At 37.5% G+C, this 1,111,415-nt stretch overlaps 5 protein-coding genes, 1 long non-coding RNA gene, 2 other non-coding genes and 5 pseudogenes across 21 annotated transcripts; 6 read left to right on the top strand and 7 right to left on the bottom strand.

The window, feature by feature from the left end:
- Nucleotides 1–3,023: 3,023 nt before the first annotated feature.
- Nucleotides 3,024–43,504, bottom strand: ODR4 (odr-4 GPCR localization factor homolog). 4 transcript variants are annotated; one of them, XM_067728950.1, is made up of 14 exons: nt 43,226–43,503; nt 40,341–40,461; nt 38,011–38,145; nt 34,321–34,416; nt 31,625–31,731; nt 30,557–30,593; nt 29,507–29,647; nt 28,397–28,492; nt 27,490–27,558; nt 23,612–23,740; nt 22,810–22,898; nt 15,630–15,817; nt 6,254–6,364; nt 3,024–5,042 (listed from the first exon to the last, which is right to left on the bottom strand). In XM_067728950.1, exons 2-14 carry the CDS (start codon nt 40,437–40,439, stop codon nt 4,975–4,977), a joined length of 1,365 nt encoding a protein of 454 aa, XP_067585051.1. In that variant the 5' UTR covers nt 40,440–40,461; nt 43,226–43,503; the 3' UTR covers nt 3,024–4,974. The 4 variants fall into 4 exon arrangements, 2 of the variants coding, with proteins under 2 accessions (XP_067585051.1, XP_067585052.1); XR_010941260.1 differs by lacking the exon at nt 3,024–5,042 and having other exon boundaries at nt 15,630–15,815; nt 22,806–22,898; nt 43,226–43,504; XR_010941261.1 differs by lacking the exon at nt 3,024–5,042 and having other exon boundaries at nt 15,630–15,815; nt 22,809–22,898; nt 43,226–43,504.
- A 455-nt stretch (nt 43,505–43,959) lies between these two features.
- On the top strand, nt 43,960–108,737 carry TPR (translocated promoter region, nuclear basket protein). Of its 3 annotated transcripts, none has more exons than XM_067728942.1 (51): nt 43,960–44,317; nt 45,836–45,940; nt 47,841–47,914; nt 49,808–49,904; nt 51,015–51,118; nt 51,458–51,622; nt 58,836–58,928; nt 59,367–59,447; nt 59,528–59,615; nt 60,346–60,486; nt 60,895–60,986; nt 61,419–61,616; nt 63,753–63,860; nt 64,850–65,076; nt 65,742–65,905; nt 66,349–66,482; nt 66,571–66,719; nt 67,741–67,903; nt 69,200–69,334; nt 69,849–69,989; nt 70,951–71,116; nt 72,146–72,312; nt 73,302–73,454; nt 73,882–73,998; nt 76,022–76,225; nt 76,337–76,521; nt 76,974–77,121; nt 78,713–78,850; nt 78,953–79,084; nt 82,258–82,388; nt 83,583–83,793; nt 85,235–85,378; nt 85,747–85,945; nt 86,923–87,128; nt 87,335–87,396; nt 88,076–88,284; nt 89,371–89,643; nt 90,502–90,650; nt 91,307–91,390; nt 94,026–94,223; nt 95,039–95,170; nt 95,381–95,471; nt 98,013–98,197; nt 99,412–99,480; nt 99,592–99,686; nt 101,682–101,788; nt 103,018–103,125; nt 103,266–103,422; nt 105,109–105,227; nt 107,818–107,913; nt 108,537–108,737. In XM_067728942.1, exons 1-51 carry the CDS (start codon nt 44,167–44,169, stop codon nt 108,590–108,592), a joined length of 7,101 nt encoding a protein of 2,366 aa, XP_067585043.1. In that variant the 5' UTR covers nt 43,960–44,166; the 3' UTR covers nt 108,593–108,737. The 3 variants fall into 3 exon arrangements, with proteins under 3 accessions (XP_067585043.1, XP_067585041.1, XP_067585042.1); XM_067728940.1 differs by having other exon boundaries at nt 44,009–44,317; nt 99,595–99,686; XM_067728941.1 differs by having other exon boundaries at nt 44,009–44,317; nt 103,030–103,125.
- On the bottom strand, nt 108,688–130,190 carry PRG4 (proteoglycan 4). Of its 6 annotated transcripts, none has more exons than XM_067728944.1 (12): nt 129,914–130,187; nt 129,224–129,325; nt 126,216–126,338; nt 124,797–124,916; nt 116,807–116,953; nt 112,705–114,732; nt 112,055–112,132; nt 111,375–111,511; nt 110,938–111,094; nt 110,280–110,477; nt 109,682–109,819; nt 108,688–108,888 (listed from the first exon to the last, which is right to left on the bottom strand). In XM_067728944.1, exons 2-12 carry the CDS (start codon nt 129,297–129,299, stop codon nt 108,791–108,793), a joined length of 3,300 nt encoding a protein of 1,099 aa, XP_067585045.1. In that variant the 5' UTR covers nt 129,300–129,325; nt 129,914–130,187; the 3' UTR covers nt 108,688–108,790. The 6 variants fall into 6 exon arrangements, with proteins under 6 accessions (XP_067585045.1, XP_067585044.1, XP_067585046.1 ...); XM_067728943.1 differs by having other exon boundaries at nt 112,705–114,738; nt 129,914–130,186; XM_067728945.1 differs by having other exon boundaries at nt 109,682–109,807; nt 112,705–114,738; nt 129,914–130,185.
- An 84,947-nt stretch (nt 130,191–215,137) lies between these two features.
- On the top strand, nt 215,138–216,444 carry LOC137211908 (elongation factor 1-alpha 1 pseudogene; annotated as a pseudogene).
- A 73,596-nt stretch (nt 216,445–290,040) lies between these two features.
- Nucleotides 290,041–814,855, bottom strand: HMCN1 (hemicentin 1). 4 transcript variants are annotated; one of them, XM_067728936.1, is made up of 107 exons: nt 814,253–814,855; nt 706,187–706,257; nt 689,096–689,254; nt 688,167–688,289; nt 635,602–635,773; nt 633,724–633,830; nt 622,972–623,092; nt 621,707–621,970; nt 620,257–620,401; nt 616,244–616,365; nt 611,155–611,430; nt 588,378–588,519; nt 587,155–587,282; nt 577,098–577,211; nt 571,974–572,132; nt 558,956–559,150; nt 556,219–556,314; nt 554,913–555,040; nt 553,419–553,563; nt 549,608–549,720; nt 547,515–547,674; nt 546,729–546,897; nt 543,577–543,704; nt 541,507–541,779; nt 540,426–540,521; nt 537,694–537,888; nt 536,579–536,709; nt 536,266–536,413; nt 534,158–534,284; nt 531,619–531,773; nt 522,070–522,348; nt 521,273–521,554; nt 520,443–520,551; nt 519,244–519,413; nt 517,913–518,067; nt 514,065–514,188; nt 499,480–499,581; nt 498,406–498,582; nt 497,711–497,862; nt 496,443–496,566; nt 491,567–491,742; nt 489,089–489,185; nt 485,652–485,774; nt 484,729–484,890; nt 482,126–482,407; nt 479,289–479,456; nt 474,988–475,101; nt 474,350–474,436; nt 465,923–466,114; nt 462,226–462,399; nt 460,826–460,939; nt 459,838–459,983; nt 455,097–455,247; nt 453,569–453,763; nt 451,966–452,079; nt 447,479–447,666; nt 445,819–445,915; nt 439,941–440,102; nt 439,085–439,198; nt 438,768–438,970; nt 438,393–438,474; nt 438,152–438,283; nt 437,291–437,440; nt 432,380–432,539; nt 430,155–430,279; nt 429,738–429,921; nt 429,070–429,167; nt 427,901–428,179; nt 422,009–422,205; nt 415,492–415,573; nt 414,032–414,168; nt 407,886–408,027; nt 406,698–406,842; nt 406,186–406,313; nt 405,751–405,907; nt 403,936–404,057; nt 403,570–403,734; nt 401,639–401,746; nt 401,062–401,199; nt 400,813–400,947; nt 397,327–397,596; nt 388,970–389,160; nt 384,749–384,962; nt 383,476–383,610; nt 382,883–383,073; nt 381,241–381,322; nt 377,053–377,322; nt 376,201–376,371; nt 375,901–376,071; nt 360,564–360,734; nt 360,220–360,390; nt 359,415–359,585; nt 359,076–359,246; nt 350,954–351,103; nt 350,526–350,663; nt 349,244–349,365; nt 348,390–348,627; nt 342,988–343,050; nt 341,459–341,578; nt 340,428–340,562; nt 331,125–331,238; nt 324,511–324,636; nt 318,112–318,240; nt 315,848–316,198; nt 312,117–312,236; nt 293,170–293,296; nt 290,041–291,640 (listed from the first exon to the last, which is right to left on the bottom strand). In XM_067728936.1, the coding sequence occupies exons 1-107, from the start codon at nt 814,518–814,520 to the stop codon at nt 291,274–291,276; spliced, it is 16,908 nt and encodes a 5,635-aa protein (XP_067585037.1). In that variant the 5' UTR covers nt 814,521–814,855; the 3' UTR covers nt 290,041–291,273. The 4 variants fall into 4 exon arrangements, 3 of the variants coding, with proteins under 3 accessions (XP_067585037.1, XP_067585039.1, XP_067585038.1); XM_067728938.1 differs by lacking the exon at nt 315,848–316,198; XM_067728937.1 differs by lacking the exon at nt 340,428–340,562.
- Nucleotides 298,273–298,379, bottom strand: LOC137220415 (U6 spliceosomal RNA). The gene has a single exon (XR_010941704.1). It is a non-coding gene; the product is annotated as a U6 spliceosomal RNA (small nuclear RNA).
- LOC137211901 (BAG family molecular chaperone regulator 1 pseudogene) lies at nt 420,041–420,965 on the bottom strand (annotated as a pseudogene).
- On the bottom strand, nt 482,740–482,886 carry LOC137220389 (U4 spliceosomal RNA). Its single transcript, XR_010941680.1, has one exon. It is a non-coding gene; the product is annotated as a U4 spliceosomal RNA (small nuclear RNA).
- On the top strand, nt 806,848–807,318 carry LOC137219818 (cytochrome c oxidase subunit 5B, mitochondrial pseudogene; annotated as a pseudogene).
- Nucleotides 814,856–865,587: 50,732 nt separating the features above from the next.
- Nucleotides 865,588–1,080,364, bottom strand: LOC137211896 (uncharacterized). Its single transcript, XR_010937271.1, has 7 exons — nt 1,080,246–1,080,364; nt 1,044,902–1,044,953; nt 1,043,907–1,044,044; nt 1,043,243–1,043,334; nt 1,042,562–1,042,672; nt 926,519–926,603; nt 865,588–865,639 (listed from the first exon to the last, which is right to left on the bottom strand). It is a non-coding gene; the product is annotated as an uncharacterized lncRNA (long non-coding RNA).
- On the top strand, nt 983,869–984,798 carry LOC137211889 (RNA guanine-N7 methyltransferase-activating subunit-like protein). The gene has a single exon (XM_067714624.1). The coding sequence runs from the start codon at nt 983,989–983,991 to the stop codon at nt 984,340–984,342; it is 354 nt and encodes a 117-aa protein (XP_067570725.1). The 5' UTR covers nt 983,869–983,988; the 3' UTR covers nt 984,343–984,798.
- Nucleotides 1,080,365–1,086,009: 5,645 nt separating the features above from the next.
- LOC137209386 (F-box only protein 3 pseudogene) lies at nt 1,086,010–1,086,655 on the top strand (annotated as a pseudogene).
- Nucleotides 1,086,656–1,087,432: 777 nt separating this feature from the next.
- LOC137209379 (F-box only protein 3 pseudogene) lies at nt 1,087,433–1,088,438 on the top strand (annotated as a pseudogene).
- The last annotated feature ends 22,977 nt before the right edge of the window (nt 1,088,439–1,111,415 follow it).

Genomic DNA, 1,111,415 nt, shown 5'->3' with positions numbered 1-1,111,415 from the left:
TGTTCAAAGCAGCACTAGTCACAATAGCTAAGACATGGAAGCAACCTAAATGTCCATCGACAGATGAATGGATGAAGAAGATGTGGTACATATATACAAAGGAATAATACTCAGCCATAAAAAGGAATGAAATAATATCACTTGCAGCAACATGCATGCAACTGGAGATTATCATACTAAGTGAAGTCAGTCAGAAAGAGAAAGACAAATACCACATGATATCACTTATATAGGGAGTCTAAAATATGGCACAAATGAACCTATCTACAAAACAGAAGCAGACTCACAGATATAGAGAACAGATGTGGTTGCCAAGGGGCGGGGGAGAGAGAGGGATGGACTGGGAGTTTGGGGTTAGCAGATGCAAACTATTATATTTAGAATGGATAAACAAGGTCCTACTGTATAGCACAGGCGACTATATCCAATCTCCTGGGATAAACCATAATGGAAAAGAATATAAAAAAAAGAATGTATATATGTGTATAACTGAGTCACTCTGCTTTACAGCAGAAATTAGCACAGCACTGCAAATCAACTATACATCAATTAAAAAAAAACTCATTTCAACTCAAGAACTAAAACATCACCGATACTATTTCATTTGTTCATTTGTTCCTTCTTGCCTTCCTATCCTGCCATCACTCTCACTCTGAAATCGTAAACATGAATTTTTACATGATCTTTACTTAAAAAACAACAAAAGAGTTTACACAAATATATGTATTCCAACATAATATAGTTTAGATTTCCTTGTTTTTAATCTTTATAAAACTGCATGTAGGCTTCTAAGACTTGCTTTATTTAATCATCACTTTATTCTCAGGTCATTCTCACTGCCAAATAAAATTACAAAACCCACAATTTATTTTTTATTCTCTTGTCAGCGAACATTTGGGTGGTTTCAAACAGGGCTGCCTTGAACATTCCCACACACGTACTCTTGTGCACAAATGCAAGAATTTCTCTAAGGTATGTATGTAGAAGTAGAATGGTTAGGTTTTAGAGTACACAGATGCTTAACCTTACAAGATAATGCCAAATTGCTTTCCAAAGTTTATTAGTTTACAACCCCACCTTTAGATATCTTCTTGATGTACATCTTCTTCATTGGTATTGCATATTTCTTAATTTTTCAATCTGTCAGATGAAATATTATTCATTGTGGTCTTAATTAGTTGATCACTTGAAATTAAACATATTTTCATGTGTTTCATGTGTTTAAGGGTACCTGGTTTCTGTCTTTTGCTCATTTTTTTACAGGACATTGATGAATAGAAGTAGTGATAATAGGTATCCTTGTCATGTTCCTGATTTTTAATGTATGCAACCTCACCATGATGCATTGTCCTTTTTTACATAATGTTGAATTCAGTTCATCAATAATGGTTTTGACTTTCAGATCTGTCTTAATAAGTGCTTTTAGTCTGTAATTTTCTTTTCTCCTACCAAATGTGTCTGGTTCTAGTATCAATAAAAGCTATACAGGCCTCACAAAATGAGCTGAAGAGTATTCCCTCATTATATATTCTTTGGAAGAGTTTGTATAATATGTTGAAATAGTATGGTCGTTGAAAGAGTAAAACATCTGTAAACATGAGCTAGATGTTCTTTATCAAAAATTTTAAAAGTATTTTCTATTCAATACTATTAAGTCCATGTAGCTTGTGTATTTCTTCTTCAGCCAATTTAAGGAAATGGCACTTTTCTAGACCTTGGTCTATTTTGTCTGTTTTCATACATTAAGATGCTCCTGGTAGTCTCTTATCATTTTCATCTCTGCTGTGGGTTAGGACCCATTTTTCAATCTTTATATTGTTTACTTTAGCCCTGTTTTCTTCTTGTTCAAATATGCCAATTTGTTTTGTCATGAAAACAACTTTGACATTGTGATTCTATGTTTTCTAATTCATTGATTTCTTTCCTTTCCTCTGACTCCTTGCTTCTATACTGTGTTTATTCTGTTGTCCTTTTCCTAAGTTATACACTTAGCCTTTAATTTAAGCATTTAAAACCATTCCCCTCTAAGCGCTCTTTCTGTTGCATCACCCAATTTTTCCAAATGTAGTATTTATAATTAGGTACTAATTATGTATTTTTTTCATCTATGAAGTTTTTTTAAACTTGTAAAACCATGATTAAAAAAAATTAACCTAAGTTCTTTCTTATTATTTAATACTAATTTTTTGAAATTTATTGTAACTTACTTCATGCCTAATACATGGTCAATTTTTGCTAATATACAATGCTTAAGAATATTCTGTTGATTATTCTAAATATGTTCATCGAATCAGCATTGTTAATTCCATTATTCAAAACTGTGTTTTCATTCATTTTTTGTCTAGTTGATTTATTAGTAATTGAGAGCTGTTAAAATCACCCACTGCTATTCAATTTGTTGGTTCAGCCCTAGAGTTTATACGTTTTGAGGCCATTTTATAAAGCATATACAAATCTAAAATTGTATATATTCCTAATAAATTGATCCTTTTACCATTATTTAGTGGTCTTCTCCATCTTTAATAATACTATAATAAAGTCTAATTTTGAGTTGATAGCACCAAAGCTACATAAGTTTTCTTTTGCTATTTGCCTAGTGCATTTTTTTATCCTTTAAAAAATCCCACATCAGCCTATAGCTGATTTTTAAAAAACTGAATCAATGTTTTTAACTGGGTTTAGCCTATTCATAGTTATTTTAATTATTTGACTTGTTACTATTTATCTTACTAATTTTGTACTTCCCCCACCCCTAATTTCTTTCCCTTTTTTTTGTATTGAGGTATTGTCTTCTTATTCCATATTTTTAACTTTTTTCTTTGGAATGATTCATCCCATATCTATTATTTAGCAGTTACACTTGAAATTTTACTACACATATTTAACATAATTTCAAAGTTAAACAGTACCTTAACCCATTTTCTGAATAATAAAACACTTCAGAACACTTTAATTCTAATCACCCCCCCATCTTATAAGCTACTGTCCAGTTTTTCAATTATACCCTATTTTAAAAGTCCACATTAATGTTGCATAAAATGTTTATTTAGTTTTATTTAGTTACAATCTTGCTTCTTATAAACACTTCTTTCATTATGATTGTTTTATACAAACAACACTTTTGATTTACATGTTTTTCATTTATTTGCTTACTAGTTCTTCAATTTCAGATCATCCTTTTGGAATTATTTTCCTTCTTGAAGATAATCCTTTTGCAATTTCTTTAAAGAAGTTCCACTGATGGTAAAATCTGTTTTTCACTTGAATATGTATTTATTTCGGTTTTGCTTCATACAGATTCCAAGTTGACAATTGTTTTTCTCAGAATTTTGAAGGCACTATTCTACCACCTTTGGAGTACATTGTTGCTGTTGAGAAGCTTTCTGAAGTATCTGTCTTGCCTTCACTGATAATCTTTTTCCCCCTTTGATTGCTTTAAGAATCCTCTGTTTGGTATCTCACAGTTATACTACACTGGGTTTAGGCTTGGATTTTATCTATATATGCTTGGGATACACTGTGCTTCCTGAACTTATGAATTCGTGTTTTTCCAACAAATGTGGAAAATTCTGTTATCTCTTCAAATATTGCCACTCCTCCATCCTCTCTATTCTCTTCTGCTGGTACTTCTAGTATTCATAATTCTTCCTTCTATATCTCTTATCTTTTCCTTAATATTTATATTTTCTAACACCTTGTTTCTCCTGGCTGCACATTGGATAATTTCCTTATATCTAGCTTCCAGTTTATGTATTGTCTCTTCAGCTGAGTCTAATATGATATTCAACATGTCTAAGGGTTTTTCTTTTTTTAAATTGCAAGTAACATATTTCTCATCAAGCAGTTCCACTTGTTTCTTTTTCAGATCAGTCTGTGGTTCCATCCTTCATGTATGTTGATGATAAGACCTTGGAAAATTGAGTCCAAAGTTTATATCTACAGGTTCTTTCTCAAGCTAGCTAGTTTCAACTTGCACCTGGTGATCTCCAGCCATGAATAATACTGCTTATCTTAATCTATGGGAATCTGGGGCCTATATCTTGTTTCTGCCAGGAACTATAGGGTATTACAAACTGAGGCCCACTTCAACTGTCCTGGATGGGACATCTCAGATTCAGATTTATCTCCTTGTTTCTGGTCTAAGGAAAACTGCATATGGCAGTGCTGCAATTGGTATTTGTCACCCAGGCAACCACTGTCAACCTTATGCTTAATACAGTTTTCATAATTTCCATATCAAAATGTGTTCCATTGTCAGGGAGAAAAAATAGAGGTGTAGTTCTTGGAGATTTCCCCTACTTTCTTTGAGCCTATTAATGTATTCAAAAGGAGACTGTATTCAGGATCTAGCTGTTTTGCAGTACCTAATATATTACTGGAAGCAAAAGTCTTATTTAATATATTAGGTTATGATATACTAACCAGAGAAAGCTCATGATTTATGACAATCCTTGCTGATTCAAGAGGTCTGGAGAGGTTTCCTACCCCTCAAATGGAACTCAATCAGTATTTTGGAATCAGTATAGAAAGGTCCTAAACTATGAACTTATCCAATAAGTTTTTGCCCCACTTTGCAGAAATTTCTATTGTTCTATTACTAATATATTCAGTCAACCCTGACTATTCAAATTTCCAATGTCCTGATCAATATGTGGTTCAGGTCAACAGGACTAAAATCTATGAAAATAAACCATGATTTTGAACATTTTAAAAAATAGATAATAACGATTTGTTACATGCAACTTCCATCTAGATTCATAACTTTATTCTTGGAAGCCTGAGCCACCTATAATATAAGCAGGGCTAAACAAGGCAGCTGGTGATTTCATTTTAGTCAGAAACACACCTAATAGGCATTATGGCAGCAGATCTGACTGCTATTGTCTTAGACGCAGATGGATTGTTTGCATCATTATTATTCATAATTGTTGGTCAGTGTTCTCTGGATGATCAGGAAGCTCTTTGTGCCTCACCCTAATCACTGAAGTAATGAAAGGAGATACCCGCAGCAAGGGCTGCAACTGCAAATGCTGCAATCACACCTAAAAGTAAAACAAACACAAAACAAATGGAAATGGAATGAGCAAAAGAAAGGCTTAAGTGATCCTAGGCTTTGAAATGTCGGTAACTGATGGGCCTAAACAACAAGAACAACATACACACACAAATACATATACTTACACACACACATATACAGGCATGAAAAGCCAGCAAAGTCTTAGAGGAAAATATAGCAATAGGTTGAAAATTGTATTTTACAAAGTTGGACTGGTAATCATATACTTCACCACCTTCATTAACACCTTAAAATAAAAAATTATCTTTCTTATACATGAGTGCACTCACACACATCTAAGAGACAAACTAATACATACTTAAAAAGGCTTCTATAAATATTTATATTGACATTTCAGCTGTCTCATGCTACTTAGCTTAAACCAAAAAGACATCTCCAATGGGCAGGAGTCCTCAGTAATTACCATGCGAAGTCATTTATATAGCTATTGAAAACTACAGAAACTAAAATCTAAGAATTATTAAGCTTGGGTTGGTAACTTTTAATTTTTTTTCCTGAGTATTTTAAGTTAAAAAACAACAACAAAAAGAAAACTGACCAGAGTAGTCCAGACACACACACACACACACACACACACACACTTAGGTACAAAGAATTTAGGTAATTAACTTAACTTATGAGTAACTGACATGAAAAATAACCAAAGTTTCTGGCTTCTCTCAGTCAGTCAAAAATCTTAATGCTTATAAAGCATTTCTCAAATTGGCATTCAACTAAACAACAGTCTACATGTTCTTTGATCAATAAGTCTGAAAAATGTTAAAGTGACTGCCACACTTCTTGGAGCCTTTAAAATACTAAAATACATTAGAATTTCCAGACTTGAATTTGACTTTTTTCATAGAGCACCTATCAAAATCTTCCACAATAGCAATCCTGGGAACACCAGCTTGGAAAACACTGGCCCTACTATACTAATTGATTCCCAAAACTCAACATGTGTTTCTTCTAAAAACACCAAAACATTTAATAGGAAGTGTCACCTTTTAGGGCACTTGAGACAATGCTTTATTTATAAATCTTTCTATCTCTCAGGGCGTACCGCTTTCTATAATATTCAATAAATACTAGCTTAATCTAGCTCTTTTAAGAAATGAAATGAAAATAATTTTAAAGTAACAAGAAAACTCAAATCCAAAATGCCATCTTTTCAATGTTATAGAAGAAATATAATACCTATGTTTTGCTGAATTTTCAACACTATTGTAGTTTTAATTGGCTGTTTTGGTGGTTCATCATCTGTGTTGTCCAATGAAGCTTCAGTATTCATAGAGGAACTTACACAGGCTGCAAGAGGATAATAAAAATAAATCCTAAATAAAATAAGAATAATTACTGCTTAAAAATGAGTTTTAAAGAACATTATAAAAAACACACAGTGAATTCCACTTTCCTTCAACTTGACTTTTTTTTTTTCAACTTGACTTTTTAAACTTGCTCTTTATCAAATGCAGGCGAATTAAATTTCATGGACTATATATCAAACTGATGTACTTTTAAAAATTCTTTATGGGGACTTCCCTGGTAGCGCAGTGGTTAAGAATCCACCTGACAATGCAGAGGACATGGGTTCGAGCCCCGGGCCAGGAAGATCCCACATGCCGCACAGCAACTAGCCCTGTGTGCCACAACTACTGAGCCTGCACTCTAGAGCCCGCGAGCCACAACTACTGAGCCCACGTGCCACAACTACTGAGGCACGCGCAGCTAGAGCCTGTGCTCTGCAACAAAAGAAGCCACCGTAATGAGAAGCCTGCGCACCACAACGAAGAGTAGCCCCCACTCTCCACAACTAGAGAAAGCCTGCGCCCAGCAACGAAGACCAAATGTAGCCAAAAATAAATAAAATTTTAAAAAAAGAAAAGAACGATTCAATTCAATGACCTCAGCTTCTATCTTAAAAAAAATACTTTATGTACTTTTATAACTGATCAAAACCAAGGAGCCACAGAGCCAGTTCTGAATGACTCCCACAAATTATAATCTGATTACTATATGGTAGTGGAGATAAATGATACCAAAAATCAAACTAGAAAGGAAAGGGTAAATTTTGCTCTTAATTGGGATTAATTTATAATATTCTTATTGATGGTTTTGGCAATTAATAATTTTAAGTAATCAGTAATAATAAAAGTAGAGATCAGCAAACTGTAGCCATGGGCCAAAGTGCAGCCCATGGGCCAGACCTTACATGCTCTGCAAAGCCTAAAATATTTACTATTTAGCCCTATACAGAAAAAGTTTGCTGACTCTTGATCTAACCTGAATTACATAAGCAAACTGGGACCATAAGTTTGACCTTAAAACAATTCAATGTTAAGCAAAGTAAGTACATTATCTCATTTATAGTTGGAAAATAAAACCTGGGACATTAAGTGCGTATTTGAGGGTCATAGGCAACAGAATGAGGATTCAAATACAAGTTCTCTTTCTACTTCATTATGGTGACAATAATTTGCATAGGTTAGCCAAGCTGAATTTATTTAACACTGACTAAAAGTGTCTGAACTGAAAACATCCTTAGGGATCACACAGACCAATGGTTTTCTTTTTTTAAACTAGTGCTAGAAAATCTGACAGAAAATCCCAGTATGTAAAACAGATGAAAGCAGAATTACTCTGGTTGAAGCAGGGATGAAGGACTCCTGGAGTCATACTCCCTCCTTCCCCTAAGAGGTGACAGCAGAGTGCTGTTCTATAGAACTCAAGGGAACTATGTTTGAAAACAACTGCAGTTGATACTTAAACAACATGGGTTTGAACTGCATGGATCCACTTACTCATACGCAAATTTTTTTCCACTAAATACATACTATATGATCCATGGTTGGTTGAATCCATGGATGGGGAACTGCCCATACGGATAGCCAACTGAAGCTGTATGTGGATTTTCAACTGCGTGAGGGTCAGTGCCCCTAACCCCCATGTTGTTCAAGGGTTAACTGAACTTCATGTTGATCCCTTTATTTACAAAGAAGAGAAGAGAACCCCAGAGTGACACAGTAAATACTACTGTTTAAATTCAAAGTAAAATAGCTTATTGCTTGGATTTAAAATATCTTTTATAGACATCTTTGTATACCAACATACTGGCACATGCAGATGTGCTCACAAGGATGACACATAACTTACTGAAATAATTAACTGTGGTACCAAAATGGATGAAAAAAAATTTGCCTGCTTCTCATCAGTTTCCCATGAAGTTTGCCATTTTGAGAAATAATCCTTAGTAGTCACCTCATTAGAATCAAGGTAAAACTGTTCTTTTTTTCCCTCTCTGAGCATATGACTAAAGTACTTTAAAAACAAACACAAAACGTTCTTCTCTTTTGTTCTACTCCCATATCAAACTAGTCACAAAGGCCAACAAATTCTCATGAACTGTCTCCAGAATTATTCAGTCTTCCATATTTCTACAGCATCCAGTTTTCTCGGGGGCTGTAACACTTTACTTCTAGAATACATTAGCCCACCAGCTTAAAATTTCCCCTAACTTCATATGTCTAAAAGTTGAATGGAGAGTACAATTTTATTCATTTTAAAAACATACACTCACACACACACAGAACTTCGGCTTTTTCTTTTAGCAAATATCACTGCTAAAAAGCTTTTTCTTTGGGCCACTAAAATCCTTATCTCAGATAAAAACAAAAATAATGGATGAAACATGAATTATACCTATTTGCTACAGGAAATTTTTTACTTTTTTACTTGAGTACCTATAGATAAAGAGCACAAAAATGGTTTTATTTGTCATGTCATATTACTCACACATTTAATACTAATTTGTTATTTGTGAAGAAGAGCATGCTCTAAGAGGTCAAGTCCTCTGTATAAACAATTTACTTCTATTAAAAAAAGACATTCCACTGCTCTGCTATTTCCATTTTAAAATCTGTCATTCAGGGGGCTTCCCTGGTGGCGCAGTGGTTGAGAGTCTACCTGCCAATGCAGGGGACACGGGTTCGAGCCCTGGTCTGGGAGGATCCCACATGCCGCGGAGCAACTGGGCCCGTGAGCCACAACTGCTGAGCCTGCGCGTCTGGAGCCTGTGCTCCGCAACGAGAGGCCCCGACAGTGAGAGGCCTGCGCATTGCGATGAAGAGTGGCCCCTGCTCGCCGCAACTAGAGAAAGCCCTCGCACAGAAACGAAGACCAAACACAGCCATAAATAAATAAATAAATAAATAAATAAATAAATAAATAAAATCTGTCATTCAAAATCATATTGATTTGATACAAAGCTGAGACAATTTTACTGAAGCAGAGCGTTTTTCAAGGATGAATAAATCCTTACCATAACAATTTGTTTGTCTGTTTTTGGTGCGGCCATGAAGAACTTAATTCAAACCTCAGATACTGTCATTTTTACCAATACCTTAACGTCCTCTGAACTTTAAATGCAAAGGACATGAGATTCAATAGGAAATTAGATCTTAACCATTCCTTAAAACCAGGTAATTTTAACTGCAGACAAATCTCAAATTATTCATGTAAGAAAGCAACCTTTCTTAAGCAACTGTCAACAAAGGAGAAGACAAGGGCCATGATGAATGCATGTTAAATTGTATATATATTCAATTTCATTCCAAGCTGCTGATAGGTAGGACTATTTAGAAGCTTAAAATGAAATGCTAGCACTTGAACTCCTTAGTTAGGTGTCATCTTCCAGATCCCTAAATCCTAAGTTAATGAGGTTTCACTAGTCAGTGATTTAGCCATTAAAATACATCTTCAGCATTACTTTTTTTCCTTTATAATTAAATTATCAATGTTTAACCAAGCAATGAAAATTAATTTCACCTCTGATATCAAGACAGAATTGGCAAAGATGGGTTTCACCAGATTTTAAATGTGTGTCTCCAAATTTGCTGAAACTGTGGATAAAGTACATCTGAATTATTAAGTTAATATCTACCAGGAGATGACTAATACATTTAAGAAATTTTAAAGCCACAGTTATCCCTCACCTTAAGTGAGTCATTTTGACAAACAAATTGTTCTTCATTCCTTAAATCATTTTAAAGTATGTTATTTTAAAATACTTACTTGGCAAAATACGTATTTTAAACATAGCAACTACATTACAGAACAGAAATAATTAAATAATCAAGCAAATAGTAACATCAAATACTTGGAAAATAAAGCTTGATACTTATAACAAGTTTAACAATCCTAAATGTACAGTAACTGATTTCAAGTTTGAATTTGAACATTTGAACTCCACTTTTCATTGTTTATTTTACCTGGAAACCCTAATTTCAAATAATTAGGAAAATCTATGCACACTATATAGCATTATTCTTAGACTTTAATGTTTTTCATTATAATTCAGAAGGTCCATTATTTAAAAGTTTTATAATAATTCTAGTAAATATCACCTTACATTTATATATCTCTTTCTGTTTAGAAAGTATTTTCTCTAATATTTTTACTAAATTCTAGTACCAACACCAAAACAATTTGGGGTTCAGAGAGGACTTGTTCAAGGTTACACAGCTGTAAGTGGAAGACCTGGACTCAGCTAAAACATCTTGGTAAAATTATGCACCTAATATTTTTGAATAAATTAATAAATGAAAGAATAAATGAAAAAGTGAACATAATTCTAAACCAACTGAATGTATATGTAAAAGCACTTAATTTTTCTATTAAAATGTTTATGCTTTTACCCTATCCCATAATTTGGAATGTGTTATTTTGCTACTAAATAACTATATCATTCCTTCTAATTCAATAAATACTTGATGAAGCAAAAATAATATAATTCTAGACAAGTCCTATTCTTGGCCACAATAAATCTGATGCCAATGTTCAATTCCTAAACAGCTTAGAGTTACTTTTACTGTATTCATCCTTGAAAATGAACTCAAATGTTACCTGGGGCTTCCCTGGTGGCGCAGTGGTTGGGAGTCCGCCTGTCAATGCAGGGGACACGGGTTCGAGCCCTGGTCTGGGAGGATCCCACATGCTGCGGAGCAACTAAGCCCGTGTGCCACGGCTACTGAGCCTGCGCTCTGGAGCCTGCGTGCCACAACTACTGAAGCCTGTGCGCCTAGAGCCCGTGCTCCGCAACAAGAGAAGCCACCGCCATGAGAAGCCCGTGCACCACGACGAAGAGTAGCCCCGCTCGCTGCAACCAGAGAAAGCCAGTGCGCAGCAACGAAGACCCAATGCAGCCAAAAATAAATAAATAAATTTATTAAAAAAAAAAAATGTTACCTGCTCTGAATCACTTACAGGGATAATGCCTGTGCTAAATATTCTGATAATTCTCTGTTCATTCCCGTATTATTGAACTAACCTCTAGTTAAAGTGAAATGTAATAGTAATAATAAAGAAAAAATGGAAAGAATTTACTAAAATTTGAAAATACTAATGTCAAATCTTTCTTACTATAGATTACAGGTTATTGCTAACCTACCAACAAAATATTTTTTCTGAATGAATTATTAGCCAAATCACTAGAGACCCTAAAATTATGATCATTAATCTTGATGTTCTTGAGTTCTTAGTTACTCTTTGGACCTTACTACATGCCCTGCAATGATTAATAATGCATACAATTCTATCTTCCAAGTCAGATTATAGGCTTCTTGAGGAAAGGAATCTGGCCATTGATTTGTCATCTATAACACTACCTTGAACAGAGCAAATGCTTAATAAACATCTAACAAATAGACATACTAAATGCTATAAACTAGAATTAATATTTACGGGGCAACAATTAGTGTTACATGTTGTCATATGTTTTTAATGTTCTATATCCCTTAAAACGTTCTGAACTATTGAGCCACAGAGCTATGACCATTATATCCTCTTAAAATCTTCATCATGTTCAGTGTAGTGCACTACACAAACCTTAAAAACCTTATATCTTGCTTGGCATAAGCTTACAATTTTCCAAGCATAAAATAAGTATTAAAAAAAGCTGTGCTATAGTTTCCTAAAAATGACCAATTCAGTATATGTCAGTCAGTTAGGAACAAATATTTATGAATACCTATCATGTTTTAGGCATGGAACTCAGATAGAGAAATAAATACTCTCGAGAAACTTGCAGTCTAATATGAAAAATTAATATTAAACATGCAACTGATGAGTTCAATAATTACAAGAATGGAAACTAATGCAAAAAAGCAGCAAAAAACTATGATTAAGTATAATGGAGGCACCTACCTAGTCTGAGCACATAAAATTATCTACCCAGGTTAAAAAAAAATTCCATTTAGCTCCTTGAAGACAGAATCAGTATCTTATTGAATTTTGGTTCCCAAACCCCAGGACTGACAAAATCAATAATTTGTTCAGTCAACAAATATTTACTGAGTACCTACAATGTGTTAAGGCTAGGTTCTTAGGAAAGTGCTAGAAATGACAGCAGTGAGCAAGAAAGGAAAAGTCCCTTTCCTTGTGAACCTTATGGAAAAATCAATAAATGTTTGCTGAAATGCAATATAAAATTGTTTCATATGGGTTTTAATTTATTAGGTTTTAGTTTTATTTGGGGGAGGTTGTCAAGCAAGGCTGCCATAGTTGCCTCCTTAAGAATGTATTACAGTGGTGAAAGCTACTTGGATTTTTATTTTAATCTGTTTTAGCAATTTAAACAATGGATATTAATCTGTTATTGAGATTAATAACTATTTTTAAAGTATTACTTATAAAGTATTGAATAAAATACAAACTAGTCTATAAATGCTTATGTTTAAAATATGACACAAAATTAAACAAGATAAAAATATTTCAGACAGATGGTAGTCTTAAAAAAATCTAAATGAAATCTCTCTCTTCCTATTCTTTTATATCTGATTTTTAAAGTAAGTTGTGAATGGGGCAAGTTTTGCATACAGTGCTTCCCTTAGTCATACTTAATTCAGCAATGTAATATGCACTAAAAGTGTGACAAATAATTCAAAAGAATATGAAAACTACATATGATAACAGATCCAAGCTTCTAGCCAACAAGTGAGAAATTACACTGACATAAGATGAAATTAAATGAGGATGATGTAACATCATTTATTTAAGTTAAAAAAATTGTTTTAAATGATGGAATTAAGAGGGCTAGGCTAAAATAAGTACCTAGATCATGGAAAGTAATAACCCTATAGTCTGTCCTGGTTAAGTGTCACAAAAAGGCAGTAAAACAAAACTGTCGGAAAAAAAGCAGATTCTAAAACCAAACTGCCTACGTTTAAATTCCAGCTCCACCATTTATTAGCTATGTAACCCTGAAAAAATTACTTGACCTTTCTGAGCCTCAATTCTTTATTGGGAAAACTGAGCTAACAATAGTATAATAATCATTATAGGGTTCTTATAAGGACTAAATGATTTAGCATCTGTAAGGCTCTTAAAACGGTGCCCGGCACATAGCAGGTTCTATAAAAACAATAGCTAATATTATTGGAGTATTAGGTTCAATTCAGGGTAACATATCTCAGGAAAGGCAAGCCAGACTATACTGATATTTTAAAAAGCAGTTTTTAATCCTTCTTAGGTCACCAACCCTTTGAAAGCTATAGATCTTTCCCCCAGGAAAACATTATACAATTATGTTCAAGCGGTTTAGGGATCTCCTGATAGCCAACTATGACCCCAAAATTTTGGACACCACAGGTTAAAAATGTCTAATCTAAAGAAAGGTAAATAAGGTGGTAAGGAAAAATGAGGTCTAGAAACTGTAATAATGAGAACAGTTAAAGGTATATGGGAGTATTTGGCTTTGAAATATTTAGAACATGACAACTGCCCTCAATTTAAACTTAAAGCAAGGCCTCAATAAAGAAGCAGTACAGTTGACACTTGAAAAACATGGGTTTGAAATGCACAGGTCTACTTATACTTGGATTTTTTTCAATAAATACATACTACAGTACTACACAATCCACAGTTGGCTGAATCTGTGGATGCAGAACTGCAGATATGGAGGGCCAACTGCAAAATTATACATGAATTTTCGACCACATGGAAGTCAGTACCCCTAGCTCCTGTACTGTTCAAGTGTCAACTGTACTCATGTTTAATTGCTCCAGATTACTGAAAAAGTAGAGGTTTCAGGAAGGCAGACTGGAATTCAGAATAAGGAAGAAAAAAGTCTAAATACCCATAGATTTCAGTATTATATGAAAGAGGATGAACCAGGTCAACTCTAATGATCCCACGTAAAACTAATTCAAGTTATCAACAACAGAGTTGGTCAAGAACTACTGTTAGGCACTAGTGACAGAAGTAAACAAAAGCAAACAAAAATCTCTGCCCTCATGACTCTAAGATTAGTTGGAAGAAACAGCGTAGTCGCTAATCTGGAAAAACATATTTCACAAAGTAGCAAACATTTCTACCAGTCTACTCCAAAATCTATCACTTAGAGAATATTCTATAGCTATACCTTTAAAAATATTAGTTTTCAGGGGACTGAAACATAGCTGCAGCTTTAACATCTTTTACTGAGCAATTTAGAGGGTTTTTTTTTTCCCCTTTAAAACAAACTTACTATTCCACATGATTAATATGAACTTGGAGCTGTTGAGAAAACAAGCCTGGTGATCTCCAACTAACCTGAGGCTTTACTGACAGATTTGAAATTCACCAACCAAATACTTACTTGATTCACCATAGAAACAACAGGACTCAATCACTCTACTCTTGTGGGGAATGGGAATTAGTTAAGCAATAGAAGAATAACTAAGAAATCAGAATTAGAAAAAGCACTTAAAAATGGTTATATTCAAATTTCATAAACATTTATATTCAGAAGTAACCTAAAGACTTTCTACTATGATATCAGAAATTTCAAGACTGATAAATGTCTAGATACTCAAGTATTTATGGATACTTGCAAATAACTACTTTTACCACATATTTTTAAAATGTTTCAGGAAGACTGTCAAACACATTTATTTATAGACACGTTTTCATATCCTACTCTCACTAGAAACAAAAACAAAGCAAAGCAAAGCAAAACAAAAAAAAACCTTTTAAAATGTAAGATGAAATATGAAAGTAATGGTTAGGGGAAGAATATGTGTACACAATTACATAGTATGGCAAATCTATGCTCTGTAAAAATAATCTTGATCTAATTTTTGGAACTGCCCATTTTAGCTTAGTATCCCAATTATATGAAGGGGACAGGAAAATAACAGCAAATCGTATGGAGATGTTTAATAAAGTGTTTAAAAAAACTTCTGTAACCTGATGCTTAACCAAATAATTAAAATAACAGATTTTGAGAAAACTTCTCTTATAATAAAAGAAATCCCTTAAAGCTATATATTTCTACCTGTTTAAGACTGAACTTGTTTTATGAAGATCTACTTGCTAGGCTTGGAAAAATCTAAAGTATCTTAAATTTTGGTACAATTTTCCAGAAAAACACTGCATGTTTATAAACTGTGTAGAAAAACAGACACATTTTTAAATGCCTCAAAAGTATCAAAGAGAACTAGCTTTAAGAAAATCTAAAGACATGATACTTAAACTAGATGTCCCATAGGTAACCTCAGCTATAGTCTACTCTGGTTCTTAAATAACCTCATATAATTACCTGTGTTTATTTCCTCTGCAATTTCCAAATCTTCTATTTGAATCATATGATCTAACATCTCTATAAAATGGTCTCTAATTTCTTCAGCTGACTCATCACCAAATTTATAATCACATAACATTACAGTGGATCCCGGAATGGGGACAAAAACTCGGTGAGGGAGGATGTGGAACTCTTTTTCAGAATCTAAAAGGAGAAGAAACAATATCAGTATTTAGACAGGTCTGTCACTGGTATCAGTGATAAATATTGTGTAAGTACATGAAAGCATATGCCAAAATAAATAAAACCTTAAAAGGTCTTTTCATTTTCTAATTGATCTCGCACAAAATTGCTTACTGAATTCTTTAACTCAATACCTAAGGCCTCTGCAAGGGACATAAATGATACTCCCATGAAATATAAACTCACCACTGCCTTCAATGTGAAGACATTGTTGATTATACATTCTTATATTATCCACTGTCCTATGAAGGAATACCTAGGAGATAATTTTGTCTCAGAGTTGTTTTTCTTTGTTTTAACCTTACAAGTACTGAATTTTCTAAACAATTTTTCCCTTTTTCATGCAAGCTTATAGAGCCAAATTAGCGGCTCACCTACATCAAGTGTATAGGTTGTGATAGCATTCATTTCTGTACTAATCTCACCACTGACTTCATCTTACATGATGTAGCCCCCTAATCAAGCATGTGTAGGACATTAAGATACACATTTTCTGTACTAATCTCACCATCAACTCCATCTTGCTTTCTTTTTCATTTTCCCTTTGCCTCGTTCTCATTATTAATACCTACTTTACCTTCTTAACTTGTAATGCCTTTTTGTAAATAGCCTTAAATCATTTTTAGAAAAAATAATCTGGACCTAAGTAAACAAAGAATATTTCATTCTTCTTTCAACACACACATTTCGCTCAATTTCTAACATAAACACATAATTATTGTTTGGCTCAAAACCATAACTCTGATGAAGTATCAACAAAGATAGAGATTTTGTGTAAAGAATGACTTTTTTCAGCAATGGATATGATTTAAAAAGCTGCCAATGTACAGACCAAGTAGAAAACCAGGGCTCACTTTAACAGTAACCTACCTTTCCTCATCAAGAAGCAAGTGGTAGCTTTATATAACTGCAAACAGATGACAATGAAGAATGCCTTAAGTGTCATAGGAAATGCCATGACTTAAATATGTGTTCCTGCCAGATTCTGCTTAATATATTGTTTTCAAATGAGAACTGGGAGAATTTTACTCTTTGACCAGACTGCCTCCTAGCTGTAAAATTATATTACTGCAATTTGTCTTATAGCATGTAAACTGTCCACACATTGATATTAGGAATATAGTATTTTATTTTGGGCCATAGTTTCTTAAAACAGGTTAAGTTCAAAACTTTCAAAGGTGGCCTAAGTGTAGTTGGCATGCAAAATTTTAAAACAATTTCAAACTGCATTAATTCTAGGTTTGCCTGAAAAAGAGACAAATATGCTTGCTTATAAAATCAAATGTTAAAGAATTGGTTGCAATGAACTTGTATTACTCATTAAAAAAAAGCGCTTACAATTTTCAAGTTAAAGTTAAATTAAACATTTATTATCTAAATAAGACCAAGTTTTTTAGCTGGTCTGAGGTTTAAAATGGGAGAGGAAAGCTTTAAAAAAAAACATACATCTTAAAAAGTACTCAAAAAAAGAATCCTTTAGGCGAATTCCCATAGCAGAGTATTTTGTTCAAAATTATTTAAATAAGTTCAAAACAGAGAAAAAAATTTAAAGTTAAGCCAATATGATAAGAATTGAGATTTTGCTGGTTAAGTATAGAATCCTAACTCATACTGGAATATTACAGAAAATTTTGTAGAATAGGCAATATCTGAGCTGACTCTTAAAAGATAAACAGACATTTGCATGAAGGGATGAGAAGCGCGATCCAGAGAGTGGAACCATGACTACAGGCAAAGAGGAATATAAATGTTCTGAGAGGACAGGCAGTATGGATGGATGTGGATGTAGGGATGGAAGAAGGTAAGAAATTTCATAGTTGATGACCTCAGTTTTCACAATGAGTATGTCATCTACTGAGAGTAAGTTGGGCAGGACTGAATGCAGGCTGATAGAGAATAATGAAGAAAGTCTGGAATACTTCTTAAGGGAAAGAAAAGGGGAAGACCAGAATAAGTAAAAGGACTGACTGGAGTTCATATTTTATTTATTATTATTATTTTTTTACTGTCACCTGAAGTATTAAGTTCTTTCATCTGGATAGCCAGAATTAAAAAACTATGTTTACTTTAAAGATTAAGAATGTAATGTTAGTATGCCCTTTGCAGACTTCCTTATGCATGCAAAAAATATTCTAGTTCAGGTTAATTTCATGGCATGCATTCTAGATTTTACCATATTACAAACCTACAAGATTTTACCAGTATATAAGAAGCATAAGCAAAACAAATATCGTATATTAACACATACATGTGGAACCTAGAAAAATGGTACAGATGAACCAGTTTGCAGGGCAGAAATTGAGACACAGATGTAGAGAACGAACGTATGGACACCAAGGGGGGAAAATGGTGGGGGAGGGGTGGTGGTGGTGGCATGAATTGGGAGATTGGGATTGACATATACACATTAATATGTACAAAATCGATAACTAATAAGGACCTGTTGTATAAAAAAATAAATAAATAAAATTCAAAAAAAAATAATATTGTGCTAGCTATTCTAGGTCTTGTGCCCGTTCATACAAACTTTAGAATCAGTTAGTTGATATCCATAAAATAACTTGCTGAGATTTCAATAGGAATTTCATTGAATCTATAGATCAAGTAGGAAAGAACTGACATCTTAACTATATTGGGTCTTGCAATCCATGAACAAGAAATATCTAGCCATTCATTTAGATCTTTGATTTCTTACATCAGAGTTTTATAGTTTTCCATACACAGTTTCTATGTATATTTATTATATTTATACATAAGTTTCATTTTCGGGGTCCTATTGTATTGTATATGTTATTTTTTCATTGCAAATTCCAATTGTTCATTTACATATATAGGAAAACACTGACCTTTGTATATTACCTTGTACGCTGTGATCTTGCTAGGTCACTTATTAAAGAGTTTTTTGTATATTTCTTGTGACTTTTCTAGATAGACAATCACGTTATCTGAAAAGTTTTATTTTTTCCTTCCCTATCTGTATATATTTTGTTTCCTTATTGCACTACCCAGGACTTCCAATAAAATGATGAACAGGGAATTAAAAAAAAAATGTCCTGCTGGGATTTTGATCTGCATTATGTTGAATCTATAGATCAGTTTGGAAAAAGTTGACATCTTAATAACATTGAGTCTTCCAATCCATGAGCATGGCATCTTTCTCTAATCATTAGGTCTTTTCTAATTTGTCTTGACAGTGTTTTATAGTTTTCAGTACATAGATCTTATATATATTTTGTTAGATTTATCTCTAAGTATTTTATGGTTATTTGAATGCTATTATAAATGGTATTTAATTTTTAAAAATTTTCCAGTTTTTTCTTACTATAGAGAAATATAATTGAGTTATGTATATTGACCTTGTATTCTGGGACCTTGGTAAATTCACTTATTAGTTCTAGTAGTTTTATTTTTAAAGATTCTTTTGGATTTTGTGTGTACACAATCATGTCACCTGAGAATAAAGACAGTCATTTCTTCCTTTAAAAAAAAAAAAAGAAAAGAAAAAAGAAAGATAAGCTAAGTAAAATGAGGACTAAATTTAAGATCTAACAATTGGGTGTATATATACTCAACTTCAAAATTTACATGTTCATATTATTATACTTGCAATATATTTTTTAATCTTGCTATCTTAAGATCTACTAACATGTTGCTGGAATAATTATCCTCTTACTACAGTTCAAAAAATGTATACTTACACTTGGTTCATTTTTGAAATATAAGGCTACATTCCACAAAACCTAAAGTTAAGAAAGTTTAAATACAACCATTGTTAAGTAATTCTCTTCCTTCAGTACCTCCAACTTAATAGTAACTACTACTTGATGAGGGCTTGGCCTACCAACCTGTATTAGGGACTTTAAAAACATCATCTTCTTTCATCTCACAGGCTCGAAAAATAGCTACTATAATCCCTGTTTTTCACATAAGACAGTGGATGCTTAGACAGGCTAAATTATTCACCTGAAGTCACTCCAGTAGTGTTAGAGTAGACACAGAACCCAAGAACTTCAGTCTTTGCTGTTTCCACCAAACTACACTGCCTATTCTCTCTTCCCACAAGCTCAACGGCCACTCAATTATCAGTGAAAATATTTTTTCATTTTGTAAAAATGTAACATTAGATGATAACATTAACTTCTAATATATCAAATTTAACATATAAACAACTGTTATTAGAAGTAATTAATTTTACTGATTGGACGTCAGTAAAAATTTCAAAATACTAATTCACTAAATAGAATACTAGAGCAGTCATTTGATACCCTTTTTATGAAGCATTTGTAATGAAAAGGAATATTTAACTAATGTGTGTGATAAGGTAGATCTTTGGCATTATTGGTGGATATATCCCCATGTCCCAGAAAATCCTAAAATTCACAGTTCAGTTGTAACACATACTGTTACTCAGAAAGTGAAGTAGTGTTTAATACCATGAGAGTTATCACACACAAAGTCAAGCAGCAAAAACAAAGCCACAGAGATGACACTGCTAGACTAACTGGGTGGCTAAGTGACCAGGTTTTACATACTTCACAAAACAAAACTCTCAATCCAATTGCTACAATTTGATTGCAATCTCAATCAAATTCATGTCTCAGCAAAACTATACATTATTAGTGGATGGGTTATTCCACTAATAATAACTTCAGGGTTATTTGTGAAGTACATGAAGGACAGATGTTAAACCTGGAAATTCCAGGTATCTATCATACTAGGAATAGAAAAAAGATTATAATCAGTCCACCAAACCTGATATACGGGCTATTATAACTAAAAGAAGTTAGTTAGCACAGGAGCTATGCTCTTCTCCTATAAAAATAAACATATTCCCTTAACAAGCTAATAACGTATGTTTCAATTATGTACATATTCAACTGTGAATTGCAAATCCACCTGAATAGTAGAAAGGCAGATAAATGTGTAGCTTCAAAAAGCATACTCAATATTATATTTTCTTTTTGAGTAAAATAAAATTTTTCTAATACAAATTACTGAAAAGGTATAAACTGTTCATGTTTCTCAAAAGATGGAATAGTTATAAAAGGTTAAGACACCATGACCCAGCCTTTTTAAAATCTAGTAAAGTCTGTTAGAGAATAGATGAGAAGTATATAAACTAGTACACACACAAAAAAAATAAATTGGAAAGAAAAAGAAAGATCAATTGCATATACACCTATTAAAGACTCTGTTATACATAATGGTCAACACTAATAAATTAATGGCTTTAAAATGGTAACACACACAGTCTCTTCCATAAGTGGTGCTGGGAAAACTGGACAGCTACATGTAAAAGAATGAAATTAGAACACTCCCTAATACCATACACAAAAATAAACTCAAAATGGATTCAAGACCTAAATGTAAGACTGGACACTATAAAACTCTTAGAGGAAAATATAGGAAGAACACTCTTTGACATAAATCACAGCAAGATCTTTTGTGATCCACCTCCTAGAGTAATGGAAATAAAAACAAAAATAAACAAATGACACCTAATGAACCTTAAAAGCTTTTGCACAGCAAAGGAAACCAATAAACAAGATGAAAAGACAACCCTCAGAATGGGATAAAATATTCACAAATGAATCAACGGACAAAGGATTAATCTCCAAAATATATAAACAGCTCATGCAGCTCAACATTAAAGAAACAAACAACCCAATCCAAAAATGGGCAGAAGACCTAAATAGACATTTCTCCAAAGAAGACATACAGATGGCCAAGAAGCACATGAAAAGCTGCTCAACATCACTAATTATTAGAGAAATGCAAATCAAAACTACAATGAGGTACCACCTCACACCGCTCAGAATGGGCTTCATCAGAAAATCTACAAACAACAAATGCCGGAGAGGGTGTGGAGAAGAGGGAACCCTCTTGCACTGCTAGTGGGAATGTAAATTGATACACCCACTATGGAGAACAGTATGGAGGTTCCTTAAAAAACTAAAAATAGAATTACCATATGATCCAGCAATCCCACTACTGGGCATATACCCAGAGAAAACCGTAATTCAAAAAGACACATGCACCCCAATATTCACTGCAGCACTATTTACAATAGCCAGGTCACAGAAGCAACCTAAATGCCCATCGACAGACGAATGGATAAAGAAGTTGTGGTACATATACACAATGGAATATTACGCAGCCATAAAAAGGAACGAAATTGAGTCATTGTTGAGACGTGGATGGATCTAGTGTCTGTCATACAGAGTGAAGTAAGTAAGAAAGAGAAAAACAAATATCGTATATTAACACATGTATGTGGAACCTAGAAAAATGGTAGAGATGAACCGGTTTGCAGGGCAGAAATTGAGACACAGATGTAGAGAACAAACGTATGGACACCAAGGGGGGAAAACCGCGGTGGGGGTGGGGATGGTGGTGTGCTGAATTGGGTGATTGGGATTGACATGTATACACTGATGTGTATAAAATTGATGACTAATAAGAACCTGCAGTATAAAAAAACAAACAAACAAACAAAAAAACAACTACTACTAAACTTTCTTTGGGTTATTTGTATGGAAATATGTTAATATAAATGTTTCAGACATTACATGCAATTTCTAAAAATCTTATATGTTCTGGTATAATGTTATGAGCCATAATTCTAGTTATTTCTTTAAAATGTATATCTCAGAAATAACTAAAAAAAAAAAGGTAACACAGCTTATCTATTCTGGCAAAAATTCACACAGAATTTTTCTTTTTAAATCTTCCCTGAAATTATTAAATGTTGACAGATTTACTATTACAAGGTGTTCAACAACTTGTTTTTAGGTGGCAACTGAAAATTTTCATTCAATAAGCAAAGTAAATGATTACATATTGTTTTTAAAAAGATATATGCAGTTAAAAAGATAAAATTATCTATTATATCTTGACATCTTAATATATCAATTGAACACATGCAAAAAAAGTACTTAATATTATACTCATAACTTTTTTTTCTGGAATTTCATTCAAAAGCAGATCCTCAAATAGTATTTCACAACGATCAGCAACTGTATTCAATATATCTCTTTTCATGGCCTATGGAAAACCAAAACAAACCACAATAAGAAATAAAATCCATTTCTTTAAATCTGCATTATTTTATTACCAAAACCTGCCACATAAATGACTTCCCTGTATAATCATGTCCACTAAAATAACTAGTACGTCATTCCATTTGTCCATTTATGTAACAGGCTTATCTATACATTAATAGTTTAACAGCAAATTTACCCAGACTTCATCTAAACAGTAAATTTAAACCAATTAAATGAACAAACTTTTGCATCTGAACAAATAATGCTAGTGGTCCAAGTTAGAAAATGCATAACTATGACAAAAGTGCCAGTCATCATTTTTTAAATTTCTAAATTATATTGATTACAGAACAATACCTAATAATTCTTTGTAGGTGTACTTTTCCTGTTATTTAAAAAGTTCAATTTCCCTCAGAAGAAATGATTTCAAATATACTAATATGTTACAACTGTGGAACACTTAATACACTTGTATAATTATCACTTCAAAAAGGTATAAAAATAGACATTCTACATATGAAAATCTTGGGACCAATTACCTGGTACATTTGGACTGCCCAACAGACTGGACTTTTATCAGTTAAAATCAAATGAATAATGATGAAATTTGAGATTGAAAAAAGGTAAAATTTTAAGATTTTTGAATAATTATATTAACATGCTTCTGTTTTTCATATACCAGTTATTCCTTTTTTTTTTTTTTTTTTTTTTTACCTGTACAGCATCTTTAACCTTGGGTTTATTGCTATGAATATAAGCTCTGCATTTCACAGCACCCTTAAGGTTTACAGAGCCACTGCAGATCTGGACTGTGGCTGTGGATCTGTGGTCTGAATTCAGAAGCTGAAAGACAAAATCTGTTTAGATTCTAATAGCCAATGACTATTAATTATGTGAAACATTTAAACATTATATATGTGAGTCATTTCATGAAGCAAGAAGGAATTTTTAACTGAACCACGTGTCTGAAAATATTCCCCATAAATTTTTAAAAGGCCTTCATATTTCTCCTTATAAGTTACATGTTATTTTCTGAGTATTTTGAACATACTCTGAAATTAAATACACAACATCTAATTTTTTTCTTACTAATATAACCATCTAAAGTACCAATATTCATTAAACATACATTATTTGCAGATTACTCAGGTAAGTACTATTAAGATGAAAAGATGTAAAAAGAAGATATGATCTAGTAAGAACTATTAAGATGAAAAGATGTAAAAAGAAGATATGATCTAGTAAGAGAAGGTACACTATGCAAGACTTGCACAAAAATAACTGGAATACAAAGCAGGATGTGATAAATATGATAAAATTACAAGCAACATATAGACACTCATTTATTTATACATTTTTAACTCATAACTTTTATAGACTGAAAGTAATGCTATAGGCTTCACAGCAAAAAAAAAGCAAGTCAACTATGCCCGTCACCAGAAAATGATACCAGTGATTGTCATTTTCACCTCACAGACCCATTCTTATTTAATCTAAGTAGGGTTAGTTTATGCTTGGTTTTGAGCTTTTTCACAGACATTTTTAACCTTATCATTTCAATAAGTGCCAAAACAAGGAGAGGATCGAAACTTTGAAAGTACTACTAGAGGCCCATAAAATCACACTGGTACCGAAAATTATGATTAAAAAAAAAATGGGCATGGTAAAAATATATGTTCTAAGTGTACCTGAAATAAATATTCAACAATAGGGTCAATTCTGAAGAACAGAAACAAATCATACAACTTGTGACCAGTGCTAACTAACCATGTGCCTAGGCACTAAGAAACAGTCAGGAAGTGATGAGGACAAATGGTGAATCAAAAGACTTGAATATGCAGCCACTGAAAGAGCATGAATAGTCAACGTCTAATGTAATTCAGGCAAAGGCTAAATTTTTTTTAAGAATTTAAACTTAAACACAGTCAAGGTCTTGGTAAAAAATTTGTCACAGACCAAATAAATAGTCCAGAAGATTCCAGGTCCATGCAAAAATGTCAATCATCAAACCAAGCAAAAGGGTGATGATGCTGATACTCTATTTGGAATAAGCCTCTTATGATACTTGTAGAGATCACTGATATATCAATAAGTGGAGTGGAGGAGGAGTAATGGGCTTCTCTCATCCACTAAACAGAACTTTACTATAGAAAAATAATGCTCTATTTTACATACTTAATATCTAACTTACAATACATATTATATAACACATTTATAGCATATATATTATATATGCATAAATTAGAACATTATTTTCCAAATGGACTAGACTATATATATAAAAGACTACACACACACACACACACACACACACACACACACACACACACACACACCAAGGAGAAGACTTTTTAAAGAATAAAAGGACTGCTTCACTCCTTTTCAGTGGAAATGTATCTGGGCTCTATACAGGTCAACTCGCCTTGGTTTCTTTGGACTTAGGAACAAACTAGCTACTTTGGGAATCTAACCTATTCATAAGTGGAGGAACTTCTGTGATGCTGACATGATATTTTGGAAAAGGAAAGATCCCTCTGGTTATGGAGACCAAATGAAACCTTACCAAAATGGTAACATTTGGGCTAGATCTTCATGTACAGAATAGGAGTTTGACAGTCTGGATGAGAAGGGAAAAAAATGGCACTGGTAAGACAGACGGCTTGGGAAACACACAGAACTTTGAAGGCATAGAAAGCATACCTCTAGAACAGTAAGTTAGAAAATAACAAAAAGGCATGTTGAGGCCCTGAAAAGCCTTAAATTAGACTTTTCTAACTAGTCAATATAGAGCAATTAAGGAATTTTAATCAAGCAAAGTAACACAATCAGTGTCTAACCCTTACACACAATAAATACTAACTGAAAAAAAAAACTAATAAGTAAATGAACAGTGAATGAATGCAAACTGTGATTCAGAAAGGATAATCTGAGGTAATATGCAGGATAGATCAGAAATACGGAAGATATTCCAAGAGATATACAAACAAAGGTATCAAGATTTCGGAGAATGAATCACTTTGGATAAGAATGAATAGATGGAGAGAGACTAGTTAAGAGTTACTTGTGATAAACTAGGTAAAATAATTATGTTGTAAGGCTAATGGCACTGGGACTACAAGGAAAATAAAAGAGGTGCTATGCTGCAAAGAAAAAATCAACAAGACTTGATGAAGGGTGACTGGGAGGAAAGTGGTATCAAATGCTTATTGACTACTTATTATATATTGGTCATTTTAAAGTTTCCAGCTGGCTGACCAGTGGAATTATTGACAAAAATATATGATACCATATACTATTAATTATAATAAATTATCTCATGATATTATCTTCTACTCTTCTCTCTATATTCCCATCCTCTACACATCTTCTAACTGCAATTTTATAACCAAAATAATTTTAACTGAATTGTTTAATAAACTGAGAGGTCACATAAGCATAACTAGTAAAAAGCATATAGGTAGAGGAATAGCCTTAAAATAAAGAACACTTCTAAAATCAAAAAGGAGGAGGAAAACTGAAGACTAAAAGTACTTTTAAGATACTGAGAAGAGAAATTGAGAAATGTTTAGTGGCATAAGTCCAACAACAATTTAGTAATGTTGTATTGCTGAACACAGAAAAGGAAAAGAAGAAATTAAAGCATCCTCATATGACAAACTGCTTTTGAGTCTATTTTATTCAGGTAAAAATATATATAAGTCCTGGTAGTATTTCCCTGTTTCAACATTTTCAGTGTAATTTTTTTTTTTTTTTTTTTGCGGTACGCGGGCCTCTCACTGTTGTGGCCTCTCCCTTTGCGGAGCACAGGCTCCGGACGTGCAGGCTCAGCGGCCATGGCTCACGGGCCCAGCTGCTCTGCGGCATGTGGGACCTTCCCGGACTGGGGCACAAACCCGTGTCCCCTGCATCGGCAGGCGGACTCTCAACCACTGCGCCACCAGGGAAGCCCCTTCAGTATAATATTGAAATGAAAAGTTTTCTAAAAACATGGATGTACTTTATACCCTATCTGGCCTCTAGGATAATGTCCAGCAAGATTAAAATCAAAAGTATGCATACTTTTAGGAATAATTATGTAACTTTAAATTCCAGAAAAGAGATGTGTAATTTAAAACAACCATATAAAAACATAAACCTTGCCAATACTGTGTGGCTTCTGTCAAATCAGAGGTATAAATCTGCTTCAAATTAGGTATATAACAACTCTTGGCACATCTGTGCACACGTTTTATTTTTAAGTTAAGAATTGCAACTTTGCTCATAAAACTTACAACACCAAATATCATACACATGTATATATGTATATGTGTGTACATATATATGGGTATGTATACATATATACATTTTTTCCTAATTGCTATCTACTTGATGTTAAAATTTTAATAGGATTGAGGCAATAGACCCAAATAGGTTTTATTAAAATGTTTCTTGGGAATAACTTTCTTAGAACTGAACATTCTTTATAGTCCTTTACGTCTCTAAAATTCTTTGACTCTCTAACAATCACCATAAAAACAGAAACAATTTCATTAAGCTTATTCTAAGAAATACTGTATTTTAATTTTAGATAAGGAGTATGTTAAAATATTTACCAACTGTGTTAGCACTCTGACATCAAAAGAATGATTAATTGCTTGAGTATTTCCTCTAGAAGATTTTTTCTGAAATAACACAAAAATTTAAAAAATTAGATTGTTGAGGTTGGAGTGGAACATAAAAGACAATTTAGGGACTATCCAACATACACTAAGTAACTCAGAGGGAAAAAAGGTCTTATTATTTGTTTTATTTTAGCTTTTTCTATAGATGTGTAACTTTGTGTCGTCTACATCAATCAACGTGCACTCTTAAAAACCATTAATCTCCTACTTTTATTCCTCTAAAGCAAGGATTGGCAAACTATGGCCTATGGGTCAAATCCAGACTGCCACCAGTCTTCGTAAATAAGGTTTTACTGGAACACAACCAGGATCAGTCATTTACATATTGTCTATGGCTGCTTTCATGCTACAACAGCAGAGCTGAACAGTTGTAAGAGAGAACACATGGCCTGCAAAGCCTATATTTACTATTTGGTTTTTTACATTAAGTTCACTGATCCCTGCTCTAAAGGGAGAGATCACCAAAGTTCCTCTTCAAATCAAAGATATTTTAGAAGCCCATACAGACCCCTCCTATAAAATGGTCAAACTTAGTTTTTAAACTGTTATCAGGGCAGAACATGACTTTAGTTTTAAGCAAGCAGTTTACATTGTAGAAATTAGACGTTATTTAGATGACACTCTCTCCTTTAGGTTTCAAAATTCCTATGATTTCAGAAATAATCTCCTATCATTTTCTGAGAAAAACATTTGCACTTTAGTTTAAAAGACCTTAGAAATAAAAAGTAGATGAATTGTTTTCATGAAGGCAAGGCCTAAAGAACTAAAGATAAGTCATCTTTTATTTTTCCTTAAGCACAAATAATTTCATAAGTAAGATGATTTTCTCTTAACTCACCTGTCCTTCTAATAGGTCACAATCTTCATCTTTAACTTGTCCATTAATCAAATAAATACTATTTTCTATTTGCTTGGCCCAGTGTATAAGTCCATTCTTAAAAGAAACACAACATGGATATCATTCAAATATAATGCCATGTCAATTAAACTCCCTCGAGTCGACTTTTTTCTACCTAGTATACTGAAATATTAAAAATCCCTAAGTATCAGCAATATGGCATTTAAATTCAATATCATAAACAACAAAAAAGTATATCCCCAATTTTTGGCACTTCACCCATATTTAATAATAGTTTTTCTAATCTTTTTCCCAAACTAACATTTATGTCACAGACCTAGGAGACTTAATAACCACAGTCAAATAAAATTCAATAATTCCTGTTATCTTAAAAAAAGTGAGAAAAGAGAAAGAGCCTCAAACAAATATATAAAGCAGTATTAAAGAGGAAAAAATAAGCAAGTTCCATTTACCTCTTTCAATAGGAAAAAATAAGAGAAATAAGTTATGAACAAAAGAATGGTACAGAAATACAAAAAAGAACTGGAAGATGGAAAACAAAACTAAAGATGAAGATAGTTCCCTGTGCTATACAGTAGGACCTTGTTGTTTATCCATTCTATATATAACAGTATGCATCTGCTAATCCCAAACTGTCAATCTATATTCAATAACTTGTGATAACCCATAATCAAAAAGAATATGAAAAAGAATATATGAATCACTTTGCTGTACAGGAGAAATTAACACAACATTGTAAATCAACTATATTTCAATGAAATAAATTTTTAAAAAAACTAAAGATGAAGAGAAAGCAAAAAGACCAAACAGTACATCTTCCTACATAATTATATTTTACAATGTACATAATTACATGTTAATTAACAAGTATTTATGGAGCACTTATTATGCTAAATACATTAGTATGATAACAATGTCCCACCTCTAATTTTTTAATCTGGGTAGAGTAACAAATTAGTTACCCATAACAATATTATTATAATTAGAATGCAGTTTTTGAGGATTATAAAATGAATGGCATAGACAACCAGAATAAAGGCAGATCATCTATTCAACAATCACTAAAGAAAATTCATTTTACCCTGATACCTTTGTATTTTTCTCCAGAGTATAGCTGACAGAAGTAGTAGACAGTGGGACATGAATATTAATATATACTGTACACTCTAAAGAAAGCCATGAAGCTGATAGTCCATTTTGATACTTCCAATCTGCTGGTTTTGCAGAACTCTTTAGCAAAGGGGGAAAAACATAAAATATGTGATTTACGTAAAACACACGGAGCAATAAAACATCATAAAATATACAACCCAGTAACTTATACAAGCTGTTATCTAATATATTTGGCCAAATTCCTTCATCAAAGGGTAATAGGTTAGAACTAAATAAAAATAAAGCATGCATTAAAAGTTCAGTATTCTTCAGCACATCCCAGGCAATCTTGGCAACTCCCTCGCCCAGTGAAAGGCTTGCTTAAAATCCTGACAAGTCCTCTGGTCCTGTAGGTCCCATATGTAGCTTCAACAGTGTCAATTCTGAAGCTTCTGATGGAGAGTAAATAATCACTGAGCAAATACTAGGTGCCAGACATTTTCCTTTCTGTTCTATCCTTGCTAACAGAATACTGCATTACTTTTTCACACTGCTTCTTTTTTTTTTTTTTTTTGGCCACACTGCATGGCCTGTGGGATCTTAGTTCCCTGACCAGGGAACAAACCCGTGCCCCCCTGCAGTAGAAGCATAGAGTCTTAACCACTGGACCACCAGGGAAGTCCCTCACATTGCTTTTTAGACACCTTGGCAAAATGTTAGTCTGGATCCTGCTGAGTACAGACAGCCTGTTTACTGGGCACTGTGGCTCCCACAAGCCTAGACACTTTTACTACTAGCCTCTCAAATATAATACCAGACACATAAACAAGGTAGGGAGAGCTTAACAAAAATATTTTAACAATAAAAAAAAAAACACAAATTGTCCTTGTCTGTAGTGAAATTAATCATATTTCAAAAAAAAAACTACAGGTGGTTGTGGACATTAATAGGAAGAGATAGCACTGAAAATTATTAAAATTAAAAATTGAATTTTATTTAAAAATAGTTTGCAACACAGAAAAATCTTTAAAGAGCAGTTTTTCTTACCTTTGGATTATGGATATCATAAGTTCGACAAAATGTTCTTTATTAATTAAGGATAGAAATAACCAAAAAAATAAGAAAGCAATTCTTGATGATCAAAAGAAAATAAACCATCAAAAAATAAAAATAAAGTATATGCATCCAAGAGTTTTTACAAAATCATACCACTTCATGGCATGACACTTAAAGATATGTATACACATATATATGTATGTATATGTTTGTGTAAATACATATACTTACATATATACAAATTCCTCTGACTATAATACTTGTGGTACTTTAAACTATTTCCTACTGCTTATAAATCCTGCTAATCACAATGAATAGAATGATAGCTCTTACAAAACTGTCCTCAAATACAGACCCTTTTTAACAAATAGGAGTGCTGTTCTGAATGAAGTCAAGCCTGGGAATGTTTATTGGGTCAAAGGGTCTGTACATGAAACTTTCTAGTTAAATACCAAAGGAGTTAACAGCCCGCCTTCTACAGGGATGATCACTTTTTGAATTTTGTCTTTTTGCAGGTCCTAATTTATTGGGCCCTTGCATTGCTTCACTCCCTTGGTGAGGCTGCCTCATGCTTGGGAGGTACTTGCCCTGGTAATATGTAGAGGAAAGAACCTAAGAAGGCCCTATAATTGGCTTTTAGTGTCACTTGATCTTGGCCAAAGATATAAAAATTGCCAGCTCAGTGCACCTGTGCTTTGCATTGAACATTTTATCTATAGGAACTGGAGGTAAACAAAATAAAAGCATTACTTTGCCTAAGCTGTACCTTTCTGTAGGGGCCCTAGTATATTTTAATGTACAGGGGTGGAGAGCTGGTAAAGAGTTCAGAATACCCAGTCCTTGCCACCTCTCTCAAACTCTTTACAACCCTGATACATGATTAACAACCATTATTACCAATATTATTGGCAGTCCGAATTATGTGTTATTTACAGAAAAACGTACAAACTAAGCCTATTTTTTAAATGATGACTTAAATAAGTGTTTGGGGAAAAAACCTGCAGGAACATTATTTTGGTATCATATACTTTAGAACATAAACACCTAAATAAAAGATACTTTTTTGTAGAAGAGCAAAAGTGAAGTGTCACTCGTTCTGAGACTTCCTCGTCTGTGAAATTCCACAGTCTCTTTTTATTCATAGATTTTTCCACAGCAAATACTAGCTGAAAAAGAGGAAAACACATCAACTGAACGCAAAATAAGAAAGAGAGTGCAGAAAAAGACAATTATAATATCCTTAAGCACTCATCTAGCTTTAAAATTCCATGATGCTATCATTAAATTTCCTTTTTCTCAAAAGAAAGAGTGAAACTGACTATTAACCATTTAGATTCCATTTTTAGGGATATATAAAAATTAGGTGTTAAATAAAAAAATATAATTCACTGTCATTAATGATCAACTGAACATGATTTTGGGCAACTAACATTTAAGTGAAGTACAGAATAAAGACTTTAATTAGAATGAGAAGTGACAAGTGATTTTTAACCTATAAAAATGGAGCGTGTCACCCATTTGGCATTTCTTATTTAAATGTCACAAAAGATGTAAGGTAATAATACATAAGGGCACATAAAATATAGTAATAACATAAATTCTAAGTGAAAAAAATCAGAAATAGTGACAAAAATCTACGCCACGTGTAAGAATTATAAAAATGCATACTTGATATGGGGAGAGGGTTCATAAATTTGGCTCTAAGCTTTCTAAAAATAATGTGCACAGAGAAACCCAATCAGTTCCCTAATTCGCACAGTCCATAAGCTAAACAATTGATCAGAAGAGGCATAACTTTCTTTTTTTTTTTTACATCTTTATTGGAGTATAATTGCTTTACAATGGTGTGTTAGTTTCTGCTTTATAACAAAGTGAATCAGTTATACATATACATATGTCCCCATATCTCTTCCCTCTTGCATCTCCCTCCCTCCCACCCTCCCTATCCCACCCCTCTAGGTGGTCACAAAGCACCGAGCTGATCTCCCTGTGCTATGCAGCTGCTTCCCACTAGCTATCTATTTTACGTTTGGTAGTGTATATATGTCCATGCCACTCTCTCGCTTTGTCCCAGCTTACCCTTCCCCCTCCTCATATCCTCAAGTCCATTCTCTAGTAGGTCTGTGTCTTTATTCCTGTCTTACCCATAGGTTCTTCATGACATTTTTTTTTCTTAAATTCCAATATATATGTGTTAGCATATGGTATTTGTCTTTCTCTTTCTGACTAACTTCACTCTGTATGACAGACTCTAGGTCCATCCACCTCATTACAAATAGCTCAATTTGGTTTCTTTTTATGGCTGAGTAATATTCCATTGTATATATGTGCCATATCTTCTTTATCCATTCATCCTATGATGGACACTTAGACCCAGCAATCCCACTACTGGGCATATACCCTGAGAAAACCATAATTCAAAGAGAGTCATGTACCAAAATGTTCATTGCAGCTCTATTTACAATAGCCCGGAGATGGAGGCGTAACTTTCTTAATAATGATATCAAAAGAAATTTCTTTAAAGACAATATTATGTAATATAACAAAGTTCTTAGCAATGACCTTATGGGAGACAGTGACGAGTTTTTTAAGGTTACTTCATATATTGTCCCTCAATGCAGGTCAATGGAAACAAAGTTAGATAATTAAAATGCTACAATTTCTGAAATAGGGCCTTTCTAAAATCTTACATGCTTCTTAGAAACAAAAGAGATACAAAAAGCAAGAGGAAGGAGGATCTACTGTATCTCTCTAGCACTGAGCCCACATTCAACCCAACCACAAGAGGATGCACAGCCAATGCTATTAAATACACATGGATATAGATTACATTTCAAAATGCCAAATAGGATGAATGATTGTAAAAGAGGTACATTTATTTAAAACGGTAAAAATGGCAGAAGGTTGAATAACTTGCCAGGGGAGGGATTATCACCATTTTCTTCCTTTACCCCCATAAGTACAAATATCAAAGATTTGAAGGTGGGATATTTGATGGGAGAGAATGTTACAAAACTGGAAGAATCTGTAGCACCTGGATTCTTAGCTGTACACTTTTTACTAGAAAAAGGTTTGGAAGGATTCTGTGGGGTTTTGCACTTCTCAAGATAATGAGGTCTCCTTCTCTCTTGGGGTGGAAAATAACTTTTGAAGGCTTATTTGGATCTTGAGTACTAAAAGAGATGAAAACTGGCTGCACAGAGTTTGCTTTAGGTCTGGGCTTAAGGGGAAACAGCTTGTGGACCCTCACATTTACTTGTAAACCATGTTACCCAAATGATTGACATAGGAATTAAACAAAAAGCAGGGGATTCATAATAGATACTCAGTCCAGAAATAAAGAATAAGTATCTGACTGTTGTTATTTTATGTCTTACTTTCAGGATCCTGAGAGAATTGAAGAGATGAAGAATTGCAAAACCTATTAATTTCACATTACAGCAATCACTTGGAACTAAATGGAAGGTCTAGCAGAATACTGCTACGGCACAAGAAAAATTGTTAAACCATTATAACTTGTTTCACAATAGTAAAAAGTTATCTTTAAAATAACAACTATTTTAAAAATATGTAGCATTTGTTGAAAATATAAATACTGACATGTATTACACTCAAGATACCAAGCAATTGGGTGGAAAAAGCTGTTTCAACATAATCCCAGCATAGAGAATTAATCTAAATATGACTAGGATCACTGTATACAAGTATAATCAATTAAGATATAACTTTAAGAATTTTTGATATTTCAGACTTACTCTATGTAGGGTATTTTGAAATTCATTTCCCATTTCTAAAGTTGTAATAATAAATACTCCAAGAACTAAAAGTCCCCCTGGTAGCATTCTGGATACCTGTAAACAGAAATATAGTATTAGCTAACAAAAGCATTTGACATTATATGCAATCTTTTGTATTTGAGAAGTTAAATATTAAATCAGCAAATGCCTACCTAGTACCAACTATATGCAAAGCATTGAGGTAGGGGCTTTGAAAAAAATAGTTAAAATATTGAGAAATGGGGACTTCCCCGGTGGCACAGTGGTTAAGAATCTGCCTGCCAATTCAGGGGACATGGGTTCGAGCCCTGGTCTGGGAAGATCCCACATGCCATGGGGCTACTAAGCCTGTGCACCACTACTACTGAGCCTGCGCTCTAGAGCCTACAAGCCACAACTACTGAGCCCACGTGCCACAACTACTGAAGCCCACGCGCCTAGAGCCTGTGCTCCACAACAAGAGAAGCCACCGCAATGAGAAGCCTGCGCACCACAACGAAGTGTAGCCCCCGCTCACCGCAACTAGAGAAAGCCCGCACGCAGCAACAAAGACCCAACGCAGCCAAAATGGATGAAAACCAAGATGAATGGGGTGTTATTATGCACACAATCTTCCTAGAGTGTCCTTAACTTTTTACCTTAAAACTACTTTATAAATAAAACCATTTAATAATGACACTCTTTAGCTACATCAATAAATAAACTCCTTTCTCCTAAGATTGAAAACTAAAATACCTCCTAAATTTTTCAAGGGCTTCCACTATCAGCTAAATAAAATACAAATTTTTATCTTAGACTGGTATTGCAGACTCTCTAAAATCTGGCTGATCTGATATTCAGAGCCTCATTTGATACTACTTCCCATGAAACATTCAAGCATCAATCACAAACTTCTCACTGTTCTCCACATATATAGTTACGCTTTCTAACTCTATACCTTTACTCAGGCTGCTCACTCAGCCTGAAAAGACTTTCTCTTACACGTCTACATGTCTGAACTCTACTGAATACCTCGAAGTCAGCTTGAGGAAGCTGCCTTCCCTGATCCTTTGATCTCCAAATTCCTGCAGGACCTCAGTGTAGTTTTCCCATGGAGCTTATCACATGAACCTGTACTATGGTTATGTCTGAACCTTACTAGTTGATCTGGGAGCTCCTTAATGGAAGAAGTTAATTCTCAACTACCTTTGTATCCCTATAATATTCAGCAGAGTCTGTGATTTGAGCAGAGGGGGTCCAACTTGAAACTCCATTGTTTCCTGTTGTTTAGCTTTACCTCAATTTTTAAAACCTTCTTATTGATATTGGGCATTTATATTATTTCCAATTTTTCTGTACCTTAAAATAATATTGGTTAAAAATCCTAGCAAGTTTCTGTGTTCACAGGATTATTTGCTTATAATAAATCTCCTGAGGTGGATAACTAGGTTAAAGGGTCATACATATGTTTAAGGATTTTGACACATCCTACCAGTTTGTCCTGCATAATATCTGTGATTTTCCTTCCACATCATTGTGGCTAGTTCTTAGTGCCACATGTATTCCTTTCTACCATCTATACTCTTAGTGCTCTGGTTACCTTTTATGTATTTAATGTATGAGCAAACTGATCACAAAGTTAAGTCTTCAGAAAATTAGATACCATAGTCTAACCCCTAATATATTTGCATTATGTCTGCTGGTGGTTCCCTCTGATTTCATAAATTCTGTTTACTACAGTGACACAAGCTTGACATACATAAATAAGGAATAAAGTTTTCATACTTAGCATGGGGAACTTGCACATCTTTTGAAAATCATCAACAAATAAAATTAACCATTTCTTGCTGGGGATAAAAAGTTTATCTGTTTTACTACATAAATTTTATGTTTGTGTGTTTAGATGTATATAGACTAGACATAGATATAGATACAGGTATGTAATTTTACAGAAGGCCAAAAGCAAAATTAGAGTAGAAAGTTATTTACAAACCATTGGAAATATAAGTTTAAAATATTTAATATTTCATTAGAAGATGGTATTAAATATTTATTGCATTTTTCAAAAATATAACTACATACTACCCCCCCATCACAAATGCAGATAAACATGTGTGTGTGTTTGAAGATTTAAAGATAATTGGAGAAGGAAATAATTTTATTTTTACCTTACTTTAACATACTTTATTGGATGATATAATCCATTCAATAACTACTTTTAAGTGAATTTACTCATCATTCTCTCTGACTCACCCCAAATCTGTTTCCTCTTCATGTAATGGCAACGCCATCTTCCTAGACCCAGGCTAAAAAAAAATCTCAATAATCTTTAGCAACTCTCTCACAATCTCTTTTTACTGCCAATCTACTTGGTCACTGAATCATCTTAATACTAGCTCTTTCTCTGAAATGTTTTGGCAATGAAGTTTTAGCCCACTGCTTTAGTTTGCTTATTTATCCATTCACTTATCCAACATTTTGGAGTTCTCACATAAACCATGGGAACACTATGCCTGGCACTAAGGATACGGCCATGAACAAAAAAGACGTGACCCCATCCTCAGGAAGCTTGCAGTCTAGTCACTAGCTCATGTCACCTTTTTTTGAACTATTACTGTAACTATATTTTCTGCTCTCTCTCTCTCCAATCCCTCTACTCTCCATTTACACTGTACCAGGGCACTGCAATTACTTTCTCAATTATTGGCAGGATTATTTCTCAATCCTTCTCAATATAGGGAGCTCTGAAAGTCTACCATAGAGCTACTGGCTCCAAAAGAACTCCTTCCTTCCTAGAATGACACTTCAAAACCATCCATAAACTGGCCCCATACAGCCTTATGTCTAAAAGCATTCTTTTATATACACCATGCTTCAATTACACCCAATTTCGTGCTATTCTAACATACCTTTAAATTTCATGCCGTTGGGTCATTTATCCACTGTCCTTTTTGCATTCAATGTGCTCCCTGACTTCTACTAGCAAAGTCCTATTCATCTTTCAAGTTCAGAGCCTTCTGTGAAGCTGTTTGAATCCAACCTTTGACAGATATTTAATCATTCCCCACTCTATATTCCTATAGTACTGTCCTATTTTTATTCACTTCTCTTACAATTTGTTTTGGTAATAATGTCTTTCACTTTGCTTAAAATATAAATTCTAAGGACATTAAAGAAAAATTTAACCATCATTTTATTTCCTCAGTACCTGGTTTAAGTCTTTAAAATAATTCTGACCAGCAACAATGTTACCAATAACTAGTATTATTTTAAAATAAAGAAAAACTGGAAATAAGGTAAATGACCAATAACAGGATATAGGTTAAAAAACACAACAGATAAAAGTTAACAATAGAAAAGCATAGTGTACAAGATCAAAGGCTTTCAAGTCACACCACCTGGGTTCAAATCCCAGTTTCACTACCTATTACACTAATCTTGGGTGGATTACTTAACTTCAAGTAAGAAAATACTTTTTTAAAAACTAGATGCAAGTAATCAATAAATAAAAAATATAATCATGGAGGAAACAGAGCAGAAAATACTTCTATTTTTGACATACTACCCAAGTTTTGAAAACTTAAGAATGAGTACTCTGAAATCCTAGTCTAGTAACCTGAGGATAAGGTACTTTTATTTTGTTAGTCAATAAACACAAACTTAACTATATAAAGAAACAAACGTGATGACCTGGTTGGCATGTTCTGTGGCCCATTCTTCATCCAAGTTATCCAACTTAGCTTTGGAATGTTTGGAGCTCTCATCTTGTTCCTCTTTGGGTGGCGTTCTAGTGGCAAGAATCACGTAATCCTTTTGTGAAGAACACTTAAAAACAAATTAGAAAAGCTTATTAGGGTGATAACTGACTGAGGAATCCAAAGCCCTTATGACGTGCAAAAACTGAGCAATATTTATAGCAGCTTAAATTGTTAATACCTGTATTATACCAGAATCTACAGAGAAAACGATTTTCATGGATAGCTTTACAACATTTTCCTCACATGTTATTTATCTTTTAATATATTTAATACCAGCTCCTTATTTGTTTGGGCAACCTGAATGTGAATCATGCAGTGGTCCTTAAAAATGGCTTACTGGAACAGATTAGACAGTTCAACAAATATAAAAACCCAATAAAATAAAGCAACAAATGACCTTGTGCATCTTACTTTCATAAAAACAATGATAGTGGGGAACTTGTTCATGTGTGTCCACAGAGAAACAAAGGTGAAGTGATATTAGATTTATGTTCCTCAGTTTTAATAGCAATTAAATGCTAACCAGAAGTGGGAAACCTAAAGATAAATTTAGGGAAAATTTAATAGCTCAGTCTCATTACAGTGAAAATTTCCTATAAAGAAAGAGTAAAAATACAAGTTAGCATGATGTTATCCTCACACATGACCTGAAATTCTAATCACTAGTGTCATCCTGGAACGGAAAATAAAGGAAGAGAAATTATTTCAATAAAAGTTATTTCCAGAAAGTTACATTGAAGTGCACAAAAGGAAAAGGTAGGTGCTGATTAAGAAAGCTCTTTCTTTTCATAAAATCTATGATTTTGAAAAGAAAAAGAAACTGACCCTAGGAGTAGGAGAGAGGCAAGCCTGAAAGCTTGAGGGGAAGGCAAGAAAAGTGATGAATCCTGGAATAAAGAGAAAGAAGAAGCATGTAGAATACTGAAAGGAATGAAAAGGCAGCATGAAGAGAGATTGGAATTCTCCCTAAATTGTGGGAGACTTATACGTAAGATGGTAGTTTTGCTGAGCTCTAGAAACAGCCTATGTGCTGTAAGGCAAGTTTGGAAGAGGGTATTTCTCCCTGACCTTTCACCTTTACTGATCACTTCTGTTCCTAGCAAAAAGAACCCCATACTAGATGTTAAGTAACCTGAATCTAAAAGAAGTTCAGATCGTTGCCAGGAGAGGTCGTCTGGCTGTCTAATGAGAAGCCTCAGAGGGTGGTATTACCTGGGTGAACAGTGCAGGGTCTGCCCTCTGTCTTACAAGTTAAGAAATCGGATTTGTGAAAACTCTGAGAATGTACCTGTCTCTTAGGGCTACACTAACATTACCTAAGATCATTCAGAATGATGCTAAAACTAGAATACCATGAAGGGATGTGAACATGTAAGTCCTCTGCATGGTGCATTCTTTATAAGTAGGCAACACAGGGCATCAAATTATAAGAGAAAGTAGCTTGGGAATGTGGATAGAATCAGAACAAGTTAATTATCCAATTTGAAGGTTCTAAGGCATCATGTTAAAATATCCAGAAAGAAATCTGCCTCCAATAGGGTTTTATTTGCTATTAGGCCTCAAAATTAATCTTTGGACCAGAGTACACTCTCCCCTAGTGTTTAGATGTATGTAGCCAGTTTGTTTGTGTGACTCTCCTTTTTTCATTTCTGTGTACTGCTGACAAGTCCTCCCTGCTGATTAACACATTCTTCCTTCAATTATAATAAATCAGTGGGTGCTTATGCTTTTTAAAGTAACTGTCCAAATATCTGTTCCATTTAGTTTGATTTTTGAGCCTTAACTCTAAGAGGGAAATAAAATTTGTGTAATGTCCAAATTTCTCTCAGTCCCTTTCCCTCAATCTCCACTGAATCAATATTAAAAAAAAATTCAATAAATGGGTACGGTAATATACAATAAAATATACGACCTATATTTGCTACAAGTCTGAAATAAGACAAACTAGAAATAAAATTGTAAAAAGCTACCTTTGTAAAGAATGGGACAACCTGGAATTAAAGGGGTGCAAAAATCACTTTGGAAAGACAATAAAACGTGAATAATCTGGTCAGTAAAATTCTAATTTTGCAGTGTCTACCTTATAAGTTACTTTTACATTGTCAAAAGGGAATGTGTGCTGACTTGGGCAAACCTGGGCTACATTATTCTTCTTCATTCCATCCCTCCATCCCCTAACTTGAATTTATTGTTAAATAGCATATTTTAACTTTAAATAAACAAATTTGCTTTATCAGTAAATACATAGGAAAAGATACATACCTGTCCTATTAAAAGACCAGAGACAAAAGCTTTTCCTTGGAGACTGATGTTTGAAAGATACTGGCCGACAGTCTCTTCTACAATGTAGGTTCTTCCCATTATTAAGAACTAATTCAACCTCCTAAATTACAAGAAAAAATATAGAGCATTTTTAGGCAAAAAATATAATTTGCAATGTTTTCCTCATGGGGGTAGTATAAAGAGAGAAGTTGTACTACCCTGATACTACTCCATACCTTACAGTGATTGCTTATTCAATAGGATATTCTTTCTTGCAAAGTTTGAATGTAGCTTCAGAATTCTCAACAGAGTGTTGCAGGAAATGACTACCAATCAACCAGAGTTGACATGAGCGATAAAACCTACTCCCATACCTCAGATAATGAAGAGAACACTAAACTACTAGTAGCCAACACACCTGATTTCTTATTTAGATCTATTACTCCTTAGTTGTATCATCTTTGGTAATTTACTGCTGAGCCTCACTGTGTTCATTTCTAAAACAGAAAAGATGATAATTTCTGAGTTGCTCAATGGGAGGTAAATGGAATCAAATTCATGTATTCAGTAAGCACACTATAAAGAACTACTATGTGCAAGAAATTGTGCCAAGTGGGATGGCACGAAGATGAATAATACTTGGCCTCTGCCCTTGAGTAACTCAGAGTACAACTGGAATGATGGAAGTAGACAAACAGCAATACAATAATAACAAACATTTGTAGAGCTTCCATTTTGTGTAAGGCATTGTTCTAAGTACTTAACATATGGTAACATTTAATATTCAGAAAAACCCCCATGAGGTAGGGGACATATATACACGCTTGTTTTATAGATTTAGAAACTGAAACGAAAAAAGGTAACATAACTTGCCCAAGCGATAAAGCTGGTAAGTGGCAAAGGTAGGATTTCACTTCAGGCAGTCTGGCTCTAAAACCCATTTCTTAAATAGTATTCTTAAATACTGTGCTCATACTTAGGAGTCATACCCAGTCTCTCAATTAAACTTTCACTAAGGGGGACTCCTGTTCTACCCTCTCGTGAGTTTGGGGATGAAAATCAGCATATTCCTCTGACTGGCTCATACTCCTTTGATTTGAGTTTCTGTAGCTTAAAATCAAAGATGCTGAATAAAAGAGGTAGGAAATAATAAATGATGATCTCAAGGAGTTCACATTCAGTGTGGGAGAAACAAATGTAAAGACATGATTCCAAAAAGCTATAAAATAGCCACAGAGAGACTGAAGAAACACAGTTGCAGCATTCTGAATAGCGGTAATAGTCACTTAGGTCCTGCAAAAAATCCCAATCTTATTCAGGACAACAAAATCCAGGCAACTATAGATGTGCTGGGGTGGCTTATCTGACATCAGTAAAATAAACTGCCAGTCACAATGACTTGCATTACTCTAAAACTAAAGCCCAGAGAATCGCTTCCAGTTTGAAATGGCCTATTAGATGGTCTTTTTTCAAAATTCCTGTTCGGTTTTGTCTCAAAATGCATTAAATGTCTTCTTAGCTCTCAGGTTTGCACTTTTTTTTTTTTGGCGAAGTCTAGGACTGCCTGTCTAAATCATTAATGCCTCTATAAAGTTAAGGGCTTTCCACTTTTACCACCTTAAGGTATGCATTTCTGTGTATTAAACTTTCTTCTACTTCATCATGCTATTCTACTCTTTTTCCTTCTGCCCTAAATAATTCTTAATTCTTACAAGAAATAGCAGTTAACAGTGACTCCAAGGTTATGATATGTAACTTTCTAATCTTACTTTTTCCAAGGTGTCATCTACTAGTCACGTTAACGTGTAAGAAACTGAATGCAACAGAAAGATGAAAATCTTTGGGTTATGAAATCTGGTTGACTGTCGGATATTTTTTTTCTTTAGTGCTCCTTCAAAACCTTGAAATGTAGCTAACCATACTTTATAAAGGACGCTAATAAAAATGTAGATCTTCTCTTATACAGTTCAATTTTTCCTGAAATGCTGTGTATCAGCAGAAGCTTTGCAAGTTGTCCAAACGCTGACTTGAGACCACTCAACTTCCCTGGACTCTGTTTTCCTAGTCTACAAAATAAAGAATTTGGATCATAGCAGGTCGGAAAATCTAATTTTAGGATTCTCTAAGTCCAAGTACAGAACATCTGCATTTTCCAAATGGTAGATCAATAATGATAATATTGTGGGCCTAGGACATAATACAGTACTGCACATACCAGCAACCTTAATTAAACTGCTTATATAAAATATTTTGGGGGAAAGAAACAACCTTAAGCTCCTTACTGCTATTCTCAAAGGTTTGCTACTGTGGGAACTGTAGGGAGGATGACATTAGTAATGCTTTATTTTCAATAAAGAATTTAACAAATTCTTTTAGAAGAGTAATCAAACATGAAATAATTTACGGATTCTGCTTAGAAGTCACAGAACTACAATTTGGAAACAAGTAGTTCTGTTACGGTGGCAGCGTAAGAAGCGGTTTTTAAGAACGAACGTGTTCAACAACTTCTGTTCCAAAAGTTTTTCAATTTTAACAATATAAACACAAGGCAACATTTTCTGTAACGTTACCTTAAAACATACAAATAAAAGCTACACTCAAACTCCTCTTGGCTTTTTAAAATCCTCTTCCTGGAAAATAAACCGAGCTCTTTAAATTCCTATTAAATCACTGTTACCAACTCCGCCACCAAAAAACCAAAAAATCTAAGTAAGATAAGTCTCATAACTGGACTTGAGTGTGTCGCACAGGAGTGACCGTCCATATAGTTCCTATACTCTACCCCTTTCTGTCCTCCTTGAAAAGGCAGTTCTCTGTGCCCGAGTGCACACACATCACACACACACACACACACACACACGGATTCCACCCTCAGGCTGACTCACCTGTACTCAGACTGTGCACGCGTGGCAGACAAATCTGTCGAACTGTCAGACTACCTGAGAAAGGTGTTTAGAGTGCAAGTACCAGCCTCCAGGGACCAGATTCCACACCGGTCCCAATTCCACAGTCAATGAATTCATCAGAAAGCGACGAACTTCCCGCACCTCACTTCCTACTCCACACCCGGGGTCTCTGGAGTCAGGTGGCTCAGATTGATGACGCACGCTGGCCCCCTCCTTTCACCGCAGCGCCTCAGCCAAACCGACTGCGGTCGCCACGCCGCCCCCTTCCGGGCGCCATTAAGAGCGTGGCGGTAGCCCGGCGTCTGCCGTCCGGCCCTGCCGGGACCGATGCCCTCTAGCGGCCCAGTGTCTAAAAGCCGCCAAAGAGGACGACCCATGGCATCCCGGAGCTGTGACAGTAAGGTCGCCCTCCTCTTCAGGGAGGAACGTAGGTTAACGGGTACTGTGTGGCGCCACCTCGCGGATAAGTGGTCGCGCGGCAGGCAAGGAGAGCCGGGGGGCGGGGAGAAAGGAGGAAGCGGACTTGGTGGTGCGGAATTGGGCTCACGGAAGGGATTGGGGAAAACTACGTTTCCCTGAAGCCTACGCGGCTAGAAGCGGGTTGAAAAGGGGGCCGGAAAGCGGAGTGCACGACAGGGGTCAGAGACTGCCTCTGAACTCGGATTCCCAGGGTGCACAGCTTCCGGTGATTACGCGCGCACTGTGGACGCGGGCGCTGCGGCGCGTCTGGTGCAGTAGTTAACGCGGGACTCGATTTCCCAGGGTCCCGCCGCTTGAGTCTCCGTCGGGCGGGCGCGCGCGAGACACCGAGCGAGGTGGCGGAGGCGGCAGCCCAGGCTTCTGGGTCCTCTTCGTCTTCGTCTTTCTTCTCCGTTTCTGCTCCGTCGGCCGCTGCCGCCACGGTCCCCGGCCCGATCGACATGGCGGCGGTGTTGCAGCAAGTCCTGGAGCGCACGGAACTGAACAAGCTGCCCAAGTCGGTCCAGAACAAACTTGAGAAGTTCCTTGCTGACCAGCAGTCCGAGATCGATGGTCTCAAGGGGCGGCACGAGAAATTTAAGGTGGAGAGCGGTAAGTGCGACGCTCTTCGCGCCCTTGTTTCTGGGCGCGACCCCAGCGATGGCTGGTCTCCTCCCCTTGCAAGCTCGCACCATCCACGGCTTCACTGCTAGCTAGCATCGCTTCTCTGGCTCCGTGGGCACCATAGGCCTTCTCGTAACTGCTTCCCTCACAGTTTGATACGAAGGAGCCTGTTTGTTTGTTTTTAAAATGTGAATCCACATTGAGTTCCTGTTTTCTTTGTAATTAGGGTGGTCTCATTTAGGGACGCCTAACGTCTGGCAAACAGAAATTGTGAAGATTTGGGTCTGTTTACACCGGACTAGGGGTCTGCGACTCCTAATTCTTCTAAGCCTAGAGTACCCTGTCTGTATGTTGCACGTTAAATGATAGTAATTTCTGCTCTGTTTTCTAGTCATCTGCCTTCAAAGGCCTATGTCTTTAATGATAACTTCCTGCACTTGTTCTGAGTCTGTCTCGCTCTGGTCCGTTTTGTGTTCACAAGAACGAATGGATGCATAAGGCAGCGCTGGAAACACAGTGCACGTGCAGTAAATGTTTAATATATACGACTTCTTTCTAAAAGTTGGACTTTGATAGAAAATCTATTAAGACCTTATAAATACCTGTAGTAGACTCTCAAATAAGAAAGTTCCTCACAATGGTGACTTGAATATCATTGAAGAAATATTAAGAGCATAGTAATTACCATTAGTAAAATACAAACCATCTGTTGTGTGTCCTGGTTTACCAGGTTGTGTGTCTTGGTTTTTTTTGGGGGGGTGGGCGGGCGGTGCGGGATTGGTAACTGGTTTTTGCTAAGTGGATTGAAAGTTCTGAAGAAGTTTTCATTTAAAAAAAATAAATAAAATTACCAAGGAGAATTGATGTTGAAAATTAATTCTCTGAATCCCAACACTGAATATAGTGCACTGCATTCTATGTGTTAATTTACAGAATAAATATTGAGCGTATTCTATGTGCTTCTAATGTGTTGAACAGTACACTATCAGTCGCTTCCCTTGGAAAGTTAACATGTTTATTTTTACATAAATTTAGTAATTTTATATGTTCAGGCATTATTTTGGCTATTTTAAGACAAACCTTTTTAAAGCAAAGCAGTTTTTAACCTAAATATTTTTTTCTCCATTTAATAAATATATTTTTTTGGTCTGCTTTATGCCAAGAAGTCTACTGATGTGTGGGGAAAATACTATGATAAGTGAGACATGTTGCCTGCCTTGAAGAATTTCATAATCTTGTGGAATAGGCAGAAAAATAATTTGTTAACACCCTCTCAGGCCTTATTTTCTTTTGTCATTTTACATATGTCAGTTGGAAATGTTGGATTAAAGTCCTTTTCTGTACTCGATCTATTTATCTTTACTCAAATTCTCTCTTATTTGGAGTGTGGGTCCCAATACTATGTCTTAAATTTTAAAATCAAGGTTATCAAAAATAAGTAGCAGTGTCGACAGTGTGTACATGTATGTTTGATTTTTTTTTTTTTTTTCCTCTGATCATCTGTAGAACAACAGTACTTTGAGATAGAGAAGAGGCTGTCCCACAGTCAGGAGAGACTTGTGAATGAAACCCGAGAGTGCCAAAGCTTGCGGCTTGAGCTGGAGAAGCTCAGTAAGTATTTAATTATATCTTTCTAATATTAGAGTATTGAGGTCTTCAGATCCTCCTTTGTATGCTTTGGAAACATTTATTTACTGTATATGAAAATACTGATTGTCCTTGTTTTCATTTCTGGTAATATCATGTTTTTTTCTTTCAGTGTGATTTTTTTTCATTCAGTGGTAAAGACTTTGAAAGAGTCCAGGGCTTAATGGTCAGGAGGCATGGGTTCTAATTCTGACTGCTATTAAAAACTCTTATGTCATATGTAAATCATAACAGTGTTTGATTATTGTTTATAAAATGGCTAGAGCCACTTGTCTATCTACTTAAACAGCTGTACAGGTCAAATGAGGTATATATGAAAGCATTTTGAAAAGGCTGAAGCATTATCCAACTGAAAAAGTAAAGAGAGTTACTTAATTATTTTTATGTTGTTGAAAAATTAAAGCCTATTAGTTCCATTATTATATTCATGTTTTAACTCTTGTTATGATATTTATAACTACTTATGAACCTCAGGATGTAATTTCCTCTTTAAGGCCTAATTCCATTGAAAGATGAACAGCTGTTTTTCTTCTTAATTAATTTTCTTACATCATTAAGTCCTAGAAAGTACACAAGATCTTAAAGGTCCTGACATTTCTTGGGAGGATGATGTGTTTTTTGTGCCTTGTTTACAGAGAAAAAAGCGAATGTCAGGAAGATCTTTATAGAGTAGGGGCATAATATTTGTTATTAGGTATAGCTGGATTTTAATTTCATTGGGAATGCAAGAAGCTAATAATTAAGAGAATGGCTGAAACATTAGTCTTCTTTCTTAACCAAGTCCATGCCCATCAGCTGTATGTTTGAGTCAAAACCCTTTTCAACTAATTTTGGCACATCTCATTTTTAAAACATGTGATGTATACATATGATGGTATGTATATATGTGTAATGAGGGTATGAATACTTGAGTAGCTACATCTGATTTATCACCTGTACACAGTTTTGTCTTGGCATAAAAAAAAAGGTTTGTAGAGCAAAAGTGCTAAAAAATTTCAAGAAAATGACTGTGATCCCAGCTTCTTTTATGAGATCCGGAAAAGGGAGAGGGAGGAGAAGATGGGGATAAACCTAGATAGACATGCCTTCCTGGGGTGTACAGTTTATATTTTTATATTTTTTTAGTTTGGAAGCAGTAAATAACATTAAAATGACAGAAAATGTGGACAAATTTAGCAGGTTTTTTGTTTTTCTTTTAATAAACGAATTGTTTAACTTGGAAGTAATAATAATGTATTTGTTCATTAAATTACCAGCACATAACATAGACGTGTTTCAGTGGAAGAAAGTTTCAGAAAGTATACTCTTCCTAATTATTGGAATATGTTTAGAAGAGAAACTTTAGGGGAGATAACTCATTATGAGTAGAGATTGTGGGACTGAAAATTCAGTATCAAGCATAGCTCTTTTTAGCGTGGTAAACCAGCTGAATTAGTTATCCATTATTGTGATTTACTCTGTATACATTTCATGTAGTTTAAATGTTATTTATTCTCTTGATTTTGCCTTTTTTCACTTAATTTTTGAATTTGCAAATACAATTAATTCACTTTTTTATGATTGATTTAGAAGATGTCATTGAAAAATAAGGAAATTGGTAATTGCAAATACTTTTTCCTAAAAATGTTGGCTAAAATGATCACAAATAAGATTTTGAAGACAGGATAGCATATTTAAAACTTTGTACTAGAAATACAGTAAATTTGGGTTGTACTTACGAATTTGGAATGCAGTGTTGTGCAGCTCTACCTTTCTGAAACTTAGTTTCTTAATTTCAAAACGTGTATGGGTGGCCATTGAATACAAACTGTCATCGCAAATTTTAAGCTTATGTACGTGTGTTCATAAAATTCCTTTTATCCAGACAGTCAACTGAAGGTGCTAACTGAGAAAAACAAAGAACTTGAAGTGGCTCAGGATCGCAATATTGCCATTCAGGTAAAAGTTATTCCTGTGAATAAAGCTAATTGTAAACCTGATACTTGAGGAAGTTTTCTATTCTGATTGTGCTTATTGGTTATTTAGTCAGTGGGAAGATGAAATATGTTCAGTTAGGAGAAGCTACTAACAAAAATGTATATACATAAATTCCTTAATAGGATTTTATGTTTTAATGATTGATTGTATATTCCTTTTACTTGTTAGAATATGTAAGTTCTTGATATAAAAAAACACTTGCTTTTAGCTGTGTAGCTCTTAAGTCATGATTTAAAAAAAATTTTTTTGCATTATAAGTGCCATAAATCTGTAAGTAGGGTAGATATTCATAGATCCATCTGGCTGTCTATCCACCCACTTACCTACCTATCTTCCTTCCATTCTTTTAGAAATTATGTATTTAATGCTTACTATTGCCTAGGCATTATTTCAAGTATTGTGATACAGTTGGGGATATGTGTGAATCCACATTGGTAATCATTTCCTTAGAGTAGTGATTAAGAATAACAGATTGAATATGATTACAAGGATTGCGGGCCAGTTTGTTTAATAAAGTGGTCATACCCAATGATTCTTTGATCAGATAGACCTTTAGACTCTTGCCATTGCTTTTTAAAAATTTGCGTTTGATTTGAGGTTAAAAGATATTTGATATATGGAAGACACTTATAGTGGGAAAGAGTGATAGACTTGATCCAATAGAAATTTTAAATTTTCTACATAAAAAGAATCAAATAAAGACGCAGACCTCCTAGAGAACGGACTTGGGGTTATTGGGAGGGGGAAGGGTGAGCTGTGACAGGGCGAGAGAGAGTCATGGACATATACACACTAACAAACGTAGTAAGGTAGATAGCTAGTGGGAAGCAGCCGCATGGCACAGGGATATTGGCTCGGTGCTTTGTGACAGCCTGGAGGGGTGGGATAGGGAGGGTGGGAGGGAGGGAGACGCGGGAGGGAAAAGATATGGGAACATATGTATATGTATAACTGATTCACTTTGTTGTAGAGCAGAAACTAACACACCATTGTAAAGCAATTATACCCCAATAAAGATGTTAAAAAAAAAAAAGAATTAAAAAGCAAATAAATCATAGAAAGTATTTTCTCAATAAAAATATGACTATATATATCCTTAATACATGACTACTTTCAAATTATAAGAAAAATTATTCAAAGGGGGAAATGGGCAAAGGTTTTTAAAACCAGACAGGAAACTGTACAAATAGCCAATAGCAATATGAAATATTATTCTACTTCACTTGTAATCAGAAAAATGCAGATAATGCAACAATGTAATTATTTTTCACCTCCCCATGTTAACACTGATTTTTTTGTTTCTCTTTTTTTTTTTTTAAAGCATAATCTTCACTTCTGGCATAAGTGGCTTCAGATTGGCAATTATGACTTCAAGAAAAGCCTATAAATTGCCGTTGTCTTGCTGCAAAGCAATTTGACAAAATATATTAAGAGTTTTAAATAATTCTGTTTCTGGGGATCTTTCTTGAGAAATAATTTGAGCCAAGGTGCAGTGATATTCATTAAAGTTTTATTTTATAACAGCAAAAATTAGAAGTAAATTAAGTTTCTTATAAAGGCTTGTTGAAGTAATTATATAATTATATGACACTTTCAAGTGATTAAAAAGTGACATGGGAAATTTTTTTGTGAGTCTAGGAAGAATAATTTTTAAAAACCCAAAATATGAACAGAAGTGTTGAGATTATGGGTAGTTTTTAAACATTTTTATGTATAAGCCATAAGTAAGAAAACCAACCATTTTTAAACCACTGCTAATGTTAACTAAGGTGCCAATTCCATGTTCATTTCTATATATTTGATCAACTTGATTTTCTTATTTAAATGTTTTATGCTAACTCCTTTATATGACAGAGCCAGTTTACAAGGACAAAGGAAGAATTAGAAGCTGAGAAAAGAGACTTAATTAGAACCAATGAGAGACTATCTCAAGAACTTGAATATTTAACAGGTATGAAAAAGGACCTTAGTCTCTAACTTCACTCTTTTCTTTCTCTTCTAACAGTGCTAAGATTTAATCCCCAGTCCATTTCTATTAGCTGGTGTTTGTCATAGCTCAGAATAGAGTTCAGAGTAATATCCTGTTGTTTCTCCTACTCATTTATCTCTAGATCATTCTGAGCCCTTAAAGAGGTGTCTATAGACAAGTACACAAATGAAAAACATCTGAAGGAATTTGGACCAAGGTTTATGAACTACAGTATTATTTATAGTATCAAATTGGAAACTGTTCAGATGTTCAGTTGTAGAGGCTGAACTCCTTTTGATACAGACGCACTTGCTGGTATAAGCTGTCCACAAGCATTCAATATAAGAACCTAAAAGGAGAGCCCGTATTTAAAAGCACAGGCTGAAAGAATTAGGAAGCAAGAATATAAGATATTTAGACATAGAATATAATATGTAATACAGTTGATGTATTCAAGTGAATGTGACTCTTAAGCAGTTTAGTGGTATCCAGTTCCCTTTGGTTCCTTTTTATAAGATTTTTCAGAATTTTTATTTCTACTGAAGGAAGAATTTTCAAATACTTATGTTACTGTACAATAATAGTCAATTAGTAACTATTCTCAGAAAAATTAATTCAAAGTATTTGTTGATGATTTTGATCAGCTAGTGGGTAAGTAAAATTAAATTTTTTCATAAAAACCTTCATGTAAGGAATACAAAAATAATTAAGTATGTATATTCCTGCTGTTTTGAATGTAAGGTTTTAATATGTATCATTGCTTTTTAACTTAAGAAATGGCTAATTTGTGAAATTTTAATAGATTTTTGGTTAATATGAGGGAATTAATGTTAATATTGTATATTTAGCTTTAGATACTGCATTTAAAATAAGATAACCAGTATAATTTACATGCTTGGTTGGATGCATGAATTTGACTTCATCATCTATTTGTTAAAATTAAATTTGTGATTAAGTATGGCAGAAACAAGTTAAAATAGAAGAGTTGAGAACTACTTATATAAATGTTTGTATTCCTAGAGATGCATTTTTGATGTTTGGTTCCTCTGACCATTCATTAGTCATTTTCACATTCTCTTCTGACCTTTCTAGAGGATGTTAAACGTCTAAGTGAAAAACTTAAAGAAAGCAATGCAACAAAGGGTGAGCTTCAGTTAAAATTCGATGAACTTCAAGCTTCTGATGTTTCTGTTAAGGTGAGAAACAAACAATTTCTAATGCATAGAATACAACTTTTGATTAAAACTCACCTAAATTAAATTTTAAATATAAGCAAGTTATCTATAAATGAATTAAAAGCTATATTTTTTTAATATCAAGGAATTAAGTTTTAAGACAATTTTAATTGAACTGTTTTGCTTATATGATGTTTGTTTCATATTGTTCTTACCTGATTCTCTTTTCTGTTAAGAGTCCATGCAAATACTTATTTCTGTTGTAAAAGTTCTGCTTGTGTACCTTAGCTATACACAAAATCTTTTGAATAACCGTATACTATATTTAACTGTAAACCTTTTTTTCTTGGATTTCCTTAGTATCGAGAAAAACGCTTGGAGCAAGAAAAGGAGTTGTTACATAATCAGAATACTTGGCTGAATACAGAGTTGAAGACCAAAACTGATGAACTTCTGGCTCTCGGAAGAGATAAAGGAAATGAAATTCTTGAGCTTAAATGTAATCTTGAAAACAAAAAAGAGGAGGTAATTTAGTAAAATTGTATCTTTATGTTAGTTACAGTTTACATTTGTGTGCCAGCTTATACAAATTTATTCAGTAGAGTACCAAATTAAATATATTGTAAGATTAGGGGTCAATGTGAAGGACATAACTCATAAACATTTGGCCTAGGAAATTAACCAGTTACATTTTTTTTTATCAGATTATAATTGATTTACAATGCTGTGTTAGTTTCTACTGTACAATGAAGTGAATCAGCTATATGTATACATATTTCCTCTTGGACCTCCCTCCCATCCCCCATCCCACCCATCTAGATTATCACAGAGCACTGAGCTGAGTTCCCTGAGCTATACAGCAGGTTGCCACTAGCTCTCTTTTTTACACATGGTAGTGTATTTATGTCAAACCTAATCTCCCAGTTCATCCACCCTCCACTTCCCCCACTGTGTCCACATATCCATTCTCTACGTTCCTGCCCTGGATATAGGTTCATCGGTACTATTTTTCTAGATTCTACATGTATGCGTTAATATACAATATTTGTTTTCTCTTTCTGACTTGCATTTAAATAAAGAACTTACATATCCTTGGATGAATTTTCATACTATCTACTGTCTTAATGGTGTGTCCTTCCTAAGACACATGTTTAAGAAGTGGTGGTGAGTTTCTCTGAGCTAAAACTAAACATGTTGTTCTGTGAGCTATTTTTCATTTTCTTAAACATTCATATTTTATGTAAAATGCTTTTTTGGGTGTGGGGGATTATTTTGCTTTTACTTGGCAGCTAAACTTTATTTATTTTTAACATCTTTATTGGAGTATAATTGCTTTATAATTGTGTGTTAGTTTCTGCTGTATAACAGAGTGTATCAGCTATACGTATACACATATCCCCATATCTCCTCCCTCTTGCGTCTCCCTCCCACCCTCCCTATCCCACCCATCTAGGTGGTCACAAAACACCAAGCTGATCTCCCTGTGTTACGCGCCTGCTTCCCACTAGCTATCTATTTTACATTTGGTAGTGTATATATATCCATGCCACTCTCTCACTTTCTCCCAGCTTACCCTCCCCCTCCCCGTGTCCTCAAGTCCATTTTCTACATCTGCGTCTTTATTCCTGTCCTGCGCTTAGGTTCTTCAGAACCATATTTTCTTTTTTTTTTTAGATTCCATATATATGTTTTAGCATACGGTATTTGTTTTTTTCTTTCTCACTTGCTTCACTCTGTATGACTGACTCTAGGTCCATCCACCTTACTAGAAATAACTCAGTTTCATTTCTTTATATGGCTGAGTAATATTCCATTGTATATATGTGCCACATCTTCTTTATCCATTCATCTGTCGATGGACACTTAGGTTGCTTCCATGTCCTGGCTACTGTAAATAGAGCTGCAATGAACATTGTAGTACATGATTCTTTTTGAATTATGGTTTTCTCAGGGTATATGCCCAGTAGTGGGATTTCAGGGTCATATGTTAGTTCTATTTTTAGTTTTTTCAGAAACCTCCATACTGTTCTCCATAGTGGCTGTATCAGTTTACATTCCCACCAACAGTGCAACAGGATTCCCTTTTCTCCACACCCTCTCCAGCATTTATTGTTTGTAGATTTTTTGATGGTGGCCATTCTGACTGGTGTGAGATGATATCTCATTGTAGTTTTGATATGCATTTCTCTAACGATTAGTGATGTTGAGCATCCTTTCATGTGTGTGTTGGCAATCTGTATATCTTCTTTGGAGAAATGTCTATTTAGGTCTTCTGCCCATTTTTGGATTGGGTTGTTTGTTTTATTAATATTGAGCTGCATGAGCTGCTTGTGTATTTTGGAGATTAATCATTTGTCCATTTCTTCGTTTGCAGATATTTTCTCCCATTTTGAGGGTTATCTTTTCATATTTTTTATGGTTTCCTTTGCTGTGCAAATGCTTTGAAGTTTCATTAGGTCCCATTTGTTTATTTTTGTTTTTATTTCCATTTCTCTAAGAGGTGGGTCAAAAGGGATCTTGCTGTGATTTATGTCATAGAGTGTTCTGCCTATGGTTTCCTCTAAGAGTTTGATAGTGTCTGGCCTTACATTTAGGTCTCCAATCCATTTTGAGTTTATTTTTGTGTATGGTGTTAGGGAGTGTTCTAATTTCATTCCTCTACATGTAGCTGTCTAGTTTTCCCAGCACCACTTATTGAAGGGGCTGTCTTTTCTCCATTATATTCTTTTCTTGCCTCCTTTATCAAAGATAAGGTGACCATACGTGCGTGGGTTTATCTCTGGGCTTTCTATCCTGTTCCATTGATCTGTATTTCTCTTTTTGTGCCACTACCATACTGTCTTGATTACTGTAGCTTTGTATTATAGTCTGAAGTCACAGAGCCTGATTCCTCTAGCTCCGTTGTTCTTTCACACGATTGCTTTGGCTATCAGGGTCTTTTGTGTTTCCATACAAATTGTGAATTTTTTTGTTCTAGTTCTGTGAAAAATGCCACTGGTAGTTTGATAGGGATTGCATTGAATCTGTAGATAGCTTTGGGTGGTATTGTTATTTTCACAGTGTTGATTCTTCCAGTCCAAGAACATGATATATCTCTCCATCTGTTTGTATCATCTTTAATTTCTTTCTTCGGTGTCTTATAGTTTGCTGCATACAGGTCTTTTGTCTCCTTAGGTATGTTTATTCCTAGGTATTTTATCGTTTTTGTCGCAATGGTAAATGGGAATGTTTCCTTAATTTCTCTTGCAGAGTTTTCATCATTAGCATAGGAATGCAAGAGATTTCTTTGCATTAATTTTGTATTCTGCTAATTTACCAAATTCATTGGTTAGCTCTAGTAGTTTTCTGCTAGCACCTTTAGGATTCTCTATGTATAGTATCATGTCATCTGCAAACAGTGACACCTTTACTTCTTCTCTTCCGATTTGGATTCCTTTTATTTCTTTTTCTTCTGATTGCTGTGGCTAAAACTTCCAAAACTATGTTGAATAATAGTGGTGAGAGTGGGCAACCTTGCTTGTTCCTGATCTTAGTGGAAATGGTTTCAGTTTTTCACCATTGAGGATGATGTTGGCTGTGGGTTTCTCATATATGGCCTTTGTTTTATTGAGGTAAGTTCCCTCTCTGCCTGCTTTTTGGAGGTTTTTTTAATCATAAATGGGTGTTAATTTTGTTGAAAGCTTTTTCTGCATCTAGTTAGATGATCATATGGCTTTTCTCCTTCAGTTTGTTAATGTGGTGTATCATATTGATTGATTTACGTATATTGAAGAATCCTTGCATTCCTGCAATAAACCGAGCTTGATCACGGTGTATGATCCTTTTAATGTGCTGTTGCATTCTGTTTGCTAGTGTTTTGTTGAGGATTTTTACGTCTGTATTCATCAGTGATGTTGGCCTGTAGTTTTCTCTTTTTGTGACATCTTTGTCTGGTTTTGACATCAGGGTGATGACGGCCTCATAGAATAAGTTTGGTAGTGTTCCTCCCACTGCTGTATTTTGGAAGAGTTTGAGAAGGATAGGTGTTAGCTCTTCTCTAAATGTTTGATAGAATTCACCTGTAAAGTTATCTGGTTTTTTGTTTTTTTTGTTTTTGTTTGCTTTTGTTTGCTGGAAGATTTTTAATCACAGTTTCAATTTCAGTGCTTGTGATTGGTCCGTTCATATTTTCTGTTTCTTCCTAGTTCAGGCTCAGAAGGTTATGCTTTTCTGAGAATTTTTCCATTTCTTCCAGATTGTGCATTTTATTGGCATATAGTTGCTTATAATAATCTCTCATGATCCATTGTATTTCTGCAGTTTCAGTTGTTACTTCTCCTTTTTCATTTCTGATTCTATTGATTTGAGTTTTCTCCCTTTTCATCTTGATGAGTCTGGCTAATGGTTATCAATTTTTTTTATCTTCTCAAAGAACCAGAGTTTAGTTTTATTGATCTTTGCTATCATTTCCTTCATTTATTTCTGATCTGATCTTTATGATTTCTTTCCTTCTGCTCACTTTGGCATTGTTTTGTTCTTCTTTCTCTAATTGCTTTTGGTGCAAGGTTAGGTTGTTTATTTGAGATGTTTCTTGTTTCTTGAGGGAGGATTGTATTGCTATAAACTTCCCTCTAACAACTGCTTTTGCTGCATGCCATAGGTTTTGGGTCGTCATGTTTTCATTGTCATTTGTTTCTAGGTATTTTTTGATTTCCTCAGTGATATCTTAGTTATTTAGCAGTGTATTGTTTAGCCTCCATGTGTTTGTATTTTTAACAGATTTTTTTTCTATAATTGATACGTAGTTTCATAGCATGTGGTCGGAAACGATACTTGATATGATTTCAGTTTTCTTAAATTACCAAGGCTTGCTTTGTGACCGAATATATGATCTATCCTGGAGAATGTTCCATGAGCACTTGAGAAGAAAGTGTATTCTGTTGTTTTTGGATGGAATGTCCTATAAATATCAATTAAGTCCATCTTATTTAATGTATCATTTAAAGCTTGTGTTTCCTTATTTATTTTCATCTTAGATGATCTGTCCGTTGGTGAAAGTGGGGTGTTAATGTCCCCTAGCATGATTCTGTTACTGTCAATTTCCCCTTCTATGGCTGTTAGCATTTGCCTTATGTATGTACGTGTTCCTATGTTGGGTGCATAAATATTTACAATTGTTATATCTTCTTCTTGGGTTGATCCCTTCATCATTATGTAGTGCCCTTCTATGTCTCCTATAATAGGCTTTATTTTAAAGTCTATTTTGTGTGATATTGGAATTGCTACTCCCGCTTTCTTTTGATTTCCATTTGCGTGGAATATCTTTTTCCATCCCCTCACTTTCAGTCTGTATGTGTCCCTAGGTCTGAAGTGGGTCTCTTGTAGACAGCATATATACTGGTCTTGTTTCTGTATCCATTCAGCCAGTCTGTGTCTTATGGTTGGAGCATTTAATCCATTTACATTTAAGGTAATTATCGATATGTATGTTTCTGTTACCATTTTCTTAATTGTTTTGGGTTTGTTATTGTAGGTCTTTTCCTTTTTTTGTGTTTCCTGCCTATAGAAGTTCCTTTAGCATTTGTTGTAAAGCTGGTTTGGTGGTGCTGAATTCGCTTAGCTTTTGCTTGTCTGTAAAGGTTTTAATTTCTCCGTTGAATCTGAATGAGATCCTTGCTGGGTAGGGTAATCTTGATTGTAGTTTTTTCCGATTTGTCACTTTAAATAGATCCTGCCACACCTTTTGGTTTGCAGAGTTTCTGCTGAGAAATCAGCTGTTAACCTTATGGAGATTCCCTTGTATGTTATTTGTTGCTTTTCCCTTGCTGCTTTTAATATTTTTTCTTTGTATTTAGTTTTTGATAGTTTGATTAGTATGTGTCTTGGCGTGATTCTCTTTGGATTTATCCTTTATGGAACTCTCTGGCTTCCTGGAGTTTATTCAGTATTTCCTTTCCCATGTTAGGGCAGTTTTCAACTATCATCTCTTTAAATATTTTCTCAGTCCCTTTCTTTATCTCTTCTTCTTCTGGGACCCCTATAATTTGAATGTTGATGAATTTCATGTTGTCCCATAGGTCTCTGAGACTGTCCTCAATTCTTTTCATTGTTTTCTTTATTCTGCTCTGCAGTAGTTATTTCCTCTATTTTATCTTCCAGGTCACTTATCTGTTCTTCTGCCGCAGTTATTCTGCTATTGATTCCTTATAGAGAATTTTAAATTTCATTTATTGTGTTGTTCATCATTGTTTGCTCTTTAGTTCTTCTTGGTCCTTGTGAAACGTTTCTTGTATTTTCTTCATTCTATTTCCAAGATTTTGGATCATCTTTACTAACATTACTGTGAATTCTTTTTCAGGTAGACTGCCTATTTCCTCTTCATTTGTTTGGTCTGGTGGGTTTTGCTTGCTCCTTCATCTACCCTGTGTTTCTCTGTCTTCTCATTTTGCTTAACTTACTGTGTTTGTGGTGTCGTTTTCGCAAGCTGCAGGTTTGTAATTCCTGTTGTTTTTCGTGTCTGCCCCTAGTGTGTAACGTTGGTTCTTTAGGTTGTGTGGGCTTCCTGGTGGAGTGGACTGGTGTCTGTGTTCTGGTGGATGAGGCTGGACCTTGTCTTTCTGGTGGGCAGGACTGCATCTGGTGGTATGTTTTGGGGTGTCTGTGAGCTTATTATGATTTTAGTCAGCCTCTCTGCTAATGGGTGGGGTTGTGTTCCTTTCTTACTAGTTGTTTGGCATGGGGTGTCCAGCACTGGAGCTTGCTATTTGTTGAGTGGAGCTGGGTCTTAGCACTGAGATGGAGATCTCTGGGAGAGCTTTCACCATTTGATATTATGTGGGGCCGGGAGGTCTCTGGTGGACCAATGTTCTGAACTCGGTTCTCCCACCTCAGAGGCTCACGCTTGACACCGGCCGGAGCACCAAGACCCTGTCATCCACACAGCTCAGAAGAAAAGGGAGGGAAAAAAAAGAAAGGAAGAAAGAAAGAAAAATAAATTAATTAAATTAAATTAAGTTATTAAGATAAATAACAAAAAAAAATATTGAAAGTAAAAAATAAAAAAGGAAAGAAAGAAGAGAGCAATGAAACCAATAAACAAATCCACCAATGATAACAAGTGCTAAAAACTATACCAAAAAAAAAAAAGAAAGAAAATAGACAGAACCCTAGGATAAATGGCAAAAGCAAAGCTATACAGACAAAATCACAAAAGAAGCATACACACACACTCACAAAAAGAGAAAAAGGAAAAATATATATATACAAAAAAAAAGGGAGAGGGCAACCAAATCAGTAAACAAATCTACCAATGATAATAAGTTCTAAATATTAAACTAAGATAAACATAAAACCAGAAACAAATTAGATGCAGAAAGCAAACCCCAAGTCTACAATTACTCTCAATGTCCACTGCCTCAATTTTGGGATGATTCATTGTCCATTCAGGTATTCCACAGATGCAGGGTACATCAAGTTGATTGTGGAGCTTTAATCCGCTGCTCCTGAGGCTGCTGGGAGAAATTTCCCTTTCTCTTCTTTGTTCGCACAGCTCCTGGGGTTCAGCTTTGGATTTGGACCCACCTCTGCGTGTAGGTAGCCTGCGGGCGTCTGTTCCCCACCCAGACAGGACAGGGTTAAAGTAGCAGCTGATTAGGGGGCTCTGGCTCACTCAGTCCTGGTACTTGGCAGCTTTATACCAAATTAATTTCAGTTAATACAACATCCTTCCCCGCAACCAACTCTACTTCTTTGTTTCTAGGTTTCTAGAATGGAAGAACAGATGAATGGCTTGAAAACATCAAATGAGAATCTTCAAAAGCATGTAGAGGATCTGTTGACCAAACTGAAAGAGGTGTAGTTGACCAGTTTAAAATGTCTCTTTTACAAAAATATTGTAACACTTACGAAGCTATTGATTTATAAAATGATTTCATATTTTGAACCATTCCTGGCACCACAAAATGGCCAGGGCACTTTCATAGGATGTAACTAGGCTAAAATTGCTAGAATCAGTTACATACTGTATCCAAAGTACTGTCTAAAAACGAGTATGGTTAATTTTAATGACATTTAAATATCCTACTTTAAGATAAAAATATCATTAACATTTTATCCTTAAGATAATTTATCTCTATAATGACAACTGATTTTAATTTTAGTGTTTTAGTCTTCATCTCTTTACTTTCAAAACTGAATTTTTTATCTTGGCATTTGATAAGCATTCTAAATTCAGTTCAAATCAGACTGTTCTAATTTGGTTTTTGGTGTTGGCTTTTTTTTTCCCCCTCAGGCCAAGGAACAGCAGGCCAGTATGGAAGAGAAATTCCACAATGAATTAAATGCTCACATAAAACTCTCTAATCTTTACAAGGTAGGTACCGTACCATATGCTTTAGTGTCCTAATGTTGCATTATTGGATGTTGGGTAACTTTTTTAAGATTAAATTTTAGAGTGCTGCTGATGATTCAGAGGCAAAGAGCAATGAACTGACCCGAGCAGTGGATGAATTACACAAACTTTTGAAGGAAGCTGGAGAAGGTAAGACTTTCCAATTATGGGAAGATTATTTTGTTTTTAGATAGAAGGTACTGTTTTCTTTACCCTTCTGTAGATTTTTGGATTTGGAGGTCAGATACCTTATTAGGGACAAAATTTGATATAGAAGAAAGATCCTTAGTTCAAGAAATTTTAAATTCTATTTTCAGCAAATATTTGAAAATATAAGTAGCTAACATTTTTCTGTTTCATTTGATAACCTTATATATATATTCTGATTGTAATAGGAAATTTTTCTTCCATTTTTGAAACGTTTCCTTTGATAAATACATATAGGTTTATAGTTTGGGTACTCTCTTGATCCATAAATAAGCCTTACTTTTTAAGTTATAATGTATTTTAAAGTCTTTGATTTCATATATTCCTGCTTTTTTTTAATGTAAGTTATTTATGTATGATCTTTTCCAGGCATTTCCTATGTTCTAGACATCTAAGATCAGATTAAAACCAAAGAGACACTTAGAGCCACTTTTTTTATAATTTGAGTTCCCCTATTTTCCCCTCTTATAAAAGGGACATCAAAAGGAGAAATAGATTGACTAGGCCAGGACACCTCAGGAATTATAAGTACATCAAGAGCTTCCAGTGGGTAATAACTGTCAACCACAGCCTCTGTAGAATTTAATATTGTGTGCTGACTATTCTGTTACATTCTGTAACTTAAAGATTTTAATTATGTGCTTGATTATTCTGTCTCTAAAAATGTTTTTAGCCAATAAAGCAATACAAGATCATCTTCTAGAAGTAGAGGAATCTAAAGATCAAATGGAAAAAGAAATGCTTGAGAAAATAAGGAAATTAGAGAAGGAATTAGAGAATGCAAATGACCTGCTTTCTGCCACAAAACGTAAAGGTATGGATTAATAGATGCTTATTAAAGGTTTGAAATACTAGAACTTCCCTACATAGTCCTCACTTAACTTCACTAATAGTGTTTGTCATGTTGTGATGTAGGAAACTCATTAAGTTATAGCATTACAATTTATTTATTTTTAGTTCTGCGTTACTTTATCTGTATCTTTATTGTATTGTTAGGTATAAGTACCATTTGATCACACATAATTGTGTGTCAATTTCCAGAATAGTTTTAACTATAATTACTGCATGGTTTTTAGAATTGTGTTACTTGTCATATTTTATATAGTCTTCATAGGAATTTATATGTAATGTACAGTAGGTATCACTTTTACTTGTAAGAAATATTAGTGGCTTTACTTTGAAATTTTACAAAAATATACTCGATTTCTGTGTGTTGGCTCAGGGGCCATCTTGTCTGAAGAAGAGCTTGCAGCCATGTCTCCTACTGCAGCAGCCGTAGCTAAGATAGTGAAACCTGGCATGAAGCTAACTGAGGTAAAAATGGTATTAAATCTTGTTATTTTCCTTCAGCAAAAGTGTTCACATCTCTCTGACACTTATGCCCCAGAAAAATTATTCTTAAAATTGCCTAGTGATTAACGGATCGTTTTAGGGAAAGCTTTCTTACTTTTTTTGTTTGTTTGTTTGTTTTTAGTTGTGCCTCATGGGCTCCTTAGTTGTGGCATGCAAACTCTTGGTCCCCGGACCAGGGATCGAATCTGGGCCCCCTGTTTTGGGAGCGTGGAGTCTTAACCACTGTGCCACCAGGGAAGTCCCCAGGAAAGGCTTTCTTGGTTCCTGGTTCTGTGTAACATACAGTAAAGATTTCCATCTTGTGTAATTGCTAATGAATGTTTATGAAGAAGCTAGACAAACTGTGTATATCTGTTATGCTTAGGTTTGAAATGACCCCTCTTCTTCTTTCAGCTGTATAATGCTTATGTGGAAACTCAGGATCAGCTGCTTTTGGAGAAACTAGAGAACAAAAGAATTAATAAGTATCTAGATGAAATAGTGAAAGAAGTTGAAGCCAAAGCACCAATTTTGAAACGCCAACGTGAGGAGTATGAACGTGCCCAGAAAGCTGTGGCAAGTTTATCTGTTAAGCTTGAACAAGCTATGAAGGTTGGTTCCATTCCTAAATTTTAACTGTAGAAAAAATACATATGAGAAACCATTTACTAGATAGGGTAGTTCTTTCTTAGAATTAAAGAATTTAAGTTAAAAGGCTAACCACTTTTTCAGTGATAGGGTAATTATATATTTTAGAACTTGTCATTACATTATTAAACATCTGTAATTGCAAAATGTTTTATCTTTATTCAGCTAACATTGAAAACCTTTAGCATTTTTTAAGACATTTGGGATGATTTCTGTAGGGTTCTCTAGTGGATGATAAATAGCCAAATCTCCCTGGGCTACTCTTCAGATTAAAATAACAATCTCTGTTAATAGAACCTTTCTAAATTTAGCAATAGTCATTTTTTGTCAGGCAATTCTGATATTCTGTCTAGAAATGACAATATTGTTTGACTTACCATTGAAAAGAATTCCTTTTTTTAAATATCGTTTCACAATTTGGCAAATCTTTATATACATTATTTTGTTACTGTTCCTTTGCATATTAGAAGTACTAAAGAAGTTTGTAAATATTCTTTACCTCTTAAGATTCCTTTTTAATAGGTAATGGTTTAAAAAGAGTATTTATATGCTGATAATGTTGTTTTTAGGATACAACTGTTATTACTGAGAAATCTTCAAGATTTATTAAGCAAGTTTTATTGGGGAAAATCAGCTAAATCAACTTGTATCTAAACTGATAATTTTTTTTGAGAGTATAAATATATTGTATAAATAAATTGTATCCTTAATTCACCTTAAACTTTTGTTGCTGTTGTTATTACAATTTAGATGTCAGTTTAAATCAGGGTGTATTGTGTCTAATGTTCTCTTTCTCCTAAATCAAATGATGTCTAGCAGTCTTGCCTTGACAGAATATTAGGTTTTAGACACACCTCTGCCCCTTTGATGTGGTTTAAAAAGAGGTCCTTTGGATCTACTTGACTTTCTCACTGTTGAGAGTGAGCATTTTGCTTGGAGCTTATTGTCTGAAGGAGGTAGTAAAGTAGAGGGGCTTAAAAATTAGATAATAGCAGCTGTTCATTGTGGGGGAAACCTATTTGTTAATTCATCACTAACATACAGGCACAGTAATAAACACAGACATTTTTCATAACTGCCGAAGACTTTAAAGATAATTTCTGTATGTTTTTCATAGCTGAATCTTCTGTCCATAACATACATCATGTCCAGTCTAGATTCTGTGGTGCTTATTTGTTAGATTCTTAGAGTTTTATAGCCAGATTACTTCCTTCCTTGGCATCTTAATTTATCCCAGTTTGAACTCAGTAGATTTGTGTCGTTACCATCTTTCATGAATATTTGCCTGCTTCATTTTGTCAACTGAAATTGGTTTATCCATGTTCCCTGAGGGCACTGTGCTCAGAGGTACTTTAAACACCAGGAAAAATATGAGCCATCTTTCACTCGAATAGTGTGTAAAACATTAGTATGTGAAAACAGTACATTAAGAAGCAAATTTTGTATAAATTTGAGATAAAACATAAGATTTCAAAGATATTTTTTGCTTACATCAAGCTCCTTAAAACTGTGCCCCTAAATCCCTAATGATATTGTGATGCTAAACTTTACAGAGCACTGCAATATGCTGTAATTTCTTTCCTTTTTTTAACAGCCTTGTTACATTGGCTGCTGCTTCTTTAGAATTAATTCCTGATGCATTTTTAATAAAACCAAGTCTTTTATGCATCTTACCCAACATTTTTTACTTTTAAAATTTATTACCAGATAGTATAATAATGATCATCATTGTAATGCAGTCCTTTGTTTTTGTCTTAGTAACGAAGCTTTTGAGAGTATTTCTCTGATATCATTTGATAATACACTATGAATTTGGTGTGGCTGTAACATTGTAGTTCACAGTTAACTTAGGGGGAATTCCTCATCATTATCGTACAGTGATGAACATTATAATGAGCAATATTTGAGATATTAAGAAATACATGTATTCCTATTTTTAAGAAATTTCTCTTTAGAGGCTAGTATATTATATAGAATTTTTTTATTTATAAGTTGATTACTGTGGTATTTGAGCACTGAATATTTTTGTTGTTTGTGTAACTGCTATTTATATAGATCTTAGAAGGAAAAACAATTTTCATTTGACTTTTCATTTTAAAGGAGATTCAGCGATTGCAGGAGGACACAGATAAAGCCAATAAACATTCATCTGTGCTTGAAAGAGACAATCAAAGAATGGAAGTACAAATAAAAGATCTTTCACAACAGGTTAGAATTTTTTGTTTCTTTTCCTGTATTTTTTCCCTGAACTGACTGCCTAGTAGTGTTTGAATCTGTTTGCAGGTATGTAAGGTAGAACTAGCACATACGAAATTCTCATCAACTAAGAAAACCACTCTAGCAGAATTGCAGCCTAGTCATTGTTTTCCCGTAGCTGCTCCCCCTTCTCTTTTCCTTATGTGTTTGATAAATTTTCAAATTGAAGGTACTGGTTGTAATAAATGAAGTAATTCAAAGGTAAATAAAAGTTTTCTTCCCCTGCCCAAGTCCCAGAGTTAACAGAATGGTGTTATTCTTTCACCAATGGTGTATTCTTTCACGTCTTCTTATATGTACAGATACACAAGAGCATATGTAAACATATGTAAACATTCTTTGTTTTTACTAAAATACAATCATGCATTTTGTATATGCATCTATAAATGCATTACCCTACCACTTTTTTATTTAACTGGTTTGGAAATGTAGGTCTGTTTTGTTCATATATTTTACCCTAATTTTTGTGTGTGGGTATACACACGTACACACAAACATAGATAAAAATTTCACATGAATGAAATTAACATCTATTTTTCATGCTCCCCTTCTGCCCCACCACATAATACATATATAAGCATGCGAGTGCAAGCATACACGCACACACACACACAAAATGGGTATATATTTCTGTGTGTTTTATTTGGTCTTTGTTTTAGAAAAATGGAACCATGCTTCTGGAATCTGTTTTTTAAAAAAATAGTAGTTTTCATTACGTACGTCCATAGAAATGAAAAATAAATTTTTCCATTAAGGTTTTCTTTATTTAGGCCTTAATATCTAAAATGATAAGCTTGATGTTTTGTTTTTCAAGATAATTTAATACTAAGTTGACAGTGTTCATAAAGTAACATTGTCATTTGAAAATTTTTACTTTTCTTCTAAACATTTCCAGAATCGAAGCCAATACTATTTGATAACATATTAAAACCCTTTTTTAGATTAGAGTGCTTCTAATGGAACTTGAAGAAGCGAGGGGTAACCATGTAATCCGTGATGAGGAAGTAAGCTCTGCTGATATAAGTAGTTCATCTGAAGTAATATCACAGCACCTAGTATCTTACAGAAACATTGAAGAGCTTCAACAGCAAAATCAACGTCTCTTAGTGGCCCTTCGGGAACTTGGGGAAACCAGAGAAAGAGAAGAACAAGAAACAACTTCATCCAAGTAAGCAATAGACTACTTTGGTTTATTCAGCAAACATTTATTGAAACCTTTTGTGTGCCCCTAACAGTGCTGGATATTGGGAATATAGTGATTTAGGAGAAAAAAAACAGCTGAGCAACAATACCCAAAAAAACAAAAATTCTACTCTCAGGGACCTCAGTTTGTGGATGAGACTGATAATAGATAAAATAGATAATAAGATCAATAAATAGATAATTTTAGTTCAGTGTGATTAGTGCTGTAATAGATGAGCCTATCCATGGGAGCGTAGGGTATGAGACCCAGCCTAGATTTTAGGGAACAGGCCAGGCTTCATGGAGAAGATATTTAAGGAATTACAGTAAAGAATTTTTTGGGAAAAAATGGTTTTGGTACTAGAGGAGGAAGAATGGCTATGAAAGTAAGAAGACTGGAGTTTGGACTCAGTGGAATTGGTTTAATTTTTGCAAACAAATTTTTCAGATGACGTTGGTGAGTGTCTGTGTCCTATATGGTGGGGGTTTTAAAAGTGATTCTTAAAATAGCAGCAGAAGAAAGAAAGGATAAGAGAGATGAAAATACTGTGCTTAATGATAGGCGATAAAATGCTTAGTCAATTTGCAATAGAAATTATGACTGCCTCTCAATCTCAGTCCTGTGAAATAGACTGATTTCTTTTCCTGCAGAATAACTGAGCTTCAGCTCAAACTTGAGAGCGCCCTCGCTGAACTGGAACAACTCCGTGAATCACGACGACATCAAATGCAGCTTGTTGATTCCATAGTTCGTCAGCGTGATATGTACCGTATTTTGTTGTCACAGACAACAGGAGTTACCATTCCTTTACAAGGTACGTTTTTATACGTATCTTAAAAGTTTCCAAGTATTTTGGGGAAATATTTCTGAAATATATATTAGGGAATGGATTTCGCAATATAACTAGTATCTACTTTAACAGTGCTAACTTCAAATTTGACTACCATATATGAGTGATCATAGCACGTCATCAATTCTAAAATATGTTAGGTAAGAAAAATGCTGATCATTGTTGAAAAATATGCATCTGAGAGGCAATGAATTACAGTGTTTATTCTGGTTATGTTTTGACATTTAATCTGCAAAAATTACCTTTATTTAACTAGAAGTCATAAATAACTTTAATAAATTGTTTAGTAGGTTCTTTGTCTCATAATTTCTATAATCTTATGATTTCATTTAAATGAGTCAGCTTGTTTTTTGGTAATGACGTATTTTGTGAAGAAATGTTACATCATTCTTTTTACGTTTCTGAAGCTTCAAGCTTAGATGATAGTTCTCTTGTGTCAACTCAAAAACGTTCAAGTACATCACAGACTGTTTCCACTCCTACTCCAGTACCTGTAATTGAGTCAGCAGAGGCTATAGAAGCCAAGGCTGCCCTTAAACAGGTAAAGACCCCACCTTTACAGCTTTATCTTGGGTCAGGTTTTTTGAGAACATGGACTATCATCTTCTAATAATTTCTCCAATATTTAGTTGCAGGAAATTTTTGAGAACTACAAAAAAGAAAAGGCAGATAATGAAAAAATGCAGAATGAGCAGCTTGAGAAACTTCAGGAGCAAGTCACAGATTTGCGATCACAAAATACCAAAATTTCTACCCAGCTAGATTTTGCTTCTAAACGGTAAATTTTCTTTTCAAAAATTAAGTCTAAACGGTATACTTAGTTTTCAGTTGAATCAAATTCAAGTGTTAATTTGCAATAGTGTTACTTTTTTTTGGTGGATTCTGATCCAGGATGAGATGTACAGGGGTTCATTTTTTACTTTTGGTTAATGATTTTCCTGGATATTGCTAAGGAGTCCAGGTAGTTATTTAGTTAAGTTGAAGTTCATGTAAGGAATGTTGCTATTTTTCCTTCCTGAGATTAAAGAAGATACTGTTTCCATAGGACTTAATTATTTTAAGTAAGGAAGATAAGAGAACTGTGAGCAAATTCAGCCTTTTCTAGTCTAGGTAGAAGAGAAGCAGGCTCTAGCGAGTTAATTTTGGGAAAATTCACTTTCTTGGTCACTTAACAAAGGAATAATGGTAAATTTCATTCCATAGTTATTACCAGAGCCATTGAATACTTGTTAGTTTATCAAGTTAGGAGAAAACTTATTTCTTTGTATACTACATGGTCAAACTGTTTTTGTAAGTATATGACAAGAAGTTGTCTCTGTACATTCCAACAGTTTGATATTCCAATAAAAGCACCTTTTTTTCTCCTATGTTGATAGCTCTAGCCAGCCATTTTCTAAGCTTTCAAGCACATAAGAAAATAACATGAAGAATTTTAGAGAGAAAAAAAGGACTGGCAAAAATCCATCACTAACCATGAGTGAATATCTTAAATTGCATACTGTATAGTGATGGGTGTCTCGTGTATCAACATTATATGGCATTATTTTGAATATGATTAGAATACTTGTAAATGAGTAAGATTAAAAAGTTAATTCAGCATGAAATACTGTGTTTAATTAGAATTTGAATTTGACTGCTAAATGTGGAATTTAGAAAAAAGAATGGAGATTTTTACATTATTACACAAGCCACTGTTTTCATATTATTAATCATGTAAAATTAAGTTCTTGTGAAAATCAAGGAACTAAGCTAGGATATAGTACTTCAGTTGCTTATGGAATTTTTTTTTTTCATATAAGTTATGAAATGCTACAAGATAATGTTGAAGGATATCGTCGAGAAATAACATCCCTACACGAGAGAAATCAGAAACTCACTGCAGCAACTCAAAAGCAGGAACAGATCATCAACACAATGACACAAGATTTGAGAGGAGCTAATGAAAAGCTAGCTGTTGCAGAAGTGAGACCAATTTCCGGCATCTCACTTGCGTTATAAGTTGCATTTGACACTTGTTTTTTAATTATTACTTTGCTTTTACTGGTTGGTGTAATGTAGATATTTGAGGTTTGTGAATTACATGTCCTTATCAAATAGTTTCCAGGCATCCACTTGTCCATCAGATCAGTTGGGTGATTGTTTCTAATAAAACTGGAGAGGGAAAGAAGTTTGTTTGTCTAGACTAAGATTGTCTTACAGATTTTCCATTTCAAAATAAATTTGTAAGTCACTGTTGCTCTAGTTACAACAAAGGCAGTGGGTGAATATTTTATCCATTCTTATTTCTAATAAAGGACAGTATAAAAATTTCATTAGCATTGAATTATATTTCTGAATTTCAATGAATAAAATATAATTGATGAAATGAATGATGAATATAAATGTCAATCAGAAATTGACAGTACTTTCAACTAAATTCTAAATTCTTTGAAGATAAATTTTCATACAATGCTTTACTTTTTATAAAATTGTCTCTTACAACTTTTTAATCATTACTTATGAACTAGGTACAGTTGTCCCCCATTTGGCCTATCGAGAAACAGACGCAGAAGCTAAGTAATTTGCCTGTTTTGGGGCCATGATGAGAGATGGGTTGGTTGGGACTTAAAACCTAGCTTTTCTAATTCTGTTGGCTATATTCTTTCATTTTTGTCTTGTACCCACTCCTTTGTGGAGACTAGACAGCAGCACTTTTTCAAACTGGTGGAGTAAGTTTTATGATTGATAGTTTTTGACTCATCCTGAAAATATGAATATTTGAGGATATTGATTTTCAGCGAACCCTCCTATATCCCATGAAACTCAGAGTCTTTATGGGGGAAAAAAGTTTAAATAGATCAGTCAGCACTTTCAAACAGATCCTTAGAAACCAAGCTTAGATTCTAAACTTGCATAATTTAATAGTATGCAGGTATGACTATAGCACAATTTTTCAGTTTTGCCTCTTACACTCTGGCATTTTAGATTTTTTTATTGTTTGTTTTAAAGTCTGATTTGTTAGAGCAAAGATAGTGTATTTGTGGTAATTGCAAGATTTTTTCCTTTGATCTATTAGTATTTCCAATATTTGCTTCATATTTCAATACATGAAACTAAGAGTTGTATTTCCTTATATAGTGAAGAGATGTAGTCTCTACTGTTAGTTTCTAACATTAAGAAATATATAGTAATGAAGAATCATTTTAATTTTATAACTGTGTTATTACATTTGACACATTGCTTTTCAATATTTTTTCTTTAACTTGTATTTGCCTCAAGGTAAGAGCAGAAAATTTGAAAAAGGAAAAGGAAATGCTTAAATTGTCAGAAGTTCGTCTTTCTCAGCAAAGAGAATCTTTGTTGGCTGAACAAAGAGGGCAAAACTTGCTGCTAACTAATCTGCAAACAATTCAGGTAACCAAATAAAAAAGGACATGTAGAAAAATTAAGTTATATTTGAACAATTTTGACATTGTATTTTCTCAGGTTTCTTAATGAGAAAATTCATGTCATTTTTGTCATGCATTATGATCATTGAATTTGAAGTTTATTAAGACGTCAATATTCTAAATAAAACATTTAAAGAAAACTGACTGAAGCCATGCAATTGGCAGTTTTAATCCTCAGGTCTATATTTAGAGTCCTGTACAGTTTAATTGCGTACAAGATTTAATCTTTGGTTTATAGTCTTTAAAACTTCAAGAAATCTGAATGGCCATTGGTAATATGGTTTTTATTTTCCCTATTAAATAGATGTTTTAGTATGGATAATGTCAAATACCTTCTTGGTAAATGTTTTAGATATTAACCTCTTCATGTAGAAATGAGTTGTATTCCCATAATTTTCTATTGCCTTTGGGTTTTCTTTTTGGTGTGGGGGGGGGGTTACTTTTTTCTTAAGTATAACAAAAATCTTTTTTTACCTTAGGGAATATTGGAACGATCTGAAACAGAAACCAAACAAAGGCTTAGTAGCCAGATAGAAAAACTGGAACATGAGATATCCCATCTAAAGAAGAAGTTGGAAAATGAGGTGGAACAAAGGCATACACTTACTAGAAATCTAGATGTGAGTCTGTGTTCTGAATTTCTGTAGAATGTTTATGTTTAAAAATTAAGCTGGTGTGTAGATAAACTGTCATCTCATGTTGAAGCATAGTTTTGAAGAGATCTCTTACAGACTCGTAAGTTTGTCTTGCCTTTTTGTATGCTTAGTAATTTTTGATTGGGTTTTATCCTATTGGGTGCTGGATATTTCTGTATTTCTATAAATCTTGAACTTTGTTCTGGAATGCAGTAAAGTTCATTGAAAATAGTTTGATTCTATTGAATATATTTTTTACGATTTATTAGGCAGGCCCAAAGCAGTGCTCAGTTTAGAACTAATTATTCACTGCTACCAAGCCAGTATCTTCCTGACTACTAGTCCCAGTGCCCAGTGAATTAAGAGCTTTTGCAGTCAGGCTGCTGGAAACAGGCATTATTTATTCCTAATAACTCTCTCTGAGCACCAGAGAGTCTTCATTCAGTCTCTTTGGGTGATTCTTTACCCTGTCTAGGGTAATTTCATAGGCATGCACTGATCACAATTTTGCTGAATATTCAAGAGGGATCCTGTGCAAATCACAGTACTCAGTGCAGCTCTCGTCTCTCTGATTGTCTTATGAATTCAGACTAGCCTTCTTCTACTCTCAGTTCTATGTTCTCAATTCAGGAATCCTGTGGGCCTCATTTCCCTTCCCTATGCCTTAGCCTGCACACTCTTAAATCAATAAGTTGGGAAATTGTAGGGTTCACCTCTTTTGTTTCCTAACTCAGGTATCACAGTTGTTCTAATGTGTTTTGTCTGGGGTTTTTTGGTTGGTGTTTGTTTTTTTGATTTTGGTTGTTTCAGATGGGGAGGTAAATCTCATCTCTGTTACCCTGTTTTAGCCAGAGTGTTAAAGTTCTGTAAAAAGATAACTTGAACCTCTAGTTACTTAAGAACTTAAAGGTAAATGTTTGTAGGGTTAATGTATTTTTTCTTATAGGTTCAACTTTTAGATACAAAGAGACAGCTGGATACTGAGACTAATCTTCATCTTAACACAAAAGAACTGTTAAAAAATGCTCAAAAGGAAATTGCTACATTGAAACAGCACCTTAGTAATGTGGAAGTCCAGCTTGCTTCTCAGTCCTCACAGAGAACTGGTAAAGGTAAATAATTAAGTAGGCTGATAAAAAGTACCTCTTTAGGTTTATAACATATCCTGTAGATAAATAGCCTATTCTTTGTGGATACTAGCAAAAGATTTAAAAAACAAAAAACCTTTATTGTTCCTATAGTAAAGCTCAGTTTTCCACTTAAATTAATAAATTTGCAGACTTGGAAGATTCGGAATAGTTGTACATATGGCAGCTGACCAAGATATGCTCTTAGTTTTCCAATTATTGAAACCATTTTACTGATACTTTAAGAATGTTTCTCTTGTGGAGGGTTAATATTTGAATTTTTAACTCTCCCTTTCGAGATGAGGTTACTTGTTGAATTTGTAATGATATGGCTCACTTACAGAAATAATTGGTTGGCTTGGTCTCTTTTAGAGCAACATTTCTAATTTTTGCTCATTGATAGCCACAGGTAAAAGATTTGTCTCATTAGGTTTTGCTTCTCTTTGTCAATACATTATTTCAAATGCAAAGCCATTGTGTCCAGATTTTCTACATGGTTTTATTTCTTAATAGAAGAGAAATTTAAAACATAAGTATATATGTGTATATGTGATATATATAGTATATGTATATAATTATCCAATACTTCTTTCTTGTTATCATATGGTATGAAAACATTCTTTCTAATCTGCAATTTCTTCCTTTTCCATGAATTTTAGAATGAAAATTGCACTAAATGATTAAGGTGTAGTGTTTTGGAATAAACAACGTTTAAATAAATTAAGAATGGTAATTTCTTCAAGTAACTGTCTCAGTTTAGTGGAAATATTTTGTATTCTCTTTTTAAGTATCTTTTTTTTAAAAAAATATTTGTAACAGCAAAGTTCTTTTGAAGAAATAACATACTAACAGTAACCTGGTTTTATTTTGGTATTCAGTATGGGTTGAAATATACTTTTTAGGTAGTTAACTACTTATTTCAGCCTTAATCCTAACTTCACAGTCAGGATTGATAACAGTCATCTCTAATATCTTTTAACGTGTTCATTTTAAGAAAGCTGTTAAATCTTTTAGGTCAGCCTAGCAACAAAGAAGATGTGGATGACCTTCTGAGTCAGCTAAGGCAGGCAGAAGAGCAGGTGAATGACTTGAAGGAAAGACTCAAAACAAGCACTAGTAATGTGGAACAGTATCGTGCAATGGTTACTAGTTTGGAAGAGTCCCTCAACAAGGAAAAACAGGTATATACAATTTTGAAATCGGTTTGCGTACACTTACTAACTTTTTTTTTTAAGTTAGGTTGTTGCTATGTGTAAGACACTGTGTAAAAGTATGGATTTGACTGACATTGCACTTACCTCTTAAGAGTGCTTGAGTCTAATAAGCCAAATAAAACAAACAAAAAGATCACACAAACTTTGTGCAACATGGAAAGTGTATTGCTGTAGAAAAGGTATAGATGAAATGTTGATGTGAGTGGGAGGTAGGTGAGATTATTTGTCTTTTGAGTATGCATAACTCCACAGGAGAGAAGGCGTTTGTGTCCAGCCTTGAAAGAAAGCATCATTTGGATAGTTAAAGGTAGGAAGTTATTCCACGTAGAAGGCACCATCAGCCAAGATAAAAAGGCTAGTTAGTGTGTTGCATTTATGAAGTGAAATAGTGAGGAATATAATTATAAGCGTAGTCAGGAGCCAAATGTGAAAGGTTTTCAAGTCATACTAAATTATACGTTGTAAGATTATTGAGGCATTGATTTTTTTCCAACATGTCATAACCAGAATTTGCTTTAACTAGAAAGATTAATGTAATAGATTGGAGGGTACAAAGTTTGTTTTGGAGGCTATAGCAATAGACTAGGGCCACAGTTTTAAAAGATCCTTTCGTGGCTGGCATCATGAAAATCAAAATATGTGGGGAGAAAAACCCCTTTCAGTGGTAGAATGGACAGATTTGGCAAGTGGATATGAAGAATGAGGGGAAAATGAAAATTGGAAATTTCACTTCAAAAAAGAAAAATGACCAGTAAACAGGTAGAGAGGTAAATTATGCATAGTTTTAAGTGATGTTTTTGAACTCTTGAATCAGCATTTGATGGATTTTTTTAAAAAAAATACGAGGCAAACATTAATTTTAGTATTTTTTAAATTTAGTTTAGATTTGGGGAAAGTAACTGTATAATTTTAAATATGTATATTCTTTGTATCTTATTGTTTGGTTGATGGCAAAGGTGACAGAAGAAGTACATAAGAATATTGAAGTTCGCTTAAAAGAGTCAGCTGAGTTTCAGACACAGCTGGAAAAGAAGTTAATGGAAGTAGAGAAGGAAAAACAGGAACTTCAGGATGACAAGAGAAGAGCCATAGAGAGCATGGAACAACAGGTAAATTAAGTTTTTACCATATCAATCACTTTTTCTATGGTAAGAATTTAAATTCTTTTAATTAGCTCATCAGCTACTATTCAGTTCATCTCAACAGATATTGAATGAACACATACCCAACAATTTTAGTTTTATGTTTTACTCTGTACATCTGCACATGTTTCCTTTTGGATATTTAAGACTACTTTATGGTACTAGGTATCAGTGCTGCTTTTTAGAAGCCTCTGCCTAAAAATTGACTTTTGCAGATAGTAATATGGAGTCAACATAGACCTGCAAAATTTGTCCAGTAGATTATATCAGGTTATGACTATTATAAATTTAGTAAGAAGTCTTTGGGCTACTTGTATTTTGAAAAATCTATCTTCAGTATTTTTAAAGTAAGTTTGCAATTAACTCTGGTTTTAATCTTGTTCTTCTGATTTAGTTATCTGAGTTAAAGAAAACACTCAATAGTGTTCAGAATGAAGTACAAGAAGCTCTTCAGAGAGCAGGCACAGCTTTGAGTAATGAGCAGCAAGCCAGACGGGACTGTCAGGAACAAGTAAGTGTCACTCTTAGAGCCAGTTATCGAGAAGTGAGCTTTGATCTTAGGGAACAGTTCTTGGAGTATATTAATGCATTTTGGGGATTGGTGAATCTTACAAAAATGCAGGTTTATTTCCACTCTTGTGGAACTTGGAATAACATCAGTTGAAAAGTATATATGAAGGCTAAAAGTAAACACAGGTTCCCCCTGCTGTCCAAAAGTAGAAAGTTCCTATGAAGCCGTGTGTAAACTGCAATGTCATGAAGTGAAGAAACAATTAGCTTAGGACACATCTTGCTAATGGAAGCACAAAATAAATTGAGATAAAGCATAGATGCTCACAGACACAATTCAAAGCTCTGACAGCTTGATATTGAGATTCTGAGTGTAGTTCTCAGGGAGGGAGCTTGGCGGTGCCTCTCTTGCTACTCGGGGTGCGCACAGCCTCTATAATGGCTCCGGCAAAACAAACGCTGAACACTTTTCACTTTTCTCCTTTTTTTGTAAAAGCAAAAATGCTCTTTGGATTTCTTTTGGTTAGCAAAAACAGACGCTAATGTAGGTTTTTCATAAAAGCAAAGTGGCATAAAGCAAACTTTCAAAAAGTAGGAGATACCTGTAGAGCAATATCCATTAACAAAACAAAGTTGATAAATGGGAAAAATATAGAAAAATAGGAGTAGGAGATTACATGTGTACTTGCTTTCACTTGCAAACATTCTTTTTTTTTTTTTTTTTTTTTTTTGCGGTACGTGGGCCTCTCACTGTTGTGGCCTCTCCCGTTGCGGAGCACAGGCTCTGGACGCGCAGGCTCAGCGGCCATGGCTCACGGGCCCAGCCGCTCTGCGGCATGTGGGATCTTCCCAGACCGGGGCACGAACCCGTGTCCCCTGCATCGGCAGGCGGACTCTCAACCACTGCGCCACCAGGGAAGGCCTGCAAACATTCTTTCATTATTGTAGTCCTTCACTAATTCTGGTTGTAAAGCTGTACTACAGACACGATAGAGATACTTTTCTCAACAAAATAATTTTAATACCTTTTTAATGTATTACTGAGCTTACACAGATTTCTATACACCACTGTTTATAAGCTTTAAAAGTACACAACCACATTATTTAAGTATACATACAGCATGCACACACACGTATATGTGATACTGCTTTTTATGAACAAGAAATGGTAAAACAATTCAGGAAAATGGGAATTATTGAAATGGTAGAATGGGAAGGAAAGACATGTAAGGATATTGGAAACATTCTCATTTTTATGTTTGGTGGTATATTAATAGCCATTTGTTGGGTTACTATTCTTTATTGCTTACATATTGCTTATATACATAACATGTATATGTATCAGGATTACTTTAAAAATGGAATACAGGGGAAAGTGCTTCAAATTGAAGGTAAATTAGACAAAAATGAATTGTCTTTGGCTTATTGCCAAACAGCATAATATTGGAAATTAGAATCAAATAATGTATCCATTTTTCAGTACTCAAATAGATTATTTTCATTTACCTTCATTCACTTTGTGTATATATATGTATTTTATGTAACTCAGTTATATTTAGTCTTTTTTTCATAAAGGCTGTTCCGAGTTACTATATCATCTTCTTAAGTTTCATTTTGAACAGATGTTTAATATTTCATTAAATAGATAGTGTGATTTTTTTTTTAATTTTTTAACATCTTTATTGGAATATAATTGCTTTACAATGGTGTGTTAGTTTCTGCTTTATAACAAAGTGAATCAGTTATACATATACATATGTCCCCATATCTCTTCCCTCTTGCGTCTCCCTCCCTCCCACCCTCCCTATCCCACCCCTCTAGGTGGTCACAAAGCACCGAGCTTATCTCCCTGTGCTGTGTGGCTGCTTCCCACTACAGTGTGATTTTTAATCATTCTCCTATTTTGGTACATTTAGAGATTGTCTTCACTTTTATTACTTTAAATAATACAATGTGCATCTTTTCAAAGATTAGCTTTATGGGTTTTTAATCATCTATGTCAATGGGGAAATAATTCCTTTCAGGCTAAAATAGCTGTGGAAGCTCAGAATAAGTATGAGAGAGAATTGATGCTACATGCTGCTGATGTTGAAGCTCTACAAGCTGCCAAAGAACAGGTTTCCAAAATGGTGTCAGTGCGTCAGCACTTGGAAGAAACAACCCAGAAAGCAGAATCACAGTTGTTGGAATGTAAAGCATCTTGGGAGGAAAGAGAGAGAATGTTGAAGGTATTATTGTACATCATAATCATATTGTACATCAGAATGTTTAGAGAATTGAAAGTTTTTTTTTAATGTACATTGGAAAATCTGGTATTATGATAGACTCTTGGATTATAGGATGAAGTTTCCAAGAGTGTGTCTCGCTGTGAAGATCTAGAAAAACAAAACAGATTACTTCATGATCAGATTGAAAAATTAAGTGACAAAATCGTCGCCTCTATGAAGGAAGGTGTACAAGGTCCATTGAATGTATCTCTCAGTGAAGAAGGAAAATCTCAAGAACAAATTTTGGAAATTCTCAGGTAAATCCAATATATTCTTAATGCTTTTTACTTCTGTGGTTAACAACAATTATGAAGTTTACACTATAAAAGTATAAATTAGAGAAGTGGGAGTTACAGGATATTTAGGCATAAAGCTCATTTTGTCTCTTATTAGTCAACAAAGCCACTATCACCCAATTAGTGATCACTTTTGACATTTAGACATATGCCAATTTAAATAAATTAGTTCAAGTTGAATCTAATAGTAAGAACTTGAGTGGGTTCTTTAGAAAATTAATTGCCTTTCGGATTATTTTAAAGATAGAAGCCACTGTCTGTAATAAAATATATCCCCCATTATTTTTTAATGAAAGCATTTTGTAAAAATAGTTTTTAAAGTGAATGATTTTTGTCATCTTAAAAATTATCCAAGTTTTGAAATGTTATGTTGTTGGCATTTTTCTATTCAAATAAAATACATATTCTTGTAGATTTATACGACGAGAAAAAGAAATTGCTGAAACTAGGTTTGAAGTGGCTCAGGTTGAGAGCCTGCGCTATCGACAAAGGGTTGAACTTTTAGAAAGAGAGCTGCAGGAACTGCAGGATAGTCTAAATGCTGAAAGGGAGAAAGTTCAGGTATGTATCCTAAGCTTTAAGAAAGCACTTGTTAAATCAAGAGATGAGCTCATTTCAGTTTCTAATAACATAAAATTTAGTTTGAAATAAGCATTCTTTTTAAACGTGTAAATTCATTAAACATTAGTAAACACTGGCACAATACAGTGGTGAGAGACTAATGGTAACCAGACTGACTGGTTTCAAATTCTAGCTTCACACCGTGAGATGTGTGCCTTGGATATATTGTTTAACTTCCTTGCTCTTAAACTTCCTTGTCTGTAATATTGGGGTGATAATAATAGTGAGGATTGAGTTAGTGCACATGAAGCGTTTAGAATCATGTCTGGTACACAGTGAGTGCTTAATAAATTTCAGTTATCTTAATTTATTGCTGTAGTTTTCATGATAGATTGATAGTCATTTTAGAAAAAAAGGTAGGTTGAAACTGCTACAGAATATTCCTTTCTCATCAGAGGTGCAAAATGTAGTCAAAACAATTGACCAAAGGAGAATAAAAGATGCTTAGTGAATATGTGATCACAACATAAGCTTATTAACTCCTAGTCCACACTACCACCCAAAGGCTTACTATTGCATAACAGCTGTACATCTGGAAGGAAGGAAATTAAGACCTTGAATCATTTATCTTCTTTTAACTGATAGTTGGAATGCCTGCTAGAGATAAACCATTGAAACAGGGGAAAGTGAATAATTGAACAATTAGATTTATTGGATTTACATTTTCAGAGAGAAATTTAAAATTCCAGAGTTATATCCTATTGAGAAAACAACCCAAATTCAAACATTTCTCATTACGGAAATAATAAACAGACCCTGTAATTCAATGGAGTTAACACTTGGAGGAAAAGAGCAGAATTGGGGTTTCTAACAAAGATTGTATATTCTCTCAGTCTCTTCTGCTTTCTTTGCTGTTCCTTTGGGCTGCAGAAAGGCAAATAATACTAGTAGAAAATGCCCAGCTCAACAAACTCTTACATATAGTCAGAGGAGAGTCAAGAAGTAACATACATTATATCAAAACTAATAGAATGTCTACCAAAGATGAACAGTGTAGCACGGCAGTCATGAACCATAGATTTTAAAATGGTGAAGGAATAAAGTAACATGTGCAAAAGATGGATAATTATACTCAATGAGAACAGAAGAAAAGGTCTTCACAAATTAACAAATACTCAGTAAAATTTCTCAGAACCAAAGAGATGAAACAACTGAGTGAAATATAAAAGAGTTTCTGAAAAAGGGGGAAAAAACTGAGGATCAAAATAACATTGTTTTAGAACTATTTTAATTCAGTGTAGCAAGAAAAAGAATAGATACAGAAAGATCTGGATTGATGTTCTTACCTAATGTAAAAACTATTTGTCAGCAGGATTTGTAGTATCTTTTTACTTTCATCTTTTAATTTCTAGTATTTGTTTAAACTCTGTAATTAGCATAATTACAGAAAAACATGTAAGACTTCTAAGAATTTGTTTAAAAGTTGACATTTAAATCCTTTTTACTTTTGTAGGAAAGATTAGAACTGGTAGGAAAAGGTAGGTCTTAATCTATTGTTATATGTTGCTGTATACATGTTTGAAATCTTTAGGTAACTGCAAAAACAATGGCCCAGCATGAGGAACTGATGAAGAAAACCGAAACAATGAATGTAGTTATGGAGACCAATAAGATGCTGAGGGAAGAAAAGGAAAGGCTAGAACAGGATCTACAACAGATGCAAGCCAAGGTTTGTAACTTACTAATGAAGAGAAGAGGTACATTATTTTTAATAGTATTTTAAATAAACTCTCACATCAGGTATTAAAAAAAATACTGGAACTATTTTCAGGTGAGGAAACTGGAGTTAGATATTTTACCCTTACAAGAAGCAAATGCTGAGCTGAGTGAGAAAAGCGGTATGTTGCAAGCAGAGAAGAAGTTATTAGAAGAAGATGTCAAACGTTGGAAAGCACGTAACCAGGTAAGTGCAGTTAAACCCATTCCAAAATATGGAAACATGTTGATTTAAAATAATAGGGTAAAATTTAAGGGGATAAAAATGTTTGATGAGCTAGTGGAAAGTATTATGCGTTGATCAGTAAAAGTCTAACATGTAACCTCTACATACGTGATAGGCATTAAACTTATAACTCAGTTTTTAAAGTTTTGGTTACGTTTTGTATATTTTTAAAAACAGCTAATTTATTTACTTGTATTCCAAATTTAGGCTTTTGCTTTATCTCTAAAATGCTTTGGTATGTGATAAATGGATTTATGTAGCTTACTGAATCACTTTAAGAAGACTTGTTCACTGACTGGTACCTTTTTAGGAGGGACAAAACCATATAGCATAGTATGGTTAGAAACGCCAGCTCTAATAAATGAATTTAGTAAAGTAGCAGGATACAAAATTAATGCACAGAAATATCTTGCATTCCTATACCCTAATGATGAAAACTCTGAAACAGAAATTAAGGAAACACTCCCATATAACACTGCAACAAAAAAACTAAAATACCTAGGAATAAACCTACCTAAGGAGACAAAAGATCTGTATGCAGAAAACTATAAGACACCGATGAAAGAAATTAAAGATGATACAGATGGAGAGATATATCATGTTCTTGGACTGGAAGAATCAACACTGTGAAAATAACAATACCACCCAAAGCTATCTACAGATTCAATGCAATCCCTATCAAACTACCAATGGCATTTTTCACAGAACTAGAACAAAAAATTTCACAATTTGTTTGGAAACACAAAAGACCCCGAATAGCCAAAGAAATCTTGAGAAAGAAAAACGGAGCTGGAGCAATCAGGCTCTGTGACTTCAGACTATACTACAAAGCTACAGTAATCAAGACAGTGTAGTACTGGCACAAAAACAGAAGTATAGATCAATGGAACAGGATAGAAATCCCAGAGATAAACCCATGCACATATGGTCACCTTATTTTTGATAAAGGAGGCAAGAATATACAATGGAGTAAAGACAGTCTCTTCAATAAGTAGTGCTGGGAAAACTGGACAGCTACATGTAAAAGAATGAAATTAGAACACTCCCTAACACCATACACAAAAATAAACTCAAAATGGATTAAAGACCTAAATATAAGGCCAGACACTATGAAACTCTTAGAGAAAAATATAGGAAGAACACTCTATGACATAAATCACAGCAAGATCCTTTTTGACCCACCTCCTAGAGAAATGGAAATAAAAACAAAAATAAACAAATGGGACCTAATGAAATTTCAAAACTTTTGCACAGCAAAGGAAACCATAAACAAGACAAAAAGACAACCCTCAGAATGGAAGAAAATATTTGCAAACGAAGCAACTGACAAAGGATTAATCTCCAAAATATACAAGCAGCTCATGCAGCTCAATTATCAAAAAATAACAACCTAATCCCAAACTGGGCAGAATACCTAAATAGACATTTCTCCAAAGAAGATATACTGATTGCCAACCAACACATGAAAGGATGCTCAACATCTCTAATCATTAGAGAAATGCAAATCAAAACTACAATGAGGTATCACCTCACACCAGTCAGAATGGCCATCATCAAAAAACCTACAAACAATAAGTGCTGGAGAGGGTGTGGAGAAAAGGGAACCCTCTTGCACTGTTGGTGGGAATGTATATTGATACAGCCACTATGGAAAACAGCATGGAGATTCCTTAAAAAACTAAAAATAGAACTACCATACGGCCCAGCAATCCCACTACTGGGCATATACCCTGAGAAAACCATAATTCAAAAAGAGTCATGTACCACAATGTTCATTGCAGCTCTGTTTACAATAGCCAGGACATGGAAGAAACCTAAGTGTCCATCGACAGATGAATAGATAAAGATGTGGCACATGTATACAATGGAATATTACTCAGCCATATAAAGAAACGAAATTGAGTTATTTGTAGTGAGGCAGATGGACCTAGAGTCTGTCACACAGAGTGAAGTAAGTCAGAAAGAGAAAAACAAATGCCGTATGCTAGCTAACACATATAAATGGTTCTGAAGAACCTAAGGGCAGGACAGAAATAAAGACGCAGACATAGAGAATGGACTTGAGGAAACAAGAAGGGGGAAGGGTAAGCTGGGACGAAGTGAGAGAGTGGCTTTGACATATATACACTACTAAAGGCAAAATCAGTAGCTAGTGGGAAGCAGCTGCATAGCACAGGGAGATCAGCTTGGTGCTTTGTGATCACCTAGAGGGGTGGGATAGGGAGGGTGGGAGGGAGATGCAAGAGGGAGGAGATATGGGGATGTATGTGTATGTATAGCTGATTCGCTTTGTTTTAAAGCAGAAACTAACACACCATTGTAAAGCAATTATACTTCAATAAAGATGTTAAAAAAAAAAAAGAAATGCTAGCTCTATATTCAAACAAAAGATTGGGAATTGGCCTTACCACATACTAGTTACGTGATTTGTGAAAATGAGAACATTAATCTTTCTGAGCCAATTTTCCTTATTTGTGAAAATGAGGACATTATACCCCTCTTCATGTTACAAAAATTAATAAATGAAGCAGTTCACACAGCACCTAGCACCTGGAAAATGCTCTAGGGAACCACTCATATCTGAAGAGGACTATAGAATATTAGAGCGCATTTATTCTTTTTTTTTAATCAAACAAGCAGTCTGAAAAATCAAGAAAGGAGGATAATCTGCCCAAATCTAGATACATTCCTGTTAAATTATGATGCCTTCTTTCCTAGTTAATGGAATCAATTATTTACAATTATTTTCATATTTTTGTTTAGATTGTAATACATTATGACATTTTTTCCCTTGTATGTGTCACTTTAATGAAATTAGGTATTTAATATTAATATTAAAAGCTTGTAGATTCTTTGGATCCCTTTTTTGGCTCCATTGTAACGATTCTGAAATGTTCCTTTGCAGCTATGAAAAATAATAGTGAATGACATTTATTTTATTTCCCCCTTCCATTTTGGCTAAACATCTTAGCTAAACAAAGGAACTAAAGCTTTGATCTTATTTTCTTGTAGTTTGGTGCTTGATCACTATATATGCAAGTAGCAAATGTAAACACAAATACTCTGATACTTTGTTATAGCACATTAGTTTCATAAAACCTATAAAACCATATTATGCATTTTTGCTGTTGTAGCATCTAGTGAGTCAACAGAAAGATCCAGATACAGAAGAGTATCGGAAGCTCCTTTCTGAAAAGGAAGTTCATGCTAAGCGTATTCAACAATTGACTGAAGAAACTGGAAGACTTAAAGCTGAAATTGCAAGGTATGTGGAAGAAACCTTAAGTTGTATACAATTCTTGAAATCTTAAAGAAGTTTGTTTCTATTCTTTATGTGACCCCCTAAGTGCTTCCTGATTTTTTAAAGAATGGAAAGTGCTGGAGCCCTTACATGTGGCTTTCCTTTTATTACTTTATAGAGCAAAGCAAGCAGTAATTTAGTTTTATGCCTTCATATATGCATTATTTCTCAATATTTTATTACTTTTTAAAAAACTACATAGTTGGTATGAATCTAAAGCAAACTTTTTAAAATAGTCAATGACTTTTGCAAGTAGATTTATCTTTTATTTTTTTGGGTTAACATATATTCATGAATCTATTTTGAAAGTTTTTAATAAAGAAAGTTTTTAAATGAACTTATAGTGAAATATTGGCTTTTAAAGATAAATGTAATGTTAAAATTAATGTTTCTGGTTTACCTCTTTTAAGCTTCAATGTCCTTTGTCCCTGTCATAGCCCCTATTTATGTGATACTTGATAAGCTTACAAATTTTTGTCATATTTATTCTCTTATTTTTTTCATAACAGTAGTCTGGCATTTTAAATAGGAGAGATATTACTTAATTTTAAAGATGAGGAAGCTAAGATTCAGAAAGGTACCCAAGCTTATAAGGTTAGTAGCGGTTAAACCCATGTTCTTAATTCAGGTCATCTGATTTCAAGTTCTGTTCATGATAACAGTACAGGGGTTGGCAGACTATAATCCACAGGTCTTTTTTTGTACAGCTGGAAGCTAAGAATGATTTTTACATTTTTTAAGTGTTGTAAAAAAGGAGGAAGAGGAACATGTAACAAACATTGTATGTGGCCTATAAAGCCTAATATACTTACTCAGCACACAGTAGAGTGGAAAGAGTATAGATTTTGCTATCAGACAGATGTGGATTAAACTCTGTATACCAACGCAGAGTAAAAGTGTGCATGTTACTTGACCATTTGTAGCTCAGTTTTTCTCATCTCTAAAATGGGCATGTATGACATATAATAAGTAAATCAGATCTTTCTAAAGGACCACAGGTTCATAAGTTAAGAAATTATCTTTTGAAGTGTGTATGGTTTTCTTAGAATTTTCTAAATAAAAAACAGACTAAAGCAACACAATAAAAATGTAACTTAAAGGATTTTAAAATTTGGAAAGTTCCAAATATTTAGTGTTTACCCCATTTTTTTTGCTTAGATCAAATGCATCTTTGACTAACAACCAGAACTTAATCCAGAGTCTAAAGGAAGATTTAAATAAAGTAAGAACTGAAAAGGAAAGCATCCAGAAGGACTTAGATGCCAAAATAATTGATATTCAAGAAAAAGTTAAAACTATTACTCAAGTCAAGAAAATTGGGCGTAGGTACAAGACTCAATATGAAGAACTTAAAGCACAACAAGATAAGGTATTTTGAACTGTTTTTTTTTTAATATATTCTTCATATATATATTATCATTTTTTGATAACACAGTTTTGATATACACAGTTTACACAGTTTTATGTATATATTTGGATATATGGGTGGATATATATTTGGATACATATATAAATATTTGGATAACTTACAAAAACCTTATTCATAATTTTTAATTATTGGTTTTTAGATTCTGAGCAAGGGTAAGCTTATATGTGATATCTTTATTTGGTTTAAGATTTGCTCTTGGGGCTTCCCTGGTGGCATAGTGGTTGGGAGTCCGCCTGCCAATGCAGGGGACACGGGTTCGAGCCCTGGTCTGGGAAGATCCCACATGCTGCAGAGCAGCTGGGCCCGTGCGCCACAACTACTGAGCCTGTGCTCAAGGACCCGTGCTCTGCAACAAGAGAGGCCACCGCGATGAGAGGCCCGCGCACCGCAACAAAGAGTAGCCCCCGCTCACTGCAAGGAAGCCTGTGCACAGCAACGAAGAACCAACACAGCCAAAAATAAATTAATTAATTAATTAAATTTAAAAAAAAAGATTTGCTCTTTAGTATGTCCCAAAATGAACGATAAATTCATATAGAGATAGTAGTAAATGCTAGATATTTTAATTCAGTTTCCCAATTTCAAATATTGCTCCTTTTCAAAACTATGTTCTTGTAACTCATTGCTGACTGAAATTGTGTATATCAAAAAATACTTGTTCTTGGGCTTCCCTGGTGGTGCAGTGGTTGAGAGTCCACCTGCCGACGCAGGGGACTCGGCTTCGTGCCCCAGTCCGGGAGGATGCCGCGGAGCGGCTGGGCCCGTGAGCCGTGGCTGCTGAGCCTGTGCATCCGGAGCCTGTGCTCCGCAATGGGAGAGGCCACAACAGTGAGAGGCCCGAGTATCGCAAAAAAAAAAAAAAAAAAATACTAGTTCTTTTCAATTGATCAGGTTGTGTTACAGTTTTAAATAAGTAGTCTGTGTTAACCACCTACCAAAAAGAATTTTTAAATCCTTGTTTTACTTTGGATCTGAATTTTGTTTTTAATTCCCAGTGGTAAAGAACTTGTATATTGACTTTATTGTGTATTTAGCACGTTAGACGAAAAAACATATAAAGAAAAAATTTCAAAATTCTTACCTCTCAGTTAACCATTGTTAGCACTTTAGTATGCTTTCGTTTACATATGAGTGATTTGTTTTTCCAAATAATTCTGTGTTAAGTAATGCATCAGCATTTTGATTAGCTGGTTAATACCTAGTTGTATGGAAAGCCCTAACCTGTTTAATAGCTTACTTTTGGACATTAAAGTTGTTCCATAGAAGATTTATCTATGAATACCCTTAAAAATAAATTTCTTTACATACTTATGATTATTTTCTTAGATGAATTTGCAGAATTGTTGACTAATGTGCAAGTATATACTCTTTGTCATCTTAGGTCATGGAGACCTCAGCTCAGTCTTCTGGAGAACATCAGGAACAGCATGTCTCAGTCCAGGAAATGCAGGAGCTCAAAGAAACCCTTAACCAAGCTGAAACAAAGTCAAAATCACTCGAGAGTCAGGTGGAGAATCTGCAGAAGGTATGAGCAGAAGAGTAGTGGAAGGTGTTGAAGGAATTGTTTTCTTGTTGAAAAGCTAAAGAAATACAATTGAATTTTACTCAGTCATAAAAAGGAATTTTGGAAAAAAAAATGTGTTAAACACTGATACTTTTCTCTTATATGGAAAGGTATATATTTTATCCTTTCACTTTGAATGACTTATGTATGTAAATAATACCTAATCATCTTTAAGTGTTCACTTACTTGGTTTGACCACCATTTTATATTTATACTTCCATTTAATCTAAATAAGCAAATTAATAAGTTTTACATTTGAAGTCTGTAGGGCATACAGTTATATAGATTTCGTTGAATTACATGGTGCATACTTCATCTTCCTTTAAAAGACATTATCTGAAAAAGAGATGGAAGCAAGAAGTCTCCAGGAACAGACTGTGCAGCTTCAATCTGAACTTTCACGACTTCGTCAGGACCTTCAAGATAGAACCACACAGGAGGAACAGCTCCGACAGCAGATAACTGAAAAGGAAGAAAAAACAAGAAAGGCTATTGTAGCAGCAAAATCAAAAATTGCACATTTAGCTGGTAAGTTTCTGTATACTTTAAGATTTGAACTTGATAGTGAAAGTTGGTTACTTGATTCAGGCTAAAAATTAAGTAGAAAAGAAAAGTAAATACTATAAAGTGACTTCTGTGTATGTGCATGTGTGCTTTAGATATTTAGGTTTATTTAATTAGACACAAATTACAGCAATTTTAATTTTCAAGTGATGAGGATGTCAGTAATTTTTTTATGAAATCTTTCTTAATTGTTAACTGGTAGTAGATAGTAGATAGAGAGTACAGCCATCCTTCTGCTTTACTGTGTAACTATTACTACCTTTTAATGGTGATCCTTTGGGTCCACAGTATACTGTCCAGAAGCCTTCTGTAAATTCTTAGACAGCATCAGATCTTACCAGCCAAATAAGTTTTCTGTGCCTCACTTCACTGAGGGCCCCTTTAGCCCTTCAGGGAGAATATCATGTCAAATTTATGAGGAGCCCAGTGCTACAATGCTCAGGGCCTTACTGCACCTTGCTTACCAGTCTGCTAGTAGGTAAATAAGATGCCAAATCAGTTGAGTTTTATTATATGCAGCTTTTTAAATGATCTCTATAGTGCCCCTGGCAACTTATTTCATAAAAGAAGTTTCTTAATTATTCTTGAGTATATGCTGTAGGTTATATGAAATGAAAATTTTATAATTCCTAATATATTAAAATATTAAAGATCATATGAAAGGGCTCCTGCTGACTAGTTTATGGTAGATCCTTTGTCTTTTTGAGATCTTAGGAAAAGTAAAATGTTTTATTTTGGAATATATTTTATATTGGAGTAATAAAGCAAATACAGATAGGTTTAGAACTTTACTTACTGAGATGTGTATCAGAATTATTGTGGATGTTAAAGTTCAGGAATAGAATCTGATACGACTTTTGAGTACTCATTACGCACATAAATGCATTTTATTTCCAGTGTTTGATTTTGATATTAATAGAATCATGTGGTTACTTCTTTAGGTGTAAAAGATCAGCTAACTAAAGAAAATGAGGAGCTTAAACAAAGGAATGGAGCCTTAGATCAGCAGAAAGATGAACTGGATGTTCGTATGACTGCTCTTAAGTCCCAGTATGAAGGTCGAATTAGTCGCTTGGAAAGAGAACTCAGGGAGCATCAAGAGAGACACCTTGAGCAGAGAGATGAGCCTCAAGAACCTACTAATAAGGTAATTAGCTAATTCGGTTTAAGTGACAAATCATCTTTGCCCTGTGCATTTTACTTGAAGATGTCTGGTGATTTAGGAGCCTTTGTCAGACTGAATTTTGACTAAACCAGGTATATAGAAAGAATTAACAAGTAAAATAATTTGATGGCACCGTTTAGTGGACTCTTGTGGGATAGGCACAGTAATCCATAGTTTTCTTTTTATAGGTCCCAGAACAGCAGAGACAGATCACGTTGAAAACAGCTCCAACTTCTGGTGAAAGAGGAATGTGAGTTTTGTTCTTTGACAGTCTGTTTGCAGTCTGTTCCCTGTTTTTCTTTTAAAATACGGGAAGGATCTAGTGATCTTTGGGGAGAAAAAATAAAAATATGTAACTAAAGAGCCATTTATCCTGTGCAAAACTGCATCATGTAGTTGTTGAGATTTTTTTTTCCAGAAGTCTTGTTTTCAGTATACTTTCAGTCCTATCAGATAGGTAGAGCTTTGTGACAGAGAAAGTGTCTTTCATCTTTTAGTTTGTGATTGACTTCTAAGATAGGCTACTAATGTTCCCTGTGATGTTATATGATACAAGGATAAAAGACTGAGCACAGTTGAATACTTTTTACATTGTCAGGATGCACCACTGCAGAACATTTCCTGCACAGTTTTTAATGCTTAAGTTCAAAACCTCTTCAATAAGAGTTTTGTAATATTTAGTGAACAAAAAATGTAGAACTATACTGAACTGTCTCTTTAATTTTTTTTCTAATCTGCCAAAGGTCTACCCAAAGCAGTGTTAGGAAAACAGAGTTAATAAGGTCTGAATGCATATTAAGGTCATAATTATTAGACACTCACTTCAAGAAGCATATGTGCTTTGCTTTTGATAGAGTATATGTATTTTATAAGGAATATTTTTAGTAATTTTTTATGATTTATTATTCTTGCATTTTCCCCTCTGTAAGTGCCAGCACATCAGACCCTCCAACAGCCAATATCAAGCCAACCCCTGTTGTGTCTACTCCAAGTAAAGTGACAGCTGCAGCTATGGCTGGGAATAAGTCAACACCTAGGGCTAGTATCCGCCCAATGGTTACACCTGCAACTGTTACAAATCCTACTACTACCCCAACAGCTACAGTGATGCCCACTACACAAGTGGAATCACAAGAAGGTAAGTAAAATAATAACAGGTCTGATTGAACTGTTTACTTAGATTTATTACAAGAAGATGACAGTAACTTCAAGGATAAATGAGGCTTCCACTAAAGCTAAAGTCAGACCTCATGTAAAAGTGGGCATTTAGTATTTTCAGGTGTATGCCTCCTGGGATACTTGTTAATGTAGCATATTTCCTCCCTCCGTTCCTTTTTGCTTTTTGTGTTTTGAAGCTAAAGAAGGAGAGAAATACACCCCTATAAGTATATGGCATGCTTTTCCAGGACCAAATTTTTTACCTCTATTAGCTAAGAAGGATGATATGAAATCCACTTCAGAAAACCATATTAAATCACTGGTTCAACCCAAACATCAACTTCTTCCCTGATAAACTGTCTGACCTTGTAATTGCTTTCTGCACTTTCTTCCCATGTCACTTTCTTACTCATTACAACAATTACAGCCACATTTTATTCAGTTGAATACATGTTTTTTTATTCTGCTAGATTGAGCTCCTCAAGGGTAGGAATTTGTTTCTCTCATTGTTTAATCCCTTTACCCAACCCCAAGATAGGTGTCAGTAAAAGTTACTAAATACAATTTTCTTAGATCCTTGTCTTAACAAATGTTAGAATTCAGTAAACTAAGTGTTTAGAAATATATAACATGTACATATGCTGTGAAAGGACAGAATATTTTATTTGAACTACATTCAGTAAAATAATTATGAGATATATTACCAGTTAAACTTAACAGTCATTTTATATTAGTTGAAAACAAAATGATACTTAATAAAAACTTATAATTTGACTTTGAGTTTCTTAATGTCATTTTATTTGGTCATTTACATAGAATAATAGATGCAAAAACAGTTTATTTAATTCAGCCAACAGTTTACTGCACACTCTATGTCTGTCACATAGGCAATACAAAAATGCATAATACATTACTTTTACCCTCAGTGTTTTTTGTCTAGTGAGTGGAAGAGGTATGTACATAAATAACTATGCAAAATGTCACCTATAAGAGAATAGGGAAGGACAATTCCAGCTTTGGTAAAAGTAGAAAACTTAATATATTAAATGTTTTAATTATTTTTCAGCCATGCAATCAGAAGGGCCTGTGGAACATGTTCCAGTTTTCGGAAGCACAAGTGGATCTGTTCGTTCTACTAGTCCTAACGTCCAGCCTTCTATCCCTCAACCCATTTTAACTGTTCAGCAACAAACACAGGCTACGGCTTTTGTGCAGCCCACTCAACAGAGTCATCCTCAGATCGAGCCTACAAATCAAGAGCTATCCCCAAACATAGTGGAGGTGGTTCAGAGTTCACCAGTTGAGCGTCCTTCTACTTCCACAGCAGTGTTTGGCACTGGTAAGATTAATTTTAAAATGAGGTTAGAGTAGACCTGTGCATTTATAGTTTCTTGAGTATAATACATAGTTTGAATGTTCTTTGTACCTACTTGTTTTCTACCAGGTATTAAAATGGATGACGATATTCCTAACATCTTATTTTATGTTTACTGCTGACTTCTATTTTAGGTCACTCGTTTTTGTCATTAAGATCTTTCTTCCTTTCCAGTTATTTTTTGACTAATTTTAAAGGTGATACAACCTGAAACTTATTTTATATACAGTTGACCCTTGAACAACACAGGTTTGAACTTTGTGGTCCACTTAAATGTGGATTCTTCTCAATAGTAAACACTACAGTACTATACATCCTCAGTTGGTTGAATCTGCAGACACGAAGGAATGGCTGATATGGAGGGCCAGCACCCCTAACCCCTGAGTTGTTCAAGGGTCAGCTATAACTTAATACAAGTCCTGAGAACTAAAAGATATCTAGAAGAAGATTAAGTAAGAATTTTCAAGTCTAAACGTACAAGGAAAATTTTTTTATCCAAGGAGTCCTGGGTTTTATAAATTATAAGATGGCCCTATATAAGCTTTGTGAGTAGCAATTCTGTATCAGTACAGTCACAGTGAGTCAGATGTATTGTTGTAGAAGTTGATTGGCTTTATTAACCAATGGTTAAGACCATTGATTCAGAGCGTAAATTGCTCTTTGTTTACACATAGATTAGCAGGAACAAATTATGTTGTTCTGTCCAAATTTTTACCATGTTTTTTTTTTAGTTAAATGACCAAGATATTTTTTAAATTAACTTTGTCTAAATTGAGTGATTATCACGCTCTAATTCAAGGTTTAAATTATGTAATTTCAAAGTGTCGGCTACCCCAAGTTCTTCTTTGCCGAAGCGCACACGTGAAGAGGAAGAAGATAGCACCATAGAAGCATCAGACCAGATCTCTGACGATACAGTGGAAATGCCTCTTCCAAAGAAGTTGAAAAGTGTTACACCTGTAGGAACTGAGGTGTGTAAAGATCTTTCTGTTTACTTTTACTTCTACCGATAGACCCAAGGTATTCTTTCAGTTACAACATTATTAAGAGAATGGACCTTTTGGGATCAAAATCCAGAAAACTCTCTTGTTGAACTTACTGTAAAATTTCCACTGAAAACCCAGGTATTGTTGCTGTTGCCAACACTGTTTTATATTCTTTGAGTATGTTTAATTGAATTAGTTCCCATTTCAATTTTTAAAACACAGTTACAAAAACGTAGGATGAATTCCATTTCAATTTTTTTTTTAAAGAATAAGGAAGTTATAGTCTCATGGGAATTTTAAACTGGTACCTGCCATCTTTTTCTCTGATTGACCAAAATGGTATTCTTTTATTTTCTTTTGTTGAAGATAAGTTGTAATGAATTGTTTTATTATCAAGCATTGAGACTACTAAATTAATTTCACTTGCATATATTTAATTAATGTTCATAAACCTTATTTTGTATATACCAAAGAGGAATGTGATTGTTTATATTTTATAAATAAATATAAGTGAACATTTCTGATGTACAGCTTCATAAAATTACAGATTTGAGTTTTGTTTTATTGGGAGAACTCACTGACCAGGTGATGCTTCATCTAGTGAACTGATATGGTTACCACACTTGTATGTCATGATTCAGGAAGAAGTTATGGCAGAAGAAAGTACTGATGGAGAGGTAGAGACTCAAGTATACAACCAAGATTCTCAAGATTCCATTGGAGAAGTAAGTAAAACATACTTAAAGTAAACAAATTACTGCTTTTAGTGAATGAAATGAGCTTTGACAAATTGAAATATTATTTGGACTTCTGTTTTCAATTTGCTGCTTTTATGTTTAATGAAATATTGTTAGAATTACCAATGCTGTTTCTGCTTTACTTCTAATTAGTATCCTGCCTTCTAAACTTTATTAAAGCAATGTTTTTGTTTATAGTTAGCATAGATTTTCCAAGCTAAGGTTGTCATGAGTAAAGATTACCCACTCTGTTTTATTTGGAAGGATGAGCTGGTTGAGTCTTGAGTTAATCAATAAGTGCCCATTTGGTATCCTTTGTTGCTCCCCTCTATTGCTTCCCTTACTGAATTAAAATAATCTGTGAAAGGAAACGCATTTGTGTACCTCTTCATCTTTTGAACTCACATTGAGGCTTCTCCAGAGGCAGCCTAACTAATGGGAATGCATAGACTCTGAAATTACAAAGCTCTGGCTTCTGTTCCTAACTCTACCACTTAGAAGCTGTGTGACTGTAAGCAAGACATTAATTCTCCTAAGCCTCAATTTTGTCATAAGATAACATAATTTTTAGTTTTGTAGAGTACCTAAAATAGTACCTGCCACATATTAGGCACTCAAATTATTGCTTTTCTTCCATTCCTCCGCCCTACAAATTGAGAGTTCATAATTTATAATAATTCATATTTATAGTAATATTATAATATTAGTTAACACAACTCATTATTATATGCCAAGTGTGGTTCTGAAATATTTGCATTTATTAACTGATTTAATCCTCATAAGAAATCTTGCAACAGGGTTCCCTGTTTTACAGGTGAAGAAACCAATGCCCAGCTAAGTCATGCACCCAGGTTTTCATAGCATTGGAGCTAGGATTTGAACTCAGGCTGTCTGGTTTCCATTTGTCTTGTTAAGCTTGAAACAGTACTTTCTGTCTGGATAAATTTTTAGGATCATTTTATTCTAAAATTATTTTATCTGTATAAAATAAAGGAATTGTTTCAGGCTAATCATAAGTAACCATAGATTGCAAGTAAATGTTAGTTTCTTAGATGCATTAATTTTGTAAGTTAATTTTTTCCGTTTTCCTTGGTTAAGAACAGAAAACTAAACCTCCAAGATGAATATGTAATACTCTAAATGACATCGATTTTGTGTATATTTCAGAGCGGGTCATACCTGAAGAGCATAATAACAATTTTGAAATAAGATGTGAATTTCTATGTTATTGCCAGGCTTGGTTAAATTATACTGAAATCTTTTGTGCAAAGCTTTTTCTTGAGATTGGCAAAATTGTCTGTGACTCAAAAGTGCCTTTGGGCTTTCCATTTTGTCTTCTTGCACTGTCTACTTAGTGTGTGAAAGTGTAACCGTTCATTTTTCTAATTTTCTGACAATGAAGCAGATGTTCTAAGTGTTGCTTTTCTTGAAATAAGCATGTTAGTTTGTTACGTTTTTAGTTATACCATGACTTACTCATATTTTCCATTACAGTAAACATCTTTATGAATGATTTAGTTCATAAGACATTGTTTCTGGCTTGTATAAAAGAGATTTTGGAATTCCCTGGCAGTCCAGTGGTTAGGGCTCCTCGCTCCCGCTGCAGGGGCATAGGTTTGATCCCTGATCACGGAACTAAGATCCCACATGCCGTGTGGCATGGCCAAAAAAAAACAGATTTTGCTGAGTGCTGAACTAAAATAAAAAGTAAACGTTTAAATTTTTATAGTAAATACCAAAAAATAAAGTTAAATTGCAGTTTATTTCAGTAGCTAAAAAATGGAATTGTGAGGAAATAGATTAAGGGAAGAATTATTTTTACGTCTGGTATATCTTTAATGCAGTTTAAAGGCTTAAGATAGAGTTTTGAGAGGGGGAGAAGTATTTTTGTAAAAAGACAATTATAATAGTTTGTTTTATTTAGTGTGTTTTACACAGTATTTCTGATTTGGGGAAAATTTTTTGTCTTTTTTAAAATTATATGTTACAGTTCCATGGATAGTCTTTTTTCTGCCTTTGGTCCGCACTATTAACTAACCATGTTGGGTGTTGAGCGCTTGAAATATGGCTAGTCCAAACTGGCATGTTCTTAAGTGTGAAATATACATTGGATTTTGAAGACTTATTACAAATTTTAAAATGTAGGATTAATAATTTTTATATAGGTTACATGTTGAAATTTTGGGCTGTATTAAATTATTGTTAAAATTGATCTCACCTGCTTTTTTTTTTTATGTGACTGCTAAAAAATTTTAAATTCCATATGGGAAATGTATTGTGGCTCACATTATACTTCTGATGGACAACACTCATCTGCAGTACCACACTGGTAGATTTGACACATATATACATGTGTGTCTACATAAAGTGTTTTCTCTCTTTTTTATTGGAGTATTACCCAGTGGGATTTATAATAATTCTTCTATAGGAAGACTGTAAAGAAACTCAAAGCATTTATTTTAAATTAATTCTGCTTTCAAAACTGTATTTTTAAAAATAAAATTCTGGTAGTCCATAAGTATTCTTTAGCCTTTACTTATATCTACAGTATGTCACTGATAGTTTTAAGTATACTTGACTTTATTTATTTGTTTGTTTATTCATTTATCTTTTGCTTTTAAAGGGAGTCACCCAGGGAGATTATACACCAATGGAAGACAGTGAAGAAACCTCTCAGTCTCTACAAATAGACCTTGGACCTCTTCAATCAGATCAGCAAACAACATCATCACAAGATGGTCAAGGCAAAGGAGATGATGTCATTGTAATTGACAGTGATGATGAAGAGGAGGATGATGATGAAAATGATGGGGAACATGAGGTAAATTTGGATTTGAAATCTTGTATTGTTTTAAACTGCTGGATGAAATGCTGAAATCCTTGGGAATACTAATGCATCAACCAGTAAATTCTGATTCCCCATCACTTTAAATAGATTATTATGCTTTTCTTTTATCCTGATTAGTTATGCACTTAACATTTTGAATAGAACAAGTGATGGAAAATCTCTTTTTTTTTAAATGATTACTGAGTCCTTTAGAATTTGTTAGATTAATTAAACTTAATCTTAAATCTCACTGATAAGTGACTATAGACTTAATTGTAAGCACTGTGGTTTCTGGAAGTAAAAAGGGTTTTTTTTTCTTGTGGAGCCCTTATAGTTCTTTTCAAAAGAATGTCATGATAATTAAAACATATTCTAAGTGAAACTTGGCATTTTATTTTGGGAGTTAATCCTATATTGACAGCTTCTCGTTTTTAGATTCCTTTATTAATCAATGTTTTTTAAAAGCTTATAGCATAGTATAATTTCACCATTTTCTTATTCAATGCCACATTTTAAATTTAGAATTAAAGTGGACCACTTGACATTCTGTGGACATCTGGGAGCTTTAATCTTTGAATTGATCTCATATGAATAGTTAGAATTCAGAGTTGATTATTACTGTACTAATTCCAGTAAGCTTCACAGTTTTGATACTTGCTGCCACTGAAGTAATCCCATATAACTTTCAGGACAACTCCTGTATCCTGGTCAATAATGAGTCACTTAAATTTCTAACCATGGTATCAAGATATGCAGAACACGTGTACCATGTCCTAGATCTTTATTTATACTTGGGGATTTTTTACTAGGATTATGAAGAAGATGAAGAAGAAGACGATGATGATGAAGATGACACAGGGATGGGAGACGAGGGTGAAGATAGTAATGAAGGCACTGGTAGTGCAGATGGCAACGATGGGTATGAAGCTGATGATGCTGAGGTAACTGGCTAGAATTTTGACAATCAGTTTTCTTTAAGAACTTGCTTAGTATTGTTTTTCAAGAATATAAAAAGGCTTGTATTCTCAGAACACTACAGCTTTTCTTATCTTTGGGTTTTTGTTTGTTTCTACTGTGGTTTGGTTTGGTTAATTATTTTTTAAGGTAACTACTTGATTTATTTGCATTTAGCATTCATATTTTGTTTTTAGGGTGGTGATGGGACTGATCCAGGTACAGAAACAGAAGAAAGTATGGGTGGAGGTGAAAGTAATCAGAGAGCAGCTGATTCTCAAAACAGTGGTGAGATTTGGTTTTGTTTTTCTTTCTTTATGTTTTGTTTTGTTTTTTTAGTCTCTTTTTAATTGAACACTTTTAATATTTTAACCTGATGTTTTCTAAACTAGGACTGCACTTAATTATCACATAGGTAATAAAACTTGGTTAATAAACTGGCAAGCAGAAGACTGGCTCTTGTTCTTGCTTTGTCATTATCATTCTCATAAAGTCTACTATGTTTATATCTAAAATGTAGTCATTATACTGTTTTTTCTACCTCATTGGTCTGCTGTAAGATTCAAAAATTTTAAATCTACAAAGCATTATAAATGCCATGTGTTGCTGCTGCTCTTAAGTAGAAATTTAAGTCAGGGACTTCTAATAGTAATGGCAGTTCACAACCAGAAGAGGTCAGTCTAATCAGGCTACATGTTTCAAGATTTGTGGGTGTAGGAGTTTTGCAGTGTTGTCCAGTTTTCCAATGAATAAAAGATTTTTTCATCAATATAGCACACCTTTTGTTAATTCTTGAAAGGATGAGTCCTGGAGGTCAGCTGGACTGTTATAGGCAGTAAAGAATTATGGAATTCATAGATAATAATTTTATTTTAGAATGGTTTTAAAATGTTTTTTTAAAGAATTGGTGATCGTCTAGTATGCCATTCTGGTTTTAACAAATACTGAGCCAGAATCATTAATAGTAATATAATAAAAACTTTATATATGTAGACTAGTGGGAAAACAGTATATCTGAGTTTCTGTGTAGGCCTGTATATTTAAAAGTGCAAATTGTATGCTCATTTGAATTAAAGAAAGCAAAGGCAGGCAATCTTTTCAACTTTTAATTGTTTAAGAGAAAAATAAACTAATGAAGACTGAACCATATAATGAAAATAGTGTTGCTTTTTAAGGGAGATGAGCTAAGGAGAGAGATTAATTATAATAATTTACGTTTTCTAAAACATTTTATGGATTTAAGAAACACCTTTTTTGTGTCACATAATTGGGTTATAAAGGGAAATTTTTTTGCCTCTTTAGGTAATATCACTAGAAGCTAAGTCTTGTGAGGGTGGGTGTTCATAGCCATTTTTCCTAGATACAAAACATATAACAGATGCTCATTGAATACTTGTTGGAGACTTCCTTTTATTTTTTACAATCAAGCAAAAATATGCCTAGTAGTCTAGATAATTTTAAGTTAGTGGATGGATTTGGTACATTGCTAGTAATTACAAAATAAGTGCTTTTTCTGAGCAACTATACTTGTACTGAACTATTTAATTCTTACAGTAAGCCTATCAGATTCAGGTACCAGTGAAGAATCTGAGAAGCAGAAGCAAAGTGATATAACCAAGATCACATAGCTATTAAGTGTTAAAGCTGGCTATTTACAATAGCCAGGACATGGACGCAACCTAAGTGTCCATCGACAGATGAATGGATAAAGAAGATGTGGCACGTATATGCAATGGAATATTACTCAGCCATAAAAAGAAACGAAATTGAGTTATTTGTAGTGAGGTGGATGGACCTAGAGTCTGTCATACAGAGTGAAGTAAGTCAGAAAGAGAAAAACAAATACCGTATGCTAACACATATATATGGAATTTTTTAAAAAAGGTCATGAAGAACCTAGGGGCAAGATGGGAATAAAGACTGAGACCTACTAGAGAATGGACTTGAGGATACAGGGAGGGGGAAGGGTAAGCTGGGACAAAGTGAGAGAGTGGCATGGAGTTATATATACTACCAAATGTAAAATAGATAGCTAGTGGGAAGCAGTCGCATAGCACAAGGAAATCAGCTCGGTGCTTTGTGACCACCTAGAGGGGTGGGATAGGGAGGGTGGGAGGGAGGGAGATGCAAGAGGGAAGAGATGTGGGGATATATGTATATGTATAACTGATGCACTTTGTGATAAAGCAGAAACTAACACACGATTGTAAAGCAATTATACTCCAATAAAAACGTTTAAAAAACAAAAAGTGTTAGGGCTGGAATCTGATTCTAGACCTCAGACTTTTAAACTACTAAATTGATATCGTATTCAACTTTTCACTTCTGTTGTTTTACTTTGTATGTAGAAGACCTAGACATCTGAAGGGCCGTTGAAATTCAAAATTTAGGAAAACCAGAATATGAAAGTTATTGTAAGGCTTTTTACCAATCTCCTTCCCCCTGTTTGAGTGTAATACTAATAACTGTAGTGGTCTGATCTTTAGGTAATTTGCCTATTTTAATAATATGAGCCAAAATTTATTAAATGTTTATTTTATCATGTGTTAAGCTAGGTGCTTTATGTCCATTATTTAATATCTTCAGAAAAATGTTTCTTGTACATTACATTTTTGTTCCATTAACCAACCAAATAAATAGAAGGGAGTTGCTAAGGCCATACCACTGTTAACTGCACACCCAGTATCTCTGGGTCTACCACACCTCACTACTTTTTTTCTGAAAATATTAGGTGAACATTCCGAGTGGTAAGATTTATACTTCTAGGGATTGTCCAAGTTACTTTGTGGTAAACATAATTGTTCAAAGTAAGCTTCTCTCTTCCTATAGGTGAAGGAAATACCGGTACTGCAGAGTCCTCTTTTTCCCAGGAGATTTCTAGAGAACAACAGCCATCATCAGCATCTGAAAGACAGACCCCTCGAGCACCTCAGTCACCAAGACGCCCACCACACCCACTTCCCCCAAGACTGACCATTCATGCTCCACCTCAAGAGTTAGGACCACCAGTTCAGGTATTAAAAATACTAGTCATTCTGAAAATTTTACTTGAAAACATGTTGGGTTTTTTCTCCCTTTCTTTCCATTAGTAATTACTTTGTTTTTCCCCAGAAATTAAGTGAACGTTCTAATGTTTGGTGTATTTTTGTAAAATTTTTGAGCTGAAACTAATCTCTGAATTATTTTCCCTGAAATATGGCAGTAATTTACTTCATAGAGGAAGTGAACTTTGGAAAGGCAAGGCTTATTAAAGTTGTATATAAAGTGAGATGATTATATTCATAGAAAATAAAAGTCTCCTCGCTGTTTTTACAGGTTAAAGAAAATTTTCTTGGATTTTAATTAAAATAAAATGTATTTCAGCATCTGTCCACCATTTGTTTTGAAGGTTTCTTTCTCTAAGGTGCACTTTTTTTTTAAAAAAAAAAAAAAAAAAAAAGGAAATTTCTGTTCTGCTTAACAGAACTTCTTTTCCTCTTATTTTTTTGCAATCACATATATTAATATCCACTATTAAAGTTCATGAAAGTGTGCATAACCCTTTCCATGTAACACTTTGTAGTAGGATTGGACATCTCTTATCAGAAGCTCTTGAAGAAATAGCAGGAAAAGTACAAAGGCTCTATTAATCATGTAGCTTGAGTCTTACTCTGTAGTGTACTAAACACTGTCAAGTGTAGATTCTACTAAAATACCACTGATGAAGATAACCTCATCTTCTGAAAATATAAAATCTTACAGGATTGTTTATGGATCCTGCAAAATATGCCAATTCTATCAATTTAGAATTGTCTAAATTGGGAAACAGTTTACAAGTAGTCAGTACGGCTGTTTGAACTCCAAAGGATAATTAAACTTTAAGATCAAAGGATACTTACTAACACTTAAATTAAGGAGATAGGAACTAAGTTAGATCGGAACCTACAAATAGGATCAGAGTTTGGTTTTACATATTGGTTAATATTATCTACTGGCTAATAAAATATTTGTCTCTTGGTTAATATTATAGTCTATAATTAAAAACATGTCGTTGTTTACAAAATGGATTTCTTTATTACTGGTACAAGATTAGTAGCAGTTTTTCCTAAGAAAAATCCCAGTGATTACATTATCTGCTAACATTTCAGTTATTTTATTACCAGCATATAATAAGCCATATCTGTTAATATTTGGTGTTTCTTTCATTGCCTAATTCCTTAAAACAAATGAAATTCCTTTCTTGACATAGAGAATCCAGATGACCCGGAGGCAGTCTGTAGGACGTGGGCTTCAGTTGACTCCAGGAATAGGTGGCATGGTAAGTACCTACCTGTCGTGTAAAAGTGATTCATTTGTTCAGCAGTTATTTGTGTAGTCCGTACGTATGCTCCTGTCATGCCTGTTCAGTACTTGTTTTCTGTCTTTTTAGCAGCAGCATTTTTTTGATGATGAAGATAGAACAGTTCCAAGTACCCCAACTCTTGTTGTGCCACATCGTACTGATGGATTTGCTGAAGCAATTCAGTAAGTCAGTGAGAGGGAAACATACTTTGTGACTAATCAAATTCTTCCTGTTTCCCTGTTAACTTGATTACATTTGATTGATTCATTATTTGTTAAGTCCTATGCTATGTACTAAGCAGTTGAGGGTAGGAGGGTTGAGGGTGTAGTGTTGGGGAAAATCACATAGAGGTGAATGAAGTACAGTTGCTTCCATCAGGAATTTGAAATTTAAAGGCAGTATAACAATGGTTAAGAGCATGGACTTTAGAGTTAGAATGCCTGGGTTGGAACCTAGCTGTACTGCTTACTAGCTATGTCAAGTTGCTGGGTTCTCTGTTCCTGAGTATCTTCATTTTATTAATAAGAATAATAATACAATAGTTCTTACCTCATAAGTTGTGAGAATTAAATGAATTTATGTTAACATGTTTATAATATCACCAGGCACATAATAAATGCTTTATAGATGTTGGTGAAGGTATTAGTAATTACAGTGATCATGATGGAAAATATTGTTGTGAAAGCTAAGCATATGCACAACTAATAATAACCTAAACAATCTAGGAGAATAGAGGCATAAGCAATAGGCTTTGTTTATATAAACGAGGGAGTGATTTATTCTAACACTTAGGGGAAGAGAATCTGAGAGGACTTAATGGGGACAACATTAAATTGAGTCTTGGAAAAAAACACCTAAAACTTAACTGAGTATTCCCTTGAATCAGTTTATTTAATCTTCGTAACTATGAAGATAGATACTATTATTTCATTTACAGATAAGGAAGCACAGAGATGCTAACAAATTTTCCAGAGGTCAGACAGCTAGGAAGTGACTGTTTGTTTATTTCAGACCAGTCTGGCTCTAGAACCTATTTTAACGCTTGTGCTATACCACTCCTTTTAAAGAATAAAAAGACTTTCCACGTGGAAGTGCACATGTTTAATTGTGGCTGAAGTATCAGTTGCATGACAGGATGTACCTGAAGAATAGAATAAAAATGTTTCTACAAACTTGGGGAATGATTGATTTTTCTGTAGTATGTGGCAACATATGGCCGTCAAAACCAGTTTTAAATTTGCTCAGTTAACCACAACTCACCTCAGCTAACACAATTTTACAAGCCAACTGATCATTGTCAGCCCCATCCTTCCAAAAGTCAGCCAGTCAGAAACAGACTCACTCCTAAAGAACTGCTGAGTGCCAGCCAATCAACAACATTCTCACATAGCTCAGAAGAATTTAATGTCCTTCTAGTAGAAGAATAACTTATGGAGACATGTTTAAAAATTCACCTGAGACTGTCCTTAACTAAAGCAATAGTGTGAAACAGAAAAGAAAATAGATTCAAGAGTTACTACTGAGGTAGAATCCATAAACATCAGTAGCTGACTAGCCAAGAAAGGTTAGGGTAAGGAGTGGGCAAAGAGTGAGATAATGCTATTTTATATCCTGGATTATGGGCAGAAAGATGGATGGTAGTGTTATTAGGTCAGCGAGAAAACAAATTTCTAGCCATCTAATATTAAAGTTTTTTTCTAGACCTTGGGAGCCACCTAGTGAATTCTTTCAGATAAGAAATGGGCTCGAGAGGTGACCTGATTTATCTATGACTAAACGTTGAAAACTGAGACAAAACTTTTTTCATGACTTTATTCTTTTTTTGTTACATTTCGTGTTCAGTTTATGTTGCTTTCAATATATCTACATAGGGATTTCTAGCAGATTCAAGAAATGTGAGGTGTAGTTCAGGACAGCTGAAAGCTATTTATGTATAAATCATGTATATATAGATCACATAATATGAATCACACGATTTATATTGTTGCTAAGTTCTTGACAACTGATATTTTGAAAATATTTTCATAAATGAGAATTCCTTTATCAACTTTATTTTCAAACTGTTTTCTTCCTACTTTGTTTATGCTTATTCTTCCTTCTTCCTATAGTCTTTCCATCATTGCAGTTTAAACAAGGTAACTTTAAGTGTCATCTTAAATTAATTTTTGTCTGTTTAGTTCCCCACAGGTTGCTGGTGTTCCTAGATTCCGTTTTGGGCCACCTGAAGATATGCCACAAACGAGTTCTAGTCACTCTGATCTTGGCCAACTTGCTTCTCAAGGAGGTAAATCGCTAAATAAAAGCTTAGCTCTCCTGGATTTGCATGTATTTTGATAATAAGCTGTTCTGACATGATTTTTTTTTAAGTGAGCAAATATTAATGTAAAGAAGTCTATATCTAAATAAACCTTATCCTAATTTATGGAAGAAGCTATAATATATTTACTGCTTATTAAGCACTGCCTTACATATTAGTCTTTCCAACAAAATTTTCAGTTCTTTGGGCATAATGACTAGCTTTTACATTTGTATCTCTTTTGGCTTTTAATATAGTATCAGGAGTATCTGTTGTGCTAATAAATATACCTAGGTACTAACCAGCCATTTGAAAGTTGTTGGAAGGAATACAGCATATTTTTTGTTTAGTTTGACATTTGACATTCCTAGTTAAGTGTATAAAACTAGTTAGATATTTTCCATTAACACTAAAAATAAGAAAAATAAAATGTTAAAAAAACGTGGAATAAAATGACCCCTAACATAACCAATAGCAGTTGGTTATTTGGACATGAATTGTGCTATTTCTGGAATTAATTACCTTTTAATCATTGGTTGGCATTCATAGAACCCGCTATATTTCTGGGAAGCAATTATGGCATTTTGTAAGTGAATAGGGAATGCATACTGTTTTAATAATAAGCCCAAAACAAAGATTAATCTGCAGCCCTCGTGTAAGTCATGCAATACATCTTAGTCCCTGGTGGTTTAGGATGTGAGGTCTAACACTGCTTCCCTCTACCAATATGAAATTGTGAGTTGACTTCAGAGGAATTCACAATTTTATGTGGCTTTATTATAGGACACTTCCAAGACTTGGAAGTCAGATCTAGGCTTAAATTGGAATGCTACCAGTTTACTAGTAACTTTGGGAAAGTTAATTAATCTCTTTGAAATTCAGTTTCTTTAGCGAAAAGGAGACTAATAATACCTTGCTGTTTTGGTGTAGAGTAGATTCAAACACAGTACCTAGTTCATAGTTGGGCACTCAGTAAAGTTAGCTTGTACAAAACTTATAAGAGGATTTTAGCTGTTTTTTATTCAGGGTTACTTAAATTAGTGTTAGGGAGCTTAAAGGAAACATTTAAATTGTATTTACATTTTTGAGGGGTTGATTTTTGCTTGATGGGTTAATTGTGGGCTCCAACAAATTTGTGTGTCTCCACTGATTAGTTTTTTTCTTTTAGATGTCTGGGATATTGACAATATTTTGTTCTTTCAATCATTAATATTCAGAATTGTCTTTAGGTTTGGGAATGTATGAAACACCCCTCTTCCTAGCTCACGAAGAGGAGTCAGGTGGCCGAAGTGTTCCCACTACTCCTCTGCAAGTAGCAGCCCCGGGTAGGTATCAAAGGCAGATCAATAGATTATGTGTTATAATGGTAAAATGGAAACCTGTGATATATCTTCTAGCTAAAAATTAGAGAAACCACAAAGTTGTTAAAGTTTTCATTGCTTTTCTGGTCTTTCATTTTTTCAAGTGACTGTATTTACTGAGAGTACCACCTCTGATGCTTCAGAGCATGCTTCTCAGTCTGTTCCAATGGTGACAACATCCACTGGCACTTTATCCACAACAAATGAAACAGCAACAGGTGATGATGGAGATGAAGTATTTGTGGAGGCAGAATCTGAAGGGTAAATGTTTACGGTGTAATTTTTGCTTGCTTAAACTTGTCAGACTTTTACATTTTTTTTTTTAAGCCAGGAAGCAACAGTCTCTTGAGCTGTGTTTTCAATAGCATCCTGTTACAAAAGTAAACCAAGCCATATATTTTGGAAGACTAATATTTGCACAAAATATCATATTTTAAGACTTAAGACATTGTTATTACAGAAGACAAATAATTTTTTAAAAGGTTCTCTCCTTGAAAATTGCATGATGCATTCTAGAACAAAGTATTCTTTAGAATCACCCTTCCATTAATATCGCTGCTTGAACTTTTCCCCAAGAAAGAAGGCTTTCTGTGAAAATTAGGAAATATTAGGAAATGACTCAATTTTCCATTTAGTAGTGGGCTCTCAAGCAAACCTCACCTATTTTTTATTTACGTGCATTTAGAACTTGGTCTGAAACACTAACTTGTTAAAAATCAGAAATCTTCAAGACCTGACTGTTTTTAGCACTTCAGTTATAAACAAAGTTTAACAAAAGAAGTATTTCATAACAAATCATCTGGGCTTTTTTAAACCAAAGGAGGTGGAGTAATTTAATGGAAAGAACCATTGGACAGTGGTTTTGGAGAAGTTTAACTTTCAAGGTGGAACCTGATTCTTCATAAAATAAAAAAAGTTGGACTGCTTCATAGTCAGAAGCATAGCTATAAGTAGAACCCAGATTTCCTAGGTAGAGCTCAGAGGTTTTGTTTTATTTAGCAACGTTTTCTTAGTGTAATTACAGGCCAACTCTAGTATATAAGAAAAAAGGCAGGTCTATTATTATGCCTCTAACACAGTGCTGCTTAATTTGGGGAAAGTTACAGATCCTGCTGAAAATACTAGCTGCCTTTAATTCCATACCATGTATGCAGGTCCCTTTATATATGTCATTTCTAAACCACACAGTGTCTCTGCAAAGTATTATCTCCATTTTACAAATGAGAAAGCTCAGACTCTGAACATTAAAATAACTTGCGTAGGCTGCACTTCACCAGTTCTTCTCAACTTTAGCAGAGTCATGAGAGTTATCTTTCAGGTACATTGTTATTAATAAGTGTACTAAAGTTTGCAGACGATAAAAACTGGAACAGATTCAAGTTATTCTTGTACTCTTATCTCCCTCACTTGCTTTTTGATGTACTTTCTTGAATGGGAGAGAGAGAGAGAAAAATGGAGTTATAGCTTTGAGCCAGGAATTCACCTACCCTAGCCTGTCTCATCTAGGCTAGAGCCCATGGTGAAATAGTGGTATATTACTAATAGTTGTAACCGTTGTGAATTATTTTAGTACTCTGCTTTCCTAGAAAGTTGTTTTGTGATGTATCAAAATCTGGATAATATATCTGTTGTGAATATCAAGAATGTGAACATCTTTTGTCAAAAAGAAAAAACAACAACAGCAAAAGAGAGGAAAAAGCAAAAATTAAAATTGAAACATGTCCTAGTGAGAAAAGGAGTGAGGAAAACGGAGCTTGAGCTCTCTTTTCCCCTGCCTTTTAAAAAAAATGTATGGTTACCAATATCAGAGACTGCAGTTTTGAGTTGGAGGGGAGCTCTGGGTTATTTAAATGGTAGACTATCGAAAAATAAAGTTTGGGAAAAATTTAGGATACATTCTAGGATCAGTTTTGTATTTTCTAATCAATTTTTGTTTTCCTTTCTTAGTATTAGTTCAGAAGCAGGCCTCGAAATTGATAGCCAGCAGGAGGAAGAGCCTGTTCAGGCATCTGATGAGTCAGATCTTCCTTCCACCAGCCAGGACCCTCCTTCCAGTTCTTCTGTAGGTAAGTTCCTGCTCTTGACTACAGTACAGCTTTTGTACATCAAACTTGTTTGCAAAAGATCCTGCTCTGTTAGTTACAATTGATAATTCTTTTTTCCTTGACTTTTAAAATGCTTCATTTAAAAGAGAAATTTTATTTTATTAAAAGGAACTTGGCTTATATTAATGGGAATTGGTTACATTAGAGGTGCTATAGGGGTTGTGAGGGGTGGGTTATTAGGAGAGAAGCTAAGGAGTAGTACTCCAGGCCTCCTGCCTGTGTTTAAACCAGAGCAGCTCCTTTTTTATTTCTTCTGCATATTAGGTTCTACATGAGATTTGGTATGGAGGGTTGAGGGTTGGGAGGCCTGTTGCTTCAAAAAAAAAAAAAAAAAATTGAAATTTACTGATATAAATAGTTCTAAAGTTTGGTTTTTCATGTTTTTGAAGTTAACTTTGAAAAGGGCTATTTTATGTATCTTTCTTGCAATAAAAATTAATTCTGCAGGACCTTTTAAAAATTAATTAACATTCATTGAGCACTTACTGTATGTCAGACAGTATTCTAAGCCCTTTACCTATATTTACTCGCTTAATTCTCACACCAACCCAACATGGTAAGCACGCATACCCATTTCATAGTAATGGAAACTGAGTCACAAAAGGTTGAAAAATTCCTTCCAAGTCACATAGTGAGTAAATAATGGGCAAGCCAGGATGCAAACTCAAGAAGTTCGACTCCAGAGACTCCACTCTTAAACAGTATACTACACTAGCTTATCTATCTCAAAGTTTTTAGGTAGGGAATTACTTTTATTATTGAAGAAATACATACTCAGTCATCCTCTGATTGTTTTCATTTTAAATGGTTTATAGCAGTAATCCTCAAACTCTGTCGTAGAACCTTCAGGTTTTATGGAAGACCTGCTCAGTTACTACTTTTTTCAATCATGGAACTTTCCTATCTCAAGATATATTCTCCCTTTTAGACGCTTTTCTGTGACACATCAACCTATAGCCAACATCCCCAGGTTCAGATCCTGTATCTGCCTTTTAACAGCTAGTAACTTTAAATCTCTGCTCATTTCATTGTGAAATATGGGCATTCATAGCTCATCTTGCAGTCAAGATTTAAAATAATGTATGTAAATTATATCTCAATGCTTTACACACAGTAAGAAAGCCCCAAAAAATTGTAGCTGTCATAGTTACTAGTAAAACAGTAATATTATTAATAATACAATACAATAACTGAAGTTCTGTGCCTCCAGTTATATCCTGATGTCCCATGAGAATTGTCTTTCCTCAGCAGGAGAATTGGTACTAGCTATATCTTATCAGAGCTTGCATAAGAAAATATGGTTCTTGTTCCCTTTTACAGTATAATATGAAATTAGGGTGTTCTTAAATTTATTTGACAACATAAAATACTAAACCTCCCCATCTAAGCAATTATCCATTTGGTCCCCAAATACTTAAGTGCCCACCGAGTGCCAGGCAATTTCACAAAAACATTACTAAGAAAATGGTATTTAAGGAAAGACCTGAAAGAGGTAAGGGAGCAAAGCTGTGCAGCTATTCAGGGGAAGGTGTTCCAGGATGAGAGAAATAGTGGATGCAAAGTCCATAAGGCAGCGGTGTGATGTGTTCAGGGTCAGCAAGGAGGCCTTTGTGGCTGGAGCACAGTAAGGACAGAGAGAGACTAGCAGGAGGTAACAGGGTGGGGGAGGAAAGATCTAGGAGACCATTGGAATTTCTTTGGCTTTCATGGATATAGCAGGTTTTTGGAGGGCTTCAAACAGAGTGGTAACATGATCTGCTTTAAAGACTTAACAGTATCAGTTTTGCTGCTGTGTAGAGAAGAGACTGAAAGTGAGTAATGGACAAACAAAGAGAAAGTTTGGAGGATATTGCAATAATTCAAGGTAAAAATGATGTTTTAGACAGGATGGTAGAGTCAAGGTCGTGAGAAGTAGTCAGATTTGGGATATATATTTAAATTAGAGCTTGCGGGCTTCCCTGGTGGCGCAGTGGTTGAGAATCTGCTTGCCGATGCAGGGGACATGGGTTCGTGCCCTGGTCCAGGAAGATCCCATATGCTGCGGAGTGGCTAGGCCCGTGAGCCATGGCCGCTGAGCCTGCGCATCCGGAGCCTGTGCTGCGCAACGGGAGAGGCCACAACAGTGAGAGGCCCGCGTACCGCAAAATAAATAAATAAATAAATAAAAATAAATTAGAGCTTGCAAGATTTTCTAATGATTGGATTGGGGACATCTGGAAAAGAGAAGAGTCAGATATGACTCATGTTATATTGTAATGGACTGTTGTTTCCTGAGGGATGTGGTATTTTGTTTCCCATTGTATTCCCCAACCCCTAGCACAGTGTCTGATAAATGGATAGGCACCAAGTACATATTTATTATTAAATTAGTAGAGTGAATGAATGAAAAAAGTCAAAAAGAACTTTTTTCTTAACTTCTTACCTTTTTACCATTGAAAGCAATGGGCACCTCTGCATTTTATCCATGCATTCATTTAGTAATTAGTTTTTGTCACTATAACTGCTTTCTTGTTTATTAACTTGCTTTCTTGTATATTAATGCTTTTCTTAGATACCAGCAGTAGTCAGCCAAAGCCTTTCAGACGAGTAAGACTTCAGACAACATTGAGACAAGGTGTCCGTGGTCGTCAGTTTAACAGACAGAGAGGTAAATTTCTAACATATTGATCACGTGATAGGATGTAGGATAGTAATAAATGGAATGAGTTTTCTAATCCTTAAGCCTCCAATGTGTATCTAGTTTTTTTAAAACGTTCCAAGGGTTGATTAAATAAGTATACATTGAGCATATGATGTTTACTAATCTGTAAACATCTTGCAGACAAGTTTGTATACCATAGGTATATCATGAATATGTGCTTACATTTTATTTTTATTCATTTCTTCCTTAAATTCATGGTATAATCTGGAAAAGCTAAACTGTTATAGTGCTATGTAGATGTAACTACTTGTTACATCTCTGCCTATTGTTGTTATACTTTTTATACAGCAGAATAAAGCTTTGTGACTTGTTTAGCTAGTAAAAGAAATGTAAAATTTCAATATCTCTGTTTTCCAATGTAACTGTTAGAGATTGCATTCATGTAATAAAACATTAATCTGATTGTTGTAAGTTCCATTGAAGATGTGACATATCTAACAGCTTTTTGTCTACATGCCTGCACACTTGATCTTGAAAATTTTTATAATGAACTAGGGTAAGTGAATACTCTAGTTTTGAGCTAACTTTTTAAAAGATGCATTCAGTTTAATTCTTTTTCTCTCTTATAGGTATGAGCCATGCAATGGGAGGGAGAGGAGGAATAAATAGAGGAAATATTAATTAAGTGTTCTATAAACTATAATAACTGTGAATAAGCTAGTCAAATCTGTTTTAGTGTAATGATTGTCGAGTTGAAAAACATTTTTGTATTTAAATTGGTATGCTTATATCAACATTCTTTATTAATAAAATGTGTTTCAGTGTCAAAATTTATCATTCTTTTCTTCATTTTAGTTAGTCGATTCTTCCTTTGCCCATCAGTCTAAGGACAGTTGTACCAGACATTAGATAAGGTCTGTCCAGAACGAGTAGTAATGCCTCTTGCTGTTCTAGTTGGCACATCGATGTTATAGTATTGATCTAAACAGAAGAGAAGTCACTTTTTCAATTAAAAAGAAACAAAACACTTGAACTTAAAAATAGTTTATATTTATTATTATACTCAAAGACAGTATTTATTATTTTAATATCAGAAATGTATTAATTAATTTGAACTTTCTGACAAAGAGAAAAACAATTGCCTTGACTGACCTTTCACCATCTTTCAATAAAATTAGGTTTAACTCTGCTTTTTCAAAGTAAGAATTTGAGAAAACCGAATTAGTTTAAAAAATAATTCATTTGGGTTTTATTCTTTTTGGGGGGGGTTTATTCTTTAAAAAAATACATTCTGATGACATTTATATAGGCAGAAGAACTTATATTTTTATGGATTTTTCAAGGAAAAATATCCCAGGTAATATAATTTTGTTAATAAAATTAGTTTCTCAGCAACTTCTTTCTGATCTTACAGACTGTGTAATGATGTAAATCAGTACAGCTTCGTGGCAAACAAGACCTCTGTTAAATGCCACAGATAATAGAAGTAAAATATTGTTTTCAGTAGCGGTTTTACTCAATTAATTGGATGTTTCTTCGTAATAGGCTTTAATCTTATGAATGATAGGGCAGAAATGAATTGCAATCCATTCAATTTAATTGAAAGTAAAGCAAAAATCTAAACTTTCTCTTCAGAATAATTAGAATAAGTGATGTAATTTAATTTCTCACCTTCAGTCACCATTGAACACTTGTTTTTGCTTTGAATTTATTCATGTTTCAGAGATTAGATACCATCTTCAGAAAGCTATTAAGATTTTACTTAATAACTTACCTTTAGAAAAGGCATAGTAATCGTAGCCATCAGGTTTTCTGATGTTGGGCAGTGATATAGCTGAAGTAACCACATTTGGAAGTCCTCTCCACAGTGTACTCACTTTAACTTCATTATGGAGGAAACCTGCAGATGACACTTTAAAGGTATCAGATTGAAAGGCAATGTACTGTATTGGAAAAAGCAGCTGTTCGAGTCAAACAGACCTGGGTTTTAATCCCAGTTTGGTCACTCAGTAGCTCTGTTACCTTGGGTGAGTTAACTTCAATGCCTCAGCTTTTGCTATCTCTGATATGGTACAAATATCTACCTTTTAGGACTGTTTTAAGGATTACAGATTTGGATTTAATGTTCTTGGTTAATGGTATTATAATTAACAAGCCTGAATAAATTGCCTTTCTTAGCCACAAAGAAAAAAGTATTGATCTTTGGTCATTCATTGAAGCAAATTGATGTTTTGCATCAATTTATTATTATTAGAATAATACTAAGTATTAGGGTTATATGGTCAGTATTTATATTTAATAAGCCATACTCTGTAAGAAACTATTACATCTACTTCATGTGTAAGAATTTTTAACACAGTAAAAAATATTACCTTTGTCTTGATAAGTGACTCTGATGGGTGAATAGTGAATTCTGATGGTGTATGTTTGAGAAGGCTCTATAGCACGTTCAAATCGACGTGTCCTAATCTGTGTCGTTTCTCCATACACTGGATAACTTATAGCAAGCTTTCTTCTAGTACACTTTTGGGTGGGTTCCTGTTTATAAGTATACTGCTGAATGCTGCCACCTATAATGAATTAGAAAATCACGTACAATATGAAAATTAATTTTAATTCCCCAAAGAGATGGAAGAGAGCTTTTACAAGGTAGAGGAAACAGTGTTTTTCATAAAGTATGTCCAGACATTAATAATGGTTATTAGTCGAGGTATTATAAAAATAATTACTAAATCTCGAAGTACTTGTGAATAAAGCCAACAAATTGCATAGTTATATATTTAACTTTGAAAATAAATGACATTCTTTATATCAATGTCCTGAAAACTCATGAAGTTGTGATTTGCGTGTTGAGAGAGCTAAATACTTCTTACTGCCCTTTTTATTTTTTAATTGAAAATACTTGATTCTAGCCATTAAAGATATCTTTTGACAGTAAACCCTATAATAAATGGAAATATTGAATAAAATTTTCCTGGCAGATCACTCCTTAAAAGTTTTTTTTAATTTTGTCAATTATGTAACACATACCTCTCTTGAAAAAATACACAGATTCAGGTCTGTTCTTGTATTTAGCTATTGTGAGAGCTGCCACTATTTTTCCATTTAGTCCTCCAAATCCTTTGGAAATTAGTTTGGGATACCCTGCATCTTTTATATCATTGGTGAAACGCCAGTACTGAGAATCCTGGTAATTAAAAAGAGGAAATGATGTGAACAGCTTTTTTAAAAGGTTAAAAAGGAAAAAAAAGGTTAGGAACTCATTCTTAGATTTAAGTATAGGGAGAAAGTTTTAACTTAGTTAAGTATTTGAATAAGTTGACAATGTTACCAAATTGAGTGTTAACTATTTATTAAATTTTAATGATAGTTTATTAAAATATGGAGACCCTTCTGAAGCGGAGGTTAAATTGTCATAATAAAGAATAACTATTTGCTGATTTCTCTCACAAAGATATTTTTCTTACCTTAAAGAAGAAAGTTTTTCCTTCACAGTTGCATCTAGTAAAAACAGTATCAATGGGGGAGGGAATGCCCCAAACTTCAGTAATTCTACGAGGTGGAGATGGTGGACTGAATGCATTTAGCATCCAGAAATAATGACCTAAAATTGAAAGTGATGATCAGCCTACAAACTGAATCCCAGAAGAAATCAAAATGAAATCTTTTAAAAACAGTTTATCATAAAGAAGCAGATTGAATGTGTTAACAAGCATTCTATGATGTTTAATCAGAATTTTTAGTACTAATACAGAAGGTAGTATTTGAACATTTCTGAGAGTAGATATTTCTCAAGTCTGAAATTTAGCATAACTTAAAATGTTTTAGTTTCCCAGCTTCTCTAGGAAGAGCCTTCTGGCTTTGTGATTTACAGAAAATGACTTATCTCTCATTTTCTTTACCTGTTAGCATTAAGGAGTTATAATTAAATAACTTTATTTTGTTTGTTACTTTACTATGTCCAGTTTTGTTAATCCAATATTTTGGTATTTACCCTCAGGTCCTTATAATACTGTGTGAGGTAAGTTCATCAATCAGGTTTCCCTCCAGGAAGCTCAGCCCAAACTTGTACTCTCCCATGACTCTTGCTCTCATAAGCACCAAGAAAAAAACAAGGGGCAGAAAAAGAAATGTGTGCAAAACTCACCTCGAAATGCAACTAATGTCCCATTGCGCAAAGTAGTCAGTCCATCTACCGGCTTACCGTTGCATAAATTAGTCTCATCTAAAACAAATTAACACAAATTAAGCCAATATAAAAATGAGAAAAGTGTTCCGTTCTTTTCAAAATAGAACCCACTGGGTTCTATTTCCTCTGTTCGCCCTTTCCTAAGCTCTTGAAGAGGATAATTTGAGGTACATGTATTTCAGAGGTGAAAAAGTGATATATTTCATAGTTGTTTTACTTAAAGGTGATATTATTCAAAAGTGTTATATAAAAATAAATTATGAACTGGAATGGGTAAGGGTACCTGATCTTCTAAATTAGACAAGTATTGGATATTCGATCTCAACGTGAAATTCTGTTTCTCAATTCTGATTGCCCTGTGGAATTGGTTTGGAAAACAATATTGCAGATTTTTGCAATCCTAGGTTATTACTTGATTTTCCAAATAACAAAATAAACTTACTGTGATTACCCCTCTGCTTACCTGTAGAGAAGATGTAAAACTTCACAAGTTCAGGGTTCTAAATAATATATATCAATAGAATAATACTAAATCAGGGCATCCTGGTTCAGAAAGATTTAAGTTAACATTGTCAATTTTAAACATGAAAGTAACTGATTCATATTACCTGAAAACACGGGGTTGATGCCAATGCCTTGACTGGGTCCTCTCCCTATGAAATCAGTGCCTGGAATAACTATAGGAGTTAACACAGGGGGCCTAGGAATCATCATCTGAGGTTTTTCTCCTTCAGTAGCATCTGCATCTTCATTCTTTGGATTTACTTCGATTATTTCTGAGTTGGGAGTTTGGTTAGGGCTGGTGGTGGTTTGGAGCTTGGCTTCTGCTAAAGAGGTAGGGTTTGATTTAGGCATTGCTGATGTCATCTTTGGGGGAGTTGGTGTAGTCTTCGGTTTTCTCACTTTAGGTGTTTTTGTCTTTTTGGTACAAGTGAGCTTTTTGGGTGCTTTGGTTGGTTTTTGGGGTTTAGGAGTTGTCACTTGAGCGTTAGTAGCTGTACCTTTTGGTATAGCTGTTGTTGGTTCAGGTTTGCTTGTAGTCTCTTCAGTTGTCTTTTTTGTTGCTGTCATTACTTTGGGTGCAAGAGTTGTTGCTTTAAGAGTAATTTTGGATGATGCCATGGTATCAGTTGTGTCTTGTTCTGTGGCCTTGTCTTTAGCTGTTGTAGTCATTTCAGGTTTGGTCACTTTAGGAGCCTTGGTTGTAGGTACAGCAGGCTCCTTGGGACTGTTTTCAAGAGTCTTTGGTGTGGGTTCTACAGGAAACTCAGGAGTTGATTCAACAGGGCCCTTAGGAGTAGTGGGAGGCTCCATGGTGATAGTTGAAGGAGAGGCCTCTGAGGTGGTTGGAGCAGGTGTATTAGGAGAACTTGGAGTAGATTCCTTGGGGGTGGCAGAAGCTGGCTCCTTGGGGGTGGTGGGAGCAGGCACCTTGGTGGTGGTGGGAGCTGGCTCTTTGGTGGTGATGGGTGTAGATTCCTTGGTGGTGAGAGCTTGCTCCTTGGTGGTGGTGGGAGCTGGCTCTTTGGTGTTGATGGGTGTAGATTCCTTGGTGGTGGGAGCTTGCTCCTTGGTGGTGGTGGGAGCAGGCACCTTGGTGGTGGTGGGAGCTGGCTCTTTGGTGGTGATGGGTGTAGATTCCTTGGTGGTGGGAGCTAGCTCTTTGGGGGTGGTGGGAGCTTGCTCCTTGGTGGTGGTGGGAGCTGGCTCTTTCGTGGTGATGGGTGTAGATTCCTTGGTGGTGAGAGCTTGCTCCTTGGTGGTGGTGGGAGCTGGCTCTTTGGTGTTGATGGGTGTAGATTCCTTGGTGGTGGGAGCTTGCTCCTTGGTGGTGGTGGGAGCAGGCACCTTGGTGGTGGTGGGAGCTGGCTCTTTGGTGGTGATGGGTGTAGATTCCTTGGTGGTGGGAGCTAGCTCTTTGGGGGTGGTGGGAGCTTGCTCCTTGGTGGTGGTGGGAGCTGGCTCTTTGGTGGTGGTGGGTGTAGATTCCTTGGTGGTGGGAGCTGGTTCCTTGGTGGTGGTGGGTGTAGATTCCTTGGTGGTGGGAGCGGGCTTCTTGGTGGTGGTGGGTGTAGATGCCTTGGTGGTGGGAGCTGGCTCCTTGGTGGTGGTGGGTGTAGATTCCTTGGTGGTGGGAGCTGGCTCCTTGGTGGTGGTAGGTGTAGATTCCTTGGTGGTGGGATCTGGCTCTTTGGGAGAGGTGAGAGCAGGGGATTTGCTTATAGTTTCAGCTTTGAGTGTAGATGTAGCAGGAACTTCAGATGTGGGTGCAAAGTCTTTAGTAGATGTTTTCTCTGCATTTTGTGTCTCTTTAGCTGAAGTAGTCTTCTCTTTTGCAGTAGTTGAAGTCTGTTTATTTGTTGTAGAAGTCTCTTTAGTTTCATCTGTTGTCTCCTTATTGGCTGTCAAAGGCGTCTCTTTAGTTGTGTCAGAATTAGGTGGAATACTGGGTTTAGAAAGTATTGGTTTTACTATTGTAATCTTGGGAGTTGTGGTAAATTTATTATGTTGAGTGGTGGGAATGTTAGGAGTTGGGGTGAGCTTGAAATCACCATTGTCCGGTCCACTTCCAGCTTCATCTATTACTGGTGGTTCTGGGGTAGGTTTCGTTTTAGGGGTTCTTTTCTTCTTGTTTTCTTTTGCTAGTGAAAAAAATATACGTCTTTTATTTTTGTATAGTTTTTTTCTTTAATACTGACATAAAGATGCCATCCTTATCACTGACTAGCTGTGTTGTCTCTAGGCAAATTGCTAATTTCTAACATGTCTGTTAATTTACTGTAAAATGATAAATGCTCAACCTATCTTATTGGGCTATTTTAGGGAATGAATGGGATAAGGAGTGAAAAACACAAGTAAAACTCAATAGAATATATGGAAGCAAGTGGCAACTTTGAAATGATCAATATGATCAATAACACTAATTCTACTCTTTATGTCAGTGTTCTTTGCCTGTCACTTTCTCAACTCTTCTTATTCCTTATTGCTTGGTGCCACTTCCTTCCTACTGGAAACCTAGTTCCAACATCTTTTAGACTCACTGCACCAATTCCCTCAGAGGCCTCTATAACTACATCCAGGGAATCTGTTCCAGTCACCCCCATGGTTCCTGCTTAGGCCTGTTTCTGTGCACATGGCTTTTAACTGCTTTCTTTCCTCTACCTGGATAAACTCAGCAGTCTCGGGATACAGAGAGGAGATTAGGATGCCATGGCAGCAAAAGGACCCTGTTTAACAGGATTTCCCCTAGCAGCTACCCCATAGGTGACATACAGAGCCCAAGAGGCACATCACTGAGATGAGCTCCGTTTAGCAAACACTTCTATTGTGTGCAAGACTCTCTGGATAACTCAAAGATTAAATATCTGGCTATTCAGCTGGAAAGAAGGCTTCAGGGAAATAATCACCCAGGAAATGAGTTCTTCAAAACTCCAGTATCCAAAATCCAGTATTTCCTGGAGAATGAGAATGTACTTTAGAAATCCAGGAAATAATAAAAAAGCAGAACAAAGGGAATCTCTTTTTAGGAGGTAATAGCAAATTCTGTAGTTTCTCTACTACAGAAAAATTAGCCAGATATGACAGATAATTTATTAGGAAAATAAGAGGATCTGTAAAATGTGGATAATAATATTGCCTTTCTCAGAAAGGTATGAGAATTTAATGGATTAGCATTTTAAAATACTTAAGGAAGTATATAAAAGTTAAATAAAATAAATCTGGGGAAGGAGAAATGAAAAGACAAGATAGAGGAAAGAGAAGAAAGCGATGATATCAGGTAGACAGGACTTGAAATAGAAAACTTAATAGTCATCTCTGGTGCCATCCTGTGGTTCTACAGTTGCTTCTATAGTATCTTCTTCCTTTGCTTTATAGAGTGGTTTCCTAGCTGCTTGGCACTAATTTCCTATAGGAAATTTTCACTGGTATCTTCTAAAGTAATTTTTATGAAGTTACATACCCCCCCAAATATTGAAATGTCCTCAAATCATTCTACCCACACGCCTTACTTTTAGGTCATTATTGTTAACATGGCATTGATATAGTCACTGATCTTTATCAATGCTCAAACCTTTGGGTTTCTTCTTTAACTCTATTAGCAGCTGAATTTTTGGAAAACTTGATTTTCCGAAAAGTTGAGCAAGAGGAGGAGGAAGACTTGATTTTCAGAAACAGAATGTTCTATAAATAAAAAGTTGATCACACCAACTGTGATTTAAAGCAAAAAAGAACTGCCAGTTCAAATACAACAAAAAATGCTATTTATTGATCTACAAATGTCTGTGTTCTGCTTTTGTTTTATCAGTACTATGAGCAACAGCTCTTGTAAATGTCAGTTAAAAGCAAGGCACCTGAGCTTGTCACAGATAACTAGCGGTATAACTATATAACTTTCTCTCAACTTCCCCATATCTTACAGAATCAAATTGTTCTGCAAACAAAATAATGGCTTTTTTTTTGTTTCTTTTTAAACAGTAAGACTTGTTTCTTCTGATTATTTTAACCTAGTCCCATACTGAGTTTGGTAAATAAGGAAAATAAATAACTGAGCATTTATACTTTGGCTTAAACTCTGCCCTAAAACAGGCAGTGTGATGAGCCTTTAATGACTCAGAAGATCACCCTGTACTATGAGGAGTCTTATAAAAGTCCACCTACAGGTTATTTCATCTCAGAAACCTCCTTTTTTTACATCTGTCATCTTCCTACCTTCTGTTACTTCCTCTGATTCTATAACTTTCTTAGTCTTCTTGCTTGATGATTTGGGTGAACGTTTGGTTGTTGATTTGATGGTCTGAGTTGTTCCTGGAGGTGGAGGTGCAGACTTTGAAGGTGGTGGTGATGCAGGACTGTGCACTGAGACCAAGCAAGATGGGTCAGTTAACTTCTTGTTCATATTCATCAGCAACTCTAACTGAAAGGTACTGATGCATCTGGCTTCAAGAGTAAATGCTGGTGAAAACCTGTATAGGCAGGCTCTTGGCCCAACACCAACTACTCCAAGCTATCTGAAGATGCATTGCTACAAAAAAAAAAAATTGGTTCTCAAATTGTAAATTATGATGGGGAGCAAAGGCTCAGGAGTCAGAAGACTTCTAGTTCTAGACCTACAAGGGTCTATCGTGACCTTGGGCAAATGGGCAAACCCTCCTGAACCCCTCTTGCCTGCAAACAGAGGTGTTTCTTCTAGATGATTTCTGAAGGTATTTGCCTGCCTAAAAAATATGAGCTCTATACTTTGTGCCAGCCTCCTGTGATATCAAAATAATCACTGCATGTGGTTGACAGATGTTTGTGCTCTCGAGAAGATAAATATAAAAATTACATTTTCCTGTTTTCATATTCATTTAAATCAAATGATACCAATTTACGTTTCTTTTTTTCTTTTTGTTAATTACAAAAGTTCTACATAAATATTAACTCATGGAAGAATTTCACACATTCACATTATGCTTTCCTCAAAATGTATTGCCCTTCTCCAAGATAAACAGCTTAGTGGTTTGATGTGTATCTTTTTAACCTACATGGAACATGTTTTGACCATTAGGAACCAGAAGAAAAGAAGGACTTCTGAAAGATAAGAAGGCAGAGAACGGGGTAGGGGGAAGCACTCTGGGTAGAGGACAGTGGTGATAAATCCTCCTGCTCTTACCAAACTTCTCCTCAGAACTCTGTTTTTGCAATCTGCATGAACTGACCACCATACCTTTCCCTCTTTCTCCTCCCACCCCACAAAAACACCAGGTACCTCAACTCAAGAAACAGTTTTATCACATTCTAACTAGTGATCTTGAGCAAACTATTTAACTTCTTGGATTGTTTTCTCACCCATATTCAGAGGCACTTGACTGCTTCAATTCTTGAAGTGTTATGACTTTGAGATATATAGATGCCTACAACTGGTATCTATAGCAATCTTAAGTACGTGTTCCCTGGTGGCACAGTGGTAAAGAATCCGCCTGCCAATGCAGGGGACATGGGATGGAGCCCTGGTCCGGGAAGAACCCACATGCTGTGGAGCAACTAAGCCCATGCGACACGACTACTGAGCCCACGTTCCACAACTGCTGAAGCCCACACACCTAGAGCCTGTGCTCTGCAACAAGAGAAGCCACTGCAATGAGAAGCCCACTCACTGACACAAAGAGCAGCCCCTGCTCACCACAACTGGAGAAAGCCCGCATGCAGCAAAGAAGACCCAACACAGCCAAAAATAAATTAATTAATTTAAAAAAAAAAAAAGACTAAGGGGTGAGATGCAAGATAGTTTGATTGCTACTTTTTTTTAATGAAATACTAAGAAGAACTACAATCCTGCAGCCTGTGGAACAAAAACCACATTCACAGAAGGATAGACCAGATGAAAAGTCAGAGGGCTATGTACCAGATGAAGGAAAAAGATAAAACCCCAGAAAAACTAAATGAAGTGGACATAGGCAAACTTCCAGAAAAAGAATTCAGAATAATGATAGTGAAGATGATCCAGGACCTCGGAAAAAGAATGGAGGCAAAGATCGAGAACATGCAAGAAATGTTTAACAAAGACCTAGAAGAATTAAAGAGCAAACAAACAGAGATAAACAATACAATAACTGAAATGAAAACTACACCAGAAAAAATCAATAGCAGAATAACTGACGCAGAAGAATGGAAAAGTGACCTGGAAGCCAGAATGGTGGAATTCACTGCTGCGGAACAGAATAAAGAAAAAAGAATGAAAAGAAATGAAGACAGCCTAAGAGACCTCTGGGACAACATTAAATGCAACAGCATTCGCATTATAGGGGTCCCAGAAGGAGAAGAGAGAGAGAAAGGACTGGAGAAAATATGTGAAGAGATTATAGTCGAAAACTTCCCTAACATGGGAAAGGAAATAGCCACCCAAGTCCAGGAAGCACAGAGTCCCATAGAGGAGAAACACACCGAAACACATAATAATCAAACTGGCAAAAATTAAAGACAAAGAAAAAGTATTGAAAGCAGCGAGGGAAAAACAACAAATAACATACAAGGGAACTCCCATAAGGTTAACAGCTGATTTCTCAGCAGAAACTGTACAAGCCAGAAGGGAGTGGCATGATATACTTCAAGTGATGAAAGGGAAAAACCTACAAGCAAGATTACTCTAGCCGGCAAGGATCACATTCAGATTTGATGGAGAAATCAAAAGCTTTACAGACACACAAAAGCTAAGAGAATTCACCGCCACCAAACCAGCTCTACAACAAATGCTAAAGGAACTTTTCTAAGTGGGAAACACAACAGAAGAAGGGACCTACAAAAACAAACCCAAAACAATTAAGAAAACGGTCATAAGAGCACACATATCGATAATTACCTTAAACGTGAATGGATTAAATGCTCCAACCAAAAGACACAGGCTTGCTGAATGGATACAAAAACAAGACCCATATATATGCTGTCTACAAGAGACCCATTTCAGACCTAGGGACACATACAGACTGAGTGTGAGGGGATAGAAAAAGATATTCCATGCAAATGGAAATCAAAAGAAAGCTGGAGTAGCTATACTCATATCAGATAAAATAGACTTTAAAATAAAAAAATGCTACAAGAGACAAGGAAGGACACTACATAATGATCAAGGGATCAATCCAAGAAGAAGATAAAACAATTATAAATATATATGCACCCAATATAAGAGCACCTCAATACATAAGGCAACTGCTAACAGCTATGAAAGAGGAAATCAACAGTAACACAATAACAGTGGGGGATGTTAACACCTCACTTACACCAATGGACAGATCATCCAAAATGAAAATGAATAAGGAAAGAGACGCTTTAAATGACACAATAGACCAGATAGATATAATTGATGTTTATAGGACATTCCATCCAAAAACAGCAGATTACACGTTCTTCTCAAGTGTGCATGGAACATTCTCCAGGATAGATGACATCTTGGGTCACAAATCAAGCCTCAGTAAATTTAAGAAAATTGACATCATATCAAGCATCTTTTCTGACCACAACGCTATGAGATTAGAAATCAATTACAGGGGAAAAAACGTAAAAAACACGAACACATGGAGGCTACACAATGTGTTACTAAACAACCAAGAGATCACTGAAGAAATCAAAAAGGATATCAAAAAATACCTAGAGACAAATGACAATGAAAACACGATGATCCAAAACCTATGGGATGCAGCAAAAGCAGTTCTAAGAGGGAAGTTTATAGCTATACAAGCCTACCTTGAGAAACAAGAAAAATCTCAAATAAACAATCTAACCTTACACATAAAGGAACTAGAGAAAGAAGAACAAACAAAAGCCAAAGTTAGTAGAAGGAAAGAAATCATAAAGATCAGAGCAGAAATAAATGAAATAGAAACAAAGAAAAAAATAACAAAGATAAAAAAACTAAAAGCTGGTTCTTTGAAAAGATAAACAAAATTGATCAACCATTAACCAGACTCATCAAGAAAAAGAGGGAGAGGACCCAAATCAATAAAATAAGCAAGGAAAAAGGAGAAGTTACAACAGACACCGCAGAAATACAAAGCATCCTAAGAGACTACTACAAGCAACTCTATGCCAATAAAATGGACAACCTGGAAGAAATGGACAAATTCTTAGAAAGCCATAACCTTCCAAGACTGAACCAGGAAGAAATAGAAAATATGAACAGCCCAATCACAAACAGTGATTAAAATTCTTGAAACAGTGATTAAAATTCTTCCAACAAACAAAAGTCCAGGACCAGATGGCTTCACAGGGGAATTCTATCAAACATTTAGAGAAGAGCTAACACCCAACCTTCTCAAACTCTTCCAAAAAATTGCAGAGGAAGGAACACTCCCAAACTCATTCTATGAGGCCACCATCACCCTGATACCAAAACCAGAAAAAGATACTACAAAAGAAGAAAATTACAGATCAATATCACTCATGAATATAGATGCAAAAATCCTCAACAAAATTCTAGCAAAGAGAATCCAGCAACACATTAAAAGGATCATACACCATGATCAAGTGGGATTTATCCCAGGGATGCAAGGATTCCTCAATATACGCAAATCAATCAATGCGATACACCATATTAACAAATTGAAGAATAAAAACCATATGATTATCTCAATAGATGCAGAAAAAGCTTTTGACAAAATTCAACACCGATTTATGATAAAAACTCTCCAGAAAGTGGGCATAGAGCAAACCTACCTCAACATAATAAAGGCCATGTACGACAAACCTACAGCAAACATCATTCTCAATGGTGATAAACTAAAAGAATTTCCTCTGAGATCAGGAACGTGACAAGGATATCCACTCTCACCACTATTATTCAACATAGGTTTGGAAGTCCTAGCCACGTCAATCAGAGAAGAAAAAGAAATAAAAGGAATACAAATTGGAAAAGAAGAAGTAAAACTGTCACTTTTTGCAGATGACATGATACTATACATAGAGAAATCTAAAAATGCCACCAGAAAACTACTACTAGAGCTAATCAATGAATTTGGTAAAGTTGCAGGATACAAAATTAATGCACAGAAATCTCTTGCTTTCCTATACATTAACAATGAAAAATGTAAAAGAGAAATTAAGGAAACACTCCCATTTACCATTGCAACAAAAAGAATAAAATACCTAGGAATAAACCTACCTAGGGAGACAAAAGTCCTGTATGCAGAAAACTATAAGACACATGTAAGAAATTAAAGATGATACCAGCAGATGGAGAGGTATACCATATTCTTGGATTGGAAGAATCAATATTGTGAAACTGTCTATACTACCCAAAGCAATCTACTGATTCAATGCAATCCCTATCAAATTACCAATGGCATTTTTTACGGAACTAGAACAAAAAATCTTAAAATTTGTATGGAGACACAAAAGTCCCCGAATAGCCAAAGCAGTCTTGAGGGAAAAAAATGGAGCTGGAGGAATCAGACTCCCTGACTTCAGACTATACTACAGAGCTACAGTAATCAAGACAGTATGGTACTGGCACAAAAACAGAAACATAGATCAATGGAACAAGATAGAAAGCCCAGAGGTAAACCCATGCACCTATGGTCAACTAATCTATGACAAAGGAGGCAAGGATATACAATGGAGAAAAGACAGTCTCTTCAATATGTGGTGCTGGGAAAACTGGACAGCTACATGTAAAGGAATGAAATTAGAACACTCCCTAACACCATACACAAAAATAAACTCAAAATGGATTCGAGACCTAAATGTAAGACCAGACGGTATAAAACTCTTAGAGGAAAACATAGGAAGGGCACTCTTTGACATGAATCACAGCAAGATCTTTTTTGATCCACCTCCTAGAGTAATGGAAATAAAAACAAAAATAAACACATGGGAGCTAATGAAACTTCAAAGCTTTTGCACAGCAAAGGAAACCATAAACAAGACGAAAAGACAACCCTCAGAATGGGAGAAAATATTTGCAAACGAATCAATGGACAAAGGATTAATCTCCAAAATATATAAACAGCTCCTGCAGCTCAATATTAAAAAAACAAACAACCCAATCCAAAAATGGGCTGAAGACCTAAATAGATATTTCTCCAAAGAAGACATACAGATGGCCAAGAAGCACATGAAAAGCTGCTCAACATCATTAATTATTAGAGAAATGCACATCAAAACTACATTGAGGTATCACCTCACACCAGTTAGAATGGGCATCATCAGAAAATCTACAAACAACAAATGCTGGAGAGGGTGTGGAGAAAAGGGAACCCTCTTGCACTGTTGGTGGGAATGTAATTTGATACAGCCACTATGAAGAACAGTATGGAGGTTCCATAAAAAACTAAAAATAGAATTACCATATGATCCAGCAATCCCACTACTGGGCATACACCCAGAGAAAACCATAATTCAAAAAGACACATGCACCCCAATGTTCTTTGCAGCACCTTTTACAATAGCCAGGTCATGAAAGCAACCTAAATGCCCATTGACAGACGAATGGATAAAGAATTTGTGATACATATATACAATGGAATATTTCTCAGCCATAAAAAGGATCAAAATTGGGTCATTTGTAGAGACGTGGATGGATCTAGCGACTGTCATACAGAGTGAAGTAAGTCAGAAAGAGAAAAACAAATATCGTATATTAACACATATATGTGGAATCTAGAAAAATGGGACAAATAAACTGGTTTTCAGGGCAGAAATTGAGACACAGATGTAGAGAACAAACGTATGGACACGAAGGGGGGAAAGCTGCGGGGGGGGGGTGGTGTGATGAATTGAGAGTTTGGGATTGACATATATACACTAATATGTATAAAATTGATGACTAATAAGAACCTGCTGTATAAAAAAAATGTAAAATAAAATTTAAAAGAAAATAAATAAAAATGAAGTACTGAAGATCTAGTTGATGCCTTCATTTTCAGTTGGACCCTGACTATCTCTGTGAATTCTGTAAATGATGCACTACCTTCATCAATTTTTTATCCTTGAGTTTTACAAAAACCTCAAGTAATCTGACCCACCACTTGGTAGCATAAACTATTGTCTTTATTAACATGTTCTCTCAATGCTTTGTCATTCTCTAACCATCTTCCCTCCCTATCCATCCTCTGCCCAAAATAAATTCTTAGTTTTTTTGTCTCACAGCCAAAACAACTATCAGAGTGATGAGTAAATATGGAACACTCATCTCATGTGTCCTTCTGAAAGCTGTAGGAACTCTGAACTCTGCGATTTTGATTACAGGGGGTTGTCTCCATTATTTTTGGAATGCTCTCCAATGAAAACATTGAAGAGTTAAGAAATATTCCTTAACTATGCTGATTAATAGTTTTCCACCCTATTTCTCCACTGTTTGAAAGAAGCAGAAGGTGCAGCCTTGTTTAAATAAAATAAGATTATGCAAGCAATGCTTATTTTCACTTTTACCCCCATAAATATTCTTGTTTTAACAGAGTAGGATTTAAGAACAAACATTTGGTAAAAGAAAGGAATTCATTATTTAAGTACATTGTTTAAAGTCCTTTTTTTTTTTTTTTTTTTTTTTTGGTAAATCTGGAGGGTTTTATTATGGCCTCAAGAGTACTCCTTCAGGACCAAAACCAGAGAAGAGGATTTTAAAATGGAACTACCTATTTTTATTGACTCCTTCACACACAGGCATTTAGATAGAGACTACTGAGAGGACTGTAGAGATCAGAAGGGGAATACAATGGACAGTTAGCTTCTTGGTTTGCCTATCAACTTAGTGCTTTAAACTGATTCAAATTTACTAGTTCAAAGAAGCTGGACGTGTTGATTCTGTCCCCAAATATACACTCAAAAACATTGAGAGCAAAAGCACAGATAGCTCAAAGGACAGTTGACTTTGTGGGGTCATCACCATAGGATTAGACAAGAAATCATCAAATGAGCTGCTTACTGTTGATTTAACCTGAAATTGAACCACACCTGGAGGAGAAAATCATGTATACCCAGCCCCTATCCTCTCCATTACTCAACCTGCAATCACTTGCACTCCTGGAGCCTGGCTGAGCCAGGGAGTGCTTTAGAAGAAGCATTCCTTCTTTAATTCATCTTGGTGAAACAAAATTAATATGAAATAGCGTATATGTTAGTAAAATCACGACCTGAGTTGTACCGCATGTTAAGACATTATCAGTGAAGCTAAGACAGGTGCACAGATCTGGCTGTACTGAGAGGCAATGATTGGTACTGAGATGCTTACCTTTTTCACAAAAACTGTCATAATCGGTACAACACTTGCCGTACTTCTTACATTCTGAGTCACAGTCACACGCCCTCCCTCTTGAAAAGGACTCGAAGCAGCGGCCTTTACAGGAAAACTCTACCCAGAGCAAAACAAAACATTATGGATTATTGGTTACACAATCAGTCATGCCCATGTACTGATAGCCATTTCCCACCCTATAGCTGACTAGAGTTCCAAAAGTGCATAGCTAAGTCTTTTATTTGGAATTTGGAAGATAGGTGGTTTCCCAAGTGGAGACAGCCCTGGTCAAGAAAGAAATATGGTGACTAAGGAAAATTTTCTTGCCCTTCAAGGCTCCAAGAGACAGCCCAATGCTGTCTGAGTCATTTCATGTATGGACAGTGGAAAATTGGGAAATGCCTAAAGAGGTAAGTACACTTCATATGAATTCCCACCATTCTCTCCTTTTGATACTGCTACTTTTTAAGTAGATTTTTGTCAATTGAGCATGCATATTCTACAACAATATATTCTAAAGAGCTGGCTTAATATAAATAGTCACTCTTTAGGCTCAAAAATCATTTATAATACAGAAATCTTTGTGATGACAAACTGGGTATGGTGTAGAGTTGAAAGATTTCAGCCTAATCCCATGATATGGCCTATATAAGAAGCCTGCTCACTTCCAAAAAAGCCTTGGTTAAAGCCATGATGATTTACCCAGGCCTATTTGAAATAATTTCCTTACTCAACAAACAAATTGTACAACAATATATTTATCAACTTCACATGAAAATTCTGAAGCAAATATAACTTTGAGCCACTTTTAATTATAACTTTCATAAATTAAATATGAAATATTTGCACATTAACAAGAAAGTGGTTCAAAGTATGTTTAAATGAAGTATCATAATTTAAAATTCATACCCTTTGGGATGTAACTGAAATTCATCATTATACACTCATTATTAAAAACTTTTAAAGTGTCTTTTTCAGGTAATTTAGAAACATATTAATAACAAAAAGTTAAACAGCAAGATTATTTTATGTCCATGAATTTTTTGATGAAGCTATTCAAGGGCTCCATCCCTAAGCAATTACCTCTCTGGTTAATAGCAAAGAATTACTCATTACTATTTACTTAATGATTCCTGAGTCATAGTATTGTCTCTATTTAAAACAAGACATGATACTTGGCACTAGTCAGTAACCTTGTGCAAGTGACAGACTTCCAGGCTCCCCTTAACCTCCCCCAGTGATCACAAGCTTTGACACCACCCTCAGGCACAGCACACTGCAGCATTTACACAAGGGAAGGGAAAGGCACTTCAGCACAGAGACGTGAAATAGTGTGACAACAGCATTGCAGGGGGTGCAAGGAGACTCTCACAGGACATGTGCTTGACAGAGGAGACACCAGCTCTCAGGACTTACCTACAGCGCAGACTTTCTTGAAGTCAGGGCAGCACTCCATGTAGTGTTGACAGTTATAATCACAGTTGCAGATGGCATCTCTAGAATACCCTTCCCCACATCTCCCTGCACAGCTTGATAAATCTAAAATTATACAATACTAGTGTAAACAGGGCCAAGCCACTTTGTAAAAAGGAAGAAATCTAGGGAGGAGGACAAAGCTGCTTGATGAGGCAGAATTTTATCAATTGGAAAGGTTGGGAATGATGGTTAGCAATGGGTCCAGGTGACTTTTGCCTGGTCTCCTAGGTGACCTTGATCATGCCATTTTATTCATTACTAGACTGAGAAGATAAATGCACTTTTGAAAATCAGGCTGAATAATGGCTTTGCACAAAAGAGGATGGTATTCCTGGAGGAGGGCTGGCAGCTACAGCTCTACTGATACTGCTACTAGGATGATGACTAGTTGCCATTTACTGAGCATCTCTGTGCTGGGCACTGAGTCATACATTATCTCTAATGCTTATGAAACGTTGCCAGGAGAGTATTAGTAGTCTCTTTTTTAGAGGTAAGAAAGCTGAAACACAGAAATTTTAATAACTTGCTCAAGGGCACCCAGCTACTTAATAACTCCAGTATATATGTATTACAGGTCAATTAACACCTATTAATCATTCATAGTGGACTTCCCTGGTGGCGCAGTGGTTAAGAATCCTCCTGCCAATGCAGGGGACATGGGTTTGAGCCCTGGTCTGGGAAGATCCCACATGCCTCGGAGCAACTAAGCCCGTGCGCCACAACTACTGAGCCTGCGCTCTAGAGCCTGCAAGCCACAACTACTGAAGCCTGTGTACCTAGAGCCCGTGCTCTGCAACAAGAGAAGCCACCGCAATGAGAAGCCCGCGCACCGCAACCAAGAGTAGCCCCCACTCGACACAACTAGAGAAAGCCTGGGCACAGCAACAAAGACCCAACGCAGCCAAAAATAAAATAAATAAATTTTAAAAAATCATTCATAGTGACCTCTTTCACTCTTAGAAGTGTCTTGATTTGCATAGTAAATTATATGGTCATCCTAAGTAAACAGCCCATCTAGAATTTGAACTCTGATATATCTGATTCTGATACCCAAACTTGTCCTGATCACATTGCCTCTCATTTCTGATCATACGTTTACAGCAAGCTAGTCATGCCAGCACAAACTTTCCTAGGCCCCTGCTTCTCTCATGGGTGGGGATAACTGGGCGCTATAAGTGTTGGGGAAGTCAGATGTTTACGACCACCACTAAACAGAGTACCAAACAGGTGACTCTTGAAAAGCATCTGGACTTGAATAAAGGTCATGAACAGAGTTATTTTGGGTAAAACAAAACAAAAACAAAAGCATAATTATCCTTAAATATATTTTTTAAGCCATTTAGAAAACACTTTGAAAACCTCCCTGAAAGATAACCTCAGAAATGTAACAACTGAATCCATCTCTGGAATAGAAACTGGCAGGTGCAATGTCCTAAATCCATAGAGGAACGCAGAAGCACACTGAAAAATTACTCAAAATAATGAGTCCAGGAAAGTTAAAGTCTTAATATGCAAATAAAACAGTAAACATTAGGACAATTTTCAGACACGTGCACAATACATACAAAAATGCATATCATATATAGTATATGTATATAAATACATATATATAAAGAAAAAAGAATGGGAAGAGGCTGAGAACGCAAGAAAAGCAGACAAGACAACATCAAAAGGTTATTCTTTTATAACTAGCAGATTTCTGAAATAGGAAGTCAATCATCTTTACAGGAAAATTTATTTCCATAGATTTAATGGCTGTCCTACTTTTATTGATGTTGATTTTAACAACTAATTTTAATTTCATTTATTTAAAGGAGAGTAAAACTGTTCTAGTGAACAGCCAATTGTATCACAGAGGAGAGGTAGCTTAGGAAATGCACCCAGTGTTATGAACCTTGTAATATTATTCTGAGAGAGCAGAGGGTTTAGATACACCCTGGTATTCGTCATTCCTGATTAAATATTTATATTTTCTTTCATGCGTTTTTCCACCTTATCTAAGTGATTCTGAAACTATGTCCATGGCAGGCAGCTATCTCACATGCTCAGGCTTATTTAATTATTTTACTGGAAATGTAAACAATGCCATAACAGTCATGCACCTTGATTTTTCTTCTCTCAGATTTTGCTTATCAGAGAAAAAGAAAAAAAGAAAAGGACATTGTAAAGCAACCATACTCCAATAAAAATTAATTTAAAAAAAAACAATAACTTGAACCAAAAAAAAATGAAAAGGAAACAAAAATCCAAAGCTTGGTGTTATTGTTAAGTAATTTATCTTGTGATGCTAGAGACTTCTGTTAAGGTGATTACACTGAATGTACCTTAAAATTCTCTAAAAATGAATAACAAGAACTGTTCATCCAGGACTAACTCTGTTTTTGGATGGCTGTGAATGGTTCCATATTATAATATAAAATGACATTCATACCTGTGTAAATTTATATCTGGATGAACAGTCCTTATAAGAAAGAAGGCGCATTTTCAAGATTAATAAAATGTCATTTGAAACATTGTAAATGTTCATTGTAACATATCGACATGATGCCGTAATTTATTTGATGTAAAAGATTAAATTTCTTTGTAAACATGTAGGAAAAAATTATATGCTATATACATATTGTTCATTTCAGTTAATCTGATGATATTTTATCATTTCAGCATAGTTTTATTGTGTGTTTATATTTTTTTAAACCTTTGGGAGAACTATAGGAATAATTAGTACAAAAATTATTCCATTGAAAAGCTCAAAACTTCTTGAAAAACTTCATAATACAAAATGCTTATAAATATGCTATATATTCTATACATAATTTTAAGGTTTTATTATGTATTAAACTCAAACAAATATACGTTTTTAGAAATCTATTTCTTTTGTTGTCATAAAAGTCAGAACTGAATGATTAGCAATAGTTGTTAAATGAAAGTATTTTTGATGGTTAAGTTACCTTGAGAAGAAACTTGCTGAATCAAGAAAACAGAAAGCAGCAACAAAAAGTAAATGGGAAGTATTTTCCTCTCCATAGTTGTTTTCGGGTACTGAACCCTTGCTGAAAAGAAAAAAGTATCAGAAAACTGCTCTTGAATCTCACCACTAATTTATGCCTGTGTTACATACAGTGTTTCAGTAATTTTTAAAATGCAATTTAATGATAAAAGCCATCTGATTCTTGAAATAAGACTTTTAAAGTAACCAGCCTTAATTCGTTGTAAATATTTGACGATTAGATTTAATCTTATGCAGAAAAAAAAAATCAGATCACCATCACAGTCATGTTACTGACGATTTTAATACTTTAGAATCTCCCCAAATAGAAAACAGACTTATCTTCAAACTCTATTCAAATTACAGCATGTACTTACAGTGCAGGGTTTAAATCCTATCTTGGGGAAAAAAAAATAATAATAACCAGCTTCAGTAAAATTTAATTTAACAAACAAGAGTTATTGTTCCAACTTTCCCTTAACTCTCAAAATAAATTTATCAGCTTCCAGCAGGTGTATTGCATAAATGTGATCTTTTCAAAACTTTCCAACCACTATCCTTATAAATCTTTTCAAACACCTTTAATAAGGTATATCCCTATTGAACTGAAAACACATTTAATTCCATGAAGCAAGTTAACTTTGACACTTACCCGTAAAAGGAGAGATGAATTTCTCCAATGTCCTGGAAGTCTTATATATCAGGGCAAATACATTGGGATGAACCAATTAGTCCAAAGGTTAGACAAAATCAACAGTGACAACCTATGAAATCAAACTTTCCTCATTTATTGGAAGAGGTCCCAGACGACTAGACTTAGGCAACATCTGAAAAACACTTCCATTAAGAAAAATGACTACTACAAATAAATTTAGATTTATTGGCCCAAACACACTTCTAATTTCTAAGTGAAGTGAACAAATTGTTCTGAGATGGTAAATTGCTCTGGCAGGCTTTGACTAGTGCAGCAACTTTAAAATAGTCAAATGCTGGTGTCATTTCTTTCTTTCTTTCTTTTTTCCCCCAGTGAATCCAGCAAAGAGTGATTTTGAAATTTACCTAGTGTCAGTTTGTGGCATAAATTTTCTGAACTTATACTATTAATTCTAATGTACGTTTCTTGAGTATTTTCATTTTCACTGAGCGCAAAAAATATGCTTTCGATTCTACCTATTGGTAGATGATGTACACTGTGGAATTTATAACTTCCTTTACTATGTAAAAACCTGTTTAAAAATCGCATTGATATCTCCCTTAGCCCCTTTATTTAAGCCCAGCATTGTTTGGAAAAGGTCTTTTTACTTACTAATTAACTTCCTTGCCACAGAGAAAATGTGAACCGTCAACCTTGCTGGGCTGGGTCAACTAGCTCAAAGTTTTACCCAGTTTGATATGCAGCGTTCCTGTTCAAGTCCTATCTACCTCCATAAGACCCAGTTTATGTCCTAGCACCCCCCAAAAACTTGTCAGATCAATCCAAAGCACATCCAGAATCATTGAATTAACTGTTCATCTGTTTCCTCTCCACCCACCCCCCCACCCCTCCTCCAACAGTCTGTGAATTTCCCAAGGACAACAAACACCTATGTTTAATTCTTTTGCCAGGATCTAGTCCAGTGCCTCACCAAGGATGTGTTTAATACAAGCTTGTTGAACCAAACTGGTTTAACCTGGATTCTGCTGTTTACTATGTGTTTTGTAGGTGCTGCACTTAATTATCACCAAAAAAATGCCTTTGAGTTAAATGTAATCATCCATATTTTACAGATAAGATGAAGAGCCACAAATCAAGAATCTGTGACCCATCTAAGGATACATAAAGGAGGTTTCATCACGTTTCCACTATATTCAGCTCCCTTTCGATCAAAGCCATCACTTCAGCACTTAAACACGGTACTAAATTTTACTCCTTCATGATTACATGTGGGTTTATGAGATTGTAACCTTTGTAAAGACAGGGATTATAATATAAACATCTCTCTTGTTCCCAAAATTCTTATTCCAGGCTAAGTATATAATGTATAAGGACAATTTAGAGACTATCTGATCACCTCTAAATAATCTCCTTTCTCTGGGAACTACCTCCCTAACTTTAGGGTTATTTCCCTTTTAGCTGCTTTCGTATATGTGATCTTGCCACATCAGCCTCAGCTGGCAGGGTTGGCAGTAGAAACCTGAAATAAACTAGGCTAATATGTTTCCCTGTCCTGGAAATTTGAAATTGCAATCCAGAGATTACCAGTTTGTCTATGGTCGAAAGAAGTAGAGAAAATCCTTCAGAATAAAGACATGCAAATAAACGAAGCAGTCACGCAGAGAGAGGCAGGGTGTTCTGAGAGCTTTCTAGGTCTTGGTTACTCCTTGTTCCTGAGACCCAGATGACTTCTTGCTCTGTATCTTTATGGCAGACTCTCCGTTTGGGGGTGAAGCCGGCTAAAGAGTATGAGTTATCTTACTTAAAATCACTAATCAATACTTAGTAGATGTACAGAAGATCCTGTTGGATGGAACTGAATTCTCTTAATTCTTAGCTTTCCTGAGGTCCAGAAGGGGACGCTAGAAGCTTAGTAATTTGTTCAAGTCAGACAGTGTTTTCTTATGATTTGTTTGAAATGCTGGGAATACCAAGAATATCAGATACAGATATACACACAGACACATATTCTTAAAACATAAATTGATTTCTGATTATTATTTTTAGAGCTATCTGTAATATCATTTTCCTTCTCTGGACAAATTCATTAGAATGACGGCAAGTGACATTTTTAAAGTGATGGAAAAATCTGCTCTAGTAACTCTTGTTAAGTTCACCTTCTAGGCTTGGAAAACTGACAAGTAAAACAATACCCACACACACAATTATGACCAATAATAATTTTAAACATATCCATTGAGACATTCTCATTGTCATCAAATGTGTTTTCTCTGCATACTAAAGTATGAAAAAAATGAGAAACTTTATTAAATATCAAGTTCATGAGGTTTAACCTGATTTGCATAATTCTATTGGGTAATGAGGCTATCTGGGTGAGTGAAGTTTGCCTTTAAAGCATGGCAGCATTTAAATTTTATCTACTAAATATATCTTTATGAATTGTACTAAATGCTTGATTCTGTGAATATTGGGCCATTTAACCTTCCTTGTTGGCCACACAGAAATTGTTCCATTAGATTACAGGTTCCACCTTTGAGATTTCTTTTCTCATTAAATGTATTTGCTTAATGTTCGCTTAAATCTCATTTAATTGGGATAAAAATTATCTCAGGATTGGTTTTTGGTGCAGGAGAGATAGGGAGGAGGATAAAGAGAGGTGGAGAAAATGTAAATAATATTGGATCCTATACCCATCTTCTAGGGATGTTCTTCACCCAGTTCACCCTCATGAACATCAGTTTCTGTGCTTGGCAGCAACACAGCAATGCTTTCAGAGAACATTCAAGTGTGTTTAGGGATACTTTCACTGTATTAAATTATCCAAGACCCACGTACCCTTCTGCTTGGCGTGCCCTGTCTCCATCCCTGCTGTTAGCTGTCACTCTGCCCTGTAGCCAGCGTGTCTGTACCAATTGGCTTCTCTCGGCCTTTCCACACTTTTGATATGTTTCATTTTCTTCCAACAGCAGCCTAGGAAAAACTGAAGGCTACCAGGGGAAAACCACAGATGCAAACTTCCTCTCTATTGCCCTAATTTCGCTCACAATGTCAAATTAGCGTACTCTAGAAGTGCAACATCTCTCCTCTCCTATGGAATAGAGATGAGGATTTGGTTCTCGTCTGCTCTGTCTGCTCTGTTCATGGCATTTTCACAGACCTGCGGCTTTTTTTCTGGATGTGGATCAAAAGTCTGACCATTAGATAAGAATTATTGCATTTGTTTTTGGAGATCGTGGCCATCTGATAATTGCTCCGGATCTTTTCTACCTTTTTCTAGCTGTCCAACTAGAGATTCCATTGCCCAGCTCCCCCTTCAGTTGTGTGTGACCAGGTGACTACATTTTCTCCAGTGAAATGTCAGTAGATGGATATGTACAACTTCCACTCTGCTTTCCTAACAGGAAATTGCTTGACCTAAAAGTCCTCTTTTCCCCCTTCTCACAGGAGGCTACGGGGCACATATGCATGGCTTAATTGAGCTTCCCAGTGATCTGATGAGATAATTATTATAATTAAACCCATTTTATCTTTGAGATAGTTGAGACACAGAAGATTAAGTAATTTGCTTAAGATGGAAAAACTAGAAAGCCAGTAAATGGTAAAGTTAATATTTTAACCCAGGCCTGTCTGGCTACAAAGACCAAGATGTTAACGAGTTCCATGGCCCATATGCTGTCATATCCAGGGTTAATAACTGCTTATTTTGCACTCCTATATAGTTTTATTTGTAACCTATAAGGCATTTCATACTTGTCAATATCCATTTTCCCACTAAGTCAGAAGCTTCTGAAGGTTCCAGAGTGATTACATCTTGCTCATTTTGTAGCCTTTTCCACAGCTAGTGTAGATTCTTTTTGTACCTGATTGATACTCTATATCTGCTTGTTAAATTTAACTCAAGTTTATTGTCTTTCTTCTAATGGCTCCTTTGCCATCATATCTCTGTTTTCTAACTGTTACCACTATAGCATTGTTATCACTCCACTCCACCGCACTTGGATTCCAGATGTCAAGGAAGCATATTATATGACAGCTCAGAAAAAATCATTACAAATTTATTTTCCAGGAGCCAACGACATGAGTAATTTCCACATAACTGTTTAAGTGAGTGAAAGTGAATCAGGGTGCTTTAATAACTCAGTGTGACAAATACTTGAGATTGGGAAATTCAGAGAGTGGGAGCAAAGTTTGGGTGTGGATGAAGGACCACAAATACGTGGGACAGGAGGTAAGTCTCCCAAGAGACACCGTGGAGGACATTACACTGAGTCATTCCAAAGGAGGAACGCCAGGCTCTTCAAAGATACTGAGCATAATGCAGTTTTGGCTGTTTGTACAACATTGCATAATAATCCTTGTAAAATCCCTTTGTCTGCCATGGTAGCTAGTTTCTGTCAAAAGAATTAAGAAGCAGGACATTTGCGATGAATTGCCCCCAATTAAGCTTTTATTAAGCTTGATATGGAAAACACAAACAGAAGCTTAAAATAAAGCTCAACATTTTTTCTCTCTTGACCCTTTTTGCTGATCCCTTATGAAACCCAGCACCAGAGGATCTTTACGTCTCTGGTGGCTCCATAGATGGTTGAATGAATTTATGAATAAATGTTACAACTAATAGTAGCACCTGTCCTACCTCTCCCTTGGACTGGGAAGGAGAGTCTTGGATTCTTTGTATGTGTCAACTAGTCTGCAAGAATGAAGGGATGGAGAGGGAGAGGAGAAGAATGGTTATTTATTTATCCTTCTATTTGTACTCTGCTCTTTCCGCAAAGGAAACATTTATGGCAGGGGTGTTGGTGAAGGCCAGATCTTTTCGTTCCCTCAAGCCCTCCCTGAAGTAGTATCATGAGGAGCTGTGCCCTTTATGGAGGTGAACTCGAGGTCAATGTCCTCCAGAGTGCGGTCAGGCTTTGGCCAACACTCCCACCAACTCCCATCCACGTTTACTGAGTACCAAATAGATACCAGGCACTTATTCTTCTTAAAGCAAAACAAATATAAACAAAAACAAAACAAGACAAATAAAAAAGTAGGTTTTATTATTCTCTTTACAAGTAAGGAAATCAAGTACTAGCATTTCAGTAGCTTTTCCTGTGATTGGAAGGATCAGGATTCCAGTCTACATTTGTCTAAAAATTATAGAAGTAGACTTCTTTTCATACTACATTCCAAATTCTAACACTGAACCACTGTAAGGACCCAAAGAAGCTTTGGGTCTTTAAAAAATTATTCCAGTTTAAAAGATAGATGTGGGGGCTTCCCGGGGGCTTCCCTGGTGGCGCAGTGGTTGAGAGTCTGCGGGCTGTTGCAGGGGAAACGGGTTCATGCCCCGGTCCGGGAATATCCCACATGCCGCGGAGCGGCTGGGCCCCTGAACCATGGCCGCTGAGCCTGCGCGTCCGGAGCCTGTGCTCCGCAACGGCAGAGGCCACAACAGTGAGAGGCCCGCGTACCGCAAAAAAAAAAACAAAAAAAAAACAAAGATAGATGTGGCTTCCTCCTTCATAGATGGGCTGCCATCATAGATGACATCATAGGTGATGAATTCAGTAGAAAATGACAACTAAGTCTCAGCTTTTGATTTACTGTTTTATTTAATTATAAAAATATTTTAATTAATAAAAGAAAAAACATTCATGTACAATTTTACCACCCATAATACGACTATTTACATGCTTACATATGCTCTTCAAGAATTTGTCCCTTTGCAATTAAAATTTTTTAAATGTATTCAAAATCAATAATAATTTTGTTGTTGTTGTTGTTGTTTTTGCGGTACGCGGGCCTCTCACTGTTGTGGCCTCTCTCGTTGCGGAGCACAGGCTCCGGACCCGCAGGCTCAGCGGCCATGGCTTCACGAGCCCAGCCGCTCCGCGGCATGTGGGATCTTCCCGGACCGGGGCACGAACTCGTGTCCCCTGCATCGGCAGGCGGACTCTCAACCACTGAGCCACCAGGGAAGCCCAAAATCAAAAATAATTTTTATTCTTATGTTTTAACTTACTGAATTAGCAAACACATTTATATTTTCTTCGTAATTGTCATGTTAATTCTTCTATAATACTCCAGGTACTTTTTTAGGCTATTTTGTAATAAAAATGTATATTTAGCTTTTTTTCTTCTATTAAAGACAACTTGGGGGCTCTATATAGAAAATATAGATAACTTGAGTGTTTTTGTATTTTTGGAGGTTTGAAGCAGTCATAGAAACAACCTAAGCTTCAGCTGCGTAAACTTAAACTTTGGATCCCAAAGAAAAATTTTATATCATGCAGCCTATAGTTAACTGTTCCCCCAAAACTTTTTTGTAATATTTTATGGAGTCTCCCCTCTCAGTGGCCAGTGTACAATTCTAGTCTGTTTAAAAGAGATAGCCTCTCCTTGTCCTAATTTCTATAAACTCCCTGACCCTATATAATGATACCATACTTCTTAGGGTGTATTTATGCTTACATCTGTCTGATTAACTATAAAAATGAAATTGAGCATGCCTCCATAATGAAATTGAACTTAGTTAATATCAGTGGTATATCCTTATGATTAATCTTCCTATTTTGTCTTCACAATTATTATTTTAAATGACAATATTTTATTTTAATCTTTACTTAACTATACTTTGTTACTGACCTCTATACACGTTGTTTCCAGTTCCTTTGGTTATGATTCATGCAGCAGTAAACTCCTTTTTTCATGTAGTTTATATTGAATCTTACCTTTAAAATAAATTGTTGGGAGTAGTAACATCTTTATGACTCTTGATAACTATTGTCAAATTATCTTGCCATCTATTGTAAATTCATCAAAGAAAGGAAATTGTCTCATACACATTTGTATCCCCAGCACCAGCAAAGGAGTTGCACATAAGATGTGTTTCATGAAATATCAAGTTGAGTTTCGTGAAACTGTAGAAGTATCATCAGTATAACAGGCATTTTAAAAATTCTTTTTTCCCATCCCAACAAGGCAAATGAGTTGGTACTTACATACACTCCTGTTTATTCTTCCGTATGACAGCATGCATTTGAAGAAATGAGACAAATGATGGATGTGACCCAGTAAGGTAAGGAACAGTGCTGGGAAGCAAGTGACTTCTGAAGGAAACTTCCATTGAATGCCCCCAGAACTCAGAAAACTTAACAATCAGCCCTCCACAGCATTGAAAACAGAAACTGCTCTCTCCTTTGGTTCTGTTCCTTTCTTTCCTTTTTTTTTTCTCATCTTAAAGTATATGGCTAGACATGAAAGTTAGCTGATGAATGCTGAAGGTCAAAGTTGAGGCGAGCAGCCAAAAACTACTATCTTTCCCGTCACCTTTTATCTCTTCCATGCTTCCTGTAGAAAAGGAATGTGGGAGACTTAAGGAGAAAAGAAGTAAAAAGCCAAAAAAGATAAACTTAGACGTAAATGGTTGACACAGTCTTGCACAGAACCATCTTTCCTGATATAGTAGAAGGCAGGTAGGAATACCAGCGGGGGGAAAAGCAGAGCAATTTATCTGAATGCCAGTAAAACTAAAATTGGGATTGTTTAAAACTTTTGAGAAACCAATTGAACTATTTTGTGGCTCTGTTTTTGGATCTAAAAAATTAGTTTGACACGGGAAAATCAAGAAACTACAGATTGTGTAATGCAATGATCTGGAAAATTACATTTTAAAACAACAACTTAAATTGCACTCCGACGTTGCTTTCCTGAGAGAGACTGTTTGGTTGAAATAAGAAAATATTTATTTATTTAGGCTGCGCCAGGTCTTAGTTGCGGCACATGGGATCTTCATTGCGGCATGCAAGGTCTTTAGTTGTGGCATGTGGGATCTAGTTCCCTGACCAGGGATTGAACCCAGGCCCCCTGCATTGGGAGAACATAGTCTTAGCCACTAGAGTACGAAGGAAGTCCTGAAATAAGATTTTAATAAACCTTTAGCAAAGTAAAAGCTGGCCAGCACCCAGGCACTCTGCATAGTAAAGAAAGGTAGAAGGAAGCAGAGGGAGTGAGTGCTGGGTTGGAGGGAAAAGGGAGAGAGAGGAAAGTATCTCCAATGGGAAATTTAAAAAAACAGCAACCGACTAATGAAGATTTATGGTCATGTGCTGTGTGGTGTGCGATGTCACTCCTCCTTTCCCTGTTCCTTACACAATCTTTAACAAATCCCACAATGTTCACAGAAACTTTTGGTATCAGTGGATTTGCTGACCATAGTCATGGTTGGCACTGGGTAAAACCAGAAGCTACATGTGGACTACTCTCATACTTGACCTCTAAAAAAACTGAAAAATGAGATGATGTCTAATACGTAAAATATTAAGAAAAGGCACCTCCTCATCAGAGCTGCTTTCAGAGGCTGAGAGTCATGAGGAGGAGTATGGGTTGACAGCATGAATAGCTCCAATGAATTAAGGAATAGTTAGAGCTAATCAAAGTGTATGGGAGAACATATCTGACCTGAAGACAGATATGGAGCACAGTGGGGCAGATCCCTGCCATCTTCCCTGGGGCCTCTGTCAGACACAGAGTCCTGGTGGGGCTAATTCTTGGTCTGTTTCATGTGGCAATTCCAGAGTCCTGGGCTGAGATGTCTAGGACAGGAAAGATAACAGTGTGGTTTTTTGTTTATATTTTATCATTGAACAATAGTGCATCATGATATAAAGAAAACATTTCAAAAACAAGTGAAAGTTTTCAAATATAGAACGGAAAAGATAAGAGTAGCTCTTTGCTCTTTGCTCATGGATTATGGCCAGTTCCTTCTTCTTTGATGGTAATTCTTATAAGTGATGCACTGTTATAAACCGGAATGAAGTCTGACAGCCAGAGTGACTCACTGACAGGATAATGGGAAATTAGTCAACAAACTACAGCAACTTTTGGGTAATGGGTCACATTATATCTTCTGGTTTGAGCTGCTATTTCTCTCTCTTTGCTCTTGGAATTTCACCTGATCATCCTTTTTTTCTTTCATTGCATCAAGGAAACTTGGGTTCAACAATAATTACAGGAAGCAAACCTATGAATCAAAGACTCAATGGGAGTGACCTAATCGCTAGTCTAAGCTTCCTGCCACTGGCAACGCTCCCAACCATTCACTCCTTCAGAAGATTTCTCTTTGGAAGCTGCTAGTGCTAATTATTTTCAACTGTTGCTGAATGACAACCAATGTGTTCACCCTAGGAGTCAGACAGACTGACCGGCATATGTGGGGTTATTGACTGAATCTCATGAAAACTAAAGGAAGGGGGAGTATAAAAGTTATATAGGAAAAATCTTTAGAAAAATCTCAGTAGAAAAGTATATTTTCCCTAAACGCAGTCAATTTCAGAGCTGCTGGTGTTAGTGAAGAAGTATCAGCAGAGAATTGTAGAACATAATAAAAAGGAATGATCAGTGAGGGGGGTTAAAGAAGGAAAGAATGAGTCATTACTTGAGACTTGGATCTGGGAAGACAATTGCTCTCCAGGGTGCAGGTTGGAGGTGAGTTGACAACCCAGCCCCTCTGAACATCCAGGAACAACAGCAGTCAGGGGATATTTTAGATGTGGTAGCGGATAAGCATGGGACAGAGCTGACCAAGGAAAGGAGGTGAGGACACACTGAGGCCTGATGAGGTGGAGTGCCGTCGGGTGGACACCCGACCAGACGCCCGGGAATACTTATCACTTACAGCCTTCCTCAACAGACAAAAGTGCTGTGTTTGGAGAACTGGGAAGTCAGGAGTGGTACCTTTTTTGTCTCCTTGATACTTTGTGAGGCTGGTGCCTCAAAATATCATGTTTTAATTAATAAATTTTCCATTATTCATAATGGCAACGGCAATAGCGACAGAATTATTGCGGGTGCGGTGAATGTGCAGCACCAGAAAAATCCAGATGTGCTGGAGTTGAGTGTTTGAACAAAGGCACTTTGCTTTTTAACATTCAGGCAGAGGGGCAGGGTTCCTGAGGCAGTACAAGAGGTGTGGTACCACTAAAAGTCATCTAATGAAAAATATATAAAGAAAGAAATTTTTATAACATTGATGTTATATTTTTTAAAATCTATGTATTTTCAAAAATGTAAATTTTATAGTTCACATCAAGATAGTTGAGGCAAGTCTATTCCATTTAGAGAGCAGATGTTAGAGTTAAATCATTCTTCCTAGGCAGTCCTTGTACGGTCCATAGGGAATTAGCAAATATCCTGACATAACTGATGCACAGAGGAATTTACATTTTTTTTTCCCCAAAAGTTAAGTTGCATTAAATAAGTAGCCTTCAGGCTTCCCTAGTGGCGCAGTGGTTGAGAGTCCGCCTGCCGATGCAGGGGACACGGGTTCGTGTCCCAGTCCGGGAAGATCCCACAGGCTGCTGAGTGGCTGGGCCCGTGAGCCATGGCCGCTGAGCCCGTGCGTCCGGAACCTGTGCTCCGCAATGGGAGAGGCCACAACAGTGAGAGGCCTGCGTACCGCAAAAATAAATAAATAAATAAGTAGCCTTCTATAAAATGCAGAGACAATATACTATCTCATCCTTGGCTTTTAGACCTTAGAGTCAGAGAGCTGGAGGGCAACTGTTTTAACCCACACATCAGTTTGCGTCCTGGGTCTCTCTTGGCTTTCTAATTATGTTACTGAGTGCAACCTCACTCTGCTCACCCCACAACAGGCCAATGAATTGGAGACGAGGTGCTGAGGCAAGGAATATGACTTTATTGGGAAAGCCAGCAGACTGAGAAGATGGCAGACTAGTGTCTCCGAAAAACCATTTTATCGGGGTTTGGATGCCAGTTTCTTTTATAACACAGAGATGGGGAGGAGGTGAGGAAGTAAAGTAAAAAGGCCATAAATTTTGCAAATATCCCCTGAAATGGCCAGCCTCGGGGAGGGGATGTGTTCCACAGATGGACAGGGTCCGGATGTTTCCCTGAACAAAGGCACTTTGGTTTAACATTCAGGCAGAGGGGCAGGGTTCCCCGATGCAGGCCATTACGTATAGACAGTATCCTTTTAGTGAATAAAAGCAACAGGAAGCAAAAGTTAAAGAAACAGATGCAACATGGAGTCAGATTTGGCTGTTCCCTGTTATAATTATGCTAACTTTTGAATCTAATATCTTCTCCCATTAAGAGTTGCTCCCCCCTCCTCCCCTCAGGCATCAATGTCCTGAGGCTATGGCTTCCTATCAAAGCCATCCTATCAAAAGCAAGCCTTTGGAAAGGAAATGAATAAATTCAACAATGAAGCTGATGAAGGTTTAAGTGTTACCTCTCTCAGTTGAATTTGAATTTTTTAAAAAATCACAAAATCCCTTGAAAAATATCTGTAAAGAAATTTCTCTAATGAAATCATTATAAGGAGTCACAATTTTATTGCAAGCCTGCTACAAGGGAAAAGTTCTCTGAGAAAACCAAGTGAATGATTTATCGCCTGGTAGAGACATTTAATAGTAAAGTAGAGAGCTTAAACTCTTATACTTAGATAAGAAAATGAAGGACTATAGTCTAAGATCATTTGACTCTTTGAGAGTTTCTCCCAGGGCTGAGAGACAAAGGGTGGGGTTCACAGAAGTGGCTTTTAAACTCATTAAAATCTACCAAGTAGAATTCTAATTTCTTCTCAGAAGGAGCAGCTAATTACATCAGATATATCTGAATCTCATCTAGACTCTCCCTATTCTTGAACCCCATCCAAACCTCCAACCCCCATCAACTGCCTGGGTCAAATATGAAGCTCTACTCCTTCAATGTTTTATTCACAAAAAATACAATCTATGCGTAGAGCATTTTTATAAATTTGTGAACTTCCATGACAAATTCACAGGAAGTCAAAAAGGGATTTGTGTTCAGTATCTCCTACCAACTCACTGGTTCTCTTCTCCATTTTGCCTACGTTCCAAAATATTTTATGAAATGATTATGATGATAAATTATTAGGATCCATGTAAGATCAAATAACCCTTTACTATTCATACTGATAACTAGAAAGTTTAAGGCTAAATTTATGGCTTATTATAACAAGAGTCTCTTGAGTCACATAATTGTTTCTGTAAAGTAGCATGTAATTCCACTGCTTCAGTGAATTCACTGCTACAAAATTTTTTAAAAGACATAGGAGATACGTTAAAATAGGTTTTGTAAATACCACTCATTTTCTTGTCTCCATATTAAATTAATATGAACAATAAACAATTTATGAGAAAGCAAATATATTCAGTTGTTTATGATATGTATCTAAAAGTCATGACGATATCCAGTTAATATCCAAAGGACCGCCTACAACCAGAGCTGGGAAGGGAAAACTATGGCAACGACTGTCACAAAAAACATACTGGAAAAAATCAGAAATATAAAGCCAGTTAATTTTAGTCTTCACATGGAAATTAAGGAGGAGAACCTGGGCACAGAGCTGGACTGCATTTACCTGCATCATTTACAGTTAGGGGGAGCCACGTGGCTGTAATGGATCATGGGCAGAAATGAAATATATCTTTCACTTGGCCCAACGCTGAAGACTCCAAGGCTCTCGATGATGGCAAGCTACCATGTGGAAGAAGCCTGGATCCTTGAATGACGACTATGGATTGGAGGTCTCCCTCTCCTATTCCCTACATTAGATTGTGCCATGAAGAAGAAATAAACTTAATTGTGTTACAGAGACTTGGGAGGTTGGGTTTTTGTTTTGTTTGCTGTATAGCACTTAGCATAGACTGACAAATACAGAAATCTTAAAAAACTAGTAAAACGTAAACTGATTTTTCTTCCAGTGAAGTAGAACACACCCGTCAGATGAAACTGAAAGACCTTCCCATATATGGTGAGTAATTTTATGAAGTGCCCCTGGCAACTGATAAAAAGAGACCGAATGGAAAATCCCTTGTATCAAATTGTGAGGCGTGTCAGGCCTTTCCAGCTTGGCCCCTCACATCAGTCTTGAACTTCTCAGTTTGGAAACCTCAAAATATTGTGGTGAGCCATTTAAATTACACCATTCCTAACTTTTTTTTTTTTTTTAGATTCCATATATATGTGTTAGCATATGGTATTTGTTTTTCTCTTTCTGACTTACCTCACTCTGTATGACAGACTCTAGGTCCATCCACCTCACTACAAATAACTCAATTTTGTTTCCTTTTATGGCTGAGTAATATTCCATTGTATATATGTGCCACATCTTCTTTATCCATTCCTCTGTTGATGGATACTTAGGCTGATTCACTTTGTTATAAAGCAGAAACTAACACACCATTGTAAAACAATTATACTCCAATAAAGATGTTGAAAAAAAGTAAAATAAAAAATAAATTACACCATTCCCCAGTGCATTACGTTTTTTTCCTCTTGACACTTTAAAACACTCTGCTATGTTGTTTGGATGGTTTCTGAGGAGGAGTCAGCTATAATTCTTATCTTTTTTCATCTATAGTAAGGTTTCCCCACCTGCCCTGCTTCTTTCAGGATTTAAAAGAAAAACACAATATGCCTAGGAGTAGTTAGTGGGGGTACTTATCCTGCTTGGCATTCTATGAGCTTTCTGAATCTTCAGTTTGGTGTCTGAAATTAAGTTGGGAAAATTCTTGAAACTGAGCAGAACCCTGTGGGGTCCTTCTAGATACAAAAGCCTTTCTGCATACCCTGCTGTTTGTAGGAAAACAGCTTCATCCTCCTAGACCTTTTCTGGGTTTCAAAGAGCAGATTCAAACAAGTACTAATTAGGGAAGTGACGGGATATAGAAACAAAGGGAAGGTAGTCAAGAAACAGCAGGGCAGAGATGGGGCAGCACCCTGATTCCTCCTCAGGGGTGTGCATAGTCATGTGATATATATCTCAGAGTTCTTCTACAGGTGCTGGGGCCCCCACCCACGTGGAGGATGGTAATTTCAGGCTGAGCATAAGCACATGGACTCCAGACTGGTTGGAACCAAAAGGCTGCTGATTGAGATTCCTGGGATACCACCCTTTTACCTCACCACCAATCAATCAGAAGAAAGTCACACACCTGCAGCCCTACCCCCAGATTTGCCTTTAAAAATTCTTCCCTCAAACCCGTCAGAGAGTTTGGGCTTTTTTTGAGCATGAGCTGCTCGTGCTTCTTGCTTGGCCCTCGCGATAAACCTTTTTCTGCTCCAAACTCTGACATTTCGGTTTGTTTGGCCTCACTGTGCATCGGGCACACAAAGTTGGGTTCAACAACATTCTCAGTCACTATTGTTTCAAATTTTTCTTCTGTTCCTTTCTCTCCTTCTTCTCCTCCTGGTATTCCCACTATATATATGTTACATCTTTTGTAGTTATTTTATAGTCCTATTCTGTTTTTCTCAGTCTTTATTCTTTTTCCTTTTCGGTTTTTGAGGATTCCATTGATACATCCTTGAGCTCAGAGATTCTTTCTTTAGCCATATCCAGGCTACTAATAAGCCCATCAAAGGCATTCTTCATGTTTGTTACAGTATTTTTAAATCTCTAACACTTCTTTTTAGTTCTTTCTTAGGATTTCCTTTTCTCTGCTTAGATTGCACATCTATTTTTCCCTGCTGCCTGCTTTATGAACTTAGTATATTAATCATAGCTGTCTTAAATCCCTGGTCTGATATTCCAACCATATCTGGTTCTGCTTGCCCTGTATCTTCAAACTGTGTTTTCTGCTTTTTTTACTATATCTTGCAATTTTTGCTTATACCCAGACATGATGTACTTGGTAAAAGAAACTGCTGTAAATAAGCCTTTACTAATGTGATGGTGACGTATGGGGGCAGGGGAAGCATTCTGTAATCCTATGATTAGGTCTCAGTGTTTCAGTGAGCCTACACCTCTTGTGAACTTCACAAGTGTTACTCTGATTCATCTCCTCTCCTGCACCCTCCATCACCTCCCCTCCCCTACATTTATGTGAAACGGGAAGGCTAGAGTGGGCTGGAGATGGGTATTTCCCTTCCCCTGGCTCAATTAGCCTCTGATAAAACCCCAGCAGGTTAAATGTGGTTAATTAGTTTCTCCTAAGGGCAGACCTTGTTAAGAAGAACTAGAGTGCTCTAGTGTTTTTCAAAATGGTTCGTTTTCCTTTCCCACTGCTGGAAGCAAGAGGATATTTTTCTCCAGTACTCACGGTGAGGACCTGGTCAAGGTCCTGGAGGTGAGAGTCCCCAGAATGTGGTGGTGGCCCCCTATAATTGGATCCCCCTGGAGTTTTTCACTCTCAGGCTTGTCAAATCTGACAAATTGCCTCCAGCAATTTATCAATTACTGCTCTGGTTTTCCTAGCAGGGTATTTCTTCCCACGGAGGTTTCAGTTTGCAGCTTTCTGCTCTGGTAAGTTGTGATTCTCTGTGTTCCCCAAATTTAGGGGTAGCCTTTGCCCTGTGGCCTCACTTCCCTTATGGATCTAAGAAGAGTTGTTGATTTTTCAGTCTCTTTAGCTTTTTACTTGTTAGGGTGACTCCAAGCTCCTTACACACAGACCTCGAAACCAGAAATCCCATTACATTTTTTTAAAAAGTATTAATCACCATTATTTTCGTGAGGATATTTATTTGCCATAAATCCCTGGATTCAGAGGCAAAGCCAGTTTCTAACAGGAAGGGAAAGAAGCCTGGGGACAGAGTTGGATACTAGTGTTCTAAGCAGGAAAAATCTTCCCAAAGACAATCTCCTTTGGTCTCCATCTTTGAATATATCATGTAATCAACAGAGCTTTCCATAGGACCCAGCAAGTTGGGATGATCTCTGTTCTCTTTGGGACAGTATAGTCAGAAGGACCCTCTGACAGAGGTTCCAAAAACAGAACCATGCCTCTTTGTTCTCAGGATAATGTACAAAAGCTCAGTATAGAATATGAGTCCTTCACGTGCTGGCTTTTGTTTACCTTCCAGCCTGACCTCTGTCCACTCCCCGCATCATTCTACATGGACCATACTGAACATTTTATAGTTTCTTCATTTACCCATGTTCTTTCTCAATTCCATTTTTCTTTGTACATGTTGTTTTCCTTCTCAGAGCTGGTAAAAAAAAGATCTTTCTAACTTTCCCCATGACTTCTGAGTTGGACAGAGATTCAAGGAGGCAACTGGTTGTAATGAAAAAAATGACAATCTGAGGGGATTCAAAGAAATATGGTTAGAAATTCTAACCTTTTTAGTCTCCACTTAGATGTTCTTTCTACGTGGAAGATGTTAGGGAGGAAGAACTTCTAGGTTTCTCTGACTGGTCTAAGAATTAAATTGACATGAGATAAATTAACAGGAGAAAGTAAAACAAAAGTTTAATAACATGTATACATGGGAGGGACCCAGGAGAACTGAGTAACTCGTCAAAAAATACCATCCCCAGGGCTTCCCTGGTGGCGCAGTGGTTGAGAGTCCGCCTGCCGATGCAGGGAACACGGGTTTGTGCCCCGGTCCGGGAAGATCCCACATGCCGCGGAGCGGCTGGGCCCGTGAGCCATGGCCGCTGAGCCTGCGCGTCCGGAGCCTGTACTCCGCAACGGGAGGGGCCACAACAGTGAGAGGCCCGTGTACCAAAAAAAAAAAAAAAAAAAAATACCATCCCCAGCTAAAGATAAAAGAGGATGTTTGGCGTCTTTTTAAATTCCATATATATGCATTAGCATATGATATTTGTTTTTCTTTCTGACTTACTTCACTCTGTATGACAGATTCTAGGTCCATCCACCTCACTACAAATAACTCAATTTAGTTTCTTTTTATGGCTGAGTAATATTCCATTATGTATATGTGCCACATCTTCTTTATCCATTCATCTGTTGATGGACACTTAGGTTGCTTCCATGTCCTGTATATTATAAATAGTGCTGCAACGAATATTGTGGTACATGACTCTGTTTGTATTATGGTTTTCTCAGGGTATATGCCCAGTAGTGTTGTTTCTGGGTTGTATGGTAGTTCTATTTTTAGTTTCTTAAGGAACCTTCATACTGTTCTCCATAGTGGCTGTATCAATTTACATTCCCACCAACAGTGCAGGAGGGTTCACTTTACACCACACCCTCTCCAGCATTTACTGTCTCTAGATTTTTTGATGATGGCCATTCTGACTGGTGTGACGTGATACCTCATTGTAGCTTTGATTTGCATTTCTCTAATAATTAGTGATGTTGAGCATCTTTTCATGTGCCTCTTGGCCATCTGTATGCCTTCTTTGATGAAATGTCTATTTAGGTCTTCCGCCCATTTTCTAAGATGCAGACATAGAGAACGGACTTGAGGACACAGGGAGGGGGAAGGGTAAGCTGGGGCAAAGTGAAAGAGTGGCATGGACATATATATGCTACCAAATGTCAAATAGCTAGCTAGTGGGAAGCAGCCGCAGAGCACAGGGAGATCAGCTGGCTGTTTTGCAATGGCCTAGAGGGGTGGAATAGGGAGGGTGGGAGGGAGGTTCAAGAGGGAGGGGATATGGGGTTATATGTATGCATATGGCTGATTCACTTTGTTGTACAACAGAAACTAACATAGCATTGTGAAGCAATTATACTCCAATAAAGATGTATAAAAAAACAAGAAGTAGAGATTTATGTATCCTGAAGGGTTCATCATATTCCATCAATTGCCTTTTGAAAACTTCAACCCGAATAAAGTTGCAAATTCTTGCCCTGATTTTGAAGGTCTTCTAATTTCTGACCACAAAGTAGTATCTAGAAGTTACCATATCAAAACAGGGCCCACACTCAAAAAAAAAAAAAAAAAAAAGGATGTTGGAATTAGTGGTTTAGGACTTTAAAGCAGAGGAAAGCAATTCACATAGAGATGGAAAAGGAAGTGTTTGGTAAGCAAATGTTTGCTGGGCAAGGCAGAGACATAGCACAGGGAGATCAGCTAGGTTCTTTGTGAACAACTAGAGGGGTGGGATAGGGAGAGTGGGAGGGAGACACAAGAGGGAGGCGATATTGGGATATACGTATACATATAGCTGATTCACTTTGTTATACAGCAGAAACTAACACAACATTGTAAAGCAATTATACTCCAATAAAGATGTTTAAAAAAAATAAAAGCAAGTAAAATAAAATGATTGTTAATAGGAAAAAAACCAAAGTATTTCTCAATCTTTCATCTTATTTCCAATTTATATCATAAGTAGAGAAGAAAAAAATGTAGACAGCTTTCTAAATTTGTCTATGCAATCTGGTTGCAAGTCATTTTGATAATGTTGTTCATGACATTCCTTTCTTCACTTCACCACTGTCTGGGACTGTTATTTGAATTGTTCCACAATTGCATGGTGTTTCTGCCTAATTGTTTTACTAGTACTTTGGGGATAAAAGGGATATAATTTTGTATACCTATGGTTCCTGCCACAGGGCAGACACAGTGAATGCTCAAAAAATATTTGCTAAGGTGTAAAGAATGCTAAAGGAAAAAACAGAACTTGGTTATTCTTTACACATAAGAATGAAAGAGAGAATACAAATTCACTTTTATTTATAGATTACTTCTAGAAAATGTAAAGCAGCTTGGTAAAAACACATGATAAAAAATATAATGTAAAGTAGAAGTAAGAGAGAAGGTTGATGCAAAGAAAAAACTAAGGTAGAGAAGAATAAGGTTAATGCACAAAATATATAACTTGGTGATCTATACTTTTGCCGAGAACAGAAAGTAGAATTTTTTGTTTAATAGAACACAATTGTAATGCCAATAATGAAAGCAGAATTGCTTATTTCTTCCAGATCATTTTGAGACTGAGGTTTCAAGCCTAGAGGTGAAAGAGTATGTGTTTTTTTAAAAAGGCAGTATGGCTATCATATTCTTCAATAATAAATTGCTTTCTTAATTTTAAACGGATGTTTAAAGGGCAAAGGGTGAATTTGACGTACAAAAATAAACAAATAAAAGAATATCATACAAAGAATGAGAGAGAATGTTCCACTCTTGACTTCTTTGGCCTTTTTAGAGTATTGCTAAGAAACCCCATCTGTGCCAGCTGCTGAGTCTTTGCAACTTGACTCCCATCCCTGCTTTTCTTTTATGGAAAAAAACAGTCTAAAACCAAACCCTCCTACAGGGGGAGGTTAACAAGCCATGTGGGGTCCCTCTGGGAACCAGAGCAATTTACCATAGCCCATTACAGACAGGCAGATGTGCTTACATAAAGACCAATAGCAGCCGAGCAAGGCAAAAAAAAAAGTGCAAATAAAAATAAAAATAATTAAAAATAGTTTTTATGGCAGTGCTTAAAGGAAAAACATATTTGGTCTCTGCACACTGAAGTTATACCTCCAGGAAAGCAACAAACTGCCCCCAAAGGCACTGTAATGCCCTGCATTAGTCCCCTGGGTTCCTGTGCTTTCATGTTTCCCTTACTATAGGTTACTCCAAGCCTTTAATATGCAGTTAATGTGCAGCATGACTTTCTAAAAGGGGAATGTTATATAAAGCACTTTCCAAAATATCTTGGAATATGTGGGGACGTTCCATATTCCACATGGACATTTTGTAGTTCTATAATTTCAGCATGTATCAGAATCACCTGGAAGGCTTGTGAATCCAAAATACTGCCCACCCTGACTGGAGTTCCTGATTCAGTCAGTCTGTGGTGGGGCCCAAGAATCTGTATATCTAACAAGTGTGCAGGTGATACTGATGCTGCAGTGCTCCTCCAGGGACCACTTCGGGGACCACTGGCCTAGGTATATGGTACTCGAGCCACTCTGGTTTAAATATATTTTCAGGGGTCCTTTGTATCTTTCAACTCCCAGCAAGAGGCAAACTAAAAATTAGCTCTTACCTTGTTGGAATTTTTGTTGTTGTCATTAAACACAGTCGAGTATTTTCAAAAGTGTAGACCGAGAACTACAAATAATCCACCGAGGTTCTCCAGGGACACACAGGTTGTTTTATTACAGCATTGACGTGTATAGTACTCACGGTCTGCGCTTCTAACAGGAAAGAAACATTGACTTATGGTATTCCAGTGATTCGTGTTTCATCCCACGGGTGATTCACTAAGAGAAACCTTAGGCTTCTTACAGATGATGGTGGAGATCTTTGTATCAGAAAGTGTACATTGTACAGGCATGTGTTTATTTGGCTTTGTTGTTTATTTATGTTATTCTTTTAAGCTTTTGGTCCCATTAAAAAAGTGTTTAGGAAAAAAAAACATTTCTAAGCACTTCCTGGAGGTGTTAAAGTTTCTTTGTGGCTGTGATAGAAAATGGGAGATGGTAGATATATCAACAAAAACCTCTGAGAGCTGTGAATTTTGTGAATTAAGAACCAAACATAGTTTACAAACCAACTTTAGGTCAGAGGTATCTGCATAGATCATAGATAGTCCCTTTTTGTTCTAAGTGTCTAGGAATGCTTTCAGGCCAAGTAACCCCATAGTAGCCTTTTAATTAAACATGTATCTGTTCACTCTAGTCTTGGGCTACAAGAGGGAAACCAAAATTGAAGTTCAGTATTTGTCATTATACAAGTGGTAATGAATAATAATCTAGGTTCATGGCTGTTATTCGAAAATCCCTGGAACCTGTCCTTAAGTATTCAGAATTGCTATCACTTTAGAAAGGTAAAGAGCAAACACATTTCCTAATATGTAACACCTGTAGCAGGGTCCAGGACAGCAGTTGATAAAGAAATGCAGTCATATTTCTGCAGGAAAATGTATGAATAGTTACACTAAGTGGCATAAAGAAAGACAATGAACAATTTTATAGTAGTTAGATTTTGCTATCAGATGAGTTTGTCATATTTTTACTTATAAAAACAACTTTACTGAGATATAATTCACATACCATAAATTCCATCATTTTAAAGTGTACGGTTCAGAGGTTTCTAATATATTCATAGAGCTGTGCAACCATCACCACTCTCTAATTTTAGAATATATACATCACTTCCCATTTCTCCCTTGCCTTTCCCCTGGCAACCACTAATCTACATTCAGTCCCTATGGATTTGCCTATACTGGACACTTCAAATAATCAGAATTACACAATGTGTGGCCTTTTGTGTCTGCCTTCGTTAACTTAGCATAATGTTTTTGTTTGTTTGTTTTAACATCTTTACTGGAGTATAATTGCTTTACAATGGTGTGTTAGTTTCTGCTTTATAACAAAGTGAATCAGTTATACATATACATATGTTCCCATATCTCTTCCCTCTTGCATCTCCCTCCCTCCCACCCACCATATCCCACATCTCTAGGTGGTCACAAAGCACCGAGCTGATCTCCCTGTGCCATGCGGCTGCTTCCCACTAGCTATCTATTTTACGTTTGGTAGTGTATATATGTCCATGCCACTCTCTCACTTTGTCACAGCTTACCCTACCCCCTCCCCATATCCTCAAGTCCGTTCTCTAGTAGGTCTGTGTCTTTACTTCTGTCTTACCCCTAGGTTCTTCATGACATTTTTTTCCCCATAGATTCCATATATATATGTGTTAGCATATGGTATTTGTTTTTCTCTTTCTGACTTACTTCACTCTGTATGACAGACTCTAGGTCCATCCACCTCATTACAAATAACTCAATTTCATTTCTTTTTATGGCTGAGTAATATTCCATTGTATATATGTGCCACATCTTCTTTATCCATTCATCCGATGATGGACACTTAGGTTGCTTCCATCCTCTAGCTATTGTAAATAGAGCTGCAATGAACATTTTGGTACATGACTCTTTTTGAATTATGGTTTTCTCAGGGTATATCCCCAGTAGTGTGATTGCTGGGTCATATGGTAGTTCTATTTTTAGTTTTTTAAGGAACCTCCATACTGTTCTCCATAGTGGCTGTATCAATTTACATTCAACCAACAGTGCAAGAGTGTTCCCTTTTCTCTACACCCTTTCCAGCATTTATTGTTTCTAGATATTTTGATGATGGCTATTCTGACCGGTATGAGATGATATCTCATTGTAGTTTTGATTTGCATTTCTCTAATGATTAATGATGTTGAGCATTCTTTCATGTGTTTGTTGGAAGTCTGTATATCTTCTTTGGAGAAATGTCTATTTAGGTCTTCTGCCCATTTTTGGACTCGGTTGTTTGTATTTTTGTTATTGAGCTGCACGAGCTGCTTGTAAATTTTGGAGATTAATCCTTTGTCAGTTGCTTCATTTGCAAATATTTTCTCCCATTCTGAGGGTTGTCTTTTGGTCTTGTTTATGGTTTCCTTTGCTGTGCAAAAGCTTTGAAGTTTCATTAGGTCCCATTTGTTTATTTTTGTTTTTATTTCCATTTCTCTAGGAGGTGGGTCAAAAAGGATCTTGCTGTGATTTATGTCATAGAGTGTTCTGCCTAGGTTTCCCTCTAAGTTTGATAGTTTCTGGCTTTACATTTAGGTCTTTAATCCATTTTGAGCTTATTTTTGTGTATGGTGTTAGGGAGTGTTCTAATCTCATACTTTTACATGTAGCTGTCCGGTTTTCCCAGCACCACTTATTGAAGAGGCTGTCTTTTCTCCACTGTATATTCTTGCCTCCTTTATCAAACATAAGGTGACCAAATGTGCGTGGATTTATCTCTGGGCTTTCTATCCTGTTCCATTGATCTATATTTCTGTTTTTGTGCCAGTACCATACTGTCTTGATACTGTAGCTTTGTAGTATAGCCTGAAGTCAGGAAGCCTGATTCCTCCAGCTCTATTTTTCGTTCTCAAGATTGCTTTGGCTATTCGGGGTCTTTTGTGTTTCCATACAAATTGTGAAATGTTTTGTTCTAGTTCTGAGAAAAATGCCAGTGGTAGTTTGATAGGGATTGCATTGAATGTGTAGATTGCTTTGGGTAGTATAGTCATTTTCACAATGTTGATTCTTCCAATTGAAGAACATGGTATATCTCTCCATCTATTTGTATCATCTTTAATTTCTTTCATCAGTGTCTTATACTTTTCTGCATACAGGTCTTTTGTCTCCTTAGGTAAGTTTGTTCCTAGATATTTTATTTTTTTTTTTTGCAATGGTAAATGTGAGTGTTTTCTTAATTTCATTTTCAGATTTTTCATTATTCGTGTATAGGAATGCCAGAGATTTCTGTGTATTAATTTTGTATCCTGCAACTTTACCAAATTCATTGATTAGCTCTAGTAGTTTTCTGGTAGCATCTTTGGGATTCTCTATGTATAGTATCATGTCATCTGCAAACAGTGACAGCTTTACTTCTTCTTTTCTGATTTGGATTCCTTTTATTTCTTTTTCTTCTCTGATGGCTGTGGCAAAAACTTCCAAAACTATGTTGAATAAGAGTGGTGAGAGTGGGCAACTTTGTCTTGTTCCTGATCTTAGTGGAAATGGTTTCAGTTTTTCACCACTGAGGACGATGTTTGCTGTGGGTTTGTCGTATATGGCCCTTATTACGTTGAGGAAAGTTCCCTCTATGCCTACTTTCTGCAGGGTTTTTATCGTAAATCGGTGTTGAATATTGTCGAAAGATTTCTCTGCATCGATTGAGATGATCATATGGTTTTTCTCCTTCAATTTCTTAATATGGTGTATCACATTGATTGATTTGCGTATATTGAAGAATCCTTGCATTCCTGGAATAAACTCCACTTGATCATGGTGTATGATCCTTTTAATGTGCTGTTGGGTTCTGTTTGCTAGTGTTTTGTTGAGGATTTTTGCATCTATGTTCATCAGTGATATTGGCCTGTACTTTTCTTTCTTTGTGACATCCTTGTCTGGTTTTGGTATCAGGGTGATGGTGGCCTCATAGAATGAGTTTGGGAGTGTTCCTCCCTCTGCTATATTTTGGAAGAGTTTCAGAAGGATAGGTGTTAGCTCTTCTCTAAATGTTTGATAGAATTCGCCTGTGAAGCCATCTGGTCCTGGGCTTTTGTTTGTTAGAAGATTTTTAATCACAGTTTCAATTTCAGTGCTTGTGATTGGTCTGTTCATATTTTCTATTTCTTCCTGATTCAGTCTTGGCAGGTTGTGCATTTCTAAGAATTTGTCCATTTCTTCCAGGTTGTCCATTTTATTGGCATAGAGTTGCTTGTAGTAATCGCTCATGATCTTTTGTATTTCTGCAGTGTCAGTTGTTACTTCTCCTTTTTCATTTCTGGTTCTATTGATTTGAGTCTTCTCCCTTTTTTTCTTGATGAGTCTGGCTAATGGTTTATCAATTTTGTTTATCTGCTCAATGAAGCAGCTTTTAGTTTTATTGATCTTTGCTAGTGTTTCCTTCATTTCTTTTTCATTTATTTCTTTTCTGATCTTTATGATTTGTTTCCTTCTGCTAACTTTGGGGTTTTTTTGTTCTTCTTTCTCTAATTGCTTTAGGTACAAGGTTAGGTTGTTTATTTCAGATGTTTCCTTTTTCTTAAGGTAGGATTGTACTGCTATAAACTTCCCTCTTAGAACTGCTTTTGCTGCATCCTATAGGTTTTGGGTCATCGTGTCTCCATTGTCATTGGTTTCTAGGTATTTTTTTATTTCCTCTTTGATTTCTTCAGTGATCACTTTGTTATTATTGTATTGTTTAGCCTCCATGTGTTTGTATTTTTTACAGATCTTTTCCTATAATTGATATCTAGTCTCATAACATTGTGGTTGGAAAAGATACTTCATATAATTTCAATTTTCTTAAATTTACCAAGGCTTGATTTGTGACCCAAGATATTATCTATCCTGGAGACTGTTCCATGAGCACTTGAGAAAAATGTATATTCTGTTGTTTTTGGATGGAATGTCCTATAAATGTCAATTAAATCTATTTTGTTTAATGTATCACTTAAAGCTTGTATTTCCTTATTTATTTTCATTTTGGATGATCTGTCTATTGGTGAAAGTGGGGTGATAAAGTCCCCTACTATGAATGTGTTACTGTCAATTTCCCCTTTTATGGCTGTGATTATTTGCCTTACGTATTGAGGTGCTCCTATGTTGGGTGCATAAATATTTACAATTTTTATATCTTCTTCTTGGATTGATCCCTTGATCATTATGTAGTGTCCTTCTTTGTCTCTTGTAACAGTCTTTACTTTAAAGTCTATTTTGTCTGATATTAGAATTGCTACTCCAGCTTTCTTTTGATTGCCATTTGCATGGAATATTTTTTTCCATCCCCTCACGTTCAGTTTGTATGTGTCTCTAGGTATGAAGTGGGTCTCTTGTAGACAGCACATATATGGGTCTTGTTTTTGTATCCATTCAGCCAGTCTGTGTCTTTTGGTGGGAGCATTTAATCTATTTACATTTAAGGTAATTATCGATATGTATGTTCCTATTCCCATTTTCTTAATTGTTTTTGGTTTGTTATTGTAGGACTTTTCCTTCTCTTGTGTTTCTTGCCTAGCGAAGCTCCTTTAGCATTTGTTGTAAAGCTGGTTTCATGGTGCTGAACTCTCTCAGCTTTTGCTTGTCTGTAAGGTTTTAATTTCTCCATCAAATCTGAATGAGATCCTTGCTGGGTAGAGTAATCTTGGTTGTAGGTTTTTCTCCTTCATCACTTTAAATATGTCCTGCCACACCCTTTTGGTTTGCAGAGTTTCTGCTGAAAGATCAGCTGTTAACCTTATGGGGATTCCCTTATGTGTTATTGTTATTTGTTGTTTTTCCCTTACTGCTTTTAATATGTTTTCTTTGTATTTAATTTTTGACAGTTTGATTAATATGTGTCTTGGCGTGTTTCTGCTTCGATTTATCCTGTATGGGACTCACTGTGCTCCCTGGACTTGATTAACTATTTCCTTTCTCATGTTAGGGAAGTTTTCAACTATAATCTCTTCAAATATTTTCTCAGTCACTTTCTTTTTCTTTTATTCTTCTGGGACCCCTATAATTCGAATGTTGGTGCATTTAACGTTGTCCCAGAGGTCTCTGAGACTGTCCTCAGTTCTTTTCTTTCTTTTTTCTTTATTCTGCTTTGCAGTAGTTATTTCCACTATTTTATCTTCCAGATCACTTATCCGTTCTTCTGCCTCAGTTATTCTACTATTGATCCCTTCTAAAGTATTTTTAATTTCATTTATTGTGTTGTTTCATCTTTAGTTCTTCTAGGTCCTTGTTAAATGTTTCTTGCAGTTTCTCTATTCTGTTTCCAAGATTTTGGATCACGTTTACTATCATTATTCTGAATTCTTTTTCAGGTACACTGCCTATTTCCTCTTCATTTGTTACGTCTGGTGGGTTTTTATCTTGCTCCTTTATCTGCTGTGTGTTTTTCTGTCTTCTCATTTTGCTTATGTTACTGTGTTTGGGGTCTCCTTTTTGCAGGCTGCAGGTTCATAGTTTCTGTTGTTTTTGGTGTCTGTCCCCAGTGGCTAAGGTTGGTTCAGTGGGTTGTGTAGGCTTCCTGGTGGAGGGGACTAGTGCCTGTGTTTTGGTGGATGAGGCTGGATCTTGTCTTTCTGGTGGGCAGGTCCACGTCTGGTGGTGTGTTTTGGGGTGTCTGTGGACTTATTATGGTTTTAGGCAGGCTCTCTAATGGGTGGGGTTGTGTTCCTGTCTTGCTAGTTGTTTGGCATAGGGTGTCCAGCACTGTAGCTTGCTGGTCGTTGAGTGGAGCTGGGTGGTGGTGTTGAGATGGAGATCTCTGGGAGATTTTCGCTGTTTGATATTATGTGGAGCTGGGAGGTCTCTTGTGGACCAGTGTCCTGAAGTTGGCTCTCCCACCTCAGAGGCACAGCACTGACTCCTGGCTGCAGCACCAAGAGCTTTTCATCCACACAGCTAAGAATAAAAGGGAGAAAAAGTAGAAAGAAAGAAAGAAAGAAAGAAAGAAAGAAAGAAAGAAAGAAAGAAAGAAAGAAAGGTAAGATAAAATAAACTTATTAAAATAAAAATTAATTATTAAGAAAAAAATTTTTAAAGTAAAAAAAACAAAAACCCAACAAACAAAAAAAACAGACGGACAGAACTCTAGGACAAATGGTGAAAGCAAAGCTATACAGACAAAATCTCACACAGAAGCATACACATACATACACACAAAAAGAGGAAAAGGGGAAAGAATCATAACTCTTGCTCTCAAAGTCCACCTCCTCAATTTGGGATGATTCATTGTCTATTCATGTATTCCACAGATGCAGGGTACATCAAGTTGATTGTGGAGCTTTAATCCGCTGCTCCTGAGGCTGCTGGGAGAGATTTCCCTTTCTCTTCTTTGTTCGCACAGCTGCCGGGGATTCAGCTTTGAATTGGGCCCCGCCTCTGCGTGTAGGTCGCCTGAGGGCGTTTGTTCTTCGCTCAGACAGGACAGGGTTACAGGAGCAGCTGATTCGGAGGCTCTGGCTCACTCAGGCCAAGGGGAGGGAGGGGCACGATGAGGGGTGAGCCTGCGGCGGTAGAGGCCGGCGTGACGTTGCAGCAGCGTGAGGCGCGCCGTGCGTTCTCCCGGGGAAGTTGTCCCTGGATCACAGGACCCTGGCAGTGGCGGGCTGCACAGGCTCCCGCGAGGGGAGGTGGGGATAGTGACCTGTGCTCGCACACAGGCTTCTTGGTGGCGGCAGCAGCGGCCTTAGTGTTTCATGCCTGTCTCTGGAGTCCGCGCTGACAGCCGCGGCTCGCGCCTGTCTCTGGAGCTCCTTTAATCCTTTAATAAAAAGAGCTCCTTTAATGGAGCGCTCTTAATCCCCTCTCCTCACACACTGGGAAACAAAGAGGGGAGAAAAAGTCTCTTGCCTCTTCGGCAGCTCCAGACTTTTTCCCGGACTCCCTCCCGGCTAGCCGTGGTGCACTAACCCCTTCAGGCTGTGTTCACGCTGCCAACTCCAGTCCTCTCCCTGCCTCCGGCCGAAGCCCGAACCTCAACTCCAGGCCCCGCCCACCCTGGTGAGTGAGCAGACAAGCCTCTCGGGCTGGTGAGTGCCGGTCGGCCCTGATCCTCTGTGCGGGAATCTCTCCTCTTTGCTCTCCGCACCCCTGTTGCTGCGCTCTCTTCCGCGGCTCCGAAGCTTTCCCCCTCTGCCACCCGCAGTCTCCGCCCACGAAGGGGCTTCCTAGTGTGTGGAACCTTTCCTCCTTCACAGCTGCCTCCCACTGGTGCAGGTCCCGTCCCTATCCTTTTGTCCCTGTTTATTCTTTTTTCTTTTGCCCTATCCAGGTACGTGGGGAATTTCTTGCCTTTTGGGAGGTCTGAGGTCTTCTGCCAGCGTTCAGTTGGTGTTCTGTAGGAGTTGTTCCACGTGTAGATGTATTTCTGATGTATCTGTGGGGAAGAAGGTGCTCTCCGCATCTTACTCTTCCGCCATCTTCCCCTCTCCTAGCATAATGTTTTTAAGGTTTATCCATGTTATAGCAGATATCAGTACTTCACTCCTTTTCATTGCTGCATAGTATTCCATTGTATGGATATATCACATTTTGTTTGTCCATCAGTTGCTGGATATTTGGCTTTTTGGTTATAATGAATAATACTCTTATGAACAATCAGGCACAAGTTTTTTTGTGTGAAAATATGGTATATACCTATGAGTGGAACTGCTGGGTCATATGATAACTCTGTTTAAATTTTTGAGGAACTGAATTACTTTTTTCCAAAATGGCTGCACCATTTTACATTCTCATCAGCAATGTATAATGATTCCAATTTCTCCTCAACCTTGCCTTGTCCGTGTTTTTGATTGCTATCCCAGTGACTGTGAAGTGGTTTTCATTGCAGTATTGATTTTTATTTCCCTGATGGCTAATGACGTCAAACACTTTTTCATGTACTTATTGGTAATTTATACAGTGTTCTTTGGAGAGATATTTATTCAAATCTTTTGCCCATTTAAAATTGGGTTATTTGTCTTTTAAATATTGAGTTGTAACAGTTCTTCATAAATGCTCCTTGTATTATTGTGAGTTTTGGCTATTCCTCAGAATTCTGAAAAAGTTGATTTGACACTTTTTGCCAATATTCTCATTGCCTTTATGGAGGAGCTGATTTTCAGAATTTCTTATTCTGCTATACCAAATATGCTGCTCAGGTCATATTTTATAGACTATATAAAACTTTAAATTTTTCAGAACTTTTTTGAATTGTAGAATTGTGAACAGGTTTTGTTTGAATATGAATCATGTTCTCTTTTTTTTTAGCTAGTTCACCTTTTCAGTGAACATATGACCTGAATAAAGGACATAAAAAAGTCATATGATTGAAATTACGACTTTCTCAACATACAGTAAAAAACTACTGATGAGGAGGTAGTAGTTAAGCATGAGTACTAATTTTTTATGTTGGTATTATGGAGTATCATTTTATGCTACCTCTGTGAGAAGAAAAAATAATATTACTGCTGATTTATACTTATTTTATGTTAAGAAACACTTGTTAGTTTTTCATAAGAACAAGCCAAAGCCACATGTTTTAATTTTTACTGGCAGAAAGTAAAACCAATATAAAATTTAATTAAAGTTGTAATTTTTAATAAATTTACATGTATTGGCTGACAACTAATTACTCTGTTTTATGATATTTTCTGCCCTTTAAAAAATATGGGTTTTAGAAAATATGGCTTTATTTAAAAAAATTCATTGGAAAGCCATCAGATTTTAAATACTGAACTGTTAAGAGCTTCAAACAGCCATGTTTTGCTTGTAGATTTTTAGATGTCAGAAGAGGATACCAGGAACAGGCTAGCAAAGTAGAAGACTCAGGAGCCCTAGAAACCAGTATTTATTGTGTGTGCTCTATAAGCCCGGCTATATATCTCTCTTAATTTTTCATTTATCTCACAAACATGTGTTTGAACTGATCTAGGTAGACAGGAGTATTGAATAAAATGGACTTAAGTTCCTACCTTGCGAAAAAATATGCCACAATGTCAGATAGGTACTAGGAAGAATAAAAGAAATCAGATGGCATGGCTAAAGAAATACGGTGTATGTGGCAGGGGGCAGTTTGCTAAATATGGTAGGGTGGCTCAGGGAAGACATCTCTGAGTAAGTGACATTTTAGAGACTTGTGTAAAGGGAGGGAGTGGGCCTCCCTTTCAGACATCTGAAAAAGGATTATTCCAGGAAAAGGTAACAACAAGAACAAAGGTTCTGAGGTTGAAATGTATTTGTCACCTCACATGACCCCTCTTGCACTCCAAGACCAGGCAAAACAGGTTCACCTTCAAGAAAAATATGGGTGTGGGTTTGCTTGGCCTGAAAGCCCTCCTAGACGCTTAGAGAACTGGGGAGACCCATGCAGATACCTTTTGATCTGCAGTTGGTTTGTAGCTTAGCTCACAGATTTGGTAGCTAACTCACAGGATTTACATATCTCAGGGTTCTTTAGTGATATTTCCACTATCTCTGCTCTTCAATCATGGCCACAAAATAACTTTAGTGCTTCTAAGGAAGTACCTAGAAGTTTGTTTGTTTTTAATAAACCTTTTTTTAGTTGAACCAAAACTTTAAAAACAAAAACCATCTCTAAGGTTTAAGACATAAAGAGAGATTTAAGATCAACAGAAAGTAATGTTTTGTCTGATTGTAAATTCCATCTTTTATATGCTTACAAGTCCATGTTTTTAAAAACAATAGAGGCTTAAATAAATTTCAAACCCTTAGGGAATATTCTGATGGTTTGGTTGTGCAATCTATGGTGTCATCTAGTGGTAATTCCTTTAAATTTCAACCAAATGTCCCAGAGGGTCATGCTAAATCATTAGAAAATACGACTAAAGCAAAGTTCCTCTAAATTAAATGGCTGTCTAATTATAGTCACCAGTTTTTAAAAATAATTATAGATCAGAGGAAGTTATAAAGACTATACAGGGAAGACCGTGTACCCTATATCCAGTTTCCCCTATGGGTTATAATTTATGTAATTATAGTACAATAGTACTATTATAATAGTATTATATTATAAATACAACAATACCCAAGCCAGGAAATTGATATTGGTACAATGAACATTCATGTCATTTTATCACATGTGTAGATTTGTGTAACCACCAACACGATCAAGATACAGAATAATTCTGTCACCCCAAATGTCTCTTTTGTGCTTCCCTTTCATTGTCACATCCCTCATTCCCCACCATCTCTAACCTCTGACAAATACTAATCTGTTTTCCATCTCTATAATTTTATATAATACATATAATATTTCAAGAATATTATATAAATGAAGTCATGTGGCATATGACTCTTTAAGATTGATTTATTTTTCCCACTCAGCATAATTCCCTGGAGATTCATAGAAGTTGTATATATCAATAGTCATTTCTTTTTCTTTCTGAAAAAAGGAATATGGAATATTCCATGGTATGATGTACTGTAGTTTGATTATCCACCTTTTGCAGTACATCTGGGTTGTTTCAGTTTGGGGCTATTACAAATAAAGATGCAATGAACAATAGTGTGAAAGATTTTTGTGATCATTTTTCCATTTTTTTAGAGTGAATGTCCAGAAACATGATTGATGGGTCATATGGTGGGTGTATGTTTAGTTGTTTTTTTAAAAAAATTTATTTATTTATTTATGGCTGTGTTGGCTCTTCGTTTCTGTGCCAGGGCTTTCTCTTGTTGCGGGGCCACTCCTCATTGCGGTGCGCGCGCCTCTCACTATCGCGGCCTCTCTTGTTGCGGAGCACAGGCTCCAGATGCGCAGGCTCAGTAATTGTGGCTCATGGGGCTAGTTGCTCCATGGCATGTGGGATCTTCCCAGACCAGGTCTCGAACCCGTGTCCCCCGCATTGGCAGGCAGATTCTCAACCACTGCGCCACCAGGGAAGCCCTATGTTTAGTTTTTTAAGAAACCGCCAAACTATTTTCCAAAGTAGTTGTACCATTTAAATTCCCACCGGCAACGTATGAGTGATCCAGTTTTTCTTCATTTTCATCAGCATTTGGTATTGTCACTATTTAAAATCTTTTGCTATTATAATAAAATTATGTGTATATAATAATATCTCTCTGTGATTATAATTTGTATTTCTCTAATATCTAATGATTTTGAGCATCTTTTCATGTGCTTACTTGTCATATGTATATCCTCTTCAATGAAATATCTGCTCATGTCTTTGGCCCATTTTCTAATGGATTGTTTATTTTTTGCTGTTGGATTGTAAGAGTTCTTTATATATTCTAAATATGTCATTTGTAGTATAAATGGTTTGCAAATATTTTCTCCCAGTCTTTAGCTTGTCTTTTTTTTTTTTTTTTTTTTTGTGGTATATGGGCCTCTCACCGCTGTGGCCTCTCCCGTTGCGGAGCACAGGCTCCCGATGCACAGGCTCAGCGGCCATGGCTCACGGGCCCGGCCGCTCCGCGGCATGTGGGATCCTCCCGGACCGGGGCACAAACGCGTGTCCCCTGCATCGGCAGGCGTCGGACTCTCAACCACTGTGCCACCAGGGAAGCCCTAGCTTGTCTTTTTATCCCCTAAACAGAAGTTTTTCACAGAGCAAATATTTAAAATTTTGGTAAAATCCAATTTGTCAATAATGTCTTTTATGGATCATGTTTTCGGTGTCATGTCTAATAACTCTTTACCAAGCCCTATGTCCTGAAGATATTATACTATGTTGGTTTTTTGGGGGCTGGGGATTTATCTTGTTTGAGGTTCATTTAGTTTTTTGAAGCTGTATGTTTACGCCTTTTGTGAAATTTAAGAAATTTTCAGTTATTATTTTTTCAAATATCTTTTCAATCCTTTTCTTTCTCCTCTCCTTCTGGACTCTTATTACACAAATGTTAGATCTTTTGTTATAGTTTATTGTCCCACAGGTCCCTAAGGCTGTGTTCACTTTTTGTCAGTCTGTTTACTCTGTTGGGTAATTTCTATTGTTCTATCTTCAGGTTTTCAGATTCTTTCCTCTACCCCCTCCATTCTGTTGTTGAGCTCATTCATTTGGTTTTTTATTAAGGTTATTATATTTTTCAGTTCTAAAGTTTCCATTTTGTTCTTCATTTGACTGTTTTAAAATCTTTGTCAGCTGATCCTAGCATCTATCTACATCATCTTGGTTTTGGTGTCTGTTGATTCAAGTTGAGATTTTCCTAGTTCTTAGTATGACGAGGGATTTTTGTTTGAACCTGGAATTTTTATATTCTGTCATGAGACTCTGAATCATACTTAAATGTTTTGCTTTAGTAGGATTCTTTTTTTTCTTTTTTTTTTTTTTTTTTTTTTGCGGTACACGGGCCTCTCGCTGCTGTGGCCTCTCCCGTTGCAGAGCACAGGCTCCGGACGCGCAGGCTCAGCGGCCATGGCTCACGGGCGCAGCTGCTCCGCGGCATGTGAGATCTTCCCACACCGGGGCACGAACCTGTGTCCCCTGCATTGGCAGGCGGACTCTCAACCACTGTGCCACCAGGGAAGCCCAGTAGGCTTCTTTTTATTGAGTTCTACTTGATGTATGATATTATATAAGTTGCAAGTGTACAATATAGTGATTCACAATCTTTAAAGATCATACTCCATTTATAGTTATTATAAAGTATTGGCTATATTTCCTGTGTTGTACAATATATTCTTGTAGCTTATTTTATACATAATAGTTTGTACCTCTTAATCCCCTCTCTCCACTGGTAACCATTAGTTTGTTTAGCAGGTTTCTTTGACATCATTCTGGTGGGGGAAGAGGGATGCTGCTTTATTAGTACTAAATGGAGGTGGAAGTCCACTTTCCATTGACATGCAGGGTGGGGGAAGTGCTCCTCTTTACAGCTGGGTGAGAATGAGCATTCCTGTCACACTAAGCTTCCATTGATATCACCTTGGCTGCGAAGGGCAGGGGTGTCTCATTCCTGTTCCCCACATGGCCTCCATTGTCACTGCTTGGGGTGGCCTTGTTACTACCACATAGTAGTGAAAGCCCTGACTCTCCATTAGACCTTCTCTGACACCACTTCAACAGGGAGGGGAGGGACCTCTCTTTACCTCTGGTTGGGTGGGAGTCTAGGCTCCCCACTCAGCCTTTGTTGATGGGGGTCAGTGTGGAAGCTGCATGTTTTTCTGTGCTGTATCACTAGTTTAGGGCAATTGTTGAAAAGCTTTTGTCTTGCCAGACTGTTTCTTTCTTGGTCCTTTGGATGGAGAGAGAAGTCTTTTCTTTGGGTTTTTTCTTTTTTTTTCTCTTGGTCTGTACTACTGGGGTTTCCAAATTTCTGGCTTCTCCATTACCCAGTTTAAGATATATCAAGCAAAACGAAAACCCAAGGAATATATCACCATGTTGCTTCTCAGATCCCAAGGTCCCTAGACAGTCTGATTTTTTCTCTCTACCTTTCAGAGTCTCATCATGTTTTTTTTTTATTGGAGTATAATTGCTTTACAATGTTGTGTTAATTTCTGCTGTACAATAAAGTGAGTCAGCTGTATGTATACATATATCCCCTCCCTCTTGGACCTCCCTCCCAACCCCCACCCATCCCACCCATCTAGGTCATCACAGAGCACGGAGCTGAGCTTCCTGTGTTTTATAGCATGTTCCCATTAGCTATCTGTTTTATGCATGGTAGTGTATGTATGTCATTCCTAATTTGTTTTATATATAACATCCAGGGGAGGAATTTAGTTAGTAGGAGGAATGGGGAAAGTGTGTCTACTCCATCTAGTCCGGAAATGGAAGTGGAAGTCCGTCACCACGTAAAAAAATTATTTATTGAGGTGAAGTTAACATAACATACAATTAACCATTTCAAAGTGAACAATTCAGCAACAATTCACTTCATTCAAAATGTACAACCATCACTTCTATCTAGTTCCAAAGAATTTCCATTAGTCTAAAGTAAAACCCTTTACCTACTAAGCAGTTCCTCCTTTCTCCACACTGTCCCCAGCCCCTGGCAACTACCAATCTTCATTCTGTCTCTACGGATTTATCTGTTCTGTGTATCTCATATAAATGAAATCACACAATATGTGATCTTTTACACAATATGTGTATCTGGCTTCTTTCACATAGCATAATGTTTTTGAGTTCATCCATGTTGTAGCATGTATCAGTACTTCATTCCTGAATAATATTCCATTGTATGTGTATATCTCAACTTGTTTTTCTGTTGATGGACATTTGGGTTGTTTCTACTTTTTGGCTATTGTGCATAGTGCTGCTATGAACATGTGTGTGCATGTATTTTTTGAGTACCTGTTTTGAATACTTTTAGATATACAGCTAGGAATAGAATTTCGGGGTCAGGTAGAAATTATATGTTTAATTTTTTGAAGAATCAACTGTTTTCCAGAGGCTACACAATTTTACATTCCTGGCAGCAATGTATGAGGGTTCCAATCTCTCCATATTCTGACCAACCAATCTAGCTTCTGGTGTTTGCTGGCAATCCTTGGTGCCCCTTGGTTTGTAGATACATCACTCCAATCTCTGTCTCTGTCTTCACACACCATCTTCCCTGTGTATCTGTGTCCAAATTTCCGTCGTATATGGACACTCTAATCCAGTATGAACACATCTTAAATTGATTACATTTACAAAGACTCTACAAATTAGATCACATTTACAGGTACTAAGGATTAAGGCTTCAACAAATCTTTTTGAGGGACACGATTCACACCGTAACAGTCCATTCCAGTTTCAAAGCACTCTAACTGTTAAAAATTTCTTACTTACGGACACTAGGTCAGCCTTCCTATAGCTATAAATAGCATGACTAGCTTAAATCAGAAGCTCAGTATTGTATCTTCAACTCAGCAATTAACTGCCCTGTGACTTTAAGTCAGGGTTTTCATCTCCCTGAGCTAACTTTTCTGGTCTGCAGAATGAAGAACTTGGACAAGGAGAATAACTCTTCTAGTTCTCAAATTCCAGGTTCCAAAAACATATTCACAGGACCTTGTGATATGTCAAGGCAACTATTATCTTCCCTGTAGGTTTTCCTTTTGTGCACTACAGTTATAAGCTTATTCATGCACTATGGTTTCCAGATCCTTCACAATCCTTATTGTCCTTCACTAGATATTCCTCAAATTATCCATGTGCTAAGATGTGGTAATCAGAAATGAACAAATAAATGTTCCAAGTGTAGCCTGGCTCCTTAAGAAAAATAACCTTAAAAGGTTGAAAAAAGAGAGAGAGAGAGAGACAGAGAGTAATGAGGGAGTGAGAATACCAGGCAAATAACAGTCACAAGATGACAGGTTAAGGATTATAAACAAAACATTTAATGCAAAAAAAAAAAAAGGAACAAGGAGAGAGAACCTTAATGGGAAATAGAATAATCTACCAAGAAGGCCATGAATTGTTATATAGCAATATCACAATATCACCTCAAAATATGTTAAGTAGTAACTAATAGAAATATAACAATGCATCATCAAGTCACAGAGGGAGCATTCATACACTTTTCACAGGAATCTACAAATCAGGTAGACAAAGCATATGAAACATACTGTGATAGAAAATAGAAGCTATTTGCTAAATGGCTTTAAAGTTGAAAAAAAATCCAAAGTGTAAATTAAAAACACCTCAGGACTGAAAAACTCTTGTTCACTATAATCCATTATCCATACTTTATTTATTATGATGTATGTAGGTATGTATTTGTTTATTTTGCTCTTTTAAAAATTTTTATTTTTAATTAATATATTTTATTGAAGTATAGTTGATTTATAATGTATTAATTTCAGGTGTACAGCAAAATGATTCAGTTTATATATATATATATATATATATATATATTCTTTTTCAGAATATTTTCCCTTGTAGGTTATTACAAAATATTGAGTATAGTTCCCTGTACTATAAGTAGGTTCTTGTTACCTATTTTACGTACAGTAGTGTGTATATGTTAATCCCAAACTCCTAATTTATCCCTCCTCCTCACATTTCCCCTTTGGTAACCATATGTTTGTTTTCTTTGTCTGTGAGTATGTTTCTGTTTTGTAAACAAGTTCATTTGTGTTATTTTTTAGATTCCACATATAAGTGATATCATATGATACTTGTCTTTTGCTGTCTGACTTACTTCACTTAATATGATAATCTCTAGGTCCACCCATGTTGCTGCAAATGGCATTATTTCATTCTTTTTTTATGGCTGAATAGTATTCCATTATCTATATATACCACATCTTCTTTATCCATTTATCTGTCAATCGACATTTAGGTTGCTTCACGTCTTGGCTATTGTAAATAGTGCTGCAATGAACAATGGGGTGCATGTATTTTTTCGAATTATGGTTTTCTCTGGATATATGCCCAGGAGTGGGATTGCAGGATCATATGGTAGCTCTATTTTTAGTGGGTTTTTTTCAGTTTTAATATATTTTTAATTGAAGTATAGTTGATTTACAATGCTGTGTTAATTTCTGCTGTAAAGCAAAGCAATTCAGTTATACATATACATGCATTCTTTTTTTAATATTCTTTCCATTATGGTTTATCGTAGGATACTGAGTATAGTTCTCTGTTCTATACAGTAGGACCTTGTTGTCTATCCATTCTATGTATAAAAGCTTACATCTGCTAACACCAACCTTCCACTTAATCCCTCCCCCAACCCCCTCCCCCTTGGCAACCACCAGTCTGTATTCTATGTCTATGATTTTGTTTCTGTTTCATAGGTAAGTTCATTTGTATCATAGTTTAGATTCCACATATAAGTGATATCATATGGTATTTGTCTTTCTCTTTCTGACTTATTTCACTTAGTATGGTAATCTCTAGTTGTATCCATGTTGCTGCAAATGGCATTATTTCATTCTTTTTTTGACTGAGTAGTATTCCATTGTATATATGTACCACATCTTCTTTATCTGTTCATCTGTTGATGGACATTTAGGCTGTTTCCATGTCTTGGCTATTGTAAATAGTGCTGCTATGAACATAGGGATGCATGTATGGTTTTGATTTATAGTTTTGTCCAGATATATGCCCTGGAGTGGGATTGCTGAATCATATGGCAACTCTATTTTTCATTTTCTGAGGAACCTCCGTACTGTTTTCCATAGTGGCTGCACCAATTTACATTTCCAGCAACAGTGTAGGAGGGTTCTCTTTTCTCCACACCCTCTCCAGCATTTGTTGTTTATAGATTTTCGGATGATGTCTATTCTAACAGGTGTGAGGTGATACTCATTGTAGTTTTGATTTGCATTTCTCTAATAATTAGTGATGTGGAGCATCTTTTCATGTGCATTTTCGCCATCTGTATGTCTTCTTTGGAGAAATGTCTATTTAGATCTTCTGCCCAGTTTTTGATTGGGTTGTTTGTTCAGTGTTGAGCTGTATGAGATATTTGTATATTTTGGAGATTAATCCCTTGTCAGTCATATTATTTGGAAATATTTTCTCCCTTTCTGTGGGTTGTCTTTTCATTTTGTTTATGGTTTCCTTCGATGTGCAAAAGCTTTTAAATTTAATTATGTCCCATTTGTTTATTTTTGCTTTTATTTCCTTTACTTTAGGAGATGGATCCAAATAGATACTGCTGCAGTTTATGTCAAAGAGTGTCCTGCCTGTGTTTTCCTCTAGGAGTTTTATAGTATCCAGTCTTACATTTAGGTCTTTAATCCATTTTGAGTTTATTTTTGTGTATGGTGTTAGAGATTGTTCTAATTTCACTCTTTTACATGTAGCTGTTCAGTTTTCCCAGTACCACTTTCTGAAGAGACTGTCTTTTCTACCAGGAAGATACTTTTAAAACTTGAGCCAGATCATGTCACTTCCTTGCTCAGAACTTTCCATTGGTTTCATATCACAATTATAATAAAACCTAGAAATATTAACCATGGCCTTGCAGGTCCCATCTGGTTTCCTGTCCTACAACTTTCCTCTCTGTGCTGTTTCCACACCCACTTCCTTCCTCTGCAGCAAGTTACTTGCTGTTGTGCTTACTGTTTTTACTTACTGTTTATGCCTATTCTGATTTCCTTTTGGATACTTGTTTGGATTTTTTCTCATTCTTGTTCAACTTTACCTTGTGAGAGGGGCATTTTCTGTTCAGTCCATCTAAAATAAGAGTTGAATGTAAGTTTCATGAGGGGAAGAACTATCTGTTTCATTCACTGTTGTATTTTTAGCAATTAGAACAGTTTTTGGAACTCTGTAAGTGCTCAGTAAGTATTCACTAAGTCAATAAGTGAAAGAATGCACTATATAATAAGACCTGTAGAATGTGGCTAAAGTAGTATTTATAGGAGATATTTAGTGTAATGGAACCAAACTAACTGTTATTTGACAGCAGTGAAGCTCAAAATTAAATTAAGTAATCTTTCAATTCAAGAAACCAGATAAAGTAAAACAAAATAATCCAAAGAGAGAATAAACAAAGAAATGAAAAAGAAGAAATTGATGAAATAGGAAACAGACTAAAGAAATAAGAAACGTTCCTCCATAAAACCAAGCCTAATATTAAGACTAAAAAGGTAGAAAAGAGTGTCAAAATAACCAAGTAAGAAGGAGAATCCACAAATAAGCAACATCAAGGAAGACAAATGAGATACTGAAGAGATGCTTTAAAATTATGAGAATACTACCTACAACATTATGCCAACAGTTTATAAAATATAATTTAATTTATATTTTATTTAATGTTTAATTCCTAACATCAACTCATCAAATAGTAAAAAAGAAAAAAAACCTGAATAGACCAAGATTCATATAAGAAACTTATATAGTAGTAAGATATATCTCTAAAAGGCCCTAGATTCCTACAGAATGTGGGCAAGCTTTGCTTATCTTCAAGAAACAATTTTCATTTATACAAATGTCCCAGAATCTTGGTAAAGATAGGGAGCTATTCAGTTCATTTTATGAAGCTAAGAGAAACACAGTACCAAAATTGGACAGAAACTGCAAAAGAAAACTTGAAGCCAATTTTATTTATGAATACAAACGTAAGTGAAACATTAATAAATTGAATACTGCAATGAGTTAAAAGGAAAATACTTTTTGGCCCAGATTTTTATGTTATATTTTTCTTAGAAATGTAAGGATGGTTCTACATTAGAAAATTATTATTATAATTTACTAAGTTAGATTAAATGGGGAAGACCATTTGATACCTTAATAGATGTTGAAAGTGGTTTGATAAAATCCAACGCCTATTCACAAGTAAAGACACATACTCACACTTAACAGACAAGGAATAAAGGAAATTTTCCTTGGCTGGAAAAAGCATATGCAAGAAAGACTAAAACAAATATATGTATTGGTGAAACTTTAGAAGCATCCCTGTTAAAGTCAGGGAGAAGAAAAAATGGCACTGTCTTCTCGACTATTCAACATTGTATTGGAAGTTGTAAGAAATGCAATGAGTTATACAGATTGGAAAAAAAGGAAAATAAACTGTTAATTTTAGATGATAATGCTCATCAATCCAGCTCATCAATCCAGCAGAACAAAATCGAGTGGCAGACTGCTAGCACTCAATGACATTTTTGACCCTACAGTGTAATGTGGCTCCTGCCTCATTTCTCCCTGACTCTCTGTGGTCCAAACACACTAAAAGTCGTTCAGTTTCTTGAATGTTCTTCTCTGGATACTCAAATTGTGATCTGAGGACCAAAAGTGTCACCTGGGAACTTGTTAGCAATGAAAATGCCAGGTTCAACTTTGGATCTATTGCTTTTTAATAAGACTCCCCCCAAAAATTCTTTTTCAATTTAACTTTGAGAAGCATTGCCCTACATCACTTCTCTTCTTAGGGATATTGCACATGCTTTTTCTTTTTTTCTGGGATATACTTGCCCTTCTTTTTAATTTCCCAACTCAAACATTTCAACTCAAACTCAAACTTCCCTAATATTTCAGACTGAGACGGGAGCCTCCCATGTGTTCTCTCAGAGCACTCTGTACTGTTTCTTCATAGCATAGCATTTGTCACAGATCATTCTTAAATACTTATTTATATGACTGTTTAGTTAATGTCTGGCTCTTTCTCTAGACCATAGGTCCTTGAGGGACCATGTCTCTTTGGTTCACTCTTGCTTCCAGTGCCCAAGGCTTGGCTTATAGTAGTCATTCAATAAACCTTTGTAGAATGAAAAAATATAGTGGAAAGTCTGATCTACATGGCACCTTCCTCTTGGTTATGAAAAGAACTTTTTATTATCATTGCAACTTAAACCTTGCTTCAATTATTTAGTTAATTTACACAAAAGGATAATTTAACCTGAAAAAATGTCATTCATTATCCTAAACAAGGCATTCTTTTTGTATTTGTTTTAAGATCTAGAGGTGTAAACTTGTGATTCTCAATCCTGGATGAACTTCAGATCACCTGGAGGTTAAAAATGTTCCAATACCTGGGTTCCATCCCAGAGACTTTGATTTCATTTGCCCAGACACTGATGAAAATGTTGTCTCTGATACTCAAGTAGATAAGTGTTCAAAAGTAAAGTCAAAGAAAATCAAATAATATTACCTTTCAGTATTCATATAAGTATATTATGAACTGGTTACCAAGGCAAAGCTTATTGTAAACAAAAGTTGCTGAATTACAACTTTTAAAAAGTGAAGTAGAAAAAATTATATAAAACTTGAAGGATTATATCATCTGGTGTTAGGTGCTCTAAACCATGATGTCTATGTCATTTTTTTTGGTTCCTTCTAGGAACTGATTGGTATTACAGCTTTAACAATCTTTGAATTATATTGTTATTAACTTCTTCAGATATGTGATTAGTAGGCAGTAAATGTCTAAGGCTTTTCTCCATCATTTATTTATTTATTTATTTATTATTAATTTGTATTGGAGTATAGTTGCTTTACAATGTTGTGTTAGTTTCTGCTGTACAGCAAATGGAATCAGCTACACATATACATATATCCCCTAGTTTTTGGATTTTCTTTCCATTTAGGTCACCACAGAGCATTGAGTAGAGTTCCCTGTGCTATACAGTATGTTCTCTTTAGTTATCTATTTTATACATAGTATCAATAGTGTATATATGTCAATCCCAATCTCCCAATCCATCCCACCACCTCCCTTCCCCTTGGTATCCATACATTTGTTCTGTTTGTTCTCTATGTCTGTGTCTCTATTTCTGCTTTGCAAATAAAATCATCTATACCATTTTTCTAGATTCTACATATATGCGTTAATATACGGTATTTGTTTTTCCCTTTCTGACTTACTTCACTCTATATGACAGTCTCTCGGTCCATCCACGTTTCTGTAAATGTCCCAATTTCGTTCTTTTTTATGGCTGAGTAATATTGCATTATATATATGTACCACATCTTCTTTATCCATCCCTCTGTTGATGGACATTCAGGTTGCTTCCATGTCCTGGCTATTGTAAATGGTGCTGCAGCGAACATTGAGGTACATGTATCTTTTTGAATCATGGTTTTCTCTGGGTTCCTGCATCATTTAGATGGCTCACACTACTCAAGAAAATTCATATTTCACACTCTTACTCTTAGGTTATTATGTCTGCAATTGCTAGAAAGTCATATCAGAGCTTTCCTATCCCTCATGGAGGGAAATGGTACTAAATCTTTGGCTGAATTGTGTCAAAGCCACCAGGCAAAGACTACAGGAAATATACTTGTAGTTAAAATTAGGATTTTTATTCCTTTGGCTACAGCAAAGAGAATGCACTTGGAAGGAACCATGGGGTGTGTCAGAAAGGGGGAGTGGGGAAGAGCTTCCCATAAGGTTTGGGCTTGTGTTGAGTGGTTCTAAGGAGTGATTAGGGTAGAGGGAACACAGTCTGGATTGGCTAGTCTGGAAACAGAAATGCTTCAGCAACTTGATATTTCAGAATCCTTTCCCTTTCTCACCTGAATAAGCCAACGAGCAAACTCTTTTTCTTTTTCAACAATTAGGAGTCCGTGTCTGTTAACTTCACTCTCTGAAGCTTCCGCAGGTCTGGTTTTTCTTCTTCCAGTTTTTGTTCATGTTATGTGTTTCCTTTATGTGCCTGGTTATTTTTGATTATGCCAGATTGAAATTGGAATCCTAGGAAGATGTAAACTTCCTCCAGGGTAGATTTAAATTTGCTTCTATTCGGGTCCTTCGTATTATTCCAACTCTGGGCATTGAGATAATCGAAGCTGAGACACATTTTCTTCATTTTCTGGGTCGTCAACTTCTAGTTCACTCCTGCTCCTAGAGTGCAATTCTCTTTTCTTGAAATTAAAGAAAGAAGGCTCATCAGACACACTTTTGGTAGGTTCCGGACCTCATTCTCTGTTTCCTTGTGAGGCTGTTACAGCATCATTCAACCTCAGCCTCTGCCTCTGGGGTTGGTAAAGGAGTCCTCCAGGATTGGCAAACATCCCCAGGGGAAACGTGACCCCAAACTCCAGACTTCCTTCCCAGGCCTATGTCCTCCACTGGCTTCTGGCTCAGTAATTCTTCCCCATTTTATTAGCTGTAACATTCCATCAAGTCATCAAAAAAGCTTTTTTTGCCTAGATTTTCTAGCTGTCTTCAGTGGAAGCCTTGGTCTGCCATTCCCAGAAGAACAAATCCATACCATATAATTTTTGAAAATTAATTATATTTTATTATACTTAAAGTCCTTGCATAAAATTGTCAAGCTAGGTATGGCATAGTTATAATTCTTTCTTAGTAATAATAAGTTGTTATCCAGTGCCTCACTCTCCCAAACCATGATAGATAACCAAATTAATTTGACTCTCTAGAAGATCAGTTTGCATTTCTTCAAAGGAAGAGTCGTATGAAATTTAATTTCTAGAGACTTGTTGTTACCCAAGGCTCCACGATTAAGTCAGCTAACTCTGCATTTCTCCTACTGGGTCCTCTTTAATTAATTTAGAATGCAACTCTCAATTTATGAAACATTAAGGCCCTCATGAGTAGAAATACCTGTTATAATCCTCCACAAATTGAAGTAACAAATTCATTTAGCTGTTGCTTTTGCAAGACTTGCCACCGAAGAAGGTAGAATGTCAATGGTAATTTTAGAGACATTACTTCATTATAAATGGATCTCAGGCAATAATCGGTTTCTTTTTCCTAAACCATGTGTATCATGCACATGTGTTAAAAGAAGGGTTGTTTGCATCAATGCAGTTTTGCCATTACAAAGGGACACAGCAACAGAGTCCCTTCCAAACTTACAGTTGAAACATAATATTTTTCTTTACCTACTTTCCTGATGAAGTTAATTTAAACTTAAACTAAGCTGAAGGAAGTTTATGGTTTGAAGGAAAATGCCCAGTTGGAGCAACAGGGTTGATGGAGCAGAGATGGAACCTTTCCAAAATGAAACTGTTTCATAGTATGATTTAATGGTGACAAAACAGGAGTTCCCAGAAAAATATACTTTCCATTTCCCTTGCTGCAAGTGTTCATCCAGTTTGAATTGTTAATATCCCTGAACCTAGATGAACATCAGAAAGAGTCCTGAAAATAAGTCACTTTCCAGTTATTTTCCCCAGATATGGTAGGCAAAAATGCAGCAGAATAGAAATGGGCACAATTATTTGTATTATATGTATCTTGAAGAAATTGATTGAGGCCAGAAGTATTGAAAGATTATAAAGTATACATTTAAGAGTATTAGAGATATGTGAGATAAATGGGAATATTAACGGCCATCTTCACAACTGGGCAAACTTGGACTAGATGCTTATTCTGAATAATATTAACTAAGAAAGACATTAACAATGGAAACTTAACAAATCAGTAAGTTAGAAAACATGAAAGGATCTGATGGTGGCATTGGTTATGTTTTTACCTCTCAGGATTGCAAACAAATGAACAACAACAAAAACACCTTGAAATACAAATATCTTTAATCATTCTAAACTCAAGAGAGGGAAAATAAATGACCAAATAAAAATCACATCTGACCTCCAGCATAGAAACTACATGTAGTTGCTGATCGTTGCCTGCCTGGTCTTTCTGTGTGGTTTCTGGAAAAATAGTCCCTCATTCTTTCCCTCCTGTAAGCAAGCTTACCAAGAAAACAGAAGCAACCTTTTAAACGTTTTGTAAGAAGCTGGTATTGGGTCTAGAGTATATCATTTTATTATATTTCCCCTATGAGCAGAGCTAATTAAGAGTGCATTATCATATAAGTCAGAAAGTTTCCTTAGAAATTGTGAAATAAATCAGTTTCAGTAAAGATGAATCAGCCTTGTTAGAAGTGTTGAGGAAATGGTCATGCTTTAACCCTTAAATATTTGGCAAGAAGTTCTACTCAGTCTTTTGTAAAGGCTCTGGTATTCAGCATTTATTGCACCTTCCCAAAGAAAGATACTTGATTTTTTTTTTTTGGCCACACAGTGCAGCTTTTGGGATCTTAGTTCCCTGACCAAGGACTGAACCCGTGTCCTTGGCAGTGAAAGCACTGAGTCTTAACCACTGGACCGCCAGGGAATTCCCAAAGATATTTGATTTTGAATCATGGACCTATTTGAAGATATATTCCTTAAAACTGTGTTGATTGTCAGTTTTCTATAAGTTCTTGATCTTCCATGGTCAACAAAGTCCATACAGATGATTGATTTAATACTATCTCATGTGGTCAGATGATATTAACACACTTTTGTTGGGCTGATCATGTAACATGGATGGTATATGAGTTTCCTATTGCTGTTTTAACAAATTACCACAAACTTAGTGGATTAAAATAACACAAATTTATTATCTTACAGTTTTGAAGGTTAGAGGTTTTATAGTTTCAAAGGGGGCTAAAATCAAGGTGTCAGCAGGATTGCATTCCTTCTGAAGGAAGAATCCTTTCCTTGCCTTTTCCAGTTTTTAGAGGCTGCCCACATTCCTTGACTCTTGGCTGCATCAGTACCCCTGCTTCTGTTGTCACATCTCCTTCTCTCTCTCTGACGGTCCGGCCTCCTTCTTATAAGGACCCTTGTGATTTTATATTGGTTCACTCTCAAAGATAAATGCAGTCAGGCATCAGTTAAAGTGATAAACACAGACTTTATTCAGTGACTACTGAGAATAGGGGAAAACGCTGAGCTCAATTCTAATTTGTGCAGAGGTGATTGGGTATTTTAAAGGGAGAGTGAGGGAGTAGGGAGTGGCAATGGCTTGAGCAGAGTCAGAAAAATGAAAAACTATAAAGAGCAGGAAGTGAGGATTGGTTCATGTAAAACCCACCTGGGTGTGCTAACTGGTGTTCATCATAGTTAGGCTCCTACTTTCCCACAGAGATTGGGAGACAGGGGCCCTACCTTCAGAGGTCGGCTGGAACAAACAGTAAATTCTTTTGGCAGCCTTGAGTTTTCTCTGGCAGGAACTTTAAGGAGGGGCTAGTATCTTCCCTAGATGCACACTTGAGCTGTTAGAAACTATGTTAATGTTTGTACAAGTCTTCACAGGCCATGGTTGAGGCCTAGTCGAGAAGAGGGCTTAGAGGAGCCTGACCAGAGTTTGATCAAGGAGAGTCTTTTTCACCACCTGGATCATCTCTCCATCTCAAGATTCTTAACCCAATCACATCTGCAAAGTTCCTTTTGCCATATAAGGTAACATAGTCACAGGTTCTGAGGATTAGGACTTCTACATCTTTTGCAGGGCACATTAGTCTGCCTACCGTAGATAGCAATGACAGAACTCCACCCCCCAAAAAGTATATTTCTCTTATCATTTTTAAGTTTTGATAAATTTCCAATCTATGATCACTCAACTGAACCTCATAACAGTCTTTTGAGACAAAAGGACAAATATCTTTGACCCATTTGGCAAATGTGGGAGCTTAAACTAAGAGATACTAAGAACCTCCCCCAAAGGTGTGATGATGATGATTGCATTAAAACCTAAGTTTCTGATTTCTTAATTACAACTTTTTTACACAATATGTCACTGAGTTTTTTTTAAAAATTTAATTTTATTTAATTTTGGTTGCATTGGGTCTTCATTGCTGCGCATGGACTTTCTCTAGTTGTGTCGTGCAGGGGCTACTCTTTCATTGTGGTATGCGGGCTTCTCATTGCGGTGGCTTCTCTTGTTGTGGAGCATGAGCTCTAGGCATGTGGGCTTCAGTATTTGTGGCACACGGGCTCTGTAGTTGTGGCTCTCAGACTCTAGAGCGCAGGCTCAGTAGTTGTGTCACACGGGCTTAGTTGCTCCGTGTGGGAGCATGTGGGATCTTCCCGGACTAAGGCTCGAACCTATGTCCCCTGCATTGGCAGGCTGATTCTTAACCACTGTGCCACCAGGGAAGTCCCAATATGTCACTGATTTTAAAAGCATTGCACACATACAAAAATGTGAAAACAAAACAAATTTATGGCCTGAAAAAAAGGACCGCTTCAGTGCTTTAAAAGCATTTTCAACTTTTATCAAAAGCTCATATCTTTATATTCTGACTGCTTTTCATTTCTCTTAATTAAAAGTGCTGTTTTGGGCTTCCCTGGTGGCGCAGTGGTTGAGAGTCCTCCTGCCGGTGCAGGGGGCGCGGGTTCATGCCCCGGTCTGGGAAGATCCTGCGTGCCGCGGGGCGGCTGGGCCCGTGGGCTGTGGCCGCTGAGCCTGCGCGTCCGGAGCCTGTGCTCCATGACGGGAGAGGCTGCAGCGGTGGGAGGCCCACGTACCACAAAAAAAAAAAAAAAAAAAAAAAAAAAAAAGTGCTGTTTTAATTCCTTCAAGATTTTAGGTCAACAGACCCAAGGAAATGTTCTCAACTTTTGAAATCTACTTTATGCTCTGTTGACCTGATCACAGAGGATATTATAACCACCAAAGTTTTTTTTTATGGCCGACTCTGATAATACTGAGTCTATCTAGCTTCCAAATTAATTTATTTATTCGTATGATTAAAAAATAGTGAGCATGAACTATAAAATTTCTGTTTCTTCAAGGGGTTTTCAGATAGGTTTTATTTTCTTTACCTCCGTATCCCTAGTCCTTAGCACAGTGTCTTGGACTTTGATAATCAATAATTGATGTAGATAACAAATTCCATGCAGCTATGAGAGAGGTGAGCACAAGGAGATCTCCTATGGATATGGCAGCACTTAACACAGTCAAGGGGGGAACAGGGGGTCAGTTAGGCCCATTAGATAAAGGGATCTCCTAAAGTGTACTGTGAAAGAGGAGTAACAATAGAAAGAATAATAACAATAGTTCAGATGGGAATGGGGAAGGGCATTCTAGGAAAAGAAGGGAGAAGATTGTAGGGATGAAATTGTAGAGACCTTCCTATGACTTTGGTTGTCATATAATATGATATCGAAATTTTTCTCTATTTTAATTTAAGAAGTGCAGGTTATTTTCTCAGGTGTGTGAGTGTGTAAAATAATTCGACTATTTGATGCTTGATAAGCCACAATTACCTAAGTTGCCATATAATAATATCATATGAATCTACTTGTAACTGTTAAAGTATGAGGTGTGTGTGACATTAAGACATTTGGAGATGACATCATCCTTCTTAAATTTTTTTTAATAAATTTATTTGTTTTATTATTTTATTTTATTTTTTTGGCTGCGTTGGGTCTTCATTGCTGCATACGGGCTCTTCTCTGGTTGCGGCAAGCGAGGGCTACTCTTTGCTGCAGTGCTCGGGCTTCTCATTGCAGTGGCTTGTCTTGTTGCAGAGCATGGGTTCTAGGCACCGGGCTTCAGTAGTTGTGGCACGTGGGCTTAGTAGTTGTGGCTCGCAGACTCTAGAGTGCAGGCTCAGTAGTTGTGGCACACGGGCTTAGTTGCTCCGCGGCATGTGGGATCTTCCTGGACCAGGGCTCGAACCCGTGTCCCCTGCCTTTGCAGGCAGATTCTTAACCATTGTGCCACCGGGGAAGTCCCCATAGTTCTTAAATTGAAGCGATCTTGTGAAAATCACTAGAAGTGAAAATCATAGAAGCAAAAAAGAGATTGATTAGTCTTCACCATTGAAGTACAGTTAATGGTTATAATTAGAGAATGCTTGGACCCTCGTAAAAATTTAGGCAAATAGTGAAAAAATGAATCTGGTGAAGGGATCTTATAAAATGCCTCTCAAAAGCTTCCACACCGAATTCTCTTAGCATCTCAGGCAAATTAAGAAATTCAAACCTGAAGCTGCAAAGAGCTATAGAATCTGGAAATCCTTTAATTTTCTATTTTTTTCCCTCTGATAAAAAGTGCTTAACTCATTACACTGAAATTTTCATAATAAAAACAAAGTTTTATTTTTTTTATGACTTGGAGAGAAATGGGGAGTTAGCTTTCCAGTGTATTCAACCAAGTGTCAATCCCGCTGACACTTGTCCTTTATATGTGTATTTCACATGTATTTCTTGATCAGTAACCTCTCAATGCACTTGACAAACTTGGAACACTTTCTCCCTCTCTCAGTAAATGACACCATATTCTCAGCTGCTCAGACCATCTTGAGTCCGCTCTTCCTGTCTCACCCCACATCAAAACAAGCAGGGCTTTTTTTTTCTTGTTTATTTTCTGTCTCCTCTCCTTGAATGTAAGGTCTGAGGGAGAAGGGATGGTGTCAGTCCTGTTCACAAACAAATCCTCACTGTCTAGACGAGCAGATATTAAATGCATATTTATTGAATGAATTAATAAAAAACATTAATGACGTCTTTTTGTATAAAATTTGCATTCTCATGAGATTTTTGAAAGGCACAGAAAAGTGTAGAGCATAAAAAAATGTGTAAGAAAACTCCCAGGAGCCCCTATAATTTTTGTTTCCAGAGATAATCACTATTAATATTCTAAAATATTCCCTCCAAAGATCTAAGTTAATATTTTCAGACACTTTGTAATAGATGCCTAAAAGATGAATTAAAGCATCAAAGAAAATTAACTTTAGGCTTTTAAGACATACCTGGATATTGTATAAGCTGTTCAGAATCTTGATTTTTCCTCTCATAACTTCATATAAGCATTTTCTCACATTATTATAATTCGAAGATATATTTTTAATGTTTGCATATTTCACTTCATGAGTATACTATAATTTATTTGTTTATATTTAATTAAGACATTAAGTTGTTTACATGTTTTGAATTTATGAGAGACATCATGATGAACATCAATACATAGTCTTTCTGAATATTTCTTCGAAAAGTAGAAGATGAATTACACCAAATGATAAAAACATTTTTAAGGCTCTTGATGTATGCTGCCAAATTATTTCCTAGAAATACAATGGTTAGTACCTAATAAACTGAACATGGGTACCTGATTTATTATCCCTTTGTTTTGTATGTAAAAATATGTATATTTAATTTTTTATTTGTGAATTCAGTAGACAAACTTTTTTTCATTGCTTTAATTTTCAGTGATTTGATCACTAGTGTAGCTGAATATTCGTTCAAAGGTTTTTCTTTATTGATTTACATGTGCATCTAACTAAAATATTATTAAACATATTGCACCCAAAAATATATATGTAATTTAAATGTGCACTCTTAAGAAAATCATAAATAGTAATAATAAACTAGACCCCTGTGTAGCCATAATTCAGTTTATGGAATAGAGCTCCTAAGATTTTTAAGATTCCTGTATATCCCACCCCAACCTATCTACTTTCCTCCCTACAGAGATAACCACTATCTTGAACTTCTTTATTTTCTTTGTAGTGTTACCAAAATAAATTTTTCCCTAAAAATATTTTGCTTAATTTATCTTTTTAAGACTATTTAATAAAATTATGTTTTATGTATGCTCCTGTCACTTATTTTCATAATTTAACAATCTCTTTGGAGAGTCATCTGTGTTGCTATATGTAGCTACTATTTACTTATTTTTTTCAATGCTACATAACATTCCATCATAGCAATATCTCGCAATTAATTTATTCATCATAATTTAGATGGAAAATTGAACTATTTCCATTATTTAGTTATTTTAATTGATGAAGTTTTATTTGTATTCTTATAATTATAATGTGTATATGTATTCTTTTATAGGAGCGAGAGTGAGTACGTGTTTAGGATGAAAGAGCTGGATGTAGGATTTATGCGTCTTTAGCTTTATAGAGGAATCCCCAATTGTTTTCCAAAGTGACTGTACAATGTACATGTGGACCAGCATGAAAATTCTCATTGCTTCCCAACTTTGCCAGTACTTGGCATTGTCAAACTTTTTATTTTTTGTCAATCTGGTGGGTAGGAAATGACAAATTATGATAATTTTACGTTTCATTTCCCTGAGTACAAATGAAGTTGATTATCTTTTCATACTTTTCCTCTACTGCAAACATTTTTTTGTCCATTTGACTATTGGTCTGTTTCTATTTTTCTTGTTGATATAAATGTATTCTGAATACTAATCCTATGTTTGTTCTGTCCACTGTGTATATCTTTTCTCTGTTTATGGATTAACTTTTCAGTCTATTTATGGTATCTCTGAATAAATAGAAGTTTCTAACTTTAGTGAATTAGAATATATAAATGTTTTCTTATTTTGGGTTGTGCTTTTGTGTGCATTTTAGAAATCCTTCTCTTTCTTAAGGTCTTAAAGGTATTACATTTTCTTCCAAATAAGTTTAAGTTTTGACTTTTCACATTGAAATCCTTAACACATTTGGCATGTATTTTTGTGTGTGGTGTGAAGCATGGATTGAACTTTATTTTTTCCTGTATGAATAACAAATTATCTCAGCAACAGTTATAGATCAATCTGTCTTTTTCTGTCTGACCTATAGAGCTAACTCTATCATACCTTGTTTCCATAATTTATGACTCTTTCCTATCTCTGTGGTAACACCATACCATCTTAATTACTATGAAGCTTTAACATAAAGTTTTGTTGTTTGTCCTACCGCCTTCTTTTTCTTCATAAGTGTTTTGAACATTATTCATAAATACTTTGTTCTTTTACTTACATTTTGATATCAGCTTGAAGAGTTTCATGAAAAACTACATTAATAACATTTTAAAGTTTTACTTTAATAATATTCTAACTAGACTTTTAAATTTAGAATAATTTTTGGCTTATAGAAAAGTTCATATAAAAGGGAGTATGGAAAAGTTCCCACATATCCTACACCTAGTTTCCTTTATTATTAACATTTTGAATTACTACATCATACCTAATGAATCAATATTGACACATTGTTATTATTATTAAGTAAACTTCATATTTTATTCATATTTTATTAGTTTTTTTTTCTAATTTCCTTTTTCTGGTCTAGAATTCCTTCTAGGATACCACATTACATTTAGTAATCATGTCTTACCTAATCTCCTCTGTGAGTTTAAATGTGACAGTTTCTCAGATCTTACTTGTTTTAATGACCTTGATAGTTTTGGAGAGTACTATTCAGGTATTTTTGTAGAATGTCCTCAAATTAGTTTGGTTTGATGTTTTTCTCATGATTTAACTGAGAGATTATTAGTTTTGAGAGGAAGATCATAGAGGTGAAGTACCATTCTTCACACATCGTATCAAGAGTATGTGGTATCAACATGACATGTCCTTAGAGTTAACCTTGACCACCTGGCTAAGGTAGTGTTGCCAGGTTTCTCCACTGTAAAGTTACTTTCCCCCCATTTTTCACACTCTTTGGAAATAAGTCCCTAAGTAGAACCTGCCCTAAGGGAGTGAGAAGTTATACTCCACTTTCTTGAGGAGGGAGTATCTACATAAGTTATTTTGAAATATTCTGCATGGAAAATTTGTCTCTGTTCCCCCATTTATCTACAGTTGGCCTTTGAACATCACAGGGCTTAGAAGCACCAAACCCCACACAGTCAAAAATCAATGAATAACTTTTGACTCCCCCCAAACTTAACTACTAATAGCCTACTGTTGACTAGAAGTCTTACCAATACCATAAACAGTCAATTAACACATATTTTGTATGCTATATGTATTATATACTGTTTTCTTACAATAAAGCAAGCTAGAGAAAAGAAAATCATAAAGAAAATATATTTATAGCACTGTATTGTTTTTATCGATACCGTAAGTTTCCATGATCTATTTACAAGATGAATTATCTGTCCCTCAGTACCTACATCAATATTGTCTGATGTGATACAAATACTATAGACGTTTTATGTGTTACTAATACTAGATATCAGAATTGAAAAGATAGTGTGAAAAAGAAATTCATGTTTATTTACAGGTATAACCAATATATGCATTGATAACAAAGAAGCAGCAATACAATTGCTTTATTGTAGCCTAGTATAATTAATATGATTGCATCCTGGTAGCCTAGCTTATATACTAGTGAAACAATCATTGTAGAATTTTTATAAAACTGTAAAAAGCTGTCCCTTACTGACAAGGTACCTCCTGCCTTCAAGTACAAAGCATCAATGCAACCAATCCAGAAAAAGCGTTCTCATTGTCCAAATCTTGTACAATCAAAAGACTGGCAGCTGGTGTTTATCTTTTCCCTTCAAGCCTCAGGATTAACAGCTTTATAGATAAGGGAAGTCCTAATCATAAACCTTGACTGCATTTGCACAATACAGTAGACTTAGCCTATCCCTTCCTGCCTTTAAATCCTGATGCTTGATTCTCTTCTTTAGTGATAAAAATCCTCTGTGGCTTCCCCCCACCTCCCCAGAATAGGGCAATTTCCTCTGATTAAAAACCTGTTCAGGCAGATAATCTTTCTCCTCCATGATTTTTTTAGTGACATCTGGGAACTGGTCTGCTGTCTCTTGGTTGGCAGAATCTGCTTCTCCTGATATCATGACATTTTAAAGCCAAATCTCTCTCTAAAATTATCAAACCTTCCTTTGCTGGCATTAAATTCTCCAGCTTTAGACCTTTCACTTTCCTTTTGCTGTAAGTTATCATATAATGACTTCGCTTTTTCTGAAATCACAGTAGAGTCTATAGGTACGCCTTTCTTATAGCAATCCTGCACCTATATAAAAGCTGCATTTTCTTCGATGATCTGATAAAGAAATGCAAAGTGCTCTCAGATGAGCTGAAAACATTCCCAGGAAGGTAAGCGTGGCTAGCACTTTCCCAATATGATTGGCAGACTAGAAAAAAAGTCCCTTTCCTTGGAGACTGATGTCCTGTGTGCAATAGAGAAGGGATGGGGAGAGTGGGGAGAGAGGAATGAGGCCATGCACTCAGCTGGCAATAATCACAGGAAGGTCGTGGCAGGAAGAGGAGCCAGCGCTGAAAAGCCTGTCCCTTATGGTTTCTACGGCCTTCTGATTGTACTATGCTAGGTACAGGTAACCGCTGTTCACTTTTCTTCTTCCTGCAGGAAGATTTGGCTATTCCTTGCAATATATTAGAAAAATACTCTTTTCCCACTAATTAGAAGCCTCCTACATGGAAAGGCGACAGGTGGACCCAGCCTGCTGACCTAACCATCCGTGCACCCAAAGTAGCAAGTATGGGTTTGGAGTTGCAGGAAAAAGACACTTAGGCATCAGAAGCATTCTATCTATTTATTTATGGCTGCATGGGCCTTAGTTGCGGCGCTCAGGATCTTTCATTGTGGCGCGTGAGCTTCTTTCTAGTTGTGGTGTGCAGGCTCGGTAGTTGTGGTGCACAAGCTTAGTTGCTCTGCGGCATGTGGGGTCTTTGTTCCCTGACCGGGTATTGAACCCCCGTCCCCTGCATTGTAAGGTGGATTCTTAACCACTGGACCACCAGGGAAGTCCCTGTATCTTGTTTAAGCTACTTCTCCTTGTGCTCATATTTGATCCATTTATTTAAGAAAGAGAAGAAATATGATTATATGTAAATGTAGGTGCTAACATTAAGTATATGATAGGGTAAACCATTAAATTTTAAAAATATATTTACCAATAGGGAGTTTGAGTGAATAGGGTAGATGGAACAGGAATACAATCTAGACTTATGTGACTATAAGGGTAGATTTGCCCTTGGATCATGTAAATATATCACATACTTATAAGCATAAATTAAAATATCAATCACTTAATATAAAAAATAAGTGACAACAATTGAGTGTTGTGTATTGAGTTAGTGACATAACCAAACAGGGAAAGACTATTTCAAATGACTTTGTAACACAGTAATTTGTCCATGGATCCCTCGTATGATATACTTTAAGAACAAAAAAAATTGCAGAAATATCTTAAAACAATAATCATACTATTGTTGGTAGTGTTGATATTGCTATACATACAGTTGTGAGATAAATTTAATGGGCTATTTATGTTGGTGTTGTTTAGAATAAGGATACTTCTATGGGAGAAAGAAGATATAAATTAAGATTAATGATGTTAAATAAATATCCCATAGTCTAATTTAAACTGGAATTGAAAGTATGTATTCATGACGAATTTCATCTTAAAAATATGTGTTATCTAGTTCTGTTCACTGAAAAGTCCTGAAACAAAGGCCAACCCAGTAATGCTGAACACTATTAGTGCTAAAAGGCTTCTAAATACCCCTTCCCTTTAAAAGTTACCAGGACTTCTTGAAAAAAAATGGCCGATTCTAGCTCTGGGGCAAAAAATGTAGAAAATGAGACTGGAACCTTTTTTTTTTTTTTAACAAGTGTTTTTTACTATTGTTTTTGATAAACACTCTTAATTAAGGCCTAAGATTTAAGTATATTTTCAGTCTTCTAATTTAATTTTTTTATTTTTATTTTTTATTGGAATATAGTTGATTTACAATGTTGTGTTAATTTCTGCTGGACAGCAAAGTGATTAATATATATTATGTTACATATACATTATATATATATATATATATATATATATACACACATTCTTTTTATATTCTTTTCCATTATGGTTTATCACAGGATATTGAATATAGTTCTCTGTGCTATATGGTAGGACCTTGTTATTTATCTATTCTATATACAATAGTTTGCATCTGCTAACCCCAAACTCCCAATCCACCCCTCCACTCCCCCCAGCCTTGGCAACCACAGATCTGTTCTCTATGTCTGTGGGTCTGTTTCTGTTTCATAGATAAGTTCATTTGTGTCATATTTTAGATTCCACATATAAGTGATATCATACGGTATTTGTCTTTCTCTTTCTGACTTACTTCAGTTAGTATGATAAACTCTAGGTTCATTCATGTTGCTGCAGGTGGCATTATTTCATTCTTTTTTTTTTTTTTTTGCGGTACGCGGGCCTCTCACTGTTGTGGCCTCTCCCGTTGCGGAGCACAGGCTCTGGATGCGCAGGCTCAGCGGCCATGGCTCACCGGCCCAGCCGCTCCACGGCATGTGGGATCTTCCCGGACGAGGGCATGAACCCGTGTCCCCTGCATCGGCAGGCGGACTCTCAACCACTGCACCACCAGGGAAGCCCTATTTCATTCTTTTTAAATGGCTGAGTAGTATTGCATTGTATATATATACCACATCTTTATCCATTCATCTGTTGATGGACATGTAGGTTGTTTCCATGTCTTGGCTATAGTGCTGCTATGAACATTGGGGTGCATGTATCTATTTGAATTATAGTTTTGTCTGGATATATGCCCAGGAGTGGGATTGCTGGATCATATGGCAACTCTATTTTTTGTTTTCTGAAGAACCTCCATACAGTTTTCCATAGTGGCTACACCAATTTACATTTCCACCAACAGTGTAAGAGGGTTCCCTTTTCTCCACACCCTCTCCAGCATTTATTATTTGTAGACTTTTTTTTTTTTTTTTTTTTTTTTGCGTTATGCGGGCCTCTCACTGTTGTGGCCTCTCCCGTTGTGGAGCACAGGCTCCAGACGCACAGGCTCAGCAGCCATGGCTCACGGGCCCAGCCGCTCCGCGGCATGTGGGATCTTCCCGGACCGGGGCACGAACCCGTGTCCCCTGCATCGGCAGGTGGACTCTCAACCACTGCGCCACCAGGGAAGCCCCAGTTATTTGTAGACTTTTTAATGATGGCTATTCTGACCAGTGTGAAGTGGTACCTCATTGTAGTTTTGATTTGCATTTCTCTAATAATTAGTGATGTGGAGCAACTTTTCATGTGCCTTTGGCCATCTGTATGTATTCTTTGGAGAAATGTCTGTTTATGTCTTCTGCCCACTTTTCAATTGGATTTTGTTGTTGTTGAGCTGTGTGAACTGTTTGTATATTTTGGAAATTAAGCCCTTGTCAGTCATATTGTTTGCAAATATTTTCTCCCAGTCTGTAGGTTGTCTTTTCATTTTGTTTATGGTTTCCTTTGCACAAAAACTTGTAAGTTTGATTAGGTTCCATTTGTTTCTTTTTGCTTTTATTTCTATTGCCTTGGGAGACTGACCTAAGAAAACATTGGTACAATTTATGTTAGAGAATGTTTTGCCTAAGTTCTCTTCTAGGATTTTTATGGTGTCATGTCTTATATTTAAGTCTTTAATCCATTTTGAATTTATTTTTGTGTATGGTGTGAGGGTGTGTTCTAACTTCATTGATTTACATGTGGCTGTTAGACTGGAACATCTTATCATTCTGGAAAGCAAGATAGTACTACTATCAAATACCACTATGTTCATATCAAAAAGAAGCATGAACTAACCTAAAGATGGTATAATAAGGATATTAGTTGCAATTAATGCACATCAAATATGTTTACATCCACAAGTTAATAATGATGCCAAAAGATGAAATAAAAAAAAACTCGTAATTGTCACCTTTGGAAGTTGTTAGTAAAACAACTCTTTATTTTGAAAGAAGTAAATAAAGGGAAAGAAGCACTTTCTTGCTTCTCCTATATGAAATATTCCTCAACATAACTACACAGTTGATAAGAAAAAAAATCTCTTTATAAGAGTATTCCAGCTAATGATCGTGGAAGGAATGGTAAAATTAGCATTTCCCATTTCGTAACCTGAGTGAATTAGTGGATCTAGGCAATGATTGTTAGTAGCCAGCATCACAAAAAGAGACATCCGAACACTATATATGCACCACTACTTATGAAGTATTCTTGCAAAGAATTGAAGCAGAAGCCAAATAAATGTATCTAATTTCTGATAAATTAGAAACACAGGGGGCAGAGAAACACAGTAAAGAACATTACAGGGATATAATCAGCAAAATACAGACTATGGGAAACTTTACAGAAAACAAACTTTTTTCTTCAAAGAAAGATTTAAAAGAAAAGGACAGAGGATGATGGAGGGAGCACCCGTAAATTAGGAGTGACTAAGAAACTATATCCTCTGAATGCAAGGTATAGATCTTTGGATTCTGTTTAAAACATTAGTGAAGTAATAATCATTAGATAACACTGTCTGGATATCTGTCAATATGAAGGGATTAGGATTAATATTTTAAGGTGCAATAATGATATTGTGGTTTAGTTTTTAAAGAGTCCTTACTTTTTAGAGATACATATCAAAATATTTATAGATAAAGTAACATGCTGTATGGAATTTTCTTTATAGTCACCTGGAGGTGGGGGAAAAAGCCATGATGAAGCAATATTGATAATTGATAGTTGATGAAACAGAGTGATTCTTGGCTATTAAACTATATTTGTAGATGCTTGAAAATTTTTTTTTTTTTTTTTTTTGTGGTATGCGGGCCTCTCACTGTTGTAGCCTCTCCCGTTGTGGAGCACAGGCTCCGGACGCGCAGGCCCAGCGGCCATGGCTCACGGGCCCAGCCGCTCTGCGGCACGTGGGATCTTCCCGGACCGGGGCACGAACCCGCGTCCCCTGCATCGGCAGGCGGACCCCCAACCACTGCGCCACCAGGGAAGCCCGAAAATTTTTTTAATGTAAAAAAATATATTGATGCCTTGATTCTGCCCCAGATTCCAATTTAAATAGATGATCGGGGTGGCAGTAAGTCCTTGAGACAATGAATTCTTATTTAGTCTGAGTTAAACAAGAAACCAGGAGCTGAAACTGCAGTTTCAGAGCAGATTGAGGAGTAGCTGTGTGATATAATAGAAAGAGCACTGGAGGGAGGTCGGGGGAATTTGATTGACTTGGTTTTACCAAGTCAAGTGGAACTAGACAAGTCAGTTTACCTCTTTGGGCCTAAGTTTCTTCACCTGTAAAAGGCAAGTTTAGGTTATTTAATTTCTAACTTTCTTTCCAGCTTTTGCTGTGCATGAGAGGAGTGAATGATCTTGAGTGTATTGAGGTGCCCAGTCTTACACCATTATTTTCTTAACTATTTTTTTTTCCAACCAAATGATCCCTTTGGTCTTTGGGATAAATGTGTTTGCTTCTCCTTGGAACCTAACTGAACTCTCTTATACTCTTAGGATTGTTCACGTTTAGCTGCTCACCTCACTGTGGGGCTCAGCTAGCAGCAGCTGCCTGGTCCCCACGTGCAGGCCTTTTCTTTCACTGTACATACATTTAACGAGTCCTATAGAGTTAAGGAAGGGTGTTAGAGACTGAGGCAAAAAAAAATTTTAAACCAAACAGACAATAATAAACCAGCGTTTTTGTCCTTGTAGAATTTATGATTCTTGTGTGGAGAGTTATATAAACGTTAACACACAATGAGTTGAATGTGTAAAAAGTATAATACATGGACAGCTGGATCAGTGGGGAAGTATCAGAAGTTTGTCAACAGGGGAATGACAAGTGCGTTTTTGTATATTTGATATATCTTTGTGGCAATGGCGTAAAGTGATCTCCGTTCAGCAAGGCAGCTCAGCTTGGTGGTTAAGAAAATGGATCTCTCAATGCGAGACTTTGTGCTTGAAAACCGGATCTGCTGCTTATTAGCTGGTGACTGGGACAGGTTATTAACTTCTCTTTGCTTCAAATCCCTCATCTGTACAGTGGAGATCATTATCCGTATGGTTTCCACTAAATGCATATCACTTTCATACTATCATAAAGTTGAAAAATTGTAAGTCAGACCATCATAAGTCAGAGACCACTGTAGTACCATTTTTCACGGGGCTGTTTTAAGTATTAAATGAGTTAATAAATGTTAAGCACTTAGAATAATACCTATCTCAGAGTAAATACTATATAACATTGTGCAATACGAATAAACATTATATTTTATATAATATAAAATAATACTTTGCTATTATTATTCATTTACTTTATGGCATAAAAAATACTTCTACTAGTACCAATTCTGAAGAGAGTCGTCCCTGGAGAAGATATTTGGTTGTCATAATTCTGCTACATATAACACAAAAGGGGGTATAAAATATACCTCCATCACTTATGAAGAAGTATAAAGTAAAATAGTATCAAATAGAATGTGCAAAGCAAAGAAAATAATTCTGAGAAGAAATGAAACAAATGTAGACAATTATAAAAATGTGTCTGGAGGGAATTCTCATTAGGTTGAAAATTATGGTGAGCAATTTATTTGACATATTTTAATCAAATGTCCTGAATTAGGAGTCACAGCTAAATATACCCATGATGAAATCTTGTCAGCTGGAAACACACAGACATACAATAAACACACATTTTTCTTTATTTTCAGAAACAGATGTTCTGAGGTTTTGAAATGTGTATTTGTGCCCACATATCACTAGGGAATATTAAAATTACTCCCTCCTTACAAGACTGGAAATCTGTTTCACTAAAAGAATCATGGCTTCGTTGGCTTATGTTTGGGAGGGCATTCTCAAGTTGGTCAGTTCTTGAAAACATGAGCCACATCTTCTTTTAGGAGGTTAAATCTTACCCTAATTAAATAGTAGTCACCACATACTTAGCCAATCATAACAAAAACATGTGGTGAAATATTTGAGCTGGAGAGAAAATGTATTCCTTGGGGGCCCAGTGGATCTCTTGAGGTGACAGAAGAGGCCATGTAGAGGAAAGCAAATATTCTTTGGCTTTTATGGGATAATTGAAGCCTTAACTGTATTAGATAAATCAGTGGCTGGGTTGGTGATAGTGGTAAAAACTGTTAGTGTCTTTGGCTTTACACTTAGAGGATGCTTTTCAGGGCAACATCTCAGAGACGTATACAAGTAACTTCTTAAAGGATGATGATAAAACCTGTAGCCACCTATTCATGGAGACGAAGTGAATGTAAAGGAAAGGCCATTCCCTGGGTCCATATAAAGCCAAGATTGGAAAAAGGATTTCGATCAAGAAGGCTTCCTTTATTCATATACGGTTTCTTCATTTAAAGCCTTGAATTTCAGAGGCTCATTTTGTGAAAATTCAAGCTCCTTCCTTCCCTTCCCTCCCTAATCTCTACCATCATCTAGCAGATTTCAGCACACTGAGGAACATTTTTTACTTTATGACGGATGAGGAAGATGATTTTAAAATTACAATGAGCTTGTACCCTGTGATGATTTTTGCCAAACAGCAAGACTTCTACAGGAGCCCACAGAATGTGGTGTGACTGAGGGGTCCTGGGGAAAGCACCCGGGTCATGAAGGAGGTTTATTCCTTTAACTATTTAAATACATACATTGCACAAGGAATGGTTAGAGTTATTGACTAGCCCTGTATTTGGGATCAGTCTACAACAAAGTAGTTCTTGTGAAAATAGGACCCTGGGAAGGGCTCTGGAGAGGACAGGTATTAGAAATCAAGGTATGAGGGCTTCGAAAATATAAGTGGAATGTCACAATGTAATCAAGAGCCTGACTGATTTTCTACGTGTATTTTTTCTACTTCTTGCCTGCCTCCTTTTCATCCTCTCCCTGTGCACGGCAACTCACTCATTTTGTTCAGATCTGTTACACACATTTACTCACCCTTGCCTTTCAATGGGAATGAGTATTGTGCTGTAGCTGCTAACTAAGTGTCCACATCTTCATTAGGCTGTGATTGTACCGTCCCATGCTAAGGATGCCTGAGTATATGAGCTACCTTCCAGGTATTAATTTGTTCGTATTGTTTCCTCTTAAGCCACATGGACTCCCTGACCTAGAAACCTGGGAAATAGATATCATTGCACATAGATGTCTAATCATGATGATGGTGATAATGATAGCTGATTAGAAAGTATTATTATTCTCTTTTTACAGATGAGGGAATTGAGACCCTTGGAGCTCAAGCATCCTATCCAGCTCCACACCAGAGGTAACCCAGGCTGTGTGTTTCTGGAGCTCATGCTTTTAATTCATTACCTGTACTCGACTTTTACTTACAGATACTCAGCTCAAATAACTAAAGAATATTTATATCAAAATTTACAGATTGTTTTGTGCAACTTAGTTGAAAATAGCCTGTTTCCGCCTTTTCTTCTGTCTGCCCTTGGGGAAACCTCAAGATCACTTGCAGGTCACCAGGGCCCATTGCTTTCTGTTGGCAACAGCCACTCATATGTTCTGCTGCTCCTGCGTGTACCTGTGACCTGAGGGGTCATCTCACTGAGGCTCTCCTGGGAGTTGCTTGCATATCTCCTCATTGGGAATGGCCCTGTCAACCCTAGGGTGAGAAGATGTCAGGGATCAGACGTGTGATGCCTCTCCAGTGAGTCACACACCCCTCTCCTCCTGAGATCCTCTTGTCCTGCTTCTGCCTGGATATCACCAGCTCTGCTTCTCCACTTGAAGTTGCTCATCCCTGCTGTTCTTTCAGTTCTGCTCAAAAGTGGGTGGCTGTCTGACCCAATGGAACAGTTTAACTGTCTTGAATTTTCTTTCTTTAAAATGCTGAGGTACTTCAGGCAAACCAGGTACCTATGTAAACAACAAACAGTGCTCTTCCATAATCGCCATGGATAATCCATATACTTACCATACACTTTCAGCTCATACAGATCTGTGTACATGCTTTTATTTCTCCAAGTGTAGTGGCAGGTGGTAGGCACCAGAGAGGTCTTCACCACTAAACTAAGGCAAGACAGAAGTCACCTTGGAACAGCTAAGGATAGCCCTCTTAGTTCTAGGAAGAGAGTGAAATTAAATCTATTGTATTTTGAGAGTTTTTAAAAATTGGGATTCAACTCTGAGAGGTAGAAACATTAGATCTAAGGCTGACTAATTCTCTTGGGATGACTTGTTCAGGTTCAGGGAAGTGTCTGTGTAGGTGAACTAAGTGAACTTATTGACAGAGGATACATCAAGTGTTACCATTCAAATGCAGTATGGACAGAGGGTCCATGATGCTAGAGATTTTCTTTCCCCAAGGCATTGTTGGGAAAGAGCCCTATCCTGGCACCCATAGGAGCAGCTCTAGCAGAGGATTCTATATTTACCCCTGGCTTTAGATCCAACATGTGTGAAAGGCCTTGTTGGTACAAAGAATGTTTTTCTTCCCAGCATCTTCCATCCTAAGACTCATTCTGGATTGCCTTGTGTCTTCTGCCAAAGTGACTCCACTATTGTTATGTAGCTTGGTTCTATCACAGGCCAAATTTCTACAACTTCACACCTGCAGGAAAACTGGAAACTAAAAGAACTTCCATCAATAGGACCCTGGGCATCTTGTCTGGGAGCTTTTCACTGAGCATAACACTGAGGTATGAATAGACTGCCATAAAGCAATTGGCTTCTGTGAGGAACTATGCTGCCCCACTGGCTGTGGCTTTTATTTAAGATTGGGGCTTTGCATTACTTTATGAACTTCAAGGCATGATTCACCAAGGCCAATTTCTCATCAGAATCAGTGACTGTCTACCATAATTGCATACATCAAGAGAGGTCTGAGATGGATTGGTCTCTCTCTCCAGACTCTTAAACATGAGGGTAGAGGTAGGAATCTGGAGGATGATAGTTTTGATTTCTAGATAATCTGCTATTGCCACAAGTGTAGGCTCAAGCATTTGCATTTTGGAAATAGGGAGAAGCTAGTATGAACAGATACCCCAGATATCATATGTTTACAGCCGTATGTATGTATGCGGCTGTATATATATTTATGCATGTGAGGGGTAATGGGAAGGAAAAGTTTACTTTGAATAGTAACATATCATCACTGGGAAAACAGAGTAGATACCAGACTGAGGTTCAAAAGTATGGAGTCGATTCATTTTCTATAAATATAGAATGTCTATTCGTTCTTCCAGTAAATTCAAACTTCTAGTTACACCTATAAATCATGACTCACCCAGTATAGATACAACATCAGAACCACGATTTAATAAAAATCAAGTTAAAAAGTTGAGCAAAATTTCAGACATGCTAAGCAGTTATAAGGATTTTACATGTCTCTGTCCTTACTTTCTTCCAAATTACTAAATATGAAACACCACCATGCATGTTGACATGTTGGTCTCAGTAACACTAGCTGCTGTAACAAATAAATCCCCACATTTCAGTGGCTTATCACAATAAAACCTTGTCTCTAGCTTAGGTAACCTGCCAGTGAAGAGGCTCCTGGTTGGTAAAGTGACCAACTGTCCTGGTTTACCTATGATGGAGGGGGATCCAGAGATGAGAGATTGTCAGTGTTAAAACTGGGTATGTTCTGGGCAAACTAGAACAAGTTGGTTACCCTACTGATCAAACAACTCTTCTCACAGGGGTGATCAGGGTACACGGGTTTCCTCCACTTTATGGATTCAACATCTTTACCATTTTACCTCCAAGGCTGTCCTGAGGGCTATATTCATTCCCATCCAGCCATAAAAGGAGAAGAATATGGAAGCTCTCATGGGAGTTACACGTAAAAAATGCAACATCTGTGAGGTGCAGTAAAGCAAAGTGCAATAAAATGAGGTCAGCCCATATATCACTTCCACTTGGCTGGAATTTGGTTACATGGCTACATGTAATTTTAACAGAGTCTGGAGGAAAATAACCTATTTGTGCTCCCAGGAGGAAAAGGAGAATATCGTCAATCTCTACATACCTAAGGAGGTTGGACCCCAGGAGTCAGGGTTTCAACCTTGATAAAGATCCTAGCCCATAAATAAGGCATTGGACCAGTGAAGTCACCCACCTTTGAGGGACCATGCTTTCATAGACAATTGTTTACCAGCAGTGACTTATGTGGACTAATAATCAGAGTCTCCAATGCTCTGTACCTTATGTAAGACCCCTGAGATCTTTGTGAAGGTGACATCAGTAATGACTCAGTTTGACATTTTCTCCATTCAGGGAAAAGGAAGACGTTAAGCTGATTCAGAGGATGTTTTAGCCATAGCTTCACAACAAACCACCACAAAATGTCAGTGGCTTAACACACGAGCTTTTCTCTATTATGTGTTGGCGGACGGGTTGACTTTATCTGACCTAGGCTAGGCTTGGCTCTATTCTGTGTGTTGAATACAGGTCTGTTGCATGTGTCCCTCATCCTTCTTTGGGCCAGCAACATGTTCTCCTCATGGAGAAAGGCAGAAATGCAAAAGGAGTGAACAGAAACATATGATTTTTCTTAAGGCCTAGATTCAAACCTGGTCCAGTTTCACTTCCCTCATATTTCATTGGTCAAAGCAAGTCATATGACCAATCCCAACATCTATGGAGTAAGGAAATGTACTCCTCTCATGGAGATGGGGAGAAGAGAGAGCAAACATATGCTTGTTAATAATTTAATGTACAACAGAAAAATGAAGTAAAGATTATATATTACCTGAAGTTAGAATTATGTTTACTTCTTAAGATAGAAGACCAAATAAGGAAGACTGGAAACTATTTCAGAAACAGCACAAACTTTTGGTGTCTCTCTCTGTGACAGGATGGAATATACAGCAGGACTCCTAAAGAACTGGAATGATGGTCCATCACCATTGACGATAAAATGGCATGTCTACTGATCCAGCCATCTTCTGTTCCCCTGATGAGTGGAAGTCTATCATTCCCACTGCTTCTTCTGAATGCACTGAAGAAAGGGTCTTACTGAGTCATCAATACTTGTTCCCACCCAGTATTGGGCTATGTTTCCTTCTCTGTTACCTCCTGGCTTATTGAACTTCCTTGGGTGTTAGCACCAATCATTAACCCAACCAGTTAGCAGGGCACAAGACCATCTGTATAAAAAATTGCCTCTCAATGATTTCCTCAAAGGGAAGTACTGGGTATAGCGGAGATTGAAATGTTATAGATTTCCTGAACATTGTCATTCAATCATTCATTTTTTCATTTTCAATATTCATCAAATACCTGAGGATATGAGGATAAAGACACAAAACATGTAAATAGGAAAACATAGTTTAATGGGAAAGAAAGAAATACAAATAAAACGGTGTTCCTTGAGTCTATAACATGTATCTCTTTTTACATTTTAATGTTTCTAAAATATAAAAGTATCTTATAATTGATATCAGTGAAACTTTCTAGGCATTAGGCAGTGAATAAGGTGTGATATAGTTCTGAGTGTACAAACAGCTTCTTATCAAATCTATCAGTTTACTGCATTGTAATCTTGCATAAATTGTTTATACTGGTGGCACAATCTCTGGTTTGAATTTCAATTTAAATCCTGATTTTAACTTGAACTTAAAACAAAAACTAACCTATGATGCAATATTAAAATGAGGAAGTATTGTATATCCAGAAGGTTGCCCACTGAAGCCAAAATATTTAATTACTGAAAGTGTGAACTGCTAAATATCCTAGAATAGATTATAGATTATGCAAAATTGGGAAGATTTGGTGTGATCGATTAATGTATAGTGAAGAAGTATTACTCAGGTAATAATCATATTTGTCAAAACCTTCTGACTTTCAATAGGAGCTTTTAAATTCCATGATATTTAGTTCATTAAAGAAGAGAAAATTATGAATTTAGTCCATAGGAAATGCAGAAGAAATTATGTTCTTTGATAAACCTCAAATTTATAATGTGATCCCTAAATACACTGTTGAAGTAGAGGTCATGAACACAAACTCTGGAAGCAGTGTTGCTGTGATGAGATGACTGACTACTGATTACCAAAGTTGATTTAAAAGATCTTAGATTTTTTTTTTGAATTTATTTGATCCTTTATTTTATTTCATATGGAAAAGCTAATTTCTTCTTAAATTTATATTGCTTATGTTCTCACTAGCTACGTTCTACAATCAAAATGCTGCCTTTTAGTGTAATATCATCTAAACAAATGCAGACAAATGGAACGTTCTCTATCAAATTACAATTACACCTTGAAATATAAAAGAGCCTGATAAAGTTTTCTATTCAAAATATGTTTCTTTCAACATTGTTTTGCTCAAAAAACATAAGTGAAGTTCCAATCAACCACTTTTTTCCCCTTGAACTTCAAGATAATTCTGTGTTAACTTTTCTAGATGTAACTCCAGTTTATAATTCACTGTTATAAAATCAATTATTTCAATTTTCTGAGAAAATAGTCCTTTCATTAACAACAACAACAAAACTATTCAAGTTTACAACAAATAAGCTAAATTCAATCCATAAATTCTTTTTTAGAACTAAAGTTTAATATATCTTCATATAAAACTAATTATTCTCAAAAAACTTCCATTAAATATTATCTATCACTTTGACCAATTATCTATTCCCAAGTCTTATTTAATTATTTATTTATTTCCCCCCAATAGTGTTTATTTATTTACTTATTTTTAACATCTTTATTGGAGTATAACTGCTTTACAATGGTGTATTAGTTTCTGCTGTATCACAAAGTGAATCAGCTCTACGTATCCATACATCCCCATATACCCTCCCTCTTGCATCTCCCTCCCACCCTCCCTATCCCACCCCTCTAGGTGGTCACAAAGCACCAAACTGATCTCCCTGTGCTATGCAGCTGCTTCCCACTAGCTATCTACTTTACATTTGGTAGTGTATATATGTGTATATATGTCCATGCCACTCTTTTACTTCATCCAGCTTACACTTCCCCCTCCCTGTGTCCTCAAGTCCATTCTCTACGTCTGCGTCTTTATTCCTGTCCTGCCCCTAGGTTCTTCAGAACCATTTTTTTCTTTTCCCTTTCTTTAGATTCCACATATTTATGTGTTAGCATAAAGTATTTGTTTTTCTCTTTCTGACTTGCTTCACTCTGTATGACTGACTCTAAGTCCATCCACCTCAATACAAATAACTCAATTTTGTTTTTTTGTTTCTTTTTATGGCTGAGTAATATTCCATTGTATATATGTATATATATGTATATATACATATACATATATATGTATATATTCCATCTTTATCCATTTATCTGTAGATGGACACTTAGGTTGCTTCCATATCCTAGCTATTGTAAATAGTGCTTCAATGAACATTCTGGTACATGACTCTTTATGAATTATGGTATTCTCAGGAAATATGCCCACTAGTGGGATTGCTCAGTCATATGGTAGCTCTAGTTTTAGCTTTTAGGGAACCTCCATACTGTTCTCCATAGTGGCTGTATCAATTTACATTCCCACCAACAGTGCAAGAGGGTTCCCTTTTCTCCACACCCTCTCCAGCATTTACTGTTTGTAGACTTTTTGATGATGGCCATTTTGACCGGTGTGAGGTGGTACCTCACTGTAGTTTTGATTTGCATTTCTCTAATGATTAGTGATGTTGACCATCCTTTCATGTGTTTGTTGACAATCTGTATATATTCTTTGGAGAAATGTCTATTTAGATCTTCTGCCCAGTTTTGGATTGAGTTGTTTGTTTTTTTTGATATTGAGCTGCATGAGCTGCTTGTATATTTTGGAGATTAATCCTTTGTCAGTTTCTTCATTTGCAAATATTTTCTCCCATTCTGAGGGTTGCCTTTTCATCTTGTTTATGGTTTCCTTTGCTGTGCAAAAGCTTTTAAGTTTCATTAGGACCCATGTGTTTATTTTTATTTCCATTACTCTAGAGGGTGTGTCATAAAGGATCTTGCTGGGTTTCCCTGGTGGTGCAATGGTTGAGAGTCTGCCTGCCAATGCAGGGGACATGGGTTTGTGCCCTGGTCCGGGAAGATCCCACATGCTGCGGAGCGGCTGGGCCCATGAGCCATGGCTGCTGAGCCTGCACGTCTGGAGCCTGTTCTCCACAGCGGGAGAGGCCACAACAGTGAGAGGCCCACGTACAACCAAAAAAAAAAAAAAAAAAGATCTTGTCGTGATTTATGTCATAGAGTGTTCTGTCTTTGTTTTCCTCTAAGAGTTTTATAGTGTCTGGCTTTACATTTAGGTCTTTAATCTGTTTTGAGTTTATTTTTGTGTATGGTGTTAAGAAGTGTTCTAATTTCATTCTTTCACATGTAGCTGTCCAGTTTTCCCAGCACCACTTATTGAAGAGGCTGTCTTTACTACATTGTATATTCTTGCCTCCTTTATGAAAGACAAGATTACCATATGTGCGTGGGTTTATCTCTGGGCTTTCTATCCTGTTCCATTGATCTATATGTCTGTTTTTGTGCCAGTACCATACTGTCTTGATTACTGTAGCTTTGTAATGTAGTCTGAAGTCACAGAGCCTGATTCCTCCAGCTCCATTTTCTTTCTCAAGATTGCTTTGGCTATTTGGGGTCTTTTATGTTTCTATACAAATTGTGAAATTTTTTGGTTCTAGTTCTGCGAAAAATGCCAATGGTAGTTTGATAGGGATTGCATTAAATCTGTAGATTGCTTTGGATAGCATAGTAATTTTCACAATGTTGATTCTTCCAATCCTAGAACATGGTATATCTCTCCATCTGTTGGTATCATCTTTAATTTCTTTCATCAGTGTCTTATAGTTTTCTGCATATGGGTCTTTTGTTTCCTTAAGTACGTTTATTCCTAGGTATTTTATTCTTTTTGTTGCAGTGGTAAATGGGAGTGTTTCCTTAATATCTTTTTCAGATTTTTCATCATTAGTGTATAGGTGTTCAAGAGATTTCTGTGCATTAATTTTGTACCCTGCTACTTTATCAAATTCATTGATTAGCTCTAGTAGTTTTCTGGCAGTGTCTCTAGGATTCTTTATGTATAGTGTCATGTCATCTGCAAACAGTGACAATTTTACTTCTTCTTTTCCTATTTGGATTCCTTTTGTTTATTTTTCTTCTCTGATTCCTGTGGCTAAAACTTCCAAAACTATGTTGAATAATAGTGGTGAGAGTAGGCAACCTTGTCTTGTTCCTGATCTCGGTGGAAATGGTTTCAATTTTTCACCATTGAGAACGATGTTGGCTGTGGGTTTGTCATATATGGCCTTTCTTATGTTGAGGTAAGTTCCCTCTTTGCCTACTTTCTGGAGGGTTTTTATAATAAATGGATGTTCAGTTTTGTCAAAAGCTTTTCTGCATCTATTGAGATGATCATATGGTTTTTCTCCTTCAATTTGTTAATATGGTGTATCACGTTGATTGATTTGCGTATATTGAAGAATCTTGCATTCCTGGGATAAACCCCACTTGATCATAGTGTATAATCCTTTTAATGTGCTGTTGGATTCTGTTTGCTAGTATTTTGTTGAGGATTTTTGCATCTACGTTCATCAGTGATATTGGTCTGTAGTTTTCTTTGTGACGTCTTTGTCTGGTTTTGGTATCAGGGTGATGGTGACCTCATAGAATGATTTTGGGAGTGTTCCTCCCTCTGTTATATTTTGGAAGAGTTTGAGAAGGATAGGTGTTAGCTCTTCTCTAAATGTTTGGTAGAATTCACCTGTGAAGCCATCTGGTCCTGGGCTTTTGTTTGTTAGAAGATTTTTAACCGCAGTTTCAATTTCAGTTCTTGTTATTGGTTTGTTTATATTTTCTATTTCTTCCTGGTTCAGTCTCAAAAGGTTGTGCTTTTCTAAGAATTTGTCCATTTCTTCCAGGTTGTCCATTTTATTGGCATAGAGTTGCTTGTAGTAATCTCTCATGTTCCTTTGTATTTCTGCAGTGTCAGTTGTTACTTCTCCTTTTTCATTTCTAATTCTGTTGATTTGAGTGTTTCCCTTTTTTTCTTGATGAGTCTCGCTAATGATTTATCAATTTTGTTTATCTTCTCAAAGAACCAGCTTTTAGTTCTATTGATCTTTGCTATTGTTTCCTTCATTTCTTTTTCATTTATTTCTGATCTGATTTTTATGATTTCTTTCCTTCTGCTAACTTTGAGTTTTTTGTTCTTATTTCTCTAATTGCTTTAGGTGTAAGGTTAGGTTGTTTATTTGAGATTTTTCTTGTTTCTTGAGGTAGGATTTTATTGCTATAAACTTCCCTCTTAGAACTGCTTTTGCTGAAACCTGTAAGTTTTGGGTCATCGTGTTTTCATTGTCCTTTGTTTCTACATATTTTTTTATTTCCTCTTTGATTTCTTCAGTGATATCTTGGTTATTTAGCAGTGTATTGTTTAGCCTCCATGTATTTGTATTTTTTACAGTTCTTTTTTCCTGTAATTGATATCTAGTCTTATAGCATTATGGTCAGAAAAGATACTTTATATGATTTCAATTTTCTTAAATTTACCAAGGCTTGATTTGTGACCCAAGATATGATCCACTCTGGAGAATCTTTCATGAGCACTTGAGAAGAAAGTGTATTCTGTTGTTTTTGGATGGAATGTCCTATAAATATCAATTAAGTCAATCTTGTTTAATGTGTCATTTAAAGCTTGTGTTTCCTTATTTATTTTCATTTTTGATGATCTATCCATTGGAGAAAGTGGGGTGTAAAGCCCAGTATTATGATTGTGTTACTGTGGATTTCCCCTTTTATGGCTATTAGCATTTGCCTTATATATTGAGGTGCTCCTATATTGGGTACATAAATATTTACAATTGTTATATCTTCTTCTTGGATTGATCCCTTGACCATTATGTAGTGTCATTCTTTGTCTCTTGTAATAGTCTTTATTTTAAAGTCTATTATGTCTGTTATGAGAATTGCTACTCCAGCTTTCTTTTGGTTTCCATTTGCATGGAGTATCTTTTTCCATCCCCTCACTTTCAGTCTGAATGTGTCCCTAGGTCTGAAGTGGGTCTTTTGTAGACAGCATATATAAGCGTCTTGTTTTTGTATCCATTCAGCAAGCCTGTGTCTTTTGGTTGGAGCATTTAATCCATTTACATTTAAGGTAGTTATCAATATGTATGTTCCTATGACCATTTTCTTAACTGTTTTGGGTTTGTTATTGTAGGTCTTTTCCTTCTCTTGTGTTTCTTGCCTAGAGAAGTTCCTTTAGCATTTGTTGTAAAGCTGTTTTGGTGGTGCTGAATTCTCTTAGCTTTTGCTTGTCTGTAAAGCTTTTAATTTCTCTGTCAAATCTGAATGAGATCCTTGCTGGGTAGAGTAATCTTCGTTGTAGGTTTTCCCCTTTCATCACTTTATATATGTCCTGCCACACCCTTTTGGCTTGCAGAGTTTCTGCTGAAAGATCAGCTGTAAACCATATGGGGATTCCCTTGTATGTGATTTGTTGCTTTTCCCTTGCTGCTTTTAATATTTTTTCTTTGCATTTAATTTTTGATAGTTTGATTAATATGTGTCTTGGTGTGTTTCTCCTTGGATTTATCCTGTATGGGACTTTCTGCACTTCCTAGACTTGATTGACTATTTCCTTTCCCACACTAGGGAAGTTTTCAACTATCATCTCTTCAAATATTTTCTCAGTCCCTTTCTTTTTCTCTTCTTCTTCTGGGACCACTATAATTCTAATGTTGTTGTGTTTAATGTTGTCGCAGATGTCTCTGAGACTGTCCTCAATTCTTTTCATTCTTTTTTCTTTATTCTGCTCTGTGGTAGTTATTTCCACTATTTTATCTTCCAGGTCACTTATCCGTTCTTCTGCCTCAGTTATTCTGCTATTGATTCCTTCTAGAGAATTTTTAATTTCATTTATTATGTTGTTCATCATTGTTTGTTTGCTCTTTAGTTATTCTAGCTCCTTTTAAAACATTTCTTGTATTTTTTCCATTCTATTTCCAAGATTTTGGATCATCTTTACTATCATTACTCTGAATTCTTTTTCAGGTAGACTGCCTATTTCCTCTTCATTTGTTTGGTCTGGTGGGTTTTTACCTTTCTTCTTCATCTGCTGTGTATTCCTCTGTCTTCTCATTTTGCTTAATTTACTGTGTTTGGGGTCTCCTTTTCACAGGCTGCAAGTTCATAGTTCCCATTTTTTATGTTGTCTGCCCCCAGTGGGTAAGTTTGGTTCAGTGGGTTGTGTAGGCTTCCTGTTGGAGGGGACTTATGCCTGTCTTTTGATGGGTGAGGCTGGATCTTGTCTTTCTGGTGGGCAGCACCACGTCCTGTGGTGTGTTTTGGGGTGTCTGTGAGCTTATTATGATTTTAGTCAGCCTCTCTGCTAATGGGTGGGGTTGTGCTCCTGTCTTGCTAGTTGTTTGGCATAGGATGTCGCACTGGAGCTTGCTGGTTGTTGAGTGGAGCTGGGTCTTAGTGTTAAGATGGAGATATCTGGGAGAGCTCTCGCTGATTGATAATATGAGGGGCCAGGAGGTCTCCGGTGGACCAATGTTCTGAAATCAGCTCTCCCACCTCAGAGGCTCAGGCCTGACACCTGGCCGGATCACGAAGACCCTGTCAGCCACACGGCTCAGAAGAAAAGGGAGAAAAGAAAAAAAAAAACAAAGAAAGAAAACAATAAAATAATTAAAATTAAAAATTTAAAAATTATTAAAATAAAATATTAAAAAGTAATTAAAAGAAAATAAAGAAGGGAGCAACCAAACCAATAAACAAATCCTCCAATGATAACAAGTGCTAAAAAGTATACTAAAAAAAAAAACGGACAGATGGGACCCTAGGACAAGTGGTAAAAGCAAACCTATACAGACAAAATCACACAAAGACACAGACACATACACACTGCAAAAAAGAGAGAAGGAAAAAAAAGTGTATCTATATATATATATGTATATATATAGAGAGAGAGAGAGAGAGAAAGGAAGAGAGCAACCAACTCAATAAACAAATCTACCAATGATAATAAACTCTAAATACTAAACTAAGATAAAGATATAAGTCAGAAACTAGTCAGTCGTATACAACAAACCCCAAGTCTACAGTTGCTCCCAACGTCCACCTCCTTAATTTGGGATGATTCGTTGTCTATTCATGTATTCCACAGATGCAGGGTACATCAAGTCGATTGTGGAGCTTTAATCCGCTGCTCCTGAGGCTACTGGGAGAGATTTCCCTTTCTCTTCTTTGTTCGCACAGCTCCGGGGGTTCATCTTTGGATTTGGCCCTGCCTCTGCGTGTAGGTTGCCTGATGGCGTCTGTTCTTCACTCAGACAGGACGGGGTTAAAGGAGCAGCTGCTTCGGGGACTCTGGCTCACTCAGGCCAGGGGCGGGAGGGGTACGGAGTGCAGGGCGAGCCTGCGGCGGCAGAGGTCGGCGTGACGTTGCAGCAGCCTGAGGCGCACCGTGCGATCTCCCGGGGAAGTTGTCCCTGGATCACGGGACCCTGGCAATGGTGGGCTGCACAGGCTCCCGGGAGGGGAGGTAGGCATAGTGACCTGTGCTTGCACACACGCTTCTTGGTGGCGGCAGCAGCAGCCTTAGCGTCTCATGCCCGTATCTGGGGTCTGCACTGATAGCCTCGGCTCGCGCCCGTCTCTGGAGCTCGTTTAGGCGGTGCTCTGAATCCCCTCTCCTCGTGCACCAGGAAACAAGGAGGAAAGAAAAAGTATCTTGCCTCTTCGGCAGCTCCAGAGTTTTTCCCGGACTCCCTCCCAGCTAGCCGTGGTGCACTAGTCCCCTTCAGGCTGTGTTCACGCCGCCAACCCCAGTGCTCTCCCTGCAATCTGACCGAAGCCCAAGCCTCAGCTCCCAGCCCCGCCCGCCCCGGCGGGTGAGCAGACAAGCCTCTTGGGCTGGTGAGTGCAGGTCGGCACCGATCCTCTCGGTGCGGGAATCTCTCCGCTTTGCCCTCCGCACCCCTGTTAATGCGTTCTCCTCCGTAGCTCTGAAGCTTCCCCCTCCACCACCCGCAGTCTCCGCCCACGAAGGGGCTTCCTAGTGTGTGGAAACCTTTCCTCCTTCACAGCTGACCCCCACTGGTGCAGGTCCCATCCCTATCTTTTTGTCTCTGTTTATTCTTTTTTCTTTTGCCCTACCCAGGTACATGGGGAGTTTCTTGCCTTTTGGGAGGTCTGAGGTCTTCTGCCAGTGTTCAGTGGGTGTTCTGTAGGAGTTGTTCCACGTGTAGATGTATTTCTGATGTATTTGTAGGGAGGAAGATGATATTCACGTCTTACTCCTCCACCATGTTGAAGGTCCTCTTGATCTTAGATATTTGAGTGAAGATTTAAACTCAAATTTCAGAGGGGAATCAGGGAAGGCTACCGGGAAAGAGAAAAAAACCTGAATTAAATTTTGAGTATGAATGGCAGTTAGCTAAATAAATCAGTGAAGCAAGAACATTCTCTGCAGTGGAAATAGAATATGCAAAGGAATGGAGATGTGATGAAGGCAGTGGGTTCAGTGAAGTACTTCTACTTAACCAAAACCTGTGATACAAATGCAATGGTGGAGAGAGATAAACAGGGAGAAACAGGACAGGAGTCGGGACAAGAAACATCTTTTGTCCCATAGTTAGGGTTTGGAATGTATAATGAAGGCACTGGGGAGGCACTTCGCATCAGGCAAGTGAAATGATCAGATCTGTTTCAGAATGATCACTCAGGAAAGAGTATGGATGTGGATAATGGGTCAGCCTAGATGTCTCACCCCAGAGGAGGACTAGAGGCAAAAAGCCCAGGTAGGAAATGATAAACACAAGCCTAACCCAGGGCAATGGTGGTGGGGATGGAATGGAAGGTATGTATTTGAGAAATATTAAGAATATAGTGTTACAAAATGTGCTGGTGAGATAGTAAGACAGGTAAGGCTCCAGAATAACTTGGGTGAATGGGTGGATGGTGATGCCATTCCCTCAAAATAGGGAAAAAAAGGAGGTAGATCTGGGAGAGGTGGGAAGCAGAGACAATGAGCTTAATTGTGGACTTGTTTGAGGTGTCTATGAGGCATCTAAGGAGAGACATCACATGTACTAAAAACATAAGAGAGTGCATTATTCTTGTCTGTCATGAAACCACAGTTCACACTTAGCATATTTCAATCCTAGTTACCCTCTTCCATAGGCACCTCACACTAAAATAAAACAATGTGTGTTTCTGATGAGGTCTAGATTCCAGGTGCTAGGCACCAAGAATTTTCCATGTGAATATAATTGGAATTTCTTTATAAAAATATGGAAAAAACATATAGCCCTAACCTGCAATATTTTAATGAAACTAGATGAGGTAAATTTTAACTTAATCAAATCTAGGTGAACTGAGGACTCAAAACATGGAAGTAGGCTAAGATGAAAACAGTAAAGTATTCTTACCCTAGAGGATAGTTAACTTATAGACCTAGGGTTACAAAGGTAAAATACAGGATGCTCAACTAAACAAATTTCAATGTTTGTAGTATGTCCCAAATATTGAATGGGACATATTTATACTAAAGTATTACATGTTGTTTATCTGAAATTTAAATTTTACAGTGTAGGGGCTTCCCCAGTGGCACAGTGGTTAAGAATCTGCCTGCCAATGCAGGGGACACGGGTTCGAGCCCTGGTCTGGGAAGATCCCACATGCCATGGAGCAACTAAGCCTGTGTGCCACAACTACTGAGCCTGTGCTCTAGAGCCTGTGAGCCCCACCTACTGAAGCTCACGCACCTAGAGCCCATGATCTGCAACAAGAGAAGCCACCGCAATGAGAGGCCTGCGCACTGCAACAAAGAGTAGCCCCCTCTCGCTGCAACTAAAAAGAAAGCCCACGCGCAGCAACGAAGACCAAACGCAGCCATAAATAAATAAATACATTAATTAATTAAAAAAAAATTTAACGGTGTACTCTGTATTTTTATGTGGTAAATTTGACACCCCTAATAGGAGGCATTCATTTTATGCTGAAAATATGAAATCTAGTAGCTGTATTAGTTTCCTATTGGTTCTATAACAAATTACTGTAAATTGAGTGGCTTAAAATAACACAAATTTATTACCTGCCAGTTTTGGAGGTCAGAAATCTGAAATGGGTTTCACTGGGCTAAAATTCAGGCATTTTCAGGCCTGCATTCATTCTGGAGGCTCTAGGGGAAAAATCGTTCCCTTGCCATTTCCAGCTTCTAGAAGCTTCCTACTTTCCTTGGCTCTTGGCCTCTTCTTCCATCTTCAAAATCATCAGCATTGTATGTTTCAGTCTCCAACTGTTTCTGCCTCCCTCTTTTAAAGATTTTGTGTTTACAGTGAGCCGACCTGGATAATCCAGGATAATCTCCCTACCTCATGATTCTTAATCACATCTGTAAAGTTTCTTACATAAGGTATATTCACAGGTAAGGTTAAATATTCACAAATTCCAGGGGATTAGGACATGGGCATTTTGGGGGTCATCTTTCCACCTCCCACAGCAGCTTTTCAAAAACATTAGACTCATGGATGTCAAGTCTATAATGGACTAACTTTTTTATCCTGTGTGATGTGTCACCTCCAGTTTTCTGCGATTTTTCATCAGTTTTGTCTGCCAGTCTTAGGACAGAATCCTGTAAAGTTGCTGGTTTACTAGCATGGCAGTAACATCTTTCAAATCCTCCTGAGCTGAGTGTGAGGAAATCCAACTATACTAGGGTACAAGACTATCCTGAGTTATAAGAGGGCAATGGAGGGGGTGGGCTGGGGGATGAGGCTGAGGGAGAGTACATTATTTTAAAGATGCCCTGAAGCTCCTCCTGGATGCTGCCAAAGCTGTGGATATTAGAAGGCAGAGGGATGTGACTGGAAGGAATTCTAAAGCATATTTCTCTTATTTTTACCTAAACTTTTTTTAAATTAAAAAAGAAAAAAGCATCAAGGAAGATGCAGACAAAGTAACTAACAGGCCGGTGTCTTATTCCATTTGGGCTGCTATAACAAAATGCCACAGACTAGATAGTTGATAGACAACAGAAATTGATTTCTCACAGTTCTGGAGTCTGGAAGTCTGAGATCAGGGTACCAGCAAGATTGGATGTGGATCGTCTGTCCAGTCTCAGACTTCTCATTGTATCCTCACATTTTTAATTGTTCTTTGTTCCTCCCGAGGAGAAAGCCCTGTTGGTCACGTATAAATATCCTTCAGCTGCATGAGAACAGCCATGTAGCGTTTGCTTCACAAGGATAACCATGTCCCTTTATAGAAGAGTACAGAACCTTGCTTTCCATTCTCTTTGTAGCCCATCCTTTCCTTCCCCCACGTAGCTGAATATTTGCTTCATGAGATGATTAGACTGAGGTAATACATTCTGAATGTTGAGGCATATTTTGGTCTTCTCTGGATGAGACATGGATTTCTGGCTCTCCTTCATGTTCCTGTTTTGTTCTTTGTACAGTGAAGCTCCAGGGAGCTTTCTCTTTTTTTCCACCAGGATTTCACTGTCCTGAGACATTCAGGGATTGGAAACCCAACACACTAGTGAGCCAGCGAAAGGCGTTGGCCCATAGTCAGACCCAACCCAATGACATAAACTGAGACAATCTCAGTCTGCTGCAAATGTGTTTTTCTGAACACACCCAAATCCCAAAGATTTTCATCTTCTCTTGGCTCTCCAACATCTGCTTTGTCAAATTACAGGCTATTAGAGAGAAGCAAAACCAGTCTAGATTCCCAGAGTCGGGTTTCAGAATCGTCTTTGAACATTTTATTGGTCGAAGATTTTCAAAATCATTTGTTTTGATTGAAGAATCCAGAGAAAGGGAACCAGGTACAACGCTGTCTGAGTTTGGCAAATGCGAGGATCCTTTAGCAGCAAATGACTTAACAGAAATACATGGAATGTTTTGAAATGAACTTGGTGATTTCTTTTCCATTCTTGGCTTTCAGTTTTCTTTTATAAGTAGCTGCATAATTAGCTGGCAGGGAGGAGCAAGGTGGTACTTAAGCATCTATCAACATGGAAAGCAGCACAGCATGGGCAAGTGAGGCAAACCTGGGCTTCAGTCCCAACTCTGTCACTTACTGACAGTATCACCCTAGATAAATGTTTGAACTTTTCACGTCTTTAGCTTTCTCAGTTGTGACTTAATAATGCTGTTCTTGGGATGCTAACGTGAGGATCTATGTAAGTTGCTTGGTATACAAGATGTAACTCAATAAGCAGTAGCTAATATTCTTCCTTTTTTAAAAATAAATTTATTTATTTTTGGCTGAGTTGGGTCTTCACTGCTGCGCACGGGCTTTATCTAGTTGCAGCAAGTGGGGCTACTCTTCTCTGAGGTGTGTGGGCTTCTCATTGCAGTGGCTTCTCTTGTTGCAGAGTATGGGCTCTAGGTGCACGGGCTTCAGTAGTTGTGGCACATGGGCTCAGTAGTTGTGGCACATGGGCTCAGTAGTTGTGGCACATAGGCTCAGTAGTTGTGGGTCACGGGCTTAGTTGCTCTGCGGCATGTGGGATCTTCCAGGACCAGGGCTCGAACACATGTCCCCTGCATTGGCAGGCAAATTCTTAACCGTTGAGCCACCAGGGAAGCCCTATTCTTCCTTTTTTTGTCCTCAGCACCTGGAACATAGTTGGACTTTAATCAGTTTTGGAGGAAAGGAAGGAAAGAGGACGATGCCTAAAGTCACAAAAGCTTCCCTTCTTCCAAATGCCATTTCCCTTTCCCAAGCAATCATTGAGCTTCTCCCTTGTTCCTCCTTGCTTTGCTCATGCTGATCCTGTTTGCTATTGCCCTCCATCAACACTTCTTTACCTCTTGATTATAATGAATCAACATTCCTTGAACTTCTATGAAATAATTACTCCGGCATCGCTGAGAAAATAAAAATAAATAAGACAAAAATCCTTCCTTCAAAGCACTTACTGGTTACTGTTCAACAAAAGGTATAAGACATAAAACTGTAATATGAAGGAGGGGAAAAGCATGTAATATAAGTCTACTAACGTGCTTTGCGATAAAGACGGAGAAGGGCTTCCTATAGGCAGCAGCATTTGTGCTGGACTTAAGCAGGATTTGGACTTGCAGAAAAGGAGCCAAATGACATCTCAGAAAGGAACCATCAAAAGCCAATGGATGCTGCATAAAAGGTAACACAACTCATCATAATAACTGCAAGGAACCAAGTACCTACCATGCATCAGGTGCTATTCGAAATGCTTTACATGTATGATTTTGTTTAACTATGAAAACAGACTATGGGGATAAATTATGATAGGCCCAAGATATCTGTTTCTGTCTTGATTAAAATTAATATGTACCCAGAGGGCACAGACTCCAACAGAAGGAACTTAAAGGGAGTTAGAACAGTTGAGCTATTAACACAGTGCTTTCAGAATGTAGAGCACTAAGTAACCTTAACTTCCTTTTTATACTAAATATAAGAAAGAAGATGAGACTATTCACCATTCTGGTAGTTTGAATATATAAACACAGGGCCTGAAGGGGTGAAGAAACTTTCTTATCATATGTATACTTATCCCGTACCTTGTCATTATAAAATTGTGTGGTTTGTTTATAAGAAGATCCCTGTGGGAATCATCTACTCTAACTACAATAATTCTTAACTTCGAGTCTATGATACTTTTTTAAATTAAGAAATTATATTCATTGTTTGAGAAGATTGCATTTACTTATGAATCCTATCATAATAATTGATTTTCTTATATTTAACCTTATAAAAGGCCATCATATTCTCTTGGAGTTAGAAAAAGTTTGTTTCTTTCCTTGCAAAATTATGCAAGGAAAAATTAAATAGTGATGTTAAAAATTAAATTAAAAATTAAATAGTAGAGTTATCTTTAACAGACAATGCAGATACCTCGGCATTTCACTGACATGTGATTTTGCTACTACCCCATTTGAAAGACAAGGAAGCTGATTCAGAGAAGTTCAGTGTAGAAGCCATAAGAATGCACCTTGTAGAACTCCAACTAACTCCAGCTTTGTTGTAAAAAAACTGCTTTTGCATTTGCTTCCACCAGAGCCCTGCTTCTCAGTGGCCAGTGGGCAGTTCATCAGGGATACTGGCAGATCCATTCCTGAGAGACACAGGACTCCTCTGACAGCTGACTTTGACTTGAGAATGTCTGATGGCCTTGCTGAGCTCTCCTTGGACTGCCAGTCACTTCCTTCCCTTCTTCTATCTGTCACTAAGGGTCAGGTTTGCACCATGGTATGACAGCTCTTCCAGCCTTCCCCATTCCCCCTGTTTTCTCTCACAGATGTTTCCCTGACACAATCCTTGCTCATTTAATCCTGTGTGGACATCTGTTTCTGGGGGTCCTGGACTCACATAACCAGTGACTGACCCAAGGTCACATGGTGATAAAGTGTCAAAGCTAGGTCTTATGCCCAGCTTCTGCACCAGAACAGGGGGCTGAGTGGTAGGAAATATGGCTGGAAGAGTGGTTGCTAAAAATAATAACAAAATTCTGTCTAAATCTCCTTGGTGAAGAGGTTGGTCAAATTACAGTCAATAATTCCCCAAGACCTTATTTTAGAGATAAGGTAGTCAAACACAATTTGGGTTTCTGTCTCAGTGAGTTCCCTTTTAGAAGGTAAATGCCTGCTAGGTTGGTATTTCTTAAATCTTCTTATACAATTTAGCTAACACTTTAGTTGACACATAGGTGTGGGTAAACCTCTACTGTAATTGACAAGAGGACTGACATGCTGGGTTTGGAATTTGAGTACCCAGAGGGAAAGGATGAGGCTTGCTAGAGGTGCGAAGAACTTCTCAACAAAAGGGGAGATATTCTTTCTTTTACAACTGTGCCTCAAGCCAACCTGAGGAGCCTTTGTAATAGCCAAAGCGAATCTTGCAGAAGCCCTAAAGGATTATGAGTGAGAAGTTCTACTATAAACTATTAAGCCCTACTCCTGAAAATTGGCCTAGAGTCTAAAAAATGAGTTCAAGAGCCCAAGTTATAGTTAAATCACAGTGCATGTTGATGACCCTGAGACTGACAGGACAGGGACCTTTAGGCAAGCTGTAGGCAGGAATGTGAAGTTTGCCAAGTGGACTCTACTTGCCTTTTTGTGTTCCTTCTAATTGGCAATGATAGACCGACCAATCAGATTGCAGTTCTGCCCTTATTTGCTGTATGACCCTAGGAAATACACTAAACCTTTCAGAATCTCAGATTTTTCCACTACCTGTAGAGTGAGTAATTGTGAGGATTAGAAGAAAAAAAAGAAAGGCTCTTGATCTACTTCTACCTACCACTCTTTCCCCATTTCCCTATCTTGCTCTGCTCCCCACACTTGTGTTCCTGCTGTTCATCAAATTGCCCAGCCCCTTGGTGTCTCAAGGCCTTTACACATGTCTATGACTTTTAATAGGGAAGACTCTTTGTACTCTATTACAAGTTAATCACTAAGGGGATATTGCCTATGAGCTTAAATTATACATAATGGCCCATCTCTGGGAACCCTGCCACCCAGGTAATGAGCATTAAGTTAAAATACCTTTGTTTAGCTCACAGGGAACATCCTGACCAGATCCACCTGTGCATGACTGCAGGAAGGCTGAAATTAACACATCCCCTCCGGAGGCTGACGGGAACCAGGAAATGTTTGGCTTTACTCCCTCCCCTTTTAGTATAAAAGAAGCCTGAACTCTAACTCAGGCAAGATGGTTCTTTCGGACGCTAGTCTACCGTCTTCTTGGTCTGCTGGATTTCTGAAAAAGCCAATATTCTTTGCCCCAATAACTCTTCTCTTGATTTATTGGCCTGTATTGCAGCGAGCAGTACAAGCTTGGACTTGGTAACAAATATGTTTGTTTGTTTGCGGTACGCGGGCCTCTCACTGTTGTGGCCCCTCCCGTTGCGGAGCACAGGCTCCAGATGCGCAGGCTCAGCGGCCATGGCTCACGGGCCCAGGCGCTCCGCGGCATGCTGGATCTTACCGGACCGGGGCACGAACCTGTGTCCCCTGCATCGGCAGGCGGACTCTCAACCACTGCGCCAGCAGGGAAGCCCTGGTAACAAATTTTGAGGAGCCATCCAGGAGTCTTACTGCTCATGGCCAGCCAGCTCCACTTGGGAATTTTTGGGCTAGGCCCTAGCAGCTGCTGGGACCACTTATTCTGAGGACCTGCCCTTCAAAATACCCTGAAGCAACACCTGCTGCTCCGGTGCTTGGCAGTTGGATCAAGGAATCGACATTTGGGAGACAATGGGCTCCATATGGTAGGGTAAGTCACTCTGGTGTGTACAGCCAGAACTTTATTTCCTCTCCATTTGGGGCTTTATCTGTGGAATAAGGCAGTTTGTTTTGTATTTGAGTGGGTTACCCTGTAGGAGAGAGGAAAGAGTTGTTAGACTTTAGCCGATTTGTGAACTGGTTAGTTTGTTTCTTTGGGTGCTAGCATTTGTGTGTTCCATTTGTGTTTTGTCTTGAATTTGTCTTTAAAAATGGGGACTCTTTCAGCTATCCCTAAAGAAAGTCCTCTGAGTTGCATTTTGGGTAAGTGATCTGATTGAAGCCGTGAACGCATGAGTGAGAAGATGCTATTTTATTGTAAAAATGTGTGGTCCAGTACCTATCAGGATCTCCACAAGGGGTTTATGAAGGGTTATTTTGGGACCCTGTGCACCATGTACTGCTACCCTTGCTGTGTTAATTACGTTGTTTGCGGTCTCCTGTGTTGTTGGCATATGTAAAACCCTGAGACCAGACTTGGGGGTTTATTTAGGATTTTGGTTGTCCCTTGGGTTTTTTGTTTCATTTTGTTGGGTACTGTTTCTCCATTTACAGCCAAATAAATTTTGTGATATTTGAAACTTTTACTGATGTCAAATGAAGGAAAGGAATAGAGGAAAAAAAAAAAAAAAAAAGACCTGTCTGTGGGATATTTACAGGGAGAAGAGAAAGGTTCCACTCGATTCCTAAAATCACCAAAAACCTCAGCCCATAATTCAGCCCAGCTGGTAGATGTTAAGGCAGAAAGGCATCCTTTTAATGGTTGGATGTGATCAATTGCTATCTATGGTTTTATGGTGGCTAGTCTGTGAAGAAGAGGGGAAGAATGATGGAATTCTTTATGTATAAGTATTTCTGCTATTACATCAGGGAAAATAAGAAAAGGGGACGAGAGTGAGGATATGTTGCTTCAAACTTTAACTCCTCCACCTGAACTAGCTGTTTCAGTCACTCCGATATATCCACCCCTTCCTCCACCTTTCATTCTTACCCGTCCCCAGTCCCGACACTGAGGCTCAGGACTGCCCTTCCTTATAGGGACCACTTAGAAAACCTGTGTTAGTTCCTTGGGCACAGGGTCTTGGTCTGATATCACCATCTAAGACCTGACAGGCACTCAATTTGGGCCAGGAGTCGCTCCCAGGGCAGGGAAATTTCCCTTATGCCCTTATCTCATAGGGGGCTTAAATGCAAATGACCAGCCAGCTGGGTTTCTCAGACTTGTTTAATTGGAAAGATTGCAACCCTCCTTTACAGGGAGAATCCTCTACACTTGAAGCCTACTTAGCAGAACCCACAGCTGAACCAAATTTGGGACCCCAGTGAGGGAGGAACACACTTTTTAGGGCGCTGGTTTTTGGTGCATTTTGGCAGGGCTTTGAAAGGAGAACCAAAGCAATAGAGTTTGAACAAAATTCAAGAAGTTCAGCAAAAAAAGCAAATGAAGACACCTCCAAGTTTTTGGAAGAGATTTATCAGGCCTACAGACATTATACTAATGCAGATTCCAGGGCCTCTGAAAACATTAGAATGGTAAATTTGATCTTTTTTGAGCAAAGTGCCTCAGGTATCAGGAGAAGGTTGCAAAGATTAGATGATGCATTTGGAATGAACCCTCTCGATGGGCAGATTTGGTTTTAAAGCATTGAGCAGGGAGCAATAACAGAAGAAGGAAGATGCAAAATGAAATGAAATGCCACTTTTTTGGCAGTGACATTGGATTCCCAGTGACCTGAAGAGAGGGAAGCCACCATTGAAGAGGAACAATGCACTTACTGTAAGGAAGAACATTGGAAAACAGATAGCTCTAGTCTAAAACATAAGAAGAAAAACAGTAACAGATGAGAGCCTCTCATATGGTAGACAGATAGAAACACTCAGAATGAAGAGGCCCAGGGGCTCCCTTGGACTTGAGGTGCCTATTCCCTACAGGAGCCCTCGGTGAAATTGAGTGAGGAATGAGCTGATGAACAATCTGATAGACCTCACCCTGAAGTTTTTCACTAGAACAGCTTGACCTCAGAGTCTCACCAGAACACACTTGAAGCCTACAGGTGATGCTCATGAAAACCCCAGGAAAAGAGACAGAGCTCTTTCCCCCAGAGGTCTAGGAAAAGGTAAGACCAGAGTATGTGCTAACTGCACCCCAGGGAAGGCCAAAAACACATGGCCAATAGGAATCCCATTAAAAAAGAATGCTGGGACACCTAATCTAAAACCATATGCTCTGAGGCAAGAGGATCACTTCTCCCACAGATTGATTTGTCTAAATACCAGCCAGTGTATTCAGAAAGGACAGAGAAGGCCAAGAGCTGATTTCACTTAGATCACACCTTGCCAGGCTGGGAATGTAGTGCACAGTTGGTTTGATCCCTGAGGTGATCTGGGACACTGTGCTGCAGCACATTCATAATAGTACCCACTATGGGAGAGATGCCACCTTACAAGGGACTCAGACCTATCATGGGGCCTAACCTACAAAAGACTGTCCAGTGAGTCACTCAGAATGGCATGATTTGTGCTAAACATAACACAAAGGCTGCTGTTGAACCTCCCCAGATGGGGATCCAATACAGAGAAACTTGCACCACTGAGGACTGGGTACAAATGTCTTGAGCTGTCGGAAATTTCAGATACCTGTTAATGATTGTGGACACTTTTTTCAGGATGTGTGGAAGCATATCCACCTGGGCAGAAAGTCTCTGAATAGTATGCCTGGGTCTTGGACAAACTGAAAGCTGAACATGAGTATGGTTCTACCATTGACATCTCCCTGTGGAAATTGGAGACCAGCAAGTCCTATGTGACCATCATCGATAACCCAGGACACAGAGACTTGATCAAAAACATGATTATAGGCACATCTCAGGCTGACTGTGCTGTCCTGATTGTTGCTACTGGTGTTGATGAGTTTGAAGTAGGTATCTCCAAGAATGGGCAAATCCATGAGCGTGCCCTTCTGGCTAACACTCTGGGTGTGAAACAACTAATTGATGAGGTTAACAACAAAATGGGTTCCACTGAGCCACTCTGCAGCCAGAAGAGATATCAGGGAATTGTTAAGGAAGTCAGCACCTACATTAAGAAAATTGGTTACACCCCTGACACAGCATTTATGCTAATTTCTGGCTGGAATGGTGACCACATGCTGGAGCCAAGTGCTAACATGCCATGGTTCAAGGGATGGAAAGCCATCCATAAAGATGACAATGCCCATGGAATTATGCTGCTCGAAGTTCTGGATTGCATCTTGCCACCAACTCGTCCAACTGACCAGCCCTTGCGTCTGCCCCTCCAGGGTGTCTACATAATTGGTGGTATTGGTACTGTCCCTGTGGGTCTAGTGGAGTTTGGTGTTCTCAAAACCTTGCATGATGGTAACCTTTGTACCAGTCAACTTTACAACTGAAGTAAAGTCTGTTGAAATGCACCATGAAGCTTTGAGTAAAGCCCTTCCTGGGGACAATGTGGGCTTCAGTGTCAAGAAGGTGCCTGTCAAAGATGTTCATCACAGCACCATGGCTGGTGACAGCAAAAATGACCCACCATTGGAAGCAGCTGGCTTCACAGCCCAGGTGCCTATCTTGAACCATCCAGGTCAAATCGGTGCTGGATATGTCCCCGTGCTGGATTGTCACACAGCTCACATTGCTTGCAAGTTTGCTGACCTGAAGGAGAAGATTGATCGTCATCTTGGGATAAAGCTGAAAGATGACCCCAAATTCTAGAAATCTGGTGATGCTGCCATCGTTAATATGGTTCCTGGCAAACCCATGTGTGTTGAGAGCTTCTCAGACTATCCTCCTCTGGGCCGCTTTGCTGTTCGTGACATGAGACAGACGGTTGCTGTGGGTGTCTTCAAAGCAGTGGACAAGAAGGCAGCTGGAGCTGGCAAGGTCACAAAGTCTACCCAGAAAGCTCAGAAGGCTAAATGAATATTATCCCCAATACCTGCCACTCCAGTCTTAATCAGTTGTGGAGTAACGGTCTCAGAACTGTTTGTCTCAATTGGTCATTTAAGTTTAATAGTAAGACTGGTTAATGATAACAGTGCATCATAAAGCCTTCAGAAGGAAAGGAGAATGTTTTGTGGACCCTTTGTTTTGTGTGTGCCAGTTTTAAGTTTTTAACACCAGTACCTTTTAATTGGTTAAAGCCCGTCTTAAGGAAATTATCCCCTGATTTGGATTAAGGCATTGGAATTACATTCATCCTGGAGACCACAATCAACAGAAAAACTGAGAAAATGAATACTAATTTAACTTAGGATAAGGCCTTGTCAGTTGTCCTGTTACAGATCCATGGCTCCCAGAGCAGGCTTAAATTAAGCCTAAACCCCTTTGAAATATTGTATGATGGGCCACTCCAGGTGTCTGCCCAGGCAAGAGAATCTATAAATTCTCTAAAATAACTAGCAGTTGACAATTATGTTAAAACTTTGGGCACTATACTAACATATATACATACACATATATATAATAACATATATAACATATATATACATGAGTTTGCCTCCAACAGGTCTGCCTATCCAACTGAAGTACATGGTGATTTCATTATAGCTGGAGAAGGGTGAGATCAACCTATTTGCTTAATTTTGTCCAAATACTAAATTCCTGTGCCACTTATATGTATTGGGAACTGGAACTAAAACCCCAAGTTCAGTTACAAATTAGACAACAAAGTGCTAAGGGTTTTTATCAGGTTCAGATAGCTGTAGATAGAAAAGGAAAGCAGATTTTACTACTGACTAAAGTCTCTAAGGCAGCGGTCCCCAACCTTTTCGGCACCAGGGACTGGTTTCATGGAAGACAATTTTTCCACGGACTGGGGAGGAGGATGGCTTCGGAATGATTCTAACGCATTTCATTTCTTGTGCACTTTATTTCTATTATGATTACATTGTAATATATAATGAAGTAATTATACAACTCACCATAATGCAGAATCAGTGGGAGCCCCGAGCTTGTTTTCCTGCAACTAGATGTTCCCACCTGGGAGTGATGGGAGACTGACATCTGAAGTGTGTTGTTTGTCTAGTCTACTCCATAATCTCCTTCTGGTTGCTGTCACTGCAAAAAACGCTGCTTCACAAAGGTAGGATGTTGGAAATGGAAGCAGGCTTTTCAGGGCTTTTGCGGCAATCTCGGGATATCCTGCCTTGACGTTAATCCAGAATGTATTTGATTTGAAGTTATCTCAAATATACTTTTAAGGCCACCGTCATTTGCGATCTCAAGCAGTTGATCCTTTTCTAGCACAGACAAAGTCGATTGACCTGGCTTATTCGCAAATGGGTCGTGGATCCATTCCTTCCCAGTTTGGGGGTCTTACTTCTTGGGAAGTAACGCTCAAACTCTTTTGAAAGCTGAAATAGGTGATCATGCATCAGCTGGGAGAAAGAAGGCCCTGGCTCAGTCTCTTTCAAAATCTCTGCTAATGTTTGAAACATGTCAAAAAATCCCAATGTTCACCTGTCGTCCCCATAATTCTAGTTAGGCTTTGAATGTAGCCACTTGATCTGCCGACTTGAACACAGTTGTCGTTCTCCCCTGAAGTGACAGATTGAGTTCATTGAGCAGGTTGAATATGTCACACAAATAAGCAAGTTTTGCGACCCATTCTGTGTCACTGAAATGTGCTGCCAGTGGTGACTCTTTCTAAAAGAAATCTCTGGAACAGCTCTCATAACTCAGAAACTCTGGCCAGTGATGTACATTTAGAAAGCCATCTCACTTCTGTGTGTAAGAGAAGACGTGTGTGCTCTGCGTCCGTCTCCTCACAGAGCTGTGCAGATAGACGTGAGCTAAGGGCATGTATTTTAATACATGATAATATTAATTGATAATAATATTGATAATTGTTCATTATCAACTTAATCACATCCCGCAAAACGCTGTTAAGTTCAGTTGACATTTTTCGGCTAGCCAGCATTTCTCTGTGGATGACACAGTCTGTAGACTCACATTCAGAGGCGACCTCTTTGACCCGAGTAGTGAAACCAGAAAGCCGTCCAGTCATGGCAGCTGCTCCGTCCATGCATATACTGACACAAAATGACCAATTCAGTTTTCCTGATATGTAATCATTCAAGGACTTGAATATTTCTACAGCTGTGGTGTTGGTTGGCAACAAAAGTGCGCATAACATATCCTCATGCATACGGTCCTGAAAAATAAATTGCACAAAAACAAGCATTGTTGCCTTGTTGTCAACATCGGTAGACTTGTCAACCTGGATTGTGTACCACAGTGACTCACTAATCCTCTTTAACAGTTGTGCCTCAGTATCCTCTGCTATTTCATCAATTCCTCTAGTTATGGTGCTAGCTGAAGGAGGAACTCGTACCACCTTTTGAACTGCAGCCTCTCCTAAAAGTTCACAACTAATGTTTTAGCAGCAGGCAGGATCAACTCTTCACCAATAGCAAAGGGCTTCTTAGCTTTAGCAATGCAGTTAGCCACTAAGAATCATGCTTTCAGTGCAGTCACATTTGATGAAGTGGTAGCCTTTAACAATTGCTTCTGTTCTTCGTGTTAACATTTTTTTCTTTTGAAAAATTCCAGAGGCTTGTCTTTTAATGCAGGGTACTTGGTCTCCATGTGGAGAAGCATTTTTGAAGGTTTCATGGCTTCGTTGGATAGCTGGTCGCCACATATTATTCAAAGCAGGCTTGGAGAATGTGAATCACCTGTTGCAATGAACCCATAATTTAGATAGGACTCTTGGTATTTTCTTTTCTTTTTATTTTTTAAAAAATATTATTTTCCTTATTTTTTCTGGCTGTGTCAGGTCTTAGTTGCGGCACACAGGATCTTTGTTGAGGCATGTGGGACCTCTTTTATTCATCACGGCGTGCAGTCTGCTTGGTTTTCTCTCTAGTTGCGGTGCTTGGGCTTGTCTCTAGTTGCGGCACACAGACTTCTCCCTAGTTGTGGCGTGCAGGTTTTCTCTCTCTAGTTGTGTCGCGCAGGCTCCAGAGCATGTGGGCTCTGTAGTTTGTGGCACACAGGCTCTCTAGTTGGTGTGTGTGAGCTCAGTAATTGTGGTGCATGGAGTTTGTTGTCCCATAGCATGTGGGATCTTAGTTCCCCGACCAGGATTGAACCCACATCCCTTGCATTGGAAGGTAGATTCTTTATCACTGGACCAACAGGGAAATCCCTTGGTATTTTCTTTCTTTTTTTGGGGGAGGGGGTGGGTTTAAACATTTTTTTTAATTTTTTTATTTTTTTGGCATTTTCTTTTAAATGTAGCTTTCTTTTTGTTGGCAGTCTTAGAGTCTTCTGCTGTCTCATCATTGGGTCTTTCCCCGTTTTCAAAGAAGCTCTCCAGCACCTTTTGTTTTTTACTCATTTTGGCTAGGATTAGCTTGTGGGCTTACCAAAACTGAAACTGAGACAGTACACAGTGCAGGAAAGAGGCGCAGACAGAAATGGTAAATAAAATAATGGGTAGGCCATGTGTGCACTAAAATAAGTGTCAGATTCTGACTTAAAGCCTGCCACCAGATGCAGCTGTACAGTTGAAGTACATCAGCTCACTTGCCACTATAAAGCCTGCCACCAGATGCAGCTTAATTGTCACTTGCCGCCCATTGATAGGGTTTTGATATGAGTCTGCAAGCAGTTGATTTATTATGGTCTCTGTGCAGTCAAACCTCTCTGCTGATGATAATCTGTATTTGCAGCCGTTCCCCAGTGCTAGCATCACCGCCTCAGCTCCACCTCAGATCATCAGGCATTAGATTCTCATAAGGAACCTAGATCCCTTGCATGCGCAGTTCACAGTAGGGTTCACACTCCTATGAGAATCTAATGCCGCCGCTGATCTGACAGGAGGCAGAGCTCAGGCAGTGATGTGAGCGATAGGGAGCGGCTGTAAATACAGATGAAGCTTTGCTCTCTTGCCTGCCACTCACCTCCTGCTGTGCGGCCCGGTTCCTAACAGGCCACGGACTGGTACTGGTCTGTGACCCAGGGGTTGGGGACCCCTGCTCTAAGGAATATTCATCACCCCTGTTCAGTAGGAAGTAGCTAGAGTAGTCTTCATCCCTTTCCCCACAAGATTATGGAATGGACATTGACCGTGGGGATTTGTAATAGGGAAGAATCTTTGTACTCTATTACAAGTTAATCACTAAAGGGATGTTGCCTATAAGCTTAAACTGTACACAATGGCCCATCTCTGGGAACCCTGCCTCCCAGGGAATGAGCATTAAGCTAAAATACCATTTTTAGCACACAGGAAACATCCTGACTAGGCCCACATATGAATGACTGCAGGAAGCATGAAATTAAGACATCTCCCTGGAGGGTGACCGGAACCAGGAAATGTTTGGCTTTACTCCCTCCCCTTTTAGTATAAAAGAAGCTTGAATTCTAACTGAGGCAAGACGGTTCTTTGAGACATGAGTCTACCATCTTCTTGGTCTGTTGGCTTTCTGAATAAAGTCGCTATTCCTTGTCCCAACAGCTTGTTTCTCAATTTATTGCCCTCTCGTGTGGCAAGCAGTATGAGCTTGGTCTTGGCAACACTGTACTTGGATATTCTTCTGCATATCTTTGCATGACTTCCTCTTCCCTACCATTTAGATCTGTTTAAAATTTCTCTTCTGAGTGGCCTCCTTAGACTTTTTTTTAAATTAATTTATTTTATTTTATTTATTTTTGGCTGCATTGGGTCTCTGTTGCTGCACATGGGCTTTATCTAGTTGCAGCGAGTGAGGGCTATTCTTCGCTGTGGTGTGCGGGCTTCTCGTTGCGGTGGCTTCTCCTGTTGTAGAGCACAGGCTTTAGGCTTGTGGCCTTCCGTAGTTGTGGCTCATGGGCTCTAGAGTGCAGGCTCAGTAGTTGTGGCGCATGGGCTTAGTTGCTCCGTGGCATGTGGGATCTTCCTGGACCAGGGCTCGAACCCATGTCCCCTGCATTGGCAGGCAGATTCTTAACCACTGTGCCACCAGGGAAGCCCCTTCTTGGACTTTTCTATACAAAATAGGAATCATTCACCCATCGTTGTCTATTTCTTTAGCGTTATTTTATTGTCTTCATAACTCTCATCATGAAAAGAGATTATATAATTTATGTATTCATACTTACTTGACTAGCTCTCCCACTAGCTGAAGGCAGGGTGAAGGGGGCAGGGTGTTTTTTTCATTGTTGCATTGTTTTTCATGGCTGAATCCCTGCGGTGTAGGAAAGCACCTGGTATGTGGTAGAGGGTCATTAAATATTGTTGCATGAATGAACAAATAAATGAATAAAATGAATGTGCTCAGCTCCAAGTAGATCTTGTGAAAATCTTTGCTTCTTTCCCTTCTGGCATCCCATTAAAGAGTTTTAAGTTCAATAGTTTTCCAAGAATATGTGCATTTAAAAGGGAGTGTCTAAGAGGCAATGTCAAACCATAACTTAGTCGAATGACTGTCTAATACGAGCATTCAGAGTCTGTGCCTAATTGATATTTTTTAATATAAAAGAATTTATTTAATGTGGATCAAATTTGTCTATCTACTTCTATTTTTATGGTTTTCATATATACAGACAGCAACTAGATAGAAACTATTTTAAAACATTAAAGTTTCTTTAATAATAGCAAAAGACATAAAATATATACAGAAAACTTAACTAGCAATGTAGACAAACTATACCAAGAGAACTGTAAAACTCACTTGATAAACACACAATGTAAACTTTTCTAATTGATATTTTTGAGCAGGGGTATTAACCCTTGTCTTCACACACCAGCTAACTGCTAAGCTATGTCAACACTAAAAGTCATAAAAGATGACAATGTTAAATTTTAACTGATCCTGGAAAACGGTGAAGGTTAAGAAATCCCCTCTACCTTTGTGTTCTGGAAAATGGCTTACTGCAAAATATCACCTTTCTTCTTATGACTTACATAGGACTCATGGATTCCCCGTTTGTTTACCTATGACAAGGCCAGACACGGTCCCTTCAAATTCCCATTCTTTGTCTCATAAGTATTTAGCTGAACTGCTTGTCCCTATTGATCAATGAGAACAAAATACTTGTCAGCAAGTGATTTTGCACTTCTCTCCTTCCCCTAAGTGCCTGAACCTTACTTGCCCCTCACTCAAGTCAGCACACAGCCTCTTCTGAGAATGCACCAGGCTCAGGGTGAAACATTCTCTAATCTACTATCTGATCATGCCACCCTTTCATCCTGCCTCCCCACACTTGGTTCTTCCCAACCCTGTTTATGACTATCACTTTGCCTAACTCTTGAGACTTTTGCAGATCTTAGGGTCACAGTGCTCTTACTGCAACAGTCCCTCCCCCTCCCACCTTGCAATAATCTCTTTCATAATAAAGTCTCTCCTTAATAGGTCTGAATTTGTTGTTATCTAACAAAGACTAAGAATATTGCTTTTTGATGATGGGTCATGGAGGGAAGTGCTTTGGTCAAACACTCATAGCTGAGACAATATAGTGCTTTATTACAACACCACTCTTACACATTCTCTAGATTCTTTAGTTATTTTAATAGTGTCTCTATATCAGGGTTGCTGTGAGGACTAAAGATCTAAACACACATACATAGAAAGAGTGTTGTTGTTGACACCTTCCTTCTCTGACGCCCACCAGTCCATAATGATGTCTTTGGGTTTTACCTTTCAAATATATGTGCTATTTCTCCATCTCCACTGCCATTGCTCCTTGTAACCGCTTGCCATCTATCTACTCTTGTCAAGATTACTGCAGTGATCTGCTCACCGATCTCTTCATATTCCTTTTTATCCTAGCCTAGCCTCTGCACCACAGCTAAAGCAATGGTACCAAAAAGCAAATCTGAGCAGGTCATTGCACTATGTTCAGCACTTTTGTAGGTGGCAGTATAAAATTTTGGAAGTATAATTTAGATTTATTTTTCCTCTTAGTTTTCTCCCTTTCCTTTTTTTTTCCCCCCCATTTGAAAAGGGAGCTGATTCTGGGCTTTTTTCTTCAGAGGAGGTTTGTGGCATGGCTCCCTGTATTTTTGTTTTTGTTTCCCCAAAAATCCTATCGAAGAGACTCTGAGAGGAATTCTGGCAGGTTTGAGAATAGAGGGAGTGTCTATGAGAGAGACTTGGTGAAGAATTCCTACTCCCCCTACACTCGCCCTCCTGCCCTGGACAAAATAAAATACAATAAAAGACCTGGGGAGGGGAGAGTTAGAGATCTAGGGATTCCAAAATCTCTAGGGCAGTTGAGCTGGGCTCTATAGCAGAGAGCTAGTATCAAAGGGCTGAGGCCAAGGAAGTACCTGGGCAAAGCCAGTGCTGGTGGGCACCGTGCAGCTGCTGTCAGAAGCAAAATGGTGTCCTACATGTGGATCTGGAGTCGGAACAACTTGGATTCCCATCCAGCTCTTGCACTAACCAACTCTAAAACAGTTATTTCACCTCTTTTGTTTTATAACCTTGAATTAATTTAATTTTTTTATTTTAAAATTATTTTAATGTTTAAATTTTTATATGATTTTTAAAGGTTACTTTCCATTCACAGTTATTACAGAATATTGGCTATATTCTCCATGTTTTTTTGGTTTTTTAAAAATAAATTTATTTATTTATTTATTTTTGGCTGCATCGGATCTCTGTTGCTGTGCACGGGCTTTCTCTAGTTGTGGCGAGCAGGGGCTACTGTTTCGTTGCAGTGCACAGGCTTCTCATTGCGGTGGCTTCTCTTGCTGTGGAACATGGGCTCTAGGCGCACGGGCTTCAGTAGCTGTGGCATGCGGGCTCAGTAGTTGTGGCTCATGGGCTCTAGACCGCAGGCTCAGTAGTTGTGGTGCATGGGCTTAGTTGCTCTGCGGCATGTGGAATCTTCTCAGACCAGGGCTCGAACCCACGTCCCCTGCAATGGCAGGTGGCTTCTTAACCACTGTGCCACCAGGGAAGACCTCCATGGTTTTTTAATTTATTTTTATTTTATATTGGAATACAGTTGAGTTACAGTATTGTATTAGTTTCAGGTGTACAGCAAAGTGATTCAGTTACACATATACATATATCTATTTTTTTCAGATTCTTTTCCCATATAGGTTATTACAGAATATTGAGTAGAGTTCCTTGTGCTATACAGCAGGTCCTTGTTGATTATCTGTTTTATATATAGTAGGGTATATATCTTAATCCCAAACTCCTAATTTATCCCTCCTCCCCCAACCTTTCTACTTTGGTAACCATAAATTTGTTTTCGAACTGTTTGAGTCTGTTTCTGTTTTGTAAATAAGTTCATTTGTATCATTTTTTTAGATGCCACAGATAAGTGATATCATACGATATTTGCCTTTCTCTTTCTTACTTCATTTAGTATGATAATCTCTAGATCCATCCATGTTGCTGCAAATGGTATTATTTCATTCTTTTTTATGGCTGAGTAATATTTCATTGTCTATATGTACCACATCTTCTTTATCCATTCCTCTGTCAATAGACATTTAGGTTGTTTCCATGGCTTGGCTATTGTGAATAGGGCTGCAATGAACATTGGGGTGCATGTTCATTTCTTGAAAGAAATCTTTTTGAATTATGGTTTTCTCTGGATATATGCCCAGGAACGGGATTGCTGGATCATATGGTAGCTCTATTTTTAGTTTTTTAAGGAACCTCCATACTGTTCTGCATAGTGGCTGTACCAATTTACATTCCCACCAACAGTGTAGGAGGGTTCCCTTTTCTCCACACCCTGTCCAGCATTTATTGCTTGTAGATTTTTGATGATGGCCATTCTGACTGGTGTGAAGTCATACCTCATTGTAGTTTTGATTTGCATTTCTCTAGTAATTAGTGATGTTGAGCAGCTTTTCATGTGATTTTTGGCCACCTGCATGTCTTCTTTGGAGAAATGTCTATTTAGATCTTCTGCACATTTTTTGATTGGGTTGTTTTTGTGATAATGAGCTGCATGAGCTCTTTGCAAATTTTGGAGATTAATCCCTTGTCGGTCACATGGTTTGCAAATATTTTCTCCCATTCTGTGGGTTGTCTTTTTGTTTATGGTTTCCTTTCCTGTGCAAAAGCTTTTAAGTTTAATTAGGTCCCATTTGTTTCTTTATGGTTTTATTTCCACTACTCCAGGAGGTGGATACAAAAAGATATTGCTGTGATTTATGTCAAAGTGTGTTCTGCCTATGTTTTCCTCTAAGAGTTTTATGGTATCTGGTCTTACATTAAGGTCTTTAATTCATTTTGAGTTTTTGTATAAGGTGTTAGAGAATGTTCTAATTTCATTTTTTAATGTGGTTTTCCAGTTTTCCCAGCACCACTTATTGAAGACTGCCTTTTCTCTCTTATATATTCTTGCCTCCTTTGTTGTAGATTAATTGACCATAGGTGCATGGGTTTATTTCTGGGCTTTCTATCCTATTTCATTAATCTATATTTCTGTTTTTGTGCCAATACCATACTGTCTTGATTATTGTAGCTTTGTAGTATAGTCTGAAGTCAGGGAGCCTGATTCCTCTGGCTCCATTTTTCTTTCTCAGGATTGTTTTGGCTATTTGGGTCTTTTGTGCTTCTATACAAATTTAAAGATTTCTTTGTTCTATTTCTGTGAAAAGTGCCATTGGTAGTTTCATAGGGATTGCATTGAATCTGTAGATTGTCTTAGGTAGTATGGTCATTTTGATAATATTGATTCTTCCAATCCAAGAACATGGTATATCTTTCTGTTTGTGTCTTCAGTTTCTTTCATCAGCATCTTATACTTTTTAGAGTGCAGGTCTTTTGCCTCCTTAGGTAGGATTATTCCTAGGTATTTTCCTCTTTTTGATGCGATGGTACATGGGCTTGTTTCCTTAATTTCTCCTTCTGATCTTTCACTGCTAGTGCATAGGCATGCAAGAGATTTCTTTGTATTAATTTTGTATCCTTCAACTTTACCGAATTCATTGATGAGCTCTAGTAGTTTTCTGGTAGCATCTTTACTTTCCATTTACAGTTATTACAAAATATTGACTACATTCTACACGTTATACAATACATCCTTGAGCTTATCTTACACCCAGTAGATTGCACCTGTCACTCTCACCCTTCTATTCCCCACTTCCACTCCCCACTTGTAACCATGTGTTTGTTCTTTATGTCTATGAGTCTGCTTCTTTTTTGTTTTATTCACTAGTCTGTTGTATTTTTTAGATTCCATATATAAGTGATATCATACAGTATTTGTCTTTCTCTTTCTGACTAATTTCACTTAGCATAATGCCTTCCAAGTCCATCCATGTTGTTGCAAATGGCAAAATTTAGTTCCTTTTTATGGTTGAGTAGTATTCCATTGTGTGTGTGTGTGTGTGTGTGTGTGTGTGTATATATATATATATATATATCTCACAACTTCTTCACCCATTCATCTGTTTTTTTTTTCCTGGAGTAATTTAAAGTTTTTATTTTCACAATCCACAAGTGCCATTTAGAAGTTACATGAGTATCTTAAATACACATCACACAATTAATATTTTAAGAAAGATCATTAATTTTTTTCCAGTAGCATTATTTAATCAAAATAATAAAATAAATATACAATCAAATCTACATGAGTAATTAGGCAAATATCACCCCACCTACACCACTGAATTCTTTTTTTTCTTTTTTTCCCCACAACTCACACACATACACTGTATTTTATTTTTACAAGAGATAAATAAACTGACTTCAAGAATTGTAAATGGATGACCACAACAAAGGCAACAATGATTGCAATTACCAAACATGAAACACACTCATACCCTGTCATAATATTGACATTCAGTCCAGTAATCCTCCACTGTAACAGCTCCTTTACTTTACAGTGAAAATTGATTTGTATATTTTTTGCCACTGAGTCCTTGTGGGATTTTTTTTTTTTATTCAAACAGAAAGTCACAAAAATTATAATCATCCTCATCAGTTCACTCAGTCCCATGTAATTAATTTTTTTTCATCTTGATCTTTTAGTACTTTTATGAATTCATCAGTTTTCCATTAGAGTTCTGAAAATGCTTATTCATTCAGTTCAGCAGTATAGTCCGTTACCAGAAACCTGTACTTGTCAGAGTCTTTTCCATGAATTCCTTGAAGATGAAACACTTTTATAGGAAAATTTTTGCAAAAGCATCAGAGTACACCCAGAATTGTCTGTAAATGACAAAAGACTTAAGAATGACCATGGTTAAAGATTTAATGAAAGTTCATAATAATGCAATTGACAAGGAAATTTAGTTATTTCTGAGATATACATTTTAAAGTAATAACTAGAATTATGACTTATAACATTATACCAGAACATATAAGATCTTTAGAAATTACATGTAATGTCTGAAACATTTATATTAACATATTTCCATACAAATAACCCAAAGAAAGTTTAGTATTAGTTGTTTTTTTTTTGTTTGTTTTTTTATACTGCAGGTTCTTATTAGTCATCAGTTCTATACACATCAGTGTATACATGTCAATCCCAGTCATACAATTCAACATACAACTATCCCCACCCCACCGCAGTATTCCCCCCTTGGTATCCATACGTTTGTTCTCTACATCTGTGTCTCAACTTCTGCCCTGGAAACCAGTTCATCTGTACCATTTTTCTAGGTTCCACATACATGCATTAATATACGATATTTGTTTTTCTCTTTCTGACTTACTTCACTCTGTATGACGGTCTCTAGATCCATCCATGTCTCAACAAATGACTCAATTTCATTCCTTTTTATGGCTGAGTAATATTCCATTGTATATATATACCACAGCTTCTTTATCCATTCGTCTGTCGATGGGCATTTAGGTTGTTTCCATGAACTGGCTATTGTAAATAGTGCTGCAGTGAACATTGGAGTGCATGTGTATTTTTTTTTTCCTGCAGTACGCGGGCCTCTCACTGCTGTGGCCTCTCCTGCTGCAGAGCACAGGCTCCAGACGTGCAGGCCCCGCGGCCATGGCTCACGGGCCCAGCAGCTCCGCGACATGTGGGATCCTCCCAGACCAGGGCACAAACCCGTGTCCCCTGCATCGGCAGGCAGACTCCCAACCACTGCGCCACCAGGGAAGCCCACATGTGTATTTTTGAATTATGGTTTTCTCTGGGTATATGCCCAGTAGTGGGATTGCTGGATCATATGGTAATTCTATTTTTACTTTCTTAAGGAACCTCCATACTGTTCTCCATAGTGGCTGTATCAATTTACATTCCCACCAACAGTGCAAGAGGGTTCCCTTTTCTCCACACCCTCTCCAGCATTTGTTCTTTGTAGATTTTCTGATGATTCCTATTCTGATTGGTGTGAGGTGATACCTCATTGTGGTTTTGATTCACATTTCTCTAATAATTAGTGATGTTGAGCAGCTTTTCATGTGCTTCTTGGCCATCTGTATGTCTTCTTTGTAGAAATGTCTGTTTAGGGCTTCTGCCCATTTTTGGATTGGGTTGTTTGTTTTTTTAATATGGAGCTGCATGAGCTGTTTATATATTTTGGAAATTAATCCTTTGTCCATTGATTCATTTGCGAATATTTTCTCCCATTCTGAGGGTTGTCTTTTTGTCTTGTTTATGGTTTCCTTTGCTGTGCAAAAGCTTTGAAGTTTCATTAGGTCCCATTTGTTTATTTTTGTTTTTATTTCCATTACTCTAGGACGTGGATCAAAAAAGATCTTGCTGTGATTTATGTCAAAGAGTGCTCTTCCTATGTTTTCCTCAAAGAATTTTATAGTGTCCGGTGTTACATTTAGGTCTCGAATCCATTTTGAGTTTATTTTTGTGTACGGTGTTAGGGAGTGTTCTAATTTCATTCTTTTACATGTAGCTGTCCAGTTTTCCCAGCACCACTTATTGAAGAGACTGTCTTTTCTCCATTGGATATCCTTGCCTGCTTTGTCATAGATTAGTTGACCATAAGTGCGTGGGTTTATCACTGGGCTGTCTATCTTGTTCCATTGATCTATGTTTCTGGCTTTGTGCCAGTACCATATTGTCTGATTATTGTAGCTTTGTAGTACAGTCTGAAGTCAGGTAGTCTGATTCCTCCACCTCCATTTTTTTCCCTCAAGACAGCTTTGGCTATTCAGGGTCTTTTATGTCTCCATACAAATTTTAAGATGATTTGTTCTAGTTCTGTAAAAAATGCCATTGGTAATTTGATAGGGATTGCATTGAATCTGTAGATTGCTTTGGGTAGTATAGTCATTTTCACAATACTGATTCTTCCAATCCAAGAACGTGGGATATCACTCCATCTGTTGGTATCATCTTTAATTTCTTTCATCAATGTCTTATAGATTGCTGCATACAGGTCTTTTATTTTCCTAGGTAGGTTTATTCCTAGGTATTTTATTCTTTTGGTTGCAATAGTAAATGGGAGTGTTTCCATGATTTCTCTTTCAGATTTTTCATCATTAGTGTATAGGAATACAAGAGATTTCTGAGCATTAATTTTGTACCTGCAACTTGACCAAATTCATTGATTAGCTCTAGTAGTTTTCTGGTGGCATTTTTAGGATTCTCTATGTATAGTACTATGTCATCGGCTGACTGTGACAGTTTTACTTCTTCTTTCCAATTTGTATTCCTTTTATTTCTTTTGCTTCTCTGATTGCCATGGCTTGGACTTCTAAAGCTATGTTGAATAATAGTGGTGAGAGTGGACATCCTTGTATTGCTCCTGATCTTAGAGGAAATGCTTTCAGTTTTTCACCATTGAGAATGATGTTTGCTGTGGGTTTGTCATATATGGCCTTTATTTTGTTGTGGTAGCTTCCCTCTGTGCCCACTTTCTGGAGAGTTTTTATGATAAATGGATATTGAATTTTGTCAAAAGGTTTTTCTGCATTGATTGAGATGATTACATGGTTTTTATTCTTCAGTTTGTTAATATGGTGTATCACATTGATTGATTTTCATATATTGAAGAATCCTTGCATCCCTGGGATGAATCCCACTTGATCATGGTGTATGATCCTTTTAATGTGTTGTTGGATTCTGTTTGCTAGTATTTTGTTGAGGATTTTTGCATCTATATTCATCAGTGATATTGGTCTGTAATTTTCTTTTTTTGTAGTATCTTTGTCTGGTTTTGGTATCGGGGTGATGGTGGCCTCATAGAATGAGTTTTTGGAAGTGTTTGAGAAGGATGGGTGTTAGCTCTTCTCTAAATGTTTGATAGAATTCACCTGTGAAGCCATCTGGTCCTGGACTTTTGTTTGTTGGAACATTTTTAATCACAGTTTCAAATTCATTACTTGTGGTTGGGCTGTCATATTTTCTGTTTCTTCCTGGTGCAGTCTTGGAAGGTTATACCTTTCTACGAATTTGTCCATTTCTTCCAGGTTGTTCATTTTATTGGCATAGAGTCGCTTGTAGTAGTCTCTTAAGATGGTTTATATATCTGCGGTGTCTGTTGTAACTTCTCCTTTTTCATTTCTAATTTTACTGATTTGGGTCCTCTCCCTCTTTTTCTTGATGAGTCTGGCTAATGATTTATCAATTTTGTTTATCTTCTCAAAGAACCAGCTTTTAGTTTTATTGATCTTTGCTATTGTTTTCTTTGTTTCTATTTCATTTATTTCTGCTCTGATCTTTATGATTTCTTTCCTTCTTCTAACTTTAGGTTTTGTTTGTTCTTCTTTCTCTAGTTCCTTTAGGTGTAAGGTTAGATTGTTTACTTGAGATTTTTCTTGTTTCTTGAGGTAGGATTGTATAGCTATAAACTTCCCTCTTAGAACTGCTTTTGCTGCATCTCATAGGTTTTGGATCATTGTTGTTTTCATTGTCATTTGTCTCTAGGTATTTTTTGATTTCCTCTTTGATTTCTTCAGTGATCTCTTGGTTATTTATCAGTGTATTGTTTAGCCTCCATGTGTTTGTGTTTTTTACCTTTTTTTCCCCTGTAATTGATTTCTAATCTCATAGCATTGTGGTCAAGAAAGATGCTTGATATGATTTTAATATTCTTAAGTTTACTGAGGCTTGATTTGTAACCCAAGATGTCATCTATCCTGGAGAATGTTCTTGCACACTTGAGCAGAAAGTGTCATCTGCTGTTTTGGATGGAATGTCCTATAAATATCAATTAAATCTATGTGGTCTATTGTGTCATTTAAAGCTTCTGTTTCCTTATTTATTTTCATTTTGGGTGATCTGTCCTTTGGTGTAACTGAGGTGTTAAAGTCCCCCACTATTGCTGTGTTACTGTCGATTTCCTCTTTTATAGCTGTTAGTAGTTGCCTTATGTACTGAGGTGCTCCTATGTTGGGTGCATATGTATTTATAATTGTTATATCTTCTTCTTGGATTGATCCTTTGATCATTACATAGTGTCCTTCCTTGTCTCTTGTAACATCCTTTATTTTAAAGTCTATTTTATCTGTGATGAGTATAGCTATTCCAGCTTTCCCTTGAATCCCTTTGCATGGAATATCTTTTTCCATCCCCACTCTTTCAGTCTGTATGTGTCCCTAGGTCTGAAGTGGGTCTCTTGTAGACAACATATATATGGATCTTGTTTTTGTAGCCATTCAGCTAGCCTGTGTCTTTTGGTTGGAACATTTAATCCATTCAGGTTTAAGATAATTATCAATATGTATGTTCCTATGACCATTTTCTTAATTGTTTTGGGTTTGTTTTTGTAGATCCTTTTCCTTTCTTGTGTTTCCCACTTAGGGAAGTTCCTTTAGCATTTGTTCTAGAGCTGGTTTGGTGGTGCTGAATTCTCTTAGCTTTTGCTTGTCTGTAAACCTTTGGATTTCTCCATCAAATCTGGATGAGATCCTTGCCGGGTACAGTAATCTTGGTTGTAGGTTCTTCCCTTTCATCACTTTAAGTATATCATGCCACTCCCCTCTGGCTTGTAGAGTTTCTGCTGAGAAATCAGCTGTTAACCTTATGGGAGTTCCCTTGTATGTTATTTGTCATTTTTCCCTTGCTGCTTTCAATAATTTTTCTTTGTCTTTAATTTTTGCCAATTTGATTACTATGTCTCTCAGCATGTTTCTCCTTGGGTTTATCCTGTATGGGACTTGCTGCACTTCCTGGATTTGGGTGGCTATTTCCTTTCCCATGTTAGAGAAGTTTTCGACTATAATCTCTTCAAATAGTTTCTCTGGTCCTTTCTCTCTCTCTTTTCCTTCTGGGACCCCTATAATGCGAATGTTGTTGCATTTAATGTTGCCCCAGAGGTCTCTTAGGCTGTCTTCAATTCTTTTCCTTCTTTTTTCTTTATTCTATTCTGCAGCAGTGAATTCCACCATTCTGTCTTCCAGGTAACTTATCCATTCTTCTGCCTCAGTTATTCTGCTATTGATTCCTTCTAGTGTAGTTTTCATTCCAGTTATTGTGTTGTTCATCTCTGTTTGTTTGTTATTTAATTCTTCTAGGTCTTTGTTCAACATTTCTTGCATCTTCTTGATCTTTGCCTCCATTCTTTTTGCAAGGTCCTGGATCATCTTCACTATCATTATTCTGAATTCTTTTTCTGGAAGGTTGCCTATCTCCACTTCATTAAGTTGTTTTTCTGGTGTTTTATCTTGTTCCTTCATCTGGTACATAACCCTCTGCTTTTCATCTTGTCTGTCTTTCTGTGAATGTGGTTTTTGTTCCACAGGCATCAGGATTGTAGTTCTTCTTGCTTCTGCTCTCTGCCCTCTCCATTCATCTGTTGATGGACACTTAGGTTGCTGTTATTCCCCCTCTTTGAGCTTCAATTTCCTCACAAGTAAATAGAGATAATGATTTAAAAATATATAACTTTCTTATAAGAAAGCTGTGAGACAAATACATAACTTGGTGCTGGCATAGACTAAGCACTTAGTAAATATGAGTTCCATTTCCTCTATCCAAACCACAAAGTGTGGTTTAAATAAACATGAACACAGGGGCTTCCTTGGTGGTGCAGTGGTTAAGAATCTGCCTGCCAGTGCAGGGAACACGGGTTCAAGCCCTGGTCCGGGATGATCCCACATGCCGCGGAGCAACTAAGCCCATGCACCACAACTACTGAGCCTGAGATCTAGAGCCCACGAGCCACAACTACTGAAGCCTGCACGCCTAGGTCCTGTGCTCCACAACAAGAGAAGCCACCGCAATGAGAATCCTGCACACCACAATGAAGAGTAGCCCCTGCTTGCTGCAACTAGAGAAAGCCTGCTCACAGCAGCAAAGACCCAACTCAGCCAAAAATAAATAAGTAAATAAATTTATAAAATAACAAACATGAACACGGCTATGTCCCATTGAGCTGGTCAGAGGAAAGTCTTGTTCATATAGATCTTTCTCAGCAGAGATAAGCAGCAAGGCTCTACTTAGATCTGTGCTATTTGTGAACAATTTTGTATTCACCTCCCAAGGGGAGTCTAAGCCACCCACCATTAAATGAATCTGCAAGGACACCTACAGCATACATGCATTGACTCTTCTTGATTTGGAATCTCCCATAATATCATTTTTCTGGGCTCTTCTCTTGGATTCTCCAATGTTTTTGATTGGGTGCTCATTTATTTTAGGGCTTTCTTATTCTGAGTCCCCACATTTTTAATGCCTTTTAGGCATGAAAGCATGAGTTTTGATCAATTCTGTAGCATTATTCATGCAATATGCGTTCTTTTTACTATAATTTCACTGGAAGACTGCTCTTTTTGTTTGTCACACAAGCACAGACTTGCTGTGAAGAAATTTCTGTTGACCAAATACAGCAATACCTTGTATTTTCATGTTCAGCATTCTGGTATTTAATAATCCCTTCATACCAAACTGCTTATGCTAAATAATTGTTTTATTTTTAAGAATTTATTTTCCCTGGTATTAGTTTTCAATATGGAATGCAAAATATTGATTTATTTAGTCTCATATATTGTGCATATACTCTATATTTGAATTCTAAAAATAACTCAATACTCTGATCAGATTCCAAAGCAATTATAATTAGCTCATAAAGGTCAAATATCCAGAGTGTCTCAACTTGGAGTGTTCAAAAGGCAATTATTGCCAGCAGCCTAATTAAGTCATGATAATTCACAACCTATGGCAGGTTTCAATGTATCTTAATGAGATTTAACAGAGTTTTTCCTTTGGTACTTTTAGGTCTCCTACTCACTTAAGCATAGAGTACTTAAAAGTATGATATCTGGGGACTTCCCTGGTGGCCCAGGGGTTAAGAACCCGCCTGCCAGTGCAGGGGACATGGGTTTGAGCCCTAGTCCGGGAAGATCCCACATGCCGCGCAGCAACTAAGCCCGTGTGCCACAACTACTGAGCCTATGCTCTAGAGCCCGCAAGCCACAACTACTGAGCCTGTGTGCCACAACTACTGAAGCCCACGTGCTTAGATCCCGCTCACCACAACAAGAGAAGCCACTGCAATGAGAAGCCCGTGCACCACAATGAAGACCCAACACAGCCAAAAAAAAAAAAAAGAAAGTGTGATATCTGGATCACTTATATGTGGAATCTAAAATATGATACAAATGAACCTATCTACAAAACAGAAACGTACTCATAGGCATAGAGAACAGACTTGTGGTTACCAAGGGGCAGTGGGGGAGGGAAGGATTGGGAGTTTGGGGTTGGTAGATGCAAACTATTACAGTTAGAATGGATAAACAACAAGGTCCTAATGTATAGCACAGGGAACTATATTCAATATCCTGTGATAAGCCATAATGGAAAAGTATACAAAAAAAGAACATATGTATGTGTATAACTCAGTCACTTTGCTGTACAGCAGAGATTGGCACAGCATTGAAAATCAGCTATACATCAATAAAAAAAATATATCTGGTTACCTTAGTCAGCTATTTGCAAGCAGAGACTATTTTTTGATCTGTCATGTGCTTTATTCTGAAAGCTGACATTATAAATCAAATATAATAAGAATTCAGTAAACTCACAATTTTAATTGTCTATTAGTAGAGAAGACTGTAGCTATCATTTAATTCCATGCTCAACTGCATTAATCCATTTTGCGTGGATTAATGTTATCTTTATCAAAATTAAGCTGCTTTTGGATAATCAATGAAGCATTGCTGTTCAGTCCATCAAGTCTGGAGAGATTTTTGGAAATGGTTGAATGTGAGACTGCATTGTAAGGACCGGAGACACATTCCACTGCTGTTAGAGCCTGTCCTAAATGCAACCCTGTTGAGCAGCAACCCCTTGAAGAACTTCTGAAGCCTCCAGGATCATAAGCTTTGGTTGTTATTTCAGTAATGCCAAAGTGGGGCGGGTGGGAAGCTCTGTGGGCAGCCGCCGTGTATACAGAATCACACTATGTGTAATTGGAGGGTGTAGTCTCAGATTCCAGCTGCATAAAGTCATGAGCAGACTGAATCTCATGTTGTCAATGGTTGTATTAAAAAGCCTAGGTCTCTGACATGGGACTCCTGCCGCTTTCACCAAAATGATACTTGCTTCCTGGGGATGATGACATAGAAGGAATTCAAGTGGATATTGAGATTGTTTAAGAATGTTGGTTTTTCTCAGAATGCATATGGCTTTTTAAAATTTTATTGACGTATACCTGATTTTCAATGTTGTGTTAATTTCTGCTATATAGCAAAGTGATTCAGTTATACATACATATACATTATTTTTCATATTCTTTTCCATTATGGTTTATCACAGGATAACTGTGCTATACAGTAGGACCTTGTTGTTTATAGCTTTTATGTCCATTTTCCATTTTCTTGATTCCTACAAGCTACTTTCTTTAGGTCAAACACAGTATTTATGCTGTTACTCCTCATGACTGGGAGCCTATTTTCTTAGTTATTATCTGGCCCTCAGATTGGAATTGACATATAATTTAGTTAAGTAAGCCAAAGATCAGCCTTAGTAATGCTTTAGAGACAGAAATAACTCATATTTACATAAGACATTGTACAAAATAATTGTGTATTGTGCTTTGCATTGTCTTGTGTCAACTTAACCTAAGTTGGAACTAGGTTTCCCAGTATTTTCCATAGTTTTAGGCTAGCGTGGGTCATAAGAAACACCTTGCATGGGATTTGGAAGGTGTAAATAAGCAGCAGCCATATTATTTTTACACTCAGACAGTTGGTGCACGTTGCACACACAGTTCTGTATCTGTTGGCTCGTCTTGTCGACATGGGACAACAGCTGAACACCTCCAGCTCCCACCACTTGTGCTTCCGCTCCTACTCCTGGGAAAATGCATGTCTAGCTCCATTATGAAGAGTGCCAGCTCCTCCTGTAGGTTACTCGCATCATTGAAGTTGGAGACTTGGAGCCTGTAAGAGACCAACATGGTTTCCAGCTTGTCCTATGGGTTCCAATTTGTCATTGCTCTCCATCATTTCACAACCACCTTTCTTCCTTCCTGATTTCTTGCCCTGCTGCCCTCAGGCCCAGCAAGAGATATAGAAACAACAGCAGAAAGTAAACTATTTAACCAGCTCCCATAATTTTGTGAGATCAAATCTCTACAATATAATCTCCTATTACATGCATAACTTTCTAGTGATTTTGCTTCTCTGATCAAACCATGACTGATACAACTGGGATTTGTTTTGGTGCCCAAGAGCATATAAGCCAGAATTTCTTTCCCTAGAAAAATGTGGCTCACAAGGAGTTACAAACTAAGGACCCATATTGATGCAACTAGACTGCTAATAGGTGAGCTGGAAGGAAATTGAACAAGAATCTGAACATAAAGAAGAAAATGGCTTACCAATTTTGATGACTTTCAAGATTTCTTTTCCTATATATTTATAATCTTACTATGTCTGATAATAGTTTTATGGAGGGATAATTTTATAGGAATAGAAATTCTCTACTGAATCTATGATAGATACATCCTTTTATAACATAAAATAAGATACAGGCTAGAAAGCCTGGAATAAACAGTATGCTTTGTCTTTGATTTATGAGCTAAGCTGATGGATTGCATTGGGTGGTAGTCAAAGCTTGGGTTTTGGAATCAAGCCAAACTGGATTCAGACTTTTATTGTTGTGTAACTGTGGGCAGGTCACTTAACCTCTCTGAGCCTTGGGTTTCCCATACATAAAATTCTGCTTATTCTAGAATTGTTGTGAGGGCTAAATTAAAATAATATATCAAGACAGAACAAGGTCACAGATGAATGCATGACTTGCCATGTATTTCCATGTCCAGTGCATCTTTTTTTTTTCCCCAATTGGAAGATGCCCTTGAGGATATGGCTGTGTCTTTTTCATCATTGTTCCTAGCACTGTGTGACATTCAGTTACAGGCATGTAGTTCATGCTCAGTATTATATGTGAGACGAATGAATGTCCAGAAGTACATCTTTATTGTTGATGCAGCACATCTAGACCTGGTGGTTATTCTGTCTTCTCTTCTGAAATTCAAAGTAAGTAAAGCTGGTTGCTATGTTTGGAAACTTAGGAGAATTCCATGGATGGATGTCTGAGAAGCACCATGCCTGATATAATGTTTAAGTTAAGGATTTCCTGTTTGCAGATCTTCGAAGCCCCGGCATATGCAGTTATGATTACACACCAGTGGATGTCACTCTCAGAACACACATATGTGCTCAGACCCTCTTTGGGAAGGCAAGGCAGACAGTCCACAGATGTTTGCTTCTTTTCCCAGGGTCATGTGAGAAGTAATGTTGGTCTCCAGATGTCACTCATCATAACAGAGCTCTCCACACTGTGTCTTCATCCAAGAATAAAAACAAAAATTGTGGAATGCCTTGCAAAGCATGCTTTTATCTATAGGAATGGTGTCCATTGATGGATGGAATTTGGGGAATGCCTCTTAGTTAATTAATAGCACTTAAAAATGTTGTTTGGCTGTAATCATAGTTGCCTCTGGGAAGGGAAGTAGGAGATTCAGGCATAGACATGGGAAGAAAACTTACTTTTCACTGTATCTGTTGTTTGTGGTTTTGTTTGTACTTTGTTGATAATGCGAACAAATCACTCATTCAAAAGTAAAGATTAAAGAAGAATAATATTTGGCAAAATTTTCATAGTGTACTCTTTCTTCTTTTGAATTGTTTGTCCTGTTACTTACTAAGGACATTTCTGTTGTGAAAAAAAAACACTGATAATGTTCTCTGCAGTGTTTCTTATTTCTTTTCCTCAAACTGGTCTCTCATTTATTTAAATTCATTTATTCATTTATTTAAATTCATTTAGTTAAATTTTTATTATGCACGTAACTATGTGTTACCTGTTAGACAGATGCTGAGGTACACTGGCAAATAGAAAAAACCACAAGATCTTAAAAGAGAACTCTAATAAGAATTAGAGTTGAAGAAACACATCGGCTGTAAAATTATCCTTGTCTGGTTTATAGTTTATAGGTAGATTTACAGATAGGTAAGTTTACCATAAAATGTACAGCTTATAATTTTATAAGAGTAAAAATGTATTTCAAAGTTGACAAAATCAAATGTTTTCCACCTGGGAGTGTAAATTGGTATAATTTGTTCTCAGAACAATTTGGAGATTTTCTCTGAAACCTCAGGCATTATCATGATTTTTGACACAGCAATTCCACTTATAGAAATCATTCTTAGGTGACAGAGATATACTTTAAAAGTATGTAAAAGAAACAACTATTTATGATGAAGAAAAATCAGAAGGAAGGTATAGTAATCACACCTTAGCAGAAAAAAGCAGCAGGATGTAGTGGTTGACAAAGCATAAATGCAAAGTTGCCTCAAAAAATCCAACCATCCCTTCCCCACCGGGTTGCTTTGTGTCGCTTGTGCCTTATGTAAAGTCCCAGATAGGAGAATGGCAAGAGGTGAGTCCTTTTTACTTTGTCTTTTGGGGCAAGGACTGAATAAGGTACTGTGTGTACCAGCAGTACTACACACAATGCAAGATACCCCACCAGATAGGCAGAGGTGTGTTTTCGGCAAAAAACAGACACAAGTCCACTTGGTTAGCTTGGGGAAATGGAACTTCTCCAGATCTAATTGGTTTTGGCTCTGTCTATTGATAAGATTAAACTTCAGGTTGAAGAAGATAGAACATTGTCAGGATGACACTACAGTGTGAGCATGGGTTGCGATTCACCTGGCTGCCTTCAATGAGTTCCAGTCTCTAGAACTGGAAGATTAAATCCTAGGCTCCTGACACAACTGGCAAATGAAATCATCAGGTTGGCTTCAGAGATCTCTGTCCCACTGTGAAGAAGTAGAGAGATGCTGAAAAGCTGAACATAAGCAAAGATTGTTTTGATTTTCCAAAGGGTAGAGATACTGACCATGTTAGGCCTTTGAGCTGAGGGCTGAAACTCCTTAATTCTACTTCCCATCAGGGTAAGTTGGATGACGTCAGGTGCAGGCTTCTCCTCGTGTGCCCCGTATTAGTCTCCCAGGGCTGCTAAAAGAAAGGACCACAAACTAGGTGACAAAACAACAGGAAGTCATTCTTTCACAGTTCTGGAGGCTTGCAGTCCCAAATCCAGGTGTCGAAAGGGCTCTAAAACCTGTAGGGGAGGACATTTCCTTGCCTCTTCCTGGCTGCTGTTGGTGGCTGCCAGTCCTTTTTGTTCATTGACTTGCAGCTGTATCACTCCAATCTCTGCCTCTGTCATCCTTTGACCTTCTGCCTGTGTGTCTGTCTCTTCACATGGCGCTTTCCTCTTCTTATAAAAACACCAGTCGCCAGATTAGAGCCCACCCTAATGACCTCATTTTAACTTGATTGCATCTGCAAAACCCCTACTTTCAAATAAGGTCACTTTCAAGGTACAAAGAGTTAGGACTTCAACATTATATTTTTGGAGGGACAAAATTCAATCTGCAACAAGCACCCTATTTCTTCTTTTTCTTTATCTCTTTCTTACTTTATTCTGCTCCATATTTTATAGTCTATTTCTTATTCTATTCTATATGTCCACACCCACAACTCCTACTACCTCCAAACTCTTTCCCATATTTATTTTTATTAGGATTATTTTCATTTTTCCATACTCAGGTGACTAAGGCAAATTTTGACTTATAAGTGTAACCAAAAATGAAAAGATTGGGAAATGCCCTATTGAGTGGCATCCAGCTTAAGGTAGGACCTAAACAACTTGACCTTACCCATAGCAGTCATCCTTTCTGCCCTCAGCTTTCTCACGTTGTAAAATGACCTCTAAACTTGCCAGCTTGAAAATTAATAGTATGTGTGAACAAACTGTGGTAGCCAACATTTCTGAAACAGAGGTCTTTGATTAGGGACAGAGATTAGGACAGCCTGAAACAAGCCCTACTCTTTGGCATACTGGGATCTGCAGATAAACTGCCTCCTTATTTGGTACATCCTCATTTCTCTGTTGGAGCAGACGTATCAACAATCGTTCCCTTGTTGTTTTTGGCTCACACCTCGAGGTTTCCTCAAAACCAACATGTGAAGCAACCTGCAACAGAATGGAGGAACTGCGGAAGCAGCAGTTTGAAAGAACCTACCAGGCAAACAGTCAAGTTCAGTCTCTAGGTCTGGTCATTGTTTCTGTTGCATATCAAAGATGCCTATTTTTCATCTCCATGCCATGTTGCCAAAGAGGTAATAATAACGAAGTGTGATGCTGTGAAGCAACAGCCCTTATATCAAACGCGTGTCCTTCTTTGATCGAACAGAGCCAGATGATAGTGATTTTGCTGTCAAGAGAACAATGACAAAAGGCCAGCCGGTGCTGCAACATTTTAGCTGAGTGTGTGTCAATTGAGGACAGATGCGTGTGCCTGTTCTAACTGGAGGCTAAGGAAGCTCAGCTTCATTTGCTCAGAAACCAGATGTAGCCATTGGTACTCAAAAGTCAGTGTATAGAAACGAAGCTCCTGAGGTGTGAGAAAGATTAAAGTGTCTCCAGTTTTTTACCTTTTGTCTGTGCAATAATACCCTGAAGGCAGGAAGCTGAGTGGATCGATAGAAGCATTACTTCTTGTTCATTCTCATCTGTTTTGAATGAAAGATAGTTTTTGTGCTACGAGGCAATAAAGCATTCTCTCTGTCTCTCAATATATTCTCTCTCTCCCTCCCTCCCTCCCTCTGTCTCTCTCTCTCTCTCTCTCCTTCCCACCGCTCCATGTATACTTCTACTTTTTTGGAGAACCATTTTCCTAGAGTGCAATCAGATATTTTGAGTTGTGGTTTACTTCACAGTTAAAAACTGCAAACAGGATGGAACACTACTTAGCTTGATAATGTCAATTTAATAAATTTTATCTTTGCTTTTAATCTTACTTGATAACAAGTACTTAGGAATTTTGCCTGCCTATTGTAATGGCTTTCCAAATGCTGCCGAAGTGCTCTATTTCCTTCTATAATTTTCCACAATTGTTGGTACCTTTGACCTCATACCAGGGATAAGAATTATCATGAAGACAAACACCCCATGTATCAGCTGCAGCAAGGACACTGTTTACCTTTTAATGACCAGATTCAGGCTTTTCCAGGGAAGCAGTGGTTGGGCAACCTCAAAATTTTGAGGGAACCCCATTTCTTTTTTTTTTTTTTTTCCAGTACGTGGGCCTCTCACTGTTGCGGCCTCTCCCGTTGCGGAGCACAGGCTCCGGACGCGCAGGCCCAGTGGCCATGGCCCACGGGCCCAGCCGCTCCGCGGCATGCGGGATCCTCCTGGACCGGGGCACGAACCCGTGTCCCCTGCATCGGCAGGTGGACTCCCAACCACTGTGCCACCAGGGAAGCCCGAGGGAACCCCATTTCTAAGACAGAGAGTACTGGTCTTCTGGTGCCAGTAATTCCACCTTTGGCTTCTCGGCCCCCTTGCTAAGTATCTGGTACATCTCATTTAAGAAAGATGAGACTAAAACTCGTTCGACTTCACCACCTAGAATAAGGGCATTCACTCTTGCTTTATGGAAAATAAATGAACTTTAGCAAAGGATGAAACAATCCATTCCTAAATTTCCTCTTGTTAACATGCCTCAGTTTGGGACAAGGACCAACTTCCCAGGGTGGGTCTCATTGAGTCTAGCCTTTCTGGGTCTCTCAAAACATTCTCTTTAACATTACTCTGGAAATAAAGTCAAAACTCCTTAAAAGGCTTTATGGGACCAATATTTTAGCATCTGCTTAATTCTCCAGCCTTTTAGCCACACTGAACTACTCACTCACCTCTGAGCCTCTACAAAACCGATGATCTCTTTAGAAAATGGCCTTTATCCACTGACTCACTATAATCTAGGAATAAATTACATTCCCTACCTCAAGGGATTATTAAAGTATTCATTAACCAATTTAGGTAATATATGTAACTCATGTAGAACTGTGTCTGGCTTAATAAGGGTTAGCTAATGCTACAGTGATTCAGATTTTCGCCTAGCTGTTACATTCTTCGGGGACCACTTTGTCCTGGTTTAATGACCCTGCATGCGCCCTAATTGTTTTCTGTGATTATCACTTTCATATCACTTATCATGCAGTATTTTAATGTGGGGAAGACGTCTAGGCTGAGATGAGGTAGCACAGTCCTATGTGTGGTATTTAATACTGTCACCACAGAGTAATTATACGTCATCTCTTTTTACTCTCTCCTGTATTCAATAGTCAAGTCACTTAAAGGAATGCCCCTTAAATTCCCAAACCACTAACCTTCAAAGATACCACATAAAAAGTTTTGCTTTCAAAGGAGGGCAAGATGAAAGGCATATCTGTGAAACATCCTGTTCCTTTCCTACTGGGTCCTCAGAACTTCTTTCACATGCTCATTCTCAACAGTGAGTCCAGGAAGCTGTTTTATTTCCTTGGAATGTGACATACTCTTTTTTACCAAGTTTCTCTATCCCAAAAGGATAGGCTGCTTTGCGCAGTTCAACCTCTGTCATGGATCTATTTCCAGTCCTACATCACACTTGATGATACATATTCAGGTGTATGTAGTACACAGGCAGGCACATATGTCTCATCACACATCTTTTACTACTGCTTCTAAGGCTATTGTTCATATCCTGGAAATGCCATAGGATATACACAAAACCTTGCCCTGTTGGCAGCTGTGATCATTTGGCATTGGGAAATCACTGTTTTTCCAGCCCTGTGATTACTGGGGGTCTGAGGCTTGACTGCCTCATCCCACAAGAGAAACCCAGGAGAACGATGAAGCATTCATCCACCCTTCTGAATGCTTTCAGATATTGGGGAGTGAGGTTTTGTGTAGACCAAACATCTGGGAAAATGACCGATTTTTCATTTGCCATCCAGATGGTTCTATGTTCTGGCCAATTTCTTTCATCTCATTTGGTCTCCTTGACATCAAGACAGCTGATCCATTTAGTAACCACTCTTCTCCAACCTCTCACCAAATACTTCATTTGGTCTTACTCTGGACTCCCCAGCTCCTGCCTGTTCCACTTAATTGTTAACTCTTTAAACAGTTCTGATACTGTAATCTACATGGAAGTGAGTGTGAAGCATGAAGTGAATATAATACGACATGGCAGAAAATAGGCAGCTTTCATCCCATTAGCCATAACTTCAGGGATCTTTGATTTTGGAGACAAAGATGCCATCCTAAAGAGTTTCTGAACAACTTTCAAGGCTCTTTAAGTTAATGCTTAATACAGGTTTTTTCCTTCCACCTAAAACCAGGCAAATCAATAAACTTTCCTTACTGGGCTTCCCTGGTGGCACAGTGGTTAAGAATCTGCCTGCCAATGCAGGGGACACGGGTTTGAGCCCTGGTCCAGGAAGATCCAACATGCCACAGAGCAACGAAGCACATGTGCCACAACTACTGAGCCCACATGCCACAACTACTGAAGCCCGTGCACCTAGAGCCCGTGCTCCACAACAAGAGAAGCCACCACAGTGAGAAGCCCGTGCACTGCAACAAAGAGTAGCCCCTGCTCGCTGCATCTAGAGAAAACCTGTACACCGCAACAAAGACCCAACACAGCCAAAAATAAATAAATAAAAATTAAAAAAACAAAACAAAACAAAAACTTTCCTTACTGACCACAATGGGGTTAGGCATATGTACATTCACCCATACATTTATCAAAAGTTCATCAATCCTACTATATGCTGTGCTGAGTGCAGGAGATATATTTATTAAAAAAGGCATTAGTATGCACTTACAAGAATTGTGTAAACAGATAATTACCATATAGTATCATTAGGGACTGAATTATGTTCCCTCATATTCATTTATCAAAGTCCTAACCCCCAATACCTCAGAGTGTGACTGTACTTGGAGAGAGGGCCTTTATTTTTTTATTTGATGTTTTAAATAAATTAATTTATTTATTTTTGGCTGCGTTGGATGTTCACTGCTGCATGCTGGCTTTCTTAGTTGTGGTGAGCGGGGGCTACTCTTCGTTGTGTTGTACAGGCTTCTAACAGCGGTGGCTTCTCTTGTTGTGAAGCACTGGCTCAAGGCACATGGGCTTCAGTAGTTGTGGCACGTGGGCTCAGTAATTGTGGCTTTCAGGCTCTAGAGTGCAGGCTCAGTAGTTGTGGCTCATGGGCTTAGTTGCTCCGCAGCATGTGGGATCTTCCCAGACCAGGGCTCAAACCCGTGTCCCCTGCATTGTCAGGCGGATTCTTAACCACTGTGCCACCAGGGAAGGTCTGAGAGGGCCTTTGAAAAGGTGATTGAGTTAAAATGAGGCCAATAGAGCAGACCTTAATCCAGTCTGACTGGTGTCCTTATAAGACGCATTTTGAACACACAGAAACACCAGGGCATGTGTGCACAAAACAATAACCACGTGAAGAAGCCAGGATGTCAATGACTTTTTTCACATTTATAAATGTATACTATAAGATATATAAAGTATATAAACAATTAGGTAAACTCGTGGAGAAGCTGACCAAGATACATGAATTAAGAGATACAAGTGGCCATTCAAATTTTCTATATTTCTTTTTTTTTCTTTTACAGAATATTTGTTAAACTTGCTTCATGTACAATTTCTCATTTATCACTTCGGAAGTACTTTATTGTAAAGACAATTCTTTTGTCTAATGACAAAAAACAGCCACCTTGTCAGTGATTATGCTGGACCTCCATGGTGGAGTTAAGGAGTGACACATTTAATGAAAGGAACAGAAGGGTTAAAAGCTTGGGCTTCTATTTGGTGTGTTCTCTTTCTTTCTTTCAACTTTCTCCCTTGGGATTCACAATCTCTCTTGAATTCTATAGTCTATCTCCCATGCATCTATGGGAGCTGCCCCTTTCCTAGAAATGCCCAGGAAAAAGAAGCCCAAAATATCCCTCAGTCTGATTTTGGTGAGGTCCTTGGACCTACTCATAGTGTAAACAAGTGTTCCAGTGCAAGAAGGGCCTATAGTGTGATCTTAACTTTGTATATCTCTCCATGTAAACTGACTGTAATTGGGTGGCAAATGGTTGAGAATCCTGCTTGTTGGCTTAATACCAACTCTACATCACGAGCAAGTATTACTGCAGGTTCCAAGGTGGGAGACAAATCCTAGCAGAGGTGATTCTGCTACCGAGTGCAGACTGATGTGAAAGGAGGGAGAACCTACAAAGATGGAAGTAAGCTGATGCAACTAAGAGGTCTCATGGCCAGCATGAGGCTTGAGGTGGTAGAAATGAGGAGGGAGGAGCTCGTCCAGAAACTTCTGTGAAGAACTTCCAAATTCCCAGGCTGTTCCTCTGAGAATAGAGAATTTGAAACAGAATCTTGGCAGAAGACTGTGATTGGGAAACTGCATTTGTTCTGACCAGTTACATGTTCTACTGCTGCTCCAGCTTGGCAGTGAGCTTTCTGACTCAGTGGAGAGGTGAATACACACTGAAAACTTGGCTTCAGCTTCTCCCCTCCAAGGACCCCTGGGACGCTGCGGTTAATCAGCAGACTGGTCATCAAGGGTCACTTGACATTTTGCAAATGTGTTTTAGATACCTGGGCAAGCCTGTTGATACATTCTTTCAGTGTCCCTACAGAGTTGGAACAACCTGCAGCCAACGGGGCATGTCAGGCATTGTCTCCACACATGGAACCGCTTTACTGGGTAGCCTGGGCCAGAGCACAATGAGCTCCATCCTGCTGTCTGTCTCGGAGGTGGAGGAAACTGGGAACATCAGCACAGTGTGGATTACAAGCTTGAAATCAGGCCGTCTGGGAGCTGAAAATGAATAGGATAGGACAAAGTGGCTCAGGGTGCAAGGGTAGCCTCCTAGCGCCAGAAAATCATGTAGACTTGGTCCCATTGGATCAAAGTCCACTATTATCATTGGGAACATTCTTAGAGTGGCAAAAACACAGGGCTTCTCCTTGGGCTTGAGCCAAATAACACCCCTCCTCTAACACAAACACATCCACCTATTGGCACATTATTACTCTATGAAATCGAGTAAGAATGGTCATTAGTCTTGATAAGAAAAACAAGTCTCAACAGGAGAGGGAGATAAAACAAAATACCTTCTTGGCCATTTTTTCCATGAGAATAGTGAGTAGGTAGTTTGGGTGTTGGTTGAATGAATGTAAAATCATGGGAAGTCTTACTTTTTAAAGGCAGCTGGTGGCGTCAATACTTCTTCCTTTTCACAGGCTTCCTACTAGGCTTCATCCTCCCTGTTCCCCATCAACACCCATGCTACCTTATTATCTACCCACTCAAAGCAACAAAAGCAGAGGATCCCAGGCAATCTCATTCACTTGCAGAAAGACGTCTTCAACCTGGAACTCTTTTTATCTTTAGTTGCCTACATAGTTCCGGGCATAGAATAATAAGTGCCAATATGACAATCATAGCTAAAAAGAAACACTGTGCTATGGGCTTAATAGGAAATGTATCTTTGGATCCGAAAAAGTAGAAGCAGGTATTATTATTATTAGTTTAATTTTTGAATTTTATTTTTTATACAGCAGGTTCTTATTAGTCATTAATTTTATACACATCAGTGTATATATGTCAATCCCAATCGTCCAATTAAGCACACCACCATCTCCACCCCCCCGTGATTTTCCCCCCTTGGTGTCCATACTTTTGTTATCTACATCTGTGTCTCAACTTCTGCCCTGGAAACCAGTTCATCTGTACCATTTTTCTAGGTTCCACATACATGCGTTAATATATGATATTTGTTTTTCTCTTTCTGACTTATTTCACTCTGTATGACAGTCTCTAGATCCATCTACGTCTCAACAAATGACTCAGTTTCATTCCTTTTCATGGCTGAGTAATATTCCATTGTATATATGTACCACTTCTTCTTTATCCATTCATCTGTCGATGGGCATTTAAGTTGCTTCCATGACTGGCTATTGTAAACAGTGCTGCAGGAATATTGGGGTGCATGTGTCTTTTTGAATTATGGTTTTCTCTGGGTATATGCCCAGTAGTGGGATTGCTGGATCATATGGTAATTCTATTTTCAGTTTTTTAAGGAACCTTCATACTGTTCTCCATAGTGGCTGTATCAATTTACATTCCCACCAAGAGTGCAAGAGGATTCCCTTTTCTCCACACCCTCTCCAGCATTTGTTGTTTGTAGATTTTCTGATGATGCCCATTCTAACTGGTGTGAGGTGATCCCTCATTGTAGTTTTGATTTGCATTTCTCTAATAATTAGTGATGTTGAGCAGCTTTTCTTCTGCTTCTAGGCCATCTGTATGTCTTCTTTGAAGAAATGTCTGTTTAGATTTTCTGCCCATTTTTGGATTGGGTTGTTTGTTTCTTTAATATTGAGCTGCAGGAGCTGTTTATATATTTTGGAGATTAATCCTTTGTCCGTTGATTCATTTGCAAATATTTTCTCCCATTCTGAGGGTTGTCTTTTCATCTTGTTTATGGTTTCCTTTGCTGTGCAAAAGCTTTGAAGTTTCATTAGGTCCCATTTGTTTATTTTTGTTTTTATTTCTATTACTCTAGGAGGTGGATCAAAAAAGATCTTGCTGTGATTTATGTCAAAGAGTGCTCTTCCTATGTTTTCCTCTAAGAGTTTTATAGTGCCCAGTCTTACATTTAGGTTTCGAATCCATTTTGAGTTTATTTTTGTGTATGGTGTTAGGGAGTGTTCTAATTTCATTCTTCTACATGTAGCTGTCCAGTTTTCCCAGCACCACTTATTGAAGACACTGTCTTTTCTCCATTGGATATCCTTGCCTCCTTTGTCATAGATTAGTTGACCATAGGTGTGTGGGTTTATCTCTGGGCTTTCTGTCTTGTTCCATTGACCTGTGTTTCTGTTTTTATGACAGTACCATATTGTCTTGATTACTGTAGCTTTGTAGTATAGTCTGAAGTCAGGAAGTCTGATTCATCCACCTCCATTTTTTTCCCTCAAGACTGCTTTGGCTATTTGGAGTCTTTTGTGTCTCCATAAAAATTTTAAGATTTTTTTGTTCTAGTTCCTTAAAAAATGCCATTGGAAATTTGATAGGAATTTCATTGAATCAGTAGATTGCTTTGGGAAGTATAATCATTTTCAAAAAGTTGATTCTTCCAATTCAAGAATATGGTATATCTCTCCATCTGTTGGTATCATCTTTAATTTCTTACATCAGTGTCTTATAGTTTTCTGCATACAGGTCTTTTGTCCCCCTAGGTAGGTTTATTCCTAGGTATTTTATTCTTTTTTGTGCAGTGGTAAATGGGAGTGTTTCCTTAATTTCTCTTTCAGATTTTTCATTGTTAGTGTATAGGAGTGCAAGAGATTTCTGTGCATTAATTTTGTATCCTGCAACTTGACCAAATTCATTGATTAGCTCTAGTAGTTTTCCGGTGACATTTTTAGGATTCACTCTATATAGTATCATGTCATCTGCAAATGGTGAGAGTTTTACATCTTCTTTTCCATTTTGTATCCCTTTTATTTCTTTTTCTTCTCTGATTGAGTGGCTAGGACTTCCAAAACTATGTTGAATAATAGTGATGAGAGTGGACATTGTTGTTTTGTTCCTGATCTTCGAGGAAATGCTTTCAGTTTTTCACCATTGAGGACGATGTTTGCTGTGGGTTTTTCATATATGGCCTTTATTATGTTGAGGAAAGTTCCCTCTATGCCTACTTTCTGCAGGGTTTTTATCATAAATGGGTGTTAAATTTTGTCAAAAGCTTTTTCTGCATCTATTGAGATGATCATATGGTTTTTATTCTTCAATTTGTTAATACGGTGTATCACATTGATTGATTTGCGTATATTGAAAAATCCTTGCATCACTGTGATAAATCCCGCTTGATCAGGGTGTATGATCCTTTTACTGTGTTGTTGGATTCTGTTTGCTAGTATTTTATTGAGGATTTTTGCATCTATATTCATGAGTGATATCGGTCTGTAGTTTTCTTTTTTTGTAGTATCTTTGTCTGGTTTTGGTATCAGGGTGATGGTGGCCTCATAGAATAAGTTTGGGAGTGTTCCTTCCTCTGAAATTTTTTGGAAGAGTTTGAGAAGGATGGGTGTTATCTCTTCTCTAAGTGTTTGATAGAAATCACCTGTGAAGCCATCTGGTCCTGAACATTTGTTTGTTGGAACATTTTTAATCACAGTTTCAATTTCATTACTTGTGATTGGTCTGTTCATATTTTCTGTTTCTTCCTGGTGCAGTCTTGGAAGGTTATATCTATCTAAGAATTTGTCCATTTCTTCCAGGTTGTCCATTTTATTGGCATAGTGTTGCTTGTAGTAGTCTCTTAGGATGCTTTGTGTTTCTACGGTGTCTGTTGTAACTTCTCCTTTTTCCTTTCTAATTTTATTGGTTTGAGTCCTCTTGATGAGTCTGGCTAATGGTTTATCAATTTTGTTTATCTTTTCAAAGAACCAGTTTTTAGTTTTATTGATCTCTGCTATTGTTTTTTTTTTTGTTTCTATTTCATTTATTTCTGCTCTGATCCTTATGATTTCTTTCCTTCTGCTAACTTTGTGTTTTCTTTGTTCCTCTTTCTCTAGTTCCTTTAGGTGTAAGGTTAGATTGTTTACCTGAGATTTTTCTTGTTTCTTGAGGTAGGCTTGTATAGCTGTAAGCTTCCCTCTTAGAACTGTTGCTTTTGCTGCATCCCATAGGTTTTTGATTGTCGTGTTTTCATTGTCATTTGTCTCTAGGTATTTTTTGATTTCCTCTTTGATTTCTTCAGTGATCTCTTGGTTATTTAGTGATGTATTGTTTAGCCTCCATGTGTTTGTGTTTTTTACGTTTTTTCCCTGTAATTCATTTCTAATCTCATAGTGCTGTGGTCAGAAAAGATGCTTGATATGATTTCAATATTCTTAAATTTACTGAGGCTTGATTTGTGACCCAAGATGTGACCTATCCTGGAGAATGTTCCGTGCACACTTGAGAAGAAAGTGTAATCTGCTGTTTTTGGATGGAATGTCTTATAAATATGAATTAAATCTATGTGGTCTGTTGTGTCATTTAAAGCTTCTGTTTCCTTATTTATTTTCATTCTGGATGATGTGTCCATTGGTGTTAAAATCCCCGACTATTACTGTGTTACTGTCGATTTCCTCTTTCATAGCTGTTAGCAGTTGCCTTATGTATTGAGGTGCTCCTATGTTGGGTGCATATATATTTATAACTCTTATATCTTCCTCTTGGATTGATCCCTTGATCATTATGTAGTGTCCTTCCTTGTTTCTTATAACATTGTTTATTTTAAAAACTATTTTATCTGATTTGAGTATAGCTACTCCAACTTTCTTTTGATTTGCATTTGCATGGAATATCTTTTTCCATCCCCTCAATTTCAGTCTGTATGTGTCCCTAGGTCTGAAGTGGGTCTCTTGTAGACAGCATATATATGAGTCTTGTTTTTGCATCCATTCAGCAAGCCTGTGTCTTTTGGTTGGAGTATTTAATCCATTCACATTTAAGGTAATTATCGATATGTATGTTCCTATGACCATTTTCTTAATGTTTTGGGTTTGTTTTTGTAGGTCCTTTTCTTCTCTTGTGTTTCCCACTTAGAGAAGTTCCTTTCGCATTTGTTCTAGAGCTGGTTTGGTGGTGCTGAATTCTCTTAGCTTACGCTTTTCTGTAAATCTTTGGATTTCTCCTTTGAAACTGAATGAAATCCTTGCCGGGTAGAGTAATCTTGTTGTAGGTTCTTCCCTTTAATCACTTTAAGTATATCATGCCAGTCCCTTCTGGCTTGTAGAGTTTCTGCTGAGAAATCAGCTGTTAACCTTATGAGAGTTCCCTTGTATATTATTTGTCATTTTTCCCTTGCTGCTTTCATTTTTCTTTGTCTTTAATTTTTGCCAATTTGATTACTATGTGTCTCAGCATGTTTCTCCTTGGGTTTATCCTGTATGGGACTCTCTGCACTTCCTGGACTTGGGTGGCTATTTCCTTTCCCGTGTTAGGGAAGTTTTCAACTATAATCTCTTCAAATATTTTCTCTGGTCCTTTCTCTCTTTTCCTTCTGGGACCCCTGTAATGCGAATGTTGTTGCATTTAATGTTGTCCCAGAGGTCTCTTATGCTGTCTTCATTTCTTTTCATTCTTTTTTCTTTATTCTGTTTAGCGGCAGTGAATTCCACCATTCTGTCTTACAGGTCACTTATCCGTTCTTCTGCCTCAGTTATTCTGCTATTGATTCCTTCTAGTGTAGTTTTCATTTCAGTTTTTGTGTTGTTCTTCTCTGTTTGTTTGTTCTTTAATTCTTCTAGGTCTTTGTTAAACTTTTCTTGCATCTTCTCAATCTTTGCCTTCATTGTTTTTCCGAGGTCCTGGATCATCTTCACTATCAGTATTCTAAATTCTTTTTCGGGAAGATTGCCTATCTCCACTTCATTTAGTTGTTTTTCTGGGGTTTTATCTTGTTCCTTCATCTGGTACATAGCCCTCTGCATTTCATCTTGTGTATCTTTCTGTGAATGTGGTTTTTGTTCCACAGGCTGCAGGATTGTAGTTCTTCTTGCTTCTGATCTCTGCCCTCTGGTGTATGAGGCTATTTTGAAGCAGGTATTATTAATACCCCCATTCTAAAGATGAGGAAATTGAAGTTTAGAGACATAAACTTGTCCAAGATTATACTGTGGGAAATAGAACTAGAGGTGAATTCAGGTCATCTGACTCCAGTATCTATTTTGCAACCATTTTTCTATGATTCAGGAATAGTTTTAATCTCCCAAATTTATCTATAGCTTTAGTATAATCTCTACCAAAATCTCACAGGCTCTTTTGCAGAAATTGACAAGCTAATCCTAAAATTTATGTGCAAATGCAAGGGACCCAATATAGCTAAAATATTCTTGAAAAGGAACAAAATATTAGAGGACTTGCACTTCATGTTTACAAAACTTACTATAAAGTGACAGTAATCAATTTTTGGTCAATTGATTTTTGACAGTAATACCAGGGCAATTAAATGGGAAAGAGTAGCTTATTAAAAAATGGTGCTGGGACAACTGGATATCCTTAGACAACAAGATGAATTTAGATCTTTACCTCATAGCATATACAAAATTAAATCACTGTATCCTAAACATACATGTGAAATCTAAAAATCTAAAGTTTCAGAAGAAAACATAGGAGAAAATTTTTGAGACCTTAGTTTAGAAAAAGATTTCTCAGCTACAGCAGTAAATGCATGATCCGTTATGAAAACAATTAATAATATGGACTTCACAAAAAATAACATTTTTGAACTTCAAAAGACACTATTTAAAAAATGAAAAGGTAAGCGACAGACTGGGAAAAATATTTCCAAATCAGATATCTAACATATATAAAGAACTCCTACAATACAGTAATTAGACAACCCAATTTAAAATGGGCAAAATATTTGAATAGATATCTTGCCAAAGAAGATATCCAAGTAACCAATAAGCACATGACAAAAAATGCTCATAATTCGTAGGGAAAGGCAAATTAAAATGAGATACTACAAAAGGATTTCTGGACCCATTTCCAAGATATGTTCATGGAGGCATCCCTACACCAGCAAGCAATACTTGGACTCCAGCAGGGTGTCTGAGAATTCAATTCAATTCTATATACCTGGGATATTGGTTCAAGATGGTGGAGTAGAAGGATGTGTGCTCACTCCCTCTTGTGACAGCAACAGAATCACAACTAACTGCTGAATAATTATTGACAGGAAGACACTGGAACTCACCAAAAAAGAAATCCAACATCCAAAGACAAAGGAGAAGCCACATTGAAACAGTAGGAGGGGTGCAATCACAATAAAATTAAATCCCATAACTGCTGAGTGGGTGACTCACAAATTGGAGAACAGTTATACCACAGAACTCCACCCACTGGAGTGAAGGTTCTGAGCCCCAAATCAGGCTTCCCAACCTGGAGGTCTGGCAATGGGAGGAAGAATTCCCAGAGAATCAGACTTTGAAGGCTAGGAGGATTTGATTGCAGGACTTTGACAGGACTGGGGGAAACAGAGACTCTGCTCCTGGAGGGCACTCACAAAGTACTGTGTGCACCAGGACCCAGGGGAAGGAGCAGTGACCCCAGGGGAGACTGAAGCAGACCTACGTGCTAGTGCTGGAAGGTCTCCTGCAGAGCCGGGGGGTGGCTGTGGCTCACCGTGGGGACAAGGACACTGGCAGCAGAAGTTCTGGGAAGTACTCCTTGGCGTGAGCGCTCCTGGAGTCCACCATTAGCCCCACCAAAGAGTCTCTAGGCTCCAGTGCTGAGTCGCCTCAGACCAAACAACCAACAGGGTGGGAACTCAGTCCCACCCATCAGCAGACAAGCTATTAAAGTTTTACTGGGGTCTTCCCACCAGAGCAACACCCAGCTCTAGCCACCACCAATCCCTCCCATCAGGAAGCTTGCACACGCCTCTTAGATAGCCTCATCCACCAGAGGACAGACAGCAGAAGCAAAAAGAACTACAATCCTGCAGCCTGTGGAATGAAAATCACATTTACAGAAAGATAGACAAAATGAAAAGGCACAGGACTATGTACCAGATGAAGGAACAAGATAAAACCCGAGAAAAACAACTAAATGAAGTGGAGATAGGCAACCTTCCAGAAAAAGAATTCAGAATAATGATAGTGAAGATGATCCAGGACTCAGAAAAAGAATGGGGACAAAGACTGAGAAGATGCAAGAAACGTTTATAAAAGATCCAGAAGAATTAAAGAACAAACACCTAGAAGAATTAAAGAACAAACAAACAAATATGAACAATACAATAACTGAAATTAAAAATACACTAGAAGAAATCAATAGCAGGATAACTGAGGCAGAAGAACGGTACGTGACCTGGACGACAGAATGGTGGAAATCACTGGCATGGAACAGAATAAAGAAAAAAGAATGAAAAGAAGTGAAAACAGCCTAAGAGACCTCTGGAACAATATTAAATGCACCAACATTCACATTATAGTGGTCCCAGAAGGAGTATATAGAGAGAAATTACCCAAGAAAATATTTGAAGAGATTTTAGTCAGAAACTTCCCTAACATGGGAAAGGAAATAGTCACCCAAGTTCAGGAAGCGTAGAGAGTCCCATACAGGATAAACCCAAGGAGAAACACTCTGAGACACGTAGTAATCAAATTGACAAGAATTAAAGACAAAGAAAAATTATTAAAAGCAACAAGGGAAAAACAACATACAAGGGAACTCCCATAAGGTTAACAGCTTATTTCTCAGCAGAACTCTACAAGCCAGAAGGGAGTTGCACATTATATTTAAAGTGATGAAAGGGAAGAAACTACAACCAAGATTGCTCTACCCAGCAATGATGTTCACATTCGACGGAGAAATCAAAAGCTTTACAGACAAGAGGAAACTAAGATAATACAGCATCACCTAACCAGCTCTAGAACAAATGCTAAAGGAACTTCTGTAAGTGGGAAACACAAGAGAAGAAAAGGACCTACAAAAACAAGCCTAAAACAATTAAGAAAAAGGTCATAGGAACATAAATATCAATAATCACCTTAAATGTGAATGGATTAAATGCTCCAACCAAAAGACACAGACTTGCTGAATAGATGCAAAAACAAGACCCATATATATGCTGTCTACAAGAAACCCACTTCAGATCTAGGGACACATACAGACGGAAAGCGAGGGGATGGAAAAAGATATTCCATGCAAATGCAAATCAAAAGAAAGCTGGGGTAACAATACTCATATCAGATAAAATAGACTTTAAAATAAAGAATGTTACAAGAGACAAGGAAGGACACTACGTAATGGTCAAGGGATCAATCCAAGAAGAAGATATAACAATTATAAATATATATGTACCCAACATAGGAGCACCTCAATACATAAGGCAAATGCAAACAGCTCTAAAAAAGGATATCAACAGTAACACAATAACAGTGGGGGACTTTAACACCTCATTTACACCAATGGACAGATTATCTGAACAGATAATTAATAAGGAAACAGAAGCTTTAAATGGCACAATAGACCAGATAGATTTAATTGATATTTATAGGACATTCCATCCGAAGACAGCAGATTACACTTCCTTCTCACGTGCACATGGAGCATTCTCCAGGATAGATCACATCTTAGGTCAGAAATAAAGCCTCAGTAAATTTAAGAATATTGAAATCATATCAAGCATCTTTTCTGACCACAGCGCTATGAGATTAGAAATGAATTACAGGGAAAAAAACATAAAAAACACAAACACGTGGAGGCTAAACAATACGTTACTAAATAACCAAGAGGTCACTGAAGAAATCAAAGAGGAAATCAAAAATTACCTAGAGACAAATGACAATGAAAACACAATGATCCAAAACCTATGGGATGCAGAAAAAGCAGTGCTAAGAGGGAAGTTTATAGCAATACAATCTTACCTCAAGAAACAAGAAAAATCTCAAGTAAACAATCTAACCTTACACCTGAAGGAACTAGAGAAAGAACAAAGAAAACACAAAGTTAGCAGAAGGAAAGAAATCATAAGGATCAGAGCATAAATGAAAGACATAGAAACAAAGAGAACAATAGCAAAAGTCAGTAAAACTAAAAGCTGGTTCTTTGAAAAGATAAACAAAATTGATAAACCTTTAGCCAGACTCATCAAGAAAAAGAGTGAGAGGACTCAAATAAATAAAACGCTGGTGGCACAGTGGTTAAGAATCTGCCTGCCAATGCTGGGGACACAGGTTCAATCCCTGGTCCGGGAAGATCCCACATGCCACAGAGCAACTAAGGTCTTGCGCCATAACTAATGAGCCTGTGCTCTATAGCCTGTGAGCCACAACCGTTAAGCCTGTGTGCCACAACTACCGAAGCCCACAGGCCTAGAGCCTGTGCTCTGAAACAAGAGAGGCCACCGCAATGAGTAGCCCACGCACCACAACAAAGATTAGCCTCCATGTGCTGCAACTAGAGAAAGCCCGCACACAGCAATGAAGACCACTGGAGCCAAAAAAAAATTTTTTTTAATTAAAAAAAATAAATAAATAAAAAGGAGAAGTTAAAACGGACACCAAAAAAATACAAAGCATCATAAGAGACTACTACAAGCAACTCTATGCCAATAAAATGGACAACCTGGAAGAAATGGACAAATTCTTAGATAGGTATAACCTTCCAAGGCTGAACCAGGAAGAAATAGAAAATATGAACAGACCAATCGCAAGTAATGAAATTGAAACTGTGATTAAAAATGTTCTAACAAATAGAAGTCCAGGACCAGATGGCTTCACAGGTGAATTCTATCAAACATTTAGAGAAGAGCTAACACCCATACTTCTCAAACTCTTGCAAAAAATTTCAGAGGAAGGAACACTCCCAAACTCATGCTACAAGACCGCCATCACCGTGATACCAAAACCAGACAAAGGTACTACAAAAAAAGAAAATTATAGACCAATATCTCTGATGAAGATAGATGCAAAAATCCTCAACAAAATACTAGCAAACAGAATCCAGCAGCACATTAAAAGGATCATACACCCTGATCAAGTGGGATTTATCCCAGGAATACAAGGATTCTTCAGTATATGCAGATCAATCAATGTGATACACCGTATTAACAAATTGAAGAATAAAAACCATATGATCATCTCAATAGATGCAGAAAAAGCTTTTGACAAAATTCAACACCACTTATGATAAAAACTCTCCAGAAAGTGGGCATAGAGGGAACCTATCTCAACCTAATAAAGGCCATATATGACAAACCCACAGCAAACATCATTCTCAATGGTGAAAAACTGAAAGCATTTCTTCTGAGATCAGGAACAAGGCAAGGATGTCCACTCTCACCACTATTATTCAACATAGGTTTGGAAGTCCTAGCCACGGCAATCAGAGAAGAAAAAGAAATAAAAGGAATACAAATTGGAAAAGAAGAAGTAAAACTGTCACTGTCTGCAGATGACATGATACTTTACATAAATAATCCTAAAGATGCCACCAGAAAACTACTAGAGCTAATCAATGAATTTAGTAATGTCGCAGGATACAAAATTAATGCACAGAAATCTCTTGCATTCCTATGCACTAATAATGAAAGATCAGAAAGAGAAATTAAGGAAACAATCGCATTCACGATTGCAACAAAAAGAATAAAATACCTAGGAATAAACCTACCTAAGGAGGTAAAAGTCCTATACTCAGAAAACTATAAGACACTGATGAAAGAAATCAAAGATGACACAAACAGATGGAGAGGTATACCATGTTCTTGGATTGGAAGAATCAATATTGTGAAAATGACTGTACTACCCAAAGCAATCTACAGATTCAATGCAATCCCTATCAAATTACCAATGACATTTTTTTACAGAACTGGAACAAAAAAATCTTAAAATTTGTATGGAGACATAAAAGACCCCAAATAGCCAAAGCAATCTTGAGGGGAAAAAAACGGAGCTGGAGCAATCAGACTCTGTGACTTCAGACTATACTACAAAGCTACAGTAATCAAGACAATATGGTACTGGCACAAAAATAGAAATATAGGTCAGTGGAACAGGATAGAAAGCCCAGAGATAAACCCACGCACCTGTGGTTAACTAATCTATGACAAAGGAGGCAAAGGTATACAATGGAGAAAAGACAGTCTCTTTAATAAATGGTGCTGGGAAAACTGGACAGCTACATGTAAAAGAATGAACTTAGAACACTCCCAGGCATCATACACAAAAATAAACTCAAAATGGATTAGAGATCTATATGTAAGACTGGGTACTATAAAACTCTTAGAGGAAAACATAGGAAGAACACCCTTTGACATAAATGACATAAAGATCTTTTTCGACCCACTTCCTAGTGTAATGGAAATAAAAACAAGAATAAGCAAATGGGACCTAATGAAACCTAGAAGCTTTTGCACAGCAAAGGAAACTATAAACAAGATGTAAAGACAACCCTCAGAATGGGAGAAAATATTTGCCAACAAATCAACAAAGGATTAATCTCCAAAATATATAAACAGCTCATGCAGCTCTGTATTAAAAAAACAAACAACCCAATCCAAAAATGGCCAGAAGATCTAAACAGACATTTCTCCAAAGAAGACATACAGATGGGCTAGAAGCAGATGAAAAGCTGCTCAACATCACTAAAATGCAAATGAAAACTACAAAGAGGTATCACCTCACACCAGTTAGAATGGGAGTCATCAGAAAATCTACAAACCACAAATGCTGGAGAGGGTGTGGAGAAAAGGGAATCCTCTTGCACTCTTGGTGGGAATGTAAATTGATACAGCCACTATGGAGAACAGTATGGATGGTCCTTAAAAATCTAAAAGTAGAATTACCATATGATCCAGCAATCCCACTACTGGGCACATACCCAGAGAAAACCATAATTCAAAAAGACACACGTACCCCAGTGTTCATTGCAGCACTATTTACAATAGCCAGGTCATGGAAGCAAGTTCAGTGCTCATTGGCAGATGAATGGATAAAGAAGTTGTGGTACATATACACAATGGAATATTACTCAGCCATAAAAATTAATGAAATTGGTTTATTTGTAGAGACTTGGATGGATCTAGAGACTGTCATACATAGTGAAGTAAGTCAGAAAGAGAAAAACAAATATTGTGTATTAATGCATATATGTGGAATCTAGAAAAATTTTACAGATGAACCGGTGTGCAAGGCAGAAATAGAGACACAGATGTAGAGAACAAACATATGGACACCAAGTGGAGAAAGTGGGGGTGTGTGGTGGTGGGATGAATTGGGAGATTGGGATTGACATATATACACTAATATGTATAAAATAGACAACTAAAAAAAAAAGTTCTATATACCTGCAGATAGAATCAGATTCCACAGTTAAAGGGCTCAGTCCCACAAGACCACCCTCCACTTTAGATGCCAGTTGCAAGCCCAGGTTGTTACCCGTGCTTCTGACAATTTGGGTATCAGACGTTCCCACAACCCCATCCTTGGGTTCGATTAATTTGTTATCGTGGCTCACAGAACTCAGAAAAACTCATTTACTCACTAGATTATCAATTTATTATAAAAGAATAATAAAGAATGCAAAACAACAGTCAGATGAAGAGATACACAGAGCAAGGTTCTGAACAAAGGAGCTCTGTTCCTCATAGAATGTGGTGGCATGCGGAGGCTTTCTGGTTCCCCAACGTGAAAACTCTCTAAAAGAGGCCAAGAAGCTGTCTTTTGGGGGTTTTTATGGAGGCCTCATTTAGTCTTAGTTGAGCAAATCATTGACCAATGTTGATTAATTCAACCTCAGGCTTCTCTCCCCTCCCTGGAAATGAGGGAGTGGGACCAAAAGTTCCAACCTTCTAATCACAAGGTTAATGCTCCTGGCAAACAGCCTCCATCCTTAGGTGCTTCCAAAAGTCACCTCATTCACATAACAAAAGACACTTTTATGACTCTCAGCACTTAGGAAGTTCCAAGGGTGTGGGAAGCTTTGAGCCAGGAACTGTGGACAAAGACCAAATATATATGAGAATGACCGGAATGATCAAATATATATTTCTTATAAATCACACTATTGGAGATAACACTCCATACCCACTAGAATAGATAATAACTAGTGTTGATGTGGATGTGGCGAAACTAGAATCTTCATATATTACTGATCAGAATATAAGTGTTGCAGCCACTTTGAAAAACAGGTTGACAATTTCTTAGAAACGTAAACATAAATTTACGTGTTAAGTCTTTGTGTAGACATCTCTTGCATAGATACCCAGGAGTAAAATTGTTAGGTTCTTGGGTGTCCAAGGTATCTATGCAAGAGAAATGAAAATATATGTCTGCACAAAGACTTACGTGTGAATTTTCATGGCAGTGTTATTCATAATAGCCAACATCAGGAAACTGAGTCACAGATAAATAAAAGTGGCATATTCACGCAATGGAACACTATTCAACAATAAAAAGGAATGAGATACTGACAGTATGGATGAACTCAGTAATGTTGTGCAAAGTAGAATGAGCCAGATGCAAAAGACAACATACTGTATAATTCCATTCATATGAAATGTCTAGAAAAGGCAAATTTATAGAGACAGAAAATGAATTACTGGGTTGTATAGTGTTAGAGGTAAAATTAGGGAATATCTGCAAATGGATATGAGGGATCTTTTTGGAGTGATGGAAACATTCTAAAATTAGATTGTCATGATAGTTGCACAACTGTCAATTTATTAAACATGATTAACTTTTACACTTACAGTGGGTAAAATTTATGGTTTATAAATTATACTTCCAATAAAGCTGTTGAAAAGAGAAATAGTTTTCAAATGAGCAAATTAATAAATCTTCATGCCTTTAACTTTTCCTTGCTCTTTTGGTCTATTATTTATTTCTTGGTTCCACATTTTTTTTCTCTCTGGCCTGCAATCCATCATCCGTTTCTTTAGACATCGCTCTCAGTAGCACCATTCAACTCCATTGCCCCAACTTTCCTGCACTTTACCTGGTCAGAAAAGCTCAGATTGTGGAGAAATTGAATCATCTACATTCTTCCCTCCGTTTCAGCTGCTGACACAGCATTATCTGTACTGTTGTCCATAAATATTCAAGTTTTCTGATGATCTCTGTTATGCTCTTAACAACACTTGCCAATTTTAGTGCAGGTCCCTGTGATTCTGATTCTTCTTGGCTGCTATTCCACAACTTGACTCTTCTTCTCAAACCCCCAGTTCCTCTATTTTAACATCTATTTCACAGAAAAAGCAGAGGCTGTCTAGTATGAACTCTTAACTTCTTGTCTTCATAATGACAATGATGTATCCATTTGTAATGCCAATTATCACTCCACACATCAAACATTCGTTGAGTTTGACAATGTTTCTCCTCTCTTCAAAGCCTGTAAACCCTTAACTCTGCATCAAAATATCTGAGGAGGCTCAGAGTCTCTTGTAAGGGCTCTAGGAGAGGCCATTATGGGCTATTTAGACAAAGAAGAGTAATTTCCTCAGAGGAAGCACTGTCTCTATTGGTGGAAAAGACACATCAGATTTGGGGTTCGAGTTTTCTAGCTTCATCAAAATCTGCTCATATGCTTCTATCCCAAGTTTTAGGATCACACTTCTTTTTCAGTCAGCGCTCTAACTTTAACATAAGAGATTGGGAGTTAAGTTTGTACTGTAACCTAAGCACTCTCAGAGCTAGACCTTTGTTTTGGTTTTTGGAGAAATTGGCTCTGCAGTTATAGGAGATAAAGGTTTCTTTTTGGTCATCATTCAATTTTTTTTTAATAAAGTCTTTTTAAAATTTCTATTTATTTTATTTTTGGCTGTGTTGGGTCTTTGTTGCTGCGCGCGGGCTTTCTCTAGTTCCGGCGAGTGGGGGCTACTCTTCGTTGTTGTGCGCGGGCTTCTCATTGTGGTGGCTATTCTTGTTGTGGAGCACAGGCTCTAGGCACGTGGGCTTCAGTAGTTGTGGCTCATGGGCTTAGAGCGCAGGCTCAGTAATTGTGGTGCACAGGCTTAGTTGCTCCATGGCATGTGGGATCTTCCCGGACCAGGGCTCGAAGCTGTGTCCCCTGCATTGGCAGGCAGATTCTTAACCACTGCACCAGCAGGGAAGCCCTCATCATTCAATTTTATATCATTTTGCAGAACTTTAGGTGGGTATTTAAAGCCCTGAACTCACTATTTTCTTTCTCCTCATTCTCCAGTGCACTAAGAAGCAAGCAAGCAACATACTTTCCATTTTCACCAAAATGATCCGTGGGAGTAAATACTTGACTGTTCAAAGCCTTGCCTTCCATAAACACTTGATAGAAATGTCTATTGGAGACAATCTGAGTACCATTTTGGCGCTGCCTCCCATGAACTATCAGTGTCTACTGTACCACCTGAGGCAGCTTATTAATGCTATTAAATCTGACTAGATCACACAACCAATTCAAGTTAACTCAGAACCAATTCAGAGAATCCATTTAAAGTCTGTATCATCTTTATCCATTCATCTGTCCAGGGACACTTAGGTTGCTTCCATGTCCTGGCTATTATAAATAGTGCTGCAATGAATATTGTGGTACATGTGTCTTTTTGAATTATGGTTTTCTCAAGGTATATGCCCAGTAGTGGGATTGCTGGGTCATATGGTAGTTCTATTTTTCATTTTTTAAGGGAACTCCATACTGTTCTCCACTGTGGCTTTATCAATTTACATTCCCACCAACAGGGCAGGAGGGTTCGACAGATGAGTGGATAAAGAAGATGTGGCACATATATACAATGGAATATTACTCAGCCATAAAAAGGAATGAAGTCAAGTTATTTATGAGGTGGCTGGACCTCAAGTCTGTCATACAGAGTTAAGTAAGTCAGAAAGAGAAAAACAAATTCTGTATGCTAATGCATACATATGGAATCTAAAAAGACAGTACTGATGAACCTAGTGGCAGGGCAGGAATAAAGATGCAGATGTAGAGAACAGACTTGAGGACATGGGGTGGTGAAGGGGAAGCTGGGACAAAGTGAGAATAGCACTGACATATGTACACTACAACATGTAAAATGGATGGCTAGTGGGAAGCAGCTGCATAGCACAGGAAGATCAGTTCCATGCTTTGTGATGACCTAGAGGTGTGGGATATGGAGGGTGAGAGGGAGGCTCAAGAGGGAGGGGGTATGGGGATATATGTATACATATAGCTGATTCACTTTGTTCTACAGCAGAAACTAACACAACATTGTAAAGTAATTATACTCCAATAAAGATATTTTTAAAAAGTCTGTATCAGGTTCTATCACAGAGACTTAATCACTAGGAGATTGTGTGTGTGTGTGCGTGTGTGTTTGAGCTTTTGCAATTGGCGTATGAATTAATATCACTATAGAGGCCCTATAAAACATTGCCTCTGGGGTGGGAGTTTGATGTCAGCAGAGCAGGGACTTGGGAAGATGGATGTGCAAGGGAGAGCAAGGCAAAACTGAAATCCACGAATATGAGTTGGAACCCATGAGGACAGACTGGAAACGGTGTTAGTCTCTCATTTCCAATCCTCTGGCTTTGATGGTGTGGGTCTCTTGCAGGAAGAGATGGGGCTCTTTGACACAGAGATAAATGCTTATGTGACCCAGAGGTTTTAGAAGGAGATCCATTGAGAGGTAGAATAGCTGACCTGCACCAATGACTGTCTCACACCAGCAAGGGGAGCCAGACTCTAGTGACAATGTACATGAGTTGCCACAGTACCTGGGACCCCTGCACTGACTGTATCTTCACTTCTGCCTCCCAAGTCTTGTGAGAAATGTCTCTTGTGGACACGCTCTGAACTGTGCAGAGAAAGGATATGTAGTTCCAGCTTATCTAAGCTGACACATTAGGGAGGAACCAGATCATATATGAGTTTTAGCCATGAAAGAAAAGAATGGAAAGTCATTGATGGAATGACATGGTCTGATGTTTTTAAACCATCAGTCTGGTAGAAAATGGAGTATAGCAGAGAAGTGGAGAATGAACCGGTAAGGAGTGTATTGTGTGAGATGATGGTGGTCTTGCTTAGTGTCTTAGTCAGTTCTGGCTGCTTTAACAGAATATCATAGCCTGGGTGGCTTATAAACAGAACTTTATTTCTCACAGTTCTAGAGTCTGGGAAGTCCGAGGTCAAGGCATTGGCAGATTAGGTGTCTGCTGAGGGCCTGCTTTCTGGTTTAGAGATGGCTGTGATTTTGCTGTGTCCTCACATGGTAGAAGGGGCTAGGGATCTCCCTGGGGTCTCTTTTATAAGGGCACAAATTCTATTCATGAGGTGGAGTTCTCAGAACCTAATCTTCTCCCAAAGTCCCCTCCTGCAAATACCATCACATTGGGGTTAGGTTTCAACATATGAATTTGGGGGAGATACAAACATTCAGTCTATAGCACCTAGGGTAGTAGTAGTAGAGGTGGAGAGGTATCATTTCATGAATTGAATTTGGGGAGTTTGGGTGAGTGAGACATTATGAGTGAATCCCAGGGTTTCAGCTGGAGTAACTGGTTGAATTGTAGTGCCATTAACTTAGTTGGGAAAGACTAGGGAAGGATAAGATTTGGAGGGTCGTGCCCTAGGCATGAATGTATAGACAATGCAACAAACAAGGGATTGAATAAGCAAGGGGTTTATCGCCCTCATATAACCAGAAGTTATTCCAGTGCTTATAGGGTGGTTCAACAATGTCACAATGTCTCAGCTCTTTCCTTCTTTCTCCACCCTTAGTGTGTAGATCTTCATCCTCAGAGTTGTTGCCTCATTGTTGCAAACTGGCTGCTACATTTCTCTCCATGTTCTGAGCATGGAAAGATGGAAAATGGCAAAAAGCCAAACTAGCATGCCACCAAAACTTTCCTTTTATTTGTTTTGTTTTGGAGGGGTAGAGGTGTCTTTTCTTAGGTGTGCCTGGCTTCTTTTGCTTCTTTTTTTCTTTTTAATTAATTAATTATTTAAATGAAAGTATGATTGATTTACAATGTTGTGTTAGTTTCAGGTACAGCGAAGTGATTCAGTTATATATATTTTTTCAGATTCTTTTCCCTTATAGATTATTACAAAATATTGAGTATAGTTACCTGTGCTATACAGTAGGTCCTTGTTGGTTATCAATTTTATATATAGTAGTGTGTTTAACTCCTAATTTATCCTAAATTAGGAGTTTGTAATTAACAAGACCCTCCCTTTTTTTTTTTTTAAGAAGATGTTGGGGGTAGGAGTTTAGTAATTTATTTATTTATTTTTGCTGTGTTAGGTCTTCGTTTCTGTGCGAGGGCTTTCTCTAGTTGTGGCAAGCGGGGACCACTCTTCATCGCGGTGCGCGGGCCTCTGACTATCGCGGCCTCTCCTGTTGCAGAGCACAGGCTCCAGACGCGCAGGCTCAGTAGTTGTGGCTCACGGGCCCAGTTGCTCCGCGGCACATGGGATCCTCCCAGACCAGGGCCCGAACCGTGTCCCCTGCATTAGCAGGCAGATTCTCAACCACTGCGCCACCAGGGAAGCCCCCAAGACCCTCCCTTTTAAAGCAATTTCCCCAAAATCCCACCAAGTGACTTCTGCTTACATTTTATTGGACAGAATGGAGTCACATGACCACTGTCGTAACTCGAATGTTGCTAGGGAACAGGGAATATGTGGACAGGGTTTGGGTTAACCATATGTTGGATTATAAATTTGAGTTGATCAGGAGACAATAGCAAGTAGTCAGTTTGACAAAGGGTCTTGGAAGGGAGTGTCATATCTCCTCCCTACCTTGTTCACCCAGACGGACTGAAATGTAAAATAAGTTCTGGCGAGTGTGCTGTTATCTAGCCCTGCAAAGCATGTTCCTCTGGGCATGGCTGTGTTTATGAAGGGAGGGTGAGGCTTGAACGTGATTGCGAACTTAACAACTAAGTCTATGGACTGGGATAATGTAAAGATTGAGAATGGGTTAGAGAGATGCGGTAGGATTGCACATGCAGACTCCTGTTACAAAACTTGATCAGAACCATTGCCTATACTTTGAGCTTGGATTAGGCTGAATGATAAAAAGAATTACACTCATTGTGTAGAGCATAGGTTCAACTATGTCCCACAGGCCAAACCCAGCCTGATTTTGTAAATAAAGTGATAGTGGAACACATGTATACATACTATCTGTGGCTGCTTTTGTGACAAAACAGCAGAGTTGACTAGTAGCAAGAGAAACCATATGGCCAATAGAGCCTAAAATATTAACTATTATTCCCTTTACAGAAGAAGTTTGCTGACCACTGGTGTAGATCATGCTTCTTTGTATGTTAACATCAGATTACTTAATTATATCGTAGGTAGACTTCCTAGGACATATAAGGAATTGTAAATATGTGAGTCTACTATTGCCTATTAGATTTCTCACTTGTCCCTGGGTTTCCTGCCCTTGGAGACCTTCCCTTTTATGCTATTATGACTGTAATAGCAACATACAAGATGTGGACTTGCTCTTTACATCTTTGCTAGATGCCATGGAGGGCTTCAACACCCTGTCCTGTCATCCTAAGGAAATACTCAAGCTTGATAATTGATATCACTGTCAAACTCTGCTCAACCGCTAAGGTTGTAATAGGGAAGAAACTTTGTACTCTATTACAAGTTAATCACTAAGGGGATGTTGCCTATAAGCTTAAATTATACATAATGGCCCATCTCTGAGAACCCTGCCTCCCAGGTAATGAGCATTAAGCGAAAATGCCTTTGTTTAGCTCACAGGACCAGGCCCACCTGTGCATGACTGCAGGAAGGCTGAAATTAACACATCCCCTCCGGAGGCTGATGGGAAACAGGAAATGTTTGGCTTTACTCCCTCCCCTTTTAGTATAAAAGAAGCCTGAATTCTAACGCAGGCAAGATGGTTCTATGGGACGCTAGTCTACCAGCTTCTTGGTCTGTTGGCTTTCTGAATAAAGTCGCTATTCCTTGCCCCAGAAACTCATCTTTCAACTTTTTGGCCTGTTGTGCGTCAAGCAGTATGAGCTTGGACTTGGTAACAAATTGTGTGGAACCAGCCAGGAACCGTGCTGCTTGTGGCCAGCCAGCCTGTTGGGGAATTCTCAGGTCAGGCCCCAGCAGCTGCCAGGACCACTTGTCCTGAGGACCTGCCCTTCAAAATTCCCCAAAGGAGCACCCGCTGCCCCAGTGCTTGGAAGTTGGATCAAGGAATCAATATTTGGGACCCAACGGCCTCCATACATTAGGGTAAGTTGCTCTGGTGTGTACAGCCAGAAACTTTATTTCTTCTCTGTCTGGGGCTTTTTTCCCCCTGGAATAAGCCAATTTGTTTTGTATTTGAGTGGGGTACCCCGCTGGAGAGAGAAAAGAGTTGTTGGACTTTTACCTGATTTGTGGCCTGGGTCATGTTTCTATGGATGCTACATTTGTGTGTGCCACTTGTGTTTTGTTTGTCTTGAATTTCTGTCTGTAAAAATGGGGAATGTCTCAACTATTGCTAAAGAAAGTTCTCTGAGGTGACTTTTGGATAAGTGATTTGATTCCAGCCATGAACTCATGAGTGAGAAGATGCTCTTTTATTGTAACAACGTGTGGTCACAGTACCTGTTAGGATCTCCACAAGGGGTTTAGGCAGGGTTATCTTGGGACCCTGTGCACCATGTACTGCTGCCTTGCTGGGTTAATTATGTCCTTTGTGGTCTCCTGTGTCATTGGTATATGTAAAACCCAAGACCAAACTTGAGGGTTTATTTAGGATTTTGTTTGACCTTTGGGTTGTTCATTTCATCTTGTTGGGTACTCTTTCTCCATTTACAGCCAAATCAGTTTTCTGATGTTTAAAACTTTTACAGGTGTCAGATAGAGGAAAAGAATTTTTAAAAAGACCTGTCTTTGGGATATTTACAGGGAGAAGAGAAAGGTTCCACTCGATTCCTAAAATCACCAAAAGCCCCAGCCCAGAATTCAGCTCAGTTGGTTGATGTCAAGGCAAACAGGCATCCTTCTAATGGCTGGACGTGATCAATTGCTATCTATGGTTTTATGGTGGTCCTTCTAGAAGAAGCTGAGGAGAATGATGGAATTCTCTAATATGCAAGCATTTGTGCTATTACATCAGGGGAAATAAGGAAGAGAATGAGAGTGAGAATAGATTGCGTCAAACCTTAACTCCTCCCCCGGGCTAGCTGCCTCAGCTGCTCCAATATATCCACCCCTCCCCCACCATCTGCTTCTATTCAACCCCAGTTCCCGACACTGGGGCTCAGGACTGCCCCTCCTTTTAGGGACCACTTAGAAATCCTGTGTTAGTTTCTGGGGCACAGAGACTTGGTCTGGTATCGCCATTCTAAGACCTGACAGGGCACCCATTTTGGGCCAGTAGTCACTCCCAGGGCAGGGAAATTTCCCTTATGCCCTTATCTCATAGGGGGGCTAAATGCAAATGACCAACCAGCTGGGTTTCTCAGACTTGTTTAACTGGAAGATTGCAACCCTCCTTTATAAGGAGGATCCTCTACACATGAAGCCCACTAGGCAGTACCCACAGCTGAACCAAATTGGGACCCCAATGAGGGAGGAACACCCTTATTAGGGCGCTGCTTATTGGTGTATCTTGGCAGGGCTTTCCCTGAAAAAGTTCCCCCGTAAAGGGGAACCAAAGCAAAGAGTTTGAGCAAAATTCAAGAAAATCAGCACAAAACCAAATGAAGACCCTTCCAAAAATTCGGAGAAAATTTTTGGAAAAGATCTATCAGGCTTACAGACATTATACTAACGCAGATCCCGAGGCCCCTGAAAATATTAGAATGGTAAGCTTGAACTTTTGGGGGGCAAAGTGCCTCAGATATCAGGAGAAAGTTGCAAAGAGTAGATGATGCATTTGGAATGAACCCTTCTCAGTGGGTAGATGTTGCTTTTAAAGTGTTGAACAGGGAACAACAACAGAAGAAGGAAGATGCAAAACGAAATGAAATGCCACTCTTTTGGCCTTGGCATTGTCCCAAGAGAGGAAAGCCACTACTGGGGAAGGTACAATGTGCTACCATTGGAGGAAGAACATTGGAAAACATTGCCCTACAGTAAAACATGAGAAAAAAGAACGAGATGAGAGCCTCTCATATGGTAGAAAGAGAGGGTCACTCTGATGAATGAAGTGGCCCAGGGGCTCCCTTTAACTTGAGGCACCTAATTCCCCACAGGAGCCCCAGGTGAAACTAACAGTGAGGAATGAGCTGATGAACGGTCTGATAGACCTCACCCTTGTAAGGAACGGCACCAAGGACGGAGGAGAGCTTAAACAAGCTTTATTTGGGAGCGCTCCCGGGCGAGGTTCACTGGTCCGAGAGAAAGGGGCCAGAGGAGTCGTGCCCGGGCGAGGGTTTGGGCAGAATTTATAGGGGAAGAAGGGAAAGAGGTGTGGTGAATCCGGGAGGGCGCAGGGTATTCCTTATTTGGTGGTCTTTTCGGGTTTCGTGAGGGACCGTTAGTCCCGCCCCTTGAAAGGCGGGAAGGCTGGGCCGGGTGGAAAGTCCCCAGGTCAGTTCCTGGAACTGGGTGGTCCGGAAAGTTTCGGGTCTGATTGCGTTCACCTGCCTCAGGCCAGTTGGCCTTACACCCCGACATCTTTGGTGTAATGGGGCGGCGTTCTGATCTCTGGCTACTTCTTGCTGAATGGGGGCGTCGAAAGGGGAGTCGGGCGACCAGAGGTCCGAGGCTTAAGGGAGACCAGTGGGGGGTCCTGTAGGAAGCAAAGTGTAAGGGCCGAGGAGCATTTGGTTTGTGGCCACCCGAGAGACTTCCTCCATGCGCCTGCAAAGGAACCTAAGAAAACAGGGAGCAAGCATGCTACGAAGAGGGTGCGGTCCGGGTTTGAAAGAGGGGTGTCAGAGTCCCTCTCTCGGCGGGCTGAGGGCCTCTACGACTTGGGGGCAGGAGTGGGAAGGGGAGGTCCCGGTATCGGAGATAGGCAACAGGGAGGCCGGGTTTAGGTGGGGGGGTAGGTCGAGGGAGATAGCAGGGATTTCAACGAACAGTAGGTGGAACTCCTGGATGCGGGAGGGGCCCAGGAGGGAGAGAGACTTGTGGCCTAGGAGGTCGACCAGCCGGTGGGAGGAAAACACGGTTAGTGGGTGGGCCAGAGTCAGTTTGAGTGTTTGGTCATTTTGGCTGCCGCTGCTAGGGCCCGAAGACATGGTTGCCATCCCCGAATGGTTGGGTCTGGCTGTTTGGAGAGGTAAGCCACGGGGCGGTAGGAGGGCCCTACAGGTTGGGCAAGGAGTCCAGTGGCTATTCCGGCCCGTTCATGCACAAAAAGGTGAAAAGGTCGGTTTGGGTTGGGCAGAGAAAGGGGAGGAGAAGATATCAGAGCGTTACGGAGGGTGAGAAAGGCCTGTCGAACGGCAGAAGGAGAGGTGAGGGGTCTTTGAGGGGTTTCTTTAGCGGCTAGATATAAGGGTTTAGTGAGGAGAGCAAAGTTAGGGATCCAGTGCCGGAAAAATCCTATAAGGCCCCAATGGAGAGAATTTGTTCCGCTGTTTCCGGAGGCTGGAGTTCGCAGATAATCCGGGTGCGGTCGGCTGTTAGACCTTTTGTGGTAGGGGTAAAGTGGAGCCCCAGGTAGGTTACAGAAGAGTACAGATAACTGAGCATTGGCTGGGGAGACCCGATAACCGTGAGAGCCAAGGTAATTGAGGAGATCTGCAGTGTGTTGTCTTGAGAGGCTGAGAGACGGGCTACAAAGGAGGAGGTCATCTGCATATTGAAGGAGTGTGCTGGGGGTAAGGGAGCAGGAAGTGAGGTCCCGTGCCAGCGCCTGACTGAAGAGGTGAGGACTGTCGCGGAAGCCCTGGGGAAGAACTGTCCAGGTGAGCCGACTGGAAGTATGAGTATCCGGCTCCGTCCAGGTAAAGGCGAAGAGGAAATAGGAGTCGGGATGTAGGGGGATAGTGAAAAAGGCATCTTTGAGATCCAGAACCGTAAAGTGGGTTGTGGATGGGGGGGATATGGGAGAGCAAGGTGTATGGGTTTGGTACTACTGGGTGGAGAGAAATTATGGCCTCATTGATTAGTCGGAGGTCCTGGACCAGGCGATAATCCCCAGAGGCCTTGTGGACAGGCAGGATGGGGGTGTTGCAGGGAGAGTCAGTGGGGATAAGGAGTCTCTTACGGGCTTAGAAGTATCCCAAACTTGGGGATTGATTGGGTTCGGTGTGATTGGAAGAGGGGAATAGGAGGGGGAGGGTTCTAGAGACAGGCCGAGAAGAGGAAGCAGGAGTTGGGAGGAGGGGACCTTAGGGTCAAGTCTAACCAGCTGGAGGGAGGTCCCTAAGTGGAAAAGGACATCTCGGCCTAGCAAGGGAACTGGGCAGGATGGTATGACTAAAAGAATGAGTAAAAGGGAGTCCTTCGATAAGACATGGGAGTGGACCGGTCTGGAGTGGGAAGGATGGTTTGCCATCAATACCCACGACCGAGATCTGGGAAGGAGAAACTGGCCCGGAATAGGTAGGCAGGACCGAATAGGTAGCCCCCGTGTCCACCAGAAATGAGATGGACTTACCCGCTACCTGTAGCGTTACCCTGGGCTCGGCGAGGGTGATGGGGGTCTTCGAGTCCAGGCGCCGTCGGTCGTCAGCCAATCCCAGCAGTTCGAGTGGTAATGCCGTTGGGTCGGCCTGCCCCCCGCATGGAGACGCTGAGGGAGGGCCAGTCGTAGGGCAGTCACTCTTCCAGTGGCCCGTTAGCCCGCAGCTGGGACAGGGCTTAGAAGGAGGTCGGGGATTGGGACATCGGCGAGCCCAGTGGCCTTCTTTTCCGCATTTGAAGCAGGCCCCTGGCGGGGTTGCCTTTTGCGGACCCCGTGGATGCTGTGATCCATGGGAGATGGCCGGCCGCAGGGCAGCTACAACAGCTTGGGTTTGGAGGGCCACCTTCTGGTGCCTCAGAGCCTGTCGGCTGGATTCTGCCAAATCCTCACGGCCATTGTAGACTTTAAAGGCCATCTTTACCAGATCTCAAATAGGGGTTTGAGGGCCGTCTTCTGCCCGTTTTAATTTCTTTCGGATGTCCAGGCCTGATTGGGTAATAAAATGGGTGGCTAGTACCGTTGCCCCTGCCGGGGTGTCGGGATCCAGCTGGGTGTAGAGAGTTAAGTCCTCTGTATGGCGATTGAGAAAGATAGCTGGATTTTTGTTAGGTTCTTGGGTTATCTCTTTTAGTTTTTCAAAATTGACTACCTTATGAGCGGCAGCCTGCGTGCCAGCCAGGAGGCATTGGATCATGAGGTCGCGTTTACGATGGCCATCTTTGTCATCCTGATAAGTCCATCCTGGATCGGTGCCAGGTACGGCAGTCGCTCCGACAGGCATGGAGTTGTCAGTAAGGTGAACCTGATGTGCATGGTTTCGGGCAGCAGTTTGAATTCTTTCCCTCTCATCAGGGGTCAGAGTAGAAGATAGGATCACAAAGATATCGTGCCAGGTTAGATCGTAAGCTTGAGAGAGGTAGTGAAATTCTTTGATGTAGCGGGAAGAGTCGGTAGAAAAGGAGAGATCTTGGAGGGAAAAGGGAACATGAACTCTAATCCTTCCCCTTCTGCTACCTCCCTCGGAGGGCAGCGGAGATTTGGATCTTGGGAGTCGTGAGAGCGTGTACGTGCACTAATTGGCGAAGCAAGGGGCGTGGGAGGAGAAACCGTTGAGGGAGGCGGGGGAGCGGGTTCGGGAGGAGGAGGGACCGCTTCAGGGTAGGGTGGAGGTTGGAGAGGAGCTCTGGAGGGAGGAGAGGCGAGAGATTCGGGTGGGTCGGCTAGTGGAGAGGGGTCATCGTCAAAGGAAGTTAGGGGCTTGGATGTAGATGTGGCAAGAAGGATCTGGGAAGTGGAACAATCGACGCAGAGGGAAGGGCGGGAGCGTAAACACCAGAAGGCCTGGACGTAGGGGACCTCGGACCATTTGCCCGTCCTGCGGCAGTAATTATCTAGATCACGGAGGACGTTAAAATCGAAAGTCCCTTCAGGAGGCCAGTTGGATTGATTGTCTAGAGGATCTTGTGGCCAGGCCACAGTGGAATAGAAAATGAGCCGTCGGCGACGGAGATCTTGAGAGAAACCGAGGGCTGTAAAATTGGCTAGGAGACACCCCAGGGGCGTCTTAGGATCTGGTTTCGATTGTGAGGTTCCCATGACCCCCGGTCTGTCCCTGCGTGAATGGAGAGGGAGAGAGGCGTCCCTGGGTCTCAGTCTCCAATTCACGGCGGGTCGGAGAGCAGTCAGGCAATTGGGACGTCTCCACAATCACCCGAGGCCCGGCGGGTCGGAGAGCAGTCAGGCAATTGGGACGTCTCCAAAGTTGCCCGAGGCCCGGAGAGAGGACGGAGGAGTCCCTGACGCGGCCACGATTAGGGACAGGGGTCCGGTGGGCAGGGACTCTGGGGGTCGGAGGGAACAAGGGAGGGGGACTTACCCCGTTTTCTGCCGGATCGGGTGGATGAGTAGAGGTTCCCTGGTTGTTTCCTGGGGGAGGGGAGGAGCGGCCCGCGCGGTAACCCGCGGGACTTGGTACCCCTCCCGGGTTTCGGCACCAAATGTAAGGTCGGATCTTAACAAACGGCACCGCGAAACAGAGGAAAGCTTCAAGTGAGCTTTATTAGGGAGCGCTCCCGGGCGAGGTTCACTGGTCTGAGAGAAAGGGGCCAGAGAAGTCGCGCCCGGGCGAGGGTTTGGGCAGAATTTATAGGGGAAGAAGGGAAAGGGGTGTGGTGAATCCGGGATGGGCGCAGGGTATTCCTTATTTGGTGGTCTTTTCGGGTTTCGTGAGGGACCGTTAGTCCCGCCCCTTGAAAGGCGGGAAGGCTGGGCCGGGTGGAAAGTCCCCAGGTCAGTTCCTGGAACTGGGTGGTCCGGAAAGTCCCCAGGTCAGTTTCTGGAACTGGGTGGTCCGGAAAGTTTCGGTCTGATGCAACCTGTGAGTCTGATTGCGTTCCCCTGCCTCGGGCCAGTTGGCCTTACAACCCTGAAGTTTTTCACCAGAACAGCTTGATATCAGAGTCCCACCAGAACACACTTTAAGCCTACAGATGGCGATAATGAAAACCCCAGGAAAGGAGACACAGCTCTTTCCCCCAAAGGACTAGGAAAAGGTAAGACCAGAGTGTGTGCTAACTGCACCCCAGGGAAGGCCAGAAACACATGGCCAATAGGAATCTCATTAAATAGGAATGCTGGGGCACCTAATCTAAAACTGTATCATCTGAGTCAAGACGAACACTTCTCCGACAGATTGACTTGTCAGAATACCAGCCAGTGTATTCAGCAAAGGCCAGAGAGAGGGCCAGAGTGGGGTCTGACTTGGATCACACCTCGCTGGGCTGGAAATGTAGCGCAGTATTGTTTTGATTCCTAAGGCGTTCTCAGACACCATGCTGCAGCACATTCATAGTAGTACCCATTGCGGGAGAGATGCTGTTGCAGGAGAGGGAAATGTCACATCCTGGGACCTGCAGGAGTCCTTAGGACGGACCACCAAGTGAGGGTTCTTGGATCTGAGCAGGAAGGAATTCAAGAGCAAGCAAGAGTAAAGGGAAAGCAAGTTTATTTAGAGAGATACACATTCCATAGGCAGAATGCAGGCCGTCCCAAAGTGAGAGCGGCCCCAGGGTATGGGGTCATAGGTTTTTATGGGCTAAGTAATTTCATAGTGGGAGGAATATTCTTGCTATTTTGGAGTAGGGTGGGGATTTCCCAGGAATTGGGCCACTGCCCACTTTTTGGCCTTTTTTGGTCTTCCCCAGAACTGTCATTGTGTAAGGGGTAGTGATTTTTAGTATTACAGTGAAGGTTTATAATGAGCTAAATGTCAACGCCTGGACTATTCTCTGCTAGCGTTCAGTGGGTGTTCTATAGGAGCAGTTCCATGTGTAGATGTATTTGTGATGTATCTGTGGGATGGAAGGTGATCTCCGCGTCTTACTCTTCCACCATCTTCCTCAACTCCTCTCCCTGCCTGGACTATTCTCAAAGGCCCCTTGGTTTCAGCTGGTTCCAGCCAGGCTTTACTGCTTCCTAGTGGCTGCACCCCTTCTTCAATATCTAGTGTTCGTGTCCTGCCCCTTTCCCTCCTGACGCATTCCTCCCTTGAAGATTTTACTCCTATTCTTATGGGAAGCAGAGAGGCAATGGTGCATCTTCAGTAGTTGCTTCAGGGCTGGGCAGTGGTGTTGACCCTGCCTGTCAGGGAGTGAAAATCTCTGGATGCCTGGTCTGGGGTCCCAGGGGCAGGACAGTTTCTTGTTTTAAGTCAGGGTTTTAGGGGTTGGAATCATCACATCGTTTTGATGTGGAACTGTTGTAACCTGGAAGACATGAACTTAACCAAGAGGTTAAAGATGAAGGGTCCAAAGGGGAGGAGGAAGAGTATGACCCTTATTGGGTCCAGGAGGGGCAGGAACCAAGTAAGCCTAGGGAGGGTGCTCTTAATCATGGACCACATGGCGTTAGGGCCTGACCCCTGGTTGTAGTGGTATAACCATGATGCTTGTTCATAAATCTTTTTGATGTCATCTCAATCTGGACCAAATTATTAACATGGGTACAGCAGGTTTTGTTTATGACCGCACAAACACCACCCTGCTCAGTCAGCAAGTAATCCAAGGCCAATCTATTCTCCTAACTATATTGGCCAGTGAGCTTAAAGAAGCTGAGTCTATTTAAGGCATTTTCAGGGGTCAGGGCTAGGCTCTCCCAAGTGTTGGTTAGGTTTTCTAGGGTTACCTCATGGTAGGCAAAGCCTCCCTGTAGAGCTGCCAGTTCCCCTGCCAGTCCTATTCCTGCCGATATTAATCTGATGGCCCCCCTAGGGTGGTGTTGACTATTACGTATTGTGACTGGGAATGGGACCAAATGTCCTAATGTCCAAACTTCCTTGTGCCACACATTATTGATAGTAAGGATAAGCAGTTACATAGGGGCCAAATATTCACTGGCGTGCCCTTGTCTTTGGGCCCTCATTCTAGGGAGTGCTACATAACCAGATATATCCTGAAGGTTCAGTAAGAGATATGGGAATAGAAGAATTTAACAAGGAAGCAGCCATCCGGATCCATGGAAGGGACAAGTTATGAACACAGTGTGGAGACGAGGGCCCATTAGTATATTAAAAATCATGAAGTCTGGATGTACTCCATGCCCTCGGCTTAGATGAGATGGTGAAGCAAGAGCATTTCACCCATTGTTGCCATGGAGCCTGACAATTTCTAGCCCAACTTTTAGTCCATTCCATCCCTATCCAGTAGGCACCTTGGTTCTGGTCTTCATTATAAGCACAGAGTAGAGGTATTTGTGGGAATGCAGTTTTGGTCTGGGTTCCAAAACACTGGTGATATTAGCATCTGGTGGCCAGGGGTTGTTCCAGAGAGGCTCACCATACCCAAGAGAACCATTAGAGGTGTAGTGGCATTGGAAGCATGACTGGTTTTCTGAATAACAAAAGTAGCCATGATTAATGCAAAAGGTATGAAACCCTTTTAAAAGGAGTCAAACATAGGCAAGGTATTGGGCCTGACGGGGGTATTGCCCACTGTGCTCGAATTGGTGGAGAGGGGGATTTTCCCTGTGTTTGAATTGATAAAACTCGTTGTATGAACATATTTGTACCTGTAAAGATTGTTGTTAGCCAGGATTTTTATGGCAGACCTGACAATTAACTAGTTTTTCTCCCTGGGGCACTATTTTAGGTGTTTACTGAAGCATGATTTTCCATTCTCTCTGAACTGCGACCATCATCAGAAGTCCTACTAGGAGTATCATGGCTTTTGACATCATATTACGTATTTTTTTCCAGACCCAGCAGGGGCAAATGTTTATCAGGGGGAGGGGGTTCTGAAAAGCAACAGAATAAGTGCCTGATAGTGAGGAACACAAGGAATACTAGGCCTGCCCACCACCACGGCCACATGGAGTCACTTAACTGTTTGTTTTGTTTTTGGGGGTTCACTGCGCTATTCATTTGTTAATTGAAGTATGGTTGATTTACAATGCGTTAGTTTCAGGTGTATGACAAAGTGGTTCAGTTGCACATGTACATATATCCATTCTTTTTCAGATTCTTTTCCCCTATAGGTTATTACAGAGTATTGAGTAGAGTTCCCTGTGCTCTACAGTAGGTCCTTGTCAATTATCTATTTTATATATAGTGGTGTGTATATGTTAACCCCAACCTCCTAATTTATTCCTCCTCCCTTTCCCCTTTGGAAGCCATAAGTTTTTCTATGTCTGTGGGTCTATTTGTATATAAGTTCATTTGTATCATTTTTTTAGATGCCACATGTAAGCAATCTCATATGATATTTGTCTTTCTCTCTCTGGCTTACTTTGTATGATAATCTCTAGGTTCATTCATGTTGCTGCAAATGGCATTATTTTATTCTTTTTCAAGACTGATTAATATTCCATATATATACACACACACACACACACACCCACACCCCCCACATCCTTTTTATCCATTCATCTGTCGATGGACATTTAGGTTGCTTCCATTTCTTGACTATTGGAAACAGTGCTGCAGTGAACATTGGGGTGCATGAGTCGTTTAGAATTACGGTTTTCTCTGGATTTATGTCCAGGAGTGGGATTGGTGAATCATATGGTAGCTCTATTTTTAGTTTTTTAAGGAACCTCCACACTGTTTTCCATAGTGGCTGCACCAATTTACATTCCCACCAACAGTGTAGGAGGGTTCCTTTTTCTCCACACCCTCTCCAGCTTCTATTACTTGTAGATTTGTTGAAGATGGCCATTTGGACTGGTGTGAGGTGATACGTCATTGGAGTTTTGGTTTGCGTTACTCTAATAATTAGTGATATTTAGCATCTTTTCATGTGCTTTTTGGCCATCTGTATGTCTTCTTTAGAGAAATGTATATTTAGATCTTCTGCCCATTTTTTGATTGGGTTGTACCCATACTGAGCTGTACAAGCTGTCTGTATATTTTGGAGACTAATCCCTTGTTGGTCACAGCATTTGCAAATATTTTCTCCCATTCTGTAAGTTGTCTTTTCATTTTGTTTGCTTTCTTTGCTGTGGAATAGCTTTTAAGTTTAGCTGGTCCCATTTGTTTACTTTTGTTTTTATTTCCATTACTCTAGGAGATGGATCTAAAAAGATTTTGCTGCGATTTATATCAAAATGTGTTCTGCCTATGTTTTCCTCTAGGAGTTTTATATTATCCAGTTTCACATTTAGGTCTTTATTCCATTTTGAGTTTATTTTTGAGTATGGTGTTAGAGAATATTCTAATTTTATTCTTTTACATGTGGCTGTCCAGTATTCCCAGCACCAATTATTGAAGAGACTGTCTTTTCTCCACTGAATATTCTTTCTTGCCTCCTTTGTCATAGATTAACTATAGGTGCATGGGTTTATTTCTGGGCTTTCAATCCTGTTCCATTAATTTATATTTCTGTTTTTGTGCCAGTACCATACTGTTTGATGACTGTAGCTTTGTAATATAGTCTAAAGTAAGGGAACCTGATTCCTCCAGCTGTTTTTCTGTCTCAAGATTGTTTTGGCTATTTGGGGCCTTTTGTGTTTCCATACAAATTTTATAAATTATGTTTGTTCTAGTTCTGTGATAAATGCCATTGGTAATTTGATAGGGATTGCATTGAATCTGTAGATTATTTTGGGTAGTATAGTCATCTTGACAGTAGTGATCCAATCTGAGAACACAGTATATCTTTTGATTTGTTTGTATCATCTTTGATTTCTTTCATCAGCATCTTATAGTTTTTGGAGTATAGGTTTTTTGCCTCCTTAGGTAAGTTTATTCCTAGGTATTTTATTCTTTTTGATGTGATGGTAAATGGGACTGTTTCCTTAATTTCTCTTTCTGATCTTTCATTGTTAGTGTATAGAAATGCAACAGATTTCTGTGTATTAATTTTGTCTCCTGAAACTTTACCAAATTCATTGAAGAGCTGTAGTAGTTTTTTGGTAGTATCTTTGGGATTTTCTATGTATAGTATCATGTCATCTGCAAACAATGGAAGTTTTACTTCTTCTTTTCCAATTTGTATTCCTTTTATTTCTTTTTCTTCTCTGATTGCTGTGGCTAGGATTTCCAAAATTATGTTGAAAAAAAGTGGTGAGAGTGGACATCCTTGTCTTGTTCCTGACCTTAGAGGAAACGTTTTCAGCTTTTCACCATTGCATACAATGTTAGCTGTGGGTTTGTCATATATGGTCTTTATGTTGAGGTAGGTTTCCTCTATGCTCACTTTCTGGAGAGTTTCTTTTTTATCATAAGTGGATGCTGAATTTTATCAAAAGCTTTTTCTGCATCATATGGCTTTTATTCTTCAATTTATTATTGTGGTATATCACACTGATTTGCAGATATTAAAAAATCCTTGCATCCCTGGGATAAATCCCACTTGATCATGGTGTATGATTCTTTTAATGTATTGTTGGATTTGGTTTGCTAGTATCATGTTGAGGATTTTTGCATCTGTGTTCATCAGTGATGTTGGCCTGTAATTTTCTTTTTTGTGGTATCTTTGTCTGGTTATCAGGGTGATGATGGCCTCATAGAATGGATTTGGAGATGTTCTTTCCTCTGCAATTTTTTGTAATAGTTTGAGAAGGTTGGGTGTCAACTCTCATCTAATTGTTGATAGAATTCACTTGTGAAGCCATCTGGTCCTGGACTTTTGTTTGTTGGAAGTTTTTATTTTATTTTTAAAAATTATTTTTGTTTATTTATTTGGCTGCATTGGGTCATTGTTGCTGTGTGCGGGCTTTCTCTAGTTGTGGCGAGCGGGGGCTACTCTTCGTTGTGGTGTGCGGGCTTCTCATTGTGGTGGCTTCTCTTGTTGAGGAGCATGGGCTCTAGGTGCGCAGGCTCAATAGTTGTGGTGCATGGGCTTAGTTGCTCTGCGGCATGTGGGATCTTCCTGGACCAGGGCTTGAACCCATGTCCCCTTCATTGGTAGGCAGATTCTTAATGACTGCACCACTAAGGAAGCCCCAGTTGTTGGAAGTTTCTAAATCACAGTTTCAACTTCAGTACTTGTGATTGGTCTCTTCATATTTCCTATTTTTTCCTAATTCAGTCTTGGAGATTGTACCTTCCTAAGAATTTGTCCATTTCTTCTAGCTTGTCCATTTTATTGGCATCTAGTTGCTTGTAGTAGTCTCTTATGGTCCTTTGTATTTCTGTGGTGTTGGTTCTAACTTCTCCTTTTTCAATTCTGATTTTACTGATTTAGGCCATCTCCTTTTTTCTTGATGAGTCTGGCTAAAGTTTTATCAATTTTGTTTATCTTTACAAAGAACCAGCGTTTAGTTTCATTGCTCTTTTCTATTGTTTTTTAGTCTCTCTTTCACTTATTTCTGCTCTGATCTTTATGATTTCTTTCCTTCTACTAACTTTGGGTTTAGTTTGTTCTTCTTTCTCTAGTTGATTTAGGTGTAAGGTCAGGTTGTTTGAGATTTTTCTTGTTTCCAGGGGTAAGCTTGTATCACTATAAACCTCCCTCTTAGAACCACGTTTGCTGTGTCCCACAGGATTTTGGATCATTGTCTTTTCATTTTCATTCGTCTCTAGGTATTTTTTCATTTCCTGTTGATTTATTCAGTGATCAATCGGTTGTTCAGTAGCACATTGTTTAGCCTCCATGTGTTTGTGTTTTTTGCAATTTTTTCTCTTGTACAGTAAGTCCCCTATATATGAACCTTCAAATTGTGAACTTTCTTTTTTTTTTTTTTACATCTTTATTGGAGTATAATTGCTTAACAATGGTGTGTTACTTTCTGCTTTATAACAAAGTGAATCAGTTATACATATACATTGATTCCCATATCTCTTCCCTCTTGCGTCTCCCTCCCTCCCACCCTCCCTATCCCACCCCTCCAGGCGGTCACAAAGCACCGAGCTGATCTCCCTGTGCTATGCTGCTGCTTCCCACTAGCTATCTACCTTACGTTTGGTAGTGTATATATGCCCATGCCTCTCTCTCGCTTTGTCACAACTTACCCTTCCCACTCCCCATATCCTCAAGTCCATTCTCTAGTAGGTCTGTGTCTTTATTCCTGTCTTACCCCTAGGTTCTTCATGACATTTTTTCCCCTTAAATTCCATATATGTGTTAGCATACGGTACTTGTCTTTCTCTTTCTGACATACTTCACTCTGTATGACAGACTCTAGGTCTATCCACCTTATTACAAATAGCTCAATTTCATTTCTTTTTATGGCTGAGTAATATTCCATTGTATATATGTGCCACATCTTCTTTATCCATTCATCCGATGATGGGCACATAGGTTGTTTCCATCTCCTGGCTATTGTAAATAGAGCTGCAATGAACATTTTGGTACATGACTCATTTTGAATTCTGATTTTCTCAGGTTATATGCCCGGTAGTGGGATTGCTGGGTCATATGGTAGTTCTATTTTTAGTTTTTTAAGGAAACTCCATACTGTTCTCCATAGTGGCTGTACCAATTCACATTCCCACCAGCAGTGCAAGAGTGTTCCCTTTTCTTCACACCCTCTCCAGCATTTATTGTTTCTAGATTTTTTGATGATGGCCATTCTGACTGGTGTGAGATGATATCTCATTGTAGTTTTGATTTCCATTTCTCTAATGATTAATGATGTTGAGCATTCTTTCATGTGTTTGTTGACAGTCTGTATATCTTCTTTGGAGAAATGTCTATTTAGGTCTTCTGCCCATTTTTGGATTGGGTTGTTTGTTTTTTTGTTATTGAGCTGCATGAGCTGCTTGTAAATTTTGGAGATGAATCCTTTTTCAGTTGCTTCATTTGCAAATATTTTCTCCCATTCTGAGGGTTGTCTTTTGGTCTTGTTTATGGTTTCCTTTGCTGTGCAAAAGCTTTGAAGTTTCATTAGGTCCCATCTGTTTATTTTTGTTTTTATTTCCATTTCTCTAGGAGGTGGGTTAGAAAGGATCTTACTGTGATTTATGTCACAGAGTGTTCTGCCTATGTTTTCCTCTAAGAGTTTGATAGTTTCTGGGTTTACATTTAGGTCTTTAATCCATTTTGAGCTTATTTTTGTGTATGGTGTTAGGGAGTGATGTAATCTCATACGTTTACATGTATCTGTCCAGTTTGCCCAGCACCACTTATTGAAGAGGCTGTCCTTTCTCCACTGTACATTCCTGCCACCTTTATCAAAGATAAGGTGTCCAAATGTCCGTGGGTTTATCTCTGGGCTTTCTATCCTGTTCCATTGATCTATCTTTCTGTTTTTGTGCCAGTACCATACTGTCTTGATACTGTAGCTTTGTAGTATAGCCTGAAGTCAGGGAGCCTGATTCCTCAAGCTCCATTTTTCGTTCTCAAGATTGCTTTGGCTATTCAGGGTCTTTTGTGTTTCCATACAAATTGCGAAATTTTTTGTTGTAGTTCTGTGAAAAATGCCAGTGGTAGTTTGATAGGGATTGCATTGAATCTATAGATTGCTTTGGGTAGTAGAGTCATTTTCACAATGTTGATTCTTCCAATCCAAGAACATGGTATATCTCTCCATCTATTTGTATCATCTTTAATTTCTTTCATCAGTGTCTTATAATTTTCTGCATACAGGTCTTTTGTCTCCTTAGGTAGGTTTATTCCTAGATATTTTATTCTTTTTGTTGCAGTGGTAAGTGGGAGTGTTTTCTTGATTTCACTTTCAGATTTTTCATCATTAGTGTATAGGAATGCCAGAGATTTCTGTGCATTAATTTTTTATCCTGCTACTTTACCAAATTCATTGATTAGCTCTAGTAGTTTTCTGGTAGCATCTTATGATTCTCTATGTATAGTATCATGTCATCTGCAAACAGTGACAGCTTTACTTCTTCTTTTCCAATTTGGATTCCTTTTATTTCCTTTTCTTCTCTGATTGCTGTGGCTAAAACTTCCAAAACTAAGTTGAAAAAGAGTGGTGAGAGTGAGCAACCTTGTCTATTCCTGATCTTAGTGGAAATGCTTTCAGTTTTTCACCATTGAGGACAATGTTGGCTGTGGGTTTGTCATATATGGCCTTTATTATGTTGAGGAAAGTTCCCTCTATGCCTACTTTCTGCAGTGTTTTTATCATAAATTGGTGTTGAATTTTGTTAAAAGCTTTCTCTGCATCTATTGAGATGATCATATGGCTTTTCTCCTTCAATTTGTTAATATGGTGTATCACATTGATTGATTTGCGTATATTGAAGAATCCTTGCATTCTTGGAATAACCCCCACTTGATCATGGTGTATGATCCTTTTAATGTGCTGTTGGATTCTGTTTGCTAGTATTTTGTTGAGGATTTTTGCATCTATGTTCATCAGTGATATTGGCCTGTAGTTTTCTTTCTTTGTCTGGTTTTGGTATCAAGGTGATAGTGGCCTCGTAGAATGAGTTTGGGTGTGTTCCTCCCTCTGCTATATTTTGGAACTGTTTGAGAAGGATCAGTGTTAGCTCTTCCCTAAATGTTTGTTAGAATTCACCTGTAAAGTCATCTGGTCCTGGGCTTTTGTTTGTTGGAAGATTTTTAATCACTGTTTCAATTTCAGTGCTTGTGATTGGTCTGTTCATATTTTCTATTTCTTCCTGGTTCAGTCTTGGCAGGTTGTGCATTTCTAAGAATTTGTCCATTTCTTCCTGGCTGTCCATTTTATTGGCATAGAGTTGCTTGTAGTAATCCCTCATGATCTTTTGTATTTCTGCAGTGTCAATTGTTACTTCTCCTTTTTCATTTCTAATTATCTTGATTTGAATCTTCTTCCTTTTTTTCTTGATGCGTCTGGCTAATGGTTTATCAATTTTGTTTATCTTCTCAAAGAACCAGCTGTAGTTTTATTGATCTTTGCTATTGTTTCCTTCATTCTTTTTCATTTATTTCTGATCTGATTTTTATGATTTCTTTCCTTCTGCTAACTTTGGGGATTTTTTGTTCTTCTTTCTCTAATTGCTTTAGGTGCAAGGTTAGGTTGTTTATTCGAGATGTTTCCTGTTTCTTAAGGTAGGATTGTATTGCTATAAAGTTCTCTCTTAGAACTGCTTTTGCTGCATCCCATAGGTTTTGGGTCGTTGTGTCTCCATTGTCATTTGTTTCCAGGTATTTTTTTATTTCCTCTTTGATTTCTTCAGTGATCACTTCATAATTAAGTAGTGTATTGTTTAGCCTCCATGTGTTTGTATTTTTACAGATCTTTTCCTGTAAGTGTTATCTAGTCTCATAGCATTGTGGTCAGAGAAGATACTTGATACCATTTCAATTTTCTTAAATTTACCAAGGCTTGATTTGTGACCCAAGATATGCTGTATCCTGGAGAATGTTCCATGAGCACTTGAGAAAAATGTGTATTCTGTTGTTTTTGGATGGAATGTCCTACAAATATCAATTAAGTCCATCTTGTTTAATGTATCATTTAAAGCTTGTGTTTCCTTATTTATTTTCATTTTGGATGATCTTTCCATTGGTGAAAGTGGGATGTTAAAGTCACCTACTATGAATGTGTTACTGTTGATTTCCCCTCTTATGGCTGTTAGTATTTGCCTTATGTATTGAGGTGCTCCTATGTTGGGTGCATAAATATTTACAATTGTTATATCTTCTTCTTGAATCGATCCCTTGGTCATTATGTAGTGTCTTTCTTTGTCTGTTCTAATAGTCTTTATTTTAAAGTCTATTTTGTCTGCTATGAGAATTGCTACTCCAGCTTTGTTTTGGTTTCCATTTGCATGGAATATCTTTTTCCATCCCCTTACTTTCAGTCTGTATGTGTCTCTAGGTCTGAGGTGGGTCTCTTGTAGACAGTGTATATATGGGTCTCATTTTTGTATCCATTCAGCCAATCTGTGTCTTTTGGTGGGAGCATTTACATATAAGGTAATTATCAATATGTATGTTCCTATTCCCATTTTCTTAATTGTTTTGGGTTCGTTATTGTAGGTCTTTTCCTTCTCTTGTGTTTCTTGCCTATAGAAGTTCCTTTAGTATTTGTTGTAAAGCTGGTTTCATGGTGCTGAACTCTCTCAGCCTTTGCTTGTCTGTAAAGGTTTTAATTTCTCCATCAAATCTGAATGAGATCCTTGCTGGGTAGAGTAATCTTGGTTGCAGGTTTTTCTCCCTCATCACTTGAAATATGTCCTGCCAGTCCCTTCTGGCTTGCAGAGTTTCTGCTGAGAGATCAGCTGTTAACCTTATGGGGATTCCCTTGTGTGTTAGTTGTTGTTTTTCCCTTGGTGCTTTTAATATGCTTTCTTTGTACTTAATTTTTGACAGTTTGATTAATATGTGTCTTGCCGTATTTCTCCTTGGATTTATCCTGTATGGGACTCTCTGTGCTTCCTGGACTTGATTAGCTCTTTCCTTTCCCATATTAGGGAAGTTTTCAACTATAATCTCTTCAAATATTTTCTCAGTCCCTTTCTTTTTCTCTTCTTCTTCTGGAACCCCTATAATTGGAATGTTGGTGCGTTTAATGTTGTCTCAGAGGTCTCTGAGACTGTCCTCAGTTCTTTCCATTCTTTTTTCTTTATTCTGCTCTGCAGTAGTTATTTCCACTATTTTATCTTCCAGGTCACTTATCTGTTCTTCTGCCTCAATTATTCTGATATCGATCCCATCTAGAGTATTTTTAATTTCATGTATTGTGTTGTTCATCGTTGCTTGTTTCATCTTTAGTTCTTCTAGGTCCTTGTTAAATGTTTCTTGCATTTTGTCTATTCTATTGGCAAGATTTTGGATCATCTTTACTATCATTATTCTGAATTCTTTTTCAGGTAGACTGCCTGTTTCCTCTTCATTTGTTAGGTCTGGTGGGTTTTTATCTTTCTCCTTCATCTGCTATGTGTTTTTCTGTCTTCTCGCTTTGCTTATCTTACTGTTTGGGGTCTCCTTTTTGCAGGCTACAGGTTCTCAGTTCCCGTTGTTTTTGGTATCTGTCCGCAGTGGCTAAGGTTGGTTCAGTGGGTTGTGTAGGCTTCCTGGTGGAGGAGACTAGTGCCTGCGTTCTGGTGGATGAGGCTGGATCTTGTCTTTCTGGTGGGCAAGTCCACGTCTGGTGGTGTGTTTTGGGGTTTCTGTGGACTTATTATGATTTTATGCAGCCTCTCTGCTAATGGGTGGGGTTGTGTTCCTGTCTTGCTAGTTGTTTGGCATAGGATGTCCAGCACTGTAGCTTGCTGGTCGTTGAGCGAAGCTGGCTGCTAGTGTTGAGATGGAGATCTGTGGGAGATTTTCGCTGTTTGATATTATGTGGAGCTGGGAGGTCTCTTGTGGACCAGTGTCCTGAAGTTGTCTCCTCCTCCTCAGAGGCACAGCACTGACTCCTGGCTGCAGCACCAAGAGCCTTTCATCCACACGGCTCAGAATAAAAGGGAGAAAAATTAGAAAGAAAGAATTAGTAGAAGTAGAAAGAAAGAAAAGAAAGAAAGAAAGGAGGGAGGAAGGAAGGAAGGAGGGAAAGAAGGAAATAAGAAAGATAAAGTAAATTAAAATAAAGTAAGGTAAAATAAAATAAAGTTATTAAAATAAAAAATAATTATTAAGAAAGAAATATTAAAAAAAAGAAACGGATGGATAGAACCCTAGCACAAATGGTGGAAGCAAAGCTATACAGACAGAATCTCACACAGACGCATGCACATAAAGAGGAAAAGGGGAAAAAATCATAAATTTGCTCTCAAAGTCCACCTCCTCAATTTCAATGATTTGTTGTCTATCCACGTATTCCACACATGCAGGGTACATCAAGTTGATTGTGGAGCTTTAATCCGCTGCTTCTGAGGCTGCTGGGAGAGATTTCCTTTTCTCTTCTTTGTTCTCACAGCTCCCAGGGCTCAGCTTTGGATTTGGCCCCGCCTCTGCATGTGTGTTGCCGGAGGGCGTCTGTTCTTTGCTCAGACAGGACGGGGTTAAAGGAGCAGGTGCTTCGGGGACTCTGGCTCACTCAGGCCGCGGGGAGGGAGGGGTGCGGAGTTCGGGACGAGCCTGCGGCGGCAGAGACCGGCGGGATGTTGCAGCAGCCTGAGGCGCGCCGTGCGTTCTTCTGGGGAAGTTGTCCCTGGATCCCAGGACTCTGGCAGTGGCGGGCTGCACAGGCTCCCCGGAAGGGAGGTGTGGATAGTGACCTGTGCTTGCACACAGGCTTTTTGGTGGCGGCAGCAGCAGCCTTAGTGTCTCATGCCTGTCTCTGGGGTCTGCGCTTTTAGCCGCAGCTCGCGCCCGTCTCTGGAGCTCCTTTAAGCAGGGCTCTTAATCCCCTTTCCTCGCGCACCAGGAAACAAAGAGGGAAGAAAAAGTCTCTTGCCTCTTCGGCAGGTCCAGACTTTTCCCCGACTCCCTCCCGATTAGCTGTGGTGCACTAGCCCCCTCCAGGCTGTGTTCACCCCGCCAATCCCAGTCCTCTCCCTGCTCTCCAACCGAAGCCCCAGCCTCAGCTCCCAGCCCCGCCCGCCCCAGCGGGTGAGCAGACAAGCCTCTCGGACTGGTGAGTGCCAGTCGGCCCTGATCTTGTGTGTGGGCATCTCTCTGCTTTGCCCTCCGCACCCCTGTTGCTTGCTCTCCTCCACAGCTCCGAAGCTTTCCCCCTCTGCCACCCGCAGTCTCCGCCTGCGAAGCGGCTTCCTAGTGTGTGGAAACCTTTCCTCCTTCACAGCTCCCTCCCACTGGTGCAGGTCCCGTCCCTGTCCTTTTGTCTCTGTTTATTCTTTTTTCTTTTGCCCTACCCATGTACGTGGGGAGTTTCTTACGTTTTGGGAGGTCTGAGTTCTTCTGCCAGCGTTCAGTAGGTATTCTGTAGGAGTTGTTCCACGTGTAGATGTATTTCTGGTGTATCTGTGGGGAGGAAGGTGATCTCTGCGTCTTACTCTTCTGCCATCTTCCGGAAGCCTAAGTTGTGAACTTTCAAAGATGTGAACGTGCATTTGTATGTCCAGTCATGTAAGTTAGTTCACATGTCTGGTGTACATTGTCATGTGCATGCTTCCTCTACAAGCGGTTGTGCTTTTGTGTACTTTACTGTACAGTGCTGTATAGAGTACAGTAGCACAGTATTTTTATTTCAAGCCTGGGATGTCCAGAAGGAAGCGTAAAAGCAGTGGTGATGTAGCTGGTCCTGCTAAGAAGTGCCAGGAATTGGAAGCCTGGAGAAAGGATGAAGAGAGACAAGAGAAAGAAGTAACTGAAGAGATTCACGACACAGAAAATGGCAAGGGAATTTACTTTATTTGAGGAGGCACTGTTAGTTTTTGAGGCATAGGACCCGGATGTAGAACAATACATGAAGGTTGCAGCAGCCATCCAGAATGCAAACCAGGGCTACCATGTCATCTGTGATGAGAAAAAAAGAGCTACTACCCAGACATCACTGGATGGTTTTTTTCAAGAGGGTAAATTGAATCCAGCAAGGAACCAAAACCTGTACCATCGATGTCAGGCTTGAGTGAAATTGCAGCTTGCTCTTGCTCTCCATCTATTGCTGATGATCCTTCAGCTCTACCATTTCCCACCTCCTCTCCTGCCTCCAGTCAGTAACTCTTCTTGCCTGTTCACTCGATGCTGGCCCCTGTATGCCATCTGTTGTATTACTGTAGTTTTAAAGGTACTGTAAGATTAAAAGTGTTTTGTTTTTTGTGTTTTTTTATGTATTATTTGTAAGAAAAGTATTATAAACCTGTTACAGTACATTACTATATAGCTGATTGTGTTAGTTGGGTACCTAGGCTATCTTTGTTGGACTTACGAACAAATTGGACTTGTGGACACACTTTTGGAATGGAACTCATTTGCATGTAGGGGACTTACTGTAGTTGATGTCTAATAGCGTTGTGGTCGGGAAAGATGCTTGATAAGATATCAATTTTCTTAATTTTACGGAGGTTTGCTTTCTGGCCTAGCATGTGATCTATCCTGGGGGATGTTCCATGTGCACTTGAAAAAAATGTGTATTCTGCTTTTCCATGGAATGCTCTATAAATATCAAGTCCATCTGATCTAATGTATCATTTAAGGCCTGTGTTTCCTTATTGATTTTCTGTCTGGATGATCTCTCCATTGATGTAAGTGGGGTGTTAAAGTCAGTGTGGTTCAATTAAGAAGAAGCTCAATGGTCAAAGTCATGTGCTGGAATTGTTTACCAAAGTAGGCTGTAAAGTATCCTTTCTAGGGACTAAGGAGTTGAGCAGATATCTTGATTATATTAAACCAGCATTCTCCAAATGTTCAGTGATATATTACAATATATTGGGGACAAATGTTTGTGATTAAACATTTTGGTAATTGTGGACTTGAACAATTTAAATTTGTTTACTACTGAATTTCTAAGATTATTTAAGTATCAGTACTCATAGTAAATATTTAATAGGAGGACATGATATATAGTGTTTCACAAACTTCTTGATATTGGAACTCAGTTGAGTTCCAATTGTTCAGCTATTGTTCTGTAGAATATTCTTTGGCAAACATTGATTTAGATAATCACCCTCCTGACTGCCTGGCTGTGGACTAGATGATTTTTCCAGGTTTCTTTGAATAATGTGAGCTAGGTAAACATTCTTCAATCATAGGCCATGATCAGACCTTTGCTAGCTTATTACCTATCACAGGTAGATGAAGTCACATCGTGTGATACAAAACTGTTACCTAGGTGAGAAAACTGTCATGAAATGGAGATACTCTTTAACGTGGAGTCATGGGAGGTAGAAGGTATGACATTTTTGTGACTAATTAGCTGTGTTGCCTTAAGGAAGTTACATAAGTTATCTGAATCCTAGGATCCTGACATATAAAATGTGAATAATACTATCTCAAGAGCTGTGATGATTAAATTATGATGTGTATGACATACACATATATGTATGTGCATCTATAAACTTTAATACTTTAGCTATAAGGAAACAAATTTTAGGTTTTCAAAAACGTTAAGAAAAAGGATGTGAAAATTTTATTTAGGCAGGTTTTACTGTAACAATGTTATTTTTTTATAAAATAACTTTATAAAAGAGTCCATCAAGATATTATATAGGAAATGCACACGAAGGAAATATATGTACACTTCATAAAAATAGAATACATCCTGGCAATTGCTTCCAGAGTCTGTTACCACCATTTACAGTGTATTGACGTTTAACGTTTATGCTAATTTGAACATACAAGATTTTCAAGAAAAACAAAACTGTCCCACCTGTATTTAAAAAAAATTGTTTCCAATTGACAGGAAAATTTAAAAAGTCTAGAATGTAAAAGTTATGGAGATGGGACTTCCCTGGCAGTCCAGTGTTTAGGACTTCGCCTTCCAATGCAGGGGGTGTGGGTTCAATCCCTGGTTGGGGAGCTGAGATCCCACATGCCTCACGGCCAAAAACCAAGACATAAAACAGAAGCAGTATTGTAACAAATTCAATAAAGACTTAAAAAAAAAAAGTTATGGCACTAACTGAATAGAAGACCATGTCAAAAATGTTAGAGCAAAGATCCATGCCATAAATAATCACTGAGGACAAAAATATTTTTTTCCTATTATCCAAACTGGTTCAGCTGGTTCCACAAAGTCACTGAAAATAATCTTATTTTGGATGTTCAATCAAGGTGAGCATCATTTGGTATCAAAACTTTCTTAGAAGCTGTACTATATTTCTACAATGAGTGGTATTTCTTTCTTTCCTAAGTGAACGTAAGTATGTAAGTCGTATTATAAAGTATTAATACATAAAAAAAAGCATCTTCATAAGTTACTCGGTAAGCTTTGATCAAAACACATAGCAACCAGTTTTATTATTCTAAAAATGGTTAAATGCTCAAATCCACTTGGATTTTTTTTTTCTTTTTTTACAGGAAATTATCTTAGCTACTATGTTACTATAACACATCACTGATGGGTCCTGTTAGATGTTCAGGATAATCTTTGCGAAGTAACTGCTCCAGTGTAATAAAGAAAGAAAATACTAAGGGACTTTTCTAGACCTTACCAAAAGATATGACCGTGGTGGGATCATGAAAATACCTCAGCAGTACCAAGGAAGGCACACAAAAAAGCATAGCACCATTTTCAAGTTGCCAAGATTGCAACTGCTCAGGAGACAGTAATCTGGAAGAGAACGCGATTCCCATGATATATGCAGTTTAATTATGTGGATTAGGCTTTGGAGAGCTGCTTAGTATGGATAGGCAGACACAGCTATATAAACTATGAATGTGGTCTGATAGTCAATGGTCCCGTTGGCACTGTAGGATAAGGCTTGAACCCTCATGCGGTAGGTCTCTGGTTCTCGTAGAGGTCGTGTTGTGTACACCACTCCTTTAAAGTTTTCATCCCTTAAGGCAAAAGGAACAGTCTGTTCCTCATCTATCATGAGGAAAGTTGTCCTGGGATGCATCACTCCATCCTGTGTGTATGCAACCAGCCGGATCAAATCCTGACTGGCGTCTATTCCAAATGGGAGGGAGACAAGTTTGTATTCCAAGGCATACGGGCTCAAGGCACATTCCAAATCATTGGGTGGACAGTTCTTGAGGCAGAACCTAAGGACAACAAACACATGAAATGTATACAGTTATCTTGGCTTGGAAGCAGGAGAAAGCATGATGCAGGTGATCGTGATCCATGACAACTCTCGGGCATTAAAGGCAGGAGACAGTCTGACTGCAAAGCACTAAGGCTCACCCATGTTCTGTGTCATTAACGGAAACCAGATGCCAGATGGTGATGAGAGTGTGCTGGTCTAGAGTCATATATCTCTCTCTCAGCTCTATTAAAATCAGAAGCTTTTGAACCATTGAAAAAAGTATGAGTACCACAAGATTGCCTTTAAAATGAAAAGTCAGTTTTGGAAAGAGAAGCATCTGCACATATATTGGAAACAAGGACTTCTTAAAGAGAGGAATGTAAATGATTTAAAAATTTTAACATCTACCCTAAGACTATTTGAAAGCGGAAATAGAATATATTGATATTTGGTTTACTTTTCTAAAAATAATGAAAGGTCAATTAGGACTCCTGAAAAAAAACTTCCTTCTGTATTTGCCTTCCACATGATTTTAGATTAAACATACTATATTTTCTTTTTCCAGGGCCCACAGTGGTTGTTTTTGAGTCATCATGACTTTTAAATTGTCTGCCAGAAATCACTGGTAATAAAGAGTAAAACTAAAAAAAAAAAGTACAAAGGACCATGTTCTGAAGATAGGGATTCTTCAGTCATAGTATTTTTAAAAGTATCCTAAGTCTGCACTTTTAATTTTTTCCCTTTCCTTCCTATTACCCTCAGACAGATTACAAATAGGTTTTTGATGGATCCTGGCTAGTCCACACTTGACCATGTTACAGTAACATGGTAGTCACCGCTGAGAGGAAAACAAAGTGTGAGATCCAACCAGCATTTGGTTTCAGAACCACCTTATTAGTGGGTCCTATTCATTATGGCTATTATCTCATTTTCCAAGCACCCCACTAACTTGGTACCTAAACAGAATACATTTCTGTAAGGGGAGGGAGAAAATAGAAGAGTGGTTTATTCAGAACCCAGAAAAGACAGCGTTTCAGACAGCAGGATACGTAAGCAAGATGAGATGTGAATGGACAGACCACTGACTCATCTTTGCTCTCCTCCACGCTCTCATGGAGTCATGTTGACTCATCACCATAACAGCCATGATACTTCTTGGAGCGCTCTAACGGCTGAGCGCCCTGAAAACCCTGAGGCAACACCAACGGAAATGAGACAATTTCAAAGAAAAGCAGGCTCTATCACCCTATAAAATGCTTCCTGCTGAGACAGAATTCTAGATGTTGTCTGGTGGATTACATGCTGGGGAGACTTGCTCCAAGAAACCCTGCAGCTCAAAGTGATGGTTTCAGCTGCAGTGGCTGCTGCAGGATGAGCTCATTTTTTGCCAGTTCACTGAAGAAGGAACACATCGTAACTCTCTATCCCTGGGGGGCTATTGACTTCCTGTGAGTGAAACATGACTGCAGACAGGGGTTGTTGGTCAAGGAGAGAGAGGAAGAAGGATTTTCAAAAGCATGTCTGGGAAGAGAAGGCAAGACATACCCTGACACAGGATCCCGTTGGTAGTCGGGTGGACAGGGCGTCTGGATGCACTGGTAACTTCCTCTCATATTGAAGCACATGCGATTCGGCCCACAGTGCACATTCTGCTCCAGACACTCATCAACATCTACAATAGCACAAGGAACATGCACCATCAGCAACTCGGGTCAGAACACACCATCAGGGCAGGCATTGTGGATACTGGACTGGAACGTTGAGCGCTAGCTTTCTCCTCGCCATGAATGAACTTGGTAGCTGCACTTAAGCTTCTTCACCCACCAAGTGGGGATCCTGATTCCTGGTGTGCTATTTCCCAGACTCCTCTAAGTTTTTTTTTTTCTTTTAACATCTTTATTGGAGTATAATTGCTTTACAATGGTGTGTTAGTTTCTGCTTTAAGACAAAATGAATCAGTTATATATATACATATGTTCCCATCTCTCTTCCCTCTTGCGTCTCCCTCCCTCCGACCCTCCCTAACCCACCCGTCCAGGCGGTCACAAAGAACCGAGCTGATCTCCCTGTGCTATGCGGCTGCTTCCCACTAGCTATCTACCTTACGTTTGGTAGTGTATATATGTCCATGCCTCTCTCTCGCTTTGTCACAGCTTACCCTTCCCGCTCCCCATATCCTCAAGTCCATTCTCTAGTAGGTCTGTGTCTTTATTCCTGTCTTACCCCTAGGTTCTTCATGACATTTTTTTTCTTAAATTCCATATATATGTGTTAGCATATGGTATTTGTCTCTCTCTTTCTGACTTACTTCACTCTGTATGACAGACTCTAGGTCTATCCACCTCATTACAAATAGCTCAATTTCATTTCTTTTTATGGCTGAGTAATATTCCATTGTATATATGTGCCACATCTTCTTTATCCATTCACCCAATGATGGACACTGAGGTTGCTTCCATCTTCGGGCTATTGTAAATAGAGCTGCAATGAATATTTTGTTACATGACTCTTTGAATTATGGTTTTCTCAGGGTATATGCCCAGTAGTGGGATTGCTGGGTCACATGGTAGTTCTATTTGTAGTTTTTTTTTTTTTTTTTAACACCTTTATTGGGGTATAATTGCTTTACAATGGTGTGTTAGTTTCTGCTTTACAACAAAGTGAATCAGTTATACATATACATATGTTCCCATATCTCTTCCCTCTTGCGTCTCCCTCCCTCCCACCCTCCCTATCCCGCCCCTCCAGGCTGTCACAAAGCACCAAGCCAATATCCCTGTGCCATGCGGCTGCTTCCAACTAGCTATCTACCTTACTACGTTTGTTAGTGTGTATATGTCCATGACTCTCTCTCGCCCTGTCACAGCTCACCCGTCCCCCTCCCCATAACCTCAAGTCCGTTCTCTAGGAGGTCTGCATCTTTATTCCTGCCTCACCCCTATGTTCTTCATGACATTTTTTTTTTCTTAAATTCCATATATATGTGTTAGCATACGGTATTTGTCTTTTTCTTTCTGACTTACTTCACTCTGTATGACAGACTCTAGGTCTATCCACCTCATTACAAATAGCTCAATTTCGTTTCTTTTTATGGCTGAGTAATATTCCATTGTATATATGTGCCACATCTTCTTTATCCATTCACCCGATGATGGACACTGAGGTTGCTTCCATCTCCGGGCTATTGTAAATAGAGCTGCAATGAATATTTTGTTACATGACTCTTTGAATTATGGTTTTCTCAGGGTATATGCCCAGTAGTGGGATTGCTGGGTCACATGGTAGTTCTATTTGTAGTTTTTTAAGGAACCTCCATAGTGTTCTCCACAGTGGCTGTATCAATTTACATTCCCACCAGCAGTGCAAGAGGGCTTCCTTTTCTCCACACCCTCTCCAGCATTTATTGTTTCTAGATTTTTTGATGATGGCCATTCTGACTGGTGTGAGATGATATCGCATTGTAGTTTTGATTTCCATTTCTCTAATGATTAATGATGTTGAGCATTATTTCATGTGTTTGTTGGCCATCTGTATATCTTCTTTGGAGAAATGTCTATTTAGATCTTCTGCCCGTTTTTGGATTAGGTTGTTTGTTTTTTTGTTATTGAGCTGCATGAGCTGCTTGTAAATTTTGTAAATTAATCCTTTGTCAGTTGCTTCATTTGCAAATATTTTCTCCCATTCTGAGGGTTGTCTTTTGGTCTTGTTTATGGTTTCCTTTACTGTGCAAAAGCTTTGAAGTTTCATTAGGTCCCATTTGTTTATTTTTGTTTTTATTTCCATTTCTCTAGGAGGTGGGTCAAAAAGGATCTTGCTGTGATTTATGTCATAGAGTGTTCTGCCTATTGTTTTCCTTTAAGAGTTTGATAGTTTCTGGCTTTACATTTAGGTCTTTAATCCATTTTGAGCTTATTTTTGTGTATGGTGTTAGGGAGTGATCTAATCTCATACTTTTACATGTACTGTCCAGTTTGCCCAGCACCACTTATTGAAGAGGTTGTCCTTTCTCCACTGTACATTCCTGCCTCCTTTATCAAAGATAAGGTGACCGTATGTGCGTGGATTTATCTCTGGGCTTTCTATCCTGTTCCATTGATCTATCTTTCTGTTTTTGTGCCAGTACCATACTGTCTTGATTACTGTAGCTTTGTAGTATAGTCTGAAGTCAGGGAGCCTGATTCCTCCAGTTTCGTTTTTCGTTCTCAAGATTGCTTTGGCTATTCAGGGTCTTTTGTGTTTCCATACAAATTGTGAAATTTTTTGTTCTAGTTCTGTGAAAAATGCCAGTGGTAGTTTGATAGGGATTGCACTGCATTTGTAGATTGCTTTCGGTGGTACAGTCATTTTCACAGTATTGATTCTTCCAATCCAAGAACACGGAACATCCATCTATTTGTATCATCTTTAATTTCTTTCATCAGTGTCTTATAATTTTCTGCATACAGGTCTTTTGTCTCCTTAGGTAAGTTTATTCCTAGATATTTTATTCTTTTTGTTGCAATGGTAAGTGGGAGTGTTTTCTTGATTTCACTTTCAGATTTTTCATCATTAGTGTATAGGAATGCCAGAGATTTCTGTGCATTAATTTTTTATCCTGCTACTTTACCAAATTCATTGATTAGCTCTAGTAGTTTTCTGGTAGCATCTTTAGGATTCTCTATGTATAGTATCATGTCACCTGCAAACAGTGACAGCTTTACTTCTTCTTTTCCAATTTGGATTCCTTTTATTTCCTTTTCTTCTCTGCTTGCTGTGGCTAAAACTTCCAAAACTATGTTGAATAAGTGGTGAGAGTGGGCAACCTTGTGTTGTTCTTGATCTTAGTGGAAATGGTTTCAGTTTTCACCATTGAGGACGATGTTGGCTGTGGATTGTCACATATGGCCTTTATTATGTTGAGGAAAGTTCCCTCTATGCCTACTTTCTGCAGGGTTTTTATCATAAATGGGTGTTGAATTTTGTCAAAAGCTTTCTCTGCATCTATTGAGATGATCATATGGCTTTTCTTCTTCAGTTTAATATGGTGTATCACGCTGATTGATTTGCGTATATTGAAGAATCCTTGCATTCCTGGAATAAACCCCACTTGATCATGGTGTATGATCTGTTTAATGTGCTGTTGGATTCTGTTTGCTAGTATTTTGTTGAGGATTTTTGCATCTATGTTCATCAGTGATATTGGCCTGTAGTTTTCTTTCTTTGTGACATCCTCGTCTGGTTTTGGTATCAGGATGATGGTGGCCTCGTAGACTGAGTTCGGGAGTGTTCCTCCCTCTGCTGTATTTTGGAAGAGTTTCAGAAGGATAGGTGTTAGCTCTTCCCTAAATGTTGTATAGAATTCGCCTGTGAAGCCATCTGGTCCTGGGCTTTTGTTTGTTGGAAGATTTTTAATCACCGTTTCAATTTCAGTGCTTGTGATTGGCTGTTCATAATTTCTGTTTCTACCTGGTTCACTGTTGGCAGGTTGTGCCTTTCTAAGAATTTGTCCATTTCTTCCAGGTTGTCCATTTTATTGGCACAGAGTTGCTTGTAGTAATCCCTCATGATCTTTTGTATTTCTGCAGTGTCAGTTGTTACTTCTCCTTTTTCATTTCTAATTCTATTGATTTGAGTCTTCTCCCTTTTTTTCTTGATGAGTCTGGCTAATGGTTTATCAATTTTGTTTATCTTCTCAAAGAACCAGCTTTTAGTTTTATTGATCTTTGCTATTGTTTCCTTCATTTCTTTTTCATTTATTTCTGATCTGATTTTTATGATTTCTTTCCTTTTGCTAAGTTTGGGGTTTTTTTGTTCTTCTTTCTCTAATTGCTTTAGGTGCAAGGTTAGGTTGTTTATTCGAGATGTTTCCTGTTTCTTAAGGTAGGATTGTATTGATATAAAGTTCCCTCTTAGAACTGCTTTTGCTGCATCCCATAGATTTTGGGTCGTCGTGTCTCCATTGTCATTTGTTTCTAGGTATTTTTTTATTTCCTCTTTGATTTCTTCAGTGATCACTTCGTTATTAAGTAGTGTATTGTTTAGCCTCCATGTGTTTGTATTTTTTACAGATCTTTTCCTGTAATTGATATCTAGTCTCATAGCGTTGTGGTTGGAAAAGATACTTGATACAATTTCAATTTTCTTAAATTTACCAAGGCTTGATTTGTGACCCAAGATATGATCTATCCTGGAGAATGTTCCATGAGCACTTGAGAAAAATGTGTATTCTGTTGTTTTTGGATGGAATGTCTTATAAATGTCAATTAAGTCCATCTTGTTTAATGTATCATTTAAAGCTTGTGTTTCCTTATTTATTTTCATTTTGGATGATCTGTCCATTGGTGAAAGTGGGGTGTTAAAGTCCCCTACTCTGAATGTGTTACTGTCAATTTCCCCTTTTATGGCTGTTAGTATTTGCCTTATGCATTGAGGTGCTCCTATGTTGGGTGCATAAATATTTACAATTGTTATATCTTCTTTTTGAATCAATCCCTTGATCATTATGTAGTGTCCTTGTCTCTTCTAATAGTCTTTATGTCTATTTTGTCTGCTATGAGAATTACTACTCCAGCTTTCTTTTGGTTTCCATTTGCATGAAATATCTTTTTCCATACCCTTACTTTTAGTCTGTATGTGTCTCTAGGTCTGAAGTGGGTCTCTTGTAGACAGAAAAATGTGGAGCACTTCACGAATTTGTGTGTCATCTTTGCGCAGCGGCCATGCTAATCTTCTCTGTATTGTTCCAATTTTAATATATGTGCTGCCGAAGTGAGCACTCTATTTATATTTAAACATATGTGAAAAGACATTGAAAATAAGAGCTATAAAAGTAGAAGGGAAGCTACTAAGAAACCTGTTCTTTATATTTAGAAACAGAATGCATTTGAGTTTTGTAAAGCTAATAATACTTTAAGTTCACTAAAAACAAGCTAAAAATTTAAAGGGCACTTGTGAATCTTTCTGTAAAGTGAAGAATCTCTTTAAAACATGAGTGATCGGGCTTCCCTGGTGGTGCAGTGGTTCAGAGTCCACCTGCCGATGCAGGGGACACGGGTTCGTGCCCCGGTCCGGGAGGATCCCACATGCAGTGGAGTGGCTGGGCCCGTGAGCCATGCCCGCTGGGCCTGCGTGTCCGGAGCCTGTGCTCCGTGACGGGAGAGGCCACAACAGTGAGAGGCTCGCGTACCGCAACAAAACAAAAGAAAACAAAACATGAGGGATCCATGATCCTTCCCTAGTATTTTCTTTTGTAAGTTCAAATTGTTGAGTGGGAAGCAGTGTAGTGGAAATTAAAGAAGTTATAAATTTAGGGGAGACTGTACAGTTCATTCAGATCTTGTGGTGAGAAACTGAGTAAAGAAAAGAAAACAGGATCAAGAACCATAATCAAGTTTGATCAAATCTGAACTGTGTAGGAGCCAGCCTCAGTTGTTTCAGGTGGGATGCTCTCCCTAAAGTATCTCTCCCTAGGATATTGGGGGGACATGCAAATGAAATGCTCTTTATTTTGTTTTCTATACAAAGTTGTTAAATAAAAACACTCTTAAATCACCAAAATTAAGAAGCATCAAGATGAAGCTAAAAGAAACTTATTTTTGAGCTTTCTGAAAATGAGTGTTTTTAAGCCATGATTCTTAACTTGAGGTCCATATTTGAGCATCAGGAGATCTGTGAATGAAAACGTTTCTGTGTGCGAGTGTGTAGGTACACATGCATGATAAAGCAAGGCTAAGATTGGACCCTCCTTCCAGAAAATTTATCAGTCATAGAGTTCAACACAATTTAAAGGATTAAGACCCCAAAGTTAAGAATCGTATTTTAGAGCAATAGTTTCAAACTGTGCTATCTGTATTCCCCTGGTAGTGCATGAAAATTCCCAGCAATTTGAGAGCAGGCAAATATTTTGGGAATCAATTTCCATTCAGATTAAAAAAAAATTTTTTAGTAAAGTTGATTTACAATGTTGTGTTAGTTTCAGATGTACAGCAAGGTGATTCAGTTATACATACATATATATGTATATATATTCTTTTTCAGATTCTTCTCCCTTATAGGTTATTACAAAATACTGAGTATAATTCCCTGTGCTATACAGTAGTTCCTTGTTGGTTATCTATTTTATATATAGTAGTGTGTATATGTTAATCCCAAACTCCTAATTTAGCCCTCCCCCCTTTTCCCCTTTGGTAACCGTAAGTTTTTTTTCTGTGTCTATTAGTCTATTTCTGTTTTGTATACTTCAATTTTTTTTTAAGATTCCACATGTAAATGATATCATATGATATTTGTCATTCTCTGACTTCATTTAGTATGAAAATCTCTAGGTCCATCTATGTTGCTGCAAATGGCATCAGTTCATTCTTTTTATGGCTAACATTCCATTGTATATATATACCACATTGTCCTTATCCATTCCTCTGTCGATGGACATTTAGATTGCTTCCATGTCTTGGCTATTGTAAATAGTGCTGCAGTGAACATTGGGGTGCATGTATATTTTCGAATTATGGTTTCCTCTGGATATATGCCCAGGAGTAAAGTAGCAGGATCATATGGTAGCTCTACTTTTAGCTTCTTAAGGTACCTCTGTGCTGTTCTCCATAGTGGCTGTATCAATTTACATTCCAACCAACAGTGTAGAAGGGTTCTGTTTTATCCATACCCTCTCCAGCATTTATTATTTTGAGACTTTTTGATGAGGTCCATTCTGATCAGTGTGAGATGATACCTCGTTGTAGTTTTGATTTGCATTTCTCTAACCATTAGGCATGAGCATCTTTTCATGTGCCTTTTGGCCATCTGTATGTCTTCTTTGGAAAAGTGTCTATTTAGAGCTTCTGCCCATTTATTGATTGGGTTGTTTTCTTTTGGTCATGAGCTGTTTGTATGTCTTGGAGGTTAATCCCTGTCAGTAGCAGCATTCACAAATATTTTCTCCCATTTTGTAGGTTGTCTTTTCATTTTGTTTATGGTTTTCTTTGCTCTGCAAAAGCTTTTAAGTTTCATGAGGTCCCATTTGTTCCTATTTTATTTTTATTTTTATTTCTGTTACTCAGGAGACAGATTCAAAAAGATATTGCTATGATGTATGTCAAAGAGTATCCTGCCTATGTTTTCCTTTAGGAGTTTTATAGTATCTGGCTTTACATATAGGTCTTTAACCCATTCTGAGTTTATTTTTGTGCATGGTGTTAGAGAATGTTCTAATTTCATTCTCTTACATGTAGCTGTCCTTTCCCAGCATTACTTATTGAACAGGCTGTCTTTTCTCTATTGTATAGTCTTGCCTCCTTTGTTGTAGATTACTTTACCATAGGTGTGTGGGTTTATTTCCTGGCTTTCTATCCTGTTCCATTGATCTATGTTTGTTTTTGTGCCAGTACCATACTGTTTTGATTACTGTAGCTTCATAGTATAGTCTGAAGTAGGGGAGGCTGATTCCTCTAGCTGTTTTTCTGTCTCAAGATTGCTTTGGCTATTTGGGGTCTTTTGTGTTTCCATACAAATTTTAGAATTATTTGTTCTGGTTCTGTGAAAAATGCCATTGGTAATTTGATAGGGACTGCATTAAATCTGCAGTTTGCCTCGGGTAGTATAGTCATGTTGTCAGTATTGATTGTTCCAATCCAAGAACATGGTATATCTTTCCATCTGTTTGTTATCTTTGATTTCTTTCATCAGCATCTTATAATTTTCAGAGTATAGGTCTTTTTTCTCCTTAGGTAAGTTTCGTTTTTTTTTTTTTCCTTAGGTAGGTTTATTCCTAGGTATTTTATTCTTTTTGATGCAATGGTAAATGGGATTGTTTCCTTAATTTCTCTTTCTGATCTTTCATTGTTAGTGTATAGAAATGCAAAAGATTTCAGTGTATTTTGTATCCAGCAACTTTACTGAATTTATTAAGGTCTAGTAGTTTTTTTCATTGCATCTTTAGGATTTTCTATGTATAGTATCATGTCATCTGCAAATAGTGACAGTTTTACTTCTTCTTTGCCAATCTGGCTTCCTTTTATTTCTTTTTCTTCTCTGAATGCCATGCCTAGGACTTCCAAAATAATGTTGAATAAAAGTGGAGTGTGGATATCCTTGTCTTGTTCCTGATCTTAGAGGAAATGCTTTCAGCTTTTCGCCATTGAATATAATTTTAGCTGTGGGTTTGTTATATATGGCCTTTATGATGTTGAGGTAGGTTCCCTCTATGCCCACTGTCTGGAGACTTTTTTTTTTTTAATCATAAATGGATGTTGAATTTTACCAAAAGCTTTTTCTGCATCTATTGAGATGATCATATGGTTTTTATTCTTCAGTTTGTTACTGTGGTATATCACACTGATTGATTTGTGGATATTGAAAAATCCTTGCATCCCTGGGGTAAATCCCACTTGATCATGGTGTATGATACTTTTAATGTATTGTTGGATTTAGTTTGCTAGTATTTTGAGGAGTTTTGCACCTGTGTTCATCAGTGGTATTGGCCTGTGTTTTTTCTTTTTTTGTGGTATCTTTGCCTGGCTTTGGTATCAGAGTGATGGTGGCCTCATTGAATGAGTTTGGAAGTGTTCCTTCCTCTGCAAGTTTTTGGAACAGCTTCAGAAGGATAGGTGTTAACTCTTTTCTAAATGTTTGATAGAACTTGCCTGTGAAGCCATTTGGTCCTGGGCTTTTGTTTGTTTGAAATATTTTAATCAGTTTCACTTTCAGTACTTGTGATTATTCTGTTCATATTTCCTATTTCTTCCTGATTCAGTCTTGGGAGATTGTACCTTCCTAGGAATTTGTCCATTTTTTTCTAGGCTGTCCATGTTATTGGCATATAGTTGCTTTTAGTATGGTCCTTTGTATTTCTGTAGTTTCAGTTGTAACACCTCCTTGTTCATTTCTGATTTTATTGATTTGGGCCCTCTCACTTTTTTTCTTGATGAGTCTGAAGGTTTATCAATTTTGTTTATCTTTTCAAAGAACTGGCTTTTATTTTCACTTTAATACTCTGACTTTATTTTATTTAAAAAAATTTTATTGGAGTATAATTGATTTACAATGTTATGTTAGTTTCAGGTGTATAGCACAGTAATTCAGTTATATATATACATAGGTTCATTCTTTTTTAAAGAACCAGATTTCAGTTTTACTGATATTTTCTACTGTTTTCTCTTCATCTCTATTTCATTTATTTCTACTCTGATCTTTATGATTTCTTTACTTCTACTAACTTTGGGTTTTGTTTATTCTTCTTTCTGTAATTGCTTTAGGTGTAAGGTTAGGCTGTTTGAGACTTTTCTTATTTCCTGAGGTAAGCTTGTACAGCTTTAAACGTCTCTCTTAGAACTGCTTTTTCTGTGTCCCATAGGTTTTGGATCGTCATGTTTTTGTTTTCATTTGTCTCTAGGTATTTTTTGATTTCCTCTGCTTTCTTCAGTGATCTGTTTGTTTAGTAGCATACTGTTTAGCCTCCATGTGTTTGTGTTTTTTGCAGTTTTTTTCTTGTAGTTGATTCCTAATCTCATAGCATTGCGGTCAGAAAAGATGCTTGATTATGATTTCAATTTTCTTAAATTTACTGAAGCTTGCTTTGTGGCCCAGAATGTGATCAGTCCTAGAGTATGTTCCATTTGAACTTGAATGTGTATTCTGCTGTTTTTGGATGGAATGCTCTATAAACATCAATTAAGTCCATCTGGTCTAATGTGTCACTTAAGTGCTGTGTTTCCTTACTGATTTTCTGTCTGGATGATCTGTCCATTGATATAAATGGGGTGTTAAAGTCCCCCGCTATTACTATGCTACTGTCAATTTCTCCTTTTATGTCCGTTAATAATTGCCTCACATATTATGGTGCTCCTATGTTGGGTGCGTATATTGGGTTGGCCAACAAGTTCGTTTGGGTTTTTCTGTAACATCTTAAGGAAAAACCTGAAAGAACTTTTGGCCAACCCAATATAGTTACAATTGTTATCTCTTCTTCTTAGATTGATTCCTTGATCATTATGTAGTGTTCTTCTTTGTCTCTTTTAGCAGTCTTCATTTTAAAGTCTCTTTTGTCTGATACGAGTATTGCTACTGCAGCTTTCTTTTGATTTCCATTTGCATGGAATATCTTTTTCCATTCCCTTACTTTCAGTCTGTATGTGTCCCTATATCTGAAGTAGTCTCTTGTAGACTATATATATACCAGTCTTGTTTTTCTATCAATTTATCCATTTGTAAACATGTCTTTTGGTTAGAGCATTTAATCCATTTATATTTAAGGTAATTATTTATATGTATGTTCTTACTGCCATTTTGTTAATCCTTTTGGATTTGTTTTTGTAGGTGTTTTTTCTTCCCTTCCTCTTTTGTTCTCTCCTCTTGTGATTTGATGACTATCTTTAGAATTGTGTTTGGATTCCATTTTTTTTTTGTGTGTGTGTATATCTGTTATAGATTTTTGGTTTGCATTTGCCATTAGGTTTTCATATAGCTGTCTATATATATACATGATTGTTTTAAGTTGCTGATCTCTTAATTTCAAGTGCACTTCAAGTATCCTGCATTTTTACTGTCTTCTCACGATTACTGGGTTAGATATCATATTTGAATATGGATGATTTCCTACCTTTACTGTAGGTTTGTCTTTACCAGTGAGCTTTCCCATTTTGTAATCTTCTTGTTTCTAGTTGTGGCCTTTTCTTTTTCACCTAGAGACGTTCCCTAAGCATTTGTTGTAAAGCTGGTTTGGTGGTACTGAATTCTTTTGGCTTTTGCTTGTCTGTAAAGCTTTTGATTTCTCCATCAAAATCTGAATGAGAGCCTTGCTGGGTAGAGAATCCTAGGTTGTGGGGTTTTCCCTTTCATCACCTTATTGTACCACTCTCTTCTGGCCAGATTTTCTGCTGAAAAATCAGCTGATAACATACAAGGGAAGCCCCATGAGGTTATTTGTTGCTTTTCCCTTGTTGCTTTTAATATTTTCTCTTTGTCAGTTTGATTACTATGTGCCTTGGCATGTTCCTCCTTTGGTTGATCCTGTATGGTACTCTCTCCACTTTCTGGACATGGGTTACTGCTTCCTTTTCCATGTTAGGGAATTTTTGGCTATTATCTCTTTATATCTCCTCAGGCCCTTTCCCCCTCTCTCCTCCTTCTGGGACCTCTATTATGTGAATGTTGGTACGTTTGATGTTGTCCCAGAGGTCTCTTAAACTATCCTCATTTCTTTTCATTTTTTTCTTTATTCTGTTATGTGGCAGTGATTTCCACCACTCTGTCTTCCAGCTCACTTTATCCATTCTCTGCCTCACTTACTCTGCTACTGATTCCTTCTAGTGTGTTTTGCACTTCAGTTATTGTATTCAACTCTGTTTGACTGTTCTTTATATTTTCTATCTCTTAGTTAAAAACTTCTTGTAACTTCTTGCTCTGTGCATCCATTGTTTTCCTGAGTTCTTGGATCATCTTTATGATCATTACTCTGAACTCTTTCTCAGGTACATTGTCTATCTCCACGTCACTTAGTTGTTCTTCTGGGGTTTTATCTTGTTCCTTGGTCTGGAACATACTCCCCTCTCCCTCATTTTGTCTAGATTTCTATTTGTATTTTTATGTATGTGGAAGGTTAGTTATGTTTCTTGACCTTGGAGAAGTGGCTCCCTGTAGGGGATGTCCTATGTGTCCCAGAAGTACACTCTCTTCTTGTCACCAAGGGCCAGGGACCAAGCTAGTCCTGGGGTAGGTTCTTATCTGTGTCTGTGGACTCAGTTCTGCAGGCTGCCAGACTGTAGTTTTCTTGCTTCTGGTGGGTGAAGCTGGGTCTTGACCCTGTGGTGGGTAGGGCCATGTCAAAGGGCATGTCTAGAGGTGGCTGTGGGCTCAGGAAGTCCTTATGCAGCCTGTCTGCTGATGTGTGGGGCTGTGTTCCTGCCCTGTTGCTTTGTGTTCCTGCCCTGTTGCTTGTTTGGCCTGAGGTGTCCAGAATTGGGGCCTACAGTCTGTTGGGTGAGGCCAGATCATGGTACCAAGATGGCAGCCTCTAGGGGAGCTCATGCTAATAAATAATCCCCCGTACCTCTGCCAGTGGTGTCCTTGTCCCCACAGTGAGCCACAGCTGCCCCCCCACCTCCTCAGGAAATCCTCCAGGACCAGCAGGTAGGTCTGGCCCAGGCTCCTAAAGAAGTCACTGCTTTTGCCCTGGGTCATGGTGTACACAAGACCTTCTATGCACCCTCCAAGAGTGGGTCTCTGTTTCCCCTACTCCTGTGGAGCTCCTGGACTCAAGCCCTGCTGGCCTTCAACATCAAGTGCTCTGGGCGCTCCTTCTCCCAATGCCAGAACCCCAGGCTGGGAGCCTGACATGGGGTTCAGAACTCACTCCTGTGGGAGAACTTCTGTGATATAACTGTTCTCCAGTTTGTGGGTTGCCCACCTGGGGGTCATAGGGTTTGATTATATTGCGAGTGAGCCCCTTGTACCGTCTCGTTGGGTTTCTTCTTCTTTTATTTTTTTTAACATCTTTATTGGAGTATAATTGCTTTACAATGGTGTGTTAGTTTCTGCCTTATAACAAAGTGAATCAGTTATACATATACACATGTTCCCATTTCTCTTCCCTCCTGCATCTCCCTCCCTCCCACCCTCCCTATCCCACCCCTCTAGGCAGTCACAAACCACCTAACTGATCTCCCTGTGCTATGCAGCTGCTTCCTACTAGCTATCCACTTTATGCTTGATAGTGTATATATGTCCATGCCTCTCTCTCACCTTGTCACAACCTACTCCTCCCCCTCCCCATATCCTCAAGTCCGTGCTCTAGTAGGTCTGTGTCTTTATTCCTGTCTTACCCCTAGGTTCTTCATGACCTTTTTTTTTCTTAGATTCCATATATATGTGTTAGCATATGGTATTTGTTTTTCTCTTTCTGACTTACTTCACTCTGTATGACAGACTCTAGGTCCATCCACCTCACCACAAATAACTCAATTTTGTTTCTTTTTATGGCTGAGTAATATTCCATTGTATATATGTGCCACATCTTCTTTATCCATTCATCTGTAGATGGACACTGAGGTTGCTTCCATGTCCTGGCTATTGTAAATAGTGCTGCAATGAACATTTTGGTACATGACTCTTTTTGAATTATGGTTTTCTCAGGGTATATGCCCAGTAGTGGGATTGCTGGGTCGTATGGTAGTTCTATTTGTAATGTCTTTGGATGTAGACTATCTTTTTTGTTAGGTTCCAGTCTTTTTTTAAATCAGTGGTTGTTGAGCAGTTAGTTGTGATTTTGTTGTGCTTTTGAGAGGATGTGAGCTCAAGATCCAGCTACTCCACCATCTTGTCCTGCTCTCCATTCAGATTTTGATTTTCCCTCCTAAGTTCTCCTTCCTAAAATCAATCTGCTTGAGAATTTCCTATGGCCTGGAGTTCTCCTTTCCCAAACTCTTCCCTCTTACATCCTTCTTCTGCTTTACAAAAAAATATTTCCACTAATTGCAAATTTCTTTATGATACAGGGTATAAAATGCTTCCAGGCACATAGGAAGGGTAAGAAAACTGGTGGCATATATTGATAGTGGCAGGCCTTATTTCATCATGGCTACAAACCAATGGTCTTAGTTCTCCATTTTAAATTAGATTTCAGAAGTGAGCTAGCTGTCATAGGAACACCTACTAACACTTTTACTTGAACAGAAAAATGACTTTAGACATTTTTCTGACAGTCTGGTTGGTTTTACAATGAGTAAACACTTTTAAATTATATGGTGGTCATCCTCCAGTAACTGAGTTAAGTGCGCAGTTCCAAAGTTTTGATGAAAATACATTGAAAGCACGTAAACACCAATGCCAGAACTCACATTCTCTGTAACTATTTAAACATGGTAAGAAACTTTGGAGGTTGATTTTTACAAGTATGAGTGAAGGTTTTCAAATTTCTTTTTGGAGTAGGTAAACAAAAAATATGAAGACTAATTTTAGAGAAAGTTTAAGTCAATGGGCTGGACAGAGCCACTTGTAACATTTTCTTCTTTAGTATTTGAATAAACATAGATTCTGATGTATAATTGGACCCAAATCAGTTTTTTGGAGAGGTAGGTTCTAAAGGTCAAACGTACTTCAGTCATGGAATTGGTGCCACAACCAATGGGTATGTGTAACTATTATGTCATTTCATAGTAGTGACTCGGTATCTGCATGATGGTATTTATATTGATCTTGGGTTAAATTTGTGAAGTTTTTCGTGAACTCGTAAATAACTTGGAATATTACTATAAAAAAAAGGCGAGAAGATATTCCAAGAGACAGTATATAAGTCGTGAAGAATAAATGTTGTGCTTTTGAGAGGATGTGAGCTCAAGATCCATCTACTCGACCATCTTGTCCAGAAATGCCATTTGCATTTCTGTGTCAAAAATGATCATTTTTAGATTTGGTTCCAAATATATTCCATTTCTTAAGGAAATGACATACAATGTAATTAGTTTCTTTAAACTTAACAGTAGTCTGTACAAAGTCAAAAGATATTAAGCTAGAATTATATGGAGTAAATCACTTACTTGACTTTTTAGTTACTTAGATGTGCTGATAATGACATAATGTGCTTTCTATTACTCGTTTTATATTAGGACTAGTTTTCCTCCAGGAATGGAACAGAGTGAAACATGTTTTATTTCAGTTAAATCTTGCCTTTTGTCTCTGTAAACCAATTTCTAATTATGATTTTATCTGCCAGCAGTGCTCCATCTCCTTGACAAAATGAGATTGTCTCAGAATGAAGTGAAAAGCCCTTTAGGAAAACGTGAAAGAAATTCAATTAACCTTATCTTCTTTTCTCTCCATAAAAAAAATTCCCTGCCCATCCATACTCCAAATTTCATTTTAGCTTTAATTTTTAGAGTGAACTCATGCAGAAACATGGAGGCCAGTGGGCTACTAGGGTCCATGAAAATGGTGATTGGAGGCCAGAATCTGGACACACGTCCAGGCATAATAAGAACAGCTACCTTATCACAGATTTTCATTGGCTGCAAATAAATCTATCAGAGATATGAGAATCTAATATACACAGTGTTTGTCTCTAGCTCCATAATAATGTACACTTCCTATAGAAGAGCTTTCATAAAGTATTTGAGCTTTGGGGAAAGTAGCCCTCCTTTGTCTTCTGTCTACTGCTATCTCCTCAGGAGTAAGCATCCTGTAGGCATTCACTCTAGTCACTCTGTTCATTCACTTTACTCATTGGTCTTAAAAAAAGAAGCTAGAAAAGATGGAGAAATCAGACTGTCTTCTGTTAACTGACAGTGTGGTGATGTCTGGTTTTTATAAAATATTATTAGAAAATTATTATGATAAAAATTAAAGTATAGGGATTTCATAACATAAATATTATTGCTACAAGAAAAGAATACCAAGATGAGCTGAAAAACTTTCACAATAATAGCTTTAGAACATATGAGTGCATTTAACCAAGTGCTCTGGATACATTAAAAAAGTAGTTTAGGATAAGCATACTTGAAACATTTGTCTTATAGAGGGTGTAGAGTAATTCAGATTCTTGACAAACATTATGAATTGCTTCTTAAAACTTGGATAGATTAGAACACTCATTTCGAATGCAATGCCAACATGTAGTGTTCTTACAGTTTTAGAATTAGATTAACGGTGCTTAAAATTAGCATATGGATTTTTTAGTTTCTCCTCTCTGCTTCTGGGGCAAATTATAATTGGTCATGTTTTTTGTTTTTCATTTTTTAGTCTGGTGACTTCCACTGTAGACTAGTCTTTGTCCTCATTCAGTGTCAAATTCACTTTAATATCCCTTTTATTACTGATGTTTCTATCACTAATGTATAAAGATTCAAAAATTTATCTGTGAATGAAAAGTAGCACTTTGTTCCTCATAAATGCATCAAACACTTTCTAAAGCTATAAAGACTCCAAGTTATTCTTTAGAGTAAAGACTTCTTTAAAGGTCATAATTGTTGTCTCTCATGTTTTTTCTTAGACAACTTTTTAAAAAGTTAATTAATTAATTAATTAATTATTGGCTGCATTGGGTCTTCGTTGCTGCGCACGGGCTTTCTCTAGTTGCGGCGAGTGGGGGCTACTCTTCATTGTGGTGCACGGGCTTCTCATTGCAGTGGTTTCTCTTGTCACAGAGCACGGGCTCTAGGCGCGTGGGCTTCAGTAGGTGTGGCACGTGGCCTCAGCAGCTGTGGCTCTCGGGCTGTAGAGCGCAGACTCAGTAGTTGTGGCACACGGGCTTAGTTGCTCCACAGCATGTGGGATCCTCCTGGACCAGGGATCGAACCCATATCCCCTGCATTGGCAGGTGGATTCTTAACCACTGTGCCACCAGGGAAGTCCCTCATGTCTTTTTTTAAAACCACAAAAATATATAACTCATTTAAATTGCAAACATTTTAAATGATACCTGTTTCTGATTTGTGCACATTATTTTCCACTCTCTGGAGTAAAAGTGAAAGCTGAAAAATGTTTTGAAGTGAAGGAGTGACAAGGGCAACTAAAAAAAACAAACTGGAATAATTTACAGAAGAAAAAATCCTCTAATGAGAATATGACATAATATAACCCTTAAAAATCTGGCTAAAGGGGCTTCCCTCGTGGCGCAGTGGTTAGGAATCCACCTGCCAATGCAGGGGACATGGGTTCGAGCCCCAGTCCGGGAAGATCCCACATGCCGCGGAGCAAATAAGCCTGTGTGCCACAACTACTGAGCCCGTGTGCCACAACTACTGAAGCCCACATGCCAAGAGCCCGTGCTCTGTAAGAAGAGAAGCCACTGCAATGAGAAGCCCATGCACCACAATGAAGAGTCGCCCCCACCTGCTGCAACTAGAGAAAGCCCGCGCGCAGCAACGAAGACCCAATGCAGCCAAAAATAAATAAATAAAATAAATAAATTTATATGTATATATATATAAATCTGGCTAAGGAGTTTTCAGTCTGGCTGGTTATTCCAAATGCTTAGTATCTACCCCCTTCCTTCCTTGGTGCCTGGTGTACCTGTTGGGAGTGTAATGTTAGTGTTGTGCACTGCCACCTTTTCAGAAGGATTCTTGGGTTGAAGAGCTGGAGAAGTTATAAAGTATGGACAACGTAAGTGCTCTAACCTCTGTCTGCTCCCACAATACAATGACCCTGGTGTTCACAGCATCACAGGAGAGATAAAGGACCATTTCTGACATTGTGAGATCTGTGATCAAGTCCTACCCTTGCTCTTGATGGTTCTAGGACATTGAGACTCACATAACCACTCTGAGAATTAGTTTTATCATCTGTAGAATGGGTACAAATTATTGTTCTTGACAAAACTATACTGCTGATTAAAATGAGATAACAGTTGTTTTGGAAAAACATAAAACTATAATGTATGTATGTTCTTCCAGTATTTCAAAACTTAGTAAGATGTTCCTCACAGGGTAAGTTCTTCATAAATGTTTGAGTGATGGCTGGGAGTAAAGGTTATTATTGAGTTCATTTTCCTTCTCCAGCCCACAGGATTAGTGGGGACTCTCAGGGAGTGTGATGGGTGAATGGGTTGAGTAAGCGTGTGGAAGCTCATGGTAACTCGGGTGAAGCCATTGTGCATCCTGGTCTTGGCTTCTGGAACACATTTCCATGAGCTGCATCTTAGCAAGTCTTTTGTGAAGGGAAGTCTTTTATACATGACAGAAACTAATAAAATTCAGAGGCTTATTAAGACCTATATAATATTCTTAGATTTTGTCTATGGAATTGAGGTGGTTTCTTAGAAGATTTTAACGATTTATACAAGTTCATATTCTTTTGATCAAGGACACGTTACAACATACTAAACCTCATCAATATACAATGCTCCTTTCACATTTTTGTTTAACAATTTTGCTATTGAGATTGATTTTCTTTCTACCATCACTACACATTATCTAAAACAGTTATAACACCTACAGCCTTGTATGTTGATTATGCACTTATTTGCATGTCTGTCTCCAATAGACTCTAAGATCAGAAAGGGAAGAGAGTGTACATTATTCATCTGTTTTAACCTCCTGCATCCTGCAACTCTGTCACATGATTGTTACTCACCATTTGACTCAAAGAATGAGTGGATTAATCAGTTACCCACTGATCACTAAGACGAAGTATAAAATAATGCTTAATACTGAGGTACATTTACTGAGCACTCTTCTCATTTCTCCTTTCTTCTTAGCTGAACTGTGAAAACATGTTTGAAGAGGTCTATTTCCATTTAGTTTTAAATATATATATATATATATATATATATATATATATGATATGAAGTGGCTTAGGCATTCTTGCTCCTTCTGGTAAGACCATACCAAAAGTGTTTCTCAACTCTTCCTTTGCTTAATTGCTTTCTCCTGCTTGCAAAAGCAAGGATTATAGATTAAGTCTGACCCATGGGAATGTGAGAGGAGAGGAAGCAACTAGAAGAAAAATTATTCAAAAAAAAAGACATTTCTCACACTATATTCATTTTACGTTAAGTTGTAGCAATAAATGTCCCAACGTTTTCTCACCTTGACATGTTTTTCCATTGAGCATGAGTTGATAGCCAGGCGGGCAGATACACTGATAGCTCCCAAAGGTATTTTTACACTCATGCTGGCAGGTGTCTCTATTTTCACATTCATCAATATCTGTGCAGAAAAAAAGCAGTGTGTATAACCATGCGAAACAAAGGCAGAAACTGTGGCAGAATCAACTATAAACAAGTTGTTGATATACAACAGAAAACTTGATTTTATACTTGTGCTTAAAAACGTTCAGTGCTGTTTCATATCAGTATATTTTTAATGGAGTACAATATAAACTGTCCTGTATTATAAAATATGAACATCTCTTCTGTGTATAAGCACATAGGAGCTGAAGCCCCAAACTGGCCAATTGCAATATTAGTTAAGTAATTAATATTGGAATGACAGATGAAACAGACCTGTACAGGATCCTAAACCACCAAGGTACTAAACTCTTGACAGAACACAGTAGAATTTACCTAAAAGATAAAGTTTCTATTGAGATTAATTGGGAAAATACTCGTTTCTATTTTGTTTAAAGTTTAGCAGCCTCTCTCTCTCCAACAGCCATGTCTATGGCAGATATCATTAAGTGGAGGCGGTTTTATCTTTGTGATAGGAATATTCATCCAACTTCATACAACTGTAAAGTACTAATGGCAACTAGATATACATATAGTTGCTATGTTACTTTGGGCCAGCCACTTAACTTCTCAGGATCTCAGTTGATTCTTCTGCCAACAGGAGTCACTGATACAATCTCCCTACTTCACAGGCTTGTTGGAAGGTTCAAACATGTAATATATGAAAAACAAATTATAAAGAGCTAAGCTACCTGCTATTACTAAACAAAGTCAAGAAAACAGCAATAAAAAGAGTGGGAATAGATAGTAAAAAAATTGATATTTGCTTTCAGAATCAGGGATGGGATTTGAGAAGCCTCAGATTTCTTGTCTCAGTTGTGTTTTCCCTAATATTAAAATGTGCCAACCAGTGTTAGAAGGAAGAGAATGTGGTATGAAATGGAAGCAGGAGTGCTGAGGGCTGGAAGTAAAGGGAAGACAAAGTGAAACCCTGGAGATGGCTCAGCAAAAGGACCTGTTCATTGTGCATCTGCTCAGATGATAATTGCAATGACTCAAAATCTGTTAATGACAAACGCTCATCAAATATTTGTCATTGTTTTTGCCCCAGTTTGGTTAACCAAAGCACTCACTGCAGAACTTTTGATATATTTTTACTTTTTCCCTTTATAATCGGCTTTAACCTAAGATAACAACAGAAATGTAAATGACATTGAACTCCAAGTAGTAGACATCACACTTTCCAGAGTATGAATTTTAAAGTGGCCCCAAGTGTGATTTTGGTGTTCAGAAGCAATGCAACGTTTGTTTTCCCTATTAAGCTTTGGAATCAATTCCCTAAAAAGCTAAATCTTAGCCCAAGTCTAACAAAATTCCATGGTGTTAATCTGAATCCTTTGTAAACTGTCTATCCTAGATGGTTAATTAAAGGCATCTGGTGTTTACTGCAGGTTGCTTGTTACATAATTCCAAAGCTGTCTGCAATCTTAGTGTAAATTTCTTTATTAGTACCAATGCCAGAAAATACTCACCATATTTTAAGAAATATTTCTAAATGTCTTAGTCTATTTATTGCCCCCAAATAAAACTTAAATATCCAGTCATAGACTAGTTATAGAAATTTACTTTAGAGTCTCCAAGATTGGTCCTCACTCTGAAATAGTAGGTGCCTCACATAGTAGATCGTTTTGGGAAGGTAATTCATATAAACATATTAGTGTAATATAAACACAAAGGCACATAAAACATTCATAAGACTCTACTGTGATGAAACTACAGGGCACAGATTGCGACAAAGAAATGGAGAACTGGTTATTAATCAGGGACTCTTTCTTCAAATGGCTTGGACTTTCAGATGATCTAGAAGTCAACTAGATGGTATATGGTGTGGGAAATACCGTTTCACTCATTTATCAGAGCATAAACAAGGATTTTTGGAGCAAGAGAGTAAAGGTAGAAGAGAAGAGTTGTCTAAGACGAAGGCAGAGAATGGAATGTTAATAGGATATGAAAACCCTTCAGTGGGAATGACTATTTAGAAGAAACATTGAAAGACAAAATGTCAGATGTTAATTCTGTCACTAAAATAGTGAAACGTTTCACTAATAGTGAAAAGTTTCAATAAAATAGTGAAAAGTTTCACTAACAGAGGTAAAAATGGGCATGAAAAATTACCAAAATTACCAATGGAAAAAACCCAGTAAGAATGGTTTGGAGCAGGCTGAGAGCAATGTTTGACATACTCCCAAGGACAGTGGAGTCCACAGGTTTAGTAATTAAGTAGTGTTTGACCATATGGGGCAAAATGTTGAGAGTCGTTAATGAACCCATGAATGTTTCAAGTTCAAGGAGTAAAAGAAACTAGCACTGTCCACAGTTCTAGGAAGCTGATCACAGGGAGCAGATTCCATGTGCATCATATTACGCTTTAGGTACTTCAAGACAGCCAGGCAGAAAAGTTCTGGGAACATCTGGGCCTAGAGACTAAAGGTTAAAGAGTAAGGATCCAGAGGGTTTGAAGGTCCAGCTGAGTGGAGATAATGTGAGAAGCTGAGTCTGCTTAAGAGTGACTAAGGAATCATGTCTAAGAAGATAACGATGCAGGAACAGGGCTTGGAGAAGGGTAGAAAAAGATATGACAAAAACTGAAGTCAGAAGGTATTTCTTTTAAATATCTAAAAAATGTTTAACAGAGAGCGTATCTGGGAGAGAATAAGCAACGTGTGGAATGCTTAAGAAAAATTCAAGAACGTGAGGTTAGCATAGGTCTTCAAATTTAAACAGAATTTCCTTCTTCCCTCCCCTCTTGCCTCCCTCCTCCCTTTCTTTGCTTTCTCATTTCTTCTAACAAACTGTGGGGCTAATTTGTGTTTGCTAATTCCCCTTGGTGCATAGCTCAGTGACATGCAAACTGTGGCTACTCACAGAAAATTGAATTAAATGAATGACAGATGGAATTGTTTGCAACTTAACTGAAGACAAGGTCTCAATTCTTGAGTTGGAAATTACACTTCACTTTTGCAAACAAATTAAATTACAGACTTGAGTTTAGGTAAAGATACTGAAAGCACTTATGTTAGAACAATGGAAACAAGTTAGTTTTGTCCTGGCTTACACTGTCTTTTCAGTGACTTACATACATACAAAATAATTGAACTGAGAGGTTCCATGGGGAGTGTGTAACAACAGTCAGGGCAGTGCTGGTTGCAGACAGAACAAGCAGTCGACACAGTAGCTGAGAGTTTCACTTTTAACCCACTGCTTTGGCATCCATCAGATAAAGCCATAATCTGATAGTATTATATTATGGTGGCAATATGCATATTCTTTTTTTAAGAACCATATTCTGGATGCCACTGAATTTTATTTCTATAGAGCATTAAATTTAGTAACACTTTCAGGGGTGATCAAAAAAGAGAAACTGCCAGCAAAACAATAAATTATCAGAATGTACACATGTAAATACATCATTTGATAAAACTGGTAATAGTTTTAGGTGCCAGAGTAAATGTCTTGAAACTTGGGTCATCCCAGATTTGAGATCAGATGTAGTTCACTACACCCAAACTCTCACAGGTGCTGTATATATGCTTAGACTCTGGTCCGTTAAGTGAGCCCACAGAAAGGAAATGGAATATGGCTGACATTTACCTATACATGTGTCATGGCTTGCCTCAGAGCCTTCAGGGCAAGTTTTTCTAATAGTCCTTCTAGTCCTGGAGAGAGACGTTCTGCTGTTCCTATACTCTGAGTAGGAGCTGTAGAGATGTGAGTACTGTCTGTAATGCTGTTGAGGTTGATAGTTGTTTCTCACGGGGGAGAACCGTGCAAGGTTATAGCTATTGTACTGAGTGCCATAATTTGGCAGCCTCTCCAATCCAGCGCAAGATTTCCCGTCCCCTAATAAATGTTGTCCTGGTGGACAGATACACTTGAAGCTGCCGGGGGTGTTGGAGCACTGATATGCACAAGGCTTAGGCACTTGTTCACATTCATTAATGTCTGCTCGTGTGCCATGATACATAAAAAAGAGAAAAAAAAAACATACACACATATACACACAGAAAACACAGGAATAAAGAATCAGTCTGTGAAACAAACTGAAGACATCATGTTACCCTCCAAAGCAGGGAATACAGTAATTTCTCAGCTGTTGTGAACTGTTGAAAAAGCTTTCATCATTCAGCTATGAATATATAGAAAGATTCTATGACTGTCCCTGAAGATTGTTTTACATGGACAGTAGAATCATATAGGGTCATAATGGAAAATGTGGTCTTGAATCCAGAAAAACTAGAGTTCAAAGCTAACATATAGATCTTAATTTTGTTGGTGGAGTGAAGAATGCAGTCAGATCTCTAGTTCGCATTTAATTACAATATTGATCACTAGTGCTTCTAATCTTTCATATAATTACAAGTTTCAGATGCAAGAATGTACAATGTACACCTACAGTTTTATTTTCCTTTGTTTCTTTTGCATCAATAATTATTAATGAATAATCATATCAAGCACATTTTCTTAAAAAAATTAAAAAGAAGGAAATGAAGATACAGAATCATTCTTCCTAAGATAAACTCAAAGTTCAAAAATTAAAGTTATTTTTCTTTCTATTCCTAGGTCAACACAGAGTATGTACTCCTAAGTCTTCTTGTAAATTGAAAAAGTGAATAAAGACCAGAGATCAAAACCAAATTCCTTAATTTATTACCACAGTGGCATGAAAGAAAACAATATGAATAAGTAGAATAAAAGTAGTAAATTGTGCTTTAAAAATTATTTTAGTAGGCAAAAGTTAAAATTAACATTTTAAATCTCTTTAAGGCAATGGCCCTACCTTCTTCACTGATTTATCCCCCAGCCCAATTTCTGACATTCAGCTTCAAGTCAAACTAGTGAACAAATAAACACATTTCATTCTGCTAGGTCACTGTAATGACTGATCAAAATGTTAAATTATATACAAATTACAATATCTAAATAGAAGACTAGCATGATATATATTCCTACTATTAAAAAGTACTTATTTTAAAACCATTCATAATAATGATACTACATTAAACATTTTCTATGTGCAAAGTACTATGCTAGGGACTACATAAAGACAGAACTAAGTCTTTATGGAAGAATTTGCTATAAAGAATTAAATAGACAACCAAGGCATCCAATTTTAAAAATACTGATATAATAGCATGCAAACCAAAAGCTAGTATTTAAAAGCTCACACAATTTTTTTTCTGCATATAAATATTCTGAGGTGAAATATAATTTTAGAGGTCAGTTTCTTGATTGTAAATGTATTAATTAAAAAAAAGCATATGGTTACCTTCTTATAGACATCTTCTACTATCGTTACCTGCCTTACTTTACATTCAACTATAACTAAGATGGAAACAAATAGGTAACTGGGAGAATTAAATGAGATTCTTAGCACAGGGAATGGCAAATAGTATGCACTAAACATGGTAGATAAAGTAATAATTACCAATTCACTTAAAATGTGTGTTCACATTTTAATCCTTCATAACTAAACCTTCGTAGTAGTACATACAGATATACTTCATATTCAAATAAAATGTATCTATGCAAACATTTACATCACATGCATAGAGAGATAATCAATGAGCTAATCTTCATAATTAAGTTGTCGTGGTAATTATACCACAGCCTCACTTTGATATGTATAGTGCATAGTAAGCACTCCGTAAGTAGTTATTATTATCACTTGAAAGTCAGTGTAAATTGAGCTCAATAGGAAGTCTCTAAGAAGTAATTCAACTTATGTAATGGACTACTTAAACCAACTTGCAAATCTAATTGTAGCAAGAAAGTATTTGAGGATAGAGTGGTTCTAACCAAGCTGGTAAAATAGTTACCCAGCCTTTATTACTCAATAAGAGTTCCTGTTAACTTACCCATACAGGGTCTTCCAATTCCTTGAGACCGGTAACCTCTTGGACATACACAACGATAGCTGCCTCTCGTATTCTCACATATCTGGTTATATCTGCACTGATGGGTCCCATCTCTACACTCATCAATATCTAGAGACATGGAGGGCAATAAAAAGCAATAACATTTCCTATTTCAAAACCTAAAGTCATTATATTTATTTATTTATTAACATCTTTATTGGGGTATAATTGCTCTACAATGGTGTGTTAGTTTCTGCTTTATAGCACAGTGAATCAGTTATACATATACATATGTTCCCATATCTCTACCCTCTTGTGTCTCCCTCCCTCCCACCCTCGCTATCCCACCCCTCCAGGTGGTCACAAAGCACTGAGCTGATATCCCTGTGCTATGCGGCTGCTTCCCACTAGCTATCCACCTTACGCTTGGTAGGGTATATATGTCCATGCCTCTCTCTCGCTTTGTCACAGATCACCCTTTCCCCTCCCCATATCCTCAAGTCCGTTCTCCAGTAGGTCTGTGTCTTTATTCCTGTCTTACCCCTAGGTTCGTCATGACATTTTTTTCTTAAATTCCATATATATGTGTTAGCATACGGTATTGGTCTTTCTCTTTCTGACTTCACTCTATGACAGATTCTAGATCTATCCACCTCATTACAAATAGCTCAATTTTGTTTCTTTTTATGGCTGAGTAATATTCCATGGTATATATGTGCCACCTCTTCTTTATCCATTAATCCGATGATGGGCACTTAGGTTGTTTCCATCTCCGGGCTATTTTAAATAGAGCTGCAATGAACATTTTGGTACATTACTCTTTTTGAATTATGGTTTTCTCAGGGTATATGCCCAGTAGAGGGATTGCTGGGTCATATGGTAGTTCTATTTGTAGTTTTTTAAGGAACCTCCATATTGTTCTCCACAGTGGCTGTATCAATTTACATTCCCACCAGCAGTGCAGGAGTGTTCCCTTTTCTCCACACCCTCTCCAGCATTTATTGTTTCTAGATTTTTTGATGATGGCCATTCTGACTGGTGTGAGATGATATCTCATTGTAGTTTTGATTTGCATTTCTCTAATGACAAATGATGTTGAGCATTCTTTCATGTGTTTGTTGGCAGCCTGTATATCTTCTTTGGAGAAATGTCTATTTAGGTCTTCTGCCCATTTTTGGATTGGGTTGTTTGTTTTTTTGTTATTGAGCTGCATGAGCTGCTTGTAAATTTTGCAAATTAATCCTTTGTCAGTTCCTTCATTTGCAAATATTTTCTCCCATTCTGAGGGTTGTCTTTTGGTCTTGTTTATGGATTCCTTTCCTGTGCAAAAGCTTTGAAGTTTCATTAGGTCCCATTTGTTTATTTTTGTTTTTATTTCCATTTCTCTAGGAGGTGGGTCAAAAAGGATCTTGCTGTGATTTATGTCATAGAGTGTTCTGCCTATGTTTTCCTCTAAGAGTTTAATAGTTTCTGGCCTTACATTTAGGTCTTTAATCCATTTTGAGCTTATTTTTGTGTATGGTGTTAGGGAGTGATCTAATCTCATACTTTTAGATGTACTGTCCAGTTTTCCCAGCACCACTTATTGAAGAGGCTCTCCTTTCTCCACTGCACATTCCTGCCTCCTTTATCAAAGAAGAGGTGACCATGTGTGCGTGGATTTATCTCTGGGCTTTCTATCCTGTTCCATTGATCTATCTTTCTGTTTTTGTGCCAGTACCATACTGTCTTGATTACTGTAGCTTTGTAGTGTAGTCTGAAGTCAGGGAGCCTGATTCCTCCAGCTCCGTTTTTCATTCTCAAGATTGCTTTAGCTATTCGGGGTCTTTTGTGTTTTCATACAAATTGTGAAATTTTTTGTTCTAGTTCTGTGAAAAATGCCAGTGGTAGTTTGATAGGGATTGCATTGAATCTGTAGATTGCTTTGGGTAGTAGAGTCATTTTCACAATGTTGATTCTTCCAATCCAAGAACATGGTATATCTCTCCATCTATTTGTATCATCTTTAATTTCTTTCATCAGTGTCTTATAATTTTCTGTATACAGGTCTTTTGTCTCCTTAGGTAGGTTTATTCCTAGATATTTTATTCTTTTTGTTGCAATGGTAAATGGGAGTGTTTTCTTGATTTCACTTTCAGATTTTTCATCATTAGTGTATAGGAATGCAAAAGATTTCTGTGCATTAATTTTGTATCTGCAACTTTACCAAATTCATTGATTAGCTCTAGTAGTTTTCTGGTAGCATCTTTGGGATTCTCTATGTAGAGTAGCATGTCATCTGCAAACAGTGACAGCTTTACTACTTCTTTTCCAATTTGGATTCCTTTCATTTCCTTTTCTTCTCTGATTGCTGTGGCTAAAACTTCCAAAACTATGTTGAATAAGAGTGGTGACAGTGGGCAGCCTTGCCTTGTTCCTGATCTTGATGGAAATGCTTTCAGTTTTTCACCATTGAGGATGCTGTTGGCTGTGGGTTTGTCATATATGGCCTTTATTATGTTGAGGAAAGTTCCCTCTATGCCTACTTTCTGCAGGGTATTATCATAAATGGGTGTTGAATTATGTTGAAAGCTTTCTCTGCATCTATTGAGATGATCATATGGTTTTTCTCCTTCTATTTGTTAATATGGTTTATCACAGTGATTTATTTGCGTATACTGAAGAATCCTTGCATTCCTGGGATAAACGCCACTTGATCATGGTGTATGACCCTTTTAATGTGCTGTTGGATTCTGTTTGCTAGTATTTTGTTGAGGATTTTTTCATCTATCTTCATCAGTGATATTGGCCTGTAGTTTTCTTTCTTTGTGACATCATTGTCTGGTTTTGGTATCAAGGTGATGGTGGCCTCGTAGAATGAATTTGGAAGTGTTCCTCCCTCTGCTATATTTTGGAAGAGTTTGAGAAGGATAGGTGTTAGCTCTTCTCTAAATGTTTGATAGAATTCGCCTGTGAAGCCATCTGGTTCTGGGCTTTTGTTTGTTGGAAGATTTTTAATCACAGTTTCAATTTCAGTGCTTGTGATTTGTCTGTTCATATTTTCTATTTCTTCCTGATTCAGTCTTGGCAGGTTGTGCATTTCTAAGAATTTGTCCATTTTTTCCAGGTTGTCCATTTTATTGGCATAGAGTTGCTTGTAGTAATCCCTCTGATCTTCTGTATTTCTGCAGTGTCAGTTGTTACTTCTCCTTTTCCATTTCTAATTCTATTGATTTGAGTCTTCTCCCTTTTTTTCTTGATGAGTCTGGCTAATGGTTTATCAATTTTGTTTATCTTCTCAAAGAACCAGCTTTTAGTTTTATTGATCTTTGCTATCGTTTCCTTCATTTCTTTTTCATTTATTTCTGATCTGATTTTTATGATTTCTTTCCTTCTGCTAACTTTGGGTTTCTTTTGTTCTTCTTTCTCTGATTGCTTTAGGTGCAAAGTTAGGTTGTTTATTCGAGATGTTTCCTGTTTCTTAAGGTAGGACTGTATTGCTATAAACTTCCCTCTTAGAACTGCTTTTTCTGCATCATATAGGTTTTGGGTCGTCGTGTCTCCATTGTCATTTGTTTCTAGGTATTTTTTTTATTTCCTCTTTGATGTCTTCAGTGATCACTTCGTTATTAAGTAGTGTATTGTTTAGCTCCATGTGTTTGTATTTTTTACAGATCTTTTCCTGTAATTGATATCTAGTCTCATAGTGTTGTGGTTGGAAAAGATACTTGATACAATTTCAATTTTCTTAAATTTACCAAGGCTTGATTTGTGACCCAAGATATGATCTATCCTGGAGAATGTTCCATGAGCACTTGAGAAAAATGTGTATTCTGTTGTTTTTGGATGGAATGTCCTATAAATATCAATTAAGTCCATCTTGTTTAATGTATCATTTAAAGCTTGTGTTTCCTTATTTATTTTCATTTTGGATGATCTGTCCATTGGTGAAAGTGGGGTGTTAAAGTCCCCTACTCTGAATGTGTTACTGTCAATTTCCCCTTTTATGGCTGTTAGTATTTGCCTTATGTATTGATGTGCTCCTATGTTGGGTGCATAAATGTTTACAATAGTTATGTCTTCTTCTTGGATCGATCCTTTCATCATTATGTAGTGTCCTTCTTTGTTCTAATAGTCTTTATTTTAAAGTCTATTATATCTGTTATGAGAATTGCTACTCCAGCTTTCTTTTGGTTTCCATTTGAATGGAATATCTTTTTCCATCCCCTCACTTTCAGTCTGTATGTGTCTCTAGGTCTGAAGTGGGGTCTCTTGTAGACAGCATATATATGGGTCTTGTTTTGGTATCCATTCAGCCCATCTGTGTCTTTTGGTGGGAGCATTTAGTCCATTTACATTTAAGGTTATTATTGATATGTATGTTCCTATTCCCATTTTCTAAATTGTTTTGGGTTCGTTATTGTAGGTCTTTTCCTTCTCTTGTGTTTATTGTCTAGAGAAGTTCCTTTACCATTTGTTGTAAAGCTGGTTTGGTGGTGCTGAACTCTCTCAGCTTTTGCTTGTCTGTAAAGGTTTTTATCTCTCCATCAAATCTGAATGAGATCCTTGCTGGGTAGAGTAATCTTGGTTGCAGGTTTTTCTCCTTCATCACTTTCAATATGTCCTGCCACTCCCTTCTGGCTTGCAGAGTTTCTGCTGAGAGATCAGCTGTTAACCTTATGGGGATTCCCTTGTGTGTTAGTTGTTGTTTTTTCCTTGCTGCTTTTAATATGCTTTCTTTGTATTTAATTTTTGACAGTTTGATTAATATGTGTCTTGCCGTATTTCTCCTTGGATTTATCCTGTATGGGACTCTCTGTGCTTCCTGGACTTGATTAACTATTTCCTTTCTCATATTAGGGAAGTTTTCAACTATAATCTCTTCAAATATTTTCTCAGTCCCTTTTTTTTTCTCTTCTTCTTCTGGAACCCCTATACAAATGTTGTTGCATTTAATGTTGTCCCAGAGGTCTCTGAGACTGTCCTCAGTTCTTTTCATTCTTTTTCTTTATTCTGCTCTGCAGTAGTTATTTCCACTATTTTGTCTTCCAGGTCACTTATGTGTTCTTCTGCCTCAGTTATTCTGCTATTGATCCCTTCTAGAGTATTTTTCATTTCATTTATTGTGTTGTTCATCATTGTTTGTTTCATCTTTAGTTCTTCTAGGTCCTTGTTAAATGTTTCTTGCATTTTGTCTATTCTATTGGCAAGATTTTGGATCATCTTTACTATCATTATTCTGAATTCTTTTTCAGGTAGACTGCCTATTTCCTCTTAATTTGTTAGGTCTGGTGGGTTTTTATCTTGCTCCTTCATCTGCTGTGTGTTTTTCTGTCTTCTCATTTTGCTTATCTTACTGTGTTTGGGGTCTCCTTTTTGCAGGCTGCAGGTTCGTAGTTTCTGTTGTTTTTGGTGTCTGTCCCCAGTGGCTAAGGTTGGTTCAGTGGGTTGTGTAGGCTTCCTGGTGGAGGGGACTAGTGCCTGTGTTCTGGTGGATGAGGCTGTATCTTGACTTTCTGGTGGGCAGGTCCACGTCTGGTGGTGTGTTTTGGGGTGTCTGTGGACTTATTATGGTTTTAGGCAGCCTCTCTGCTAATGGGTGGGGTTGTTTTCCTGTTTTGCTAGTTTTTTGGCATAGGGTGTCCAGCACTGTAGCTTGCTGGTCATTGAGTGAAGCTGGGTGCTGGTGTTGAGATGGAGATCTCTGGGCGAGTTTCGCCGTTTGATAGTATGTGGAGCTGGGAGGTCTCTTGTGGACCAGTGTCCTGAAGTTGGCTCTCCCACCTCAGGGGCACAGCACTGACTCCTGGCTGCAGCACCAAGAGCCTTCAATCCACATGGCTCAGACTGGTATATAGTTCATTGAAGTTACAGCAATGCTGTGAGATGTTGGACCAGAAAGTCTCTGAGTGATTCAGTGAAGGTTTCCAGTGCTTTCAGACACAGATGTCCCTGACCCGGGCTGTCTTCAAAGAACCTATTGTTCCGGCTTTTGGAGGAGGTCGTGGGGAGGATGTGATCACTGTTTTTTCTATTTTGAACTTTTAATAAATCTCTACAAACATAATTTTTTTCTTAACCCTTCCAACAAAATTCTTAATATATATGCTAAATTTCATATTAGAAATTATATGACATAATATTAATGTATGTGGATATGAAACTATATAAACCAATTGTGTAACTGATGGGAGTTCAAAATGGGCTAAATCTCCCTGGTGAGCTTTCATTTCCTGGTATAGCCATGACCCTGGGACCCCAGAGCTCAACAATACTAGAAGTTGGGAGTAGAAAACCTATAGAAAAAGATATTTCCTTGTTAGATTATATTTATTCTAATCATTTATTTTAAGAATGAATGCCTTATTTGGCTTGTTGATGGTAAATGAATCACAGTAGCTGAGACAGCCAGACACTCACCAATGCAGGTTCCGTTTTCTGCCTTGGTCATTCCGTTTGGGCAAAGATCAATGCATTTATAGCCACCGCGGGTGTTCTTGCAGTGCTGATCTGGTCTGCATACATTCTGTCTACACTCATTTACATCTTGATGAAAGAACACAGGTAATGCAGATTGAGAAAGTGATTTCTTCCGCCTTTGCATAAAAATTATACCTTCAGATTTTAAGGATATCATAAACTAATACAGATGATTATATAATCATGGTGTAAGGTTAAAGTGTTTAAATCAAGTTATGTAACGCACTTTATTTTAAAACGTTATGATAAAAAAATAAAATATTACTAAACATAGCTGGTAGCCATACCAACCACTTCCTCCTCCTAGAAAAAGAAAAATTATATACTTATACATTATATATAAGTATATATATATATACATATAAATTATGATTTTGTGAAAAAAATTGGTAACAAAATAGGGGAAATGTTAAAAAAAATGGTTATGTAATTAGAAGATGAAATCTGTAATTTAGAGCATTTGCTTTGTTTTTGCATGAATCACATACATGATGCATGGTATTACAATCCAGCCCAGGACATGGCACATGGATTAGATAAGGCACCATTAAGAAGTTACAAAGGGAGAGTGGAACCAAGATGGTGGAGAAGGACGTGCTCTCACTGCCTCTTGTGAGAACAGCAGAATCACAACTTGCTGCTGGATAATCATCGACAGGAAGACACTGGAACTCACCAAAAAAGATGCCCCACATCCAAAGACAAAGGAGAAGCCACAATGAGATGGCAGGAGGGGCGCAGTCACAGTAAAATCAAATCCCATAACTGCTGGGTGGGTAAGTCACACACTGGAGAACACTTATACCACAGAAGTCCACCCACTGGAGTGAAGGTTCTGAGCCCCACGTCAGGCTTCCCAACCTGGGGGTCCGGCAACGGGAGGAGGAATTCCTAGAGAATCAGACTTTGAAGGCTACTGGGATTTGATTGCAGGACTTCGACAGAGCTGGGGGAAACAAGAGACTCCACTCTTGGAGGACACACACAAAATAGTGTGTGCATCGGGACCCAGGGGAAGGAGCAGTGACCACAGGGGAGAATGAATCAGAAGTACCTGCTAGTTTTGGGAGGTATCCTGCAGAGGCGGGGGGTGGCTGTGGCTCACCGTGGGGACAAGGACCCTGGCAGCAGAAGTTCTGGGAAGTATTCGTTGGCGTGAGCCCTCCCAGAGGCTGCCATTAGCCCCACCAAAGAGCCCAGGTAGGCTCCAGTGTTGGGTTGCCTCAGGCCAAACAACCAACAGGGAGGGAACTCAGCCCCACCCATCAGCAGTCAAGTGGATTAAAGTTTCACTGAGCTCTGCCCACCAGAGCAACAGTCAGCTCTACCCACCACCAGTCCCTCCCATCAGGAAACTTGCATAAGCCTCTTAGTAGCCTCATCCACCAGAGGACAGACAGCAGAAGCAAGAAGACCTACAATCCTGCACCCTGTGGAACAAAAACCACATTCACAGAAAGACAAGATGAAAAGGCAGAGGATTATGTACCAGAAGAAGGAACAAGATAAAACCCAGAAAAACAACTAAATGAAGTGGAGATAGGCAACCTTCCAGAAAAAGAATTCAGAATAATGATAGTGAAGATGATCCAGGACCTGGAAAAAGAATGGAGGCAAAGATTGAGAAGATGCAAGAAATGTTTAACAAAGATCTAGAAGAATTAAAGAACAAACAAACACAGATGAACAATAGAATAACTGAAATGAAAGCTATACTAGAAGGAATCAATAGCAGAATAACTGAGGCAGAAGAACGGATAAGTGACCTGGAAGACAGAATGGTGGAATTCACTGCTGCGGAACACAATAAAGAAAAAAGAATGAAAAGAAATCAAGACAGCCTAAGAGACCTCTGGAACAACATTAAACACAACAACATTTGCATTATAGGGGTCCCAGAAGGAGAAGAGAGAGAGAAAGGACCCGAGAAAATATTTGAAGAGATTATAGCCGAAAACTTCCCTAACATGGGAAAGGAAATAGCCACCCAAGTCCAGGAAGCACAGAGAGTCCCATACAGGATAAATGCAAGGAGAAACACTCCGAGACATATAATAATCAAATTGGCAAAAGTTAAAGACAAAGAAAAATTATTGAAAGCAGCAAGGGAAAAATGACAAATAACATACAAGGGAACTCCCATAAGGTTAACAGCTGATTTCTCAGCAGAAACTCTACAAGCCAGAAGGGAGTGGAATGATATACTTAAAGTGATGAAAGGGAAGAACCTACAACCAAGATAACTCTACCAGGCAAGGATCTCATTCAGATTCGATGGTGAAATCAAAAGCTTTACAGACAAACAAAAGCTAAATTATTCAACACCACCAAACCAGCTCTACAACAAATGCTAAAGGAACTTCTCTCGGTGGGAAACACAAGAGAAGACAAGGGCCTACAAAATCAAACCCAAAACAATTCAGAAAAGGGTCATAGGAACATACATATTGATAATTAAGTTCAACGTGAATGGATTAAATGCTCCAACCAAAAGACACAGGCTTGCTGAATGGATACAAAAACAAGACGCTTATATATGCTGTCTACAAAAGACTCACTTCAGACCTAGGGACACATTCAGACTGAAAGTGACGGGATGGAAAAAGATACTCCATGCAAATGGAAATCAAAAGAAAGCTGGAGTAGCAATACTCATATCAGATAAAATAGACTTTAAAAATAAAAAATGTTACAAGAGACAAGGAAGGACACTACATAATGATCAAGGGATGAATCCAAGAAGAAGATATAACAATTATATATGCACCCAATATAGGAGCACTTCAATACATAATGCAACTGCTATCAGCTATAAAAGAGGAAATTGACAGTAACAAAGTAATAGTAGGGGAGTTTAACACCTCACTTACACCAATGGACAGATCATTAAAATGAAATTAAATAAGGAAACAGAAGCTTTAAATGACACAATAGACCAGATAGATTTAATTGATATTTATAGGACATTCCATCCAAAACAGCAGATTACACTTTCTTCTAAAGTGCATGGAACATTCTCCAGGATAGATCACATCTTGGTTGACAAATCAAGCTTCAGTAAACTTAAGAAAATTGAAATCATATCAAACATCTTTTCTGACCACAATGCTATGAGATTAGAAATCAATTACAGGCAAAAAAACCCGTAGAAAACACAAACAAATGGACGCTAAACGATATGTTACTAAATAAACAAGAGATAACTGAAGAAATCAAAGAGGAAATCAAAAAATACCTAGAGACAAATGACAATGAAAACACGATGATCCAAAACCAATGGGATACAGCAAAAGCAGTTCTAAGAGGAAAGTTTATAGCTATACAATCCTACCTCAAGAAACAAGAAAAATCTCAAATAAACAATCTAAACTTACACCTAAAGGAACTAGAGAAAGAAGAACAAACAAAACCTAAAGTCAGAAGAAGGAAAGAAATCATAAATATCAGAGCAGAAATAAATGAAATAGAAACAAAGAAAACAATAGCAAAGATCAATAAAACTAAAAGCTGGTTGTTTGAGAAGATAAAGAAAACTGATAAACCATTAGCCAGACTCATCAAGACAGAGGGAGAGGACTCAAATCAATAAAATTAGAAATGAAAAAGAAGAAGTTAGAACAGACACTGTAGAAATACAAAGCATCCTAAGGGACTACTACAAGCAACTCTATGCCAATAAAATGGACAATCTGGAAGAAACGGACAAATTCTTAGAAAGGTATAACCTTCCGAGACGGAACCAGGAAGAAAAAGAAAATATGAACAGACCAATCACAAGTAATGAAATTGAAACTGTGATTAAAAATCTTCCAACAAACAAAAGTCCAGGATCAGATGGCGTCACAGGTCAATTCTATGAAACATTTAGAGAACAGCTAACACCCATCCTTCTCAAACTCTTCCAAAAATTGTGGAGGAAGGAAGACTCCCAAACTCATTCTATGAGGCCACCATCACCCTGATACCAAAACCAGACAAAGATACTCCAAAAAAAAAAAAGTTACAGACCAATATCACTGATGAATATAGATGCAAAAATCCTCAGCAAAATACTAGCAAACAGAATGCAATAACACATTAAAAGGATCATACACCATGATCAAGAGGGATTTATCCCAGGGATGCTAGGATTCTTCAATATACACAAATCAATCAGTGTGATACACCATATTAACAAACTGAAGAATAAAAACCATATGATCATCTCAATAGATGCAGAAAAATCTTTTGACAAAATTCAACACCCATTTATGATAAAAACTCTCCAGAGAGTGGGCAGAGAGGGAACCTACCTCAACATAATAAAGGTCATATACGACAAACCCACAGCAAACATCATTCTCAATGGTGAAAAAGTGAAAGCATTTCCTCAGATCAGGAACAAGGCAAGGATGTCCACTCTCACCACTATTATTCAACATAGTTTTGGAAGTCCTAGCCATGGCAATCAGAGAAGAAAAAGAAATAAAAGGAATACAAATTGGAAAAGAAGAAGTAAAACTGTCAGTCTGCAGATGACATGATACTATACATAGAGAATCCTAAAGATGCCCCCAGAAAACTACTAGAGCTAATCAATGAGTTTGGTAAAGTTGCAGGATACAAAATTAATACACAGAAAATCTTTTGCATTTCTATATACTAATGATGAATAATCTGAAAGAGAAATTAAGGAAACACTCCCATTTACCACTGCAACAGAAAGAATAAAATACCTAGGAATAAACGTACCCAGGGAGACAAAATACCTGTATGCAGAAAAGTATAAGACACTCATGAAAGAAATTAAAGACGATACCAACAGATGGAGAGATATACTATGTTCTTGGATTGGAAGAATCAATATTGTGAAAATGACTGTACTACCCCAAACAATCTAGAGATTCAGTGCAATCCCTATCAAATTACCAATTGCATTTTTTCCAGAACTAGAACAAAAACTCTTAAAATTTGTATGGAGACACAAAGGACTGTGAATAGCCAAAGCAGTCTTGAGGGAAAAAAACGGAGCTTGAGGAATCAGACTCCATGACTTCAGACTGTAGTATAAAGCTACAGTAATCAAGACAATATGGTACTGGCACAAAACCAGAAACATAGATCAATGACACAAGATAGAAAGCCCAGAGATAAATCCACACACCTATGGTCAACTCATCTATGACAAAGGATGCAAAGGATGCAAGGATATATAAATCCACACACCTATGGTCAACTCATCTATGACAAAGGAAGCAAGGATATACAATGGAGAAAAGACAGTGTCTTCAATAAGTGGTGCTGGGAAAACTGGACAGCTACATGTAAAAGAATGATATCAGAACACTCCCTAACACCATACACAAAAATAAACTCAAAATGGATTAGAGACCTAAATGTAAGACTGGACACTATCAAAGTCTTAGAGGAAAACATAGGAAGAACACTCTTTGACATAAATCACAGCAAGATCTTTTTTGATCCACCTCCTAGAGTAATGGAAATAAAAACAAAAATAAACAAATGGGACCTAATGAAACTTCAAAGCTTTTGCACAGCAATGGAAAGCATAAATAAGATGAAAAGAGAACCTTCAGAATGGGAGAAGATATTTGCAAATGAATCAAGGGACAAAGGATTAATCTCCAAAATATATAAACAGCTCATGCAGCTCAATATTGAAAAAAGAAACAACCCAATCCAAAAATGGGCAGAAGACCTAAATAGACATTTCTTCAAAGAAGACACACAGATGGCCAAGAAGCACATGAAAAGCTGCTCAACATCACTAATTATTAAAGAAATGCAAATCAAAACTACAATGAGAGATCACCTCCCACCTGTTAGAATAGACATCATCTGAATATCTACAAACAGCAAATACTGGAGAGGGTGTGAAGAAAAGGGAACTGTCTTGCACTGTTGGTGGGATTGTAAATTGATATAGCCACTATGGAGGACAGTATGGAGGTTCCTTAAAAAAGTAAAAATAGAATTACCATATGATCCAGCAATCCCACTACTGGGCATATACCCAGAGAAAACCATAATTCAAAAAGGCACATGCAGCCCAATGTTCACTGCAGCACTATTTACAATAGCCAGGTCATGGAAGCAACCTAAATGCCCATCGACAGTTGAATGGATAAAGAAGATGTGGTACATATATACAGTGGAATATTAGCCATAAAAAGGAACGAAACTGAGTCATTTGTTGAGACGTGGATGGATCTAGAGACTGTCATACAGAGTGAAGTAAGTCAGAAAGAGAAAAAAAAAAATCATGTATTAACGTATATATGTGGAACCTAGAAAAATGGTACAGATGAACCGGTTTTCAGGGCAGAAATAGAGACACAGATGTAGAGAACAAATGTATGGACACCAAGGGGGGAAAGCGGTGGGGGTGGGGGGTGGGGATGGTGGTTTGCTGAATTGGGTGATTGGGATTGACATGTATACACTGATGTGTATAAAACTGATGACTAATAAGAACCTGCTGTATAAACAAATAAAATTAAAAAAAAAGAAGTTACAAAGATGTTACTGCTTTGAATTCATAGCCCTCTTCTTACCCACACATTTTCTGCCTTTGAGTTGATACCCAGGTTCACATCCACAGTGAAAACTTCCTATGGCATTGAAACAGTGGTGGTGACAGGGGTTGGATTCTTGACATTCATTAATATCTGTTAAAGAAAACAAAATTTGCTTTACATGCTGTTAGAAAACTTGGCTTAATTTATCCCAAATGTTAAATATTTTAGTGATCATGATGTTTAAGATCTTCCCTAAAAAGAATCCAATTGAAGTGCTCTCAAAGGATCTGCTAGATAATTGATAGAATTAACTGCTGGAGAGGGTTATTCTCTTCAACACTACTCCAAGGTACAAGGTTGCTAGTGATTCAGAACTATGTTGATGCAAAACTTCTCTATTTTAACTATTTTATTTACCATATGGCTCCCATTCCAGTTTCTAGGAACTTTTAGCCCTGGAATGTTGCGGACAGACTGGAGTACTGAAGGTAGAAATAAATAATAATAATGAAGTTAAGTCTTCAGCAACAACTTTTGCAATTTGACCCTTCTTCCCAATTTTTGCTGCTATTAGTCTGATGCAGGTGTTTATTACCTTGCACTCAAATGACTGCAGCAACTTTAGCTTTTCTCCTCATTTGTAGTCACTGCCAAATTAATCTTCCTGAACACCATCTGGGTCATAGTGCAATGGAAAAAAAACCCTGCAGGCATGAATTCCCCAAACTTGTGTGCACCTGCCTGTATTTTGTAACTTCTCCCCTTTCCTTCCTTTCATTCCAGAAAAAGGGAGACCACTCCTTCCATTTAAGAAGAGTTCCTCTATTTGAGTTTTTGATGTCTGCAGCCCATCTCCTCCTTCCTCATCACGATGACTGTGGTCCACTGATCATGCCCTCCTCTTCTGTATTTTTAATGCCCTTCTCCTTACTGTCGTCTTTCCCACAACCCTGTAGACATAATCAAATCTTTCCTATCCCAACAAAATTCCTCTCTCAGGTCTCTACTAACCTCAAGCTCCTGCCACTTTTCTATTGTTCTATTACAAACCCTCAAAAGAACAATCTCACCATATTTTAGGCTCTTCATGTTCTAATCTTACATTCCCAAGTTCGAGATTTCCAATGTCTTATTTTGTTCTTGTTTTCTATTTCAGATTTTCTAATTTAATCTTTCAAAATCTGTACATGTCACATAAATGCACAAATGTGATAACATGTTTTTTAAGTTTAATTTTTATTTTATATTGGGCTACAGTTGATTTACAATGTTGTGTTAGTTTCAGTTGTACAGCCAAGTGGTTCAGTTGCACATATACATATATCCATTCTTTTTCAGATTCTTTTCCCATATAGGTTATTACAGATTATTGAGTAGAGTTCTGTGTGCTATACAGTAGGTCTTTTACAATTACCTATTTTATATATATTAGTGTGTATATGTTAATCCCAAACTCCTAATATATCCCTCCCCCCACCACCTCTCCCCTTTGGTAACCATAAGTTTGTTTTCGAAGTCTGTGAGTCTGTTTGTTCTGCAAATAAGTTCATTTGTATCATCTTTTTAGATTCCACGTTATAAGTGATACCATATACTATTTATCTTTCTCTTTCTGACTTACTTCACTTAGTATGATAATCTCTAGGTCCATCCATGTTGCTGCAAATGGCATTATTGCATTCTTTTTTATGGCTGAGTAATATTCCATTGTATATACGTGCCACATCTTCTTTACCCATTCCTCTGTCAATGGACATTTAGCCATTCCATATCTTGGCTATTGTAAATAGTGCTGCAATGAACACTGGGGTGCATGCATCTTTTCGAAGTATGGTTTTCTCTGGATATATGTATGGTTTCTCCATACAGTTTTCCATAGTGGTTGTACCAGTTTACATTCCTACCAACAGTATAGGAGGGTTCCCTTTTCTCCACATCCTCTCTAGCATTTATTATTTGCAGACTTTTTAATGATGGCCATTCTGACTGGTGTGAGGTGATACCTCATTGGAGTTTTGGTTTGCATTACTCTAATAATTAGTGATATTTAGCATCTTTTCATGTGCTTTTTGGCCATCTTTATGTCTTCATTAGAGAAATGTATATTTAGATCTTCTGCCCATTTTTTGATTAGGTTGTTAGTTTTTTCATATTGAGCTGCATGAGCTGTTTGTATATTTTGAGGTTTATCCCTTGTTGGTCACTTTGTTTGTAAATATTTTCTCCCATTCTGTGGGTTGTGTTTTCATTTTGTTTATGATTTCCTTTGCTGTGCAAAACTTTTAAGTTTAATTAGGTCTTATTTGTTTATTATTGCTTTTATTTTCATTTTGTTTATGATTTACTTTGCTGTGCAAAACTTTTAAGTTTAATTAGGTCTTATTTGTTTATTTTTGCTTTTATTTTCATTACTCTAGGAGGTGGATCCAAAAAGATGTTGCTGTGATCTATGTCAAAGAGTGTTCTTCCTATGTTTTCCTCTTAAGAGTTTTATAGTATCTGGTCGTACATTTAGGTCTTGAATTCATTTTGAGTTCATTTTTGTGTATGGTGTTAGAGAATGTTTTAATTTCATTCTTTTACATGTAACTGTCCAGTTTTCCCAGCTCCACTTATTGAAGAGACTGTCTTTTTTCCATTGCATAGTCTTGCCTCCTTTGTCATAGATTAATTGACCATAGGTTGTGTGGGTTTATTTCTGGGCTTTCTATCCTGTTCCACTGACCCATATTTCTGTTTTTGTGCCAGTACTATACTGTTTTGATTACGGTAGCTTTGTAGTATAGTTTGAAGTTAGGGAGCCTGATTCCTCCAGCTCTGTTTTTCTTTCTCAGGATTGCTTTGGCTATTCAGGGACTTTTGTGTTTCCATACAAATTAAAAATATTTTTTGCTCTACTTCTGGGAAAAATGCCATTGGTAATTTGATAGGGATTGCACTGAGTCTGTAGATAGCTCTGAGTAGTATAGTCATTTTGACAGTATTGATTCTTCTAATCCAAGACCACAGTATATCTTTCCATCTGTTTGTGCCATCTTCAATTTCTTTTATCAGCATTTTAGTTTTCAGAGTACAGGTCTTTTGCCTCCTTCGGTATGCTTATTCATAGGTATTTAATTCTTTTTGATGCGATGGTAAATGAGACTGTTTCCTTAATTTCTCTTTCTGATCTTTCATTGTTAGTGTATAGAAATGCAACAGATTTCTGTGTATTAATTTTGTATCCTGCAACTTTACCAAATTCATTGAGCTCTAGTAGTTTTCTGGTAGCAAAATCTTTAGGATTTTCTATGTATGGTATCACTTTACCTGCAAACAGTAACAGTTTTACTTTTTGGATTTTTTTACTCTTTGGATTTCCAATTTGGATTCCTTTTACTTCTTTTTATTCTCTGATTGCCATGGCTAGGACTTCTAAAAGTATATTGGATAAAAGTGGTGAGAGTGGACATCCTTGTCTTGTTCCTGACCTTAGAGGAATGCTTTCGGTTTCACCACTGAGTACAATGTTAGCTGTGGGTTTGTCATATATGGCCTTTCTATGTTGAGGTAGGTTCTCTCTATGCCCCCTTTCTGGATGGAGCATTTTTATCATAAAGGGGTGTTGAATTTTGTCAAAAGTTTTTCTGCATCTATGGAGATAATCATGTGGCTTTTATTCTTCAGTTTGTTACTGTGGTGTATCATACTGATTGATTTGTGCATACTGAAAAATCCTTGTATCCCTAGGATAAATCCCAATTGATCATGGTGTATGATCCTTTTAATGTATTGTTGAATTCAGTCTGCTAGTGTTTTGTTGAGGATTTTTGTGTCTATGTACATCAGTGATATTGGCCTGTAATTTTCTGTTTTTGTAGTATCTTTATCTGGTTTTGGTATCAGGGTGATGCTGGACTTGTAGAATGAGTTTGGGAGTGTTCCTTCTTCTGCAATTTTTTGAAACAGTTTCCAAAGGATATGTGTTAACTCTTCTCTAAATGTTTGATAGAATTTGCTTCTGAAGCCATCTGGTTCTGGACTTCTGTTTGTTGGAAGTTTTTAAATTGCAGTTTCAACTTCAGTACTTGTGATTGGTCTGTTCATATTTCCTATTTCTTCCTGATTCAGTCTTGGGAGATGGTACCTTCCTACGAATTCGTCTGTTTCTTCTAGGTTGTCCATTTTATTGGCATCTAGTTGCTTGTAGTAGTCTCAGGATCCTTTGTATTTCTGTGGTGCCCATTGTAACTTCTCCTTTTTCATTTCTAATTTTATTGATTTGGGCCCTTTCCCTTTTTTTTCTTGATGAGTCTGTCTAAAGTTTTATCAATTTTGTTCATCTTTTCAAAGAACCAGCTTTTAGTTTCTTTGATCTTTTCTATTGTTTTCTTCATCTCTATTTCATGTATTTCTGCTCTGATCTTTATGATTTCTTTTCTTTTACTAACTTTGGCTTTTGTTTGTTCTTCTTTTTCTAGGTGCTTTAGGTGTAAAGTTAGGTTGTTTTTTTGAGATTTTTGTCTCTTGAGGTAACATTGTATTGCTATAAACTTCCCTCGTAAACTGCTTTTGCTGCATCCCAAAGTTGCTGGATTGTTGTGTTTCTGTTTTCATTTGTCTCTAGGTATTTTTTGATTTCCTCTTTGATTTCTTCAGTGATCCATTGGTTGTTTAGTAACGTATTATCTAGCCTCCAGGTGTTTCTGTTTTTTTTCTTGTTTTTTGCAGTTTTTTTTCTTGTAGTTGATGTCTAATCTCATAGCATTGTGGTTGTTAAAGATGCTTAATTTCAGTTTTCTTACATTTACTGAGGTTTGCTTTCTGGCACAGCATGTGATCTATTGTGGAGTATGTTCCATGTGAACTTGAAAAGAATGTGTATTCTGCTGCTTTTGCATGGAGTGCTTAAATATTAAGTCCATCTTGTCTAATGTGTCATTTAAGGGCTGTGTTTCCTTATTGATTTTCTATCTGAGTGATCTGTCCATTGAGGTAAGGGGGGTATTAGAGTCCCCCACTACTATTGTGCTACTGTTGATTTCTCCTTTTATAGCTGTTAGCATCTGTCTTACATATCGAGGTGCTCCTATGTTGGGTGCATATATGTTACAATTGTTATATCTTCTTCTTGTATTGATCCCTTCATCATTATGTAGTGTCCTTCTCTGTCTCTTATAACAGTCTTTAAAGTCTATTTTGTCTGATATGAGTTTTGCTGCTCTAGTTTTCTTTTGATTTGTGTTTGCCTGGAATACCTTTTTCCAACCTCTCACTTTCAGTCTGTACATGTCCCTTAGTCTGAAGTGGGTTTCTTGTAGACAGCATATGTACGGGTCTTGCTTTTGTATCCATTAAGCCAATCTGTGTGTTTTGGTTAGAGCATTTAATACATTTACATTTAAGGTAATTATCGATATTAAAGTTCTTATTGCCATTTTGTTAATTGTCTTGGATTTGTTTTTGTACATCATTTCCCTTCATTTCTCTTTTGTTCTCTTCTGTTGTGATTTGATGACTATCTTAGAGTTGTGTTTGGATTGCTTTTTCTTTTTTGTATGTGTATCTATTGTAGATTTTTGGTTTGTGGTTACCATGAGGTTTTGATATAGCAATCTATCTATCTATCTATATAAGATTATTTTAAGTTGCTGGTCTCTGAATTTCAAATGCATTTCTAATGTACTGCATTTGTACTCTCCTCACGATTGCTGGTTTTGATGTCATATTTGTGTGTAGATGATTTGCTACCTTTACAGAATGTTTGCCTTTACTGGTGAGCTTTCCCATTCATAATTCTTTTGTTTCTAGTTGTGGCCTTTTCTTTTCTGTCTAAAGAAGTTCCTTTAGCATTTGTTGTAAAGCTGGTTTGGTGGTGCTAAATTCTCTTAACTTTTGCTTGTCTGTAAAGCTTCTGATTTCTCCATTGAATCTGAACAAGAGCCTTGCTGGGTAGAGTATTCTTGGCTGTAGGTTCTTCCCTTTCATCACTTTAAATATATCGTGCCACTCCCTTCTGGCTTGCAGAGTTTCTGCTAAAACATCAGCTGATAACTGTATGGGGATTCCCTTGTATGTTATTTGTTGCTTTTAGTATTTTCTCTTTGTGTTTAATTTTTGTCAAGTTGATTAATATGTGTCTTGGTGTGTTCCTCCTTGGGTTTATCTTGTATGGGACTCTGTGCTTCCTGGACTTGACTGAGTGTTTCCTTTCCCATGTTAGTGAAGTTTTTGGCTATTATTTCTTCAAATATTTTCCCAGGCCCTTTCTCTCTCTTCTCCTTCTGGGACCCCTTTAATGCGACTGTTGGTGTGTTTAGTGTTGTCCCAGAGGTCTCTTAAACTGTCCTCATTTCTTTTCATTCTTTTTTCTTTATTATGTTCTGCAGCAGTGATTTCCACTCATCTCTCTTCCAGCTCACTTATTCGTTCTTCTGCCTCATTTATTCTGCTATTGATTCCTTCCAGTGTATTTTTCATTTCAGTTATTGTATTGTTCAACTCTGTTTGACTTTAAATCTTCTAGCTCTTGGCTAAACATTTCTTGTATCTCAGTCTGTGCCTCCATTGTTTTTCTGAGATCTTGGATAATCTTTACTCTCATTACTCTGAAGTCTTTTCAGGCAGATTGCCTATCTCCACTTCACTTAGTTGTTCTTCTGGGGTTTTATCTTGCTCCTGTGTCTGGAATATATTTCTGTTCCACCTCATTTTGTCTAACTTTCTGAGTTTGTGGTCTCCTTTTCTCAGGCTTCAGTACTGTAGTTCTTCTTGCTTCTGGTGTCTGCTCCTTGGTGGGTGAGGTTGGTCCAGAGGCTTGTGCAGGCTTCCTAATGGGAGGGACTGGTGCCTGCCCACTGGTGGTGGAGCTGGGTCTTGTCCCTCTGGGCAGGGCCATGTTAAGGGGTGTGTTTAAAGGTGGCTGTGGATTCAGGATGACTTTAGGCAGCCTGTCTGTCTGCTGATGGGTGGGGCTGTGTTCCTGTCTTGCTGGTTGTTTGGCCTGAGGTGTCCCAGCACTGGAGCCTACAGGCTGTTAGGTGGGGCCAGTTCTTGCTGCCAAGTCCTCTGGGAGAACTCACATTGATGAATATTCCCTGGGGTCTTTGCCTCCAGTGTCCTTGCCCCCACAGTGAGCCACAGCTGACCCCCACCTCCCTGGGAGATCCTCCAAGACCTGCAGGTAGGTCTGGCTCAGGGTCCTATGTAGTCACTGCTTTGCCCTGGGTCCCAGTGCATGTGAAACCTTATGTGCACCCTTCAAGAGTGGAATCTGTTTCCCTCAGTCCTGTGGAGCTCCTGCACTCAAGCCCCAAAGGTGTTCAAAGCCAAATGTTCTGGGGGCTACTCCTCCCAATGCCAGACCCCCAGGCTGGGGAGCCTGATGGGGAGCTCAGAACTATCACTCCTGTGGGAGAACCTCTGTGATATAATTATTTTCCAGTTTGTGAGTCACCCACTCAGTGGGTATGGGGTTTGATTATATCATGGAAGCACCCCTTCTATCATCCTGTTGTGGCTTCTTCTTTGTCTTTGGATGTAGAATATCTTTTTTGGTAGGTTCTTTTGGTAGGTCATTTTTGTCGATGTTTCTTCAGCAGGTAGTCATGATTTTGGTGTTTTCATGAGAGGAGGTGAGCTCAAGTCCTTCCACTCTGCCATCTTGTCTCCTCCCTGATCTGTGATCATATACTTTTAAAAGATTTTCTTAGTGCAGTTTTTTCTTCTTCTTTCACTTGGCTTCCCTTGTCCTCCCCTTGTCCACCAAAGCCAACTTACATTAACAATCTAATATAAATAATAACATATCTTTTTTATGTAAACCTATATCTCTTCCTAAATATATAAATCCATTTCCTTTTTCTTTGGTTATTGTTTGTTTTCCAATCACATAATCTTTTCTACACAAGTTGCATACACTCTTTCATATCTTTGTGTTCTCACTCAACAACACCTCATGGAAATTCTAAGCCAAACAGTTGTTGGCGATTTGTCTAAGCCAAACAGTTGAGCTTCATTCCATTCTTTTTAATGGCAGCATAGTGGTTCATGGTATAGATGTACCATAATTCATTCATTCTTTCTCCTATTAAGAATTTCATTTTGTATCCAGTGTTTCTTCCTCTGGAAAATCCTGATAGATAGCAGCTTTATTCATAATTGCTAAAATTTGTAAGTGCCAAGATGTCCTTCAGTAGAATGGATATATAAACTGTGGTACATTCATACAATGGATTATTTTTCAGCACTAAAAAGAAATAAGCTATCAAGCCATGAAAAGACATAGAATAATCTTAAATATATATTACTAAGTGAAACACGCCAATCTGAAAAGGCTACATACTGCATCATTCCAACTACATGACATTCTGGAAAAGGTAAAGCTAGAGAGACAATAAAAAGATGACGGGCTTCCCTGGTGGCGCAGTTGTTAAGAATCCACCTGCCAGTGCAGGGGACATGGGTGTGAGCCCTGGTCCGGGAAGATCCCACATGCTGTGAAGCAACTAAGCCCTTGTGCCACAACTAACTACTGAGCCTGCACGCTACAACTACTGAAGCCTGCGTGCCTGGAGCCCAAGCTCTGAAACAAACAGAAGCCACTGCACTGCAACAAAGAGTAGCCTCCATTTGCTGCAACTAGAGAAAGCCTGGCGCAGCCAAAAAATAAATAAATTTATACATATATATATATATATATATATATATATATATATATAAAGATGAGTGGTTTCTGGAGGTTGGGGGAGGAAAGGATGACTAGGTGGAACACAGAAGATTTTTAGGGCAAGGAAACTATTGCGTATGATACTATAATGGAGGATATACGACGTTATTCATTTGTCTAAACCCATAGAATATACAACACCAGGAGTGAATCCTAATGTAAACAATGGACTTTGGGTGGTAATTATGTGTTAATGTAGGTTTATCCTTGGTTTAAAAAAAAAAAAAAAGTACCAGTCTGGTGCAGGATGTTGGTAGCAGGGGAGGCTGTGCATGAGTTGGGGCAGGGAGAATATGGAAAATCTCTTTATGTTCTACTCCAATTTGCTGTGAATCTAAAACTGCTCTAAAATAATAAGTTCTATTAAAGAAGTCCTGCAGTAAATATTCAGTCTTATGAAATGAGTTTTATTAAATAGATTCTATTAAGATCATGCTGTATGATCTCTTCTCTCAAATATTACAGGCAAGTTTTATTCAAAACCACTTTGTTACAAATACTTAAAATAGCCACATTTAAACATTTTACTAAGAAGCTCAATCCATTAAAGAGAGTTTACTCTAAGTGATTCAACAGGCAGGGGTTTTAATCTGTAATACAGTGAAGATAAGCAAGGGCCTCCATTTGTATACCTTGACAACTCAGCCCATCACTGGTTCTTCGAAAGCCAATTCCACAGCGGACCACACAGTGATAGGATCCAATGGTATTGTCACAATCCTGACCAGCGTGGCAAGTGTGTCCACTCAAAGCACACTCATCAATATCTGCAACAAAGTGAGTCATTCAACTAGGGGGAACTGAAGAAAACCAACCAAAGAACCTGTTGTGAAACAGGGATAAGAAAAGCAATGAATGACACTTGAAATATACAAGAGCAAAAATGGCGAATTTTGGGGGTGTGTCATTTCAGGTGGGTTGAGTAGCTGACAAGCTCATAGCAGGACAGTGTGATGTCTTCACAGACCAAGCCATCCAACAGACCACTTATAAATTAGGTGGCTGAAAAAAGGTACTTCTCCTTTCTGACATCTCAGTTTTTTCATCTGTAAAATGAGGATAATAATATCCACCTCTCAGCATTGCTTTGAAAATTAAATAATGTTTATGAGGTGCCCAATCCATACTGGACATTCCATAAAAGTTACTCCTATGCCCTCCTATGCCCCTGCTCTCTCTCTCTTTAGCATTTAGAAGGGGGTCTCCTTGGGCATAGAGGGAGAAATCCTTTCTTCTTTTCATCATTTTTAGTTTATTATACAACTAGGCTCTTATACAAGTTCTAACTTTGAAGCATACCTGGAATCTGATAGAAAAGTGTGTTCTTCTTTAACATACCATGACTGTGCAATTTACTAAATTTCTTTATAACCTCTTCCTTCCTACTTTTATCCCTGTAAAAGGAGTATGGTAATAGGCCTGCCTGCCTCTTCTCATTGTGTTGTGGGGATTGAGTGAGTCACTACAGGCATTCCTGTCCACAGAGCACCCCAAATGAAGGCAGTGTGTGAGCAGTATTCCCTCTTCCTTACTTTTTCAACTTAATGAAGGTGGGGGCAGAAGGAGTAGGAAAGAAGAGCACTGGTCTACCACGCTTTTCCTAGGTCAGAGACTGCCATGTCCACTGCTTAAATGTGTTGATTAGACTTAGCTTTGTGACTACCTTGACAAGTTCTTCCATCCACAGCTATAGTGAGGCCTTTTGGGCAGGAGCAATAATAAGTTCCCATGGCATTGTGACAGATATGGGAGCAGGGATTCCCTGCTGCACATTCATCTTCATCTGAAAGAAGAAACAAAAAGACCCAATTAGTATGAAGAAGCCCTACTTTCAAGGAGTTATTAAAGTTGGTGAAAAGAGTTGCTTATAGAGGCCAATGAATGAATCAAATGTAACAGGAAATGCTCTAAGTGCCACAGGATGGAAACACAGAAATTAATTTGGGGTCCTCAAATTATCTCTGAGAGTGAATAAATGGTTAGATTAATTCTAAAACAACAATGATGACAGCTGAGATATAATAACAATTTATTGTGATCTAAATGCTTTTTACCTACATTAACTCATTCCTCAACATTCCTAGGAGCTAAGTATTTTTATTCCTATCTTCATTTGCATGATAAAACTGAGGAACAAAGGTTAAGTAAATTGCTCAAGGTCACATAGGTTATTATTCGAAGAGCTGGGATTTGAACCTGGTCAGAAGAGGTTAAATAAATTGCTCAAGGTCACATAGGTCATTATTTGCAGAGCTGGGATCTGAACCTGGGCAGTGTAGTTTCTAAAGACCACCTTTTTACCACTATACTACATTACATTGCCTACCAGCAAAAAGAAAGGCACTGTGGGGCTTCCCTGGTGGCTCAGTGGTTAAGAATCTGCCTGCCAGTGCAGGGGACAGGGGTTTGAGCCCTGATCCAGGAAGATCCCACATGCTGCAGAGCAACTAAGCCCGTGTGCCACAACTACTGAAGCCCACATGCCTAGAGCCCGTGCTCCACAAGAGAAGCCACCACAATGAGAAGCCCACGCACCGCAACGAAGAGTAGCCCCCACTTGCTGCAACTAGTGAAAGCCCATGTGCGGCAACAAAGACCCAACGCAGCCAAAAATAAAAAAAATAAATACATAAATTTATTAAAAAAAAAAAAAGCAAGGCACTACGTATGCTAACTTGAGCTCCTCAAGTCATTTACTTAGCTATTTACTTATCCGTGACCCTCTTGCACAGGTACTTGGATGGCACAAGGCTGCTTTAGTCATTAGTCCTCCACTCACAATCCAGCCCTATCCTACGATTAAGCAATTCTCAGGTTAGGTGACTTAGAGTTGAATTACTGCTGTTCCACATTCATGGCAATCAGGTGGCCAGACGAAGTCCAGTGTTTTGTCCCTGTGTTCCCTCTACCCCTTTACTTGACCATGATCCTTGACACACTTGATTGTGGACTAATCGGAAGAGCAAGGGCTTTGTATCTATCTTAAATTCAAATCTAGCTCTGCCACTAGATAGCTGAATGATCTTAGGCAGTTAACTTCTTCACATCTCAATTTCTTCACCTGTAAAATGGGACATTTATAGGACTGTTGTGATTCTTAAATATCTAACAAAATGACAGTAAATGTCTATTAAATGGTAGCATTAACAGCTTAATAAAAAATAAAAATGAATAATTTATTTCCATACTTACCAGCACAAAAGGGTCCAACTGAATCTAAGGCAAACCCAGAGGGGCACTGATTACTGCGATCTCCTACCATAGAGAGAAAAGCAAAATTAACTGGCTTGTTAGAACATTAGCATCTTGTTTCTCCCCAGGACCATCTTCTCTGGGAACATATGCCAAGGATGGAACACATGACACAGCAAATGCAATAGGTGAAAACAAGCAGAATGGAAAAGTTTTACTGTTTCTCAACCAAGAACTAAATGAATCATAATACAGAGATTGTTGGCAAGCAGCCAGCCACTGGAAGCAGATTTTCTGTTTAAGTTGTTTACATTAATCAAAAGAAAATTAATTACTCTTTGATAATCAATATGAATGCCAGGCATAACCACAGGCAAAGTCCTATTCTTCCAGCCATTTACTTATTCTGTTTGTTCTAGAAGTAGGATTGCTATTTTGAAGCCACTTAAAATAACCTATGCCAGTGAAAAACAAACTCTAGCGAAGAAACCCTCTCCTTTTGTAGATCTCCTCCATTTGTACTGTGAAGATTCTGGGTCTAAGTCCTCCTAGGTGTAACCAAGTGTTTTCCTTCCTGGTAGTCAAAGCAAGAAGAAACAGGCATATCATTATAGCAATAGAATAGATTTAAGTTAGATGTCAGAAAAAAAACTATTAACAAGAATAAATAGGTTAGGGAATCTCCTTGGAAAGTAACTCTGTTTTGACTGGTGTTAAGCCATTTAGCAAATATTTTTCAAACGTTATTGAGATGCAAAAACTTAAAGGAAACATTTTTCAAGTTAACAAAGTAATCTCACACACACACACATACACATACCTTAAAAGACAATCACTGATATAACAGGTAGATTTCTGTCAAGGGAAATTTTATGTTCAATTCATATTCAATCTCTTAGAAATTATCTTAGATTTTCCTTCAATTCTAAATGCATGAAACTGTTTATTTTTACTCTTGTTTTAGGTGCTCTTCATAGAGGGAGTCTGGGCATTCATTAATTTTTCAGATTCATTCTACTTTGGAGAGTCTCAATTACAATATTATTTAAGCCCTGCTGAGAACATGAAACTGTTCAAAACTCTTCTGTACATTTATATATTTGGAGGGTGGAAGAAACATGCTCCAATGAAAATATTTCCTTGACTAGAAAGCTAGAGCCCTACTTGCTATTTCTAGGCAATCAAATTGCTATAAACCATGAAGCGAAAGCAGAGAGGTTCATGATCCATTTCCACCCTGAGTGTAAACACGACCCTGAGAGCATCCAAGCCTTCCTGCACCTTCAAGGGAATGGGGACAGGATGGATGGGATAGAAACGTCCGGAGCACATTGCTAAATGATTGTTGAGTGTCATACAGTACTGTGAGCTTCATGTGCTGTATTTCGAATTAAACCTCAGAACTGCCCTACTCCCATCATAACCAATTTTCAGATGAAGAATCTGAGACTGAGGACATGTAAACTGCTTAAAGTCAAAGTGCTAAGATAATCTGGAGCAAGGATTTAGATGCAAGTCTGTGGGACTTTCAACCACTGAACTCAAGAATACAATTCAGGTGGTGCTTCATTTTTATTTACTATTCAAACATTCCTTAATGCAGCCAGTATGTTGTGTACAGCACTGTGTTGGGGACGTAGTTGTGGAAAAATGTGTAACGTAAACATAAATTATTATTTGATAGAAGCTTTAGATTTCTGGTTCTAAATGGGGAGATATCTTGCATGGAGTGGCATCTGGGAAGGTTTTTGGGAGAGACTTTGGTTGTCATTATAATGACATGATTTAATAGGGAAGCCTATTTAAATTTAGGGAGTGGAGAAGACCCTGGGGAAGGTTTTAAGTATTGCAATGTGTAGGATAACGATGCAAGATGAAGATGTGTCCCTTGCCCTGAAAAATTGTCGTGGAAGTGAGAAAGCTGTTTGTAATTATCTAAGGCTAGAACCCATCTTCCATATATTAAACGGTTTCTTTGTGTGATTAAAATATACAATGAACTTTCCAGAAATGCAGCTGTCATATAAACGGATGGTTGATTGTACATTGTTTTATTCAGAACATTACCAAGAATTACTCAATGTTTTTTAAAAAAAATCACACTGGGCCTCTAAATATTGGTTCAGCCATGTAAATACTTCTCTCTTTAACTTCCAGTGTAGTAATGTCTAAAGATTTTCATATTGAAATACATAATATTTTGTTATCAACTATTTTCCTTTTATTTATTCTTTCTGTTGTAATTAAATCATGTTATTTTGAATTATATTATGATTTACTTTTTGACATAGTAGGGAGACAATACAAAATATTTGTGTTACAGTAATGTATAATTGTAGAAACTTTAAAAAGTATAAAATTCCCTGTAACCTTGTCACTTGGAACAAACTACTGCCAAGATTTTGGTGCTTTTCCCTGCAGTCCCTTCCATCAGTATATACTTCAAAAAATTAAGTTAGGATCCTTTACAGACTAACAGTTGCCAAACTTTACTGATCGTAAAATCTCTTGGAGAGCTTATTAAAAATATAGATCCCTCTGGTCCTACCCCAGTCAGAATTGCCAAGGAAGAAGCCTGGGAATCTGTGTTTTTAACCAGTATAAAGGTTTCCTTAACCAGTATAAAGGTTTCCTTACAATCACTGTGCTGTGGGCAACCCAGGTTTGGATCATATTGTGTACTATTTTTCAATGATTGTTATGTCATGTACATTCTCCTTTGTCACTTGTTTATCGCTATATTGTCAATACCTAGAGCAGTATCTGGTATACAGTAGGTACTCAATAAATATTTTTAAATGAATAAATAAGCAACCATTAGAATACTTTTGAAGGAATATTTAGTTTAAGAGTTTATCATACATCTGTGTCATCATTTACATATTTACCTCTTTCAGGACATTTATTCTTGGCCATTTCTGTGATTTTCTTAGGGCAGACTCCTAGAATGAGATAACTAAAAAGATGTGAACATTTGAGAGGCTACTGATACATACTGTTTTCCAGAAATGTCAAATCTACAATCTCTGCTGGCAGTGTAGGAGGGTATTTGTTTCCTATACCGCTCCACTACTGAGTGGTTAGCCTATATTTTAATCTCTGACAATGATAACTGGAAAACGGAACCTCATTGTTTTAATTTACATTTCTTTGCTTATTAATGAGGTACAGTTTTTCACATTTATTTTGTCATTATTATTTCTTCCTTTGTGAATTTCCTGTTCACAGATTATGTATTTTTCTATTGGGGTATTTGCCTTTTTCTTATTGATTTTTAAGGTTCTTATATATATTAAGGGTAATCATAGTTGTCCATAATATGTAATGCAAATAAGTTTAAATATACACAAAGAAAAACTATATATTTTGTTTTTCTCCCATGAGGAAGCTTTAAAAATTTTATTTGTAGTTAAATTTCTTTTATCTCCTTCTGATTAATTTGCAAAACTATAAATATTTTTTATAACTATATTTTGGAAATAATTTAATTTTAAAGATATGAATTCATATAATTTTTTAAAATTTCTATATTTGTGAATTGTCTTGACTAGTAGTTTCCAAATGCCAGAGTAAAGACCGCTTACAATAGAATCATTTAATTTTAAAGATATAAATTCATATAATTTTTAAATATTTCTATATTTGTGAATTGTCTTGACTAGTAGTTTCCAATGCCAGAGTAAAGACCGGTAACAATAGAATCATTTAGGGGCTGTGTTAAAAATACAGACTCCAAGGCCCTACCTTAGACTAGCTAAACTAAAATCTTTGTACCTAGAAATCTGAACTTTTTTCAAGCTCTCTGCAATTCCAATTGCATTGTAACCATAGGTTTAGTCTAGACCCAACAAAGAGAAAGAACATGCTGGTCAAGCAGCTAAGAATGCAAGCTTGCTCCCTGGTGGTCAAAGAAATTGCAGGTACACAATTCTTGCAACTCACAGGAACAATATCAACAACAAATGGGCACCTAGTAATTCATAGAATCATAGCATCCAAGGATAGTAAGGGGTTTTAAATGTCCTATAATGTTTCCTTCTATTGTGGGACCCAAGTCCCAAGGAAGGTCTTAAACCATAAAGACCTTCAAGCACGACTGGGTAGAAAGTGTACATGACTGACTTTTCAAAAATCACTTTAATGTCTCTGGTCCCAGATGATATAAATTCATTTTTAACTAAAGTCTTGTGCTAAGTTATCTTTTAAAAAATTATACGGAGTACTGGAAAAAGTAGAAACAGAGGTTAACTTTGAAAAGTATTACTGGGGAAAAGAAAACATAATTGTTCATTCCAGTGGCTCTTTTCTTTAGTCCAAGTTACCTTAACATGCATGACAATAGTAAAATGAGGTGGTGGTGACATGTGGTTGGAGTAGGTGTAGGGCTACGGGTTCTACTGGCTATGAGGCTTTGTGAATCTGTGATTAGCTCAAAAAAAATGTGAATATACTCCTACATTACTATGACCTTAAATTTGATGAAGCAGTTCTGATACATGCTGAAGAAGAAAACAGTCACATGCACAACTGATGAAAGCAAGAGTAAACAGTGGAAATGAATTTTAAGTGTATGTGCTGCGCATGATAAGCAAAATGATGGTTAAAATCTACTTGCATCTATTTTAGGAAAGCCAGCACAAAGCAAAACACATACATTCACCAGGCCACTCTGAATCATTTGAAGTGTCTCATGGGAGCCTAAAGTTCAAAGCTAAAGTCATTCAAACAGTTAGTGCCTATAACATAACCACATGCAAGTATCTCCTAGCATCAAAACCCCGCAGGATATGGAATGCTAATTGTCGTGTTGCCTCTTACAACTGAAAAGGAAATCTCAGAGTTATAGACACATCAAAGCACCACACAGCATAGGGAGACTGCTGAGATCAAGGGAAAGCAGTTCAAAAGTTATAATTTCCAAGAACAATAAATGACAGCTGAAATGATTGCCTCCCGGGTTTTAAAAGCTGCTTTTAAAATATGGAAACTTTTTTTGGCTAGTTTAGGTTAAGATACACCTTTACATCATGCTTCAGGAATTAAAAAAATTCTGTCAAATATAAGATTCAGAACAAGAACAAATGGACTTTATTACCCAAAGAAAAATCGTTGACAGAGGATATATTTTTAAACCTCTCTGTGTATACAGGCTAGAACAGTAACAACTCCACTATGCCATCTGAAGATGCCTATTAGTAAACTAAATGTACTAGAATGCCAATGGGATTGGCCTTACCACAGGACTTCACCTACGAAACGTGGGCAACACACATGAAAAACATGTTATCGTGTTCAGTCTATACCTTAATATCCTTATTTTGAATGGCATCAATGCGATTCTTTTACCCATTTAGAAAGGACTGCATAGCTTAAAGAGCTGTACTTTCCTGTAACCAAATTACCTTTGGAAATTGAAGCATGGATTTTAAAACCCAATGTCTCTTCTAACTGGTTGTAGTCAGATTCCACAGAGGCTGCATGAAGTGTTTCTACCAAGAAAGGCATTCTTCCCTGTGCCTCATCATAGAAAACAGTGTGGTTCCATGTGTATGGGACGCTGATGCCATCAACGGTGAACAGCCGGGTTGAGTAGGCATACAGCTGCCCAGGACCTGTTTGAATGTAGTCCTCTGTGTAATCCTAAGAAAGACAGTACAGATTTGAGGATTAGCATGGCTCATCCTATTTTTTTTTCTTGAGGGTACTATGAGATGTAGAATGAGATAAAAAAAAAAGGCTTAGGGGATAAAAATATATAATTCTAAATAAAATTGTAATTGTACAGTAGTGTTCAGGAACTAAAATTTGAACCTTTTAATTGTAAATACCTTAGTTTCATAATTTTAGTGTCATAAGTTATAGTTTAATAAGGGACCCAGTTGTAGGTCAAAAAAAATGTGAAAGGGTGATTGTTACCATTCTTTAATTTCTGGAATACTTCTAAGGATGGTCTACAAAAACTTTAATGCAAGAATTAGTATTCTCTTTGTCTACAGAAAGTTAAACAAATGGCTTAAATCAACAAAGCTGTGATCTTGGTCCTGATAAGCAGGGTAATAAAACTACTAAGAGCTTATAAAGACCTGTCTGTAAAGATTTTTAAACAAAGACCAGATAGCCATTCCTAACTTCAGTGGTTTAGACATTTACTCCCCAAAATGAACAAGGGAAACTACACAAGTTTTCTGCACTCTTTTACTCCTACTCTTATTGTTACTCCAATAAACAGCGAAGGCAAGTTATCCTAGCATTTTACCTTCACAGTGACTTCAGCAGGTGACTGCAGCTGCAGGACATAGCCACTCACAACGATATCTACCAGCAAAGCTCCATCGGAATCTAAGCCCCGGGCAATGTGAGTCATCCGCAAGATTTCTCCTAGGAATTAGAATTCGTTCATTTCAGTAGTAATATATATATATGGTTTGTGTAAGCACAGAGCGGATTTACTTTATATACCAGTTCAGCTTTGTTATTGTACTTCAAACTTGATTAAACACAGATCATAAGAGAATTAAATTACCACTTCGTCCCCAAATTAAAGACTTAGGTTGACTGAATTAAGTTGATTCTAAAATCTCTTTTTTTGTGGCAAAAATGTAGCCTATGATTAGGTGAAGGATTCCACACTTTTAACTCACAAGCAAGAGAAAGGCAGTTCTACAAAAATGGATCGCTTGTCTGTGAGAAGGGATAGAAAGCTTGACCAGGCAGACTGGCAATAGCCACAAGTCTGGCCCCAGGGCTTTGTTCTTTTGGATGCTTTAAGAAGTTGCAAAGGGGATCTTCATTGCCGCGTGCAGGATATCCCATGTGCCACAACTAAGACCTGGTGCAGCCAAATAAATAAATATTTTAAAAATGCTTAAAGAAAAATAAGAAGTAGCAAAGGGGCATCTTTGTAAGTGGATTGCCATACAGAGACCCACATGTCTTCTGGGCTTATTAAAGCTATGCCCTCCCTCAGCCCTTCTTTCTCAAAGATCACTGCTGCTGAGCTGACCACCTTCAAAGATGTTAGAAATGGAGGTCTATAAAAAGCTGTAGACCCTTGGAAAGGGCCATGAATTGCTAATAAGTATTAAGACTAAGGATAAAGCGAAAAGTGTTTAGATTTGCTTGTTTTCATTTCCATTTTTTTGATTAAAGAATCTCTATAAGATATCCTAATTGACTCTCAGTTTCATAGACAAAAGCCTTTAATTAATATTAGCAATGGCTCATCTTCCTGCTCTTTGGCCTTCAAAACCCTCTCTAAGGATTTAAAGAGAACAGATACAGGAAAGATGATGAAAAAAAAGCTTTCAGACTATAAAAATCACTATACTATTTGAAAACACATGGCCTCTTATAGACCCACGTCAGTAAAAGTTTATGGGAAAATATAAACTTGCTTTTATATCATTTATGCTAAGATGGCAACAAAACTTTGAAATTATTCTCTGTGGGAACATATAATGTATTTTTCTTAACCATCAACATTTAAAGCAATCATATTTTTAAATAGTAATAGAATAATAAGTTCAGCTGGTACTAACCAGTTGCAAATTCCACTTGGGTTTCTCTCTTGAAGACCGCATTGGTGAGGGTAAAGCCATTGACTGCTTCTCCTATTTCCTTTGCCGTTGTCCAATAAATGGGATTTAGAATGGAAATTATCTTTCTCATTGCTGGACCTAGAGAAAAAGGGATAAGTAAGATATCAGAGCAAAATATTTACAGTCCATTATTATTATTCATAGCATGTTATTCAAAAGGATGAATCCTAAATAAACTTGAATAACAACAAAATAAATATCAGTATCTCATGTGTCTTTAAGTGTTTACCACTGGGATAAAACTAAGGACTATTATACTGATCATGTAGTAGTAGCATCCTCTAGAAATTTTAATAATAGATGAAAAAGAAAAATATATGTTTTTAAAAAGAGGCTTATTAACAACTTTTGTAAGCAAAGAGACTTACCGAGACTGCGAGGTACATTGGTAATTCTGGCATGTATTATTTTGGTATCAGAGTTTGGGCTATCTGTTACCGTGGCGTTAAGGAAAGCAATTCCAAATTCGACATCATTAATACTTCCAATAACACTTCCTCTGGCTCGCTGGGGCCCACCTATTGCGGGAAGAAAAAACATTCTTGGATAAGGGAACAATTTCATCAACATTACATGGGAGAAAAGAAAGCCAGTATTCAAAGATGCTCCAAGGCTTCTCTCAAACATTTAAAAGATCATATGACATCTGAATTTAAGAGTGACATACATAAGATTTCAAAACATTCTACTCTCATGTAACATTCATCAACCCATATAAATCTAGGATCCTTCCAATCTACGTACATCATAGTATTATTTCACAATCCAAAGAATTCATTCGGTACCCAGTCCCAAAGCCAAAATAAAGTATGTATTTGGTGATGGTGATGAAATAATGATAATAATGAGAGTTTATTGAGCATGTCATGCGTGCTACAGTAAGCACTTAATATGCATTAACTTTAAATTCTAGCAAACATCCTATAAGGTAGTTTTAAACAGCCACAGTTTGCAGACTAGGAAAATAAAGTTCAGAGAAATCAAGTGACTTTTCCCATGATTACCCAGCTAAGAGGCAGTAGAGTGAGGATATGAACACAGATCTGCTTGTCATCAAAACACATATTCTTTCATCTATTACCTCCTGCAAGAGAACATGGAGGGGAAAGGAGGGATCGCCAACAAAACAGCTCCAAAGTCTTGTGACAGGTCACTGTCAACATAAATGTGAAGTATCTAAGGGTTATTGTTCGTCTTGAGTTTCAGATCAAGGGCTTACCAAGCTCTTCATATTACAAATATATTGGAAAATGTTTAACTTGAGAAAAATTTGAGAAGAATATTGTACTTTTAACATTGTTGCAAAATTCATACCAAGACAGTTATGTTGAAAAATAATCATACAATCTTTTAAAAGTAACTCTACAGTAATTTTATGCCTTCTTTCCATTGTTCAACAAAATTATTGGTTACTAACACAGAACTGGTGGTTAAGGAGTACATGCTTTGACAAGAGAGGGAAACGTACTGGGAAGAGGCTAACAGTTAAATTTTAAAACATTATTTAATGCCTTTTAATTGAATATATTTTAAAACAATCGCTAGGTGGTTCAGATATTGTTATCATGTATTATATACTGGGGAGAAATACAATTGTATTCAGTCTGAGAAAAGTCAATAAGTAAAGTGTTTCACCATTTTAATTTGCATTATTTTACTAGTGAGAGAAAACATTTTTTTCACATTGATTCACCCTTCATGTTCTGGATTATATTCATTTGTTCATCAAGTACTGAGGATAGAATGGTAAGAAAGAAAATAAAAAAGACATGAAGCCTGCCTTCATAGCACTTATGTCTGAATAGGGGAGATAAACATTAATTAGAATTCCACAAATAAATGTAAAAATGAAATGTATATCTTAATGAATAGGATATCTACTACTCAGGTAAGTCTGAAAAGGAGGTAAAAATAGTTTGAAGATCTGAAGAAAGTTAAGGTCTTAGCTCAGTCAAGGAAGGCAGGAAAAGGGCTTTCCATGTAGAGGAAACAGCATGTGTCACCCTTTTGGGAGGTGGTGGCTTGTCACATCTGAGAAGCCAAGAGTAGCGAGCTTAGTGAGTGATGGGAAACATGCAGCAAGATGATGCAGGAAAGTACACAGGAGGGCCAGTCAGGACCTGGTCGGCTCCATTTGTTCTTATCCTTAGTCCTAAGCAGGGCGAGAGACGGGTAGAAGGATTACTAATTTACTTAGTTCTCTGGATCATTACTAAGGAGCGTGGCCTCTCTAGTCTCACAGAGGAACCTCCATTAGCAGAGAGGCTGCCTAAAATCATAATAAGGCCACAGACACCCCAAAACACACCACCAGACGTGGACCTGCCCACCAGAAAGACAAGATCCAGCCTCATCCACCAGAACACAGGCACTAGTTCCCTCCACCAGGAAGCCTACACAACCCACTGAACCAACCTTAGCCACTGGGGACAGACACCAAAATCAACGGGAACTACGAACCTGCAGCCTGCAAAAAGGAGACCCCAAACACAGTAAGATAAGCAAAATGAGAAGACAGAAAAACACACAGCAGATGAAGGAGCAAGATAAAAACCCACCAGACCTAACAAATGAAGAGGAAATAGGCAGTCTACCTGAAAAAGAATTCAGAATAATGATAGTAAAGGTGATCCAAAATCTTGGAAATAGAATAGAGAAACTGCAAGAAACATTTCACAGGGACCTAGAAGAACTAAAGAGGAAACAAGCAACGATGAACAACACAATAAATGTAATTAAAAATACTCTAGAAGGGATCAATAGCAGAATAACTGAGGTAGAAGAATGGATAAGTGACCTGGAGGATAAAATAGTGGAAATAACTACTGCAGAGCAGAATAAAGAAAAAAGAATGAAAAGAACTGAGGACAGTCTCAGAGACCTCTGGGACAACATTAAACGCACCAGCATTCGAATTATAGGGGTCCCTGAAGAAGAAGAGAAAAAGAAAGGGACTGAGAAAATATTTGAAGAGATGATAGTTGAAAACTTCCCTAATATGGGAAAGGAAATAGTTAATCAAGTCCAGGAAGCACAGAGAGTCCCATACAGGATAAATCCAAGGAGAAACACGCTAAGACACATATTAGTCAAACTGTCAAAAATTAAATAAAAAGAAAACATATTAAAATCAGCAAGGGAAAAACAACAAATAACACACAAGGGAATCCCCATAAGGTTAACCGCTGATCTTTCAGCAGAAACTCTGCAAGCCAGAAGGGAGTGGCAGGACATATCTAAAGTGATGAAGGAGGAAAAACCTACAACTAAGATTACTGTACCCAGCAAGGATCTCATTCAGACTTGATGGAGAAATTAAAACCTTTACAGACAAGCAAAAGCTGAGAGAGTTCAGCACCACCAAAATAGATTTACAACAAATGATAAAGGAACTTCTCTAGGCAAGAAACACAAGAGAAGGAAAAGACCTACAATAATAAACCCAAAACAATTTAGAAAGTGGGAATAGGAACATACATATTGATAATTACCTTAAATATAAATGGATCAAATGCTCCCACCAAAAGATACAGACTGGCTGAATGGATACAAAAACAAGACCCGTATATATGCTGTCTACAAGAGACCCACTTCAGACCTAGGGACACATACAGACTGAAAGTGAGGGGATGGAAAAAGACATTCCATTCAAATGGAAATCAAAAGAAAGCTGGAGTAGCAATTCTCATATCAGACAAAATAGACTTTAAAATAAAGACTGTTACAAGAGACAAGGCACTACATAATGATCAAGGGATGGAACCAAGAAGACATAACAATTGTAAATATTTATGCGCCCAACACAGGAGCACCTCAATACATAAGACAAATACTAACAGCCATAAAAGGGGAAATTGACAGTAACACATTCATAGTACGGGACATTAACACCCCACTTTCACCAATGGACAGATTATCCAAAATGAAAATAAATAAGGAAACACAAGCTTTAAGTGATACATTAAACAAGATGGACTTAATTGATATTTATAGGACATTCCATCCAAAAACAACAGAATACACATTTTTCTCAAGTGCTCATGGAACTATCTCCAGGATAGATCATATCTTGGGTCACAAATCAAGCCTTGGTAAATTTAAGAAAATTGAAATTGTATCAACTACCTTTTCTGACCACAACGCTATAAGATTAGATATCAATTACAGGAAAAGATCTGTAAAAAATACAAACACATGGAGGCTGAACAATACACTACTTAATAACGAAGTGATCACTGAAGAAATCATAGAGGAAATAAAAAATACCTAGAAACAAATGACAATGGAGACATGATGACCCAAAACCTATGGGATGCAGCAAAAGCAGTTCTAAGAGGGAAGTTTATAGCAATACAATCCTACCACAAGAAACAGGAAACATCTCAAATAAACAACCTAACCTTGCAGCTAAACCAATTAGAGAAAGAAAAGAAAAACCCCAAAGTTAGCAGAAGGAAAAAGATCATAAAGATCAGATCAGAAATAAATGAAAAAGAAATGAAAGCAACGATAGCAAAGATCAATAAAACTAAAAGCTGGTTTTTTGAGAAGCTAAACAAAATTGATAAACCATTAGCCAGACTCGTCAAGAAAAAAAGGGAGAAGACTCAAATCAATAGAATTAAAAATGAAAAAGAAAAAGTAACAACTGACACTGCAGAAATACAAAGGATCATGAGAGATTACTACAAGCAACTCTATGCCAATAAAATGGACAACCTGGAAGAATTGGACAAATTCTTAGAAATGTACAATCTGCCAAGAGTGAACCAGGAAGAATAGAAAATATGAACAGACCAATCACAAGCAGTGAAATTGAAACGGTGATTAAAAATCTTCCAACAAACAAAAGCCCAGGACCAGATGGCTTCACAGGTGAATTCTAACAAACATTTAGGGAAGAGCTAACACTGATCCTTCTCAAACAGTTCCAAAATATAGCAGAGGGAGGAACACACCCAAACTCATTCTAGGAGGCCACTATCACCTTGATACCAAAACCAGACAATGTCACAAAGAAAGAAAAATACAGGCCAATATCACTGATGAACATAGATGCAAAAATCCTCAACAAAATACTAGCAAACAGAATCCAACAGAACATTAAAAGGATCATACACCATGATCAAGTGGGGTTTATTCCAAGAATGCAAGGATTCTTCAATATACGCAAATCAATCAACGTGATACACCATATTAAGAAACTGAAGGAGAAAAGCCATATGATCATCTGAATAGATGCAGAGAAAGCTTTCGACAAAATTCAACACCCACTTATGATAAAAACACTGCAGAAAGTAGGCATAGGGGAAACTTTCCTCAACATAATAAAGGCCATATATGACAAACCCACAGACAACATCGTCCTCAATGGTGAAAAACTGAAAGCATTTCCACTAAGATCAGGAACAAGACAAGGTTGCCCACTCTCACCACTCTTATTCAACATTGTTTTGGAAGTTTTAGCCACAGCAATCAGAGAAGAAAAAGAAATAAAAGTAATCCAAATCGGAAAAGAAGAAGTAAAACTGTCACTAATCAATGAATTTGGTAAAGTAGCAGGATACAAAATTAATGCACAGAAATCTCTGGCATTCCTATTCAGTAATGATGAAAAATCTGAAAGTGAAATCAAGAAAACACTCCCATTTACCACTGCAACAAAAAGAATAAAATATCTAGGAATAAACCTACCTAAGGAGACAAAAGACCTGTATGCAGAAAATTATAAGACACTGATGAAAGAAATTAAAGATGATACAAATAGATGGAGAGATATACCATGTTCTTTGATTGGAAGAATCAACATTGTGAAAATGACTCTACTACCCAAAGCAATCTACAGATTCAATGCAATCCCTATCAAACTACCACTGGCATTTTTCACAGAACTAGAACGAAAAATTTCACAATTTGTATGGAAACCCAAAAGACCCCGAATAGCCAAAGTAATCTTGAGAATGAAAAATGGAGCTGGAGGAATCAGGCTCCCAGACTTCAAACTATACTACAAAGCTATAGTAATCAAGACAGTATGGTACTGGCACAAAAACAGAACTATAGATCAATGGAACAGGATAGAGAGCCCAGAGATAAACCCACGCACATATGGTCACCTTATCTTTGATAAAGGAGGCAAAAATATATAGTGCAGACAAGACAGCCTCTTCAATAAGTGGTGCTGGGAAAAATGTACAGGTACATGTAAAAGTATGAAATTAGAACACTCCCTAACACCATACACAAAAATAAACTCAAAATGGATTAAAGACCTACATGTAAGGCCAGACACTATAAAACTCTTAGAGGAAAACAAAGGCAGAACACTCTATGACATAAATCACGACAAGACCTAGGGGTTAGATGGGAATAAAGACACAGACCTACTAGAGCATGGACTTGAGGATATGGGGAGGGGGAAGGGTAAGCTGTGACAAAGTGAGAGAGTGGCATGGACATATATACACTACCAAACGTAAAACAGATAGCTAGTGGGAAGCAGCCACAGAGCACAGGGAGATCAACTTGGTGCTTTGTGACCACCTACAGGGGTGGGATAGGGAGGGTGGGAGGGAGGGAGACACAAGAGGGAAGAGATATGGGAACATATGTATATGTATAACTGATCCACTTTGTTATAAAGCAGAAACTAACACACCATTGTAAAGCAGTTGTACTCCAATAAAGATGTTAAAAAAAAAAAAAAAAGACAGTTCCCAACTCCTTTTATAAAGCCAGCATTACTCTGATACTAAAACCAAGAAAATCACAAGATAACAACAGACCAATATCTCCTACAAATATGGGTGTAAAAACCCTCAATAAAATTGTAGCAACTGCTATCCATCAACATATAAAAAAAAATATCAGCATGACCAAGTGGGATTTATTCCATGAATGCAAGGTTGGTTCAACATCCAAAAATTAATTAATGTACTACATCATATCAGAATTTAATAAGTGAAAAGCATATGCTCACCTCATTAGACACAGAAAAAGCATTTGGCAAGATCAACACTTTTCATCATAAAATCATTCATCAAACTATGAATTGAGGAACTTCCTCCATATGTGAAAGAACATCTATGAAAAAACCCACATCTAACATCATACTTAATGGTAAAAGAAAGGATGCTGTCTTCCTTAATCAGGAAAAAATAAGGATATTTGTTCTCATTACCTCTATCCATCATTATAAGAGCCTTCCAGCCAGGGCAATTAGGCAAGAAAAACAAATAAAAGGCATATCCAGTGGGAAGAAAAAGAAGTAAAATTATCTCTATTTGAAGATGACATGATCTTATATATAAACAATTCCATGGAATCCACTAAAAAATAAACTGACAAATTCAGCAAGATTTCAGGATACAATATCAGTTAAAAACTTCATTGTATTTTTATACCAAAAAAAGAAGATATGGTTACATCTCACTGATAGATATTTGCTCTTTCAGCATGCCTACATCCTATAAACCTTTTCATGTAATTCCTTTCTCTCACTCTGCCAAATGGGCCTTCTTGATTTTCAGGGATATTTTATTTCTAAGGCAACCTTAAACCTTTGGAAAGTCCAATGGTATCTCAATATTTCAACAATGTGAAAATATTCTTTTTGGTCTTCTTATAGCACTTAGGAAGCCTATCCTTTGAGATAAGTACCCTTAGTATTATCCACCATTTCTTGGGACTCCAATAAACTTTTTTTTTTGCAGTACGCGGGCCTCTCAGTGTTGTGACCTCTTCCGTTGAGCAGCACAGGCTCCAGACGCACAGGCCCTGGACGCACAGGCCCAGCGGCCATGGCTCACGGGCCCAGCCGCTCTGCAGCATGTGGGATCTTCCCGGACCGGGACACGAACCCGTGTCCCCTGCATCGGCAGGCGGACTCTCAACCACTGCGCCACCAGGGAAGCCCTCCAAGAAACTCTTTTTAAGGTCCATGAGTTCTAGAATTCTGACTTTGTTCCTTCTGAATTTTTGCATCACTTATAATATCTAGCCATATTTCATGACTGACTTGAATTATGGTAGTTGAACTTCCCCTAATCTTTTTTCTTGAGCTGAATTTGCCCTATTTTACTGTCTACACTCATGTTCTCCATATTTCCATCTGTCGAAGAACAGCCTCCAATTGTGTATTTCTATTAGATATTCAGTTTTCTACCCCACCGTCATTTTTCCGCTTGGAATCTCAGCCTGGCTTTCCCACTCTTCCATGCCCCTTTACCCCTCAAGCCCAGGACTACTATACGGCTGTGCAGACTATTTCCTTTTATAAGGGAGCCTGGAAGATGGCAATCAGAGACTAAAATCCAGCATGAACTTTGGTGCAGAGCTGCACCAACGAGGGGGGAAAAAAGCGCACTTTTCCTATTTCTTCCTCCCAGAGTTGGTGCTATTTTGTAATTTGAGGGCTCAGAGTGACACCTTTCTTCAATTTGTGGAAAGTCTGTAAATGTGGTCCTGCCAAAGTCTAACTTAGTTGCTTACCTGGGCATGCTTGTATATTGCATCTGGATACCTGAGTAGCATCTCCTAGGCAGGGGCGACCACTTTTGGATGGTACTGGATTGTTACACTGTCGTTTTCGAGTCTTTTCACCTCCTCCACAAGAGGTAGAACACCAGCTCCAGCTATGCCAGTTTCCCCAACTTCCATCCACTATGAACAAGAATAGAATGGTCGACATTAACAAATAGGTTTTAAAACCTACACCTAGGGTAACTCTGCCTATACAACTTCCATTTTAAGATCTGAAATGATGGGCTACTACAATGGGCACTAAAGAAATGCTTTACTTGTTCTACTGCCAGGAGTCGGGAAGCTCACCAGGACATATGTCAGTGTTGCATCTCTGGATCTGGGAGTCTGGGCCCCCACAAGCTCTTCCTCCATTGGAGGGACGAGGGTTATCACATGTGCGGTACCGCCGCATCTGCCCCCCATTACACGTCCGGCTGCACATTCCCCAGCCACTCCAAGGACTCCAGTTACCATGAGCTACAACACAGAACCATTGGAGAAGTGCTAAAGAATGACATTCATCCAAAAAATATGGAAAGACTCTCTCCAGGAACTGAAAAGAAACACACAAATCTATAAATAAGCAAATTCCAAAGGCAGGGGGTTTGGTTGTTGGTTTGACTAGAAACAGAATACATTCCAGTGACTGTGTAATTCCATTTAACCTACATTTACTGAGCGTTAGAGTTTTCCAGGAGCTGGAGGATAGGAATGAGAAAAGATCTCTGAGGAGTCCAGCTATAACATTCAGGATACAGTGAGTTCAAATACTGCTATGGTCTAAAATTCTAGCTTGGTGACTAAATTAAGGCAGAGAGCCACCTGTCTGCCTCCATAAAAGAATCAACATCATTACCAGTTAGCGTGGAAGGGTGCCCTAGTCCCTGCCCTCTGCAGCTGGTCCTGTAGAGCACGTGAAACAGGACATAGCCCCTGCGCATATAAATCAGTGGCATCTATGGTATTAGACAAAACAGCAACCATGCAACATTTTGATATCCTAAACCAGAGGAAGACAAATGAAGTAACAGACTATATTATAACTTTAGGACTTGAGTCCATAATGAAACTTAGGAAAGTATAATGCTGACTCACTATTTCCAACACTCACTTGGACAAGAGTCACTATTGCAAAAATCACTCTGCACATCACTCCCTTCACACTTGTTGCCTCCATACTGGGGAACAGGATCAGAGCAGTCCCTTGTTCGTTGTCTGGCGCCTCCTCCACAGGACACAGTGCAGGTACTCCAACTGGTCCAAGTGGCCCACTTGCCATCAACTGGGTTAAAGAAAAACGTATATGCTCTGTTACTACTTAAAAATGACCAAGTTAAACGCTGGGCATTGATAGGTTGAGTGATATTCTTATTGACAATGATTCTTATTGAAATATTCCCTAGATCAGAGATAGATGTTATTTTATTAAGGGTACAAACATTGTATTTATCTTACCTGGACAGTGTCTTTCATGGCAAACTTGCATCTGTGTTTCTGCTCCATTACAGTAGGATCCATCAAACGATGGTGGTGGGTTATTGCACAGTCTTGTTCTTGTTTGGGTACCCTTCCCACAACTTATGCTGCATGTACCCCAAGGCTGCCAAGTACTCCATGCTCCATGAACTGCAAACATCCCAAGAGACAGAGTTTCAAGTCACAGAACCATGTTTGTTAAAAGAAACAAAATTATACAAATAAATAACTCAGTAATGAGTTAAATTAGCCCAGAATCTAAAATAACTGAAATTGAACCAAAGGAAAAGTAACAAATCATGTTCTTCCTTTCCCATCTGGTTAGATTTTCATAAGAATTAGTGTCTATCAGGAAATTCAGAAGGATACCTAGAGCCAAAATAAATGCTTTAAATTATTCAAAGGGACTATTTTATTCTTTTTTTTTTTTTTTTTTTTTTGCGGTACACGGGCCTCTCACTGTTGTGGCCTCTCTCGTTGCGGAGCACAGGCTCCGGACGCACAGGCTCAGTGGCCATGGCTCACGGGCCCAGCCGCTCCGCGGCATGTGGGATCTTCCCACACCGGGGCATGAACCCGTGTCCCCTGCATCGGCAGGCGGACTCTCAAAACACTGCACCACCAGGGAAGCCCAAAGGGGCTATTTTATTAAAATTAAGGCGAGACAAGGGGAAGATGGTGGAAGAGTAAGACGCGGAGATTACCTTCCTCCCCACAGATACACCAGAAATACATCTACACGTGGAACAACAACTACAGACACCAACTGAATGCTGGCAGAAGACCTCAGACCTCCCAAAAGGCAAGAAACTCCCCACATACCTGGGTAGGGCAAAAGAAAAAACAGAGACAAAAGCATAGGAACGGGATTTGCACCAGTGGGAGGGAGCCGTGAAGGAGGAAAGGTTTTACACACACGAGGAGCCCCTTCGTGGGCAGAGACTACGGGTGGCGGAGGGGGAAAGCTTCGGAGCCGCGGAGGTGAGCGCAGCAACAGGGGTGCGGAGGGCAAAGCAGAGAGATTCCCACACAGAGGATAGGTGCCGACCGGCACTCACCAGCCGGAGAGGCTTGTCTGCTCACCCGCCGGGGAGGGCAGGGCTGGGAGTTGAAGCTCGGGCTTCGGTCGGAGCGCCAGAAGAGGACTGGGGTTGGCGGCGTGAGCACAGCCTGAAGGGGTTAGTGCACCACGGCTAGCCGGGAGGGAGTCCGGGGAAAAGTCTGGACCTGCTGAAGAGGCAAGAGACTTTTTCTTCCCTCTTGGTTTCCTGGTGCGCGAGGAGAGGGGATTAAGAGCGCTGCTTAAAGGAGCTCCAGAGACGGGCGCAAGCCGCGGCTAAAAGTGCGGACCCCAGAGACAGGCATGAGACGCTAAGGCTGCTGCTGCCGCCACCAAGAAGCCCATGTGTGAGCACAGGTCACTATCCACACCCCCTTCCGGGGAGCCTGTGCAGCCACCACTGCCAGAGTCCTGGGATCCAGGGACAACTTCCCCAGGAGAACGCACGGCGCGCCTCAGGCTGGTGCAACGTCATGCTGGCCTCTGCTGCCGCAGGCCCGCCCCGCACTGCGTGCCCCTCCCTCCCCACCGGCCTGAGTGAGCCAGAGCCCCCGAATCAGCTGCTGCTTTAACCCCGTCCTGTCTGAGCGAAGAACAAACGCCCTCCAGAGACCTACACGCAGAGGTGGGGCCAAATCCAAAGCTGAACCCCCGGAGCTGTGCGAACAAAGAAGAGAAAGGGAAATCTCTCCCAGCAGCCTCAGGAGCAGCGGATTAAATCTCCACAGTCAACTTGATGTACCCTGCATCTATGGAATACATGAATAGAAAACGAATCATCCCAAATAGAGGAGGTGGACTTTGAGAGCAAGATTTATGATTTTTTTCCCCCCTTTTCCTCTTTTTGTGAGTGTGTATGTGTATGCTTCTGTGTGAGATTTTGTCTATAGCTTTGCTTCCACCATTTGTCCTAGGGTTCTATCCGTCCGTTTTTTTAAATTTGTTTTCTTAATAATTATTTTTTATTTTAATAACATTTTATCTTTATCTAATTTTACTTTATCTTCTTTCTTTCTTTCTTTTTTCCTTCCTTCCCTCCTTCCTGCTTCCTTCCTTCCTTCCTTCCCTTCTTCTAGTAATTCTTTCTTTCTACTTTTTCCTCCCTTTTATTCTGAGCCATGTGGATGAAAGGCTCTTGGTGCTGCAGCCAGGAGTCAGTGTTGTGCCTCTGAGGTGGGAGAGCCAACTTCAGGACACTGGTCCACAAGAGACCTCCCAGCTCCACATAATATCAAACAGCGAAAATCTCCCAGAGATCTCCATCTCAACATCAGCACCCAGCTCCACTCAACGACCAGCAAGCTACAGTGCTGGACACCCTATGCCAAACAACTAGCAAGACAGGAACACAACCCCACCCATTAGAGAGCCTGCCTAAAACCATAATAAGTCCACAGACACCCCAAAACACACCACCAGACGTGGACCTGCCCACCAGAAAGACAAGATCCAGCCTCATCCACCAGAACACAGGCACTAGTCCCCTCCACCAGGAAGCCTACACAACCCACTGAACCAACCTTAGCCACTGGGGACAGACCAAAATCAACGGGAACTATGAACCTGCAGCCTGCAAAAAGGAGACCCCAAACACAGTAAGATAAGCAAAATGAGAAGACAGAAAAACACACAGCAGATGAAGGAGCAAGATAAAAACCCACCAGACCTAACAAATGAAGAGGAAATAGGCAGTCTACCTGAAAAAGAATTCAGAATAATGATAGTAAAGATGATCCAAAATCTTGCCAATAGAATAGACAAAATGCAAGAAACATTTAACAGGGACCTAGAGGAACTAAAGATGACACAAGCAACGATGAACAACACAGTAAATGAAATGAAAAATACTCTAGAAGGGATCAATACCAGAATAACTGAGGTAGAAGAATGGATAAGTGACCTGGAGGATAAAATAGTGGAAATAACTACTGCAGAGCAGAATAAAGAAAAAAGAATGAAAAGAACTGAGGACAGTCTCAGAGACCTCTGGGACAACATTAAATGCACCAACATTCGAATTATAGGGGTCCCTGAAGAAGAAGAGAAAAAGAAAGGGACTGAGAAAATATTTAAAGAGATGATAGTTGAAAACTTCCCTAATATGGGAAAGGAAATAGTTAATCAAGTCCAGGAAGCACAGAGAGTCCCATACAGGATAAATCCAAGGAGAAATACGGCAAGACACATATTAATCAAACTGTCAAAAATTAAATACAAAGAAAGCATATTAAAAGCAGCAAGGAAAAAACAACAACTAACACACAAGGGAATCCCCATAAGGTTAACAGCTGATCTCTCAGCAGAAACTCTGCAAGCCAGAAGGGAGTGGCAGGACATATTGAAAGTGATGAAGGAGAAAAACCTGCAACCAAGATTACTCTACCCAGCAAGGATCTCATTCAGATTTGATGGAGAGATAAAAACCTTTACAGACAAGCAAAAGCTGAGAGAGTTCGGCACCATGAAACCAGCTTTACAACAAAGGCTAAAGGAACTTCTCTAGGCAAGAAACACAAGAGAAGGAAAAGACCTACAATAACAAACCCAAAACCATTAAGAAAATGGGAATAGGAACATACATATCGATAATAACCTTAAATGTAAAATGACTAAATACTCCCACCAAAAGAAAAAGGTTGTCTGAATGCATACAAAACCAAGAACCATATATATGTTGTCTACAAGAAACCTACCTCAGACCTAGAGACACATAGAGACTGAAAGTAAGGGGATGGAAAAAGATATTTCATGCAAATAGAAACCAAAAGAAAGCTGGAGTAGCAATTCTCATATCAGACAAAATAGACTTTACAATAAAGACTATTAGAAGAGACAAAGAAGGACACTACATAATGATCCAGGGATCGATCCAAGAGGATATAACAATTGTAAATATTTATGCACCCAACATAGGAGCACCTCAATACATAAGGCAAATACTAACAGCCATAAAAGATGAAATCAACAGTAACCACATTCATAGTAGGGGACTTTAACACCCCACTTTCACCAATGGACAGATTATCCAAAATGAAAATAAATAAGGAAACACAAGCTTTAAATGATACATTAAACAAGATGGACTTAATTGATATTTATAGGACACTTCATCCAAAAACAACAGAATACACATTTTTCTCAAGTGCTCATGGAACATTCTCCAGGACAGATCATATCTTGGGTCACAAATCAAGCCTTGGTAAATTTAAGAAAACTGAAATTGTATCAAGTATCTTTTCCAACCACAACGTTATGAGACTATATATCAATTACAGGAAAAGATCTGTAAAAAATACAAACAATACACTAAACAATACACTACTTAATAACGAAGTGATCACTGAAGAAATCAAAGAGGAAATTAAAAAATACCTAGAAACAAATGACAATGGAGACATGATGACCCAAAACCTATGGGATGCAGCAGAAGCAGTTCTAAGAGGGAAGTTTATAGCAATAGAAGCCTACCTTAAGAAACAGGAAACATCTTGAATAAACAACATAACCTTGCACCTAAAGCAATTAGAGAAAGAACAAAAAAAACCCAAAGCTAGCAGAAGGAAAGAAATCATAAAAATCAGATCAGAAATAAACGAAAAAGAAATGAAGGAAACGATAGCAAAGATCAATAAAACTAAAAGCTGGTTCTTTGAGAAGATAAACAAAATTGATAAACCATTAGCCAGACTCATCAAGAAAAAAAGGGAGAAGACTCAAATCAATAGAATTAGAAATGAAAAAGGAGAAGTAACAACTGACACTGCAGAAATACAAAAGATCATGAGAGATTACTACAAGCAACTCTATGCCAATAAAATGGACAACCTGGAAGAAATGGACAAATTCTTAGAAATGCACAACCTGCCAAGACTGAATCAGGAAGAAATAGAAAATAAGAAGAGACCAATCACAAGCAGTGAAATTGAAACGGTGATTAAAAATCTTCCAACAAACAAAGGCCCAGGACCAGATGGCTTCACAGGGAGATTTTATCCAACATTTAGAGAAGAGCTAACACCTATCCTTCTGAAACTCTTCCAAAATATAGCAGAGGGAGGAACACTCCCAAACTCAGTCTACGAGGCAACCATCACCTTGATACCAAAACCAGACAAGGATGTCACAATGAAAGAAAACTACAGGCCAATATCACTGATGAACATAGATGCAAAAATCCTCAACAAAATACTAGCAAACAGAATCCAACAGAACATTAAAAGGATCATACACCATGATCAAGTGGGGTTTATTCCAGGAATGCAAGCATTCTTCAATATATGCAAATCAATCAACGTGATACACCATATTAAGAAACTGAAGGAGAAAAGCCATATGATCATCTGAATAGATGCAGAGAAAGCTTTCGACAAAATTCAACACCCATTTATGATAGAAACCCTCCAGTAGCCGTAAAGGGAACTTTCCTCAACATAATAAAGTCCATATATGACAAACCCACAGCCAACATCGTCCTCAATGGTGAAAAACTGAAAGCATTTCCACTAAGATCACGAACAAGACAAGGTTGCCCACTCTCACCACTCTTATTCAACATAGTTTTGGAAGTTTTAGCCACATCAATCAGAGAAGAAAAGGAAATAAAAGGAATCCAACTCGGAAAAGAAGAAATAAAGCTGTCACTGTTTGCAGATGACATGATACTCTACATAGAGAATCCTAAAGATGCTACCGGAAAACTACTAGAGCTAATCAATGAATTTGGTAAAGTAGCAGGATACAAAATTAATGCACAGAAATCTCTGGCATTCCTATACACTAGTGATGAGAAATCTGAAAGTAAAATCAAGAAAACACTCCCATTTACTATTGCAACAAAAAGAATAAAATATCTAGGAATAAACCTACCTAAGGAGACAAAAGACCTGTATGCAGAAAATTATAAGACACTGATGAAAGAAATTAAAGATGATACAAATAGATGGAGAGATATACCATGTTCTTGGATTGGAAGAATCAACATTGTGAAAGTGACTCTACTACCCAAAACAATCTACAGATTCAATGCAATCCCTATCAAACTACCAGTGGCATTTTTCACAGAGCTAGAACAAAAAATTTCACAATTTGTATGGAAACAAAAAAGACCCCAAAAAGCCAAAGCAATCTTGAGAAAGAAAAATGGAGCTCGAGGAATCAGGCTCCCTGACTGCAGACTATATTACAAAGTTACAGTAATCAAGACAGTATGGTACTGGCACAAAAACAGAAAGATAGATCAATGGAACAGGATAGAAATCCCAGAGATAAAACCACGCACATATGGTCACCTTATCTTTGATAAAGGAGGCAGGAATGTACAGTGAAGAAAGGACAGCCTCTTCAATAAGTCTTACTGGGAAAACTGGACAGGTACATGTAAAAGTATGAGATTAGATCACTTCCTAACATCATACACAAAAATAAGCTCAAAATGGATTAAAGACCTAAGTGTAAGGCCAGAAACTATCAAACTCTTAGAGGAAAACATAGGCAGGACACTCTATGACATAAATCAGAGCAAGATCCTTTTTGACCCACCTCCCAGAGAAACGGAAATAAAAACAAAAATAAACAAATGGGACCTAATGAAACTTCAAATCTTTTGCACAGGAAAGGAATCCATAAACAAGACCAAAAGACAACCCTCAGAATGGGAGAAAATATTTGCAAATGAAGCAAGTGACAAAGGATTAATCTCCAAAATTTATAAGCAGTTCATGCAGCTCAATAACAAAAAAACAAACAACCCAATCCAAAAATGGGCAGAAGACCTAAATAGACATTTCTTCAAAGAAGATATACAGACTGCCAACAAACACATGAAAGAATGCTTAACATCATTAATCATTAGAGAAATGCAAATCAAAACTACAGTGAGGTATCTCCTCACACTGGTCAGAATGGCCATCATCAAAAAATCTATAAACAATAGATGCTGGACAGGGTGTGGAGAAAAGGGAACCCTCTTGAACTGTTGGTGGGAATGTAAATTGATACAGCCACTATGGAAAACAGTATGGAAGTTCCTTAAAACACTAAAGGTAGAACTACCATATGACCCAGCAATCCCTCTACTGGGCATATACCCTGAGAAAACCATAATTCAAAAAGAGTCATGTACCAAAATGTTCATTGCAGCTCTATTTACAATAGCCCGGAGATGGAAACAACCTAAGTGTCCACCATCGGATGAATGGATAAAGAAGATGTGGCACATATATACCATGGAATATTACTCAGCCATAAAAAGAAATGAAATTGAGCTATTTGTAATGAGGTGGATAGACCTAGAGTCTGTCATACAGAGTGAAGTAAGTCAGAAAGAGAAAGACAAATACCGTATGCTAACATATATATATGGAATTTAAGAAAAAAAAATGTCATGAAGAACCTAGGGGTAAGACAGGAATAAAGACACAGACCTACTAGAGAATGGACTTGAGGATATGAGGAGGGGGAATTGGAAGCTGTGACAAAGCGAGAGAGAGGCATGGACATATATACACTATCAAACGTAAGGTAGATAGCTAGTGGGAAGCAACTGCATAGCACAGGGAGATCAGCTCGGTTCTTTGTGACCGCCTGGAGGGGTGGAATAGGGAGGGTGGGAGGGAGGGAGACGCACGAGGGAAGAGATATGGGAACATACGTATATGTATAACTGATTCACTTTGTTATAAAGCAGAAACTAACACACCATTTTAAAGCAATTATACTCCAATAAAGATGTAAAAAAAAGAGCACCCCCCCAAAAAAATTTAATTTAATTTAATTTAATCAAACTACTATATGTAAATAAAATCTGAGCTTTTACCCGTAGCTAAGTATTTGTACTCTAAGCTCTGGAGAAAGTGGAAGGGACCAGAAGCTAAGAAGCAAAGCTGTATAACAAATCTAGATACGGTTATGGACAATACAAATGTCTCCATAATGATAAGCTGGACCCCAGACTGCAAGGCCACATCTTTAAGCCTGATTCACCTTCACATTTAAAATGTACTTGGACTTTTCAACAACATGATGATTTGCACAGTTGTAACTCTTTGAAAAATTTTCCCCATTACATAATATTCATGAATTAAGAGTTCTAAATAACACACTCACCAGCTTCCTAAACAACAGTAAAAATTGACCAGGAGTTTCCAAGGAATGATATTAAGGCCTTCCTTTTGGTAACTAACATATTACACCATCTGACCACAAGACTGAAACAACATTATGTTTCCTACCAGGTGCAGGGGCTGAGAATCAACATTATGGTTTCTCTTATGTATAAGTCAGTATCAGGTCATAGTTTTGTTGAGGGGTATTTTCTAGATGTAGGGCTCAAAAAGTTTGTTGTTGTGGTCACCCAGTTTAACCAAGATATGAACCATAGGGCTGTAAGGTCTTGTCTAAATATTCTCTTAACCCAGTCTATAAGAATAAGTTGAAAAACAAGGAATGGAATGATCATTTGGTTGCTTTGTTTAGAAAATATTTTAAAACACATCTTGAATTTTCTTTTAATTAACTGTTTTCTAGTTGAATTGACTACATATTCGTATACTTTTTAGACACAGTCACACAAATTTATTTCACCTGACAAGAATCTGCACTAAAAGTTATTTGACTAAACATAAAAGGAAAGAAGAAGGCCTTTAATTAAATGGCAAATATTACTCAAGACTACTTCTTTATTAATTCAGATTACTGATGCTCATGGTTCTTATATATGGACTATGGGATTTCAAAATTCTGCCATTCCAATCATTTTAATATGTTCTATTTCCAAGGCTGTTGGTTAACAAAAGTCTTTATCTCTTACAATATAAAGACTTATGATACATGCATTTTTTGGAGGACCACAATTAGGTGACATTTGTTCATTTATTATCTGTGTAGTTTCTATTATATATGAATAGAGGTTTCCAGCTTAAGATCCTTTAATTTTTTAAAATCAATACAGAAAACCCTAACCAAAATTAAATTTCATGGCATAAAATGCGGTAGAGTTGAAATGTTTCTTTGATGTGAGTGGAACGATAGCAAGAAAAAGAGGAAAGACAATATAAACCAGAGAAGGCATAAAACATCATGGTATCTAAATAATATAATACAAAAGAAAACAGCTATGGAGGAATTAGTACATTGAAAAATAAAGTAAAATATAATAGACGAGTTGGTTGTTATACTATGTTGCAGTTGTGATTCTGGAAAGGTAGGAGAGCATGGTGCTCATAAGCAGGGATTCTGGAGCAGATGCCCTGGGCCTGAATAACCACTCTGCCCTTACGAGCTGTACGATCCTTGACAAGTTACTTGGCTTCTGTGCGCCTAGTTTCACCATCTGCCATATATGGATAAGCAAAGAACCTACCTTATGAGGATGGGCATGAGGAATAATGAGTTGATAGATGAAAAGTCCTTGAGCAGTGTAAGACACACAGTATTACATGAGTGTGAGCTCTGAGCTAGTACTGCTATTCTTCACTCAAAGTTCTCAACGATTTTCAGAATAACACTTAAAAAAAGCTCATTCTTTATCTGTAACAATATATTTTTTATGATTGTCTCAAATGGCAGCAGGATGGCCTACCCCAGAAGATACCCATCTTTTTTAGAGGGAGGATTGTCAGTTTAGAAATATCTTCTAACTGGGGGAGGACAAGATAGGCCTAAAATATCAATTCGTACCAGAAAGTCGAAGCGTTCATGAAATGATGGGGACATATCAAGAGGACACTGAAGCTAGGATCCCTCAAGGGATCTCCACTAACCAAATCTAGGACAATTTGTGCATCACAATAAATGAAGACAGTAGTGCATTATAAACCACTGAATGAAATGATATTTGAGTTCTTACTGATATAACTGAAAAAAAAGGAGAAAGAGAAAGAAAATTCTTTCTTACAATAGAAAGCCAGTAGGGGACTTCCCTGGCGTTTGAGTAGTTAAGATTCTGTGCTTCCAATGCAGAGGGTGTGGGTTCAATCCCTGATTGGGAACTATGATCCCACATGGTGCACGGCATGGCCAAAGAGCAAAAAAAACAAAGAAAAAATGCAATTAAAAAAAAAAAAGCCAATAATAGATGTAGAAGATATGATGGAGTTATAAATGTTTTGTAAGATCATAGCAATAGCTGATTTAAAACAAAAATAAATCATAAGTAGATGCTAAAACTAGTAGATAAAAGATTGATAAGAAACAAGATGTTTATGAAGTCTTTAAGTTTCCCTACAAAATACTTATTAGTTACAAAGGTAAAAATAGTAACGACACAGTGGAAGACACCACTTTAAACAAGTGAACAAAGTTAACATCACCAGCTTGGGACAAATTCTGACATCATACACTATCTCATATGATGCACTGAGAAGGACACAAAACCATTTCTGTGATGTTTCTGCCAAAATGCAAAACCTGAATCTAATCATGAAGAAATATCAGACACATCTAAATGGAAACTCTTTTACAAAATGATTAGCCTGTATACTTAAAAAATAGCAAGGCCATAAAAGGTAAAAAGTGACTAAGGAATTGTTCCAGTTGAAAGGGACTAAAGAGACTTGACACATAAACACAAGTGTGATCCTGGACTAGATCTTGCAGTGGGAAAAAGAGTTATGAAGCATATATGACTGGGACAACTAATAAAATTTTAATGTGAACTGTGGATTAGGTAATAAGACTTAATTAGTATTGTATGAATGTTAAATTTCTTGATTTTGATAACTGTTTATAAAAGAGAATGTTCTTGTTTTAGGAAATATACAGAATAGGTGAATCTGCGTAGGGGTATACAGAAGTTCCTTGTACAATTCTTGCAACTTTTCTGTAAGTTTGATTAAGCACAAATTTTTACTAAAAGAAAATCTCATTAAACCATGTGAGGCAAAAACTAACAGAACTGCAAAGAGAAATGGATGAATCCACCATAATAGACAGAGACTCCAATACTCCTCTATCAGAAATGGACAGATCCAGCAGGCAGAAAATCAGTAAGGAAAGGATTGAACTCAAGAACAACATCAATCAACTGGATGTAGTTGACATCTATATACTATTTCATCCAACAACAGCAGAATAAACATTCTTCTCAGGCTCACATGGAACATTCACCAAGGTAGAACACATTCTGAGCCATAAAATCCACTTTAACAAATTTAAAAGAATAGAAATCATATAATGTCTCTCTCAGATCACAATGGAATCAAGCTAGAAATCCATAACAGAAAGATAGCTGCAAAATCCCCAAATATGTGGGGACTAAACAACACACTACTAAATAATACCTAGGTCAAAGAAGAAATCTAAAGCGATATTAAAAATATTCTGAATTAAATGAAAACATAAGTTATCAAAATTTGTGGGATGCAGCAAAAGTAATGCTTAGAGGGAAGTTCATAGCATTGAATGCATATATTAGAAAAGATCAAAATAAATTATCCACATTTCTACGTTAGGAAACTAAAAAAGAAGAGCAAATTAAATCCAAAGTAAGATGAAAAGAAATAGTAACAATTAGAGCAGAAATCAGTGAAAATGAAAGTAGGAAATCAATAGATAAAAATCAATGAAACCCAAAGCTGGTTCTTTGAAAAGATCATAAAATCAATAAGCCTCTAGCCAGGCTAGCCAAGAAAAAAAGAGAGAGAGAGAATACAAATTATTAATATCAGAAATAAAAGAGGGGGGATCTATTAAAGAAATTGAACCAATAATTAATAACCTTCCAAAACAGAAAACACCAGTACCAGATGGGTTCCCTGCTGAATTTTACCAAATGTTTGTGGAAAAAATTATACCAATTCTCTATCTTTCTTTCAGAGGACAGAAGCAGAGAGACTACTTCCTAACTCATTCTATGAGACCAGCGTTACCCTAATACCAAAACCAGACAAAGACATTATAAGAAAAGGAAACTACAGGCCAATATCTCTCATGAACGTAGATGTAAAAATTCTCAACAAAATATTAGCAAGTTGAATCCAACCATGTATAAAAAGAAAATCTCTTCAGTCCCTAAGGTGCTGACATACCCCCTGGATGAAAAAGACTATCTTTGGCTATTTGCCCATTTTGCAGTGGTATACTGATAAATGTTTAACAACCAGCTCTCTGGGAGTAGGGAGGGAAACTCTGAATTATAGCATCTGCAATTTTTGTGGTACCAAACACTCCCACTGTGGTCAATATCTACCTACTAATATGATGTCACTAAACTCTCAGTGGGAAGAGATACATGCTCTCAGTGGCAAGATCCAGAACACCACTGACAATATGCCAAAATAACAGCTAAATTCAATCAATATAGAGGCTGGGAGATAACCAAAGAAAGACAGAAGAACAGTAAACCAACAGAAAAGTGAGCAAAACAGCAGTAAGCCAATAGTTACTCAACATGAAGAGAAAAAAAATCCTGACTTTTGTTTTATGACATTTACTAATATCATTTAGCTTTTCATTATATAGACATTAGATATCATAGCTGACAAACTGTACAAAGGTTGCTCTAATCCAGTATTTCTGGTTCTTTTTACTTTGATATATTATTCTATTATAATTAGATTTCTCATTTTTCAAGATTAAAAAAACTTGGCTTTTGGTTTATTTTAAGATTTCATAACAGTTAATTAATTTTTGTAACGTAATAGAAGTTCTGAACTGCAAATCAAGATACCCAGGATCTAAGCAAATTGGCTTGGGAATCAGACAGACCTGGGTTCAAATCCTTAATTCACTTTTAGTAGGTGTGTAACCTCAATGAATTAATTATCATATATTTTCTGAATCTTAGTTTCCTTTTCTGTACAATAGAATGCAATATCCAATGCAGAGGTAACTACGACTCATTTTTGTTTGTCAATATCCCTTTTTTAGACCATCTCAGCTAAGGTGGCTCTCCCAGTTATGCTCTATCACTTCAACTCTTTGAGTTTGTCCTGTATGCTTATCAATATCTGAATGATATTCTAATTACAGCAGTTAGAATGGTGCTCAATAAGTATCTGTTGGATGAATGAATGATTAAAAGAATGAATTAACAGCCACTCTTCTATTCCATATGATTTCTTTCAGGCTGTCAAACAAGAAACCTTGCCCCTCTTGATACAAGGTGGGCAACTAGCCCAAGCTGGCTCTCAGAGCAGTATCCTTCTCCTGGACTACCTGAGTTCAGAGGTGAGCCTGGGACCCAAACAAAATCAAAGAGGGTTCTTTCGCAGAGGCTGATACAAATTATGAGAGAGAGAGAGGAACTTTTTTCCTCTGAGGCCTTAGATTATAAGGCCGCTGTGAGCCAGCTGCCGGAAGTCATATTTCCCACCACATGGAAAGAGTTTAATGGAGAAACAAAGGCAGAGAAAGGAAAGCAGAGATGAGAGAGGGAAAACATGCTAGTGAAAACATGCTAGTAAAAACATTAGCCAAATCCCTGGATTCAATCATACCTGAAAGTAGAATTTTCTATGTAAGCTACGTATTTAAGTTTGATTTCTGTCACTTTAACCTGAAAGAGCCCTAATATACCACACCCAGTATATTCACTGTAAGAATATTTGCCCCAAACAGTTTTGCCACCAACTAATTGGCTGTAAGGCAATTTTGCTGTGAAAGATAAAACAATGATCAACAGGTTCGACAGTTTGGTTTCAACTAGTTGACAGTGGTTTCATTTCTCCACTGACTCAGTGCTCCCATTTTTATATTATACACATCTTAGGCCTCATAATGGTCACTACAGTGACGAGCAGATGTGAGGGTCTTAAAATAGTGGATGATAACAACTATGTATAATGACTTGATAGAAAATACGGTGATAAGAAAACTTACAGGAAATGTGAAATGAGAGCGTGTAAAGCCAGATCGCATACTATACTAAAATGATAATATATCAGTTTGCAAATCCTTTGGTGAGCACAGTCATCACTCTCACCTGTCAAAAGCAAAAGTTTACCAAGCTATGGCAAATATAAAAGGGGCGGCTAGTAATTCATAACGGTCTTCAAGAGCATTAATTATCGATTCTTTAGCTAATTCAGATACTACAGATTGCTCTCCAAGCTGTCTTTATAAAATCTATCACACAATATTAGAAGTTGGAGGCAAAAGAATCAAGCTCCTCTTATCGCAGCAAAAGGAAACGGTTACATGCTTCCCGGTAAGTTTCTTGAAAATGGTGAAATTCTTTGCTATTTGATAGTGGAGAACACTATGTACCCAGAATTTTGGTATTTGGGACAGAATCTGGCTTAGATGATTTGGTGAAATATAAGGACTGAAATTGTGATGGAACATTTAAATGTAGTCCAGATATGTAGGACCAGTTATGTATGTTACATATATTGATAAGAAATAGCATCCCTCGTCTGTTCATTTTACATTCAGGGATATCTGAAAAGACTTACAGCAGATTTTTTGTATATCAAAAAGAATTTATGTCCAACAAAAGATCCTGAATCCTTAATGATCAACTCTGAGAAAGGAAGTATCATCGTTTTCTAAGACATACCCCAATACAACTATAACATGAATTTACACACATTTTAAATGTATTCAAATATTTTCTGTATTTTCATTTTTCATGACAAAATGTTTTAAAAATTTTGTTTTTAATTTTTCATCTTAATTATATCCTTCTAAATGTTCCTCTTTTATTTTATCTTTATTATTTTATCTTCTACAACAAAATTGTCTTACGGTCTGTTTAGTTGTGCAGCAAAACTGCCTGCAGCAAAGGTTCTTACAGTGAAGATACCTAGAACCCTAAAATACCTATGTTGTAGTGTTGTTTCACAAAGTCAAAAACAACATGTAGATAAAGTACTGATGAGCATGGTTCCTAGCACATGACACATATTTAGTGAATGGTAGCTAATATTATTTTACTCCTCACCAGCTGTGTGTTTCTGGGCAGGTCTTTAACCTCTCTAGGGTTCATTTATTTCATGTGAAAACGAATGACTGGATTAGCTGTTATCTAAGGTCCTCATTATCTCTAAAATTCCATTAATTTGATTAAATCTACATGATTAAAAATACACCACAGTTTAGAGCCTTTTATCATGTTCAGTTATATCAGGTATTTGATGTAACACTGATTAATGTCATACCTTCACAAGTTCATCCATGAGACAGGACTAAGAACACAGAAAATGAATATGTTCAAGGGTTGCGGCCATAACATCTCTTCACAATAAAGAAGAAAAGGTAATTATAACTCCTTTGTAGGAGTTAGAAAGATGCAAGTTTTGCTTATTGGTGGATTCTCACCTGGGCAAGGTCTAATGTTGCACATGATTATTTCCACAGCATTCCCTTCACATGGCTGCCCACCATGCTGAGCTGATGGATTATTGCAAGTTCTGGTCCTGGTTCGGTTGCCATGTCCGCAGCTCCTTGTGCATTCTTCCCAAGGGCTCCACTCTGACCAGTTACCATCCACTAAAGGTGACACATTACACCATTAGATATATTTCAGTTGAAAGAACTAATAGTGAGACAAGCCATAGTTAGGGAACAGAAATGAGTATCTACTGAATACGTGCCTGTCCGGTGAATAAAGAGGTTTACCTGGACACAGCTTATGTTGACAGTTCCGCATTTCTGAATCCGATCCCTGGCAAGGCTTCCCACCATTGGCTGGAGAGGGGTTGTTGCACACACGACTCCTCTTTTGGATGCCTTTCCCACAGGTGACACTGCAGGATCTCCAGGTTGACCACTGGGAAAAGCCACCATGAACTGCAAGTAAAACATTGTACTTGGTCTCTGTTTTTGTAAGTAAAAAAATTGTTAAGTCAGATTTCATTTAAGATATGCACTGGGTCTAGCGCTGAATCTATGAAGGCTGAGAGATTGCTTATGGAAGCTCTTCTTTACTGTAAAATTAAAACCTAAGCAAGATATGTATAACTGATTCACTTTGTTATAAAGCAGAAACTAACACACCATTGTAAAGCAATTATACCCCAATAAAGATGTTAAAAAAAAAAAAAAAAACCTAAGCAAGAGAGAAGAACTTCAAACTGCTAACTAGGGTTTCTTCCCAGCTCCAGTCCTGACTCATCTGGACATGGCTGTTGAAAGAGTCAGTGACCAAGAAATTTATATGCTATTTACCGTTTGGAAATAAGTCATTCTTTAAAGCAAAAATATGCATTGATTTTTGAGAATAAATTTAACCTAGTTTTGAATACAAAATTCAGTTCGGGATTTTGAATTATTAACGTGGTATTCTGCAGCTCTCATCTGTATTGTTTCAGTCCTTTCAGTTTGTGATGTGATTTTTGTCCTAGCCCTATAATCTAGAAGTATCTTAAAGGTAGAGGAGACTTGGACTAAGATGCTTAACGATTTTTATGATTTCGATCACTCCAGGTGCTGTTTAACATGAATATCCCAGGGCGAACGAATCACACTCACCCTGGACTATTACTGGCACTCTGACAAGGACAGAACCCATCAAGTTTCGAGCAACACATTCATATTCGGATGTATCTTCTTTCTGAGCGGCGGTGATATATAATGAGTTGTTGGACAACACATTAATTCGCTCATCCCAGGGGATAGAGTGCCCCTGACGGGACCATGTAATGGTTGGATGAGGCTCTCCAGTTGCCTGACAATTCAAGACGACTTTGCCACCAGCATTAATAATAGTTTCTACTGGCTCAAGAGTGATAACAGGAGGACCTATGGAAAAAAGCACATAGTATTTCTTAGCTTTTGTGGAATCATATTAACATTTTAAGCCATATTATATAGTAACATTATTTTGAAAAAAGTTAGGCTGATTTTTTAATACACTGTAGCTTCTCAACTATTAAGGTTGTAATGGCTATTGATAGAATGTTTTATTTAGTAAATGGCAAAAATTTAAAATCCCCAAGCAGTCTAGCCTAGAGCATGGGCTCTGCAGTCATGCTTTTCTGGATTCAAATTTTGTCTCTGCTCTTTACTACCTTTTTGAATCATTGTGTCCTTAAAAATGGTCCCTAGTTCACAGGATCTTGTTTGACTCGACTAAGATGATGTAAGCACAGCTCTTCAACAAGGTAAGCACACAGTATTATTAGGACTATTGTTATTGTTAACAAGGTAAGCACACAATATTATTAGTACTGTTGCTGTTACTATCATTGCTTTTGTCTGTGTTTTACATGGTGAACATTCAGTTCTTTCCCTTACATTATTTTTGAGGTAGGGATTCATTATCAACTTATTCTTTCACCAGTGGTCATCATTCTTTAATAAACATATATGAAGAACCTACTTTTTGCCAGGCATTGTGCTAGATGCTGGGGGCACAGATATAATTTCTAGCCTCAAGGAGCTAACAGTCCACTTATAAGACAGACAAATAACCCACTATTGAGCTGTGCTACAATTTACCTGTAGAATTTGGTAGTAGAATAGGTAGAATAGAATTTAGTATACAATAGGTAAAATTGTGGTAATCTGGGAGCATAACAATAGTGACTCAACAGATCATACAAAAGCATGTCACTGGAAATGAAGAGGAAAAGGAAAATATTCAAGAATTGTTAAGAAGGTGGGAGTGATAGAACTTAGCCATTGAATGGTATGGAATAAAGGGAGGAATTGATGACTACAGGGTTTTGATTTGGGCAATATAGTATATCTTTGGGCAATCCAGCAGAACATAGGAGATAGAACAGATTTGTCGGAAGGGAGTAAGGAATGATAATTTGCATCCATTTAGAACTGCTGAGCTTGAGATATCTGTAGGACATTCAAATGGAGATGTCTACACCACAGTTGGATATTCATATCCAGAGCTCAGAATAGAGATATGGGCTAGAAATATAGATTTGTGAGTCTTTCATGAGTGGATAAGATTGCTTCAGAAGTGAGTCTAAAATCAGAGGAAGAGATCCAAAGACATAAACTATTACAACATCATTATTTAAGAAATGGACAGAAAATGAGCCTGTAATTGAGTTTCTTCCTTGAAGAAACTCAGGAGAAGAGGGTATCCTGGCAACCAAAGGGAGTTTCAAGAAGGAGGAAGAGGTTAACAGTATCTATACTGGATGATAGCTATTCAAATAAAGCTGTTGGAAAGAATGTAAAAGGAATTGCAAAAAACTGCTGACAGAATGTTTATCTTTATACTGGTCTACAGTGTCAGGATAGAATATGAAAGACTTCATGGAGAAGAAGCTTGGACTGGATTTTTAAAAATGAGTAAGATTACATATAGCAGAAAGGAGGCTCCCTGGAGAGAAGGAAATAGCATAGAGATGGGTTTAGTTTTGAAAGGATGATTCATCCAGGAGAGCAGTAGCATGCAGGTATTAAACATTTGGTTAAAATCTTATAAGAAAATCAGAAGGGTTTATGTTTGAATAGGTAAGCAAAGGGGATTGTGCTTATTCTTGATAGAGTATGTCGGGATGACAGTGGTGTTTTAGTGAGACTGAACTGAATGGTGGAATGATTTGCTCAGTGAGAGTTAATGCAATCATATAATTCGAGGCAGTGGCTGCACATTATAGACCAGGAAATGTATCTGGAATGATGGAACATAAAACAAAAACAGAAGTAAAATGTGTTTTATTGTGATATTACTATGCTAGTATTTTATGTAAAGGTACCACTGACATGTCTTTTACAAAAGTAATTATTTCATATGAGGTTTGAATCCCTCAGTGAGTGTTATTAATGTATTATTCATATATATGCCCACATCATCCTATACAATTGCCTTCTTACTTGATGTTTACATTAACATCACTCTAGGAACTTTCAGGGCTGGTGCTTTTCCTTCTCTCCCAGTGATGAGATTACATAATGTATTCAATAAACTGTTGCTGAATAAAGTAAATGCCTCAGACTAATCACGTAACACTAAATAACAACAAAATGAATAGATGAGCTTGTCTGTTCATATTATTATGGCCAAAGAAAGTGTTAAATAAAACTTAGAATCTTAATTTAGATTGCACATTTGAACATTTCCAACTGCACATAAGGCTATAAATTAATTCAACAATAAAATTCCATATGTACATCTTTCAAAGTTGAATTAATTCTATCAGTCACATAATGATCAGTTAAATACGAGCATTTTATCTAAATGAAAACATTCCTTCTAGTGCTTTAATCTTAATTTTAAACAAATTATATTTTTGGCTTTTTTTATATCCCTCATTTATTACAATGAATTTATTGTCAGTATGTAGATGAGCTAATCTAATCTAATGCAGCTTTTCTTAAACTGTCAGTGGAACAGTCTTCCAGGAGAGATTAATCATGAGATGACCTACCTACACTCACCCAACAAAGGGGTGAGGAAGGTTTCATGGAAATAACATTTTTTTTGGGAAATGTAGAATATTATATTTTCCTCTTGTTGAGTTATAACTAACTCACATCTGCATATTAACATTTCTGGAAATATCTGCAGTAAAGAAATTGGTACACCTAAGCAGGGCTTGGCATATACTAGGTGCTCTTTATATATTTAATAAATGAATAAACCTTGTTTAATCTATTTTTTTCTCAGACTTATTCAATCATGGCACTCTTTTTTCCTAATGACACCCCACAAAGCTATCATTTGGTAGATATGTATTTTAATAAAACATTGTCTTAGCAAGACATACAAACAACCTGAGTGTGTCTTTCAATGGATGAATGGATAAAGAAAATATGGTATATATATAGTAGTTTGGCAAACAGCTGTTAGTAAATGCTAGTCTACAGCATCTCTCAATAGTGAATAAAGAAAATGTAAATAAATTCACCCTGTTAATTACTGAGCCTAGTCTCAAAATAAGCTGATTTCCTTAAATTGTCAACCGAATAACATTGTTCTCGGGTCAGCCCCTGAAGTGGTTCTGGGGACTGTCCAGGGAGCCACTGGAGTCTTTCATGTTTTTCTAATTATGAAAACCTGTCTTCCAATGGTTTATACTGAGGGCCTTCATCATGAACATGATAATCCTGCTCGGAGCACATAGTTATTTCACGGCAGATTGACAGCAATCGAGCTGGAGCACTCTTTTTTTTTGCGGTACGTGGGCCTCTCACTGTTGTGGCCTCTCCCGTTGCGGAGCACAGGCTCCGGACGTGCAGGCTCAGCGGCCATGGCTCACGGGCCCAGCCGCTCCGCGGCATGTGGGATCTTCCCAGACCGGGGCATGAACCCGTGTCCCCTGCATCGGCAGGTGGACTCCCAACCACTGCGCCACCAGGGAAGCCCCAAGCTGGAGCACTCTTGAGTTCACTTACATTAGTCTTTATTTTCAACACTTATTTTTCAAGTGCCAGAAAATGATATTTTTGTAAGTTCATTACAACAACCGTGAGGAGCTATACGAAGGGTACTCGACTGAATATACTGCAAACAACACAAAAGGCTCTGCTACCGAGCAATTGCAAGTGTGAGCTGCATGTGTTAGATAAAATATATTGCAAAATTATATCAGTCTTATGCTTGGTAACAGCTGCTCCATCAGCAGCAGAAAAGTAAATTAGACAGACTCTGAAAGCTACCATTAATGTACTTGCTAGGAAGTTAAATGAACAATTAAATGGACATTTCTTAAAACAAGTGTTTAATTAGAGTTTGATTAAGCAGCTTACTCTGCAGAGTCAGACTCATGCTGCGCTCCACCACCCCAGCTTCATTGGTAGCTACACATGTATAGTCACCGGCATCTTCATTCTACGGAAATAAGCAGTGTTTTATAAAAATATGTGCCTATAGAACAGCGCAAATCACTTTTTATTACCATGATGCTTGTTTATATGCAATTTTGTTTTTGAGACGGTATTTCAATGGAAATAGAAAAACTTACCTATATTTAACCACATAGATTTTTTTTTTTAAAGAAAAGAAGAGAAAGAAATTCCTAGCTTAATTTTTTTCTGAACAACGTATCATTGCTCTCAGGGAACAATAACTGGCAGGAAACCTAAGCAGAAAATCACATTTTTTACAATCATTTATCCAAAATTATCTCATTAAAGAAAAATGCCAACACTATTCTTATAGATAGCTTAAAAAGCATTAAATAATCAGAACAAATCAACGAATATCTAGTTCTTTCTTATGGGGGTTGTTAAAAAAAAACATTAAGCTTAGCCTCCATTTAGAAAGCTTGAAATGTAGGAAAGAAAGTGAGGAACTAATTTTTAATGATGACAAATCACAGAATGTAAGTCACAAATTTATACATATATATTATAGAAAATAAGGACCACATGAGTTTAGATTTGATGACTAGAGACACAGATTTTGCTAAGGTCTTGTGAACAGAAGAATTCTGGTCTTGTTAATAGAAAGAGTAAGTCAGTTAAGAGGAACTGAATTGAAGGAAGTGGAGGAGGGTGGGAGGAGAGAGACAGATGATTTAGTTGTTTAATCAGGGTATCAATGCATTATCCAAATAGAGATTTCTAGTAGGAAACTGTAAATGGAACCTGAAAGAGTTTCAGGGTTGAAGGTACAGGGTTAGGAATCTGAAATTGTATGGTGGAAAAAAATTAGTATTAATATTGATATTAGAAGAAGTACCAAGGACTTCAGCAGTAGTAATGTTTGCGTAGAGGAAAAGGGGGGTAAAGCAGTAATGAAGAAGCCTGAGACTCATTCGTGTAGCTAGAGGTAGAAATCATCTCAAAATTGAAGGGACGATCAATAACATCTAAGGTTGAAATAAAGCCAAGGAGAAGAAAAGACTGAGAGTGGCCCATTGGAGCAGGTGATTAGATAGTATATACTAATTAACTAATTCAACAGTAGGTTAACAAATTACCCTCATTTAGTCTAGTTAAGAATTTTTCAGATAAAATATCTCATTCACTTGACCCCCAAATTAGAATAACTTAAAGTACTAATCACTGTCTGAATTACTGAAACTTTTGGACAGCCTAATATAGTTATCGACTTGGTGATGAAATCTAACATTTATTTGTAATTTACAATGTTGTAATTCTTCAATTTCCGCATTCTAAAACAGATTTGAGGAAGTTATCTACTGATGTTGAACAATAGGTCAATGATGGAGAACAAAGCAGCAAAATTATTTTATTGCTTGTACTTCTTTGAAGGGCTAAAAATCATCAATTTGAACCACTGTTTCAGTTTTTTAAAAGAACCCATTGACTCAGATTTTATGATTAAAATAGGAATGCATTAGAAACTTTTCCCATCCATGGCACCTATAGAGAGGCATTGATTGTGACAGTTAAAGTGCATACTGACAATTCCAGTGTGACTTACTATAGTGCCATAAATGGCCAGGGAGCCGTTTCCAAGTTGCCGAATTCTGTGGCTAATTTCAATATCCATCCCCCTTCTGTTCCACTGGATAGTTGGGGCGGGATCACCTTTCACCTCACAATTCAGGATTGCATTACCACCAAGTGGTTCAATCCAGTTAGAAGGGTAATCACCTTTGAAGACTGGAGGTTCTGGGGAAATAACAAAAGATGAGTATAAGAAAAAGGAAGCTCCAATAATTTCTTTGTGATTTTGATCTATTTAAAAGATAATTTAGTGAAGAGGGGAAAAGCCACGTTTGAGCCCCATGGATCTTCCAGAATTAATTGCTCATGCTAATCAATGAGACAATTTTGTCCATTTCAGTAACCTAAGTGGATGATTCCATTTTGTGCCAAATGATCTCTTTACCTACTGCTTACCTACTTTTGAGTTGAATGTTCATAATTTTTTTTATGTCATGAATTTCATATCTGTGAAATAAGACTAAATGGATTAATAAATTGAAGTTATATTGTATTACTATACAATAAGGAGGCAAAACACAAACCATTCATCATAAATAAATTTAAAATAGAAGACTTTTTATCTACCTTTCACATAAACAAATCCAATTGCCTTCACAAAACCAACGCTGTTCTCTGCAGTGCACACATAAGTACCCGAATCTTCTTTTGACATCCTTTCAATAACAAGTTCACTGTGTCCATTTACACTGTCAAAGTGGGCTGAAGGAAACAAGGTAGAAAGCAACGTAAATGCCTCTCAGTAACCTAGGAAAATAATCAGTACAGCTCAATATTTTGCAGGTTAGATTTATGAATTGGTTAGCAACTGAACCAAAGAGATCTCATTATGACACTGGAGGAGAGAGCCTTTTCCAGGGATTTCTTCCTGAGCTATTTGCTGTGTCTCTAGACACTTGTTTGAAGAATGAAAAAAAAAAGAAGGAACAGGAGAAGAGAATGAAAACAAACATCTTTCAAAATTAATTTTCGATTTGAAGTACACCTTTCATCTCAAAGGGTTGCCTAAAGCTGGCTCACAGTCTCTCTGGGTTTCAAAAAATCTTTCATTCAGAAATATGACATTTTCCATTTCATTTCTCACACCACTTTTCCTCCCAAACAATTTACATCAAAATATAATTCAACTGACCTGGCAGCTCAGAGGGGAAATCATGAAAATATACGCTAGTTAGGTAATAAATAATAATAACAAGATTAATTTTGTAATAATTTGAACTTCTCCACAGGTGATGATGATATAATTATTTACAAAGGTATTTACAATACTTGGAATAGAGTATAAGATAAACATGCTAATCCTAAAATAATCAATACTAAATAAGATTTTGATTAGACCAGCCAATATCTGATTGTTAAGTATGTTTACCTTGCATGTTCTCTCCCATTCAAATTATATTTTAAAGTTTCATACTGCTGAATATTATGTGGAAAATTAAGCTTTAAAAATTGAAATAGCTAAGTTAGTACTACGCCTTCAGAAAAGAGTACTGATTAAGTTTTTTAGAGTTTATTTTTCTTTAGTAAGATATACTATTATTGTTAAGGTGATACAGTTGGTGAATTCTAGTGATTAACATAAATCTTTATAGCAGAGAAAACTCAAGCTTATTACTAATTTTCCAGCAAGGCATTTGTAAATGCAGTACTTCAGAAGTCAATTTTGGGATGCAACAATTTCTCTTTACAGACAATATCTTTATGCTGGTCATAAAGTCTAACAAATAGAGACACTTGTCCTCCCAGGGATGAGGGCTCCTGGGCTTTAAAAAAAAAATGGAGATTGGTTTTGAGTTCTCTATGGGTGTACCATTCACTTCTTAAGAATTAAATTACCAACCTGGGATAATATTGTTATTGAAGGTCCATGTTAACTTGGGCAATGGAATACCAGTTGCTTTACAGTTTAATCGTAGCTGTTCTCCTTTATTTAATGACACATCTCCAGGAAGTTCAGTAAAAGTGGGGAGAACATGCACAGTCAGGCTGACAGTGTGTGTGTCTTCACCTGCAGCATTGTTAGCAACGCAGGTATAGGTGCCAGAATCCTCTGGCTTAAAGAAAGAAAAATCATACGGCTTAAAATTACATAATCTTACATTATACTACATATAATACATAAAGTTACATAGCTTGGTTCCCAAAGGAGCACTCTTCTTTAAAGACAGTTTAAATTTCCATCTTGTAGTCTGAACCATCTGGCTAGCTAGTAAATAACATAATTTAAAATGTATAAGAATTTAAACAAAAGCCCATACCTTATAGAACTATAGAATTTATAATAATAAGATCTCAGAAAACTTTAAAGTTTATTAAACATCAACTGTTGTACTGCAATGTACAAATAAAGAGCAAATAGTCCCAAAGGCTGTTAGAATCTTGACAGCATAGTTGGCTCTCTGGGTAATGTGGCACCACAGTCCACCAAAATTATCAAAGGAAATGGCAAGAGTAAGGGCAATAACACCTGCAATTCCAAAATTTCACCTGCTAAATCCAGCTCTTGGCACTCACTTTATTAGATGTATTGGCAGCATTTGACACAATTCTGGCTTCCTTCTTTTTAAAACCATGTCTTCACTTGGCTTCCAGGACACCCCATTCCCCTAGTTTCCTTCCTACTTCACTGGTTGCTCCTTTTCCATCTCTTTTTGCTGGCTTCCCCTCCACATTAATGTCTTTATGTTGGTATGTGAGAGGGCTCAGTCTTAGTTCTCTTTTCTTCTATATCTGCACTCACCTCTTTGGTGATCTCATCCAGTCTTATGGCTTTAAATATCATCTATCTACTGATGAGTAACAGGATGTCCAGCCCAGATGTTTCTTCCAAATTTCAACTACATTGAACTTTTCATTCCAACTCTCTGCTTAGATGTCTAAAAGACATCTCACACTCATGTCCAAAACTGAACTCCCCATTTCCCCTTCCTGTTGTCTGCAGCCTTCACACCATCTCAGTTGATGGCTACTTTGTTCTTCCAGTTGTTCATGCCTTTGTTCTCAGACATTTGAACTATCCTTTATTCTTTTCTTTTTCAGACTCTACTTGCAATCTAGCTAGGAAATCCTAGCTTCAAAGTATGTGCAAAATCCAATCACCTCTCACCCCTTCTCTGCTAATGTTCAGCTTTTTTTTTAATTAATTTTTTATTGGAGTATGGTTGCTTTACAATTCTGTGTTAGCCTCAACTGCACAACAAAATGAATCAGCCATATGCATACAGATATCCCCTCCCTTTTGGACCTCCCTCCCATTTAGGTTACCACAGTGCACTAGGTGTGTTCCCTGTGCTGTACAGCATGTTCCCATCGGTTGTCCATTTTACACATAGTATCTGGATAAAGAAGATGTGGTCCATATATACAATGGAATATTAATCAGCCATAAAAAGGAATGAAATTGGGTCAGAGACGTGGATTGACCTAATGTTCAGCTTTGAGTCCTATAATCTCTCCTCTGCCTCCAGACCATCTTCCCAACTGGTCTTTTCTGTTTCTATCCTTGCCTCCCTACCGTATATTCTCATGGAATAGGAGGAGGAGGAAGAGGGGCGGGGGGAGGGAAGGGGGAGGAGGAGCCAATGCAATGTTGCAAAAACATAAGGCAGACCACATTGTTCCCCTGCTCAAAACCTGTAATGGATTCTGATTTTACTCAGAGTAAAATGCAAAATTGTTATGACCTGCAAGACACTACCTGTATCTGGCTTTCATTTTTCTGACTTCTTTCTCTTTCTTTTCATTCTTTTTCTTCTTTGCTTTCACTGGCCTTCTGTTTCTCAAATACATCAGACATGTTCCTACCTTACATTCTCGCGTTCTTTGCACCCACCTTAATTTCTTTGCCCCTAAAATCTGGGGGAAGAGCATCCCAGTTTTCTCTGCCTGGGATGCTCCTCTTCCAAATATTTGCTTAACTAACTCACTTCCTTCAAATTTTGCTCAAAATATCTCCTTCCCAAAGGACATTTACTCTGACTATGCTATTTAAAAATGTAACCTGGGGCTTCCCTGGTGGTGCAGTGGTTGAGAGTCCGCCTGCCGATGCAGGGGACACAGGTTCATGCCCCGGTCGGGGCAGATCCCACATGCCGCGGAGCGGCTCAGCCCGTGAGCCATTGCCGCTGAGCCTGCGCGGCTCCGCAACGGGAGAGGCCACAACAGTGAGAGGCCCGCGTACCGCAAAAAAAAAAAAAAAAAAAAAAAAAAGAATGTAACCTGTACTCCTCCAACTTCTGATCCCCTTTACCCTGCTCTTCTTTTATTTTTCATACCAGTTGTTTTCTTTTGGCAACTGGTATGAAACAATACATTGTTTATTTTTATTTGTTATTGTCCATCTCCCTCCTCTAGAAATAAACTCCAAGAGGGCAAGGATCTTTGATTCCTTTGTTCCCTGATGTATTTATTCCCAGTGCCTAAATCAGTGTTGATCACACTGATAAATAAATATTTGTTGAATTAATGACTGAATGCTTCTGACTGCGTTAAGGTCCATATTACAGGCTTTTTCTTCCTTTCAAAAAGTTTAAGAATATATATTTTTGCATTGAAGCATCAAAAAACTGATTGGAAATGCAGCATCAAAATTGTAATTACTCATTATAGATATAATCTAAATTTGGTTGGTTGTATACTAATTTTTTTAAAGGCAAACAGGAATAAATCATATTCCATGTAAAGGTCTCCCCACTCTGATACCACTTAGCTATTCTTAAAATTCCCAGGTTATAACAACTTAAGTTTAAAATCAAGGATTTTATGGAAGTAAAGCTTTTGAAAATCTGGTTTGCACGTATTATTCACAAATAGACTTCTTATCATTTGTGTCCTTCATCCAGTTTTTATAAGCTACCTTATTGTTGATATATTTCTTAATGTATCTGAGTCACTGTCTCACTAAAAGTCTAAACTTTTCTTACTTAATTTCTTCAGGTCTAAGAGTGATTAAGGGGCCTAATTCAACATTCTTGAACCTGGGAGTAATCCCTACTGGAGATATTTACCAGCTTAAACAAACAAACAAGCAAACAAATTTATCCTTATTTTATCAATTCTAAAATTCATAGTTTTAACTTTTAATATCTCTGAATTTGGGATACAACTTAAAAATTGATGATCTTCTCTAGTTTACTTGACTATATATTTTTGTCTTAGTGGCACATAAAATATTGGTGCATCTTAGAATTGATGGAAACTTAGATTTGAATAAATACACTTTCTACTAGCACATGACACAGAGTTAACCTATCACTAGAGCTATTTATCTGGTAATTCCAGGAGTCTGGCTAAAGGCTGAAATTATACTGTGAAGTGAATGTGATCAATTTATCATTTTAATTTGTTCAAATTTAATTCTATGAAGACTTTCTAATGAAATTTAGGCACTTTGAAGGTTAATGAAAAGGAATAAGATAGGCACAAAAGCTCTGAAAGTGATTCACATTTTAATCATGTTTAATATTTAGTACCAAGTGTTGATACTCTCAAACCACATGATAATTTTTTAAAAAGTCACGTGGTATGCATAGATACAGATTCCTCTTCAAGTGGGCTCACACTGAAAAACTGAGATGCTTCCCATAGCTACAATTTTGCGGACTGGCGACGTACCACCTAAGAATATTCAAAAACCCCAGCTTGCACTGATCCCTAAGACTAAGAGTTATTTAAAAACCTGAAAAGAGCAAAAAGCCTGCTTTTTGTATTTGCTTAATAATACATCAGACATTCTTACATCTCTACTCTTCTAACCATCCTCATGCATCGTTACAAACATGGAATATAACAGAGGCTTAGAATTTTTCCTGATAAACACAGATTTTCACAAAAATAAAATAATTTTAGAAGGAGGCCACTTATGAGTTCTCACGATCTGCTAAATACTATTCTCGGGGACATAAAATGAAATATGTGTAAAATTAATTCTTTGACCTGAATTTGTAAGAGTACTTTCTTTCCTTTCATTATTAAAATATACATTTCCGAGCTAAGTCACTAAATGTAAAAAGGTGAATTAATAATCTGGCTTAATGTATCTATTCGTGTCTATTAAACTTACCACAACATTTTCCAGAATGAGCTCCCCATAGGGTTCGACAGTGTGTTTTCCTAACAAGTTAGCCAAAAGAACATTGTCTTTTTTCCAGTTAATCGCTGGTGTGGGGATTCCATCAGCCACGCATGGAAGAACGGCTTGTGAATTCTCATTGACGGTGTAATGTACTTCTGTACTTTGAATTCTAGGTGGTACTATGAAGAGTTTAAAAATGATAGGTATTCAGGATGTTGAATTCAATAATATCTTTATTCACACTGAAAATTAACACAAAATAGACTTTCTTGAGGGTAACTTGCTAGAAATACTAACAAAATTTATCAAGCCGTTTACTTGTTTCTTACTATGAAAGCAATCCATATTTTTGATGCTAGCAAGAATTCTAATGCATCTGTACTTGTTGAATATCAATTTCTGAAAAAATGACAGAACTGGTGAGAAATATTTAGATTTTATTTGACTTCCTGACTTTTCCTTACTTGAGTTTCTTTTGCTTATTGCAGTAAGGTAAAATAAACAAGAGCAACTAAAACCAAAAATGCTTCTATAGTTGTATAATTGCTAGATTTGTATCACAGAGATATTGTGAGGATAGACTAATAAAAGTCCCTAGTTAAAAACACTGTAAAATACTCACTCCATATTAAATATCACAAAGTGTTAAAGAAAAAACTACTTATTGCAATATTTCACATGTGTTACAACAAATGCAAGTAAAACCAGAAAAGACATTTAATTCAGTTTTTATACTGTCACAGAGAAATTTTTACAGTGATTTCATAATTCTGTGCAAATACTGCCTTTGCCTTTGCACAGTATTTGCCTGTGCAAATACTGCCTTTCTATATTTAGGCAATATAGAAAGGACAATTGACTATTTCAGGGTACTAACAAATACTTTAGTGAACTTGGAACTAAGATATTCACTTCTAAAAGAAAGGCATAAAAATATTAATAATACTTGGCTCAAAAAGTAAAAATAGAGATTGGTTCAAGATGGCAAAGTAGAAGGACGTGTGCTCACTCCCTCTTGCAAGAGCACTGGAATCACAACTAATTGCTGAACAATCACTGACAGGAAGACATGGGAACTCACCAAAAAAGATACCCCACATGCAAAGACAAAGGAGAAGCTGAAATGAGACGGCAGGCAGGGCGCTATCACAATAAAATCAAATTCCATAACCGCTGGGTGGGTGACCCACAAACTGGAGAACAACTATACCACAGAAGTCCACCTACTGGAGTGAAGGTTCTGAGTCCCATGTCAGGCTTACCAACCTGGGGGTCCGGCAATGGGAGGAGGAATTCCTAGAGAATCAGACTGTGAAGGCTAGTGAGATTTGATTGCAGGACTTTGACAGGACTGGGGGAAACAGAGACTCCACTCTTGGAGGGCACACACAAAGTAGTGTGCGCACCGGGACCCAGGGGAAGGAGCAGTGGCCCCATAGGAGACTGAACCAGACCTACCTGCTAGTGGTGGAGGGTCTCCTGTAGAGGTGGGGGGCAGCTGTGGCTCACCAAGGGACAAGGACACTGGCAGCAGAAGTTGTGGGAAGTATTCCTTGGCGTGAGCCCTCCCAGAGTCTTCCATAAGCCCCACCAAAGAGCCCGGATAGGCTCCAGTGTTGGGTCGTCTCAGACCAAACAACCAACAGGGAGGGAACCCAGCCCCACCCATCAGCAGACAAGCAGATTAAAGATTTATTGAGCTCTATCAACCACCAGTCCCTCCCATCAGGAAACTTCCACAAGCCTCTTAGATAGCCTCATCCACAAGAGGGCAGACAGCAGAAGCAAGAAGAATTACAGTCCTGCAGCCTGTGGGACAAAAACCACATTCACAGAAAGATAGACAGATGAAAAGGCAGAGAAGGAACAAGATAAAACCGCAGAAAAACAACTAACTGAAATGGAGACAGGCAATCTTCCAGAAAAAGAATTCAGAATAATGATAGTGAAGATGATCCAGGACCTTGGAAAAAGAATGGAGGCAAAGATCGAGAAGATGAAAGAAATGTTTAACAAAGACCTAGAAGAATTAAAGAATAAACAAAAACAGATGAACAATACAATAACTGAAATGAAAACTATACTAGAAGGAATCAATAGCAGAATAACTGAGGCAGAAGAACGGGTAAGTGACCTGGAAGACAGAATGCTGGAATTCACTGCTGCTGAACACAGTAAAGAAAAAAGAATGAAAACAACTGAAGACAGCCTAAGAGACCTCTGGGACAACATTAAATGCAACAACATTCACATTATAGGGGTCCCAAAAGGAGAAGAGAAAGAGAAAGGACCCGAGAAAATATTTCAAGAGATTATAGTTGAAAATTTCCCCAACATGGGAAAGGAAATAGCCACCCAAGTCCAGGAAGGGCAGAGAGTGCCATACAGGATAAACCCAAGGAGAAACACGCAGAGACACATAGTAATCAAATTGGCAAAAATTAAAGACAAAGAAAAATTATTGAAAGCAGCAAGGGAAAAACGACAAATAACATACAAAGGAACTCCCATAAAGTTAACAGCTGATTTCTCAGCAGAAACTCTACAAGCCAGAAGGGGCTGGCATGATATACTTAAAGTGATGAAAGGGAAGAACCAGAACCAAGATTACTCTACCTGGCAAGGATCTCATTTAGATTCGATGGAGAAATCAAAAGCTTTACAGACAAGCAAGAACTAAGAGAATTCAGCACCACCAAACCAGCTCTACAACAAATGCTAAAGGAACCTCTCTAAGTGGGAAACACAAGAGAAGAAAAGGACCTACAAACACAAACCCAAAACAATTAAAAAAATGGCAATAGGAACATACATATCAATAATTTCCTTAAAAGTGAATGGATTAAGTGCTCCAACCAAAAGACACAGGCTTGCTGAATGGATACAAAAACAAGACCCATATATATGCTGTATACAAGAGACCCACTTCAGACCTAGGGACACATACAGACTGAAAGTGAGGGGATGGAAAAAGATATTCCATGCAAATGGAAATCAAAAGAAAGCTGGAGTAGCAATTCTCATATCAGATAAAATAGACTTTAAAATAAAGAATGTTACAAGAGACAAGGAAGGACACTACGTAATGATCAAGGGATCAATCCAAGAAGAAGATATAACAATTATAAATATATATGCACCCAACATAGGAGCACCTCAATACATAAGGCAAATGCAAACGGCTCTAAAAAAGGATATCAACAGTAACACAATAACAGTGGGGGACTTTTTACATTTTTTACACTTTTTACATTTACACCAATGGACAGATCATCTGAACAGATAATTAATAAGGAAACAGAAGCTTTAAATGACACAATAGACCAGATAGATTTAATTGATATTCATAGGACTTTCCATCCAAAACAGTAGATTACACTTTCTTCTCAAGTGTGCATAGAATATTCTCCAGGATAGATCACATCTGGGGTCACAAATAAAGCCTCAGTAAATTTAAGAAAATTGAAATCATATCAAGCATCTTTTCTGACCACAACACTATGAGATTTGAAATCAATTACAGGGAAAAAAAATGTAAAAAACAGAAACACATGGAGGCTAAACAATACGTTACTAAATAACCAAGAGATCACTGAAGAAATCAAAGAGGAAATCAAAAAATGCCTACAGACAAATGACAGTGAAAACATGACGATCCAAAACCTATGAGATGCAGCAAAAGCAGTTCTAAGCAGGAAGTTTATAGCTATACAAGCCTACCTCAAGAAACAAGAAACATCTCAAATAAACAATGTAACCTTACACCTAAAGGACCTAGAGAAAGAAGAACAAACAAAACCCAAAGTTAGCAGAAGGAAAGAAATCATAGAGATCAGATCAGAAATAAATGAAATAAAGGCAAAGAAAACAATAGCAAAGATCAATAAAACTAAAAGCTGGTTCTTTGAGAAGATAAAAAAATTGATAAACCATTACCCAGACTCATCAAGAAAAAGAGGGAGAGGACTCAAATCAATAAAATTAGAAATGAAAAAGGAGAAGTTACAACAGACACCACAGAAATACAAAGCATACTAAGAGACTACTACAAGCAACTCTGTGCCAATAAAATGGACAACCTGGAAGAAATGGACAAATTCTTAGAAAGGTATAACGTCCAAGACTGAATCAGGAAGAAATAGAAAATATGAACAGACCAACCACAAGTAATGAAATTGAAACTGTGATTAAAATTCTTCCAAGAAACAAAAGTCCAGGATCAGATGGCTTCACAGGTGAATTCTATCAAACATTTAGAGAAGAGCTAACACCCATCCTTCTCAAACTCTTCCAAAAAATTGCAGAGGAAGGAACACTCCCAAACTCATTCTGTGAAGCCACCATCACCCTGATACCAAAACCAAACAAAGACACTACAAAATAGAAAATTACAGACCAATATCACTGATGAATATAAATGCAAAAATCCTCAACAAAATACTAGCAAACAGAATCCAACAACACATTAAAAGGATCATACACCATGATTAAGTGAGATTATCCGAGAGATGCAGTGATTCTTCAATATATGCAGATCAATCAATGTGATACACCATATTAACAAATTGAAGAATAAAAACCATATGATCATCTCAATAGATGCAGAAAAAGCTTTTGACAAAATTCAACACTGATTTATGATAAAAACTCTCCAGAAAGTGGGCATAGAGGGAACCTACTTCAACATAATAAAGGCCATATACAACAAACCCAGAGCAAACATCATTCTCAATGGTGAAAAACTGAAAGCATTGCATCTAAGATCAGGAATAAGACAAGGATGTCCACTTTCACCACTATTATTCAATATAGTTTTGGATAGCTATGGCAATCAGAGAAGAAAAAGAAATAAAAGGAATACAAGCTGTAAAAGAAGAAGCAAAATTGTCACTGTTTGCAGATGACATGATACTATACATAGAGAATCCTAAAGGTGCCACCAGAAAACTACTAGAGCTAATCAATGAATTTGGTAAAGTTGCACGATACAAAATTAATGCACAGAAATCTCTTGCATTCTTATATACTAATGATGAAAAATCTGAAAGAGATATTAAGGTAACACTCCTATTTACCACTGCAACCAAAAGAATAAAATACCTAGGAAGAAACCTACCTAGGGAGACAAAAGACCTGTATGCAGAAAACTATAAGACACTGATGAAAGAAATTAAAGGTGATACCAACAGATTGAGAGATATACCATGTTCTTGGATTGGAAGAATCAATATTGTGAAAATGAATGTATTACCAAAAGCAAACTACAGATTCAATGCAATCCCTATCAAATTACCAATGGCTTTTTTTACAGAAGTAGAACAAAAAAATCTTTAAATTTGTATGGAGACACAAAAGACTGCAAATAGCCAAAGCAGATTTGAGGGGAAAAAACGGAGCTGGAGGAATCAGACTCCCTGACTTCAGACTATACTACAAAGCCACAGTAATGTAGACAGTAGGGTACTGGCACATAAAGAGAAATATAGATCAATGGAACAGGATAGAAAGCGCAGAAATAAACCCACGCACCTATGGTCAACTAACCTATCACAAAGGAGGCAAGGATACACAATGGAGAAGAGACGGTCCCTTCAATAAGTGGTGCTGGGAAAACTGGACAGCTAATATAAAAGAATGAAATTAGAACACTCCCTAACACGATACACAAAAATAAACTCAAAATGGATTCGAGACCTAAATGTAACACTGGACACTATAAAACTCTTTGAGGAAAACATAGGAAGAACACTCTGACATAAATCACAGCAAGATATTTTTTGATCCAACTCCTAGAGTAATGGAAATAAAAACAAAAATAAACAAATGGGAACCAATGAAACTTCAAAGCTTTTGCACAGCAAAGGAAACCATAAACAAGATGAAACGACAACCCTCAGTAGGGGACAAAAATATTTGTAAATGAATCATCGGACAAAGGATTAATCTCCAAAATATATAAACAGCTCATGCAGCTCAATATTAAAAACACAAACAACCCAAAACAAAAATGGGCAGAAGACCTAAATAGACATTTCTCCAAAGAAGACATACAGATGGCCAAGAAGCACATGAAAAGCTGCTCAACATCACTAATTATTAGAGAAATGCAAATCAAAACTACAGTGAGGCACCCCCTCACACAAGTTAGAATGGGCATCATCAAAAAATCTACAAACAACGAATGATGGAGACCGTGTGGAGAAAAGGGAACCCTCTTGCACTCTTGGTGGGAATGTAAATTCATACAGCCACTATGGAGAACAGTATGGAGGTTCCTTAAAGAACTAAAAGTAGAATTACCGCATGACCCAGCAATCCCACTACTGGGCATATACCCAGAGAAAACCATGATTCAAAAAGACACATGCACCCCGATGTTCACTGCAGCACTATTTACAATAGCCAGGTCATAGAAGCAACCTAAATGCCCATCGACAGACGAATGGATAAACAAGATGTGGTATATATATATACAATGGGATATTACTCAGCCATAAAAAGGAACAAAATTGGGTCATTTGTAGAGACGTGGATGCATCTAGAGACTGTCAAACAGAGTGAAGTAAGTCAGAAAGAGAAAAACAAATATCGTATATTAACGCATATATGTGGAACCTAGAAAATGGAACAGATGAACCAGTTTGCAGAGCAGAAATTGAGACACAGAAGTAGAGAAAAAAATCGTATGGACATCAAGGGAGGAAACCTGCAGGGTGGTGGTGGTGGTGGTGTGATGAATTGGGCGATTGGGATTGACATGTATACACTGATATGTATAAAATGGATGACTAATAAGAAAAAAACAAAAAAGTAAAAATACACTTCCCACAAAACAATAAATTTTGGAATTATTCAAATACATTGCTGAGAAATGGATCAATCTTAATGACATTTTTTAGAACAATTGGTTTCAGCAAAAATTATTTTTTTATCATGAGTAAATATACAAAGATTATGTGAATGATTATATGCATAAACAATAGATAATACGGAAAATCAAAAATCTATTTTGCTGAATGGTATGTCACAAATATTCATTTTTCATTAATGTATGCTATATTTTTATTATCTCCTTTATCCTGGTTTCCTTGGAGTTTATACTTCAACTCTTCTAATGGTTACAAAGTTGCAGCATTAGTACATTTACTTAAATTCATTCTTTTTCAAAATGAAAATTTTAAGGCTGTGACTTTATATTTGATTATAGTTTGGCCACACACCATACAGTTTGATATGTGGTGTCCTTATTTTTATTATTTTCTAAATAATCTGAAAATAAAACCATATTCTTTGACCTACTTGTTGACTAGAATGGTCTTTTTTAATATGGCTGGGGTTGGGGTTTTGGCATTAAAAGTTCATTACACATTTCTAGCTTTATTGCATTGTGGGCAGGAATTGTGGCCTATACTTTTAAATTATTATTAACAATTTCTTTGTTGTTTAGTATATGGTCAATTTTGGTAAATTTTCTACGAACACTTGAAAGAAGGAATATTATTTACTTAAAACTAAAGGACTAATGTGTATTAATTAGTTCAATTATATTAACTGAGAGCAGGTATAAAACTGTAGAAAATTCAAATACACCTGAAAGATAAAAAACAGCTTTCACACATTTTTTAAAAAGGGAAAAAGTAGAAACTCATCATTAAAACAAGAGTTACCTCTGAAAATAGTAGTTGGAAATAGTTTAATTTACTTATTGTTTCTTACCACTGATATTAATAGGTATTCTACCTTTAGTCTTAAAAGTATACAATTAAAAAAATAACAAAATAACAACTAAAATATTTCAATGCTGATCTTTAGGTATTTTGTTAGTTGTCTGAATGCAAAGGAAAAAATCATATTTTTTCTATTATTCAAATATACCTGTAAATATTTTGCTACATACTTTAAAATAATGAATCAAATAGATCTCCAATTCTCATTAGAGTCACATTACATTTATAATGTAGGTCACATGGTGATTAGTTTTGAGCCAAGATGACTTGCAACTTGAAAAGTAAAGCATAAGAATAACAAAACAAATGGACTCCTCATAAGCCCAATTAAAGATCCCAATAATCACATTATGAGGGGATTGGCAACACATTAATTATCCTGGCTTTATTAATAAAATCTCTCTTTGTCACACACATATGTGCACACACGAATAAACATAGCCTACCAAAAACATATTTGAAGGGCAAGTGTACCTACATACCACATGAACACACACACTCCACTCTTCATTACTGTTTTACATTGTTTTGATTTTCATCGTATTTTTTTTCCTGGTGTTTTTTTTCTTTGCCATGGTCATGTAGCACACTAAAAATGATTTATGCTAAACAACCTACCATGGACAGTGAGCTTGGTGCTCGTGCTGCTTGATCCTGCCACATTAGCTGCTGTGCACGTGTACTGGCCAGCATCACCAGGCTGAGCAAATGCTATTTGCAGAGCTCCAGAGCTGAGGATGTGCTGGCGGACTGATTCCATAATTACATGCCCATCTTTATGCCACGTAATGTCAGGTGGTGGGAGGCCATCTGCCTCACAGGGTAGCATGATGGGCTTATCCACAGCAATGATATATTCCTTAGGATGGGGGCTAATGACTGGAGGAACTAAAAGATACAAGGTTTGAATGTTACCTTAAAAGCAGGAATGTACCATTTACACACTACAGTATTACTCTAGCAAAGTGAAGTCACATTGACAAGAAACAAAGCCCTGACTTTACCACATCATCACCAAAGGATTGCTATAGCTTGTTTGTGTTGGAAAAGAAAATTCATTGACCCCATTGTAGAAAATTATTCTCTATCTAGTTAACAAATATAAATGATAATCAATTTTAAATAAGGATATAAACATGTACTCATGAGGGATTTCATGTCCAGAAAACTTAGACTGTGTTGACAGAGGTATTTTCTTTAACATACATGTATTGTGATTCATCAGCTACTTAAAACTTCCAAAATAGACCCCTTCAAGGTTTGGAAATTGTTCACCTGCTCAAAGATCCTTTTATTCATGCGTTTCCTACAGTGCTTATGATCTCATATACAGTGGCCATATTTAACAAGGTATTTTGTTAATGAATAAAGGAATAAAGAAGTAGAATATGGAAAAGAATTACAATTAACCCTTGAACAATGCAGGGGTTAGGGATGACGACCCTGTGTGCTACCGAAAATCTGAATATAACTTATAGTTGGCCCTCTGTATCCTTGTCTCCTCTGTATCTGTGGTTTTTGCATCTGCAGATTCAACCAACCTTGGATGGTACAGTAATGTAGTATTTACTACTGAAAAAAAATCCATGTATAAGTGGACCTGCACGGTTCAAACCGTGTTGGTCAAGGGTTGATGGTATATAGATAGAACTCTTCGCACTTCTTCAGAAAATGGTGGAAGGGCTTATGATTAGAATTTCTCTTCCTAGTGTCTACAACAGATTCCTAGTGTTTACAATAGATTACACTAAGGATATTCTACTGAGCTTTTCTTACCCTTTCCTGCCTTGGGGCTATTGCACATGCTGCCCTCTCTTCCTTGGACACTCTGCTACTTTTACATGGCTCATCCTAGCTCATCATTCAGGTCTCAGCTCCAGTGGTACCCACCTCAGCTCCAATAGTATCCCCCCCACACCAAGCAGTTGTTAAAGCTTACTTTAACCACTAGTGTAAAGTGGTCCCCACATTTTCCCATTTTGGAATATTGAAATGCTGTTAATTGTTCAAAGTGTTTCTTTTTCTTTTTTGAAAAAAAGTGTTTCTTTTTTTCATATCAATAGTTTTAATCAATTAGTGAAGGGAAAAACCCTCACTAATTCTTTTCTATGACCCTCAGTGTTGCCAAAACCAATGAATATTTCTTGGTCATCATCCTAACTGACCTTTCGCTTGCATTAAAAAAGCTGTCTACTCCCTTCTTGAAACACTGTCCTCTCCTAGCCTCCATCTAGTTTTCCTCTGTCATCTCTTCCCTCTCCTTTGTATTCTTTTCCAGTGTTCTCTCTTTTCTCAGACCTCTTAACAATGCAGAGTCCTGGGGCTTTGTCCTTAAGATATTTTCGGTCCAAATTCTCATCCAGTGTTATAGACTGAAATACCCTGATTACTTCCAAATTTATATCTTAGACTATACTTCTCCCTTGAGTTCTGAATTCATAAATATTCAACACTTTTTGACATCTCTGCTAGGATTTCTAATAGTTTCCCACATCTAACATGATTAAACAGAAGTCATGCTTTCCTTCCTCCCAAACCAGTTCCTCCCCTTGCATCCCTCACAGCACTATCTCCCATCTCTAGCTCAGGCCCAAAGCCCAGGAAACATCGTTAACTCTTCTCTTTTCCTAACCTCCCAATCTGATTAATCAGCAATCCTGGCAATTACATCTCCAAAGAGTTCTTGAATCCACCACTTCTTGTTCATTTTCCCCTGCAACTCACACACCCACTCACACTCCCAGCCAGACCGTATCACATGATGCCTAGAGCACTTTACTAGTTCTTCCAGCTCTAGTCTTGTGCTTTCTCAAATCATTATCTATATACCAGCAAAAGAGGTCTTCCTAAAACCAAACAAGAGTCTTGGTTAAATCATTAAAAGGCTTCAACATTGCACACAGAAGGAAATCTTACCCCTCCTCTGGTCCTTTGGGCACTCTGTGCACTGGTCCCACTTTCTCTTCTGACCTCCTTCACATTTTGACAGCCTTCCCAGGTTCATTACTGTCAGCCACACTGGCACGCTCCTTTTCTTACCCTTTCCTGCCTTGGGGCCATTGCACGTGCTGCCCGCTCTTCCTTGGACACTCTGCTACCTTTACATGGCTCATCCTAGCTCATCATTCAGGTCTCAGCTCCAATGGTAACCCCCCTCAGCTCCAATGGTACCCCCATCAGTAGGTTAAAGCCTACTTTAACCACTAGTGTAAAGTGGTCCCCACATTTTCCCACTAGTCTCCATCTCAGCCTTTTGTTTTCCCTCTGCATAGCATATGTCAGAATTTATCATAATTTCATTTATTTGGTAGTTTCATTTTTTTCCTTCTCCACACTATAAGGAAAGGATCATATCTATAATGGTCAATGTATTTCTACTTATTATCCCAATAAACACTTGTTAAAGAAGTGTTGAAAAATACAAATAAATTAGATTTACAATCTGCAGGTAAGTGAGCTTTACTACAGTTATTAATTCACCACAAGAAAATCACACTACAAGAAAATTCAAATCAGCCATGCAAACTGAGCAGCTCGGAACCCATCTCTAGGTCACGTCTTGATCCACAAAAACAATGCATGTAAGATATGAATATTACATCAAGAAAATATAAGTTAAATGTGAAAAAAAACCCCACTGTCTTCAGAATATTTTTTTCCATCAAGCTGGTTTAATTGCAATTATGATTTATTTTTTTGTTTCATGACTCTTATTGGTGATTCTTTAAAATTTTAAAAATTTACGATGTTTTTTAAGTGGATATTACAATCCAGTATTTTGTAATGTATACAACGTAGTATTATAGAGAGAATAGTTTTAAAAATCACCTTAAATATGTGCTACAATGAAAGTACCAAATAGAGGTTCACAGAAATTCAAAATATCATGAGATGCCTCAGTTTTCTTATACAAATAATGCCCCAAAACACCCAAGCACTAAATTTTTTCCTTCATGAGGTTAATAGAAAAACATATAGGATAATATAAACTAAGAATGTTAATTAAGAACTATGGTGGCATCATTACTTTAGATATATGAATTCTGATATACACTATTATAAGCATCTTTGCAATGAAGACATAGAGATTTATTATTTAGGTACCTTGGACATTTAACTTGATTTTGCCCAAGGCTGTACCAGCTGGATTCTGAGCCACACACATGTAAGTACCAGCATCCTCTCTGACAGCTCTGGAGATCTGCAAGCCACCACGAGGAAGAACTGCATGGCTTCTACCTACATCATAGTTACAAAAGCAGAGTGAGAAGAATTTTTATTTTCATTAAAAAGTCATACCGACTTCTGAATTATAAAACTGAATTGCCATTATTTTCTTGATTGAAACGGTACCTGAAGTGATGACATTGATACCTTCCTTTTGCCAAGTGATGAAAGGACTGGGAGTCCCTGTTGCTTCACATGGTAATAAAATGGGATTGTTTAGAATGACGGCTAGTTCACTTGGCTGAGGCCGAATGACTGGAGGCTCTATAAGAACCAATCAGCAGAAATAAGCAAAGGCTCTAGTTAGTAGCATAAATGTCTATAGTAGCCATGAGGTTACACATGACTGAATTCAAAATTCCAAAATATTAGTGATTTCATTGTCCCAGGGAAAAGCAAATAGAGGTCATATCACATTTTTTGAGTCTTGTTACTATAGCCAGTTTCCATTAGAAGAACTCCATAGAAAAGACTAAAGTCAGAAACAGATCATAAAAATTCAAGAAGACAAATAATTTAGGGGTTGTTTTGTGTGGTTTGTCATCCGTATGTTTTCTTTAGTCTATTGAAGAACATCTATCAGGCTTCATATTCCCCAAATATTACTGTGGTTTATGACTCTAGATGGTACCACCTGTCAAGAATAAACATGACTTAGAAAAGTACAACAGCAAAATTTTAATGAATAAATAACCTTTCATACCTTGGACGTAAAGGCTCACATGTCGATGTGCAGAGCCAGCGGCATTCCTGGCAACACAAGTATATCTTCCAGCATGGCTTAATTGAGTGGCAAATATTTCAATTGCTCCTAAAAAGGAAAAATTTTTCATGCACAGTGCATCCCTGTTTTTCTGGTTTGATAAACCATGTCTCTTTGATTTTGTGTGAGTCTGCCCCCTAGCATAGTGCGTGGCTTGTACTCATACTTGTACCCCCTGTGCTTACCTACCACAGTATTTTTTAAAAAATCACTATTAACAGCTTTATTTAGGCAAAACTTACAGACCATAAAATTCACTGACTTAAATGTACAATACAATGATTTTTAGTATATCTACAGTCGTGCAATTATAATTTAATTTTAGAAAATTTCCATTATGCCCAAAGAAATCTCAGTCCACTTATAGTCCTGCCTCACTCTCAACCCCAAGTGTAAGCAATCAGTAATCTAATTTCTATATATATTGGCCTTTTCTGGAAATTTCATATAGATGGGATCATACAGAAGGCTTTTGTGTCTGACTTCTACTGTGAGCATAGTTTTTGAGTTTCATCTGCTGCAGCAGGTGTCAATATTTTTGTTCCATTTTATTGCTAAATAGAATCCCATCCTGTGAATTATCCACATTTTGTTTATCCATTCACCAGTTGATGGACATTTACATTGTTTCTATGTTTTTGGCTATTGTGAATGATGCTGTACGAACATTTGCATATAAGTCTTTGGGTGGACATATGCTTTCATTTCTCTAGGTAGGGACCTAGGAATGGAGTTGCTGGGTCATATGGTAACTTTGACATTTTGAGAAAAGTTCTAAACTGTTTTCTTAGCACAGTACTTTGTGCTGAAGAGTAGTTAATTTTTTTTTTTTTTTTGCGGTATGTGGGCCTCTTACTGTTGTGGCCTCTCCCGTTGCGGAGCACAGGCTCTGGACGCGCAGGCTCAACGGCCATGGCTCACGGGCCCAGCCGCTCCACAGCATGTGGGATCTTCCCGGACCGGGGCACGAACCCGTGTCCCCTGCATCGGCAGGCGGACTCTCAACCACTGCGCCACCAGGGAAGCCCAAGAGTAGTTAATTTACATTTTATGATTTTACTTGCTACCCGTTTATGCAGATTTCTGAGATAGCCAAAATACTATGCTTTGAAAGCCAAGTTCTATCCTGAGAACAAATCTTTCATTATTTCCCTTCTACTGAAGAAATAAACAAATTCTCTTTGAATAATATGCCCACACTCATAAACCCTCAGGATGTTAGTTGCTACTTTAATCTCCAGTGTACCTCCCCAATGCAGGATGAATTTCCAGAAACACAAATGTGAAGCACTTATACTTCCATTTGGGTGAATTTTTTTCTCTTTAATATTATAAAATTTTCAATACTTAAATTCTATAAATGATGGTTACTACCACCCTCAAAAATTATCCATATCATAGCACTTAACACCCAGCCCTACTTGCTAAATTATTGAAACCTTAAAAGCAAGAACCTTGTCTTAGTTTTATATCTCAGAAACTCAGTGGAGTATTTAGCCTATTTTAGGTACTAAATGTTTGTTGAATGAATGGACATTCTATTTGGCCAATAAAAGACGTGTGGTTCACTCAAAGGCAACCAGTAAATTTGTTAAGCCTTAGGTTTAGTAAATATGCACATAAAATCCCAGTGGTCATGCTTAATATATTCATATCAGTCCTAGATATTGTTATTTTGTTTTTAGACTTTTTTCCTATCCCTTTCCCAAGTTCCCCCTCCCCACTCTTAAGTGCATTTTTTCCCAGATGCCTAAGCCCAGGAATACAGATGTACTTTATTCTTTTATTTTGGTGCAGCAGAAGTCCAAGTAAGGCCATCCAGTAAAAACGAATCCAATCAATAGCTGTGTAATCACTGAGCTGGGTCTTACCTGAGGACAGAATTCTATAGCCCTCTCCTCTGGGAAGCAGTCTTATACCATTTTTCGCCCAGTGAATTGAGGGAAATGGAACTCCTGAAGCTGTGCAGGTGATCACGGTGGGGGCGTGTGTGGTTACTAGGAAGTCAGTAGGCTCATCAGCTATGGAAGGTGGAACTAAAAGGAAAACAACAAAAAGAAAGAAAACTACATGTTCCCAACCCTTACAGATTTCCAAAGCCTTCTCATATATCCTTCTCTTTCTACACTGAAAGTGAATGCTTGGTCAGTGGAAAAGGAAGGTCTCTTGTGAAGTAGAGGAATGATGGAATGATATCATTATAATAACTTTCAGTCCACATACTAAGCCAGTTCTACCTTGGACAGTGAGATCCACAGTTCTCTTATCCTCTCCGGCATCACTTGTCACAGTGCACTCATAGGTTGCAGTGTCATCCACAGAAGGGGAAATAATTACTAGTGAACCTGAAGAAAGGAGCCTAGAAGAGAGATTTCAAAGTAATGAGGTGCTATATATCAATTTTCATAAATGTTTCTAGTTGGTTCAACGTGGTACTATCTTGTGAATTGAGGGAAATGGAACTCTTTCCTCATGTTAAAACGAGCATCATTTTATGCATCAGACTTTAAGTTTATATGGCAGTGGGTTAATAGGACCTCAACCTTGACATCTGCAGGAAGCAGTGGTGTGGAATGATTGTGTTAAGAGGGAATCTTGAATTTTCTGAATGCTTATGGCATAATCCACCATGTTCTCCCAGGTGAAATACAGTGAAATGAGCACACTGATGATAGCCATTGTTTATTGGCCATTGAATACATTCCTGGCACCATCTCAAATGCTTCACATTAATCATCTCTAAATTTCACAGTAACTTTGCAGATTGGTATTTGATTATTTCTACTGACAGATGGGTAACTACAAGTCTGTCTGTCTTGCACCTTTCCCTACTTCACACGTCTCCTTACATGTGGTGGATACCTTGGAGATGCATAGTACATAAATCAAAGAGTCTTTTCCTTAACTTTGAATCAACTCAAAACTAAAGTGATCTGAATCACTTCAAATGTTCAGAAGGTTGAGTAAATACACATACATTATTTAAAGTAACCTCATGAATCACTTTGCTGTAGAGCTGAAACTAACATAACATTGTTAATCAACTATGCTCCAATATAAAATAAAAATTAAAGAAAATATGTATCAAAATGAAAAATCAATAGATCTTTAAAATTTCTAGTGGTTGAACACACTAAAAAAATTAAAATAATCTAAATAAGAATATCTGTATTCTTACTTCAAACTGTGCAATGATGAAATGATTTGATTCAATGGAAACATACTTGACCTGCTTTTTTATTCAAGGGCATTGTACATTTTCCCCATAGTATATGCTTTCAAGTCACTAAACGCCCAATGCCAAAAGATTAAGAGGGTGAGAAAGAGGGAGAAGCAACAGAGTTTCAAGTGAAACACTCCTAGTTTCATATTTCCTGATATATCAGAACTGATTTTTGTTAAGGTAGGTCTATGAGAACATTTGCTTTCAGTACTATGGCAAACCTTTTGCAAGATATCTATTAACTTGAGATACAAGAAATGATGCTTATCTAAAGTATCAGAAATTCCTAGTTTCCTTTTTAAAGGTTAGTCTTTAAAAAGTATGATATCATATTAAGAGCAATGGTAGTCAAGCTGGAAGAATACAAAAAACTGGGAGAAAATGCTGTTCTTCCTCCTCCACATGCTGCCAAATACCTATGCTGTATTTCAAGGTATAAAATTTGATTTTTATTCTGCAACTAAAACTTGTATTATTTCTACAGAATAGTTTTTCTTTTATACCAAATGATGTTTTTATCTTTTGTCTTTATAAAATTCCAAAAGATACTAAAAAAAAAAAAAAGCAGAATGGAAATCTAATTTTTTAGAGCTCAGACAGTTATCTACAGGACTTATGAATACAGAAGTTGCACCTATAATTCAGAAATAAGATTTTAGGTTGAAAAATTAATTCTACATTAAGAAAAAATAATACGCTCTCTACATACTAGCTAATTCTTCATACTTTATATATTTGCTGTCTCCATGAATAGAGTTTAAATGTTAATTCTTTTAAAACTTATGTTTCTAAATAATAGGTGGGATTTTCCAGTTAAATTATTCCTTACCGATATGAATTCTGATTTTGATCCACATTAAGAAGATGCCCATTTTTTCTCCAGTTGATTGATGGTTTTGGTATCCCAGTAGCCTCACAAGCCAGAGTGGTTTGAACATTTACTGTTACAGTTATGTTGGTAGGACCCAGAGCAATAGATGGAGGAACTAAAACAAAGTCACCAAGTAAGCAACAGGTTCAGTAAATAGTATGCCATTCGAAGTATCTCTGCCAAACTGAAATTAATCATTGCTAACTTGCTTTATAGTCATGAACACAATAAGGTTCTGTGAATTTACACCGTGTCGTGATGATGCTTATAATATAGTGTAATACATTTAAATAGCACTAGATATGAAGGTCTTTATGTTATGACCTCACTGGTTTAGGCTACCAAAGAATATCTGACCCAAAGATTGGATGTTGTTCATAAAAGTACATTTACCATGGACTTGTAAATCTATTCGCCTGCGATCTGTTCCAGCAGCATTGGTAGCCATACACAAATATCTCCCACTATCAGTAACATGTGCTGACTGGATGTGAAGGAATCCATTTTCCAAGACAGAGTATCTATAAGAAAGATCACAAGTGAGTTCCTCCAGATCAGCCTTTCTGATTATGCACATTTTGACTGAGAACATTATAAAATACCCAGTTAAATCCATTTTTAGTCCTTTTCCTACTTCAGAAATTTATAATACCCTTGGTGGAAAAAAAAGGATATTCTGCAAAGGTGCATAGCAGATGGGCTTGTGATCTTGGACAGATTATAATCATTACATTTTGAACATAAGCCTTAAGAATTATGCTTCTAAAATACTATATTCTGATCCTCATTTAAGATGAAGAGACTCACTTTAGAATGAAAAGACCCAAATAATGCACTGGATCAAAGATTTTAAAACTTATATTTCAGTTCTTACAGTATTTTTTATCCTTTTCCAGAATTGTTACCTTGCATGATTCTCAGATAGAACAGCTCCATCCTTTCTCCATGTTATCCTTGGGGTTGGCACACCTTCCGCAAAGCATTCCAATACAGTTGACTTATTTAAGTGAATGACAAGACTCTGGGGGCCACTCTTTATGCTTGGAGGAACTGCACAAGAGATGCATGTGGAAAACTTCCTTTATATCAATAACATAGCCTGAACTAAGACTCTTAAGAGGTAATACAAAGTGAGATTTGAGTTAAATGTATGGCTTTGCCTACAGCTAATTCAGGTTAGTATAAATAGAATTGGGGTTTAATTCCTAAAGTCGTATTCAAGGTAAGATTTTATTTAAAAATTTACTTAAAAATGAAGAGTAAATGGGTGGGGAAGCTTTAAATCCCTGATATGGTGTATGAAATCTGGCTTTCTAATGAAAGAGGCTTGAATAGAATAAAAGTCATCTCTGGTATGATACAAATTAAAGATGATATTTCTTATTTCTCTTTGGCCAAATAATGGTCAGAGAATGTGAATACTGGAACAACTTCACTTTAAATAAAGGCTAGAAAGTGGGGTGTTATAACAAAGCACATCTGTGATTAATTATGCAAGTCTCAGAGTGTGTATTTTATTAATCATTGAGTTCATATGGGAATAGAAAACTTGAATTTTAATTTCAGTGTTAGAGATATTAGCTGCCTGGGTCACTCAACTTGTAAAGTTTCGTATATTAAAAATCCAAAGGGACGGTTTTGAAAAAGTCTGTTCATATTCTTGAAATTTGGCAGATCTTAGTGTTTAGATTTTATATTTGAGAAAATTACAGTCCCATGGCAGTCCCTGTCTAGCACATATATAATCAAACACCAACATCAACAAAGGTGACTAAATAATTGGCTACTTGTTATCCAGAGATTTAGTGTATTAACTTCTCCAATGGCTCTGATCTGAATGATGCAAAACGTCAGGATATACTGATAACAATTGGACATATATTGTCCTCTAAGAGAAATGTATCTTTTTCTTTTGAAATTGAGTTAGTTTGAATATAGTGATAGTACAAGTATCACGTGTTGTCTTTATGAAAAGAAATAATATAAGCACAACAATTTGTTTAGTATGCTCATAAAAAATAAAAACGTTATCATCTCTTTAAATGCCCTTATCTAAATTTTTAAATTGTGAAACAGTGATTAATTTTTCTTACCATTTACAGTGAGAATAAATTCTCTTGTAGTCTTTCCTGCAATGTTGCTGGCAACACAGGTATAATTGGCTGTATCACCTAGATCTGCATTATTAATTTGCAAGTATCTCCCTCCAGATAGGATTCTTACTCGAGGTGTTGCCTGGATTCAGTAAGTAAAATTTACCATTAAAATGTTGGACAAATAAAATAAAATAAAATATTAATCATCAAAAGTAACTATAGTGAACTGTAGTGCACCTGTCTCCCAGTATCTTTGTCTGCTCCCCCCACCGCTATCCTGGTATCAAAAACTCTTGGGATACAAAATTAATGCACAGAAATCTCTGGCATTCCTATATACTAATGATGAAAAATCTGAAAGTGAAATCAAGAAAACACTCCCATTTACCATTGCAACAAAAAGAATAAAATATCTAGGAATAAACCTACCTAAGGAGACAAAAGACCTGTATGCAGAAAATTATAAGACACTGATGAAAGAAATTAAAGATGATATAAATAGATGGAGAGATATACCATGTTCTTGGATTGGAAGAATCAACATTGTGAAAATGACTCTACTACCCAAAGCAATCTATAGATTCAATGCAATCCCTATCAAACTACCACTGGCATTTTTCACAGAACTAGAACAAAAAATTTCACAATTTGTATGGAAACACAAAAGACCCCGAATAGCCAAAGCAATCTTGAGAACGAAAGAAGGAACTGGAGGAATCAGGCTCCCTGACTTCAGACTATACTACAAAGCTACAGTCATCAAGACGGTATGGTACTGGCACAAAAACAGAAAGATAGATCAATGGAACAGGATAGAAAGCCCAGAGATAAATCCATGCACATATGGACACCTTATCTTTGATAAAGGTGGCAGTAATGTACAATGGAGAAAGGACAGCCTCTTCAATAAGTGGTGCTGGGAAAACTGGACAGGTACATGTAAAAGTATGAGATTAGATCACTCCCTAACACCATACACAAAAATAAGCTCAAAATGGATTAAAGAACTAAATGTAAGGCCAGAAACTATCAAACTCTTAGAGGAAAACATAGGCAGAACACTCTATGACATAAATCAAAGCAAGATCCTTTCTGACCCACCTCCTAGAGTAATGGAAATAAAAACAAAAATAAACAAATGGGACCTAATGAAACTTCAAAGCTTTTGCACAGCAAAGGAAACCATAAACAAGACCAAAAGACAACCCTCAGAATGGGAGAAAATATTTGCAAATGAAGCAACCGACAAAGGATTAATCTCCAAAATTTACAAGCAGCTCATGCAGCTCAATAACAAGAAAACAAACAACCCAATCCAAAAATGGGCAGAAGACCTAAATAGACATTTCTCCAAAGAAGATATACAGACTGCCAACAAACACATGAAAGAATGCTCAACATCATTAATCATTAGAGAAATGCAAATCAAAACTACAATGAGATATCATCTCACACCAGTCAGAATGGCCATCATCAAAAAATCTAGAAACAATAAATGCTGGAGAGGGTGTGGAGAAAAGGGAACACTCTTGCACTGCTGGTGGGAATGTGAATTGGTTCAGCCACTATGGAGAACAGTATGGAGGTTCCTTAAAAAACTACAAATAGAACTACCATATGACCCAGCAATCCCACTACTGGGCATATACCCTGAGAAAACCAAAATTCAAAAAGAGTCATGTACCAAAATGTTCATTGCAGCTCTATTTACAATAGCCCGGAGATGGAAACAACCTAAGTGCCCGTCATCGGATGAATGGATAAAGAAGATGTGGCACATATATACAATGGAATATTACTCAGCCATAAAAAGAAACGAAATTGAGCTATTTGTAATGAGGTGGATAGACCTAGAGTCTGTCATACAGAGTGAAGTAAGTCAGAAAGAAAAAGACAAATACCGTATGCTAACACATATATATGGAATTTAAGAAAAAAATGTCATGAAGAACCTAGGGGTAAAGCAGGAATAAAGACGCAGACCTCTTAGAGAACGGACTTGAGGTTATGGGGAGGGGGAAGGGTGAGCTGTGACAGGGCGAGAGAGAGTCATGGGCATATACACACTAACAAACGCAGTAAGGTAGATAGCTAGTGGGAAGCAGCCGCATGGCACAGGGATATTGGCTCGGTGCTTTGTGACAGCCTGGAGGGGTGGGATGGGGAGGGTGGGAGGGAGGGAGACGCAACAGGGAAGACATATGGGAACATATGTTTATGTATGACTGATTCACTTTGTTATAAAGCAGAAACTAACACACCATTGTAAAGCAATTATACCCCAATAAAGATGTTAAAAAAAAAAAAAAAACTAAGATATTCACATTGGTATATACTATTAAATAAACACCAGATTTAATCCAGAAAAAAAAAAAAAAAAAAAAACTCTTGGGAAATATTTCTATGAGTGTAGTTAAAGCAAGAGCACAATCAGTGTCTCCAGTTCTTCACAGTGACGGCCACAATGAACCTCTCAAGGATGAAAAGGTGTCTCAAGTTGGGCCCATTCGAGCTCCCCAGAAAGACACTGCTGGAAGTGTTGGAATAAGGCATATTTTTACTGGAATCACTGGTAGTGAGGATGACATAGCTTGGTGGCAGTCTTACCACCATGTGGGGACAGCTTGCTCTGAATCTAAGACATAAGCAGAGTTGGGATTCAGAGAAAGGACAGAGATGCTTGACTACATGGTTAGAGCCTCTGGATCTAGTAATGCCTAAAGCTTAAGTTCACCAATTACTATAGCTAATAAATATCTTTTTTTTCCATTTAAATTATTTTGAGTTTGAATTGTCACTTAAAGCTGAAAGTTTCCTGACTAATAAATTAACTTTGGTTAACTTATAGGAAATAATTATCCTTCAACATATTTAACATAAGTAAATAAATGATTTTAGTCTACAAATATTTATTAAGCACTTATTTTGCGACCAGGCATGGGACCAAGAATTATGAAAATGCAGAGACCTATATTGAAATGAAATACTGAAATATAATGAAATCTAATCTCTGCTATAATGTCCAACTGGGGATTGTTCATAGGCTTTAAAAAATGCCAGGTAACATCAAAGACTGGTATTTTCTGATTGTGCCTAAGTGGAACTACTTCAGGAAGAGCCCAAATAAGATTTTTCTACCATATGGGTTCTGTCCCAGATAAACATATTTCTAATGAAAAAAGTTGTTCACACTAACATAGACAGTTCAGGTCAATTTATCTTGAAAGTCCACACATTTTCTCTAGGCCTTTCCTCGCTACAGGGGCTATTAATGGTAAACTTTTATTACTTCTGATGAGAATAAGTGATTTCTTAAACATACATGGTAAGTTCTACGCAACATTTTAATTTTGATACGGGTATAGCAGGATTTTAGGCTAATAAAAAAATTCTGAGTTGATTCTCATGTCTTTCTTCCATGAACATCAGTAAGTTCTGCCAACTTATTCAGTCTCACTACAATTTTCTCTGGTTCTCTTCTCATTTACTGCCAGTGATTCTTCCAAATTTGATTTCTTTCCTCAGATAGAACATCATTCTCAGCTGATGACCTTAATTCCTACTTCATTGAGAAAATCAAAGCCAGGTGCCTGCAATTTCTCCCTCTCATCTCTTGCATATGAATGCAACCTTCCTTCCTATTTTTCCATCTCTGTGGAAAAAGGTCAAGGCTTCTGTCCAAGGCTAATGTCTTCACCTGTCACCAGGGTCCCAACCCTTCCCCACTGGACACACTTAGTCCTGTATCTTCCATCTCTTTCAGTAAATAAGCATACACAAGTCTTTTTTGTATTTAAGTAACAGTCCACAATCATTTCCACTTCCTCTTCTTTAACTCCCCCAGACAGCTGTAACCTGTCTTCTACTTTGATCACTGTATTGAAGAACCGTTGTTCAGATCTTTAATCAAGTCTATGTATTGCCAAAGCCAGTGAATACAACTTAATTTGTATCTTAACATGGACTCTGTTAACCACTCCCACTCTCTTCCTTGGCTTTCAGTACACCAATGTCTCCTATATTTAATCTTAGTTCTCTGAGTCCTCATTCTCAGTCCCATTCTTCTCTTCTTCCTTTGCTCACCTTTTAATTGTCAATGTTGCCTTAGGCTTTATTCTCATTTACAGGTCTTCTCACACGGTGTGCTTTCTGGCTGACCTCATACAAACTGATGGCTTCAGCAACAGGTTACACCATTGAGGACCACCAAATCAAAGATGTTTTTGATGAAATATGGACCCATATGTCTTAGTGCTTCTTAGAAGCTCCACTTAGATAATATATAGGTAATTCAAACTCAAAATATCTAAAACTGGACTCATTTTTTCCCCCATAACTGTTGAAATCAGTCTGTCCCAGTACTGACATCACTTGGTCATATATGAGATTAGCCTGAATGTCTGTATCATCAACATTCACTCAGTCCCTATCTGAACACCTAATGGTCTAGAGTGAAATGCACACATGGGAGATAAGACTATGGAGGAAAAGTCAGAGCATGAAGGGCTTTGTGAGCTAAGCTGGGCAGTTTAACCCGAATCCTGAAATCTATGGAGAATCATCAAAGGATTTTAATCAAGGTCTACTTCAACCATACCAAGCTACCTGCAGTTCCTGGGACAGCAGCATTCCTTCTCCTGTAATGTCTTTGTACATGCTATCACTTATGTTTGGAATCCCCTTCTTCTTTCTCACCCAACATCTACCCAACATTTAAACTGAACTCACCCTTTCCAAGAGGCTCCCCTGGGCTATTCCTTACCCTTCAGTCTGGATTACTTGCTTCTCCCCTGTGTTTCCATAAAATGCTGTATATCCCTCTAAGATATTGTTTATTGAATATCAACAGTATCAATTTTCTACAATCTTTGATATCCTTCTGTATATTTTCAGATAGTCTGTGAGCTCCTTGAGGATCAAGATTATTCTCAGGGGCAATCATAGTGCCTAGCATTATAATAGGCACACAATAAATAGAGAAACTGAGGCACAGGACTGTTAAGTGATATGCATGATGATTTAACAAGGAAGCAACTCTCAGCACCCAGTCTCTCTGTGTTTGGCATTTGTGTGATTTGATGATGGTGAAAGTCTTTCTGCCTTATGTATTAGGGACACAATTTCCTTTTATTTAGGCACAGTGTACCACAATAGGTTATACTAACAGGATGAGGAAGAACAAAGGAGAAACAAAAGGATAAGTGAGTACTAGGATAAGGACAATCAGAGCATTCAAAGTCACGGCTTTGAGCCAACCCTAAAAGCCTACTTAGGATCCTGGGCTGTGACACTATAGGGCAGCAGACAGATATCACCTGAGCATGGGAACCTTTAAAGAGCCAGTAACTGTGTTTTCAAAGATTCCAGTCCATATTTCTGGTGTTGCACAGATCCTTGGGGTCACTCCTGAGGACCAAGTTTAGACTAGGGAAATTCAGTAATAGGTTTGCCCTAGGGAGTTGGCAGGACAGGTCAGGTCTTTTGAGACTCTGATGGTTTCTTCCCTCTCAAGTAAAGACAAATGGTACAGATGAACCTATTTGCAGAGCAGGAATAGAAAGGCAGATGTAGAGAACGGACATGTGGACACAGTGGGGGAAGGGGAGGGTGGGATAAATTGGGAGATTAGGTTTGACATAAATACACTACCATGTGTAAAACAGATAGCTAGTGGGAATCTGCTGTATAGCACAGGGAGCTCAGCTCAGTGCTCTGCGATGACCTAGATGGGTGGGATGTTGGGGGGAGGGAGGTCCAAGAAGGAGGGGATATATGTATATATATGGCTGATTCACTTCACTGTACAGCAGAAACTAACACAACATTGTAAAGCAACTATACTCCAATTAAAAAAAAAGACATAGCTGAGTGTTTTAATTCAACTTTAATCCACGGGCTCCAGGAGATATATACTTGGGACAATTTACAGAGTATATAAATCAAAATACCTGTCTTTTGCCTCATAACTAGCTACTAACTACTCCAAGAAGGCTGAGAAAAAGGCTGATTAAAGGACCCTGTGCCCACCCCTGTAATGTTGAATAACTAGTAGTCTGACACTGTTTGGTTTTATCTCCCTAGCAAGGACTCTCTTGCTGATTTTTTTGTCTCACAATGAATCTGTGGAATTTAGCAAGATTTACCTGTAACCGTTCTCCATTTTTAAGCCAGGTGATTACAGGTGGGGGCACTGCATCCGATTTGCATTCCAATGTCACTTGTCTGTTCCGTAACACAGTGAAATCCTGGGGCTCATCAGTTCCAGCAATATTAGGGGGGACTGGGCATGAGAACAAATACACCAAAGGCTTTTAATAAACAGGATATAAAATGATCTGGATTATCTGAGGTGTTCAACGAATGTTGCTTCTGCTGTATGAAATAAAAAGCATAAACTTAAAACATTACTCATTCAATTTATAGTACAATGAGTACAAATAGTGAAAAATTTTTTACCTTTCTCAGTACTTTCACATACATCAAGTAATGGAATTCTTCCAATGGCCACGTAAATGACAGGATAAGTAATATAATCAGAGTCTAAGTACAAAGAAGGGATTCCTTGTCTAGCTCTACACTTGGTAATAATTTTCTCTGAACATCATATTTTAAAACTTCTAAATTAGGGTCTGCCCATTATAATATACAGAAATATGTACATTTTTCTTAATATGCAGAAAGGGGGAGGGGCAAAATAGGGTTAAGGAATTAAGAGGTACAAACTACTATGTATAAAATAAATAAGCTACAAGAATATATTGTAAAGGGAATACAGTCAAGTTATTATTTTATAATAACTTTAAATGGAGTATAATTTATACAAATTTTCAATCACCTCTCCATGAAGAGTAATTCCCATTTCTATGTCAAAATAGTATCGGCCACAGTCTAATTTGCCCAACTTTTCTGAAAGGTAATTTGGCCTTAAATGGTGTGTGTGTGTGTGTACATGCATGTGTGTGTACTTGCATATAATCAAGTAAATATACCTACAGAAATTTATCAAAACAAAATAATTAAAGGAAGAGGCCAACACACATGTACAAAGATGTCTATAACAGTGTGGCTTATATTGGTAAAAATACAAAACAGCTTAAATATCCAAAAATAAGGAATGTATTAAATAAATAATGGCATATTCATAAAATGGGACATCATGGAATCACTAGAAAGTAGTTATAAAAATACATTTTTTGACATGAAAACATGTTCACCATACCACTAAATAAGATAAAAAAGTTAAATACTACATGCTGTATGATCACATTTCTGTGACAATATTTATATGTAAAAAGGTCTTATCTTTGTGTGATGAGATTATGATTGATTTATATAATTTATACTCTATGACTTAAAACCAATGAATATGAATTATTTGTGCAGGAACAAAACAAATAACTCAAAAAATCCATTAAACTATTCCCAACAATAGTTTAATGGACTACTGTGATCAAATATAAAAATCAGATTTGCAAAATACATTTTTCCTAACATATAAACATAGTTTTATGATATGTTAGACAGTTGCTCTATGTTCCATAAATTATGCCTTTTAATTAGGTATTAATGTATGATGGACTGCAGGACATTTTGCCAACTTTACCATGCACTCTCACTAAATATTCTTTATCATCATCTCCTGCAGGACTGGATGCCAGACACGTATATCTTCCTGTATCTTCCACCTATAAAATTCGAATAAGTGAATGACACAATGTTAACATGCTGGTTTTGTTGATGAGAATAAATATCTATTAGGATGAATACAGAAGTCTCACACAAAGCAAGATATCATTAAGAGTACAGTAGTAAAATTTAATAAATGGTTTTAACATTTGTGATTAAATGTAACTTACACATTTAATCAGTTAAGTGTATCAGTTACATTTGATACTGATACTGAGCATGGCTTGACATCTGTTACATGTAAATCTATGTATTTGACATAGATTTAACAGGGTTTTGGTATTTGATCTCAGAATGTTTGCATATTAGGTATATTTAATGATCTCAGAAAGGGCAGATACATATAAGGTCTACCACCATACATGACAGACTAGATACTACAGTATTTATTGAAGAAATAAGTATTTATAAATTTAAATTGCAGACTGAAAATTCTACTGGAGTCTTCCTGAAGAAAATAAAATACATTAACCAACCAAAAAAGTAAATAAAATATCAGGCTATTTTAATAAAGCACATTAATACAATAATAATAAAAGCACATTTTTAGTCTACCTTTGATATACATGGTGAAACAAAATAGCTATATTATGTAATTTGGCTGTAAATAGGTCAGGTTGACAGCAAAATCTACTATTTTCTGACAAAAACCAGAAACATTTCTTTAAAAATCTCCATACATAGTTTCCACTGGAAGTGTTAGTCTTCATTCATATTTAACATTGTGTAGAGGATGTCTTATGTATGTGTAAAGGATACACTGAAAAACAGATGATCTTACTACTGTGAAAAATATATTTTTGAAAAGTAGGAAATCCTGTTTTCATTTATTTTATTACTTGAATACTCCTAGAACACTGGGAATTTTAAACTTCTTACATTCAAAACTGACTTTATAGTTTATGGAAAAACGTTTTGGTAGGCTGCAAAAAGTCCACTGAAAAAATTTAAGCCTAGTATGTTTGGAAAATTTAATATGACTTTAGAAGAATGACTGTCTCATCGTCCTTCAATTAAGAATTGGAAGTGATGCACTACTGCCTAGAGAATAATTTCTAAATTTCTCATCATATCTTTCAAACCTCTAAAAGTCAACTCTTACTCCACCAATTCAGTTTATTCCCAAATCATACTGCCCTCTCCACTTGTCGTGACTTAGCCAAACTTGCACTATCATTCATGACTGTTTTGAGATCTTGCCTTCTCCAAGAAACATTTCCTGACAACTTATACCCTTCTGAATCTTGACAGTTACTATTAGTAGCTACATTTCCTAAAGAGTGTTCTGTTAATAGGGTGTTTAAAAAATTATAGTTAGGTTTCTTTGGAGTAAGAGTTTGCAGAGTTGTTGACATGCATTATGGCTCACAAAGGAGAGGAAGGTACAGTATATAGAGTTTTTCAGATCTACTTAATCACAGAATTTTTCTCCCTTTGGAATAAATTACAGAATGAGGGTTTGATGGAAAATGTGTTAGCAAACTCTTGTCTTTACCACACAGTTTGGAATTTGCAAAGCATCCATTAGGTAGTAGGCATAACTACATGCTATAGATACATACACAAAAAGACACAGGTAACTAAGATATAATTTAGTAATAAGTGCTTTAACAGAGAGATGTACCAAATGTGAAAACACAGAGGACCAGAGGAACCAAGAGCAGTCTTGAGACTTGATAATATTTAATTTTTCAATTCTATAATGTTTTTCTTATTGTTTTCCTAATTTGGTCCTATGTAGTTTTATTTTCCTTAGAAAATTGGAAATTCCTTGAAGGCTGAGAAACGTCTTATGTATTAGATTTGTATTCTCCACAAAAGCTAGAACGTGTGGGTCACCATTTAACACTCTATGGAACCTTTGTCTTGTTTTAACATAACTTTTCATTCTTACATTTAAGACCTAGTGTAATGTGGCCTTAATTTCCCTCTAAAGCTTTATTTACCATGATTCCTTTATACTTATGGTTCTAGTGCACACATTTCCCTGTCTCCATGCTATTCCCTATGTTACAAAATTCTTTTGCTTCCTTTTTGGTCTGTTGAAATTATAACATTCAAGGGTTTTGATTCAGTATGTGGTTTGACAGTTGGACCTGAGTTTTCTCTGGGTTATTGAAGTGCTTGACAGAGGGAAGAGGGGAATGGAAGGTGTGTTCTCCTTGATGTTAGAAACAAGAACTGGGCTGAGTTCTACTGGCTATGCTTTTTTTTTTTTTTCATTCTCCAAATATTTATTGAGCACCTAATATAAACCAGACAAGGTGCTTGAAATATACTGTTAACAGGATGAAGAAGCTCCTTAACCCAAGGAACTCACAGTCTAGCCTAAAGGCAAATATTAATGAAACAATCCCACAAATAAATCATCATAGATCATGATAAGTGCTCTTTATTGTAAAAAGTCATGACAAGTTGTGACAGGATATCACCCGAGGGCTTGATGTTCTCAGACAGTAGTAGGTGAGGTTTCTCCATGCAAGAGACATTTATGTTCTGAAGCATGAACAGGAGTCGCCTAGGACAGGGGTAGGGGTAGGGGTAGGGGAAGGATGGCGTGGAACTGTCCAAGCAGAGGAACAGCGTGTGCAAAGACCCCAGTGCGGGAGAGGGTACAGAGCACCTGAGGGCCTGAACTAGACCAGAGTGGCTGACAGCAGAGAGCAAACAGGAGAGTGGCCCGAGATGAGGAGGGAGCAGGGTAAGGACCTTGGCCTTCATCCCAAGAGAAATGGGGGCTATTGAGGTTTTTAAGCAGGGAACTGCCATGATAAGATGTGTACTTCATGATCACTCAGCCACTCTGTGGAGAATGAACTGGAGAGGGCCAGAGGGGAAGTGCAGAGGCCAACATGGGAGATAAATAGAAGGAAAACAGAAAATGAGAGGGTGTGAGCAACACCTTGTCAGTCGGGAGGCAAACCGGTAGAGATTAAGAACATGGGCTCGGAATCAAGCTGCCCAGTTTGTGTCCTGACTTTGTTACTTACTCTACAATCTTGAGCAAATTACCTAAGCTCATCTCTAAAACAGGGATAGTATCTGCCTATGTCCTAGATGGTGTGAGGATTAAATGACAAATACACCTCAAGAACTCAGAACGGTATCTGGCACACAGGAACGTGCTGTGGCCCAAGGCCACACAGCTACTACTAGAAACAGAGAAATACTGGACTGCTCTGATTAAAGCTGGGGGTGGGCGGGCCGGGCCCCGAGCCTCGTCCACTTGTCCACCCCTAACCACCACCTTGTCCTAGTCCCACCCACGCAGCCCTAAATGCCTGGGACTTCACAGACTCCCTCTCTGCCAAATAAGGTTGGCCTCAGAGTGGCCTGTTGGGAGCCTGTCTCCTGGGCACTGTGTGAAAAAATGGGGTGACAGCAGCTGACCCGTTTAAGAGTTCTGGCACGCAGGGCCACGCTCAACTTTATAATATAACTAGAGTAGAACCTCAGAAGGCTTTTGCTTCCCTTACTTCATCTACCAAAAGGAAAAAAAAGTCTAAACACTCTTCTGCTTGCTGACGTATATATAAACTGTTTTATTTTTTAAATTACGATGAAGGGGAAAAAGGCCACGAAACAGAGAAAAATAGCCTCGAAGGAACTCGAAGGAAATGTAGATCTCAGAAGGGTACGGTTGACAGAAATGCCTTTGAAGGAACTCCTGAGAAGTTTATGGTGGCCCTCACTACCTGCCTGCTTTATTCATTCTGTCTCCCCTCTCTGCCCCTCCTAAGCCATGGTTCTGATCCGGTTTCGAGCAGAGACTTAGTCAACTCTGGGTTCTAACCTCCTAGAGATTTGCCTGGGGACAAGGAAGTCCATGTATCAAACACAGGTCCCACTGCAGGAATGGCCCCCTGAGACCTCACGGCCTGTGGCTGGTCAGGGTCACTGGGGGGTGAAGTCAGGGTCTATGAACCCACAACCCAGCCAGCTGTTCCAGAATTAGGTCACAATGAGAGATACTTGGAGTCCCTGTGTGCCAAACACCTGTCCTGAGCCATTCCCAACATCCCTGACCAGACACAGCCTCCTGATGATTCTGGTTTACACAGATGGGACTATGGGATCATAACGGCAAAACGGCCTCACGTATCTGAAGACCAGGATAGCTGATAAAGCCGGAACTACCCCAGGACAAATGAGAGCTCTCACCAGCCCAAAGGTCAAAAAAGCTGGGAAGACTTGGGCAGGGGAGGCCCTCTCCAGACAAGGTGGGCTGCTGGACAGCACAGATATACACAGACAAAACAAGAAACTGACAGGAGCGCTAGACTGTACAGACAATACTTGTTCACTGGCGGTGTGTGTGTGGGGGGGAATAAGGGGAGGAAAACTGGCAATCGGCCAGTTGTCCCCAGCTGCCCCGGGGAAAGCACGGAAGGAACTTCTGTTCCAGAGAGACCAGAGCTGGTGGAGCTGTTCTTCAGGGCAGCACAGCCTTCTCCGCCTCACCTCAGTCAGCCGGGGCCAAGTCTGTGGCCTGCAGTCGCTCCGTCTCCTGGGACGCTTTGCCCCACTGTGTCACACTCGGCTGGGAACGCCTGAATCCTTTTCACCAAATCCTTCCTTTTCATTCTACTGTCTTTGCAATTTTCTGGCAGCATTAGTGTGTCGATCTCTTCCAAGATCTTCATAAACTGCTCGATTGTGGCTTTTACTCTCCTACCGAGTTTGCAGAGAGCTTCAGCTTGCAAATCCTTGGCTAGAAAACCCTGCTGGATTCCGGAAAGCTCTTTATTCCACTCTTCCAGTTGGTCAGCTATCTTCTCCACAGACTTCTCCAAATCTTTCAACTTCTTTAGTTCAACTTCTTCCTCTGGACTGTTCTTTTTCCCAAGTAACATGACCCGGCAACCATTTCGTATTCTAGGTGCTGACACCGGCGTCTCCATTTCCTTCAGAGATTTTCCCTTAAATATGGGTTTCTGAAAAGGCAGCGGGACCCCTGAGGCCTCTGCAAAAACCTGGGCCAGGTCTTGGACCATTGGTTCACTACAGCCCTCTTGCAGGATAACTTGAAGATCGTGCTTCTCATTAATGCGGGTGATGGTCCCGCTGGGCTCGGCAGCTGCCATTTCCTCGCTCGGGGCCGAGCGAGGCCATGCTTTCTTCTACACCCGCGGCCTGCAAGCGGCATCCCTGGTGGATCTGGCATGCCCTCTGGTCGCACTCCGGATGGCTGATCGCTGGGAGGGAGGCAGACCGTCCTCGGCTTGGGGCACTGACTGGGGCGGCTCCCGGCCCTGGCCAAGGGGTGCGCTTCCGGGGGCCCCGCCGCTCCCGGGTGGCGGTGCGGGGGTGGGGGGGGCGCCTCGCAGTCTCCTCGCTCTGCCGCGCTCCGCCGGACCCGTGCTTTGGCTACGCTTTTGAACCACACCCAGGATTGAGACCAGCTCCATCACCGAGCAGTGGTTAAGTATTTGGCAGGTGAATACTTAATCTTTCTGTGTCTGTTTCTGGATTTGTAGAAAGGGGATAAAGACACTGCCTCACAGAGTTGTCATGATGGTCACGGGAGTGATAGCGCCCATAGCTGAACATAAGACTGACACGATTTACAACCCTTAGCTCTCTTTTCCAGCTCCCGTTCTTTTGTTTCCTCAGTGAAAATGTACATGAAATATGATTAAATAATGTATTATTCTACTTTTAAAGAAATGATGATTATAATAACAATAAAATCAGCAACAACAGCAATCATTCTAACTCCGTTTTAGCATCACTTCATGCCCGTGGCACCAGTCTAAGCACATCAAGTTAGACTGTCTCTAAAACCCCAAGTATATACGTTCAGTATTATTACTGTTTCTATCCCCAGTTTACAGATGAGGGCGTTAAGGAACACATGGATATTTGTAATATAAGGTTTGCCTTTGTTTGTAGAACAGCATATTGTTACAGTAAGACATCCCAGACATACTTATCTTTAATATATTTACATTTCAGATTAATTTCCTTAAACACAAACTAAAAGAACAATTTTATTGAACTGATCATTTTTTGAAAAATTGTGTCTCTTCAGATTTTCATGTCTGAGATTTCTTTCTAGAGATCAAAAGTGCTCTCTGAAGCCTCACATATACGTATGTTGGATTGCTTTTTGCCATTTCTGTAAAGGGCTACATGGCACAAATTAAGGGCTTCGGAAATCTGTTATCACTTATAGAACTGTGAAAACTTGCAAAAATTAATGTGAAGGTAACTTGCTTTCTTCTGTGTTTAATATGATAATTTCACTTCTTCCTTCTAGGCATGTTACTTTGTAAGTGTCTACCCAATCATGCATGTCATAGAACCAATCTCCCCTTGCTAACGTTACAGAGATCTGTGATATACTGACTCCAAGACAACTTCTCCAACATTTCTCATAGATTAGCAAGTAAGAAGTTTAACCTGGAAAATAATTGTATGAACTCTGAACTTACCTGAGCATTAGATATTCGAAGAACCTCTCCTCCTCCAAGAGTTTGCATCTGATCCACCTGTGGAAGGGGCCGTCCGTCTTTCATCCAGGTAATTTTAGGAGCTGGGATTCCAGAAGCAATGCAGGTAAGTTCAAGTGGATTATTAACAATTACTGACATCTCTACAGGTTCTTCAGATCCATTGATATGAGGTGGTTCTATTTAAAAAGAATGAAAAACAACAACAAAATAAACTTGCTGTTTGATAAAATACTGCAGATCAGAAAAACTTTAAAATTCAACACAAATATGTTCGTACAATGCAAATTGATTTGAACAAGGATACCAAAATAATTCCTAGATGTTGTTATCATTTGTCACTGGAACTATTTTATTTTTTTTGCAATTTATTGAGGGACAATTTATTAAATGCCAGCACTATGTAAGTCTTTGTGCATTATCTTTTCACTGGCACTATTTTTTTTAAAAATAGATTTATTTATTTATTTATTTTTGGCTGTGTTGGGTCATCGTTGCTGAGCGCTGGTTTTCTCTAGTTGTGGTGAGCGGAGGCTACTCTTCGTTGCGGTGCGCGGTCTTATCATTGCAGTGGCTTCTCTTGTTGTGGAGCACGGGCTCTAGGTGCAAGGGCTTCAGTAGTTGTGGCCCGTGGGCTCTGTAGTTGTGGCTTGTGGGCTCAGTAGTTGTGGTACATGGGCTTAGTTGCTCCATGGCATGTGGGATCTTCCCAGACCAGGGCTCGAACCCGGGTTCCCTGCACTGGCAGGCAGATTCTTAACCACTGTGCCACCAGGGAAGTCCCTACTGGCACTATTTTAAAAGAGATGGATCATGCCTGTAATAGATCATGAAGTAAATGGCAAGCTATTTAAGGTAATTATAGCTCAGCAGTTGGGATTCAGATAATTAGAGCAGTCTTACTTAACTGTAAAGATTTGAAAACTATAAAAACTAAACTAATCTTGTACTATTTTTAAAAGAGAGTTACTTAAATATAGTAGTGTATTTTTGCACCTTTTAAATATCTATTGGTTCTACAAAAGCAATGGGCAAATGCTATGGAATTTTGCAATCATTTTTTCCGTGCAGAACTTTAAGAGGAAACAATGACTAAGCAGAAGAAAAAAGAGTTACATTTGGAGACCATTTCTGCATAAACCACATTTGTTATGTCTGGGCAGAAATAACTTCCTTTTTTGTTATTTATACTTCTAAATTACCTTTCTCAAGAGGATGTTACGGAATCTAAACACTTGGAGCAAACAGTAAAGTTTCTTAGTCCAACTATTCCTAAGTTTAGGAATCACTTTAAAACAGATTTCCCTTACATAGATCATTCAAATTTTCTGTTAACGTTTCCAGCTTACTATTTCACAAGGCAGCAAAAATAGCTGTTGGACAGCTCCAAGGATTAGCTCTGTGTGTGTGTGTGTGTGTGTGTGTGTGTGTGTGTGTGTGCGCGCGCGCGTGCGTGTGTGTGTTTAAAGTCAGGCACATAGTTTAGAGCAGAGGTTCACAGCAGAGAATCTGGAATCAAATAGCCTGAATTTGGATCTTAGCTCCAACAATTATTAGGTTAGTGGATTTGGGCAAATCCCTAAAATAAGTATAGTACTATTATTTAACTAGTAGAATTGTGAGGATTCAATGAAATAATCTATAAACTACATTTCTTTTGTGTTTCTGAATCTGTTTTATTTTATAATTAAAGGTTTTAAGAAAGTTATAACTACTACTAAGTCTACTACATCTGTTGGTGTTATTATTAAAAACTGCCTCCTAAAAATTTGTATCTTTGGTCCTCGTTTTCCTTACTGGAAAAAGATAATATATTTAATACATTATAATTAAGAAGTCAGAGTTTCTTAACTATGGTCCCACATGACTACTCTTTTTCACTTTCATGCATCTTATTATGTTTTGCTGTCAAAATACATTTTCTTAAGTGCATTTTAGATCAATCCAAGATTTCTTGGTTAAAAGATGTCAGTGTCTCCATGTTGCTCATTGAATTAAATACAAACTCCTCATCATGGCTTCCAAGCCTTCCACAACATAGCCTCAATCTCTCTTTATAACACTATTTACTTTTAAAACACTTTATGTAACCTAGACTTCAAACTAGACTACTTTTCTCCCTCAACAAGTTCAGTCCCTTCTTGCTCTGTGACTTTACTAATGCTATTCCTTCTACTGGAATATCTCCAATAGTCCCACCATCCCCTAACTGAGCATGTTCAAGTACTCTCAAGGTCACTTTAGTATCATTATGTTCATTTGTAAAAACCATAAGTCCTTTCTTGATTCTCTCAACAAACTATAAAATTTCTATCCCTTTTAATTTCCATAGCACATTTGACTACAGTCAATTCTTTATTCCTCTCACTTATTGGTTATTTACTATGTGTCTGTCCCTGTGGATACAAAGATTATTTAAGCACGCCCTTAATCTCAAAAGCTTATAGTACTAGATTTAAAATAACAACATGTACCCAAGTGGTTCAAATACCAGTCATCAGATCTTACATGTGTTAAGTGATTGTGAACCATTTTACTCTGTATCTTGTCGATAAGTCTTGTACTTTGAGCAGAATAGGAGTTGTCCATACTTTGATGACTCCAAAACTTATATTTCTAGCCTAGATCTCTCTCCTGGGCTCTAGATCCATATATATAATTATCACATAAGCATCTTCAGTGGGTTGTTTGAAAACAACTTCAAACTCATCATGTATTCAGACTGAACCTGTTACCTTTTCCCTCAAAACCTGGTCTTTTTCCAGCATTCCCTGCATTTACGTGATGAAACCCACCAACTGTTCAGTCACATAAACCAGAAGCTGGGAGTCATCCTCGGTATCTTCTTCCTTGTCATCACTCTCATATGGCCAAATCCACCACCAAGTCTTAATACTTCTACCTGCAACTAGTTCTAGAATACATCTTTTCCTCTCACTTGCATCACTAATCTGAGCTATAATACTGTTTACTTGGACTAATATCTCCTCCTTCCTGGCTGTAGCTGCCTACCCAATATCATTTACTTGTTTCTTTCTTATTAACAGACCTCAATTTTGTTAGGGCTGTCAATGTGCTAAAAACTACATTTCCTAGCCTCTTTAGTAGATGGTAGATGGAGTGGCACGTGAAGATTCTGACCAATGAGATATAAGTAGAGGTAGTTTTGTGGAGGTTCTAAGAAAACACTGAAAGGGGCAGTTCTTTGCCTTTCCCATTTTTTCTGCTCTATTGTTGCCTATAGTGATGCTGAGGGTGAGGAGCCAATGCATGATCACGGTCTGACTATGATATAAAGGCCAAAGGCCAGGAGAACTGTTAAGATTTGAACTGCAGAACCAATGCAACTACTGCCCACCTCCAGACACCTCATTCAGTGAGAAAAACAAAAGTTCTTTAAGTCACCATGTTTAGACTCTCTGTTAATCACAGCCAGACACAATTCCTAATAACACACTGTCTCCAGAACCCACTCCAAGCCACTCTCCACTTTGCAATCACAGAGTGGTCATTCCAAACTGCAACTCTACTCATGGCATTCCACTTGTTAGAACTTTTAATGGTTTCCCATTGTTCTAGGACAAAACACAAAATCCTTAATGTGGTCAACAGTCCTTTCATAGCCTGAACCCTGTCAGCTCCCGTACCCACTAGCTTTATTTTGCATGATCTTCTCCTTTGTTTTTAGTATTTTACCCATAGTAGACTTTCAGAACCACTAATACACCATGACACCTCCCGGCAGGTGGATAGAATTAAGTTGAGATTAGCGCATCACCAAATTAGGACACTTAAATTCACATTTCTATTGTAATATAGATCAGAGTGAAGTTTTTCAGGTTTTAATGGAATTAGGTTTCAACAGATGCTGAAATGCTAAAACTGCTCATCCTTCTGTTAAGCCAGTTTTCAAATCTGTTTTAAGAGAATATCCTTGTAAACCCTGCAGGTGGGAAGGTTGTTCTTTGTATGTGACTCTAACAACATTGGTGTTATTTTTCTTTTTTTGTGTTCTACATCCAGAAATGTACTGGGCCGTGATTCTGCTCCTGGGTTCTAGAATTCCTGCAGAAGTCTTCCTTCTTTTTTTCTCCACTGCCACATGCTACACCAGGCCCCTGTATTTTTAGGCCTTTGTGAGTATAACAGACTCTTCGATTCATTCTTCACTCTGTCATTAGAGGGAATTTTTTGGAAGTGAAATCTGACTGTAACATATTCCTGCTTAAGCTTCTTCTACTGCCTTCGTAATGAGGCCCAAATTCTCTAACTGAGGCTCTTCACAGTATGGCTTCTGTCCAGTTATATTTCCAGTCTTGTCTTCTACTCTTGCTGTTACACTCAGCTTCAGTAAGCACAGATAGACAACTCAGGGTTTATCATTTCTAGGTAAAAGATGTAGGCATCTCCTCACTCATCTCTATAGTCTTACTTTTTAAGGCTTAGATGTATCCTTGAAGAGACCTTCTTCGAACCTTCCCACAGAATTTAATTTTCGCCATATCATCCTTATCACACTCATAAGTAATTACTTTTTCAATATCCATGTTCCCCACCAATGCAGGAACTTGAGGGCTGAGACCACATCCTTCCTATTCAGTGATGCAGTCAAGTACTTGTCATACCATATGTCACACAGTAGGTGTCCAATAATTATTTGTTACATGTTGACTAGAAACATGCCTGGCACATAATGTATAGTCAATAATTAACAATTAATAGGTGAATAATTAATGTACAAGATGTCATCTCTTGATATTCCTCATATTCTGTGAATTGGTATATGGGAATTTGTTATTCCATCCTTCCTTACAAACACATGCTTTCTCCTGCCTTTTGTCTCTGAATATTCTGGTGTACTGCCTCCACTACTACCTTTCATTCTATGGAATACTCATCTACACCACAGTATTTCTGTTTGTTTATTTAGATATTGTTCTGTCTCCTGCTACAGTTAAAACTCACTTCAATCCACCTGATAAGTACCTAGTTCCATTCAGTTCAAGCCAACAGATAAATATTATGTGTCAAATGCCATGCTAAGCCCTGGGAATACAGCAATAAGTAAAAAGGGTACTGATCATCACAGAGTTTAACTAAGGATGAAACAGACTTTTAAGGTTACACAAATAATTAAAATTGTAATAGGTGCTACCAGAAATATTATAGGATGTCCTGAAAACATTTGGCTAGACTCTTGCCAAAATTCTTATTTTTCCTTGTGGGGTGCATTTTGTTAGAAAAAATGTAAAGAGCCTGAGGTTTTACCTCAATCATCGTGAAAAAAAAACCTCCAAAAAATTATTGATTATTGAAATAATTCATTTCATTCATTTTCATTTCTATTCCGAAGTCAAACTGTTTTACTTCAAGGAAAAGATATGTTTTCCCTTTATACTATTTATTTGCATGTAGAACACTGGAATACCTATTTAAAATACTTATTGTAATGCACAAAAGAGTAAATAGAACTAGACTATTTGAAATGACCATTACAACTATAATCTACAGACTGGATCGTTTAAAGATTGTTTGGAATAACATAATAGTATAAATATCATGCTTTTCCATTAAATTACTAGCATCAGAAGTGATTTCAGTTCTTCGAAAAAGTTAAAAAGCTACTTATCAATTGGTTGTATGGCATTGTCAATGAATAATGTTTTACAAGTGGGAGTGTTCATCCTTTTACACAGATAAGAAACACAATAACTTAACAGGCTTCGGATACTAAAAGTAAACCTAGGTGAATTACAGAACAGAAATATGAAGTACAATGAAGTTTTTACAAATTTTGTCCTATAGCCAATGATTCTAAGAATTATACTTACTTATTGTCTTTATTATCACTTATTTCCCAATTATTTTACTTACCTAGGACCTTCAGGATAAAGTGTTTACTGATTTCTCCTGCTTCATTTGAGGCAATGCAGGTGTACCTTCCTGAATCTTCAGTTTCTGCTTTGATGAGCTGAAGGACCATTTCTTGAGAGCTTATTGACAGATGGGCGTCAAGCCCCAGAGGCTGGCCATCTCTAAGCCAGGACATCCTGGGAGTTGGGGTTCCATCGGTAAAACATGGCATGGAGGTGGAACTACCCTTGACAATTGTGATTTCCTCTGTTCCCATCCCATTGTCCAGTTTTGGTGGTACTGTATAGAAAACAAAACAAAATTATGTATCTATTATAATTTGAGAGCAATTTAGATTAAAAAATTTAAATGGTTCAATTAGTTCTATAGTGTTTCTATGATCTATAAAAATATAGAATTTAAAATACCATCTAATTAGTCTATGACTTTACTATAAAAGCATGTGTTATGTAGGCTAGTTTTTAACCTTCCAAAATATTAGCAATAAGACCTCAATACTGTTTCCTTGTAGAACATACAAACTAAATGTGTTTTAAAATTTGGCCATTTTTCAACATCTTAGGTTTTTCCTTTTAAATTGTTATAATTTATATTATTACAGAAGTATACTTCCAGCTACTTTATGTGGAATAAATAAAATAAGTTCCAGAGTAAACTGTATATAATCCAACATAAATCATTTGTAGGCTATAGTAAATAGTTACTTAACTGTTCTGAGAAATTCTTGGGGATCGTGAACTCTGGTCTAGCAAATCTTAATAATTCAGAAATTGAATGTTTTGAGTTCTATCTCTACCTAACATACACACAGAGATATTTAGTATATATGCACACATCCATTCATACTTTAAATACTCTCAGTGAGACACTAACATTATTAGAAAACAGTCTTAACTTTCTCTTTGTATGAAAAGACTGGTCTTGTGTCTGGATTGAAATACTATTTTAAAAAATTTAGATTTCACTGAATGCAAAATTCCAGGTTAGAAAAGTATTTTGACAGACAGTATGCTCCAATATATATGGACCCCTGGGGAGAGCAGGCATTCTAGAAGCCCTAGTTAAGATCCTATTTTACCACTCCTTCCTGATACGTCAATAGTTAAATTAAGGCTGTTGTTTAATATTGGACACATAGTATAGTACTAGGATTGTTTCTGGTGACATACCAAAGACTTGAAGACTGTAATGTTTATTATCCACCCCAGCTCTGTTGGAGGCCACACAAGTATACACAGCATCATCAGACACCTGAGCTCTCACAATCCTGAAAAACAGTTTGACCCAACGCTTCGTAATTTGATCCCATTCAACATATACAAATAAAACATCTGTGATAATACAAAGATTAAGGAAGGGAATTTATTTTGGGAAATTTTAGTTATAAAGCTTATAACCATCCATCACAAAATATAGATGCCTCCAATGCCATTTATTCGACAGAGCCACTGAAAATATAACACAATATGAGAGGTGAATATTTTTCAAATACATATTAATAGAGAATGATGAAAATCATGAAAATCACGATTGTAGTAAGCATCTTCCTACCATTTTGCCATATAGTTTTAGCTATAATAGTTCTTGAAAAAATATATGATACATGTATGTCTATGAAAGACCTATTTTATACAAACTTACTAAAACATGAGCATTTAAATAAGAATAATAAACCATGCCAAACTTATATTTGCTATCCCCCCTCTTCTAAAAAATTACTGAAAGGGAAACAAAAGTAAAAGCTTAGGAAAAGACATTTTAAAAACATTATTTAGGTGAAGTTAAAGTTACAATCACAGTAACTTTGTCTAGCAAATCATACACTATAAAAGCTGACCTGACAACTTGTCCTCCAGACAGCAACCGGACATGGGAGGAGAGAGGCAGAGGAAGTCCATTCTTTAGCCAGTTTATCTGTGGTGGAGGCATCCCTGTGGCTCTGCATTCAATATTTATTGAAGTATCCACCAAAGCCATTAGTTTCTCTGCTGCTTCTTTATTACCCCTAATTGCAGGTGGAACTACATCATATAGAAAATGAGAGAGAAGGGGGTGGGGTGGAGTGGGGTGTGTATTACCAGTTCCAATCATTTCAACTACATTTACCTATATTTCTGCCTTGTATCCCAAAAGGAAACAACAAGGACATCACATTTTAGAACTAAATGCTTCAGACACCTACTGCTGGACCTTCATTTCTTCTGATCGATTCCTAAGGCAGCATAGTCAAAAGAGGGTGAAATTTCGTATTTACCATAGACGTTCAAGTTAAAAATTCGGTCTTCTTCTCCAGCAGGATTAGTAGCAACACACGTGTATTTCCCCATGTCAGATGGGAGGGCTTCGTAAATGTTTAATGTGCTGCCATCTGCAGTCACCCTATAGAAAAGATTATATCAGAGGCACTGAGATGATATATATGGAGCTATTTCTGGAAAACTCATTCCAGATTATTATATTCTTTAAAAAAAATCACCCTAAAATGCATCTTCATCTTGGATATAATGGTTTAAATCTTTTCCACTAAGTACATGGAAGCCTGTTAAAGTCAGAGCTAGTGAAACTGGCAGAGATTTCAAGCAACCAGCTAAACTGCTACAGTAATGGATCTCATATATCCACTGCCTCCTTATGAGAAAAAAGGAAGTGAACAAAATCAGGTTAGGAACTTGTCTATCCGAATCATGGGCAAAGACATGTTTTTCTCAGAGATAGAATGTTTTGTCCTTAGTTATCAATATAAGGCTGGAATTAAATGAAAATTATAAAAACTGTGGTATAAAAATTGAAGAATGTTACAGTGATAAATTAGAGTGAAAAATCTGGCTATAAACAACTTACTAATACTCTTAATGAGAAGGAGCAGGATAGAATAATTCATTTAAACACTGACAACAACTTAGTATTTATGTATGGGTATAGTTTGCAAAAATTTTTCTAATTGCTAAAGCTTTTCCTTTTATTTACATAATACTGTATACTAACTATACAACTAGGTTATCAATGATATCTAAATTAAGATTATTGCATTATTGATTCTCTTCACACACCATTAATTATCAAATAAAACTTCCTGTGTTTTACAAAGAGATTAAATTGCTATCTACAGTCATTCTTACAATAGTGATTTTATTAGATTCTCCCAGTGTCCAAAGTAAATACTCCATTTCTACTATATCATGTTATTAAATATAATTATTGAGAATTACAATCTTATTATCTGGGTCTATTTTATTTTTTCTTTTTGAAACTATGAATTTTAAAATTCCATGAGTTTAACCATATGAATAAACAAAAAGCAAGTTGCCATGACCAAAGGAAAGTAGTAAGCTGACTTTGGAAAAATACTGTATTTGACTGACAAATTGGCCCATTTACAAATCTACACATATTGTGTAGCTGGGAACAAATAATAAAGTGGATATAAGAATAAGTATATGTGGGCTCTTAATGTGAGAGGAGAAGTAATAGATCCCAAATTCCTCGGTACAAATATTATCTTATAGATCTTGAGGTCCCACCAACTATCTAGTACTTGGTTTAGAATAGGGTTGATATCAGCTGATTTAATAAATAACTAAATATTTAACTATTCAGAAATGTCCACACCAGAGAATTGAAACTCAAAATGTACCTCTAAGCTAAAACATTGTTTGGCAATTTACCTAATCTTGTAAAGGGGACAAATGTCTAAGTTTTAACATAAAACGATTTCAAAGAAAATAACATTTATTTTTCTTTAAATTATGTATATTCAATTCATTGATTAGAAAATATACTGCAAACCCTTAAGTTTAAAATACTGGTTCAAAATGATAAAGTTTGCAATACATTTAATTAATGCCTTCTGAGGTATATATAATTCTTTGAGTAATTATAATTATTCTGGTATGTGTATATTATAGGGCTTTGTGATGAAATAATATAGTAGAGTGTAGAATTCTGCAGTGTCCTTCAAAAGGCATTTGTTGTTGAAAGTAGCAGGAATGCCTTACCACATTATCATTCCATCTCTATGTGGTTTGTGGCGTGAAGTGTCAGCTGAAAACGGGATTTGGACAAATCACTATAGGAGATGAACCAGGTTATGATGATAGTATCTTTTCTCAAAATGAGCCAAGCACTATGGCATGTCTGGTGGTTTGGTGATTTCAGGACACAAAATTATATCTAAGGGATGACTGATGAATCTTTTGTAGGATGAAATTGGTTTGATGTCAGCAAGAAAGAATTATTTTATGATGCAGACTTTGGTATAAACGTTCTGAAATTAGAGGAATAAAATCTACAACAGTTAACTAACACTTGCAGGAATGAACATGTGAGGAGATTTTATAACACAGAATTGATAAATAAGGAACACATACACACACAGACAAATACTTTTGAGTGATTCTCCAAGGAGAATATCTGTGTCCAACTCTCTAAAACTGTAGAACACATTACAATTAATGATGCAGAAATTCTTTTCACACATACCGAATTCTTTCTGTTTCACTGTTAGTTATGGGCTTTCCATCTCTAAGCCACTGAATAAGAGGGGTAGGAATGCCATTTGCATTGCAGACCAGCTCAACATTTTCCCCAAGAAGGACACTGACTTCACTTGGAATCTCAGCACCAGCAACATTTGGAGGAACTTTGGAGAAAAAATTGACTTTCATTAACAAGGCACAAGAATATAAATTCTAATGAATGCAACAGAATCATAGAACAATATGCCATTTTTATTTCACATTCTTTCTAGATTGTGGTTCAAGATCAAACTCTTGTTATTGCCATAAATTATTTTTAAATGAGGAATAGGTAGAGGAATCACTTCAATATTCCTGTTATATTGTAAGTTGGTATAATTATTTGCTCATAGTGGTTGGTGACATATCTACCTCATGGGCACCCCTCCTGGCCAAACAGAATCGCTCTTAGATTAAATCCTCAATAGATAGCTGAGAATTAATACAGTTCAGGGGAATCTGTTTTATAAAATTTTGGCATAAACATCTGAGAAAAGTATCTAAGTTGGTTAATTCTTTCTCTATTTAAATATTATTTATTCTGAACGATAGGTTTATTATTGGTTTCAAGATTTAATCATTTCTATTCCCTTTTTCTAGCCATCTTTGTTTTTCACCTTAATGATTCATTTAAGAAATAGTGTGTACTTAAAAGCTTTTGCACAGAAAAGGAAACCATAAACAAGATGAAAAGACAACCCTCAGAAGAAGTGAAAATATTTGCGAACAAAGCAACTAACAAAGGATTAATCTCCAAAATACACAAACAGCTCAGGGAGCTCAGTATCAAAAAAAAAAAAATCCAATCAAATAATGGGCGGAAGACCTAAATAGACATCTCTCCAAAGAAGACATACAGATGGCTAACAAACACATGAAAAGATGCTCAACATCACTAATTATTAGAGAAATGCAAATCAAAACTACAGTGACATATCACCTCACACCAGTCAGAATGGCCATCATTAAAAAATCTACAACTTTGTTATACAGCAGAAAGTAGCACACCATTGTTAAGCAATTATACTCCAATAAAGTTTTTTTTAAAAAATCTACAAACAACAAATGCTGAAAAGGGCATGGAGAAAAGGGAACCCTCTTGCACTGTTGGTGGAAATGTAAATTGGTGCAGCCACTATGGAGAACAGTATGGAGGTTCCTTAAAAAACTAAAAATAGAACTACCATATGACCCAGCAATCCCACTACTGGGCATATACCCAGAGAAAACCATAATTCAAAAAGACACATGACACATGCACCCCAATGTTCATTGCAGCACTATTTACAATAGCCAGGTCATGGAAGCAACTAAATGTCCATCAACAGAGGAATGGATAAAGAAGATGTGGCACATATATACAATGGAATATTACTCAGCCATGAAAAGGAATGAAATTGGGTCATTTATAGAGATGTGGATGGACCTAGAGACTATTATACAGAGTGAAGTAAGTCAGAAAGAGAAAAACAAATATTGTATATAACGCATATATGTGGAATCCAGAAAAATGGTATAGATTATCTTACTTGCAAAGCAGAAATAGAGACACAGACATAGAGAATGTATGGACACCAAGGGGGGCAAGAGGGGGGGTGGGATGAATTGAGAGATTGCGATTGACACACATACACTACTGATACTATGTATAAAATAGATAACTAATGAGAACCTACTGTATAGCTCAGGGAACTCTACTCAGTGCTCTGTGGTGACCTAAATGGGAAGGAAATCCAAAAAAGAGGGGATATATGTATACATATAGCTGATTTACTTTGCCATACAGTAAAAAATAACACAGTATTGTAAAGCAACTATACTCCAATAAAAAATTAAAAAAAGAGAAATAACATGTACATACAACTCAACAACAAAAAAACAAACAACCCAATTGAAAAATGGGCAGAAGACCTAAACAGACATTTCTCCAAAGAAGACATACAGATGGCCAACAGGCATATGAACAGATATTCAACATCACTAATTATTAGAGAAATGCAAATCAAAACTACGATGAGGTATCACCTCACACCAGTCAGAATGGCCATCATCAAAAAGTCTACAAATAACAAATGCTAGAGAGGGTGTGTAGAAAAGAGAACCCTCCTACACTGTTGATGGAAATGTAAATTGGTAAAGCCACTATGGAGAACAGTAAGGAGGTTCCTCAGAAAACTACAAATACAATTACCATATGATCCAGAGATCCCACTACTGGGCATATACCTAGACAAAGCTATAATTCAGAAAAGTACATGCAGGACTTCCCTGGTGGCGCAGTGGTTAAGAATCTGCCTGCCAATGCAGGGAACATGGGTTCGATTCCTGGTCCGGGAAGATCCCACATGCCGCAGAGCAACTAAGCCCATGCACCACAACTACTGAGCCTGCACTCTAGAGCCCGCAAGCCATGACTGTTGAGCCTGTGCACCACAACCACTGAGCCTGCGTGCTACAACTACTGAAGCCCACGTGCCTAGAGCCCATGCTCTGCAACAAGAGAAGGCACTGCAATGAGAAGCCTGAGCACCACAATGAAGAGTAGCCCATGCTTGTCACAAGTTGAGAAAGCCCGCGTGCAGCAATGAAGACCCAATGCAACCAAAAATTAAAAAAAATATATATATATATTTTAAAAAAAGATACATGCACCCCTATGTTCATAGCAGCACAATTCACAATAGCCAAGACATGGAAACAACCTAAAGAAGATGTGGTACATATATACAATGGAATACTACTCAGCCATAAAAAAGAATGAAATATGCCATTTGCAGCAACATGGATACAACCAGAGATTATCATACTAAGTGAAGTAAGTCAGAAAGACAAATACCATATGATATCACTTATATGTGGAAGCTAAAATATGACACAAATGAACCTATCTATGAAACAGAATCACAGACATAGAGAACAGACTGGTGGTTGCCAAGGAGGAGGGGGGGTTGGGGGAGGGATGGAGTGGCATGCTGGGGTTAGCAGATGTAAGCTTTTACATATATTATAGAATGGATAAACAATAAGGTCCTACTGTATAGCACAGAGAACTATATTCAATATCCTATGATAAACCATAATGGAAAAGAATATTTTAAAATAATGAATGTATATAGATGTATACCTGAATCACTTTGCTGTAGAGCAGAAATTAACACAACATTGTAAATCAACTATACTTCACAAAAAGAAATATTGATTAAAAAAAAGAAATAATGTGTAATAAAAATATTGACAGTAGTATAAGACAGAAATACATTTTAATTCTTTCTAAATAATTATAGTGGTGTGCTGGAGGCAGCTCATTCCAGCTTGCAAGAGCCAATTTTGCACATCTTTCCTGCTCCATGTTTGGTGCCATAATATCCGTACCTTGAAATGGGCCACTGTGGGAATACTTACACCACAGAGACTGACAAACGATTGGTTACAAATCAAGACCTTTTTGTCTGCAGAGTCAACTGTTAAACTTTTACCAACACATTGCTATATAATATCTCCAAATCTCATTTTAGTCGTCCAGAAGATGATAATAATTATATCAAATTTGTACAATTTAGAAGTTGAATCAATAAGAATGTAAATGAGACATCCTATAACAAGTATATAATATAGGAAAAGTGCAGACTAGGCCCTATGTCTATATACAATTTCTAGTCCTAAGACATAATAACATATATAAAAAGTCTGGCAAAATGTTTGGTCATACCACATACCCCATGATTGGCATCTATTATTATTAGGGCATTAAACATAATTAAACATGCAATTTCTGATACTGAATCTCTGAATAGCAGTTTTTCCCTTTTTACTTCTGAAATCTTAAAGCATCACTAATAGGAGAAACCACTATTACTCATAAACATCTTAATTTTTCTTTAATTTCAGTTTTTAGGTGATGGGTTTTAACTAATCTTATTGTGATCACTTTGCAATATATACATATATCAAATCATTATGTTGCACACCTTAAACTTATACAGTGTTATATGTCAATTATATCTCAATAAAACTGGAAAAAAATTTCAATTTTCTGGAGTTAGCTTTAACAGAGCATGCAACAGGTAGATAATACATATTCACAACTGCATTTATAACTTATGAGAAATTCTTTTCAGTAACTATAATAAAATTGGAAAAAGCAAGCATTTCAACTTAGTTTCAAGTTAGAGTTCCATTTCAATTTAAACATTAGACCAAAAGTAATACCCCAAAGGTTTGCTGAAAATCAAAAGGATGCAAGTTCTCCCTGCAGTGCTCAATTCTATGCTGGAACGTAGTAAGTGTTAATTAAATATTTCTTGGATGAATCAATGCTCCTTATTCTCAAACCAAAATAGTATAAGATTCATGATTATTTAAGCTCACCTAATCCTTGGCCAGTAATTAGAACATATTTAATATCTTCATGAGATAAATCTTATCTATATCAATAGGAAGAGACCTATAGGCTTAGCATCAAAATAAGTTATTGCAGTTTTAAATAAACAAGTAATTCAATAGAATATATACTATAGGAAGGTAAACATTTCAGGAAACATGAAAAAAAAGAGATTTTGAAATTTCTATTCTTTTCTCCACATTTATGTCCATTTTCATGAAAATACTATCTACTGGCAAATGTAGGACAGAAAATTTTTTGTTTATCTAATGATATTTTGTAAGTCAAATCATTATGCTGTGCACCCTAAAATTATACAGTTCTTTATATCACTTATATCTCAATAAATTGGAAAAGAAATAAAATATCCAAAACATGCAAAAAAGAGATATTTTGAATCAATTATAAATGATCTATTTAGATGTACACTTATTTTGTACTACAGATAGAATGTAATAAAGAAACTGAAGACAGATCAGAGTGTACCACACATACCTTGAATTGAAAGAATGTAATTTTTCTGCGCTTTGCCCTCCATATTTGATGCAATGCATGTATAGTTTCCACTGTCTGAATGCTGAGACCGGGCAATTTGGAGTTTGCTACCTCCCGACAAAATATGAACTTCAAGTGAGTCAGAATTTTCTAGAGGTAGAAACAAAGCCAAACAAAACATAAAAAAGCTTTTATTTTAACATCTCTACAAGTCACTGTAAAAATGTCTTTATGTGACAAATGTATTTTTTTAAGTTTTCCCCTTGTCCTTTGATCCTTTCATTACTATTTATTCTACTTCCTTATAAAAGAAGAAATTAATAAAATTTTCTCTCCAGTAAAATGGAAAGGAGAAAAATCTCTGTAAAGTGAAGAATCCTTTTGTAGGGCTTCCCTGGTGGCGCAGTGGTTAAGAATCCGCCTGCCAACGCAGGGGACACGGGTTTAAGCCCTGGTCTGGGAAGATCCCACAGGCCGCGGAGCAACTAAACCCGTGAGCCACAACTACTGAGCCTGCTCTCTAGAGCCCGTGAGCTACACCTACTGAAGCCCGCGCACCTAGAGCCTGTGCTCCGCAACAAGAGAAGCCAGCACACTGAGAAACCCGCACACCGCAAGAAAGAGTAGCCCCTGCTAGCCGCAACTAGAGAAAGCCCGCACGCAGCAACAGAGACCCAACGCAGCCAAAAATAAAAATAAATTAAAAAAAAAAAGAATCCTTTTGTAAGTTTATATTACAGTACATTAGGCTTTATGAACTAAACACAGCTATGTGCGTAATACTGAAAATGTGCTAGTTTATTAACCTAGTGAATCAAGAGCAAAAGAAAACAATCATAAAAAACTGCACAGCTACATTACCTATGGGTTTGTGGTTCTTCAACCATGCTATCATGGGAGGTGGGATTCCAGTGGCATCACATGTTAAAGTCACAGGATTGCTGATTGTCTCCACAATGACTTCTTTTTCAGGCCCTTCAATACTGGGTGGCACTGTAAAAAGACAGAAGAAAATCATGTGTCCTCATTAAGTTAATTCAGGATACTTTCTGGCATTTGCATATCTGGGGGAAAAAGACTTATATTAGAGGCAGATGCTCACCATATACATTGAGGTGGAAATTTTTATCATCCCGTCCTGCTACATTTATAGCTCTACATACATACTGGCCTGTGTCAGATACCTAAAAGAAAAAGATACTATTGTATGTGCTCCATTAAGTTATAGATGACCAATCACACCGTTCGAGTGTAGATTAAATCATCAGTCATCTTTATGCTTAAATGCCCCAGTCCTAATTGCCTTCTACAATCCTGCTTTTTTTTTAAATGAAAAATGAGGATAATGGCATTGATGATGTTATTTTTTAAATGAAAATAATTTTTCACTGGAGTAAGGGGAATATGCAACTTCCAATTCTCCCTTCCATAATCCCGCCAAGGAGTCATGACACACAAACAAGAATAAAAGATGCACCTCAGCTTTCGTGATGTGCAGCATTTGTCCATCGGCCAAAATCTCCCGCTGAGTAGACTCTGTTAGCATCCGCCCATTCTTATACCAGGTGATGACTGGAGGTGGGACAGCATTCGATTCACACTCCAATGACACTGAGGTGCCCTCTCTTACATTAACTACAGAAAGAGATTCGCTGCCATGATCTTTAATGCTTGGGGGCACTGAAGGAAGAAAATAAGAACAGAGGATTTTTTTTTTTCACAGAATGCTCAGATAGAAAATATCTAATACCAGTTTAAGAATGAAAAAATCTTATGAAAAAAGTAGAAGCAAACCGTAAACAGTCAGGGCAACTTTTTTCTTGCTTTCACCAGCTTGGTTGATGGCTATACAAGTGTATTCACCACCATCAGATACCTTGGCCCGGATAATTTGTAAAGTTCGACCACCTGTGGGCAAATATAATGCAAACTGAAGTTTGGTACAGAGGTTGTTGTAATAACAACCTTATCAATAAGATAAATAGCAAAATATATCCTTTCCCTTAGAGGAAAATCTAAGCATAGATAGAAGCATATAGAAGCATTTCATATATAAAATGAAAGAATTTAATCAGCTTCCTTTGATCCTTTCAGTACTATTTATTCTACTTCCTTATAAAAGGAGAAATTAATAAAATTTTCTCTCCAGTAACCAAACATGGATAATAGAACTGTTTCATATAGATTCTAGTGAGCAAACCATAATTGTATTAGAGTCAGTATATGTCACCAAGTATTTCTGGGTTTAAATCTCCCACAGTGCAGAACTGGCTGTCCGTCTGTTAGTCTATCTACTGATATTAATCTATCTTCAAGGAGCTTTAGGATCGATTGAAAACAACCAGTGATTTTATCCAATGAAAGCACTATTCGCTAGTCTATCACCCCCAAGTAATTGCTAAGCAGCTCTGTTCCTAAATTTCATAATTTCTTGAAGTAGACCTTGTTACTGTACATTCCCACTGAAATCATAGAGTCTTTACAGTCTTATCCTAATGGCCCCAAATGGCTGAAGAGAGGCATTTAATGTGAACAAATAAATGCAGCAAGACAAAAGTTTGGAAAGAGACTAAGTTGAAATGCCATTTGTATTAAATAAAGAAAAATGAGAAAGTGTTGCCCACTTCATAAAGAGCTCTAAGTTCCTTACCGGGCACAATGAGAGCATTTGTGTTTAGCTTGATAGGCTGTTCATTCTTGAGCCAGCTGAGATCAGGAGGTGGAAAACCGGAGACCTCACAGGTCAAAGAGATGAAATTGTTCACCACAACAGTGAGATTTTCAGGGTTAGGACCAATGACACTTGGAGGAACTATAATAGTAAATATATTAAAAGTGAAATATATTGGTATTAATAGTAAACATATTAAATGTAAAAAGTGATATTATCAGTAATACATATTCCAATTTATTAATATAATCCCAACTACTGTACTCTGCTAAAGCACTGAGTTAATGATACTGTTAATTATTTACCTTTCTTCTTAGAATTCCCTAATGCCTTCATCAAACTCATGTCCATCAGTTTTGTTTTTCCCAATTGAAACAGAATACTAGAATTTTCAGACAGAATTATTCTGCATTTTATTTGTAAAATGTAGTTGCCAGTTCCTGAGATGGTTTTGTCAATGTACACAGACCTAATACTGCTTTTTATTAAATACATGTGAATATTCTTGTTTTTAATATTATATCCTTAAAGTTTTTATTTTCTTGCTTATAGAAATAATAGACTAGACCTGTTATTTTAGGGTATCTATCAATAAATTATACAGGTTATTTCAACAATGTAAATCACTGACTTTCAAGATAAACAGAAGATTTAAGAAATAAGCAATACAATGGCTTATTGTTCAAAACCAAAAAAGAATTCCAAAAGCAGAAGCAGTACAGAGAAAAAGTATAGTAAAAAAGCATAAGATTAATAATGCAATGCCAATTATGCATGTTAAAACACACGCAGATGGAATAATAGATTTTTTACAAGAACACATGCACGGGGAAGGAATAACATCATACATATTTGAATGGTTTCTATGTGGGGGGTGGGAATAGGAGCGAGAAATGAGCATAAAAATGAGTGAATACATTAATGAATGAATACATTAATAAATAAAGGCAGAGGTAGGTTTTGCTCAGGCCAATGAAGATAGTAAGACATGAAATAAAGAACACAACTAATGTAACACTCTATTATTATATTATACTCTCTATGTTATATTATACTCTTTTATATTAAGACTGAGGTCTTAAAATAGCATCAAAAACAAAAGCAAAAGATCAAAAGGCAAAATTGCTTTTTAAATTTTACTATACATGTTTTTTTATCCACCAATTTTCATATTCATTCATCTACTCATTTATCAAATATTTATTAAATACCTACTGTATTTCAGATGTGCTAAGTGCTGATACAGTATGAAAAATATAATAGATATTATCTATAAAGAATTAATAATTTGGTGATAGTGACAGACATTGAACAAAAAGTAACAGCTAACATTTTTTTGAGTGGTTATGCTGTGCCAGGCACTGAACTAAACACTTCATGTATACCATTGGAGGCTCAGAAACCTTATGTGTTAGATACAGTTCTTATCCTCTTATTTATTATAGATGAGCAAGCTGAGACAGAGAGGTTAGCATCCTGCCTAAGGTTTCACAGTTAGATACTGGAAGAAACTGGAAGACTGCTGTCTGGCTCTAGAGCCCTGTTCTTAGCCACTGTCCGATACTGCCTAATAATTACAAGTGTGATGAGTGTGAGTGTCCATCAGAAGAGTAGGGTGACAAGAGGGAAATAACCTAGTTTGGGGATCAGGAGGAAGAAGTGACATTTAAAAAGATGCTGAAGTATGACCAGGAATAAGCTAGCGGAAGACAGATAATGGACGGGTCTTTCAGAAAGAAGGCATGGCACATACAAAGGCGCAAATGGGGAAAAGAACATGGCACCAGAAGGCTGACATGACCAGAGTCTGAAGAGCAAGGCTGCTGGGGAGTAAGGTGGAGAAGGCAAAGATTAAAGGACTAAATAGTATAAAATTCTAGAGGGTCTTCTGGGCATCATTAGAATGCTGAAATAACAGCCTAAGGAGAGGAAAGCAGAGGAGTGGTTTACTCAAAAATTAGCTTAAAAGTTATCAATCTGGCCACAGTGGAGGGAACTGGTGAGAAGGCTAGAAGGGACTCAGAAAGACCAGTTAGGAGACTATTGCTGTAATGAGTGCAGAAGATGATAGTGCTATGCCTAGGATGGTGTCAGAAAGGATAGAAAAGTGAGTGGATCCAGAATATTATGTAGGTAGAATATTTAGGATTCAATGCTTTGGGGGTGAGGTTTCAGGAGGAGGAGGAATCCAGGATGACATTCATTTAACTGGCTCAAACAATGCGAAGATGGTGATTCCGTTTACTGAGACAGAGATCCCTGGAGGAGGAACACATTTCTGGGAAAAGGTAATGAGATCAGTTATATACACATGGTCTTAGAGTGACTATTAGGCATTTGTGTCAATAAGAAGTACATATTTGAACAGAAGCGTCTAGAGTTCCTGAGGCAGCCCTGACTGAAAATAAAAATTTGCAAACTATTCTGCACATAGATGGTATCTGAAATTTGGGAATTCATGAGATCACGTAAGAAAAGAGTGGGAAGAATAAAGTCTAGCGCTTGGAAAACGAAAGTGTAATAGTCAAGTAGAGAAGGAGGAACTAGCAAAGACGACTGGGAATGCGAGACTGGGAAGGCAAGATTATCAATAAGGGGTGTGGGCATCACAAAAGCCAAAGGAAGAGAATTTTTGAAAAAGACAGTCAAATGTTGAAGGATGTTGAATGCTCAGAAGTAAGAAAGATAAAGCCTGAAAATGCGTGTTGGACTTCTGATGTCATTTCATGAATTCAGTGAGCAGTTTCATTGGAGTTGGGGTGAAATCCGATGAGCAACGGTGGGAGGAGTGAGGAAAAGGAGACAGTAAATATATACAGCTATTAGAGAAGGTTGCCTTGAAATGGGGAAAAAGAGAAGGATGCCTCTGAAGAGAAATACTAGGTCTAAGGGAGAGTTGTTTTGGGTTTTTTTTTGTTTGTGTTTTTGGTTTTTGGTTTTTTTTTTAAGAGGCAAGAGATGAGTAAATTTAAATGCTCTTGGGAAGGAGCCAGTGAAAGTGTGAATTTCAATACTGGAGAGGAAGAGAGGAGACCGTGAGATTTTTGACCAGGCGGTCACCAGGGATATAGAGTCAAGTCAGTCTTTAGAAGGTAGAGGAATGCTCCCATCTTGTGTTGTAACAGAAGGAAGAAATGGCAGCATCACATGCAGCTAATATTCTCATTTTGATGGTAGGAATTTGAAGTGGTTTCAGCCATATGCCTTCTCTTTTCCCTGTAAAACAGGAGGTAAGGGCACTGACTGAGTGAAGGTGAGAGGCAACTGTGATTGAATGTTTGTGTCCCCCCAAAATTCATACACTAAAGCCCTCTCAGTGTGGTTGTATTTGAAGATGGGGCCTTTAAGGAAGGAACGAAAGATAAATGTGGTCATAAAGATGGGGCACTCATCCTATAGGATTATTGTCTTTATAAAAAGAGACACCTGAGAGCTTCCTTGCTTTCTCTGTCCATGCGTGCTCAGTGGAGAGGCCTTGTGAGGACAAAGTGGCCATCTGCAAGGGAGAAAGAGCCTTCACCAGAAATTGAACCCTGCTGGAACCTTATCTTGGACTTTCCAGCCTCCAGAATGGTGAGAAAATAAACTCCTATTGTTTAAGCCATGCAGTCTCTGGTATTTTGTTAATGGCTGCCTGAGCTAAGACAGGGGCCATCTGACATTCAAGAAGGTATGAGTCACTGTGGAGTAGAGCCATGAAGAGGCAGTATAAAGGGCTCATTTCAAGCAGTATCTATGAATTTATAATACCACCAATAGTCCTGACACCAAGAGTTTCTCTAGCCATAGTTAGCTACCTAGGTGCAGGTATGGAATTCAGTGAGAGGTAATACAGAAAAGCAGGTGAGTTTAAAGCCTCTGGAATCAGACTACCTAAGCTAAAATCCTATTTGCCAGGTGTGTAACTTTGGGCGTGTTACTTAGTCTCACTGAGCCTCAGCTTTTTAATCTGTAAAAGAGGTATAAAATAGTACCAACCACCTGGGGTTATTGAGATAATTAAGTAAAATAACATATACAAAACACCTGGCACAGCACCTGGTAGGTATCAAGCAGTCAGTGTGTTGTGTTGTTACATGCAGAGTTGAGCCTTTATTGAGCAGGAGTGCTGAGAAGGCGTGGGCTAAGAGAAGTGATTGATATGCTGGTCCATGAAAGTTAGACTGGATGTGAAGAAGGTAAAGACACAGAGGGTTGAAAAATAACTGAGAGGTCAACAGACTGAAGGTTAGAGTCCAAAAGAAGCAAGCGATATTGTACAGGGAGATAACAAATGGTATGGTTTTAAGTGAAAACAATTTAAACTGTTTCTCTCCTACATGAATTTTCCAATATTTAAGTATGGGTTCCTGACTGCAGGCAGGAGCTCAAGACACTGTTAACCAGTAAAAGAGGAAACCCCCCCTCCTGAACTCCAATTCTCAATAGTAAACACAAGTGGCTTCTGCCTCTCAAGTCAGGCAAGTCTCCTACTTCAGGTGTTTTTCCTATGCATTACAAAGAGGAAATGGATATGAAGGAAATATAATAAAGGAACAACAAATATTTATTTAGCAACTACCATGACTTTAGACAAGGTTTAGGAAGACCAAGGTCCGTAAGAGATGACCATTTGCCTACAGCATTTATAATAAAGTTATGGGATAGACGTGAAGATACAGATGTATAAAGATAAAAAGGTAGAATATGTAACTGCTAAAACTGGGGTATTTACAAGACGCTTTTGACCACATAAAGGAGGAAAAATTAATTCTGCCTTGGGGAATCAGGAAAAATGATCAACATTTTTATTTTTCAACATTTATCCTACTGTACTTTACAGATTAGAATACAAATTAGATTACAGATTACTTTAGATTACTTAGATTAGTACAGTATACATTCACAATGATTATATTTGCTTAATTTATTCTTCCGGGGAATTTATAACACATTTCTTCTATTTTGGTCAGATTTACTAAAAAAAAACTTGCTAAGCACTGGGAATAAAAAAAGGTAAGAGTGCTTCAAATATCTGTTACAGAAACACCAAACATTGCTAGACATCAATACTCCCTATATATCGCACCAAAAAAAGAATATCCATTATGCTAAATAAAAGTCGTTTGAAGGAAGAAATTTTTCAGTAATGTCAAATTTCAGCTATTTCCAAAATGAGCTAGAATTTTGCATATGAATCACATGTTTAAAGAAAATCTTTTATAATAATTGTTCAGCATTTCCAATTTAATATTCTGGAAGCAGCTGTGCATGATGAAAATAAAACTAATTATTTATGGCTGACACCTAACTGCTTTTTTAGCAAAAAGTTAGTATTTATGGAGTGTCTAGCATTTATTGAGAACTTAGAATCTAATAAATAAATTAGGTGTACTGATGGTTTTCAGGAATTATTTAACTTTATAAAGTTACTTTTTCTTCTTCAGGAAGTATATTACATACTGGAGGGTGTAACTCAACATGAATTCTACAATTGAGGACAGAAACTGGTTCCAACAAGGCCCAGTGGGTACATTTTTATGGGTAGAAGAGCTATATTTGGTTCTAGCTTCATATAAACTTGTAATCTTTGGGATTTCAAATTGTGATTTTTTTTCTTTTTTTACTTTCAAATATGTAGGAGTAACTATTTTTTCTTAAGGGACTGAAATAATATAAAAACAGACTCCCTAAAAGATTTGTACTTTATAAATCGCACAAGCTGTGGTAGAAAGAAAGAAGGGGAAAGGTTGAATGAATGCAGGCTCCACACACTGTTCAAGTTAAAAAATGCAAAATAAGCGTACATGATCTAAAGTACAGTTTTCCTGCTTTTTCAAGCGTACTCTAACAGATGTTTTTGGAACTGAGCTCTTACCATGAACATTGAGGTTAAAATATTTTTTGGCACTTCCAGCTGTGTTCTCAGCAATACACACATACCTGCCGATATCTGTTATTTGAGTGTTTAGAATCTAAGGAAAAAAATGAAGAAATTCCAACTGAAACTTTTTTATAAAGCAACTTGTCAATTTTTGAGAATAAACAATACATACTCTTTCTAGCTAATACCAGATAAGCATAGGAAAAAAATTTTGTACATAATAGTGCTGATACTGGTTTTTATTAGTCAGGTCTATCAAATAAATATTTATAAAGATTCCTAATCAGAAAAGGCAAATTTATACATACTTGTATATTGGCTATGAAAAGTCCCAAATCATTCTCCCACTTTCCTATCTACATCCCTGGTGGTGTGACTGTGAAGCTTCTCCCATCAGGGAGTGGAGTAAAGATGGAGAATTTGTGTTGGCCTTGTGACCGGCTTTGATCAATAGAGCGTGATGGATGTGACAGTCTTCCATTTCAAACCTAGACCATGTGCACCCTGCCACCACTATGTGAGGAAACCAGGACTAACCTGCTGGAGGGCGAGAGATCATGTGGGAAGAGTCAGCCTCGTTATTGCAGCTGAGGTCCCAGATATGTACAAGAGCCCAGCCAAGATCAGCAGAGCCACGGATTCAATCCACAGCATGCAGACACTCGAGTTAGCCTTGCCAAGACCAGAAGAATCACCCAGCCAACCAGAAAGCTTGTGAGCTAAATAAATGCTTATTGTTTTAAGTTGTTTGGAGTGGTTTGTTTTATGTAGCAAGAGTTAGTTAATATAGCAGTTATATTTTCTTTTTTTTATTATACAGAAATTTCTGTCCATCTATATATCTTTTGGCTCTAGCCAACAGAAATATTTAAGTATTTAGCTAGAGGTTGTATGAGCATCAAAAAGAAATAGTCATGGTGTTCAGAAGATACTTTGAGAATTAAAGGTTATTTACAAGCAGTGAAACTCATACTTTTTTTTTTTTTAATAAAGAACTCCATGGGATAGGTCCTGTGTTGGATACACTGATGCTTAGATTCTTGGGCCTATACAACATCATTAATATGTTTGGGAAATAATTTCTTAAGTTGCATCCTAACAAAAGAGTTGGTGTTATTTTTACAAGTGCCTATCTTCCTTTTAAGACCCTTGAAAAGAAAAATATAGACATGCCCATTAGTGAACAACAACTCAGGATATTTATGTGGTTTCCATTATTCTTTATCATCAATTCTTTGCCAATAGAGGACAAATTTTAATCTATAGGGAATCTTAAACCACCTAGAATTTAATTATCAGAAATCTGCAATGGAAAGAATTATAATAATTTGGTTTTTATCACAGAGGCCATATTGTAGTAAATTTAGGGGTGTGTGTGTGTGTGTGTGTGTGTGTGTGTGTGTGTGTGTGTGTGTGTGGTGTGCTGAATGTACAGATAACCTCTGGAAGAATTCACACAAAACCGTTAATGGTGGTTACCTCTGATAGTGAGAAAAGAATGAGTAAGAAGAATCTTATTTTATATATCCTTTTTATGATTAGTTATTTTTGCCAATATTTATAAACCAAGACAAATTATTTTTAAAAGCAAAAAGACAATTATTATAAAATACAAAGTCAAATAGCTATTTTTAATTAGATTTTTTACTTTTACCTGCAGAATTCTTCCATTAGATAGAAATTTATGATGCTCATCTTCTAGCAAGAACTGCCCATCTTTTTGCCAGGAATTTCTTGGGGTGGGGCTGCCACTGGATAAACACTCCACCAGCATGCTCTTGTTCACCAGCACGGTGACCTCTTCAGGCAGATCACTGTCTGCTCCCTGGATAACTGGCGGCACTAATAAGTGATTGCAACAGAGAGATAATGACAGGAAACAAGGTCTTTTCTAAATTATTCTAGTTTTCTGACAATTTTAAAAAGTTTGGGATAATAGAGGGACAAGAGTTGAAGAGGAATCCATGATTCTGAAGTAACACTTTACACTAATAAATTCGGGGGGGTGATAAATCTGTGTGAATTTGGGTTTATTCTCTTCCCTTTCTTTACCTATCCTGGGCTAACCCCTCCCATAGTTTCCTTTGCATTTAGGTTAATCCCAATTCTTCCCCAATACATCTTGTCTAGTTTCTCTCTCAGCCCCTTCCACGGGCCCTCTGGGTTTGCAAGCACACATGCAAGTGGCATCTGCACAAATTAACAGTTAAGTCTACTTGGTCATCTAGACAAGCCAGGTAAATCTTTAAAGCGTATTTGAAATGTACAGGTTTGGTCTCATTTGCAAGGGAATTGTCTGGGCTACTCAAACTGTGTTTCCCCAGCCTCGGCATCAGTGGTATCACAATAAGCATCACCTGGGAGCTTGGCTAGAAATGCGGATTTGGGGGTCTGACTGAGCCTTCTTTAGTTGGCATCCCTAGGAGAGCCAAAGAAGTTTGTGTTTTAACAAGGTCTCCACGTGATCCTTATGCATGCTAGAGTTTGGGAAGCCATGCTCTAGATCTTTCTACATATATTCATTCTCATTTAAAACAATAATATAGAATCAATCCAGGTTCATGCCCACCTGATGTTAGACTAGTCAGTTATGAAAAAGCACATACTATCTGTAGAATTTTTTAAAAAATGGAAATGTTAAACCAGGAATGCATGTGTTGGCTGCTTTTGTAAATGTAGAAATTCATTTTCAAAACGAATAATCACTTTGTTTTGTTTTGAAAGCTTAGGTATTTTGTTTTACTCTCTTAAAATGTGCCATATCTTTATCAATCAGTAAAGAATATATGTTTAATGCAGATGCCTTCTTGTAGTATTTGGGTCTCTCCAAAACTAAATTGAAAGTCTATAAGGCAAATAATCAAGGTTACAAGGCCCCATAATAAAATTTCAGTGTTATTTTGAATGCAAACTTTCACAGTCAAAATTATATGATTTTTTGCTGTACTTTAGATAACACAGAATATATAGGTTGAACTGCAGATTAGTAAATAATAAACTTGAATTTCAGATTAAATGAGGCTATCAGTACCTCCACACCATGAAAACTGATCAAATGAAATGTTGGTACATAAAGATTCAATGTTTTCTTGAAAGATTTCAATGTTTCTGGAGCTGAATCATTAGGAGCTACCAGGAGACACACTACAGGCCCAAGGTCTGACCTGTAGAGGCCTCCACCGAAGCTCTTTGCTCTGACCTGCCCTCCAGCTGGATTACACCTCTCAGAATTGTTCTTAGTGGCACTTAGGAGGTAAGCATCAAACACTGTGAAGTATCCCTAATTTAGACAGACTTTGTGGGCTCTTTTTTTTTGCTTTGTTCGTACTTCTCTAAACTCGTCTCCAACATGCTTTCCAACTTCCTCCTAATTAAAAATAACAGACTGAAGACATGAACATCTCCCTTTGACAATCAATCCCTAAATTCCATTTCAATTTAACCAAATTCCAGTTCTTCCCAACCTATAATATCTTGCTACTTTATCAGATCCTTCCACTCAGTCCTAAACTAAATTCCTTCCAAACTTAGGTCAAATTAAGCCAGGTGGTCTAAGATATTCCTTCACTGCTCTTGATGATGTTAGCACTGATTTTAATTGTCTTCGTATCACTACCTTGTAGACTTTAAAATCTATGTTGATGACCCATCCCACCCTAGTTTCACCTCTACCCCACTTCAGCCAGCCACAGACTGTCATACCTTGGACCATTCAATATAAACACTTCTGCCCTTTGCAAGTTCATAAGCTCCTTGAAGAAGGTCTGATGTCTACGGTATTCACTGCTGTATCCTCAGTGCCTAGCATAGTACCTGGCACACAGTAAGCGATCAATAGATATTTGTCAAATAAATGAATTTTGAGTTCGTGGGTTTTCTCTATTTCACGTCTTTTCAGGCTTCCTTCATAAGCTGGCTTTTTGTTTGCGCTGAAAACTCTAGCCCTTCCACTCCTCCCCCTTACAATCAATCTATCAGCCTTCCTGCAAGCTCATTTTTCCTCTTCCTCTGCCTAGGTCTCAGAGTGGGTCATTTCAGCGATGCTCTGTCTCACTGCACATGCTATGTCCCTTACCCTCCAGTGCTTCCACAAAGTGTACCTTTGTTACCTTGTGGCACTGCCTCCATGGCTCCCCTCTCCCCACCCTTAGGTCACATCATCTGTTTTTTCTACCTCTGATCCCGGGTTAATGAGGGTGGGTGCAGAAAGCCATGACTAAGCCAAATAGCTCCAACTTCAGTGTTTGACGATCACACCCCCCATAGTGGCAATCTCTAAGGTTCTCTGTTTTCCACAGGCCCGAATACCAGCCCTGCCACTGTCTTTCTTGTTCTCATACTTAAGGAAAGGACTAAATACATTTGATATACATTCCCACATATCCCTTCTTACCATTCCAAGGTATGGCAATTCACTACCATGAAAGGCTAGTTGACCCCTCTCGGTTTCTTGATTGCATTTTTCTCCTGTTCTAGAACTTGCTCCATCAATCCTTGCCCCCTCCTCCCATCAACACACATACTTGAAACTTTAACTTGTCTCCTTCTGTTGGATCATTTTCCTTGGTCTATAAGCAAATTCAAATCTCTCTTAAATATGTTTTTTCAAAGAAGCTCTCTTCCTAAAACTCTATTTCACCTCTTCCTGCCTCTTCAAAATGTCTTAAGAGTACTCTATATTTGTTTCCTTTTCTTTCTGATTATTTCCTCGATATTTATCCTTTTGTTCTGTGGCTTTGTATCGCACCATACTATACATAAATTGATCTTCGGAATTTCACTAATGATTTCTTAGTTTAAAATGGCCTTTCCCCCCAGTTTTTATTCTCTTAAACTTACTTTAGCATTCCATACTAAACCCACTTCTTGATAACCTTTTCTATGCCTTGAATAGGTGATATGGTAGTTTACTACTTTTCATTAACTCCTCAGATTGTTTCTCCTCTATTTTCTTTTTCCTGTCTCCTACTTGTAAATGATCCCACAATGATCTTTTATTTTTTTTATCTTCTCCTAAGCTATCTACAACCCTTTCTGTTGGAAATCTCATGCCTTTGAATATCACCTGTTTGTGGATAACTCTCAACTCTTTATTCTTAGTTCAATTCTCTCTCCTGTGTTGTAGTTCCTTATTTTCAATGTCTCATTCAACATCTTCCTAAGTATCTTGGTATCATGCCAAATTCAATACGTCCAAAACAAAATTGACTTCCTTCTTCCCAAGTTATGTTGTTTTTCCAAATCTTCTATTTTTATTGCCCTTGCTATAATTTTCTTAATCACCCAGGATAAAAATCTCAGTGTCATTTGATACTCTCAGATAAGTGCCTAATGCTTCATATTACTTAATCACTTCCTCTGTAAAACCTTTCATACCAACTGCTTCCTATACATTCCTACTGCTACTTCTCTAGCTCAACTCCTTCTCATGGAAGCATCTATTTGTTCCTGCTTCTAGTAGCATCACCTTTCTTTGCCCTTAAAGGTGCAATACTTCTTCTACTCTCAGTCCCTGCATTCATAATATGACTGTGATCCAAGGGTGGACATAGTTATTACGCCTTATCAATTAGGCCTCTTGGCCTCTGTAATTGGTTCAGAAATGGATATGTGAGTCATGCTTGGCCAGTTAAAGCCATGGAAATCCAATTCTGGGACTTCAGTTGTAAATACTGGATAAGAAGAGCTTTCACTTTGGATGTGAAACTAAGAAGATGTAAGATTATAGAGTTTCCGGGGGCCCACTTGCTATCCAAAGGGATTCCCCACCTGAGAGTGATGCTAACAGAGAAAAAAAAAAGCCAAGAGAAAGAGAAAGGTAAAGTTTGGTGGACCTCTTTTGAGCCATAGAAGTCAGATATGACTATAGCCAGCTGTACTCTGGGACTTTTCAGGTTCATGAATCAGTGATTCTCTCTCTCTCTTTTTTTTTTTTTTTAAGCTAGTTTGTTATTTGATACTTCAGGAGTCCTAACTAATGTGCTTTCAATTTGTACAAGACAGCTCCCTGGGAAAGCTATCAGTTTCTGATTATCTTTATGTCTCTAAAATGCTAGTGCAACATCATGCAAACATTAGTTCCTCAAAAAACTTTTGCGCGAAAGAATGCATAATAAACAAAAAAACGAACGAAAAACTCACAGAGTACACGGACATCATACTGAAGGGAATCTTCTCCAGCCTCATTCACAGCCACACACATATATCTCCCAGCATCTTCCACTTTAGCCCGGGGAATCTGTAACACTCGCCCTCCTGAAAATATATCCCAATACATATTTTTACTTCTCTAAATCTTAGAGTGAAAGTGATCATAAACAGAGATATAGTTTTTCAGGTCTAATGACTTCTTTACATTTCCTTTTAAGGCTCTTACTTCATCCAGTGTTTCAGTGTTAATCCCACATACCACATTTAGGACAAACACTGCATTATTGAAAAGTGACCCAGCATATGAATGAGACCTCCTGAGAACTAAATAGCTTGTATAGAGCAAGGGAGGAATGTTGCTCCATGTCCCTCTCACATTCCATGTGGAATGTTGTTATGTGGTGACTTCTTGCTTTTACAGTTTTGAACACATGTAAAAGAAGTTTACACTGTTGGAGGCAAGTACTGATTTGAGAAAATAATAGCCAAGGATATAAAAGGTATAAAGTATACCTTTATACATATGATCTTGAAAGAATAACTGTATTTTTTAACTTTTCATGTTGATGTAATATCAAACTTACAGAAAAGTCTCAATAATTATATTAAAAATTTTACCTGTGTTTATCAATAATTTGTATTTCAATCCAATTGTTTGATCTCTGTCATAAAAATGTACATATTAACTTTATTTATATATATAAATGAGTAATACTCTCAAATGATTCAGAAAAAGATTGAGAGTATATTGGAGACATGATGTCCCTTCACCCCTAAATATTCATAAATATGTATTTCATTAAAAGAAGGTATAATGATCAAAATCAGAAAATGTAAAATCTGTGAAAAAAGTACGACTGAACCATAGTCCATATTCAAATTTCACTATTATTACAATATTGTCTTTAATAGCTATTTTTCCTTAAGCCCAGATCCAATTTAGGATCACATGTAGTTGTCATTTCTATCTAGTCTCTTTTCTTTTCTTGCCAAGATATTTTTTTTATTTAATTGAGATGAAATTTACATACATTGGAAGGCACTGGGCTTTAAGTGTACAATCTGATAAATTTTGACAAGCCTATTTGAATGTTTGCTAAAAGTAAATAGAAGCCTTGAAAATATTATTTTTCCACAATTTAAAGATCTCCTTTTCCATCGATAAACATGTAATAACTAAAATATTTGAAACTAAAATCTTTACTATTGATTTATGAGAAATGCATTTAATAAACTGAGTAATAACTATTTGCAAATATATTCTAGAATTTATCATTAATAATGTACAGAAACAAAACTGATTATTTCCTCACACTATTTAGAAAAATGGAGGCACAAGGGAGCCAAAGGACTTTCTTAAGTTGATAGAATGATCCCATAGTAGATATGAAAATTAACTAGGTATTCTAGCCTATGTCAAATTCTCAGCCTAGACTCTCCTAGCTTGAAGCTACATAGATACCAGTGGCATTCAGTATCCTGTGTCAGTTAAATCACAAGGCCAAAAAGTCAATCAATTTGACTGGTCTAATAAATGAGAAGAAACACATCTGACAGAGATTCAGATTTTCACCCTGTTCCTAGCAATCTTTACCTGGTAAAATCAATACTCTATCACTTGAGGTCAGAGGGTGACCATCTTTATACCATGTCAGTGTAGGAGGAGGAGCAGCGTTTGTCTCACAGTAAAGAGAGATGGGATTGTTGATGATCACATCCTTGGCTTCACCACTCCTGCCAGTATCCAGCATGTTTCCTATTTCCCAGAGCTTGTGAAAACTTGGAGGAACTATGGAGAAAAGACATGAAATTTTGGACTCATGTAAATGACAGTGTCAATCCGTTAAAGAAAGGTCTTGGCTGTATTTTCACAAGAGTGATTTGTACATGTAATAAATTAGACAATGTGAAAATACTGTCAAGTACTTACACACCTACCAACTTAACCCTTAGCTAAAAAAAGTAATAGACAGAAGTCAGAGTTGGTTCTCCAGTGGAAAAGCAAGAAGTATGGAGCTCAGAATGTTGTGCTCATGCTTTGCTCTCCATTTCTGTTCAAAGGCTCTAGCATTTAGAAGATAAAATGTCCTGCTCTCAGGAAGGACCTACTATGATAAACATGGCTAAAGAATATGATCATAGCAGGGAAAACTAATTTTGAGAAATCATTAAAAAATACTGGCTCAATAGAGCATTTCTCAATGATTTGTCTTATTCAGAAAACTAAAGAAGTTATGCAGCCAAGATTAATAAGTCTATTAAAAAATATAATGGGACATACTCAAAGTTTTCTGGGTGACAAGTATGAACTTTCTAGAAGGCAATTTGCCTGTACATCAAAAGCACTGCAAAAGTGTATAACATTTGACCTAAAATTTCCATCATTAACAACTTATGAAAAATAAAAACTGTGTAAGAGTTTTAGGTATAAAGATGTTCAATGAAGCATTATATATGAGTAGTAAAAGCTTGGACACACCCACACATTCAACAATAGGAGTCTGGTTAAATAAAGATTTGGATACTCAACTGATAAAACAGGTATCGTTATTAAAAATCATGTTGACGGTAGTAATATCAACAATAATAGCAAATATCATTTCTTAAGCATTTTGCTAAGAGTTTTATATACTTTATCTAATTTAGTACTCACCACAATTCTACAAGGCATTAATTCTAAAAGTGAGAAAATGGGTTTTAAAATATTTAGGTAACTTGCCCAAGTCAGAAAGCTTGAAGGAGCCTAAATCATCATTCAGTTCCAAGTGTGACTACTTTAAATTCTGATATAATGTTACATTAGCTTTCTGATAAACTTCATGGTATAATGTTAGGGGAAAGCTAACGTAACAGAGAAGTACGTATTGTGTGGTCCCAATTTATAAATGAAGTATACATTTACAAAAATATATCAGAAGGAAACACATAAAAATAACTGAGGTAATCCTGAATGATGGGATTATTTTCTTCTTTGTTAATTTCTTGAGTCCAAGTTTTCAATAATGAATTTATATTATTGTCAACAGAAAAAAAACATTAAAATAAACCAAGTCAAATCTCTTTTTCATTGCTTTGCCGGATCATATAAATTAAATTACATACAATAAACATATTAGTATTACCTTGTATATTCACATCAAAATCCAGCTCATCTTCACCTGCGATATTAGACGCTATACACGTGTATCGTCCAGTGTCTGATATTTGAGCCTCCCTGATTTGAAGTGTGTGTCCACTGGCAGCAATAGTAACATGATCATCTGCTTTAAGGGGCTGTGATTCAATTATAATAATGTTATCATTAAGTACTCCAGTAATAAGCCTCTAAAGAGAGTGAGAAAAGAACTACATATGTATATAAGAAAAAAAAAATCAACAGCTTATGGTGTGGATTTTTAAATTTTAAAATTTTCAGTCTGATAGGAGATACAATGTTCATTCTGGAATACTCATTATTTTAAAAACTGGAACCAAAAGGGAAAGAGGAGGGAAGGATAAATTAGAAGGTTGGGATTAACATATACACACTACTATATAAAACAGATAACCAACAAGGACCTACTATATAGCACAGGGACCTATACTCAATATTTTGTAACAACCTATAAGAGAAAAGAATCTGAAAAAATTAGATATAGATAGATAGATAGATGATAGATAGATAGATGATAGATAAACTGAATCACTGTGCTGTACACCTGAAATTAACATGATATTGTAAATCAACTATACTTCAATTTAAAAAAAAATCTGGATTCAAAGCTCATTTTGCAGCAGAATGAAGTATCTAAATCAATTAGCTGCTATCTTTGCTTTCAATGGTAACAGATATTTGCCACATATATCATGTGGAGTATAATACCAAATAGGACCCCAATATTAGGAAGAATAAGCAGGTTGGGGGTCCTCTATATTATTTATACTTGATCTCCTGAGATTAAACCAGCTTTAAAAAAAAAAGTATAATCCTCTAGGAGTTAAATGTATAACTGAGTCCTATAAACTTACCCTATTTCTGTAGTTTGTGATAAAGTGAAATTGAGCCAGAGAACAGTTTTATGTAAGGAAATAAATAATAATGTGCAAAAAAAAAAAAAAAGTACTCCAGTAAATCCTCTAGGGCACCATGCAGTTGAGAGTTTTTATGATTCTTTAATAAGTAAAAATAAAAATTTAAGTGAAATACTCAAGACAATAACAATTTACTTTGAATAAGCTGTTTTTGAGTAATCATGTCTTTCTTTATTGACAACTGTAATTCCTATAGTTTACATCTATGCCCGGTGCTTCTGAGTGGTGCATTTATAAATTATTTATGATGAAAAATGTTCTTAGGTGCCATATCCATTTATCCATGTTGGAGAAAAATAACTTCGGCTGATTCCACATTGTAGTAAAAAAGTGTATCTTTTCTTACTATTTTGTAGCAAATGCTAGAGTTTTATAATGAAAGATTGAAGGCATTAGCATAGCCTGATTTAAAAATCACCACTGCTCATTCAGAAACATCATTACTTCATAAATGAGAAAATTTAACCTAGATATATTTATATTATGATGTTTTATTGAAAACATTACCAACATTTAATAGGACATTTCTCATCTTCTAAACATTTCCGAATATACTAAATTCCCTCTTATTCCTTGAAAATTTTAGTTCCTGGCTCACTGTTACTCCTTCCAATGACACTCTTCTCATAATTCTTGGTGATTTCAACACCCACACAGACAGTCACCAATGCTTTGTGCTCTCAGCTCCTTGACCTCCTTTTTATTTTTTTTTGCCCCAACACTCTCTCAGCCACTCAATAGGAAGAGTCATACCTAGAACTTATAATTACCAATAATCACATCTCTTCAGAATCTCAGTTTCAAGTTCTCACCTTCTGACCATCACCTCTTAACTTACTAACTCTTTTCCTCTAGAATCCCAACTCCCATTATTTTTTGATCCCATGGGAGGACCCAAAATTCACTGAACTTGCAATCTTTTCCCTATCACTCACTCTCCTCCTGACCCAGAGAAGGTCTATTATGGCAATCACTCCTTGTACAAACTTCTATTAAAAAAATCAACTCTTTTGCCCCCTCTCCCTTTATTTTATTCCCCTGGAAAAACTGGTTAATACCAGTTTCTGTCCATTCTGAACATCCCCTGATCTACTCAAGAACATTCCTCCAGCAACTGTGTCCTCTCTCATGTGAGTCATCACCAATCGCTTTGTTTCCACTGGATGATTTCAATGTGTATACAACAGTATAATTTCTGCATTAAAAAAAAAATCTCATTACACTGCAGCCTAACTCCACATTCTTCTATTCTGCTTTATAGGCAGTGACTTTAAAAAGTTTTCTACCTTTGCTGTCTCCATTTCCTTCCATCTTTTCTTGAATCCTCCAATAAGGCTTTCACCATCTCTACTTGACCAAAATGATGTTGTCAAGGTCACGTGACAAGTGACATCCATGTTGCTAAATTTGCTGATCAATTCTCAGTCTTTATTTTACCTGATCAGTGGGATTTAACACGGTTTAACTGGTCTTTATTTTGAAAACTTATCTTTCCTTCTTTTAGGACACATCACTCTCTGCCCCACAGCCTCTAAATGTAGGAGTACCCCAGGGCTTGATCCTTGGACCTCTTCTCTTTCTACCTAAACTCACTCTTCTAGTGATCTCATGCAAAACCTTGGACTCATCTTTGACTCATCTCTTTCCCTCACATCCTGCTACCACCTTCATCCAAGCAATCACCATCTATCTCCTGGACCATGGCAATAAATTCATTTCTTCTTCAACTAGTAAAGAAGCCAATATAATCTTTTTAAAGCCTTAAGTCAGATCACATCACTCCTGTGTTCAAAATTTTCCAGAAGCTTTCCATCAGAATAAGGCCAACTGATCTACAAGCAGTATGATTTAACCCTAGCTCTCACCTTTCTCTGTGTTCCCACTGATCACTGCACTCCAGCCAAATGCCTCAGGGCCTTTGCCCCTTGCTAGTCTCTCTAGAATATTTTCCTCTCAGATATCTTATGTCTGCTTCAGTTTCTGTGAGTTTCTGCTCAACTATCACCTTATCAGTGAGGCATTCCCTATTGTAAGAGATCACACCCTTCACACTCTCTATTCTTCCTGACTGAATTTTCTTCATAACATTTACCTTATCTGGCATACTGTATGCTTTACTTGTTTGTTTAGTTTTCCCCTCCCCCCAAAACTCCATATGAGCAGAGATTTTTGTCTGTTTCCTTCATAGCTGTATCACCTGCACCTAAAATACTATGTGCTCAATAAATAATGAGCAAATACTATGTGCTCAATAAATAATTTGGGACGCAATGTATCATTATTAACATTATATCACATATAAAGATAGTATAACTTTAACTTTCCATGTCAAAGAAAAGCTTCAGAGCATGAATAAGCAAAACACATAGATTCTATCAAAACTTATTGTGGTTAATGCTGCCAATATTTTTGGTGGCTTTTCTCAAAAACACTGTTTCACTCAGTGTTGCTTATCTGAGAAATGAGCTAGCAGAAGAAAGGATATGGAAAATAAACAAAACCCAGTATTTTTTGTACACATTTTAGGGGACCAATCCCAAATCTTGAAAAATTCAGCAATTTAACTAAAGCATCATAATTGGATCAATTTCAGTCTGGATGTGAAACTAATTTAACTACTCATTATGAAATTTTAAAAAAACAGCCCTAATTCCTAGTACAAATCTAGACTTTACCCAACTTTTATGTGTGTATGTGCTTGTGTATATGTGTGCATGGGTATAAAATGCAAGGAATGAAAAGGTTTTAGGTAAAATTAAAAATAAAATATTAAAATTTGAAAGGTGAAAGGAATTGTTTCCATGCAAACTCATATAGAGTTGATATTGTACCATGAAGTATGCTTGTAGTCAGAAAAGAAACTGTAAACAGAACATGGTGGGAGTTCCATATTTTTCCTTTTGCAATGGCTTCCAGATGAAATTTGCTTATTTTATGAGATATTTTTTTTCCTGGCTGCCAGGATTGCAAAATCCATCTGTGATCTGAAATAATAAAGTTATATCTTTCTGCATCTTAAATCATGACTCTGACCTGAACGTCTACAACTGGAATTTGACTGACCATTTGGTTGATTATGTGTAAAACAGGATAAACATCAGCTTAGCTATGTGACATCTGTATTAAGCAGAGTGTTAACAGCAGCTAAAAAAAATCTATTTTGGTCTTAAAACACCAGCACATATGTTTTTAAAACATGCATGTTAGAAAATAAGTTGAATGAGAAATAAGGGCGTGTGGTCTGAAAGCCAGATTATGTAACTGAAGGATGTGTCTTTTATTGAAAGTTCTTCATTGCCCCCAATTAATTGTATTGAGCACTTAATCATCACATTGAGCTTATTTTTTCCATCTTGGAACATTAAAAATGTTACCCTTTGTAAAAGAGTTAAAGGTGTTTAGAGAAAGTTCTGAATAAACTGAGCACCTGTGTTATACCTATCATTCTAATCTGGCTACTGTCTTTGTGTTTCTTCTCCACAAAGTTTACTTACTCTGAAAAACCACAGAGCACAAAAACCATTCCCCAGTGGGAAGGTGGCTGGATTTTCCAAGACAATTGCTAATGTGTATTAAAACAGTCCTTCAAACTTTAGAGTGATGAAATAATACTAAAATTGTTGAACACGGTTCAATTTTTTTGCAGTTTTATACTCTAGGAGCATGGGATTGTGCTAATTTTAAGGTCACATTGATTCTCTGAGTTATCTGTGTCTGGGTGTTTTGTTTTTTAATTTAACTGGCCATTTTAGTCTATAAAAAAACATCAGCAAATGAAAAAACTTGACTGGCCTGTCCATCCTTGTACCAGCTGAGAGAGGCAGAAGGAATTGCATAGGCTTCACATTCCAAGGTCAGGGTGTTGTTTACTTTGATCTTCACTTCTTTGGGGGAAACACCTGGCCCCAGGAGGTCTCTTTTACTGATTATGGGTGGAACTGCATAAACACGAATATTAAAGTATTAAACATTAGTTCTTTTAAATGGAATGACATGGAACACAGTGAGGATCACTTAATAAGAAAACAAGGAAATAACTTAGGCATCTTCTATGCTCTCCTTTCATCAAGGACCCAAGTTAGCATCTTATGAAATGGCAGTGTTCATATACAGAATGTGAAGAAAACTACCTTTCTCTCCTCATCATTGTAATACTGCCATTTGTAATACTGCCAATGTCCTTCACAGAACAGTTAGTTTAGGTTGTTCCGGGTCCCCAGACACAGTCTGAGTATGACCCATAGAATGCATTTTATTAGTCACTAAGGGGAATGATTCAAAGAACAAAAGATAATAAAAAAGATGCTCTTCCTTTTTAAAAATAAAATTCTGAAAATTTATTGCCTATCAGTGGTAGCATAATTTTTTTTTAATAGGTCAATGTACAGTGGATTAGCCCAAAGTCAATGACAAACTCATCGTAGGCTGTTGAATACAGCATATATATTTAAGGAAGAGTTTTGTGCATGCAGGTACTTATATGCAGCAGAATTCAGAAGAGGGTAATTCCTGAGACAAAAAGAGAGAAACTTAAGGAAGCGCCACTGACAAGTTCTCCAAAAAGCTGAAGAGAGCAGTTTTCAGTGGGCTTTCACATCTGTAAGCAACTGAAGTCATGGGCACATTGCTTAACTCAATTTCCATCTCAATGAAGCAAGCTGGGTAAACGATAAACTTTAATGATGAATATAAATAATTATGAACCCATAATGAAAAATAGAATTAAAAAAGTTAGAAAACCTGGAGAAAACTAGGAACATAGTGTTCTTTCGGGACTTACTGTAGACCTTCACTTCATAGTACTTTATCATCTCTCCGGCCTCATTAGTGGCTACACAAGAGTATCTCCCAGCACTGTCCTCCTGTGCATTTAGGATCTGCAGAGTCCTACCTCCTGAAAAGCAGTGGAACACCAAAGAATCTCTGAAGTCACAGTGGCAGCAGGGTTTGCACAAACCACCAGGTTTTAGTTCTTACTATTAACACATTTCTTCTTCTCTATGATAATTCTGTAAGAGACATTTGACACAGGCAAACTACAATACAGATGGGCATTACTTGCTGGATGGAGACATTCACTAAGTCCACAATGGTCCTCCGTGGTAATGACTCTCGTGCTCACTCTGACCCTCCCCTACCTCTCTGCACATACTATAATTAAGGTTCTTATTTTACTCTCTTCACAAATAGGTCTTCTGCCTTTGTCATCTTCTTCCTCTCATCTACCTGGCGTATCAGTAGAGATTGATCTTGCTAAAACACCATTTTTATTATGGTATCTTTCTTCCTAAAAATCTTCAGTGGTTCTCAACTGACTAAAGTATAAAGTCAAAACTCTCAAATCCAGGTATTTAAAACATGACTCCAATATTCCTTCCTGATCTTATCTCCTACCTGCCCCCTTCCCTGCCATACCCACATGTATACACAATGTCTCCACTCAAGAAGGAGGTGAGGAGTCTGTTTATTATTACTTGCACATAGATATGCCATTCTCCTTCGTAATTTCCCACACTAGGCATCCTGAAGGATCTGAGATCTCTCCTAACTTATTTCCAACTAACAAAATTCTATAACTTTCTTTAAGGTTTGGTTCAAGTTCTGTCTATGACAAAGCATTTCCTGACTGCTTCAGCCCACGGTGGCCATTCCTTCTTTTGAATTCTTATAAAACTTGTCACTATCCCATTTATCATAACCTATGACTATTCAGAACCCATGATTATTCATGGATTCCTGTTGTTAATTAACTTTCACATGTATTATCTCTATACATTTCTTACAGCCAGTGATCATACTTTTAAATTCTTTCTGTTTTCATACATATTGTCAGGTATTAAAGAGGAATAAATAAACTCTGTCAATCTAAATACTAACCTTCAAGGGTCAATTCAACAAAAAGTGAATTTCTACTCTTTTTGGCATTCTACGTTATATTTGAGCAATTAATTACACTGTAGTATTTATTTACTTGCCTTTTATTTACTTTACTGGTCTTTCAAAAAGTAATTTTAGATAACTTAGATTACAACATACATACAAAATACTAAAAAATAAGATAGCAATAGTACAATACCAGCAACAACATTAAGTATTTTTATAAAAATAGTCAATGATTCTGTTCTTCTGTAAAAGTAAATGGCACAAATGCAACTTGGGCATCTGAAGTGAGCTAATTACCTGGAAGAATACGGATATTTCGGTTGGATTCTAAAGGAGTTCCATTCTTAAACCAGGTGATGGTGGCTGGGGGATATGAATAAGCTTCACAGACCAAAGATGTGGGGTTGTTAAGGATAACAGTGACATCTTCAGGGATGCCATCGCTATCAACACCAGCAATTGTAGGAGATACTGAAAAAGATTTAAAACTTGATCAAAGAAATATATTCAGAAATTTCTTTATTTGTACATTTCTAAGCTTCCATAGTACTTATTTGTGTAATTCCGTTCCCTAACAATTACAGAAACAATTGATTAGTGTCCTCATTCTACACAAAAGCAGTGAGAACCTCAAAAAGCTCACAGAGTAATGGAGGAGATGACACATAAAAAGGAATCATAACACAATGTAGTATGGGCAATACTGGGAATTTTGGTGCAGGATATATGGGGGCATGGCATCCAATCCAATCTGAGGTGTGGGGTGGTGTGTGGACTCTCATCAGGGGAGATCTCCTAATGGAGCAGATTTCAAACTGAGCCTCAAAGGACTGGTGGTGGTCAGAAGGTGAAAGAAGGGAGACTACTAGGAGGAGGGAGCATATTGGGAGCAGAGTAGTGTAAACAATGAGGGGCAAGCAGGAAATATATAGAGGATGGATTCAAGGGGGTCAATGCTGGAAGCAGGGGAAAGACAGACAAGTACATCTGTTCCATAAAAGATAGTGAGGGCCTGAACTAGAGCAGTGAAGAAAGGCATAAAGAGGGGGGAGCAACTAAAGAAAAATTCAGGACATCAATTGGCAGGATTTGATGATAGAATTTAAGGGGTAAAGAAACCAACGTCAAATATAACTTCCAATTTTATTGCTTGGGAACGAACCTAGGTAAACTTCAACGAAGCAAAATAAATAGAAAATATGGAAAGATTTGCTCACTTAGGAGGGGAAGATGATTTGTTCAGTCTGAATATCTTGAATTTTAAGTGCCTGTGAGAATTCCAGGTAGAAATGTCCAACAAGCAACTGTATATAGAAATCTGAACCTTGGGAGAAGGATCAGGGTTGCAGGTATGGATTTTAAAAAGTCTCCAGTTGCTAAGAGATGATCATTAAACCTCTGGGAATTAAGTTTTTGTTACTTGATGAGAATATCTAGAGTAAAATGAACGCTGAAGTAAGGACAAAACATGAGGGGACCTAATGTTTAAGAGACAGATTAAGTATGAGTCCATAAAGGAGGGAGAAAGGGAGCAACCAAAGGGGTGCAAGGATAACTGGGGAAGAGCAGTGTCCAGGAGAAAGTGATACATAATATCCAAACGTTAAGATAAGGACTGAACAATGTTCGTTGCATCTAACAACAGGGTAGTCTTCACCACAGCAGTGTCAAGAATGGTGTGGGCAGAAGCCCATATGTAGTGGGACAAGAAGTATAGACAGGGAGTAGTGACTATATGAAGTGATGGAGACAGCAGAAGGTAAAGCTGAAGGTAAGGCAGATGGTGGGCATGACTGGCAGACCAAAGAAGGGGGGAAGATATAGGATCAAGGGCATAAGCAGAAGCAGTAACTGTGAACAAAAAGGATAACACCCTCTGGGAAAAGAAAGGGTAAAGACACTGAATTATGGCTGGTAGACTGGAAATTGCCAGTGCACACACCTGAACAGCCTCAACTTTATATGAAGTTGGTGAAAAGAAGACTTGAATTCAGATCCCTCATCTTCAATGAATGAGGGAAAATGATAAGAAATAAGTAACTAGGAAGCGGGTAGGAGGCAGAGGAAGGAATATAGTCAGAGAGCATGACTTGAGATGCCTGGGGTAAAGAATAAGTGATCTCCACTGGAGAGAGTCCCCAGGGAGCTAATGTCTCTTGGGAAGTCAGATTTCAGTTACTGAAAGGAGCCAGAAAGAGTTTTAAATCAGGTTTCCAGAGGACAGGGATAGGATGTGGACATGAGCCAGTACTGGGAGGTGAGTCAGTGGTAGGAGGAAGGAGGCATGAGGAACACAGAGCTCTAAGAGAAGCAATGGGCTACAGGAGAGGAGAAGAAATCCAGGGCAGGGCATTTGCCTTTCATTCGCTGATGGGCATGCAGGGAAGACGGGTGTGTTAGGAGACAACTGGCTCATGAACTCTCATTCTTACTTATCCACGCATCTGTTATTCACTGCTATGTTAGGTGCTGGGGCTATATCCTTTTCAAGATAAAAAGGGTTCTGTCCTAGGGAGTTTATAGTTTTATGTAATTATTACTTATATATACGATTTATTTGACACTTATTAATACATTATCCAGTATTCTGACTTAACATTTCTGGCCTATATATCTCTTCTACTCAATTAGACTGTAAGCTGCCTGAGGACTGTGTCCTCTATGGGAGTTTCTACGTATGGGACTACATATTCCCCCAGTCTAGCCAATAACTATCAAAACATACAAACAAATAAAAAATTGCAAAAATTTGCATCGCATTATAGGTCAGTTTATTTAAGTAGAATGAAATGTGTTTTGATATTAGTAATCAAATACAATACATTTAGGTGGTGCATTTTAAATTTCTAACGTGAGCAGAAATTAGGAATCTATTTTAATATCATTTCCAAGACATAAGTATAACTTTAATGCTGCAGAAACTGCATGTGTAGTTATTTCATCATTCCTACTCCATATTTTTTCATGGTGTAGTTTTTATTGCTCTCAAAGGGCTTGATATTCAAATGTACAAGCTAATCTGTATTAAATCAGAAGGAAACCACGTGAGATTTAAAACCTACACTTGTAGTTGCAGTCTACATTTTAATCTAGGAATCTTCACAGCTTATCACTGACAATATAGAATTTACACATTATATATTAATTTCAAGGGGAGGGGATTTATCTGGGAAAAATAACTATTAATTAAATGGCAAAATACCTAAATTTGCAACGTCCAGGTAATTTACTGCACAGCAATACCTGTCAACTTTCTTCCTTTAAGATTTTTTAGGGATCAGTGAGTTAGCAAATGACACAGATAAACACACATAAAGACAGATGAGCAGCATATTATGTTAAGAAAAAGAAAATCTACGGTAGTTGCTCACCCCAGCAGGAGCAGATGTTCTGCTCACAATACTGCTACATAAGTTGGCAACGGGAAGGAGGGGAAATGTGTTTTAAGACAGAGGAAAGCACACTTCTAAAATAAAATCATTTTAATGATGTTTTGTTTTGTTTGACCCCTTCAACCTCCCAAGGGACTGTGTTAATTCACTATCGCTCATGAGCAAGCATACAGTTTTGGTGAGCTTGTCTGCATCTCCTCTCCTTCATCATAGTTACCAACAGAGATTTCAGTATGGGCAATTACCAATAATGGCAGAGTCCCACAAAGAAATGATAAAACATCTCACGGTGATCCTCTTTCACTGTTGACCTGCTTCTTTTTGACCAGTATTTATTTTTCCTTTACTACTGCTTATTTAATATCTATCTTGTTCATAGTTGCACTTCACACAAAACACAGTACCTGGAATATAGTAGGTATGCCAAATGCAATGAATGAATGTATGAATTAATAAAAGAAAACCAGCAAATGTACACAAGCACTGGTCCTTCTGAAATAATGAAATTCTATGGTAGAAATATTAAGTAAACAGAAAAAGAAGAGAATTTGGCCTATTGCCATGGCTGATTCTTCAAGATTTGCAGCAATGCTTATACCTACCCAACACATTAAGACTGAAACTTCTGCTCTTGTCACCAGCTGTATTAGAAGCCAAACATGTATATCTTCCAGTGTGTGACACTTGGGCATTGGTAATCTGAAGAAAACGGCCACCAGACATAAGATGATGGGTGTCATCTTCTTTGAGGAACTGCCCATCTTTCTGCCATGTAATTTCTGGCACTGGATTCCCTACAACAAAAAGTCATTTCTGAGAGTTGGCTAATAATCACATGTCTACAGTTGGTAACTAAAAGGATGCATTTTTATTCATTTCCCTTTTAAAATATTCCACTTCTGAAACAATGCAGTAGCCATGCATTTTAAAATAAATTTGCAAACATAACTGAATTTATAATAATAATCATGCTATGATTTTAAAAATCTATAAGTGAAAGAGTTATGTTAGTCTCTGTGTTTAACTAAATTTATACCATACCTTAGGCTATTACAATTAAATATTTTCATAGTAAAATACACTTAAAAAATAATGGAGTATACATGTTTACTAAAATTATTACTCATGAATACCTTTGCATTCATATTAAATTTTTAAAGAAGATTTTTATTTTTGAGGGAAAGCTGTATAAAAAGGAAAAAAAAACTTTAATTAAACAATTCAACAAGCAGATATGTATGCCAGGATTCTAGCATAGATATATAGATAGGTAGAAAGATAGAAATATCTATTAATTATTCCTTTAATATTTATAGCGTAGAGAAAAAAGATCTTTCATATTTTTCATGGGACTTTTGTTAAATATTAAGTTTTAAATTGCTCAAACATTTTGTTTTTGAAAATTTAAAACTATAAAAACACATTCTGTTAGGAAAGAAGATTAGGATGATATCATATTAAGGCACAACTGTATCGGCCATGGAGCTTGTTCTATGGCCCTGCCTGGGCAGGAAAGCAAATTCACAGGCCTACTCAACTGCTGAGTATAGCACACAGTCCTATCCAACTAGGAAGTATGACCAGAGAATCCAGGTAACTCAGGCCTATTCTACAGTTGCACTTGGGCAGGAAACCAAATCATTAGTCCTAACCAACTGTTCCCAGCCAATGGCACCCCCCGTCCCGACCTCACATCTAAGGAAGAGGCAGTGGCCTCACCCAAATAGAGACCCTGAGAGAAAACCCCACCTGCCCAAGGATGCTACCAGCTGACCCATCCAGAATCCGAAGTTGAGTTGAACGGTGAAGGACAATCTCTGCTGAAGCAAACCTGTAAAGTCTGGAATCAGAGACCCTTTACTCAAGTGTGCAGATACCAATACAAGGAATCAGGTAAACATGATACCTCACAGGAAACTAATAAAGCTCCAATAACTCAATAACTGACCCTAAAAAATGGAGATCTATGAACTGTGAAATCAGAATAATACTCTTAATCAAGTTTAGTAAACAAAATGAAGAAAACAATGCATGAACAAAATGAGAAGTTCAACAAAGAAATAGAAATCATAAAAAAACCACAATCAAACAAATGAATACTAGAGCTAAAGAATAGAATGACTGAACTAAAGAATTCAAAAGAGAGCTTCAACTTCAGAGCTGACCAAGCAAAAGAATCAGTAAACTAGAATATAGTTCATTTGAAATTATCCAGTCAGAGGATCAAAATGAAAAAAGAATGAAAAGTGAAGAAAGCCTACAGGAGTTATGAGATACCATTACAAAAACAATATACACATTATGGAAATCCCAGGAGAGGAGAATGAGAAAGGAACAGAAAGTATATTTAAAGTGATAATGTCTGAAAACTCCCCAAACGGACATCCAGACTCATGAGGCACAAAAGATCCCAAATAGATTGAACTAAAAAAGGGCTACACTGAAACACATTATAACTAAATTTTGAATGTAGTAAGAAGAAAGCAACACATCACATACAAGGGAACCCCCCATAAAAGTATAGGCAGATTTCTCATAAGAAACTTAGAAGGCTAGGAGAGAATGGCATAAAACGTTCTAAATATTGAAAAAAAAGCCTGTCCACCAAGAATACTATAGCTGCCAAAATATGAAATGACAGATAAAGATTTTCCCAGACAAGTAATAGTTGAGGGAAACAAACAAAAACGAAAAAACACACCAGACCTGTTTTACAAGAAATTCAAAATGGCATTCTCAAGTAGAAATAAAAGGATGCTAATTATCATCGTAAAACCACATAAATGTATGTGCAAAACTCACTGGTAATGGTAAATATGTAGTCAAAGTCATATTCTCTAATACTGTAATGGTGATACGTAACTCACTTTTAAAATTTAAAAAACAAACATTTAAAAAATAGCTGTATCTATAATTTGTTATTAGATACACAAAATAAAAAACATGTAAATTGTAACATTAATAACCTAAGATGTGAGAGGAAGAGAAGTAAAAGTGAAGTTTATGTATGCTATCAAAGTTAAGTTATTATTAGTTTAAAATAGGATGTTCTACATATATCTTATGTAAGCCTCTGTTAACCACAAAGGAAAAGAATCTTTAATAGCTACACAAAAAGTTATGATAAAGCACTCAAAGCATATTGCTAAGAAAGTCATCAAATGACAAAAGAAGAGAAGGATAAGAAGCAAGGAAGAAAGGATCTACAAAACAATTAAAAAAACCCCAATAAAATGGAGATAGTAAGTCCTTACCTATCAATAATTACTTTAGATGTAATGGATTAAATTCTCCAATCAAAAGACATAGAATAGCTAAATGAAGAAAAAAAATCAAGATCCAACAGTATGTTGCCTACAAGAGACTCACTTTAGCTTTAGAGGTACATGTGAACTGAGAGTAGAAGGATATAAAAAGATATGTCAAGAACATGGTAACCAAAAGAAAGCTGGGGCAGCTATACTTATATCAGCCTAGACCTTAAGCTAAAATTGGTCAAAAGAGGCAAGATACAATGAAAAAGGGGTCAGTCCATCAGAAAGACATAATAACTGTAAATATTTATGCACCCAATATTGGAGCACCTAAATATATAAAGCAAATACTAACAGAGATAAAAGGAGAAATAAGCAGCAATAAAATAATAGTTGCGGGGGGGGGGGGCTTCCCTAATGGCGCAGTGGTTGAGAGTCCACCTGCCAATGCAGGGGACACGGGTTCGTGCCCTGGTCCAGGAAGATCCCACATGCCGTGGAGCGGCTGGGCCCATGAGCCATGGCCGCTAAGCCTGCGTGTCCCGAGCCTGTGCTCTGCAACAGGAGAGGCCACAACAGTAAGAGGCCCGCGTACCACAAAAAAAAAAAAAAAATAGTTGGGGACTTTAATACCCCACTCTCAACAATGGATAGATCATCCAGTCAGAGAATCAATAACAAATCAGAGATTTGAAAATTACCATAGACCCAATATACCTAACAGACACATACAGAGCATTCTGTACAACAAAAGTAGAATACACATTCTTTTCAAGCACACATAGAACATTTTCTAGCATAGCTCATATGTTAGACCACAAAACAAATCTCAGTAAATCTAAAGTGATTGAAATCATACCAAATGTCTTTTATGACCACAATGATATGAAATGAGAAATCAATAACAGGAAGAAAGCTGGAAAATACACAAATGAATGGAAATTAAACAACATACTGTTGAACAACCAATGTATCAAAGAAGATATCAAAAGGGAAAAAAAAATTTCTTGAGACAAATGAAAATGGAAACACAACACACCAAAACTTAAGGGATAGAGCATAGGCAGTTTTAAGAGGAACATTTATACTGATAAATGCATACATCACAGAAGAAATAAGATCTCTAAAAAAAAATCTAACAGTACACCTCAAGGAACTAGGAAAAAAACAGACTAAGTCCAAAATTAGCAGAAGGAAGAGAATAATAAAAATTAGAGCAGAAATAAATGAAATAGAGTACAAGGAAACAATAGAAAAGATTAATAAAACTAAGTATTGGTTCTTTGAAAAGATAAAATTGACAAAACATTAGACTAAGGAAAAAAAAAGAGAGAACCCAAATAAATAAGATTATAAATGAAAGAGGAGACATTACAACTGATACCACAGAAATACAAAGAATCATAAGAGACTACGCTCAACAACTACAGCCTAGGACAAATGGGTAAATTCCTAGAAATATACAACCTGTCAAGACTACATCATGAAGAAAAAGAAAATCTGAACAGACCAATTACTAGTAAGTAGATTAAACCAGAAGTCAAAACCTCCCAACAAGGAAAATCTAGGACCAGATGGTTTCAGTGATAAATTTTACCAAATGTTTAAAAAAGAATTAATATCAAGTCTTCTCAAACTCTTTCAAAAAACTGATGAGGGAACATTCCCAAACTCGTTTTACAAGGCCAGCATTACCCTGACACCCAAGTTAGGTAAGGACACCACAAGAAAAGAAAACTACAGGCCAACATCCCTGATGAATATAAATACAAAATTCTCAGAAAATACTAGAAAACTGAATTCAGCATCAAATTAAAAGGATCATACACCATGATCAAATGGTATTCATCTCTGGGATGCAAGGATGGTTCAAGATACACAAATCAATATAATACATTGTATCAATAGAATGAAAGATAAAAATCATATGCTCATCTCAATAGATGCAGAGAAGCACCTGACCAAATTCAACATCTATTTATGATAAAAAATCTCAACAAATTGTATATAGAAGGAACATTCCTCAACATAATAAAGGCCATATGACAAATCTGCAGCTAACATCATACTGAGTACTGAAAGTTTTTTAAGATCAAGAACAAGATGAGGGTGCCCACTCTCATCATTCCTATTCAACACTTTATTGGAAGTCCTAGCCAATCAGGCAAGAAAAAGAAATAAAAGGCATCAGAATTGGAAAGGAAGAAGTAAAGTTCTATTTGTAGATGACATGATTATTTATATAAAGTCCTAAAGACTCCACCCAAAAACTGTTTGCTTTAATCAACAAATTCAATAAAGTTTCAGATACAAAATCAACATTAAAAAAATCACTACATTTTTATACACTAACAACAAATGATCTGAAAAAGAAATTAAAGAAACATCTCATTTACGATAGCATCAAAAACAAAAACAAAAACTTAGGAATAAATCTAACAAAGGAGGTGAAAGATCTCTACATTGAAAACTATAAAACATTGATGAAATAAATAAAAGAAGACACAAATAAACAGAAAGACATCTTGTGTTCATGGACTGAAAGAATTAATATTGTTAAAATGTCCATATTACCCAAAGCTATTTATAGGTTCAGTGCAATCTCTATGAAGATTCCAATGGCATTTTTTACAGAAATGGAAAAAAAAATCTTAAAATTTGTGTGGAATCACAAAAGACACTGAATAGCCAAGTCAATCCTGAGAAAGAAGAGCTGGGGGCATCATACGTCCTGACTTCAAACTACATTACAAAGCTACAGTAATCAAAACAGTAAGGTACTGCCATAAAATAGACACATATACCAATGGAACAGAATCATAAGCACAGAAATAAAGCCGTGCATATACGATCAACTAATATTAGTAAAGAGGGTCAAGAATACTCATTGGAAAAAGAGTCTCTTCAGTAAATGGCAGTGGGAAAACTGGATATTCACATGCAAAAGAAGGAAACTAGACCCGCGTCTTACACCACTCATAAAAATTAACTTGAAATGTATCAAAGGCTTAAATGTAAGACCTGAAACCATAAAACTCCTGAAAGAAAACAGAGGGACAGGGACTTCCCTGGTGACGCAGTGGTTAAGAATCCGCCTGCCAATGCAGGGGACATGGGTTCGATCCCTGGTCCGGGAAGATCCTACATGCTGCAGAGCTGCTAAGCTCATGAGCCACAACTACTGAGCCAGCGTTCTAGAGCCCATGAACCACAACTACTGAGCCTGCATGCCACAACTACTGAAGCCTGAGCACCTAGAGCCTGTGCTCTGCAACAAGAGAAGCTCCCACTCGACACAACTAGAGAAAGCCTGCACACAAATGAAGACCCAATGCAACCAAAAATAAAATTAAAAAATAAAAACAAATTAAAAATAAATAAACATTAAAAAATAAATAAAATAATAAAAATTTTTTAAAAAGCAGCTGAAATTAAAAAAGAAAACATAGGTACACAGCTCCTTGACATTGGTCTTGGCAATGATTTCTGTGATATGATACCAAAAGCATATGCAACAAAAGCAAAAACAAATGGGCCTACATCAACTAAAAAGCTCTATACAGCAAAAGAAGACATCAACAAAATTAAATGGCAACCTACAAAGTGGGAAAAAATATTTTCAAAGCACTATCTGATAAGGGGGTTAATATCCAAAATATGTAAGGAATGCATATAACTCAATAGCAAACACACACACACACACACACACACACGACTCAATTAAAAAAATGGCAAAGGACCTGAATAGACATTTTTCCAAAGAAGATATTCAAATGGCTGACAGGTACAAGACAAGCTGTTCAGCACCACTAATCATCCAGGAAATGCAAATCAAAACCACAATGAGATATCACCTTACACCTGTTAGAACAGCTATTATCAAAAATACAGGAAATGACAAGTGTTGATGAGGATGTGGAAAAAAGGGAACCCCTGTGAACCTTTGGAGGGAATGTAAATTGGTATAGCCCCTATGGAAAACAGTATCAAGGTTGCTCAAAAAACTAAAAATAGAACTATCATATGTGTAGCAATTCTACTTCTAGGCATATATCCGAAGAAAACGAAATCACTATCTCAAAGAGACATCTGCACTCCCACGTTCACTGCAGCATTATTCACAATAGCCAAGACATGGAAACAGCCTATGTGTCCATAGATAGATAACTGGATAAAGAAAATGTGACATATATAAAATTATACATATAATTTAATATTATTGTTAAATACTAAATATTACTATACAATATATAATACTAATATTATTTACTATATATATATAATTTAATATTATCCAGCCATGAAAAAAGAAGGAAATCCTATCATTTTTGACAACACAGATAAACCTCGAGGACATTATACTAAGGGAAATAAGTCAGACAGAGAAAGACATACTGTATGTTCTCACTTATATGTGAAATCTAATAAAAACAAACTCATAGAAACTGAGAACCCATTAGTGGTTATAGAGGTAGGAGGTTAGAGGTGGGGCAATGAGTGACGGTGGTCGGAAGGCACAAAGTTCCAGTTATAAGATGATAATTGTGATTACAGTTAACAATACCATACTGTATAACTGAAAGCTGCTAAGAGAGTAGATCTTAAAAGTTCTAATTACAAGAAAAAAAGTTGTGTAGCTATGTGCAGTGATGGATGTTAGCTAAACATGTGGTGATCATTTTGTGTGTGTGTGTGAGTGTGTGTGTATGTGTGTGTGTGTATAATCACCTTAAACTTATGCAATATTATATGTCAATTATATCTCAATGAAACTGAAAGAAAGAATAAAAAAGAAGTATCTTAAAAAACCAAATGTCAACGTTAAAAAAAACAAACTGGAAGGCTCAAGATGGGATACTACAAAATTTAGGCAGCTGTTCTCTATGCAATAGTTGTTACCACATCATTGCAAGAAAAAAAGAAAACAGGTTAAGTAATAGTATATGTGACACTTTTTATATCTGTCTTTCTTAAAATGAAAATATTTCCTTGCTTACTTAAATGTATTGCTCATGCAAGGCATGTAGACAATGAAATAAGAAATTAATTGAATCTTCCTTAAAACACTTGCTTTCTATAAAAAGTATGGGCTGCTCTAGTCGTTCCATTAAAACTGCAAGGCTGTGCCGTTACTAAAAAGACAGTCTTGAACACATTCTCTTAGAGATCTGTTGATTTTTATTACATGCAACACAATGATTCACTGGTAAAGCCGGTGAAATTGGGTTTAGAATTTTCACTTTTATTTTTACTCTTTTCCATTTCCTTGGTAATATGCAAACATGCTTACAAAAGGTGACAGTGTTGATCTTGGGTAATTCCCACTATCAGTGATGCTATACTTTCACCAAAATTCCTATTTCTTTGAAATAAAATTTAAGAAAACAATAAAAAGGAAAGGAAGGTACAAACATAGGGAAGGAAAGAAAAAATAAGAGGAGGTGGGACAGGAAATCTTACCCACAAATAGGAATAGGATTAAAAAAAAGAATCATTTATTGAGTTGAAAGAAAAGACTAATGTGTCTTTTTCTGTCTCTCTCTCTTCCTTGCTTTCCTTCCTCCCCTACTCCCTCTCTCCTTCCTTCCTTCCTTTTTTCAGTGTAGGAATTTCCTTTTTATCTCCACAGAATCTGAAAGGTTTCCTCCTATACTTCTTCCATCTATATTGGGCTAGAATTCAAGGTCAAATGCTTGATTTTTCTCAACTAAGAGATAAGTGGAGGCAATGAATAACCAGTGAGTTGAGCAGAAATGCAAGAGCTGAGACCCTTACCTGTCACTTCACAAGTCAATGCAACACTCTGTTTCTCTTTTACCTTCACATCTTCAAATGTGTTTTCACCCACAATGTGAGGTGGTACTAAAAAAAAAAAGACAGAAAAAGTAAGTTCTAACAGCAGAATGGTTATTTATAGGCATCTATTTTCATATTTTTTATTAGGCTGTACCCTTTAAAACAATCCCTCCAAATTCTCATTATTATTTGTTTACTAGAATGTTATATTGTTTGATCAATTCTAAGATATACTATAAAGTTATATGTCATAAATTCAATTATAATGAATTTTATTGTATGTAAATCATAAATATGTCAACAAGTCAAAGAGTAACAAAATCTATTAGACACATTTCTCCCTCTATAACTCTGATAAGCACTCACATTAAATAAGTTATTAGAGTCTTAGAACATTGTTGAACAATGGTGAACTGATAAGACATGGCATTTCAGCCATTTTAATCCAACTGATTACGTACAAACCATTCTAACATTGAATTCTTGCCAAGAGTGACAGTCCAGGGGCCAAAGAATACACAAATGTAAGTTCAAGCTGCAGATAAATTTTAACTCTGCTTCCAGAATGTATTTAAGACCATTTTATTTTGTCTAGATATTATAAGTTATATATATACCTAATACTGAAAGCCCAAAGGTTTTTCTTTCTTCACCAGCTGCATTCCTTACAACACAAGTATACTGGCCAGCATCTTCCATTCTGGTCTGCATCAACCGCAGAGTCCTTCCTCCTGGAGAAGCAAACCACCAGATGACGCAAAAAGAAATCTGTAACTTTACAAGTTAGCCGTGTAGTGCTGAATTTTGGGAAAATGTAATCAATTCACTTCAAAGGCCTTTAAAATGCATTTATGTCAAGCTTTTAAAAAATATCACATGTTTGAAGGCTATATGAAGCAGAATAGATAATTCAGAAGAAATGTCTGATTTAATGGATAAAAAAAGTTAATACAAACCTAGGTGACAGCAAGTAAGAAATGGAGTTTCACAGAGGTACTGTTTGAACATAATCTTGAAAGGTAAGTATTCTTTAACACAGAGAGGAGTTAAGAGACACCGCTGTAGGCAGAGTATGAATGAGGATCTAGAGGTAGAAAGTAGATGAGAGGTGTGGCACCTGAAACAGAACAGGTGGAGGAAACAGTGAGAGATGAGACTAGTTGGAGTATGACCAGATTCTGTGGGCCTTCGAATGCTATGCTAAGGAATTTAGACTTTATTGTGTTCACTAAAGGCTATGGAAGTACATAAACAAAAAAGTCATGCTCTGATTCGTGCTTTAGAAAAACAACCGTGACAGGATGTTTACGAAAAGATTCCCAGTTTGCAGTGGAACACGTGAAATGGGAACGTTAGAAAGAGGACCACACCAACTACCCAGATTCGGATGACATCAATATACAAGGGATGAATGAAACCATGAAGACTGACTACGAGTTTTCAATTGAGTTTCATGGAATTCTAGAACTATTTATATCAAAGTTCATGAGGGTCACTTTGTTCTTTAGCACGACTCTGATTTTGTTCCTCTTTATATTTTGAACTTCTATGTAATGAAGAAAGATTCTGGTAGACTGGGAATGAAACTGATATGCTGAAGGGTGTAATTTGGAGGAAAACTCCTATTAAGGACCAAGGAAGAGGAGCCAGCAGGTGAGACTGAAACAAAGCTGGCAGAGAGCAAAGAGACACACTGAGAGAGTAGAGTCCTTGAGGACACGGGGAGGGGGAAGGGTAAGGTGGGACGAAGTGAGAGAGTGGCATGGACATATGTACACTTTGTGTGCTTTGTGTCCACCTAGAGGGTGGGATAGGGAGGGTGGGAGACACAAGAGGGAGGGGATATGGGGAGATATATATATATATATATATATATATATGTATAGCTGATTCACTTTGTTATACAGCAGAAACTAACACACCACTGTAAAGCAATTATACTCTAATAAAGATGTTTAAAAAAAAGTGTAAATCATTTCTTAGGTTTTGTAATAATTTTCCACTCGGTGTATTTTTGCTTAGTACCTTGAATTTGAACTAAAAACATTGAAATGGTTAAACATAAAATTTTCATGTAAATATTCACCTGGATCTGAATTTATCAGGAGTTTCCAACTGCTTTATGTTTTTATAAACACAAGCCCTCATTGACCTTTTCCTATAAGCAACCTACTCATCCTCAAACCAATGAAAGGTGAACTTAGTAATATCTTATTTAGACAGACAAAACTGATTATCTAAACTCAGTCTTTTTCCCCAGTTGAATTTAAGTAAGCAAAGTTGAATACAGAAATTCCCTAAACATGTCAAAAAACTTATGTTAATTAGGAAAGCATTCAAAAGCACTCACTGCTACTTCAGATTAGTGAGACCATAATATGATTCCAGTTGAGAGATATTAAAAAAATACAACGTTTATGAGTCATTGCTGGCTCTGCAAACCTCAACCTCATAAATCTCATGATCTTTCCTTTCTCTTTGTTTCCTGGTCCTCTCCCTTACTGCAGTGAAAGACAAAAAAGGGTTGGACAGTAAATTATACTTAGATGGAGACATTTCTCGTACCTATTAAATTTTTATAGCAGCTATCTGTTCTTGGCAGATAACTTCATAACAATGATAGGACCTTCAACAAAGTACTTCTTTCAGAAAAGCCTGACTTAATGTCTCAGGAGGACTAATCTTAATGAAACAGAAATGTGCAGCCAATCAAGGAACAAGCGAGTCATACGCCATTCATCTGATTCTCAGTCATCGATTGCACAACACACATGTTCAGACTGTAAAACTGAATGACTCTTCTGGCAGCGCCACAAGGTGAAGTACGTTTAATGTGTTTGCTCAGGGATCTCCAGCTGCTAGTCAAACAAAACAAAGCTATACAATAAAACCAAAACACTACCCCTGTGGATCTATAATAAGCCAGAGTACCTAATTTTATCTTGCCTTTTTCATTTCCAGGAATGCTGATGTAGTTATTATATTTAAAAAGAGTTCCTACTTTTTCAGCAATTGAGAATTAAAAAAAAAACAATAATATAAGGATGACTATAAGAGAAGAAGATAATGTGTTCAGGTTTTTGGTAACCAAACTGCAATGAAATCTTTGCCATCAGTATGCACTCCTTAAGATCAACAGAGGCAGGCAGTCCTTCAAAAATGACAGCATTATAGGACATAGGAAAGTCTCCTAGGATAGGGAAACCCAAATCTTTTACCAGGTTGTCTATGGCAAATAATAACAAACATGTATTGGATGCTTAGGATATAAGCAGGCACTGTGTTAGCTGCTTTACACATACTAACTCATCTTTACAAAACCCCCTAAGAGGCAAATGCCACTAGTATCTTCACTTTACAAGTGAAGAACTGAAGTTAGCAAAGTTAAGAAACTTGCCTGAGGTTATAAATCTAGTATTATAGGCAATAGATATAATAATTATAGCAATATATATTCCTCATTAAGCCGCTATCATTTATAGACCAAGATCTTGAAGAAACAGAAGGACCTTAGGCTATTTAGACCTAATTCAAATACTAGGAAAGTATCTTTTCTGAAAAAGCCTTCAAAAGTGAGAATTTAAACTTTGAACAAATTTAGGGGCAAGGAGCTTGTTACCTCCTAAAATAGCTCATCTGGACTTTCAACAATAGAAATATTTTTTAAAGTTGTTTGTATTCAGACTGCAATCTGTCCCTAGAATTGTCCATACACTGGTATTACTTGGCACTAGACGGAACCAACATCATCTTTTCTAAGCCATGGCTCTTCAAGTATTTAAATGTAATTTTCACTACGTTGTCATGAGTTACACAAGGTTTATTTTTTCAGGTTAAATAGAATTGGACGTATAGTTTACTTTGTAATCATTTGCCATCACGGTTATCCTCCTTCGAAAATACTGTCAATAAATCCTTCTTCTAGTCTTCCTAATGAGTAAGTTAAATCCACAATACAACTGGTGTTTTACCTGTTTTATTGGTGAAAATATATTTTATTCATGTGGCAAAACATTGCATCTGTTTTCATGATAAACACATTATATTGTTAATGCATACTCAATACCCAAAGCAATTCAGAGATCTTTTCATATGAAGAATTCTGAAGCTATATCTCACCCTAATTTTCACCATTGGTTTCTGAATGTGAGTGCAGGAGTTTACTTAATTTTCCTTTTGTTAGGTTCAATTCAAAAGTTCCAGAGTGAGGTGTGTTTGAATTCGGATGCCTTCATTCAACACATTAGGTATTTCTCTAAATATCCAAGCTTTTTATTACCCATCAACTTGGCAAGATTATTTTCTTAGTCTGTACCCAAATTATTACTGAAAGGGGCCAAGTGCAGATTCCTGTGGCATGCCCCAAGACACCTCTCTCGACACTTACACTGATCCATAAAGAATAAGCTAATAGATTTTCCTACATAATTAGATAAGGAATAAGAGGAATATCTTTTTTACAATAATGATAAAATCTTAGCTCACTTAAAACTATTCCATCTTGGAAATATAAATCTCACTCAGATTAGAGTTGTGAAAAAATTTAAACTCGTGGTTATAGAAATCGTTATATAACATTATTCACTCTAGGCTCTGGCTTCAAGTATTTCTTTTCATTTTTCACTTTTCAGATTGGCTGGTACTCATTCCAGCATGAATGCTCTGACATCCCCATGATTTAAGTAATAAGCGAGTGCAAAGATTTCTTTGTCAAAAGGATATAGAGATATTTAGAGATTTTCCCCATTGTCATATAGCTTCTGATGTCCTAAAATTTTTTCTTAATATGATCAGTGGGGATTATAGTAAGCAGCTAGATCATAAAGAAAAAAAGAAGACATGGAGTTATGAGAAATTAAGGAGAAACTGTGGCCACAGGAAGCTAATCAGGTTACCAGGCTACAAGAATTTCTAATACCTGAGAGAATTCTCAGAGAACTGCTGAAGTTGACAGGACACCCATCTTTAAGCCAGGTAATTGAAGGCAGGGGAATTCCTGAAGCTTCACAAGTTAGGGACACTGAGTTTTTTTCCACCACACTGATATTTTCAGGTGTCCTGTGGTTTCCTATGATGCTTGGAGGGGCTGTAAGACAAAACAAAACAAACAAGAAATGGAAAGGAGGGTGGTTAGTATGTAACAAACACCAAATTCTAAACAGCTTATTCTTAAAAATAAGCTTCCATTTTCTAGTCAACAGTAAGCAAAATAAGCAATCACAAGATGATGATGATGATGACGACGACGAGGACAACACTCCTGGAAGTAAAAATGTCACTTCTTCCTCACTAATAGCAACATATGACTTTAAAAAAAAATTTTTTTGTTTATTTTATTTATTTATTCTTGGCTGCGTTGGGTCTTAGTTGCAGCACTCGGGCTCTTCGTTGCAGCATGCGAGCTTCTCTCGAGTTGTGGCGTGTGGGATTTCTCTCTCTAGTTGTGGTGCAAGGGCTCCAGGTTATGTGGGCTCTGTAGTTGTGGTGTGCAGGTTCCAGAGCGCATGGGCTCCGTAGTTTGCGGCATGTGGGCTTCTCTAGTTGAGGTGCCCGGGCTCAGTAGTTGTGGCGCGTGGGCTTAGTTGCCCCATGGCATGTGGGATCTTAGTTCCCTGACCAGGGATCAAACCTGCATCTGCTGCATCGGAAGGTGGATTCTTTACCACTGAACCACCAGGGAAGTCCCCAAATGACTTTCATATTGTTATTCTAATAGTGGTGAATGATTTTCTGTGAGTCACTCATCTTTTCTGGTAATATGGATTCATGACTTTCTTATAGGCCGAACTTTCTAACAAATAATTCTAGTATTAAAAATTAAAAACAGGGCTTCCCTGGTGGCACAGTGGTTGAGAGGTCCGCCTGCCGATGCAGGAGACACAGGTTCGTGCCCTGGTCTGGGAGGACCCCGCATGCCGCAGAGCGGCTGGGCCCGTGGGCCATGGCCGCTGGGCCTGCGCGTCCGGAGCCTGTGCTCCGCAACGGGAGAGGCCACAGCGGTGAGAGGCCCACGTACCACAAAAATAAATAAATAAATAAATAAAAAATAAAAACAATCGAACAAATTAGAAGCTCAAAACCTCGTGAAACACACCAGCTTTCATGTTATCTATACTAACCACATTTTTGTTCCTTGGGCTAGTTGTTTCCTTGCTGGTTTTTTCCTTATTTTCACCCCAATCCAGCTCATGGAGACAAATGTGGTTTCAACTAGAATAGGAGCAGTAGAGTTGATGGGACTTAGTGACACCAGATATGAGAAAAAGAGGAGTCAAGGATGATTCCTAGGTCTTTCCCTTGCTCAATCACATTAGGGGGTGGGATTGGCACAATCACCCATGAGAGAGTGTGGATAGAGAAGCAGGTATTGCCCATTTCAGAGCCTTGGGGCATTCTAACACTACAGTCTGGAAGAGTAGGGGGAAACAATAAGAGAGGTTGAGAGGAAGGAGTTGCCTGAGAGTTAGAGACCAACCAAGAGGGGCAGGGGTGGGGCAGTTCCAGAAGTCTAGAAAAGACATGAGTGACCAGCTCCTCGAGGTCAAATATGCCTTGTGAATGCAAAAATGTGAGACACACAAAGTGGGTTGAGAAGACGGGTTTGTGCAATGAGCAGAGTAGAATCAGGATAGTCTGAGGATAGAGTGACAAGTCACATTGACCCAACAGGCCTGAACAAGTGCAAGGGCTGGGTCAGAGGAGAACCAGTGTTAAAACCCAATTAAGCCAGCACTGGAACATAGATAAAACAAGGCTACACAGAGGCCTTGAGTTCCTCTATGTCCCTCATTAGCCCCATGGAAAGTTACCCCTCCATCATGTTTTCCTTCTGCACAGAGAAGGGCCAGTGACACCCTCCACTTTCAATGGTCTTGCAGAATTGAAGTACATGGAAGATTGAGCCAACTGGAATTTAGCATAATCTGAGACCTTGATTTCTCAACATCAGTCTTGCCTAGGAAATTTTATGACAGAAATTCTTGTTAATACAACTGACCTAAATGTCCCTCCCTAGAGAACTGATCAAATAAAGTATGAAACGTTCAAATAATGAAATAGTAAGCACCTGTTAAAAAGAATGAAAAAACCACAATCTAACAAAACGATACACAGGACTGATTCCTTTTCAGTCTCTAGCTTTGGTTTACCCATTGGCTGCAAATTACGAGATATTAATACTGGACTTTGTGCATGTTCTAACTGGATTTAAGTTACAAGACCATGTCTATTAGATTTACCATTTCTATAGATTTTAAAAATGCAATTCAAACTGTATGCATACAAATAGGTGTCCCTGAGTACATGTATGTTTGCTCCATTCCTATGGACATTTACTACTCATTACTTAGAATTTTAAAGCTGACTTCAGTACAACTTATGCCCATCTGATGCTCAGTCAGTAAGCTCTAAGGAACCTAGACTTACACTAGCCAAGTCAGCTAATGTGGAAAACATAGAATTATGGAATGTTACTTGGGATAGCACTGGATCAAAAGTACTTGAAGAAGATAATTATCTACTTTACTATGTGCTTTCCTAAAAGAATATCCAATATATGCTTATTTCAGCAAGGTAAGATATGGAAGGTCAGGCATAGTAGGAGGAGTGATGAGACTGATCTAAAGAAGTGGTGCAAATGTAGAAAATAATCGACTATAAATAAAAGACTCAACACTTGAGGTCTGTATCTCCCATCCAGGAGGCTATAGATTATATCAGCCAGTGAATGGACCTATTGAGCCTGTTTATACTTACTGTGTACACTTAAGTCATATTTTCTGTCAGTCATTCCTGCTATATTCACAGCAACACACACATAACGGCCTGTGTCAGACACATGGACATTCTTCAGTTGAAGGATATGACCTTCATCCGTTACTTCCATTCCCCTTCCCTTAGTCAAAGGGCGGCCATCTTTCATCCAGGTCACTGTTGGTTGAGGAATACCCTCCACCTCACACTCTAAGGAAATGCTCTTCCCTCGAGTTACGATGATTTCAGTAGGGTGGCTGCCACTGTTGGCTATAGTTGGTCGAACTGGGGAAAAAAAAGAAAAGAATAGGAAGTGTTTGCCTTAAGTCTTATATAAGAATTTTCATCACGCAAAGTTAAATTCTTTTTTTTTTTTTGAAAGAAAATGCTTTATTGTTTCTTGTGGTCATACAAGCAGTACAAATTTACAGCAAAACAAAAATCACAAAATTCAGAAAAGTATAAAGCTCACTCACCATGCTATAATCGAATATACCCAGTGAAAACATTTAGGTCTTCATGAAACCAACCATTACAAAATGAAATTTAAGAAAACCTACTAAGCACAATAACATAAAAACAAATATCTAGGAATAATATGACAAAACATACTAAATTCATTTTTGATGTCAAAAAATTAGCTACTAAAGAAAAGACCCAGGACTAATAGACATGGCATTGCTGTACTGAGAAAAGTTTTCAATTAGCAATAATCGCGCCTCGGATAAACCTCATTGGCTACGATACTGCCACTGCGCAAAGCTTGCGTTGCTGTACTGAGAGGTAGAATTCTCCAATGTACCTAAATGGGTTCAAAACTAAAATAAAGCTATCAATATAGTAAGGAAAGAATACTGCGTTAGCTACTTTCCCTGCTTTTGAGAAGTTATACAACTATTAGAATTATCATTTGTAGCTCTAACCCAGGGAAGTCTTCTAGTACTAATTTTAAAGTAGATATGATAGCCTAGCTCACGACCTAATGTCTGTTACCAATTCCTTTCTTCCCTTCACTACAGGAGTTGGAAAAGCTGAGACTTTCTCAGCCTTCTTTGGAAATTGAGGTGACCCCAGGAATCACTGTAGACCTAAAAATTCTAAATGGAAGTCTGCTGGCAGGGGTGAGGTGAGGGGGTGGGTTTGGGAAATTTTTTGCTCTCCTGCCAAAAGAGAAAGATACCATTCCTTTCCCTTCCCACACTGCCTTCAATGTGGACTTGATACTACAAATCCAGCAACCATCTTCAGATAACAAAGGAAGGACCAGGAGGATCCTAGATCTCCTGTTCTGGTAAGAGTAAGGTGCTGACCAACTCCAGTGACTGCCAGCCTCAGGCTTCTCATTATGTGAGAAAATAAACCTCTATTTGTTTAAGCCACTGATGGCCAGTGATTCTGTAACTTTATAGCTAAATTCACCTAGTGGATACTGATTCCAAGAAAGAAGATTAAACCAACTCAAATACACATGTGTGTGGGAAAGAAAATGGACCAGTGTTAGTAATCCTGTGTTCCAGGGCCAATCCTGTCACATACAAGCCATGTGACCTCAGTTGGTCACAGAAACTTCTCTGGGCTTAAGTTTCCACATACTTTTTTTTTTTTTTTTGCGGTACACGGGCCTCTCACTGTTGTGGCCTCTCCCGTTGTGGAGCACAGGCTCCGGACGCGCAGGCTCAGCGGCCATGGCTCACGGGCCCAGCTGCTCCGCGGCATGTGGGATCCTCCCGGACCGGGACATGAACCTGTGTCCCCTGCATCGGCAGGCGGACTCTCAACCACTGCGCCACCAGGGAAGCCCTCCACATACATTTTGGAGGCAATATTTTTGTCTCATACCACAGCTATGCAAAGATTAAATGAGGTAATGTAAATATTTCAAATACTTTAAAATCTTATATAAATTAAATACTCTTTACAATGAGATATTTTTACATACTGTAAATGTACCCTATGGTACAATGCCATCTTCTCCATTCTGCACATACACTATCCTGCCCCCCAAAAGTTACAGCCACGTTGATACACCTGCCAGCAGCAAGCTGATGCAGATATCCAGCTGTACTGCTGAATAAATAACAGCTAGAAAGAAGTCATTACTCTTTATTACGTCAGCACAATTAAAATTTGTGGGTCTTATGAAAGGTACAGTTGTCCCTGGGTATCCATAGGGGACTGGTTCCAGGACACCCTAAAATACCCAAATGCTCAAGTCCATTCTATATAAAATGGCATAGTATTTGCATATAAGCTATGTACATCCTCCCTTATACTTTAAATCATCACTAGATTAGTTATAATACTTAATACAATGTAAATACTGTGTAAACAGTTGTAAATACAATGTAAATGCTATGTAAACAGTTGCCTGGTGCGTGGAAATTCAATTTTTGCTTTTTGTAACTTTTTGGATTTTTTAAAAATATTTTTCAATCTGCAGTTGGTTGAATCCATGGATGCAGAATCCGTGGATATGGACGGCCAATTCCATACTATAACCATACTACTTTGAATGACTCTCAAAGATATGAAGAAAAAGTAAAAGGGAAGGATGGAGAGGTTTTTAAAAAAAAATTGTGCCAAAGCCTGGCTAACTAATAACTTACTGTAAACTTGCAGATTGTAGTCTTTCTTTGCTGCTCCAGCAACATTTGATGCCACACATGTATAGAGCCCTGCATCAGATTCTTCTGCAACTGAAATCTGCAACTGCCTGCCTCCAGATAAAGTTCTGACCCGCCCTGCAGAATCAGCCAGCACTGGGGAACCTGCAAAGAAAACCAAGTGGCAGAATGTGAAGCATAAATGTAAGGTGTTTTGTGTATATACTCTAATGAGTATATATACATATATATTTACTTCCTAGTTCACATACTTAAAAGGCAGAGGACACTGTATAATAATCTAGGCAAAAAGGAGGAGGAGGAAGATGAAGAGAAGACTATCTTCTGCAAATTTTTCTTTCAATCAATATTGCATTTAAAAGAAAACATACTTAGTAAAACAAACAAAATAAAATCTTTAAGTAAAACAAGAATTATTTTTTAGATCAGCTAAAAATTTAGATGATCTGATACTTAATGGAAACAGATATTTGTTGATGAATAACTAAAAATCGGTTCAACTGCAGAATTCAATCTTAACGTACATTACAAAACTGTCACAAATACAGCAAAAATGTTTGCTTTAAAAAACAAGAAAAATTTTAAACCTATTTTAAAGAAGAAAGAAATAGTTCATTGAATGGTGGATTCTTGATCATTATAGCTGCCCTACGATGCATTTGATTAAAAAAGAATTAATGGAGAAAATTAATTTCTTCTTGGGAGCAGTGAGTCTCAAAACCGACAATTTTCAGGTTGATATTATAGAAATACTGCATATGGCGCATTTAACACAAAGCAATTCTGCTGTCTGGTATTTTTGCGTGCAAACCTTAAGAAAGTTTGTTGGCATGTTTCTCAAACAAAATATAAATTGACTTAATATTTATATTTAAGTTTATAAATGTCAAAGGATGAAAACTGACCTTTCTTCTTCCAAATGAGATTTGGGGGTGGAATACCACTTGATTCACACAATAGACTAATAAGATGCCCTTCAATGACTGTAAGTTGAGCAAGTTCATCAGAACCATAAATATTCGGTGGTACTGAAAGATTAAAAAAAGGAAAAATACTATTTTACACTCAAAAATAAAATTTCCCTAACACTTTGCATGTAAAAATAAAAAAGGTTCCCACTCCAATGGTACATGTAAATAATTTAGCACTTGAGGTTGACCTATCAACACCACATTAAAAGTCAACTGTAAGACCTAGAATAAATACCTAATAGCAGACTTCCCATTTTCACAGATAGAAACTTAATTATCAAAATACTCAGAGTGATATAAAAAGGAGATACAGTCTAGATATTTAGACATCTTGCACCAAAAGAAATGAAGACACTTAGCAAATTTAAATTTAACCCAGCCATTGTGCCTCTCCAGCTTTGATATCTCAGATGTTGAACAGAATAGAAAGACATCAGGCATATAACATATAGTAAAGAACAGAGGTAAGGAATTTGATCTGAGGAACAGACATGCTACCTATCCTAGATTGCACACTCTGCATCCCCCCACTGATCTCCAGCTTCTGCTTGGAACTCTCAAAGTGAATTCTGACTACCCACACTTTACTCAAAGAGGCTGAGTCTGCATTTGCTGGTTGAACTCTCCCTTGGGACACTTTTCTGGCTGCAGTATTATCACGTGATAGATGCTTATCCTCCCAAGCTCCTGGGAGGTGAGGAGTGGGAGAATCCTCCTCACCGCCAATGCTGCTTCCAGCCATTGTTCAAGCACCCCCATGAAAGTCACTATTCTTTTGAGGCTCATGTCACCCATTTACTTCTTTTTTTCTTATCACCATCTGTGAACCTGTCATTCTCTTTCCATTCACTGAACAATTTGGTACTTGTTTTTATCCTTTCTCTTTATATGAAGACCTGCCACATTCTGTATGAACTCAATATCCACACGTCTAAACACCTGGCTACTCAGTTCCTTGATCTGCTCATCCTGTTCTCCAACAGAGGCCATACTCTTTTCACCATCTAGAACACTTCTCCTATTAATTTATAAATTTAGGCCATTTTCTGACAACTGCTCTATCCTTATAGCTCTTTCACTCAACTATTCCCAATTCTCAGTTCAATGACCTAATTGAATCTCAAGTCCTTAAACCTCTCAGAAGCCTCCCAACCTAGCTGCTTACTCTTTTATTTACCAACTTCACTATCCAACTTAGATTTCATGATCAGTAATTTCAGCTAGTCCTCTGCCAATATTTTCAACTGCCCGGCACCATTGCTCTTCCTATTTGGCAATACCCTTAACTTGGGATGAATCCTATAGTTCACTCTGTCATCACCTATCCCACAGATGAAAATTCTACAGAAGAAAATGACAACTACACAAACTGCCACCACTATAAATTCATGATCTCCAGCCCAAACTCCACCTCCTCTACTGCAATGGCTTTCATTAATACAAATACTTGCAAATCTGTACCTGTAATGCAGATACGCTCTGAGATCTGGACTTTTATATCTGACTACTTAACATCTCATCTTGGATGCCTTTGAGGCACTGTCAAACTCAACTTGCCCCAAACTGAACTCAGTAACCAGTGTCATTGTCTTTCTTCTTAAGCTCTCTGTGCCTACATGTGGCATAGTACCTAGAACACAGAGTCACTCTATACATGATTTTTGAGGTCTTGACTTTCACTCCCCTATCATTCATTCTCACATTGACTGTGACCTGCTTTCCTCTTTAAGAGGCATTGGTCTACTCAGTTGTAAAGTACACTTTGTATTTTATGTCTCATTTGGCTTCTCTGCAATGTGTGCCATTATTCATTCATTCATTCACTCATCTATCTAACCACGTCCAACTTATTTGTTGTCCGTGTTCTTCTTCTGGGAACACCATTGTCCCTTAGTTTCCATGACACAAGCTTTACCCAGTTTTCCTCCTCCCTCTTTGACTGTTCCTTCTCAGTTTCCCATTTGGGGGTCTCTTTTTCTGTCTCCCTTCTTATGTGATATGTGAGGGTCATTCTATACAGTACTCTTTCGTACACATTCTTCTTATTCTCGCTAAGGGATCTCAACTACTACGTATACACTCATGTCTCTAACCTCACATTTTTAGCTGTTATCTCTTTCTCCTGAGCTATAGGCTCATAATTCTGATGGCATAGAGGACAGCTTCACATGAATAGTCTACAGGTATCTCTAATACAGCATTTTAAAAATGAATTCTTCATCTCACTTTCTAATTGATCACTCCAAATTTTTCTTTTTCTTTTCTTTTTTTTTTTCAACCTTTAATTGATAAGACTTAGCTCACTGTTGTCCATATTGGGAGTTATACGAATATTTTCCCCATTTGAAAGAAATGAGAAGAGAAAGGAAAGAAAGGAAATATGAAGGGAGAAAAAAGGATAGAAGGACGTAGGAACAGAAGTGAATGATACATAACAAATATGTAGTAAATATAAAGGTACTGCATAGTAAACTCTGTCATTTAAAAGTAAATCCTTTTACAGGTGAATGATAATACTTCTTACAATTTTCCTCAAGATTTTTAAAAATGATAATAATGATTTATAATTAACAAGTCATTTTATACATAAAATATTTATTCTCTATTGGAATTAGATTACTTCCTCTACCTATTTTTATTTTAAAATGTGTTTTTGAATTAACTTTTATAATCAAAGGTAAATTTCAGGTTATTATCTCAAAAATTAAAAAGTTTAAACAAATACAATCAAAATTAAGAGAGCTTAATATGTTATAAATGAATTTAAAGAAGTACTTAAAATAAAGGCGAATACGTAGGAAGTGGGAACACTTTTGAACATAGTGTAACAACTACAGTGATATAAAAGTTGTGACTATTCCTAAGAATTATCTTGATTAGTAAGAGTAAAACTTCAAGCAAGAATAGCTTTGCACATTTGTCAGCGGAGTAATCCCATCTCCCACCCACAAGTGCATGTGTCCTCCTTCTCTCACACAAATATAATTCACATACACAATTTAGCCTTGTGACTTATTTTCAATTGACCAACACACTCTCTGTTCATGGAGAACACTCAATCATTAGAGGATCTCAGTTGTAGAAGCTAAAAGGCATATTAATCAGGCAGGAGAGCAGAACTGTTCTACATCAAAGTTACAGTGACCAACATGTTTAGGTTCAAGAAATCTGTCTAGTTGCTCTTGAATTAATTATATAAGCTGATATTCAGGACAGTTCAGCATCATTTAAACATATTAATTAGTGTCCATGTCTGTATTATGATCAATTTTAGTTACGTGGTTGGTTATTTTAAGAACTGACACAAAGAATCAAAGATTAAACCACAAGCTGTATCATTTGCTTTACAATCAGGGGCTGATCCCACTTACCCCAAATGTTGACATTATAGTTTTTCTCAGTTTTTCCAGCAACATTTGTTGCCTCACAAGTGTAACGACCACTATCTTGGACCTGAGCATCTTCAATCTGAAAACAAAATCATGCTTTGAAACCACAGTTTCTATTTTGTAAGTAATTGGGGCTTTTCTATTAATGTTATTTGTGATCTCTGATTTTTCATTTGTGTTCTGAAGGTTTTCAAACATATAAAAAATAGAGGGAACAGTAAAATGGATGGCTATATGCCCATCACCCACATTCAACACTTATCAAGATTCAGCAATTCTTTTATGTCATACCTTGTTTGAATCTCATTAATTCTACTGGTTGAAGGTCTAGAAAGGCCTTTTAAATATGATTCAGATAAAATAACAAAAAAGTCACAATTAATTTCTGAATATGTTATTCAGGGCTTTAAATATACAATCTTTCCATGCCCAGGTCCTTGTTCAGTAAAATAATACCCATACTATTAATTTATTATGTCTTCTCCTATATTGGGTTTGTAAGCTTCTTCAAGCCACGTATTATACTCAATTAGTCTCAATCTCCTAATACCCAGTTTGGTGCTTGGTAGATAACTGAATACCAGTAAATACTTTCCATATATTTATCTGCAACATACATTAATACTCATTTATCATTTATTCATAGACCTTTCAGCAGTTATTGAGAATCCTGTACCAGGTACTATAGGCAAAAGATACAAAGAAGTATGGTGTGATATATGGTTTCTGACTTGAGTTTTCGATCTAGTTGAGAATATAATGTATGTGAACATAAAAAAAAGAGTTTAATAATAAACAAGGTATAAATAAGAATATAAGATAATCTAAGAGGTACAACAAACAGTATATAATTGCTGAAAGCTTTGAAATCAATTGCTAAAACATTCAAAAGAGAATCATTAGAGTTGGGGTTATCATTAAAAGTATTTAGTACAGCAGGGGTACACTAGAAGTTTTCATTTCCATGAGGTCTTCGCCCTATGTTCCTTCCTATGGACCCACACATTCCAGGGTGCCTGGCTAGCCTCAGTGGTGGAGACTCAGTGGATCCTAGGATTTCTTCACCATCACCTCTCTCCTGGCTTCCCAACTCTATTGGGATCCGTGCTCTGAAGAAATGAACTTCTCTACTCACTAAAATTTGCTAGGAGAGTTCTAATCACGTATAGCTCTCCCCTAGCAGTGCTGGGACCTGTGGTTTGTACAATCGTCTCCCTCTATCATTCAGTCAGAGCTGAGGTTTGAGAATTCTACCAGCTGCTTTCTTGAACTCTGGGGTCTGCCTCTGAGAAGGGGCAGTGCTTTTTGCTTTTTTTTTGCTTTTTTTCCCCCTATATAGCTCAATTGACTTATCCTACTTTCCTCCATCAGTGACTCCGGCCTTTCCTTCCTCACCGGCTCCATCGTTACAGGATCATAATTCCGAACGACTCCATCCTCTTGCCTCCAATATACACTTTCACCTCCCTCTCACTCTCTCCTATACTTCCATCCTCCTTGTGTAAGCGTCTTAGTTTCCTTTGTGTTGAAAATCATTATCCATTTCCCAAGACTCTCCTTGTTTGACAGTAATAATGTTCCTTTACCAAGAAACTATGTGGTGTAGTGGTTAGCAGCATGGATTCTGAAGCTATACTCCTGTATTCAAATCCCATTTCTGCCTCTTAGTAACCGTAGGCAGATTACTTAGCCATTCTTTCAATTCTAAATACGGTTATTGAGGATTTTATAAATACTCCAATGGCCTGTTGGCTTCCTGAATCCTAATTCCTTAAGTTGGCTTTCAATGTTAGCTCTTATTTCGCTTAAATCAACGTAGTCCACCTTATTTCCAAAATTCACTTTGTTAAATTGTTTCAGTCACACTAGCTTACTTGCTTCCCGTAATCAGGCCTTTTGTCCTATCTACCCACAAAAAGCCAAGTAGCTTTCCAAGACTATTCTGGACAACCACAGCCTCACGTTTTGCTATCTTTCCCAAATGTACTGTCTATATCATCCACTTGGTAATTAACTTAGAGACTTAGAGCACTCATTGCATTTTTCATGAGCTGTTAAATTTTCATATATTTATGCAAAATTGGAAGACATTTTGCATAAATGTGTCATACTTTTTTGCATCCCTATGCAGAGCACCTAGAATGGGTATTCGCTGATTGGCTGAACGACTGAAGATGATGCACTCCTTAGAATATTTCTATAATATTTTCCTAGAAGTATTTTTGAATGACTTCTGGCTACAAACATGAATTGACAGTTAAGTATAATATTTAAACCTTACTAAGCATAAAACTGAAAAATATTACAAACCTCATTAATAAAAGGGTTCCTGGAATTTTATAAGATGAAATTAGTAGAATACTTGTAAAGTTTAATAGGGGTACTATTTTGATAGTGGTAATACCAAAGCCATGAGCTTAGGAATAATATAAGAAGCAATAAATGAATCTATAGGCTTACCTTTAACACACTTCCATTTTCAGTGACACTGAGGCCTGGTTTCTTCAGCAAGGGGTGGCCATCTTTTAACCAGGTCAGAGTCGGTGGGGGAATTGCATCACTTTGACATAGTAACTCCACAGCTTGGCTAATGAGGATAGAGACGTTCTGTTCTTCTCCCATAATATTTGGTGCAACTAAGTGAAAGATGGGTTTTCCCTCAGGATAAAAGAGGCCAGCATACTGCTTATCTTTACTAATCATCAGGACATATACTGAATAATTTTATTAGTTCTTTTTAGATGTAGGAGCACAGTAATTCTAACATACCCTCTGCACATCATTTCGTTCAGAATCAAGTGTTCATAAATCACTGATTAACGTGTTCCTGTTGAACAGAAATAGTTTTTTCACTAACTTTTCATGTAAAAAAGTTTTAGAACTGGAAGTTCTCACCAAGTGCCCACTTAAGAAACTTCTTGAACTAGATGTCACCACTTAAGATTTTCAAAGCATTAAACCACTCATGAAATATTTTGGAAATAACAATGAATTAAAGGCAAACACATTTTTGATGTTTATTTTTGCAAAAGAAAATAAATTTCATAAATACAGAGGCAAAATAAAAAAATAGAGTTGAAAGAGATCATCCTGTCCCACCTCAGAGTTTGCAAAACATAAGATGGTTGACAGATAAGAGCTTATTTGAAATAATATGACTAATTGGTGGCAAAACTAGGAGTCTTCTGACTTGCAGTTTAGAGCTCATTTTGGTTTTTCACGGTGCCTTGTCAGTTTTCTATGGAATAAAGACCATGTGGGATAAATGATACATTAAAGACCAAACTAAAACAGTGACCAGCTGTACAGCATACAACTACATAAAAAGAAGAAATGAGTTGAAATTTTGATGAGATTAAAATTAGAATTCCCTGGCTATAAGGCTTGTCAGATCGTGAAATATGTTCTTGGAGAAGTTTAAGGAACCGCATTCCCTTGGGTGTATTAAAAAATAGAGTAAACAATCATTTGTCTCAGATGGTCGAGGTACAGCCCTGCCAAGAATTAGACGGTGGGCTCCATAAGCTCTCAAGGACTCTTTCAGGCTTATATTTATAATAATTCAAAATCATGAACTAATGATAAAATCAGGCCTGTTATAAAAGGGCCACTCCAAAAAAGCACAGAGGGGAATTTCCTCAGCCATTTCTCGCTAAATCCCATAACTATTTAGGATTGTAGGAAACATACCATATTTGTAGTTTTTTTGGTTTTGTTTTTTTTTTTACAAGAAAGGTTAAGTTTCATTGAAATGAATCCTAAAGGATTTTCCAAATGCTTTGGTAGAAATAAGATTTTTGTGGTAAGGAACATTATGATAGTCCATTGGCCATTGTTTCCAGCTTGGTACTGTTGCATGTGGCAAAATGACAATGAACGCAGGGTACTTAAGCTAGTCTCTATAGCTTAAGGGGCTATAACCAGGAGGTTATATAATCGTGTTCTATAACCAGGAGGTTTCTCTGCTACCATGTCTTTTACACAGGGAAAGGCATTTGAACTAGAGGGTATTTCTTATGCTGTTTCTGGATGCAGGACTTGTGTTAAACCCAAAGGAAATGAGGCTAACAAAAGAAACTCCATGCACAATGGTTGGAACAGATCAGTGGAACTTTTGGGCAGAGATCTGTGATGCCCGTCCTGCTAAATTTAACAGCACACAGACATGTGGCTTTCCAAAAGCCTAAAGTAATCTACGGGTGACAGAAAAGAGTGGGATTGTTTTTAACATGTGAGACAACAGATAAAAGATATACAACTAGTCTGTTTGAGATGAAAACTTCTATAATCTCAGCAAAATCAGCACAATGAGTGCCATCTTCTAAGATAATATGAAGAAAAGATATATTCACCAGTCTTAGCATAGAGAGTCCTAAATACAACTTCACAGTTGGAAATAATTTCAGGTTAAGTCTGTCCTCTGTGGATAAAAATGTACCACAACTATATAAAATATGTTTATCTCAGATTATTTGTAGAATTTACAAAAGAGCATGGATTCTTTATGACTGCTTGTAGACGTAAAAGTCAGAAACAATTCAAGAAAGCAGAATGCTAATTTATTTCCAAATATTTTTCCTTCAATTACTTTTCTTTAAGCTAAATGAGTTGAATCAAGCTCAATTTTTTTCAATTGAGAGGAAAAATACAAAAACAGTAGAGTAGGGCTTCCCTGGTGGCGCAGTGGTTGAGAGTCCACCTGCCGATGCAGGGGACGCGGGTTCGTGCCCCGGTCCGGGAAGATCCCACATGCCGCGGAGCGGCTGGGCCCGTGAGCCATGGCCACTGAGCCTGTGCATCTGGAGCCTGTGCTCCGCAACGGGAGAGGCCACAGCAGTGAGAGGCCCGTGTACCGCAAAAAAAAAAAAGAAAGAAAAAAAAAAAGAGTATTTGTTTCTTAAAGAACATAAATTAAAGCAAATCTAATTACAGTCAAGGATATATATTACCTCAGCACAACTATTTTTTTCTGCCCTGTCTTTCATTTCCAACTTTTTGTTTAGTCTGAGAAGAGAACAAGCTTCTGCCGTTTAGATCCTCAGCTTCCTTAGATGTTATCCCTATTCTGCTTTGCAGTCATGTTGCTTAGGAAGGGGTGTGTTGTGTCTGTTTCTCATCCTACGTATTATACTTGTGAAATGTAATTACACAAGTCAGAATTGCCACAGGGTTATGCCTGTTAAAACACTGGGCAGTGTGTGATCTCTAAGAAAGTTCTCAGGGCTTCAGTTTAAAGATAAGGTACTACAGGAATCCAAAGCATTTAAAAACTCTATCCTCATGTTTCAGCACCTAAGAGTATGGTGATGCATACTCCAAATTGATACCAGGGAGAAACAGTTTTAATGAACTACTCTTGTAATTGTAGGGAAAGCTATGTTACACAGTGTCTGCTCCTCCTACACCACCACACTCTACAATGTAGATCTGACGGGGACTTACCTCTGAGGCTGCAGAATCATCACGCACCAAATAGATCCAAGATTGCCAAGGTTACTATCACAAATTTAGGAATATAATATAGGGACATAATACGAATAGTAGAGCATAGACCGGAAGCTAATTTCACATTAAAAACCTGTTTTAATCTGGCACTTCTTTGACATTCAAAATATATACACACAGCAAGTTACTAAACACATACGCACCTTCTAAAACATACGCATGGGCTGGCTACTAAACACATACGCACCTTCTAAAACATACGCATGGGCTGGCTACTAAACACATACGCACCTTCTAAAACATACGCATGGGCTGGCTACTAAACACATACGCACCTTCTAAAACATACGCATGGGCTGGCTACTAAACACATACGCACCTTCTAAAACATACGCATGGGCTGGCTAGCCACTTGACTTTTATAACAGAGGGAAGATTCTGGTTTTCAGACTAAAAAGGTAGTATGGGGGTACTTAATAAATGATAAAAAGTAGTGACGCACATCTTCATAACTCCTGAAAAATATCAACTCTCTATCACCTCCCAGGTCCACTTTTGACACTAACCAGTGCAGAAATGGAAGCAGCCAATCCCAGATTTTCAGGGCTGACTAAAACCCAGTGAATACCGATGTTTGCTTGCTCGTCTGCTTGCTTGTTCATGATTGAAGGAGCTGTTGTGTCACATACTTAGATTGATGCATCATTCTCTAAGGATAGTTTAGATTGGAAACATTCCAGTTCTTCATAAAGCATAAAAGTGACCCATTAAGGGAAGGAGTTAGATTCCTTGCAGTTGGGTACTTTAGACCCTCTGTTATCTCAGACACAGAGCACCAGCTGGAGGCTAGATACAGACCCATGCCAACTGCAGAAGCAACAAAAAAGAGGGATGCATAATGAGCCTTGGGTAATTTACTGATGCCAACTGGGATTTTTTAGCTTAATTAGAGATGCATGGCATCCAGGTTGAAACAAGGGGCCTTTTTATTAAAAAATTTGGACTTATTATATAAGTTATTTGTGATGATTACATTTGTTTTGGCAAACTCAAAAAGGGAAGTCAATCCACGTGGCCTGGAGGTAAAAAAAAAAAAAAAAAAAAGTAATATATTTTGAACAGGAGTAAATTATTTGGAAGTGAGGTAGGACTTAGAAGAGGAGGCTTGCATTAAACAGATACTCTTTGAGGACTACAGAACACATCCATTATTCCAGGAACCAAGAATATAATGCAAGTAAAACCCTGAAAAAGTTCTAAATGCAAAGGTATACTAAAATGTGGAATGACAAGTGTAATCTATGAATGGAGGCCATTGAGGCCCCAACTTTGTTCCAGGGGCCTCTTGGTGTGATGGAATCAGACCTTTCCTTTTGTACCTTACAGCTGCATCATAGGTAGGAAGAAAAAATATTTGAATTTTGCCTAAGTTTATGTTTAGTTTAACTTTTGCTTCTCAAATATCCTTTAATTCATAGACATAGTACTGACTATAAAATACGCTGATTATACATATAATTGAAAAGTAAGAAAATCCAGGCTTCGAGTAGAATAGATCAAGAGAGCTACTTGAACAGAGCCTTGCTTTAGGGAGAAGAATGTCTTCCAAACTGCAAAGATCTCTCCATAGTCATGTTCTTCAGAGTGCTCCATAAAAACAACACCCTACATGCTGGATGTATGCATCTTTATTTCTCAGAACTTCAATAAAGGAAAATCAAAGTCAAATATAAGGCAGAAAGCGTGACTCTGATTTAATTAACCTTGTAATATTTTGATAATTTCTATTGTTCACAGCTCTTTATTGTCAAAAACTTTCTTAACTTCCTCAATGACATTAGGACTTAAACACAGCTATATCAGAGCAGAAGTAATTATTAAAATGTCTCACCATATACTCTGAGGTCAATGTCCCTTTGTTTCTCCCCAGCAGCATTTACTGCCACACAGGTGTATCTCCCCGTATCACTGATTTGCGCGCTGGTCAAGGCTAGGATGCGGCCCCCAGACAGAACCTGTTGATGAATAGAAAGCTAAATAACCAACATATCTCCTGAGAATTGTAGGTGTAAACATACTTTTTCAATTATTTTCTGAGATTGATCAACTGAACATTTGCCTCTAGAAGGATTTCTACTTGGATGTTTTAAAGAGGGCAAGCATCATTTAATCCCCTTCTCATCTTATCTGTGGAGGACGACAGAGGCTAGAACCAAACTTGGTAATAACCACTGAACACAACTCTCTACATACAGGATCAAGTGAAGATCCAACTTTATCAATACTTACTACAGAAAGAGAAAAAGCCACCAGGGGAGAAAGACAAGAAGAAGTGGGAATAAGAGGAGCTAATCCTCCTCTTAATTTTTCTTGGAGAGAAAAAGTAAGAAGGTAAAATTAACAGAATGGTAGCAGTCAAATAAATTAATTAGTCACATTCATTTGTCCTTTTATCCCACTGATGTAGTTGTACCTTTAATATTGACATGGACTCTGGATAGTCTATGATCCCAAATTCTGCAAGCAATGGATTTTCAAGAAAAGTTCAAGAAGTAGAATGGTGGAGTAACTATGCTCTCTGCTAAGCAAAGCAAAATTGAAGTACACTTTCAATGAGATATATGTTTCCGTATTTTAAATTTTGAGTCAGTGCAATGTACTTAAATTTTTTTGTCAGACTCAAATTTCACTTCTCATAATGTTGCCTTTATACTTTTTCTTTATATGATGTTTTAGTAGAAGTAAATATACTCTGTGTAAATATTTACTCTGAAGTAAATATTCTGATTATTTCCAGACATTTAAATATAACGTCTACCAAAAAATTCCTGTTTTTATTGTTGATGAACATTTCTTTGCATAGGGTATCTTTTATGGTGGTGGCAGAGAGTTGGGGGGGAAGTAGAAAGTATATAAAACAATGGTCAAAATATAGCACTACATATGAGATAAGGGAACTCTTAGATATACTGAGCTTTTAATGAATTGTTTAGAAATCACAACTGTGTGCCCATGGTATTTATGGATGTATATGTGTACATGTTTGGATAACATTTGTGAATCCTTGCTCTCCAAACCCCTTTAATAGTTTTACTTGTTTATACTTCCTGTATTGAATAATTAGATGGTAGATTTCACTTAAGGAATGACAGAGAGTACCTGTATCCCATTAGTGAAACTAGCGACAGGGCTCCCATCTTTCAACCAGGTCAGACTTGGGGCAGGGATACCTCTGGCTTCACATTCTAACCTCACCAGGTTATTAACTACCACTGCCACCATGTTATTGCTGCCAGAAATTGATGGGGGCACTGAAAAGGAATAAAAAAATAAATAAAATTAAGATATGTTAACATCATGGAATATTACATCTCAAAATAATAAAACTATATGTTGTGTCCACAGTAATGTTTTACATTTTTATTTCTTGATTTCCAGGCTTTGTGTGTATCTGTGTGTGTTTCCTTACACTGTATCTACTCTAGTATGTTAACTATGAACTCCTCTTAAAAGCATTATTAGAGATAATAACTTGGAAACATTTCTTGAACTAAAACCTATGATTCTGACAGACAATATTTACAAACAGGGCCAATGTCATTAGCTGATAAGATTGTTGATGACTATTTGCAGCAATTCATCTAAAGAAAACTTAAGTTCAATAGCATGTGAAAATAGAGCATTTAATGGGAATCAGAAAATATAAACGCTTATCAGTTTTAGAATACTGCATTCTTAAGTAAAGATGACAATAACACATTCTGTTAAATATTTACACTAGAATTTTATAGATGCACTTAATCATTTTGAATGCTTCTTCACTCCAGGATGAATCTAGGAGAAGTAGCACTAACCATGGACCTGTAGACTATAAAATAACTCTGTAGCTCCAGCTGAGTTGATGGCCACACATTTATATATGCCAGCATCTGTGATCTGGGCGCTTTCGATATTGATGATCTGTCCTCTGTTCAAGAAAGTCATGCTACTGGAACCTAACAGTGGACGATTATCTTTGTACCATGTAATAGCTGCAAGGGGAAGAGGACAGAAACCCATCTTTTTAAAACTTTTCATTTAAAAGCTCAATACACACACTAAATCGAAGCTTAACTACAACAGTAACAATTGCTTTATTCTTACGCTTATCATCTTAGTTTAATCTGTTTAATTATCTCTTTAGGGTTGATTTTTAGGAGGAGGTAAACTTTAGAAAAACATGAATAGCCGAGCCAATATAAGAGTCCTGAAGTGAACTTATAAAAATAATATTCTTTACATTATCTCTAATGTATTAGGTTGGCCAAAAAGTTCATTTGGGTTTTTCCATACAATCTTACAGAAAAACCTGAACGAATTTTTTGGCCAATCCAATATCAGTATTTGTTTGATAGCAAACTTTTAACCGATTCTATTTCTTTTGGTGTAGTATATATTCCTCTCATCTATAAAATTTTGTTTATGCATCTAATCAAAACCAAACACTATATATACTATTAGCCTCAAAATTTTTATATTATTATTGATTAGTATGAATAACTTACTGGTGATGAAAATCAACAAAATAATAGTCTCATCAAATGAATGATTTATAAAGATAATCAATTGAGACTAGATAAAAATATATTTTTCAACAAAAATTTATATACAATACCATTGTGGGTTCTGTGGTCATAGTAAGGACAGTAAGATAATTATTCACATATTTCTACATTGTTTAAATGAGTAAATTATTTCATGTAGTTAAAAGCAATGAAAATTCAAAAATATCATCCATCTAATGATATCCTTAACAATATTTTACCCTTGAAATATATTCTATAATATTTCCCTTATTAGTAATTACTACATTATGCTTATAAACAGATTTAGCAATTCGCAGAAATCTTAAAATGTTAATAAGCTACAGAGTCCACAAACACACCTACCAGGTGAGGGATTTCCAGTTGCCTTACACTCCAGCTGTATGGGGTTGTTCACTACCACGGTCTCATTCAGCATCTTCCCTGCATCCTCCAGACCGGGTGGTTCTGTAAGAAGCCCAAACAGATAATTAGCAAACACAAATAGAATATTTAAACTGAAATTGTTTGCTCACTGGGAATTGTCATTTCTTTCTTTCTTTCTTTCACTTATATACAATGATATATTTGGAATAAAACTAAAGTAGACTATTAAGTAGTACTGAAGAACAGGATGGAAAAAGATGTTAATAGGTTTTCTGGATCATCCATTTCTCTATGCCTAGACAGGAAAAGCCTTAGAACTGTAGATTAGTAGAGAAGTAAAAGAAAGCTAATGGAGTATTTTTTTTAATTCCAATAAATCTGACTGGTCTGATGATGAATTGCCTTTACCAAGAAGTAATCTAACACATTTGAACTCTTTCAGGGAAGGACATGGGTATTCCTCAAAATATCTGACTTTACCTTAGTACAGTACTATCGTAAACCATTTCAGAGGGATTAAAATCATTTTTTGTTTGTTTATTAGAGTTTTTTCTTTTGATATGAAAGTTACAATTAAATTGTTAGTAAAATAAAACAGAAAACTACATTTTCAACTTTAAATAATCACAGATAATGCTGCTCTATTTTTAATGTATTTATAAAGTAGGAATTCAGAAAGTCTAATTCACTAAATGTGAATTAGTTCATTTTCTTGGTCAATAGAGAAATATTTAACACTATTTGAGGGTTAACAGTATTTTTTAAAATTAAAAAGCACAAGCAAAACAATTGCAAAAATACTGACAATAAAGAGCTGGACAAAGGTATACCAGAACAACAAGTGTGATATCAATTTCTGACATACTGTTATACAAGACAAAAATAATGCTTTCTATTGACTGAACTGTTACAATTCAGAAAGAATCCACTATAATGATAATGCTTTATGCACTGAATAAAAAAGCAAAAATCGTTAAATAGCAGAGAAAATTTGAAAAACTGAAAAGTACTATATTTTAGTACACCTTTCTTAGAAATTGACTATGCAGTGAAACAAAACATAAAGTTACAAATAATTTGAGAACTAAAATTACCCATCCATACTGTATGTGTGTATATATAATACATATAACATACACATACACATATGTATTTGTGTATTTATGGTTAACAAAGAATACATATTATTTTCAAATGCCAACAGAATATTTTCAAAACAGACTATATATTAGGCCATAAAAAAGTCAATAAAGCATTTATAACCATAATTTAATAAAACCATAATAAAAAAACAGAACTCAGTAATAAAATATAAAGTTCTCTACATGGAGAAAAAATTTATTAAAAAGGAAATCAAGACAGAAGTATAGAAGTAGAAAAAATAAATTAGAATGAGATTGATTAAAAACTAAAACCTATGGAATGTCACTTAACAGTAAGTACTCAAAAAAAATCTTAAAGCCCTAATTAATATATTAAAAACTAAGAAATAATGAAAATAAATGTTCCAATCATTCAACTCAGATTCCAGAAAAAGACCAATAAAATAAGCCAAAGAAGTCAGGAATAAAGAAATAATAAAAATAAAAGCAGAAGACTACACCAAAGAAAACAAACAAGCAAAAGAAATAACAAAAGAAGACAATAAAACTCAAAGCTGCTTTCTGACAAGTTTAAAATAAAGTCTGTCCTCAAAAGTAGATGTTCTTGTGAGTCATATTTATTTTCTTGGAAGTTGTTCCTAAAGACAAAGCCTAGACTCCACTCCTCCTTCATACCTGTAGTTCCTTTGTATCCATCTAATGCAATGTATTAACCCCTCCTGCTTGAAATGCCTAGAATGTTTCTGTTTTCTGCACTAAATTCTGATTTATGATATGGTATTTAAGGACAAAAGACCTTTAAATATGGCTATCTGACTTTTCCAACTGGAAAGGAAAAATAATTAGTCCATGGCGCCTTCTTTCAAAACAGTTATTCAAATACTAACTTGAAGCCTTCTGGACGAAAGTGATCACTGAAGGCTTTGACAGACTATGTAGCAGCTGCAATAAAACAACATGGTAAGAATAAGAAATAAAAGAGCTGTGGAGTGGGCTGGCTATTTTTCATTCCACTAAAGGACTGAAAGAAAAAAAGATTAGATGTCAGCAAGAATGGCAGAGTAAAGACTGAAAATACATGCCTCCATTAAAAAACAAAAAAGAACACTGGAAAAATTATCAAAACCAACTTTTTCACAACTCTGGAAATTAAACAAAGGCTTGCAATAATTTAAAAAGTGATTATTCAAGAAAAACAGCAAAATCTAATTAAGAACAGCGAGGTTTATGACATTTTACCTCACTCTATTCCCATCACTCTCTCCCTACCTCAGCAGTAAGGCTGAAAGCAAAGAGCTCTGCAACCACAGTGAAAAAAGCAGCCAAGTAGAAAGTGGATAGTAGAATGCGTTTGGGTTCCTGGAAGGAGCTTCAAGAGGGCCGAGGAGTAGGACGTGGAGATCAACTTCCTCCCCACAAATACATCAAAAATACACCCACATGTGGACTAACTCCTACAGAACACTTCCTGAACGCTAGCAGAAGCCCTCAGACTTCCCAAAAGGCAAGAAACTCACCACGTACATGGCTGTGTGGCTGACAGTCTTGGTGCTCCAGCTGGGTGTCAGGCCTGAGCCTCTAAGGTGGGAGAGCTGAGTTCAGGACATTGGACCACCAGAGACCTCCCAGCCCCAGATAATATCGATCAGTGAGAGGTCTTCCAGAGATCTCCATCTCAATGCTAAGACCCAGCACCACTCAATGACCAGCAAGCTCCAGTGCTGGACACCCTATGCCAAACAACTAGCAAGACAGGAACACAACCCCAGCCATTAGCAGACAGGCTGCCTAACATCGTAATAAGCACACAGACACCCCAAAACACACCACTGGATGCGGTCCTACTCACGAGACAGATAAGATCCAGCCTCACCCAACAGAACACAAGAACCAATCCCCTCCACCAAGGAAGCCTACAAAACGTGCCAAACCAACGATATCCACGGGGGACAGACACCAAAAACAAAGGGGAACTAGGACCCTGCAGCCTGCGAAAAGGAGACCACAAACACAGTAAGTTAAGCAAAATGAGAAGACAGAGAAATAAGCAGCAGATAAAGGAACAAGGTAAAAACCCACTAGTCCAAACAAATGAAGAGGAAATAGGCAGTCTACCTGGAAAAGAATTCAGAGTAATGATAGTAAAGATGATCCAAAATCTTGAAAATAGAATGGAGATAAGACAAGAAACGTTTAACAAGGACCTAGAAGAATAAAGAGCAAACAAACAATGATGAACAACACAATAAATGAAATTTAAAATTCTCTAGAAGGAATCAATAGCAGAACAAATGAGGCAGAAGAACAGACAAGTAACCTGGAAGATAAAATAGAGCAAATACCTAGTGCAGAGCAGAATAAAGAAAAAACAATGAAAAGAACTGAGGACAGGCTCAGAGACCTCTGGGACAACATTAAACACACCAATGTTCGAATTATAGGGGTCTGAGAAGAAGAAGAGAAAAAGAAAAGGACTGAGAAAATAGTTGAAGAGATTATAGTTGAAAAATTCCCTAACATGGGAAAGGAAATAGTTAATCAAGTCCAGGAAGCACAGAGAGTCCCATACAGGATAAATCTAAGGAGAAACACGCCAAGACACATATTAATCAAACTAATAAAAATTAAATACAAAGAAAAAATATTAAAAGCAGCAAGGGAAAAGCAACAAATAATATACAAGGGAATCCCCATAAGGTTAACAGCTGATCTTTCAGCAGAAACACTGAAAGCCAGAAGGGAGTGGCAGGACATATTTAAAGTGATGAAAGGGAAAAACCTACAACCAAGATTACTCTACCCAGCAAGGATCTCATTCAGATTTGATGGAGAAATTAAAACCTCTACAGACAAGCAAAAGCTAAGAGAGTTCAGCACCACCAAACCAGCTATACAACACATGCTAAATGAACTTCTCTAGGCAGGAAACATAAGAGAAGGAAAAGACCTATAAAAACAAACCCAAAACAATTAAGAAAATGGTAATAGGAACATACATATCAATAATTACCATAAATGTAAATGGATTAAATGCTCCAACCAAAAGACAAAGACTGGCTGAATGGATACAAAAACAAAACATGTATATATGTTGTCTACAAGAGACCCACTTCAGACCTAGGGACACATACAGACTGAAAGGGAGGGGATGGAAAAAGATATTCCATGCAAAAGGAAATCAAAAGAAAGCTGGAGTAGCAATTCTCATACCAGACAATACACTTTAAAAATAAAGACTATTACAAGAGACAAAGAAGGACACTACATAATGATCAAGGGATCATTCCAAGAAGAAGATGTAACAATTGTAAATATTTATGCACCTGACATAGGAGCACCTCAGTACATAAGGCAAATGCTAACAGCCATAAAAGGGGAAATCGACAGTAGGGGACTTTAACACCACACTTTCACCAATGGACAGATCATCCAAAATGAAAATAAATAAGGAAATACAAGCTTTAAATGACACATTAAACAAGATGGACTTAATTGATATTTATAGGACATTCCATCCAAAAACAACTGAATACACTTTCTTCTCAAGTGCTCATGGAACATTTTCCAGGATAGATCATACCTTGGGTCACAAATCAAGCCTTGGTAAATTTAAGAAAATTGAAATCATATTAATTATCTTTACTGACCAAAATGCTATGAGAGTAAATACCAATTACAGGAAAAAACTGTATAAAATACAAACATAAGGAGGCTAAAGAATGTGCTCCTAAATAACAAAGAGATCACTGAAGAAATCAAAGAAGAAATAAAAAAATACATAGAAACAAATGACATGAAAACACGATGACCCAAAACCTATGGGATGCAGCAAAAGAAGTTCTAAGAGGGAACTTTATAGCAATACAATCCTACCACAAGAAACAAGAAAAATCTCAAATAAACAACCTAACTTTACACCTAAAGCAATTAAAGAAAGAAGAACAGAAAAACCCCAAAGTTAGCAGAAGGAAAGAAATCATAAAGATCAGATCAGAAATAAATGAAAAAGAAAAGGAAATGATAGCAAAGATCAATAAAACTAAAAGCTGGTTCTTTGAGAAGATAAACAAAACTGATAAACCATTAGCTAGACTCACCAAAAGGAAAAGGGAGAAAACTCAAATCAACAGAATTAGAAATGAAAAAGAAGTAACAACTGACACTGCAGAAACACAAAGGATCATGAGAGGTTACTACAGCAACTATATGCCGATAAAATGGACAACCTGGAAGAAAGGGACACATTCTTAGAAAAGCGCAACCTTCCAAGATTGAACTAGGAAGAAATAGAAAATATAAACAGACCAATCACAGCACAGAAATTGAGAGTGTGATTAACAATCTTCCAACAAACAGAAGTCCAGAACCAGATGGCTTCACAGGCAAATTCTATCAAACATTTAGAGAAGAGCTAACACCCATCCTTCTCAAACTCTTCCAAAATATAGCAGAGGGAGGAACACTCCCAACCTCATTCTACAAGGCCACCATCACCCTGATACCAAAACTAAAGATGTCACAAAAAAAGAAAACTACAGGCCAATAACACTGATGAAGATAGATGAAAAAATCCTCAACAAAATACTAGCAAACAGAATCCAACAGCATATTAAAAGGATCATACACCATGATCAAGTGGGGTTTATTCCAGGAATGCAAGGATTCTTCAATATACGCACATCAATGTGATACACCATATTAACAAACTGAAGGAAAAAAACCATATGATCATCTCAATAGGTGCAGAAAAAGCTTTTGACAAAATTCAACACCCATTTATGATAAAAACCCTGCAAAAAGTAGGCACAGAGGGAACTTTCCTCAACATAATAAAGGCCATGTATGACAAACCCACAGCCAACATCGTCCTCAATGGTGAAAAACTGAAACCATTTCCTCTTAAATCAGGAGCAAGACAATAATGCCCACTCTCACCACTATTATTCAACATAGTTTTGGAAGTTTTAGCCACCGCAATCAGAGTAGAAAAAGAAATAAATGAATCCAAATCAGAAAAGAAGAAGTAAAGCTGTCACTGTTTGCAGATGACATGATATTCTCCATACAAAATCCTAAAGATGCTACCAGAAAACTACAGAAAAACACACTTTGACATCAACCACAGCAAGATCTTTTTTGACCCACCTCCTAGAGTAACTGAAATAAAAGCAAAAATAAACAAATGGGACCTAATGAAAGTTAAAAGCTTTTGCACAGCAAAAGAAACTAGAAACAAGATGAAAAGACAACCCTCAGAATGGGAGAAAATATTTGCAAATGAGTCAACAGACAAAGGATTAATCTCCAAAATATATAAACAGCTCATGGAGCTCAATATTAAAAAAACAAATAACCCAATCCAAAAATGGGCAGAAGACCTAAATAGACATTTCTCCAAAGGAAACATACAGACGGCCAAGAGGCACATGAAAAGCTGCTCAACATCACTAATTATTAGAGAAATGCAAATCAAAAGTACAGTGAGGGATCACCTCACACTGGTTAGAATGGGCATCATCAGAAAATCTACAAACAAAAAATGCTGGACAGGTTGTGGAGAAAAGGAAACCCTCTTACACTGTTAGAGGGAATGTAAATTGATACAGCTACTATGGAGAACAGTATGGACTTTCCTTAAAAAACTAAAAATGGAATTACCATGTGACCCAGCAATCCCACCACTGGGCATATACCCAAAGAAAGCTATAATTCAAAAAGACACATGCAACCCAATGTTCATTGCAGCACTATTTACAATAGCCAGGTCATGGCAGCAACCTAAATGCCCATCGACAGACAAATGGATAAAGAAGATGTGGTACATATATACAATGGGATATTACTCAGCCATAAAGAGGAACGAAATTGGGTCATTTGTAGAGATGTGGATGGACCCAGAGAGTGTCATACAGAGTGAAGTAAGTCAGATAAAGAAAAACAAATATCATATATTAATGCATATACATGGAATCTAAAAAGAAGTTACAGATGAACCAGATTATAAAGCAGAAATAGAGACACAGATGTAGGGAACAAACTTATGGACACCAAGGAGTGAAAGCAGGGATGGGTGGTGGGATAAGTTGGGCAATTGCATTTGACATATATGCACTAATATGTATAAAATAGATAACTAATAAGAACCTGCCATATAAAAAATAAAGAAATAAAATAAAACTCAAAAAAAAAAAAAGAGCATGGGTAGGGACTTCCCTGGTAGCACAGTGGTTAAGAATCCGCCTGTCAATTCAGGGGACACAGGTTTGAGCCCTGGTCCAGGAAGATCCCGCATGCCGCAGAGCAACTAAGCCCGTGAGCCACAACTACTAAGCCTGCACTCTGGAACCCACGAGCCACAACTACTGAGCCTGAGTGCCACAACTACTGAAGCCTGTGCACCTATAACCCGTGCTCTGCAACAACAGAAGCCACTGCAACGAGAAGCCCATGCACCGCAATGAAGAGTAGCCCCCGTTCATCACACCTAGATAAAGCTATCACGCAGCGACTAAGACCCAACACAGCCAAAATAAATAAATAAATAAATTAATTAATTACTTTTAAAAAAAGAGCACTGGTAGAGGTAACTAATGGTAAAGACAGTAAAACTATATATTTTGCATATAACATTTTTTCTCCCCTCTGAATTGAAATAGAATAGCATAAAGCAATTATAAATATGTATTGATAGGCACATGATGAGTAAAGGTGTAACTTTTAAAGGAGGGGAAAGGGAAGGGACCTATATAGTAGCAAAGTTTTTTATGCTATTGAAATTAAATTAGTATTAATCCAAATTATAACATTATTAATTAAGACGCTAATTGTAATACTCAGGGCAACCACTAAAAATGAACTCAAAAATATAGTAAAAAAAGAAAATATCTAACACAAAAAGGTAGTAATGGAGGAATATAAAAACAAAAATGACATAATACATATAAAAACACATACAAATGGTAGACATAAATCCTGTCATCTCAGTAATTACGTTAAATGTAAATGTATTAAAACACTCTAAGCAAAAGGCAGAAGAGACTAGCAGAATGGATTTAAGAAGCAATACGACAATAAAAACACGACCTGACTATATGTTGTCTACAAGTGACAAACTTTAAATTCAAAGACACAAATAGGTTGAAAGTAAAAGGATGGAAAAGATATACCATGCAAACAGTAACCAAGTAAGAATGGACACTCTATACCAATATCAAACAAAGTAGATTTTGAAAGAAAAACTGTCACTAGCAACAAAGTAGGACATTTTGAAATGATACAAAGTATCAATTTATCAAAAAACATGAGAAAACAACAGAGTCTCATATATTCACAAAACAACAGAGTCTCAAGATACATGGAACTAAACTATGCAGAATCAAAGGGAGAAAGACAATTCAACAATAAAGCCTGGAGATATCAATATTCCACTTGTAATAATGAATAGAACAATTAGACAAAAATCAACAAGAAAATAGAAAACAGTATGAAGTTTCCTCAGAAAATTAAAAATAGAACTACCATATGATCCAGCAAACTACCATATGATCCAGCAATCCCATTTCTGGTTATATATCTGAAGGAAGTAAAATCAGTATCTCAAAGACATATCTGCACTCCTATGTTCATTGTAGCATTATTCACCATAGTTAAGACATGGAAACAACCTAAATGTCCGTAGACAGATGAAAGGATAATGAAGATGTTACCTTTCTTCCTCTCTCTCTCTCCCCCTCTCATGTGTGTGTGTGTGTGTATTATATGTATTATCATACAACATATACATATGATGTATGTTGTATATATACATATATATGGTGTGTGTATACACACACACACACATAATGGAATATTTTTCAGCCATGAGAAAGTAGGAAATTCTGCCGCTTGAAGCAACCTGAGAGAATCTATAGGACATTTTGCTAAGTGAAATAAGCCAGATAGAGAAAGACAAATACTATATGATCTCTTATATGTGGAATTTAAAAAGAGTTGAACCCACAGAAACTGGTGGAATGGTGATTACCAGGGGCTGCGGGGTGGGGGAAATGGGGAGTTGCTGGTCAAAGGATACAAGCCTTCATCTATAAGATGAATAAGTTCTGGGAATCTAAAGTACAGCTTGGTGACTATTCTATTACTAATACTGTATTGCTAAGAGAGTAGATATTAAGTGTTCTCACTACACACTCACAAAAATGGTAACTGTGAAGTGATGGATGTGTTAATTAACCTGATTGTAGTAATCATTTCACAAAGTATACATGTATCAAATCATCACATTGTATACTTTAAACATATACAGTTTTGTTTATCAATTATATCTCAATAAAGCTGGGAGACAAAAAGGAATAAAAAAGACAGAGTGGTACTGGCATAAGGATACACACTTAGGCAATGGAATAGAATTGAGATTAGAGAAACATACCCTTACATCTACAGTCAAATGATTTTCAAAAAGACTGCCAAGCCATTCAATGGGGAAAGATTAGTCTTTTCTATAAATGGTGCTCGTTCATTTTTAGGTTAAAAAGTAAATACAAATATAAATGCTATTATTCCCTTCTAGCGTTAAAGAGATGGTCTTGGAAATCTGAATTTAGGTGAATGCTGTTCTAGAAGAATAATTAGTAAGGTAATAATATCTTATGTTAACAGTAAGAAGATGTCTGCATACTCCAAGCAGAAGATTGAATTCCATTCAACTCACCTAGTTTTTTCCTTTCTTCTAAAAGTTCTAGGCGTATATCATGCCAAAAACAAAATACCTTCTTCTGGACATATTGTGGGTCTAAACTTTGCCTATTATTTTAATCATTCAGAGGCATAAATTCATTTTTTCAAACTCTGGTTAAATTTGAATTAATACACAACTGATCTGAAAGTGATTTGGGTGAGATAATACACCTTAACCACCAAAATTATAATCTAGTAAATAATAAATTCATCTATACCGAGAAAATAGTATAGTAGCGCCCAGAACTGAAGTTATCCTTTAAAAAAGAAAAAAAGTTCCCTATAATATTCTCAAGTCTCCTTTAAGCCACAAGTGAGCTATTAAGCAAATCACAGAAATGATATAGAAACCTTTTTTTAAGTGGGTGTTAGCAGATGTTAGCCAAGCAAATACTTTAAAATAATAAAATTAAATTAAGGGTGCTCTACTAATGTTTTAACCAGACAGCTAATACAGACTCAAGATGGTTCCTGGCCAACAGTAAAGACAGCAGGACTTTAGACATATTTGTTAAGATGTTGGTACAGTGAGAAGTGCCAGAAGCCAAATATGTGTTTGGCTGAAACAGTCATTAAGCTACTACTTACAGATGATGACTAGAAACCAGACACCAGGCTAAATTTTTCATGTCTAGTCTTGCATTTAGTCCTCAGAACAACTTCCCTGATTATGGTATTATCTTCATCCTTCCCATTTTACAGATGAGAAAATGGGGCTTTTAAAAAGTTAACATCTAAGCCCACTGTCCTCCAGATACTTCAGGGTATAGGAGCCTAAATCCAGAGCTTTTAACCACAACATTCTACTTCTGGGCACTTCACTTGGTTGCTTTTAGCTAGGAAATAATTAAGTGCAGATGAAATGAATGCTTGAGCCATTAGACCCCAAATAATCATTTGTTTGTGGAAACATCTGTCTCACTTGGCAAATATCTGAGGTTTAAATATAATTTCATAGTTTGGTCTAGAGAATTAGAACTTCCAGAATTATGAAACTTTGATCATCAAAAGGACCACCTACTGAGAGCCTCAGCCTTTTATAATTGACAGAACTCCGCCTGGAAGACACAGGGGATCATGAGACTATTCCCCTTCTCATGATCATGACTTCATCTTCTAGTCCAGGAGACCATGCACCCTTACTCCACCTTTTGGAAACACTTTTTTCCATGTCTGAGAAGAATGGAAGCTTCTACGATCTTTTTTATAGGAAAGCAAAATACTAAACAATCTGAAAGCTGAGTTTCTTTGATTAAATAAATTGATAAATGAACTAAATTAAATAAGAGTTGCTTCCCTATAGATTTCTCACTGTCCCTCAATATATAGCACCAGAATTAGATACAACACTTTGGAAGCATTCAGAGAGCAAGAATATAAGAGGGCTACTATAAGCTTCTATTACTGACTTCTAAGGTTGATTAGCTTTATTATGAAATTGAATGATCAAATCTACAGTAATTGGAGAGAGCCATTAATACCTCAAGTATTTCAATGTGTGGTATCTTTAAGCCATTCTATCTCTATTCTTATGCAATTTTTCACGTCAGGTTAACTTGTCATTTTAACCTCTGAGGTCTTCTTGAAATCTATCAACCCTTAGAAATTCCTACACCTTGTCTAACAACTCCAGTTCTCACCGAAATTATTAATACAAGTATTGAAGAGGACAGAATCAAGTTTGGAGCCATTTTCATCCAACGTGACACTGCCATCATGAGTGCCAAGATGATACACCAACTTTCTGTTCAGATTCCTATCACATGCTCTTAGCCAACTACTTCCTCCAAGTTGACCATTATCTGTATTAGATTAGGAATTCACTTCATCATTTATTCTCCCTTCAGGTTGATGAAATGGTATCCAGACAAGTCAAGATTGTATTAGATGAAACATTTTCAGCTACTAATATATCTTACCTCTATCCTATTGGTGATTTGTATGAAGAAGATTGTTTTATATTCTCCATCTAATTTGGTAGTTTTTTTGGGGGGGGCATAGTTGCTTTACAATGTTGTGTTAGTTTCTGCTGTACAGCAAAGCAAATCAGTTATATGTATACACATATCCCCTCTTTTTTGGACCCATAAACAAGGTGAAAAGACAACCCTCAGAATGGGAGAAAATATTTGCAAATGAAGCAACTGACAAGGGATTAATCTCCAAAATGTACAAACAGCTCATGCAACTCAATATCAAAAAAACAAACAACCCAATCAAAAAATGGGTGGAAGACCTAAACAGACATTTCTCCAAGGAAGACATACAGATGGCCAAGAGGCACACGAAAAGATGCTCAACATCACTAATTATTAGAGAAATGCAAATCAAAACTACAATGAGGTATCACCTCACACCGGTCAGAATGGCCATCATCAAAAAATCTACAAACAGTAAATGCTGGAGAGGGTGTGGAGAAAAGGGAACCTTCCTACACTGTTGGTGGGAATGTAAATTGATACAGCCACTATGGAGAACAGTATGGAGGTTCCTTAAAATACTAAAAGTAGAACTACCATATGACCCAGCAATCCCACTGCTGGGCATATACCCTGAGAAAACCATAATTTGGTAGTTTTTAATAAATCCTTACAATGACTAACCTTCTATTTCTCTTTCTTTTCACATTAACTCAGACATCTTCTAGCCTGCATCCCCTGTCTCTGATGATTTTCCATGTCAGTATGTACACTAATTGCATCTCCTGCTAACATACATCGTGTTACCATATTCAGACAGCATATTTATAGACTTGTGTTTTCTTAGGTAGTGAATCTGTTTAGTCTTTTCTGTTGTTGCTAGGTAGGTGATGGGATACTTGATTCCTTTTATGGATTCTAGTTTTCAGTCATCCTTGACTACACTGGCAAGTCTCTAGGCCAGTCTTTACAGTCTGAGCCAACGTACCTCCACGTAATGGCACAGACTACTTGCATCAGAGATGCTGTTTCAGGAGATGTGGGAATGGGCCCAGGAAGCTGTACTTTTAACAAGCAATACCTATGATTTTTATGAACACAAGTTGGAGAGCCTCAAACATTGAAGTTTGGTTCTTCCCAGTTCTGGAGACATATATTCTGTTCTTCATTACAGAGTCTTCATTTAAGTAATTTAAACCAGTCTAGAGAACAAAACCAAATCTTTCTTTTTGATAACTCCTGAAAGAGTAAAAGTGGGAAATATTTTACGTCTAATACCTCTAGACCTCAAAAGCACTCTGCAGGTCAGATACTCAGAGAGGTTAAATCGTTTGCTCAAGGTTACGCAGATCATGTTTAGCATAGAATTTAAACTAAAGTGGGCATGACTCCAGTGCCTGAGATGACTACAACACATCATGCTATCCCACTCAACTATTTCCTTTAGCCAACAATGGAGATCAGATAAGGATTGAAGCTGTTGGAAGGGAGGGAACAAATAGCCTGTATAAGGCGGAGAGAAGGAGACTCAGAGCAGAAAAATGGGGAAGGAGAACAAGCCCACCCCCAGCACACTCTTAGATGGAAGTGGAGGTCTGAGTATATGCTGGAGACAGCTGCCAAAGAACACTAGAAAGATATACAAGGCCCTATGAGGAACAAGGTAAATTCAAGGCAACTTACGGGAGAGCAGGGTCAGCCTGTCCCCCAACCCTCAATTATAGTGAGACCGTTCCAAGACGGTTACACTCAGATATTGGTCTTTAGGTTAACTATTCAATGAAAAAATAAAGGTCCTCTTAAGGAACACGGTTTGTGTGTATGACATCCATAAGTTAGGTGTTCATACTGGAAGAACCGGGGAAAGAATAAGCTGGTTTATTGGAAACGTTTAGAGAACTGATGATATAAATCTTTTAACTGGGTGATTTAAATAAAAGAAAATATGTAAAGAAACAGATTAGAATTCAACGTTCAAACTAAATTTTTTCATTCACTTACTATTTACTGTTTCATTTGTGAAATATTTATTGACTGCCTGCTATATACCTGGAATTAAACTAAGTGCTGGAGTGTTCTTCTAGGTTAAGATTGCTCAGAAAATGTAGACTAAATATATGAATGAATGGATGGACAGAATGAATGAATGAATAAAAGTTTAACAAGCAATCACGTGAATTAGAGAAAATGAACAACATGTACAATGAGAGCTTGGCTAGCTCTCTGCAAATATCCTTGGCTGAGTTAGGAAAGCTCAAGCCTACAATTCTTGGCCCTTTCTGATGAGCCTCTAGAGATGTGAAGTCTTACACTCAAGGTCAGGTAATCTTTCAAGTTTACCTGTGAAGCTACAGTATTCATGAAGTGTTCCACAGCCAACCCGACTTTTTATTAAAGCACATGAGAGAAGATCCTGAGTCAAGAATAGCTTCTACTCACAAAATCCATCTTATAGGCAAGCAGGATAATCACAGACAACGCTAAGGAAAAACCCTGCAACTTCTGGTTTTTTTTTTCAACAGACGTTATCTGTACAAAGTTATCAGTTGACAGAATTCAAATAATTAAAACACAGGGTAGTGCATTTATTTACTTATGAGCTCCAGCACTTCCTGTTTGACAACCTGAAAACTGAAGATCTTAATACGAGCAATTATAATGAAAATAATGTTAAAAAAACTATATACTTTTTTTATACAGATTAAAATAAACACTTGCTTCTTTTATACTACAATTCAATAAAAATGGGCCCACTATGTTTTAAAAAAGCCACAGAAATACTCTTGTTAAGACGTGAAGATGCCATTACCATGCACATGCAGTTGAATGTGCTGTTGTGTTTCTCCAGCTGCATTGGTAGCCACACATGTGTATCTGCCAGCATCTTCCATGAGGGCTTTGGCAATTTGTAGAACTCGACCAGAAGATTGTATCTAATTGGGATCAGAAAGTATGGCAGCATTTTGTACTTTATACTTGGACTTGAAAACATCTGCTGAATAGACAAACTCATTTAAATTTATAATATCTAGTTATATTTTTATGCCAGTATCTTAATTATCTTTTGATAGATTAGAGCCAGATCACTTCATCATGCACAAGAAAATAGACTATTTTGATTGAAAAGCTTTTCTTAGTCATTGGAAAACACAAAACAGTGTTACCTAAGGCAAGCCTGCTGGTACAGTCATAAAACTCCACTGAATAAAAGACTTTAGCACTGCAACTATGAGGTATGTGATGAAAATTTAAGCTATTTGAAAAAAACATGGTTACATTTATGTAACACTTCATAAATAGTTTTAAAACAATCTTTTTTGATTAAATGGTCATGGGGGCCAGAAAAACAATAAAAATTATAAAATATGAGTAATGGAAATGCAGATAAATTTCCTTGACTGGTTTTCCTTATTTCCCTCTTAAACGCATTACAGCTAGCCTCTACCATTTTGGAACTGGTGATTCAGTGGTTATTTTTTGAAAATGATTATTCAGAGGTTACCAGTTAACTTCTAATCACAGCATGCAGCAGCCTAGGCAGTGAGCTCATACTCTCCTTCACCATCTACAGCATTTGGCGTTGTTGACTTCCTGCTCCTTCAGTCACTCTGCCCTCTGGGAGCTGAAGGTACAGCATTCCCTCAGTTCTCATTCGCTGACTTTCTTAGTAGATTACTTTATGGAATCTGCTTCCTCTCCCTGTTCCATAAACAGGAAACTTAGCTTTCTGATAGTTTTCATCCAAACCCATGGCTGTGATGAAGAATCCCATGCAGACTCCTAAATTTACAGCATTGGCCTCAACTTTTCTCCTGAGCTTCCAGCTATCTGCTGGACAGGTTAGCACATGAAATTGAACAATCCAAAACAAAGCTGTTTTCCTGTATTTCTAAACCAAATTCTCATTGTGTGTTTCCAATCTTGTTTAATGACACCAGTCATCTGGGTTTCAGAGCCCACTTTGACTCTCTTAGTAATTATACCACTCTGTGTTTCTCAGACTCCCCTGTCTCCATTCTCACAGCCACTGTGGGATTATAATGGCTCCTTAATTTATATTCCAGTGTCTCCAACCTCCCGAACTGTTAATCTGCCTTGCATACTGTTGCCAGAATAATTTATCTAAAATGCAAATTTGATCCTTTTACCAGTCCCCCTTCAAAGCTCATTCATGGCTCCCCACTTTGCCCAGAATGAAATCCGAACTAGCAAAGCCTTCCAGGCTTGCCGCATTCTGACCCCGTAAGATCTTCTCTCCCTACACTCCCACATAAACTCCCACGTAACTTATTCTTCATCCATACTGTACTAAACACGTTAAGCAGCACATTCATATACTTATATTCACTTCTAGACTTTTACATACGGCCTTTAAGTGCAGTAATTTCTTAAGATTCTGAACTAGATCATTTTTTTTCTATTTCTTCTTACTCTTTATTCTGCCCTCGGATTAACTCATCTACGTCCATGCGTTTCAAATATGATCTGTGTGCCAATATCCCCAGCCAGAACTATCTTTTGAGCTCCAAGACCATATATTCAATGGTCTACCTGGCAACTCCACTAGTTTATTTCAAGGTCAACTCAACACCCAGAAGTCTAAAACTCAAATCACAGTTATTCCCCCTCAAACTTATCTTCCTCCAAAGTCTCCTTTCTCACTGGATGGCATCACTATTTATGTACTTGTGTAGATTAACTTCCTACTAATTTTTCTTGATATTCTCCACTCCCTCACCTTTCATCAACAATCTATAATCAAGCCCTAATGATTTAACCAATAAATAACTCTCAAATATATCCATGTATCCTCATCGCTATGGCCAGCATGTGAGTCCAAATTTCTATCTTTTCTCTCTTAGACAAATGCAAATAAGTAATTGATTTCCACATATCTACTCTTGACTCCTACAATTCATTCTCCAAACGGGCCTAGGTAACTACTGAAAATATAAGCCTGATCATGTCACTCTTCTCTTAAAACTGTTCAAAAATTTCACACTGTGAAATTCGCAAAGTGAAAATAAAATCATTAACATTACTTAAATGCCTCCTACCTGTCCTCTGGTCTCCTCTAATACCATTTCTCCCTTGCCCTTGGTTCCCTAATGGCTTGCTTTCACGTTCTCAAGAGGTGTCATGCTCCCCTTTACTTTAGGTTGTTTGCCCATGCACATCTTCTCTGAAAGATTCTACTCACCTCTCTTTTATTAATTTGCCCACTTAACTCCATATGTTCTTCAGATCTCCGCTTAAAGACTTTCTCCATAAATTACCCTCCCTCACCCTGCTGGAGGAGGTCACTGAGAGGATGTGACCGCAGGGATGACCCGTGAGCTGGACTCAGGCATTTGGAGGCTCCTCATCCTCTCCCCATTTTTGGAATGTGCATTCCATCTTCTTTCCCAGTGCTAGAAACTGCCCAAGGACGCAGCCTTGAGATAGTAGTGTGATGTTGAGACCATCTGGACAGGATATATGACTGAACCCAGTTAAGATCTCTATATAAACTTTTAAGATTTGGTGGGCACGTGAGGAGATCTACTCATCTTGCAGTCATCCAAGACAAGCCTGGTAAGTAAGTTCCCTTGCTTATTAAACCTGCCCCCTACCAATCTGGAGTGCTGTGCCTCTTTCTTAGATCTCTCTCTGCTCTCTCTGAATAGGGGGCCGATTTCAGATGACACCCGGGAAGCTCCAGGGGTTGCAAACCAACACACGCTCAAAGGCTTTCCTCATTATCTGTTCTTATACCTCTCTATACTGTCTCCTAAAATTACTCATCACAGTTTGCAATTATACTTTTGTACGATTGTATGATAAATATCTGTCTCCCAGGTAAACAGTTGTTTACCTGCTCTGTGTTAGAAGGCTACATATTAAATCTTTTGTTAGCGCAAATATGTGAGATTAGTTCCATTGAATTTGCAATAGGAATGATAAATGAACAGATATCCATCACTTCTGCTGGGAGAAGAACTTGGCACATCCCTTGTTACTGAAACCTACCTCAAGCAAAGCTCAAACCCACGTTAGTCAATTAACTTGATCTTAGTAGCAAAATCTATTAATTATTTTAATTGTATCATGTAGATTACTCAGGTTTGCAATCTACCTATCTATTAATTCAACAAATATGTACTGAGATATAGTTATATGCCCAGGACTATACTCAATATGAAAGATACACAAGTGAACTTATTCATAGAGACTGAGTCTCTGCCATCATGATGTTTATAAACTAAACTATGTTTTTCAAGAAACCATTTCACTTAGGTTTATGTACCAATAGATATAATTCTACCTTAATCCTGGTCAATGGTGAATATACTGAGGATACTCTGACTTACTTAGTACTGATGAACTATTCATCCATAAGATACTAGTTTTTAAATAATTAAAACAGGCATAAATTGAAATAATAAAAATACCAACCACTATGTTAAAATTAACATCATTGTTATTAGTCTTTAATTAATTCCATTTTTCAAATCAAAATATTAAGTTAAATTCTGAAAAATCCTAAGGAAAACATATATTGTTTTAGTACGTTTCCTGCAAAATCTATCCAACAGGAAAATCTATAATTAAGAAAGGAGAATATGATAGCTCCATATATAGCTTTCTCATCTTGGACAAAATAATATTCATACTTACTTTGAGGTTTCCTTGGGCAGTGTTGACAGGTTGGCCATCTTTTAACCATGTAATGGATGGCTTTGGAATGCCATTGGCTATGCACTGCAAGGTGATGGGCTTATACCTTACTACAGCTCTCTCAGAAAGCCCTGAGGATTTGATTGTTGGAGGAACTAGATTTAACAAAAAGAGAGGAGAAGAAAGGAAAGAAGGAAGAAAAAAGGAAGTGAGGGAGGGAGCGAAAACTATAATCAGTGGGATCAAACACTTAAAAGTCTGTATCCAAGAACCTGAAACTTTAAAATTTAGAAAAGGGCAGAGGCCTATTTTAACAAACAGAATAATTTCATTCCATGCATTTCACTTATAACTTTTAGCAATTTTAGAGATTACTTATTTCTTAACTATGGGTCTCTAATTCTCCAGAGAATAAGTGAAGTGTATTTACAGCCAACTGCAATCCACATGTATGTTTGGTTTACAACCTCTTGGTGTGTTTTCCCAATCTACTATGACATGCCCTTTCTCTAGAACTGCCTCATTAAATTGGGGTGGGTTTCCAGTACCCATATTTATACCACATGACTCTGTCCCCAGTAAGGCTGATTAAATCCAGGATAGTAACTTGATTTAAGCTGGGCCTGCCAGATTCCCTCCCTCAAGAATTGGAATTGAGACTGAGAAACAGCATTAGCTGTATTCCATCAAAATGCAGGAAAAAAACCAGTCCGCCTGGGAATAATGAAGTTGATGTTCATAGAAACCTCTACTTGTGGCTTCCAAACACTCTCCAGTTTCTCATTCCAGTCCCTCCCTTCCCAAGGTCTGCTGGCAAGTGAGATACCTAATACCCTGGCAGAGGGTTGCTTCTGTCATTAGACTAATGGTTCTAACCCTATTGTGCCAGTTCCTTGAGTGCACTTATGTGCCCTGGATCCTGCATAACACCCTCAGCCTCCATTTCTGGAAATGACTTTATTCACACTCCCTCCTGTTTTGGCTGAATCTTTGAACACTCGTATCCCCCCTTTATTTGAAATTTGCTGCCTGCCTCTTCTATCTTCTTTGATCTCATTCCTCAGACCCTCACATTCTATGCAGAATATACCTCTTACCATTTAAATTTGGTCTCAGTTCATTCACATGATACCTCTTGGTTAAATCTTCTGTGTTAGTAAAGTGCCTTAAAATTTTCCAATATCTAATTCAAATTTGATCCAAATTCTCACTCAAATTAGCACTACTTTCCACAACTCAAGATTTATCCAGATTACTGAGCTAAGTTCTGAATTAGATACTGAAACAATGCATAAATGAATTTTCAGTGAAATGCTCCTTCTTCAGCATACCATGAACAGTCACTTCAAATTCCTTCTTGTGGTCCCCAGCAGTGTTTGTTGCTACACACCGATAAAGGCCTGTGTCTGACACTTGAGCCTGGGTAATAACCAGTTTGTGTCCATTTAGTAAGATCTTGAATCCATCCCTTTCATCAATTAGCTGGCCATCCTTCAGCCACCTACAGAAATAAGGCAAAAAGAAGTCTGGAGACATATTTTAAATAACTATGTTCCTAACTATATCTTAAATAACTATGTTTCTAAAGCAATCTATCTATCTCGGAGGAACTACATTTATTCATATATTCGACTTATATACTTATATATATGTATGTATATGTGTATATATGTATATATGATACATTTATATATATGTATTCTCAATTATGTACTTGCCTAATTTCCCATCTGCTCACTCTAATAAAATAAACTGTAAATAGGGAAAAGAAAAAGGAAACCTAGTTTAACAAAGAAGCTGGCATATTATTGGAACCCAAGAACTATGTGTACAGTTCTTCATTCTTCTATTAATGCTGGGCTACAGAAAGAGGCAAATGCCCCTACATATCACTCACTTCAAATGTTTAAATAATATTAACCAACAAAACACACATAATCTTAAAACATCTGTAAAATAAAATCCTAAAATCATATAGCATTATAATTTTTAATTTATTATGAATTATCACTTTCCATTTAGTTTTATAATCATGGGTGAACATATTTTAGCCCAAAAGTTAGCTGAGTATCTGTTCCTTTGCATATCCCATAGCACTTTGGAAATGAAAGATAAGTATTGAAGAAATACTTCGTGAATGAAGGAATGAGAAAAAAGTATTGGTAATCATATATTCATGTTAACTTCCACTATTCCTTAATATGTCTGGCATACTGTTTTAAATTCCGTTGTTCATTTAACATTTCAGTGCTTCAGGAAGATCCGACAGATACTGCTTAATAGTCTGTCTCTATGAACTGAAAATGTAATTTTTAAGAGCATATAACGAAGTCTTCTAATTGAGATTTATGGGCCCTGTGAGTATCGGATAAAAGTTGCCTTGAATATAGAGTACGTCTTTTAAAAGAGGGATATAATTAGTATAATTTTATAAATCACTTTTGAATGACACAGAACCTCTTTCAAGATAGCTCTAAAACACTCAAATAAAGAAGTGGGAGATATTTAGAAGACATACCAAAACCCTTACATGATAGTTGGTGGAGGAGAGCCTGTCACTTGACAATCTAGCTCCAGTAAGTTATTAACCATCACAATGAAGTAAGACATTTCGTCTCCTCCTTCTATAGCTGGTGGCACTAGAAAACAGCAAGGATGTAACATACAAAGAAATGTTTACAAGAAAAAATATAGCATCACTTTAAGCAATACTAAGTTGCACTTAGAAGGCTGATAAGTATCATAGTCATTTGGTACATGAAGGAGACTTCAGAAATGTATTGTAAAATACCTTTTACAATACACATTTGCCACAATCAATAAATATACTTTCGAAACACTGTGAATTTTTCTCAGTTAATCTAGCACTATGGGGCTGATGATGCCATCAAAACATAAAGTTGATTCATATTTTATGTTGCTTATTTTCATAAGAATAAGATAAGGGAACCTCAAAAATTGGGCCTGCATTGAAAGCCTTCAATTTATAAAGAAATAGAGATGTAAGGTTACAAGATGACTTTCCAAGTGCCACAGACTAAGTTTCCTATTGTTTAACACAGTGCTCATGACAAGAGACCATGCTGTCACTCACTACAATCAGATATTGTCACAAATGTAAAAAGGCATCTACCTACTTACAAAGTGTACCTATCAGGGCAAGTGGAAGATTTATGTGGGTTTTTAGATCTTGGGACTCTGGTGATCAATTCACCACTCAGTAATGTGTAGTCCAGAGTTGAACAGATCACTAAACCTTCTCTAAGATTGTTTTATTATTCCATGAACACAAAAGCATTTAATAAACTAGTCAGGTTTTGCTATGAATATGAGAATACAGGTGGCAGCATCCTCATTTACCTAGGACGTCAACTTCGTATTTGATTTCCTTTTCTCCTGCCACACTGGTAGCCACACATATATACTGTCCCCTATCGACTTCTAGGGCACCCATGATTTCCAGTTTCTTCCCACCAGCTTCTATGCGGATGTTGTTACTCGCTTTCACAGGTACACCGTCTTTCAACCAGGTGAGAACTGGAGGAGGGTTGCCAGCAGCTTTACATTCCAGTGTCAACGAATGAGCAATAACCACTTGCTTATTGAGAGGCGCAGCCAAGTCACCTTCAATCATTGGAGGAACTACGTAGAAAAGAGTAATATTTCAGGCAATTCTTTAAAATCCTCATGAAATAAAGGGGATTCTTTTCATTTTTAACTCACGTAGTTTGACTACAGAAACTACCTATATGTCCATCTCCCCCTAAGCTACTGAGGAAAGAATTTCTTGGTTCAGCTTATCTGCAATTAGTCTAAATACTGTCGGATACGCTATACTGTGTCTGGCTTAAAAAGGACAAATTGGAGAGAATGAGCTTAGTGCTAAGAACTACTTTACCTTCTCCGTAAAAATCAAATGGTCTAGATTCCCTAGTGCCATAGGCAGATGGTTGACTGAATGAATGGGCCACTTCTTGCTAACCTTAGCTTTTTAAAATATTTTTCCAAATCATGAGACAAATTCTTCTAATTCCAATGTATGCATATCGAAGACAACCCAACCCAACAGGGATTTATTAGTGAACAAATTGCATGTTGCCATATTAGAAAGCATAGGCAGAAAAGTACATAATTAAAACATATATTTTTTTCCTTACCATAGACATCCACATGGAAAGATTTTTCAGCAGTCCCAGCAACATTGGTTACTTGACACTTATATGTTGCTGAATCAGAGACCTGTGCTCGAGGGATATGAAGAAATTGTCCTTTATCAATATAAAGTGCTTGTGAGCTGGATATGATTGGTTGGCCGTCTTTATACCAAGTAATAGCAGGCATTGGAAGTCCCCGTGTTTCACATTCCAGTTTAATTATGCTGTTGATCAGTGCTGATATTTCTGTGGTGACATTCCCTCCTTTAATACTAGGTGGAACTACAAAGGATTTCAGAACAGAAACAAGTCTTCTAAGTTTTAGCATCTGCATCAAAGTCTCAAACGCTATAGATATTTAAATAATGCATTAAAGTAAATATGAATTAAAGACAATTAGGAAGTCTGTGATTTACCTATTGATAATTAGTTGCCTGTTTTGTCAAAACAATCTTCATCACTGTCCTTTTGGGTTTCAGATTTCAGTAAAAGCAGAAAGTCAGTTTTCATTTCAGGGGTTCATTTAAGCCCAATAGATCATATTACAGTAACTAAGAAAGTCGTGTTTAACAAACAAAGCAAAACAAAATAAATCCCACTTAAAGTAAATACAATAAGTTTGAAATGAGGCCAAGGGAGCAAAAATGTCAGATGAGGTACAACTGCATGCCCTTTCCCCAGGAAATATAAAAGGCCTAAGTGCTTTCAGATCCAGCTACTGGTAATAGCTGTGGAGTCTTTAACTTTTGCTTCTTCTTACTTTTTTTTTTTTTTTTTGGAACCGCCACAGAGAGTTCATTCACTCAATTATACTCATCTAATTGGCTACATGTGTATCTTTCATAATTCAGTAACCACATGTCTGGCCTCTCACACCACATGAGGACTCTGCTGCTGGATAAACAACACCACTGACTCAAGCTCTGCTACATACTCTGAACACGATCATTCCAGGATTGTGCTATCACTGCAATAACTTAAAATAAATTAAATGGCATGTGCCTGAATTTGAGTGCTTTAATTTTTTAAAATAAACTTTTATTTTAGAAGAGAATGTTTTTCTTATGTTTGGACTAGGGTTATGGGTTTTGGAAGCACGATCACGGAGTACCATTCTCATCAGTCATATCAAGGGTACACACTATCAACACAGCTTATCACTGATGATGTTGACCTTGACCACCTGGTTGAGGTAGATTTTGCTAGGTTCCTCCACTGTAAAGTTACTCTCTTTTGCCCTTTTGAAAAGAATCACTCTTCCCAGTCCATATATATGAGGGGGAGAGCTATTCTACTTCCTTGAGAGGGGAATACCTACATAATTTATCATCTGGAATTCTTCTGTATGAGAGATTAGTCTCTCTTCCCCAATTTATTTCTTTATATCAATATGCACTCATGGAGATTCATTTTATACTTTGGGTATAATCCAATACTACATTATTTATTTTATTGTTCAAATTGTTCCAGTTATGGCCTTTGGGAGCTATTCCAACCGGCCCTATGTCCCTTTGACATACTCACATCATATTATTTTAGTATTTTCTTATTTTCTGGCCCTACTACATGCTCCAGGCTCATCTTTATACTCTCTGCCCCAGCCTTAGAATTAACTATTTCTCCTAGAAGCTCTGGTTCTTTTTAGTGGAAAAGAATATTAGAAAACAGTATCTAGATCTGAGTGGAATTCCTTAATGTTTTCTGATAATTGTTCTTAGAACTAGTTCACAGTGACAAACATTGATATACATATTTTTTTTTCCTCACACATAAATGAAGGCAAGATCTACTATACAAGCATACTTCCTTTTACTGTGCTTGGCCGACACTGTATTTTTCACAAACTGAAGGTCTGTGGCAGGTCTGCACTGAGCAAGTCTATTGGCACTATTTTCCAACAGCATTGGCTCACCTCCTGTCTTTGTCACATTTTGGTATTTCTATCAATATTTCAAACTTTTTCATTATTATTATATTTGTTGTGGAGATCTATGATCAGAGATTTTATTTTATTTTTTTTAGTGATCATGATGGATTCTTTAATAAAAATATATCTTTTTTTAACATCTTTATTGGAGTATAATTGCTGTACAATAGTGTGTTAGTTTCTGCTTTATAATAAAGGAAACCAGCTATACATATACATATATCCCCATATCTCTTCCCTCTTATGTCTCCCTCCCTCCCACCCTCCCTATCCCACCCCTCTAGGTGGTCACAAAGCACCGAGCTGATCTCCCTGTGCTATGCAGCTGCTTCCCACTAGCTATCTATTTTACATTTGATAGTGTATATATGTCCATGCCACTCTCTCACTTTGTCTCAGCTTACCCTTTCCCCTGCCCGTGTCCTCAAGTCCATTCTCTGGGAGGTCTGTGTCTTTATTCCCATCTTGCCCCTAGGTTCTTCATCACCTTTTTTTTTTTTTTCAGATTCCATATATATGTGTTAGCATACAGTATTTGTTTTTCTCTTTCTGACTTACTTCACTCTGTATGACAGACTCTAGGTCCATCCACCTCACTGCAAATAACTCAATTTTGTTTCTTTTTATGGCTGAGTAATATTCCATTGTATATATGTGCCACATCCTATGTATCCATTCATCTGTTGATGGGCACTTAGGTTGCTTCCATGTTCTGGCTATTGTAAATAGAGCTGCAATGAACATTGTGGTACATGACTCTTTTTGAATTATGGTTTTCTCAGGGTATATGCCCAGTAGTGAGATTGCTGGGTCGTATGGTAGTTCTATTTTTAGTATTTTAAGGAACCTCCATACTGTTCTCCATAGTGGCTGTATCAATTTACATTCCCACCAACAGTGCAAGAGGGTTCTCTTTTCTCCACACCCTCTCCAGCATTTACTGTTTGTAGATTTTTTTGATGATGGCCATTCTGACTGGTGTGAGATGATATCTCATTGTAGTTTTGATCTGCATTTCTCTAATGATTAATGATGTTGAGCATTCTTTCATGTGTTTGTTGGCAATCTGTATATCTGATCAGAGATTTTAATGTTACTACTATGACTTGCTAAAGGCTCAGATGATGGTTAGTATCTTTTAGCGATAAAGAATTTTTAAATTAAGGTGTGTACTTTTTTTAGACATAATGCTTTTGTACATTTAATAGACTATAGTATAGTGTAAACATAACTTTTATTTGCACTGGGAAACCAAAAAAAATTTGTGTGACTCGCTTTATTGCAATATTTGCTTTATTGTGGTGGTCTGGAACAGAACCTGCAATATCTCAGAGGTATGCCTGTATTGTGAGGTAAATTTGATGGTGGAAAAATTTTTCTATAAGGTGGTTTACTATATAAATCAGGGCAGCCAATTATGGCCCACAGGCCAGGCATCAAGATGCTGAACTAAGCACAGTTTTTGCATTTTTAAATGACTGGAAAAAATCAAAATAATGGTAATATTTTGTGACATGTAAAAATTATATGAAATTCAAACTTCAGCACCTATTAAGTTTTATTGGAATATGGTCGTGCTCATTTGTTTATGTACTGTCTATGGCTACTTTCACTTCTACAATGGTAGAGTTAAACTGTTGCAATAAATACCAAATGTGGTGTTCTCATTGCTTCTCACTGTTGCTCAGCTCACCATAAATTTCAGTGACACAATTATAAGCCAACAGCATTTCAAGTGCCATAAATATCACCATACCGTGATATTTTACTTTACTTTTATTATCAGTGCACACTCCCCATGTCAAAACACACAAAAGAAAGAGAAGTAAGCTTTAAAACGTGCCATTTTTAAAGCACAGACAGTGTGGATTATTTTGTTATTAGGTTCAATGGCAAAGCACTGAGTTTATTTTTTAATAACACTATAGCTGTTTTGAAAAAATACAGTGTACACTAACTCTATTAGCCTAAGCACTCATCACAATATATCCCATTCAAAGAAAAACAACCGATAAATTAATATAAAATGGAATGTCTCATTAGGCAGAATTTCTTCACAAAAAGTCAAAATGAGGCTACCATCTAAGTTTCTGAGTGGCTCATTTGTTAGCCAAGGAAGGAGAGCCATTTACCAACAGTGATTTAATTAAATCAAGAATGATTGCATTAGCAAACAATTATGCCTAAACTAATCAATTTGTTTAAGATGATCAGCCTTTCCATAAGAAAAACTGCTTGAAGAGTTGAGAAAACTGACAATATCAATAGTCTTTTTTTTTTTTAAAGGCAACTTTTCTGAACAGTATTCTTGGCTCTTGACAAATCGACATGTTACTGATACTGCTTAGCTGTCTTTTATTTGAGGAGTCAATGCCACGGTGAAGAAACTGAAGAATTAGTCTCTAAGAATAGTCTGCATGGAACAACTACAGACAAAAATATTTTCAAAGAAGTTGAAAAAGCACTAATTTATTACAACCTGAAGTGGAATCTGCTAAGATGTGCTACAACTGATGGTGATAAAAATACGTGTGGGGCAGAAAAAGGTTTAGAGAAATTTACAAATTTTACATTTTAAATTTATTAAAATGTAAAATTCTAAAAGTCTATCGTTATTCCTTGTACTATTCATCAGCACTTGTGTAAAATATTCATGTGTTATTGAAAGAGAACTGTCCATGGGGTATTTTACTTGCTCTTATGGACTTAAATATCATCAGTTCCATGAATTTTTGTCAGAAGTAGAAGGTGAATATAATGACTTGTTCTACCTTATAGCAGCTTAATGTCTTAATTGTGGTAAAGTTACATTTTAATTTTTGGAGCTTAGGACTGAGACTGAATTTTTTCTGAATGAGAATTGTCCTCAAACACTATTATTGAGTACTGAATGATTTTGGAATTTAGTTTTGCCATAAACTTGACAATGTTTCTTAATAAGTTCAACCTAACCTTACCAGATAAAACCAGGACTTGAATGCAAAATATATACTGTTAGTACTCATTCTGTTGTTTGAATCACAAGTAATGTCAAGCTCCTCTACACATTTTCCATGCTGTCAAACAAAACTCAGATCTCGATTCCCCTACAAATTTGCAGTGAATATATTTTGAGCTCAACTTTCCGTTTCAACAATGTTTGTCAAACTTTGATGCAAATGCAAATGAAATTTCCACATTTTAAGTTCTTTTACCTCTGAAAACGAGGGCCTTCCAACTAACCTTCAATTGGAATTGATTAATTGGGAGTAGAATGGCAGGCCAAAAGTCAAATATCAAGAGAATATAACAGAATTCTGCAAATGCCTTTCAAGTAATGAATATGATCAATTAAAATCTTATGTTTGTGAAATGATATTAGTATTTGACAGTATCTACAGTATCTGAATGAAAAGACATTTTCAAAAATGAAATACATAAAATCTCATTACATACCAGTATTAACAGATGAACATCTGCATTTAATTTTGGTGACAGGAATCATTAACTTTGAACTCTAATTAAGTAAAATGTTATCACTCCAAAAGAAATCCATTCTCATTAGTAGACTTGTATTACAACAAATTTTACAATTTTTAAAATTACCAGAAAAATAGAATATCATGAATAAACAATTGGTAGACATTTCTTTCTATTTTGTTATGTAAGTACCTACATAATGTCCTTGATTTTGCCTCACAGTCTGCAAAGCCTAAAATATTTACCAACTTGCCCTTTATAAAAAAGGTTTGTCAAGTCCTGCTATAGATAATTAATTAATTTCAATTCAAGCCACCATTTTGAAATCTTAAGAACGAACATTTTACTCAGACTTTAAATTTTTTTTTTTTTTTTTTTTTTGCAGTACGTGGGCCTCTCACTGTTGTGGCCTCTCCCGTTGCAGAGCACAGGCTCCAGACGCGCAGGCTCAGCGGCCATAGCTCACGGGCCTAGCTGCTCTGCGGCATGTGGGATCTTCCCGGACCGGGGCATGAACCCGTGGTCCCCTGCATCGGCAGGCGGACTCTCAACCACTGCGCCACCAGGGAAGCCCTCAGACTTTAAATTTTAATTTTGATTTGAGCCTACTGATGGAATCTGGAAACATACATCAAATTTTTAGCTGAAATTGTCTAAATAAACTGGCTAGCCTAATTAGTTGGATGATACATTAATGAAGTCAAAAACAGATGGGAACTCTACCTAATGCACTGTGGTAACCTAAATGGGAGGGAAGTCCAGAAGGGAGGGGATATCTGTATATGTATGGCTGATTCATTTTGTTGTGCAGTGGAGGCTAACACAACATTGTAAAACAACCATACTCCAATAAAAACTAATAAAAATAAACAAATTAAATTAAATTAAAAAAATGAAGTCAAGAACATAGGTTCAAACAACCCCTTACCCTCCATGAATGCTTTACAAGGAATATCACTTGTATTGAAAAGAGTTCATTTTAAAAGTTTGTATTTATGAAATTGAGGAAAAAATTACTCAAAGAACATTTCCAGCTGAAAGCAGAACAATAAACCATCTACTGTTTAAATCTTCCAGATAAATATTTCTTCCTGTTTCAATTTAATTCATGTATACTTTTATGAGACCTGTACTTCTGTTTGAGGAAGGGTGTTACAGGTAAATGTTATGAACCCACTGCACATTAAAATGTACCATGTATATACACTCAAAGACTTTTACACCATTTGGGGAAACTCTCAGACCTCTGAAACTTATGCACGGACTGCAGGTTAAAAATCTTTGCTTCAGAACTACTGGCTATGAATCTGCAGTCTCCCCATAGGTTATTAAAAGCTCTTTATTTCCTTTTTTTTCACATTCATTCCCCACCCCCCATTTCCCCTCCATCTCTTTTATTTTTCATCATATTTTGTCTCCATTTCTTCCCTAATTCAGGCACAATGTGCATTTCTGCCTTTCAGATGCATCGGACCCACCTGCTTTTTCCTCATGTTAGTATGTAAATAAAGAAAATGAATGAATAAACTGCATTATGAACCACATTCTCAACCTGAAATCTATATAAATATTTCTCACAGTTAGCCCAAGTATGGCATCTGTTTCATTTATTCTTAGGAATAAAAGCATTTTCACAAGTGAAACAAAATAAGCTTAAGATTACCCACTCAGAGGTGCAGACAAGCTTGCTAGAGAGGAAGTGGCATTATTTCCTGAATTACTGAATACTTAAAACTTCAGAGTGTTACAGTGCCTTTCATCTCAGACAATCTAAGAAGGTTTAGTCATTACAAAGCCCTCTCTTCTCAGTGCCTTAGGGCATCATACCAAATGAACAAGAAAATCTGAAATGAAAGAACTCAACTCCTATGGAAATAGGAGTCTTATTGAATCACCAAAACGTATTCATCACATTCTTTGGCAACAATACAACAATGTAGAGAAAACTATTCAACAGCTTAGGGGAAATATTGCACCTATTGTTCAAAAGGTTGGTTCTGGTAGGAGGCCAATGGTAGCAATACCACTTTTGTTTAACTTGGATGCCTGTACAGCTAATCTTTCAGTAACATTACTGTTTTTTGGAATACATGTCTGTTCACGACTGATTTCTTCCACAGGCTTCTATTTGTAGAAAGAAATGATTTAAAAGCCTGCATTAAATAAAATTTCTTTGATTCAAGAAAGCTATTTGAACTTTATATAAAGACAACTAACATTAAAAAAGGGAAATTTGCAATTCAGTGAAGTTATATAGAAATCAAGCCAGATTCTACATATATTTCAAGTTGTAAGACAATACAATCACTAAGTAGATAATAATAAATGAATAATATTCATTGAACTTTTACTGTAAGCTGGGAAATATAAAGTATCTAGCAATTGATCCTCACAATAATATTATTAAGTAGGTACTATTATTATCCCCATTTTATAGATGAGACCGAAGCTCAGAGGGGTCAATTTGTCCAAAGTTGCAAAGTTAGTAAGTGGCAGAAGCTGGGTCTGAACCCAAGTCCTCTTACCTCAGAAGCCCAAGTTCCTTTTGTTTTTTTTAATTTTTATTGGGGTATAGTTGATTTACAATGTTGTGTTAGTTTCAGGTGTACAGCAAAGTGAATCTGTTATACATATACATATATCCACTCTTTCTGTTTTGTTTTTTTTTTTTTTAGATTCTTTTCCCATATAGGCCATTACAGAGTACTGAGTAGAGTTCCCTGTGCTATACAGCGGGGTCTCATTAGTTATCTATTTTATACATAGTAGCGTGTATGTGTCAGTCCCGGTCTCCCAATTTATCCTCCCGCCACCTCCCCACCTAACCTCTGGTAACCATAAGTTTGTTTTCTACATCCATGACTCAAACCATCACCGTCCAACAGAATTATAATTAAGACCACATATATAATTTAAAATTTTCTAGTAGCCACATTAAAAAGTAGGAAAATAATACATTTTACTTAGTCCAATATATCTAAAATATTCTCATTTCAGATGTAATCAACGTAAAATTATTACTTAGGTATCTTACATTATATTTCTATATTAAGTCTTTGATATCTGGTGTGTATTTTATACTTACAGCTTGTCTCAATTTGGACTAGCCACATTTCCAATGCTCAACAGTCATGTGTGGCTGGTGCCTACCATACTGAACAGTATATCACTAGTCAATTCATTCACTGAGCAAGTATTTCTTGAGAGCTACTGTGTATCAGACATTAAAGTGGAGAACATGCAAAACAAGGCCCTGCTTTTATGAAGTTTAGCTTCCTTTGAGAGAAATAGCAAATAAGTAATTTGTTTAGTTGCATAAGTAAGCAACTAAACTATCAGACAGTGATCCGTGCTATAAAGAAAACTAGGACAACGTAATAGAGAGTGATGACGTGATTGGTTTGGTTTGGGAAGATCCTACAAGGAAGTGACATTCCTGAGGTATCTAAACTTTCCTTGAGTGTCAAACGCTACACAAAGCAGAAGATAGTGCAGGAAGTAGAGCCACAATAAGCATGACTGGCCTAATGAGTCCTATTCCTTTCTATCATGCAATTCTTTGTGCCTGCAACATAATGTTCAAGTGCCTTCCTATGGCTCCTGGCATAAAAAATAAATGACTTTGGCAGTCACCTTCTTCAGGGGATATTGAGAATTTTAGTGAAATGAGGGCTACATACCTCTGATGGGGACTTAACTGAGAGAAAATAGCAGCACAGCCTAAAACATTTAAAATATTACCATGTGGTCTGAATAAAGGCCAAGATGCAATGAAAATAGAATAATTGAGTTGTTCTCATACCATCATCTTCATTGTATTTCATGCATCTCTACTCTTTTTAGAGCTTTTTAAAAACCCCTTTAGGGATACAGACATTTGATTTATGTTATACTAACAAATCAGGGCATACTTGACCTCTTAAGTGAGGTCATATGAAAATCACTAGACCCCTTGAAGAAATACATACTTAATGATAAAATACATTAAAATTGGATGCAATGTTCTAGCCTAAAACACATGAAAATAGGCTTTTTCTTTTAAAGTAAGCAGCATTCCAAATTACTTGTATTGAATCAAAGAGCAGTTAACAGTAGAGCGAACCCTGATTTTCATGTATAATGAGAACTGATAATAACAGTAAAAAGCATAAGAACGTCACACTTACTATAGATAGTCAGTTTTATATCCTTGGCTTGTTTGCCAGCTGCATTAGACACAGTACACTGGTAGCGTCCCTTGTCACTTCTTCGTGCATTCTTTAAATGTAAAATTTGTCCTTTGTCTAGAAGTTCAATATTAGAGTCTCCCAAAAATAAAGGCCTAGAAAAAGTAAAATTTTATTCCATGGGCCCATTTTTGTTATCCTAAATGTTTTCTCTTTTATTAATCACAACAAAAATCATTAAATCATATGACTTTAAAAATATGAATCAAAGTTGAGTTTTTTAGTATGAATCTAAAAAAAATACAATGATATGATTAAGTACTTCTGTTCAGAAGAACAGAATTATTAAACCACTTTACTAATGAAAGTAGATAATTATCACTCTGAGACAAAACTTCACTTAAACTTAAATGAATAATATTAAATTATTAAATTGAACTTCATTTCAAACTTAAATTGTTGAATAATATTAATACAAAACTTTATTTCTTTCATTCATCCCCCCACTTTTTTTTATTGGTTTGCAAAGCCAAAATTTCTACCATCATTCAGAAAAGAAAAACTAAGTGTACAGGAGCTTCAAGCTAAGCAATATTATTTGTAAACTAATATTATAACACCTGGAAAAATATTTACAATAGAATGAATGGTTATTACTTACTAAAGACAATGATCATGCCAATTTTCCTAAAAAGTAGATATTGTAATAAATATAAATGCTTTTATAATCATAAATACTGAAAGATATTTACCCCAAAGGCAGCTCATATATATATATTTGTCAAGGAAGACTTCTTCTACTATACGGAGTCATTTACTAACTATTATAAAATGCTTACTTTATGTTTGGCAGCAGCTTTATTTAATACTTAAAACATCATGGTAATTAAAGTCTATGATATCCTAAGAGTCATGCCTTTAAAATCCATTGATCTTCTTTCAGGAAAACCCATAGCCAGTTTTTAAAAAGCTGCAGTGAACTAGCCCCATGATAAATAGATGCACTGCTATATTAATAAGCCACCAATCAGACTACAAGGTTAAATGGAAACACATTTAATTTTCTGTGGTAGCATCCCATACTGTTCCTTGGTATGACTCTTTTAAGTTCTCTAAAGCTAAGAGAATAAAGTACCTTATTTTAATGCATTTTAACTGTTTAAAGAAGTGGAATACTTGATAATGCTACTCAAATTGAATTAACTTTAAAACTTTCACTGATTGTTAATTATGCAAGTAACACAAAAATTGAAACAAAGAAAAAAACATTATAATAAGAAAAGGTCTCCTTGTTTTATTATCCCTAATGTGAGTCTTTTCTCTAGACTTCTTACAATTGTCAGTTTAGTTTGTGTTCTTCCCCATGCTTTTCTAAACATTTTTCACCCATAAATGTATTGCTAGAGGAATCTAAAGTTGTTACACATAAATGGTATTGTATTATTGTTCTACTTTTCACTTGACAATAGCTATGGAGATAGTTTTGGTACATATAGCCTGATCTTACTCTTTTGAATTGCTGTCCAGTGTTTCATAATAAGACAATGCCATACGTCATCTATCCTCTCTCCCAATGTCAAGCTTTAAGCAGTTTTCACTTTTCTGCTTTCACAGTGTTTCAGGGAGTATTCAGGGAGTCAAGCCTTCCTGCAGAACAGATGACCAGCTTCCCTGTCCTAGACACCAGAAGTGTCATTGCTACATTATAGCATATGAGTATTTAAATTTTAATAGATATCAACAAATTGCCTTTCAGAGTACTAATTTACATTGTCCCATCAGAGTCCTATATCCTGATTTCCCATACTCTAAGCCAACACTTGATATTTTTCGAACCTCTACTTTTTCTTGCCAAACTAACCTATGAAAAACAAAATCATATTATTTTGCTTACCTTCTCCAAATTATTGAAGGTAAGCATGTTTTAATATATTTATTGATTAACTATATAACTTCTCAATTGCCTGTTTATACCCTCCACACATTTTTCTATGTTGTTTGCCTTTCTTATTGACATATAAAAAGTTTTTACACAATCCTTTATTTTATACACTGAAAACCTTTACTCTTTGCTATTTAGGTCTTAGACAGCTGCTTTCAGAAATTATAATAATACACAAGGGCCAAGAGAAACATCTAATTGCTCTTTTGTGGTGGTTCCTTTTTGACCATATATTAAACTAGCTTAAGCATGCATCTTGCTGTCATAAGCAAGTTTTCCTTTTTAATAATTCAAACAATTCCATGTAAAGACAAGATTATCTCTGTACTTGGATCTTGCATTTTTCATTCTTAGCCCTTAGTGTATATTTAGTGTATAATAAATGTGAGTTCCTCTGTGTCTCTAAAATAAATTCCCAGCATTTATGAAGTTCTACAGTTCATAAATTCATAAATTTGAGACCATTTTTGAACAATATTGTTTTCCCTTCATGTTCATTTAATAATATTCTATGTGGTAAGATAACTAAGAGGGGGAAAATCCACATCTATTCCCGAACAATTGGATCCTTGTAACAAATACAGAAGAGGTACTCACTTGCCATCTTTGAACCAGTGAATAATGGGAAAGGGAGTGCCTTTGACCTGGCATTCAAGGGTGGTATCCTGGTTGAGGACAACTGAGACTTCACTTGGGGAGCTGGTACCTATTATGGTGGGTGGGACTTGAACAAAGACATTTTATCATGAAAATCTATGACTTAGCAAAAAGAGTGGGGAGTGAGAGAAGATAATGATTTCTATAATATTTCAACAAGATCTTAATGTTAAAAGTAAAATACCATAAAATAATCCCTTTCATATCACATCTGCAGACCCAAATGTCAAATTTAAACATAGGAACACGTTCATGAAAGATTTGATAGCAAGACAATTACTTGGAAGAAGTACAGTAGTAAAGAACTCATTTTGAGGAGTATTAAATCAATGTACAAAAGGAGTTTAGAATATAAATGAGCAGTCAAGCTCATATAATGAAATTTACTACTGCTATACGTTTTAGATAATGAATGACATAGTCAATGACAATCTTATAATGTTTAAACTCTATCATAGTGCTGTTTGACATATATTACCCTTGTCTCTTTTAAAGGGCTCCTATGCTAAAATTGTAAATGAGATATAATGTGAAAAGATTGTACTAGTTTTTATTCTCGGAATTATAAAGCATATTAAAGAGCTCCCATAAACTTCCCTGGTCTTTGAATCCTCCCCCTTTATATCACACTACGGTGCTTGATCTTAATCTTCAGAGCAATGATCAGCCATTAAAAGGGTTTCAATAAGGGAGGGCTGTGATCAAATTTGTTTTAAGACCACACGGGCTTCTGAATGAAGATCGGATTCCAGTGGCAAATACTGGATGAAGGGGAGTAGTTAGGAGGCTATTACATTAATTCAGCTTATAAATTATAATTAACATGGAATTAAGAAGCAGATTTAACAGGACGTAGACAGATTTACAGAGTCAGGGAGAGGGAGGTAGGAAGAATGAGCACCAGGTTGTGTCAGAAGCAAGTGGATGGATGGAGGTGCTAGTCACTATGATGGGGGTCACTGAAGGCGACCAGAACAGGCATTTACTGAGACCTTTCAGTTTTCTATGCCACTGAGATATTCAAGCCAAGATATTGTAGAGGAGAGCAGATAATATCACCTGAGAGCTCAGGGAAGAAGTCTGAGTTGGAGATAAAAATGTGGGAGTCATCAGTGCACAGACAGCAGTCAAAGTCATGAGAGTAAATGAGTGCCAAGAGAAATAATGCCAATGAGACTAATGATAGAAAAGATCACTTTGTTTTTATAACCTATACTTAAATACAATAATGGTAATTTTAGCAGAGGAAATTCAAAGTACCTCAGGCTTTGAGAAGACTTATGAGAGAGAGAACTTTTATGTTTTAGCAGTTTACGAATGGTAATTCTAATGCAGCATCATTCCCAGACCTCACTTCCACTCCAGACTTACAAATCATATGCCCTTTCGATGAGCAAAACATTGAAAAGGAAGGAAGTCATTTTATCACAAAGTAAATTTTAATAAGCAAATATAATCTCACAAACTAAACTTATAGAAATTTTATGATTATGATTAAAACATTTTAAATGTTTTAAATCCCAATTTATTACAGCTGCTACCCATTCTCAGCATTCTCCCCACTTAATTAGAATCAGGGCTGAGATTGTTTAGTTATAGGAATTAATTAGAATGCAGGGGAGGGCGAATTTACTACCTTCCTCAGTTCAAGTACAACCTAGCAGCTTTAGGAGATGTTGGCAACATGAATGAGTTTTATTGTGCCTCATCCTGTATAGTTACTTCCCAAAGAATTTCCTGACCACATCATTAGAGAAACTAACAAGAGCAGTAATTTAGTATTTTCTGTACAAGACAGTACCATACTGTACCATACTGTACCATACAGTACCATAGACATCACTATATGATAATAACAAATACCTATACACTTTCTATATCACATGGTTGATTAACCAATATTAAAGACAAAAATAATAATAGAATAAAATGAATGATATTTCTCCTATCAATTTATTTTTCACCTCTTTACTCTTTAATACAGTTAATGCTGTCCTATATAAGAAATGCATCTGAATTGCAGTTTTTTAAAAGAATGTTTTCCTTACCTAGCACATCGATGTTAAAATACTTTTGAGAAGTGCCTGCAGTATTAATTGCTTTGCAGGAATATCTTCCTGCATCCTCTGGAGTGGCTCTGAAGAGCTTTAATATCTTCCCATTGCTCACAATCTGAATAGTGCTGCTTTCAGTCACCTTTTAAGGCCAAAAGGGTCAGTGTTATTTCCAATCCTAATAAAAATGCATAATTAAAATTTGAAGTAAAATTTTTATACTATTATTAATAAGAAAGTCACATTTGAATGATTTACTTCAGAGGGAGAGGCAAGGACCTATGCATATTTGGATGTCTCCATTTACCTGGACATCATCTTTATACCACATAATGATGGGAGATGGAGTACCTTCAACTTCACAAATGAGACTGGTCAGCTGGTTGACCAACACGGACACATTTGTTACTTGTTCTTTATCTTTAATTACTGGAGGAACTGCAAAAAGTGAGAAGTTGTAGTTAGCTAGTTTTAAATAAATATTATATACAAAGTTTCTTTCCAAAGGACTTTAGAAAGCAAATTCTGAGATACTTGATAGCTAGAAAGGCTGGTCATACTTAAGACAGCTTTTATTATGAAATGAAGAGTCTTGACCACTATATTTATAAGTAATTCATTGAATTTTTACTTTAATTATTATTTTAGAGTTTTGAATTAAGGATAAATTTAAGGGAGATCCTATTTATTTCACATACCACTCAAAATGCAAACTGCTAGAGTCTCAAGTTATGTGAGACTACTTTGCTGATGAGAATGAATATTGCCCAGTGTTTCTGGAAGCCAATATCCACCAAATTTCAAAATGCACTATCCTTTGACGTGCAAAGTGCCGTATATACATGATTTCAATGAAGCATTACATAGAATAGTAAACAAATGGTACCAAACCAAATGCTCATCATTACTAGAAGAAAGTTAAGTAAATCTTGGTATGGTGGGATGCTAGGTAGGCATAAATAAGAGTTAGGAATATTGAATAATCCCCAGGATAGAGTGTTTAATGAAATAGGCAAGGTGTGGAGTAATGTATATAATGGTCTACTATAAATGCTTTTTGTATGTAAAAAAAAGAGGATGAAATATATATTCATATTTCTTCATTTTTGCATAAAAATATCTCTGGGAAGATACATCCACACACATATATACCTAACAACTTTCCCTGCCCATAGGGAGGATAAGCAGATGGCTTAGCTCAGGTCCAGCGGACTTTTGACTTTGTATCTTTTTCTACCATTTGAACTTTCAGTGATAAAAAATAAATCAATAAAGGCAGTTAGACCACTACTTTTCTGGTCGATAACACGTCTATTCACATAAATATTAAATAACACTAGACTGAAAGAATAACATATATAAAAGAATCTGAAAATGTCACATATTCAGTTACACGATTTTAGCATTTCTATCTGTATTTACCATGGACTTTGAGGTTATATTTTCTTTCTGTGGTTCCTGCTTCATTGACTGCCACACAAATGTACTCCCCATTGTCATATGGCGTAACAGAAGCAATAACCAACAATGTACCATCTTCTAATATAGAAATACCAGGATCTCTGGCTGTCAGCTCTCTACCATTCCACAACCATTTGATGGTTGGTTTGGGGGTACCTAAATAAGAAATTAAAGCTTTGTGATATTTTACAACAAAATTAGAAGTCACTATTAAATAGCAAATATCCTGAGGAGAAATAAAATTTGTTATGATTATAACATGTACCCTTAGGTACTATGCTTCTTTGAAGATACTGCTCCTGGCATGGGATTTTGACGAGATTATGGTATTTAATGCCTCTAATTCCTGATCAGTGTTAAAAGATGTATGGTTTGTAATGTAGAATTTGATTAAAGTTGTTTTTATCAAGACATTCAGATGACAGTAAGCAAAGCAAAACATTTTCTTGAGTGAGTTTATGCTGCTAGTGGGGGAAAAAAGCTATATTAATTAAATGGACTAGAAATGGGGAGAGTTTTTGGATGAAAATAAAGGAAGAGCAAAAACAAGATGCTATCAGAGGAATATACATGAAGATTGCTCAGAGTACATAAATGATGTACAGAAATGATGCTTCATAAGTCACATTTTAAACAGGCCTGATAGAGCAGAGATGAGGAACGTCTACTATCCACACATCTTCTGGGGATCCCATTCTGTTAAACAGAGGGCAATAGATTATTTCTTGACTTTTTATACTGAAAAGAAAGCTGAGAAAGCAGTGAGCAGAACTGCTTTCCTCAATTTATTTATGACCAAGAGAGTGAATGGAAGTTACATAACTCATGAATGAAAGTGATAAAAACCATCTTAAAATGCATAATGGAGCCAAAAGGACGTACCTGAAATAGACAAACAGTAAACTCTATAATAAGAATGTATTTATTTAGCAAACAATGTGCCAGGTACTATTCTAAGTACTTTCACATTTTACTTAATCTCTATAAAAATCAAAAAAGCACATTCAATAAAATTAATATAATTGTATAAGAAATGGCTAATAATCTTATATTAAAGCATAATAAAAATATTAAAGAATGGTCATATATCTAAGTACAAGAGAATGGCAGGAATACATAGAATGTGTCATTTAGGTTAAACTCAAATTGAGTTAAGGAATTATAAAAATGACTGTGATTGACTATGAACTAATAAAATGACTATACTTATGGGAAAAAACAAAACAAAAATATTCGCCTATTTCATCATCCTCATAGTAAGATGCTGACTGATGAGGAAGAGAAGAGAAAACTGATGGACTGCAGTTGTTCATGTTGTCAAGGAAAAAAGGGGGTTATAATCATTTCCTTACATCTTACTCATTCTTTTATGTGGTTCTCAAACTTCTCAATTAATATTTGTTAAGTTAATAAATGAAAAAGTAAATGAACAAGCAAAAGAAAGAAACTGTGTTCTATTTTATTTCTAAATGGTAGAACAACCATGGTCAAGATGAAATTCATGGCAAATAAAATGAAAAGGCATCTAGCTGTTTTAAATGAACTCAAGAATTCTATCCCCGGTGAGAATAGAGTACTAGGAAGAGGTGGTATTTCAAAATGGAAAAGGGAAGTCCAAGCCAGCTTGGGAGTCAGGGATTCAGCGGAGAGTACTGAGCAATAGTGCCACTGGCAGGGCTCCATCAGTAGTAAGCACCCACAGAACTCAGCTGAACGTAAACCTTTCTCAAGGATCCTTCTCCAGGCCTTGCCTCCCTCCCCACTGGCTCCAGGAATAGTTACTGACAATTCTTTAGATATCTGAAAATCTTGTTAAAGTTATCTTTCTTTTAATGCTGTTAAGAGAGGCAAAATCTTGCTACAGTAACAGAGACAGCCTTAAGGACCTTCAACTGCCACTGTCTCCAGGGACAGGAGAGTTAAGAGTTACATGTGGGAGCACTAATGCTACCAGTGGCATGGAGCCCTCCAGGAGGTCACAAAAAGAATACTGCTTGGTCTTTGCCAGAACTGCTACAGACTCATTTGAGTCATTGCAGATGAACGCATATGCGAAAGAAAGGATGTTCTTAACCATCTATTGGGCATCCAGAGTAAGGTGATAGTGACAGTGCCTTTTTCACATCCTCTAGAGGAGAGAGAATAACAATCTCCTGCCAGGAAACATGGTGGGATAGAAAACCCAGAAATTCAGGGAGAGAAGGAGTCTGGACAAGCATCAGAGAGCCAAGTTACAACCCGGCTCCAGAATTACCAGTAGAGGATAAATCTAGAAAGAGGTTTTTAGAAAAGAAGTATCTAGAACAAACAAGGGGATTGCCCTAATTTATACCCCTGACTGAGATAATTTGCAAAGTTTGAATAGCCCTATCTGTCACATTTTAAAGAGAATTCTTGTCAAAAATACAATGAACTACAAGAAGTAACAGGAAAAGCATGAACGACCTGGAAAACATGCTAGATAAGGCAAGTTTGAAAAAACAGAAGGTATTTCCAGTGAAGGAAATAAAACACCTGGGAGGGAAAAATACCTATTCAACCTAGTTGTTATTTGAAAGAAGGATTAGTTTCCATTATGCCCAAATGTTATAACGAGGACTGACAAGTAGAATTTTATGATGTTTGGGGTTCAATATAGAATTCTGGAAGAATACAACATTATGCCAATGCCCATGTGTCCGAGTATTCCACACCTTTTGCAGGACATGGAAATGCAATGCGTTGACTGGCCACTCTTTCTTGGAATGGAGTGTTATACGGAGGCTCTAGATCTTCCAGCGTAGGTGGTTCTGTTAGAAAAAGAAAGGCATTATCACAGGCTTTCCTTGGGCAATATCGAACTCTTCTGAGGCTAAGTATGACACCTGCTTCTCTATTCCTACCTTGGCAATGGTATCCTCTCTGACAGGAGTGCTTTTCCTCCTGATTGGACATGGCTGGTTCCCGCCAGTCAACAAGATTTCACTATAAACATTATCTCCTCAGAGAAGTCCTACACGACAATTCAATCTAAAGTAGCCAACTGCTGGGAGCATCACCCTATTTTAATTTTCTACACAGCACGTCTCACGATCTGTACTTGCTTGCTTTCTGCCTACTTACAGAACCGCTCACGAGAGCAGGTGTTTTACCTTTGTCACTATTTCCTCCTCACTGCCCAGATCATGACAGACGCCTGTCAGGAACTTGATAAACACCTGTTGCTTGAAGGAATAAAGATTCATCTTTTTTTTTTTTTTTTTTTTTTTCTGGCCGTGACACGTGGCCTGTAGGTTCTTAGTTCCCTGACCAGAGATCGAACCCATGCCCCCCTGCAGTGGAAGCTTGGAGCCCTAACCACTGGACCGCCAGGGAAGTCCCCAAGGATTAATATTTAAACCCTCAAAATAAGGCCTACATCATTACAGGGAACAGTGGACGTCGATTTCTAGGGATTAATATTGAGTGCAAATTACCAATGTGAGGTAAATCCTACTCCAACCCACTCTGCCCACAATTTCTTCCAAACCAAAAATAGCGGGTGGGGCACTTATCTAGGATTGTTTCCACTGTCTACATCATCCAGGGCAACTCCATTTTCAAAGGTAAACAGTTTTGTAATGTATAGTTTCGTTTCTTTCTGGAATGATTCTCCTTTCAAAGTTAACTAGAGAGTCATAAAAGTTATATAGAAATCTTCTGAAAGTGATCCAAGACCATCCAAGACTATATATTCTGTATAGACTCCAGGGTTTTTCCCCCACTGTACAAATATTTTCCTAGGCCAAAAATCACCTTGGACATGTAGCGTTATCTCCGTCTCATCACTGCCTGCTATGTTAGTAGCGACACATGTATATATGCCAGCATCGGAGAGCACAGCTTGGTCGATGCTGAATGTTCCATCTGGATGACTAATATGCTGCAGTCCATCAACCAAAATGGCGCTTCCACCTGTAAACCAGGTGATTACAGGAAGAGGTGTCCCTTGAGCACTGCATGGAATGTCCACTCTTTGACCAACTTGGACCTTCATAACTGTAGGGCCACGCTGTATCTTTGGAGGCACTGGAAACAGCAACTGAGTATTAATAATCCAAGTTTTAAAAAATTCCTCCTTTTCTCACTTTAAATGAGAGCTCCTTACCAAGAGGCATCCAGGCTCAGGCCACTTAACTAGCTGTGTGATCTAGGGCAATTCAGTGAATTTCCTGAGGGCTGTTTCCTTGATAATATAGGCAAAATAACCTCTTCAATACCAATACACTGCAAGGGTTATGGGAAATAATGAATATAAAACTCCTCATTCCAAACTCGAGGAAAAGTAAGCATTTAATGATGTCAGATTTCTTATAATATGTAAATAACTTAAGGTTTAAAGCCCTCTTAAATGGCAATCCAGTTAATTTCTATCATCTAAGTGAGCAAAACAAAAAGCATTTCTCTCCATGTATTCTTAGTTTTTGTTCTCTTTGTGGAAGGTTTAGCCAGACAGTACGAAATATTTCTAATAAAAGCTTTTGTTAATTTCAGAGAAGAAAATCAAGATAAAGCCTCTATTATTTCCCTTTATCTACATTCCTTCAGAAATTTAAATGAGATAATTTATCAAAACACTGGCAAGTAGTATTGCGTTCCACATACAAGCATTATGAACTATAATCAAGTTGACTCATAAGAATATGATTAGAATTTATGTACTTTACTTCCCTAACAAACCCCATTCCTCTGTCCTTTTGTTAAAACTTAATATTTAACCAGTATATTCTAAAGGTTTTCCCTTACAACAAACTTTTAAGTTTGATAGTACAGGCATACTTTATTTTATTTTATTGTGCTTTGGTTCATTGCACTTCACAGATACTGCAATTTTTACAAATTGAAGTTTTACGGCAACCCTGCATTGTCAAATGACGGTTAGCCTTTTTTAGCTATAAAGTATTTTTAAATTAAGGTATGTATATTATTTTAAAAGACAGAATGCTATTGCACACTTAATGGACTACAGTACAGTGTAAGCATAACTTTTATAGGCACTGGGAAACCAAAAAATTTGTGTGACTGACTTTATTGCCATATTTGCCTTATTGAGATGGTCTGGAACTAAAACAGTAATATCTCCAAGATATGCCTGTATTATTATCATCATTTTATGAAAGAGAAAATTAAATATAGAAGAGGGGAGGTAATATGCCTAATGCTAGTAAATGACAGAACTCTCATTGGATTTCATATCCCACAGTCAAGAGGACGCTACTGCAGTGATTGATCGCAGAGTGAAATCAGGTCAAAACTATTTGAGAAAATTTCTTCTGATATTTGAATGTGTGGCTTACAGTACGCGCTCACTAAGCACGTGTTGAATGAATGAGTAATTATCAATAGATAGACTATGGCAAATTGAGAGAAGAAAGCAGACTACCTAGAGAGTTTTAAAGTAGTTAAAGAATCCCAGGAGCAGAATGTTTTCAGTGGCTGAGCTCTATAAACATTGAAAATGACCATTTATATGCTATTAAGTTCTTCCTTGGGCATTCACATTCACTTCAACAAAAAGCCACCGGTCTAAACACATTTTCTTTTTTTATGGTGTATCAACAATAGTCATAAGTGACTGTAGACATCTAGTAAAATTGAGATCCAAAATTTTAATACTGTGCATCTGAGGAAAAAGGGGAGAGTTGTTTACAGAGGGCAGATAAAGATTTCAGAGTAACTGAAAGAAAATCACAAGTCTCAGATTTTAGAAAAGTTTTCTATAATTACTCTCTATACAATTTGAGGTTAATTATCAAAGAAACTGGGACAATAGGTCTCCCTGTGGCCAGTATATGCTATAGCATATGCCTTCATTTCAAAACTCACCATGGACATTTAATTTAACAGACTGAGTCACGTTCCCAGCAATATTTGTGGCAACGCAAAGATACATCCCACTATCTGAAACGCGGGTCTCAGTGATCTTCATTGAACCAGAAGGAAGGAACGCGTGTCTAAAAGAAAGAAACCAGAGAGCAGACCATAAAGTATGAGGATTTAAATATCCCCTATGCAGCTACAATTCAATGTGAAATTACTACTCTGCAAGCTCTTTTTCAAACCATTCTCCCATCTATAATGTCATTTCTATACACCTTAAAAGTCAGGAATTTTCATAATTATCAAAATTGTCTTGTGTATTCTGTATGATGTTCTTACAAATACCAAATCAGTTTTCTTTTACATTTAAATCTAATGTAAGGGCCTGACATCGTCAAATAATTGTACATCTCTCTGCTTTTCTAAGTTGCAACTTTACAAAGCAAATGTATAGTTTAATAAACTTTAAATATACTCTGAACACATTATTGCTTTTTTCTACAATGCTTCATTTAAAAGTTTAGTATCCTAAAATAAAGGCAGAAAAAGGTACATATGCCATTCTCAGATATATACTGAATATATTCCTCTTATATAGTTAGGTAAACCAGATCTACATATAAAAATGTTATTATGTTAATTGTGCTAAAATAGCTTTAACAGGGAGGGGGTCAAATAGACCTACTTACTATCAAGATTTCTCGTAAGCTAAGACAAATAAAGTGTGCTATGGGCCCAGAGACAGACAAATAGATAAACAGTTAAAGATGGAACCCCCCCCTTCAAAAAAAAGACTTAAGCATGTATGAGAACTCAACATGTAATATGCAATATCAGAGATGGTGTTACAAAAAGTCAGGAAAGGACTGACTATTCCAAAATGGTGTTGGGCAAGTGGCTCTCCACATGGGAAAAATAAATAAATAAAATTAGAGCACTACCTAATACCACACACAAAATAAAAATTCAGATGTATTAAAATCCAAAATGTGAAAACAAACTTAAAAATTGCAATAAAACATTGGAGTTCTGTTTATGATCTTCCTAAAGCAGAAATCGAAAAAAATAATAGATTAACACCTTGAGCTACATAGAAATTTTTAAATTCTGTACAACCAGACACCATACATAAACCTGAAAGGCTAGGAGTAGACTGAGAGAAGATATTTTCAACACGTACAACAAACAAAGGATTGTTATTGAGAACAAAAACCAAATTTCTACATTCAATAAGAAAAAGAGAAACAAGTCACCAGTACATTGCAGCAGGTTTAAAGAGGCAATTCACAGATAACACAAATGGCCAACAAACAAGGGAAAACATTCCAGGCTCACTAGAATTCAGTCACGTGAAAAGTAAGACAGTTGCAAGACACCATTTCACATCCAGACGAATGGCAAAAAATTTTAAGTCAGTTAACACCATGCAGTGACTATAATGTGGCAAAAGGTACACTTATATTCTGTTGATGGAAGGTAAATCAGGATTGCCCCTTCAGAAGGCAGTTAAGCACAGTCTACAAAGGTGAAAATAGTAATTCATTCTAACTAGAAATTGGGGTTCTAGGTACAAGTCGCAAAGAAACATGCATATGCATACAAAGAGAGATATAAAAAGATATTCCCTGATGGACTTCCCTGGTGGCACAGTGGTTAAGAGTCCGCCTGCCGATGCAGGGGACACGGGTTCGTGCCCTGGTTCGGGAGGATCCCACATGCCGCTGAGCGGCTGAGCCCGTGAGCCATGGCCGCTGAGCCTGCGCGTCCGGAGCCTGTGCTCCGCAACGGGAGAGGCCACAGCGGGGAGGGGCCCGCGTACCGCCAAAAAAAAAAAAAAAAAGATATTCCCTGAAAAGCCGTTTCTAAAACCAAGAAAAAGAAAAGAAGAAAATGTAGAAAGACAAAACAAACAAGAACATGAATGTCCATACACAGGGAAATGTATAAATAAAATGCAGAATATGTATATGGTAGTTAAAATGAATAAACTGAATATATGTATAAAATGGCTAAATGTTGACTCAATAAAGCAAGCAGTAGAATAATAATGTAGAACATGTTACAATGGTAAATTGAAAACAAGTACACAAAACAAAATTAAAAATAGAGAAAACAATATTCTATCCTATTTAAGGATGTATGCATAGGATATACACCAAGTCTGTGTCAGTGTTTGTGCCCCTGGGAAGGGAGAAAAGAGATTATGACTGAGGAGGGGAACAATGAAACTTCAACTTTATCTGAAATGTGGTATTTCTTCTATTCAAAAATATTCGAGGCAAATATTTTTTCAAACAAATAGTAAAGTAGTTCTTAATTGTTTACTTTCTTTCTCACCAGTGGTAGGGAAACTACTGTGGCATGAATTTATAGCTTCGTAACCATACATCAACAAGTCTAACAGACAATAGCTAGAGACTGTAATTCTTATTCCGCCAGTAACTTCTGGCATGATGTTGAGTTAAAACAGTAATTGCTACCATTCTTTGAGAACCAGAGACGGGATATGGAATGTACATTATCTTATATCATCCTTTCAGGTATTATACCCATTTTATAAACAAGAAATCTGAGGTTCAAAGAGGCCCACTGGAAAAAACTGCCTAAGTTTCAGGTAAGCTTTAAGTGGTGGAGGTAAATTAAAACTCACATCAGCATGGCAACAAAGGTTGCGCTCTTAAGGGCTCTGGCATTCTGCTTTCCACGTCACTTAGCCTATCAAATATATTGTTTCAGTGGGCCTTTATTTGTATAAGGGTTTAAGTTCAATCAAGAAGATTTTTACAAAGTCATCTAATGAAAGTCAAATCCTAGATATTAGAGAATGTATTGTGTTTTATTGCTCCTCTGGGATTACTGGAATTTTATACTATGCACTTTGCGCTAACCAGGATCTACATACAAATCCACTCCATTTTCATAACTACCTTGTAGAATGCACCAGTGGGAAATTATGTCAAAGCTGGGTGTTAGCATTTCTGCTATTAAAGAATGACTTAGAAGGTATATATATTTTCTGTAGGCTCGAATGTACGTGTAAATTATCTCAAATTTAAAAGTTTTTTTTTTTTTTGAGACATTTGAAAACCTGAACAAGTACAGTCACCTGTCCCAAGAGATTATGTTTCACATGTTTCGATTCATCCCAGGTCCCCTACCTTGGAGAGAATGGCGAGATGAGCTGGGTTTCTTTGGCCCAGGTAATTATGGGTGGGGGTAAGCTCTTCACTTCACATGGAAGTGTCACCTCTACCCCTGCAAGGACTGAGATCTCAACAGGCTTATCCTGGGACAGTCCTCGTTGATCTCCGAACACTCTGGGCCTTACTAAAATAAACACAAGTTTTGAAAGGGAAACAGTACATTGAAAACAAAGCACACTTTAATTCACACTAAAATGGGGACTACTAATATTCTTCAGTAATTTGCAAAAAGATGCTGTTTGTTCCAAAGTCTCAGGACGTATCTAAAGCTTTCCATTAACACACATCGTGAGAGCTTAAAGGAAAAGGACTAGAAAGTTTTCCTTTTTAGCTCCTTCTTTCAGAACACAATGCAGAGGTCAGCTGAAATGCCCTTTTGGAATCTAGCATCTGTAAAAGCAACCCCTCAAGGCAGAGCACTAACCAAGATATAGCTGAGGTTTGGCTTTGTTTTAACTAAGTGGTGTTTCTAAAGAGGGTTGGGTGACATAAGCATACTCCTTGGGAAAACACCATAAAATTTTTCCGAAAGGCTATACAATTCCTCTCCCTTTAAATCAGAATCTAAGTAGAGGAGATGTTGGTTGGCAGGAAAAATGCATTTTTTGTACAAAACTATAAACTTGGAAAAGTAGTTCACTTTAGGGGTACAGCCCTCTAGTAACATTATTTGGGAGAGAAATGTGAGTTTTGGCAGACAGACAGCGTCAAAGAAAAACATTCCTCCCCGAGGGCTCTCACCATAGACAGTCAGCTGCACTTTCCTTTTGGCGTAGCCGGCTGCATTGGTGGCGGTGCAGACGTACTCCCCGCTCTCCTCACCTCCAGGGGACACCACATATAGACTTCCGTCAGCCCCTGCGGAAAACTTAGCACTGCTGGTGGAAATCCGCTCGCCCTTCTGCAAAACAACACAGAGCAAAAAGTGTTTTTTAAGATAATAAAGGAGTGACTTAATGTCTGGAAGAAAAGAGAGGAAGAAAAAAATCTCTAAAGGGGAAAATACTAGATTGAAAGAATGCTAATTTGAAGAAAGCTCTTTGTAAGAAAAATTAAACAAACAATGCAAAGGTGACATTTCTTCATACCAAACTAGATCCCCTTCATTCCAAAGCTACTTAAAAGTGGAGGGGATGGGGTTTCTCTGGTGGCGCAGTGGTTGAGAGTCCGCCTGCCGATGCAGGGGACACGGGTTCGTGCCCCGCTCCGGGAAGATCCCACATGCCGCGGAGCGGCTGGGCCCGTGAGCCATGGCCGCTGAACCTGCGCGTCCGGAGCCTGTGCTCCGCAACGGGAGAGGCCACAACAGTGAGAGGCCCGTGTACCGCTATAAAAAAAAAAAAAAAGTGGAGAGGATGAGGTAGCAGCAGATGGGATGAGTGTTTATGCTAAGCCAGGTACCGTTTTGAGCACTTCACATGAATTAATTATGTTAATGCTCACAACAATCTTATGAGTAGGAACTACTACAACCCGTGTTTTACAGATGACAGCATTAAATCTGGGGGCTTGGCAGAGTAACTTGCCCAGGGCCAAACAGTCAGTCAGTGGTAGAACTGGAACTCGAACCCACGCAGGCAGGCTTGGGGGCCTAACTCTTAACTTCTGTGCATGATCCCAGCTCAAAGGCCATCCTGTAAAGAAGATTTCATTTTTACATTTCCCTAAAATGCATTAAGCTTCTACTCAGGACCAGAGACTGTGCAGTTTGGGGGATCCGCTTCACCACCATATTTTTGTGCCCAGGATGCAGAAATCTTAATCTTTCAATTTAATTTACGGATGTCAAAACCAACTTCTCTATATTTCAGAGATTTTTAGAAATATAAAATTAGATGTTATGACAAAATACTTTGGTTGTGATCCTAAATATACAAACGCCATATTTCATTATTATGCCACCATTTTATATTACTTTCCTCTACCAGATTTAATCTACAGAAAATATGCCACCTTCACGGCTGTTGAAAGATGGAAAGGACTTCCTCAGGAAATGGAAGAAGGAAGTCCTTCTTTCCTCACTGCAAGAACATAAGGAAAAGCCAGAGAACTTCACGACAGGGATACTGAGGGGGATAAATGAGTTCATCTATGTGTCTTATTTTGGCTTCCAGAAGAGCAGAGTCCTAGATAAAGATTTGGAGTCAGGAAGTTTACTTGGAAAGTGATTCCCAGGGGCTTGAAGAGGACAGTTGGAAAGTGAGGCAAGAAGGAAGGAAAGCTAATAAAGGGTTTCACTGCCCTGGTTTCCTCCGTGGCTGGGCTTACAAGCTCAGTGTGCTCGGGGCCCTCTGAGAAACTATGTAGATGCACCCCAGAAGGATTTTTCTGATAGATGAGAAGTGGGACATTTATATGGGACATCTCCCTCTCCCAGGATTTAATGTTCTTGTACTCCCTGACCACTCAGCAGGCTAAGTGGCGTTGTGGGGTTTTGGAGAAAGCCCTGAGTCCCCAAACTAGAGAGGTACATGCATGAAGAGTGACCCTGGCAGACAGCATGGAGCAGTCCACCAGAGCTGAGCTTAAGTCAAAAGGGTTTAGGGGATGTGGCAAGGAGTAAAAAAGGATCTGCTACAACATGTGAAGTGCTTAGAAAAGTCCCCGGCGCAAAGAATGTGCTGCATTAGTGTTCACTGTTGTGTTAATACTATTTAAGCATCAAGTAGTTGAATGAACTAAGGACATTTTAAGGTCCCTTCTAAGACGTATGACTATGGGTTTTCCTTTCTGTAAGGTTCTATGGTACAGTGACAAGTTCCATGTATGAAAATATTCAAATATTGTTGTAGCAACACATATTATTAACAAACATCACTAGATAAGTCATTTACCTTGGACCAGATGATAGATGGTTTGGGGATTCCACTTGCCTTGCATGGTAAAGTTACTGGAATGCCTTCAATGGTACTGAGTACCTGCTGTCCATGCTGAATGGTTGGCAGAACTGGAAAAGGAAGCAATATGCAGAATCTGAGCACCCGTCCTTCCATTTAGCCTCACAAGTTTAAAGTTGAACATTTTCAGGATACACGAATATTTCTAAAAACTAGCAAAGACAACCTTTTCTGTTAGAAACGTATGGCAATTTGTAAGGGAGTGTAATAAAGTAAATAAAATAGTTGCAATCTGAAGAATTTAATAAACACTTAAAATCAAGTAGTAAATTAAGTTGATTTTCCTAACAAAAATAAGAGAGAACTGAAGGAAATCGTATTTTCAGGAAATTCAAGCTAGAACTACAGAGTTACACGCTTAACATATCTTACACCATTCTCCATTACCCCATTAAGCTGCAGTGAGCTGACTTAACCTCACCTCCAGAGAAATGGACTGTTTAACCACTACAGATTAAATATGTCTATACACAAGAATCACTTAGCAAGCTACTAAATTTAACCTCGAAAATAGAATCTATTTTCATAAAAGGAATTCAAAAGTAAAGCTTGAAAGGTCTCAGGAGTTTACATTTAAAAGTCTAAAATACAAGATTTTAAGTCTACATATATATTTTTTTTTTGTGGTACACGGGCCTCTCACTGTTGTGGCCTCTCCCGTTGCGGAACACAGGCTCCAGACACGCAGGCTCAGCGGCCATGGCTCACGGTCCCAGCCGCTCCGTGGCATGTGGAATCTCTTCCCAGACCGGGGCACGAACCGGTGTCCCTTGCATCGGCAGGCGGACTCTCAACCACTGTGCCACCAGGGAAGCCCAGTCAATATTTTTCACTAAGAATGCATATCTTTTGACTTTAGAAAGCAACTAAAGAATTGACATTATATGATTGGAAGCAAAAGGAAAGGGAAGACTTCATCATTCTATTCTGTATATATCTGTTCATCATAACCAACTTGCATACAAAAAATTATCAATACTCAATGTTCTCAAAGTAAAGAATTTGATTAAAGAAGCTCCCAGGGACTTCCCTGGTGGTCCAATGTTAAAGAATCTGCCTTCCAATGCAGGGGACATGGGTTCCATCCCTGATCAGGGAACTAAGATCCCACATGCCACAGGGCAACTAAGCCCACGTACCACAACTACTGAGCCCGGGTGCCTCAACTAGAGAGAAGCCTGTGTGCCACAAACTACAGAGCCCATGCATTCTGGAACCCACGCACCACAACTAGAGAAGAGAAAACCTGCACACCACAGCTAGAGAGAAGCCCGCGCTCCACAACGAAGAGCCTGTGCGCTGCAACAAAAGATCCCGCATGCCTCAACGAGGATCCCGCATGCTGCAACTAAGACCCGACGCAGCCAAATAAAATTAATTAATTAATTAATTAAATAAATAATAAATCTTTAAAAAAAAAAAAAAGCTCCCATACGTGAAAGTACCTAACATAGCGCAAGGAACGTAATGAAAGCCCAATATATACCAGGAATTTCCTTTCCTTCCCCCAGAAAGATGAGACTGGAGCTGTTCCCTAGAGCTCAAGCACTCACTGTGGCTCTTGTTTTTAAGTCAAATTTCTCTAGAATTATCCCAGCTACCCTGGTGTAGAAGTTTGCCAGAACAAGAGAAACCAGAGACCTCAGTGCAAAAGCTTCCTTTTGAAAGGCTTAGATGAGCTTTGCTACATCCTTGTATTTTCCTAAGGCTGGGATTATTCTTTAGATCATATCTTCTTAAAGAATTGGCAGTAAATCCTTGTATTTTCCTAAGGCTGGGATTATTCTTTAGATCATATCTTCTTAAAGAATTGGCAGTAAATTCCCAGCTCAATGTCAGGCTGCTCTCTAAAGTGAGAAATTTAATTTCTAGAATCATCATGGAATAGTCAACTTTCAACTTTGCTGTCATTTTATGGCAACATGGAATAAGCCATTTTCTTAAATACATATTCAGTTCGACAGCTATAAAGGCAAGTGGCAAATTTAGGCAACGGTTTTCAAATCTGATGACATTTGAGTATGGAAGAGTTTTTCTTTCCAGATTGTCAATCTATGTAAATCAACATGACAATTAAATAGTTTGTCATTTTAATTTGCACATATTTATATGGGCATTCGTTAATTCAATTCTTCTAAGAATTCTTTGAGAGCCTTTGATTTACAATGTGGTGTTAATTTCTACTGTACAGCAAAGTGACTCAGTTATACATATATATATACATTCTTTTTTTAATATTCTTTTCCATTATGGTTTATCTCAGGATATAATAAATACTCTTAAAAGTGGAGAGGCAGAGTGATGAAATTAACATAAATACAGAGGTATACAGAATTTGTGATACTGGATCACATCCAACTCAAAGGCAAATCTGTCCTCTAAATAGCTGTTTGGTTTAGTTCACGTCAAATGCTGGGTTAATTTTTCTAAATCTTATTAACTAAATCAGTTACTCATTTTGGCCTAAGATGGATGAAACGATGTTGTGAAATGACCTTTTAAACTTAACTGTTAAAATTTTTTGCATCTTGATAAACCACATCATTGGTTCATCCGTCTTCTCCATACTCCTCGGATCTGGCAGACATCACAACTAATCATGTCACTCTTTCACCCAAGTGAAAATTTATATCAGAATTCTTCTCAACACAATATTCTAGGCAGTTGCTAGATGCCAAAGGGAGATGACATGAATGCATTTCTACCGTAGATTCTCAAACTGGTCCATAAGCACCCTCCGCAAAATGTATGGACTGATCTTCTTTAAAAAATAGTTAAACACAGCTATACCCAATTTGACATTATGTATTTACTCAACTCATTTAATGTTACTTTGGTATTTCTTCAAGAATATCTCACATAATGTTGGTGGAGATTGGTACAAGATTGGCATAGGACTGAAAGAGGTAGAAGAGGCTATTTACAATGAGAAGCACACATTAAAAAGATGTCCTGTATCCACTGAAAATTTCAACAGAACAAGCAAAATTTGGAAATTACTGGATTCTCCAATCCAGGCCCTAAAAAAGACTGAATCAACTACTAAAAATAAATGTTCTATTCTACTTTTATCCCTGTACACAGAGCTAGTTTTTAATACAACACTTTAAAAAGCAAAGTCTTTAAAGGAGATATACAAAAGAAGTTACGACAATTTCTTAAGCTATGAAGCTGTTATTTATTGAGATGTAAAAAGTTGGGAACGGTTACTCACGAATGGAAAAAAGATGGTTTCTGGATTTTTTTATTTGTGACCTTTAAGTTACTTAACACGCAAAAAGATTGTTTGGAGCACATGAAGTGGCCTTTAGAAAAGTTTAGGTCATTTCTAGCAAACACACAAAGGGGTCATTAGTAAGAAAATGCTTGTGGCACAATCCGAGAAGAAGAGGCAATTTGGATGGCACAGTAAGTTCAGCTTTCCTGAAATTAAAATGTACTTTTAAACATAACTCTTTGAGAGCTGAGTTCACTTTTATCAATTAAGAAACCACTTACAAAAGCCCCTGGAGAGACTCAGCAAGTGACTCCCAATAATGTCCTTTTGTATATACAGAAAAGGGAAATCTGGAAACAGGCTTAACAATGTAAATATTGTTCAAGAAATAAGGCTTTTTGTTAAGAATAACAATTAGGAAAGATATCTGCTTCTTAAAACTACAAGAACAGAGTTATTTGATTTAAAGATATGAACCCAGCCTTGAACATGGTTTGGAAGGAAAAGAATTATGATGGGTGCGCCTCTTACCATGCACGTCCACAGTGGTAGTTTTGCTAATGGTTCCAGCAACATTACTGGCCACACAAGTATACTCGCCCCCGTCCTGCAGCCGAGCTCTTTCAACATGGAGACTCCCGTCACTGCGTACAGTGATGTAAGGATTTTGGACCAACTTGAAGGAAAAAAAAAGTCATTTTTAATTAAACAGGCAATATTGTGTAAGCCCAAAACAGATCTGCTTTCTTCTCCAACTGGGTTATTAAATGTGTTATAAAATAACAAAATATTTTAACACCCTTAAGTGAAAAATGATGAGAATAAAATGTTACCAAGAGTAGCATCAATTGTATGTCACTGTGATATACCACCAAAAATCCTATCCACTAACATCTGTCAGAATTATGCACATATTGGAAAGGGAAAGAAATAGAAACAACACGAATTCCCTGTTTCTGTAATTTTTGTTATCACGAAGGACCCAAATTTCACTTTTACTTTTGGCTTAATTTGTTCTTTTTCAAGAAGGCTTTACTACCACTTCCAAGCCATCTGACATTTTCATTCTGGCAAAGAGGCATCATTCAAGCTGAGAGAATGTGACTTAATCTCAACATGCACCCTTTTCAGTGACAGATACAAATAATATTAGAGGGCAATGTATGATATAGGAACTGCATGAGAGAAGGCTGACAACGGTTTCCGTTAAGAATCATCACCTCTAACTCTGTAACATTTATGCATTTTATTCAATCATAGGGTACTTTAGTGCTCAAACAGTATCATCCTATGTTATAAGGGCATTTATTATTGAGTGAGGTGCACTCATTTTTCTCAGGTTTTTATGCAAATACAAACAATTTTACATCTTATCCCATGGAATCAATTCACTTTTAATTGGTACTTCAATAAGGGAGTAAGTCTAAATACTCTGGAAAATGGAAGGAAAAATGCTCTGGACTAGGTGAAAATTTATTGCTATAGATAGCATGTTTACAGAATAATTCCTTACAACCGTGAAAATTTTTCGCATTCCTTCATAATCAAAAGTTATGCATTGAAAAATGACACAAAGTAGATCCACATTTTAAAATAGTTCACAATAAAAGAACGTTTGACGATAACAATAAAGATTAATATATAAAATGAAAGAATGTTATGAGAATATTAACATTTTATTATGTCCTGCAAAGAAGGATATAAAATATTTAAATCCTATGGGAAAAAACTTCATACTTGCTTCAGTTATTACATATTCTGAAGAGAGTTTACTAGTTACAAAATTATAAAAATTACACCATTGACTATTTCTCCATCATATTAATTTCAAAATAATATGAACTGCATAAACATGTTAATACTGAAGAAAAGTTTTGGTACACTTAAAAAATATATGTCTGTGTATTTATTACATTAAAATTTCAATGTTTGGAATACATTGCCTCTTACACAAGAGGCAATATATGAATATGAATTCATATTACGCAAGAGGAATATGAATGCATGGATTTAAAATGTTCTTACCATGGCTGAGTTCTTAATCCACCGACGTTCTGGAATGGGATTTCCAGCCAATAGAACACAAGGCAAAGTCAGCTGCTGTCCTTCAATTACACTGGTCACTGAAGGGCTGATTCCGATGAGTGGAGCAACTAAATCAGAGAAAGAACACAGGCACTGTCAATGCTATTTCATCCAAAGGAAAGCAAACTCTTTTATAGGCAAAGATGACTACTAATTATGCTATTAGAAATGGAGTTTTCAAGAACAAGATTTTTAAATGTACATGGGTATGAATTGGAAGATAGAGATAAAGGACCCTTCTAAGCAGAGGGAATGGCAAGAGGACAGGTAATAGCAAAGAAGTAGAGAAAGTAAAAAAGAATAAGTCTATGGCATGAAAGGGCAGAAAAGTCAAGCCAAGAAATTTGCAATGTATTCAAATGGAGAGTGACTGAAAGCATGGATAAATAGAAGAGTGGAATCATCAGAACCATTTCCAGGAAATATCAATCTGAGAACTTACCGGACAAGGGAAAAGTGGAAGGGATGAGATTAGTGAGGAGGCTGTCATAACAGCTCAGGCAAATAAAATGAGGTGGACTCTTAGATGGAAATCAGGGAAGTAATTCTACATAAATCAAAGCAAAATCTCTAAGAGAGTCTTCTTGGAAAATTTAAATATACGTAGATGAATTAAGGGAGATACATAAAGAAAATTTTATAGAAGTGTATTAATGAGATTTAAAAATCACAATAAATGGTGTAAGAATTTAAACAATGTAGGACTAGTGCATAAATAGAACTCCAAGGAACAGACATAAGATTATAAATTTAGCATGTGACCAAATGGGTATTTTACTCAGTGGGAAGAGAACATGCAATAAAAATATTAAAACAAGTGTCTTACTACTTGGAAATAACGGATATTATATTCTTACTTCATATCATACACAGAAATAATTCCATGTGGACTACAATGATAAGTGTAAAGAAAAGAACTAGAAAAGCACACCACCAACATGTGTGTGTTGTGTGTGTGTGTGTGTGTGTGTGTGTGTTCTCATACTTAAGACTTAAATGAATTTATTCAATTGACCTTCATTTCTTCAAATGAAAGATAAGGAGCTTGAAGAGGATGATCTCTATTTCCAGTTCTAACATCATGAAATATGAAATAGGGTGGGGAGAAGGAAGGCTAATGTAGTAATCAGATGTTTACCTGGGGTTTTTTTTTGTTTGTTTTTAATGGTACAGGCAAGAGATGACGTACTAAGAGGAGTCTGATGTTTTCAAAAAGTGTGGTGTCTAAGTACTTAATTGATCTTACCAAGTCCTGTCACTGTTACTGTTGCCTGGGACTGGATCTTTCCAAACTGGTTTTCAGCTTCACAAATATATGTTCCTTTATCACTTGCCCATAAGTCTAAAAAGAAGAGATTATTTACTCATTCAACATCATCTGTGGAGCATTAACTATGTGCCAGGCACCGTGCTTGTGATCTGGTAGTTCCCATTCTAGGGGAGGAGACATACCTTGAAAGCAACAATCGTATCACAGTGTGCTGACTGCTCTAATTTGAGCTTCAGACAATGAGCTATGGGGGCACAGAGACAGAAGTGACTGATGGCACAAGGAGGAGTTCGGGAAGGATTCACATAGGAGGTAATACCTAAGCTGTATCTGAAACAGTAGGTAGAACAGAGGAAGGGCAGTCCAAACCTAATGGGCTGCAAAGGCAAGAGCATGACTTGAAAACTCATGGTCTGTTCAAAGAATGGAAAGCTGCAGTACCACCCTGGGGGCGTGTGGAGGTTTGCAGGGGAGACTGCTTTCATTGGTCCAATGATCAGGGGAGTCTACTGGCAGAAACTAGGGAGACAATGCATGGGGGGGATTCACGAAAGGAACAATATCCCAGGTTCGCCAAGACTTTTGAAGGCCCCACTGGAAATTTATGGATGTGATGACTTTGTTCATAATTATTTGAGCCTACAACCTAATTCTGTATAAGTGGAAGAAAGAAAGAACTCTTGCAAGAATTGCCCGCCATTTCAGAAAATCACTTCACCAGCCTGGAGTTTTTGAGTCATCAATCCCATATTTCTGTATCAGTCTACATTTTAGCTCTCAAATTCATGGTGATATACATAACATGTATACATATTGTATGAGCATTGCCAGAGTATTATCTATTTAAATACATATTATTTTAATAAAAATTACTTTCCTTTGTTTTCCTTTGTACTATATTTTGCATGTTAAAATAATTTTTATTATGTACGTTGATCAAATACATAGAATTTTCAGAATAATAAAAAGGATATTTATAAAATATTTAAAATTAAAGAGTGTGTTAGGGGACTAGGATGAGGATCGCTGGGTTACAGGCCGTGTGGGCACAGTCAGGAGCCTGAAGATGAAGAGGTAGCCTGGTGCCTTATAAAACAGCAAAGTTTTACCTTATGAGCAACTGGGGTGTCAAGAGAAGATTTTTAAATAGGGGATTGATCGTCACCTTTGCAACTATCTTAACTAAAATAGGCACAGTTTAATCTATTGATAAGACATTGGCAGAGAAAAACGCAGCTTTCCATTATGAATAGTTCCATACTATCCCAAATAAAGAGCAGTGACCAAGTTTCTACTCTGTTAACCACATGCATATAACTGCAGAACTGCATCTGGTAAGCACAGTGTTCACTCTCAAAATTAGCAAACATTCATTTGCCAAGGAAAGCTCAGCAAATCACCTAGTTAATAAGTTATACATTGTTTCTAACCAAGGTAGTCTCCATATTATCAACTCGGGCTAATTTCTGTAGAAATACAAAATACCAGTGAGAGCTAAGTTTCTCATCACTAGTTTCCTTTTAGATGATTTAGTTTGAACAACTGGGCAACCATCGGTGAATACACTGCCCTCCTTTATTCTTACTTTTCTTTCATTTCTGCTAACTGATTTGTTTTCAGGTCTCATTTGTTTCCCTCTGGGTTGTTTCTCATCACCACCATCACCCTACCTACATGATCCTCCCCATTCTTCCCTCCCGCTCCTGTCTCATATCCTGCAGGGGAGCTGTTCTCAAACAGTACTTTCACATGCCTTTTCGTGCCTATGAAGCTTGGGGGTCTATTTTCTACCTCACCAACTACATTTCTTCACCTGCACATTTCAGTTCCTGCACAATCTGACCCAATCTAATGAGTAATTCTGGTAGGTACTTCTGTGATCATCCACTCTGACAGCAGACTGTAAAATGCCTGAGTGAGGAACCCCATATTTGACTTGTCTTCACCTAGCACAGAGCTGTAAGCACTTGTAATTAGACAGTTTAATTTGTATTGAAAGTTTAAGTGGCTAATGCACATTTAATGTTGTTAATAAACATGAAAATCACTTATTGGGGGCTTTCTACAAAATACCCTAAAAATGCAATTTTATTAAAAAAAATCAATTAATCATCTAAATGTTTTTACTCCTCTGGTGCCAGTATCTAAATATTCTTAACAATATTTGAAAAAGTACTAAGGGTTTACAAATATCTGAATGCTTAATAGCTTACAGGTAAAAGTTTGGGATGATGGCATATTTGACTTTTTAAAAAATGTTTGGCTCCAGATAGATATAGCTTTTAATCAAAAATTTTTGATAGTGTATAGTGTCCCTATGTGGTTATGTATTCTTGGCCCAAAATTAACATTAACTAACTACTAGTAATATTTTACCTTTCTATACAACAGGTGGTACAAGAGTCAATAAAATGTGATTACTTATCCACCTACAGGCCCAGGAGACTCTATTTGCAGTAAGAAACAATGAGATATGAAGAAAGTCATATTGCTTCATAAATCTATATGATATAGTAATGACATAAAATTGAATAAAATGTTATTCATTTATGACAATTCCTAGATATGAGTTCAGTATTATTTTAAAATGAAATGCAACAAACAAAATATGTTGGCACGATTAATTCACTATTTTAAACATAGCAACACCTATGTATAAAAATGTATAATTTATATGTATATATTTGTATAAAATATATTTCCTTTAACCTACTTGAAATAAAGAGAGCTCCTGTTCTTAGTTGGCTGATGGAACTCACTGAAAAAGGTCTTGAGTAGATGGGCATGTTGTCTAATCTTCGCCATTTAATCTTTGGTTCTGGATAACCCTGGACATAGCAAGGTAATGTCACATTTGAGCCAATTTCCATAGACACATCAGCAGGTTCTTGTATAAAAACTGGAGGTGCTAGAAGATATTTAAAATGAAAAAGAGTGGTCATTGGTATAGTATACATGTGCATTAAATATAAATTATTAAACTATCAACAGATTGAATTCAAATCAAATCATAGTTCATATAATATTATAAATATATGCTTTAAGTATTCCTGTCTGCTATTGAAATAGATTTTTTAAATAAATGAATAGAGCAACAAAGAAGTTCAACTATTTCCTTAAAGTGATAAGATGGAAAGGGTGGGAATTTAAATCAAGATTTCCTTAACTAAAGGGAATCTTTCATTTTTGGAATTTGCTTTCAATTTTAGTTTATGCCATACTCCTCAAAACTTAAAATTTTCTTACAAATAAGTCTGCCTTGCAATGAAATATTTTTGACACTTTCCAAAACTTACTTCTTTAGGCTGAATTTTTAAATAAACTAATTATATCAGAGTTCATTCTTCAATAGATCACCATATAACAAGGTAACAGTATTTAATCTTAAATTATATTCTTGGTGTATATCACATTCTTGCTTCTCAATATCTTTCACATTTTTTTTTGCATTTTTGAGTTAAAGAAATTGAAGCTTGAGAATCAATAATTCAAATTAAAGTAACAGAATAGCATTTGATAAATGGAGAATACGGAGTGCTTAATATTAGAGCTAAGAAATGATTCAGAAATTATAAAATTATAATTAAGAAGTCTACACTTATCTACATAATTTAGGTAACCACAGAAGCCAGGGGGAAAAAATCAGAGGTAACAGGCATACCCTGGAAAACAGAGGAATGCAATATAGGGAGGATGCTGTCAGAAGGCCCAAATAGATGAGGCGCTCAGTATGTCCCACGGAACTTATGAGTAATAATGTTTGAGGTATCAGGCAAGGAGAAATACATAAGATACTACTAGAGGTAACAGATGAAACCTGCTCTTGTAGGACTCTAAGAGGAAGTACCCTAGGGATGTCTCCTTGATAATGTCAAGATTAAACAATGGTTAGGAACTACAACAACTATCACTTATAGAGCCAGAGACTCTGTTAAGTCCTCTTCATTAATTACCTCATTTGATCTTCAAAATATCCCTATGAGGTAGGTACTGTTATTACCCCAATTTTATAAAACTGAGACAGAGATAGTTAATTTGCTAAGTGTCACATGGAGTTGAACAGTGGAACTAGGATTGAAAACTAGGTTGATCCGACTCCAAAGTTACAATTCTTTATCATTTTATCAGCCTCCCCTTTTCCATGGGTTCTTATAACTGCCCATACTCAAGCTGGTTTTCAGGCTAGTAAGAATGGGTGTAGAGATCACTTCTCTCCCTTCTCAACAGGAATTCTGGGACTTGGATGTACAGCTGTCTCCCAAGTAGCATTAGTGCTTTATTAGCCTGGGCCAAACGACCTCCTTTAACTTTACAGCCACATTTTCGATTATTTCTCCATACAAATCTTATTCTCTGGACAATCAGAACTTACTCGTCTCCAGTCAAGGATGGACCTTTCCGAAATCAGCAACTGTGTTACCACCACCCCTTTCAAATGTGATGTCTGCTGTTGATTCTCTGGCTACTGAAATACTGACAATTCTTGAAGGCAGTTCAAAAGGCCCTTCCGCAATGCCATCTCTTACCATCCTAAAGGGATATGATTTCTTCCCTCTCTGAGCTTTCACAGAACTCACTCTACACCACTCTCACGGCAATGGCTAGATTCAGCCTCTTACTAGACTATATGTTTGACTTCCCCCAGAGAATTTATATTTGTAACCACATTTTTACCTTTTATGGCAACTAACATGGTACTTTGTGTATTATACATGGCTGCTAGATATTTGTGAATGATTGAATCAATATTAAAACACTTCAACAATAACCTTGTGTGTGTGTGCATTAAGTGTATATGATGATAACAACATTGATCCAGTACATTTGAACTTGCAGTTTTGAAGAAACATGGCAATTTCAGAAGTGTAATTGTTTGTTTTTTGAAACTACATAAAATTAAGTTAAATACTACAGTTGAGCAATATGTTTTTAAAAAGAAGTTATGTACCTGTGTTTAGATTTCTCTTACATATATATGGGAATTTGACTAATAAAAAATAATAGGTAAAATAAACATATTTAAAAAATAGTTTAGAAAGCAGCTGACTCTGTGCTTATCTTACGTGTGTAAGGCCTACTTACTTTTCTCTGGAGTGATACTAGTCATTTATTCCAGAGCCAGCTGCTTGTCTGAAACAGAGAGGTATAAAAATCCCAGGATATGTTAGGCTCAGAGTGTGAACAGGTGAATATGGAGATTAGAAAGAAAATAAATTCCAGAAGAGCAAAAAGATATGCAGAAGTCTGGGATTGTTCAAGTGCTGGGGAGGAAACCAAGCTTACTGACATAAAGAACAAGGCCATCAGTGAAAATGGAGACAAAATGACAATGTTCAGATGTAAGAAAGCCAAGAACAACTAGATTTAAAAAGGATAGGGGGCAGAGTCAAGATGGCGTGTGGAAAGACATCGAGTTAGCATCTCCCCACAACTAGGGTGCCTGCCAGTGGCTGGTGAAGGACCCTGACACCTAAGGAGATGGGAGGAACCCCCAAGTGAACCAATAGGACGTGGGGGGACAGAGGGGGCAGAAGAAGTAGAGGCCAGACAGGATTGGCACCCCTGAGGCTGGGGAGATCAGGAGAGGCAGGTGGGAGGGGCCCTCCGGGAGGAGCAGGAGAAGAGAGGAGGGCATTTGCCCCGCCCACTTGAGTCCAGGAAGCCTGCTGGGCTCCCAGGTGAGGTTCCCCACCCTCTGAGACCAGGGATGGGGGGCAGGCCTGGGCCACTTCTGTTCCTTGAGCCTAAGCCCCAGCCCCCGACAGCCCCCAGGGCCTATTCCAGCCCTGTGGGTCCTAAGCATAGGCGCTGCCCACCGCCCAAACCTCACCCTTGCTTAGGTCCCGCCCTCCACAGCCAAGGTCTTTACCCCCCTTTTTCTTTCTTTCTTTCTTTCTTTCTTTTTTTTTTTTTCCCTTTCCCTCCTCTTTTTCCCTATTGTGGTACTGATGTACCTTCCACTTGTTGATTCATCTAGATTTTTATATTCTTTCTAACATATCTGTTATTTCCTAGCCTAATTTTATTTTTCACTTTGTTATTGTTCCCTCTTTTTTTCTTTCTTTCTTTCTTTCTTTTTTTTTTTTTGCCACCCCATGCAGCTTGTGAGATGTTGGTTCATGAGCCAGGGGTTGGGCTGAAGCTCCTGCAGTGTGAACTCCGAGTCTGAACCACTGGACTAACAGAGAATAGGGGTATTCCCTCAGACCCTAGGGAATATTCATTGGAGTGAGGTCTCACAGAGGTTCTCAACTCAGCACCAAGAACAAGCTCTACCCAACAGCCTACAAACTCCAGTGTTGGAAGCCTCAGGCCAAACAACCAGTAAGACAGGAACACAATCCCACCCATTTAAAAACAAACAAACAAACAAACAAAAACATGAGATGGCAAAAAATATGTCACAGCTGAAGAAGCAAGGTAAAAACCTACAAGACCAAATAAATGAAGAGGAAATAGGCAATCTACCTGAAAAAGAATTCAGAGTAATGATAGTAAAGATGATCCAGAAACTCAGAAATAGAATGAAGGCACAGACTGAGAAAATACAAGAAATGTTTAACAAAGATCTAGAAGAACTAATGAACAAACAAACAGAGATGAACACCACAATAACTGAAATGAAAAAAACACTGGAAGGATTCGATAACAGAATAACTGAGGCAGAAGAACGAATAAGTGAGCTGAAGACAAGATGGCTGAAATAACTGCCGAGGAGTAGAATAAAGAAAAAAGAATGAAAAGAACTGAAGACAACCTTGGAGACCTCTGGGACGACACTAAATGCACCAACATTCGAATTATAGGGGTCCCAGAAGAAGAAGAGAAAAAGAAAGGGTGTGAGAAAATATTTGAAGAGATTACAGTTGAAAACTTCCCTAACACGGGAAAGGAAATAGTCACCCCAGTCCAGGAAGCACAGAGAGTCCCATACAAGGTAAACCCTAGGAAAAACACATCAAGACACATATTAATCAAACTAATAAAAATTAAATCAAAGAAAAAATATTAAAAACAGCAAGGGAAAAAACAAAAAATAACATACAAAGGAATCCCCATAAGGTTATCAGCTGATTTTTCAGCAGAAACTCTGCAGAAGGCAGTGGAAGGATATACGTAAAGTGATGAAAGAGAAAAACCTACAACCAAGATTACTCTCCCCAGCAAGGATCTCATTCCGATTCAATGGAGAAATCAAAAGCTTTTCAGACAAGTGAAAGCTAAGAGAACTCAGCACCACCAAACCAGGTTTACAACAAATGCTAAAGAAACTTCTCTAGGCGGGAAACACAAGAGAAGAAAAAGACCCACAAAAACAAACCCCAAACAATTAAGAAAATGGTAATAGGAATATACATATTGATAATAACCTTGAATGTAAATGGATTAAATGTCCCAACCAAAAGACACACACTGGCAGAATGCATACAAAAAAAGACCCATATATATGCTGTCTGCTAGAGACCCACTTCAGACCTAGGGACACGTACAGACTGAAAGTGAAGGGATGGAAAAAGATATACCATGCAAATGGAAATCAAAAGAAAGCTGGAGTAGTAATACTCGTATCAGATAAAATAGACTTTAAAATAAAGACTGTTTTAAGAGATAAGGAGGGACACTACATAATGATCAAGAATCAATCCAAGAAGATATAACAACTATAAATGTTTATGCACCCAACATAGGAGCACCTCAATACATAAGGCAAATGCTAATAACCAGGAAAGGAGAAATCGACAGTAACACAATAATAGTATGGGACTTTAATACCCCACTTACACCAATGGACAGATCATCCAAACAGAAAATAAATAAGGAAACACAAGCTTTAAATGACACAATAGACCAGATAGGTTTAATTGATATTTATAGAACGTTCCACGCAAAAGTGGCAGAATACACTTTCTTCTCAAGTGCAGCCAGAACACATCTTCTCCAGGATCACATCTTGGGTCAAAAATCAAGCATTGGTAAATTTAAGAAAATTGAAATCATATCAAGCATCTTTTCTGACCACAATGCTATGAGATGGAAACCAATTACAGGAAAAAAACTGTAAAAACCATAAATACATGGAGGCTAAACAGTACATTACTAAATAACCAAGAGATCACTGAAGAAATCAAAGAAGAAATTAAAAAAATACATAGAAACAAATGACAATAAAAACATGATGACCCAAAAACTATGGGACGCAGCAAAAGCAGTTCTAAGAGAGAAGCTGATAGCAATTCAGTCTCACCTCAAGAAACAAGAAAAACCTCAAATAAACAATATTACAGAAAGAAGAACAAAGAAAACTACAGAAAGAAGAACAAAGAAAACCCAAAGTCAGTAGAAGGAAAGAACTCATAAAAATCAGAGCAGAAATAAATGAAATAGAAACTAAGAAAACAATAGCAAAGATCAATAAAACTAAAAGGGGTTTGTTTGAGAAGATAAACAAAATTGGTAAACTCTTAGCCAGACTCATCAAGAAAAAAACGGAGAGGATGCAAATCAATAAAATTAGAAATGAAAAATGAGAAATCACAACTCACACCACAGAAATACAAAAGATTATAAGAGACTACTACGAACAACTATATGCCAATACAATGGACAACCACGAAGAAATGGACAAATTCTTGGAAAGGTACAATTTTTCCAAGACTGAACCATGAAGAATTAGAAAATATAAACATACCTGTCACAACTAATGAAATTGAAACCATAATTAAAAATCTTCCAACAAACAAGGGTCCAGGACCAGATGGCTTCACAGGTGACTGTATCAAGCACTCAGAGAAGAGCTAACACTGATCCTTCTCAAACTCTTCCAAAAAGTTGCAGAGGGAGAAACACTCCCAAATTCATTCTGCAAAGCCACCATCACCCTGGTATCAAAACCAGAAAAAGATATCACAAAAGAAGAAAATTGTCAACCAATATCACTGATGAAAATGGATACAAAAATCCTGAACAAAATACTACCAAACAGAATCCAACAACACATTAAAAGGATCACACACCACGATCAAGTGGGATTTATCCCAGGGATGCAAGGATTCTTCAATATATACAAATCAATCAATGTGATATACCACATTAACAAATTAAGGAATAAAAACCATATGATCATCTCAATAGATGCAGAAAAAGCTTTTGACAAAATTCAGCACTCATTTATGATAAAAACTCTCCAGAAAATGGGCATACAGGGAACCCACTGCAACATAATAAAGGCCATATATGACAAACTCACAGTAAGCATCATACTCAATGGTGAAAAACTGAAAGCATTTCCACTAAGATCAGGAACAAGACAAGGATGTCCACTCTTGCCACTTTTATTCAACATAGTTGTGGAAGCCACAGCCACAGCAATCAGAGAAGAAAAAGAAATTAAAGGAATACAAATTGGAAAAGAAGAAGTAAAACTGTCACTGTTTGCAGATGACATGATACTACACATAAAGAATCCTAAAGATGCCACCAGAAAACTGCTAGAGCTAATCAATGAATTTGGTAAAGTTGCAGGATACAAAATTAATGCACAGAAATCTCTTGCATTACTGTACATTAATGATGAAAAATCTGAAAGAGAAATTAAGGAAACACTCCCATTTACCACTGCAACAAAAAGAAAAAAATACCTAGGAATAAACCTACCTAGGGAGACAAAAGACCTATATGCAGAAAACTATAAGACACTGATGAAAGAAATTAAAGATGATACCAACAGATGGAGAGATATACCACGTTCTTGGATTGGAAGAATCAATATTGTAAAAATGACTATACTACCCAAAGTAATCTACAGATTCTGTGCAATCCCTATCAAACTACCAATGGCATTCTTCACAGAATTAGAACAAAAATTTTTACAATTCGTATGTAAACACAAAAGACCCCAAATAGCCACAGCAATCTTGAGAAAGAAAAATGGAGTTGGAGGAATCAGGCTTCCTGACTTCAAACTATACCACAAAGCTACAGTAATCAAGACAGTATGGTACTGGCACAAAACCAGAAATATAGATCAATATCTTGCACCTGATAGATCTATCAGGTACAAGATAGAATGCCCAGAGATAAACCCACACACGTATGGGCACCTAATTTACAACAAAGGAGACAAAAACATACAACGGAGAAAAGACAGCCTCTTCAGTGAGGGGTGCTGGGAAAGCTGGACAGCTACATGTAAAAGAATGAAATTAGAACACTTCTTAACACCATACACAAAAATAAACTCCAAATGGATCAGAGTTAAATGTAAGACCAGACACTATAAAACTCTTAGAGGAAAACAGAGGAAAAATACTCTTTGACATAAACCACAGTAAGATCTTTTTTGACCCACCTCCTAGAGTAACGGAAATAAAAACAAAAATAAACAAGTGGGATTTAATTAAACTTAAAAGCTTTTGCACAGCAGAGGAAACCATAAACAAGACAAAAAGACGACCCTTAGAATGGGAAAAAATATTTACAAATGCAACAACAGACAAATGATTAATCTCCAAAATTTACAAACAGCTCATGGAGCTCAATATCAAAAAAACAAACCATCCAGTTAAAAAATGGGCGGAAGACCTAAGTAGACATTTCACCAAGGAAGACATACAGATGGCCAAGAGGCACATGAAAAGATGCTCCACATCACTAATTATTAGAGAAACGCAAAAGAAAACTACAATGAGGTATCACCTCATGCTGGTCAGAATGGCCATTATGAAAACATTGAGAAACAATAAATGCTGGAAAGGGTGTGGTGTAAAGGGAACCCTCCTGCACTGTTGGTGGGAATGTAAATTGATACAACCACTATGGAAAACAGTATGGAAGTTCCTTAAAAAACTAAAAATAGGATTACCATATGACCCAGCAATACCACTATTGGGCATATACCCTGAGAAAACCATAATTCAAAAAGAGACATGTACCACAATATTCATTGCAGCTCTATTTACAATAGCCAGGACATGGAACCAACCTAAATGTCCATCAACAGATAAATGGATAAAGAAGATGTGGCACATATATACAACAGAATAGTACTCAGCCATAAAAAGAAACAAAATTGAGTTATTTGTAGTGAGGTTGTTAGACCTAGAGTCTGTCATACAGAGTGAAGTCAGAAAGAGAAATACAAATACCGTATGCTAACATATAGATATATACATGGAATCTTAAAAAAAAATGGTACTGATCAATCTAGTTGCAGGGCAGGAATAAAGATGCAGACATAGAGAATGGACTTGTGGACATGGGGTGGGAGGGGGAAGCTGGGGCAAAGTGAGAGTAGCATCGAGATATATACACTACCGAATGTAAAATAGTTAGCTAGTGGGAAGCAGCCGCATAGCACAGGGAGATCAGCTGGGTGCTTTGCAATGACCTAGAGGGGTGGGATAGGGAGGATGGGAGGGAGGCTAAAGAGGGAGGGAAAATGGGGACATATGTATGCATATGGCTGATTCACTTTGTTGTACAACAGAAACTAACACAGTATTGTGAAGCAATTATACTCCAGTAAAGATCTATTTAAAAAATAAAAAGGTTAGGGCTTCCCTGGTGGTGCAGTGGTTGACAGTCCGCCTGCTGATGCGGGGCACACGGGTTCGTGTCCCGGTCCGGGAAGATCCCACATGCCGCGGAGCGGCTGGGCCCGTGAGCCATGGCTGCTGAGCCTGTGCGTCCGGAGCCTGTGCTCCACAACAGGAGAGGCCACAACAGTGAGAGGCCCGCGTACCGCAAAAAAAAAAAGGGTAAGTGAAGCTCAAGTTGTGCCCATAAAACTCACTTAAGATGAGAAAAGTCACCAGTGGTGAAGAAGCTTTGGGAAGAGTGTCAGGCACGAGACAAGCACAAGGTCAGGGAATAAATGTACTGGTACCAGAAAACAAGGCAAATGAGAGTACCAGGCACTAGGTAAGCAGCCAGGACAGCATCAATGACAAGCAAACATCAAAATGAAGCAGCTCCTCTTCAAGCCAAGAAGCCTTTTAAGTATTTCCGACTCCTGAGTGTGGCCAATTCAGACTCCAAGTGAATTAACATTGGGTGGATGGTAAACAGATTAACAAAACCAGTGGGAAAGGAAGCAGAAGTGATTATAGTACAAAATATGGAACTTGTACAGAGGAGCTGCTTAGAGAAGTAGCTTAGGGAAGGTACAGCCCACCAGGTGGTTTCAAATCGCAGCTCCACTATTTCTTAGTCTATAACCTTGGAAAATTATTTTACCTACCCCAGTTTAAATTTCCCCATGAACAAAAGGGCGATAACATATCCTATCTCACGCTGTTAAAAGAGAGAATCATTATTAATCATTTAACGTGTAGTAATCACCCAACTATAAACTATCAATGATCATAAATATTGTATAGTTAATTTATTAAATCATAGTTCTGGAGTTTAATGTATCTAATGTTAGTTTCAATTTTGGCTTCTGCATACAGTCTGTTGGATTTATTATGCTGGATCTTCTGTGATCCCCTAAATATTTGTGTGCAAGCACTTTGAGGACTGCACAGGGTTAAAGCACGGTACAGCTCTGTTGTCACTTACAGGTGGATATGGCTGTGTGCACACATTATTTTGAAAATATAAAAGTTACAAACAGATTGATCATCTTGCTCTGACACCTATTCTATACAATTATTCTAGTTCCTTTAGTGATAATTAAATCTATCCCCACCATGGCAACTCTTGCATTAGATTAGTCAAACTGAGATTTTCTTTCCTAAAATGGCTGAACATACTGCTTCGGTTCTACCAAACCACAAAACATGAAACCACAGTCTAAGTCTAAAACATCACCCTCTGTGGTGTGGAATGCTGCAAATAAAGTCACTGCCAGGCCAACTTTTTGTTTGATGTAGCCAATCTTCTTCTCTTCCAATTGACACCCTTTTAAAAAAGGATGAAAAGCATTGGTAACATTCCCTGAACATTGACCTGAAATGTCCATAACGGAGACTCACTACAAGAAGCCAGAACTCATGAATAACATTAAATGATCTTTCTATGATTATTTTTTGATCTAGTATTGTTTATGTGAAATAATAGGCCCACAAACTGAAAGTCTAACTATTTACGTGATATGGAGAAAAGCAAGTTTTTCTTCTTAAGTCATAATCTACTTAAATTTATGCCCAGTAGTTTTGGAACTCAAATGAATAATTTGATGCACCACTAATAGTAGTACTTAAATTGTCTCAAGCCCTTTTTTTAAAAAAAATCAAGTTGAAACAGTGACTATCGTATTAAAAGCACAATGCTTAATCTTAAACGCTATACCACTATTATATATGCATTTCTATATTATTTTTCAAGACTCAAAGAATCAAAGTGACCATTCAGTTTGTAAAGTTACTATTCACCTATTTGATACACGTCCATGAAGCAGCTTTGGAGGAAAAGCAGTAACCGCTGACATGCTGAATGCACATAGACAGTAATACCTCATTTCATCTTTACAACCAACCTATCAGGTAGGTACTGTTAAAAGTCAGGTAGAAAACCCAGTCCCTTTCTAGAGCTCATTCTCTTAAACACTATATAAATTCTAGGGAAAACTTGTTCTTTTGTTTGTTTGCTTTTAAACCTAATAGCAATAATCACAACTATCACTGTGACTGTGATTTGCACGGTGCTTGGCAGTTACATCCTCTATCTGCTAGGATATGTAACAATAGTTTTATGTGGACAGAAAAGGTCTAGTCAAACTTTGTAAGCTACAGTGATCAGAATTCTAATGCTGAATAAGGAAATAGTTAAGGCATAGCAAAAACATGAATGGTACTGACGTTAATATTAAGTTATTTGGCAACTTTTAACAATGATCAAGGTTACAGTAAACAAACAATAGAGTTTATGTTAGTAGTTCCATCAGGACAATTACTGGAATAAAAGTTAAGGAAGCCATTGTTTTAGAAAGGGTCGTTGAGAGTGAAGATCTTGAATATGAGTGGAGATAAAACAAAATTCAGTTCAAGGAATAAGGGATAAATATAAAACTTTTGTTAGGATGTGTCCTATCTACTCCAAGTCACTCCAGCACAGACAGACCTAACCCTTATATGGTTTGTCACTAATCCGAAGAGAGAACCTGGAAAGTTCAGAAGCTAAAAAGATTTTCAAGAAGACAGTAAGTAAGCAAAGAAACATGTAAGATGTTTAGATTTTCTACAATCTTGGAGGGGTTGAGGGTGTCATTCCCTTTTTGCTGGGCTATTTCACTCTTCCTTCTAGAGCTAGACAACTCTACAAGAACATTGGGTGAACAGAAAATATCTGTGCAGGAAAGAGGGAGAAGCAAAACTAGAAAATGTTGAGAAGTGAAACTTTGCATATTTCTTGAAAACAAGAATTCTGTATCTAATCACCCTCTTCATGTGGGCCTTATATTTCTAAAAGCATTTCTTGTATTTCATACTCTGCTGGTAAACTCAGAGACCCTCCACCCATAGATTCCAATCTTATTTCCAAGGCACTTCTCTTAATAACCACAGAGTTTAGTCATGGTTCAAACACATCTTGCTGTGCCCTAGACAGATTCTACAGTGGTCTTTGTGGCCATTTTCAGCTTTGTTGATTCTACCCCAAGGGCATAATCACCAAGAATGCAGAGTGTTCACCAGACAGCCTAGGGGCATGGGGATCATAAAAGATCCCAGCTGGAAAAAAATTTTCGTTTATATGAAATAAAATACGAAGCTTAGAGGGTCATGATTTTCATTTAAAGAGCAAAGATAGTAGAACTAAAATGTTTTGTGTTAACTTTATTCTAAATAAAAAATGCATTTTCTTTATAGTTCTTAACTTTTGTTTAAAAAAAACAGCTTTGGCATGAAAATCATCATGCATAAATGAAAATACAATTTAATGAAATGTCATATTTTATAAATTTAAGTGATGCAAACATTTGACTTATCTGTTAAAATTAAGCTGCCAGGTTCTTTTCCACATGAAAGAAGCTCTGTTTTATTTCATGTGTTACCAAACTGTGTAATTTTATTTTTCAAGAAACATGAGATGGAGAGATGAAGGAGGGAGGGCCAAACTTCTTGAGTAATCCGACTAAAGTTGTCACGCACATGCTGTATCATTCACACTGTGATTGACATTTATTTGTAGTTTGTATTTTGTTTTATACATAGAGGAGTCATTGCTAGTGAATTTTTTAAAAAAAGTAAGATAACAATCTGCTACCTTGCTGTCATCAACATCTCCAAATTATGGTCTAGGGCCAAAGTCTAAGTTTTGGCCTCCAGATGTTAATACTTAGGAATTTGGTGTCCAAATGGATGACTCCTGATAGGAAAATGTTTGGCAACAGATGATAGACCAGTGAAGCCTACAGTTTCTGAAATCAAACAACCTAGATTCAAATATCTAGGCTCTGTCCCCCCATAGCTCTTGAACCTGGTCAAGTAGCTTAGCCTTTTTAAGCTTCCGTTTCCTTACCTATATAACAGAGAAAATTATAGTATCTTCCTCTTAAGATTGTTATGAGGGTTTAATGATATAATGCATATACAAGTTCTTAGCACAGTGCATGGTAAATAGAAAAAAACTTGGTACATGCTAACTACCATTATTATATTAATAATCTGAAATGCTAACTCTAATTTTGCCAATCTAACAAATATTTCCACCAACTGCTTCAAAGTTATTAGTGTCAAAAAATACCAGGTCAATTTCAATACAAACTTGTCTATCAGAGACGGGATGCTTACAGCCAACATCCAGAGTTATCTTGCCAGTTGCTCTTCCGGCATCATTGACAGCAACACACGTATAATCACCAGCATCCAGATCTTGAGTTTCCTGAATCTTCAAAAGTCCCAGGAGAGGGTCAATGATGAGAAATGGTGAGGGCCTCAACTCAAGATCCCCTAAGTCAAAACAAAGCGGAGAACGTTAAACAGTTAGATGTTTACATAGTTTGCTATTGGTTTGATTGCACAACTTCTGAAGAAAACGATTGTAAAGTTTTTAAATACAAGTGTCTTGCACAGTGCAGACACTTAAACAATGTTTATGCAATGAAAGAATGAAGTGTTTCTTGGTAATGAGCTGACTTATTAGTCTGTATAATTCCACAGGCTAATCTAGAGTCAAAAATCAGGTCCTAAATGAATTATGTACAAATATTTCCTACCATATATGTACCTAAATGAGAACAAACTCTTTGAAGCTATGTTGGGGGACTGGGAAAGAGTGGCAGCTGTCACTGTGGCTGTGTTAGGTAAGAAGGGAATGGGAAGATGAAGGTTGAAATGAGGTTTCTACCATCTTTGTGGTAGGATGAATTTCTATTACCCAGGAAATGCTCCGGAGACTATGGGTGTTCTTAGTTTGGCTAATGACCAGGTTTCTGGTTTGCTGAATGTTCTCAGTCAGATTTTGTCTTGTGAAAGGTATGAGCTGCCTGAGAGGATTCTAAGGATGGCTCGGGAAGTAGGAACCACAGCTGGCTAGAGAGGGTAGGGAAGAGCTTGCTGAGAGAAGAGAAAGAATGGATGAGGAACTCTTGACAATGGCCAGAGAGGAGTACTGTTATATAAATCTCCCAGGATACCTCTACTAAACCTGTATTAGGCATCAAAGTTCTTTAAGTTGGAGTTAGAGGTTTTTTTGGAAGAAGCAGGCAGGGGATAAATGAGTGGAGGATGGAACCTGATATCGAATTTGACCTCGGTATGAGGGTAGAATGACCCAAGAAAGATGAGTTATTTCTGGCTTACCTGCCCCGGAATGCCTCAGATCTCCTGAGAACCATTTCTATTTGAAGGCAGGCAATGCCTCAACAAATCTCTAAGTTGGGTTAGCCTTTCCTTAGGCTTCCCTTCCTCCAAGGTTTCCCCTCATTGAAGAATGAATTTCACCAGGATGACAAATATCATAAAAAATTACCTAGTACTGATGTTTAAGTGGCAGCATAGCGTCCATATCTTTTTTGTTTGTTTTTGTAAAGGGCGATGTCAAACTCTTGGTGGGGATCCTAAAAAATTCCAGGAGGTTTAAGGGCCATTGCCTTCGGGTCTCAGAGCATGCCCAGATGTCAAGTCTGAAGAGGTACTCTCCAAAATGCCATATACTAGCTTAGCCATGTGCCCTGGGACTAAGGACTGTGGAAGTAACTCCCTTAGCTTTTAACAGGCTAAAACGCCAGAGCTAGTAATTCTCTAGGACACTACATAAAGCAACAGACTCAGAGAAACAAACAATTCTCCTTTTGTTTTTATAATTTGGGGAGGAGAAGAGGTCAAAGGAGCCATAAATTTAAAAACAAAAAAATTACATTAGCAACTGTCAGTGCCAAAAATAAAGTATCTTTCAGCATTCCAACATTTAAAACCCCAATCATCCTTTTAAGCTTGCTACTGGATACCACGCGAGAATGAGAGAAGCAACTAAAGGCTTGTCTATGTGCCTCTGGGAAACTTTCATAACTAAAAGCAGATGATGTTGACATAAACTTTCCTCCCTCTAGGGGAGGATGCAATGTGACCAAGCTGTTCATCAAACATTAAAATGTTTGGACTAAAATGCATTTAGATTTTTGGATTTTACTTCTCTTTTACTTCTGTATATGTCAGAGCACATACAGGATGAAATAAAGACTAAAAAAGCTACTTTTTGCTAGCAGCTTTTTTTTTTTTTAAATAAAAGTGTTTAAGGAATAGCAGTAATGAAACAAAATATAAATTGGAAAACACTGGCTATATCAAGTTTGCATTTTGATCACATTTTGGTCATCTCTCTTGATTTCTACTGAACAATTAGTAATCAAATTATTGAGAAGCCATAGAGAAATACAGAACTTTGAGATGAAAATGACTGAGGAAGTATATACTTTTAATAGTAGATAAGATTAGAAGAATGTTTACACACATAGTAAAATATATAAACTTTGCTGACAATCTATTCTAGGATTGAACAATCATTACCATTAAGGAGGATTCTTTCTGCTTAATTTAAATTCAATTCTGGCCTCTGTGGATGCAAAGACTAACAGAGAGATCACTATCCCTGACAAAAGACCCTTTAAATTGTTGAAGGTTCTTTAGTGGTTCTCAAAAATGTTTGTCTCAAGACCTTTTTATACTCTTAAAAATTATTGGGGACTTTAATGAATTTTTATGTGAATTATATTTATTTGTACTTCGCATTTTAGAAAGGAAACTGAAAAATTTTAAAACATAAGTATTTGTTTTCTAATAACTCATGACATTTTAACATAAATGTATTTTATATAAAAAAATTTCCCTGAACAAGAGAAACTTAGTGAGAAAAGTGGGACTGTTGCACATTTTTGCAGATCTCTAGAATGTCTAGCTTAATAGAAGAGAGCTGAGTGTTCATTTTTGCTTCTGTTTCACTTTTTTGGATATCACATACCATGCAGCTGAGATGAGTGTGAAAAAGCCAAATAACATCTTAGTATCATCAGGAAAATAATTTTGATCTCATGGATTCCCTGAAAAGAATTGTGGGGAACCTCCAGGGATTCCCAACTACACTTTAGCAACAACAGATCTAAAGAAACAAATTCAATTTACTATTTGACCAGAAATATTCTTTATACGACATTTTAATAGTGTCCCTGATTCTTCTCTGAACCCACTTTATGTTGCTCCTTTGTAAAATCTAAAATTTGGGGGGCCATTTGTATGTACGAAATTCCTTTTCTCAAATGGTCTGAATGAAATACAATTTATTAATGAATGATGGTTGCCAAAGGCTGCAGGACAGGGGAAATGGGGAGCTGCTGTTCAACAGGCATAAAGTTTCAATCATACAAGATGAGTAAGTTCTAGAGATCTGCTGTACAACAGTACCTAGAGGTAACAATAGTGTACTGTATGCTTAAAAATTTGTTAAGAGGGTAGAGCTCATGTGTTCTTACCATAAATAAAAAATAAACAAATGACCACCTACTTTATTCAATAAGAACTGCCTGAAAAAAAAGCTATGAACAAAAAGTTATTCTTATGGTTAGGGAAAGAACTATTCTTTCCCCCTGTGGTTTCCATAAGGTAGGATCTTCCTAACCTTGCTGCTGTCTCATCCCCAGCAGAGGTGGCAAAGAAAGGTCCAGCTGCCTCCTCGTCCCTTTCTTTTTGGAGCCAGTTTGCATGTAGAAGAGTTTGTCCCCTGGCTTTTCTCTTTATGATCCAGATTCTGCTTATGGAATAAATTGCCTGCCTGGGACTGGGAGAAGAAGTGATACTAGGGTTCAGGGCAGCTCTGCATATTGGAGATGAACATCAATTGAAGCAGGTCCTCCAACATGATCTGTCAGTGCTTAATGCCCACATGCTAGCTCTGTTGGTGCATAACTCGAACAGAGAAATGGGATATGATTTACTAGTCGCACTGAACTCCAATGTCTCTGGTTGAGAAAAGAAACTACTAGGCAGTCAGTTCTAGAATCTTCCACGTGGTGGCTGCAGAGCTCCCTAACTCCTCATTCACCTCCCAAAAGCCATTTGTGGGACCAAAGCTGACATACAGACTACTCAGGAGAGTAGCACCTACTTGGGAGAATAAAAGACTTTCTCTCTGTGACTCAGCTATTTACAGGCAGAGAAATCAGCAGCTTCCATTACTTCAAAGATTTTTTTTATTATTAACATAAACTACTGATTGATATTTTTCTGGATTTATTTAATTAAGATGTGAGTTTGAAACTTTTATCTACTTCATTTGTAAGTTAAAGATTTAAGTTTTTCAAATAAGGAAAATTAGTTGTTGTTGACCGAAACCTAATTAAGAAGCAAATCGAGAAATGCCTTCTTTTCAGAGAAAACATGAAGACTAAATCATTTAACATGGAAAACTATGAAAATGACGTTATCTCCTAGTTTCCCTCCCTTTTTTTGATTTGTATTATTGAAAAGTATTTGTTTTCTACATAAAGCCTTTCCTTTTCACCTCGTGTTCCCTAAGAGTTTGAACCCGAGGTGAATTCACAATTTTGTAATTATGACATCAACCTGTTGCTATGGGAATGTCTGTGATTTAACAAACAGAATCATAACAATAGTGCTTTGTACTATTTAGCATTTTTCATCTGAAGATTAAAGAGTATTTTGCAAACAGCATCTCAATAATCCTAGCAACCTCCCTCTTAGGCTGTTTATGGGGATTTTTCTTTCTCATAGATTGGAAAAACTAAGAGAAAAACAGAAGCAAGACATTTTAGACAGATATCTACTGTCAGCATTTGAGCGGAGACCAGGACCCAAGGGCATTCTCACCAAGGACAAGCAGCACATTACTGTTATTTTATTACAGAATCACAGAGGTAGAAGCTTTATATCACAAATAGAGGCAGATAATTTCTATACTTGATATAAACAGCTACCATGCATGATGAAGCTGACCATAAAATACGTTTGTCTTTCAGTCAAATGTCATTCAGCTGTAATTTTCGAGGTATGTCTTTATTTGAGCTCTTTATAGAAAGTGTCCTGGAGAATCTAGAAAACTTCCTAATTGTGAGAGCCTAAGCAAAGTGAACTGAAATAAGTGAAGCTATTTTAAACATTAACTGAGTATTCTTGGACAATTTTCTACAGGAAACAATCCTAAACTAATAAAGAGAACGTTCAGCTGGATTAGCACAGGCGAAGTTTTCCTGCTTTGATTTTCACAGTCCTATAATCCACACCAGATGTCAAATGCTGAAATTCAGAGTGCAGAATTTTGAACTATCGTCTCTAGTGAGACCATAAGCACATTTTATGGAGCTGCTAAGTCACACACCAAAACAAATTTTTAACAAATTATCTTTATCTAAAAGAGAAAACAATACTAAATGAACCAGACATGAACATACTTAAGAAATGTACCTTTGAACCATTTAACCTGAGGTGGAGGAACACCAGACGTTTTACATTCCATAACTGTTGTATCCCCAAGGGCAACCAAGAGCTCACTCTGAATTACCATCAACTTCGGGGCTTCTGAAAACAATAAACATGCAAATAATTAACGTCTTGCACACTGCCACTTACATCTTGTTTCTGTTTACTAAATGAACCAATAATAAAAAAAAAAACTATTATTATTTACGTGCTTGTGGCTATCTCAGTTTTTACAAACAGAAATGAACTCTTATGATGTATATGCACACAGATGTGTGTGATGAAAAGATCATCTATAAGGCCAAAAGAATATTAGGAAAAAGTAATTCTGATGAAACAGTGTCCAAAAATTTAGGAAATTAATTGATGCACATTTTCTAGGTAATGCACATTTCAATTAATCGATGCACATTTTCTACGTGACTTTAAGGATATTCATGTCTATCTACAGAGAGACAATTGTAGTCTAAGGCTAAAATTTGCATCTATAAAAAGTAGAGTCTCCCACTTTTAACTCTATTTTTCCCTTTGATGTTAAATACAGACATTCTGTAAGTTTCTTTCCTTAGCTCTGATTCACGCCTTTGCCTAATGCTTTAGTTCATGCACATATTTTTCTCTTAACTGAACATTTTAGGACTTCCTAACTTCAACTGAGGTAGTTTTAAACAAAGCCAAGAGTTAATTTCTCAAAGATCATGTTACTCCTTGGCTAGAAAACTTTGGTGATTGCATTTCATAATTCCCTAGTTCGGCTTTCAAAAATCATAAACTGGTGCGTGGCTTTCTTTTGAACTTCACGCTCCATTACACCTCCTTACTTATCACAAGGTATGGAGCTCCACTGGTAGTCCAAAACATGCCCTATTCCCTCCCATCTTCCTGCTTTTGCTAAAGTTTTTTCCTCTGCCTGAAATGCCCTTTGCCACAACTTTTCAAATCCCACTCATTCTTCCAGGCTGAGCTTAAATCCTATCTCCTTTAAGAAGTGTTTGCAAATTCCCCAGTCAGAATTAATCTTCCCCTCCACCAACCTTCTACTTTGGCACTTTTTTGTCTGCCTTATATTTATTTACATATATCCACTCCCATTATTCACACTCTTGAAGAGTAAGGACCTCATGACATACATTTTTTATTCTACATTCCACAGTCTCTAGCACAGCATTTTACATAATTTGGGTGATTACTAAGTTAAATAAATGGGTGGAATATTTTGGTTTCTTTGTGAATGAACCCAAATTCATTTCTGCAATGGAGAATCTGTTTCAATCCCCATTCCCAACTGTTGGTTCCCTCTCCACATGGCTGTTCTATGAATGTTTTTAATTGTCATCTCTAAATCTGAGCCCATCTTCCCTTCTAAACTTATTCACCACGTGCCTTCTTCATTTCTATAAATGAGACTTCTTCCCAGGCTTTTAGGTCCAGTATTTGTGACATTTTTGTTACCTCCTTCATCTATACACACCATCTACAATTCTCAATCTTTTTTTTAACATCTTTATTGGAGTATAATTGCTTTACAATGGTGTGTTAGTTTCTGCTTTATAACAGAGTGAATCAGTTATACATATACATATGTTCCCATATCTCTTCCCTCTTACATCAATTCTCAATCTTTATTGTGGCTCTTGTACACTCCTTCCTCGCCACTGCCAATTTTACTACCTTACTATGAATGATGAAGAAAAATGAGAGAAAGGGTGGATTGCTAGTCATTAATTATTCACAGTTTACAAAATGACACTGAGCATATAACCCTTCTCCTTTATTTGTCTAAGAAAGACCAAAGTAAAAGAAATATTGGGGCTTCCCTGGTGGCGCAGTGGTTGGGAGTCCGCCTGCAGATGCAGGGGACACGGATTCGTGCCCCGGTCCGGGAAGATCCCACAGGCCACGGAGCGGCTGGGCCCGTGAGCCGTGGCCGCTGAGCCTGCGTGTCCGGAGCCTGTGCTCCGCAACGGGAGAGGCCACAACAGTGAGAGGCCCGCAAACGACAAAAAAAAAAAGGAAATATTGTATTCTATATTACATATTATTAGAATATATGATTATGTATTATAATAGATTTGATTATACTATATATATGTTAGAATGTATTATATTCTATATTATGGAATATTGTAGTATAGAATAAGTTGTCATAAAGTATATCTTCAATAAATGCTTCAGTTTGGAGGGGAAAAACTGAAGATGAAAAGCAAAACGTAATACCTAGAGAAGTGACAGAAATGTTGTAAATATTTAATTATAACAGAAATATTATAACGTTTCATATGAATAAATATATTTATACATATATATATATAAATTCATATATATATATGAACATAAGTGGAAAATGTAAAATGAAAGTTGAGGTGGAGAGGAGGAAGATGGCGGAAGAGTAAGACGCGCAGATCAACTTCCTCCCCACCGACACATCAGAAATACATCTACATGTGGAACTGCTCCTATAGAACACCTACTGAACGCTGGCAGAAGACCTCAGACCTCCCAAAAGGCAAGAAACTCCCCACATACCTGAGTAGGGCAAAAGAAAAAAGGAAAAACAGAGACAAAAGAATAGGGATGGGACCTGCACCAGTGGAAGGGAGCGGTGAAGGAGGAAAGGTTACCACACACTAGGAAGTCCCTTCGCGGGCGCAGACTGCGGGTGGCGGAGGGGGTAAGCTTCGGAGCCGCGGAGGAGACCACGGTAACAGGGGTGCGGAGGGCAAAGCGGAGAGATTCCCACACAGAGGATCGGTGCCGACCGGCACTCACCAGCCCAAGAGTCTTGTCTGCTCACCCGCTGGGGCGGGCGGGCGCTGAGGCTCGGGCTTCGGTCGGATCGTAGGGAGAGGACTGGGGTTGGTGGCGTGAACACAGCCTGAAGGGGTTCGTGCACCACAGCTAGCCGGGAGGGAGTACGGGAAAAAGTCTCCAGCTGCTGAAGAGGCAAAAGACTTTTTCTTCCCTCTTTGTTTCCCGGTGCACGAGGAGAGAGGATTAAGAGTGCTGCTTAAAGGAGCTCCAGAGACGGGCGCAAGCCATGGCTAACAGCGCGGACCACAGAGACGGGCATGAGACGCTAAGGCTGCTGCTGCCACCAAGAAGCCTGTGTGCGAGCACAGGTCACTATCCACACCTCCCCTCCCGGGACCCTGTGCAGCCCGCCACTGCCAGGGTCCTGTGATCCAGTGACAACGTCCCTGGGAGAACGCACGGCGCGCCTCAGGCTGGTGCAAACGTCACGCTGGCCTCTGCTGCCGCAGGCCCGCCCCGCCCTCCGTGCCCCTCCCTCCCACCCGGCCTGAGTGAGCCAGAGCCCCCGAATCAGTGGCTCCTTTAACCCCCTCCTGTCTGAGCAAAGAACAGACGCCCTCCGGCGACCTACACGTATAAGCGGGGCCAAATCCAAAGCTGAACCCCGGGAGCTGTGAGAACAAAGAAGAGAAAGGGAAATCTCTCCCAGCAGCCTCAGGAGCAGCGGATTAAAGCTCCACAATCAACTTGATGTACCCTGCATCTGTGGAATACCTGAATAGACAACGAATCATCCCAAATTGAGGAGGTGGACTCTGAGAACAAGATATATTATTTTTTCCCCTTTTCCTCTTTTTGTGAGTGTGTATGTGTATGCTTCTGTGTGAGATTTTGTCTGTAGAGCTTTGCTTTCACCATTTGTCCTGGGGTTCTGTCTGTCCGATTTTTGTTGTTGTTTCTTTTTACTTTAAAAGAAATTTTTTTTTTAATAATTATTTTTTATTTTAATAACTTTATTTTTTTTATCTTACTTTACTTTATTGTATCCTCTTTCTTTCGTTCTTTCTTTCTACTTTTTCTCCCTTTTATTCTGAGCCATGTGGATGAAACGCTCTTGGTGCTCCAGCAAGGAGTCAGTGCTGTGCCTCTGAGGTGAGAGAGCCAACTTCAGGACACTGGTCCACAAGTGACCTCCCAGCTCCATGTAATATCCAATAGCAAAACTCTCCCAGAGATCTCCTTCTCAATGGCAAGACCCAGCTTCACTCAACGACCAGCAAGCTACAGTGCTGGACACCCTATGCCAAACAACTGGTAAGACAGGAACACAGCCCCACCCATTAGCACAGAGGCTGCCTAAAATCATAGTAAGGCCACAGACACCCCAAAACACACCACCAGACGTGGACCTGCCCATCAGAAAAAAAACATCCATCTTCATCCACCAGAACACAGGCACTAGTCCCCTCCACCAGGAAGCCTACACAACCCACTGAACCAACCTTAGCCACTGGGGACAGACACCAAAAACAACAGGAACTACGAACCTGAAGCCTGCAAACAGGAGACCCCAAACACAGTAAGATAAGCAAAATGAGAAGACAGAAAAACACACAGCAGATAAAGGAGCAAGATAAAAACCCACCAGACCTAACAAATGAAGAGGAAATAGGCAGTGTACCTGAGAAAGAATTCAGAATAATGATAGTAAACGTGATCCAAAATCTTGGAAATAGAATAGAGACAATGCAAGAAACATTTAACAAGGACCTAGAAGAACTAAGGAGAAAGCAAGCAATGATGAACAGCACAACAAATGAAATTAAAAATACTCTAAAAGGGATCACTAGAAGACTAACTGAGGCAGAAGAACGGATAAGTGACCAGGAAGATAAAATAGTGGAAATAACTACTGCAGAGCAGAATAAAGAAAAAAGAATGAAAAGAACTGAGGACAGTCTCAGAGACCTCTGGAACAACATTAAACGCACCAACATTCGAATTATAGGGGTCCCAGAAGAAGAAGAGAAAAAGAAAGGGACTGAGAAAATATTTGAAGAGATTATAGTTGAAAACTTCCCTAATATGGGAAAGGAAATAGTTAATCAAGCCCAGGAAGCACAGAGAGTCCCATACAGGATAAATCCAAGGAGAAATATGCCAAGACACATATTAATCAAACTGTCAAAAATTAAATACAGAGAAAGCATATTAAAAGCAGGAAGGGAAAAACAACAAAAAACACACAAGGGAATCCCCATAAGGTTAACAGCTGATCTTTCAGCAGAAACACTGAAAGCCAGAAGGGAGTGGCAGGACATATTTAAAGTGATGAAGATGAAAAACCTGCAACCAAGATTACTCTACCCAGCAAGGATCTCATTCAGATTTGATGGAGAAATTAAAACCTTTACAGACAAGCAAAAGCTGAGAGAGTTCAGCACCACCAAACCAGCTTTACAACAAATGCTAAATGAACTTCTCTAGGCAAGAAACACAAGAGAAGGAAAAGACCTACAATAACGAACCCAAAACAATTAAGAAAATGGGAATAGGAACATACATATCGATAATTACCTTAAATGTAAATGGATTAAATGCTCCCACCATAAGACACAGACTGGCTGAATGGATACAGAAACAAGACCCATATATATGCTGTCTAGAAGAGACCCACTTCAGACCTAGGGACACATAGAGACTAAAAGTGAGGGGATGGAAAAAGATATTCCGTGCAAATGGAAATCAAAAGAAAGCTGGAGTAGCAATTCTCATAGCAGACAAAATAGACTTTAAAATAAAGACTATTACAAGAGACAAAGAAGGATACTACATAATGATCCAGGGATCGATCCAAGAAGAAGATATAACAATTGTAAATATTTATGCACCCAACATAGGAGCACCTCAATACATAAGGGAAATACTAACAGCCATAAAAGGGGATATCGACAGTAACACATTCATAGTAGGGGACTTTAACACCCCATTTTCACCAATGGACTGATTATCCAAAACGAAAATAAATAAGGAAACAAGCTTTAAATGATACATTAAACAAGATGGACTTAATTGATATTTATAGGACATTCCAACCAAAAACAACAGAATACACATTTTTCTCAAGTGCTCATGGAACATTCTCCAGGACAGATCATATCTTGGGTCACAAATCAAGCCATGGTAAACTTAAGAAAATTGAAATTCTATCAAGTATCTTTTCCGACCACAATGCTATGAGACTAGATATCAATTACAGGAAAAGATCTGTAAAAAATACAAACACATGGAGGCTAAACAATACACTACTTAAAAACGAAGTGAGCACTGAAGAAATCAGAGGAAATCAAAAAATACCTAGAAACAAATGACAATGGAAACACGATGACCCACAACCTATGGGATGCAGCATAAGCACTTCTAAGAGGGAAGTATATAGCAATACAATCCTACCTTAAGAAACAGGAAACACCTCGAATAAACAACCTAACTTGCACCTAAAGCAATTAGATAAAGAAGAACAAAGAAACCCCAAATTTAGCAAAAGGAAAGAAATCATAAAAGTCAGATCAGAAATAAATGAAAAAGAAATGAAGGAAACAATAGCAAAGATCAATACAACTAAAAGCTGGTTCTTTGAGAAGATAAACAAAATTGATAAACCATTAGCCAGACTCCTCAAGAAGAAAAGGGAGAAGACTCAAATCAACAGAATTAGAAATGAAAAAGGAGAAGTAACAACTGACACTGCAGCAATACAAATGATCATGAGAGATTACTACAAGCAACTCTATGCCAACAAAATGGACAACCTGGAAGAAATGGAGAAATTCTTAGAAATGCACAACCTACCAAGACTGAATCATGAAGAAATAGAAAATATGAACAGACCAATCACAAGCAGTGAACTTGAAACTGTGATTAAAAATCTTCCAACAAGGGCTTCCCTGGTGGTGCAGTGGTTGAGAGTTCGTCTGCCGATGCAGGGGACACGGGTTCGTGCCCCGATCCAGGAAGATCCCACATGCCGCGGACCGGCTGGGCCCGTGAGCCATGGCTGCTGAGTCTGCGCGTCCGGAGCCTGTGCTCCGCAACAGGAGAAGCCACAACATTGAGAGGCCCGCGTACCGCAAAAAAAAAAAAAAAATCTTCCAACAAACAAAAGCCCAGGACCAGATAACTTCGCAGGCGAATTCTATCAAACATTTAGAGAAGAGCTAACACCTGTCCTTCTCAAACTCTTCCAAAATATAGCAGAGGGAGGAACACTCCCTAACTCATTCTACTAGGCCACCATCACCCTGATACCAAAACCAGACAAAGATGTCACAAAGAAAGAAAACTACAGGCCAATATCGTTGATGAACATATATGCAAAAACTCTCAACAAAATACTAGCAAACAGAATCCAACAGCACATTAAAAGGATCAAACAACATGATCAAGTGGGGTTTATTCCAGGAATGCAAGGATTCTTCAATATACGCAAGTAAATCAATGTGATACACCATATTAACAAATTGAAGGAGAAAAATCATATGATCATCTCAATAGATGCAGAGAAAGCTTTTGACAAAATTCAACACCCATTTACGATAAAAACCCTGCAGAAAGCAGGCATAGAGGGAACTTTCCTCAACATAATAAAGGCCATATATGACAAACCCGTAGCCAACACCATCTTCAATGGTGAAAAACTGAAACCATTTCCACTAAGATCAGGAACAAGACAAGGTTGCCCACTCTCACCACTATTATTCAACATAGTTTTGGAAGTTTTAGCCACAGCAAGCAGAGAAGAAAAGGAAATAAAAGGAATCCAAATCGGAAAAGAAGAAATAAAGTTGTCACTGTGTGCAGATGACAGGATACTTTACATAGAGAGTCCTAAAGATGCTACCAGAAAACTACTAGAGCTAATCAATGAATTTGGTAAAGTAGCAGGATACAAAATTAATGCACAGAAATCTCTGGCATTCCTATACATTAATGATGAAAAATCTGAAATTTACCAAAAATCTCCCATTTACCATTGCAACAAAAAGAATAAAATATCTAGGAATAAATCTACCTAAGGAGACAAAAGACCTGCATGCAGAAAATTATAAGACACTGATGAAAGAAATTAAAGGTGATACAAATAGATGGACAGATATACCATGTTCTTGGATTGGAAGAATCAACATTGTGAAAATGAGTCTACTACCCAAAGCAATCTACAGATTCAATGCAATCCCTATCAAACTACCACTCGCATTTTTCACAGAACTAGAACAAAAAATTTCACAATTTGTATGGAAACACAAAAGACCCCGAATAGCCAAAGCAATCTTGAGAACGAAAAACAAAGCTGGAGGAATCAGGCTCCCTGACTTCAAACTATACTACAAAGCTACAGTAATCAAGACAGTATGGTACTGGCACAAAAACAGAAATATAGATCAATGCAACAGGATAGAAAGCCCAGAGATAAACCCACAGACATATGGTCACCTTATCTTTGATAAAGGAGGCAAGAATATACAGTGGCGAAAAGACAGCCTCTTCAATAAGTGGTGCTGGGAGAACTGGACAGCTACATGTAAAAGTATGAGATTAGATCACTCCCTAACACCATACACAAAAATAAGCTCAAAATGGATTAAAGAGCTAAATGTAAGGCCAGAAACTATCAAACTCTTAGAGGAAAACATAGGCAGAACACTCTATGACATAAATCACAGCAAGATCCTTTTTGACCCACCTCCTAGAGAAATGGAAATAAAAACAAAAATAAACAAATGGGACCTAATGAAACTTAAAAGCTTTTGCACAACAAAGGAAACCATAAACAAGACCAAAAGACAACCCTCAGAATGGGAGAAAATATTTGCAAATGAAGCAAGTGACAAAGGATTAATCTCCAAAATTTACAAGCAGCTCATGTAGCTCAATAACAAAAAAACAAACAACCCAATCCAAAAATGGGCAGAAGACCTAAATAGACATTTCTCCAAAGAAGATATACAGACTGCCAACAAACACATGAAAGAATGCTTAACATCATTAATCATTAGAGAAATGCAAATCAAAACTACAGTGAGGTATCTCCTCACACTGGTCAGAATGGCCATCATCAAAAAATCTACAAACAATAAATGCTGGAGAGGGTGTGGAGAAAAGGGAACCCTCCTGCACTGTTGGTGGGAATGTAAATTGATACAGCCACTATGGAGAACAGTATGGAGGTTCCTTAAAAAACTAAAAATAGAATTACCATATGACCCAGCAATCCCACTACTGGGCATATACCCTGAGAACACCAGAATTCAAAAAGAGTCATGTACCAATATGTTCACTGCAGCTCTATTTACAATAGCCCGGAGATGGAAACAACCTAAGTGTCCATCATCGGTTGAATGGATAAAGAAGGTGTGGCACATATATACAATGGAATATTACTCAGCCATAAATAGAAACGAAATTGACCTATTTGTAATGAGGTGGATAGACCTAGAGTCTGTCATACAGAGTGAAGTAAGTCAGAAAGAGAAAGATAAATACTGTATGCTAACACATATATATGGAATCTAAGAATAAAAAAATGTCATGAAGAACCTAGGGGTAAGACGGGAATAAAGACACAGACCTACTAGAGAATGGACTTGAGGATACGGGGAGGGGGAAGGGTAAGCTGTGACACAGTGAGAGAGTGGCATGGACATATATACACTACCAAATGTAAAATAGATAGCTAGTGGGTAGCAGCCGCATGGCACAGGGAGATCAGCTCGGTGGTTTGTGACCACCTAGAGGGGTGGGATAGGGAGGGTGGGAGGGAGGGAGACGCAAGAGGGAAGAGATATGGGAATATACGTGTATGTATAACTGATTCACTTTGTTATAAAGCAGACACTAACACATCATTGTAAAGCAATTATCCTCCAGTAAAGATGTTAAAAACAAAAAGAAAGTTGAGGTAAACTCGGAAGGATACAGAATTTATTAATTTGTAAGTAAAATATTACAAAGAACAGATGAATCATGGAAGGATAGAACTCTGTGGACATTCTGGAACTCTTCCATAATCTGGAAGCTTCCTTGATTTCTGTTGATTACTGAAGCTATTCACTCCCTGAACTTTTAACTTAAATTAGTTACACTATTTGCTTTAATCAATGTGTGAAACGAACAATAAATTATACAACTGGGTATAACTCATTCCTAATATTAATTTTCAAAAAAGTACTTTTACATTGCTTGATATGATATTCATACTATTTGTACTGCCTTTTAAACTGATTATACTTGCCAGTGTATCTGAGGGTAGAAGTCTGTTTATCCATCCCAGCTGAATTACTTGCCAGGCAACCATAGATCCCTGCATCTTTGGGAACTGCATTTTTAATAAATAAGATACCTTCTGAGGTCATCCTATACCTACAGACAAAAAGAAAATAAAATTGAAAATACTCTAATAATAGTATCAAGGAACTATAGCACCTTCCTTTCAAATATTTTAGAGTTATGTTTGTGGTGCTGATTGCAGAAATGATTAACATCATCACTTTATAAGCAGAAATGTTATAATGATAATAACAATAGGTCCCACATATCTAGTACTTGCCATGTATCTGGGCTGCTCTAGTACCTTTACATTTATCAATGTTTTAAATCTTCCTAACAACCCAATGAGTTAGATACTATTATCTCTGTTATACAGACGAGCAAAGAGGTTATACACCTTGCCCGGAGTCAGGGTTAGTAAAGGGAAGAAGTGGAATTTGCACCCAGGCAATCTTGCTCTGTGTGAACTTCTAAGCCAAACAGTTCCTCAAAATGAAAACCTGAGAGATGCAATGCCTCCCATCTCAAGTGAGTCTGTGAAGAGACCAGGAATAGAATCTGGCTCATAGCTAAGCCCTTCTCCCCCTGCCAAACCCAGAGTAATGGAAGCCCGATGGCTGGAAACTTCATTGCTTATGCCCCTCGTGTTCAGTACTCTCTTTGAGCATAAGAGGATTCATTTTCTTTTAAAAGCATCCAGCAGAATAAAATACCTCTCAGTGTACGATAGTATGGCAGCAGCAAGCAGGAGTTACGAAGAATGTCTGCATACACTTTAATTAGAGCTACTGTTCTGTCCTTTGTCTCTCCCTCTCTCTTCTGTTAAATCTCAGGACCAAACCTCTAGTAGATGGGTTAAAACTACACATTACTTTACCCACAGAAAGTTTATTATCCCCATTTCAATTATTCAAGGTAAACCAACTGTTACAGTGTTATGTTTGCAAAGCAAAGTATTAGGAAGCACTTAGTCCCAGCTATTGAATTCGAGACTTAAGAACCTCAGACTCTATACATTCATCATTTATTATTTTACTGACATTTCCTGGCCTATTGAGAAAATCTAAAGCTGTGGATTTGGGTCAAATCTCCCTTAACCTTAGGGATTTGGTCAGATTAATACTGTCCAGAACTTTCACCAACTTCTCTCACTCAGTAAAAACAAAGAACATGATACAAACCCAGTACCTGTGTGAACCCACAATAAACATATCATTCATGGTCCAGGTGATCTTTGGTTTGGGATAACCTGTTGCAGAACACATGATGGAGACCTCAGATCCACCTGTAAACGACTGATTCTTGGGCATAACAGTGACTTTGGGCGGTTCTGCAAAGGAAACACACAGAGTGAAATGTCAATGTTAGCAGATTTGCAGGCTTCTCACTGCCACACCTTTACTTTTAAAAAATTATTTGTTTATTTATTTTGCACTTTCAAGACTGTACAAAACTGGGGTCTGCTCCTTCCAGCCCCCCAGAGCTCCTCCTCTCCCTGAAAGACCGATGCAGACTGTGGCTGGGCCCCCAAAGTGTGACTCTGCACCCCACAGGCCCAGGCAGGACCACAGAGGGTCTCATCTCTGGCCATTCAACCCAAGGCCTTGCAGCCCAGCCCAGCCCTGTCAGCCCATCTGGAGCCCCAGGCCTGCTCCTACTCTTGGATCTTGGAGGCATGACAGTGGGCAAGGCTTTGCCTTCAGAGCTTGGTGAGGGTCTGGCACACTCTCCTTTGAGGGGACATCAGGGGCCTGGGTCTGAGGCCAATGACAGAAAGAGGCTTCCACTTTCTGGGGCCTGAATGCAAGGTGGAGAGAAGCAGGACTATGACATAGTATTATTCAGCAGCCAGGGCTGGGGTCCCTCTATCCATTCTCTAGCCAGGTCCTTCCCTCAGCTCCTGACCCACCCATGACCTTAGCTACTGGGCTGGCTGGGCACCAGGACCTGCAGTGGCCCCATTTTTCTGGGGTATCTTGGACATGCGGGAGAAGGTGGTCCTTGGGACTTGGATGTTCCCAAGCTCATGGCAGCTGGTGTCCATGAGCTTGGGAACATCCAGCCACAGGGTGGCTGCTGGTGGGGATGGCATCCAGCACCTTCATCTTGACCATTCCTGAGGTGAAGAGCTTCCCCTTGGGGTTGTAGAAGGAGAAGGTAAAGTATAACACAGAGGTGAGGGGCAACCAGACTCAGATCACCAGGTAGAAGGCTCCTCTCTTGAAAAGCAGCAGGTCCTATTGTCGTTCCACATGCCCTCAGGGTAGAGTCACACTTCAAGGTTCTCTCTGACCATGCCCAAGCCCACATGTGCCATCATGGTCCTGGTACTTTGTTAGTTGATGACAGAAGAAATTTTCACAAATTACAGTATGGGGAATTCATCCTAGTTTATACACGATTTGGCTTGAACTTTATGCTAGTCAGAACAGCCTGTCTATGTACTGTCAAGCATGCATTGCACATGGGCTTTAACCATTAAAGAATGTATTTAAAAAATAAAAATGGAGTAACTGTGGTTCAAACATTCAAAATGGAGCCAGGTGGCCATTGTGGGTGTGGTTTCAGACACGCTCCTGCATCACTGAGAACTTGAATTTTCTGAACTGTATCAAACTCAAGGACACCACCAACTATTCTCAAAACAACATCTGCTAGCAGTTGCCTGCTGCAACCTTATGGTCTCAAGGTCTCCCCTTGTAACTATGCAACCATTCAGTCCCCAAACAATCCTTGCTTAACAAGCACCCTTTCTTCTTGCTGGTTCTAATCCTAATTCTTGACAAACAACTTATGCAACTTTGTGGGTTTTGCCTATATAAGCCTCCCTCATTTTGTGGTCAGGCAGAACACAATTCAAGTGCTTCTTGAATCTGTGTCTCCAGGGCTACAGTCCTCAGTTTGGCTTAAATAAAACTCTTTTCTATTCCTATTATAGATTGTTTACTGATTATTTGCATTGGCAATGAAGATGCCCCAAGGTACACAAGATCAGGCCCATGCATCCTATGAAGAACGGCTCCTGCTTGGCAATCTGCATTCAGGAAGGGCCTCCATGAGACCACTACGCCCAGGATGCTCTGGTGGTTAGAGATGATGACACAGGGGTGGTCTACCTCCAGCTTCTGGTGGCCCTTAATCTCAAAGTGAATGCAGTATATGTACTTGAAGGACTGGATGCGCCAACTGATGATGCTCACATTCTCCACTATCTGGCCACGGTGACACAGCAGGCAGGTGACCACGGCCACGGTGACACAGCAGGCAGGTGACCACGGCCACGGTGACGACGATAAAGCAGTGCATGCAGTACAGGGTGATCTTGGCTTAGAACTTGGCCGTGCAGCTCAGCTGCACAAGCAGCAACAGGAGCAACAGCTGCAGCAGTGTGCAGTCAGCCACGGCCAGAGTTCCATGGCCAAGGCCGCGCTGGGATCGTGTATGTATGGTGGCCCCCTTGGAGCCTCGATGGCACTGGCCTCAGGCTCCCTCCTTGGGCTCTGGCTGGAGAGGAGCTCTTTGGATAACCCCTATCAGAGATCTGGTCCAATCAGTGCAAGAGAGAAACCAAAAGTAATGAAAGCACGGGAGGTAAATTGCTTTTGAGAGTAAAATGAATCTGATCCCAGTGTTGTGTTTCTGCATCTCCGCTGGTTACTATGGGGCCCCTTGCTACTTTGCTCCCACTAGCTGACTACTGGTTTCCATCTGCTCATCTGGAACTTCAATATAAACCTGTTTTCAGGCAAAGTCTCTATACTGGGCCTTTTGCTACTTTCTATCTAGTGAACATAGGTTTGGAGCCAATCTTGTCCTGACTGCTGCCTGTTTTGAGTTGCTCTTTCCCTTTTTATTTGTTCGATTGTAAGTTTGCTGAGGTCGAGACCATGTCTTTCTTATTATTCCATTTCCAATATATTCCACAGTACATAACATCTCTTTCATGTTATGCAGTGACTTGTAAATGAAAGACACTTAAAGCCATTGATGGAATACAGGTCATTCCTAAAATGTAACTTGGCTCTGAGAATTTTTATGCCTGCCGGCCTCTGGAGATCCTGCTATACTGATCATTTGCCTCATGCCCATGGATTCATAAGACCTCAACTTAGAAAATATCCAAGTGCCTACTGCATTCCACTTCTACGGCAGAAAAAAGACTTTTGAAAATGATATATTAAATCAGAAATTTATTGTCAAAAAGAATACAAGAATTCTCTGGGGTAGCTGGGATGCTGATATATCTGGTCTAATCAATTATATGTTTTACATCTATACTACTACAGAGTAAGAATTAATCATCAAAGAAGGTACCATCAAAGAAATATTTAATCACATTTTCTTTCTCTTTAAAGGCTGTTTATTTTTTTATTTTATTGAAGTATAATTTACTCATAATATTATAATAACTTCAGGTGTATAACACAGTGATTAGTTATTTATATAGATTAGGCACCATACAAAATTGTTATAATATTGACTATATTCCCTGTGCTGTACTTTATATACCTGTGACTTATTTATTTTATAACTGGTAGTTTAAACAATTTACTTAGTGTAAATATCCCCCACTCAATCAGCTAGAAATAAATTCATTTCCACAATTTTTGAAATAGATGTCATGAGTATTAACAAAAATAAATTAATTCAATAATGTGCTTTTTGCACAATTATTATGTTCCAGGCTCTGTGCTAACTTACAGGGATACACTAATGAGCCAAACAGACATGGTGTCAGCTTTCCATTCAATTGGGTTTTTACTATAAAGGAAATTGAGAATTCAGTTAGTCAGTTACATCTGGATATATTTATGATGTACCTTTATTATAAGTCAGTCTGCAAACTGTGGTTTGGTTTCACTAAGAGGAATCCCCAAACATTTGAAAGAGATACAAATGATGCTGCTGAACTGGGCAGCTAAAGAATGGAACAAACCAAATTAGTGCCTAATTGCGAGCAGCTTATAATCGCCCTTCTTTTTTCTCCTGTTTACACTGTGGTTTTCAAATAATGTTTGCCTTTGAAGTTAATGTTTAAAGGATTTTTCCAGCCAGTGGACTTGGTTGACAGACTCATTATTCCATGGTTTCTTCTTGGTGAACATAGGGCTAAAGAAACATGTGAGGCCAAGGGCAGACTGGCCAGTAAGTTCAAATTGTGACTGCATCTGGAGTCCATCAATTCTGAAATGCTGGAGTACTACACATGTGGGGATGCTGCAGACAATCTTTAGGGGAAGAGGTGGAAAGAAATGAACAGTTGTTTTTCTTTGGAATTTTTTGAATACCCACATTTATTCCCACCTTCCTAAAATAAAAGGTTTTTCATGTCTACCTCATTTTGACATAGGATTGCTGCAAAGACTCGGCAGCTCTTGGGAATTCTGTCTAAACATGATGCCTTCCAATGCCGTCTGCCAGAATTGGTTTGGCATATCTCCCAGCGAGAATCCCACTGGTAGGCTCTGTAGTTCACATATTAAAGTGAAAATAAATGTCAGTTACCCAAGCCAGGATGTAGAGAGCTAAGAGGTCATTTCTCAAATAATGCCTGGGTATAGGGTGCTGCTCAAGGTCATGAAATAAGTCTGTGTGCAACATACAGATGGGATGACATCATCCCACAGAAGGTGAGAAATTTACCACTGCTCTGGAAAGAATATTTCTCCTGATAATAACATTAGAAAGGACACGAAGAAACACAGGGAAACATAATGGGATTTCAACCAAATAACAGTTGAATAAAGATGATCAGAATGATTCAGGCTTTACCTGATTACGTTAAATAAGGATATAAGAGACCTCACTATAATTATTTCAACTGTTAGATTTCTTTTAATCCCTAGAAAAAAGCTCAACTTGTTTTTAAAAAGTAGTTGTAATGCAGCAAGGACAAGGTATTGAAGAACCATAGTTCAACTCCATCAAAGTCCAGAGTCCAATTTTAGGCTTTAAGGAGAAGTAATCCATTCTCAGTTGGTTTTCAGTCTCATTTCAGCATCACAATCATCACCATTATCATCACCAACACTGACCATCTGCACCACCATCATAAATAACAACTTGCTGTTCATTAGCCAAAGCAATGGGAACATGGCACTCTATTAGGTATTCAGGCATTAATTCATTCTTTATATTTGAACCATAATGAAAGAAAAATATGTGAGTTTTTATAATTCATCACCAATGATTTTAAAATGTTAAACATAAATTAGGATACTAAGAATAAAAAATACTACTTTAAGACTTAGGTGTCTTTACATAGCATTAATGCTAAGGTTGCAAAATGCATTATAAGAGAGCATGAAAACAGCCATTGCTCTGACTACAAAGACCAAGGAAGATAAAAGAGAAATGCAAATCAAAACTACAATGAGATATCATCTCACACCTGTCAGAATGGCCATCATCAAAAAATTTAGAAACAATAAATGCTGGAGAGGGTGTGGAGAAAAGGGAACACTCTTGCACTGTTGGTGGGAATGTAAATTGATACAGCCACTATGGAGAACAGTATGGAGGTTCTTTAAAAAACTACAAATAGAACTACCATGCAACCCAGCAATCCCACTACTGGGCATATACCCTGAGAAAACCAGAATTCAAAAAGAGTCATGTACCAATATGTTCACTGCAGCTCTATTTACAATAGCCAGGAGATGGAAGCAACCTAAGTGTCCATCAACAGATGAATGGATAAAGAAGATGTGGCACATATATACAATGGAATATTACTCAGCCATAAAAAGAAATGAAATTGAGTTATTTGTCGTGAGATGGATGGACCTAGAGTCTGTCATACAGAGTGAAGTGAGTCAGAAACAGAAAAATAAATACCATATGCTAACACATATATATGGAATCTAAGAGAAAAAAAAAAAAGGTCATGAAGAACCTAGGGGTAAGACAGGAATAAAGACACAGACCTACTAGAGAATGGACTTGAGGATACGGGGAGGGGGAAGGGTAAGCTGTGACAATGTGAGAGAGTGGCATGGACATATATACACTACCAAACGTAAAATAGATACCTAGTGGGAAGCAGCCGCATAGCACAGGGAGATCAGCTGGGTGCTTTGTGACCACCTAGAGGGGTGGGATAGGGAGGGTGGGAGGGAGGGAGACGCACGAGGGAAGAGATATGGGAACATATGTATATGTATAGCTGATTCACTTTGTTATAAAGCAGAAACTAACACACCATTGTAAAGCAATTATACTCCAATAAAGATGTTAAAAAAAAAAAAAAATCTCACCTAACTTGAAAATCTCCAACATCACCTTCATACGCAAGACGCATATTTCCTGTTAGTCAGGTCAATTGGGTCTGATTTGTTGCTGCTATGCCTCTGGTAGGAAACTCTCAAAGACAAGACCTAAGGCCTTTTTCTTCAAGGTGATTTAATTCCCATCAACAAATTAATCAGACAATGGTAATGATTTGAATTACTTAAGCAATAATTTAAAATATTTTTCAACACTGGTATATTTACAGTACTTGGGCAAACTTCTTTGGGCTTTCATTCTTTCACAAAACAAACATTCATTGAGTACCTACTGTATTTCTGACACTTTATGACCTCAAAGATCTCACAGAATATTGTATACAAAGACATATTATGTACAATTAGGAACTAAATCTCTTTCTAGTAGTCAGTTCATTGAAATAGAAAGGTGGGCAGAAGTTAATGAGTATCTATGTGCCAAGAATCTAACTCTAGACCCATCACTTATTTTTCTCAATAACTCTATGAAATATTACTGCCATTTTACAGATACAAAAACTAAGGCTCAAAATGGTTAAATAATCCATGGTATCTGGTTTATACTTCAATGGAGATAATAATGGTATCTATACACTAATATGTATAAAATAGATAACTATTAAGAACCTGCTGTATAAAAAAAATAAAATAAAATTCAAAAAAAAATCAAGATGAGTGTTTTTACCTTTGTGTAAAAAAATAATAATAATGGTATCTAACTCATAGGGTCATTGTGGATTAGCTAAACTAATACATAAAACACTTAAAAAATTCCTGACACATAGTAGGCACTATGTAATTTTTGCTATTATATTCCATTATATGGTAAAGTATGACAAAGAATGATAAAGTAAGTATACAGTATTTACAATATATGTGTACAAATGTATTATCTAGACATTTACACATGAAACTTGATCACAATTCTCACACTTGCGTACAGTATTTAGGTTACACATCCTAGTAATAAATAATACTTATTACATATTATTCTATTCTTCTGAAATTTGAGATGTTTCTAGACACTCAAAATGTATAAGAAATTTCAATAAAAATAGATAAATTTAGTTTTACTGATGGAAAAAAAACTCACCAATACCTATGTCACCTGGCACATGTTAAAAAAGAGTTATGATGATGTAATGAACATATGGTTATGATAATATCAATTTCATTCTTAGTGAAGTAATTCTGGTCATTAGGGACTTACTTCATCAATCAGTTTGAAAACTATTTCCTTTTTTGTTGCTAAATTCTCTCTAGTGACCTAGACTAATTAGTGACAGACATCTACCCTTTCCTGACACCACAGAAGACAAATTAATACTTCTCATGTTCATACAGACATAGAAGGAGGAAAGGAGCCTTTGTCTGGCCCTTTGCGTTCCATGTGGCAGCATGTGATTATGGAAGAAATGTCAGCTCTACACTGAATACACTCAAATTTAACCAGGACACCTGTGTTCATCTTCAGCTTCAAAAATCATCCTCATAAAGGAGCAGTCAATGGAATCAACAGAAGATAGTCTGTTTTAAACAGAAGTTTAAGGTCACATCATATACATAAATACCACTACACTTATTCTGATTTTTATTCCTAAGCCTGACCAATACAAGCATTTGGAAATTTAGCGGCCACTGTGCCACCTTAAAAGTGATAAACTGTTCTGGCCGATTTCACAAAGTTTTGCAAAAGTCACCTGACAGAATTCTTAAATTAGGGTGAACTAGTTTAAACACTACTTCAAAAATAATATCTGTATAAATATTTTCACCAGGTAATTATCAGATTTTGTTGTAAAATATGGTTATAAATGTAAGCAGTCATATGCTGTCCTGTGCTATAACAGGAAAATAAAGTACTTATATAATGAAATCTAAAATTGTTGATGTGATTCAAATAAGCCACTGAAGTTAACATGGAAACATGAAAGATAAGGTTGGTGACCCCAGTTTTCCTTATAGTCTGCTATTGTTACTTTGAGGTCCATTCAGCAATTAAGGAGCACACATCCATTGGGTACAATTGTGTTTTTCTCTCTGTGCAAGGCATTATGATTTTTTTTAAAAAAAAGGGCAATAAGTATCACACAGTGCGTGTAATATGATTGGGGAAAAACAACTAGACATATGAAATTGATCATGACTAAGTGCAGACTTGTGTGGTAAAAAATTAAATAAAAGTTCTACAGGATACCAGAAAAAAGCAGCCAACAATTTTCAGAAAGGCGGTGTTTTATGAGAGGGGCTTAGCATTATAAGGAGGATATAGGTAGGGGACATTAAAGTCAAACAACTCTATGAGCTAAGTCACAGAACTAGAATGAGAATGAAGTAGTTTGGAGGCAGTCAGAACGCCCCTGTGACTCAAGTATGAGAAGTGGAGTTGGGGTAAATTATGGAGGGACAGAAGATAACAGGGCAGGGGCTAGAGTTGAAGCACTAGGAAACAGAAATTCACTGAAGGTACAATGAACATATGGAGCTTGACAGAAAACATTCAGTGGCCATCAAAAACTCAATTCTGGAGACAGAAGACAGGATAAGTGTAGTACCTATCCATCTTTTTGAGAAATTTAATACAAAGAAAATTCAAACCTCATATATGACACCAAAAATTATTTACCTGATACTACTCTGACATATAAAATGGAGCATCAGTAATATTTTATTAATATTATTAATATTTATTTATACAAAAGAATTACCTACCAGTTTCTCTACTTTTAATCAATAATTAGAAGTGAAGCCTTAACAGCAAGTATTCAGTTATCCATATTAAGGAAACATGAATGATGGATAAATATATGAATATCTAATTATTTTAAGGTAAACAGTTTTCATGTATTGAAAGGAAACATTTTTATTCCTTTTTGCTTATCCATACATGGTTTTATGTGGATAAAGGGTGAAGATAAAATGTTGAAAGTATTATGAAAGGGTCAGCTCGTGGAGGACTGAGGGGTGTAAATTTTATTCTGGGGTAATTAGGAAACCACAAAAAGGGTTTGACTAGATGGATACAAAGCGATATTTAGGGAAATTTCACCTGATGGTACTACGGAGTAGAGTGGGGCAACAAAATCAGAAGACAGGAAGCCCCTAAAAAGAGGATTTTTATGGATTTAGTTTAGGCATGTGAATCAGGAGGGGGAGGAGGGTGGTGCCAATGGAGATAACAAGAAAGGGAGTGATGTGAGAGGCAGTGAAGAAGTGAACTAACCCATGCATAGGGAAAGTGAGAGGCGCCTCAGCCGAAAAATATCATTACAACTGGGATAATTCCATTTGAACTCTAAATTTCCCATTAGATCATTCACTCTGATCCCTATTAGCATAGCCAATCATCCGCTGATTCCAGCATCAGTGTCACATAGAAAATGTGTCCCATATATGTGTCCATAAATAAAAAGGATGTGGGAAATTCAATTTTGAAAACTGATGCACTGTGTTTGTGTGGCCTGGGGTAAAGAACAGAGAGATAGAGAGAAAGAGAGAGAGAGAAATAAGGCAATGATTCCTGAAAACAGATCTCAAGTACCCTACTTCCTGGTCTAGAGCTTCTGTTACCCCAAAAAGCAAATTAGATTAACAGAGTCAACCATGAAAGGATTTTTATCTCAAAACCTTTTTGTGTTCAAAAGAAATAGGGTTACAAAGTTTTAGAACCTTTTATTTCCCAACTCCAAAAGGATTTGAGCCCAAAAGGAACCTAGTGGAACAATTGATTATCAATTGCTGTTGTTTAAATAGGCATTAAATTACATTCTGGACAAAAAGTATTTCAAGGCTATCAATAGATCTCTGTGATATAAGATTCCCAGGCTTCTAAATGTTCCTAATGATAAACTTTATGTCATGAGGAATTAAGACTCTGATGAGAAGAAAGATACTCCATTAACTAGTTTTTAGTATTAAGTTCCCTTTCTTACTTGAGTTCTTTCCATAAAAGCTAAGTAACGATCCTCATTTTGGAGACTGTTTAAACCTACTTTCAGCCCAACCACCTAATTGACTTATATTTCTGAAAACATATTAGAACTGTTTTACAACTGTTCCCCAAAATATTTTTCATTGCGGATAATATATTCCCTTAAAATGTTGCATGGTCTAACATCAAGCCATGCTACATGAGAAATTGGAAAGTAATTAGTATTTAATTACTGAACCTAGGTTCCATTGAATCCTACAGCCTGAAAATGTATTTTACAGAATCTCTGACCCTTCTAAATATCTGTATTTACTATAGAAAAAGCTAACTTCAAAAGGTTACATAATGACTATTACTGAGCCTGCTGAGAATTGTAATTAGTAGTTGCTGTGTCCTGTTTTAACAGATGTGTACCTACTGATTTACCTCAATAAGCTTATTTAAAACGAATTGGCATTGTTGTAAAATGCATTACTTCAGTTTCTGATTAGGAAGGTAACTCTAGCTAGTTCTGAAGGTAACTAACTTTTAAGTGTGAAGCTTGCATAATGAGAGTAACAAAATTTCACTAAGAGTGATTTACAATGGATAGATGTGCTTGCTCACGTAATTTTTCCTGAATCTTCAATCAGTAGAAATGCCAACAAACACATGAAAGAATGCTCAACATCACTAATCATTAGAGAAATGCAAATCAAAACTACAATGAGATATCATCTCACACCAGTCAGAATGGCCATCATCAAAAAATCTAGAAACAATAAATGCTGGACAGGGTGTGGAGAAAAGGGAACCCTCTTGCACTGCTGGTGGGAATGTGAATTGGTACAGCCACTACGGAGAACAGTATGGAGGTTCCTTAAGAATCTACAAATAAAACTACCATATGACACAGCAATCCCACTACTGGGCATATACCCTGAGAAAACCATAATTCAAAAAGAGTCATGTACCAAAATATTCATTGCAGCTCTATTTACAATAGCCAGGAGATGGAAACAACCTAAGTGTCCATCATCGGTTGAATGGATAAAGAAGATGTGGCACATATATACAATGGAATATTACTCAGCCATAAAATGAAACGAAATTGACCTATTTGTAATGAGGTGGATAGACCTAGAGTCTGTCATACAGAGTGAAGTAAGTCAGAAAGAAAGAGACAAATACCGTATGCTAACACATATATATGGAATTTAAGGAAAAAAAAAAATGTCATGAAGAACCTAGGGGTAAGACAGGAATAAAGACACAGACCTATTAGAGAATGGACTTGAGGATATGGGGAGGGAGAAGAGTAAGGTGTGACAAAGCGAGAGAGAGGCATGGACATATATACACTACCAAACGTAAGGTAGGTAGCTAGTGGGAAGCAGCCGCATAGCACAGGGAGATCAGCTCGGTGCTTTGTGACCGCCTGGGGGGGTGGGATAGGGAGGGTGGGAGGGAGGGAGACACAAGAGGGAAGAGATATGGGAACATATGTATATGTATAACTGATTCACTTTGTTATAAAGCAGACACTAACACACCATTGTAAAGCAATTATACCCCAATAAAGATGTTAAAAAAAAAGAAATGGCAATGGAATATATTTTAATATTTTTAAGTTTTTCCAGGACTACTAGACAGTTTGCATAAGTGGCCAGAGAGTCTTTCCAAACAGCAAAGGAGGAAAACTTAAAACTAACCAATCAGCCAAATGATCAAAACCAATGAAAACAGGTATCAATGGCCTGGGAAAGAGGCAAGGGCCACTGAAATTCCAAAGATATGGAATCAAATGCAACATTTCCAAATGAAATCTCATCAATGAAAATACGAAGACCTGGCTACAACTTTCCCAAAACGGTAGAATTATTCCTGAATGGCAATAATTCAAATGAATTACGATAATGGTTAGTCTACAGGGCAGTAGAAATAAGTCTCCTAAGACTTTGGTTCTTGCTTTTTCTGCCTTTCTTTTTTCTCCAGAAAAACTGGAGCTGTCTCCACTAGCTACATGCCTATTTAAATTCAAATTTAAAATTTCCAAAAATAAGTCAAATCTCCAAACAAGCTCCTTAGGTGCATTAGCCATATTTCAAGTGCTAAGTTGACACACACAGCTAGTAGCTGTTATGTGGGACAGCACAGATACACAACATTTCCATCATTATATAAAGTTTTACTGGACAGTGCTGGACTAGAGAGCAAGAGAGAAGGTCGCTAATTCTTTGACTTACCAGTAAGTGGGTACAGTGGCAATAGAACACACAGGCAAAGACTAAATATTGACAGTTACCTGCTAGATTTGCAAAAAAATTCCACACCCAAATTCCAGTGTGGTTATGAAATTCAGTTAATAAGAGAAAGGCAATAATTTCAGAGACAAACAACGATAAATTTAGGCTACATTCTATTTTAATGACAAAATCTTAATGGCAAATATGCATCAAGATTTCTTTTCTTCAAAATTTACTTTTATTTTTCCAATATAAGATATAAGAATATGTAAATGTATCAAATGTTTGCTGCCTTTATACCCATTTTAAGTAATTCCTAATGTAAAATTATTTACACATTAACATTTTTTCTATTTAATGCTATATGCTTTCTTTCCTTAACAACAAGAAGTCATGAATTCAGGAGCTTCTTTGGATGATTAGCTAAAACAGATTAAGACAATAAATATGGTTGATCAGAGGAAAGAATTTTTAAAGTTTAGTTTTTTCTTACTTAGAAAATCTTGTAAATCAAGTAACTCCAATAAAAGTTTTTTAAAAAGAAAATCTTCAGGTAAATGATGACTAACATTGCCTATTACATTGCCTTTTTTTAGTGGGTCCTCTTTATAACAATTTTCCAAAATCAGAGAATTTCCAAACTAAAGAGGAAGGCCAAAGCTTAGACTTAACATTCTCATTTGACTTGGAGAAAGTATCAAATTACCATTATTACTTCTTGGCATATTAGCAGGATACTATTAAAGCTTTACATATATCTACTTGCATCTCCTGATTCAGAATCAATTATAGCAAGAATATCTTTTGACTATAAAAAGCTGATTATGTTCATTCAGACAACAGAATATTATTCAGTGCTAAAAAGAAATGAGCTATCAAGCCATGAAAAGACATGGAGGAATTTTAGTGAAAGGAGCCAATCTGAAATGGCTAGTTATTGAATGATTCCAAGGATATGACATTTTGGGAAAGGCAAAACTATGGAGATAGTAATAAGATAAGAGGGTTCCAGCGGTTGGGAAGGTGGGAAAAACAGATGAACAGGCAGAGAAGAGAGGATTTTTAAGGCAGTGAAAATACTCCGTATGGTTACTATGATACATGTTATTATACATTTGTCCAAACCCATAGACTGTACAACACCAAAAATGAATTCTAATGTAAACTATGGACTTTGGGTGATTATGATGTGTCAATGCAGGTTCATCACTTGTAACAAATGTACCACTCTGGTGGGAGATGTTGATAATGGGAGAGATTATGCATGTGTTGGGGCAGGGGGCATATGGGAAATCTCTGTACCTTTGTTTTAATTTTGCTGTGAATCTAAAACTGCTCTGAAAAAAACAATAAATATTTTTTAAAATGTGGCCGCACATTTTAGAAAACAGGAATTATTTTTACAAATTATCATGCAACAGGCATAGAATCAAAAGTATATGAAACTGGATCTAACTAGCACTTCTTGAAGGAAAGATTTTTAAATCTGGTAATTAATTTATCTTGCTAGACAAATTCACCTGCTACCTTAGTTATCTTATCAGGGAAGCAACCCACAATGGGATTGGAAGAATATTTAGTCTTGGGAGTCCAGTTTGAGTCACAACCTCCCATCCTTCCAGCTGTCACTTCCTGACTCCCATACTTCCCTTCTCCAAGTTCATCATGGCCTCAACTCCTTTGAACCTTCTTTTTTATTCCAATCCATCAGACCATGCCTTTAACCCTCTCTTCTTTCTTTATCCAGCCTAAACTCCATGGAGCGTCACTACAAACACCTTTTTTTCCCCAATTACCTTGTCTTTTGCTGAACCAACATCACAAAACCACAAACCTATATGATCCTTCTATGTATATTTTGAAAAGGTTACTGAAGACAGCACAGGAAAAAGAAAACCACACCTTCGTGAGGACAAAGATCCCAACTCAGTCAGACCCTCTACTCTGGCAAGCTCACATTTCTGTGCCCTCATTTTTCCATGGCTTTGCACGTGTAGGGTTCTCCATCTAGAAGGACTTTCCTGACTTCTATCTGGCAAATGCTGACTCATATTCCAGTGGATACCTCAGACACCATCTCCTGTGTGAAGCCCTTCTCAACCTCCACTCATTACTGAGACAGTATTCAAGGCTCCTATAGTACCTTGGTTAAGTTCCTATCCCACTGGGTAATAGTTATTTATTTTTTAAATTTAGTTATGTCCTTTTTTTTTTTACTATGGACTTACTGAGGGGAAGGATGCTGTTTTCTTCTCATTTATATCCTCAGCAAGGAGCAGAATGTCTGACATTTAAATTTTTGGTGAATACATGAGTGAACGAACAAATGTATGAACAAATGGACAAACAAGATACCACCTCTGACCTTTTGTAAAAATGTGTTTTAAGTCAAGGCACTTCATACATTTCAGGATTGGTTTCATTATTATGGAAAAAATATATACCTGACATAGTATGATTTAGATAGTGCTGTGGGAAATAGCATCAATGAAGATCTCATCAACGTAACAACTATCTATCAGCTTTGCAGTCTCAATAATCAAATGTTCCTCACATATCCTACTCTTCTGCAGATGCAGCCATAAGTACTCCTATTTTGGATATTAGCTCTAATTCAATTTTTATTCATAATAGTCAAATATCAAAGCTCCTTCCTCATGTATAAAAATAGTAAGCCATTACGTTTTTCCTGTATTACAAATATCTAATCTTCAGAAACAGAATTTGCTTTTTAGCTGCGTCATTAATTTATAAAACAGTAACTCAAAGAAACATTAATTAACATTTCAAGGGAATCTGAATCAAGTCAATTTTTACTACATGTTCTGACACAGGATTTTTCAGACTTGGCAATAGTTCCTTTGCCTAGCTAAGCACTCTGCTTTTCATTCAGTCTTCCCACAGACATTCACGCACACAAAACTAAGTGCCAGATATTATGTCAGGCACTAAAGACCCCAAACTGAAGAAAACTGGGTCCTGCCCTAATGTAGCTTAGTCTAGTCATCTTACATGGTCTCTGTGTGCATATTCCCAGTTCTCTCTTTCCTCTAGGCTGTTCCTTACCAGCTGCTCTATCAGAACTTAGGTCAAAGGATTCACCAAACTTTTTATTTATTTATTTAGATTTAGATTTCCAGCTATTCTTTACCCATGTGCCAGGAACTTGCAGACACTTTGTATCTTTTCTATTTAAAAAAAAAAATTTATTTCAGTACTCTCACTTTCCTATTCATACTCAAGGACCCTTTATTTTTTTTATCTATTTATTTTTTTTGCGGTACGCGGGCCTCTCACTGTTGTGGCCTCTCCCGTTGCGGAGCACAGGCTCCGGACGCGCAGGTTCAGCGGCCATGGCTCGCGGGCCCAGCCGCTCCGCGGCATGTGGGATCCTCCCGGACCGGGGCACGAACCCGTGTCCCCTGCATCGGCAGGCGGACTCTCAACCACTGCGCCACCGGGGAAGCCCAAGGACCCTTTATTTATTTTCTCTTTTTATACTTTCTTCTACCCACCTGTACCTTAGATCTGTTAATAGCATGTGTAGGCATTTCTGTACACTATTGAGAATGATGGAAAGACCTAGTTCAGATCTGGGCTTTGCCACTTGCTGGCTTTGTAACCTAGGGCAAGCCACTAACCCCGCAGATACAAATACACACAATTTGTGAGGGTCAGATGGCATAATGTATGTCACGAATTCTCAAAAGTTTTCAAATGGATAACAGTGGATTGAAGTGCTTCATTTGGATTTGGATAACTTGGTGGATTGAAGTGCTTCATTTGGATAACTCAGTGGATTGAAGTGCTTGCTGATTCCTCGTCTGTTCTATCTCTTCCCAGCAGTCCCTGAACTGTGAAAGTTATCACAGTCCATCATTTAACCTCTCCAACATCTGGACATCTTTCTAGCTCACTTAAATCCATCAGGCTTGGCTTAATACACATTTTCTAATGGTCCATTTTTGCTGGAAATTAAAATGTCCTTGGTGTAAAGCTTCTTTATAACAATTTCTCATATACTTGAAGTATTTATTAGGCCATCTCATCCCTTTTTTTCTTTTTACAATGTAAATAACTCTAATTCTTTACCCTTCCTTATAACTTCTATTTAAAGACATTTTAATAATGTTTCTGTCTTCCAAGCTTTAGAGAAATATGATTCTTTCTATCTACAAATAAAGTGGTCTACGATCTATATACCACATAGATGCCTTGCACGAAAGACAAAAGAATGAAATGCATAATATTTATTTATACATTTTACTGCATGGAATTGAATCGTATTATAACAGAAGCTTGCCCCTAACCATGGAGTCAGCAGAGTACGTTCGTCAGATAAAGTAAGTGAATATTAAACTTTTCTCTTCATAAAGTTTACAGTCAGCCTGGAAAGAAGTAGGAAAGCAAACATTTCTGTAGGAAAACTACACATTTCGTGGATATCACTGCAGGATATACTTGATGTAAAATTTCACTAGAATATTTTCCTTCAAATCTAAAAGCCTCCAACTCACTCCTTATTAGATCCCTAGGATTCCACAGACAACAAAACCCAGTATTTTAACAGAGCATCTTATTCATTTGTGCTGATTCACACTGAGACAGCAAAGAACCAAAGCAGTGAATAAAATTAACTTTTGACAACAAGTAACAATTTAGGAGTTTTAAGTATACGATTTCATCTCATCTAAATGAAATCCACAAAGATGGCACTAGTATCTGAAACAGACATATACATGTCTCAGGTCAACCTCCAAAAATAAAAAGCTTAAATACCAAGACTTCAATGTATTAAAATGTCTAGGAAAATAGATGAGCTAATTAAATTCAATTTTTATTATTCAAACATAGATACAGACTTCTATAAGTCAAAATTTATTCCTGTGAAAATCTTGCAAAGGGGAAAGTTAAGGGGATTTTCATGATTCTCTTACTGGACTATTAGCTATAAGAAAATCTAATGTAATTATCAATTAATATTCTGCATTTCTCCTTTTTCTCTTACCTCACTCAGAAATGATTCAAAACAGATTACTCTGTGATATAATCCTATAAAATTCCAGACCTTTAAGCTTTCAAATATGATTTTTTGTAGTGTCAAAATTTCTCACTTGACACTTTTTGAGAGGCATTATTTCCGAATTTTTCTTAATTATTCCTTATTTTTAATTATCTATTTACTTTAATTATATCTTAATTATTTTAAATATAAAAGCGATAAAGCAAATTTATAGAATATTTAGCAAAGAAAGAAAACATATACCCACACATAATTTGATCTCCCCAATAAAATTAATGTCAGCATTTTTAAAACTTTTAAAGTCTTATTTACACAAAGGTTTAAGATAATTCATTTCTATTGAATACTTTTTTCAAGTACAGAAAAGCATAAGTAAAAAGTCACTTATAGGTCCATTGCCACTAACAATCACATTTTTGTATATATCAGTCTAGTTTTTTTTTCCTCCTAGCAGAACTGTGTGTGGTTTTTATTTGATTGTTATTTTGTTTGCATAGCTGTACTTCTGAGTCTTGTGGTAAACCCTGCTTGAGGTAAGCAGAGTTTTCTGAAAAGTTTCCTGTGTCTAGTTATACCTTGATCTCCACAGTAAGGAATTCTCATAATGAAATAAGCGTATCAACCCATTCACATTCTCCCATGCTCATTAGTGAGACTGACTGAACAACCACAGTTTCTGCAATCAGCATTTCTTTTCAAGGCTCTTCTGATAAATTGATAATGAGCCTATTAGTCACTGAGGGAAATTAGAGTGATGGAAAAAGGCCACTGGGACATTTGCTTCTGCTGCTGCTGGACTCAAAATTCCATGATGCTGCCAAAATTGAAGTCTTTTAAATGTCCATGGTCTTAGTAAGAACTAAAATCCCACAGGAACATCTGAGTGGCTGACTCTAGGTAATGTGACCTGCAAGGGTTTAGGGAAAGGTAATTATCTGATCTCATATGCTTTCCACCTTCTTTTTTTTTTTTTATTGAAGTATAGTTGATTTACAATGTTGTGTTACTTTCTGCTGTACAGCGAAGTGAATCAGTTACACAGATACATATAGCCACTCTTCTTTAGATTCTTTTCCCATATAGGTCATTACAGAGTATTGAGTAGAGTTCCCTGTGCTGTACAGTAGGTCTTTATTAGTTACCTATTTTATATTTAGTAGTGTGTATATGTCAAACCCAATCTCCCAATTTATCGCCCCCCCTTCCCGCCGGTAACCGTTAAGTTTGTTTTCCAAGATAGTAAATAATTCCTCTTCAAATTACAGAACATGTTTAGACCCTAAGAGCCAAAATATGACAGATATCCACTTTAATTACTTTCCAGGCTTGAGCATATCTGAGAAGTTTGACACCAGTCTGATTTTATCACTCTGTTTACAATGTATTGGTTTAGTCTGTATACTGTGGAGTTTTGTCCCTCATAACAGTAATTTGAAATTTCAGCCAGGATGTGTCTAGATCAAGTTTTCCCTTCACTGACCTTGCTTGATTTGCTCACTCAAGACAATTTTTTTTTCCTCCCTAGTGCATTTTTCTTCAGTTATATCTTTGACTATTTCTTTAGTTTCAGTTGTCTTTGCTGTGTACCTATATATGTTATATACCTATAAACCTTACAGTTCCATTCTTTGTTTTTATTTCCACTTAAAAAATCATATTATTCGAGTCTTAGTCCTTTGCCTCAATATTCTGAAAGAACTTCTCAAGTTTATGCAGCACATCCCTGATTTTATTATATGTAGTACAAATTCTGTTCTTCAGTATTTCTGATTCAGACTGAATTATAATATTGCATTTTTAACATCAAATCCCTTTTTAATTCTTCCATTGCACTTGCTATTGTCCTTTCATCTTAGCCAGTTCTTCCTTTATAAATATATACTCCCACTTAAAGGAGGATAGGTCTTTCTGAAAGACTGGTGACACTAAACATTTTTTTTTCCAGTCTTTAGAATAAACTACTACTTTCAAAGCATCAATTTCTTCTAAGTCTTTCCCCGCCTTGTTTTATTCCCCAGTATTTTTTTCTTAGGTCCTATGCTTTATTTTTTCCTGTTCTGCAGCATCTGTTTTGACAGTCTTCTGTTTATTAATCCTCAAATGATGTGGCATCTCCCCAGACTCAGTGTCAGTCAACAAAGTGTTTGAATGGACCTAACTTCATTCTCTATCTACTTCTGTTCTAGTTGAACCCTCTTTGCAGCTCTGTGGCTAAGAATCTGATGTGCATAGCTCCTTACCTGATTCTCACCCAAGATGCCCTTCTGGCTGAGATGGGATGCTCCCCTCTGCTACCATTTGTCTCTAAAATCCCTTCTGACATACCCATCAATGTTTCTCTTGCTTCCAAATATTTTCACTTGGTGAGAAACATATCTCAGGTTCCAATTTTTTACATGGTGCCAGGTTGCCTGTCCACTTCTTGTCCTACTGTTTTCCTAACTAGATGGTTATAGCTATTGATAGGTTTAAGGAGATAGCATGCTGGCTCCCTAAAGAGTAACATTTTCTTTCTGAAGCAAACTATGAAATGAAGGAACAGAGATACATCCTCCCTGCTTTCATGTGAACATAAGAAAAGATGGACCACTGATTGAAATTTTCATTTCATTGAACTTAAAATATAAGTGAAGACTATATACTTATTTATACAAATAAGAATCTTTATAAATAACCTATAAAATTCATCCCCAAATTTTTGCCACTGTATATTGCAACTGGTTTTTAGTATTGTTCAGTTTTGTCTTTTTGAGATCTTTACAGATATTCTACTGTTATTGAGAAGAGGTTGCAGTAGCTAGACATACTATTTTTAACCAGAAAATCCTTGCTAACTACTACCAAAATTTGTAAAATCTGGATGCTTAACTTTTAAAAGTATTCCAGGACTTCCCTGGTGGCACAGTGGTCAAGAATCTGCCTGCCAATGCAGGGGACACGGATTCGAGCCCTGGTCTGGGAAGATCCCACATGCCCCGGAACAACTAAGCCCATGTGCCAGGACTACTGAGCCTGCACTCTAAAGCCTGTGAGCCACAACTACTGAGCCTGTGTGCCACAGCTACTGAAGCCCTCGCGCCTAGAGCCCATGCTCCACAACAAGAGAAGCCACCGCAGGGAGAAGCCCGTGTACTGCAACAACAAGTAGCCCCCGCTCGCTGCAACTAGAGAAAGCCCACGTACAGCAACGAAGCCCCAATGCGGCCAAAAATAAATAAATAAAATAATTTTTTTTAAAGAAGTATTCCAGATAGAAACGGTTTCCAAACAGATCTGTGGAGGCAGAATAACATAAATGAGGTTATAAATTAAGCTACTGATTCCCCTGTAAGCAAGAAAAATATTCTTAAAGTGCATATTCAATCCAAGTAACTATTGTCTCTTTTAAGATTTCTTGAACTATTTTTTATTTTTTAAAACATTTAACTGCATAAAAATGAAATTCATATACAATTTATGATTCAATGTCAATAGTTAGCAAACATATTCGCAGGAATTATAATCCTAGGTACAGCAGTTTATTTCATCAAATATCCACTGCTTTTAAATAATGTATAACCATAAGATAATCAGATGGCTACAGTTAACTAGAATCTCTTATTTTTTATTAAACAGTGCCATCAATTCTAGAACATATTTTTGTTAGATTTTTAAAACAAATTTTTCATCAAAATTGTTCCCTCAAACTCAAGACCAACTAGACAGGCCATAAAATAATGCCTCTAAACAGATTTACACCACTAGAGATTATACAGGCTAGCCAGTAATCATGTAATGACATGTGTTTTTTGTATTTGCATTTTGTACATTATGTAACATCTTACCTCAGAACTTAAATCATTAGATAATAATGAGTCTATTTTACCAGAAAGAAGAGAGTTTAGGGTTTCCTTTAAAAGTATGCATTTCTACATCATAGGATTCATACTTTGGAATAGATTCAAATGCTGTTTTGGAAAAAGTTGTCCCTGAAACCACCTGAGAGGTCTGTTATAAATGCAGATCCCCAGGCCCTGTACCAGGCCTGTGAAATCAGAATCTCTGGGTGTGGGGTTAGAATTTCTGCTTTTTCAAAAGTTCCTTGGATAATTCTTTATTCATGAAAGTCTGAGAATCACTACTCAAATTGACTAAACAATACTAAAGGATTAAAAGTTAATCTGGGGAAACAAGGAAGGCTCTGATTTTATTTTACAATCCCATTCTAAGGGACTCCAGGGAAAGAACCAAGGTCACATTTCAGAAATCCATGAGCATTTATCCTATCTGAAACAATCAGTTTGGTAAAAATACTTCCAAAACTCTAGTAACTCAAGTTACTACTTGTATTGACTCAAATGATGTAGGTAGTTTACCACGTAGAAATGCATGAATCATTTACAAAAGTAATGTTCCCCCAGAGGTTTCAGCAGATCAACTAACAAAAGACACACAGCCATACAGTCGGATTGCAGAATATATCTCAACTACCAGCGAGAAAACCAGAATCAGATGTCAACCATTTTATTAAGTCTCATGGCAGTTTCACTTTTTTGCCATTAATAACATTCCAAGAGCTAGCCTCCAAAACTCAGTGGTCACTCTCTTAGATCACCATGTTAAAAAACCATCTGACAGTGTTACTTGAGGCATGTTATAAAGTTGTTGCGAGTAGCACAACCAAGGAGCCAGACCCGATTCCAAAGCAATCAGTCTCCCACATCAAGGATTTGAAATGAAATATTCTGCTAAGGCAGCAACCGAATCTTCCAGCTAAACTGTGTAAAACTGCCAAGAGTAAGTTGCTCATTACATTAAGACTCTAGAGACATTTAGAAGCCAATTATGATTCTACTGAAAGAGATACTTAGGAATAGTTTCTGATCTTCATTTGATGGTAGCGAGTAGACCACATTGTTAATGCACTTGTTTTCAGCTATCTGAAACTATCATTTAGTCTATATAGACAATTCAAGTTTGGCTTACCATTAGCTTACCTGCAGTAAGTACCGTGTGTGCGTGTGTGCGTGTGTGTGTGTGTGTGTGTGTGTGTGTGTGTGTCTAACATAAATAAGGTAAAAACAGCTCTGCTAGTTTCAATAAAATTTCACCTAGATGAGAAACATCTTAAAACTGAATTAAACCATAAAAGTAAATTAAATATGCAAATAATGCACTCACATTGGGAAAAAAAGTTTTTTATCAATTATTAACAATTAGTTTTTTTTTAAAGTTCACAGGATAAATGAGAGAATTTAAAACCATTAAATCATCCAGAGACAATTTCTATTTCTATTTGCTTAAAATAAAGGTCTTCAACTACTAGGATTAGTTGTGTTTGTTTTAAAGTCACCTATTTGTTAGTGATGTTTTAGTTTCCAGTTTAGTCAGCTTCAGACCCTCAAGGTCCACAAGCATTCTATCTTTCAAAACTGTAACTGTTTGCGTAGATACCCTCAGACAGACAACTTAAGGGAAGAGAGATCAAAGAAGGAAGACAGAAAGACGCCACAATTCAGAAGTTACCATAAGCACACAGTACCTTGCACTGTGAGGAAAACCGATGCAGCCGATAATCCTCCTTCACTGGAAACCACACAGTGATATTCTCCGGCATCGCTGAATTTCACACTCCTCAGCTCCAGGGAAAGGTTGGCCAAGATCCTCATTCCTGCTGGATCTGCCAGCCTGACATCTCTGTCATTCCTCCGCCAGGTTAGATTGTAATCCACCGCACTGATGACAAGACAGGTCAAAAGTGTTCTTTCTCCAGGAGCGACTGTAACATTATTAGGCACTTGGATGACTGGCGGGGGCTCTGTGTGAAATGAAAAGATCCAAATTGAAAGACCCAGAAGTCATTTTGCTCACTCATAGAGGCGGTTTAAAAATTTAATGAGCATGTGTTGAATATCTAGTAGGAAAGATGCAGTACAACGGAACGTATTCATTAATACGTATGTCTGTCATTCCAAGAAAATTATCATCTAGTTGAAAAATGCTTTCAGTAGGAGTGCATGTTTACATACCAAAGTACACTCAAGTCCAAATCTGTAAATTATAGATACGAGGAACAAAGAGGCATGGCAAAATGATATGACTAGACTGATTCAGGATTGCAGAATGAGTCAAATTTTGATTTGAATTGTGAAGAAAGTAGCATTTATGGATTTTTAAAATTTAAAACCATTTACTTAGTGTTTTAAAGAAAATAGCGCATGAAGTATGGTAGATATGGAAAAGATACAATGGTATCAGCTTTAAGGGGATTATAAACTCATTAAGACACAGTACATTAGAGTAAGATGAATTTCTCCCAGTGAAGATGAGGAATGTTTGATTTAAGAAAGGCAAGTTAACAGTAAGGCACAGACTTTTAAAAAAATTATACACATAGGACCATGTACACAAAAGGCATTGAGTAATGCACGCGCATTTCAGATGTGGTCAAAAGGCACTTACTAATTAAATATTTAACTACATTTCTAGAGAAAATCACATATTGCTCTAGTTAGGTTTGAGAATACTGTAAATCCAAATGCCCCTGTAAAGCTCACTCTGCCCAAATGCTTTAAAATAACCTGCCACAGCAAGCCATTATTGAGCAATAATATAGCAATAAACACTAGCTGGAAACCCATGTGTCTGTTTCAGTTTAAATGTGAAAGAGTATCAGATATTCAAGATCCAACTTTATACTTCTTTATTCAAAACTATGTATACGTGCAGATGAATAACATAAGCCTATAATAAAACCTAGAAGTAATACGCCAAAACCATAGTGGTCATCTCTGAGAGAGAGAAGTGTGTATATTTTTCATATTTTCCTTTATATTTATCTTTGTTTTCCAAACATTTTTAGAGGAGTATATGTTATTCTAAATCATTTTTAAAATCCTTAATTTTTACAATTCTGCTATGTTTTTAAAATCTCTTATGAAAATAGCTAATGAATCAATTGGAAAGAGTACAGGAGAAAGTTAGGAAGGTCTGACGGAAGTCTGGTTAGGCTTGACAGATAAAATACAGGATGGTTTGCTAAATTTGAATTTAGATAAATATCAAATAACATTTTAGTATAAGTATGACTCATGAAATATTAGAGACACATTTAACTGGGCATCTTATGTTTTTATTTGCTGAGTCTGGCAAACATAGGCTGCCTAGCTTTATCCCTAACTAGCTGTATGACCTTAGATAAGCCAATTTATTCACAATGTTTGTTTCCCTATTTGAAAAATGAGATGATTAAATTAGGTAATCTGAAAGACCCCTTCTAGCACTAAGGCTCTGTGATGCTAACGTACAAGATGGTATGGACCATCAAAGACCCGGAGGCGAGTATTTGTGAACACGTGTTGACACTGTATCAAAATCTTTTTGAAGACCACAAAACATTTTGTGTGGGTTTCTTTTTTTGTTCTTTTTAAACAAACTTCTTCAACTAGACTAGGGAATTTTAGAAAATGTAAAATCCCATATTATGGGCATACAGGGAAGGCTGGGTGCACACCTAGATCCTTCTCAAGGACCTAGGCACTCATTTCCCTAGCTGCTCTGCTTTTGGGCTACTGAGCTCATGGCCAAGGGAGCTAACATGCTCGGGTTAGACCCCCTTTCCAGTGCAGCCCACTTCCAGGGACCACTTAATGAAGGAAAAAGATGCAGCTCTCTTGCCTCAATTCAGGGTCACCCCAGCTCCAGAATTCCCTGTAGGATCAGCTGAGGCCCCTGTTGTGATTATATCACAGTTTAACTTCTTCCACTCCCTTACAGGTGTTCTTTCCTAGGAAACTCAGCAATAACCCTCTTGCGTGCAAAATCTGCCTCAGAGTCTGTTTCCTCTTCAAATATAAATTCAAATACGTAAAATGCCAACTTTCTGCTAATATCCAGGAGGAGAGGAGATTTTAAATATGACATACAATACCATCACTGCATAAATATCTACAGATAATAGTATATGCACTGAAATATTTATGCATACATCAATAAATGTGGTGGTGATGGAGGAGACGATGGAGAATTACAGCAGTTTGCAAAAGAGGCCAAGATAACAAATTACCGGAAACAGCCTGGTCCCGGGAGGATGAGGGGCAGTCATTCTTAAGTGAAAGAATGGCTGAGGCTAGGATTAGGGGACCAGAGATGAAACCTCAAAACTGAGAAAGAATGATAAGCATAGGCCTTGTGACATTAGGTAACGATCACTGGACTGAGAGTCAGGAGGCTAAGAATCTACTTCTCACTACCTATCCATCTGATCAGAAATGGGGCACCTGCCTGCTCTGGGCTTCAGTTTCTTTAGCTATAAAATGATGAGGTGGTATAATATTATTTCCAAGTCTTACCCTGTTCTAAAAGAATATCCTGAAATTAAAATTTAAGATTGCCTGTCACTGACATGCCCTTGACAAGTTTTCTCTTTTCAATTTTACTTAAAGCCAAAATGTTGGTATTGTATGTATGTGTGCATTGCAGGTGGGGGACATTATGCTAAAAAAATAAATTCAGTAGAGAAAATTAATATAAAGTAAAGTACAAAATATCATTTGTAAAGAATTTTTTCCTGCTTCTGCAGTTCTGTTCATTGTTTCCTATATGTTTATATGCAATAAAGAGGTATAATTCTTTTTACACCCATTTTGCATTTAAAACCGATATATCAATAACCAATATCTCCAATGAACCAAAAATCCTTAAAAATGTTGTCTAGAAGGAAATGCTGAAAAAAAAATGAAGTAACATATTGCTAGAACTTTAACTTTTCTTGAAACAGTTCTTGGGTGCTATTTGACTTTATAAATGTTCACCCACAGTGATACAAAAACATCACCATTCCATCATGCCGTGCTTTCCCAACACTCCTGTCCAAGGTATGAGATCTAATTATCCTGTGAATTCAAATCTGATTCTGGTGTGCTGGTTAGTAGTGACAGTAGGGTGGCTGAGCCAGGACCTGGGTGGAGGTTTGAGGCTGGAAGATTAAACAAAAGTTAGCCCAGAAAGAAATGTCCACGCTTTCAAGTCCAAAGGGGCACTTGCTTGCTACTTCTGCTGTTACAGTCATTGTCATACAATCCACGCTTCTGCCCTTCTTTCATAATTAACCAGTGGGACACAATTCCTGAAAAGTGGCTTTGGTACAGTAAAACTTCCTAGCAATACCATGGCTCGGCTGGCACAGATTAATACTAGAAGGGCACATGTAGAGTGTATATTTGGCAGTTACTGATACCACAGGGCCAAATTCTTAGCAGTCAGTTCAGGAGTTCTTTCTGGTACTTTCCAGTTATTTATGCAAGATGTCTGAATCAACTCACTCAAACCTCTTTCCCTATTGTCTTTCCCTTAATTAATACTGCTGGGAAAAAAACCCTCAAGTGCTCAAGTGTTAGTTTCCCCAGAAGCTGAGGAATGTTGACAACGATTCCAATGTTTTTCATAATTACTGGAGATGAAAAAAATGAATAGTTTATGATGCATGTCAACTTGCTAAATTGTTTCAGAAGACGAACTTTATTTTTCTAAGAATAAGAGAAAATGAATAATCTACTGCAAGAAGAACAGGCTTGCACGCCTCTGTTTTAAAGTTCAGCTTGGACTTAATGATAACAAACATAAATCCTAGGCTTCTGAACAGCCCTACAGTTATAAGGCTACTTTTGTCTTAAATTTTCCAAAGAAAATGCACATCAATACTAAATTGACAATTCAGACATTGTTATAAACTCAACAGGCACATTTAAGTCAGAACAGGCTTACTATTAAACACACAGCAACCCTAGGCTAGGAGGCAGGTAGAAAATAACTGAGTCAAAACAAAGTTTCCAATAAATTCTAGATATATGCTGAGTAAGTGGCTTAAGTCCTGATCAATGATAATATATGGTAGTCTGTTTGGTTTCTAATTGATAATGGTAGTCTTTTGGGTTTCTAATCTGGGAGATTAGAGGAAAAAATGAATTTTTTTCACTAAAATATATTCTACCTTTTAAAGTAATCTGAGCCTTGCCCATTTATTCATAGGAAACACACTATTTAAATGTAACTTAATTAGCATGACTTCTGCCCTTCTTAATACCAATATTGTAGCCACTGAGGTCCTATGTTTTTTGAATGTGATACTTTCCTTATTGTCTTCAACTTAGATGTCAGAATCCATTCACAAAAGCACTCTGCTCATTATAAATATGGGAGAGGGAAAGGGAAAGTTGAACGTTGCTATAATCAGAATGGATCTCTCCCTTTTCTGATATTTTATTTTTTCAATGGAAAATACTATATGGAGATCAAAAAATATTTATTGAGCCCCCATAATAATAATAATGATAATAACAACAACAATAATAAAAACAGCTAATGTCTATTAGGTGTTTCTATGTGCCAGACTCTCTTCTAAGTGCCTGACATACACTGTCTCATTTAATCCTCAGTTTCTCCATGAGATAGAGACTGTTACTCTTATTGTCATCATTTTATAGTTAGGGGATCCAAGGCACTGAGTTCTTAAGTAACTGGCCCAAGGCAGGTCACACAGTTAATATGCAGTGAAGCCTGGATTAACAAACATCCCATTTCCATAGCTACATTAATACTTAGGCAACTGCAAAGCAATTAGGGATAATTACCTGACACGTCAAAGAACGTCTCTGCCCGTCCAGTCCCTGCACTGTTGACGGCAATACACTCATAGGAGCCTTCATCAGACAAAGTGACCTGTTCAATATCCCAGGTCACACTGGCCGATTCTCTGGGGTAAGAAAATAGAAGCATGTTTAGTTACTACAAAAACAAGACCAAATTGAAAACAGTGATTCCACTATTTGTTTTATGCATTCAAAAGAACAGCTTAGGGCTTCCCTGGTGGCGCAGTGGTTGGGAGTCCGCCTGCCGATGCAGGGGACGCGGGTTTGTGCCCCGGTCCGGGAAGATCCCACATGCCGCGGAGCGGCTGGGCCCGTGAGCCATTGGCCGCTGGGCCTGCGCGTCCGGAGCCTGTGCTCCGCAGCGGGAGAGGCCACAGCGGTGAGAGGCCTGCGCACCACAAAAACAAAACAAAACAACAAAAAAACAGCTTAAAAAAAGTTATTTTAGCTTAAAATTATACAGAGTTCTTTTATTATCGTAATTATCATAATTTTATTGATAAAATTATGCAGAGTTCTTCACAGCTTAAAAATTATACACCTTTTGTATTTTAATTAGAAAGTTAAGCTTTGTACTCTGAGCAAAAAACATAAAGACAGTAAGTTTTGTTTTGTTTTGTTTTCTATTGATCTTCGTAGGCTCTAACAAAAGAACTGACTTCCAAATGTGAGGAAAAACTTTAAAGAGGCAGAGGATAGAAGAGTGGGACTTTTTTTACTGAGAAAATATCAGGGAGACATCTTTAATCTTCCCTCAAAACTCATTTAATTCAAACTAATGATCATTTTACCACTTTTTTTTTTCCCACATTTTCACAGTCATATGTCTTTCTTTTTTTTCTTTTTTGAACAGGCCTGGAACTTTGCTGTTGAGAACTATAGCCTGTGCCTGTGTCCAGTTAGGGTCACTGGAAATTTCTTTAGGAGACCTTCTCTGGCTACGTCAAAACATAAGATACAAAGTTGGCACAGAAACACTCTTTAAATCCTCTCTCCTTCCCCTCTCATTTCCAGGTTTTGGTCATGTTCAGTGAGGTTCTAGCCAAAGCAACTCAACTAGTAATTTACAAGTGTGAAGGTAGAAAACAAACGTTTTGGTTCCCAAAAGATAAATCCTCTTTAACTTTCTTATATATAAGCTCTACATAAGTCTATATACCATAACTGGTTCAATCTATGTATATAATGAGTAAAGAAAAAGATTATCAGTTTTACAGTCAAAGTTGTCATTTAGGTAAAATAAATCCCTTTGCTATATCACATATTCATTCATTTAATAAATATCTATACTTTGTCCTCTAACACTCTTCAAATTGTTTCTCATTTTTTGGAAATGTCTTAGTAATAGCTATTTAATCCTTATTTAAAACATTAAAATAATCTATAAAACAAGCATTATATTGTTTTAAAATATGATTGCAATGTCATAAATATTTTCATAATTTTTTCTTATAATCAACCATAGCTATTTATAAACTTTTTAAACATTCAAGATACAGATGAGATGAAAAGCCCACTGCAGTCAAGACACCTTCCACTGAAGCTGAAAGTGGTACAAGATGTGATACCTCACAGTAATAACTCCAGATCTCTCCCCATCCGAATGAACCACACCCATCACCAAACCACTATGAAGAATTCACTGAACTCTTAATGTACATTTACCACTAACCTAGAGTTTGTAAGAGAAAGTCAAGACACAGGTTCCTGTCATTAGGAAAGCGAGAAAATAAGCAAGGTGATCCTTCCGTATATTTTAGTAACTGAGAATATTCACTTAATACTGTTTCCTTTCACTTGCGTCTGCATTAGGTGTCAGTGGTCCTTACTGTCACGTTCAGAAGAAAACGGAGTATGCTTATTCTATGCTGCATTGATCACCTAAGATGTATCATGAATGCTTAAGAGCAGTAGGCTAAGCCCAAATTTACAAATGCCATTGTCTAGGAGGTACTGGTAAGTTCCAGGAAGGTAGGAGTCTGAAATACACACGTCGTTCATGTCTTCTGCAGTGCCTACTTCAGAGCCAAGGATATTTTAGGATTCATCAAAAACTGAGACATGCAGAAATTTTAGAACAGAAAATGACAATTCTTCTAGTCTTAAGGCCCTTTATTTAAAAACTAGAAAGTTGAGGAAGAAGGACAAGTAATTTATTCAAAGGCACAAAACTACTATATGGAGTGCTTACAGAATATTCTTTACAGTTATACTTGTTCCTCTCTTATTTATGAAATATTACATGAAAACAATTCTCTTTTTCATGTACCCTTATCACTTAGCATTAAGATTATATGGCCACGATAAAAAGTTTTGAAGGGATGACCCTTGGAACAGGGGAAGGAACATGTCAGATAGAAATGTGTCTTGTTACTGATGGAAACTAATTCTCTCCTACATCCCCTAGAGACCATAGTGACTCACATAACAAAGATCCAGTCATGCAGCTGGAGTTATTAGGAAATCTAGGGCAGAGATGTGCAAGTGAATTGGGATTAGAGAATCAATCCATCATCACCCATGCCCAATTATGTCTTTAGCCTCTTACATCCAAAGAACTTAACAAATGTCAGCAAGGCATGTCACATCTCTGGGCCACAGGGCTGGAAAAATGAAAGAAAGAATCCTTGTGGTTTACCTCAGAGGAATTGTGTGGAATTAATAAATTAATGCTTATAAAGAATCTCAAGTGTCTTTGAAAATTGTTACTATTTAAACACGAAGCAGAATTGTTTGATTTCATCATTCAGTTTTGTAACTTCATCATTTGATATCTTGGTCAGTTATGTTGCTGGTTATTAAATATGCAGCTAAGGAAATCATCAAGATGTATGTTAAGCAAATAGCAGGAAATAATAGAGTCCAATGTTTAAACAATGGAAAATTTTCTCAAGTTATAATGAACATTCTTGCCATAGTTTCTGCTTAAAATGACCCCATAAGGAGATTGTATAAGCTAAGACTGTCAAATATTTAACATGTTACACAAATTATTTACGTGAATATTGAATTACCAGTGTAAAAGCTTTGTAAAATGATTCTTAGAGTTTTTCCCCCAAATGTAGTTTCATAGTAAGTTTAAAAAAAAAGTTTGCCAGAAATCATCCTCTAGTTTTCAAGGCCTACTTAATTTTTATCATTAGATTCCTTAAACTTGTCTAGAAAATTCACCCATCTTCACAACGGAAGTTGGTGCCCTCTAGCCCACTTCCCTTCACTGTTGGCTGCGGTAGTGACCACACACGCTTCTGCTCCATCTGGCCCACACCCCCAGCACACACCTCATTTCTACTCTTCTCCTCCTGGCTCCCTGGGCTACAGCTACACTGGCTTCCTTCCCGTCTTTCTTTCCCACGTGCCTGGTGGACTCTGGCCTTAGTGCATTTGCATTGCCTGTTCCTGGTGTGTGAATGCTCTTCCCTGGATATCTGTGTGACCTGGATATCTCACCATGTTCAAGTCCTTGCTCAAATGCCCCTACTCTGAATTTTAAAATTGCAACTTGGCCAAAACCACATGTACTCCACCAACCAGTAGTACTTGCCCTAATTAACCTGCTCTACTTTTTGCCATAACACTTTAAATCAGATTCAGAGACATGTTTATACTCAAGCCACTAAAGCTTAAGTTTCATTTGCAAGGACTCTTGCAAAATTCAGGACCTAACTTTGTATTCGCAATTTTGTATTCTTTGTCTTATCCAGGGACCCTTAAACTGTGTAAAATTCAGATTCTATAAAACCTGAATCAACTCTTAAATGTATTCTAGCATTTATTATATTATCATATTATATTTATCATCTGTTTGTCTTCCTCCTTTACAATATAAGCTCCACAAAGGTTCAGAATTGTGTCTATTTTGCTCACTGCTACATTCCAAGACTATGAAGCAAATAAATAAGAATGTCTCATGAAAAAAGTACATTAAAATAAGTATCTATTTGTATTTAGATATTTAGTGCTATAAATTATTACTAATGGAAACATTTACACACTTTAAGTACTGGTCTACTCCAAGTGTAACTCCATTTCTGGCAAAGCTCAAGGTAAAGGGCAAAAGACTCTCAACAGAGCAGTGAATTTGGCCCGGCTGCAGGTAGTATCCCGGGGTTTTCTCAGGCATTGTAACTTTGGGAGCATCTGGGAAAAAAAGAACATGGGCAAGAAGGTCACAATAATATTTGGTACTTCCTGTTAATCCATTCAAAAGCTTCATACTTAAATTATTCCAGTAAATTCTCTGCATTCCAGTTAATCTAAATCATGAAAAATCACTTTATCTTTCTTTGTTCAAAGGTTATTAATTTCTGGATTATCTCCATGGACCCTTTACTAAGGTACTCATTGAATCTAAGACTCCACTGACCTTAAGACATAACACTTTTTGTACCACCAAGATAGAAAACAAAGCTACCACATAAGTTACAATACATCATCAATTGTAGAACATAGTTCAATTTCAAAAATGTAAAACTATGAAAACAACACACATATCCTAGAATTGAATTCATAGGGTAACTGCTTCCAAAAAGGAACGAAAAAATTGATTTTTAAGAATCCAATAGCTTTTTTAAGCATTCAATTCAGGGGCTAACACAACTAACTTTGAATACTGCATATAAGGAAATACTGAGGTTGGTTCTATTATTTCTTTTCTACAGCTATTAACCAATAGCTACAGAGTGGTTCCTGAATTTCCCAAATCATAACCTTATGTATAAATGATAAACTGTTATCCCTCCACCCAAAAGTACAATATTAGAAACAATCCTTCTGTATCCTTGTCAGTCCATGGTTCAAGTTACATACAGCTCTAAAGTTTTGGTCAGAATCCAGTCATCAGCCTTGAGAAATAATAGCAAATATATAAGTAACTAGCTTACTTATTAACTAACCAAAAAAGGCAAAATCATCGCCAGTTATTTGCAGGGAACTACTGTTCAAAGTAGAAAGGTTTCTGACAATTGTATATAAACATTTAGCCAAATCAGATAGCTAATCAAATATTAAACACATATGCAGGGGGAGTAAGAGCATGAGAACTTCCCAGTTCAAATTCTCACACTGACTGAAGTAATCAAAATTCTCAGATCTACGATCAGTGAGACTTAACATGAAACTTTGAATGTGCTATTTTATGGTTAGGAAAACTTGTGTTACTAAGTGTAAATGCTCTTCTACATGGTGACCCAGTAATAATGTGAGGATATTATTTTTGACTTTAGAGTCCATTCTTCTTATTTTTCTTTTTTTTGGCCACACTGTGCAGCTTGAGGGATCTTAGTTCCTTGACCAAGGATCGAACCAGGGGCCCCTGGCAGTGAAAGCCCAGAATCCTAACCACTGGACTGCCAGGGAATTCTCTAGAGTCCATTCTTTACTCATAGGACCATATCAGCCCCTTAAACTATCAATACTCCAGTGTTGAATAAAGTGATACCTTACCTGGGACGATACTAGAGAAGGAAACACTTGATACTCTCTGGAAGAGATAATCATCCTTATCATAGCCTGTTACTTTGAGAAAGAAAACTTCATTTGGTGGTGTAAAGTCAGAAATATTCCATATGCCATAAGGTTTTCTATCTGGATAATATTTAATAGGAATTGTCTTAAGAGAGCTGCCTGAGATACTCAGAAGTTCAAGACGATCTACTCTAGCTGGGATGGAAATTCCAGAAGTATTCAGCAGCACATAGGTAGGTATTCCTACAAGAGAAAGGAACTGTCATCATTTGCAAGTAACATGCACCTGAGGTTATCTATCAAATAAGTTTTGTATTTATAATAACAGGTAATAAGGACATACATATGAGTACTACAGACTGTGCCATAAATTGTGGCCCAGTTGTAGAATCTTCTCTACATAAAAGACAGTTTATTCATGACCAGAGAAACTTAGGAAACCCTAAGTAATTATTTTCATGGTATTTAATCATGTTTATATGTAGAAAGAACAGAATTATGAATATTGTGTTATATGATATTTGTTATATGAATACTTTTAAAGATTCACTATTCTGTATCCTTCCAGTAACTGCAGCAATAAAAATAAAAGAACTATCAGAAAAAAGAAATTTAAAGCCACAGTAGAGTTGAGCCTTCTTTTTAACTATAAATCTTGTTGCATGAATAAAACAAGAGGAAGAAGCACCTTTCAAATCAACAATAATTTCACCTTGGAACATAAGCACCTTTCAAATCAACAATAATTTCACCTTGGAACATATAATGCTATATGGTATCTTTAATGTTTTAACTACACACACACACACACACACACACACACACACACACACACACGCAGCATTTTCACCTTGACAACAGGCAAGTAAGATGCTAGTAAGGAAAAAGTCTCAAGATCTAGGTCATCAGTTTTCAAAGTTTAGTAAGTGTAGGAATCAATGAGGTGCTTGTTAAAGTGCATATTCCTGGGCCCTACCTTCTGTGATTCTCATTCAGGAGATCTGGGGTGGGCCCCAGGAATCTTAATTTTTGATAAGCTCCCTGAGTGATTTCAATATCACTGGCCTCGGGACCACACTTTGAGAAACAGTTACTAGGTCAAGAGTGCAATCATATTTAAAATAAAGATGCTATGTTTCCCAATTTTATTGAATACCACAAAATTATAAAATCACAGACAGTCTGAGAACTCTTTTGCACTTCAATATCTACTACGCCAACTGAAGTAATGAGAACATACAAACCTTGCACCGGTCTGCTGACTGTGTTTTTGAAGTCCAGGGTGGGCTTTCGGGAAAAACCAGCTCGAAAATCAATAGTACTGAGGCCGGTGATGCGAACAGAGTGCCTTCCACTGCTAGACGTCTGAAAAATGTTTAATGACAAACTCTATCAGCAGTTGATCCAGGATGCAGGTCACACTAGACACTAACCAGTATGGGAAACTGCAGAGTGTTTAACTAGGATTGATGTCCGATCACTGAGGTTTTTGATCTGGGTGTTTTGAACTAAACTGTGATTCTGTAACTTCAATGCAAGTTTTGTAATACATATCCCAGGGGACTAAAGTACAGCTGAGTTTTATATTGCATGACCAGTGGTAAAAGATAGAGGGGTGTAGTCATAGTGAATGGACTTGGTTCACGTGGTGAATGTTCAGGAAATATTTGTGAAATGAACGAATGACTAAATCTTCTCCCCTAAACACCATCCAGGTTCTATTATGAAAATATTTCCCTTCTCTTTGCCTCTGGGAAGAGACAGCCAGGACAAACACAAGAGCCGACCATTCTCCAACTTTTAGCCAAACGGCATCCTCAGCTCAGCAGTGTCCAGCCAAGGCACTCAGTGCTCAAGATACAAATATGAGTGAAAAGAAGGTCCTGACCCTGTAAGGGTCTATGGCCAGTGAGACGGTCAGATGGAGAAAGCGAAATCTTCAAGAGGATGCAGTAAATGCAGTGACAGAATTACAGAAAAGGCACATATATAAAAGCACAGCCTAGCCTGTAGTTCAGTTAACACCTCCTAAGGGAGATGAACAAGATATTGAATAGCTAAGCACTGAAGTTACCCATATGTGCATAAATAATAAATATTGATAATTTGGATTAGGGTCACAGGATAAAACACTAACATTTATTGGGCACTTCCTCTGTGCCCAGACTCTTTGAATACGTTGGCTTATTTAATCCTTATTACAACCCTATAAGGTAGGTATCGCCATTATCCCCACTGCACAGATAAGGAGGTTGAGGCATCAAAGCTATTCAACAGCTTGTCCAAGTTCACAAGGTTTCCTAACTTGCAGAGGTGGGGTTTTAATCCAAAAGTCAGGCTCTGGGCTCTTCCCCACCATGCTACATTGTCTCCCAAGGGCAAGGTAAGTCAGAGTTAGCCTCTACATCAATATCTCTCTAAATATGATTTAAGGACCACCTATATCTACACCTACACAAAATCACTTTGGTTGTTTGTAAAAATATGGACTCTGAGCTCCAGCCAAGATTTACTGAATCAGAATCTCTAGTCAGTGGAGTTTAGGAACATGTATTTCCAAAACCATCTAAAGGCTTATGAACGAGAGTTCACCATTATTTTATGACATTGATCACTGAGATTTTGTCTCACAATAAAATGATTATATGATCGCAGCATTTAGGTAGAAGCAGAATATAGGAGTAAGAGAAAGCATTCACATGATAACACCAGTATGCCAACATGGCTCTCCATCTCAACACTGAGAAACACATATTTAGTTATCACAGCATGACAGAAGGTGCTAAAAAGATAGATATATATATATGATTTTAATATAGTGAACAGCTAGATTAAGCCACAGCATTGTTAAAGATAAGCCAGCTCCAAGGCTCAGCAAACCACACAGTTTTCCCTACATCACTGTGACTCATTATTTGGCAACGAGGACAGAAAGGGTGAGGAGATATGTCCCTGTTGCTACCAATCATGTTCCTCATTGAGCAGAACTTGCAGGAACTCAGAGGAAAGGAAAATGAAGGTGAGGAAAAAGAAAAAAAACACATCTTCATGAAAACATTGTTGTATTCTTAGTATAAACGATGCTGCTTATTACTATCGCTCATTTTCATAGGCGTAACAAAGGATTCTAAGTGTAAGTGTAGGAGTCTCAGTACCACCACTTATTGCATTATTTCTAAAGGAAAACGTGATCTGAATTTCACATAACAGACAAGGAAAAAAAACTACAATCATAAACCAATTTTAAGTCGAGGATTTCCTACAAGGCTATACAAAACCTTGCTAAGTCTACTTTCAACTGCTTTAGATAATGTAGAGCTATAGTGAAGACACTATTGTCTACCGGTTTCTTGTAAAAGAGAAATGAAATGGTCAATATTATGAGTTGATTTAGATTTTTTCACTGACATCATCTATTGCTGTTAGTTGTCTTGTTGCTCAGAAAGTCCCTTATGATAAAACAGCTCTTGAGGCTACCAAGGGTAAATATAACACGCAATCCGCCTAATGACTGTTGTTAAGTGCTAATCAGCTACCAAGTGTCTGTGCACAAATCAACTGATAACGAGTCCATTTAAAAAATGTTGCTTAGGGGCTTCCCTGGTGGGGCAGTGGTTGGGAGTCCGCCTGCCGACGCAGAGGGCACGGGTTCGTGCCCCGGTCCGGGAAGATCCCGCATGCCGTGGAGCGGCTGGGCCCGTGAGCCATGGCCGCTGAGCCTGCGCGTCCAGAGCCTGTGCTCCGCAACGGGAGAGGCCACAACAGTGAGAGGCCCGCGTACCGCAAAAAAAAAAAAAAAAAAAATGTTGCTTAATAGCTAAGTGAGAAACTTAAAAATTACCTAAGTGTTGGAAAATATGCTATCCTGTTGCTAAATAATACATTAAAAATAAAGCTGAGTTGATGAAGAGGGAGTCCTTTACAATCTCTATAAAATTATTGGAAAATAAATTAATTTTGATCCAAATAGCATAGCAAAAAAGTAGGTGGAGATAAGGACATAGTTTTACTATTCTCTGAGAAATGCTAAGAATAGGAAGCATAATTAGTTAAGAAAATCTTAATTTATTTATATATTATACTGTAAACGGTAGGAATGCCTGCATAGAATTTAAAAGGGTTTGTAAGTAAAAGATATTTCCAAGCGAATCAGTTTTTATGCACAATGACATCCAACTCTGGGTCAATCAGAGTAATGGAAGCAAGGGACATCACAAATAAACCAAAATTATAGTTTAAAAATAAAATGCAAAGAAAAATTTTAAGCTAACTTATTTTAAAATTACCTCTAATACTCATGCCTGCATTTATCATTCTCGAATCATTCTCTTAAAAGAATTACAACAATACTTGGACATTATTTTAGGAACACAATATATCACGAGAAAGTGCCAATAATTTATTATTTTAATCTGTTTTCTTAAAGTAAGCTATTATTTTAGTCTGTTTCTTAGCTGAGTTCCCTTTTTTCAAGTATTACTGTCATAGGAACAAAAAGATTTTATGTATAATGATGGTTAAACAAACAAGTAAATGGATGAAGGAGAAAAGTACCAACATATACAAAATGCATTCTGTACAGCAGGCACATCTTTTATGTAAATTATCACGTTTAATCCTCACAAAAGTCTCTGTGAGACAATACTATAATTATCTTCATTTCACAGATCAGAAGGGTAAAGTGACTTGCTCAAAGTCACAGATAAACAGTGGGTAGCAGACCTGGGATGTAAACTCAGTGAGGCTCCAGAAACTGACCTCTACTGCTACCCCATGCATTTCTCATGATCATCTCAGTGAACTGGATTATGCTGGTTTCGAGCTAAAAGCTGAAATATACCCAACTGCTCTACATAATAGAAGAGTAATATGGAATTTCTGAGTCTATCCACAGGAGAGAAGCAGAAACAAAATGGGGAGAAAGAAGGATGGGGGGCAAGGAGAGAGCAAAAGGACACAACTCACTTCAAGATATGTCCCCACATCTATAGGCAAATCTACTAAACTCACAAAAGATTCTTGTTAGTGGATTTCCTACGAAATTTTTGAAGGGCTGAGCTTTACCCTCCATCGAAGTACAAAAGATTAGAATCAACACACAAATAATCAGGAGGCAAGGAGACCAAAAGAAAGTAAGTCTTCAGGAAACTCCAGAAGCATTAGAAGGCTTTGGATTCTCACATGTTATGGACAGAGTGGTGTTGGAGGAGAAATAAATGATAAGAAGGTCTTGGAGGGGTGAAGAAAATTCAGCTAATTCCGTAACGAAGTTAAACAGAGGGGAAGTCCAGCTGTGTATTTCTTATTCCTCTCTTCCCTTCTGAATTATTTAGCCATCTTAGCACCATTTTCTATATATATAATTAAATTAGTAAGACAAAAATTACTGATTTAATGTTTTTCTATTTGCTCTTTATATCATGTAGATTTAAACTGTGGGTTATAATAAAATTAGAATTTGGCTCCAAAAAGCATCTCTCCACCACAGAATATCTAGAAGCATCACTCTGGCACAGAGCCATCCTCACCTCATGCTTTCCATAGTTAAGAAGAGGGAAATCTTATGCTTGGAACATAATGGTTCCAAACATAACAGGAAATTTCCTAGGCACTAGACACTGAACTGGGTTTGTATTGCCTTGAAATTCTGAGAGTTGTATTTTAAAGAGTATATTTATTCATACAATTTATAAAGGTTCATAATGAGTTACACTACTATCCTGAGTTAGAATGTCATGTTGATCAAGTTGCAGAAGAATCTGAATCAGGAATACAGAGGCTGCTGTAGTATGAGCAGACCTGAGGCAAAGATGAGGTTAGACTAGATACCCACTGGCATTCTATAATTGTAAATAGGTAGCCATGATCCACAAAGCAGTAAGAGGAAAGAAGGAGCAGAGTGGACCAGAGTGTAGGCTTCTGAATTGCAGTGAGTCTATGAGGAATGAAAAAGCAGGACAGGCTGAAGTACCATGAAGCAAGGACCATGGAGAGCTCCAGGGAAAATCAGTTGCTCCTCTGATAGCTTCCTGGTCAGTTCTATTGCAGATGGATCTACTTTTAGTTTAAGGATAAAGGCTTATCAAACATTGAAAGCCCTCTCTACATTGAAAGCCCCTGAAGTCAATAATTATGTCATATATATCACCTATAAAATCTTAATAGGCACTTAATATATGTAGGTTTAATAAATGATACTACGTCATCCAAATGCTTAATGTTGGCACTTTTCCTTAGATTCCCCTAGGACCAACTAATGCCAGAGTCATCAAGAATTCATTGAATTTTTCTAGACACATTATGCTAAGTGTGCTCACACATTATCTCACAAAATCCTGTTACATCCAAAAATGATTTTATAGCACCATAAAGAAACTGGGGCTCAAAGAAATGATTACTTGCTTAGGTTTAGACAGGAAGTTAAATGGCAGTTACTCCAAGCTCAATACTCTTTCTAGGTCTATGCACAGCATTTTAGGATAACATAATCTCTGAGTTGATTTGGACGCTATGGCATAGAAAACAATAATACCACACAACTATTCATTTGCCATTCTAAATTTCTAAATACACTCTCATTTAGGAGGGGTCAGGTTAGTGGAGTGTTGGTAAAATTCTCTCTGAAAAGAGAAAGCCCTAATTTGGGGTATTTGCCAATTTCTGTGATGTAAATACTACCACAGTGGCTGACTTCAAGCTCTCAACAGGATGTCACTGAACACAGAGCTGGGAAGAGAAAGTGCATAACTGACTCTACACGAGCCATTTGTGAGCCAGCTCCAGCAGACCATTAGGCCATGACAATAGTTCTGGCCAATGGGTTATAAAGGAAGTAAAGCGTGTCTGTCACTCAGAAAAAATTCTCATCAGAGAAGTGACACAATCCCTTCCTTTTTTCTATTCAATGCACACGGTCTAGTCTTTTCCCCACTAAGAGAAGCCACGTGTTCAAAATATGATGGTACCTCCATCAGCTTGGGTTCCTGAGGGACCATGTGAAGTAGAACACCTGTCAGCCCTCACAGGACATGTGACATCAGTGAGGAATGAACTTTCCTGTATTAAGCTGGGAGAATTCCTCCTGGTACTAAATGTGAGTCGTGCCCCGTTATAAACTGAATTAAAGTGTGACTGATAGAGTTGGCTTTAACTTCTCTCTCCTAAGGAGTTTCAATGTTTTATAAAATAATAAATAAACCAAGTAAAAAATAAAACCTTCATGTGTATCTGAATTGATAGAAAATATAGGTACAATTTACACACATTCAGGAGAATAAGAATAACAGATTTAACTAATTTTACCATTCATGTGTCAGAAACCATTTAAACATTTTACCAACATCTAAATTAATCATGACAATATTAAGTAGGTATTATTTTCCCCCATTTTTCTCAGACTTGGAGAGGTTTAGGTAATTTCTTCAAGGTCAAAAAGATACTAAGTAGTGTATCTTGAATTAAAATAGACATCCATCTCTTTTTAAAGTTTTTACTCTTATATGACATACTGTTCTTTACAAATTAAAGAATATTATGGTTTTAATCAAATATTTATTGAGAATCTACTGTGGGCTAGGCATTGTGCCAGCCATAAAGATATAATAAAGCCAGCTAGATTTAAATACTATCATTTTATTGGGTATTATATGTTTAAAGAAATGTGATACAAGGAGAGAAATGTACCCAAAACAAAGAGTAAATTCTGTATATGTTCACACACACACACACCTCTACACATTTATACAAAAACACAAGAGTACAGGTATGTCTTTAAAGGAAACATTCCATTTGGTTGACAGTCTGATATTGGCAGACCAAAATAACTGGGAAATATTCCAGGAAAAAATCTACTATACAGCATTCCTAAACAGTGAATTAATGCCATATCAAATCCATTTAAATAATCCACCTGGTGTAGTCTGAAGGCTTATTCAAAAGAGGCACCAGGTGAGAATAATTGGAGGCCAGCATAATATTCTACTTGTGCAGTCCTTTGTAGACTTGAGGCTTATTTAATTACGATTCCTTAGCAAGTTTGTGTCACTTGAGTATGATTTCTAAAACATCCTTATCCTATAGAAAATACATTAGTAGGCTCTGGCAACCAAAATAACTATCTACAAACAGAATATTTCTACTAGTCTCAGAATCTCAATATAATCATGTGGTTGGGTACATTCCCTTCTCTCCTTAGGAGATTATATAAGGACAGTTTATCCAAATTTACTTAATGGAAACACCCCAGGGCATGTGGTAAATTACATGATCACATTGATAATCCTAGACTAACAGAAAGTCTGTACCACCTAAACCTAATGGGTGCTGACAGTTATCTAATGTCTTTGCAGGAAGTTTCCCTTAAAGAGCAGAGCACACAGTTTGGTCTGAGAGTTTCCGTGGTTATGTTCAAATACTCTATATACAGATACAGCTGCCCGAATGGAAAATTTACATTTTTTCTCAGAAATTAGATTCAGGATTTGTAGCTTCCCTACAAATGAAAATTTAGGGGCATAAAACAACCTTCTCTTTGTTTTTAATAACACTTGCAGTTCATTTCAGTGACTTCTTTTTGGCATGTTTTCCCCTGCATCACAGGCAACCTAAAACATCCAAGTCATTTATATGAACTGTACTGATGAGTTGACTCATTGTCTATGTTTAGTAAAAATGTCTCACTAAATCACAGAAAAGAAATTACCAGGGTTTCAGAGGAGAACCACAAAAGAAAAGAAATCGCCACTCTCATAGCATTTCAAATCATGGACATAATAAAGTGTTCTGTGTCAGTATATCAACTGTGGGTGAACTAAACCAATGCTTCTGCCTGCTTCCCTGGGTATCATCAGAATAAGTGTATTAATTTTTATTCATGAATATTTATACAGTTCTTTCCCAGGCACTATGGCATATATTGGTGACACAGTCTGGTCTATAGCCAAATTGGAGGACAAAATCTGTACAGAAATAAATATGACATAAAGGGGAAAAATAATGCAAAAGGGAGGTGCAGAAAAATTGCAATAGAAAGCCAGAGGGAAAAGAGAATGTTCTGGATGAAAAAAGTCAGAAAAATCTTGATGAAAGTGTTGCCATTTGAGCTGAGCATTAGTGGGTAGTTATCTATCAGACATAAAGTACGAAGAGCATTCTAGAAAGAAGCAACAGCTTGAGACAGAGCATGGACCATGAGAATGTGGTAAGAGAGAGGGTGAGAGACACTGCAAAAGCATATTAGAGTGGAAAGGCACCTGATAGAAGATAACCAGAAAGATTGGTTGAGGCTCAATTAGGTGGTCCTTGAATACCAGGCTAAGGTCAATTAAGGGATAGCCTGTGCTCCATACTTGAGATTAAAACTGTTATGTGAAACATTCAAAAAGCCATTAGTAATTCCATTGATAGAGCAGACACTTGCCAGATAGCAGAGTGCACAGGAGACGGCACCAGGGATGTGCTATCTTATCTCAGACATTTCTCCGCTTGAGAAAGCACACGTGTAAAACGTTATCATTCATTAGCCATTCAAAAGGGAGATCCAAAGTCAACAGCCATATTTATGTCAGTAGATTCAGCTCAAATTCCTTTGCACCAACCCAATACATTATTTTGGCATTTCGTTTAGGAGCAAAATAAGTTTATTATCTTTACTTGCATTGTAATGCTTATCCTTTGTTTAGTTACCACGAATTGTACTCTAGAAATTGTGTAACATCAGGACCAGAAGCTTTTTGGTGATGACTAGATATAAATTTAAGGTAATACGATAATAGGTACTGTGTCTTTTTATTGTTTTCTTAATTATAGGAAACCGAGCTTAGAAACTTGTCTACAGTGTTCCCACCATCTTATCCTCTCTCTCCTCACTCACAGACTAATCCTCAGTGCTTCTCTGTTCTAATTATCAATTAAGATGTAGTCAGTGCCCATTAAGTATCACGGAACATGGCCAAAAGCAGATGCTCAGTAAATGTTTACTGAATGGAGACTGAAGGAATAGGTGTGTTAGGCACAAGGAAAAACATCAGACATATAAAATATCCCTCTTCTAGGCAAGAGTTTTAGTAGAGGAAATACCACTGCTAGCAACCCAAATCACCTGCAAAATGGATTCAAATACTTTACAATAAGTTGCTAATAATACGGAAGAGTGTCATCACTTGTACATATTTCAAAATCAATGATAAACAACTTAATGTCACTATTCAGAGAGCAAGAATGAATTACCTTAGTGAACTTGCTAGCTCAGGACACTGCTGGCTTAGGTCATGCTTAAATTAAAGTGTTTGACGGATAAAGAGACTCAGAACTTCTTACACTCCTTCTTACTGTGGTCACAGAAAGTCAGACTCAATCTAGTCATATTTTGGGCAAGTTGGTCAAAATAACTATAACATCAAATTTGGCCACATTTATTTAAAATATAACAGCAAAACACTTCATTGTTGACAATCTAATGCACTCAATAAATATTGAGCAACTACTATGTGCAAGGAGCTGGGTGAATAAAACAGGCAGATGGGACCATTTCTGATCTATTCAATAAAAAAATTACTAATTTTATCTCACATTGCCTTTTTACTTACACCCTTATCCCATATTATCCATGTTTAAAAATCCATATTACACTTTCTATTTTCCTTATAAGGCTGAGAGTTCTGAGAATAAAAAATTGATATTCTAGGATTTAAATGGAGTTACAGTGAAAACTTTCATTCTTTAAATTGGTAAAGTTAATATAAGTATTCCTTAAAAAAAACTGGCAGGCAAAAATAGCACCTCGAATCTCTACAGTGTAACACCTCCGCATACTTTCACAGAAGCTAAATAATTTGAACTATGAGCCCATTGATCCCATTTTTTTATGGAGGGAAGCTGAGACAATGAAAGAGTAAATGATGTAAGGGGTATCTTCATTTGAATTGTCCCGGAAGGATTCTAGAGTAAGTTGTTCATTTGGGAGGTATGACGGATGCTAATAAGCAAAGAGCAGGTAACACAGGAAAAAGAATGCAGCCCATAAAGGGTGTGCTTTTAAGCCTGCTCTCACTGGAGCTTATTCCTGCAGGGGCTGAAAGCTGCTTTTGAGGGGCTTCATCCTCCGGAAGAACAGCCTTCTCCTGTTCAGGTTAAACAAAAAAAAAGCCTCTCAGACACAGAAACACGGGTACTTGAGTTGGAAATAGGCCAGAGCACACTGAAAATTTTGAGAAATATAGGCAAGCCACTCAGACCAGGTACTAGAGTGGGTCCCACATATAATGTGCAACAGAACTAGATCTCAGATTTATGGCATCCTGAATTCTGAGGGTATGTTCTTTCCTCCATACTGCCAAAATACAGTGCATTCTTAGAGTGAATATATACTACTTAATTTAATTCTAGGATACAAATACCATTCTGTGTTAAAGTACACAATGAATGTGCATCCACCAAATACCAATAACCAGCAGTACTTGAGAGCTTATTTTGTAGCAGGAACTATGCGAAGTACTTCATTTGTACCATCTTAATTTAATTCTCAGCACAATTCTATGAAGGAAAGGACTATTATTGCCATCCTACACTACAGAGGTGGAAAGCAAGGCACAGAGAAGTTATAGTTCTGACGTAATGCAGCTTTTAAGTGGCGGTGTTGAGATTCAAACCCAGGGCAGTTCCATACTGGGGCCTATACCCCAACCATCATTCTCTACTGGCTCCATCTCTGATTGTTTTGGAAGCAGACAGTGGCTAACACGATGAATCTGCAGATTTGATGATAGGAAAACTATCCAAGAATTTTAAGTCTATTTATAGTGGTATTGATGCTTTTAGTGGTCATCAAAACTTAACACTATCCATTCATGTGATCAAGACACCTCCTACAAACACACCATGTATATTGCTTTTTAGTAAAAGCGTTCTCTATGATTGCTAGAGAAGATATAAATATTGTATACACTCTATAAAACATGCCAACACCAAAATAAAATAACAAATAGACTATAAAATACCTTCACTGTCCATATTCCAGCCTCTGGCTCTTTAACATTCACCACCTTGGCAGAGTTATGAATATTTAATAGTTCATTCAGGCCAAATCCCTTTTTTATCAGCTTCCCTGCAAGACAGACATAATGGTAACAAGCATAATCTTTCTTTCAGCTATGTATATTAGCTGTATACATTTCCAGTACAAATTACCTGATGGACATTTGCACCTCTAGCTCAAAACATTATTTTATTTATATCTAAAATATACTCAACTTTAGCATTTCTGGATATTGGAATTGAAGTAACATTCCTATTTGCTATGCTGATTTGATCTTATAAAGAGAGTAACAAATGACAGGCTGTAATCATATTTCCAAAGCCAGCCTAGGTAACTATTATGGCTACCAAGCAGTTATGTGGAGTCCCCAGAGACATTTACACTTGATAGATGGCAAAAACAGTAAAACAGAATAAATGTCTTTTGGAAGATCACTCAGGGTATTACTAACATAAGAGCCCTGGGCATATCTTTGCATAAAGTGTACAACTTCAGTTTTCCACGAAGCACAGCTTGAAGGCTTTTACTTGTCATAGGAATAGTTAAAGGAGGCAGTGTAATGAAGTAGCATGATAGGTGGAACTTAGGAAGAAAAGCCAATTTGGAATTAAGCCATAGTTTACTTATTCACTTCACTCTTGGCTCGCCTATGGACTACTTCTGCAGTTATATAAACAAATTAATTATAAGAATTCTATGTTTGCATCAAAAGCTTTACAATCACTGTAAATGACTTTCAAAATATCAATATCAATGACTTTTTAAAGTAGCAGAAACGTAAGGCAATGGTTACAGGTACTTTTAAGTATCCAGATAATGAAAAACACAAATCTTTCCTGGATAGGTAGCATGGATGGTATTAGAAGAATGCTACCTAAAAAGACAAATCCATTTCTAAAGACAAATCCATTTTTAAGACCAAACCTGTAGAAGTCTTGAAAAACAGATTTAGCTTGCTTGTAAATTTCAATTTGATCGTTAGCGTGGATGAAGCCTTTGAGGACAATTTCATACGCTATTTTCTTTAAGGTATTAGTTATTTTCTAAGACTCAAATAAGTAAGAAAGATAGTTACTCCCTCCCCATTTATAAATATTCACAAATAGGTAAAAAAATGTAGCACATACTAAAGCTACAATGGGAATAAAAATATTTTGCAAACATCAATAGGTTTAAAAAATTTTTCTAAATGCAAATATTAAGAAAAATGAGGTTTCTGTTTTTATTAGATTACTATTCAACATTAAGTCTTATTATAATAGTCAACTGACAATGGAATCAAGCCAAAACTTAGGGTTATACTATACAATTACTGAGGAAGCAAAGTAAATTAAAACATCATTCTAATGAGAACATGAATTTGTTTTTTAATGATTGTCTCCTATAAAATTAAAATGTATCAAGAAAATGATACAGTAAAAAAATTAATCAGTGGTTTTAAGAGGAGTTTTTTCATGTGATTCACTTAAAAATAACATAAAATACTGAATTTTACAGAATAAGTTATTGTGAAGTATTTCCCCACATAAAGATGAGGAAAATATGATTTCAGGTTCAATTAAAATATTTTTTATTTTGGATACTTTACCTACAATTAAGTTAGTACATGTGATCTGTTTAAATTATTAGGAGTTTTAGCTTTTTGAATCTCATGTTAAGTCAATAATACTTATCACTAAAAACATTCAGTTTTAATTTTTAAACATCTTCCCTAGTCACTTTTGGATTTATTGAATTTATTCATAAAGTTAGCATTAATTTGAACAAGTAAGTGTACAAAAAAATCTTTTACCTTTCATGGTTTTTCTATTTTATTATATGAATGTCCCATATATCTCACCTAAAGGATTGCGAATTTCAATCATTGGAGAAGGGCCACTCAGAGACACAGTAACCTCTTTTAGACTGGGATCAAAAGGAATTTTCCAAGTGTTTACAGCCTGTTCCAAATGATCTGTTGACAAGAGATGAACTTTGGAAGCCTGAACCGCTTCCTCTACCCATTTTAACACCTATAAGAGAAAAAAAGAAGCATGAGTAATATCAAAACATTTACAGCTTTATACTACCTCGAATTCCTGGTGCAGTAGTTGACTGTGCTTAATTACACGACTCCGTCACTTTCTGTACTGGTGTGAGGTTTATTTCCATCACAGTTAAGACAAACTTTCCCAACCCTCAGAATGGGAGGAAATATTCGCAAACGATAAGACCAACAAGGGTTTATTCTCCAAAATTTACAAACAGCTCATGCAGCTCAATATCAAAAAAACAAACAACCCAATGGAAAAACAGGCAGAAGATCTAAATAGACATTTCTCCAAAGAAGACATACAGATGGCCAAGAGGCACATGAAAACATGCTCAACTTTGCTAATTATTAATGAAATGCAAATCAAAACTACAATAAGATATCACCTCACACCAGCCAGAATGGCCATCATCAAAAAATCTACAATTAATGCTGCAGAGGGTGTGGAGCAACGGAACCCTCCTACACTGTTGGTGGGAATGTAAATTGGTAGAGCCACTATGGAGAACTGTATGGAGATATATATACAATGGAATACTACTCAGATGTGGTATATATACAATGAAATACTACTCGGCCATAAAAAAGAATGAAATAATGCCATTTGCAGCAACATGGATGGACACAGAGATTATCATACTAAGTGAAGGAAGTCAGAGAAAGGCAAATATCATATGATATCACTTGTATGTGGAATCTAAAAAATGATACAGGCAGATTATCAACTTTGAAGAAATAAATTTTAAGGAGGTATGGGAGGAAGGAATACATTTTATAAAATGTTACAAGGAAGCTCATGAATGACCTTTGAATAGTAGGAGTTGTAAGTATGCTGTTAAAAATCTGTAAGGGACAGTTAAGAAAATTATCAGACTGTAAGAGAAATGTGTGAGCTTGCCAAAAAAGGGTTTCAGTGTAGATTTTGTCTTTATCAAATGAAGTTAAAGGAACAAGTTATAGTTAAAGTTTGAATGGAAGAGCCTGCCATTGTTGCTCCATAACTGGTTGTTGCTGTGTGCAGTCCTTTATTGAGCCTACATCTTCATAAGCTTTTTGGCAGGTATATGTTGAACACTTGTTTCATGTTCAAGACAGGATCAGAGAGCATGGATACTGACAACTGATTTGTCTGTTTTCTTCTTTTTCCATGACTGTATCTATTGCCTCATCTTGATTTACAAGCAAAACCTAGAAAACCTACAAAAATAAGTGTTTTGTGGTTTATCTAGGAATAATACAGAAAATATTGCTGTTATTTTTGGTGAAGAATATCAATTTTGTAGAGTTTATTTCAACCTAAATAAAATGTGAATTTTGTTTAAAATTTTTTTAAAATATGATACAAATTAACTTATTTACAAAACAGAAACAGACTCACAGACTTAGAGAATGAACTTGTGGTTACTGGGGGGAAGGGAGTGAGGGAGGGATAGATTGGGAGTTTGGGACTGACATGTACACACTACTGTATAAAAAAAAAGAAAAAAAAGACAAACTTTCCCTACATCCACTTATTATAGTAGGTTCAGAATAAAATGCTAGTTTAACTCATGCACAAATTTCAATTTTTATATCTTGGAATAATATATTCAAAATGAGACTACAGTGTCCAAAAACCAGTTGTGCAGAGATATTACATGCAGAGGTATTACAGACAGTTCTATTTCTCAAGAGAAATGAAAAGAACCTATAAAAAACATGGTAATGGCGATACTGAGATTCTTTTTCCCTCCATTCTTTCTTTCTGGATTTCTTTTAAGGTCCAATTTATAAAAGATAATTCGCATATTATCAATCCAATTTCAATATATTGGGTATTGAATTATTGTAATAGAGTATACTATAATTATATATTGTATATTATAATATATATTGTAGTATATTAATTATTGAAAAATAATTGCCATGCCAGCAAAATATTCATTTTTATGATAAAATAAATAAGTAGAAAATAATGGGAAAAGTAACCACTGTATTTTTTTAAAATGGAAAAATATTTCACCACCAATTTAAGTGGTGTGTCCTTGAAAACTAGGCTTTGGGAAAATATTAAGAAACTGGGTTATAATAGGGTATTAATAACTCACTGTGAACAAGGAAACCTTCCAGTCCACAGAAATGTTCTGCAACAGCAAACACAATTCCTCATTAAACAAAGAGGTCATGACTGGACAGGTACTGCTTAAACTTACCCAATTACTTCTAAATCATACTAAGTTTTAATCCATCTCAGATCTTTCTCTGGCTCATATATCCTTTAAGACTATATCCCTTGTAATTATGCATAAAACACTGAACAGTGCTGGATATTAAGCTACAGCCAAGCTACTCAAAATAAACAAAAACATATTTGAAATTTCAATAGTAGTAGCCACAAATCAATGAATCAAACAAGTATTGTGCAATAACTTAATTCTCTGTAAAAAGGATCCTCCCATTTTTTTTTTTTTTTGTCCTCAAGGATGAGGAAAGTAGCTAAGACATATTATCATAAAATTAACAGTGTGAGGCAATTATGTTCATTCATTAAATAAAGGTTTATCATTCAAAGTACTCTTCCAGGTACTGAGTGTTGATGAACATATTTTTAGTCAATATTTAGTAATCACACTTCTTCTCTGAACTAGTATCTTTTTGCATTATTTTGTAGTCTGCATTATTCGTTTTTAATAAATCTTCTTACCTTTCCTCCAAGGTCAAGAACCCCAGTTCCTTTATCATTGTATACCCTGAACCAAGCGACCTGCTCTACACATAATAAAGGTGGGATATGTACTAATGTCCATGAAGTTGGTCATAATGATGATAATAACGATGTCTTCTTAAATAAAAGACTGTTATGGGAATTCATGAAACAGGGAGCCCTTGTTGAAATAATGTATGTAAGGTGCCCATCACAGTACTTGCCCCATAGTGGATATTCAGATGTTTTCCTCCATCTCCGACTAAATTCCCTTCTCTTCCCCTAATTGAATATTTCAATAATGACTTCATGGGCAAAGTGAAAACACTTATCCACGAAAGTCAGATAAGATTTCTGTAAATGAAAAAGAGACACAAAGTCATTCCAGGTAGAAGAGAAGTTCTGAAGAAACACAGAGAGACAGAAGTACTCATATATGTTAGGAACATGAGTGCATCCAACTGCCTACAGTTAAGTGCTCAGAAAAGGGAGAAGCGGAAGATGAGGTTGGAAGCTCGTGTCAGGGGCAGACTACGTATGGTCACAAAGTAAAGCTATGACAATCGGATTTTATCCTAAAGACCCAAATGAAAAATTCCTGAAGGACTTTATGCAGAGGAGTAATACACTGAATGTGGTATTTTACAAAGAAACACCTGTAGTGGTATCATCAACTAACTGAGCACAAAAAACAAATCTATTACAGTTAATTACTCCATAAATCAAATGATATATTTCCTCAAACTTTAACCTTATAAAGCACCTGGAATTTTATGTATGAAATAAAGCATGTATCAAGATAATTGTCTAAAGAAGCAGATGCCATATTTTGAAAAATGGGTTCTGAGTGACCTATCATGCTGGAACAGAAAGGTATGAATCATTCTGCTCATCAAATCTATCCATACGGCTGCAGAAACCAGACTGATTATCACTAATATTTGATCTTAAATAGAACACATGTTTTAATAATCAGAGTGTTGACATTCTTATGTCTTAAACATAGAATATGACTGCGTAACTCAAGGAAATGCAAAGAACTGACTTATTGTCTGAGAAAGCACTTGATAAATTTGACTGTGGATAAATAACTTTGAGGATAATGTCTGATTTAGAGACTAAAGAAGGCAAAGGACAAGAGAAATCAGATAAATAGAACATTTGTGTTAAGGACAAGACACAAAATGTGGCCATAAATAATTCTCAACGTAAGGGAAGAAAAGAATTAGAAAACAAGGATAGTATAGAATCTCAAGTTCAACAATGAAATGCAGTAGTGTTAAGTAGAAAAAAAAGTGAAATCAATTTTTCATACACCTTTACTTAAATGTATAGTGTATTCTGGGTGACTCCTCAAACATACCTCTCCTTCAAACCCAATGTAGAAAGGTTATGATATATCACTGGAAATCTATCCTGTTGTCTGTTAGTTATGGATGGAAAGCATTAAGTTCTAGGCATTCTTATGAAAATGGAAAACTATTTAGTTGCATTTTCATAAGACAATTGTGTTTAAATGGTAGGAAATGTAAGCAGGCTTTTGGTTTATTCTTAATACTGTTTCCAATTCATCAACATTTATAAGGCTTTCACAAAGGGATTACCATGTATCATGATACTACTTGTTGGGAAAGATACTCATGATACTTTTTTTATCCACTTACAGAAAAAAATCAAATTGAAAACAGATGCAACTCACTTTGTTAGAAAATACAGATATTACCTACATGTGAGTAAAAGTAGATCCCTGCAAGCCACAGATCACCATAAGTGAGGTTTCCGGCCTCTCATGTTGCCACATACAAGAAAAAAAAACCAACAACTTTGTCTAACCATGAGAAATGTTCTCATGAGATTGGAAATGATCTTATACTGATATTATAATGACAAAAAGAAGTGAACTAGAATAATGTGAGATCCTTTGAATCAGTACCTTTTCACTAACATAAAAACTGTTTCAACTCACTAGGGAACCATTAATTGTACATTAAGTTTTAATGTAAAAATAGTCTCTCATGATTTGTAGCAGCTTAAACCTCAAAGGGCCTTTGAGAACATCTAACCCAGCTCTTTTATTTTATAAATGAGGGAAACTGATATTTGAAAGAGTTCTTGTACCTTTTAAACACCTAACCAGACTGATTCTGGCTCAGTAGTTATTTTTTACATAAGCCCCTTTGTTCCTGAATACACTCTCTTAGTTTAAATATTTTGCATCCTATGTAATAATCAATATTTAAAAATAAGTTCATATTTCTATTCAACTCAGGAAGGAAATGCAAATATTACTGCAAAACACAAAACTAGCCTACATTATTATGTATTACGAAATACAATGCACAGTATTAAGTAGAAATGGAAGTAAAATAAATTTTGCATACATCTTCAAGAATAGAATTTGAAGAAAACTTTGTTTGGAAGGATTTTTTTCTTTTTTCTTTTTTTAATCAATATATGGTTGATATGTAACATTACATTCATTTCAGGTATACAATATAATGACTCGGTATTATTGCAAAATGATCACCACGATAAATCTAAATAACACCCATCACCACACATAGTTACAATTTTCTTTCTCTTGTGATGAGAACTTTTAAGATTTACTAAGCATCCTTCAAATATACAACACAATATTATTAACTATAGCTACCAGGCTGTACATTACATCCCCAAGACTTACTTATTTAATAACTATACGTCTGTACCTTTTGATCCCTTTACCCATTTCGCCTATCCCACCAAACCCCCGCTTCTGGCAACCACCAATCTGTTCTCTGTATCTTATGAGTTCAGTTTTGTTTTTGTTTTAGATTCCACATATAAGTGAAATCATATGTTATTTGTCTTCTTTAGTCTGACATTTCACTTAGCATAATGCCCTCAAGGTCCATCCCTGCTGTCAAAAATGACAAGACTTCCTTCTTTTTATGGCTGAATAATATCCCAGTATGTGTATGTATATATGCCACATTTTCTTCATCCATTCTTCTGTAGGTGGGCACTTAGGTTGCATCTATGTCTTGGCTACTGTAAACAGTGCTGCAATGAACACAGAATGAATATATTTTTGAGTTAATGTTTTCATTTTATTCAGATAAATACCAGAAGTGGAATTTCTTGATTATAAGATCATTTTTAATTTGGGGGATAACCTCCATACTGTTTTTCATAGTGGCTGTACCAATTTACATTCCCACCAACAGTGCACAAGGGTTCCCTTTGCTCCACATCCTTACCAACACTTGTCATTTCTTGTCTTTTTGGTAATAGCCATTCTAACCAGTGTGAGGTGATATTTCATCATGGTTTTGATTTGCAATTCCCTGATGATTAGTGATGTTGAACACCTTTTCATGTACTTGTTGGCCATTTGTATGTCTTCTTTTTTTTTTTTTTTTTTTTTTTGCGGTACGCGGGCCTCTCACTGTTGTGGCCTCTCCTGTTGCGGAGCACAGGCTCCGGACGCGCAGGCTCAGCGGCTATGGCTCACGGGCCCAGCCGCTCCGTGGCATATGGGATCCTCCCGGACCCGGGCACGAACCCGCGTCCCCTGCGTCGGCAGGCGGACTCTCAACCACTGCGCCACCAGGGAAGCCCTGTATGTCTTCTTTGGAAAAATGTTTTTTCAGATCTTTTGCCCACTTTTTAATTGATTGTTTGAGTTTTTTTGCTATTGAGTTGTATGAGTTCTTTATGTTTTCAATATTAACCCCTTATCAAATATATGATTTGAAACTACTTTCTGCCATTCAATAGGCTGCCTTTTCATTTTGTTGATGGTTCCCTTTACCATGCAGAAGCCTTTTAGTTTGTTGTAGTCCCACTTATTTTCGCTTTTGTTGCCTTTGCTTTTAGTGTCAAATCCAAAAAATCATCACCAAGACCTATGTCAAGAAGTTTATCACTCACGTTTTCTTCTAGGAGTTTTATAGTTTCAGATCTCACATTCTAGTTCTTAATCCATTTTGAGTTAGTTTTTCTGAATGGCATAATATAGTGGTCCAGTTTCACTGTTTTGCATGAAGCTCTCCAGTTCTCTCAACAGTATTTATTGAATAGACTTCCCTTTCCCCATTGTATATTCTTGGCTCCTTTGTCATAAATTAACTGACCATATATGTGTGGGTTTATTTCTGGGCTCCATTTTGTTCCATTGATCTATGTGTCTATTTTCACAGCCATACCATAACTGTTTTGATTGCTATAGCTTTGTAATATAGTTTTAAATCAGGCAGCATGATGCCTCCGGCTTTGTTCTTTCTCAAGACTGCTTTGGCTATTTGACGTCTTTTGTGGTTCCATACAGACTTTATGATTGTTTGTTCTAGTTCTGTGGAAAATGCCATTGGAATTTTGACAGGGATTGTATTGAATCTATGGATTGCTTTGGGTAGTATGGACATTTTAACAATATTAATTCTTCCAATCCATGAGTAAGGAATATCTTTCCATTTACTTGTAATTTATTTCATCAATGTCTTATAGTCTTTAGTATACAGCTTTAACCTCCTTGGTTAAATATTTTTCTGAAGTATTTTAGGTATTAAGTATTTTATTTGTTTTGATACCATGTGGAAGGATGTTTTTAATGTAAAAAATTATATCCAAATGAATTTCTCCAGAACATCTTTTGTCCTTTTGGTGGGAAAACGGAAATATGGTAAAGTGTTAGATACAACTTGTAATTATGCATATATCTGTATCTTTGTTGTTGCTGTTTATCATCTGTCATCTCTACTAAACTGTCCCATGAGACAGAACAGAAGCTATGGATGACATGTTCACTACTATATCCCCTCAACCTAACACAATGCATGAGATACAGATATAGTAAATTCCTAATAAATATATATGAGGAGGGAAAAGAGGAAAGAGGGAGGAAAGAGAGAGAAATTGTATATCAGATCTTTACCCTCAGAGTTAAGAGTATGTGAAAAGGTAACATTTCGGCCCTGTGTTCATTTGTGACAAGCCCTCTCTCAGCACTAAATTTTCAACACAGCTGAATAGGGCACAAACTTGCAGGTGTGGTCTTAAATGTGAGCATCAGGCTCTAATTAGTTTTGATTTATTTGGTTAGCTAACTCGGGATTTAAAAATGCAGTGGAGATATCTCTAGAATTAAGTCCATTTTTAAAAAAATGCCAGTGTATGCTTTTCAGTAGCACTGGATGAAGATTTTTCAATCTCAGTAGTGGTAGAAAGTTGTTCAGTAAATGAATGCAACAAAGCAAAAGTAGTTTAAAAGGCTGGGTTAGGCATAAGTGCACCCACCTAATAATCAGAGCCTACCCAGAAAACCATCCATGTAATATTACTATTAATAATAGAAAGCACTTTTATAGTGTTTATTACATGCCAGATACTTTTAAGAGCTTTACAGTGAACTTCACAATAGCTCTTCGACACAGGAATGGTTATCTCCATCTTACATACAGAAAACCTAAGGCACATTCTCAAAGTTCATAAGTCACACAACTAGTAAGAAGGTAGGGCTGGCTTTTGATTTCAATAATCTTGTCTATTTTCTAAATTTATCATAAGGAAAAATCACAGTTTTCAAGAGTGAATCAGAAATAATAGCTAGTGGAAAAAAAATCAATACAGGTGTTTTAAATGAGAAGTGGCTTGCAAAACAGTGATTTGATTATCTGTATATTATTATCACTACTTGAACAGTAACTTGTCTAGAATTAACTTACATAAAAATATTAAAGCCTTTAAATCTATATTGAATTTGATGTGAGAATGACTTACTACATTTCCAAGACAACCATTCTGTGATAAACCCTACATGATAGCAGAGGCAGGCTTCACTCCACTCTGATCTGGCTAAGTGAGAGAGACACTCCTCTGGGTAACCAGGAGAGCCTTTCCCCCTAGGTTCAAGTTCATTTTTACCCTGCAGTATAGCATAGAACCCATAATTCAGAATCTGCATAGAAGTCACTAAGCATTTATTGAGCATCTATTGAATATAAAGGATAGTACATGATATTATAGAGAATACCAAAGAAATAGAAACACACTCCCTGCCTTATAAGACATGACAATCTAGTTGGAGAAATGAGACAAATTAACTAGCTCTTACCTTCCAGTAATAAATTAAAAAGATCAGATTTATAGTCTCAATTTTATATTATAAATGATCAATTTAGAGTCCTAAACTGTGATGCACTTTTCTACTCAAAAATTTTAATGATTCCCTGTTACATTCAGAATGAAGCCCAAGCCAGGAGTATACTGAGGGCTGGCAATGGGAGTAGTCTACCCTGGATGCAGATAATAAAGGGGTGCACTGGCTGTGGAAAACTTAAAAACGATAAAAAAAAAAACGGACTAAAAGTTGCTCTACTTTCTAATATCATGTCCTAGTAATCCTAACCAATTCCCCCTTAAAAAAAATTGTCTAAAGTCTAAGCAACTGCTGTTATTACCTCTGGGTTTTAATAATACATGTAAGCTTCAAATTAGCACATTTTTATTACTTTCCCTTTAAGAAACATCATATTCTGCACAGACATTAATTTAGAGAACTCCCAGTTATATATCACATACATGGTCATGCTAACTCTGTTACTCACTTTCATTTCAAGAGTATATGTAGTACTGTGATCCTACATTTTCCTGTATTTAGACAGTAGATCCAAGCTATACCTTCATAGGTCAGGAGTTACATGATATGACATGTGTTAAAAGGATCACTCTAGGCTCTGTGTTGAAATTAGACTGTAGGGGATGAAAGGTCAGAAACAAGGAGATCAGATATAAAGCCACTGCATTAATCCAGGTGGAAGATGATAGTGATCCAGACCTGGGTTGTAATAGTGGGGCAGAAAGAAGTGGCCAGTTTTGGATGTTTACTGAAGCCAGGGTTGGCAGGGTTTACTGAACACCAGAAGTGGAGCCTGAGGATGATACCTCAGTTGCCATTAACTGAGACAGTGAAGACCACAGGAAGTTGATTTAAAGGGGTGATGGACTGAGGAGAAGAATGTAGGCTCTCAGCTTGGGCATGCCAAATTGAGACGTCTATTAGACACCAGGTGGAAGAAAGAAGCAGGCAGTCAGATATACGGATCAGAAGTTCAGTTAGGAGGTCCAGATTGGAGATATAATGGAATTTAAAATCATGAAGCTCTCCTCGCAGCCCCTCCCCACCAACAACTTATACAAAGGGGGAAGTACACCATCCTGTGAAAATAAACTTAGAAGTTAATACACAATGGCCCAGAAGAAAGCCTTGGAATAAGTCTCCCCTTGTTCTGACTCTAGGCAACCTTCAGATGACAAGGTACCCCCCACATTGTATATGAGTCTGTAGGGAGTGAATGCACTAGTCATGCCAATACAAGTGTTGTAGACTTATGGCAATGAGATTTCTCACCATAGATTAATGAGTAGCATTCTAATCTTATACAACACTGTTGTGAGTCTGTCTAATGAGTGTCTATTCCTGAGGAGGACGGGTCCACTTTTGGAGTGCTGACAAACCCAGTTCCATTAGTTTGCAAATCTTAGCAAATCCACCACAGAAATGTCACATTTTGAGGTCTCTTAAGAAGGTCTTTTGGGCTTCCCTGGTGACGCAGTGGTTGAGGGTCCGCCTGCAGATGCAGGGGAGGTGGGTTCGTACCCCGGTCTGTGAAGATCCCACATGCCGCGGAGCGGCTGGGCCATGAGCCATGGCTGCTGAGCCTGCATGTCGGAGCCTGTGCTCCGCAACGGGAGAAGCCACAACAGTGAGAGGCCCACGTACCGGAAAAAAAAAAAAAAAAGAAGGTCTTTTGCTGATAATATCCATTTTTATTACCCTCTGTGTACCTTATACCTATTTAATTTGGAAAATTCGAGAGTGAGCTTTTCCAGCAGTAAGTGCCCCAAAACAAGTGAGGCTGGTAATTCATGGAACAGACCATAAATGCTCATGCTTGAAGGTAGGCAAAATAAGAAATAATTTATGTGTTATAAGGTTTTTGTCAAGAAAAGGCTTTCTGGTGGAACAAAATTTTACTGAGTTCAATATAGAGAATATGGGTTGGGGGAGGGCTTAGAAATTGGAAGAGCATTAGAAAATTTGGGTTCAACAGGGACACTACAGAGGACTGATGACAAAAGTGACAATCAACTTCAACTCTATGAACACCTAAAACTTGTGTAAAGCTACCACACCTTCAACATGATGAAAGTTCTCTAATGCAAAGCAGCTGAAAAAATAAAAGCACACTTCAGACATTTCTGAACGGTGAAATCATTCCTGCTGTTATAAAGTGTCAAAGTATATTTCACTAATTTATCTTCATAAAATTCTTACGTGTCAAAGCTCAATGCGCTACAAAGGACTGAGGAAATTTATCTTGCCAGATTATTTAAAATAATAAAAATATAAAGGATTGACTTTTATACATTAGATCCTCAGACCTTATTCATCATATAGCTAAAAGCTGGTATCCTTTTACCAATCTGTCCCTGTTTTCCTAACCACCCAGCACCACTGGTGAAAGTGGGGTGTTAAAGTCACGTACTATGATTGTGTTACTGTTGATTTCCCCTTTTATGGCTGTTAGTATTTCCCTTATGTATTGAGGTGCTCCTGTGTTGGGTGCATAAATATTTACAATTGTTTTGTCTTCTTTTTGGATCAATCCCTTGATCATTATGCAGTGTCCTTGCCTCTTTTAACAGTCTTTATTTTAAAGTCTATTTTGTCTGATATGAGAATTGCTATTCCAGCTTTCCTGTGATCTCCATTTGCATGGAATGTCTTTTTCCATCCCCTCATTTTCAGTCTGTATGTGTCCCTAGGTCTGAAATGGGTCTCTTGTAGACAGCATATATATGGGTCTTGTTTTTGTATCCATTCAGCCTGTTTGGGTCTTTTGGTTGGAGCATTTAATCTTTTTACATTTAATGTTATTATCGATATGTATGTTCCTATTCCCATTTTCTTAATTGTTTTGGGTTTGTTATTGTAGGTCTTTTCCTTCTCTTGTGTTTCCTGCCTAGAGAAGTTCGTTTAGCATTTGTTGTAAAGCTGGTTTGGTGGTGCTGAATTCTCTTAGCTTTTGCTTCTCTGTAAAGGTTTTAACTTCTCCATCAAATCTGAATGAGATCCTTGCTGGGTAGAGTAATCTTGGTTGTAGGTATTTCCCCTTCATCACTTTAAATATGTCCTGCCACTCCCTTCTGGCTTGCAGGGTTTCTGCTGAAGGATCAGCTGTTAACCTTATGGGGATTCCCTTGTGTGTTTTTTATTGTTTTTTCCTTGCTGCTTTTAATTTTTTTTCTTCGTATTTAGTTTTTGATAGTTTGATTAATATGTGTCTTGGTGTGTTTCTCCTTGGATTTTTCCTGTATGGGACTCTCTGTGCTTCCTGAACTTGATGAACTGTTTCTTTTCACATATTAGGGAAGTTTTCAACTATAATCTCTTCAAATATTTTCTCAGTGCCTTTCTTTTTCTCTTCTTCTTCTGGGACCTGTATAATTCGAATGTTGGTGCATTTAATGTTGTCCCAGAGGTCTCTGAGACTGTCGTCAATTCCTTTCATTCTTTTTTCTTTATTCTGCTCTGCAGTGGTTATTTCCACTATTTTATCTTCCAGGTCACTTATCCGTTCTTCTGCCTCAGTTATTCTGCTATTGATCCCTTCCAAAGAATCTTTAATTTCATTTATTGTGTTGTTCATCACTGTTTGTTTGCTCTTTAGTTCTTCTAGGTCCTTGTTAAATGTTTCTTGTATTTTCTCTATTCTATTTCCAAGATTTTGGATCACCTTTACTATCATTACTCTGAATTCTTTTTCAGGTAGACTGCCTATTTCCTCTTCATTTGTTAGGTCTGGTGGGTTTTTGCTTTGCTTCTTCATCTGCTGTGTGTTCTTCTGTCTTCCCATTTTGCTTATCTTACTGTGTTTGGGGTCCCCCTTTTGCAGGCTGCAGGTTCGTATTTCCTGTTGTTTTTGTTGTCTGTCCCCAGTGGCTAAAGTTGGTTCAGTGGGTTGTGTAGGCTTCCTGGTGGAGGGGACTAGTGCCTGTGTTCTGGTGGATGAGGCTGGATGTTTTCTTTTCAGTGGGCAGGTCCACGTCTGGTGGTGTGCTTTGGGGTGTCTGTGGCCTTATTATGATTTTAGGCAGCCTCTCTGCTAATGGATGGGGTTTTTCCTGTCTTGCTAGTTGTTTGGCACAGGGTGTCCAGCACTGTAGCTTGCTGGTTGTTTAATGAAGCTGGGTCTTGGCGTTGAGATGGAGATCTCTGGGAGATTTTCGCCATTTGATATTACATGGAGCTGGGAGGTCTCTTGTGGACCAGTGTCCTGAACTTGTCTCTCCCACCTCAGAGGCATCTCCCTGACGCCTGGCTAGAGCACCAAGAGCCTTTCATCCACACGGCTCAGAATAAAAGGGAGAAAAAACAAGAAAGGAAGGAAGGAAGGGAGGGAGGGAGGGAGGGGGAGAGAGGGAGAGAGAGAGAGAGATAAGAAAGAAAGAAAGAGAGAGAGAAAGAAAGAGAGAAAGAAATAAAATAAAATAAAGTAGAATAAAATAAAGTTATTAAAATAAAAAATAATTATTAAGAAAAAAATTTTTTCAAGTAATAGAAAAAAAAACAGACTGACAGAACCCTAGGACAAATGGTAAAAGTAAAGCTATAAAGACAAAATCACACACAGAAGCACACACATACGCACTCACAAAAAGAGAAAAAGGGAAAAAAAATATATATATATCTTTGCTCCCAAAGTCCACCTCCTCAAATTGGGATGATTCGTTGTCTATTCAGGTATTCCACAGATGCAAGGTACATCAAGTTGATTGTGGAGCTTTAATCTGCTGCTTCTGAGGCTGCTGGGAGAGATTTCCCTTTCTCTTCTTTGTTCACACAGCTCCCGGGGTCAGCTTGGGATCTGGACCCGCCTCTGCCTGTAGGTCGCCTGAGGGCGTCTGTTCTTCTCTCAGACAGGATAGGGTTAAGGGAGCAGCTGATTCAGGAGCTCTGGCTCACTCAGGCCGTGGGGAGGGAGGGGTACAGATGCAGGGTGAGCCTGCGGTGCAAACTATTGACTTTTTCATTCATATCTCCCATTGAATCCTTTACTGTTTGCTTGGGTTTTTTCGTTTGTTTTTTTTTTTCATTTTTTTCCCCTCTACTAACTACCTTTCTATTTTAGAATAGAAAAATCTCAGTGAATTCAATTGTTCCATTAAAATTCTTCCTAGTTATGAAAGGAAAAGAAATTATAAAAACACCTGAGTATATAAATACATACATTCATATACCTACATACATATACACATACATGCAAACATACGTAGACTCATTCAGGTCTTACTCCTGGCTACAGTAAAAGCAGGTAAAAGTCCAAAATTTACTCAGGCTCTTTCTGAGTAACAAAATAACCCATAGTTAAGAAGTTACTTGAGTACTCTTAAAATAAGCTTTCTTAGCAAAATTTATTTCCAAAATTATATAATTATGTGGGCATAGTACATGGGAGGCAGATTCATAGTCGGCCAGATTCTCAAAAGTACATAGGAGGGGGGTTTTGAAAAACAACTTTGCAGAGGTACCATCTCTTCTTTAGAACAATCATTTATATTACTAAACAAAATGTTTCTTTTAAAGTATCTGAACATCTCACTTAAAACAGATAAATTAGAGCATGAAATAATTCATACTGTGAAGGAATTCCTCACTTCATAACTGAACTACAGGCTCTTTTCAAGTGTTTATATATAGTCTTTAAATAATTAAAAGAAGTATCTATGAGCTAAAGTATTCCAGAGTATGAAAACAAATTTTAATTTACAGTGACTAAGAAAAGTAGGTATTTATGTGTCCTGATCTGCCCTCCACCCCTTTTCTACCAGAACAAAGCTAAAATACAAGATTGTCTGGTTTATACTTGACATGTAAAAATCCTATCAGTCCCTTACAGCATACGTGTAATGAAAATTAGCAAGATCTTTCCCCAGAAACCTCAAAACAGACTTTGTTCCCAAGAAGAATTTACTAAGGGGCAAGATCTGGCTCTTAAATATAGAATAATTTGAGGTGGAGAATTTATTCCTCTGGGGCAGACACATATACACTGAATCTCCAGAATTGATAATGTCAAGTCATACATTTACAAGGAGGAGGAATCAGAACAATTATGGCCACAAGACTGCTCCACTGGCTTCAAGATGCAGACTGACTTATTCCGGATTCCAAATCATAACTGAATGGTTACTTTGATGGCTGCCATGTAAATAGCACTTACATGCTAAGCCCCATGCTAAGAACTTTACAAATTTTACCTCATTTAATTTTTCCTATATCCTGAAAGTATTTAAATTTTATAGTAACACACTGCTAGTAAGTATAAGATATAAGATTCCAAAAAAAGCATAGGACTCCAAATCACATGCTCTCAACCACTGTAATGTAATATAGGATAAAGTTGTTTGGGTGCCCATTGCCCCACATTCCTACCTTTGAAAGAAATCTCAGATTCCAACTGGACCAGGACAAAAAAAAAAAGAGAAATAGAGAGGGGGCTGAGGAGAAGGGAGAGAAAAAGGGAAGGAAGGGGAGGGGGAGAGAGTGGGGGGGAGAAAGAGAGAAAAGGGAGGAAGGGAGGGAAGGAGGGACAGGAGGAAGGTAAAGAAATAAATTAGATTTTGAGCTTCTCAGCCTAAGTCCTAGGAATTTAAAAGTGATTCAAAAGATTTCAGGGGCCTTCCCTGGTGGCGCAGTGGTTGAGAGTCTGCCTGCCGATGCAGGGGACACGGGTTCGCGCCCCGGTCCGGGAAGATCCCACATGCCACGAAGCGGCTGGGCCCGTGAGCCATGGCCGCTGAGCCTGTGCGTCCGGAGCCTGTGCTCCGCAACGGGAGAGGCCACAGCTGTGGAAGGCCCGCGTAGCGAAAAAAAAAAAGAAAAAAGAAAAGAAAGATTTCAGGCATAATTTTGATTATATGCAAAGTTCAAATTATGTCCTGGTCTAAGATGCACCCCTACACACACTTAATATGTAAATCTACTGTACTGTCATGTGCTTGTTGAGTTTGGGAATAAGACAGAGGAAGTGATTCAGATGCATTAAACACCAATAGCATTTGGTTGATTAAGTTAATCTCACAATAGATCTGCTCTTATCAGTGAGATGGGAAAATCTCACAGTCCATAGACTACAACTCTTTCATCACTAATCGGAAGCATATAAGACCAAACAGACCCTAACCCAGCTGATGGAGGCTCCCTCACTTTTAGACAGAATGTGGATGGGCACTGCAAACATTTATCTTAATGACTTAGCGTGTTCATCTGTACCCATTCTGACACATTATTTAGATATTTTAACACATTCAGTCAAGTTACAAGCACGTTTCACTGACCCCCAGACCGTTCAGTCACTAAAAGGAGTCTTTTATATATCTCTGCTCTGATTACGTGTTGGTTTTAAAGTGAAGTTCTCAAGATCTCATCATACTTTCCATATTTCCAAATAGCCTCCTAAGAACTAATAATGTACTCAAAAACAAGAAGCTTTAGGAAGTATATATTCAAATGTCATACAATATAGCTTTAAGTGCATTTAGTGGGGAGATAAATTGGAAGATTTAAAGATCCAGTTATTTCAGAGGTTCCACAAGGTACAAATGCTAGTAACAATGTGTGCCTAAGACAGTCAAGAAGAAGAGCCATTGGTGTGGACTAAAATTATTGGGAAATGCTTTACAGGAGTGGTAAAACTTCAATATTATACAGTTTTTTAAAATCTGGCACCATGCACAAAAATCTCAGTAACACTAACTCTTTCCAGATTCCCTGTAATCTTTAGTAAGGACCCTTAAATTTATATAACAGCCTGGGTTTTACTGGTAACACTTGAAATAATATAGGTGAATATTCAGTACTTGCCAAGCATCTTCAGTCTCCCTTTGAAATTACAGTGAAACTTTATTAGCCCCACAACTAAATCATCACTCCAGAGACGGTAGTTGGAAACAACTGTACAAATCTTAGCAGCTCCCAAGGGGGAAAGAGAAAAAGTAAAGCAAGAGTCTAAATTTGGGAAGTAAATGAAAGTGATGGATTAAGAAAGAGAAATCAGCATACCAAAAGGTAATCTAGATGTCTGAAAAAGAAGAGATTGGAAAGTAAAGGTGATACAGAGGCAGGAAGACATTTTCAACACGGTGGGGGTAGTGAAGGAGGAAGTAAAAAAGAAAAAGCATCCAATGAATAATCTATTAAGGTCTTTAGAGTACATACTATTTATATAATATTTATTTTAAATCAAATTATCACAGTTTATTAACAACCAAAGAAAAAATGACAGTGATTAATGGCCTGAAAATAGATTTTATAGTAAGTTGATAAACATTTAAGTACAGTCATTTTATCAAATACTAGGTGCTGCACTAAATCCATAAGGGAAAAGGTATGTTCCCTGCCTATAATAGTTTACAAAGCCAGATGTGAATAACTAAAGTACAGGCATTTGGCATTTGCTATTATAAACTAGGATAACATATCCTCTCTGTTTCACCCCTAGTAAATTCATGTTTTTTGAGCAGGGGGACAGTTCTGGGTCTCTGACTAAGAGCAGTGAGAGATGCCTCAGCAAAAGATAATACATCATAAATGTTTTCCCAAATACCTTCTATTGAGGGACAGACACAGGTTCTGTGGGCCTGAAGCTGATACAATTTGAGGGCCCTCTTTAAGAGAAATACAAATTCACAGCTATGAAAGTAGGTACAAAAACAGTCACCTGTAACAAGAAAATAGTTCAAATGCATTTCAAATTATTAAAAGCTGACAAATACTGTAAATCCCACAAAATCTAGAAATAATTAAAAGAAAGTTGCTATTGTTAACTGACAAGAGGCTATTATATTTTCCCCCTTGCATATTTGACTTCATACTCTTTGAATGTCTGCTCCCATGACAAAAAAAAATGTAATATTTTATGTAGAGAAAATAGAAAGTCTTTAATATAATTTAATAAAAAAAATTTTATTATCTGGGATGCTTTAAGAATTTTGACTTCATACATGATGTATTTGGTGTTTGAAGTATTGCTAGAGCTATGCATCCCATAAAAACAGCCAAAATTACCCCAGTGTCACTGGACACAAGGGCACATGTGTCAGAGGGGAAGCTGAAGTTGAAGGAGACAGTGGTCTTAATCAATCATGGTTTAAAATATCTTACCTTTGCAAACATTCCCCCTCAATTTTTAACTCTCTGAACATGTTTCAGTTCATTTCCCAGAGGCTTGGAAGGGATTCAAATAAAGAAAGTGCCTGAATTTAAATTTTGTTACTGTCAATGTAATCCTGCCTCCACTCCCATTTTTGGAGGATTCATTAATTGCAACTTCCTTGCCCATTTACTTCACCACTCAAATGGCAACCATCAATGTCAAATTTTTATTTATTTATTTATTTATTTATTTATTTTAGCTGCCTGAAGACCAGTCAAGAGTGAGTTTCACTATTTCCTTGTTTGGTAAATATTGCTATACATTGCAATTATATCACAGTCTTGGACTGATTATTGACTAAATGATCAGGGACCATTTTAAGTAATTGCCATTAGGTTCTACGAAATTTCTAAGATGAACTAAGCTAGACATGCAGCATTCTCCTGAGAGATCAGCAATGTGGCAGTTAAAATAAACCAGGCTAAAAATAATGACGCACCAATGATGCTGGGAAGGAAGAAGAAATAGAAGTCAAAGATATCTTAGATTCAATATAACCTCAGTGGTAATTTAATGTGGACATGAAAAAGAAGGAAAGTCTGGAATGACTCATGATACTATACATAGAGAATCCTAAAGATGCCACCAGGAAACTACTAGAGCTAATCAATGAATTTTGGTAAAGTTGCAGGATACAAAATTAATGCACAGAAATCTCTTGCATTCCTATATACTAATGATGAAAAATGTGAAAGAGAAATTAAGGAAACACTCCCATTTACCACTGCAACAGAAAGAATAAAATACCTAGGAATAAACCTACCAAGGGACACAGAAGACATGTATGCAGAAAAGTATAAGACACTGATGAAAGAAATTAAAGATGATACAAACAGATGGAGAGATATACCATGTTCTTGGATTGGAAGAATCAATATTGTGAAAATGACTATACTACCCAAAGCAATCTACAGATTCAATGCAATCCCTATCAAATTACCAATGGCATTTTTTACAGAACTAGAACAAAAAAAATCTTAAAATTTGTATGGAGACACAAAAGACCCCTAATAGCCAAAGCAGTCTTGAGGGAAAAAACACAGCTGGAGGAATCAGACTCCCTGTCTGACTTCAGACTATACTACAAAGCTACAGTAATCAAGACAATATGGTACTGGCACAAAAACAGAAATATAGCTCAATGGAACAGGACAGAAAGCCCAGAGATAAACCCACGCACCTATGGTCAGCTAATCTATGACAAAGGAGGCAAGGATGTACAATGGAGAAAAGACAGTGTCTTCAATAAGTGGTGCTGGGAAAACTGGACAGCTACATGTAAAAGAATGAAATTAGAACCCTCCCTAACACCATACACAAAAATAAATTCAAAATGGATTAGAGACCTAAATGTAAGACTGGACACTATAAAACTCTTAGAGGAAAACATAGGAAGAACACTCTCTGACATAAATCACAGCAATATCTTTTGTGACCCACATCCTAGAGTAATGGAAATAAAAACAAAAATAAACAAATGGGACCTAATGAAACTTAAAAGAAAGGAAACTACAAACAAGACAAAACGACAACCCTCAGAATGGGAGAAAATATTTGCAAACGAGTCAACAAACAAAGGATTAATCTCCAAAATATATGAACAGCTCATGCAGCTCAATATTAAGAAAACAAACAACCCAATCCAAAAATGGGCAGAAGACCTAAATAGACATTTCTCCAAAAAAGACATACAGATGGGCAAGCAGTACATGAAAAGCTGCTCAACATCACTAATTATTAGAGAAATGCAAATCAAAACTACAATGAGGTATCCCCTCGCACCAGTTAGAATGGGCATCATCAGAAAATCTACAAACAACAAATGCTGGAGAGGGTGTGGAGAAAAGGGAACCCTCTTGCACTCTTGGTGGGAATGTAAATTGATACAGCCACTATGGAGAACAGTGTGGAGGTTCCTTAAAAAACTAAAAATAGAATTACCATATGATCCAGCAATCCCACTACTGGGTATATACCCAGAGAAAACCACAATTCAAAAAGACACATGCACCCCAATGTTCACTGCAGCACTATTTACAATAGCCAGGTCATGGAAGCAACCTAAATGCCCATCGACAGATGATGGATAAAGAAGATGTGGAAAAAAAAAAAAAAAAAAGAAGATGTGGTACATATATACAATGGAATATTACTCAGCCATATAAAGGAATGAAACTGGTTCATTTGTAGAGATGTGGATGGATCTAGAGACTGTCATACAGAGTGAAGTAAGTCAGAAAGTGAAAAACAAATACCGTATATTAACGCATATATGTGGAACCTAGAAAAATGGTACAGATGAACTGGTTTGCAGAGCAGAAATAGAGACACAGATGTAGAGAACAAATGTATGGACACCAAGGGGGGAAAGTGGTGGGGGGTGGGCGTGGGGGTTGGATGAATTGGGAGATCAGGATTGACATGTATACACTAATGTGTGTAAAATGGATAACTAATAAGAACCTGCTGTATAAAAAATAAATAAAATTCTAAAAATAAAAAAAGGAACATTTATGTTCATGAATTTTAAGAATTAATATTGTAAAACATCCATATTATTCAAAGTAGTATACAGATTCAATGTAATCTCTACCAATAATATTCACTATTGCACTACCTGTAAATAGTCACTGTTCAGTATTTTGATATTTCCTTCTGTATTTGTGCATTTGTGTGTGTGCTTATACACAGACTTATTTACATAATTAGGATTATTAGACATTTAGTTTTCTTTTTATTTTGAACTTTATTTATATTTTTATACAGCAGGTTCTTATTAGTTATCTATTTTATACACATCAGTGTATATGTGTCAATTCCAATCTCCCAATTCATACCACCACCACCACCACTTTCCCCCCCTGGTGTCCGTACATTTGTTCTCTACATCACACATTTAGTTTTCTTATTTCAATACATATTTATAAACACTTACTCTGCACTCGCCCATCAGGTAAACATTTGGGAATACAAAAGAAATTAGAGTTCATGGCCGGAAGCAGATTTTTAAGGTATTAAATTAGATTGTAATAAGAAACTTAAGGTTGGAGTCAGGAGACAAACTAAAGGCAGTAATTTGCAGGAGATGAATTAATCAGTGTCCAGCCTCCCAGTGAAAAAGGCAATCCTAAAACTAGATATTCTTCACCCAATGACAATGTAAGAAAGATCTTACATACGCTCATTCAGTAAGAGGCTCTTAACATGCAATCCATTACAGACTGGTTGAACTTAGCACTCTGAATTTCTAGACCACTAAAGAAATAGTTGCAAATTAACCATGGTTTCATAAAACTACTGCACTGATCTTTGGTTATTTTTTAAAGCCTTGTTTTGTAAATAGGACAGTGTGATAGAGTGAGTACACCTTTCTCATTTCTGAGACATAATTAATTTTTACAGTAATTAGTCACACAATCTGTACAAACCTCTGGGGTGAAATACACTGAAGTCAGCATCTTTGATTTCAAAACAATTAAAAAATATAGCTTTATGATTCAGTAAGAAACAAGATGTCTTAGCTGGAAAATGAACAGGAAAGAATATTGACAAGAAAAATGACCACAGTGTTTCTCTCAGCAATCACAGGGTAAAGAAATGGAATTACAGGCTAATTACCTAGTACTTCAAGCACGTAAAATATTTTGGAGCACATGAAAAATCAATGAGAAATATCAGTTCATTAGAGATTTAATGCACAGATTTGAAACTACGGCTTTCACTTGCAACATACAATCACAGTAGATAATAGTTATAGTATCAATGGGGCTCAACATTTTATTACTAACTTTACCTACCCAGTAAACAATGCTGGTATTAATTAGAGATATTTATAAACGAAAGAAAATAACAAATGATATTAATCTAAAGAGGTAATCAACAAAATGTTAATTAAGTTGTCCCCAGCTTCTAGGAATTAGCATAACTAATTCTAAACTCAAGAGTTAGGAGAGCCAAATAGATAACTCTAGAGATATATGAAATGCTCAGTAAATTTTCACAAAGACAAAAATGATTACAGTTAAATGTCACCAGAAAGATATCACTAGAAACAGGTCCCAATACAGTGTTTACTAGTGTTTACTAGTGTCCCAATAGTGCACTAGTGTTTACTAGTGACACAGGCATTGCACCATAGCCAAGCAAATATCCAAAGTGAGTAATGGTAACAGCTTTAGTAATTATTTTCATGTGAATCCCTAAACTCAACCCAAAGTGATTATATTCAATAACTGTCACATTTCTGAAGGAAAATCCAAAAATTTTGCTGTAAGCATTCTCTTATCTGTACAAAAAAAAAATGATGATGATACCATACACATCCATCATAATGGCTCAACTGAAAAAGACAAACACCAAGTGTTGGTGAAAATGTGGAACAGTCAGGATTCTTACATACTACTGATGAGAATATAAGTTGAACCAACTTTCAAAACAGGTGGCATCTACTGAAGGTGAATTTATACTCTGTGACAGAACATTCTTTCTCCTAGATATTTAACCAAGAGAAATTAATGCATATGTACAACAAATGAACATCCTAGAATGTTCAGAGCAGTACTATTTGTATTAGATCAAAACTGGAAATTACCCAAATATATATCAATAAGGGAAGGGACAGACTGTGATATATTCATAAAACTGAACTCAACACATGAATGAGGATGAATGATTTACAACTATGGGTAACAATGTGGCTGCGTCTCACAAATAACAATGCTGAACAAAAGAATCCAGACGTTAAAGTGTGCAGGGTGTGACTGCATTTATGTAAAGGACAGAAATGTGCCAAACTAATCTATGTTTTTCGAGGCCAGGATATAAGGGTACCCCTTGTAACTGGAAGGTGGCCTGAAGAGGGTTTCTGGGGTCCTGGCAATGTATTGCCTCTCAATCTGGGTGTTGGTTACCTAGGATGTGTTGAGGTTGTGAAAATGTATTAAGCTGCAGGTTTATGTGTACTTTTCTGCATGTATGTAATACTTCAGTGAAGTTTATAATAAAAGAAAAATTAATAATGATTCACAAAAGCCCTTTTCTAACCAAGCACATGCTTTTATTTATTAAGTTTAATTTAACTGAAATAAAGTTTCACTAATTAATTTCAAGAAATTCAACTATACACATAAAACTAAAGGGTATTCACGAGACGACAAAAATTTACAATAATACTGGATAACACATTAGATACATGGGAAAACAATAAATAAAATATACACTGATTTTTCAACTCTTAAAATACCATAAATTATAAGATGCACCGCTATGTTATGTGCCAATTAGAAAGGTAAAACACTTGTAATCGATCTGTGACGTGCCACTGATTATAAAATAAATTCCATTAAAAACATTAAGTTTTTTTAAGTGTCTCTTATAATGGATAAGAAGTGTACCATAAACAAATAGTAATAACTGTGGGTACTCAGACTAGGAAAGGCTCCACACGGCAGGTATCCTCTGGGAAGGGGTTATCTATTAATTGGGACAAAAAAAAAAAAATGGTCTTTGAAGGGTAGAAAGGAAAGAAGTTAAGAGCTGGAAGGTGAGGTTATTCCAGGTTAAGGAAGCTTTAGAAGAAGTGCAGAGGCAGCAAAGTACCCAACTTTGTGTGGAGTTAGAGAAGAGATAGCCTAATTAGAGTAGGGAATGGAGTATTAGGAAATATCTGTAGATATATTTGGATGGCAAGGTGAGGCCAGATTATAGTAGGTTGGAATTCCAACAAAAACTGTTTGGATACCATTCAACTGGCAGTAACTGTCGGTTTTTACAGCAATGACCAGATGTGATTAAAGTGATATCTGAGGAAGCTTATCTTACTGGATTGGGTGGGGGAAACTAGAAGTAGAGAAAGAAGAAATTATTGCAGTAATACAGGTGTGAAGTGATGAACACTTGGACTAGAGTGCTGACATTAGAAAATGCATTAAACAAAAATTTCCACAGTGTAACTTTATGATGCATTCCATATGTAAAACTAAGTTTGATGTTGTAGTAAGTACAACTTCCTAAAAGTAAACTACATGCTTTTCTTTTTTATAAGACATTCGACTTATGATTAGAAATTTGAACATGAGTTTTATATTTTGTTCAAGTAAAAGAGATGAATGAAAGAGTTAAAATGAGAAATATATATTCCCAACCTTCTCAAAGGAGATTCATTCAAGCTTCATCTTTTTAAGACCTGAAATTTCTAAACACCTAACTAAACAAACTATTGGGTATTTACCTACTTAACTACATATGGTGGATGCTTACTGCATTTAGATCATGAATGACTATTAGCTATTTAATAACTGCATAACTGGATTTCTCTTTCTCGCTCTCTCTCTCTATCTTGATCCCTTTTTCTCCTCTAGCTACTTTTCTTCCAACAGAACCTGCACAGCACAGGCTCTCAAGTGTTTATAATCCTTATACTAATAGTAAGACTTAGAATGTTTAGTAAAGTTCTTTGCTCAATGAAACAGGGAAAAATCTGTGTGGTCTTCTTCACTGAGTTATGCAAATAATGATTATCTGTCTTTAGACAGGATCTTAGGTACACAATAAGCATTTGGGCACTTTTTTAACTTAAAAAGGTAGATTTCCAATTGGTGAATCATTATAGAATAATTACAAAACTGTCAAGAGACTATTTTTAGATTAAATTTGGTGTAATCATTCACTTCACCCATAATGCTATGAAAAGCACAGTATTACCAACACAGCAAGAGAGACAAGTGGAATCAATTTTTCTCTTACAAGTTTTATGGATTGCAGGGTAGAAGATTGGCTGCTACCCCTCCTTTACTCAGAGTAGATTTAATTAAAGGGGATAGTGTGTCTGGAATTGGGAAGTAGAATTTCATATCTACTCATTCAAAATCTTCTGATTCATTTAGTTATAGGCATGTATTTGTGTTTATAAATCTTAATAAAAGAGCAATAGGAGCAAAGCCTATACCTTAAGAGACCTAATTGAAAGGACAGAATATAGGAACACAGTCTTTTACTGTAGTGACATGTAGTATAATCATGCTGGCAATTTAGAAAAAAATAAATACTTTGGTCACAACTTCAAAGTAAAAAGGTAGTTTTTAACATAGCTAATGATAAAAGACTTACTGTTTACCTATGGAACATCATAATTTCAGAAAAGGATGGAATCAGATTATCTAGTTGTCTGCTTCAATTACATCTCAAACTATCAAGAGAGATGGTGGTAAATGTTGCTTAATGATTTTTAAAAACTGTATAATTGTGGTCTTTATGTCTGCATGCATTTTTGAAAGTAAACTATGGTTATTCTCATTCTTCCCTGTATGAATTTGTTGAGATATTATCTACCCTTTTCTCTATATTCTCTATATATTTATGAAGTCACTTAGTAATGTAACTACATTCTTAAGCATAATGAATGTTTTCTAATATACTGAATTTATAATTCCTTCAGTAACTTTTGCTTCTCTGGAATTCCTCAAGTTTTTCACAGTTCTTCTGATGAACAAGGATTACTATCACACAAAATAGAAAATCTAGGCTTATTCAAGGATGGCATTTTTCCATTGTTTATTATAAACCATTCCTTAAGATTTACTAGTGTATATTACTTAACCATTAATGCTGAACTTTACAACATTTTAAAATTTTAGGTTTTCTGTCATTTATAAATCGCCTATTTTACCACTTAATATGTAGTAGTTTGCATCTGCCTCAGCAAAATCACTATTGTTGAATCTTTTAAAACAACAAATGCCATTTTTTGCAAAATGACCATTATACAACATGATGAAGTAAAACAGCTTTATCTGATTCTGAGGTATCATGCCCTTTGCAGTTTCCTCCATTTGGTCTCCATGAGCCTTCTATAAAAAATTCCCTGCAAAGTAGTACGTGCTTTCCAAAGCCGATACAATGTTTTATTGATTCGCTTAGTAACCTGTTTCAGACACTTTCAAATCAATTTTGTTTCATCAGGGAGTACCAAGCTAGAGATTACCCTCTCCAAAACAACTAAGACTACTAGACAATAGAGAGAATAACTTTTTAGAAAACATAATCCAACAATAGCAAAGGATTGTGATTCTTAAAAGATGACAAATGAGAGAAGCCTAGGATTACTAGCTGGAGGCAATTTCTGCCCTGAAAATGAAATTGAATTGAGGACACAGAGATCTGAGTTTGGAGAGGCTGAAACAACTAGAATTTTAAGAAAAGAATTCTAGAGAAGAGAGAGTTTTGAAAACAAAAAGATCCAGATATTTGCATAGGAGGCCTCTTGAGTCTTGTCTGAGTAACAATCTGTGCATGCGTGGGTAAACCACATGAGGACAAGACAGAACCACTTCTCACAAAAGAAAATCTTCTTGGGATAAGTAAGATAAAAATTCCTAGAGATCACACAGGACCGGTAATTATATGAGTTCTTTTTTGCCAGAGCAGAGAGACCTTGTTGAATTCATGGTGAAATCAGTACAGACAATAGAAGGGCCATCCCTTATATGTAGGACTAAATTACCCCTAGAATAATGGCATTTTTCACTCACTCTATTAGAGCTTAAATACAAGCCTCAAGGATCAACCTAATCCATAAGCAGCTCAACTCCCGTCATATAAAGTCCAATAATTCTTAAATGAAAACAACAATATCCAACACTTAATGATATAAAATTAACAATGTCTAGCCTATAGTCCAAAATCACTAAACATACAAAGAAGCAGGAAAACAAAAATCATAACTGGTCAACTGAAACAGACCCAGAAATGACAGAAATCATAAAACTAGCACACAATGATGTTAAAACAGAAGCTACAAATATACTCCATATGCTGAAGGATACAAAGGAAAACATGAACATAATGAGAAGAGAAATGAAAAATATAAACAAGAACTAAATGAAACTTCTAAAAAATGAAAAATACAATATCTGAAATGAAAAATACACTATATGCAATTAACAAAGGATTAGACACTGTAGAAGTAAAGAGAACCTAAAGAAATAGCAGTAGAATCTATTCAAAATGAAACACAGAGAGAAAAACTATTAAATAATACAAACAAAACTTCAGTATTCTGTGGGTTAATATCAAATGCTCTAAAATATATGTAATTGAAGTCCCAAAAGGAGAACAAGAACAGAAAAGTATATCCAAAAGGTTCAACAAAACACAAGCAAGATAAACACCAAAAGAACTACATAAATAAACTGATGAAAACAGGTGATAAAGAGAAAATATTAGCAACCAGAGAAAGGGGAACATTACCTACAGAGAAAGAAACCTAAGCATGAGTGCAGACTTCTCAGCAAAAACTAAGCAAGTCAGTGTTAGATGGAAAAAAGCAGTCAACTTAGAATTCCATATACAGTAAAAATAGGAAAGGCAAAAATAACACTTCTCTGTAGAAAGAAAGAGGAAGGAAGGAAGGAAGGAAGGAAGGAAGGAAAGGAGAGAGGGAGGGAGGGAGGGAGGGAGGAAAGAAGGAAGGAAGGAAGGAAGGAAGGAAGGAAGGGAGGGAGGGAGGGAGGGAGGGAGGGAGGAAGGGAGGAAGGAAGGAAGGGAGGAAGGAAGGGAGGAAGGAAGGAAGGAAGGAAGGAAGGAAGAAAAGCTGAGATACTTTGTCACCAGCAAACCTGCAGCACAAGAAATATTAAGGGAAGTACTTTGGGCACTAGGAAAAAAAATACCTGGTTGAAACGTGGACCTACTCAAAGAAATAAAGAGAGCCAAAGATGACATATCTAAAGGTAATTATAAAACACTATTTTTAAAACTTATTTAAAAGATAATTAGCAATTTAAAACATTGTACATTAGTAGCAATATATTATGGGTTTCATTAAATATGCAAAAAAAATTAATGACAAAAATAGCTCAATAGATGAAAGGAGAGAAATGAAAATATACTATTGTAAACATTATTTTATAATATGTGAAGTAATATTACTGAAGGTATATTATGATAAGTTAAAGTTGATATTAAACATTAAATCAACCACTAAAAATATAAAACATTGAGCTGTAGTTAATAAGCCAACAGTGGAAGTTAAAGGAGCAATAAAAATATGTTCAATTAATGCAAAGGAAAACAGAAAAAAAGGTTTTAATGTAGCAAAGAACACATGGAACAAAAACAAAAACAGATAATGAGCTGATATATATAAGCCCATGCATATTGATAATTATATTAAACATGTATGGTCCAAACACTCCAGTTTTTAAAAAGGGAGTATTACTCATGATACAAGAAGCAAGATGCAATCATTTGCTGTCTACAAGAAACACACTTTAAATATGAAGACACTGGTGGATGAAGTGCAAAAGAATGACAATAAAGATTTATCGTATAAACATTAAACATAAGAAACCTGAAATCATTTTATTAAAATGAGAAAAACTAGATTTCAGAATAAAAAACATTTCCAGAAATAAAAGAGAGTGTTCAACATGATACAGGGTCAACTCATCAAGAACACATAACAATTCTATATAAATATGCACCCAATAACAGAGCCTCAAAATACATGAAGCAAGACCTAACATAACTTAGAAGACAAATGTACTATTAGATTTTAGCATTTCTCTTTTGATAACTGATAGAACAAGTGGACACAAAATCAGTAAGTATATAAATTTGAAAGACACTACCAAACAATTAAACATAATTGACATTTATAGAACACTCAACCTAAAAACAGAAAAATACACAATCCCAAGTGCAAAGATCCAAGTATGGATATTTGAAAATTAAACAAGATACTACCCAGGAAATCATGGATCAAAGAAGAAAGCACAAAAGAAATTAGAAAATGTTTTAAACAGTACAAATGAAAACACAATAGATTCTAATTCCTGGGGAGTCACTAAAACAGTGCTTTCAGAAACATTATAGCATTAAATGCTTACCTTTAAAAAATGTCAAAAAGGTCTCAAAGTAAAATAATGATCTAGGTTCCCAGACTGATCAGACAAAAGGTGCTTTAACCAAAATAAACACTGGAAGCACCCAACAGTCTGACAACAGAGAAATGGATAAATTGTGGTCTATTCATGAAATAGAATGCACTAAATAAAAAAGAATGAACTAATGTTACACACAAAAGCATAGATGAATCTAAAAAACATTAAATTAAGTGAAAAAACTAGACACAAAAGTTTCCATCTACATGAAATATTAGAGAAGACTAAGCCAATCAGGTGACAGAAAGCGAATCAGTGGTTGACAGGCTGAAAGGCAAAGAACAAAATTGACTGGGATGGGGCATAAGGGAAGTTTTAAGGGTGATGGAAATGTTCTATAACATGATTGTGGTGGTGGTTACACAAGTGTATAAATTTGCCAAAATTCAACAAAAGGTACCCTAAATATGGTTGCACTTTAGTTTATGCAAACTCTACCTCAGTAATATTGGCTAAAACATATTATGTGAATATACAGCATGTATAGAAATACGGTTAGTGTCATAAGAATGCAAAGATATATATATGTTATAAGCATGCTTTGTGTTCATATGGGGTAAAGTAGTAAATATATATGCATATATATGTATATAACTGTATGTGGGTATACTGTGATTCATTCTCTAATTCATTGTTCAGAAAGCATGTGATTGAAGTTCACAGTAGGATAAGATGCTCAAAGTGTTTAAGACAAAACCCCTGCCCTCAGCGGCTCACCATCTGGCACCATAATAGAGATGAGAGAAACAGGAGAGTATGAGGAATGGAAAGATTAATTCAAGTGGACCCAAGGATTCAAAAGGCAGCTACAGAGAAAGAGAACTCAACTTTTTATAAATGGTCTCCCTCATCAACTATAAAACATAGAGTTTTTTAGCCCTTGATTTTGCCAAATATGAGCACAAATTTTCTTTCGATAACCACTGAAGAGTGGACATTATAAATAACTATTTCTTGTAGTTGAAGACTCAAGCTGATGCTAGCATTGACACAGACATCAGAGAAAAAAACATTCATAAAATCAACATCATTTGATATTTCAATCTCCAAAGCTAAATGTTATTTTTACCATTCTTTATATTCTAATTTCTGAAGTGGGAAGAAGTGGCTCCCAGACTTGTGGTTTTCCATGAATGAATCCCAAATAATTTCAGTTTTAGTGGCAACTGACAACCGTATCAATGCTCCTCAATTTTTTTTTTTTAAACAGCCTTATTTGTCAAATCAAGCCTTATGCAGAAAAAACACAGAAAACAGGTAAAGGCACAACTGTTCCAGTAGAAACTAGAGTGCAGTCCACTGCAGAGCCCCCAAGATCTACCCCAAACAAGCTCCAAGAAGCACAGTTTATGAGAAGAGAATCTAAAAAACAGTGGATATATGTATATGTATAACTGATTCACTTTGCTGTACAGCAGAAAGTAACACAACACTGTAAATCAACTATACTCCAATAAAAATTTTAAAAAATAAAATATAATAAAAGTTTTTTAAATATGATACAAGATTTAATTTTTTTCACAGATGGCCTTTATCAATTGTGAAAGTTTCTTCTATTTCTAATTTGCTGAGTTATCATGAATATATGTTAAATCTTATCAAATGCTTTTTTAAAATGTATTGAGATGATCGTATGTTTTCTACTTTTTATTCTGTTAATATGTTGAGCTACACTGATTTTTTTTTAATGTTAAGTCAATCTGGCATTTCTGGGATAAATCACACGTAATCATAATGTAGTACCGTCTTGTATATTGCTGGATTCATTTTGCTACAATTTGTTAAGATATTTTTGTCTATGTCATAGAAAATGTTTCTTTGTAATTTTCCTTTCTCGTAATGTTTTTGCCTTGTTTTGATATCACAGTAATTCTGATTTTATTAAATGAATTGGGATATCTCCCTTTTCTACTATTTTCTGCAAAGAAAAAAAAAGAAGCACAGTTTAAAACTTCTTTGCTGCATAATCACAGAATAAAATTATAACGAAAAAACAACTCATTCATTTATTTGATACAGGCACAAAAACATTAATTTGCTTATTATTCTTCCAGGTAGGGAATAATAAGCTGTGGATGCCCCATTAGAGTTTATTCAATGAAGGGAGGCTCAGAGTCTCTCCACGTGGGAGTCAGCTTTGCTTCGTTCCACAACTGCAAAAATCAATGTACACTTGGAAAGTCTTCTATGGTCAACAGAGCTAGCCAAGCATGCTTATGTGCCCTTTAAAGTAACACTTAAATACTTATAGTCTAAAGAAAAAATAAGTTTAAACCTCTCGAAGTTATTCAGTCTGACAAACCTTCAAATATGTAGTGAGCGGTTTTCCATTAGGGTCCTAGTCTTTTCTACATCTGTTTAGGCTAGAAATTTCTAAAAGAACAGTTCTTTTGTGAAATTCTGAACTTCAACTTCCAGGCCCCAGCTAAAAGAGGAAGTATAAGGAATGAGTGAAACGAACAAATACTATAAAACTTATGCAAATATTTTCGAAGCTGCAAAAGTATTCAGGGTAAGTTTGGAAAAATTACAAACTGGTTTTTATTTCATAAAAACTGACTGTTTCTATTGTGTTTACTTTGGAAACCTCTTCTGTAAATGAGCTTTTTTGTTTGATATTGCACCCTGAATTCATAAATGACATTTGTCTAAATCCACATACTGAGTATTGTTTTATAACACATTTCTAATAAAAAGTGAAGAACATTGCAAAAAAAAAGCAAAAACAAAACCCAAAAAATCCAGGAAGCCAGGATCAGAATACCTATTCTTGTGATAATTCTTCTACTACAAAATAATGGAAATTCAGAACAAGTTATTTATTTCCTAAAGAAGATACGAAAGTGAATTAAATTGACTAACAATCGAATTGGTCTTTTTGTCTGATATTTCCCTATCTGTAATTTTCTTAAATATATTGTGTAAGACAGTATTATGTCATTAAAAACAGTAAAGTGTTAGGTATTACCGATGACTTTCTCCACCACAACAGACTATGCTAATGTAGATATTGCTACGAAAAGTTCATCTTTGTCATATATCAATTACCTCATATAAAGTACATCCATGTAACAAATTCTAACAGCACTATGGATATCTCTGCATATTTACTTTTTTAACGCTATACTCTTTAGCGTTGGTTATCCTATCAGGAAAAGAGAAGCCCAATGCAGAGGGAAAAGTATATTCACTGGCAAGAACAATCTGAACAACTGAATCTGTGATGTACAAAGAAAACAACATCAACTGATGGACAGGTTGATTCAGAAGAATTAAGGAAGGGTTCAGAAGGGCTTCTGAAGGGTGGCAGAATATGGTACCTCCACATATGCTTCTTTGGCACAGGATTATTTTGAGCTGATTATTTTGAGAAACAGCAGACACAGAAGAGGCTCTGAAAACAGAGTAGAGGCTACCCTTTTATAAGGGAAATTTACATTTATAAAGGAAATCTCCATTTGTAAGGGTGTCTCCCTCTCCATATCAGGAAGACAAAGATGACTCTAAGTCACAAGAAATTCCTCTGACTTAAATCTGCATAACAAACCTTACCTTTGTTAACCTTGCTTTTCCTGGTCACCTGCCCAAAACTGCCTCCCCAGCTTTTCCTTCCTTTGACTTATCCTGAAAATAGTATTTAGGCCTGAGTTCTAAGCCATCTTGGAGAGCAACTAATTTTTCCCCTGGGTATCTTCCATGTGTACATAAGGTATACATGTTAATAAACTTCGATTTGTTTTTCTCTTGTTAAATTGTCTTTTGTTACAAGGTTCAGCTGAGGCATAGAAGGGTAGAGGAAAATTTATGTTTTCCTCTCCTCACCTCCTCATCCCACTGAAGTAAGTGCCAGGTTTTTGGCAGAAAGGAATAATAGAGAGAGCCCTGGACACTAAGTCAGAGTACCTGGGTTCGACATCATCCTCTGACTTAGAATCAGCATCCCTGCTTACATTAGATGTGACTAAATTTAGATACAGGTTCTCCCTGTGTGCAGTGAAACTATTAGCCAAACAATTCCTTTCTTCTTCAATTTTCTATAGCATAGAGTAGAAGACCTCAGAGTTTATGTAAATGTGGAAATCACTGGGGATTTCTTCTAGTCCAAATCTCGATGTAATTCCACCATTTTAATTCTTCATTCATTCAGTCAACAGATATTTTAATATCTGCTGATATTAAGTTTCCACTAGTTTACTATATGCTTGGCACTCTGGCAGGCAGCAGAAATATAAAAACAAAAGCAGTTCTGGCTCATGTGAAGCTTATAGCCTATTACAGTAGATACACTGTTATAATAATACAACATGATGATACAGTAAGAGAGGGACAAAGGACAGGCACCTAGCCCAAATTTGGGGATTCAGGGAGGTCCACTGAGGGAAATCACTTCTAACATGAGACTGAAGGATGAATGGGAATTAGCCAGGTTAAGGGAGGATGAGGGATTGATGGCTATGGGTACAGAGTCTGGAAAGTTTTCTGGGAGGAAAGAACAGCCCGTCCAAAGTCTCAGATGACAAAACAAAATGCATCAGAGAAACTAAAACAAGTATATTCTCTAATCAAAACAGTATGGTACTGGCACAGAAACAGACACATAGATCAATGGAAAAGAATAGAGAGCCCAGAAATAAACCCACACACTTATGGGAAATTAATTTCAACGAAGGAGGCAAGAATATAAAATGGATAAAAGACAGTCTCTTCAATAAGTGGTGCTGGGAAAACTGGATAGCTACATGTAAAAGAATCAAATTAGAATATTCTCTAACACCATATACAAAAATAAACTCAAAATGGATTAAAGACCTAAATGTAAGACCGGAAACAATAGAACTCCTAGAGGAAAACATATGCAGAACAATCTTTGACAAAAAGCGTAGCAATATTTTTTTGGATCTGTCTCCTAAAGAAAAGGAAATAAAAGCAAAAATAAACAAATGGGACCTAATTAAACTTAAAAGCTTTTGCACTGCAAAGGAAACCATCAACAAAACAAAAAGACAACCTACCGAATAGAAAATATTGCAAATGATATGACCAAAAAGGAATTAGTATCCAACGTATATAAACAGCTCACACAACTCAACATCAGAAAACCCCAATTAAAAGATGGCCAGAAGATCTGAATAGACATTTTTCCAAAGAGGAAATGTAGATGGCCAACAGGCATGTGAAAAGATGCTCAATGACGCTGATCATCAGAGAAATGCAAATCCAAACCACAGTGAGATACCACCTCACACCTGTCAGAATGGCCATCATCAAAAAGAACACAAACAACAAATGTCGGCAAGGATGTGGAGAAAAAGGAACCCTCGTACACTGTTGGTGGGAATGTAAATTGGTGCAGCCACTGTGGAAGTGAGATGGAGGCTTTTCAAAAAACTAAAAATAAAACTACCATATGACCCAGCAATTCCACTCCTGGGTATATATCTGAAAAAAGCAAAAACACTAATTCAAAAAGATACATACACCCCAATGTTCATAGCAGCATTATTTACAATTGCCAAGATATGGAAGCAACCTAAGTGTCCATCAATAGATGAATGGATAAAGAAGATGTGGTGTGTATACACACACACACACACACACACACACAATGGAATACTACTGAGCCATAAAAAAGAATGAAATCTTGCCATTTGCAGCAACATGTATGGCCTTGGAGGATATTATGCTAAGTGACATAAGTCAGACAGAGAAAGACAAATATTGTATGATATCACTTCTATATGGAATCTTAAAAAACAATAAACTAGTGAATATAACAAAAAAGAAGCAGAATCACAGATGTAGAGAACAAACAGAGTGGCTACGAGTAGGGAGAGGGCACAGGGGAGGGGCAAGATAGGAGGAGAGGATTAAGGGGTACAAACTATTATGTATAAAATGAGCTACAAGAATACACTGTACGACATGGGGAATACAGCTGATGTTTTATAATAACTGTCAATGCAGTGTAACCTTTAAAAATGGTGAATCACTACACTGTACACCTGTATAATGCTGTACATCAACAATACTTCAATTAAAAATAGGAAGAAGTACATTGTAACTGAACCCACATGGCTCACTCTACATTAAACCTAGTCAGCCTTTAGGTTTGAAGTCCCCTCAATTATCAGTCTCTTTTTGTTCTGTCACCCTCATTCTGTTCTATGCTTTCTTCCCATTAACTTTTCACTCATCTTTCTAGCCCAAAGCTTCCACTGTGATTTCTAAAAACTCCATTTCACTTATGGACTCCCTTACTTCCAGTCTTCACCAAAAATTCAAGGTACTTCCTAACCTCAAGGGAAATATGTCACTTAGGCTAGTTTCTTCTCCAATACCTTTCTTTAATGAAGGCTGTTCATTCTCCTGTACGCCATACATTTTAGAGACCTGAGGCAGCTTTCTCTTTCCTCACTACTGATTTCCCTGCCCTGAATAAAGCCCTGCTCCTCTGAAACCTACATCAATCCATCTCTATTGCTCTGTTGCTGCTGGTCCTCATTTATTGAAGACTTTGGCACCTGGCCTGCTGTCTTTCTCTCTATCCCAAGCCTTGTCACCACAGTGATTTCCACATTCACACAGATGACTTGTCCCCTGCTGACTCCTGGTCTCCTATAACCACATCACCACTTCATTTCAGCCACAAACCCCCAGAGCCACATCATGGGACTAGCTATCAACTAGGGCAGCTCCAGATATCTTACTTCCTCACCACAGGCTCCAAATCCTTCAGTCTCTATACTTAGTTGCTCTCTCTAAAACCATTTTGCACCATGAGAATGTGTACTACATCTATTTTCACTTAAAATTGAATCCTTAAAGCCTAACATATAGTAGGTAGGCCTCAACATTGTTTGTTGAATGAATAAATGAGTGAAGTGAATAAAGCAAAGAATGAATATATAAATAAATAAGAGAATGACAGAGAGACGAGTAAAAATGACCCATGGCCACAGACTAAATGAGCCATGAGGTGAGGAAAGCATGCACTGACTGGGAAGGCTAGTATGAAAATAGAATGGAAAGCATTTTAATAACTGACTGAATGTGAACAGCAAAGGAAGGGAAAGTGTCAAGGATGACTCAGGCCATCTGGGCTGGGATGACTGCAAGAAGTGTGGTAGGGCTTCCCTGGTGGCGCAGTGGTTGAGAGTTCCCCTTCCGATGCAGGGGACATGGGTTCGTGCCCCGGTCCAGGAAGATCCCACATGTCGCAGAGCGGCTGGGCCCGTGAACCATGGCCGCTGAGCCTGCGTGTCCGGAGCCTGTGCCCCGCAATGGGAGAGGCCACAACAGTGAGAGGCCCGCGTACCGCAAAAAAAAAAAAAAAAAAGAAGTGTGGTAATATCAAGAGCAAAAAGGGGAGCTCTAAAAATGAGCATGCCTAATGGTGAGATTCTAACTTAGAGCTGTGGGCAGCAGAGTCAGGTTAAGATGACCAAAGGGCAGTTGGAATACAGGACGAGAGCTGGGGAAGCTGTCAGGGCTGAAGATGTGGACTTAGCATCTGCACAGAGAGAAAGAAAAATCAGTGAGATTTGTTCATTCAAAGCATTCATTTAATAACTATTAATTGAGCACACACTATGAGTCAAAACTATTTTAGGCATAAACAGTGGGTATGTAATATAATTCTAGCAGAGAGAAATGCTATAAGAAATGAAGTAGAATAATGGGAACTAGAACAGAAAATGGAGTGTTATTTTAAATAATACTTTCAGGAGAAAGATACATTTAAGTAGAGATCTACATGAACTAAGGAAAAGTGTGGTTCAGAAAAGGAAAGAAAAGACTGAATTAAAATATCAAGAGAGGGCTTCCCTGGTGGCGCAGTGGTTGAGAGTCCACCTGCCGATACAGGGGACACGGGTTCGTGCCCCGGTCCGGGAAGATCCCACATGCCACGGAGAGGCTGGGCCCATGAGCCATGGCCGCTGAGACTGCGTGTCCGGAGCCTGTGCTCCGCAATGGGCGAGGCCACAACAGTAAGTGTGAGGCCCGCGTACCACAAAAAAAAAAAAAAAAAAAAGAACCAAGAGAAAGAGTATGTTCAGAGGCTAGGCAAGGTTGGAACACAGACACTTAGAATAGGAGGAAGAAGTACCAGTAAAGGAGACAGAGAAGGAACAGAGATCCACTGGGAAAGAACATCAATCATGGATGCTCAGGGCAAGAGGGTTGCAAAAAAGCAAAAACGATCAGCAGTGTCACCTTTTACAAAGAATGAGGACAGAGGCTACAGTCTTGGATTACATGAAAAGAACAGTTCTAACTGGGTACAGAGAGTGAAAATTAGATGCCAGAATAAATAGGTAGGAGGGGACAAAGGAAGTAATTATCCCTCAAGAAGTTTGGTGAAGAACGAAGAAGCAAAATTTAGAAAGTGAAGTTTGGGTCTTGATTTTGCTTTTGGATAAGCAAGACTTGATCTCTCTCCTCTTAGATTCCAGAATCTGGCATCTTTAGACACTAGGTCTATGTGTGATTCATCCTTGCATCCCCATAGCTCACAGCATAGAGCCTTGTCTGTAAACCTGGTCTGTAAGTATATTGAGTGCATTTGAAATTTTCTTTTTTGAGTGAAAATGCCTTCACTGCTTTTATTTTTTAAATAATACATACTCATTATTTTAAAAATCAAGAAAGCATATAAAGCAAAAAAATTAAAATTACCTGTCCCATAATTGCCATCAACATATTTGGGTATGACCTTTCCAATTTTTCTAGAAGTATGCATATATATATAAATGATTAATGTATTTTTAAAACTGTAATCTAACAGATATAAAATTTTAATGATCATTTGAAGTAACAATAATTTAAATTACTTGTTTTTATTAATTTATTAAATTGTAAAATTCATTATCAAATTATTGAGTTAATATATTAATTTAATAAATATTATTTGAACAATGGGCAAAGGTTCACAAATGGGTTCACTAATGCCGAGGACTTCCTATTCCCAGAAGAAATTTTCAAATTTTAAATGGTTTAACCAGACTATGTGTTTTTTCCTAAGTTCATAATTGTTAAAGGTGATAAAATATCCCAACAATGATATTTTAAAAGTAAATTAATTATTTGTACCTATTTAAAATTATTATCAAGGATTTTGAAAATTTTTTTCCTTCACACCACAGCTGTTTAAATTGTATGGTAAATGACCTTAAAATACAGTTTTCTTCTGGGGCCTTTAGCAAGAAAGACAAAAGCTATTTGTAATTTTTGCCACAAAGCCAAATCACGTCCAAGATGTAACAAGGGAGCTCTCAAAAGTAGCTCATACCATCTCTCAAAGATTTTGCTTTTATAACCCTATTACAGTTGGCTCATTCCAGGGATGCATAAGGAAACCTGGAAAATATATGAAGCATGGACTCTGTTTCCATTTATCTACCCTAGATCATAAGGAAATTTCTTATATAAAACTTCCTCTGCTTTGACTCTTTCATCTCCTCTTTGCTACGGCAGAAGAGAAGCAAAAATTAGATTGCCCCTGACGAATGTTTCTAATTTATGCTGAAACAAGTGCAAATAAGGATAAATCATGATATATATTTGGCATTTACAGAGCATTTGCAACCTAATATCTTCATGGAACTTCTTACCACTTCACTAAATAAGCCTACTGATTTCAAAGTTGTCTGTTGGTTTATTATTAAATAGAAATATTAGAAGTAAAATCATGGGTTTTCTTCATTCTTTGCACATGAAATCCTTTAAACTGCCTTTCAAAGAAGCAAATTCGTATGTTTTCTCCAGAGGTATTAAGCTACTTTTAATTGATGCAATTATTTCTGCCAAAGGTACTAACCAAGTCTTTTCTTGCAACTGTAAAATAATATTTATCTAATGTGTTTAGTCCACAAGTTACAACTTTTTTCTTTCAGATCAATAGTAATTATATAACAGGACTTCTGGATAGGTAATTAAAAAAAGAAAATTAGAAGATTATATAAACTCTTCTATGTCTAGAGATTAGCAACAGTCAATTACCTTGGGCCAAATTATTTAATTATCATTATTAAAGGAAAATACTAGCAGTAGGTACCTCTTGACCTGGACAATATATGTAATACCCAGACCTTTTTATTTCCCCCCTTCTATGATAAACTAAAGACTGACTTTTGGTATCCTGGTCACACAGATTTCTTGGTCAGATGGAGCACTTGGCCCACACATTCAGAAGCCTTCTGGGAAATAAAGGACTAAGATTCCAAAATTCTTCTTCCCAAGATTCAAGATTAGGTCCTTTTCAAAATAATCTGGGCACATGATTTCACTCAATTTCCACCAAAAAAAAAACACAACAAACTTGCTGCCTTTAATAATTCCTAGATCGGATGATTAAATGATAATTGCTTTCTTTTTTTCCATTAATTTTTTAAATTGAACTATGGTTGATTCATAATGTGTTATTTCAGGTATACAACACAGTGATTCAGTTATATATATAAACATATATATAAATATAAATATATATATATTCTTTTTCAGATTCTTTTCCATTATAGGTTATTACAAGATATTGAATATAGTTCCCTGTGCTATTATACAGTAAATCCTTCTTGTTCTGTAATTGCTTTCTTCACAACGATATAAAAACTTTACAATACATAAATACAATATTTTTGGAAACAACAGGTATATAAACTCTTAAATGTGTTAAATCTCTTGTTCTTTCTGAATTAATATAAGATCAGATATACTCTGGTGTGTGTTTGTAAAGAGAGAAATCATGCCTACTATTTTACCACAGACATATGCCTTCTCTAAACAAAAAACTTTAAAAGGAAACTTTAAAATTTAAATAGATAAAATATGAAAGGAAACATCCAAGTTGTTGAGGCTCTCTGAAAATGCCTCAATAGAATTTTATTTGCTTCAACACTGCAGATTTTCTTCATGTTTTCTTGTGTTCCTTTGTGGTTCCCAGCAGGAACTCGTCAAGAGATCATGGTCGATGACTTTAAAGGCTAATTAGTGATTTCACTTTTAAATGTCAAGCACTTGGGACATTTTTTTCCTCAACTCAAACCTTTAGTTTCCATCACAACTCCAATAAAAATAAAGACCAAGCCTTCTAAATGGAGATAAAAGATCATTTCTTTCAAGTCAGTGCAGACCTGAATAAATTTTTCAAAGACTTTGAGTCTGACACTATAACTTTTTGATAGTTAAGACTCTCGCAAATCCAGAGTTAGCTATACAAGTAATTGATTGATTAGTTAAAACTGACATCTCATAGTCAAAATTAATATTTTATTTCAGCTTCTAATCAAAATAGAGTCAGCTAAGTAAACAGTTTTATTTCTTTTTCTATTTATTTTGGTCCTGTTGAATGCACGTAACCTATTGGCTAACATTTGCTCTTAAATAACATTTTTTTTTAAGAAATATTTTTTTCAGGGCTTCCCTGAGGGCGCAGTGGTTAAGAATCTGCCTGCCAATTCAAGGGACACGGGTTCGAGCCCTGGCCTGGGAAGATCCCACATGCCACGGAGCAACTAAGCCCATGAACCACAACGACTGAGCCTGAGCTCTAGAGCCATCAAGCCACAACTACTGAGCCCACGTGCCACATCTACTGAAGCCTGCACACCTAGAGCCCGTGCTCCGCAACAAGAGAAGCCACTGCAACGAAAAGCCCGCGCACCACAACGAAGAGTAGACCCCGCTCACCACAACTAGAGAAAGCCCACGCACAGCAACGAAGACCCACATAGCCATAAATAAATAAATAAATTTACAAAAAAAAGAAAAAGAGAGAGAGAGAGAGAGAAATATTTTTTCAGGCATTCTCCTTTCTCTTTGCTTTTCTGGTATTTTAGAAAGACGCTTTAGTGAGTCGTATCCATTCTGTTCTGAGTTTTGTAGACAAGTAATACCAGGGGTCAAATATCATGACTGTCTTTGGAACACTTTCATATTGAAACTCACATTTCATAGGCAGTGAGTTTTGTTTTGTGGATATGACTCCCACGGCCCTTATGGAATGTACTGCCACAGTTTGTAACTAGTACTTCAAATAGTTCCCAGAGCCACTATATACATGAAACCATGAAATGAAAGATGGAATTCCCATTTTTTTACAGAGTGTATCCTTTTAAACACTCGCTATTCCCCACTATTTCACATTGCAGAAGGGCTCCATTTGACTCGGTATATTTTGCCTAAATAAGATTCTATTGAGAACAGTCTTTTTTTTTTTCCACTTGCAAGGAGTATTATGTATTATGTATACTTTAAATGTCATTTTGAAAAACTGTTCACTTTCTCAGAGGTCTATGAGCAATAAATAGTTTTTTAAACCATAAATTATGTTATGTTTTGTTTTTTTCTAAACAAATGGAACCATATAGTACACATGGCTTCATTTAACCATATTGGTGACCTATATAAAGCACTCCCAGGTGCCCTGGAGTGATAACTACAGGAGCATTAGTTCCCAGCACACACTCATGACATGTCAATCTTAGCATAGTAATAGAGGAAGAAATCATTCCACTGGAACTAAGGTACGTATTCCTTTTTTGGTATTTTTGTGGATGTAGAGACATCTGTATTATTTTAAAGTACGAGGTCTGAGCTCTCCACTTCATTTGCAACATTTAATTAAGTGAATTCAAAGAAGGGATAAGTGGAAACACTTATGCCTTGTTTTCATACATTTCCTGAAGCTTTCTAGATGTTATAATTGTCTCTGATACATTTTCAAATTTCAGAGGAAACACCCATTTCTACTTATTTTCAAGGTCAGCAATAAGGTTATGTTTTTGAAATAATGTCTGGAGTGAAACTTGAAATAGAGGAAAACAAAATGGCAGATGCCTCACTTCAGAGCACTAACTGTTCAAAACCCTGAGTTTCAGAGTCTCATCATTAAGCCCATATACAGAAAACTCTTGGTCTGAATTCTAGTCACAAGTAGGCTTTAGCCAAAATTGCAGGAAGCGGCTGTGCTGAATTCATACTCCAGCAAAGCTTACAGTTTTTCTTTTTTCTTTCTTTTTTTTGGGCAGGGGGAGATGCACTGCATTTAATTTCCATGAAGATGTGGGAATGGACAGAGTCACAGCTGCTTTTAAATTTGTACATGCTACTCTATTCTCACTGGTTTTACGGTAATTAGTACTTGAGTTTTAGGAATCGATCAATACAATTCTACAGATTTTATTTTTTATTGATATTGCTACACTGACAATCAAAACCAACTTAGGCTTGCTTTTATTTCACAAAGTTGCCTACAAATGAATGGGGCGTGTATGCAGTGTTAACATCAGCCTCCATACAGTTTTTCTAATATCAATAGTGACCCCTATGAAAAGGAGCATGAAACTAGCAAGAGAAACACATCCAGTAATTTCTAATCAATGAGGATTTTTGTTGCCAGGTTGTTGGTATTTTGCACCAATCAGTTACAAGATTGTCATTTCATTTTCCTCCGCTTTAGTTACTTCCTCTGAAATATCTAGTGAGTTCAACTCTTCCCTTCCCATTGGAAATTCCTTAGTGGAAAAAAATAAAGATGTTTTCTTTATCTTAGAGTCTCAATTCATGTTACAGACAGAAAGATGATCATCTGCTCTGTCTTCCTCTAGAAGAACTCCATGGACCTATTTCTCAGCTCCAGGATACTACTCCCAGCCAATCACCCCTCATCTTACCATGCAGGACACTGCAACTACACATGCTGACCCCAGGAAGACTCCCAGGGGAGTGGGATTTATTCTGCTTGGGGCTTCTTGTAGAGTGCTTATCATGTTATTATTATTACTAGTGTTTTATAGGTCACTGATATGGGTAAATGAAGCCATGTGTACTTTGTTTCCATTTGTTTAGGGAAAAAACCACATAATTTATTGTTCAAAACATTATCTATTGTCCATATGTCTGTGATGATTAAAGGAATGCACTCAGCATAGTGTCTGCAATAAAATAAGCACTCTGTAAGGCTGACCTATATTATTATGACTATAATCAATGTTATTATTATTCCCAAAATAAGGAGTTAAACCCTTTACCTTTAAACGGCTTTACTGCAACGTGAAAATAAGGAAACATGACAAATACAGGGAAATGTAAATGTTTGAGCATCTTACAGTCTTTAGTAGTTCTGAGTCCATTCTCCCTTAGGTATTTATTTGTAAATGTGGGGCTCACTGAGCCCTCCACAGAATAAGGTCATCCAGGACCTACAATCAAAGCAAAACCATAGGTCCTCTCTGGCATCAGAGGACCTCCAGGCTCGCTGATTTCCATTTTCCTGAGACTCTATTCAGCTTATTATACGTATTCCTTATTTTATTTAAGCTTCAGAACAATCCTGTGAGTTAATTAGTATGCCATTTTTTACATGAAGAAACAGTCTCAGAGACGTTATATAAAGTTACATAAAGTTGTCCAACTATTTAAAGACAGAGAAGTCATTCCAACCCCGATCTCCCGATTCTAAAGCCCCATCACAGCGTGCTGCCTTTGGCCATCTCAACACAGATGGACAGTAAATATATATTTCTTTGTTTTAGGAAAAATTATACAAATGTTGGTGGAATGTTTTGACTAACATGTACCACTAAATAAAAACATTTAATATTTATTGGTATGTTCTAAATACAATAACCTTATGAGGTAGGTACCATCATTCTCCCCATTTTCAGATGAGGAAACTGAGACAGAAAAACTACGTGACTTATCTAATGTCACGTGGCTGGGATATGAGCCACAGTCCCAGAGCCTGGAGTCTTTACTGCACCATACTGCTTGTGCTGGATACTTTCATTTTGCCCCTCCAGATCCATTCTCTGCCTTTCTCCATTAGGCTCTGTGTCCAGGGATACTGATCTTTATGGACCGCCTCACTAGGGGCTCCTTGGTCTTGAGGCAGGAGATAGATGGGCCCCAGGCTTAGCAGCTTGTTCCCTGTGGACAGATACTCCAAGATGAAGAGGGGGAGGAGCTAAGCCCTGCCCATAGAGACCACATGTTTCTCATTCTCGAGGTCAAGGAAAACCTTCCCGACTATACATGAGCAGAGAGGCTCCCTGGAGGTCAGAAAGGGAGTGATGTCAACCTACTCATAGGCCTCTTCACTAGAATCCATCTTGGCTAAGAGATGCGCACGCACACGTGGGAGGACCCAGAGATTAACCAAATACAGACTCGGAACCAGACAAAGCAAGATGATTGGCCAAAGGAAACCTGGAAGAAAGGTCCCAAAGGAGTGATTCAAACTACCAAGAGGGTACGACTCTTTCTCTGAGTCCGCCTGTGTGTCTATCCACAGGTATTCTTTTTCCTTCTTACAAACACTTGACTTGTTTCACTACTTTCCGTTTCTTTGCGGAAATTCATTTTCTGCAAAGCTGTACAGGCCAGGGCCTTGTCACTGGTCTAGTGGCTAGGATTCAGCTCTCTCACTGCCACGGCCTGACTTCAATCTCCGGTCGGGAACTGAAATCCTGCTTCAAATCGCTTCAGGCTGAGGGCACCCAAGATCAGTGACCCAGCTTCCAATTAGATTGGGTGAAATGAAAGGGATAAAGAGGAGTTGGGTATTTATTCCCCTGGTTCCATCCTCCAGGGCTGCAGTTTGCCTATCAGAGGTCCTTAGCCTTGATCTCCCTGGGTGCTGGTCCAAGCTCTCTCTCCTCTATTGTTGCTGGACTCTTAGTGCTTCACCATTCCCTGTTGGCTGCCCTTAGGCCTACCCACACCTCGGTAATCTGCTATTCAGTAAACTCTGTTTTGCCCCTGTTGAGCGAGCCATCTGTTTTCTGCCCAGATGATTACTGATATCCTGCTTCTTTAATCATTCTTAGAGAAAAATTCTGGGATGACCTCTCCTCTCTCCTTGCTGTTGTAAGAAAATTGATGGTATATTCCCAGAGCATGTTGACTTTAGCAGCAGTTGGTCTTGCCTAGGAGGGAGGAGAACTTAGAATGGAGATTCCTAATGTCCTGGACTTTTACTACCCTGCCACATATTCAGAGAAAAGTAGACAGCCTTTCAGTGCCTTTCCAGCCACTTATAAGGTAGAGGGTAGTAAATTTAGATCAGATGCCCAAGTCTATTTTTAAGAGATAGAAAGGATGGGGGGAATGGGGTCTGCAGTTTTGCTACTTGAAAACAAACATTAAAAAATAAACATAAAATGTTTTCAAAGGCTTATTATATGCTGGGTACTACTGAAATTTCCCTATTTGCTTAATCTTATGTGGTTGGTATTATATGTATCCTATCTATTAATGAAGAAATTGAAGCACAGAGTAGGTAGATAACTAAGGGTCATGAATCTAGTAAGTGGTGGAGCTAAGGTTCAAATCCAGAGAATCTGGCATTAGATGCCCCCTGTTCACTCCATTGGCCAATGCAGCAGTTAGGACTCTGAGGAACAGAGTGTGTGCCCTGGTCTTCAATGAGACCCACGGTCCTTCTAGAGTGAAGTCTCTGGCTGGTTGAGGAGTTGGGATGGTATCCATCAGCTATTATCACCCTGTAGTGTAATTACATCCCCTTTCCTCCTCTAGGCTCCTTGAAAATGAGGACAGCATCTGTTAGTCTTTGCTTTCCCATGGTGTTTAGTGTGGTGACTAGCATCAAGTAGACCAAACATCTGCTGAACAAATGAATGGGGATGGACTCTCTGATGTGTCACTGTATTGTTAAAACTGCATCCTCTGATGAAAACAAAAGACAAAATCAGAGGCAGGACTCACAGTGGTTGAGGGTGCAGTCTCGGGAGAAAGAATGCATACGCCCCCTATGTTCAGACACTTAGCAGCTAGCAGCAGTTTAACCCTGAGCAAGATGCTTTGCCTCCCTATGCTTCATTTCCCTCATCTGTGAAAAGAGGGTGATGATCATGGTGTCTTCCTTATAGGCTGTGGTAAGGATTAAGTGAAATGAAATGAAATGAAATGAAATGAAGTGAAATAAAATTCAACTCTTGTTGAACGGCGATAACAAGCACACAATCATTCTGATCTGGTATTACTTTCTTAATCACAGGGCAATCACCAAAGAAAGGAAAGAGTCGTGGGAGTCTTTCACGTCTAACAGAGAGTGACAGTCGAGAGGAGTATGCCCGTGCCAAACAGAGTAGCACAGGGAACCACTCCAGAAGAAAGCACTAGGTGTTAAAAAGGAACGCTGGAACTAAAACATCCTACACCAAAGACCTGCAAGTTATATGATAGGATAGTCATTAAGATACATTCTCATGGGACTTCTAAATATCATCATTGATCTCCTTCAAAAACTATAAATTTCTTGACAATTATTTCTTTATTTGATAAAATTTCCTTCTGATATAACATAGCCAGCTAGCCAGCATTACTTAGAAGTGGGAAATAAAACCAATCCACAAGTCTGGGACGTGCAGGGAGAGGTTTTTGGGTGGGTGGGGGGATTGGAAGGGGAGATGTTTGAAGACACGAGTTGGGAGAGGTGGAGAGAAAGGATGGGGAAACTCAGAACAAGTGAATTATCCATTTGATAGTGGATTTTTCTGTGTTAGGTTCTTGGACACAAGAGTATAACATCTGTGGGTAACTCTGAGATTTCAAACTTGGACTTCGCTTAAACCTAGGAAGCATTAATTAGATCATTGACAATCACCCAGTTTACAAAGAAATGAAAGAGTTAGACTGTTTAGTTCCTTTCCATCTTCAAAGGTGAACGGTTTAAGTACATCCTTTAGATGTGTCTTAACTTGTATTTCCAAACTGTAACACCATACAATGATTTACGTGCCTCTGATGTTCAGCCAAATAATTTCTTTACTTTGTTTTCTCTTTTATGTTAAAAAAAAAAAGATGAAAGATACCTAGACCTTCTTTAAAAAAAGAACAGGAAGAAAGAAAAAAACTACAAGTTATCTCAAGAGAGAGTTGATACAAAATATATCCCACTAGGTTAGGAAATTGGTGAACAAGGTTAAGAGAGTAAAAGCATAATACTCTACAGATTCCTTTAGAAACAGTAGATGAAAAATCGCTCTAGTAAAATGAAAGGACTCAGTACGGGCATGGCTTCACTGCAGTTCTTAAATCTATTAAATGTGCAGTTATCATTAAAGCATCTATATTCTCTAGAGTTTAAAATATTTATATAATAGGAGAATCTGGAACAATGAGAAAAGAAAAATGGCTAAATTATCTGCTAAAAATTTTGCAAATCCAATTTTAACACTGTCACTCTGCTTTTTGTTAACAAAAGCTTTTACTTTGGTGGCTTTAAAGCACATATTGGCTCATACAATTCCAGTAACCCCTCACAGTATCTTTTTTCACACACATCAAAAAAGAACCATTGGGCTTCCCTGGTGGCGCAGTGGTTGAGAATCTGCCTGCCAATGCAGGGGACGCGGGTTCGAGCCCTGGTCTGGGAAGATCCCACATGCCGCGGAGCAACTAGGCCCGTGAGCCACAACTACTGAGCCTGCGCGTCTGGAGCCTGTGCTCCTCAACAAGAGAGGCCACGATAGTGAGAGGCCCGTGCACCGCGATGAAGAGTGGCCCCCGCTCGCCGCAACTAGAGAAAGCCCGTGTGCAGCAATGAAGACCCAACACAGCCAAAAATAAATAAATTAAATAAATAAAATTTAAAAAGAAAATGTACTTGAAATTTAATTTCATCTATTAATAGCCAATAAAAAATTTAAAAAAAAAAAAAAAAAAAGAACCATCGCTCCAGCCTTTTCCTAGACTCTTCCACTCAAATTTACTTCCCAGCAACCGACAACTAGCCACCTGGTTTCTGACAAACACAGTGGCACAATTTCCCCACTTTGAAAGCAAAATAACAACATTATGAGGATTGTAACAATACCAGTTAACATTTATGGGGCACTTACCCTGTATCAGACCTGTGTAGAACATTTTACATGCATTATCTCATTTAATCTTATAACAACTTCCTGAAGTATATAATTCTATTATCCTCATTTTACAAAAAAGGAAACTGGGACTTTACAGAGACCATGTCACAAAGAAATATAGAATTCTTATCAGTTGGAATACATTTATCTTTAGGTAACTTAATACTCAACTCTAACTGGCTTAAACAAAAAGATCACTTCCCTGATTCAGAGGCTTAGAGGTAGGATGGTCTGAGTGTTGACTTAAGCCAAAGGCTCTGGATTTTCTTAGCTCTTTCCTCCCCCTTGTATTTGTTTCATCCTCAGACTTGTATGAAGATGCCTGTACCAAATCTGGAATTCACATCCATGCAGGACAATATCTAGAAGACAACTTTTCCAAGATACCCTTAGCTAAATTTCCCTGCATCTCAGTGGCACAAAGTATATGAGATGACCTTTCCTGAACAACCTGGAAGGCGGATTGGAAATGCTATGGTTGACATATGAATTAAAGCCCGTCCCTGTTGGCATCAAACTTCAGCTTATAAAAATGGACGATTTTAGCAATGCTTTTTGCTAGCCCTTTTCTGCCTAGCTAAAGTTAAAGATCAAAATATCAGTTGATGATCTGGGAGAAAAACACTATTAAGATTCCAGGGGGTTAAATTTATGTTATATACATATATCTATAAAATTTTCTGTAATTCACACCAAATTTTTTAAATTGTTCCTATAAATTACTTGGTAATTATCAGAATTATTAGGACTATAAAAAATATGCATTACCCCATTTCTTAATAAGTAAGCCTGTACCTCTGTAGGGCTCATATTCTCCATTTAAGACAACAGTATTTTCTTTTCTTTTTTTTTTAAAGATTTTTTTTTGATGTGGACCATTTTCCTTTTCAAGTCTTTATTGAATTTGTTACAATACTGCTTCTGTTTGTTTTTTTTAATTAATTTATTTTTATTATTTATTTTTTTATTTTTGGCTGCATTGGGTCTTTGTTACTGTGCGCGGGCTTTCTCTAGTTGTGGCGAGCAGGGGCTACTCTTCGTTGCAGTGCACGGGCTTCTCGTTGTGGTGGCTTCTCTTGTTGCAAATCATGGGCTCTAGGTGTGCAGGCTTCAGTAGGTGTGGCGCATGGGTTTAATTGCTCCGCAGCATGTGGGATCTTCCCGAACCAGGGCTCGAACCCGTGTACCTTGCATTGGCAGGCAGATTCTTAACCACTGGACCACCAGGGAAGTCCTAACAACAGTATTTTCAAGTTTGCATAAATCAATTTTCTCTGAGTATATGAATATAGAGTTACATTTATGGGACAGACGAGGTTATATTCTAGCTCTATGGCCCAACTCCTAAAAAAGCCCTATGGTTCCCCCTAAAAGTTTACCCAGTTTGTTTTGAGACTTCCAAGTTATGCCTGACTGCTCACAGCAGGTTCAAGCAACTGTTCTTTCGAATGCTCTAGGTGCTGACCACGGCCATGTCTCTTCTCACCTCTTCTCTAGTACCTTCTGCTGAGAACCACCCTGTCTACTGGGTATCCTCTGCTGGCAGCAATGTCCCATCTGTCTACATTGAACACCACTGCCACTTCTCCCAAAAGCCTCACAACCCCCTAAGCAGATGGTATCCCCATTGATACAAGAGAGAATGTTGCTTTTCCTCACTTATGCCCTACTTTGTGCTGATGATACTGACTGTACCCCAGAGTCTTACATAATTCCAGGTTAAAAAGCAACTCCAAATAGTGGCCTTTTTTTTTTTTATTGGAGTAAAATTGCTTTACAATGTTGTGTTAGTTTCTGCTGTACAATGAAGTGAATCAGCTATATGTATACCTGTATCGCCTTCCTCTTGGACCTCCCTCCCCTCCATCCCACCAATCTAGGCCATCACAGAGCACTGAGCCGAGCCCATGTGCCATACAGCAGGTTCTCACTAGCTATCTATTTTACACATGGTAGTGTATTTATGTCAAACCTAATCTTCCAATTCGTCCCATCCTCTCCTTCCCCACCGTGTCCACATGTCCATTCTCTACATCTACGTCTTGATTCCTGCCCTACAAGTAGGTTCATCTGTACTATTTTTCTAGATTCCAATATATGTGTTAATGTATGATATTTGTTTTTCTCTTTCTGACTTACTTCACTCTGTATGACACTCTCTAGGTCCATCCACATCACTACAAATGACCCAATTTTGTTCCTTTTTATGGCTGAGTAATATTCCATTGTATATATGTACCACATCTTCTTTATCCATTTATCTATTGTTGGACATTTAAGTTATTTCCATGTCCTGGCTATTGTAAATAGTGCTGCAATAAACATTGTGGTACATGTGTCTTTTTTGAATTACAGTTTTCTCAGGGTATATGCCCAATAGGGGGATTGCTGGGTCATATGCAGTTCTATTTTTAGTTTTTTAAGGAACCTCCATACTGTTCTCCATAGTGGCTGTACCAATTTACATTCCCACCAACAGTGCCAGAGGGTTCCCTTTTCTCCACACCCTCTCCAGCATTTATTGTTTGTATTTTTTTGACGATGTCCATTCTGGCCAGTGTGAGGTCATTAGGGTCAAGCACAGTGTATGGGATGGGACAAGAAACCCAGTTCCTGAGACGGTCCTGCACTCTTCTCCAACTCTCCTCTTCCCAGGCTCCCAAATTCTCATGCAGATGTTTATTCAAATAACTGCTAAGGGCTCAGTAGTTGAGTAGTTGTCAGACCTGCCCAGGCATTTCTGGATCACTACAGTGGACACAATATGGACTCAAGCCACATATCACTCTAAGGCTGTTTCTTGCAAGAAGAAAAAACATTTGGACTAAAGTAACCTCCCAGGTTTGTATATCACATATTAATAAAAAATATTTTTGCTAAAATGTTTATTCTAGAAATACGCAACGTCCTATTAGTTCCACCATGATGTAATAGGAACTCTTTAGTTATAAAAGGACTACTGAACCACTTCTTTCAAGACAAGGAAGTTTGTCATGAAATTCATAGAACCTGTATATTGACTATATTCCCTGTGCTGTCCATTATATCCTTAAAACTTATATTTTTTATACTTAGTAGTTTGTACCTTTTAAACCCCTTCATCTATTTTGCCCCCTCCCCCACCCATTCCCCTCTGGTAACTAATAATTTGTTCTCTGTATCTGTGAGTCTATTTCTGTTTTGTTACATCTGTTTGTTTTATTTTTTTTAGATTCCACATATAAGTGAAAATACACAGTATTTGTTTTTCTCTGTCTTATTTTACTAAGCATAACACTCTCCAGGTTTTATATATATGTATACATATATTTATACATATATATATAAAATCCTGTCCTACAAAGAGAAACCCATATTTTTAGCTCACATCAGAGACTTAAATATTTACCACATATTAGATCACAAAAAAAGAGGAAAAAAAGGGCTTCCCTGGTGGCGCAGTGGTTGAGAGTACGCCTACCAATGCAGGGGACACGGGTTCGTGCCCCGGTCTGGGAAGATCCCACATGCCACGGAGCGGCTGGGCCTGTGAGCCATGGCCGCTGAGCCTGCGTGTCCGGAGCCTGTGCTCCACAACGGGAGAGGCCACAACAGTGAGAGGCCCGTGTACCGCCAAGAAAAAAAAAAAAAAGAAAGAGGAAAAAAGAAAACATACACACACAAACATATATCTACATATATGTGCCTATATATATATATATGTGTGTGTGTGTTAAGTATCTGTGAATATATATATATATATATATACAGTCAATCATGCTTGTTATCTTTCAACCAATAGTTGAAAAATTGTTCGTTAAGAAAAATTTTAAATAATACTAATTGCAGTAATGACAAACAAAAAACTGTAGAATTTTTCGATACACTGACCACATCAAATCAAATGTGAATTATACCCACGTAAAATTTTATCTTTGTTCTGGCATGTTCCTAGAAACTTAAGTGGGAGCCAAATAAATAAGTAAACAATATTTTATCATCACAAGTAAGGTCAAGGAAAGGTAACAAAAAGAAAGAAATAATCATGACAGTTAAATATATCTCAAACACTTCTTTAGAAAGTACCAAGATTTTCTTAGCATATAAGTTATAGATTTTATTATCATAAAAATTTTTAGATAAGTATACAGTTACTGAGTTATAGTTTCTTACTTTTAATCTTAGAGCTCAAACTTCATTAGAATTTGGCTTAATAACTCACTTTTTTATATTCTACTTCAGTAAACGAATGTAAAATGAGTCAAGTAAAAGTCAAATCAAGCCTCATTTTACCAGCTATCCAAAAGCTGTACATCAGAAATACAAACTGACCTTACTAAACAACAACAACTACAAAAGTTTTCAAGTTCCACTAAATGAATTTTAAATAAATGTATGCTTAAATCTAAATAATTTATCAGTATAGCATAATACAGTCTAGAAATTAATACCAGATAAATCTATGTTTCTCCACATTGTTTTAATGACTTTATCGACCTGTGGGGAATGGGGGAAAATGTTTTTTTGTTTGAATTGTTTTTGAAATCAAAACTGACACAATTAGGTTTGCCTAACTGATGCTGGTAAGGTAGCTGGTAATAAAGTAGACCCACTTTATTAAACTGACCTCATTAACTTGTTTTTTGTCCAGATGGAACACTTGACCAGAACTTGTAGAGGCAATTTCTTCATAGACTCTATATCCAATATGGCCCCTGTCATCACAATCTCCAGTGAGCACAAATACCACCTATGATTTTTGAAAAAAGAAGATAGTTTAAAGGGTTCTCAGAAACCAATATATACTTATTGAGCACTTACTATGTATTTACATACTACCAAGCAAGTGGAAGATATATAGATATAGATATGCATTCTACTGGTTCTAAGCCTGAACTCAAGAGGCCTTGGGTATTTCCACTTGCTCTCTAGTGTTTCTGCATTGGTCATGAGAAGAACATGCCTAAACTAGCTTCCTGGTCTCAGAAAGTGGCTGAGAAACCTGAAAGGCAGAGCCAAGTCATCCCAAGATCACCTAGATAAGCCAAACCCAAACTATGCCCAGATACACAAGTGAGCAAGCATAGTCTAGCAAAACTGAAACCTGCAAACATGTGAGAAATAAATGATTATTGTTTTAAGTCATTGAGAGAACACCTTGTTATGCAGCAATAGCTAACTGATACAATGAGTAACTGACTCAGACAAGATTCCACACAGGAGGCGATATTTGAAATACAGGCCTTTTCTGTCAGGGCTATGTTTTTGTCAGTTATAAGGATAAGATGGTAACAAGCATCTTAATTAAACTCTAATCATTTCTTCTCCATATTATGAAACAAGGCATTCATATGCTATATACAAATATCACATATCCATTTAACATGTTTAGATTAAATGACACATACATATTGGAGTCCATATATATGGATCAATAGTTGTAATTATTGACATCTGTCACACATAGTATAGTCAGGGAGGGGAGGCAATCTCTTGTATTTCTTACAGCTGTGTTCAGATGGAAAATTCAGTGGTGGGGAGTTGATTCCTACTCACTTGTGACTGTTTCTGTTGGATAAGCTGCAGCACCTCATGAGTGAGCCGATAATCCTTGGACCGTGCATCAGTGAAAACATAGATGAAAGAACCAGGAAGAGAAATCTCCAAGGCAATTTTTATAGCTCCAATACTCATTTCTGGACAATCGCCACCACCCTGTTGAGGAGCAGTGAGAAAAAAGTCAATTATTTCATTAGCAGAAAAGAGATACCTTAGTTATTACAAGTTGCTGTAGGAGCTCTAGAACTGAGCAGTTGTCTTCACTTTTATTTTCTGTCAGTTTGCCACTGGATTAACCACTTTGGTTACAAGGAGATGGAAAAGATATAAAATGATGCAGTGTTAGAAAAACCTGTACTTATGCATAAATTAAAAATTCACCCATATGATCCTACAATCCCACTCCTAGGCACATATCCGAAGAAAACCATAATTCAAAATGATACATGCACCCCGATGTTCACTGCACCACTATTTACAATAGCCAAGACATGGAAGCAACCTAAATGTCCATCGACAGATGAATGGATAAAGAAGACGTGGTGTGTATGTATATACAATGGAATATTAACCGTAAAAAAGAATGAAATAATGCCATTTGCAGCGACATGGATCGAACTCGAGATTATCTAAGTGAAGATTATCTAACTCGAGATTATCTAAGTACACTTTGCTGTACACCTGAAACTAACATGACATTGTAAATCAACTGTATTTCAATAAAAATAAGTAAATAAACTAAACTTAAAAGAGTCAGGAAAAGAAAAAAAATAATAAAAATTCACCAAAAATACAGAAAATAGAAATTGTTATATGCTTTTTAACTTGATTGACTCCCACTCTCATACATGACTATTTTATACATCCCCTCTTTTCTTATCCCTTCTCACTCTTATTTGATGACTTTTCTTCTATTGTACTGAGAAGATAGAAGCAATCAGAAGAGAACTTTCGTAAACTCCCGCACCGATACCTATTAACGTCCAGCAACAGCAGGCACATGCCCCGCCTTCATGGTGAAGGAATCATTTACACCCACAGCTTAGGCTAACTTCTCACCTGGGCCTAGTCAAGGACATGGCTCCTATGGCTGTCCCTTCTCCCCACTCCATTGTCAAACATTCTGTCTTCACTGGATCATTCCCACCAGCAAACAAACACACTGGTTCATCTCCCATACCCAAGTTTCTGCCCAAATGTGACTTATCAGAGAAGCCTTCCGTGACCACTTTATATAAAATACACTCCCTCTGTCACTCTTTTCACTCTGCTTCATTATTACTATTAACACATGATCTCTGTGTTTTATTTTCTACTCAATTAGGCTCAATATACCTTCCTAAACAAAAATAGCCCTCACCGTAAGAGGAATTCTTGTCACACTTATTTCCTTCCAACACATGTGAACTGACAGATAAAACTGTAAGCATGCTGTAATTACCATTTTATACATTATATTTTAAATTTAGAGCTATATCCTGCTTATGTTATCATGTCATCAATGTTCTTCAAAATCACAGGTTTCAGTGATTGTATAATATTCTGTCTATATCCCATAATTTAGTCAGGCATTTCTCTATTGTTAAATATTAATTCTCTTTCAAATTTTCCTGTTATAAATAAATACAAATCTATTATAAATATGCTTATATTTATAATATACATAATATAGTATTTTTTTTCTCATTAGCAGATGTCAATAACTACAGGGTCAAGGAAATGGACTTTCAACCAATATGTTTTGAGCAATGAATAACTGCTAAACACCCTGCAAGGATTTAGGTACGCAAAGACGAATAAGCCAAAGTATATTGTCCTTAAGGAACTCATGCCTAGAAAAGACAATCAAATAAAAAAGCAGGGCAGCTTGGGATCCTGGGGGGCCTCGTGGTTCCACAGTCCACTAGAACCCAGTGAGTAAGAGCTCTTTCTCAAAAAGAAAATAATTACTTGATGAAAGGGATACGGTTTTACCTTTAAACTCTGAAGATTCTACTTGATTATCCTATTGGGGTTTTCCCTAGGCTCCAAACAATCTCTGATTCTGATACAGATACCCTGAGCACCACAGGATCTAATCAGGGTCATGAGAACCAAGCACTAGAATTGTTTACACTTTAGCCTGGACCACCTGAAGAATCTTTTCTTGCACTGGATGCCACTCAGTACTTACAGCCTTTAAACATCATTTATTCAATGAGTTGGAACTGAGCACCAACTGTTACAAATTACTTCTAAAACTGAGACACCCATTAAATATTATGCCACTTTCTTAATAGTAGAGGGCTGGACACTGCAGTAACTTTCGAGAAGATAACAGTTATCGACTCCCAGAAATTTTATTGAGTTAGCAGTTCCTTCTATTTTTTCAGTAAATATCTCCTATCCTCTTTTACTTATGTGCATTTTCACAGGATCTAGCTTAACAGATAATACTGTTCTCAAAAACTTGTATACTTGTATCCTCAGACTGTACTTATCTCCCAAATTCCAATTTTCTATTTACAAGTGCTTGTTAGACACCTACTCCTAGACGTCTTACAGGTGTCTACAATTCAGTGCATGTACTATGGAACTCACTGTATTTTCCCCAACCATATCTTCCCTATTTTTGTTAATGGTACCATCTGCCTAGATGTTCAGTTCAAAACCTGAGGCATTTTTGACTCCTCCCTCTTTCTTCACCTAATCAGTGGTCAAACCATTTTCCTTCTACACCCATCATGAATCTGTTCCCTCCCTTCCTCTTTACTTCCTACAATTCACTCTTCTTATCATTAATTTTATTATAAGTATAGCCTCCTATCTAATCTGCTCTTCCTACCACCAAACTTTATATTTCCTGAAGTAAAGAGCTGTCTATATCACGTTCCTAGTTAAAATCTTTCACTAACCGCTGTGTTGGATCAAATTATCTTTCTGGCTTTCTATCTCCTGATGCTCCCTCTTCAAAAATTGCTTCCTTGGTAATTAGACTTACCTTGGTGATCATTGTGAAATGTACAGAAATGTTGAATTAGTATGTTGTGTAACAGGAACTGTGTTGTAGGTCAATAATACTTCGAAAACAAACTCACAGAAAAAGAAATCAGATTTTGGTTACCAGAGGCAAGGGGAAGGGGAATTAGCTGAAGGCAGTCAAAAGGTACAAACTTGCAGTTAAAAGTAAGAGAAGTACTAGGGATGCAATGTACTACATGATAAATATAATGAACACTGCTGTGTGTTATATATGAAGGTGGTTAAGAGAGTAAACTTTAAGAGTTCTCATCACAGGGGAAAATTTTTATTCTATTTCTTTGGTTTTATATCTATATCGGATGATGACTGCTTACTAAACTTATTGCAATAATCATTTCATGATGTATGTAAGTCAAATCATCATGCTGTACACCTTAAACTTAATACAGTGATGTATGTCAATTATATCTCAATAAACTCGAAGAAAAAAATTGCTTCCTTTAATCTGAGGCTATTTCCTGTTCTTTAACTATGCCCCTTGCTTCACATCTTAATTCCTTTAGTACTTTCATTCAAGTAATCTTTCTACTGCTGCATCTCCACCATCAAACATTCCTTACCGATGTGTGCATGTCTAAAATCTCCCATTTTCTATAAGCTATTTGATGGCAGGAACTGTGTGCTAAGTCCTTGAGAACTCAGTTCATAGCATTTGCTGACATACAGTAATTATTGAGTAAATATTTGTCAAATTGAATTATTTTCCTTCCAAGGTTGAGACAATATGCCTTCCCCTCTTTTAAAATGTTCTCTTTTCTCCCATTCAGATATACTTCCTCACTCTTCAGATGTACTCTAATTTGCTTTATTCTTTAATAATGAAACATATTTTCCTTGGCATAACAGTTATTTGGAGGGATTACCGTGTGCAGCAAATGCCCCTGAGTGAGCATTTGTGGGCTAGGAAAGTGGGAAATAGCTACTGGGCACATTGGTAACTTTAGTATGTTGGATAGGAATAATTGTTACTTGTAGCCAACTCTGCATATCTGTAATGAATACTCTGGACTGCTCAAAAATGTATTAGATTCCTACTGTATTTTCAGAAGCTTAAGCAAAAAAACAATTTCTCACCTGCACTTGACATTGTGCACCTGAGTGGAATCACAATATAAGTTATCCATTCCACAGCGTTTGTTAAATGGCCAAGTACACAATAATCCTCTGTGGTAAATAACTCTCTGGAGAGATGAATTGCTTTTTGCTCATTGTCACCTAGTAGCAAGGGGCTAGGAGAAGTCACCTGTCTGTGGGCCAAAAATCAGAACAGCTAAGTCATCTTCAGAGATACTTGTTAGGAATGGCAAGAATGATAAATCTTGTCCAGTTACTGAGTGGAGAACAATCTTTGAGCCACTTGACTCGCATTCAAATTTACTCTAAGAGAACCTCGGGATGCTCATCCCTCCACATCATCCAGGAGTAGACTCTAAAGACCACTAGAATCCTTGGAAGTTTGCCTCATTGTACATGTAGGTTCTTGAGAAGAAAAATAAGTTTCTTTTTTCCAAAAGAAGTTAACATATAATGTTATAGCCTTATAAAGGTCCCTCTCTGATACTTGAGTTTAATTTTCTAATCATTTTAAATCATAAATAACCATTAAAATGATCTATAAAGGGAAGACTTCAGATATGTGCTATCTACTGTAGTAGCCACTAACTAGCCCTATGTGGCTACAGAACACTTGAAACTGAGGAAATGAATGTTTTTATTTTAAAATTGAAAACTGAAGTACTGATTTTTATCCTGATGACATGTTAAACTGATAATATTTTAGATATAATGGGTTAGATTATTTAAATTAATTTCAACTGTTTTTTAAGATTACATATGTGGCTCACATTCTTTTATTGGACAGCACTGCTTTAGAATGATATGTTTGGTTTAGTTATGCAGGCTTCATTCTAGACTATTATTTGTAAAGCTGTTGATTTGATTTAAAAGTCTTCCGTGAACTTTGCTTCCTGGAAGAAGTTATTAGAAACAAAATTTCAAGTTGTTTTCATTTACTAAGGTTTAGGAATCAAGCTAAAATCTACTCCAAAAATCTATAAATCACTTACTTTGTTTAAACATACACACACACACACAAAGTTTATAAATAAAGTTTTTATATATTTACATAAACATATAAAATATCTTAGAAACTTAACTCACAGGTTGGCTAACAGTGTTTCCCAAATCATTAACTGATCTTCTGATCATTAAACTTAGCTAAAAGGTAAATTTGTCAGAACAGGACTGAGAACCATTGTCAAAATGTCCATGCTTATAAATAAGCCTAACAAAGTCGGATACTTTAGGTTAATTTGGGTCAAACTCATGTACAGATTATAAAATTAGTGCAATGGGATTGTGACTGAAATTATAAAAACAAACTGTTTTAAGTTTTTAGTTCCAAACTTAAAAAAAAAAAAGTAGTCCGTTAAAAGTCTTAACATTTTCTGTTTTGACCTGAATACCAAATGGAAAAGTAAAATAATATTCTATAAAACACCTACGATGAAGAAATTTAGAATAAATGAACGTGAATCTATGAAAAGTCTCATTTATTTAACTGATACTTTGTTGGTGATGACACTCTACTTGTATTAACTCAATGGATATCAATTGTGCACCAAGCACTGAGACGGTATTGTCACACATGCTCCGCTATTTACACTTTACATCAATTGATGGGGGAGGTATCATTTTTAGCATATTTTATTGACAGAGCACTAAATCTTGAAAACCCCTTTCCCAGGATCACACAACCAGTATGTGAAAGAGCAGGGATTAGGAACTCAATTCTGCCTGGCGTCACGCAAACAGCAGTGTGGCATTTTATTCCCTCATCTACTTCTGTGGCTGCAAGCAGCTTGTCAGGGACACTGTAAAAGCAGCAGAAGAAAGATTCTCCTTCTTCTGGATGCCCACGGAATATTGTTCATTCTATTATAGCATTCGCTGACTTGTACGTATAACTTATCTGCTTCCTCCCACTAGATCATTGTTCCTTGGGGAACTTAGTAAGTGTTCCATTGTTGTTTGATGAATGAATGGGTAAATGAATGAATAGTGGGTAAATGGGTAAATGAGACTGTGCAAAGCAATCCTGACACAATCTAGACACACTTGCTGTATTAAGTCTTAGCTTTGCTCAAGCCTAGACCATCTCATTTCAAGTAGTAAAATTCCAGAGCTAAGTCTCCTGAAAATACAAGTGCCAAAAGTTGTTCTTTAAGTAAGCAATACATATATGAATATATATATGTGTGTGTGTGTGTGTGTGTGTGCGCATGTGAGTGTATATATATAAAACTAACTCCCCCCATGTCTCCCCTCTCCCCCTCCTCCCTCTTCTTCCCTCTTATCTCTCTCTCTCTTTCTCCCTCCCCACCTCCCTCCCCCCACCCCGCATCATGAGGTCAATTTTTATATTTAACAGAAAACAAACACAGCAATGTATATGCATCTCCCGAAACCACATCAACCTGCACAGATACATGAAAATGAAAGCTGTGAGGGAGATAAAGTTGCATAATGCATTGAATTGCATAATTCCCTAAAGGTATATAAGAAGGGCCTGACTTTGTTAACTTAGAGTTTTTATTTGAATTCTGAAATATAACTAATTTGTATCAGTAGTTTCATTCATCATTTTGTCTTTATAATTCTACTGATTGTGACAACTTACCAAGTTGCCAAAGACACTTCAGATAGAAAAAAATGGTAACCTCAGAATTACAGTGATAATTATGTTCAGAAAATAAATTCCTGTCAACAAGATTAAATAAGAATGAACAGAAATGCTATCAGTCAAGGGAGTAATAAAACAGATTACCATGCTGTCTTTTCTAAATACAAGACAGTGTGGGAGCGGTACTGGAAGAAACTGAACCTTTAAACCCTGAGAGGAGCTGGAGAAAAATGAGGTCTCTGTCCAAAACCTGATGGGAAAACACTCATCAAACAAGAGATCAGAGAAGGAAGAAGGCTAATCTCAAGGCAGGCCCTTGCCATGCCTTATTATTTCTTCCAACCCATTTCAATTCTTCTATTCTCATCAGCCATTTTCAATGAATTAGTGTTTATACCAGTTGTTTTCCAGTTACGCCTAACTCTAAGCCATCAAAAAATGAAACATTGTTGGTAGGCTCATGCCTGAGTCCAAAAGAACGTCTATTGGCGTTACAATATTTACCCTTATTCTAACATGACTACAACCTACTAAGCCTAGTTTCAGAGTCAAACTGTATTTTCCTTTCACATGGAACACCCATTGTTTCGGATGTCTTATTTGCATCATTTTCCCTTTACATATAAAATTTAGAAATGAAACTCAGTTGCAAGCTGAACAAAAGTTTACAACCCTCAGTTCTCTTTCTAAAAATACAGCTGTGCGATTCTATAACCCAGAAAACAGAATGTACATGTGGAAACCATTAAATTACATTGAATTTAATTAAAAGTTGCTCCCAATCAAGTATAAAGTAAATCAAAATGACTGTAGAATCCTAATGCATCAGTGACATTTGGTATTCATCACTTGTAGAAAATACAGCAGGGATGTACTGAGGGACAGAATATTTCAGAGTCCAAACTTCAAATCTCCATAATCAAAAAAAGAAAAGGATGCATCCCAGGCAGTCCACCATGCTGCCCTTTACTAGTCTGAAGAAGGTGGAATACAAATCAAGGCATCAAAGAACTGCTGATCTCGATCCCAGGAACATTAAAGGTTAACAATGACAACCCTTTCCAGGCTTTCAGGTTATCACCTGTCAGTAGTAGGAGTCTAACGCTTCAGAAATTTGATCTTTCCAGTTACTGGAACTTATTTTATGTTGAGCCTTACGAGGATTATTCAGTTCACTTCCATTTAAATAATCATAAAGAAGAGACTATGTACCAGACGCTCAATATCTTGATTCATAAATCAGAAAATAATGTGCCTTTATACCTTAAAATATTTCAAAAGCTTCATAATTTACATGAATTATAATAGACCATGGTCCTTTCAAGAGGGAAACAGCGTGGAAGCAACCAAGCAGTAACAAAAACACCACCGAATACCTTCTCGTGATCAGGAGACATATAGAAGTGTGCAGGGTTAACTCTAGGCAAAAATGGGAAACTGCAAAATGATATCTTGGAATTCTCAGTATCCACTTCAGTAATTCTCCTCTTCTCTGCTACTTAGAGAATTCCCTCCTCCTTCAAGGATTCTGTACCTTTTTATTGGGACCTTTTCTTTTCCCATCAAATTAAGACACTGCCTTGGTCTCTGGTTGGAAAGGACTCCTGGTCTCCAAATGTCTCTTTGAGAGAGATTCAAATGTCTCTCTTGTTTGCTCAGTGAGAAGGAGCCAGAAGAGGGCAGGGGCATGGTCTAAGGAGGCCCTTGTAGCCAATCATCATTTGCTTATTCAAGGACTAGGCATTCACCCTGCTTGCACTTCCTCTGGGAAGGCTTTCTTTCTCCCTGTCTTCTCTCTGCTATGACCCTTCTCTACCTTTCCTCTGTACTACCTCAGACTCTACCTGCCCACTTTCTCTTCCTTTCTGTTCCAACATTCACGTATGGAATTTACATGCTTTCCAGCACATTTGGCATAATCTTTGTTACTAATTGAAGAAGCTGTAATGTTGTGATTCTTTTTATTTAAAGTGATAAAAATATATTTATATTATGTAGGTTATAATAGGTCTTGATGAAAAAAATTAACAATGTATTTTTACTAATAAAATCATTATAATTTGTGAATGTTACATTTATATAGAAGTTGGAGATAGATAAGTTTTTTTGTTTGTTTTTTTTTTTAGAACAAGTAAGTAGTCATTAAACAAAATTGGTGAACTAAGATCTAGGTCATCTCAAAGGAGGAGACTAATATATAGAGAGAGTAGATAAATGAGGAGTTTTTAAAATCAACATGAATATAGAAGAATGGAGACCCGGTTTAAAGTTTGCATAAGGAAACCTGAGGGACTTAGCTGGTGACTGGACCAGTATTCAATAATGGGATATTCCTGCCCAAGAAAGCCTGTATCAGCCTTGAACATCAACAGAGGCTCCCAGATATTGCTCCACAGGAGCCCCAGGTATCATGTGCTGAGGAAGGCCAGTGCTATCAAATCTCTAACTGATGCCAGTTCATGCCTGGGGTACTGATAAGTTTCTGGAAGGGATCCGAACATCTGAAGGGATAACTGAACAAATACTACTCAAAGTCAATACCAAAACCAAGACTCTACTAGTCTTCTTGAGACTTTTTCAAGGCCTAAGAAGAAAAAAAGATGGCTTCTTGAGAACTGCTTCAGATCAATTTGGATTGAGAAGAAACTCTTTAATTTCCCTTAAAGAAACTCTTTAATTTTCCATTTTGTTGAAAGTGAGGTTTATAGGTTTTTTCTAGGAGTCATGGCTTTAGATCAAGAAATATTCTCCCAAGAAAAACATTTTGACCTCCATCCTCACCATCACCTAAAACCTGACAAAATCAGGTATAGTACTTATTGCGGGGAACAGAGCAATCCCTTGATTGACTTAATACCATGAATGGAATAAATCCAGGCATCATAGGTCAAAAAGGAGTCCTCTTCCTAAATGTTATTCTGTCACATATATTTGCAATATTTACTCCACAATGACTTATGTACGTACCCTTAAGAACATCCCCACACATCCACACTTTGAAAAGAAAATCAAGAAATGTCCCATCATAATCCACACCCACCCCATTCTAAATGCCTATGTATTCTGCTTTGAAAAAGCAATGCAACGGTCAGAATACCCTTCTATACTCTTTGTCCTTCGAAGTGCACACAAAAGGTCATTAAGAAATCAGCCAACTATTTGCTTCTGGATAGGGATACCAGGATGGATAGCTAGAAAGGAGTCAATCATTCCCAGTGCCCTCCAGTTACTTATCTTAGTCCCCATCCCTCACTTCCTGGGGATATAGGATTGTTTGTCCCTCTAGTAGAAAACTCCAGCAGCAAACTAAAGTTTGAATAGATGCTTCATTCAGGTACCAAGAAATTTCAACAATAAAAATAATCGAAACCGCCTACAAATACAACTGCAGTATAAACACTACCTTTCAATCTCTTAAAATACATCTTGTTCTCGTGTCTCTCCAAGGTGACTGTGAGGTTACACTTAAATAAGCTTAGCGCGCTAAGTAGCAAGAACACATGCTGAGCAAAGGGAGTCATTTTCAATGTACAGTTATCATTCTCATTAGCCGCTCAGTAACTTTAGGTGAGCTGATAACCCAAAGTGACTGGAGGTAGAAGAGGAAGTCGAAATCTTTAAGAAATAAATTTGTTTCGTTGAGGATGAGACCAGCCCTAGACCTACATCTGTCTTTAATTCTCTACTTTCCTACTTTGAAGTAAAATACAAAGAGAAATTATATAAATAAACGTTAATTTGATTAGCTTAATAAGGTTACTTAAACCACTCTTTAGAAGAAAAGTAGCCAAGTGAAAAAGGACACTGGCTTTGACATTAAATACCTCCACTTTTGAGACTAGCCTTGCTCCTTGCCAGTTCGGTGACCTGAGGAAGATGTTACCTAAGCTCTCAAAGCTTGAGTCTCCTCATTTGCAAAAAGGAAGATTAATATTTGTGTAGGTTTGAAATGAGAGGATGACTTTAAAATACATGCAAAATCTTTCACAAGGCACAAGTTCCATAGTTGTTCATTTATGGTATAATTATTTGGTGATTATTTCTGCTAAAAGAACCTCGGAGTACTAGAGATAGTAGTAGTAATAGCAGTAACAATAGCTAACATCTATCAAGTCCTTATTTTGGGTCAGATGCTGGTTCTACTATTCTTGTAGCTTTCACACGTATTATGAGTTGTATGTATTGGACTCTATCTCACTTTCTTCCCTAAATTAAATACATGCCATTCCTCCTGTAAAAGTGTGTATATGTATATGCTGATATATATGCATTTGTAAGTTAAATGCATATTTGTAAGTCAAATGCATATTAAGAAAACTTAAATGGAAATGAAAACTGCTTTCTTCAGTTGAATCATGTCCAATACCAAACATGAAAATCACATCTCTTATAGCTCTACATTATATTTATCCTAACATATAATCCTTTCCCTTTTCTTGTTCTAGTCAATTTTACTTTCTTAATTTTTTTGGTTATATATCAGTTTTGTTTTTTAAATTCATATAGAAGACTTCTATAAATATAGAAATAAAAAGGACACTTTTGCACAGTAGCATGATTTAGAATACTTGAAATTAAATAAAATGTATACTGAATTGATATCATAAATCAACATTATCCTCTGTTTTAACAGTCTTTGCCTATCTGGCCACAGTTTTTCATATTCTCTGTTGGCAGTTAATTCTAACATCAACTGTTCTTATACTACAGCAGAACATTTTTTCCCCTTAACATCAGTTTGCCTATTTATTCTCCTGTTTCAGTTAAAGAATGACAATAATTGGATCTTACCCTAATCTTCATAACTCTATCTTGTTGCTATGTCATGATGCTGTTCTACATATTTTTACTCTTATTCTTGCTTTTATTAAGGTCAATTTTATCAAAACACTTCTCAAAGAAAAACTAAATTATGTGTGAAATTTTTCAGGTCTGGGGATCAACCATCTATATGAAAAAATTATAATTCCATTACTGTAGAAATATCTTCCTTCTCTACACTTCAAATGTTTGACTAATATGCTTTTTGTTCTTTAAAATGTTTGGATAAAAGGCTTGAAAGCATATCATTGCCAACACCATTTTCTAAAAATCAACAAGCTTTATAGTTTCTTATAAAGACTGTGACCTGAGGCAGGACTTCGCACTGCACATTCACAAGGATATTAATTCCCAAAGCTCTGTGTGATTTGAATACCATTGCTGTCATTTGTCTTCCCTTCTTTTCCCCAGAGAGAAAGCTCAGATACTTTTCAAGTTACTTCTCTGCATTCCAGATGAAAGAAGATGAAGGAAAATGAAATTAACGTTATAAATTTAATGATTTAAGTTTAGCGATTTTTGTTACGTTTTTCTTGGAAATTTTTAAATTGCTTTTCCCCAAGTTAATTCCATATCTCTACAGGAAAAATAGCTGAACCTAGTAAAAAGTTAATGGGCAATTATTTAATTTACTTCCAACTGAATTTACTTTTCTTGTTTTCAAAACGATTAAAGTATGAAAGGAATATTTTTAAAGTTTTCTTTTTTAGGAAATCCAAGTTAATTTTAATAAGATAGCAATCCTTGTTGCTCTTTATATCAGTGATTTGGGAGGAGTTACTAAAAATGGTAGAAGGGCAACTGAAGAATTTAGTATTATTCTAAAATTTTATGAAATTTGTAAATTTTAGTTTCACAGAGTGATTTATGAAATAAATTTATTTATTTATGAAATAAAATATTCTCTACGAAACACTGAAGAGAAAACAAAATATATTCTTTAGGTTAGATGTTAAACGATAATGTAGCCTAGTGTCTTATCATATTTGACCCTTACTTGGTGACATTTTTTGCCATTGATTAAAAAAGGAATAATTCACTAGAAACTTTGAAAGTAAAAACACTTCCTTGGTATTCCCAATGCCTATAACAATGCCCGATTTTGAATGAAGAGAAAAAGTAAATATTTGATTTCTTCCCTGGCTGGTTGTTCTAATTAAGCATCCCCTTGGATCCCAAGACAATTCAAAAATGAATTCCATAAGATGCAGCCAGTACAGAGGAAATCTCCAGAGAAATGGACACGAGCTTTCATTCCAGGGGAGAAAGAAAGATTATTTTCTTGAACAGAGATGTCATATGACCCTATAGAGTGTCTGTATCAAGTTCAATTCCAGATATTGGCTGGGGAGAGAATCAATGGAGTATGATTAAGAATCACAAGCCTTCACCCTGGAGACAAATGGAGCAAGGAGGGTAAGGGTACTCCCTGAAGATCCGTCAGAACAAAAGAAGGGGAGAGGCAGGAAATCAGGAAATGCCAGCGCCAGGTCTCATTGAGAATGTAGGCATTTTCATTCTGGCCAGATTTCCAAGAATATATCCCAGCTGAATTCTTTTTTGAAGAGAAAAAAAATGAACACAGTAAATCTCTTCCTAACATTCTATCAGCTAGAAATCTCCATTACTTGGCCCTTCTGAATCTTTATATAATGAAAACTGATGATTAGGTTTTTAAGTATCTTTTGTACCATCAAAGTAAAGTTTGTATTATACCTGATATAGTTTAACTGTTAAATATACATTTTTAAAAGAAGCCACCCATGTATGACATTCATTTATAGCTATTTAAGTCCACTCTACTGCAGACACTTGTTCATCCCACAGTGGACCAGAGGCTCAATGAGAGCTACGAGGCTCTTGCCCTCAGGAGCTCATGATAAAATACCAGAACATAAAAAGTTTAAACAATCAGGGCAGTACAATTTCTAGTTCCTATGATCCATGTACAGGATAGAAATTTTTCTGTAAAATTTTTTTTCAAAGAATGTGGACATCCAAAGCGGCAAAGAAGTTGCTATATCAAGGGATAGAAAAGTAAATTGTCAGTAAGTATCAAGATAATGACTGAAAAAGAATGACATGGTATAAGAGAAAGGAAATGGAGGATTAATGAAAAAGATTATCAGAAGAAATTGAATAAAAGAGAAAAACAGTCAAGGGATAACTATATACCCCTATTTAGATATTTATGAAACATAATTCAATTTAGTATGCAATTTAAAAATAAAGACAGTCACAATAAAAGAATCACGATGGAATACATATTTGGAATGCCAAACTTTTGAGTTTTTTCATCCTATGCCCCAATTATGCTCATACCGTATATAGTTCCAAATCAAGTCATGCACCCTACAGTGAACCAATAAAGTATTAAACTTCAAACTCTAATTTGGACTCCGTTAATTTGTACATAATGGTTCGTTTGTTCGTTTGTTCATTCATTCTTGCATTCATCAAAAATTCAGCACATTCTATATGCCAGGCATTTTACTAAGGGATTCACTGATGAGCTAAATCAGACATAGTTCTTCACTGTGAAACGCCAACTAGTTTGTGACGGAGAGAGGCAGTGAGATATGACCGAGCCTGGAGGATAGGGCGGGATTTTCTGAGGAACTGGTATTCCGGATGAGATTTTGAATATAGGATTTTAAACTAGGTTAAAGGAGCATGGACGTGAGGGCAGGATGAAGAACAAGAACTTCCTATGCAAGGAGAACAGCATGTGCAAAGGTCCTGTGGGGAGACAGGTGGGGATACAGACAGGAGGAGGCTCTATGCAAGGCCCCTGTGGCAGAGCTCAGGGTCCAAGGGAGAGAGCGGCTCTAGGAAGGGCTCTAGGTTGACAGGCCTCAGGTCACTCATGAACTTGGGAAGACTTTGATGAGATGGGGGTAGGAGGTGAGTGGACTGGGTATTAGGGAGAAATGTTCAGAGATGTATTTTGAAATTATTTTGTCTGCCTGTCAGAGTAGAGAAAGGCCTGGAAAAATAAAAAGAAGAGTAAATGCAGGAAAATCACTTAGAAGCTTTTTTGCATTAATTTAGCCTAAAGATACAGTAACTGGGACTAGGACAGTGCCAATAGAAAAGGAGAAAAGTCAATTGATATCAAAATTATTTAGAAAGTTAAAAACCAAGACTTGATTCATAGTTTGTATATTGGGGTGGGGAGGGGGGAGAGAGGCAGGGAATGGATACAGTAAGGATAACTCAGATCTTTGGTAGTATAACCAGAATATTGTAGGCATCATTCACAAAGATAACAAATACAGAACAAAGAGCAAGGATTTAGGACCAGATTTGGGGCAGTGGAAAGAGAACATTTGTGAGTTTCACTTTGGAGGGCCACTGTGACATCCAAGAGCCTGACATAAGGGTCTATTTCTCAGAGGAGAGGCCTAGGCTAGAAACATATTTATGTGGGTATGGACGATTTCCCCTAAAGAGAAGAAATAAAAATGAAAGAAAATATAGGGCCACTTTCAAAACCTCCTAGGATCCTAAACATTTAATGGTCACCTGGACAGAAATGAGCTGCCTAGGAAGCTGAGGGAAAGTGGGAAACAAAATGAGAGCACACGTAAGGTAAGAGAATGTCTCAAGAAGAAGGGAGGGGCCAGTATTGCCGAGAATTACACAGATGTTAATCTAATATGCTGACAAATGAAATGCTACCGCTGCATTTAGCAAAATACAAATCATATATCACCAACTAGAGCTACTTTGACAGAGCAGGGGTGTGGCAACTAGATCGAAACAGACTGAGGAGTAGATGGGGAAGGGATGTGAAGAAAAGATGGCGGTCAATACAGACAATATTCTTGACACTGAAGGAACTGAGAGAGAGAAGTTATTTGTAAGAGGATGTGAGAAAAACAGAGATTTGTTGTTTATTTTGTTTTGCTTATAATGGTTTGATTTGTTGGGATCCGTTTGTTTTGGGGGGAGACGGAAACATATTTAAAAGTAAATGGGAACCCTTAAGCAGTTGAAAAAAAAAAGAAAAATACAGTTTGATAGGTTAAGATCCTGAGAAAGCCAAGGAGTTGTGATTAAGTAGGGAATGAGGATGGGATGGATACCAGATGTAGGTGGATTACATGCTAGGTATGAGGAAGCAGAGGGCTTCCATTTATATATGCCTGTGTGTGAAACAGTAAGTGAGACAGCTTGCTCAGACTAGATCGTTAGCTGAAATAGCCAGTAGTAAAAGGGTAATGGGATAGAGGTTTAAGAAGAATGGATAAGATTTGCAACTGTCATTGAGAGGAATGGGAGATATAATTGACCAAAGAAACATAGTAAGATCATGGAAGTACTAAGAGTCCAGTGAAAATAGGTGGTTATGTATTTACAGTGGAAGCAACCTGCCATGTTGTGAGGTTTCAACAGCACTTGGCCATCGGTGGACATAATTGCAGTCATTCAGGAATGAGGTTTTGCCTTTTGAACAGAAGAGCAATGGACAAGAAAGAAAAAGGAGTGTTTTTGAAATGACAGAGCTCTGAGCTAGATTGGAAGAAAGTGAAAAAGGAGAGATCTGATGGCCTTGGAGACAGGATAGGGGTCAATGGACTAGAGTGCTTGATGAGGGTGAAGGAGTAGTTGTAGTGTAAATAGCTGCAAAAACAAGCTTGTGGACCTGCTTGAATTAGTGATCTGAGAGACGGAACAGATTGAGGTGATCATAAGATCCAGAGGGTGTGTGTGAGAATAGAAGACTGAGATGGAGTACTGAAAAGGTCATTGAAGACAAATAGCACGTCAAAGAACTGAGAGGAGAAGGTTCTGACAGGTCATCCCCATCAATGCTGAAGTGCACCGGAATGACGGCAGCCCAAAAGGAGAAAGGCAGCCAATGATTCAGGTATCAATAGCTTAAATGAATGATGAGGACTGGCCAAAAGATCTGTAGGTGATTGCAGCAGAGACCATCCATGGAGGATAGGACAGTAAAACAGCCTCAAAGAAGCAATTCTTTTTTGACTAATGGATTTGGGAATAATGACCTCAAAGCAACAATGAGGAGATGGTGCATATCAACCCTATCTCCAAGTCCTGTTTTCAGAATAACATTTAAACCAATTATTCATCTTCTCTACTAACAAAATTATACTTACAGTCAAAAATTTTGTAAAGATGACTTATAGCAAAGAATATCAAAATTACCGTAATTATACCACTACTATTACAGGGAAAGAATTAACTGCTCCTTATGATTCTCAGGGAAAGGAGTCATCTGGAACAAGAGTCAGTAAACTTTTTCTCTAAAGCATCATACAGTAAACACTTCAGGCTTTGTGGGCCAGTCTGTCACAACTATGGAATTCTGACATTGTTGCATGGAAGCGGCCATAGACAATGCATAAATGAAGGTGATATTTTGAACCCAATCTATCCCACTACCATATCTGTCATTCAAATTAAGTCAGAAAAAGTGGTGTTAGAATTTAAAAACCAATAACCACTGCTTTCAGACTTAAAACTAAAGAAAATCAACCAGAAGTTCATTATTTTCCTTTCCCTTAAAAGAAATAAAATTGAATGCAAGAACTCACCTGAACATAGAGTTCTCTGAGCTCATACTGAAATTTCTTGGGATCTGTGGTAACTGTTACTGGGCCAATTTCTGTGGAGATAAAAATGACATAGGTCAAAAATAGTGATCAATAGCGTTGAAGACTTTAATGTACTATGTCTGCAAATGTCTTTTCACTATGCACTACATGGTTATTTAACAATTAGAAATAGTCAGCAAAACAACAAAGACCACTTCTCAATTTATAGCAACCAAAGAATACCTTAAAATTTGCTGTAAATTATGCATACCTTAAAAAGTGGATTTTTAGCCTCAGAAAATGCAGAGATAGTGAAAAAGGTCACAGGACAAAGAGTCAGGAGACCCCAGTTTCGGTCTCTTTTTACTCTCACCAGTCAGTGATATTAATTGGGCACCTACTTTGTTGTTGAAGTCTAAATGAATCACTTATTCATCTTTTAATTCTTCTTTCTCAACTATAAATTGTAAATTTGTCTGCAAATAAAAAATTTAATACTGAACAAAAAACAAATGACCCTTCCCTGTCTATCCCACAGGGTTTTTAAGAACTTGTAGAAGCAAAGATATGAGGATATTAAAAGTTCAGAAAACAGTCCCTATTGCTTCCTTCACCATGGCTGGTGTTGCTGTCCATCACTATCACCATTCTCCTAAGCTGGCTTTGACCACCATAATTATCTTTGGGGTCACTGACACCCTCATAACTGCCTTAATGTACTGCACAAACCATTGTTTCAAGTGGAAACAGGTGAGGGGACCACTGCATTCCTTGGAACACCAAGATCTAAGTCAGGTGAAGAGAAAGAGCCCAGATACCAGTGTGGATTAAATTGATTGATTGATTGATAGAACAATAGTGAGAAAGATATAAATATATAGATATAGATATATACAGCAGGTTTATAATAAACATTTTAATGTGCCAAGACCATTTTCTAAAAACAGAAAATCAACCTTTAAAATAGACAACCAGAAACTGGCCTTTACAGGTATCAATTACTTCCCCCAGGAAACATTCATATATTTAAGTAATAGTATTAAAATTCATCCAAGTATCATGTGTACAGACATACCACCTTAAATTCCCAGGGTGGATGAAAATTTTTCTATTTTATCTAATGAAGATAACAATACAAAATTATAAAAGTACTTAACATTTAGTTTTTATAAGACATTATCTAGCTTCAAATGCTTACTGCTAGAAAAGGACTTTACAACTTCAAAGGCTAATAATTAATTAGCCAGGCCTTCTATAATGTGCTAAATGTGATATAAAAACAGACTTTTAGTATTTTAGAAATAAATGAGGTAAATTGGAAAGGAAGCACAATATGCCTGTCATAAGGCATGTAATTTTTCTTAGAAATTACATGAAAAAAATGTCACCATCCTTCACCAGATTAGACACCTTGCAGTATGCAAAAGGAATGGAGAGGCGATTGAAGAAACTGTGTGAAAATGCAAACATCTGCATTCTATACAGAGCAGAACAGTCACTGGCTGTGTAAAAGTCATGTCCTGAGTATATGGAAAATCGGAGAAGCCCACTCCCTCAAGATTAAACAAAGGCATACTTTGCAAAGGAATGCAAAACAGCAAAGAATATGCTAGGCAGTTACACCCTGACATATAAATTGTCAGCAGCACTGTCAAGCCAAGCTTCTATGTTCCTACATGGTATAACACTGAAGTAATTCTAGAATTCAAAACTCAAGAAGTAGAAAGAAATACAAAGAATACTAGAAAAAAAATTAATTATATGAAAATAAAAAGTACAGACATGCCAGAACATTCCCTATAATAAAAATTTTTAAAATAACCCTGATATATGTCTGTTCTTCAATAGTGGAGATTAACAGATGCTATTCAAATAGGAGGACTGATTCGCCTTCATTTAGTTATTGAGAGATTCAAATATCCACCTGTTTTCAACAAAGATAGGAAATATCTCCTGAAGCTCATTAATGTACATTTTTGCAAATCACACTGGACAGCTGAGGTAAAACTTCTATCAGTTATGAGCAATACTCAGGAGACGTAAAGGCCCACCGAGCTGCCACATCCCTCCAGGTGTAAGCATCTTTTCAAACTCTTTTGAATTGAATGATATAACCATTTGGCAAAATCAGCCCTCCTCCCTCTCAGGACTTGTGTCCATTCCAGTCTTTCTCTTCATTTAACAGAGCCTTATGCCAGCTGTGTCATGAGCAATTTCCTCTTATCTTCCTTTTTTCTCACGTTGGTTGCATCCCCTGTCCTTCCTGAACATGGTCCTCTATTGCTTATAAAATTAAATGGGAACCCTCCAAGGCATTTCAGGCCCTCTCTTCTATTTATCTAATCTTCCAACTTCGTCACACCCCTTAGCATGAAGCTACTGCTCTTCCTCATCCATGGCCATCACCATGTCCATGGCCATCTGCCCATACACCTCTTATTCTTTAAAGCCTGATTCAAGTCCTATCTTCTTGAATGTTTTGCCTTTTCTTCAATATGCTTTAATGTTGTTTGATGTCTGTATAATAAAGACATGGGAAGAATGAAGGTGAATAACATTTAACAGAATGCAGGGACAATATCCTATTTTATTCAACCATCAATCTCCAAACAGAATCCTCAAGCTAGATGGGGCATTAAAGATCATTTGGTTCAATTCTCTTATCTACAGACAAGAAAACTTGAGGTTCAGAGAAGATGACCCTGAAAGATTTTGGTAGTGAAGAAAGAGATTAAGATATCTAGAAATATTTTCTACACTGAGCAACCTCCACACCTCACTAACATTTCCTCTTTTCCAAGATCTCCATTCTGTCAATGATTACATCACTATTAACTTTCTTCTTTCCTCTGGACCATAGGCAAGACAGGCCATGTTAGGAGTGCCTAATTCGATGCACACAATATCTAGAATACTTTATTGTCACATGCCTGGATATTATCTTTAATAGAACAAAGAAAATTATCTCTCTTGCCTAGTAGATATTATAACTAAAAACACAAAGAAACCTCACTAGAAAATTCCTTCTCTAATCTATTTAACAAACACACATTGATCATGGACTATATATGGTTGCTACCGGTAGCATAAGGACGACCAAACGTGAACCCTCCTTCAAAGTCCTGATGGATCTAGTGGAGATAATAAAACTAATATGTAATTACAGTACAATACAATAAATGCATAAAGAGAAGTATGGAAAAGGTAGTGTGGGAGTACTAATTAACATAGAAAAAAATTTTTTTCAGAATGAACCATGGGGATTTCAAAAAGGAAATGAAAATTTAGGATTCCATATTAGAGAAAACAAAAACGTTCTTTATTAAAACTAATTTCTTTTAAAATTCTATATATCAAGTTTTCACGACAGCCCTGTATTTTATCAAATTACTATTACCTATAACTATCGATATTTGCAAGTACAATTCACAATACTTTGTAACATATAGCGGCTTCCTTTGAGCCTCACAATAACCTCATGAAGAAGTTAAAATACATACAATTATACAAAAAACTGAAGGTTGGATGATAAGCCAAAGCCAACCAGTCCCTTTGAAGGCTACCACAATACTGTGTGCCTGCGACATGATGGCATCTACCAGATAATACTATGGCTGCCATTGCTTTTTTGTCTCCCTCACTTGACTGTCAGCCCAAGGAGATGAATTGTCTCAGTGTACCTATAATAGATTCTCAGTAAATGTCTGAAGACGGGAAGAAGGGAGAGAAGGGAAGAAAAAGAATAAAGGTTAAGCCCAGGCCTTCAGACCCTTTATTTTGTGCTCTTTTCATTTTACCATGGAGCCTCCACGCTATAGCTAAGACCACGCTACATGATCAGCATGATGACACTGACTAGTCAACTGAGAAAGTCTTCAGTTTACTCTTTTAACCAAATGTTTTGCTCTTTAATCAAGTTCTTGATGCAGATAATCAATAGATACAATTTTCCACATATAGCTTATCTTAAAAAGCAAAAGAACATTAAGATAACATGTTATTAAAAATATAAGGAGTATGTCATGCTTCAGAAGACTACTTTTGATTTAAAAAAATAACTGTCTGAGACTCTTAAAAAAGCCTTTCCTCTTCTCATTAATTGTGTTATTTCCTGTTTCCTAGGGATTTATCAGATGGGTTGGATTTATTTCCAACATCTCAGCCATTGTTCTCTTAACCCGAGTTGCTGGATTGAATTTGAGAAAATAGTGGAAAGAAGTTCACAGTGTAATATTTTCTTTCACTGCTTCACTTGGCAAGATCGATATCCAGTTCCTCACTTCCTTTTTCCTTTCTACTAACAGATTTCTGATCCTTATAGTTTTTCTTTACTCAAAGTGGCTCCTTGATAATAAGAGGAATATTTATTGCTGCTTGCTGGGGTCTCAATACTGTCTGTGAATGATTTGATAACAATGTTCACAATTTCCTTGCTTTTTTGAAAAAAATTATGTAGTTCTTGGCTTTATATTTATAGTTATACATAAATATGTGAAAAGTTAAAATGAAAACCCCTAAGCTGCATTATAAATTAATATTTGCAAAGCACTGTAAAAGAACAAAAGAAATATATAAACCACAGGGCTTGCCATAATGGAAATTTAAATATAGTTGAAAACTTAAAAAAACAGCAAGGTATGAAAAATTAAACAGTTTAATCTAGCATCAGAGAAGCGCAAGTGATATAGATACAAAGGGACAGCAAATTTCTTCAGTGTCCAGAGAAAGACCCCTGAGCTCTAGGGAAATATACAGTGAAGGTATCAGGGAGAAGATGTGGTACGGCACTTGAAGAGAACACTGGACACAGAGGGTGACGTCAGAGCAAAGAAATTCCAGGCACTGTGATATGGCCTATTCAAAACGCCTTCCATGAGCTGAATCTCAACACATTCCACTTTGTAAAAATTCCACTCTTAGTCAATAATTTTACACAAATCAATGATGTCTTCTATGTGCAAAGTTGCTAATATAAATATATACATATTCAAAATATTAATATTGTTTACATGAAAATTAATAAATTATGTTTCTTGCCTTGGGATGGTACAGAAAATCAGATTAATAACTATATTTACTTTCACTGTTTTCAGTTGAATCTACGATACACTCTTTCCAGATTTCTCTCTCCTCACTTAATTATAATGTTGCTGTCCAGCACCATTTTTAAATGATTTGCATCTAAGCCACAAAAACAGAACTGTTTCCTGACTTTGAGCTGAGCCAATGCCAAGTATATTTCAGGCCTCATTTAATTGAGCACATGCCTACTCACATTAGAAGAGGTTATTTTCAAGACCACTTAAAGGCCCTTAATGATTATTTTGACATGAAGTGATGTACTTGGTGTGTTTTATAAAATCTGAGTCAAAGATGAATTTATGTACAGCATGTTATCTAATATTGATTACATAGCATTCTAATTTAATTTCCAAAAAGATTATTCATTTAACAGTGAGTTGTATAACCTTAAACGTATGCACTTAGCGACACTGCAGATAATATATGTATAATGAAAGGCTCATTTCACTTGGACTGAACAGGATATAGAAAAAGTCATGAACATGAATTCTGTAATGTTTCACAGCTGTTTAGAGGAGGAAGCAAAGAAGAATGCCTTAATAATTGACAGTCCTCACAGGACTGTGAGGTATACTGAGTAGGATGTTATTGCTTAGACTGGACTTTGGCCAGGGCTCCAGCAAGCATTCTTACAACAACAGCCATGGGATTTTTAATGGCCAACAAAATTCAGACGCTCAGTTTCACCTGTAATACTAAAAATGGCATTTTTTGTTTTTTGAGCAAAGATGTTGCTGATTATACGGATCTGAAAATGAAAACTCCAAGATAACAAATTCTTTTTTAAATACATCTTTATTGGAGTACAACTGCTTCACCATACTGTGTTAGTTTCTGTTGCAAAACAAAGCAAATCAGCCTTATGCATACACATGTCCCCTTATCCCCTCCCTCTTGAGCCTCCCCCTCCCATCCTCCTTATCCCACCCCTCTAGGTCATCGCGAAGCACCCAGCTGATCTCCCGGTGCTCTGCTGCTGCTTCCCACCAGCCAACTATTTTACATTCGGTAGTGTATATATGTCGATGCTACTCTCACTTCGCCCCAGCTTCGCCCTCCCACCCCATGTCAAGAATTCCATTCTCTATGTCTACCTCTTTATTCCTGCCCTGCAACTAGGTTCATCAGTGCCATTCTTTTTTTTTAGATTCCATATATATGTATTAGCATACGGTATTTGTTTTTCTCTTTCTGACTTACGTCACTCTGTGTGACAGTCTCTAGGTCCATCCACCTCACTACAAATAACTCAATTTCGTTTCTTTTTATGACTAATATTCCATTGTATATATGTGCCACATCTTCTTTATCCATTCGTCTGTCGATGGACATTTAGGTTGGTTCCATGTCCTCGCTATTGTAAACAGTGCTGCCGTGAACATTGTGGTGCATGTCTATTTTTGAATTAAGGTTAAGGTTTTTTGCATTTCTCTAATATTTAGTGATGTTGAGCAGCTTTTCATGTGTTTCTTGGCCATCTGTATGTCTTCTTTGGAGAAATGTCTATATAGGTCTTCCGCCCATTTTTTAACTGGATTGTTTGTTTTTTTGATATTGAGCTCCATGAGCTCTTTGTATATTTTGGAGATTAATCCTTTGTCTGTTGTTTCATTTGCAAATATTTTCTCCCATTCTGAGGGTTGCCTTTTTGTCTTCGTTATGGTTTCCTCTGCTGGGCAAAAGCTTTTAAGTTTAATTAAGTCCCATTTGTTTATTTTTGTTCTTATTTCTGTTACTCTAGGAGATGGGTCAAAAATGATCTTGCTGTGGTTTATGTCAAAGAGTGTTTTTCCTATGTTTTCCTCTAACAGTTTTATAGTGTCTGGTCTTACATTTAAGTCTTTAATCCATTTGGAGTTTAAGATAAACTCCAGAAAAAGATATCACAAAAACAGAAAATTATAGACCAGTATCACTGATGAACATAGACGCAAAAATCCTGAGCAAAACACTAGCAAACAGAATCCAACAGCACATTAAAAGGATCATACACCATGATCAAGTGGAGTTTATCCCAGGGATGCAAGAATTCTTCAGTATAAGCAAATCAATCAATGTGATACACCACATTAACAAATTGAAGAATAAAAACCATATGATCATCTCAATAGATGCAGAAAAAGCTTTCGACAAAATTCAACACCATTTATGATAAAAACTCTCCAGAAAATGGGCATAAAGGGAACCTACCTCAACATAATAAAGGCCATAAATGACAAACCCACAGCAAGCATCATATTCAATAGTGAAAAACTGAAAGCACTTCCACTAGGATCAGGAACAAGACAAGGATGTCCACTCTCGCCACTCTTATTCAACATAGTTTTGTAAGTCCTAGCCATGACAATCAGAGAAGAAATAAACAGAATACAAATTGGAAAAGAAGTAAAACTGTCACCATTTGCAGGTGACATGATACTATACATAGAAAATCCTGAAGATGCCACCAGAAAACTAATAGAACTAATCAATGAATCTGGTAAGGTTACAGCATACAAAATTAATGTACAGAAATCTCTACATTCCTATACACCAACAACGAAAAATCAGAAAGAGAAATTAAGGAAACACTCCCATTCACCACTGCAACAAAAAGAATAAAATACCTAGGAATAAACCTGCCTAAGGAGGTGAAAGACTTGTACTCAGAAAACTATAAAACACTGATGAAAGAAATCAAAGATGACATAAACAGATGGAGAAATATACCATGTTCTTGGACTGGAAGAATCAATATTGTGAAAATGACTATACCGCCCAAAGCAATCTACAGATTCAATGCAATCCCTATCAAACTATCAATGGCATTCTTCACAGAATTAGAACAAAAAATCTTACAATTCATATGGAAACACAAAAGACCCCAAATAGCCACAGCAATCTTGAGAAAGAAAAACGGAGTTGGAGGAATCAGACTCCCAGACTTCAAACTTTACCACAAAGCTACAGTAATCAAGACAGTATGGTACTGGCACAAAAACAGAAATACAGATCAGTGGTACAGCATACACTGCCCAGAGATAAACCCCTGCACATATGGGCACCTAATTTATGACAAAGGAGGCAAGAACATACAATGGACAAAAGACAGCCTCTTCAATAAGTGGTGCTGGGAAAACTGGACAGCTACATGTAGAAGAATGAAATTAGAACACTACCTAACACCAAACACTAAAATGGCATTTTAACATCAAAATATATCCGAGCAGACAAGGTATACTCAGATAATAAAACATATAATATTTTAAGTCATGCTATTTAATCAAATTTAACTAACAAGCTTTCCAATGTGATCAAGATACTCTGAAAGCAAACAAGAAGAAAATTAATACTATTTTCCAGAACATTTTTTAATTTAGATATGATATTCTTATAGGAGACTGTGTTTAAAACTTTAAAATGAAAAATATTAGAATTCATTTCAAAGCTTTAATTGTTCTCTTAGACAATTCTTTAGCATTAATAGTCTTCCAAATAAAAGTAAACATTGGGGAGGATAAAGAAAAGAAAAACTATAAAAGGAGCAGTAAAATGTTTTTGAAGAAGAAAATAATATGCTTGAAAATCCTTAGAAAAGAATCATTAATATTGCTGAAATTTCCACATGTTAGGAAAACACACTTAACTTCAGCCCTGATTGTTTCCACAAGTGAACAAATACATGCAGTCCTTTGATCATGTTTTCAGGGAAAATACAATTCAGTGGTCCAAAACCATATTTACGAAGTAAACACTTTATTTGCAAACAATGAGAATCAGAGGCATGGCAAAATATAGATGATTTTCATGTGTCTGTATATATGTTATAATATGTGTATGCTTTTCCCTAAATACTTGCATTCATTCATTCATTCAACAAACAGGCACTCTATCCTTAAGCTTGGTTCAAATAGGCAGGAGAAAGCAAATACATTTAAAGAGTGGTGTCTTGAGTATAAGAGAGTCAGAAGTATCTGGGTGTATCTTATAAACAAAGAGGTGGCTGAATGGACTTGTGACCGGTACAGTTGTACCAGGCCCTACTCTCAAAAGAACCCCTGCTTTGGGGTTTAATGCTTTGCAGTCACTGTCTTGAAATAATTTTATGTCTGAATTTATGTTTCGTAAAGCAAACTTCAATGGGAAGATGTTAACATGTACTCCAAGTTTTTAGCCTCATCTCATACATGGTCCTGCCCCTATCACCTTCTGGGGACAGGTTCTCAGCCACCTGTTCACCCACCCTCATATGCCCCCAGCCATACCCAGCACCCCAGTCCCTGCTTCTGCCATCTGCCCCAGTGAGGACCTGGATGTGAGGATTGGGAGGGTTAGGATGAGGGCACTCAAGTGCTGGCCAAGGTTAGAGGCCAAGTCTTAGCCTCTCAGCTGGGACAAGCCTTTTAATGAACTCCCAATCCATATGCCAGGCACTTCCCAGCACCAAGGTTTAAAGATCTCTGGGGGTCATCTGTCTGCCAAGAGTTGAGGCAATGGGGCCAGAGACGGAGGAGATATCTGGCTCAACTTCACCAGACCCTGCTTCCAGCTTGAGCACAGTGCTTGGGTCCCAATGGCAGGAGGGGGAATCTGACAGCCTTCATCCCTAGGTGGGACCTCAGGGACCAGAGGGGCCAGTGTGGGTCCGCACTTGAACCACAGGTATCCTGCTACCCAGGGGCGCTCCCTTTGCAGGAGCCATGCCAGGAGGATCTTCTCTTCCTCCTTGCAACCCTTTGTAGCCTAGCTTAAACCACTAAGCGAATTTTACCATCCATCTTTATTTTGTGCAATGTCAATATTAGATGCAAATATCAGAGCATTTGACTATTAGGTAGATTTACCCAAATTATACAATTTGTATTTCACGGCTGATACCAGATGGTGCCTCCAGCTTTCCAGAAGAGACACACAAGTCAGATTTGGGAAGGTTGAAGGAGGAACCATTCATTTATAATCCCAGCAACAGGATGAATGTTCCAGGTTTATCATGACATTGAATTAAATAGTACTCCTTATTGAAAAACATAAAGGATTTTTTAAATGAAAAAAGACCACAGTTACATAAAAGAAAGCTAAATATTAAAATGTTATTCTGCCAAGTTAATTTATGGATTTAATACATTAAAAATCTCAAAAACAATACTTTTTGGCTTATGTTTTAGAATACTTAGCAACAATATTCCTAAATTTATTCTGAACAGCACATGGGCAATCATATCAATGAAAACTGGCCAAAAAAACTATAAACAGGACATCTTTAGCATGAATAACTAAGAGGACAGAAGTGTTGACATACAAATAAATATGTAATAAGTAGAAAAGAATTAATAATTATATACAAACTAGCATCTGAAGACAAGATGCATAAAGTAAGATTATTTATTTTAAAAATATTTATCTCTAATTCATATTTTACAGTATCTAGTAAAAATAAGCTCCAAAGGGTTAAATGGTTCAATATAACCATTGTAATTATTTCAACTGAATATAAATTAGAATATATATCAGATATATATAGAAAAATAACATTCTCCTTTTCAAAGTAATAGAAGAAATCACAAGGGGAAATACTGACAGATATGAATATATAAAAATCAAGTAAAAATTAAAATCTAAAAAAGATATAAAGCCAGATTTGCCAACATTTGTCATCAATTAAAATAAATTAAAATCTATACTATCTGAAGAGATCAAATTTTTACCAAAAAAAAATAAAGTACCAATCACTAAATGAAAGGAAAATTCATTAAAAGAAGGATAACAACAACAAAAAAAAGACTAGAAACAAACGCTCATATTTAGTTATAGCAAAAGAGAGTGAACTGCAGCAAATCTGAAGTATCTTGTAAGAAAGAAAATGATTTTGTTTAATATTTTCACTCAAACCAGTATCATAGTAAACCTGCAATACTGGTACGGTCGTTAAGATTATAAGTGGCTGTAACTTTTGTGAAATTCACTGTAGTTATGTGTATGATATGATTATAGGTATGATAAGTCTTAAAAGTATCTTGTGATAAAGTCATTTCCCGCTTTGTTATAATCCGCTGAAAATAGATACTGATATTACTAGGATATCAATAATGTCAAAATAGAGAAATGATTATAAACATGATTCTCTAAATAATATTAGGCAGCAATTAAACTACTGTTCCATGTAGAAACACAAGTGAATGTTCATCTTACAACATTAAAAAGCAAAACATAGAATTATAGGTACCTTGATTGCAACCATCTACAAAGACACATACGCATAAAAACAAATTCTGAAAGGTCACACCACAGTAAAAATTGATTCTTGGAATAAGTGGAGTGATGATTACTTTTTTTCTTTCTTCAAATTTTTCAAATTATTTGTACTTGTAATTTGAGGAGAAAGAGAAGAATTTCCCTTGATCACAGACAAGTATGAGGTTTTCTTCATAAATTCTGGCTGACTGTGGTTCTTAATTGGTTTAAATTGGTCACTGGAGAAAAGAGGCAAAAATATTTTTCAGCATTGGGCAACATAACAAGAAAAGCATTGATTTGAGACATTATCTGTTAATGCTGTGAGGCAAAATATTTTAACTATTTAGAATCTAACCAGAACAGTCATTGTCTGGATATGGTATTCTTTTCTAATCTTCTCACTTCCAGCTTCCAGCTTTCTTTCAAACGCCCAACTCTTGACAATGTCATCTTCCTACTGTTAGTTAGTCTTTATTGAATATACAAAGAATTCCTTTTGATTGGATGAAATAAAACACTCTCCACACTTGTAACACGGAAGCTCAATCACAGTCACATTTTTTTTCTCTTCTGCTTATTACTGACTTTTTTCTCTACACACTCTTGCAATGACGTGTGTTCATATACACATGTGTGTCTTCTGTTTTGCTTTTTTTCTCTTCATAGAAAAAATATGGGAAATAGGAAATACCCAGTATAATTGTAAATATTGAACATGAAACCAAATCATCACTGTGAATATGCATTTTAAATTTAAATACCTCTCCTACTGGGAAGAAGTTCACAGTATTCTTTTTTTTTTTTTTTTTTTTTCTTTTTGCGGTACACGGGCCTTTCACTGTTGCGGCCTCTCCCGCTGCGGAGCACAGGTTCCAGACGCGCAGGCCCAGCGGCCACGGCTCACGGGCTCAGCCGCTCCGCGGCATGTGGGATCTTCCCAGACCGGGGCACAAGCCCGTATCCCCTGCATCGGCAGGCGGACTCTCAACCACTGCGCCACCAGGGAAGCCCCCGGAGTATTCATCTTAGTTGGTAACTAAAAGCATCCCAGATTTGGAAGTTACTATAGTCTAAAGTAATGAAGTTAATTTACTATGTGCCATTGTGAATAGACTCCAAAGGCACTTTCAACTCAAGACAAACCCGTGCATCGTGCCCGTACCTGGTAAGAGGAAAGCATCCGCATAGGAGCCACCTCACTTCTCCTCCCACATCACGAGCGCACTACTGCATTAGCAAGGAGGGGGATGTCCCCATAGATACCAAGAGGCTGTGGCACATATCCACATCAAGGACAAGAGACACTCTGTGGCATTTCTCTCGTATCACAGTGATCAGTCCTTTCTTACCATTCAGGGTTTCAATACCTCTGCTCCAAGCTCCCATGCTTCCCTATTTTACTCTGAAGAACATTCCTATTAACCAATTATATCAAGCCTTCTCTTTAAAACTTGAACTGAAAAAGGCAGGAGTTGTTTCCTTTTTGTACTACATTCCTCAAACCAAAATAATTAATATGTTTTACAGACATCCATTAATAAAAATTAGCAGAGACACTGAGAGGGAGATTTGGCCAAGTGAAATTCCCAACCAAACTGATTAATAATAGTGCTTAGACGGGCGCTGATCCAGACACCACCAGAAAATCTACATAGCCTAGATGAAAAGTGACATTGGATTTGGGAAACGGTCCACTCGCATGGCCCTCATTTACTAAATGTTTGACACCTAAGAGTCAGTCGGTTGTCTTTCTTAAGAGCTCAGGCACTGGAATCAAAACTACTTGGGTTAGAAGCAAGGCTCTGCCACATAATAGTTTTTTGGTTTTGTTTTTAATTTTTATCCAGTTCCTAAATCTCAATGACTTTCAGTTTCCCCATCTATAAAGTGGGGGAAATAATCATAGCTACACCACTGTGTTGTCGTGAGAGTTTAATCAGGATAGCATGCATGATGCAATGCTTGGAATGGATTAAACACGCTAACTCTGCTATTGCTACTGCTGCTACTGCCAGTAACTTTCATGACAAAGTAAAATACATTATGTTATGTACTATGATTGGTTATATAAAAATCTACTATAATATAAGGAACAAATTCAGTCTTGGAGTTTAGAAAAACATAATACTTTTCTTGTGCTTATCACTGCTTAAGATGATTTAATGAATTTGAATTGCCAACTCAAATCGCATTAGTTAAGTAAGGTGTGTTGTTGTTTTTTTAAGGTACATTCTTATCAAGGCATGCCTCCTAAAAAAATCTTCTTATTTTTACCTTGCATCAGATGAAAAATGTCAAACTTTTAGACAAATAAAACTCTTGCTGGCCTTTGGAGATAACAAAACAACATATCTCATACTTGTCATTAAATCAGATCTCAGAATCTGAAGTTACATGATCAAGCATTTCAAAAATATGTTTGATCTTTAATTTCCACTTCTCTGATACTTAAAAATATTAATCCCCAAACAGGACTGAGATAAGAACAGCATTTATCAAAAAGAGAAAACAGGTATCTGATTTAGGGTTGCTAATTAATATAAGAAAATACTACTGTCAAGTTCTATTTTCTATTCACTCTTCCCAAAGTAATATAGAAAAATGTCCCCCTCCACATCTTTGTTTATATTTTTTCTATATAAGAGACTGTTCTCTCCCTTATCAAACTTTTCTTTAAGATTTAATTCAGGTCCCAACTTTTTGGGAACAAATTCCTGAGTGTTTCAATCCTTAGAGGTCACTCCTCTGAATTCTTTTAATGACATATCTCAACTGTTAAGTATTTACCCAATGTGGTAAATGTCCTCTAAAATGGCCTCCGATGACCCCCACTACCTGATACTCACCCCCTTGTGTAATCGCCTCTCCTTAAGAATGGGTTGAACCTAATAACTTGCTTCTAATGAAGAGAACAGGGCAAAGTGATGGGATGTCACCCACCACCGGGATTAGGTTGCAAAGAGACTATGGCTTCTGTCGTGCATGTACTCTCTTGCTCTCTGATGGAAATTACCCATATGAGCTTCCCTATTATCCTATGGAGAGGTTCACGTGGCAAGGACAGAGGGCATCCCCTGGCCAACAGCCAGCAAGTAACTCAATCCTGACAACAGCCATGTGAGTAACAAAGTGGACCTTCTCCAGTCAAGCCATGCAATGACCACAGACTCAGTTAGTGCCTTAATTGTAGACCTGTGGGAGACCCTGAATCAGGGGACCCAGCTACATTTTACTGGGATTCCTGACTCCCAAAAAGTATGATTTAATAACTGTTTGTTATGTTACAACACTAAGGTTTGGAATAATTTTCCATGCAGCAATAGATTCATTTAACTCCATATTCAGTCTCCATAGCTAGATTATAACTTCTCTGATGACAGCAACTGTGATATTTTGAATCTCCATCGTTTGGACAGTGACCTTCACTGTGTGATGATGGTAAAGTTACAGAAATACTTAGACAACAATTTTGAACAATATATACAAGTATTACTTTAAAAGTCACTATAAATTGTAGTATCTTCAGAAATCTGTAATTTAATTTGCAAAACAGAGAAAATATAAACATATCTATGTATATATGCATGTGTTTATAATAAGTAAATGCCCACAATAGAAACAGATCATAAATGACCAAATTTAGAAGAGGCACAGAAGTAATAATTAAGGAAATGAAAAGTGTGATATCTGGAAAATCAGAAAACAGTATGGCTATCTGAAAAATATTTAAGAAAAAAATACTAAGCATTACAAAATCTCTTAAAACTATGGCATTTAATCCTAAAAATTAAAGAAATAGTGAACATTAATAGAAACGATGTCATTCATACATTATCTCTAATGGCGCCTATGAATTTCATCATGATCATTAAAGCAATAAAGTTAGGTGGATGAATTAAGCAAAGAAAATTCAAAGAAATTGAAACTGAATTCAAGACTCTAAAGAAGTTATTAATAAAGCATACACTCTGCCAAAGAATAAATGGACAAAAATTTAAGCTCTCTTCTGGCAAACACTCTTCTTCCAACACTTTTTAATTCAATAAATCATCTTTCAGTCCCTACTAGGTAATCATACCCCATGCCTGAAGCTGACCACCGGAAGCCTGGTAAAACAGTTCATATTGCAGCCCAATTGCCTTGTGAGTTTGTGATGTTTTAATTCTGTAAATCTCAACTCACCTATCAAGTTTACTGTAAAAAAGCTGAATATGTTTGGCACAGGTCATGAGGAAGAAAGTTTTGAAGGCATATTTCTGAGATGGAATACAACAGACTAGCATAGAACAGAATTGTGAAGTGCACTGTTCTTAGTGCAAGGGAACCAACTGTGGAGAACACAGACGTGATCTCCTTCCCCGTGGATTTCACAGTATGAGAGAGAAAATGGACAATAAAACAAGTAAACAAGCAAAGAGGAAAAAAAATAGCAACAGGTTGGAATAAGTGTTGTGATGGAAATAAGCAGGCTATGGGACAAATAATGGGCAGAGGGGCTGCTTAATAGTACAGCATCAAGGAAGACCTCTTTCATTTCCTTTGTGCAAAACGAATGTCCATAATCTTTGTCCATTTTTATACTGGGCTGTTGCTCTTTTTGTGTCAATCTATGAAAGGTGTTTATATTAAGTAAATTAGGTTTTGTCTGTGACAAGAGTTGTGAAGTTTTTTCTACCTTGATGTCTCTTGTGGCAATTTTGGTCATGTAGAAATAGTTTTCTTTTATGTAGTAATAAAATTTATTACTCTTTTCCCTATGGTTCTTGGTTTTTATCATAGTTGGGAAAACTTTCTTCATGCTGAAGTTATATAGAGTTCTCCCATGATGTCTTCTAGTCCTTTTAAGGTTTATGTTTTAGATTTACATCTATGGTCCATTTGAAGTTTCTGCGGGTGTAAGCTATGAAGTATGGATCCACTTCTCTTCCAGATGGCTACCCTGTTGGCTCATCATTATTTATTGAAAAATCAATTTTTCCCTACTGATATTACATGCCACTACAATTCATGTATGTATTCTACGTTTTTTTCCATTGATCTTTTGCTTCATGCCCAGAACCAAATTGTCTTACAAACTGAGGCATAATATGTTTTAATCTCAGGTGGGGCTAATTTCCACATCATCACTCTCCTTTTGCTGAATTTTCCTAGCTATTGGTGCTTATATATTTTCTATAACAATTTAAGATCAGGCTATCTAGGTCCAAAAACATCCTGTAGGTATTTTTGTGTATGTCACATAAATTTATACAGTGAATTAGGAGAAACTGACAAGATGCTGAGATTTTCCATGGTGTATTATTCCAATTATTAAAGTATTCTTTCGGGAATATTAGAAGCTTTTTATAGGGTTTTTTCCATACAGAAGTTTGCATATTTCTTAAGTTTATTGCTATTTCATGTATACTCTTTGATGTCGAAAATCAGGGGTCTTCCTTCCATTACCTCTTCTAAATGTCTGTAACTTTGCATATCGAAAAGCTACTAATTTTGTATATTAATTTATTTTTTACCACTGTTTAGATCTTTTTTTACTCTTTGTAAGAATTTTCAGCTGATTCTTTTGGTTTTCCAGATATACAATCATATAAGCTGCAAATGATTTTCTATTTTTATATCTCTAATTTCTTCCTCTAATTGAATTGGTTAGTACTCCAGAACAATGTTAAATAATAGCTGTGATAATGAACATCATTGTCCGTTTCTAAAATTAGCAAGAGGGCTTCCCTGGTGGTGCAGTGGTTGGGAGTCCGCCTACCGGGGCGCGGGTTCGTGCCCCGGTCTGGGAGGATCCGGCGTGCCGCGGAGCGGCTGGGCCCGTGAGCCGTGGCCACTGAGCCTGCGTGTCCGGAGCCTGGGCTCCGCGGCGGGGGAGGCCACAGCAGTGAGGGGTCCGCGTACCGCAAAAAAAAAAAAAAAAAAAAAAAAAAAAATTAAAATTAGCAAGAATATTTCTAGTCTTTCCACATTATGTATGATACTGGATTTGGGATTAAATATACATATGTTATCATATTAAGAAAATATTATCTAGTCACAATTACATTAGAGATTTTTCTTTTTGGTGTTAATTATAAACATTAAATTTTGTTGCTTTCATGTGTATGAATATAATCATGTGCTTTTCTCCTTAAATGTAATGTTAATAGATTTCCTTTTATTGAACCATTATTATATCCCTGAAATAAACCCCCTTAATCAGGATGTTTTATTCTTTTAATGTGTGCTAGATTCTGTTAACATTTTATTTAGGATTTTTGTGTAGTTATTTGCATGAATACCAATGATGTAAAGTTTTCTTTTAATTGGAACCTTTATTAAATTTTAATGTGAATATCATGCTCATATTATTTTAAAAATTGATAAATTTCCTTTTCCTGTTCCCTGAAATAGTTTAAATATCACTGACATTAGGTTTTAAAGGGTTTGGTAGAATTCCCTTGTGAAATCATCAGGATCTAGTGCTTTTGTTGATGGGGGTACTATATATTTCTCCATCCTCCTCACCCCCCCCAAACTTAATATGTCTGTCTTTATTTTCTACATATTTTGGAGTCTTTTAGTAAATTATCTATCTTGAGATAATTTAACCACTTTAACCACTTTATGCAGTTTTTCAAATTACTCATCTAGAGTTTAGAAAACAAAATCTCTTAAGGCTTAAATTTGCTGCATTTTGAGGTATTTTCCCTATTATCCTTTCCTACATTATGTATTTTTGCCCTCTACATTTTTAGTAATTTCATTAGCTAATATTTTAGTTTTCCCAAAGAAAATCTACTTCTATTCATCTCTTATCTAATTCATTTATTTCTGCTTTTATGTTTTTTAATTGTATCATCTTACTTTGCATAGATTGATTTTGTTGTTTTCTTCCAGCTTCCTAACTTACTACTCAAAGTAGCAAATGTATACTTTTTCTTCTGGGAGTTATTTATCTAGATATCATAGATACTGATAGGCTGCATTTTTATTATACTTATTTTCTATATTTTAACGATTTTAGTTTGGATTTCCTTTTTTTTTTTTTTTTTTTGGTGGTACGCGGGCCTCTCACTGTTGTGGCCTCTCCCGTTGTGGACACAGGCTCGGGACACACAGGCTCAGCGGCCATGGCTCACAGGCCCAGCCGTTCCGCGGCATGTGGGATCTTCCCGGACCGGGGCACGAACCCGCATCCCCTGCATCGGCAGGCGGACTCTCAACCACTGCGCCACCAGGGAAGCCCTGGATTTCCTTTTTGACATGACTTTGAGACAAAGATTTTCTAATTTGATGAATTGTTTTAAATTTTATTCTCTTATTAATTTCTAGTTTTATTGTATTATTATTAGTGCAATTTTCCTTGTAGTACTGCAAATGTTTCATTTTTGTTAACATTCCATGCTCACTTGGGAAGAAGACATATTCTCTGTTTTAAGAAAACATAGTTTTATACATCAATTAGATCCATCTTATTAATTATATTAACTAGGTCTTATAGATTTACATAGTTTGGGCCACTTGGTCTGTCATGAACTATGGAAGAAAATCAAGGCTCCTCATTCTAAACTGCTTATATTTCTTCCCTTAACATTACTTTGTTTTATGAATGGTACATAGATATATTTCACTGTTATATCTTCACTATGAATGCTTCAACCCTTTATAAAGTATTATTTTATCTTGTTTAACATTATAGAGTGTTCTTTTTATTTCATTTTAGGTTAATTTGACTTAAAGTAAAACTTTCCTTATATCGTCCAGATCATGACCCTAGCTAGCTTTTAATTTGCATTTGAAATAAACGTACTTATTTTACCTGCCATTCTCTTTCCCTCTACTGTCCCACTTTTGTAAGGTTTATTATTTCTACTGTCAGCACAACTAACATTATAGTCTATTTTGTTGCTCTAATCCCCATATTTGCTCTACTGTTAAAGAGTTACGTGGATCTAGTGCTCCTGGCTAGTACTTTTGCTGTAGTTTTTTTCAGACATCTTAAAAATTCCTGAAGATATTTCATGGGAACAATATTCCCTGAGTTGCGCATGTTCAAAATTGTTTACTATTGCTTTTGTACTTTAACAACAATTTGGCTGGCTATAAAATTCTTGAGTCACACTCTTTATCTGAAGATTCTGTAGATGTTGCTCCACTCTCTAGCACTGAACGTGTTATAGAACAGCTTAAGGTCACATTAATCTTTTCCTTCTACAAGTGACTTTTTTCTTGGCCACCCAAAGGATTCTTTCACTATCTTCAATGTTAAGCAATTTAATGTGGATGTTTTTACATGGATGGCTCTGGGGCAACTTCCATTGGGCTTGATAATGTTTTTTAACATGTAAATGCAAGTCTTTTTTAATTTATGGAAGTTCATTTAATTTATATCTTTTATTTTGTCACATAATTTCTGTTTTATTTATTAGCAACTCCAGTAATATGCATGATTGACTTCCTTTGCCTGTATTCTATAGCTATCATTTTATCTCTAATCTTTTTGAACTCTTTTTATATTTGTTTCCTCTTGCTCACTTTTCTCACATCCATCCTCTAGATTTTTGCTATGTTTCAGCAGTGTTCTTATTTTCCTGCCAACTTTACCTTTATTTCTGTGATGGTTTTATTTCACTCTTCTATTTCTTTCTTGAGCCTCCTCACTATTCACCTGCCATCTCTTTTCTGAGTTCTTGTATTTTTCAGTAGCACTAACCCTACAGAGAGACATTTATTTCCTTAAGGTTTTGTTTTGCTTTATTTTTAAATTTATGGCACAATGTTCAAGAACAATTTTTGTCTCTTTCATGGCTACATTGTTTTCTTTGGCTTTGTTTTCTCATGATCTTTCCTTATCTAGCTTTTGGTTTTCCTCTTCACTTCCTCATATCTTCCTTGTGATTTTCTTTAAAAAAAATCTTGGGCTGGTTCTTTTTTGTATCATAGTAGTAACACTGGTACTTTTTTTCTGTACCAGCTGTTTGCTGGAGATTCATGTAGGGAAGGAACCAGGGACATGTTCCAGGATAATAGCACTTTCTCTCCTGATAAAGGATTTTGTTTGTATATTTATTTGCTCTTTACATTTCCTCAGCCAATGGACATGGCAGTTTTCTTAACTCAGCATTCTTTTCTCCATTGCAACAGAAACTGCCTGTTTGCTGAACTATTCCCTGTATTTTCTTATGATTAACCCATCTTCACTGCTGAGAACCAAACCAAACCAAAGGGTCTGAGAAAGCCCTTGCTATCTGCTGGTTCACCCCATATGCGCTGTTATAAAAACGGAGGTCAAGCGTTGCACCTCAGTATGTGTCCCCCTTCTTCAAAAATGGTCCTCTTCCAGATCATCGGCTGCATTCTGTCTCCATTCTGTTCCATTTCCACATCCTACTGTACAGTGTCCATAGCTTTGGGTAGAAATTCATTTTGGGGGGTATCTGGGGTTTTAGTAGTCTCCTAGTTTCACCAAAAATGGTTCTTTACATTTTTGTTTCTCTTTCACCTTCTGGTTTTGGATAATTTCTGGGAAGAGGATGGAATAATGTGATTGTAAACTACCACATTCAAATCAGAGGTCCAATCCTAAATTCTTTAATTTTTAGTCTTAACAATTGAACATTCTTGGACTTCCCTGGTGGCACAGTGGTTAAGAATCCGCCTGCCAATGCAGGGGACACGGGTTCGAGCCTTAGTCCAGGAAGATCCCACGGGCTGCAGAGCAACTAAGCCCCTGCGCCGCAACTACTGAGCCTGTGCTCTAGAGCCCGAGAGTCACAACTACTGAGCCCATGTGACACAACTACTGAAGCCTGTGCACCTAGAGCCTGTGCTCTGCAACAAGAGAAGACACCGCAATGAGAAGCCCGTGCACTGCAACGAAGAGCAGCCCCCACTCGCCACAACTAGAGAAAGCCCACAGGCAGCAACAAAGACCCAATGCAGCCAAAAATAAATAAATAAAAATTTAAAAAAAAATTGAACATTCTCAAAATCCACCCATTTTATATGGTTAGGAATTGAGTTGGAAGTACTAAGAAATAATAATAGCCATCTGCTTTGTATCTGGCACTGGGCATACACATATATTTATTTTATTCTGTAGTCCTTAAAACAGCCCTGCAAATGAGGTATTATTATCTTCATTTTACAAATGAATAGCGGAGCCCAGATTTCAACCTGGATCTATCTGACTCTAAAGCCCACATTCTTTACTCCAAACCACACACAAATAAATTCTTTTTCTCTAAAGATAATTTTTACATGTTTAATTGTTGTGGAAACAAAGGAGTTCAGATTGATTAGATTATGGCATTATTTCCTTGTTCTGGAAATTAAATTTCTTTAGTCTCCTCCAAATACTTTTTAAAACCACTGGTTACATATAGGAGGAAAAATTTTAGAACGTAAATGGTTGCATGCTATCGAACAAGGACTGGACTTCCTAAACTGTAAAACCACAAAGCCCAACATAACACAACCAATATGCTGTTTGGTTTTGTCCCCTAAGCAACTGACCAAACACTACTATAAAAGTGCCTGCCAATGGATTTGACAAAGATTAAGAATGTTGATATACCCCTACCTAAAAAGTAAACTTTGAATAAACATAAATAATAAACAGGCGAGCATTCAGGTGACAATTTGAGAGTAAATTACAAATGCTTCATTTTGGACATAATTGATAAAATTACTTCATGAACGTTTTAAACTTGCTACACGTATGAAAACTACAGACACATTCACTATTTCAAACAGTTACAGACAGAAATTAGCAATTGCTACCATACTTTTCTTGCCATTCAAAACAAAGAAAGTACTGCACAAATCTTCCCTTCTTTCAAAATAATGTTTTATTTAAAATTTTTCATTGATATCTTCTAAAGATAGCACTGAAGAAGACACAATAGAAGAGCACTGTGTTTCAAATTAAGACTTGAGTTTTTGGGGCTTCCCTGGTGGCGCAGTGGCTGAGAGTCCGCCTGCTGATGCAGGGGACATGGGTTCGTGCCCCGGTCCAGGAAGATCCCACATGCCGCGGAGCGGCTAGGCCCGTAAGCCATGGCCACTGAGCCTGCGCGTCCGGAGCTTATGCTCCACAACGGGAGAGACCCCAACAGTGAGAGGCCCGCTTACCGCAAAAAGAAAAAGAAAAAAAAAAAAGACTTGAGTTTTTATACCAGTTCTACACTATTAATGGTGTGAATCTGGGCAAGTTACTTAATCTCTAAACTTCAGTGCCTGTGTGTGTAAAATAGACTTGGAAATACCTCTCCTCGGTGTTCCTGTGTGGCTAATACCTGTGTAAACTGGCTAGCATAGTTTCTAACACATAGTAGATTGTCAATAAGTATTTACTGAATCTGAATAACATTATGAACAAGTTCTTGTTTCTCCATTCTGCTGCACTGATCTAATATAATAATAATTATATATCATAATATTATGATATGACAATGAATGATAACAAACTTAAGTTGCTATCAACTTAAAATAGACTGTTACAGACACAAGTTGACTCATCCATATGCTGCCTACAAGAGACATACTTTAGCTGTAAGGACCTACACAGGTAAAAAGTGAAGGGATAAAAAAGATATTCCATGCAAATGGACACCAAAAGAAAGCTGGAATATCTATACTTTTATCAGACAAAATAAACCTTAAAACAAAGACTGTAATAAGAGACAAAAAAAGGTGTTACATAATGATAAAGGAGCCAATCCAAGAAAAAGCTGTAACATTTGTAAATACAATAACTGTAGAGAACTTTAATAGCCTGCTTACATCAGTGGGTAGATTTTTGAGACAAAAATCAATAAAGAAACATCAGCCTTAAACTGACATGTTAGACCAGATGAAATTAACAGATATGTACAAAACATACCATCCAAACGCAACAGAATCCACTTCTTTCTCAAGTGCACATAGAACATTTTCCAAAACAGATCACATGTTAGGTCACAAAACAAGTCTTAAGATTCTTAAGAGGATTGAAATCATATCAATGGTATGAAACTAGAAATTAATTACTTGAGGAAAACTGGAAAATTCACAAATATGTGGAGATAAAACAACATGCTAATAAACAACCAATGGGTCAAAGAAGAAATCAAAAACGAAATCAAAAAAAAAACGAAATCAAAAAATGCCTTAAAAAGAATGAAAATGTAACATACCAAAATTTATGGGTTACAGCAAAAGCAGCTCTAAGAGGGAAGTTCATGGCAATAAATGTCACCTCAAGAAACAAGAAAAATTTATAAACAACCTAACTTTACAACTCAAGGCACTACAAAAACAACAAAGCCCAAAGTTAGTGGAAGGAAGGAAATAACAAAGATTACAGCAGAAATAAAAGAAATAAAGACTTAAAAGAACATAGAAAAGATCAATTAAACTAAGAGTTGGTTCTTTGAAACAAAAAAAAAAACAAAATTGATAAGTGTTTATTTAGGTAGACTAAGAAAAAAGTGTGAGGACTCAAATAAACAAAATCAGAAATGAAAAGAGGAGATATTACAACTGGTATCATGCAACTACAAAGGATCATAAAAGACAATTACAAACAATTATATGCCAATGCACTGGGCAACCTAGAAGAAATGGATAAATTCCTGGAAACATACAACCTATCAAGACTGAATCATGATGAAATAGAAAATCTTAACAGACTGATTACCAGCAAAGAGATTGAATCAGTAATCAAAAACCTCCCAACAAACAAAAGTCCAGGACCAGACAGCTTCACTGGTGACTTCTACCAAACATTCAAGGAAAAATAAATACCAATCCTTCTCAAATTCTTCCAAAAAACAGAAGAGGAGGAAACTCTTCCAAACACATTTTACAAGGCCAGCATTACCCTAATTCCCTAGCCAGACAAGAATGACACAAAAAAGAAAATTACAGGCCAGTATCTCTGTTGAACACAGATGCAAAAATCTCAACAAAATGTTAGCAAAACAAATTAAACAATACATTAAAAGGATTATACACCATGATCAAGTGGTATTTATTTTAGAGATGCAAGGATGATTCAACACCTGCAAATCAGTCAGTATGATATACCACATTAACAAAATGAAGGATAATAATCACATAGTCACGTAATCACCACAATAGATACAGAAAGAGCATTTGACAAAATTCAACAGCTATTTATAACTAAAAGCTCTCAACAAAGCGGGTATAGAGGAAGACACCTCAACATAATAAAGGCCATTTATGACGAGTCCACAACTAACATCATACTCAATGGTGAGAAGGTGAAAGCTTTTCCTCTAAAATCAGGAACAAGACAAGGATGCCCACTCCCACCACTTTTATTCAACATAGTAATGAAAGTTCCAGGCAGAGTAATTAGGCAAGAAAAGGAAATAAAAGGTATCCAAAATGGAAAGGAAGAAGTAAAGCTTTCATTATTTGCAGATGACATTATATTATATACAGAAAACCCTAAAGACTCCATCAAAAACCTGCTGGAACTCATGAACAAATCAGTGAAGTTGCAGGATACAAAATCAACTTGCAAAAAATCTGTTGTGTTTCTTATTTACACTAATAACAAATTATCAGAAGAGAAATTGTTTTTAAATCTCATTTACAATTGCATCAAAGAGATAAAATACTTAGGAATAAATTTAACCAAGGAGATGAAAGACTTGTAGATTGAAAACTACCAGATAGTAATGAAAGAAATTGGAGATGACAAAAATAAACAGAAAGGTATTTTGTGCTCATGGATCAGAAATACTGATACTGTTAAAATGTCCATACTACCCAAAGTAATATACAGATTCAATGCAAATCCCTAATAAAATTCCAGTGTCATTCACTGAAATAGAACAAACAATCCTATAATTTGTATGGATACACACAAAAAACATAAACAGCCAAAGCAATCCTGAAGAAGAAGAAGAAAGCTGGAGACATCACACTCCTTGACTTCAAGTCATATTACAAAGCTATAGTAATTAAAACAGTACGGTGGGACTTCCCTGGCAGTCCAGTGATTAAAACTTTGCCTTCCAATGCAGGAGGTGCAGGTTTGATCCCTGGTCAGGGAGCTAAGATCCCACATGCCTTGCGGCCAAAAAACCAAAACATAAAACAGAAGCAATATTGTAAAAAGTTCAATGAAGACTTTAAAAGAATGGTCCATGTCAAAAAAATCTTTAAAAAAAAGATCTGCTTTAAAAAAATTTTTTAAAGAAATAAATAAAACAGTATGATACTGGCATAAAAATAGACATATAGATCAATGGAAGAGAGAGCCCAGAAATAAACCTATGCTTATATGGTCAAGTAATTTACAACAAAGGAGCCAAGAATATACAATGGAAAGGGGAGAGTCTCTTCAATAAATGACGTTGAGAAAACTGGACAACCACATACAAATAAAATGAAACTGGACCACTATCTTACACTGTATACAAAAACTAATTTAAATAAAGACTTGAACATAAGACCTGAAACCACAATTCCTAGAAGAAAGCAAAGATAATAATAAGCTCCTTGACGTAATTCTTGGCAATGACTTTTTGGATCTGATACCAAAAGCAAAAATAAATATCTGATACAGAGCTAATATTCAAAATATAGAAAGAACTCATACAACTCAATAGCAAAAAAAAAAAAAAGCAATTATTAAAAACTGGGAAGAATATCTGAATAGACACTTTCTGAAGAAGACATACAGATGGCCAACAGACACGTGAAAAGACGCTCAACATCACTAATCATCAGGGAAATGCAAATCAAAACACAATGAGATATCACCTCACACCTATTAGCATGGCTTATTAAAAAGCCATTCTATTGGAAGGCACTGTGTACCCTGCAGAGAGGGTAAATTTTATTGGGTTATACAATTTGAGTATTCTCAGTTTTTTCAACCCCTGATCCTGAAAAGTCTACAATTTAGTAGGAAGAAAAAAATGAACCAAGTAAGTGCAAATAAGACTGTGTAAGATAAGTTTAGTGCAAACAAAGCCACAGGAGTCTAGAGAGTATCTCTTTCACCTGGGTCAATAAGCCTAGCAGTTACGCACGTGGAGTTTGAAGGAGAGACAGCCTGTGCTCTAATCCTGCTCAACCACTTACTAGCTGCATGACCTTGAGCAATTTACTTAAACTCCTTTAGCTTCAGATTCCTCATCTTTAGAATTGGGGTTGTTGAGAGGATAAAACACACCAAAGCATAAGGCCCAGCACTCAGGACCCATGAGTTAATGATAATATCACTGTCATCATCTAAGTCACACAGCTGAGGACAGAAAAGTTTTACATCTCCTTCCATTTCTATCAAAGATATGCTGTCAGTTCCCCCATAGAATGTTGTTTATGGTGATTTAAATAAACAAACAAAAACCTACTTGCTGTTAGTTCTAGCTCACATATGTTTGTAATAAAAAAAATAGACGAAGTAAGATATTATAAAGCAATAAAAATACAATAACATACTTGACTGCACTATCAACGAGGTAATTTAATTACTTGTTTCTAGGAGTCTAGATTGCTTTAAATCTAAATTGAAAATGCTGCTTCTTGTTTAAATTTCAATTCTTAATTTAGAAATAAAAAGACTTAAGGAAACACACACAGGTCCTTTAGGTAGTTTATTTTTCTAGAATGGGATATTTTACTTCGATTCTAATCTTCTGGCATTCAGTCCTGTGAACTGCTAGACAGACCTGAGTTGGATTTTGCCAAAACCACAAAGCCAAGAGATGGCACCTGGGAAGTTCATGACTAACTTTAACCTAAAAAATAAGCACCTTTGCCAGAAATCTGTAGTAGTCAACTGAAGCAACAACAACAACAAAAATACCTATCAATACTTAGAGCTATGAAATTAGCATTAAACATCATTTACACTTTAAATTTCTAAGAGCATTTTTTTGTTGCCCACTCTTTCATACTATCCATGTTTGCCTTAGATATGACAGGAAGCTTGTGAAAATGTCAATATAAAGATTTTTAATTTTGATATTGACTATGGAATAAAAGAAAATGAACTACCTTTTCCCATAAAATGTCTCAACACAAGAACAGATTGTTTCCAAAAAATTTTTCTAATCACTCTTTTTTTAAGGAGAAAAAATATTTTAATGTCCAACAGAAGATAATGAAATAAGTGATGATCCATATGTAATATTTTAAATAATGTTTTAGAGTAATGTTAATTCCTTCTGGAAATACTCATCGTGTATGTGTTGCGGAGGGGAAAGTACAATACAAAATAAATATCCCATATACTCTCCAACTGAAACAAAAAGGAAAGAGAACAGTGAAGGGAGGGGAGAGAAAGACAGGAGACAAATGAAATATGCCAAATTTTAACAGTGAGATTGTTAGAATTTTGCTGATTTTGTTGTTCTCTATACTTTTATAGTCTCCAACTTTTCTATAAGGAACATATTTAGTTTCATAAGCAAACAAATGAAAAATCTTGAATCTGAAGTATTACCTGCTAAATGGGATAATTCCTGCCCACTACACGGACATTTTCCGTCAAGAAAAACACTACCAATTCTTAAAATTATGAAATCATAAATGAGGAAGCCCATATCTTCAGTTAAAATGTTATTTATTTTAGATGTATTAACTCTTGCCGGGCAACCAATATACCATTGAATCTTTGCCACTGGAACAGATTCGCCAACAGGCTAATTTCTAACGTTAACCTAAGATAGATTTTTTTTTTTGAACCTAACCCTTTAGTTTAAAACACTTATTGGCTGCAGGAAAGCACTCCTAGATATTCTAATGGACTTAATCAAGTACGTTAATGCAGTTGTGTAAGGAAGGGTTTGATTTAATTTACACTGAACACTATCAAGTCCTTCAGGTTAATAAGAAAATGCTGACCAAGCAAGCAGAAGCTAGAATACTAGTTTTGGTATGTTTGAAGCTCTACTTTCCTGGCACATGGAGAAAAAAACATAAAGCTTAATATACAGCAAAGCAATCAGCAGGTAATAATTTCATATCCCAAGCCAGGACATACTATCCCTCATCCCCACAGAATCATCTCTGCCTGCTCAACTACTCCCCAGTTGCCTAGCCTCCTCCTTGGCTTTCCTGAGCCCTCCCCAATTTGGCCAAGCAGAAGGGGACCATGGGCAGGCCCTGCTAAGCATCTTCCTAGTCTCAGAAAATAAGATACAATCAGACTGGCCTCACAGCTCTCAGAAAAGCTGAAAATGCTGAGCCACACCAGGGCTGAAACTTACTTGTCAGGCGCACGCACACGCACACACACACACACACAGAGAATATGATTGTCACCAGACTCTTACAAAACTGATAAATGAATTACATTCTAAAAAGTTGGTTTGGTTGCAAGAATTACATATATCGACTCTGGGGAGACAAATTGCCCACCGCTGTCTGCAACTCAGTAGGTATTACAGTATGCTACCCTTAAGCTTGTTTATTACAACTATTCGTTTTTTACTAATACATGACAGAATATGAGTTTCCCACACCTTTCTGGCCATAAGAAAATTCATTTCTCTTAGATCAAACATATGTCAAATACCTAATGACATACAGTTACTATAAATTTAAAAGAGAGAAAACGAAACTTGAAGCTAACCTCAGAATGCCTCTCAATGTACTTATCTTCAGTTAAATTATGCCAGAGAATGCAATCCTTTACACTGGTGGTCTCTACAGTGAGGTACACATATCCCAAAGGGTGCATAAGAATATCTGTATGCAAGAAATCTCTGCTTATGTTTAATTATCTCAAACATTTATATTTTCTGGAGTGTTTTTCAGTTAACATAATTTATAAGAACAATAGTACATGCATGTGGTTTATAAATTAATATGTATATTATTACAGTTATATACGCAACATTTTTATCAGTAAGGATGCTTGTTTTTAAAAGTTTGAAAGCTGATGATCAGAACTAGAAAAGGAAAATGTCTATATAAAAAAATCTATATATAAAAATCAGTGTGTTAATCTCTACCTGAGCAAGAATCTTTACCCAGCTCAAGGCAATAGACAATCCATTTCACCTATAGTTTATCACAAGCACTTCACAACCAGAAAATATTGCTATAAAGCACTGAAGTATTATATATTCTATCAATACTTCCCACAAAGTACCTCTGATGACTCAAATACATTTGGCTAATGGGCTGCAGCTTGTACCCTTTTATCACACTTCATTGTGCATTTTTCCTTTCTGCTACTTCCTTTACCTACTTCCTGCTCCTTCTCTGAGTTTTTATTTTCTTGTCCTGTGCTTTACTACATATGTTTAACAGGCTATATGGCATGATACATTGTTAGTAAAAGGAAAATAAAACTACATTTCAGAATCTTGGTTGGGGTTCATAATATTGAATTGTTTTATTGAGTATGTCCATTGAGAAAACATCAGTGGTTCAATATACTTCCTTGATCTATTCTGGATTTCTCTTGTTTTTAAATATTTGGGGCAATTTCTTATAAGATTGCTTCTTTCTCCAATTCTTTCCAAACAACAAAAGAATATTTTTTTAAATAAAATATTTAAGAAGAATGATTATATGAAGGTATTTTTGTAAAGCCATTGTAATCAGAGAAGTACATACGAAATCACTGAAAAGACAGAAAGAGAATAATCAATCAATTTAAATAAGATATTTTTCTCCAATTTCTGACTAAACTACATTTTAGTTTCTTAAAGACCATACACAAGGGTGCAGATTGATTTAATAACTCAGAATTCATGGACATAAGAAAATGTAACAGAAAATGACAAATAGGAAAAATTGTTTTTTCAGAAGAATGACAAATACTGAGAAGCATATATGGACTGGTAAATTTAATTTTAAATTCAAGAAAATGTCTAAAATGGCCATGAGTACTTAGAAAAAGATGTAGCTGCATGTGACTAAAAACCAAAATATATCAAACTAGCAGCAGTTCCTTTTTAAAACATGGTTTCCGTAGTGATAGATCAAGGAACTGCATAACACAGCTTGATTTCAGAAAAAAAAAAAAAACTGGTAAAATTTCTTAAATTATTCATGTTCAATGGGATGGCAATTTTAGCCCAAGTGAAAGGTTTTGCTTTGGGTTTTTATTTTTTAAATTGAGATATAATTGACATAAAACATCGTATTAGTTTCAGGTGTATGGAAGGTTTTTAAAGATGGGATTTAGTTAGGATGAGTTTTACATTCTATCAATACATGTGTTTTCAAAGTACAGAATGGTGTTAGCTGGTGCCATTCATTTACTCATCCAAAACCACAGTTATTGGGCACATACCATTTCAATTGTTATGAAAAATATATTTAGACTTTAGCCAGTTGCAAGCTTTGTATCATTCAAGAATGTGGAATCACTGACAAAAAAGCTAAAAATCTTAGGGTTAATAAAGGTGTTGTATAATATCAAGGAAGGCAAGAATTCACTGCACTCAGTTCTACCCAATTCACCTTTGGAGAACTGTATGCCACTCCACATTTTAAGACAGGAAAGTGACCAATTAAAGTATATCCAGAGAAGGGCTATAAGGTTACAAGACGTCTTAATCTGGAAACCATTTCATATGAATATTTAGTAACAGGAAAATCATCTTCAAACTCTTATAGCCATGTCATTTAGAATGAAAAGAATTTAAATCAACAGTAATAGAAACAGATAAACAGCGCAATATAATGAGGAATTTTCTAGTATGTGCATACCTCGGTTTATTGCGCTTCACTTTATTGCACTTCACAGACACTGTGTCTTTTTTTTACAAATTGAAGGTCTGTGGCAACCTGGGTCCAGCAAGTCTATTGATGCCATTTACCCAACAGCACTTGCTCACTTTGTGTCTCTGTGTCACATTTTGGTAATTCTCACAATATTTCAAACTTTTTCATTATTATTATATTTGTCATGGTGATCTGTGATCAGTGATCTTTGATGTTAATATTGTAATTGCTTTGGGGGTGCCACAAACCAGGCTCAGTGATGTTGTGTGTTCTGACTGCTCCACTGACCGGCCGTTACCCTGTCTCTCTCCCTCTCCTCAGGCCTCCCTATTCCCTGAGACACAATATTTAAATTAGGTCAATTAATAACCTTACAAGGGCCTCTAAGAGTTCAAGTGAAAGGAAGAGTCAATTGATGCAGCAAACTTTATTGTTGTCTTATTTTTAAAAATTGCCACAGCTACCCTCAACGTTCAGCATCCACCATCCTAATCAACACTGAGGCGAGACCCTCCACCAGCAAAAAGACTGACTCACTGAAGGCTCAAATCACGGTTAGCGTTTTTTAGCAATGACGTATTTTTTGATTAAGGTATGTACATTTTTAGCCATAATGCTACTGCACACTTAATAAACTACAGTACAGTGTAAACATAACTTTTATATGCACTGGGAAACCAAAAAATTCACATCACTTGCTTTATTGCGGTGGTCTGGAACTGAACCCACAATATCACCAAGGTATGCCTGTAACTAAAACTGGTATAAGATGCTATTTCAATCAGTCATTCGAAATATTTAAGGGCAATTTAGATAATCAACCTCAAGGATCAAATCAACTTCAAGGATCAACTTCAAGGCTTAGAATGAGAGAATGATTAATTGATCCATTCTTGAAATCAAAGACGATTACTGTGCAGTGAAAGAAATATGAGGAGAGGATACATTCAGGTGCAGACGTGGGTCCATTTGCCTCACAGATATGGGTAAGCTGAAGGAAGGTTTCGGGAGAAGCACAGAAGAAATAACAAATGATCCGAGTTTTGATGAAAGGGTTGGGTTTAGCCACATGCAGGAGACGGACTGGTGGTGGCAAGAGGACCAAAGAAAACAAAGGTAAAACCACTAATATTAGAGAAAAAATAGTAGCTGCAAGGGACTAAAAGTATTTAAGCTTGGTTCCATTGTCTTCTAACTCCTGAGCTTTTATGAGCCAAAAGAGCTTTTTGTGCTCCACACAGAGCGATGATTTTCAGGCTTTTCTCAATCTTCCTTCCCTATGTTTCAAATCTGGATGTAGACTTACTTCTTGGGCCACTTTACAATGATTATATTAGATATAATGCATAGGCTTTAGTGAATTTAAATCTGAAACAATCTAAACAATTCTCTGAAACTGTGTAATATGCCAAGAGGTATAAACTGTGGCTAGTGACCTTCAGGATTTGAGAACTGACCCTTACCCTTACATTCTCTAATTCTAAGTAAAATCTTCACTGCCTAAAGTGTGAACTTCTTTATCATAGCTTTGCCAGCCCTCCATCATCTGGCCCCGGCCTTCCCCTTCAGCGTTCTCTCCTACCTTGTCCTCTTACTTGTCCTACCCTGGGTCCAACCTCTCTGCTTATTGCTCTGCAATCATGCTCTGATGCTTCCACCCGTCTTTGCTCCAACTGTGCCATCAGCCTGGGTGCACCCTTTCCACTGCTGCCTCTTGCTGCCAACCTATCTCTGAGGACCAAGCAGAATGTCTCTTACTCCCGGGGAGCCCTGCAGTTCTACTCCTGAAGTTCCAGAGACTTCACTCACCACTGTGGACCCTCAGGGATATTCTGTGTTGTCTTACATGCACATGTCTTCCCTGCTAGGCTCTGGGCTGGCTGAGGAAAGCAGAGTTTTTCATTCATCTTTATTTCTCCTGTCACACCTACGAAATCACTTTGCACAGAGTCGTCTCTTGGCAAACTCTCTTATTCGATATTTTCACAAATATTTACTGAGCTCCTACTATGTACCAGGCTCTGTTCTAGACACTGAAGATACATAGGTGGGAGGGGAAAAATAAACAATCTGCAACCCCTGCCCTCATGGAGCTTCCATTGGCGGATAGAGGGAGGTCTAAGCAGTAGACTAGAAAGAGGTCCAGGCCACAGCATCAAGAACATCCTGCAATAAAGATATATTTAAAAGAAAAGGACATCCTGCAGTCAGCCATCAAGCCATATGAGAGTCAAAGATGAGGCCCTTGCCACCTTCTACTTCTCTCTGTCTCCTGGCTTCCCCTCAGCTAGACCCATGGATGTATCCGATTCCAGGCACTGACCCTAGCAACATCTGACATTCCTAAAATCTTAAGACAAGATGTACTTAAATGCCTCATCCCCAACACTGGGGCATTGGTACTGAGTCACTCTCACTGCTAGAATGTTACCCAATACTGACCACGGGGTTTTCCATGTTATGTTCCAATGTGCCTTTATTGCTAATCAGATACAGCTGACATTATCATACAAACAACATCCATTGTTATCTAAAACTTCCTCTGCTATAGGCATAGTAGAGATAAATTCTTTCGATCTCTTTTCCTACAACCAATAAATTGAACGTATATTGGGAAGTCACAGTGGCATGAGCACTGTTTAAGAGATTTAAAAGCTGCGATCAAGCTATGGTTCTAAGATTCTGGGAAACCCCTATCCATTAAACATACTACAAGCATCCGTCAATATACAAGACTGCTTTTCAAACATTAAAGTGGTAGAAGGAGATATTACTGACCACTTTACAAAGTCAGCTTAGCACATGGATTGATGAATCTGAGTTAGTAACTGCCTATAATTTATTATTTTTTGGGTCCCTTAACCTTCCAGTCTGACTAGACAGTGACACCATCCCATAACCATGCTAGATGCCCTTCCTTAAAAGGGAAACAAAATGGAATTTTTTTGGTTAAGGCAAAAGACTTTCCACTCTACCGGTCCCAATTTTTCCACATGTCAAACTTAGTCCATGAATTCTTGCCTGGATTCTGACCCCTGAGTACATTCATTACATAGTCTCATGGGTAAAATATTCCTAAAAAAACAGCATTATCACCAAGAAATGGAGAATACAGCAGCATCTGAAATTATAATAAACAAACCAAAATGGTGTTCAGCAATATAAAACAGTAAATCTTTTAGCAAGGAATTCCAACCATCTGCAAGTCTTAGGTGGCCAAATGTGAGAAGTGACAATCTGTGAAAACAGCAGTAGTCTCAAAACTGAAGGGTTGTTTTCATAGACAACCAGGTTGATGAAGCCTAATGGCATTACTATCAGTTATATTTACTTTCATGGATTAGTGTACATGCATTTTCAAAGTCAGAGGAAACAAATACTTGCATAACATTGTTACTAACTTGCTACCGAGCACACTAAACTGCTTGATTTGATGCTTTTAACACTATAGCAAAATTACCTCCACACCAAATAATCTAAATAATGAAAGCAAAGATTTGCAAATTCCTATTTAGAATAAACACATTCTTTCATTCACTTATCTTCCTGGAGTACCTTCAATGTGTAAGCACAGCTCTCGGAAGTATGGATGATAAAACATGGTACCCATTTATAAGAAAACCAGTTGACTATAGGCACTTAAGAATAACTTATTCAGTTTGGAAACAACTGACACACCCACTTTTTACTTAGAAAATCTCAAACTTAGGACTTGACAAATTTATCATCCTACTTAATTTCCTTACGGTCCATGTTGAACAATGTTTCAAAAGTTAATTAGATCATTCTTAGGATACTGTGCTTCAAATTATCTAGTTAGTACTTCTGAGTAATCCAACTATCATTATAAATGTAAAGTTACTCAGAAATAAAGCTTCTGCATTTGCCATTGGTTTTAAGCATGTTTTTCTTGACAAACTAATGACATTGTTCACTTTTCTCTTTTTTACCAAGATCTTTTTCAAAAGATCCTGATTTTTTTACCCTCCACAACCCCTAAATTATGCTAATTACACAATAATATTCAAAAAATACTAAGTATAACAATATAGTTAAAAGATAACCTCCTGAGAAACAATGAGTAGGAAAGATAAAATAGATGCCTTCGCTGCTAAGTGAGTCCCCAGGAGCTAACTGATTAAATATCATCAAGCACCAAATTTGCCTTCTATTGAATAGATTGTTTAAATAAAAAAAGAAGCATAAAAACAGATGTTCATCTTCAACTATACCCAGGTAGGACTGGGAGTAATTTCTCAGAAACCAACTTTAACTGTCTATTAAAATTCACTGTATTGTGAAAACCAGTACACATTGGGAAATATTCCCTCATCCTTGTTTATAGCACTAATTTTCAATTTTATAGTATATAGGTGTTCCAGAAAAACATCATGTATTTAAGGCAGAAGAATAAACGTTTAAGTCAGAGACTTATCAACAACTGCTTCAAAAAGACAGCTTATACAATTACTGGTTTAAGGGAAGAAAACAAGACTCAAATTTGAAGGAAGGCCTTTTCCATTTTTCAAGTTGTCAGGTTCTATTTCTCTCCCAGTTAGAGGTTAAACTTGACTGTTCTGTTTTTACTTTTTAGAATTCCAGTTTGTCATTCAGAAAAAAAAATATGCAGTGCCTTAAGCAGTGAATAACAAGATGCCATAAATGTGGAAGTGATGTAAGCCAAACATGCTTACATGAACTAACATCTAAAACTCCACTATAGCTTCTCTATCACTCATCTTTCTTCATGATGAGTCTATACTTGGCTTTGCAGTTACTTCTGGTATGTGTATTTTGTTAGTATACATTGAAGATAGATCAAATGTAATATAGCAAAATTATGACTGCTTTCATGATAGCAAACTCATGGTTCAAATCCAACAATGAAAAGGAGTAAAAAAATTTTTCTATTAAACTCCAAATTATCTTATATATATATATAGATAGATAGAATTTAAGATGTGCACATCAAACCATGATATACATAATCCCTTATAAAATTATTGACCAGGATTTTGGTCCTACCACGAGTCTAGAAGGGTCTGTTTGTTATTCAGCACTGGAATATAGAGCCACCTACAGGTACTTTCAGATCCAAGTTAAAAAACTATTGTAGACTAATCTACCTAAATTTACGTTTATTCAAAACTGGCCTAAACCCTCCTACGGTAGTATATCTTACAAGAATAATTAGGATTTGATTTGCTTAAAATGTGTCCAAAAGTAAAATTAAATAGAAATTACTCTGCTCCCGTACTAAGTTTCTGTTCTGGCTTATATTTTCACATTTTAACTAGGTGGTCAAATAAAATCTCAGTAATTACACTTTTACCCTGTTTCCATGTACCCAAGTTTCAATTTTAATAAATGAACAAAAGTTACATAATTAAGTATCCATTGATTCATTCACTCACAAATATTAATTGAGCATCTACATATAAAGAGCCAAGCTCCACATTAGACTCTGGGAAGCAGGAAGAAACAAGGCAGACCTGGACTTTATGGTGTAGTTCAGGTTGTCGCTATCACTTCAATCAGATGCAGTGAGGAAATCATCACAAAATGCTCTCATGAGGAAAGCATGTCAAAAGTGTACCCATGCACACTGTGTAGAGAAAACTCATAATTGTTATCTCTGTGAAAGTACAGTATTGAAAATTTGGAAATCTTATAATTTTGTGCTATATATTTCCTCTTAGATTAAAAAAAACTTAGGACTCAGTCCCATCTCATTTAGCATGATGCACAATGAAGGCATGTGTGTGTATGTACATGAAAGTGTTCATATTGGGATAATTAAGAGCTAGGAAGCAATTTCGCGAATAACAAAATTGCCAAAAAACATTTTCAATACTTTCCCTCAATTATTCTTACTTTATGTACAAATATAAAAACTATTTCAAAAGCCTAATGTCTGCACTAAATATTTACCTTTAAAAATTCACAAAGTGGGCTCTGTGATGGGAAGCAGATCATAAGTATAATTTTCATTTCTTAGATTTCAATATTATATGTTGTTAACACCCATAGATAACCAGAGAATGTGAAAAAGCTAAAAGGCATTTCAAATAAAAAATCACTTTAATTTTTCTGGGAGCTGAATATGGCAACGCAGTTTTTTTTTTTTTTTTTTTTTTGTCAAAATTAGATTCATTTGTCCAGGTCAGCTAGCTCTTATGATGATCCAATTTCTTCTATAAGTGTTTTCCATTGGTTTGAGTGTGTGAGTGTATGTTTTTCAGTCAAATATAATACTAAAATCAATATTTCAGTGGAAAGATATTGACTGAGAAAAAATCAGCCAAATAATTTGAGAGGACACAGCTGCAATCAGCCGACCCACCAACTACTCCTTGATATCATCGCTTCTATCTTGCCCTAAAAATACCAACATACTATTAAGCAGATATAAATTTTTTAAAGTTGACTATCTGAAACAACTGTATACTACCTAGAGGTTAGCTGATGGGTTACCAAAAGCTGAGTATTCTAGAGCTCTGACAGGAGCTACCTTAAATTGAAAATAAATGACCTTTGTAAACGTTATTAAATGTGTCTCTAGTTTTCTCTAACATCACAATTCTTAAGGAAATGCCCTAGAAACTACTTCATCTCATTAACTGAGGCAATCTTAAAATATCGAGCAAGTATTTAAAAGAAAAGTATGGAAAAATAATGTCAAGAAGGAAGTTCTAATAGGTTAGTTTAGTATGTTCAGTATTTTCTTTCAATCTTTTAGTTAAAACAATTCAATGAAGGCATCTGCATACGTGTTCATAGATACATTTATTTTTTTCAGAGTGAGTGAGATCACACTGCCTTTCTTTCTTTTTAGTCTCCTAGCTTAAAAATCAGATCCATGAGAAAAATAAGTTATATCAACAGACACTCACACGTTTCTATCAAAATCCTATTTCCCTGTTTTAAGCAGACTGATATGTGGAGAATGGCATATTCATGGCCCTCCGTAAATGTGTGGAATTCAGTTGATGAAGCACCTTGGAGGGGGACATACATAGTTCTTTGTGGAGCCCATATAAGAGAATCTACCCTGTCCCTCAGACCTAGACCCCAAATGATTACTTTCTTTAAGCATTTTTTTCAAAATTCTATTGTAAGTCCTAAATGTAAGAATACATGGAAATGAAATAAACAAAAACTCAAATGAAATAAGCAAATAAACTAAAACTCACAGATGCACAAAAAATGTGAGACTGACTTTCATGACATTTAAAAACATTTCGTGACAAACTTAACTTGTTTGAGAGATTGGGGGTGTGGGGTGTTTTTTAATAAGCAAATGCAGATGTTGAGGGAAAAACGTTTAGATTTTTGACACTGTTCTTTGCTAACAGAATTGCAAATGTTTTCCATAAGCAAACAATGTTGAAATGTCTGAATATTTTTTTCTTAAACCACCACCCAGCTAAACTTTGAAAAACGGAATTTATCAATTTGCCATTACTGAGATTATACATTTGGTATTTTCTGATCAATATTTCTTTGTTCAACTTTAACTTATTCTCCATGCACTTTATAAATTTTAATCAATTATGAGAAGAATTCATGGTCTTCCCATGTTGTACGCACACACATACAGATACACACACACACAAACACACTAAGTATTCAAGTGTCACTCTCTAGGAACATACTGAAAGTTGTTCATAAATAGATTGTGGGATGAAATATTTCATTTTACTACACACAGCAGTTTGGGTTCACATTTATATAACATGCAAAACTACCTGTATTTAAGTACTCACTGTCAAATCAGAAAAAAATACTCAACAAGTAAAACACTGATGCAGGTTTTCTTACACTCGAGTTTTACTTTCAGTCATTACTGTGATGCCCCTGACTCTTTTTATCAGGTCAAATATTTGTTTTTTCCTTTTAGACTTAAAATAGTCACTGATTATATTGAATAAGTTTCACTTGTCTATCTCTTCCCAAACTCTGTGTGCAAAATTGCCCCAATTATTAAGGAAAACTTTCTAAATTCAGTTATAATGCAGTTCCCCTACTGAGATCCTAAGAGCTTATTAATCAATGGAAAAAATGACAGATTAAAGTGAACTAAGTTGAATAATTTAACTGCAAAATATGTCTTCCCCTTCATTCCACTTAAGAGTGTGATGAAAACTCGAAGGAGTCTGACTCTCCTGTGCTTTGCAATGCTACAACGCAAGTGTCAAAAGATTACTTTGCAATTACCAATAATCCCTAAAAAAGAGCTTCCGTGATGAGCTTGCCTTGCCTCTTCAAGAATTTATTTCCTCACCTCCAATCTCCTCACTAGATAAGACTTACGATAACTAGGGCCAAAGGAATTCCAGAATACAAAATAAAAATTTATACCAAGGAGGAAAATAATACTATAAAGACAGGCTACATTCTGCAACAAACATTTTGAAGTTTCTAGTGGGTAGTGGTAGGAGTTTGAATTGCTTTGGAAAGTATCTTAAGCCTTTCAAAGTGGTGATTAATGACTGAAAGTAGTTTACTAAATCTGGTAAGTATAGACAAGATCTAAATGCTTTTGGAGTACTTCATACCTGGCTGATCCCAACATCCATATATCAGGAAGTGTGTCAAGATCCTACTTAATATTATTTCCAGAAATGTTAACTCTACCAGGGCAAGGATCACCTTTTCATCAACATTATCTTCCTATGTTCATCAACCAAGTACAAGATGCATAGTAGGCATTTCAGATTTCAGGAATACCTGACAGTGTGTGTGTGTGTGTGTGTGTGTGTGTGTGTGTGTGTGTGTGTGTGTGTGTGTGTGTGTGTGTGTGTGTGTGTGTACACACTAGGAATTTCTAGTGATATATATATATAATCACATGTGCAAATATGTGCATACATATGATTGTGTGTGTGTGTATATATACAATTGTTAATGGAGTAAGAACATATTTTATTAATCATGAGTATCTCAAATATTCTTATTAATAAAGCTTATTAAAAGAAAGTATTTCAAAATTAAAATTCTTAGAGAAAACTGCCAAAGTCTATGTTCCAGAAAATGGCCTTATGGTCCAGCCCTGTCTGTAAAATGGGGTTTTTACTACTGTGAAGGAATAAACTTGGCATCTATCTTATTTTTAGACATATGTTAGGAATGAAGGAGATGTTAATACAGTGCTTATATGGCCTTTGGGAGAAAAATTCTATACCAAGGGCTATCATAAGGTAAGTCAAAATGTAATTTGACAAAAAGGTAATTACCATTTGAAACCTTTGGCTCTGGATCAGAAAATAGGAGGGTGGGTAAAGTAACCTTGAACAAGTGGTCTGGAATAAATTAATAGCTTTCCATTCCAAAGAGCTAATCTATTACGTACTGCCTGTTGCTATTTCCCTTCTGAATACTCTTGACTCTTGTAAGAGTTGCCCAAAGATCCATGTTGGATGCCATCACATCATTAACAGTCAAAGACAGAAATACTGATCTGCCAAGAAAAATGGAACAGTTAACCTCTTATGTCATTCAGATGCCTGAGAAGTAGAGAAAGTAGAAGGTACTTTGAAGGATTCCATTATTTCACACAGTTGATCAAGTTGCAAAGATTGAAATATGAAATGCAGCTGTAGGCTTATTCCCACAAAATCTTGTAGGAAGCATCATAACCCATTCAAAAATTTAATAAGTAGTCCATACCACATGCAATAACAAAGGCAAATTAGAGATAATTTGATGGGTTTTAAGTAATTATTCAATTATTTGGAAATTTCAATATAAACCAGAACTGTCTCTCTACCCCAAAAAATTAGATCAGAAAAGTCCATGTCTTAAATATTTCTAAAGGAGAAATTTTCTGTCACTTGTTTCTGAACATAATAACGTTTCAAGATGTTTACTCTTTAGAAAACTGGAAGAGTTGTACAATCTAATTTGTTATCTCTTATCTTTCAACTACAAGAGAAAAAAAGAAGACTTCTTGTCATAAAAGAATCTTTGCAGAAAGAATCCAATGTAAAGAAATATAAAATTCATAAACATGAAGGAAGTGATACTAAAGACAGGAATGCAAGGCTCATTCTCACAAATTATAAATAATGTTGGAAAGCTTATTTTAAGGGAGTTTTTGAATCCTTATACCAAAACACAGTCATCCAAGAACAGCCCTTTGGCCACAACTAGTCTTACTTTCAAATATGTGTGTATATGAGCATGAGCACGTATGTGTGTATGTGAGTATCTATGTGCACATGTGTATATCTGTGAGTGTATATATGAGCATGCACAGGCATGTGTGTATGCACATGTATGCATGTATTTGTATGTTAGTGTACATATGTATTTGAGTGTGCATGAGCATGTGTTTGAATCTGTGTATGAGTGTGTGAGTGTACATAAGCATGTGTGCATATGCATGAACATGTTTGTGCATGTTTGCATGCAAGTGCATGCTAATTTGCTGCTCTCAACCATATTTATTCTTCATGTTTTAAGAAGCAATCTATTTTCTTGTTTGTGAACTATGCAGAATGTGTACAAGCCATAATATTGCATGCAACTACTGGGTAGAGGATTGGGAAGGTGGAAAAAAGTCTGAACATTGATTCTTCAGTACCAAAATGCCACTGTTTATTTTGCAAGGACTGTATAATCTTCCACAGGAAACAATCACACTAAAGTATTAAAATTTTTCATATCATCCAAGGTTTTTGAATGTTCCCAGGTAGTTGGGACAAGGACTTTAACAGAAAACCTGTTTCATTTATTTTACAATCTTCAACATATAAGTAGCTCAAACAAACACCCATCCTCTTACTAACTGCCGTTATCATCATAAATTCTAGTGAAATTAAAGTTATTTCAAAGTCAAATGCATAATTTTAAGTATTTTCATTCAGTGAGGAAAAACCCCAACTGTTTCATCAATGAAATGTTACGGGAAAAATTTACAAGACAGGAAATAAGAAGGGAAGGCCTCTCATAACAAGACTAATTAATTCAACCTTCTCAACAGATTGCCTGCATTAAGCCATGTCAAATAGCATAAACACAACCAAAACACAGTGATCATGAATACAAATCTTCGTAGTGGATTATACTTAATTTTCAAACTCTGAAACTTTAAAACGCTCTAAGAAGCAAGACAGTTTGTATAGGTAAATGAAGCAAGAAGCAATGCCAATGGACATGAGAGATGCTTGGTAACTATTGCCGAACGAAACTTCTGTTAGGCCTCAGAAACATAGTATGTACATCTGAGAAAAGCACTCTCAAGTTATCAGAGGTGGTAAAGCCGAATGTTTAAGAATGTGGACTCTAAAGTTAGATAGTGTTCAAAACTCATTTCTGTCTCTTCTTAGCTTACCCAGCATTTAACCTCTTCGTGCCAGTTTCCTTACCTGCCAAATAATAAAACGACTCTGTAGAATCATTGTACATTTAAATGAGTTAATAAATGAAAGCATTTAGAAGAGTGATCATTAGTATGTGCCAAGCTCACACAAAATTTACCTATTATTATCACTATGTTAAGTTTGTTTATGCTTAGATTCACTCTACAGTCAGCTCTTCATTTTTTCAGCAATAAATTTTTTTCATGGAAAATGAGCCATGACACAATCATGAATGTGGCACCCAGTCGTAATTCGTAAAGCATATATTTGCCTGCACCAAGATCAACTAAAGAGCTGGCTGTACAAACACTGTAGCATTTCGGGAAGAAGGCAGAGCCGACAAAAATCTTCAGAAGTAATTTTGTACTCCATGGATGAGAGTTAGCCGTATGTGCTAAAGAGACAGAGACAGAGATTGAAACAAAGAAAGGGAGAGAAAGAAAGAAATACCATATATGCCACAGCAAAATCCTGCTTTCCCAGAATAATTTCACCAAAAGATCAAAAGGTTTAAATATTTTTTTACAAAAATTAGTTTCACTAAAGATAAAATACTCATGTTCCTTTTTTGATCTTTATTAATAATGCCGTGTGACAAAAACTCAACAATAACTCTCACTAAAGTTAGGAAGAGTCAATCAAATTTGATATTTACTTTCATTTCACACACAAAAAAACTAACATTTTTAACTAGATGTTATTAGATATCCATGATATTTTTACTGTTCCAGAAGTAAACAATTTAACATTAGCCTCTCCACTTGATCATTGTGGAATGGGGGAGTACAAAACTCTTAGTTCTCCACTTTATAGGCATATGTGAGGGGTCGGATTACGAATTTTAAAAATACTGGAGATTGGTTCAAGATGGCGGAGTAGAAGGACGTGCTCTCACTCCCTCTTGCAAGAACACCAGAATCGCAACTAACTGCTGAACAATCATCGACAGGAAGACACTGGAACTCACCAAAAAAGATACCCCACATCCAAAGACAAAAGAGAAGCCACAATGAGATGGTAGGAGGGGCGCAATCACAATAAAATCAAATGCCATACTGCTGGGTGGGTGACTTACAAACTGGAGAACAATTATACCACAGAAGTCCACCCACTGGAGTGAGGGTTCTGAGCCCCATGTCAGGCTTCCCAATCTGGGGGTCCGGCAACGGGAGGAGGAATTCCCAGAGAATCAGACTTGGAGCGCTGGTAGGACTGGATTGCAGGACTTCGATAGGACTGGGGGAAACAGAGACTCCAATCTTGGAGGGCACACACAAAGCAGTGTCTGCATCAGGACCCAAGGGAAACAGCAGTGACCCCATAGGAGACTGAATAGACCTACCTGCTGGTGTTGGAGGGTCTCCTGCAGAGGTGGGGGGTGGCTGTGGCTCACCCTGGGGACAACGACACTGGCAGCAGAAGTACTGGGAAGTACTCCTTGGTGTGAGCCCTCCCAGAGACTGCCATTAACCCCAACAAAGAGCCCAGGTACACTCCAGTGTTGGGTCGCCTCAGGCCAAACAACCAACAGGGAGGGAACCCAGCCCCACCCATCAGCAGTCAAGTGGATTAAAGCTTTACTGAGCTCTGCCCACCAGAGCAAGAGTCAGCTCTACCCACCACCAGTCCCTCCCATCAGGAAACTTGCACAAGCCTCTTACATAGCCTCATCCACCAGAGGACAGAGGGAGAAGCAAGAAGAACTACAATCCTGCAGCCTGTGGAACAAAAACCATATTCACGAAAAGACAGACAAGATGAAAAGGCAAAGGGCTATGTACCAGATGAAGGAACAAGGAAAAAAGCCCAGAAAAACAACTAAATGAAGGGGAGGCAGGCAACGTTCCAGAAAAAGAATTCAGAATAATGGTAGTGAAGATGATCCAGGACCTCGGAAAAAGAATGGAGGCAAAGATCAAGAAGATGCAAGAAACGTTTAACAAAGACCTAGAACAATTAACAAACAAACAGAGATAAACAACACAATCACTGAAATGAAAAATACACTAGAAGGAATCAATAGCAGAATAACTGAGGCAGAAGAATGGATAAGTGACCTGGAAGACAGAATGATGGAATTCACTGCTGTGGAACAGAATAAAGAAAAAAGAATGAAAAGAAATGAAGACCACCTAAAAGAACTCTGGGACAACATTAAAAGCAACAACATTCGCATTATAGAGGTCCCAGAAGGTAAAGAGAGAGAGAAAGGACCCGAGAAAATATTTGAAGAGATTATAGTCAACAACTTCCCTAACATGGGAAAGGAAATAGCCACCGAAGTCCAGGAGTGCGGACAGTCCCATACAGGATAAACCTAAGGAGAAACATGCCAAGACACACAGTAATGATATTGGCAAAAATTAAAGACAAAGAAAAATTACTGAAAGCAGCAAGGGAAAAATGACAAATAACATACAAGGGAACTCCCATAAGGTTAACAGCTGATTTCTCAGCAGAAAATCTACAAGCCAGAAGGGAGTGGCATGATATACTTACAGTGATGAGAGGGAAGAACCAGAACCAAGATTACTCTACCTGGCAAGGATCTCATTCAGATTCGATGGAGAAATCAAAAGTTTTACAGACAAGCAAAAGCTAAGAGAATTCAGCACCACCAAACCAGCTCCACAACAAATGCTAAAGGAACTTCTCTAACTGGGAAACACAAGAGAAGAAAAGGACCTACAAAACCAAACCCAAAACAATTAAGAAAATGGTCATAGGAACATACATATCGATAATTACCTGAAACGTGAATGGATTAAATGCTCCAACAAAAGACACACGCTTGCTGAATGGATACAAAAACAAGACCCATATACATGGTGTCTACAAGAGACCCACTTCAGACTTAGGGACACATACAGACTGAAAGTGGGGGGATGGAAATAGATATTCCATGCAAATGGAAATCAAAAGAAAGCTGGAGTAGCTATAGTCATATCAGATAAAATAGACTTTAAAATAAAGAATGTTACAAGAAACAAGGAAGGACACTACATAATAATCAAGGGATCAATCCAAGAAGAAGATATAACAATTATAAATATACATGCACCCAACATAGGAGCACCTCAATACATAAGGCAACTGCTAACAGCTCTAAAAGAGGAAATCGACAGTAACACAATAATAGTGGGGGACTTTAACACCTCAGTTACGCCAATGGACAGATCATCCAAAATGAAAATAAATAAGGAAACAGAAGTGTTAAATCACACAATAGACCAGATAGATTTAATTGATATTTATATGACATAACATCCAAAAACAGCAGATTACACTTTCTTCTCAAGTGTGCATGGAACATGCTCCAGGATAGATCACATCTTGGGTCACAAATCAACCCTCAGCAAATTTAAGAAAACTGAAATCATATCAAGCATCTTTTCTGACCACAACACTATGAGATTAGAAATGAATTACAGGGAAAAAAATGTAAAAAACACAAACACATGGAGGCTAAACAATAAGTTACTAAATAACCAAGAGATCACTGAAGAAATCAAAGAGGAAATCAAAAAATACCCAGAGACAAATGACAATGAAAACACAATGATCCAAAACCTATAGAATGCAGCAAAAGCGGTTCTAAGAGGGAAATTTATAGCTATACAATCCTACCTCAAGAAACAAGAAAAATCTCAAATAAACAATCTAACCTTACACCTGAAGGAACTAGAGAAAGAAGAACAAACAAAACCCAAAGTTAGCAGAAGGAAAGAAATCAAAAAGATCAGAGCAGAAATAAATGAAATAGAAACAGAGAAAACAATAGCAAAGATCAATAAAACTAAAAGCTGGTTCTTTGAGAAGATAAACAAAATTGATAAACCATTACACAGACTCATCAAGAAAAAGAGGGAGAGGACTCAAATCAATAAAATTAGAAACGAAAAAGGAGAAGTTAGAACAGACACTGCAGAAATACAAAACATACTAAGCGACTACTACAAGCAACTCTATGCCAATAAAATGGACAACCTGGAGAAATGGACAAATTCTTAGAAAGGTATCACAATCCAAGACTGAACCAGGAAGAAACAGAAAATATGAACAGACAAATCACAAGTAAGGACGTTGAAACTGTGATTAAAAATCTTCCAACAAACAAAAGTCCAGGACCAGATGGCTTCACAGGTGAATTCTATCAAACATTTAGAGAAGAGCTAACACCCATCCTTCTCAAACTCTTCCAAAAAATTGCAGAGGAAGGAACATTCCTAAACTTATTCTATGAGGGCACCATCACTCTGATACCAAAACCATACAAAGATACTACAAAAAAAGAAAATTACAGACCAATATCACTGATGAACATAGATGCAAAAATCCTCAACAAAATACTAGCAAACAGAATCCAACAACACATTAAAAGGACCATACACCCTGATCAAGTGGGATTTATCCCAGGGATGCAAGGATTCTTCAATATATGCAAATCAATCAATGTGATACACCATATTAACAAATTGAAGAATAAAAACCATATGATCATCTCAATAAATGCAGAAAAAGCTTCTGACAAAATTCAACACCCATCTATGATAAAAACTCTCCAGAAAGTGGGCACAGAGGGAACCTACCTCAACATAGTAAGGGTCATATGCGACAAACCCATAGCAAATATCATTCCCAATGGTGAAAAACTGAAAGCATTTCCTCTAACATCAGGAAAAAGACAAGGATGTCCACTCTCACCACTATTATTCAACATAGTTTTGGAAGTCCTAGCCACGGCAATCAGAGAAGAAAAAGAAATAAAAGGAATACAAATTGGAAAAGAAGAAGTAAAACTGTCACTGTTTGCAGATGACATGATACTATACATAGAGAATCCTAAAGATGCCACCAGAAAACTACTAGAGCTAATCAATGAATTTGGTAAAGTTGCAGGATACAAAATTAATGCACAGAAATCTCTTGCATTCCTATACACTAATGATGAAAAATCTGAAAGAGAAATTAAGGAAACACTCCCAGTTACCACTGCAACAAAAAGAATAAAATACCTAGGAATAAACCTACCAAGGGAGACAAAAGACCTGTATGCAGAAAACTATAAGACACTGTTGAAAGAACTTAAAGATGATACCAATATATGGAGAGATATACCATGTTCTTGGATTGGAAGAATCAATATTGTGAAAATGACTATACTACCCAAAGCAATCTACATATTCAATGTAATTCCTATCAAATTACCAATGTCATTTTTTACAGAACTAGAACAAAAACTCTTAAAATTTGTATGGAGATGCAAAAGACGCCAAATAGCCAAAGCAGTCTTGAGGGAAAAAACAGAGCTGGAGGAATCAGACTTCCTGACTTCTGACTATACTACAAAGCTATAGTAATCAAGACAATATGGTACTGGCACAAAAACAGAAATACAGATCAATGGAAAAGGATAGAAAGCCCAGAGATAAACCCACGCACCTATGGTCAACTAATCTATGACAAAGGAGGCAAGGATATACAATGGAGAAAAGGCAGTCTGTTCAGTAAGTGGTGCTGGGAAAACTGGACAGCTACATGTAAAAGAATGAAATTAGAACATTCCCTAACACCATACACAAAAATATACTCAAAATGGATTCGAGACCTAAATGTAAGACACTATAAAACCCTTAGAAGAAAACATAGGAAGAACACTCTTTGACAAAAATCACAGCACGATCTTTTATGATCCACCTCCTAGAGTAATGGAAATAAAAACAAAAATAAACAAATGGGACTTAATGAAACTTAAAAGCTTTTGCAAAGCAAAGGATACTACAAACAAGACGAAAAGACAACCCTAAGAATGGGAAAAAATATTTGCAAACAAATCAATGGACAAAGGATTAATCTCCAAAATATATAAACAGCTCATGCAGCTCACTATTAAAAAAACAAACAACCCAATCCAAAAATGGGTGGGAGACCTAAATAGACATTTCTCCAAAGAGGACATACAGATGGCCAAGAAGCACATGAAAAGCTGCTCAACATCACTAATTATTAGAGAAATGCAAATCAAAACTACAATGAGGTATCACCTCACACCAGTTAGAATGGGCATCATCAGAAAATCTACAAGCAACAAATGCTGGAGATGGTGTGGAGAAAAGGGAACCCTCTTGCACTGTTGGTGGGAATGTAAATTGATACAGCCACTATGGAGAACAGTATGGAGGTTCCTTAAAAAACTAAAATAGAATTACCAAATGACCCAGCAATCCCACTACTGGGCATATACCCAGAGAAAACCATAATTGAAAAAGATACATGCAGCCCAATGTTCATTGCAGCACTATTTACAATAGCCAGGTCATGGAAGCAACCTAAATGCCCAGCAACAGATGAATGGATAAAGAAGATGTGGTACATATATGCAATGGAATATTACTCAGCCATAAAAAGGAACGAAACTGGGTCATCTGTAGAGACGTGGATGGATCTACAGACTGTCATACAGAGTGTAGTAAGTCAGAAAGAGCAAAACAAATATTGCATATTAACACATATATGTGGAACCTAGAAAAATGGTACAGATGAACCGGTTTGCAGGGCCGAAATTGAGACACAGATGTAGAGCACAAACGTATGGACACCAAGGGGGGAAAGTGGCAGGGGAGGGGTGGGAATGGTGGTGTGATGAAATGGGAGGTTGGGATTGACATGTATACACTGACGTGTATAAAATGAATGACTAATAAGAACCTGCTGTATAAGAAGATAAATAAAATTCAAAAATAAATAAAAATATTTTGGATATATAAGAGAAAATACTATAAATTCTACTATTGTTATAACTTTTGTGTCTATATATTTAATGTGTTTGGAATGGAAGAAATGTGAATTGTTTTTCTCATACTTTTCTCATCCTCCCAGTCTAAGGCTAGGTAAGTAAACTTTGAATAAAAGTCTACCACAAATTTAAGGAAAAATCTACCATCATAATCATTTTTCTCCACTAAAAATCTAATTGAAATGATTCAGGATATAGTTTCCAATAGAATGTGTCAGATATGCTCTTCCTTCCAAATGCCAGTCTCATCCATTTTCTAACCAAATAATCAAAGCAGGTCAATAGGGAAATAGTATTAAAAAAATTTTTTTAAATCATTAGGTCAACAGACATTATTTCAATAAAATGCACATTTTTTCCAAAAGCAGGAATCTTTAGTCTTGTCATAACATTCTAAGACCCCTCTGAAGTTTAGAGAGCAAGGATTTAGGAAGAGGAACTGCTACAGTCAGGACAGGAAACAATTAAGACATAAATAAGAATTTCCGCAGAATCAGGTCAAAGTGAGGACACATTTGACATGTCCCAGAGGTGAGAATAACAAATAATGAGGTAATGGGTAGAAGTGGGGATAGGGGATCTGTTTGGTGGTAAAAGAACCCATCTTCAAGTACATGAAAGCTTTGAGTTGAAAGTCATAAAAGTTTTTTTTTTTTAATGCACAAGCACAACAAAATTTCATAAGGACTTTGGGTTGTGGGGTTCCATGGCCAATCCTGAGATTTTGCAAGAGGTGAAGTTATACTATAAGTTTGAGGTAAACTGGGCTTTCTTTTTCTTTAATTACTCAGTGAAGCACTCTCGAGATATTGTATTTAGAAGAAAAAGGTCTAATCATTTGCATTTAGGTAATATGCATTCCAGAAGACTGTCAAGCAAACAGACAACCACTCAATAGACACCAAAACCATGAAGACTGCAGTTAAAATGTCCAAAGTAGTCAATATTTCAGTAAGCAGATGTTATACCAAAAAAGGGTTTGTTAGTGCTATTTTTGTGATGCTCTATGTATAATTATTGTTACTCGCTTTTGAAATGATCACAATCATTCTTTGATTACCAAAAATTTATCTTGAAAGCATGGAGAATACGTTGTGCACTCTTTAGCCATTTCTCTCAATTTTCAAATGAACATAAAAAACACACTGACTTGTAAACACTCTGTAAACCAGCTGATATAGGAAGTGTGGTGAGCGATGGATAAAAATGCCCTCCGTTTTCTGTGCCAATTTACACATCTGGAGCTTTAAGAGGGCTATTTCAGAAATAAAGAATTTATTTTTGTTGACAGATAACTAAAGGATCCAAGAAGACTTATTCTGAGGAAAACCAGTGACAGCCAAAAAGCAGTGACTAAAGTTTACTGAATCCTGGAATCCTGGATCAGGAAGGAAACTTGGATGTCTTCTCTTCCAATCCTTTTGTTTTAGAGATGACAAAATTAAAGGGACTTACCTAAGTTTACACAACTAGTTAAAGGGCACTATAGGAGAAGATAAGAAGGTTTTAACATAATTTTTTTTTAATTTGGCATGAAAAGCAATGTCTGAAATATAAGGAAATTTTAAAACAACTAGAATTATACTTAACTCTACTTCCTTCTTTCTAAGCAGGTACCAACTATCAAAAGTAACTTTTTCACCTCATTTTTTTTTTTGTCTTATTCTTTAAATGTTGGGAGAACATGTGCTGTTAGAGATTTGTTTTTCATCTCCTTCTGGAAGGTAAAACTGACTGGAAAAAAATGGCTATTGAAAAAAAAATGGATCTTTCAGCTTAAATGACCAGATATTGCCTGAATTCCACAGATAAACATTTATCGACTTAAGTTACTATGGTGAGTGTTTATAATAAAACTAATTTATAATTATAAAAAAGTTAAAGTAGACATATTTAAAGGTTTTTATGAAGGTTAAAGTAAGTTTAGAGGAATTTATCTTTCCTTTTCTTTCTTATCTCACCATTTTTACTCCTCAAAGGCATTTCCTCCTTGTTTTCTTGGTTCTGCTAATTTTAGTGGAGGTATTTAACAAAAAGGACAGCTTTTCTGGTGCAAATAAGCAATCAGATTCTGATTAATAAGGGAAAAAACTAATTCTAAATATGCAGTAGGAGTCTTATTTTTTGGATTGTTCGATTTTCTGCTGTATATATCTAAGCCATCCCTCTTTCCCATTAGCTTTTGAACTTTCAGATTCTCCAATTTAAACCAAAAAAGCACCTCCTGTTCCCCTCATTCTCCTCCACTGCCACCCTATATTCCTCTTCCCTTCTGTAGGCAAATTTATCAAAGTATTTGTCTACGCTCACCATTTCTTCACCTCCCTCTGAAGCCTCAACTTTAGCCAAATTCAGCTTCTTCCTCCAGCACGTCACCAAAACAGCTCTGGGTGAAGTTACCAGTGGCTCTCCTCACAACCAAATAAGCACTTCTCAGTCCATATCTTGCAAGATCTCTCAACGGCATTTGGCAATGCTTGAAATACTCTCTATCCTTGGTGACCCTGACATCACACTGTCCTGATTTTCTCCCTCCTCTTTTATCATTGATTCTGGGTCTCTCAGCTGCACGTTCATTCTTCCTCACCTGGCCAATAACGATTTTGCAGTTCCTAAAGTCTCATTCATAAGCCATCTCATCGATACTTTTCCCTAGCTGATCTCATCCGTGCCAGTGACTCCAGTTAAAACCTAGGTCAACAGTGACTCACAAATGTACATTTAACTAAAATGTCTTTAAGTTACATATAGTTCAATATATAAAAGAAAAACTTACCATTTTATCTCTACCCTCCCATCTGGTCCTCTTCCAGAAAAGTACCTACATTCATCCAGTTGCACAATAAAACCTTCGGATTTATCATTACTCATCCCCCCAGCCTCACTCCTCCATTACCTAAACCATCACCAAACCCTGACCATTTTACCTACTAAATACCTCTTGAATCTTTCGACTTTTCCAAATCTCCTCAACCACAACCTTAGTCCTAGCTCTACCATCTTTTATCTCTTAGAGGACCTAGACTATAGAAAGAGCCCTGAACGGTTCTTTCATAATTCGCTATGAACTTCTCTCTCATCCGTTCCACATAGGGAGCCATAGTGATTTTTCTGAGACATAAATCTAATTATATCATCTACCAATTAAACCTTTCCAATGACCTCCTACGGCTCATAGGATAAAGTTGCAATCCCTAAACGTGGACTTTGTTGTCCCGGCATGGACTGGCTTCCACCTATTCCTCCAACAATCCCTAATCCTCTCCACACTTTTTATTTTCTTACTCACCTGCTCACTCTTATTCCATAGGACCTTCCCTCTGTGTCCCTACCCTAGAGTGTTCTTCCCTCTACCCTTTTCTCTGGTTAACTCCTATTCCTCCTTGGCATTTATTTCTGTCTTCCTTACCTCAGGGAAGCCTTGCCTGAATCCCCCAACTACATCATACTCTCCAAGTTGCATTTTCAGCTGCTTAATTTGACTATTTAATCAATTTCTATCATTCCACAAGACTGTCAGCCAGAGGAAAGGGCTGCATCTGGCTTTTTGTTTCTCAACCATCCCAGTGCCAAGTGAGTGCCTAAGACATTGTGGAAAGAATATTTGTTGACTAAAAGAATACGTGACCAAACTAGAACCTCAGAGCACTGAACCATCAGAACAACCTGCAGTTGTTGGAGATCAGCAAGAAATGGAAGACAAATGTATCCAGTCATTTTGGCTGTTACTTTTCCAGAACATTTCTTTTTCTTAGCACACAAGTGATTATATCTTAGCCAATTGACTTTTTCTGTTTCAGCACTCATCACTAACATGAATCATTCTGAATTACTGACCAAACTCTAACCACGCAGGATTTTCATAATTGCAGTATATGATTTTTGTTCAGGAAGGAATTGTTGTTCTACTCAATTCAACTGAAAACAATAAGTGTTTCCTGTGTAACTGGTATTACACCATGTGCTATGCTACTGTGCTTGTTTGTTTTCATGTAGTTGTTGTTCTGTTTTATTTTTAAATGTGCTGAAACCAGCTCATCTTTTGCTTTGTGTAATGTAGTTTACATCCTTAGCTGCCATATAAATCTTTTTTTTTTGTTTTTAATTTTTGGCTGTGTTGGGTCTTCATTGCTGCATGTGGGCTTTCTCTAGTTGTGGTGAGTGGGGGCTACTCTTTGCTGTGGTACCCGGGCTTCTCATTGCGGTGGCTTCTCTTGTTGCGGAGCACGGACTCTAGGTGCACAAGTTCAGTACTTGTGGCTCACGGGCTCTAGAGCGCAGGCTCAGTAGTTGTGGTGCACGGGCTAGTTGCTCCACGGCATGTGGGATCTTCCCAGACCAGGGCTCAAACCCGTGTCCCCTGCATTGGCAGGCAGATTCTTAACCACCAGGGAAGTCCTGCCATATCAATCTATGTATTTTTTAAATGCTTTATTTTTCACAAAAATAGAAGAGATATTATCAGATAACGTCTCATACGTGGCCTAACATATTTTCAATAGTAGGCATTTATTTTCTCTTTAACATAAACAATTCATAAGCAGTATAACAATTCATAAATTAGATATGGTTAATTCAATTATTTTGAGGCATGGAAATTTTTACTGAAGATCTAATTCATCTGCAACACAATATAATCATGAAACAAAGTTGCACTTATTCCATTTATAATTATTTATAATAATATTTCCTACCATTTAATAAGTATCTACTATGTATAGGTGCTTATCACTAATCTTCAAAACAACCTGTAAAATTAATATAATATAACATAACATAATGTCATACTTAACAGAGAAGGAGCTTGAAAATGTTAAAGACCAAACAGATGATTGGATGATTTCTAACATGTAGTTAAAAATAAGCTGACATAACTATGGAAACACCACTAACATTATTCTCTTAGTCAATCAACAGATATCTAGCGAGTGCTTATTGGGTGCAAGACCTCGGGATACCACAAGAAACAAGACACAGTCCTTCACCCTCACCGGAGCTAATAACTGTATCTTTTAAAACCAGAAGAAGAAGAAATCAGTGTTGCAGTTTAAAAGGGAGACTCCAAGACCTTGGTTCTTTAAGGAGCTGTTTTCTAGGATTAAAGAGGTGAGAAAATTCTTATTTTTCATATGCTGGACATGCTCCTCTTCATGACCTTATCAATGTAAACAGAGATCTCATCTTTTTCTGAGAACTTTAAGCAACGAGGCAAGATCCTCACACTCAATAAATTCCTGCGAAGAACCGTAAAGTAGAATTTGTCACCCAAATGCTTGTCACGGTTTTCACGAGCTGAGTCTTTGGCATGAGGGCACCAAATTTAGTATGTTACTACAAGGTTATTTCAACAGTCAGAAATTGATTATTTGTAATACAACCAACTCAACATGCAGCTCCTTAGGGGATAAGAGGGTTTCTCTTGGGAAAATATTTTGAAACGATTCTGTAACTTATTATTTTAGAATTCAGTGATTATATGAAGTAACAAGATAAAAATGTACATTTCTTGGACAGTTAAGAGACTGAAATATTTGGGTTGGCAACCAAATGTTCTAAGTAAGTCAAAGGCCCTATAGCTTCTGTCAGCTTGTGGCCAATAACTATGGGAAAGAAATTTCACAAGTTCAACTATGACCCCTCCTACCTTTAAAACCCTACTATTTGACACTCAGCTGTGTGACTTTTTTGTAAAGTCCAGTGTGTCGTATACTATTAAGGTATACTCACTTCTTTCTAATGCAACACACACATACACTGTTCCTTCAATAGTAAGCAAAGATTTCTAGCTGCTTCCAGAAATAGACAGTGAATCTCAATGGAGAATGGAAACAATTTCCAAACTGATTAATACTCCAAAAGCTAAGGCTCTAATCTAACAATTCCTACTCTAAATACAGTGACATGACTTCCATTTTACTTACAAAAGTCATATCTTGGCATTGTTATTACAACACTTTTTAAAAATTAATGCCCCCATACATTCCGTTAAGACATAGCTAAATACGTAATTTGGGCCTGAGACTGTGGCTGCATTTCAGACTTGTTAGAATACCCCTACTATTTTCAACAAGATTTTTTAAAGTTTTCTCCTTTTAGAAAGAGAAACCAAAAATGGCAGGAGGATCTATCAAACAAAGACTAAACCCTGGAATAATTAAGGCAATCATAACATTCCCCGGGGCTGTCTACTTATTAAGAAGTTTTACAGAAATCAAATAACAACATTGGCGGTGGTAAATTAACACCATTAAAGTCAGAAATTATTAGCATTTGGAATACATGGATATTACTTACCTAAATACAGTTAATGGTCAATCTTCTGATAGTTCCTAAAAATTGAATTAACTGGTTCTGAACCATTTTTGAGGTCAGTATACAGTTCATCTGCACAAGACACTCCAATTAGTAGTATCTCTCATTACACGTAGTGATTCTTAACGGAGGGGAGGGTAAGGGAATGCAACCCTTAACCTCCATGTGGAGTACATAAGAATCTTCTTAGAGGCACATATTATTTGAAAAATGCCCCCTCTAAAACCTAAATGATTCTTAACATGCTTCACCATTCCCTGTTTTGAAAATTTCCAGTTTCAATATTTGATATCAATCATCTTCTGATATTAATCAGCATTTTAAATGTTAGTTAAAATAATTCTTAATGATTTAGACACTTTTATTTTAAGGCATCTGTGATAGAATAACGGTCCCCTAAAGATGTCCATATCCTAATCCTCAGAACCTGAAAATATGTTACCTTGCATGGCAAAAGGGACTTTGCAGACGTGATTAAGGATCTAGAGATAGGGAGATTATCCTAGATTTTTCAGGTAGGCCCTATGTATTCCCCAGAGCTCTTACAAGAGGGAGGCAAGGGGCAAGTGGCCTCTAAAAGCTGGAAAAGGCGAGGAAATGGATTCTCCCATAGAACCTCCAGAATAAACACAGCCCTGCTGTTACCTTGATATTTGGATTTCTGTCCTCCAGAACTGTAACATAATAAGTATTGTTTTAAGCCACTAAGTTTGTGGTAATCTGTTACAGCAAAAATAGGAAACTCATACAGTACCGCTATGTCAAGAATTGTAGAATCTATCAGAGCCATGCTAGAACTGACATAAATTGCTAACTTGTGACAACCTGAACTTATCTAGACAAAACCATTAAAAAAGGTGTTGAAATCACAGCCATCAGTAGGTTACTTTTTCAATGAAACGCCGGCTCCTTTTATATACTAGACCATATATTCTTAATTCTAGACACTGAAAATATTGCTATAAAATGTAGTATTAAGAATAACTATAAAATTGTTTTAAAGTAATATACTATTGATCACCCATTTTTAAAAATCCATTCCTGTTAATAATCATAGTATGTTTGCTGTAGTGTGAGAGGGTGATCTTGACCTACCAGTGGTTGGCAGGTGATGTCACTGCAGCCCCAACCATGAACTACTAATATGAGGTGCAGTCACAGGGAGGATTATTGTGATGTGATTGCAGACTAACGGGAAAATTCCCAGTGGAAACCATTCTCAGTTATGTCTGTCTTTTAGCACGTAACAATCACTTTGAGAGATTTAATGCTATCATAACAGCATTACTTAAACCATAATAATGAAAATAAAAACCAAGAAAACGCACAAAGAAAATGCTGAACTGAATGGGTCAAATTTATATACTGACATCGCGCCATTTTGGAACCAAGACATTTAAATACTAAATCTATCATTAATTCAAACAGCTCCTTAGCACTGACATGCTGGAGAAATTATTTTCTACTCAAAACGATGACAGTACTTAGGGTTTCCCTGGTGGCGCAGTGGTTGGGAGTCCGCCTGCCGATGCAGGGGACACGGGTTCGTGCCCCGATCCGGGAAGATCCCACATGCCACGGAGCGGCTGGGCCCGTGGGCCATGGCCGCTGGGCCTGAGCGTCCGGGGCCTGTGCTCCGCAGTGGGAAAGGCCACAGGAGTGAGAGGCCTGCATGCCGCAGAAGAGGAAAAAAAAGAAAAAAACAAAAATGATGACAGTACTTAGCCACCAACAATAACTAATAGGACACTTTGAACGGTTTTCCTTATATAGTCATGAAGGACTTATGTCAGTCCATTAACATTTTATCTCTATATCTCACTTACCACAAGACTGTGATTGGGAATACAGTTTGTGGTTATAGAATCGATGAATGTTAAATGGTCCATGCAAGTAAAAATAATTGCTCTTAGTAGCATAGTGATGGCCCCTTACCAAGAGAGCCAAGCAATTTTATCACCATACCACCTTCAGAGTTGTCCTTCTAAAATGACTTCTATACTTCCACTGCATGGCTTTTGAGTATTTATTATAGCTATTTTTTCATGTCTATTTACTCATCTCTGTACCCTCATTGCCTGTAACACAGTAGGCATTTTATAAATGTTTATTCAATTAATCCACCTACCCATCAGTACCCTTCAACCACATTTTAGCCTACACCTGGGTGAAGCATCTCCCCCCAGCAAAGGACAGCAAAATCACCTGTGCAAGCTCAGGATTTATATGGGTTCACAGCTATTTAGGATTATCCTGAACCTTCGTGACATGTTAAAAATTACATCATTCAATTGGAATATACGAACCGATTTACAATATGAACTAATTCAGCCCTGAGTACTCCGTCTTTCTTATACATAAGACAAATATACTCCTAGGAAGCTAATGGTTCAAATATTACTGAATAAAATCAGCAAAAAAGTATTAAGAAAAAATGAATTCACCTGGTTTTAAGCATTAACTAAGTTTTTGTTTCCAAACAAGTGGTTATATATATTAACAGTTAACTGCAGCGCTCTAAGGCAAAGATCTTTTCTAGCTTTCTTTACTACTAGAATAAGAAAACTACGTAAGATCCTTGGGCAATGATTTGGTTTATTAGCTACAGCACAGCTTTTATTGACAAAATTAGAACACTACTAGGAAACCAAATCAGCATCTTATCTCTTGAACCACATAAAATCTTAAATAGCACCCAAAAAATGAAGATTAGGGCCAGGTAAATACAAGCAGATGTACTTATGCCCGTTGAGTAGCATCTAATATTTATCTGTGGGCTAAGGGAAAAAAAGACTCCTACACAAAGCAGCTATGCCAACTATTAATAGCTGGAATAAAGTAACTGGACAGAGAATTGAAGACAGGCTCATAAGAGTAAATGGAATAGAATTTTGAGAACATAATCTGGCAACGAGAAAAAGCTAAGGTTTTTTTTTTTAATTGAAGTATAGTTGATTTACAATGTTGTGTTAGCTTCTGGTGTACAGCAAAGTGGTTCGCTTATACATATATATACATACTTTTTCATATTCTTTTCCATTATGGTTTATTACATGATACTGAATATGCTTCCCTGTCCTATACAGTAGGGCCTTGTTGTTTATCTATTTTACATATAGTAGTTTGTATCTGCTAATCCCAAACTCCTTATTTATTCCTCCCCCCCAACCCTTCCCCTTTAGTAACCATAAATTTGCTTTCTACGTCTGTGACTCTGTTTCTGTTTTGTAAATAAGTTGATTTGTGTCATATTTTAGGTTCCATATATAAGTGATATCATATGATATTTGTCTTTCTCTTTCTGACTTACTTTGCTTAGTATGATAATCTCTAGGGCCATCCATGTAGCTGCAAATGGCATCATTTCATCCTTTTTTATGGTTGAGTAGTATTCCATTGTATACATGTACCACATCTTCTTTATCCATTCACCTGTCAATGGACATTTAGGTTTCTTCCATGTCTTGGCTATTGTAAAAAGTGCTGAGAAAAAGCTAAGTTTTAAAATAAGGGTTTATTTTTTTAAATATCCTCAATGATAAAGATATGGGGTTCAGAAACTATGAAAAATAATTCTCAAAATCCATTTAAATCTCTGCATTAAAGAGGTACAGCTCATTGCTTTTTTTTAACTTACTCTTGTTATGAGGAACCCTAACTCTTCTTCCTTTCCCAACTCTGATCTTTTGAAATCTTTCTGAATAATCACAATCCTTCATGTTTCTGATTTCAGCTTTATAGTTTTTTCAGTCTTGCACTGGGGTTTTTGAAAATGACTTGAATAAAAATAAGTTTACCATAAAGACATTCTTTCTAAGCTCAGATGGGAGCAGATGCTACTTCAAAGTCTGTTTATTCTTTGTTAACTCACTCTCATTGTCACGATAAGAGCATTAAAATTTCCCTCTACATTCCAAGTTTTAACATAGCCCATCTCACTCTACAATGTTAATAACCAGTTAATATAAGCTCTTTCCACCTAAAAATTTTTCTGAATCTCATTATACTTTTCTTTTTGTTTTATTCACATAACAGTAAATATTTACTGGGGGTCTACAATATGCCAGACAGTATACTAGGCATGAACAAGATAAAGTCTCTGTCCTTGAGTGTATTGAGAGAGATGGACGTGAAAATAGGCTGTGGATTTCAGTAGGACAAATGCTCTGCAGGTGGTAAAGGGCGCTCACAGGAGGCAGCTCCTATATCTACAGGTCAAGGAGGTTAGGTCTTGGTATGAGTAGCATGATTCCAAAGTATGAGTAGGAGCTTCTCAAGCACAACAATTTCACATTAATTAAGATAGAGGCTTCGGGCTTCCCTGGTGGTGCAGTGGTTGAGAGCCCGCCTGCCGATGCAGGGGACACAGGTTCATGCCCCAGTCCGGGAAGATCCCACATGCTGCGGAGCGGCTGGGCCCGTGAGCCATGGCCGCTGAGCCTGCGCGTCCGGACCCCCGCAACGGGAGAGGCCACAACAGTGAGAGGTCCGCGTACCGCAAAAAAAAAAAAAAAAAGATAGAGGCTTGGAAGTGAAGAAAAAAATAAGTTTGGAAAAGTATGAATAGGATGATAAGTGCACATTTTGTGACAGAGGTAATAGAAATAAATGACGCTGGACCTTACATACCACGCTAGTCTCTCAAAAGAAATAAGTGAGTAAGGGCTCGTGTGCAATGTGAAGGACTCTCTGAGGAAAAAGCTAACCATAACCTCCCATTTCCCCTCAACCCAGGGCAGTATCACCTCTGCAGAAGAGATTTGGAAAAGTGTGGGGCATTTTTTGGTTAGCACAATGGGGATCACACCAAGTCTGAGGTTCCCACCAAGTCTACCCGATCACAAAGCCCTGCTCCTTCCACGAGTCAGGATAAAGCTGTGGTTTGAAAGCCAAGCACAAAAGGCAGTGTGTTAGAAAGGACTGACGGTCAGTAGCATCACAGTCTACAAAAAAGGCAAGGAGAACGAGACTGACCAAATCACTGTTTGCTTTGGCAGCAAGCATGTTGTTGGCGACCGCTGGAGAATAGTAGCTTTTTCTTACAAGGAATACAGGAAAGGGTGATTAGGAAGTGGAAGTTTCAAGTAGATTTAAAATGTGCTTTCAATAAATGTGACAATGAAGGAATGCATGATATTAAAGTAGCAGTCTGAGAGAGCTGTTGCACTGTAGCTGCAAATTTTTGTTCTTATTGTTGTTTTGATCAGGAGACTAGGATATGGTGTGCGTGTGTGTGTGTTTCACAAATGATAGGAGAAACTGTTTGCAAGAGCCCATCAAAACTGACTGAAGAACAGTGTCTCAGAGGAATGGAACTAGAACAGATATTTTTCTAGGAAATATAGATCTGACAAATATTCAAGTATTGAAGATCTCTCAAACAGAAAGACTCAGGCAGATTCTATAGTTCTTAGCAGGTAGAGCCTAGAGATAGGACCAGAAAAAAAAAGAAAAAGAAAACACATAGCATTAAAGACTATACCAGCAAGCTGTAAACTCAGAGATTATCTCTGACCCTGGAACAGAGACTCTTCCTGAGCCCACAGGAGCTAAGAGATAGCAAATAAAATTGCCTCCACCAATAGCCAGGACAAAGTCATAGAAAATATTAAAAGAACATCACGAGGTACATCGAGTATAATCACAAGGCCACAATCACAGAAATGGTCTCCACTCAGAAACATGGTAGAGAAAACAGCCAGGTCATATGACATTCTTTAGACTGCCACCACAATTGGTGGCATAATTGCGTTAAAATTTACAATATTTCTGTGGTGTGTAACATTTACAGTATTTCTGTTGCACAAAGTAATCAGCGTATATGACATGCTTCCTAATTAATGTAATCAGGCATGCTTTATCATGTCATAGTGAGAGTATGGTGATTTCAAAACGCAACCTGACCTATGCTGAGGTCTGGATGCCATGTCCTGTTAACCCTCCCTGTAGCTATTGCCAGTGTCTCTGTGATTACTAGAGAGGGCACCACAAACCACCTCAAACTTAAGACCCAAAGAGCTAACTCTTTTCTCACACACCCTTGTTCATTCTGTTAACTAACAGAAAACCCATCCACCCAGCTGCTGAAGCTAAGAACATAAAATAAATGCCTTTCAAGTCACATTAATATCCAGTAAGGTACCAGTGTTTGTGATGGCTTTTTATTGCTTTATTCATATCAAATACTATACGTGAATTTTAATTTTATAAAAGTAACTTACAAGTCTTTGGGAATTTCTAATAAAAACAAGTGTAGTTAAAGGGTTTTATTTCTCTATCTCAAAATGCCTATAAAGCTTTATTTCATAATATTTCAGAAAACCTTAGGTTAAGCAAATACTTTGAACTTGTTGCTTTATTATATAGGTATAAAAAGGCAAATAATAAATAATCAAATCCCCATGATTTCTTCAAACTAAGTATGGAACATTTTTACTGACTACATACTTGAACTATTTTTTTTCTGAATATATTTTTTAATATCCATTAAAAGAACTGCATCTGGGGGCAACATTTTTTCACAAAACGAAACAAAAGCTCTGTTCTTCTGAGAGGAGACTTGGGCATACCAATGCACAATTCAAGAGAGCTCAGGAAATGTTTTACTGATATTCCATTATCCCTTGAGACACTTAACTTCAGCTCATGAAAATACCAGTGTCTAAAGGGATGAAAATTACAATGGCTTCCTGCAAAAGTCCCCTCTAGGCTATGGGACTAATTTAAACAATATGCATAACTCCAACCAAACCACTAGCATAAGCTAAAACATCTATTATTTAAAAAGCTGATCTGTGCATTTATCTGTCAATACTAACTCTTTTCTTTTAGATTTCCCATGTTTTACATGTTCCACAAAAATAAAAAGAAACTATCATGTATTCTAATGTAATATTAATTTACATTTACACTGTCTCTCTCTTTTTTTCTTTTTCCTTTTCTTTTTTGGAGAAGGAGAAAGGGGAGGGGAAGGCTGGGCACAGTGCCTTACATATGTATGTACAGATGTGTTGAAATGGGTATTTTATCATGGCATTTGAGTAAAAGCATAGATGAAGCTATGTCCTCTTTCTGTCTGTCGGCATTAGAGAAACGCCAAAACTTTGCAATAGTCCATAAAGTCTATCAAGAACAAAAAAATCAAACTAAAAGGCAATATCATACATTTCAAACTTACCAAACCGTCAGCCTAAACTTAATTTAATGTAATTCACTGGGTTATGGCCTTTAGGAGAGAGCAAGCTAAGCTGATGTTTAATATGGACAGACTTGCTACTTTGGATATCAGTACTTGGGGGTGAGCAAGGGGGAGAAAGGTTTAGTATATATTAGTCCAAACATACACTCTGAACCCAAATACTTGGGCCTGAATTCTAGTTACCATTTACCTACTATTTGGCCTTCAATAAGTCACCTGGCTTCTCAGAGCTTTGCCTTATTACCTGTAATTTGGTATAAAGAAACCAACAATCTCATAGAATTAAAAGAGAAAAGGCACGTTAGCCCAATGGATGTTAGTTTCCTTCCTTATCTCTTCTCCAGCATTCGTTCCTTCTGCCCTGAGATATGCAGATAAAATATATTCTACCATTTTGCTAAGGATTTCAGTCACAGAGAGAAAAGGACTTGCCAAGGAGAGCTGAAAAATGGCAATGGAAGTGTTCGGGATCTTTGAGGCTTTACATGGCAGTTGATCTTACCATATTAGCATACCATGTGCTTTGGTCAAGCGGTGTCCCTGGGCCCTGGGTGTGCTTCTGCCAGTCTCTCCAGACTCTAATTCGGTGTGGTACGCACATGCCTGCTGATTCCCACCCTTCCAGCCCAGAGTAAGAAACCAAACCAAGGTGAAGTTTATAGCAGCTTCTGAAAAGGGCATTCTCTTGCTACCTTCAAGCCTACTCTTAACCTAATTCCTCTCATATCTGATAGAGGGGGTACCTCAGAAAGTGTATCTTTTCTATCTGCATCCTAGGCAAATCTGTTATCAAGAAAACTTACATATAACACCCAACCACACACACATGCACACATTCACCGCATAGGTTCAACTTTAAAGAAGTGTATTTTAACGTGTGAAATTACATTAAAAAGAGGAAGAGAAAGAGAAAACACTGAAAAGCAAAGTCATCTCATATTGCCAGAGGCAAGTCAAAAAAGCATGTCCCTTCATTCCATGTTTAACTTACAACAAGCCAAGCCTGGAGGGAAAAGGGCTCCCTATGCACGTTGGCCAGATGCAGCACTGGGGTGACACATAGTATAGGATACACTGATGCTAACCACAAATGGGAAATTAGGCCATCACAATGACCCAAACCTAGAGACTGGGAAAAATTCAATAGTTTTAATTTGGTTCTGCCATATTTGATTTATATGAAAGCTTCATGTTGGCTTGGTATCTGGAAATGTGTCCTTCTTCAAATAGTTTTAGCATTAATAATTTGCAGATCAAAATCTGTGGTTGAATACATCTTTAAGAGGGTATTTACAGCTAGCAAAGATTTGCACAACGCTACATCACAACTGCTGGAATCAGACTGAGTGGTAGAACAGATTTCCAAGGAAGTCAAAGAAAGCCAAGATGCAAGAGAATCCCAGATGAGGCAAAGGGAGCCAAGACACCACTTTTAATACAAAGCCCAGCCTCCCTTTGCCTATGTGCATTTTCATCTTAAAACAAAATTAGAATTACTTCTTATTGGCCAAACAGTGAGTGCTCTACAAAGAAATAAATGACAGGAAAAAAAAAAGGATAATCAATGTTAATAGGGAAAAAATCAGGCTAAATACAAAGTAACAGGCATGCAGAGAGAACATGGAAGAATACGTATCACATAAATTCAAGTTCCAAATACGGTTTTCTGCATTTCCATGGAAAACCTCATGTTAGGGAAAATGATTTCTGGGCCTTCAATTTGAAAACCAGAAGAGGCCTCCTCGGAGCCAGATAAATAACAACATTGTTACAAAGGCATTTTTCTTCGAAAATATCTCAAAATGTCTTACAGACATCTCTGTGTTTATTGGCATGGGACTCCCTGAGATACACACATAGCATTTTACTGATGGAGGATTTCAATCACAGAAAAAACTGTCACTTGCCAACAACAGCTGATAAGTGGAGACAGGACTAGGCACAAGGTCATCCAGTGTATAGGACACTCATCTATCCAAGAGGCAATGCTGTTTCAAAGGCAAGTACATTCACAATAGAATGACTTAAAATCCTGCAAGTGAAGAGAATTACCCATGTGTTTTAAAACATCCCACTGAAGAAGATGAATCTTTCTCAGAATTGTCCTCGGATTTGTTCATGTTAACGAAGTGTTTGATTTTTAAGGACAGAAAGTCTCCTATCAGCCACAAACTGAATCCCATTACATTTGTTGTTGCTGAAAAACTATTTTCCCTATTTGGCCATCAAAATGGATTTACTGGACTTCTGAGGGGAGATGGAAGAATAAAGTCAAATTCACTTTTAAAATATATGTATCTGCTTTGAGAAATATATATAATGCATGGAAAGGAGAACTCTGAATTAGTTGAGCAATTTTCAATATTTTGTCTGCTATACACTGGACTTCTAAGGAAAACTAGCAGTTTGAAACCAGATCACAGAATCATCCTTCCCACAAGCCTAATAAATGAAAGAAAAAAAATAGGCTAAAACTAACCAAGAAATTTATCACAGCAATCAAATAAAGTAGGAGGCACAATCTTAATGCCACTTTCTTTTTAAGAAGCATGTCCAGCCAATGTTTTCTTAGGTCAGTCTCCCAAGGCAATAGAAATAAAAGCAAAAATAAACAAATGGGACCTAATGAAACTTAAAAGCTTTTGCACACCAAAAGAAACCATAAACAAAAGGAAAAGACAACCTATGGACTGAGAGGAAATATTTGCAAATGATGCAGCCGACAAGGGCTTAATTTCCTAAGTATAAAAACAGCTCACAGGGCTTCCCTGGTGGCGCAGTGGTCGGGAGTCCGCCTGCCGATGCAGGGGACGCGGGTTCGTGCCCCAGTCCGGGAGGATCCCACATACCGTGGAGCTGCTGGGCCCGTGAGCCAAGGCTGCTGGGCCTGCGTGTCCGGAGCCTGTGCTCTGCAACGGGAGAGGCCGCAACAGTGAGGGGCCTGCGTACCGCAAAAAAAAAAAAAAAGGGCAGAAGACCTAAATAGACATTTCTCCAAAGAAGACATACAGATGGCCAACAGGCACATGAAAAGATATTCATCATCGCTAATTATTAGAGAAATGCAAATCAAAACCACGGTGAGATATCACCTCACACCTGTCAGAATGGCTATCATCAAAAAGAACACAAACAACAAATGTTGGCAAGGATGTGGAGAAAAAGGAACCCTCGTACACTGTTGATGGGAATGTAAATTGGTGCAGCCACTATGGAAAATAGTATGGAGGTTCCTCAAAAAACTAAAAATAGAGTTGCTGTATGATCCAGCAATCCCACTCCTGAGAATATATCCAGACAAAACTAATATTCTACATTCATAGCAGCACTATTTACAATAGCCAAGACATGGAAACAACCTAAATGTCCATCAACAGATGAATGGATAAAGAAAATGTGGTACATATGTACAATGGAATATTAGTCAGTCATAAAAAAAGAATGAAATAATGCCATTTGCAGCTACATGGATGGACCTAGAGATTATCATACTAAGTGAACTAAGTCAGAAAGAGAAAAACAAACACCATATGAAATCACTTGTATGTGGAATCTAAAATACAACACAAATGAACATATCTATGAAACAGAAACAGACTCACAGATATGGAGAACAGACTTGTGGTTGCCAAGGGGAGGAGGGTGGGGAAGGGAAGGATTGGGAGTTTGGGATTAGCAGATGCAAACTATTATATATAGGATGGATAAACAACAAGGTCTTACTGTATAGCACAGGGAGCTATATTCAATATCCTGTGATAAACCATAATGGAAAAGAATATGAAAAAGAATATATATATGTATAACTGAATCACTTTGCTGTACAGCAGAAACTAACACAACACTGTAATTCAACTGTACTTCAATTTAAAAAAAAATTTTAAAAAGGAAACATTGCCAGAGGAGAGAAAAAGTAAAGATTCTAGAAAGTAGCTTAGTCATCCTAAACCACATTCTACATACACCAGAGCAGTAAGTAGTGACAAATTCCCAAGTTTTCCACTAATATCTCCAATTATTTTTTTTAAAGAAGCAGCTTAAGCAATCCTAGACCAAACAATGCATTTCCAGATACTTATTCAAGAGAAATGAAAACATATGTCCACAAAAGGACTTATACAAAAATATTCATAATACTCAAAAACTAAAAGCAACCCAAATGTCCATCAACATAAGAATGAATAAATAAATTGTGGTATAATCATATAACTGAATATTAGTTAGTCATGAAAAAGGAATTCATACGTGCAAAAAGAAACTGAATCATGAAAAACACTAAATTGAGTGCAAGAAGTCAGTCACAAATGAATACATATTCTTTTGACTTCACTTATATGCAAAACTAATCCATGATGACAGTTATGAGAAAAATGGTAGGATGACTGGCAGAGAAGGAGCATAAGGGAACATTCTGGGGAAATGGAAAAGTTCACTACCTTGATTGCCCTAAAGGTTACATGGTGTAAACATCTGTCAAACTCATCAAACCATAATCTTAAGATGTGTACATTTTACTGTATGTAAATTATACTATAATTGTTTTTTTAATCCAAAATAAATGAATAAAAGCAGCTGCTGAGGGGATAGGTAGACAGCCCAGGAAAAAGATATAGAAAACCCCTCACATGAACAAAGCCTCCCTACCACCACAGGGTCTCACAGGTTCAGAAATTTCCACTGAGTTGTCCAATGAGAACTATCAAAACCAACCCACTAAATTTCCATCAGTAAAGAGGGATTGGCAGAAGGAAAAATAAAAGGGAAAATAAGATGATTTTCTGAGGGGACGGGAGATGCTTCAGAGAGAAACACACAGAGGTCCCTATAGAAGTCCTGACCCCTCTCTGAATTAACAGGCTATGGCCAAAACCGAGTTGTCGCTTCACAAACTGGAGAAAGGTCTGAAACCCCCCAAAATAAAAAAGTTCTCCCAAATAGGTGGAGGAAACTCTAGGCCATGTATTTTCATTGGCCTTTAGGCAAACAGAGATTGGTCCACCAATCACCATAGCCAGCCAGTCCCTTGCAAGTTCTACTATCCTCCATCCTCACGCTGTTAAAGAAAAGCATATTGAAGACTCAATGTATCCAGTCCCAGAAGAGTAGTAAAGGGCATGACAAACAGGCCTCAAATAGGGTGAAGACAAGAGAATTGAACAAGGCCATATCACAATCAATTAGAGGCTGATGGAGTTGCCTGCATCTAACATGAATAAGTTGTAAATGGCATATTACACCAGAATTGTGTATACTGGAATCCCACTTTAACACTGTGTCAAACATCTGAATTTGAATAAGCTTTTATAATATAACTATAAGATTATAGAGTAAGTTATTGAACACAACCAATAGTCTCCTGCCTACTTTGAGATATCAGAAGATGAATTGCTCTGAGTTGATGTCGTAGAACAGAGGCAGGAGAGGAGACAGCAAGAAACCAACCTGTATACTCTTCTCTTCATCCCCACCTCTCTACGTCCTTATCTATCCAACGGGAAAAAGCAGAAATGAGGGATGGGAAAAGGCACTGGAACTTAAAGCAATTCCTGAGTACTGAAAATTATGCAAAATAAGGCTATAATAAATATTTTCCTGTATTGACCTACTGATTTCATATTTACACTTGAATGGTAAGTCAAAAGAGTCAACAAGCAGTATGACTGCATTCTCTCTTGTACTTATTTTTTGACTGGCTATGCACAAACCAAACTTTCAAAGGCAGTGCAGACCCTATTTTTGACAATAAACAATAATACAACAAAGTGGGGTTCACCAAATGAAAACAAATTACTGAAATAAAACCTGTAAAGTCTTACAAAAAGTGAGTATTCCACCAGGAACAAGATAAAAGAAAAGCAAGCATTCTAAATAGGCAACCAGAAGACGTGCCATTCATATTAAGCATTTTGATGTAATCATACTGTCATCCTAGAATAAGTGAAGTATTTGTGGATGTTAAAAGCTTATGTATTTTTCCCACTCTCAAAATAATCTTATTTATTTTACCAAGCTTTCAAAACTATTTACCCCCAGCAGAGACCTAATGAAATGAGTTTCATCCTTAGTGAGATTTTTTTAATCAGAGAAAAAGGAAGCTATGAGAATGTAATTGTTTAAAAAGAGATTTGTATTTACTTGTATTTACTCCACATTATAGTATGGCTATGTTCACTGAGTGAGGAAGGAAGGAAGAAAGGAAGGAGTTGAGGCAAGGAGGGAAAAAGGGGGGGGGAGAGAGAGAGAGAGAGAGAGAGAGAGAGAGAGAGAGGGAGGGAGGGAGGGAGAGAGGGGGGGCGAAACAGAGAGAAAAACATACAATTATTACTGATACTGAAAGTTAATCACCTCCTCAAGGGCATGTTCCTCACTTGCCCAAATGTGGGAAAATTCAATGACAACAACAGACATTCCACTGAAATAGTGAAGAAAGCATATGGCCCCTAAAAACAAACTATCTAATTAAAATGCAGAAAGACAGCTCAGCTCTCCAATTATTAAATACACAAAAGAGACCATTTTAAGGTTCATAAACAACTCTAAAAAGAAAATTAGAGTTTACAAAGAATTTAAATATGAAAATAAACTAGACCTAATAATAAATATAAACAGGAAATACCAATGGCTGATCACTTAGTAAACCATATGCTCTGAGCCGTGATTTGGGTCACTTTAAAAAACAAACCCCAACTTTACAGTATTGCATTTCAACATATAGAGCAGTCAATAAAACCTGCAGGGAAAAACACACCTTCTCTCTCCATCCTGTTCCTACAAGCTTGTCAATTACTGTAGGGCACAGCAGAGGTTGAGGAACACAGCTGATCTCTTTCAACAATGTTAAGGCTTTCACCAGCCCAGCCTAATAAACACATGTTCCCAATAACTTCTCCAATGAATAAACCCCTTTCAAAAGAGAAACAGGACTCACATGAACACTAACCTCTTGATTAGAAAGCACATACTTAGCCAGTGGACTGTGAAGGTCTCCCCCAATTCACATGCTTCAGGCTACATTCCTAATCAATTAGTTACATCAAATCCCCTTTTGTTTCCCTCCAGTGACTTTTTGCCACCCTGTCACTTGACTCCTAAGCAAATGCCTCACCTGGCTTTCATCCAGATTCCCTGCAAAGCTTGCCCTTCCCAGACCATGGAAGCCAGCCTCTAGAGATGTGACTAGCCTTCTAGAACTTCTACAGTATGGTAGAGAAATGTTTTCAAAACAATTCTGCAGAGCAACTGAGGCATTTGGAATATTTGTTCAACTGAAGAATCTGAAAGATACTGAAGAAAAGTATCTTTCTTTTATCTACTCCAGAACTGCTCCCGGAAGAGCATATTCAGCTGAAAACAAAGATATCCAGGTTATAATCCGTTTAGTCATTAAAAGCTACCTGACCTTGGGCATCTGCCCTTGGCATCTCTGAAGCTCACATTCTTTATCTACAAAGTGGGTGAATTTTGGTAAATCCATTTCTATTTTAAAACGTTATTAATTTGTGAAACAGGACATCCAAGACATGATCTGTTGCCTTCAATTACACTTTATCCTGTTGTCATTTTAAATAAATGTTCAAGCCCTACAACCACCCCCCAAACCTCATCCCTGAGAGATCACTTGATGCCTAATGATGCATTCTAACCATTCACAATTCCCACTGTGTTCTTTAATACCCTAAGAATCAGAATTTATCTGAATGTGTTTCTACTGACAATGTGATTGATGCTCAATAATACCAGCAACTTTCCTACCAGCATTTACAATTATTACTTTGCCATTTTACCTTCTATTCTACCCCTCCTTCCAATCTCCAAGTTTGGATTAATACAACTGTTTCCTTTCAAGAGTCACTGAGCATTGCCAAGGGGAATCACATAAATATGCTAATTGGATCCATCACAAATTTATTAGATTCAACTTCAGCTGCTCAACAATCCATTAATTTATTTCTCCTCTGCTCCGTTTTCTGCTGCCTACAAGTAGCTATTCCAAATCTTTATCACTCACTTCAAGCACTAGACTCCCTGCTTCTGCCCTCCTCATTCCCAGTGGACAACTGTCAGAAAAAAAATCTATGACTTTAGCCAAGAACCCCCTCAATTGCCCTCCCTTTGATTTACACTGTATCCTTTCTTCCCACCTTCCCTCCTGCAGGAGACCAACTACTGTTAGTGATGCTTCTTTTCCAAAGGTATACACTCCTTCAAGTGAACTCACATGCAACTTTTCACATCTCTTCCAAAGCTATCAATCACATCTTCCATTTCTTTTATCAGTGTTTCTCTTCCACTCCATAGCCTTTTTTCTCACCTGCCTGGGATATGCACTCAAAACTCCCCCGAACTGTGAATAACAAATTCTCTCCCATTAGACTTTCTTGAGGTTAGAGGGGTCCGGGAAATGTAGTTTCTGGCTGAGCACCTGCATCCCAGTAATTCTTCCACAGTATGGAACAAAAAGCACAACTTTTCAGAAAATGTCAAGTGGTCTCTATAACACTGTATCTCTCATTAGGTTTGGCACTTAGCTTTCCTGACGCCTTTCAGCAACTCTTTTACTAAATCTTCCTCTTCTCAGACTCACAATTTAAGATTCTACCCTTATTGGCTTTCCTTCTTGCTCTCCAAGCCCTGCTTGGATTCGAGTATCAGCTCCATGACTGTGCCTATCACCCTTATGTGAAATCTTTCACAGCTCTAACTCCAGGCTTAACCCTTTTCCCTAACTCTAATATCACATTTTAACACTACCATTCTGAATCATCCACAAGCAACCCAACATGGCAGTATCAGGATGCTTTAGCTTACAAGTAGTAGGACACTTCTACTCATTCTATCTTAGACCATAAGCAAATTTACAGCCCCATGAGGTAGAGCAGGCTGCAGGTACTGCTGAGATATACATCAAGGCTCTGAATCCTTTTCTCTGCCCTTTTTTTTTTTTGGCCCTGCCCTCCTCTGCATTGGCTTTATCCTCAAGCTGATGGCAAGATGAATGCAACAATTCTAGGTGTAATATTCAAACATAACATCATCCACAAATGAAGCGTTTCACTTCCCTAAGAGAAAAACATTACAAAAGTCCCATTGAAAGAGATCCATGTTTATTTCTAAACCAATCACTGGCAAATGGAATGAGAGTACCATACTTAGTTTAGACCAGGGTTTCTCAACCTTGGAACTATTGACATTTAGGGCCAGATAATTCTTTCCTGTAGGGGGCTATTCTATGCATTGTAGAATGTTTAGCAGCATCCATGGCCTCTACCCACTACATGCCAATAGAATTTGCCACTCTTGACAACCAAAAATGTCTTCAGACATTGCCAAATATCCCCTGGGAGGCAAAATAACCACTGTCTGAGAACTCCTGGCTTAGACTAACCATGATATATCCTTAGAACACAAGTACTGGAAGGGTCATCTCTTAAGAAAGGAGATAGGAAATTAAAGTTGACTAGGCAACCAATAGTGGCCACTGCAATGTCCAAAAACAAACTTGTTTTCTACTTTTCATGTCCAAAATATATTTCTCCTCCTGAATTTCTGATATTGATTAACATACCACTATCTAGATACTCAATGGCCCAAAATGAGAACAACGGCCCAAACTAAGAACTCTAGCATCATCTTTATACCTTATTTCCCATATCCAGTGGTTAACAGTTCTTATCAATACTGATGATGAAGCTTCTTGTGGATCTGTTCTCATTTCTCCATGTCACCTAAATATCTCAGTGGTCACCTCCTTACTAGGTTTCCTGCCTCCTAGGCTTTCCTACAGCTTTGATAGTTATCTTCTAAAGGATAAATCTGGTCAAATCAACCTTCAACTTAAAACCATTTGATGACTCTTCCTCATTACCCACAAAACCAAATTGAAAGTCTTTAGTCTATTATACAAGGCCCGCAATGATTTATCCATTGCCCAGTGCTGCAGCCTCAACTCCAGCACCTCCACTTACCTTATTCTGTACCACTCCAGATTATGTATTGTTCCTCAATCCAGACATTTGATATATCAGTGATTTGTTTGTGTCAGTCCTTCTGTCTGGAATGACCTCTCCACTCTCACTTCCTAATCTGTCTTCAAGTCCTTCACACTTCTCATGCATTATTTCTTTTTTGGTAACTTCTACTCTCCCCATGAGAAAATTAATTACTCTCACAGCTGTATCCCCATAGTACTTATTAAAAATATAATTCTGATTGAGCACTTAACACATCATATTATAGCTTTATTCATCTGCCCAGCTAGATCAGGGCTACTAAAGGTGAGGTATTATCTCTATTTATAACAACAATTTCTGGCACAGTGCCTAGAACGCAACGAAACAGCTCTAAATGCAGAGATTTTGAAATGAAGGAACTCAAATGAACTGACTTCAATGTATTTGCCCAAAGATATTATAAGTCTCAGGGACTAAGTCTAACCAGTCAATTAAAATACTTTTTCTCTAATAGCAAGCCAAATAATCTGAAAAACATATATACCATATAAAATGCTAATAAATACCTGTTTAATAATTAAATAACAAGTCAAAAAGTGAAAATCAGTGTGACAAATAAAAATACGGCAAAATCACCTATAAAATCATTGAAGTGTTAAGAGGGATGATAATTTCCAAGTCTTTGCATGATTCAGAGAGTCTTCTACACATGTGCATTCCCACAGACTACCCAAATCCCTTCTCATACTTCACCCTCAATGATGAACAGGGTCTGAGTGGGGTCTCTGAGAACAGGGGCTCGAATACAAGTGTCCTTGGGCCCCAAGAGATGCTGAACTAAAGAAATTAAGCAAAAGCCACATTTCCAGAAGATAAGGAAGTTTTTTTTTGTTTTTTGAGTTTTGTTATTGTTGCTGTTGGTGTTTTTAATCCAAACCAAAGTAGAAACTGAGTACAAAAGGAGTCAGGGTAAACAGAGACTATCTGGGGAGAGTCACTAACAGAGGCATCACTGCTTTTGGTCTGTTGTTATGTTTCTTAGTACACAAGATGCCTGAGTAGAAGATAAATAACAAGAACAGAATTTATAAAGGCCTATAGACGGGAAAAGCAATGGGGCAATATGTGTCGAGTCATAAAGATGTGACTTCTCTTTGTCACAGAGGTTCTGCTTTGGGAATCTTTGCCAGGCAAATAATAAAAAACCCAGAAGGAAGTCTGTAAGCACCTTTGTTTATAAAAAAGAAAAAACAGAAGTGACCTACATATCCCCCGTAAAAGACTGATTACATCTTTTTACATTCTTCCAATTAAATTAGCTCTGAAGACTATGTAGCATCTATGTGAAAACATGAGGAAGTGCTTAAGACACCTGATACTTATGTCCCAGTCACAATTATATTGATAAAAAAATCATGTGTGTAAAGGCTCTACCTAAATATATCAGAAAAGACAATGGCTACACCAGAAGGTAGCAATTTCTAAACTTTATATTTTCATTATCTTCTAAACTTTCTATACTGTGGTTATGTTACTTTTCAAAAGTTTAACTTCAAGTAGGCAAGAGAACCACAGAGGCTGTGTCACAAATAAATTTCATCCATTTACACACACCTTCAAGCACAAGCAGCACAGAACACCCATGTTCAGAAAGGTCAATGCAATTTGGGTGGAATGCCACTGAGAAAGATCTACATAGCCTGTCGGAGGCCCTGGCCAGTTTGATCTCACTTCTTGGAAAGTCCCAAGAGCTTGGAATTCAACTCAGAACTGCAGTCATAAGCTTCATCAGCAGTGTCGCAAAGAATATGAATTAGCGGACAGAAGTTTATGAGGTTTCACCAAAAAAATCTAAAATTAGCCGCTCTGGCACCCTGATGGAAGCCCCAGCCTGGACACCTACCCTGCCTGGTCAGGGTGAAGAAGCACCTGTGATTATCTGCCAAACCTTACTGACTGCTTCTCTTCTCTGCAGAGAACCTTAACTGTGTTAGCCTGTGGACCATGGTGCCCAGGAGTCAGAATTCTCAAATACAGCAGTTCATCTTACATCCAAAGTGAGATTTGTATAATAATGCTATAATGTGGCCCTGTTCTCTCTGTCCCTTAAATTTCTATTTAACCCTGTTTGTCAGGAATAGCCCAGGATCCAGCTCTTGTCCCTAATAATATAAAACTGCCACAGGCACCAAGACAGAGGCAAGAGCTAATAAGATGGCCTGCGCTGGGCTGGGTGTGGCGTGATCCTATTGTCTTTAACTAACAGTCTGGTGACCATAAACACTGCCTTAATAAGGTCCCTGCCCTTAAATGTCCCTTGTATTTTTGTTTCCTGCTTAATCATCTAGAATAGAGTGAGAGTTACTGCTAAATGACTGCTCCATGGTGGAAGCAACTGCATATTAGTGATGGGCACACAGAGAGTATAAATTCTGAAAAAGGGTGTTCCTCCACTGCCAGAACTAGAGGCAGTTTGTAGGGCTGAAGAGACACCACTTCTCTGCACTCCACCCTCACTCATCCTGTTTACAAGGGTGAAAAGATCAGATTTCTCAGAAATTCCTGTTTGCATCTGGGTATCCTAAAATGGAACTTATTGCCTTATAAAACAAAAGTACCACATTTCTACAGGAAAAAAAAATCATAGATAGCTGTATATCATATTTATATTTTTGGATAGGATCTGGATTTTTTTTTTCTGTGTTCCCTTTCTCTTCTTTTTTAACACTGATACACTCCACCTGACTTTCTCTGTATTGCAATTACCCAACCACTGACTTCAACATTTTATCTAACTTAAAGTTTAACACGAATAATTTCTTTTCTCTCTGAAGTGTATTTCTTTTATCTATAGAACACCTTAAACATATATTCTCTCTGAAAAAATTTAAATCCCCATTTGCACCTCTCTTCAGTATTCTTCCCAGAGTTCCCATCAAGTTCTACATCACCCTTCTAGGCCTTTCTAATCACCACTGTTGGGAAAATTGTTGGGTTTCGTGAAATCAGTCTTTTATAGGTCCTCCTCAAGATCTTTTGTTCTCATCATAAAATCTACTAGAACTCACTTCCCTGCTGTAGCAGTTTGCAAAATTGGCCACAACTATCTACATGCATGCCCTCTGCAATGTGACTGTACCTCCCACCAGGAGGCAGTGTCTATTTCCCCCACCCCTAATCTAGACTGGCTTTGTTATTTGCTTTGGGCCAATAGAATATGGTAGAAGTAATGGTGTGCCAGTTCAAACAGTAGACTTTAAGAGCCTTTGCACACTTCCCCTCAGTCTCCTGGAACCCCTCATTCCCTTGGATGAACCCTAAGCTAGCATCCTGGATGATGGAAGACCACAAGGAGCAGAGCAAACCATCCCAGCTGAAATCATCCTAGAACCTGGAAATCATCCAGGCCCTAGCTGACTAAGCAGCTTATCAAAGATACATCAATGAAGCCAGCCAGGAACAGAAGAACTACCCAGCTGAGTTCAGCCAAAACTGTTGGCCCACAGAACTGTGAACTTTAGTAAATGATTGTTGTTTAAAAATCATTTAAGTCTGGGGATAATTCGTCACACAGCAAAAGCTAACTAATACAGCTGCTCGTACATTCCTTAACAACCAAGCCTCCTCTTCTTTACCTTGCTACTTTTCTATTTATAGGATAGGGTAAAGGTTTCTCTTCAGTTCTCTTCAATTATGATATCCTTTCATCTAGCACATATTATAAATTCCTATAGTTCAATGCAAAAATTCTCATTCCCAAAGTATTTGGACAGGATGTTCTTAGCCACAATGATATCATAGGAAGTATTATGTAAAAATTTCCCTCAAGAATCAAATATGTAAGATTATCCTACTCTGTAACAACCTAAATGGGAAAGAATCAAAAAAGAATAGATACTTGGATCTGCAAAAAAAAAAAAAAAATTATCCTAGTTCATACAAATGTCATATAATATAGAAACAAATCCTTTTCTAATCCTTTTAGGATTATAACCTGCTATGTGCCAGATATTTTACAAATTATATCTCCTTTCATCTTTTCTATGAGAAAACTGGTTAATTCATGTCTTCATGTCCTTCTGATTCCAGAGCCTATGCTTTTTTCATTAAACCATACTGGCTATTTTCACCTTGAGAGTATATGATTAATGTCCTAATTTCTTAAAAGACTTAGATATACTAAATTTTGTGTCAACTTATAGAACTAAAACCCAAATCCTTTACTTTGTTTGTTTACTCATTCATTCAAACAGCAGATGCAGCCTAAGAATGGTACACTCTTGATCCCACCATTCTCAGCATTGACCTACCTACTTTCCTGCTTTTTCTCTTCTCAGAGGTCGTGACAGTGGACTAAGCCACTTTCATCTACTCATTTCTACATGTGCTTTCCTGTCAAAAGAAAAATCAGCCATCTCCTCTGAAAGGTCTTACTTTTTCCAGCCTCTCTTCTAATCTGTGACTGAGGTAGACAGAGGAGGAAAAAGATGGAATACAAATCAAAACATTCATTAAATGTAAGACGCCAACTTACTCTCACCTATGAGATTCATCCCTGGCTCTGGGTTATACATATTGTAAGCTTGCTGGACAAAGTCTACTTCTTCATTTATATCTTGACATGACGGGTGTTCAGTAAATGAAAGTTGAGGAATAATAATACCAAAGTGGAAACTATGGCCCCCCCTCCCCACTGGCTTCATGTTGCATTCAAAAGAATTATCTTTTATGGCATTTAACTTGCACTTTATGTTTTTTCCTTGCTAAGAGCTATTAACATTACTATTGCACCACAGAGGGGATTTTTGTTTTTCTTCTGATAGCCATCTTTCAACAAGTCTGGCTGCAAGTAAATGAGATCAGGATTTTAAGAGCCAATTATTGTGTGGCTTATTGTTTGTACTTGCTAAACTTTGTTTTCCCCATAGTTTGCCTCAGTTTCTATCACTGACTCTATCTTGCAATGAAAATTAATGCTCTGATTTAAATGAGTGATATGAAACATGATCTATTACGCCTGCTGGCACACAGTATGTTTCACCTCATTACCACATTATTAAAGAATAATTAGCATCTCTAGGGATGAATTGGATATTACACATCCAACATTTGTAGATACATTTACTCACAGTTAGAAAATGGTGGTTCTATCCTTTTCATACACTAAGCCTCAATTATAAGTTTTACCAGTCCTGAAAATTGAAATTATTCTCTGGGAAACACAGATTGTGTTAACTGCTGAATCACTTGCATGCTAGTGGAACCCAGAAACTTTCCACTTGCATGCTTATATACTGACCCTATAGTCATATCTGCCTTTCTTCCAAAGTTATTTATACTCAAGTTGTTAAATAAAATGGAGACTGACACCATTTAACTTAAATATTTGGTCTCAAAATCCACAAGTGTTCATGATATATTCAGATAATTAAGACCAATTTAGGCCATTGTTTAATGTATTGGAGAGGTCACTCATACATATATCATTATCTATACTTCAGCTGAATGTAGAAACTGAAATACAGATTTAATGTAAGTTTAATGCACTTTGAATTATCTTTATGTATTGACGAGTTAGAATTTAAACATTAAAAATGTCATTTATTCATTAACTTCAGATAAATTTAAATCAAAAGTTAACCACATAAAATATAAGATCTCACAAAATCTACTCTTATCAAAAATATAGAAGGTTATTCAGAGTATAAAATAGTGTAGTTTAATCCTTTGTTATCAGTCCCTTGGTTTAATTTTCTTTTTACCATTCTTTTCTTTTCTCTAAATTCTAGTTTTTCCCCTCCAATCTGCTAGGCTTGCAGTTTCCTATTTCCTTAAAATATTTTCAAGTTCATCCTACTGCTTTAAAGATAGGACTGTGTCTTATACTCTGACAATTCGAAAACCTTACATTCTTGTGTGTCTGTTTTGGCATCTGGTTGTTCCTGCTTGTTCTTATCCTTGGTGCCTGGCTTCCATGAGTGCTTGATTAAATTTTACCGTGATTTTTCCCATTTCACTCATGGAACTATTGGGTTGGCCAAAAGTTCATTCGGGTTTTCCACAACATCTTACAGAAAAACCCAAACGAACTTTTTGGCCGACCCAATATGTCTGGGAATTCCTGGGAGCCTAGGAGCTTCATTTGCTTCTACCAGGTACACACAGGGCACAACCAGTTCAGGACCACCTTAAACCAAATCCACACCTAGCATTCTTGAAAATTCCTAGGTGAGGTGTATTTAAGCAGCACATCCTTGAGAACATAAGGGTTTGGCTGTAACTTCTCGATGATTTATTTCATTTTGGTTTGATTTTTGTGCCATCTTCTACTCAGCACTAAAGGTGGGGGGGCAGGGAGTCTTGACCTCTGGCTCACCCTTATCCTGAGGGGATAGCCTTGGGATCTCAGCTTTATGCAGAGAGGTTTCCCCTTTGACTCCCTATCACAGGTGGGCGCTGGGCTCAAAGCGACCAGGTTTTGCAACCTAGAATAATCCCTGCCCATGTCCTCAAGCAGAAGTGGCTTCAGTGTTCCACTTACCTTTCTGGGTTGTCATTTTCCTCTAAGATTTTAGCCAGGTAATTCCTTACTATTTTTTAGCTTTCTGATGCTTTTAAAATTATATATGTGTTCATCCCAGGTTTTTTAACTGTTTTCAGTGGAAGCATTGGTCTGAGTATCCTAGCCCACTATGTTTCCAGAAATAGAACCCTCCCTAGATTTAATAAGCCCCATTAAAGCAAACGTATTCTACGTGTCTGAAGTGTGTGTGTGTGTGTGTGTGTGTGTATATATATATATATATATGTATCTTCTATAAGGATACCGGTGCATAGGACCCCAGGAGTAACTGAACAAGCCAAACCACAGAAAGAGAAGCTTTTTACGATGTGTCAAGATGGGAAGAACTGAAAACAGTAGGAGACTATGAGCCTGCACTCCGCGTCAGAGGTTCTCAAACTTTAGAAAGACTCAGAATTGCCTGGAGGGCTGTTAAGAACACAGATTGCTGTGTCCCACCTGCAGGGTTTCTGAAGTAGGGCCTGAGAATTTGCATTTCTACTGAATTCCTAGGTGACGCTGATGTTGCTGGTCCAGAGACCACCCTTTCACCACCCTATTGCAGGAAAGCTCTGGAGTTTCACTGCTTAGATCCCAATCCTAGTTGCCCCTCTACTACACCTGTGAATTTAGACATATTTTCTCACCTTCTCCACGCTTGTTTCCTGTCTCGGTGACTAAGATTCCTCACCTGTAATAAGGAAACTGGTAGTACTTACCTCAAAGGGTTTGTTAAGAAGATTAAATAAAACGAAGGATGTAAAATGCTTAGAATAGTGCCAGTATTTAGCAAGCACTTGGTAATATCAGCTATTACTAATATCATTAACACTCACATTTTTTTTTTTTTTTTTTTTTTTTTTGCGGTACCCGGGCCTCTCACTGTTGTGGCCTCTCCCGTTAAGGAGCACAGGCTCCGGACGCACAGGCTCAGTGGCCATGGCTCACCGGCCCAGACGCTCCGCGGCATGTGGGATCCTCCCGGACCGGGGCACGAACCCGCGTCCCCTGCATCGGCAGGTGGACTCTCAACCACTGCACCACCAGGGAAGTCCCAACACTCACCTATTTTAATTACATCATATTTCAGTATTTATTCTCTTTTTTACCTATGTCCAATCTTATTTTCTTTTGTGAAGTTGCTCTTGCTCCCGACTCCCTCCCTCCTGCATGTCTTTAAAAATATTCTAGCATAGTTTCCTTGCAACTTTAGTTTACATGACACTCACAGACTAGTAGTCACTATCCCCCTTCATGACTGTCTACTTTATGACTTCTCTATTGCCAATCTTTTGAGTTTATTAATGACTACTGTATACTTAGCTCTTAATTATACTTCTTAATTACATACTTAATTCTGTCCATTTTTCCCAGTTTAAATTCCCAAGAGAGAATCTGACTAGTCAAATTATCATTTGCCGCCATGCCACATCACAATCCGTGAACTTGCTGCCGTTGGACCAGGTCACCCTCCCTGGTCCCATCAGCTGTGGTGCAGCAAAATGAGAGGGTGGGTGGAATAAAATGAGGCTGCAGAGGGCTATCTCCAAAGCAGTGACTATGAATGGCGAAGATACACTAAGAAAGGCCTGGAAATGAAGCACACGCCATGACTGACAAGTCTAAATACCACTGTAAGCTTAAAAACATTTAATGTTTTTGCTCAATTTGTTCTCATTAAAATACTGTGATTAAATTCCATTATATCCAATAATTTCTCTTTTTATACAGACCCTATTCAGATATATCTGAGCTCTCATGTCATGTGCTTCACACATGTTAAGAACATTGGAGGCCGTCAGCAATAAGTATAGCAGGACCTTCATGAATGGGAATAGGAAAAAACTGATCCCATGACAGGGGTGAAGTTCTACTAAGTGTATATTTACACTATCTGCTTTGATATTACTATTAGATCCATCAGTCAGGAAATATGATAAAAGGGATAATTTTTGAAGACTGCCTGAGTGATATTCAAAAGAAAATCCATAAGACAAACATGAAGAGCACAGCAAACATTAATAAGGATGAAAACAACATTGCAACTCTTTCTAGAAATGGCATCAGATAATAATTCTATACAAACTGTGGGAGTTCCTTTAAAAACACCATCTTGAAATATTAACCATAACAGCCCTAACTTCTTACAGAAATACTGGTTGTGGATCCATCATCTGTGAGTTTATTATGAAAATCTTCACTGAACCTATTTGTAATGTTGAAACGTTACATGTACACTTTTATTCTCCCTCATTCTCCACTTCACCATGCAAAGCAGAAAATGTAGGTTTCTCACCTCAAAACGTCCACTAACACATTATATGTACATATATACGGTATATATGTTCGTATATACTTATCTTTCTTGAATTCATTTTATGGGATTCCACCAGCTGTTTCAAGAAGTTAAGAGTTGTGAGCCATTCTTAATGATATACATTTGTTTTCCATTTAGGAAACTGACTGGACCTTTTCTCATGGACCCCATCACAGGGTTAGCATCCAGCTCCTGGGTCCTAGAATATATTTTCTCTTCCTGACCTGAATAAACGACTTGCATAAACAGTTTTGTTCAGGTATTCCTCAATTGTGTGAGACTGTCATATCATTTGAACTCTAAATTATAAAATAAAAAATGTTACAAACATTACAGCACATAAAACTTAGAGCATGACTAACTGTCCAACAGAGATAACAGGTGACCAGGTGAATTAAGTAATCTCTCATAGCTTTACCCTTCTCATCTGTAAAATGTGTATACAAAGAACGTACATCAAGCCGAAACTGTGAGAGTTCAGTGAGACAATGCATGTGAGCACTTGGCAGAGTATTTATTTTTATGAAATGCAAGTTCCTTTCCTTTTCTTCTACAGTATATAATAGAAGACAGAGCCTGCATTAAAATGTGATGCTGCTCTTTATTTTTATTGAGCATTTAGGAAGAGATACTATAAAGTTCCTTGAAGAGCAGCCACTAGCTTGTTCCAAAAGTTAATTAACATAAAGAGCCAGATTTCAGCCAGGGGAGGAGAGAGCAACAGTAAAGGGTATCATTTTATACAAAATCTTTTTTGTGTCTCTACGTTCAGCTAGATTGTTCTGATCCTCCCTCAAATGGATCCTTTCAGCAGCTAAATCCTCATTTTGGGAATGTGCCTTTGTGTCTCTGTAATTCCAGCCAACTCTTGACTCCACACTTCACCCTTGGAATTTTCCCTCAGGCCTAAATTCATCTCTGTGGTTGTCGGCCTGTTTCTAGCTGTCCCAGTACTAGTTCTCAGGTTTCTGATACCATGTCTGGTATCAGCTCTCCCTCACATTTTGTTGCAGAACATGGAATCGCTCCAGGCATGATCAATTTACCAGTGTCCCTGGGTTTGGGGGGCCCAGGTACTTCCAGTCTCAATGCTACCCTTTTCTAGATAACCTCCCCAGAGGACAGATCTCCTGTTCTTCTCATGCCCCTAGACCTGTTCCTTAACCTTTGGGCTATAACAGCTTTAAGCATAAATAAAGGGATAAAAATAAGTTAACCAAAGAAGAAACTTCCATCATTTGAGGAAGACAAGAAGGAGGTGGAAAATAACAGGTAGAAAAACAAAAACCACTGTAAAAGTCTTTAAAAGTTTTGCATAAACATCCCCAGTATTCAAACAACTGGGATCTAGTGGTCTTAACCAACATCAAATCTCTTCTACACTAAAAGCTTTCAATTCAGGTTCTTGGGGTATTTTTCCTTTATTATTGACACTTTTATTATCAGAACTAGTGTCAAAATGAATTCATTTCATTACCTATCTTATGCTACGGTCAATTCTGCTGAAATCCATCTGTCCTGTCCTGTTAGTCTCTCTGCCTGATTTCATCACTAGGAGGGATAAAATATACTTCTCCTCTGATGAGTGAATGACAGACTGATACAACTTCTAGCCTCCCCAGTTTTCTTATTTGCTAGGAACCATGACTATGGGAACTAAAGTTTCAGGATTAACCTAAAAAAAAACAAGCAAAAACTTCATTCACTTTGCTTTAATAACCACAGTGTCCAAGCTAAATATGAGCACCTTAACACAAGTTACAAGTACCCAGAAGATGTGCGCTCAGAAACGCCATGTGTGCTCAGCCGTCTGTAAATAAAGTCCTACATAACATCTGCAAATCTCTCCTGGTGAAACTGGAACTTCATTATAAAAAAAAAACCCAATAATTTGTTTTAAAGTGCAGAGACATATAAAATTGCTCACGGAAACCCCCTTCGAAAAAATAATTATGTCAGTTATTCCTTTCCAAACAGAATTGCAATGCAGGGTAGAATGTTAAGTCTTCCCCTCCAGAAAAAGGAAATCGTTGTTCTAAAATACTCTTCCCCTCTTTTTTTTCCTAGAGTACAAATCGCGCAGAGTATTCTACATGGAAGTTCTTCTGGTCCCCTAAAACTGGTAAAACAAACACCTATCATGAGCCTGTTTAAATAGGGTACCAGGCCAGGAAATTATCCTTTGTACACAGTCAATTGTAAAGGTGGATATTGTTTTAAGACATGCCTTCATATTTATCACTATTTTTTCTCTCATGCTAACACTTAAATTTAGCATTTTTAAGATTAATTATGTAAGACTTATGATCTTATTAATAGTCAAGTATCTCTCTCCTAAGACTTCACTTGACCATCTTACTCTCCTGGTCATGTTCTTCCTTAGTTTTTATGTGTCTACGGTCAAAAGTCTCTCCCCATGAACCTACTAACTTCATGTTGAAGCTCACACATCAGCCAACAAGAACAGCTCTACCACTCACCTTGACTGACTGCTCTCCAATTTCACCATCTCCTTTTCGCCTCTGAGTCTTGAACATGCTTCCCCTCTGCCCTGTGCCATCAGCCTTTCTCCCCAGCTATACCTCCATCCCTTCAGCCAAGTCTAACTGCAATGTCCCAGATTGGGGGAATGTCTCCTGGTTCCTTGTCCCAGTCCCACCACCTTCCACTGAAAACTGGAAAAATGAATAGGCCGTGGGGCGGGGTAGGAGAGTATATGTACTAGGAGCTTGGATCCTGGAGATGAATCGTGGATTTCAAATCTCAGATCTACCATTTACTAGTTATGAGGCCCAGGGCAGGAAAACATCATTTCTCTGGGCCTCTGTTTCCTCATACACGAAATATAAACAATATCGTTATTTTGTGAGGATTAAATCTGTCAACGCATGTAAAGCACTAAGAACAGTACCTGATGCACAGTAACTATTCAGTAAGCATTAGCCATGAGTATTACTGCCACAAAATCTGGATTTCCCACATCCTATTATATGATGTTATAATGTAATTATATTATAATAAAATAATATAATTACAATATATTATTATATTGTAATTGTATATTATATAATATATTGTGATATAATTACAATATATTATTATAATTATAATATAATGTTATTATATTATATGTAATTATATTATTATAATTCTTATTCTTACAGCATGATCTTCCAAACATTATAAGCTCTGTAAGAGAAAGGATCTTGTCTGACTCATTTATTGCATTCTAAGCACTAACTATTGTATATGGCATAGAATAGGCACTCAAAAACATTTAATGATTCAACGAATAAGTGAATTATTGTCAGACAGTGACTCTATCTCCAAGTCATGAGTCCAATCTTCCATTTAGGGAACTGTCACTGTATCCCTACAAGCCCATGTCCCCCACTAACAAACTAGAGGGGTTCAACTGCTCTAGAATGACTTCTCAACTTCTCTCACACCAAGTTCCACTGTGCATTACCTTTGAGGCTTTTGGACTTGAGTCAGCCATTGGACTGACCGTTGGAATACTCTAACTTGATGTTTTGGAATCTGGACTACACTAGTTGATCCTTAGAGTTGCTGAGTGTTTGCACTTGGTTTGTTTCCAGGACTATTTACAGGACTTGGTATCCTAGCTGTGCATAAGAAATACCCTGCTCTGGGTCACCACCTAAAGGAGCATTTCCTCACATTTAGTCTATATCCTATCCCCACCAGGAACTGAGAAAATTGACAATATAACACCCCCTATAACACCCTGTAACTTTGTTCACTAACTAGGTGGCTTTAAAGAAAAGAAAAATTATCTGTTCTGAATATCAGTTGGAATTCTATTATTTGTTACTTTCTCATTATTATGGTACAATGACAATAGGTGTTAATAATGACTTGACCCAATATATTCAGTATCAGTTTACTCTTCTGTGTTTTATTAGTTGTAATGTTTAAGATCTTCCAAATTCATAACACCATCCTATTGTCCATGACATGTAACAGAAAATGTTTCATGCTAACAAAATCATGGGACAATACTACAAGGTTATATACAAGTCCATATCAAGGGCACTAAAACAATGGTATTTCATCTGTTCATTCAAAAACATGTATTGAATTCCTACTATACTGTTGTGTATTAAAATAAAGGATAGAGATGTAAAGATGGATAAATCATATTCTATGCCTTTAAAAGTTCATAAATTAGTCGATTTAAATTTAGGTTAAAACAATACTGAAGCATTTGAAATTAAAGCAGTTTCCAGTTTTGCTCTTCACCAACAAAAACGGTACCATCATGATCTTGAAGGACAGCTGCTAAAATCACCTCTTTTGAAGTGTATTATTTCTATTAAATCTTTCTAAATATATGTAGAACAGATCTAAAAGGACTGTCTCTCCTTATGACCCTTCATTTTTCGGTCAGTATAGAGTCTAATAGAATAACAAATGCATTATAACGCTCTGGTCTTAATATTCAAGGAACATCCCAGGAAAGGCAGAGAGGGAATCAAAGTTCGACAGCCATAGACCTGCTCCCTCCACAATTCTCGTCTGTACAGCACACTCACATTTCTGCTACGTTAAAACAGTAAAAATGTGTTCATACAGCAAGAAGGAAATAAGGGGAAAGGACAACACTCTCAAGTGTTTATAATCATAGACAGTACAAAAAGCAGGCTCTGGTCAAGCTCTGTTTAAATGTATGCATTTTTCTTCCAATAGAGCTGTAGCCTGTCAGGAATAGATGTAATTTGCGCTCTTAAACCTCCAACCATGGCCTTCACTAATGTTTCCGTTCTGTTTTGCCTATTAATACACTGCCAAGGAACACTTTTGGGTTAGTCTACAGTCCTGACTTTGGAAGTAGAAATACCTGGATTTGAATCCCTCCCCCACTACTTGAGGACATCTTGATCAAGCTCTTTAACCTCTCTGATCTTCACTTACACAATGACAGAAATAACAGCTACTTCATAAATAACATATGAAGATGCCTAACAAATGTTGGTTCTCTAACTGTTGAGTCAAAAATTAATTTTTAAAAAAGGAGAAGGAGTAAGACAATGAAGCCAGGAGGGAAAAAAAAAAAAGAATAAGTCAGGGGGAAGTAACAGGAAGAGGAGGAGAAAAAGAAAAAGAAGGAGGAGGAAGACAATGGAAAAGTTTTTTAAATCATGTCATCAAGTATGGAAACCATAACCCACTGGCTTCAAAAGCAGAACAGCTATAAAATTAAAAGAAAAACAGGAAATAAAGCCATAAACTGGTGGTTTGCTTGAAATGCTGTGTATCAGTGAATAAAGAATGAATGAATTGTACCAACCTAATAGGGCTGAGAAAAGGCAGAGGCATGTGTAGAGCATTCCTAGACAATGTATACAGTTGACCCTTGAACAATGCTGGTTTGAACTGTGCAAGTCCACTTATCCACTGATATTTTTCAATAGTAAATACTACAGTACTACACTGCCCATGGTTGGCTGAATCCGGGGATGAAGAGGAACTGCAGATAATGAAGGCCAGGGCTAACCGTAAATTATAAGTGGATTAACCCCTGCAGTTATTCAAGGGTGAACTATATATCTTCCAACAAGCCTAGTTACAGTCCAAATGCCACAGTTGTCAAAGAATATTGAGAAGTGGTAGTGAGACAGGCTATAGCCATTTTCAGGACTGCCTCTTCTATCAGTATTTTAAATAAGGGTGATTTGTTTGTAATTGATTCATCAATTCAACCAATATTTATTGAATGCTTTCCCTCCAGTTCTGCCCTCCAGCACTCTATGGTCTAGTAGAGGATAACATCCACAAATAACCAAAATACAGAATTTGTGATAAATATAGTGAGAAATGCAAATGAAATATAATAAAGACTCAAACGAAGAAAGAATTACCTTTGGTGGGAGTAGTCTGAAAAGGCTTCATGAAGGAAATGATATTAATTCATTCATTATGCATTAAGCAAATACATTGTGGCATTTTCCCATACACCTGATACTATTTTAAGGAGTCAAGAAACACATCCGTCATCGAGACAGATGAAACAAACTTTCAAAGAAGAAAATAATAAACATGCATACAGATTTATACATATATAAATAAGTTTACACAATGACAATTGTTTTTGAATATTGAAATAGGGTAGTCTGATGGAAAGCAATTTCAGGCAATAGGAGGCAACTTCGGGTAATGTAGTCAATAAAAATTTCTCTGAATTTTTAGCATTTGAGCTGAGAATTAAAAATATTCTTGGCAGGGACTTCCCTGGTGGCGCAGTGGTTAAGAATCCGCCTGCAAATTCAGGGGACACAGGTTCAAGCCCTGGTCCGGGAAGATCCCACATGCCGTGGAGCAACTAAGCCCGTGTCCACAACTACTGAGGCTGCACTCTAGAGCCCGCGAGTCACAACCACTGAAGCCCGCATGCCTAGAGCTGGTGCTCTGCAACAAGAGAAGCCACTGCAAATGAAAAGCACGCACACCGCAACAAAGAGTAGCCCCCGCTCGCCACAGCCAGAGAAAGCCCGCATGCAGCAACAAAGACCCAACGCAGCCAAAAATAAATAAATACATTTATTAAAAAAAAAGAAAAGAAAAGAAAATATTCTTGGCAGAAAGAATAGGAAGTGTAAAGGCCTTGAAATGAGAATGGGCTGAGCATGACAGAGCATTCGTAAGAAAGAAATTGAAAAAGAGTGCAGAGAGGTACTCAGGTGGCAGATCACATAGGGCTTCCTAGGTGAAGGAATTTACCAGAAGGAATTTACATTTTACTTAAAATCTGTAGGAAGCTGTTGAAATGTGATTTATTTCCATTGTTAAAAAGACTACCATGGCTTTTGTGTGGATGGAGGCAAGACTGACAGCACGGAGACCAGGTGGAAAGCTATTACAAAGTTAAGAGAGATGCTGGTAACAGTTGACAGTAGTGGCGACTGAGAGAAATGGACAGGTCCAGGCTGTATTTTGAAGTTAGAGCAAAACATGTTGAATAAGTGTGTGTGTGTGTGTGTGTGTGGTGTGTAAAATTGACTGACTTGACCATTTAGAATGCTGGTAGAGAAAAAGGTAGAGAAAGAAAAGTGGAAAGGAATTCATGTTTATTGGTCATCTGCTATGTCTAGGCACTTTACATCAATTACTTCATTTAATGCTCACAACAATTGCAGAGGTAGATATTATAACCCCTCCCTTTTTTTTTCTGAGATAAAATTAAGGGAGAAATATGTTAGGTAAATTGTCCAAGGCCCCATGACTAGCAGAGAAGAGTTTCAAATCCAGGTCCATCTGACTCAAAACCTGTGTCCTTTTTTGACCTAGTATCTCTCTGGGGCTGTGAAAAGGCATCAGTAAAGACACAAGGTAAGTAAAGGTATGCACAGGAAACATCAGTGTTTCTCAGTGTGACTGGAGAATGTTCACAGGGGAATAGTAAGAAACTGAACTGGTTACAGCCTTTAACAACACTCTCTTCTCCCAGAATTTCACCATGATGTCCTGTAAAACTCTCGGCTTAAAGCATCTCTCCAGCTCCACCTCCCCAGCCATCCACACTTACTGACTTCCACTGCCAAAACTCCATTGGTGAGCATTTTCTGTCCATCCTATGGATGTGATTTTCTAGAAGAGCCCAGGTTTTCTGAGTGCTGCACAGGAGATAAGAAATTTGGTTCTCCTCTGCTCCACTCATGGGGAGCCCCTTTGCTCCTATTCCCATCTCTCTGGAACCTCACCAGCCCCAGAGAGAATAATGGGGTTCCCAGCCTCCTGTGATTCTCATCAGGTATGGCTGCCCCGGCCTGCCAGTCCTCAGCCCGTTCCTGAACCCCAGACATGGTTTACAGAGCAGCTGTGATCTCCTCAGCCAGCTGATAAGGTGACACTTGAGACTTTTCACTCTAGGTTTCCCAGCCTCATACAGGAATGTCCAAGCAGCACATGATGGTCTCACAGTGGCCAAGGGTAAGTTCTAGAGCCTTCCCCTAGCACTGCACCCTGAGGCTTAGCAGCAGCCTCCACTGGAAAACCAGTGAAAGACAGCCTTCCAGGTTTTGGCCAATCCTGACGCTGTTTGGCCTACACATCTCCAAACCACCCTGGACAACCTGCTGAGTTAGCCTTCGGCCAAGCTACCTGACCCACAGGATGTGGCTTTTTCTAATCTCCACAGAGGGAACTAGATCAGGTAGAGGTCCTGGATTAAGAAGGATACTACTATGTAATAACAAAATGGATAAATCCACCAGGTAAATAATTTTATATGCACACAACATTATAACGTTACAACAAAGAGAGTAAAGACTGGCCAAAGTACAAGAAGAAAAAAACAGATGATAGTGTGTGATTTCCATATATCGCTATCACAAATGTATAGGGCAAGCACATAAAAATAATTAGAAGTACAGATGTGAACAACAGGATCTTAGACATATTCTGTAGCACTTAATATGTGCCAGGCACTATTATAAACACTTTACATATTAATTAATTTAACCCTGAAAATAATTCTATGAAAGGGTACTATTATTATGCATATTTTACAGATGAAGAAACTGAACATAGAGAGGTTATGCCCAAGTTCACAGAGCTAATAAGTAGCAGAGCCAGGCTTGAAACCCAGGCAGTCTACCCCAGAACCTATATTCTTAACCACTATGTTATACTGCCTCTCTAAATAATACAATTAACAAACTTATCTAAATTATATATAAAGAATCACATATCCAATAAGCAGAGAATACTGTTTTTCAAACACACTCAAAATATTTAGAAAATAATAATTGACCAAACTGGCTCATTCACAAAAGCAGTCTTTACAATTTTTTAAATAGAAAAAAAGTATGAATTAAAGTTAAAAGCCTTAAATGTCTGTATTATGAATAAGATAGGTAAAAATAAACATATAAATTTCAAAGTTAAAAAGAAACAACAGAACAAAACTAAGGAAAGTGGAAGCTAAGAAACAATAAAAATAGGGCCACAAATTAATAAAGTAGAAAACAAAAAAATAGAGATGATCAAAAAAACAGAGGCCATTTTCTTGAAACAGACAAACTGATCATGAAGAAAGAGAGGGCACAAAGAAATAACACTGGAAATAAAAACTGAGTCATTGGTATGGATACACTAGAGTTAAACTTCCTTTACTGCCATCTTTATCTTGGTTGCAATTTCAATGGGAAAAATTTTAGTTTAATCATCAAACATGATGATAACTTTAGTGTATTCTGAAGAGGTTTTTTTTTTCCTTTAGATTAAAGGAGTTATTGTATATTCCTAGTTTTCTAAGAGTTGTTTGTTTCCTTATTTGATAATGAATAGATATATAATTATATTAAATGCATCTACTGAGATGATGATATTATTTTTCTCCTTTTACTAATATCATAAATTACTATTTATTTTCTAGTGTTCAACTAATCTTCTTAGCCTTGGGATTAAAACAACCTGGTCATTACATATGTCCCTCTTTATATATTGCTGGATGGATTTGTTAATATTAATTTTTGCATCTAGATTTATGAGGGAAGTTGACCTATAATTTTTTTTTTTTTTTTTTTTTTTGCGGTATGCAGGCCTCTCACTGTTGTGGCCTCTCCCGTTGCGGAGCACAGGCTCCGGACGCGCAGGCTCAGCGGCCATGTCTCACAGGCCCAGCCGCTCCGCGGCATGTGGGATCTTCCCGGCCCGGGGCACGAACCCACGTCCCCTGCATCGGCAGGCAGACTCTCAACCACTGCGCCACCAGGGAAGCCCTGACCTATAATTTTTCTTTCTTGTATTAGCCTTATCAGATATTGGTACCAGGGTTATGCCAGTCTCAAGGAAAGTGTTCCCTTTTTTTTTTTTTTCATGAAGTGGTTTCGTAGAATTGTGATTATTTTTCCTTGAATACCTGATAAAGCTCTCTGAGCAATCACCTGGGCCTAGAGTTTTCCTTGTACGCAGATATTTTACCATAAATGAAACTTTTTTAATGGGAGAAAATTGGATATAGGAAAAGAATACAGAAGGAAAAGTATGAAGATATGAGAAGTGACCTTTCAGCAACATGGCAGACTGAGTTGACAAGGAAGACACTCACCCTACAAAACAGAAATGCTGGATAAAACATAAAATTTCCTTTGTAATAAAAAGCCAAGCTCAAATAATAAAAATAAAGGGAAATCTCCCAAGTACCTAAAATAAAAAAGGAACTCAAACTAGAAGTAAGCTTCAGTTGTCACCATGTCAGCAAAAGAGGGTGTCAGATCCTGATACAGGGCTTGGCTGCTAAGATTTTAATGCCCACTGAGTACAGTTTTCAGAGTACCCTATTTAAAGCCAAGTCCTATCAGTGAAACAGTGATCAGGAAAAATTCCTCACACTAACCTAGAAAATTGGTAAGAAAGTTTACTATCTATTCAGGTATATAATTGGAGAATAAATCTCCTGAGGCTAAATTGAAACCCTAAGCAAGAAACATATAAGGGTTTAGTAGGAATTGTACTAACTGCATAGTGCAGGAACCCAAAGCCAAAGAAAATCTGCCCACAAGCTAATTTTAGGACCTCAACAAAATCAAATGCAAAACCACTCTGTAGAAACACTAGTAAGTACACAATCCAGGGTACGCTAGACTCCCTGCTAAGGATGCACTCACAGTCAACAATCAGCAACCACACAAGGAAACAAACCACAATGAGGGAGAGTCAGCAGACCAAACAGTTGGAAGAATCTGCACCACTCTAAGAGGTAGAAATAATACAACAATATTAAAGAGACTGTAATATTGAAGAGCATACAACACAAAATAGGCAGATTTGAAAAAGAACCAAATGAAACTTCTGGAAAAAAAAAAAAAAAACTATGGTTATTGAAGTTGAAAACTCAATGCATGACTTAAAGAGTAGATTAGGAGCTTCCCTGGTGGCACAGTGGTTGAGAGTCCGCCTGCCGATGCAGGGGACGCGGGTTCGTGCCCCGGTCTGGGAAGATCCCACATGCTGCGGAGTGGCTGGGCCCGTGAGCCATGGCCGCTGAGCCTGCGCGTCCGGAGCCTGTGCTCCACAACGGGAGAGGCCACAACAGGGAGAGGCCCGGGTACGCAAAAAAAAAAAAAAAAAAAAGAGTAGATTAGAAAGAGTTGAAGAGAACTTACGAAAGATTTGAGAAAATCATACAGAATGTAGCAACGAGAGGAAAAAAAAAGGAAACTATGAAAGAAAGAAAGATAAAGAGGCTTGGAGAATCAAATGAGAAGATCCAAAATGTACTTAATAAGATTTTTTTGAAGGGGATATTACAGAATAAAGAGAGGAATATTTGAAAGATAAGAACTGTCCAGAAATGAATACAAACTAAAGTCCTCAGGTTGGGGTGGCAAACCAGGTTCCAAGCAGGAAAAATAATATCAAATCCAAGCTTAGACAATAAAGAACTGCAGAAACAGAAAGGCAAAAGAGACCAATCTTAAAATAACCAGAAAGAAAAGACAGCTTACCTAAAAAGGAATGACAAACCGAGAGAAGACTTCTCATCAACAAGTCAGAAAACAATAAAATATCTTCAATGGGCTAAGTTAGGTACAGAATTCTACCTACCTACTAATCAAAAATTAAGTTGCTATAGACTCTCAAAAAAAATAAAAGACCAAAAGGACTTCCTATTATTGGAGGAGGTCACTGAGAGGACGAGACCTTGAGCTGGAGACTCCTCACCCCCTTCTCTCCTTAGAATGTATGTTTGTTCAGACCACTGTTACCACATTAGGAGCTACTTCAGGGGCAAAGCCTTGAGAGACTAATGGGTTTTTGAGATCATTATGTACTGTATACATGACTGAACCCCGTTAAGCCCTCCACATAAACTCCAGTTGGTGGATGTAGAAATCAACTCATCTTGTAGCTACCCAAGACAAGTCTCGTATGTAAGTTCCTTTTATTAAAACTGCCACTTATGAATCTAGAGTGGTCTTCCTCTTTCTTTGGTCTCTCCTTGCCCTCTGTATATACCGGGGGATTCAAATTTCTCCTGGGAATTCCTGAGGTTGTGAACCAACACCTACTTACATACAATTCCTGAAGAAAACTACTAAAGAGTGTAAATAATTTAAGAAAGAATGGAAAAAAATACCTTGATATCTGTTATAAGGTAGAAGGGGGAAAAAAACAAGTGAAGTTATCAAAGGAACAAATTAAGTCCATATAAGGTACAGTTGATAGGTTGCATATTGAATGACACTTTTCCAATACTCCAGAAAAATTCCTTGGAAGAGGTGAAATTTTGAAAAAACCTTTTAATTACAGAAGAGAAAATGTCTGGCACACAGAGAGACACTCCAACATAGGGTGCGGCTTAGGAGAAAACTTCAAGGCACAAGCGGGATCACCTGACCCAAGGGCTAGTGAACAAGTTCACCTAAGAAAAGCACGGAAGACCCTCTGGGGAATATGAAACAATAGAAATGAGGTTTTCTGTGTGCTCCAGCAAAGGACTCTGAAGTGGAAATAATGAACTAAACAAAAAGCAAAACAGGTTTCACTTTGAATCTAAAAAATTAATATTCCAAGTAGTACAGTATCTTTTTAGAATTTTGTTCTCTACTGCTTAATGAAATTATGTATTTTCTGGACCTTCTACTTGGTAAAAAAGAAAAAGAAAGAAAGAAAAGAAAGAGAAATATTAAATATTCATCTCATGTATTTATCTCTTCCCCATCAACCATCAGTCTCATTTAACCAGCCTCTCCCAGTCTGATCTAGGCCAGAACAGCTACTGAGTTGCCCTGAAGCATTTTCGATGACAAACAGAGTGACTTCCAGCCTGGGAACTTCCAGGAATTCCTCCCACCTAAGAATAAAACAATGCTTAAAGGGAACCTCTCAGAGATTTAGTGCTAATGGAAAAATTGCTCCAATTTGTGTGTTTGAAGTTCCCTAGAAAAGAAATCCATGGGTATACAAACCCAAAATATTTTGGAACACACACATAATTCCCAGAATTCCTAGCTTCTGTATAATTTCCCCCATTTCAAAATAAATGTCTCAACATCTCCAAAAGAAAAAAAATCAAATAAAGCTTTATTAAATGTTTTAAGAGCAAAAAAAAAGTTTTAAGAGTAAATGCTCTAAAGTATTAAGTGATTTAAGAGTAAAATTCACCATTTTTTTAAGTCAAATTATTTCAAGGACTTAAATAGCATCCTAAACATATTAATACCTCTCTCTGTAACTCCCACTGGGAACCCTGTTCCTATCCAAAGAGAGCTCAGAGCTTAGAGCCCATGATACTCCCTGATGCAAACATTTTTATTAGAAACTTACAGAATGAACTGAGTCTATAGCAAAAGAGTTAAAAGAGTTTTGTTTTATTCGGTGTTAATCACTGGATGGTCTTAATATGGGTTGAATTGTGTCCTCCCTAAAATTCATACATTAAAGTCCTATCTCCCAGCACCCTGGAATGTGATCTTTTTTTTTTTTAGAAATTAGGATGTTTCAGATATAGTTAGTTAAGATGAGGTTAAGATACTGGAGTTGGGTGAGCTAATAATTCAATATGACTGGTGTCCTTATCAAAAAGGGAAAACTGACACAGCACACAGGGAGACCACCCTGTGAACATGAAGACAGAGATCTGTGCCTCTACAAGCCAAGGAACACCAATGATCATGAGCAAAGCACCAGAAGCTAGGAGAGAGGCATGAAACAGATTCTCCCCTACAGCCCTCAGAAGGAAACAACCCTGCCAACTTCTTGATTTCAGCTTTCTAGCCTCCAGAACTGTGAGACAATAAATTTCTGTTGTTTAAGCTACCCAGTTTGTGGGACTTTGTTATGGCAGCCCTCACAAACTAACACGGTGTTCCCTTTGCCATGCCTTCCTGGGCACATCTTCTCAATTTCACACATTTCTCAAAACAGAAGAAGGTGGCAAAAAATAACCTGTAGAAAGCTATTCTTTTTCAGGAAATTTTGTACATAATGTGAGAGTTCATATAAGTCTCAGTTGCCTCCCACATAAAATAAATTTAACATCGACCAGTTAGGTTTTTTGTGAGCCACGCAATGTATCTAGTTCCGTGTCGGTCCATAGTAATGACTCAAAAAAATAAAATGGCAGCTGTTATTATTAGAAATAAAAATGATGCTACTAAGCCTGTGTCACTAAGATGTGTGAGCTGAAGTGTTCCCTCAGGAGTCCCTTCCAGCCATGCTGTCTGCAACAGATGACTTCATCAGGCTCCAACTCTCCCAGGGCCTGAACTGGTATCTTAAATTTATAGCCAAGTCTCAGACTTTGCAAACAGCACATCCTGCCCCGCTTTACATCACCATCATCTGCGATCACTGCCGCAAATGCAAATCATTCCTCTTCCCTTTTCCTCTCATCCTGTTTCCTCTCTCCTGACCCATTCATTCACATCCTATCTCCTCACAAATCCTGTGGCCTTCCAAACTATCTTCTCACAGGAACTCCGCATCTAATCTCCACTTTAGCTGAAACAAGGTTCTCCATAGATGGTGCCACCTCCCCTACAGCCCTCCCCAGTGGAGTCTGCTCATTCTTCAACATGCCATTCTGAGGTGTGTGCCACCTGACACCCTCTAACCTTCTTCATCATTGTCATCTCCCATCTGAAGACATCTCAATGAATCCTTATTAAATAAAAATTTGATGCCTGACTCACTGGCTTCCTCAGCATTTTAAGCTCTGTTATTATCCAGGTTACTTTAACACACATGTTCAACGCTGCAGACTCAAGTTCCTTGATTTCAATCCCACAATCTTCATTTCTACTCAAGCTGAATTCTATGATCAATCACTCTGGCCATTCTTACCAATGAATTCCAAATTCTTTGTTATATTGTCCTTCACATGCAAAATCTCAACTCTTGTCAGTCCAGCACATCCAGGTTTGACTCTATGATCTGTCACTTCAGTCTCTCTCTTATCAATATTCTTCTCAACCATATCTTAGTTCTTTAGCCACAACTGCTCAACGAAATCCCAGTCCTAGGTCAAACAAGTGATTAAACTCAGCAATTATACCCAGGCTGCCGAGAGCTACTGGAGAAAATCACAAAGGTAGGCAGTATTCAAGCATCACAAGTTCATCTTCTGAACCACAACTCATCCTGGAAAACTGTCTCTGTGTCCACAGGTAACTCCTACCTCCAAAACTCCACCATTTTTCTACAATCCCTTACTTACCGTTCTGCCACTTCCCTCCTCTCAACAAATGACCCTCCTTTCTGTTTGAGAAAATAAAGAGTCCATCAGACAGGAAGTCACCCAACATCCTGTATCCTCACCTACCACCTTGTCCATGACTATACCTATCAATGGTCTGCTTCTCTCCTATTACACTCAACCAAACGTCTTCTCGTGCCAACAGCCAATCCTTCTACTTTGCATTCTATCTCCTCTTACTTCCTCAAAGTCCTGGTTTTATAAAGTATCTGTTCTCCCTTTGGCATATTTTATCTCTTCTATTCTACTGACTTTTCTAGCAGTATTTAAATATTTATCCTCTCTCCCACCTTAAAAAATGTCCTTTCTCAACTCTAAATCCCAATTACTAATGATTATTGAGAATTTACTGTGTGAAAGGGATTGTGCTAAGTTTTGAACATCTAGTATTTCACTCCTCACATCAACCTTATAGAGTAGTAATACTATCCCCAATTACTGAAAGTGAAGCACAAAGAAGTTACAATCACACAACAAGTAATTGGTGGAGCCAGTCTTCCAACCCAGGCATCAGACTCCAGAGCCTATGCTTTAAACCACAATGTTATGTTTCATGACAGAACCACACTGCATTCATTAGCTCCATTTTCTTACCTGTCATTTCAGCCTCCTGACTCCACAACTCCAATGAAACTGTCTATTTTATTTTAATCTTTTGGTTAAAAGCCTTTATTTTCAGTAACTTTTTAAATGGATAGAGTTGACAACTTCTCCTGCTTTAAACTAACAACTTTTTAGATTTCCAGACCCTGCTCCTTCCTGTTTCTCTTCCTATTTACCTGGACTCTCCTTTGCAGAATCTTTTATGAATGTCCCTTCTTTTAAATGCTTGTGTTCACCATAGTTCTTGCCTGTCTTCCTTCTTTTCTCAGTCTACATACTCTCTTTAGATGATCTCGTTCATTCCGATGGCTTCAGCTATCACCTATATAAGTTTCAAGTGGAGAGGACAGTTACCTGGCACTATTCACACTAACAGTGACAGCTGGAAATGCTGAGGGGTGGAACCTGGAGACTGACAGGCCAGCCAAACAGATTCACACAGGGAGACATTTACTTTCATAAATTTACCATCAACCAAGATCTGGCTCTCAGACTTGCAAACTCAGAAACTTTAACTTGACACTGTCAGAACACTTTAAACAATAGAGGCAGATGTATAAAACTGGTATGCCAAAATGTGAGTTACCAACGAGGAATATAACTGTCTGTGAATCTGAGGTATATGCCAGCCTGACCAGAGCATTCTCTCACCATAAGTAAAGTTCATGAGGTTAAATTATTTGGAGGCTGTTTGGTGAGCACGGAACCAAAACAAGGAGAGTTAATAGTATGATCCAAATATGTAATGACATCATTACATATTTATAAAGATAAACAGTCTATCACCACAGTTGGAACATTGCTCATGATGGACTAGTTATTTAAGTGTAGAATGAACTAACACTCCAAACCGCAGACAGAACTTGGCAAAAATATATATATCTGATTTAAAAATGGGCAGAGGATCTGAAGAGACATCTTTTCAAAGACATGCAGATGGTCAACAGGTAAATGAAAAGTACTCAACATCACTAATCACCAGGGAAATGCAAATCAAACCCACAATGAGATATCACTTCACACCTGTCAGAATGTCTACTATCAAAAAGGCAAGAAATAAGAAGCGTTGGTGAGGATGTGGAGAAAGGGAACCTTTGTGTGCTGTTGGTGGGAATATAAATGGGTGCAGTCACTATGGAGAACAGTATGGAGGTTCCTCAAAAAATTAAAACTAAAGCTACCATATATATGATCCAGCAATCCCACTTCTGGGTATTTATCAAAAGAAAACAAAAACACCAACACAGAAAGATATATGAACCCCCATGTTCACTGCAGCATTATTTACAATAGCCAAGATATGGAAGCAACCTAAGTGTCTGTTAATGGATGAATGGAAAAAGAAAATGTGGCATGCATACACACACACACACACACACACACACACACACACACACAGAGGAATATTATTCAGTCATAAAAAAAATGGAAATCTTGCCATTTGCTACAACATGGATGGACCTTGACGGTTTTATGCTAAGTGAAATAAATCAGATAGAGAAAGACAAATACAGTATGTTCTCACTTATACGTGGAGTCTAAAAAAATTTTTTTAAAAACTAATGGATACAGGGCTTCCCTGGTGGCACAGTGGTTAAGAATCTGTCTGCCAATGCAGGCGACATGACTTTGAGCCCTGGTCCGGGAAGATCCCACATGCCGCAGAGCAACTAAGGCCATGCGCCACAACTACTGAGCCTGCTCTCTAGAGCCCGCAAGCCACAACTACTGAGCCCACGTGCCACAACTACTGAGCCCATGCTATTGAGCCCGCATGTCACAGCTACTGAGCCCGCCTGCCTACAGCATGTGCTCCGCAACAAGAGAAGCCACTGCAGTGAGAAGCCCACGCACAGCAACGAAGAGCAGCCCTCGCACACCGCAACTAGAGAAAGGCCACGGGCAGCAATGAAGCCCCAACACAGCCAAAAATAAATAAAATAAATTAAAACAAACAAACAAAAAAACTAATAGATACAGAGAAAAGACTGATGGTTGTCGGGGCAAAGGGTGGGGCGGGCAAAATGAGAGAAGAGGGTCAAAAGGTACAAACTTCCAATTATAAAATAAGTCATGGGATTGTAATGTAGAGCATAGTGACTACAGTCAATACTGTATTGTATATTTGAACGAGGCTAAGAGATTAAATCTTAAAAGTTCTCATCACAGAAAAAAACAGTTTCTAACATGTATGATCACAGATCTTGACTTATCCTGGTGACCATATCACAACACAGACAAATATCAAATCGTTATGTTGTACACCTGAAACTAATATTATATGTCAATTATGCCACAATTTTTTTTAAAAGGAACTTGGTTGTACAATGTCTAAGTCTGTTTCTGTGACTCTTTTTTCATTGCTGACCTCTCATACTTTTGGTTGAGACTTTATTTTGGACAAGTTAATGTATAAGGAACTTATAACAAAGACTACCACCCTGAGAGTAACAGTGCCTCTTAAAGCTAACTTTACGTATCTTTTCTCTTTCATTGTATGCCAATTTCATATTTTAATCTACAGAAGGCAATCATATTTCCCTTTTTTCCATGTTCTAAGGGCCAAGTCCAGTCTTTTGGACTTTATTAATAGCTCAGAAATCCATACCCTTCTTCCTATGCCCAAGTCCCCTCAATTTTCCTCCCTGAATTGCTATGATGGCCTCAGATTTCAGCTCTCAGCTCTCAGGACTGCCTTACTCCAATCCATCCAAGACATAAAGATCTAAAATGAAAACCCAATCATGTCACTTTTCACTTACAATCCTTTCAGCCTCCCAAAAGCTTTCAGGATGAAATCCAAACTCCTTAATATTTTTGATTAAACTGCTTTTACTCATGCACTTTCTCCAGGTAACACTTCTTCCAGAAAACCTTTGCTGACCATCACCCTCCTGAATTCGGGATCAGGGACATGCTCTCAGCTCACACAATTCCCCATGCTGTTCTCCCCACTATAAAATGTTTCACAGCATATAATACTGTTATTTCTCTTGCCTTTCTCCCCAAAGACTGTTAACTTCTTGTAAGCTATACCTCATTATCTTTGAATCAAAAGCACCTAGCACAGTCCTTGACAAACAGGGAGTTTATTACCTATAAATAGAGATAAGCAGTCATAAACATCCTTGAGAATGGTTATTATTTGCCTGATAAGAGACAAGCTATAAGCAAAACCAAATTCTGATTTACTATCCATCAATTAAAAGGCTGTCCTCAACCTAATAGGGAAAAAAAAAAAAAACCTTCATCCTGTGGGAGTCATAGACGATTTTTCAAAATAGAAGCATCCCTAACAAACTTAACATATTTGATATATCAAAATTCGATTCCAAATGCTGGTAGCTGGCGCGATGGCTTCAAGTTTACTCCGCAGAGCTGAAGCGCTGGCCATGCAGGCCCTGACGGCCCGCGGTCCCAACGGAATCTCCATGGTGCCCTCTATGGCATCTGGAGGTGGTGCTCCTACTGATGATGAGCAGGCATCTGGGCTGGAGAGGGAGGTCATGCCGGCTTCACACAAGGGACTGGACCCGTACAATATGCTCGCCCCAAAGGCAGCCTCAGGTACCAAGGAAGACCCTAATTGAGTCCCCTCCATCACCAATAAGCAGATAGTGGGCTGCATCCGTGAAGAAGGCAACAGTGCTGTCTGTCATCTGGTTCTGGCTGCACAAAGGCGAGGCCCAGTGGAACCCATTACAAGCTGGTGCCCTACCAGCTGGCCCACTGAGCCCCTGCACTAACTCACTCAAAATGTGATGTAAAGTTTCTTCTTTCCCATAAAAACTAGCCATTACATTGGCTCCTCCTCCCATTAAAAAAAAAAAAAAATTTGATTCCTACACTTTGAAGTTTTCATTGTGCAGAGCAAAACGTCTCCATATCCTCAGAAAACAACCAGTGACATGGGATCTACACTCTCAGGTTAAAATAGTCTATCATCCTAGGAAACAAAGTTATCATTATCATTGTCTAACCAAAATCTCTCACTCTTAAATGTTAGTTCATTTCTTTTAGTTAGATTTCTCTTTGACTTAAAAGACCAGTCCATTTCCTCATGAAAACCCTTTTCCTGTAGGATGTGCCAGAGGCAAAGGGAGACTAATAGCTTCTTGGCTCCTTTTTCTATATATAGTGAAACTGAAAACATTCAACTTGAAGTTTAGTTCATATAAATTGGTATAGGTTTTCAAGGTCTGAATGTGCAATACTTTCCTAGTAAAAATCTTTCTATTCTATTGCTCAGAAAAATATTCTAAGAGAATCTTTTCATAAAAGAAGTCCTAGAGTTTTTTTAACACTTTGTAGGTCCTGGAGAAACATACAAAGTCACTGAGGGCTCAGAAGTTTTATTACAATGAAACTTTTAAGCGCAGAGACGTGTAATGCTGCTATTTCTCCCAGTGAATCAAGTCCTTGTCACTTTAAGTCTCTTTGTAGTCCCTTATCTTTCACTATATTATGATCATTAAAACCATGGACTTCGGTAATAATCTACCAATGCACTGATTTTATAGATAAAGAAACAAGTCTGGCAAGGTTAAACGATTTGCTTAAATGACAAGAATAAGGATGAGAACACAAATTTGTTCCAAATTGGACATTCTTTCTACTACATCACATGGGCATTTTGTAAAATACTGGTTGAATCATTTATCAAAACTAGTTTCTATTTTGTTCTATTTTATATTTGTTCTATTAGCTTCATGAACAAAACAACCTTTCCAGTAGCTGGAAACAGCAATATAATTCCAAAGATTTCCAATTCCTCTACTCCCATTCTATTTTAAATTCTCTCCAAACAGGCTTTCACTCCCATCGTTTCTTGTTGAGACATCAATGATTTCCATGTTGCTAAACAGATTAGCCAATTCTCGGTCCTCTTCCTAACTAACCAATTAGTGCTTCTTCCTTGGAAAGCTTTCCTCTCTTGATTTCTAGTTATACTCTTCAATCTTCAGTTTCTCAGGCTACTTTGTTCTTTTATCATCATCTCTGACTGCTAAACATTGGAGTATTCCAAGGCTGAGTCCTCAGACCTTTATTAATTCTTCATTTAATCGGTCCTTTAGTGGTCCTACCTAGCCTCAGAGCCCTGATTACCATCCTATATGTGCCTCTGGATCCCAAATTTATGTATCTGACCCAGACCTGTCCCCTTGAATTCTAATCTTATATATCTAACTGCCTTTGTAATATCTCCACTTGGGTAACAAAGGCTTCTCAAACTTAAACATACCCCAAAATAATAGCCTCAGTCTCCCACTCTTTCTCAAACCTACTTCATGCTTGTTCTCCATCTCAGTAAATCGCTATGCTATGCTTCTACTCACTCAAGACAAATCCTCAGAATCTCTCTTATCTTCTGTTATTTTTCTCTCACATCTAGTTCATCATTAAATCCTTTTGGTTGAATCTCCAAAATATACATAGAATCCAACTATTTCTCAAAACTTCCAACTACCAACTTTACCCAAGATATACCATCCTCTTCTGCACCTGGCTCTGATGACCAGGGAGACTGTGCCACTGCGTCCCACAAGACACCTTCTATATAAGGCCACTCTTTCAAGACCAGGAGACACAGCTGATATACTTCATATATAGAAACAAACACAAAGAGTTAGGCAAAAAGAGAAGACAAAGGAATACCTTCCAAATAAAAGAATGAGATAAAAATCTCAGAAAAGAACTAAACAAAACAGAGATAGCAACTTACCAGATAAATAGTTTAAAGTAAGTAATAGTCATAAATAAGCTTAACGAACTTGGAAGAAGAATGGATGAACTCAGTGAGCTTCAACAAAGCTTCAACAAAGGTTGAAGGTTAAAGAGAGAATCTTAAGGTTAAAGGTTAAAGGTTAGAGAGAGAATCAAAGGTTAAAGAGAGAATCTTAAAAGCAGCAAGAGAAAAACACTTAGTTACATACAAGGGAACCCCCATAAGACCATCAGCTAATTTTCAGCAGAAACTGTACAGGCCAGAAGAAACTGGCACAATATATTAAAAGTGCTGAAAGAAAAAGCTTACAACCAAGAATACTCTACCTGGTAAGGTTATCACTCATAAATGAAGGAGATATAAAGAGTTTCCCATAAAAGAAAAAGCTAAAGGAGTTCATCACCACTAAACTGGCCTTACCAAAAAAAAGTATTAAAGGGACCTCTTTAAATGGAAAAGAAAAGCCCATAACCAAACCAAACCAAACAAATTATGAAACAGAAAATCTCACTGGTAAAGGCAAACATACCAAAGGTAGTGGTTCAACCACCTATAAAACTAGCATGAAGGTTAAAAGACAAAAATAGTAAAATCATTGATATCTAAAATGATCAGTTAAGCAATATACAAAATAAAAAGATGTAAATATGACATCAAAAGCATAAAACATTGAGGGTGGGGAAGTAAAAATGTAGTGCTTTTAGAATGTACTTGAACTTAAATGACCATCAACTTAAAATAGCCTCCTATATACGTAGGTTGTTATATATGAACCTCATGGTAACGACAAACACAAAACCTATACCAAATACACAAAAATAAAGAGAAAGAAATACAAACACAGCACTAAAAACAAGTCATCAAATCACAAGGGAAGAGAACAAAAGAAAGGAACAGAGGACAACTACAAAAACAACCAGAAAACAACAAAACTGCAATAATAATTATTATTATTCTATGAATTATAATTATTCCTATGAATAATTATTCTAAATGTAAATGGACTAAATGCTCCAATCAAAAGACATAGGGCAGCTGAATGGATTTTAATAAAAAAAGACCTATATATACACTGCCTGCAAGAGACTCACTCACTTCAGGTCTAAAACACACATACTAAAAGTAAAGGAATGAAAAAAGCCATTCCATGCAAAAAGAAACAAAAAGAATTGTTGGAGTAGCAATATGCAGATCAGACAAAATAGGCTTTAAAACAAAGACTAACAGGAAACAAAGAAGAGTATTACATAATGACAAAGGGATCAATCCAATAAGAGGATTATAATACTTGTAGTATGCGCCCAACACAGGCATACCTAAATACATAAATATTAACAGATATAAAGGGACAAATTGACAGTAATACAATAATATTAGGGGACTGAAACATACCACTTGCATCAATAAATAGATCATCCAGACAGAAAATCAATAAGAAAAAGTTGGCCTTAAATGACACATTAGACCAGATGGATATAATAGACTATTATAGAACATTCTATCCCAAAACAGCAAAATACACATTCTTTTTAAGTACACACAGAACATTCTCCAGAGGTTAGGGGTGGGACTGAAAGTTCCAATGCTCTAATCACAGGGATGAGTCTCCTGGCAATGAGCCCCCATTCTTCAGTGGGGTTCAAAAGTTACCTCATTAACATAACAGAAGATACCTTTACGGTTCTCATCACTTAGGAAATTTCAAGGGTTTTAAGAGCTCCTTGCCAGAAAAGGTGACAAAGCCCAAATATTTATTTCATATTACAAATCACAATATCACATATGTTCACACAGAAAAATGCACACAAAGGTTTATATTAATAGAAGCATTATTCATACTAGCCAGAAAGTGGAAACAACCCAAATATACATCATAGATTAAAAGATAAACAAAATGTGGTATATCTATAAAATGGAATATTATTTGGCCATAAAAATTAATAAAGTACTGATTTATGCTACAACATGGATGAACCTTAAAAACATTATGCTAAAGTTAAAGAAGCCAGTCAAAAAAGACCACATATTATACGATTCATATGATTCCATTCATATGAAAGTCCAGAAGAGGAAAATCCACAGAGACAAGAAGTAAATTAGTAGTTGCGTAAGGCTGGGAGGAGGATGATATGTGGCGGCGGAGGGGAGGGGTAGAGGACTGATAACTAAAAGGCACAGGGCTTCTCTGTGCAGTGAGGAAAATGTTCCAAACTTGACTGAGGTGATGGTTGCATGTATATATATCTGAATATACTATAAACCACAGAATTGTACATTTTAAATGAATGATTGTATGGTAAGGGAATTATATCTCAATAAAGCTGTTAAAAATTAATGCATTAAATGTGATTCTAGAAGTGAAAAACCCATCTTAAGCAAAGGCAGCATCAAAAAGTTGACTTGGCTTGCCATGACCCTGGTCCTCTCTGGTACTTCCTTCTACCATGGGTTATGTTGCTGCCCCTCTAACAATAGCTTCCTACATACACATTTTCTGAATGATTTTATCACCTCCTTGTCAACTTGTTAGACTTATTGCTCTTGTATGTCTGTATTTTCCATGTATTTTCATTTTTACCCCCACCTGAAAACACACACCTTGCTCCAAACCATAACGCAGAGGTCCAAACAATCATCTGTAAAGGCTTGAAGGTCTTTGTCAAATGCCTGAGACTACAGCCCAGATCTTACCCATTATTTCATCCAGCTAAATGCAAAAGGAGATGTCAAAGGATTTTGAAAAGCTGTAAGTAGTCGAGGTGATTCATATAATTACATTAAATTACACACATCTTTTCTTTGCCTGTCGTGTCAGGGACTGTGAAAAACCACCACATGTAAAACAGTCGTAAAACGTTACAGTTGGACATGACCTTAGCGATGTTCAGATTCAATTCTGCCATTTTATAGTTGAGATAACAGATACAAAAAAAAGGTAGACAGACTTCTCTAATGTCACTCAGTAAGCCAGCAAAACTCCATTCAAGGCCCTTTCTGTCCACTGGTGAGCGCAAGCTGATAACCAACCAGAAGTACAAGGGAATCAGAAACTCTTGATGACTGTACACACACACAAACAGAAAATGACACACAAAGATAATATTACAATCCACTACAGTGAGTTAGTAAACTTAATTAAAGGTTATTAGTATGTTTTATTTCCCTCTTTATCTTCAAAAACACTTTGGTCTTATCCTCTCTACTTTGAATCACAATGGAACTAGAATTAATCACTTTTGCTGAATTATACATATAATTAATTTTATGGAACCAATTTAAGTTAATCATTTTCTCATATTATTTAACTCAAAATAGCTATAATTTCTTAGCCATTTGTTATTAGCATACCACCTTTCCCTACTTTGAATCATGATTGCCAAAGTATAGGAAAGTCAACTACAACAAATTTCCCCATTTGGTAACAACTGGAAGGCGGCACACTACAATACAATTTATTACAATAATTTTTCATATCGTATCAAAATATGATGGTGATCTAGTTTCCATTTATGACTAGAGGCAATTTTTGTGTTCTGCTTACAGCAACATCATTTCATAACAGTTTTTTGGAGGAAAGCAAATGGTGGTGTTAGAGAAAAGATTTTTTACTTTTTTTTAGCCTATTTCAGATTCATCCCTATAGAAGAAACATATTTAGCCTATTCCAAAATAGCAAAAGTCCTGGACCACATCACAATTGGCATCTTGACATTTAATAAATTAAAACATTATAACACATGAGGTATCTCACGGAGGCAGCTAACACAGTAAATGATCGTTCAATTCTTCATTCAAATATAAAGAACATATCACGTTTGATCAACGTAGAAATTACTAAAATATATGTATATCCCGGAAGAGTAGGATAGGTTATGGTTTTCATCACTTAAAGAACAACAACAAACAAAAATCCCAGAGTTCTATTTCCCTCTAAATTCCTCCCCCTGACAATTTTTTTAATAGCTGAAACCTGCCACATTTAATACCCAGCAATGATTTGAACTCATGTATGCTTGTCAAATGCACGAGGAAAGAATCTGAGATTCTCAGTATCAAACTCTCATTGTGAAGAGGTTGTGTCAAGGTCTTCCAGTGAAGAGACAGATTTCAATAGAAATGTGGGAGAACAGTGGGGGAGGACTTTTAAGAAACCACTGCTTTATTTCTTCAACTGGGCAGCCACTTGTGCTAATGAAACTCAGGTGGATGTTATACACAGCCAATCCCAGGGCTCCCCCGGCAGTGCTACCCTCAGCAATGACAATGAAGGCTCCTATGAGCCTCATAGAAAGGTGCCACTTTAAAGAGAAACAAAAAAGTAAAGAGGATCAAATTCCAGTGGAGCAGCTGAAACCCATGGCTTTAGGGCAAAAAGTAAAGTGATTGTGCTTCAACTACCTTTAAAGAGCACCGCCATACCAAATTTCAAGCATTTCTACTGGATGAGACACGGACATAACATTTATTACCATCTGTGAACCTAACTAAGGATGATCTGGTGCAAAGAATTTGAATAGATTCAATTAAGAAATGAATGGCTTCTTCTTACTTTCATCTCTTCAGTTCATTAGTAATCATTGCTTAACAAGCTTCCTTGTGTTTCACACTACAGGTTTTTCTCCCCCCTACTTGAGAGTTATCTTGAGTACGCTCTCAAGCTGGATGTTAGCTCTTAAAGTATTGCTGCTGAATACCCATGTCCCAATCTGCCTTAATTAAACACTTGAGTTCTAAAATTTTTAAGTTAATTTTTAAGTTAATTAACTGCTTTTGATGTCGTTGCTCTGGTTCTGATTTTCATAATTCCACATTTCCAGGTTTGGGTACCACCGTACAATCACCCTAAACAAGCCACCTCCATGGCTGAGACTTTAGGTATCAGAAAGCAAACCCAGATACAGGCGAGCAATTCTTTGTTACAACTGTATTCAGCTACACATTTTTTAAAAATTGTTCTGAAGCTCACACAAAATTTCACAGCATAAGAAACAATGTAATCATAAGGAATAACAAAGAATAAATATTTCCCTTACCTGGATCATGGAAAGGCACCAAAGCAAAGTTGAAAAGAGGTCTCTTAGGTCTTTTCAAAGACGTCTCCAAAATTTTGGAAGCCCCCTCGATAACCTGAACTAAATCATCATACATGGAACCCGTCACATCAAACACAAAAGCCAACGTGGAGGCCCCCTCGGGAATTTCCTCAGCTCTGATCTCTGACTGGGGTCTTGCTTCCTGAGCCTGGGAAGTATAAAGAAGAGTGAACAGGAATACTGTGCGGACAATGTCCCAGGAAATCATTTTGTCTTTCTTTCCTTTTTTTTTTTTTTCCTGAGCGCCTAAGCACTGTGCTGAGTCCTCCTCAACAACAGGCAGCGGGTTTCTTCTCGGGGCAATTCATTCGACTCCCGAAACCTCTTTGAACTCGCAAAAAACTGGGCGCTGAGAATCAGATGGGGACAAGCACCAAACCCGAAACCCTGCAGGGGCCGGGCGGGCAGAGATGCGGCAGCTTTTGTCCAGACGCAGCCTCCTCCGGGACAGCCGAGTGCCCGCGGCCCGGGTGGCGTGTGGCTGAGTGCGGGCGGCGCGCCCGGCCCATGCCCCGGGGGCCGTTCCGAGCCAGCGGCGCCGCACAGAGTCCGCTGCCCTTGCCGCCGCCGCCGCCGTCGTTGCCGCCGCCGCCGCCGCTGCCGCCGCGCCGCGCCGCTCTCCGCCGGGCCAGCCGTCGCGGCTCCCAACTTTCCACTGCGCGCTTCCAGCCCGGGAGCTGGGAGGGGAAGGGAAGCCGGGCTCGGCCTCGCCTCCTGATTGGCCGGTGGACGCCCCCCCTCCTTTGCTCTTGGGCGCCCCCACCTCCTGGAGGACGACTTCTCTCCACTGATTCTCGGGTCAATTCAGTACCTGGGAAGCGCTCCCAGTATCCCCTCCGCACCCGCCCTCGTTGTTTCTCACTTCCCAAACCCCAAGGTAAACAATGGCTTTCAAGAATGTGTGGCAAGAACCCGAACCGAGGGACACCACGCTAACCAGCACTAAGGGAATTGTATTTTTCTACGATGCACAACGCTGCTTCAGACACCTCTATCATAATTCCCCTCCCCCACCAAGAAGCCAAGACCTCCCCCACTCCCCAGCCCAGCCTCCCGCTCTCAGCCCGCAACTCAGCCCAGCCGGGAGGGGGAGCTGGAAAGTTCTCCCGGCTGGGCTGAAGCCACATTCTCACTCTTTGATCTCCTCAGGGACTGTAGAGCTTTGGGGAAGGGAGGGAGGACAGAGCTGGATGGGCCAGAAACGGGAGGAAGGGGAAAAGGGCTGTTGAGGGAAATGAGAGAAAGACAGCTGGAACTGGGTAGTCACTGATTGTAGTTAGGAAAGATGGTAGAAGGGAAAGCAGCTGGATGTGGAATACAGGGTGGCAGCTCAGTGCAAAGGATGAAGAGGGAGAGAGGGAAAGGAAGGGGGTGCGGGGGGAGGGGGAGAGAGATCATACTGAAGAGAAAAGTTAATTTTTTTAAATTTCACTATCAAGATTCATGTTTGCTGAGCAATATGAACCCTCCCCTCAGCATAATGAGGCAGAATAATATCCTCATTTCACACTTCCTTCCATAGAACACCCATGTGCCAAGTCTCAGCCAAAGATCCATTGAAAAGGTGTTCCCTTCTATGGCGTTTTCTCGCTGATAAGTAAGGAAACCTCGCCCTGTAAAACAGTACAAAGTTTTTCCGTGTTGTAATTATTATACACATTTTGGTACTAATAACAGAGATAAGAAGGGGGACAAAGAAAGTCAACCATAAGCTAAGGATTCCTTGCCTCTTTTTAATAAAAACATATTCACATCCTGCAAAAGGAGCTGTGGTCTGGATCCTGGCATTTAAAGAGGGGCCAGCAGGCATCTTGATCTGAGTTGGAATGTGTGTTAGACCACCCATCCAACACGGAGGTCGCCTGAGGAAGAGCCGGCTCCCCTGAGCCTTTTATAGTCTGCAACTGTCTTCTCTTTCAGACCCAGGGACTCTGGACCCTGAGTTTATGATACCTATAAGTCACGTCATTTAAAGGAAGCAGCCTGGCCATTTGGAATGAGTGGGAATATGAGAGGAAAGGGGGAACGTTCTTCCTTTCTAAATAGTATTTAGAAAATGCTATTTGAGTAACCTACTCCTTTGTTTATCTAAAAGGGATTGCATTCTAAATCCTGGAGATTTCACTGAGACCTGAGCTGTTCCAGGTGTTCAAGGGAGGTGGTAGAGCCTGGTGATTAAGGCTTCTGGGTCAGATAATCTGCATTCAACACCCAGCTGTGACACTTAATAACTGTGTATCTTCAGCAAGTTACCTATTTCTTTATGCCTTCGTTGATTCAGCTGTAAATGGAAATAATGACAGTACCTACCTAACAAGGATTCAATGATCTATCTTGGTAATTGTTCCGTGCATACTTGAAAAGAATGTTATTTGGTGGAATGCTCCATAAATGTCAATGAGGTCAAGTTTCATAGTGTTGCTAGAATATTCTGTATCCTTACTGATTTCTGCCTTCTTGTTCTATCAGTTACTGTGAGTGGAATTGAAATCTATGACTATAATTGTGGATTTGTCTATTTCTTCTTGTAGTTCTATGAGGTTTTGCTTCATGCATTTTGAAGCCTGTAATTAGAGGCATAAACACTTAGGATTATTATGTCCTCTTGACTGACATTTTTATCATTATGAAGTTACATTCATTATCCCTGGTAATATTATTTGCTGTGGAATATGCTTTGTCTGATATTAATATAGCACTCCAGCTTCCTTTTGATTAGCGTTAGCATGATATATCATTTTCCATCCCGTCACTTTTAAACTATTTGTGTGTTTATATTAAAGTGTGCTTCTTGTAGTCACCTTACAATTAGGTCTTGCTTTTTTCATGCAAACAATCTCAGCCTTTTATTGGGCTATTAGACTATTTACATTCAATGTGATTATAGATATGGTTGGGTTGAAATGTACCATCTAGCTATTTGTTTTCTTTATGTCCCATCTCTTCTTTGTTTCTTTTTTCCTGTTTTTCTGACTTCTTTTAGGCGTACTGAATATTTTTTATGATTCCATTTTATATTTATTGCTAGCTTATTAGCTATAACTCTTATTTTATTTTAGTGGTTGCTATAGTGTTTATAGTGTATATCTTTATCACAGTCTTCCTTCAAGTAATATTATACCACTTAACCTCAGAATAATATAGTTCCATTACTTTCCTCCCAACCTTTTTGGTTAGTCATCCATTTTATTTTACATTACTGTATTTTAAACCCCACACTATATTAATGTAATTTTTAAAGTAGTCAATTATCTTTTTAAAAGATTTAATTAATTCTAAAATTAATATATTTACCCAGGTAGTTACCATTTCTGATGCTGTTCATCTCTTTGTGTAAACCCAGGTTTTCATCTGATGTCATTTTCCTTCTCTCTGAAGGATTTGCTTTAATACTTCCTGTAGTGCAGTTCTGCTGGTGATGAGTTCTTTCACTTTTGTGTCCAAAAAATTCTTTATTTCACCTTTGTTTCTGAAAGTTTTTGGGTTTTGTTTTGTTTGGGCTTTGGGGTTGTTTGTCTGTTTGTTTGTTTTGTTGGATAGAGGATTCGAGGTTGGCAGGTTTTCATTTTCCTTTCAGTACCTTAAAGATGTCACTCCACTGTCTTCTTGCTTGCATTGCTTCCAGTTGAGAAATGTCTCTCATATTTATTTTTGTCCTTTTATATGAACCACATCTTTTTGTCTCTTGATGCTTTTAATAGTTTTCTCATTATCACTGATTTTGAACCATTTGATTATGGTGTGCCTTGATGTGGTTCCCCTCATATTTCTTGTGCTTGCAGATTGTCAAGATTCTTGCATCTGTAATTGTATGGTTTTCATCAAATTTGTACATTTTTGGCCATTATTTCTTCAACTATATTTACCTCCTTTCCTTTGCAGACCCCAATTCACACATATGAGGCCACTTCAAATTGTTGCACAGTAAACTGATGCTCTGCTCAGTTTTTTGTTTTTGTTTTTGTTTTTTTTTTTTTTTTTTAATTTTTATTTATTTATTTTTTTTTATTTTTTTATTTTTGGCTGTGTTGGGTCTTCGTTTCTGTGCGAGGGCTTTCTCTAGTTGCGGCGAGCGGGGGCCACTCTTCTTCATCGCGGTGCGCGAGCCTTTCACTGTCGCGGCCTCTCTTGTTGCGGGGCACAGGCTCCAGACACGCAGGCTCAGTAGTTGTGGCTCACGGGCCTAGTTGCTCTGCGGCATATGGGATCTTCCCAGACCAGGGTTCGAACCCTTGTCCCCTGCATTGGCAGGCAGATTCTCAACCACTGCGCCACCAGGGAAGCCCTCTGCTCAGTTTTTTAAATTAGTATTTTCTTTTCTCATTGTGTTTCATTTTTTGATAGTTTTCATAGTTATTTCTTCAAGTTCACTAACCTTTTCTTCTCCACTGTTTATTCTGCCAATTGTCCCATCCAGTGTACTTTACATCTCAGACATTGCAGTTTTTATCTCTAGAATTTCTATTTGGATCTCTTTTTTTTTTTTTTTTAATATTTCCCATGTCTCATTTTAAGTGCATGAATATCTAGAAGACAGTTATAATAACTTTTTATGTCCTTGACTGGTAATTCTGACTTCTGTACCAGTTCTATTACAGCTTCAATTAATCAGTGTTTCTCCTTATTATAGGTTATATTTTCTTGCTTCCATTCAGGCTTCATATTCTTTGATTGGATGTCAGACATTATGAATTTTGCCTTTACATTATGAATTTATACTAGATATTTTTGTATTTTTATAAATATTCTTGAGCTCTGTTCTGGGACAGAGTAAAGTTATTTGGAAGGAGTTTGATCCTTTTGAGACTCACTTTTAAAATTTATTAGGTCAGACCAAAACAGTATTCAGTCTAGAACGAATTCCCCATTGCTGGGAAAAAAACCCTTCTGAGTACTCTGCCCAATGCTCTTTGAATCATGAGGTTTTCCAATCCGGCAGGTGGGGACAGACCTATCCCCATCCCTGTGTGAGTGTGGGCACTGTCACCTTTATTCCTTCAAGTGGCTCTTTCCTCACAAGCACATGCTGGTCAGTACTCAGCTGAATATACAAGGGGGACCCCCTCAACCTTGGTTCCACCTCCACACACCATGGCCTGCAAAATCTCTCTGAAGATGGTAAACTGGGACAGTTATAGGACTTGCTTCATTTGTTTCCCATCTCTGTGGAATCATTGTCCTTTTTTGCCTAAGAGTAAAATGAAAAACATGCTTACAATGCACTTGGCACAATAAATACTCAGTAAAGTTTGGTATTATTGTTACCATCATATTTATTTGAAGTTACAGCATTGAAAGTTTGAAGCTATGTGTATATGCATTGAGGACACAATGCTTTGGAAGGGACAGATAACTAGGGAGGCTTTTTGTTTATTTATAGAAGATCTTTTGTAGCTTCACTAACATCCTGATATCTAAGTGGGTGGTAACACTTAAGAACTTAATGTTTAAGGTCCGGAAGGTACCATGACAGGGAAAGACGGGTGACAAAGAAAAGGAATATTTAATGTCTCAAAAGGCGTTTCTACTTACATATATATATATGTAGAAATACACATTAACTTCCGTAATCCCGGTGCATCTCTCCACTTCAGTCTCATATAATTGATAACTGTATGATTTGGAACACGTGAGAGACATACATGGGCTCTCCCACTCCTTTTCAATAAAATTTGATCTTTGTTGAAATGCAGATCTCTGGGGACAGAGTAGCCCTGTGGACAGAAATCTTATTTACACTTTAAAATAAATGAGTCCCTGAAAGTAGATTTTGGCAGGCAGTCAGCTGAGAACACCAAGAATGTAAAATGGGAGAAAGTAATTGGGTTAGGAAGAGGGCATGGCCCAGGACAGGGGTAGGAAGGGTTGGGCAAAAAAGACGTTGACGCTTAAGTCAAAGTACTGCCCAGAAATAACAATATATCCCAGCCTTTTTCCTGCTTGTGTTATTAAAAACAGTCTCTATGATGTTGGAAGGAACACTAGTTTATGAATCTAGTCTCCTCAGCCACTAATTGTTTCAGTTCTGTCACTCACAGCAGGTCATACTAAACAATTTCTAAAATTTGTTCCAGCTGTAACATTCTCTGATGGTCTTAGCTGAAGTTCCCCAGAAAGCAGAGCCAGAAATGAAGGGCTGGGGTGTGATTCCAGGTTGCAGGCATGACGGATAAGGGGAATGAAGCAGCAGAGAAGGGGGAGGCAGTATAAAAGTGCATTATCAAGTTGGCCTCTGCTGTGAGCTACTAGTTACTGGGTCCTGTGGAACTGACTGAAAACCCTTATGTTAGGTGCCTCAAGACTGTGAAGGCGAAAGAGCAGTGAATGAGGTAAAAGGGCAAAGTACCTACTATCGGCAAGCATCCTCATTGGTCAAAGGCTTACCCCAAAAGGCTAAAAACACCCCAAACTTTTGGGTCCCACTTATATGGGCGCTGATCTGGTTTCCTTGGCATCCTGCCCCAAGGCGTCAATAGAAAAGCCCAGGACAGAGACAAGAGAGGCACACGAGACACCTGAGACAAGATGCTCAAGAGGCTGTCGGGTTGCACCTGCGTGAAGTTGGTTGGAGCTTGATTATATCCTGAAGACAAGAAAAGACACTGAAGGAATGTAAGCTGAAGAGCAAGAAGATGAATACTTCAGCAAAATCAATGAGTGGAATAAGGGAAGTAAGTTGGGGAAAAAGACAAAAATAGGAGTAGGCTGCAGTCATAATATTAACAACATCCTTCATCTAGCAAAACTGAGACTTGGCACGTTTATGCAGTTTGCCTAAGGTCATTACTAGCGAGCAGCAGGATCAGGATTTGGACCCAGGCAAGCTGATTCCCAAGCCCATGCTCTTCACTGCTTTGCACTGCTGCCCCCAGGCTCCAAGTTACAAACTAAAATAATAGCAATGGATAAGACAAGGAGAAACTGTTAATACGTTAGGAGTCTGGGATTAACATATACACACTACTATATATAAAATAGATAATCAACAAGGACCTACTGTATAGCGCAGGGAGCTCTACTCAATATTCTATAATAACTAAATGGGAAAAGAATCTGAAAAAGAATAGATATATGCATATGTATAACTGAACCACTTTGCTGTATACCTGAAACTAACATAACATTGTAAATCAACTATACTCCAATATAAAATAAACTTTTTTAAATGCCATTGCTTTTTAATATATTGACTTTGAATACTACGATCTTGTTGAATTTGTTATTAGTTTAATAAGATGTGGTTTTTCAGGCAGATTCTTAGGACTTCCTATATATATGATTATGTTGTTTGCAAATAAAGACAGTTTTACTTTTCAAAAAAAATTATCAAAAGTATGTGGTAGGGACTTCCCTGGTGGCACAGTGGTTAAGAATCCGCCTGCCAATGCAAGAGACAAGGGTTCGAGCCCTGGTCCGGGAAGATCCCACAGGCCGCGGAGCAATGAAGCCCGTGCACCACAACTACTGAGCCTGTGCGCTAGAGGCTGCGAGCCACAACTACTGAGCCTGCGAGCCACAACTACTGAGCCCGCGTGCCTAGAGCCCGTGCTCCTCAACAAGAGAAGCCACCACAATGAGAAGCCCGTGCACTGCAAATGAAGAGTAGCCCCCGCTCGCCGCAACTAGAGAAAGTCTGCGTGCAGCAACGAAGACCCAACGTAGCCAAAAATAAACTAATTAATTTTAAAAAAAAAGCATGTGGTAATTTTCTATTGCTTTTTATAAAAGATCTGCATAGGTAATTCCAAACAAGCACAAGTCAGAAACACCCTTTAAATTCTCTATGGACAGAGAAAAGGATGAGAGGAAAACAGTAAGTTTAATGGTAGCTGATACCTATCCTTCCTTGGTCTACCCTAGACACTATCCTAGATAACCTCCAGGATGTCCTAGAAGATCCTAGGAGGTAGGGAATAGGAGTAGAGAAGGGAGTAGCTCCTCTTGGAAATTAATACACAATGCAGGCTTTGCAGTGACATGTAGTAGTTTACAGAACATCTCCAGTTTCATGCTAACAATCACCAAATTAGCTCTCAAAAGTCTCGTTACATAGATTCTCATCTTTGTTATATTTTAGGGGGAGAATATGAAAAGGTGATGTGTTTTAAAAAGTAGTCTAGCACATTTACAGCAACGTCAACACTAAAATCTTCTCTTCAATTCAGTTTTCTCCCTTGAAATTCTTTGACCTGCCCTCGAGAAGATCAGACACTGCTCACTGGTTAAGTATTTCAAGAAATCACCTAATTGGAAGCATTTATCACACTAGGCCTGATAAAGCCTAGCTCAGAAAAACATTGCCTGAAAAGAGTGAGTTCTCAAGACGATTGCTGTAAGTAGTGTGTCCATACACTGCTTTATTGTAAAATGCCTCCTGCAAATCACTAGATGGTTTGACATTATCCTCAATGATCTTTCCTAAAATGTCTAGTTCTCTATGTAATGAGGCCCAGGATTATTTTATGTTTACTTAGCACATTTCTACAGGGTAAGTAACGTGCTATTACAACTAAATTAAAAGTAGAGTACTTCTACACCGACCATAATGGTTGTACTTGGCACCCCTATGAAACTTAAAAAAAAATAAAAGTTTGATTATTTTTTCTTTTCTCTCTTACGAAGGCAATAAAAGGACAGAAAGCCATCATGTTGTAACTGGAAAATTAATCACATCAAATATTCTCTTATACTAATCAAGTTATAAGTCAGGAATTGGCTTATATAAAACAGATGTTTACATTCTTATTCTCCTTTGGTACGAACGTCGAGAGAAGAAAGAACAGAATAACTCTGTCATGGTGTGCTTTGGAGAATGGAACACTCTAACTTTTTTAATGGAGCCACAAAGCCTGTGGCCAGCCAAGGAGACAGCCAGAAGAGGGAAAAGCACGGGGGGCCAAGCCTTCTATTCCTTATATAGGCAAAACTCCTGTTGTCTGTAATGGAATGGGAAGTACGCTGCCTGAGGAAGAAAGAACACGTGTCATCCAAAGGGAGCCCCACTTTTGTCTCAGCCGCTGCCCTAGCTCTCTAGGACTCATGATTCTGGTTTGCATTTCAATTGTGAGCTCTTCATAAGGACCACAGCTACCCACCCCCTCCTAAAATAAAGACCAAGAGACCTACAAGCTATCCTCAGACTACTTGGGGGGAAGTTTTGAAAGCTTAAGTGAATGCTTAATGGAGAAGAGAGGCTTGAACAAAGAATGCCTCAGCTTCCCTTTCTGAAAAGAATGGAAGAAATTAACATTTAGCCTCAATGACCTCTCTCCAGATGTCTTCTCAAACCTCCATCCTCTTTCACAGGTGGATGCTGTCCCCGTAAAGTCAGGGCAATATTCACACACCCAGTCTTTTCCGCTCCTTTATCCCAATTCAAATGCTGGAAAAGATTTTAGAGATCATTTTTCTACTCCAGGGCCTTCAGTTTACAGAGAGAAAACTGAGTCCCAGACAGTGACTTGTCCAAGGTCTTACAAAATTTTGAAGTAAGGTTGGAAGTATATTTTGGACCTGTAATTATCACTTTTTTCTATCTCACCAAATGTACTAGCTAATATTTATTGAGGACTTACCAGGCACTATTTTAACTATTTTTTATGTATGAACACAGTTAATCATCTTCACTTCTCATTCCAAAACTGTGAGGTAGCTAACATAATGATCCCCATTTCACAGAAGAGGAAATTGAAGATGAAATTCACACAAAGAGGTTAGGTCATCTGACCTGGTTCTCACAGCTCATCCTTCTCTTCACTTTTATTCTCTTCCTTTTGCCTTCAGTCCACATTTTCCCTATTATTTTACAGTAAAATTGAAAATTTTAATAACCGAACTTTGAAGTATATAATTACTTTATAGTATATTTCAAAGTTTTATTAATAATATAATAAACATACTATATTGGCCTTTTCAGAGAAAAAAAAAGATACTACAGTCTTGATTTCTTTTGCTTTGTCTACTATCCACGAAGCAGTCTCTGTCTTTGAAGGAGCTTTTCCTACCCCTAAGCCTACTTTTGAGCTTTCTCTCTCATGATTTATCAATTCAAACTAATTTTATATTTTTCCCATGATGCCATAAATTCCTTGAGAATAAGGGCTGTATTTGAGTCAATTTTATAAACACATTGTGCCCAACATGCAGTAGAAATTCAATAATGTTTCTTTAATGAATTGCTAAATTCATAATGATTAATAATAATGACAGCAGTAATAATAACCACTGCCATTTAAGGGGTAATTTAACCATGTTCCTGGCACATAGGTAAAATGAATACATTCAATATTCACAATAATCTTGTAAGATAAATATTTCTTTTTTTTGTTTTTTAACATCTCTATTGGAGTATAATTACTTTACAATGGTGTGTTAGTTTCTGCTTTAAAACAAAGTGAATCAGTTATGCATATACATATGTCCCCATATCTCTTCCCTCTTGCGTCTCCCTCCCTCCCACCCTCCCTATCCCACCCCTCTAGGCGGTCACAAAGCACCAAGCTGATCTCCCTGTGCTATGCGGCTGCTTCCCACTAGCCATCTATTTTACGTTTGGTAGTGTATATATGTCCATGCCACTCTCTCGCTTTGTCACAGCTTACCCTTCCCCCTCCCCATATCCTCAAGTCCATTCTCTAGTAGGTCTGTGTCTTCATTCCCATCTCACCCCTAGGTTCTTCATGACCTTTTTTTTCCCCTTAGATTCCATATATATGTGTTAGCATACGGTATTTGTTTTTCTCTTTCTGACTTACTTCACTCTGTATGACAGACTCTAGGTCCATCCACCTCACTACAAATATCTCAATTTCATTTCTTTTTATGGCTGAGTAATATTCCATTGTATATATGTGCCACATCTTCTTTATCCATTCATCCGATGATGGACACTTAGGTTGCTTCCATGTCCTGGCTATTGCAAATAGAGCTGCTATGAACATTTTGGTACATGACTCTTTTTGAATTATGGTTTTCTCAGGGTATATGCCCAGTAGTGAGATTGCTGGGTCGTATGGTAATTCTATTTTTAGTTTTTTAAGGAACCTCCATACTGTTCTCCATAGTGGCTGTATCAATTTACATTCCCACCAACAGTGCAAGAGGGTTCCCTTTTCTCCACACCCCCTTCAGCATTAAGATAAATATTTCTATAACCATTTCAGAGATGATCAAACTAAACTAAGAATGGCACGCAATTTGCCCAAGATCACATTGGTTGTACATGGTACAGATAGGAGTTAAACCCTGATCTTTTAGGACTCTTTCCAATACACTCCATTAGCACCATGCAAAATAATTTCATTATTAGCCTGAACCTGACATTTCTAGGAAAAATAAGTGTTCTGCAGAGAAAGTTATTCATTTTAAGGCCAAAATATTTATTTAATTCATCTTGCTTACGTGAATCTATCTTTACTTAACTCTAGATACCTAATCAAAGAGTTGCAGAAGTGAGGACAATTTAGCAGGATGTAGCTTTGGAGGAAAAAAAAGGAATAGTATGAAGCTGTGAATATTTTATTTAGCTACTCATCTGTTTATTAGAAACATCCATAAAACATCTATTTTTATGGAAAGGGAAAGATCAATGTTCTAACATGGATTTACCTGATACTGAAAGAATATGAAAAGGTATTAGAATACAGTTCAGATGGTAGATATAACCCATTTTCTGTTTTCACTTTTATTCTAACTATGATATATTTTTAGGGATGAAACATCCTTTCTTCTCTTCTTGCAGACCTCCCTTCCATGTCTCCAAAATAGGGATTTTCCTAGGCTAAGGCTTTGATTATGGATGTAAAGAGTCCTAGAATTCAGGGAGGAAAAGAGCTATGAAAATCAGAAAACACCTACTATTTTAGACAGCTGGGAATCTGTCCTAATTTCAAACAGAGGAAGAAATTCTAACTTCTTATCTTACATTCCAACATTCAGTAACTCTCTTTATCAGAATATTTCTCCTTACATTTCTTCTAATATAAGTTAAGCCTCTTTCTTCTTGTTCTGTTTTCAGAAGTACTACAGCTGGTCACAGCCTTCCAAATATTTTTTTCTCTCTGTAAAGTCATGAAAGCGTAAAGGTGTTGGCTTCAATAATAATTACCCAGATCCAGGTTTTCTGCCTTTACTTTTTTTTAATACCTTAATCCTATTCAAATCATATTAATCAAAATATGATAAATAATTCCAGGTTCCTCTGAAGAAATAAGGAAATATATCACAAGAATTAATCTTCTCTCTTTCCTTTTTATTTCCAGCCTACACTTAGTTTAAAATCAATTTTTTTTTGAAAAGTTTTAATTAAAAACAAGGCTAAAGTGATACTGTGGTGACAGATTAGAGTTGGAGACATCAAAATGAATCAAAGTTTGACTTCATACAGATGCAGATAGATACACATAAAAATATTTATAGAGATGTGTATATACACACATGTATCTCACACAGGTGTTAATATACACACATGCATTTCCTTGCTCTGTCAGCTGAGAAGACCTAAAAGCAATGATATACCAATAGCAATGAACACACTTAGTGCCTAAATCTTGGTTTCTAGTGGCAATTTCCAGTAAAAGGAACCAGAGCTCCTTGGAGAAATGGCTGATTCTAAGGCTGGAACAGGAAATATATAAGATGAGCTTAGAGCATCTTATTGGGCCATAAATGAAGGCAATGCAAGACAAAACAAAAAAGGTATACACACACACACACACACACACACAAACAGGATATGTCAGAGGGACACAGAAGCCAACTGAAAAAACTCCCAGTGTCTAAGCTGGAACAATTTGAACAACAAAACATAATATTAAATTATAATCCAAAGTATAAAATAAATATCCTTCAGTCTAGGAGGATACAAATGATTGGATAAATAAATAAATTAGGGATTCTTCTCCCATGCAGAAGAATTCCAAATAATATATGTAGAAACGCCAGCCTCAAGGAGATGGAAGATAAATACCCACCCCTTAAATGTGGTAACTTGCTCCTCAAAAATAAAGTAAAGAAAGGGGGAAAATAATTTTACAGAGGAGAAATCTAGCCAACATTAACTCCACCAGGTGATCAAGGTTAATTAACATCAACAATGATAAATCGTGTTGACAGCATGTATTCTTGATATGATGTGATGAGAATAGCATCTGTCATTTTCCTTCCAAGAATCCCCCCAAGACTTCTTGTTATAGACTAGAGAGGTCTAATGTGCAATTTGGTATCCTGGATGGGATCCTGGAACAAACAAGGAGCATTAGGTTAAAAAACCTAGCAAATATGAATACAGTATGGTGGAGTTTAATTAATATTTAGTTAATATTGATTCACTGGTTGCAACAAATGTACCATACCCATGAAAGATATTAACAACAGGGGAAACTGGATATGGGGTTTATGGAAACTTTCTGTTCTATCTTCACAACTTTTCTATAAATCTAAAACTGTTGTAAAATAAAAGGTTATTTATAAAATAAAATAAATAAATAAATAGCAAAAGTAGCCCCAAAACCATTTTTAATGAGGCATGAATATGATAGCATCAAAAAATACAAGTAATTTTTATTAGTCGTTTGTCGTCCATACAATGAAGTGAATTAAATAACTCATGGTAATTCATGAGTGTATTTTATCAAGCAGAATACTGCCTTGCACTTAAAAGACAGAACATCTGAAAGAAATTCTACTGGGCCTATTGGAAATCAGACTAAAGGCATTATATAGCATAAATAAGCATTGAAAAATGTACCCTAAAGCAAAAATACTTCCGTTGCTCATTGCCATATGGCAAATCACTGCCACTTAAGCAAGGCTATAGTGTTAGTTACTGAAACATTAAGGGTGGAAGACATTCATGATTATCTTTTCTTCAGAAAAAAAAAAATCCTATCTATAAGAAATTGCAACTGCTATTTCAATCAGAACAGCTTGCTAATGAATCCAAAGTCATTAGCATGTGTATCATTTAGTTTGACGATATTTGGTGACAAGCTCTAGCCCCATACAAGCTTGTTGCCTTACAGTCATTAGTCAATGTGAGACAAGAGTGCGCCTAGATCAGCATAAACCTAAACCCTTCCCTGGAAAAACTGCTTAAACGAATGCCTTATTAATGATAGATCAGGTATATGTTACTATCTATGGAACCTGACCTGCGTTAACCTGGGAAAGAACCTGTGCAAAGGCAAAGCAAGTTCTACCATAAATGACTCTAGTGGGAGAACTCTGCTGAGATTTGATGGACAAATTTCAGCAAAATCCTTCCACTCACACTGCAGCTAATCCCAGATATCTTGATAGAGGATTTTCTGTACTACATTTAAAACATTTTCTTTTGCTGTGACTTACAGGCTGGCCAAGGAACTGAACATTAAGATTGTACAGACAAGGGTTTCTTCCCACTGGGCTTGTAGTTTACGGCTTAGGGTTGATTTTCTAAACACAAATGTACAATGAGTTATTAGAAGAATGAAAACTCATTCAGTCATCCCCAAAGAGCATTCTTTAATGCTAAATATTTAGCTATATGCCGAAACTGAGTATAAAATTAGAACCATATTTAAGAGATGTTGAAAAAAAAATGGTGTTACTCCAACTAATTCAAACTACCAACAATGCTGCTATCAACTTATATAAAGAACAAAATAATAATAATAAAATAACTGCACACCAAAATTGACAAAATAAGATACAAACATATCCAGCAAACATATGACTTCCAATTTGTATCATATCTCTCAACTAAATTCATCCTAAAAAAAGTCACAGTTTCACTCTTTCTGACTTTAGTTCTTATGAAGCTGCTCATTTAGTTCAACCAGAAATTGATCAACAATAGTTTAATTTCCAAAGCTTGCTCTTCACAAATCCAATCTAGCCAAATATCTTTACCAATAAAGTAAAACTCAGAACGCTTCCATGGAAAATTCAGCAACTGTGTTTGTCTTCTACTAACGCAGAGCTAGTTGATTTAAGGTTACCCTAAAATTTTCAAAATGGCCAGAAACTACTTTCCAAGGTGCTACCAGAAACATTTAGAGAAACCATGCACAAAAATGATTACATTCTCAAAAAAAAAAAAGATTACATTCTCAATGAGAAGGCAGTGTGCGAAGTTTTCACCCTACCCTCAGTCTCTACCCTAACCCACACATGGATATATTTGGTCAGCATTATCTATTCATAAGTCATTCAATGTATAGTCATTGAGAAACTTCTATATGCTAGACACTAGAGAAATACCATAAAGAGATGGCAACCCTCCAGCCACATTATAATCAGCCAATATCTAGAGTTTTCATGGCAAGATAAATAAACTTAACTCTTATCAGAGATGTTAAGATTTTGATAATTAACAGTTGCCTGATCTTTGCTACTAGTACGTTACTAGCCTTATTTGCCTAAGATTTCTACTAAATAGCTATTTTATACTTAATGGTTTAGGATCAGTAGAGGCATTAGGAAAGTGTGAAAACTAATATTGCCCTCTGCTGGCAGATTCCTCAAGTAAAAAGAATTGTGTTTGTTTTGCCATTTTACCTTATTCCTCACTCTTTGGGGATACATTTTGACATTAAAAGATTAGAGTTTGCTTCTTATAAGTAATGCTTGGAATTCCTTCTGAAACAAAGTCCAAAATGTCTAGGCAATGATGATAAGCATAGTCAGCACCAACCAAAATAAATACTTTAAAAAATATAGTGCTATCCACATCATGTGAAGACATTATCTCACAGCATAGCGGTTCAGGGATATCTTCATCTCATCTTATTGAACCTGAACCTAATAAGCAAAGACTCTCCAGTTTCCTGAGAACTTAGGTAGCTCTGACATTTGAGAAGGCTTTGTCAGTCCACCTGACAGACAATTATGCCTCTCTTTTCACCATCGAGGTGTATGAATTCGCTCCTTCAGATGCAGCATGAGATCTGGGGACGTAACTATCTCAAGATAGTTGTATCAACTCTCAGTTTTAGATGATCCTATGTTAATAAGTTGAGAGGCATTATGACATAGAAGCTCCTTGTTAGTGAAAAAGATTTGAATCATTCTTGGAAGTTGATTCCAACATTTTCAATGAATTTCTCTTTTTTAGCGAGTATAGTTGGATACAAGAAGCTTTGGTTGTGAGCAAGCACTCAATTTCATCTCTGTATTTCTAGTACTTATCACAGTGTCCTATAGTTAATACATATTTAAGGCAGGCTTGTTGAATAGATAAGTGAATTGGTCAATTACATTTATTACGTTTAATCAAATTAAGCCTTGTTTCTCAACAATATGCTTCGGGTAGAATCCGGTATGGTGTGTAGGAAGAACACATGCTTTGGAGTTGAACACGCTTGGATTTAAATCCTAGCTTTGATACTCAGCTGTGTGGTAGGAAATTCACCTAACTTCTCTGTGCTGCAGCTTTCTCATCTGTAAATAAGAAACATATTTCTTCTTGCGCTGCTTTAGAGATTAGATGAGATAAAGTATGTAAAGTATCTGGCACATAATGAGCATTCAAAAACGTAGCTCTCTTCCTTTTCCTTTTAGATAAATTGTCATTTTTTTTCTTTTTAATCAGTATCACAGAACATTTAGCTCAGATACATCTTGAGAAGAGAAGAAAGAAAATGTGCTATAGTTACACTATTTAATTTGCAAACCTTTCTTTTCCCCACCAGCAATAAGATGTATACATAATCTCCCATGTTTTGCCTGCTTTAGGGCTTCTACCAACATCAAAAGAGGCTACCTACATTGGAAAAGGCACTAAGGAAATTTATTTTACTTACCGTCATTTTCCAATTAAGTAAAAGTAGAGAAAATTACAGATTCCAAAACACTTTAATCTATACTCTCGCACTTCAGTTTCACATTAGTCTCCGTTTTAAAGCTAAGGAAACTGGGAGGAGAAAAAAGGGGGCTGCCAAATATGGGGAATAAAACCAGAAACCATGTGTTCTGACTTGTTCAGGGATCATTCCTGACCCACCTGGGATGCACTGCTTCATGTTCTGACTCGACTGCAACTCCCGAGCAGTTGCCATTACATGCTCGCCAGCGCTCCCTGCCCTCCACTTTGGGCATTGCATCCTGGAACCCAGCCTTTTCCAGCTGCTAGTGGGATTGTGATCTCCTAGTTAAGGGAGACACCCGAATCATGAGTCCTGGAGCTCATTTGTTTGTTTGTTTGTTTGTTTGTTTTTGTTTTCTTGGTAACTCACAACAAGATATGTGGTGAGTTGTTTGGAATTAACTACTTTTCCAGCGTTTCACAAAGGCTAAATGCCGTTGGTGGTATTTTTTAAAAATTCTGGGGAAGTTCTCAGCTTATTTTCAACATTAAAGATGCTACAGCAAGTGTGAGCAGAATGGAAAAGTTGAAGCTCTTGTCTGTAGGGCTACAGACTCAGAGTCTCCATTTGAAACAGCTGTGCCTTCAGTTTTCTTCTATGATGGATTTATTGACATTCTTGTGTTGCCAGTGCTAGCTGGTGGCCAGCTGTTCTCATAGTATTTTAATTAAAGACGGTCCCACACCATCAAGAAATATTCTGTGTAAAGATGTGTAACACATTCCTGCCACTTTTCCTGTATCAAACCTATCTCCATGCCTAGACCTCAACAGTATAATTCATTCTTACCCTTGCTGTCCTACATCCCAAACAAAGTATATTCAACTGGGATACCTGTACCTTTAAGGGAATTGGATCCCCCTAAAACTGTATACAAATTTGGATTTGCATATTTTGATGAAGAGAAAGCTCATACTTTCAACAGATTTTCAGATGGATCTGTTATTCAGAAAAGGAATAAAGAAGATTGACTGTAGAGAGGTACCCCTTTATATTAATTTTCAGTGGAAATAAAATAATACTTCTTTCTCATCTTAAAACTTCAATCAGCAATGGGAGACTTCTGGGGGTAAGCTAAAGCCTAAATAAAGTAGGGACAAACATAGGAAAGGAAATTTAAGTACAAATAGTTATTTGTTAATAGGCAATAGATGATGCATTACTTGTAAAGAGTAGGTTATAAAATAGAAACTTTTCTACCATAATTTTACCTTAGTCAACATATTAACAAGAAGTGTATGTAAAAACTTCTGGAAGAGGATTTCTGGAAGGCAAAGGTCATCTTTCAGGTTTACAAGCTCATGCTACATCCGGAAAGAAAGTACATAACCAATTTTAATAAATAATCATTTATAAATCAACAGATTATAATTTGCCAATATTCACCGTTTTCCTCTGCTTACTTTCCCATTTGTCAACTGAAGCAGCCAGTCCAAAGTCATCGTCCATCTTGCTTCTCTATCATAGAATAGAAAAGATGACAGAAGTTCTGAATTTGCCTAAGTATGCCCAACACCAAAACATGATACGGTATTGGCCAAACATGTATTCCCCCAGTTGCCTTCAAACTCGGAATCCAATAAGAAATCTCATTTAAGTTCCTACTGATATACGAGGCATCCCACCCACACCGCTATTCTTTCCCCATCTTTCTTCAACATTCCTCCCTGGCCCTGCTTCTGCTGCCCACTTCCCCTCACCCTCTTTCCCCCCCAAAACAGGGAAAAAATGACATTAAGAGTAGACTTTCTCTGGGGGCAGAGGAGTCAGCCCAGGACTGACTGACATAATAATTGAACAAATATCCTTGAATATGTGACAACAATTTCTACCGCCTTGCCATTTCCACCTTCTTTAAGTTACTTCTGTTGCCTTTCTCTCAATATTGATTGCTTTTAAGAAGCCCTAAAAAAAACCACTTTGTCACTAAAGCCATCTCAAATCCAATGTTTCTCACCACCTTCAATTTGGCCAAAATTTGAGTCTTTGAGAAGAGAAAGAATAGCACTAAAAAAAGGGAACTGAGAAAATCTTTATTGTTTTTCCCCTCTTCCTCTCTGAAAAAAGAAACTGTTCGGTACAGGAAAAGGAATGGACAAGTAAGGAAACAGCAGCAAAATGCACACACATAAACACAGCATAATGGTCAAACTTTTCGTTGAAAAGAATAACTGAATGGTAAGATGAAGTCCGTGTTAGTAATGAAGTGACAATTCTAGCACATAGTTTTGGGGGAAAGTTATACTTGGCTCACTTCTAGTAAAATCTCAATTTCTTAACTCTATAGATTAGCACAATAATGGAGTACAACCAGGCAGTAAAAAGTTACTACTTTGAAGAGAAAAAGCTGATTCTACATTAAATTGTAAACTTTGTTTCTTCGGTGCCCGGGGTACTGTTTCCAGAAGATTTTTAGCCTAGCCCGCATATGCACATACAGAATACCAAAATAAAACTTTAAGTGGGAAACTTAATAATGTAATTTTTTTAAAAAGAAAACTAGTTTTAGTGTGAGATGCATGCTAGTCCTTACACTCTAAGATTTATTCCAACAGTAGTAAAAAATGTTCATATTTACAATCTGGTTCAGGACAAGTTAATAATTAGTCCTGAGTTCGACTATATTTCTATATTATGTCACTCTAACAAAATTAAGTCAATATGCAAACAAAATTCATCAACTGTTTTAAGACTTCCTGAAATTCTACCTCCTCCACAAAGACTTGCCTGAGTAAGGTAGCAATTTCCTGCCCTCTTATCCTATCCTTGTTTTAATATAACATTCATAAATCTGACCCCATGGTCAGCACTTTTAAAGAAATGATGGAGCTGTGCCGGAGAACCAAAGATAGGCAAATCCCTGATTTTCAAAGGAATGGGGAACAGGAGCTTATGGTCTTTGAAGTGAAAGGCTACATCTTATTTACTTTTTTATTGTCAGCACCTAGTACAGCATCTGTAACATGAAAGAATACATGAATGAATGAATGAATGGCAAACTCAAATAGATTCTGAAAACCGCAGGCTGGCAAATATAACATCTACCTCCTCTTGAAGTGAGAAATATGTAGATGAATTGTGACCCCTTAGAAAGAGAGCCTGGGTTCACTAAAAACAAATCACGCCAGGCTAAATCCACCAGGATCTTATTCTTTGCCATGTCCTGATCAACTTGGATCAAAACATAATCAGCATACTAATCAAATTTGTGAACACTACAAAATTAATGAGGAAAGTTAATATACTAGATAACAGAATGGAGATTCCACTTTATCTCAAAGATCTGAAAAATGGACTGAAATCCATCTGTTTGAAATTTTAACAAAGAGAAATGTAAATGCCGTTTTAGATTCATGAAAACAATTTTAAAATGTAAGAGGAGGGAATCTGGACTCAACGGTAAGAAAAATATGGTATGGTAGTTATGGTATGAAAACATAATAACAAAGGTTTCAAATGACCACGGATCAGTATGAGCCAATGATGTGAGATGGCTACTAAAAAGTTAATGTAAAATTGAGTAATAATAGAAGTCTTCTATACAGAACATGAGAGCAAATAGTCCACTGTACCCTGCATTAGACAGAAGCCATGTTTGCCCTCTGGTGTGACACTTTAAGAGAAATGCCGACTAACTGGAGAGCATTGAGAAGAGAATGACCAAGATGGTGAGAAGCTCTAACGACACATCAGATGGGAAAAATCTAAGAAAATTGGGGCATCCAAATGAGGTAGATAAATAGTAGCCTTCAGTTTGTGTGTATCTCTTTTACTGGACTGCAGTGCACCAAAGTATGGTAACCATAATACCTTAAGACACATTCTCATCACCAGTCTATGAAGGTTCTTAATGATTTATTTTTATGTTTCATTGTTTCCTTGCCTACTTTTAATAATGTAGCACGATCCCATGAATCACTGCCCCAAAAGAAAATAAGAACCTTAGCAATAAGTTACTTCCACATCTGACAGAGGCCACAAGGATATATCTCTGGCAGATGGCCACATAGATAGCCCCCATACCTTCCTCTTGAACCTGGTAGGACCACTGTAATGACCTTGACCAGTAAAGTCTGGCAAATGTGACACTATGCAACTAGCATAAATCATAAAACTATCACGCACTTCTGTTTTCTCCCTTAGGATGCTTGCTCTGGGGATCCAGTCATCATGCTGTGAAGAAGCTCAATTAGTCCACACTGAGAATCCATGTGGAGTGACCACATATATGTGGTCCAGCCATTAGAAAGCATCAACAGCTAGACATCACCAGATAATTCCAGCTCCCAACTGCCAAGAAAGTCAGTCCCATCCTTCAATCTTCTCAGTTGAGGCTCAGACATCATGGAGCAAACACAAGATATCCCCATTGTTTCTTATTCAAGTTGCTGATCTATAGAATCTGTGAACATTATTAAATGGTAGTTTTGTGACACTAACCTTTGCGTTGTTTGTTACTCAGCAACAGTAACTGGATACCAGAATGTGGTCACCATCACTGCATTTCCCTGTCACACTCAAAGTAACTATCATCTGTACCCTGTGTTTATGCCTCCCTTCTTTTCATTTTATATTAATTAGATCTCATCTGCAAGTAAGCTTAAAAGTATATTTTTAATTTTAATTGATTTTTACTTTATAAAAAAGATATCATATTTAATATATTCTTTTAGAACTTTTTCACTTAATATTACATTTGTAATATCCATCCGTATTGTTCTTGTTCAATAATTTCTACTGCTAAATAATATTCCATTGAATGAATATACAAAGTTGATCATCCACTTTCCTGTCAGTGGGGCTCTTAGGCTGTCCCAGGTTTTTGCTATTGTGAATAGTGCTGCCAAGAACATTCTCATATGTCTCCTGGAGAATTTTTACAAAGGTTGGTCTGGGGAATATAAGTGAGAATGGGATTACCTGAAAGTAGGAGATGTAAATTTTTGGTCAAATATTTCAAAGAGCATCGTAAAGAAGAGGACTACAATAATTAAGGCACAATATAACGAACTAGCCCTGGAGTCAGATGACTTTCAGGGGAGTCCAAGTTTTGCAGCTCAAAGGTTGTGTGACCATGGACAACTCATTTTGTTAATCTCTAAGAAATTCTTCTTGAGGTTTAATGTGATAATATAAAATCTCTTTGTAAATTACAGTGATATAAAATTATGACTTTTTAAAATAGACAACAGAAATTTACGGTTCACAGTTCTGGAGGCTGGACGTCTGAGATCAGGGTGCCAGCACCGTCAGGTGATGGCCCTCTTCCAGGTTGCAGACTTCTCATTGTAAAACATGGCATTATTTTTTCAAATAGATATATTGTTTTGTGTGTTACTACAGAAAAAAGAAAAGAATTAGGACCAAATATAAAAAAGAACTCTTAACAATTTAACCTATACGAAAATAGAACAAGCTTCCTGGAATGGCTGAGTTAAGCCTGGTTCAGGGGTGAGTCTGATCTGTGACGGTCTGGAATCTTTCTAAAGAGCCAGGTCAGGCAGGTAGGTGGTCACAAGGAAAGAATGATGGGCTAGGCTTCAGGACTGAATAGATGTGGAAGATTCTTAGCCAAGAAGCCAAGAACAGAAGCACAAGTAATGGGACCTACCCAGGGTACTCATTTAGCTCTTTCAGATACACTATGGATTATGGATTGAAATATAACACCCTCCCCCCAACCCTACCCCCACCCCTGCCAAAAATACATTGAAGTCCTAAACCTATTTGGAAATAGGGTCTTTTGCACATGTAACAAAATTAAGTGGAGGTCATGAGGGTGGGCCCTTAATCCAATATGACTGGTGTCCTTATAAGAGGGGAAGACAGCCATGTGAAGAGACTGATACAGACAGGCAGAGACTGGAGTTATGCTGCCACAATAAGAAACATCTGGAGCTACTAGAAGTGGGAAGAAACAAGGAAGGATCCTCCCCTAAAGGTTTTGGAGGGAACATGGCTTTGCCGATACCTTGATTTCAGACTTGTAACCTCCAGAACTGTGAGAGAATAAATTTCTATTGTTTTAAGCCACCTTTGTGTTAATTTGTTATGGCAGCCCTAGAAATCTAATACACGATGAATCACTGAGAGTCCAAGGAGGTATAGACAATTCCCTATTATTAGACAATTATACGGCAAGGATGTTGTGAAACAGATATCTTCATTGAAAGAGAATTTGGACATGATGATCTTGAAAGATCTCTCCTGATTTTGATATTCTCAATGTATCCATCCAGCAAAATTTTCATGCCAATAAATATGTAAATTGCAGTTAAGGGGTTAGAAAGGTCAAACTATTTAACACGTGAATTCGTTTAAAACCCATAGATTTAAAATCAGATGTGCTCAGCTTCCCAAAATACCATAGGTGTCCACATATCTCTACCCATCAGTTCCAACATTCTCTTCTGACGAGGGATAAGAAGGGAATCGTAATAAGTTAACCCCATGAAAGCCATTTGGGATTATTAGCTACAATAAAAGTAAAAAATAAAATATGGATATGACAAATTTGTGCTTCTCAAGCCTTGTGTCCTGCCAAGAAATCTCCTGCCTTGAGATTTTTTTGAAATAAAGAAATATAAAGAAAGAATGTCAGGGTATATAACTCTACTTTCTGAATTGAGGACCAGGAGTAGGAAAGTCGAAATTATTGAACTAGTCTCTGTACCACCATAATAGAGCAAGCTCATGATTTTCCAAAAGGTAGAAGGTACCACTGACATATTTTTCTCTATGAAATGTTCACAGAGCTTTAGGAAAGCTACTAATGGCACATGATTTATATCTCTGTTTAATCTATGTTTCTGTTCAGTATTTGCAGGTTTATAAATGTCAGTACTTTGTTTTTGTTTTTGCGGTACACGGGCCTCTCCCTGCTGTGGCCTCTCCCATTGCGGAGCACAGGCTCCGGACGCGCAGGCTCAGCGGCCATGGCTCACGGGCCCAGCCGCTCAGCGGCATGTGGGATCTTCCCAGACCGGGGCATGAACCCGTGTCCCCTGCATCGGCAGGCGGACCTCTCAACCACTGCGCCACCAGGGAAGCTGAATATTTTCTTACATTTACACAGTATCTCCTGGATTATACACTCTGAGAGGGAAAGAGGCTCTATTTTACAGCTACATTATGTCATAAGACAACTGGAGATTTTAAAACTAGAGCAAATGGTGAGTTAATTAAATATCATTGTGTTTTGCCTTGAACTGTAAAGTAAGGGTGCTTTTTAATTATCCTCATGGAGCTGCTGGGATAATTAGACAACCAGGGCAAAGCACTTGCACCCTGGCTAGCAATCAATAAATCTCCATTAAATATCAGTTCTAGGTTTCATACTGAGGAAAGGATTGAGAGTCCATATTTGTGCTTAAAATTAAATGTGTAAAATTTCAAGATCCTTACACCCATAATGATATGGTGAGAAGTGGCAGAGTATAGAGTAACCTCCCTAAAGCCAAGCTTTATTGGAGCCCAATAACTGAGGGTTTAGATTATGACTCGTATTCACTAACTGTGTAACCTCAAGTAAGTTATTTAATATTATAAAAGAGTTATTTTTTAGGGTCATTATCTGAGAATTAGACATGGTTCTAATAAAACACCTAATGTGATACCTGGTACACAGTAAGGATTTGATAGATAGTAGTAGTAAATCCAAGGGGGCCTACAGTCTATGCTGCCCCATCTCAAGGCTTCCTCTAAGTACTTTCCCACATAGTTATACACATATTTATATAATGTCTATATTACTAAAAATATACAATTAATTGTTTAAAATTAAATGCCTTGTTAAGGAAAAGTATTCAACACTGGAAAAAGGGAAAAAAAGTAGATGGTAAGTCTTGTCAGGATCATTTTTGTTGAAGACCCACCCAGCGATATCTAGGGGATGTCATTGTTTAATTTACTATTTACTGATTAAAGGTCCTAGACTTAGTGATGTTACTATGAAACTTACAGATTTTTGTCCGGTAAAGATGCAAATAATGTCTGTTATGTGGAACAAATAATCCCAAAGTTTATGGTTATTGCCCAGTAGGATATTAACCAGTTTTTTGGGTATCCAGCAATCATATCCTAACATTCTTTTATTAAATTGCCTGTAAGAATCTAAGTCCTCAACTGCTCTTTGAATGAGTCTTAACATCTTCCCCATTCCCTCATTAATAAATGAGTAAATTAAATCTTTGACATGCATTCATTTTATATTTGCATGTGAGTCATGGCTTTAATTTTCTAAAAATTATGTTAGCAGCCTCAAGAAAGCTTATTAGGAAAGTAATTACCATCATCTTTTACATAATGAGAGATTATTTGGCAATGTGAATTATCATTTTCTAGTTCATCTATTAAATCAATTCAGAGTTTTTCTGCATATTTTCCTATAGCTGGGCATTCCTGTGTTCAGGCCATTGGCATGATCAAGCAGGGCAGCCACTCGCCACAGCAAGATAAGCTGGCAGAGGTTCTAAGGTCTCATACAACTGTATTTGCAATGAATTCAAGATCACTGTAGCAATTGCGATTGGCTTCCCTTTCTTGCTTATTCCAATCTTTAGTAATGGTCTGAAAGATAAGGCTCATGTTATCACATACTCACAATGTCTGGCCAGCTTCGCACATACAAAATACAGTTTCATTCCAGTTTTCCTGCCAAAGGAAGAGAACGAACCACGCCAGACTGTGAAGGAGTGGGCTTGTTGGTTTAAGCTGTTTTGCACCTTGTTAATATGTAACGCTCATCAACACAGAAACCATTTGGCAAAACTTGGAGCCAACTTTCTCCTCAGTTTATGACTACTTTAAGCCATGTAAATTATCATAGGTTCACATACCCAAGGTTTAGAAGAAAGAAAGATGTGGACGATCCAGACTTGAATTTAAATTTGTATGAATAATGGAGTCTAATGATCCATGGTTCCATGGACAAAAGTTTAAGTATACAATGAATTCAATAAACTTAAAATAAGAAAAACAGAAAAGATACAAATGGGGAGAATTATTCTCTTCACAGAAGGATTCTCCACTGTACAAAACAATTCATAATAAGACCTTTTAGGAGCAAAACTCCCCAGGACTCTAAACTTTTCTTTTTCTTCCTTCCTTTATTTTTTCTCTCTTTCTCAATACAAATGCTTAAAGCAGTGCTGTAGAATGAGCAACGCCTTGGTACTACTGGTGGTGTGTGACCTTAGAGGAACCTATTCATCTCACTTGGATAGGATTTCCTTATCCAAGGATGAATGAGTGGGCCTAATGGAATTTTAAGACTCCATCCAAATTCATTTCGTGACTTACAGACAACTTTCAAGAGGACACATTACATAAGACATTCCTAAAGTAATTTGAGGAAAGTAATTGCCAGAAAACTTGCATAGCCTCAGCTCACTTAAGGAGAAAAGGACAGTCTCCTCTAATGGATCTACTCACGCTGCTATCTTGTTTTGTCTAAGGAAACGGAGTGGAAAAGAACACCAAAAGAAGCAAGTTTTAAGGGTTCCAATCAGAGCTTTGCCAAGAACTAGTTGTCTGGCCTTGGGCATGTCACTTTGCCTCTGTAAAATGAGGACGCAGACCAGATCTTTTCTTCCAGCACTACTTTTCATTATCTACCCAATTTACAGATATCTAGCTAGTTGCAAGGGTAGCTAGATCAAACCTACATTTTTCATTTATTGGCACTACAAAGAGGCTTTAGGGGCATGAATCCTAGCTTTGATGCTCACAAGTTGTGTAACTTTGGGCGAATCACTTAAACTCGCAAAGCCTCAGTTTCCTTATCTGTAAAATTGGGACACAGATACTACTTAGAGTATATATTTTGAAGCTAAGTGGCTAAGTATATTTAAAATGCCTGATATAGTAACTACTATGCAGTTTTACTCAATGAGTAGCATTTATTTTTACTGTTGCAGCCATGATTTGGTAAGCCTTCATAGCTGAAGGAAAAATTTTGCATAATTATTTTTAAAAATTTATCTTCAAAGCTGTGTATGCCCTTTTTGATTCAGAGTAACTCACTTGTAACATCAAGATATCCTGTCTATAACTGAAATTAAATTTAGGATTTCACAATAATTCTCTCATGAGTGTGTAAAGATTAGTAATAATTGTAATATTTTATTACCCTCCAAATGGAAAATACTACGTCTCTGTCCAAGGCTTTTTATTGTATTAAAAGTAGTAAAAATATTTTCATCAACAATAAGACAGAATGGCAATTACAGAGGATTACGATTAAACTACAGTTGTTGAAGGAAGTTTCCTTAGCAAACTGTAAAGTCTCTTCATCTGAAATAGCCTCTAAAATGTCTCTACAATGTCAGTATGAATATTAATTCAAATGGTATGTTACTGTTCATAAGCCCTGAAAAATATGAATATGGACTTTTAGAAGTCAATTTGAGCTTCAACTTTTAAATTTTAAGCATCATGCCTAACATTTCAAAAAACATGAAATTCACTTTAACTGCCAAATTTTACAGATTCATTTATAAAAGTTTGTTGTGACCATCATCTAAAGTAGTAAATTATTCTACGGTTAACACTGGTAACATTTCAGCTTTAGTTACTGTACACTAATTTCTATGTAATAACATACCTCCCTCCAATTTACCACTCTCCAACTAGTATAGAGCTTATTACTGTTTGGAAGGGGAAAAACATCTCTCTTCAATGCATTGTGTCCAAAGGACACTTAGATTTTCAGGATAAAATAAGCCTTCAAAGTCATAAAAACAGGGTGAAAACAGCAGTATTACAGTCCATGGAATATCTACCTCTTATTGAGTCTTCACTATGGGTCTGAGATTATTGAGTACATGAGCATTGAATTTAATATTTATATATATAATTTAACAACCACAAAAGTAAACATTATTTCCCTAATTTATCAGACAAGGAAACAAGGTCAAGGAAGTTCAGTGACTTGCCCACAGTTGCAGAGCCCTCAAATGACAGGGCTGCAAGTATTTTTGACCTCAAGTTTGTGCTTTCTCTACCACATCACATTCCTCATTAACAGATTACCATAAAGCTCTGGAGCCTCTCATCTTCATTTCTACCCTAGCTTCCTACCTATACAAGCTGTATCTACTGGCTCACCCCTGGGAGAGGAGGGGAAATGGAAGGAGAGAGACTTGGGTTGTTTCAATTCATTCATTCAACCGTACTAGGATATGGAATGTTGTTTTTCCCATCATCCCACAAGAGAATTTAAGTCTCAAGTCCAGAGCTGAGGGTAAAAGGCACTTCACACTTCCACATTTCAAGTTCCTAGAACTGCCAGCATTTAGGGTCAGCCCTATCACTATCAAACTCCATCATAATTTTTAAAATTCATCTATATATTCAGTTTTCTCTTGTGCAGAGCCTTCTGTTGATAGAGTGTCGTGGAGGCCCCAAAGGGAGAGAGGGTAGACTAGGACATGCACAGCCCTACAAGCAGGTTTGAAGTCTAGTCTTGATTTTAAATTTGGGTAAGGGGAAGGTTTAAGAATAGAACATAACTGGCCTTGACCTGTGCAAAATCTTGGAGGTGAGACTGCAGATGGGGAGCCCGGCTGGAGAGATGCAGAAATGATGAATATGGGATGATGGTGGTGGTCAAGATTTGAATTTGAGCCAGGGCAGGGGGTGGTCTTTGTCAGGTGAGACTGAGTTGGAGATAGAAGGGCAGAACTCACATCTCTGGTGTGGAGAAAGAAGAGGAAAAGCCCACTTTGTGAGAGGTGGGGGCGGGGGGAGTGTTGCTTCATCCCTGGAGCAAGGACCAAGGAGGATGGACCATCACTCCTACCCATCCCTGGCTCCTTGCTTGGGAAGGGCCCTTTATCATCTTCCCTTAGTTTAACATTTTGAGCCCAGGCTGAAGCCAGAGAGAAATAAGGAGAAAAGGAAGGGCCCCAAATGGAGGCAAAGTCCATAGGATGGGGCCTTGCCAGGTCCTATAAGAAGACTGAGAGAAGAGGCCATTGCCCATGGTTCTGAGGGTCAAGCGTCTGGGGGAAGGGGACTATTCCCCCACTTTCTAGTGGGGAGGTAGAGGGAGGTTTTTCTTCCAGAAGGCAAATGAGGAAAGCACTGAGGAAATCCCTGAAGGACAGCAGGTGCCTGCAGAAAGGGGCATCATTTCCTGGCTGGATCCACACTGGGCTGCAGAGCCCACGGGCCCACATGCATCTCAGCACAGGAGCCAAGCTTGGTGAGACTATCCTCAGGATGGAGGCAACACATTCTCAGAGAAGTGGCCCCTGTACCATGCCTGCCTTTACAGTCTCCTCAAACTGGGCATGAAGGAAGGGTCGCTTAACATCTGTTCCCATGTTAGGAGATCCCAGAAGGAGGCTACATCTGCAAGGTTTGATGGGACTCTTCTGTGACATGTCTAGGAGGAAGATGGGGTGACCCCTACCCAATCCCAGTTCCCCAGGGCCCTTAGAGGATACGTACTATCACCCCCCTCATTCCTTGGCTCCGTAAGAAGGTACCCAGAGATTAGCAAAGGGGTAGAAGCCCTGGGACCTGCCTAGGCAGCCCAATGTAGAAAAGAGTTTAGAACTTTTCCTCCTGGCAGCAATGAAGGGGTCCAAAAGAAGCTAAACTGTGACCCCTAAAAGCCACCAATAGTCCCTATGCAGAGACCACCATATCAACAGAGGCTTCCAGCATTAGGCAGAAACAAGGTAAAGTGGAATGAGCAGAGGACTCCTCTATGCCTTGCTACTTACATGTGACTTCTGATAGACAGTCTGAGTATCACCTGGGAGTTGTTAGCAATGCAGAGTCTCAGGCCCCACGCTCAACTTTCTGAATCAGGATCTGCTTTTTATCAAGACCAGTAGGAGCTAAATCTACACGTGAAAGTCTGAGTAACAGTGCTGTAAACCATGAATCTGTCACCAATCAGGGCAGCAAAGCTTCCACTCCCTTCCTGCTAAGTTTCTGCAGTGGGCACCTGTGGGAGTCCAGGGTCTGATGAGAAGCGAGAAGGAAGTTCCAAAGGGAAGAGAAAGAAGAAAGTATGTAAGACAGTCCACATAGCTTGGTTTTCAGCAGGTAAACAGTGTCAGGGAAAGGGGAGGAGAAAAACTTTAAAGTTTTAAAAATGAAGTTTTCAAAAGAACAGTTGTAGTTACTCGAAGACTGACCCAATAATTAGATTGACAAGAATAATAGGAAATTGGCCAAGATGTTTTTAAGGGGCAGTGCAACAGAGATCATTTGGAATCAGTAATAAGAAAAAATACAATCATTCCATGTTTATATGTTAAATAAGTTGAGAGCTCTCAGGAAGTTACCTCAACAGTCATTCATTTATCCACCAAACAGGCATTAAAAATCGAAGTGCTGGGCACTGTGCTGGGTGCCAGGATGCAAACAAACAAGATGCGGACCCAAGGAACTAAAGACCAATGGGTGAGACAGCCATTCACTCGGGAAATACCTACTGTTACCCCCCTGGATCCAGTAACTGTCATGAGCACCGGGAATACAAAAGCTGACAAAATAATCAGAATCTCTACTCATGCTGCTTACATTCTAGTGGAGGAGATGGATAATACATGAGATAAATAAGTACAATATATAATAAGACTAAGAAAGTAAAATAAAGCAGTGAAGTGGGATTGGAGATGCATGGGGAGTGTTGCAATTTTAAATAGGGTAGCCAGGAAAGAAACATGAATTTTAAGTAATGCTGAAGAGGGAGGGATCACACCTCATGGGTGTCTGGAGGGAGAGCACTCCAGGCAGACAGGGCAGTAATGCAAAGCCTTTTCTGTGCCCAGACCGCCGAGGAGGCCACTGTGTAGCTGTAGCAGAAGGATGGCAGGTGACAGTCAGAGGACGTGAGGTTGGAGAGGTAACACCAGCCAGGTAGTGTGAGTCCTGAAGGCCACTGTGAGGACTGGGGCTTTTCCTCTGAGTGAAAGGAAGTCATGGAAGGATTCTAAGCAGAGGCGTGATGGGAATTTGACTTATGTTCTAATAGGATGTCTGGTTGCAATGAACAATGGAAGTAATGAAAGGTTATTAGATTCTGGATATGATTCTCAGGTAGAGTCACCATTTGCTATTAGATTCTGACAAAAAGATAGGAGTCAAGGATGATATATAAACAAATAAGTATCGTAAAATATTGTATCTTGTTAATCACATTCTGTAAATCAAATCTCATGGAAATCCAAAGAGCTCTAATCTTGATCCCAGCACATCAGGTCTACCCTTAGCAGGACTTCATGCTGGAACTCCCTGGTCTGTAAGCTGCACAGAGCCATGCTGTACAGCAGGTGAAGGCCATACAGCTTTTCTGTAATGGTAACGAAGAAACCTAGAAAATGATATCACAGTATTCCTAGTTGTCACTTGTCTGCTTTCTCGGACCACGTTAAACCACGTTTGAGTATTCTGTACATTTTCCCCCAGAATTCGGAGGTTGTAAACTCTGGAACTGTTATAATCTACCCATTGGAGTTTATTGAAGGCAAAGGAAGATACTAATAATGAGGTGTCTCTTATGGGTTCCTTCTCTACCAGCCCTAACACAAAAACTGATCTCTGAATGTCTCTTCAACTTAAAATTAATTTCTCAAGGTAGTTGAACCAAAAGAGACAAATATGTCCTTCAGAGGAAAAACTCATGCTGGAGTAAACTAAATCTGAATTATAAATTTCTAAATACCCAATCATAAGTCTCAGTTATTTTCAGACAATGTCATCTCATTTAGCTTATCTTCAGACAACGTCTTTTCTGACTTCCTTTTAAGAAGAATCTGTAAACCAGGATCATAAAATCCAAAGGGATTTACATTTTAAACATCTAACCACAAGGTGGAGATCTAAAGCAAAGATTAGTGTTCACAGCAGGGTTCAGCTTAGAATCCAGAATTTCTCACCTAAGATCAGAGTGGTGCCTGTTCTCAGATTCTGTCAGAAATTGACTTAAAATATTTTAAGCTAAAGGAAAACATTGCTTATGTTTCACTGTTGTTTTGTATAGATTGGAAATATACATGGCATGCAAGTATTTCAGGAAGCTCTAAGCAACACAATTTCAGGTGGCAAAGTGGAGATATTTAGAAATGTCAAGTTTAGGTCTAAAGTAGGGAGAACACCATTGTTTTATCACTTGATCATGAGCACATATAACAAGGGGTTAATGTGATTATTTTAGTCCAGATATTTTATGGCTGGTATTGAATAACGAAATCCCTTTACCTTGACAGATAGCAGTGCTAGACGAATGATTCTGAAGATTCTAAACCAAGAGTACGACTCAAAGATCCCTCTAGTTTTATTTCATTTTCATATGGTAGTGGGACCGACTTGCCAAGTGAAGCCCTGGTGACAGCAGAAAACCCTCAGCTTTTTATTTTTTAAATAAATTTATTTATTTTTATTTATTTATTTTTGGCTGCGTTGGGTCTTTGTTGCTGTGCACGGGCTTTCTCTAGTTGTGGTGAGCAGGGGCTACCCTTTGTTGAGGTGCATAGGCTTCTCATTGCACTGGCTTCTTTTTGTGGCAGAGCACGGGCTCTAGGGGCACGGGCTTCAGTAGTTGTGGTTCATGGGCTCAGTAGTTGTGGCTCATGGGCTCTGTAGCGCAGGCTCAGTAGCTGTGGTGCCTGGGCTTAGTTGCTCCATGGCATGTGGGATCTTCCCGGACTGGGGCTCAAACCCGTGTCCTCTGCATTGGCAGGAAGATTCTTAACCACTGCGCCACCAGGGAAGCCCCTCACCTTCTTTTTAGATGAGTGGGTTTTATCAGTTTCCAAAATTACACACCAAATGCACTTGTTTGATTCACAGATTATCTTCCAAGTTTACTCATCTAGAAGTCTCATTATTTTAAAAATAATCTAAATTTCCTTTGGTTTCTTGCAGTATGAACAATTATTCTTCCCTATAAAAACAAACAAACAAAAGACTAAAAGCAAAAATCTAAGCTAAATAATAAATAGAAAACATGGTATGATCTTTTTTACTCTGTTCCTTCTACTTCCATATGCCTTAACTTATGTTAGAGATTATATAACAGAAGTAAATTAACCAGTCTCAACAGCAGCTAAAATTCTTGGCAGGGTAGCTCCTTAAAGATCTTCGGCCACTTTTTATCATAATGAAAGAACCAATTTGTGGAAATTGTTTTTCCTCCCAGTTTACTCAGGTTCTAAGACTTTTACTCTTCAATTTATTATAGGTTTTGATCACCTACACTTAAAAAATTAATAAGGAAGGCAACCACAAGCTTGAGGAATTTCCCCCTCATTCCTTAGGGCTGATTTATCTCGTTATCTCAGTCACCTGTGTTACAACTAGTAGCACAGAGTCCCAAGCTGTTTATTTAGATAAGCATCAAAGTTTGGAATGCTGATCTGTACTTAAAAGGCCTTTGATCCTGTGCACCTTGATTTGGAAATCAAATTGGAACTCTAACAAGAAAGGTTTGTCTCTTCCGCTACTTTCTGGTCTCAGCCAGTCCGGAAATACCAAGAGCAGGTTTCATGGTAGTATTTAGAACTTCCGCTTCCTGTTCTGAAGGAATGCAGAAATGCAGAAACATGAACATGTTAACCGAAAAGAAAAATGACCTTTTGCAATCCACCACAACATCCAAGTAAAATTTTGTTCAAATGTTGCCTGTTTACTTAACCAAGTGTAAGTTTATGTGACACCATTTCAAACCCAAACAAAATCTGTAGGTTTTCAGCTTTGGCTGCTTCCCTGGGCAACCTGAAAGAGTGAGAAACATTCTCCAGGAGTGGTGTCTGGGAAGGGAGTGTGATGTGTGGGCTATAATGTTTATGATCAGTTATAACCTTAGCGAGCTCAAAGGGCTGCTCAGTTCTTAATTCCTCCAGGCAGTGGTTCTCAACCTTCGTGTGCAACAGAGTCGCATGAAGGGCTGGTTAACATGCAAATCACTAGGCTCATCCCATCCCCATCCCAGTCACTGATTCAGTAGGCCTGGGATGGGGTCAGAGAATTTGCACTTCTAACCAGGTGACTCTGATTCTTCTGCTCTGAGGATCCCGCTTGGAAAACCACTGCTCTGAGTGATTTTACCTGTGACAAATGGGGAAAACTTAAACCTTAGCAAATGTTGAGATCTCATTTTGAAGAGGAAGTGAGACAAAACAGGAGCACAGAGTTTAGAACCAGTCACACTTGGGATTTGAATCTGGAATCTGTCCAAAACTGTGAGTGCAGACAAATTGCTTAACCTCCCTGACCCATACGTTCCTTATCTGTAAAATGAGGTTTAATAATCATATCTGCCTCTGAGAACCAAATGAGATACTGTATGTAAGGTGTCTGGCACATAGTACTCTATAAATGGTTATTTTTATTTTAAAAGTTAGACACAATTAGTAAAAACAAACAAAAAAACAGTTCACTTGTAGGCAATAATCTCTGAGATCTAATACAGGGGAAACTTTGGTCAGGATACAATATGTGTTTGTTTTGGATTCAGATTAAATAAAAAGAGACTGATATAATCTGAAGAAAAACATTTCTCCTTTCAAATAAAATCTCTCATAAGATCCCTGGTTCGTTCTGGAAACCTATTTTTAATTCTCATTTCTTATTGCCATCTTAAAACTCATTCTAACATTTACTTTTTTATTCTGTCTCTTGCTGCTGTATTTCTCTACCCTGCTGTTTACACCTCCCCCGCCCAAAAAGAATTTTTTTTCTAATATGGAAAATGTCTGGGAGCCCTAAACTCTTTAAGTAGTGGAGTTAACCCTCTCCAGTTACCGAATTAGAGTTTGAACACAAGGGGATAATTAACAAATTGAAGAAAATGAAGGAAATTAACAACATATGTTAATAAACCACTCTAGTGACATTAGAATTAATTTGTACTGCCTAGTCTCCATCTTAATGAGGCATCTGTGCATTTCCACCAGAGTAATAGTCTATTACATCCCAAAACAAAGGGAGAACTAGAGGAAAATGATCAGCAGTTCTCCATCTCTTCCAATGATTAAAAATGGGTTCAATCCAAAGCATGAGCTGGTTGGTAGACAAAAGAAATAGTTCATTCATCTATTAGGCATACATTCATTGTTAACTAACTATGGTCTCTCTCTGTGGGAATATCTGGGAATGTACTTATGAGTAAAAGAGACCCAAGTCCTCGTCCCATGGAGCTTAGAGTCTAGTTGGGAAAACGGACAACAATCAAATAAGCACACAATATATTAATAAAGAGAAACAGTGATAGCTGCAATGGACCATAAATATGGGTTAAAATAACACAGTGACATTGGGGCTGGGGAAGCACAGATGAAAGCCTACAGGAGCTATTACAGCCTGTGCAAGGAGATACGAAAGGAGACTAGAGAGGCTGGAGGTGAGAGTTAGGACGAGAGACAGGCTAAGTCACGATTATGGAGGGCCTTGTAGGCCATGCAGGTCTTCATTCTAGCAACAGCGGGAAGCCACAAAACGGTTTTAAGCAGGGAATTGGCATGATCTAATTAGCATTTTTAAAAGGTCACTTGGGCTTCCGTGTACCAAACAGATTACCAGTATGTGGGTATAGGATGAGGAGGAGGGAACAGATGGCAAAGGGGTAGCTGCGGCAGGAGTCAGTGATGTTTAGGGCAGTTACAGTCCAGTGAGAGAAGTGATGGTAGATTGGACTTCGTGGTGAGAAAGTATTCACTATAACCTTCTTTAGTGGAAATTTGCGCAAAGAAGAAAGAAATGTCCTTTCTCCTGGGGGTCAAAGTATAGATGTGCCTAAAAGCTTATGGAGGGACCTCATGATCGTTCAAAATCCCTTCTAATACTCTGACATGATATAGTGAAGTTCTAATTCACACTGTCACATAACCAGCCTTATGAGTGATATTCCATTGTATTTCAGGGCTATTCAATAGATTGCCCAAAAGGCCCATCACCTTGGTGCCTGACCTCACCATTTGCATTTCATCTTTCGTGTGGTAAAGGCTTATCATTTTTCAGGAACTACTTGAATGCACAATTTTAATTTGTTTTCTGGTTAAGCGACCAGTGAGGATTAGATAGCAACTAGCTGAGGGTGAAAAATAGGACCAAGGGTCTGCTTTAGTAGACCTGAGATGGCGAAAGAGGAAGGGGTGCTGAAGTAGGTTGGGAAAGAGGGGATGGGACACTAGGGACAAACTTTACCTCCTTCCTCAAGTTTGCCTGGGGCCAGCCTTGTAAATGAGAAGCTACGGGAGGTTGCCACAGGTAGTAGGCTGCCATTTTAAACTGGTTTTACACAATATCTTCCCCCTATAGAATAACAGTCAAGAGTGAAGATAAATCCCAGTAACACATTTTCTAATCAGACCCTTTATTATTGGAAATGATCCCAGTAAAGGCAGAGGGATATGTCCATGAACATAGCCTTCCTGTCCACCGCAGCTCAGGAGGTCACTACTTCTCCATTTCCATCCATTTGTGTGCTGAAGGCAACCCCATAAATTTCTACATGGTTCCTCTCTGGTGAGGGTGATACAGAGGGCTCATAAAGTGGCCACTCCCATGGGACCAGGCTGTTTATTTCTTCTCCCTTCAGATAAGTCTGCGCCCTGACCCACTTGACTTACATGTGAAAGTCAAGACTACTGCTTTCTCTTCCTCTAATATAGCCCTCAACCTCTACTAAGAACCTTTCCCATCCCCTACATGCTGTTATTATAGGGAGTTTTATTGCCAGTTGGTCTGTAAGATTCTTCCTGGAGTTGAAATCTTCTAAGGAAGTATATATAAAAAGCATAGAGAGAATGGATAAAGAAGATGTGGAATATATATATGTATATGATGGAATACTACTCAGCCATAAAAAGGAATGAAATAATGCCATATGCAGCAACATGGGTGAACCTAGAGATGATCATATTAAGTGAAGTAAGCCAGAAAGACAAATACCATATGATATCACTTATATGTGAAGTCTAAAATATGATACAAATGAACTTATTTACAAAACAAACAGACACGCAGACATAGAAAACAAATTTATGATTAACAAAGGGGAAAGGGGGTGGGGGAGGGATAAATTAGGAGTTTGGGATTAACAGATACAAACTACTATATATAAAATAGATAAACAGCAAGGTCCTACTATATATTTATATATATATATATATATATATATATATATGAATTACTTTGCTATACACCAGAAACTAACACATCATGGACTGTAAATCAACTATACTTCAATAAAAGCTTAAAAATAGATAAAGAAAGAAAGAAAGAAAAGAAAAGAAAAGGTAGCAACTTGAATCACATTTATATGCAGTGATTCTGTAAAATTCAGGTCCTGAACCCTGGCTCACATGTACTAGATCTAAATCTACACTGTAATAAACACTCCAGGTGATTCCTAGCATGCTACAGTTTAGGAGCCACTGCTCTATGGCAGCTATGTTACCACCCTATATGGATGCACTGCTGAGTCTCTAGCTAATGGGAGGGAAAGGAGTAGATTGCACATAACCCTCAGCCTTCCTCACCCGTTCAGTGGCCTGAAGAGCTCCATTCATGAGGTCAGTCAAGTAGGTTGATCAGGAATTTCACCTCTGACAAAAAGGTTGTGATCTTTCCTCTGGAATTCTTTTTACAGTTAGGTTTGAGTACAGGGAGGATGGTTATCATCTTGTCTCCACATGGGATGGAACCACCCCTCTACCGGGCATTTGGGAATGTAGGTGGGAAGGTCACATTGTTGACCCATGGGTGTTATGGACATTTTGTGGTCTGGGGCCAGAGATGCTAAATCTCTTGCCTTTGGGGGGCCTCCCACACAACAAAGAATTGGGCTGCCCAAATGCCAGTAATATCCCAGGTGAAGAATCCTTCAGTTTTGATGCCCGTATAATGAACATGGATCCAATGTTTAATATTTGCTATAAAATCTTCTCTTTGTCCTATGCATTGAAGACAATATATGTGTTTCTATGTCACTGAAGAGCGTGTACATGAAATCCTCAGCACATTGCTGGTTTTATTCTAGGTAGCTCTAGGAGTTTCAGATTTACATTGATTTGATCAGATCAAACAAGTGATTAAGGATTAATGAATAAGATCATCTTTCCCTAGGGCTTGCCAATTTGAACACAATCCAAAGTGGAAAAGATGGAAGAAGGTTGATATGACCTATTGTTAACTTATAAGGTCCATGTGAAACCTCTTAATTACTCAGGAAAGTCCAGTATCTGACCACGATTCTCCATCATCTTCCCATCATCTTCAGTAACAACATTATTCAACAGATTATGTAGAATTTTACTGAAAGCTGGGAAGATAGAGTGCTTGCCACTGAAATACTGTGCATCAGTATTTGGCCTTAGCTTTTATTGCTGTTAATGGTAGTTTCCAAGACAAGTTGAGCTTTCTATAAAAATAAATCCCATTGTAAGGAATCATAATTTATACCAGATTCAGGAAAAAAGATTCTTGTATACACACACACAAAAGAGTGCAGTTGAAATGGTATTCTTGCCAGAAGCTATATACCATTCTGCGATTTATTTCCTTCTCGGTGGAAGAAAGAACTTCAAAGACATAAGTATACACATATGCTACAAGTATGTCTAAAATCTAAGTGTAGGAACCTCTGAACCAATTTCCACATGATATAATTAACAAGCCTATCACTTATACTACTAGATAATAGAAAAATATATTTACTACATAATATACAAGTAAGGAGATATAGTTATTGAGAGATGGCATAAATTATGCAAGTGAAGAATAATTAGGTTTGGAAGATAAAACTTTCTAAAATTCAAATGTGATCAGTAATTCCCCAACACCTTTAAGATACAACGTCCTTTAACATGTCCTACAAGTCCCTTCATTATCTGACCCTTTCAAAACTAAAAAATCCATATATATTTTAAGTACTCATTTCAAAAACAAGGAAGAGCACGTGGAAACATAATATAAAAAAGAAAGAGAAAGCACTGCTCTGAGAGATGGAGGGCGTGATGTTCTAGCATCCATTTTGCCACTAACTTCATACAGGGTACTTTTCATCCTCTGTGAAACTGTGAGAGAAACTACACAATAGCTGAAATCAATAGTGAGGCTAACAATTTATTAACGCACTTGAATTTCTACTTCGTTGTCAGAATTGCTAAACATGTCAACAGGGCTTATGATTGGTCTGTTTCACCTCTTATTCTTTCCTTATGAATTGTGTCATGGATTAACATAAATTTAAGAAGCAATCGCTAAGAATAGTTTGAGCACTGATATCTTTTTAAAGAGGAAAAAGGACTTTTTTCGTAGTGGAAAGCAAGCAGTAAAACTCATGATCTCTTTTATTTTATTGGAATGTAACCGTTTTTAAAACTCTAAGTTTGGTACTTTACCCATCTGTTTCTTTGAATATTTGTTTGAGAAAAGTCCATTAAATTTCAGTAAGTTTGCAAATAGTTGTTTTGATAATATATCCTATTGAAGCGATTCAAGTTCGTGCTGATTCAAAATGTAAGGAAACCTTCCTTGTAGCAGTTCATCAGAGGATATTTTTGGTGTCTTTCACAGTGATATTAAGATTTTTTAAATACATGAGTTCTCCCAAAGGTTTTCAAAATAAGCATGTTTCAAAATAGGCTTTTAAAAGAAATCCAATAAAAGCAAAGATGGCAGTAGCTGCATAGAAAAGAAAAAAGAACACCTCATAATTGATCTATAAAAATTTCTTCTAAGAAGCCCATGTTGCTTAAATAAAACTCTAAAATAAGTATCAAGGTTTCATTCCTACTACACAAATTAGTAGACTATAAAATACTTACACAAATATAAAGTAACTGGCCCAGAATAGATAATCGCTATTTTGCCGCTAACAACTCTAAATTTTATCCAAAACAATCCAGTCCCCAGAAACAAGTTTGATACTAGGAGGATGCACTTTTACTCATTTCTAAAATCTGAATCCTCCCAGAAAACAGCTTCTTGGGCGTCTGCTCATAGCTTCCTGCCTGACTCCTCCCCAGCCTGCCACCCCTCCTGCTGAGCAGCTTCCTTCAAGAAAGAGCCCCAGGGTGCCTCTCACCACATGAGGGGCATCCAGGCAAAATTCTGAGACTTGAACAGCGACATTCCAAGTAACTGTACACACTTGAAGGCACTGATGTTGGAATATTCTATTATGTGGCAGAGCTGTGTTCTGGTGAAACAGGAGGGAACAATTTTAAATATAATAATTAGGATTTTCAGTCTTTTGGGAAATAAGCATTAGTCAGAGTCTCATCGTCACCCAAATAGGTGTCGAAGAACCTAGAAAAGTTTGTGTCATGTAAGAGAAAAGACATTACTGTATAACCATCTCTCTGCTCCCATCCGGCTGAGGATATGTCCATCTGGCCTGCTGGGCTCGGGGGGAACAGGAGAGGCCTGGCGTCCACCTGGATTTATATTAGAGGACAGGAAAGCAAAATAGATGAGAAAAGGCTAAGAGATGAAAGATCGAAGACAGCCTGTGTGAACGCAGGGCATGAGAGAAATTTTAGCAGGAGAGAGACTTAGGAGAGAACATTTGAAGAGATTCCCTGTGATGAATCTCCCCAGGAAATTTTCTTGGGACGTTGCAATAAATATTAGGTTCCCTTTAAATAATTTTCATTGCTAGATTGGTGTGGTCTTGAATGTGACACCATCTGCAAGGATCTACTGATCCCTCAGGCAGAGCTGGAAATCACAACCTTTCCAAAATGCAAATCTGATCATGCCCCTCCCCTCCTGAAAGTCCTCCAAAAGTTTCTAACCACTCTGCTTAGCACTGCATGATCTGGCCCCTACTTTGGTTCAGCCACATTTCCTATCGTTACCCCAATTCTAAGCTCCAGCCATACATAAAATGGATAGCTCCCCACATGCACTGTGATCTCACAGGGCTTCAGACCTTCACACTCGTTGCTGCTCCCTCAGCTTGAAATGCTTCCCTACCCATTCTTTCATTCGTCCACTTATACAATAAATATTTGTTGAGAAGCTATTATGGGTAAGCACTGTTCTAGGCACAGAGTGACCAAAACGGTGAACAACTACAAGAACGATTACAAAACAGTGAACAAAACACACAGAAAAGTCCTGCATAAATCACATATTATCTTGGCTACTTCTTTATGCCATTCAAACACACTCCGAACTCAACACAACACAGTGTGTGGATCCCATTTGAATCTTGTTTCAAGCATGCCATCTTTGTTCTGTTTTGTTTTTTATATAATGTATTTAAACTAAAAATAATAGTTCATCCATTTCTCCCACCCCTCACTCCCCGCCTCTGGCAACTACCAACCTGTTCTCTTTGTCTATGAGCTTGGCTTTTGTTTATTCATTTGTTGCTGCTGTTGTTGTTGTCATTGTTGTTTTCAGATGCCACATGCAAGAGAGATCCAATGGTATTTGTTTTTCTCTGACTTATTTCACTTACAATAGTGTCCTCAATGTCCATTCAGGTTGTTGGAAATGTCAAGATTTCATTTTTTTAATGGCTGAATAATATTTCATTGTGTATATATATACCACATTTTCTTTATTTATTCATCCATTGATGGACATTTAGGTTGATTCCATATTTTGGCTATTGTAAACAATGCTGTAGTGAACATGGGCACATATATCTTTTCAAGTTATTGTTTTTGTTTTCTTCAGATACATATAGAGGAGTGGAATTGCTGGATCATATGGTAATTCTATTTTTAACTTTTTGAGGAACCTCTGTTTTCCATAGTAGCTGCTCCAATTTACATTCCCACCAAGAGCGCACAAGGGTTCCCTTTTCTCCAACAACACTTGTTATTGCTTGTCTTTTTGATAACAGCCATTCTGACACGTGTGCAGTGATATCTCACTGTGGTTTTGATTTGCATTTTCCTGATGATTAATGAAGTCGAGCATGTTTTATATATCTGTGGCTATCTATATCTCTTCTTTGGAAAAATGTCTATTCAGATCATTTTAAATCAGATTGTTTTTCAGCTATTGAGTTATATGAGTTCTTTCTGTATTTTGAATATTAGCCCCTTATCAGTGCTATAGTCCCACTTGTTTAATTTTGCTTTTGTTGCCTATGCTTTTGATGTCAGATCCATCATTGAGCATAATGTTAGCTGTGGGCTTGTCATCTACGGCCTTTCTTATGTTGCAGTACATTACCTCTATACCTGTTTTGTTTGGAGTTTTTACCATAAGTGGATGTTGAATTTTGTCAAAAGGTTTTTCTGCATCTATTGAGATGGTTATATGATTTTTATTCTTCATTTTGTTATTGTGGTATATCACATAGACTGATTTGTGGATATTGAACTATCCTTGTATCCCTGGAATAAATCCCACTTGATCACAATGTATGATCCTTTTAATGTGTTGTTGAATACAGTTTGTTAATATTTTCCTGAGGATTTTTACATCTATGTTCATCAGTGATCCTGACCTATAATTTTTTTTCTTGCAGTGTCCTTCTCTGGATTTGCTGGCCTCCTATAATGTGTTTGGAAGAGTCCCTCCCCCCATCTATTTTTTGAAAGAATTTGAAAAGGATTGGTATTAATTCTTATTTAAATGTTTGGTATAATTCACCATTGAAGCCACCTGGTCCTGGACTTGTATTTGTTGGAAGTTTTTTGATTACTGATTCAATTTCCTTGCTAGTAATCAGTCTCTTAAGACTTTCTATTTCATTATGATTCAGTCTTGGTAAGTTGTATGCTTCTAGGAATTTATCAATTTCTTATAGGCTTTCCAATTTGTTGGCATATAATTGTCCATTGTAGTCTCTTATGATCCTTTGTATTTCTGTGGTATTGTTGTAACATCTCCTTTTTCCTTTCTGATTTTATTTGAGACCTTTCTCTTTTTCTTTTTCTTTTTTTTTGGTGACTCTAGCTAAAGGTTTATCAATTTTGTTTATCTTTTAAAGAACCAGCTCTTAGTTTCATCAAGCATGCCATCTTAAAAAATCATGAGACAATAGAGGAAATTTGAAACTGACTGGACATTTGAAAATATAATTATTATTAATTTTTAGGTGAGATAATAGCATTGTCATTTTGTTTTTTTAATAAAATAAGAATCCTTATCTTTTTTGTTTTGTTTTTCATTTATCATTTAATAGTATTTTCCTGCATAATAAAGCAAATTAAATGTACACACTTATTTTTTGGCAATAGATACACATATATCTTAAACTGTTTAAAAACTTAGAAATATTAAATATCATTACAGAAAAATTTGAAATTATGACAAGATATATAGCAAAACCCACTTATTGAAAAGAGCATACATGTGGTAGTTAGTTGGTAAATGCTGCCTCTGTATCAGTATACACACTTTGAATATCATCCTTCTGTGCTATTGATGTGTTTAATTTTTTTCTTATATCTGCAAATATAAATTTCACAAATATTTTCCCCTTGAAATAGAGAAAAATTCTGCACTGTTCCAGGGATCCCATATAGAGAAATGCTCTTTTGTATATACCATCTCAAGTCCTTACAAGCTCTTTATGCTCTTATAGAAATCATATATACTGTTTCCAAGGTGCACTATAAATTTAAAAAAATTTTTGTTTTATATTGGAGTATAGTTGATTAACGTTGTGTTACTTTCAGGTGTACAGCAAAGCGATTCAGTTATATATGTATCTATTCTTTTTCAAATTCTTTTCCCATTTAGGTTATTACAGAATATTGAGCAGAGTTCCCTGTGCTATACAGTAGGTCCTTCTTGGTTATCTGTTTTAAATATAGCAGTGTGTACATGTTAATCCCAAACTCCCAATCCATCCCCACCCCACCTGTAACCATAAGTTTGTTCTCTAAGACTGTGAGTCTGTTTATGTTTTGTGAATAAGTTCATTTGTATCATTTTTTTAGATTCCGCATATAAGCAAAATCATGTGATATCTGTCTTTCTTTGTGTGACTTACTTCACTTAGTATGGATCCCCAGGTCCAACCATGTTGCTGCAAATGGCATAATTTCATTCTTTTTTAAAAAATATATTAATTAATTTGGTTGCACCGTGTCTTAGTTGCAGCAGGTGGGCTCCTTAGTTGCTGCAAGTAGGCTCCTTAGTTGCTGCAGGTGGGCTCCTTAGTTGCGGCAGGTGGGCTCCTTAGTTGTGGCAGGCAGGCTTCTTAGTTGCAGCTTGCCGGCTTCTTAGTTGTGGCTCTTGGGCTCCTTGGTTAGCAGGCGTGCTCCTTAGTTGTGGATTGCCAGCTTCTTAGTTATGGCTTGCCAGCTTCTTAGTTGCGGCACTTGGGCTCCTTGGTTGCAGCATGAGGGGCTTCTTAGTTGTGGCATGTGAACTCTTAGTTGCGGCATGCATGTGGGATCTAGTTCCCTGACCAGGGATTGAACCCCAGCCCCTTGCATTGGGAGCACAGAGTTTTAACCACTGTGCCACCAGGGAAGTCTCTATTTCATTCTTTTTAATGACTGAGTAATATTCCATTGTATATATGGACCACATCTTCTTTATTCATTCATCTATCAATGGACATTTAGGTTGCTTCCATGTCTTGGCTACTGTAAACAGTGCTGCAGTGAACACTGAGTTGCATGTATCCTTTCGAACCATGTTTTTCTCCAGATATATGCCCAGGAGTGGGATTGCTGGATCATATGGTAGTTCTATTTTTAGTTTCTTAAGGAATCTCCATAATGTTCTTCATAGTGGCTGCACCAATTTACATTCCTACCAAGAGTGTAGGAGGGTACACTTTTCTCCACACCCTCTCCAGCATTTATTGTTTATACATTTTTGTTTGATGATGGCCATTCTGACTCATGTGCGGCAATAACTCATTGTAGTTTTGATTTGCATTTCTCTAATATTTAGTGATGTTTAGCATCTTTTCATGTGCTTTTTGGCCCTCTGTGTGTCTTCTTTGGAGAAATGTCTATTTAGATCTTCCGCCCATTTTTTGATTGGATTTTTTTTTTATATCGAGCTGCACGAGCTGTTAGTAAATTTCGGAGATTAATCCCTGTTTGTTGCATTGTTTGCAAATATTTTCTCCCATTCTGTGGATTGTCTTTTTGTTTTGTTTATGGTTTCCTTTGCTGTGCAAAAGCTTTTCAGTCCCATTTGTTTATTTTTGTTTTTATTTCCATTACTCTAGGAGATGGATTGAAAAGATATTGTTGCGATTTATGACAAAGAGTGTTCTGCCTATGTTTTCCTCTAAGAGTTTTATAGTATCCAGTCTTACATTTAGGTCTTTAATCCATTCTGAGTTTATTTTTGTGTATGGTGTTAAAGAATGCTCTAATTTCATTTTTTTACAGGTAGCTGTCCAGTTTTCCCAGCACCATTTATTGAAGAAATTGTCTTTTCTCCATTGTATAGTCTTGCCTGCTTTGTCTTAGATTAATTGACCATAGATGTGTGGGTTTATTTCTGGGCTTTCTATCCTGTTCCATTGATCTATATTTCTATTTTTGTGCCAGTACCATACTGTTTTGATGACTGTAGCTTTGTAGTATAGTCTGAAGTCAGGGAAACCGATTCCTTCAGTTCCGTTTTTCCTTCTCAAGATTGTTTTGGCTATTCAGGGTCTTTTGTGTCTCCATACAAATTTTAAGATTTTTTTTGTGTGTGTGTTCTAGTTCTGTGAAAAATGCCATTGGTAATTTGATAGGGATCGCATTGAATCTGTATACTGCTTTGGGTAGTATAGTCATTTTCACTATATTGAAGAATCCTTATCTTTTAAAAATACATGCTAAAATACTTACAAATAAAGCAATATGAGGTCTGAAACTGGATTCAAAGTGGTCCAGTGAGGGATTAGAAGGAGTGAAGAGAGTATGAATATTAAAAAACTGGCCATTTGTAGATAACTGTTAAATTATCTCCCTACATTTGTATAGGTTTGAAAATTTACATTATACAAAGATTCTTTAAAAGGAAGAAAAAAAAGTAAGGGTATATTGGACTTCCTGTCCTCCAACAAGCCTTCCCTGGAGTCCCAATCCCAGCTCCACTCCTGAAACCCAAGGACCCCTTTTGCTCTCCTAGCCCCTTAGCTCACCTCATCATTACACCATTTTATGACTATCTGCATCCCCCTCCCCAAGACAGTCAGCTGCTTGAGGGCAAGGATTGTCTGTGTCTGTCTAGTCATTCTTTCATCAGCTTCAATTACAGGCCTGGCAGAAAAAATAGACACTAGACATCATCTCTGCAAGTGAAAAACCAAAGAATAAAAATCAGATTTCAATGCACGTGACACTGGTTTTAAGGAACCAAAACTTGGTAGCTGTCTTCTGTCCTAAGTAAAATTATCTGGCATATGTGATTCCATTGACTCAACACACATTTATTGAGTCCCCCATTGTGTGAGAGACATGGTGCTGGGGACCATGTACTCCCTATTATTGATTGTTTTCCTTTGGGGTCTCCATGAAAGACTGGGGGAAGATGCAGGGGTGTCTGTGCATATGTGTGCATGCATGCGCACATAATTATTTTCTCATTGTTGGTCCTTTCGCCGGGGTCTAGTTGAAACAAAAAAAACCTTAGTATCCCTATAGCAATAATTAGCATTTCTGTTTGCTCATTTTATGTACCATATTGATAAACAATATAAGATGCTTTGTTATTTAAAATAGTTTCTAGTCCTCTTTAATAAAGATAAGTTAGCTAAGGATAAAAACAACTTTGGTCTTTCCCCCAGGGTTTATTTCCTTCCTAAAATAATTAAAAGACAAAATATATATGTATGTTATTTATTCTACTAATAATATGAAACTTGCTAAGCCCCGACAGATTTCAGTAAGGGGTAGGTGATATGAGTCTCTACTCAATCTCTCCCAATCCCAAATTAAATATAAATAATAAAATCCACTTTATGATAAGGTAAGATGGATAAATCACTCTAGTTTTGAGATCGTCCTCTCTCCTTGGGAGGTTACTTACCCTTCTTTGAGTAAAACCAAATCATCTGTCAAGAAAAATTCACATCACATAAAGCGTAATTCTCAAGGAATATATACTTAACTCACTTTATTCTTTTACCTTAACTTTGTTAAGTGCTTGAAGTGTGTCAATATTTCAGAACCTGTGAAAATCTTGCTCAGTGGTGGCTCAGTCTGACAGCTAGAAATAGTCTTCCACACATTTAATTCCATCAATTTAAGATAAAATATATTTTGCAAGAGCTATTAATGAGCCATGGGGTATAACAAAACATAAGCCAGGACTGCTGTTGCAAAATTTCCAGTACACCTGTAGCCAATGTATTGCGATCTTCACTATCATAGGATCACACAGGGCACGCACCCCAAGGAAGCTGAATGCATTCTTATTGAATGAGTAGGTGAATGAATCTCATCAGTTTGGAGTAATGAAGCAGAGTCGAATAGTAAAAGCCTATGTTATAGAAGAATATACATACATATGGTTATTAGTCTAAGAACGTACCAAAGTTGTATCCAGATAAAAGACTTTAGAGAAACTCCTTTAATAATGATAGCCAAAAATATGTTTTGACTAATTATCCAAATATAAATACCTTTATATATTCTAGTATGTGTTTAAAATATTTCAGCATAGTAATTATAACATCAATTTCCATTATCTATGAAGAAATATTTTATTAAACCAAGAGAAATGCCCACCAATTAATTCTCCAATATGGAGGATGGCACGCAGGTGCTGATGCCAGAAACCTGGCTTGAACTCTATCTTGGACTCTCCCTTTTTCCTAGTCCCGTCTGCCTGATTACCAAAGTGTATTGTGCCTATGATCTAACCATCATTTCCTCTTGTCTGCTTGGAAAAGTCTTACTTTTCCTTCACAATTCATAATTCTGTGTAGCCTAAACTGACTCTCCCAGACAGACTTAGGCCTTCCTAATGTCTAATGTACCTTAGTCATATTTCTATTACAGCATATTCATACGTTATAATATTGTCGTTATTTGAACTCCTCCTCTCAGGAATGGGGTGGATAAGAGCCAGTTCTGGCTAGATAAAACTGACGGGACAAACCCAAGCCAACATCCACAAGAGGGAGCCATAAATCAGGAATCAGAGATCAGAAATGCCCTAGAATCAAGGGATCAGATTAAAATGGTACCTGGAGATGGAACTGCTATGTGGAAAATGGAGGAAAGACAGAAATGAGTGTAGGTTAGAAAGTGGAAGAGGGTCCAGAATGATTGCCACAAATATTGGTGGTCAGAGGCTAACATTTACCTGATTCTGATACATGGGGAATATTAAGCTATTTAACAAAGCCAAGTGATGGCAATAAGTCAGGAATGTTCTGTTTATGCTATTGGGAGAGCAGAGGTCTGACCTCCTCTCTTAAGTAAGAGGAGACAGGGCCTTGGTTCAGCTAGAATTCCACAGTTAGGAGGGTGTGGCAAATAAGTCTGGGAGTGAGCCGGTTGCTGCAGGGTGAAAGCAGAGGGTAATTGAATCTATGGCTCAGGACCCAGGAATAGTACTCATTAATTTATTCAATAAATATACATTAAGTGTCTAATGTGTGACAAGCACTGTGCCAGTGTCTTATTCAGCTTGGGCTGCCAAAACAAAATACCACAGATTGGGTGGCTTAAACAACAGGAATTTATTTCTCACAGATCTGGAGATGGAATTCCAAGATCAATGTTCCAGCAGGGTTGGTGTCTGGTGAGATCTCTCTCCTTGGGTTGTAGATGGCTACCCTCTTGCTGTGCCTTCACATGGTCTTTCCTCAGTGTATGCCGGTCAGGGTGGGGGGAGAAAAAGCTCTCTTGTCTCTTTTTATAAAGGTACTAATTCCATAATGAGGGCCCCACCCTCATGACCTCATCTAAACCTATTTACCCAAAGGTCTCCTCTTCAAATACTATCACACTGAGGGATTAGAGCTTCAACAGATGAATTTTGGGAAACAGAATTCAGTCCATAGCAGCCAGGGTGCTATTACATTCGTGGTAGAGAAGATCCTTCATGAGTACAAGTGAGAGAATGTTACAGAAAGGAAAAACAGGGTTTTAAGAAGAATGTATTTCAGGGTTGTTAATCTAGTCATCAAGTTTAAGGAAATTATGGAAGACAAGAATGGGACCCAAAACCAGAGTCAGGAGCAAAGGGTCAGTGAACTGAAAAGAAGAGCCAGTGGAGTTTAGGACACCAGCCTGGGAAGATGTACAGAGGCAGCAGGACATGGGGAGAGTGTGTGGCAGGGACAGGGAGTCTTTCTGGTGGCTGAACCCAAGGGGAGGCCAAGTGAGGTGTTGGACCTGTTCAGAAAAGAGGGAAAGGGTCTTGGACACAATTTCGCCTCCAGGTTGTAGCAAACAAACAGCATTCAATAAACATTTGCTGAGTAACGTAATAAATATGACTGTCTTGCTTTTAACACTGACTTAATTGGTCTGATCCATGAGGAGTACTTTTTTAAACCAGTAATTCTTATCAACTTCTGTCCTGGTTGGCCAGTTTATAGATAATCTAGCTCCTTTTCTTCTTTCTATTACCCTATTTCCCCTCCTGTTCCTCCTGACTCTCCCCGAACATAAAAATCTTTTTGAATGTTATAAACCAAAAAAGAAAGGGAATGAAGCTGAGCAATCAAGTTGGATACTTTCAGGGAAGTCATAGCAAAAGACCTGATTCAGAAACAATCAACTGCGATTTTCATCTGGCTGTGTAATAATTCTCTCTGTACCACAGGCCGAGTAAAAATTGACTAACCATCATTTCCTTTTGCCAGTGGAGAAATTGCTGCAGTGGTTTTACAGTTCACAGCTAAATAAGTGCTGTTTGGTTCTTGTTGAAGCCTTGTTAGGATGTTATGCAATAGAGGAGGAAGCCTAGAGGGACGGCAAGGTCACTTGATGCTCGGCAGCACGTATGATCTTCCCACTCGTCGCCTTGCCAACTTGGGTGTGTGCACGTGGTCCTTCCCGGAGCTGTTCCACTGGGCTCGTGGAGCTGCCGCTTCCGTCCCTGGCTGTGTTGCTGGGAATCTGTCAGCTAGATGCCCCTCACCCCTAGAGGGGAGACGTCTGAGGAAGTTCAATCAGGGTCAAGGAGGCTTGTTTTCTCTTCCCCGTCAATGGATTGACTCTATAAACTGATTTGTCCTGCTGAATAGAAGGAAATCCTCATTGTCTTTTCACACTTGGGCTTCCCTAACGCAAGCACCAACTCAGGAGTCATGATTAAGTCGCAAAGCTATTTCACGTACATTTTGTTTTTTCCTGGAATGATGATGAGATCAAGGCCTGTATCTATGAAACAGTTTGTGGGAACCTCTGGAAATATAAGATGTTTATTGGGATGGATGGTGGGGATTTGAAGTTACTTTATTCCTTTTCACTTCTGTTATTCTCTAAGGATTTTAGGCATGTTGCCTGAAATGTCATCACACAAATGCTTTAGTGATACAACTTTCCAAAGAGCAAAATGTTGGAAAGCTCCAGTTCATGATCTAGCCTGATATTCAATTCCTCAAATTTTCAGCATTATTAAAAATGAGGCTTCCTAAAGTTGCAATAAACCTTTATGTTTCTTCAGACAATTGAAAGGATACCATATATTATTATTATTATTATTATTATTATTTTTTGCGGTACGCAGGCCTCTCACTGCTGTGGCCTCTCCCGTTGCGGAGCACAGGCTCCGGACGCACAGGCTCAGCGGCCATGGCTCACGAGCCTAGCCGCTCTGTGGCATGTGGGATCTTCCTGGACCGGGGCATGAACCTGTGTCCCCTGCATCGGCAGGCGGACTCTCAACCACTGCGCCACCAGGGAAGCCCCCATATATTATTTTTAAGTGCAAAAATATTAGATCTCCAAGGAGCTATGATCAGAAAAATAGTATCTAGAGAAAAATAGTATCTAGAGAAAAACTAGCCAAAAGAAAAATTCCCATAGAATTTTTAAATAATAGAGTGAAAATGGTCTTAAAGATGAATGAAATAGTCAATACCATCCTGTCATTTTACAAGTGAAGAAGCCAAGGCCACACAGTTGACATGATGTGTACATAGTGACAAAATTCATGGAGGGAAAACCAGGACAAGAATACAGGCCTTCCATTCCTCAAAGTCCAAGTCTGTGCTCTAGAAAATTCTAGTCCACTGCACGTCCTCCCTTCCAAAACTGCATATTTAGAAATACATGTTTCACATTAAAATTCCAAACCAGTATGCAGATTGAAAGATATTTTTCCACATATTTTCTTAAACATTTCAAAACAGGCTTTTTGTTTTCAGTTTTGCATTTGGCCTTTATTCTTAACTTAAAAGCTTAGCTTAAAAGCAAGTCTTTGGAATTTTTTAAAAGATGGAGATTTCCTTTGCTTCCGAGACCTTAGAGCTTCCTCAGACCTTATTTTGTCTTAGGTAGTTGGATTTTCCATTTTTAAACATCTTTGTTTTCATTTAACTAAGTAAGTGTGTTCATCACTTACCTCTTTGCCACTTGAAATCATTGTCTTGTTCAGCCATAAAAGTCTAAATACAGTTTAACACCTAACAAGAAAAGAATTATAATTGGAAAGCTGTGACAATTTTGCTAAATTGAGCAGTACTTCTTAGAAAATCATAGGGAATCTGAATTCTCTGATTGTGAACTATACACCTTTTAGCACTGAATAATAGCTACCACCTTCTCTAAACTCTACCATTAAGGTATCTAATCCCTATGACATTTTACCAAGGAAAGGTATGGTCATTCTCTTGGAGATCTGAAGATAACAAATATGTATTAAATTAGAAAGATGAAATTATTAGAGTGAAGATTTTATTTCTCCAGGCTGACTGCAGTTCCAAATAATAAATATTAAATGAAAATTATTAAAGAATTTTAATTCAAATCTATTTAAAATTCTTGAGAAGTTCATAAAAAATAACTGCTGACATGTCATCATCCAACAAGCTTAAAGCACTTCCTACTTGGTATAAAAGAGACCTCATGTTCTGTATAATCATGCTGTCTGAAGAAGAAAAAAGACTTTAATTTTATAGAAAGTGTTTTTCATCCCCAGGAATTAAAAGGAGGGATAAAACCCAAGTTGTTAAGTGGAAATACAATTGCTATAGTACCAGTATTAAATTTGCCTACAAACAATATCGATATAATTTATATCCAAAGCAGTATCATCGGAATTGCTATAATGGATGAAGAGCTATTTTTCAATATAACATGTACTTTACCAAAACATCTCCCTTATGTAACAGAAAAGTGGGCAAGTTTAAACACAGTGACTCATGACCACCTGCTACTTCTAAAAGTCCAGTGATACGCATACCTATTATTCAGAGGTTAGTAATGCCCTCTAGAGCTCTCTTTTTCTTCTCCACCTTTGTCAGCCAACTCACTTTATGACTATTAAGTCCATAAAGCTTCTGAATCCTCTACAGCTCATCTCGTAACAAAAGCTGACCACCTGACATCCAGGCCTAGTTTTGTGAAAATACGTTAATCCCTCCCTAAGACCATGATAACCTGAGTCAACAGTGAGCACATTAGTGAAATACAATTGTTGGTTTATGGAGTAATTCCAGTTAGCCACTGAGCATAAGGCATCCTCTAGTTCTTCCATTGTTTAGAGAGTCATTCAGTTTGAATGAGTGGGCATAAGAGAGGAGGCAATGAAATCATGAGTTGATCTGTCCATCTAAAATAACCCCCATTATTTAAAAAAAAATTTAACATTAATTCAGAGACTGGACAGAGACTTTGAACTATAAGTAACAATCTTCGAACTATAGAAAAATTACTAAAGTGCTTTTTATCAAATATTTTTATTGACCTTTGGGATAGTCTAGAGTTCCTGAAAGAAAATTAAACACCAGATAAGTTAACCGACTTAGAGGTAATAAGCATGGGTCAGTGGCTAATATGTGAATAAACTAGAGATAGACAAAAATCACATGAATCTCTCTTCTCTGCTCTTTGCCTGTAGGACAGAGGTCACTGTCATCCTCCCACCTCCCCTTTTAGGACCCCCGCTCATGTCCCCTTGTTCCAAGTGCCTAGGCTATGTCCTGTTCCTAAAAAGTCTGGATTTCCCAGTTAACTATTGTTTGGAAAGAAAATCTCTTAAGCCACTATGTGGTCTTAAACCAAAATGTGTTCCATGGCATAGGAATAGATGTTGCCTTACCAAAGTGGTCTCTGATCAAATTAGGTTTGGAAGTTCTAGGTTAAATAAATTTTTCCCAGCCTTTATTATCTCCAGATATTCATATCCCAACTTTAATACATCATTTTTGTTGTTTTCTAAAACAAAGTATATGTCACAGACACTATAATAAAATAAAACACAATTTGGGGGACTTCCCTGCTGGTACAGTGGTTAAGAATCCACCTGCCAATTCAGGGGACATGGGTTTGATCCCTGGTCTGGGAGAATCCCACATGCCTCGGAGCAACTAAGCCCATGAGTCACAACTACTGAGCCTGCACTCTAGAGCCTGTGAGCCACAGTTACTGAGCCCACGAGCCACAACTACTGAAGCCCGTGAGCTTAGAGCCTGTGCTCCACAACAAGAGAAGCCACCACAGTGAGAAGCCTGCGCACCGCAACGAAGGGTAGCTCCCACTTGCCACAACTAGAGAAAAGCCCGTGTGCAGCAACGAAGGCACAACACAGCCAAAAATAAATAAATAAATTTATATTTTTTAAAAAAACACAATTTGGGAAACACTGTGACAGAAGCTAATTCCTAAGAGTTTACCTAAGATGTGTCCTTTCCAGAAAGATATTATGAATGTCATTTTGAATATTTGCCAAATACATAGTAGAAAATTAAACTGACCTCTATTCATACTGGCCAAAGATAATAAGATGTCTAGAATATTTGCATGTTAAATTTGCTTTTGGAAGATTAAAAGGCTTTAAGATGTGAAGAAATTACAATTTAAGATGGCATTTCATGTACTGTGAATAAGATGCTCAAATTACTTCACTTACGTATCTTCCTTGGAAAGCTGACCCTAATAATAGAGGTGCCATTTATTGGGCACTGCATGCCAGGCTGTGGTAAGCATTCTTCATTATTCACAGCAGCCCTTTAAAGTAGACCCTTTTAAAATTCAAACCAAATTTGTCTAGTTTCTAGGCCTATGCTATTAACCTCACTATGACACACCTTCCCCAGTCCATCCAATTGCCAAAGTTCCAGTAATTCAAACATGAACTCTGCTTTTTCCTTCAGACCACAGCTCCAGAAAGTGGCAGGGTTTAAGCCAGGATTCTGTCTATATGTCAGAACCATTTCCCTCTCCTTGCATAGGAAATGTTGAACTTCTTTAGCGTATGTACTTTGATTTCTGCTATGGATAACAATGTAATAAACTAGGTAGGTGCAAGTCATGCAACCGAATTGATTCCACCCTCAAAGGGGCTCAGTGGTGACCCTGGTTAGTTCACTGCAGTCACGGTTTCTTCTCTGAGATGTGTTACTCAAAGTGTAGTCCTGCCACTCCCAAACTATGTGTTATGGGTCTGTGATAAGGGGCTTGTTCCAGAAAACAAATCAACTACCTCATTAAGCACATTATTTAGTTCAGCTGACATTTGCTGTCAAGGCAAGAGTTTCTTGACGAAGGAAGCAGTGTGTAGATTTACATTCTGGTGCAAACTCCTTACCTCACTGCAGATGGGTACAAACAGTTCACAGACAGGCTATGAGCAACACTGCTCTAACTGACTTGGTTTGGCATTATTTTGTTTTGACCCCAAGGTCTAGGTGGTAGAATAAAAAGAGCATGGACTTTGGAATCATGCAATTTGGGCTCCCAGTGACAATTCTGTTGCTTACTTGCAATGTAATGTTGGGAAATTTATGTAAAGTCTTTGAGTCTCAGTTTTCTCATCTATGAAATGGAGAAATTCACTCTTTCCTCATAGGTCGGTTGCAAAGATTAAATCAGACAATGTTTTTAAAGTTACTAACCATATGTGGATAATATATTTGTTAATATGTTAATAAACCTCACTCTCTTTCTGCTTCTGCCACATGGCTTCCAATACCATGTATTGGAATTGTGGTATTTTTGGAATTGGTGTTTTTCATTGAGACAGGTTTTTCATTGCAATTTCGGACTATAGTAAAGCAGAAGGAAAAGGTAAGAAAGTATGGTGATGGTAGGAAAAAATAGAGCCTTAAAAATGCACAATTATTAAAATTTATACAGAATAAAAAATCATTCATTTTATTTGTTTTTACAGATCTTCTAGGGAAAGAAGTTAAGGAGTAAAAAGAAATGTTAGCCTGTCTTTGATGATTTCTGAAATCCAGGGAATACATATATGCTGGTCTCTATTATCCCAAAGAACTATTATTCCTTATCTTTTTGCTTCAAGTTTATTGCTCAAGAGTATTGTATTAAATCTATTTAGAAAGATATGGGGACTATGACTTGTCAAAGTTAATCAGAATTCATAATACTTAAAAAATTTTTAAATAGGCTCTAAAAAAATAAAAATATGTTCAAGTACACTTGCATAGCAGAGTTCTTGCTGAATTCTACTGGTGGGCTCTTTCTGTAATTGGCTTATTATTGGTCCAGGCTTAATTCATATAACTGTTATTGTTAATAAACATGAGAAGAATCTTTGGAAGAGCATAGTAATCTTTCACATTTGAATAGCTATGGTAGGATGTTGCTAAATAAATCTACCTGAAGAAGTTTTCTGATGACCTAGAGTACAACTTTAGGACATGGGCAATTAATATTTTGCTTTACTACAGCAATTGCTTGCAAGAAATTTTGCTTAAGTTTCAGGATTTATATTAGGACAGCATTTCCAATATATTCTCAAAATTTATTACTCAATATATTTATTATAGAATATATTTTCTTACCACTGTAAACTTTGATAGAAGTATTAACACTACCACCAATACATAGTTCATTTTTAGGTACATAGTTTTAAATGAAAAGTGCAGTCTAAATAAAGAATAAAATAGAAGGTCAAATAGAGAATAAGAATTTTTATTTCACTCAATAAATGCCTATAATTTTAATTTTTTGAAAAAAATCAATCTAATTCTAAATGCATCTATTCAGCACAGTAAGGATAGACAAATACAATAAGAATAGACCTTTCTCAACATACTTATACCAATTCCACCTGTCTCTAGAAATGTTTCCTCAATCAGTAGAGATGGGATATAATGAATTAATTTACTTTACATGGAAAAATCTTTTGCTTAACACTCCATAGAGCCTGAGTGAGTTAATTGTTGTAGCACATTTTTCTCATTCATTAAAAGAGAGACAAAAGAAACTTCTTTTGTATGCTCTCCATTCCTTTGTTTTGAGATTTCTCTGCAGGGGATTTAAATTCTCCAGGTGCCTGCATTACACATAAAGTCACAGTGGAGAACTAAGCCATCATCCAACTATGTCAGATTTTGCTGAATTTGCCTCAATAATCTGAAATTTCAGAAAAACAATATCTGTTCAGAATCACCTAAGTGGTTGCTTCAGTTTCTTCCACTAACTTTGTAGTACTCTGTACATAGTTCCATAACCTTTAAAATGGGATACCTTGAACCCTGTTACACTGTTGGTGGGAATGTAAATTGGTGCAGCCACTCTGGAAAACAGTATAGAGTTTCCTTAAAAAGATAAAAATAGAATTACCATATGACCCAGTAATCCCACTCCTGGCCATACACCCAGACAAAACTATAATTCGAAAAGATACATGCCCCCCTATGTTCACAGAAGCACTATTTACAATAGCCAAGACATGGAAACAACCAAAATGTCCATCAACAGATGAATGGATACAGAAGGTTTGGTACCTATATACAGTGGAATATTACTCAGCCATAAAAAAGAATGAAATAATGCCATTTGTAGCAACATGGTTGTAACTAGAGATTATCATACTAAGTGAAGTAAGTCAGAAAGAGAAAGACAAATACCATACCATATCATTTATATGTGGAATCTAAAATACAACACGAATGAACATATCTACAAAACAAAAACAGACTCACAAATATAGAGAACAGACTTGTGGTTGCCAAGGGGGAGAGGGGTGGGGAGGGAAGGATTGGGAGTTTGGGATGAACTGTATTCAATATCCTGTGATAAACCATAATGGAAAAGAATATGAAAAAATATATATATATAACTGAATCACTTTGCTGTACACCAGAAATTAAACACAACATTGTAAATCAACTATACTTCAATAAAATTTTTTTACAAAGTAGATGAGATTTAAAAAAATATGAGATCCCTTGAAATTGCATTTTAAAAATAATCTTAAAAAAGACTCTACTGCTGAATACTTCTCTCCAGTCTCTGATGAAGGAAAGCAGTAACCTTCATCCCTGAAGAGTTGTGACAATGTAAACATAAAGTATTCATCTAGCATTTGGTCAGACAGAGAAGCACAAATAAGTCATTAGAATGTGCTACATCACAACCATGACTTAGAAATAATATAATTAGTATATTAGTATATAAATACAGTATATAAATTACTATATTGTTATAAATGATAACAATAGAAACGTAAGGAAAGAACTTGTCATAAGCTTATGGCCATGTTTTCACAGGGGTGGAGGAGCACAGAGAGGATGTATTTCTCTTCATTTATCTTGAGCAAATGTTTGCTTTGGTCTATTTTTGCTTCCCCTCCCACTTCCTACTAAACAAGTCACACCAGAATCAATCATGTCAATATTTAAGGGACTCATTTAGCAGCTGCATTGTTTCCACTTCCTGTAATCACCGAACACTAATGTGTAGCTATTTTCTACTTTCAAAATAAGTTTTAAACATAGTTATCCCCATCCTTATGGCATCTTCCCACAATCAGCCTCCACATTTTCAAATTAAACAACTGCTAATAATTCATCAGTTCTAGAATTCTGCTTTGTCTGTGGTTCATACCTAGTGCTTCAAAGGAGCTGGAAGAAAGGTACAAAATTAATTCATTAATCCAACCTACTGACCTTCTGAATCAGAGCTTTCCAGCGATAAACCCTGGGCATCTGCATTTTCTCATACTTTTGATAATGTCCTTCTCTTATTTGGATCCCTTGTTAATCAGATATTGAATATTCTAGATTGACTCTGATCTTCTTATAATTCTTTTCCTATTGTCTCTTTTTATTTTTCTCTCTTTATTCTCCATTCCAGGATATGCCTCAATTTTATCTTCCAACTTTTCCACTGATTTCTTTATTTTGACATCCTTTTTAAAATTTTATGTTCTTTTAATTTTTCTTTTTTTCACTGTGCTCTGTTTTTTTTTTTTTTTAATATATGCAGGAGCTAAACAAAACAGAAGTGCAAAGAGCTGAACATATTTAGGAGACTGTCATCCATTCTCTACAGCACAGCCAGAGTAGAGGTATAGACTAGTGAAGATAAAGATGGAGAATACAATGAAAGCTCCGATTCTCCCGTCTTCACCTCCCCCCACCCTGTATTCAAGCCTGTTACCAAATGACTTTGTAATTCCTCTCATTAAACAGATGGAATCTGTTTCCCGAACCCTGATCTGGGCCAGTCTTATGACCTCCGTTGGTCAATAAAATTTAGCAGATATGAGAGCATACCGATTCTGAGCCTAGACCTCAAAAAAACCTTGTTTGTTTCTGATTACGCTTTCTTTTGCACCTCTGTGGTCCCCATAAACCATGCCCAGGCTAGCCTGCCGGAGGATGAGGGACACGTAGTCCCAGCCAAGCTGTCCCAGTTTCTCCAGCTAAGTCTGTCCTAGACCAGCCAAGGCCAGCCAACCCCCAGACACAAGAGCAATTCCAGCCAAAATCAAGAGAGCTACCCAGCATACAAGCCCTGACAAGAGAGCAATAAAAGTTTCCTAAGTATGTTTCTGAGATTTTGCGGTTGTTTGTTACATAGCGTTGTTGTGGCAATAGACAACAGATACAGAAAGGTAGTCCTTAGCCAGATGTGGAGGATCATGTATGTTACTCTGAGGAATTTACGTTTATGCTTATGAAATGGAAACCCCTGAAGGGTGTTCAAAGGAGAGAAACATGACTTAGTTTGCATTTTGGAAAAGTAACTCTAGCTACAATGCATAGGTTGAGTTGAAAGTGGAATCTCTTGCAATAGTTCAGGTAAGAGATGGCAAGTGCCTAAATGAGCAACATCAGTGGGAGTAGTTAGGAGAAGACAAATACCAGAGACATCAAAGAAGTAGATAATCCAGCATAAGGTAAATGATTGGTTGAGGAAAGAGAGGGACAGAAGAGATTCTGGCATGTTTCCCAGGTTTTGGTGCCATGAAATGAACTCAAACTAGGTTCTGGGAGGAACTAGATTAAGTTCAGTTTTACTATATTAAATTACTATATATATTAAATTTGAGTCCCTATGGGACATTCAGGTAGATGTTTGGCAGTCAGTATTATGCATAAGTCCGGAGGTCAGGGCTGAGTTCTGGAGTTTTGATAGCAATACTAATTTAGGAAACCGTAATGTGTGGGTAGTTAAGTAGAGCCATGAGTTTGGATGAAATTGCCCAGGGAGAAAGTGAATATATTAAGAAGAGAATCAAGGACAGGCAGGGCACTAAGGTGAACAATGTTTAAGGCACTTGCTAAAGATGAAGAGGCAGCAGAAAGAGAGGGGACAGAAATACAAGGGGAATCAGGAACATTTCAAAAAGAGGAATCATCATTACCTATTTGGTGTGAGTGGTCTCTCTCCCATTAACAATACATGTTTATCAAAATTTTAGAACCAGAAAGGGATTTAAAGATCAAGACTTCAACATTGCAGTGACATCTATAAAGTTATTTTTCAAACTAAATAAGTAATTTTATAGGAGTTGGGCCTACCAATCCAACAGCAAAATGAAAAGTTAAAATATTTCTGAAAATATTTAAAAGGTTCATTTTAATAACTGTAGAATCACTTTAAGTCCCATGAAATTTAAGAAAGAAAAGAAGCAGAATTATTCTTAATATCATAATAAGCTCTATTCTTTCTAATTTCAGGTGGCATTCCCTAGAGAACACTAGAACAGATGTTCAGGGAACACAAAGGTCATCTCTCTCTAGTGCAGGGCACTCTGTTTCTCTGATTATTTATAACTTGTCATTCATATCAGCTGATTTAAAAACAAGCCAGGAAGTATTTAGACCAAATGTTCAAGGACTACAAGAAGCCTGCATGTTTTTGGATCTTCTAATATAGTACCTCCATTTTTTTTTTTTTTTTTGGCGGTACGCGGGCCTCTCACTGCTGTGGCCTCTCCCATTGCGGAGCAGAGGCTCCGGACGCGCAGGCTCAGCGGCCATGGCTCACGGGCCCAGCCGCTCCGCGGCATGTGGGATCCTCCCGGACCGGGGCACGAACCCGTGTCCCCTGCATCGGCAGGCGGACTCCGAACCACTGCGCCACCAGGGAAGCCCAGTACCTCCATTTTAATCTTACCCTTCTAAAGGACAGAGACTAAACATAGATAAATTAATCTACCATGTTAGGGTTTTTTTTTAAAATTTAATATATACTCCTGAAAAAACTTATTTCATGAGCCTCCCCTTGTAAAGGAGTGTGAAATTAACCCTTCCAGAATATAAGAAGCTCCATCCTAGTATTTAGAAGTCATTCAAACTGTGATTTCTTAAACGATGCCCTCTAAGTTGTACTGTTATCACTGCAGGCTAGTTTGTACAGTTTTTACCAACACAGTAAATATGAGGGGACAGTGGACTCTACAATAAGTCCTCTAAGGTTCATTTTATGTCTCCTACCTGAAGGCAGCTTCTTGAAGAAGGAGCATACAGCAGCTTCTCTAACCACCGGAGGGGGCCGTTTCATCAAGTTCAAGCCTGACTATAATTAAGCAAAACTCTTTTTTGTACCAGAAGGCTTCCCACCTGGTGGTGAAAAGAACTTGCTTACCAGCTGCAAATGAGAAGGGCCAGGATGCTTTGTTGGTTGCAGCTTGGGTTGGGAGAGTGCCTAAAGCCTGTGATCCCCCCTGTGAAGACTGGGAGAATTCTGGCAGCCAGGCAGGGCACCCCCAAACAGCTCTCCAACCCCCCACAGCTGTTCTTGTCCTATTACAGGCCTCATTCAAAACAAAGTAAGCACTCTCATGGACTTGCTTTCCCGTGGACAATCTAACACTTTGCTAAGTTGCCATACTAAATATATTTTTCTTTAAAGGGAAGCTCCCAAAATATGGGGGCAGGTAGAGAGCGATTCTATTTTTTTTTTTTTCTTTTGCGATATGTGGGCTTCTCACTGCTGTGGCCTCTCCCGTTGCGGAGCACAGGCTCCGGATGCACAGCCCCAGCGACCATGGCTCACAGGCCCAGCCGCTCTGCGGCATGTGGGATCCTCCCGGACCGGGGCACGAACCCGTGTCCCCTGCATCGGCAGGCGGACTCTCAACCACTGCACCGCCAGGGAAGCCCAAGCGATTCTATTTTAAATTTACTCACGTTATTTCACCAGCACGCATCCTTGGAGATATTGGTGTTTAAGAACAGGAGATTTTTAATAAAAAAGAAAAAAGATTGTAAGGTCTGTGCCTTTTCCGGTGGCCAAGAACAAAAGCCCAACTCAAACTAGCTTAATAAGGACAAATAGGAATTTCTTGGGCCACGGAATAGAGAGGCCCAACAGAATATTCCCTTCAGGAATGGCAGGCTTCAGAATTTCATGTCTTGAGGATGCTGTTGCTCCCTCTTCACCTCTTGGGTCTGCTTTCATGTGTGTTGACCTCACTGTCATGTCAGGTAGGGGCTCTTCTCATTGTAGCAGGTGCTCCTGGTCAGTTCCAGGTTAAATGGCGCTTACACCTAATGACCCCACCAGAAGGAGAGCAGCTCTTCTCTAAAAACTCCAGCAAAAGCCTAGGTCCTGGCATGGCTCAGTCCACCTTGGGATACATGCCCACTTGTTACCAGTCACCGTGGGCTCAGCCAGGCCATGACCACTACCACCACAAAGCCTACGGGCAGTGGTGTGGATGCAAGGAGTTAGAACGAGGAAAGGTTGGTTTCCAAACAGAAAAAAATAATTATTTTTGGAAGAAGACGGAAGGGATGCTAGACATTAAGAAATCCATTTTATCTTACAATCTGTAAATCACCACGGTGCTTGAAACATAAAAAGAACTTAAATAGTAGATAAAAGAAAGAATAAGAGTAATAAAATGTTCATGATTTATAACATTTCTGAGACCCAAATAGATGATGAGGTAGATAAAGATAAGATCACTGTTATTTCAGTATATCACTTCATTGTTCTCTGTACAACTTACTTGGTCTATTAAGCTGCAAATCTGAATATAAATGATGTCAGTGCTGTGTGATTATTAATAAGAAATAATGAAAAGGTGAAGAAAGCATTTTCAGTGATGCAAGAAAATGGATATTTGGGCGTAATAACTAATTTTGTGTTCTAGGAAATGGATAGTTGGTTTGTGGTCCTGTTTCAGCCATCCCAATGTTATCATTGGGCAAATTTGCCTCTCCTTTACCTTTGAGAAGAAATCCCTATTCTCATCAGGCCCATAGAGCACGACTACCAACCACTGGGCCTTTGTTCAGGCTGCATTCCCAGCCTGAAGGGCTACTACCCTCCTCTCTGGCTCTCTAAGTCAGCCCACAATTTAAGGCCATCTCTGCCATAGATACCGCTCCAACTCTCACCCATCTCTCATCTATCTCGTAGCACTTTGTTAGCCTGTAAAATCTTTGGGAAGACCAGCCAACTCTTACTTTATAGAATTTTGTGACTATAGCACAATTTGACAGGTAATGAGGCTATTTTGTATTAGCCCCTGCATGTGAGAGACATAGGCTGAGCTACCTCTCATCCTACTCAGCTCTAAATGTTGTCTCCTCCAATAAGCCTTCCATGACCCTAAAAGTTAGGATGGGTATCCCCTATCATTTTCCAGAGCCTCTTCAGCCGTCCAGGTATGCATTTTCTTTGTGAATATTAACAATGCAAAATCTTCAACAAGCCTTTGATCTACTTAGCAATTCAAAAATAACTCACAGGAAAAAAAATTACAGAACAATTTAATCCAAAATGACATTGTACTTAAAGTACATGAGGAATTCAGCAAAAGGAAAAAATCAGAAAGGTTTCAGGGAATGGTGTGATTTATTCATCACGGTATACTTAGCCCTATGCTCAGCACCTAGAACAGATAGAACGTCAGTACCTAGACAAACAGAATAATTTGGAGGAATGCCTGTGGGATGAAGGGGGCATAGATGGAGGGGGGAGAGGGAGGAAGCACTGAACCAAGTGCTAAGCAGGAAGTGAATTTGAGCACACGGGGCTGTGTAGATTATTACTGTGTGTAGTTTGAATCTCCTGTGAAACTATATGAATCACACCACCCTTGATTTAAGGTAGAGGTAAAGAAGCACCTTTAAAAAGAGGATAGAAAAAAAGACAAGAAGAAGAAGAGACTAGAGGTTTGAAGCAGTGAGAAGGAGGGAAGCAAGAATGAATCATATCTACAGAGCTTTATAGTTTTATACTCATTTTTAGAATATCTAAAAACAAATTTATCACACCAAAGTCTGAGATTATCGTGCAATGGATTCTGTTTTAGAGAAGTATTGTTTTTAATTGAGTCAAATGCTTTAAACTTTGACCAGGAACTGAGAAATCATACAGCTTTTAACCCCGAAAATCTCTCTCTGACAAATCTGGGATGTATTTCCTATGCAACAGAAAAAAATCCGTTAGTGGCATGAACCTCAATAAAGAGTTTTGGGTGATCTATTATTTATCAAACCACTGGTCTGTGTACATGGGTCAAAATGAAATAATCACTCCACAGGAACTTAATACACTCTGGGAAAGATCTCTGAGTGTTGTACCCAGGGAACCTAATAATGAAACTTGAAGCAACTGTGTAAGAGGAACAGGAAAACAACCCAAGCTGTTATCTCTTACTGAGACTATTTTCTCGTAGAGAATCCTGAGAAAACAAAAGACATCTTGTTTGAAGTGTTTTTGCCTTCTTCAAGTTTGAGGGGAAAAAAAAATCCCTTTGAAGTACTTACAAATTAAACATTGCTGAAGACTCTTTCTTCCTTCATATCTGAAATATTTACTAATTCTATATTTGGACAATTTTGCCTTTCAAAGAATTTATTTGTTTAATTAGCATCTACTTGTGCCTGGAGCTAAACATTGCAGAAGATACAAGAGATATAAAATTACGTCAACATCACCTGGGAACTGACTGGAAATGCAGATTCTCAGGCTCCACCTCAGCCCTAATGAATCAGAATCTGCATTTTAGCCAGAGCCCCAGGTGCTTTGTATGTGCTTGAGAGTTTGAGAAGCAACATTATGGCTGTACACTGGAATCACATGGACTTGTTTTTGTTTTTACTGCTGTCACGTAGATCTCAGTCCCAGAAATCTCTATTCAATTTGTATGGGGTGCATCCTGGGCATAGGGATTTTTCTGAAGATTCCCAGATGATTCTACTGTGCAACCAAGTTTAAGAATCATTGCTCTGGAGTCAACGCTCTGGTGGTTTTGATCTTTGTTGCAGCCTGGGACACTTGCTAAAATGCAGATTCTGATTCTTTAGGTCCGCGGTGGACCCTGAGAATCTGCATCTCTAACCAGTTGTTATGTGATATTGAAACAATTTTTTTCTCTTGTATCTTCCTCCACAATACCTAGCTCCAGGCACAAGTAGATGCTAATGAAATATTTTTTCAAGTGTTTGCTTATTTCTTCCAATATAAAGATAATTATATTTTATGGCTTATATATAAAGATAATTAATATAAAGATAATATAAAGATTATATAAAGATAATTATATTTTATGGCTTAATTATATTTTATTTATGGCTTTTTTTTTTTTTAAGTAATGGCAGCACAAACTCAAACCCCTAAGAAATAATGAGAAGGAAAATTAATGTTAGCTTAAACGTTACAGCCTGGTACGGGCTGACTTGTGTCCCCCGCAAAAGACAGTGAAATTGTTACCTCCAGAACCTCAGAACTTATTTGAAAACATATGTCATTGCAGATGTAATTAGTTAAGTTAAAATGAGGTCCTAGGGACGTCCCTGGTGGCGCAGTGGTTAAGAATCCGCCTGCCAATGCAGGGGACACAGGTTTGATCCCTGGCCTGGGAAGATCCCACATGCCGCGGAGCAACTAAGCCCATGTGCCACAACTACTGAGCCTGCGCTCTAGAGTCCACGAGCCACAACTACTGAAGCCCACACGCCTAGAGCCCATGCTCCGCAATAAGAGAAGCCACAGCAATGAGAAGCCTGCGCACCACCATGAAGAGTAGCCCCCGCTCACCACAACTAGAGAAAGCCCGCGCACAGCAGCAAAGACCCAACACAGCCAAAAATAAATAAATAAATAAATTTATTTAAAGAAATAAAAGAGGTCCTACTAGAGTAGGGTGGGCCCTTAATCCAATGTGACTCATGTCCTTATAAGGAGAAGAGACACAATGACAGACCCACACAGGGCTATGCGACAATGGAGGCAGAGATTGCAGTGATGTACCTGTAAGCCAAGGAAGATCAAGGATTGCCTGCACCCCCCAGAAGCTAGGAAGAAGCAAGGAAGGAGTCTCCCCTAGAGCCCTCAGAGGGAGCATGGCCCTGGTGACATCTCGATTTCAAAGCTCTAGCCTCCAGAATTCTGAGAGAATTAATGTCTGTTGTTCTAAGCCACCCAGTTTGTAGTAATTTGTTATGGCAGCCCTGGGAAACTGATACACAGCCTACCTTCTTAGGACTTATTGCAAAGGCCAGGATTTTTTTGCTGTTTGGGGGATTTTTTTGGCATCCCAGACATGTGGGCCCCTGTATATTTACAAAAACTAGATTGATCTGCCAATGGCTACTTCAAATTTGGCTCATCATTTACTATTACATATAACTAGGGAAGGAATTACAGACAAGAAGCGACTGAATAGAAAGAGTTCTACTGAAAAAAAATGAAACGGGATACTTAAAACTCAAGGAAAGAAAAAAGAATATACAGACACTTGTAAAGTTTATTATAAATAACCTTGAATTTGAGGAAAAGCAAAACAGTTCTCAGAATATTACCCTTTAAAAGGAAATATATTGCTTTGATTTCATACTGATCTATATTGAAAACCCAGCAACAACAGTGTGATTAAAGGAGTCATGTAACATTCATGATTCTGTACAATGGCAACACCAATGATACTATTTTTCCATAGAGGTTGGTGTAAGAATTTTTAAAGGTTCTGGCAGTGTGTCAAAAACATTCAGTAAGCGGTAACTGTTATTATCAGAAGGCAGAAGAAAGAATATTGAGTGTAATTACTTTAAGAAGTGCCCCTCTACCACGCTTTCCATTCATTACAAAATTAGTATGTTTAATCAGCTCAGCAAAATACCACCTTAAGCCCAATTCAGAACAGAAAATATGGAATTTGTTAAGTAAAAACAATGGTAGTGGCTTACCCTTCCCCCTCCCCATGTTCTCAAGCCCATTCTCTGTCTGCGTCTTTATTCTGGTCCTGCAACTAGGTTCATCAGAACCATTTTTTTTTTAGATTCCATATATATGTGTTAGCATACGGTATTTGTTTTTCTCTTTCTGACTTACTTCACTCTGTATGACAGACTCTAGGTCCATCCACCTCACTACAAATAGTAGCACGGACATATATACACTACCAAATGTAAAATAGCTAGTTAGTGGGAAGCAGCCACATAGCACAGGGAGATCAGCTCGGTGCTTTGTGACCACCTAGAGGGGTGGGATAGGGAGGGTGGGAGGGAGATGCAAGTGGGAGGAGATATGGGGATATATGTATACATATAGCTGATTCACTTTGTTATAAAGCAGAAACTGACACACCATTGTAAAGCAGTTATACGCCAATAAAGATGTTAAAAAAAAAAAAAAAGGTAGCAACAGCAGCGACCTCTGTGTAGGAGAGAAACCCCTGGAACCGTGGTCAAGTTCAGGACACAGGGCACTGGGGAGAAGCACTGGTGGGAGAAAAAACCTTTTCAAGGGCATGGGGATGGCGGGGACAGGAGCAGTGACCCTGAAAACAAACTTCCCTTCACAATTTTCTCATGTGTCAGTCTTGAGTAAATAAAATGGTTTTCCTTTCTGTGTATTAAAAACACATCTGATCTTATTTCTAAACTGTTTCGAATAAGAATGTCTGAGCAAAGACCACAACTGATGAAAACTTTATTATGTATACCTTTTTGCATAGAAAAACAAAGAAATAAAATTTGCTTTTGAGCTTTATTATTGAATTTCAAAATGAAAATAAAGTGAAATTTATAATATTTTGAAACCAATTAAAATTCAGTACAAGCCAGTATTTTGATTTTTTAAATGTTCATTGGACAAGAAGAGGAAAAAAAAGTAGTGAAGTTTGTTCTGTGTAGAGAAAAAATAAGAAATTTATTTCCAATAAGGATACAACATAATCTGTCTCTCTGAGTGCTTTTAGTTAGAAGAACTTCTAAACTACCACCAAGCAGACAAATATAATTATAGCAGATATATATAATTTATTTTAACCTGCAAAATTATTTAGAATTACTTAATTTCTTGGATAAAAGGAAGAATATTGTCTATTTACTAGATTAGGGAGAAGTTCTTTTCTTGAGACATTTTGCTCATACCTGTATGCTATAGACTGAATGTGTGTGTCCCCTGCCAAATTCATCTGTTAAATTCTAACCCCCAATATGATGATTTTAGGAGGTAGAGCCTTTGGGAGATATTGAGTGGAGCCTTCATGAATGGGATTATTGCCCTTACAAAAGAGACTCCAGAGTTCCTAGTCCCCTCCTGCCTTGTGAGGACACAGTGAGAAGATGCTGTCTATGAACATGGAAGCAGACCCTGCATCTTGATCTTGGATTTCCCAGCCTTAAGAACTGTGAAGGGGCTTCCCTGGTGGCGCAGTGGTTGAGAGTCCGCCTGCCGATGCAGGACACATGGGTTCGTGCCCCGATCCGGGAAGATCCCACATGCCGCGGAGCGGCTGAGCCTGTGAGCCATGGCCGCTGAACCTGCGCGTCTGGAGCCTGTGCTCCGCAACGGGAGAGGCCACAACACTAAGAGGACCGCGTACCGCAAAAAAAAAAAAAAAAAAGAACTGTGAAGAATAAATGTTTGTTGTACAAGCCACCCAGTTTAGGGTATTCTGTTATAGCAACTGGAACAGACTAAGACACTGCATTAATACATTCTTCCTACTACATTGTAATTTATGACTGTATAGGTCTGACTACCTGTGAAACCCTGAAAGACAGAAATTGCCTAATTAATTCATGGTTATAGGCTCAGGACACTCTAACTGTTCCATAAATTGTACTGAATTAACTATTATAAGACTATGGAGTGGACCTTAATATGCTCTGGTGAACTGTAACACAAGACATCTGATAGAGTGGACATTGTCAGTTTTTTGGTCTCCAATCTTCTAAACCTCCCTCATATATTTAAAGCTTTATACGAGTCCCTTTGTATAAAGCTAGATACTCACTTCCCCAAGCCCCTGGTAAACACAATCCCCCAATCACATTTCAAACTGGGACATCATGACCCTGACAAGCTGCGACCCTGGAGGTTCTACCATGTTGGTGGCAGATGAACCCCAACTGAAATCCAGTTTCCAAGGGAGGCAGTGCCACCAGCATGATATACCACGCAGGGTCTGGAGGTCAGCCACAGCTGCGGCACAACCTTGCAGGGCTGCTTGGGAAATGTGGTACTGTCCACTGCCCAGCATCCCCTCCTCCCAACCTCTTCTGATTCTGGTTCTCCAGCCTTCCTGGGGATGTTGTGAACCACTCAATATCTTCTAGATAAATTTCTTTTCTGCCTAAATCATTCAAAGTTTGCTTCAGTACCAGTAACTAAGAATCCTACTGAGTCCAACTGGGCTCTACCATTAATCAGCAGACTGACAGGCTCACCTAAACACTCTGGGATTAATTAGATGATCTATTTATGAACATGACCATTTTTGACTATATGTCTAAACTCCCTTCCGGTTCTAAAATTCTTTGATGCCATTAGGGCAGTTTCAGTGAGGGATGTAAACATAATACTAACACAATACCTGTGCTTCTCATTCACTCATCAACATGTATGTGTGCCTTCTAGATGGATAGACCAGACACCAGTTCTTCCAGAATTGCTTGGGTCTTTTAAGAACTCTAGTCAGTAGGGGAGTTCTGTACTTTTGGTGATTAAATTATATTAGGGCCAATACTGAGAATTCTATAAGCTCCACTGCCCATAATACAACCGTACCTCATATACCACTGAATGTATCACTGAGCAGAGAAAGAAAAGATGTTCTCCGGCCCCAACTTAATCATGACCTGTAGAGCTATTTGGTAAAGTGCTCTCATGGGAGTTAAGTATGCTTAGCGTGTTCCTTCATTATTCCTGACTGTCACGTGAATCAGACGAAGTCATTCTCGTCCAAGATAAAAAGGCACTGGCAATTCAGTTGCACAGTTGCCGGAGTGCTTTTTAAAGCGGTTATGTAAAAAGAAAATTCAAAGAAAGCCAAATTACACAGGGCTGTTACCTGCCATCAAGCTGGTGATGGTTATCTTGTTTCCCTGGTCTTTACTGCTAACAAAGAGTTCATGTACTTTGACACTTATCAGAAAAAAAGGCACTAATTTTCTTTTCACTTACACTTAAGCTATCTCTTCCAGATGAGATCTGAATAGGAGATTAGCATGGAATCCTTGCCCTTTCTTCTCTTTCTATAATCTAGAGACCATTCAGTGGATCTGATAAGAGCTAGTTCTTTGCAGTTTGACACTGAGAGGAGAATTTTGAAGGGTTATTATGAGGACCAAGCTGCATTTTTATTCTAAAAGAGTTAGGAAAAAGTATACATACAAAATGTCAATTTACTAAGATACTTATCCCTAGATCCTAAAAAATTAAAAAATGCCTAACTTTACAAGACAATTAGAGACTATGTAGTTGACATTAAACAATATCATGTCCATTTTGTTTCAGCAAGTCCTTCTTATAGCCAGGCATAAATCTACAGCTATGGACTAGCTTTATGATATGAAGAATAACCTTTACAGTAAGGATTTAAAGTCTTTTTTTTAATTTTTGGCCATGCAGCTTGCAGTATCTTAGTTCCCTGACTGACTAGGGATTTAACCTGGGCCACGGCAGTGAAAGCGCCAAGTCCTAACCACTGGACCACCAGGAAACTCCCAAGATTTAAAGTCTATTAATGTCTGGAGTTCAAGCCATAAATACTTCTGGGAAGAAGAGCCTGGCAACTCCTGCATCTCAGCCCCTCCAGAGCCTCTGGGAGTGTAGAGGCAGAATGTTAGAGAAACAAAAGTTCGGGACAGAGGAGGGGTGGTGATAAGGTTGCCTGTCATTCCCTGTTCCCTCTGGTGGTCAGCACCCAAAAGCTTTTATTGATTCATGTATTTTTAGATAGTCACCCTTACTACTTTATTCTTTCTGACCTTTGTCTAATATTTATGTATATATGTGTAAGGTATACATGCACATAGTTTTATTTTTTTATAAATTTATTTACTTTTTTATTTTGGCTGCACTGGTTCTTCATTGTGGCACGAGGGCTTCTCTAGTTGCGGTGGGCTCTAGGACACAAGAGCTCAGTAGTTGCGGCACATGGGTTTAGTTGCAGGACGTGGGATCTTAGTTCCCCGACTAGGGATTGAACCCAGACCCCCTGCATTGGGAGCATGGAGTCTTAACCACTGCACCACCAGGGAAGTCCCCCAAAATTGACCTTTTGTCTACCTGAGTGAATCTAATAAAGATTTTTTTTTAAAGTAAGAAGGAATTATGCAAGAGTGAGTTTTCTTTATTAGTTATCTCCAAACTTGGGGTACAGAAAATGCACAATGAATAGTACTCAAAAATTGAACAGAAGAAAATGGAAATAAAAGAAATAATCTTCTAGGAGACATTCTCTAGTAGATTTATCTCCCACCAAGCAGGAACTTGTGGAATCATTAGCTACTTGAATACTTGGGTCAATAACTCTTTCACTAAATTACCATTTATCTAGATAGAAGCCGTACCAACATTCCTGTGATTCTACAGTAGTAATTAGATATGTCTTTCAGGCATGTCACAGCCCAGTGCTTTTAGGTTGCACTCTCTGCATTGCTGCACATGATTTTCTACTATACTGATGATCTAATCAGACATTTTTCAGAACAACTGTAGGCTATTGTTAAATGAATGGCCAAGATTAGTAGTTTAGTCTATGGGTGTGGAAAATACCTCGTTATTTTAGGGCACCGGTTTGTGATGTTAGAATCGTTTCAGCAACAATCATTTGTTGAACATCATAAAACTACAAAATGTGGTGGAAAGAATGTGGATTCAGAATCAGACAGACTTGGGTGTGAATCCCAGTCACATCATTAATTAATTTATCTGTGTCTCTTTTCTTTCTTTCTGTATAATGGTACGGTAGGCAGGCTCTAAGATAGCTCCCAGTGATGGCCGCCTGGTATTCACACCCTTGTGTAGTCCCCTCCCTTTATGGGTTGGTTGAACCTAGTGAATTGCATCTAATGACTAGAATATAGCATATAGCAAAAGCGATCAGATATCAGTTGCAAGGTTAGGTGCTCCCGTATTCATATTCCGCCTTCCTCTCTCCTTTCTCCCTCTGTTAGGATCAATAGCCAGTGAAGATCTGAGGCCTGTCAACAGCCATGTGAGGTAGAAACACGATCTCCTGGAAGTGTGGGAGTATACCCTCCCCTGGCTGATCCTTGGATGGCTACAACGTCAGCCAACTCCTTGAGCGCAGCTTTGTGAGGGACCCTGAAGCAGAGGGCCGAGCTAAGCCTGCATCTCTGACCCACAGAAACTATGGATTAAATAAACATGTGTTGTTTTAAGCTTCTATGGGTTTTTTTTTGGGGGGGGGGTGTTACACAGCAATAGATAACTAACACAAATGGAAATAATAGTACCTCCACTCCAAGGCTATTGTGAGGGTTGGAAATGGTGTGTGCCTCATGTGCTCCACAGCCTCTCTTCAGTAAGTGTAGCTCTGACTACTACCGAGTGGCTTCTCCACATGGTGAGCTACTCTCTGCACCACTTATGTTTCTAAATTATGTAATGCAACATGGGTTAGAGGAAAAAAATAGTTCCCTTCAACCTCAAAAGTAATTTGATAAGAAGAAAGTTGAGTTGTGTGGATCCTGGTGGAAAGGCCAACTGGCAGGTCTTTGAAAAGTATAGACTTGATTGAGGCAATAAAAGAAGCAAACAGAATGAGCTAAGGAGCTGATATGGAGAATAGAAATGTCCAATATGGAGTAGGATTTAATGCCTTAAGAATAAGAGCCTCAGATTCCTTTCATTGACTTAACCACCCCTCAGCGCACAGTCATTTTCAAACCTTTAATGCAACACTTGAAAAAAATTAATGATATACAGACATAGAGAACAAATGTATGGATACCAAGGGGGAAAGGGGGGTGGGTGGGAGGAAGTGGGAGATTGGGATTGATACATATACACTACTGATACTCTGTATAAAATAGACAACTAATGAGAACATGCTGTATAGCACAGTGAACTCATGCACTGTGATAACCTAAAAGAGAAGGAAATCCAAAAAGAGGGGATAAGTGTATAAGTATAGCTGATTCATTTTGCTGTACAGTAGAAACTAACACAACATTGTAAAGCAACTATACTCCAATAAAAATTAATTTAAAAAATTAATAATAAAAGAATTAATCATGTTTTACTTGGGTAATGAAAAAATAAATTTGTAGGCGTGAAACTGAAAAGGATATTGTAAAACTGTGAAGAGGGCTCCCTACAGAGGCAATGTAGCATCAGGGAAAAGTCCCTGATTCAGAATTAGAAGCTTTGGTTCTGGGATTTGCTTTGCTTTCGTTCTGTCACAAAATATGTATTAAGTGCCTACTGTATGCCAAACCCTTTTCTGACTCTATAGCTGCTGGGGTATAGTGAAACAGATATAATCATTGCCTTTGTGAGCTAGTAGGACATGAAAAACCATATTTATTACAATTATGATAAGTACCAGAAGGAAAAGAACAGGGTATAACTAGAAAATGCAGGAGGACTTACATACACTGAATTGGAGGGTTTAGGGAAAGCTTCTCTGGAGCAAGTGACATTTAAACTAAAGGATGTGCATGAGTTAGCCAGGCAACTGAGTAATAAAGAGCTGGGGGAAGGGTATCAGAGAAAACAACATAGTGAACACTCTAAAGCAGAACAAGTTTGGCATGTCTGAGCCACAGAGAGGTTCATGGGGCTAGAACATGGTTGGCAAGAAGCAGCATGGAGGCTGGAGAAGCAAACAGGTCCAGATCATACAGAGACTTGTGGACATGTTAGAAAGTAAGTTATTGTGGCATTGAAGGATTTTAAGTACAATAATGAAAGTTTTTTTTTTTTTTTTTTTTTTTTCGGTATGCAGGCCTCTCATTGTTGTGGCCTCTCCCGTTGCGGAGCACAGCCTCCGGACGCGGAGGCTCAGCGGCCTTGGCTCACGGGCCCAGCCGCTCCAGGGCATGTGGGATCTTCCCGGACCGGGGCACAAACCCGTGTCCCCCGCATCGGCAGGTGGACTCTCAACCAGGGAAGCCCATGAAAGTTATTTTTAATGAATGATCACTCTGGATGGCATGTGGAAATAGGATTAAAGGCAAGAGGACCTGGTGTCAAACTAGAGTGGACACAGTAGAGATGGAAAGAAAAGGATAGATTGCAGATATGTTTTAAAGTTATAATCCAGAGGATTTGGTGGTAAGTTGGATATGAGACATGAGAAAAAAGGAAGGGGGAGTCAGGAATGCTACCAGGCTTGGATTTACTGAATGATTAAAAACTGGAGCAGGAAGAAATTGAGGAAGGGAACAGAGTAAGATGAAAATTTCAGTTCTGCACATTAAGTCTGTGTTGCCTGCAACACATTCAAGTAGAAACCAGTGGGCTGTTATGTACGTGATTCTAGATCTGTAAGCAAAAGTCAAGCCATTTATCAGTAATGAAACTTTGGACAAGTCTCCTTGTAACTCTGAGCTCAGTCTCATTTTCTGAAAAATGAGACCTAATACCTGCTTGCCGCAATAGGATGGAGGGAAAGACAGATGAGGCAGCATCTATGAAGGTCCTCTCTAAACTATAATTCAGTATAGATGTGCAGAGTGATTGATTAGTGACAGGTAACTTCTCACGTTGGTCAGGAAAATGTGAAATAGGGCTTACACTAAGTTTCAGTGTTTCCATATGTTCCTACTGGCATATATACGTACATTTATGGAGAAAGAGGAAGAGGGGAAAAGAAAGGAAGAGGAAGGAAGGAGGATGGAAGGATGAATGGAAGGAAAGAAGGAGGGAAGAAAGGAAGGGAGGGAGGGAGGGAGGGAGGAAGACAAAACATGCAAGCAAAAACAAAAACATTAGTGATTTTTATGCTCACGTATTTGTTAAAGGATTAATTTTAAAGGGTAAAATCATGACAATTAATGTAAACATAAATGCATCACAGACTTTATTTAGCCCACTAATGAGGGAACTAGTAAGGTGAAGTCAACAACAACAGCCAGTTCAATGGGGAATCTAAAGAACACACACACACACACACATAACACACACACACACGTTTCTTTAGTATATATGTGTGGTATGACCAGGAAAGGATTGACTCAGCAGGTTTGGTTACTTAACCCTGCACATTCCAAAGAAAGGACTGGTTTTCTGCTGACACCTGGGAGATGACCTCTGAGTCCTTGGAATATCCTGCCTGCTAAGAATGGTTTTTCCCATCTGAGGCTTTGGACCGCACTGCATTAGTTTGAACTCTGGGGCATGGAGATGGTGTAGCTAATATCAGTCACTTGCATAATACATGCCTACATAACTGATCCTCAGTAAAAATCCCGGACTCTAAGGCTTAGCTGAGCTTCCCAGGTTGAAAGCCCTAGAAGCTTGTGCCTAGTTTGTCCTGGACTCTGCCCTATCCACTCTTTCCTTTTGCTGATTCTCATCTGTAGTCATTCACTATAACAAACCATAACCATGAATATAAGGGATTTTTTCTGGGTCCTGTAAGTCCTTCTAGTGAATCATCAAGCCTGAGAGTGGTTTTGGGGATATCTGACACAATAGGTGATTAGGACTGCTGAAATACATTATAGATTCCAAACATGACTCTTTTACAGGGCAGATGGAAATTATTCACATTGCTATCAGCTTTCTTCCAATTACGGAGTTGTAAAAAAGTCAAAGACAAGGAAAGACACAGACCCTTAAAGAATCAGATAACTCTGGAGCATACACTAGACAAAGCACAGCATTCTATTGAAAAAAATACCTAGTAATATTTTTGCCCACTTCAAAGGCTTTTATAATTTTTTTTGGCATATGCATTAAACCACTACTAAATCAGTACTCCTTAAGGAAGTCCCTGGTCCAGACAATGAAGAGTCTCTTGAGGCTTAAATTAAGAAAATGGAAAATAATAATCTTTTTAAAGGTGATTCTCATTTCAACTTGTGTTTGTTCAAATCAATGCTGTTTGATTCTCCAATTTATGAGCCATAAATTTCCTAATAGTAAAATGAAAATTATGTCTTTTTTTCTCAAGAGGAATCCACAATTCCAGGCTGTTTGAAAGAGAAACATGTTTCCAAAGGAGTAACCTAAGTCTATATATTCAAAACTAAAAACGCTTAGAGACTTAAGCCTTTAAGTTTATTATCTAACAATTGTTGATTTTTAGGGAACAACTTTAAAAGCATAATCTGGAGAAAGTCTTGACTAGAACAAAAGCATCATCAAAGGAGCTACCACATGAGGGCACGTTAACAAGACTGACTGAATTTGAAAAAGAAAGAAAACAGAATCAAAAATTTAAAAACATGTGGTATATATATATATACATATACAATGGAATATTACTCAGCCATAAAAAGAACAAAATAGGGCTTCCCTGGTGGCGCAGTGGTTGAGAGTCTGCCTGCCGATGCAGGGGACACGGGTTCGTGCCCCGGTCCAGGAGGATCCCACGTGCCGCAGAGCGGCTAGGCCCGTGAGCCATGGCTGCTGAGCCTGCACGTCCGGAGCCTGTGCTCCACAACAGGAGAGGCCACAACAGTGAGAGGCCCGCGTACCACAAAAAAAAAAAGAACAAAATAATGCCATTTGCAGCAACATGGATTGACCTAGAGATTGTCATACTTAGTGAAATAAGTCAGACAGGGTATAGACGAATATCATATGATATCACTTATATGTGGATTCTAAAAAATAGTATAAATGAATTTATTTACAAAACAGAAATAGAGTCACAGATATAGAAAACAAACATGGTTACCAGGGGAAAGTAGGGGGAGGGGGAATAATTGGGAGATTGGGATTGACAAATACATACTAATATATATAAAATAGGTAACTAATAATGACCTACTGTATAGCACAGGGACCTCTACTCAATACTCTGCAATGACCTACATGGGAAAAGAATCTAAAAAAGAGTGGATATAGGTATATGTATAACTGATAACAGTTTGCTGTACACCTGAAACTAACACAACATTGTAAATCAACTCTACTCTAATAAAAATTTTTAAAAAATTAAATTAAATTTTAAAAATTTGCTGGAATGAGGGCAAACATGCAAATCTCAAGATCATAGAATATGAGGGCAACCCTTGAAGCCTGCTCCCCAGTGCTCCCAATGCCAATCCATTCATTATCCACACCACCAAAAGGGTAACGATCTTCAGAAACTAACAAAACTACGGCTATTGTCTGCCTATAGTACCCTCAATCACTGCCCATTATCTGTAGGATAAATACAGATTTCCTAACCTGATGCACAAGTTTCTCTCCAATCTCATCTTGTGCCATTCTTTAACAAGTATCCTTCACTCCAGCCACAAATGACTCCCAACTCAGAATCACTTTCGGAGCTCAGAAAAATGTACTGCCTAGGCCTTCCCCTGGATGGATTAAATATGCCCATGCATCAATATCTTTTAAAAACTTTCCAGGTAACTCTAATGGGCAGCAAAGATTGAGAACCCTGAACTAATTTTTCAGGGCTCCAAGAAAACATATCTGTACTGATTTTTCTCTCTCTAAAAGAAATAGTGGGGTACCCCTTAACTTAGATCAATTTTTTCCTTTTCTAACATTTATTATTTCCAAATTATTTTATAGGCTTTATTCAGAGGATTAAAAATCACAGATCATGGATTAACCTCTCATTGAGGAACAAATTCTTTTCCAATCACATCACATTCTTCCTCCATATCCGAATGAATTCAGTAGGGTAGAAATAGCAACAGAGCTATGGGCATCTCTTGTTTACTTTGGTTCCTGTCAGCAAGTACTGAGTTATCAGGTATTGTTAAATTTAGGTTTAGGAAAATGACTATTATTCCCTTGCCAATGACAGGCTAGTCAACTAACATGGGAAACTGATACTAAGAAATGGCATTTAAAATAGTGTTCATGGACCCAACATTCTCTTTCTCACAGCCTTTATTCACTTTTTCCCTTTCTTTCTTTTTTTTTTTGTTAGAGAGAGAAAGAGAGAGAGGAAGGAAGAAAGGAAGAGAAGGAAGGCAATGGAATAATCCAAGTGATAATCTTGGATTTTGTCATATTAAGTTTTGTGAAGAAATAGGCCTTGCACAGTCTTATAACAAAAGTTTTCTAGTTCTTTGACTATCCCCACCTTGATACCTGGGCCTTACACCTATTTGCTTCCCCAAGTACCCTTCCCACATGGGGTTTTCCATATAATGTTTCATCAGACAGATAAACGGCAAAGTTCATATTTTCTACTGGCATGAAGAAATATAGGGTGTATATTAACTATATAGGTATAACTAAACCAATTGACTGTTTATTTTAGTTTGATTCAAGATAGGTCTTTTGCAGTTTATTTCTACCCATTGTTTTACCCCTACACCAATTTAAGGGCCTTCTGTTAATTCTACTAATTGTTAAAGTAAATAGTAAGTATCCTCTTACACAGTCTCTCTAGAATTTACATTGATTATTAAGCCCAGCAAAACCCCTTGTGGTCTCAAGAAGTTCTCATGGAGGTATTCTTTCAGCTGGTTTTTGCTCTTGCAGGACACACAGTTTTTGGTCACTTCCCTCTACTACCCCAAAGGAAGATTTTCTAAAATATCTATTTTCTGCATTCCAGCCTTTCCTAACAACATTGAGTCAAATGACTTCTGGCTTTTTCCGTGGCACTCTCACCCTTGACCATAATGTCCTGCTTTCAGATTCCTGTTTTCACAAAGTTCCATTTATTCTTCCTCACTCAACTCCTATAGTTTGTCCTCAGGGTCTCTCCTTGGCTTCAAGTCATCAGTTCTTTACAACACCAGCTTTCTCAAAACCCACACTTATATCCAAAGAAGATTCTGCTTCCTTTGATAGAGTATGCTTTAGTTCTCACATGCTATGGAGGCAGAAGTTCTTAGAGTCTTAAGACTGGTCGAGTTGTTTGAGTGACTTGAAGGACATGAAGAAAATAATCTAATGTTGATTTTAAGATTTACTAAAAGAATGGGAAGTAAATAGAAAATTTTGATTAAATTAGATAGAAGAAAAAGGACAGCAATGAAGGTGGTATCCCTTTTAGAGTAGATAAACTCTCAATGAGGTAGAGGTGCCCCAGAGTTACTACAAGCTTTTTTTTAAAGGCATTATACAGTATGAGATACATGAGATTCCAGTAGAATAAAAGAGACAAATTGAATTTCTTTTGATTAAAAAATAAAGCTATTTTAGGGAGTAGCTTGAGACCACTTCAACTTCACCAATGAGGACATGTAAGAAAGCATCACAAAAGCCAAGCTCAATTCTGCCATCTACTGCCAGGAGCAGAGACCATGGATGGTTGAGACCTGAGTCTGTTCCAGTCCCCAGGGTCATTGCTAGAGTACCAACACCCATTTAGAGAAAGATGAGTTAGAAGCCACTGAGATAATGTCCAGGAGATGCAACAAGCCTTGCATCAACAAATAACAGATGCTGGGTTTCATTGAACCCTGCTAATAAACCAAGCCAGGGTTTCTAATGTATCTATATCAAATATATAACATTATATTCCAGCCCTTTTTAAAGCTTCACCACTCTTGGAGTAAAAACTCAATCTATATAACATCTTTGAATGCTCAGCAACATTGTGGAATGATAGCTGTACCTTTTTTAGTTTCCTCATGGATCTGAAAGTGACAAACTTTTTACTCACTCTTTAAGGGAAGCTGGATCTTCAGATTTTGCTATAGGGGATTGGAAAGAGCATCCCAGGTTTTCTGTGTGCTCCACTATTCTTGAGCAACGTTGCCTTTAAAGGACCAAAAAAAAAAAAAAATGGAGAACATAACTTTAAAACTTGTATGTTTTTGCCTCCCTGAAAACTTGACTCCCATGTTATATTCTTCCTTGAGTTGTATTTTGGCAACAAAAACTCATAGCATATTATGTTTGTAGTCAACAATAAGAGCTCGTGTTCTTATCTGGAATAAAGGGCAAGGGATCACATTTTTTATTTCCATCTCTAGATTTCTAATTCAGATAGTAAGAAGAAACACTGATAAACTTTAGCCTAGTAACTCTGAAATTATCATTTGTTGCTGATCTCTTGTCAGTTGCCTAGACTTTAAAGGAAGAAGCAAAAATTTTGCAAAGACTGAAGGAGGAGTCTAGGCTTGGGCTTCCCTGGTGGCACAGTGTTTGGGAGTCCGCCTGCCGATGCAGGGGACACGGGTTCGTGCCCCGGTCCGGGAAGATCCCACATGCCGCGGAGCGGCTGGGCCCGTGAGCCATGGCCGCTGAGCCTGCGCGTCCGGAGCCTGTGCTCCGCAACGGGAGAGGCCACAACAGTGAGAGGCCCGCGTACCGCAAAAAAAAAACAAAAAACAAAAAACAGAGTCTAGGCTTGTAGTCAGGAAGGCATGGGTCTGGCTTCTGGCTCTATTGCTCACCAATTCTTAACCTCGCCAAAACCAGTTTCCTTCTCTCTGAAAACCTCCCTTATAGGATGGCTATAAGGATTAAATGAGATCACACAGGTAAAGAAACTAGAACAATACTGGCACAAAACAAATCCTTACTAAATAATTGTCATTACTGGTACGATTATAATCAGTAGGACTTCTGCTTTTGATAGTATAACTATAACCCCATAACTTTTGTGATACTTCATGGTTTCAAAAAAATTTGCTTCTATTAGATCATTTAATTTCATTTAATTTCATAAGGCTCTGGGAAAAGTAGGTATAATCATCTCCCTCCCCCCGCCCACGCTGCCATTTTATAGATAAAGCAATTGAGACTTAAAGAAGTCAAGTCGTTTGCCAAAGAGAGCATAGCTGGCTTGGCAGCTGCAATAAGACCCTGGAACTCACATCTGGGTCTTCTGATGCCCCTGCAGCTGCTCTGAAGAGAGAAGGTGAATCTTACTCAAGCTGGTAGTAGTGAAATATATTGTAAGCCTGGTTAGCTTTATCCTGCTCTCCATATATCCCAAGGCAGAGTGTTTTAGTTACAAGGAATTTTCTCAATCTTTAAGGAATAAGATTGGTAACACTGTGGTAATAGTCCACATCCAAATATACAAATCAGATGGGTATATGCTTTACAAGCATTTAACAAATGCTTAGATTCTTCACATGTAAAACCCCAAATGGCATCTGGACCTGATTATTGCTACTTACTTCGAAGATTCCTGCCTACAGAAGGACGTTGAAACTATATCATGTGTACACAGACACCCTTCACACAGGAGACCTCTTGCCTCAGCCACTCTCCTCTCACCGTTACCCGGAAGTTCACACTGCACACCTCTGTCCATGCTGCACCCCTTCCTGAAGCACCCTTCCCAGTCTCTCCCTCCACCTTCTCCAATACACGCTTCAAGGCCAAGCTCAGATATCACTGTCTCTGCAAGACTCGCCTTCACCAATCTCCCTTTCAGGATGAACTGCTTTTGCATCAGTATTTCCATGGCAGTTGATCACATTCCTCTTTATTACACTTATATTTTATCATTAATGCTTGTGTTTTGAGATTCTCCGCTGGACTGAAGACTCCTTAAGGGCAAAAATCATACGTCATTCAACTTTACAGCTCCAGTGCCTGGAATGCAAGTGTTTGATCTTTGGAATATACTGGGTTTAAAAGCTACAGGTGGCCTGCTGAAGTTAACTAATATTATATCTCACACATCTAATAAAAATAGATCTTTGCAAATCTACATGTGTCTGTTTCAGAAGTTTCTGCACGATTTGCAAGTGCTCATCAAAAGGCAGACTCATCACCAAGAAAGACAGAAATGGTACCACACAGTGATAGGGAACTGAAATATGAAGGAATTGATACTCTTATAAATTACATTCCAAAACCACAAAATCTTTCAAGTTTTCAGCAAATAATAATGAATATTTAAATAAATCAGGGTGCATAATATATTTAATATTCTGTCTTTTGTACATTCATTGCATGACTCTGAGTAAACTGAAGGAATTAAAAATTTTCTTTTTCCTCAAACAATTGTTAGTGTCTCTGCTAAGCAGATTTTAGGGCTATAATATCAAATACTAGAGTCTTGTTTGTAGTGTCGTTCATGGCGGAATTTAGAAAGCATGGTATCCAGTGTTAAAGTATGCACCTTTCAGATAAGATAATAAAGCTTTTTAAGGGCCTTATCTTAGAGGAGTCTAGAACTCTTACCTTCTTCCAACTGTGATAAATGAGTAACTCTTTTTGTCTTTTTAAATTTTGTTTAAATCTCTTAATTTTGGGTAGACTTTAAGTCTAGTATGCACCAACTCAAATTTCAAAGGATATATACTCCTATCCTTGAAACCGTAAGTTTTTTCTACATTGCTTTCTTAGTTTTTTTGAATTATCATTCATCTAGGTGCTCACAAATTCAGGTGGCATTCACCCCAACGTTCTCATGAAGATTTAATTTTAAAAGTTGTGTAAACAAATTGTTTCTCCAAAATAACAACGCAGCCAGATGTGGTTATTGCGTCAGTTACATTTCTGAAAGAAATATGTCATTTTATGGCCTTTTCCTTGGTAAATTTCTGGTAATCGCCATGAGATGAAAGATGGTAGAAGAGGTGGGGGAAGCTTAGCAAATGTTGGGGAAAATAAACACAGGTTATCACATGTTTGCAAAGAATAATCCTCAAGATTCAGAACCTTCACAGCTCTTTTTGTCCTTGTGCTCCCTCGTGAAAACAGTCTAGGTGAAGCAGAAGCAAGCCCACTGTGCTCATGAATAACTCACATTCTTAAGCTGAGAGCAGCTGATTACCCTGGGACCAAATTCCTGTTTACTTTGTAGTGAATGTGGGAGACAAGCTGCCTGCCAGTGGCTGTTGAGGCAGTAAAAACACAGCCAGAGGCTGTCACAGGGAGGAATTCACAGAGCAAGTTAATTTGTGAACTTCAAGGACAGAGATTAAACACTGTGCAATGAAGCCCAAATGGTGGCCTTGTCTGAAAGGAGAAGAATCTGGGCTGAGAAGCCCCCTTAAGAGTTTGGTAAAATATTTGCGTAATGAGTGGTACATCATTGTTCCCCTGCTGGCTCTTTAATCAATAGCCTTCAAAGGTTTCTTTCCAAACAATTATTGATTCACTACTTGGCAGAAATGCAAGTTTGTTTCATTCTGATTCTCCTGTTCACCCTGACATTTATCTGGTCCAGAAAGAATTAAAGCCAAAAGGACAGTATTTTGGACAGTATTTTGTTATCTGAGCATCCCACATAACATTTGGAAACCAGGATAGCTCATTATGCTACTATGCTATGCATATGATATTATGCTGGTTATGAAGCTGCCATGTGCAGTGTTTCAGGGACTCGAGACAGCTGACGCCTCTTATTTCCACTCAGAACTTGAGTAATTTTTGACCAAGGGAAAAAAGGCAAACTGCTAAATCCATTAGTTTGCCCATATCCACAAATTGTGTACTCTTACACTCCACAGAGGAAAAAGTTCACTTTTTAAATCTTAGGAATTACACAGTGACTCTTAATTCACTGGGACCTCACTATCATATCCATAGGTCTCATGTCATGAGTTTTATAATTGTTTGGACATAAAGTTTATTTTTTAAAAATATCATTGGCTAGAGGATGGGATGGTATTAAACCAATCTCCAGTGCCATGGCTACTCATATTATATTGTGGTTGCAATGTAGTGGAAAATTGAATGCATCTACCACATGTCCTATTTTGGAAGACTTTGGAGGTGTTTTTCAATGTTTTATCAGGAAACGTGAAAAATAGCCTGCCAGGTCCAAAATCCAGAAGCTTTATCCATTAGCACTTTATTTATTTAATTTAATTTTTTGCGTGTGTGTGTGGTACGCGGGCCTCTCACTGTTGTGGCCTCTCCCGTTGCGGAGCACAGGCTCCGGACGCGCAGGCCCAGCGGCCATGGCTCACGGGCCCAGCCGCTCCGCGGCATGTGGGATCTTCCCGGACCGGGGCACAAACCCATGTCCCCTGCATCAGCAGGCAGACTCTCAACCACTGCGCCACCAGGGAAGCCCTCCATTAGCACTTTAAATCTAGTCAGATGGAATGTACACACTGGTGCTGGGAGGTCTATGCGTCTGGGAAAGATGGCATAGCTGTACACCAACAGAGGACACATATTCAACCAACTATGAAGCTTATGGCCTTAAAAGGAAGCAATCTTTTAAAGGTTATGTTGTTGTTATCATTTTGCATTTAGATTTATCAGTTAAAATACATGCCTTTGTTCATCCTTTAGTTCAGATTTTGTTTCCCTTCCTTGAGGCAATAAAGACTCTAATTAAGAGATTACTCAAGTCTATGTATCATTCAGACAACAGTTAGGCCATCTTCCAATTTTTCTCAAAATTGTTATTTTCTTTTTTGTATAATTTTCTCTCCAGAAAAAAGGACATGGTAATTTCAAAGTGCCCCCAGATCGCAACTGGAAAAAAAAGTCAATTAAGTTTCCCAGTATGGAAGCCCAGCATGTTGAACTATATTTGAAACTCTTCATTTCTTTCTTTCTCTCATCCCTTTCCATACTACCCCATATTTTCTTGGTGACAGTGGTTCCAAAGGAACATGGAAGAACATGGTTGTTCTTGTCATCACTTTCAGAAGTCAGAGGTATCCTAGTTTCCATTTGGAGTCAATTGTAGCTATCAGCCAAGAATTTATTTTAATCTTTTTGTTTTAGGTAGTTTGTTTATATTTTTAGCTTGTGACACCTCTTGAGATAATGAGTTTTATGTTCCGTATGAGAGAAAAATCATTTATCTTTTATAAATAGCGTTAATAGGAACAAAAAGGAAAGATCCAGGTCCTGGTTTACTATCCTGGGGAGTCAGACCTGGATCTGACCTTGAAACAAGGGACTCTGGGCAGCTAAAGAATACTGTTCTGTAATTTTTGGTTCAGTTGCCTTCCCCCTGCAGGGAAGAATCTGTGTCTTTGCATTCTCAGCACTCAAACAGTACCTGAAATACACTAGGCCCACAATAACTGTGTTTTGGAAAATAATGGATGGATGGATGGATGGATGGATGGATGGATGGATGGATGGATGGATGGATACCTGTCTTGAGGAACTACAGGGAATGCAAGTGAGACAATATCACTACTTCATAATTTTGGCAAGAATACAGTACATTTCTCTACTAAATTCCCAACTCTCGAATTTCCCACATAGCTCTTAATTGATAAATACTGATTCCACTTCAGAAGTCACCTCTTCCTATTCCACTTTAAAATATGCTTTTTTATTTTGTATGTATTCTTTTGTTTTAATTAAAAACTGAAGTAGAAATATTAAACATGATGTCAAAAAAAGCATAAAGCTGAAGAACCGTGAATCCATTAGAAACTACTAAACTGGAGTTTTTCAGCTACATAGGCCAGGGACTTTTGTGCCTTTTGATTTCTGTTATTATCTTTTTTTTTTTTTTTTGTGGTACCTCTTTTTTTTTGTGGGCCTCTCACTGTTGCGGCCTCTCCCGTTGTGGAGCACAGGCCCCGGACGCGCAGGCTCAGCGGCCATGGCTCACGGGCCCAGCCGCTCCGCGGCATGTGGGATCTTCCCGGACCGGGGCATGAACCCGTGTCCCCTGCATCGGCAGGCGGACTCTCAACCACTGCGCCACCAGGGAAGCCCTCTGTTATTATCTTGATAGTTTTAGTTTCTATTACTGTACGTGTCAGTGATTTAAATTGGGCTTTTACTTATGTATCATTTCATTAAGAAATATGATTAAGAAGACCTATTCATTCTCAAATCCCTGGCAGAAACGATGAAGGTGTCTGTAAGCAAAAAGTAATAATTACCAGCAATAGAAACATAAAGAACCATTGAAAGCAATTGGTAACAATTCCTCCTAAAACTGGAACAGACCTAGTATCTAAATAGATCTTTTGTTTATTTAGCTTGGCACTGAAATGCTCAATATTGCCCAGGCTGCTGCCTAGGATTCAGATGGTGAGAGGTCTCTATCCCATCTGAAAACAAGCAAAATGGAGAATACTAAACTTCAGGGCTCTTGAAAATTTACTGGCTCAAATATAGGTCCTCATCAAGTTCTCACTGACACTGTACAGCCAGTTCTCATAAAATGCATTGGCATGGGTGCCAAGGAATGGGAAACTAAAATAACAACACCGAAAGTCTGAGGAGCAGAGGTTTGTTGTTTCCTGTCCCTAGTGTGGGCAGAAGGAGGTCTGCAAGATATAGAGGTAGAAGTGAGATATCAGACTCCAAGGTATTTAAAATATTTCTACTAAAATCTGGCAATGGGAAAAGTGACATTTGTTGACCTGTCACAGAAGGATCCATTTATCCAAGGTGTATTTAAAGGGCTGGTGTGGCCCCAAAACTGATTCACCTAAATCCAGAGATTTGATGAACCCGTGAGATTGTTGAAGGTGCATTTCTCACAAATGTTATCAACAGCATGGAGAAAGCATCATTGTTCATGTTGCAGAATTACCTTCATCATCCCAGCAATCTGATTTAGGAAATTTCTCCAATAATGCATTTCAAGATTCCCCACTGCATGGAATTCGTATTGGAGCCCTTATACTTCTTAACTAGTCAGATTTGTTCTTCTAGTAGCTCAATAAAATACCTCTTCAACTGAAACCGTGTCATACCATGGCTCCAAACTTATTAACTGCTTCCATACCCATAGAAAGTATAGGTTGGTAGACTCTAAAAAACATTCAGTCCTTTCTATATGTTCCGTCCCTCTAGGATTTCTTTTGTTCCAACAAGGTCATTGATAACCATACAACATCTCAATAACTGTTTGGGTTTGAATCCCAGCTTGCCTTTTACTTAGCTCTGGAACCTCAGTTTATTCAACCTTTCTGACGTTGGTTTCCTCACCTGTAAAATGAATGAATAAGTGTGCAGTACTCTTTGACATATAATAATAGCTCAATATCAATGACTCCCCAAATAGAAATTCTATCCGACATTTCTATCCTGTTCAGCCAGTTGCTCTGGCTCAGTTACAATGACACCTAAAGATTCTACAGGCATCTTACGCTACACGTGCCCCAAATCAAACATATCATATTCTTTCTGAAACCAGTTCTATTGTCTCCATTTGATTTTCTGAATTTGCTGTAATTCTCAAATCCAAGCAAAAATTGGAAGCTCAGGTTGCATCCAAACCCTTGGTTCGGTGACCACACAGTTTTCTAACTCCTTTTCAGGAGCAAGGAGATTAAAGAGTTAGATCACAAATCTAAAAGGCTGGCACATGATTCTCAGTCTGCGAAGAAAACTGCGTGGAAAATTTATAATTTGATTTTTTGGGAAAAAGTGCCTTGTCCTGAACCTGCTCCAGGAACTTCATTATTTTTTCTGTATCATTGTTTATTTCTTAGCAAATAATATTTACATTCATTTATATGCCCCCAAACACAAATAAGTATGGCTGCTAAGTAATATCATGCTATTAAACTTCTTGTTTAATGCTTCTTCATTATGGTTCTTGTTAGAAGTTAACGAACAGTTTATGCTTAGTCTCTTACTGGCAATTAAAAAAAGAAATAAACACTAAATCCCCTGTGAGCCACAGAAATAAATCAGTATGTCCTAATCTCAGAATGAGAAACAAAGATACAACTTATTCCTCAGACCCAACAAAGAAGAGATTTTCACATTGTAGGAGAGCCACTGAAAAGACTGAATTCCCAAATATGGTGAGCTTAGTCTAGAATGCTAAAATTAGAAGTCCAAGCATTAATAAAAGATTAGAACCTTACATCTGAAAAAAAAAAAAAGTATGAAAAGTTTTTATTATTGTGCTGAGAACTTTTCACACATAATTCCATCCAGCCAACAGAAGCACAGATATTTTTCGTTGTTTTTAGAAGAATTTATACACTCTAGATGCCAGCCTAGAATTCAACAGAGATGGCCATTTATTTTGAAACTAGAGTATTCAAACTTGTCTTCTGGCATCCTAGAGGCCACCCACACTGGCTCAGATGCTGCAGCTGTAGTATTTTCTGGCAGGGCTAAGGCTTCTTGGAAAAATGCTCTGGTCAGTTGTCGCCTGAGCGCTTAATGTGGTACTGATACATTCCAAGGCTCAGGACTGTAAGGCAGGATAAGACACCCCTGGCCGGCAATGAGACTAGAACCTAAATATGCCTCTGACAGACTTAATGCAGAGCAAGAAGAACCCTAAGGAACCAGTCAACAGATGGAAACCCTACTCTCCCTTCCCCACTGCTTTTACCACTTCCTGCCAAATAACCAAACGAGTTGTTGCCAGAATCTCCCCTTTGCCTCTTTTTCCTTTTGGAATAATCAACATTTTGATGTTCTTTCTTACCATAAATAAATTTACTTGTTTCTGAGGCTCATCTGGAAAAGTCAAAATCCAGCCAAGTCATCAACATTTCATAGGAGTTGTTTTCTCAGTTTCCATGGCAGAAGGTCAAACAAGGAGAATTCTTATGAGCTGTAACTACTTATTCAGGTACAAGGTGAAAAAGAGGGAAGCTAGATTCATTTTTTCCTCTTTGTCTCTCAAGTGCACAAAGATGGAGTAATCCTATTTCTCTGTTCATTGCATGCTACTATCACAGCTTCATGAAAGGTCTCATCCTTGTTTAACATTTGTTTCTCTTCATCCCCTATTCACATCCTCATTTTCCTGCCTGTTATACAGACACCCACTCTACTTTGTTTAATATGTGTCAGTTATGTATGTATCTCTAAAAAATCATTGCTGTGTACCAAATTGTGTCACTGTCACTCCTACCACAGGTTCAGGGGCAAGACTGTTTCCTCCATTTCAAAGAGTAGGACCATCTTTCCAGTTTCAGGGGGTCAACATGACCCCATTTATGCCTCAGAGGTGGGGGCCTTGCAAAGTATTGAATGAAAGAGGATTATTTTTGAGAATTAAGATCAAAGAGTATTTGCCTTGCTAGGTTTTGGACTTGCTTGAGATCTCTCATCCCTTCCTTCCTTCTGATGTCTTCCTTTTGGAACAGGAATATCCATCCTATACCTGCCTACCATTGTATTTTGGAAGCACATAACATGTCTGGTTTTACAGTTCACAGCTGGAGGGAATTTTGTCTCAGGATGAATCATACTTCAAATCTCAAACATACCTGACTTCAATGACATTTAGATAAAACTTTCGAGTTTAGAGTCGATGCTTGAATGAGTTAAGACTTTGGGGGCTATTAGGGTGGAATAACTGTGTTTTGCATGGATAAGGACATGAATTTAGGGGGGGCTTATGGTGGAATGCTGTGGAATGAATTATGTCCCTCCCCAAATTCATATGTTGAAGGCCTAATTCCGAATGTGACTGTATCTGGAGATAGCGTCTTTAGGAAGTAATTAAGGATGAATGAAGTTATTAGTGTGGAGCCCTGATCCAATAGGACTGTAGCCTTATAAGAGGAAGATATCCTCTCTCTCTGTCCCTCTCTGTCTCTGTCTCTCTCTCTCCCCCTCCCTCCCCCGCTTCCTCACTCCCTCCCATGTGAGACAGCAGCCATCTGCAAGCCAGCAAGAGAGCTCTCACCAGAACCCAACCATGCTGGCACCCTGATCTTAGACTTGCAGTCTCTAAAACTCTGAGAAAATGTATTTCTATTATTTAAGCCACGCATTCTGTGGTATTTTGTTATGACAATCAGAGTTGACTAATATAATCATAATATAATTTTGTGTCTCTATGTATTTTAATTTATATAAATGGTAATATGCCATAGCTTAAATTCTGTTTCTTCCTTTTTTTCACTTCACGTTGAGCTTCTACATGTATCCATGTGGCTGTATGTATATCTAAGTCATTAATTCTGACTGCAGTGGAGTGCTCCAGTGTATGCTTCCAATGGATCCTTTATCTATGTTCTAGTAACAGACTATTGGCAGCCTGCTACCACAATCAAGGATGAGGTGAATATTCTAATATATAACCCTTAATAGGTTTCTATGGAGTAAATACATAGAAGTATAAATTTTGGCTCAAATAATATATATGAATCAAATCTCCCTCCATGCTGCCAGATTGCTTTTCCAATGGCCATGTCAGTCTATACTTCCTTGGTGAGTTTTAAGAGTTTCTATTCTCACCAACATTTGGCATCGTCTAACCTTCTACTTTTTGCCAATTTGATGTATATAAATTAGGAATTTTTATTTGTAATTCTCATTTATCTAATTACTACTGGCACTGACTTGTTAACCACTGGCGTTTGCTCTTCTGAGACTTGCTAATTCATATTCTGGCGTTTCCTCTTCTGAGACTTGCTAATTCATATTCTTTTCCCTCTTTTCTACTGTGTGTCTGTCTCTTCCTCTTTGGTTTGCAGTTATTCCTTATAAACTCTAGATAATAATCCTTTATCATTCTTAGACATTGCAATTGTCCCCAGTCAGTCACCTATCTCAATTTTGCAGAACAGAAATCCTAATTGTGCTATAGGCAAATTCATGTTTTTCCCTTTTTATCTGGTTGAGATAAGACATTTCAACCCTAAGTCACAAAGATATCTTCTATATTTTCTTTATAAACTTTATAACATTACCTCTCACTTTTTAGGTCTTTAGTCCGTTCAAACTTTATTTTTATGTAGAGTATGAATTAGGGCTCCATATTTATTTTTCTCTACCCAGTGAAATAATTTTTCCCAATTCCATCTACTAATAATTCATCTCCTTTTCCATGTTTCGGAGAGACCACCTCTAGCATATGCCAATTTCTCAGTCATAAATGAGATGTTCTGAATTCCCTTTCTCTTTCATTGGCATAGTTAATGTTCCTGTGACAGACCTCACTTTTTATTATTGATTGCTCATATCTGATAAAGAAAGTATCTCCCTCTTTTCTCTTTTTTTTTACAAATTTATCTTTTCACATACCTTTATTTTTCCATATAATTTTAAATCAATTTGTCAAAGGTGCCAAAAAATCCTATCAGAAAATTTATGAAAAATACATTGATTATATACCTAATTGATGGCAGTTGGCATCTTTAAAATCTTGTATCTCTCCAGAAATGAACATGATCTATTCTATTTAGTAACATTTTCCTTTATATCTTTTAATAGAGTTTTAAAACATTCTCCATAAAGATCTTGTGCAATGGCATATTACTCAGTCATAAAAAAGAATAAAATCTTGTAATTTGTTACAAGATGGATGGAACTAGAGGGTATTATACTAAGTGAAATAAGTTAGAGAAACACAAATACCATATGATTTCACTTGTATGTGAAATCTAAAAAACAAAACAAATGAGCAAACATAACAAAACAGAAACAGAGTCATAGATACAGAGAACAAACAGATGGTTGTCAGAAGGGATTAGAAGGCTGAGTGAAATAGGTGAGGGAGATTAATAGGTACAAACTTCCAGTTACAAAATAAATGAATCATGGGAATGAAATGTACAGCATGGGGAATATAGTCAATAATATTGTAATTACCTTGTACAGTGACAGATGGTTACTATACTTAGCATTATGATCATTTTGCAATGTATAGAAATATCGAATCACTGTGCTGTGCACCTGAAACTAACAGTGCTATAGGTCAATTATACTTCAACTAAAAAATAAAGAAATAAAGAAGGAAAGAGGAAAGAAAGGAAGAATTGCTTTATGACCTAGTGTGTGGTCAATTTTCCTAAATATTTTTGTGTGCTTGAGAAGAGTATATATTCTCTAATTCTGGGGTACACTTTTCTATGTTATTTGGTTGTACTTATTAATTCATGTTGTTCAAATCTTATATGTGTATATATTCTGATCATTTGGTCTACTCAGTCTACAAATTCCTAAGAGATATGTTAAGATCTTTCACATGATGATCTATTTTGTTAATTTCTCTCTACAGTTCTGACAATTTTCACTTTATGTGTTTTGAGGCCATTTTATTAGGTGTATACAAGTTTCACAAGTGCTAAATTAAACCTTTTGTCTTTATGTAATTATCCTCTTTATCCTTAATGATGTTTCTTTCTTTAAAGTCTATTTTGACTTTTTTAAATCTGTGCTTTAATTTCTTTCACCAATATGAGATAATTCTCAGTCACGATCTCTTTAAATACTGTTTTTGCCTAATTCTCTCTCCCCTTCTTCTGGGACTCCAATTACACATAGATTATAAAATTTTAGACATTTTCACTGAGTCCCACTGAATCTGGAGGTCTGTATTTTTTATTCTGTCTGTGGTCATTAGTTTGAATATTTACTATTGATTTGTCTGCTACTGGTCTAGCTTCCTTTAAAACCCATGAAATTAGTTATTAATTTCAGATACTGTACTTTTCAATTTTATAATTTCCACTTTATTTTTGATGGATTTCAATCATTTTGTATTATTCTCTAACATTAAATCTATATTTTTATATATTAATAATAGTTATTTAAAGTACAGGTCAGCTAACTTTAACATCTGAATCACATGTAGATATGTTTAGATTTTTTATTTTTCTCTTGAATTTTAGTCATGTGGTTTTGTCTTTTGATGTGTCTAGTACTTTTGGATTGAATACTGAACTTTTTATGTGAAAATTATGACTGTTCCAGATGATATCGTCTTCTTCCAGAAACATTTCACTTTCTCTCTACTAGGCTAATAGAGTGGTACTGATCATAATCCAACTAGAAACTATGCCAACTCAAAGCCGTATTTAAGCTCATTCTACTATTACCCACATCCTCTAGGTTTTTCACCTGGGTACCTGGTATATTCCTTATGGCTCCAAACTCTAATTGTTGTCACACAGAACTATAAAAAAGCTTCACTCTGTCTTTCAGTGGCTTTCCAGAGAGAGAGAGAGAGAGAGAGAGAGAGAAGTCAAATAGACCCAGAGAGTTTTTTGAGTTGAGGAGCGAGAGACCTGAATCTGGGGAGACAAAAGTAGTTAAAATTTATAGGGCAGATTATGAGAAAGGAGGGAGTTACATGAGAAAAGAACTCTGGTTAATTGCAGAGAGTATTTGGCTAAGGAATGATTTGTGAATATGCTAGAGCAGTGGTTCTCAACAGGGGACAATTTTGTCTCCCAGGGGAAATTTGGCAATGTCTAGAGACGATTTTGATTTTTATAACTGGGGGAATGATATTGGCACCTAGTAGGTAGAGGCCAGGAATGCTGAAAAACTTCCTGCAATGTAAAAGACATCCCCAACAACAAGAAGTAATCATGTCTAAAATGTCAATAGTGCCACAGATAAGAAACTCTGCATTAGAGGAAAATACACAAGGCAAAGGAAAGATGTTTCAGAAAGCAATAGACTGAACAATTCCCAGAACTCCTAAAGGCTGGAAATAGTTTATGTTCCACAGGCCAAAGTGGAAAAACTTTGTAATACACAGGGCATTTAATAGAGTCCTCAGAAGGGTATTGTCTTACTAGTGAAGCTAAATTAGCCCTAGACCACAGGTTATTCTGTCAGTACCCTAACAAACCTTAAAAGAAAGTGCTGAAAAGTTCTAATTATTTAAAACTAACTTTACTGCATGTGAGAATAAAATCTGACACTATTTAAAGGAATACAACAAAATCTAGTAACCAACTCCTTAAAATGAACTATGTCTAGCATCTAAACAAAAATTACCTGGCATACAAAGAAGCAGAAATATATGACCTATAATCAGGAGAAAACTCACTTCATAGAAATAGACCCAGAAATGACAGATGATGGAATTAGCAGACAAGGATGTTTAAAAGGCTATTATAGATATATTCAATTTGCTTAAGAAGATAGAGGAAAACGTGACATGATGAGAAGACAAATGAAATAAATTACTGAAAGTCTCAAATGAACACCTAGAGATGAAAAAATACAATATCTGAAAATAATATATACTGGATGAGATCAGCAGCAGATTGAATTCTGAAAAAGAAAATATTAGTAAACTAGAGGGAAAAGCAACAGAAAATATGCAAAATGATATGTAAAGAGATAAAATGAGTCAAAATATTAAGAAAGCAATAACCACAGAATACATATTCTTTTTAAATGTACACAGAACATTCACCAATATTGACCAAGTCCAAATAAGTTAAAGAGAAAATACATAAAAATTTTTTCCTTGACCACGTTTGAAATCAGCAACAAACATATGGCTAGGATATCCCCCAAATACTGGAAAATTAAACAACACTTACTACATAACCCAATGATAGAGGAAAAATCACAACAGAAATTATAAAATGGTTTGATTTGACTAAAAATGAAAATACATGTCAAAACCTGTAGAATACGGGTAAAATAGTTCTTAAAGGGAAATTCATAGCCTTAAATGTTTGAATTAGAAAAGAAGTTCCAAAATTAATTATCTAAACTTCCACTCTAAAAGAACAGTTAAAAAAATCAAATTAAACCTAAAATAAGGAAGAAATAATAAAAAAAGAATTCAATTAACTAGAAAGCAAAACAATAAAGAAAATAAATGACCTTTAAGAACTGTCCGGATATACAACTGATAAACTTCTAGCCAGACCAAGCAGGAAAAGAAGGGAGATGATACAAATGAGGAACATCAGGAATGAAAGGGTCATCACTACAACTCCTACACACATTAAAGAGCAATAAGGAAATATCATAAATAATTTTATGCACAAAAATCTACAAATTAGACCAAATGACCAAATTCCCTAAAAGGCACAAATTACCAACACTCATTTAACAACAATAACAAAAATATTTACTCTGAATAGTCCTTTATGTAATAAGGAAATGAAATTCATAGTTAAAAATACAAGAGCTAGTTGGATTCACTGGTGAACGTCATCAAAAATTTAAAGAAGAAATAATACAAACACTATACAAACTCTTCTTGAAACAGAAAAGGAGGGAGCACTTTCTTACTCATTTTATGAGGCTAACATTACTCTGATACCAAAATCAGATACATGTTACAAGAAAAGAAAATTAAAAGACCAATATCCTTCATGATTAATATTTTAACAAATTGAATTAAGAAATACATAAAAAGGTAATATGTCATGACTATGTGGGTTTTACCAGAAGTCTAAGGTTGATTTAATATTCAAAAATAATTCAACCTACCATATTAATAAACTAAAATTAAAAATATATGATTATCTCAATAGATGTAGTAAAAGCATCTGAACAATTTCATACCTGTTCGATATTTTTTAATCTCAGCAAACTAGGAACAGGAAGGAATTTCTTCAATCTAATAAAGGGTATCTGTGGAAACACTTAACATTATGGAACAAACTGCACTGTGAAGAACAACATTATACTTACTGTTGAAAGACTAAATGCTTTCTGCCTAAGTTTGAGAACAAGACAAAGATGTCCCCTTTTTCACTTTTATATAGCATTGTACTAGGATTCTTAATATAATAATGCAAGAAAAAGAAAAGCCATACAGCTTGGAAAGAAAGAAGTATAACTGTCTAACAGCAGCTAGCAGGAACAATGTGAAAAATCCTAAAGAATCTACAAAAGTAGATACTAGAAACAATAACTGAGTTTAGCAAGGTCACTGTACTCAAGGTAAGTATACAAAAATCAAACATATCTATATATTAGAAACTATTGGAAATTAATATTAAATGTAGTACCATTTGCAAAACATCTAAAATATGAAATATTTAGGGATTAATTTAACAAAATATATGCAAGGACTGTACATTTAACATTATAAAACATTGCTGAGAGAAATTTAAAGACTACATAAATGAAGGCTACCATGTTTATGGGTTAGAAGACTAAATATCGTTAAGATGTCAATTCTTTCCAAATTTATCTGCAGATTCATTGCAATCCTAATCAAAATCCCAGCAGGATTTTTTTTTCTTTTTGTGTGTTTTTTGGGGCAGAAATTGACAAGATGACTCTAGAATTTATATTTAAATGCAAAGGATAGAAAATATAAAACGGCTAAAGCAATTTTACACAGGAAAATGTTAGAGGATTTCACTACCTGACTTCAGGATTTATTCTAAGGGTGTAATGATAAAGAGAGTATGATATTGGTGTAAGAACAGACATATATATATTAATGGAACAGAATAGAGAGTCCTAAAATAGACTATTTACGATCAAATGAAGCCTAAATGTTAACTGTCTTTCAAGAAGGGAATGACAGGACAGTGACTGGAGAAGGTCATAGGATCAACGGAGGTTTCTTTTCTTCCCCCCGCCGCCCCCAGATTTATTGAGGTATAAATGACAAATACAATTAAGATATTTAAAGTGCACAATGTGATGATTTGATATATGCATATATTGTGAAAGAATTTCCACCATTGAATTAATTAACACATTCATTATTTACTTTTTTTAAATGAGAACATTTAAGACCTACTCTCTTAGCAAATTTCAGTTGTACAGTACAGATTATCAACTATAGTCACCATGTTATGCATTAGATCCTCAGACCTTATTCATCTTATAACTGAAAGTTTGTACTCTTTTTACCAGCCTCTCCCTATTTCCCCCACCCTCCAGCTTCTTGCAACCACTTTTTTACTCTGTTTCTACGTGTTTGACTTTTTTTTTTTTTAACATTCTGCACTAAGTGATAACATGCAGTATTTTTTTTCTCTGTCTGGCTTATTTTGCTTAGTATAATACCTCCCAGTTTCCTCCATGTTGTCACAAATGACATGACTTCCTTCTCTTTTAAAGCTAATAGTATTCATTATCTATTCTTTACCCATTCATCCATTAGTGACACTTAGGTTGTTTCCATACCATGGCTATTGTGAATAATGCTGCTCTGAACATGAGAGTACAGATATGTCTTTGAGATAAAAAATACCCATGTCTTAATCCCTAAAACCTATGAAAATGTTATTTTACAAGGCAAGGAGGAATTAAGACAGCATATAGAATTAAGGTTGTTAATCAGCTGACTAAAATGGAGAGATTATCATGGATTACCTAGGTGTGCTCAATGAAGTCACAGGGTCCTTATACGAGGGAAGCAGGAGGGTCAGAATCACAGAGAGATTTGAAGATGCTATACTGTTAGCTTTGAAAATGAAGGAAGGGACAACAAGCCAAGGAATGTAGGTGGTCTCTGGAAGTTGGAAAAGGCAAAGAGGCATATTCTCCCCTACAGCCTCCAGAAGAAATACAACCTTGTTGATACCTTGATTTTAACCCAGTAAGACTTATTTTTAGACTTCTGACCTCCAGAACTGCAAGATATTGCATTTGTGCTGTTTTAAGTCACCGAGTTTGTGGTAATTTGTTGTAGCAGCAATTAGAAACTAACATAAGCTGAGGGTTCAGTAGACAGTGGTGAAAGTTTGAAATCCTGCTTATGGGGATCAGGTGAGGTAACTGATCAAACCTGGAGGTTTTAGAAGGCATTAACTAGGTAAAGAAGGAAGAAAAAAATGTTCCAAGTAAAGAGAAGATCCTGAACAAAATCAGGGAAACAGGAAAGCTTAGCACATAGAAGAGTCACAGCTTGAAACTTAAAATATTAAGATAAAAGCTTGGTAAATGATGTGATATGTATGTGTCTGTGCACATATGTTACATATATCATGATCAATGGCAGAATTGAAAATAGAACTTAGGGCATATGCCAATGAGTAGCTCTAATCTGTAACTCATCTCCGGAAGTATGACTAATCTAGACACTTGCTCCAAAACTAAACAGTATCTTTTGTTCTTTTGTTTACACAATACTTTTTGAAAGATAAAATTATTAAAAGTTACTCCAAGAGCAGCATGTTTTGGGTTTAATTTCAGCCCCACCATTTATAAGGTGTGTGAGCTTAAGCAAGTTCTCTCGCAGACCTTCAAAATCCTCATCTATAAAATGAGGATTATAATTATATTTGCTTCATAGGTTTTTTTTGAGGCTGAGAAAAGATGATGCTTGAAAAGTAAATGTCATAGTGTTAGCTCCTCTTAAAGCTATTGTTATTTTTATTCTTGTGAAGTTTCTCATAGAATGTGTCTTAGATCTCAGGCAATGAGCTCGTTTGGGAAGCTGCTGCAGCATTTTTTTCTGCCTCTTCCTCTGAATAGTGACTGATAATAAATAAACTAGTTGTCATTATGCCTTGACTGAATCATTAGCACAAAAGACTATGCAAGAAATTGTAATTTTCAAAAGCAACCGTGAACAGAGTGTGGCATCAGGACCAACTGATTAGCTGTGGGAATTATGTAATATTATTTTGAAGTATTTCTTATTTTGTGGGACAATAAAAATATTTAGTCTCAGAGACTGTGCCAAACAGAGCTACTATTTATAATTCCTGCAATGACACCAGATTTTCAGAGAAAAGTCAATAGGTAGTAAACTAAAGAAATGAGTTTTGAGAGAGCATCTATGACAAGGCATTACAGTTATACTCTGCATAAGTAAAGTTAGTAAAATAACTTCATTCTTTAATAACTCCTTCTACAACCTGGGCTGTGTACTCAATCCCATACTTTTGTGTAACTGAGTGAGAAAATATGTCTTGATTTCTATTGTAAATAGGGGCTAAATTGTTTGTGCTTGATTTAGCCCTTGAGATAGCCCTGGTATTCTATGGTTGCATAAAGAACATACAAAGTATTGAAAGCATTATTGGATAATATGGATGTCAGAGAGCTAGAGAAACAGAGGATTTGATACACTTATAATTATTGGCAGGATAATGTTTCAACATCATTCCAATATTGAATTTTTGTTGATTGGTGTATAGAAATTAAAATATGTTGTGTACGCATATATATGTATACACATTCACACTTAAAATAAAAATAAAGAAACAGTGTACAATTTAGATTTCTTTTCTTGAACTCTTTGGTTTTTAAGAATTTCTTTGCTTGTTTTTACTACAGACACCATTCACGTCTTTACCTAATATGTCATGAAATAATGTTCACTAATTAATGAGCATAGCAAATTAAAAATTCTGTAGATTTGACGTGAAACACTGTCTGACTCTTTTCACCAACACTTAAATTAGTAGACACTATGCACCTGGACTTCAGGGATGATGCCTTTTTGTGTTTGTATTTCTAGCACCTTGCTCAGTGTCTGGAAACTTGGAGATGAACAAACACATACCAGAACAAATGAGTGAATGACTACTGAAGAAAATGATAAAAACAGGAGTAATTAAACAAGTTGTTAGTTTTCTGAAGCTCTCAAAGGTTTAAGGAGAACAATGGTTGCCGTGTATTTAATGAGGAACGTACCTAAGAGATGGGGCTGAGAAGCCCCACGCGTCTGAACACCAAGAGCTAGAAGGCAGTGGCAGCTGGCTGATCAAACAGGTTGACCTGCTCCTCATTCAAACTCTTTTATTGGACACATATCTCTAGATATGTCCTTAAATCAAAGAGAGTATAACATAGTATTTGGTTAGTCTGATCCTTTTAGTATATTCATTTGCTATTTTATTTCTTTCCATGTTTCTTGCTTGAGAAGAAAGAAGAATTACCATATCAAAGCCTGTAGCTCTCCTGCATCGTGACAAAAATTTGAACTTGGCGTTTGAAGAACATGAAAGAAGCAAGGAAGAAGAGATGAATAGTCATGGATCCTCTGGTCATTAACTGTATTATGCTGAGGTGGCCACTGAGGCCATCTGGCCCTTATTTTTCTAATTTGCAACTTGAGAATATAGAATTGGATATTTACTGAATTCCCTTGAAGTTTAATAGTCAGTGACTCTTATTAAATATATGATATTGGGGGGGGTAAATATGAAAAGCATGGTAGTTAAGGGTCCATTTTACTTCCTCCTTCAGTAACTTTGCAGTAGCTTTTCTAAAACAGAGACTTGCCTTTCCCCCCTTAATTTGCTAATTTATTAATGTCAGCTGTGCATATAATGGGAATGAGAATGATCAAGACGACCATAGCTCACCCCAGCCCTCTACCAGAACTGAAGCAAAGACGAGAAGGGGTGCAGAGGACAAGAGCCAGATCACCTAATTTCTCCAAGAGTAGTAACAGGACAAACTAAATTTCCACTGGGCTCTGTCTGATAAGGAATATCTTGTATTAAGGAAGATGGAGCTTAAAGAAGGGATTATAAGCAGGAAAGTGACCAGGGAGACAGATGGAGATGAGGGATGAATACAGATTCGGGGAGAGTGTCCATCAGTGAGTTTCAGAGAGCTGGAGAAGTAGAGAAGGTTGTGGTCAATTTTGCTGTGAATTGTATGTTTAGATTTCTTCTTCAAGAAATAAATGATTTATTTCTAACACCATTTGAATCATGGATGGACCTAGAGATTGTCATAGTGAGTGAAGTAAATCAGACAAAGAAAGATTGTATGATATCACTTATATGTGGAATCTAAAAAGAAACGATACAAATGAACTTATTTACAAAACAGAAACAGACTCATAGACTTAGAGAATGAACTTATGGTTACCAGGGGGTAGGGTCGGGGGGAAGGGATAGTCAGGGAGTTTGGAATTGACATGTACACACTGCTGTATTTAAAATGGATAACCAACAAGGACCTACTGTATAGCACAGGGAACTCTGCTCAGTATTATGTAACAACCTAAATGGGAAAAGAATTTGAAAACGAATAGATACATGTATATGTATAACTGAATCATTTTGCTGTACACCTGAAACTAACACAACATTGTTAATCAACTATACTCCAAGATAAAATAAAAAGTTAAAAAAAGAAATAAATAATTTATTTCTAGATTCCTTTAAAAAAACACTTTATGTTAGAATAGTTTTAGCTTTATAGAATAGATACAAAATAGTACAGAGTGTGCACGTAACCCACATCCCGTTTCCCCTTTTAACATCTTAGATCGCTGTGATATATTCATCACAACTGATGAACCAATACGGATACATCATTATTAACTAAACCATGCTTTATTAGAATGTCACTAGTTTTTCTGCGATGGCCTTCACCTGTTCCAGGATCCCATGCAGGATACATTGCATTTAGTTGTCATGTCTCCTTAGGCTCCTCTTGGCTGTGACAGTTTCTCAGACTTTCCTTGTTTTTGATGACCTTGACAGTTTTGAGTATTGCTCAGATATCTTGTAGAATATCTATCACTTTGGTTTTGTCTGATGTTTTTCTCAAGATTTCCTTGGGGTTACCGGTTTGGGAAGGAAGACCACAGAGGTAAAGTGTCATTCTTATCACATCACATCAAGGGTACAGGCTGTCGACATGACTCAGTGCTAATGGTGTTACTCACCTGGCGAAGGCAGTGTTTGCCAGGTTTCTCCACTGTAGAGTTATTTTCCCCTTTCCTTTCTGTACTCTTTGAGAGCAAGCCACTAAGCGCAGTCCGCACTTAAGGGGTGGAGAGTTCTACTCCTCCTCCTTGAAGGGGTAGTACCTACATAAATTATTTGGAATTCTTGTTATGGGAGATTTGTCTCTTCCTCCCATTTATTTAATTTTTTATATGAGTATGGACCCATTTTATACTTTGGGTTATAATCCGGAAGTTATTAATTTTGTTGTCTACATTTTTTTTTTGTGGTTGAATTCATTTTCTTGAACACAATCCCTGAGGAGCTCATAGTTCCTCAGGCTGCCTTTGAGGCCTTTTCTATTAGTTCAGAAGACTGACTTGGAAGAGGTTCCTTGTATGCTCTTGTTACTTTCTCCACTCAGGTACGTATTATCATAATCCTGGGACCAGGAGGCTTCTGCTATGGTAGTAAACCATTGCTTAGACATTCCATCTACAGAAATCACATGGAATGTCATGAGTCCCTGACATTTGGGATTTTAGACCCTACCCTCTAAGGGTTTGGATAGCCCCAGGAGGGTGGTTGAGAAAAGGCTTGCTTGTGTTCTCAACAGGCTATAACATGATCAGGACAAGATGGTTGAGTGTATGCACGTATTAACCTTTTGCTCCTCCATCTGTTATTAGTCTGTTTTAAACATAAATTTAAGATGTGATGCCATTCCAATGATCCTGAAACTTATATTCTTGCTAAAAGACAGTAAATAAAGTATCTTGAAAAATGCATATTGTTAGGATGGCTGTGTTTTTAAAGTGTGTCAGCAATACCAAAAGTATAACTTAAAATGACATATCTTTATTTAAAATATTTTTTAAATTGTCTTATCAATCAAAGTGTGTTGAGTGCTATAATAAATAACCTCAAAATCTTAATAGGTTAACACAATAAAGGTCTATTTCCCACTCAAGCAAAGTCTGATATAAATATTTCTGATCAGGAAGCTCTCTCGTATGACTCCTCCATCTGGTCACATGGATAGGTAAGAGAGAGATGCACACAGACCACCTGCAATGTCTTAGGGACCTGGCTTGGAAGTAGACTACGTCGTTCCTTCCGCCTCTACCTTCTTTTCATTGGCCAGTGTTCAATCTCTTGGTCTCACTTGGATGCAGTGGGGGACTGGAAAATGTAGTCTTCCTGGAACCTAGGGTGTGGCGGGGTGGGAACAGATTTTTGAACACAGAGCAGTGTGTCTGCCACAGCTGCTTAACCTATTTTCCTGAAATGATAGTAAATTACAACAGTTTCTTTTTTTCCTTCGTAATTTTTCCATCCCTTCTCACCACTCTTTCTCACTTTTTCTTTCAGAACTCTCTTCTGTTTCTTCATGATTCGGTGTTCTCTGTGACTCCATCCTTGATTAAGAATTCATCTCTTCTCGGCCTGTGTTCTCCCTCAGTGATCTTGTCCATTTTCCTGGCTTCAGCAGCTGGGGGTTTCCACTTCCATCTCTACCATCCATATTTCTGTCTTGATCTGCTGGTTGGTATTTTCAAATGCCTGCCAGGCATTTCCATCTAGATGGCTCAGAGGCTCTCAAACTAAGAGGCTCCCAAGATAAATTTATCACCTTCCTCCAAATTTACTCTTGTTCATCTCTTCTGTCATTTCAGGAAATGGACCATCACACAGTGGTTTCTCAAGCTACAAATGCGGGGGGGGGGTGTCATTCTAGATTTTTTGACGTTCCCTTCACAATACATCTGATCACAATACATCTAATTTTTTTATCTGTATGCCCTGAATAGTCCTTTAAATTTATTTTCTCTCCATCATCATTGCTAGTGCTTAAATTTAGGCTTTTATTATCTCTCATCCAGTCTGTTATAATTACCACTTAACCATTATTACTCTCTGAAATACTGCCTCTTCAATTCCATCCCCCAAATAGACACCAAAGTCGTATTTATCTTTCAATGTCCCCTCATCTGATGAAAGCTATGAATCTTCTCTCAAAGGAAAAGATGAAACTTGTGACAAAATGGCCAACCTTCCCCATATTTCCAACTTCCTCCCTGCTTCCCAGATTGGCTATTCCTGCTTCATGAACAACCAGGGGAGGGGAAATTTTTAGTCAAGTCAACTCAGAATATGAATGGTAGAAAGTAAAAATAAGCTAAATATTATCTAGGGTAAATCAATAATTAAATGACATAAAAATCAATTATGGACATCTAATCCAAAGGGCCAGTGGCAGTACCAAAGTTGTAAAGACAATGCTTAAGTCCAGTAAGAGCCAAAGTATGCCAAAACAAGCAGAAAGCATCTGAAGCAATTAACTCAAGCAACTTTGGGGCATCCAATCCACATCTAGCCTTTACTGTTTGGTTACCAGGCTCATGGATGTTTGGGGGGGAAATTGCAAAAAAAAAAAGAAAAAAAAAAGAAAAAGAAAAAACGTCAGGAGATCAAGATGGCAGAGGAGTCGGACGTGGAGCTCACCTTCTCCCCACAGATACATCAAAAATACATCTACATATGGAACGACTCTCACAGAACATCTATTGAACTTTGGCAGAAGATCTCAGACTTGCAAAAGGGCAAGAAAATCTCCATGTAACTAGGTAGGGCAAAAGATAAAAGAAAAAAAGAGAGAGAAAGGAATCGGGAGGGGACCTGCACCTCAGGGAAGGAGCTGTGAAGCAGGAAATGTTTCTGCACACTGGGAAGTCCCCCCACTGGTGGGGACAGAGGGGGAGCTTCAGAGCCCCAGAGGAGAGTACAGCAACAGGTGTGCAGAGGGCAAAGTGGAGAGAGACCTGCACAGAGGGTCAGTGCCGACGGGCACACCCCAGTCTAAGACACTTGTCCCCTCACCTGCTAGGGCAGGTGGGGGCTGGGTACTGAGGCTTGGGCTTTGGAGATGAGATGCTGGGGAGAGGACCAGGATTGGCTGTGTGAAGACAGCCTGAGGGAGCTAGGGTGTAGTGCACCCACACCTGAGGGAGTCTGGGAAGAAGCCTGGACCTGCCAAAGAGGCAAGGGACCATTGGTGGGAGGTGGGCAAGGAGAGGGGCAGGCCCACCATAGGAACTTCTTTCTCTGTGCGCTCACAGGCAGCAGGGCACCACCTACACGAGCTCCAGGGGCAGGCATGAGCCACGACTACTATCTCAGACCCCAGAGGCACGTGCAGATCATTACTGCTGCCACCACTGCCACGGAGGGTCCTGTGAGCAAGCACAGATCACTGCCCCCACCTTCCCAGGGGCCTGTGTGGCCTGCCACTGCCAAGGGTCCCACGATCTGGGGCCAATGTCCCTGGGAGAGCGCACAGCACACCCGGTCTGTTGCAAATTCCTGCTGGTCTCTGCTGCTGCAGGCACTTTGCACATGTCCCAGCTATGGCTGCCTTATCCCTCCCTGGCCTGAGTAAATAAGGGTGCCCCAATCAGCTGCTGCTTTCACCCCCTCCCACCTGGGTGGGGAACAGATGCCTGAGGGTGGCCCACATGCAGAGTTGGGGCCAAAACCAAAGCTGAGCACCAGGGGCAGTGCGAATAAGGAAGAGAAAGGGAAATCTCTTCATGAAGCTGCACAAGCCTCAGTTTAAATCCGCATGATGGCTTGGTTAAACTCTGCATCTGTGGAATATCTGAATAGACAGTGAGTACTCTCACAACGGAGACTGGTCTAGCTTTAGCAGCTGTGGACTTTGGAGGCAAGTGCATGCAGAAGTTGGGCCAGGTCAGAGTCTGAACTGCCCCTGTAGTGCCCACAGCAGGTGCAGAGACCCACCTGGAGGTATTGGAGGGCCTCCAGGGGAGGCAGGTGTTGGCTGTGTCTCACTGTGTGGGCAAAGACACTGATAGCTGTGGCCCCAGGAAAAAATTATTATTACTATTATTCTTTGGTTTTGTTTTGTTGTTTTTATTTTTTAAATTTTTAATTCATTTTTTTCTTTAAATTTTTTAATATACTTTTTTTTTTTTTTTTTGCGGTATGCGGGCCTCTCACTGTTCTGGCCTCTCCCGTTGTGGAGCACAGGCTCTGGACATGCAGGATCAATGGCCATGGCTCACGGGCCCAGCCGCTCTGCGGCACATGGGATCCTTCTGGACCGGGGCACGAACCTGTGTCCCCTGCATTGGCAGGCGGACTCTCAACCACTGTGCCACCAGGGAAGCCCTAATGTACTTTTAATTTTTCTATTTTTACTTTACTATTTTGTTGGTTTTTTTCTTGCTTTTGTTTTTATTCTTTGTTTTGTTTTCATATATTTTTGATAGTTTTTGTGTGTTTGTTTTATGTTCTGTTTGCTTTTTTTAAATTTGCTTTCTGCTTTTTGCTTTGTTTTGTTTTTATTGTTTGTTTTCATTTTGGTGTTCTTTTGGTTGTTTGGCTGTTCTCTTGTTTTTTGTTTTGTTTGTTTCTTTTTGTCTGTCACTGTTTTTGTTTGGTTTTGCTTTCACCATTTGTCTTGGGTTTTCTTTGTTTTCTTTTCTTGTTTTTGTTGTTGTTGCTGTTTGTTTGTTTCTGTTTTTGCTATTTGTCTTGGGTTTTGTCTGTTTTCTTTCCCTTTTTTTTCCTTTTTTTTTTTTTTTTTTTTACCGTGTCACCCAGCTTGCAGAGTTTTAGTTCCCAGCCTGGGGTCGAGCCTGAGCCTCTGGGTTGGCAGTGCCAAGTCCAGGACTAGAATTCTCTGGACCACCAGAGAAGTCCCAGGCTCAGGGAATATTTAGCAGCATGAGCTCTCCCAGAGGTCTCCATCTCAACACCAGGACCTGGCTCCACTCAACTACCTACAGGCTCCAGTGCTGGATGCCTCCTGCCAAACAACCAGCAAGACAGGAACACAGCCCCACCTGTCAGGAGACAGTCTGCCTAAAGTTGTTCTAAGCTCACAGACACCCCAAAACACACCACCTGACGTGTCCCTGCCCATCAGAGGGACAAGACTCAGCTCCACCCACCAGAGTGCAGGCACCAGTCCCTCCCACCAGGAAGCCTACACAAGCTCCTAATCCAACCTAATCCACCAACCTAATCCACCAGGGGGCAGACACCAGAACCAAGAGGAACTATGACCCTGCAGCCTGCAGAAAGTTGACCATAAACACAGTAAGTTAGACAAAATAAGAAGACAGAGAAATATGTTGTAGATGAAGGAGCAAGGTAAAAACATACAGACCAAATAAATGAAGAGGAAAAAGGCACTCTACCTGAAAAAAATTCAGAGTAATGATAGTAAAGATGATCCAAGATCTCGAAAATAGAATGGAGGCATGGATCGAGAAGATACAAGAAATGTTTAACAAGGACCTGGAAGAACTAAAGAACAAACAAACAGTGATGAACAACACAATAACTGAAATGAAAAATACACTAGAAGGAATCAATAGCAGAATAATTGAGGCAGAAGAACGGATAAGTGAGCTGGAAGATAGAATGGTGGAAATAACTGCCGTGGAGCAGAATAGAGAAAAAAGAATGACAAGAAATTAGGATAGTCTCAGAGACTTCTGGGACAACATTAAACACACCAACATTCAAATTATAGGGGTCCCAGAAGAAGAAGACAAAAAGAAAGGGTCTGAGAAAATATTTGAAGAGATTATAGTCAAAAACTTCCCTAAAATGGGAAAGGAAACAGTCATCCAAGTCCAGGGAGCACAGAGAGTCCCATACAGGGTAAACCCAAGGAGAAACATGCTGAGACACATAGTAATCAAACTAACAAAAATTAAATACAAAGAAAAAATATTAAAAGTAGCAAGGGAAAAGCAACAAATAACATACAAGGGAATCTCCATAAGGTTATCAAAAGACTTTTCAGCAGCAACTCTGCAGGCCAGAAGGGAGTGGCAGGATATTTTTAAAGTGATGAAAGGGAAGAACCTACAACCAAGATTACTCTACCCAGCAAGGATCTCATTCAGATACAATGGAGAAATCAAAAGCTTTACAGACAAGCAAAAGCTAAGAGAATTCAGCACCATCAAACCAGCTTTACAACAAATGCTAAGGAACTTCTCGAGGTGGAAAACACAAGAGAAGAAAAAGACCTACAAAAACAAATCCAAAACAATTAAGAAGATGGTAATAGGAACATACATATCGATAATTACCTTAAATGTAAATGGATTAAATGCTCCGACCAAAGACACAGACTGGCTGAATGGATACAAGAACAAGATCCGTACATATGCTGTCTGCAAGAGACCCACTTCAGAGCTAGGGACACATACAGACTGAAAGTGAGGGGATGGAAAAAGATATTCCATGCAAATGGAAATCAAAAGAAAGCTGGAGTAGAAATACTCATACCAGACAAAATAGACTTTAAAATAAAGACTATTACAGGGACTTCCCTGGTGGCACAGTGGTTGGGAATCTGCCTGCAAGCAGGAGACACAGGTTCAATCCCTGGTCTGGGAAGATCCCGCATGCCGCGGAGCAACTAATCCCGTGTGCTACAACTACTGAGCCTGCGCTCTAGAGCCCATAAGCCACAACTACTGAGCCTGTGTGCCACAACTACTGAAGCCCACGTGCCTAGAGCCTATACTCCACAACAAGAGAAGGCACCACTATGAGGAAACTGCGGGCCGCAACGAAGAATGGCCCCTGTGCACCACAACGAAGACTAGCCCCTGCTCGCCGCAACTAGAGAAAGCTTACGCACAGCAACAAAGAAGCAATGCAGCCAAAATAAATAAATTTATTAAAGAAAAGACAATTACAAGAGACAAAGAGTGACACTACATGATGATCAAGGGATCAATCCAAGAAGAAGATATCACAATTATAAATATTTATGCACCCAACATAGGAGCACCTCAATATATAAGTCAAATACTAACAGCTATAAAAGGAGAAATCGAAAGTAACACAATAATAGTGGGGGACTTTAACACTCCACTTATACCAATGGACAGATTATCCAGACAGAAAATTAATAAGGAAACACAAGCCTTAAATGATACATTAGACCAGAGAGACTTAATTGATATTTATAGGACAGTCCACCTGAAAGCAGCAGAATACACTTTTTCTCAAGTGCACACAGAACATTCTTCAGGATACATCACATCTTGGGCACAAATCAAGCCTTGGTAAATTTAAGAGTATTGAAATCATACCAAGCATCTTTTCTGACCACAGCGCTATGAGAATAGAAATCAATTACAGGAAGGAAACTGTAAAAAACACAAACACATGGAGGCTAAACAATATGCTACTAAACAACCAATGCACCACTGAAGAAATCAAAGAGAAAGTAAAAAAATACCTAGAAACAAATGACAATGAAAACACAACGACACAAAACCTATGGCACGCAGCAAAAGAAGTTCTAAGAGGGAAGTTTATAGAAATATAATCCTACTTCAAGAAACAAGAAAAATCTCAAACAACCTAACTTTACAGCTAAAGCAACTAGAGAAAGAAGAACAAACAAAACAAAAACAAAACAAAAACAAAAAAGAACAAACAAAAGCAAAACAAACAAACAAAACAAACAAAAACAAACAAAACAAAAACAAAACAAAACAAAAAAGAAGAACAAACAAACAAAAGCAACTAGTGAAAGAAGAACAAACAAAAAGAGGTTAGTAGAAGGAAAGAAATCATAAAGATCAGAGCAGAAATAAATGAAATAGAAACTCAGAAAACAATAGCAAAGATCAATGAAACTACAAGCTGATTCTTTGAGAAGATGAACAAAATTGACAAAACTTTAGCCGGACTCATCAAGAAATAAAGAGAGAGGACTCAAATCAATAAAATTAGAAATGAAGAAGGAGAAGCTACAATGGACACCACAGAAATACAAAGCATCATAAGAGACTACTACAAACAACTCTATGCCAATAAAATGGACAACCTGAGAGATATGGACAAATTCTTAGAAAAGTACAACTTCCAAGACTGAACCAGGAAGTAATCGAAAATATGAACAGAACAATCACAAGTAATAAAATTGAAACAGTGATTAAAAATATTCCGACAAACAAAAGTCCGGGACCACATGGCTTCACAGGTGAATTCTAATCAAACATTTAGAGAAGAGCTGAAACCTATCCTTCTCAAACTCTTCCCAAAAATTGCAGAGGGAGGAATACTCCCAGTCTCATTCTATGAGGCCACCATCACCCTGATACCCAAAACAGGCAAAGATATCACAAAAAAAGAAAATTACAGGACAATATCACTGATGAACATAGATACAAAAACCCTCAAAAAATACTAGCAAACAGAATCCAAAAAATATTAAAAGGATCATACCCCATGATCAAGTGGGATTTATCACAGGGATGCAAGGATTCTTCAATATATGCAAATCAATCAATGTGATACACCATATTAACAAATTGAAGAATAAAAACCATATGATCAACTCAATAGATGCAGAAAAAGCTTTTGGCAAAATTCAACACCCATCTATGCTACAAACTCTCCAGAAAGTGGGCATAGAGGGAACCTACCTCAACATAATAAAGGTCACATACAACAAACCCACAGCAAACATAATTCTCAATGGTGAAAAACTGAAAGCATTTCCTCGAAGATCAGGAACACCACAAGGATGTCCACTCTCGCCACTATTATTCAACATAGTTCTGGAAGTCCTAGCCACGGCAATCAGAGAAGAAAAAGAAATAAAAGGCATACAAATTGGAAAAGAAGAAGTAAAACTGTCACTGTTTGCAGATGACATGATACTATACATAGAGAATCCTGAAGATGCCACCAGAAAACTACTAGAGCTAATCAATGAATCTGGTAAAGTTGCAGGATACAAAATTAATGCACAGAAATCTCTTGCATTCCTATACACTAATGATGAAAAATCTGAAAGAGCAATTACGGAAACACTCCCATTTACCATTGCAACAAAAAGAAACCTACCTAGGGAGACAAAAGACCTGTATGCAGAAAAGTATAAGACACTGATAAAGAAATTAAAGATGATACAAACAGATGGAGAGATATACCATGTTTTGGATAGGAAGAATCAACATTGTGAAAATGACTATACTACCCAAAGCAATCTACAGATTCAATGCAATCCCTATCAAACTACCAATGGCATTTTTCACAGAACTAGAACAAAAAAATTTCACAATTTGTATGGAAACACACAAGACCCTGCATAGCCAAAGCAATCTTGAGAAGGAAGATACCTTCCTTCCTTCCTTCTTGAAATGAGGAATCAGGCTGCCTGACTTCAGACTATACTACAAAGCTACAGTAATCAAGACAGTATGGTAGTGGCACAAAAACAGAAATACAGATCAATGGAACAGAATAGAAAGCCCAGAGATAAACCCATGCACCTACGGTCACCTAATCCATGACAAAGGAGGCAAGAAAATACAATGGAGAAAAGACAGTCTCTTCAATAAGTGGTGATGGGAAAACTGGACACTACATGTAAAAGAATGAAATTAGAACACTCCCTGATGCCATACACAAAAATAAACTCAAAATGGATTAAAGACCTAAATGTAAGGCCAGACACTATAAAATTCTTAGAGGAAGACATAGGCAGAACATTCTTTGACATAAATCACAGCAAGATCTTTTTTAACCTACCCCCTAGAATAATGAAAATAAAACAAAAATAAACAAATGGGACCTAATGAAACTTCAGAGCTTTCACACAGGAAAGGAAACCATAAACAAGACTAGACAACCCTCAGAATGGGAGATAATATTTGCAAACAAAACAGCTGACAAGGGATTAATCTCCAAAATATAAAAACAGCTAATGCAGCTCAATATCAAAAAAGACAAACAGCCCAATCAAAAAATGGCAGAAGTCCTAAATAGACATTTCTCCAAAGAAGACATACAGATGGCTAACAAACACATAAAAAATTGCTCAATATCATTAATTATTAGAGAAATGCAAATCAAAACTACAGTGAAATATCACTTCACACTGGTCAGAATGGCCATCATCAAAAAATCTACGAACAGTAAAGGCTGGAGAGGGTGTGGAGAAAAGGGAACCCTCTTGCACTGTTGGTGGGAATGTATATTGATAGAGCCACTATGGAGAACAGTATGGAGGTTCCTCAAAAAACTAAAAACAGAACTACCATATGACCCAGCAATCCCACTATTGGGCATATACTCTGAGAAAACCATAATTCAAAAAGACACATGCACCACAATGTTCACTGCAGCTTTATTTACAATAGCCAGGACATGGAAGCAACCTAAGTGTCCACCGGCAGAGAAATGGATAAAGAAGATGTGGCATATATATACAATGGAATACTACTCAGCCATAAAAAGGAACGATATTGGGTCACTTGTTGAGATGTGGATGGATCTAGAGACTGTCATACAGAGTGAAGTAAGTCAGAAAGAGAAAAAGAAATATCATATAATATCTCTTATATGTGGAATCTAGGAATATGATACAGATGAACTTATTTGCGAACCAGAAATAGAGACACAGATGTAGAGAACAAACATGGATACCAAGGGGGGGGAAGAGGGTGGTGGGATGAAATGGGAGATTGGGTTTGACATATATACACTACTGAGTATAAAATAGATAACTAATGAGAACCTACTGTATAGCACAGAGAACTCTACTCAATGCTGTTTGGTGACCAAAATGGGAAGGAAATCCAAAAAAAGAGGGGATATATGTATACATATAGCTGATTCACTCTGCTGTACAGCAGAAACTATCACAACATTGTAAAGCAACTGTACTCCAATAAAAATTAATTAAGAAAAAGAAGTAGAGGATACAACCATTTGTTACTTACACTTCCCCTCTACCTATGCACTAAATAAATATGTCCTAGTCTGCTTCAAAAAAAAAATGGTCCCAAAGAAAGACTTTAGGCACAGTGAGTTTAAATTTAATTCTAACTGAATCCAAGTGAAACCAATATTATATCTCCCCAGAACAGTGAAAACACAAAATCTAAATGAGCCAGAGAAACTCTTCAATCTGAAAGATGGTACGGGACAGATATAATTTGAAAGGAAACTTACTTTTGTTCAGAAGTGGTAAGTCAAATAATTACCAACTCTTTCATACCTGTTTCTATTTTCTTACAGTGTGGATGAAGAAACTTAAATAACAAGATTAGAAATTTAGCCAATACTACACATTAACTTTCTGTTCCATCTGCTAGAACAGTGTGTCCCACTCTAAAGGTTGAGATCTTCAAGAGACAATCCCAAATTACAAAATTAAGTATAATATCACTTTGAGAGCAAAATACGAACATCAACATCCAAATCCCTAATAATCATGTATCAACTTGGATTATATTGCACTGCAAGAAACAGAACACCCAATAAAAACAGTGGCATCAAAAAATTAAGAGATTATTTCTTCTTTATGTAAAAATCCAGAGATAGATAGTTCAGGGCTGGTTTGGAGCTCTACAATGTCAAGAACTAGGCTCTCATTCCCAAATTCACCTCTTTGTCTAAGAAGTCTCCAACCATTTTTAGAAAGAGAAGGGAAGAAGGATGTGACCCCACCTTTTACGTACACTTGCTGGAAGTTTCACATTTTCACTTACATACTATCATAGTCTACTTGGGCTGCTATAACAGAATACCATAGACTGGGTAACATTTAAATAACAGAAATTCATTACTCACAGTTCTGGTGGCTGGAAGTCCACGATCAGGATGCCAGCAGATTCAGTGGCTAGTGGGAACCCGCTTCATGGTTCATAGATGACCACTATGAAAGACAATCTACTTCAGTCAAATCCCACCAATTTAGATGTTAATCTCATCCAAAAACAGCCTCACAGAAATATCCACAATAACGTTTGGCTAAATATCTGGGTACTATGACCTAGCTAAGTTGCCACATAAAATTAATCATTACAAACAGGATACGGACTTTTTAAGAGAGTGGCATGGCATGTAAACTTTTTTTTTTTTTTTGTGGTACACGGGCTTTTCACTGTTGGCCTCTCCCGTCGTGGAGCACAGGCTCTGGACGCTCAGGCTCAGTGGCCATGGCTCACAGGCCTAGCCGCTCCGCGGCATGTGGGATCTTCCCAGACCGGGGCACAAACCCGTGTTCCCTGCATCGGCAGATGGACTCTCAACCACTGCGTCACCAGGGAAGCCCAGCATGTAAACTTTTAAAAATCAAATATTGAGAATAAATCTACTGCATATACTTAATACACATATAAATATATAAAGACACATAGAACTGACAAAAAAATTAAAGAACTAAGATAAAAAGACTTCCCCCAAACATATAACAACAAACTCCAAACATAAATCAGAATTTCTGGCTACACAGCTGAGAGCTAATTCTTCTTTTCACTTAGACTTATATCCTCAAATAATTTCTCTGTATATTAGAACATCATAACCATTATTTTAAACTTTAATTATAAAAAATTTATTTTCTTTTTTTTGAATTTTATTTTATTTATTTTTTTATACAGATTATAATTAGTCATCAATTTTATAGACATCAGTGCATAAATGTCAATCCCAATCGCCCAATTCATCACACCACCACCACCACTCCCCTGCTACTTTCCCCCCTTGGTGTCCACACATTTGTTCTCTATGTCTGTGTCTTAATTTCTGCCCTGCAAACCGGTTCATCTGTACCATTTTTCTAGGTTCCACATACATGCATTAATATACGATATTTGTTTTTCTCTTTGTGACTTACTTCACTCTGTATGACAGTCTCTAGATCCATCCACGTCCCCAAAATGACCCAATTTCATTCCTTTTTATGGCTGAGTAATATTCCATTGTATATATGTACCACATCTTCTTTATCCATTTGTCTGTCAATGGGCATTTAGCTTGCTTCCAGGACCTGGCTATTTTATATAGTCCTGCAATGAACATTGGGGTGCATGTGTATTTTTGAATTATGGTTTCTCTGGGTATATGCCCAGTAGTGGGATTGCTGGATCATATGGTAATTCTATTTTTAGTTTTTTAAGGAACCTCCATACTGTTCTCCATAGTGGCTCTATTAATATACATTCCCACCAACACTGCAAGAGGGTTCCCTTTTCTCCACACCATCTCCAGCATTTGTTGTTTGTATATTTTCTGATGATGCCCATTCTAACTGGTGTGAGGTGATACCTCATTATAGTTTTGATTTGCATTTCTCTAATAATTAGTGATGTTGAGCAGCTTTTCACGTACTTCTTGGCCATCTGTATGTCTTCTTTGGAGAAACGTCTATTTAGGTCCTCTGCCCATTTTTGGATTGGGTTTTTGTTTTTTTAATATTGAGTAGCATGAGCTGTTTATATATTTTGGAGATTACTCCTTTGTCCATTGAATTGTTTGCAGATATTTTCTCCCATTCTGAGGGTTGACTTTTCATATTGTTTATGGATTCCTTTCCTGTGCAAAAGCTCTGAAGTTTCATTAGGTCTCATTTGTTTATTTTTGTTTTTATTTCCATTACTCTAGGAGGTGGATCAAAAAAGATCTTGCTGTGATTTATGTCAAATAGTGCTCTTCCTATGTTTTCCTCTAAGAGTTTTATAGTGTCCGGTCTTGAATTTAGGTCTCTAATCCATTTTGAGTTTATTTTTGTGTATGGTGTTAGAGAGCTACATTTCCTTTATTCTGTTCCCACTATAAAATATCACTTGTAATTTCATTCTTTTACATGTAGCTGTCCAGTTTTCCCAGCACCACTTATTGAAAAGACTGTCTTTTCTCCATTGTATATCCTTGCCTCCTTTGTCACAGATTAGTTGACCATAGGTGCGTGGGTTTATCTCTGAGCTTTCTATCTTGTTTCATTGATCTAAGTTTCTGTTTTTGTGCCAGTACCATTTTGTCTTCATTACTGTAGCTTTGTAGTATAGTCTGAAGTCAGGCAGCCTGATTCCTCCAGCTCCGTTTTTTTCCCTCAAGACTGCTTTGGCTCTTCGGGGTCTTTTGTGTCTCCATACAAATTTTAAGATTTTTTGCCTTAGTTCAGTAAAAAATGCCATTGGTAATTTGATAGGGATTGCATTGAATCTGTAGATTGCTTTGGGTAGTATAGTCATTTTCACAATGTTGATTCTTCCAATCCAAGAAAATGGTATCTCTCCATCTGTTGGTATCATCTTTAATTTCTTTCATCAGTGTCTTATAGTTTTCTGCATACAGGTCTTTTGTCTCCCTAGGTAGGTTTCTTCCTAGGTATTTTATTCTTTTTGTTGCAATGGTAAATGGGAGTGTTTCCGTAATTGCTTTCAGATTTTTCATCATTAGTGTATAGGAATGCAAGAGATTTCTGTGCATTAATTTTGTATCCTGCAACTTTACCAAATTCACTGATTAGCTCTAGCAGTTTTCTGGTGGCATCTTCAGGATTCTCTATGTATAGTATCATGTCATCTGCAAACAGTGACAGTTTTACTTCTTCTTTTCCAATTTGTATGCCTTTTATTTCTTTTTCTTCTCTGATTGCCGTGGCTAGGACTTCCAAAACTATGTTGAATAACAGTGGCGAGAGTGGACATCCTTGTCTTGTTCCTGATCTTTGAGGAAATGCTTTCAGTTTTTCACCATTGAGAATGATGTTTACTGTGGTTTTGTCATATATAGCCTTTATTTTGTTGAGGTAGGTTCCCTCTATGCCCACTTTCTGGAGAGTTTTTATCATAAATAGGTGTTGAATTTTGTCAAAAGCTTTTTCTGCATCTATTGAGATGATCATATGGTTTTTATTCTTCAATTTGTTAATATGGTGTATCACATTGATTGATTTGCATATACTGAAGAATCCTTGCATCCCTGGGATAAATCCCACTTGATCAGGGTGTATGATCCTTTTTATGTGTTGTTGGATTCTGTTTGTTTGTATTTTGTTGAGGATTGTTGCATCTATATTCATCAGTGATATTGGTCTGTAATTTTCTTCTTTTGTAGTATCTCTGTGTGGTTTTGGTATCAGGGTGATGGTGGCCTCATAGAATGAGTTTGGGAGTGTTCCTTCCTCTGCAATTTTTTGGAAGAGTTTGAGAAGGATGGGTGTTATCTCTTCTCTAAATGTTTGATAGAATTCACTTGTGAAGCCATCTGGTCCTGGACTTTTGTTTGTTGGAATATTTTTAATCACAGTTTCAATTTCATTACTTGTGATTGGTCTGTTCATATTTTCTGTTTCTTCCTGGTTCAGTCTTGGAATGTGATACCTTTCTAAGAATTTGTCCATTTCTTCCACGTTGTCCATTTTATTGGCATAGAGTTGCTTGTAGTAGTCTCTTAGGATGCTTTGTATTTCTGCAGTGTCTGTTGTAACTTTTCCTTTTTCATTTCTAATTTTATTTATCTGAATCCTCTCCCTCTTTTTCTTGATGAGTCTGGCTAATGGTTTATCAATCTTACTTATCTTCTCAAAGAACCAGCTTTTAGTTTTATTGATCTTTGCTATGTTTTCTTTGTTTCTATTTCATTTATTTCACCTCTGATCTTTATGATTTCTTTCCTTCTGCTAACTTTGGGGTTTGTTTGTTCTTCTTTCTCTTTCCTTTAGGTTTAAGGTTAGATTGTTTATTTGAGATGTTTCTTGTTTCTTGAGGTAGGATTTTATTGCTATAAACTTCCCTCTTAGAACTGCTTTTGCTTCATCCCATAGGTTTTGGGTCATTGTGTTTTCATTGTCATCTGTTTCTAGGTATTTTTTGATTTCCTCTTTGATTTTTTCAGTGATCTCTTGGTTATTTAGTAGTGTATCATTTAGCCTCCATGTGTTTCTGTTTTTTACAGATTTTTTTCCCAGTAATTGAGAGTAATCTACTCTCATAGCATTGTAGTCAAAAAGATACTTGATATGATTTCCATTTTCTTAAATTTACCAAGGCTTGATTTGTGACCCAAGATATGATCTCTCCTGGAGAATGTTCCATGAGCAATTGAGAAGTAAGTGTAATCTGCTGTTTTTGGATGGAATGTCCTAAAAATATCAATGAAATCTAACTGTCTATTGTGTCACTTAAAGCTTCTGTTCCTTATTTATTTTCATCTTGGATGATTTGTCCATTGGTGTAAGTGAGGTACTAAAGTCCCCCACTATTATTGTCTTACTGTCGATTTCCTCTTTTATAGCTGCTAGCAGTTGCCTTATGTATTGAGGTGCTCCTATGTTGGGTGCATATACATTTATAATTGTTATATCTTCTTCTTGGATTGATCCCTTGATCATTATGTAGTGTCCTTCCTTGTCTCTTGTAACATTCTTTATTTTAAAGTCTATTTTATCTGATATGACTATAGCTACTCCAGCTTTCTTTTGATTTCCATTTGCATGGAATATCTATTTCCATCCCCCCACTTTCAGTCTGTATGTGTCTCTAGGTCTGAAATGGGTCTCTTGTAGACAGCATATATATGGGTCTTGTTTTTGTATCCATTCAGCTAGCCTGTGTCTTTTGTTTGGAGCATTTAATCCATTCATGTTTAAGGTAATTATCGATATGTATGTTCCTATGACCATTTCCTTAATTGTTTTGGGTTTGTTTTTTTAGGTCCCTTCTTCTGTTGTGTTTCCCACTTAGAAAAGTTCATTTAACATTTGTTGTAGAACTGGTTTGGTGGTGCTGAATTCTCTTGGCTTTTGTGTGTCTGTAAAGCTTCTGATTTCTCCATTGAATCTGAATGAGATCCTTGCTGGGTAGAGTAATTTTGCTTGTAGGTTCTTCCCTTTCATCACTTTAAGTATATCATGTCACTCCCTTCTGGCTTGTAGAGTTTCTGCTGAGAAATCAGCTGTTAACCTTATGGGAGTTCCCTTTTATGTTATTTGTCGTTTTTCCCTTACTGCTTTCACTAATTTTTCTTTGTCTTTAATTTTTGCCAATTTGATTACTATGTGTCTCTGCGTGTTTCTCCTTGGGTTTATCCTGTATGGGACTCTCTGAGCTTCCTGGACTTAGGTGACTATTTCTTTTCCCATGTTAGGGAAGTTTTTGACTATAATCTCTTAAAATATTTTGTCTGGTTCTTTCTTTCTTCTCCTTCTGGGACCCCTATTATGTGAATGTTGTTGTGTTTAATGTTGTCCCAGAGGTCTCTTAGGCTGTCTTCATTTCTTTTCTTTCTTTTTTCTTTCTTCTGTTCCGCAGCAGTGAATTCCACCATTCTGTCTTCCAGGTCACTTATCCGTTCTTCTGACTAAGTTATTCTGCTATGGATTCCTTCTAGTGTAGTTTTCATTTTAGTTACTGTATTGTTCATCTCTGTTTGTTTGTTCTTTAATTCTTCTAGGTCTTTGTTAAACATTTCTTGCATCTTCTCGATCTTTGCCTCCATTCTTTTTCCGAGGTCCTGGATCATCTTCACTATCATTACTCTGACTTCTTTTTCTGGAAGGTTGCCTATCTCCACTTCATTTCATTGTTTTTCTGGGGTTTTATCTTGTTCCTTCATCTGGTACATAGCTCTCTGCCTTTTCATCTTCTCTCTCTTTCTGTGAATGTGGTTTTTGTTCCACAGGCTTCAGGATTGTAGTTCTTCTTGCTTCTGCTGTCTGGCCTCTTGTGGATGAGGCTATCTAAGAGGCTTGTGCAAGTTTCCTGATGGGAGGGACTGCTGGTGGGTAGAGTTGTGTTTTGCTCTGGTGGGCAGAGCTCAGTAAAACTTTAATCCACTTGACTGCTGATGGGTGTGGCTGGGTTCCCTCCTTGTTGGTGGTTTGGCCTGAAGCAACCCAAAACTGGAGCCTACCCAGGCTCTTTCTTGGGGCTAATGGTGGACTCTGGGAGGGCTCACGCCAAGGAGTACTTCCCAGAACTTCTGCTGCCAGCGTCCTTGTCCCCACGGTGAGTCACAGCCACCCCCTGCCTCTGCAGGAGACCCTCCAACCCTAGCAGGTAGGTCTGGTTCAGTCTCCCCTGGGGTCACTGCTCCTTACCCTGGGTCCCGATGTGCACACTACTTTGTGTGTGCCCTCCAAGAGTGGAGTCTCTCTTTCCCCCAGTCCTGTCGAAGTCCTGCAATCAAATCCCACTAGGCTTCAAAGTCTGATTCTCTAGGAATTCCTCCTCCCGTTGCCAGACACCCAGGTTGGGAAGCCTGACATGGGGCTCAGAACCTTCACTCCAGTGGGGGGACTTCTATGGTATAAGCGTTCTCCAGTCTGTGAGTCACCCACCCAGCAGTTATGGGATTTGATTTTACTGTGATTGCACCCCTCCTACCATCTCATTTTTGCTTCTCCTTTGTCTTTGGATGTGGGGTATCTTTTTTGGTAAGTTCCAGTGTCTTCCTGTCGATGACTGTCCAGCAGCTAGCCGTGATTCTGGTGTTCTCGCAAGAGGGAGTGAGAGCATGTCCTTCTACTCCGCCATCTTGGTTCAGGGCCCAAAATTTATTTTCTTGAATAAAACAAATATTGCTCATAAATATGTGTGAACCTTTCAGTATTTAAAATATTCTGGGTGTTCCAAATGTCTTCTTTCATTCTATAATTTAATATTGAGTTGGGTAATTTAGTACCTATTTTGCATGAGGCACTTTGCTGTACTCCATGGGACGTGAAGCAAGAGTTGAGATGAAGATAAATCAGGGCCATTAATAAACAAATTTTGAAGGGAGAGACAATACCTTTGCAAAAATATGTTTACTATAACAAATATGAAAAATGTGATAATGTAGGACAAATTCTTTTGAAGTTCAGAATAAATTTTGACTATCTTAACATTTCAAATATACATTACTAATACGACCTTCTTTTCCAAGCTTGGAATGCAAAGGTAATTATATCTCCTTTATAATACCAACTAATTATTTCATCAGCAAGAATCCCAGTATTTCCCTTTAGGAAGCACTACTCGTTCTGAACTACCCAAGTTTACTTACTCAGTTTACTTATTTAGCCCAAAGTGGCTAGTCCTACTTCCAAATATCACATGGAGAGAACCAGGAGGTCTAACAAAACCACTAGTGTAATTGTTCAGTACCAGCCCCATCACTTAACTACTGAGAACTGGATGCCCACAGGATGCTTGTCCACTTGTAATGATTTCTTTGCTGGCTCTTGCTGCAGTTCTTTTAGTTCATAATCAAATTTTCAGTCATTGCATCTAAATACAACCCCTAGCATGTTTCTGGCTTGGCTAAGAGTAGCTTCTACCATATCCACATTTTGTACATTTTGTGGATATGCGCCACCAACATGCAACCTTGGTGTTAAAATTGGAACACCACAATTTTTTGCACATTTCTTAGGAACGTTTGGAGTCCTTCCTGCTGGCAGAGTTCAGTTAGCATCAACTCTGTCTACTGAAGATATTCTAATAACACTGAAACTCAGAAGAGAGGGGGCCAGGTTCTTGATTCTTTGGTCCCATAAATTTCCTTGGCTCCTATGCAAATATTCCTACCTCTTCCCCAAAGATCAACTCTGCCTGCCAAGGACTATTGGGAGGAGCTGCCTTAATCTAGCCACCAAGACTACCATTACACATAGTTATATTTTCCCCAATATTTGAGTTTGTCTTAAAACCACTTTGTATCTTTTGTTGGCTCTCTGGAAGAGTTTCAAAGTGGTTTTAAAAGTTACACTCTGATATTACTTAGCTAGTTAACTTAGAATATATGGTCTCAGTAAGACCAGAAGGAAAACATATTAGATCTTGGGTATGAGGGTTGCTATGGGATTGATGTGATGTACATTTCATTTTACAGACACTCAACTAAGCAATTTATCAAGAAAGGAGAAAGGAAGCTCAGAGTAGTTTTCTTTAAGAAGAGGCAAATGTATATATGTCCATGTCACTCTCTCACTTTGTCCCAGGACATATATACACTACCAAATGTAAAATAGATAGCTAGTGGGAAGCAGCCGCGTAGCACAAGGAGATCAGCTCGGTGCTTTGTGGCCACCTAGAGGGGTGGGATAGGGAGGGTGGGAGGGAGGGAGATGCAAGAGGGAAGAAATATGGGGATATATGTATATGTATAGCTGATTCACTTTGTTATAAAGCAGAAACTAACACACCATTGTAAAGCAATTATACTCCAATAAAGATGTTAAAAAAAAGAAAAAGAATAGGTTGAGATATATCTGCTAGTAGTAGGTAAGCCTCTGCCTCCTCACCTATAAAATGGGGATAACAATGATACCAACTGAAACAGATTACTGGAGAATTAAATAAGATGATGCATGTAAATATTTAATACACTAATAAGCACTTAATAAATGATTAAAAAAAGAGGCAAATGAAACTAGTAAGTCTTCATGTAGCTGAGGGGAGAAATGTGATTGTCAACTTAGGTGTGCTGCTGCCTGGGAAAGGCACATCATATCTGTAATTTCTCTCCATCAACAATAGCCTTGTAAATCTGGAGGATAATTTTCTACCCCATTAAGGAGAAAGTAAGAGACTGATACATGGAATTAGATAAAAAGAAAACTAAGTAGTGTTAAGTGAGGAAGCTAAAGACAAACGGAAGACTGCATCTGTAAGGAAGTTAAATCTTGTAGCAGAAATATAAGTGAAGCCAGTGAAGCTACTAAAAAGCTCAGTACAGTGGGAAAGCCCCAGAAAGGTCTTTGGCCAAGTTAAGGAGGAGCAGCTTCTTCCTAGACTAGAAATAGACTAGAGCTGAGGTTGGATGGACAACAGCTAAGGATCATCAACAAAGGTACAGAAATGTACCTAGGTTTTTATTAACATACTTTAAAGTGGTTTTCAATTTGGTACTTACTTTAAAAATAATAATGATGTTTCATAAGTCAGGCCAATGTTCATACTTCACTATGTTAATAAGTTACATTTTTACACACTAATATCAAAGTATGCAACTGTATAACATAAGGCACTAGCCAGCACTTTTTGGCCATATATTCTAACAGAAAGCAATGCAGCCAGAAAAAATGAGGTAACTTTTGATGACTGGTCTTTCAAACCCATAATTGATCCTGTAAAGAGGCAGCAAATGTCATGCAGATTAAAGATGGAAAGAGGTCTAAACCCCATGAAAGATTTATGTTATGTTTGCACCATGGGTTTTTTTCCTGTTTCTCACATAAATATTGTTACCAGCAGAGAAACAAACATATAAATAATGCATAGCTTATTTAAAAAAATGGATATCTGGGTAATTTTTCAGGAATCTATAACAAGACCATATTTTTGAGAAATAAATATATTTATCTGTTTATTGTATTTTGTGTTTCTGATAAAAGCTGCATTTTGTTTTACAGTTGAACACTGAATTATCAGATCTTTGTGACTGCCAGTAATTCTGGTTTGTGTTGATTTAAGCAACAAAATCAAAGTATGTGGCATTACTGAGGGATGAATGTCCAGCTAAAACTGGCCATGGAAAAATGATCTACAGGAATTATCTTTCACCAAGGTTATTATTGCTTTCTAATGCTGAAAATCAGAACAGGGAAAGTATGTGAAATAAAATAATAAGGTTTCAGTTATCATACAAACAACACCAAGGGATTATTTTCAGGAAATGAATGTTTGAGATGGATGAGTTTGAATGATAAATATCATTTCAATGCCCCTTTTAAGTGGAAAGCTCATTCTTTCCACATCAGTTTAAGTACTATTTCACTAACTCTACAGAAATATAGGAGTTGAAATAAAGGAACTAAAGTACTGAATTCAATTATTGTCATTGACCAAGAGGAACTGATCAAAAGTCACACTTTTGCATTAAATAGACCTTCCATGCAAACACATCTTTTAATATAGGACACATGAAAAAAATTAATTATACCTGAAACTGTGTATTTTAAGGTACTTCAAAGTAGTATTGGGCAATCGAATCATTATTTTTAATATTCCAAAGTATCCAATGAACATCACCTTTTAGTCTGTTAGAACTGCTTGGGATGACTAAAACATCCATTTGCTAAGTTGAATTCAGTCAACTTAGTATCAAAACAGTGGTTAACTTTTAAGAATACTGTTATTCACAAATATTGAGAAATTACTGCTAACCTATTGTTCGTGGTTTAGGTGACAAAATATTCCACACCATGGGGCTCGGGGTAGGGGGAGTAATAAAAAGGTCTCTAGGTGGTACCTGCTCAGCTTCATCAGCCTAATTGTTTTAATTAAGCCTAGGTCAGAGACTGGGAGAAAAGGCACATGTGATTCTCCAAATCCCAGGGATTCTACAATCAACCACCAAGGGAAAAGTGGGGAAGCAGAGATTTCCCCGGAGTACATAAGCAAGAGATCTGATAGATGGCAAGACCTTTTGGTATCTGAAACCAACCTGTGTCATCACCTTCAGTATTTTTTTTTTTTTTTTTTTTTTTTGCGGTACACGGGCCTCTCACTGCTGTGGCCTCTCCCACTGCGGAACACAGGTTCCGGACACACAGGCTCAGCGGCCATGGCTCAAGGCCTGGCCGCTCCGCGCCATGTGGGATCTTCCCGGACCGGGGCACGAACCCGTATCCCCTGCATTGGCAGGCGGACTCTCAACCACTGCACCACCAGGGAAGCCCCACCTTCAGTATTTTAATGAAGGTGTGTGCTAGTTTCCAATAGCTTTAAGCCCCGAAATGAGATCTTGTTCTTTGTCAATAATTTAAAATATACACTTAAATGTCATATACTTAAATATGAATGTGTGTATATGTATTACATACATATGTATATGTATAGATATACATACGTATACATATATATGCATACATATACACATACATTTCCTCTTCAGAGACTGGAGGCATAAACTTAAAAGATGTTTTCTCTATGTTTCTGCATTAGCAGAGGAATTCATCTTCATTACTTCCAAAGAAAGAGTTAATGGAATGTTTTTTTCTTCAGTCTTTCAAAATAACTTGCTATATGCTAAAGGTCAGAAATTAGAGATTCAGATGCTATCCAAAGCAAAACCATGTCACCCTTGATGTCCAATTATCAATGCTCACCTCCTTTGTTCTTATCTAGATAAAAACTGACATCCACCCTTCTACACTACGCTATTTGATGCTGGGTCTAGGATTCTGCAAATCACATTTCTGCTTTGCCTGCTGATCCCCTATCATTTTCCACCAATAGTGGCCGCTAGAGGGAGCCTAGAAGGTAAGCTCCTTTCTGCTCTCTTCCTGTTCTATCACTGTTGTCTTAGCAATGGCGCTCCACCCTGGGATGGGCATATGGCCTCAGTGTCCTGCTTTATCTCAGTAATCTTAGAACTAATGTGAACAATTCATTCTTAGAGGTATAGGTACCAGCACCAACTGAGAAGTCTTCCTAGCTTTTCCAAGCGCCTGAAGGTACCAGCACCTGCTTGCAGCACCCAGAGAGCCCCTCTGCCTCCACCCTCACCCCCTCACACACGTGGTTCTGAGTTCTAGCTCCTCTGGGCTATAAAGATAGGACTTTGTGAGAGGCTGGATGTGGGAGAGACAGGCAATAAAGATGAAGTTTAAGATTCTGGTCTGGAGATGTAGTGGCTTCTTATAGTCACTCCCTCTCTTACTCCGGTGTTCCCTCGTCCTACTCATTTCTCCAGTGCCTGTGTAACCAACTCATCTTTTAAATTCTCACTGCTGAAATGTCCAATGTGGTTTCTATTTTCCTGACTGGACCCTTACTGATGCACCACTTACCCAGAAAACCGCTTTCATGTGATGCTTAAAAGAATCAGATGAACCAGCTTTACCCATGTAGACTACGCTATTAACAAGTATTAATTGAGCTCTTCAGTATATAGGCACAAGATATCAGGAAAATGACAAGACATAAAACCCAGTTCTTCATTCGACCACTGTGTTCTAGCCACGCTGGCCTTCTTTCAGTTCTTCACATACTCCATGCTTTCCTCCAGCTCAGAGTCCCCACACATGCTGTTCCTTTTGCCTGGAATATTCTTCCTTACATTCACCTGGTTCACACTTATTCCTTTTCCCTATCTAAATTCATTTATCACTTCCTCAGGGGAACTTTCCCAAGCCCTCCAGGGTGCTCAGAGCACCCTGTACTTATTAAAAGAGTAAGTATTTAAATAAATAATTGAGTAATTAGTTACTAAGGTTTGGAATTTAAACTCTACTATGGCAGAAACCATTTCTGTAGAATAATGCCTCTTTCATAACTGTTTCTCCAGTTCTTTTAATCTCAGGAGTTAAATAAGAAAAACCATACAAATATAACAATTATTGAAGGCTAGCTATGTGCCAAGCACTATATAAACATGTTACATGTATAATTTCATTTAACTCTCCCAACAACCTTAAAAGATAGATACTATTAACACATTGAACAATGAAGGCGCCCAAGGCATAGAGACGGTAAATGGTTTGAACAAGGTCAAAGCGCTAACCAGTGATGCAGCCAGGAGTCCAGGCACTCTTACTCCGGAGCCTGTACTTAGAATCAGTGAGGGAAAGACAAAGCTGATAGTCTAATTGGGAAGACAAAGCTTATACTTGACAGACAGGCAGCACACGTTAAGTTTGTAAGCACTAGTGTAGACATTGTGTGTTACCAGAACACAGAGAAAGCAGATCCCTAAGGCAGGGGTGGTGAGTCTTCATGGAGTGGCTGAGATTGCAACTGGACCTTGAAGTTAGAACTGCACTAGATGAGGAGAAAGGAGAAGAAAAGGCACCTAAGGCAGAGTAAACAGCCCAAGAAAATGTCCTTCAACTTCTTCACCTTCAGATAACCTTTAAAAACACAGAAAACCACTGAAAAAATTACAAGATGTATTTTTTTTTTTGGATTGAGGCTCTTATGACTCTTTTCCCAGTAGTCAAAAATAAACAGAGTTACCAATTTTCTATAAGGTACTTCTAATCCAAAAAGAACAATCACAAAAACGTTGGAACACAGGGATGTAAGCCAAGGTACAGTTGGGCAAGTGGCAGACTGCATCAGGGGGCACCAGAACATGATGCTTACCATTGGCCACTGCAGATACAATGGAAGAAAGCCACAAAAGACAAAACAAAACAAAAAAACCTGGCACAGTAGCATTTGTCCTACAGAGCCAGGCAGGAAGTCTGTGTTCCAAAACTGACACTGAGCTGGGACTCAGCATACTCTCGATAAAGCAGAGAATAAAAGGAAGCCTGTAGGATTCAGCTGACAAAATATTCAAAGCCGGAACTGAAAGAAGTCACTGATAGAAATGGGTCAGGAAGTGGAGCTGGTACTATTAGCAAACATAGATGAAGGCAGCTTCTTTTGAAGGATGGGCATATAGAAAACGGGAAAGTTTCAGGAAGGATCAAAAGACACCTGGATTCAGGCTGATTCTTTTCTTCACATAGGAACAGTAGAAAGTTCAGAATTAATATGGTCCTTGATGTACTCAGGCTCAAATAAACTGAGCTGGATTTCACTCCATATAAGCCATCTTGATTTTGATACTTATCCCTTTACAAATGATAAAATTTGTCCTACCTTATGAAATAAAATATTATTATCTATGTTTGCACAGTTCTGTTTTCTTTACTCTCTTCATTTTACTATTTCATATTGTTAAATTTTGATAAACACAATTCCGTTTTGTTATTCTGTTAAAAATATTTCCAGACATTGATATATGAAATAAATTAATTGAATGAGATAAATACATTGATGTATGTATATAGTTTTTCAAAAACAGAATTATACACTATATGTTATTTTTTGAACCCTTATTCCACTCAGCAATATGTTCAGACATCTCTGACAAGGAATATATTTCTTCATCGTTTCTCATCTATTTTTCAAAATGGGAAAACTGAAATCCAGAGGAATAAAATAACTAGTCAAAGCTTCAAAGGGAATGGTTTAGAAAAGGCATTCATTAAACATCAATTTTTATGTAACACAACACAAAAGAAGTTAAATCAATGTGGACCTTGATCAACAGGTATGTACTATATAAGATAAAAAGAAAACCCACAGAAATTACAAAGTCTAAAAAAAATACTCCTAAAAATTTTCTTGAAGTAGTTCACAGTCTACAGAGGAGTTCTGCAGAAATCATTTGATTTTCAAAACAATCCAGTGAATTGGCTAAATCAGGTATTTAGTTAATGATTAATGTTGATAAATGTCTCCGGGTCTACTGTATCAGTCCCGCCTACATAAAATATTCTGCCTCATTCCCCTGATCTCGACTCACTACAAACCTATTAACTAATGATTCAGAACTTGCTATCTCCACTTTCTCATTCAACTATTGATTCTTCAACCCACTCCAATATGTCCGACCTTTTTACTCTATTGACCTCCATTTTGATAAATCCAATAGACACTTCTCTGTCCTCATCTTTTCTAAACATTCCAGCAGTACTTCATGCATGTTACCACATCTTTCTTCTGAAAACTTTCTCTTCTCCTGGCTTCCAGGACACTACGTTCTCCTGGATTTCCTTCAGAATTACTAGCTCCTCTTTCTTAGTTTCTTTTGCCAAATTCTTCCCAGTTTCTTAGTGTTTAAGTGCCTTGGGAATTTTCCCCCAGCCATCTTCTCTTCTCTAGCTATACTTTTGCCTTATTTACCTCATTCAGTCCAGTGACTTTAAAGGATACCCATGTGCTGACAATTACCAAAGTTGTATCTACAGCCCTAATCAACCCACTCCCAAACTCCAGACTCATATTCTCAAATGCCTACTAGACAACTCTATTGGAATGTCTAATAAAATTTCAAACTCAACAAATCTAAAATACTATACCCCTCACAACAACAATGGAATCTAGGTATTCCTCCAGTTTTCATTACATCAGTAAGTTTTATCACCATTTATCCATTGCTCAAGCCGAAAGTCCAGAACGCTCTTAGATTCTTCTCTTTCCATCATTCTCTCATACCTAATCTCTCCAAGTCTTGGAGAGACTCTAACTTCTTTTTTTTTTTTTCTTTTTTTAAATTTATTTGGCTGCATTGGGTTTTCATTGCTGAGTGTGGGCTCAGTAGTTGTGGCTTGCAGATCTCTAGAGAGCAGGCTCAGTAGTTGGGGCGCATGGACTTAGTTGCTCTGCGGCATGTGGGATCTTCCTGGACCAGGGCTTGAACCCATGTCCCCTGCATTGGCAGATGGATTCTTAACCACAGAGCCACCAGGGAAGTCCTCTAACTTCTTAATAATTTTCAGATCTGTGCACCTATTTCTGTTTCCATTGCTACCACCCCACTTTAAGAAGTATTGGAAGGTCAGACTCTGGAGCTCCTCCACTTACTAGCTGTAAGGGCAAGTTACCTAACTTCTCTGTGCCTCAGGTTCCTCATCTACAAAATGGCCTATCTTATAGGATTGGTAGGTTGTGAAAATTAATCAGTCAACATATGTAGACTGCTTACAAAAGGAACTGGAGCTTTTAGGTTAGGACCAGGTAGCGCTTGTTTTTATTTTACTTAAGTTGAAAAAAATCAACACTCTTCTGAAGAAATTAACAGAATCCAGAGTCTACACAAAATATTAACCAAATGTCCAGGAGACAATCCAAAATTACTTTATATACAAAGAAACAGAAAAATACAAACCAAATTCAAAAGGAAAGGCAATCAATGGAGAATAACCCTAAAATGATGCAGATGTTCAAATTAGTAGACAAGGATTTTGAAGCAGCTATTACAATTATGCATAATATTACAAAGAAAAATACATAATGAATAAAAGAGCAGGAAAATTTGGCAGAGAAACATAAACCGTAACAAAATATCAAAAGACTTCTTGAACTGAAAAATAAAACGCTAAAAAAATTTTAAAATCACTGAATGAGATTAATAGCAGATTGAAGATGACAAAGCAAAGTGCATTTGAAGATAGATCAATAGGTTATCCAACCTGAATAACAGAGAGAAAAATGATTGAAAAAAGTTTACAGAGCCTCAGGGACCTGTGGAATAATATCAAAAGTCTCATAAAGTGTCACTGAGATGCCAAAAGAAAAGGAGAGAAAATAGGGCATACACTGCTATATGTGTTTGGCAAATGTGTCGAATAGTACATTTATATTTGTGCATTACAAATATGTATGTTTCATCACAAAAGAAAAAAAGAATCATAAAAAATTTAGATTCCTAGTTAAGCTTATTCATGCTGCAGTGTTTATGGGTTGTGTATTGATACCTGCATTTACTTTGAAATGCATCAAAAAAATAAGATGGCCTGATAGAGGGATGATTAGAGGAACAGACATGTGACAAAGCGAGAATAGTAAATGGTTATTTTAGAATCTTATTATTATTATTTTTTTTGGCGATACGCGGGCCTCTCACTGTTGTGGTGTCTCCCGTTGCGGAGCACAGGCTCTGGACGCGCAGGCTCAGCGGCCATGGCTCACGGGCCCATCCGTTCCACGGCATGTGGGATCTTCCCGGACCGGGGCACGAACCCGTATCCCCTGCATCGGCAGGCAGACTCTCAACCACTGTGCCACCAGGGAAGCCCTAGAATCTTTGAGGTAGGTATATAGTGTAACACTCTGTAATTTTTTTTCATGTTTTCTGTATTTTTATAATAAAGTGATGGAAATTTATAAATTAAGTAAAATATTTTCAGTGTTTTTTTATCCAAAACTTACCCAAAATTATCTAGGAAAAAAAATTCTAAAAAGAGTGTAAGTGCTATAGACCCATTACTTATTATTATTTGAGCTACTTTTATCCTTCCTGGACAACTGTAATAGTCTCCTAGCTGATCTCTTTACTTTCTCCCTCTCCAACTCATTCTCCACTTAGCAGCCAGAATGACACTATAAAAATGTAAATCTGGACATGCTGATTGCCTTGCTTAAAATGCACTAATGGTTTCTCTCATTCTTAGAATAAAATGTAATCTCCTCTTAGCCTACAAGGCCTGCCTCCGTGACTGCCTGTTACTTGACCCACCAAGCTCTTTCCAATTGGCAGGCTTTGCACTCGTGTCCCTTCTGCTTGTAATGCCTTTCCGCCAGCCCTTTAGTGACTGACCAATTCTCATTCTTTAGCTCTATCTCAGGATTCTTTTTTATTTCCTTCATAGCACTTATCACAATTTGTAATTATCTAGTTTTCTATTTATTTGCTTATTGTCTGTCTTCTCAGCTAGAGCTCATAAAAGTAAAAGATTTCATTCTTGTTCACTGTTGTCTTCCTGGGGCCTGAAGTGGGTTCTGATTAGACATTAAGTATTTTGCCTGATATCTCAAATTTACTGAATTGCAAAACTGTGACTGAAACCCAGTTTTTCTGTGATTTCTTTCATGATACCAATTGGGTAGGGAGAAAGTACACTGCATGATTTCTATCCTCCTGGAGTTTCAAGTCCAAAAAAGAAAAGATCAAACACAGAATTCAAGTGACAACTGGTTCCAAGCTCCAGAAAATCCCTGCACTTCATGCTTCTCACATCTTTTCCCGTGAGAATCTGGGCTCAGCATCATAAGGATTTATCTCGTCCCTGATCACCCACATAGTGTCTGCCACTAAATCCTGTTATTGGCCTCCCTACATCTCTCCATTCCCTACTACTGCTGCACTGTCCAGGTCACCTCTGTCCTTTGTCAAGACTATGATGATCAAGTGGTCCTCCTTCCTTCAGTCTTGCCTCTATTCTCTACACTGCAGCCAAGGTAATCCTTGTGAAACGGAAATCTAACTCCATTTATGGATAGGAAGTCGTAGTCAAAAGGCAGAGGCCTACTGGTGGCAGACATTGGTGGACAGGTAGGAGCTGTCCCATTTTGGTTACAATGTTCTATCCACATAATGGTTAACCAGCTTCTTCTAGTTAAGAGAGTTTATTTGATTACTTTGGAGAACCAATTCCTACAGAGAGCAGACAGACATTCTAGTAAGGTTTCAAGTGACACTAATAATTCAGAAGGATAAAGGGCTAGAGACCAGGAAGATAAAAAAATAAAAGTCTATTTCAAATGCTCTCATAGAGCAACTATAGTATTTCACTACCAGGTATATTTGCATGCCATTATTTATAGAGGATTAATTTTATTTAGCGTTTCTTGAGTTACACAGCTTTTGCTGTGCTTTTCACAATCCCCAGTCAAAATTCTGACCTAGTTTCCCTCTTAACTGGTGTTCATCAAAGCAGGTAGCTTCCAGGGTTGATGACAGCTTTGAGAAGATAGGCAGAGAACACTGTTATGAACAACAATACGAGCATGATTTTTTTTAAAAGCACAATACAAACTGTCATTCTTAGAAGAATATTTCTGAGTCTTTCTTCCCTACTGCCAAAGAAAAAATATAATCATAATGCAGTTAAATTCAAAGGTTGGGACCTTAAGACACATATTGGTCTCTTGTCATGACTGTGGTCCCAGATGACAAACATTTCTCTAGAAATACAAGCTATGGCAATTCACAGACTTTCATTAAATGTACAGTCAGCTCCCTGATGCTCTCTTTAAGGACCTGGTTAGTGAAAACAAGGTCCCTACTTGAAAACACAGTTTTAATATTTACTTTCCGGGGAGTTGTAAAGGTACCATAAATAAACTCTAATCCCCTCTAATGTTTGCATAACTATTAGTCTTCTGAAATTATTAGACTTGTTCAGTTTTAAAATTTCACAGGTGTAGCACCAAATTCTTAATGGCTGAAGATTATTTAATAGGTAGTAAATCTCAGTCCAGGTGTATAAGAAGTGCAGCTATTTTCAAGTTACTTTTAGTGTTCAACCTGTACAAGAAAATCCAGGAAGAAATAGATCATTTCTATTTTGAGTACTTTCCTGTCACATTTCTTTTATCTATAGCAGAGCATGCACAGTATGTGGCAGGAACGTTTGTCAAACAGAACATTTTTTCTGACTGCCTCACGTGATGTGACTCAGGGTCCAACTTGCTGCAGTGAGAAGCAAGGGACACAGGGCAGTGACAGGCTGAGGAGGTCACAGACACATGGTTCCTGGAATGTGCGCGATCCTTGACTGGTGAGTATATAAGAGGGAGGTGCTGGGTCAGGGAACAGCTTTATCCAGACTGAGTGCACGTTGACTTGATACCAGCAGTAGAGAATGTCTGGTCCCCTGGTCGGATCTCATCCTACGTGTGTTTGATCTGGCACAGACCTTAGCTAGCTCTACCCAAAGAATTTCCCCTACTGGGCTTCTGGGGCTGTGTTATTTAGAGACAAGACTGTAAACCAGCAATGAGTATAGAGGTAACTGATCAAAACTTCAGATGATTTATAACTGAACTCCAGGTGAATAGGGTACAGTAAAACAAACAAACAAACAAAAAACACCCCCAAAAAACCCCAAAATGAAACCAAAAAACCCCTGTACCCATTTAACCCTTCTTCTCCTCATTCTTTTCAACATCCCTTGCTTTATGACTGACCTTTCACACCCTCTCTTCTTTTGTGCCTTCCCCTCCACTCCTCTACCTCTCACCCTCTACTGATTACTCCCCTACATTATTGCCTATGTAAATTTAGGCAACTTTCTCAGCATCTTGGAATCTCAGTTTCTTCATCTATAAAGTGGGGTTAATAATATGTCTCCATGAATTTCTGTGCTGCAGAGCGCTTCCACAGTGCTCAACTAAATGGCATGGATCTCAAGTTCTCCCCTCTGCCAGTGCTTCTTCCTTGAGGACCATCCCCAGTCCTGGCTTATCGTTGGAGATTCCAGCTGAATGCATAAGGGCACACTCACTGGGCACCAGCCACAATTTGCATTGGAAGAAAGAGGAAAGCGATCCAAGAATAAAGGAGAAGGCGCTAACACACTCTAAATGTGGGACTGCAGACCATGAGCTTGATTCAGCCTTTAAGACATTGCATTTCACAGGCTGAGATTACAATAACAAGCGTGTACTCAGTTTCATGCTAAAACCTTATTCATGAACCTGCCGTTCAGCCATAATGATGGAAGGCTAGACTCATTCCAAATAGAGGAGTGAGCTACCGTCAACTTTTGATTAGTGAAGGACAGCTGATCTGATTTGGAGCTCCTCTGGGGGTCCTGCAAGGACACATTTCTGTCACATGCACCATTTTATCATCAGCTTTCCTGCTCTGAGGCTGATCCTGGTAAGAAGCCGTTAATCACTTTCAGTTATGCACATGCCATCAGCCAGCTGGGGAGATGGGATGTCAATCTGCCTCTTTTTTGGGAGGAGGGGGAACCCAAAACATCCCAAGATGCTATTTCAGTTGACATCTTCTGCTTGTCTCCTCCTTGCTCTTCCTGTCTTCTCCTGATGCTCCAGCTCACAGCTGAGGATCTGGCAGTGCTGGTAAAGACATCCGGGCTTGAATGCGATGGGGGCAGCAAGGCTGTAACTATAATTAAGAACTCAAGTTCTAGGTAGTCCCTGATTAATTAATTCATTCAACCCGTCAGTCAATAAGCATTCACTGTCTCTCCACATACCCCAAGAGCACTACATTCAAGCCTGTTCTAGGAAACTTACTTTTGTTGGAATAATTCCCAACGGTGGCTGTGTCTAAATATCCTGTGGAGTCTGGGGGTGGGAGGGTGGGGGAATGCATATTCCTAGGCCCTATTCTCCAGAAATCCTGATTCAGTATTTCTAGTGGGGTTCTCAGCATCTGTATGCAGATGTGCAGCACAATCCCTCCATCTCATTACCATGTGCCTATCATGAATGTCTTCCTCTAGTCATACTCTCTTTGGTCACAAACACTATCTATACATATTACTTAGCTAATCAGATAAACTTAGTCAGGACCTTTCCTCTCCTACAAGGAATATCCATCCATTGGACAAATATATACAAGCCCTGAGCCAGGAACTCAGTATATATCATATATCAATGATAAGCCCTGGTCCTCCTTCAGCTGTTTTCACAATGGTCTTCTGGAGACAGTAGTCTTCTCATAGAATACAGTAGAGAAGATGTTCAGACCAAGGGAAGGCGGTGCTTTCAGGGAGGTTTCCAAAAACAGGTAGTTTAGCTGCCACTTAATCTGACCCAAGGTAGAGCTAGCCTACACCAGGTTCTCACGATTCGGGGGACTGGGGGGGATCTTCTTCCTTACCCTCTTTAGAAGTAGCAGCCTGGAATTGGGCATTCTGTTGAAGCACAGAAACCTGAATCCTAGAACAGACCACGACCTTAAGAGACCCCCCGAGAGAATCTGAAAAACAGATCAGCAACTTCAACATAATCAAGAGTTGGCAGAGAGCGCTGGATAAGCTTAGAAAGATGGTTAGTTTGTGCCTGACTTAAATGTTCTGCCTAATTTTCATTATACAAGTTGACATATTTTAAATTTGAGATTATCTATGCCAAAATCTTTTTTCTTAATAATCTGGAGTTGGCCATATTACATTGTCTAAAGCATGTAATTCTTTACTATCCAACTCTGGAATGAACTACTGAGGAAAAATCTATGTGATCTTAAGCCAGAGAGGTCTAAATAAGTTTTGGATTTAAGCCTTTCATGAACACAAGGTTTGAAGGTGGTGTCTTCTCAAGGGCACATCCGTTCCTGTGAATCCAGAAAGCACTAGAGATACTGAGGTTGATATGCAGAGGATGAACAATAAATGATAGAATTTAATTGTTTAATTCTGATTGAAAGGGAAAGATGGAAGAGAAACACCAAATTAGTATAGGCACTGGATAGAAGATTTTAAGAGTTGGAAAGTAAGAACCAAAACAAATGCCTCTTAGACTAATTGGAACTTTTAAATGAGCTGGAAAGAGTTGAACACATGTTATTTTGTGGTTTCTCATACCACCCCACCCTACCCTCAATCATTATGAGGCAGCAGTGGAATAACTTGATAAAGTAAGTTTTGCCTCACCGGCATATAACATTTTTGGTGAATGAGTAACTGGCTAGATCATAAAATCAGAATACAGACATTTCTTAAAAAGTCAAATGCTTTAGGAAAGTAACCTGAGGGTGTCTTTCATGATTCCAGTCACAGACTTTAGACTTCACCTGCTCCTCAGTTGACTGTGATGTGATAGCATCACATGGCTTAGGTGTGTCACAGGTCGCCAGCTGCACACATGGCGTTGGTCACAGACTGCAGAGCTGGGAATCAGGGTTCATGAGACAAAGCTCATTTCAGATACCTGCCATTCCAAATGTCAGGACAAGTAAAGATTAAACGGAGGGAAATTGGAGACAAAAAGAAAGGAAGGGAAAACCTGAGGTCACAAATGAAGACCAAGTTTATTTCTCTATTTGTTTTGTTTGCTCTTCTGACATTTATCCCTTGACTTTTCTGTTTCACGTGTATACACACATATGTATGCATATTTATATATGTATGTGCACATATGTATACGCACATATACACGGTTCCTATATTTCTCCTCTTCTGGTACTAAAATCGTAATATCCATCCTATTTATGTGGGAGGAGCATGAAACAGATAAAATAACAAAAGCACATTTTGTTGCAGGAGGACTATCGCCTGAGAATATTTAGAAGTTAGAGACCAGAATAAGTAGAGAGAGAAGGGTATCACAGTAATAAGGGAAAGTCTTCCAAGATACACTTCAGCCAAGAATGTGTTTTCTTTTCCTTCTTAGATCCAGGATGTCTATAAAACCACTCTCATTAAAGCTTCAGAAAAAACTTTGACTAGCATTTTTGGTAGAGGGAAGGAGTAGGCATTTACAAGCATTTCCAATGAACTGGTTAACAGAATATATAACATTGGAGGAGCCTCCCATGTCTAACATTTCGTACATTTGCTTGGATTCGTAAAATTGGAAATAGGAAAATAAATGACTGGCGGACCATAACGGTGAAGCCAAGCAGAAAGCCTGAACTTTAAACAACTGCAGACTGAAAACTCAAAAGCTCTGTAACTATATGGGCACTCTGATTCTAAGAAGTGACCAGTTTGATGGTGAACCAATGTGGAACAGGGTTTGATGTGGAGCAGATGAGGCCCAAGAAGAAAACTAAAAACACGAGAATCTTTAGCCTAAGGGAAGATAGTCCCTAGCAAGAAGAGACTGGTAGAGTCAAAACTATGGAACAATGGCTTGCCCTCCTAAACTTGCTTAGTTCACCCTCTCAAATATCGATGTCCTCTGTTACCTCTGGGAGGAGCTATCTTCAGCCCCATGAAACCCAAACCCTGACCCCGGCTTCTCAAAAATCACCTGCCTAAGCTAGCTGTGGGGTCCCTGCAAAGTGGTAGGAATCGGATATTCTGGAGATCCAATTAAGTTGATCGGGTATATATTTCTTTTTATAACATTGCCTGAGCAAAATCAAGTTTTGTTCACATACCTTCCTCCCAACTGGACCATGATCTTTTCAGGGAAAATTACTATGTCTTATTCATTCATATATCATCAATGCACATAGCTGATGCTCAAAAATATTTACTGAATAAACAGGCCAATGTGCCACTCAAAGCAAAAGTGGCTTCAAAGTAAGTTATTGACAGTCATGTATTCATTCAGTATACATTTACTGAGCACCCAGCTCTTATGCTAACTAACGAGGGACAAAAAAATAAAAGGCAACACATGCCCTCAAGGAGCTCACATCTCAAGGGGGAGACAAGATCTATGATGGAGGGAGAGTGGAATAGAAAGAAGAGGGCAGACTCAGAGACAGTGAGGACATCAAACCAATAGGATTGGATACCTGTTTCTCACTTAGATGGAATGAATGGATGGTAAGGAAATTAGGAGAAGAGCTTGGTAAAGGGAGAGACATAAGAAATTCTAGTCTAAGGGGAAAAGCCATTCGAGAGAAAGGAGATAGTTGACATAGTGAAAACCCTCAAGGCCCCCCCCGCCCACAAAGTGAGACCCAAAGACAGGGTAGGTAATAAGTAAAGTATTCCTCCAATAATGGTGAGTCCTCCGCATATTAAAGCAGCCTAGTCCATTTTTAGCAACTCTGAGAACTTAATGTCTACTTTGATATATCTTCTGCCCACGGATCCTAGTTCCATCTATGAAAGCCACAGAGAATAGGTTAAATTCTCCTTCTATGTGATAGCCCTTTAAATACATGCCCTCCTTTCCTTTTAACTAAAGTTCATATATGATTTTCATACATTTCACCATTTTTCCCCATACTCATGCTTCTAGACTGACTAACTGAAAAATGGAAACTCTAAGAGAATATGAAAGATAAGAAATCTGAAAATTATGGTTGGCCATGCTAGGAGGTATGGTAATAGTAGAGGAAATATTAATCACCTACATGTTAAGCACTAGGTTAGGACCTTTTTATACAAACTAAAATGCCACAGGGATCTGAAGCTAATTCCATGACACCTTATTCTCCTCCTCCAGTTCATTACCATTAACTTGCTTATAAGCATTCTCCTTTATTAGGTCAGTTATCATGTCCTTAAAATATATTCATTCTGTTTTCTTTTCCTATTCTTTTGTACGAAACGACTTATGAAAACAGTGTGTTGGGCAGTGAGATAAGTATTTCACAGTCTTTTAGAAATAAAATATACTTAAATGTGAGGCCACAAGCAATTATGAGCCAGCTTTATCTTTGGACGTCTTAAGTCATCCAAACATTTCCTTTGTGGCAAGTTGCAAAGAAAAAAGAGTGAGTGTTTTACTGTATCATATGCTGCAGTTACTTTTATACATCAAAGGTAAAGGTGGGGAGAGGTATAAATTAATTTTTAAATTTACATACATAGTATAATTAGCTTATAAAATAAGGAAAGACATTGCTCAATCAAGAAAGAAACAATTTCTTCTAGACGTCAGAATCTATTCAGAAATTGTCTCTTCCAATTGGACTTTCATCTGACTCTCAACATTTCAAATCAGATATCTCTTAAATAATATACTCCTTTTCATAGGTTGAATAGCTTCAAATGAGGCTCAATGTACTCCTTGTCTCTGTAAAGTCACTCACTTTACAATTCACCTTTCTTATCATCTTGTCACACTTTATGCTGACAATTTATACATGCGAACCCAACATTGCAGAATCAAAAACTACAGTGTCCAAACCAGCACCATCTTCTTCCCTTTAGGGTCTTGTTTTACATGTATAGGCCTTGAGACAAGGCTTTAAAAATATACTTCATCCATTATCAACATTCTAGGATCTTTTTTTTTTCCTATAAGGAGTTTTAGCATCACTGTGTTCCACAACTCTCTCTTTCCCTTTAAAGCAAAACCCAGCATAAACTGGACAAATCCCCCAAAGAGGCTCTCCATTTCCTGCAGTCCCTGTAGCCTCTAGCAGTCTAGTCTATCCCTGAGCAATGCATTCAAATCTCCAACTAATTATGTAATCAAATCTGTTTAAAATTCCATCCCTTGAATTTGTGTTTGGCAAAGATGGGATCACCTGTTCATTAAATGAAACGCTTCCCCTAAAAATGCACACAGTATATTTTGAGAACATAGTGGGACCTTGAACTCCTTTCAACGAGGACATTTTACTCCCACTCCCCTTCTACCACACTTTCAACATAGTATCCCTCTTGAATTTCGTATGTATATTATCAAACAAACAATATATCAATTAATATCTAGCATTTTGCATCTAGTACATTCTCGTCACTTCCAGTTGGCTTGTGGCTCATTTCATTGTACACTTACTTCTCCACACTACTAGATAAGTTTTGATTTTATAGTATTAAAACAAAACAAAAAAAAAAAACAAAAAAAACACAAAAAACAAAAAAACAGGGCTGCTGTCAAACATTATATAAGGAAATGGTTTCCTTGACAACCATAACCACAAGCTAGTTGTTTGAACCTCTTCCTCATTGCACGGTTTGTTTAGTTACTAAAATATTTCAGAACATTTTGATGCAGAGTCAGGTACTAAATACCTGAATGTTTAGAACCAGCTGGAAGCAGAGCAGGTGATAAACTATCCAAACAGTTGTAAAGTATTTAACGCTAACCGTTTTCAAGTATTAGAGTTCAGCCTCGTGACACAGTCTCTAAAAGGACAAATGTTGAAACCTTGATATTTAAGATCCAGAATAAATGGATCTACCCCAAAGACATCATTTAAAAAAAAATAGTAGCTAGAAATGCCAAAGAAGTGAAAGACTCTGTTGATATGGAAAATGACATTTCGGCTGTATTAACTGCCAAATGGAAATTCTGTAACAGAAAAGAGGTCAGCTTCAAGGTTATCAGTAGAACGCCAGAAATCTGGTCAACAGTGCTCTTAAGAGTATGTCTCTTAACAAATTTAGACACAAAATAGGGAGTTATCACTAAAACAGTTACTGAAAAATTGCAATGTAAAGAAAATGTCTCATAGCTCATAAGATTAAAAAAATCTCTAACTCTGGAAAACTCCCAAACTAAAAATATTTTCCCATATATCAATTTTTCAGCAATAAAATGGAAATATACAGCTTGTAAGGATTATAAAAAACATTAGAAAAATCAATAGGAGATTGCATACAATGTGATTAGCATCCCGACATAAAGTTACTAACAAGAGTATATAACTCCTATACTGTCCAATTCTCCTTCTGAAACCTGTCAAAGACAGAATATAATAACACAGTTTACTTCACTCCCAAACCATTCTGAATTTGGGGATGTCTTCAGACTATCTAGAATCAGAGTAACTGGACTGAAATAAATTATATAAACAGTTATGTTTGTGTTCCTACGTGTTTATTAAGAAACAACTGTGTGAAAATATGGGTCAAAATTTAACTAAGGAGGACTTCCCTGGTGGCACAGTGGTTAAGAATCCACCTGCCAATGCAGGGGACACGGGTTCGAGCCCTGGTCTGGGAAGATCCCACATGCCACGGAGCAACTAAGCCCGCGTGCCACAACTACTGAAGCCCGCACGCCTAGGTCCCGTGCTCTGCAACAAGAGAAGCCACCGCAGTGAGAAGCCCGCGCACCACAACAAAGAGTAGCCCCCGCTCGCCACAACTAGAGAAAGCCTGCGTTCAGCAACGAAGGCCCAATGCAGCCAAAAGTAAATAAATAAATTTAAAAAAATTTCCCTAAGGAAAGTAGTGGAAACTCTTTGAGAAATTGGAGCTGTGGGTCCCCTGACAGGCTGAGAAGCAGGTGGAGAAGACAAATAGAATTTTGCTTTCAAGCTCTGAGTCTTTGGATTTAGATATGAATTAAGGAGAAGGGGTTGGGGAGGCAGGAAGGAAGAATGGATGGAGGGAAGGAAACAGGGAGGGAGATAAGAAAGGAGGGAGAAAAAAAAAGAAAAGAGAGAGTTCTGAAAAGCAGAGATTCCAGGTACCATTCTAAGACAGTTTTGAGAACAGTGTCAAAATGAAGCCAAAGAGATTTATCTGAGGCCTACCCATAAAAGGACCTCAGTTCTCCATGACTGAGAGCTTACATAAACGTTCTTACATACTTACATTCTTAACATACTGCTCTACAGATATAGAATGTTAGAGCCCTTCCATTCAGCCATGTGTTGGAACAGAACCAGAATTGTAAGGAGAGCTTTGGCACTGTCACAACCCCTCCTTGGCCCATAAAAGGCCTCTACTCAGGTGGCAACCATATTTGAATTCTCAACATTTGCCTGAGGAATTCTGTTTGATGGGTTCTAGACATAATCGGCCACAGAGGAGTGTGCATTCCAGGAGGTATTTGTCAGGCAGAATCTCATCAAACTCATTGCTTTCAGTACCTCAAATGCTTGCTCGGGAAACATCATTATGGAGCACTGCCTGAAGGATAGAAAATCCAGACATTCCTCTGCACACTCTAAAATCTATCTTTGGAGTGATTCAAGCCAGTAGAGATCTTCATATCTAGATGGTCTCATTTAGTTCTTTCCCTATTTTGATGAATTTTATTTATTTTAGGTTTAAAATGTATATATATCTACAGTTCACTTTGTTCTGTAAAAAAATTTAAGATAGGAATTTTGTTAAATTGAACTGTGGAATGACACCATTAGCCTTTATTTGAGGAACATTATGGGAAACACATCTATGAAATTCCTATCAAGATACTATTGAGAATGTTATTCATTATATTTCAAAGTGTTCTCCCTAAGAAGACCCCCTGGAAAAAAGTGCCCTCTTGCTTTGGTACAAAGAAGTGTTGTACTTCTCTTCATTTTTTATGAACACTGACTCATATAATAGACTGTATTTCTCTCTGGGCACAGAGACTTGTGGCCTTTGTTTGTCCATCACGCAGAACCTCGCAGCATATATTTTTGTGGAGTCACTCCTGGACTCATCATTCTTTCCCTCCTCCTATTTTCTCTGCATTCAAATATTCCCACTTTCAAAGTTTCTGAATTCATTAATATAGTATGCTGAGAAAAAGTACCACGGGTTAGGGCAACACATCTCCTCCCCACAGATGGAAAGAGGCAAGCGCACTACATTGGGGCTGGACAGGCATCCTACCCATGCAGACCCAGAAAGGAGTCTGAGCCTCTCTTCTCCTCATGGAGAAAGAGTACAGCAAAATCACAGGCCACCATCATCAGCCAGACCACCTCATCCATGGGAGGTTAACTTTTAGGGAATGCGTTTTGGAGTGTCACATAATACCACTCAGTTCTCCTGTACAGTCATAAAATAAAATACTCAGCACTTTTTAAAAATGAAAATAAGAAACTAGAGTTCATTATTAGGATGAAATATTTACTTTATCCCTTGGCTAGGATGGAGACAGCCTACTGCCCTAAAGGACAGTGCTGGCTTCCTCTGCTGGCTTTGTTAAGTGTCTGGACACGCCCATCCCTGCAGCAGAAGGAATCAAATGAGAAGACGGCGATAGAAGCCAGCTCCGCTGAGTTCCTGGGGGCAGCAATCCTCATTATGCACCTAGAATGGGTGTAGCTTGTTCTCATTTCTTTTGGCTCTACACAAGGACGCCCCTCACTCCCTAAAACTTTGGCTTGGCTGTTAACTTCAGCCTCTCTACTTAACTCTGCTCTAGTCCTTTCCTTAACCACTATTTTTGCTCACTGTCCCCAAGGTTCTCTACCTCGCATTATACACCTGGCCTAGGTCACCGGGAGAACGCATCCACCCCCTATCCACAGTTACTCCCTTGAGCTAAAGTGAACGACTTTTCCTAGTTTTAAAACTGAAAACCTTACATCCTTGGAAACCTCTCAGTCCCAGGCAAACAAGTATAGTTGGTCACTCCCAGTCTACACTGAGCACATAGGAAATTGATGGCAGAAATGGAATCTTGTTTATTTTATTCCTTATCTAATATACGACTGGTAAAAAAGACAGCACTGTGAGCAGAAAGTATAGAACTGAGTTATCTAAGCATGTATGAGCAATATGGCAATGGCCATAAAATTTAAATCTCATTCTCCTCACCCTGCATGCTTCAGAAATGCCTCTGCTGCCTTTTACCACTGTATGCTTATGTAATATAATTCTTAAATTGGCCCAAGGAAAATGAGGTAAGACAGTATATCTTCTATCTAAAAATAAACAATGAATTCTTGACTTCCCTGGTGGCACAGTGGTTAAGAATCCGCCTGCCAATGCAAGGGACACGGGTTCGATCCCTGGTCCGGGAAGATCCCACATGCTGCGGAGCAACTAAGCCCATGTGCCACAACTACTGAGCCTGCTCTCTAGGCCCGCGAGCCACAACTACTGAGCCCACGAACCACAACTACTGAAGTCTGCTCACCTAGAGCCCCTGCTCCACAGCAAGAGAAGAAACCGCAATGAGAAGCCCCCACTCGCTGTAACTAGAGAAAGCCCACATGCAGCAATGAAGACCCAATGTAGCCAAATATAAATAAATAACTTTATTAAAAATAAAAAACCAATGAATTTTAAATCCAAATAGAAATGATTTTCGGATAATTCAATTTGATCACATCTCCATCTCTCTCCTCCCCCTTTCATGTAAATACAAGAGCTGCCTATGAATCTATCTCAAAAGACAAAGGGAAAAAACAAAACTCTGTGCCCAGGGAAACCTGATTTTACAAACCAGGAGGTGATCAAATTTCCAAAACATAATTGCCATAATCCCTGATCAACAGAAAGGGGACTCTAGAAGTACAAATAGTCAATATACACAATAGGACTCACACCTTGCAAATTAGTCACTGATCCTTTATGCATTTCTTAACTCACCCAGTCTCAGAAAATGTGCACATAAAGACTCTTGTTTACATTACGGTCTCAATTGTGAGTTTTTAAGCAATCAACAGGGCAACCTATCCACATATGTTCATTATGATCCTTTCTAACAAAGAATATTTCCTTAAACTGTTTCAACAAAGAGAAATTAATGCATAAGCATTTCAGAGTTCTGACTTTTTTAAGTTTGCATACTTGTTGATATATTGGAGAAAAGATATACTTAGTGTACATTGGAATTGAGAGTCAGATTAATTCCATCCAACATACATATAGTCCTACATCTAATTCTGGAGGTAATATAATCATCCTGTCATGTCTGATGGATGCCTGAATAGACTTTAGGATTTTGAAAGTCTCAAGTTAAGCTTCTAGTTTATTCCTCTAAATCTCCAAGGCTTTAGATAAAAATGATCTCTTATATCTTCACTATAAGACTCGGGTATGAAACTCCCCAGCAGGAAAACATCCTTAAAACTAGATATATTTTATAATTGATCGTGTGTCCACATTACCTGAATAGAGGACACCAGTGCTGAAGCTGCTTTAAAATAACAATAGGAAAACTGGTTGCCAGTGGGGAAAGCCCCAGAGATAGGAACGTCAATTTACTGCAGACATATGTGATAAAAGGGGAAATCTGGTCGTTTTTCTTAAAGGAAAACGAGTCAGACATGGCAAATCTGTTGGCACTAAAACCTAATACTATGCCTATTTTAAAAGAACAACACATTTTTAAAAATAGACTTTACTTTTTAGAGTAGTTTTAGGTTTTTAGAGGAAAAAAAGAGAGAGAGATTTCCCTATACCCCTTCCCCCTACACATACGCATTTGCCATCACCATCTAACAACAGAGTGATAACAACAGAGTGATACATATGTTACCATTGATGGACCTGAACTGACACAGCATCATCACCCAATGTCCATAGTTTACATACAGTTCACTCTTGGTGGTATACGTTCTATGGGTTTGGACAAATGTATAATGATACGTATGTACCACTGTAGTATCATACAGAAGAGTTTCACTGCTCTAAAATCCCCTGTGCTCCACCCATTCATCTCTCCCAACCCCTGGCAACCACTGATCCTTTTACTGTCTCCACAGTTTTGCCTTCCCCCAAAATGTCATATAGTTGGAATCATACAGTATGTAGCCTTTGCAGATTGGCTTCTTTCACTTAGAAATATGCATTTAAGATTCCTCCATGTCTTTTCGTGGCTTGATAGCTCATGTCTTTAGAACCACACATTTTTTTTTTAATTGAGCTTTCTTCCTTAACTTATAACTGTGATGTCCATGGTTAGAGGTAGAGGTTGCGTTTTATAAATTGGTAAACATAACATGGTGGAGTAGGTAAGCCCTGGATTTAGAGACAGCAGTCATGGGTTCAAGGTGCAGGTCTGCAATGGACTAGAATGCGACCTTGGAGAAGTCACTTACCCACTGAGGTGAGTGAAGACTGAACAGAAATAGGCTTAATCATCCATGAGGAAACTTGGCTTAAGATTGTGCCCGAAAAGGGTGTCCTTGAAATGGTGGTGACACACTGATCCAGTCAAATCTTCTATTTTGGTAAGTGAAACTGTGAAATGAACACACATAAGAAATAGGGAGTGACTAAGTTTGAGGGAATAAAAAGAAGATAGATCATAAAACTGCTCTGGAATTCTAAAATAAATTCAAGTTATACCCATACAGTGGAAAAAAAATATAGCCAATAAAAATCATGATTTAGGGTATGGAAGGTTTTCCTAGTAGGGGATCACTCTCATAAGGAATTATGGGGGAAAAGAGATATAAAGATGCATATACAGAATTACACTAAATCTGTTGCCCATACACAGGATCATAAATAAAGTTAGCTAAGGAAATATACCAAAATGCTTCTCAGTGCTTATCTCTGGGTAATAATTATAATTGTACCACCCAGGGTTTCAGCAGAAAAGAGATGAAACTCCTTAAGTAATTTAAGGAAAGTTTATTAAGGGACTATTTGCAAGATATGGGTACAGAATGGTACAGGTTCCCAGAGTAGACCCCATTACCAGCCTACACTGGTACAGCTGGGATAGGAAGTGGTTTCCTGAACATGTAGAGAGAGCATTCTATTAAGGGGGCAGCTTGGTAGGAGCTGTGCCCTTCAATCAAGGCCCACAGCCAGCTAGCAGCAACCCCACAGGGAGGAAATAAAAATCCCAACCTCATTCACACTGGCAAAACCCAAGGGGAAGTCAGAAAGCAAGGGGGGCCTTTGGATGCAGGTCAGCCACCCAGGCACACCGCAGCATGGAGAAGGATAGATCTAGAGAAACAAACAGGGTGGTTTAATTTTCCTTTTTTTCTTATCTGAATTTTCTATATTTTCTCCAAGGAGTATGTAGAACGTGTATTCCATAGCTTTATGTTTTTTTTCTCCTGTGGCATTTCAAGTTTGTCATTCTTTGCAGACGTGTGGGTCAAAAAAAAGACTGAAAATAAACAGGAGGGAAAATGAGAAATTATGGAAAGGCTAACCTGTGGAGTGATGCAGGGGATATAAAGGACACACTTGGTGGCTAAAGAAGACAGGCGTCTGAGGGTCACTGTCTCAGCTCCACACTGTTATGCTCATTAAAGACTAATAGTAATAGAAATAATAGTAATTTTTTTGCATTTCATTTATTTGTTTAATGTTATTGAAATAATAGTAATTTTAAGGGAAATTTTAAGGGACTTTCTTGCATCTGCTTTGACATACACAGTCAGCCCTGAATGGAAACATCATTTCAGAGCTGCCAAGGCCCTTTTCAGCATCCAGAAACCACTTTGTCTTCTCTTGTCTCTCATCTAAACACATCTGCTTTCAAACCCAAAGTGGTAATTTTTGCAAGTGTACCAGATCAAGTGCAATCCAAACCTAGCAGATCTTACAGATGCGACCAGTTTCAGTTCAAGCAGGGGTCAAGCCGAGCAAATCACAGTCACTGGCTAACTGCATGCAGGTGAAATTGGGAATAAGTTGTGTGGTCTCGACCTCCTCAGAGCTCAGTTCTGTAAGGCTAACGCTCTGTTCTTCAAAAGTCCTCGCTATGCATCTAGGACGCCTATGCCTGTCCAGTAGAAGGGAACAGTAGATCTAGGAGAGCCTGGCCCTCTGCAAGGACTCCCCAGTGGAGGCACAGCTCCAAACGGCTTCATCTGTGTCAGGCAGGCAGGGTCACCTGAGTTCATTTCTCCCATCTCAGTCTGGTCTGTGGCTGCTCCCTTAGCAACCCTGTGGCTGCTGCCAGCCGTCATGGGAACAGGAATTACGACCTTCGCCTCAAACTGCAACCCTGAACACAAAAGCCACAGCACCACCAGCCTCGGCAACATCTAATTTACGGCTGAGTTGCCTGCCTGTATATTTCAGACCCAGGGCAGCCCCTGAGTGAGGTAGGCAGAGGGCTACTCCACTAAAGGGGCAGTGGGAGAGCCAGAAGTCCCAAAGCAGATATCCAAACCTAATCCAGAAGAAATCTAAGGGCAGAGAGAATCAATGCTGGTGTTTGGCAGGTCTGTGGCTCTTTAATTTAACAGATCCCTGACTTGACATTACAGTCAATGCAAGAGAGGTGAGGGTGGTTCTCAACAAGCAAAAGCCTATTTCAGTTGTAAAATTTCAAATAAATGGTGGCAACTATTAGCTGGTAGGTACCTCTGGAGATTTCAAGCCACTAGGGTTTTCCAGAAATAGTTGATTTAAGACAAGTTGGGGAAGCACACTGTGTGAGAGCTTCTCTAGTGTAACTTAACTTTCCTATTAAGGAAAACAACTTTAGTAATTTGCACTGAACCATTTATATACAATCAAGAGTTAGTCTTCCTTTCAATGGCATATAAAAATAGACAGTATAAATGTTAGAGCTGGAAGAGACTAGACAGCACTGTTTTTAATTTGTTAAGCAAAGGAACCCTGTTTAAAAAGATAAATCTTTCATACAACCTCAATATACCTAGAACAGATGAGAGAAATATTTCACTGACATAAATTTATAAGATCACATTTCTCTCCAACGCTATAAATTTAGTCACTAAGAGCAAGGAAGTTTTCTGGGCGAACGTGATCTGGATTTAGAGATGACTTGCAGACATATCAGTTCTAGAATCTAATTTTTTTTTTCGTATTTTCTTTGTATCTACTTTTGAGAGTGATGACAGTGACTCCCACAGATAAATTGCTGCCGATGGTGATGATGTTTTTGTAACAGCTTTTTTTCTTTTTTTTCTTTTTGGCAACTTTAGGGCATTCTATCATTAAACAGAGCAAATGAAGTTTCCTCTCAAAGTCTTCACTAAAACAAGTTAACACTGGCAATGTTTTAAGAAGCTGTGGTTTCCAAAGAGTTAAAAGATGGCCTCTCCCGTTGCCGAGCACAGGCTCCGGACGCGCAGGCTCAGCGGCCATGGCTCACGGGCCCAGCCGCCCCGCGGCATGTGGGATCTTCCCGGACCGGGGCACGAACGCGTGTCCCCTGAATCGGCAGGCGGACTCTCAACCACTGCGCCACAAGGGAAGCCCTAAAAGATTTTTTTTTTAATGATTATGGTGTGTTCTTAGCAAAAGTCATCCCTTTTTCCTTCCCTTTCTGGGTATACAGCACAACCACATTTGCCAGCCTCCTTTGGAGCCATTTCTGTGAGATCTACCTAGTGAAACGTGAGCGGAGCTGATCCACACCACTCCCAGACCCCGCCCCTGCAAACCTGCCACAGGCAACCCTCCAGCCCTTTCCTCAGCAGCCTGCTGGCTAGAAAGGACTCTGAGGGTCCAGAGAAGAGGATGAGGCCCCAAAGCGGAAGGAGGCTGGGCTCCTTAAGGACCATGTAGAAGGCCACTTGCAGACCAGGGACATTTTACTAGATTTGGAATAGCAAGTAATAAACTTTAACTGTTAGGCAAGTAAGGTTTGGAACGTTGTTATGGCAGCTAGCGTTATTTACTCTTACTAATATAATGGTTAGGGTAAATATGGAAATAATAAATGAATCAAATGTTCACAGGACCCCTGAAGCACCTATCCAGAAGCCATGATTTGAGAACTAGAACTTTGACCCAAATTTCTACAGAGAGGTATGTCTTCCTTGGTACAGGACGAAAAGAACCCTCACTCAAAGCCACCAAAGCCTCAGGAGGGCTTTTAGTAACTGGTGAGAATACTAATATGATCAAGACAATATCCATTTTTATGCAGTACTGTGAGAGACTTAAGGCTCCGTTCCCTCCCACCCTGAACCGTTAGAACCCTGGCACACCCACCCTCCATAAATCTCAGAAGACGCACCTGCTATACCTGACTATACCTGACATACTTGAAGGTATAAGATAGATCAGGACTTGTCTCTTCTAAAAAATTCCTGTAACAGAGGGACACCTTCTCTGCCGTTTCACTCTTAGTGAATTAGCCACGGTAAGAGGGGTAGCTGGGGATAGCAAAAAGACCAGCAAACACACAGAAGGTCCAAATTCAAATCCCACGCCCACTTCTTTTTCTTTAACCATTTTATTGAGGTATGATTGACACACAAAAAGCTGTACATATTTAATGTATACAAGTTGGTGTGTTTAGAGATAAATACAAAACCATGAAACCATCACTACAATCTATGCCAGAAACCTATCCATCACCTCCAAAAGTTTCCTCCCAACATCTTATTTGTTATGTTTTATATGTGTGGATAAGAACAATTAATATAAAATCGACCCTCTTAGCAAATTTTTATGTGTACAATACAGTACTGTTAACTATAGACACAGTGCTGTACAGTAGATCTCTAGGACTTATTCATCTTGCATAACTGAAACTTTGTACCCAAAGCCACTCAGAGAGCAGGGAAGAGAGGAGTTCACTCTAATCTTTGTTTCTGAAATAACTCTAGCTGAGAAAAAAATTAGAACAACTCCCATATTTCCCATTTCCCAAGCCTCAGTGATAGGAAGGGATAGGAATCTAGATGTTTAATTTTGCTTAGTGCTGTTTTTTCTCCTATAAAATCAGAAAAAGCCTTTATCAAGAATTGCACACAGGTAGCAGGATACAAAAAAATCTGTTGCATTTCTTTATACTAACAATGAAATATCAGAAAGGGAAAGTAAAAAAAAAAATCCCTTTTAAAATCACATCAAAATAAGAAAATACTTAGGAAGAAACCTGACCAAGGAGGTGAAAGGCTTATACACTGAGACCTATAAAACATTGATAAAGGACACTGAAGATGATTTAAAGAAATGGAAAGATATCCCATGCTCTGTGATTGGAAGAATTAATGTAGTTAAAATGGCCATACTATCCAAAGCAATCTACAAGTTTAATCCCTATCAATTTACCCATGACACTTTTCACAGAACTAGAACACCTAGTCCTAAAATTTATATGGAACCATGAAAGACGCAGGATTGTCAAAGCAGTCCTAAGGAAAAAGAACAACGTTGGAGGCATAACCCTCCCAGACCTCAGACAATACTGCAAAGCCACAGTAATGAAGACAGCTTGGCACAAAAACAGACATATGGATCAATGAACAGAATATAGAGCCCAGAAATAAACCACTCGCCTACAGTCAGTTAATCTTCAACAAAGGAGGCAAGACTAGGCAATGGAGGAAAAAACCATCTCTTCAGCAAGTGGTGTTGGGAAAGCTGGACAGCTACATGTAAATCGATGAAGTTAGAACACTCCCTCATACCAGACACAAAAATAAACTCAAAGTGGCTTAAAGACTTAAATATAAGACATGACACCATAAAACTCCTAGATGAGAACACAGGCAAATGATTCTCTGACATAAATCATAACAATGTTTTCTTAGGTCAGTCTCCCAAGGCAATACAAATAAAAGCAAAAATAAACAAATGGGACCTAATCAAACTTATAAGCTTTTGCACAGCAAAGGAAACCATAAACAAAATGAAAAGACAACCTACAGACTGGGAGAAAATATTTGCAAATGATGTGACTGACAGGGCTTAATTTCCAAAATATGCAAACAGCTGATACAACTCAATAATAAAAAACAAACAACCCATTCAAAAAATGGGAAGAAGACCTAAATAGATATTTATTCAAAGAAGACATACAAATGGCCAATAGGCACATGAAAAGATGCCTGACATCACTGATGATTAGAGAAATGCAAATCAAAACTACAATGAGGTATTACCTCACTCCTGTCAAAATGGCCATCATTAAAAAGTCTACAGATAAATGCTGGAGAGGGTGTGGAGAAAAGGGAACCCATCTACACTGTTGGTGGGAATGTAGGCTGGTGCAACCACTATGGAAAACAGTATGGGGGTTCCTCAAACTAAAAATAGAGTTGCCATATGATCCAGCAATCCCACTTCTGGGCATATATCCAGAGAAAAATATAAGTCGAAAATATACATGCACCCAGTGCTCATAGCAGCACAATTTACAGTAACACATGGGAGCAACCTAAATGTCCATCGACAGATGAATGGATAAAGAAGATGTGGTATATTTACACAATGGAATAGTACTCAGCCATAAAAAATAGTGAAATAATGCCATTTGCAGCAACATGGATGGACCTAGAGATTATCATACTAAGTGAAGTAGCCAGAAAGAGAAAGACAAATACCATATGATATCACTTATACGTGGAATCTAAAATATGATACAAATGAACTTATTTACAAAACGGAAACAGAATTATAGACATAGAAAACAAACTTATGGTTACCAAAGGGGAAAAGGGGTGGGGGAGGGATAAATTAGGAGTTTGGGATTAGCAGATACTAACTATGATATATGAAATCGATAAAAAAACAAGGTCCAGGGCTTCCCTGGTGGCGCAGTGGTTGAGAGTCCACCTGCCAATGCAGGGGACGCAGGTTCGTGCCCCGGTCCGGGAAGATCCCACATGCCACGGAGCGGCTGGGCCCATGAGCCATGGCCGCTGAGCCTGTGCGTCTGGAGCCTGTGCTCCGCAACGGGAGAGGCCACAACAGTGAGAGGCCCGCATACCACAAAAACAAAACAAAACAAAAACAACAACAACAAAAAAAACTGAATCACTTTCCTGTACACCAGAAATTAATACATTGTAAATCAACTATACTTCAATTAAAAAGAAAAGTATTGCACAGATACACCAATGGCCATCTCAGCAAGAACATCTTCCAACTCAAGGCTGTCCCACAAGCCATTTCTCAGAATCATCCTCTGTTATCCCACCACAGGTTCTGCCTCGAAACACTTTTTTGGTTAAAACATAAATACACTGTGAATGCACCTTCCTCCTCCGAATCCTCTCCCCATGTAAGGTTTACTTCCAAAAGGTGGTTTCAGAGGAAAGGACAGGGCAGAACAACGCAACCACACACACCTGTGTTAACACACCTCAACTATACCCAACTCAAAAATAAAGCACTGTTAATCGAGCTTGCTTCAGAACATCAAAATAGTTACTGAAAGGGAACAATTCTACAAATCAAGAGGGAGAAGCAATGCCTAGGAGAACAGATTCTGATGAGATTTGCTGCTGTGTGCACTGGCAAAAGCAACTTAACCAGACAAACATCAGCCTATGGCAATCACTCCCAGGACACCAGTGATTCTGTAGAGGAGTGGTTTTCTTTATTTGGCTATCATTATTTGCCAAGGGTCTTGTTATTATATATAAAAAGAAATCAGAAGCTAGAATTCATCAGGGACTGTTATGGAAATAGCTGCTCTGAACCCAGCCTTGAAGATAGGTCCACAGAGTCTGTCAACTCCCCCCAGTTAAAACACTGCTTTCAGTACAAAAAAAAGGATGCAATTTTATGCCACAAAAAAATATGCTGTTGTGACAGAAAACAGTAATTAGATGTCTCGGGGGAAAGAAGTTCTGTTGTGGAATCATGAAGGAATGTTAAATACTCAATGCGTGAATATACTATAAATACAGAAGGAGGTGAAGGTGAAACAAACACTAAATGCCACAAGAAAAAATAATTTGTAAATATTTCTTTTGCGACAAAGTTAATGCTTTTTTAAAAAAAATAGTTGTTCCTTGGTGGTATAAATAGCTAGAAATGCAAAACGAAGACATCCCCAGAGAAGAGACTTGAAATGCTAGTCAAGGGAGCAATTTTCATATAGTATGAAAATTAACATTGAGAAAAAAGAAGAGAAAGGACAAATGAAGTAAACAGGAAATTTTTTCTTTGAAATATTGAGGAGAAAATCTTTTAATGTAGTTTCTATACAATATAAATTACATGTAAACAATATTTCTGATAATTGATAAATTTTTGTTTATTTTTAGGAAACATAGTCCAACATTTACAGCCAATTTGCTTTTTGGAAAGTCTTACTGGAAGGAAGAGTTATACCTACCCAAAGCCTCACAACCTGTTTTACCCCTTTTAACCTTGAATATCACACTTTACAGACTGAAAACACCCCATCACTAGAAAGCTTAATTAAAAGATTTCCCAACTTTTCCAGGAAATCTAGGGAACCATGATTTCAAGTTAATATCTTCATAAATTTGGTGTTAAACTGTTACCAAATAAAGTATGCATTGTATTTCAACTTCCCCTAAATACAGAGACTCAAAATAAAATTAAATCCATGATTCCTCACAGCCCTCTGAGATTATTCCATTACACAATGGAATAGTACTCAGCCATAAAAAATAGTGAAATAATGCCATTTGCAGCAACGTGGATGGACAGATTCGCAGTAAACTATGGCACACAGGGTAACCATCCCCCAAAATGACATACTCCAATCTGACATACACAAAGCTCTAAAAGAACTTTAGTTGACAAGCAGGTGTTTCCAGGATCCCAACACCAGGTCATTCAATTTAAGGCCTAAGGAAATTGAACTTTGGTCAGCAGGTTTTTGTTATACCTGTCTTATTGTCCATCAATCAATCATGCGTGGCACATCATTCAACAAATATTTATTGAGCACTTACTACATGTAAAGTACTCTTTTAGGCACTGAGGTTAGGGCGATGAACAGTGTCCACATCCCTTCTTTCCCAGAGTTTACAACCTAAACTAGATGTAGAACTCGAGAGAGGAGAAGGAAATGTTTCCTAACTGGAGGCACTACTGGCACTTGAGGCCAGACAATTATTTGTGCTGTGAGATTATCCTTTAATGGTAAGGAACATATTACCACTAAAAGCCAAGAACAGCTCCTAGTTAATGGTGATAACCAAAAACATCTCTCCACATTTCCAAATCTCTCTGGGGGTAGGAGATGTCTTCAAAAGTGCTTGGATGAAGAAAAGAAGCTTTCTGTGCAAGATATGCACTCCCCCATCTGGGAAGGTGTCCCAAATTTAAGACAACCTAGGAATTCAGAAGCAATCCTAATAGAGGTTGACCCTATAAGAAAGGAAGGGTCTTAATGCCAAAGTTATTTAGCATTTCCTAACATTCCTTATTCATTCGGCCTTTGTGCTCCATCTCAGGAATTGAGAGAAAGGGCAAAAAGATCAACCTCCAGGCTAGGAACTCCTGAAAAACAGTGGGATAGTAGATTAGTGTAAATTCTGTTTGGGATTTGTATTTGCTTTTTTTGCTACGTCTGTTTATTTGTAGCGATTCTTACATACTCTATGGCAAAAGAGTGATGCTTTGCAATTGAAGAAAAAGTTTTGGGATCTAGACCGCTAAAATATCATATTGTAAGTCACTTTGATTCATTTAATTCTTTTTTAAATTAAATTTATTTAATTTATTTTTGGCTGCGCTGGGTCTTCGTTGTTGCGCACAGGCTTTCTCTAGTTACAGCGAGCGGGGGCTACTCTTCGTTGCGCTGCGCAGGCTTCTCACTGCGGTGGCTTCTCTTGTTGCAGAGCACGGTCTCTAGGTGTGCGGGCTTCAGTAGTTGTGGCTCACGGGCTCTAGAGCACAGGCTTAGTAGTTGTGGCACACAGGCTTAGTTGCTCTGTGGTATGTGGGATCTGCCCGGGCCAGGGCTCAAACCTGTGTCCCCTGCATTGGCAGGCAGATTCTTAACTGTGCCACCAGGGAAGCCCGGATTCATTTAATTCTTAAAAGCTAACTATTTGTTATAAACACTGCTGAATTAGAAGTTTATCTTAGTGTCCTTTCCTCAATTTTTTCAGAGTTGGTAAGGTAAAGTTTGTTCTTTGGATAAACGACTTTCAAATATAATATCCTGAAATTCAGACTCTCAGACATGTATTCATTTTGAATATTTGTGAATAATTTGTTAATGAAAGGAGACATAGGTAAATTTTTTCTTAAATGCATTCTTCTAATGAATAACAAGGGCTATTTATATTTAGGAAGTTCATTTGGTTTTGCCTTGTTTTTGATGGTTTGTTTTGCTAAGAAGAACATCTAGAGTATTGTGATGGTTTTAAAATATGTCCACAAATTCTTTGATACTCCTTTCTTTAAGAAGTAAAGCTTAATTTCCATCCCCTTGAGTGTGGACTGGAGTTAATGACTCACATCTAGTGCACAGCATATAGCAAAAGTGACAGTGTATATTTTCCTCAACTAGATCATAAAAGATGTTGTGGCTTCCTCCTTTTTCTTTGCCTTGGGTCACTCATTCTGGGAGAAGCCAGATGACATGTCATGAGGATACTCAAGCAGTTCTGTGGAGAGGTCTACTTGGTGAGGAACTCCTGCCAACAGTCGTGTAAGCAAGCCACCCTGGAAGATCCTCCAGTCCCAGTCATGCCTTCAGATGACTGCAGCTCCTGCGGACATCTTGAGTCAAACCTCATGAGACACCCTGAGCCAGAGCCATCTAGCTAAGTCACTCTCAAATTCAGACCCACAGATACTATGGGTTAAAACGTTTGTTGTTTTAAGCTGCTAGATTTGGGGGCAATTTGTTTCTCAGCAATAGATAAGTAATTCAAGTTTGTACTTTAATCAACAGGTCTAAATAAAAACCTAAAGTTCCAAGGTTATTTTTAACTCTCCACATTGCAAACAAGTGTAACTCAGATGTCAGCGTCAGCATCTGTCTTTCAGATGTCTAGATCTAATTGACTCTGCTCAGAGCCCAGTCAGTTCCACAGCTGTGAACTCTGAACTCCACTCTGTGGCGTCAACCTGACACAAAGTACTGATCCTTGCCTTCCAGACCTCTTTTTCCACCTAACCAGAGATTACCAAGACATTCTTTCCAAGTAAATACAGTGTTCTGTATTTATCTGGAAGGGAATTGAGGTAAGTACAAATTTCTCTATCTCATCACTCAATATTTTACTGGATTTTAATGCATGAACCTATAATCTCTGAATCAGACTAACATCAACATATCCTTAAGTACCAGACCCATTTAGTGGAACAACACCCTCATGCCACAAATTTTTAATGTGTGTGATAGACAGCTTCTAAAATGGCTCTTAATGATCCCCACTTCCTGGTATTCATGTCCTGATATAATTCCCTCCCCTGAGTGTGGACTGGATCTAGTGACGTGCTTCTAACAAACAAAATGTGACAAAAATGATAGGATGTCACTTCTGAGATGAAGTTTCAAAAGGACTCTGGCTTCTATCTTGCACACCCTCTCTTGTTCTTTTACTTGCTCAGCTGATGAAAGCCAGCTACTATACTGTGAGTTGCCCTATGGAAAGGCACATGTGGCAATGGACAGAGGGAGACCTCCAGCTAACATCCAGTCAGCAACAGAGACCTTCAGTCCAGCAGCTCATAAAGAACTAAATCCTGACAACAACCACATGGGTGAGCTTGAAAGCAGATTCTCCCCTTGTCGAGCCTCAAGATAACTGCAGTTCCTGTCAGCACCTGGGCTGCAGCCTAGACCCCCACAATGTAAGGATAATAAGTGGCTGTTGTTTCTGGTGCTAAATTTGGGGGTAATTTATTATGCAGCAATAGATAACTAATATAATATGGAAAAAGAATTACTTTTTTTTTGTGGTATGCAGGCCTCTCACTGTTGTGGCCTCTCCCGTTGTGGGACGCGCAGGCTCAGCAGCCATGGCTCACAGGCCCAGCCGCTCTGCACGGCATGTGGGATCTTCCCGGACTGGGGCACGAACCCGCGTCCCCTGCATTGGCAGGTGGACTCTCAACCACTGTGCCACCAGGGAAGCCCAGGAGAATTACTTTTAAAACATACATTATAAAGTGCATGACAGTTATGTGTTTCCAGAGCATACCTACCACTGTGAGCACAAAGTGCTAAATAATTATTGAACACGACTTAGTAACACCAAAGCCTAGATTACTGGATACAAATTTGTCCAGGTGTAACATGTGTTTTTTCCCCTGTGGTAATTTTCCCCAGATTCGTCTCTATTGTCCTCAAGAAATTGGAATGAGGATATAAACATAGTTATAGGGTCTTAAAATGTTTTTCTGAAAAATCAGTTAGTGGTGAGTGGCCAAGATGGTGGAGTAGAAAGACCCTGAGATCACCTCCTCCCATAGATACACCAAAATTACAACTATTTATAGAACAACTATTGATGAGAAAGATGAGAAGACTAGCAGAAAAGATCTCTTACAACTAAAGATATAAAGAAGGAACCACAGTAAGACAAGTGTAAGGGCGGAGAGGAGGTATAGTCAAGACACATACCCCCAGGTGGGCAGCCAACATATGGGAGGATAATTACAACTGCAGAGGTTCTCCACAAGAAGTGAGAGGTCTGAGCCCCGCATCGGGCTCCCCAGCCAAGACAGTCTGCATGGGGAAGATGAGCTCCCCAGAATGTTTGGCTCTGTTTGGCCAGCAGGGCTTACTTTTGGGAGAGCCAGAGGGATTTGGGAAATAGAGACTCCACTCTTAAAGGGTGCACACAAAATCTCACACACTCCAGGACCCAGGACAGACGCAGTAATTTGAAAGGAGTCTGGGTCAGAATGATCTGCTGATCTTGGAGAGCCTCTCAGAGAAGCAGGAGGCACCTGGCACTCACTCTGGGAACATAGACACTGGTGGTAGCCATGTGGGGGGAGCTGGTTTTACCATGAGGACACTGGTGCTGGCAAGCACAATTTTGGAATCCTCCCTCTAGCCTATTAGCACTGAACCCAGTCCTATCCACCAGCCTATTGACACCAGGACTTGTATGCCTCAGGCCAAGCAACTAGCCAGTCAGGGACACAGCCCCCCACACACCAGCAGGCTAGCTGCCTTAGACTGCCTGAGCCCACTGCCACCCTGGGACACAACCTTGTTCCCCAGAGGGCCCAGGATCTGGTGCTGCACACCAGTGCACTGGCAATAGCCTTGGGAATCCCAGAGCTCTGCACCCAGAAACCATAAGACCCAGCTTAGCCCCCAGTGGGTTAGCACTAGCCCAAGAGCAGCCTCAGCCACCAGTGGGTGGGCATCAGCCTCAGAATCCCCTGGGCCTTGTAGCCTGTCATGTTAGGACTCAGCCCACCCACCAGGAAGCCAGCACCAGCTCTGGAACACCTTAAGCTCCTCAGTCAGCTGCCCTGGGATTTGGTCCCAATCACCAGTAGGAAGACACCCTGGACCACACAGCCAGCCATGTCAGGAACTGGCTCCACTCACATGTAAGGTGACACTAGATCCAGGAATCCCAGTCCTGAAACCACCTACCCTGGAACCTGGGTCCACCCACCAGTGAGCCAGCACTATCCCTGGGGCCCCCAGAGCTCTGCAGCCAACAGCCTAGTGACCTGGCCCTACCCACCAGTGGCCAAAAGACTCTGCACAAGACAAGGCCTGGCAACCAAACGGACCGGGAGCCAGTCACACCTACCAGACCACCCATAGTACTCAGTCCACCACAAAAGAAGGACCCACACTGCCCACATAGGGGGCATCCCTAGAGCATGTAGCTCTGCTGGCCAGAAAGTAGTGCACTGCTGGGATGCATAGGATATCTCCTGGGAGATATATCTCCAAGGCTGGGAAACATAACAACCTACCAAATATATAGAAATAAAAATAGCAAATTAGGTGAAATGAGTTAACAGGAGAATATATTCCAAACAAAGGAACAAGATAAAATCCCAGAACTAAGTGAAGTGCACATAAGTGATTGACCCAATAAAGAGTTCAAGGTAAAGATGCTCAGAGAACTCAGGAGAAGATTGAAAGAACAGAGTGAGAAGTTAGAAGTTTTTAACAAAGAGTTAGAAAATATAAAGAAGTTACAAACAGAGATAAAGAATGCAATAATGGAAAGAGAATATACACTAGAAGAAATCAACAGGAGATAAGACAATATAGAAGAATGGATCCATGAGCTGGAAGAGTCCTAAACAGGATCAACTGAAAGAGGACCACATCAAGACACACTGTAATTAAAATGGAAAAAAATAAAGATAAGGAGAGACGCTTAAAAGCAGAAAGGGAAAAGCAACAAGTTACATACAAGGAACTCCGATAAAGCTATTAGCTGACATTTCTGCAAAAACTTTGCAGGTCATAAGGGAGTGGTACTATATATTTAAAGTGATGAACGGGAAGAACCCACAACAAAGACTACCTGGCAGTCTTTCACTCATACTTCATGGAAAGAACAAAAATTTCACAGACAAGCAAAAGCTATTGATAAAAGAGTTCAGGATCACTAAACCAGCTTTACAAGAAATGTTAAATGGACTTCCTAAGCAAAAAAGGAAAGGCCACAACTAGAAATATAAAAATTATTAAGGGAAAAACTCATTAGTAAAGGCAATATACAGTAAAGGTAGTAAATCAACCACATATAAAGCTAGTAGAAAGGTTAAAAGACAAAAGTAGTAAAACTATATATAACCACAAGAAGTAGTTAAGGGATACACAAACAAAAAGATGTAAAATATGATGTTAAAAACAGGAAATGTGGGTTGGGGGGAATGCAGAGTTGTTAAAATGTGTTTGAACCTAAGAGATCAGTAACTTAAAATAACTATACACACACACACACACACACACACACACACACACACACATGACTCTACAAGAGACTCACATCAGATCTAAAGACACAAACAAACTGAAAGTGAAGGGATGGAAAAAGTTATTCCATGTAAATGGAAATGAAAAGAAAGCCAGGTTAGCAATACTTATATCAGACAAAATAGACTTTAAAACATAGATTGTAACAAAAGACAAAGAAGGACATTACATAATGATCAAAGGATCAATCCAAGAAGAAGTTACAACAATTGTAAATATATATGCACCCAACATAGAAGTGCCTAAATACATAAAGCAAAGATTAATAGACATAAAGGGAGAAATTGACAGTAACACAATAATAGTAGGGGACTTTAACAGCCCACTTAAATCAATGGATAGATCATCCAGACAGAAAATCAATAAGAAAACACTAACCTTAAATGACATACTAGACCAGATAAACTTAACATACATATATATATTAACATATATATTTATATATATATACTTTATATATATATATATATATATATATATATATGGGTATAGAGGGAATATACTTCAACATAACAAAGGCTATATATGACAATCCCATGACTAACATCACACTCAAAGGTGAAAAGCTGAAGCATTTCTTCTAAGATCAGAAACAAGACAAGGATGATCACTCTTGCCACTTTTATTCAGTATAGTATTGGAAGTCCTAGCCATAGCAATCAGACAAGGAAAAGAAATAAAAGGAATCCAAATGGGAGAGGAAGGAGTAAAACTGTCACTATTTGCAGATGACATGATACTATACATAGAAAATCCTAAAGATGTCACCAAAAAAAAAACCCCACTAGAGCTCATTAATGAATTCTGTAAAGTTGCAGGATACAAAATTAACATACAGAAATCTTGCATTTCTATACACTAACAACAAATTATCAGAAAGAGAAATTAAGAAAACAATCCTATTTACCATCACATCAAAAAGAATAAAATACATAGAAATAAACCTAACTAAGGAGGTAAATATCTGTACTCAGAAAACTCTTAGACACTGATGAAAGAAATTGAAGATGGCACAAAGAGATGGAAAGATATTCCATGTTCATGGATTGGAAGAATTAATATTGTTAAAAAGACCATGCTACCCAAGGCAATCTACAAATTCAAAGTAATCCCTACCAAAATACTAACGGCATTTTTCACAGAACTAGAACAAATAATTCTAAAATGTGTATGGAACCACAATAAAGCATGAATAGCCAAAACAATCTTGAGAAAGAAGAACAAAAATGGAGGTGTCACATTCCCTGATTTAAAATTATACTACAAAGGTACAGTATCAAAACAGCATGGTATTGGCACAAAAACAGATAAATAGATCAACAGAACAGATTAGAGAGCCCAGAAATAAACCCAAACTTATATGGGAAATTAATCTATGAAAAAGGAGACAAGAATATACAATGGGAAAAAGACAGCCTCTTCACTAAATGATGTTGGGAAAACCAGACAACTACTTTCAAAAGAATCAAACTGGACTGTTCTCTCACACTATGCACAAAAATACATTTAAGTCTTTAATCCATTTTGAATTTAAGACCTGAAACTATAAAACTACTAGAAGAAAACATAGGCAGTAAGGTCTTTGACATCAGTCTTAGTAATAATTTTTTGGATCTGTCTCTTCAGGCAAGGGAAACAAAAGCAAAAAACAAACAAAAAAAAACAAATGGGACTACGTCAAACTAAAAAGCTTTGCACAGAAAAAGAAACTCAATGAAACAGAGAGCCTGTCTACTGAATGGGAGAAGATATTTGCAAACAATATGTTCAATAAGGGGTTAATATCAAAAATACAGAAAGAATTCATACAACTCAACATCAACAAAAAACAAAACAAACAAACAAAAAGAACAACAAAAAAATACCAACCCAATTAAAAATGGGCAGAGGATGTGAATAGACATTTTTCCAAGGAAAACATACAGATGGCCAACAGGCATACAAAAAGACGTTCAACATCACTAATCATCAGGGAAATGAAAATCAAAACCACAATGAGATATCACCTCACACCTGTCAGAATGGCTATTAATAAAAAGACAGCAAATAGCAAGCGATGGCAAGGATGTGGAGAAAAGGGAATCCTTGTGCACTGTTGGTGGGAATGTAAATTGGTGCAGCATCTATGGAAAATAGTATGGATATGCCTCAAAAAGTTAAAATAGAACTACTTGCAATTCTACTCCTGGGTATTTATCTGAAAAAAGACAAAAACACTAATTGGAAAAGGTATATGCACCCCAATGTTCATTGCAGCATTATTTACAATAGCCAAGATATGGAAGCAACCTAATTGCCCCTACTAATAGATGAATGGATAAAGAATATGTGGTATATCTATAGAATGTAATATTACTCAACCATAAAAAATAATGAAATCTTGCCACTTGTGACAACATGGCTAGACCCAGAGGGTATCATATTAAATAAGTCAGACAAAGAAAGACAAATACTGTATGATTTCACTTATATGTGGAATCTAAAAAACAAGTGAATAAACAACACAACAGAAACAGAGTTGTAGCTACAGGAAAAAAACAAAACAAAACCAAAAAACAACAGATGGTTGCCAGAGGAGAAGGGAGTGGGGGGAGGGAAGAAATAGGTGACAGAGATTGAGGTACAAACTTCCAGTTTTAAAACACATGACCCACAGGGATGAAATGTACAGCATGGGGAATAGAGTCAATAATGAAAAAAACATTGTATGGTGACAGATGGTAACTAGAATGATCACAGTGATCATTTTGTAATGTATAGAAATATTGAATCACTATGTTGTATAACAGGAACTAAGATAGCATTGTAGGTCAAGTATACTTCAAAACAAACAAGAAAACTCAGAGAAAAAGAGATCAGATTTGTGGTTACCAGAGGCAGGGGGTCAGGAGAGGGGGAACTGCATGAAAGGTACAAACACCCAGTTATAAGATAAATAAGTACTAGGGATGTGATGTACAACATAATAAATACAATGAACACTGCTGTATGTTATATTTGAAAGTTGTTAAGAGAGTAAATCCTGAGTTCTCATAACAAGGAAAAAAATTTTTTCTATTTCTTTAATTTTGTATTTATACGAGATGATAGATGTTCACTAAACTTATCGTGATATTCATTTCATGATGTATGTAAGTCAAATCATTACGCTGTACACCTTAAACATATACAGGGCTGTATGTCAATTATATCTCAATAAAACTGAAAGAAAAGAAAGAAAGAGAGAGAGAGAAGAAAGGAGGGGAGGAAGGAAGGAAAGAAAGAAAGAGGGAAGGAGGGAGGGAAGGAAGAAGGAAGTCACCAAAAAATAAAAAAAGTAATTAAATAGAGACCCATCTGGCATGTATAGATACATGGCTTCTGATCTCCTCACCTGGGTTTTATGAATTCACTACCTACCACATGGTGAAGTTTTTGTTACAACTAAATATGTATGAAAAGGTAAACTGGAGAAGCTATTTGTCAGCACAATTTGTCTTAAATGCATGAATTTTATTTATTTTTTTAATTAATTTTTTTTTTTTGGCTGCGTTGGGTCTTCTCTACTGTGCATGGGCTTTCTCTAGTTGCAGCAAGTGGGGGCTAGTCTTCGTTGTGGTGCTCAGACTTCTCATTGTGTTGGCTTCTCTTGTTGCAAAGCACAGGCTCTAGGCACACAGGCTTCCGTAGTTGTGGCACGTGGGCTCAGTAGTTGTGGCTCGCAGGCTCTAGAATGCAGGCTCAGTAGTTGTAGTGCATGGGATTAGGTGCTCCACAACATGTGGGATCTTCTGGGACCAGGGCTCGAACCCCTGTCCCCTGCACTGGCAGGCGGATCCTTAACCACTGCGCCACCAGGGAAGTCCCTTAAACTCCTAAATTTTAAAAAGGGAAAAGTAGCCGAGTTTTGAGTTTTCTATGAATCAGCATTTCTCTAGATGTATTCCATGGAGGACTAATTATACAGACTATTTAAAGGTGGTATGTTTTTAAAGGGTTCCATTAACAAATAAGTTTGAGAAAAGTGAGGTGGAATTAAGTAAAAACAGGATTCATTTTTGCATACCTCTAAGCCTTTGCTACGTAAATGAATACTGTGAATCTCCAAGAAGAGAGTAGGTTATGCAATATTTTTAAAGCTTATTTGGATGGGGCACTGAAGCTTCGTCTGGACCATGCCCTGGACGCACAGTTCGGAAAACCCGGAAAATTAAGAGCTTAACTGATGACTGACATCAGAATGTTGTTCCCTGCTCTCCCCTGTTAGAAGATCCCACCCCTCAAACATGGTCAAAGTCCTCTCCAAACCTCTCTCATGGATTGTAAGCTGTATTAGGTCCACATTTAAACGAGTTTAATATCTCTGACTACTGGTGGGTTCAGCTTCAGGTTGTTTAGCTTCAAGCTTTAACAGTTGTTACAGGCAACATTACTAATAGCATTCTCACTCCTAAAATAGGGTTCATAGGTTATAATAGTAAACCCACACGAAATGTTAGCAATGTGCCATTCACTCTTTTGATGCAATATAATCTGTACCTACAGATGAAAGCATTGACACCCAGAGGGGTTAAAGGAACTGCTGTTTAAACGCTGCCTCTATTATCTAGGCACCATATAGACATGGCATGAAATTCTATTGTATTATGGACATGACCAGCATCAGTTCAATTTGATACAAATTCATGATAGGATGAGCACAAATTAATGTCACAATCTATTACAACTGATCTCAGATCAATGCTACATTTTCCCCTATTGATTATTATGTTGTAACAGAAGCATACTGGCAAAATATTCTCAATGAAAATTAATATTAATACAGTAGGAATGATATAATCAATGCCAAGATACAAAAAATTAATAATCCATTAGGTTTCTCTTACAGTCTTTTGAACTAAATTTGTTATAGAATTCATAATGTTATTTTTAAGCTGTACAATATCAAAGTGAGATTTTTTTTCTGGCAACTTCTATAAATCAAGTGAATATACATTAAAGTTGTATATGACACCAAGCAGTAAGAAGACTTACGATTTCCTTCGGCTTTTGTTAATGCCTGTAAGTCCACATGTGTTTTGCATAATGAACATTAATGTATAAAACTACATGTGTTTTTATTAATAAGCATTAAATTTAAGACTTTTAAAGTCTTTTTCTTTAACATCTTTATTGTAGTATAATTGCTTTACAATTGTGTGTTAGTTTCTGCTATATAACAAAGTGAATCAGCTATACATATACATACATCTCCGTATCTCCTCTCTCTTGCATCTCCCTCCCACCCTCCCTATCCCACCCCTCTAAATGGTCACAAAGCACCGAGCTGATCTCCCTGTGTTATGCGGCTGCTTCCCACTAGCTATTTTACATTTGGTAGTGTATATATGTCCATGCCACTCTCACTTTGTCCCAGCTTACCCTTCCCCCTCCCCAGGTCCTCAAGTCCATTCTCTAGTAGGTCTTTGTCTTTATTCCTGTCCTGCCCCTAGGTTCTTCAGAACCATTTTTTTTAGATTCCATATATATGTGTTAGCATACGGTATTTGTTTTTCTCTTTCTGACTTACTTCACTCTGTATGACAGTCTCTAGGTCCATCCACCTTGCTACAAATAACTCAATTTCATTTCTTTTCATGGCTGAGTAATATTCCATTGTATATATGTACCACATCTTCTTTATCCATTCATCTGTCAGTGGACACTTAGGTTGTCCTAAGTGTGGAAACTTCAATGTCCTGGCTATTGTAAATAGTGCTGCAATGAACATTGTGGTACATGACTCTTTTTGAATTATAGTTTTCTCAGGGTATATGCCCAGTAGAGGGATTGCTGGGTCATATGGTAGTTTTATTTTTAATTTTTTGAGGAACCTCCATACTGTTCTCCATAGTGATTGTATCAATTCACATTCCCACCAACAGTGCAAGAGGGTTTCCTTTTCTCCACACACTCTCCAGCATTTACTGTTTGTAGATTTTTTGATGATGGCCATTCTGACTGGTGTGAGGTGATACCTCAATGTAGTTTTGATTTGCATTTCTCTAATGATTAGTGATGTTGAGCATCCTTTCATGTGTTTGTTGGCAATCTGTATATCTTCTTTGGAGAAATAAGACTTTTAGAGTCTTAACTTTAAAAAATTATGCCACTCTGGTACTTTTTCTAACTATTAAAAATTTTAATTGAATATCATAGTAGAGTCTACAATTGATAACAAAAACAGATCAGATACTCGTATAACCTAGAAGGAATCCAATTGTATTTCAAAGCTAGTAGCCTAACTTTAACACATGCCTTACCTCATGAGTAAGTTTAAGAAATAAGACAAAAACAAAATAAACAAAAAACAGTACTTGAAAGCAGAATTCTTCTGAAGAGGAGTAAAAAGATTGTATGCAACCCCCTTTGTCATTAAAGCACAGAGGTAGTGAAAAGAGCTTGGGTTTTCGAGTTAGATTTATGTTCTAATCCCACTTCCATCTGTTTTACATCAGACTAGTCACTTAACCTCTCTGAGTTATCCATCTATGAATTGATGTTAGCAGCGGAGTGATAATACAAGGATTAGAAATAATGTTAAGTACCTAGCACATGGTAAGCATTCAGTAAAGTCCTGGAAATACTACCATTACTCAATAAAAAGACCAAATGCTGAAACTTATTTTTTAAAACACTCTGTGTATCTGTTTTAATAAAAAGAGAAAGAAGCCCCAGCTAGTGACTGGTCATGTGTCTGGAATTTGCCTGAAACGACACAATGAACCTTAGGAGAATTCTGTCTCCTAGCTTAGGGAAAATCATTAGCCATTAGTCATCTAATCCTTAGAACAAGCTTTAGAAGAGAGGAGGATGGAGAGAACTTTAGCAGATTTGGAATGGGTCTGTACAGACAAGGTCGAGGTGAGGGAAAGAAACCCAAGAGATGATTTTTACAACTTTGGTTTACTGCATTCTTTGTCTGTGTCTGTCTCTCTTGTTGCTTGAGAGCAACGTGAGAAAATGGAACTATGTCTACTTTATCTTGTGTTGGCCACAATGCCCAGCATGGACTTTTAAACATGGTGTTGTAAGTGCTGGGAGTGGGGGAGGAAAGAATGAAGAGGTGAGGGAAAGGAGCTGCAGAGAAAGGAAGGAGAAAGAAGTGGATAGATGAGGCAAAAGAAGGAAGACGAGAAGAAGGAAGGAAGAGGAGGACAAGAGAGTGGTTACTCTCTCAAACAGATCAGAGCAAAACTGCTCCCAACTGTGGTTTCATGACTTTTTTTTTTAACATTTCATTTACTCAGTTGGTATCTATTCTTTGGTTCACCTGAACTAAGACTAAGAAAGCTTTGTGTAGTTGCGAGTAGAGTTATTGGTGATGTTGTCAGTAGCTACGCCATCTTCCAAGAGATTGGGGCTGGAGCTGTGAGATAGGGGAGCTGCACAGCAATCTGTTACTCACACCCCTGTGATGGCTAATCCTTTCCTCTAACTCACACTGGCCAATCTAATTGCAGCCTGCTAACATCTAAGGCACAACCAAATCTTATCCATTTCTCTATGTAATCCCTCTGAAAGCCTTTCCTGAACTTCAACCTTTTCTGCTTTATCCACTAGTTTCTGAGATCCTGAATTCTTTCCTTTCAACTCCATTTAATACATAGCTGTGAAACCTTTTGCTGCCAGACTCCCTGCTTCATAACCTTCCTTAAGTCCTTTGTCCTGGCTTCCTTACCTGTCACATAAACTTTGAGTCTATCAGTTTTGATCATAGTGCTAAAGAGGCTAAGGCCAAAGGTTAAATACCAGAAAAAGCTTATAAATTCAGGCACTCACAAACATTAAAGCATGAAAAGTACCTTAAACAATGACTTAGTACAACCCTCTTATTTTACTGATGAGATTATTAAGGTCCGGAAAGATCAAGTTTTCATAGGGAAAAAACCAACAACTAAATATGGCCACAGAATGACCTTCAATCTTAGGCAATCATCTTGAAAATTCTTGTTTTTCTTATTTCCAGAAGTCAGGCAAGAATGTGGATTACATCACATAATCATTACCGTCTTGCTGGAGGCCAGGAAACCTCAAAGCCCTTTTGGGGTCTCTTTCTCTAATTACCAGTACCTTTCTCACTGGAGTATTTGTCTTAATCCTCAACTCCAACTAGCATTTCTTTGTTTTGTCAACTGAGGAGGAGAAAAACCATATAAAGTTCTCAGATAGGACACAGAGTATAGTGGTGAGATGCAAGGATCCTAGAGACAGACAAGTTCAAGTCTCAGCTCTTAGTTACCTCCTGGCACTCTTACTTTGGGCAAATTTCTTAACCTCTCTAAGTTTTGTAATGAAAAACAGGGATAAACACCACGTCCCGCCTTGTAGAGTTTTTCTGAGGGTTAGATGAGCAACACCAACCCAGTCTTCCCCATCACCATCTAGGACCTTATTTGGGACATGTGTTACAAGCCTAAACCCTCCCCTTCTTCATAGCGACTTCCTTCTTGGGCGGAAGAAACCTGGTCTCCTTTCCTGGTCAATGACTTCAACTGGAAACACCTCGGTCCATGAGGTCAGAGATGTCCTAACAATACTGAACCTCAAAAGGGAAGAGATGAGGATCTCAATCCCTTTGATTTCTAAAAGTTTCTTGGCACCCCGTGTAAATATGCCTTCCCTCTTCCCACCCCACATACACCAACCAGCAATCCCTATCTACCAAGAACACAGAGAGGGGTTGCCATTGTCTGACCAAATAAAATCCTATTCCACCACTGTAATACATCTGCATTTCATATATTTGCTTCATCTTTATACTATATCTTTCCTTTAACATGAATCATAAGTATTTGGTTCTACTGTATACTCAATTGCATATTCTTTTTGTTAATTATAATGTAAGCATTTTCATATTGCTACATAAACAAGTAAGCTTGTTACTAAATATCCACAATTCAGAGAAAAGCCATTAAGTGGTTCTTTCCAGAAAAAGAAGGTCTGGTCCAAGCTGACCTGACATTTGCAAAACCAGAAACACACTTTTTTGGGGACTAGCAGATGCAAAGTATTATATATAGAATGGATAAACTATATTGTATAGCACAAGGAACTATATTTAATATCCTATAATAAACCATAATGGAAAAGAATATGAAAAAAGGAACACTTTTAAATAGCAGTTATTCTTGCTATAAAACATTCCAATGTTTCTTCTCATTGGGTAATCCCATCAAAATGATAATAATATCATTTATTTTGTTACTATTCTGTCCTAAGCATTTTTGCAAGTGTTACTTCATTTATTCCTCATAATCTTATTAGATCAGTATGGTTATGCCCACTTTTCAAATAAGAAAATTGAGGTGCAGTGGATAAAGTATTCTGCAAAATGTCACTCAGCTAGCAGATGAAAGGGCTGTGATTCAAAACAGGTCTATGTGATTCTGTAACTCATGCCTATATCATCCTAATTTACAGAATTCTGCACAAACAAAATGTCAACCAAAGGGCTTAAAAGGCAACTGTGGCAGAAATTTTTAAACCTAAGACTGTTAGAGTCGGAGCTAGATGGTAGTTGTAGTGGTAAAATTATATTTTATTCAGAAACAGTTACAACAGGGGGAAAGAGATCTCAGTATAGAACTGGGCTCAATTCCAAAACAGCATGCACAAGTGGGGATTTCTAGTCAAGGGTGGAGGTCAGGGGGTGGAAAATTACGGAAAGGATTACTTACATTATCTACAAGGGTGAGGGGGATTTCTGCCTAAAGCGACTTGATAGAACTCTTGCTGAAGGCAAGCCAAGGTGATCATATATCACCTGGGGGATGCTGGGGAATGTGGACTTTTCTATATTGAGGATGACCAGATATCAAGGGTAGGGGGCCCTCTTTAAAGCAACTTAGCAAGATTCTTGCTGTGACTGACTGATGCTGGCCCAACAAGGACAGACACCAAGGTCAAGGCGTAAAGGGTTCAAAGGAGCCTAACTAAGGTTTGGTCAAGGAGAGCCTTTGTCAAGACTCAGTCAGTGGCTCTGAAGCTCAAGAACTTCTTAGTGGCAGAGACGACTTAGAGCAGAAAGTCACATGTAATGGGCCCCACTTGCCACTGTCTATGAGCTGTTTGGTTGCCTGGATTGTTAGACACCTTGCTTTGTGCTCCCACCAACAGTTCAGTACAGTATTGGCTGAGACCACAGAATGGCAGAGCCTAGGAAAACTTTCCATGAGACATGCCATGTTCTAGTCTATGTTAAATCCAGTGACAAGCTGAAAGACACGTATAGAGTAGAAAAATTGTCAAGGTGACCTTAATCCAGAGGCGCCATATTTTATAAGCAAATTTTAAGAGAAAAAGGTAGGCAAGTGGTTAAAGAAGATTCGAGATAGATAGATAGGCAGAAAATTCAGCCATGAGAAAGGAGATCCTACCATTTGCAACAACATGAATGGAACCTGAGGACATTATGCTAAGTGAGACAAGTTAGAGAAAGATAAAAACTGTACAATATCACTGACATGTGCAATGTAGAAAAGCTGAACTTATAGAAAAAGAGAGTAGAATGGTGATTGCCAGGGGCTGGGGTGTGGCGGGAATAGAAGAGGTGTTGATCAAAGGGACAAACTTGCAACTAGTAGATAAATAAGTCATAGAGACCTAATGCAGAGTATAGTGAATATAGACACTATTGTATTACAATCAGCAAACTCACTAGGAGACTAGATCTTAATTATTCCCACCACAAAAAAAAATCATAATTATGTGACATGATAGAGGTACTAACTATCTCTACAGTGGCCATCATATAAGAATATACAAATGTATCATATCAACATCTTGTACACCTTAAATGTGCACAATGTTATCTGTCAAATATATTTCAATAAAAAATACTTTTTCAAACCAAAAAAGAAGATAGGCAATATAAATGTATGTGTGTATACATATATATGTAGATATAGATATATAAATATATTTATACAAACATATATACAAACAGTTTACCCTTGAACAGCATGGGTTTGAACCACATAGGTCCACTTATATTTTCAATAAATATGTACTATAGTACTACATGATCCCTGGTTGGTTGAATGTGCAGATGCTGACCGCAGATACAGAGGGCTGACGTTAAAGTTATACATGAAAGTGGCCCTGTTACCTTGGAGAGCTGAAGGGGTCTGGAGATCCTGTGACGGTGCTCTGGGCCGGAGATCTAAACAATCTAAACATTAAATAGTACAGCTGCCTCAAATCCCTGGGAATTTCAGAATGACTGACACTTCTGAAGCTGTTCCAAATTTTGAAGAGATGTTTGTCAGTAGATTCACAGATGACAAAGAGTACCAGGAATACCTGAAACGCCCTCCTGAGTCCCCTCCAACTGTTGAGGAATGGAATAGCAGAGCTGGTGGGAACCAAAGAAAGAGAGGCAATCGGTTGCAAGATAACAGACAGTTTAGAGGTAGGGATAGCAGACGGGGGTGGCCAAGTGACAATCAATCCAATCAGTGGCATGGACGATCCTGGGGTAACAATTACCCGCAGCACAGACAAGAACCTTACTACCCCCATCAATATGGACACTATGGTCACAACCAACGGCCTCCCTATGGCTACTACTGATAGAGATGTCAGCAGTTTTTAGTAAAACCATTTACTCTGTTAATATGACAAAAGTTTATGTTGTGTTTTCTGTTGGTCATAGTTTTACATCTGATTGTAGAGAGTGGACTGATTTTTTGGAACTTGAGACATTTTTTAAATTAGATCTTACTGGAGAGAGATGATGGCTGCTGGAAATATCAATAAATACTCCCCTAAAAAGGTTGTGGATTATATCGCTTGACTTCTACCTCAGATTCTTCTTTATTTCATGAGTTAATAGTGCTTTGAATGTTGTGAGTTTTTTCCTTGTTTGACTTTCAGGAGTTCTTTGTTTTACACAGAAATAAAGATTTTACATAGAAAATGCTTGCTTTTACTTTGTAAGGTAAGTAAGTATCCCTATACTCAGATGTGCTCATTCCTAATATTTTACAGAAGTAGTACAATCAACTCCTAAATGCACAACTGTGCTTACTTGTGGCATAGTTGCAGTTGAAAGGAAAACAGTTGTAGTATATTTCGTTTGGCTTTTGTTATTATGTGACTGTGGTACTTTGTAATTACTCTGTAGGTATGAATCTTCTTCACAATCGTTCTGGTCTCTTTTTAGAGGGATATCAAGAATAAAGCTGTAAAATCAGGAAGGAATCATTCTCAGTTTCAATGTCTTGATCTAGTGGTAGGTGGGATTAAGGCACACAATAATTTTATACAAACTCTAAGGTTTTTTGCTAACTTAAACATACCAGGTCAAAATTCATGCATTACACAAAAGTTTAACTCTGAAATGTTCCCTTCCTTTTCCCTACAAAATAATGCTGCATTTTGTAGTTACTTTTACGGTATTTAATGTGGGTTGATTTTACAATGTTATGTTCACCTCCAAATGTGCACCTTTGCTGCTGCCTCTTCTGTAAATCCAGTGATGCTGTAACTTCCTTTCAGAGTGATCACTGTATTGCACATCATTTTAATGGCCATTATAATGGTTTTACTCAAATAAAATACTTGTAAGTAAAAAAAAAAAAGTTATACATGAATTTTCAGCTGCATGGAGGGTTGGCACTCCTAACCACCACATTGTTCAAGGGTCAACTGTATACATATTGTAAATATCTAAATGAGGAATGAGATGTGTGTCTGTGCACATATATCCTCCAGGATTAAAAATCATCTGTAATGATTGGAGAATCTATCCCTGATAGTTTGAAATGGCAAATGCTTTACCAATAGCATTAGAAGTATTTGAACTCTGTATTGCTTATCTGGGCAGTTATGGCAGAGATCCTGTTTTCTCAGTAAGCCATAGTTCTTGAGAGAAAGGGCTTCCCAGCAGTCAAATGATCTTTTGAGTCCAGGCTACAGACACTGGAGCAGTGGTGGTGTCTTAAGGAGGATGCTGGTTGGGACACCTTATCCAGAAACCTGCATGGCATTTGGTTATAAGCTGTCGAGTTCCTTCAGGGCACTCTGGACGCTGAATTCTCTGTGCCTGGAACGTGTGAGCCATAATAACAGGCAGGTGGAGTTGGAAAGAGTCTCCCCCAGAATTCCACCCTTTCCTTGCTCCCATTTACAACACCAGACTTCCTTCGGGCTTCAGCCCAGCTTCTTTTGTGGCTGCTGTTTCTTGCCTTTGCTTTCTTTGTTAAGGCTGAATGTTCAAGCCTATGTCCACCCTTTGGTCCCATGAGCACTGACTCTTGCTCTGAGCCAGCTCCATCTCTGGATGGAACTCTACCCTGGCCTTGCCTTTGTTCCCAGCTCCTCTCTATACTATTCCCAGTACCCAATCCCCCACCAACCCCACATCCTACTTATTCCTTCCTTAGGCCTTGGGCTCATGCCTGCCTACATCTGATGTGAGCTCCAACTCTTGTCCAGCTATCTGTGCTGGCTCACCTCCCCCCCTTGCTGTGACAGCCAGAGAGTCACCAAGTCCCAAGCTGAGGCTCCAGCAGAACTAAGAAACCATTCCCCTTTCAAAATATTTCTTTCAGAAATATGTAGGGAAGTCCCAACAGCCTTGCCAGAGCCAACGAGAATTCATATCTTGATAGCAAGCTCTAAATCCTGTTCTCCATCTCACAGTGTAGACACACTCAGGGCACAGTGAAAGGAAGTACTTTCCTTGGAAGCCAAGAGACTGACCTTGCATCCCCAATCTCAACCACTAATCCTAGGAGCCATAATGTCTTCAAATTTTTAATTGTACAGATTCACAATGAATGGAGAAGTTGTGACAGTTACACTTAAGTGTCAAATGTGTTGTATTTCCCTTACTAGAACTATTGAAGATTGAGCTAGGAATATCTGATTACAATTTAATAAACAAAGCTAGTTTCCAAAAACTTAGTTCTACTGGAACTAAAGCACAAGTTAAAAAAAAAAAAAAGAGTGTATTTTGTCTTGCAACAGCAGACAATGCCAGGAAAGTTTGGAGATTTTTTTCCCTTCATCATAAAATTAATAAAAAATTTGAAACAAAAGAACATTTTAAAACTATTCCACTGCAATACATCAGTATTTCACGTATTTTCTTCATCTTTATGCTATATCTTTCTTATAACATAAATCATAAGTATTTGATATATTGTATACCCAAATGTGTATTTGTTTATTACTGGCATGCTTTTATAATGCTGCATAGTCTTTATAATCATTATTTTAACGGTTGCATAATATTCCACAGACAGGCCAAACTGTTTAACCCAAACATTTAGGTAATAAATTGGATATATAGGTTGTTTCTATTTTTTCCTGTTTTTAAAATTACTGCTGCTAATGTAATATAGATAAAGTACATATAATCATCCCTGCCCCCAATTTTTGGCACAGAACTCCTAAAACCCTTGTATTTTCCTAAGTGACATGAGCACTAAAAGAATCTCGGTGTTCCAATATTTGGTCTTTGACCCTGATTCCTGACACGAAGCTCCTAATTGCCTGGAATTTCCCGGGTGACGGGAGTGTTTTTGTTCTAATGAGATGACTCTTGGTGGGTTCCTGGATGGCTTCAGAATGGGGACTGATCACCAGAAAGACCAAGCCATGATTAGAAGCTTGGAACTTTCAGCCCCACCCCCTCTCCAGATAATGGAGAGGGGCTGGAGATAGAGTTAATGATCTATCACGCTTAGGTGATGAAGCCTCGATAAAAATCCCCAAAGTGCGGAGTTCAGAGAACTTCTTGGTTGGTGAATACATCTACATGTTGGGAGGGTGGCACACCTCAACTCCATGGGGACAGAGTATCCTGGCCTCCGAACCCTTCCAAACCCTGTCCTATGTATCTCTTCATCTGGCTGCTCACTCATATCCTGTATTATATCCTTTAAAATAAACCAGTAAACATGTTTCCCTGAGTTCTGTGAGCCATGCTAAGTAAATTATCAAACCCAAGAGAAGAGGGGTGTGGAAACCCTGATTTATAGCTAATTGATGAAAAGTATGCATGACAGCCTGGGACTTGCGATTGGCATCTGAAGTTGGGGGCAGTCTTGGGGGCCTGAGCCTTTCACTTGTGGGATCGGACACTAACTCCAGGCAAATAGTGTCAGAATTAAAGGGAATCTTAGGCAATCCAGTTGGTGTCATGGAGAATTACTTGATGTGTGGAAAACCCACACACCCGGTGTCAGAAGTGAAGTATTGTGCATATGGTAGCAGTGTGAGGGTAAAGGGGAAACACAGAAGTGTTCTTTCCAACTCCACCAGTAATAACTTTGTGCCATTTTTCAACATTTAGAATACTGTCTTAGACTAAAGTCCCAGAAATGGATTAATAATAAAGGGTATAAAAGAGGGTATACATACTTTTATCGTTCTTGATCTATATTGCTAAATTTCTTTCAAAGTAAATTTTAACCAAGTTGTAGGAAAAGTTTCGATTTTACTCAGCTCTTGCCAAAATTAAACATTGCCGTTTTAAAATTATTTTTTATTCAATTAACTAATTTTAAATTTTAACTTAGCTTTCTTTGATTTGTACAGAGAATTTAAAAATCCACATTTACTTATTTTTCTATGAAGTACCTTGAGCTTCTTGGGTACAGAAACTATATCTTTTGGTTCTTTATATTCCTCGTATAATATAGTAGAAAGGGAGCAGGATTTGGATCCTGAAGGCCTGGGTTCAAGTATCTGTTTTGCTACTTGTTTTGTGACCTTGGACAACTTATCCCCTCAGAGTCTCAGTTCTCTACTGTAAAACCGGATAATCACGTTCTACTTCATGGGGATTCCACATAAAATGACTGGTATATTCCAGGAGTCGAATATGTATCAGTTCTTCCTACGCATTATACATAAGGAGCTCTATACATTTTGTTGAATAAATAAGCTCATGCCCTTCTCACTTAATGGCTGAATTGTTAGTCTTGTCAATTTGAGTACATTTTACACTATTTACTTACACTATTTTACTTACTAACATTTTAAGGAGTGTCATTACTTTGATCTACAAACATCTGGGTTCTGTTTTATGAGGTCAAATCTCTTTTTGTGCTTTCTTACATTAGGGTGGATATTTGATGCAACAAACATGTGAGGCAAAGTCACCATAAGAAGCAAACACACAAATGTATATGTCCAATTACGCGTTACCTGCACCTCCCAAGGACATTGCCATTGTTGGGAAGCTCTTTGAAAAGTCTTTACTGGAATTTCTGCCAAGTACTACCTTCAGTGAGAGTATATGTATATACAACCAAAAGGTATTTGGAATATGTACCTAGGGGCTCAGATGGGTATCAACAGGAAGAATTCCAATTTGGATTAAAAAAAAAAAAGTGTTGCCACCATTATAAAATGAGTTTCTTTTGTGTGATTCATAAAGTGGGGTCTGGAAGCAATTCTAAAAGAAGAAGTGAAGAACAGCAAAGAATTTCAGTTAACAACATGCTTTGTACGAATTAACACTGTGGCCACCAAAAAACCAGCTAAGGCCGTATTAGCTCACATTAATGTGAGTATAATTCCTAGAAGCGAGAAACTGATAGCCACTCTCCTCTAGCTTGTCTGACCTTGAACAGCAGGGTTCAGCTCTGTGCAGAGCTCATCAAAGAGAACGGTAAACAAATAAGACTGTGTTCAGCTGTGTACAAGCAAGACAGTAAAGGGACTCAAAAGTCATGCCACTGGATAAGAGAGGAGCAGAGAGAGGCAAATGATAGTAATACTGAGATATTTTAAAGACTGTCACGTGGAAGGGAGATTTGATTTCTCCCCTGTGACTCCAGGAAGCTAAATCTGAGCGATGGGTAGAAGACATCAGATTTAGATTTCAGACCAATGTAAATCAGTTTTCCAAAGATGCTTTATAAGTTATGAGTGCCCCATCAATATCACCCATTAGAGGTATTCAAGTACATTCAATAGGCATTCAAATATTGAAATCGCTTCTACTAACAAGTGTCTCCTTCCACAGGCTAACATAGGTTAAATCAGTGCTTCTCAAACCAGAGTAAGTAACAGAATCCTCTGGATGGCTTGTTAAAACACAGATTCTGGACCTGACCTCAGGGTTTGATTCAGTAGATCTACAAAGAGACTTGAGAATTTGCATTTTTAACAAGTTCTCACTTGATGCTGCTGGTCAGGGGAATCACATTGAGAACTACTGGCTTAAACAAACACTTGGATATCTCAGAAATTCTAGTCTGAAATGAGGGCTTGGACTAGGTGACTTTTCTTTCAGTCCTACAGCAATTATAAGACATTCAATATTAATTCATGTGACATAAATTATAAGAGCAGTAGTAAAGGAGAATAAATACATTGAAGAGGGAAGACTTAAGCCAAAGCTTGAAGGAAAAGTACAGCAGGAGAGGGATAAAGGAGGAGGAAGAATGTTCTAAGCAAGAACCACCTGAGCAAACGTAAAAGCGTTTAAGTTAGTATAGTGAGATAAATTTTTGTATATTAACTGATTATTTTTCCCCCAGTGTTTCATTCCCTCCACTCTCTTCATCTTTTCCCCCATACAGTCAGCAGGGCTGCTCTATGTGCCTTGCCTTGGGAAAGGTATGTAGCAACAAAGAGAAAGGAGTTTCCTTCTGGTTTTTTGACTTTCAAAAGTTCAGGCTCTTCTCTATTTACAATAGCCAGGACATGGAAGCAACCTAAGGGTCCATTGACAGATGAATGGATAAAGCAGCTGTGGTACATATATACAAATGGAATATTACTCAGCCATAAAAAGAAACAAAATTGAGTTATTTGTAGTGAGATGGATGGACCTAGATAGAGTCTGTCATACAAAGTGAAGTAAGTCAGAAAGAGAAAAATAAATACCATATGCTAACACATATATATGGAATCTAAAAAAAAAAAAAAAGATTCTGAAGAACCTAGGGGCAGGGCAGGAATAAAGATGCAGACCTACTAGAGAATGGACTTGAGGACACAGGGAGGGGGAAGAGTTAGCTGGGACGAAGTGAGAAAGTGGCATGGACATATATACACTACCAAATGTAAAACAGATAGCTAGTGGGAAGCAGTGCATAGCACAGGGAGATCAGCTCGGTGCTTTGTGACCACCTAGAGGGGTGGGATAGGGAGGGTGGGAGGGAGATGCAAGAGGGATGAGATATTGGGATGTATGTGTATGTATGGCTGATTCACTTTGTTATAAAGCAGAAACTAACACACCATTGTAGAGCAATTATACTCCAATAAAGATGTTTAAAAAAAAAAAAAAGTTCAAGCTCTTAATAGAGAAGGGACTAAGCCAGGGAGAAAAGAACTGGAATGACTGAGAGCAAATTGTCTCCACCGTAGATCCAGAAAATTATTCTCTGGGCTCAGAGGAGGGAGGGAGATAAAGAAATACTGGTCCAAGGACTCCAAGGAAATATAGGCTCCCTACTTGATACCTTGGCTAACCTTAAGTCCCTGGGATTTTTATAGAGGAAAACTATGATTTTTTTTTTTTTTCGGTACGCGGGCCTCTCACTGTTGTGGCCTCTCCCGTTGTGGAGCACAGGCTCCGGACGCGCAGGCTCAGCGGCCATGGCTCACGGGTCCCGCCGCTCCGCGGCATGTGGGATCTTCGCGGACCGGGGCACGAACCGGTGTCCTCTGCATCGGCAGGCGGACTGTCAACCACTGCGCCACCAGGGAAGCCCGGAAAACTATGATTTTAATGAAAATGAGTTTTCATAGCCCTTCAGAAAAATGGCTTGAAATGGAAGTCAAGCTGTTAGAAAAACAGTCACATTACTTGCATACCTCGTGCCCTGAGATAAACACCTGCCACAAGACGGTGTTTGGGATAAAGAGGAGGTTAGCCTGCTTGGGGAGAATACGTTGGAAAGAGAATGAGAAATTAGGCTGGGTGAGCAAGGTGAGACCAGAATATAGTGGACTTTGAATGATGGAGAGGAGCTTCGATTTAAAGCAATGAATTAAGCTCCTGTGCTTAAAGCCAAACTGTTTGGCCTCTAGGGTCACCGTGAAGCCTGCTCAGATTTCTGGTACCCCATCCTCAAACTTCTTTTCCACAACTTAAGGAGAAGCCGGCACTTTTAGCATTCCTCACTTGGACACTAACAAACCATCCTCAGAAAGATTCTTGCTGAAATTACTGAGAGGTCTCATCTCTTTAACACCCAAGGACTAGCCTTTCATTTGACATCTGGTGATACTTACCTGATGTGTTTCAGAATTATTTCAGTCAACTATTACCTAGTCATATTCATAAAAGTGTTATAAATGAACCTATATATTTTTAAGTGGCTGATCTTGTTTTGGTTGATGATAGATGAATTTTATAGATGGGTGATCTCACTGGAAATAAATGAATCTTATCTTTGAACAAAAAACATGTATTATTTTTATATCTTCAAGGGAGTTCTCCCAGTCATCAACTGGGTAATTCTCTAAACTATCCCAAGGATTTATCTGGCTATTGTGTGAAAAAAATTCAGTTCTTTGAACTTAATCTTCCACATGTACATACAAATGCAAGTGCTTAAACTCAACAACAGAAAGTCAAGCAATCTGATTTAAAAATGGCCAAGGACTTGAATAGAAAGAAGAGATTCAAATGCCCCATAAGTGCATGGGAAGATGCTCTACATCATTAATCATTAGGGAAATGCAAATTAAAACCACACTGAGATACCACCTTACGCCCATTAAGACAGCTACTATCCAAAAAATAGAAAATAGCGAGTGTTGGCAAGGATGTAGAGAAACTGGAACTCAATGTGCTCTTAGTGAGAACGTAAAATGGTGCAGCCAGTACAGGAAACAGCACAGCAGTTCATCAAAAAATTGGAAGTAGAATTACCATATCATCCAGAAATTCCACTTTTGGGTATATATTCAAAATAATTGAAATCAGTGACTTGAATAGGTTTTTGTACACCCATGTTTATAGCAGTATTATTCACAACAGCCAAAGGGTGAAAGTAACTCAAGTGTTTATCAACAGATGAATGAATAAGCAAAAGGTAGTACATACAATGGAATAGTATTCAGTCTTAAAAAGGAGGGAAATTCTGACACATACTACCACACAGATGAACCTTAAGACCATAATGCTAAGTAAAATATTCCTGTCACAAAAGGACAAATATATATGATTTCACTCATATGAATTACCTAGAGTAGTCAAATTCATTGAGACAGGAAGTAGAATGGTGATTGCCAGGGGCTGAGGAGAGGATGAAAACTTCTGGATGATAGTGATGGTTGCACAATAATGTGAAGGTATTTTATGCCACTGAACTGTACACCTAAAAATGGTTAAGGTGTTAAAACACACGCCCACATTTTAATTGGCAGTTGTGTTGTTAGTGAGGTTGCATATTCTTGTAATATGCATTTTGACTTTAGGGTGGTTAGTTCTTTTGCTCATTTTTTAATTGAAATTGCCATTTTGTTATGAATTTTCAAGATGCAATTATATAATAAAGATAAAACCCATTATCATATAAAAAGAGTAAGTCCTTAATTTAGATGTTGTTGTAGGCAGAAAGATTACTAAAGGAATAGCAGACATTTACCAAAGGACTGCATTCTGAAATGTTAAATGGATTTTACCAAAAGTCAAAACTTAGAAGTTTAAAATCAGAGATCCTCAGTTTAAAAATCAGAAATCATCTTTCTTGCCTTGATATAATTTGGCACCATTTTATAAAGTGCTGGTTGACCTTGAAAGTGCTGCATTTTATATTTTTTCTAGCACTGATAAAACAACATTAATAGATTAGCTATACCACTGCTGCAGATGTATAACAGTGGCTTGTTTTATAGGATGTTGGATGAGGTGACCTCCATCTCACTACTCCGATCGTATAACTAGTATCCACTTCGTAAAATTGACTTTATCTTATCTTTGCCTTCCCCTCTATGTATAAAACATTTATTTATTTGGTTTCCTAAAAGGAAGTTAAAAACATTATTCTGAGAATTGGCACTTGCTACCCACTCACCTGGCAATTGTAAGGAGGGAGAGAAGCTGAGGGAGAGAGAGAGAGGGAGGGTCCGAGGGAGGCAACCTTAACAAGAGTTAAACAGGATAGATACAAATCTGAGAAGATCCATTTCTACAATTTTGGATTAAATTTTAAACTTTTTAAAGAATATAAAACATTTATATGGGAGCTAGAAATTAGGGTCTATGCAGTAAGAGGGTAAAGAGGTTCAGAGTTGGCAATGTAACATAAAGCCCAGAAAAACAGTGGCCTTTCCATGTTCCTGAAATAAATTGCAAGCCAAACCAGAATCTTGACTAGGTACTTTGAGCCAAGTAAAGCATCGGAGTGTACTCAGTGTCCTGCATCTCATGTGTACCTCTGACAGGGCCAGGACACACTGCTTTCCCCAGAATGATCTGAGATTCATAGGAGCGACACATGCAACCTTCTGTCAACAAATAGAGCCATGAAAATAGCTTGGCCTCTATGTCCACTGGCCCACGTCCTCGAAAAAGTCAACATGGAACAGAAAGCAAACAAGCAGTATGCCCAAAAAATTAAACAACAGGCTTTTGACACATTTTATGACTTTCCATATTCTGCATGTTTATGAGAGGAATCTGTGCTTGTTCATAAAGTGATAATTCATTGTTTTCCAACAATAAAAGATCATTTTTAAAACATGCTCATTTAATTGAATATTGACAATCTTTAAAATATGTAATGATATGGAAAGAGTTTTGATATACTGTCAAGTGCAAAAGAACTGTTACAAATCAATGGAAATTGTTAATTGTATCTTTTTGAAAAGGTGAAACCATGACTCTCATAAGATATAAAATATACACTTGTCAAAGATTTTTATTTAACTCATTATTATAAAATGAGGGAACTAGGCAAGTGTTTCAACCAATTCAAAGGAGAAATTAGAGAACCACAAATTTACATAGGGTGAATGAACATGGAGATAAATTTACAAATGGACACAAAACTGGCTTTTTCCTAGTGATGAGTAGTGGGAATGGTCTCTCTACTGTACAAAACTCATTTGCAAGTCTATAGACAAGAATTATTTGCATTTGTAATAATTTGTCAGTTATCTTAAAAACTATAGACTTGAAAAATATCCTAATCAAAGACAAAGATTCATATAACAATGTTGCTCAATACTTTTTTTTCATTGTTATCTTCCTAAGGAGACTTTTTACACATTTTTACCTAACTCTCTCCTCCCCCAAATTAAATATTAAAAAATAAGATTTTGTTGGGTAGAGTTGAACTTTGGAGAGCCACAAATATTGTAAGAGCTGGGGTTTTTTTTCCCACCCCTAAAGAACCAATATTTTCCCCCTTTGGGGCAATTAATATCCATGCTCTATAGGACAGACAATCCCCACAGGCTCCAAGATTTGAAAGGATATCTAGTCATCTCTTTATGATGTCATTTTTAAAAACCACCATATACATACATATATATATGTTATATGTTACATATACATTATTATACATATTACATATATACGGGCTTAAAGAATAGTGTATACAGAGGTCAGCAAACTATCGCCTCCAGGCGAAATCCAACCAGCCTGTTTCTGCAAATAAAGTTTTATAGGAACACAGTTACAAACACTGTCTATGGATTTTCTTGTCTTCTATTGCCTACCTCTGCTTTCACGCCACAACAGCAAAGTTGAGTGGTTGGGATAGAGAATGCAAGGTCCAATGTGCCTCAAATATTTACTATTTGTTTATACAACAAGTTTGCCACCCTTTCGTTCACACTTAAACTGTTGATAGTAATTATCTCTGCTTCATGGGATAATAAATGATTTTTCTTTCAAAGAAATCTATATTTCCTACAAACGTTTTACTTACTGATACGACAAAACTTTTTAAAATTATTACATGTCAATTGTGTATAAAGCACTTGAATAGAAGTATAAGGCATGGTTCCCACCTTTTACAAAGCTTCTAATCTAATGTTGTTGAAGTAAATTGGTGGGCTTGCTATAGGAGGGTTGTTGCATACTTCTACTGAAATAAGCTAAAAATAGAAGTAGGTAGGGCCAGCTAGAGGGAAAAAAGGTAATATTAGTAAACATGAGCTGGGTCAATGTAAATTTTTAGGTTAAGTTTTGGCCTTCAGAGCCTTAATTATTAACAGCAAAGCAGATTTAATAGCCCACTGTGACTGGAGTATTTACCTCAAATTATTATAAAAATAAACATAAAAAATATGCTTGCTATAAATATCTAGAGAATATTATCTCTCCATTCAGATTTTAGAATCACTGAAGTCATGAAATACAAAGTTATCTTTAAAGCCACTCTGAGAAGGTATGTAGTATTTCAGGACTTAAGCTGCCCTGATTCACATCCATCTCTAATCTTTTCCTATCCAAGTTTTCAGATATTGTAACTTATCAGAGCACCTCAAGGTAATATGTGCCATTCCATTCAGTTCATTCTTTGCAGGTTCCAGAAAAAGGGGTCTCTTTAATACCTGAATGATATCTTATAAGGTTCCCTTAGAATCTGTTCTTTGTAATATAGGACTCCTGAATACATAAAACCATTAAGACTCCCCAGAATGATTTTTTCTCACTGCTCAACTCGAAGAATTTGAGAACAGGGCTGCTCCAATCCAGTATGCTCCCAGAATAAGAATTTTACCTTTTGGTAAGATAAATAGGTAGATAAGTTAATGAGTCTTTTGGGGGGAAATAATTTTTTTGGTTTCAAATTCTCCAGGAAGTAACTCTAAGATCATTAATATTAAAGCCAAATCAATTCAACAATCATTTGAACACCTAACGTAGCAGCCTTTCCCAATCAAGTTGTCATGATACACTAATGTGTTCCAATGAATTGTGAGGTGTGTTTCCAGTAATCTATCACTAGTAAACGTTAAAGTACTGAAGTTTGCAAATTATTTACTTTTTTTTTTCCCAGAAATTAAAATGGATGCAAGGTGATCTTGATAACAACCACTCTCATTCACCTGCCTTCTAATATGTGTTACTGATGAGCAGGAAAGAAGACATTGAGGCCAGTGACACAGACACTCCTATCGGAAGTGTCCGGCATGTGAATGATGTCTGTCATTTGTACCACGGAGTAAAAATGGGACTTAAACTTGTAGCCCAAAGGAGAGCATCAATGGGGGAAAAGAAAAAATGGGGGAAGGAGGAAGACCGAAGGCGGTGGAAAAGGAAAAGAGAAACAATTTGAAGAATAAGAAAGAAGGAGGAGAGCTCAGAAGAAACAAAGAATAATCAAAGAACAGGAGAGAGTGGCTTCATGGAAACCAAGAGGGCAAAGTGTTGAAAAGGGGGGTGTGGTGGGCAGTGTCAACTGCTGCTGAGAAATTAAGTTACCCTGGTGACGTGAGCCGATTAAATGTCCCTGAAAACCTCGGTAAAAGCAGAGGGCTGACATTAAACACTGAATTGAAGAAAGAGTTAAAGGAGAGGAAACAGAAGGACACCTAGACTCTATTTATTGATGCTTGGCCCTGCTGGGAGAGAGAAAGATAGGTTGGTAGTTAGAGAGGGCCCTGGGTCAAGGCAGGCACTTCTAAGGACTGGAGAGACATGAACATGTGTATGGGCTCCAAACATAAAGAGGAAGAGGTTGAAAATGTCAGAGACAGAGAGAGAGAGGAAATAATCCATAGAACAAGGTTCTGTTCCCAGAAAGGACAGAGCGGGTAGGATCGTGAGTAAGGATTGGTCTTGAGCAGGAAGAGGCAATCTCTTCCTCATAAGCTGGAGGAGAGGATGTAAGCGTGCATACATGTGGAGGTCAGCTTGCTGCGGACAGAAAGCCAAAGGGATTCACATCCAGCTTTCCCAGTCCTGCTCTCTCATTATAGGAGGGTCATGACCATCAGTTGAGAGGGAAGGGGTCAGGGTGCAACACGATGGCTGTTGTAGAAAGTGGGGGAGGACGATGAACAGAAACAGGTAAAATCATTGCTCAGGGGAGCCTGAGGCTGAGAGGGGAGAGCCTGAAAGAAAAGAGGGTCACAGGCACAACCTTAGGGAATATACACATTTTCCAGAAGAAAGGAAAGAGGAACCAGCAAAGACATCAGAGAGGGCCTGACCATAGAACTGGGAAGAAAACGGCATTGCCACAGAAGCCATGGTGAGGAACACTTAAAAGCCTAGACAGAGAAAACATGGAGTTGATCAACAGAATGCAAAACTACAGAGAGCTCTGGATGAGAAATACCGAGAAAAATCCACTGGATTTGGCACTAAGAAAGTCATTCACAACTAAAAGCTTTCTATAATGGTAAAGATTAAATAGACTTAATGGAGTAGTAGTAGGGAGTTGAAGACAGTCATGGGAATATTTTTTTACCTTTTCAAGAATTTTAGAAATTAATCAACTGTAAGATGGGGGTTACAGTTTGAGGAGATGGTAGTGTTGGTGTATTTTTTATGTGAGAGAAAACCGAACATATATGTGTATGTCTGTGTGTATATATGTTTGTGTGTGTGTGTAAGCGTGTGTGTTGGGTGTCACTGTAGCTCAACAACTCAGCTATCTGATATACAGGGTTATTGCAGGAATGAAATGAAAGCACTGTTTGAGCTGAAAAGTACCATATTAATATTTGGTACTATTTTCATCATACACAAATTCTCATTTTTTGAATGTAAGAAAGATCATTCTTATATTTCCTGGTATTCAAAAGTCCACTAGTGTTTTATATGAATGCAGTAATAAATCAATAAACTGTATCTTCAGGGTCTCTCCTTGTAGCCACTAAAATTCTTGACAGCTCTGAAACATGAAATCCCCAGACAAACTGAAAATAACAGTTGGCATCTCAGAAGCTGAACAGAGAAAAATGGGAAAATTACGTTAAACTGATTTCTGTGGTCCTTATACATCTGCAGATTATAGGGACAAAATACTGACTTTGGGGATTAGCTTGACTTTCTGCCTTAAGATCCATTGTTAATTTAGTGAAACACATATTTCTGCTGGGCAAGACCAAGGTAAGGCTTAGGTCAAGTTATAAACCCAAGCCTTTTATCACACTCTGACAGCAGGAAAAATCACATCTGGAAAATGTCATTATCAGGAAAAAACAGTGTGTTTTGCTTTGGGCTCTTTGACTTGAGGTTTTCTTCACATTTTAAAAACCACTAAGGAGCTAAAAGGTTTGTAGCTCATAGCCAGTAAAGTAATTAAATTGTAGATAGGCCCCAAATTTTTAAATCCTTTAATTAGTAGGATTGCATTACGCTCTATGATTTTGTCTCAGTATTTTTGTAAGAGCAGATTCTAAAACTCTTGATATGAAATCAGTGGGCCTTTGTAACAGGGAGATCTTCCTGTTTTGCTGTCATTTTAAATATTTGAGAGCAAGTCGTTGACCCTATCCGAATCTCAGTTTCTTCATATACAAAAGGTAAATAATAAGAATTATAAGTCTGAATATTCATACCCTTTTTGGGCACAATAGGCAATGGACATTTCACCCTCATCTTCACAGAGCTTTGTATGTTCAAAAAGCAATATTACTAAAATAGCATTTCCATCTCTTAAGCACTGAAAAACCTTGGCACTTTAGCTGTGGATCTGAAACAGAGAATCTGTGGAAAAGCTGTAATTACAACCCAGGCCATGGAAAGGTGAGACGGGATACAAAAAGACTCTTTAATGTTGGTCACTTTAGGTGAAGGAGGGGACAAGGTAGCAGTTGGCAGATTTGAACATTATTTTAATGCATATGTCATCACCCTGAAATGTGTTGTATTTTGTAAGTGTTGGAAGGGTTTTTCTAAATATTTAAATATAAATTGAAATAGTCTATATCTCTTTACTCTTTTGAGTACAAGTTAATATAGCTAGTTAAGCATACATTTTAGGAAGCATAAATGAAGATAACTTTATATAAACCCATATTAGTGTAAGTGAGGCAGCTTCAAATTGGAAAACTTTTATAAAACTATCAAATGTAGTACTTGGCTATCACACATTTCTTCACATCTAGTGAATTTCCTGGGCTGTCACCAAGAAGTCTAGTCTGAGTGAAAAGATGCTTAGTAAGGCACAAGAACAATCTTTCATGCCAGTCTTACATAAAAATCGCATTGGCAGCAAATCTTCCAAGGCTTCCTTGTCATATGCTTCTATCTGCTAAAGACATGAATAGTGCAGCGAACTGCTGGATGAGGAGTGAGTCACGGGTAAGACCTGCCACCCGCGTTATCCTCAAGGTAAGTGCATGTCATGAGACAAGGCCACAGAGGCCTAAAATAGTCTGAGCCTGTCACTTGGTACCCAAAATAATTACTCAAGAAATAGCTCTCTTTAAAGGGACAAATTACCCCATCAGCATAAAATGACACTGTCATGAGATTATCAGATAATGCCTTTTTTTTTAAAATTTCCTGGTGATCACCCTGACATGAAAAGTATAAATTAAAATTACATCAGCTAACAGAAGCCAAGAATTGTTTTCTAAAATCTCTTCTCAGTTCTAGTCTAGGTTTGAAGTCACCCTCTCAGAAGGAGGCAGGAGCTGGTCAAGAGAATCCAGGGTAAACTGAAAAACAAATACCTTAGAAAGACCAGACAGACTGCAGGCTCCCTGTGGGGAGAGGCCAGGAGAAGCAGGTCCACAGTCCACTTGCACGCCTCGTGCACGTGCCCGCTGGAGATGTGTCCAGTCACGGGGCACGTGACAGGGACGACAGAATGCCAAACTTTAAACATTGGTCAGGATCGGCCAAAGCTGAAGTTTGTCAGGTGTATCCGTTTCCTGGAGCTGTCATAACAAATTACAACAAACTGGGTGGCCTAAACAGCAGAGATGTATTGCCTCACTGCTCTGGGAGCTCGAAGTCTGAAATTAAGGTGTCAGTAGGGGTGGTTCCTTCTGGAGGCTCTGAGAGAGAATCTGTTCTAGGCCTCTCTCCTAGCTTCTGGAGGTGACCAGCAACGCTTGGTCCTCCTTGGATTGCAGCTGCCTCACTCCAATCCCTGCTCCCACTGTCATGTGATGTTCTCTCCCTGTCTGTGTCCAAGTCCAAGTTTCCCTCTTCTTACAAGGACACCAGGCACTGAATGAGCTTCCACCCCAACCCTGTATGACCTCATCTTAACTTGGCTACATCTGAAAAAACACTATTTCTAATTAAGATTACATTCACATGTACCTGGGGACTTGAACATATATTCTGGGTGACATGACTCAACCCACAGCACCAGGTCTTTCAGAAGCACCCTTGCCATCTATCACCAGTAAGATCTGGGACTTTGTGGCACAATGTGAGCAAAACATAAAATGTTAAAGCTCAAAGCAACCTCAGAAACCACCAGACTGGACCATCTGATTTTATAGATGATTAACAGATCTTTCTAAGGCAGCAATTTGCAACCAACCAACTGCAGTTTTGAGGCCCAGGGTACAATCAGTTGTGAACGAGGGGCCAGTAAACTTTTTAATAAAAAGTACTAAACAGTGAAGAGGATTTGATTCACTTTTTTTATACACAAGGATTGATTAAAGGCTGTGTCCATAATCCTCTCAAATTCACTTGCATTTCTTCTACGGGACAGAAACTGAGGCGCATCCGGAAAGATACAGCGAGAGGCTCTAAGAGTTGTCCATAACCTGCAACCCATCTCACCTCTGCCTCCAAGGAAGTATGTCAAGCACGAGAATGTCATTCAGGTGTTTGCCTCAGCACAGAAAAGGCTGAAGATTTCCATTCTACAGAACTACTTTGCCATGCAAAGACTGCGATATACTAGATTCTAGACATATGCAGAACTGCGGTAGAGGGTTTCAAAGGACAATTTTATCCCATCCCTTTATCTGTCCTTATTTATTGTTTTTACCTTCTTAGATGTACTAATCCTTGAGCCTGCTCTAAAAAGTAGGGGAATGGTGAAGCAACAGAAAGGAGGATTTGAGAGAAATAAGCAAATGGCCCAGTAGAGCACAACCTCAAACCAGGAGGCTTGAGGCCAGGGCAGGCTGCAATGGAGCGCAAAGAAAATATGTAAGAGGCAGAATCAAAGGAAAATTTTCCCATGCTCTACTGAAGACCTATCCAGACACAAAATGACTGTCCCCAGTTCTCTCCCTTTCAGCAGGAGGAAAAGAAAGAGAAGTATAAGTTATAAAGAGAGGGAGAAAAGACAAGAGAGACAAGCATGTATTGGATGCCTACTGCAGACCAGGAAACATGCTAGACATGGAAGATACATCTCATTGCATCTTCAGTCTAAAGCATTGGTGCTATCCTCACTTCACAGATGAGGAAATTAAGGATCAGTGTATCTGAATATCTTGGCCATTGTTACACTGCTATTCCCTGACAGAACTACAATGAAACCTAGGACTCTCTGATCCAAGGCAGCTCTTCTCCAGAAGAAAAGCAGAAAGAAGGTTGAAGTTATCATTTCAGGTTGTTTCTTGGAAATAAAATTCACATGCTTTTGGATATAAAAATTTTCTTTAAAAATAGGATAGATGAAAACATATGATTTGGGTGCTGCTTCTGACTGTCTTGAAACTCTGTATAAGATGACAACAGCACAGAGAAATGAAGAAAACTATCTTTGGGTTAGTTTAATGGGAGGTGGGAGGCTGAAAAAGTCATGGGGCTTCACTGACATTCAAGACTAAACTATTTTAAAGTAACAGAACATAACCAGATAAAAGATGCATTCTTTATTTTCACATTTTATTTTATTCATCTTAAGGTCAAGGCTATAGAGCCCTGGTCCCAGCTGGGGTTAGGGTCTGAGCTTTCAGCAGACCAGAACTCTGATGTTGTTTTTTCCATACAGCACTGGTGCACAGTGAGTACCTGTCCAGATTCAAGTATTTTTCTACAGCATTATCCCCAAAAAAGAAGATGGTTTGGAGGACGATGAAAGTTTCAACATGTATAAGGCAGCTGCTATCTATGGACAACTATAAACAAGACATTCCTATCCATTACTCTTGTGTCAGTGTGGGTCACCTGATTAGAGATGGATAACAACTCACCCATAACAGATGACTAACACATTCCTGGGCCTGTACACCAATTCTGTTGGCATACTTCCTTGCCTCTTGCCTTCTCTGTCATGAAGTGTCTCTCTCACCTAAATTCACCCAAAGTGGCAAGTCATCTCCTTTGTCTTCTTTTCAGTTCATCAACTCAATGGCCACATTCATACCTAATCCTGGATTCCAGACTTATTTTATGCTGGATGGTCTCACAAGCATCTCACAGGCAGTATGGCAGGATGATAAGAAATTGATCTGGATTCAAGTCCCAGCTCTATCTCTTGCTTGTAATAAGACTTTGGTTGCAGACTCTTATCTAAGCTTCAGTTTCACATCTATAGGATGGGAAAAATCAGTACCTGGCTCATGGTAAGTGCTCAATAAATAAATAGTATAAAATATAAAACTGAACTCACTATCTCCACCTGCAAATCTCTTTCACCTAGTTCCATCCCCCAGACTCATTTTTTTCCATCTATATTACATCCAATGGGTCATTTAGTTCCACTTATAACTGGTTTTTTTTTAGGCTTTCCGGAGCAATTTTAGATTTTCAGCAAAGTTGAGAGGAAGGTAGGGAGATTTCCCATACACTGCCTTTCCCCTCACATGCACAGCCTCTCCCATCATCAATATCCACCAAAAGTGGATAACATTCTGTATCCAAAAGTGGTACATTTGTTACAACTAATGAACCTACATTGACACACCATAATCACCCAAAGTCCATAGTTTACATTACAGTTCTCTTTGTTGCTGCACATTCTACATGTTTGGACAAATGTATGACGACATGTACCCATAATTACAGTATCATACAAAGTATTTTCACTGCCCTAAAAATCCTCTGTGCTTCACCTATTCATCCCTTCTCCTAGGAACCACTGATCTTTTTCCTGTGTCCATAGTTTTGCCTTTTCCAGAATGTCTTATTGTTGGAATCATACAGTATGTAGCCTTTTCAGATCGGCTTCTTTCACTTAGTAATATGCATTTAAGTTTCTTCCTTGCCTTTTCATGGCTTGATAGCATATTTCTTTTAGCACTGAATAATATTCTATTGTCTGGGTGTACCTCAGTTTATTTATCCATTCACCTACTGAAAGACAACTTGGTTACTTCCAAGTTTTAGCAATTGTGAATAAAGGTGCTATAACATGCAGGTTTTTGTGTGGACATAAGTTTTCAACTCCTTTGGATAAATACCAAGGAATGCAACTGGTGGGTTGTATGGTAAGAGTATATTTAGTTCTGTAAGAAAATGTCAAATTGTCTTCCAAAGTGGCTGTACCATTTTTTTCTTTTTTTTTTTTTTTCTTTTTGCAGTATGCGGGCCTCTCACTGCTGTGGCCTCTCCCGTTGCAGAGCACAGGCTCCGGACGCGCAGGCTCAGCGGCCATGGCTCACGGGGCCCAGCCGCTCCGCGGCATGTGGGATCTTCCCGGACCGGGGCACAAACCCGTGTCCCCTGCATCGGCAGGCGGACTCTCAACCACTGCGCCACCAGGGAAGCCCACTAGGGCTGTTTAAAGGACAAAGTTAATAGATATAAAGCTCTTAGAAGAGTTCCTGGCACATAGTAAGCAATCAGTAAATACTAGCTATTATTTTTATAGTGCTATTTGTGAGGATCAAATGAAACATTTGTAATCTTTAAAAGCTATACAAATTGATATGCCAAAAATAAAGAGGAAAATGATACCTCCTTTAAATCAGATTATTTGGTACTTGACAAGGATTTATGGGTCTCTTCTGACATGATTGCTTAAATTTGAACTCAGCTATGGAAGATAAACACTGCTCTTTGAAATTCAGGTAACAGCATTTTTTAAATATTTTAAATCATTTAACTCTTATTAGTCAAATTTTGTATAGACTCATTATTTTGGAATCTTGGAGTCTTTCTAAATATTCTCTAAAGTCACCGCATTTGAGTAGAAAACACATTAGACTGGTAACAGGAGTCTAAGGTTCAAATTCCAGCTCTTCTATGAACATGCTGAATGTTGAATGTTGTTTAGGTAAATCACTCAGCCTCTCAAAGTCCCAGTCTCCTCATACATAAAATTACCAGGTAGGAGCAGGTAATCTCTAAGGTCATATCCAATTACAAAATTCCATGAGTTTTAGGTTATGATAAGCAACAATACCTTTGTTTTGGCAGGAAGAGGCAGGGATAGCTTTTAGAAGACTTGCCTTAAGTCAGATATTTGGAATTTCAAACAAAAAAATACCATCCTCCTGACTCCCAGGCTAGAATCCCAGACCAGTGAATCTTAAACTTTCCAAATCAAAATGCCATAGAATTCCTCTACTGTGTAAAAATATTGAAAATAAAGACAATTGAAGAAAAATAAACTCTACAATTCTTAGCAAGCTGACACCACCTGAAAATACTTTTTCAGTTTTAATCTCTTTCAGGTAAAATAATACCTCTTCTAGCTTGCTGGAGACAAAGATCAAAAATGTTTCCAGGGGCTTCCCTGGTGGCGCAGTGGTTGAGAGTCTGCCTGCCGATGCAGGGGACACGGGTTCATGCCCCGGTCCGGGAAGATCCCTATCAAATAGGGAAGATCAATAAGGATATTGAAGATTTAACCAACGCTATCAACCAACTAGTTCTACTTGATTTTTATAAAACACAACAACAACTGCACAAAATATTTTTTCAAATGCACATGGAACAAATGTCTAGAGGGCCTATATGATGGGGCATAAATCAAATCTCAAAAATTTCAAAGAATTTAGTCAGTATTTCTCTGACTGCAACAGAATTAAATTAGAAATCAGTTATCAATAGAAAAATCACAGAATCTGGAAATTACCAAAACTATGTCTAAAAATAATCCATAAGTCAAAGATGCGATTTAAATGTAAATTAGAAAATATCTCAAGCAAAACATTTATGAAGTCAAAGTTTGTGAGATGTAGCTATATTGTTCTTAGAGGGAAATTTCTAGCTTTGAATGCTTATATTAGAAAAGAAGAAACATTTAAAAATAATGATCTAAGCTTCTACTTAAAGAAGCTGGAAAAAACAAGGTAATTAAACTCAAAGTAGCAAAAAGAAAATATAAAAGAATGTAAAATAATGAAATGATAAGCAATAGATAAAATTTTAAAGTCAAAAGCTAGATCTTTGAAAAGATTTTTTTTTTAAAGTGATAAATCCTGTGAAGACTGACCAGGAAATAAACCTCACAAAATACCATATCAGGAATGGAATAAGGACATTGATACAGACTTTACAGACCTTAAGAGATTAATAAGGGAATATCATGAAAAACTTTATGCCAATAAATTTTCCAACTTAGATCACTTGAAAACACAAATTATGAAAACTGATACCAACAGAAATAATTTGAATAGTCCTATAACTCTTCGAGACATTTAACTTTGTGCATGGGAACATTTAAACTTTCCCAAAAAGAAACCTCAAGGCTTAGATGGTTTCATTGGTGATTTCTATCAAACATTTAAGGAAGAACTACTACTAATTTTATACAAACTCAGAAAATAAAAGAGTAAGAAATATCCCAATGTGTTTTTTTGTTTTTTTTTTTTTTTGCGGTACGCGGGCCTCTCACTGTTGTGGCCTCTCCCGTTGCGGAGCACAGGCTCCGGACGCGCAGGCTCAGCGGCCATGGTTCACGGGCCCAGCCGCTCCGCGGCATGTGGGATCTTCCCGGACCAGGGCACGAACCCGTGTCCCCTGCATCGGCAGGCGTACTCTCAACCACTGCGCCACCAGGGAAGCCCCCAATGTGTTTTTTGAGGCCAGAATAAACCTGATACTAAGACCTGACAAGGATATTACAAGTACATACTAATAACTATTGAATATAAACGCAAAAATTCTTTTTTTGGGGGGCGCGGTGGTGTCATGCTGTGCAGCTTGAAAGATCTTAGTCCCCTGATCAGGGCCTGAACCTGGCCCCGGCAGTGAAAGCACTGAACCCTGACCACTGGACCTCCAGGAAATTCCCCCAAAATTCTTAGCAAAATATTAGTAAATCAAATCTAGTAATATATAAGGAGTATAATGTATCATAACCAATGGGCTTTCTTGTGAATGCTAGATTAGTCATTCAGTGTAGTTCACCATAACAGCATCTCAGTAAAAGCATAAACATATGACAAAATTCAAATTCGTTAATTTGGAAAGCTAGGAATAGAAAGGCGGTGTCCTAAATCTAATAAAGGGCACAGAAGTAAACTACTATTTTCTTTCCTCTGCCCTCACCAACACTCTGACACCAAATGTGTGGAGTTTTTCTCCCACACTGACCAATTCTCTGATACCAGTTAGGTGTCCTACAATTCAATTCTGATACTATCTACCTGGAGTTAATGTTAGATCCCACAAGTAAGGTCTCCGTCTCACAGACTGCACCCACTTCAAATGCCAAATGCAACTTCCAGAACTCCTGTACCTTTAATTGACCAGCTCTAAAGTGGGGGTTCCCATGACCTCCTCCTCAGGACTGATTTTCTAGAATGGCTCACAAACCTCAGAGAAACACTAACATTTACCAGTTCATATAATAAAGGATATGATAAAGTATACAGATGAACAGGTAAATAGGGTGAGGTCTAGAAACTTCCTCAGAGTAATCTGTCCCTGTGGAGTTGGGAGGTACCACTCTCCTGGCATGTGGAAGTTCTCCAAACACTGCACTTCATTTTTGTAAAGGCTTCATCATGTAGGCATAATGGATTATTAATTCAATCTCTAACCCCTCTCCCCTTCTCAGAGGATTGGAGGGGAGGCCTAAAAGTTCCAAGCTTCTAATCATGGCTTGGTCTTTCTGGTGACACATCCTGAAGTTACCTGGATGATTATCCAGATGATAATGAGCCCACCAAGAGTCACTTAATTAGAGCAAAAGAAGCTCCTATCATCCAGGAAATTCCAAGGGTTTTAGGAACTCTGTGTCAGGAAACGGTGTCAAAGAGCAAATATTAGAACAAAAGATGTTTCCATCATCCCTATAACTCAGGAGATTACAAGGGTTTTAAGAGTTTTGTGTGTGGAATTGGTGCAGATAATATAATATTATTTTGCAGGGCATCTATAAAAAACACAGCTAGCATTATACTTAGTGGTGAAAGACTAACATACTTGTCCTAAGATCAGAAACAATTTCTCCTAATAATGGCTCTTCTATTTAACTTTGAACTGGAAGTCTTAGTGCAATATGGCAAGAAAAAAATTAAAGGCATAAATATCAGAAAAGAAAATTTATAATTGTCTTTATTTGTAGATGATATGATTTTGTACATAGAAAATCCTAAGAAATCTATAAAGAAGCTAATATAACCAATAAACGGTTTTGCAAGATTTCAGGATACAAGGCCCATGTAACAAAATCAGTTATTTCTATGTACTAGAAGCAAACAAAAATTTAAAAATTTTACTGCCATTTATAATATCATAAAATAATTTAGAAGTAAATTTAATAAAGATGTGAAAGACTTCTATAGTGATAACTAAAATATTGCTGAGAGAACTTAAAGACCTAAATAAAAAGAGATACGTAATGTTCATGTGTTTGTAAGACTGGAGTTTGTTAATATGGCATTTTTTTCCCAAATTTATCTCTGGATTTAAAGTAATAACAGTCAGTAAAGAAGATGTGGTACATATATACAATGGAATACTACTCAGCCATAAAAAGGAACAAAATAATGTCATTTGCAGCAACATGGATGCAACTAGAGATTATCACACTAAGTGAAGTAAGTCGGAAAGACAAATACCACATGATATCACTTATATGTGGAATCTAAAATATGACACAAATGAACCTATCTATGAAACAGAAACAGAATCATGGACATAGAGAATAGACTGGTGATTGCTAAGGGGAGGGGGTTGGGGGAGGTATGGAGTGGGAGGATGGGGTTAGCAGATGTAAGCTTTTATATATAGAATGGATAACAACAAGGTCTACTGTATAGCACAGGGAACTATACTGAATATCCTATGATAAACCATTATGGAAAAGAATATTAAAAAAGAATGTATATACATATATGTATAACTGAATCACTTTGCTGTACAGCAGAAATTAATACAACATTGTAAATCTACTATAACTCAATAAAAAAAGAAAATAAATAAAAAGTAAATAAAGTAATCACCTTAAAAACCCTACAAGGCTTTTTAAAAATAGAAATTAAAAGACTAATTCTAGAAGTTTATATGAAAATGAGAATGACTGAACATAGTCAAAACAATCTTTAAAAAGAAAAACAAAATTAAAGTACATACACTACCCAATTTCAAGATTTACTATAAGTTACAGTAACTAAGATGGTATAATATTAATGTACAGATATTCAAATAGATCAGAGGAGTAGAATAGAGTCCAAAAATAGATCCATGCTAAATGGAAAACTGTTGACAAAAGGTGTCAATGCAATTGAATGGGGGAAGAATGTCTTTTCAACAAATGGTGCCAGAAAAAAATATATATCCATGCACAGAAAGTCATAGTCTGAACTTCCATTTCAGGCCACACAAAAAATTAGAGATTGGTCATAAAACTTAAAACAATAAAGCTTCCAGAAGAAAATTTAAGAGACTATCTTTATGATCTTGGATGTAAAAAGAATTTGTCGATAAGATTTTTTAAAGTTCTAACCATAAATAAAAAGCAATCAATTGGACTTCATCAAAATTAAAAACATATTATGTGTCATCAAAAGCATATTAAGAAAGTGAATAAAAAATGCAGAAACTGAGACAATATTTGTGACCCATGTATCTGATAAAGAACCTATATCCAAAATATATAAAGAACTACCACAAATTAATAATAAAGATGATCCAATTTTTTTTAAATAGGTAAAACTTGAAAATATAAAAAACAGGAAACACAAGACATAAATGGCCAAGAATCACATGAAAAAATAGTCATCATTAGTCATCAGGGAAATTCGAATTAGAATCACAATGAGAACTACCACGCAAACAGCAAAAAACTGACAATATAAATATTTAAAAGGATGTGAAACAATTGGAACTCTCACATTACTGGTGGGAGAGAAAAATGCAACAACCACCTCAGAAAATCAGTTTTCAGTTCTTTGTAAATTATACATATCCCTACTCTATGACCCAATAATTCCACTCCTAAGAATTTACCCAGGACCAATGAAAACATTTCCACACAAAGACTTTTTAAGAATGTTCATAGCAGCTTTATTCATAATAGCTGAAAACTGGACACTAAAATGGCCATCAATAGAAGTATGGTTAAACAAATTGTGGCATAATCACTAACTGGAATGCTCCAGAGCAATAAAAAAGAATGAACTACTAATACCCATAACAACATGAATAAATCTCAAAAACATTTTGAGCAAAAGAATCCAGATGCAGGAGAGTATTCCATTTATAGAAAGTTCAAGAGGAAGCTAAACTAAACTGAGTTAATAAAAATTAGAACAATGGTTGGGAGGGAGGAAGGAGATTGACTGCAAAGGCACATAAGGAAATCTTACAAGTTGCGGAAATGTTCTACATCTTTATTGGGATGTTCGTCACCTAGGTGCGTACATCTGTCAAAACCCATCAAACTGTACTGTTAACATCCGTGTACTTTATACATTAATAAATACAAATCTAGTATTTTCAAAACCTTATTTTAAATATGTGAAATATAAACCAGGTATGTCCTGCTTTTTAAAAAAGTCATAAAACAGCTAAATTAGGTTGTGATTAGAGCACAAGACGATTTTTGCTCTGGATACTTGCTTGGGAGTTCCTCTAAATAATAAGATTCCTTAGTGCAGTGAAATTATTGACAAATACATAGTTTAAGGCAGCTTTTTAGGAACACATATGCTACACAGAATCAGCTCAAAGACTGGAAAATATCTCAGTCTTGGTTCCAAAAAATTTCTCAGGCATTTGACTTAGTCCCAGAAGCATAGGTAACTTGAGATCATTTTCCAAGGAAATAGTCCTCATAGTAGGCATATCACAACTGGTGAGCTACCTACGTGAGTTTCCTTAGCACACGGGGAAAAAACACGTTTCAGAGGATTCAAGAGTTATAAGAAGCTTTTGCACTTAAAAGCCAATCTGACTACATATGACATTTTCCTGCATGGGCAAGCAGCTTCAGTTTTATCTTGACATATCTATTCCTATCTTTCTAAAAGCTGCTTTTGCACATGAAAAATTGCCATTTCACTTATAGCAAAACACTTTAAAATATACTTGACATGTACAAAAAGAGTCAAATGATCTCTGGAAAATTGGTTATATTTTTATCATTACTGAGAACTGGTATAAAGTTATAGAAGTTTACTTTTATAGTAAACTTACCTATAGCTTTACCTATTATCTCATTAACTAGGTATGGTAAATATAATCTATACATGATACGTACAGTATAACCAAAATGTTTCCAATTACCTGCTTTCTCCATGAGCTTCTCACGATTTAAAGTCTAATCATACCATGTTTACATAAAAATAGAAAACAGAGGGTCAAAAAGACATAGTCAGGACTCTGCTACTTGCAACACTGCCTTTTGCTCCTCAGTAATAGACATCAATTTTACCACAGGCTTCCCATTCCAAAGATTCAGTGAGCTAAGGGCCTTCTCCTTGGATTCAGTATAACTCATCACTGCCATTAACCCTCCTCTGCTGCCATGGCCAATGTCAGAGCTCAGGGCCAGGGCTGGGTGAAAAGAAGAAGGAAACCAACAGGAGATCCATGAACCTGGCAATAGCGCTGGGCTGGGTTTGGTCAGACAGAAAGATCTGCAGTGCCACTCCCAACAACTTGATCATTCATCCCATACTTAGCTAATACTGAGTGGGGTCAAAAGAAGCAATTTAGGGCTTCCCTGGTGGCGCAGTGGTTGAGAGTCCGCCTGCCAATGCAGGGGACACGGGTTCGTGCCCCGGTCCGGGAAGATCCCATATGCCGCGGAGCGGCTGGGCCTGTGAGCCATGGCCGCTAAGCCTGCACGTCCGGAGCCTGCGCGCCACAACGGGAGAGGCCACAGCAGTGAGAGGCCTGTGTATCGCAAAAAAAAAAAAAAAAAAGAAGCAATTTAACCTCATTGAACTGGGACACTATACTGAAAAATTATTATTTGTTAACTGGTGGATTTGGTATATACATGATCCATCTTGGGCCATACCCAACTTACTGAAGAATCTGGGGGTGCTTTGTAGAAAATTTCACTGTTAAAAGCAATGTCACTTATTTGGCCTAAACTCTAAAAAGGAAATTGTGGAACACTTAAAGCAAGTCCTGGCATATAATAGGCTATCAATCTATATTTGTTGAGTGAATGAATGAATGAATGGTATAGAGCTTCAGTATATTGCTAAGCAACTCCAATACTTAGGCATAAAGGTAAGCATTATTTCCTGGCTTCATTTAAACAAGTCTATTTACATAAAATAAGAATAGCTTGTTATCATAGCTGGTGGAACAAGGATAATATTTTTTAAATATTAAACTGGTATATTTCCTTGTTGCTCCCTACCCAGTAAAATCAAGAGCAGTTAACACTTTCGCAGGAGAAATAAAGTTATTGTTCAGTTTCAACTTGCAAATTATACTTTTCTAGTTCCATTTTTAGTTTTGATCACTAGGTTCTGTTGAGAAGAAGTGGAATTTTGCAAACTCAAAAGGCATTCCTTGAAATCCTAAGAACCAGACCTGAAAGATAAAGCAGGGAAACAAAGCCAGAAAGCACTCAGGATATGATACAACGCTCAGAAGAAGGAGAAAAAGAAATCTTTGTCATTGGGGGAGCTGGAGATGACAGGAGAGAGTGAGGAAAAAAAGAAAAGGAAGAAGTTCAGATTCAGGCATCCTGACTATCCTCTAAGAGTCAAAATCGTGGGGAGGAGATGCAAGTGGGAATAGAAACACCCAATTAATCCAAGTACAGAAGAACTTAATCCTCATTTCTCAAAAGAATAGCCTAAAAAAAAAAAAGCAAACTCCTTAAAGAAGACTAGCATTTTACATGTTATTTTCAACAGGGTGCAGGGTTAACAGTGTAGGAATGGTAGAGGGTGATAACTCGTACCATAACATTTAGAGATAAAACAGATGGAAATTCTGGGCATTCCAGGAAAATTGAAGCCAAGCAGCCTACAGTCTGGAAGAAAGGCCACAATGAGCAGGGACTTTGTATACGGAGGCTATGGCAGGACCCAAATTCTTCGGGGGAAGATAACAGTTTGATGTCAAAAACAAGGCAGGGCCAGCCAAACTTCAATGGCCACCAGCTCAACATTCCAGGGACAAGATCTGACCAGCCACACCAGTCAGATGGGCATCTGAGAAGATACAGGAGACCGCCCGAGTGCCATGATGATCTACATTTTCTTCCTGCACCCAGTTCACATTAGGGAAGGAAAGGAGAGGGGGGTGAGACCCCATGAGAGAAGGGAGACAGTTTCATAAGGAGTTTGAGTTTTAAACTTATTGCTTTTGTATCTAAAAGATGCTATTTAAATTACCTCTTAACAGCAATTTTCAGTTCCCCTCCACACCCACACCCCACCCCCATTAGCAGAAATAACAGTTTGAAAACTAGATTAGTTATATAAAAATAATTTTAAGTTCCTTTCTTTGTGTGTCTGAGTTGTCCTAAAATAATAATAATAAATAATGGCAATTATTATGTACCAGGCACTATTCTAAGCTCATTTATTAACTCATGTATTAATCACAACTATTCTATGAAGTACTATTCTTATACCCATTCTAAAAATGAGGACGTTGAAACACAAAAATCACCCAGTTAGCAGTGACAGAGCCTGGACACACACCAGGCAACCTGGAACCAGAATCAGGACTCAACTCCTCTGGTAGAATGCAGGTACATTTGAGTAAACTGGACTTTGCAGACCAGCAAGCAGTATAGCTGGGATTTAACTCAAATGGGTCTAGCTACAGTCATAAGCTCTTTTTATCACAATGTTTTTTTCCTTCTTTCTTTCGTCTGATAACTGAACCACTTTTCCTTTGGGTACCTACATCTTTCCATAAAGGGCTGTCAGTCAAGGGTCCCCACCAGAACTAGCTTATCAGTGAACCTCCTGCTCATCTTAAACAATAATTTGTTACAGGGGTCAGCAAAGGACCCAAGCAAGGCCAATCAGAATCTTTCTCAGAGATTGAAACAGACGCTGGGAGACAAAATCTCTCCTCTTCTAGGATTGTAAATGCTGTGGTAGACATTAGTCATTCTTTATGGTAACCAGCAGCTGAATCGCCTTCCTATGTGAGGAATCCACCACCTTGGAAGCAGAGCAGAAACGTCAACTATGCCAGATATTCACTCTCTCAAAATCCCTTGCAGCTATGGTGCCAGCATAAAAGCCAAGCCAAGCCAGTCATACATCTAGATTCCAGGTTTTGATTCGATGTTAATGCCCCGAAGAAGTGGAGACTGCACAAAATCTATATCCTCTAGAGAGGACGATGCATAATAGCATCTACTCATACATTCAGTTTCCAGAGAGAGGCTGAAGTTCTAGCAACAGCGTTCGATACCTAGCATCCTGCGTTTCTAACAACAGTGCAAGCTCAGTGGCTATGCCCCTAAGGGGACTGCAACAGTTCAGTGAATCATGTCCTCGGGAAGACTGTGGTATGGCTTCGGACAGGGAGCCTCTGCAGCTTGTGCTCCAGCCCTTCCCGGAGATTCTGAGAGCTGTCTGATAAAACTCTTTCCATAAATCTCTTCTACTTAAAAGCCATTTAGTTTCTTGTGCTTGAAACTAAGAATCTGCTTTAGTTTTCTAGTGCTACTACAATAAGGTACCACAAACTTTGTAGTTTAACACAACATTATTCTCTTACAGTTCTAGAAGTCAGAAGTCCTAAAATCAAGGTATCAGCAGGGCTGCATTTCTTTCCGGAGGTTCCAGAGAAGAACCCATTTCTCTGCTTTTCCCAGCTTTCAGAGGCATCTTTCTTCCACTTTTAAAGCCAGCAACATTGCATCTCTCTGACTATTCTTCCCTTGACGCGTCTTCCTCTGACTCTCCCTTCTTCTACCGCCCTCTTCCACTTTTAAAGACCCTCGTGATTACATTGGGTCCACCTGGATAATCCAGGCTAGTCTCCCTATTTTAAATTCAGCCGATTGTCAACATTAATTCCATCTGCACCCTTAATTCTTCTTTGCCATGTAACTTAACACATTCACAGGTTCCAGGCATTAGGACAGGGGCATCTTTGGAGGCACTGTTCTGCCTATCACGGAATTTAAATGAGCAGGTATCTGTATCAGGTATGAGGTACAAGCAACAGATGCCTAATGAAACAGGGGCAATCTGGAACCTATCATCTGACCTGATTGTAGCTAAAAAGAATAAAAACACAGTTGGTGTAAATGGCTGAAACTCTGGTAGCCCATGGCAGCCAAGGGCAAATGGTGGTCAGCTGGAATGAAGAACTCATTGAAGCCAGGTTTGGGGAGACCCAATAGCATATAACCACTGTATAAAAGGACTGAAGAAATGCAAGGACATTTGATAGCTTAAAGAAAGAGAAGCTAAAATTTTCAAAGCTAAAAATACAGACCAATAATCAGGGGATTTCTACAATGGTCCTATATGAGTCTCCTCCCTCTTGCTCCTGCAGGCCTGTAATAGCCCCAAAACAAACTTAAAGATTGATCTTAGCTGTTGCCAATTTACAATGTTCGTTAAGTATAATTTACAGCCTAGGCAAATATCTTAGGTGAAACTAAGGGCAGCAATAATAAAAGACTAGAGCCCCAAGATTTGAAATAAGGACATATGGGAAGATTCAGATGACTGACTACATTGAGCTGAGTAGTCTATTACCAGTGGGAAAAGCCTCAAATCCTCCTTTTAATAAAACTGTCCTTGCCTTGCTTGAAGGTCTCATATGACCTCACCTAGTTATTGTCTATGAGCTAGAAATGCTGCATTGGAAATGGGCTCCACTGATTTTACTGAAAAATACCAGGATTCTGGGGTCACAGAGGCTGAGTATTGGTATTTAATGATTAAATGCAAGGTACACAAATGCAAGATAACCTAATGGGCAGAACTGTCTGACATTCAATTATGACCCTCTTTGGTGGCTAGTTAATTGTGGGTCCCCTCAGGTTGAAACAGTGGGTAGCCCACTAAGGTCCTACTTGGTTTATATAACTAAAATCTTTAGGTCTGGCTAACAAAGGGCTGATTTGAGCTACTATAACAGCCACTCTCCTCATCCAGTTCTCTGATTGGAGTCATTTCATAGACCTGGAAGGAAAGCAAGGCACTTTTGAGGAAGAAACCTACAAGCACATGAAAGCAGGTATTATACATCCCCCTTCTAACTTTTCCTATGAAAACTGTGGGAAGCATGATCATTTGACAAGATAACTATGCACTGGAGAGGGAAATACCCGGTCCTTTGAATCTTTATTGACATTGGCTTCAAAATGTGCTAATTCCTGGAGACCCATCCTGTGGTACACCATTTATAGTTAGAGATCATCATACAGATAAACCCACCTGTTCATAGGCCCAGGGTGGTCATAAACCTACTATGTGATCATATCCCCAGTTCTGAGTGTGTAGCTTGAGTAGGTATACCCAGAATTGCGCAGAATCTACACATTAGTCTCTTGAACTGTGGAGTATTACGATAGAAACGGACAAGTAAAAACTCTTTGAACTCCCACTGCTATCACAAAGGCTAGTTCCACCATCAAAGACTTGAAAGATGCAGGGGTCGTGATTCTTATCACATCTCCATTTACCTTACCTTTTGATCAGTGTATCAGGAAGATGGGTCTTACAGAATAACTGTGGATTACCCTAAGCTTAATCAAGAAGCATCTCTAACTGTACTTGCTGTTCTAGAGGCATTGTCCCTGAGGGACAACGAAGAAAAGAAACCCCACTGTGAGTAGAAACTTGAGATCTCTTAGTCCGGTATGCCTATAAATACTGATGGCTTGAGGATAAATCTATACAGATTTATTGGAATGCGCTAATGTCAGATGTTCAAATTTTTGGAAGGAATGACATTGCAGGATTGAAGGTGAGGTTTGGAGAAAGGTATGTAACTCTCTGAATGGACTCAGATTGTGAGAATATCTGTGGCTCATATGAATGGCCACCAAAAGACCCCACTGAGGAACTGGACCAGATGACAGGCCACACTGTCCTCCAACTGCCACTCCAGTGTTTGCTGATAAAGTTCATGAGCAATGTAGCAATGTCGGCAGAAATGAAAACTGTACATGGACTCAACAATATGAACTTATACCTATCAAGGCTATCTGGAAGCTAAAGAATAAAGTCATCAAAAAGGAAAACAGCTAAAAGCTGTGGAGATAGAGGAAAAGCCTTGATACTTGAAAACCTAGATCCAGCTTTTTCAGTTATAAGAACCAATAAATTCTCTTTTCAGAGAGAAAAACTAGAGAAACTAGAGAACAACTAGACGCAACTAGAGAAAGCCCGTGCACAGCAATGAAGACCCAACACAGCCAAAAATAAATAAATAAATAAGATTAAAACACTCAGTAGAGATTTCACTGGTCGAATTGTTTTTCTAAAACACATTACAAAAAAGCATTCTTTTATACAGCCATAATGCAGGATTATCATACTCAACTAATTTGTGGAATAGATGTACTACAAAGATGCTGCCGTCTTTTACATTTCGGAAGGACACTATTTATATTTTCCTTTCTCCCAGGAGTCATTGGCAGGGGCCTGTTCTGACCATTGCCCAAACTCCTAGGTTTCTTGAACTCAAAAAACTGGCAATTTCTTCTTTTGTACATTAATAATACATGTTCTTGATTGGGAAAAAATTAAAAATTGAAACTAAACATGAGTAAAAAGAAGAAAAAATAATTTACTTAAAAAGTTTTCCTATTACACAGCAAACTGTAGGGCTAATATTTTGTTATATATCTCTTCAGCCTTTTTCTGCATTTTTTCAAAAACAAAATGTAATGTAAACTTATAAGCTTTTTTCTTAACCTTACTACCTATACCATCATCATTTCATGATTCTCCACGTCATTTCTGGGAAGAGGACCATGATTTTTATAGAGATAGATTTGCAGTAAAATTTACCAATTTTAAGTATAATTTAATGAGTTTTGAAATAGGAATAAAATTGTGTAACCACCACCAAAATTATGATATAAAATATTTCCATCATCCAAAAAAATTACCTTCTTTCCCTTTGCAAACAATCAACTCCCCAAATTTTGCCCATTGTTTCCAGAAATTATTTTTTCTGTTCTGTCCACCTCTTTTTTTAGGACCTATGTTTCTAACAACACATGTGATAGACTGCATTATATTGGTTCACACATCACTGATGCTCTGTTCCTTTAAAAAAAATTTTAATATCTTTGCTCCATTTTGGAATGCTTCTATTGCTATATCTTCAAATTGATCTCTTCTTTGGCAGTATCTAATCTGCTGTTAATCTCACCCAATGTACTTGTTTCTGATATCTTATTTTCCAGCTCTGAAAGTCCCATTTAGGTCTTTCTCTATATCTTCGATGTCGATCATCATCATGTTTTCCTCTACCTTTTTGAACATGTCAAATACATTTATAATACCTGTTTCGATGTCCTTTTCTTGCTACTTTCTACATCTCTGTCATTTTTGATTCTCTTTCTATTGACTGATTTTTCTCCTGACTACGGGTTGTATGTTCCTACTTCTTTGCACACCTGATAATTTTTGATTGATGGCCAGAAAGAGTGAATTTTACATCGTTGGTTGTTGAACTCTGTAAACCGCAGTGGATTTTGTTCTGGTGTGCAGTGAAGTTATTAGCAATCAGCTGTATGTTTTGAGTCTTGCTTTTAAGCTTTGTTAGGGCAGATCCAGAGTAGCCTTTAGTCTAAGGCCAATTCACTTGCACTAATAAAGTGATTACTTTCTAAGGATTGTACTCCATAAAATCTTTGTACTCTGGCTATTGGAAACATGAATATTTCCTAACTTTGTCTGATCCAGATATTTTCTACCCATTCCTTCTAGCAGTTATTTCCTTAGGTCCAGATAACCTCCTTTCACATGTGTACAGATCAGCACTCAGTCAAAGACTCAAGGGGATCCCTCTAGAAATCTATGAAGCTCTCTCTTTATGGAGTTCTTCCTCCCGAGTACTCCACTCTGAAAATTCTAGCAGCCTTGATTTCCCTAAACTCTGATCTCTGTCTCTTCAATTAAGCAAGGCTAGCAGAGACATCCACCTCCCCTAAACCTCCTCTAGGTAGTAATCTGATGCAATCTTAGTATTCTTTTTGTAAAACTTCCTTTCTCTCAGAGATTACAGTCCTACACTGTCTGTTGTCCAATGCCTGAATATCATTACTTTGTATAATTTCTCTCGTATTTTGTTGTTTAACACAGTACGGTAAATCTAAACCCTGTTACTCCATCTTCACTGAAGCAAATGTCTACAGCATAACTTTTAAATGGGTGCCTAGCATTTCATTGAATGGATGTGCCTACTGAGCTATAGGTATTTGATAAGAGAAACCATGCCTTGTTCACCACTGTACCCAAAGATTCTGAGGAATGATGGAATTTGGCATATAACAGGATTCAATAAATACATATTGACTGAATAAATTAATGTTGAGACTGTTTCTCTTTATTTCTTAGTATAAAACTTGCTGAACATTTTTTGTCACTAATCTTTACCAGAATCCCACAGTAATAATTATTTCTTTAGGATACATTTCTGTAAGTATAAACACTGGCTCAAATAGAATACATATTTTAAGGCATTAATATTTATTTCCAAATTGACCAAATGGAATCAATCTACATCCTCACTGGCCAAAAAGCTTTCCACGAATGCTTATTCCTCTATATCCCGACAAAATTGGATGTTTCATTTAAAAAATCTTTGCCGGGCTTCTCTGGTGGTGCAGTGGTTGAGAATCTGCCTGCCAATGCAGGGGACACGGGTTCGAGCCCTGGTCTGGGAAGATCCCACATGCCGCAGAGCGAGTGGGCCCGTGAGCCACAACTACTGAGCCTGCGCGTCTGGAGCCTGTGCTCCGCAACAAGAGAGGCCGCGATAGTGAGAGGCCCGCGCACCGCGATGAAGAGTGGCCCCCGCTTGCCACAACTAGGGAAAGCCCTCGCACAGAAACGAAGACCCAACACAGCCAAAAATAAATAAATAAATAAATAATCTTTGCTAATTTCATAGGTTTAAAAGGTTATCTGATTTTCATAGTTAATTTATTTGATTACTACTTAGGTTCATCATTTTTATATTTTTGTGTTATTTGTAATCATCGAGTGATTATTACTGAAAAGTTTTGTGCTTTGTTTATTAATCAAATAGACTGTAGGAACTTTTAACCCCAAACATTCATCCTATATTCAGTGCAACATCCAAAGCTTAGAGGGATATTTGTTTTTAATCGTTGTTTTTCTACCATCACGTTTATGTCAGCGTAAAACCAGAGAGCTCATTTGTTACTCCAAACAATAGACAGCATGTTCAAAGGATCCAGCAGTCTGGTAGAATCAAACAGCAGAAAGAGAAAAAAAAAAAAAAAAAGTGTAATTAAAAACACTTTTCACAGGTCAAAGTGTAAGCTCATTAATGGTTTACTGAGCAGATGGCATTAATGAGTAACCAAAGATGCATGTTCATTATTATTGTCCCCACTATTATTGTTTTGATATAAGTGCCTCAGTAGATGTGAGGCACTTACCCAGACAATGAGAATCAATAATTACCATGGTACCTGGTCTCTCTTCCTACAAAAACACTCAGTAGGGTCCATAAATGAAGATGCATATTATTAGGGAGAAAAAGAAACATTCTCACCTTATAAAGGAGATAATTTATCTCAACAGTATTTATAATTGCAAAAATATTGGAAACTTCCAATATTATAGTAAATAGTTAAATTATGGGACCACATCTAACTAAAGAAATATGCTGCCATTAAAAACTAGGTGTTTGGGACTTCCCTGGTGGCGCAGTGGTTAAGAATCAGCCCGCCAATGCAGGAGACACGGGTTCAATCCCTGGTCCGGGAAGATCCCACATGCCACGGAGCAACTAAGCCCGTGCACCACAACTACTGAAGCCCGTGCATGCCTAGAGCCTGTGCTCCGCAACAAGAGAAGCCACCGCAATGAGAAGCCTGCGCACAGCAACGAAGAGTAGCCCCCGCTCGACGCAACTAGAGAAAGCCCGTGCACAGCAATGAAGACCCAACACAGCCAAAAATAAATAAATAAATAAGATTAAAAAAACAAAACAAAACGAGATGTTTCCAAAAAATTATTAGCAATATGGGAAAATGTCCATTTTATAATGTTAAAACTTTTTAAAAGCGGGGCAACTGTACATGCACTAAAATTACAATTATGTAAAATATGCATGACTATAAATATTTGCATAGATAAAAAACTAGTAGGAAATACACTAAAATATTTATCTCTGTTTAGTGAGATAATGAGTTGTTGATTTTTTTTCTTCTTTTTTTCTTATAATAACATACTACTTTTCAAACCAGATAAAACAACACCAGAGGCCACTTTTTAAAAGAGAGAGATACATACAAACTAACAGTAGTCACCTCCATGAAGGGCAGTGAGACTGGGGTAAGTAAATGGGGACTTGCTTTGTCTGTACTGTCAGAATTCTTTAAAACAAGGATATACGCTTCTATTATTTGTATAAAGAAAATAATTTGTTGCCATTTGCAGCAACATGGATGGACCTAGACCTTGTCCTACTCAGTGAAGTAAGTCAGACAGAGAAAGATAAACATCATATGATATCGCTTGTATGTGGAATCTAAAAAAAGGATACAAACGAACTTATTTACAAAACAGAAATAGAGTCACAGATGTAGAAAACAAATTTACGGTTACCAAGGGGGAAAGAGGAGGAGGGATAAATTGGGAGATTGGGATTCACATATAGATGCTACTATAAATAAAATAGGTAACTAATGAGAAACTACTGTATAGCACAGGGAACTCTACTCAATACTCTGTAATGACCTATATGGGAACAGAATCTTAAAAAGAGTGGATATATGTATAACTGATTCACTTTGCTGTACAGCAGAAACTAACACAACATTGTACATCAACTATACTCCAATAAAAATTAATTTAAAAAAAAGAAAGTTAATTTTTTTAACAAGAAAGAAATGGTGGAATATATTTTGAATATTTTCTTTATTTAGTTTCTTTGTATTTTACATTCAAGTATAAGCGTCCGTTCTAACATTGCAATTTAATACTGTGAGAGGTAGTCACTTTACTATTAGAGAAATACCTTGATTTCTGGCCCAGGTCTACCACTTACTAGCTAGTCAATTAACCTGTTTCCCCAAATCTCAATATGTTAAATGTTAAACAGATACTTCCTTGACCATAAACATGATATAACTCAGTACTTGTGAGCCATAAAAATGCTCCTCCAATGCAAAGTGTCATTGGACAGTAACAAAAGTACATTGCCACCAAACAAAAAGGAAATTTTTCAAGAGTGGTTTAACTTTGCCTTCTGAACAAGGGGAATTTAAAGAGAGAGGGTGGGAGAATTTAATGAAGCAGAATGATGGAAGCATAGGATTAAGAAGTAATAAATGCTTCTGAACAAAGAAAGAGAAGAAAAGTGCTCTCTGCCTCCCTCCCTCCCTCCCGCTCGCGCTCTGTCTCTCTCTCTCTCTCTCTCTCTCTCCCCCTTCAGATGAAGAAAATGAAGTTCAAAGAAATAACTTCACTTTGGGAAATTCACATGGAACTGAGATAAAACACTAGACTTCCAATGTCTCACACACTGAAAGCACCAAACTCATATTAATATACTACACTTTAGTGAGCCTTATTCAAAGGTCCACAGTGGACACACAACTCTCTCCCACAAAGCCACGGGGCAGACATTAGCTCACTTGAGGAATGACCAGACTCACACTCAGAACAAACCAGGGACTTGACCTCTTTCCACATCAACCCCACATCTATCTGCTGCCATGTGCTCTTATTACTAGACAAGCAAAGACCATCCCCTTCCATTTGCATACTAGCTCTATTTTCCACAAATTTCATTCCTCACTGATCTATTTTCCATTTTTCTTTCTACTTGATCATTGTCCGTCTTGGCAGAAAAAGTGCTCTTCCTTTCCCTTTCCCTTCCAACTATTACATCATTTCTCTTCTTGCTGTTAGAGAAAATCTTCTTAAAAGAGTTGTCTAGGATTGTTGTCTCCAATTTCTTTCCTCCCTTCCTCTGTTAAACCCTTCCACTTCAGGCTTTTGACCCCACCACTCCCCAATGACCTCCATGTTGCTAAATCCAGTGATCAATTTTAAGTCCTCATCTGACTTGATCTATCAGCAGATGACTGCTCATATGAGCTGATAATCCCCTTCCCATTAACAAATATTCCTCTGATTTCTCCCAAGACATGTTTGTTTGGTTTTCCTCCTACCACTCTGGCTGCTCCTTTTCAACATGCTTTGCTATTTCCTTCCTTCTCTTTTACCTTCTCTTTTAGTCAGAATGCACAGGGCTCAGACCTTGGACCTTCTCTTGGACCATCACATACTTGCGTATGTCATCTGGTGACTTCCAAATGTATATCTCCAGCTCAAACTCTCTCCTAGACTACAGACTTCAATATCCTACTCAACGCCTCTATTTGGATATTTAATTGACATCTCAAACTTAAAATTTCCAAAGTTGAACTCTTGATCTTCCTCCAAAATCTATTCCACTCACAGTTTTCCCAGCCTCATGAATAGTAATTTTATTCTTTCAGTTACTTAGGCCAAAAAACTTATATTCTTCCTTAACATCCCTCATTCTCTCAGCAAAAATTCTTGTAGGTTCTTTCTTCAAGCTATGTCTGGAATCTAACCTCTTCTCACAACTTTCATTACTACCATTCCAGTCCAAACTAAAATCACCTCTGACCTGGATTATTGCAACAGTTTTCTAACTGGTCTCTCTGCTTTCATCCATGTACTCAGAACTAGTGTACATATTGGAAGGATCACCCTGCATGCTGTGTTGAAAAGAACTGTAGAGGGACAAGGGTATTAAGTAAGTCCCCTACATAAGAACCTTCAAGTTGCGAACTTTCAAAGATGCGAACATGTGTTCGCAAGTCCAATAATGTTAGTTCAAGTGTCTGCATACATTATCAGGTGCGTGCATCCTCTACAAGTGGTTGTGCTTTTGTGCACTATACCGTACCGAGTACAGTAGTTCAGTGTCTTTATTTCAAACCCAGAATGTCTGGAAGCAAGCATAAAAGCAGTGGTGATGTAGCTGGTACTACTGTACTTTTCAAGGTACTGTACTGCAAGATTAAAAATGCTTTCTTTATTTTTTGTGTTTGTTTGTTTATGTGTTATTTGTGTGAAAAGTGTTATGAACCTATTACAGTACTATATAGCTGATTGTGTTAGTTGGGTACGTAGGCTAACTTTGTTGGACTTACAAACAGATTGGACTTAGGAATGAGCTCTTGGAACAGAACTCTTTCTTATGTAGGGGACTTACTGTATTTTAAATTTTACAGATGAGAAAACGAAGGTTTAGAGTGGTTGAGTGGTTATTCAGGGTTACTTAGCCAATAAAACATTAAAAATTGCTTTTTTATCTTATGCTTTTTTGTAATTATGTTATAATTCCTCAGTATGTAGGCTGCCCGTACTTACTGCTTTGCCTGGGGCAGTCCTGGTTTACACGTGTTGTCCTGGCATGACTGAATTGTGCCTCCTTCCACCTTCAATACGCCCTGGTCTAGATCACAAAGGATATGAGATAGATACTTGGCATATAGCATATATATTTCATTCTATCAATAAGCAGGAGTAGGACTATGTGGGTACTAATATAGATTGCCCCATTTGCTGTCATTAACATCGAGTATTGAGTGAGGTGAGTACTGGGTCAATAACTGTCAGCTCCCTTAAGTTTCCAAGGAATCATTGAACTCTAGGAGATCAATTAGAAATGCCCCAGTGGAAGGCATCAATGGCTCTTGGTCAATGTTTCACTTTAGAGTGCCCACATCCCCCCTTCTCATTGACCAGTACTCACATAGGTGATTTCTCAACACTACCATCACCTTACTCTTAGCCCAGTCCTTCACTCCTACTATCTGACGGACATTTTGAGTCAGATTTGCTGCTAACATTAAATATGACCTTACCTCCAAACCTGCTCTCCCTTCAGAACTTCTCAGTCATATGAATGAAGCCATCTGTCACCCAGACTCAGACTGCAAAGTCATCCTTCACCTCCTCCTTTGCTCTACCCTACCCTATTCACCTCTTCCAACCACCCAGGCTTATTCATCACAAATGGACTTTTTTGATCTATGTCACTGGGGAACAACAATAATCCCTGCCCCAGTCCCTGCAGAAGCTTTATTTGGGAAAGCTTTCACAAGTGCTGCTATAATTACAGCATTCTCTTTTTCAAAGCGTGCATCCTTCAAAGTCCATTCCAACTTATAACTTCTCCCAGGAAGCCTTCCTCCTGCAGAAAGGCATTTCTCCCTCCTCTGCATATCCATCAAACCTCTTATCTGTACCACTTGCTCAACACACTAACCACCTGGTACTGTTATCTCTTTAATTAGAGTATGGCAGCCCTGAGGGCCAGGATCCTATCTCAGATATTTTTTAAAAATCTCCCTGAAGTTTAATGTAGCTCTTGACGCTAAATGTTTTCCCTGTTTGTTAGCAGGAAAGCTGAAGGACAGCCAAATTAGATAAAGCATACACTGACTAGGATTTGAGGAGGCCTCTAAGAGTATTTTTCGAATCTTCCTTAGAAAAGCTATTGGAATAATTTCTAGATTAGTCATTAGTCATACCATTTCATCAAACCCCTCTGGGAAGATTTTAATCAATATGTTGGAAAAAATAGTTTCAAAGATGAAACTATATGATTCACTTGCCCTAAGAAACACTGCTGGACTTTCTGAGCTCCTTGAGTATATTTTTCATTTACATATATCTTCATTCTGGAAATATTTTCTGAATTTGTATTTCTTAAAAAACAAGGGGAGCAACAAGGATTTACTGTGTAGAACAGGGAAATATACCCAATATCCTGTAATAACCTAAAATGGAATATAATCTACAAAAAAAAAACCTGAATCACTGTGCTGTACACCTGAAACAATATTGCAAACAACTATACTTCAATAACAATAATAAGACTCCCCCGTGCAAAAAACCCCACACAAATGGGGATATGTTAATCGAAAGAAAATAAATTTGTCTTTTTGACTTTCAATACACATGCAAAGTACTGTGTCATTTATCTCTTCTATTTCTTTGAAACAGTCATTCAAGAAGAATTTTGGTAAAGCAGAAAGAGAACTAAATTGAGAAAGATCTGGCCACACAATGTGATGTATCCCAGTCTCTCTGTCTAAAACTTGCCACCATCCACTCTGTTCTAGTGTTTGTGTTTTGCTTCTTCCAGGTCCCCTTCCAACTAAAATGTGATCTTCGTGAGAGCAGAAACATTGTCCATCTGCTTCTTCAACCACTACTTGAGTGGTAAAATTTAAGCAAATCATTTAGTTTCATTGGGTCTTACTTTCCTCATGGGTAAATTTTAAACACTGAACTCTATTTTCTCTTTGATTCATTTTATTACAATATAGTGAGAAGCATAAAAGACAAAGCTAATTGGGGGTTGTAGTGGCCAAAAACTCTCTAACCAATTAAGGCATCTGCTCTAGCTAATTGAATATTTTCCATTAAATCTTTACTTTCCTTGCTTAAATCACAAAGAAATATAACAAGCAAATGTAGCCCTATAATATAAATTGGTTATTTCTGTTATTGCTTCTATATTTCTCAAGGCTAGACCAGATTCTCACTTTAAAAGTTGACGATCTCTTTAATCTCACTGAGATCCAGTTAATAGACCAAGATAATTTCATTAAATGATCTAAAGTGGTTTTAAGTTTTGAATTATCTTCTTTTCTAAAAAAATCTTTCCCACTATCCATCTTTTCTATCATTCTGCCCATTTGTAAAAGTAAAGCAGTACTTTAGTATATACGGGATTAGGAAAATCAGATGATTAGAAATTCAAGTTTAGAGCTAAATTAATGAATGATTACTTACTTTGTGAAATACTTCTTAATTCCCATCCTCCAAGAAAAACATACTGATTATGTACTTGTCAACTAATGAGCTATCTTAAAATCATTAAGGCAGGATTCAATTTATAAAAAAGAAAATCAACTTAAACATGGCAATTGAATGAAACAAGGAGACCATCATGAACCATACTTTTGTTTTAAGTAAGAAGTTGAAAATGCTGTCTTACATTTATGAAGTGGAAGATATATCATTAGGAAATCAACAGGATAATTTGTAAGCTCACAGAGAGGGACTAAATGATTAATAGGAGCCATTCTGGATTCACAAAGAATACCAACTTAAACTTACTTCATTTTTCCATAGGAATACCAACTAGACTGATAGATAAGAAGAATTCTATAGGCATAAGAGGATCTGAATTTCAATATTTCTAGATAATTTTATTGAGAACATGGTGAAATGTTGGCTGATAATCATACAGTTAGGCTGATTTCATAATTGGTTGAAGGGCCTACCCAAGGATACCAGTCAAAACATTGATATCAACTTAGAGGGGTTCGATGCCATATTCTGTACACATTGCTGTATTATGGGGACTTGGAGGATAAATGACATAACTAAAATGAGTGGATAACAAGAAGCTAGGTGGAATAGCGAATTTCTGGGATAATGAAATAGCAATCCAAAATGAATTCAAGAGAGCTGAATCATGCAATTAATTTTACACGAAAATTATACAGATAACCAGTCGTCAGGGAAATGCAAAATAAAACAACAATTAGATAACACCATCCAACAATTAGATAACAGCCATTAAAATGGCTAAAATTAAAAGAACTTGCAATAATGAGTGCTGGAAAAGATATGAAGAACTGAAACTGTATACATTACTAGTGAGAATATAAACCAGTACAACCATTTTGGAAATTGTTTGTCAGTGTATACCAAACAAAACTTAGCATATACTAAGCAGAACATATATATACCCCATGACTCATCAATTCTACACCTGAATATATAACCAACAGATGTGAGTACTTGTATCTTCCAAAAGACATGTACTAGAATTGTCATGGTTGCTTTATTCAAAAAAGACAAACTGTTGAATAGATACATAAATTGTGGTATAATTCATACTACAGAATGCAACATAGCAATAAAAAAAGAGTAAACTTCAGCTTTACTCAACAATATGAATAAATCTCACAGACACCAGTGTGAGAACTGGAATCCCACAATTCCATTTATATGAAGTTCAAACAGGCAAAATTAATCTACAGTTACAGAGGTCAGAATAATGGTTACATGTGGGGAGCTGTTGACTGTGAGGGGCCATGAGAGACCCTTCTGAGGTGCTGGAGAATTTCTATATGTTGTTCTGGGTGGTGGTTAGATGGGCATTTATATAGGCAAAAATGCAGATTAGTGCTTGTTACTGTCTCTAAATTACTCCTCATCAAAATATTTATATATTTTGGGCTTCCCTGTTGGCGCAGTGGTTGAGAGTCTGCCTGCCAATGCAGGGGACACAGGTTCGAGCCCTGGTCTGGGAAGATCCCACATGCCGTGGAGCAACTAGGCCCGTGAGCCACACTACTGAGCCTGCGGATCTGGAGCCTGTGCTCCGCAACAAGAGAGGCCGCGATAGTGAGAGGCCCACACACTGCAATGAAGAGTGGCCCCCGCTCGCCGCAACTAGAGAAAGCCCTGGCACAGAAATGAAGACCCAACACAGCAAAAATAAATTAATTAATTAATAAACTCCTACCTCCAACATCTTCTTTAAAAAAAATATATATATATATATTTTGATGAAGAACTGCACTTAGATTCAAGTAAGCAATTCTATAGAATAGAGGAGAACCCAAACAACCACATAAATGAAGATATTAGTAGCTTTTAGCTGTATACACACAGAATATGGGTAAATGCATGAGTAAAAGTTAATGAGGTCTTAATATTCATAAAAGTGTGGTGTCGAGAATGAACAATCCTACTAGGCCTTCTCTGCAATGTTTAGACTACACACAGGGTATTGCAGTCATTTCCTTCTGCAGTGCTTTAACGAGAACATCAACAAATTGGTATCTTTCCAGAGAAAAATAACCATATGTTGAACATCTGAGCAAAGTCTAAAACAACTATTTTCAGCATGGGGAGAAAAAAAAAAAAAGACTTAAAAGGAAATCGGATTTATTCTACATGTCTTTAGAAGACTGAAGTGGAATTAACAGGTAGAAGTTGCAAGTAGGTTGATTTTGTTTCAACATAAGGAAGAACTTCCTAAATAACAGAGCTTCCAACAAATTGTCCCAAGACGTAGTGAGTTGAAACAATGAGCAGACATCTGCCCACGTACTTAGAGGAGGTACTTGTCTCAGTTAATGAGTTAAATAAGATGTCCTCTAAGATCCCTGTTAATTCTGCATTCTGTTACGTTAGCAATCAACATTAGTGTATATATTGGGAAAATTTGGCAGGAGTAAATGGAATCCACAAGCAGGTTTTTCTGTGCAGAAAGTCACCAATTGTGTCCTTCCACTTAATCGAGACGTTTCTCTCCTACAGCCCTGGGCTCAGTCACCACTCAAAGACTACAATACTTAGAAGAGCTCCCCTAAGTGGATGAAACACATTTCTGAAAATGATACAAATAGGAGAGTCTCTTGACAATGATTTTCCTGATTACCCATAATTTAAGCTATAACATTTTTTATATAAATGGCTTCCTTTTTTTATTATTATTTCCTTGACCTCTATCTCATAACACGGGTGATAACTGAGTGAAAGGGTACAAAATCAGTTTTATTGCTCTTATGATAATTGAACAAAATGTACTCCAGAATCCCTGGAGCACTTGAAATGTCACTAGCAACATACAACCGTATTCTTCCACTAGCACTGGATTTTGCCATTGTTACTAATTTTTTGCTAATTTAATAAGTAGTAGTAGAGCTCAGAGTTGTTTCAATTGATATTTTTTTATATAAATGAAGTCAGTTGCTTAAAAGAATTCAAAGACTTTTTAAAGAAGAAAAGCAATGCCAGAGTAGTCCCACGTTATTCAGTGTATCATGCTGCAATCAGTCCGAGTCTGTCTGAGCTATAAACCATTTACTGCCCTGACAGGGACCTCTTCTGTCCTCACACAGGCAAGTGGTTCCACAGGATGGCAAACATGCAATCAATGCCACCTTTCTTTGGCCCTGGTTGCACATGACACTGTAGTATTACCACTTTCTCATTATCCTGTTATACTTAGTCTCAAGAACAGTTTGTCTCTCCTGGTTCTAGTAATAGTAACTTTCATACATAGATCCACAGTAGACAGCACCCCCATGAACAGTTCATGGAAACAGGTGTGCACCCCAATGCACCCCTAATGAGGACATTGTTATAAACCAAACTGGTCACCTCTGCATGGTAGAATTTGAGGTAACTCTTTTTTCCTTTCGCTAGTCTGTATTTTCTAATTTTTCACAGTGAACATGGAATGCTCCTATAATTTGAAAAAATCATCTTGATGGAAACAGTGACAGATGGGAGGAATATTAATAGAGAGAAAAAAGGATTATATCTCTAAACTGTATTCCCTTTGTTCTCAATTTTTTAAAAAGAAAAGACTCCCATAATAAGCTCCATTGATGCATAAATTGTAAAAAGCCATAGGTCAAGTTGAAGCAAAGAATGCAGACGTAGAATTCCACAAAGACTCTGGGTTGGACCACTGTAAAGGCACCTACTTTTCTAAGTCAGGGAAGACAGGAGGGAGATGTTCATATGAGCCCACTTGGAAGCCAATGAATATCGGATTTTATGCAAACACTTTTCTGTTTGAGTCCTAAACGGTTACGAACACCTAGTTTATTGTCCATTACCAGGAAATATTAATATGTAATCCAACAAAAGGCAGGTGGAGAATCCACAGGCACTTTGACCTCATTATAGGCTGCTTAATGACCCTTCTGTTTACATTTTCATATATAATTAAGCCACAAGAGAATTTATAACTGGAAAAACAAAAGATCCAAGAATGATCATTGAATTACCCTCACTAAGTTCTGAGAAGGCCTTATAGTTCCCCAAAGCTTGACCCAAACAATTTCCAAGGCAAATGCTGTTTCTTCCCCTACCAGCCCATTAAGTCTGCGTTCGTGGAAAACTTAAGGAACAGACCTCACCTCACTACCTTGATCATGTACTTGCAACCGGCCAGAATGCTGGGCAAAGAGGCAATTCCAATGAACCTTTGTTCTGTAATGGGAATATCAGTTTTTACTGATGTACAAAGGGATGTAATTATTAGGGTCTACTTCTTTAAATATTAGAGGTAAAATTACTTTTAACTGTAATTACTAAAGTAAAAAGATCTGACACATTTCAATTTAAAGTTCAAAATGTACACTTAAGAATATTCTGAGTGCTTTTTATAAAAGCCATTTGATCTTAGATATATGTACATATATATATCACAGTATTCATTAAGAAAAACAGTAGATATTTAGAGAGAGAGATTAAACAATTTGAGGGGTTTAGATGCTTAGAAAATTGTATATGGAGGGTAAATTTCTTGAAATAAAAATATAACAAAAAAACTTTAAAAGAAATCTGGTTAATAAGACTCCACGGAAACGACCTTTAAAATAACTGAGTTGAATTTTCAAAATATTAATGTTGTAAAATTTATTGCATAGAGGCCTGGGATATGACATGAAAACAGGTTTGTTCCACATTTATCAGGAGCCAGGGCTCAAGATGTGAAAAATGACGGGAAGGGGCATGCTAACCTGTGTCTGAGGAAAGCAGACTGGATCCAGGAGCCAAGGCTTCACTAGAGAAGAGATTGTGTGGATAGAGACAGAAGTCTCAGCTGAGCAGAGCAGGCCAGGGAGCCAGGGGCCTGTGGAAAAAAAAAAGTGGGGAGGGTGCCTGGCAAGGGCCAAGGACAAAATCCAGAGATTGCTCACTGCCTGGGGATTCATGCAGCTTCAAGAAAAGCCACCCCAGACAGCAACTATAGAGATAAGTCTGCCCCCAGACTGAAACGGACTTTGCTTCTCCAGAAACCTCAGAAGCAAAGAGAGAGAAAGACATCAGCTGAATAAGTCCAGTCCAGCTCTGGAGGGCGAGAGTCAGGATGAAACAGAAGAATTCAGTTACACAGACTTATGCAGAGGGGTTACCAGAGTATGCCCTGGCTTCCTTTAGCCAAGGCAGAGGGGCAAAACGAGGGGCTTCTTAATTGTTAACTGACTCCAAACAAAGGAGGATAAGAAGGTTGGCATGTAATCTGTACGTACCCTGAAATGTCCCTCGGTAATAAAGGAAATTTGCACTAAAATCAGCCGACAAAGATGAGCTGTGCATCTCCCCTCTGCATGGCCTGCTCTTTTCCTGCCTCTGAGTTGTTTCTCTTTGTTGCCACATCCCTTGGGAATCAGGCCTTTCAGCAGCTACATGAGCAGAATTAGAATGGGAACTTCACTCTCCCCCTAGATCCAATATGGCTGCACCCCAAGGAAGCCAGTGTAAGCTTCTAAAAACACAAATCAGATCTTGTGAATATTCCTTGTGTGAAACACTCCCCTAGCTTCTTATTACTCTTAGAATAAAACCTAAACTCCCTGTCATGACCTCCAAGCCCTGAGCCATCTGGTCCCATTCAGCCCCTCACCTCCTCAGCCATCTATCCTTTCTTTCCCTCTTCTCCTCCACAAAAGACCTGAATGCACTGTCATCCAAGAGAATGGCTTATAATCAAAGACCTAGGCATATGTTCTTTTAATTTACTCAAAATTGTTTAGGTCTGTATGGTTCCAGAATGATTTAACACAGCCCTTAATCATTATTTAATCAGCATGATCAGTAAATGTAGACGCAGTTATTTTGACAAGCCTAGATTAAAAATGGCTCTCCCAGTCTTGGAAATGATCTCTATCCCATACATTGCTACCCTTCATATTCATGCACCTATCATCCTTAACTTTCAGGAATCATGAGGAGAGAATACTGTCAGAGCTAAGACCTAGAGAGTAGACAGTAACATTTCCACAAACATCATTGAGAAAACGTCTGTCCTTGAAAGCCAGGATCACCTCCAAAGACGAGCATCATCACATTATTTTAACAGAGCACAGTTTTTTCCTGCTAAAAGGCATCTGGTCTGTAGGATGGTTTTATTCTGTTTTGTTTTTAATTGCAGCATTTGCAGTCGGTGCCCAGCTCACGATTGGGTCTTCAAACAGGCTCATTGCCCATCTTACCAAATGCTGCATTCTCTCACGCAGCCAAGAGAACTCTTTACTGTTTCAGCATTCCAGGTGACAGGGTGGAAAACACAAACTCCGGGAGCCTAGGAATCAGACTTCTTCGGGTGATCTCAGCACAGATGCAGCAAGCTTTGAGCGAATCATGATGGAGTTCGAGCTTTAAAATGTGTGGGTTTTGACCCAAGGCCTAGTGATGTAGGAATGCCCTGCCTCCTCTCCTGGTGATGGGTGGAAGACAGGCTTCACCATCTGAGAGATAAGCTCCAGTTTTCATCACTGCCATCTCTTTCAGATTTGCTGAGAGCACCAGACACCTTGCTTGCCAGATTATAAGAGCATGGGAGGTAACAGTTGGGGCAGGTTTCCACAGCGCCCAAACAAGTAAGCTTTCTCTCCAGGCATAGAAGCTTGCTATGGCCCTTAGAAGGGTCAGCCCATTTTCCAGGGCCTGTCTTCAGACTCTGGGTCACTTCCTCTGCAACTGGCAGTGTGCAGAAGTATTGGTAACATGATAGTTGTTTAAAGTGTGTACCGGACCTTTGACCTCTCTTTTAAACCTGGCTCACCCACCACCCATTTAAGCTGCTGGCCGCCACCTGAAGAGAGCGACTGTCCACCAATCACTTTTTACCAGCTGACTTAACCCCCCTCTTCTTATTTCTGCTCCCCCATTCCATTCCACCTCTCCCAGGCTTTCATCCCTTTGATTTAAACTTTCATTCCTTTTCCCATTGGCCCTAAGACTTCATCACTGAGTTAATCTCCCTTCATGACCTTTGGCCCTCTCTAGGATACACTTCATGTTCATTCTCTCTCTCTTCCCCCTCCTGATCTATTTCACCAACTTACCCCACTCCCTCCCGGCTGTGGTCTCCAGCCCACCTACAAGCGGACCCAGAAAAGAAGTCCAGACATTAGGACTTTGACAAAAGAGGTAACTTGCCAGCTCCACCAACTCTAAAGGCTAAACCTCTGGTCTTTCCTTTCTCCCATTTTCCTACCCCACATCTCTATTTTTTTCACCCAAAAGTCAACATCTTAAAATCACATTTATCTTTTCTCTAAAAATAGATTTCTTCTGGATGATTTCTCTCTTTCTGTTCTTCGTGCCATCATTTCCCCCCTCACTCACAAATTTCAGAATGCTGGTCTCCTGTTCACTCAACTCAAAGTTGTCACACAGACCATTGCCTTTGCCTGGAGTACTCTTATCTTCCTTCACACCTGGCTAACTCCAACTCATCCCTCAAGTCTCACCTTTAGCATTCCCAAGCTCTTCCCAAGTGCGTATTACCACTGTAATCCAAATATTTACTTGTGTGATTATGTATCTGGTGTCAGTAAACCCGCATTGCCCAGTCCAGTAGCCACCAGCCATGTGAGGCTGCTGAGCATTTAACATGTGGTGAGTCTAAATTGAGATGTGCTGTAAGCATAAAATACATAGCAAGTTTTGAAGACTTAGTACAATAAAAAAAATGTAAACTATCACATGAATAATTTTTATGTTGGTTATGTTGGCATGATGGTATTTTAGATACATTGAGCTAAGTGAAATATATTTTTAAAATTTATTTTACCTGCTTTTTATCTTTTTTAATGTAGCTATTAGAAAATTGTAAGTCACAACATGTGCACACATTATATCTCTATTGGGCTGTGCTGCGGTAGACCTTAAGCTCCATGAGGTCAAGGCCATCTTGTTCATGAGGGTGTACCCAGCTATTACCACAGTGCCTGACACATGGTAACAAGATTAGTAAACATATTTCAGAGAAATTTTTCTAGACAATTGGGATTTGAGTGCAGGATTCTTCTTTATAGAAAAGGAGGAATCAAAGAGAAACAACTAGAGATAAGGGAGTGTAGGAGCTCACCCCTCCAGCACTGCATGCTCTCTGCCTGCCAGGGACATCAGAGCTTCCTTCAGCCTTACACATTGAGTTATGAGTTAGGGTCTAACAATAAGTAGACCAGCATAACTAAGAACAGAACAAGACAGGGGTCTTAAAAGACTCTCTCAAAAGAGAATCCCAAAACCAATTAAACAGGGACATAGTTGGTTTACACTCTGGCACAACCTCCTAATCTCCTCATGGACTAGTGACAGTTGACAGACACACACAGGTGCTGTAGGCCATTATAATGTCTTTGACTTTTAGTTAACGACAGGGGAGCCCGTCGGAGAGTTCTGAGCCAAAGAGTGATTTAGTCTGACACATTTTTGCAGAATCACTCTGACTCCTGCGTTGAAAAATGCTGATGACTTGGACCAAATTCAGAAACAGTGGAGGTCATGTAAAGTAGTTGGATTCTAGACATATTTTGAAGGTAGAGTCAATAGAATTTCCTGACAGATTGAACAGGCAAGAGAAAGAGAGGGAATCAAGGATGTCATCAAAGTTTTTGATCACTACTGCTAGAAGGAGAGATGGAGTTGCCATTTATTGAGATGTAAAGACAAGGAGGAAGTGTGAGGAAAAACAGAATAGGATCTTGGTTTTGAATATATTAAGTCTGAAAAGCCTATTAGAGCCCTGTCAGGAAATATCAAAAAGGTAGTTGGACATAAGGGTCTGGAGTTCAGGGACTTCACCTAACACCTCCTCCCTCTTCCCTAACCTCCAGCCTCTCCAGACTAGACCTAGGTTTGCCAAAGTCATTTCCTGTAATAACTTAAACCATGGAAATTTTAAAACTATTGTTAGACGGAAATTACTAGGAGTTGCTTTACATTGTTTATTTTTATCACCACAATTAGGCTGAAGGTTAAATATGATTATCCCCCTTATTGATAAGAATAATTTGGGAAGCCAAATATTTGGGAAGCCAAATATCTGGCTCAGGATCACAGAGCCACGAAGTAATAGAATGAAACAGCTCTGCCTGCCCCCAAGCTCCTGGTCTTCAGACTGCCTTGCTGTTCAAACACTTGCATGATCTCCCCTGGGGATGTGGTCATGGGGACTCCCGCCTGCATTGGCTGGGTGAGACCAAATGACTCAGTTGCTTCCCAGCTTTACAACTCGAGGTTTCTATAAAATGTATTTTGATATCGAAATGGCTTTGGGAATTGTTCATGTCTTTTTTCTGAAAAACCTCAGTAGGAAGGAACAAGATTCCAGTTCAGGAAGGGGACTGGGTGCTTCAAAATTAGTCCACGCAGCAAATGGGTTCGCCCTTTCCACCCTAGCTCCAATTCAAAGTCCTTTAAAATGAATGTTAAAAAAAAGTCCAATGATACTATCCTCGTTACCTGTAGTAAATATACACAAACACCCACCAAACTTATCATAAAGCAAAGACTCAGAAACTGAAGACAGCTCACATTTGAATAAAAATCATAAAATCACTGCAGGCATATTCGTTAATACCACTGTTCCATTATTGTTCTCATTCTTCCCCCACCGCCCTCCCACCAAGTAGCCCTTAATGATCCTTTCATTGTTCTGCCCACCAAAAGTGGCTTTTGAGTGCAGGAAGGTATCAGAAGGTCCCTACTGAGCTGCCAGCTGGGGAAGTGTCACAGGTCACTGAACTCTAAAATGAGGTGTCTCTGTAACAAAAGGTCCCTTTCCCTTGGAACAACTTCAAGGGGATCTCACAGTGTGGCCCCCACTGCTCCTTTTGTATTCCAGTTTGATTAAACTGGGAATTGTTCTGTGCTCAGGGCTGTTTAGAACACCAGGTGGTAGATTCTAGAGATAAAGGATTATATAGATCCTTTGTTAGAAACAGCTGTCCCCGTGGTATGACTTACAATATTTGAGCACAAGCCTAGGAGCTTCCCAGACCCCCTAATGGTTATGCACAGGAGACAACAATAAATCCTGGTCCCAATTCCCTCATGGCAAACAGTTGCTGCTGGTGGCTAAACATAGTCTAGCTACTGGCTAAAAATGAAAAAAACTAAAAAAATGAATATTTATGATAAAAGTGAACCAAAGCAAGGAAAGTAAGAAGAAATATGTATAAGATGCAATAGCGATTGATCTTCAAAGAGCCTGGGTGTCAGAAAAAAATGAAATGGTTTATCTTCTTGACTATAAACTCCTTGAGGACCTGCACCATCTCTTGTTCAACATTGTTTTCCCATCCTTCACTGAAGGTGTCTAATAATAAATGTAATAATGAGAGCTAATATTTATTAAGTACTTCTATGTAGCTCTATTAGTTTTCTATTGTTGCATAACCATTTACCACAAGCCTAGTGGCTAAAAGCACCCATCCATTATCTCACAGTTCTGTAGTTCAGAAGTCCAGGCGTGCTTGACTGGGTTCTCTGCATAGCATCTCATAAGGCTGAGGTCAAGATATCAGTCAGCTGAGCTCTTATTGGGAGGTTCTGGGAAGAACCCACTTCTAAGCTCATTCCTGTTGTTGGCTGAACTTAGTCCCTGCAGCTGCAGGACTGAGGTCCCCATTTTCTTGCTGGCTGTCAGCCCAGGGTCTCTATTAACTCCTTAAGGATGCCCACATTCCTTCTCAGTTGGGCTGCTCCATTGTCAATGTTGCCAATGGCACATTAAGTTCTCCTCACACTTGGAATCTCCCCGACTTCCTCTTCTGCCATCAGCTGGAGAAAGCTCTCTGCTTTTGAAGGGGCCTGTGTGATTAGATTAGGTCCACCAGATCATCCTCCTGTCTAAGGTCAATGGTGCCTGGATAACACGATTGTGGCAGTGATGCTTCATCATGGTCACAGGCTCTGGGGATTAGGGCAGGACATCTTTGAGGGCTCTTTGAGAAGTCCTACCTGCACAGGCAGTCATGGTTCCAAGTGTTTTACCTTTAATAATTCATCAATCTTCACAGCAACCCTAAGTGGTAGGTTCTATTACATGCCCATTTTATAGATGAGGCACAGAGAGATTAAGTTAATAGCCAAGGTCACCCAGCAAATAAATGGCAGCATTTGGGTTTCAACGCAGACAGCCTGACCTCAGAATCCTACCTCCTATCCACTATTACACATTGCTACTCAATTGACTATCTCTAGAATTAATGGATACATGAATAATTGCATTAGGAATGGGATTAAGAAACAATGCTAAGGATGAATAAATTTCTTGATTTGTACAGAAAATTTTGTATATAAGTTCTTATGTTAATTGTTCTGTGAAGGGGATTCTCAGAGTCTCAAAGACATAAATCTTAGAGATCTCCATATACCTGAGAATCTCCTACAATAAAATACCCACCCTTTTCAGACTTGAATTAAAACATGTAAATTATAAACATTTGAGGCCAATATGGAAACGGTACAACTCCTTTTGACCTTGAGGCAACATTATAAATAATCCTTTGTTCTCAGTTACTTTCTTCCATACCACGCATGGCTGTGCCCCAGGACGATACTAATAGTCATGCAGGATGACGCCAATATGCTGATTTGGATTCTGGGAAAATACATTTGAGGAAAAAAATCCAAAGGGCCAAAAATTAGAGTTGAAACAGCACAAGAAATAAAGAATGACCAAATATTGAAGTCATTCCTCATATCTGAAAGTTTTTTACATGCAGCTCTCATTGCCTAGCTGAGGTGGGGTGGAAATAGCACTGGATTTGAAGTCAGAAACTTAAGTGCCAGTCCTGGCTCTGTTTCTTATGTGAAGTTGAATAAGTCATTTAATTTCCTGAACCTTACTCACGCCACCTGTAAAACAGAAGTCATAATATCTACCTCACAGAATTATGGAAAGAATCAAATAAGACACTCATTTCATCTGGGCTTCTGTAACAGGATACCACAGACAGGGTAGCTTATAAACAACAGAAATTTATTCCTCACAATTCTGGAGACTGGGAAGTCCAAGACCGTGTCTCCGGCAGATTTGTGTCTGGTGAGAACCTGTTTTCTCATTGACGGCTGCCTTCTCACTGTAACCTCAAACACTGGAAGGGGTTAGGGATCTCTCTGAGGTCTCGTTTATAATGGCACTAATCCCATTCATGAGGGTTCTCTCTCATGATCTAATCACCTCCCAAAGGCCCCCTCCACCTGATACCATCGCCTTGGGGATTAGGATTTCAACACATAAATTTGGGACAGACATAAACATTCAGTCCATTGCAGATACTGAACGGGTCATGTCCTCCTTGTGAACTGTAAAGTACAATACAAATGTTACATGTTCTTGTACCAGGTAACCAAGGGACTAATGGGACAGAGGGATGAAGCATGCACAGCCATCTCACAAAGAGGTTACTTCTCCCCGTATGAACATCTGAGATGAACACTGGCTTCAGAAGAAAGTGGGATCAAGAAGCTGTATACCACCTGCTGGGCATCTGCTGAGCACAGGTTTTGCAAGATGAAATATACTTAAGGAGTAAACAGTAGCATTAATATCATCTTAGGAGGAAGAAATAGAGACAGAAAAATGATTTGTTCAAGTGGCACAACTAAAAGCCCAACCTGGATATGCTGATTGCCGATACAGTGTTTTAGTCAGGGAAAAAGATGGTCAATGGTTGATTAAGAGAAAAAGTTATGTTGCTTGAATAAATACTGAAGCCCAGTATACCCGGACAAAACTATCATTCTAAAAGATACATGTACCCCTATGTTCATAGCAGCACTATTCACAATAACCAAAACATAAAAACAACCTAAATGTCCATCAACAGATTAATGGATAAAGAAGATGTGGTACATATATACAATGGAATACTACTCAGCCATAAAAAAGAACAAAATAATGCCATTTGCAGCAACATGGATGCAGCTAGAGATTATCATACTAAGTGAAGTAAGTCAGAAAGAGAAAGACAAATAACATATGATATCACTTATATGTGGAATCTAAAATATGGCAAAAATGAACCTACCTACAAAACAGAAACAGACTCATAGACATAGAGAACAGACTTGTGGTTGCCAGGGGGCAGGTGGGGAGGACGGACTGGGAGTTTGGAGCTGGTAGATGCAAACTATTACATTTAGAATGGATAAACAACAAGGTCCTAATGTATAGCACAGGGAACTACATTCAACATCCTGTGATAAACCATAATGGAAAAGAATATAAAAAAAGAATGTCTGTATGTGTATAACTGAGTCACTTTGCTGTACAGCAGAGATTGTCACAGCATTGTAAATCAACTATACTGCAATTTAAAAAAATACTGAAGCCCGGTTGTACCAAATTAAATGGAATACTAAAATGTTCACCCTCTCAAATCTCTATAGTTAATTGTCTGGTGTAAGTATCAAGTCATATGAGATAGTCCTTAAATTGGTCATATAATCTGCAGCTCAGAGAATCGAAAATATTTCTCATGTACAATCTCTCATGATACCTTGATTTCAGCCTTGTGAGACACTGAGCTCAGAACCCAGTCAAGCCTGCTCAGACTTCTGAACTGCAGCACCAAGATAATAAATGGATATTTTTTAAGCCACAAATTTTGCAGTAATTTGTTACACAGTGCTTTATCTGGACACTGTTTTTCAGTATATTAATCAAAAAGCTTAAAGAAAGTCACCTTTAGAGCACATTAACATGAAAGTCCTGACTATAATCCATCATTTTCTGGAAGCTGACCACTTTGTCAACCAACAAGTTCTAGAAACGCAACAGGTGAGTGTACATGGCTTAACGGTAGCCAGTCCAGAGTTCTCCAGTAACATCCCACCACCAGTGATATGAACATGCATCCAATGACTGCCTTGCAATTAAGCTGTTCAGCCAGGCAAAAACAAAAAAATTCAAGCCTATTGGACTGTCTTGATTGTCTGACACAAATCCTTAAAACACATTCCCAGAATAATCTGGGACAGCAGGCAAAGCAGTTCGACAGGGTGGCTGCTTTGAGTAGACCTAGAGAGGGTCCTGATGGGAGAACTTCATGAGAAATGGTACTTGCACGCAACACACACACACACACTCCTCCCACCCAAGGTGACCATCTCAAGGGCAGACACTGTGCTTTAACATTTCATAATACTGTAACACCAGCTGTTATTGAGATGAACAAAGCTTAATGATACTTACTGGCATTACATTTACAGCTCTTTGGGGTGATAAGGTTAAATATTTCAAAAAGCATCCTTAATCCATTTAACTACTCCTACTTAATGTTAACAATATAGACACTCAAATATTTGTTCATATGATTGAGCTGTTGAAAAGAAAAGCTATATCAGCGAGGTTTAAAAAAGAGGGGAAGAGGACTGCCAAAAGAAAAGTCACACAGCATCAAATGCCTGAAGGCATAAACGCTCTGGTCAACTCTGAGGAAGGTAGGATGGTACGGTGAAAAGATGCCCTGTGATGTTCTGGGGCCAGATAGACCTGGGTTCAAATTTGTCTTAACAACTCATGAGCAATGTGTAACCTGAAGGCAAGTCCCTGCCTTCCTAAAACTATGTAAATGACCATAATAGAAAGTGAGTGTGGCCATGAGAATTCCCTAAGAAAATGACGTCGAGGGCTTCATACAACGGCAGCACACACTTGGTTCTCAGTATACTCCAGATATTTCCTTAGGCTCACCATTACATACTGAGACTCCCTCCCTCTCCTCCTGCAACCCACCCCCCCATTTATTGCTGATGAGGAATTTGACCTGTCAAAGGAGTACACTCTAAGGATATCATTCACAAGAAGAAGAAGAAAAAAACCAGATACTTCCCTATATATACAAGGGCCAGGAGAATGGTAAGTAAATGATGTCCGAAAATCTAGCTTCACTCTTTACCAACTGTGTAACCTTGGACAAGTTATTTAACTGATCAGTGCCTCAATTTCCTCATCTGTAAATTGAGGAAAATGATCCCATTTATCTCACAGAGTTGGTATGAGAATTAAATGAGCTAGTAGATGTTAAGTTCTAATAAGAGTGCTGGCATAGGTGAACACGCAGTAAGTGTTAGCTATTATTATTAAGTGTTATTATTACTCACGGCAGCCTTATTCGTGCAATGCCTTCAGAAGAATGAAGGAAGAAGGCTGGTGCCTGGCATGAGGCAAAACTGTGTGCAAAAGGGCATGGCAGCAATAGCATGTGGGTAGCAGCCAGTGAGCAAAGGAAAAATGAGCCATGAAATAATAATAAACAGCTGTATAATGCTCACTAGGGGTCAGGCACCGTGCTAAGTATTTTATATATATTAATTTACTCAGTCTTCCTAACAACCCTATAAGTTATTGACTCATTTAACCCTCAAACCAAACCCATGAGGTGGAGACAATAACTATTTTATTTTTAAGGTGAGGAAACTGAGGAACAGAGAAGTTAAGTAACTTGACCAACGTCACAGAGGAAGCAGCAGAATTGGGATTCAATCCAAGGCAATCTGCATCCAAATTCGGGAGCATTCTCCATTACATCGTTTATGTAGACTATTGGCTGTAAGGTAGACTCACTAATATACCCACCTTCCATCCTCTCAGAGATGTGGAACAGTTCTGGAGTTCTTTTCAGTGGATGAGATGAGATCTCAAGCCATTTTCTTTTAATTAGTCAACGAAAGCTTGAGGACATTCAAGCTAGAGACATCGTGTGGAAAGAAAAGTAGACGGATATGGATAGGCTGATGGGAAGATTTTCTGAGATACATCTCTATATTAAAATCAAAGGAGAAATCAAATAAATGAAGTCAGCTGCAAGAATTAGCAGAAAAAATTATGTACTACAAAATGTTATTTCATTTTTATTTAAATTAGTAATGGAGTACATTTAAAACTTAGCTCTCTAGACACCCAGCCCAATTTTCCTTTTACTTGAAGCAACAATTAGGGAGGAAATCTGGCTTGAAATATTTTCTCCTGCCTCACACTTACACTGAAATGAGACTCAGTCCTAAAATAGGAAGACAAATCCCCAGTGATAGAGACATGCTTAAGAAATGCATATGCTTAAGAAATGCATACACCAAGAATTTCATTTCTTTTTCAACCGAAAGAAAGAGCCAGCTGACCCCAGGGAAGACTCAACACCTCACGTACCGACCCCGCCCCTCAAAGCCCTCCCCAGGAAGCTGCGGATAGCACCCAGAGCCAGCGCAAGGTGGGGCGGGGGGTGGGGGGGGTGGGTGGGCGGGGATTGGGGAGTTTCACCTGTTGGAGGATCACAGCCAAGTTCTTGAAACACACAGCTTTTAGTACACGTCAGATTGCAAAGGCAGCTTCACAGAAGAGTTTCTTCATGCCTATTTTAACAAACAAATCAAGTTTGCTTGGAGGAACAAGTTGTGAAGGACCAGGCCGTCACCCAAAGTGAGATTTTCCAATTCTGCTGATTTTTTTTTTAAGGCTCTAAACTTTGTCATGGTGGAAGATAACCAATCCTAGAAAGAATACAGAGAAAGGCAACACCAGTGAAGATTTTCTTCGTACTATCCACGAGGGGAAATGGGACCAGGGCTGCAGGAAAGAGGGCAGATGATGAATAATCTTTATTTCTGCCAACTGTTGCAACTTCTCTGCACTCCAAACTAGTGGCTAGAACCAGAGGCTTAGGCTTAGGCCTATGTCCAGAGAACACTCCACACAAAGCTGGGGCGGGAGTGGAAAATAGCCATCCCCTGCAGTGGCTTCCTAACGGGTTTCCTGCTCCCAGATTCATGCCATTCACCATCATATTCCCCACCGCCACCAGTCACATTCTAAAAGACGAACCTGATTCTCTTCTTCCTCCACTAAAATCCTCTGACTACTTGCCATCACCTACAGGAAGTGAATCAAGATCTTTAGCATGGACTACATGCGCTTCATAACCTACCCACGTTTGAAAGCTCATCTTTTCTTGTCCACTGTGTAGTGCACTGGAAGAAGGGAAGGACGCTCGCTGCACCAGCAGAGTTCTCTCTGTAGACTCTGATGCCTCTGAACCAGCTTCCTAATCTTAATCTGGAGAAGACTTGGTATGGGGAGTCCCAAGATTCAAAAGGGAATACACTGGACAGGAAGCAAAAAAAGCAGAGAGCATATATTAAATCACAAAACATACATTCATGAAGGTTCTTTTCAAGCTCTCCCAAATCAGCAACTATCAATTCTCTTGCAAGCACATAATATAGAAGAAGGAACACATCCCTTAATATGTAAATGTTTCAACACTCTTTAAGTTCAGGCCTTTGGAAATTTAATTTTAGGTATTTGCCTTTTCTAATTCTGGTGAGATTGGGGTATTTCATTTAGAGAGGCTATCTTTTCCTTGATTAAGGCAATCAAAAAGGGAAATCCTGATTGAAAATGAACTTTCTAAGAAATATCCACTTTGTTGATCAGGCAAAACCTCACCTGCTACTTATATTCCTTTGTTATCAATGAAAACCAGGGTCCAAAACAAACAAACAAACAAACAGTTTTTAACATCATGTCGAGTAGGGCTTAGTGTAGAAAACTGAATAATCCGTTCTGGGAACTAACATGATATTTAATATATAAGAATCCAAATATATAAAGATGTTTTATGGGAATTAATTATTTGTATTATTTAATGAATACCTCACTGGACAAAAAGAATCACTGCAGGTTGTTCTAAGTTACAAACTCCCTGAAAGCTCAGAAGATGCTAAATCCATTTACAAAATATTAACTAACACCAAACTTCTTGGAACTCTATTTAGCACAGTGGTGAGACCACAGGCACTCCCCACGAAAGCAGCCGAGTTTTCCCTTCAGCTTCTCTGCCTCGGCAGCACAGGGTGTCACAGCCATGAGAAAGGCCTCTCGCTCTACCTGAAGAATCTAACAAGAAATTTTATCACAAACCTCGGAAGTGACGTTTTGCTTCTGCTTCATGTGTCACAGAGCCATTTCACACCTGCAAGCAAAAACAGGGTGCCTGTAAATAACATGTTTCAAGGGAAAATTAGAAATCGACTCCGAAGCAACTGTAAATAGCACCCATCTACCACAATTACTGTACCACCGACCGATACACAGGTCTCAGGCACATAAAGGTAGAGAAAACTAAGTTAAAAAGAGAAAGAGAAAGCAAAACAGGTTATTATCAGTGAGTCTCTCTAGACATGATGCTTATAATTAATCCTGCTGGAGAGTTCCATTCTTAATTAATATTTTCAAAGATGTTTTTAAGACAGAGAGAAAAAATCAAATAAGAAACACTTTATTACCTGGATACACATTTCATTCATTTATTCATTCATTTATTTACTCGTGTGTGCATGCATGCATGCATTTATTCATTTTAAGTTCTAGGGAGATAGGAATTTTTGTTCACTGCTATATTCTCAGCTCCTAGAACAGTGCCTGGCCCAGGGTAAGGGTTCCATGTATATTTTTTAAATAAATTCATTCACTGAACATGTATTGAGTGCCTACCATGTACCAGGCCATGTGATAGGGCCCAAAGGTATAAAGATTTGCTCACAGTTTGTAAGGAACACTCGTCTCAGCTCCGAATTCATGTATCTGAATGCTTCCTTGAAATACCTAACAGGCCTCTCAAACTTGACACGGTCAATGCAGAACTTTTTTTTGCTACAACCGCCTCCCCTTCCCCTTGCCCCAAATGATTCCTAGCCTTGCCCTCCCTGTCTCAGTTCATGATACTGTCTTCCACTTGATTGTTCAAGCCACAGAAACACAGTCAACTTTTCTGCCTTCAGTTTTTCCAGCTCTAACCCATCCCTTCACCACTACCCTCTAGTTCAAGCCACTTTCATCTCTCCCTGAGAAATAGCCTCCCACGGGTTTCCCAGCTGCCACTCCTGCCAACGCTACAATCCAGCCAGAGTAATCTCTTTGAAAGATGAATCAGATTGGTTCACTGCCCAACTTAATGCTCCTTCCCTCACACTGAGGTCCACTAACTCCCTTGTGTGGGCCACAGTCCTACAAGCCCTGCCTCTGGTCTACCTCCCCCATCTTGCTCCAGCCTTGCCCCTCTTCCCTCCTGCCCACTGTGCTCCAGCCTCACGGGCCATCTTGTGTTTCCTTAACATCTCCAACAGTGTCCTCACTTCAGGGCCTTGTAAATGCTCTTCTCTCACTGGAATGTTCTTCCCCCAAATGATTAAGGTTTCTCTTCAAATGTCACCTTCTGAGAGAAGTTCTCCAGGACCACCTGCCCAAATTTCTGATTCTAATATACCACCGAGGCTTACGTAGTCCTGGGTAAACAGCTAAGAGGTCTCCAAATAGAGCCGATCCTGAGCCTCTCCTTCAATCCCCAACATGCCCGAGAGATAGAGGGATTCCTTCACTAGCATCTAACTAACCCCCCTCCCTCACTTTCTGATCAGCTGCTTTTCTCAACAACTAAATGAGCCAGACAACTGCAACCCCACCCACATGTGGGTCAGCCTCACTTTGACTCTTCTGCTCTGAGACCAAATCCATTTGGGAGGTGACTCTGGGGGTCGCGCTGAGTGAGCTCTACCCGGTTCTGTCACATCACTGAAGAGAACTTCTATTTCCAAAAAAAATGAAGCCCAACAATTCAACTCCTCTGTGCATATCTAAAGAAATGCACCTTGGAAGACAGATGAGAACATTCATATCAGCTCTACTCATAATACTCAACAATAAGAAACTACCCAAATATTCATCAAAAGCAGACTAGATTAATCAGTGTGGGCATACTCATGCAATAGAATTCATCTAGCAATGAATACCACATATAACAACATGAATGAATTTTACAACTAAATGTTGAACAAAAGAAACCAAACTCACAAAAACACATTTTTGTATGGCTTTTATATAAAAGAGCCAGAAATGGGCAAAGCTCAACTATAGTTGGTATATTTAGAAATAATACCGTTTTAGCACTGTAGAACTGTAAGGAAATATAAGGAAGCACCTACCACAAAAATTAGGAGAGGGTTGATCTTTGGGGTGGAGAAAGGGGGTAGGAATTGGAATGGGTTACATAGGATGTCTCTGGGGGATACTGACAACGTTTTATTTCTTGACTTTGGTGATGTTACACAGGTGTTCATTGTATGATTTGATAACAGGCATATTTATATTTTATACACTTTTCTCTATATATGTTATATTTGCGAGAGGTTTAAAAAATTAAAGCAGATGGAAAAGAACTGCCCCAGGATGTATGAATAGCAAATAAATTCCCATGTATTATCACTTGATAACAAATAAATTTGAATCAATTTAAGCACCGTTGTAAGGTTTTTCAGTATGTACAGCCAAACACAATCCTAGCTGATACAGCATTCAAGGTGTGGATGGAAGAAGAGGGGCAATGAAGGAAACAAACAAACTACTGTTGTTAGAATTAATAAGAGAACCAGGAAAGCAGACTAGATAGGAAGGTCAACTTGAGACCAAAGACTACCACGAAGTGGTCAAATAGGATGAATACCTTAAAAAAGGCCAATTTACTTGGCCATTAGAAGGTTTTCTCCAGCAGGAGTTAAAAGAAGAAAACTAGATTAATATGCATTCATATTATATTTAGAGCAATAGTATATTTATACTTTATTGATTTATGAAATCTGTACATACTCAAAAAACTTTTTTGTACAATATTTCTTAAATGGCCAAGAGAATCATGTATTAACATATTTCAGAAAGTATAGCAAAGAATCCCAGTGGATCCTGAGTTCCTCTAGAAGGAGTAGGAAAAAATTAATTGGCATGACTGCTCTCACCAGTATCGTCCTAACCAGAAGCAGGTTAATAGATTCTTCTCAACAGGATGGATGATTCTATAAGGAAGGAGAAAAGAAGGAGGTAAAAGAGGAAAAGGAAGGAAGGAAGGAAGGGAGAGAGGAAGGGGAAGGGAAGGGAAGAGAGGGAGGGAGGGAGGGAAGAGAGAAGGAATGCATTTAGTATTATAATAGACGTGAGCATGACAAGCAGTGAACCTATACACAAGAGAGTCAGGGAAGACTTCTCAGCAGAAATTGTTCATAAACTGAGACCTAAAGACAGTGGAACTAGCCGGAACAAAATGAAAAAGAGTGTTCCAGGGCCAGATCAGGAAGGACCATGGGAAATACATTAAGCATGTCTTAATCGTCTTAAACATCTCTCTCCAGGTTTCTTTCCATTAAAATGTGCTTGTACTTAACAGGTAATCCACTATTTTGAATTATGCCAACTTGATTTTTCTGGTAATTTGAAACACTGACTACCACCCAGTAGTCACTAACTGGATTTTGCCAGTGGCTTCCTAGGTCCCAGATTATAATAGAGTTCTACAACAAGGTCCATCACTATTATAACCTTTAGTATCATTTATTGAGGTTTATCAGTGGACACAGGAAAGAGCAAACTGATACCATTACAGACACTGAATTGGAAATGGTTGTTCAGCCTTGCACGTAACACCAACTCAGACACCCAGGGGGTTTGGCGGCAGCCCTACACACTCGCTGTATATCACTGAATTCTAAGGGAAGCCTCTGAAATGGCTGAGATTTCAGAGTAAAAATCTTTTCTTGTCTCTATCTAATATAGAACTGGAAAATGACGAGGGTAAGAAAAAGTTCCTTTTTTCACTTTGCCTTTACTCTTCCTGTTTAAAGATTGTTAAGGATTAGTGCAGTGTGAAAGCTATCTTTTGTACTTGGAGTTCTCAGCCATTTACTCCCTGGTAACAGCTGAAGAAGATAGGGGTAGGGGAGAATTTGACCAAAATGAAAAAAAAATTACCCTGTAACCTTGTATAGAAAACTTTGAAGGGCCTGACTCAGATTATATTACTAATATAGTCACGGCAGCCAGGATTTTCCATCTAAATCCTTACATCCTGCTAAGAAAACCCAAACGGATGAAAACAATTGCTTGGGCTTAAATTGCAAAGAGAAAAAAAATTAAGCATGTAAACTTGGATTACTGTGTTTCACAAGATATATCCAGTTACCAAAGTTTTTATGAGCTTAGCATAAAGTACCTCCTCAAATATTCTTCAGATGAGTTAACCAGTGAATGAGAGTCAATGGATGAAAGGAAGAGAGGGAAGGAAATTCAACTGCAAGAATTAACAAGATATAAATATGCTTTGAGTATTAGACATTCAATATAATTTAAATCAAGACAACTGATGGCTGGGAGGTGACTGATACAAAATGAGCTATCATCCGAATGAAACTGTTAAGAAGGTAAGTGACTAGGAACCAGGTTATAACACAATATCCTTTCTCCTTCCTGACCCTCACACTCTTACCTTCTAATCACTTCTCTTCCCTGTTCTCCCACCCCACATTTCCCTAATCCCTAGCCCCTTGACAAACATTTTCTCAAAGTTTCTGAAGAGAGAAAGACCTTTCATTCTCTTTATACTGGTAATATTTACCCCTTCAGTGTGCTGAGTCTGTTCAATTCTTTGTTCTTCACTGAATGTACTTGACAGCAAGTTATGGGCCCTTAGCCGGTGTGAGACTCTGTGCTTAGTCTAGGACCATAAACAGTCAAGAACATATACTTGATGTCGCCCTCAGTCTGCTTAGAGCCTTCGTGAGCACTGAGACGAGTAAACAGTCAATTATAATGCAAAGAGACTTATATTCAGGGCTCTGGGGACACATGGCCTAACAATGGAAGTTACAGTCTAGTTGAGGAGAAAAGATGTTTGAAATTTAAAGGGAGGTAGTGTTGGTTTACAGTTCAAGAATACTGGTGAGAGAAAGTGAGGTCTAAGATGGAATCCGAAGATGAGAAAGTCTAGCCAGATGGAAACATGGGAAAAGGTAAGGGGATGGCTCTAAAGGAGAGGTGACTGCATATGTGAAGTCCCTGAGCTGACAGATTAATATTCGGAGGACATTTCTCTGTATAAGACCTTTGCTTTATGTAAAACAGGAAAACTGACCACTTTTCTAAGCACAGTCACACTGTGCTTTTCTGTCTCCTCACCAAAGGCCACATGGGAATATCCTTCCTACCCTGTCCTTCGTCCGCCTCATCCTTCAAAGCACAACTTGGCAATTCATCATGTCTTGCCTTAAAAGCTTACATTTACATAGCTCTTTCCTGTTTTCAAACATCCCTTATGTGCCTTGTCAATGCTTGTAATATGTGTACTGTTTCAAATGCCCTTTCTCCTCAGCTAGATTGCAAGTGGTTTCTTACAAGCAGCCTCTGATGGTCTGTGTCTTTCTTCCTGGCACAGTACTTGACAAGAGCCAATGCTTGCTATTTATTGTTTAGTAACATGGTTTAAGTAAGCAAAGAAGAACAAAGTCACCACCCAAAGCTACCTAGTCATCGAAGTTCTTGACTATTCTCAAAAGGGGGAGATGGAAAAGACTCAATTTTTTTAGTGTCACTTCCAATGGATCTATGTAGCGGTCCACTATGATGAGAAATTACCTAAGTGGTTTCTACTCTATCAACACAATAACTTTGGTCTACGAGTCAAAATAGTTGGGTCAGCATGACACTAAAACCATTTTTACGTCAATAATGATTCCGACTTTGGGTCAAATATTTATCCTCTTTGCTGAGACGCTGCTAACACCTAAATCTCCAGTACCCCTATATGTCCACAGAAGAAAGGAGGATTCTTTTCAATTACCAGTTGAAAAGAAAGGCATACTTGGGGTAAGGGGCAGTACGTTTCCAAAAGACTTTTGTCCAGAAATTAGAAGCAAAATTTCTAGTATATTTTATAATAAAAGGATACATGTAGCTGACTCCCTTAGATAAGATTTTTGAGACAGAAACAAAAACAACCTGAACTTTGAGAAAGATTATGTTCCTAAGGCAGCATCAGAGGATTTTGTGCATTTATTCAGTTCAGTGGTTTACAAAGCTGTGGATGCACATAGCTCAAGACAAGTGCCAGTTCCCCGTGTGAGCTGCCCAGTGATGAGAACACCCATTCCAAGGCTCATAGGTGTCCTTTCAATAAGTGGAAAATTCCACTAAAAATGAAAAATGATACTATCATACCAGCATGCTAGTACTGATTAAAAGATAAGCCTCAAACACCTTTCCACATTTGGGGACTATCTAGCACAATCAGGGTACCACAGGTGATAATTCGCGTTTGCCTGATACAACAAGGTGCACATCTTGCCACTTAGGATTTACAGCGGACTTACTTATAGTGGAAGCTTAGGCAGTCCTGCACTACTCACTATTATCACCAAACTGTCTCTGAGAAGTTTGTAATTTTTTAAATTAACTCAACAAACTCATATTAAGCACCTACTAGCTTCCAAGCACTGAACTGGGACAGAGGCAATTAAACTCACCTTGCCTTTACACACTAACAATCTCAATCTAGTGGTGAAGACAAATATGTAATAATTTTGCTAAACTGTGATGATTGCTATAATAAAAGTAGGAAGAGTACAGTAGATTCAGGAGAAGCAAAGAAGAATATCTATCATCTAACATTAGACTGTTAAAAGGGACATCCACAGTGCTTACAGCAAAATAATGAGGTTACTACCATTCTTCAACTGCTCTCCTGAAAACCATTTTAAAACCACTTATTTTTCTATCAAGAACTTAGTGAGTAATTCAGTTGGTCATAAGACCCAAAATGATTTTAAAAAAAGAGACAGAGAGAGAGAATCACAAACTCTGTCAACTCCGAACTTCATCAACTCCCACTCACCTACCCATCTACCTTCAAAGTACGGGTCAATCCTAGTTTAAATTTACAGGGTTCAAGATCACCCACAATAACCCAGAGAAGCTCATGTGACCCCTGGTTGCCTATGATCAGAAAAGCAAGAGAAGACCAAGTCAATTCCAAAAGCAACCTAGGACACAGCTAAGTTCTTTGCACTCCCAAAGCCCTCCAAGTTTTCCTTCTCCCCTACCTTTCCAGGCCACAGTTACCTAAACAGTCTCCCATCCTCTCACGGGTTGCCCTCTAGCCATACAGCCAATGTCCCCCAGATGTTCTCTAGCTCATTAATCAACTAACTTTTTTACACAAGTGTCTTGCGCATAATATAAGAGCTCACTTAGATTTGTGAAGGAATGAGTTTTTCTACTTCTATTCATTTAATCAAATTGTTCTATGTCGATTGCTGTTTCCATGTCTCCCTTTCCTTCCTCTCCCACCACAAATCTCTGCCCACCCCTCTCATTGTATTCATTCGTGAAAGTAATAGAAGGGAGATGTACAGAAGGAAGAACACGGATTCTGGAATTAGACATCTCTGATTCAAACGCTGACAATATCACCTTATTAAGTCACTTAATATCTCTGACCCCCAGTTTCTCCACTGTAAAATGAGGATAATCCCCCCTAATACATAGTGTTATTGTGAGGGCTGAGATATGTATAAAGTTCCTGGTATGCTTAGGTGTTAAGCACTTAGCATGCAATGAATGCTAGTTTCTTTTCTTTCTTAAAACCCAACTTAAATCCCTGCTATTCTGAGAATCCTCTCAGTTTACCCACTGAGTATCCATCTCTACTGTAGCATAGTAGTGCTGCCCCAGGCTCTGAATGCCTCTATGGTAAGAAAATCTGCAGTTGAGAAACTTCAGACATTATAGAGGAAACAAAATTAGGGAACTGAGAACACCATTAAACCTGAACTGTTTTAAATACAGTAAAATGAAGCCATAATCCAACTTGCTAAATAAAAAGTATGACATTCAATGTCATTTCAATGACATTTAGACCTTATAATTAGTCATTATGACTACTGTGGTATTATTTTCCATTTACCACTCCCTGCTCTTTAGAAAACTTCTAGAGTTTCCCACCCTGTAATTAGTAAAGCTGCTTGCAACTTCATTTGGCTTTGAGGCAAATAATCCAGGTACTGCCAGGACGTGTGTTTTTATCTGCCTCCAAGTGTTTGATGCCTATCTGATCCTATAGCTCAGTGCTGTTGACTCTGAGTCTTAAATTCCAACATGGTCTCCTAAACAGGGAAGCACATAGATGCTTGAGAGGATAAAAGCTTTAGCTAAGCTTGGATAAACCACTGTGTATTGCCAAGTAGGCATTCTACAATCCCACTTCCAGTACTCAGGTCCATGGGGCTCTCCTGGGTCCACGATAATCCCATGCACAAAGGCTTTTTAGCTTCCAACCACCCAAAACTGCGGTTCCACAGTCTGAAAATTGACCTGTTTTTCAGCCTCCTCTGTTAGCTTCCTCAGGCTTCTTGAACAATAACTCTAGTCCTATTCTGTTTTCCCCTTAACTCTCTTTCCTAATACCCTTTTCTGTGCCATTAAACACTTGACTCCTCTACCACCAATTCCTATGTAACTGGCTACTTGGCTCCTTCTATGTAAAAAAGCAAAACACTAACATTTATGTGTCAGGCCCCATTCCATTCTAAGCACTTCCACTGTATTGACTCATTTAACATTCATGACAAAATTAGAAGGTGGCTACTATTACTATCCCCATTTTACAGGTGAGGAAACCGAGGCTCAGAAAGGTTATGAGTCAGGGTTCAAATTCGGGCAGTGTATGGGTCCAAAAGTCAGCACTTGTCAAATTTCCTTGATTCTTTGCTCAAACCTCAGACCACATAGAGTGTCTATTTTCGGTTTTGCACAAAGTGTGTTTTCAGGTGAAATTAACCCTTGTGAAATCACAGCCTGTTTCCTTCTCCTTCTCCCCCTCCTCTTTCTCTTCTTTACATTGTCTAATGTCATATAAATGTTGCTTGATCAGAGCTCCAAGGCGTCACCACAATTAGGTAGATTCTCAGGTAGAAAAGAAATCCCTCCATGTCATATCCCAAAGTCTCCTCCTGCCTTATCCCATCTCTAACTGAGAGACGTGCTCTCTCTCTGGGGTCTCCAATAAAGATGTGATACAGAAAAATTTAAAAACATTATTCTGGATCATACCACAAACTACTCTGTACAGTATTCTGCTTTCTGACAGGAAAAAACAAAGGACATTTTGTAAAAGACATCTACAGGGAATTCCCTGGTAGTCCAGTGGTTAGGACTCTGTACTTCCACTGCAGGGGGCATGGGTTCAATCCCTGGCTGGGGAACTAAGATCCTGCAAGCTGTATGGTGTGGCCAAAAATAAATAAATAAAGATATGTTTTAAAAAAACCATCTACAGCTGCATGCCACAATCCTTACTGTCTTTTTTTTTTTTAATTTTTATTTATTTATTTATTTTTATTTTGGCTGTGTTGGGTCTTCGTTTCTGTGCGAGGGCTTTCTCTAGTTGCTGCGGGCGGGGGCCACTCTTCATCGCGGTGCGTAGGCCTCTCACTATCGCGGCCTCTCCCGTTGCGGAGCACAGGCTCCAGATGCGCAGGCTCAGTAGTTGTGGCTCACGGGCCAAATTGCTCCGCGTCATGTGGGATCTTCCCAGACGAGGGCTCGAACCCGCGTCCCCTGCGTTGGCAGGCAGATTCTCAACCACTGCACCACCAGGGAAGCCCCTTACTGTCTTTTAATGAACTTTACTGGATCTATCATTCACTAATATTTCATGCCTTTGTGAACCAACTCATATTACCAAGGTAGAAACTCTTATAGATGTTCTATAATATCTCTAATGAACATGAAAACTAACTTTTAGTGTCAAGACATACCCTCTACTTTTTTTTTTTTAACATCTTTATTGGGGTATAATTGCTTTACAATGGTGTGTTAGTTTCTGCTTTATAACAAAGTGAATCAGTTATACATATACATATGTTCCCATATCTCTTCCCTCTTGCGTCTCCCTCCCTCCCACCCTCCCTATCCCACCCCTCCAGGCTGTCACAAAGCACCAAGCCAATATCCCTGTGCCATGCGGCTGCTTCCAACTAGCTATCTACCTTACTACGTTTGTTAGTGTGTATATGTCCATGACTCTCTCTCGCCCTGTCACAGCTCACCCTCCCTCTACTTTTTTTTAAATTTCATAGTCATATTATATTTTTAAAACCTGTTCAATTTTCAAAGCTTTGCTGGTTGATGATAAATTATATAGTCAATCCTATTACCATCATCAAAAAACATTGACTTTTTGTACCCAAAGTTCTTTTTTTTTCTCTTTAATTAGGGTATAGTTATTTTACAATGCTGTGTTAGTTTCTGTTGTACAGCAAAGTGGAGTTTCCTGTATTAAACAGCAGGTTCTTATTAGTTATCTATTTTATACCTATTAGTGTATATATGTCAATCCCAATCTCCCAATTCATCATAACCCCCACTTTCCCCCATTGGTGTCCATACATTTGTTCTCTATATCTGTGTCTCTATTTCTGCCTTGCAAACAGGTTCATCTGTACCATTTTTCCAGATTCCACATATATGCGTTAATATACGATATTTGTTTTTCTCTTTCTGACTTACTTCACTCTGTATGACAGTCTCTAGGTCTGTCCACGTCTGTAAAACTGACCCAATTACATTCCTTTTTATGGCTGAGTAATATTCCATTGTATATATGTACCACATCTCCTTTATCCACTTGTCTGTTGATGGACATTTAGGTTGCTTCCATGTCCTGGTTATTGTAAACAGTGCTGCAATGAACATTGGGGTGCATGTGTCTTTTTGAATTATGGTTTTCTCAGGGTATATGCCCAGTAGTGGGATTGCTGGGTCATATGGTAATTCTATTTTTAGTTTTTTAAGGAACCTCCATACTGTTCTCCATAGTGGCTGTATCAAATTACATTCCCACAACAGTGCAAAAGGGTTCCCTTTTCTCTACACCCTCTCCAGCATTTGTTGCTTGTAGATTTTCTGATGATGCCCATTCTAACTGGTGTGAGGTGATACCTCATTGTAGTTCTGATTTGCATTTCTCTAATAATTAGTGATGTTGAGCAGCTTTTCATGTGCATCTTGGCCATCTGTGTATCTTCTTTGGAGAAGAGTCTACTTAGGTCTTCTGCCCATTTTTTGATTGGGTTGTTGATGGATATATACTCTACTTCTGACGTGATTTTATGACTCACTGAATAAGCTATGCTTGCTCCATTCAATTACTCAACAAACATTTAGTGAGCTCTGGGATATCACGGCAACCAAGACAGACAGTATTATTTCTCTCCTGGTACTTAAACACCAGCATAGGACATACAATCAACACAAAAGCATTTAATTGCAGATAATGATGAATACCGTGAAGACAAGCAGGCAGAATGATGTGTGAGAAAGTGAAGTGGATGGGTATAGGGGAAATTAGTTTAGACTGGGTTATCAAGGAAGGCCTCTCTGAGAAGGTAGCATTTAGCTAAGACCTGAATACCGAGAGGCAAGCATGCACATTCCAGGCAGAGGAAATACTGAATGCAAAGTCTTCAGATGGAAAAAAGACCAAGGCACTCCTGCCCTTGGAGAGCTCACCATTGTGTATGCTTCTTCATGACTTTATAAACTTTATACAAAGATCCTGTCAATCTTAATTGTTGTGGACTAAAAAATGCAAATCACATCTATGAGTTTCTATCTCCCTTATCACCACAGTTGCCAAATTTCCAGGACTGTTGCGTCTTAGTTCTCTCCGGAGCACTCCTGCCAGGGCCAGCTGCAAATACCCAGCAATACCTGTTGATAATTAACACCAACAGACCATGGAAAACATTTTTCAAGTCAGTCAACCATAAAATTCTTACTAAACAAGACTGCGGGAGATTTACTCCAGTTCTTGGGGGGCTGGGCCATTCATTCCTGCATACCCACCACCTGTCCAATCCCTCACCCTATCTCATCCTGTCCCCAAGAGCCTAAATGGCTGTGCTGAGTTATTAGCTTTCTTGATCTGTGGGAAACCAGTAGTTAACAACTGAGGATTGTCTTTTTCATTGCTTTATGTTGAAACACTGTTAATACCCTCAGGCTTGTACCTGGTACCAGATTAGTCATTTAGTAAAAGTTCTAATACTTCACTTGATAAAGAGGTAATTTACAAAAAGATAAACTTTACTAGACATTCCTGATGAGCTGACATCCTAGGCATTAAAAGCAACATAAAGTTAAAATAGACCAAATGCCATACGATAATTACATCCTGACATTGGGAATGGATATACTTTTTTTGCATTCTATCTATTCATTATTCACACAGCTGAATTTATCAGACCTGAACTGTACCACTGTCTTAGACTATTTTCCCCTAATCTAGTCTAAGTCTCCACATTCCCAAGGCTTTGGGGAGCTGCCTCATTGGTATCACCTTTGCTAACATGAGGGTGTGACATCCTCCCTCATTCACATCTTCACTCATTGGCCCACACACCTCTGGAGAACAGTAAGACATCTACTACTTGGATGTTTGTAGAAAGCCATCACAATCTCTTACTGAGGAAATTTTTTTTAATACCCTGAAGGTTTGTGCTTCCCTAAATGGATCCAGTTTGCTTCTCTCTGTCCTGTAGCTGAGGCGAGTTTTCAATCCTAGAGACATTGATCATATAATTAAGAGTAACAAACATAGGAGACATAAATTCCAGTCTTGTATTTTATTTATTCACTCAAAAAATTCTTATTACATACCTGTTGTGTACCAGACCCTGCATCACTAATAGGTTTTTCATTTTGGACAAGTAACTAAACTGCTCTATGCCCCAGTTTTCTTATTTGTACATATCTTTATAAAGAGGACATTGTACTAGATAACATCTAGTCCTTGCATTTCTAAACGTCTTTGCTTTTAAATCCATTTCTAACTTCCATATTGTTTCTCAGTCACACTCATCTCTAAGTAAAGTGTTCTTATCTTATGGAAATTTCCCATCAAAATAAAGGCTAGTATTGGTTATATCTCCTAAAGTGTTCATATAATTCCACTGACTGAGAGAGAAAAAATTTACATTAATCAACATTTCTGGAGTTTAGATGATTATTTGCAAGGCTAATCAATAAAGAAATTATACTATATATATATATTCATAAACAAGAGAAGAGTCATATGATGTAAATGACTCATAACCAGTTTCCTCAAGAAGAAAAATCAAGTATATGACCAAGAACTGAAAAGATAAATCAATATGTAAAACTCAAAGATGAATAGACCATATAAAAAACAGATATACATATATGTTGCTGGTAACATTGTATATTCTTTCTAAAGAGTAAGTTGACAACATGCATCAAGGGCCATAAAGCGGGTTATGCAGACTCATTGCAGTAACAGTCCTTCAGTTTTTCATCTCTTGATTCTGGGCTCACTCATGTAATTTTCTTTGTCCAGTTAGCTTGCTATCTTTCCAACCATGCTCCTTGGCCTTAACCATGAGATCATGCTCAGGTTAGCCTGATGAGTGGATGTGGGAAATTGGAGGAGGATTAGACCCTTCCAGCTGGGACCCACAATTTGCCCGAGTTAAAGAGCTGGAGCTGGGAGTTTAGGAAGGCTAAAGAAGCTAGAATTTGCAGGGTAATGTACCAGAGAGAGCTCTGATCTGCAAAGGGTCACCCTTGAGTCTTCAGCTGAGTAATGACCAGCACGTGTGTGAGAAAACTATCGAAGGTTTGGGAAACAACTGCCCAAAAGGATTAGAAAGAATAATTCCCAGAGCTCAGACAGAGCCAGAAATAGTTCCTGTTCCCACCAGCTAGAGTGGAAAAACACATAATTAATGAGACATCGGATTGAGTGATCAGAAGAATTTGTCCTGTGTAGTGGGGTAAAATCTGCCCTAGACAAAAGACTGTTCTGCTCCCACCTAGCAAAACCTAAAAACAAGACTAAAAGGATCAAACTGTTTCCAAGTAACTTAACTGAATCCCAGAACAAATCTCAAGAATATTTATAGAAATACAAAAATATCCAGAAGCTCAAAAAAACTCCAAGCACACTAAGTATAAATAAAACTACGCCAAGTCACATCATTATCAAATCGCCTAAAACCAATGATAAAGAGAAAATCTTTCAAAGAAACCAGTGAAAAGACATTAAGTACAGAGGACCAAAGATAAAAATGACAGCAGACTTCTTGTTGTGAACAGCAAAACCAAGAGACAATGGGGCAACATCTAAAAAGCACTGAAAGACAAAAATCTGTCAACCTAGAATTCTATATTCAGTAAAAATAGCCTTCAGAAATGAAGATTTATTGAGACATACAAAAGCTGAAAGAATTTATCTACAGCAAAACTTCCCTACAAGAAATGTTAAAGGAAATCCTTTGGGCAGAGGAAAAATAACACCAAATGGAAATCTAGATCTATCCAAGGCAAGAAGAACACCAAAATTGTAACTATGTGGGTTCTAGGGAGAAATTTCTCCATTATTTCCTCCCTCCCATCACCACTCAGGCTATGTTCCACTTAGAAATACAACTGAATGAGGCTTCATCTCATACGTACAGTTTATATAACATCATATATGGTAAATTATATTCATTCAATAGTCATTCAACAAATATTCATTGAGCCTGTACTATGTTTCAGACACTGGGGATAAACTTGCTAAAACAGACAAGCCTCTCTAACAAGCCCATTGAGCTCACTTCCAGCATTTGATCCTCTTATTCACAGACATGAGAACACAGGATCATAGTCACACTGCAACTTGCTGACATTGTTTTATTTATGTTTTAATAATTCTTATTTATGTTTTAATAATTCCCTCCAGACTGCAGAAACTTCACTTTGGTTGTTTCATCATAATTAAGTAAACCAATACAACAATCCAGTTATTAATAGAAGGCCTCTAAATATTGTCAGTGCTGTTAGTTACATAGGCCTAGACCATAATGCAATCTAAACAAAGTAATTTTATTATTTTTCATTATGTCAACTTTTTATCAGGCTGCTGGCATTGGGGTAGGAAGAAAGGGGAAAGGAGGACAAAGAAGCCATTTAGGACTAAAATAAGGTTCTGTTTCTTTTATAATCCATATATTTTACAAATCAATGTGAAGGTGCTCACCATAGGCATACACAATAATGCAATGTAAATGAAAAAGCACAAATATCTGGAGGCCATGAATACCTGGAAGAAGCAAATATGCTAGCCCCAAGTGCTCATTTTGTTACTAAAATTATTAATAAACATGACTTGGAGCTTCCTGGTAGCCACAGCAAAAAGGGAAACACAGTTGGTAAGAAATTGTGTTTTGTGTCATGGAGAAAAAATTATTAATGCACAGATACTCACTGCCTTTTACTTCCTTTCCCCTAGATGTCTTTAAACATTACTCCTCCAAGCCAGGCTTTTGATAGATGCTAGAACTGGTAGGGGATCGGAAGAAAACAAGGATACACACTATGAGGAAACACAGGACTTCTATATCACTATCTGAAGGGTAAATCATATATTTTGGTACTTAACATCTATTTTGAAAGTTGTCCTCACCCAGGAAGTAGGTTACTACTTTGAGAGCACATGTAAATCTTATCCCATCATTTTACATTGGTTAAAGGCTTCACTTATCTTTGCCAGTGAGCAGTCAAGCAAGTGCTTTTCTGTAAGATGCTAAATAACTGGGAGCCAAAATGCTGAAATTATCATCCTCAAATTAGCAATGGCTATTTTTATGTCAGGTTTTAATTTGAGGAGAAAGGAAAAAAGTATATTCCAATCCAGTTCGTAGGAACAGCTGTAATTAGCAGATGCCTGCAATGATAAAACTCAAGTAGTTAAACTTCTTCATTTGAAAATCTGTTCAACGGCAACAAGAAAAAATGCATCAGTGGATTTTTCACTTGTCAAACCTCTGGAAAATGGCCCATCTGTCATTAATTTTTATAATTTATGTGATTAGGCAAACAAACAAAAAATAAATAGGAAGAAAGAATGAAAGAAATATTATTATCTTGAAAGAGAATGTTTTGGAGCCTACTTGTTTCTTTTATGGTCTTAGTATATAGAAAGAGATGTTATTATGGAAATATCAGTCTATCTCTTTTTGCTTTTTTATGTTATTGTCAAATCCTGCAGAATGCAAGATGGCACTAGACAAAATGCTTTGCTATTTCCCTCTATTTCATTCCATTTCATTGAGCCCTAACCCATTGTTAGAATTTCATTTAGTTTCTTTCTGAGTTCTCTTGCTGGCGCCTTTGACAAATAAGTAAATAAGTTACTGGGGAAAGTCCTCATCAGTCATTCATTCCTTAAACTAATATTTATTGGCTCTCCTATGGGCCAAACAGGATTCTAGGCAGTGAACAAAACAGACTAAAATCCTTGCCTTCACAGAGTTTTTATCCTAGTGGAGGAAGAAGGACAATAAAACAAACAAGTAGAGACTAAATCATAGGTGATAAGACTGATAGAGAAAAACAAATCAGGGCCAGGGAATGGGAAGTGCTGCTGTGGAGGGCTGGCAGTTTTAAAGCAAGAGAAAAGTCTCTCTGAGAGAGTGACATGAGCAAAAACCCAAAGGTGTGGAGGAAGGAGTCATGTAAACAACTGCAGAAAGAACATTCCAGACAGAGGGAATGGGCTTGGCAGGATTAAGAAACAGCAAAGAGGTCAGCACCGCTAGAGCAGAGGGGATAAGCAGGACAAGTCAAGCCAGTGACAGAAGGGACAGAGGGACAGGGCAAATCATGGAGGGCCATAGAGGCCATTGTCAGGTCTTTGGTTTTTACTCTGAAACAGATCAAAAGTCATAGAGGGTTTGAACTAAGGAGAACCATGAAATGACACACGTATTTTATTTTATTTTATTTTTTAAAATTAATTTATTAGTTTTTATACAGCAGGTTCTTATTAGTCATCCATTTTATACACATCAGTGTGTACGTGTCAATCCCAATCTCCCAATTCATCACACCACTACTCCCACCCCCTCCACTTTACCCCCTTGGTGTCCATACGTTTGTTCTCTACATCTGTGTCTCTATTTATGCCTTGCAAACTGGTCCATCTGTGCCATTTTTCTAGATTCCACATATATTCGTTAATATACGATATTTGCTTTTCTCTTTCTGACTTACTTCACTCTGTACAATAGTCTCTAGATCTATCCATGTCTTTACAAATGACCCAATTTCGTTCCTTTTTATGGTTGAGTTATATTCCATTGTATATATGTACCACATCTTCTTTATCCATTCGTCTGTCGATGGGCATTTAGGTTGCTTCCATGACCTGGCTATTGTAAATAGTGCTGCAATGAACACTGGGGTGCATGTGTTTTTTTGACTTATGGTTTTCTCTGGGTATATGCCCAGGAGTGGGATTGCTGGATCATATGGTAATTCTATTTTTAGTTTGTTAAGGAACCTCCATACTGTTCTCCATAGTGGCTGTATCAATTTACATTCCCACCAACAGTGCAAGAGGGTTCCCTTTTCTCCACACCCTCTCCAGCATTTGTGACACACATATTTTAAATTATCACACTGGTTGTTGTGTTGAGCACAGACTACAGAGGATTAAGGTGCGGTTGTCTGTTGTCTTTAATAAAAAATATCAGAAAGTTTTGAAAGCCAACAAGTCAACATTTATATGTGAGTGACTAGTATGAAAGGGCTCTTGCTAGTGAAACTGGAAACACAATATACCTCTGTTTCTAAAGGCTGATGTTTATTCTTTGAAGTTCTTGCTTAGATGACAAGTAAATAGGAAAGCTCATTTGTTTTTACCCTTGCTATGGAAAATGCCTTCTTAATATAACCAGCTTACTTCCTTGCCTTAGTAAATGCTGTATAATGAACAAAAATAAATTAACTCAGTTTTCGATGATTGAAGATTTGCATTACTTCAGTATCCTACCTAATTCTTGCCAATAGCCAATAATTCATATTAAATAAACATTTAGATATAGATGTACATGATATATGATTGGCCTGAATTTCTACACTCTAGAAATTTGATTATTTGTTTTCAAATGCCTTGCATGTTTGCTTTTTGTTGCACATTTTTCTCCTAAGAGCAGACTGCAAATGAACTCTGGTTAATGAATTATGGCAAATCAAGATGTGTTTTTTTCCCTGTGATCTCAGCCTTTGAGGGCTACAGTGCACATCATTTGCTGACTCTACAGGTGATTATGATACACACCAAATAATTACAGAAATTCATCATCTTGATTATAGAAATTCATCATCTTGTTTCTGAAATAAACATATTACTAACCTCAACCATGTTATTCAAAATATAGATCAAAACAGCCTCTTTTGTGATAAGCCTGTACTTTTATAATCTTCTCTGCTATTTTCTCTCCAGCAACATTTTTCTGGACTGGCAGGACTGCTAACCAGATTTTCAAACCAAGGGTTATTTACAACTTCCAGTACATTTCAGTGAAATTAATTTGAATTGTCCTCCTTTTCACCAGCTTCTCAATAAATCTTGTTGGCAGTCTAAATAGAAATATCATCAAGTCAGTCTAGCTTGTGGCAAAAATCACCACTGTTAAATGTTCTGCCCAGAGCTTGCATGGTCAAAGAAAAAAAAAAAAAGGAAAAAATGAGGAGAGAACTTTTCAATAAACATGAATAGAACAGAAAACATAAAAATATGTGACATTTCACAGTATATGGAAAAGAACAAAATCCCAAAGGAACGTTGCAAACACACCGTGATGGTTTTCTAGGGCTGCTACAACGAAGTATCAGAGATTGGGTGACTTAAGCAACACAAATTTACTTCTAATTGCTCTGGAGGCTAGGAATCTCAGATCAGGGTGCAGGTTTGATTTCTTCTGAGGCCTCTCTCCTTGGCTTGTAGAGGGCCATCTTCATGTTCACATGGCACTCTTCCTCTATGCGTATATGTGTCCTAATCTTCTCTTTTTATAAGGACACCAGTCATATTGGATTGGGGCCCACCCTAATGACCTCATTTTTATTTAATTAATTCTCTAAAGCCCATCTCTCCAAACACAGTCATAGTCTGAGATATTGAATGGATGGTGGGGGCTGGGGGGAAGGGTACATAATTCAACCCCTGACACACACTATTTAGGAAAAGTGCATGGTATAGATCTGCTGTAACCTATTAACTGTTTAATGAACCATGATTTTTGATGCTTTGAATGTGTTAAGCCCAGAATACAGCATTTGACATCCTCACTCCACATATGGAAAATGACCACTAAGTCTCTGTGTGACGTGCAGACTCATGACAGAGAAAATACTCGGAGGCACTCGCCCACTTTCTGTTCAGCGTCGGGCTCTGCTTTCAAGGGACAGCCATTAGCCAGGCTCAGTACATGTCTTATGAAGACTCTTTCTTTGCCAGGTGTCCTAACATTTTGTATGATTCATGAAGCCAGATAAAAAGAATTGTTCTGTGTTTTCTGAAAGACACCACAGAAAAAGACATCCCTTTGCTCTGTATTTTTTCCAGCCATATTTGTAACACTGCAGCTTCCCACTTGGACCAGGGAGATGGAGTCCCACCCACATCAAGGCTAGTACTGGGTAGGTCTCCATAGTGGCCATCACTTCTTGCCTCTCATGAACCTGGCTTCAGAACCCTTCTCAACAGAACCACTACCATGACTGTGACTGAGGTTGACACTTGAAATGAAACTTACTTAGCATCCCTGGCCCAAACAAAATGGGCTGCCAGAAGTTCCAACTTACCTCTTCGCGCTAAGCAGCCCCTTCAGCCAGGGTGTATAATTACCAATGCAGTCTTAATTCTCGACTAGTCAAGCTAGGATGGGTCTCTGTGTTAGCAAGAACCGTTCTAAAAGAGCAGGAATGAAACCAGGCTTTGTGGAGCCTGAAGTTTATACAATGTGAGGGAAGGGAATTTCCTTTTTTTTTTAAAAAAAAAGCATAAAATTATAGACAAAAATTTATAGAATCTCTCCCAGGGCCTTGGAAGAGTCTCATGCAAGTGAGAGGCTTGAAGCTTAAGCTTCATTCACTTCAAATCTGTCCCTGTCACAAGGAAGAAGCTGCCTCAGAGTCAAAACCCTTCTATATTAGAAATTCACTCCCTCACTTCCCTTCCCCCATCCACCACTCATGCACTTCCCTCCTTCAGTCCCTGTATGTCTGTGTCTTGTTCTAGATAGGCTTTCCTGCTATTGCCTTTCTTTGACCTCCAGTCAGCTTTGGTCCATGGATGGTAACAGAATGAGGAAGTTAGGCCATACAAAACTGGGGCTGAGCTTGAGAAGTACCAGGCCACAGAGAGTACTGTCGTCTCATTTAGAAAGGAGCATGTATTTGGTTACTCTCCTTATGAGGTTAAACAGAAATCACATTTTGAGTGAACTAAAGACCAAGCTCCAATATTTAACAGATGAGGGCGAGCCACCCCTCTCTTATACCATTGAGAAGTGGGTACGGAGGTTTCTGGAAATTACGTGTACAATTTATATAAAGAACCCAAAGCCTCCTAGGGAAAAGGAACTAAAGTTACTAAGTATTTCCACAGAGATTTAAAGTTATAAAAGCTAATGGGACAGACTGCATTGGCTTTGTCCAAGGTGGGATGCCGAAAAAGGCAATGAGATCCTTGAAGGAATAAGACACCATAAGAGTTGACTGAGACTGAATCAGATGACTGGTCCCTGCCCTAAGACAATCAGAGGGGACATTGGTTCTGGATCTATAAGGTGCATGACACCACCTAGACTCTATAGGGGCAACACTGGTACTCTCCCCAAAAAGCTATGAACAGTAGGCAGGGTGAGTGGAACTACAGAGCCGTAACATTGGAAACACAGACCTTCTTTACGGCAGAGTGTTCATAGCTGAACATAAAACTGATGATAGAGGAACATCTTTTACACTAGCCATCTTCCTCTCCCTAGCCACCTTCACTCACATCACTCAGTTTCCACAGCATTTCCTGGAGCACCCACGAGCCCTTGATTCCAGTTCTTCCCACCAGGGCAGTGACAGTGGCTTTGGAGGCAGTGGCATATCTGGGATTCTGTTGCATTCCCAAGTATCTGGGAACCCTTTACAAGCCCTATATTAGGGAAGCTTTTTAGCATAGTGCAAAAGGTATGGATTTGGAAGTGAGAGAGACCTAAGTTTGAATTCTAGCTCCAACATATACGAGTTGTATTATCTTAAGCAAGTAGACTTATCTCTGTAAACCTCAGTTCCTTCTTTTGTAAACTGAAGTTATTGTGAGTAATAATTGAATGGATTTGTCTAAAATACACAGCACCATATCTAGCATAGCATGTCCTCAGTAAACATTTGTTCTTTGCCTTTGTACTACCAAAGATTTCCCTGGCAATGTTTAGCCAATAGGAAGTTTTAATTTGGAGTATGGAATCAAATCGTGCTCAAAACAAGCCCTCTTGTTATCACCGTCACCTGTACATCACTATTGTAATCCCACGGGAAGCTGCAGTCAGACCTATGTAAGAATATATGGAGAATAAAAAGACATCATAAATTGGCCTTAAGTTTGAACACTATATAAACAGTAGGAAACAAGATAAGAACACTAGGCATCCGTCAGCTTGGGTTGGATGATAAGCCCCCCAAAATGTAGATATGCTGATGATGTGGATAAAGAACAAAATGCATATGGAATCAAATGACTAGAACCTGAAATAACTTGCTTCAGAGCAAGTAGGAAAGAAAGTAAGCAAACTGGCTTCAAGAAACTTTCCTGGCAAACCCCACCTCAAATGGATCACTTACTTACTGTGAGTTCTCTCCGCCTTTAAGAATATGGGTTGGGCTTCCTCACCCTACACTTATCTCTATCCACAAATCATTTTATGTTTCAGGTTTTTGCCTCCTTAAATTTATTGTCAATTCCACCTGGGATGAAACCATAGTCTCTGTTTCTTTGGTATACTCCTCTTGGGTAGGAACACAAGAAATAAAGAAAAAATCAATGAAAAAGAAGGGAGGAAGGAGGCAGCAAGGAAGGAAGGAGTAGGAAGAAAGCAGAAAGGAAGGCCAGCTTTGAAAGGAAGGCTGAACTTTGTGGTGAAATATCCCCATGCCAGGAACGCTGGCCATCTGCAAACTGTTTTCTCTTGGCTGTTCTATTGAACTTGAGGCATCCACCTTCTTGTAATAGGTGCTTGTTGGAGAATTCAGCATAAGGAACCATCTGCCATGCTGGACCTGAATCATCAACAAAGGCAAAGAACTCATTTATAGCCCCTATTGGTCATTAGTGACTAATTAAATGTGGGAAGCAAATGCAATACTTTCCAGGACAGCTGTTCCACATAGAGATAAGGCAACAAAAATATTTGCACAACTGCTTTTATAAAGAGTTCTGGGTTCTTTGAACCCAAATCCAGGTGTTTTCTATGATGACAGTATGTAAAACATGGAATAAGTAGCACTGGCAGAAGAACTTGAAAATGAGTAGTACTGGAGTCCTCTTCAACCCCACCCACGATGATGGAGAGGGGATCATTACACTTGCCCAAACATGCTACCTTCTAGAAGACCCTTCCCACCTCTCTGAATTCCCTTAGTGCTATACAGGGCTCATGAGGCTCTTATGATGCATTGCATTGGATTATCATCCTTTGGATTCCTGTCTTTTTATTTCTACCACCTGTAGATTTCTTAAGGCAGTAACTTTGCCACATTCAACTCAAACCTGACATAAGACTAAACTTAGAGCCTTTTACTGAGTCTACAATGAAGAAACATTGCTATAAGTTAATAAAATTCTCATTGTCTTTTTGTTTGAAATTTGTTATCTATTTCTTCATGTGGTCTTGAGCCCCCAAATCCAATCTATGGACTTTGTTAAACAAACACAAGGCGGCATGATCTAATAGCAGAAACATGACTAGGAGATCGGGAGCTAGAGTCTAATTCTGGTGCTTTTCCTAAATATAAAAGTGAACTTTGGTAAGTCACATATCTTTCTTTATACCTCAATTACTTCATCTATAAAACAAGGGAAAAGAATATCCACCCTGCAGAGAAATAGGGGAGGGGAGGGGAGGGAAGGGAAGGAAAGGGAAGGGGAGGGGAGGGGAGGGGAGGGGAGGGGAGGGGAGGGGAGGGGAGGGGAGGGGAGGGAAAGGGAAGGGGAGGGAAGGGAAGGGGAAGGGAAGGGAGGAGACATTTATTGGTGCCTATTGTATGTCAGACACTGGGTTAAGTGCACATACATGAATCTCTCTATGCAAGTCTCATAACAACTTTGCATCAGTTTCCCAGCTTTACAGATGAAGAAACTGAGACTCAAGGAAAATAATTAGCAAAAGGTCAGTCAACTAGCAATTAGCAAAGTGAAAACACAGACTCAGAGAATGTAACTCCAAAGTCATCAGGTCAAGCTATTTGACACCGTGGGGGGTCACTGACCTGGCGCATGATCGTTGTCAAGGATACGGAGGTGAGCTAAACAGAAGGCTAAGTGTCTGGGAGAGGATGAAAGCACCTAAACAAATAAGTGTTCCAGAGCGTGCATGGAGGATTCCTCCGACCCACCCTGCTCCTTTCAATGAGGCTGTAAAAACTAAATTATGTAGAAATCAAAAGATGTATTCTTTAAGTGCTTGTGCCTAATACTGTAGTTCTTACATTAGGAAATATACTTTAAATAAATAATTCTTGGTCTCTGTCCTCAAGGAGCTTATAATCTCATTAAAGAAAATATCAGTGCTTCACTTACATAGAAAATTCACTCACATGGAACTATATATTCCATTAGAATAGCAGACAAAATTGATATTGCTAATTTTGCTTTTGAGCTTGACAACTACTGCAACGAAGACCAGTGTCTTTGCAATACAATGAACACAATGTTGTCATACGTCAGGGGCTTCAACTTTCTGAATGTTATGTCAGCTAATCATGATTACTGTGCTTTTCCTGGTAGCCTTCCATAACTGACTCCCTACCCTCAACATCCTCTTATGTCCTTAGTTGAGGATGGTATTTCAGGTGAGGGCTTCTATTTAAGGTAAGGGCTTTTCCGGGGTCTCTCCCATGTACACATGTTATTAAACTTTTGTTCGATATTCTCCTGATTAATAAATAAACAAACAGCCTTAAAAAAAAGAAAGAATGAATGAACAGAACCTCAGTAACCTGTGGAAGAATATAGAGATATGTAAAATATATGTTAATTGGAGTCCTAGAATAGAAGTAGAGAAAAAAATAATAATCCCCAGGTTTCAGTAGGTTTGTAAAATAAATATTCTACCATCCATATTCTGGCTTTGACCATATATTCCTCTGTAATTAAAGGCACTTTTTGATTAAACAATATTGTAAAATTTTAATAGTTCTTCTCACTTGAAACAGTAGTATTAACTTTTATTCATAAAATCTCCTCCTCATATACCCAAGAATTATGAATACTACACATGAAATCAAAACATAAAAAATACATAAAGGAAATTTCAAAAGAAAGTCAATCCAAACCCATACACCTATGGTCACCTAATCTATGACAAAGGAGGCAAGAATATACAATGGGGGCTTCCCTGGTGGCACAGTGGTTGAAAAACCGCCTGCCGATGCAGGGGACACGGGTTCATGCCCCGGTCCAGGAAGATCCCACGTGCCACGGAGCGGCTGGGCCTGTGAACCATGGCCGCTGAGCCTGTGCGTCCGGAGCCTGTGCTCCGCAACGGGAGAGGCCACAACAGTGAGAGGCCCGCATACCGCAAAACAACAACAACAAGAATACACAATGGAGAAAAGACAGCCTCTTCAATAAGTGGAGATAGGAAAACTGGACAGCTACATGTAAAAGAATGATATTAGAACATTCCCTAACACCATACGCAAAAATAAACCCCAAATGGATTAAAGACCTGAATGTAAGACCAGACACTATAAAACTCTCAGAGGAAAACACAGGCCAATCACTCTTTGACATAAATCTCAGAAATATCTTTTTTGATTGACCTCCTAGAGTAATGAAAATTAAAATAAAAATAAACAAATGGGACCTAATTAAACTTAGAAGCTTTTGCACAACAAAGGAAACCATAAGCAAGACGAAAAGACAACCCTCAGAATGGTTGAAAATATTTGCAAACAAAGCAACTGACAAAGGACTAATCTCCAAAATATACAAGCAGCTCATACAGGTCAATATCTAAAAAACAAACAACCCAATCAAAAAATGGGCAGAAGACCTAAATAGACATTTCTCCAAAGAAGACATACTGATGGCCAACGAACACATGAAAAGATGCTCAACATCACTAATTATTAGACAAATGCAAATCAAAACTACAATGAGGTATCACCTCACCCAGTCCAAATGGCCATCATCAAAAAAATCTACAAACAATAAATGCTGGACAGGGTGTGAAGAAAAGGGAACATTCATACACTGTTGGTGGGAATGTAAATTGATACAGCCACTATGGAGAACAATATGGAGGTTCCTTAAAAATCTAAAAATAGAACTACTGTATGACCCAACCATCCCACTACTGGGCATATACCCAGAGAATACCATAATTCAAAAAGAAACATGCACCCCCATGTTCACAGCAGCACTATTTACAATAGCCAGGACAGGGAAGCAACCTAAAGGTCCATCAACAGAGTAATAGATAAAGAAGATGTAGTACATTTATACAATGGAATATTACTCAGCCATAAAAAGGAACAAAATTAGGCCATTTGTAGAAATGTGTATGGACCTAGAGACTGTCAAACAGAGTGAAGTAAATCAGAAAGAGAAAAGCAAATATCGTATAATAACGCATATATGTGGAATCTAGAAAAATGTTATAGATTATCTTATTTGCAAAGGAGAAATAGAGACATAGAATATACCAAGGGATACAAAGGGGGAAAGGGGTAAGGAGGGAGGAATTGGGAGACTGGGATTGACACATATACATTATTGATACTATGTATAATATAGACAACTGATGGGAACATACTTTATAGCACAGGGAACTCTACCTAATGCACTGTGGTAACCTAAATGGGAGGGAAGTCCAAAAGGGAGGGGATATCTGTATGTGTATGGCTGATTCATTTTGTTGTGCAGTGGAGGCTAACACAACATTGTAAAGCAACCATACTACAATAAAAATTAATTAAAAAATAAAAATTTCTTTTAACTCCCCCCCAAAAAAAGAAAGTCAATCCAAGAAATATGAGATCATTAACTAATAATTACAAAGTAAATGAGTGTGAAAGGATGTTTTATATTATTTTTCCTTCAGCAGCCCTCACTTTTGTATTATTATGGGTCTTTTACAAACAGAATTTTCTTGAACTTCTTACTTTATTGTTGAAATAGTGTTTAATGCACACATAACCCATAGGCTTAAAATCAGGGAATCATTGTCATTATATATTCATTGTGTTATAGCTAAAATGCATTTTCAAAATACTTCTCCCTATTGCATATCACAAAGGATTGACTTTTTTATCCTTCTATACACAAGAATAGCTACTGATTATTTCTTTGTTCAAGCAAGCATTTGGAGAGAAAAGCCTCAAATACCAATAGGTGGAAACATACCACCACCACTTTTTTAAAAAAGTGACTGAAACATATATACCTCCCTCTTTTGAACAGACAGAATTCCTATTGCTAGCACAGTGAATTCATATTTAATATTTCACAATTATCCTGTAAAGCAAATACTCTCTCTAGGACTGTCTTAAAATCTAGTCAGATATCAATAAACCCCTAAGTTAAGAAGAATTTACTGTGAGATGAATACCCTCCTATTTTGGTAATTGTTTAGGAAAGTTCACTGCTTAGTGGAAGGAATCACAAAAGAATGGGGCTAAGTTTCTCAGGGACTAAGACAGGAAAGGTTAAACATTAGAGGAGTGAAGGCTCTAAGGCTCTTCATCTTTCCCCAGTAGAGCCATTTGCATTTGGGCCTCAGATGCTACCAGGTAGAGTTAGGTGCAGTCTCTCCTCCCACTTAATCCATTTTGCTCTAAATTATTGAGAGATGAGAAGTCTCGTGGGAGTAAAAAGCCTAGGACCCATATTCACTCCGTTGAAAGTCACAGGGCTTACCCCCAGGGATGTTAGGACATCAGTGTGAAGACAGAAAAACAGACATCCCAAGTGGAAATTCACCATGGTGGTTGAGGGTTTCCTAGTCCTTGGGCATAGTGGCATGGACACAGTATGCATCAGCTACCAGAACTTGTCAAAAGTTGTCCTCTATATCTTATATAGAGGAGAAAAGTGTCTCTGTATAAACTGAAAGAGCTGTTGTATTAAAGTGCTCATTTGGGGCCCCAATACCCTTGTTTGGGGATTCTTCTGACTGGGGCTAATATTGAAGGGGAATATGACCTTTTTCTCACCATGGACACATTAGGGTCAGAGGGAACCAATGGAAGCAAATGAGGTTTCACGACCTGCAGGTGTGTCAGTTCACTAAGAAACATTCACTAACTTCCTTTCCCAACCCCAGCGGCAAGGTGGTAGCGAAGAAGCATTAAAAGCATTAATTCCTGGCCATGCTGTGCATCAAAGGGAACCTTACAAGTACTTAGAGCAGGTAATCTTCAAAAAAGATGAAACACTCCTGCAAATAAGAAGGATTGGAGCCATGGTAATCTGTATAATAAACAGCAGCTAAGTATTATTGATCCCTTTTCATAAAGCAAGCATTGTGCTCCACACGTATCACTTAATCCTCAGACCAAGCCTATGAAGTAGGTACATAATTACCTCCATCCAACAGCTGAGAAAAATTAGGCTGACCCAAGATCACACAGCTGGCAACAATCAGATTGCAGAAACCATGCTTTCAATTTGTGCTGTCCACTACAGTAACCACTAGTCACGTGCGACCACTTAAATCTTAATAAAATTAAACGAAGTTAAAATTTTATTTTCCCAGTTGCACTAGCTACAGTTCAAGTGTTCATTTGTCACACATGGTTAGTGACTACTGTATCAGGCAGTGCCAGTTGTATAGAACATACCCATCACTGCAGAAACATCTATTTGACAGTGCTGTTTTAACAATTACACAAGTCTCAGGAAGGTTAAAGAAACAAAGTAACTGTGCGCGCGCGCGCGCACACACACACACACACACACACACACACACACACTCCACACTTCCCCCCCCACACACACACACACTCACACACTTTCCCCCCCACACACACACACACTTTCCCCTCATGGCTCTCTAGTGGTTTTAGTGAGATGAGCATCATCACAGCCGGGGATGACAAGAGAGAAACAGAACAGAACAAGAGTCAACAGTATCACCATTGGGGATCATGGAGGAACTTGGAATGGTGGGAAATCACATAAGGCATTGAAAAGACTTCTGTGCGGATAACTCAAGAAATATGTAAGACCAAGCCTCCTACTTACTTTCACATGTTAAAGGAGGAGCCCTCGGGCTTCCCTGGTGGCGCAGTGGTTGAGAGTCCGCCTGCCGATGCAGGGGACACGGGTTTCTGCCCCGGTCCGGGAAGATCCCACATGCCGCGGAGCGGCTGGGCCCGTGAGCCATGGCCGCTGAGCCTGCGCGTCCGGAGCCTGTGCTCCGCAGTGGGAGGGGCCACAACAGTGAGAGGTCCACGTACCGCGAAAAAAAAAAAAAAAAAAGGAGGAGCCGTCTGTTGAAGAGAGGCATAGACATCCATGTTACAAAAATAAATGTGACCCATTTTGCTCACAAACTGGGAAGGCTGGTATTCCATCAGTTATACAAGTAGCATAGACATCGCGTATTTGACCAGCAAAGTTCAAGAAGAGTCAGTGTTTCTAAAATTTTCTGAACGTTTCCAAAACTTCTCTTAGAATAATAATTGTGATAAGAAATCATAGTTAATGTAAGACGTGGAATTTTTAAAGCATTTTTTTTCTTAGTTGTGAAAAGAAACATATCAGAGCGTTACAAATAAAATTCTAATACGCTTGCTCGGCATGGCTTCTCTCAATAGTAGGAGTGCCATATTCTGTTGCTGAACTGATGTTTCTTTAGAATTAATATTTATACCAAAAGACGATTATACAATACAGACCTAGTTTAAAAATCTATCACAAGTTTCAATAAGTGAAATTTTAATGCTGTTTATATTTTAGGGATAAAATTTACCAGCTAGCTACAGTTCTGGATCACAAACCCAAGTAGTTATGATTTCAGATAACATTAGGAAACAGTCTCTAATTTGTATTTAAGAAAATAGCAAAATCCTTTTTGTTAAGTAGAATTTCACTTCTCTTCTCTCCCAGTAATTTTTATCATAAATTAATTTGATAGCAAACAGTATTCTTGTGTCACTAGAAAAGATAATTTTACTTTTTAAATCAACAAATTTGATCCTACCACTATCCCTCCCCAAATCATAAGATATGAACCTGGTAAATTCACACTGCATAAAAGGTTCCATGGTGAAACATCTCCCTGAGTTGGCTGTCTAGCTGCCCTCTTCCCCAAAGCTAATCACTTTTTGCAGTTTCTGATATATCGTTCCCAAGATATTTTATGTAGACACAGGCGTAGGTGTGTATGTCACTTTTAAAAACACAAATGGAAACATCACAGTAACAATTGTTTCAGGCAAAAATCATTAATGGCTGGGCAAATTAGTAGACAAAAAGTATGATAAATAACAGGATATTCACACAGTCTCCAATTAACTCCCCATAAGATACTTATTAATAAAAGAGGAAAATATAATAATTTGACCATGGAGAACTCTGGAAGACACCACCTTAACCAAGTGATCAAATTGACATCTCCAGCAATGAGAGGTGTCTCCAGATATGAACAGTGAAGTATACAACACCACTTCTACAATATTCTGGCCAAAAAAAAATTGTAACCTGAGTCAAATCACAAGAAAACATTAGAAAGACCCATCTGAGGAACACTCTACAAAATATGTGATGAATGCTCTTCAAAAGGATCAAGGTCATGAAAGGCAAAGACTGATGAACTGGGGATGCTGCCCCAGATCAAAGTACCCTAAAGGACAGTAGTGGAAGAAATGAAAAAAATTGCAAAAAGTCTGCAGATTCGTTAATAGAATTGCATCAATGATCATTTCCTAGTTTTGATCATTGTACCACAGTCATGTAAGGTGTTAACTTTGGGGTAAACTAGGTGAAGGATTAAAAAGGAATTCTCATGCCATTTTTGCAACTGTTCGTAAATATAAAATTATTTCAAAATGAAAAGTAAATTTTTAATTAAAAACACAAATAGCAGTGTTCTGTATAGACTTTTCTCTTTCATTTCTCACTTAAAAATATATCTTGAGGATTACACCACCTATATGTATAATATATATATACATATATATATACACAGATACATATATACATCTATATAGCTACTGCATTTTTAATGGAATGTTCCATTTTATAGATTCATATTATATTAGCCAGTCCCTTATTAATGAGCACTTGGGCAATTTCCTAGCATTTGCAGGAAATAAACATCCTTCATAAAGGACTTTATAAAGGATGTAAAACTTTCTGTACACATAATAAAGCCACTCTAAATGTACAGTAAATCTGTGGCCCCCTTCCTGTAAGACAGAATTGGTGTTGGGGGCGCTCATGCAGGGTAACAGATGTGGCCACGTCATCTATCAAATCCAGATTTGAGAAAAATCAAGTGTTATTTGCTGATACTATACATTCTCAATGTTGCTGTTAAAATGAACTGAGTTTTAATATTGTCTCCTATAGTGAACACATCTCTTTGACTTTTCCTTCTCTTGTAAATTCTTTAATTTGGGAGTACAGAAAAGCCAAATTATCACAAATTTTACCAATTAAGACATTTTAAACAAAACAAGATGAAATCATATCCTAAACTGGAAATTCAAATGAACCTATCTTCTCTAGGAATTAAGACCCTAACCAAATCATTGGTATTCAGATTAGCTGTTCCAAAGATCTGTATCCTAAAGCATGTCTAAGAGTTTAAGATAAGCTGGATAATTAAAGGATCTAAGTACACTCTAAATGTTGTAATAAAATGCTAAAACGCATTGATCTGCAAAAAAAGATTGTACGATAATCAGAAAACTCTGAATGTCATAGAATAACCTTGCTTACTTTCCATTTGCCACTTTAACTTACTTTAGCAACTGGACAAGCAGGCCATTCTAATCCGAAATCCATTCTAATGAAAGAGGAGAGTTGTCTTTTTACTTTTTAACTTTTTATTCTCATAATTCGTTTCTCTTAAAGTCTTCTGTATTTTTTTAAATGTGGTTTTTCTCATCTGTCAAAGGAGGTGGTTGAACTAAATATTTTTAAGACCTCTTCTAGCTCTAAATTCTGCTGTATGATAATCCAAGTGGGATCATAATGTACACTGATACGTGCAAATCCTCAGGGAAAGAGGCTTAAGCAGAGTTGAGAAAAGGAGGGTGAGGAGAGGACTGGACCAGTTGCTACAAATTATATCATATTCCCAAGACTCCCTAGACCTCATGCCTGGAACCTGATTTAGGTCTCAGAGATGGCTGTCCCAGCCTTTCTGGAAAGTGGGGAGTGGAAAGAGGGGCTGGGGGGACCATTTTCCAAGGTGGAGTGAGTTGAAGTGCCTGAGCTGTATCTGGGTTACTGATTTGTGGTCATTATTGAATGAGACTGAACGATTTAAGATTAAAAAGCTGCATCATGTCATTGTTAAGCATACAGCTCTGCCCTTAACTAGCTCTGACCTTGGATAAGTCACTTAAATGCTTTGAACCTCAGTTTTCTCATCTACTTCCTTTATAGGTTATTGTGGTAAGTGACATAAAATAGTATAAAGCCCACTTTTACATTATCATTGTTGTTGTTATTATTGTTATTACCATTGGGTCACTGGCCTAAAAACTGATTCAAGGCATTTAATACAGAGAATTGTAATACTAAGTAAGCCATTAAGCTAAAAGAGCTGTAATAATTGATGAACAATAGAAGCCTTTCCATCAGCATAAGTAACACAGCCAGGAATCAGTAGCAACAATAAGAAAAGAAAGAGACGGATGGCCTTTTCCAGGTATTGATTTGAAGGCCAAACATCATTATTCTCATAATTCTTTCTCTTTTAAAGTCTTCTACATGTTCTTATCATTAAAACAGTGTCTATAGAGCATTATGTTGGCTATTTCACAAAGTGAATGAAAAATTCCCTTCCATTCTTTAGCTTATAACAAACCAAGAATAAATACAATACAACAAACCAAAAAACATTTGAGTTTTCTCCTGAAGATCAAGTAAATAGAGCACTGGATGAGGTGCAGAATCGCTATTAGGATTCTTTATTTTTTCACAGAGGACTTAATGGAGATGATGAGATATTAGGAGTCATCTGAAGGAAAAGTTAGGATGCTGTATTAGTTTCCTGTGGTTGCTGTAAGAAAATACCACAAGCTTGGCAGTTTAAAACAACAGAAACTTAGTCTCTCACAGTTCTGGAGGCCAGAAGTCCAAAATTAGTATCGCTTGAGCACAATCTTCCCTAGAGCCCTCCAGAGATTCTAGAGGAGAATCTGTTCTTGCCTGTCCAGCTCCCCGTGGCTGCTGGCATTCCTTGGCTTGTGGCTGCATCACTCCCGTGCATTTCTGTGTTCACACTATCCTCTCCTTCTCTGTGCCACATCTCCTTCTCTCTCTTTTTTTTTTTTTTTTTTTCCCTTCTCTCTTATAAGGACACTTCTGGTTGGAGTTAAGGCCCACCTAGACAATACAGAATAATCTCACATTTCAAGATCTTTTATTTAATCACATCTTCAAAGACCCTTTTTCCATCTATGGTAACATTTACAGGTTCCAGAGGTTAGGATCTGCTACCTTTGGGGGTCAATATTCTGCCTACTCACATAGTTCTTCCCTTTTAGGAAGAGCAGTGTTCAAGAAAGCTTGCAATCAAAGTAAGGCATGCAGAGTCTGTCACAGACACAGGAGCAAAGTGTTTGTGTTTTTGTTGCCCTTGTTGTTTGTCAGAGCATCTAACTGAGACCCTGAAGGAGAATGCACTTCCTGAGAGGTAAAATCCAATCAGTAGGGGATCTGGAAGAGAGAAAGAGTGTGGTCACAGGAAAGCCCAGGGATCATAGATCCCAGCCTCAGCAGGACACTGGGCTGGAAACCAACAGTACTTTCCAAAACCCACCTATGGGTTTTGAAGGGTCCACCCTGACACCAGCCAATCTTAGCCTCTCCACCAGGACCCCCAGAGGCTCAAGCAGAGACAGTCACCACAACATGCCAATCCACCCCCATCTACAGTTCAGTTAGTTACTGGATTGCCCTTTCTGTTCACAGTTCTGTTGCATTTCCATCTCGTTCTACTCTTTCTACCAGATGGTCTGCTCTTTCTTATTATAGCCAAGAAAGATTTAGATTAAAATAAACCCTCTATAGTCATCACCTAAATTTTAACTTAAGCTTAATACCCATCTCAATATCAATTTTTACATTCGTGGTCTTAGTAAAATGTATCGAGGGGCAAACAGGATGACAAAGACAAACTGCTTGGTTTCCCTTGTACCCTTTGAACGAAACTAAGGGAACGAAGCAATTTTCCAGGGAGCTAATGAGTTTAAGTTCTTTTTATCACTATAACTTGGGTGTTGAATAATATCCTCCATGTGACAGCCTGAGAGCAGTCACCAATCCTAGTTAAAAGAGATTGATTGCTCTCTAGGAAATACAAAGGGCCTGTCCCAAGAGATGTTTCAGAGGAGAAACTATGTATGGCTTTAGCTTCTCTCCCACAATGCACTCCAGCATGGTGTATAATCCCCGGGCCCTATATCAATCCCTGGGTTCAAACCCTTGCTCCAAGATTTGTCATTCGTGTGAATTGCTTCAGAGGAATTCTTTTGAGGGTTAAATCAGATAATACATGTTTTATCTATCAATTTAGCTGGGCTACAGTGTCCAGTTATTCAAGCAAACATTAATCTAAATGTTACTCTGAAGGTCATTTTGTAGATGTGATGAAAGTCCATAACCAAGTAATTTTAAGAAAGGGAGATTATCCTCGATTATCTGAATGGGCCGGATTTAATCAGTTGAAAGGCCTTACCAGCAGACCTGAGTCACCCCAGAGAAGGAGGAAATTCTGTTTGTGGAATGCAGCTTCAGCTCACACCCAACAGTTCCAGCTTGTCTGTCCTTCCTAACAACCCAGCCTATGGACTCCCCATGATCGCATATGGCAATTCCTCAAAATAAATCTCTTAATATATATTATATCTCCTATTAGTTCTGTGTCTCTGGTTGAACTGTAACTGGTACAACATGTAAAGAAGAATAGAGACTGACACACAGTAAGGGCTCAGAAAATTTTTGTTACTATTTTTGGTAGTGGTGGTGGTGGTGGTGGTGGTGGTAGTGATGGTGGTGGAATTGTTACACGACAGAAACTTCTGGAATTTCCCAACATGTCCAGTTTCCAACATTATGTCCCATTAGTCCCAATAAGCACATTCTTTTTTTTGTCAGATCATGTGACTCAACTCTGGATTCAAAAAATACAGCTACTAAAATAATCCATTTACACTATTTTGTAATAACTGTAAATGGAGTGTAACCTTTAAAAATTGTATAAAAAATTACATAGTCCCACCCTATTTTTGTCAGTATTAAGTCTAATGAATTCCACACCCAGCCCCCCAAAACAGGATAGATTTGGCCTTGGTTCAAAGGTAGCCTGTATCAGTGGACATGTTATTAGCTTGATTACAGTGATTATTTAGCGATGTACATGCATATTAAATCATCAAACTGTATGCCTTAAACATATACTATTTTTTTTTTTTTTTTTTTTTTGCGGTACGCGGGCCTCTCACTGTTGTGGCCTCTCCCATTGCGGAGCACAGGCTCCAGACGCGCAGGCTCAGCGGCCATGGCTCACGGGCCCAGCCGCTCTGCGGCATGTGGGATCTTCCCGGCCCAGGGCACAAACCCGTGTCCCCTGCATCCGCAGGCGGACTCTCAACCACTGCGCCACCAGGGAAGCCCACATATACTATTTTTAACTGTCAATTATATTTCAATTTTTAAAATGTAGCCTGTAAATATTTTTTTAAAAAAATACTCTGCTTAACAGACAAAGCAACATCACATTCCAAATCATTTCATGCAATTTCACAGACCAATAACTAATACGCTTCCCAATACAGATACATTTTTAGGCAACCAGTAGCCTAGAGAAATTCTTCGCTAATTTGTATTAGTACAAATTCTACCTTGGCATTTTTTAAAGCCTAGGAATTATATTATTTCTTTCAGTTAGCTTTCCTTGTATTTCCAATAGTCTTTAAATATATGAATTTTCATCTCCTCCTTTCTTCCTCTGTTATTTTCCATTTAACATGACAGGATTCCTTAAGCCTCTATTAATAGCTTTACTGTATCTGTAATTGCTTCAAGTTTGTAGCAAGAGGCATACAAACAACTCTTAGACCTAGTAAATTTGCATTTTCTACTTACCGAAATGTCCCATGCAAATTTGAAGTATCATACAAGGTATTTTTCACTTTTTCTTTCTAACAGTCTCTGTTACTTCAATACTGTTGTGTCCTCCAGAAGTATGCTTTACTGACTCAGTAAGTGACTACATTCGAAAGTCACTTACTGAGCATCTACTTGAGCAAAAAGAATGTATTGCATTTCCTATCTCATGGAGTTTTTGACAAGGATGAGAGATAAACACAAATAACTGTATTATTTGGAAGACTGATATCTGCCATTGGGATGGTTCAGACAGTGTTACGGTGATTCTGAGAACATAAAGCTCACATCTGGTTGAAATGGGTGATGAAACTGAGAAAAGCCTAACGGTAGAGATGGCTTCTGAGAGGATTCTTAAAGAACGGTTAGGATTTCAACAGCCTGGCAACAAAGTAAGGGCCATTTCAGAAAATGAAAACAGCACATGAGTCCTGGGAAGTGACTCACTTTGTACATGAATAAAGTGAGAGCCAGACAAGAACTTGCCCATGCAAAACTAGAGCATGCAGCTAGTTAGTAGTAATAACCCCAAGAGAGTCCAGAAACCCAAGGAAGCCTGTACAGTATCTTTTGTCCACAGTTCCCTGTTCCTTATAGTTATATTCTGAAACAGATCTGAACTGCTGGGCCTTCCATTAAGAGGCCATCAAGACTAAACTCTCATGCCTTATATCACTTTCTGTTCAACCACTCTCAGAACTCTAATGTCCTATCATTCATCCACCCATTGCCCTCCAGTCTGGATCCCATAGTCCTATGTCCACCCTCTCCATTCTTCTCTACCCTCTTCTTCACTGGGCCATATGGAACCCCCTGTCTGTCTTCCCTTTCTCTGAATGGTTCCTTCACCTTCTTTCTCTAATTGAAATCTTATTCTTCCTAAGGACAAAAGCAGAGTTTGCTTTTTTCTTTACAGCCCATGAACTTCAGATGCTGGTTGGTGTCCTCCTAGCTCCCAGTGCTACTTTCAAAGCTTTCATTTGCCCTTTTTTTCTTTAAAATACCCAGCTTGTGGGCTTCCCTGGTGGCGCAGTGGTTGAGAGTCCGCCTGCCGATGCAGGGGACGCGGGTTTGTGCCCCGGTCTGGGAAGATCCCACATGCCGCGGAGCGGCTGGGCCCGTGAGCCACGGCCGCTGAGCCTGCGCTTCCGGAGCCTGTGCTCCGCAACGGGAGAGGCCACAACAGTGAGAGGCCCGCATACCGCAAAAAAGAAAAAAAAAAAATACCCAGCTTGTTTGAAGCCCATACCATAGGCCTACAATTCGCTCACTTCCACTTCCTTAGAGAGCACATATATCAATGTCCTGATCACTCCCCCACTTACCAATGACTTTTTTCTCAGCTCATCACCCTTCATGTCCTCATTATCTTCCATGCCCAGAAAATCACTCTCCCCCCTCTCCTTCCTTCCTACTTGCTTGGAACATCAAATCTGCTTCAACTCAACTCTGGCCATATTCTAGAAACTGAAGTTTGATAGAGAAAACCATTTATGTGTATGGTGTTAGGGAGTGTTCTAATTTCATTCTTTTACATGTAGCTGTCCAGTTTTCCCAGCACCATTTACTGAAGAGGCTGTCTTTTCTCCATTGTATATTCTTGCCTCCTTTATCAAAAATAAGGTGACCATATGTGCATGGGTTTATCTCTGGGCTTTCTATCCTGTTCCATTGATCTATATTTCTGTTTTTGTGCCAGTACCAGACTATCTAGATTACTGTAGCTTTGTAGTATAGTCTGAAGTCAGGGAGCCTGATTCCTCCAGCTCCGTTTTTCTTTCTCAAGATTGCTTTGGCTATTTGGGGTCTTTTGTGTTTCCATACAAATTGTGAAATTTTTTGTTCTAGTTCTGTGAAAAATGTCATTGGAGAGGGTGTGGAGAAAAGGGAAACCTCTTGCACTGTTGGAGGGAATGTAAATTGATACAGCCACTATGGAGAACAGTATGGAGGTTCCTTAAAAAGCTAAAAATAGAACTACCTTACCACCCAGCAATCCCACTACTGGGCATATACCCTGAGAAAACCATAATTCAAAAACACTCATGTACCCCAATGTTCATTGCAGCTCTATTGACAATAGCCAGGACATGGAGCAACCTAAGTGTCCATCGACAGATGAATGGATAAAGAAGATGTGGCACATATATACAATGGAATATTACTCAGCCATAAAAAGAAATGAAATTGAGTTATTTGTAGTGAAGTGGATGGACCTAGAGTCTGTCATACAGAGTGAAGTAAGTCAGAAAGAGAGAAACAAATACCGTATGCTAACACATATATATGGAATCTAAAAAAGAAAAAAGGTTATGAAGAACCTAGGGGCAGGACAGGAATAAAGATGCAGATCTACTAGAGAATGGACTTGAGGACAGGGGGAGGGGGAAGGGTAAGCTGGGACAAAGTGAGAGAGTGGCATGGACATATATACACTACTAAATGTAAAATCAATAGCTAGTGGGAAGCAGCTGCATAGCACAGGGAGATCAGCTCCATGCTTTGTGATCACCTACAGGGGTGGGATAGGGAGGGTGGGAGGGAGGGAGATGCAAGAGATATGGGGATATACGTATATGTATAGCTAATTCGCTTTGTTATAAAGCAGAAACTAACACACACACAAAAAAAAGAAAAGAAAACTATTTAATACCCCTAATTAGTTCCACAATAAATTCATGACTCAGAGTCACAAATGGGTACCTGATACTTCCCGACATGTACTCTACTTACACTTCTCCAGTACATTGCTTTCCAACTCTCGTAGACAACTATTACATACTTCTTCCTCTCTCTTCAAACATCACCTCAGCCCTTGACCCTACCTCATATTTTCCTGAGAAATAAGAAGCAATTTATTTATTTTTTTTTATTTTTATTTTTTTATTTTTATTTATTTTTTTTTTAAGAAGCAATTTAAATGGTGTTCCCTTGACTTTCTGTTTACCTACTTTCTTCTGTACCTATTCTTTCTACCTTCCTTCCTGACATTACTTAGTTGTGTCTATTCTTCTAAAAAAAAAAAAAGCCCACCTGCTCCACTGGGATCTCCTGATCCACATCCTCTCATTACCTTGCAGTTTTGCCTTCTCTCTCCTGCATCACCCATTTTTTCCACTCTTCTGAATCCGTCTCATCTGATCTAGTTTACCTGGTCTTAAAAATCACCCTCCCTTGACCCAAAGTACCCTCTAATTTTCACCACATTTCTTTCTTTCTCTATACAGCAAAAACCTCAAAAGAGTAACTATACCTCCTGTCTCCACTTTCTTACCTCCCAATCTCAGCTTGATCACTCCAGTCAAGCTTCTGATTCTTCCATTTTCTAGTCAGGTCACCGATAACCTGATGTTGCCAAACCTAATGGACACACCTGAGCCTCCATCTTACTGAGACTTTTAGCAACATGTAGCTTTATTGACCAACTCCTACTTCCTGAAACACTTTCCTCTCTTGGCCTTAGTGTCACCCACTCTCCTAATTTTCTTCTTACCTCACCGGACTTTTTTTTTTTCACTCTTGAGCTCCTCTGTTTCTACTTAATCTCTGAACTTTGGATTTCAGGAGAAAACTTGGATTTTTTCCTTTTCTCAACCTACATTTATTTCCCAGGTGATGTCACCTGAGTCTCTGGTTCCAGTCACTTCCACCAGCAGAGTATAGATCCCTGACTGGCCTCATAGTCTTTAAAGAGACAAGCAAGGATGATTCCAGGAAGAAATTAGGTTGCACTTAACCAAGCATACTCCCCACCAAAACCAGACAGGGTTCCAAGGTCACATCCTCAGGTTCATTCACATGCCCAGTTCTCCCCAAGTAATAGTCTTTCCACAGGACAGGACATCACACAGTCTTGTCCAGAGCTATCCTTTCTGTTTAATGTTCACGGTCCCACTCTGAAGTTCCGGAAGTCCCTCTTCCTTCCTCTCCCAAGTCCATTTCCTGTCACAGAATATTTCAAAGTGAAATCCAACACAACCACCTCTCATTTACACAGATCTCCTGACTCTGTCTGAATCCAGGATTTTTTCCATTATGTCAGGCTGCCCCTCAGACTCTTACTGATAAGTAAATTTCATTTTATGCTACCCTATATATGTCTTTTGCAAGAGATTCTTATCCTCCACCCATCACCCCCCAAAATAACTGACCAGCCATACACGGCTCTATAAAATACTAGCAGTCAATGCACTGTGGCACAGAGTTTATTTTTCCAAACAAGTAAAACAAATGCTTGGCTTAAAAATAATATACACATTATACTCAGGCATATAAGCAATATTTTAAAACAATATTTGTTTTCTCCTGTTTTCCTTTGCAACAATCTATTGGTATGTCAGATTTCAAAACAAAAGCTAGTTTCCACAGGAAGGGAAAACAGATTAAGGCAGACAAGGAAGAAAGGAATAATGTTTGCAACATTTAGATTTGAAATCTTACATAGCCTTCTCAGAAACACTGATGTTTGTTGGCACTTTACTACTTTTAATTCTGAGCATGAAATTCAAACGTCTATGGAGACAAAACTACATAACTATGAACAAAACAAACAACACACTGGTCCCTTCCTGGTGTGAACTTTGGATAAATATGGCAACTCTTTCCAGTTGTGAGTGTGCATCTCTCCTTCTCTAGCCACTTTAAAATAGGTTGGATTCTAAACTGTCAGGAAGGATTCAAGTGACGACTAAATTAAATTAAGGTATAAAGAAAGGTCTCATTTCATATTTCTCATAGCATGTTCTACTGACAATGCATTGGGTAAGGATGTTTATGATAAAGTCTGTACTTTTGTTTGGGTTATGAATCATTTATTTTTCACTTTTAACAGGAACCAGACATTGCCTCATTACTGTCTTGTCTAAGAAGTATGTCTTGCAATGAATTTTGGTAAGGTCAATTTTTTTTCCCACTAGAGTAGTATGTGTGTTAAAAATTAAAAGATTACTAGATGACCTAAGTCAGTGGTTCTGGAACTATAAATCTGTGGCTAGTAAGTATTAACTCCTTTTTATCAGAAATTCTGAGACTACATAAGAAAGATGTATGGGAGCAGTCAGATTCCTGAGACTTACTGACCATCATTGAACTAGGTACAGAGGAAGGGACCACAAAATAACTATGTTCTAACTTTGGGTACCTCAGAGGACATAGACGTAGATTATTCAATACCACATCTATTTGCTACTTGATCTTGGCATTTAAGGTGTATGCTTGAGCCAAGAGTTCAGTTGATTACTGATAAAGGCAGGCATGATCCTCAGTGGCCTAAATGTTTTAAGAGCTCTATTTCAATGTCAGCTCCACCTTGTACCAGCTACGTGACTCTAGGCAAATTGATTAATCCCTTAGCTTCACTTTTTTCTTCTGAAAATCAGATTGCTAATATGTAACCTCGGCAAAACTGTAGTTTGGACTTAATTATGTAAATGTACATACAGTATCTGGTTCCCAATAAATGTTAGTTCCTTTCCCTTGCATAATTTTATATCAGGAATCAGTGGCAGATTCCATCATATCACAATTGCTTACGGATTCACTTGGGTATTCACAACAGTATTCACTTATATGTTGCCCCTTTAGAGACAAAAAGATTTCTAGGGCTTTGGAGCTAATGACGAGCTACCTCCATCTGATACCCATCATGGATAGAATGCACAGCTTACAAATGCCGTGGAGGCGGGTGGTGGCTGCGGGGTCTGGGGTGGGGGCGTGGAGCCAGGCCTGCAAGGGGCTGGGCAAGATGGCGGCCATGGAGACCAGTCAGCACCCCTGACCCTGGAATCACTGCCCACCGATCCCCTGCTCCTCATCTTATCCTTCTTGGACTACCGAGACCTAATCAATTGTTGCTATGTCAGTTAAAGACTTAGTCAGCTATCAAGTCATGATTCGCTGTGGAGAAGACATTGCAAAAACTACCGGCTGATACCTGAGGAAGAGAAAACACAGAAGAACCAGTGTTGGAAATCCCTCTTCACAGATACTTTTCTGATATAGGAAGATATATTGACCATTATGCTGCTATTACAAAGGCCTGGGATGATCTCAAGAAATATTTGTAACCCAGATGTCCAGATGGTTTTCTCTCTGAAAGAGAGTGCTTAAGAGGAAGACCTAGATGCTGCAGAAGCTCAGATGGGCTTCAAACTTCCAGATGATTATCGATGTTACTATCATATCCACAATGGGCAGAAGTTAGTGGTTCCTGGGTTGTTGGGAAGCATGGTGCTGTCTAATCCTATCTTTCTGAGGATTTGTTAGACATCTACACAGCTGCTGGAGGCTTCCAGCAGAGACAGGGACTGAAATATTTTCTCCCTTTAACTTTTTGCATACATACTGGTTTGAGTCGGTACATAGCAGTGCAAGGGCTGAAACAAAAATGAAGTTTTCTACTGATCTTGGAGAGAGAGTAATGAGTGGTCCTGAAGAGAGATCTTAGTTCTCTGCCCAGGAATTGAACGTGGGTCGCCTGAGTTGAAAACCAGGAATCCTAGCCACTATACCACCAGGCACTAGAGGCTAGCAGCAAAGTGGCCCTGGCTCTTTCCCCTGTTTGAAAGCAAGAATATTTCAAGGAGGCAAAAATTGTAAAAACAGGTACAAAGTTTATTATTAGAGATACAGCATAACATGTGGGTGAGCACACAGAGAAGCAGTTTGCTTATTTAAGTCAGAAGCAAGGCAGAAATACACACCCAGAGAGAAAGAGTATGGGCATCCTAAATGAGAAGCACAATAAAGAGGTGATTTAAATCACTTATATGGGACAGTCCTTCCGGGTTTTTGTTTACCTTTGGCCAATTTTCTTATTTCTATCTTCACACCTGACCTGCCCTAGGACCCTCCCCAACATGCATGCACAAATTTTTGCTAAGATGGATCCCACCCCAGAGGCCTGTGGGGGGTATGTCCACACTTATTATGGGGTGGCATCCCCTCCCTTTTTGACCCCCAAGGAGGCTTCCTGCTCACGTGCAGACAGGGAAGTTTTCCTTGATCTCAGGAGTGGTCATCTTATCTCTTTACTTCAGCAGAGCTCAGCTTCTGCCACTAGCTTTGTCCTTGGAGCGTCTGCGTGAGAACAAAGCTTCAGTTTTACTCCACTTGACAAACACCAGCTGTCCAGCCCAAGGGCCCATCTATCTCCTACCTCACTACCAAATGTCTGACCAAACGGCTCAGAGTCCAGCTGCTACTGACATGTTTATCATAGGTGCTACTTTGACTGACTGGTTTACTTCTTATATCAACAATGTTGTATCAGGTGGCTTCCCTATCATCAGAGACCAAATTTTCAGATATGTTTATGATCCGGAGTGTGTAGCAATGACTGGGGATATTACAGTTTCAGTTTCCACATCGTTTCTGCAGGAACTCAGCTCTGTATACCCACCCCACTATTTCTTCACATACCAAATCAGGATTGAAATGTCAAAAGACGCACTTCCTGAGAAGGCTTGTCAGTTAGACAGTCGCTACCGGAGAATAACAAATGCTAAAGGTAATGTGAAGGGACTTTCCTGGCAGTCCAGTGGTTAAGACTTCGCCTTCCAGTGCAGGGGGTGCAGGTTCGAACCCCGGTCAGGGAGCTAAGATCCCACATGCCTTGCAGCCAAAAAACCAAAAACATAAAACAGAAGCAGTAGTATAACAAATTCAATAAAGACTTTAAAAATGGCCCACATCAAAAAAAATCTTTAAAAAAAAATTAAAAAATAAAGGTAATGAGGAAGAAGTTCAAGGACCTGGAGTTGTTGGTAAATTTCCAATCATCAGTCCAGGCTGGGTATATGAATACACAAGTTGTATATTCATATATAACATCACGCTATATGGAAGGATATTATATCTTCCTTTTTTTTTTTTTTTTTTTACTTTAAAGACAAAATCTTTAATGTCACCTTTCCCTGATTCCATATGGCATGTCCGACACTCAGGGTGTCTATAGCTCGATTGGAAATGGGTCCTAATAAACATGAAGAGATGCAAGAGAAAGAAGAGGAGGAGGAGGAAGTAGACGATTATGACCATTGGGCAGATATAGATGAATCTGATGAAGAATACTAGGAGGAGAGACAGAGGAGAGTCTTTGATGCTCCCCTTCAAAGATGCCACTGCTCTCACCTTTTTTTAAGCAAGCCTCTGCTGATGGAAGCCCTGGGATGAATCCAGCCTGTTGAACAAATTTCTCAATAATGTAAATAATCAAATTGTTCTCAGCTTATAGCAGGAAAACTAGCATGAAATATCGTGCCAGGCCCTGGGTTCTATGAGATACTACTTTAGGAATTGGATTGTTTGGGTTTGCTTTGTGTTTTTGAGGTAGAGGAGGAAATGGGAATCTTTTTTTTCTCTAGTGGGAAAATAGTTCTCTAGAAATTTCTAGAACAGACATTTCTTTGTTTAAAAATATTTTATACTTATACAGATATGGAAATGGGAGAGAATTGTTTTGAATAAGGATTTAAAATGAGGCAGAAATACCTACACAAGGATAGAAAATATGTGACAATGATTCTGTGAAAAGACTTATAAGTTATTTAGAAATGAACAGAATTTGTAATTAGGCTAATGCATTTAGTGATTCCTATATATTTTGTACTCACAGGGAACTAACTGACTAAATAGCTTGAATGCTAGTTGTTTGTCCTTTCTTAGACAATCTGTCCTTGAATTTAGAGTTTTCATCACAACAACCTTGAATTTAAAGTCTGTTAGTATGACTTTGACCTTGAATTTAGTCTTCAACTCTACCAACCTTGAATTTAAAGTCTTCAACATTATGACCTTTATCATATTGTTCACAGATGCATCATTTTTGAAGTGTAGTGTGTAAAATTATGTATTGTGTTGTTGACTAACAAAAGAGTCTCCACAATGTCTCATGTAGTCTAAATTTGTAAACACTGCTTCTGTTTTGTTTCCCCTTGAAATACTTGACTGTCTAACTTTGTGATAATGTTAAAATTAAGTATGTTTTCCCGAAACATGAATTTTTTTGTAATTATATAAATGAGAGTTTCGAATGAAATCCTCCAAGTCTCAAAACTCACATTTTGAAAACAAATTTTGGTTCCAATCCTGTATTTTGCGTAATTGCCTATTTCCCATAAACTAATATTAATAAGCAAAAAAAAATGCTGTTGAGCTAAAATAATAAAAATATTAAGGCCTTTATAATAGAAAGGAATGCCTGTGGGCCCAGCTAGACTTTTTTAACTAGATTTAGCCAGTTTGTAGCACCCATTGAGCTCACTAAAGTGAACTTCCGAAAAAAGGGAAGGAAGTGGTTATCTCAACTGAAAAAAAAAACAATGATGATGAAAATGCAGAAGAAAGTAAGATGAGATCAGAGCAAACACAAATTCTATCGGAATGTTCCTCTGGCTTCACTGATATGTACACTGTGGATGCCACACTAGTTAGAACAATGGTATTTCCAACTCAGCCTCCTGGCCCTGAGCGTGACTGCTCTCACTGACATGAATGTGGAAGGACGGGAATAAGAAACCAATCCAGTGAGGTCTTGGCTTCAGTAATACACAAAAAATCAGTTCTGGAAGGTTTAAATATCTAATTATATCAATACAAAATTACTGGAAGATAATACCAAAGACAATTTTTTCAAGTTGTAGCAAGATTTGCCTACATACAATTTTAAATTGTACGTATATCAACAAAATCAAAATTAAAGACAAATGGCAAACTGAACAAAAGCTTGGTAACATGCATGACAGACAAGGAGTCACTGACACTAAAATATAAAGCACACGTACAAATATATAGGAAAAACTGATTACAGTAATGGAAAAGCAGACAAAGGAAATAAGTAGGAAATTCACAAAAGAGAAAATTTAAAGGGCCAATATTTATTTTTTAAGTCAAACCTCATTATTACTCAAATAAGTGCAAATTAAAGCACTTAGATAACTTTGTACCTATCAAAATCACTAAATAAAATGTTAATGTTAATGCCCAGAACAGACAACAGTATGATACAAACAGCAACAATATTTTGGGAGGGAGAGGGGAGTTTGACAAATTTATTAAAAAGCTAAAAATGATGAATCCTTTGACTCAACAAATCTACTTTTTGTAATATATTCTAATAAAATAATCATGATTGTACACAAAATTTTATCCATAAAAATGTTCAAAATGACAATATTTATAATATAAAATATTGAAAACAAGTGCCCCAAAATAGAGGATTGCTAATTAAATTATGTTACTTTCATACAACAAAGCTGTATGCAACCATCAAAAATGATGCTGTGGAAGAATATTTAATAACATAGGAATATGTTAATAATTGTTTGTTACGTGAAAAAAAGCTAAGAAACAGTATGGATAGCATTTTTCCATAAAAGGAGGAAGGGAAGGGAAGAGAAGGGAAGGGAAGGGAAGGGAAGAGGAAACACCATTATATTAATAGCAGTTTACTCGGGATAGTAGAAATTTGGGTGATTTTTTTCCCTAGCTTTATTGAAATATATTTGACATAGAACATCATGTAAGTTTAAGGTATACAAGGTGATGATCTTATACAAATATACATTGTAAAACGAGTATCACAAAAAGGTTAGTTAACATACCCATCACCTCACATAGTTACGTGTGTGTGTGTGTGTGTGTGTTGAGAACATTTAAGCTCTACTCTCTTAACTTGCAAGTACACAATACAGTATTATTAACTATAGTCACCATGCTGTACATTACATCCTCAGGACTTATTCATCTTATAACTAAAAGTTTGTACCCTTTGACAAACATCTCCCTATATCCCCCACCCCCCAGTCCCTGGCAACCACCAATCTTCTGTTTCTATAAGTTTGGTTTTATTAGATTCTACATATAAGTGAGATCATACAGTATTTTTCTTTCTCTGTCTAACTTACTTCACTTAGCATAATACCCTCAAGGTTCATCCATGTTGGCACAAATGGCAGGATTTCCTTCTTTTAATGGCTGAATAATATTCAAATATATATATATAAAATATTATATATTATTATAAATATTATATATAATAATATTCCATTATATATAGTGATATTTTTAAGTTTTGTTTTCCCCCTTAATATTATCTGTATTTATTACAATGCATATGTATAACTATAGTAATTTTGAAGCTATTTTAAAGGAAAAATATACTGTCCAAATATTCTAATCAATTGAAAAAGAATAACTAGAAGAAAAAGGTTAGAGTCTGTAAAATATAGACCACTCCCTGACAAACATGTAGAGAAAAATCTTAAACATGTTTTTGTGAAAAATTGGACTGTGATTAATAATAATTAATAGAAAATTTTACTATTAATTAGGTGATTTCAAACCAACTTCACTGTTTTTATTGATAGAACTGCTAGGTTGGTGAGCTAAAAAGTGCAATGGACACCATGTAAACAGATTTCTGCAAACAGTTGGAGTTTCTCATAATATCCGTGTAGATAAAATGATGAAAGTTAACATGTGTGGATTATAAATTTGCTGGATAATCCAAACACCCAAGATAGTTAAGACACAATTGTGCCAACATGGAAAGTTGTTCCTCACTGGGTGCAACAAAGTTTGTTTAATGGTAATCTTTAAATATTTTTACCAAAAAATAAGATAACACAATTTTCAAATTTGTGGATGAAGACTGGGAATAATAGAAAAAAACAAAGGAATCAAGACTCAAAAGCATCTTGACAAGTTAGAATGCAGGGTCAGAGCAACCCAGAAGACAAAGTAGGAAAAATAGTTTGCTTCTTGGGTATCTGCTTGGAATAATTTGTAAAAGCTGTTGGAATACTGTATTGAGAGGAATTCTAAAGGCACACAGGGCTTGGGGAGAAGAGCCTTGAATCAGTCAGCAATATCTTGTGGTTATATGCCTTCAACACAGTGTATTGCTGCAATATCTTGGAAGTTAGGGATTTTTTATTCATTTATTTAATAACTATTTATATAAGTTTCCTATGTGTTCAGTGGGGAAGTGCTAAAATCACTCAACAATGTCTTGAGCTGTAGAGTTGAGATCACACTAAACTGTGATCTCACAGTGTTAAACTGTGATAAACTGAAGGTGAAAGAAGAGATTGGTTTATTCACTCATTTATTTAACTATTACTCATATAGAGTTTCCTATGTGCCAAGCACCATTCTAAGAGCTTCAAAAATATTAAATCATTTTATTCTCACAATTATATGATAAAATATACTATTATTATCCCCACTCTACAACAAATAGGTTAGTTAACTTGCCCAAGGTCAGAGAGCTACTGAGTGGCACAGCCAGGATTCAAGACCAGGAAGTCTGTTTCCTGAGTGGGTGCCCCTAATCACCACACTATTATGTACAACACTTTGCACAATATATGGACCATTACCATGCACATAATAAATTTTAATTTACTTAAAGATAAGTTTTAAACCTTAAATTAAGGACCAGAAAATATAACATGTTATGTAAATATAGAAGGTGAGAGACAGATTCATACCAAAAAAAATTAGTTTGGGATTTATTTCAAGTCCCACAATAATAACGTAGCAGCTAAGAAGACTAATAAACTTTCAGACTTCATTAACAGAAAAGAAGTAAAGGAGAGGAATAAAAGGGGAAAAACTAGAATTTATTGATTGTCTACTTGGTGCTAGGTAGTTTATACGTATATTTTGTTTACCCGTGATTAAATCTCTTGGAGGAAGGTATTTGTGGTAGATTGGTTGCATTACTGGCTTCAGTGGCTTCCCTCTATCCACATCCATCGCAATGTCACTTTGTACCTCTTCCTTCCTTTCCCATTCCCTCTCTGCCCCATCAAGCAATGGAATCTTCACCCCCCGAATTTTTGCTGGATTTTCTTTGGCCAGAAGAATGCAACCAAAGTAACATCATGCCAGCTCTGAACCAGGTCTCACAAGGCCTTGTGTGCTGCCATTCTCCTCATCTTGGAACCCTGCTAGTCACCATATGAGCAAGTGTAGACCAGCTTGCTAGAAAATAAGAGGACATTTAAGTCATCACAGCTGAAGTCATTCTAGATCAGTCAACCTACTGAGTCCAGATGTATAAGAGAGTCCAGCCAAGTTCAACCAACCCTCCCATGGTCTCTTGAGAAATAATATGTGGTTATTGTTTTAGACATTAAGTTTTGAGTGGTTTGTTAACATGGCAATGGTCATATGATACAGTATTATTTTTTCTTTTATAAATGCAAAAATTGAGGCTCAAAAAAGTATTTTACCCAAAAGCATCAAGTTTGTAAGTCAAACTGGGAAGTCAAACCCAACTTATTTCATTTCAAAGCCCAGCCTCCTAACACTCTACCATACATATAACATTCAGATATTAGAATAATCTTCTCACTGACCTCTGCAATAAACTGGCTACATGTGAAGTACAGTATTTAATTCTGCACATACTTAAAATAAATCCAGAAGAAAGTTAAAATAATTTTATAAAGTCTATAAGAAAAACATGAGAAAGAAGAGTTTGCTTAGGTTGGAAAAGATAAAACTCATGAAGGACATAAAGAGAAGGGTAAATTATTTTCTCTTGCTCCTGTCTCATCTACTCTTATTCCTTTAGGGAACAAGCTCCCCACCACCATCCATGGAAAGATACATCTAGCCCCTCACGCCTATCATTGGATTTAGATGCTGAACTCTCAGTCCTCATGGTGTTTATCACGAGAGGGTCTTCTTGACCTTCACAGGCTCATAGGCTCACTTTGAGCTTCTAGATTGCCCTTCTTAAGACCATCTCTGCCTCTGACCACACTGTCTTCAGCTGGATTGTTTTTCTTAAATCCCTTTCCAGTTAACATGCTTACCACCTAGACTTGGCCTCTGAAACTTGCCTCTTCCCTCTACAATGATGGAATAAGGAAGCCCCTTCATACCACAAACACATGCACATTTTCTTACCTGGCCTTGCTACAGAAATAATGGCTAAAAAGACAGAATTTAATCGGATCTTATCTTAATAAAAGGGAGCTATGTCTAACAATTAGATTTGTCAAATAAAATCATTGGCCCTCCATGATACGATGAAGACCCAATCCCAGGAATCGTGGTATGTTGCATAAGAGAACCCTTATTGTGATAACTTGGGTAATACAAGTTGCTGAAACAAATAAATACCAAACTTTTAGTAGCTCTGAACAATATAATATTATGTCTCACTCCTGTATTAATCAATGAGAGTGTTTCTAGTCAACTGGTAGCTTTCCTTGAAGTGGTGATTCAAGGACCAAGTCCTGTCTTGTGCCTCTACCAACACCATCCTCAGAAACATACAGGGTTTTTTTGTTTTGTATGTTTTTTTGTTTTTTGTTTTTGTAAATCCAGCCAGAGATGAGGGAGGAAAGAGAAGATGGAAAAAGCACCTGCTTCTTAACCACCTCAGCCAACAAGTTATGTGCGCCAGATTCCAATAGTGAAAGCTAGTCATATGTCTCCACTGAAATGTAAGAAGAATTGGGAAATGCAGTCCTTGGTCACTTCCAAGAAGCCACCGCCCAGTAACTACTCCTCACTCTGAAAGGGGAATGAAAATGTTCAAAAGAGCCAGTCATCACTACTGCCATTGGATAATAAAATAAATGGGCTTTAAGTTCTGTTTTAACTCCAGTTTTCAAGGCTTTCAACTTTCATAAAGGTTTAGCCCAAGAAACATCCACTTGCATTTAACTGCAAACTCTTCAAATTTCTAGTTTGAACACACTGATCACAAGCTCTTATACTAGACTCTAAGGACTTGGAGGGCAAGAATGGAGTCCTCTAAAATTTGTATGCCCAGAGCACTCTCTCCTACATACTGTAGCTGCCCAACAAATATTTGTTGAGTAAATGAATATTAGGTTATCCAGGTTTACCTATACAAAATGAACCTGAATTCATCCTTGAATTCAATGTCAGGGATATTTGTTTCTCAAGATAAATTTCTACACCTATCTGCCCGTACCACATTAAGCTAGTGACGGTTCTGTGAGCATGTATTATTATGGTCCTTCATACATTTTCAGATACAGCTTCCATTGCCTAGATTACTCTATCCCCATATTCATCTGGAAAATGCCTTCCCTCCCTCAAGAGTTGGCTCAAGAATGACCACCTGTCCTCCACATCTTACCCAATTCTTCCAGCAGACTTTAAGTACTTCATCCCCAGTGCTTCCATTATTACCAATTATAATTCTTTCTAATTTATTAGAGTTATCTATTTTCTGTCTCTCCATTAGATTATAAACCATTTAAAGGTAGAAATCATGGCTTTTCATCTTTATGTTACAAACATCTTGACCACTGTCTATCAGAGATGCTCAATTAATATTTGCTAAACAAATTATCATTGCTTTGATTTATTCCATGCCAAAATAAAAACCATAATAGCATTTGAAGAATGATATGCCTTCCCCTCTCACTCCCCTTCCCCCAGACACAAAGTGGTCTGATTTGTGGAAAGAAAGCAGAGTAGACATTGAAAGGAGAAAATCCTCAATATGATATTTAAGTTGAAAGCTTCTAATGCCATTCATATTATGATATGTACATCTCTAAACACAATAATACATTCTCTGTTGCATTACAATATAGTTTCATGCTGACCTGGATCCCTAACTGGGTATTAACCAGTATTTTGTCTGTGTGACAATCACTTCAGCAGAAGTATTTTTAGTATTTTTTATTTGTGCCACAATAATTATAAAGCTGAAAGACTCATTTGCCTTCAAACTGAAATCTTTAATTTTTCAGATATTATAAGAGGAGACAGGAAAAAAAAAAACTAACATTAACCAAAAGCCTATGGGGTCCTTGATGCTTTACTTACTTTACTCATCAAAATCTTACATCAACCTAGTAAGAGATGAGCATTATTATCACCATTTAGACATTAGCAATCTAAGCTTTAGAAAGTTTAACATTGTTCAAGCCAGGATTCAAATTCAGATGCATCAGGCTCCGTGGTAGGCTGACTAGTGCCCTCTCCTCCACCCACCCCCACCTCCGCCAAGATGTCCACGTCCAGTTCCCCAGAGCATTATGTATATATGGCAAAAGCAACTTTGCAGATGTGATTAAGGATCATGAGATGGGGAGATTATTCTGGATTATCAGTGGGCCCTAAATGTAATCAGAGTCCTTGTAGTAGGAAGGCAGAGAGAATTTGTCTACAGTAGAGGAAAAGGCAGGGTAACCCTGAAAGCAGAGTTTGAAGTGAGGCATCCAGGGACTGCTTGGGTACTCTAGAAGTGGAAGTGATAAGGAACAGATTCTCCCCGAAGCCTCCAGAAAGAACCAGGACTGCTAACACCTAGATTTTAGCCTCTTAAGACTTCTTTTGATCTTCTGAACTCTAGAACACCAGAAAATAAATTTTCAGAGTTTTACCCTTGTGGAATTTGTTGCTGCAGCAACAGGAAACAAACACAGGCTCCAAACTTTGAGAAAACCTACATAAATCAATTCAGTGCAACTCATAGTACATTCTTAAGATGGAGTACTTAAACACCTCCCCATCAGGAAAAGCCAACCACTGGAGAAGTGTCAGACCAGATAGGGGCCTTCCAGATATGAACACCCTCCAAGAACACTTGAGCCATCACCATGACTATTCCACAGCAAAATGTGGAAATCTTTAGACAAGTACTCCAGCAGATCTTCCCAGCTTGGAGGAAGGAATAGTGTGACAGCCAGCCACTCAGGTAGCCAAGCCATAAAATCTTGTAGAGCTAAATCGAAACTCTGAACTGAACCCACAAGCCTGAGGTGGCCACACAAACCTCAGAAGAACTACTTGTACTTCCAGTAACAAAACATTTTTAAACAAGGGCCATAGTACATTTCCAGCTCTTGGGGCAAAACCTTGCATATATCCTATAGTAGCCCAAGGCTGGAATTTACCAGAGAATAAGTCAGGAAAAAAAGCTTGCAAACTCTGTACTTAGCCCAGATGGAAAAACAAGCTACTGGCTTTGAGGCAGTACAAACTCCAGACCTCATGCCAGCAGTAGTCTCCTCCAGGATTACATTTGGCATAAGAATGGGAATTGTAGTAGTTTGAATTATGCATATTTTCCAATGAAAAATAAGTACTACCATGAAGTGAAAGAGAGTTTGTTTATCTCTTCTCTTGTTCATTGAAACCATTCTCACTGACTCTCAAGGCTGCTGCCCAGTGTCACCCTCTCAGGGGAAGTGTCCTGAGCAGGAAACAATCGGCAAGGCCAAGAGGGAATAGAAACTCCTGAATAAAATTAGCTTATGTTTTCCTGCCCTGCTTTGATCTTGATAGATATTTCAGCATGAAAAATTTTCAGTATTAGTTTTCTGAAATATTCAAAAAGGTAAGGCTCAGAGGTAAAACAATAATAATAACGTTGCCTGTTTGGTAAGGGAAGTTTCCCTGGTGAAAGTGGACAATAATCTGATTGAGGACAAAATATGAATATAATGAAAACGCTGATCAAAATCTACAGGGATTTTAACAGCAAAGATTGAAAGTAGTGCAAATATTTTCTAGAAATCCTTAACAAAAAAGCTATTCTCAAATTTTAAAATTCCATTTATTCCCTCATCAATCTCCCTGAATCTCTGACATTGTGGGTGTAAGAATTGTCAGAAGTCCCACGAACCACATCTTAATGCCTTAAATGATCTTGACAATGACGTTTATTTCAGATCAACTATATCAGAAAATGTCTCCCTAACATTCATTAAAATCAAATCAATAGGTAGTAACTGACCACCAATATTTGTAAAATGCTGTGGGAGATACAACAGTCAAATCAGTGTCCTCTCAGGGTTTACAATCTATGAGAGAGAAAGGACAAAAATATATAAAATGTTAAATAAATAACAAAATTTTAGATATGGGTCAAAATAGAAACCCATCACAAAGTAGCACATGATCAGTCAACAAATGATTCTATAGGAATGGCCACCATGGGGGTTTAAAGCAGAAGATCATATTAAAAACGCAAGCCTAGAAGGAGACTAGGGAATTCCGTTGTTTCTATCATGTTACAGAGTGGCTAGAGCCCAGTAAGTAACTGGTATGAAGGAGAGGGACGCAGGTACTAGAGTCATACAATCCAAATGTCAAACCCCAGTTCCACCACTTGCCAGGCATCAGATCTTGGAAATTATTTAAACAGTCCGAGCTTGCTTATCTTCCTCTGTAAAATATCAAACCTACCTCCCAAGATTGCACTGCGGGTAAAGTAAGAAATGTATGTAAAGTTCTCGGCAGAAGGTAGATGCTCAATAAGTATGAAAACCTTTCCTGTGGTAGTGGTTATTTAGTCTCCAATAAAGTTTTTTCTGAGATTGTCATGACAGCCTGTTATTCTCCACAAACCTAAACATTCCTTTTATTTCAGAGGTCCCCTGCACTGGCAGTGTCATGGTTTTCCTGTGACTGCCCAGTAAGCTATGGGTTTCCAGTTCGATCCTCATGGATGCCATAGAGAAAGTGTCTCTCCCCTCAGAAACATTTTTTTTTAACTCCTGTCATTGCCACAGAACACAGAGAACCTACACATTTCCTCAATTCTGTCATGTGCATTTTATACGTATTAATTCTTCTGAAATATGAATGTGGTTTATAACTGACATTCAAGGAAACTTTCCAGGAATAATTTTTAATGAAATGTTGCTATTAATATAGTGGCTTGTTTTACAATTAATGGCATCTTGGCATAAAGGAAACATGGTCATGGCATTGGAGAGAATGAAGCTTCCATAGAAAGGAAAGGTGGGCTCAAGTTTAGAGGCAAAAAGCCATGGACTTAATGCCACAGAACTGTACACTTAGAAATTGTTAAAATGGTAAATTTTATGGTATATGTATTTTACTACAATAAAAAATTTAAGCCACAGAATATGTAACCATCTCCTGGATTAACAAGTCAGTATTGTGCAAGGGAACCAGTATTGTACCGGGTGCATTAGAAAATAAGCAAAGCCTTCCATAGAAACCAACTGATTCTCTGCCCTCCAAGCCTGCTCTTTGAAGAAGAGCATATGCAAACCCTAAGACATTATTACAGTTAGTCTCCCATACTCTATAGCAAGACATGGTCATTCTTACAAGGCTGGATCTAGATAAGAGTGAATACAAACCCACACGAAATGATGGTGAAAACTCATCTCTTAGTCCTACCAGTCAAAGGTTGTCACCAGTTCACTTAGTGCAGAATACCTACAGAATGGTGTTGGAACCCCCCATGGATTCTTCAGAGTGCTCTAGTGCTTTGAGGATGGCTCTCTGGAGCAGAGTTAATCAGGACAACAGATAAATCCTTGTAGAAAGCCAAGCCACCCCATTCACTGAGCCCTGATATTGTTTCCAAAAAGTGATACAGGTCCTGGTAGTTCAGTATTCCACAACTGGTGCTGCTAGGTCAGAAATGACCCAAACAGGTGGTTAATCCCTCCATGCCTCACTTAGCCTATGGCACCATATGAAATGTTCCGGATTGGACATTGCTTAGAAAACCTGACACTCAAAGGGGTCAATGACCAAGTCAGTCTTTGTAAGGCGAAATTTTGTTGTTGCAGGTATTCACAGCCTCCAGCTCTTACTCTGACCTTGTTCACAAAACACTGGGCAAGCACAGGTATAGCTGGAGACGAGGCTGAGTGACATCCATAGAGCAGCTCACCATGTCCACCCTTTTATGGAGAGTCGCCTTTGGAGTAGATCCTCTTTGGACAGCATTCATGTGGGGCACAAGTTCAAGAGCATCATCCACCTGACTCTTCCTAAAACCTCCTTGCCGTCAGTCCTCAGGTCTTCTCTCGTTCCAGGCAAAATGGATCACAAGGTGGACTGCTCAAAGTGCTGCCCGTGGGGAGGATTTCCCACCTCCAACCTGCAGGGCATGTGGCTCTGCTGGCACCTCAGCAGTCCATGTCCAGCTGGCGTCAGCAGAGCCATCTGTAAACTAGACTCATGCTTTTCCCCTTTACCTGAATGAAGCTAACACCCCATGAAGTCACAGCTGTGGGTGCTACAAGCATAATGGCAAAGACAATGAGGGCAACTGAAATGTCCAGAAATGGGGGTTGGTTAAATAAAGTATGGTATATAAAATGAAATAATATACATCCATTTTAAATAATGCTATAAATACTCAATGAGATAATTTTCTTTCTAATAGGTACAGGATTGGTTTTTTGTTTTTTGTTTTTGCTATAAGGTTGAGTGTAAACATACATGTTAGGAAACTGATTATTCATGGTATACAATTTAAAATATGCAAAAAAAAAAGACAAGTAACAGCTCATAATTTTACATCTTACACACAAAACTCTCATTAAGTATAGAGACTAACCTACTGGAAACTTTGGAATGGTCTCCTGCCTCACAAAATTTGCCCTAGTGGTCAGAAATTATATACTTAGTAATTCATTTTGCAGAGTCTTAAAGGCTTTTTTCAGTCTTCAGCAGTCTCATTAAAAAAGTAAATCCTTTTCCTTTAAACCTGCTAACATCCTGAGGGTGTGAGGATGGGCTGCAGTGTTGGGGGGAAGATTTCAGGGAAGGAAGGAGAGAGAGTGTGGGTAGGAGCAGAAATCTTATTGAAGGACAAATTTAATCAAACTTCAAACACAAAAGCATTTCCACAAACTACTGTTTACTGCTGTTGAAGTCTTCTTTGTGTCCATGTTTAAGGCAAAATGATGACAAATAAAAATATCAAAGTTATAAACTATACCACACTAGAATCAGAAGTAAGAACAAAAAGGGAAAAGTTAAACACTTTGGTGGAGGGCAGGAGGCAGGAATGTGTTCTGCTTTACTGAACTGGGGCCAGAGTGTTTTGTTTTGATTGTTCTCCATACCTCCTTCCTCAATTGTACTACATGCCTTACACTTAAAGCAGAAATTTCTGATCAAAATGTTGCAGCATCTACAAGGTTCTTGAAGGACAGCCATCTCAACCATTGACCATGAAGCAATCACCACAGCCTTGTGCCCCCAGCCCAGAGAGCCTCACTATCTTGGAATGAGGTACCAAGGAAGAAACAAAACTCCACCGTTCTTTCTGTAAACCCAGTCAGAAGGGTTAGCTCTGGGCAGAGCTGGGAGGGAAAGGACTTGACGATCTGTGCCTTTGCATCTTCTCCTTCACTACCCCTTTCCTGGAACCCTTCTCCAAAATCCACATCCCACATCCATAGTCTATCAATAGTATCCCAGTGATCTATTGCATTCTTATTTTATCATGAGCTTGCTGAACTAAAAAAAAAGGCTTCAAGACTTGCCTGACCCTGGGACTTCCCTGGTGTTGCAGTGGTTAAGAATCTGCCTGCCATTGCAGGGGATACAGGTTTGAGCCCTGGTCCAGGAAGATCCCATAAGCTGCGGAGCAACTAAGCCCATGAACCACAACTACTGAGCCTGTGCTCTAGAGCCTGCGAGCCACAAATACTGAGCCCACATGCTGCAACTACTGAAGCCTGAGTGCTCTACGGCCCACATGCCACAACTACTGAGCCCGCGTGCTGCAACTACTGAAGCCCATGCGCCTAGAGCCCGTGCTCTGCAACAAGAGAAGCCACCGCAATGAGAAGCCTGCGCACCACAACGAAGAGTAGCCCCCACTTGCCACAACTAGAGAAAGCCTGCGTGCAACAAAGATGCAATGCAGCCAAAAAGAAAAAAAAAAGACTTGCCTGACCCTGGGACAAGGACGCCTGGCCCCAGGACTGCATGCCAGCCATGAGGGAATCCGAGTTTTTAGATCTGCTTGCCTTACTAGTTCTTTCCTTTTGTAAATGTAATTCTTTTTTTTTCCAGATTTATTGAATTATAATTGACAAATAAAATTTTAAGATATGAAAAAAGAGACTTCCATATAAATTGCTAATGATATACGTTCAGATCTGTGGAGAAAGATATTTAAGATGGAAGACCCTCTCAAAAGGGTGACTTCAAAGTTCCCACCGCTCTTATCCCTCCACTGCCCCTCACAAACTGAGACCCTCAGTGACCTGTCAGTGAAGGCTCTTCCTCTAACTCAGGCTTCACCAGAGAGCACTTGAGGCAGTATATCCTGCTTCAGGACCACCTGAAGACCATTCTATCTGTATTCATCTGCCAGAGCTGTATTGCAGAACACCACAGCCTGGGTGACTTACACAGAAATTAATTCTCTCACAATTCTGGGAGCTGGAAGTCCAACACTTGGCAGGTTTGTTTTCTTGAGATCTTGGCTTACAGATAGTCACCTTCTCATTGTGTCCTCACATGGTCATCTCTCCATCCTAACTTCCTCTTCTTATAAAAACACCAGTCATATTGCATTAGGGCTCACTCATATGACTTCATTTTTCCTTAATTACCTCTTTAAAGGCTCTTTATCCAAATACAGTTACATTTTGAGGTTAGGGCTTCAATATATGAATTTTGAAAGCACACGGTTCAACCCATCACACTCTCCTCCCATCTTCAGAAAGAAATTTCAAAAAGCCACAGAATGTTCTTCGATTTAGCTAGGAATGTTAAATCAGGCTTCCTTTAAAGGGAAAAGCCCTAGCAGCTCAGGGATGGAAGAGACATTTCAAAAAGGAGAAATCTGTTGGAGAGTTCCCTGCTGGCTCAGCTCCAGGAGGAGGACCTGAGATAAAAAAGAAAAGAAAAAGAAACTATCCTGACCATGAACTTGCCATGCACTACCCAAAGGGAGCTGAGGCATCTCCTTCGTTGTCACCAGATGGTGCAGGATGGGAGCAAGCACCATCCAGTCAGATGCATTAGGGGACTTTGGACAGTAAACCATGAGTGAGACAGGCTGGGATCACCCAGGCTTGCCGAGTCAACAGAGTGAGCAGTCTGCTGCTCTCCCACACCCAACAAGAACATATGGCACTACTTTGGGGCTGTCTGTCATCAAAGGCAACCACACCATTCTTTTTTCCTTTTGTTTACTTTCAGTAACAGTAACAATACTCCATATTGAACTCTTACTGAATAGCAGGCATTGGGTTAATTGCTTTGTATACATTTTCCCACTTAACTCTTACATTATTTTCTCTATTTTAAATAGGAAGAAACTATCCAAGGTCACACAGCTAGTAAGAGGAAGAGATGGTATTTGAACTAAGAACTCTGACACCAGAGCCCTTAGCTACTTCTCTTCATCAATCCACCTTCAGGAGGCAATAGGATTTGGGTAGAATAGCGTAGTTGGAAGGAAACACAAGGAACAGTCACAAAAGCCAGTGTTCAAATCCTAGTTTAATGACCATCGGCAAGCTATTTAATCTCTCTATACTCAGTTGTCTCCTATACAACCTGGGGATAATTTACAAAAAAGTCCAATCAAAGTAACTCATAAGTAGCATCTATCATTATTATTATTATTTATTATTTTCTCCCTCAGCTCTATTGCTACATTGTTTTACATGATTAAACATGTAAAAATATGAACCAATGAAATTGCACTAGTACTTAAAAATAGTAATGCCTTGCATTGCAAGTTTACATTAATCAGTACTACTAATTTGAAGTTATCCTTTTAGCTCATTTTTCAGCAAAGGTGAAATTTAGATGGACCCTTCTTTTTCAGCCCCTTTTAAAATCTACTGATTGCTTATTAACATTGCATTCTCATTATCCCTACAGCATCTCTATCCCTTAGGAAGACTCAGTGAATAATTTAAAATTCATGTTTAATTTATTATACATGCCTATAGCAACTTTTTCATGGAGTGATCCTTGTTAAAGTTCTCAAGGCCTAGAGGCATAGGTGACTCCATTAAAAATGTATTTCTCAGTTTTCTTGAGGGATTCTTTTCAAAAGTGCTGGAATGGGCACATTCATAGTTAATTGACAGGAGATGACATGCTATTCTACTCACCACATTTGAAGAAACATTCCTTTTTATCTGATAATTAGCTGTATGCCAATACTTTCCATTTCCTGCTTTTTGGATTATAATTAAAGCATATGATATAAAACAGTGTAACTGATTCAACTATTTTCTGGGAAATGGTTTAAAGAAGCATTACAAAGGTGAATCAGGAGTGGGAGAAAGAGACGAGGAGTGGTGGATATATGCTTCCAAGTAGAGCCTCGGAAAGTTAAATGATAGTGAAATAGAGTGCAGAGGCCAGGATCTTTCTTGTTCCTTCTCTAGACGCTCTGAATGAAATAATCAGGATGATGTGGAACACTTTTCTCTGGCTGTGACCTCCAGTTTGGGACCAAGATCCATCCACAACTAGGTACTATGCCCTTTCCTGGAACAGAAATGAAGCCAGAACCTTGCCTATTTTTCTGCTGAACCTAGTTCCATAATCTATCAAATGGTTTATGTTTCACTGACATTAAGCTTGAGTTTGAAGTCTTCTAACATCTCAGTTGAGCCCCTTTATATGTGACTATGATGCTTTCTATTTATTGAGTCAATAAGGTTATTCATTTGTAGATATGTGAAAAACATGAATACAACCAAGGATAAATTCCAAATAAAATGGTCTGGGAGGCATTAATTTGACTCAGATTAGTACAGATTATTTTTTTAAGGTACCTGTGGTTAAAGATCTCCCTTACTATATGTTGTACCACCAAAACTATGAGCGGTCCAACCAGCCTCTATTCCCTTCTAGAAGCTGTTCTCTCCCCATATGATGCCCTACAATAAGTTAAATATGGCCACAAATTCTTTACAGCAACTCCCATCAAAACTAAATAGTGGAAACTATTTCCCCACTGCCTTGAATCTGAGCTGACTTTGTGACTTGCTCTGACGAATAGTTTGTGGCACAAGTGAAATCCTATGACTTCCAAACCTTGGCTTCTAGAAGCCCTGAAGCCTCTGCTTTCATGCTCTTTGGACACTGCTGCCATGTGAACAAGACCATCTGTGAGGATGAAAAAGACCACATGGGGAAAGAGACCCAGCAGTCCAGCCATTACAGGATCATTTACCCAGGCCCCAGACTGTGAGCTGAGAATGAGGCTCATGACCAACTAAACCACCAACAGGTGCCAACAGATAGAGTTGAGTGGTCCCAGCTGAGCTCTGCCCAGATTGCCAAGCCAAAGAACAGTGATAAATAAATGGGTGTTGTTTTAGGCACTTAGGTTTTGGGGGGGTTGGTAATGCAGCAGTAGATCACTAACACATACCTTTATATTCCTTTCTTCCTAATATGTCCTCCATCTACTCGTAGAGTGAGCTCCAAAGTCACTCCTCCAAGAAGTTTCCCCTGGTGGAAACTTCCCCTGCAAAGCCAGCCTCACTCAGGTTCAAGTCAATGTCCTGCCTTGTGCAATTCTGAGGGCAGTGAGACCCATCTGCCTCCCCTAAATATCTTCCCCATCCACCAGCTGATGACTGGGATCTCACCATTAAAGTTTAACTACTTACATAAGAGCATAAATGCCTGTTCACTTTTACGAGTCCCTGGAAGGGACAACAAGTTTGTGCTCTTGATTTTTCTCTTATTAAAAAGTATACAGGAATAGAAAGTGACCCTAACATAAGGTCACTTTCCCAAAGAGAAAAAAAAAATGTTTAATGGTTTTGACTAACTTGAATATAAGCCTTTAGGGATATAGATGAAATAGTTATATATCTAATTTCAATGTTCAACTTATTAATATAATTAAGTGTACATATTTAAAATCATATTATATAAAATAACATTCAATTTAGAAGTATTTTTTCTCCTACTCTTCCATCCATTAAGGTATTTGATTCAAAGTTGCTATATGTGTCTTTAGTGGCAAGTGTCCTCCATATCATGAGAGACACTTGAGAGTCAACTGACAGTTTTCCAGACATAATCTTCTCTTTCATCTAATCTGTTGTGTATGTGTGTGTATTTTGTTTTGTTTTGTTTTGTTTTGCGGTACGCGGGCCTCTCACTGTTGTGGCCTCTCCTGTTGCGGAGCACAGGCTCCGGACGCGCAGGCTCAGCGGCCATGGCTCACGGGCCCAGCCGCTCTGCGGCATGTGGGATCTTCCCGGACCGGGGCACAAACCCACGTCCCCTGCATCGGCAGGCGGACTCTCAACCTCTGCGCCACCAGGGAAGCCCGTGTGTGTGTTTTTTAACTATGATGCTGCCATTGGAATTTTTATATCAAGCCACAAGTACCTATTCACAAAATACTGACAGTTGTTTTTCCATTTATCCTACAAGTGTATATTCATAATCTTAACAGTGTAATCACTTACATTATTGCTTTGTAAAGGGACCTCCAGAAAGCTGACTTACAGTGACATCCAAGGCTTGCAATTTAGGGATCTTATCCCTAGGGAAGAATTCATTAAATTCATGTTAAGTGTCTTTGCTCTCTTTTTTTTTATTTAGAAGGTCACCATAATTATCTAAAATTTTATGATTTCTTGAGGTCATTTAAAACTAATGTGTCTTCCCCAGATAGTACTTTGTGGATCAAAAAATGTCAGAGAGAGCATTCCATAATGCAAAGGACACTGGAAGGACTAGGATGTAAAGAGACTCCCTCTTTCCTGAGAGATATTTGCAGGGGGAGACCAAATTTCCTTATCTCACATATATTAATACATACTTATTCTAGAAACTTCAGATAACACATAAAATTAGAGAGGTTAAAATCATAAACAATGCTACCAATTAGCAATTATGATTTCAACATTTTGGTTCACTTCCTTCCAGATCTTCCTCCTACGCATTATTATACATGACATTCAATTCAATGGGCTCTATTATTACTTAACATTATAACATAAGCATTTCCCTTATTAGGGATTCTTTGTAAGAAAGATATGCCATCACTCAGCTAACCAGCCTCCTGTGGCAGTACACTGATATTGTCTGGGGGAAGGGGCAATGTCTCAAGCAGACACCAGCCCATGGCACCTTTGTGTGCATGGCTTTAGATTCCTTTTTCCCCTTTTCCTTTATTTACCCAAGTAAAATATACCAAAAGTAAATAAATGGCAGTCCCTGCCCTCAAAAGAGAGAGACCTGTAAACAATTAATTGCTTAAAATATGAGAAGGGCTTGAAAAGAGGCACATACAAAATGCTATGGCCACAAAAAGGAGAGAAGGTTGACCACTCAGGGGAGGTTTCACGCAAGAGCCAACATTTGAGGATTTGGAGGGTTTTTTGTTTGTTACTTTGTTAATTGCTTGTTTCTAGGATATTAACAATTTTGAAAATATTTTCAAAGTCACGAGAAATCTTCAGAATCTTTCCCCCAGGAGATTCTGGGAACTGAGCATGTCTGCTGTGCAGAAACCTGCTGGACCACACCTGTATTATGCACCAGCTGAACATTTCCTGGACTAGGGAATTTTCCCTGAGAGCAGGTTTGGACAGGGGAGGAAAAGAACACGAGGGTACCTGGCCTGAAGGGATGGGACTAGTGCGAGCACAAAAGGCTAGAATGAGCTCTGCACTCCCATACTCATCGCCTTGCCTTGCATTTCCATGTCCCACACACACTGCAATGACACCACCACCTGTACTCTCTGATCCTCTAACATAGGCAAGTCTCATAGCCCTCCATTAAGTTCCCGGAGTTTAGTGGAGACAGCAAGAATGTAATTGTATTGAGCCCACGGCCTGGGTTTGAGGCTCAACGCCACTACTTACTGTGGGCTCTATGTGACCCCGGATGATTTGCAGCCTCCACAGTGTTCACATTTCTGCCCAGGCAACCTTGCTTACTCTCTCTCAGTCTGTAGGTATGGCCAGAGGCAAGTGACAGATGTGCCCCTTCTGGCCACACTAGCCCTACAGATTCTTCACCTCAGATCTGTTTCTTGCTTTTACATTGGAACCTTGCATTTGACATTTTCTGAATGTCCTAAGGCCCTACACCCAGAACTCTGAGGTCTGTCCACTTCTTTCCCATGCTGGGGGACTTGGGTCCATCCCAGTTTCAGACACAAGGCTGGGCCACTGAAGGCCAGACATGTAGACTTATAGTGTGCCCTGACCACCCCACCTAAAGTAACCCCCGTTCCATGCAACCCACATAGTTAAGTCTGCATTTATTTTCTTCATAGCATGGGTCACTTTCTGAAACTATCTTGTTTGTTTGTTTACTTATTTATTGTCTGTCTTCCTAGTAAAATATACCATAAGAACAGGAATCTTGTCCCAACGCCTAACACAGTATAGGGCACTGAAGATGGAACAGTTAGGAAAGAATAAATAAACAAACATAGAGTAAATGTGACTTCAGAAGATGAATAAGTATGACACAGTGCTAGATACTGGAGAAAGAAAGAAATAGGATAACATCCCTGACCTCCAAATCTCACTGTCCAATAAGAAAAGAGAATAAGAAACAACATAATTGCAGTACAGTGTGAAAAGCATAATATCAGACATATACATAGGTACAGAGATAGTACAGAGGAAGAGGCCTAAATATTTTCAGAAGGAAGTAATTTCCAAATTTAGTTTTAAAGAATTATGGCAATTTGCCAGGTAGGTAAGAAGGGAAATCCTTTCAAGAGGGCCTCTTGGATTGGATCTTTATTCTGACCTAAACATTTACCTCATTTCCCTTCCTCAGGGAAACTTGGGGTTAAAAATACCCTTTAAGATCATCCAGTCCAGGGGTCCTTAAAGAGGACAGTTGTGGTTTTTAAATATGTCCACAAATTCTCTGATACTCATCCCATCAATGGAACCTAATGCACTTCCCCTTGGATGTGGGCTGTACTTAATCATTTCTAATGAAGAGAAGGTGGCAAATGATAAAGTTTGACTTCTGAGGCTGGCTCACAAAAGACACCGTGCCCTCCATTGTATTCTCTCCACCTTGGACCACTCATTCTGAGGAAGCCATCTATGATGTTGTGAGGATTCATAACAAAAGGCGCTGAGGCTTCTTGCCCACAGCCAGTGAGTGAGCCTTCCTGGAAGCAGATTCTCCAGCCCCAGTTAAGCCTTCCAGTGACGGCAGCTGTGGTCTTGCCTGCAACCTCGTGAGACTCAGAATTCCCCAGCTGAGCTGCTCCTGAATTCCAGACCAACAGAAACTGTGAGACAATCAATATTTGTTGTTTTTAAGCCATTAAGTTTGGGGATGATCTGTTACACGGCAACAGATAACAAATACAAGGATCTCAGACAACGGGTGTGTATATGAATTATAACTCTTTATATTTACCTTATTAGAAATAAAAAGTGAGAAGTGTTAAAAATAGTTGTGTATTAATTCATTAAAAATAACGTTAATAAATATAATACATGTTAACATAAATAACATTTTGGGGAAAAATAACAATTTTCCCAAACAAAAATTGTTTAGTTAGAAGAATGGCATCATTTTACAACTTTACAAATCTTTTTTATGTCTACTTTAATGGAAGATAGCTGGATTCTTATATCTACTTCTGCATTTAATCACTTGTGAAATTGCAGATCTTGTAGCTTCTGGAGGACTCCACTATACCCTTGTAAGAGAGTAAGAATGAAAGTCGCTGGTCTCGTCAACATTCTCTGTAACACCCGTGACAAGTAGAGACACAGGTTACACTTGAACATGCTCAGTGATTGCAAACTCACTAGTTCCCAAGAAAGCCCACGGCTCCCCCAAAACATCTCTGATAATTAGAGTTCCTCTCTCTGCCATGCTAGGTGTTCTCTCTCATTAGTCTTATGCACTCTCCTTAAGATTATTCAGAATAAGTTTAATCATTTATTTAAGGCTAAAAGGCCCTCATATTGTTTATTGTAAGAGTTATTCATAACTTTACAGTTTACAGAGTACTTTTGCCCATGTTCCTGTAAAAAAACAACTTTAAGATAATCAATGCAATTCTGAACGAACATCTCAAAAGAATTTATCATGAGTTATGCCCTCCTGCCAATTAATCTCAAGATCTGCCTATGATCTTTTACCAGACACAAATATCCCTATAGCAACTCTTTTCAGGTATTAGACTGGCAGAGCTTACAGACTTTAAGTGTCTGGGATAGTAAAATTAAAAGAACACTGAAAATAATTAGTGCAATTTTGAAGAGAGATTTCCCTTTTCTGCTTAAAGCACAGCCTTCTCATTGCATTAGACATTCAAGTCTTGTGTTTTAAGTGCCTTCTGCAGCATCCTTAAAGCTTCATGCATATTTCCACATGCCTCATAAATAACTTGAGCTTAGCTGTTCATCAAAATTGTCCACCAGGTCCCTGTTTAGAGATGGCCTGGGAAATGACGTCTGCTGGTTTGTAAGGGTACAAAGACAACATTTGTGGCTGTCTCTGAAACACAGAAACAAGTCCTGGAAACATCTCCAAAAAAAAAAACTATCCAGAATAGAAAATACAGTTTCTCCTCATGTTAACCCTAAACTCTGGGAAGAAACAGCAGTGCTCAGTCAGATTTAAAAACTGAGTTTGAAATCCTCTTACATTCACATGAAAATACTTGACACACACACCAAAAAATGGTACTCTGTTTATGAGAATGCAAATTGGTACAGTCATTATGGAAAACAGTAGGACAGTTCCTCAACAAATTAAAAATATAAAAACTACCATACGATCCAGCAATTCCATCTCTGGTATACATCCAAAGGAAATAAAATCAGCATCTCAAAGAAATACCTGCCCTCAGACAGTCACTGCAGCACTATTCACAACAGACAACATATGGAAACAACCTAAATGTCCATCAAAAGACGAACAGCTAAAGAAAATGTGATATACATGTATATATATTTATCTATATATACAAATATATATACATAAGATGTAATATTACTCAGCCATAAGAAAGTAAGAAATCTTGTCATTTGCAATAACATGGATACACCTAGGGGATATTATGCTAAGTGAAATAAGACAGAGAAAGTCAAATACTGTATGCTCTCACTTATATGTGGACTCTAAAAAAAAATTTTTTTTGGAACTCATAGAAACAGAGAGTAGAACATTAGTTACCAGAGGGGTGGGGAAAATGGAAAGATGCTGTCAAAGGGTACAAGCCTTCAGTTATAAGATGAATAAATTCTGGGGATGTAACGTACAGCATGGTGACTATAGTTAATAATACTGTATTGTGTACTTGAAATTTGCTAAGAGAATAAATCTTAAGCATTCTCATTACACACACACAAAAAAATGGTAACTATGTGACGTGACAAGGTGTTAATAAACCTGATTGTGGTAATTATTTCACAATGTATA

This window comes from Pseudorca crassidens, chromosome 2 (assembly GCF_039906515.1).
Source record: "Pseudorca crassidens isolate mPseCra1 chromosome 2, mPseCra1.hap1, whole genome shotgun sequence".
Lineage (NCBI taxonomy): Eukaryota > Metazoa > Chordata > Mammalia > Artiodactyla > Delphinidae > Pseudorca > Pseudorca crassidens.
The sequence above is the reverse complement of the archived record's forward strand: the minus strand, read 5'-3'. Positions and strand labels throughout refer to the sequence as shown.

Excerpts from the sequence above, each read along its gene's own strand:
- PRG4 (XM_067728943.1), bottom strand. The coding sequence starts at position 129,299 with ATGGAGAGGAAAATACTTCCCATTTACTTTTTGTTGCTGCTTTCTGTT. Across the intron at positions 114,739-116,806 it reads ATCAGAGGAAGTAACAGAAG|CAAAAGAAAACAAGAAGAAA; the intron begins GTAGGAAGATGA and ends TTTTTTCACTAG. Across the intron at positions 112,133-112,704 it reads CATCAACCCCGTGTTTTCAG|ATGAGACTAATTTATGCAAC; the intron begins GTAATATGAATC and ends AATTTGTTTTAG.
- LOC137211889 (XM_067714624.1), top strand. The coding sequence starts at position 983,989 with ATGACTGACACTTCTGAAGCTGTTCCAAATTTTGAAGAGATGTTTGTC.
- TPR (XM_067728942.1), top strand. The coding sequence starts at position 44,167 with ATGGCGGCGGTGTTGCAGCAAGTCCTGGAGCGCACGGAACTGAACAAG. Across the intron at positions 83,794-85,234 it reads TTAAAGCACAACAAGATAAG|GTCATGGAGACCTCAGCTCA; the intron begins GTATTTTGAACT and ends TTGTCATCTTAG. Across the intron at positions 105,228-107,817 it reads TCCTTCCAGTTCTTCTGTAG|ATACCAGCAGTAGTCAGCCA; the intron begins GTAAGTTCCTGC and ends TGCTTTTCTTAG.
- ODR4 (XM_067728950.1), bottom strand. The coding sequence starts at position 40,439 with ATGGGAAGAACCTACATTGTAGAAGAGACTGTCGGCCAGTATCTTTCA. Across the intron at positions 28,493-29,506 it reads CTCTGGAGAAAAATACAAAG|AATGGACTTATACACTGGGC; the intron begins GTATCAGGGTAA and ends GTTTCTTTTAAG. Across the intron at positions 15,818-22,809 it reads AATGAAATTCCAGAAAAAAA|AGATTCTGAAAAAGAGTTCC; the intron begins AGTTATGAGTAT and ends TCTTCTCCTTTT.
- HMCN1 (XM_067728936.1), bottom strand. The coding sequence starts at position 814,520 with ATGATTTCCTGGGACATTGTCCGCACAGTATTCCTGTTCACTCTTCTT. Across the intron at positions 497,863-498,405 it reads TTATAGTCTACAGGTCCATG|TGCCCCCATCAATTTCTGGC; the intron begins GTTAGTGCTACT and ends ATTCCTTTTCAG. Across the intron at positions 415,574-422,008 it reads TTCGAATATCTAATGCTCAG|GTGGAAGATACAGGAAGATA; the intron begins GTAAGTTCAGAG and ends CGAATTTTATAG.